The sequence below is a fragment of the Anabrus simplex genome, chromosome 1 (assembly GCF_040414725.1).
Source record: "Anabrus simplex isolate iqAnaSimp1 chromosome 1, ASM4041472v1, whole genome shotgun sequence".
Classification (NCBI taxonomy): domain Eukaryota; kingdom Metazoa; phylum Arthropoda; class Insecta; order Orthoptera; family Tettigoniidae; genus Anabrus; species Anabrus simplex.
Genome location: NC_090265.1, coordinates 1,597,827,258 through 1,598,980,690, shown reverse-complemented (window position 1 = coordinate 1,598,980,690; position 1,153,433 = coordinate 1,597,827,258). Strand labels below are relative to the sequence as shown.

Here is a 1,153,433-nt window from a genome sequence, read left to right as displayed (position 1 = left end):
TCGCACAGGGAAGAGTACGATAACGAGCAGATTTCGGGTTCTTTGGCCCTTAAAAGTAAACTTTTACGCACTTCAAATAAGGTCCAATAATTATAAAATAGACAGAAAAGTGCAGTTTTAGACACCTAAAATACAATTATTCCAGGCCTGTACAACAGGATTTTATGCACTCAAAATGTGTTTCAAACTACTCAAATGACACTAATTTTAAAAATGCAATGAATTAAAATTTATTGCGATAAACAATGTAATATTGTTGTACTTAGGAACTATTTTGTTAAGTATTAAATTATAATTAATCAATTAATTAATTAATTTTAATAGATTAATCGGTATAGTTAGCCTCCGTGTCTAAGTTGGCAGCGCGTCGGCCTCACACCGCTGGATACCGTGGTTCAAATCCTGGTCACTCGATGTGAGATTTGTGCTGGACAAAGCGGAGGCCGGACAGGTTTTTCTCCGGTACTCCGGTTTTCCCTGTCATCTTTCATTCCAGCAACACTCTCCATTATCATTTCATTAGCATTTACCAGTCATTAATAAATCACCTTGGGAGTGGCGACCCCATTGTAATAATAGCCTATATATGGTTCATTCATTACATCCCTGACCCGGTCAAAGACTTGAAAACAGGTTGTAAGTTTTTCAGTCGGTATAATTACGCTGTGGTTGCTGATAATATCAGTATGGCACTAAAAATAATTTACCAATGAATTGAAAATTAATACTAATTGAAGGAATGGGTGAAAATGTTGCACGATTGAGAAAACAAAGAAAAATAGATTTATTGTATATGCGATCTCCGATTCAAATATGATAAGAATGTGGTGCAAGAGATAGGCCATGTATAAGCACAAACAAAAACAAACAAAAATTTATTTGACAAAATGGTGTCAAATTTACCTTTTGGAAAATCAAATGGTCTTAATAACATCTTTCAATAAATTGATTACGATGAATTTATTTGCATGTAACGAAACTTTTTCAAGAGAACTGTATGGAATTTAAGCCGACAAGTTAGTGTAGAAGTCAGTGCATCGACAGGGGGAAACAGACTCACGGCCTATGAACGAATGAAATCATCAGTTCTGTAGAGTATGATGAGATGAGGCCTCTTTGATGAAAGGCCCTTCTATATGTATCTCGATCATGGCATTCATCACTACTTCACATCACAACCTGCAAGATCGCATCGATCATCTGTACCGTAACGCCCCTCCTTGATAATATGTCTCTCAGTCATGACCGCACGTCAGTACTTCATATCACAGCCTGCACGGTTGCTAGGTAACATCACACACCGGGCGAGTTGGCCGTACGGTTAGTAGCGCGCAGATGTGAGCTTGCATTCGGAAGATAGTGGGCTCGAACCCCACTGTCGGCAGCCCTGAAGATGGTTTTCCGTGGTTTCCCTTTTTCACACCAGGCAAATGCGGGGGCTGCACCTTAATTAAGGCCACAGCCAGTTCCTTTCCACTCCTAGGCCTTTCCTATCCCATCGTCGCCTTAAGACCTATCTGTGTCGGTGCGACGTAAAGCCAATTATTAAAAAAGAACATCGCGTCGCAGTTTGTATCGCTAATTTCTTGACGCAAATGATGATGATGATGGTGCTTGTTGTTTAAAGCGGCCTAATATCTAGGTCATCGGTCCCAGATGCAAATTTTCAGTTAACTCCCAGCCATGAGAAATTTAATGTCAAAAAGCCACGTGCTACGCATACACAACTTCGAAAGTATCTTTCACATGAATGTCTATATAAATTGCACTACTTTTTTTTTTACCAAGCCCAGCAATATCACATATCCATTGTAAAACATAACCATATTTTTTCTATATTTCCTGTCGTGGAACTTCGGACAATGTCTTTGAAACAAACCTATCCTATGATATCCATTTTTTTTAATTGCTGCACGAGAGAGAAAAATAAGTAAACGAGAAAGATGCATTTTTTTGTTTCAAAACCTTCAGATACGTCACAATGGGCTAAATACAGTACAGTTTCGTTTATCCGAACTAACTGGGACCGAAGGCAATCCGGACAATCGAAAATACGGATAATCCGGATTATATGGGTAATAAGCAAACCAAAATAAGCAGACTTACCGATTATGACGATAATAAATATGTATTTTGTAACAAAATTATGTACATAGTATTGTTTACACGACGTTAAAATACCTTAATCAAATAAATTCTTAACAAAGAATTGGTTCACTGTCTTCTGTTTCAAACACATGTGGCATTTGAATGAAGTACGGTCACGCAAACGCTTTATCATTAATTGTTCAGCTGGATGTTAGTCAGCTGGTGCGGTGTGATCGCTCCTTCCTCGTCCATGCTATCTTCTTTCTCACTGAGATTATTTCTGCTGCCTCCACTAAATGAAATGGCGTATGGATTTTAGTGCCGGGAGTGTCCGAGGACATGTTCGGTTCGCCAGGTGCAGGTCTTTTGATTTGACTCCCGTAGGCCACCTCCGCGTCGTGATGAGGATGAAATGATGATGAAGACGACACGGCCCCCCGTGCCAGCGGAATTAACCAATGATGGTTAAAATTCCCGACCCTGCCGAACCCGGGACCTCTGTGACCAAAGACCAGCATGCTAACCATTTAGCCATGGAGCCGGACTGTTTCCTCCCCGATTACGTATGGATGAGAAGAGCAGTTCTAAAGTGATACCTGTGCTGCGGGTCAGTTAATGTCACTTAAGGCTATTTTTTTATGTTTTTAAATTTTTCACAAATTACAAGGTACAGAGTTAACAAACAAAAGTAACACAACGAGCAAATAACAAGCATCACTCAATCTCTTGTTACAGTTCACTTTTGTCCCTTGAAAAATATACTTTACAATATATCTCTCTTACACTGTTCCTCTGGAAATTTGCCGTTTCAACTGTGGCACAAAACGCACTACAGAAACATTATGTTAAAACACTGCACTACCATTCGAATGTTCTAATGAAACACACTTGAGTTTCCTCGGCGTGATTTGTCTCTGTTGGCGGCACACGTTTCAATCATTTTTGTTTGGCGTCTTTTAGAAGTTGGATGAATGTGATCAGGGATCGTTTTTCTGGGCATAAAAGAGATACCCCATGAAAAGGCAAGTTCGAGCAAATTTCAAGTGCTGGGTACATAAATCTACCTCTAAAGCTGTTCTATAAGCTTCGTTAGGATTAGGTAATCCTGTCATCTGTATTAGCACAGAACAAATCCATTTCCAGACAACTCTGAAATTTCCACACCCCCAGGCATTTTTTACAGAGTGTAATGGGTGATGTTTTGACGGAATTCTTGATATTCTGCTGTGATTTCGTTAATGCGTAGCTTCATATAGGCTACTTTTCAGTCAGCTGGGATATAAGGCTATTTGACATTTCTCCAGATTTATTTCCATTTCCTATCTGAGTACTTCTCCATGATCTGGGGTTGTGTTTCTCTTCATACATGACCCTATATTACCAAATACACTATCGAGAATACGTCACACTTTGCGAGATATCGCAAGACATTGTTTGCCAGTGCACCTAGCGGTACGGCCTTGAAACTGAGTGTAGTAGTAATAGTGATTAGCTGATGTAGGATGAAGTTTTAATCTTGGATTTGCGTTAAGAAGACGATTTTTGTGAAAATTTAATTTATCCGGAGACAAAAGTTTTTGGAATTACAATCGTACAAGCAGTGAACCATGTTTGGTAAGGTTTATAGTTTTTGGCTGCAATAACTTTGAACTTGTTCAGCTATCGAAATCTGTATTCCGCTTTCCTCGAGAAAAAAACATTGTAAGTAAATTCCAATATAGTAAAATATTAGTGTACGCATAATATTAGGTTTAACATTTTGTTGTCAACAAGTATTCTTATCCTAGATTAATTACACGAAGAAAATTAAAACAGAATACGTAAGACAAAAATTTATTCTTCTACCACTTTTCTCATATCTGTGGGATCGCGGGTGCGAGCTGTGTCGCACATGTGGATTTGGCCCTATTTTATGGCCAGATGCCCTTCTTGACGCCAACCCTATATGGAGGGATGTCATCACTAGACCTCAGATTTTTGGGAAAGGCCTATTTTGTTCCTAAAGGGATAGCTTAAAGTGAAGTTGTATTTACACGTTTCATGTACAGTATTTATAAGGTCCTACAGTGCCTAAAATGCCTGAATTGACGTTAGAACCTATATTGCCTATATTCCTATAATTCCGATTTTTATCCCTAAATTGGTTAAAATGCTTTTAATATGTTCCGAGAAAGTATTTGCTGACCGTTTTCAGTATCTTAAACAAAATCTTAAAAGCAGAAAGCTGTCAACCACACTCCTCGGAAAGCCTCAAGAACCTCCCGCAGCGAACACTCGCGTAGTCTTTCACGAGACGGAAGACAGTATCCATTGAATTGCTGAAAAAGAACCTTCATGACATTCTGTGTGAACATTTAGGTATTCCAGTTTGTTCAGTGTGTGAGTTATGCCGAAAGTGTCAGGTTCCAAGTCGCCTTTAATTAAAAAGTGGTTACATGAATTTCCCCGTTTCACATCGTATCGTAAAATTATATTCTGTGATATTTGCAGCAAAGAGGTGAGTGAAACTTTTTTCTGCTTACCCTAACGAGTTATTATCAATTTAGCAAAATAAACATGGTATTTTAATTGATGCCTATTAAAATACGTACAACTGAAGCTGGCTAAAAATATTTTAGAACCTATTTTAGGCAGCTAGAATAACATTTTAGCACCTAACAATCCGAGGTCTAGTAATCACTATTGTTTGTTTCTGTGGTGGTTGGAAGTGTGGTGTTTTATCTGAATATGAACAAACAAGAACACCCAGTCCTAGAGCCAGAAGAATTAATTAGACAAACGCTGAAAGGCATAACAGTCTATAATGATAATGAATGATAATGAATGATAATGAATGAATGAATGAATGAATGATTAAAATCCCCAATCCTGCCGGGAATTGAATCCGTGATCTTCTGAACCGAAGGCCTCAGCGCTGACCATTCAGCCAAGGATTCGGACAAAACGTAATCATTATTGAGTTTAATTATTTCTATCCGTATAAACATTCAACTTTCGTAGTAGTACAAAGCAAGAATAGTTATTCATTTTCATTATTTCTATCAATTTTAACATACAACTTATGTAGTTTCAGTCTTGCCGCCTGATGTTTAAGGTCGGGCCACCAGGTGCGCCGCTGTCAAAATGTCTCTCACTTTAGTACGGGAGAAAACGGAAGTGTCCAGTATTGTCTATAGCAGAGGTGCTCACGCTGGGCATTTCGAGTTTGAAATGGAGGCAGAAAATATTGAAAGAAAGAGGGCATAAATCCACGTCATTTTCAATTTACGTTGTAAGAAATAACTTATTTATGTTCATTGCAGTTCATGTATTTTGACCAGATACAATAAAAAGTTAGGCCTACAATCTCAAATATTTTTATAATGTACATAATGAATTACAATTTTCACTATTAAATTTTAAGAGGTGCTTTAGAAACATGTCTAATATAATACCGAGTTAAGGTGGATAAGCTGTGACTTGTGGTTGTTTCAGTGGCGGCCGGTCAATACGTGCTACCGGGCTCCAGCACGTAGCTTGGAACTGTAAGGAATATTATTTATGTACAGTACAATTATCCTGGTGCCTTTTCGTTGTTCTGAGTACGATATGAATTTGTGTTTTGTGAAAATCAGGACGAGATCTGTCGAACACCTAGCGCCGTTCTCCCGGGGAACAAGACTCGTGCTCATGTGAAGTGAGCCCTTGCCTGTAGCCTGAAGGAAGCAATACGCAGGCGCAGCCAAGCTTGCAACACTCCCCCTAGCCGGCGGAGTATACCGTAAACCGGGATCAACTTTCACTGATCCCGTCTATAGTTACTTCCTCTCCCGCAAGGGGGTAGAAGTGCTCGATGTCTCCTGCTACCCGGGGCGCAGCGAGGGATCCAGTCGGCCGTGCTTATGTTGAACGTGGTGAGCGAATCTGCCACTAGAGAGTAGCATCGTCTGGGCTCGAAAGTAAAGCGTAAGTGGAGGCAATATCTCACACATGCTTATTAAAATATCCATCTTCCTTTTGTGTCAAAAATAAGGAATTCGAAGGTGAGTCAAAGAATCTTTGAGTGACTCTAAATGTTATCCCGCATTACAATGTAATTTACTCTGGTGAAATGAAATAGCGTATGGCTATCAGTGCCGGAAGTATCCGAGGACATGTTCGACTCGCCAGATGCAGGTCTTTTGATTTGACTCCCGTAGGCGACCTGCGAGTCGTGATGAGGATGAAATGATGATGAAGACAACACATACACCCAATGATGGTTAAAATTCCAGACCCTGCCGGGAATCGACCCCGGGATCCCTGTGACCAAAGGCCAGCGCGCTAACCATTTAGCCATGGAGCCAAACATTTACTCTAGTAATAGGGAAGGTCTCAATGAGTCAGTTGGCAGCTCTTTCAGTTGCTTTGTGCGGTTTTTAATCTCGCGGCTATATTACTGGTGCGTGTTTTTTCTGTCATTGTGATAGTGCTAAAGTTTATACGGAGATTTATCAAATTATTTATCCACTGCAGTGTATATAAAGTGAAATTAAATTAGTGTTCTTAGTGGGGATCTATATTCCCACGATTCTATTTGCACTGATGTAAGTTGCGCCATTAGGTTAGTAAAAACAATATTTCTCGAATGAATTATTTATCTCGTAGACAGTTGTCGAATAATTCATCTGCTTCCAAATTAATGTTGTTTTTGTTTGTTGTGAGTTATAAATTGTGAGAAAAGTTGTATTATTATTATTATTATTATTATTATTATTATTATTATTATTATTATTATTATTATTATTATTATTATTATTATTATTATTATTATTATTACCAAGTTTGAAGTATGCGTTGTTCATCATGGCATTATACAGATTTAAAACAGCGTATTTAGCTTGTTTCTTGTAGCACGTAGGACGATTTTTTCACGAGCCGCCACTGGGTTGTTTGGCTTAAATTATCTGATAAATTCACCAACAATCCAGTCATGCTTACCAGGAATAAAATCATGGGGCAACGACAATATACAATGCTATTAAAAATCAGCTGGAGTTTGTGAGTGATAGAGAAACAGCGTACGAAATTATAAAGAATTTCGACGACTTGTGTTCGAAAGAATCAACAGAACTACAAATAGTTTGCGTATATATGAGAGCATTCTGAGATACATTTACACTGTTCTTGTACTTTAATCTTGGACAGTAAATATCTATGGCATCACTCGTAATGAAACTCTCTCACCATTTAGAGGCTAGCTATTATCATCGGATGCATGATTAGTTTTAATACTATTTTCCGAAATTCAGTGAACAGGGAAAGTCACACAACACTACAACACTGTTCAAAATAATTGTTGCATTATGTAATTAAATTACGTTTCCTTGACTGAATAACAGGATATTTAAAAATGGAAATACTGTCATTCACATCCAAGGAATTATAAATCGTAGATTGTACGCTTAAACCCTGTACCTTTGTAGATTGTAACACAAAAATTATAACGTGTCAGCTTTCTTTGTAGGAATGGATAAATATAAGAAAATAAAACGGATTGTTTATATCGAGCTTAGTATATATCAGACCGGAATATCAAACCGGATTTTGTTATTGCGGTTATAGAGTTTTATTTTAAATAATGTGCCCAATCTGCACTTCGCTGAGTAGTGCAGGAGAACCCCGTAATCACGATCGGACGTCAATGCTCCCTCGCTTTCCTGCAAAGTGTATTTGCTCTCCCGCTTCACTGTGACGTATGATTGCTGCGAGAGCTGCCCGCATTTACGTCGCGCCAGCCCAGCCTCACTGGGCTGGCCTCAACGGGCGCCCAGCTGAGCACCTCTGGTCTATAGTGTATTTGATATTACTCTTGTATAAGGTGCCTCGTTTCCTGTCACTCTTATCATATCTAGCGCATGGGGCAACGACACTATACAATGCTATTAAAAAATTATCAGCTGGAGTTTGTGAGTGACAGAGAAACAGAAGAAGTTCGACGACTTGTGTTCCAAAGAATCAACAGCACAACAAATGTTTGCATAAACAAGTTCGACAAATTTATATTAAAAGACTACAGTGATACGACGGTATTTCTTAGTGATGTGAATGAATATTGAAAAATCCGGGAGCCCAAGTGACTGAAAAGAAACAGCTGAGAACCTTGCCAGTGTCGTTGAGTCGTATTGCGTACTTAATCGATGTGTTAAAAGAAGAAGACCAAACAGTCAAATTTGTGAAAAGCAAGATAAGAACGATTTGAAAGACACAGAAGAAAATGACAGCACGCTGTCCAATGCATTCCACATTGAAGGAAGACCTGGTACACGCAAGCAATGACAGGATTGCTATGGCTGTGATAAACCAGGGCATTTCAAGAAAGACTGTTAGTAGGCTGAAAAAAGTAGAGGTTCATGGCAACGCAGTGAACATTATCAAGGAAGCAGTCGGAGTAATTTTAATAATCGTGGAGGTTACGTAAACTGGCTACGTGGTGGAGGCGAGCAGCAAGGTTCGAGAGGCGGTCGGTATCCAGGAGGCCGAGGTTACCAACAGAGTGGACACGACAGTCGGTATCGAGCAGGTTGAGGTCGAGGTTATCAACATAGTAGACACGGTACGAACAGCTTTGTAACAGAAGTTCAAAATATGATGGCGCCAAAGGAGATTTATGCCCGGTTTCTGGAATGGTGAGATATCTGTCCGATAGCTATTGATTTGCTGGAGCTGTCGACTCGATAAATCTTCGCTGCGTCGCACAGCGGAATAGCAGCTAACTTACCGAACTGTTAACTATTTGCTCGTTGATCAAGTTTCATAAATACACACTAACAAGTGCCACCCCCCGAACTGCTTTGTTTTTGTGCATTAGATGTGTTCCCTAGATTATCAGGCGCATGCGCATTTAAGCTTTCCATTCAGCGAGAAATTGGTCTTGCACACATGGGTGTCAGTTTCGCAGTGTTTAAGGACAGTTAGAAGAATTTGACATTGTTTGGGGATTTATAATGAAATATGCACATCAGCAACACATGCCACTTGTGATCCAGTTTGGGCACTGAGCCTTATAAATATACCGTATCTATTCCCTGTTACTGTATTCCAAAATATTAACATTGTTTGTCCACAATATAACGATAAATATCGGGTAATTAAAATAATTACATAACCTGTTAGTTCCTTGTAATGTAATATGGTTGATTTAAAACAATCCCATGATAAAAGCATATGCTCACTGCCAATGCAAGTAGGCTTGCAGTGGGCCTCCTACGATAAATGTGTAATTATCTGTTATACTCAGTGTCTGGTACCAGTCCTTTTATGGACACGAATGCAGTAACGGATGCAACTATAATAAGACTCATCAGTATTAAAAAGGGTATCGTAATTCATATTTGATCGACAGGGGACAATGGACGCAAATTGTCGCCTATAACCTTAACCAAACGTATGACAGTATATTTGTTTAGCCTGTATCTGTCTTTGAATTCACTTTCACTATACTTCATTAAAACATCAGGCCGACGATGATATAATCGTGATCGTTCTAGAATACTGACCATTTCTAAAATTTGTCGGAAGAAGAGAAAGCCATAGAAAATTAAAAAGAAACAATATTAGCTGCCTATACTGAAGTACTGAGCACGCGCCCACCAAGTTAACGAATAGATCCCTCCTGCTCAGGGCCCTCTAAGTTAACAGGCAGTTTATCAAACCGATAGACGTATCTTACGTTCGTGCAAGCCAAAACACAAGTTAGCCATTCGATACCACTAAAACTTCGATATCTCACGTTACAGAAACCGGTAACAAAGATGTAATGCAAATTGATGGGTTTTTAGACTTGTTGCACAAATCATGTAATTAATACTAATGCATATTTTTTAACTTCGTAAATTTTAAAAAGTCCTATTAATGTAAAAATTACCGATGGTGCAGTTTTAAAAGCCACTGAAGTACGAGATGCAATCAGTAATTTTTCCGGTTATGAAAAAGAGGTTCCGATTGACATGCAAAATTGATTGTATACTGAAGGTATGGATAAAAATTTAATTAGTTATGCAGAGATCACAGATAAACATAACATTATATCCCCCCCATGGCACTACAGCCCTTGAAAGGCCTTGGCCTAAATAGCGACCGCTGCTCAGCTCGAAGGCCTGCAGATTGTGAGGTGTCGTGTGGTCAGCACGACGAATCCTCGCGGCCCTTATTCTTGGCTTTCGAGACCGGGGCCGCTATCTCAACGTCAGATAGCTCCTAAATTCTAATCACGTAGGCTGAGTGGACCTCGAACCAGCCCTCAGGTCCAGATAAAACTCCTTGACCTGGCCGGGAATCGAACCCGGGGCCTCCGGGTAAGAGGCAGGGACGCTATCCCTACACCACGGGGCCGGCATAACATTACCATTACTCGCATATGAGTATGAAATGTCGTATGGCTTTTAGTGCCGGGATATTCCAGGACGGGTTCGCCTCGCCAGGTGCAGGTCTTTCTATGTGACATCCGTAGGCGACCTGCGCGTCGTGATGAGGATGAAATGATGATGAAGACAACACATACACCAAGCCCCCGTGCCATTGGATTTAACCAATTGAGGTTAAAATCCCCGACCCGGCCGGGAATCGAACCCGGGACCCTCTGAACCGAAGGCCAGAACGCTGGCCGTTCAGCCAACGAGTCGGACACAGTAAGAAATAATTTACAAAGGCGGTAGCTTAATTGCAATTGGTAGGAAAGAAAGTATATTGTAGTGTAATGTATTGCAAAGAGGTTGATGTAAATGCCGTAACAGCAAAGACAGTATTACAAACGAAAAGATGGGGGAGAATTTGAAGGAGCTTACTAGAAAATTGAATCTTGCGGAAAGGTAAGGATAACATGATAGCTAACATAATTGGCAGCCATATGAATTTAGGCAGCGGTATGTAAAGGTAGTTGGATATAAGAATAATATCCAGGTACAGAAGGCAACTAATACTGGTGAATTACTGAAATTTACCTAATACAATAGACATTTACAAAAAGATAAAGCTGAAAGCTAGTAAAGCAGCTGGTATTTATACAATTTCTAGGGATGTACAGTAATAAAGGCTTTGGGTTTGGATATAGTGTCATATTTGAGATAATCATAATTTGATTACTGTTTGCATGAAGGAGGGATACCAAACGAATTGAGAGTTGCACTAGTAGCCCAAGTTACACGGGAAAGGGTGATAAACATAAAGCTGATAATTACAGGCCAGTCAGCTTGGCATGTGTTCCAAGAAAGGCCTTCACGGTTGCAGATCCAAATATCACAGGAATAGAACCAGATTCTGGGTGGTTAGGCCGTGTGCGTTCGCAGAGTTTCACCCAGACGTACAGTTTGGGCTCACGAGCCCAAAACCTGGTTCTATTCCTGTGATTTTTGGCATGTGTTGTTTATAAGCCCCCGGAAAGCATTCTGTCTAATTATATTAGACAAGTTTAAGAAATTACTAAGTAGCTTGATAGAAGACAGTTCTTGTTTAGGAAGGGTTATTCCATTGAGGTTCAACTTGTAGTATTTCAGCGAGATACAGCAGATATTTTTGGGTGGTCATAAGGACTCTACCACCATTGACCTATTCAAGCCTTTTGATAGGGCAGATCATAGAAGGTTACTGACGAAAACGAGGGCTATTGAACGAGACAAAATAGTGGTTGAATGGGTGGCTAAATTTCTAGAAAACAGAACTCAGAGAATCAGAGTAGGCGAAGTTCTATCTGGTCCTGTAATGATTAAGTGGGGGTTCCCACAGGGTAGTATATTTGTACCTTCATGTTTTCTTATATGTAAATGATATGAGTAAAGAATTAGAATCACAGATCCGGATGACGTTATACTGCATAGAGTAGTAAATGAGTTGCGGGATTACGAGCGACTGCAGGGGGATCTAGGCAATGTTGTGAGAGGAAGAGCGGACAATGGTATGATGGTAAACGGGATGAAAAGTCAGTTTGAAAGTTTTACTAAAAGTAAAAGTCCTTTCAGTTTTAATTACTGTGCTGATGGGGTGAGAGTACGTCATGGGGAACACTGTAAGAAATGATATCCATTGGGGAAATCATATTTACGGTGTTGTATGAAAAGGTTACAGATGTCTTCACTTAGTTATGAGAGTATTTAGGACTGGTAGTAAGGATGTAAAGGGAAGGGCGTATAAGTCTCTGGTAAGACTCCAACTAGAGTACGGTTCCAGTATATGGGATCCACACCAGGACTACTTGATACAACTGGAAAAGATCCAAATGAAAGCAGCACGATTTTTCTGTGTGATTTCTGACAAAAGGAGTAGTGTTACGAAATATTGCAATCTTTTGGGCTGGGAAGACTTGGGAGTAAGGAAGCGAGATGCTCAACTTAGTGGTGTATTCCGAGCTGTCACTGGAGAAATGGCGTGGAATGACATTAGAGGACGATTACGGTTGAGCGAAGCTTTCAAAGGTAGGAAAGATCACGTTTATTTATTTATTTATCGTATGGCATACATAAACATTTTTTATAATTCTACATTAAGATTACAAATGTATTGAAGTACCTGTGGTGTCCCTAGGAATAAGTCTCTTAATTCAGCACTGTAAGTTGTTTGTGGGAATTCTTGAACTAATTGCGTAACAGTCTGTCTTACAGCGCCACACTCGCAACATGGTGAAGGTCTTTTCCTCCACTTGTACAGGAGATCCCCACATACACCGTGATTTTTCCGAATTCTTTCTAGCTTGAATGAACCTTGGCACCATCTCATTTATGCAGGGCATTTCTGAACTCTCTGGAGGGGCAAATGAGACCATCTCTCAGCCAGACTGAATTTGTTTGCTACAAGTTTCTCCGCTGTGCAGATAGGTGGCAATCGTTTCACGTGTAGAGCGGCAACGTCACCATGAATAGGTAGTTGTTTGTTGGTCTGGATCTTCCGATATTCTCTTATCAGAATGTTGTAACGCCACAAAATGAGGCGGAGGGATGTGGCTGAGAATAGGGAGCTATTGTGTGGGAGATGATATAATAGTAGTTCCTGTAATCATGCGCCTGGTGTTATTCAGTTGTACATCTATTCATCTTATATGAGGACTGTTTATCCACACTGGATCACAATACTCAGCTACAGAATAAATTAAACCTAAAGCTGAGCAACGGAGAGTAGTTGCACTGGTACCCCAAGTGGTACCGCATAATTTCCGCAAGATGTTGTTTCTTGTACTCATTTTGGCAGCAATAGTTCGTAGATGTTCTTTGAATGACAGTGTTTCGTATTGTGTTACACCAAAATATTTGGGATGTCTGTTGTGGCGAAGGAGGTGTTATTAAAGTAAACTGCAAGTTTCCTTGTTGCCATTTTATTGTTCTGGTGGAAACAAGCAACTTCGGTCTTAGTTGTACTTGACTGAAGTCTCGATTTTCGGAAGTAGTCTCCCAAAGAGATCATTAGTCAGCATCTCTTCTGTTCTCTCAAAACATGGATCTCTAGCGGCAATTCCCCAATCATCAGCGTATCCAAACTTCCTGGATTTTGTGAAGGGTAAATCTGATACATACAGGCTGAACAAGAGTGAGGCAAACACTGATCCTTGAGGAAGACCATTGTTTAATTTACTTGACTTGCTGATTTCACTGTCAAGAATGACCTGGAAACTTCTATCATTCAACATGTTGCTTACAAGACAAGCCAATGTCTTACAAGGATAACCTGAAGTAGTTTGTAAACAACGCCCTCTCCCCAAACAGAGTCATAAACTGCCTTAAGGTCTATGAATGCCACAGATGTATTTTGGCGATTCTGGAAACCTGCCTCAGTGTAGGTGGTTAATGAGAGTACTTGGTCAGTGCAACTCCCTTGTGGTCTGAATCCTGCTTGTTCTATAGGAATTAGCTCAAGCACTATCGAGGCGATTCTGTTCAGGATTAGTCTCTCAATTAACTTGTAGCATACACTCAACAGTGAGATAGGTCTCTAGCTATCTGGTCTGTCACTGGGTTTCCCAGGCTTCAATATGGCAACGATCTTCGTCAATTTAAACAAACGAGGTAGCTTGCCAGTCTGAACAATATTAGTGGCTAGATTGGGTAGCCAAAGTCGAACGTGTTTGCTACAATTTATTAAGAATTCGGGATGTATTCTGTCAAAAACTGCTGCCTTGCCGCTTTTGACATTTTTCAGAGCTGTGCTAATGTCCTTGGTGGTGAAGGGTCTAGTATATTCTGGACCAGAATTACTTGTAGGTTTTAGGTTGTCCAGCTCTTCCTTGATACCGTATATCTTATGTGTTTTCTGTCTCTAGCTGTTCGAGACATAGAAACTATATGGGTAGGAACCATTTTTGGAGTGACAGTTTGACTTCCAGGAGCGATTTGGGTACCTCCTCCGAGTTTTCTGAGGAGTGGCCAAGCTTTTCTGCTGGATTTACTGAAGTTAATAGATTCCACAGTTTCAACCCACTTTTCCTTCCGAGCGTTATCAAGGCTACTAAGTAATTCTTCTGCAATTTATTGTTCACCGTTGGCCAAGAACTCTTGGTAAAGCTTTTTACTTGTGTCAGTCCATCCGGGAACATACGGTATTCCTTCCTGAAACTTCTTGGGATGTGTTTCTTGGCTATGGCTATTACAGCTCCACAATTGTCACTTGTTGCGGGTATCCATCGGACACATTTATCTAGTTCTTCTGAGAAAGCTTTCCAGTCTGCTTTTTTGAAGTTCCAGCGTGAGCGAGGATATGAAGTCACGAGAGGAATCTGTATTCCAACTTCAAAGTAACTGGATGGTGTTAAATGTAGAACTTTCCGCATGACACATAAAGGCCGATGGTGGTTGTCACTGGATACTAAAACCAGGTCCGTGTTATATTCCTGCAGCTGATCTAAATGTACCTGTATCTTTAGCATCGAAAACAAGATGGATGTTATATTCCTCAGCACAACTCATGAGATTTTCCCCAATGACATCAGTGGTAGCATACTTCAATTCCTCATGATGGCTATTAAAATAGCCTATATAGACAGCAGGATGGTCTTGCACTTGAAGGACTTGAGGTGGCGATGTACAGACTGGAGGCTTATAAACGTTAGTAATGACGACCACACTGATCTTTATGACAACTCTATGCATATTGTCATCGATGTTAGCTTTTAACAGTGAACCATTATTAGTGGTACTCCGCACATAGGTCGCTAAACCATATACATGGTGGTATGTTGCGCCGATTATATCATATCCTGGTATTCGCCCTCTTAATTGCAGTTGGTCTTCATCTGCAATATGAGTTTCCTGAACGACAACCACATAATGTTTTCACATAACAAGAATTTTTTTAAAATATGGGCTCTTGGATTTACTTATGCATTCTACATTTAGTTGATAAATTCTAAGTGTAGGTCCTATACACTTTATGTTAGATAAAGCATTCAAGAGGACAAATTGGGGCAAATATTCATTTATAGGACGAGAAGTTAGAAACTGGAATGATTTATCAAGGGAAATGTTCAATAAATGTCCAAGTTTCTTGAAAACGTTTAAGTAACGGCTGGGTAAACAAATATTGATAGGGAATCTGTCACCTGGGCGACAGCCCTAAATGCATATCACTGATAATTGATTATTTGATTGATTGATTGATTGATTGATTGATTGATTGATTGATTGATTGATTGATTGATTGATTGATTGATTGATTGATTGATTGATTGATTGATTGATTGATTGATTGATTGATTGATTGATTGATTGATTGATTGATTGATTGATTGATTGATTGATTGATTGATTGATTGATTGATTGATTGATTGATTGATTGATTGATTGATTGATTGATTGATTGATAAAAATGACATCGGATATTGGGTCATGCACATTTTTATATTATATTAATTCTTTGTGTAAAGGTCAATTGTTAGATGGTGTGCCTGAGGAATTATAGTCAGAATTTGTGAAATGTAATACTTGTATTGGAAATACAATGCACAATGCACATTTTGAGAGAAATAGAAGTAATGCTAGAGAAAATTTAGAGATTATTCACACCTGTTTGAATATGCCTCGTGCAACTGCTGGAAAGAGTGGGAAAATATATTTTCTCACGTTCATCGATGATTACAGTAAAGTTCCGAGTTTACAACATAAGTACATTCTAAAAATCTAGTTTACGATTGCTCTCTAGAGTACAGTAATGGAATGTTGCTGTTAAATAATAAAAACTGAGGTAAGATAATGGGAAAGATTATTAGAAAGAAAAATCTGTCAGTTAAAGAAAATGAATTGCTTTAAACGAATGCCCACCTTATGTGGGGATGTGTGGGATCCGGTAAATGCAGCACGGGTGAGTTTAAGGAATTGGAGATTGTTACCAGTGGAATACTGTGTAGGAGGGATACTGACTGGAGGGTGATTGGGGATTTAAATGAGACTATAGAGTGGGTATGTGGGAAACTGGGAGTGAGATCTCTAGATCCTAATGGGTGGGTAGGGGACAGGAATCTGCGCTAAAATGGCCTCCACTTAAACCGCAGTGGTACGTACAAGTTAGGAAATTTGTTTGGAAGGGTTACTGGGAGGTATATTCTTGGAAACGGGGTGGTATAGGGAGCGGTGATAAGGGTACAGGGATCTGGAAATCAAGTAGGGATGGCATAAATTGTTAGTGCTGAACTGCAGAAGTACTGTAAAGAAAGAAATAGAATTAATTCATTTAATGGATATATACTGTTACGTGTTGGCGGGGTAAATGAATTAATACGGAACCTGATAGCGTCCTACACACACACCGACGATAGCCGAGCTTACAACTTACACAAGTACACAGTTACACACTTACACGGTTCGCGCGCTCTCTCTTAGCTTCTCATATTCCATCTACAATGACACACATACACAGAGTCATCGATTATTTACACTACACTCTCTCAGCCACTCAGTCACACTCGTTAGCGCTGTCACGGTCCACAGCCTACACGTCAGTCCCGCAGGTCGGGATAGTATCCGCTGTTCACTCAATCCTTCGAACTCCGTTCGCAGTCTGCACCCGTCGGCGCCCAGTGTTCCCTTCGCGCTGTTCCAGGACACCCCAGGTTCTTCTCCAGCAGCCGGCCTCAAGGGACACAAACACACACACACACACACACACACACGACATCAGGGAAACAGGAACGAGTCCTCGGCTCCAACAGGCAGATACTCCATCAGGCTGACATCTCAGCCCGGGCTATCACTGACTGCGCTCTTCGCTAACTCACACCAGCGAACTCAATCTCGCTCTCCCTCACTCACTCACTAACTAACTCTCACTCCGTCTAACTCTCACTGACTGCAGGCAAGTCGTTCCTCTCTTATATACCTGCGCTGGCCCTTCTAGAACAGTCCGGATGCTAGATGTATTCAGGAACCTCGCGAGATAGAAGACTCCAGATTAATAGTCGAGTAATTCCCGTCGTCCCACGCGGCGGGACCACGGATAGAAGAGAGGAGGGCCGGCCCAGCACTTAAATCTTGCTCGCGATTGGCGCGGTCGAGCGTAAGGGGGTGCGGCGAAGGGTGACGAGCTCGGCCCGTAGCAAGTTGGCACGGCGGACGCTATAACCATTACAATACTTACCAGATATTGTAATAGAAGTTGAATCATGGCTGAGAAATGATATAATGGATGCAGAAATTATCTCACGGAACTTGAGTGTGTATCGTAGAGATAGGATAGGAATAGTAGGAGGGGGAGTATTAATTCTGCTGAAAGAAGAATTTATAAGCTACGAAAAAGTTAAAGTTGGCAAACACGAACTTCTAGGTGTAAGGCTCATTTCTAAAGATAATGGGCAACTTGATGTCCGTGGAATCTACAGACCGGGAAAGGGTAGCGCTGAGGCTGATTCAGAATTATTTGATAAGATAATCAGCTATGTGGGAAACGACATGGAAAGCAATGTAATTGTAGCGGGAGATCTGAATTTACCAAATGTCAGTTGGGAAGGTAATGCGAACGACAGGAAGCATGACCAACAAATGGCAAATAAGTTAATATGGGAAGGACAGCTGATTCATGAAGTGATGGAGCCAAATAGAGGAAAGAATGTCCTGGACGTGGTGCTGGTATAACCAGATGAGCTCTATAGAGAGACTGAAGTAATATATGCTATTAGTGATCATAAAGCTGTTTTCGTCGTAGTTATAAATAAATGTGTTAGAAAGGAAGGTTTTAAAAGTAGGACTATTAGGAAGTACCGTATGGCTGATAAAGCAGGCATGATGCCGGTTTTATAAAAGTAACTATGGTCGGTGGAAAATGGTAAATAAAAATGTAAACAGACTCTGGGATGGGTTTAAAGGAGTTGATGAGGAATGTGGAAACAGGTTTGTACCTTTATAGGTGGTAACGAATGGCAAAGACCCACCTTATTATAAAAGAGAAAAAAGAGACTAAGAAGAATGCGCAGATTGCGAAGAAATAGAGTTAGAAATGGCTGTGGAAGTAAGGATAAATTGAACGAACTTACTACGAAACTGAATCTAGCAAAGAAGTCAGCTAAGGATAACATGATAGCAAGTATAACCGGCTGTCATACAAATTTTAGTGAAAAATTGGAAGGTTTTGTATAGGAACTTTAAGGAAGAAACAGGTTCCAAGGAGGACATTACAGGAATCATTAATGAACAAGGGGAGTATGTTTGTGAGGATCTTGAAAACGCAGGTGTATTCAGTCAGCAGTATGTAAAGATTGTTAGTTATTAGGATAATGTCCAGATAAAGGATCTGACTAATGCTAAAGAAGTATCAAAATTTACATATGATAACAATGACATTTGCAGTAAGATACGAAAGTTAGAAACTAGAAAAGTGGCTGGAATTGATAAGATTTCTGGGGATATACTAAAGACAATGGGTTGGGATATAGTACCATATCCGAAGTACTTATTTGATTATTGTTTGCATGAAGGAGCTATACCAAATTAATGGAGAGTTGCCATAGTAGCCGGTGTGTATAACAAATGAATGGAGAGTTGCTATAGTAGTCGCTGTGTATAAAGGAAAGGGTGCTAGAATTAAAGCTGAAAATTACAGGCCAGTAAGTTTGACATGCGTTGCGTGTAAGCTTTGGGGAGGCATTCTTTCTGGTTATATTAGACATGTTTGTGAAATGAATATCTGGTTCGACAGAAGGCAGTTCGGGTTTAGGACAGATTTTTCCACTGAACCTCAGCTTCTACGATTCCAGTAAGATATAGCAGATATCTTGGATTCAGGAGGTCAAATGGACTGTATCGCGATTGACCTATCTAAAGTATTTGATAGGGTGGATCATGGGAGACTACTGGCAAAAATTAGTGCAGTTGGACTAGACAATAGACTGGCTGAATGGGTTGCTATATTTCTAGAAGCTAGATCGCAGAGAATTAATTAGGCGAAGCTTTATCTGACCCTGTAATATCTAAGGGGGGAATTCCTCAAGGCAGTATTATTGGATCTTAATATTTTCTTATATATATATGTAAATGATATGAGTAAAGAAGTGAAATCATAGTAAGACCTTTTGCGGATGACGTTATTCTGTATAGAGTAACAAATAACGTACAAGTATGTAGGCAACAGCAAAGTGACCTCGATAATATTATGAGATGGACAGCAGGCAATTGTATGATGGTAAACAGGGTTAAGAGTCAGGTTGTGAGATTAACAACATATAGGAAAACTCCTCTCAGTTTTAATTACTGCGTTGATGGGGGTGAAAGTTCCTTAATGGGATCATTGTAAGTGCCTAGATATTAATATAAGGAAAGATCTTCATTGAGGTAATCACATAAATGGGTTTGTAAATAAAGGTTACAGATCTCTGCACATGGTTATGAGGTTGTTTAGGGGTTGTTGTAAGGATGTAAAGGAGAGGGCATATAAGTTCCTGGTAAGACCCCAACTAGAGTATAGTTCCAGTATATCGGACCCTCACCAGGATTACTTGATTCAAGAACTGGAAAAAATCCAAAGAAAAGCAGCTCGATTTGTTTTGGGTGATTTCCGATAAAAAAAAGTAGCGTAACAAAAATATTGCAAAGTTTGGGCTGGGAAGACTCGGTAGAAAGAAGACGAGATGCTCGATTAAGTGGTATGTTCCGAGCTGTCAACGGAGAGAAGGCGTGGAATGACATTAGTTGACGAATGAGTTTGAGTGGTGTCTTTAAAAGTACGAAAGATCACAATATGGAGGTAAAGTTGGAATTCAAGAGGACAAATTGGGGCAAATATTCGTTTATAGGAAGGGGAGTTAGGGATTGGAATAATTTACCAAGGGAGATGTTCAATTAATTTCTTGTTTTTTTTTTTAATAATTTAAGGAAAGGCTAGGGAAACAACAGATGGGGAATCTGCCACCTGGGCGACTGCCCTAAATGCAGATCAGTATTAACTGATTGTTTTTGTGCGTACAAGAACAATATTGAGGAAGCATAAGGGGGATCGTAAAGCTGATTTAGTGTTTTATTACGTATTAATGAAATTGGTCGCAGGGTATTGGTAAAAAAAATCGTCCTTTCAAGACATGTGGATATCATATAAGAAGATGAAAAATGAATTGGTTTGAAAGATTATGATTCAGGGAGTGAATATTCAAATGATTCTGAGTGTGAAACTGAATCTGAATTGGAAGATAGACAAAGAGATGAAAATTGTAAAAAGCATGTCTCGAATTAAACACGAACAAGAACAGATGCAGGAATTGCGAAGATCAGATTGAGAACGTAGATTACCTTATAGACTTGATGATAGCCGTATACAGTACGGTGCGAGTAGTACGGATCGTCCATCAAACTTTAAAGTTGTAACATGTAGAGGAGTACAGAATTATTGTCTCGCGTGTTTAGTTTAAGTTAATAAGTAACTGTACTTGAATTGTAAGTATGATATTAATTCAAGATACTTGTTATACTGCAAACTAAACCTTTTATATTAACACAACCAAATAATCTTATAGACCTAAAATAATTTCCAATATAACTAAACCTAGTTGAAAAGAATCTACACTGTAGAAATAAAAAGTGCATCCATTTGTCTGTTCTTCGTCTCTGACTGGTGTTACAGGTAGGCCTGCTACAACTACAGCAACAGCTATCGGTGACCATATTATTTTAATGAGTATTTCCGGCCTCACTCCTTGGATGGTAGCAAAGTCAAAAGCTCTTAAATTATTGTTGGAAAAATATCGGCGCTGTCGTGTTCTCTCCTTAAAATAAAACCCACAATGCATAAACTAGGTTTGTGAGGACACGGCAGGTGCCTCCTCAGTTCCTCATCCAATCCAAAGTTGTGGAAATATATTGTCGGGCCCATCACGGAAAACAACGAAATATGCCGGTTCACCATCTTGTTGGAACTGGACAGTGTCTACTGCTTGCATATGCGGACGTAACCAGGCAATTAACACATGAAGAAATCATCCAAAGAAATAAGGACCGAAAAGATTATTTGGATTCATATCTTCACGTACCATCATATGTGGAGGAGTCTACTGAATTACTTGAATAGTATTACCCTTAGTCTAGAAGGAGATGTTTCCATTTCTTGACTGTTAGCATGATGGTCTGTGGTCCATGGGGTCCCGGTTCGATTCCCGGCTGGGTTAGGGATTTTAACTTTCATTGGTTAATTCCAGTGACTCTGGGTCTCATCCTTATCCCGGTCCTTTCTTTCCTTCGACCAGGGTTACCTTTCGCTTTTCGATTGGTTTTCCTGAAAACCACATACTTCCTTCAAAATCTGCCTCACAGCCTGTCTGTTTTATAAGTCTGTCAGATCCAACTGTTTTATGTCCTTCTAGGTCACCGTCAGTTATGTGGTACGGATATTTTGTTTGACCCAAAAGTAAACAGACGGTTTGGTCAGTTTCTTGGGAGAAAATCTTGCCATATGAGCACAGAAAGCTCAGAACTCTAATCCGAAATAGAGAGACTGCCTGACTGTGCCAGAAGAAGGAGGGTAGCTTTCTGTGGTCATGCGGCAAGATTTTCTCTCAACAGACTGATCAACCTGTCTGTTTACCTTTTGGCAAAACTAAATATCCGTACCTCATAACTGGCGGAAACTGAGAAGCTTGCTGCTTGCTTGATGCTTGTTGTTTTAAGGAGCCTAACATCGAAGGTCATCGGCCCGAAACTGAGAAGGACAAATATGATTTTTCCGCTATTGATGAAAATGAAAGTGATTATGAATAGGAGTATCATTAACTGTAATGATTTCAATATTTTATTGTACACATTAAATTGATAAAAATTGTACACCTTAATTTTTTCTGTTTGCTTTTGTAGGTAGAGTCCCAGTTGCGTATCGGACCTTGGATCTTCATGTGAATTACCATATATATGCGAATACTCCTCGCCATTGCATAATCCGCGCGCCCTAATTTTAGTAGAGAAATTATAAAAGAAAGAAAATTGGCTTTAATTATTTTTAGGAAACACGTCATAATTTTCGCACGCTGTTGAAAATACCTAGGACTCTACCTACAATAGCAAACAAGAGAAAGCATTGATGTACAATTTTTAACAAGTTAATGTTAATGTATCCAGTAAAATATTAAGATCATTATAGTCAATGCTCCCATTCTTCTATTTATAATCACTTTCATCGTCATCACTAGTGGAGGAATCATGTTTGTCGTCGCCATTTTCCCTTAGAGCAGTTCCATGAAGCGAATAGCATTGTCCAGCCTCGGTCTGCGTGACTCACGACATGGCGCATTCCTTACAACAGAGGCGGAAGTAACCGATTACGAATATCAGTAGAATAATCCATTTTTCTACATCCATCTTCTGTACAGGATCTTTTCTTTCATCACCGGCTCCTCCCTTGTCTTCTGGACACCTCTGAACTCCTTGTCTAGTTGCCTAAATCGATCCCTGTCCACTGTATCGTCTTGTTTCGTCTCCATCTTTGCCAGATCTGTTCTCATTTCCCCAAACCATTTCGGTTCAGTCTCCCTCTTCGAAGATCCTTTCCGTCAGTCTGTTTCTGTCCAGGTGTTCATAGAACTGTACTCTTCTCTTCCTCATTAGTTCAACCACTCCTACCGAACAACTGGCTGCGTGGTTTGAGTCTATATAGCTACAAGCTTGCATTCGGGAGATAGTGAGTTCTAACCCTACCGCCGGCAGCCCTGAAGATTTTTTTCCGTGGTTTCCCATTTTTACACCTGACAAATGAAGGGGCTGTGCCTTAATTAAGGCATGGTCGCTTCCTTCCCACTCCTAGCCCTTTTCTATCTTATCGTCGTCATAAAACCTATATGTGTCGGTGCGACGTAAAGCAAACCGAAAAAAAAAAAAAAACATTCCTTCTGTCATCTGGAACAATTATTTGTTAGGTCTGAGTCTTCTGTCCCCATGTTTTATATTTGGGTCCAGAATTTCTCCGAGAATGTTCATGTCTCTCTATTCCTGATGTATTGGAGCCTACCTTTCCCAATCATGTCCAACGTGTCTGCAGCGTACAAGCATTAAGGATATGGCAACGACCGGGCGAGTTGGCCGTGCGCGTAGAGGCGCGCGGCTGTGAGCTTGCATCCGGGAGATAGTAGATTCGAATCCCACTATCGGCAGCCCTGAAGATGGTTTTCCGTGGTTTCCCATTTTCACAGTAGGCAAATGCTGGGGCTGTACCTTAATTAAGGCCACGGCCGCTTCCTTCCAACTCCTAGGCCTTTCCTATCCCATCGTCGCCATAAGACCTATCTGTGTCGGTGCGACGTAAAACCCCTAGCAAAAAAAAGATATGGCAACGTTGTCTAGATGACTTAATTTTGTCTAATAGGATAGTACCTTCCTCCTATACGTTCGTCAGTTGATAAGCCGTTTCCATTCTTCTCTTCCGCTCTTTATTGGCATATAATAATAATAATAAAAATAATAATAATAATAATAATAATAATAATAATAATAATAATAATAATAATAATAACAATAATAATAATAATAATTTACCCGGAGGTACACATCAACTACGCACATTCAAAGAAAGCGCCTTAATGAACTCTATATATCCAACAAAACGTGAAACTGCTAAGGCATGAAGTTGGGACATTAATCAGAAGATGTCACTACTGAATAATTGAGAAGTTTGTCATTTCTAAGTTTCCTAAACTGATTGGATTTATTTTGTTTGTTTCGGTGTACATCAAGAAGTTTGGACATTTCTCCACAGATGTCGTTACAGAAACTGAGGTCATGCACTCTGGTGCAAGGTAAAAGAATGTGTTAGTGAAAGGAATTTTGTGTTTATGGGTTTTCTCAAGTAAATTAACTTTCTTTTTAAAATATATTTCAAGGTTTGCAACACTTCTTTCTCATTCCGCCAGTTTTGAATATCTAGCCAATAGGAATTTTCTGTAATTATTTTTCAGCCTATCACAGGCTTCTTGTTGGTTTTTTGGTGTAACTTTTGATTCTGACAATAAAATCCAGAGGGGGTATCCGGATTAGTCCTGAACTCTCTAGAACCGTCCCCTCGTGTATATAAGCTGCGGGCATTCCGGCTACTTTGTCTGTGGATCGCTGTATTTCTGAGTGTGCGTGTGCTAAGACAGGAGGCGGGGCGCCTCATTCTTCGCCAGGCAGACCAGCAGCCAAGGTTGTGACCACCAGACTTATTTTTCTGTAGCTACCTCCGCAGACTTACACGAGGGGAAGGTCCTAATTTCTACTATGTAACCCGTTTTCTAAAATATAAATTTCTTTTCGGCTAATGTAACATTTCATAAAGTCTTTAACTGCAATTTGGGGATAGAGAGTGCGTTACCCTATCGAATTTCCTTCAACTTGGTTTGAGGTGACTACGACTTTGTAACTGTTTTTTTTTTCTTGCCTGTAATGCATTAAATTAACTTTCATTCGAGTCGCCCCAGTAGCTTGGGATTAGTCTCTGCTTCATCGGGCCTTGAGCCCAATTAGGGTTTTATATGTAATGTTCTAGGAGTGCAAGTGTACGCCTCCATTAATTTTGTGTTTGGGCCATTAATTTAACCTGTTCTTCTTTCAGCGAAAGCCCAGTAGTTTGGGTAATAAATACCCTTGTGTAAAAGTAAATTCAATTGTAAATTGTACCTAGAGAGGCTAGAGATTGTAAGATTTTTGATGTAATCTTGCCTTGAGTAGGCTGTAAGAAATTTGTTAATGTTGGAGAGCATGTAAGCTCTTTCCTAAGTTTACTGTAATATTGAGGGGTCCCTTTGGAAGGCCGTACTTGTAATCCTTGGAGCAAAGTGCTCTTACATTGAGATATTCCTGTCCTTGTCTAAACATTGAGATTTTGTAAATTTTGTAAACTGGATCTTGTAGCTCAAAACTTGTAAATCTGGGGCTTGTAGCCCGAAATTGTTAAATTCCCTATTCTGGGGTTCTCTATTTTAATCCCCAAATTTATCATGGTTATTTCACTAAGTGAAAGGTGGTTACGTTTGTTTTATTGGAAATAAACGTTATTTAAAGTTTTAATTCAATTTTTTATATCGTAGATAGACCCATTCTACCCAGCACCTTCTTTCACCTCTGCGTTCCACAGATACACCGGAATAATAATAATAATAATAATAATAATAATAATAATAATAATAATAATAATAATAATAGTAATAATAATAATAATGCAGTATGCGGCAAAATAAACAGTACTGAAATTAAAAACATGCTCTGAATATCAAACTACTGTCACCAGAAACCTGCTAGAGCAACGACAATGGATGCAGCAACATGGAGCTACTGCCCTCGCCCCGTGCGGGGATCACTCACCCTTCTAAAACATCACCTCGGAGGTCGCTGTAATTTCCCATACCCACTTCCCGGATCTCACACCTTCAGATGCCTAATGTACATATAGGGCATACGGTAAGATGGCCCACCTTGGAATGTTCCCGAATTACGAGAGACATAAAGCACATTTTTGATCTACCGAAAACGGATGCAAATAAAACTACCATCGAGGAGAGACGGAAAAAAAGCCGACGAGATACCCCAAGAAATAATGGAGACTGATGCAATGAAGTCAGAAATTTGGAAGGGACCGAATTTCAAACTTCGACATCTATATACACGATTCGGTGTCCACGGGTTTCATGGAAGGATCTGCCAGAATGAGGCATTCCATGAGTCCAAGGAGGTTTGCCTCTGCAAGAAATGCAATAATGCATGCTCTAAATACCATTTAATGGAATGTGCAAACACACCTCAATCTTTACTCACAGAAATGACAGAGTGGTGAAAAACTTGATTGTACACATTGTGTTTAATAAATTAATTAATATTTTGTTTTCTTGCGATTGCATGTGTTCATCAACATGTTCTACAAGCTACAGGACTGTTCAATGCGTGAGGCATGGGGTGCACATTTTGAGGACATGCTGTACCAATGCAGTTAGATATAGATAAGAAACTGAGAGGACTTTTCCTATTTGTGAAACTCAGGTTGTGAGTTAATTTTAATTACTGCGTTGATGGGGGTGAAAGTTCCCTTTGGGGATCATTGAAAGTACCTAGATCTTAATATAAGGAAAGGTCTTAATTGGCGTAATCACATAAATATGATTGTAAATAAATGATATAGATCTCTGCACATGGTTATGAGGGTATTTAGGGGTTGTAGTAAGGATGTAAAGGAGAGAGCATATTAGTCTCTGGCAAGACCCCAACTAGGGTATGGTTCCAGTGTATGGGACCCTCACCAGGATTACTTGATTCAAGAACTGGAAAAAATCCAAAGAAAAGCAGCTCGATTTGTTCTGGGTGATTTCCGACAAAAGAGTAGCGTTACAAAAATGTTCCAAAGTTTGGGCTGGAAAGACTTGGGGGAAAGGAGACGAGCTGCTCGAGTAAGTGGTATGTTCCGAGCTGTCAGTGGAGAGATGACGTTGAATGACATCAATGGACGAATAAGTTGAGTGGTGTCTTTAAAGGTAGGAAAGATCACAATATGAAGATAAAGTTGAAATTCAAGAGGACGAATTGGGACAAATATTCGTTTATAGGAAGGGGAGTTTGGGACTGGAATAACTTACCAAGGGAGATGTTCAATAAATTTCCAATGTCTTTGCAGTCATTTAAGAAAAGGCTAGGAAAACAACAGATAGGGAATTTGCCACCTGGGCGACTGCCCTAAATGAAGATCAGTAGTGGGTGATTGATTGATTGATTGATTGATTGATTGATTGATTGATTGATTGATTGATTGATTGATTGATTGATTGATTGATTGATTGATTGATTGATTGATTGATTGATTGATTGATTGATTGATTGATTGATTGATTGATTGATTGATTGATTGATTGATTTTCGATTTTCGGTCGGGTCTGTGATTTTAGCTGCGTCTGGTTAATTCCTCTGCATTTGTCCTTATTCACACCTTTTCATTCACTCACAACACGCCACCCTATCAACCCCTCCACATACACACTCAGTAGTAGATTTGTTGCTTCACACAGGGCTGACATCAGAAAGAGCGTCCGACCGTAGAACAGGGCCAAGTCCTCACGCACAAATCAGTTCGCACCTGCGACTCCGCCAGGGTTTTGGGAAAAGCGCCGGAAGAAGAAGTTATAGTATACTATCAAGTGCCCGCGGCTTCACCCACACTTATTAATTCAACAATCAGATATTTCTAAACCATTTACTTAGAATCAAAATAAGAGAAAAGATGCATTTATTAACACACACAGTTTTCAAATAGCATAAAATACATTATTTTATTTTCAATTATGGGCCTATTGCTACTTTCAAAGCTTAAGATACCGGATTGGTGGATGGTACAAATAATATTTAAACAATATAAAATACCACGTTATATTAAAAACTTTTCCTTATTGAGCTTCCGAACAAACAATATTAAATGTCCTTCCATTTGGAGCTAACATATGTCGTATGTTTGCTCTTTTAAACTCTTGGACAACCCCACGTACAGTTGACAACGGAAGAAGCACGGTTTCCGAAGATCAAGTTTTACAACTTGATGTGATTGTCCTTGTGGTTTGTTAATGCACATAGCGAAACTCAAACAAAAGCGGAACTGCAGACATATAAACTGAACCGGTATATCCGAAGGGATGATTTGAATCCGAGGAATGAATACTACTTCGCCAGTGGCATACCTAGTCATGATGGTGGCTTCAACAATGTTCGGCATCAGCTTCTTGACTAAGGTTCGTGTCCCGTTGCAGAGGGAGTGATGGTTCATATACCTGAGAAGGATAATCGGTGCCGCAATCGTCCTTTCAAGATGTTCAAGGATACTCCAGATGACTTGACTCCAACTTGTTCAAAAGCTCTCTCGTGTAGTTGACATCCTCGCCTGTATTACATGTCGTGTCGATAGACTTGTAAATTTCTAGAACAGCCGATAATTCCTGTAGAAGTTGCTTGCTGATGAAGCTAACAGCTTCATTTTTTGGAGCAAGAATTGCCTTTCTTACACAGCCGTGAAATGCTGTGCCCACGTGTGTTGAAAATGTAAGACCTCTGCGTGCCGTAGATTTGGCTGGGCATCGCACACATACACACAGACAAACAAATCAGGATATCACGGCTACCAGTACTATGGACTTAACATGACACCCTGACTGATATGCACCACTATTCGCTTTTATTACAACTGGCTTAACGTCGCACTGACACAGATAGGTCTTACGGCGACGATGGGACGAAGGGCTAGGAGTTGGAAGGAAGCGGCCATGGCCTTAATTAAGATACATCCCCAGCATTTGCCTGGCGTGAAACTGGAAATAACGGAAAACCATCTTCAGGGCTACCGATAGTGGGGGTTCGAACCCACTATCTCCCGTATGCCGTATGTAAGCTCACAACTGCGCGCCCCTAACCTAAATGTATTAAAGGTAAGGTAAATAAGAAATAAGTAAATAAATAAGTGATTAAAACGATTAAAAGTAATATAAAAAATAATGAAAACAGGTCTTTGCCCGTGTAAATATTCATTTAATAACACGCCTACGTCAAAATTTTTAGATCTCTGCATGCCATAGATTTGGCTGGGCATCGCACACATACACACAGTACAAGCACTTCCGGATATTACGGACTCTCCTCGTGTCGGGGACCAAAAATGGCTTCCTACGCCATGGACTTAAAATGGCTCCTTGACTTGTATTACCTATCTTATGTACGCTGCCTAGTGACAGTGTATCTATACATTTAATCTTGGTGACAACACGCTGCATTCTCATATCCTAACACACGTTTTCCGGCGGTTTTTCGTTCGTAACTCACCAGCTAAATCGAAATTTTAAAATCCGGCTTCGATGTGCATTCGGACCCTCTTCCGTTAACCTATGTTAAAAATTTCATATCTCTGCGTACCGTAGATTTGGATGGACATCGCTCTCTCTCTCTCTCTCTCTCTCTCTCTCTCTCTCTCTCTCTCTCACACACACACACACACACACACACATTCTTCCTTTCATCATTATACATGGCGAAGACAAAAGTCCGCTCTTATCACCATTTAGAATGCCTGGAGGGTATGCATGGCTACATAACAGCTTGGACGGACAAGTTGCCGGCTTAAATCCTAGCCTTTCCAGTGCAATGACACCGTCCTGTGTTATCGCTGCTGTAGAGCGTGTTGTGGCTGTATGGATTTCAATGTGAACGTACTTATGCCCCCACATTGTTGACCTGCCTACAGTATATTCCTTGAAACGTTATCCATATACTTTAATTCTCTTCTGCTGTACACATTTTCAACCGTCAAACCGTATTCACGGTGTATGCTTTCGGCCTAGAAATACTCAGTTCATGTAGACCCAGCAAGTAGTCATAGTCAGTGAGGAACTGTCTGAATACATGTATATCCTTTACATATTTCCTGAATTCAGACTTATTTATGATGTAGCCCATTATTGATTGCATAACATTGTTGTTCTATGTATGAATGAGGGCATATAATTTTACTAATCTTCCCCTCACCAAAGGTTGCCAGTTGACAAATTATGATAATAAGTTACATGGATTGAAACTATACATGTCAGAGTTAATTACGTGATAATATTAATTATAATAAAAATAATAGTAATAATAGTATGGGCTCAGCTACCGTGTGAAGACATTTTAATTTGACGCCATCTGGCTGTCTGGTCGTCAATTTCAACGTTACGTTTTACTCTCGGCCTACTAGATGGCAAAGTAAACCGAATGTCCCTTGGGCGTCTATGGCTGTTTTTTAGTGAAGTTTGTCGGGTAAAAACTAAATGTGTTACTAGAGATATTTTTCATTCCGACATCGTTCGGAATTCGCCTCACGACGCACAGTGGTCGAAATGAATCCAAAACCTGGTCACAATATGGAGATCTACACAGAAACCTACAAAAATGCATATATTAAGGGTTTTGGCGTCACTGATTATGAATTTGTTGTCAAAATTACAAAACTGAAAACGGCGGATCCAATATGACGGATCAAATATCAACATACCGTCTTGCTGCATTTCCTCATCGGGAACTTGGATTTTCCATTAGGATTTGCTAGGCGGGCAATAATTCCATTATGAATATTTATGTACCGTATTCACCTAGGGTCGGCGGTTGCAGAGTGGGTCACGAGCCACAAGTGGCCACGGCTGACCCGTGGTCTGACAGCTCTGCACTTCTACCGGCCCATCGAGCAGGGGTGGCCACGGCTCTACCGTTGCTCTACGCCTGTGTATCCAGCAGACGGGGGGGGGGGGGGGGAAGGGGAGGGAGGTGGGCTGGTTTCCGCCGTCGTCTTTCCTGAGAATGGTTTTCCATGGTTTTCCATTCTCCTACACTAAAGGCGTATGCCAGGACAGTTCCTAGTATAGAACGCACACCTCCTTCTCTGATAAAAATATCTCCGCCTGAGAGACGGCATCAGGCATCACCGTCTCGGAGACTTGTCTGCCCCTTCAGGGGAATAGTCCGGCTCCATGGCTAAATGGTTAGCGTGCTGGCTTTTGATCACAGGTGTCCCGGGTTCCATTCCTGGCTGGGTCAGGAATTTGAACCATTATTGGTTAATTTCGCTGGCACGGTGGCTAGGTGTATGTGTCGTCTTCATCATTTCATCCTCATCATGACGCGCAGATCGCCTATGGGTGTCAAATCAGAAGACCTGCACCTGGCGAGCCGAACCTGTCTTCGGATACTCCCGGCACAAAAAGCCATGCCCCTTTTCATTTTTTTTTTCAAAACAATTTAGCAGTAACCTAATAATTCACCTTGGCGGCGGTTGCAGACTAGACTTCAACCTACAAGTGGCCATAGTTCGTCGGTGGTCTGACAGCTCTGCACTCTGACCGACTAACCGAGGGTGGCCACGACTCCACCGCGCCTCTAAACTTCTGCATTCGGAAGACGAGAGGGGCTGGTCATCACCGTCGGCTGTACCGAGAATAGTTTTCCGTGGATTTCAATTCCCCTGCACTAAGGCAAATGGTGGGACTGTTCCTGGAACAGGCCACGGCCTCCAACCCTGTCACCTTCTCCACAAATCTCCATTACCACCACAAATCTTGTGGCCTGACCGAGCAAGTGGCTGTGTGGTTTGGGTCACGTAGCTACCAGCTTGCATTCGGGCATTCGGGAGAGAGTGGTTTCGAACCCCTCTGTCGGCACACCTGAATATAGTTTTCCGTGGTTTCCCATTTTCACACCAGGCAAATGCTGGCCTTAATTACGGCCACCGTCACTTCCTTCCCACTCCTAGCTCTTCCCTATCCCACCGTCGCCATAAGACTTATCTGTGACGGTGCGACGTAAAGGAGATTGCAAAAATAATAATTACCTTGGCCTGAGTGACGGCGCACCGCCTTAGAGGCCCGGCTCCCACTTGAGGGACGGAATGAATTGCGAGTAGACCGTCCCGCTGTACGGATAAAAAAGAGGGGTTGCCGACACATCGGGAGTTCGGATTGAAAACCTACTTCTCCGAAACACTTGTTACTTTAATATTATTTTGTTGTATCAAATCACTATATATTACTAACGTTGTAGAAAATACAATATCCGATATTTTATGTGTTGTACATCCCACTGTGATGAGTCCAGTGTAAAGCCTGGTTTTATAGAGTAAACGCCTAAATGGCTTATATCTAATTTTTGATACGCTCTATTGGTGTGAAAAACTTAATTCCTTCATCAGGACTTAGACTTTCCATTATTTTGATTTTAAAACCTTCACGTTCTTGTAACGCTCATCGACCCAAGTATGGTTTCTAAGCTATAGACGCATTCTACGTCAAACCGTACATAAACAGTTCAATTTTTTTTATTGTGCAGGACCATTTCATTTTTAAAAATATATTCAAAATACCAAACCTTTGGTATCACATAAAGCGCTATTCCCCTCATAACACTTATTTGCACTGTGGACAGCATGAAGAGCGTTACAGTTTCACTTGCTGCCCTGATTCATCCCACATCATCATTCCTGTTAACTGGTCATACATGTGGCCTCACAATAACATATCAGTTTCTTTGACATGCCTCATACCTCTAAAACCATACCCAGTAATTTACCGTCACTATAACGTCCCTGCACCATTCAGTATCAAACAACATGCAACTGGAATGTTTACTATATACACTATCCCTCACCTAGTGAGCTATAGAAAGACCCGTGTGCTTCTATTAAGTACCTTGTTACTTTAATATTATTTTGTTGTATCAAATCACTATACATAACTAACGCTGTAGAAAATACAATATCCGATATTTTATGTGTTGTATGAAACGTCTATCTATCTATCTATAAAAGTTTTCATTCTCCACCCTGAAGGGGTGGGGCGGGCCACCTAGAGGGTTACGCCCTCTGTCTGGCCAAGAGATGTGGGCGGGTTGGGGAGATGTGATGGAAGAAGGAGGTGGGTAAAGGATGTGAAGAAGGAGGAGGTGGGAGATGAATTTTGCCTATGACTAAGTATTTTGCAATTTGTTTATTTGTTTATTTCATCTTTTCTTTTTTTATATATATAGAACGTACATACAACCTACAGTTTGAACACATTATATACCAGGAATTTTCTTGCCATTCTACGCCTGGAAGGACACGTATGAAAATAGAAAACTGAATTTAAATACAAAAATATTGTTTTTCTTAGCACACTGACATATGAGCCAGTTTATATCATAATTTTGAGTGGTTACATTTATGAGTGAAGAAATTAATGAAAGATAGAGGTTATTGGCTGGAGTTAGAGAATGTGGAGTGCTTTTAGACAAGAGTTTCAAGAGGTGTGAAACTGAAGTGGGAGTTTAAGCCCGAGTAAGTGGCTGAGAAATGGAGGTTGAATGTTTGGTTCGCAGCGGCTTGTAGATGAGTGAAGACTAACGATCTGTGGTAGGGATAAATATTCAGTAGGGAAATGGTGGGAAACTGTAGGTGGTGGGAAAAGGGAACGGTTGGGTGGTGCAGGAATGTCGATGGTTCGTATAGGAGCGATGAGCTCAGGTCGGTTTTGGGGAGGTGCGGGACGGCGTAAATATGCTGGATAATTGCCTCCACAAGTGTGACACAGGGGAAGGTGACGGGTGTTGGGGCAACTTGATGTAGAGTGCTGTTGGCTGCAATGACCGCATACAGGATGTTTTGCTGTGAACTGAGTGGTAGGGTGGTTATTTTATGTGAGGCATCTCTCACACCTGATGGATTGTAGTGGTGGGGCTCGGGATCTGGCCAGTACTCGGTCCACGTCTTCAGGTGTCGGCAGCAGGATTCGAATCATGTAGGTGGGTCCTGTTGATTTTTTTAATCCGGAATACCTTTTTTGCTGGGATGCCTCCGGCTTTGAGTTCGGCGAGGATGTTATCTTTAGTAATAGAGGGGTCAACACCTCGTATTACGCAGGCGAGGAGTCGATAGCGTGTAGGAGTAGGTGGAGCTTTAATGGGTGGAGGTGGGAGGCGTTGAAGGGGGGTGCTTAAACCGAGATGATGAGATCCTATTGTAGTGAGCAGGTTGGCAGCAGCATCCCCGTTGACCGGGATGATGACTCCGGCAGCAGTTTTCCGGATGTCTGCGATATCCTCCCGGCGCATTTTGAAGTGAAGCAGAGTGGCAAATAAGGCGTGAGGTGATTGGAAAGCAGGGGAGGGATGGGAAAATAAAAAGGAATGAGTACCTGTCGGAGTTTGTTGAAGAAAATTGGAGTGATTAATAGGGCGTCTGGTGCCGGATTCAGCAATGAAGGAGAGCTGGGGGAGGAGCAGGTGTCGTGGTGTTGGTTATAGTTGCAGGTGGAAGGTCTCTCTGCGTGTTGACCTCCACTGCGAGCGGCGGATCACGCGACGTGGCTGGTTGTGGTATCCGTTCCGAGGCCACTTCCAGGTGCCGTGTGGCTGGTACTTGTTCTGGAGTTGATCTTGGAGCCAGACTCGTAAAGTGACATTGCGGTCTTGAATTATCTAAAAGTTGAAATGGTGTGGCAGGAATATATCTGGCTTGATAATAATTAGGAGCAGCGTAGCTGGACATCACAGCCGAATTGTAGACAGTTGCGGTTGTTTGGTTGAAGTCGGTAATGGTGCTGGTGATGACGTTGATCGTCGAAGAGGTGGTGACCGGGTTATAAAACGGGTATGGAAACATGGCAACTAGTGTACGAATTTATAGGATCAGTAGAAAGGATATTTCAGATTGATAGAATGAAACACTCCCTAAGCCTACGATACCCGACATGAAAGAAAATAGTGTGATGGACTACAATGTCGTAAGTCTGTAAAAATGATTTTAAAACTACATAAGGCTGGCTGACTGTTGTTTGCTAAACGGCACCCAGCCCCTTCTGCTACCACTCATCTCCGCTAGATGACACTACTGTTACAATTGTATAGAATCTAACCTGACAACGGTGGATACAACAGGTACTTCGTCCGATTTCGCATAAACGACATTTAAAATCATGAATTATTGATTAATTACTCCGTATATTTAAATTATACCCCGAAAATCTTTCAGGTTACACTCTTTCTATTCTAGAAATAGGGTATACTCACAAGTAAAAAGAGTTACGCATCCCAAAGTAATCATCGTAACAGAATGAAAATAAAAGAACAGGAAACAAGACATTTATCTGACCACTAGGTCGCAGGTAAAGGAACACGTTGCTCGTAGGAAGGTCTCATGCCGTCCCTAGAATGCAGCAGATATGGGAGTAAGGACACGAGCTGTCAGCGAGGAGATGGGGCGCAATGACATTCATAGACTAATATCTTCAATGGAACAAATTGGAGGAAGTATTCGTTTATTGGAATAATTTACTAAGAGGGATGTTCGATAAATGTCCGACTTCTTTGAAATAATTCAACGAAAGCGTAGATGAACAATTGATAGGGAATCTGACACTTGGACAACTGCCCTAAATCCAGATCTATAGAGATTGATTGATTGATTGATTGATTGATTGATTGATTGATTGATTGATTGATTGATTGATTGATTGATTGATTGATTGATTGATTGATTGATTGATTGATTGATTGATTGATTGATTGATTGATTGATTGATTGATTGACGTAAGGTGACAGGTCAGTCATGGAGGTATAATGACTTCTGATATGCCCCTGAATAAGATCATGCCACAGGCATTGAAACAGACACTCCAAATTCCTTACATTTGATGCTGTATGTTGTTTTCGTATCTGGTTCCAAACATGTTCAATGGAAAACAGATCTAAGAACCGTGTCGTTCAAGGAAATCTGTGGTGACGTCACGAATACAGGTTCGTGCGGTTAGGGTCGCGTAGCTGTGAGCTTGTGTTCGGGAGATGGTGGGTTCGGATGCCACCATCGGCAGCCTAGAAGATGGCTTCCCACGATTTACCATTTTCTCACCAGGCAAATGTCGGGCTGTGCCTTAAGGTCACGGGCACGGGCACGGCCATCCTTCCGCCGCCGAAAAAGCTTTAATGTGTTAGTGCGATGTTAAACTAGTGGCAAAACAGAAGTCCCGTTATGATTGTGGCCGGGCATCTTCCTTTCGGGAGACGATTTTCTGGAGATGCTCCAGAAAGATATCTCTACGTAGGTGTATAATTTATTGGACTACCTTTGCGCTGTTGGTGCTCTATGAACCACTGTCTCAGGGACCGAGAACCATACGAGATGGCACCACATACGACGTTAATCGTTCTGGCATATGACGCTCCACAATGAACCATGAATTTTTGCGCTGCCCGGGACGCCTCCATACTTGGATTTGGTGATCATCGGCATGTGGACAAAACTTGGATTCGTTACAAAATACCACTCGTCACAATTCTGCAGACAGTAATGATAACTGCTCACGATATAAGCGCAAACAACCCTGTCGCTTTCTTCTTCTTGTATATTGTCCCCAGAGAGGTTTGATGGCCATTCCTATTTTGCGCTTCCCGCATCAGTGTTGCTGTACACTGATATCGAACCACTGTCTCCCAAGAGAATTTTCTCCGTCCATAACGATGTTTTCCTTCGCTGTTGAAGTGCTCACAGGCGACCACTTAAGGTATGCCGAGAAGATGAATTCTGATCTGTAGGATATCTCGATATCTGTTCGTTGCTACAGAATAATTATTCGTGATACGTCTTTAAATCGTGACCATGCACGGTTAGTTTCTGATTGTCAGACGATGAAAACGTCCTTTCCTTTGATGGGTTCTCCAGTGCCTTTCAGAAACTTCCCGACACATGTGTGTTCCATCATGTTCACACTACTCACAGCACATGCGCACAGTGTAATTTCGTTGAAATGAACGGCTTGCCGCTCTTAGTCTGATGATATGATTTCTGTCTGTTGAAATCTTCACCCAGTGTGTCTTAGCGGCATGCTACGCAACGACCACATAACTCTTGGGTCTCACTTCCGCTCCGCGTAAGCAGTCGTTACCAAAATGAAACCAGTGGCATAACCATTACTGCAAACACTGTCTGCCAACCTCCATTGTCCTTGTGCTATTCGTTCCAAGTACAAATGTTTTTGATATGACTGTACACAATTCTTAATTGACCTATTGAGTGGTCTAAATGCACTCTTACCTTATCGCTTCCCGGAATGTTAATGCACGTAGTGGGAGTTGGGGAAAACTTATGAGCTAAGTACAGGACTAGCTTTAGAACAAATCGTTCCTGCTGCATTTCTTAATTTTTGACACCTTTTAACTGATACTACACGATGGCACCAGGCAGCAACACAGTAGCAATGTCAGACAGTCTTTCTTAGTCTAATAATAATAATGTTATTTGTTTTACGTCCCACTAACTACTCTTTTACGGTTTTCGGAGACGCCGAAGTGCCGGAATTTAGTCCCGCAGGAGTTCTTTTACGTGCCAGTAAATCTACCGATACGAGGCTGACGTATTTGAGCACCTTCAAATACCACCGGACTGAGCCAGGATCGAAGCTGCCAAGTTGAGGCCAGAAGGCCAGCGCCTTCACCGTCTGAGCCACTCAGCCCGGCCTTTCTTAGTCTAAGTTGATTGAAGTAAACAACCTATGAAACAGCAGTCCCCGTGTTTTTCATGAAGGCCTTAGGAGTAGTGGAAGAAAAGGCTTTAATATTCGTAACTGTAAACTATAAGTATAATGTAACAGCAAGAGAACTCTGGTAAAATTCTGTAAAATAAGATATGAGAAGTAGGAGTGAAGTGTTATCTAAACGGAAAATGGGTACACAAAAATTAAGCATAGAGACAAAATAAATGTTTACTATGTTCCAAAGAAATGAGTTTGTCACATGATACAAGGGATATAAGATAGAAATCTATGTATAAAGAGTATATGAGGGAAATTGGTAGCTAAACCCAGTTGCGTATGATTGTAAAGTTATTGAACAGAGAGTAGATGCATCCGGGAAGAATTGCAGAATTGTTTACCATTATTAAGAGAATGTGGGGAAGTAAATTGCGGGAACGAAAATAACTGATGCAGGTTCTTTCATTCTTTCTTCCTTTAAAAATGCTATTTGTTTGGGGCGTCGACCTAGAAAGATCTTTTGCCCCAACTTGCACCATATGTGAGGAACCTGCGTGTATTTTGTAAATGGCGGAAGTGTAAAGTGTTGAATGTGAGGAAAGGAACGGTAAGGACGACACAAAAACCCAGTCCTTAGGCCAGGGATATTAATCATTTACAACTAAAAAACCCTGACCTGGCCGGGAATTGAACCCGGGGCCGCCGGGTGACAAGCGGTCGCGTTGCCCCCTACACCGCGGAGCCGGACATTGTTGCATGTTAGTTAGTAACAAAATTGTGCCTCAGGCAACCTAGTCAATATAACTTTGTTAAGTCTAGAGCATTTAGGTACCTAGACAACAGTTGTAGCATATAATGAATTATTTTATGGTCACAGTCTAATTAATCTGCATGTTTTCTGACAGTTAATATTCATTGTACGTGCCGGACGTGGTACGGAGGAACTGAGGATGACTAATGTGGTGACCTTCACTATGCGGGGCGGGTCACGTTTCCGGGGTATCCTCTATAGCGTGTCCGACAAGTTTCATTTCTTACAAAAATGTCTCTAACTCTCCGTTCAGGTCATTATTTCTCTATTTTATAAATCACAAGTGTTAAATATTGGTTAATGATGTTTTATTTACATTTTATTCTTTATTTGTGCTCTACTGCATGTTCGTCAACTATGCCATATGATTTTAAAAGTTTGTAAACTGTAAGTATCAAAACATAAGAAACTGTTGCAATAAATAATGCCACGCAAAGACGAACCTCAAACAAAATAAAATACAGGAAAGCAAATTACTTAGCCACTTTTAATGCAAAATCGCTTTTGAAACTAGGGAAACTTAAGACTCTAACAGACACATTAAATGAACATACAATCATCATAACGGCTGTGCAAGAGACCAGGTTCTTGGATGCAGACAGCTTTGAATTGGGAGGATTCAGGATACTTAAGGGGGAAACGAGGACAAGAATTACGAAAAATGTTCCTCATCTTGGGAAAGGTTTCGTAATCCACATGAAAGTATTAGACTCCATTATAAACTTTGAGGCTACGTTTGAAAGACTATCCTTATTTACGTTAAAGTCGACCAACGAAGTATATACAATTGTGAATGTTCACGCCCCTATAAACATTGACAACAAAAAGAATAAGGAGAAGGTGGAACACTTCTGGGATAAACTAGATGACACCATCCAGAAGATACCCGAGAAACATAACGTCATCCTTCTAGGGGATTTTAATGCCCAAGTGGGGAGGGAGGAAGGGTTCAGGCATATAGTGGGGTGTTACCCAGCACATAACAGGACGAACCAAGATGATGTCAGGCACATCGAATTATGCCAGGTGCACAATTTGGTCCTGAAGTCAACTAGCTTTAAGAAATTGCCAAGAAAGCAGAAGACGTGGATATCACCTAATCCTCTCTTGAGAAAATTCCAGTTAAATCATCTTGCGATAAAGTGGAAATTTCATAAGGACATCCAAAATGTTAGGGTTCTCAGAGGGGCCAACCTCGACTCGGACCACTACCTATCTAAAGTGAAACTGTGAAAAGTGAAAGCGTAACTTTCAAAGGAAAAACCTTGCATGAAGGAGATATGATCCGGAAAAAATAAAGGAGAACAAGGAGGAATGGGGCAAGTTAACCAGCTGCCTAGGAGGTCAGGACTGGAAGCGGATGGAGAAGAGTCTTATAACCAAGACAGCAGCTTACGCCTGTTACCAGAACGAAGAAGCACAGGTGGTGGAACGAAGAGTGTGATAGACTACTTGATCTGACGAAGAAGGCGTGGCACATGTGGCAAACCAAAAAGGACGAGAGTGCCAGGCAACACTTTGTGAAAACTAGTAAGATGGTGTCCAAGGGAATCAAGAAAGTTAAGAAGGAACAAGGAGACCAACTACTCAGGAAGGTAAATGATGACTTTGCTAATAACAACATGTGAAACTACTATCGGATCTTCATGGAAGAGCTAAACAGATATGACCCCCCCAACTCTCCAACTTCAAAACATAAAAGGGAACATTAAGTGTAGTAATAGGGGCAACTGTAAGATACTGGCAGAATATATCAAGGAACTTCTACATTGTGAAGAACCACGCCAAAACATGGCGTTCGATGGTGGGCCGCAGTCATCCCCAATCCCGACTCTAAGCCCCCATCTATAAGTGAGATCCAGGCAATACTAACTCGCACGGAAAATTTCAAGGCATCAGGGGAAAATCAGATAACAGCTGAGTTATGGAAGCACGCAAGTAAAAATGCAATTGTCACACTTCAATTTTTTTTGAAGAGATATGGATGAATGGGGTTATTCCAGAGGAATGGAAAATGGCCTTGATACACCCTCTTCACAAAACAGGTTCGAAATTGGATCCTAAAATCTACAGAGGGATTTCGCCGGTGGATGTGACCTACAAGATATTGTCCAGAGCAATACCACAAAGAGCAGAACCTCAGTTGGAGTGTCAACTTGGGGAGTATCAAGCAGGTTCAGGAAATCAAGATCTTGTCCTGAACACATCTTAAACCTCAGGAAGATTTTTACCATACCAGAAGCATAGGCCGAAACCGTGTATAGTAACTTTTGTAGACTTCCAAAAATTTTACGATTCCATAGACAGAGAGTCGTTGTTCATTATTTTGGAGGAGTTTGGCTTTGACGCGGGAATTTTAAACATCATCAAGTAGACGCTCACGAATATGTCTCCTAATGCCAAATTCATGGGCGAACTATCAGAATCTTTTGAGGTCAGAACAGGGGTCCGCCGAGGGGATGGTCTTGTTGTTCAACTGTGCACTTGAAAATCTTGTGAGGGAATGGAATGCAAAAACGAAAGGTGGAATAAGACTTGGAACAAAAAATTCAAAGGAATCACGATTAAGTATTTGGCAATTCTGACGACTCGGTACTGCTCGCAGAAACGTGGGAGGAAGCAAAAGAACAAATCGTCGAATTACAAGAACAGGCGAGGAAGATAGGACTTACTATTTCTTTCCAAAAGACGCTAGGGGGGCTTTACGTCGCACCGACACAGATAGGTCTTATGGCGAACCAAAAGACGAAGATCATGACGAATATACCTGACTCTCCTAAGAGAATAATATTAGGAGCTCAAAAACAGAGGTGGCGAAGAGTTTCAAGTACCTAGGGGAATGGATTGAATGGAACAGCCTTAAAGAGAAAGCAATGGAAGCGAGAAGGAGCAAAATGGAACTAGCTTTCCATAAAACCCAAAACACATCCAATAAGAAAGCCCTTTCTTGGAACACCAAAATATAACATAGTAATTAAGTCGGAAGCACTCTATGTAGTAGGTACACTAGTCATGGGGAGGAAAGTGCAAATGGATAAATTGGAAATCAAGGAGAGGAAAATATTGAGGAAGATCATGGGTCCCAAATTCCAAAACAACAAAAAAGTTTTCTATAGAAACTAAGCCCTCTACGTAAATTCGGAGAGACTCCCGGATACCATGAGGAAAAAGAGGATTGATTTCCATGGACCATATTTCGAATGCATCCTGACAGATTAACTGAACAGATCTTCGACTTCTTTTACAAAAAGAAGGGTAAGCCCAACTTGTTGAAGGAAGTAGAAACGGATCTGAGAGATCTTAAGATTATGGAAGTCATGTTAAAGAATGGTACAGACAAGACCGTGACCAAGGACAAAACTAAGAGGTTCCAAGTCAAGATCAACACCAGAAAACCGATTCAGATATCAGAGGAGGAATGAAGGAGGAGATCAGATGAATGAAGAATTATTGGAAGAAAAAACGAGCACAAGCATGTAAGAAGTAATTGATCTGACGCACCCCAAAGATGGGTGATTCGAAGTGAAGAAAAAGAAATAATACCCTCTTCCCAATCTGTGGTGTCCGAGATTATGGGAGATGGGTATTATTCTACCTCATCTTATGTTAAAAGGGTAATGAGCAGGAATATTTGTTTATTGGCAGGGCATGCAACTACAGTGAGTTTCTCTCATCACTTGGCCGGCCGGCGCGCCCAGCTTACCTGCCTCCCGTTGACTCATCACTTCCCGTTACACAGCACAGCGGCAGCACGGGAATGCCCGTACTTCGCAGTTCATGTCCGTGCTTAGAACGTGTGATTTGTCGCTCCAACTGTTCTCGAGTTGTGAAGTGTTACTTTGGGGTATACTTCTCATAATGCCTCCACATGTGTACGCGGTAGAGGACAGGGTATTTATGTATAATATCTCCACACAGAGAGACCGTTCGGAAACTTATAAACAGATTGAGGAGAAGTGAAGTGTTAGAAAAACGTGTACTTAACGAGGAAAAAGTAAAAGTCGCAGAAATATTAGAACACATATAGCTTAATGCTATAAGAATATAAGGAAATGACAATCAATGCATTTTATGTGATAAAGACTTGGAAGTCGCATTCCTGCTCGAGCGAAATTACTTTCTGATGGCACAAAACATTGGTTGCGCACTAAATGAGTTTTGTATGCGGACGAATCCATATGCTGCAGCGTGGGTGAGAGGGGAGTAACGTCCACTTCGCAAGTTGCCACGGAAGTGTTCACATCAGGTCCTGGTAATTGAGTGCCCTTGTTGACGCTTCACCTTCTGACGTTAGCCTGACAATGCTTCATTTCGTTCCCAGTAGCACCACACTCTAATATATGCAGTCGCGAAGCTTCTTAGTGTTGTAATGGCATCCTGTTGACAGGCGGAACGACGCCAGCGCACGCAGCGGCTAGCAAGCTACAACGGTCAGGAGCAATTCTCTACCCAACAGCTGATTATAAACTGTAACCGCCTCAACGACTATACTAATCGTACATTTTAAGAAAACACGTTGATGCACTAGACTGCTTATTGCTACCGCGTCGTAATAATACCGAAGGAAAACAACAATAGTTTTTCGAAGGAACAATTGATCACACCACTTTAGTTAAGGTCTTAGCCATTTTTGAAATCCTATTATTGAACTGAATTTGGTAATTTCACATAAGTCATAAAAATAGTAATGAATTAAAAAACAATTCAAATAAGATTCAAAGATCTCAGCAACCTAAATTACTGAATTCTAAGTACTTTTTAAGTATTTTTTGTTCTATGGCACTGAAAACTTTCATTACAAAATTTCACAATGTAATCTAATCTTAATTTCACAAATAATTTCAACACAAATGACTTAGAACCTCCACAGCATTAATGTAGAAAATCTGGTATTTATGGTAGGGAATTAAAAGTATACCACATCCAAGCTCGTGAGCATTCTCCTTATACAGGAAATTCATAACAACAGCCCCTGTTCTCTCCATTCTCCTCGACTTCCTACAAGAGAATTTCTTTTCCTCTGACAACCGAGCAAGTGGGCGCGCGGTTTAGATCACGTAGCTATCAGCTTACATTTCGGAAATAGTGGGTTCGAACCCCACTGTCGGCAGGCCTGAAGATGGTTTCCCATTGTTACACCAGGATGTACCTTAATTAAGGCCACAGTCGCTTCCTTTCCAGTCCAAGCACTTTCCTATCCCAACGTTGCCAAAAGAACTATCTATGTCAGTGCGACGTATAACTGTGTGTTGTGCTCCTTTGACACGGGTTGATCATCTCTTATCAATAACTTTCGTTTTTCAGAAACCTGCGGAGGTTTAGTTGGAATTGAACCGCATGCCATACTAATGTCTTCTTTTCTACTGACAAACTGGCTGTCTTCAAAATGTTTATGTTATTGTACAAATAGTTAACATTTTTCTTCAATAAATCATCCCTCCTATTATTTACAAGAAATTTTCTTTTATTTTCTTTCTTTGTTTCTTTCTTTTCTTTTTTTTCCCTTTTTCATCCGCTTACCTTCCAGTGTTGGTTTTTCCTTCGGACTCAGAGAGGGATCCCACCTCTACCGCCTCAAGGGCAGTGTCATGGAGTGTGAGGCTTTGTGTCGGGGGATACAACTGCGAGAGAGGGCCAGTATTTCGTCCAGGCGTCCTCACCTGCTATGCTGAACAGGGGCCTTATGGGGGATGGGAAGATTGGAAGGGATATACAAGGGAAAGGTAAGGAAGCTGCTATGACCTTAAGTTAGGTACCATCCCGACATTTGCCTGGAGAAGTGGAAAACCACGGAAAACCACTTCGAGGATGGCTGAGATGGGAATCGAATACCTCTCTACTCAGTTAACCTCCCGAGGCTGAGTGAACACCGTTCCAGCCCTCGTACCACTTTTTCAAATTGCGTGGTAGAGCCGGGAATCAAACCCGGGCCTCCGGGGGTGGCAGTTAATTACACTGACCACCACACCACAGAAGCGGACAAGCAATTTTCTACACATTGAAAATTAAAACCCCGCTACGTGCTTGAGGTTACTATTGCTTTAAAACGTTATTTTAGGGCCAGGGCCGCTTCCTTCCAACTCCTAGGCCTTTCCTACCCCATAAGACCTGTGTCGGTGCGACGTAAAGCCACTAGCAAAAACCGTTATTTAATTTCATAATTGGATAAATTTCCCTTTTAGTTACATTCCTGGATTACTGACAAACGAAATACCTACTTATCTGAAGTTACATTTCTGGATCTTCAAAATATTGTTCTGTTAACCGAAAATGTAAACAGTAGTTCAGGATTTGCTGTAAAAGATCTATAGAAAATCTAAAGAATAATAGCTCTGGTGTTTTCTTGTAACTGAACAGTTTATTGGGCCACACACATCTCCTTTCGTAAATACCTTGTTAATTTAATAGAAAAACGATCAACTGTAATGGAACTACCACACGCTTACCTCGCAAAACTTATACCAACTTTCACATCCCAGTAGACCGACAGCTTGCTGGCTACGCGGAACTCTGCAGTCGCATGGATGAAAAAATGAGCCGAGCTTCGCGACTGTGTAGGTTTGTGCTATCAGGTAGTACCTTCCGGGGAAGTTTTATCGATACTCTCACGGAAGCTTTATCTTTTCAGTAAGTTGCATGTGTTAGGCAATTTCTCGTACGTGTCGCCAATTTGTGATATTTTTTCACACGCATCCGGAAATGTAAGTAAAATCGTACCTTTCAAAGTTCTTGTAGTGTCATTATTTTAACATATGAATGACAGAGAAAAAAGCAACTTTCTATTTTTATATATATTTTAATTTAAGCCGAAATTTGTGAAGGACGAAGACATTCAAACGCTGTTACAGGAATTATCTGATGAAGAGGAAGGAGCCGAGGGGGCAGACGTTTCTGATGGTGAAGATAAAGGAGTGAATTATTCAGACATAGATCATGGCAGTGACAGTGAAGGAGAGGGTGCTATAGTTAATAGCTACGAATAATATGTATTAGAAAGGGTTTTTTTTGTTTGGGAAATACAAAGAAACACTGTGGTGCACCACTAGCTTTTCAAAGGCTATTTCAAGTAATAAATAAAATAATATAGTAAAAATTTTCCTAGTTCAAAAGGAGATTCAAAAATAGTGTCATGTGAAATCGATGCTTTCTTACACATAACTGATTCTGAAATGACTAATGCAATAATTTATTTGACCAACATTTATATCGCCGTAAGCGCGATGCTAACTTATTTCCCAACGAAAAAATTACTGCTTTTAGTTGTCGTTTCTTCTTCTTCATTGCTTTGGAAGGTTGATTTTACACATCTGTGGAAGAAATATGGACGAATTATGGAATTGTAATGGGGACATCAAATGCCTGTATGTCGTCAAAGAGTTTCCAATTTTTGTTAAGAAGTGATGACAAAAACACTCGTAACGATCATCTGCGAACAGATAAACTAGCAACAGTTCACACTTGTTGGATTCAACTGCAGTGAACTGTAAAAGAAGCTGCACACCAAGTTAATTTTTACGGTAAATGAGAACCTAGTGCATTTTCGAGGGAGATGTGCACTTTTTCACTTTATGCCAAATAAGATTGGCAAAATATGGGTTAACATTTTACGCCCTGGATAATGCTAAAACATTTTATATTTCATCCCTGTAGTTACACTGTGGCAGGCAGCCGCTTGGCTCATACGAACAGATCACGTGAAGGGGACACATCGTAATCCAACAATCGACAACTGGTATACCAACTATGACCTAGTCTTCAATTTTTGGAAGGTAAAATAACGTGTATAGGCACTCTTAGGAAGAATAAAAGAGAAATTCCACTGCAGTTTCTTTCTTAAAACGACAGGCCAGTTGGTTCAACAACATTTGGGTTCAAGTATGAAATCATGCTCATTTCGCATGCCCTCAAGGGAAATAATGTTAATGATTTTGTGTCCAACTAACTATTATTACGGTTTTCGGAGCCTATAAAGCATTCATATTCATTTTTCTCAATGCACGATGAACCGTCTGTGGATCTCGTCAGCACAAAGCCTTATTCTATATTATATTATAATCTAACACCCATTACAAGGACACGTGTTGTCGAAGAATTGTTCGTTTCAACTCATGAATAAGTGGTTTGTTAAACGATCTATAAACGATATATAAATGGTATGAGTAAAGGAATGGAAGTACAGATAAGGGTATTTGCAGATGATGTTATACTGTACAGTATTGAATGAGTTTCAGGACTGTGAACGACTGCAGGGGGACCTAAGGAATGTTGTGAGATGGACAGAGGACGGGGTGAAAAGTCAGGAGGTGACTTACACCAAGAGGAAAAGTCCAATTACTGTGTTGATGGGGTGAAAGTACGTCATGGGGAACACTGTAAGTATCTACACTGACTTAGCAAATGTCATGGGATAGTCACCTAATAGCGTGTGGGGCCTGTTCTGGCCCTGCGAACTGCAGTGAGATGCCGTGGAAGTGAGTCGACAAGTCCCTGGTAGTCCTCTGGACGCAGCTGACACCAAATCGTTTGCAGAGCGGCCGCCAATGCTGGTCTGTTCGTGGGTGCAGGATCCATGGCACGGAGCCTGCGTTCCAGGACATCCCAGATATGCTCGATAGGGTTCATATTAGGGCTCCTGGGTGGCCATGGCAGTCGTTGGACCTCCGCTGCATGTTCCTGGAACCATTCCCGGGCGACGTGGGAGCGATGTGGTGGCGCGTTATCATCTTGAAACACCGCAGAACCGTCTGGGCGCTGGAAGGCCAAAAATGGGTGGAGATGGTCTCCGAGCAGCTCAACATACCGCATACCATTCAAAGTCTATTCCAGAACAACTAGGGGGTCCATTCCATACCAGGAAAATGCACCCCAGACCATAACAGAGCCACCAGCGCCCTGGACCACACCTTCGAGGCAGGCGGGATCCATCGCTTCATGTGGTCTGCGCCATACACGGTGCCTCCCATCGGCATGCTGCATTTGAAATCGTGATTCGTCCGACCATATTACGTTACGCCATTGTTCCAGTGTCCATACCTGGTGACTGGCGACAAATGCGCGTCGTTGTGCCCGATGACGTTGGGTTAACAGTGACACCCGTGTGCGACGCCGGCTCCCATACCCCATCGAACCCATGTTCCTACGGATTGTCCACTGGGAGACGTGTCTAACACGGCCTGTGTTGAATTGAGCCGTGATTTTTTGCACGGTTGCCCGTTTGTCACTATTGACAATCCGTCTCAGAAGTCGCCGGTCACGGTTATCGAGGGTGGGTGGACGGCCGGTCGTTCGTCTGTTGTGAACGGTGACACCCGCATTCAACCATTCACGATACACCCTGGACACGGTTGATCGTGTGAAGCCGAATTCTCGCACCACTTCCGAAATCTCACTTCCCATCCATCGGGTACCGACCACCATACCCCGTTCGAACGGGGTCAGCTCACGACGACATTCCATGTTACACCTGTCACATGCACAGCCACTGCTCACAAGGTCTTCTATACAACTGCCGCTGGCACAGGGGGCGTGTGGTGGGCAGACAACACACCTGCGCATCAGTGCTCTGTTATCCCATGACATTTGCTCAGTCAGTGTAGGTTTTAATACGTACTAGACCTTAAGTTCGTACACTGGCCGTCTAGTGTTGATGTAGTGCACTACATCACTGGATGTTGCCGTGATAGCTCTTCGCTAGTCTCAGCAAGAGGCAGTTGCGTGCATACTTTATAAGCAGAACTATGGTCTCTGTTGTCAAGTACAGTTGAATGTCAGCGGCGGAACTTTAGAACGTCGTACTTTGAGCAACGTGCAAATTTCAAGTTCTGGCAAAAATTAGGCAAATCCGATAGCGACGTTTGAGATGATCAAGTAGAAATCGCCCGGATCACCACGACAGGATAAAAGACGCAAAAAGACAGTTCAAAAGACTATGTGGTACTTGAACTGTTAGCGCCAGTCCATGAATATACTGACTGCAGTACGTACATAGGTGAACACTGGGTTGCCTACACTGTAAGCGCCATCCAGGAAGTTATTGTGTACGAATATACACAAGTGTTCGCCATGTTGTCTGCATTGTAGGCGCCAGGCCACGCATTTATTGAGTGTAGTGTACTGTAGTAGTATAAGAAATTATCTTTATTGAAGGAGAAGGCGTATAGGCCAATGTAGGTAAGACCCCAACTAGAGTATGGTTCCAGTGTATCAGACCTACGCCAGGACTACTTGATACTGGAACTGGAAAAGATGCAAATGAAAGCAGCACGATTTGTTCTGGGTGATTTCCGACAAAGGAGTAATGGTACTAAAATGTTGCAAACTTTGGGTTGGGAAGACTTGGGAATAAGGAGACGAGATGCTCGACCATATGGTCTGTTTTGAGCTGTCAGCGGAGGGATAGCGTGGAATGACATTTGTAGACGAATAAGCTTGAGGGGAGCTTTTACAAGTAGGAAAAATGAAACGTCGTATGGCTTTTAGTGCCGGGAGTGTCCGAGGACAAGTTCGGCTAGCCAGATGCAAGTCTTTTGATTTGACACCGTAGGCGACCTGCGCGTCGTGATGAGGATGAAATTATGATGAAGACGACACATAAACTCAGCCCCCGTGTCAGCGAAATTAACCAATTATGGTTAATTGGAACTTCTGTGGCCAAAGGCCAGCACGCTAACCATTTAGCCAAGGAGCCGGACTACAAGTAGGAAAGATTATAATATGAAGATAAAGTTGTATTTCAAGAGGACAAATTGGGGCAAATATTAATTTATACGATGAGTAGTAAGGAATTGGAAGACACTATCAAGGGAAATATTCGATAAAATTCCAAGTTCCTTGAAAACATTAAGAAAAGACTAGATGAACAATTGATAGAGAATCTGCCTACCTGGGCGATAGTCCTAAATGCAGATCATTGATGATTTATTTATTTATTTTTATTATTATGGTTGTACTTTTACGGCCGCATTGGACAACTGTAGTCAATTTCTGTCCGACCTCCTATGATGTTTTATGTTTTTTTTCTTTTCTGATCTTCCAGTATTTCTTCATTCTGTCTGATCTTCGTTGTCGTCCTTCTTCTGAAAATACCCTTTTAGTTGTTTCTCTTTTATCACATTTTGGTAGGAATCTAACTTTACTATTCTTCAATTTATTTACTTTGTTTGATTTATTCTTTAAATCCTCCAGTACCTACTGGGTGGATTGAGTAGCTCAGTAGTTGCTGTTGCCGGTCCCAAGCCCGGGGAAAGGAGGAGGGTTGGCTCAATGCCGTAAAATGACAGCCAGAGAACATCTTGAGGCAACCTCTATGGTTCACAACCATAGTTGTAACTCGGAGCTTGTTCCATCCATGACTGTATGCCTTTGACAGTCATGAATTTATTTATTTATTTATTTATTTATTTATTTATTTATTTATTTATTTATTTATCGATTGATAAAATACTTCTTGGCGCAAGCCCTAGCTTCTGCCGCACTACTTTTCTCTATTATCTTAATATTCACATTTTCTCACAACCCTTTTATTATAAGTTCTGAAATCTTTTCAACCCCAATATGTTCAGCATTGTTACTAAAATGGGAGCTGCCATTGATTGATTGATTGATTGATTGATTGATTGATTGATTGATTGATTGATTGATTGATTGATTGATTGATTGATTGTGAAGATAGCCCTTATTCTTAAGTGAAATAATACGGTCTAATATTATTTGAAAACAATTGTGTATCAACTAGAGCTACAATTAAATGTCGCCATTTTACCACCTGACGATGGAGAAAAGTGTCCGAAACGCGTTGTGGAGTAAAATATTTAATGAAAATTGTGACGGATAAGAGTTTTAATTATTCATAAATGATCAGTTCGCATTCGCGGACAAGGCCTATATAAAACATGGTTATATTTAAGATTACGTCTGGTGTTATTGGATCCCTTATTGTATCTAATTTCCTACTCTATACATTTCTATATAGGTCTTTACCCTTCATTAGTCACATGCTTCAACATCTTTGTAAGGTATGATAAAATTTGCCAATTTTCAGTCATTAAACCTCCAAATTTGAACTTACACTTATACTTGAATTATTATTTTTTCCTGATAGACCTACTCGAGAGGAATCAAGTGATAGCAGTTTGTCTCTATGCAACATCTACACGCCTGAATACTATCCGTGCTGACTGTAGACCGCCAAACATATACCTTATATGACCGGCCATCTTATTGTTATGTGCCCATGCGACTGTCAGCCCTGCTGTAGCCCTTTTAGGTATTTCCTGGAAGAGATGAGTGATTCAGGCCGGAGACCTCCCAGCCATACCGAGGACATGTTCTGGCCTCTCCTTGTATTGTGATTTTGTCCGGTGCTTGCGTAGATTATCTGGAAAACGAAACTCGTTTTTTTTACAACTTGCGTTAAATCGCATCAACACAGATAGGTCTTATGGCAACGATGGGATAGGAAAGAGCTAGGAGTGGAAAGGAAACGGCCGTGGCCTTAATTTAGGCACAGCCCCAGCATTTGCCTCTTGCCCTACTGATGTCATTCTCCACGACTGTCCGTTCTTTCTCAACTGTGTTTCCTTCAGCCTTTTCATTTAGTCCATATGTTCCGTGAAACATTTCCTCACTCTTTTATTTCAACTTGTCTAGATTCAATCTCCTTGCATTCCTTTTTTTCAGTTTCTTTAACTTCAGATGGTATTTCATGACCATCAAGTTGTGGTCAGAGTCCACGTTTGCTCCTAGGAAAGTCTTGCAATCCAACACCTGGTCCTTGAATCGCTGCCTAATGATACTATTTCTTATCTTGATAGAAGTTGAGTGCCGTAAGTAACTGCGGTGTTGTAACTTCCACTTACCAAATGACGTAAACATATCCAACTCGACAGAGTATGGCACATAAATATATGAAACGGAACACAGTACGGAATAAATTAATATTTATGGCTTTTTTTACAAGCTGTACCATTTATGAATCACCCTCATACAGTAGGTCTATTGAAAATATTTATCTTTTAGATTTCAATTTCTACAAGCTTCCCTATTCTCATGAATGCGTTTTCAATAATTTTGTAACCATTTATTGTCTATACGTCACGAAATAATACTAAATAGACATTTTTCACCACAACATTTTCGTGAAATTACGGACGGATTCACGGCTACTATTGAGACTAGAATATGTCTATTGTTTCAGAATAGTACTGGGGAGGTGATAGTTTTAAGTCATTAACATTTTAAGTCGAAATAATTTCAGGACAACACGTGGGATGATAGTGTTCAATATCTCATTTTAGAGAGGTAGGGCCGATGTATTTAGCAACGAGTCTTATCTCGATATAATGTTATTGTGTGTTGCGTTAGTGCAGGCATCTTGAGGTACTTTCTTAATTCACACATATGGTGCAGTTTAGACGACTGATAAGTATCGAACTAACTGTTTTACATGTATTGATAGAGGTTTATCGTACTATATTTTGTGTGGCAGAAGTGGTATGCCGCAAGTAACTACAGTATCGTCAAATTCAATTTTCCCTTGAACTTAATATAAGAAACTGAACACAGTACGGAATAAATTCATATGTATGGCTTTTTTACAAGCTGTACTATTTATGACTCACTCTCATAGGTCTATTAGAGATACTCATCTTTTAACTTTAAAATGAAGCAGTGAATCCATCCATATGCACAACACATTTCAAAAATTTGGACTAAAATTACGAAAACTGTAGTTACTTACGGCATACAACTTCTACCGACATAAAATATAGTACGATAAACCTTTATCACAAGGTGTAAATGGGTTAAACTAGCCTGATATAACAATTTTTCTACTGGGAGGAAATTGTATCTTTGACATACCACATTCACATGCAAAGCAAAACAAAGCCACCTCCATACTGGCCATGAATGCCCATGGAGGAGCGGAAGGAAAAGGCTTCCACTATCCGTAACGTGGGCACGTGGGGTAGAGTGGTCAGCTGTATGCCTTTAGGAATTAACCTGGTATTTATTCTTGTCGTAGACTGAATGAATCTTAGGGCCATGTGCCTGCCGAGCAGTGAAAATCTCCTTTCTGAATTTTCGGCTCCCTATTGGCCTTTGCGGCTCGGCTAGGCAGTCCCTTGTACAATCACAGGTCGGGGTAATTTTTTGAAAAATTTATTTGCAGGAGGGAGAAGTTTGAACGCTCTGATGAAACCTTCAGTGACAAATATATCTTTCTAAGGGCATTGATCTGCTCAAAGATCTGTTGCCTAGTCAGACGGTAGCGATGTTGTTGTTCTTGTTGTTGTTTATGGTGGTGGTGGTAGAAATTATCATCAAAGGGGAATTATCTGCATGCTATAGAGGCCCTTGCGGGAATGGAGATTAAAGCGTTCCATATTAGCAGTGGTGGTGGTAGTGATTAGTATTTTTAAGAAGAAGTACAACTGAGCAACCATGCTCCATTAACACTAATCGGAAGGAAAACTGAAGGGAAGGGCCAGGAAGGGTGTGAAAATGAAGGGAGTCCCCAGGCCTCGCACACCTAATAGCGTCGGGGTCGGAAAAGGACAAGAGTTGACCAAGGAAGGTCGTAATAATAATGCACAAAGGGTGATTGTTTAGTCCGCCCTGTAAATATATTATTCATATTTGAATTATTTATACGTATATGTTCCGGGAGCCAACTCCCTTCATCAGCGTATTTACATCAAAATCAACCTTATCCAAATCTCAAGATACATCATCATATCATCAACCATTGCCCTGTATAACATCAACTCTAGACCAACATATGTACACTTTGTTTTTTTCATAATAATGTTACGTAGAAATGAAAAGGTTAGCACAGGATAGGGTGGCATGGAGATCTGCATCAAACCAGTCTACAAACCAGTCTATGGACTGATGACTCAAACAACATAATAATGTATGTTGTAACCCAACATGTAAGACATGGAATATATTTAAAGACACTCTTGAACAGTTCACTCATTCCTCCTATCCTTTACACTCTTACAACATGTATCATCACCCTGGATGAATCCATTAGCTGAGTCAGACACTGATAAAATGTTACTTGTCACTGCTTGTATTGTGCTACCACTAGGAATCTACCATCTTATCGTCCAATTTTGACATCTTGTTGAAGTTAAGACCCTTTATAGGATGCACTTATATATTGCAAAGTTGTATACATATTGAAATTTAGCCATGTATGTGCCATCAGGGCAGATGACGTTATGCTCAACTGTTGCTGGATCGGACTCTTTGAAACAGAGCGGAACAAACCTCCCGTTATGTTTTTGCAAATGCTCCTCTAGTACTAGGCTACCGGGCGAGTTGGCCGTGCGCGTAGAGGCGCGCGGCTGTGAGCTTGCATCCGGGAGATAGTAGGTTCGAATCCCACTATCGGCAGCCCTGAAGATGGTTTTCCGTGGTTTCCCATTTTCACACCAGTCAAATGCTGGGGCTGTACCTTAATTAAGGCCACGGCCGCTTCCTTCCAACTCCTAGGCCGTTCCTATACCATCGTCGCCATAAGACCTATCTGTGTCGGTGCGACGTAAAGCCCCTAGAAAAAAAAACTAGTACTAGGCTATAAAATGAAAAGCTATGTTACATAGTTAAAATGAAGGACGGGGCGAGTTGGCCGTGCGGTTAGGAGCCCGCAGCTGTGAGCTCGTATTCGGGAGATAGTGGGTTCGAACCCCACTGTCGGCAGCCCTGAAAATGGTTTTCCGTGGTTTCCCATTTTCACACCAGGCAAATGCTGGGGCTGTACCTTAATTAAGGCCACGGCCGCTTCCTTCCCATTCCTAGGCCTTTCCTGTCCCATCGTCGCCATAAGACCTATCTGAGTCGGTGCGACGTAAAGCAAATAGCAAAAAAAAAAAAAAAATTGTATGGACCGATATGGTCAAGTTTGTCGACAAGGAAGGTCGGTCGAGTACCCGACACAAGTAAGTGGAAGCAAGGCCAGACTCAGTTGGGGTAGCAGTGGTCGGCAACCCACGCTGGTCCCCCTTTTAGTCGCTTCTTACCACAGGTAGGTGATATATTCCACCACTCCTACCCAACCCCAGCGTTTTTACCTCAGCAGTAAGTGTGATAAGTTCGGCAGCCATGCATCCAGAAATATTCATTTCTGAGTGAACACCAGGGTCATATACCTCTCCAGAAGTGAAAATCTCGACTTCGAACAGGGATCGAAAGCATGTCCTAGCCTCGGCCATATACTTGCGTATATCTCAAACTATATTTTTCCTGAAAAATCGAGCTTAGAAATCGGGGTGCAAGTTAAATGAGGAAAATTATTGCGATTATAATATGTTTAATTATAACAAAGCATCACGATTTCGCAATATAGATAGCAGTTTATTATGTTGTGTAGGAGGTTACTCTCGCATGCACCGTATAACTTACTGGAATACTGAAATTGCAGCCACTTCAACAGTGTCACATTCCATCAAGCTCATTATGCTAGTAAATACTCTAGGGTCCGGAAATTACCCACTGCATTTCATCAAACAAGGGGAGAGAGCCTCTTCCACTAAGATAAGGGGAGTATTACGAGAGAAAGTTCGACTTTGAGTTGACAGGGAGAACGCATGCCGCAGGGTGAACCTTGCCGTATTTATTACCGACACATTAAGAAAAACCTATGCGAGATACAAGTGGGTATTAGGTTCCTCCCTCACTTGCATTAAAAAAATTAGGGTGCGTGATATATGCGAGTAAATACGGAACCTTGCGGATATTGGCAATGTCGGCTTGAGTAACTCAAACGGTGAACGCAGGCATTCTGAGCCCAACATGGCGGGTTTGATCCTGGCTCAGTCCAGTGGTGTTTAAAGGTGCTCAAATACATCAGTAACGATCGGTAGTTGTATTAACAAGTAAAGAAACTGCTGAAAAAAAATCCGGCACCTTGACGTCTCCAAAAACACTAAAATTAGTGAATGGAACGAAAATTATTATTATTATTATTATTATTATTATTATTATTATTATTATTATTATTATTATTATCATCGGAAATGTTCCTCTAAAGTTCGATTACAAAAAGTAAGTCCGATGAAACTTTTCTTAAAATCTGATAGAAGAAACTGCTTCTCCCATATACCCTCCCCCTCCCTCCCCACCTCCAACATGGCACAACAGCACTGATGATCCTTGGTCTACCAAGCGACCGTTGCTCAGCTCGTACGTCTGCAGATTACGAAGCGCCACGTGGTCAACGCGAGGAATCCTCTCGACTGTTATTCTTGGCTTTCTAGACCGGGGCGCCATTTCACCATTAGATAACTCCTCAATTATTGTAATCACGTAGGCTGAGTGCACCTCGAACCAGCCCTCAGATTCAGGTAAAACTCCCTGTCTTTGCCGGGAATCGAACCCGGGACCTCGAGCCCGGCATAGATACAACATTTATCTTAAAAAATTACATAAATTACTTTGAATTTTTAAAAATGGTATTTCTGTATCGATCATGTCCACAGTAACAAGGAAATGCACTTTTTTTAATTTTCCGTAATATCTGTCTGTCTGTCTGTCTGTCTGTCTGTCTGTCTGTCTGTCTGTCTGTCTGTCTGTCTGCCTGTCTGTCTGTAGGCTATGTATGTACGCGCATCGCGACAAAACGGATGAAGAGAATTTCATGAAAATCGGTAAGTTCGGGGATTGAGCCACTACAATCTGGACTATAAATGATTTTATTCACGCTGAGTGAAATGGTAGTTTAGGGGAAGGCCTAAAATTTAATTCTCAAATATTTATGCTATTAGTGGTCCTATCGATAAATACTACATAAATAAAGTAATATAGGTTATATAGAATAGAATTAAATTTCTGATCATTTAAGTCTTATACATTTTTACCGTACCGACTATGATAACAGTGATATTCATGAATTTGTATTTTTGTCGCTAAGTTCATATCAGCGCCGAGCCACGAGAAAATGGATGAACGGAATTTAATGAAAATCGGTATATAGATTCGGGGAAAAAGAAACTATACAGTCTAACTATAAACAATTATTCACCTTGGATGAAATGGTAGTTACGGGAAGGCGCCTGACGCGCTGATTGGAATGATCAGTGTGCACACTTAATGGAATTATGGCAGAGGCTCACTTATGACCTGGTCTAAAGCTACAATTTCGGCCTGTTCAAAATTATAGCAAGACAATTCACGAAATAACTCAAAATTCAACACTGAAAAGAGCCTTTTCTTAAGAAATTCTCCTTCCTCTTCTCCTTTATTAAATTCGACATTCATTTTATCCAAATTAGCAGCGAGGAGGGGCGTTTCTCTTCTGACTTGGAGGGAAAAATTTCATAAGTCAGGTAGATCCCCCCCCCCCGCCAGTGCAGTGAATTGAGATTTTCTGACTCATCGGATACTCCTATTAAACAGATGAGTAAAAGGGCATAGTTTTTGCACTGGGACTCTACACTATTCCCCCCACCTTCCCCCGAAATTAAATAGTGTTCACGGCTCACGGCTGTCTGGGGCCTGATCATTCCAGCTTTGGAACTTTGAACTGTTAAATTTGATCGAGTACTTCATATGACAATATTGCTTTTAATCGCGACATGCCTACTGGCGTCATTGTAATGACCTATGTTGATTTCAGTTGGGAAAACCACTAAGACAGTCTTTCTGAGGATGTAAAAAGGCAGGTGGAGAGTGAATGTCTGGCATTATATTGAAAACTCCCCAACTTGATTGTGACAGATTGTAGGAAGAAGGCCTACCATTAAGATGAAAATTCCCTGACCCATACTTCACATAAGAAAAGACGTTTGGTGACTTCCGCGTCGCGTTTCTAGGGTAAAATTAAGAGCTATGCAATTTAATACAGTCTTACCCACAACGTGTACACTAGCTAACGTAGAAGTCTGTATACAACGTAGAATTCCGTAGCGGAGCACGGGTACATCAGCTACTAGGTAAATAAATTTTGCAGTCATTTTTAATTTTTTTTTTTTTTTTAGGATCTAAGAATGTCAACTATGCCACATTAATCTTATTGCCTACAATTTGTAGGCAAAAGTATGATGATGTCTAAGTTATTTAAAGTTGATAAGCTAGAGTAACAGGATTTATTTTCATACTTGTTTAACGAAAGGCGAATTATAATGACTTTCAAATTAAATCGGGCAGTGTGTTTGACTGTTACGTGCAATGCACGTGTGATATGATTTATTACGTTTACGTGTCCCTGATCTGTTGTGCTTTTCCTAGGGAGCCACATGTCTTTATCAGGGAGCGGATTTTTATCTGCTGAAAATGTGAAAACATTTTTATGTGCTAAGAATACTAAAAATGTTTTTAAAAAGTTAAAAATGTTTTGCTTTCAAATTCACATAACCACTCGCGTTCAAGAGGTAATAAGTATAAAGTATTGTATTAAAATAGGGTGCTACCGAACTGGCTCCTTAAGGCAAATGGATGTTTCTGTATGGAAAAGTACAGATGGTATATTCATTTCTGGCGTGCCAGAGTAGATATTATGGTATTTACAGCAAAAAAGGTAATGTTTTGTTTAAATATGGCAAAACAACCTACAATCTTTGAAAAAATTGTCCCAGTTCGTAATCACCAATCACACGCTAGAATATTAGTTGCTAAGTAGTCTCAGAATTGCAGTGAACAACAAAGGACATCTCCAAATTGACCATCACAAATGCTTGCCGAGTATATATCTCTAAAGAACGTATTGTACTGTGAAAACAATCACTCCACATCACAGGACGTCGGGCGTTCATACTTGAGAGAGGAATGTCACCAACACTTACGCCGCGCCGTCAATTTCCCCAACATGAGCTCCCTCCAGTTCTTTAGCAACTTCTCACATATTTAAAAATCTATTCTTTTCTAATATTTCTATTTTTCTAATTTTGATATTTGACCTTTAACAGTCCCTGTACCTGTGAGGCTGATTGTGAGAGTGAATCTAGTTCATTTTCAACAGTAGGTACCTCCTTCACAGTTATGCTCAACAGGTCAGTGGATTTTTCACGTAAATCTGCGGTTTTACACAGGAAGCTTAGATTGTAGATATAAACGCCAAATCATTTTTCAAAGGGCTGATTTTCAGTAACTCTAGAGGAATCTCAATTAACAACCCGTCGTTTTTATAAAGTGCATTCACAACGGATGAGAAACGGTCTGCGTAGTACACCACAGCGCTAAGCCAGGTACCTCACCGCGAGACAGTAGGCAGAGGAGGAAACGCAAGGCCAGGGTTTTTCTCTTTATACAGATCGATTCTTGAGGGTACTTTCTACAAATACATGTTTGCCATTAGACACTAATTTATCCACTTTAAGATACTTTTTGTTAAAGGTTAAACGTTACACTAACACATTGAAGGTTTTTGGCGACGGAAGGATGGGAAAGGACTAGGAGTGGGAAGGCAGCGGTCATGGCCTTAATTAAGGTACAGTCCCACTGTTTGCTTGGTGTGAAAATGGGAAACCATGGAAAACCACCTTCAGGACTGCCGACGGTGGAATTCGAATCCACTATCTTCCGAATGCAAACTCACAGCTAAGCGACCCTAACCGCATGGCCAACTCGCTCGGTCTTTTGGATACCGAGCCCTTACAGTTTCACATAAGCTGTGTAGAGCATAAACAACGGAAGTTACTTGTATCATTTTCGGAAAGCTTACAGAAAGAACTTCGGCTGCTTTTCTTGTGTAAGCTGCATTATCAGCAAATAGAAGCAATACATTGTCGTATTTTACACCTTTTGGCCAAAGTAAGTGTATGGCTTCATTAAACATCCTAGCTACAGTGACACGGTTTGCAGCAGGCATTTCTTGCTTCACTAGCAAATGAGGATGTTCACAAGCAGTTGTGTTATTCTCGAACACACCACTCCATTTCTTACTTTTCTGACACATGAATAATTGGTTTCAACAAAGCTCACCCATAGGCATTCGCCATCACATATTGCCCGAATTCTTTGTAAAGTTTCTTCGTAACATTTTGGGAGATCATTTCTCGTTGATGTGAACTCGTCTGGAGGCTTAAAATCAATGTACTTTTTAGGAAATTTCTCAGTCTCGGATTATTTATTTTGCCAAGAGGAATGTCGGTGCTCTACATACATGTAAATAACACTGGGGGTATTTAGATGGGCCTGCATTTGAAGAACTGGTTCATCTATTAGTAACTGTGGAGCGGAAATTTGGGGAGTTGAAGAAAGGATTGACTCACTTGATACAATTACGAGTAGATTTGGGAAAATAATTATGGGTCTACCCAGCTGTACAGCTAATTGTGGAGTGAGAATGATGTGCAAAGATATAAGTCTACGAGTGGACATTATTAAAAGGATAATAAAGTATTGGTTGAGAATGAAGTTGCGAGAAGGGGGCGAAATTTTACAGATAGCATATCAACACCAAATGAAACATCAGAACCAAGGATACTGGGTGGATGGGGTACGGAATATTTTAGAAACGATTGGAATGGGATGTTACTGGGAAAAAGAATGTATAGAGAAGTGGAAAATATGTTTAAAAAAAATAGTTCTAAGAATTAAGGATATTGAAAAACAAGACATTGATGCACAATGTAGAAGTAAGAGGTCATTAGAAGAATTTTGTAATATATATGGGAGAATGAGAATAAATGTAGAGTTTATAACAAAAAAGAGAATGAGGGGTATAATATGGTGGTTAATGGGGATACATAAAAATAAAGCATATAGAAGGAACAGGGATGAAAATAAATGCTTAATATGCTCTGAAGAGATGGGATGGGCACACCTTATAAAAGATTGCCCTATGACAAAGGAAATACGAGAAAAATTCATAGACGATGAGGATGTAAAGAAAATTGACAACGAAAATCAGTTGTATACAATTGTAAAGTTATTGAACAGAGAATGGATGCGCCCGGATAGAATGGCAAAATTATTTAACATTATTAGGGGAAGGTGGAGCAGGAAATTGAAGGAAGGAAAGGATGTGATACATGTCAGCCAGGAACCGAATTGAGCCTAGGGTAACCTAGACAATATAACTCCGTTGAAGTCTAGAGCCATTAGGTACATAGGCTTAAGGGATAGCATGGAACTACCTCGTTACAGTAGTTCTACTAGTTTTATGTTTCTCGAGTAAGAATTTCCGTTTTCTCTCTTTTCTTAACAGCCTGCAAAGGCAACATTATCTTTGATAATCTGAAAAGATATCACTATAAATAGATGTTTTGGTTTTTTTTTCTGCCATAATACTATATATGAATGGAACTCCAACATTCAGTTTATAGTATTCTTTCTCTGTTCAATTTCTATGCACCTGCTTTATATGAACATTCATCGCATGTACCAATTATTAACACTATTCACAATAGTTATTTAAGTTACTCCTTCTAATTTTGTATACGGCATGTATCACAAATTATGAAATTATGAAACGATTACAATAAATAATACCCTCTCCCTAATCTATGATTTTCGAGATTAAGGGAGACGGGTATCTTGAATCTTGAATCTATTAGTAACTGTCAAGAACGCACACGCGAAGCAGCACAGCCGCAATGTGCTTAATTCCAGATAAATGCTGGGTTACTTGAGAACGTTGCTCTACACTGACTGTTTTACCACAAGGTTGGCAAAATAATAGTTTTCCGTCGGTAATGAAAAAAAAAAACTCCTCTGTGTAGGTATAGTTGAAGACGTGTTCTTGTACTCGACTTCACTTTCGACATTGTTTTGCAGGTTAAGACACAAACATTTACGGTGAATCATTGTTTCAATAACAAAAGAAAGGCAACAGGCAGTGAAGAAAGTATTTCTTCTACCTTCGATCTTCAGAGAAAATCACACGACTACGGGAATGACATAAGGACCGGAACAACTAACCTTACGAGTGACACAATCCCACGACCTCCTGTTGGGGGAATATTTTAACAGTGCGTAGTTCTGTCCACGGTATTCCCAGTCACCTTATCTCTCCGAGACTGCTTTTCACTGGCCTTCTATAAACAAAATCTTATCGGGCTGACTAATACGAGCGAGTTAGAATGTTAGCTAACTCAGTCATGGAGGAAAGCTACTTGTGCAGCAAATCAAATCACTGTCTAAAAGTAAGGACGTAAGCAGTGACCAGCAAGTCTTCGAGCTTCCGGAGGAAAGTCTATAAATAGCCAAATTATATGACGTTAGATACACTGTTAAAAACAATACCGTAATCTTAAAACATGAACAACAGCATTATATTCTAATACAGAATAATTAAAAATGTTATTGGGTAGCAAATATTGCCGATTTATGTGCTTATTATGGATTTTCTTAAAATATTTATTTAGGGTTCATAAAATTTTGGGAACGTATGTGTTTTTATGTGAAATAAGATTAGGTTTTTACGCTTGAAGATGCACAATGGGAGTAATAAACTTTGTAAATTGTGTTAAAACGCACATAAGGAAAATATGTAACTAGATAAAAATCCGCTTCCTCTTCATTATATATTCCAGGTAAGATAGGCATTCACAAGGTTTACGCCTGCAATAACAGTTCATGGTAAAAACGTGCATTAACACACCAGTGATCACACGTAATTAGAAAATACTTTGTAATCAATCACTGGTGATTATTGCATATCCTGTTTCTTTCTTATCATTACCGTACCCTGTATCAGCCATTTATCATCGAATCGTCCTGCATCCTTCAATAATACAGCAGAAGTTTCCTTAGGGCCCAGAAAAAAAAGTCGGTGGATGCAGTGCCGGTTTTAGCCGTACGTGTGGCCACGACTCTACCATGGCTCTGTAACTCCTCATTTGGGACACAGAGGGACTGCTGCCCAGCGTCGGTCGTCCTGAGAATGGTTTTCCGTGGTTTTCCATTCTCCTTCACTAAGGCGAATTGAGGGACAGTTCCTAGAATAGGTCATGGCCATAGGCCTCTCATCTTCACCGACCATATCCCTCATCGAACCTGAGACGGCGTTACCAGAATAAGCAGATTTTTTTATAATCCACGAATTGAATTAAACAATATCACACGCCATACTTACCCGAATCTCGAATGTATTATTAGTCTATTATTATTATTATTATTATTATTATTATTATTATTATTATTATTATTATTATTATTATTATTATTATTATTATTATTATTATTATTATTATTATTATTATTATTATTTGCTTAACGAAGCACCGAAACAGATAGGTCTTATGGCGACAGTGGGATGGGAAAGGACTGCGACTGGGAAGGAAGCGGCCGTGGCCGTTATTAAGGCACAGTCCCAGCAGTTGCGTGGTGTGAAAATGGGAAGCCACGGAAAACCATCTTCAGGGTTGCCGACAGTGGGGTTCGAACCCACGATCTCCCGGATGCAAGCTCACAGCTGCATGCCCCTAATTGTACGGACAACTCGCCCTTAATCTTGAATTCAAAAGGATCCCTACAATTTTTCAGTGATTCCTCTACTTGCAATTTTTGTCCACCACTGTGTCCCGTTTCCTGATACGGGGTGAGATGAAATTATAATTCTTCTACTTGTAATAACAGTAGAATATGCAGAAACAAGGCCGGTAATAGATCTTAAACTGTACAATACGTTTCATCATACAAAATACTTCAAAAATTAAAAAAGAACATCAATCATAAAACTACAAGCATTATTAATCCTTCACAACTTGTTTAAAAGGCTGATAATTTCCCTCGGTTTCTTCAAATTTATTTACATGATAAGTGCAAACGCCTCAAATGTATTTATGGATTGAAACAGACCCTTAAAACGTTCTGAACGTGCTCGGTAAAAATTCTGTGAAGCAGGATGCTATCCTACTTTACACATAGTTACAGTGAGAATCTCTCTTCTAATGGGTTAGGGACCACCGGTGGATTGTATAGTCCATGCCGTATGAGCACAAGGGGGGCCATGACTCAGAATATGTCCAAATTGTCTGTCTATTTTTGGACCAACATTTCTGTTCTGGAATAGAAGCTGGGTGGACTAAGGATATATTATCGATAAGTCAGAAGTAACAGACATGACAGTAGTGTGAATGACCGCTAGTACAAATAGGACCGGGCGAGTTGATCGTGCGGTTTGGGGCGCGCAGCTGTGAGCTTACATCCGGGAGATAGTGGATTCGAACCCCACTGTCGGCAGTCCTGAAGATGGTTTTCCGTGGCTTCCTATTTTCACACCAGACAAATGCTGGGCCTGTACCTTAATTAAGACCACGGCCGCTTCATTCCCACTCCTAGGCCTTTCCTATCCCATCGTCGCCGTAAGACTTATTTGTGCTGGTGCGACATAAAGTAAAGGAAAAGTACAAACCGGCGGGAAGAATGGTAGGAGGGTACTTGAAATGAAGAGATAAAGGCTAAGTTAGGAATGCCCTCGGTTGATGAAGCTGTACACATAAACCGGCTTCGGTGATGGGGTCATGTGAGGCGAGTGGAGGAGGATATGTTATCTAGGACAGTAATTAACCCGGCCTTGAACAGTAAGAGGGAGACCAAAACGACGGTGGTTAGACTCTGTTTAAAGATATGGAACTAAATGGTGCCACAGAGCTAGTTACAAATAAAGGATTGTGGAGGCTTTTAGTAAATTCACATAGGCTTGCAGACTCAACGCTGAAGGGTATAACAGTCAATAATGAAGATGTTGAAACAGTAGTACCGAGCTCGATAGCTGCAGTCGCTTAAGTGCGGCCAGTATCCAGCATTCGGGAGACACTTGGTTCGAACCCCACTGTCGGCGGGCCTGAAGATGGTTTTCCGTGGTTTCCCATTTTCACACCAGGAAAATGCTGGGGCTGTACCTTAATTAAGGCCATAGCCGCTTTCTTCCAATTCCTAGACCTTTCTTGTCCCATCGTCGCCACAAGACCTATCTGTGTCGGTGCGACGTAAAGCAACTTAGAACAACAACAACAACAACAACGAAACAGTAGTAGTAAGATTTATTAGATGTCATAAAAAGAAATTTTCAAATTTTGGAGAGTAGTTGCTGAGTTCTTCGGCAGGGTACCTCTGGATCCAAACAGGAGGCCTCTGACAATCCACTGATCAAGAGTAATAACTTATTATACCTCGTATTTTGGCAGACATGGCGTATATTCTTTTCTTCTTCAGATTAACACCCTGAGCCTGTTGCAGGTCCCTCTCGAAGCAAATGGTAGGATCTAACACCATCGCTTTATTCTCTTTCTTATTGATGGCTGTGATGTCCACTATTCTCGTTGAGTCATCGGTAGAGACGCAGTGAACTTCTTCGTGCACCTCCCATACACGCTGCCTCAGGCCTTGATCAATTGATGTCCTTACTCGATGGTGACGATTGTTACGCCCCTGCAGAACCCCAGCACATACATGTCCTAGCGTTTCGTTCTTGTTGCAACCTTTTGGCTGCAACGGGTTGAGCTGAAAGTTCTCCTGGGAACCGATCTTACTGCGGTCAGGTTGCACAACATTTTTATAGCATATATGTATTCGGATGAAGATCCGCGAAGAGTTTGGTTTTGGGTGATAGGCGTACAAAACCAATTGACACCGTAACTGGAAAGATCAATCTCTCATTATCTCTCGCAGCTTTTCTCCGTTGGTTTTAGAGGGAAGATTTTCTTTATCGATGTTGAGTTTATCGAGCTCATTGGAAAATGTTCGTACATGATGCAGCTGTACGCCCTTAATTGGGAGTAAGCGACTGCAGATATTATAGTGCTGAATATTAGCCCCTTCCCATTCGGCACAGAGTAGTCCCATACCTCTGAATTTCTTTGGACTATATAACATGGAGTTTGGTTTATCATCAAGTAGTGTCATTTGTTTAACCGAACTTCTTATAATTTTGTCCAGATCTTTAAGAAAAGTGCTGGATAACAGAGTTAGAGGTGCGCGCTGTAGTGAATATATCACCTAGCCAAATAAATCCGTTGATAATTTTAACTTCCTGTTCCTGTTTTTAAAGTGTAATTTTAACTAAATTGTTTAAATCAGAATTTAGGGTATTACTTACTTTAGATCTGTCAAGAAATATTTCATTATTGAAATCCATTCCTAGATATTTAATTCGTTCATTGTTTGATGTTAATGATGGTATTACTGGTCGCTGAAGAGTGGTGATTTTTCCCGGAACCAGTCTTCCTTTGTTTAGAATAATAGATTTACTTTTTGGGTGTTAAAATTTAGACCTATTTCTGTGAGCTACTTATGGCTAAAATGACTAAAATTGTTGCATCTTGTTCGGTTCTGCTGATTATTGCTATATCATCAGCGAATGCGAAAGCAGATAATAGTGGGATTTCTTCGGATAAAATGTATCCGAACTTATTAATGACGTCATGGTTCGGTAAGATCACGCAATATTTTATTCATTACCAAATTGAAAAAAAGTGGTGAAGTAACGAAACCTTTTACTATTCCAAAATTAATTTATATAGGTTTCGATTTATTAAAATCTGCTTCTACTTGAATACTGTTCTGTAAAAGGAAAGCTATAGTAAGTTTACGTAACTTTTCTGGAAGGACAGACTGCTGAAGAGCCCATATGATGTGCTGATGTCCAATAGAATCAAATGCTTTCCGTATGTCCTTCCAGTAGCGCTTTGCATCTTGAAGGCAACCATTGACAAGAGAGGCGGTAATATGGGTTCCAGGTTGTGGCATAAAACCACCTTGACATGGATTTTAAGTTATGTGTGCACGTAGCTGAGTGTCCACGTCCTATGGTTCTCCTGACCACAGAATATATTGTAATAGGTCTTCATTCCTTGATGTCGTTTAAATGCCCCCTTTGTGTATCAATGTTGTTCGCCCCCTTTTAAGCTGTGAAGGTACATAAGAGAAGTGCAGCATTGCGTTAATGAGCAACGTGAGAAGTCTAGTGGCTTTGGGGTGTCTTAAAACACGAACTGTTATCCGATCGGGGTTAGCTGACGTGTCAAGTTTTATGCCGTGAAACGCCTTCTGTACGTCATTTTCACTAATGGTAATGTCCGACTCCACGGATAAATAGTTAGCGTGCTGGTCTTTGGTGACAGGGGTCCCGGGTTCGATTCCCGGCAGGGTCGGGAATTTTAATCACCATTGGTTAATTCCACTAGGGAGGGGGTGTATGTGTCGTCTTCATCACAATTTCATCCTCATCACGACGCCCAGTACGCCTACGGGCGTCAAAACAAAAGACCCGCACCTGACCAGCCGAACACGTTCTCAGACACTCCCGGCACTAAAAGCCCTACATCATTTCATGTACTAGTGCTAATATACGTAGGTAAGTCAGTATTTATTTCTGTATCTGGGAGAGGGGTGTTGTTGTTTTCGATACCCAATGCATTTTCAAAATGTTCTATTATTCTTGGCATTGGAATTTTGCAAGGTTGACGCTTGTTCATTTTGTCCATTATGTTAGGGGAAACTTTTTCTCTTTGGTTATAAAACTGGTATTGGGCTACCTGGTAGTCATAACGTTCTCGACCTTTTTTCACGTTGTTTCTTAGACCTTCGTTATGGATTATTAGATGTTTTATGATCATATTTACGATTACTTTGCAGTTTAATATTTTTAAAGTATCTGACTGCAGGCTGTTGAGGACTTTGTCGGCGAAAACTGTAAAATGTTAGAAGCGAGGGATTCTAACTGATTAATATTTCCAATCACCGCACTTGTTGACTTGTTGACAGTAGCGGCTGCTGAAGGAGAATGGAGGAAAGGCATTACATTTTTTGCTAGTTGTTTTACGTCGCACCGACACAGATAGGTCTTATGGCGACGATGGGACAGGAAAAGCCTAGGAGTTGGAAGGAAGCGGCCGTGGCCTTAATTAAGGTACAGCCCCAGCATTTGACTGGTGTGAAAATGGGAAACCACGGAAAAACATCTTCAGGGCTGCCGACAGTGGAATTCGAACCCACTCTCTCCCGGATGCAAGCTCACAGCTGCGCACCCCTAACCACACGACCAAGTCGCGCGGTATGAAAAGTGTAAGACACCAATTTTTTACACTGTACCCTCAAGTCTTAAATAAATATCTAACTTAAAAGTATTCAGTAAAAGGGTAAAAACATTGTATTTTATAGATTACCTGGATCTGTGATATGTAAATTGATCGTGTGTATGTGTGTGCCTATGAACTGATTACTTCTAGTTTACTGATAGCTCAAATAGTAATACTTAATATTAAGTCAGTTAATGCTATTGTGCAGTACAATATTAATATTACAAGCAATATAATTTCCTAGTAGTTGTAAAGACCACGTGTATTATTCTTGTGTATTACATAATCTTCAAGAAAATCCTCGATTTCATTAGTACAACAAGAACTTACGTTATTGTATTTTACTCATAAATGTTGCACTCTATGTTGCCTGTGCTTTTATGTAAGTTGTATAATTTTACTTATAGCTTATGCATTAGTTGTTAATTTAAATCATTTAATGTTATTTGCAAGGCAATCCTATTATTATAAAATGCAAAGTCGTCCCCGTACAGGCCATGAAGAAGTAACATCAGCCCCTGGTGGGGTAGTGTGGTTAGCTCTACTCCCGGCCGCCTTTGCCCGCAGGAATTAACTTGGTTCTCATTTCTGGCGTAGGCTGAGTGAACCTTAGGGTCATGTGCACCTCCGGAAGTGGATATCTCAATTCTTAAATTTTTCGACTTACTGGTGGGAAATTGAACCCACATCCTTCTGGGTGAACCGAACACGTCTTTACCGCCTTGGCCAGGCAGTTCCTATTATAATATTTATAATATTTTATTATTTGTTTTTGTGTATAGGTCTAGTTAATACAATAAGTATTTAATTTTATCCTATATTTTGTTCATAAATTTGTATGTTGTCTGTGTACCAGGTCCACCTGTGTGGTGTAGTGGTTAGTGTGATTAGCTGCCACCCCCGGAGGCCCGGGGTTGATTCCCCGCTCTGCAACGAAATTTGAAAGGCGGTACGAGGGCTGGAACGGGGTCCACTCAGCCTCGGGAGGTCAACTGAGTAGAGGGGGGGGGGGGGGTGTTCGATTCTCTCCTCAACCACCCTCGAAGTGGTTTTCTGTGGTTTCCCGCTTCTCCTCCTCCAATGCCGGGATGATACCTAACTTAAGGCCACGGCCGCTTCCTTCCCTTCTCCTTGTATATCCCTTCTAATCGTTCCATCCACCACAACACCCCTGTTCAGCGCAGCGTAGCAGGTAAGGGCTCCTGGGCGAGGTACCTGTCCTCCATCGCAGATGTATCCCCCGACCCAATGTCTCACTATCCAAAACACTGCCCTTGAGGAGGTAGAGGTGGGATTCCTCGCGAGTCCGAGGGAAAAACCAATCCTCGAGAGTAAACAAATTAGAAAGAAGCCTGTGCTCCATATTTGTACTACTCCTTTAGAATGAGTCTTGGCTCGTAGGGGCCTTAAGTGAGTAAATAAATAACTCTAAATAAATAATAAAAATATATAAATAAACTCGCACTTTTTTTTTTTTTTACAATTTGCTTTACGTCCCATAACCATTTGATGTTCATCTTAGCTTAAATTTGGTGGCCTCAGTTCTAAATTTAATGATCTGTAAATTTCTTAATTTCGTTCTTTTATTCGCTTCATTTTAAACAATTAAACCTTAATCACTTATTATTTGTCTTTTCCGTTTAAAACAAGCACGCTTGGATTACGACCTCCTTTAAGTCTTTTCCTTCCCTTGTTAGAGTTAATTACCCTTTGTGTATTGTAGCTTAAATTCTCTTTCACTACATACGGTCTCTGTATTATTCTCGACACTTCTTATCAGCACTAAGTCTACCTACTCACATGCTTATCAGGCTGCTTATGAAAAATGTATCAATCTCCGCCCAGTCAACATACCCGCACAGTAGAGTGTGACTAAATCAGATCAATTTAGCTGTAATTTGGTTTATGCAATTATTTACTCTTGCGAAATACGCCACATTGTATTCGAAAACCATCATTGGTTGTATCTACCATAATAATGAAGCATGCAAGTCAAATTACAACAGCAGTCCCCTGAATTATAAAATACTTTTAAATTTCTATAATTCGAATGTCTGTAAAGCCCCATTCACAATGCAAACGTAACATAAACTTAAAATTACCGTTAAATTAGAAGTTTGCGGCCATATTATCTGATAGAACCATTCAAATGCTCCGACGTAAACTTAACTACGAGTCCGTAAAAATTAAGGGATTGCAAACTCCAAGCTCTTGCGGTTAACTTCACGTTAAGTTTAAGAACTAGCCAATCAAAGCAGGCGTACACATTGTATTTTTTAGCGATATAACGTCTTCTTTCGACGAAACACTTGTAATTCTCTTTCGAAATAATCTTCGTGTGAATGTATGATAAAAGGAAAAATAATTACTAAGACGCTGTACCGAAAGAGAATACATGAAAACAAGTATGCTGTAGCAATGAAATCTGACAGTAAATGGAGGAAGACAAGCTCGCAGCGCTGGCGACCGGGCGAGTGACAATCCGTGTCATAGATAAAAGAGTGTCCCTGTATATTTGTTAACATTATGACAGACTATTTTTTTACGAAAACAATATCATCCAAACATCTCATCGGAGTGTGATAGCTAGGCGCATAAATGTCGGTAAAGGAGACCTTACAATTCTTTTTATTAGAAAAGGGGAATCAAATCGTAAGATAGTGTCAGACAATTCAGGTTTCATCCGCATGTATAAAGCGAACTGATGACGGTCATTTCTTGCAGTAGAGTGCCGAAATCGCCCTGAAATAACCTTCTTTGATTCAAGAGATGAGCCCATTTCTGCACCGTCATTTAGTTTGTCTTTTCTGGTACACAGCTCCCAGGAGCAAAGCAAGAGATGTTTGAAGTAATACGAATTCCGCTACCACGTTGTCTGATTCCATCAAGGTATTAAAATATAAAACTGCGAGATAGTTTAAAAACCGACTTCCGTGCTAAATAACATGGCAGTGTTTTGATTGGCTGCTGTGTACTCTTTACGTTCCGTTACGTTCCTCCATTGTGAATATCACAAATTTTACGTTAAGTTTACGGTTACGTTACGTCGTTAAGTTCACGGTTACGTTTGCATTGCGAATGGGGCCTAATTAGAATTTTCTATATCTCGAAGTAATTTTCGTTTCCCGACGGAACTCTATATAACTCATGTGTTACATATTTTCGATAACCCGAACTTCTATTGCACTAGTTCTTCGATATCTCGAAGGATATTTCAAGCCCAGGTGTGAACTTTTTTCTGTAACTCGAAGTATATGCAACGCATTATGTTTACGTGTACTTAATTGTCCCCAAATAAAATTAGTTTCTGTGAAACCTAAATTTAAATCGTCTCCTTATATAAAATTCAACATTCTCTACATTTTAGTCAGACTGTATTGTTTGGCTAGCCGTATGAACTTTGCGACCTTGAGTAGCCACGTTCCACAATAGTTTAAAACCCTCCTTTAGGCCACTTCGCAACCCCGAGCAAGCGGTTTACAGTACATGCTGACAGAGTTCTCAGTTGGCAAGGACGCATATGGTGCTGTTAGTCTGTTAGAGCATCCATTCCCAACTGTGGTCCGCGGCCCCTGGAGGGGCGCGACGATAATCCAAGGGGTCCGCCATAATAATGTAAGCTGTAAGTTCGTAAAGAGCTAAAATGAAAATTTGATTAGTGATAAATAAGTTACAAGATTGTGAGCAACTGCAACGTGACCTCGAAAATGTTGTGAGATGGACAGTAGGCAATGGTATGTTGATAAAAGGGGTTAAAAGTCAGGTTGTGAGTTTCACAAACAGGAAAAGTCCTCTCAGTTTTAATTACTGCGTTGATGGGGTGAAAGTTCCTTTTGGTGATCATTGTAAGTATCTAGGTGTTAATATAAGGAAATATCTTCATTGGGGTAATCACATAAATATGATTGTAAATAAAGGGTACAGATCTCTGCACATGGTTATGAGGGTGTTTAGGGGTTGTAGTAAGGATGTAAAGGAGAGGGCATATAAGTCTCTGGTAAGACCCCAACTAGAGTATGGTTCCAGTGTATGGGACCCTCACCAGGATTACCTGATTCAAGAACTGGAAAAAATCCAAAGAAAAGCAGCTCGATTTGTTCTGGGTGATTTCCGACAAAAGAGTAGCGTTACAAAAATGTTGCAAAGTTTGGGTTGGGAAGAATTGAGAGAAAGAAGAAGAGCTGCTCGACTAAGTGGTATGTTCCGAGCTGTCAGCGGAGAGATGGCGTGGAATGACATCAGTAGACGAATAAGTTTGAATGGCGTTTATAAAAGTAGGAAAGATCACAATATGAAGATAAAGTTGGAATTCAAGAGGACAAACTGGGGCAAATATTCTTTTATAGGAAGGGGAGTTAGGGATTGGAATAACTTACCAAGGGAGACGTTCAATATATTTCCAATTTCTTTGAAATCATTTAGGAAAAGGCTAGGAAAGCAACAGATAGGGAATCTGCCACCTGGGCGACTGCCCTAAATGCAGATCAAGATTGATTGATTGATTGATTGATTGATTGATTGATTGATTGATCGATCAATCGATTGATTGATTGATTGATTGATTGATTGATTGATTGATTGATTGATTGATTGATTGATTGATTGATTGATTGATTGATTGATTGATTGATTGATTGATTGATTGATTGATTGATTGATTGATTGATTGATTGATTGATTGATTGATTGATTGATTGATTGATTGATTGATTGATTGATTGATTGATTGATTGATTGATTGAAAATGATGCACCCTGACAGTGTTTTGAAAACTTAATCCGCCACTCGGAAAACTGTTCAAGTGCAGATATTAGCAGAAGCCTCTGTATGTGTTGTGTGGCAACGTTTTATCTAACGAATGTAGCCTACGAAACCATCGAAATTAAAACATATCCAAACGATGCATGGCTGTGCAGCTGACAAGCCAATGGACTACCTTCACAATAAACTCGCTGAACTTCGTAAAACGAAGAAAGTACTCACGGACAGTTACGAAAGACAAGGAAAATATAGTTTTAGCATCATATCAGGTTTGCCTATTAATTACAAACATGGCCAACCACAGACCATTGGAGAGCCTCTGATCGACTTTTGGATCCATGACACTTTCTATCCTTGCAATTTCCAGAAAGAAAGTATTGCGTTTAATGCCTTTCACGATAACATAACCGTGTGAGTGTACATTTTCTGCTGTCACACAAATGAAAATAAAGTACACAAACAGAGCTAATGTGGAAGCTTTTCTTCAGTTCGAGTGACTACGCTTGTAAAAGCAACACCATCCGTTTCATTGATCGAATGGCTGGACCAAGTGAATTTTCTCAAGATATTTTCTAGTTCCACACTTGTAATTAGTAGCCAAGTGTCACATTGTTTCATAATTTTTATGCATTTACGAAGTATGTTTATGTAAATTAATTTAAATTAAACTTTAAAGGAAAGTAATTATTAGCCCTATATTACACGAATATAATCAAATACGGTAACATTACAAAATTCTGTTTTTGGTTACTGAATTCAATATTATATTCTTGGTTATACATGTGATATGCTGAGGGGGCCTCACAAACAAAAAGTTTGGGAAACCCTGTATTAGAGAATGTTGTAGAGAGCACACGGTTACCTAGGAAACAACGCAAGAAAATTATAGATCTATTAAAAGATGAATTTGTAAGTATTCTAAATGAGAATATTGCTTCTTATGGTAAAATACAACTTTTAATATGATATCGAATAATATTAAAATTTTAGATGTTTAAAAAGATCATTGTCAAAATTAGGAAGTAAATAACAGTACAGCTGATATTTTTTGTGGAGCTATAGTAGTAAATACGTTTTCCTATACCTCGAATTTTCGATAACTCGAAGTATTTTCAGCCTCCGCAGTCACTTCGAGATATCGAATTTCGTCTGTAATTATAATTGGATCTTACAAATATTTCAGCAGCTGTGGCAGTTAGGATGAAAAAATAAAATAAATGTAAATTTACTAATACGTAGCTTTTGTGCACCTGTCATTGATGGATTAGTTCTTGTAATTGCAACAGTAGTGCTATCTAGTGGAGTAGAGTGGCAGCGGAAGAGACAGACTACACCTGAACCAACAAGAAGCTAACAACTAACTAGCACTTACATTATGCCATAAACTTTCAGCATACCTTAGACCTATAATTTCAATTAATCAACACGGATTTCTTTCCAGCTATCTATTGTTACTAGTGTAGTAAATTTCACACAAGTAGTGTCAACAGAACTTAAAAATGGTGGTCAGTGTGATGGTACACTATCTGACTTCGAAAAGGTGTTCGATAAAATTAATCACCGTATTTTTCTTCATAAAATGGATGCTTTATGATTCACACATTCATTACTCTGCTTATTTAGCTCGTATCTAGATGACCGAAGGGAATACGTAATCGATCAAGAAAATACATCGAGAATACATATATTCTAGAATTCCTCAGGGCTAGGGCCGTTAATGCTTTTGGCATTAATCAACAATATTACTGATAAAGTAATAACATTCCACCTGCCTATTATATGCTGATGACTTTAAAACCTAATTGTTCAAGTCGTGATTGACATTTTACAGCTCAATTCAAACAACATTTACAGTGGTCTGTTGAAAACTAATTACACTTGAACGTCTCTAAATATGTTCAATAGCTTTCACGTAAATAAATATCCCTACTATTTGTTTCACGTACATAATACAGGCCCATGATCTACGAAAGGTAAAGGAGGAGAAGGATCCTGCAATATTATTTGACAGAAAACAAACTTTCACTCCTCATCTACAACAGATCCATACAGTTTTGTACTTAGAAACATAAAATAATCATGTAGAGGTAAATACGTAACGAGCCAACGAGTCTCCGGGGGCGAGGGGGGGGGGCAGCTAATCACACTCACCACTACACCACAGAGGCGGACACCGAGAAAAGTATCACCATTCAAAGCCTTCGTAATAGACCTCACAGCATATAAACAGTCATTAAAAAACCATTTCATCCACTCGTGATTTCCGAACTAAAAATTTGTAAATGATTGCGTTTATTCATGTTTCTTTACTATATATGTAGAATGTAAATTATTATTTTATGTGTGTTATTAATTATTTTATTTTATAATTTATGTATATTCATAATAATCGATTGTTTAATTACTAGTATTATCAGTATAATACATTATTATTAAATAAAATAATATTAGAATGTATATAATGTTTAATTATTAATTTAATCTATGAACCTACTGTTGAATATTTCGGATAAAAGTATCACCTTGCAGTTATAACAATCAACCCTGGAGGGTAAGCAGATTAAGAAAGAAAGAAAGAAAATCTCTCTCTCTCTCTCTCTCTCTCTCGCTCTCTCTCTCAATCTGCTTGGCCTCCAGGGTTGAATTTTCCCTCGGACTCAGCGAGGGATTCCACCTCTACCGCCTCAAGGGCAGTGTCCTGGAGCGTGAGACAACTGGGGAGGATGACCAGTACCTCGCTCAGGCGGCCTCACCTGCTATGCTGAACAGGGGCCTTGGTGGGTGATGGGGAGATTGGAAGGGATAGGCAAGGAAGAGGGAAGGAAGCGGCTGGGGCCTTAAGTTAGGTACCATCCCAGCATTTGCCTGGAGGAGAAGTGGGAAACCACGGAAAACCACTTCCAGGATGGATGAGGTAGGAATTGAACCCACCTCTACTCAGTTGACTTCCCGAGGCTGAGTAGACCCCGCTCCAGCCCTCGTACCACTTTGCAAAGTGCGTGGCAGAGCCGGGAATCGAACCCGGTCCTCCGGGGAGGGGGGTTAATGAAATATCATATGGCTTTTAGTGCCGGTATATCCCAGGATGGGTTCGGATCGCCAGGTGCAGGTCTTTCTAATTGACTCCCGTAGGCGACCTGCGCGTCGTGATGAGGATGAAATTATGATAAAGACAACACATACACCCAGCCCCCGTGCCATTGGAATTAACCAATTAAGGTTAAAATCCCCGACCCGGCCGGGAATCAAACTCGGGACCCTCTGACCATTCAGCCAACGAGTCTCCGGGGGGGGGGGCGGCGGGTGACAGCTAATCACACTAACCACTACACCACAGAGGCGGACACCGAGTAAAATACTTTGCATATATTCTGGACCCCACCATTAGATGTGAAGTCGACTGCAGTCAGCCAGCAGAGATAGACGCGGAGAAGAGAGAATCCATGAACCAAGCATCAGCTACTTCAAAGAATCACACATCTTCTGTGTAAGGGTTGCAGGACTTTTCATCGGAGCAAGAGGGACCATATCAAAATTCTTAGTTGAGTTCTTCAAAAGTGTGGGCATTCCCAAAAATCCGTACTATGATTTAGCCGTCTTGGCCATTAAAGGCTCCGCCCAAATCGTTAGAAATCACCTCTATAGAAACGAGAAGGATTAACTCCAGAAAACCCGTCATGGTTACACATGCATTCAATATTCAAATGTTATGGTATACTTTATCAGATTTAGGCCGCCTGTCATTGTGAGAAGTACAATTAAATAAAAATAGGTCTATGACATGGCAATAATAATAATAATAATAATAATAATAATAATAATAATAATAATAATAATAAAAATAAAAGTACTGGTGTGTGGCCTCCGGATAGGCCTGGTGCAGGTCTTTCGAGTTGACGCCATAGGCGACCGGCGTGTCTGTGAGGATGGGGCCTTACCTAAGATGAAATCTAATGTTGAAGACGACACACACACCCTGCCCCCGAGCCATAGAAATTAACTAATGAAAGTTGAAATTCCGACCGGACCAGGAATCGAACCCGGGCCCGTTGGGCCAAAGGCGTGCGATACATACTCCAGTTCCGTGAGAATATTTTTTCATCCATTATATAATTTCTCAGCCATGATTCAACTCCTATTACAATATCTTGTAAGTATATATCTATTACATTACTTAATTCGATTCCTTTGTTTACAATGCTTCTACAGATTTCCAGTTCCCTGTTTGCTTAACACAACTTTAATACAACTTTGTAATATAACAGCGCATCCTATAAAGGTTTTAGCTTCAACAAGATGTCAAAATTGGACGATAAGATGGTAGATTCCTAGTGGCAGCAAGAATACAGCAGTGACAAGTATCATTTTATCAGTGTCTGACTCAGCTAACGGGTCCATCCAGAGTGATAATACACGTTGTAAGAGTGTAAAGGATAGGAATTAGTGAACTGTTCAAGCGTGTTTTTAAATAAGTTTCATGTCTTACGTGTTGGGTTACAACATACATTATTATAAACAAAGCAAAATATACAGGACAATGATTAATGTTAATATGATATGATGTTGTATCTTGAGATTTGGATAAGGTTGATTTTGATGTAAATACGCTGATGAAGAGAGTTCAGGCTCCCGAAACATATACGTATAAATAACTGAAATATTAATAATATATTGACAGGGCGGACTAAACAATCACCCGTTGTACGAGTCAATGCGGACCAATTAAGGACCGATATGGTCAAGTTTGTCGAAGCCGATCAGAACTCGTCAAACAACTTGTTATACGCTGGGAAGACTTGATGTTAATAAACTCTAACCCAGGGCCTCTCAAACGCCCAAAATCTCACGCGTGCAAATCGAGGCGTAAGAACTCCGTGCACTGTGCATCGCTCCCGCTCGGCACGGCTCGGACCAACGCTTCGTCTCTGGTTTACTCGGCTAAGCTCGGCTCAATTCGGCTCGGATTTGGAGCGCTACGCAGCAAGTGAGGAAGAGGGAGACAGGGGGAGCGAGAGAGACAGGCGTGGGGAAAGAGAGAGACAGCGCTATTGCTCCAAATCGAGGAGTGGTGGGTCTGCACTCTGGTCAACCAAGCGAAGTCGTCTTTTGCACCGTGCACAGTGCATGCACCAAGCGCACGCACCCTGAGAGGCCCTGCTCTAACTTGATGTTAATAAACTCTAACCCAGGGCCTCTCAAACGCCCAAAATCTCACGCGTGCAAATCGAGGCGTAAGAACTCCGTGCACTGTGCATCGCTCCCGCTCGGCACGGCTCGGACCAACGCTTCGTCTCTGGTTTACTCGGCTAAGCTCGGCTCAATTCGGCTCGGATTTGGAGCGCTACGCAGCAAGTGAGGAAGAGGGAGACAGGGGGAGCGAGAGAGACAGGCGTGGGGAAAGAGAGAGACAGCGCTATTGCTCCAAATCGAGGAGTGGTGGGTCTGCACTCTGGTCAACCAAGCGAAGTCGTCTTTTGCACCGTGCACAGTGCATGCACCAAGCGCACGCACCCTGAGAGGCCCTGCTCTAACCCCTTCACACTAAATCAAATGATTTATTCTGGCTTACAAGTAAATGTTAATCGGTCGACAAATTTGTCAGGTGCAATATTACACATACTACATCGAACAACTACATAGTCATAACCTTCTAAGTCCTATACCATCTCAATTAAACAATAACAAATAAGATAATTCTAACCGAAGCATACATTTTTTGCAGATATTATTTTAATTAATTAAAATATAAATTATGTAGACGTTCTAGTTTCTCTCTAGGTTTGCTGGCGATCCATAGTATTTACAGTACGTTATATCTTCTGTTATCGGCTGGAACAAATTTGTTACTTTCATTGACCTGACTCTGTCTCATCCTTAGCTTTGGCGATATGAATGTCATTGAACTATGAGCGATGCTGTTAATGACATTATTTCTTGAATAGTGTGAAAATGTCACTCACAGGGTAGATTTGTGCGTGCATTTCTGTGGGTCTGACAGATTGATATCTTATGTGTTGGCAACTTTTGGCTCTGCGAGGAAAGCAACAGGAAACTACATCACTGCTCATTTACACTGTATGTATCTTCAGTGACGCCTAGGCTGATGGCGGAGCTGCCGAGGATCGAAACAGCCTTCGGGATGAGTACGCAACATAAATGTTGATGTCTTAAATCCATACAACATTTATTTTTTGAGAGGTGGTACAACTTTTGCAAGATCAAATATACGGTAGTATTTTTTAAAAAATCTATTGAAGGTGTTACTTACACAAACGTTTGCATCCTTAATAATATATATATTAATTACCACTCAGGAAATAACGCTAGCATTTTCAAGAAGCCGTACATTATTTAACCATTCTGTACATTCACTTATTTTTTGCAGATGATAGGATTATTTCTTTTACATTTGCTTTATGTCGCACCGAGGCAGATTAGTCTTAACGCTACGATGGGATAGTAAAGGGCTAGGAGTGGGAAGGAAGTGACCGTGGCTTTAATTAAGGTACAGTCCCAGAATGTGCATGGTGTGAAAATTGGAAACCACAGAAAACCATCTTCGGGACTGTCGACAGTGGGGTCCAAACCCACTATCTCCCGAATGCAAGCTGGCAACTACGTGAGCCAAACAGCACAGCGACTCTCTCGGTACGAATTTACATTTCAAATACTACGATCCATTGAATATTCACGTTACTTTTCTGCTTGTATCTGGTCTTTTCCCATAATCTGAGGTCGGCATTTTGCACGGACTGAGCTGCTGAGGATCGAATCAGCCTGCGAGATGAGTACTCAACATACGTATGAACTTCTCAAGTCCATGCATTTCTATTTGAGGTGGTGGACAACTTCTGTAATTTGAAATATAGTAGAATTAAAATTTTTATCTGCTACAGATGCCGCGTAATTTTGCATGCTTAATATACATTAATTAACGTTCAGAAAATAATGCTCGTATTTTTAAGAAGCCATAAATTTGTTATCAAAGTTGTATTTTAATGATTTTTTGCAGGTAATGGGGATTTACAATTTATTTATTTTTTTTGCTAGGGGCTTTACGTCGCACCGACACAGATAGGTCTTATGGCCACGATGGGATAGGAAAGGCCTAGGAGTTGGAAGGAAGCGGCCGTGGCCTTAATTAAGGTACAGCCCCAGCATTTGCCTGGTGTGAAAATGGGAAACCACGGAAAACCATCTTCAGGGCTGCCGATAGTGGGATTGGAACCTACAATCTCCCGGATGCAAGCTCACAGCCGCGCCCCTCTACGCGCACGGCCAACTCGCCCGGTACACATTTTTTTTTTTTTTTTTTACCAGTTTGGTTTACGTCGTACCGACACAGATGGTCTGTCCGGCTCCATGGCTAAATGGTTAGCGTGCTGGCCTTTGGTCAGAGGGGTCCCGGGTTTGATTCCCGGCAAGATCGGAAATTTTAACCATCATTGGTTAATTTCCTTGGCACGGGGTCTGGGTGTATGTGTTGTCTTCATCATCATTTCATCCTCATCACGACGCGCAGGTCGCCTACGGGAGTCAAATCAAAAGACCTGCATCTGGCGAGCCGAACCCGTCCTGGGACCTCCCGGCACTAAAAGCCATACGCCATTTCATTTTTTACAGATTGTCTTATGGCGACGTGGGGATTAGATTGGCAAGGAAGTGCCAATGGCCTTAATTAAGATACAGTCTGGACTGAAAAATGGAAAACCACGGAAAACCCTCTTCTTAACTGCTGACAGTGGGGTCCAAACCTACTGTCTCCCGAATGCAAGCTAACAGCTACATGAGACTCATATGCGTAACCACTCGCTCTTTAGGGATTTAAATTTCAAATGCTACGATGCACTGAATATTCACATTATGTTTCGTCTTCTGTCTGTTTTTTTCCATAATCTAGAGTGGGTACTTTCTATGGATTTGGCGTAGTTTTACGGCCGGATGCTTTTCCTGATGCAAAACTTATATGGAAAGATGTATTTACCATTGCATGTTCCTGTGGTGTTTTGTAGTGTGATATGTTGTACGAACCCAGCCTAGAGTTAGAGGAGTGAATCAGATGCGGTTATAACACCAACCCGGGGCCTGTTGAACCGAAGGTCACTACGCTGACCATTCAGCTAAGGAGCTGGACATTCACATCATGCTTTCTCTGAAATGATTTAAGGACTCATATATATAACAACTTACTCTAGAATGTGGAGCCTCTGTGGCTCAGGCGGCAGCGCTCTGGCCTCCCACAGCTGCATGGTGTAGTTCAAATCCCGTCACTCCATATGAGATTTATGCTGGACAAAGCGGAGGCGGGACAGGTCTTTCTCCGGGTACACCGGTTTTCCCTGTCATCTTTCATTCCAGCAACGCTCTCCAATATAATTTAATTTTATCTGTCAGTCATTAATCATTGCTACAGAGGAGTGCGACAGGCTTCGGCAGCCGGCACAAATCCTATTCTCGCCACTAAATGGTGGCTTCATTCATTCCACGTTTGACCCGGTCAAATTACAGAAAACAGGCTGTGGCTTTTCGTTTTCACTCTAGAGTCTCCATTATATTCTTTCAAGAAACATATTTTTACTCAATCGTTAACTTTCATCCTAATTTCCCAGTTTTTGTGATACTAATTCATTTTTGAATCAAACTACGAATGAGATAGCCATCCAAAGGGGAGTAAGACAATATTGTGTTTTACGAGGGCGAATCAAACAGTAAGTTACACTTCCAAATTTATGGACATTTATGAAATCACCTACACATAGGCAACACGGCCATGACAACATACAGTGTAAGTTCATTTTTCCTCAGACTGTAAACATTTCGGCATAAAACTGTTAGTGCTCAACTGTAGAAGTATTGTAAAGAAAGGAATAGAATTAAGTAATTTAATAGATATATATATATATATACTTACCAGATATTGTAATAGGAGTTGAATCATGGCTGAGAAATGATATAATGGATGCAGAAATTTTTTCACGAAGCTGGAGGGTGTATCGTAGAGATAGGATAGGAAAGGTAGGAGGGGGAGTATTCATTCTCGTGAAAGAAGAATTTGTAAGCTACGAAAAAGTTAAAGATGACAAGCACGAAATTCTAGGAGTAAGGCTCATTTCTAAAGATAACAGGCAACTAGATGTTTTTGGAGTGTACAGACCAGGAAAGGGTAGCGCTGACGCTGATTCAGAATTATTTGATAAGATAATCAGCTATGTAGGAAACGATAAGGAAAGAAACGTGATCGTAGCGGGTGATCTGAATTTACCAAATGCCAATTGGGAAGGTAATGCGAACGACAGAAAACATGACCAACAAATGGCAAATAAGTTAATATGGGAAGGGCACCTGATTCAGAAAGTGATGGAACCAACCAGAGGGAAGGATATTCTGGATGTGGTGCTGATAAAACCAGATGAGGACAAATTGGGTCAAATATTCGTTTATAGGAAGGGGAGTTAGGGATTGTAATAACTTACCAAGGGAGATGTTCAATGAATTTCCAATTTCTTTGCAATCATTAAAGAAAAGGCTAGGAAATCTGCCACCTGGGCGACTGCCTTAAATGCAGATCAGTAGTGATTGAAGAATACTGTCTCCATTTCCTTTCCTGCTGAAGGTTGGACCTTGACCTTATTTCGTGGTGGTGATATGTTGTGCACCCATTCCATCGATGTTCTCTTTGTTTCTGTGGTTAACTGGTTAACCCACGTTTCATCCCCTGTGATGATTCGCCAAAGAAACTCGTTGCCCTCCACAGAATACATTTTCAGAAATTCCAGTGACGATTGGAAAGGTTTTCCCTTGTGAACATCGGCTGGACCCCATCTTTGACACAATTTACGAAATCCAAGGTGCTGGATGGAGAACACACTGCCATACGAAATGTTCAGCATGCAGGCAATTTCCTGCAGTGTTATGCGCCGATTCTCTCTAATGATCCCATCCACGCGGTCCACATTTGTAACGGTACCGACGTCGCAGGGCTGCCTTCTCAATATTCGTACGCGAGATCCGCGCGTCCAGCGTCAAATTGCTTGCACGAGAAATTGCACGCTCACCATATAGAACAGTGATTTCACGATGAATGTCCATGCAATTGAGACGTTAACCCATTGAAATCTTGTCGTTGCACTCACCTCCAGTTTGGAGTGAACATCTAGTTTACGCGCCATTAAGCCTAGCCCGCTCTGCACACACAGCACGACGGGATACCACACCAACCTTCCTATCGGACGTGTCAGCAGTTACTGTAGCTTGTTCCGTATTGGACACGGTCACGACACATAGCGTGCTCTCGCGGTGAGCTAGTGCAACTTACTTTTTAATTCGCCCTCATATTTCCACTGTTATGTTACTCAGACAAAGTTTTCAAAACAGCTTTAGAAAATCACCAAGATGGAGTAAGAGTAAATGGTGGCGTAATTAAAAGATATGCGGATGAAATGGTCAACTTGTGTGACAATTTTGATGGTCTCCAACTCTTGTTCAATAATATCTCTTTCCATGGAATTGCTTGTTGTACTCGTTTTATTGTTGTAGTTGTTATTGTTGTTGGGTAATTATGTTTTTATTTTATTTTATTATCACTTGTAATGTTAAACTAGTAGTACTTCTTGTAAAATTTTCTTTCCATGTAATTGCTTCTTGTACTCTTGTTGCTGTTGTTGTTGGGTAATTATGTTAAACTTTACTTTATTATATCACTATTGTAATTGACCATCCCACCCGGATATTTCCCAATTGCAATGCTGATGATCTTCAGCAGACATGCCAATGCTGAGGCAATTAATTCTCCCACAGTGATTCTAAAATGCGTATTTTCCACACTTTTCTTTATTTAAGGGCCATTCCCTCTTGCTTGTGTGACCACAGGAAACATGGCGGACGTTCGTTCTATTAGCTTCACCCAGGCAGCGTTTCCGCCTCTCTATGTTATTCTAGCTCGTTGATAACAGCTATCAACCTATCAGAAATTTGTCAATATTTTCGCTAGCCAATTAAAATTGAGGATGTGTGCAGGAATCGAACCTGTCTGTAAAGAGTTCTGGAAACTTACCCTCGAGATACTAAAAAATCTAGGCACTTTAGGGACAATTTGTCAACTTCATCGCTCCTGTTTATTGAGTGCGGCGTGTTCTTCGGGGGCAGGGGCCGCGGTCGGCGTTCGGAAGACCCAGCTACTCAAGGTAATGGCAGAATTTTCATAAACATATGACAGCTTCTGCAGATAGCTTGAGAGGAAGGTTTAAACCTCTTTTATTTTATGTAAATTTCTAAATCCGGTGGTTTAAATATATATATATAGCAAGTCTGAGGATTATTTAAAGAAATTTAAGGAAATTTAAGGAAACAAAGAGTAATTACCCTCTACTGATTCCCATTCAACTTGGTGTGAGGTGAGTAAGGTTTCTAAACCTTAAAAATTCTTAACACTCTTTTGGTATTTAATGTTTCTCGTTTAGTCACCCCGGTGTAGAATAAGGCTTAGCCTCTGTATCTTTGGGCCAGTAGTCCTCTTAGGGTTTTAGATATTTCTAGAAGGAATGCAGGTGTTCGCCTCCTTTGCATTTTGTTAACGGCCGATTACAATCTTTTCTTGTTATATTAAAGCCATTTAATATTTCTGGAACAGAAAAACTGTTGAGCAATAGATAAACACACATTGTGACTAACTTACGTAAATACTTTAATTAAGGACAATCGATGGGTTATAAGTGCTTTGTTAAAAACTGATGCCTCTGTGAGGATCGACTATGATGCAGTTGGAGCTCAGACTCGCTTGTAGTGTGAAGGATAAGAGCAAATTATGCTCTTGTAAATTTTCTACCTGCCAAGAGCAATCTAGCTCTTTTCTGTGAAAATTAGTAGTTGTAATTCTCTCAAGTTGTACCTGATTTTTGGACTTAAAGTCATTGTTGTTGGAGCTGACGAACTCATTATAAGATTGTTATTGTTTATTCAGATCTTCTATTTATCAAATGTTAAAATGAAAGGAAAGGAATAACATTTCATAGTTTAGTGTGTTAACTTGTTCTATAGTTAATTCCTTGTCCTCCCACTCACTCCAGCTGCTTCATACACCTCCGTAAACCACGGAAGCCCCAGAACAATTATTATTATTATTATTATTATTATTATTATTATTATTATTATTATTATTATTATTATTATTATTATTATTATTATTATTATTATTATTATTTTACAAGCGAATGGACCACTAAGGATCACGCTACAACTTCATTTCTTTCTCTTCGTGCGGAGTTTTCTGTGTCCAATACTCCTTCATGCGTCCGCCGGCCTGATTCCGTTGTTCATCTGTCCAGGCTCTTCCGGTCTTCCTAGTTCTTCCTGCGGCTTGAACACCTTCCGAATTCTTCAGTGTGTCCCTAAAGGTATTCCTTTCTAACAGCTGGTCTTCCACGATGCTTAACCTTCCCATATCCTTCTTCGTTTCCTTAATCCATGCTGTAGTGGTCTTTTTTCTCCAGAAGTAATCAAATATCTGTTTGGTAAGTCTGTTTGCGTTCATTCTGTATAGATGTTCAAGAAGCGCCAGCCTCCTTTTCTTCATGGTCTCTGAGATTCTTTCCACCTTCTGGTAAACTTCTTTGTTACTCCGAAGTTTCCATCCGCTTTCAGTTTGGACAGCTCCCATAATTTTTCTGAGGATTCTTCTTTCCAGGACCTCTAGCTTCTCCAGCTTGTAGTTCATGGATAGGCATTCACTGGCATACAGGCATTCTGTTTTGACCACGGTGTTGTAATGTTTTAATTTGGAATTCCAAGATAAGCACTTCTTATTGTAAATGTTTTTTGTCAAGCCATACGCTCTCTCCATTTTAAAGATCCGATCTTCCACTGCAGCTTTTTCTAGTCCATTCTCCTGTTTCGTCTCACCAAGGTACTTGAACTTCTTTACCCTTTCTATCCGTCCTATCTCTGTTTCCAGGAATTTTGGTCCATCTTTGATGTTCGTCATGAATTTGGTCTTTTCTGCTGAGATCCTCAGTCCTGCTTGGCTGGCGATTCTTTCCAAAAGGTTATTATTATTATTATTATTATTATTATTATTATTATTATTATTATTATTATTATTATTATTATTATTGTTGTTGTTGTTACATGCCAGCCCTGTAGTAGCCTCTTTCGACACTTCCTGGAAGGGGCTAGTGAGTCAGACGATCGGGTATCTCTGAGCCGGCCTCCGGGGGGCGGGCCTATCTTTCCGTGTATTGTTCTCGTCGGCTGGCTTACCTATGCGTTTCTGGGAGATGCAACAAGAATGTTGAGTCTCTAGCCACGTCGCAAACATTCTGGTACACATCATCCGAGCTATAAATAGGAAGGCTAGTCGCGATCTACCGAGCTAGGAAGTGAGACCCCATTAATCTCACAACCGGACTAGGTCACTCAAACTGGGAGCAGGCGTAACAAACCTGCCTCCCAGGGAAAATCCGCACCAACACCTTACACCTCCAGAACAGCTACTCACCCCCGCCCTTCCACACTCATTATACAGTGCTACAATTGCCTGAAACTGGGCCACTCTGCGGCTTCATGCCCAGAGGCTACAAGATGCAACAGGTGTGGTGGCGCTCACCGCCACACTGTCTGCACAATACCTAAGGAGCAGGCGAGGTGCGCTAACTGCGATGGCAGTCACGCAGCCTCCTACCCTGGCTGCCCTTTCCTAAAACAGGCAATCAAGGCACATCACAAACATGCACAACACGTATACACACACTCCACCCCTCCGCCTCAGCCTCACCGCCGCACAGTCACTACCTCGAACCCTGCACCCCCTCCTACTCAAACCCCCGTCCTGCCAAGTTTCGATAATGCCACCTTCCTTAACCTACTCCTCATCCAGCTCCTTTCGTCCCTTAACCAGCCCATGCCAAGCCGTCAGCTAATTGTTAGCTAACCTCCCCCTGTCCAAACACCGCCCTGCTCCAAGATTTTTAACTCCTCACCATAACCCCTGTTACGCCTGCACCCTAATGGACTTTCCTAACTTTCCTCCAATAATTATGTTCATTCATAATCAATTATGACAGCAACATTGGGCATGGTCACCTATTGGAAGGGTGACCATTCTCCTGTTGTGCTCCCCTTTACCGTTGGCCTCTACCAACACCCTCACCAACCCCTGCCCTATTAATGGCACATTTCGCCCCGTCAGGGGCCCAGGCCATATCCTGGTCAGTTCGATCCCCCACAAGTATACCACTTCACCTACACCCGTTATGTCCCTACTACCTTGATTTATGAAATAGCACTCAAGGCCTGAAATATCGGTCGACGGGCTATAATCACTCACTGGTCCCTCGGGACCTCTGAGAATAGTGGTCTGGACAGTCAGTAAGGACGAGGTGACTGCCGAAGTGAAAGGACGTACGTGCCTCTCGCTGCGCTCTCTCTCCTTGCCAAGCGCTCAGTACTTCTAGTGCTAACCAGGCAGCTGTACTTATTAGTACGACTTCGGAAGAGCATTTGTCTGAGCTGAGCACTTCTCAGTGCTCGCTCTTTCTCTTTCAGAGTTTGTTACAGGAGGACCAGGATGGACAACCAGGCGGATACGATGACAACCCAAGAACGGGCAGTGGCGATCGGGCACTTGCTCCGAGATCTCTTCACCGGCATGACACCGACACCGGAGAGTAACACGGAGCCGCAGACGCTGGAACCTGTGCCGGAGACCCCGGCACCCGAGCCGTAGCTGCCGCAGGAGGAGCCGGAGATCGAGGTGGAGACGGAGCCTTATAGGGACGGGTGTGACCCCCCTAACGGCTTCTTCTTCTCCAAAGGCTACACCGACCCGGAGCACGAAGCGCTGCTCGTATACTACAGGCCGGGGCGCCCTGTCACTTCTGAACGGGGCCTCGTCCTGGACAGAATGCGGCGCCCTCGCCGAGGAGGCAGGATCATCTCGACAACCATGGCCGTCGAGAGTTTCCTACCAGGAGGCCTCATCATCAGGCATCACGACCAGGAGCGGATGCGCGACGCAGAAAGGGAGCTTTCTTCTCTGTTCCAGGTCATCCGTCTACCAGGGAGGGACGGAGTGCCAGGGATGAACACCGGCGCAGTCAGGGCCGCGACGGAGACCAGGGAGACGCCGAGGAGGCTAAGGAATAGGGCGGTTAACACCGATCTAGTCCTGGCCACCCAGCCGGCGACCAGCGACGCCACCACGGAGGTGGGGCATGACGCCCTCTGGCGTCGCGACTGTGCGACTTCAGTGGAGGAGGACGCCCCCTGGCGTTCTGAGGCTGCTGTCCAGGCCCAGCCTGCCAGCACGTCTATCGAGCTGCAGACCTCGATGTGCGCCCCACAGGACAGGGAACGCAGTCAAGCGTTAGCACCGACCGACGCCGCCGCCGCCAGCCAGGAGAAGGAAGAGGACGGTGACGCAGCGGAGCCATCAGCTACCCTGGGGTCACCAGGCCGGGAGGAGGGTCACCAGGACGAGGCCTCTTCCCCTGCCGAGAAGGCACGCCCGGGAAGAAGAAGAAGACGACGCCGGACCACGAAGCAGAAGGCAACGCCGGCCCACCAGGAGAGGGCCGCCCAGCCGCAACCCAAGACTGCTCCCAGGACAGCAGTCAACCGAGGAGCCAATCAGGAGAGGACCTCAGCGGGTAGCGGCAGTCAGGTGAGAGTAAAACGTCCCCCTCAGCAGCTCTTGCAGTGTTTCCGCTGTCTGAGGTGGGGCCACCGTCAAGTTAGCTGTGGACTCCAAGTGAAGTGCAACCGCTGTGGTGGTGATCACCACTACACGGCCTGCGCAACACTTAAGGAGGCGCCGGTGTGCGCCAATTGCGCGGGGGGCCACCCGGCCTCCCACCGCAGTTGCGCAGTCTACAGGGCCATGGCGCGGGCAGAGAGGAGGGAGGCCCGGCGCCATGACCCACCCCATTCCAGGAGGCCCCCGCCTCGGCGGGCTTGGCCTCATTCTCCGGGATTGGAGACTGGGTACGAGGTACCCCAAGGAGGTGGAGCCGTGCGACAGGCCCTAGTGGTACTCGACGCATGGCTCCGCAGCCGGCAAGGACCGCGCTAGTCCCAGCAGTGCCCAGACGGACTGATCCCCAGGCGATGGAATGGCGAGGAATTGGTTTATGTTTTGTGCATGTTACCTGTTCCTAACTAACACAACCTCTGGTCTTTCTCCAGCCCACATCCTTGCATGTGCTATCAAAAGATGTCAGGTTTTACATGTAGGCTCTTTCTTCTTTCTGCCTATGTGGTTTTTCCCTGACCCTTCAATACCATACTTCAACACCATATACCTAACACAAACTCTTGCCGTGGTAGCGAGTCTGACTCGGAAACAGGCAGATACTCCTTATATCACTTCCCACTCCTCCCTGCTATCTCTTTCTTCTTAGAAATAATAGCATGTCGGAGGCCATGTAGATTGAGTCGTTGGTCACGCGGGGGGAGCGGGCTTCGGGGGCCCCACCGAAAAAAAAAACCGGACAGTCAGTCAGTGTTGGACTCCGTGGTGGAGTCAGTGATGGTGTCACTGTTTGAGTCAGTGCGTTGGGGTTCGATAGCTGAGCTGAGGGCGACAGAGGTGTTGACTTTCGCTAGTGTCCCACCGAGGTCTGAACGATGAGCCGTGGTTGTGTCGGCGTGTCCAGCGAGCAGCTGGACTGAAGACAGCGTACGGAACAGAAGACTGTGTACTACCTGGCAGTACTGTGTGTATGTGTATTTCTGTAGACTGACGACCGCCGTGAGTCTGCTATCTGAGTATAATTGGATCTGTGTTAACAGTCGCTGTTGAATACTGTTGAGCCGTTAAATTTAGTTGTTCCCTGCATGTGACTGGGTGAATTGCTGGACTGTCTCTGGAGTAGAACCAAGAAAATATCATCGTGTGTTACGTAGCAAGTAACCCTGTGTTCAGACCTGTCCGTGCGCAGTTGCTGTGTGGGGTGGCTGAACTAGTGAACTCAAGTGAAACAGGCGCTGTTTTATTATTATTATTATTATTATTATTATTATTATTATTATTATTATTATTATTATTATTATTATTATCATCATCATCATCATCGAGCTGAGTAGCTAAGACAGAAAAGCGCTGCTCTTCTGAGTTCAAGCCGGCGGGTTCGATCCCGATCCCGGCTCAGTCCGGTAGTAACTGAAGATGTTCAGATACGTGAACCTCTTGTTGGTAGATTTACCGGCACGTAAAAGAAATGTCCTTCACTTCAGTGGTTCCAAAACCTCAAAAGTAGTTAGTTGTACGTAAAATCAATAACATTATGTTTATTATTATAAAATAATAATAATAATATGGCCTCAGAATTGCAGGCATTTAATTTGAAGACATTTAAGCTGCCTGCGCGTCAATTTCGTCGCAGGAGAAAAGATGAAAAAATACTGGCAGAGAATTAAATGCAAAATGGTGAAAAATAATGTGGATACTATCGATCGTGGTCCATATATGACCAAAACGAATGATGATAATAATAATAATAATAATAATAATAATAATAATAATAATAATAATAATAATAATAATAGCAAATTATGCTGTACTTCCGTTTAACTATGTTGCTGCTATTCCTGCTGATACGGCCTCGGTCAAGAGATAACAACAAATGTCGGAACCAGTTTACTACTATGAACCTGCCAACTAATTGTACTAAGGCAACAGAATTAAACGGTGGCTTAGCCATTTATCGTGTTTGTTCGTTATCGCCTAATGGACTGGCGTAATGACAGCATTTAAGACAACGTTTAACTTTCAAATCAGAACTTAATTTCAGAACATTCTGTAAATAATGTTTTGCAAGTTTTCTTAAACTGTAGGTTTTGAAGAAATACAATTCACAGACTGGCAGGACTTTTTTCTAGGTTTACGAGGAACCATCCGTAGATATTCAATTTACGTCCAGCTCGTTGGCTTTGGTTCGATTCCCAGCTTGGCGAGGGATTGTAACCTCGTCTCGTTATTCCTCTATTTCGGGGTTCGGTGTCTGTGTTTTTCTTTATACACATCTTTATTCAGATACCGCACGTAACAGTACAAACCATTACAGAAACACGCAACTGTGATTACGTCCTTCCATTAAAGGGTTGGAGTCAGCAAAGGCATCCGACCGTAAACATGGGCTAAATCCATACCAGATAATTGGAAAAAGGCGAAGAAGGAGAGTATTCAAGATACCTGAAATTTCACTGGTAAACGTTACACCCGTTATTACGTGTCTAAATGGGAAGTCCGGTTTAAACCAGACAGTAAAATAATTCAATAGGATAATTATTTGTCTCATGTCCACCCCCATAGCGTAACGGTTGATACTATTAGCTACCGTCCTCGAAGCCCCGGGTTCGATTCCCGGTACTATCAGAAGTTTAATATTGGCACGAGCACTGGTATACGGTTCAAAATGGTACACGCAGCTAATTTCTATTGGGGGGTGTGGCTAAAGAGAGCTGCACCTCATCGGGATGAGGACACGATTTTTTCATTTTTAGTCCGGCTCCATGACTAAATGGTTAGTATGATGGCCTTTGGTCCAAGGGGTCCTGGATTCGATTCCCGGACCGGTCAGGATTTTAAATTTTATCGGTTAATTCCTCTGCCTCGGAGAAGAGAAAATCAAAACCCTGAGATTTGCCGATGATATTGTTATTTTATCTGAGACTGCAGAAGATATGGAGAAGTTGATGAATGGTATGGACAGAGTCTGGGGAAGGAGTTCAAAATGAGAACAAATACGTCCAAAACAAAAAGAATGGAGCGCAGCCAGGTGATGCAGGAAATATTAGATTAGGAAATGAAGTCTTAAAGGAAGTGGATGAATATTGAATAACTAACTATGACAGAAGAAACGAGGTCATAAAATGCAGACTAGCACAAACAAGGAAGGCCTTTTTAAAGAGAAACATGCTCATTTCGAACATTGATATAGAAAGATGTTTTTTGAAATATTTCGTCTGGAGTGTAGCATTGTGAGAACGTGAAACATGAAGAATAACTAGGTCATAAAGAAAGAGAATAGAGACTTTTGAATGGTGGTGTTATAGGAGAATGCTGAAGGTGAGATGGGTCCATCGAATCACGAATGAAGAGAAACTGAATCGAATTGGTGAGAGGAAATCCATTTAGCTAAATTTGACTAGAAAAGAAATAAGGATAGGACACATATTCAAACAGCCAGGTCCTACTCAGGTGGTTTTTGATGGAAATGTAGGTGGTGGAAACGGTAGGGGTAGACCAAGGTATAAATATGGCAAGCGGATTAGAGCTGATAAAGGATGTAGCAGTTATCTAGAAATGAAACGATTGCACAGGATAGGGTGGCATGGAGTTATGCATCAAAGCAGTCTATGGTCTGATGCTTCAAACAAAAACAACAACAACAACAACAATATTGTCACTGGCTTCTAACCAATTCAATTCCCGGTCAAACATGTGGATTTAAAAAAATAAAATCTCGTCCCCGTCGGTCGAATTTCACGTAAACTGTAGGTCTCATAAAGACCTAACGATGCACCCTTTATCAGCTCTAATCTGCTTGTCATTTTCATACCTTGGTCTACCCATACGGTTTCTACCGCCTACACTTCCATCAACAGTTACTTAAAGCTACAAGTATGCTTTAAAAAAAGGTTGTTTCTATTTTTAAATAAAGTGCCCTTAATAATTTGAAATAACAATATATTTTTCATTTCATTATTCGTTTAACTTCCAGGACTGTTTTTTTTTTTTCTCCGGACTCAGCGAGGGATTCTACCTTTACCGCCTCAAGAGCAGTGTCCTGGAGCGTGAGACTTTGGGTCGGGGATACAACTGTGGAGAAAGACTAGTACCCCGCCCAGGTAGCCACACGTGCTATGCGGAACAGGGGTCTTGTGGAGAGATCGGAAGAGTAGAAGGGATAGACAAGGAAGAGGGAAGGAAATGGCCGTGGTCCTAAGTACCATCCCGGCATTTGCCTGCAGGAGAAGTGGGAACCCACAGAAAATCACTTCGAGGATGGCTGAGGTGGGAATCGAACCCTCCTGTACTCGGCTGACCTCCCGATGCTGAGTGGACCCCGTTCCAGTTCTCGTATAACTTTTCAAATTTCGTGGCAGAGCCGGGAATCGATTCCAAACCTCCGAGGGTGGTAGCTAACTACTACACCACAGAGGCGGGCTATATTGTTACAAGGATTGTTTTTAAAGCGTATAGCCTAGCACTTTCAGTGAATGGTTAGCGCAGCGACATTCGGATCAGAGGGTCCCGGGGTCGATTCCAGGCCGGATCAGGGGTTTTAGCCGCGACTGATTAATTTCTGCGACTAAGGGACTGGATGTTCCTCCTTTTTGTCTCAACTCTCAATACACGTACCTTCATACACGCACCATACAACACACCGTACTACCAATCAACTCTGTTACGTGCAATAGGCCAATGTCTCCCTGCATATAGGGTTGGCGTCAGGAAGGGCATACGGCCATGAATACTGTGCTAAATCCGCTTGTGTGACCCCACTAGTGTGAGAAAAGTTGTGGAAAAAGAAGAGGATTGTTCTTGCCGTGTTTACTTTGATTATCTACCAAAATTACCTCACGCCTTCATCACAAACTGTCCGCCTCCGTAGTGTAACATGGACTGTTAGCTGTCATCCTTGGAGATCTGGGTTCGATTCCTAGTATTGCCAGAAATTAAAAATTACAGAAGGGCTGGTATGTGGTTTGTAATGTAGAATCGCTCAGAAAAAGTATGACAGTATATTCCTCGTGTTTTGATATTTTATCAAGATTTATATTTAAATATTTGTTTTTGTACAATTTGCTTTACGTCGCCCCGACACCGGTAGGTCTTATGGAGACGATGCGATAAGAAGGGCTAGGAGTAGGAAGGAAGCAGCCGTGACCTTAATTAAGGTACAGTCCCAGCATTAGCTTGTATGAAAATGGGAAACCACGGGAAATCATCTTCAGGACTCTCAAGAGTGGGGTTCGAACCCACTATCTCCCGAATGCAGTGTTACAGCTACGCGCTCGTAACCGCACGGCCAACTCTCTCGGTTTTTCAAAATATAATTCACCTCCCATGTAGATAAAAACCTATCGATAGGACCTACCTCAACAAACTTTATGTCTATAGGTCCAATTGTTTCTGAGAAGAGTGTACCTGCGAGGAATTTATACAATTCCGTGCACTCATTCTTTTATCTTTTTGAACGAGTATACCTGCAGCTCACCTCCATTGCCGGTGTGCCTGAAAATAGCTGCACAATTTCGAGGAATACGAGGACACGAGTTCACTTTACTTTACACCACGAATTGTCTTACTCCATGGCTGAGGGGTGAACCTAGTGGCCTTCGGTATTCGGGGCCCTGGGTTCGAATCCTTCCCGGATAAAGGTATTTCAATTTTAAACGGATAATTTGACTGAGTCGGGAACTGGGTGTTTGTGCTGTCTCAAACGTTCCGGTAACTCATACGCCACAACACTACCCTCCACCACACCAATACGCAGATTCCTATATACAGCAGCCGCCACCCACTTTCTTCGGTGGGTCTGCCTTACAAGGCAGGCTAGTAATAACCACAAGAAATTATTATTATGATTATCATCATCACCGTTATCGTGAACTGAACGACTGAAAATCTCCAGTTTTTTATTTTTCCTATTACTTCAGCTTGTTGGAAGCCACTGTATGATACGTTCTGTACAACGAATGTTACATGCTAGGTTGATAGACGTGAACTTACCTTACATGCACCTGAGGAGTATGAAGAGGTACAGTCAAAAGTATTACTCACTTGGTCCGCTCTTACTTGTAGCCTAGCTCGCACTGCGCGTTGTAGCGAAAGGTCATGAGCAAGAAGGTGCGGAATTTTCAAACAAAGCGCTATCGCAGCCTCATTCTTCTGGAACAACGAATATGTGACGATTACTCTCCTGATTTCGTATAAATGATATCTCTATCATGTATTCAATCATTTGCGAATTCCTATTAACATAGACATTTTTTCTTAGTTTCAGGAAATATGGATCGATTTAAAATCAAGATGTTGGACCTTAAGTGCAGCGATGTGCCTTTTCTTCATATAGCTACCGCAATTATTTTCTGTTAATGATAGAAATATCTGCTTTGAGGACACCATTATTGATGTTAAGAAGTACGAATCTTTTTTTACAAGTTGTTTACGTCACACCGACACAGATAGGTCTTATGGCGACGATGGGACAGGAAAGGCCTAGGAATGGAAAGAAGCGACCGTGTGTGAAAATGGGGAACCACGAAAAACCATCTTCAGAGGAGCTCACAGCTATGCGCTCCTAACCGCACGGCCAACTCGCCCGGTCACAGATAGGTCTTATGGCGACCATATGATAGGAAAGTGGTAGGAGTGGTAAAGAATCGGCCGTGGCCTTAATTTCGGTACAATCCGAGCATTTACCTGGTGACAAAATGGGAAACCGCGGGAAACCATTTTCAGGGCTGTCGACAGTGGGGTTCGAACCCACTATCTCACGAATACTAGATACCGGCTGCACTTAAGCGACTGCAGCTATCGTTTTGATTGATGAACTATTTATATGATAACTTGAATTTGTGGCAAAAAACCAGGAACAAAACTGAAATGCCATTTAATTGCATTGGTAAGTGCATCCGGATTCATTGCGACGGCAGGTTGATAAACGGAGGGCATTTTGAACATTTCATGTAGGGAAGAGGTATGTCTGGTGGATTCTATTCCAGTATGGTTTCCCATGAAATGAAATGGCGTATGGCTTTTAGTGCCGGGAATTTCCGAGGACAAGTTCGGCTCACCAGATTCAGGTCTTTTGGTTTGACGCCCGTAGGCGGCCTTTGCGTCGTGATGAGGATGAAATGACGATGAAGGTGACACATATACCCAGCCCCCGTGCCAGCGAAATTAATCAATTATTATTAAGATTCCCAACCCTGCCGGCAATCGAACCCGGGAGCCCTGTGACCAAAGGCTAGCACGTTAATCATTTAGCCATGGAGCCGGACTATGTTTCTCATGATTAATGTACTATGTAGAGTTGTAGAAAATGAGTTGTATCATGGAAATACAGTTTTTCCGGACCCACGTACATATAACATATTGTTTTCTACGTGTGAGGAATGTGTGCTGAAATTTTGGCCTATCTTATTATTATACAGTACCTTGTATAATCGACGACAATAAGGCAAGGATAATGCATAATGCGAGGGCCGAAACTGCTCGCTTTTGCCGCTTGTTAAGGAAGAGCGCTCGTATTAGCTTTAGTCAAGATGGTGGGAAAATGTTCTAGAGTTAGCAGCAAATGAGATAAGGCGATATACCCGGACATGTTTCATATTACTTCAAGGATTTCCGTCAAACATTCAGAAGTTTAAATTTTTTCAAGCAAAACTACAATGTAGAGGGAATAAGTACGTAAAGTTGAACTTCCTAGTTTGTAGGGGAAGTTAGTAAAAATCTTCGGGCAGACCCACAGTAGGACATAAAACGTCATGGAGTTTATATATTATATATTAAGAGTCTCTTAGAACAGAATCATAAATATAGAAGACGAATAAAAAGCAATGGTAAAAATAAAATGTGTTAAGTACCCTAGTAAGTTATTTAGCGTCACGTGTCACATAAACAAAATTGCTTCTTTTATTGGTTATCCGTGCCGTCTCCTTGCATCTCACAATGTACATAAGCCACTGCTCGTCATTAGCGTCTTCATACATCTCCTCAATAAAGTAACTAGGTGTCATCAGCACGATTTTTCTCTCATAATCCAATAACTTGCTTTGCTCAAATAAAAAAATGTGAACTCGTGTCCTCGCCCCGTTGTGGTACAGATCTTTTCAGGCACATCGCCAATAAAGATTAGCTGTATATACCTTCTTAAGAACCCATTTTATCACTGTTAGGTTCTTAAGTTTACCAAAATGTATAAACCATCTGAAAAAAATAACATATAGACACAGAATTATACCTGAAAAAGACAACAAATTGCTTTACGGCGCACCGACACAGATAGGTCGCGACGGTGGGATAGGAAAGGTCTAGGAGTGGGAAGGAAGCGGCTGTGCCATAATTAAGGTACAGTCTCAACATTTGCCGGGTGTGAAAATGGGAAACCACGGAAAACCATTTTCAGGGCTCCCGACAGTGGATTTTGAACCCACTATCTCCCGGATGCAAGCTCACAGCTGCGCGCCCCTAACTGCACAGCCAACTCACCCGGTACCTGAAAGATCGTCACCAGATTCCATTAAATCATAAATATATAAACAATTATGTTTATTTCTATTTAAATAATCTTAAAAACTTGAATTTTGGGTATCTTAATGAAGTCGTCACTAGAATTCTATGTTAGAGTGGAGAGCAATGAGGACGTCATTAAGATAAGTGGTATCTGGTTTTTAAGGATTTAAATAGAAATAAAGGTATATGGTTATATGTTTCTAAATCTGCTTGAGTGTGGTTTGATGTAGAGTCTGGTGATGTCCTTTCAGGAATGAAGCTTGTCATTCTTTAAATTAAATAGTTTCTTCTTCGGCTATAATTCTGTTTCCACAGGCTTTCATTTTCAAATGGTTTATGCATTTATTTATTCAAAATTTGTTTCGGCAGAATGAATAACACACCTACTTGGCAGGTTCGAACTTGGCTCAGTGTGGTGGTATTTGAAGGTGCTCAAATATGTCATCCTCGTGTCGGCTGATTTACTGGCACGTAAAGGAACTTTTGCAGGGCAAACTTTTGGCACGTCGGCGTTTCCGAAAACCTTCAAAAGTAGTTAGTGAGACGTATAACATTTTATTAAACCAAAGAACTTAATACTTATATATATAATTTGCTTTACGTCGCGCCGTATTATTTTAAAGTCTGAAATATGTGTACTTGGACATAAATACAGAAGTGAAGTTATATTTTTATATTTGGTAAAGTTTACTTATTTTGTAGGTTGTTTGAACAACTAATCACGGCCGTGAAGTCATTATCAGGTCAATTATGAAACGAACATAAATGGAACTGGGTATGCACGCGTGAATTCTGACTCGCTGACTGAAAGAGTTTTCGTCCAGGATCAGAAACTGTTCCAGTGGTTTGCTGATGGTCTGCAACAGTTTGAAAACCTTGTACGAACAGCACTGTAGTAGTCAGCAAGCCCGATGATCGCTACTACGAACACGAATTTGGATGTGCGCATGCGTCTGATAGTTGGCAACAGTTTTCGACTGTACTACGAACAACGCTATTGGAACATGTGGGAAACCCACATTCTTTCAGTAATAACTACCGTACTCCTATTGATGAAAGAAGCTCTGCACTACGACGGCCTTTTCAGCTACTGAATTAAGAAACGTCCGCCTCTGTGGTGTAGTGGTTAGCGTGATTAGCTGCCACCCCCGGAGGTCAGGCTTCGATTCCCGGCTCTGCCACGAAATTTGAAAAAAGTGGTACGAGGGCTGGAACGGGGTCCACTCAGTCTCGGGAGGTCAACTGAGTAGAGGTGGGTTCGATTCCCACCTCAGCCATCCTCGAAGTGGTTTTCCGTGGTTTCCCACTTTTCCTCCAGGCGAATGCCGGGATGGTACCTAACTTAAGGCCACGGCCGCTTCCTTCCCTCTTCCTTGCCTATCCCTTCCAATCTTCCCATCCCTCCACAAGGCCCCTGTTCAGCATAGCAGGTGAGGGCGCCTGGGCGAGGTACTGGTCATACTACCCAGTTGTATCCCCCGACCAAGAGTCTGAAGCTCCAGGACACTGCCCTTGAGGCGGTAGAGGTGGGATCCCTCGCTAAGTCCGAGGGAAAAACCGAACCTGGAGGGTATACAGATGATGATGATGATGATGAATTAAGAAACAGTCATGGGCCACTCACAAGCCATGCACACACCCCCTCCACCACCACCGCCCCGCGGGGTCTGAGGGGTCCTTATCGCCGCCAATGTTCTGAACAGAGAGTACTTTTCTGCTTGGGATACGACTTGTCTTTCTTCATATTATTCTCCCACTTCCTAGTCAGTTATTTGTATTTTAATGGGAACCTGTGACGAGAATTTGTATTTTGTAATGGCAAAAATTAAGAATATATTTCAATATAGCCTTCTTATAATAGAAAAGAAATTAACTTACCTGAAATAAGATACACAGTTTGTCTGCGTTTGTTCGAACAAAACATGCGGAACAGAATGCAGGCATATTCGCGCTTCAATAAATAAAGCCAAACTATAAATCATTTCTATCAACGATCAGCGCTAATCGAGCTGCTATAGCCACTCTATATACTGTATGCTAGCTCGTTGGTTGCGATAATGTAGACGGTGCCTGCAGCGAGCAAGAAGAACAATGGCCTATGATAGGGGAGCTCCTAGAAGAAGCTCGACCGAGCGAGTTGGCCATGAGGTTAGGGGCGCGTAGCTGTGAGCTTGCATTTGGGAGATAATAGGTTCGAATCCCACTGTTGGCAGCTCTGAAAATGTTTTTTCCGTGGTTTCCCATTTTTACACTAGGCTATCACTGAAAAATGAATCCATGACCGATTCCTTGCCACTCCTAGCCCTTTCCCGTCCCATCGTCGGCAAAAAACCAATCTGTGTCGGCGGGACGTAAAGCCAACTGTAAAAAATCCCACCAAGTTGGCAAAGTTTGATCCCTAAATCGAAACAACTAAGGGTTTTTAAAAAGAGTGCAAATGGCACACTTCAGTCAGTCTGGAGTCAACCTTTCGAGTGAGTCGGTCTTGAGTGAGTAAGCCGAAGACAACGAGAAAGACAAGATTATGACATGACCATCTTGGTCCTCGATGTGGTCGGCAAAATGGTGTACAATCTAGTTGTCTTGTTTACATGTGCTGCCTTAAGATTTTTATATTTAAGCATTTTACATTCGATGAGTAATTTTCTTTAGAAGAAAGGTTTCTTTCTATGCTTTACGTCGCATCAACACAGATAGATCCTGAGGTAACGATGAAATAGGAAAGAGCTAGGAGCGGGAAGGAAGTGACCGTGCCTGGTATGAAAATGGGAAACAATGGAAAACCACTCAAGGGTGCCGACAGTGGGGCTCGAACCTACTATGCAAGCTTATAGCTGTGTGGCCCAAACTGCGCAGTCATTCACTCGGTTTGGGAAGGAAGTGGGCGTGGTCTTAATTAAGGCACAGTCCCAGAGTTTGCCTGGTGTGACATACATACATACATACATACATACATACATACATACATACATACATACATACATACATACATACATACATACATACATACACACATACATACATACTGTGTCCTTCTCAAGGCATGCAATGCGGTATCCTTCTTGCTTGATTGATGTGCCGGCTGCTCCTGTAAAAAAAATGACATCACATAATACCTACCGCTCATGTAGACTCTTATCTTCTCAGGGATGGTCACGTCCTTCGGCTTTTCTCGGGGTTGACAGTCCACACGCAATCGGGGGTGAGGAAATGAAAGCCGAGGAGTCTACTAACTACTAAATGACTGTACCCAGAGACTGAATTAAATTTGAATTAATAAAATCGGCAAAATATGTAAATAAATGAAATTTAAAATGAAATGAAGTGAAATTAAATTAAAATGCAGTAAGGTTACTGGGAAATACTACAATTTAAATCTCCTCAACAAAAATAAAACATTTGCCTTAATGAACTTGACTGAAGGTCGATAAACTTAAACAATGCTCATCACCATCGAACTGGTGCCTTTTATGTTCGAGACACAATCACAACAGACCACTGGTCCACTAATATACAGCATTTGAATAAGACACCATGAAATGCATTTAAATCATATTTCAAATAACTGGAATTGCGTAACATTAAGTAATTGATTTAATTAATTACACCTAACACGGTGACAAAAATATCCGCGCAGAATAAAAGCAAACGTTAAAGAAAAATCCCAACATGGACGTGATCACTGCCTATCAAATTTAAATAAAAATACGCACGATCAAGATACAGAAAAAATCGTTATCAAACTGAATTTTAAAGTAACAACAGGGTGAATTTGACGGCAATCTCGTGACATCAGGCGTAAATGTCTGCGCATGACATCTCACAACTTTCAAGAATACTAACTAAGAATATTACACGTCATCATGATTACAATTGACTTTCAAAATTTTACACATTGCCCGGTCAGTCTGTTCCATGTCTCAACTCGGCCTTTGATTTGCATATTTCCGAGTGATATAATCGTCCCTGGAAAAAATATGAATATATAACCCTTCTACCTACAATTATCACATATATCGTCGAAAATTTAACTATGCTAGTTAAATTGTTTATCTCTCAATTCACCTTCATCTCATTATTCTCCAAATAGCATTTACTTGTCAAAGTAGCCTCGCTCATTTGAATACTGGCCAATCTTTAACAATACACTGTGTCGTTCGCATTCATTATTACGACACCATTATACAGCATGGTCCTCAAGCTTCTTATTTCCATTTTTCAATTGCTATCATCAGGGGCATTACTATCTCTTTGTTCATCTATTTGATCTTATTTCACATTCACATGCCATGAATTATCATATTTGACCGGCAATAGTTTCCCTATCCTTATTTATTGACTGTAACAACAAGATTTGCCTGCCAAATACACAGCTATCGAAAATATGAATCCACGTACTCACAAAGAAAAATACAAATTACGTATTAAACACTATACCGCAAAACATAAGGTATGATATCCAACGAAAACGATCATCTAAATGTGATCCCGCAAATGAATAATAAAATTGGATGCGCTATAATTACAGCTAGTTAAATTCTAAAACAACTCGACAGCGTCCACAAAATCAAATATCACCAAAACACTTATATTATTATATATTCCTATTTATGTTAAAATCTGAAATTGCACTAGACATAAAATATCTACAGAAATTTTTAGATTCACGTTCGTTAAAATAGTAAGCCAATATCAAAAATTTATCCAGAAATATATGAGAGAAGCTCCTGAGAAAAATACGGCTATTTCTGATTATTATATTTATTATTATGATTATTACTATTATTATGACACCATGGCATTCACATCCCGAGTCGTCAGATGTGATTGTCCTGGTCTCACTTCTAACTCTAACTGCAAATGACATCTAAAATATAATTACACCATCCGGTACGTGAATTTTTTTATTTATAAGCCTATATAAATCACTACCCTAGATTTGACCACTGATTGTTCATAGCCACAAGTATATTGTTACATGATTATAAAATGCTCATTTTACCTTTGTGCTTGAAGGCAGGTTGGATCCTCCGCAGTCCCCGCTACATAACTTTATTCCATCTTCTTCATCTTGCCAAGGATATTTAACACTTTATACACACGAATTGGATCCATTCTCATACTTGCGTCGCACACATAAGATTATTTCCACACACAACTTTTAACAATCATATGAAGAAAAACATAAATTACACAGCAATAGCTCTCGATGAGTTGACGTGCACTGTCAAGGAAAACAGCTACCTGGCGTGGTCTACTCCTGGTCGTCTCTGTCCAGCTCCCTCCTTTACTGCTTGTTTACACAAGGGATTTAGCAGCCATCGACCTCACTCTGACAAATGAAAGTGGACACCAGTCCTTGTACAGTTAAGCTCCACTAGTAAACAAAGTCTCTCCCTGTAATTTAGCTCACCTAATGTTTGCTCCCAAATGTCTCAGATGAAATGGCTATTTTATAGACTGTGCACGTTTAATTGTAACGTTCCCATGTAAGACATGGAGAAATGTTTATGAAAATACAGTCCTCCAAAAAAATACTTCTCCACTAGAATACTAACGTGCAAGTTACGTGTAAGTTACGGAATGTTGTATAATTACATGTTATGAAAACTCCTATTGTCCATCTCCGTTGTCCGCCTGTCTCACTACGTTAAATGTTCATTTATAAAAAGTTTGTAAAATAACTACCATTGTCAGTTTTTGCTATGATAATTGTCTGATTGTTTCCTATGATCTGATGTTATTTTAGAGTTCTCCCTAAATGTTCATTGCTTGATTAAGACTCTACTCACACAAATGTTGAGTCGTCTCTTAGCGCTGCACTTTCTGAAGAATCGCCTGTCTGCACTGAAATTTCAAGTAGGACTGAGATATCAGCACACTGCGGCTACCGCTTTTGTAAATTCTCACACCCCCACTTCAAAAATAGTCCGATTGGAGGGGATGCGGCGTAGTAATACGGTACCTTGGATCGTTTTTCCACATGTCCGTAGGTTAAATGTTCGGAAAATGCACTCTAAATATTCCAAAATTTGGTTTGATTTGTATGTTGCACTGCGCTATCAGAAATGATCGTAGTCTATTTCATAAACTGAAATGCGTCGTAGCGCCTATTTACACTCGGAGCACGGCGCCTTGCCGCCATGACACATTGCTCCATGGGCGCAACCACTCTTCCACACAATGTTGAAAACTTATATTTTGAGAAATAATTAACCACGTATTCGCGTGAAATATTCGTTAAATATTATTTGCAGGTCAGGACACAGTATTTCACTACTACTTTCGACACCAAATCACGAAACACTGGATACAGATTCCCGCTAGGACACGGCAGTTAAATTCTGTAAATTGTGATTGGTTAAAATCTTGCCGCGCATCGTGGCTCGTGTGCAACCATTTTCTGCCAAGGGGTGACAGGTATTCTCTCTTTCCTTGTCACACACTAGGGATGGGCACATTCCGTATTGCCGATTTCCCGTGAGAAACTAAGAAGAAAGTCTGCATTTTTGCGGTGCCATCAACTTTATTTGAGGGAGACTTTTAGTTAGCTATTTCCTGTTCGTGACTTAAAGCATATTCGACGGATGTACTTCCAGCCAACGCGGCTCCTGGGTGGCGCTTTGTGAGACTGCTAGCTTTTCCCTGCCTCTGCAGTATTCACATATACGAATTTCAATAATTTAATTATCACTTCCATTAGGCACATTCGATTTTGGGTGAAATACATACATATATACATACTGTGCCATTTCACTGTTATAAGAAGTTCCGTCCGTAAGAAGAACAAAGATGGAACCCAGGTATCTTAGAATAATTAACGTCGAAAGGTCTGATCATACCGCAAGCGAAGGCGAAAGTATTCACATCAAGCGGGAGAGAAAAATAATTTAGATCCAGAAGGCAGTGAAAAGGATCGAACGGGAAGATTGTTACTAACAATTATTTAAAAAAATTAGAAAACGAGATTGAATTGCTACTTGAAAATACGAGTCGAAGACGGAAATAACTACATCAGAATTTTTAAGGACGGTACAACAAGAAATCAGCTCAGCGGGACAAAGAATGGATTTTTAGAAGCTACGTTGCGAATTAAGTGGAAGACTAATAATTTCATTCAGCGAACTCCAAGATACGTGGAAAGTTGAAAATAACGGCAACAAGCTTACGTCACCGCACTCTCTGCTGACGTATTACACGATATTACCAAAGTTAAAGAGTTACAGAAAGGGAATCCTACAATAACCCGGAATAGATTGAAGAAAGAGAATTTATTCATTTCAAATAATAACAATTACATTGCCCCAAGAAGGATATTTGACAAGTAGATCAACTCTTTCAAAAGGAAACAATATTTGCATTAGATAGTTTCTCACAGCTGTTCACGATGGAAATGCTAATTAATCTTATTTGCTATTCTATTCCAACTAGTCCAGAGATGAGCAAGATGTTCTAAGAAGATGATAGGCCAGACTGCCCAAATGGGTGCCGTCGGATGACGTTGCCGACCGAGAGATGACTAAGCCCAGAGGAGAATTATGCCAATATTTCCCGTTCGCCTAGGGAAATAAGAGGCGATGTTTCAATATGTCCTGTCAGCTGGACATATGCCGACGACTGGAGCTGCTTAATTCAGATAAGTCTTACTTTTAAATTAATGTAATAACGTTTACATTCACGTGTAAGTGTACTATGATTTGTTAATTTGTTCCGTGCGAAATAATTAAGCGACAAGAGTGGTGTGATGAGTTAGAGTGAAGGTGGATAGGTAATCTTCAGATATATACATGACAAATCCTTAGATAGGTAGTCAATCAGTGATGAAAGCCTACGTTCGAGATGTGATCCATGTAGTGTGAAATACTGAGTTCGTTAAGGTGACAGTGAGTTGTATGATATGTCAAAGAGCGATGTAGGTACGTGTGTAGATTGGTTATGGCCAATGAATGTCAAGTTAGGAACCAGCAGTAGGATATGCTTGCTAAATAGACAAATGTGTTTATGATAACTGGAGGTTATGACGGAATGAAGGTCATAGTATCTTGAAATATGTCCATGAACCGTGATTAAAATAATAAGGGCCACGATTGAAAGAAGTGAACACGTATTTAGTAAGAAGACGGAATATATATTTGAAAGTATAATAATGATATTTTAAGAGAAGTTGATACGTGATTGATAATTTAGAATAGTGGTAGTTATTGATTCTTCGCGAGGATGAGCACGGTGATGTAGTAGTGGACTTAATAGTTTTCATGTTGAGTTTTGCTAATAAGGAAATGAATGTGTAGCAGTTTCATGTACTGTTTATCTTACGAGCAAGCATAAAGAAATACAAATAAGATAGGAGTGACATCTGTTGGTTAGAGTGCACACTTGGTAGTGTCAACGAAATCTCAGTTAGGAGGATGAACTAAACACATGTACTGTCACAAATGTTTTCTAATACCAATCTATTCTCAGACGAGAGGAAATGTAGTAACTTCTTAGGCAACATCCTATCACTGATGACTGAATGAAAATGTAGGAATTATATTCGACGGTCAGGTCTTCACACCATGTACCACTTTAGATAGTATATTTCAGATGAGACTAGTAGAGTAGTCGTTAACAGGTATAATATCGCACGTATGTTCAACTTAAAATGACGAGAGGATTCGGATCTTAAAATGGTATGTGTATCTTATTGGTACTTATTGAACCTTTATGAAATTTACATTGATTTAAAAGAGGACTTATCAATCTTCACGCAGAAGAACAACATAAATAAGGAGCATGAATATTCAACATTGTAACCCAATTATATGTAAAACATTAGGGAACTATCCTCCCAGGTTAATATCCTTAGATATCTATTGGTATGTTGAGAAAGATAGGAATGATTATGTGGCAGTAAATGAATATGAGCTCCGAGGGAGAGCTAATAATTAATTCAAAACCTGATATGCAATAGAGAAGAATTCCAATTCATGAGATATGGTTATAAATCCCAAAACGCGTCCTGGATACCATGAAAAAGACACCCTCAGTCTATATTTTAGCTTGTTAGGACTCAAGATGTAAATATTTTTCTTTTCCTTTGCTAGGGTGCACCCAGATAAGTTTTTTAGTTACCCAGATAAGTTTTTCTTTAGTTACACAAGTAAGTTTTTAGTTACTTATGCGAATTTTAATTACTCACCTATGTTATAAACTATTTCACTAGTTTAAGTATTCAAACATATTTGACTTCATCGTTTCAATCCATTAATTGTACACTTTATTCCGAGTTGATCATTTCTTTAAGGGCCTAAGAGGGAGAATTTGACATTTTTTTGGACTCATGATTTTTAATTTGATAATTATGAGCTGGATCATAATAATATTCAGCTGAATAATGGCTTATGCGGAACTTAATAATTTGCCATATATTGTATTCTGTCCCTGATGTTCTGGGCAAACAACACCTGAGCACTTAGTGCAATGGATTTTAGTAGATCTATTGTAAAGGATGACGAAATCAAGCAACGTTTCCTTTAGAATGCATAGTGGGTGCCGGATGTGCCAAATACCGGCAGATTCTCGATAAACATTGCTTACATATATTTTTGCACGATACTGCCATTTCTTCGGTTCTTTCTTTTACCCAGAAATATGGAAGTGCTGAATGAAAGAGTGATGTGGAGCGGTTAGAAGAGAAAAGGAAATGATTAATTATATAATCGAATGAAGAAATAGGTAGACTTATGAGGTTAAGTCCGTGTTCACTAGAAATAGGCCAAGTGATCAGATGATTATGCAGTTTCCTCTACCAGATTTTCTTGTGGGAGGTTAGCTGAACATTCGACTTCTGGATTGAAACATTTATATAATAAACAAATATGTAAAATTTTTAAACAGGTCTTTCAATGTGTTTCGTAGCGTAGAGACTAAGACTTAAATGGATTAATGCAGTAACAACTTGATAGCATAAGAATTAGAATAAGCAACATATGAGAGTCGTTTCTATGTGTGATTTAAGTGTTTCTTTGGCTCCGTTTGGTATGACTTTCTCTTATTCGGAACTCATAGCCCAAATGATAGAATTATATTGGTCGGAAAGGTCATAATTAAGCTAGCCTGGATATTATGCGTCCTCTCAGGGAGCCGGGAACGGCGCAATACATATATACTGAAACCTTTAAGACCCTTCGAAGGATACCTACCTTCCTTACCTATCAACAATCGGCATGAGATCTTCCTCTTGGGTTTCTTACGGGTTATTCGTCACTTGCTTAGGTAAGAGATGGGTTTCAATAATTTTAAACTAATGTCTACAATGAAATTGATTTAAAAGTCTAAGTTTATTGACCATATGAAACGAAATCTAAAATTTGTGACATTTCACAACAGCGAATCAGGGAACTTATGCCTGTCCATTAGAAACAAACGAATAATAACAACGATGAAGAAAGACGCTGGCTTTGGAGACCTTAACTCAATTGCCTGAGGGGCATCCTTACTAGAAACCGCCGTCTTAATTTAAGAGTAAAATAAAGAAAGTCTTGAGATCCCTAAGATCGGCTTCCATGTTAGACTGCATGTGCCACCATAATGATTCGTAAAATCCGGTCCCCGTAAAACGAGCTCTGGACTCTTGGTATAACGAAGGCTGTTCAATCGGTATGTGCCATAAATTGGCTGTACGGCATGGACCTAATTGAATCGATGTGATCTGCGACTATGCCATGGACCGACGTCTAACTTTTTGATTTACGTTAAAGTCATTGTGGATGATGACTGCAAGAAGAATGATGCTATAATGGCAGATAAGTCACTGAGGTTGATGACCCCATGACCATCCAAACTTATAGGCTGAAGGTTGAACACAATTAAGTTAAAAGTAGTTCATGACCAAGGTTTCCACGTTAGTAAATCTCCAACACATCTGGTGATTAACAAATCAAAATCAAAAAATAACAACAACAACAAACGTTCACAACACTTGTGACAGTAAAGTCCGTTGATATCGGACATGTCCCTTTAATCGTTACGTTAATAAGTTGAATTTTCCCAGCAAATAAAACGAAGACTTCCAGAATACATTTTCAAGTTAGTCACTTGGTTTTAAGCTCATTCTCAAAATACGGTTTCGGTGAATTTGATAAATTAATAAATGAAGTAATCTCATTATCCTAATTAACAACAAATGTATCCATCCCGGACGAAGTGGTTTCTTTAAACTCCCTAACTGTTTCAGTTAAATTTACTTTATCATTTGGACATGTGTACCAGACATATTTCTTTAAAAGAAAATATTTATCTCTGTTTATTCTCACAGCTTTCTTGTTTCGCAGCTGGAATACGAAAGACATGGTCGTAACTACTGGTACAATTTGTTTATTTCATGATGTCACTCAACAAGTTTACGTTATAACACTAATAATTATTAAGACTCTACCTCCTATAATCCTTACCTTAAATCCTATAATTTACATGCATTACACGAAACGCAAAATAAAATAACCCATGTTAAACCCGTATAAACTCTACTGTTATACCTTGGGCTAATTCCGGTACCTCCTTCCGATATGATTTCATGCTGATGAGACTCAAGTGTCGTAATGCACCTCAACCAAACTCTAGGGTGAATGGACTGCTGCACCGCCATGTGCTCCACAGACATGACCTCATACCACACGATCCTACAGTTGTGCCTTGGAAACTAACAACAACAACACCTCACCCATCACGAACTCTATGGAATGACAAGCTATTGTGACATTCAAATAAAATAATCGGAGGACGTCGAACAATCCTCAACAACACGAAGCAACATTACTATAGATTCTCAAATTTTGTCACCCCTAAAAATGGTTATTTACAACGTAACACAACATCGTATCATTTTCATCGCACCTATAATGAATATAAAGTTCTCTGCCAAACGATTCTCTTATTAAGTAATGAAATCTATTTCCAAACATTTATTATAAATGACAATTCTCAGTTACAATTCCTTTCGGAGTAATGACCTGGCTCGCTCGCCCAACAGTTGGTCGCTCTACCTCGAAGGAGGAACCTTCTCGTTATCTCTATGAAAGTAAACACGTTATCTTTTCTAACGGTATCAAAAATGGAATATCGCCTCGTTGACAACTCGCGTGAAAGACATAACAAATACAGAATGTGCCAAAAGATTTTATTTAAAACGCCACTGGAAATGTTCCTAGCAACCACGTCCCACGGTTTCACGTGGTATCCTAACTATGGAATGTTCCTATTCCCATACCATGAAAATACACAAATAAATCCTCGGGCTCATTATAATGAAAACTTCCGGCAACACACATCACTTCAACACTACAGGATTTCAACCACCCGAGCCACATTTCATCCGAACTCTTCAAGACTTCAACCACTTGCTACCTCAAATTCTCTACACGACAATAATACGGAACATCTCTCTTACGCAATCCATTATGCTGTTACATAAAACAATCTGTGACAAACTAACCATCTCTCCTCGCATACCTGAGTCTGACAACAAAATATTTCAAAACCGAAACTCACAACTTGAGTTACAAAAATTTTACCGTTATTGTCTCCTCACCAATTCTACAATATATTTTAATAGACATTTGGAATAACACGTCCCTTCCACAAATCACACGCCCGTTTCGCCTCGTACATTCCTTGACTAATTCTACAGCTTCGACCACATTACGGAAGTTATTCCACTGTACCTCTGACTGTCGTAAGAGTCGACTAACAGGGGCCTCAGGATATCTGAAATTAGGAGCGTGGGTTGGCGACCACGTGGTCTTTAGCTGAGTCCTGGCATTGTTTCTACTTAATTGTGCCAGGCTCTTCACTTTCATCTTTCCTATCGTACCTCCCTTGGTCAACACTTGTTCTTTCCTGGCCCCGACGGTATTAGGTTTGCAAATCCTAGGGAATTTTTAATTTTCACATCCTTCGTGGTCGTTGTCTTTCCTTGGCCGATAGCTTCATTTTTCGAAGTGTTGGACCCCTTCCATGTTTTCCTCTGTTAATAGACAATGGTTACCTAGTTGTACTTTCTTTTAAAAAGTACCCACCACTACCACCACCTCTTTCAGTCACACATCTGAAAGTCGCGACGTTAAGCCCTCCTAATGTGAATCACAAATTAAAGAAACGATTTCCGGTTCTGTAAATAAAGCTCATTGCAGTAGCTGGCCGTCTAAAGCATATCGTTCAGTCTTCGGGATTTATCTTAACAGAGCCTTGTTATCGCACGTGTTGTAATCTCGTTTATAGAGCAGCTAAAACATACTTGACTACTTGCCGTAATCCATAACGCAGATAGCCCATATCACTTTACATACCAGAGCACGTAGAACCGTACAAATTGCATTCAAGCTAAATAGTGCACGTTAATTGCGGTTTACCGGCGTAAAAAAGTGTTGATTGAAGCGAAAGCGGTAATTTAAGCAATAGACAGTCAGCATCTAAAGTTCTTATTGTAAGCGTAATTTTTGTTGCCTTCAGGTATTTTTAAATTTATATTTTTAGTTCTAGAGTGAGTTCCTGGTTCAAGATCATTGCAGGAGTTAGGAAAGGCTGTAATCGTGCAACTCTATCGTACATAGTATACATGGACCATTTATTTATTTTTTATTTTATTTTATTTATTTATTTATTTATTTATTTATTTATTTATTTATTTATTTATTTATTTATTTATTTATTTATTTATTTATTTATTTATTTATTTATTTATTTATTTATTTATTTATTTATTTGCTTCTTGTTTAACGTCGCACTAACGCATCGAAGGTTTACGGCGGCAGAAGAATGGGAAGGGCTAGGACTGGGAAGGTAGTGGCCGTGATCTCAATTAAGGTACAGCCACAGAACTTACCTAGTGTGAAAATGCGAAACCACGGAAAACCAGGGCTGCCGATGGTGGGGTTCGTACCCACTATCTCCCAAATGTAAATTCACAGCTGCACGCCTCTAACCGCACGGCCAACTCGCTCGGTAGGGAGGGATTCATTTGGGTAGGAATGTAATAAGCATTGTTAACCTTGATGGCAGACTGTGCTGAAGGACTGCAATCTGACATCTTGGAGCTTGAAAAGAGGTGCAGCGAGTACCATATGAAAATTAGCATTTCAAGGACTAAAGTGATGTCAGTAGCGAAAAAAGCTAGGGGGCTATATGTCAGGTTGGGAACACAAAACTGGAACAGGTGGATCATTTCAAGTACTAGGATGTATATTCTTCAAGGATCTGACCCTGTAATAATTAAGAGGGGAATTCTTCAAGGCAGTATTATTGGACCTTTATGTTTTCTTATAAATATATGATATGAGTAAAAGAGTGAAATCGGAGGTAAGGCTTTTTGCGCATGATGTTATTCTGTATAGAGTAATAAATAAGTGAAAAGATTGTGAGCAACTGCAAATTGACCTCGGTAATGTTGTGCGATGGACGGTAAGTATGATGATAAATGGAGTTAAAAGTGAGGTTGTGAGTTTCACAAATAGGAAAAGTCCTTTCAGTTTTAATTACTTTTAATTACTGCGTTGATGGGGGTGAAATTTCCTTTTGAGGATCATTGTAAGTATCTAGGTGTTAATATTAGGAAAGATCTTCATTGGGGTAATCACATCAATGGGATTGTAAATAAAGGGTACAGATCTCTGCACATGGTTATGAGGGTGTTTAGGGGTTGTAGTAAAGATGTAAAGGAGAGGGCTTATAAGTCTCTGGTAAAACCCTAACTAGAGTATGGTTCCAGTGAATGGGACCCTCGCCAGGATTACTTCATTCAAGAACTGTAAAAAATCCAAAGAAAAGCAGCTCGATTTGTTCTGGGTGATTTCCGATAAAAGAGTAGCGTTACAAAAATGTTGGAAAGTTTGGGCTGGGAAGAACTGGGAGAAAGAAGACGAGCTGTCCAACTAAGTGGTATGTTCCGAGCTGTCATCGGAGAAATGGCGTGGAATAACATTAGTAGACGAATATGAGTGGCGTTTTTAAAAGTAGGAAAGATCACAATATGAAGGTAAAGTTGGAATTCAAGAGGACAAATTGGGGCAAATTTTAATTTATAGGAAGGGGAGTTAGGGATTGGAATAACTTACCAAGGGAGATGTTCAATAAATTTCCAATGTCATTGAAATTATTTAAGAAAAGGCTAGGAAAACAACAGATAGGGAATCTGCCACCTGGGCGACTGCCCTAAATGCAGATCAGTAGTGATTGATTGATTTAAAGTGCTATTTCATTTTTTTATTTTTTTCCCTGTCAATTGAGACATTAAGCATATCGTAAGTTAAATACCCAAACAATAAAAGCGTATTTTTCTTTTTTTTCTTTTCAAGTCCCCGTTGTAAGTCTACGTTAAATACTCTGGGAGGGCATGGCATAAATTGAACACACCATCTGACAACAGAGTGACATCTCCCGACGAACACGGAAATTGTTACGGCCTAGGACATCGCCCGGTGTCGGCATTTCCAGCTGTTCTCCTTCGAGAAACTTCTCCAATCCGTTCAGCTTCATTGAAAATGTCCTCTCGTCGCGGCGAGGACAAAATAAATCAGTCTGGACAACGCGAGGACTGCCGCGTCCCAATGAAACCACCCTCCACTCAATGACAACAGTAATAAAAAAAGGACCCGATGGACTTCGAAATATATGGTTATTTTACATCAAAGGAACGAACACTACAATAATTTTGCGAAGAGAAACAGATTGTTCCCTTCCAGATACTTCTATGAACATAATAAATTACGTCTCCCAGTCTGTTTTGTGGAATACAAAGCAGAAGAAACTGTAGTGAAGTACAACGAAATGCACATTCTTTAATTTTCACAGACACACCATCAATGAGTTATCACTTTCAGACCTTTCCCAGGCGCACAAGTGGTCTTCATCTATATATATAAAATAGCTTGTCCTGACTGACTGATTCATCATCGCCGAGCCAAAACTACTGGACATAATGAAATGAAATTTTGGGGATACATTCATATTAAGATGTAGGTGCTCGCTAAGAGAGGATATTTGGATATTCCGTTGATGAGGGGTTGAAAAGGGGGGTGAAATTTTAAAATGAGTGTATCTATATCTCAAAACTTTAAAAGTTTACAAATGTAAAAATTGGTATTTAGAATCTTATTTAAAAATAAGGAAACACGTATTTTTTTGTTTTCAGAAAATCTAAATAGGAGGGGTGAAAAAGGGTGAAAATGGGGGAAAATGGGTTGAATGCCTTTAATCAGGATACCGGTACTTATATCTCCGAAACTGAAGATATTACAGACCTGAAAATTGGCACTTTTGATCTCTTTTAAAAATAAAGAAACACGTATTTTTTTGTTTTTGGAAAAACCAATTAATGGGAGGGTGAAAAGGGGGTGAATTTTTAAAATGAATGAATTTATATCTCCAAACTTTTAAAGTTTGCAGCTGTAAAAATTGGTATTTAGAATCTTCATTAAAAATAAAGAAACGCGTATTTTTTGGTTTTCGGAAAATCGCAATAGGAGGAGTGAAAAGGGGTGAAAAAGGGGTTGAATGCCTTTAATGAGGCTACTTATATCTCAGAAACTGAAGATATTACAGACCTGAAAATTGGTGTTTGGGATCTCCTTTAAAAATAAGGAAACACGTACTTTTTTGTTTCTGGAAAACCCAAATAAGGGGGAGGGTGAAAAGGGGGTAATATTTTAAAATGAGTGTATTTATATCTCAAAACTTTTAAAGGTTATAGATGTAAACATTGGTATTTAGAATCTCCTTTAAAAATAAAGAAACACGTATATTTTGTTTTCGGAAAATCCTAATAGGAAGGGTGGAAAAGGTTGAAAAATGGGTCGAACGAATTTCATGAGTCTACTTATATTTCAGAACCTGAAGATATTACAGACCTGAAAATTGGTATTTTGGGATCTCCTTAAAAAATAAAGAAACACGTATTTCTTTGTTTGTGGAAAATCCAATTAATGGGGGGGTGGAAAGGGGGTGATTTTTTTTAAATGAATGTATCTATATCTCAAAACTTTTAAAGTTTATAGATGTAAAAATTGGTATTTATAATCTCCTTTAAAAATAAAGAAACATGTATTCTTTTGTTTTCGGAAAATCCCAATAGGAAGGGTGAAAAAGGGTGAATAATGGGTTGAATGCCTTTAATGAGGCTACTTATATTTCAGAACGTGAAGATATTACAGACCTGAAAACTGGTATTTTGGATCCACTTTAAAAGTAAAGAAACACGTATTTTTTCGTTTTTGGAAAATCCAAATATTGGTGTGTGAAAAGGGGGGGTGAATTTTTTAAAATGAGTGTGTCTACATCTTAAAACTTTAAAATTTACAGATGTAAAAGTTGGTAGTTAGAATCTCCTCTAAAAATAAAGGAACACGTATTTTTTTGTTTCCTGTAAATCCTAATAGGAGGGGTGTAAAAGGGAGAAAAATGGGTTGAATGCCATTAATGAGGATACATATATCTCAGAAATGAAAGATATTACAGAACTGAAAATTTGTATATGGGATCTCCTTTAAAAATAAAGAAACACGTATTTTTTAGTTTTTGGAAAGTCCAATTAATGGCGGTTAAACAGGAGTGACAAATTGGGGTGAATTTTTTTAAAGACTATATCTACAGAATATCTTGGAAACGTAAAATGTTACGGACGTAAAAAGTGGGTGTTTGGAATCTTCTGTAAATGTAAAGAAACATAGGTGATTTGTCTTTGGAAACTCCACTTAAGGGGAACTCAAAAGGGATGAAATTTTAAAATGAGAATTTTTACAGTATATCTAAACAAACTTAACATGTTACAGAAGTGAAAAATGGCATTTTTTTATCTCTATTAAACATAAAGAAACGTGTATTTTTAGTTTTCGGAAATTCCACTTGGGTGGAGGGGGGGGGGGGTTAAAAGTGACTGAAAATGGTGTTGAATTCTTTTAATTAGGCTACTGATATCTCAAAAATGAAGATGTTTCAGACGTGAAATTTGATATTTCCAATCTTCTTTAAAAGTAAAGAAACACGTATTCTCGGAAATTCCAATGAAGGGGGGGGGGGGCGGGTGAATGAATTGAAAAATTAATTGACTTAATTGTATGAGAATACATACATCTAATAAAAACTATATCTGTTACAGACGTGAAAATTCGTATTTGGATCTCTCTTAAAAACAAAGAAAAACGCGTTTTGGTGGGGAAACCATCTTGGAGGGCGGGAGTGTAAAGGAGTTGAATTCCTTTCATGAGGACACACAAATCAAAAACTGAAGTTAGAGTTGTGATAATTGGTATTTAGAAGATCCTTTACTATTAAAGAAACGAGTATTTTTTGCGGGAAAATTCACTTAGGGGGAGGGGGGAGTATTGTGAAATGAAGTGAAAAAAGTAAATTATGTTTATGGGGATACTTATATCTCAAAACTGAAGGTAATAGACGTGAACATTGGTGTTCGGAATCTCCCTTAAACATAAAGAAACAAGCCTTCTTTTAATTTTTCTTTGGGAGGGGGGGGGGAGGTGGCGGTAAATAAACTTAACGGCGGTGGGGTGTAGAACGAGGTGAGACCAATTGCTTTTACTGTTATTAATGGACTTATAAGGATCCTCCGTTGCTCAGGCGGCAGCGCGCTGGCCGCTCACAGCTGGGTTTCGTGGTTCAAATCTCGGTCACTCCATGTGACATTCGTGCTGGACAAAACGGAGGCGGGACACGTTTTTCTCCGGATACTCCGGTTTTTCCTGTCATCGTTCATTCCAGCAACACATAATAATAATAATAATAATAATAATAATAATAATAATAATAATATTCCGGACCGTCGTCAAATGTGCGGACCGCGCTGGAAACGGCTCCTGGACGGGTAATGACTAAGAATGCAGTCCGGCCACGGGTTCAGTGCCGCCAAGGCACCCAATATGACACCACGCAGGATTTCCTGAAGGATTTTATCCATATTAAAAATGATTATAGGAAAAGGTGGCAAAGATTTACGGACCCAACTGACCGGGAGGAATACCTGAGCCTAGCCCGGGAAGTACGAAATCGATTGCTGGAAAGGAAGATTGAAAAATGGGAGGAAACGTGCCGTAAAATAATAGAAAGCCAGTCAGATCGGGAATTTTCCTGGATTCTCGCAGAAAACGAGTCAGATCGCGAATTTCGGCGGATTATATATCTAAAACAATAAGCATTCATTATAAATTTGTGATAGTACATATATCACACCCACGAATTATATGTAGAAGGTAGAGATATTATTGTCAGTATTCGATTTTTTTATTATTATTATTATTATTATTATTTCATTTATATATTTTGCCATTTATATTGGTAAACTGGAAGATATCCACATATGTAGGTATGAGTAATTTGTTTTGCACGAGTGGGAAAAGATTGCTTTAATAACTCTGGTAATTTGAATGAGTCATCTGGCTACCCCAGTGTGTGTTGTGATGTACTTGTGTCAGGAAATTCCATTAGTCATGTATATATCCCAGCCTGATGAGATGAGCTTGTCATATATATATTTCTGGATTCATATTTCCTGTTAAACTGTACCGCGTGTTTGTTTAGAATTTTCTCTCTCTCTCTCTTCCTTCCAAATGGCTCCGCTTTTCCCACACTTGTGGGGTCGCGCATGTGAACTGTGTCGCACATGTGCATTTGGCCTTGTTTTAAGGTCGGACGCCCTTCCTGACACCAATCGTATATGGAGGGATATAATCACTTCTGCGCGCTTCTGTGGTGGTTAATAGTGTGGTATGTTGTCTAAATAAGAAGAGGGAGTGTTGGGACACTCATACAGACAGCCAGTCCCCGACACGGCCAGGAATCGAACCCAGGACTCTCTGAACCAAAGGCCTCAACGCTGACCATCCAGCCAAGGAGTCGGCCAACTCCTGCATATCAGTCTCCTAGGTTAACCGAAAACATTCGACTGCACCTTCCAGGCGAGAAAAATTAACATTTTCCTTCAAACTGAACTCTCTTAGCTTTGTTGCACCATTGTTTTCAGACAAATCTTTAGATTGGAGGAGATTTTAGAGCTTCTTCTTCAGTATGGTTCCTGTGTATGGAACCCTCACCAGGATTACTTGATTCAAGAACTGGAAAAATTCGAAAGAAATGCAGCTCGATTTGTTCTGAGTGATTTCCAACAAACGAGTAGCGTTACAAAAATGTTGTAAAATTTGGGCTGGGAAGACTTGGGAGAAAGGAGACGAGCTGCTCGACTAAGTGATATGTTCCGAGCTGTCAGTGGAGAGATAGCGTGGAATGACGTCACTAGACGAATGTTTGAATGGTGTCTTTAAAAGTAGGATCACAATATGAAGATAAATTTGGAATTCAAGAGGACAAATTGGGGCAAATATTCGTTTATAGGAAGGGGAGTTAGGGATTCGAATAACTTACCAAGGGAGATGTTCAATAAATTTCCAATTTCTTTGCAATCAGTTAAGAAAAGGTTAGGGAAGCAACAGATAGGTAATCTGCCACCTGGGCGTCTGCCCTAAATGCAGATCAGTAGTGATTGATTGAAACGTGTATTGTTTTAATGCTCATTGTGTATGTTCATAGCTAGCCACTATTTGTTCCATGACCAACAAGCATTGTTCACCTTTTATTATCGACAATCTACACCTAAAAAAAAGTTTGGAATTTTGTGGGATAGGCAAATTATGTGATAGGGTGTGTGTATTCCTGTGGTAAGTAGTAGAGAGCACTGTACAGGGTGGTTGGAAACAATGTGAACCGTGTTTAGGAGCGTTACAGGGTTAGTCACACTAATAAAATAATTTGAAAAATGTAATTCGATATCTCGCACCGTAGTCACTTTTGTAGCTGTTGAATATGACCAATCATATCACTTCGCGAGCGAAATCAATTGGGTTTTACGAAGCGGTGTTGCTACATTTACACGTGGCTTAAACCGGCTTGAGAGTCATACCAAGAAATCAGCATCAAACACAAACACACCGTGGGTTTCAGCTGGTGTCACCGTTGTGTATTTGCTATAGCGCGATTTTTCAGCTCCGAAGTCGGTGTTCATATCACTCCCCTGGGGAAGTTCGTTTCATTCGATGGGTGCTTTAAAGCCGATCTTGACCCATGTGCAGATTTAGCAACACCACTTTGCAAAGTCCATTCGAATTCACCCTCGGAGCGATCTGATTGGCTAACGTCAACTACTGATAAAATGACAACGGCGCGAGATATCGATTTAATTTTTTCAACATATTTATCAGTATAACCAACCCTCTAGCACTCATATTGAGCCATTCCCTGAATGCCTACATATACGTAATATGGTAATCTTAGCAATGCATCAATTTTTCGCGTGCAAGAAGCAGGGCACGAACTCTGAAGTTCCGTTATAGGCAAGTTGGGAGCGGTACGGAATGGAATTTTCCAGAGGGTAGCTCTCCAGTTTGAATTGGAAGCGAGTCGTTGCCGTGATTACTAGGCAAGCTACCCGCGTTCAAACTTCCAAATTTTACTGATTTAGTGTGGGAGTGGCTAGATTTAAACGAAGGGAGCTCTACAACAAGATGCCAGGATGACCAACTTCGAATTCGCAGTAATGCATCTCGTGATTGTCAGGGATCATTTCCCCATTAAGCTAGAATTCCACAGTTCCAAACTAAATATCGCCTGCAGTTATAACTATCATTCACTCTTGGATCCTAACAATGTCTTTTTGAGTCTCTATTTAATAATTTCATTTGAACGAAAAGTCGTTGACAAGGAGAAAGCCGGTCAACCGCCACCCAGCCGCCGTTAGCCGTGGGTGCGCCTCATGATATAAAGGGGTAGGCAGTTTACTTAAGGAACCCTGGTGGAGAAAGCGTCCTCACTCTTCTGAACTTGGTGGTGCGTGTAACACGTTGTCCGCGAACGGGAGACTTTCTTTGTATTACCAAAGGACCATTATACACCTGTGCGCGTTTATATTTAACTTTATATTCATCTCGAGGAAGACAATTACAGGACATATATAATGTCCTAAATTATTATTTCGCTGTGTTGATGGACCACGAGCTGGTCACGCGAAGATTTAATTTATAAAATCAAATTAATTAAAGCCCGAGCTCGGCGCATGAGATTGATAAACACCCGAACTGTGACCGGTATTTCACAGAGGTTCGTGAACGGGTTACATGTGTATCGTGTGCGTCTCGTACATTTTTTGCCGCTACATAAACTTATGTCGATTGGGTTTGAACCCTTAAACTGATGTCACATATTTCGGACTAACATCTATGTGTAGGCTGAGCCAATTGCAGCCAAACATCAGAATCGGCGTTGTGTAATGTGTACACGTTAAGCCGTGAAGAAGTTGGTGCTAATCTACTTGTATTCTGCAGAAACCTAGGAGACAACCATGGATGAACGTGGTGTCAACGCCTGGACCTGCCAAACAATGTGTAGCACTGGAATTATGAGCAGCTAAAGAGCCTAGACATGTGGCTGTGGAATCCGGGATGAATGACGACTGACTACGAAAGATAAGTACCTAAATCCAATATTAAATGGCATGATATCAGTGTAGGAAAAGTACATTCAGGTTAGGGAAATTAGTTACTATTTATTCACGTTAAACATCAGCTATTATAGCTGTAGTTTGGTTTGTTTCATGTAACGGTAAATGTTTGGCAAAGGGGGTGTTGATGCGTTATACCTATGCCACTGTACATATTTATTTCAGTTAAAAGGGTAGAGGGTCACGCCTTAGGATTATTTAGTCCGTTTGTGTTCATTTTTGCTTTGTGTATTTATGTTATTCTACGTCTGCTGTAGTTATTTGGGGAAGAGAGTAATTGATATGAACAAATGCCATCCGCCAACAGCGTTGGGTAATTCACATAATTAGCAGCACAATGTTAGTCAGGTAATTCTCTGCATGCTATATTAATATTATTTCAGCTGTCTCGGAAATTGGCGTGGGAGCCTGTCCTTCGTTGAGATAGTTAGTTTCTTTTAAAATTGCGGGAAGGCAAGTCAGGGATACAACTTGGGGATGAACCCAGCATGGTTGAGATGAGAGGCTTGATATGCTTGAGGCTTGAAATGAGGCCTAATATATGTGTTAAGGCAAGATATGGCTTTTTAGAATTGAGGGAGCCTTATATATGTGAGTGTTAATTAGCCGGCAGTGAGATGTAAAGAATGCATCGGCTAAGTAGAGAATGTGTTTTTCATTTGTTTTCCTCGAGAATATTTGTGTAGCAGGCCAAGACCTGTCTACTTGCAGTACCGTTAGTCAAGTGAACCACTGGCAGAGAATATGTCTCCCCTTCTGTGTGAAAGTGAAAGTCGCCTTGAGGGTGCCTTCCTTCGACAGCTCAGTATTTGCTTTCCTCAACAGCTGGTAGATAAAGAGCCGAGAATACTGACAACTTTGTGTCTGTAAGACGCGACATCTGACGCCATCTGCATATCACGAGGTCGACTCCCCATACATTAGTATATATTTGTATGTAGTTCTTTCCACAGGTGTGATCTTTTGCATTGTTTATGTGATTTTATGTCTTGTGTAAAATTTTGTGCATGTCAGCTCGTCAGCTGATTTCATTGTTATACAGTTCTGCCTGGACTGCTTTGGTGAGCCCGCGAACTCATGATCAAAGCTGTGTAGTACATAAGTTAATTAGGGAATCCCCTAAGCCATAGTGTCTTTATATGTCCTTATCCGCAATTTAGACGGACGTAAATATTTGTATTAGCTATTTCACGAATGTATTAGTCCTACCGGGTCGTCAGAGAGACGTTGTGTTGCAACAAGGCCTACGGGCAAATATATTGGATTTATGGTTCTCGTCCGGAGTAGTCAACCATTCAAATACGGTAGGTCAATTATTTTAGTCGTCAGTTATCACAGTCGTCGAAATTTATGTAAGTCAGCAATTTTTGTCGGCAGATGTTTTACTCGTCTTTTTTTTTTTTTTTGGTCGAAGACCGTTTGTATGACAGCTGTTGAATTGTCAGCTGGTAAATCATTAACTTGTAATTGCTAAAATTTCAACTAATCAGCTTAATTGTATTGACGACTAATTCCCTTGTGTTATCACGAGGTATCAATGTATTTTAACGGGTCTGAACCTGATCTCGTTTGCTTGTTTGTTTTACAATATTTCATGTAAGCGCTTTACGCAGTGTAATTAATTATAGTTACGACTGATTTGAGGTCGTTTTCAGTTATGCCTATTCCAATTAGCATGGACTATTTATATGTTTTTCTCGGGATTAATAAATCCATTTTACCCCATAAGCGTTTTTCATTTCAATATATATGTCCACTAGCAAGATACCCGTGCTTCGCTACGGTATTATACTGAAATTTATAATTGAATGCTTATTGTTTTAGATATATAATCCTCCGAAATTCGCGATCTGACTCGTTTTCTGCGAGAATCCACTAAAATTCCCGATCTGACTCGTTATCTATTATTTTACGGCACGTTTCCTCCCATTTTTCAATCTTCCTTTTCAGCAATCGATTTCGTACTTCCCGGGTTAGGCTCAGGTATTCCTCCCGGTCAGTTGGGTCCGTAAATCTGTGCCATCTTTTCCTATAATCATTTTTAATATGGATAAAATCCTTCAGGAGATCCAGCGTGGTGTCATATTGGGTGCCTTGGCGGCACTGAACCCGTGGCCAGGCTGCATTCTTAGTCATTACCCGTCCAGGAGCCGTTTCCAGCGCGGTCCGCACATTTGACGACGGTCCGGAACATTATTATTATTATTATTATTATTATTATTATTATTATTATTATTATTATTATTTATTATTATTATTATTATTATTATTATTATGTGTTGCTGGAATGGCTGATGATAGGGAAAACCGGAGTATCCGGAGAAAAACGTGTCCCGCCTCCGTTTTGTCCAGCACGAATGACACATGGAGCGAACGGGATTTGAACCAAGGAACCCAGCTGTGAGAGGCCGGCACGCTTGCGTCTGAGCAACGGAGGATCCTTATAAGTACATTAATAACAGTAAAATAAATTGGTCTCACCTCCTTCTACACCCCACGGCCGTTAAGTTTATTTACCGCCACCTCCCCCCTCCCACGAAAAATTAAAAGAAGGCTTGTTTCTTTATGTTTAAGGGAGATTCCAAACACCATTGTTCACGTCTATTATATTCAGCTTTGAGATATAAGTATCCCCATAAAAATAATTTACTTTTTGCACTTCATATCACACTACTCCCCCCTCCCCAAGTGAATTTTTCCGCAAAACATACTTGTTTCTTTAATAGTAAAGGATCTTCTAAATACCAATTATCACGACTCAAAATACGAATTATCACGTCTGTAACAACTTTAGTTTTTATTAGATGTATGTATTCTCATACAATTAAGACAATTAATTTTTCAATTCTTTCACCCCCCCCCCCTTCATTGGATTTTCCGACAATACGTGTTTCTTTACTTTTAAAGCAGATTCCAAATATCAAATTTCACGTCTGTAACATCTTCATATTTGAGATATCAGTAGCCTAATTAAAAGAATTCAACACCATTTTCAGTCACTTTTACCCCCCCCCCCCCGCTCCACCCAAGTGGTATTTCCGAAAACTAAAAATACACGTTTCTTTATGTTTAATAGAGATAAAAAATACCATTTTTCACTTCTGTAACATGTTAAGTTTTTTGAGATATACTGTAAAAATTCTCATTTTAAAATTTCACCCCTTTTGAGTTCCCCTTAAGTGGAGTTTCCCAAAACAAATCACCTATGTTTCTTTACATTTACAGGAGATTCCAAACACCCACTTTTTACGTCTGTAACATTTTACGTTTCCAAGATATTCTGTAGATATAGTCTTTCAAAAAATTCACCCCATTTTGTCACTCCTGTTTAACCGCCATTAATTGGATTTTCCAAAAACTTAAAAATACGTGTTTCTTTATTTTTAAAGGAGATCCCATATACAAATTTTCAGTTCTGTAATATCTCTCGTTTCTGAGATATATGTATCCTTATTAAAGGCATTCAACCCATTTTTCACCCTTTTAAACCCCCCCTATTGGGATTTAAGGAAACAAAAAAGACGTGTTCCTTTATTTTTAGAGGAGAATCTAAGTACCAATTTTACATCTGTAAATTTTAAAGTTTTAAGATGTAGACACACTCATTTTAAAAAATTCACCCCCCTTTTCACCCCCCAATATTTGGATTTTACAAAAACGAAAAAATACGTGTTTCTTTACTTTTAAAGTAGATACAAAATACCAATTTTCAGGTCTGTAATATCTTCAGGTTCTGAAATATAAGTAGCCTCATTAAAGCCATTCAACCCATTATTTACCCTTTTACACCCTTCCTATTGGGATTTTCCGAAAACAAAAGAATACGTGTTTCTTTATTTTTAAAGGAGATTCTAAATACCAATTTTTACATCCATACATTTTAAAAGTTTTGAGATATAGATACACTCATTTTAAAAAAATCACCCCCTTTTCACCCCCCATTAATTGTATTTTCCAAAACCAAAAAAACACGTGTTTCTTTATTTTTAAAAGAGATCAAAAGTACCAATTTTCAGGTCTGTAATATCTTCAGTTTCTGAGATATAAGTACCGGTATCCTGATTAAAGGCATTCAACCCATTTTTCCCCATTTTCACCCTTTTTCACCCCTCCTATTGGGATTTTCTGAAAACAAAAAATACGTGTTTCCTTATTTTTAAAGAAGATTCTAAATACCAATTTTTACATCTGTAAACGTTTAAAGTTTTGAGATATAGATACACTCATTTTAAAATTTCACCTCCCTTTTCACCCCCTTAGCGAAGGAATATCCAAAAATCCTCTCTTAGCGAGCACCTACATCTTAATATGAATATATCCCCAAAATTTCATTTCTTTATGTCCAGTAGTTCTGGCTCGGCGATGATGAATCAGTCAGTCAGTCAGGACAAGTTATTTTATATATATAGATTAGTTTTTGAGTCGCCCAAAATTCATCGTACGGGACCACTGCTTTACCGAACCCTGAGTCTAGTCGGCAACAAAGACAGGAAATGGTACAATATACCCGGTTCATATTGTTTCCGACCAACCTGTATACACACAAGTAATTCAATTATTGCACGTTTACAACACAGAAGATGTCGCTGCCATCGGTCAGTGTTGTGCCTGAGATGAGCTATGCCATTTCAGGTGAAGACTGCTGATACGAGTGCTGTATGAGATTTGCTATTATTTATTTGCAATGCGTATTTCCCAGTTTGGTCCAGCCTGAATTGTGCCATTGATACAAGTCTCTACCCTTCCTGGTTGAGGAAGAAATTTCATCGTCTTTAAAACTTGTACATTTCCTTACACTATATCGCCATACGGGGCTAACATAAGCATCTAGACCAGGGATGGTGAACCTTTTCCAACTAGTGTGCCATTTTAACTCTGGTTTATTATTCACATCTGTTGACTGTGCCACTTGTTTTTTTAAATTTCCATTACGGGATGTCTACAACATGCAACCCCCCCCCCCGCGACTTCCTTTCTAAATACCAGATTATGTTTCATAATATGCTATTTATTTATTCATTTAACTGATTCATTTATTTATTTATTTATTTATTTATTTATTTATTTATTTATTTATTTATTTATTATACATATATCTTGTAAATACATTTGATTGCATGTTCCGTGGGTCTGCACCCCATTTATAGCCACAGCGGTTTCCCCACTCCTAAGCCTCTCCTATCCCATCGTCGTCACAAGACCTATCTGTGTTGGTGCACGTAAAACAAATTGTAAAAAAAATTAGATATAAAAATCTTCACTTCACTTCACTTCCTCCATTAGCTTCATTATCTTTCCATGTTGTAGTTTGTACGCTCAACAATTGAACTAATTCCTCCTTCATCAAATTTCCATAAGGAAAAAAAACCCAGCCATCTTTGTTTGTAAGGTCACATTCATGCTTTCATCAAAACATACTGCATACATGTGGGAGTTATCCAAATTAGCTTTCAACTGCTCCGAAACTTCTTCACTCATTTTTATTATTCTATCCTTGACAGCAGTTCAGCTGGGTGGCATTCCTTTAATTCTGTTAATTATTAGTTGTTTGTTAGGGAAATTTTCAAATAATGTGTCGAACGTCAATTAGAAACTTTCTTTCAACAACTCACCGTCAGAAATCTGTATCCCATGCATGTTGTACTATGCAGTGAGACAGATAGAAACAGGTGATACAAAAGAACTAGTTTGTTTTGTGTAATGTTGGATATTTTGTGAAACAAACCCTCTTCTTTCTTCATTTGAAATGGAACAAACATTTGAATAACCAGTCTCGAAATTGCGCTTTACATTAAATGTGGGGAATAAAATTGTTTTCGAACACAGGCAAAACATCATTTTATCAGTCCGAATTCCCTTGGCCAGAGTTCTTGAAAAAATATGGTCACCGCCTTTGTTAAGTTTCTGTTCATTTTGGCACCGAAAAGAGTTTGCGACGTCCGTATACAAAACCATCAGAAAACGACACTATCTCACCTGACTTCCGGACCTATGAGCGTAGCAGTTGCCATATTGCACGTCCGAATGGAATTAGTATTGAGATTTTCGATATTTATTTCTTACACGTGAAACACTATAGTACAAGACTGTAGTACAAGACGTATATATAAAATATTATGTTCATGTGGCGTGCCACCGAAATCATGTTCGCGTGTCGCCTAGTGACACGCGTGGCATAGGTTCGCCATCCCTGATCTAGACTAATCGTAAAACTCACCAGGATGTTCGAGTGATTTAGCCTCTTCCTGAGATTAGATATATGTAAAATATTTTAAGCCCTATTTTACCTTTAGGATTTTAGCTTTCATTCCGTCTAGTCATGGTGTAGGTTGGGCTCATTCCATGATTCAATTGAGCACTCCTGCCCTATTAGGTAATTTTCAGTCTTTTGAGATTTCATGTGATGTTGAACCCTTTTGCTACTTTCGGGCTTTTTCTAAAATAATTAAATTATTTATTCCTTTTAGAATTAATTTTTCCTTAGGCCACTTACGTGGAGTAGGCCTAAGTATAGCTTTTGTATTCAAGGGGGTAAATCTCAATTAGCATAGATTAGCTGGCGCTTGTTCTCTAGTCATCTGTTCGGTGTAACCAAGTTTAAATATTCGAATATTCCTTTACGGTACCTGAAAGTACCAGGTCTGTCTAGTGAACTGTGACTTGAAAACCCATCATTGATCCGCATTTAGGGCTGTCACCCAGGTGCCAGATTCCCTAACAGTTCTTTACCTAGTCTGTTCTTAAATGATTTCAAAGACGTTGGAAATTTATGCAGACTAAGGCTTCTTGATGTTACATCTCGTACTTGTAGATGGGACCGGTAAAGTTGGTTGCCTGCTACAGGAGTTTTAGGAGTGATAAAAGTTATATTCTGGTACGAGTTGTGGCTCTTTAAGTGTGTTCTTCGATATAAGTTATGATCCTGAATACAAATAATGAAAGTACGTTTAATTTCATCGTATTCGATGAATGTGGTGTATACTACACCCAGAGCAAATGATTTGTTGGTATATGAGCATTCAATGTAATTACTAACGTCACTTCTTAGCATGTAGTTTTATACTAACTAGCATTTGTACCCGTTCCTTCGCACGGGAATTTGCAGCGGATTATATGTTTCCTTCAGGAATTCATGAGAATTAACATGGCTCTATTCACACGTTTAGGGCACGTTAACATATCTTCCTACGAAAGAGCGTGACACGTGAAATGTGATGACGCTGAACAAAGTCGAAAAAGAGAATGAGGACGATTTCCGAACTTATTTCACGGTACAGCTACTGGTCCGAAGTTGTGCGAAATTCTCCTTGGTTCCCAGGTTGCATATTGTATCTCAGACCACTGGCGTAGCGGTCTGATGTTGATGATACCTCCCTTAATATCTGCCTTATCGAAAAGAGTAAAACGCCTCTTTAGTTTTTCCAATTACCCACTTTCAAGTGACATGAATGTCATGTCCCACGGGATTTGGACTAAACATCCAATTTTTCACAATCATCTGCTTTATTATCCGTCGTACGACAAATAAGTACGAGGCATAATGGAACGGAAATAATATTTTATTAAAAGTTTGTTATATACAGTCTTTTGATAGACCTAATGTTAACAAAAATCCCCCCATGGCACTACAGCCCTGAAGGCCTTGACCTACCAAGCGACAGCTGCTCAGCCCGAAGGTCTGCAGATTACGAGGTGTCGTATGGTCAGCACGACGAATCCTCTCGGCCGTTTATCTTGGCTTTCTAGACCGGGTGTTAACAAAATATTTGAGAATAATCCTCCTATAAATACGAACTCCATGTGATTATCATAATATTATATGCACCTGATAACGCAATCCTGAGTAAGTAGATTCCAAATTCGTAGTTTGGTTGAAATAAGTTCAGCAGTTTTCCACTTTTAGGAATATACAGGCACTAAAGGGAAAATTTGTACATCGTATTTCCTCGGTGTTCAGTTACATTAAGTGGGGTTAATTTTCAAGCCGAGCGAAACATTATGCATCTTCTGATTTTCTCCTGTTATGGATCCTTCAAATAACTGTATGACTACGAGGGTATACGTCACTGGCTGCAGAACGTGAAGCCCGTAGGAAATAGTAATTTAAGTCCGTCATTTGAAGAGTAAGCGAATTTATGCAGAGGACAAAAGTAATTAAAATAAAGGGGCGTGTCACATATAGTCCAGAGATTTTACATTTAATTAGCACAGTAAGAGAAAAGTGAAATGAACTCTTCCCTTATTCCTATAAATTCCCATTCTAATGAGTGATTTTCTAATGATATGCATATCAAAACCTGCTCCTGGATGAGTTAACTATAGATATGAAGTTTGGCCGAGATATAACCAAAAAGTATAAGAGAAAATTGAAAAACTCTCCTGGTATTCCTGTAACTCCCCAACTTATTTATGGGTTTTAAATGATATGCATATTAAAACCTTTTCCTGGATGAGTAGACTCTAAATACGAAATTTGTTCGGGATATATTCAATAGTGTAAGAGAAAATTGAAAAATTCTTTGGTCTTCCTATAAACCCCCATTGTGTTTAGTGATGTTTAAATGATATGCATATCGAAACCTGCTCCTGGATGAGTAGACTCTAAATATGAAGTTTAGTTGAGATATATTCAGCCATGGTAGTGGAACAAACCGACAAACAAACACGAAAGCTAAAACCTACTGATACGATCTTGAGCTGACCGAAAACGGATAAAGATAATAAAATATGGCGAAATAAATGATATTACAGACAGCGGACCCCCTACAACTTTATTTATAAAAGAAGTTACAGTGCCGAACCCTAGCGAAACTATCCGGTTCTCTTAAATGTTGGGCAGCGGTGAATTTATAAGGCTTGGTCGTTACGGTAACCGTTGTTACTCTATGGGTAGAATACAATGACACATTATCTTGTACGGCGAGACGCTACTGGGATTTTGTTGAAGTTCTTTCTAAGAGAGCTCCTATTTCATCAAGCTCTTCCTCTGGTAAAAGAGTTCGACTCCTGAGTGTGTTTCACTAAATTATGCATCGTATTCCTATGGGGAGGGAGGATGACAGGAAATTGGCAAGTGGATCGAAAGTGGCACTCTAACAGAATAATGCTTCGCATAGCACAACACAATGAAAAACCGCTGTTCTACTGTATAAGTCACTCATTAAACGCTAAATAAGTCTTGTATACGTACAGAAAGTACACTATTTCAATGCTAAAACATTGAGCACTTTATCATTAGCACAGATGTTAAACCAAACTAATGCGATGAAAAAGAAATGGCGTATGGCTTTTAGTGCCGGGATACCCCAGGACGGGTTCGGTCGCCAGGTGCAGGTCTTTCTATTTGACTCCTGTAGGCGACCTGCGCGTCGTGATGAGGATGAAATGATGATGAAGGCAACACATACACCCAGCCCCCGTGCCATTGGAATTAATCAATTAAGGTTAAAATCCCCGACCCGGCCAGGAATCGAACCCGGGACCCTCTGCACCGAAGGCCAGTACGCTGACCGTTCAGCCAACGAGTCGGACACTAATGCGACGAAGACGCGGGAGTTATCGCTTAATCGCTACTGCATTCGATCACATCAGCCGGATATGAAACGATTACTACGTTTCTATGGGGAATTCAAATCTACTATAATACGCATTCCGTATCGAATACCTCATGGAAACGGGGACTCAGTTCGTAGTGAGTCTCAAAATGCATCCTGTTAGAAAGTAGGATCGAATCGTACTCAGTACAGATATAGTATCATGGAAACACGGAACATATTGAAATCGATTCGAAAATGCTGCGGATGCTCGATTGTAATTTTTTAATCATGTGCTTCCTGTTATTTCGTTCAAGTTTAGTTCTTGGTTTAACCGACGTATTTCACCATGGGTATAAGTAGAAATCTGTGGACGCCGGATGAGTGTATAAAGTTATTAGAAATAATACGAGAGAAGGAAATATATAAGCTCTTCGACGGAAAGCGGTATAAAAATGCCGAAATATATAAATTAGTTGAGCAGGAAATGGGAAAGCGAGGTTATGTAAGTAAGAAGGCTGAACAGATTAAGGATAAGTGGAAGAGTCTGAAGTCCGCGTAAAATACTTGCAGAAAAGAGAACGGTAGGAGTGGATCAGACAGAAATGTGTGTGAATATTTTGATCTTCTCGATGAAATTCTAGGAAGTAGACGTTCAACTTCAACTAAGGGGTTTGATACTGTTGTAATATCTACACAACAGCAACAAGAACAAGAAAAACAACATGAAGGGGTAATTGTGAGCGAATCTGAGGTGGACATCGCCCCTGATATAACAACAACAGACCTGAGTAACTTCCGTAATTCTAGTGGAACTGTTGCTGGAGAGAGTACAAGTGGATCAAGTGCTTCAGGTAGGCAGTTATGTAAGAAGAGGAAACAGTCCTCAGGAGTTGGTTTGGGGGAATTCATAGAACAGCAGAGGCAGCTCATGAACGAGTTCTTCAGAAAACAGCAAGAAGTAGAGGAGGCTGCCAATAGGAGAAGATCGGAAGACATACGCACAATTGTGGGAAGTTTCACTGGTGCATTCAATAGCTTAATCAATATATCCCAAGCCCCAACCTAACCGTTTTCCATGTTTCCACCACACTCGCTGTATCCATACCAGTGCTCAAGTCCCTCACTTCAACAATCCACATTATCCAGAGAACTGCAAACTGAAGCTGATTTCCTCCACAATTAGTCAGTCCATACCAGCAACAATTTTCAAGTCCATCACCTCAGCAGTCCACATCATCCAGACTACCTCAAACTGAACCTGACGAAAAATCTGATTATAATAGCGATGTAAATACAAAACGACCAAGGAAGAATCCATTAACACTATGTATCGTCCACACTTTCCGTGTGTTGTGCACTGCATAACAGTGTGATAATATTTGTTTTCTTTATTTTTTGTAAGATGTCCTTTATATTTTAAACCATAAACTCTATGGATCTTCCCCTCTTTTCATACGTTGGTGTTGTGTAGCGCATAAGACTGCGATAATATTGCTTTTTTGTAAGATGTCACTTTTTATTTATATTTGCTCATGTATGCTTAAGTTAATTATTTATTTCAATTCATTTGAATGAACCATAGGATTGTACAGAGGAATTGTACACAATTCTGATTTTCAGAGACTAGTGAGCAAGTATGCTTATTAAAATGTACATTATTAATAAGTTCCTGAACTTTGAGGCTCTTAGTTATTATGATGCAGTTGATAAATTAAATATTGTGCAATGATGTGTAATAAATTTTAAACTGTTTTATGGAATAAATTGACTTAAGGAAAAAAGGAGTACATAATGTTAACCTAGCTTCATTAAGGGAGGAGATACAGTACCTACTTAATATCTCAAATTCTTATATTGTAACTGGATAATGAAGGGGAGATATTTACAAATACATTTGAGCACGCTAAAGAAGTACCGTACACGAATTTAAATGTTAGGCTATATTCTCTTACAACCTAAATCACATCACAAAGTTATCTCACAACATTCTTTCATATTTTTTTAAATATGAGCAAAGTTTATGTTGGTTTTATGTCTACAGGACGTTTATTAGAATGTTGTATTCCAGAGAACTTTAGACTATTTTTGCAAATTCTTTTTGATGCTTTTTGATAGCTGTCATCCGCCATCTTTAAACAACAACGCATCGCTAACCTCAGTGCTGTCATCTTGACAGCACTAAGCCTCACCCTTTGGCACGTGTTGGTGGGCAATTTGAAATTCCACGTGCTTTTTGATATCTGTCATCCGCTATCTTTAAACATCAACGCATCGCTAACCTCAGTGCTGCCATCTTGACGACACTAAACCTCATAGTTGCCACCTTAGATACGTGATGGTGGGCAATTTGAAATTCCACGTGCTCTTGTTTGGAAACAAAGCCACATGATTTTTGACAGCTGCCATCCTTAAACAAGCGAGCATCATGATGGGGTTAAATCCTCATGGGTGCTACCTTAGACACGTGGACCCGGGAAATTTGAAATTCTACGTGCTCTTCTTTTGCAACAAAGCTATGTGCTTTTTTGACAGCTGTCAGCGGCTATCTTTAAACAACAGATGATCGCAAACTTCAGTGCTGGCAGGGGCAAAATCCACATGGCTACCACTTTAGGCACGTGGTAGCGGGCAATTTGAAAAATTCCGTTAGCTGTCAGCGGCTATCTTTTAACAACAAAACTTCAGTGGATTCTCGACTCCTAAGAGAGCGAGCCTAACCTCACATCCACCATCTTGAAGGGGCTATCCTTGATTTTACGACAAGATGCCCTTCCCGACGCTAATTACAAGAGATAGCAGCTGCTAGCTTAGAGGCTACTGCACAAGATGGCGGCTATACGTAGGCCTCCTCCTCCTCCTATGCCAAGACATAGCTTTATATATCTATCGAACAAGTTTAAACATGCATTACTGTAACGACGCGAAGGCAAGAGTGTGCACGTGCTATTATTCTGTTTTAACCTGCAGCGATGACATCATGATAGTTGTGCATGTTTAGACTTGATCACATACTTACGAAGCTGCTGTTAAGAACATATATTGCTGTGTTCAAAACATATCATGACAAGAATCACATGTCGTTACCTACAACGAGTGTTCAGAACACTAAATAAGTGATTAAGACTAGAATCACATACTATAGTTTAATGTCGTTACCTACAACAAGTGTTGAGAACACTAAATAAGTGATCAAGACTAGCATCGCACACTATAGACCATGTCGTTACCTACAACAAGTGTTCAGAACACTGTTTACTGCATTGCAAGAGATACTTTTGTAGATAGATTCAAAAAACGAGACTAGAATTGAACAACAGAACACTGTTCAGAGAGATACCTTTGTAAAAAAAATTACATTCTCAACATACTTACTGAGCTGCTCTTAATTTTTAAAGCAAGCTGAGACGATGACATACTTACGAATCTGCTGTTTTGAACACCTTCTTTCTTGACATACCGTACTTACTCTTCTTTCTCGAGTGATGTAGTATTTAACTAAACTTTATCTTGCAAAGAAGAAGAGGGAGCGGGAGGAGGAGAAAGTAATACAGATCAAAGGAATACCTAATCTAAAATAAAATAATATGCCAATTCTACATTATTTATTACATCTTGTATGTACAAGTTTTATCTTGAATCGTTTGCCGTAGTGATTTCTGCTTGATGTTCGTGTCCTTTCTCCCCTTCTTAATTGATAATGCAATTCTTGTATGTACAAGTTTTATCTTACAATGTTCGTGTACCATTCCTTTCTTAATTAATAATGCAATTCTTGTATGTACAAATTTTAGTTGATGCTGTACCCCCATGGAACACTGGTAAGGGAATCACTATCCCACACACGTTTGTCATCGAAAGGAAGCAATGAACTTTTATTTTGTTCGATCGTATACACGTGATGTTTACGAGATTGAATCCTTTTCTGCGTACAGAAAGCGGCATTTCTAGAGGTGAGTACATCGCGATAGTGTTGAAGGCGTAAACGGCTAACGACGCTTGAACGTACGCCTATTGTTTTTTTAACAGATTGTGAATTTTGAGAGTCATAGGCATACATTTCTGGTGCTAAACCAATAAACTCAATCATGATATTCATGCCAAATTCATCTTTCATAAGCCCTATGACTTTCTTGTTCTGTGGCCGAATATTGAATGGATTACTAGGTGAAAAGGAAGAAGTGTTAAGTATTGCGAATGGTTTCGCATCACATCGTAGACGTCCATCTTCCGAATATGATAAATGAAATTATCTGCATCCATATACAAAAGTGTAAGATCAGAAAACTGTTGCTTTGAAAATCCATAATTTATTTATTTATTTATTTATTTATTTATTTCAAAAGAGGCACCTGAGCCAAGGCTCATAATGGTGCAGTACAAATAATTATATTTGGCAACAAAGATGAGATTTGAGAACATCAGCTTCTAGGACCAAAATATAATATACTGTACAATGAATAATTATAATATTAATTACATTTGGCAACAAAGATGAGATTTTAGAACATCAGCTTCTAGGACAAAAGTATAATATACTGTACAATGAATAATAATAATATTATTAAGGTATCCTAGTGATAGAAACCAAATATGAACAGCAGTTATATAGTATACTAAATCAGTACTCTATAGGCTTGGCATTTTTACTTTTAGAAAATTAACATGCTTGGTTTTAAAGATGGGTAAGTTAGCGGCTCTCGAATATGCTCAGGAAGGCTATTGAAAAACTGTACAGAGAAATGCCATAAAGAATTAGTGCCATACTCAGTAGACTTTGATGATTTACAGTGAATTTTAGTAGATCCTCTTGTACTGTATGAGTGTATATCAGAATTCAAGTTGCAAAGTGTGTTCGAATGAGTTTGTCCATTTTTCAATTTATACAACATAATAGCTGAAGCTTTTTTACGAAGACCATCTAGTGACAGCACATTACAATACTGGTAGACCTGTATGGTTGGTGTTAAGGTGGGTAAGTTGAAGAGTATTTTCAGTGCTCTTTTCTGTAAGATACTGATCTTTTCAAATTGTTCTTTACTGCAATATGCCCAGATATGAATCATATAATTCAGGTGGCTTTCAATTAGTGCATGATAAATACTCTTCAACAGTCCACGAGAAACTTTGTATTTTAATCGGCTGAGTACACCAATAGCAGGAGTTATTCTATCACACAGCATTGTGATGTGATTCTCCCAAGTCTATGCTAAGTCCTAGAAATTTGGTTGATTGAACACGAGGTACCACTTGGTCATAGAAACTTAAGTTGATGTCCAGAGGAAATGTACATAATGGTTTGTGAAATATGATACATACATTTTTACAATCATACATTTTTATTTTTAAAAAATCAACTATAGACATTCCCAAATAAATTGGCTTCACATGGACGATCTCCGTTTTTATCATTTCAAAGAAAATAAGGTCACGATCAATAATATGATAGGCTTTAAAATTTGGTTTTGAGATGTACTTGCGTGCCCCGTAACACCCATCCCAATGACTAATTAAATTAATGTCGCGATGTTTGCATATATTTTCCATGCTTTTTCCATAGATCGAGTTATTCATCAGTTTGAAAAACGTACTCTCAAATGTTGTTGTAGCACGTTGACGATGTTCAGTATTTAAATCCATGTACGGTTTAAGCCATGCTTCCTGCTTAAACGCAACGATACGATGAATACACTCTAACTGTAAGCCATATTCGAGACATTGTATGTGGATAACATAGCGCTTTTTCGGAAAAAGTGTGGCTAGCAGTTTAGTATGTTTCGATGTACCATTAGGTGAATAATTGTTTCAACACAAATAGCAAGATCGGAATGTGAATCTTGCAGATAAGAAGAGTATGCAAGAGAAGCTTCCAACATGTAACAGCGATGAGGATCTTTACTAGCCTCAAAAACATCAAAATGTTGAATTTCAGTTCCTGTTAGCCATACAAAATATTTACACGGTAATGGTTGTGACATGGCTCACCCATACAGATTATTGACATCGAAATACATCAGATAAGAATCTTTTTTCTCTGAATTACAGTTGTCGAGGTAGGGATTATTCGCGATGGCATGCCTGTTGACAAGCGAAACTAGTCCGCCGCGAATGCCGCGATCAAAAACAAAAGCATGTTGACATCCGTTAGAAGATCAAGTTGAGCACCGGTGCACTTGAGCATCGCATCCCATGACAGACCAGGTGTTGTGTAGTAATAGCAAGGGTCCAATCGGTAAATAGTTAAACACATTTTACGAAACTTCTCAAACACATCACAGAGTAAAAGTGTATTGACCTTCAAATACAAGTCTGCAGATTCACCTAAGGTCTGTAGATGAAACGTTGACCAAGCCTGGCAGGCATTCAAATAGTCTTCATCAGAAATAGATACCGTATGCTTATCGTATGACGATGAGATGAGTGACGGCGTGCTACATTCACTTAACATACTTGTAAATGCAGACTGAGAAGGCAATTTTGTTTCTTCTAATGTTTAAAAGGTCTGAATATAGTCATAGGGCAGAACACCTTTCCTTATACAAAGTTTAAATTGTTCAGGATCTGAAAAATACTCTCAAATGTATTTCAAGTTGTCGCTGGAAAGCCCATTTACAAGTATATCAAATGAAAAGTTCATAAATTTATACGAATCTAGAAAGCGAATGCTAATATCGCCTACACGATAACTGAATGAAATAAAGTGTTCAAGATTCTGCGCAATCACAGTGAACTTTGTACAATTTAATTGTGCTAATTTACGAACAATGAAGTGACTGTCGTACCCTGACAAGTTGTGGAAAAAATGGAATAAAATTAGGTACACGATATGAAAGATTGCACGAATCATATGCAGGTCGGCGATATTTCCCAATAAATTGACAGTGATCTCTAACCTTAATCTGGGGGAAATAATCGGCTGTTTACAGGTGTGACATTCTCAGTTTCATTATTCAAAATCGTTTCATCTAATGTCATTTGAATGGGCACTGGTTGCGAAATAAGCGTATGAACGCGTTGTGCCAACTGTTCTTATTCGTTTCTTAACCATGCTGCACAATTTTCGCCTCGATACATCCTATAAACAGATAGTGATGTATCGTACGAACAAACGAATTTGTAAGCTACTGAAAACGGAGTGTGCTTTTGCACGTTATCCATGTAGGGTTCGCTCAAGTTGGGTTGGCAACGATCAAAAGGAACAGTAAAACATTTAAAATCTGCATAAACCGTGAAGGGAACAGGTTCCTGTCGATAATAATTCACAAACTTCATTTCTGCATTTTGCGTGGTTGGCAGAACAAGCTTTACTATGTGTGTAGCTAAGATGCTTTTTGTCGAAAAGTATTGCAAACAATGGTCGCATATATACTTTTTCCTATCGTGTAATGAAAGCTGAGAACTTAACAGACGAGAAAGATTACACCTCAAGCAGTAGTGGCTTGTGTTTTCATTGCAAACATATAAAAGATCAAGATGGTGTTGTTTTGGAGAAGAAGCGGTGTAAAGTGGTCCTACAATACGGTCTCCGTCGACACCGTATACAGAAAAGGAAAAAAATCGTGTTTTTTCCAAACGTAGAAATGTTTGCTAAATCCATAGGAAAAGAAACACCTTCAAAATTTAATGACTGTTGCAACTGAATAAACATATCCTTATACTGAAAAGTTTTTGAATGATTACGTGTTGCTGGTTTCAACGCCATGGCGATGCACCATAAAAGCAATAGTCATCGTTATTCTGAATATTGATTACTGCTCTCTTATTTAAATCGCTGTCGGAAGTTTAATGTGCCGCCTACCTTAATTCAAAGGTTCGAATTTGCACAGATTAAATTTGAAGATGCAAAATACTTTCAAGTGCCTTATTACTTGCTCCTTCTTCAAACGTTTGAAATTTAGCCAGCAATGTGCCGACGATGTGTTTGCGAAACCATACCAAAATATTGTCTGAACATAAGAGTTTCGTCATTTTAGAAGAAATGATTATCTTTGAAAAGAATGAAAGAACATGCAAGACTAGCGTTTAGTTTAAGCGCCGTATGCATAGACAGCAAAGAAATGAGTTTTCCTTCGAAAACATTATAGCCAGAGAGTAAGAAAGGATTTGGATCTACAGTAACACATTTGATGAATTTCGTATAATGCCTATTAGAATACGCGATGAAAAACATGTATGTATAGTTTCCCAATTCATTGTCATAATTATACACCAACTCGGTTAGCACACTGGGTAGAGATACATGCAAAATTCTTTCACCAACTTTTCAATCACTTTAAATCGCTAATTTTATAGAAGATTGCTGAGCCGCCTGGTTAATCCCTTCGATTTTTCTACAAAAAAGCGAAACACTATTTTTTAGCATTAAAAAAATTAAACATATGAGATCGATAATAAGATTGAAACATACCTTAAGATATGCACGTTCAATGTAGAAGAAGACTGCAAACTCCGACTCGGATAAATGACGATGACGATGATAATTCTTGATGTATCTAGAAAACAAAAAAATATATTAATGTATGTCTGTAGCTTGAAGGATAGTCTAGGCGTACTAAGAAAGGAGAAGCAGCCAAGTAAAAGTTGCTTTTTGAAACACTTGCGTCGCACATAGTGATGATAGTATAGGAAAGGGCTACGAGTAGGGTTCGAAAGTTAGTCGGATCGTCAACAGCTAGCCTATCCTTATTTACTGAGCTAAAATACATGCAGCTCGAAGGTTATTCAGATCTTCAACAGCTAGCGTAGAAGCACTTGTGTCGCACATGGTGATGATAGGATAGGAAAGGGCTACGAGCAGGGTTCAAAAGTTAGTCGGATCGTCAACAGCTAGCCTATCCTTATTTACTGAGCTAAAATACATGCAGCTCGAAGGTTATTCAGATCTTCAACAGCTAGCGTAGAAGCACTTGTGTCGCACATGGTGATGATAGGATAGGAAAGGGCTACGAGCAGGGTTCAAAAGTTAGTCGGATCGTCAACAGCTAGCCTATCCTTATTTACTGAGCTAAAATACATGCAGCTCGAAGGTTATTCAGATCTTCAACAGCTAGCGTAGAAGCACTTGTGTCGCACACTGTGATGACAGGATACGAAAGGGCTACCAGTGGGGCGACAAGTAGCCTAGCCTTCTTTACTGAGCTAAAATACATGCAGTTCGAAGGTTAGTCAGATCTTCATCAACTAGCGTAGGAGTAAAGTTTATTTCTAAAAAATGCAAGCACTAACCAACAGTTTTACACTAGGCTTACCTTAAGATTTGCACGTGCAAAACTGAAGAATGCTTTAGCAGATCTCACTGGAATAATGTTGACAGCAGACGATGATTTTCAAAAAAAAAAAAAAAAAAATCGTAAAATAATCTAATAATAATAATAATAATAATAATCAAAGAATTAAACATACCTTTTTTAGCAGATTGCACTAACAGCAGTGCAATTCTCGGGGCCTTGAGAATTTAGTAAATTGGTTATTCGTTTACATACACACGCGATTTTATATCATCAGCACTTAACACTGTCATGCGTCTTACACAGAGGCTACATCCGATAGGACTGCGACTTGCTGCTAGAGAACAAAGCAGAAAAAGTAGGCTACGTACGTTAGCAGTACAGTTGTAACAGAAGTTTACGCACTGACTTCCTTCAGCTTAAAAGAACCGGTCGGTATAGATAAAAACTACAAACGCACAGGCCTTCAGGGTAAGCAGTAGACTAAGGCCCTTTTCCTAGCTCTTCCTTCCCTTGTCGGTATCCCCTGCCTGGTCTAAGAGAAGGTCGCTTAACAACGCCTACACTTGACTGTTAACATGGGAGCGACTCCTCGGGGCCGTGAGCTGAGTCTAAGCGTACCTTGTGTCGAACTGTAGTGTGTAAGTTGTGGAGCGATTCTCGGGCTCTAAGCTGGGCGCGGCTGACGGTATTGCCTGTCTAGTGCCCCGAGGTCTCTTCTGAACTGGGCTCTTAACAACACCTACGAAATTCCCTGCTTGTTAACTTGAAAGCGACCCTTCGGGGCCTTGAGCTGGTCGCAGCTGAAGGTATCCCCATGCCTGTTAACTTGGGGGGCGACCCTCGGGTTCCGAGATGGGCGGGGACGACGGTATTCTCTGTCTGTTAACTTGGGGAGCGACCCTCGGGCTCTAAGCTGGGCGTGGCTGACGGTATTGCCTGTCTAGTGCCCCGAAGTCTCTTCTGAACTGGGCTCTTAACAACACCTACGATATTCCTTGCCTGTTAACTTGGGGAGCGACCCTCGGGGCCTTGAGCTGGGCGCGGCTGACGGCATTCTCTGCCTATTGCCCCGATGTCTCTTCTGAACTAGGCTCTTAACAACACCTACGAAATTCCCTGCTTGTTAACTTGAAAGCGACCCTCGGGGCCTTGAGCTGGTCGCAGCTGAAGGTATCCCCATGCCTGTTAACTTGGGGGGCGACCCTCGGGTTCCGAGATGGGCGGGGACGACGGCATTCTCTGCCTAGTGCCCCGATGTCTCTTCTGAACTAGGCTCTTAACAACACCTACGAAATTCCCTGCTTGTTAACTTGAAAGCGACCCTTGGGGCCTTGAGCTGGTCGCAGCTGAAGGTATCCCCATGCCTGTTAACTTGGGGGGCGACCCTCGGGTTCCGAGATGGGTGGGGACGACGGCATTCTCTGCCTAGTGCCCCGATGTCTCTTCTGAACTAGGCTCTTAACAACACCTACGAAATTCCCTGCTTGTTAACTTGAAAGCGACCCTTGGGGCCTTGAGCTGGTCGCAGCTGAAGGTATCCCCATGCCTGTTAACTTGGAGAGCGACCCTCGGGTTCTGAGCTGGGCGCGGCCGACGGTATTGCCTATCTAGTGCCCCGAAGTCTCTTCTGAACTGGGCTCTTAACAACACCTGCGATATTCCTTGCCTGTTGACTTGGGGAGCGACCTTCGGGGCCTTGAGCTGGGCGCGGCTGACGGCATTCTCTGCCTAGTGCCCCGATGTCTCTTCTGAACTGGGCTCTTAACAACACCTACGATATTCCCTGCCTGTTAACTTGCGAGCGAGCGTCGGGGCCTTGAGCTGGGCGTGCCTGACGGTATTCCCTGTCTGTTAACTTGGGGAGCGACCTTCGGGTTCTGAGCTGGGCGCAGCCGACGGTATTCTCTGTCTGTTAACTTGGGGAGCGACCCTCTGGCTCTAAGCTAGGCCCGGCTGACGGCATTCCTTGCCTAGTGCACCGAGGTCTCTTCTGAACTGGGCTCTTAACAACACCTATGATATTCCCTGCCTGTTAACTTGTGAGCGACACTCGGGCTCTGAGCTAGGCGCTTAGTATTAGTCTCTAGGGCTCTGTGATAGTTAACGACTGACTGACCTACTGTTGAGTAATTTCTTATGATCTAGTTGCAAGCAATGGACTTCATCCTCTCCCGGCGGCGAAATTTGCTGTGTGTAATATTCCAGAGATAAGCGGGATGTGCGCTCTTCAGACCGCACAAGTTATACCAGCTTGTCATTGCATAAAGCTCACTCTCTTCTCCCAGCAAATACAACATCGAACAACAACGTTTTTGTAAGAGATTACAAACACATCCTCTGTAAGAGGTAAAGAATAACACATACGGTATTTCTTGCCCGAGTCTCATGCATCTCAGAGAGAGTAAAAACCCGGTGCCGGCACACAGCCTACTCCAGCATCAAGGGGGTCTGGTCAAAGCTTAACGTCCTCATTCGAAACCCGATGCCGGCACATAGCCTATTCCAGCACCAAGGGGTCTGCACAAAGCTTAACGCCCCCTATCCGACAGATCAACAGCGTAATATACCCTTAGAGCTTCCTAGCATTTAGCTCGTGTAACACTACAGCCCGGTGCCGGCACATAGCCTACTCCAGCACCAAGGATTCTGTTCAAGGCTTAACGTCGCTGGAATTTAATGTAGGCTTTTCGCATGGAATTTAGTAATTAGAATTTTTACAAGTTGTTGCTAGAACACTAGCAGGCTCTGAGCTGAGTTCTAGCTAGACTCCTTACTTTCATCGTTAAGAGCTGTAGAATAATACCCATGGTATTCCCTGTCTGCTATAACTAAGAGAGGGGTTTACCTCAAGCAGCAACAATCAGGCCCCTAAGCTGTGTCCTAGCTAGACTCAAGCTAACATTCTAATGTTTCGACCAACGGGACTCCAACCGGCTAACCTCGGTGTCAGCGTCAACACATTCCCTGTAAGTAGAATAACACGAGGCCCCCTGAGCTAGTTGTGTACTCGGCGCTTTCGAGTAAGACGCATGTAGTGTACGCTGAGCTTTTAGCAAATACAGTAGAGACAATACGCGACACTTCCGGATTTAGCCTTGCTAAAATGGGAGACAATTCGACGGTGGCGCTCCTAATGACTTGACCTGAGAAAATCGCGCTAAATTCATTTAAAAACATTGTATCATCACATTAAGACACTTGTCAATAAAAATATCGGCACATTCCTTACACATATGATGCAATGAATTAACATTTAATAGCTGGACAATTTTACCCTTAAAATGAAGCCTACTAACAGAAAGAAAATCTATAAAATTCCGGCTTTAATTTGAGAAGAGGGATAAAAGAAAGAAAAGTATGAAAATGTTGTCGATAGTGATGCTTTGAGGAATATTTACGTACGTACAATTAGAGTAAAAATGTAACATACCCTTGGCTGTATAGACGAGGATTTTTAAAGTCGCTGGCCTGGAAATGATCTGAACAGATCTTATAATTCTTCTATAAGCGTAACGTCCCTTCTTTCTTGTACACCTTTTCCAAATCACTTCTGTGACATTTCAAAACCCACAGATCACACCTACAACAACACATCGGTATTGAAGGTTAACTGCTGCACTGTACAATAAAATATGCGTATTACATTTTAAGCCAGTTAAAACATGGGTCGAGCACGTCAGAAGATTATGAAGTACTATAAAAATCTCTGTCACTGGATGAATATATATGCAAACACATATTACTTACATATTCTTGTCACGAGGGAACCTGAAGAACGACCGAGCATTCTTCTCTACTTCATAGTTACTGCAGCCAAACACAGCACATACCTTTCCCCTCATGTTGAGAGGAGATATCAAGGAATGATATACGCTACTATTTAATTATGCCAAGTCACTGAAAACACATAAATAACACCAAAACTTCGCACAAAAATGCACGTGCTCTTATGACAGAATCAGTAGTTTTCAGGTCTACTCGCTAGAGAGAGCTCCAATAGCTGTCCCTCGATATCTCGCTCAGTGTCGCGTATTGCCTCTACTGTATTTGCTTTTAGCCAGAATCAAACTTTCGACTAACGGGACTCGAACCGGCTAACCTCGGTGTCAGCGCCAACACATTCCCTGTAAGTAGAATGACACGAGGCCCCCTGAGCTAGATGTGTACTCGGCACTTTCGAGTTTCGCTTTCGCTTTTCTTGTTGCACGAACAACGTAATGTGTATTTTTGCTAAGTCACTTCCGTTCACGTTTTTGCAAGCAGTAACAAAAAACTCGTAGTACTAAGAGCAGACTACATAAAAAATATGATTTATTCTTTTTCCTCTACCCCTTTTTTACATGTAAGTATGTAGAAGTTTAGTTTTTGCTTGCCTCTCCCGTCGTGTATGGTGCATGCTTTGACTCTGAGTTTGTTTCCTTACTAGGTCTGAAAAAATTTCGCAGGCCAGAAATGCGATCTTACAGTTGCCGCTCAAGAAGCAAGGAATACTTTAAGTTAAAGCATGTCTACTTGTTGTTTGCTTCCCGTCCCAGACACCTCGAGTTCGAGGATGCAACTAGCCTAGAAATAACAGTCGTGCTGAGCAGCAGTCGCACTTAACTTATGCTGGGTCACCTATTAAAAATATGGAATGTCTATTCCATCAGTTGTTTTTTTTTTGGAGGGGGGGTAGAAAAGTATTTGTATATTTGAATAGGTTCGAATCCTTCAGTACTCAACACCACCTGCGTCCAAGTAGGAATATAGATAAAATCCCGGTGGCGTCTCAGGTTAAGAAATTAATCTCGTCATTAATATGTTCGTATATCGTAGGTTCCGAAGTATATTATAGACACGTCCTCTAAATATTACTCATTAAACAGACTCTGCCGGTGGACGTCTCCATTCGACATACGATGTGAATTAATTCCTAGCATCCATGAATATAATACCTTATTGCTACATATATTATCCTATTTTCCAAGAATAATAATTCAAAATAATTCTTACACTAGTTTATTAGCATGCTAATCTGGATATGATCTTTTCCTTCCAGTGTTAAGAATGAATTGATTTCAATTACTTTTCAAAACAATACTTGTTCCACCCTGAAGCTCCTTTGCATGCTATTTATGATTCTGCGCCTTCTAGACTCAGATTGATCTGTATCTCGGTGACAATTATAATATGCATTTGTACTGCTTGAAGCTGCCGCGCGCCATTTTGTCTGCTCCTTTTCCGTTCGTATGAGCGCCTCGAATGTAACGTAGGCCTAATCGTACAGTACACAAGCATCATGAGCACTTCCCATATGCTGACTGTTTGCATATCTAAATCTGAGAAGGAAAAAAGCTATGTTAGTTGAGAATATCAGTAGTGGAGCTATGGGCGTTCTGAATCACAGGCGTCAGCATTTTTTGCTGAGTCAGCACCCAAGGTCATTACCCCGGCCAAGGGCATTGACCCCGTGACGCCATGACCACGTGACGGTGACGTCTATCACCACGTGCTATTGTTTGTAAATAAAGCCACGTGCTCTTGTATGTAAACAAAGCCACGTGCTTTTCGACAGCTGTCATCGACAACAACGCATCGCCAACCTCACTGCTGCCATCTTGACGGGCCTAAACCTCATTGCTGCCAACTAAACCTCACTAGCGCGAGATTTGAATTGGTAAACAAAGCCACGTGCTTTTTTGACAGCCACGTGCTTTTTGAGAGCTGTCATCGACAACAACGCATCGCTAACCTCAGTGCTGCCATCTTGACTGGCCTAAACCTCATTGCTGCCAACTAAACCTTACTAGCGCGAGATCTGAATTGGTAAACAAAGCCACGAGCTTTTCTGACAGCTGTCATCCGCCATCTTGCATCGTAAACCTCAGTGCTGCCCTCTTTACGGCACTAATTCTTACTAGCGCGAGATTTGAATTAGAAAACAAAGCCACGTGCTTATTTGACAGCTGTCATCCGCCATCTTGCTTCGCTAACCTTAGTGCTGCCCTCTTTACGGCACTGCTGGTAATTTAAAAATTCCACGTGCTTTTTTGACAGCTGTCATCCGCCATCTTGCATCGCAAACCTCAGTGCTGCACTCTTTAGCTACTTACCTTTGAAATGTGGTGGCGGGCAATGGCCGGGGTCAATTTCTTCGGTTGCTGACTCAGTAAAAATATGCTGACGCCAGTGATTCAGAACGCCCATAGCTGCACTACTAATATCATATGAATGTATGCCTAATCTTATTGAAAGAAAAAATCATCAGTAGATTAAAAATAAGTAACAAAGTTTTAAGTACCTATATAAATGGTCCACGACTGCCATCGTATTATATGAAGGCCAACCTTTACGATTTATGAAATCTTTGTGCTCAATCGTTGGTGGCAAAACTCGGATATGGGTGCTATCTATTGCGCCAAAGATATTAGGTATACCACACATATCCTCAAACCCATCAGCGATCTATTGTGCCTCCACATCATAGGTACGGTTAATTAGTCACTACTGAATTCAGCATACAAGGCTTCACAAAAATGATACAAACATTTATGTACCATCCACTTATGTGTACCAAACTGATTTGCAACAACTCTATGTTCAGAACATGAAGCTAGTTTGCACAAAGCAATTGCAACTCTTTTCTCAACAGACATTTGTTTGCGCACAAAAACTTTTTAGATTTGAAATGTGGTTCCAGACACAGATATATGAACTTAAATGTCGAAGAACTCATCCTGAACTTGCCTAACCCATCATCCTCTGTGAAGTAACGCTGCACTATACGCTCCCACCAGTCCTTACTACTTTCTTTTACCCAGTACCTTCTCTTCATACACCTTCTCTTGTTTAGCTTAGACTAAACAAAAACCTTATTCTGCGCTTGCAACTGTTGTAGGAAGAACACAGTTTCCCTCTGTCGCGCCAAACGTTCATTCTCCCATCTCCCAAATGAAAGCATTAAGCTTACAAAAAACTGATAAACTATTAGGCACAATACCACAGCTTTTGAAATTTCCATTGTTTTCGGTGGATGTATGGCCTATACGCTGTACATAAAACAGCTTTGTATCACGGAATTTAAATTCCTTGATAGCAATGCACGAGGACTCTTTATTTACTCTACAGTACTTTGGTCAGGGTTGGTCGTTGCTGTCAAGCGCTAAATTTCGGATTGTTCTCGTACGGCCTTGCGCGATCTTGTACTCTACGAGTGTCAAGACTATCGTATTCAAATCGATCTGAATACTGATTGAATCTTAGATTTCGTCTCCATAAGACCTATCTGTGTCGGTGTGACGTAAATCCCGTAGCAAAAAAAATCTTACATGGAAACAGGTAACGTATTGAGTACAGAAAGCGTATTCAAATCGATTTCAATCCCCATGGAAATGTGGTAAATATATATCTCGGCATGTTCGTCACCTGCGTGGTTTCTTTTTCGGAATGGGCCCGGTGGTTCAGAACATCTTCACTAAATTACGTATCGTATTTTTATCGGGAGGGAGGATGCCAGGAAATTGAGAATGAATCGAAAGCGGCACTCCCTAAAAGAATAATGCTTCTTGTAGCACAACACAATGAATACACGCTGTTGTACTGAATACATCACTCATTAAACATACGATTACTCTTGTATGCATACGGAAGCTAAGGTATTTCAAAGCTAACACATTGAAATCACTATCAAAACCAGAGATATTAAACTAAACTATTGCGTTGAATGCACGGGACTTATTGTAGAGGGTCAATGTTCCCTCTGTGGTTGTGTACTCTTTGTATGATAAATTTTATTCCATGAGAGTATGTAGACTCCATGGATCAGCTGTGTGGCTATATAATATGTGTGTAGTTGTAGGAGCTCACTGATAGTGGTGGGGACGGAGCGGTTCGGTTCGGAGCAAGTACTGTGACGTCATTGCTCGGTTAAACCGAGTACAGAACCGAGTACAACTTTATACTGGTAAATTTAAACTTTATATTGACCTTCTAAGCAACAGTTTACATTTATAAAGAAGATTATCAATTATTATCAGTGGTACAATGCTCCGTACTATCTATTATTCGTTATTTGCACAATTTTTATAATATAATATAAATTTAACACATAACAAACAAATAGTGTAATCACACGTTTGTGCTTAATATGAGGCATATCAAGCAGACATAAATAAAGAAATAAACATACCAATGAATAAATAAATATAATAAATATTAATGCATATGGATAAACGTACCTATTCCATAATGTGATAATTGACGAAACGAAATGTAGTGCTTTGAAATGTGCCTAAACTCACAAATGACAAACATTTCATTTATAACTATGTGGTAAGGAGTTAAAGTCTGTTAGGACAACATCAGAAATGGAAAGAAGTAAAGTATAAAAATGAACTCAATTCTTCATCTTGTGACGAGCATTAAAATCAAGGCACAACACCTTGTACACAGACAGACCATTAGTGTTCTGTATTGCATGGAACAGGTGTTATATAGGAGGAATTTCCATTAAGAAACATCAGTTTCAGCTCGTTTTGCAGAAAGCGACGGGCCAGCACATGAAAACACCTCATATTCGGGCACAGATGTAGCAGGTACGCTAAGGTAAGCAAAAGCAAGTTCACTTAAGGGTCAATGAATATTGAATTTTCATGACCGCGTTGTAATCGAAATCGACTTTCAACCTATTAGTCCGTGTTATGTACATTTAGTACGTGTCGAAGATATGTTAAGTACAGAAAAAATGGCCAACTGGACAGCAGTGGGTTCCGAACCCACAACCTAACGAGTTCGCATTGGTAGCTCTACCAGTTGAGCTATGGTGGCCTAGTTTTTTCGTTCTGTTGGAAAGGATCTAACCTACGGGTCTGGCTCTATCCTCTACAACCCTCAGTGACTGCATGTCTTCACATACAAAAGTAGCCAATCTCCTATGCACTTTTTTTCCTGCACTGCCTCATCCATACGTAGGAATGGAATTAATTTCACACAATGTGCAACTGCGTTAGTTCCATATCCTTGCGATGCACCCATTTTATGTGATTCCATAAATTTGACGTACCTCCACGTGTACAATAGATTTGATTGCAAATTTTACAAGTAGCGGATTTTCTACCTGGACTGCTAGTAAAATACTGCCGTGCTTGGGAGGACTTTCATGGCATTATGGCTCCTTTCTTAATACAAATATCGGTAGAAAAAATAGCGTAACACCTTTAAACAAAAATATATGTAGTATATGGAAGCACAAATAGAACAGACGTCTCATTCTGGAGTCTGAACAACAGCACAGTGGTGTTGCGAGTGTAGCCTGGCTGGGAGGTTTACTGAAGCACACGCAGCGCTATACGGAGTATTCGAGTTGAATCGGCGCTCCGCTGTGACGCCACGTAAACCTGAAGAACCGAGTTACTCTACAGTTCTACTCGCTCCGTCCCCACCACTACTCACTGAGCTCAACATGTTAGCCTGTATGTAACAAGTAGTAGGAAGTGTATTCTTGTGTAGTATGTGTTCGAGAACAGTGTACGTGTACAGAGATGTTGGGTGTTCAATAAACCATTCTTTCAAATAACATGTGGTATCGTGGTTATATTACTCCTCGCATAGCCCGATAGTTAGTACACCTACAAGGTTATGGGCCCAGACCAACAGAAATTCAGGGACCCAGATCAACAGAAACTCGGATCTCCAGATCGACAGGAATTCGGAGATCCAGATTGGCACTCTGCTCAGTATGTTCCAAAAAGTTCCAGAAGATCGACAGAGCTATATAATTACAAGGTTTCAGAAAGTTCCAGTGAGTTGTTTTTTCTGTGTGCGTGCATAAATAGAGAAGGCTATCCAGTGACAATGGCGATTAATGAAATATATCATATTCAGCAGTTTTCGGGTGCAGATTTTTGGAACTGGTCGTTTAGAGTGAAGAGTGTATTACGTCAAGCTCAAGTGATAGAGGCTATTGAGGTTGCTGATTTTGCTAAGAAATCCAAAAATTCCGGTAAGGAAGCAAGAGCTCAGGCGTTACTCATTGCTGGTGTAAGTGATAGTCGTCTTAATTTTCTGAAACAGCATAATTCAGCTTATGCTATGTTCAGAAGTTTAGAAGATAATTTTAAAGGTAAAGGGGCTAGAAGTCGTTTATATATCAGGACACTTTTGAATGGTTGTAGTTCATTAGCATAACATATTATGAAATTGGAGGACTATTTCTCACAATTGAAGGACGCTGATAGTGAGTTATCTGAGGATGACAAAATTAATTACTTGTTGGTGTCAATGCCTCAGTAGTGACAGCTCTTGAAACTTGAAACTCAACCAAATTTAACATTGGACTTTGTGAAATATCATCTGTTAGGTGAAGAAGAAAAACAGAAGAAATTTCGAAATTCTGTTACTAGAAGTGATCACATTTTTCTCTGCTTTCGATGTGGTAAACCAGGTCGCAAACAATATCAGTGTAAAGAATATTCCAATTCTTCATCTAGAAGCTTCTACAGAGTAAGAGGATCTTCAGGGTCAAGAGAACATGGTCGAACACATTCTTGCACTCCAGTTTTCTCGGCTCGTGGAAATAATTCATGGAAAATGGGCAGCAGGGGGAAGCAGATGACAAAGTGTCATTTTATGCAGAAAATGAAAATGAAGTTCAAAGTGAAAGTGAGTCAGGGCAAAGGTTAAATTAATGTGTTTCTAATAATATTGAGTGTAATGTAGAAAAAAAGCAAGTTAATACTGAAAATGATCTTGTTTGGTATGTGGATTCAGGTTGTTCTGATCATTTTGTGTCTGAATTAAATGTTTTTGATACTTATGAGAAATTAAGACTTCCAAAGAAGATATGTGTTGGCAAAAATGGTATTGGCATTGAAGCTATTGGTATAGAGAATATTAAGGCTAAAATGTATGCAAATGGAACAATTGTTCCTTGTAATATCAAGAATGTATATCATGTGCCTGAACTTAGGAAACATCTTTCTTCAGTGTCTAAAATGGAACATGCTGAATGTAAAGTGGTATTCCATCGAAATAGTGTTAAAGCTCTTTTGAACAATAGATGAATAATGTCAGGAAAAAGAGATGGTTCCTTGTATACTGTTAGGATGAAAATTGATAAAGGTGATGCTAGTTATGGTAATACTCAGAAGGTGTGTAAACCCAATGATGAATTAGAACTGTGGCATAGGAGGTTAAGCCATCTGAACTACAAGAGTATTGGTACGTTAGTAAAGAAAGAGCTAGTTAATGGACTGAGTGACATACAAAGTGCTAAATTTGAGAATTATAGTTGTGAAAATTGTATCTATGGTAAAATGACTAGACAACCATTTACTGGTAGGAGAGAAAAATCTAGTAAACCATTAGAACTTGTTCATACTGATGTCTGTGGTTCGAACAAACTGTTAACATGGGATGGATATGAATATTTTGTAACATTTACTGATGATTTCACACATTTTACTGCAGTATGTCTAATGAGAAATAAGAGTGAAGTGTATGACGGATTTATTGATTATTATAACTATGAAACTACTCATTTCTCTAGAAATTTTTTAAACTTAGAGTAGACAATTGCGGTGAATATGTTAGTAATAACATGATAAGATTTTACAAAATTAAGGGTATAAAATTAGAGTATACTGTACCATACAATCCAGAAATGAATCCAGTGTCAGAAAGGATGAATAGAACTTTAGTAGAAACGGCTAGCACTTTGTTGTTTGAATCTGAGTTACCTAAAGAAATGTAGGGCGAAGCAATCTATTGTGTAACGTATTGACCAATAGGAGTCCAACTGTATCATGCGACAAAACACGTAGTGTTTTATGGGAAGGAAGAAAACCCAATCTGTGTAATCTAAGATTTTTTGGTAGTATTGCTTTTTGCAACCTTACCAATTAGTAAACAAAACATCCAAATGAAAGGCACAAACATCAAGAAGAAAACAAGCACAATACTTACCGAAGGGCAGTAGCATAAAATATGAAGCGTGGAGGGCAAAAGCGAGAATAAAAAGGCCAGGGTCTTACATAACTTTGACAGGTTGCCAGGTAAATATTGCTAGCTACTAAATGACACACCAGATAAATTTAAAATGAAGAAAATTTACTAAGTAAATGTAATTTGAAAATGGTATAAAATAAGAACAATAAAAATATATATTTCATTTCTAAAATTTAAAAATGCAATCAAACCAGATGAGAGAAACAGTATTTTAAAATAAAGTTGAAATTAAGGTGAAATGAAGCTCACATTAACATAGGCTTCCGCCAGAATTAAGGTTTGAAAATTCATTAATAACTCATTTACCTTACATATAGAAATATTAAAATTTATTTAAAAATTGGTTGCAACCGATATGCGGGCCCGCGATATAAAATCACTTTAAAATTGAAATTTGCTACACTACTAAAATGCTAAGTTGCAAGACGCACACAAGGACACACGAAAAGAAAAACAATTAGTGGCTCAAACCGCGAATAAACATTACACCAAAGAAACGAGCTAGATGAAAACACAATAAAATAATAGCGCACAGCAACCCCAACAAAATGAAGTATATTAAAGGAAATTTACAATTAACGGTGCGCACATAATAATAATTAAAGAACACTGAAGCACCCAACAGGAGCTACCCGTTACCGACGCGAAGCCAAGATCCCATAATAATCATCAAAAGCCACCCAAAAAATAACGTATCATCAGATTAGATAAGAAGGGATGACATGACGTAATAAAGACAAAAGCAAGGAACACAAACAATGGGAGAAAAGTTATAAGACAACGAAAGAAAACTCCCATTATTAAACTTAATTTCGACCAGCAAATTTCAATTTTAAGATTTTAAGTTATTAAAATTATAATAATAATAATTATTATTTATCCAAGAGGTGATAGTACCAGTTTACATTACCTTTAGTTAACCAATTCACCTGCGGTTTACATACTTTAGAACCAAGGGGGCCCTGGATTGCGCTACGATGCGAATATGAGGTGTCATTAATTAACGCCCGTAACAATGCAATAATAATCACGTACAGATAATCAGCCACGAAGGCAATAGGACAAAATCAGACAGCATATACCACCAACCAGGGAAAAATTAAGGGAAAAAACACGCACCGAAATGAATTACAAAAGAATAAAAGTAATAATAATAATAATAATAATAATAAGATTCAACATCATTACGAACATCAAGAAAAACAGTTGGCAAAAATGCACACCGACAAAACCGTAAGATAAAATCACTTACATAAAATACCACTTCATAGATGCATAACTAGCGATCCCGAGCTCCCTACATTACATTAATTTTCTTTTTCCAACGGATTCAGTTCAAATATATATCAAATTTTGCTTACAAGGTTACATTATACCAAATGTTGCATTTATAATGCTGGTCATGTCCACGATGAAATTACTCACACTAGTGTCTGAACGAACGGGATCCCTTCAATAAATTATAATTTTCAGTACTTACTTGGAGTTACAAGACACTTAAAACTTTTCATACCGATAACGGTTAACGCATAGCACCAAGTTTACATGTTACATTAAGAAAATATTAAGGTTGGAGCACACTGGATACCCTTCAAAGAATAACAGGGCCTAGCCCTAACATTATGGTTTAGCCTCTGGAGTCAGGCTCCATTGTAATCGCTTTAATTTCCGTTCTTGCCAAGCCGTCCGCTTGGGAGCTTCACACAACACAGCCATCTTGGAGTGTAGCGGCGAGCAGACTACTCCAGACTACTGAGCTCACACCGAGCTAGAAAGTAGCCAGTCCCATAATTCAACGCGTGCGCCGCGAAGGTGCGCAGAAGTTACAAATGATAATTCAGCGCATCACATAGTCCAGTCAAATGCCTGACAATAATGGATGAGAAACTTTGAATTAAATTGGTCTGGTAACCTCCACAGTTAGGTAACAGTTCCAACAATGGCCGATAATATAGATAACGGCTGGATACGCAAGTCGACATGACAGATGAATAAATAAATATACTTAGATGCTTTGATGTTATAATTCAGTTATGTCCCGTAAATATTAGTTCCCATTTTCACATTACAGTCAACCACGCTCTGCTACCAAACACTACTGCAACCTTACCAATTAGTAAACAAAACATCCAAATGAAAAGCACAAACAACAAGAAGAAAACAAGCACAATACTTACCGAAGGGCAGTAGCATAAAAAATATGAAGCGTGGAGGGCAAAAGCGAGAATAAGAAGGCCAGGGTCTTACATAACTTTCACAGGTTGCCAGGTAAATATTGCTAGCTACTAAATGACACACCAGATAAATTTAAAATGAAGAAAATTTACTAAGTAAATGTAATTTGAAAATGGTATAAAATAAGAACAATAAAAATATATATTTCTTTTTCTAAAATTTAAAAATGCAATCAAACTAGATGAGAAAAACAGTATTTTAAAATAAAGTTGAAATTAAGGTGAAATGAAGCTCACATTAACATAGGTTTCCGCCAGAATTAAGGTTTGAAAATTCATTAATAACTCATTACCTTACATATAGAAACATTAAAATTGGTTGCAACCGATATGCGGGCCCGCGATATAAAATCACTTTAAAATTGAAATTTGCTACACTACTAAAATGCTAAATTACAAGACGCACAAGGACACACGAAAAAGGAGGAAAACAATTAGTGGCTCAAACCGTGAATAAACATTACACCAAAGAAACGAACTAGATGAAAACACAATAAAATAATAGCGCACAGCAACTCCAACAAAATGAAGTATATTAAAGGAAATTTACAATTAACGTTGCGCACATAAAAATAATTAAAGAACACTGAAACACCCAACAGGAGCTACCCGTTACCGACGCGAAGCCAAGATCCCATAATAATCATCAAAGCCACCCAAAAAATAACGTATCATCAGATTAGATAAGAAGGGATGACATGACGTAATAAAGACAAAAGCAAGGAACCCAAACAATGGGAGAAAATTAATAAGACAACGAAAGGAAACTCCCATTATTAAACTTAATTTCGACCAGCAAATTTCAATTTTAAGATTTTAAGTTATTAAAATTGTAATAATAATAATTATTATTTATCCAAGAGGTGATAGTACCAGTTTACATTAGCTTTAGTTAATCAATTTACCTGCGGCTTACATACTTTAGAACCGAGGGGGCCCTGGATTGCGCTACGATGCGAATATGAGGTGTCATTAATTAACGCCCGTAACAATGCAATAATAATCACGTACAGATAATCAGCCACGAAGGCAATAGGACAAAATCAGACAGCATATACCACCAACCAGGGGAAAATTAAGGGAGAAAACACGCACCGAAATGAATTACAAAAGAATAAAAGTAATAATAATAATAATAATAATAATAATAATAATAATAATAATAATAATAATAATAATAATAATAAGATTCAACATCATTACGAACATCAAGAAAAACAGTTGGCAAAAATGCACACCGACAAAACCGTAAGATAAAATCACTTACACAAAATACCACCTCATAGATGCATAACTAGCGATCCCGAGCTCCCTACATTACATTAATTTTCTTTTTCCAACGGATTCAGTTCAAATATATATCAAATTTTGCTTACAAGGTTACACTATACCAAATGTTGCATTTATAATGCTGGTCATGTCCACGATGAAATTACTCACACTAGTGTCTGAACGAACGGGATCCCTTCAATAAATTATAATTTTCAGTACTTACTTGGAGTTAAGATATCCAACTTACAAGACACTTAAAACTTTTCATACCGATAACGGTTAACTCATAGCACCAAGTTTACATCTTACATTAAGAAAATATTAAGATTGGAGCACACTGGATAACCTTCAAAGAATAACAGGGCCTAGCCCTAACATTATGGTTTAGCCTCCGGAGTCAGGCTCCATTGTAATCGCTTTAATTTCCGTTCTTGCCAAGCCGTCCGCTTGGGAGCTTCACACAACACAGCCATCTTGGAGTGTAGCGGCGAGCAGACTACTCCAGACTACTGAGCTCACACCGACTTAGAAAGTAGCCAGTCCCATAATTCAACGCGTGCACCGCGAAGGTGCGCAGAAGTTACAAATGGTAATTCAGCGCATCACATAGTCCAGTCAAATGCCTGACAATAATGGATGAGAAACTTTGAATTAAATTGGTCTGGTAACCTCCACAGTTAGGTAACAGTTCCAACAATGCCTGATAATATAGATAACGGCTGGATACGCAAGTCGACATGACAGATGAATAAATAAATATACTTAGATGCTTTGATGTTATAATTCAGTTATGTCCAGTAAATATTAGTTCCCATTTTCACATTACAGTCTTTCCCTCCCGAAGCCAGAACACAGGGGAGGCGCAAGCCCAAAGCAATTGATAGCATGCCATAGATATAATTTCAATGTCCAAACAAATCTTCATACGTTGGATACAGGAAGAGACACACCAAATTTTTTTCAAGTTCAAATAACAAGGAATGGTCTTACTTGGTTGCAGGAATGTTGACCTTCACACAATACTAGCAGATTACATGTTGAGTGTGAACAGAATGGGATGCAACGGGGCCAGCGTCTCATCACGCACCACACAAGTTGACAGTACATTATTCAGCACATTGATCACACCAGTACCGAGTGCAGTAGGGAACCATAGATATCACACACATTAGATCTCCGATCAGCAGATGCATGGGTGCTCGCGCGCGCAAATAACTGGAACACCACACACAGGAGCAGAAAGAGAGGGTCCAAGTGTACATAGCAGACCATAATAAACGTAAATGATTCAACCACTAATGTTAGGGACCACAAAATTTTTTCATGAGTTATAGTATTGCCCATCCAACCTTTGAATAAGACTTACATATTAAGAAAAGGGAAAATAACTCAACTGAAATATTCCAAGACTTCAATATACTAGTATCGAGACTAATCACAAGAGACCAGAAATGTAATTTCGAATATTTAAGGTGGCTCATGGAATCCAGTGGCAAGTTACAGCGGTTTTAGTCCCAGCAAGTTAAGTAAAATTCAATAGACTCAACAATTTGATAGGTCGAAGACCATTACAGTTTACACATTCTTTTACATGAAATACTAGCATTCTTCCACACATTACATAATTCCACAGGACAGTACAGATACCAGAAAGTCCTTAAGACCAAGAACAGGAAAGATAAATGACCAGGGGGTACAGGAAGGTAACCAAGCAAAAAGATATTACTAAATGGAGGCAGCAGAGCACATACTGACAAACCATGTACAGTAAACAGGTAGCCCAGAACATGAAGATTAGGGAAACAGGAGACGCACAGGCAGAAACTTTCACAATGAACACAACCATCCGCAACCGTAACGTAGCAATCACATGGATAATCGATCCAGAATAAGAAGCAACGATGGCAATAACTGGAGACTTTGCATGCATAATAACAGATGGTGGGGTGTACACAATGTGTGTCCGCAAGAGATCACCATGCAACCATTACCGAGGCCAACAACCACATGACGGCCAACAATTACAGTCAGGGTGATAGAGAACAACTGACAAGACATGGAAAAGATATTACATCCACCAGAACCAGCTCAACGCAGCATAACAAGGGCCAAAATTCAGGGAAAATTACCTCTCCATATAATCAGTCTCTGAGTATACTGGGCACAGGTGTATTATCACAACCATCAAGTGTTCAGAAGAACCTCTGGATAACCCAGGACTAATAATATGGTGGCAAAACAACAGTCCACCCTGTGTGATTAGGCCAATCACCACAGACACCCTACCAGCCAGTCGGAATACACGGGATATAATAAAATATAAACGATGAAGAAGTGATAGGTTACACGATGACAAAGCGCATAAGTTGATGGAGAAGAACCTTCAGTCAATCAGTTGGGTCCCATACCCCAACGACGGACAAGGAATTTTAGCGACAGTTCCGGATTTACCCCAAATGATCCCATACTCATTGGAATAGAACCCAGAACAGTCAGATGAAAACCAGGCAACACTATAGAGTTGCAAAAACATGCAGGGTGGAGCCAGAAATAACTGAATTACAAGAGGTTACCTTACTAAACCAGATGAAGAACTACGGAAGGCACGAACAAAGGAATACCTTATGTAAATAAGATAAATCGGAAGACATTGCACAGTGACAACCACCAGATGCAAGGAAAACTTCTTGTACACATTTTTTTAAAATAATAATACTGAATCACATACAACATCAGATCCACGGATACAAATCAAAAGCGACATAAGCTCTCATACCACTAGACATCAAATGAAGACATGATCAGGACAGTGTACATTAACGAAATGACAAGATTTACCAATTACACTCCCATAACCCACAGAAAATGAACAGGAAGGAAGATTTACTGCAGAAGGTTAATTTCAGAACAGATTCCACAATAATTAGATAACAAACAGCACCAGTAACCACACAACAATTGCGAGACCATAACCAAAATCCCAACATGAAGACACAGTAAAAACGACGGGTCGTTTAAGCTATAAGCCAGCTGTACTCCACACCAGAACTCAGAAATGAGCCCACACAACAACCATGAAGTACCAGTAACACCACATAGGTATAGCGACAAGAGATAAGGATAACCAAGGATCAACACATGGAGCAACCAACCAGGACTAGCAATGAAAAATCAGGAAGAATGGAAGTTCACTCAAGCACATGGCCAAAACTGATATCGTTAACCAGCACCAGAAGATTACACACATGCGTGACACCAGTCACACATAATGCGCAGCAGAGAATGAAACCCAAAGCAAGAATTTAGTATTCAGACACCTGACAGAAAATATGCAAGGGGAAGAAGCTAATACACAATGACTACAATTAACCAGGTCAAATAAACCACAGATTCACAAGGAAATTAAGACCACACCTCATTACAACAAGACCACATGAGTGAAGTACATGCACACAGCAGAAAAGGTGAATAAAAGGTGATGAGTAGTACCAAAAGGACTAAGTTATAAATAACATCAGGTATTGAAATTAATCACTCCACAACAGAACTGACAGAGCTACCTGAAATGGACACATCAAATTAAAAAGATAATACCATCTCAGATGAACCATACAGACGTAGCCTATCACCGTTCAATCAGGAAAAGCTTTTCAGAGTATATGACAATAAGAAGACTGCCCAAGGTTACACAAATAGCATTAAACACAACAGTTCCAAGTGAGATTCTCATCAATATAGCATAATCACATGACATAATCATCCACGAGTTCAATACAGACCTACAACAACACCATATCAAGAACGGGAACATGCACAAGACCACATAAGGTAAAATAGGAAGAAATCCCACAGCACATGACCCAGATATGAACCAATATACACAAGCAAGAATTATCAACACATGAGAACTCACCACATTAAATAAACTCAGAATAATAACACATGACACATGACACATCGTAACCTGGACAAGGCAGGACAGTAAAATAAAATGGAAGGAGCGAGTCACCATGGGTCAAGATTGTAAATCAATTTCACATGTTCAGGCCAAACAGCGAGGTGGGTACACAGTCACTGCAAGAGAGAATTTTATTACAATACAACTTCATATCACACACTCTGGACCATGGATGAAACTAGAATAAAAACGTCACTTAGAATTTAAATCAGGGTCACAACAGCAGTTCCAAAACCCAACACAAATTAATCCAAGTAAATCCCACCAAGGACAGGCACAGCAATTCCAGCAAGACCTATAGTATACCAAGAAGCTGCAGATAACAAGGTCAAAGAACATCACATCATAAGGTAAAATGTGGAAGAAACTTTCAATTATTTAAATCAGAAAGCAGATTAAGTAAATATTTCAAAGTAATTATTAATAAAAGTGAGAATGGTCTTCAACTTACCCCTACATGGCAGGTATAGAATAAGCAGACCCCAAAACCAACAGGATTCCATGACCACGGAACATGGTAAATAAAACAAGCAGCAAGTGCACAGATACAGAGCCACGCCATACTCCAAGGCCAAGAAGGCAGCGACAAGCAAGTCTCGATCAGACATGAAACACATATTAAGCACAATTACTTGGATCCATTTCAGTTTTACAATTTTTAAGTTTAAAAGGTTGGTCACTTGTAGCAGCCAGCAACACTGACCCGGGCAACTTATCATGTTGTTAGGACAACAACAACAACAACCACGCTCTGCTACCAAACACTACTGCAACCTTACCAATTAGTAAACAGAACATCCAAATGAAAGGCACAAACATCAAGAAGAAAACAAGCACAATACTTACCGAAGGGCAGTAGCATAAAATATGAAGCGTGGAGGGCAAAAGCGAGAATAAAAAGGCCAGGGTCTTACATAACTTTGACAGGTTGCCAGGTAAATATTGCTAGCTACTAAATGACACACCAGATAAATTTAAAATGAAGAAAATTTACTAAGTAAATGTAATTTGAAAATGGTATAAAATAAGAACAATAAAAATATATATATTTCATTTCTAAAATTTAAAAATGCAATCAAACTAGATGAGAGGAACAGTATTTTAAAATAAAGTTGAAATTAAGGTGAAATGAATCTCACATTAACATAGGCTTCCGCCAGAATTAAGGTTTGAAAATTCATTAATAACTCATTTACCTTACATATAGAAATATTAAAATTTATTTAAAAATTGGTTGCAACCGATATGCGGGCCCGCGATATAAAATCACTTTAAAATTGAAATTTGCTATACTACTAAAATGCTAAGTTACAAGACGCACACAAGGACACACGAAAAGAAAAAACAATTAGTGGCTCCAACCGCGAATAAACATTACACCAAAGAAACGAGCTAGATGAAAACACAATAAAATAATAGCGCACAGCAACCCCAACAAAATGAAGTATACTAAAGGAAATTTACAATTAACGGTGCGCACATAATAATAATTAAAGAACACTGAAGCACCCAACAGGAGCTACCCGTTACCGACGCGAAGCCAAGATCCCATAATAATCATCAAAAGCCACCCAAAAAAATAACGTATCATCAGATTAGATAAGAAGGGATGACATGACGTAATAAAGACAAAAGCAAGAACACAAACAATGGGAGAAAAGTTATAAGACAACGAAAGAAAACTCCCATTATTAAACTTAATTTCGACCAGCAAATTTCAATTTTAAGATGTTAAGTTATTAAAAAATAATAATTATTATTATTTATCCAAGAGGTGATAGTACCAGTTTACATTAGCTTTAGTTAACCAATTCACCTGCGGTTTACATACTTTAGAACCAAGGGGGCCCTGGATTGCGCTACGATGCGAATATGAGGTGTCATTAATTAACGCCCGTAACAATGCAATAATAATCACGTACAGATAATCAGCCACGAAGGCAATAGGACAAAATCAGACAGCATATACCACCAACCAGGGAAAAATTAAGGGAAAAAACACGCACCGAAATGAATTACAAAAGAATAAAAGTAATAATAATAATAATAATAATAATAATAAGATTCAACATCATTACGAACATCAAGAAAAACAGTTGGCAAAAATGCACACCGACAAAACCGTAAGATAAAATCACTTACATAAAATACCACCTCATAGATGCATAACTAGCGATCCCGAGCTCCCTACATTACATTAATTTTCTTTTTCCAACGGATTCAGTTCAAATATATATCAAATTTTGCTTACAAGGTTACACTATACCAAATGTTGCATTTATAATGCTGGTCATGTCCACGATGAAATTACTCACACTAGTGTCTGAACGAACGGGATCCCTTCAATAAATTATAATTTTCAGTACTTACTTGGAGTTAAGATATCCAACTTACAAGACACTTAAAACTTTTCATACCGATAACGGTTAACTCATAGCACCAAGTTCACATGTTACATTAAGAAAATATTAAGATTGGAGCACACTGGATAACCTTCAAAGAATAACAGGGCCTAGCCCTAACATTATGGTTTAGCCTCCGGAGTCAGGTTCCATTGTAATCGCTCTGGTTAAGACGCAGCAGGTCGTTATGCTACTTAGGTTCCAAAATGGGTAAAATATAAATATGTAAATAAATTCAATGTTAATTTTAATCTTATACCAGTTGTATAGTATTATTAGAAGTAATTTCACATACCGTACTGTATATGAGTTGACTATGTTTGTAAGATATTATAAGTAGAATTTTGTAAACAATATAAATTTATTAAGGATGAGCTGTGTGTTTAATAGAAAACATTGTTAGCGTAAATTGTATAATATTGTATTATAGGAAAAATTTTCTTCTCTTGATAATTTAATATTTAGTGCTTGACAATAATGTATTTTAGTGTACCATTTGCCATCGAGGTAGACACCTCATTTGCAAATAAAGAGATTTTGATTTGATTTGATTTGAATTTCCGTTCTTGCCAAGCCGTCCGCTTGGGAGCTTCACACAACACAGCCATCTTGGAGTGTAGCGGCGAGCAGACTACTCCAGACTACTGAGCTCACACCGAGCTAGAAAGTAGCCAGTCCCATAATTCAACGCGTGCACCGCGAAGGTGCGCAGAAGTTACAAATGATAATTCAGTGTATCACATAGTCCAGTCAAATGCCTGACAATAATGGATGAGAAACTTTGAATTAAATTGGTCTGGTAACCTCCACAGTTAGGTAACAGTTCCAACAATGCCCGATAATATAGATAACGGCTGGATACGCAAGTCGACATGACAGATGAATAAATAAATATACTTAGATGCTTTGATGTTATAATTCAGTTATGTCCAGTAAATATTAGTTCCCATTTTCACATTACACTTTTAAACATATGCGTAGAGAGTTAAGAAGAAAACTAGACCCTAAGAATGAAAAGGTAGTTATGCTAGGCTATGCTCCAGCAAGAAGTTGGGGATTACGGGATGATAAAATATGAAAGATTATTCTAGGTCGCAATGTGATTTTTGATGAACATAGATTAGGAAACAAGAATGTAGAAAATGTATCAGTCCCATCTCAACCTCAAAATGTTAATGTTCAGTCAGTGAAAGTTAGCTTTGAAAATGAAGTAGAAAGTAATACAGAAAGCTCAGATCAGGTTGTAGAAGAGAAAAGAATTAGGAGAAAACCAGTGTGGCATGATGATTATGTTACAGAAATGAATAACGTGTATAGTTGAAGTGGCAGAAGAAGAGATGTTATTTGCTTTGAAAGTACAATCAGAGGTAGATGTCCTATCGAGTGATGTTAAGTTGTATTGTGATAGAGTTATTGAGGAAGAGTTACCCTCAGTAGAAGAGAGTGTTCATTATGTAGTACCTAAGTGAAAATTGTGTAGTTACTCCTGATAAGGAGAAATTATGTAGGTCGTGTATTGCTTCATTGATGTATGCAACAGATGTGTTCACTGGTTATGCTGATACAGATTTTGCTAGAGACGTTGATCGCAAGTCAACTTCAGGATGCATATTTAAAGTGTTCAATAACATAGTAGTTTGGAAATGTAAGAAGCAAAGTGTTGTGGCGTTAAGCGCTGCAGAAGCAGAATTAATTTCATTGTGTCAAGCTACTGAAAATGCAATGTTCTTGAAAAAAGTGTTGGTAGAATTACCCATTGATACAGGGTGTGTAACAATCTTTGAACACAATCAGAGTACCATAAAGGTTGTAAACAATCCTGACCAAAAGCGATAAAGCAAACAGACATTAAGTATTTCAAACAAGGACAATGGAGTCATATGAAGAGGAATATCGGGCGAGTTGGCCGTGTGGTTAGCGGCGCGCGGCTGTGAGCTTGCATCCGGTAGATAGTGGATTCGAATCCCACTGTCGGCAGCCCTGAAGATGTTTTCCCGTGGTTCCCCATTTTCACACCAGGCAAATGCTGGGGCTGTACCTTAACTAATGGCAGGGCCGGATTAATTGGGGCCTAAAGGGGATGTAACCTAAAATTGTAAAAAATATACTGCTGCTCCACCTCCGTCCATGTATAAGAATATTCACACTCGCAAAATATCGAACACGCTCCCTCCCTTCCTTCTTATCAGCTGTCCGCGTTAGTATTTCATCACTGCTAGAATCGATTACCGTCCGGAGACACGATTCCTCGCTACTTACGCACTGTAATTATTGTAAAGGTTATTGTTGACGAAAATTTAAATCTGGCAGCTTTCGAGTACAGGCAGAGGGGTAAGGGGGGAAGAGGTCTAGGAAGTGAGCGGGAGGGGACAGGGGAAGCATGGTGGAATGCGCATGCTATACTGTACCTTTGCATCAGGAAGAGAACTTCCAGTTCACCTCTGATTATTGAATCATTCGTAAGTTACAACTGTAATGTTCTTGTAAAATGGATAGAAAATATCCTAGTGGTGACAAAAACGTAAGTTCTGTTTTGTATGTCGATTTGATAGTGATGATGAGACAAATGTAATATATGTTTTGACATTATGAAATATTAATCGGTATACTTTGCATCACTTTTTATAGTTCGTAAGGAGAAAGTCTGTTTGAGAGAAGTTACATCACCGGAAAATATATACAACTCTTTAAAGGTAGTGTGTGGGTTAGTAGGAATGCACGTGTGTGTAATGTAATGGCCTAACAATTATATACTAAGTGTTATTGCGAACTAAATATTGATGAATATGAATAAATATGAACAGGTAACTTAGCAATTTTGATTATATGTCCGTATATTTCAATGAACAATGTGACCAGATGCAAAGTTACAGTATGGAATTACCAGTTCTCTGGCAAGAAATAAAGGGCATCATATTATGGATAATAATGTAAGGTTTTACATGAAAAGTAACTAAGTTTATAGAAGGAAAGTATTTTATTGTAATCCAAATCTTACAAAAATCTAATCAGAAAATACAATTAAAAAAGGAAACACTGTGTACGAAGTTGCAGTAACTGCCATCAATTTCAGAATTTCAGAATTTCCTTTCGAGTTCGGGAAAAATTCCCCTTTTACCCAGTCTCTTTGGGGGGGGTCTATTCCTCCAATAACATCCTTCCATTCGTAGAATAGTTTATCACTTTGAGCGGGCCACTTCCATAATTTCAGATATTTTTCATTGCACTAGCCTCAGCCCCTTCTTAATTGAAACTCTCTATTACTCCAGGATATAAATCACTGCCGTAACGAATAACTACAAATGCCCAACTAGACGATTCACAGACAGGAAGCTGGGTTCCTCTTACTCTAAAATCTCGTCCTGTTCATCAATCGTGTCAAGCTACTTGCATCGATAACTTGTCCCAGATTTCTTCATCTGACGAATCCTGATATATGAGATCATCATCTTGTTTCTCACCGGATTCAGAAGAATGCATTTTCTCCACACTTTGCTTCTTCTTTGGAATGTTTCTTTTTGTTAGAGGTGCACATTCTTGTTGCACAAGCTCTTCATGTGCAACACACTTACCAGCAGGAACATCAATATTTCTTCTTTTCTTCACGTTGTCATACCCTGTGCATGCTATTCTGGTGTTTTATAAGACATCTAAAAATGCTACACTTACTACCTTTTCATCAGCTACTTTTTGTGGCAGTCGCTGGAGCAGTGGTTCCTTGTCACACGACACAATCTCACATTTCAATAACCCACTCTGCAAATTCTTTGCTATGTTTGGTGCTAAAATTTGAAGAGTGTGTCTCAGCAATTCAGAGAAGTGTTGCTTTAGTAGAATATTCGTGTTCCTCCAATCTGACAGCACTTTTCTCCACGCAACTTTCAGTGGATGATAGACGGATACATCTAACGGTTGTGTGATATGAGTGCTGCTTGGCGGGAGACACACAAAATATATGCCTTCGTCCCGGCATTTATGAAAAATTGGGACGGAAAGATGAGTTGACAAATTGTCACGGATCAAAACTTTCTTCCCTGATAATCTTCTCAATTTAGAAAGGAGGAGACTATCAAATCAGTCACTGAAAGTGGCAGCATCAAACCATCCAGACGAAGAATTGTTGTAGAGGCAACCATCGGGTCCTCCCTCCGTCCACGTTGTCCACTTTTGTCCAGCCTTTTAAACCACGTATGGTAGCAGCATTTCACTAGCCGCATTTATAAAAACTTGACGGAAACACTGCTTTGGGAGAAATTGCAAATTCTCTCAGGACACTTCTCCCCTCGTTTAACGAACACTCTTTTTTGCCCAGGATTATCTGAAATATTAGTTTCATCGAAATTACAGGTCCTGTCTTTCAAAACAAAACAACCCTTAGATTATCAATGTATTCTGAAATAATTTTTTCATCGATAGCTGCTCGACATTTCTTGATGTTAGGTGCAAATCTTTGAGACAACAGTGGATGTCTCCGTAAAAACACTTCGTCCATTCTTTTCCAGGCAGATTGTTTTAAATCTCTTTACAGAGCGACCAACGCGTTCGCGGTAATATTTTGCTGCATAACGTAGATCATCCGCTGTTAATGGGAACCCAAAAATCACTCATTACTCCAATATATTTTAGAAAAGTATTTTCTTCATCTACAGAGAACACTGGTGGCTTCCCTCGTGATTTTACGTGCTTCCCTTTCAGTTTGCTGGCTATTGTTCTGGAGGGTATATTATAATGATCCGAGGCCTTCCGCCATGAAAGATTCCCTCTTCTGATGTCTTCTAAGCACTCTTGCAATGTCTCTGAGCAGTAGTAGGCATATCGACGTGAACCAGGTTTCCCTTTGTGTGTTCGCCCCATGACTGAAAAGGACAGTATCCTGAATGAGAAACTCACTGAAATATTCATCACTGTCATTCATTTTTTCGGAAGGGATTACTTTGCATCGCTTCTGTTGTGATGCAAAGTAACCCCAAAATCTTGAATTCATAACCTCATTCGAAACTTACACAAAATTACATTAAAGGAAATTTATATAGCAGTTCTATTGGCAATAGTGAGAGTATCTCTTAAATTTAGCAAAGATTATTGTAACACTTACCTCAAAACAAACAAAAATGGTGACGATGTTGATGGATTTTTCAGACTAATTTCTTAATGGTTTATGGTTACTACAATGAAGACATGAAAACATAGCAACCAAAATGGCGGGAAAATCTATTAAATTGTTCAAGGCATGCTTTGAAGTTACAACTATTGGAATATGCCAAACCTACTTGACTTTAGTTAGCTTTCAGTCCAGCAGATAGAGGGTATATCTTTTTTCACATTTGATGCAAATTAACCCCTGAAGATGCAAAGTATACCCATTTTACGGTAACATGAAAAATAGAGAAAAATTGTGGTCTATTTCAACACTTCCCTATTCACCAGTTTGTGTGGAAGTAGTTCTATAACGACTTCAGTATGCTAGTTTTGCGTGATGTTACGAAGAAGGGGCCCCACATTTTTAAATAGACCAGGGCCCCCAAACACTTTAATCCGGCACTGATCAGTGGAGACTGACCTTGAGTCTAACTTTGATAGGGGAATGTAGAGGGTCAATGTTCCCACATAGTGTTTACTTTGTGGTTGTGTGCTCTTTGTGTGATGCATTTATTCCATGAGAGTATGTAGAAACCATGGATCAGCTGTGTGGCTATGTAACATGTAGAGACAAGAATTATAGGCAAAAACAGTTAAAATAGGTAGGCATATAGGCTCTTAAATTTGTCAAAATAGGCATTTAAATAAGAACTAACGTGTAAAATAGGCAACAAAATAGGCACGAAAAAATTACTTATGATTTAATAACACACTCAGTTATTAGAAAAGGAATCTACAAGCAACGTTTCAATGTTTCCAGGTAACAATCTTGTTCTCCTCTTATGCATAATGTTTTTGTACTGATAGAAATATCTCTGAACATCACCTGAAGTGATTGGACAAAACTGCAATAAAGTCACTGCATCTGGTTTTATTTCGCTGACAGTGGCTGCCATCACAGATGTTCGATCAAAAACTTTCCTTGACTTCTTGCATAATCCTAAATGACTCCACTAGGGGCATGCCACTCTTTTCCAAGTTGGTGATTGCTCCCGGCAGCTTGTTAAAATTTGAAGATGGTCCGGTTTGTGTAGGGGCATATTAGCTCCCAACGTTGCAGTGCATAGGTTTGAAGAAAACGGTTGTTGGTCGCTGCCCAAAGTGGACTGGTAGAAAGGCTGCGTTGATACAGATTTCTGTACTCGAATCAGATGCATCGCAGTATTTCTAAGTTGATCTATGTGGTATTTTTCACACATTTGATCTGAAAAATAATAAAATTGACTTAAATTACATTGTCCCTATATCTTAAATTTCTACAGTTGTGATAATTGGCATTAATGCTTAGTATATATCATGCATTTGTTTCATAAAAAAGACTATTAGGGGTGATGCTTCTACAAGTACAAAACTTTAAAGTAGGAACAAGGGAATTAGTAATTTACATGATATATGTCCTGAAGGATTTTCAGTTATAATTTAGCAGTATCGTGTCGAGTTCACCGAGTGAAAAATAAAATAAAAGAGACGTGAAACGATACCGGAGTAGCGTAGAGGAGAGATCCGTTCTTTATGCTTGCCAAGGACCCACCAAGTTGGCCGTGGCAGTATTCTTACTTATATAGTAGAATGAAAACGGAGGCACTATATATCACAGCTTTGTGAACATTTTATTTGTTTCTATTCGCCGGCTTTGGTCAGCCGGGTCAGCTGCCATGAATGCTATTTTCTGTTGCCTGCAATAGATCCTGCATGATGTGTGCCCACAAGGCCATCACACCTTGTTGAAAATTTAAAACCGCGTGATTTGAAATTGTCGTGACATGCGCCAATAACCTTATTGTACCGGGCGAGTTGGCCGTGCGGTTATGGGCGCGCAACTGTGAGCTTGAATCCGAGAGATAGTGGGTCCGAATCACACTGTCGGCAACCCTGAAGACGGTTTCCCATGGTTACCCATTTTCACACCAGGAAAATGCTGGGGCTGTACCTTAATTATGTCTACGACTGCTTCCTTCCCACTCCTAGCCCTTTCCTATTCCAGCGTCGCCATAAGACATGTTTGTGTCGATACGACGTAAAGCCACTATCAAAAACTTAATTTTGTCACAATTTACAAGACTCTAGAGGGGATGCTAGAGGCTTGTTAACCTGGGAGCTTACGCCCCTGAGACTCTATTTGTTTCCCCCTCCCCCAATCATAACGGTTACTAACCGGGCCTCACCAATCGATACCAACGGTCTTTCCGCTGGCCTGGTATTGTAAGGATAGTCTTGGCAACCTTGTAAAACACGCTGTGGCATAGTCCTAGCCGGGCTACATTGGATCTGCGACCTGTGTTACGCAAAGGCTTAGCGGAAGTGTAATAGAATTCACGATTTTTAAAGGGAGTTATAAAAATTGCTTTTCAATTTTAAATCTGTATTTTCACAGGAAATGAATCACAGTTCAAAACACTTATTTAATTTTCATCCCTTCTGTGACAAGAGACCACCGGCGTTCTAACTCATTCTGCAGTAATTTCATGATTATTTACATTTTAGCAATATAAATTATTTAAGTTCATGACTAATACAGCATTGCAACAAAACAACTTGCCATAATACATAAATTAACAGGCCTATATGCTACAATGAAATGCGATCATAGTTCTCAGTCACAAAAAGATAAAAGGAACAAACGAACTTATCTCCTTACAGCAAGCTTGAAAGACTACCCTTCCATCTGTCGGGAAATTGGGATCTCCTGTGATCCACTGCTTTAGCCAGTAGGAATTCGATGATTTTTCTTTGGGCATTGCCGCAAATATATTTCTTCATCCACTTCACAATAAATCACAACACGTTCTGAATGTAAAGCATACGCGTACAGCAGTTTTTATCGAAAGGGAGGTACAGGGCATAAGGGGTTGTGCAACAGTTCGACGTTGACTGGTTCTCGCATATGTCTTAGGAGGTTGGAGGGGTTGAAGGCTTCGACGTCAAATTATTCCTTGTTTTTGCTGATGGAAATTTCCCTAGAACTATTTCTGATGACTTGAGAATTCCCATTTTTGTTCGTGGGGTAAACAGATATTGAGAAAAGATAATTCTGTCGAGCACACTAGCTACAATATAATGCACTGGAAGAAAATCGGCTTTTTAAAATAGGCAATTATAATCCAAATAGGCACAAGCCCCTGCAATAGGTATTTATAGGCACAATAAAACCGACAAAATATAGCTGAAATGACCCTAAAACGGATTTATGTCTCAAAAGCATACGTTTCTGAACACAGGAATAAAATAGGCAAATAGGCAATTCCCGTCTCTAGTAACATGTGTGTAATTGGAGGAGCTCACTGAGCTCAACGTGTTAGCCTGTATGTAAAAAGTAGTAGGAAGTGTATGGTTGTGGAGTATGTGTTCGAGAAAAGTGTACGTGTACAGAGATGGTGGATGTTCAATAAACCATTCTTTCAACTAACATGTGGTATCGTCGTTATGTTACTCCTCGTATAGCCCGATAGTTCGTACACCTACACTTATCGCTTAATCGTTACTGCATTATATCACATTAGCTCAATATGAAGCAATATATCTCTCGGCAAATGAGTTACTCAGTCGGATTATGTGAATAAATCGTATCCATGAAATTTCATTGTAATTTTTGCCCTAAATGGAGAATAATAATTGCTTTTACACAAATCAACAGTAAAATTAGCAGTAAATTGATAAATATCATTAATACTAGAGAAATATAGATACGTAACAAGACCGACTCCAATTCTCAGACCTTAATGCTACTCTCGATCGTTCAAAGATGGCGAATCGAGTAGCCGGACATGTCGGAAATGTGGGCTTGTTTTGGTTTGTTATTATCGTATGTAGTCGGTGTAATTTCATGAATGTTGAAGATAAATGTTAGTTTCTTTGTAGAATATAAATGTGCGAGTGTATTTATATGAGTCAGTGGACACTTAGAATCTGTAATTATACGCAGTAATTTGAGAATGTGTTTATTTTCATCGTGTTGTGAACCAGGTTTAAGTCTAACTATGGCCATGCCTCTCATACAACTATTCTTAAGTTTTCTACGTAATAAAACATTAAAAGAGAAATGGATTAGGAATATGCATCGTGAACATTTCGAAGTCGATTACAAAACTATAGTGTACATACACCATTTTGAGAATAAGTCTGAGGTTAGGGAAGTATTTTTCTCCAATTCCAAACGATGAACTTGTTCGTGTTCCTCGATAAATATTAATTTAGATATAATATAATTTATATTGTGATATTCCGTCAGTGTCTATGTGCTTCAAAGTGTCGAGTGATTTAGATGTAAGTGTATTTTACAATAATCTGTGCTTGTCTGCGGAAATGGTTGGCTGGATCTTGGAGTATAATAAACCTTATACGTGTGAGATTTAGAGCAGTCTGTACACTGTCACACAAAAGAAATAGTGACTTGGAGGGATTAGCTGGGTTTGTAAAGCAGGGTTTAACACCACCGACACCTTCCAATTCATGCTGTGGTTACCTGTTATCAAGCAGACTACACCAAATTGAAGATCGTCCGTGTAGGTTAAATATTAATGTTTAGAGTCAATAGAGTTTTTGCACTCATGTTCTTTAATGGGTAAAAACCTATTTATATCTTTAATGTCTGAACGCGCCTCCGTGGCTCAGGCGGCCACTCACCGCTGGGTTCCGTGGTTCAAATCCCAGTCACTCCATATGAGATTTGTGCTGATAAAGCGAAGGCGGAACAGGTTTTTCTCCGGGTACTCTGGTTTTCCCTGTCATCCTTCATTCCAGCAGTACTCTCCAATATCATTTCATTTCATTAATCATTCAATAATCATTCATTAATCGTTGCCCCAGGGTAGAGAAACAGGCTTCGGCAGCCGGTACAGTTCCTATCTTCGCCGCTCGATGGGGGCTTTATTCATTCCATTCCTGACCCGGTCGAATGACTGGAAACAGGCTGTGGATTTTCATTTTCATCTTTAGTGTATGAACGTTACATTACTAAGGTTACCATCATTCTGTGAAGTAGTGCTATGCCATACGTCAACATTATGTTAGCATTACCAGGGCCGTTCAATGGATTAATATATTAATTATTTAGGGTGTACTTGGGCTGAGTTTCTCAGACGATTATGGCTCTGGCCTTCTGCCCCAAGTTGGCAGGTTCAATCAAGTGTTTGAAGAAGCTGAAATACGTCGGCCTCGTGTTGGTAGATTTACTGACACGTAAAAGGACTCCTGCGGGATGAATTCTGGCACCTCTGCATCTCCGAAAACCGTAAATAAAGTAGTTAGTGGGAAGTAAATTCAATAACATTATCATTTTGGATTACTTCCCTTTCATTGGGTGCTGAATATAAGAAATTGTCCACCACTTCAAGACTACGGCAACAAATTATGTTTCATAGTTCTCATGACGGCGAATAAATTGAGGAATTTCACACCTTAATATATTTTGAAACATTCAAAATGATGTTACTAGTATCATTTTAACAGTTTTATCAATGTACTTTCATCTATCCAGCGAAGTGAAGTCTAACAGAAAACGTTACTTGACTAATTGGAATTTCTAAATAAACAGCTTGTTGTTCTCTTTTCTAGTAGAATATATATATGTTACTCTAGTTGATTATATGTGGTGCGTACTTGTTGGCGAAACGTTTTCATACGTGAAAATGTTATTTTCCCTATGATGTTACATTTATCATGTTAAATTACCGCCGTTTGTATAATATGTACGTGATATTTTTGTGCTGGTCAATATCAACAATCCGACTAATTCGGCCGCCAGGTTTTTAATATTACGGCCTGAGGATAGGAGCCGGTCTTCTACGTAACTACGGCGACAACATTGCTGTATTTTTTAAAATTAATTTATTGGCTTTAGGTGCCAGACCAAACAGCCAGCTAGAAACACAGTAGATAACAAAGCATATACATTAAATATACACTTAGAATACATATACACCTATGAATCTTCCATAGTATTTTACTGGTATTACGTTCCGAGCCCGTACAGAATGCGCGCACACACATACGAAGAGAAAAAAGAACAAAAGAACAAATTGGGACACTGCAACTGTAGTATGTTTACGTAGTTTTCTGAAGTAGTATCACGTCAAACTTTATAATCTTAAATCGTTGTCTTTTAAATTGTTCCTGTTGTACATTATAAAGATGGCACGAGAAGAAGATGTGGTTGAGGTCAGCGATTGCTTGGCGGTCACAGGAACAGTAGGGCGAGTTTAGGACTCATATCCGATAGAGATGATTTGCAAAACTGCCGTGATTGAACCTCATGCGAATAAGAGAAGTGATGTATCGGCGACAAGCATTCCATTTGGAGAACCAAGGTGAGTGAGGAGGGTATGGTTGGACTGCAGCGTATTGTTTTCCCCGTTGCCCTTTTGTAATATATCATTCTTCTTCAATTTGCGTCCAGAGAGCTGCTTGATACGTGGCACGTAGTATCGAATAGACACTGATGAATCTAGCCGTTCGCCCAAATGCGTTGCTGCTATAGCGAGCCGGTCAATATACTCGTTGTGTTTGATACTTTTATGACTAGGTATCCAAAGAAAGTGCACAGCAATATTGAGACAAGTAAGTTGTCGAATTCTCTGAATGATCTGAATTTGACGAACCGTTAGTTTGTATGTAGCAGGTGACTGTAAAGTCTTAAAGACACTGAGAGAGTCAGTAATTATAAGAACTGCAGAAGGTTTAACTCTCAAACTGTATGCTAGAGCTTCGGAAATAGCGACAGCTTCTGCTGTAAAAACAGACCAGTAATTTAGTAAAGTGAATAAACGAGATTCTTCAGTTGCGGGACAGTAAAAAGCGCATCCCACTGCAGGTGGTGGGGGTATTTTTAAGCCATCAGTGAAGATTTGAAGAGCATTGGGCCACTGTCTTTGAGTATATTCCACAAAGTAAGACTGAACTCTGGTTAGAGGAAGTAAGTCTGTTGTAAAAAGATGTGTTGGAACAGAAAACAATAAGTAGGAGTACGGAATCTCAAAAGCAGGGAAAGACTTGTGGGGTGTTGACGATGGAAGTATGGGGCGTAGAAACTGAAGACTGTTCAGAAGGCATATATTTTTCATCCATTTTCGGTGTCCGTGCTCTCTCATAACTGTTTCTAAATCATCCAGACTGCTGAAGATTGGTAGTTCATTGTTGTACACCCTGGATAATACAAATTTGTCTGCTAAATATTGTCGACGTACAGCAAGAGGTGGTTCGACGCACTCCAGTAACAACGCATTTGTTGGGGTCGAAGCCATTGCTCCAATGCAGGTTCTGACACAGCTATATTGTATTCTGTCCAGCTTGCGCAAAGCGATTTTGCTTCCGTTATGATAAAACATACTCCCATAATCCATTTTGGATCGGATCAAACTGCGATATAGGAGAAGGAGAACACAGGGACCAGCCCCCACCATGTTCGGGTGAGAGCACGAATAATATTCATAGATCTTTCCAGTTTTGGTGTAAGCTCAGATATATGTGGCGACCATGTCAGTCGAGTGTCGTATGTGAGACCTAAAAACCTTTCGTGAGGTTTGACTCTGATGTTGTATGGTCCCAAGTTCAAGGTTAAGGGTAGGACTCTCAGGTATTTTCGCGTAAATATCACTACTTGAGACTTGGAAGGCGATAGGGATAAATTATTTTCAAGGAGCCAATGGTCTAATTGATATACAGCTAAAGCCATGTGGGCTTCTACAGTCTGGAGAGAGCTTGCACTAGTATATACACACACATCGTCAGCATATTGTAATATTTTAATCCTGGGTGAAAATATGGTCTCTAGATCACTGGTGTAAATGGTGTAGGGCAGGGGACTAAGCACAGCACCTTGAGGCAGACCTTGTGAGACTTTCCGTGGGCCAAGTAGTTTGTCATGATAACGCGCATATATCCATCTGGTGTGTAGAAGATTGTAAATGCCCTTGATGAGCGGATGAGGAAGGCTGAGGTCCATCAATTTAGATAATAATCTTGAGATATCAACATTGTCGTATGCAGCAGAAATATCCAGAAAAAGGGCAAGCATATAACTGTTCGTAGCAAATGTCTTATATATGTCCGTAGTGAGCAGTGCATGACTATCATAGGTAATTCTTCCTTTTCGAAAACCATTCTGAGTTCGTGGTAGAAGATTGTGAAATTCTAGCCACCATTCGAGTCGAAGTTTAATCGTACGCTCGAGGGTTTTCAGTATACATGAAGACAAGGTGATAGGACGGTAAGCGTTCGGATCCTCTGGTTCCTATCCGAATTTGAAGATGGGTATCACAATCTGTGTTAGCCAGGATATTGGAAATTCTCCTTGAGACCATATTTCGTTTATGATCCGAAGCAGCCACTGTAGAGCATGGATTCATAAATGGGCCAGCATCGGGTAATAAATATTATCAAAACCTGGTGCAGTACTTGAGGACTGTTTTATTGCATTTTTCAGCTCAGCCAATGTGAAGGGAGAGCATAAGAAATGAGTACCCGGGTTCCTGTTGAACTGAAGGGGTTGAGAATCAACAAACGGTGGAGCTATTTTATCAAAGAATCCCTCCATACAGGCTGGTGAGACCGTATGGGATCGTGGACTATGATCTTTGTGGCGGAAGGCTTTGATTTTGTTCCAGACGTCGGAGATGTTGGCATTCCTATCTAAAAATCGACAGAATTCCTTCCAGCTGTGTCTTTTCCTTTCTTTCAAAAATCTCCTTACTTGAGCTGTAGTGTGCAGACATTGCTGGTACCTCTCAAAAGTGAATTGTTCCCGATATTGCCGAAGCGCTGTCCGTCGTCGTGCAACAGCTCGAGAGCAATCTGGGGTCCACCAGACAGCTGGTTTTCCCGTGTGTGTAGATCCAACTTTCTTCAGGGGAATTGAATCGGATGCAGCTTTCTCCATAGCGGAGATATAGAGGTTGTAGCTGACACCACTAGGATTTTGCAGTGGAAGGCGTAATATCTCTTCATCCATATTGGCTGTAAATACTGGCCAATTTGCTTTAGAGTAGTTCCATTTTCCTGTTGACACTTTCTGCTGATGAGGTAGAGGAGAAGTCTCTATTGTGATCAAAATGGGAAAGTGGTTGGAACCCCCAGAATCAGTAAGGACGGACCAGCTGGTGGATAAAGATAAAGAGGGGGTGGCAATAGTGAGGTCAACTGCCGATTTCTGCCGATTCGGTGAAGGAACCAATGTAGGGGAATGATCATTCAGGATGACTAAATTATAATGTTCGACCATATTGACTATATCATTGCCGTAGCGATCGGTGGTTGGACAACCCCATGCTGTGGAGTGAGCGTTGAAGTCTCCACAGATGATCTGTGGGGGAGGAAGTTGCGACATGATTTCTTGCCAAATATCCAAGGTGACTGCTGTTCTCGGTGGGCAATATCCAGATGCTATCGTAAGAGTTCTAGAAGGTAGTTGTATACTAGCTGCAATCAGTTGAAATGGCGATGGTACACTACGTTGGATAGTTAGCTGTCTGTAAGATAATGTCGTGTGTACCAGAATAGAAACGCCACCATATCCATCATCACGGTCTTCCCTTAAAATGGTATAGTTGTGAAAATGTATATATCTTTGAGGTTTGAACCATGTTTCTGACAGGACAACAACGTGAGGGTTTATATTGTGAAGTGTATTATTTAGACTCTCTTTGTTTGAAATAGCCGATCGTGCATTCCATTGAAGAATTTTAAATGCCATTATGAGCTTGGAAAATCTGTCGCAGAATATACTTGATCGCCATGGGTTGTAGAGAGTCAGATGGTTGAGACAAAAATTGTTGGATCAGTAAAGTAAGGAGCCATGTCCCAGATAGTGCGATTATGGATGCATTTTGGCTTTGAATCTCACGCTGTAGAACACCTCTGTTCGAGATCACCGACCGGCCGTTCCACTGTAAGATTTTAAAGGCGAAAATATTGGTAATCATGTCGCGGATTGCTGTTGGATGAATGTTGCTGGATGCTGAAGATTGGAGCTGACCTACGATGAGCGTAATAATATTGAATATATGCTCAATGAGTTGTTCGTTGTTTTGAGCAGGATTTGATGTTACGCGATGGAGTTGGGGAGGGTAGGGATTGTAAGTAATCGAAGTAACAGGTAAATGTGGAGGAATATAGGCCAGTTGAGAAATTGGGGGGAAATGGGGTTTAAAATTTGTATCGGACGTCTTGACGAGTTTACAGGAACTGAAATTTTACGCTGAGAGGCAAGTGGATGGTCGAGTTGTTGGTTAAATGTTGAGTGGGGAGAGTTCTGTTGTGTGATATTCCATGGGGCATCTTCCTTCATTGGTGGCTCTGCTGTAACCCTTGGTGTCAAGGGCACATGTTGTCTTGGAAAGTTTCTTGCTGTTGACATGTTAGAGGTTGCAGAAATATTAGGTAGCGGGAGAAATTCCACCTGATTTTGATAATTAACTGGTGGGCGTGACGCTGAGTCCGCGTACGCTCTGTTGTTATAAATATCAAGCGCAGCCACTTGAGCGATATTGTTAAATGCCATAAGTTCCCGAACAGAAATCCACTTTTTATATTCTGTGCAATTTTTATCAGTAGAGAGATGAGCTCCTTTGCAGTGAACACAACAGGGAGTAATTAAATCTGAACACTGACTAATATCGTGAGGCCCTGAGCAACGGCTACAGCGTTGAGCACTTCGGCATTGCAGGCTAAAGTGATTGAATCTCAGGCATCGTTCACATAATTGCACAGACATCACAAATGATTGCACTGGGCACCTAGTTCCGAGTAAGTGGATATATGCTGGCAGTTGTTGTGCGCTGTACTTGTGATTTTGGCATTCTCTTTGACAACAGCTTTTGCCATGGCTCTAATCTGACTGAAAAATTATGTTAAGGGAACGATCACTTTAAAAGCAGATGTTGACGTGGGGTAGCCTTCGACCACTTTGAGAACAGAGTGGGATCTTTTAGGGATGAAACAGAAATGACGCTTATCATTCGAATGTTTATTGTAACCCGAATTACAACCCGGGACATTGCAAGTTGTAGGCATATTCACATGCGGGAGTAAATTGAAACATATGTCAAAATATACGTCCTACTTCTCAAATGCATAATCTTTTTCACTTTTCAGTTCATGAAGAGTTAATGCCAGCTATTTTGCACTTACACAACTGGAGAATGTATAAAACTACTGAAAAAGACCACAAACTGTTTGCACACTTCCACAGTAAGCCGACGAAAAGCGCGCGTACTTGGCCCTTTTATCGACAGCAGCGCTGCAGGTGGCGGAGAACATGTGCACCGTGTCTGTTAACATATGATTCAGAGGGAGTCGTCACACTATTCATTTTTATTCGTCCTGGAAGTGCTGTGTCTGAGAATTCTCAGTACCTTTGCCCATCATGACTAGCGCAGGCAGTTCAGACGGGAGGATGGAGGTGAAAAGAACATCGTAAATAACACAAAAATAATATTGGTTGAAAGAAAAATCGCACGATCCTTGGACCAATAATTATATTAAATTATGAGTTATGAGCACAAGTCAACAACTCGCCCCACGAAGTAACATAAAGCAAAGCAAAGCAAAGCAAAGAAGTTCAAACGAGTTAAGTGAGCAAAGATTTCACACACAAATGTTTTACATGAAGCACTCTGACATAGTAGAACGCGTCTTGGTAGGTGTGCTAGGTACCAACTGATGAGCCCAGCCTAGCACACGGGGCGAAACACTGGCAACCAGGAAAGAGTTAGCTGGAAAATGTATAATGTCCAATGATGGACCATTTATATTTGTACTATACATATAACATCAAATTAATGACGCAAACCCACAGTCACCGTGACAGAATCAAAAATCTCTATTATAGACATGGATTCGAACACTGATCTCCCTGTTCAATGCTATGGTTCATTCCACGTTAAGAAAACAGTATTGCTCTTATGAAAACAGGGTTGCCATATCGAACGGCTCTGCGCAACACTATCACGGGGAAACGGCGGCATATACATATGTGAAATTCAATATTTAACTTCAAGATAACAAGCGGAATGAACTAAGTTGACATTTTTTGTATTACGTAAAGGGGACGGTGAGTTTACAGGGGCTATTTTTGGTTTGTAAAGAATCAGGGGTTAACTACGGCACATAAGAAACCTTGGCATTGAAGTGTGAGTTGAACCGGCGGAGAAAATATACAAATAATATGTTTTATGGGCTCGAAGCGTGAATGATGCATTTAATTACATTTAATACATTTCCCCAGATGGGCTGAGTGGCACAGACTGTTGAGGCGCTGGCCTTCTGACACCAACCAGGCAGGTTCGATCCAGGCTCAGTCCGGTGGTATTTGAAGGTGCTCAAATACGTTAGCCCGGTATCGATAAATTTACTGGCACGTAAAAGAACTCCTGCGGGACTAAATTCCGGCACCTCAGCGTTTCCAAAATCCGTAAACGTAGTTAATGGGACGTAAAGCAGCAATTATTATTAAATTTCCCCAGGCAACGCGGTGTTCTACTGTGCTATCGTATCGCTTAACAAAAGACAATAGTAAAAATTAAAAGCGGTTTTAAAGAAAACAGCGGTAAATTAAATGCGTTTAAGAAAGAACAGCTAAATAACAAAAGCAAGCACAAACAAATCACATGGCAAATTTTTGTATCAGTACAAGTTATGCCATGACTTTTCACTGCACACCACAGCATCAAAATCTTCAGTAACAACTTCTGTACAGTACGAAAATAACAGAACACACACAAATACTATGCAATATACAACCAAAGTAAAATATCTGCCATTAGACAACAACTTTATGGTACTCACCGAATGTTACGTCCTTGCCGCTGCAGGCTGAAGTCCTCTATCAATCTGAATCTGAAGCCGACAGCAATGATGAAGGGCTCCATTTCGCCCTGGGTCAAATCAGATTTCCACATGTCCGCTTCAATATTTTTCACGTGTTTCACGTAGTTCGCCCAGTTTTCAGTAGACACGCGTAGGAAACCTTCATCGATGAGTCTTTCCATCACCCTTGTTTTGAACGTGGTGTTGCGCCGAAACAAGTTCAATAGGATTCAGCTCACAATGGTACGGTGGTAAACGAAGAACCATTAACTTACTTGCCATTTGTTGGTCATGCTTCCTGTCGTTCGCATTACCTTCTCGATTGACATTTGGTAAATTGAGATCACCCGCTACAATCACGTTCCTTTCCTTATCGTTTCCCACATAGCTGATTATCTTATCCAATAATTCTGAATCCATATCAGCGCTACCCTTCCCGGTCTGTACACTCCACAGGTATCAAGTTGCCTTTTGTCTTTAGAAATGAGCCTTACACCTAGAATTTCGTGTTTGTTATCTTTAACATATTCGTATCTTACAAATTCTTCTTTCACCAGAATGTATACTCCCCTGCTTCCATTCCTATCCTATCTCTACGATACACCCTCCAGTCCCGTGAGGAAATGTCTGCATCCTTCATATCATATCTCAGTCATGATTCAACTCCTATTACAATATTTGGTAAGTATATATCTATTAAATGACTTAATTCGATCCCTTTGTTTACAATACTTCTACAGTTGAGCACTAACAGTTTTATGTAATCCCTACTTGATTTCCCATTCCCTGTTCCCTTAACACCGCTTCCTAGGCCACCCTGTCTCCCTGAATGTACCTCCCTATAACCCTTCTAAACAAATTTCCTAACTTATGTGTACCACTGCTGTTTAAGTAAAGGCCATCTGAGCGCAGATCCCTATCTCCTAACCACCCATTAGGATCTATAAATCTCACCCCCAGTTTCCCACATACCCATTCCATAGTCTTTTTTAAATCCCCAATCACCTTCCAGTCAGTATCCCTCCTACACAGTATTCCACTGATAACAATCTCCGCTTCCTTACCTCACCCTTGCAGCATTTACCAGCACATCCCCAACTATGTTGGTACTATACCTGCTTGTCTTACGTTGTTAGTACCAACGTGAAACACTATCACGTTCTTCTTTCCCACCTCATTCTCTTCTACTTTGCTGAACATCTGCCTTAAACTAATTCCTGGATAACCCTCTACCACGGTACCCTTCGTCCACACACTTTCCCAACATGCCTAAGGATGGAATCCCCCATGAACAGAGCCTCACCCCTACCCACCTCATTTGATTTCCTCCCATCCTGGTAAGTTCTATCTTTCCTGACAGCGGCAGAAAGTACTTCCTCCTCAATTTTCTCCATCCAATGACCCTGTTACACCTGTCTTTTGCTATTCACTACTCCACATTTCCCTTTCCTACCTCTTCCTTTTTTATCCTACTTCCACACTTCTCGGCAACAGTTCCCTGTTCCTCATCTTCCCACGGTTGTTCTATCTGCAATGACTCGTACCGATTTCTCACCGACACCTGTCCTGAATTCTGATCCTGAATGGAGTCCTTAGCCTGCAATCTCCTTCCTCTTAAAACATTAGTCCACCTCTTTTCTTCAATTATTCCCTTTCCTTCCCATCCGTCTATTACACCTACTGTACCCTGTACACTGTTTGAAGGAGGCCTACTTTCCTTCCTGTCCTCTGAGAGAATTCTAATTATCTCCCTCAAGCTCTCCAACTCGTCTCCCATACTCCTTAATACCTGGCTACACCCACACTTCCTACAATCACACTCCTTAGCCATTCTTTACTAAATAATGAAAAGAAAAGGAAAAATAAGATAACTTATTCTGTGCAAATTAAAAATGAAAGAAAAGAAATATTGTCTAGGTTAGTTCACAAAGATCACACGACAATAAGTTAATTGATATAGGCTGCTACTACTACATTACAATACTTCTTAATTATACGATTTTTTATTCCTACAACACGCTAACAGCGTGAAAATCTCTGTCAATTACTGGAAGCAAAGAATAATACACAGGAATTACACAATTCTTATCTGCAGTTAAGTCTATCCTAATTACAACAACAGAATTCTCGTAAGAGAGTTACTATAGATACTACAGAAACGGTACTATTCTACACAAATATTTCACAGTAATAGAATAAGCACACTATTTTCTAATAAGATACTATAACACACTACAATAACTTTAAACTATGTTCAGACTATGTACAGATACTACAATACATTACAATAATTGTAAACTGCGTTCAGACGTATTCTAATTACAACAGGTTATTACCAAGCACAAGGAGGAAAGAAAATTTACCATAAAAGTTCGAAATTCGCAAAACTACTCAAAATTTTAAAAAAGGCACTCTAATTTCCATTAAGTTAGTATACTACACTACACTAATGTTTAAACTACGTTCAGACGTATCCTAGGTCATTACAAAGTACAAATAGAAATGAAAATTCCAATTAGGCCTAAATTAGACATTCGCAATAACTACCGGTAGGTACTCAAAGAATACGAACAAAGTTAAACACGTAGACAGATTAATATTAGTACTAATTTATCCTACTATGCTGTAATAGAAATTAAACCTGCCGTTTGCACAAAAATACACGGGAATATAACAGGCAAGATACTATCTAACCTCCACCCTCTCTTACTTTTATTGAAGCAGCTTTCGAAACGAGTTCAACTAAGGCAAGCACGTGAGCACTGTTTGTAAAAAGAATATATATTGCATATTTAAAACAGTAAAATGAATTATATTTTACGATTATCTTCTTTTTAGAAAATTACCATAATCATAATCATCGGTAATTGTTATCAGCTGTTTACTTAATCACCATCGGTGATTGTTATCTACTGTCTACTCTTATTAACAAAATTTGTGTCTTGATTATCTACATGGATCTGAAAAATGTAAGTTGATTTATACAATTTATAAAAAGTTATTATTAATATTATTGTTATTATTATTTTGATAATTGTTATTATTTTTGTTTTATTATTTAGATATTATCTTCATTTTGTGAAAATGAAGACGCATAACATCACAGCGACAAACGCTGTATAAAAACGTTTATTGATTGGAGTATTTTTTGCTGTATCCACATCGCAGAAAGAATTGGGTGCTTTTCTGTATCCACTTTCGCCGCATACATAATTTTTATTATTTGAAGGTATGTTTTATCTTTTTATTAAACATTGTTTATACAATTTGCTTTACGTCGCATCGACAACAAATAGGTCTTATGGCGACGATGGGATAGGAAAGCCCTAGGAGTGGGAAGGATTCAGCCGTGGCCTAAATTAAGGTACAACCCCAGCATTTACCTGGTGTGAAAATGGGGAAACCTCGGAAAAATATTCAGGACTGCCGACAGTGGGGTTCGAACCCACTGTCTCCCGGATGCATGCTCACAGCTGCGCGTCCCTAACCGAGAGGCCAACTCTCCCGGTTATTTTATTAAACAACTGTGCGTTTTTAATTGAAAAAGTCTAATATTAGTACTTTGATTATTTAGAAAAATGGAAAAGATCAAACATCTCGGACGATTTACTGGCACACCTACGAGATGATTAACTGATCTTCCTGTTAATGTACAATTTAGAGATATTACACTTCAGAGAATGTCTACGAGATTTTTGATAGAATATTGAGTACCTGTGAAGAACTTATGGTATTTCTACATAATAGATTTAATGCGCTAACCGATTCAGATCTTCAAAATATAAATCAACAAACAATTGCCTTGTTATATCACGGATTAGAATACAAAACAATAATTCTTAGTTTTAATGATATTTAATTGAATATTATATCAAGTAAAACATTAACGCACACATTGCATGAATCAAATATGAATTAATTACATATTTTATTATTAATATTATTATTGTTTTAAGATGGCAACTAATTGGGGAACTATTAATACATTTTTTCATCACGTATTATACGTGATATTATAAAAAATTCAATAAATATTTTACATCCCAATTCGTTTTTAATATCACGCTATAATGTATTTGAAGGAAAAGTATCTTCTTTGCTAACTACACATTCTGCGCTTAAGCTAAATGCCTCACTTGCATATTCATTTATTCTTTTTAAATATTATCAAGAAATTCTTGAAATGCTTTATATATCAACAAAAATGGCAAAGCTGTTATGTTCTGATAATATTTCAGAATGGTTTCGTGAACACATTTTACACGAATAGCTTGCAAAATTCCAATCGTTTGAAGAGGGTTCGAGCAGTAAGGCACTACAAAATATTTCTCATCTTCAGATTAATGTCTGTAAGTTTGATCCATTCAATTCAGGAAAACAATCTATCCCACTTCAGAAAGCCATTGCAGACCAAAATCTGTTATCAATATTCAGAATAATGATGACTATTGCTTTCTATGGTGTGTGACAATGGCGTTAAATCCAGCAACACATAATCCATCAAGAATTTCACAGTACGAAGATATGTTTATTGACTTACAACATGCGTAAAAATTTTGATGATGTTACTTTTCCAATGGACATAACAACATTTCTAAATTTGAGGAAAACAATTCTGATTTTTCATTTTCTCTGTACGGCGTAAAGGGCGAGAGAATTATAGCTCCGCTTTATATAGCTTCTTCGCCTAAACAACATCATATTCATCCTTTGTATGTTTACAGTGAAAACGCAAGTAACTACTATCTTATAACAAACCTTTCACGATTGTTAAGCTCTCAGTTTTCATCACACACAGAAAAGAAGTTTATATGTGACAGATACTTGCAGTACTTTTCAACAGAAAGCATGTTAGCTACTCACTTAAATAGATTGTACAACACACCCAGCCGTAAAGCCTATTCTTCCAAATAGTGAAGAATCCGAAATGAAATTGAGAATTATTGTAGACAGGAACCTGTTCCGTTTACTGTTTATGCAGAATTCGAATGTTTTACAGCACCTTTTCATCGCTGTCAACCAGACTTGTCTGAAACATATACTGATTATATACAGAAGCTTACTCCGTTTTCTGTAACATACAAAGTTGTTTGTTCATATGATTCATCATTATCATATTTTAAGATGTATAGCGGAGAAAACCGTACTGAATGTCTGTTAAATGAATTACAAAAGTTAGCACAGGGTGTTCATTTTATTTTATTACATCCAGTTCCAATTGAAATGATATTGGATTTTATGACTTCGCATGATGAAACAGATGATTGCCACATCCGTAAACAGCCTATTAAATTCCCAGACATCACTGTCACTTTACAGGTAAATATCGCGGACCTGTACATGACTAATGTAACATTTGATAAGGTGTTCTTAAATTTATTCCATGCTTTTTCCAAAACTTGTCAGACTATGACTCCCACTGCATTGTTTGAGAGTTTGCACGATTAAAATGCACAAAGTTCACTGTAAATGCACAAAATCATGAGCATTTCATTTCATTCAGTCAAGGTGTAGGCGATATTAGTATACGGTTTCTAGACTACTATAATTTTTAAATTTTCTCTTGATACGCTTGTAAATGGACTTTCAAGCGGGGACTTAAAATACGTTCATGAGTATTTTTCAGGTCCTAAGAAATTTAAATTTTGTATAAGGAAAGGTATCCTGCCATATGACTATATTCAAAGCTTGCAAATGTTAGAAGAAACCTCCTCAGACGGCATTTTCTATTGTATTAAATGAATACAGTACACCATCACAAAGCTTATCCTCATGTGATTAGCATACAATATCCATTTCAAAAGAAAACTATTTGCATGCATGTAATGTGTGGTCAACATTTCATATAAAGTGATTAGGAGAATATGCCGACTTGTATTTAAAAGTAGACACTTTTACTCTGTGATGTGTTTGAAAAGTTTCGTAGAATGTGTTTAACTATTTATGGATTAGGCCCTTGCTATTACCAGACGTCTCCCGATTTTTCGTGGGTTGCAATGTTTAAAGTATACAGGTGTTAGACTTGATCTTCTTACTGATGTTGACATGCATTTGTATTCTGAACGCGGAATTGGCGGTGGACTTATTTCACTTGTTAACAGACATGATTCGGAGAAAGAAGATTCTTATCTGATGAATTTTGATGTTAATAATCTGTATGGGTATGCACTGTCACAGGTTTTACAATTTAAAGATTTTGTATGGTTATCAGAAAATGAAATTGAACTTTTCGATGTTTATCTGGCTGCTAAAGATCCTAACTGCGATTTCGTGTTAGAGATTTCTCTTGCATACTTTTCTAATCTGCATAATTCACATTCTGACCTTTCTGTGTTAAAAATGATCTTCCCTGATAATACGTCAAAGCATGTTAAACTGCTAGCTACCCTATTTCCAAAGAACGGTATGTTATTCACATTCAATATCTTGCTCAATGTCAGAATACGGTTTACAATTAGAGATCGCTCATCGTATTATCGCGTTTAAAACCGTACATGTATTTAAACACAGAGCATCGTCCACATGCTACTTCAACATTTGAAGGTACGTTCTTCAAACATGAATAATTCCATCTATGGAAACTATAGGCAAACATCGGTGACATTCGTTTCATTAATCAATGGGATGGAGGGTATGGAGCGCGAAAGTACATCGCGAAACCGAATTTTGAATCCTATCATGTCGTTGATCGTGACCTTATTACTGTTGAAATGAAAAACTGAGATAGTTTATGCAAAAACAAAGTGGTTTGGGAACGGTCATACTAGATTTGTCAAAATTAAAAATGTATGATATTCTTTATGGATTTGGAAAGCAGCAGGTTTCCAATTTTTCACTTTTGTACATAGATACAGATAATTTTATTTATAATATTCGGAATAAATACGTCTACAATATAATGCGTAACCATTCTGAATATTTCGACACTTCTTTTTTATCATGTAATCATTTTGACGTTAAGGAAATTAATACGAAAATCATTGGTCTTATGAAAGATGAATGTGGTGTGAATATTATGACTGCGTTTATTGGTTTAGCACCAAAAATGTACGCATATGAGACAGAATCTTCTCAATCAGTAAAAAAGGCGAAAGGCGTACGTTCAAGAGTAGTAGGCATTTACACGTTCAAAACTATCGTAATATACTAGCATCTAAAAATTCTGCTTTTTGTAGACAGATGAGAATACTTTCACGCAGGCATCATGTTTTCAATATTGGACAAAAATGTTCATTAATTTCATTTCATAATAAACGGCAGTGGAATAGTGATTCTCTTACGAGTGTATAATGGGTTTTCAAAACATATAGTTGTTTGTTATGCCATGATTTTTAATTTTTATGTAAATAATATTCATTATTGTAAATATAATAATTATGTGTAAAAGGGTAAAGATTTGTAAAAAACATTTTCAGAAAATTACATTTCGATATTTATATAAAATCACAAATAATATGATAATTAATAATACAAAAATAGATATTGTTTTATTTTTACTGTAATAAATTAACATTAAACATCAATTCCTCTTCCTTTATTCTTCTAATGACGATTTTGTGGTAAACGCTGTTATCAATAAGTAAAAAATTAAAAAATTAAATATATATATTGTACCAGGAAATGTTGTTGGGCTTTTGAGCATGGGAAAGGCTCAGGTAGTGTGCGGTACTTAGGATCCGGTACAGAGAAGGGACTTCGCAGGGCGAAATAACAGATGTTATTCTTCCTGATGAATTTATCCAAAATCTTGATGAAAAATAACCCTTTTCCTATCTTGCATATAAGCTCTTGAAATTATATCGAAAATATATTCTTTTATTGATATGATCGACTCAAAATTGGAATTCAGAAACTCTCTGATGCAAATAAAGATGAACATTAATTTATCCTTCATAAATTTCGTACCTCGAATGTGTTTTCATGAGTCTATAAAATGTTCAAGATCAACACTAGTTCTCAATAATCACATTCATAAGAATCCTACAGTCTGTCTAGTTTGATGCCTAAAGTATATTTAATATATTGAACTGAAATCCATAAGTTTAATATAGCTAAAAATAAACACTTGTTTCATGTATCATTCATAAGACATCCTACAGTCTCTCTAAATTGAAGTTCAAAAATAAACACAGGTTTTCATAAATCACTCACATGAAATCCTATAGTTTTCTAAATTAATTATTAACTGAAAAGATGATTTCAGAAAATAAACACTGGTTTCATAAAACCCTGCAGTCTTTCTAAATCCATTATTAAATTTAATGTTATTTCACAAACACTTGTTTTCATATTTAGACACCTACGGTCTGTCTCAATTGATTGCTACAGTTTATTTAAATTGTTGAATTGAAATTCACACGAAATTAAACTTTCCCTAATTTGGCACTTGCAATTGGTAAACGTAGAGCTCAACATAAATTATGATTGAAAAAGTGCCTCTTCAATGAGTCAATGATTGTCTAGTGCAATAGTTTTAAATTATTCACTTGCTTTACCAGAGTAAAAATGCTAAGTGCACTCATATCACCTGAGTTCTGTAGACTGGAACTGACGAAATGCGGCTCCACAGGACGGCGACTGGAACTCCAACGATGTTATCAGCACGAGGTCGAACCAAGCACCACCAACGTTGTTCCACGATCCACATCCCTCGATGTACCACGAATTATATCCCTCGATGTACCATGAATCACCTCCGATGTCGTAATATGTCCCACGTTGAATTAGATGTTCGAGTGAATATGAGGCTTAACACTTAGTCAAGATTTCTGGTGTCGTACGATATAGATCACACACGAGAAAGTTCAATTGACACTGAAATATGAGTGTGAAAATGTAGCGCTCTCTGTTAACTGGATATTTGCAAGCCAGAGATTAGTATTATTGCGTGAGTCTTAAATCACAGTTCAAATCTGAACTTGGTAATACAGTCCTTTGTCTCATTTCAACGTAATAGTAAAAAATAGTAATGTTAGAAACACATGTCACAGTTCGAGGTATTTACAGTAAAATATTCGCACTCCTTAAATCACAAGTGTTTTTACAGACACACTTCATGTAATGCGAGATATTTACACTGAACACAGTTCATGACGTTTAGAATACGTTGTATTAGGTTCGTAATGGAATGTAAAGTTCACAGTTCACGGAAATATCGAGTATTAATCCAATCCATACACGACGTGTTTAACAGTCTCTAGAAACCACTAACACAAGTCTTAAGTGAGCTTTCAATGTTAATTATCTTTAATGAAGTCCGTACTTCCCATAAATGACATAAAATATCCTTACGGTTCACTCAATTGCCTAATAGCACTGTTCAAACACTCGTTAAATCTGCGAAAATGGTCCACATTCGACTCTAACCATTATTGAGTTTCTGACTATCAAGACACTCATACAAAGTCACAGTTCAGTATGAGAACACATGTAGAAATATCATTAAATTTGGAAATATATTGACAATGACAACGTTCAAATGGTCACACGCAGATTTTTCAATGCCCGTAACGCTGTATCTGAGAATGACTGAGTTCGAATTAAATGCACATTGAAAATTATACAAGTCCACAACACGGCAGAAATTTATAAGTCTCGCCTTATTGTAAGCCGAATTTTCAAAGTCTTTCCGTACAGCACGACTTTCATTACTCCGATGGAACTCTTCGCGTAGCACGACACAACGGTATCACCACCTTACATGGTCGAGCTGCAGATTTCAACTGGCTATACTCGGCGAGACCATGACCTTTTATGCCTACAGCTGGCCGGCTCGCTGCTCAAAGCGAAGAAAATGTGGTTTTGTTTCCACCTCGATATCTCTGAAACTATTGGATGGATTTCTTTCAAACTTTGGCTATTTTCCTTTTTAAATGCGGGCTTCACGCTGGTAAACCTCATATTTTTGTAGCTTATCTCGTTTAGCAGAATGATATTAAAAAGCTTCCAGATCATTCCAGACGGGTGGGTATGCAGCACGTGGCGATTACGTCACTCAGGCGGTTCCTTGCCCTGTGACGTCGCGCTGTCTCTCTCACTCCTATAGCGAGCAGCTGAATCGAGAATATTCGTTCGGCACGCTGTTTTCAAATGTTAGAGCTTAGCAATTCTTTAATAAATTATTAATTACAAATATGATGTGCCAGGCCATAAGCATTCCTGGTACAATATATATATATATATTACCGAACACTCCTGATTCATCTACCGCTCACTCCTCTTCTTTTATCTAACGAAAAAGGGTAATAACGTAAGTATATCTTCAGCAAAACGGGGTGATAGGTGTTTTTAATGCCCATTTATAAAATTTCTTCGCATCATACCCTCATCCATTATTCTTTGCATACTAGACTGGGAAATCGACATCAGATAGCTTTTTAATGGTCTTAATAACAAATTTATGATTTCGTTTGTTCGCAAACCGTATAAGTAAGTGTACATTATTGTTCATTACATTAGCTAATTGGATAACGTTCAAGTCTTCGGTCTAAAAACCTGTTAAGATAACAGCTGTAAGAAAAGGGTCGTTCACTTTTCAAAATTCCACGCCTCATACCTGCTAAAAGCACGTGTGTGTCTAATTCTCATCAAGATGACAGCAGTGATGTTAGGGTCGTTCCCTTTCTCGAAATTCCGCGCCACGTACTTGTTAGAAGCATGTGGTGTGTGGCGAAGTCCCATCCAGATGACAGCGGTGAGGTTAGGGTTGTTCTCTTTTTAAAATTCCGCGGCACATACTTGTTAAAAGCACGTGTTGTGTGGCTAGGACCTGTCAAGATGACATCAGTGAGGTTAGGGTTGTTCTCTTTTTCAAAATACCGCGCCACATTCTTGTAAAAACCACGTGGTGTATGGCTAAGTCCCGTAAGGCGACTGCAGTGAGGTTAGGATCGTTCTCTCTTTCAAAATTCCGCGGCAAATACTTGTTAAAAGCACGTGGTGTGTGGCTAATTCCCGGCAAGGCGACAGCAGTGAGGTTAGGGACGGTCTCTTTTTCAAAATTCCGCGCCACATACTTGTCAAAAGCAGTGGCATGTGGCTAAGTCCCGTCCAGATGACCGCTTTGAAGTTAGTCTCGCCCACATATTCAAATTCCAGGCTTGACATCTGTCAAAACACAAGCACGTGGTCAAAAGTGAGGTTAGGTCCCATCAAGATGACAGCTGTGAGGTTAGCCTCGACAACTTATTCAAATACCGCGCCAAAACACGGGCACGTGGTTAAAAGTATGTGGTGTATGGCTAAGTCTCAGGGATAGTAGTGTGATGTGTTACAGCAGGTGGATAACAGCGGAATAAAAAGCATAAAGGAGGAAAAATGAAATGGTTCGGAAAGGTAAGGAGACGACACAGGATGAAGGAAAATTTGTTACAAATTACAATTACTGAAAAAGATAAGACGGATTGTTCAAAGATTTCGTTCAACTCTTTACGATGTAATTCAGTACAAGGCTATATAATCAGCTAAAATCACTAAAAGAGATAAGCCGGACCCGTCAAGATGACAGCTGTCATGAGCACGTGTTCTTATTTGTAAACAATAGCACGTGTTCGTGACGTCATGACCACGTGACCGTGACATAATGGGTCAATACGTTATCAGGGGTCAATGACCTCGTGGGAAAATGCTGACGCAGCTCCCATTGTTTTAGAACATATAAACTCACCGAGCTCGATAGCTGCATTCGCTTAAGTGCGGCCAGTATCCAGCATTCGGGAGATAGTAGGTTCGAACCCCACTGTCGGCAGCCCTGAAAATGGTTTTCCGTGGTTTCCCATTTTCACACCAGGCAAACCTTAATTAAGGCCACGGCCGCTTCCTTCCCCCTCCTAGCCCTTTCCTGTCCGATCGTCGCCATAAGACCTATCGGTGTCGGTGCGACGTAAAGCAACTAGCAAAAAAACATATAAACTCCTACTACTTACTAGTAAGCTTACTTCCGAATGTCTCTTGCACGAATCACTAAATGGAGAAGGTGGCCTGTTTCTAGGCTCCGAAAGTATTCGGACACATACTAAAAAATGAGAAACAAATGTGTGTTGTGACGTCACTCACGCGTTTCAGAACCGTATCGACCGTCAGGGGTAGTAGTGTGATGCGTTACAGCAGGTGGATAACAGCGGAATAAAAAAAGGAAACGAGGAAACATGAAATGGTTCGCAAAGGTAAGGCGACGACACAGGGTGAAGGGAAATTTGTTACAAAGCTACATAATCAATTACAATTACTGAAAAAGGTAAAGCGGATTGTTCAAAGATTTCGTTCAACTCTTTACGATGTAATTCATTACAAGGCTATATAATCAGCTAAAATCACTAAAAGAGATAAGCCGGATTGTACAAAGACTTCGTTCAAGTGTTTACGATGTAATACACAAAGTCGGCAAGTTCAAATCCACCCGAAACAAGCCAAGAAGGAGACGATCGCAAATCCTCATATCATACGATAAGCGTGTTATCCACCGATATATCAAAAAATACCCTATCTCAGTGCTCCGAAGATTGCAGCTGAACTACAGAAAATCAGTGTCACAGTTTCCGCATGCACAGTGCGGTGTGTTTGAAATCGTTGAAGGGTACTATAATCGAGTCGGTCGGAAGAAGTTCTGGGTGAATGTAATGAACAGGAAAAGGCGACTGGAAATTCCATTGAAATTTACTTTGGAATTTTGGAAGAAGGCGGTATGGACAGATGAAAGTATATTCAACGTGTTTGGTTTAGATGGAAAGCAGAAGGTATCGAGAAAACACAACCCTGAACTAGATCCTCAGAACATTTTTCTAAATGTTAAACATGGAGGTAGCTCTGTTTGTGTGTGGGGCTGTATGAATGTACTCGGCGAGGGGGATGCTGTACATAATTGATGGTGTAATGGACTACAGAATGTACCTGAACATCCTTAGAGAACTACAAGCCAATGCGGAAAAATGTCGATGACTCGCGGCTGGATTTTCATGCGAGATAATGACCACCATCATATCGCTCATGATGTCAAACTGTTCGGGCTATGTATAACAATTCCAAACTTCTACACACTCCGTACCAGTTTCCCGATATTAATCTCATTGAGCAGATATGGAGCCTTCTGAAGAAAAACGTAACAAGGAATGGTATTAAAAAAGATGATCTCAAACGTGCTTTGCTGGCTGAATGGGAACTAATACCTTCGACAGTAACTGCACATTACGTGAAATACATGCAACGTAGACTGAAAGTGAAGATAAAAGCTAATAAATCACTGAAATAGAAATAGATATGAAGCCCAAAACATGAAGCCGTATTCATCGCAGGTACGAACGACGTGACGAGAAACGAGAAAAGCAATTTCAAAAAATTTAAGAAGACGGCTACTAGACTTACTTCATACAAATGTGATGTTATTTACAGTTCCTCACAGGTATGATTGCGTTTCTTGATCATGTGTAAATAAGGAAGTGGAAGATACAAGCAGGGAAAGAATCAAACGTTGTAAACATTTCGGAAATATTAAGGTTGGTGGATCTAGAATGTATAGCGAATAGATACCACACTCTACATGGTCTCCACCTCAACGATTTAGGTAAGAAGTTAGTGTGTGAGAGAAATTCGGAACTCCGTAAAGACATAAATAGAGACACTGAAGAGAATATTCCTTCAAAAAACTTGAAATACTGACCGATATGAATCGTTCATTTAAAGATATACATTCTGTGGTTAGAGTAGAGGAGTTCTCTTCAAGTTTGAATAACAGTGAATGTTTTTTCTCCAATGGTAATAGCTCTGTGTGTAAATTGAATAACTGTCGTAATTTAAATGTACTTACATGGAATGCTCAGGATGTATGAAACAAATTTGATATTGGCACTTCAGCGTATTCAATAGAAAATACTAATACTAATACTAATACTAATAATAATAATAATAATAATAATAATAATAATAATAATAATAATAATAATAATAATAATAAAATCAACACCTCAAACACATAACAAGTATAAGCTAAAAATCTCCCATCAAAATGTTCAGTCTCTATAATAAACTTGATGAACTGAATTTATTACCTCGATGTGAACGTAGAGATATCGCAGCTCTGTTTTTCAGAACACTGGCTCAGAGTGGAAAACTTGAATTTATCAAATTTCCAGGATTTGTTACACCAAGCATTTACTACTGTAACTGGCATATTCCTGGATTTGTCAAAGGCTTTCGACGCTGTAAGTCATAAAGTCCTTATGATCAATATGATATTAGGGGTGTAGCTAATAAATGGATTGAATCATTTCGAGTAAGGATGAAACAAATTGTGAGTTTAAAATACAATGGTAGTGGAAACACTCCACTTACGAACACTTATTTGATGAAATATCGCAGAATATTTATTCACGTGAGAAAACTTTGTTTGAAGATGATAACACACTTTTAACAAAATAAAAAACAAATGAGGCTGTGCAGCAATCTGTCAATTCTGTTATAGAACAATTATGTTAATGGTCTCGAAACTATCGCCTAATAATAAATTATGGTAAACCAGTATCACTTACTTTGCATGCCACTCAGAACAGCAAACTTGCAACTCCAAATATAATTTTAAATAACCACGAAATAGTAAATAAGCAAGAAAATTTTTTTTTATAAATCTGGATTTAGCATGATCTCAAGTGGAATAAAGATATACTCTATTTAAATTCAAAACTGAGAACAATATGTTTTGATTTACATATTTTGAAATCATCCACAAGCATGATAACATTAAGAAATGCACACATTTCTTATTTTCATGCACTCTTAAATATGGAGCAATATTTTGTGTATGTCACCAGATGACTTAAGAACTTCCAGAATTAAAAAAGAGCAGTCTATTTTAAAGCATTTAATAAATAAATACAGTTTCCTAAAAATCAATAGCTGTAGGCTATGCAGGACTATAATACAAGGTGCAAACAAAACATGCATATATTACATGCTAATGCAAGCAGGCTACGTATTAAAAAGGAAGATTTCACATAGTAGTCAAGTTATACAATAAACTACCATAGGACATCAAATTTACCCCTAAATAAAAACATTTGAATTATTATAAAAGGAATATCTGGCATACCATTGTGTTTATTCTGCAGAGGAATAACTATATAAGATGTAAAGTTCGTTCAGTGCTGAATTTAGATCGTACATAGTGATTTTATACCTAAGGAATGATTTATTCTTCCATAATGATCTACTTGTTATAGATAACGATTTATTTGTTTTGTATAATATACTTTTAAGGCGTATCCGATATGAAAATGTACTTTGCAAACATGTATTTGGTTTGATGAAAGAATAAATATACTATACTGTACCATTACGTTACATTTGAGGCAATAACTATTGTGGAAATACAGCGGACAAATATGGCGCAGAGCAGCTTCAGGCGGCGTAAATGCGAACGGAATATAATCTTACAGTAAGTCGATCTTGATCAGTAGGCGGAGGTCGATATTGACCGGCAAAAGAGAAAAGAGTTTCCAAGATTGAACAACTGTGGACCATGAAATAATTGGATTGATTCGATTCTTAAATACCTTGATAAGAGAAAAACTGCATGAAGGAAGAACTGTACGTCTTGCTTGCTTGCTTGCTTGCTTGCTGATGCTTATGGGCTGTGTCTACGACATTTCACCCAGTCAATACTCGCTTACTCATGTAAACACACTGGTATAAATGAAAACTTCAGTCCAATAATTGTTACTTGAGCTTGCAAGTAGAAAAACACAAAACACTGAACTTCACTATATCACATAACAACCCGATTTGGCGAGAGGAGACTGCTGTTATACGGGAACTTCCAATCTTGCAATCACACTGCGTCTAAAGCTTCACCCACACGAAGAATCCAAAATAACACTCACAAGTAATACACTGATGATATGAGGAATCACTCAAATAGAACCTTCTAAAGCATGAGCACTTCTCACCCTATATTGTAGATAGAATTATAACACGATATTGGCCTCATCTAGAAACAAATTTAGCACTCGAATAATCTCGACTGTAGGCTTACAGAGCAAACAAGAAACACTGGTAGGAAAAACCTGCTTGAGTCGCTTGAGGTTATTCAGAAGTTTTTTACGGGGGTTAGTATATAAAGAACATTCAAAGAAAATGTGATTGGGGTCGCCATTACGGATATCTGTACCACACAAACAGTTTGTATCCTGCGTTAAATGGAAACGTGATCGATATTGTGGTGTAAGGGCATGATTAAACCGTAACCTAATGATGTTAATAATATGTCGTCTAGTATAAGATCCTCGTATAAACCAAGGTTTAACTAAAAGCGTTGGTTGTAAATGATAATAGAAGTTACCTTTGACTTGTGCAGTCTGTCGAAAGAAATTCTGCCAGTCTTGGTGCCCCTCCTGTCGGATAACAACTACATAATTAGAAGCCGGAACAATATTGTTAGTATTCGGCACAGGAAGACGAGAAGCTTGTTTTGCAAAACAATCTGCTTTTTCATTACCGTCTATACCCACATGACCTGGTACCCATACTAAAGTTATGGAAATACCGACGTTGTCCAGCATATACAGGAGACTCTTAACATTGTAAATATACCAATTATAAGATAACTCATACGAAACCAAAGATTGTAAGGCACTCAGCGAATCCGTATAGATTGTAGCTCGCATATATCCCTGTCGCTGAACAAAAAGTAAAGCTTGCTGTATGGCGAATAGCTCCGCCGTAAAAATCGAACAGTCACGAGGCAAACCATATTGTTCTTTAACATTTAGAGAAGGTATATAATAAGCGGAACCAACTCCATTAATGTTCTTTGCCCCATCTGTAAAAATGTTTATGCTTCGTGGAATATGAGAAAATTTCACTCTTTTAACAGGACATATCTCGTTCTCCTGCAGACAAGGAACATTAGTAGAGCCATTACGCATAGGCCAAATTATTTGAGGCTTAAAATAAGAAACAGGATAGGGTAAGGTATAGGGTAGTAAAGTAACACTGTGTATTAAGGTACACTGTTTCGACTTCAATGTATTAAACGCATGAAACAATACAGGCAATCTGCTTAAACCCTGGCGCCGAACTGAATAATACTCCGCGAGTAACTGTAACTTCGGAATTAGAGGATGACTTGTGAAAGAAAACTTTTTAAGTAAATATTTCGTCGCAAGTATTTTTCTACGTACTTGTAAGGGAGCTTCGCAGGCTTCAACTAAAAGGGCATTGGTAGGTGTGGACTTTAAAGCTCCAATACAGGATCGTATTGCTTTATATTGACAAGTGTTAAGAATATTCAAGTTAGTAGAAGATGCTACGTCAAAAATATGTGATCCGTAGTCCAATATCGTCCTAATAGTGGTTTTGTACAAAGATAGCACCACAACGGGATCTGCCCCCCATTGCCTACGGGTTACGGCCTGTATGACCTGAATATACCGTTCACTCTTCGAACGCAAATATAAAAAATGATGTTTCCATGTAAGTTTTTGATCGATAAATAACCCAAGATATTTATGGTGACTAACCACTGGTATTTCATACTGATCAAAAGCAAGTGGCGATCGGTCATAGGTTCGGTGATGTGTAAATATAATTGCTCGACATTTTGTTATGGAAAGATTTAACCCATGGGCCTCTAACCATGTTCTAGCTTCATGAAGCGTGAAACTAATATGTTGTCTACAGAGCTGTAAATCTTCATGCGTACAATAAATCAAAAAATCATCAGCATACGCCTGTATTCGAGCATGACGTAAAATGACCGTTTCAAAATCTTTCATAAAAAGAGCGAAAAGAATACCACTCAGAATATCGCCCTGTGGCAACCCATTACTTACCTGCCGGGGCTGGAGTGTACAAGGTGTCGATTTAAATCGGAGTGTTCGATAAGTCAGAAGTTGTCTGAGAATGCTAATAAATCCCTCAGGAATCTTAAGAGTTGCAAGTTTTTCCCATAATATGTTCAAAGGTACGGAATCATAAGCCCGTTGAATATCAAGAAAAACCGCTATGGTACTATGTTTTCTATGACGAGCTAATAGTAAATCGATAACAAAACTATTAAACGCATCAGATGTACTGCGTCCCTTAAAAAAGGCATATTGATATCGAGGCGTCAAGTTATAGTATTCTAATACCCAGAGGATTCTTCGAAGTAAGATCTTTAGAATGACTTTACGGATGCACGAACCGAGGACTATACCGCGATAATTACTTACCTCAGTGGGTAACTGCTTATTTTTAAGAATGGGAATTAGGAAAAATTCATTCCAACTAACCGGTGGACTGTGATTGCGAAAAATATCATTATACCTATTTAGTAATACCTTCTTTGCTCTAATAGGTAGTAATTGGAGCATTTGATAGGATACATTATCTGGACCTGGGGAAGATTTTGAGCATGAGTGGAGTACTGCCTCTAATTCCTGATAGTCACAGGGTTGTAGCAATACGGAAAAACGTGCGTCTAGTGGGTCTTGGGAAGGAACATACTGTGGCACTACAAAATCTGGCGTCTCTCTAACAAGAAAATCTGATAATACTTGCCCTGGGATGGTCTTGGCAGGGGAGTGCTGCGTAACTCTTGTGATTGCCCTGATGGCATTCCACAAGTCTGCAATTGGAACCTGACGCGTGAAGGACGATATAAACTCCCTCCAAGCGACACGACGTTTTTGATGGAAAATTTGGCGGGTTTGTGCCATGTGTCGTTTGAGCCGGAAGTAATTTTCAGGTGTTGCGTGCTGCCTATAATGTCGAAACAGTACTTTACGAGTTTGAATTAGCAAATGACATTCGTCATCCCACCACTTAACATGCACAGGTTTCCTAGAAGATAAAGGAGGTGAAGCGCTGATGGGGTGGTGAAGGTTAATATAAGCTGTTAAAATCTGCAGTAAAGTTTGATATGAAAAAGTATTTTCCGGTATTTTTTGTAACGCATCCTCAATGTAAGCAGTATATATTTGTGGTTTAAATCTCCTCAAAGATCGAATCATGTTATGTTGCAATGTGTGGTGCGGTGGAGAAACGGGTCTGCCTACACCATAAGAAATAACAATAGGGAAATGATCACTGGAATAAGTATCACTCAAAGTATGCCATGTAGCGATAGACACCATATTTCGCTTACACAACGTTAAATCTACTGCGCTAGGAGGGGCAGAAGGCGCAGTCAAACGCGTAGGAGAGCCGTCATTCAAAATAGCAAAAGCATGGTTATTTACTTCATTATGGAACTGTGTACCTTGAAGTGTATCCAAATGTCCTCCCCACAGTGTGTGATGAAGATTAAAGTCCCCAAAGATAAAAACATATGGTTCGGTAGTAAATTGTTGAAAGAATTGGTTCCATTGTCTCTCAGTAATGGAAAATTCAGGAGGACAGTAGATATTCACAAGTAAAAAATGCATATAATATAATCCTATAACATATGTATGGGGTATGGCCTGAATATTCGAATGGATGCGATATGTCACGGACGAGTGGACCAAAAAGGCAACTCCACCGTAACCGGGTCCATCATTACGTAAAACTTTGTAATTTGGATACTTAATGCGAGTCTCTAGATGAAACCAAGTTTCTTGTATAGCTAAAAAGTGAGGTACTGTTTCCTGTATTAATTTAAATAGCTCATGAAGCTTGTTCATGAGACTTCTAGCATTCCATTGAGTGATTCTGATCATAGAATTGAATAAAACTACAAATCCTGTCCCTTAACTGGAATACATTATGGGCTAACGCGGGGTGATCACCCAATAATTGTACCAATTGCTGAATAGATTGATAAACACCACTTTGAAGATGTTCTCTTTGCCTATGAAATGACGAAAGCGGTTGCGCCATGGCGGCGCTACTCGTGGCAACCGGTTCGTCCAAAGGTGCCTCCATCCGACGGCTTGCGCCTCCGTAAACAGGTGTAACTCTTGAAGCTGCCATCTCCATGCGGGGAATCTCTCGAACCAAATTTTGATAACCTTCCTTATCATATCCTGGGGCTGGTACTGGCCTCGGTGATTTTAAAATTACTTGTGTGAATTTTCTCTTACGGGGATTCGACTGTGTAGGAGTCTGCTCCTCCCCAGTTAAAGGGGGAAAATTTTGAGAAGTGTCCACTAGATTATATTCACTAGGTTGGATTTTTTGTACAGCGTCCTTGAAAGATAAGTTCTGATGGCTCATGATCTTTTTAATGTGGACTTGCTGTTGGTGAGTTGGACAGTCAACATTGCCAGTTGAATGGGAGCCGCGACAATGCACGCATTGCAAGAAAGTTTCCGTACAGTTCGCCGTAGTATGGTGCAATGCACATTTCCCACACCTGGGACTTGTTGCTCTGCAATGCTTATCAACGTGACCGTACCGCTGGCATTTTTTACAGATAATGGGAGCAAAGACATATGGCTCCACCTCTAAATGCACCTGATATAATGACACGTACTGTGGAAGTTTCTGCGCACGAAAAACCACTTTGATAGATCCAGTAGGTACATACTGTGTGCCTTCTTCGTTAACAATTCGACGGTTCAAACGCTTTACAGATTTTATAGTAGCAGGAGACTTTACGTGCTTTAATATAGCATCCTCAGTCAAGGTCTTCTCTACTCCCCTGATAACTCCTACCCGCAATACATTAGAGCTAGGTATATATGCCCGTAACTTAAGCTCAACTAATATAGGGTGTTTCAAAAATGAATTTGCCTGTACGGCATATACAAATTCTATTTGTACCCTATTTCGTCCCTTGCGGGCCACTGATTTTATGCCTGGAATATTTTTCTCATAGAAAATCCTACCCAGTGTCATAGGATGCATGTTACCGACATTGCCTGTTGCTGTGGACTCAACAAAAATAATGAACGGTCCATAATGGGTACTAGGATAAAGTTCCTGCGACTCAGTCTTCGAAATCGAAGCATCAGTCTCTTTATGCACTACCTCATTGGGTGGAATCGATGTACTCACGGTACTACTGTTCTCACTTAGACTATCATCCTCATCCTGGTCCATTTGAACTGTCTCTTCCCGAGCAACTGGGAGGGTTGAAGGATCCAGAGACTCCTCACCACCACTTTGCTCCCCCATAACGTACTTATTACACTCGTAGAATCACTTCTCTATACCGTCCACGCTACCTCCTCACAGCGACTGTCAACTCAACTACGAACTGTACGTCTTACTACGAGATAGCGAAAGAAAATCAACGAATTATAAATACTAAAGTAATATATATAATAAATCGAAGGATTAAACCTCCAATATCTGCAGGATACTTAAGGAATCAAAGAAAAATGCCAAGATATTGAAGTGAAGTGTGACTGCAGCCAAGTCAGATATCGACGTAAAAAAGGGGCCGAAGTAGGAAAATAAGTGGCCAATCTATACTAAGAAACGCAGAAATAACTATCTCAAGTTATAAGCAGTACCTGTTTAGGCGACATAGTTGACGAAATGCAGACCAAAATTGAGGAAATATATCATTTAAGAGAAATATTTCTATCAGTTATAAAATATATAAACTCAAGTACACGTATTGGAAAGCCTGTAATTCATCAGAGAAATATGTATTCTACAAAATATTTGCTGTCTTTTCGTTGCATGATCCCTGGTGACGTAATGAAGCTCGCCTAAACGGATGGAGAAAGATTGCGCAGGATGAACTCAGCTCAAGCCAAGATGTCCAGCTGAATCCAGCCGTGACGTGTTCCTGGGACATGATTGACTACTCCGAGATGTCCTAGTCGAGGAAGGAGCCAGCAACGGGAAAGTCGACACGAGATAAGTAATATGGTTTCGAGCTTTGCATTATAAAATTTTAATTAATTGCTAGGATATATTTATTTGAGTGCAGAAGTGCCTACAGATATATATAAAGTGCTAATAAGTGAATACTATGGTCTGGATTTAAATAATTAACCGCTGACATGTGCTATTTTAAGTAATACAAATGCAGTACTCGTGAGATATTTGTAGGTTGTTATAAACAAGATCAAAATGAGCATATCCATGTTTTAAATGCCAATCTACTTGAGAAGACTAATTTATATCGAACTATTTGTGGTTAAGAGGAATGTATGCGATTTACGTAACGTAACCTAGTTTTTATGAGCACTTGATCGGCAGACATGGCCAGTACGATTATAGTATTGAAAGGAAATGATTAAATATTAGGGAGTTGCAGTTTATGAATGGAGATTCAGACTATTGGACTGTTTTGACCGTAACACAGAGGTTATTGAAATGAAGTTGAATGTGTATTTTTATATATGAAGGTATCGGTAAGAATTGAAATATGAAAATTGTATAATGTTGTTAGTCTGAGGAAATGTGTATTGTTCTCTGCGTAAGCAAAGCCTAGATGACGTTATTGCGAGTTTCTGTATCGGGTACGTTTTTTTAATATAGAGGTTAACAATGCAAGAGATGGAATTAGGTCATGTTTATGTGAATGTATGGTCCAGTCCAAGCGTTGTTTGGTCGACAAATAGCATTATCGCTAGGTTACTTGAGTATTACATGCAATATAATCTGAATATACGTACAGAAGAAGGAACATCGCATAACTAAATATACGTCTTTATATGTGAATGTAGATCGGTAGAGTAGGTTTTTTAACCTAATTTTGGCACAGCGGTGAATAACTTGAGAGTTGGTTTTATATGCATTGGCACGTATTTATGAAAACATTTGGCACGACTTACGCGTTTACAACTGATTGATTATCTTAATGGTGGCACTCAATAGTAAGAATACTTGAATTAATCTTGCACATATGAAAGTATATAATTATAATAAGCTTGATATCAGTATCGACAGGTACATTTAGAGTTGCATTGATATTTTTTTGAAACCATAATTTAGAAGCATATTACTTATCTCTTGTCGTGAAGAAGTTATAATGAAAATCCAAACCAAAATTTCAAATGAGAATCCAATGGATGTCCCAAAGCTAGGCCAAATAATACTAACAGGAAGATATACCACTCCCTCCATGATAAATAAAGAATTATCCCTCTCTTACCCCATGAAACATATTAAAATAATGAATATGGTTATATGACCGGATGATATTCTCTTTAATGAATACAATATGATGAATTCAATTATGTTTACCATGAAGATTACGAGTTCAAGAATGATATTATAATATGAATCCAATTTCTTTTCACTATTGCTGATAATTTAATTTCTATTTCAATTATAAAATATTAGCATGACAATAAATTAGATCTAGGTTTATTTATGTGTTTCTTTTCTTAAAGTAACTTATAATACGTAGTAATAGGATAGTATTAGAGCTATTTAAGGTTAGATATGCTGAATAATGAACATCATATCGGGATTTTACCTACTTGCGGGGGAATTGAATGATTGATTACAATCATGACTATTCTGCAACGGAACCTACGACTGTTTTGTACAATTTGAGAGTTTAATGAGATGTTTTACCCTGAGAACCGAATGTATACCTTCGACCATCGTACTTATTCATGCGAGAGACCCCCGCGTACGTGATGGTTATCTTAGTTTTGGGTCATTTGCAGCCGAAGCATGATATTATGATCGCCCAACGAGAGTTATATGAGTAGATGGGTGCCAATGACAGGAGATTAGATGGTTGGAAAGGTGTAATACTATTCTACAAAGAGCCTAACATTCATAAAAAAATTTGATGAAATTACACCCGCTGCTATTGGAAACGACGAATCCATGTTTGAACATGCTCGGCCTCTAGATTTGCCATCTTGGAGTGACCGACAGTAAAAATAATGTAATTGTAATTGCCTGAAATGTGTTAAATTTCCTTCTTTATGCAGTATGTAAGCAAATACACTGTAGAGAATACGTGTCACTTCGCGAGATATCGCAAGACAGTGATTACAGCGCACTTAGTGGTCAGGCCTATTATTAGGAAGACGGAGTGTAGTAGTGATACCGAGCAGCTGGTGCTGTGCGAAGTTTTGTTCTTGGATTTGCGATAAGACGAAGCATATCTTGAAAATGTAATTTATCCGCAGACAAAAATGTTTGAAATTGCAAACAGACAAACACTGAACCATGCCTTGCATGTGATGTTTTTGGCTGCAGTAAATTGGAACTTGTGAAGCTATCGAAATATATTTTCCGCTTTCCTCCAGACAAAACAATGTAATTGTTAGTAAATTCCGTTATTATAAAATATTGATGTACACAACACATTAGGTTAAACATTTGGTTGTTCATACCTATTCTTAGAATATTTATAATAAATAATGTTATTGATTTTATGCACCACTAACTACTTTTGCTGTTTTGGGAGACGCCGGGGTGCCGGAACTTCGTCCCACAGGTGTTTGTTGGCATGCCAGTAAACCTAGCGACACAAAGCTGGCTTATTTGAGCACCTTCAAATACTACTGGACAGAGACAGGACCGAACCAGCCAAGTTGGGCTCAGAAGACCAGAACTCTATCGTCCGAGCTAATCAGACTGACTATAAGTTGCAACATAGGTTGTGTGTAAGTTATGTTGTTTTCTTTCCTTGTAAGTTATAGTTCGGCTGTCTAATTTACAGAATCTTCAGTACATCTTCAGTAAGTAAGCCGGTACAAAGAAGCGAAGATATCCCTATAAACATTTTTCAGCAATGTGCAGATTCATATGTATCCAGCTTGATATGTTCAAATTTTCGGACGAGAAATGTAGAAATAGATTGGTTTTGCTTTATTTATTTATTTATTTATTTATTTTATTTATTTATTTATTTATTTATTTATTTATTTATTTATTTATTTATTTATTTATTTATTTATTTATTTATTTATTTATTTACAAGGCGTTTAGTGGCGGCAGTATCTGAGGACAAGTTCGGCTCACCTGGTACAGCTCATGTAAGGCAGACTCTCCAACGAACGTCGATGGTTGGTGTCCTCTGTATATGAGAACTACGTGATTTTGTAGTGGAAGATTGTATTGTGTATGCGTTGGAGTAATTTGGGGTACCCTACAAACATGTGGTGTACACAACACGTTAGGTTTAACATTTGGTTGTTCAAAAATATTTTAATCTTAGATCATTTGTACAAATTAAATGTAGACAATCGAATAACATTTGCAATAATAAATAATGTTATATACTTTATGTCCCACCATGGAACCCACGACCCTCTTAACCAAAGGCGACTACGCTCACCACTCTACCAAGGATCCAAAAGTGTGATAAACTGAATGCTGTGCAGTTTGCCCTCAAGCGAGTTGAAAGTACTGTATTCCTTTTTCACAATGGATTTTCTCATATAAAGTATAACGGAAATAACAATTTGTTTATTGATTGTATTTCTGTGAGTAGACTCAGTGTGAAGTAATAATAAAGATTTCTGTCCATTGCGGTGTGTTCAATCAATCAATCAATCAACCAATCAATCAATCAATACTGATCTGCATTTAGAGCAGTCGCCCAGGTGAAAGATTCCCTATCCGTTGTTTTCCTAGCCTTTTCTTAAATTATAGCAAAGAAATTGGAAATTTATTGAAGATCTCCCTTGGTAAGTTTATCCAATCCCTAAATCACCTTCCTGTAAACGAATATTTGCCCCAATTTGTCCTCTTGAACTCCAACTTTATCTTCATATTGTGATCTTTCCTACTTTTTAAGACACCACTCAAACTTATTCGTCTACTGATGTCCTCCCACGCCATCTCTTCACTGACAGCTCGGAATATACCACTTAATCGAGCAGCTCGTCTCCCTTCTCCCAAGTCTTCCCAGCCCAAACTTTGCAACATTTTTGTAATGCCACTCTTTTGTCGGAAATCACCCAGAACAAATCGAGCTGCATTTCTTTGGATTTTTCCAGTTCCTGAATCAAGTAATCCTAGTGAGGGTCCCATACACTGGAACCATACTCTAGTTGGAGTCTCTCCAGAGACAAATATGCTCTCTCCTTTACATCCTTACTACAACCCCTAAATACCCTCATAACCATGTACAGAGATCTGTACCCGTTATTTATAATCATATTTATGTGATTACCCTAATGAAGATCTTTCCTTATATTAATACCTAGGTATTTACAATGATCCCCAAAAGGAACTTACACTCTCACGTACGTGAAAACTGTAGGTATGTGTTTGTTGACATATAATTCAATGCTTAATTAAATGTTATTTGGAAGAATTAAATTAAAAAGGAATGAGAAATGAGGGAGAAACATTAAAGCAAAGAAGATCATGGATATGCGTACAACTGCATTGGAATATTCGGCTCGGGGATGATGACTCAGTCGGGACATGCTATTATATATACAGTATATAAATCTACCTATTTATATACCTATAGATTGTTAGAGATGTCTTCGTTGACAAAGCATAATGTGTTAATATATCGTTATTTGACGAAGAAAATAAATCAAAACATAAAAGAAAAAGCATATTTTTGAGTTTTATTATTTCTATCAAATTAACATGCAACTTTCATAGTTTCAAATCTGCAGGATGTTTAACAAAGTCTGGTCGCCATGTGCACCACTATCAACATGTCTCTCAGCTTTGTACAGGGAAACATCAAAGTGTGCAGTATTGTCTATAGTGTATTTGATGTAAGTGTGTATAATAGCTCGTATTTTAATACCCTTTTAAAAATATTGTGCATCTGTTGAGTGCATTCCTAATTAAGAAAACTATGAAGGGTCGTTATTCCTGCAGGCTGTGTACCTGTTTATGTGTAGTGTTATGTGTAGTTCCTGCAATGTGTCGATCAAGGAGAACGAAAATTATGTACAGTGTGGCAGGAAGTGCGCTGAAACGTTTCATATAAACTGTGCGCGAGTTTCAAATGCTGTTTTTAGTCAATGCTGGCAACTCCAGGGAAAATATTGTGGCATTGTATACAATGAAGAAACACTACTGTTAAATCCCCTTTATACACTTTTCAGCAGAATAAAGTCAAAGCGGACAATACAAACCTAATTGAAGCAGTGAATAGCATGCAGCAAATCCTGAAAGACGTCTGCAGCTCACTAGAGATTCAGTCCAGAACATTTGATGAACTGCTACAGCAAAGTAGTGAACTTAAAAGGTGCATAGACCATCGAACGAACGAAGTGAACAACAGCAAGGCTGAAAATAGTGTTCTCAAAGAACAAAATAATCATTTGAAGGAGCAAATCAACGATCTTGAGAAATATTCTAAGAATTATAATTTGGAAATCGCCGACATTCCAGTCACTCAAGTTTCATGTGCAGTTACAGTGGAAATTCAACCTGACCGGCACATTGAATATTGCCACCGACTCCCAACGCTTACAGATAATGACGGAAGGAAAGAGACTCCTCTCATAATTGCGAAATTCGATTCGCGTAATACAAGAAACATGATTATTAACAAAAAAGGAAGCATGGGAAAATTCTCTGTGCAGATATTAAAGTCAGTGGGGACACAAAGGTATATTTAAAAGAACACTTAACAAAACAGAACCAAAATCTATATTGGCTAGCCAGAAATAAGGAAAACACTCTACGAACTACAAATTCGCTTGGACCAAGAACGGGAAGATTTTCAAGAGAAAAATTGAGGACAGCCCCATACTGCAAATCAAGCCTGCAGCTGACCTACCAGAAGCTCCTACGGAGCAGAGAGACTGAAGATACAAGGGTATGTGTACCTGAGCCAAGTGATTCATAAATATTATTATATTGAAGTTCTCTCTCGAAGTGTGCACCAAGCAAGTACAAATAGTATTACTAGGTAATAGGCTATGGATAAGAAACCAGATCATGATTTAGGCCATACATCACAAGATAATAGCACTACAGGCATTGTAAACATCCCTAAAGTTTTGAACAAATTAAGCAACTATATTTCAGGAATGAGAATTATACACCTAAACGTAAGTGGCAATATAACAAATTTTGAAATCATGTTAGTTACCGTTAAATCAACTGGACCATGAACCAGACATTATAATACTCTCTGTAACCCAACTCATTAGGTAATCACCGAAAAGAAAAGGTACATAGCGTGACACAGGACTTTCATCTGTCTTGTGCCATTAGAAACCTACTTCAAAATCGAATTTTCTTTGTTGAGTTCCAGGGAAAAAGAAACAGATGGAGGATACAGAAGAACGGACTACCTCAGGGAAGCCTGTTGGCACGAAAGCTTTTCAAAATTTACACCAATGATCAGCCTCTTCCCGCCGGGACGAATAGTTTCACCTATGCTGATGATTGTGTCATCACTTCTCAGGACGACAACGTTGAGATGATTGAACAAGCATTGTCCAAAGCTCTAGACATTCTCGCTGGCTATTACAAGGAGAATAAACTAACACTAAACCCAACTAAGACCCAAACATTTGTTTTCCATCTAAACAACATAGAAGCTTCCCGAACTCTAAAGGTCACTTGGCAAGGCATAGCATCGCAACACTGTCCTGCCCCGAAGTACCTCAGAGTCACTCTGGATCGTGCCTTAACCTACAGAAAACATTGTTTGAACATCAAGCAGAAAGTGGCTGACAGAAACAATATTGTGCGGAAGCTAACTGGAACATTTGGGGAGGACATCTTCCCTTTCGCTCTGCTATTCCGAAGCTGAATACGCATGCCCAGTATGGTACAAATCTTGCCATGCCAAAGCAGTTGATGTAGCACTCAACGAGACCTGCCACATTATTACTGGATGTTTGAGACCTACACTTTTGGGAAAAGTGTATTACCTTGCAGGGAGAGCACCTCCCGATATCCGAAGTGAAGTGGCAGCCAAGAAAGAAAAGAGAAAGCCATTGACATCTGAAGCCCATCATTTGTTTGGATATGATCCATCACGCCAGCGCCTCAAGTCTAGGAAAAGCTTCTTGAGAGTAACCGAAACACTTGCAGGAGCAGCGCAGCAAGCAGGAATTCAAGAATGGCGCCCTAGGAGTCAACATACGAGTATCAGTCAATGGATGGCTCCAAAAGAGGAACTCCCTCCTGACCATGTTACAGATTGGGTGAATTGGAGATCACTGAATAGACTGCGACCTGGTATTGCGCGGTGTAAGGTAAACCAGAAGAAATGGGGTTTCAAAGTGGACAGTACCTCGTGTGTATGTGGAGGAGAGCAGACCACAGCCCATTTGCTGCAATGTAGTTCATGCCCATTCAGTTGCACAACAGAAGACCTGGTTAAAGCGAAGCCAAATGCACTTGATGTCGCAAGGTTTTGGGCTCACATAGTTTAATGTGGCTCTTCGTCACTGAATAATTTATATTTTGTTTAAGGTTTTATGTTCTTTTCTCATATTTAATTAAAAACTTATGTATGCTTCTGACAGGATAAAAAATAAATAACTCATTAGATATATACCCTTCTCTGTTTTAGCATACGATGGATACTTTATACCCACACAAGATTCTACACTTGACAGCTTAAAGATATACACACATGTAATCCTCATACAAAATAATGCAATATCTACTGCGAAAACCCTGAAAGCTGCAAATGGTAGCCTACTCACATTAAAATATAATAAAGAAAATTACTTGATACTTGCTATGTACAGATCATTCTCCACAAGACCAAAGAAATTCATACAAGAACTAGGAATTACACTTCAGCAGCTACTAGCAGCCACACATTATATAATAATAGGAGGTATTAAACTTGACATTTTAAACCCAACTGGTCAGTATAATCAAAAAATAAAAATGAATACATAAAAACACAACGTGCTAATGGTTTAATTTCATACACCAATTCTGCAACCAGAATAACCCCGAAATCTAGAACATGTATAGATAACATACATATTACATCCCACAGAAATAATAATGTTGACTCATATGCTCTACATACTAGGATAACAGATCACAGCCCTATTTTTCTCATACAAAAACAATCCCAGAAATATCATATACCATCAATGGAAGGAAAAACACTACACAATGCCAGAATAAGTTATGAAGCTTGAGTTCATACCCGTACTCGTATCCCAGAAAAAGAGGACAAAGGAGAAAATCAATACGGGAAACGCGAGGAAAAGAGAGCACAAATAACACGAGGTCAGCGATCGTGATAGGGAAAGGCGACAACATATCAGCCTTGAACTGGAGATCAGCCCCTTAATAGTAGCAATAATATTAAAGGACTAACGCTAGTATGAATCAAAAGCAAATTAGCACACAAATTCCCAGTTTATTGAAAGAGTAAATTAAGAAGAGAAAATAAATGAAACATGCTAGTAGGATATTGAAAAGAAAATGTGAAAAAGAAATACATACACACTGAGCATAACATCCAAGTTTTTCTCGGCCAAGCTTCCCACCAAATTGCGAACGGTAATAAAGCTCAAATCCAAACGTTCAATTCCACAATACTCTCATGCTTCTCTCTCAATTTTTGCTCAAGACGGCCACACAGGTCGATGTTCACTTACATGTATTATTACTCCTAGTTCATTATAGCATTCATTAGATGACCCATCAGAACGGAATAAAAAACATGCGTCAAAAAGGGTCAAATATGACGCAAGTTTAAATAAAACCTAAGGAAAGGACACTTGGGAATCTGTTCTGCATGAACATGATGTCCACAAATCAAATTATGTCAATCTCCAAAAATTCCAATATCGTATGGAAAAACATAAATGGTATTACATGTAGGAAGGAGAACAGAAATTCAGATATACTGTAGATACCATAAATCTTACAGACCCACAAGAAACAACCCAACCAGCTATCATTGTAGACAAATTTGTGGATTACTGCAGTGGTATAGGTTTAGAACTTGTTGACAAAATAATAAATACCAGCAAAGAACCTAATCACACATATACAAATGACATTCATGCAATACCTCCACTAAAATTTATATTTTTTCTTCCCATAACAGAAACAGGAATAGTAAACCACATAGTTGTACTAGAAGTTAACTCAACCAATGGCTATGACAACATCTTGAGTAAAACACTTAATACAGTTAGTTCACATATTATACCTTATACCTGCAATACCTTTTTAATCTATCACTAATGAGGAGACAATTTCGAGAACCATTCAAACATGCTGTCATAGTCCCAATCCTCGAATCTGGCGATAAGAGAGAGTTAAACAAGTATCGCTCAATTTCTCTCACAATCCACCTTTCAAAATTAGTAGAGAAATGCAGTAAAAGCAGATTACTTAATTACCTGAATAAGTACAATATACTGTCGCCAAATCAGTTCGGTTTTAGACCAAAAATTAGCGCTCAAGGTGTAATTTTCTCTTTAACTGATTATTTGTATAAAACCATTGACAGCTCCAAAAGGGCTGTTTCTATATTTTTGGGTTTAACAAAGGAATTTGATACCGTAGAACACAATATACTCCATAGAAAATTGATAAAGTAGGCATTCTTGGAATTCCTCAAAATCGAATTAAAAGCTTTCTTTCTAACATAATACAAAAGGTAAGAATCAAGGATACCTTAAGCAAAATCGCTCAAGTGAAAATCGGAATACCACAAGGAACAGTGTTTGGACCAATCCTTTCTTGTTATTTATCAATGATCTGTGCGAGATAAACTATAATTCAAAAATGAACTCATATGCTGATGACACGGTAGCCATAGTCACGGGTGAAACTTGGGAGGACACCTTCAACAGAGCTCAAGAAACCCTGTCAGTAGTCCAGAAATGACTAAACAACCACCTACTTACTTTAAACGAAAATAATACAAAATTCCTCTGTTTCTCACATGATTAAACAATGCAAACCTCAGTAAAACTAACACTAAGACTCCCCACACTAACTTGCAACAATACCGAAAGATGCAATTGTTATACTTTACAGAAGTCAATAAATGTTTCATATCTAGGGATAATTATAGTCATCTGAAAAGGAATCTTCATGCAACAAATTTTAACATTAAAATTCAGAAGCTCACTTGTATATTTTACAGAATTAGAAATGTTATTTCAACAAAAGTTTTGAAATCTGTATAATTTGCCTTAGTTCAATCGCAACCACAATATGGGATTTACATTTACGGTGGAATACTTGATTCACACTTGGCTCAGGTTAATACATGCCAGAACTACATACAGTCATGTAGAAAAGGCCACTGTTGTTCCAACATATGAACTGTTCCAGCAAAGCATGGTACATAACATACAGCAATTATTTGTGCAGTCAGTGACCATGTACATGCATAGCAATTTAAAGCTCTTCCGCAAAGAACTTACAAATTTGCACTAGGCTGCAAGGCAGAACTGGAATAAGTAGTCCACGCCAGAACACTTTACGTAGACAAAGAAGCCTAAGTTGTCTAAAGCAACGGATATACAATGAATTACCTGTGAATGTGATCAGTGGCAACCAGAGTACCCTGGAGAAAAGGATATACACACGGCTCATTAACAATTATTACAAAGTAAACCAACTTATAAGTTTCTATTATAATATTTAAATCAACTAGCACAATATTTTTCTCTACTAAGTAAGTTAATATGGGGTGGACAGTTGATTCAGGAAGCGATGGAACCAACCAGAGGGAAAAATATCCTGGATATGGTGCTGATAAAACCAGATGAGCTCTATAGAGAAACTGAAGTAATATATGGTATTAGCGATCATGAAGCAGTTTTTGTCGTAGTTAAAAAGGTGATAGAAAGGAGGGTCTTAAAATTAGGACTATTAGGCAGTACCATATGGCTGATAAAGCAGGCATGAGGCAGTTTCTAAAAAGGAACTATGATAGGTTGAAAACAGTAAATAAAAATGTACACAGACCCTGGGATGGGTTTAAGGAAACTGTTGAGGAATGGGAAAACAGGTTTGTACCTTTAAGGGAGGTAAGGAATGGTAAAGACCCACCTCATTATAATGGAGAAATAAAGAGACTAAGAAGGAGGTGCATACTGGAAAGAAATAGAGTTAGAAATGGCTGTGGAAGTAAGGATAAATTGAAGGAACTTACTAGAAAATTGAATCTAGTAAAGAAGGCTACTAAGGATAACATGATGGCGAGCATAATTGGCAGCCATACAAATTTTAGTGAAAAACGGAAGGGTATGTATAGGAATTTTAAGGCAGAAACAGGTTACAAGAAGGACATTCCAGGAATAATTAATGAACAAGAGGAGTGTGTATGTGAGGATCTTCAAAAGGCAGAAGTATGCAGTCAGCAGTATGTAAAGATTGTTGGTTACAAGGATAATGTCCAGATAGAGGAGGAGACTAATGCCCGAGTGCACCAACCTCGGTAAAGAAAATACCGCGGTAAACTTCAGAATTTTACCAGGGTAAAGTCGTATTTCTGTTGCACCAAGCTCGGTTTCGAGTTTACCGACATTTTACCGCGGTATAATGTTTACCGCGCGTGAGCGAGCGGTTAACTAAGAAAACCGCGGTAAAGTTTATTTGTGCTCTGTGGTTAAAGATTCCAAGATGGAGCTTAACAACTATAGGTTATATCTCCAGTATTTTAATCAGTTTGAAAGAAATGAAGGGAGAATTATAGAAGAGAGACGCGATTTATTTGCAGAATTAAGCGATGTTTCGTTCCAGAGAAGATTTAAATGGTGAACAATTGGAATGCCCGACTGGGAGAAACTGTCCTATGTCGCCTAGAAATCGTCTTTTAATAGCGCTGCGGTTCTATGCAACTGGAACATTTCAAGGAGTGATCGGTGACGTCTGTGATGTTGACAGAACAACTGTATGCCGCATAATACACAAGGTTTCTGATCTACTTGCATCGTTATCGCCACAGTTCATTCAACTTTCACTTACGCAGCGAGAACAAAGAGAGGTTATGGAAGGGTTTCATACAACAGCTGGGTTCCTTGGTGTATTGCGTGCGCTGGACTGCACTCATGTGCGAATACAGTCTCCCGGAGGTGAAAATGGGGAGGTATTTAGAAATAGGAAAGGTTATTTCTCGCTAAACATGCAAACTGTGAGCGATTCGAACCTCACGATACGAGATATTGTAGCAACATGGCCAGGGTCGACTCATGTTAGCACAATATTTCACAATTCTCGGCTGAGAGCGCGTCTCGAGACGAGAGAAGTAGCTAATGGCTATATTTTGGGTGATGGAGGTTACCCATGTAAATCCTTCCTCCTTACACCTGTTCAGAATCCCACCTCCCCAGCAGAACAACGATATAACAGAGCCCATATTGCCACAAGGAATGTTGTCGAGAGACAATATTGTGTGTGGAAAAGGAGGTCCCCTTCCATGTCTTTAGGACTTCGATGTAACATTCAAAATATGTCGAACATTACTTTCCATTTTAAGGAGTCGATAACATGCTTGCGCTGTCACAAAATGTAAACACGAGGGACAAGTGACTGTCGAAACGATCACTGCCGGCTGGATAAACTAAAGACAAGTGACTATCGAAATGATCACTGCTTCCTGAATACTACTTCGAATTTCTTCCGAGAGGAATAATAGCGAGAAAAACAAGCGTCTAGAAACCGCGGTAACGAAACCGGGCGATAGTAATGGTGCACTGCTTTTACGACAATACCACGGTAAAAGTTTTACCACGGTTTCGTAAAGGCTGATAATTAACGAGCTTGGTGCACTCGGGCGTAAGGCTAAAGAACTATTAAAATTTACATATGATAATAATGACATTTATAGTAAGATACAAAAGTTGAAAACTAGAAAAGCGGCTGGAATTGATACGATTTCTGGGGATATACTAAAGGCAATGGGTTGGGATATAGTACCATATATGAAGTACTCATTTGATTATTGTTTGGTCGGAGGAGCTATACCAGATGAATGGAGAGTTGCTATAGTAGCCCCTGTGTATAAAGGAAATGGTGATAGACATAAAGCTGAAAATTACAGGCCAGTAAGTTTGACATGCATTGTATGTAAGCTTTGGGAAGGCATTCTTTCTAATTATATTAGACATGTTTGTGAAATTAATAACTGGTTCGACAGAAGGCAGTTCGGTTTTAGGAAAGGTTATTCCACTGAGGCTCAGCTTGTAGGATTCCAGCAAGATAGAGCAGATATCTTGAATTCAGGAGGTCAAATGGACTGTATCACGATTGATCTGTCTAAAGCATTTGATAGGGTGGATCATGGAAGACTACTGGCAAAAATAAGTGCAATTGGACTAGACAAAAGAGTGACTGAATGGGTTGCTATATTTCTGGAAAATAGATCTCAAAGAATTAGAGTAGGCGAATCTTTATCTGACCTCGTAATAACTAAGAAGGGAATTCCTCAAGGCATTATTATTGGACCTTTATGCTTTCTTATATATGTAATGATTTGAGTAAAGGAGTGGAATCAGAGGTAAGGCTTTTTGCGGATGATGTTATTCTATACAGAGTAATAAATAAGTTACAAGATTGTGAGCAACTGCAACGTGACCTCGAAAATGTTGTGAAATGGACAGCAGGCAATGGTATGTTGATAAACGGGGTTAAAAGTCAGGTCGTGAGTTTCACAAATAGGAAAAGTGCTCTCAGTTTTAATTACTCCGTTGATGGGGTGAATGTTCCTTTTGGGGATCATTGTAAGTATCTAGGTGTTAATATAGAGAAAGATCTTCATTTGGGTAATCACATAAATGGGATTGTAAATAAAGGCTACAGATCTCTGCACATGGTTATGAGGATGTTTAGAGGTTGTAGTAAGGATGTAAAGGAGAGGGCATATAAGTCTCTGGTGTGACCCCAACTAGAGTATGGTTCCAGTGAATGGGACCCTCGCCAGGATTACTTCATTCAAGAACTGTAAAAAATCCAAAGAAAAGCAGCTCGATTTGTTCTGGGTGATTTCAGGAAAAAGAGTAGCGTTACAAAAATGTTGGAAAGTTTGGGCTGGGAAGAACTGGGAGAAAGAAGACGAGCTGTCCGACTAAGTGGTATGTTCTGAGCTGTCAGCGGAGAAATGGCGTGGAATAACATTAGTAGACGAATATGAGTGGCGTCTTTTAAAGTAGGAAAGATCACAATATGAAGGTAAAGTTGGAATTCAAGAGGACAAATTGGGGCAAATTTTAATTTATAGGAAGGGGAGTTAGGGATTGGAATAACTTACCAAGGGAGATGTTCAATAAATTTCCAATGTCGTTGAAATTATTTAAGAAAAGGCTAGGAAAACAACAGATAGGGAATCTGCCACCTGGGCGACTGCCCTAAATGCAAATCAGTATTGATTGATTGATTGATTGATTGATTGATTGATTGATTGATTGATTGATTGATTGATTGATTGATTGATTGATTGATTGATTGATTAATACCTTCTCCTTAAACCATGCCTCTCATTTCCATCTTCCTCCTTACTATACCAGTTGTGAGAAAACAATTCTTAAAAACCGTACTAGAGATGGGCACTATCGACTGATAACTATCGAAATAGTCGATAGTTTAAACTATCGTAATAGTCGACTACTTTAAAAAACAAGTCGACTGAATTCAGTCGCATTCCCGCCACGCATCTTTCCACGTTTCACTGTCCAGTCAGCACAAAACAAGTCGACTGAATTCAGTCGCATTCCCGCCACGAATCTCTCCACGTTTCACTGTCCAGTCAGCAAAAAACAAGTCGACTGAATTCAGTCGCATTCCCGCCACGGATCTCTCCACGTTTCACTGTCCAGTCAGCACAAAACAAGTCGACTGAATTCAGTCGCATTCCCGCCACGGGTCTCTCCACGTTTCACTGTCCAGTCAGCACAAAACAAGTCGACTGAATTCAGTCGCATTCCCGCCACGGATCTCTCCACGTTTCACTGTTCAGTCAGCACAAAACAAGTCGACTGAATTCAGTCGCACTCAAGTCACAGCAACATGGAAGCGAATGGAACTATCGGTTCATGGTCACTTCGGATATGTAATATACAATTATGTTAACTTCTTATGTACGTACCTACTATATATGGCGATTTTCTCTTGTCGTTTATATGCTCCTTATTTCGTTGCATATTTGTTTATGTTAATCACGTTAAGCCCTATTCATAATAATAATAATAATAATAATAATAATAATAATAATAATAATAATAATAATAATCTGAATAACTACAATAATAATCTAGAAAATACGGTAGTATTGTGTTTGGCTGTTCTCATATACAGTATATCTTGATTGTGTACTACAACAACGCGTTTTTACATATTGTTATTGTTAGCATTGTTCGGGAATAGAGCCTCATTGCCGTCTCTCTACGTTTCACTGTCCATTTAGTACCAAGAAAGGCCATTCGTACGATGCTGGTTCGTATTAAGGGCATCTCTCTATCTATTAGCCCCGTGTACGAACGGGTGCGTAAATCGGATTTTAATGGGTGTCTACACAAGTGATTTCTAATTATTGGTAAATTACGTTACAATGAGTCGAATTCGTAAAAGTACGGCTCTCCACTTTTGATACGGAGATTTTCGACTGGAAACATTCGAATGTTTTCCATGGACTGACTACTTGCGTTATATGAATACTTTCATTCAACTGAAATCATTCGACTGTTCAGTCTTCTCGACAGGAAGTAATGAATACTTTTGTTCGACTGAAAACATTCAACTATTTAGTCGATAGTTCGAAGGGTCTATCGCCCGACTAGTCGATAGCGGTCTTCAGTCGATAGCGCCCATCTCTAATCAGTACAATATCACCCAAAATTCTAAGAGTAAATGCTACTCACTAGATGCCATGATGTACGTAATCTAGCTGTAGTATTCTTGAAGCCCACACACAAGTTTACCATATGTGGGATTCACACTGTATATTTTACTACCTCTGTATGTATATGTATGATACTGACCGTGGATAAAAATGATTTAAATGCGATGTGTTTCACTATTGCGCCAATTTATAATCGCTCAAAATATGGCAGGCGAGGCGTTCAAGTAGATTCAAATACGTCGGTGCAACAGCCACTCTATAGTCTTCCAAAATACATTGCATTTATAGAGAATGAAAATACAAAACAAAAACCTTGAACAAAATAATATGACAACATGACGAAATTATTCATATCACTTGGAATTGTTGTAATAAAACTGATATATCCAATAACAAAATAGTTTAATTATGGTAAGAATACAAAATATAAAACTATGGTTATAATTGTTCATATTCCTGGAATAATAATAATAATAATAATAATAATAATAATAATAATAATAATAATAATAATAATAATAATAATAATAATAATAATAATAATAATAATAATAATAATAATAATAATAATAATAATAATAATAATAATAATGGCGTATGGTCTCCGGAGAGGCTTGGTGCAGGTCTTATATGTTGACGTCAATGGGAAACATGCCTGTCTTTGAGAATAGGAACTTATCTATAGGATTACATATTTTGTTGAAGACGGCACAAATACCTGGTCCCCGATCCTGAATGATCAAGTGTCCCCTCTGGCGGAATCATCGATAAGTTATTCTTAAGGGAAATTGATTTTTACAATTGGCTAACTTGAGGTTTGGAAACTTGTCTTGATCATATATCAAAGTTGTCAACACTTTGGCTGGTTCCTTCTCCAATATCAACCTATCAGTCAAGAGTTCTGGAATCTTACCCTCAAAAATATATAAAAGGTGGGTGCTTTGGGGCCAGATTGTCTTCTCCATTGCTCCATTTACTTAAGTGCGGGAGCTGCGGGCGGCGTTCGGAAGGCACAGCAAAGCAAGGTAAACGCAGAATTTTCATAAACATGTGATAGCTCCTGCAGATAGCTTGTGGGTAAGTTTGCAACCTCTTTTATTTCATGAAAAATTAAAAAAAATGGTTGTTTAAATGTAGAATTTTGGCCAGTCGAAGTACTCTGTTCTATTCCCTACTGGGAAATATGTAATGTAAGGGAACAAAGAGTGATTACTCCCTTTTGATTCCCATTCAACTTTGTATTTGGTGACTAAAGTTTCTAAATGTGTAAAATTCTTAACTCTCTTTTGGTATTTCATGATTCTCATTTAGTCATCCCGCTGTATAATATGCATTGGGCCATCAGCCCACTTAGGGTTTTAAGTATTTCTAGAAGGAGTGCAAGTGTTTCGCTTCCTTTGCATTTTGTTTATGGCCGGTTACAACCAACTTTTCCTTTTTACGTTAAGCCATTTAGTATGGGCTTACTTGCCCCCTGTAAATTTATTGTGGTGTGTAGAATAGTTTCTGGTGTGTGTAGATCCCTGGAGATACAGGAAGTTGTATACTGTTGAACAATAGACAAGCCCACCTTGGGGCTACCTTGTGTAAATTCTTTAATTAAGAGCAGTCGATAGGTTGGAAGTGCGCAATTAGAAACTGAAGCCTCTATGAGGCTAGGCGTTGATATGATTGAAGCGCAGACTCCTTTGTAGTGTGTAAGATAGGAGCAAACATTGCTCTTGTAAATTTGGTACCTGCCAAGGGCAATTCATCTCTTTTCTGTGCAAATTAGCATTTGTAATTCTCTCAAGTTTGCACCTGAATTTTTGGACTATAAGTCATTGTTGTTGGAACTGACGGGCTCAAATTGTTATTGTTCTTTAAATTTTTCAAATCATCAATTTCAAATTAGAAAAAAGGAATGATATAACATTTCAAAGTTGTTGTGTTAAGTTATGCTTTAGTTAATTCCTTGTCCACCCATTTACTCCAGCCGCTTCTTACACCACCGTGAAGCATGGTATTTCCTTAATAATAATAATAATAATAATAATAATAATAATAATAATAATAATAATAATAATAATAATAATAATAATAATAATAATATTAATATGATGTTGATGGTGAAGAAGAAGAAGAAGAAGAAGAAGAAGAAGAAGTTGTAGGTTAAGCTGTTTAAAGTAATTGTTTAAAGAGATGACACTCTATCTTGGGTTAATGATCTTAAATATCACACTTACCTGAATAACTCACTTCCATATTTTGAGGAAGATTCTTATAATGCCGATTCTTTTTATTTACCTTATGTCGCTCCCACTACGACACGCCTTACAGCTACAATGGGATAGGACAAATCTAGGACTTCAAAGGAAGTGGCAGTGACCTCAATTAATGTAGATCAACCGCAGCGTTTGCCGGATGTGAATATGGGAATCACGGTAAACCATATACCAGCTGTCAATAGTGGGATTCAAACTCACTATGCCCGAATGCAAGTAAGAGGTATATCTCTTCGAACCACGTAGTCAACTCATTTGGCACTGTGAAAACAGCAATATCTCTAGGCTTTTTGTAAGGTCCAGGAAAGCTGACAGGTAGAGCCAACTGTACTCAACGTTGGCTCAGTTCAAAATTAGGTAACAATCAGCTCAATCCAAGTCACTGTAGTATTTTTAACAACGTCTCTCTTTTTCTTGATGGCCATTTGGATAATAAGCGAAATTATAGTATAGCAGAGGGGCAAATGGTCTTGATCATAGTACATTTCTTGAACTAATCTTTCATATTAATGTACAATCTATAAGAAATGAGTTACACGAGATAGAAATATTTTTAATACATTTCCTTTTAATGTTCTTGTGTAACTTACGTACCTCCCATTTACGTCAGTTGATTCGTTCAATGAAACCCATATATTGTGGTTGAGAACCTCTGTAAAACATCTTCATAGAGACTTGACATATGAAATGTTCTCAAAGTTGATTTATTGGGAATAAGTTGACTGATATACTTCTCTAAGAAGGACCTGAAGCTGGTATTGTTCAGCTTTTTCAAGGGAAAATTTGAAGTGACCATCATCCCGCAGAAATCCTTACAGAATTCCGATCTATTGTCTGACGGAGCAGTAGCTGCACATGAGGCCCTTTCAAAAGGCACAACTCTGCCTATTTTCTGCTGTGGTAGACGTTATATTTTTGAAAAACAACAAATTTAACAACTTTTCACTTAGCAAAATAACAATGATATAGCAATTTAGGAACAAGACTTAGGAAGGACCGAGATTTCAGAACCTTAACTCTCTGGGGTTACAAGCCCCTAGTTTTACAATTTTTGAGTTTCCAGCTCAAATTTACAAAGAGCACAAATTTGTTCAAAGGGCAGAAATTCCCTAATACTTGGAACACTAGCTCCTTGAGCTACAATATCAGGCCTCCCAGAGGCACTTTTACAACACTTGAAAAAGAGCGAACGTGCTCTGAGTTCTCAAGCCTACTCAAGGCAACACCAAAAATACCTTACACCTTTTGGCCTTCCATGGCCCAACTTACAAATTGAAACAGGGGTATCTCGAACCCAACCTATAGGGCCTTCGTGTAAAAAGAAATAACAGTTAAATAAATGGCCCGAACACAGAATGAAAGGAGGCGAATGCTTGCGCTCCTAGATAAGAAGTCTTAAACCTAAAGGGCACTAGGCCGATGAAAACAGGGGCTATTCCCAAACTAGGGAGGTGACTCGTCTATATATATAAAATAAGAGTTATGTCTGTACATTGCTCAGAATTTGAGAATAATGGTATTTCTGTATCGATCATGTCCACAGTAACAAGAAAATGCAGTTTTTACTTTTCCGTAACTTCTGTCTGTCTGTCTGTCTGTCTGTCTGTCTGTCTGTCTGTCTGTCTGTCTGTCTGTCTGTCTGTCTGTCTGTCTGTCTGTCTGTCTGTCTGTCTGTCTGTATGTATGTATGTATGTATGTATGTATGTATGTATGTATGTATGTAAGTATGTATGTACACGCATCACGGGAAAACGGCTGAAGAAAATTTAATAAAAATCGGTATGTAGAGTCGGGGGGTGAGCCGCTACAATCTAGGCTGTAAATTATTTTATTCACGATGAGTGAAATGGTAGTTTAGGGGAAGGCCTAAAATTCAATTCTCAAATATTTATATTATTAGTGGTCATATCGATAAATACTACATAACTAAAGTTATGTAGAATTAAATTTCTGATCATTTACGTCTTATGCATTTTTACCGTACCGGCTATGATAACAGAGATATTCATGAATTTGGATTCTTGTTCCTAAGTCCATATCAAAGCCGAGCCCCGACAAAATGGATAAACAGAATTTAATGAAAATCGGTATATAGAGTCGGGGAATAAGAAACAACAGTTTAAGCTATAAACAATGTTATTCACCCTGGGTGAGATGGTAGTTTAGGGGAAGACACCTAAAATTTAATTTTCAAATACGTATGTTCTTGGTCCTATGGAAAAGTACTACATAACAAAAGTTATAGAGAATATAATTTCCGATCATTTATGTTTTATTCAGTTTTACCGTACCGACTATGATAAGAGTGGTATTTCAGAACCAGAAGACAATTAATAATGTGACGGCTTACAATATCGAAAGCGCGTAACATAGATCAACAATAACATTACACTGACCGTTGTTTGTTGTAATGTTCTTTGTCTCTTATACTGACATTCAATTCCGATAGATGGGATTACTGCTGCGTACCGAGTATAACAGCCTAACTGAATATTGGCGGGAAATAGCTGAGGAGTTAGATAACTTTCTTATTTAGCATGCCAATTCTCTGGTTCATACATTTTCTGATAGTGCTGGTACGTAACACACTGGTTTATCATAGTATGCCAGCTATTCGATACCTACTCTGACGCGCTGTTTTGAGTGAGCAGTGTGCGCACTGAAGTCAGAGGCTCAGTTAGTAGTAGTAGGAGTAGTAGTATGAACTGGTCTGGAGTTACAATTTAGCCCTATTCCAAATTATAGTACCAGAATTCACTAAATAACTCAAAATTCAACCTTGAAAAGAGCCGTTTCTTAGGAAAAGCTTCTTCCTCTTCACTTTCATTAAATCTACATTAATTTTATTCCAAATTAGCAGCGAAGATGTGGTTTCTTCTCTGGCTTGGAGGAAAAAATTGCCTCCACCTCAGATAGTTCTTTCCCCGCCAGTGTAGTGAATTGAGATTTTCCGACTCATCAGGTACTCCCGATAAGTAAACGGGCATAGTTTTTGCCCTAGGACTATCCACTATTTGAACAACTCCTCCCCCGCCGGAAAAAGGACGAAGATTGTTCATGGATCACGGATGTCTGCGTCTTGGTCATTCCAGCTCTGTAGCTTTGGACTGTTAGTTCGGCAGCATAGTACTGTTCGTTAAAAGTGAAAAAATGTGTGGTTTTTCATTTGATCGAGAATTTCATATGAAGGCATTGCTTTTAATCGCGCCATTCCTACAGACGTCATTGTAATGACCCATGTTCATTTCAGTTGGGAAAACCACTAAGAGAGTCTTTCTGAGAATCTATAAAGGCAGGCGAAGAGTGAGTGTCTGCCATTATAATGAAAACTCCCCAACCTGATTGTGACTGACGGTAGGCAAGGTGGCCTACCATTACACTGAAAATTCCCTAACCCAGTCTTGATATGAGAAAAGACGTTGGTGACTTGCCCGTCGTGCTTCTGGGGCAACGTTAAGAGCTATGCAACTTAATACAATCTTGCTCACAACGTGTACACTACCTAACGTAGAATCCTGTACAAAATTTAGAATTCCGTAGCGAAGCACGAGTACATCAGCTAGTATAAGAATAAATTAAGACTTTACGGAAGGGAAGAAAACCAGTTACAAGACGTAGTCACCTCAAACCAATATGAGGGGATCTCGAGAGGGTACATCACTATATATCCCTGATTTACAGTTAAAGATTTTATGAAGTTATTACATAAGCCGGCAGAAGATACATTTTCAGAAAAGTAAGTTACATAGTTTAAGTTTCGGACCTCACCCTCGGGTTAAACTGCAGAACTAGCAAGAAATAAAGATGTTAAGTGGCCATTACCTTGTCGGTGTACATACTGCTGCCTGATGAAAGAGGCATCTCCCGCCTCCTGCTTGACACACACACTAGTTCAGATGGCGATCAATTGGCCAAGGGGCGAGAAAATCCGCAGTTTATAAACTCTCGGGGAAGGTTCGAGACCTTTCACGAATAAACAAGCTACACCCTCTCAATTTTACTGGTGAATTTAAAAGTTACACTCAAAATCGAAGAAGAAGGCTGTGATAGGTTGAAAATTAATTACAGAAATTCTTGATTGGTTGGATTCAAAACTGGCTGAAAGTAAAGATCAATATTGCCAACCCAAAAATAAATGAACATCAATTAGTAAAAAGACTTATGAATACAAAACTTCTTCAAATCAAAGGTTCTTTCACTTCTCACCAGGGTGCATGATTATAGTTTTTTTAGCAGTGACATCTATGGAAGAATGTAAAAATATCCAAAACAAGTAGAAATAGAGTCAGTTCAGAAAACTTCAAAATAACAAAATTTCATCAGATTTCTGTAGTGACATCTTCTGAGTAAAGATTAAGCAGGTCTAATATCAAGTTCACGGTTCCTCCAGTAGAGTAGTTGTTTTAGGTGCAAGATTTAAATGTGCGGCGTAGTGGTGTACCTCCCGGTACAGACCTCCCCACCAAATGTCCTTCCAAGGGGTGACACAGAAGAATTTTGAAAAAATATTATTTCAATTTGAAGAAAATTTTCTAAGTTTTTTGGTTGATGGATAGAAACTTGTTAAACTCAAGCTTTAGAGTGTCCTTGTAGTCATAGAAGGTAAAATACATGTGAATATTTTTGACGGCAAGTCCTGCTGCTGCTGCCGATGTCCAGATGAGGTCGCCCGGATCCCTCAAGTACCCTCAGATACACTTCTCCCGCTACTATGAGAGGGGTAGTCGTGTGTTGGAGGCCGCAGATTAGAAGTATATCTACAGTCCCCAGATGAGATGGTGGTAGGGCGCCGCACATCAGCCTTTGCCGGAAGATGGTGCACCCTTGAAAATTGGTTATTGGTTTGTGTGGAAAGAATATTTTATTACTTGGGTGGAACCATGCATAAAATTGTCGTCCAGGAAGGTGAGTTCAACTCTGCACTATCTGATAGGAAGCAGGAAACAGGTTTTCCCGTGCCGTGTGTGCGAGTCTGGGTTTTTTGTGCCTTGTTGAAGACAGCAGAAGGGTGGCACGTGGACAGGAACTCGACCAGATTAAAAGCGATCAATACTTTGAGATTTTGACGTCATGATATTTAACCAATTGAATCGCAAGGTTAGCCCGATCGCAAAATCTCAGCCAATTAAATTTAATTAACAAACACACCTACGTCTTGAAGAAATAAATACTCATGTACTTGGGAAAATCTTTCTCATTCTATTCTGCTCATTCGGCTCATTCTGTTCTGCTAATTTGCTCAGTTGCTCAGTTGTCTACGGGAATAATTGTATGAGCACATGTGTTATTGGAAACGACGTATCCGACGTGGAATATTACCAGCATTCATTGAGGAAAGACGATAAATTTTCTGCTTCTGAGGAAATTTTGTGACGCCGAAATATCGGAAACGCAGCAGTTCAGATTTCTTTAAATTTATAAATCTGAAGAAAATTTTTTAAAGTAGGTAAAAACTGTGCCATCTTGAAGAATCGAGTGTGTGTTGAGTACTTTTTCTAAGACAGATCTTTTAGTTTCAGCTTTCACCAGAAGACGCAAGATTCCTAGCAGTCCTGAAATACTTTGGAAGAATGGAATTTCAGCATTACGACGGAGTTTGTATTTGTCCTAAGTCCTTGCCTGCTGCAGCCATGTATCATTAAAATGTGAGGCATAATTCAGCCCGGGAGAGAATAACATCGGAGATGGAGTTTGGTTAAATATTCACTGATCATCAACCGAGTCCAGAAGTCAAGTCTACTACAGCTAAGATTTTAAATTATACTTTTCTCTATTTTCTGTTGTAATAATTATGTAGACGTAGTCCTTGCTTGAATATTTGAAGTCATTTCTAATAGTCTTTGTAGTTAGGAATTTCACTCTTCTTTCACTGGTGTTGGTAGATTTGATGTGTGTGAGAGTGTAATTGGGACCTATAATTTGTTCTATTTGAGTGAGTGCTTCGTGACATGTTCTCACTGTCCCATGATAAGTCTAGGGATGTTAAAAATATTTGACCCACGCGATAATAGTTATTAATTTATAAATTAATGATGGAATAACTTCTGAATTATTTGGGACAGAATATCGGCGTGTTCTGTGAATTTAGGATTTTTCCTTGATGTTTTGTGGTTTACCATAGATTCGAGATAGAATAGAGTCATCTATGATTTCATTTAACCATAGCCTGCGATGACGCGACCGCGCGCGTATAATAATAATAATAATAATAATAATAATAATAATAATAATAATAATAATAATAATAATTGGCATTATTACGGTCTAATAGAATGTTTAAATGTCATGAGTGTAATTATTACTGTGCTTATAAGTGATTAATGTGTGCTATATTGAAGTAGATGTTGGCCTGGAATATTGGTCGTGGCTTGAATGTCCACAAATTTTGCATTTACTGTTATTGGTATTTTTTGAGACTTGTAAATGGATCTTAAGATAGGATTTTATTTGTGTGTCCATTACATGAGTCAGTTAAGGAAGAGAGTGTGTCTTTGAACATAATTTCTTCTTATGCAGCACATGTTGATCAATAATTTGAGATAATAAGAGATTAAAAATAACGCAGTCGTGACTCATAGACCGTATGCGCGAATGTTTATTTATCTGTGACTGTAGGCAGTTCTATGGAATTTTTAGTGACGATTTCTACTGTAAAATTATCCTGGAACATCGTTGTGGAATTTATTTCATTGGAAAAGTGATAATCCTGTCACAATCACACGTCAGACGATCGTAATGGTAGCCTTGTCTGATATGGTCATCGAGAGAAGCTCTCATATTTCAAATAAAATTTAAAAATAAAAATCAAGAGATAGGATTCGATAAATTTGTTTAATAATATCACCGTGGACCAAAGCTTGAATGTGAGATGGATGAATGACTGATTTTACTTATAATTGTGATTTCCATGGTTATATTTCGTCATGTTGTGTGTACGCTGAGCGCGTAAAGTTTCGATTATTTTGTTGTTTTGTGGCGAGCATATTTGGCTCAGTTATGAATCTTTAAGTAATTTTATGACGGAATAAGATAGATTAGGATCTTTGATTCGAGGGAAAATACTTAAGCAAGGATCGCGTCAATGAACTAAGCTCACAAAATGTAAAATGTTTAACGCTACAATGCGGGAAATTTAAGTCTTTATTGTGAGTTGTGCACAACACTAGGACAATTGACATAAAAATAAGAGTTAAATGAGTTGGATATTGAATTCAAAATAATTTTATTATATAATTTGAAGCTTAAATAATTAATTGAAATAATATTTAATTAATAGAAATGAGTTATTGGATTTTTCGTGTGAGGTAGAATTTTGACTCACAGTAAAATGAATCGCAGAGATTTGTTATTTTAAATGATAACTTAAAAGAAAGATATAATTCAGAATTTTGATATTTTGAGATAGGATTCTCTCAAATAATAGTTCGTTTAATTTTCTAAGACAATTCATTAAGACCCACTTTCGTATCTTTACAGAATGAAATTTTATGGAGAACTGTGAGGTGAATTCCAGCAGGGAAGAGATAAATAATTTATTTCAAGATTTTGGAAAATATTTATTGAATCTGGAAAGTGCTAATATTTTATTTAATAAATGTTAAAACCCATTTCTTTTTAGTGTTTTCATTTGTCGTCAGTCCTTAGATTGTCCCTGCCCTCTATAATTTAGCGTCGCCTGTAAGCGAACGTTCCGCCTCTGGGAACTTTTGCTTACCGGCTGAGCTGCCCGGCAAAACGGGGGCAGGTAGTACAAATTTGGCGCCCGTAACGTGCTTGGCCCGAATTTCATCGACGACGCCAATCTAAGGACTCGATCTTGTAGTCCAAAATTTGGACATAAGCAAGATGCGGCGACAATAGGATTTTTGGGTTATTTGATAACATTTATTAGCCCAGATCTCTGTGGCAGAGTGCACTTTAGTTAAAGTTAGGAAGGGCCATGTTGAATACTTGAAACAAAAATCTTGGAGATTAGGAAAATTTCATATTTTTTTATGCGACTGCATTTGCGCAACCTTTCGGATTTTAATAGTTAAATATTATTGAAATGATATACAAATCTTCCCCTAAGGAGGTGAGCTTAATTCATTAGTAGACGTGGAACTGGACTCTGGTTTATACTCTGATATTATTCTCCCCGAGGTCTGAACTGCCGTTTCTTTGAAAAGTTTATTGTTATTATGGATGAATGGCGTGCATTTTTGGAGAATGCGTTAGGAAGTTTGAAAGATAGCTTGAAACAGGACCTTAGTGAAAATCAAGCTAAACTTGAGCTTAGATTGACCGAGAACAGTGATAAATTAAAACAGGAATTGAAACAGGATCTTAGTGAGAATAATGAAAAAAGTGAAATTAGAACTGAACGAGGGTCAGGATAAATTTAAATCCGATCTTAAAAGTGCTTTGGAAGAAATACAGAATAGGACGGACGAAAACATTAATAAACTGCACATGGATGTGAAATTATTTAATGGGAAAATAGCATCCATTCAAAGTGAGCTTGTAGCAGTTAAACAGAACTTCTCAGACTTTAAAGGTGAAATACAGGCGGGTATTACAAGTTCGTTAGCTGACATGTCGAACGAAGTTAGTGAGAGACTCGCTAAAGTCCAGACAGACGTACTACAGGGGCTTGATAAATACAAAAATGAGGTGGAGAAAAACTTTCAGAATATTGAGGAGAAAATTGTGGACAATGCGGAGGACCTTACAGCGACTAAGGCAGCATGGAGTAAAAAGTTTACCGGCCTTTGCGAAACTTTGAAACAAGTGGAAAAGGGAGTCATAGCAGAAATAAAAGTTTCCCAAGTAACCACGTCAGAAAGGCTAGAATATTTCTATGAGACTATCGAAGAGACACAGACAGGTCTTAAAGAAATAAAAACGGAAATGGACAAGGAAATTAGCGAAGTAAAAGCTGCGTCCGAAGCATCGAAGCGAGAACTTCAGGACGGAATTAAGGAGCTTGTTGAAGAGCTTAAGATAATCAAACTTCAGGGCGAGAGTCATAATATTGTCACTTCAACATTACTGGAAATGCAAGGTCAATTGGAGAAGCGGATGTCTGGTGAAGTCCCGTCTTCAACTCCAAAAGTAGATAATAGGATGGACACGGCTAATCCCATAAATAACACCAATCCTTACATAAATCAGGAAAGTAGTGGGATAAATTCAGCAAATATTTCAGGTCAGACTCAAATTGTTAATATTATTAAACTTCATGAGGAACAGCCAAAGAAGTTCAATAATGTTAAAGGCGTTACTCCTAAAAGCTTCATTCGTGAACTTCAGGAATACTTTAGAGATAATAAAATACCTCCTGAACGCCAACTAAGGGTGACTGAACGCTATTTGGAGAATTCAGTATTAACATGGTATGAAGCGTTCAAGTATTCATTTGAAGATTTTGAAGGGTTTAAGAAGGCATTTCTGGAGAGATATTGGAATAGTGACCTACAGCATAATTTGAAAACAGAACTCTACGCTAAGAGGTACGCTTCTTCTACGCCCACACGCTACGCTGATTATTTCTCAGCTCAATTACGTAAACTAAAGGAGCTTGATATGCCACCCCCAGAAGTTGAAGTAGTCCGTGTAATAATAAGGCAACTTCCAGCGGACATTCAACGTATAATGATTGCTTCGAACGCGCAGACCGCAATTCAGGCTGAAGCCGTGCTTCGACAAATCGATTTAACTTCGAGAGAACAACCACGACGTAACCTAGGTCAAGAACAACAGGTGTTGCAAGCTACAGTCGTCCGAACCGACAATGGAGCTTCGTTCAACCAAGGGAGACCTAGCGGTCGAACTACAAAGGAAATGTCACCGAGAGACCGTTCTCCTAGGTCAGGACACAGAAGTGACGAGGAGAGAGATTATTTCCGAAGGAATGTACGACGCAGACCCTATGAAAATATTCGAGAAAGGTGGAGAAGAAATAGCGAAACTAACTATACGGGAGGAAGAAAAAGAAACTGGAGACAAGAAGAGAGAGAGAAATACATCCAGGAATTACGCAAGGAAAATCAAGAGAAATCCAAGTGGCGTCACGCGATTCAGGACCAGGACGTGAACCCAGATATAGTAGGAGCAGAAAGCTTAGAATACCAAAGGGCTAAGCAAGAAGAAAATCGCCAACGCTATGAAAAGGAAGATTATAGCCAAGGGGCTATTAAAAAAAAACCATCCATCCAACTAGAAAATGATAGTACGAATCCTAGCTCTTGTAATTCAGAGGTCCCGAAGGAATGGATTGTAGTTCAGATTGATTCATGGGTTACTAAATCTGATGATTTGTTAGAAGAAAATCTTGAGACTAGTAGAAATAATGCAAGGACATTACCAATAATATTAGCTAGAGTTTGTGGCGTGAGAGTTAAATGCTTAGTTGACACCGGCTCCACTATTAGTGTAATATCAACATCATTTATGAATGACTTGAGAGAAAGGCATGAAATACCCATCATTCCAGTCTCACATGTTAAAATTAAAGGAATTATCCCTGACAAGATTGTAACTTGCAAGCAGCAGACATTTCTCGATGTGGAAATCGGAAACACCAAGTTCCCTAATATATTTTTGGCTATGACAAATATCAAATTTAATATCATTCTTGGAATGGATTTTCTTACATCATACCACGCAGACATTAGTTTGGACTCCAACCAAATAGTATTTCGTCTGGAGGAATTTTCAGAAACTGCAGTCATGAATCCTGTTGATGTAACCGACCAAGAGGTGTTCCACATAAATTGCGCCTTAACATCGAGGGAGAAAGAAGACCATGAGGCCTTAGAAGAAATTCATCAGGTTCTGGATGACATTATTGAAGAGGGCGAAAATAGAACACATCCCTTGGATCTTATAAATCAGAAGATGAATTCTGTCCGACATCCATCGAGCAATCCAGCTGAAAGAGTAATGCAGGAACTGTCAAAATTCTGCCGTATTTTCTGCGGAAATACACATTGGTTATGGGTAGATGTGTAACCAATTATGATGGAATGCTTAAATAACACTATACACGAGGCAACATCTCAGATTCCAGTTGTTCTTCATTTTGACAGACGACCTTACCGACCTTGGGATAGTATCATTCAATGCCCAGGAAATGTAAAACCTACCCTGGAGGAGAATATTGGGAAGGCAGCAAAATCTCTAAAGGAACAAGCTGAGAGAAGGCAAAGACGTGTCAGAAACAAGAAGTTTCGTCGTCCATTAAAATTACATGAGCTTGTGTTACTCAAGAAACCAGCTTCCTCAGAAACCACAAGTAAATTTTATGCCAAGTTTGCACCGTTATTCATTGGGCCGTACAAAATTATTAAAGTCTATGGGAACAATGCATATCGCATACAAAGTCTTGATCAGTCATATGAAGGAGTTCATAATGGTTCAAATTTGAAGAGTTATAACTGTCCTAAACAATCTGCTATGGTCAAATAAACGTCATCTTTGAAGAGGAAACGCCATGGAACGAAGATGAGGATCCAATCTACCTTCATGCTTCAACGCAGGTCGATATGACGGAAGAAGTATGCAAAGAATGTCAGGAGTTACAAGATTCCGCCATGAGTAAATTACGCTTGCTTTGTGCTGCGCTGGAACTGGACAATAGTAGGCTACGTGCTGGGACGTCATCTGGAATAACTATGGAATAGTGTGACACATAACTGTACTTCAAAATTTTCAAGGGACATGTTAATTATATTTCCAGATAATAATGATTTAATCTGCCCATCAAATCATTTTTTCAGCCACGGGAGAATATGCACCCTTGAAAATTGGTTATTGGTTTGTGTGGAAAGAATATTTTATTACTTGGGTGGAACCATGCATAAAATTGTCGTCCAGGAAGGTGAGTTCAACTCTGCACTATCTGATAGCCAGCAGGAAACAGGTTTTCCCGTGCCGTGTGTGCGAGTCTGGGTTTTTTTTGTGCCTTGTTGAAGACAGCAGAAGGGTGGCACGTGGACAGGAACTCGACCAGATTAAAAGCGATCAATACTTTGAGATTTTGACGTCATGATATTTAACCAATTGAATCGCAAGGTTAGCCCGATCGCAAAATCTCAGCCAATTAAATTTAATTAACAAACACACCTACGTCTTGAAGAAATAAATACTCATGTACTTGGGAAAATCTTTCTCATTCTATTCTGCTCATTCGGCTCATTCTGTTCTGCTAATTTGCTCAGTTGCTCAGTTGTCTACGGGAATAATTGTATGAGCACATGTGTTATTGGAAACGACGTATCCGACGTGGAATATTACCAGCATTCATTGAGGAAAGACGATAAATTTTCTGCTTCTGAGGAAATTTTGTGACGCCGAAATATCGGAAACGCAGCAGTTCAGATTTCTTTAAATTTATAAATCTGAAGAAAATTTTTTAAAGTAGGTAAAAACTGTGCCATCTTGAAGAATCGAGTGTGTGTTGAGTACTTTTTCTAAGACAGATCTTTTAGTTTCAGCTTTCACCAGAAGACGCAAGATTCCTAGCAGTCCTGAAATACTTTGGAAGAATGGAATTTCAGCATTACGACGGAGTTTGTATTTGTCCTAAGTCCTCGCCTGCTGCAGCCATGTATCATTAAAATGTGAGGCATAATTCAGCCCGGGAGAGAATAACATCGGAGATGGAGTTTGGTTAAATATTCACTGATCATCAACCGAGTCCAGAAGTCAAGTCTACTACAGCTAAGATTTTAAATTATACTTTTCTCTATTTTCTGTTGTAATAATTATGTAGACGTAGTCCTTGCTTGAATATTTGAAGTCATTTCTAATAGTCTTTGTAGTTAGGAATTTCACTCTTCTTTCACTGGTGTTGGTAGATTTGATGTGTGTGAGAGTGTAATTGGGACCTATAATTTGTTCTATTTGAGTGAGTGCTTCGTGACATGTTCTCACTGTCCCATGATAAGTCTAGGGATGTTAAAAATATTTGACCCACGCGATAATAGTTATTAATTTATAAATTAATGATGGAATAACTTCTGAATTATTTGGGACAGAATATCGGCGTGTTCTGTGAATTTAGGATTTTTCCTTGATGTTTTGTGGTTTACCATAGATTCGAGATAGAATAGAGTCATCTATGATTTCATTTAACCATAGCCTGCGATGACGCGACCGCGCGCGTATAATAATAATAATAATAATAATAATAATAATAATAATAATAATAATAATAATAATAATAATAATAATTGGCATTATTACGGTCTAATAGAATGTTTAAATGTCATGAGTGTAATTATTACTGTGCTTATAAGTGATTAATGTGTGCTATATTGAAGTAGATGTTGGCCTGGAATATTGGTCGTGGCTTGAATGTCCACAAATTTTGCATTTACTGCTATTGGTATTTTTTGAGACTTGTAAATGGATCTTAAGATAGGATTTTATTTGTGTGTCCATTACATGAGTCAGTTAAGGAAGAGAGTGTGTCTTTGAACATAATTTCTTCTTATGCAGCACATGTTGATCAATAATTTGAGATAATAAGAGATTAAAAATAACGCAGTCGTGACTCATAGACCGTATGCGCGAATGTTTATTTATCTGTGACTGTAGGCAGTTCTATGGAATTTTTAGTGACGATTTCTACTGTAAAATTATCCTGGAACATCGTTGTGGAATTTATTTCATTGGAAAAGTGATAATCCTGTCACAATCACACGTCAGACGATCGTAATGGTAGCCTTGTCTGATATGGTCATCGAGAGAAGCTCTCATATTTCAAATAAAATTTAAAAATAAAAATCAAGAGATAGGATTCGATAAATTTGTTTAATAATATCACCGTGGACCAAAGCTTGAATGTGAGATGGATGAATGACTGATTTTACTTATAATTGTGATTTCCATGGTTATATTTCGTCATGTTGTGTGTACGCTGAGCGCGTAAAGTTTCGATTATTTTGTTGTTTTGTGGCGAGCATATTTGGCTCAGTTATGAATCTTTAAGTAATTTTATGACGGAATAAGATAGATTAGGATCTTTGATTCGAGGGAAAATACTTAAGCAAGGATCGCGTCAATGAACTAAGCTCACAAAATGTAAAATGTTTAACGCTACAATGCGGGAAATTTAAGTCTTTATTGTGAGTTGTGCACAACACTAGGACAATTGACATAAAAATAAGAGTTAAATGAGTTGGATATTGGAATTCAAAATCATTTTATTATATAATTTGAAGCTTAAATAATTAATTGAAATAATATTTAATTAATAGAAATGAGTTATTGGATTTTTCGTGTGAGGTAGAATTTTGACTCACAGTAAAATGAATCGCAGAGATTTGTTATTTTAAATGATAACTTAAAAGAAAGATATAATTCAGAATTTTGATATTTTGAGATAGGATTCTCTCAAATAATAGTTCGTTTAATTTTCTAAGACAATTCATTAAGACCCACTTTCGTATCTTTACAGAATGAAATTTTATGGAGAACTGTGAGGTGAATTCCAGCAGGGAAGAGATAAATAATTTATTTCAAGATTTTGGAAAATATTTATTGAATCTGGAAAGTGCTAATATTTTATTTAATAAATGTTAAAACCCATTTCTTTTTAGTGTTTTCATTTGTCGTCAGTCCTTAGATTGTCCCTGCCCTCTATAATTTAGCGTCGCCTGTAAGCGAACGTTCCGCCTCTGGGAACTTTTGCTTACCGGCTGAGCTGCCCGGCAAAACGGGGGCAATGGACTCCGGCGCGCCGTACCCTAGTAGACTTCACGGGAGTGGTGTGGGCCCGTACCCCACCTCTGTGGTAGTACGGCGGCGAACGGCTGCGGGGGCACTGAAACAGTAAGATCTCGGCGACAGAAAAGTGTTGATGGTGACGATCTTTGTTGGTGATGCTGAGGGCCGGGCGACGTGAAAAGCTTTTTATGCCAATGGTGTGGATATGCAGGAGGCGGTGGCTTGGTAATGACCACTCAGGAATGGACAGCAGGAAAACTAGAGGGGAAGATCGTACATATAGATTATATATATAACAAAAATAAAATAATTTGGGGCAGAAGGCCTCCCAAAAAATATAACCTTCAAACTGCTGCTAAGTTAACAATGACGTTACACAGGTTTCACCTGAGACAGGTAAACTCTAAAGATCATCTCCGTGGCTGGATTGCTCACTAATAAGGTAACAGGTTAAAAAATCCAGTATTGTGCACGGACCATGAAATCTGGGGGCAAGCTTGCTCGCGGGAACATTCTGACCATGACTTGATCTCCTACATTTAAATTGGTGGGCCTCCGTCCACGATCATACCTAGCTTAGTGTACAAGGTGGGCTTACTAAGCCAACAAGATTTACAAGCTTTTACTAATTCTCGAATTTCACCGTCCATACCTTTCCAGATAAACATCTTTCGGATCTTTTCTCGAGTTTTGAAGATTCCTAAATGCCTCCCTAATGGGGTCTCATGGTAGTACTTGAAGATCATAGGAACAAGGACAGCTGGAACCACCACTTTCATCTTTTGATCATGCCTCGACGGGCAACATAAAACACAATTCCTCAACACATAAGGAACGACATGTTCCCCAGAAGAAGGGGTTTCCACAATAGGGGCCAGCACAGGATCTTCACAAGGATATTTTTCAATATCCCTAAATAACATGGGGGCATTAGCTAGAATGGCATTTACATCCGAAGGTATGGGCGTGGGAAGTGAGGAACTATCTTCCAATTCTTAGGTCTCCACATCATTAGCAAACATGCGGCTTAGTCCATCCGCAACAAAATTTTCAGATCCTCTTATATGCATAACATCAAATTTGGAAGGCCGAAATCCAGATGGCCCAACGGGCTATAGGACCAGTGCGACGCGGCCTAGCTAAGACCCAACTTAAGGCTTGGTTATCTGTTTCCAGGTCAAACTTGACGTGTTCCAGGTAGAGTCGGAACTTCTCTAATGCAAATAAGACTGCCAAACCCTCAAGTTCATAGATGGGATACATGGCTTCTTGAACCGATAGTGTCCTAGATGTACAGGCGATGGGTCGCCTTCCGAGTTCAGTTTCTTGAAGAAGCACAGCAGCCAACGCCGACAACGACGCGTCGGTTTGAACGATGAATTTCGTCGAGAAATCAGGCATAGCAAGAACAGGGGCATTACAAAAGAGCTAAATTCAGGTCTTCGAAAGCGGCTTGTTCACACGGCCCCCACTCAAATTTGACGAGCGCCGCTCTCTTAGCAAAGTTAGGAATACATTTCCTGAAGAAATTCACCATGCCGATGAACCTGGCAATAGCATTGATGTCCTTAGGAGGTTTGAAATCACGGATGGCCTGTGTTCTAGAATGATCAATAGAAACACCATCGGGCGACACAATATGCCCAAGGAATGACATGGAAGGTTTAGCGAAAGCTACTTTAGATAACTTCACATTTAACCCTGCCTTACGAAGGCGATTAAGGACTCCTTTCAGATGATCAGGGTGTTCTTCGAAGGTCTCAGAAAGTACGACGACATCATCAAGGTAATGGTATAAGTATTCAAACTTGATGTCAGAGAAGACCCTATCTAGCAGAATAGTTAGCACAGCTGCCGCCGTGGGGGGCGCAAAAGGCCCGCGGTTGTACTCATACAAGTTCCAATCCGTGGAAAAAGCTGTTAGGTATTTTGATTCCTCGGCTAGAGGGATTTGATTATACGCCTGATTAAGGTCTAAGATGGTGAAGAACTTATCTTTCCGAAACCATGAAAACCAAGAGTGAAGGTCGAGAAGAGGCACAGATTGTAACACCACCATCCGATTTAATGCCCTATAGTGAATCACAGGCCTGAGGCCACCTTGGGGTTTCGGAACCAGGAAAATGGGCGACGAATACGCCGACTTAGATGATCGAATAATACCATCTTTTAGCATTTGGTCGATGATCTCTTTGAGGGCCTTCATTTTAGGAGGCGATAACCTATAAGGAAATCTAACTGGGATCGAATCCGTAACCTCAATCTTGTATTCAATAAGGTCAGTAACACCAAGAGTATCGGAAAATACATCCGCAAACGACTGACACAACTTACGAATACTATCAGCCTACTCCTCAAGTAGATGTCTAAGGTCTAACAACATCTCATCCTGAGTAGGAGAAACAGATGAACATGATGCAAAATTACATTTAAGCAAGGAAATTTTACAAAATTTGTCAAATTTGAAAGTGAGCGACTTGCTCTTAATGTCGTGCACTAGACCGCTATGAGACATGAAGTCTGCTCCTAATATAATGGGGCAAGACATGTGCTTAGCCACAAACAGTTTTACTTTCCAAGTGAATTTAGAAACACGAATTTTGGCAAATAGGAAACCTAAAATTTCTAATGGAGAAGAATTAGCCGAAACGCATTGAACTGAAGTCGAACAATAATCAGGAAATTTACAGACAGACTTAAATTGTGAGTAACATTCAGCCGAAATAACGGAACAAACGCTCCCAGAGTCTAATAGAGCGGTAACGGGTTCATTATTCAATTCAATCTTGAGAAAAGGTACAAGTGCAGGGGACTCAGCCGCAATCCTAAGGCATTATTTAGGGCGTCCAACTGCGGGGTTAGAAGAACTTCTACTCTGTTCCGAGCTTTCGGAGGTTTTAACCGGGTCCGAGCCTCGGGAAGATGAATTTGCTGACTCAGCCGATGCCACTAGTCACTTTTGATTATTCGAGTTGGTGGAGGTTGCACCAGAAGTTGAACAGGAGGGGGTGCTATTGGCGTTAGGGCAATTCTTGGCGAGATGATTAAAGGAGCCACACTTTAAACATCCTTGTGATGAACCTGCTCCATTCTTTGTCCCACTGGATTTAATCAAAGGGCACTTGTTACGCAGGTGATCTACCGACCCACAAGAGTAACATTTGCGGGTGGTGAAAGTACGGCGAGGATGAGGCCGAAAATTATTCGAAGACGGAGGGGGCTCCATAGCGACTTGTAAGGTGTCAGCATACCTAACTCCTTCGGCTGAGAACGCCATAGCTTCTAACTCAGCAAAAGTTTGAAGACGCGACGCAAAACACAGATATGACTTTTATGGTGGGGAAATGCCTTCCACAATGGTCTGCACGATTTGATCTTCCGGGAAATAAAGGGCAAATGCCCTTGTGTAAAACTTAATATCCTGGATGAAGTCTGCCAGGTCTTCACCCAGTCGCTGTACTCTGAAGTAGTACTGTTGAATTAATGAAGACATGGCTCGAGCTGGAATCAAATTAGCAAGCAGATGTGCGTGGAAGTCTTCTATAGAAGATTGCTCAGCTATGGCTCTGACTATTTTGTCCGATAGGACACCTATGGAGTAGGGGTAAATAATTTGAAGAATTTGCGAAGGAGAGAGGAAAACACTAGAGCGTGATCCTGAAATTCAACTAAGAATCTTAAAAATGAAATGACCCCTTTAGTAGAATTAATAGAAAGAGATTCCCCTAAGCGACATCTCCAAAGGATGAGGCAAACTACTGAACCCAGATGTCATAGTAGGTAACGGCCTAGGAGGTGAAGAAGCTTCAGAGACAGCATTATTTAAAAAGAAAAGTGGAATTGAGGCATGACGATCAGACTCATTTCCTAATGGGGCAGAAGTTTGTAGAGTTGCCACAGATTTTCTATCTTCTTCACCCTTGGAAGAATCTTCCTCAATTACAATGTTTACAACAGTGGCCTGGTCGGTTTTGGGGATTGCTGCCCCAGTTAACAGTTGACTAACTTTACTGGACATTTTTGATATATGATCAATTAAATGACTCGCCTCCTTAACATGATTTTCCTTTAATTTTAGAGACAATAGATCACTCACCCTGTTATAAAAGTGGAACAGTCTTGCCTGCACTCCCTTAAGTTGGTTATCAGAATGATCACTCACTTCAAGAAAAACTAATTACGCATGCTAGCTCAGTGGTGTTGTCAGTAATAGTGGAGAGAGCCTCATCAATATCCTTCTCTCCCAAAGTTGGGAGACTAATAGGCAATTGACGGGATTCCTTAAGCTTGGTGGTATCTGCCGCAACCGTGCCTCCAGATTGAACATTTCTAATAAGTAATTCATAAATTAATTCCTCCTTGCGAAAGTAGCCGGGGTGGAGGACTTCGCAAGGGCTGGACATGGTGACAGAAATTTACAAATTTAGAAAATTTCCAGCGACCGAGAAAATTCTTAGACTTCGGTGCGCACACTACGTTAACCGTCAAAAGGGGCGGCTTAATTGAGGCCCATTCAACCACGCTCTGCTACCACTTGCTACGGGGTTACCCGTGGAACGCAGAGGTGAAAGAAGGTCTCTCGGGTTAAACTAGCAAGAAATAGAGATGTTAAGTGGCCATTACCTTGTCGGTGTACTGCTGCCTGATGAAAGAGGCGCCTCCCGCCTCCTGCTTGATACACACACTAGTTTAGATGACGATCAATTGACCAAGAGACGAGAAAATCCGCAGTTTATAAACCCTCGGGGAAGGTTCGAGACCTTCCACGAATAAACCAGCCACACCCTCTCAATTTTATTTAATAGTTACACTCAAAATCGAAGAAGGTTGTGATAGGTTGAAAATTAATTACAGAAATTCTTGATTGGTTGGATTAAAAACTGGCAGAAAGAAAAGATCAACATTGCCAACCCAAAAATAAATGGACATCAATTCAAAAAATCGATCCGCAATCTGTTTTACGTCGCACCGACACAGATAGGTCTTATGGCGACGATGGGATAGGTAAGGGCTAGGACTGAGAAGGAAGTGGCCGTGGCCTTAATTAAGGTACAGCCCCAGCATTTGCCTGGTGTGAAAATAGGAAACCACGGAAAACCATCTTCAGGGCTGCCGACAGTGGGGTTCGAACCCACTATCTCTCGAATACTGAATTTAAAAATTTATGAATACAAAACTTCTTCAAATCAAAGGTCCTTTCACCTCGCACCAGGATGCATGATCATAGTTTTTAGCAGTGACATCTATGGAAGAATGTCCAAATGGTTAACAAAACAAGTAGAAATACAGTCAGTTTAGGAAACTTCAAAATAACAAAATTTCATCAGATTTCTGTAGTGAGATCTTCTGAGTAAAGGTTTAAGTAGGTCTAGTTTCAAGTTCACGGTTCCTCCAGTAGAGGAGTTCTTTTAGGTGCAAGATTTAAATGTGCGGCATAGAGGTGTACCTCGCCGTAAAGTACCATTCAGCTTTCAGCCCCTGAGGTGTTCTCAAACAGGAAATGAATTATTTCAGGAGGCCTGGCGAAGATATATTTCTAATAAACAAGCACAAGGAACAAAGTGTTACATCACAAGCACATGGGCACTTGGAATTCAAATTCAAACAATACAAATACTGTAGAATCATGGGAACTATCGCTTAAAATCGGTATAAGTTCGAACAAGGTTAGTCATTTGGGTAAAGTCGGATTCAGTGCCACGGCCGATTGGATCCCTCGCTGCGCTCCTTATACCGGCCTTGACGATCGCTTGTGAAGCCCAGCATAAAGCTGTAATTGGAAAGTTTCATCGTAATGCCGCTGGAGCGCTGGCCTACTAACCATTGACAGGAAGCTGTATACCGCAAATTGCCGCATTTCCAGTTTTATTTATATGGTTTTGCTGTCGTAAATGTTGGCAATGTGTTCGCAATGAGGTGCTTGATGGCTTGTTATTGAGATCTGATAGTTGTGCGCTTGTGAGTTTATTTTTTATTGTGTTGCCTAGTACGCCTCATTTTGGTGCTTCCATTGGTTTTTGCGGTTTCCTTATAACCGCGTAACCTTTGGTGGTGCTATTTGAGGATCCAACCAGCCTCTGGGCTGATGACCTAACAGACAGACAGACAGTGTGGTGATTTTTTTTAAAAAAATTGTGTTTACAAATCTTGGAATTTGTGACATTTTTGTGCACCTCTTCGTACTTGGAGCAGAAATTTTATGGAAACAAGAACAAAGTGTTTCCTCGCTGTAACTTCGTCCTGAACAAGCATTTTAATTTATGCGTTGATTCGTTTTCTAATGGTGTGCTGATTTGCTTTTCTTTAACTGTGTTAGGAAATATTCTAATATATATTGCTGTGTGCCTTTTTTGTATTCCGAACAGGAAAAAGAGAGCAAAGGTACACTATCATTTCACGAATTCCCTGTAGATTAGGACAAAACTACGGAGTGGCTAAAAGCAGGTAGCACTCTTATCTTACTTTACCGTTTCTACTTCGGGTATTTACCTTCGTTCGTTCTTTCTTTCTTACTCTGTTTACCCCTCCAGGGTTGGCTTTTCTCTCGGACTCATTGAGGGATCCCACCTCTACCACCTCAAGGGTAGTGTCCTGGAGCGTGAGACTGCGGGTCGGGGGATACAACTGGGAAGGATGACCAGTACCTGATCCAGGCGGCCGCAACTTCTATGTTGAACAGGGGCTTTGTGTTGGGGATGGGAAGATTGGAAGAGGGAAGGAAGCAGCCGTGGCCTTAAGTTAGTTACCATCCCGGCATTTGCTTGGAGGAAAAGTGAGAAAATATGGAAAACCACTTCGAGGATGTATGAGGTGGGCATCGATACCCCCTCTACACAGTTGACCTCCCAAGGCTGAGTGGACCCCGTTCCAGCCTTCGTACCACTTTTGAAATTTTGTGGCAGGGCCAGGAATCGAACCCGGGCCTCCGGGAGTGGCAGCTAATCACGATAATCAGGTATTTTTACCCATGGAATTTATTTCATAGAATAATCCTTTAGGCAGTGTCGTATTTGCCATATGACAGCAACACAACACATTTTTATCCAAGATAATCTGAACTTTAACATTTAAGCATTGACAAGTAAGAATCACTACTGCTATGACGGTAAGGCCAACGTAGGAAGTGTTGTTAGCCGAGCAATGGGACCGATGACCTAGAAGTTAGGCCCCTTTAGACAACAAGCATAATCATCATCGAGCAGAGAACAGTTCACAATTTATTTACTCAAAATACTTTTCTCTCACTGAATTTTATTTAAAATTCTTCTTCTTCTTTCGCTATTTGTTTTACGTCGCAGCGACACAGATAGGTCTTATGACGCCGGTGGAATAGGAAAGGACTAGCATTGGGAAGGAACCGGCCGTGGCCTTAATTAAGGTACAGCCTGGTGTGAAAATGGAAAACCATCTCCAGTGCTGCCGACAGTGGGGTTCGAACCCACTATCTCCCGGATGCAAGCTCACAGCTGCACGCCGCGCGACCAACTTGTTCCACCCTACTGCATTTCAAGTAAAAATTATTGTCTGAATTTAGCACGGTCAACTTGCCCGGTATTTAATATTCTAGTGAAAGATATGAATGAAATATAATCTGAAACTATATATATTATAATTAAAATTTAAACATATTTGAAAGTAACCTTTAGGATTAATCATTTTAACAGTATTAACCTATGTAATATTCTCCATAAATCTAAATTACGATAAATCGGCAATCAAAGTCAATATATTTTCCATTAAGAAGTATGCATTTCTACCGCAAATAGGTCGGCCGCTTGCGCCACGTGTCGAGCTGTGTAACTACTCCGATTATAGTGCGTGGACCCGATTGTCAAACCCGGTAAGGAGCTAGCTAGAGTGACGCATCAAGTCGGCTGTGTCAATGCACTGTATTTGATGCAATCCAGCAATATTATCTCCATAATGCTCGACGTTATATGACTAATTCTTTGTTAGAAGGGCCCACTGATTGAGGCTAGACTTGAAATACTTCAGTTCGAAACAAGCTGCCTTTAATTATTAATATCGTTCATTATATGCCTACTTGCATGCCATCTGCAGAACCTGTGTACAACCATCTACACGTTATGAATGACCTCCAGCGCCATCTAAAATTCAGAGACAGAAACTACCTGGAGCTAGCTACAGATTGGAACCTTAAGCCCCATTAGACTTTCATCCAGGCATTGCCCTCTACTATGACTGCGCTAATACACCTTCCCAATACAGCAATATGAGCGATATGGGCCTAGTTCCCATTTTTACCACCGAGCGCTGCTTTGCTGGCATTGAAACACGATTGTGCATCACAGCACACGTTAAGTGTTTTGTGTATGTCTGTTCACATATATTGTCAATCACTCAATAAACATATTTGGATCATACCTTACACCTTGATAAAGAAATTCAGTGAAGAACGTACCCCTCTGCAGCGGAAAAATCATACAAAAATGTTAACGGTACGGTAGGTAGTAAATACTGTAGAAAATAAATAATTTCACACACTCTTTTTGTTTAAGTGTTTCGCATTCTCGCCTTCACGTCTTTCAAAGATCTATGTGATTTGTGTGTCTATGTTATTATTTTAAGAATACAGGAATAGCACACGCACAAATAACTTCACTCAATAACTATGAATGTTCGATTTCAGGACAACTGAAGTGAGGAAAATCACGCAACACAGGCACTAAATAGTCACTCATAGACGCAACAGGATTTTTATGCATAAATGGTTGTGCTTTCAATAAAAAATCATGGATAACTTTCAAAAACTATAGTGGCAAATCAGATGGGTACTACAGCCTGCTGTTTCAATCCCTTTTATAAATCAAATGCATTAGCACTGTTGAACACCTTGGTCTTGTCAAAAGAATCAAGCATCTTGTCCGGCTGCAATGTTGCTATGTTTGTGCTACTGACATTTATGTCGAATCAACCTTTTATCGACAACATATATTTGACAGTGGTACCTGCATTAAAAAGATCGTGCATATCTGTATACGAATGGTCTTTTAAATATTCTAGGGCTGTTATTACTTCAGTCGCGAAAATATCTTTCGCACGCCACATATTCATTTTCTTAAACTTAGAGGACTCGATGCTTTTGCAAGTAAGAAAATTGAACCGGTTTCACAGTTTCAGTTGATTGCATCTGATACAGTTTCTTATTAAAATCACCATTTACATCCTGGGAACCATCAAGCATAGATTTTTCGAGTAAAGAATTTCTTACTTTTCAGAATGTGCCATTTGTCGAAAGCAAGAAGATGCATTTCACTATCAACAGGATGACAGATCTTCGGTGTAATGTGTTTTGAAGAAGACATTCTTCTTATCCTGCTAACATTAATCTTATGATTGTCACTCACAACGTGCAACACGAAAAAACCGCAAGCTTCGACTTCCTTTATTGTTTTGAGTGTTCAAGTACTTTGCTCTGTATCTAAAAGCCTCTTAAAGAAGAAAAATGCTGCTGTAACCTTTATTTTGTAGTCACAGCGGAAATTATAATACATAAAAGGTTATTGACTAGGGTAATTCGATTTCTACTTTCGCTTGCATGACAGTCAGTCATCTTGAGTAGTTTTTATTCGCTCAACATGGAATGAAGCGTCTTTCTGTTGAAAGAAGGTGTCGAGTTTCTTGTCATATAACATCTGCTGTTCGATGAACTACCAATAATCACAATCTCTCTGCTTCATTTAGGCACTCACTTTCTGCTAAGAGGCGCTCTTTTACTAAGAGTGCTATTCCAGTCTCGCAGTTTACATCTCCTACGTAGCGTGGAAGTGTGGATTTATTCGGTGTGGCAAACATATAGTTTCGACGATCTCGAATTGAAATTCGGCGAGAAATCCTTTCTTGAAACAAGACCGACTCCAATCCTCAGACCTTAATGCTACTCTCGATCGTTCAAAGATGGCGAATCGAGTAGCCGAAATTGTTGGAAATGTGGGTTTGTTTTGGTTTGTTGTTATCATATGTAGTCAGTGTAATTTTATTAAAATTGAAGATGAATGTTAGTTTCTTTGTAGAATATAAGTGTGCGAGTGTATTTATATGAGTCGATAGGTACATAGGATCTGTAATTATACGCAGTAATGTGAGTGCACTAGGTGGACCAGTTTTTAGTCTAACTATGGCAATGCCTCTCATAAAACTATTCTTAAGTTTCCTACGAAATAGAACATTAGAAGAGAAATCGATTAGGAAAATACATCGTGATTATTTTGAAGTCCATGGCAAAACCGTAGCGTGCATACATCATTTTGAGAATAAGTATGAGGTTAGGAAATCTAGTTCTCTACTTCCAAACTATTCGTGTTCCTCGAAAAATATTAACTTAGATAGAATATAATTGATATTGTGTTATTCCGTCAGTGTCTATGTGCTTCAAAGTGTCTAGTGATTTAAATGCAAGTGTATTTTACAATAATCTATGCTTTGCCTGCGGAAATGTTTGGCTGGATCTTGGAGTACCGGTATAACAAAACTTATAAGTGTGACAGATGGAGCAATCTGTATACTGTTACACAAAAGAAATAGTGACTTAGAGGGATTAGCTTGGTTTGTAACGTAGGGTTTTACACTACCAACACCTTCCAATTCATGCTGTGGCTATCAGTTATCAAGCAGACTGTGCCGAACTGAAGCTCGTGCATGTTGTTAAATATCAATGTTTAGTCAATAGAGTTTTTCCACTTATGTTATTTAATGGGTAATAACCTATTAGGCTATATATTTAGTGTCTGAAAGTTTCATTACTAAGGTTACTATCATTGCGTGAAGTGCTGTTATGCCATATGTCAACATTATATTAACATCATGTTAACATAATCATTTCGGTTGTACTTGATCTGAATGACACCGAGCTCGAAAGCTGCAGTCGCTTAAGTGCGGCCAGTGCCCAGAATTCGGGAGATAGTAGGTTCGAACCCCACTGTCGGCAGCCCTGAACATGGCTTTCCGTAGTTTCCCATTTTCACACCAGGCAAATGCTGGGGCTGTACCTTAATTAAGGCCACGGCCGCTTCCTTCCCACTCCTAGACCTTTCCTGCCCCATCGTCGGTGCGATGTAAAGCAATTAGCAAAAACTAGCAATAATCTGAGTGATTCAGGCGGTTAAGGCGCTGGCCTTCTGATCCCAAGTTGCTCGATTCGATCCTGACTCAGTCCGGCGGTATTTGATGGTGCTCAAATACGTCAGCCTCGAGTCGGTAGATTTACTGGCACGTAAAGAAACTATTGCAGGACTAAATTTCGGCATTTCAGCGTTTCCGAAACCCGTAAAAAATGTACTTAGTAGGGCGTAAAACGAATAACATTATGATTTCGGGTGTACTTCCCATTCATTGGGTGGTGAATTTAAGAAATTATCTACCATTTCAAAACTAGGACAACAAGTTATGTTTGTGTTTCACAGTTCTCATGAGAGCGAATAAATCGAGGAATTTTGCACCTTATTTTGAAATATTCAAAATGATGCTAGAAATATCATTTTAACAGTTTTATCACGTATTTTCATCTATCCAGCGAAGTGAAATCTAAGAGAAAACGTTATTGGTCTCTTTTCTAGTAGAATATATGTGATTCTAGTTAATTATATGTGGTGCGTACTTGTTGGCGAAGCGTTTTCATACGTGTAAAAGTGATTTTCCTTACGATGTTACATTTATCATATTAAATTACCGCCGTTTATATGAAATGCACGTGATATTTTCGTGTTAGCCAATACCAGTAATTCGGCTACTTCGGCCGCCATGTTTTTCTTATATTACGGTCTGAGGATTGGAGTCGGTCTTGCTTGAAATAACATTTAGCCATTTATGACGTTGTTGCTCGTTGAGAGGAAATTCATGAAACAGAATCCCACTTCCCGATCTGTTTTTCATCTTACATTAAGGCACACAGCAATAAAGAATATTATGCACATACACATTAAGACGGTTCATGACCAACGAAACAAGTCAAATAAGGTAAACACAGGCTCATATTACACCAGCACTCTTAGCAATGATCACCGAGCGTGTCTCGTCAAGCAGACTAATTCCAGGTTCTCAGCGCTCCAAGCGCCTGAGCTGGTAACTACATCGTGTTCGCTCGTTTATATATTGTGTGACTGGGCGAATGAGAAGGTGTACAGCGTAGTCATAGTAGAGGGCGATGATTCGCGTGAATATAGTGCAGAAGAAGCGCGAAATGCGCAAGGAAGATACAAGAACGAGCCACAAATTTTTATAAAGGGTCGGTGTTTCTATCAATAGAGGGGCCAAGGATTATCCCAAAATAATCTGTCCCATTGACTGATGACCTAGGGATATTTATTAGTGCTAAAATGAACGAGCAAAACAGTTGACACGTTGATGTAAAGTAGATATCTGGTTTTCTGTAGCGTATAAACTCTTGTTGACCTGCAGCTGTACAAAGAATTTATTCAAAATAGTTTTCCTGTGGCCTGTCAGTGCGCCTTCTGTCATTGGTGTTTTAAAAGAACTGCTATTAAGGAACATCACGTTTAAAGAAATGAGATTTGAAGGATGGAAGTTGTCGATATGTTAAAGGGTATAAATAATAAATTAGGAGCTATATTATCAACAGAATGGATTCACAACGTCACGCTCCGAGTTCATGACAATCAGGTATTTTATTTATTTCCTTGTGTAAATTCAACTTTACAAGTTGTTTTCGTACCAGTATTTTTTAAAAGTAGGGTGGGCAGCCCTCAGTTTTATTGTTGTTTTTGGTATGTTTATAGTCGTCTTGGTGTATCGGAAAGAAGTGTCTGTTCAGCTAATCCTTGTGATGAAGTTTAGACTGAAAGACAAAATACCATTAATCAAAAGCATATATATTGGAAAAAACTTGTTTTATCCATTTCTTTTGCAGCTGAAATAAATGACATGTTGACTTCATTGTATGTAAGGGCAAAAAAGATATGCTCTAGTTGACATGTCTTACAAGGAGGTGGTTCTCTGGGAAATCACAGTTTGTGAGTCGAAGGATGCAATTCAGAATCTTTCTGGAACAAAATGTGGGATCATGAATCTCTGTCACTATTTTCTTTCACCAAGGCGGTTGATGCCAATATGTATAGGATTTTTGAAATGAAAATTCATATCCCTATGATTTGGATCTACATAAACTGAAAGTATCAAGTGTCATGTAAAGCTGCCAGCTTGTATGCTTACTGATACTGGCGAAAGAATATAGAGCATAATTTAATCATTATGGTTTCATATAAATGTGTCTCCTGGAATTTAAATGCTGGAACTGGGTTGGAAGACCTAATTTAATTCAATAATCGGGTAATATATGTAGAGTTTCCAGCCTGAAGGCCAGTTTAGATTACCAATACCTTTGTCATCAACTGTCATGGGAAGTCTCAGTGTCTCTGAAGGGCCATATGAGAAAAATAACGAGCAAGGTTTCTTCTTGTTTTCCTCTATGAGGCAATAGGATTATAATTACAGTTACTTTAACTTGATTAGTTTCAGGAATGGGAGTTTTGTTGGCACTTTTCCTATGGCCATCAGAATGGTATAGATGTCCATGAGCACTGTTTCAAAGAAAGAAAGAAAATTAAATCTGTTACATAAATTACTTGTAACTCTAGTAGATTAAAAAAAATTCTTGAATAGTAATTCCGGTTACTGTTGTTGGAAATGAAAGATATTTTTAATGTAGGCCTAGTGCAAGTATAGAATTTCGGGCAGGGTAGTGGTCATTGTGAAATGGTGATAATTGTTTTAAGAAGAAGTAAAACTGGGCAACCATTCTCAGGGATGGTAGCCAAGTGGTACTGTGACTGATTTCTCACCCAATGGAAGTGGTTTAACTCCAGCCAAAGTGTGTGGGATTTTTAAAATGAAAAGTGCCAGGCTGTGTGGCTCAGACGGTTGAGGCACTGGCCTTCTGACCCCAACTTGGCAGGTTTGATTCTGGCTCAGTCCGGTAGTATTTGAAGCTGCTCAGATACGTCAGCCTCATGTAGGTACCTATATTTACCGGCACTTTAAAGAACTCCTGCTGGACAAAATTTGTGCAACTCGGCATCTCCAAAAACCATAAAAATAGTGAGTGGGAGGTAAAGCAAATATTATTATTATTATTATTAAAATGAAAATCTTATACCTGTGCTTTGGTTTCTGCGTAGAACTAGTGGTCTTGTGGCTAAGAACATTATATCAGCAGTCGTAGAAAACTACAGGCTTTCAGAATGTGAGACAGAGATTGTCAGCTTTTACATTTTGCATTAATCATAATGAATTCCTAGTTAAACCCTCACCAGGCGAGTTGGCCGTGCGGTTATAGGCGCGCAGCTCTGAGCTCGCATCCGGGAGATAGTGGGTTCGAGTCCCACTGTCGGCAGCCCTGAATATGGTTTTCCATGGTTTCCCATTTTCACACCAGGCAAATGCTGGGGCTATACCTTAATTAGGGCCACGGCCGCTTCCTTTCCATTCCTAGGCCTTTCCTATCCCATGTCGCCATAAGACCTATCTGTGTCGGTGCGACAGAAAGCAAATAGCAAAAACTATACCCTCCAGATGATAAATCGTGACAAACGATAACTTAGCTCCTCTTAACTCACATTGTTCAATCATGGTGTTAGAATCCTAGTTTGAGACAGTCTAAAGTAATAAAAATAATTTCTGAAGTAATGCCCTTATGCCATTATTAAGTGTAAAATACTTCCTACATATGTTTCACGGATGACTTTCAACACATGAAACACTATACCTTAATTTGCATCAAACATATAGCACATAAACATAGTCATCAGTCGGTAAACACAATGCACAATCCTGAAGCACCACAGTAATGAATACATGGTTTCAAATTATCTATTTAAGCTATAAATTCTGAATGGTTCATGGTGTGGGTTACTGTAGTCACGTCCTAGTTCGCGAACCATGGGCAACGGCACAGTGGCCTAGTAAGTGGTCCTGACAGTCGGGATACCAGTTGCTATGGAATGGGAGTGGGCATCTTCGACATATTCTGAATCATGGCCCTCTTTGTGGTCAGCCGGCTAGGACTATACAATCCACCAGTGGTCCCTAACCCATTAGAGGAGAGATCACTTGGACTATGTGCAAGTAGAGTAGCATCCTGCTTCATGAACTTACCGAGCTCAGAACATTGTAAGCAAGCTTCGGACCTATGGCAGTAATGGAGTCCCACTCCCATTTGACAGGCGAGCGACTCCTTGGAAACAACTTGGCGAACAAAGTAGAATTCAATGGGGGGTTATAAATATTAATGGGGCTTATGGAAGAAAGAAACTAGAGCTGGCTGAGTCAGCAAAGAGCTCTGGATGTGTTAGGAGTAAGTGATATTCAGGTAACGGGAGATAACGAGGAAGAGAGAGATTATAAAGTGTACTTGATGGGTGTTAGAAAGGGAAGGGTAGAGTATGGGGTAGGGCTGTTTATCAGGAATACCATTGCATGCAAAATAGTTTCTGTTAGGCACGTAAATGAGCGAATGATTTGGCAGTTGGAGAAATTAGGGCGAGAATTGTCTCATTGTATTCATCATGTGAGGGTGCTGATGAGGATGAAGTTGACTAGTTTTATGAAGCATTGAGTGACATCGTAGTCAGGGTCAACAACAAGGCTAGGATAGTGCTAATGGGTGATTTGAATGCGAGAGTTGGAAATAGAACTGAACGATACGAAAGGGTGATGTGGGGAAGGTATGGAAGCTAATGGGAATGGAAAGCGTTTGCTGGACTTCTGTGCTAGTACGGGTTTAGCAGTTATGAATACATTCTTCAAGCATAAGGCTATTCACCGCTACACATGGGAGGTTAGGTGTACCAGATCCATAATAGATTATATATTAACTGACTTCCAATTCGGGAAGTCTGTTAGGAATGTATGAGTTTTCTGGTGATTTTTCGATGATACAGACCACTAGCTCACCTGTAGTGAACTAAGTATCTCTAGGCCTAGGATAAAGAAAGTGGAATGTGTCTGCAAACGGATAAAGGTAGAAAATCTCGAGGACGAGGAAATTAGACAGAAGTACGTGGATATGATTAGTGGGAAGTTTCAAACAGTAGATAGTAAGCAGGTTCAGAGTATAGAAAGAGAATGGATGGCATAAAGGGGTACTGTAGTAGAAACAACAAGGAAATGCCTAGGAACAACTGTGTGTAAAGATGGGAAACAGCGAATATCTTGGTGGAATGATAAAGTGAGAGCAGCTTGTAAACGTAAAACAAAGTCTTATCAGAAATGGCTCCAAACAAGGGCTGATGCCGACAGGGAATTGTATGTAGATGAAAGAAATGGAGAAGGAAAAAAAAAGTTGTAGAATCCAAAAAGAATTTATGGGAAGATTTTGTTAATAACCTGGAAAGGCTAGGTTAAGCAGCAGGGAAACCTTTCTGAACAGTAATAAAGAATCTTATGAAGAGAGGGAAAAAAAGAAATGAACAGATTTTTGGGTAATTCAGGTGAACTCATAATAGATCCCAGGGAATTAGTGGACAGGTGCAGGGAATATTTTGAAAATCTTTTCAACGTAAAAGGAAATCTTCCTGATGGTGTCATGAACAACCAAGCCCGTGGGGAGGAGGAAAATTATGTTGGTAATATTACGCTTGAGGAAGTGGAAAGGATGGTAAATAAACTCCATTGTCATAAAGCAACAGGAATAGATGAAATTAGATGTGAAATGGTGAAGTGTAGTGGAAAGGCAGGGATGAAATGGCTTTGTAGGTTGGTAAGATTAGCATGGAGTGTTGGTAAGGTACCTTCATATTGGACAAAAGCAGTAATTGCACCTATCTTTAAGCAAGCAACAACTATTGAGGTATCTCATAGATTAGTATATCAGGCAAGGTATTCACTGGCATCTTGGAAGGGAGGGTCCAATCAGTGATTGAGAGGAAGTTGGATGAAAACCAGTGTGGTTTCAGACCACAGAGGGGCTGTCAGGATCAGATTTTCAGTATGCACCAGGTAATTGAAAAATGTTACGAGAGGAATAGACAGTTGTGTTTATGATTCGTACGTCTAGAGAAAGCATATGACAGGGTACTGATGGCAAAGATGTTTGCCATACTGAGGGACTGTGGAATTACGGATAGATTAATAAAATCAATCAAGGGCATTTATGTTGTCAATTGAGCTGCAGTGAGAATTGATGGTAGAAATGAGTTCTTGGTTCAGGGTACTTACAGGGGTTAGACAAGGCTGTAATCTTTCACATTTGCTGTTTGTAGTTTACATGGATCATCTGCTGAAAGGTATAAAGTGCCAGAGAGGGATTCAGTTATGTGGAAATGTAGTAAGCAGTCTGGCCTATGCTGACAACTTGGTCTTAATGGCAGATTGTGCCGAAAGCCTGCAGTCTAATATCTTGGAACTTGAAAATGGGTGCAATGACTATGGTATGAAAATTACCCTTTTGAAGACTAAATTGATGTCAGTAGGTAAGAAATTCAACCAAATTGAATGTCAGATTGGTGATACAAAGCTGGAACAGGTAGATAATTATAAGTATTTAGGTTTTGTGTTCTTCCGGGATGGTAATATAGTGAGATTGAGTCCAGGTGTAGTAAAGTTAATGCAGACCAACTTTGCTTTACGGGTGCAAAAGCTGATTGGAATCAGGATATCTTATTCATATGTTAGAAGTAACAGACATGAAAGTAGCGAGAATGATTGCTGGTACAAACAGGTGGGAACAATTGCAGGAGGTTGCTTGGAATGAGGAGATAAAGGCTAAGTTAGGAATGAACTCGATGGACGAAACTGTGCGCAGAAAGCAGCTTTGGTGGTGGGGTCATGTGAGGCAAATGGAGGAGGATAGGTTACCTATGAGAGTAATGGAGTCTGTTATGGAGGGTAAGAGAAGTAGAGGGAGGATGCTGGTTAGACTCAGTTTCTAACGATTTAAAGATAAGAGGTATAGAACTAAATTGATGTCAGTAGGTAAGAAATTCAACCAAATTGAATGTCAGCACTAGTTGCAAATAGAGGATTGTGGCGACGTTAAGTATATTTACAAACTCTTGCAGACTGAACGCTGAAAGGCATAACGGTCTATAATGATAATGTATGTATTTTATTTTATTTTATTGAAAGATAGTATGTTTCACTAAACAGTATGATGGTCAGCCTTGCATTGTTCTTATATCCCATGTCTGGTACCCGTTGGAAGGCAACAGAAGTCAGGATGTACGTTTTTTAAAATCATAGATTATTTCTCTGTTGGGACAGACAGTTGCTCTCTGTTGATGTAATAAAATGGTTGTGTAGCAGTGTGTGCTGGTACAATGTACAATGTGACAATGTGGGCAGTAAAGGTGTCATAATTGTATAATTTAGATATATCTGATGTCATGAGTAGTAGATTATCATTATCTGGACAAGGTTTTATATAACCAGCAGGTTATGGGCCCAGAAGTCAGAGAAAATAAGTGATAAATTGTGAGGTTGAGGAGACATTATGGTCAATGACCTAGATGTTAGGCCCCTTTAAACAAGAAGCATCATCATCATCAGAGAGACATTGAGCAATGAGATAAAAGTGTGAAACGTGGGAAACATGTTTAGCATGACTACGAAGAACTATCCTATTCTCACAGAGAATAATTACATGCAGTGGAGAGAAAGAACATGTTTCTTTCTTAAGCATTGTCGCTTGTGGGAAGCTGTAGATCCAGGATACGATGACATTGAAGAATTGGATGCTGCAGAACAGATGAAAAATGAGGATGCTAGAAATGTAATAATTCAGTGTGTGGAGGATCAATTTATAAATTACATCAAGCTTGAGACATCAGCGAAGCATATTTGAGAAGTACTTCATCGTATTCACTGCGATTTTAATGCATTAGACACAGGGGACTTATTTAAAGAGTTGTTTTTAGAGAAGAAGAGAGGCAGTATTACAATGAGACAATATTTGGACAAGGTTGAGACGACAATGGACAAGCTGAAAGAAGCCGGAGTGAATCTGGGAGATTTAGTTAAAGGAGCACTGTTGCTACGAGGACTGCCAAAGGAAAAATACCAAGACGTCATATTGCAGTTTCGAGTGGACGAGGGGTCGCTGTCCATGCTCAGCATTAAAGCCAAGCGCATCAGGCAGGGTAAGAGAGAAGAAACAAGAAGGTGAAGATGATTTCAAGTTATAAAATTCATTGTTTTTTAAATCCGTATTGAAAGTAACTTTTTTTAAACGTGTAAAATTTATTGTGTGTTATTTTCCACCTCAATACAATCAATCATAAGATTGATGTTCTTACTTTAAATGGCCAGATATCTGCCAAAGATACATAAAAGAGATGTCCCTATTTGTCCTATAATCAAGGGATACTCGCCAGCGTATACATGGATAACTTTGAACATAACAGAATAACTAATAATATTAATGGTCTGTGTCTTTGGCTTTGCTATGTCGATGACAGGTTGGCAATAATTGATAGCAATTGCAACAATAGTGATAACATCCTAACATATTTAAAGAATTTAGATAGTTGCGTCAAATTTACTAAGGAAGACGAAAACAACAATTCATTTAACTTTCTAGATATCATAATCACAAGAGTATCAGACAAATTTTATTTTTACATCTTCAGAAAACCTTCCTTTACCCCTACAACCATAAGACATAGTTCGTTGCATCCCCAATCACATAAGCATCATTTTACAGCTTGGTTTATAGAGCATGAAAATTCCTCCTTTGGTAGCTAATCTAAAGAAGGAATTGAACATCAAAAAGGAAACTGCAAGCTTCAACAGATACAAGACATTGATCATTAACAAAATAATTAATAAGGTGAAATTGAAGTTAACCACTAATCTTTCCCCAATAAAAACTAACAAATCAAAATATGCTACCTTCACTTATACTGACCCAATCATACATCAAGTCACCAATCCCATAAAAAAGCAAGAAATCAAAATTGCTTTCAAGACTCAGAACTCAAATCAAAATGTTTTTCAGTCATAACACAATCAATTCTATAAACAATAAATATTCTGGTTCGGGCATTTATAGGCTTAAATGTACTGAGTGCAATTTTTCTTATGTTGGGCAAACTGGGAGAAGCTTTTTAAGTAGATACGCTGAGCATTTCAACGTTCAAAAGCATAACAAATTCTCTGCTATGAGTAATCATGAGAGATTCAGGTCATAGCTTTACTACAATTGAACGTGATCTCCAGATTTAAAGAAAAAAATCAATAAAGGCAAACTCGTGACCGAATTCGAAAAACTTTATATTTTTTAGATCAGAAATACAATGTAAATCAAAACTTAAATGATCCAATAGACATAAAAAATCCCCTTTATGAACAATTACCAATCCTGTTCCATCAGTGAAATCTTCAAGATAATATTTTATGCAAGGTTTTAAAAACAAAAACAATCCCATCAGGCCAATAAACACATCATGTCCCTCTTACACCCAACAGCATAACAACTGTCCTACAGCCTGTTGTCTTTTTGATCAACAAGTTAACATTAGAATGCCACAACACTGACGCAGCACGCCAACATCATAAGATTAGTGTATACAAAAGAAGATAGTTAATGACACTATTACAATTTTAATGCATCACCAAATATAGTACTCAATAATAAGCCTTCAGTTAAGAATACAATAAAATAACTTCTACCTTTGAAAGTTGCAAACACCGAATTTTATCAACCTTTGAATGAGAACTAATCACTAGATCTTAGTATATAGTTAAATAATATGTCAAAACTTGACATGTTGGAATGTATTTCCTTTTTAGACTTTGTTTAAACATGTTTTAACTCACTTAACTCTATTGTACCATATAGGTTAATTAATCACTTCTTACTCTTGACCAAGGCATTAGGCCTTTAGTATATTAATGATTCTCATATCTAAGCAAGTTCCTTAAATAATGACTAAATATCATATTAATGTTTTAACTAAAAGAATTTTTAGATTATGTCATAGCTAAACATGTACGCTACATGTTTTGGTATTGAGGCGGAGATAAGGCTGATGATGCCCTTCAGAAAGGGGTGAAACGTCCCATGTTCATAGTTTAATAAGGAAAGGACATTAATCTTATGATTGATTGTATTGAATAGGTGGAAAATAACACAATAAATTTTACACATTTAAAAAACAAAAAAGGTGAGGATGAAGGTGAAGCCATTGCCAACTGGTTCAAGTGCCAAGTTAAGACTGAGGGTAAATCAATGAGGCATCAAGGTGTACTACAGAATTCCAGGAATAACAAGACTGTGCCAAGAAATAAGTCGACTGAGCTCGATAGCTGCAGTCGCTTAAGTGCGGCCAGTATCCAGCATTCGTGAGATAGTGGTTTCAAACCCCACTGTCGGCTGCCCTGAAGATGGTTTTCCGTGGTTTCCCATTTTCACACCAGGCAAATGCTGGGGCTGTACCTTAACTAAGGCCACAGCCGCTTCCTTCCCAGTCCTAGCCCTTTCCTGTCCCATCGTCGCCATAAGACCTATCTGTGTCGGTGCGGCGTAAAGCCAATAGCAAAAAGAAATAAGTCGTACAAGTGGTTTAGAGGGGCATGTGTCAAAATACTGTAGGAATTTTGCCATTTGCTTTATGTTGCACTGACACAGGTAGGTCTTACGGTCACAATAGGATAGGAATGGGAAGGAAGCGGCCGTGGCCTTAATTAAGGTACAGCCCCAGCAACTGTAAGAATAGAGTGAAGTGTTATGGTTGTGATCAATTTGCACATATATCTGTGTATTGCCAGAAAAAAGCAATAAAGAAGAATATGAATGGAAACGGAACTGGTATGTTAGCTGCAGCAGATACAGAACTGTTGATAGATAAGGTTGCTTGTATTCCAGTGTCTGTGGAGGAAGGGAAGAGATGTGAGTGATACTTGAACTCCTGTACTTCACATCATACGAGTCCATGTAAGGGGTTGTTTGAATCTATATGAAGGTGTAAAACTGGATGTGTAATAGTAGGTGATAACAGAGAATTAAAAGGGGATGGATAGGAACAATTACTGTCAAAATGTTAACAGGATGGAAAATTAAACTTACTGATGTGCTGTACTTGCCTATTTTTGCTAAAGGATTTAAAGTTGCATTTACTAATAATGTAGCTCAGGTAATGGATCGTAAAAGAGAGACATTATATACTGCTGTGAGAAGGGACAATTTTGTGTATCAGGTCAGGAATGAAAGTGCGTCTGTCATTACAGGTTGAACGCCAAATTATCATAAAAAAGAGTGAGAAAGTAGTTGAAGGTGTAGCATACAAGTGTGAAAGTGGTGTTAAATTATGGCATGATAGGTTTGGTCATGTGCATGTACAAGCATTGTTTAAGATACTTGTGTTATAGCTGGAAAAGGCAAATTGTATTGAGAATTGTTCTGTATGTGTTCAGGGAAAATTGTGTAACAAGGGTCATCCTAAATCTTTTGAGAGAAATGTAAGGAAACCTTTGGATATAATCCATACAGGTGTAATTGGAAAAAATGGTTTACAGTCACTTGGGGGGGTCACAGTTTGTGTTGACCATAATTGGTAAATATTCTAGGTATGCAGAGATGAAGTGTTTGGAAAATAAGAGTGAAGTTCTTTCTGTATTTCAAAAGTTTCAAGTAAGTGCTGAGAAACTACACGATAGAGAGATGTTGTTGTTTGAGTCATCAGTCCGTAGACTAGTTAGATGCAGTTCTCCATTCCACCCTATCCTGTGCTAACCTTTTCATTTCTACGTAACAGTTGCATCCCCCATCTGCTCTAACCTGCTTGTCATATTCATACCTTGGTCTACCCCTACGTTCTTACCGCCTACACTTCCTTTAAAAACCAACTGAACAAGTCCTGGGTGTCTTTAAGATGTGTCCTATCATTCCATCTCTTCTTCTCGTCAAATTTAGCCAATGATACAGATGTTGATTCCCATAGGGAACTTAAAATATTTGTCCTGAATGAGTAAATTTATAATACCAATATACTCATTTACTCATTCAGGACAAATATTTTAAGTTCCCTATGGGAATCAACATCTGTATCATCTGATGGCCAGGCAGGCATCAATTTTTGGAAATGAGACATAGCTCTCATAGTGCATTGGCACTGCTGGTGGCTTCAAGTAGCCTATGCAGTGGCCTCCACGGTATGCACTAGCCTCGCGTCTTGGGTGGTGTGCTAAGTCCCAACTGACGAGCCTAACTTAGCACACGAGGGCGAAACGCAGGCAACAAAGAATGAGTTAGCCGGAAAATTTATAATGTCCAATAACGGACCATTATATTGGTATTATAAATTTAGCCAAATCGATCTCCTCTCACCAATTCGATTCAGTATCCAGTATCTGTCAGAATGTTAACAGGATGGAAAATTAAACTTACTGATGTGCTGTACTTGCCTATTTTTGCTAAAGGATTTAAAGTTGCATTTACTAATAATGTAGCTGGTTATCGTCCATGTTTCACTTCTATACAATGCCATGCCCCAGATGAAAGTCTTCAGAAACATCTAATTCCTACATCAGTGTTTGAAGTGAGCAGATTTCTTTTCTTAAGAAAGCTCTTCCTTGCTTGTGCTAGTCTGCATTTTATGTCCTCCTTACTTCTGCCATCATTAGTTATTTTACTACCCAAGTAACAATATTCACTTACTTCCTGTAAGACTTCATTTCCTAATCTAATATTTCCTGCATCACCTGCCTTTGTTCAACTGCACTCCACTACTTTTGTTTTGGACTTACTATTTTCATCTTGTACTTCTTACCCAAGACTTCGTCCATACCATTCAGCAACTTCTCGAGATCTTCTGCAGTCTCAGATAAAATAACAATATCATTGGCAAATTTCAAGGTTTTGATTTCCTCTCCCTGGATTGTGATTCCCTTTCCAAATTCCTCTTTGATTTCCTTTACTGCCTGTTCTATGTAAACATTGAAAAGGAAGGAGGACAGACTGCAGCCTTGCCTCACTCCTTTCTGGATTGCTGCTTCTTTGTCCAAGCCCTCGATTCTTATTACTGCACACTGATTTTTATACAGATTGCAGATAATTCTTTGTTCGGTCTCTGATCCCAATCACCTTCAGAATCTTAAATAGCTTGGTCCAATCAACATTATTGAATACCTTTTCTAGATCTACTAACACCTTGTACGTGGGCTTGGCCTACTTAATTCGATCCTCTAAGATCAGATGTAAAGTCAGGATTACTTTACATAGCCTATTCCTACATTTCTTCTGAAGCCAAATTGATCTAACTCAGCTTCAACTTGTCTTTCCATTCTTCTGTAAATAATATGTTAAAATTTTGTAGACATGAGATACTAAACTAATGGTGCGGCAGTTTTCACACTTGTCAGCACCAGCTTTCTTGGAAATAGGTATAACAACATTCTGCCGAAAATCGGATGGCACTTCTCCTGTCTCATACATCTTACATACTAAATGGAATAACCTTGCCATGCTGGTTTCTCCTAAGGCAGTAAGTAATTCAGAAGGAATGTCATCAATTCCAGGTGCCTTGTTCCTATTTAGGTCTCTCACAGCTCTGTCAAACTCTACCTCAAAATTGTCTCTCCCATTTCATTGGCATCAACAGTCTCTTTTTGTTCCAGAACCAAATCATCTACATCTTTACCTTGATACAACTGTTGGATATGTTCCTGCCATCTTTCTGCTTTGTCTTCTTTCTCTAGAACTGTCTTTCTATCTGAACTCTTAATATTCATACACCTAGATTTCCTTTCCTCAAAGGTTTCCTTGATTTTCCTGTATGCCGCATCCACCTTTCCTAGGTCCATACCAGCTTCGACATCCTTGCACTTCTCCTTCAGCCATTCTTCCTTAGCGACCTTGCACTTTCTATCCACTTCATTCTTTAATCGCCTGTATTCTTTTCTGCCATCTTCATTTCTAGCATTCTTGTACTTTCGTCATTCATCAATCAGGTCTAGTATCTCTCGAGTTAGTTGATCTTTTCTTCCTTCCTAACATTTCTTCAGCAGCCCTACTGACTTCATTTTTTCATGACTATCCACTCTTCCTCTATTATGTTTACTTCAGCCTTTTCATTTAGTCTTTGTACAACATTTTCCTTAAATCAATCCTTCACACTGTTTTCTTTCAACTTCTCTAGATCCCATCTCCTTGCATTCCTTCCTTTCTTCAATTTCTTCAACTTCATATGGCATTTCATGACCAACAAGTTGTGGTCAGAGTCCACGTCTGCTCCTGGGAAAGTATTGCAATCCGACACCTGGTTTCTGAATCTCTGCCTAATCATAATGAAGTCGATTTGATACCTTCCAGTGTCTCATCTTAATATACAGCCGTCGTTTGTGGTGTTTGAACCAAGTATTAGCAAGAATTAAATTATGATCAGTGCTGAATTCAACCAGCTGATTTCCTCTTTCATTCCTTTGTTCCAATCCGAATTCTCCTACTGTGTTACCTTCTCTTCCTTGGCCTACAACTGCATTCCAGTCTCCCATCACAATTAGATTCTCGTCACCTTTTACATATTGTATTAAATTTTCTATCTCTTCATATATTATTTTGGTTTCCTCATTATCCGCTGAACTAGTAGGCATATAGACCTGCGCTATTGTGGTGGGCATTGATTTGGTGTTTATCTTGACGACAATAATTCTTTCACTATGCTGATCGTAGTAGCTTACCCACTGCCCTATTTTCTTATTAATTATTAAACCAACTCCTGCAATTCCCCTGTTTGGTTTTTGCGTTGATAATTCTGTGACCGAGCTCGATAGCTGCAGTTGCTTAAGTGCGGCCAGTATCCAGTATTCGGGAGATAGTAGGTTCGAACCCCACTGTCAACAGCCCTGAAGATGGTTTTCCGTGGTTTCCCATTTTCACACCAGGCAAATGCTGGGGCTGTACCTTAATTAAGGCCACAGCCGCTTCCTTCCCAGTACCAGCCCTTTTCTGTCCCATTGTTGTCATAAGACATATCTGTGTCAGTGCGATGTAAAGCCAATAGCAAAGAAAAAAAAAAGAGATAATTCCGTGGTCGCCTGGCCAAAAATCTTGTTCTTCTTCCTGCCAACCTATTTCACTTATGCCAACTACATCTTTATCAATCTCCCTTTTCAGGTCTCTAACCTACCACAACGATTCAAACTTCTTACATTCCACGCTCCGATTCGCAGAATGTCAGTATCCATCTTCGGAGATCCGAATGGGGGACTAGTTTACATCCGGAATATTTTACCTCGAAGGGAGCCGTCATCAGTACACAAGAACCTTGTTTATCCAGATTAAGTGGGACCGGATCTGATCCAGATTATCGAAAATCTGAATAATCCGGAAAAACTAAAAAATAATACAGTACATGTTTCATAATCTATTAACATAAGTTGTACAGTAATACCTTTTTTCAATTGTAAAAAACAATATAATAACACTTTTCATACATTTACAACTCTGTTTTATGCACTAAAGTAATGTGTGAGTTTTCTGTTTACATTTGTATAGCGTTTGCATGCAGTACGATCACGAAGACATTTTCCTAACAACAGTTCTGCTGATGTGGTTTCAGTCCAGGATTCTAAATAGACCATCAGCTTGTCCAGCTGCATTGTTGCCTCTCCATGAGTTGTAGTTTCTTGTGATGGAGCGCCGGTTTCATTTTCGAATTCACCATCAATGCATTAATAGTGCATTGCATTCAGAAGAGCGTGGGTTCGAATCCCATCTCGGCCGTCCCAGGAATGGTTTTCCACGGTTTCCCATGATCAATTCCTGGCGAACGCTGGGACGGTACCTTTGATAGACCGTGGCCGAACTACTTCCAATTCCTGTCCTTGACTATGCTTGGCGGAAAAGACATTCAAGAAGAGTCGACACCCTAAAAGAAATACTATACAAGTAAAAATAAATGTTTGTTATTTTCGATCCAGATAAACCGGAGATCCGGATTAATGAGGGCCGGGTAAATGAGGTTCTTGTGTACATCATTCATACAGAGAGAGCTGCATGCCCTCAGGAGTCAGTTACAGCTGTAGTTTCCCGTTGTTTTCAGCTGTGTAGCAGTATCAACACAGCTAAGCCATGTTGAGTATTATTACAAGGACAGTCAATCATCTAGACTGCTGCCTTCTTAACTTCTGAAAGGCTGCTACCGCCCTCACGATGAACCAATCGTTAGTCTGGTCTCTCAACAGATACCCATCCGATGTGGTTGCACCTGTGGCTCGGCTATCTGCTTCATTGGGACGCGCAAGCCTCCCCACCACGGTAAGGTCACATGGTTCACAGGGGATAGAGGGATATGTGCTATATAATCAAATAATGGTACTGAATATACAAATGAAACATCAATCAATACTGATCTGCATTTAGGGCAGTCACCCAGGTGGCAGATTCCCTATCTGTTGCTTTCTTAGCCTTTTCCGAAATGATTTCAAAGAAATTGGAAATTTATTGAACATTACCCTTGGTAAGTTATTCCAATTCCTAACTCCCCTTCCTATAAATGAATATTTGCCCCAGTTTGTCCTCTTGAATTCCAACTTTATCTTCATATTGTGATCTTTCCTACTTTTATAAACGCCATTCAAACTTATTCGTCTACTAATGTCATTCCACTCCATCTCTCCGCTGACATAGAGCAAACGCCTGAAAAGCCATACATCTAATTTTTGATCTGACATACCACTTAGTCGAGCAGCTCTTCTTCTTTCTCTCAATTCTTCCCAACCCAAACATTGCAACATTTTTGTGACGCTACTCTTTTGTCGGAAATCACTCGGAACAAATCGAGCTGCTTTTCTTTGCATTTTTTCCAGTTCTTGAATCACATAATCCTGGTGAGGGTCCCATACACTGGAACCATACTCTAGTTGGGGTCTTACCAGAGACTTATATGCACTCTCCTTTCAACATTTCAACATTATTTACATAAATCTGGGCTGAGACATTTGAGGTCTGTACCATATAGCCCAGAGCAAAATGGTTTAGATGAAAGGTATAATCATATGTTGTTTGATAGTGCAATCAGGTGTACTTAGGAGGTTTTGAAGGGAGGCAATCATGACAGCTGCATATGTCAGAAACAGGTGTCCTTCATCAGCTCTAAATTTTCAAATGCCATTTGAGTTATGATAGAATAAGAAGTTGGATAAAGATGTTAGTGGGACGTAAAAACAATATTATTTAATAATAATAATATAAAAATGAAGTTGGAAGACTTTCAGTATTTGGATGTAAAGCTTGGGCTGTCAGAGTCAATGGAAAGAAGTTGGATTCCATGGCTAAATCATGTGTTATGTTAGGGTATAAGGCAAACACCAAAGATTGATATAGACTTTGGGAGTCTAGAAAGGGGGAAGGTTATCAGGAGAAGTGTAGTATTTGAGGAAAGTGAATTTCCATTCAACGATAGACTGTGCCTGAATCAGTTGTATCTGAACCACCTGTGTCATGGGATAATTAAATGGGGATAGATATAACGGATGTTCAAGGATCTGATATAACAAGCCATGGCACTTTTCAGGAAAAAGCTGTAGAACATTGTGAATTTCAAAACATGGATGAGAGAGGAGCACATGACAGTCAAAACTAGGAAGGGTTATGTAGGTCAGAGAAACAGAGGAAAGCTAAAACTTGTGGTTGTAATGCAGTAGGTAACAAATAATTATAGGTATGGGTACTTAAGACTGATAATGAAGCAATGTCATGTGAAGATGTTAGGAAGTGGAAAGAGGTAGTGAGGCAGGAAATGGAGGTGATGAAACAGGATGTATGGAATGTTGTGGCAAGGGCAGAAAGTGAGATGGTCATAGGTTCGAGATGGGTGTTTGCAGTTAAATACAATGCTGAGGGAAAAATTGGACGGTATAAAGCAAGACTTTGACACAGGGATTTAAAGGGAAAATGAACATGAGTTATGAGGAAACATTTAGCCCTGTCATGAGAAGGAAAACTATGAGACTACTTATTGGTATTGCTGCACAATAACAGTTACTAGTGCTTATTGTAACAGTCCAATAAGTCTAGATGTGTACATGAAACAGCCTGAATTGTTTGAGATTGAAAATGTATGCAAGTTGCAGAAAAGTATTTATGGATTCCTACAATCAAGTAGGGATTGGAATGTGTATGCTGATAAAATGGTGCAGAAACTAGGATTTGTTGTAAGAAAGTTCCATGTGTATGCTATTGTAATTGGAGAATCAGAATCTGTAGCTCGTGTCAAAGTTGAGTTTTCGAAAGAATTGGACATTCGTGATCTGGGTGAAGCAGCTAACATTGTCTATAAGAGTTGAACAATCTGATGGTAGAGTTTCATTGTCTCCGTTACATTATACAGTAAAACTTGCTCAAAGCAGAATTGCAAGGGTCTGAGTTTCTTTTCCGAATTAGACAAATTTCCGGATTGAACAAAATTATACAAAAAGATTCACAAATTACTTGCCCCTGATCCATTAGACTAGTTTTGGTGATGGAAATCTCAGTAACACAATATCTTGATGTACAGTAGGTTTTTATTACCCTTGCATAGGCCTGCACATACTCAACATATTATGTACAGTATGTACTGTATGTACCATACTCAATGAAAACCGGATAATTTCTGCCTTATTCCGCATGTTTAATAAACAAACTACAGTATACATATAACACATTGCACACAATACTGTATTTGTCAAACTATTCCTTCTTCCACATGTCTAATAAAGAAACCTATTTCACCTTCCTTGATGTCATGTCTTTCTCAATGCAGTCTTTAGCATTATACAGTAGCTCAAGAAGTCGCGGTGAATTCGACTTGACAGCAAATTTCATACTGTCCCTGACACACTTAATAGCTTGTTCATGAGTGCGTATTTTTTCCTAACTTTCTCTTTCCTCCTCCTCCTCTTCCTAGTCTTTGTCCCTTAGATTATCATCATCTTCATTCTCTGTACGGCGGATCTTCAGAAGCTGTACAGCAGACTGGAAACTGTAGTGAGTAGCAACCTGGTCGTCGCTGCAAATGTATTCGTCTACATTACATGAGAAATTCTGTTGTGTGCTCAGCGTAGATATCATTGCAGCATTTTCATTCACTTTCTCAGGTGTGCTGACGTCATTTTCTGCAAATCTTGCTTTTGCAAAACACTTTACAACTTTTTGAGGTTTGATCTGCTTCATAGCCAAAGTGATCCAGTTGACAGCATCCAATATGGAAACTTACCTTGCAAGGGAGTAGGTGTTGTCAGCTGTATCAACGTTATTGATTAGTGACTGCATCAATAACTGCCTGTAGTGAGATTTAAAGGTGTAAATTAATGGTGTAAATCACCCCTTGGTCCATAGATTGAACAATGCAGGTTGTTTTAGGTGGAAACCAGGCTGGCTTGATGTTGGAAAGCAACACATGTGGGTGACAAGTGGCATTGTTGAGAAAAATAATAACTTCGTGATTTTCTTTCTTCATCCTATAGTTAAATTCGTTCAGCCATTCTTCCATTAAAGCACTGGTCATCCAGGCTTTCCCATTGCTTCTCCAAGTTACCGGAAGCTTGCGCAGGTCCAAGTTTTTAAAACACCTTGGTTTTGCTGATTTCCCGATTATCAGGGACTTTTGTATTTCCACCTCCATGTTACCGCACAACAGTACTGTAAGTTTTTCTTTCGACATTTTATATCCACCACACTTTTCTCCACAAAGCGCAAGTGACTTTGAATGCAAGGCTTGAAAAAACAATACTGTTTCATCAGCATTGAAAATGTCTTTAGGTTCATAGCCAGAAATTACATTTTGCAGCTTCAATTTTCACTCGGCTACCACATTTCCATCCATGTCTTTGGACTCGCCACAGATTTCATTCCAGACGATATTGTTTGAAACTCTCCAGCCACCCAGTTGATGCTTTAAATGCAGTGTTGCGAAGTGATTTAGCAATGGCAAGAGCCTCATTCTGTAGCAAAGGTCCACTAACCGGAAGGAATCTAGAATGGGCACTGGCGAAACATTCCCACACTAAATCATTGATTTCTTCATTGCTTGTTACCTTAGATTTCCTCTTCATTTGTCCATTCCCCTCCATCCAATGCTTAGTAATGTCGTCTGTATGTTTTAAAGTCTTATAAACTTGAGTTTTGCAACATTTGAAATGCGACATGATTTCACGCACAGACAACTTTTCCTTTTCACTCGCTTCAATAACTTTCACTTTCTCGTTCAGTATCAGTACCACTGACACAAATTTACTGACAGGACACAGAGTAAGGGAAATGTTTACCTTAGAATTGGGGTCAAGTTGTACATCAAGATAAAGATCTCTACGAACCATGGCAAGAGTCAGGCAATTAGTGGAGATTTAAATCCCATTCTACCAGGAATTCGGGAAATCTGGACCTCATTAGAGCAGCGTGTTATGGTCTGTAAACACCTGACTCTTCCCCTGGCGAAATATTTATGTAACTGCAGTACTGGGTATACTTGAATAAATTTCACAGCTAAAGTATAATTTCCACATTATACAGTAATTATTTTCATAATTTCTTTCCATTTCCACGTTGAACAGATTCTGCTGTATACAACATAAATAACATGCAAAGCCATATCCAGTGCGCTGGGACCATAACTTTTGTACACATTGGACAAGTTTCTGCTTTTTGAGCAAGTTTTGCTGTATTGACAGAGTGTTAAGTGAGTATCTAATGGAGGACTGTATTAGACCTGTATATGTTGTATACCTGTGTTGCACGGGGAATCTTAAGGGAGTACTTGCCATCAATGATGATGATAATTTTTGATTCTAGCCTGTATAGAAGTGTTGTAGGAAGTCGCCTGTATCTGTCAAACAATTCTGTAGTATGCGACGAGAGATATGAAATTGCATTGTTGTTTTGGTAATCAAACTATACAAATGTATTGTTATGCTGTTGTGGAGGGGACAAAGAATCTAGAAGGTCTGTAAGTGGATATTCAGTGGAGGAGGTGCCATATCATGGTATAGCAAGAAACAATCTTGTGTTGCTCGATCCACAATGGAAGCTGAATATACGAGTTTGGCAGAAGCAACCAGGGAACTCCTGCGGCTTAAGGATGTTCGTATTGAATTAGGACAGGAGAATATGATTGCTACTCCATGTGAAATTTATTCTGATAATGCTTCAGCTATAGATTTAAGTGTTAATACTGACATGAGTGATAGGTTGAAGCATATAGATATTATGCTTCATGCTTGTAAAAAACTTGTTCAAAAAAGGAACGGTCTGTTTTAAGTAGGCTATATTCCTTCTTCTGAGAATATAGCTGATCTATTTGCAAAGGTGCTGCCAAGAGAGAAAGTTCAGAAATTCCACAAGGATCTTGGACTATGTTCTTGTTTGTTTGATTCAGACTAGTGTAATAATATTTCGTTCGTGGATAAATTTGGTAAACAGTTGAAACTGAAGAATTTGATGGCTAAAATGGCTAGCATGGTCATTACGTAACCGGCAGCATAGTAGCAGCTCGCCCCGTAAGGTCATTGACAGCAAGCGAGGACATATTATTTGGTTCAGACCAGTATTATGTCATTTTAATTTGTGGATAAATTTAGTTGAAACTGAAGAATTGGACTGTTAAAATGGCTAGCATGGTCAGACAGGATTAAGAGGAGGAAATTCCGATTTATGTGAGAGGTCTCAGAAATAGCAGACTTAAAGAAAGGAGAAATTATCAAGAAGAGAGCAGAAAATATTTTTTTAAGTTCAAAATAGTGACTAACTTAATAGGTGTCATTTATTTATTTTACGAAATTGAAAATTATTCTATTTTAAAGTGTACTAAATTACAAAGTAAAGGTAAATTTAGACACAAAGAAACATTTTCTTTTTTAGATGTAAATAAGGACGTAAGTTCCAAGAGCAGAGCAGATTTAAAATTTTAGCATATAGTGACTAATTTAATAGATTTTATTCATTTATGATTTGAAAATTTCTATTTTAAAGTCTGTAATAAATAACATAGTAAGTAAAAGTTGAAACACAAAGAAATATTTGAACAATTTCAAGTTTTATATATAATTGTTCTGTTGATAAGTATATTTGTACCAATGTATCAAGTCCAATGATTAATTGATGTTTTGGCACCACTGAAGAAGAGAGTAGTTAGTTCTCGAAACATGTACAGTAATTAAGTATAATAAAATATATAAAGTATTGACAAGGTGGAAAAGTGTTCTATAGAAATTAGAAGCAGGTGCTTGCCAGCTGTACTTCAAGCTGGCTCAGCCAACTAGAAAATGAAACTCAGGAAAGTAAGGAATTTCAAGTTACCCAATTGCGACAGTCAAGTTTTAGGGAGGAAGGGGGTCTGAGATTGCTCTTGGTAAACTGTCAGAGTGTAGTAAATAAACAATTAAAATTTGGTACATTGATGGAATCTTATGAGACTGATATGGTGATAGGAGTGGAATCGTGGTTGAGAGAAGGGGTGGGTAATAGAGAAGTATTTCCAGAAGGGTACACAGTCTGTCGTAGAGACCGAGGAGATAAAAAGGGAGGGAGGGTGTTTATTCTGGTGAAGGAAATTTACTGTTCACATGAATGGTTTACCGATGAAAGGGATGAAATATTAGGGATAAAGTTAATTTGTGATAATATGAAGGAGGTGCGAATTATAGGAACATACAGGCCTGGAAGAGAGGAAAGAGACATGGAAATATTTGAGAAAATAATAGATTATGCTCATAAAAACAATAATAATGATGTGGTAACAATTGGGGGAGATCTAAACTTGCCTGAGGTTGAATGGAATGGAGCTGCAAGTGAAGCCCATGAACAGAAACTGGCAAATAAGTTAATTTGGGAGGGAGGATTTACACATGTAGTACAAGAACCGACTTGTCTCAATAACTTACTAGATGTATTCTTGGTTAAACCATTGGAATTGTTGATAAAACTGAGGTAATTGAAGGAATAGGTGACCATAAGGCTGTAATAATGGATGTAGGACTCGTACCATAAAGGATTAATAAGAGGGTCACACAAGACAAGAAATTGTACAGAAAAACTAAAGTTGATGAATTTGGGACTTACCTTAAATCACAACTCAGTTGTTGGATAAGTGAAGGGAGTAATGTGGATACACTTTGGGCTAAATTCAAAGGAATCGTTTGGGAAGGAGAGAAGAGATTTGTACCTGTTATACAAAACAGCTAATGAGGGAACTGAATAGAGTGAAAAAAGGAAGCAAAAGAGAATTATATGAATGGCATTCTTCAAGAGTGTAATGACCACAAAGGGAAATGGAAAAAGCTGTATTCATATATCAGGAATCAAAAAGGAAAAGGAATCCAAATTCCTACAATGGTGGGAGAAGGGGGTGAACACTATTTAACAGATACTGAGAAAGCAAGGGAATTCAGAGATTCAGTAGATGATTGCCAGGAGTTGGAAACCGGAACAGAAGATACAGAGGGAGAGACACAAAGGGAAACAAGAAGCTTCTCATTCACAAATGAAGATATTTTCAGAGAAATCCAACTGCTTCAGCAAGGAAAAGCAGCAGGAAGTGATCAAATTACTGGGGAGGTGATAAAGACAATGGGGTGGTACATAGTGCCTTCTTTAAAATTTCTCTTTGACTATGTCATAAATAATAGTGTAATACCAAAGGAATGGAAGGAATCTATAATAATACCAATTTATAAAGGAAAGGGTGATAAAAGGAAACCAGAGAACTACATACCAATCAGCCTGACCAGTATAGTTTGTAAAATACTGGAGAGTTTAATATCAAAGTACATCAGAGGGATATGTGATGATAAAAATTGGTTCATGAGGAGCCAGTTTGGAGTTAGAAAGAAATTTTCTTGTGAGGCACAACTGGTGGGATTTCAGCAGGACATATCAGATAATTGGATTCAGGAGGCCAGTTAGATTGCATAGCCATAGATCTTTCCAAAGCCTTTGATAGAGTGGAACATGGAATATTATTAAAGAAATTGGAGGGAATAGGATTGGACGTAAGGGTTACACGTTGGGTAAAAACATTTCTAAATTCAAGGGTTCAGAAAGTCAAAGGAGGAATTAACGTATCGCAGGAAGAGGAAGTTTGGAATAGAATTGCACAGGGTAGTATAATCGGTCCGTTACTTTTCTTAATATACGTAAATGATTTAGGGAACAATATGACATCAAAAATAAGATTGTATGCAGATGACATAATTGTTATAGGGAAATAAATACCATTGAGGATTGTTCAGAATTACAAAGGGACCTTAAGAGTATCCAACAATGGGTTGAAGAGAATAACATGAAGGTTAATGGAGGCAAATCAACTGTTACAACATTTACAAACAGGAGGTTTAAAACTGAATTTGAATATACTTTGGATGGGGTAGTTATCCCAAAAGATGGCAAGTGCAAATACTTAGGTGTAAGATTTGAAAGTAATTTGCACTGGAAGGGTCATGTGGATGACATTGTTGGGAAAGCATACAGATCGTTACATGTCATAATGAGGCTACTTAAAGGATGCAACAAAGAATTAAAAGAGAAAAGTTACTTAAGTATGGTTCGTCCATTATTGGAATATGCAAACAGTGTTTGGGATCCTCACCAAGAATACCTAATAAAAGAAATAGATAGTGTGCAGAGGAAAGCAGCAAGATTTGTAACAGGGGATTTCAGGAGAAAGAGTAGTGTATCAGAAATGTTTTTTTTTTTTTTTTTTTTTTTTGCTAGGGGCTTTACGTCGCACCGACACAGATAGGTCTTATGGCGACGATGGGATAGGAAAGGCCTAGGAGTTGGAAGGAAGCGGCCGTGGGAGCCCCAGCATTTGCCTGGTGTGAAAATGGGAAACCACGGAAAACCATTTTCAGGGCTGCCGATAGTGGGATTCAAACCTACTATCTCCCGGATGCAAGCTCACAGCCGCGCGCCTCTACGCGCACGGCCAACTCGCCCGGTATCAGAAATGTTAAAGGAACTAGGGTGTGAAACTTTAAGTAAGAGAAGAGAGAAAACTAGACTTATAGGATTATATAGAACCTATACAGGAGAAGAAGCATGGGGAGATATCCGTGAGAGGCTTCAGTTGGAAAATAATTACTGTATATCGGCAGGACTGACCACAAATATAAAATTAGAAGGAATTTTAGCCGAAGCGATTGGGGTAAATTTTCATTCATTGGGAAGGGTGTGAAGGAGTGGAACAGTTTACCAGGGGTAGTGTTTGATCCTTTTCCAAAATCTGTACAGATATTCAAAAAGAGAATAAACAGCAACAGAGAAAATAAATGAAATGTTAGAGGGCATTCGACCAGTGCAGGTTAATGTAAATAAAAAATGTGTGTGAATAAATTAATTCCATCCCCTGGTCTAAGGAGTTTGGACAGCCAAAGTAGGGGACTGCCTGTAGGGGTGAAGTACAGTGGGGACTTTGAGGGCCCTGCGACCGCTACGGTAGCTGTGAAGGCCCTTCAGGAACTCTGAAAAGTGGTGGTAAGAGGGGCTTTGGTTAAGACGCAGCAGGGCCTTGTGCTACTTAGGTTCCAGAATGGGTAAAGAAAAGAAAAAGTAAATAAATGCAATGTAAATTTTAATCTTATACCAGTTGTACAGTATCATTTGAAGTAATTCCACATACTGTATATCAGTTGACTATATTTGTAAATAGTACAGGAGATATTATAAGTAGAATTTTGTAAAGAATGTAAATTTATTAAGGATGAGCTGTGTGTTTAATAGAAAAATTGTTAGCATAAATTATATAATATTGTATTATAGGAAAATTTTATTCTCTTCTTAATTTAATATTTAGTGCTTGACAATAATGTATTTTAGTGTACCATTTGCCACCAAGGTAGACACCTCATTTGCAAATAAAGAGATTTTGATTTAGTCTCGAAAAATCTCGAGATCCCGTCTCAGATTGTCCATCACCAGTCTCTCTGTCTCTCTACACACACTGATCTGTCATTGTGTTTATCTTTTTTATGTTCTTATCTCTATGTGATTTGATTCAATACATGTGTTCCTTTTCATTACTGTACTAGATCAAAATAATTACAGTTACATATTTTATCATCAATCCCTTAATAAAACAAGACCTTGGCTTAATCTTTTACTTGCAAGTATATGGGACTGTTGATCAAAGCCATGAACCTACTACGCTGGTACGTCCCATGTGGCAGATAGGGGGGTTCTTAACCAGCTTGCTGGTGGACTTGAGTGAAATAAAATAGCTCTTCCGGACCAAACATACAACCCCCTGTGCGTGCGGGACGCAGACGAAGAATATACCCATGGTATCCCCTGCCTGTTGTAAGAGGTGACTACAAGGGGTGACCAAGAGTTGATTAACAACCATGAAACAACTTGTGATTAGTACCATCACGCAGGGAACACCACCGGTTGCCTTTACTTGCAGGTAGTACCACTATGTTAGGTACACAATAGGTTTGTGAATAGTAGCAGCAAAGAGTGGTTCACTGTGGGGTTTACAGTACTTGTGATTAGTACCACTATATGCGGAACACCATGGGCTTACGTAGCTTGTGATTAGTACCACTATATAAGCGACAACGTGGGTCTGCGTTGCCTTTGATTACTACCCACTATCTGAAGAACACCACGGGATAGTTCAGGTCCGTATGATTAGTACACCTTGTTGAGGAACACCATGGGTTTGCGTTGTCTATGATTGGCGCCATTATGTGAGAAACACTACAGGTTTGCATTACCTGTGCGGTATACATTACTTGTGAGTAGTACCATGTGTAGGGCACCGTGATTGTATATTACTTTTGATTAGTACCGCTACATGAGAAATACCATGGTTCTACTTTACTAGCGATAAGTACCATTATGAGGGGCCGTTGGCTAGGATTCTGGACCCCCTTTAGACAACAAGTGTCATCGATTGAGGATTGTGCTTTGGAAGCATACCCTTGGTCAGTCATACTATTATTTTAAGATCCACTGATTGTTTTATGTTCATCTTTTTGAATTCTAGTCAATGGATCGATTTTGGAATTATTTTTAACTTTCAATATTGTAAGTTGGATCTTCTGATTATTTTAAATCCATATTCATCCATTCATTCTTCCATCGTCACATTTTGAATTCTGGTCAGTGGATGAATTCTTTTCAGCTTTTAAGTTGTCATATTTCATCTCATTTCGTACCATTGGGGGCCGATCACCTAGATGTTAGGCCCCTTTCAACAACACGCATCATCATCATCATCATCATGTTGATCAAAGTCGTCTCAAGCCCCTGTAATAATCAACAGTGGCTATATTTTAAAGTTGATTCCTTCCTAAACTATAGTTAGGAGATGTGGTCACTTATATAAAAGTATTTTTGAGACTGTATGTACCGAATGAGTTGGCCATGTGTTTAGGGGCGTGCAGCTGTAAGCTTGCATTTGGGAGATAGTGGGTTCGAACCCCACTGTACCGAGCTTGATAGCTGCAGTCGCTTAAGTGCGGCAAGTATCCAGTAATCGGGAGATAGTGGGTTCGAGCCCCACTGTCGGCAGCCCTGAAGATGGTTTTCCGTGGTTTCCCATTTTCACACCAGGCAAATGCCGGGGCTGTACCTTAATTAAGGCCACAGCGGCTTCCTTCCACTTCCTAGGCCTTTCCTATCCCATCCTCGCCATAAAACCTCTCTTTGTTGGTACGACGCAAAGCAAATAGCAGAAAAAAAAAAAAAAAAACACTGTTGGCAGCCCTGAAGGTGGTTTTCTGTGTTTTCCCATTTTCACACCAAGCAAATGCTGGGGCTGTACCTCAATGAAGGCCACATTGCTTCCTTTCCACTCTTAGATCTTTCCTATCCCATAGTCTCCATAAGACCTATCAGTGTCGTTGTGAAGTAAAGCCGGTTGAATAAAACTATGTACCCATTTAAATATAATGTATAATTTTTATTTTTTAATTCCAGGTTTTAGTTTTGGTGGTTGGTTTTGTCGTGGTGTCACTTGCATTAGGAATTATCCTTGCACTCATACGCAAATGGAAAAATCAAGGTAAGTTACAAGAATAACAATACAAAGCCTAACTGAAAGTTGTTCTTACCATATGTATAGAGATTTTCTTGGTTGGGGTTACCCAAATTACTGAACAATAACAGTCTCTTTCTTATGTAAGAAAGGTATTGGTTAACACTTTGGCGACTATGAGACCCGCCGGCGGGTCACGCCAACTCTTTACTTCTGGATGGTGAGACCTGCCGGTGGTCGCATGACCCATTATATATACTGGAGCCGTATCGCGCGCCATTCACAGATTATGCTTTTGTCCTTTCTGGTTCGTCTCTACATAAGGCAAACTAACTTCGTATACAGTGGGACATGCAGGGAGTACATAGGAGCTAGGATAATTAAGAAATTATTCAATATGCTTGTTCCATTACTCAAATAATTTTATATGAAGAAAATGTATACAAATATAAGAATAGAGACATTCAGGTTAACACTGTTCAGAAAATCATAACTATCAGTTGTATTGGAGTTGAATATTTAACAGCATCGTTACTATTATTATTATTATTATTATTATTATTATTATTATTATTATTATTAATGATAATATAAAGAAAATTATATCGTACACATGGATTATTAAAACAGTTAATAATTTGTTAAACTACTGTAATACACTGATGGTAGAAAAGGGCATGAATGCAACAGTGTGAGGTACCACTTCAGTGTTGCTTATGAAAACAAAGCAGGCACAACGATGGCTTCTTAGGACAATCCTCACAGAACATGGATACTTTCTTGCAGTGCTTCTGAGCATAAGTTCTGTCATGAATGCTCACTAGTTTTGCGTAACAACTGACGCAACGTTTACGTACTTTTCTATTTCAGCCATCTTTTTCTTCTGTTTCCTTCAAAATATGACGGCGTTTGGGAGAAGTGGAGAGAGTAGCTGCTTTTGTCACACTGTTCCCCAAAATTCCAATGACCAACTCTTCTCTTAATTTTCCAATTTGAAATTTCTTCCCCATTACTTCATTATGTAAAATGAGCACATTCACAATAGCAGTTCCAAGCAGAAGTTCCAGCGCAACTTTATGATACCACCTAATTGTTCTCCTCAGTACAGTGAAATAGCTGCTTAGTTGGTCAGATAAGTCAATACCTTGCTTCTTTGGGTTGTAGTATAAAATTGCTTCAGGTTTCACTACGTTTTCGCCTTTCCTATTCTTTTTTCCTGTATCAATCAGATCTCATTTATGCCTCGTAGAGGTGAATCTCACATTACGTTTATCTGTCCAGTTTGCTACAACAATTCCAGAATTACTTTCTTTGCCAACTATCTCTCCCTTCATTGATGGACATAGCAGTACATTTTTGGGAATACCTTTCACATTTTTTCTTAAGTTCCTACTAAGTGTGTGTCATTTTCTATCAAATACTGGGCAATCGACAAATTATTATAGAAGTTGTCTGTTACCAAAGTACGACCTTGGCCAATATAATCCTGCATTAACTTTTTAACAACAATATTATTGACTCGTTCATCAGATGTAGAAGGAACATGGGTCACCTTTCCTTGATAAACAATTACCTCGTAAGTGTATCCTTTCGAATCGCACAACTTCAACAATTTAACACCATATTTTGAAGCTTTACCAGGGATGTATTGTCTAAAGGCAAACAACCTCGAAAAGGTACCATTGTTTCATCAATTATTACAGCTTCCCCAGGAACTTTGAAAGTTTTGAAATTATGCACAAGAAGGTCAAGCAAAGATCTAATTTTACCAAGCTTGTCTGACTTATCTAGTGTGGCATTATCTGCAAAATGAAGAAATCTCAAAATACCCTTAAATCGGTCACATGTCATTACTAACGGTACAAAAGCGCTGCGGTATAAAAAATGCTTTGACCAGTAGTCTGATATTTTAGGGTACCTTACTAGCCCCATATAAATAATGAGTGCGAAGATGTTCCACAACTCGGGCTCAGTTACATCTGTCCATTTATTTTGTTTCGTGTTTTTTCCATTGCGGTTTGTTTCCACCAGTATCAAGTTAATAATGTCATTACTAATTATACTTTTGAGTATATCTATTGGCGTATCCCTGTCACATAAATTCTGAATTTTCTCTGTAGGTGGACGTTGGAACTGTGACATCGAGCCATGAAAGGTTTATCACTGGTGTTTGAGGGCCTGGTTGTACATTTGCAGATATCTGTCCTGTGTGTTGTGTTCGTTGTCGCAACTGATCCCCAGATGGTTGTCCATTAACTTGACGCTGAAGATTGTCCCTCTTTTGTATTTTACGTGGACGAGGCCGATCTTCTTCCTGCAAGCCTTCGACGTATGAATCATCTGAAGTACTTTCAGATGAAGCCACATATGATGAACCACTGTCATTTGCATCCTCTGCATCATCATCGCTTACGGAAAGAATTGCGGCTGATGAACGGGTTTCCCGCAGTCGGTTTGGAGTCTCATGAGAAGTTGACAGAAGGGGATCTGGAATGCACGTGCTTGATTCGCAAGAGTTAATTTCGTTTTCCTCATTGTCCTCCGAAATAATCTCTTGGAGTAATTTAGAAATATTTTCCACATCCATGCCATTTATTCTGGAAAAAAAAATGTTGTTCACTAGATACTCCAAGCAGTGATATAATGTATGATATGTCTCAAAATATAACTAATACATATCTTTGATTCATTTGAAACGTAAGAAAGTAAGAAATTCAGCTCACTTACCGAGTCATTGTAAGAATTATATCAGCAGAACTGCATACATACTTAACATGTTGCTTCACAACACTACGTTCGATCAAAACAAACAATGCTGCATAAAGACCGCCAATTTCAGTGAGGTCGGCAGCGAGTCACAGAGTGCGCGCGAACCCCATGCATTACTTGTGGACGATGAGACCCACTGGGCGGTCTCAGCACACAGTGCACACAGTGCACCCTAACACCTATAGGCTGTACTTAAGATGTGTGATAGTATGTAATATATCCATTAGAGTTCAAGTATCTCTGATTTTTCACTTCGTTCCTAATGAATAAACTCGGAAAACAATGTCATCAACGTGTTAAGAAACAAATAAAGAAAAATTAAAACTGACTTGAACTGAGATGATTAATAGGAACATCAGAGGCAGTCATAACATTAATTGTTTGAGGCAGCACTTACAGGTTCATGTGTATTGGTGACTAGCGTACATATAATTCCATTTCCTCCTCACTCTTTCTCGCCCTTCAAGTATTCAGATTGGGGTTATGCATATTATTTTGTACTGGTATGTAGTTTTTAAGCTGATATATATAATTAACATTTTTGTTACTTAGTTTTGAAATTGCTATATTTTCAAACTATAGGGAGAGGGTCTAGTCATTTGACTCCCAAACTGAGTATCCCAGGTTTGAATCCTAAAGACTTTTAGGTGGAAGCTCAGCTTACTGCTAAGCCCTAAATTGAGCTTGGATTCTCTTATGACCAACATAAATGTGGGAAGTTGGTGTTTAGAAGGAGACGTAGCTCCTCTGTATATAGGCTACAAGCGTAGTGCTAAAGATACTGTAATGTGATTGAATGATTTGTGTGTAGAAGTCTCATTTGATATTCTTAACTATTATATTCTTTACTAGCAAGATACCTGTCCTACGCTACGGTATTATACTGAAATTTATAATTCAATGCTTAACATTTTTTATATAATCTGGCAAAATTCGCGATCTGACGGCAAAGCTCCTCCCATTTTTCAGGCTTTCTTTCCACCTATCGATTTCGTACTTCCTAGGCTAGCTCCAGGTATTCCGCCCAGTCATTTGGGTCCCTAAATCTTTGCCATCTTTTCCTATAAGCATTTTTAATATGGGTCAGATCCTTGAGGAGATCTGCGTGGTGTTGTCTTGGGTACCTTGGTGGTACCGAACCTGCGGCGGGACTGCATTCATAGTCCACACATTTTGACATAGGGTGGGTGCTATTAGTTGAATTTAGGTTGTTGTTGTTGTTATTATTATTATTATTATTATTATTATTATTATTATTATTATTATTATTATTATTATTATTATTATTATTATTATTATTATTATGCAAGACTGCTACTTGGCTGTAAATTACATCGTTTTCCATTGTCATTGCTGACAATGTGACCAGCACCATGTCACGTGTAGGCAAGTGCGCAGGATTTCTAGCAATACGAATGATATACTTCCGTGTATTATTGACCTTATTATAGAGGTGAACAATTGCACGGTTAATATCATTCCTATCATTTATTTCAAATATGTTTAGATTTTTATTTATATGCTGGGAGAATCTACTGTAGTCTAACTATAAGGTCTCCAAAGGAAAAGATGGCTCTTGAAAATGAACCCAGGAAAGATTAAAAATAATCGGTTTATGATCAGAATAAAGTACATTATGAACAGTCTCAACTCCTTTTTCCCCCAGAGAAGAAGGCGCAGTTCTTTATGTTTAAAGGAGATTCCAAATACCAATGTTCACGTCTGTTACCTTCAGTTTTGAGATATATCCCCATAAAAAGAATTCACTTTTTTCACTTCCTTTCACACTCCTCCCCTTAAGTGAATTTTCCGGAAAAGAATACTTGCTTCTTTATTAGTAAAGGATCTTTTAAATACCAATTATCACGACTGTAACATCTTCAGTTTTAGAAATATGTGCCCTCATAAAATAAATTCAACTCCTTTTCACCCCCACCCTTAAGATGATTTTCCCCCAAAAGTGTGTTTTTCTATGTTTTTAAAGGAGATCCAAATACCAATTTTCACGTCTGTAACAACTTTAGTTTTTATTAGATGTATCCTCATACAATTAATTCAATTCATTTTTCAATTCTTTTACCCCCTTCCCCCCCATCCTTTCATTGGATTTTCCAAAATCAAAGGAATACGCGTTTCTTTACTTTTAAAGCAGATTCCAAATACCAATTTTCACGTCTGCAACATCTTTCGTTTTTGAGATAATAGTATCTTCATAAAAATAATTCAACTAATTTTTCAATTCCCCTCCCCTTTAAGTGGATTTCCGAAAACAAAAAAATACATATTTCTTCATTTTTAAAGGAGATTACAAATACCAAATTTCATGTCTGTAACATCTTCATTTTTGAGATATCAGTATCCTAATAAAAATAATTCAACCTTATTTTCAGTCATTTTTACCCCCGACCCAAGTGGTTTTTCTGAAAACCAAAAATACATGTTTCCTTAGTTTTAACCTTTTGAACTCCATTACGCTTAGCTTATGCTTCCTGCTCCACTCCTAATTAATTTCTGCACTATGAACAGCTGTAGGATGTGAACAATGCAAAAGAATCTAACACAAAATATTAGTATGTTACATGAATATATTTACAATGATGATTACTAGGGCTCGGATCGATATGCTTGATAAAATCTCCAGATATGCTCGAAAACCATGTGTTATATGCTCGATAGATATGCTCGAAAAACCCATCCAGGTGATCAATACGTTTGATGAGGCGGACAGCAAGTACATCGCGAAAGCTAAGGCTGCTTTTAAAATGAAGGGCTTGATGCCATCTTTGACTTTCATAAAAGCCTACATGAGCGTCATTCCTAAGGCCATCCTAAAGTTGGAATCGCGAGGGATGGAGTTGGTTTAAGTGGTTGCTACAATACAAGGAGTCGTCCAAGAAGCCGATTCGTGGCCTGGAGAGACTCGGAAAACCGTGAAACAAAAATTGGAGTTTGTGCAGGCTCGAAATCCCGGTTGGAGTGTAGCATTGGACTTGGAGAGGATGCTGCGTGGCGAGTCTGAACCATCAGAGGATTTTCCAAACTACTCTGCACAAAAAGCAGCATCATTCAAGTATTTACCTCTCATGCCAGTTGACGTTGAAAGATCGTTCTCATCATTGAAACTTTTATTGACTGATTTAAGAAAATAATTCAAAACTGAAAAAATAGAAACAATTCTTATTGTACAGAGCAATGCAGATCTACTTCATTGACTCACCTAATTCTGAACATCTTGTAAATGAACTTTTAAACTGTAACTTTTATAAGAAAACTTCTCATATATATACTTGAAACTTGAATGCAAGTATATCGCAGTGTATCACACATACAATTAGAAAATAAAGCTCGTATATAAAGATATGTTATTGGTTTTTTTCGTTTCACTTTCTATAGTTTTTAACAGTGATTTTTGAGCATATTCTGCATATTTAACCACATATAATGGTTTTTTGAGCATATCTATGGAGCATAAAAAATATAAATGAAAGACATTAGCTGAGGAGAATAACTGAGAAAATTACAAAATTAGGCGCCATATGATGGAGTAAAGATAAAAGATATGAAAAGAATGATAGAGAAAACCTCGAAAATGAGAAGATTTTAAACATTTCAGCTCGTCTTACCTCTTCAATTGCCCTATGATTTTCAGCGTAATACAAGGCAGCCAAGTTCCAAGTTCCCCATCGCGTCAATATGGCCTAGGGAGGTAAAGGGAGCTCTGGATGCATCGTCTTGAAGGCACGGACGCGAGAAGGAGCCTTGACGAAAATTTTCTTCACTGAGGAAATGACGCTGTTGACGCTGGATGATTTTTCGCGCAGCTCCTCAGCAACTCTGAGCATTGCATGAGCAAGACAAGTAACATGTAACATCTTCGGGTAGAGAAGCTTGAGGCTCTTCCCAGCCTTAATCATGTAGGGAGCAGCATCAGTCACCAGTGCGAGTACTTTGTTTACCTCCTCATCTGTAAAGGTTGGCCACAGCAAGCCTGAAACAGGAATGCATAAAATGAAGGGTGAACCATTCAGTTAATGGGATTCTGACATGTCGTACGACTGTAAGAGATATTTAACAATCAGAACTATCAGAATCTTCACTGAGCATACGTAGAATGCATTGAAATTATAGCCAGACTGTACTTATTCTTCTTTGGCAAAACGCTCGAAAAATAATTTAACAAAAATATACTTACGCAGAGCTGCTTGCACTGTTTGCAAAATGGTACCATGGTTTGTCACATCTAGCTCCCTGCACAGAATTAGGTGGCCCTTTCCTGGTTCACTGGGACTGAGTTTTCCAACAATAACGTTGGCCATGTATCTTCCACAACTGTCTGTGGTCTTGTCGATAGATAACCAAATTGGGTGGCTCCCGATGTCGTCCCTGATTGCGTGTAGAACCTGGTGAAGAACGTACCTGAATGAATATTCTTCGTGGAATGAAGGTATTATCGAGAGATTACCTTCATTACGATAGAGCCAGATCCATGTTAAAATTACTTCTGAATTGTTTAAACGAGAATGCGGAATACAGCAATCGAGCATGAATTCGTACCTTTTCATACTCTGAAGAAACGTAATTTTTACGTAGGGTCAACTCATGAGGCAACTCTCTTCCTGCAAAGTCCTTGAAGAGAGCTCTAATCTCAGCATGTTCGACCTTGTAGAGGGGTATGGTGGCGCTTAAAAACGCCCTACAAACTCTGGAAGAGGACTCGTCCAAGTGCTGTTGCTGATTGAACAAAGGTTGTATCAGCGCTTGTTTCTTCGATTTCCTTTTTTTAAATTCTTCAACTTTTGCTCAGTGCCCACTTCGGGCTTTGTTGGGAAAATTGTAAACCCTTCGAAATCTTGATCTGAAAATAAATAGGTAGTTACGCATAAGGGAGAAAAAAAATACATTGAATGAACAAAAATAAAGCATTGTGGACTATTAAATTATTTTCAAATATTGCAGTAGAAATACGGGCACCCTCTTAACGATCCCATGAAAAATCAGCAAATCCAAACGTCAATTACCGTCTCAGAAATGTAAAATCTGAGGATCTAACGGGTCTACACTCCGAATTCTAAGACTTCTCTCTACTTACCTAGTAGGTAGGCACCGTATGCTGCACATACGACTTACTTGAAATTTCAACCGTTTGACCAGTAATATCTTTAAGAACGTAGACGTGAAAATGTCAATAAGAACTTACCTCTTTTTCGCACATTTTGCAGAAAAGAATTTTCCCGTCAGTAGAAAATGAGTCAGGGTCTTCTTTTGCACATCGTTGGAGTAAAACACTCAGAGATTCCTGAACTTTAGGCATCGCATAGTTAAAAATCACAAGAACTCGATAGGTACGTATGGATATGATTAGGAACTGAGAACTAGCCGGGCTGAGTGGCTCAGACGGTTAAGGCGCTGGCCTTCTAACCCCAACTTGGCAGGTTCGATCCTGGCTCATTCCGGTGGTATTTGAAGGTGCTCAAATGCGACAGCCCCGTGTCGGTAGATTTACTGGCACGTAAAAGAACTCCCACGGGACTAAATTCCGGCACCTCGGCGTCTCCGAAGACCTTAAAAAAGTAGTTAGTGGGACGTAAAACAAATAACATTGTTATTATTGAACTGAGAACTGAGAGTAGAATGCAGAAATTTGACTTGACCGGGTCGGATCTTCCACCACTTCATGGGAAAAGACACCTAAACAATTCGGGTTCCCAAAATAGGCACACCACTAAAACACCACATACATCAAAGTGAAAGGATGCTTACGGGTTCCATCGCTTATTTGACGAGTCGCACTCTAACCGGCAGAGGCTAATTAGGGTGTGTGAATGACCTCATTAATGGTAAAAAACCTGCGGTTCTATTATTCGCACCAGATAGGCTTTTCAATAATTATTTCTGTTTTAGAACCTTAAGGATGGTCAGAGCCCGAATTCGGGGGGGAATTCAAAGAAAAACAAACTATTTAGATGAAAACCACAAGAATATGCATTTATATGCTTGTATTCTGAAAACCGCGGTTTTATACTTTTGTATGCTCGATAAATTTAAATTCTGTAGGTCCCAGAGAGATGAAAATACCACCGAAAGGCTTCTTTCAATGTGTACTATTCAGGAAAAAAATATGCTAATATGCTCGAATCTGAGCGCTAATGATTACCTTTTCACAATGTTATCATTCGTGATCCATTTCTCATAATCAGTCACCACTAACTGTTCTAAAATATCCAGTTCTGTGAGTGAAGACGAAGCAGAGGCCATGTTTACATCCAAACAACATCTGTGAACTTGCATAAATAGTCGAGAATAACAGAGCTTAAAGTTACCACAATTCCCGCAAACTATTGTAAATAGGGAAACGTATTCTCTCAGAGACCGTTAGAAAGCTCTACAGTACCAGAACACGGCACAGTCGTCATACGAGCGCTGAAAGTACGAGATATTGTAATGTCAAGTGGAGCTCGACATCGGAGTGCAAGCCTAATATTTTAATGTCGAACCGCAGTCGACATAGGAGTGTAAAAGTTTAATAGAGATAAAAAATACCATTTTTCACTCCTGTAACATGTTAAGTTTTTGAGATATACTGTAGACATGCTCATTTTAGTTCCCCTTGAGTAAAGTTTCCAAAAACAAATCACCTATGTTTCTTCACTTTTACACGAGATTCCAAATCCAGTTGTTACGTCTGTAACATTTTACGTTTCTGAGATGTACTGTGGATATAGTCTTTCTCAAAATTCAGCCCATTTGTTTAACCCTCATTAATTGGATTTTCCCACAAAAAAAAAATGTGTCTTTATTTTTAAAGGAGATTCCAAATAACAATTTTCAGGTCTGTAATATATTTGGTTTCTGAGATATAAGTGTCCTCATTAAAGGCATTCAACCCATTTTTCACCCTTTTTCACCCCTCCTAGTGGGATTTTCCAAAAACAAAAAAAATATGTTTTTCTTTATTTTTAAAGGAGATTCTAAGTACCAATTTTTACATCTATAAACTTCTAAAGATTGCTTTTATTCTGTGACATACATACATACATACATACATTATCATTGTAGACCGTTATGCCTTTCTGTTCAGTCTGCATGCCTCTCGTGAATTTACTAAACGTCGCCACAATCCTCTTTTTGCAACTAGTGCTGTAGCCTCATTTAGTTCTATACCTCTTATCTTTAAATCGCTAGAAACTGAGTCTCACTATCATCGTATTGGTCTCCCTCTACTTCTCTTACCCTCCATAAAAGATTCAGTTATCCTAGGTAACCTATACTCCTCCATTCGCCTCACGTGACCCACCACCACAGCCGGTTTATGCGTACAGCTTCATCCATCGAGCTCATTCCTAACTTAGCCTTTATCTACTCATTCTGAATACCCTCCTGCCATTGTTCCCAGCTGTTTGTACCAGTAATCATTCTCGCTACTTTCATGTCTGTTACTTCTAACTTATGAATAATATATTCTGAGTCCACCCAGCTTTCATTCCCGTAAAGCAAAGTTGATCTAAAAACAGACAGATGTAAAGATAGTTTCGTCCGGGAGCTGACTTCCTTTTTACAGAATACTGTTAATCACAACTTCAAGCTAACTGCATTAGCTTTACTACACCTTGATTCAGCCTCACTATATTACCATCGTGATAGAACACACAACCTAAATACTTAAAATTATCTACCTGTTTCAGCTTTGTATCTCCAATCTAACATTCAATTCTGTTGAATGTCTTGCCTACTGACATCAATGTAGTCTTTGAAAGGGGAATTTTCATACCATACTCATTATACCTATTTTCAAGTTCCAATATATTAGACTGCAAGCTTTCGGCACAATCTGCCATTAAGACCAAGTTGTCAGCATAGGCCAGACTGTTTACTACGTTTCCACCTAACTGAATCTCTCCCTGCCACTTTATACCTTTCAGCAGATGATCCATGTAAACTACGAACAGCAAAGGTGAAAGATTACAGCCTTGTCTAACCCCTGTAAGTACCCTGAACCAAGAACTCATTCTACCATCAATTCTCACTGAAGCCCAATTGTCAACATAAATGCCTTCGATTGATTTCAATAATCTACCTTTAATTCCATAGTCCCCCAGTATGACAAACATCTTTTCCCTAGGTACCCTGTCATGTGCTTTCTCTAGATCTTCGAAACATAAACACAGCTGTCTATTCCTCTCGTGACATTTTTCAATTACCTGACACATACTGAAAATCTGATCCTCACAGCCCCTCTGTGGTTTGAAACCACTTGTTTTCATCCAACTTACTCTCAACCATTGATCGCTCCCTCCCTTCCAGGATGCCAGTAAATACTTTGCCTGGTATACTAATCTATGAGATACCTCGATAGTTGTTCCAATCCTTCCTGTTCCCTTGCTTATAGATAGGTGCAATTACTGTGTTTGTCCAATCTCAAGGTACCTTATCAACACTCCATGCTAATCTTACTACTCTATGAAGCCATTTCATCCCTGCCTTCCCACTATACTTCACCATTTCAGGTCTAATTTAATCCATTCCTGTTGCTTTATGACAATGGAGTTTTTACCATTCTTTCCACTTCGTCAAGTGTAATATCACCAACATTATTTTCCTCCTCCCCATGAGCTTGGTTGTTCATAATATTCCTTCCACCTCTCCAGTGATTCCCTAGAATCTATTATGTGTTCACCTGAATTACCCAAAATACTGTTCATTTCCTTTTCCCCTCCCTTCTTAAGATCTTTATTACTGTCCAGAAAGGTTTCCCTGCTGCTTGACCTAGCCTTTCCAGGTTATTACCAAAATCTTCCCACGATTTCTTTTTGGATTCAACAACTGTTTTTATTGCTCAGTTTCTTTCATCTACGTACAATTCCCTGTCTGCATCGGGCCTTGTTTGGAGCCATTTCTGATAAGCCTTCTTTTTATGTTTACAAGCTGCTCTCACTTTATCATTCCACTAAGATGTTTGCTGTTTCCCATCTTTACACACAGTTGTTCCTTAGTATTCCCTTGCTGTTTCTACTGCAGTATCTCTGTATGCCACCCATTCTCTTTCTGTATCCTGAACCTGCTTTCTGTCTACTGTTCGGAACTTCTCACTAATTATATCCATGTACTTCTAATTTCCTCGTCCTGGAGATTTTCTACCCTTATTCATTTGCAGACAGATTTCACTTTCTTTATCCTAGGCCTAGAGATAGTTTACTACGGTGAGATAGTGGTCTGTATCATCAAAATAACCAGAAAACTCATACAGTCCTAACAGACTTCCTGAATTCGAAGTCGGTTAAGATATAGTCTACTATGGATCTGGTACCCCTACCCTCCCATGTGTAGCGGTGAATAGCCTTATGCTTGAAGAATGTACTCGTAAATGCTAAACCCGTGCTAGCACAGAAGTCCAGCAAATGCTTGGCATTTGCTTTAGATTCCATATCTTCCCCACAGTTACCAGTCACCCTTTCATATCCTTCAGTTCTATTTCCAACTCTTGCATTTGAAATCACCCACTAACACCTTCCTATCCTTGCTGTTGACCCTGACTATGATGTCACTTGTCAACTTCATCCTCATCTGCACCCTCACAGGGTGAATACCCTGAGACATTCTCGTCCTAATTCCTCCAACTGCCAAATCTACCCACATCATTTGCTCATTTACGTGCCTAACGGAAACTATGTTGCGTGCAATGGTATTCCTGATAAACAGCCCTGCCCCATACTCCGCCCTTTCCTTTTTAACATGCGTCAAGTACACTTTATAATCTCCTATATCTTCCTCATTATCTCTCCTTACCTGAATATTACTTACTCCTAGCACGTCCAGAGGTATCCTCTTTGCTGATTCAGGCAGTTCTAATTTCTTTCTTCTATAAGCCCCATTAATATTGATAGCTTCCCATCGATTTTCTTTTCGTTTGCCAAGTTGTTTTCAAGGAGTCCCTCGCCTGTCAAATGGGAATGGGACTCCATAGGTCCGACGCTTGCTTAAGATCATCTAACATCATAAAGAAATCCTATTGGAAGCAACACTAAAGAAATTACATGTATTTTGCGATTTTTGAACTAAATAGTCCTTAGATTTACATTTATTGTTCCTTATATCAAAACAAAGAACTTTGATAAGGCATCAACATTACTCTGTTTTGGGCCATTGTCTTCCCCTCTTCCAATGTTTATCATACTATTTGTGACTTGGAGGACAGAAGAGGAGAGCCTTAGCTCTCCGAGCTCAAGGTGGCGGTATAATCCTAACTCGGTCTTGGCATTTCAGGAAACCGAAAGGTAGTTAAGCGTAAAACAACCACTGCCAGCACTTGTAAACGGTTTGTTCATGCAACTTTTTCCTTCTTGAAGTTTCTTTAATATGTTTAAGAGATGTACGAGGGTTGGGGCAAAAGTCATGGCAACTATTTTTTTTTCTCTTGAAGATACCAATCCGGTTGGAAAATACGACGTATACAGACGAAAGGACAAGGTGTTAACTACATGTGTGGCCAATGAATAGCACTGAAATATCGTAACACACAAATTTATTACGGTAGTATACAGGACAATATGGCCTTCCCGGTGCAAAAGAATGACAACACAGTACACATAAAGTTGACATGACAAACCTGGGCCTAAAGACCTTCAAAGTAGCCCCTGCTACTGACACCACATGCTGCCAACCATGTGGGAGGCACTGAATACCATCTGCCTCAGCATGTGCTGCACTATGTGTGAATCGGGTCACCTGTTGGCGCACAGCATTAGCTATGTCCTCTCGTGTTGCAAACCGCCTACCATGTAGTGGTTCCTTAATCTTTCGAATGAGATCAAAGTCACAGGGCGAAATGTTGGGAGAGTACGATGGGTGCTCCAATTCTTCCCATCCCCAACGTCGCAGTAGCTGCTCTACACACATTGCTTTATGTGGTTTTGCATTGTCATGCAGGATTATTGCACTGTGCACAAGATCCGGGACGTTTCTCCCGAATGCCACGTCGTACCTATCGCACCAGGAAGTCCCTGTAGTACTGTGCGGTCACTGTTCTGCCATGTGGAACAGAGAGGCAAACAAGACACCCCTGACGTCATACGCAACAATCGCCATCAATTTGACCTTCTGCCTCCACGTCGGTCCGCACACTGACAGATCGTCCCGAACGTTGCTTATTACTGATTGACACACGTCCTTGCTGAAACTGTCCTACCCACGGTGTTACTGTATGGTATGGTAGGGCATTATTCCCAAGGGCTTCCACTAATTCACTGTGACATTCCATCGCATTTCTCCCTCGGAGAATGGCTATTTTGATGTAAGTGCGCTGCTCAACATGGGTTACTTCCATCTCGGACGACACTCACCAACTGACTGATTTCACAGCCCTCGCTGCGCTACTACCAGCTATCACAGAGCCATCTGTTGTTCTGCATGCTCACTATGCCTGCGGAACTTCCACACGACATATATACATTTGTGATCCGTTCACATATATACAAGGGAAAAAAAAGTTGCCGTGACTTTTGCCCCAATCCTCGTATGATTTAAGCTGTCAGTCCTCAAGTGCCATAGTAGGAATAATAATAATAATAATAATAATAATAATAATAATAATAATAATAATAATAATTTTGTGCGGCTATTTCTAGCAGAGTGTGCAGCCCTTGTAAGGCAGACCCTCCAATGAGCGTGGGTGGCATCTGCCATGTGTAGGTAACTGCGTGTTAATGTGGTGGAGGATAGTGTTTTGTGTGGTGTGTGAGTTGCGGGGATGTTGGGGAGAACACAAACTCCCAGCACCCGAGCCATTGTAACTAACCATTGAATGTTAAAATCCCCGACCCGGCCAGGAATCAAACCCGAGACCCTTTGAACTGAAGGTCAGTACGCTGACCATTCAGCCAAGGAGTTGGACATAGCAGGGATACCACCATATGGCCTAAGCATATTATGAGATCAGTTTTGAAGTCAGCTGGTTCTTACGTGGAAATTCTTGCAAGGAGATTTTGAATTGCTCTCCATAACTGACCTCGGACTTCAGCTTTGAATTGGCAGAAGTAAGCTTGCTTGCGACATTTTGTTTTTTTTGAAATTGACTTTCAACCTATTAGGTTGTTACGTACATTTAGTACGTGTTGAAGAGATGTTAAGTACAGAAATAAATGGCCAACTGGAATTTTTGTTCTGTACTTAACGTCTCTTCAACACATACTAAATGTACGTAACACGACCTAATAGGTTGAAAGTCGGTTTCGATTACAATCCGGTCGTGAAAATTCAATTTTCATTGTGTTTTTTGTTACTTCTTCTTCTGCACCATCTGACTCCCTGCCTGGTGGGGTAATGGATCAGTGACCACCACTTCTGCGTGTTTTTCCACCATTCTTCTCTGATCATTCTGGGCCAGTTCACACCTCTACTTTTTGTTATCCATCTCTTCCTTGGTTTCCCTCTTCGTTTTGTTCCAGTCACCTTCCATTCCATTATTGCTTTTCCGTTTTTTGTTATTTCCACCCTGCTAATATGGGCGTACCATATCGGTCTACTGGTACCTATTCTGTTTTGTAACTTGTCTATCCTCACTGTTTCCTATATCTCCGTGTTCCTTATTGGTCCTTCTTCATCTTTCTGAACTGTTTCTAAGAAACTTTGTTTCCACAACTTGGATTCTGCTTTACTCTCTGTACGCTGTAGTTCATGTTTCTGCTTCAAATGTCAGGATAGGTCTTTTAAAAGTTTGGTCCAAGACAGTACTAAATTGATTCTGAATTGTCTAATCATGCGGAGTAGTGTGTATGCTGTTCCAACAGAAATTCAGAACTAGTTCTGAACTACGAATTCTGAATCTATGCTGTTCTATCTAAATTCTAAACAAATTCTATCTGTTTTCGGTCAAAGCCAGGAACTGCGAGCTCTGGACATGGGCATTACATTTGACCAATAAGCTATGTGATTACTTGCTTCTCATTGGAATAATGGTGTCATCAACCAGCCGTTTTCAAGCGTTTACCATGATGTAATTCATAGATGGCATTGTTACAGTTCAGAACAGTCATTTACATGTTCCAGCAAATCATTAACAAGGATCAGTTCTGGAACTGCTCTAAGTCACACATTCTCATTAGAGAATTATGAATGAGGTCATTACTGGTTTGGAACTGTTTGTTGGAACAAACTTGTAACTCCTCTGTGTTTTGTTTTGGGACTTTTTCATTCCATACTGTATCCCTTTTGCTTTAGTAAAATCTTATTGCTATTTGCACCCAAGACATTTACAAAAGTTGAAAGCTAGAGAGGCAGCTGGGATTGATAAGATTTCTGGAGATGTATTAAAGGCTATGGGTTGATATATATTGCTATATCTAAAACACTTATTTTAGTACTGTTTGGATGAAGGAGCAATACCATATGAATGGTGAGTTGCAATAGTAGCCCCAATGTACAAGAGAAAGGGTGATGCACATAAAGCGAATAATTACAGGCCAGTCAGCTTGACATGTGTAGTTTGTAAGTTCTGGGAAAGCATTCTGATTATATTAGATGTACAGTATTTGCAAAATTACTGACTGCTTTGATAAAAGACAGGTTGGGTTTAAGAAAAGTTATTCTAGTGATGTTCAACTTGTAGAATTTCAGCAACATATAGCAGATATTTTAGATTCAGGAGGTCAAATTGACCGTATTGATTATTGACCCATTCAAAGCTTTTGATAGGGTAGAACGTGGGAAATTACTGACACAAATGAGAGCTATTGGACTAGACAAGAGTAGTTGAATGGGAGGCTAAATTTCTAGAAAATAGAACTCAGAGAATTAGAGTATGTGAAGCGTTACCTGATCCTGTTATGATTAAGAGGAGGGGTCCCGCAGGGCAGTATTATTTATTAGACCTGTATATTTTCTTATGTAAATACGATTAAAGAACTGGAATCACAGATAAGGCTATTTGTGGATGATGTTATACTGTATAGAGTAGTAAATGTGTTGCAGAATTGTGAGCGACTCTAAGGGGACCTAGACATTGTTGTGAGATGGACAGCACAATTAGATCATAGATTACGAAGATGGACAGCAGACGGTCAATTTGTTTCACCAAGAGGAAAAGTCCTCTCAGTTGTAATTACTGTGTTGATGGGGTGATAGTATACCTCATGGCAAACAATGTAAGTAGTTAAGTGTTAATATAAGGAATGATCTTAGCTTTGCCATAGGTATAATTTGCTATTTGACTGAAGTTGCAGGGTTGTGTTTGCTGTTTTATTTGAAGTAGGTTTTCAAGAATCCTTTCTGCTCTCTGTCTAGGTATTGAATCGCAGCTTGTTTCGTTATTTTCTTCTGAAATTGCTGTTATATATGGCATCTACTGAAACCTCTTCCACAGAATGTAAGAGTGTTAGTGCAAATAGTGGCATTGTAACTGAAGACAGTGTAGAAGAAGATTGATTAACGCCACTTGTGACCCTCTTAATATAGAGACAGTATCTCATCATTCCTTGGACTCAAGCTCCGAGGAAGTGGAATACTCTATAGAAGGACTAGATCAGCTGTATACCAAGGCTCGTAAAGCAGATCCTTGTATAATAGTGAACAGTAAAAGTACTGTAGTCTATTGGGGAAAAAATGGGCACCGTTGGTCTGCAGCTCCTCCAAGACCACCAAATATTCACTCAGCAACTAGGAATATTATTCATTATAGGCAGGGACTGTAAGATAGAGCAAAAAATGTGAACTCACCAAGGGAAGCATTTTCCTTATATTTAACTCAGACAATGCGTAATAAAATAATAAAGCACACTAATTTAAAAATGCAGCAAAATGTGCAAGTTATAGCAACCAAATTGCAACAGTGTCTTATTTTGTGAAGAAGAATTTGTTGCATTTTTAAGGGTTTTGATATCTACTGTTTAGAAGAATAACCACATACTTACAAAGGAGATGTTCGATGCAGAATATTCAGGGATGAGGTTCAAAGCTACTGTTAGTTGTGACAGGTTTGACTTCTTTTGTGAATGTTTAGGTTTTGGCGAGCAGACAACAAGGCTTGAAAGAAAAGAAACAGGCAAATTTGCTCCAATAAGAGGGATTTGGGAATAGTTTATATCTGCCTGTAGGGAATCTTATAAACCTGGATCATGCCTTATGATTGATGAGCAACTTTTTGCTTTCAGAGGGCGGTGCCCTTTGAGAACATACATCCCTAACAAGCTTTCAAAGTATGGCTTCAAAATTGTTATGGTATGTGACAAGTATTTAAATATAAATACATGATTGATGCAATGCCGCATCTTGGTAAAAACACTTCTTCTTCCTAATTCGTTTCTGCTTATGCAGGTCGTTCAGAGTCTCTTCCAGTCTTCTCTTTTTGCCCACATTCTATCGTTCATCACTGTCTGACACTGTAGTCCTGTCCGATTTATGTCATCCTCCACCTGATCCCTCCATCTTGTTCGTGGTCTTCCAATTAGTCCTATTCCAGATTCTGTCCATTCCAGAGCTCTTCTTAGTAACCTTTCTAGTCCCATTCTTTTGTCGTGGCTGAACCACTTCAGCCTATTCCTCTCCATAATTTCTTTTAGAGGATTGATCTGTAGCGTGTTTTGTATAGTTGCATTTCTTATCTTGTCCCTCCTTGTTTTACCCAAGATCCCTCGCAGAAAGCGCATCTCTGTTGCTTGTAATCTACTCAGATCTTTTGTTTTTTTGTCCAAGTCCAACATTCTGATCCATAGGTCAGTATTGGCAAATAATACGATTTATATATCATGATTTTTACTTTGGTAAGTACTTTTCAATTTCTGATGCGGGGCAGAGGGAAAGCTGGCATTCATCAAGTAATACAGAGTTACTGGAGGCAAACCCCGAGGGAAATAGTATTAATCTACTAATTACATGGTTTACCAAGTTAAAGGAAAAGGGGAATGCCTCCAAAATCAAACAGGCAGGCCCAGCTGAAAAGCTAAGGCATTTGAGTAATAGAGTGGCGAATCTGGGTGAGTAGGGGTAAACTCCTATATGAAGGTACAAGCAAACATTAAATATAAATTAAGGTGGAATTGAAACCAACAACACTTACCCCAAGGCAGCCCATCCTGGGAGGGAGGATAGCTGATGTGCGTCTGATCTCTGGACTGACGAGAAACGAAAAGACCATGAAATCTTGCCTCGCTCTCTTAAGAAGGCAAGGCTGGCACCGGTGTGATCACTGAACAACCAGTCAGACAACAGAAGTTTCCCTCTCGCCACCCCATCCACCAATCAAAACCCCTTACCGAGTCGTGATGTTTTCACAATATTCCAGAACATTACCTAACCCTAATCACGAACTTTCCATCTTCCAAAATTAGTAAAAACATGCTTCTAGAATTGACAGAGGCAGACACACCCTGTTCTGAAAGTCTGCATCACAAAACTTTCCAGAACATTACAAAATATCACTCAATAATAATAATAATAATAATAATAATAATAATAATAATAATAATAATAATAATAATAATTTGCAATTTAGGAGTTACATTTCCAAATTTAGATAGATGAAAGGAATACAAATAAAATAGGGATACTACAATAATATTTTACACAATATGGTAAACTTTTCTTTGAAAGAGACATACTCCACAGGTCTCGTTCTTCCTCCCCATGAAAATTACCATCAGATTAACTGGGTGGGGTTGATGACACAAGGAAACTTACACACCATAGCACTAACATAATGGCATTCACAAACGATTTTCAAGTGTACAGTGCACTGATAGTTCTCAGAAAGTTTGACGGTCACTTTACTGACAAGCGTGATTACTTCCAGTTGAACTTCCAATAAAAATGTAAAACAAAAATGTCACTACATCAAAGGTCCCGTCAGTAAGTTGAGGAATATTAAGGATTACATTTAAACACAACATAAATATCAAAAGGTGATAAGCATTAAAAAAAAAAAATCTTCAAATATCTTCAAAAATCACTTCAACCTTTTAACTCTGTCCACAGAAGAGTATGTATTACTCATTGCTTCCACAATATATCAGTAATTCAGAGCCCATTCATTTTCTTCTAAGAAAGCATTCACTGCCTCCTTCTTAGCAAAGTTTGGAATAAGTTGATCTTGCATTAGTTTTCACATTAGTCATAGGATCGAAGTCGCCCAACTTGACCACTGGTTATCGCTGATGATGTGGCTGCTGACACTGCCGTTTGCCAACAGCCTCCATACAAGTTCAGTCCAAACATGGTCACTAGCCAAATTGCAGCTCAGCCGCTCTGTATCTCGAATCAACGGGTAACGGGCAGAGAGGTGAGGCGCATTCTAGCAAGACTGCCACCATCTGAACATTTGGTCACAGGATAGCGGTGCCGGATGGTGTCGCCCAAGTCACACAGGGTGCCTCTCAACTAGGCACATTAGGTTGCCGTCAGATGAAGTCAGTCACCACCACCACTGCAACATAAACCAACAAGCAGCAGCAGACAGGGGAATACTTGAGGCAAGGCTACCCTGCCGGACTAAAAGATCTTGGAGACAAGACAGTTTTCAAGGGAGGCTTTTTTATTTCTTTAATCAAGCTCATGGGGAGGAGGAAAGTGATGTTGGTGAAATTATGCTTGAGGAAGTGGAAAGGATAGTAAATAAACTCCATTGTCATAAGGCAGCAGGAATAGATGAAATTAGACCTGAAATGGTGAAGTATAGTGGGAAGGCAGGGATGAAATGGCTTCATAGAGTAGTCAAATTAGCGTGGAGTGTTGGTAAGGTACCTTCAGATTGGACAAAAGCAGTAATTGCACCTATCTATAAGCAAGGGAACAGGAAGGATTGCAACAACTGTTGAGGTATCTCATTGATTAGTATACCAGGCAAAGTATTCACAGGCATCTTGGAAGGGAGGGTGCGATCAGTCGTTGAGAGGAAGTTGGATGAAAACCAGTGTGGTTTCAGACCACAGAGAGGCTGTCAGGATCAGATTTTCAGTATGCGCCAGGTAATTGAAAAATGCTACGAATAGGCAGTTGTGTTTATGTTTCGTAGATCTAGAGAAAGCATATGACAGGGTACCGAGGGAAAAGATGTTCGCTATACTGGGGGACTATGGGATTAAAGGTAGATTATTAAAATCAATCAAAGGCATTTATGTTGACAATTGGGCTTCAGTGAGAATTGATGGCAGAATGAGTTCTTGGTTCAGGGTACTTACAGGAGTTAGACAAGGCTGTAATCTTTCACCTTTGCTGTTTGTAGTTTACATGGATCATATGCTGAAAGGTATAAAATGGCAGGGAGGGATTCAGTTAGGTGGAAATGTAGTAAGCAGCCTGGCCTATGCTGACGACTTGGTCTTAATGGCAGACTGTGCCGAAAGCCTGCAGTCTAACATATCGGAACTTGAAAATAGGTGCAATGAGTATGGTATGAAAATTAGTCTCTCGAAGACTAAATTGATGTCAGTAGGTAAGAAATCCAACAGAATTGAATGTCAGATTGGTGATACAAAGCTAGAACAGGTCGATAATTTCAAGTATTTAGGTTGTGTGTTTTCCCAGGATGGTAATATAGTAAGTGAGATTGAATCAAGGTGTAGTAAAGCTAATGCAGTGAGCTCGCAGTTGCGATCAGCAGTATTCTGTAAGAAGGAAGTGAGCTCCCAGACGAAACTATCTTTACATCGGTCTGTTTTCAGACCAACTTTGCTTTATGGGAGCGAAAGCTGGGTGGACTCAGGATATCTTATTCATAAGTTAGAAGTAACAGACATGAAAGTAGCAAGAATGATTGCTGGTACAAACAGGTGGGAACAATGGCAGGAGGGAACTCGGAATGAGGAGATACAGGCTAATTTAGGAATGAACTCGATGGATGAAGCTGTACGCATAAACCGGCTTCGGTGGTGGGGTCATGTGAGGCGAATGGAGGAGGATAGGTTACCTAGGAGAATAATTGACTCTGTTATGGAGGGTAAGAGAAGTAGAGGGAGACCAAGACGACAATGGTTAGACTCTGTTTCTAACGATTTAAAGATAAGAGGTATAGAACTAAATGAGGCCACAACACTAGTTGCAAATTGAGGATTGTGGCGACATTTAGTAAATTCTCAGAGGCTTGCAGACTGAACGCTGAAAGGCATAACAGTCTATAATGATAATGTATGTATGTATGTATGTATGTATGTATGTATGTATGTATGTATGTATGTATGTATGTATGTATTTAATTTACTGACTAGCTTAGAGTCACCCAACCGGTGGCTCAACGAATTTCATGTAGATATCCCCTCCCACACCTGGGACTTGGGGCATCCAGACCCCGGGGCAAGCTCTATTGATACATATCAGACAACATAAAAGAAGGGTGAAAGAAAAGAAGAAAAGTACAGGAGTTTACCTGGAGCTAGAAATATTAGGGGAATAAATTCTAATCAGTGACCTAAACTAAAACCTACCTAACTTATCATACTAAACCCATTACACTAAAGGAGACAAATGCTTAAAGAGGATACCTAATGTATTTATACACAATAATTACAATTCCTATTACTAAATCACTCAAATAACTAATGATTAGGGTACAGAGATAACTAATATGCACTGGCCAGCATCTAAAATCTTATAAATAGCTTACAACTAAATCTACATGGTCACGAAAAATGGAATTTACCCATCCCTATACAACTTACGGTACCTTTAGCTGTGAGAGATGTACTCTGCTGATCCTTTTCCTTTTGGGATCACTCACTAATAATGACACCAGGGTAAGGAACTTTAAGATGGTGCAGGGACCTCGAAATCTGGGGGCCAACTTACTGATAACATAGTCCGCAGCACTACTGATGGGATGCGTTTTAATGAACACCTGGTCACCCACAGACAGATTGTGCGGTCTTTGCCCGTGATTGTAGTCACGCTGAACTTTAGCGTAATAAACTTTCAAGTTTTTTCGCACCCGGTGCCAATTAGAGTGGATATTTTCTGGGCTGGCGTTGTCAGGCAGGAGATCATTAATGGACCACAGATTTGAGAGCAGAGAATTTGTGGAGTAAAGGCTAGCATAATGAAGCAGGAGTTTGCTTATGACTCTCATGGACAGCAGTGTTGAAAGCAAATGACAACCAATTTAGTGATGAATCCCACTTAGAGTGGTCAGCAGAGTGATAAGCAATGAGAGCAGATCGAAGATTACGATTCACTCTTTCAGCATAATTTGGCCTCGGATAATACGGGGTAATGTTTACATGAGAGATGGATAGGTCAAAACAGAAATTATGGAACTGTACAGAGGTAAAAGCTCTTGCATTATCACTCACCAAAAATTGACAGGGTCCAAATGAATCAAAGATCTGTTTCAAGCACGAGATGGTAGTGTTAGCATTAGCCATACGAGTTGGGAGCAGCCAAGTAAAATGCGAAAATGCATCAACACACGCAAGTATGAAGCGATGGCCAGTCCGTGACCTTGGGAAAGGACCGATGTAGTCTATGAACAATCTCTCCATGGGATGAGAAGCTTGCTCGGATAACAACAGTCCTAAGTGAGTATTAGGAACGGGTTTACTGATGTTGGAAGTTTTACGAGATTTAACGAGGGTGCATATTTCACCATCCATGAATTTCCAGGTGAAGTGTTCACGGATTTTCTCTCTAGTTTTGAAAACGCCAAGATGACCTCCCCCCCCCCTCCACCAGGATTTATGAAAATACTTGAAGAGAGCTGGAACTAGGTTAGCTCTGGGACGACAATTTTGGGGTCTCTGCGACCTCGAGCAGGACAACACAAGATACTATTCTTGAGGACATACAGCTTAACGTTCACCAGATTTAATCCTGTTAATAATAGCTTTTAATTCAGCATCGTCTTCCTGATGTTTAGTTATATCTTTGAAAAGGAAGGGAGAGTCAGTGAGAACTACATTCACAAAGGCCGAAACTTGCTCAGGAGAGGGATCTGCAGGCTCTGATTGAGGATCAGGACTGCCTGGATAGAACATCCTACTGAGGCCATCTGCCACAATGTTTTAGTCCCACGAATGTGACAAGTTTCAAATAGGAAGGCTGAGATGTGTACTGCCTAACGTGCAAGACGACCGGTCCTTCTTGGGTTGGCCAGCACTCGACTCAACGCCTGATTATCAGTTTCAAGATCGAAAGGGAGATGTTCAAGGTACATTCTGAACCGTTCTAAGGAAAAGACAACAGCTAAGGCTTCCAATTTATAAACGGAATAGTTTCTCTCAGCAGGATTCAGAGCACGAGAAGCATAAGAAATGGGACGACGCCCCTCTTCGAATTTCTGAAGGAGAACACCAGATATACCTGTGGGAGAGGCATCAGTCTGAAGGATGAAACGTTTAGAAAAGTCTGTACAGGAGCATTACATAAGGTGGATTTCAGGTCGCAAAAGGCTTTATGTTGGGCATCACCCCACACAAATTTAGCATCCTTTCTTCTCAAGGCATTTAATGGAGCTGCTCTTTCAGCAAAATTAGGGATGAATTTATGGAAGAAATTAACCATGCCAATAAATCTGGCTACCGCTTTGACATCTTTAGGCGTGGGAAAATTTTGGATGGCGGCAGTACGAGACTGATCAATAGACACCCTTCTTCGACACAATATGCCCTAAGAAGGACATTTGGGGTTGTATGAAAGTAACTTTACTAGCCTTAAGGATTAGACCTGTTTTACGCAGTCTTTCAAGGACTTCATTAAGATGGACAAGGTGTTCTTCAAATGTTTCACTGAAAATTACCAAATCATCCAGGTAATTGTACACAAACTTGAATTAAACCTGAATTTAATGTCTGACAAAACATTATCCAGTAACCGAGTAAGTACAGCAGCGCCTGTACTTAATAGGAATGGGACATGTTCAAATTCATAGAGGTTCCAATCAGTAGCAAAAGCAGTGAGGTGCTTGGATTCCTCTGCAAATGGTATCTGGTAATATGCCTGATTCAAGTCAAAGGTGGTAAAATTTTTGTCATTAGCAAACCAAGAATAAGAAGAGTACAAATCAGGAATTGGAACGGATTGAAGGACCACTTTCCGCTTCAACATCCGATAGTCAATGACAGGACGATAACCACCCTGTGGTTTAGGGACAAGAAATGTGGGAGAAGAATAAGCCAATTTAGAAGGACGTATCACTCCGTCAGCGAGCATTTGGTCAATAATAGCCTTAAGGGCTTTAATTTTGGGAGGCAACAGCCAATACGGAGGAGAGCGAACAGGTATGTTATCAGTGACTTCAATTTTGTAGTCCAAAACATTAGTTACACCTAACTTGTCAGTAAAGACATCAGGAAATTTATTGCAGAGATTCCTAAGTTGTTTGGCCTGATCATCAGGCAAATGATCAAAATCGAAAGCTTCAGGAACAGCATTAACATGACAAGGCAGAATAGGGGAGCGATCACACAGCTTAAAGGTTCTTGCGGAGAATTTAAAATGGAATCTGTTGAACTCCAGGTCCAAAATCATGCCAGTTTTGGCAATAAAATTTGCACCCAAAATAGGACAAGATAAATCTTTTGCCCCTAGCACTGGCATTTTCCATGTGAAATCACGGACTCTTATCTTGACATCTAGGGATCCTACAATATTCAGTGACTAGAATTAGCATTATGGCAGGTTAGACACTGATTCTAATGGAGGTAACTTGCAAACACTTTTCATTGAGTTATACCAGTTCTCACTCATCAGTGTGATGCTACTTCCAGAATCTACCAATGCACAGACAGGTTCATTGTTTACCTGCAAGCATAGGTAAGGCAATTTGCAAGGAGGGATAGCAGAAATGCCACAAGATTGCAGGAAATTGACACTAGGTTCAGACTGGGACCAATCATCAGCTTCAGAATTAGGTATATCATCCTTTAACGTACAGCTATGACAAACAAAACATGAAGCCACACATTGAGGTTACCATCAGAATTGGCGGTTAGTCATCTAGAATTACTATTGCCTGGAGGTCCAGAGCCTGAAAATTATGTGGGCACTGTTTAGAGAAGTGCCTGTTGGACCCACAGTATCAGCAAGAAGTATTGGTGGTCGAGACTCTACCCACAGCCAGTCTTGACGTGCCTAAGGGCCCAATCTAAGGACAATTCCTCTGGAAATGTCCAGTGGAACCACAATTAAAGCATGCACGAGGATTACGTGACCTTGAAGAAAGTGAAGAAGCGGTTTTGGTATCCTGAGGAGAAGGGATGCTCATAGGAGGGGGAGCTAATGCAATGCGTTGCTGGGCGGCCAGACCTTCAACAATGCTGGCAACCATTTGAGACTTGGAATAGTTCTAGCATAGAGCTTAATGTCCTGAATATATTCAGATAACGACTTGTTCAAATGCTGCTCTAATGAAGACAAGGCACGAGAAGAAATGAAAAATTCAAGTACATGTGCATGAAAGTGATCTACAGTTCATCTTTCCAAAATGACTCTTAACGATATGCTCAGAAAGAGCTCCAGATACATGTGGATATAGGATTTGAAACTCGTGATCGTTACTGAGGTTCTACAAAATAGCCTGATCCTTAAATATTAAAAATCAAAAGGAAGAAATAATCTCTTCAATAGAGTTAGTCGAAAATTTAGAGACTCCCTTAAATATAGTAGTCAGCGGGTGAGGTAAGTTGGAGAAAATTTGGGGGAAAGTGGGTGTAGGAGGTACTTGGGAAGGACTAGAGTGGTCCTGAGGAGGTACAGCGGCACAGTAACCTTGATTTGAGCGCCCTTGCAAAAAGGATAGGGTACTGAAGGTGAGGTTAGGACCACCGTTAGACTGCAGTGTGACAGGCGCAGATATTCTCATCTGCAAAACATTCTCGCAAATTTGAGATACCATTGGCGCATTAACCACTTGTATAGGGGTTATACAACCTAAAAGGGCACTTGATACAGGTGGCACTAGGACAGGGGGATGGTTTTGCACCATTGCAGAAGAACCAGGTTGTGTAGCAACAGAAGGCGGACGCTGAGCCATGGTAGAATTACCAGGTGCCACAGGAAAATTAGTAGAGATACTGACATGCGAGGAAGATACATTACATGGATCACTTACAGGTTCCATAGCTTTTGACAACAAAGCAGAAGAAGATCGCAGGTGAAGATTACACACATCCGACTCCTGACTAACACTAGCACTAGTGACCACAGTACACGCTTTAGAAGCTACAGATATGGGACCAGAGTTAACACTTTCACACGATTCAGAAGGGTTAGACACTTGAACCTCAGAACTTGCATTAGGCAACTCATTCCCTTCAAGAAAGCCTATGATTTTGTCAAATATCCTTGAAAATTGTACTAATAAGGATTCACACTTCTGCCGCTCATCTGTTGGCAATTTAAGAGACAACAAATCCCTAATCCAGTCTAGGTAATGTTGCACCTGCGCTTTAACCCATGCTAATTGGGCATGCGAGGGCTCAGAAGAACAGACAAGAATGGCATTAAATTCTGCCAATTTATCTTTAACCACCACCAAAGACTCGCGCACTTCGTTCTGCATTTAACACAGGGAAGGTTGCCGGCAAATTAAGGGACTGTTTCAACAGGCTCTTGTCATCTCTGATATTCCCTGTGGAATTCAATTTAACCGAGCTCGATAGCTGCAGATTCACAATTAAGTATTTATTTTCCACCTAGTCGATACAATGATTGCTTAAGGCAATTTTTAATGGTCAAAAGTGGTACATGTTTCGTATATTATCAACATCTTCAGCCACATAACACTGTTTAGATGAAAAATGTATAAAATTGACAAAGTAATGCTTTAGAGGAAGTGTCCTTAAAATTAACATAAGATTGACAAGATTAAAACAAACAAATAACTCAAGAGAAAATATATAAATTATTTCTACAATAGAAAGCAGTCGTCAAGGGAACACTTGTACAATATTCCATAGAGAAATTGTCCTAATAAATATTCTTTTCTTAATAATTCATGAAAAAAGATCAATTTATAAATTAAAAATTATACAATTTATAAGTAATTATCGAAATGAAGAAATCCTGATATCACAGTGCGGCTCTTATTATTATTTTTTTTTTTTTTTTTTTTTTTTTTTTTGCTAGGGGCTTTACGTCGCACTGACACAGATAGGTCTTATGGCGACGATGGGATAGGAAAGGCCTAGGAGTTGGAAGGAAGCGGCCGTGGCCTTAATTAAGGTACAGCCCCAGCATTTGCCTGGTGTGAAAATGGGAAACCACGGAAAACCATCTTCAGGGCTGCCGATAGTGGGATTCGAACCTACTATCTCCCGGATGCAAGCTCACAGCCGCGCGCCTCTACGCACACGGCCAACTCGCCCGGTGCTCTTATTATTAATGTAGATGAAGATATAACTAATTCCTAGTTGTCAAATCTTATTAAGCCTGCTTTCCTTTGGAACAGTAACTCCTGTCATTCTTTCACAGTTTTGCGCCGGGTGTAATATTGATGATGCGTTCTTCCTTGCTCTTGCACCTGAGGAGGTGGAGGAGTGGGGGATATAGGTGTGTCAAGAACTTCCTTGCTGTCACCTATAGCTTCAACTGAGGAGGAATAAGTTGTAGGGCTATCTGTAGGAGGAGAAATTCCAATTCTTTTTTCGTGATCCTTCTCAAGCATTTTCAAATATACTAGAATTTGATAATATAATGGATTCTTATATTCTACAGCCTCATTAAGGTTATCATTTTTCTTTACAAGTTGGTCTAGATGAATGTACAGGTCTTCATATGTGTTCATTAAGCTGCCCTTTTTTAACTTTTTTATGATGGTCAGGTCTTGTTCTATGTTGGTAAATTTATGACCAGAATCCAGTATTCGGGAGATAGTAGGTTCGAACTCCACTGTCGGCAGCCCTGAGGATGGTTTTCTGTGGTTTCCCATTTTCACACCAGGCAAATGCTGGGGCTGTACCTTAATTAAGGCCACGGCCGCTTCCTTCCCACTCCTAGCCCTTTCCTGTCCCATCGTCGCCATAAGACCTATCTGTGTCAGTGCAACGTAAAGCAACTTGCAAAAAAGGAAGAAAAAAAAATTCAATTTATGAATATGAAGTTCATAAATTAATTCTAACTTTCTCACATGGAAAGGGTTAGGAACAGCACAAGCCATCCTGGCAGGCAGAAACCAAATTTCAAGGCGATTTACGAATTTTAGACACTAAGCTATTTTAGGTTAGTTACGACGATCACCGTTCTATTTCTTTTGTCCGCAATCAATCACTTGCTCGGGTACCAATATGTAACCAGTTTTCAGTGGTTACCCAATACATAGCAAGGAAAAAGGAAAAATTAAATTACACGGCACTTTAACATCCAAAGCACCAAACCCAACCTCAGATAAACTGCGTCAAGTCTAAACAAATGAACATCAGGTTGGGCAACGTGACGAATATAATAAAGGATGTGGAATGGACATGGAAACCCTACCAGGGGCATTTGGGATACGTAGGTTGCAGGTTTCTAGAAAAATCAATGGTGATCCCATGTTCTGTGATATTATATTCCAAAATAAAACATTACAAAATAACACTCGACATCAACAAGACTAAATGTAATTTACCAAGGACAGTTCCTTTCAGTCAAGAGGCTAAGATACAGAGATACGTCAATGTAATACAACTTCCATAATACAACAATTAAAGGTAATAAGAAACACATATTAGTAATACAACATTAAGTGAAAGCTAACAGCACTTTCAGACAATCGTGCCACATAACGGAAACAACGGGAAAGCAGAAATACTTAAACTTGACGCAGAGACAAGTTCAAAATGCTCCCACACCAAAAACACTCCTGATGCGGGGCAGAGGAAAGCTAGCGTGCATCAAGTAATACAGAGTTACTGGAGGCAAACCCCGAGGGAAATATTAATCTACTAATTACACGGTTTACCATGTTAAAGGAAAAGGGGGAATGTCTCCAAAATTAAACAGGGAGGCCCAGCTGAAAAGCCAAGGCATTTGAGTAATAAAGTGGTGAATCTGGGCGAGTAGGGGTAAACTCCTATGTGAAGGTACAAGCAAACATTAAATATAAATTAAGGTGAAAATGAAACCAACAGTGCTTACCCCAAGGCAGCCCATCCTGGGAGGGAGGATGGCCGACATGCGTATGATCGCTGGACAGACAAGAAACGAAAAGACCACAAAATATTGTCACGCTCTCTTAAGAAGGCAAGGCTGGCCATGGTGCGATCACCGAATAACCAATCAGCCCACAGAAGTTTCCCTCTTGTCACCCAGATCCACCAGTCAAAACCCCTTGCCAAGACGCGATGTTTTCACAATATTCCAGAACATTACCTAACCCTAATCACGAACTTTCCATCTTCCAAAATTAGTAAAACCATGCTTCTAGAATTGACAGGGGCAGACACACTCTGTTCCGAAAGTCTGCGTCACGAAACTTTCCAGAATATTACAAAATATCACTCAACAATATTATTATAATTTACAGTTTAGTAATTACATTTTCAAATTTAGATAGATGAAAGTAATGCAAATAAAATTTACTACAATAATATTTTACACCATATAGTAAACTTTTCTATGAAAGAGACATATTCCACAGATCTCAGTTATATTAATTTACTTTATTTTTCAATTAATACATTTAGGAAAATATAAATATTTTAAAATGTGAACAGTGGTTGGTTGGATCATGTTCTGAAAACTCGAGAATTTGTTTTTCTGTATCTGACACCATCTTTTCCTTCTTGTTCCTTGTCTTTTGCTCAGTCACTGTATTTGACATTCTTTACTGTTAATAAATTTGATTGGACTTCATTTCAACAGTTGGGCATTTTAGCTCTAATTTACTTGAGATTCAGATTTTTATCAGTTTCAAAGATGTAGTTTTTATTTAAGGATCTGATAAATAAGTTTAGTTTTATTTATTTTATGAAATACTTCCTCTCATGCAGAGGCAGCCTTACAACAAAGTATACTTTTACATTATTTTTTAGAAAATAAATAGATAAACTTGAGAAATTTAAAAGGTAACTGAATTCCTTCCACTTACTTTCATTGATCTGTCTCAGCTTTATCCTTGCCTTTGACATAATGAAAGTGACAGAAGTATGAGTGATGCTAGTAATTCCATTCCTTATGCAGCCAGTTCCTGCTATGAATGGTGTGAAAATGTTGCTCATAGGCTCGGTTAGTGCATGCATTTCAGTGGGTTTGGCAGACTAATATGTAATAGCAACTTCTGGCTTGGTAAGGAAAGCAACAGCAAACTAACTCACTCCTCATTTCCCTAGTATGCCTCTGCAGAGATGCCTAGGCCATCTATGACAGCTGATGGCAGAGCTGTTGAGGATCCAACCAGCCTTCAGGCTGCGGACCATGCATGCATGCATACATACATACGTACATACACTCCATCTTACAAAGTTGATGGTTCATTTTCCTCATTAGGTTCTTTTTCTTCTGCTTTCATACTACTGTTGCTTGTTTTAGATTAATTTTGATATCTGATTGGAAGGAGAAAATTCTCATGCAAATTTGAGAGTTGCACCATACTGTCATATTATTGAGCATTGTATTTGAATGTTTTATTCATAACACTTGGGTTATAAAACAAAGGCTTTGGTTTCCTTTCTTCTCTGCTTTCTTCAGCACTTGAGTTTCTACTTCACTTTCTGCTGTAAGTTATACTGTAATAATTCAATATAAATGCTGCCAGATTAATTTGAGTAGTGATCTGGCTGTATTTACAAAGGAGTTATTTCAGCTTTAACACATTTTATTTTTCCTTTCATATCTTTATTTCTTTTTACACAATTTATGTGATGTGACTTTGTTCCATCAGAATAAATGTGAAGTAAACTCATTTGCTGGCCCTATGTCTCTCCAAACTCAGGGAGCAGTGCTATGGCCATTGTTGCAGAGTTCTTACCAGAAGTAAAGGAGTTTGTGGGAGTTGGGTCCACGCGACCTCGCTTCCGGAAACGTGACAAAGTGCTCTTTTATGGACGGAAAATGCTTCGAAAGGTAAGTTTATTTAATTTTAATTACATATTTTAATTGAAAACAGAATATGGCAATATATTATGTATTCAAATTGAATAAATGTTTGTGGGTTATCTTTACATAGTACTTGTAGAGTATAATAAAATTTAATATTAAACACAATGTGTACATATGTTTTTAAAAATATAGAAATTCACTCTCAGTACAAGATTTCATCTTTTGCGTAATGAGAAAGAGGAAGTATTTTTTGTGTGGAGTCAAACAGGTGGTATAGTGAACAATGTGAACCACAGAATTCACAAACACATTCATTGGATACCTGGTTAAAACCTTTGTTATTACAAATACGATGATGAAAGCTGTGAATTGCTTCTCTCATGTAAATATGATGTAGCTCAAAATTGGCTGCTTTCCAGTCATCATTGTTCATGGCGGTAGTATTAAAGAATGTACACTAACTCTTATTGTGAGAATTAAGTGAAATAATTAAAACCTACTTAGGTCGCTGTTGTCATCTAGGTAATTTATTGTTTGATCTGGTGGTGCAAAACTGAATTCCCTTCTCGATAACATGTGATTTTTCAAATGAAAACCACAACCTGAGATTGACTGGGATTCGAACCTCAGCTGTATAGGTGGAAAGCCAGTAGCTAAGCCACTGAGCTAATTATGCCCCCCCCCCAAACCCCAGTTTGTTAAAATAATGGTGTCAGTAAATTGGATATATCATCATCATTGTACAGTTCCAGTTTACCGAGTACTGTTAATGAGCCTCTTCCACTTCTTCCTGTCCGTATAAAACTTGTCATGGTGATCATCATCCATTGTCCATCCTCTGGTAACCAGATCAAACTTGATCATGTCCATCCATCGGGTTTTAGGTCTTCCTGCAGGTTTTTCCCCTCCACCTGTCTTTCCAAATTTATTCTGGCTATTCTTGTAGGCTCCATCCTCATCACATGCTCGTACCACTGTAGTCTGGATATGCCGATTCGGTCTAATAGGATTGTCTTTATTCCGGCTTCTTTTCTCACCTCATTTCTTAACTTGTCCATCTTGGTCTTTGGATTGGATATAAAGGAGTTTCAGAGAATAGGCATTAAAATCTAAAATGGAGGTCTACAATTAATTTTTCAGTGAATTTGAAATATTTCCAAATCTGTATTCTGGAAATGTTATAGTAGTAGAAGATTTCAAGAATCGCTGGCTTGATCACCTTTGAAAAGACATGCGCTGTGTTCATCTTGTTCCAGACAATGTTGTTAATAGTACCAAGTGAAGACTGACTTGCAAAACAGTGGACCTTGCTCCATTGCAGGACAAACGCTATGATGATGAAGATGAGTGTAAAATTACAATATTTTATTGATTGAAAACCTACAACCTGTTTACCAGTCTTTGACTGGGTCGGGGATGTAATGAATGAAGCATATGTAGGCTATTAGTACGAAGGGGTCGCCACTCCCAAAGTGATTTATTAATGACTGATAGATGCTATGAAATGTTAATGGAGAGTGTTGCTGGAATGAAAGATAACAGGGAAACTCGGAGTAGCCAGAGAAAAATCTGTCCCGCCTCGGCTTTGTCCAGCACAAATCTCACATGGAGTGACCGGGATTTGAACCATGGTATCCTGCGGTGAGAAGCAGACGTGCTGCCGTCAAGCCACGGAGGCTCCATTCTATTGATTACCAATAGATATTTGAATTTAATTCATGGTAGAACATTCTACATTGCTCTTGCCAATTTCATTGCTCTTTATAATCTTGAATCTTGGAATGAAATTTAAAATACATATGGGAAAACATTTAATCTAATTTTATCCAATGTTAACGAGATTAACAACATATCAAAAGGAGAGGGCATATAAGTCTCTGCAAAGATCCCAACTAGAGTATAGTTCCAGTGTATGGGACCCTCACCAGGATTACTTGATTCAACAACTGGAAAAATTTCATAATGTTCCGTATTGAACTGTATCACAATTAAATTGAAACAAGAAATAAAGTGGTTCAACCTATTAAATAGAAATGTAAATTTTACATTCGTATTTGATTAAAAGCGGTACCAGTTTTGACCACTATTCTGGGTCATCATCCGCCGATTAAATAAAAATATAAAACAATGCATACGAAAACAATAAGTAAAGGATAAGTCTTTCACTAAAAGCAGTTCAAGAAGCACTAAAACACTATTGGGATTAGCACTGTGTGATACAAGATCCTAAAATCCAGAAGAAGTGGAAAATCGGTCATTTAAATGAAGCAAGGTGCAAGTTCTTGAAGAGCAGCATAACATACATAATGTCTGACACTGTGCTTCAAAATGTTTATGAAAATTGGTGAATAGTTCAGTGAACAAGTCTGCACAAGGCTGATACAATTTAAAAAAACCAAATTATTTTTGGCAATGAGACTTTTACTGTTTCCAAGAAAGATCCAACACAACTACTTCAAAAACAATGAACACAAACATTAAAGAATGTGGCTTTTCTCTTTACGGAACAAGGGAAGTAACAATTAATTAATATGAACCCGGGACTTCCAACAGCTAAAGCGCTTCCAAAGATCCACAAGGCCAGGGTCCCCATTCGACCCATAATAAATTACAGACCCAGTCCTCTTTATAAAATGGTGTAGTTTATTCTGAAATTCCTTAGACAACATCACAAATTCACAGCTAACAAGTCAATCAGGAATACTATAGAATTGGTTAATATTAAGCGACTTTAAATTACAGCCATATCATACAATACATTCGTTTGACATTGCTAATATGTTTCTAAGCATAAAAACTAGTAAGCTACTACCAATCATCAATAAAAATTTAAAGACTCACAGTCACCTAAGCAAACTGGAAATACAAGATTGTATGGACATATTGAAGTTACTAAAAAAAAAAAAAAAAAAAAAAATATTTTGTCTTCGACAAAGTAATTGATAAGCAAGACGGGTTTGCAATGGGGTCTCTGGCCTTGGGGATTCTAGCTGAAATTTATTTGGAATTTTTAGAGGACACTGTAATAGATAACGGAAACAAATTCAATAATATACATTATTGGTCTAGGTACGTAGTTGATACGTTCGTAGTGGTGGATGAGCGGATAACAGACGCGACTGCTACCCTGGGAAAACTCAATAGTATAGACCCACATATTAAGTTCACATTGGAATCGGAAAAGAATGGCACAATTAACTTTTAGATTTAATAATCAATAAACTTCCTTCATCTTTTACGTTTACATTTTTAGAAAGCCCACACAGACAGATGTTACCATAAGACAGGATTCGGTACACCCACAAGCCCAGAAAAGAGCTACATACATTAGTCTAGTAGATCGCGCCTTTAGGATCCCAATGTCAAATCTGATTTGAACAAGAAATTGAACACCATCCACTCAATATCTTATGCTAACGGCTGTGAAAGAGCTTTCATCGAACGTATAATCAATAAGATTAGACATCGCCCGCAAACCACGCTATATAAAGACAAACTTAGTTATAATTCTCACTCAACTTTCACATTTAATAATAACATAAGGTCACTAACATTTTTAATAAGAATAAAGTTAAGGTGTCCTTTTGTATTGATAATAGGAGTACTGAGGTGTTACATAATTCAACCTCTATAAACAAATCCAATCCTTATCTCAAGTCGGGAGTATATAGGTTTCAGTGTAACAACTGTGGCTGCACCTATCTCGGGCAAACGGGGCGCAACTTCAAGACAAGATGTGCTGAACATGTTAATGCCGTGAGGTATAATAGATTCCCCGCAGTAGGACAACATGTTCATGAACTGAAACACAATTTCACAAGTATAGAGCAAGACATTCAGATACTAGAAACTTTAAGTTGGCCGTGCGGTATGGGGCGCGTGGCCGTGAGCTTGCATCCGGGAAATAGTGGGTTCGAATCACATTATCGGCAGCCCTGAAGATGGTTTTCCATTGTTTCCCATTTTCAGGCCAAGCAAATGCTGGGGCTGTACCTTAATTAAGGCCATGGCCGCTTCCTTCCAACTTCTAGACCTTTCCTATCCCATACAATACAATTTTTTATGTCGAGGAATAAGTCCCTTTTTAGGGTACTCAAATTTGAAAAAGATCTTTGTAGAGGCAGATAATGTATAATAAACTCGCAATTTCAAAAGTCTATTAAGCAGTAACACATTATTACACAAAAATACGCCCAACCATCATTTCTTTTATCGTTATTCATTGTCATTCCGTGAGACAGCTGGAAATGGGTTTTACTTTACGAAGATGTCTAGCCTCCGTAACCTCTGAATGGTGTATGTCTTCTATGTTTGAAATACCGTGAAGATCATCAACATTACTGTCCATTCTTTCAATGTGTGTTCAATGTTATATGGATAAGTCGAATATTTTACCACGATTATATTACTGTAAATACCATGAAAATAAACTGCTCACTCATTTCTTTTTCTGCTACTCGCCGCTGTACAGCGCTTGTACAAGGGTTCTGGTCTGTATAAGCAATTCAATGAATAACTATAACAAATGTATACACAGGAGGCTTATATGCAGTTTATTAGTAACGAATTTCACATAAACTGTGTATAAACCTTGTATAAATGTTATACACCGTTTATTAGTAAGACTGATATATTATTGAGTAGGGCCTTACAACTTTCCACTTAGATTTATTATTAGCATTTTTATTATTCACAGGGTCCACATTTGAACTGGGAAACGTAGTTCCTGTTTATATCTTAAGGATCATGTTACATGGTTTCCACCTCAAAGGCCTTTAGACATAGAAGAATATTGTCAAACTCAAATCTTATTCAGCTGTTTTTATTCACGTTTATTTTAAGAAGGCTCCACGTGAGAAACGCAGTTTAAGAAAAGAAGATGTAGTTGGACAGGTCATTTACTCTGGCATTTATCATGGTGCACCACACTGCTTGAAGGGAAACTGGAAGGAAAGACTAGAAGAGGACGATCTAGAGCAGGGTTCCTCGATGGCATTAAAGGGCGACGTCCATATCAACTAATCAAGCAGCTGGCTCAGGATAGAAGGTCGTTGGACAAGGACAGTCATGCTACCCACCAACCATCAGGTTGAGGAGAATGAGAGAGAGAGAGAGAGAGAGAGAGAGAGAGAGAGAGAGAGAGAGAGAGAGAGAGGAGCACTTAATCCAATACATTTGAGTTAATTTCTTCTTTTTCTTCTCCCAGAACTTTCTCATCCTCTCTGACCTGGAAGCCCTTTGTGTGTCCGATATAGTATATTGTTTCCGTTCAACTGTTTTTAGTTTGAGACTTAAGCTTTTGTTCTTCAAAATCCTCTTCTCTTTTCTGTCTTTGATTTGTTGCAGAGTTATACCCAATTCTTCCAAATCATCCTGAACTTCTTTGAACCAATTATTATTGATTTTAAGAAGTATAAGTAATATAATTGAATTACTGTACAAAATGTTTTAAAATACAAGCTATTTTATTATTGTAGTTTGCAAACCAAATATTTTGAACTCAGTACTGTATGTCTACAAGGACGTGAATCATCCTGATAATTGTTACTCAATATCCAGTATATTTGACTTGCAAATGCATCAAAACTAGTCCTGAATAAATTTAGAATGTTGTAATTATATCTAGACAACATTATTATTGTATTGAATAGGTGGACATTGTAATCTCAGTTCTATACAGACAAAAAAATTAAATTTCTTCCATCCATCCATTATCTAAAGGCTAAGCCTTGTCTCTGCAGCTACATCCCACGGTCTTCACCAGTCCTTTTCATCATGACATGGGAAGCAAAACCCACCTGAGTGATTATGTTCCTATGGTATGAGTGACGTGGTCTTCCTCTGAACTTCTTCCCAAGGACTTTTCCTTCGAAGACATTCTGGAGAAAGGTGTCATGTCGTAGGACGTCAACTAATTGATATAGATGTTGATTCCCGTAGGGAACCTGAATGTCCAATAACGGACCATTTATATTGGTTAACTAATTGTGTCTTAAATGCTGAAACTATTAACAAGACCTGAGGAAGGGTCAAATAGTTTTTGAATTCCATTAAGCCTACATGTTTTGTTAAACACTCGGCCTGTATTAAAGGAGGCGGAGATAACTCTGGCACCTTGTTACTGCTTTTGCCGCTCAAACGTTAGACTCCAACTCTCATGGTCCCAAGTTTAGCAAGAAAACTATACCAAAGATGATTGATCACATTCAATATAATTGCTAGAGTGCATAAATATTGATATCGGAAAATAATAACGCACGCTTAATCACTCATAATAACTGATGCATCAGTGATAGGGGTATCGCTGTGACCGAAGGATAATGCATATTTTAATATAGGAACTAGCTGATGTACCCGTGCTTCGCTATGGGATTCTCAGAAAGACTGACTTTGTGCTTTTCCTAACTGAAATCAACATAATGTCATTACAAAAACGTTATTGAATGTAGTGATTAAAAGCAATGCTATCATATAAAATACTCGATCAAATGGAAAGCCGCACGTTTTATCGCTTTTAACGAACAGTGCTGCGGTTAGATTGCGGTGCCAGTCTAATAGTCCAAAGTTCCAGAGCTGGAATGACCAGGCCGCAGATTGCCATGAACACTCATCTGCCATTATTCCGCTAAATATGCACACTGTTCATTCCAATCGGTGCCTCAGAGTAGGGATTGAATAGCCCGAATGCTATGATTATCCAGTGTGTTACGTACCAGTAGTATCAGAAAATTTATAAACCAGGGGAATGGCATGCCAAAGAAGAAAGTTGTCTAACTCCCCAGCTACTTCCCATCAATATTCAGGCAGGCTGTTACACTCTGTACGACTGGGCGAGTTGACCGTGTGGTTAGCGGTGCGCAGCTGTGAGCTTGCATCTGAGAGATAGTGGATTCGAACCCCATTGTCGGCAGCGCTGAAGATGGTATCCCGTGGTTTCCCACTTTCATACCAATCAAATGCTGGGCCTGTACCTTAATTAAGGCCTAAGGCACTCTTAGCCCTTTCCTATCCCATCGTCGCCATAAAACCTATCTATGTCAGTGCGACGTAAATCAAATAAAAAGTACTCTGTACGCAGCAGTAGTCCTATCTGCCGGAGATGAGGGGCAACAGAAGCCACAAAGCACATCACGACAAACAATGGTCAATGTAATGTTATTGTTGGTCAATGTTAGGAGCTTTCTATATTGTAGGCCTTCACATTTAGTTTTCTTTCGACTCTGTGATTTGTAAAATATTTTATACCGTAAACTGTAGTTTCTTATTCTACAACTTACGTAGCGATTTTCATTAAATACTGTTTACCCATTTTCTCGTTACTCGGCGCTGATATGGACTCAGTAACAAAAATCCAAATTCATGAATATGTTTGTGATCATAGCCAGTACGGTAACAATATATAAGACATGAATAATAGGAAATTTAATACTATATAACCTTAGTTGTGTAGTATTCATCAATTACACCTCTAATAAGAAATATTTGAGAATTACATTTTAGGCCTTCCCCTAAACTACCATTTCACTCAGCGTGAATAAAATAATTTACATCCTAGACTATATTTCCTGACTTTGCATACCGATTTTCATCAAGATAGGACTACCAATAACAACAGTATTTGAGAATTAAATTTTAGGCCTTCCCCTAAACTACTATTTTTCTCAGCGTGAATACAATTATTGATAGCCTAGATTGTAGCAACTTATTCCCCAACTTTGCATACGCATTTTCTTTAAAATACGACCACTAATAACATAGTTGAGAATTCAATTTTAGGCCTTCCCCTAAACTACCATTTCACTCAGCGTGAGTAAAATTATTTATAGCCTAGATTGTAGAGGCTCATCCCCCGACTTCACATACCGATGTTCATTAGACCACTAATAACATAAATAGTTGAGACTTCAATTTTAGGCCTTCCCCTAAACTACAATTTCACTCAGCGTGAGTAAAATGATCTATAGCCTAGATTATAGAGGCTCATCCCCCGATTTCACATACCGATTTTCATTAAATTCTCTTCAACCGTTTTCTCGTGATGCGTGTACATACATACATACATACAGACAGACAGAAATTACGGAAAAGTAAAAAGTGCATTTTCTTGTTACTATGGACATGACCGATACAGAAATACCATTATTTTCAAATTCTGAGCAATGTACAGACAAAACTCTTATTTTATATATATATAGATTTTCATGGGACAAAAAAAAAAAAAAAAAAAATAGGTACAGTGAGATTCTTGCTGTATGCTATACTTGTTATAGCAAATTTAATAAATACACAAACAGTTCAAAGAGTAAATTGGTTAAAAATCTGTCTTTTAATATCTCTACTAAAAAAAGTGATGCAAGAAGCATATCATCATGAGTCATGTAACTCATTGCTGAGCATCGTTACCCCATTTGACTTCACACACTATTCTTGATTAAGCGGCGCCAACTTTCACGGTATTCAGCTTCTCTTAAAGCCTGCTGAAGAGCCAGACTGGTGGTACACAGAACTTGATCAATCCACCTACTCGATGTCCTTCCTTGTGGTCTTCTGCCAACAACTTTGCCTTCCATGGTACACTTCTCCAGATTTTCACTATCCTGTCTCACAATATGCCCGAAGAATTGGATTATTCTCCTTATGACACAATAAGAGGGGCTTTCAGAAATATTCAGTTCTTAAATAATAGATGCATTAGTTCTTCTTTCCATCCAAGGTACACGGAGCACCTTCTCCAACACCACATCTGAAAGGCGTCAATACAGTACTTATCTCTTGCCTTGAGGGTCCTGGTCTCGGAACCATAAAGGAAGACAGAGAACACAAGAGAATCAACTAGTCTAATCTTTGTACTGTTTGTTATTGCTCTTCTCTGCCATATTTTTGTCAGTTTGCTCATGGCAACACGCCCTAACGTGATACGTCTCCTAATCTCTTGGTCAGATCTTCCGGTATCGCAGATGGTAGATCCAAGGTATATAAAGTCATTTACCATTTCCAGTTCCCTTAATCGACCTGTCAGCTGGATGTGTGCTGCTCTATCAGTTAACATTAGTTTGGACTTGCTCAGATTGATCTCTAGCCCATATTCTAAACTTGCATCTTTTACCCTTGCTAGTAGTTCTGCAAGTTCATGTTCACCGCTGGCAAGGAGAGTGGTGTCATCAGCAAAGCGCAGGTTACTGATTTTTCGTTCACTAATTGATATGCCTCCAGTCCAGTCATTGAGGGCTTTATTCATCACATATTCAACATAGATGCTATACGGAATAGGTGATAATATGCAGCCTTGACGGACACCCTGCGAAATACTGAAAAATTCTGAAATGTCACCATCTACCTTTACAGTTACAATGTTGTGTCCATACAGACTTTTCAGTAATGATACTAGATGTTGTGGAATGCCAGATTCACTAAGAACCTTCCATAGTTTATTCCAGACAACACAATGAAAAGTTTTCTTGTAGTCAACAAAGCATATTAGCACAGGAACACAGAGCTCACAAGATTTTTCAATTATTTGCCTCATATTAAAAATCTCTTCCCGTGTTCCTTTTCCTGCAACAAATCCTGTTTGCTCAATGGATATGTGAGGCATTATGTAAGACTTGAGGCGCTGGTTTATGATATACAATAAAATCTTACTTGCATGAGATATCAGAGCAATTGTACGATAGTTGGAACATTTCCTGACTGACCCTTTCTTGTGCAAGGGGATTAAGATAGAGCTTGTCCAATCTTTTGGTCATACTCTCATCATCCATATCCTATTACACAATGAGTGCATCACATACAAGTCTTCTTCGCCCATTTCTTTAAGCATCTCTCCAGAAATACCATTGAGTCGAGGGGATTTGTTTCTTTTCAAATTGTTAATGGCATTCTTGATTTTGCTTTGTAGAATGGAAGGTTCCAATGAAGAAGGCCCTCCTGGTTGCTGGACTGCTACATCATTTTTTCCAGAGTACAGCTTTTCACTTGTTTCCACCTCTCTAGCGCTTCTTTTCCATCTCCAATTAGGCGTCCATTCTCGTCTTCTATAACCCTATAATATCATTCTATAACCCATGTGGTTTAAATTGACAAGTAATGCTATTGATTTTGTTAGAGAGATCCTTTGTTTGATTTTGGTTCTGGTTTTGTTCTATTTCCTCGCAAACGCTGTGGATGAACTGTGATTTATCATTCCTACAATTATGCTGTATCTCTCTACACAGGATCATGTACCTATTTTCATCCAGAATGGATTGGATACCATGTTTCTTCAGACTACTTCTTTCTTCAATCAGTTCCAGAGTCTTGTTTGATATCCAGGGATGTTTTGCACTTGGTGTCCTCCTAGCTGGCTCTGGGAGAGATGAGGAGACAATCTCTTTCATTCTGTCCCACGTCTGACAAGGTGATTCTTTTTCCTTTAGTAGCAAATTTGGGAGCTTTGGCCGTACAAGTTGCCTGAAGCGTGTAAGAGATTCCTGGTTAGCGAGTCTAAACTGTCTTGCTCTTGTCTTCTTGGTGACTTTTAGTTTTAGCCGTATTTTCATGGACAACAGATTGTGCTCACTGCCACATTCTGCTCCAGGAAAGGTCTTGCAATCTAGAACAGATGTTTTCCAATGTTGTCTCACCAAGATGAAATCAATCTGATTCCTGACTCTATCACCAGGCGATATCCAAGTGTACAGACGCCTTGGGTGATGCTGGAAGAGGGTGTTGCAAACTACCATGTCATTGCCAACACAAAACTCCAGTGGCTGCTTTCCTCATTCTTTCCTTTTGCCTAGGCCATAACAACCAATAACAGATCTGATTTCAGTGTCTCCTATAGTGTCCCCAATCTTAGCATTGAAGTCACCTTGGATTATTACTATTTCCCTATTTGCAAACATAGAACTCTTCTATTTCAGCATCTGATGCTGCAGCTGTGAGAGCATAGACCTGGATAATATTAATCCTGCAATGGGAAGCATTCAGTTTGATGGTAATGATTCTATCACTGATGGGTTCATAGCCTAGGACAGTGTTGTTCAGTTTTTCAAGAACAACAATTGCAACACCATTTCGACTCATATCTTTGTTTCCCGAAAAGTATACAGTATTCCTTCCATGAGTTACAAAATATCCATGTCCTTTCCAATGAGGCTCACTAAGGCCCACATCATGTGAACTCATTTCTCTTTCTATTATTGCAAGTTTTCCTGGATGTAGGGCACCACAGGCATTCCATGTTGTAATCCTTTTAATGATTCTCAAAGAGAATTTACTTTGTCGGATTAAAGTAGGAGCTTCTCTTAATCCTGTCTCCCCCAGAGATCTGACTGGGAGACTTACTCCGGAACATTTGGAATTAAGCAAAGCCATCCTGGGGTTGTCGAGGGAAGAGTACAGTGGTGGTTTCCTGTTGCCTTCCACTACCCCAAATCCATTTGCTCACCGACCCAGTTTCCCGCTGGGGTTGGTTACCCAGCCTTCCACTGGATTCCTCGGCTTAACAGGGGCACTGCGAGTAGGTTGGAAATTGGAGGATTGAGGTGAGAGAGGCTAAGAGGACTCTCATGTTGAGTTCATATATTCGCATCACACCCCCATTTTGCCAGAGTCTCAAGATGATAGTAGAGACTCTCCCTAGGCTACTTCCCAGGGCCCAAGAAGCATATAAAACATTACAATTTATCATTCTTCAATTCAAAAGAATTCTTTTGAATTGAATGACGCTAATATATTATTTATATTGCTCAGTTTCCTGGTTAGGAAAACTTGAGTAAGTCTATTTAATACTGACGCCTTATCAGTCACACGTATGTAAACTTGAAAGGGTTCAAAATAAGTTCATACGTTGTGTCCAGCTCCATGGCTAAATGGTTAGCGTGCTTGCCTTTGGTTGCAGGGGTCCCAGGTTCGATTCCTGGCAGGGTCTGGAAGTTTAACCTTAATTGGTTAATTTCGCCGGCACGGGGGCTGGGTGTATGTGTCGTCTTCATCATCATTTCATCCTCATCACGACGCGCAGGCCGCCTACGGAAGTCAAATCAAAAGACCTGCACCTGGTGAGCCGAACTTGTCCTCGGACAATCCCGGCACTAAAAGCCATACGCCATTTCATTTTTCATACGTTGTATTTTAAAAAAAAAACCATCCATCATCATCATCATCATCATCATCATGATGTCATTTCTCTCATCCTACTCCTGCTGGGTTGGATTGTTTATGGTACCTTCCTATTTTCCTCTATCCAATCACCATTGTTCTTCCTTAACTGTGTGCCAATCCAGTTTCTTCTAATTCTACTATTCTTTATCATTTTCAACCACCTTAGTCTGGGTCTCCCTCTTGCCCTCCTTCCCTCTATCTGGGTCTCCATCATCTGCTTCAATAGCCTTCCTTCTTACATCCTGTAAACGTATCCAAGCCATATGAGTTTGTCTCCAGTCTGTTGTAAAGCCTTCCCACTCTTTATTTCCTCTCTGACATTTTCATTTCTTACTCTGTCCTTTCTTGTCTTTCCTATCTTACTACTTAAAAAGTTTGTTTCACTGGCCTGGATTTTATTTCTTGTCTTTTTGTCAGTGTCCAGGTCTCTACTGCATATGTCACTATTGAGCAATAATAGATCTTATACATCATCTCTTTACACTTAATTGGTACTTCCTCCACACCAGGTTTCATACTCTGGTAGAATACATTTCCTTCTTGAATCCTTTTACTGATCTCCATGTCCAGCCATGCATCCTGCATCAGTTTGCTTCCCAAGTACTTGAAGCTCTCTACAGTTTCAAGGTTTTGTCCCGTAATTTTTATAATTCCTTTCCCTTCCCTTTCTCCTCTAGTCAACACCAATGTCCTACTCTTTTCTACTCCGATTTTCATTCCATATCTCAGTATCTCACTCAGTATGTTGAGTTGCCCTTGTACTTCCTCTCTGTTTTCTCCGCACACCACAGAATTATCTTGGTAAACAGCATTACCTTTGGATCCCTCTCTCTATATTTTTCCTTTGTCTCCTTCACAATTTGTTCATAATCATTATGAATAACAATGATGACAGCACACTTCCTTGTTGTACTCCAATTTCATTCCTAAACCACTCTGTTCTCACCACATATGTCTGGACATTGCTGCAACAATTTTTGTATATTGTTTGCACATATCATTTGTTCCTGAAATCCTTTCTGTTGCATTAATTTCCATACGTTTGCTCTAGGGATGCTATCATAAGCTTTATCTAAATTAAGGAATGTAATCATATCTTTAGCTGCCTCTGTGGATCAGTGGTGAAGTGTCGGCCTCTGAATCCCAAGATAGCGGGTTCAAACCCGGCAGAGATAGTCGGATTTTTGAAGGCTGGAAAAAATTCAGTTTGACACTCCATGTCGTACAATGTCAGCTTGTAAAAGATCTGTGATGACACATTTGGTGTTTACCCAATAAAATTAATTAAATCTCAGCCATGTACAGTTTACTCGGTCTGCCATCTAGTGGGCCTAGAGTAAAACAGAACGTCGAAATTGACAAGCAGACAGCCAGATGGCGTCAAATTGAAATGTCTGCACACGTTAGCTGAGGCCATATGGTTATTATTACCATCTCTCTTCCTTATTCCCAATGTTTTTCAATTTACTGCCTCATACTGAAGATAGTCTAGTATTGATCTTCCATTTTGAAAGCCTTACTGCTTTTCCTGCAATTGTCCTTCCAGCTTTCTTCTCGTTCTTATTCTAGTACTCTTTCAAATAGTTTTGCTTCCCAAGATATGAGCGTGATTCCTCGATAATGATCACATATCTTCTGTCACCTATTTTAGGTATTATTACTCCTTTACTCCAGTCATTTGGTACAGAATTTCCTTTTCAGATCTAAATATCCTATACAACCATTGTAGACAAATGCTCCTGCTGTTTTTATCATTTTTATTCACACTTCATTATCAATTCCTGTTGATTTTACCACTTTCATTCCTTTGACAGCAGTTTTCCACCTCTTCCATTGTGATTTAACTCCCGGGTTCTGTCTCCTTACACTGTAGCTCTGTCTTCTTGTCTTCATCCCTTCTCACATTCAGGAGTTCATCAAAGTAATCCTCCTATCTTTTCCTTATCCCCTCTATTATCTCTTTCAGCTGCATTGTTTAGTTTCTTCAAAGTCCTTATAGCATCCTTTTACGACTATGCACATCCTCTTCCAACTTTCATGTTAATCCTTCCCAGCTTTTCTTCACTTACTACTTTCTTACACCTTCTTTTAATTTCCTGATACTTTCTTCTACTTTCTTCCATGTTATCATTATTCCGTACTTACCATGCTTTCTTATTTTTCACTGCTTCCTTTACCCTCTCATTCCACCATGGGTTCTCTTAATCTTTCACTCTTTCAGTTATTCTGCCTCATGCACTCTCTGTACAGCTTATAAATGCCTTCTTGAACACATCCTATTCCACTTCCACACTCTCCACGTCAGCTCTGGGTAAGTTTTGTTACAGTTCATATTGGAACTTATTCTACACGAATGTACAGTTGCCGATTTGGCAGGTGTATTAGAGATTACAAAACACCAAGCTACCTAGCTGCGCAGCGCTCTCACTCTAGCGGAGGGGGAATTGGATTCAATTGTTTTAATCAACGGTCTGTGACACTGCGTCACTAATGGAGGGTTAAACTGTTAAGTTTTCGAGATACAGATATACTCAGTTTAAAATTTCATCCTCCTTTTCACCCCCTTAGTGATGGAATATCCAGATATCCTTCCTTAGTGAGCACCTACACTGTAATGTAAATGTATCCCCAAAATTTCATTTCTTTATGTCCAGTAGTTTCAGCTCGGCGATGACGAGTCAGTCAGTTAGGACATGTTATTTTATATATATGTAGATTGTTAAAGATTTTCTTTAGTAACTATGACATTGCACATTTCAATAATTAATTTGCATGGTATTTTTATATTTGTAAAAATGATTTTTTTTAAATTGTCATTGTTTGTTTTATACGTTTTGTAGAAGTTTATTTGTATATGTGTGTTTTACTTTTTCTATTTGTATGTGTAAATTTGATTATAAGTCTGTTGAAATTGGAGCAATGCTCTATTACAGACAATAAATAAGTGAATAATTAAATAAATAAAGTAATTCATTGCTCTAGAAGAAATGCAGTTTTTACTGTGAGAATTGAATATTTTTACTCTAAGATGTTGTTTACAGTATTACACATCATTCAAGAGAAGTGCTCTAGGATTAGTATGTAGGTGTTAATTTCTTTTACACCAGGTGAGCTGGCCGTGCGGTTAGGGGCGCGCAGCTGTGAGCTTGCATCCAGGTGATAGTGGGTTTGAACCCCCACTGTCGGCAGCCCTGAAGATGGTTTTCTGTGGTTTCCCATTTTCACACCAGGCAAATGCTGGGGCTGTACCTTAATTAAGGCCATGGCCGCTTCCTTCCCATTCCTAGTCCTTTCCTATCCCATTGTCGCCATAAGACCTATCTGTGTCGGTGCAACGTAAAGCAAAATTTACATTCAGAATTGTTAGGTATTGGGATCCACCTGTTCAATACAAGAAATAGTGATAATTATAAAGTTATTATAAAGTCATTTTGAATGTAAATCTTGATTCAAAAACATATCAGATGTAAGGCTTTTCAGGCGTTTGCTCTATTAACCAGCGTTTCATCTTAGGTCTGACACTAGACTCGTCAGAGTGGGATGTGTCAGACCCTACCCACTGATGTTGGGTGTATGCAGGTGAGCTCATCAGAAGCCTTATATGAGGCACAGTCTGATAACTGCATACGGGAGATAATATCTCCACAATGGAATTATTGGCCGCCTAGCAATTCTGAATGGAAAATTCTAAATTCCCATAGAGGGAATTAGATATTTTTCACCAATAGAGCATGTCAAAAACATATCAGGTGTAAGGCTTTTCAGGCGTTTGCTCTATTAACCATGGGAATTTAGAATTTTCCATTCGGAATTGCTAGGCGAGCAATAATTCCATTGTAGAGATATTATCTCCCGTATGCAGTTATCAGACTGTGCCTCATATAAGGCTTCTGATAAGCTCACCTGCATACACCCAGCATCAGTGGGTAGGGTCTGACACATCCCACTCTGACGAGTCTAGTGTCAGACCTAAGACGAAACGCTGGTTAATAGAGCAAACGCCTGAAAAGCCTTACATCTGATATGTTTTTGACATGCTCTGTTGGTGAAAAATATCTAATTCCCTCTATGGGAATTTAGAATTTTCCATCTCGATTCAATACGGAACCTAAAAATGAAATTTTTGACACTAGGTAAAGCAAAAAAATAAAAAAATAAAAAAGAACCCCACTGTCGGCAGCCCTGAAGATGGTTTTCCGTGGTTTCCCATTTTCACACCAGACAAATACCAAGGCTGTACCTTAATTAAGGCCACAGCTGCTTCCTTCCCACTCCTGGCCTTTTTGTATCGCATCGTCACCGTAAGATCTATCTGTGTCGGTGTGACGTAAAGCCGCTTATAAAAAAAAAAAATTTGATAATTTAAGTATGAACTTTCAGACATGTGTGTCTTTGTTCAACTTTTTAACACAAAAGTTGTGTTATACAGGGTCTCCCATATAAACTAAGATGAAATACACTGTGTTTGTAGTCTGCGCTACGGCAGTTGCCTCAGCCGAACTTATGTTGTGCACGGCCACCTTACTTTGGGTGTGTATCCAATCTTATATGAAATCTTACCTTATAAAAGATGCTGGAAGTGTCGTCCTTCCTGTGTTATACAGACATTGTATCTCGTAATCAGATTCTGATTGACGCGAGTGAGTTCTGCTACTGTAATGTTTCTGATTTCGTTTGTAATGTTTTCTTTCAGTTCCTCCAATGTATGAGGATTTGTTCGATACATTTTTTCTTTCATTTTACAACACAAGTAAAAATCTCTGTGTTAAGATCTGGAGAACAAGGGGGAAATACGCTAGCACCGATCACTCTATCTGCAAGCACTTCCGAGATGTAAGAAGGGAATCTTTTTCTGTATGAATAGGGGGGTTGAATGTTGTTGAAACCACTCACACAACTTTTCTTCTTCCGTTAACTGATGGAAGAACGGTGTCAAAATGTCATCTTGGTACCTCTCTGCGTTTACTGTATTCTTGAAGAAAAAAGTTTAAAAAATAGTCCCAATCATTCGTCTTGCATTAAAAGCAAACCAAACACCAATCTTCCTGTCATAATGAGGAACATCATAAACACCATTAGGATCTTTGCACACCAATGGCAATAGTTATGACAGTTCACATGAAAATTAAGATGAAATCAGGCCTCGTCCGAAAAGAACATGATCGTTCAGTGAAGCACGATACAACTCACAATATCTCATTCTGGTGACTTGATCAGCAAGTTTTAGACAATGGACCCGTCTAAACCTGTACGGTTTGATGTGTACAGTAACAGATTTGTAGCTCTGTGTGCAGAAGAAACCAAAACCCCTACTTGTTGTGCTAATTTTGTGAGTGATTTATTCGATGACTGTTCAAGATTCGCACCAATGTTGTCCAGCTTTTCCTCTGGTAAAACTGGTCATGTGCGCACATGTTTTTTTATTGTGCACTGAGCCAGTAGTTTCAAATTTATTTACAATGACTTGAATCTGTGTTTGTGAAGGTGGCACTTCACCAGGAAATTGCTGAACAAATGCATCGCGTACCTGTGGAGCCGACTCGTACTTAAAATAATTTATACATACAAAAGTACAGTGTTGCAGTCATAACTGGCTTACCATGTTAACAGATGAGATTCAGACTGGCGACTGATGCTTGCGAGGTCGAACACATGCACGCTGCTTGCAAAGTCAAGAACTATGCACATGCCTCCAATACTGCAGGTTATGTATCAGAGAGTAAAAATGCTGCTTGGATGGTCTTGGTTTCTATGGGAGACCCTGTGTATGCTTCAAGAGATTCCAACACAATGACTGCAAGCAAGCAGCAGTTTCACAGTTTCATTTGTACCTGTAGTGAAGGTTGCTTTCCTGAATTGTACTTTTAGCATTGTTGTTGTTTTTGTTATGTTATTTTAATTGTCTTGGAAGTTATGTAGGGGGTTTGTTTATTGAGCATTTAATGGGCTGGCTATTTTACCGGTAATTTTCCGTTACATCATTTTCTGGTGCTATCAGTGCCACTCATGGAATTGTTGTTGTTGTTGTTGTTGTTGTTATTGTTATTATTATTATTGTTATTATTATTATTATTATTATTATTATTATTATTATTATTATTATTATTATTATTATTTATTAGTAATGAAAATTTTTAGAAGAATTCAGAGAAAATTTCAAAAGGATATAATAAACTCTGTAGAAGTTAATTATCATAACTCCAATTCTAGAGACTGTTATAAAATTTTTGGAAAACAACTAAGTACAGAAGTATGACTCCTCATACATTAATGTTGAAAGATGAAGCTGGAAAAATGGCACATAGTAATAGTGAAAATGTTGAGATGATGGCAAAATTACTCTGTAAACTTTTGAATTTTGAAGAATGTAAGGAATTATTACAAATTAATATGAATACCACAATAAAAACCAAATATAGCAACATAGACCCTCCAGCATTTCAAGAATTAGGAAAAGTGCTCAAATAAGATGCGGAGAAGAGCAGGTTTTTGTAGAGATGTGGAAATATTAAAGTATCAGGGTTCAGATTTCCTTACACATGGCGTTAACAAAAATTTGGATCATTGAAGAATTTCCGGAGCATTGAACAATGGCCTTACTACACCCTCTTCGCAAAAGAAGGAGATAAGAGTAACCTGGAGAAGAGAGGATTATCTATCTTGGACTGCACATATAAGATTTTTGCCAGGATCCTATATGGAAGGATTAAAGCTAAACAAGAACAAGAGTTGGGAGAGTACCAAGCAGGCTTTCGACCCTGGAGAAGTTGTACTGAACAGATTTTGTTGCTATAAAATTAATAATGGCATTAAACTGAAAACAGCTAAAGGAATAACAAAGATATGGAAGACTTCCCTTCGGCTCTCCTGTAGAGAAGTAGTGGTATTGTGTTGTCTTCTGAATGGCCATGGTGTAGCAAAGCATTCCTACTTACTGAAGGGAGAAGACCACCTCCCGTGATGTGTACTTGCAGTGGTCATCTGACCATAGACACTTCTTTATGGACTGTGCAGACCTGGCTGATTTGCACTGTAGTCTAAAAATTCTGAGTACCACTTCGCTCATTCTCTGAGATGACAAGCAGTCTGTAGACCTTGTCATCTGTTTTATGAGGGTTAGTGGTCTGTTTATCATGTTTAAAATTGAAACTTTATTCTTGTTATATTTTCACTTTTCTTACTATAAATAGGTGTATTTTTTAACCTTTAACTTTTAAATGTCAGCATTTAATTTTATTTCTTAACCTTTTGTGATATTATTGAGTGTAGTTTGAAGTCAATACGTTATTGAATTTTATCCTATTTTATTCATAATTTCTCATCATTTTAAAAATCCTTTAATACAATGCATCCCAATAATTTGTGGTAATTAATGCACGCACTTCCGCGAATTATCGAAAACCGCAAATTATCCACAGTCATTTTTAAGCTTGGTAAAAACAAAACCATAGGTTAAAATAATGAAATGATTTTATGAACAAGCAGAAAATAATTATAACACTTCACATTGTATTGTAAGACACACTAGAGAAAAATTACAAAATGCCATGTTGATTATGCCAACATTCGTATCTAACGAAAAAATTGGTCATCACTTTTTGTTTCTTAGATGATTGTTCATTTTTTTTAAATTTTTGGATCGTACATTTCTCAAGAAAACAATATCTGAAAATGGAAATTCATCTCTATTTTCTATGTAAGAGATAAGTGTGTGTTTAGAGACACTAGCTTGGCTGTGGGAAACTTTCGGAGTTTCCGTTGCATCACTCCTGCACTCGATATCATCTGAATCTCAGTCTTCCTCACCAACCGTCAAATTCCGTACAAGATCCTCCTCACTTTCATGTCTGAAACCATAATTGTCCGTATCGATGTCTAACCACTCAATGTCACTTTCTTCTGCATCTTTGCATTTATCCAGGTTTTACAGTAATGATATCATCGTAGCGAGACTACATTGCCCGTTCGAAATATTATCGTCACTCAAGCCGGCAAATGCTTGCTCTTCACCTAGAACAGATTTCCATGATCGTGTGAGCGTAGTAGCGGTAATTTTGTCCCATGACTTATTGACTACATGAAGAGCATCCAACAAACTGAAGTCCTTCCAAAATGTTGGAATATCGATGCCTTCCTCAACCAATTGGTGTAACAGAGATGACCTGTAGTTCTTTAAAACAGCAATAATGCCTTGGTCCATAGGTTGGAGAATAGAAGTTATATTAGAGGGAAGGTATTTCACGTAAATATTACCTTCTTTAAGTTCACTTTCGTGTCGATGAGAAGACGTATTGTCAATCAAGAGCACTGCTTTGATTGGCAGTGACTGCTTAATTAGGTAGGCCGTCACTTGTTTCATAAAATGATTGTGAAACCAGTCCTTAAATATCTGTGTGTCCATCCACACTGCCTTTTGATGTTAGTACTGCAAAGGTACATTCTCTCGTTTAAAACAACGGGGTTTTCTGGATTTCCCTATCACTAATAATTTTAATTTTTGATCACCACTTGAGTTAGCACATGCCATAATGATTATTCTTTCTTTGGATGTTTCGCGATCTGGGGCTTGCTGTTCTTGTTGGATCACTAATGTTCGGGACGGTAAACATTTCTAATACAACCCTGTTTCATCTGCATTGTAAAGTTATCTAAGGTCAAGCTGTTCTTTTTCAATGAATTATTGAAATTCGTGTGCAAACTTTTCAGCAGCACCCGTGTCTGCGCTGAGATGCTCTCTGTGAATAGCAATTTCTCGTATTCCGTAGCATTTCTTAAACCGCGTAAGCCAGCCAGAAGATGCTTTAAAATCACCTTCTAAGCCAAGAGCATCGTGAAAATATTTTGCTTGCTCAGCACACATTGGGCCAGACACAGGAATACGTTCTGCTCGTTTTTTATTAAACCACCGTATCATGGCTTCGTCTAGATTTGCATAGTCTGATGTTCTCATTGATTACCAGGATGATGAACGATCACAGTTAGCAGAAAATTTGATGAGGGTTTCCTTTTGCTTCTTCATGTGTCTCGCTGTTGTTTCACCCACACCGAACTCGCAGGCTAACTTTGATGACGCCTTGCCTTTCACCAGTCTTTCTATAATTTTGAGTTTTTCACTGATGGTTAACCTTTTATATTTCATTTTTTGACCACTCATATTGAAAACTCTTACTACTGACTTATTCGAAACTTCGAAAAGACTTCAACACTCCGTTCACGCTTCTCAAGTACAGTAGTCTACAATACACTTGCTGCCAGCGCACCTACCCTTCACGTGGCTTACAGTTCAGCGACCTTGGGCTGTGGGGAAAGGGAGGGTAAATTCCGAGTGCATTCCTCTTTCATTGTCTCTGCTTCGAAGATTACGGTAATCTGTGCTGTGCCAAGCACAGCAACATGCTCGAATGTTTCCAAGTTTGCAGTATTCTGGCAGCAGTGTGCATATAGACCTACTACTACGTAGTAGAGAAACGAAGTCTGATCTCCTCAAATATCAATGATTTCGTCTCCACGCATCGCATTAAAATTCTTTTAAACTAGGCAGAGATAATTTTACTCAGCGTGATGGTTAGTGGGTGTAAGAATTAATACTTTAAAAAATAACTCTCCAAGACCCGCGAATTAACCGCAAAGCAAATTATCCGCATGCAATTTATCGGGAGTGCACTGTATATGATAAGGCATTGTGGACCAAACCCACTTGATATTTTTTTAAAAAACTCTTATACAGGCAAGTCCAAAAAGATGCAGAGAACACCAGCAACCTCTCTACTTAGTGTTTTATGACCTGGAGAAGGCCTTTGACTGTCCTGAGGCCTGCTATGTGGGCAGTGTTAACACGCTTTGGTTCCTTTGAATGCTCTGTTGGCCTGGTTCGAGCACTCCATTATGGTATGTCTGGTCAGGTTTTCCAGCAGAAAAACATCTGTGATACTTTTCCTATTGCACATGCACTGAAGCAAGGGTGTGTACTTGCCCCAACGCTCTTTGTATGTGGCTGCTATGCTTTGTGATACATCATGAACCAACATCTCTGGCATTGTTTTAAGGTATCGTCTTGATGGAAGTCTTTTCAAATTAACGAGACTTTGTTCAAATTGCTTAGCTCATGTGACCAGAATAACTGAACTGAATTGCATATGATGATACTGCATCACCTGCTCTTACCCCTGAGGACCTGCAGCAATCGGTCAATAATTTCAAGAGTGCATATGACAGTTTTGGCCTCACCATCAATGCATAAAAATCAGATTCTTGCTCAACCTTCCTCAAGGAATAGCCTTGCAGAATGCTTCAGACGTCGTTCTCATACCTTGGGAGCATGTTACCTAAACGATGCACCTCAAAAGTGGATGTGGAAAACAGGTTCCATGCTACTCATCTGACATTTGGTCGGCTATTCAAGCTGGCCTTCAGAAATAAAGACCCAACAGTTCGTACAAAAATTATGGTATATAAAGCAGTATCACATCGTTACTCTATGGATGTGAAATCTGGACCCTGTACTGCTATGACATCAAGAAACTTGAACATTTTCATCTTCAGTCTTAAATATTAATTGGGAGAACCATGTCTACAATCTTGCAGTTCTTGAGAAAGTGTGCATGAACACTGTAGAAGCTTCAGTGGACTGGTCATGTGTGCCATATGAACAACACCAGGCTTCCTCGCAAATTCCTTCGAAGCGTTATAAAGACTAGCTTAAACAAACCATGAAAGTCACAAATATTAACCCTCAAATGTGGGACACACTTTCCAACTCATGTTGGTGCCAAACCATCTCTACTGCTGTTGAACTGTTTGAATTAGAGTTTTGCAGGCATGAAGAGGTTAAACGACAGTTACGCATTCTGTCAGATGTAGCCTCATCTTCCCCCTTCCGTCGAGTGCAATCTGTGTGGTTGCATTTTTCATGCTAGAATTGCCTTGTTCAGTCATCAAACATACAGGCACACAGCATTGAGTGCTATTGGATTGTAAGGAGCAGAATTTGTATACTCGTAATAATCATCGCATATTTTGTCGTCAGGGGCCAATGACCTAGAGTTTAAGTCCCTTCAAACAAGGCATCATCATCATCCTTATAATCATCATTGCAAACTTCAAGTTTTTTGGAACAAACATATTCCAAGGTAAGCTAAAGAAGTACTGTATACTGTATTACAGAGACCTAGTCGGTGACTAAGAAGGGTGATTAATATATACAGGTAGCAGAAATTATATGTCTGTTTAGCATACTACAAAAGACAAGGAAAGAGAGATAAGTAATGAAAATATGCAGAAAGAAATTAAGGCAGTAAAGTTGAATGATAAAAAAAGAGAGAAATGTATGGAAATAGTTTGGATGTATTATATAGATGAATGAAGAACGTTTGCTAAAAAAAAACTATGGATTCTATATATACGTATATAAAATGAGAGTTGTGTTCAGAATTAAAAAAAGAATGGTGCTATGATAACAGGGTTATTCATGAATTTAAATTTTTGTTGCTTAGTCTGTAATGATCTGAACTATGAGAAAACGGGTGAGCAGAATTTAATGAAAATCTGTATGTAAAGTGGAGGAATAAGGCACTACAGTCTGCTCTAAATAATTTTATTCATCCTGGGTGAAATGTTAATGTAGGGGAAGGCCTGAAATTTAATTCTCAAATATCTATGTTATTAGTGGTCCAGTTGATAACTACTACATAACAAGAGTTATAGAGAGTACAATTTTTGATCATTTATATCATACAGTTTTACCATACTAGCTATAATAATAATATTGTTCAGTAGTGTTAATTGACAATGGTGGTATTCTATGTCGCAATTGTCTTAAGGTGAAGAAACGCTTGGTCATCACCCCATATCGGCGAGGGAAATTGTGAAGATTAGTATCAAAGAGAGAGAATTTTTTTGTGAAGGAAGGATTGCTTGAAGAGCAAGACAAGAGGGAGTCACAAAAAGAGGAAGGAGGATCCACTTAGCATTGGATGCCCTAATATCACTAAATATGAAATCCCACAACATTGAAAGCCAATAGAATTGATTGACTATTTCATTTTACATTGACTTGTTTTTTGGGATGTACTTTCTCTCTTCTGCTGCCGCCACTCTAATCTATATGGTCTGACATCATTGTTAGCCGGTTTGAGTCTCGTTCGTTGAAAAAATTGAATTCACAGTTTTTGGGGGTCACAAGGCTGATTGGTGACAGAATCGTGTACATCATACGTATAACGAGCAGAGTTGGGAAGTAATTGAGTTGCTTGTAATGATTACATTCTTAGTAACATTTATTTGTAAGAATTACTTTTTACAGAACACCACCAAAAAACGTCGATCTTTTGAGATGTGGTGCTATCGACGCCTGCTAAGAATATTGTGGGTTGACAGAATACGTATTACTGAAGTACTACAACACCTGAACAAAGAGCTAGAGGTCATGTACAACATCAAAAAGAAGAAACTTGAGACGTTAGCCACATCATTTGAAATGATATAGACTCCTTCAGCTTATCTTACAAGGTAAAATTGAAGGAAGGAGAAGTAGGAGAAAGAGGAGAATATCTTGGCTACAGAATCTACAAGAATGGTATGGACTAAGTACCCCCCTACTCTTTTCAGAGTTGCTGAGAATAAGAACCTGATGACAACCGACGTGTATTGAGGATATGGTACAAGAAGAAGAATTTTTACTTGTAATTAACTTCTTGAAATAAAATTTTAACTGTTACTTTCTAGTAATTGTTACATTCTAGTAATTGATATACATCGCACAGAAGCAGAGACAGGGAAGAAATAAGGATGAAGATACCTTTTTCAGTTCTACTACAGCAGAACCAGTACTGTTATCAGTTCTGGCTGAGGTACTTTCTTACCTCTCAAGAACTTCCAAAGACATCATTCTTATACCAACAAGGTTCCTAAAATTAAACACCGGTATTTCTTCACGTACCTTTGTAGGGCGTCTTTCCAATAAATGCAAATATGTACTCTTCCCCAAAGATGTTGAGGCTTAGCTGTGAGAATCCTAAGGACCACATATTTATTTGCAACCTAAATTACATGTTACAGCGTAAATGGCAAATTATTTGAAATGCTAAGTCATTAACTAAAATAAAAATTATGGAAAAAGATAATTTGGATGTTCCAAGGTATCATGTTTGGTCTTTCCTAGAGATGATGGCCACTTAATGTCTCTATGATAAAAAATACACAAAATTAAATAAAATCTTTTCCTTGCAACTCTCTGTATTATGCAAAAAATGGTCAGTGATTTATTCAAGATTAGCATTCTATATAGTAATTGTAATTGTACTTGTGTAATTTTACTAATTACTTGTCGAAAAAGTAATTTGTGATTGTAATTGAGTAAAATATTTCTCAGGTAACTGTAATTCAGCCCAGTTACTTTTCTCTTGTACTCTTTCCATCACTGATAATGAGATGTGGAAATACGAAGGCAGATCAAATATAAACAGGAATTTGAATGTATGGCTGCTGTTAGTAATAATTCTGAGCCAGGGCTTTGCCAGGATGTTGGTAGGGGTGTCTGGAGAAGCGGTTTGTGTGCACAACTGACGGTGGAGAGCTGGGCTGCTTCAGTTCGCCATGAGCGAGCAAGAGGTGCACACGTCCGTTGTGCAATGAATCATTATAAAATTTCTCGCAAAAGAGGGCACCAAACCTTCCGAAATTTCGAGACAATTCTGTGCACTGTTTGGGGAAGAAACACTTTCGCAAACTGGAGTGTATGAGTGGGCTAAAAAATTTGTGGCAGGAAGAGAAGCTGTGGAAAATGAACCTCATGAAAGGGGACCGCGGGCAAGCATCGCCGCAGACAATATTTTTGCCATCTGTGACATTATTGGTAAGATCAGCAAATAAAAATTTTGCAGATTGTTTTAGCTGTAGGAATGAGTTACAGAAGTGTTCAAACCATCATCCAAGATGAACTCCATTTCAGAAAATTGTTTGCCATGTGGGTTCCTCATCTCCTCAACCAGGAACGAAAACTTTGTCAGGAAGTTTGTCAGAGACTCCTGCATCGTATTGTGACTTGTGATGAAACTTGGGTGCATCATTACCCTCCAGAGTCAAAGCAAGCAAGCAAGCATGGAGTGGTGCATGGAGTGGTGGCGAAGAGTCCGGTCAAGGCCAAAACATGCCTATTTGCTGGAAAGGTGCTTGCAATTGTTTTCTGGGATTCTGTGGGTGTTTTGCTGGTGGATTTTCTTCACAAACAAAGTACAATTAATGCAGCTTATTACTGTCGCCTTTTGGATGAAGCAAAAACTGCGTATCGCAACAAGCGACGCTGGCAACTGATCCAAAACATAATTTTTCTCCATGACACTGCAAGGCCGCATACTGCCGTTTTAACGCGGGAAAAACTGGAGAAAATTCACAGGACACCTCTGGAACACCCTCCATACAGTCCAGATTTATCACCCTGCACTACCATTTGTTTGGACCACTCAAACAAGACCTAAGAGTACAGTGGTTCGATGATGATGCAAGTGTAGAAGAGTTCGTCTGCAACTGGCTCCACACACATCCCACTTCTTTCTATTAGGACGGAATCATAAACTTACCAATTCCTTCGAGATGATGTGTAGAAAAGTGATCTCTATATGTGTATTCTTTTGGTTGATGCGATAATTTTTTTTTAAAAATCCCGTTCATATTTTATCCACCCTTGTACAGACAGTTCCCATTTATTTCTGTTATTTATGTGAATGTATACATTACTTCCCAGACCTTCAGGGTCGCTACAAGGACAAAGTTTAACATGAAACAAAATAATCTAAAACTTAAAATTAAAAACATAACAATAACTCTAAAACTACCAAATACTTAGTTAAAATATCAGTCAATATTACAATAAAGAAAACGACAGAAAAAACCACTCAGTAGTAATGAACAGGTAATAAAAGTCCTAAATGAAAACATTAAAAAAGTACCTGGGCAGCAATCGATAATCTATTTCTATAAAACAAAAGTACATAAGGTAGTTTATTCATTATACAAACCTACTTGCCTCCACTGACCAGTACACCAAGGCGTATGAGGCAGTTGGACAGATCGTAGAGGTAACTACCGTATATTATCAATTTCAAATTTGTAACCCCATGTTGTAAGGAGGCACAAAACAGAAAAATCCAGAAAATAGGTAAAATATTGAAATTGTCTTGGAAGGACCAGACACAGCTCATTTTATGCCCTCACTGAAAGAAACAGTACTGTGTAGGTACCAGAGGGATACCATAAACAACCTTTTAAGGCCCACAAAATCAACTGTTCCTGAGATATTTCCAATAAATGCCCGCTCTTGGAAACTGATAAAGGAATGGCCAGCCGTAACTGTGGTAACATCAACTCAAGATGGCAGTTCAACTTTCCCTCTAGCTCTAGAAGCAGTGCCCAAAACAATCATGGGGCTATTTTTACGATATTATCTCTCAGCGTCCTCAAAAACTCTTCTGTAAGTCTTCAAGGTCTACTGTTATAGCTTGCTTTATGGCTGGATTTTGCTCTATGATACAATCTAGCAATTCATTCTCTGTAAAATTAACCTCAGTTCCATGAAGTGGTGGTGGTGATAATGATTTTAAAAGGAAGTACAACTAATTCCATGAATGAGTATGGAACGATTGCTTTAAGGTGCAGATTACTTGCTTCAAATATATATGCCATAGTTTAGGATTAATCTTTGTTACTTCATTCTAAAATGAAGCCTTTATTATGTATTGTTTTGACTCTGTTTATTCCAACCTGTAGAGACTTTCTTTTAGTCGTAGATTGTAGCAGTTGGAAAGTATGTTCTGAATCTTTCACCTCAACTTCATCATTAAGGGAAATCATAACTGTTGTACATATTTAATAGTAGAAATTGGTACAGGTTTATGAAATTGTACTACATCAGTATAATCTAGCTTTTGTGATGACTGTAAATAAGGCTCAAGGACAATTGCTCAATTTAGCAGGGATATTTATTAGAAAACTCCATGTTTCTCTCATCAATTTTATGTTACTTGATCCAGGGTTCGAACTCAGAATAATTTATACCTATATTGTTCTAATAGTCTGACACATAGTATTATTCATTCTACAGCACTGGGTTCATGATTTTGCAGTTGGAGAAGATGTACAAAGTTAACTTAACGAATCGCTACCAATAGTTTGTAATGAAGAAAAATACATGTAATTCAATTTCTGTGATCTATTTTCAAGTGTTTGTTGATTATAATATTGTTACATTATCACAGCTGTTCATGTGTTTTATTTCATAACGTCAAAACTTTGCAAATACATCGATGGGGGATATTAATGAACAACTTGATACATTGTGGGTAGAGTCGGCAGGTAACTGCTAGTCAAATACTGTGTGATATTGGGAATGCAAGGATCTCGAAATATGTACAGTATTATTCATCAAACACTCTGCTCTATGAAATGTTTGTTATATTTAACAGTATTAACTAAAGAATTATCAGTATAGTCATTTAAAAATCTAAGAAAACAATGCAGCATTGAGCAACCCAAACCAAAAACCAAACCCAATGGCACAACAGCCCCAAAGGGCCATGGCCTACCAAGTGACTGTTGCTCAGCCTGAAGGCCTACGAATTCTCTTGGCCATTATTCTTATCTTTCTAGAATGGGGCCACTATCTCATTGCCAGATAACTTCTCAGTTGTAATCACGTAGGCTGAGTGGACCTCAAACCAGCCCTAAGATCCAGTTAAAAATCCCTGACTAGCCAGGAATTGAACCTGGGGCCTCCGGATAAGAGGCTGGGATGCTACTCCCTGCAATATGGGACCAGCTCAGCATCAAGCACTTTAAGAAATTGAGGGTGTAAAATAAGAATTGAATCTTTCTTTGGTTTTGATGAAGAAAGTCTGTCTGTCTGTTAGGTCATCAGCCCAGAGGCTGGTTGGATCCTCAAACAGCACTACCAAAGGCTATGCGGTTATAAGGAAACCCCAAAAACCAATGGCAGCACCAAAATGAGGCGTACTAGGCAAGATGAGGAGTGAGGTAGTTTGCCATTGCTTTCCTCACTGGGTCAGAAAGTACTATTGCAGCATGACTGACCCTATGGGCAACACCTTTCGTAACACTCAGATGCACTAGTCGTGCTCTGAATGTCATTACTCAACACTACCCATACCCCAGCAGCTTCCATAATGTCACAGCCATGGATGTTGACTGGGACTTCGGTGGAAGCTACACTTTACTCTGGCCTGTGCCAAGAGATGGATGCAAAAGTATTGTATCCATCAAGAAATTACAGCAGGCACATAAAGAAAGTAGATCTATGAATTATAAAAGAGCAAAAGTTACATAAATCTTTGCAGAAATCTATCTAAAGCTGTAACTTCCAACTTTTTCTGAATCTTTCCTGTTATAGATATGCGTTAATACTCAAGATATATTATTTTGCTATGCATTTTCCTCTACTCAAACAGGTACTGGCATAGTACATTGTATTGAAATCAAAAATCCAAAATATTTTTTTTTTCTAATCACTACTTTTACTACCATTATCCACAGTATATTATTGTAAAGTGTGTTTGTATATGCAGGTAAAATCCATCTCTGGCCAAGTGCATGGAGGACAAGGCAAGAAACGGCGGCTTGTGATGCGCTTTGCACGGAAACTCCTCCAGCTGAAGAAAGACACAACACCTATGCAACTGAAGGTACTATATTGATGGAAATGATCTGAACAATACATTTCTAGAATGAGAATGTAATTATTTAACCCCTCATGATTTAGATTGATATATCTATTTTGCATTTGAATTGAATTATGTCTACAAAGTGTAAATTAAGTTTACAGCTTTCATAGCATATCTTGACTTGTGTAGTACATTGACATAGCATGTCAAAGAGCAGCATAGGACATGGCATTCTATTGTTTAAGAGCTGCCATTTTGTTTGTATGGTCAGCATGGAGAGGTGATTATACTTTCGCCATTGACATTTAGGCCCTATTTCAAGAATAATGATAGTCTGGTCAGTACTAGTTTTGGCCACTGAGTGTATGATTCGAGGAAGTGTATCGAATCATTCAAGTGTACAGGCGTGCACATTAATGGTGTCCCGACATAAACAATCAACACTGCCCCACTCCAGTACTGAAAAGAAGGGAAGAGAGTGAAGGGGTAGTGTTGAAGGCCAATCCAGTACAAAACATGGGGGAAGAGAGTGAAGGGGTAGTGTTGAAGGCACAATGACTCACCTTCTCGCTTAACGCATTGCTGCATGGACTGCATGCAGACAGCCCGCTACAAGACTTTGTTGTGATCGAAATGGGCACAGTGACGAATGTATTGAAGTACAGCATTGGGTTACCTACTCGTCCGGCCCCGCGGTATACGGGGCAACGCGTCCAGCCACCCCGAGTTCGATTCCCGGCCGGGTCAAGGGTTTTTAATTGTAAATGATTAATATCCTTGGCCTGGGGACTGCGTGTTTGTGTCGTCCTTAACGTTCCTCACATTCAACACTCAACACTTCCGCAATCCGAATTACATGCAGGTTCATATATTGTGCAAGAAGGGGCAAAAGAACTCTATAGGACGACGCCCCGAACAAATAGCATTTTAACATAAACAATTAAAAAAGTAACCTACTCTGATAATTACAGTATTAAGAGGTAAAGAAGGTTTTTAACCGAAAAGTATTTTATACTACAGTAGTTAGGGATATTTTGTAGCTGCGTTATATTGGGTTTACCAATCCTTCTTCACCTCGTTCTTGCCATATTTCTATCCATTTCCAAACTGTCTTAAGGCTGCATGGTATTGCTTCTGCTATTGCTTGGGGGACCATGTGAGCCTCGCACATGCCAATAATACGGCCTCGATTCACCTGCGATAGGATAGGAGCCATCTTATTACAATGTTACAGTATAACGCCGGAATACACACACTGTGTATTCAGCACTCCCTGTTCACTCCCTTCCCCCCTTTTCAGTACTGGAGTGGGGCAGTATTGATTGTTTATGTCGGGACACCATTAATGTGCGTGCGTGTACGAGTGAATCGATTCACAGAAACGGCGAGCTCACAGTACATGATTCAGCTGAATCCCAACAGACAGTGCTGAGTGGTGCATTCACGGCTCAGTGGGACACATGACACTCACAGCTCCTTATCGGCACACTGGACACTTTGCATGTAACTATTCTCATGTTTATACCTGTATTGAAACTTGCTATAATTTGCATCAAATTACACTGGAGACTGGCAGGGAGCCGAACTGTCGCTGCTGCCAAACATATAGAGCCATGGTATACTGAAAGAATTGTACACTATAACGGACTCCTGCTCTCAGCTTATTTGAAAATAATACCCACTTGCATTCACTGTCCTCTTCTTACATACATACATACATACATACATACATACATACATACATTATCATTATAGACTGTTATGCCTTTCAGCATTCAGTCTGCAAGCCTCTGTGAATTTACTAAATGTCGCCACAATCCTCGATTTGCAACTAGTGTTGTGGCCTCATTTAGTTCTATACCTCTTATCTTTAAAACGTTAGAAACTGAGTCTAACCATCGTCGTCTTGGTCTACCTCTACTTCTCTTACCCTCCATAACAGAGTCCATTATTCTCCTAGATAACCTATCCTCCTCCATTCGCCTCACATGACCCCACCATCGAAGCCGGTTTATGCGTACAGCTTCATCCATAGAGTTCATTCCTAAATTAGCCTTTATCTCCTCATTCCGAGTACCCTCCTGTCATTGTTCCCACCTGTTTGTACCAGCAATCCTTCTTGCTACTTTCATGTCTGTTACTTCTAACTTGTGAATAAAGTATCCTGAGTCCACCCAGCTTTCGCTCCCGCAAAGCAAAGTTGGTCTGAAAACAGACTGATGTAAAGATAGTTTCGTCCGGAAGCTGACTTCCTTCTTACAGAATACTGTTGATCGCAACTGTGAGCTCACTGCATTAGCTTTACGACACCTTGATTCAATCTCACTTACTATACTACCATCCTGGGAGAACACACAACCTAAATACTTGAAATTATCGACCTGTTCTAGCTTTCTATCACCAATCTGACATTCAGTTCTGTTGAATTTCTTACCTACTGACATCAATTTAGTCTTCGAGAGGCTAATTTTCATACCATACTAATTGCACCTATTTTCAAGTTCCAAGATATTAGACTGCAGGCTTTCGGCACAATCTGCCATTAAGATCAAGTCGTCAGCATAGGCCAGACTGCTTACTACATTTCCACCTTAGTGAATCCCTCCCTGCTATTTTTTACCTTTCAGCAGATGATCCATGTAAACTACGAACAGCAAAGGTGAAAGATTACAGCCTTGTCTAACCCCTGTAAGTACCCTGAACCAAGAACTCATTCTACCATCAATTCTCATGTCAACATAAATGCCTCCGATTGATTTTAATAATTTACCTTTAATTCCATAGTCCCCCAGTATAGGGAACATCTTTTCCCTCGGTACCCTGTCATATGCTCTCCCTAGATCTACGAAACATAAACACAACTGCCTATTCCTCTCGTAGCATTTTTCAGTTACCTGGCGCATACTGAAAATCTGATCCTGACAGCCTCTCTGTGGTCTGAAACCACACTGGTTTTCATCCAACTTCCTCTCAACCACTGATCGCACCCTCCCTTCCAAGATGGCAGTGAATACTTTGCCTGGTATACTAATCAGTGATATACCACAATAGTTGTTGCAATCCTTCCTGTTCCCTTGCTTATAGATAGGTGCAGTTACTGCTTTTGTCCAATCTGAAGGTACCTTACCAACACTCCATGCTAATCTTACTACTCTATGAAGTTATTCCATCCCTGCCTTCCCACTATAGTTCACCATTTCAGGTCTAATTTCATCTGTTCCTGATGCTTTATGGCAATGGAGTTTTTCCCTTGCTTTTAGATAGGTGTAATTACTGCTTTTGTCCAATCTGAAGGTACCTTACCAACACTCCATGCTAATCTTACTACTCTATGAAGTTATTCCATCCCTGCCTTCCCACTATACTTCACCATTTCAGGTCTAATTTCATCTGTTCCTGATGCTTTATGGCAATGGAGTTTATTTACCATCCTTTCCACTTCCTCAACGTAATTTCACCATCATCATTTTCTTCCTCCCCACGAGCTTGGCTGTTCGCAACACCACCAGGATGATTTCCTTTTACATTGAGAAGATGTTCAAAATATTCCCTCCACCTCTCCAGTGATTTCCTGGGATCTGTTATGAGTTCACCTGAATTACTCAAAACTCTGTTCATTTCCTTTTTCCCTCCCTTCCTAAGATTCTTTATTACTGTCCAGAAAGTTTTGCCTGCTGCTTGACCTAGCCTTTCCAGGTTATTTCCAAAATCTTCCCACTTCTTTTTGGATTCAACAACTGTTTGTTTCTTTCATCTTTCATCTTCGTACAAATCCCTGTGTGCCTCGGCCCTTGTTTGGAGCCATTTCTGATAAGCCTTCTTTTTACGTTTACAAGCTGCTCTCACTTTATCATTCCACCAAGATGTTCTCCTTTTCCCATCTTTACACACAGTCGTTACTATGCGTTCCCTTGCTGTGTCTACTACAGCATCCCTGTTTGCCACCCATTCTCTTTCTATATCCTGAGCCTGCTTACTGTCCACTGTTCGAAACTTTTCACTAATCATATCCATGTACTTCTGTTTAATTTCCTCGTCCTGGAGAATTTCTACCCTTATTCGTTTGCAGACAGATTTCACTTTTTCTTTGCAGTGTTAAAAAAGTAGTCAACACATAATTCCAAAGTACGTAGGTAGTAAATAGGTAGGCTAAGGTTATTCTACTTTTTTTTTTTTTTTTTTTTTTTTTGCTAGTGGCTTTACTTCGCACAGACACAGATAGGTCTTATCACGACGATGGGATAGGAAAGGCCTAGGAGTTGGAAGGAAGCGGCCGTGGCCTTAATTAAGGTACAGCCCCTGCATTTGCCCGGTGTGAAAACGGGAAACCACGGAAAACCATCTTCAGGGGTGCCGACAGTGGGATTTGAACCCACTATCTCCTGGGTGCAAGCTCACAGTTTAATGAATCAGTATTATAACTTAGTTGACATTCGACAATTAATTCAGCTCAGCTCCCTAGCTTACCCTATGACTATGAGTCATGTTCACGACCGCTCGAAATTGTTTTATATAGGGGAGAACCGCTCAGTATTTTCACAGTTCGTATGTCACATCATTGCACAAGACTTCAATAATCGAATCATGAGATCACCGGTGTAAGTTAGCCGACTGACGCAGTAGCTTAAATAAAAGATGTTTAATCAGAAAACCAGTGGGGTACTGTACATCTCAGGTAGCCTGTACAAAATAAAAGATCCTCTGCTGATAGAAAAAGGCATATTTTCAAAGATTACCGAGCGAGTTCGCAATGCGGTGGGGGTCGCGTAGCTATGAGCTTATATTCGGGGGATGGTGATTTTGAATCCTACCATTGGCAATCATTTGGATGGTTTTCCATGTTTCCCATTTTCACACCAGGCAAATGCTGGTGCTGAACCTTAAGGCCATGGCCGCTTCCTTGCCTCTCCTAGCCCTTTCCTATCCCATCGTCACCATAAGACCTATCTGTGTCGTGCGATGTAAAGCAACTTATTTGATTTATATTTAATATGTAGGCTACTTATTGTGAACACAGATGTTTTTACATTTAATTCTATATACATATATGAGTTGTAACTTTCAGAGAACTGTGGAAAACCATAACTTAATGTATAAAATTTGAGTTGTGCCAGTTATTATTATTATTATTATTATTATTATTATTATTATTATTATTATTATTATTATTATTATTATTATTATTGTTGTTGTTGTTGTTGTTAACTATGTAAGTTTTGTACTCTAATATAATAAGCATGTATAATACTGCACAAGTACCTATTTTTTCATGCATTTCATTTTTTAACTTATTTGTTTTGTATTGTGTACTCACCATGAATACAATGAAATTTCCAAGTTCTTTGCAATCATTTAAGAAAAGACTAGGCAAACAATTGATAGGGAATCTCCCACCTGGGCGACAGCTCGAAATGCTGATCATTGATGATCGTGTGTGCAGATATCTTTTCATCTAATTCTGTATACTTATTTAATGGAGTTGTCACTTAGGGGAAAGGCTTTGTAACATCAAAACTTCATGCGAAGAGGAGACTGCAGGAGAAACCTGAATCTGAAAGCTAGATGGAGCATAAGAAAGCAGTTCATAGAATGCAGACCAGACGGCAGCAGCAAACATTGAATGTTGTTGCTGCCATATTATCAGTATACGCTACACAGATGCAGTAGGAACGGTGACTCTAATGTGACATGAATCGGATCACTGTATTGATTCAGTAATGTGAATGGTATCAAATGAATCGATTCAGTAAAATGAATCAAATATCCCATCACTAGTCAGTATACAATGAATATTCAGGTGATATTTCAGTTTGGGATGCCAAAGGAAAGTGCTAGATGAGCGCACAACTACTAGGTTGGTTAGTTCCTTTAGATCAATTACATCTGTTTGTAATCATAAGCCAGAAACGTGTGAGAGAACTCTGAGGACACTAAATGCGGTTGAAAATGTTTGTGCTGCCATTTGTGGAGCATGAAGAAATCTGCTTAGTGCCGCTCTGCAGCTTTGCATATTTCAGACCATACATTCAGAAAATAGTGTATGAGGACTTCAGTTTTCATCCCTATAAACTCCAAGTTGCCCACAATCTGAACTTGCAGATTTCACTGCAGTTCACTAGAACCATGTGCAAGCTCATTTGGGAAAATCTGAAGCTGTTGCACATCATGCTTATGTCAAATGAAGCACATTTTGAGTTATGAGGATCCGTGAATAAACAAAACGTGTTACTGGAGTGATGTAACCCCATCTGACCTGCATGTCAAACCCGTGCACAGCATGCTTGTTACTGTTGCGTTGCAAGTTATCAGACCATCCTTTTTAGAGGACAGTGAGAGTATGACTGTGACTGTCAACCGTAAATGTTATCTTGATGCTGCAAGACTTTCTTCTTCAATGGATGATGAATGTGGATATGAACAATTAATAGTTCCAATAAGATGGGGCAAACACCACACACACACACGCACACACACACGCACGCACACACACACACACACACACACACACACACACACACACACAGAGTCAGAATTTGCATGGATTTTTTTTAAGACAAACCTTTCCACAGAGATTAACTTCCTGTCATGGTGACATCCTTGGCCAGCCCGGTCCCTGCATCTAACGTGCCCTGATGTTTTGTTACGGGATTCCTCAAGCAAGAAGCTTTTCAGACACATTTCTCTACCATACTAGAATTAAAAGGCCGTATCAGAGCTGCTATGACCAGTATTTCTGGGGACACGGTGTGACACGTAATGTACAGGTTCTGATGCCAGTTAGAAGAATGTGTGGCACAGCAGGGCAGTCATTTGTCTGGGGTCATATTCAGACATCAAAACATTCAAGCATTAAATCATAAATGTCAATCTTGTAACTACTGTTGTACTGACAGAGGAAGAAATGAAAAGTAGTTTTATAAATATGCTGTGAATGCTGCTGCATCATATAGTGTTTGTGGTTTTAGCATATGCAGTTCATGCAAAATATTCCAAAATGTTTAGGATCATATATCTGCTTGTTCGAAAACTTCTGCGTGTGGTACTCTCCTTTTCTGAATTAGTCATGAAATACAAAATTTTATTAAGACTGCTTGTTATTTCTCATTTCATTACTTGCATTTAAACATAGATTCCTTCCTTTTTAACCCCATTTGCTGCAAAATACTAGGTTCAAAGAGCTTAAACACTACAAAATGTTAACTTTATAATTCAAAATGCTACTTTGAAATCTTAATGTCCCCAAACTTTGTAACAGTACTCTCCTTAAAGGTAAAGCCCTCTACTGGTTTGTAATTGAAGCTACAATATTAACAGTCTGCAGGAAGAGAGTGTCTGTTTCTATTCCCTGGATTCCAGTAATACCAACTAATTACTCTTCAGTTTTAAATGCTTGCTGTTCCCAGTAAGCATATACCTTGCAGTGTGATAAATAAATCACAAGGTTAGACACTGACTTCCACTAGACTAGACTTCCACTTGAGCTGTTTCTTACATGGCCATCTATTTATTGGCTGCTCTCCTGTTATTAGCAATTTCAAAGTCTGTCATGAACATTTGTGATTACTATGTTGTTATTCTCAAACTGTACTCCTTCCACTTCAATTTTAGGTCTCCCAGATAAGTAAAATTCACTTGGGGCCTTGTCTGAACTATAAACTAAATGGGACAGGAAGTCCCACTTTACTTTTCTGATGGTGTTCATATTTATTCTTATAGTGTGAGGACTTGCATTATCCTTATTTCCTGTTATTTCCTCCTATTTTCCTCTCGGTTGTTGTTTGGGTCATCAGCCCATAGACTGTATTGTTGCAGCTTCTATGCCACCCTAACCTGTGCTAACCTTTTCATTTCTATGTAATTACTACACCTTATATCTACTCTAAACTGCTTGTCGTATTCATTCTTTGGTCTGCCCCTACCATTCTTACTGCCTACACTTCCCTCAAAAGCCAAATGAACAAGTCCTAGTTATCTTAAGATGTATCCTATCATTCTGTCTCTTCTGGTCAAATTTAGCGAGATCAATTCCTCTCACCAACTCGATTCAGTATCTCTTCATTTCTGATTCAATCTACCCATTTCACCTTCAGCATTCTTCGATAACACCACATTTCAACAGCTTTTATTCTCTTTCTTTCCGAGTTAGTTATCTTCCATATTTCACTTTCAACACCACACTCCAGGCGAAAGTCTTCACAAACATACTAATTTCTGTATCAATGTTCAAAGTGAGAAAATTTGCTTTCTTAAGAAAGACCTTTCTTACTTGTGCTAGTCTGGGTTTTATGTCCTCCATACTTCTGCCATCGTTAGATGGCCTATTTTACTACCCAACTAACAATATTCATAGACTTCATTTAAGACTTCATTTCCTAATCTAATATTTCTTGCATCACTAGCCTTCGTTCAGTTGCACGCCATTTCTTTTGTTTTAGTTTTATTTATTTCCATCTTGTACTCCTTCTCCAAGACTCTCTCCATACTATTCAGCAATTTCTCCGGAACATTTGCACAGTAGCAGCGATTAGGGTGGCGAGGGGGGGCAGTCGCCCCCCACTTCATGGAGAAAACAACACATTTTATTCCATTGTAGCCAGCTGAAACTAGGAATTATTGACATAAGCAGTGTGTACAAGACCTGTTGTCTTATCAGCTAATTCTTTATTTTCTTTAATTATTAAGAAAATGATTAGCAGAAAAACGCACAAAACATCATTTGTTGTGGCTGACTGATCTGTATAGAGCCACAGCAAGTAGTGCATGTGCTGTGTAGAAGGGTAGCAGGGGTATATATTTTTTTGCCAAGGTCATGGACACTGAGGTATGATTCACCCATTTGCCGCGCGCATTCATCACTCCGGCAGTCTCTTTAGTGTCTGTTAGTTTCTTAGTGTGTAGTCAATTACTAAATTATTTTAATTGTATAATCACGCCATACTTCTGTTTAATTGTAATACATGTGTACTATTGTTCCTTTTGTGAAAGTTTTATTGTATAGTATTGAATGAAAATCTCAAAAACCTCTATTATTACCGCACTTAAGTTGGTAAACTGTCATCCTTTACCTCTCTGTCGAAATTCGCTCAGAGAGCATAAGAAATTACCATTTTGTAGGGTTTTTTTTTTTTTTTTTTTTCAGTTTTGATCTTTAAAGCCCCGCCCCCCGGCCGCTATATCACAATTGTCTGTAAAAAAAAAAAAATCCCCGCCCCCACTTCTAATTCGCAATCGCCGCTACTGCATTTGCAGACTGATAAAATCACAGTATCATTGACAAATCTCAGAGTTTTGATTTCCTCTCCTTGGATTGAGATCCCCTTTCCAAATTCCTCTTCGATTTCCTTTACTGCCTGTTCTGTATAAACATTGAAAAGGAGAAGGGACAAACTCCTGCCTTGCCTCACTCCTTTCTGGATTGCTGGTACTTTTTTATAGCCCTCAATTCTTACTACTGTAGGCTGTTTTTTGTACAGACTGTAGATAATTTTTCTTAATCGATATCTGATATTGATCAGAATCCCAAATAGTGTGGCCCAATCAACATTATCAAATGCCTTTTCTAGATTTATGAACGCCATGTATGTGGACCTTTCCATCTTAATTCGATCCTCTAGGATCAGACATAAAGTCAGGGTTGCTTCACGTGTTTGGACATATCTTCTGAAGATCAACTGGTCTTCTCCCAACTCAACTTTAACTTGTTTTACCATTCTTCTCTAAATAATACATGTTAAAATTTTACAGGCATGAGATACTAAATTAATGGTGCGCTAGTTTTCGCACTCGTCAGCACCTGCTTGTTTGTCAATAGGTATACCAACATTCTGTCTAATGGCACTTTTCCTGCATCATATATCCTACACACTAAATGGAATAACCTCGCCATGCTCGTTTCTTGTAATGCATTCAATAGTTCTGAGGGTATATCATCAATTCCAGTTGCCTAGTTCCTATTTAAGTCTCTCAAAGCCTTGACGAATTCTGACCTCAAAATTGAGTCTTACTTTTCATCAGCATCAACTGCCTCTTCTTGTTCCAGAACCATATAATCTACAACTGTTGGATATGCAGCTTCTACCTTTCCTACGACCATACAACCTTCAACATCCTTGCACTTCACTTTCAGCCATTCTTCCTTAGCTGTCCAGGATTCTCAATCTACTTCATTTCTGCCTTCCTAATATTTTGCATTGTACTTCAACCATTTGTCAGTCAGGTCCAGTATCTCCTGAGTTATACATTGATTCTTACTTGATCTTAACATTTCTTAAGCAGCCCTACCAAGCTCATTCTTCATGACTGTTCTTCATTTATTGTGTTTCCTTCAGCCTTTTCATTTAGTCCTAGTGCAACATGTTTCTTGAAACAATCCCTTACATGCCTTTCTTTCAACTTGTCTAGATCCCATCTCCTTGCATTCCTTCTTATGTTCTATTTCTTCAAGTTCACTTGTGGTCAGAGTCATTGTCTGCTCCTGGAAAAGTCCTGTAATTCAACACCTGTTTTCTGAATCTCTTCCTAATCATAATGAAGTCTGTTACCTTCCTGTGTCTCTAGGTCTCATCCATGTATACAGCCGTCGTTTGTGGTGTTTGAACCAAGCATAAGCAAAGACCAAATTATTATTGGCGCAGAATTCAACCAGCAGACTTCGTCCTTCATTTGTTTGTCCCAGTCCAAATTCTCCTTCAATCAATCACTACTGATCTGCATTTAGGGCAGTCGCCCAGGTGGCAGATTCTCTATCTGCTGTTTTCCTAGCCTTTTCTTAAATGATCGCAAAGAAATTGGAAAATTATTGAACATTTCCCTTCGCAAGTTATTCCAATCCCTAACTCCCCTTCCTATAAACGAATATTTGCCCCAATTTGTCCTCTTGAATTCCAACTTTATCTTCATATTATGGTCTTTCCTACTTTTAAAGACACCACTCAGACTTAATCGTCTACTGATGTCCTCCCACGCCATCTCTCCACTGACAGCTCGGAACATACCACTTAATCAAGCAGCTCGTCTCCTTTCTCCCAAATCTTCCCAGCCCAAACTTTGCAACATTTTTGTAACTCTACTCTTTTGTCGGAAATCACCCAGAACAAATTTAGATGCTTTTCTTTGGATTTTTTCCAGTTCTTGAATCAAGTAATCCTGGTGAGGGTCCCATACACTGGAACCATACTCTAGTTGGGGTTTTACCAGAGACTTATTTGCCATCTCCTTTACATCCTTACTACAACCCCTAAATACCCTCATAACCATGTGCAGAGATCTGTACCCTTTATTAACAATCATATTTATGTGATTACCCCAATGAAGGTCTTTCCTTATATTAACACCTAGATACTTACAATGATCCCGAAAAGGAACTTTCACCCCATCAACGCAGTAATTAAAACTGAGAGGACTTTTCCTATTTGTGAAACTCACAACCTGACTTTTAACCCCGTTTATCAACATACCATTGCCTGCTGTCCATCTCACAGCACTATCGAGGTCACCCTGCAGCCGCTTACAATGTTGTAACTAATTTATTACTCTGTACAGCATAACATCATCTGAAAACAGCCTTATCTCTGATTCTACTTCTTTACACATATCATTGATATATATAATAAAACATAAAGGTCCAATAATACTGCCTTGAGGAATTCCCTTCTTAATTATTACAGGGTCAGATAAAGCTTCACCTACTCTAATTCTCTGAGTTCTATTTTCTAGAAATATAGCCACCTATTCAGTCACTCTTTTCTCAAGTCCAATTGCACTCATTTTTGCCAGTAGTCTTCCTTGATCTACCCTATGAAATGCCTTAGATAGGTCAATCGCAATGCAGTCCATTTGGCCTCCTGAATGCAGGATATCTGCTATATCTTGCTGAAATCCTACAAGCTGAGCTTCAGTTGAATAACCTTTCCTAAACCCAAACTGCCTTCTGTCAAACCAGTTATTAATTTTTCAAACATGTCTAATATAATCAGAAAGAATGCTTTCCCAAAGCTTACATACAATGCATGTCAAACTGACTGGCCTGTAATTTTCAGCTTTATGTCTATTACCCTTTCCTTTATACACAGGGGCTACTATAGCAACTCTCCATTCATTTGGTATAGCTTCTTCAACCAAACAATAATCAAATAAGTATTTCAGATATGGTTTATCCCAACCCATTGCCTTTAGTATATCCCCAGAAATCTTATAGATTCCAGCTGCTTTTCTAGTTTTCAACTTTTGTATCTTACTGTAAATGTCATTGTTATCATAGGTAAATTTTAATACTTCTTTAGTATCACTCACATCCCCTATCTGGACATTATCCTTGTTGTACCGGGCGGTACACCTCTACACCGTTTATTTAAAAGTTGCGCCAGTTGAAACTCCTCTTCTGGAGGAAGGTTGAACTTTATCTATTCTATTAATTCTCTACTTTCTCAGAAGATGTCACCACGTGGAAAATTTTGAGTTTTTGAACTGTGTCACTTTTGATGTGTTTTTGTTTAGCTTGAAGTAAGAAGTGTGAACTTTCTCTTCTAGAGGACACTACTGAAGATCAACAATAGTGCAACCTAGTGCGGAGTCAAAGAACTATTTTGTTGAAGAAATTTTTTATTTCAAATGTTTGTTCTTTGCTAAATTTCTTTCTGTTATTGTTTAAGTTGGCTGTATACCCCTCTCTTTCCCCTTGTTTTGCATGTAGCCAATCCCGAATTTCTTAAATTAATTTCTATCCAATCAGATGTATCTTCCCCCAACTTGAATCGATTGCGGGGTCCTATCCAATAAAAACATTGTGGGCGGGTGTTTTCATTCCCCTAACGCCTAGAAACTTCCGCGAGAGTATTTAAACTGCTGATTTTGGGGTCTCCGGGCCACTTCTGTTCCATCTTTCAGTGTATTAAGTACATAGCAGGAGGCGGGAAGCGCCTCTTTCTTCTTCAGCCGTTCAACACCAGGTAATGGCCTATTAATAACTTCTTTTCTTGCTAGGTCGGCAGTTTAACACTCGCGGCGGGTTCGAAGCATTTCCATCATGTAACCTTCTCCTAAAATGTAATTACTCTTTTCATCTTTTTCTTGTAAAGCTACATATTGGGATAGAGAGTGCTAACCCTCTCGAGCTCCCACTCACATTTGTTTTGAGGTGAACTTATTTTCTCAAACTATTCTTCGTTTATGTAATGTAAAGTGTTCTTTTCTAAGTCACCTCTGTAGTATGGGATTAGCCCTTGCGTTAGCGGCCCAGAGCCAGATTAGGTTTTAAAAACAAAGTGTATTAGGAGTGCAAGATCGCCTCCTCTCTGTTATTTTAGAGGTCATGTAATCAACCTTCTTTTCATGTAATAGACCTCCGTAGGTTGGGTATTTTACCCCTGTGAATACGTCCTTAGAGGACAGCTTGAAGGTAGAGTTTGGTGTGGCCTTGTGATAGGCTTACAATTTTGAGAGCGGATCGCTCTTTGAAATTTGTTTCTGTATGCCTCGTGCAGGCTTTATGTGTAATGTTTGGAGCCAGTGCTCCTGGGCATGAATGGGGTTTTCTGCCCCTTGGCTAATTTTTTTTTTTTGGAGTAAGGCGGGGCTGATTGCCCAAGAGTTATGAAGTAAGGGCACTGAGCCCGAATCCAGTAATATTGTACCTACATTTTTGCTACTCTGTACCTGTTATGATTGTTATCTCTTGTTTTTGAAAAGAAAATATAACCTAGTTAAATTTTAAATTAATTTTACATTGCACGTTAATTTAGTAGCTTGAAACCCATTCACACCCGCACCTTCTTTCACCTCTACCTACCACGGATATCTCCGTAACACTTGTAACCAACAATCTTTACATACTGCTGACTGAATACTTCTGCCTTTTGAAGATCCTTGCATACACACTCCCCTTGTTCATTAATGATTCCTGGAATGTCCTTTGAACCTGTATCTGCCTTGAAGTACCTATACATACCCTTCCACTTTTCACTAAAATTTGTATGGCCACCAATTATGCTTGCCATCATGTTATCCTTAGCTGACTTCTTTGCAAGATTCAATTTCCTAGTAAGTTCCTTCAATTTCTCCTTACTTCCATAACCATTTCTAATTCTTCTGCATTATCCTCTCGTCGTTGGCCTGCTACTGCATTCCAGTCTCACTTCACAATTACATTCTCATCACCTTTTTCATATTGTATTAAATCTGTATTACATATTCTTTCAATTTCTTCACCATCTAGGTATATAGACTTACACTATTTTGGTGGGCATTGGCTTGATGACTATCTACTTACATACGTACTTACGTCTTCATTATAGATTGTTATGCCTTTTAGCATTCAGTCTGCAAGCCTCTGTGAATTTACTATTTGTCGCCACAATGCTCTGTTTGTAACTAGTTCTGTGGCCTCATGTGGTTATACAGTATATCTCTTATCTTTAAATCGTTGGAAACTGAGTCTAACAATCTTCGTCTTGGTCTCCCCCTATTCCTCTTACCCTCCATAACAGAGTCCATTATTCTCTTAGATCCACGAACCTGCTACGCAGGCGTAGCAGAGGGAGAGGTGATACTCCCACGTAGCGCATCCCAGGTGGCGGATACGGGGGTCCTAACCGGCTTGCTGGCAGACTTGAGGGAAATAAAATACCTGTCGCGAACCAAACACACTACCCCCTGCGGGTGGGGGACGCACATGTAGAATACACCCGTGGTATCCCCTGCCTGTCATAAGAGGCGACCAAGGGATGATTGAATTAGAACCATGAAAGTACTCTTGATTCGTACCTTCATGCGGGGAACACCATGGGTTGCATGTACTTGCGAGTAGTATCACTAAATTGGTATGAAATAGGTTTGTGATTAGTTGCAGTAAAAAGCATGGCCTGGTGGATTCCAGTACCCGTGCGTTGTACCCATGTGAGCAACACCACGGGTCTGGTCGTAGCCTGTGTGTTGTACCGCTATATGAGCGGCACCATGGGTCAGCGTTGCCTGTGATTGGTACCCACTATGTGAGAAACACCAGGGAATACCGGCGCCCATGACTAGTACACCTAGGTGAGGAACCTCACCGGTTTGCGTTGGCTATGAGTGGCGCCATTGTGTGAGAAACACCATAGGTCTGCGTTCCCTGTACGAATTGCAATACTTGTGAGTAGTACCATCTTGTGTGGACCACCGTGAGTCTTTGCTACTTTTGATCAGTACCCCAAAATGACAAATACCATGGTTCTACTTCACTCGCGACATGTACCATTCTGTGGGGCCTTAGACGTGAATTTAGCACCCCTTCAGACATCAAGCATCATTGTGCTTTATAAATGGTCCCTTGGTCAGTAATACTCTAATTAACTACCTTCTTTTTGAGTCTGATCCACTGTTTTTGTTTGTTTGTTTTTTTTTTGTTTTTTTTTGTAGGCTTCATGTCCATCCATTCATTATTCATGACATTTTAAAATTTTATTTTAGTCAGTGGATGAATTTGAATTTTTTGTTATTTCATTTCATACCATTAGGGGCCGATGACCTCGATGTTAGGCCTCTTTAAACAACAAGCATCATCATCATCATCATCATCATCATTCTCTTAGATAAACTATCCTCCTCCATTCATCTCACATCACCCCACCACTGAAGCCGGTTTATACATACAGCTTCATCCATCGAATTCATTCCTAATTTAGCTTTTATTTCCTCATTCAAAGTACCTTCTAGCCCCTTTTTCCACCTGTTTATACTAGCAATCATTCTGGCTAGTTTCATGTCTGTTACTTTGAGCTTATGAATAAGACATCCTGAGTCCACCCAGCTTTCACTCCCATAAATAAAGGTTAGTCTGAAAACAGACCAATGTAAAGATAGTTTTGTCTCAGAACTGACTTCCATCTTACAGAATACTGTTGATCACAACTGTGAGATCACTGCATTAGCTTTACTGCACCTTGATTCAGTCTCACTAACTGTACTACCAAATACACATCGTAAATACTCAAAATTATTTACCCGTTCCAACTTTGTATCCCCAATCTGACATTCAGTTCTCTTGGATTTCCCCTGACATCAATTTAGAAAGGATAATTTTCATACCATAATTACTGCATAGTTTGCCCCAGAGGAGTGCAACAGGCCTCGGCAGCCAGCACAATTTCTATCCTCGCCGCAAGATGGGGGCTTCATTCATTCCATCCCTGACACGGTTACTGACTGGAAAACAGGTTGTAGGTTTTCATTTATTGCATAGTTATTTAATAAGACTGCAGGCTTTCGGCACAATCTGCCATTAATACCAAGTCGTCAGCATAGGCCAGACTGCTGACTACATTTTCACCTAACTGAATGCCTGCCTGCCTGCCACTTAATACTTTTCAGCAGATGATCCATGGAAACTATGAACAACAAATGTGAAAGGTGATAGATTACAGACTTGTCTAACCTCTGTGAGTACCTTGAAATAACTCACTCTACTGTCAGTTCTCAGTGCAGCCCACTTGTCAACATAAGTGCCTTTTGATTGATTTTAATAATCTACCCTTAATCCCATAGTCCCCCAGTATGGCGAACATTTTTTCCCTCGGTACTCTGTGCTTTCTCTTGCTCTATGAAACATAAAAATAACTGTCAATTCCTCTCGCAGCATTTTTCATTTACCTGACACATACTGAAAATCTGATCCTAACAGCCCCTCTGTGGTCCGAAATTGGACTAGTTTTCATCCAACTTCCACTCAACCACTGATCGCATCCTCCCTTCCAAGATGCCAGTGAACACCTTGCCAGGTATACTGATCAGTGAGATACCTCAATATACCCCCTGCGGGTGGGGGACGCACATGTAGAATACACTCGCGGTATCCCCTGCCTCTCGTAAGAGGCGACTAAAAGGAGCGACCTTGGCGCAGACATGGATTGCGGTTTGGTATAATATGTTGGACCTCCTGTGGATGGGAGGGGCTGAATACATTCACAGGTAATCCCTGCCTGTCGTAGAAGGCGACTAAAAGGGTCATGTGGCCATGGTCCCCTCTATATTTTTTATTGTTTTTTTTTTAGGGTTAGTTGTAGATGATTTCAAAATTTTTGAGGTGCGTGCTGCTCAGAGATGGACCTCCCGCGTGTGTGACTACGCTCGAAAGCCCGTGTCAGTAACCACCCAGGAAGCGGCGGAGTGTCATGTACCCGGGCAGTAGTATCCGCCTGACAACACAGGTCCCCGCACAGCCAAATGCCAGAAGGACATATTCTTATTAATTATTTTTATTTATTTTTACCTATATTTAGTGCTCTGTACACACTATGGGGTACATGCTATTGCAGGTGACTGGAAGAAGGGAGTCCTAGTGCTCATTGCCTCAGTCTTCCCGTATTAGGCATCGTTCAACATCGGACCCCAGGCAGTACCTGCTATGACCAGGTGGGTATTGCCTTGGGTGCTTGGTTTGGCTACAGTGACCCCTGATCGGAGTAGGGGGGCATTCGGAGAGGTTGATTTTGGGCATGGCATCGAAACAACTTCTGCCTGCCACCTTGGGTAGTTCGCTACCCAAGTCTTCAACTTTTGATTCTCTAAGGGGGGCAACCCCTTGAGAACAAGCACAGCGTATTAGTCTGGGTTCCAGCTTCCCTAAGTTCCTGGTTGCTACCAGATCTGATGGGCACGATTTCAAGCTGGTCAAATCGGTCTTCAGTCGACACATCGAAGGTGTATACGGTGAACTTGAGGATCTAAAGAAAATGAGCAATGGTGGTTTGCTTCTGAAGACGAGCACTGCGCTCCAGGCAGATCGGTTGCTTAAGTGCGACCACTTTGGCGAAATCCCCGTCAAAGCAGAAGAGCACAAAACCTTGAATCTGGTTCGTGGGGTTATTTTCCACCGTGATCTTGTTCTGAACACTGACGATGAATTGATGGAAGACATGAAGCACCGTACGTGACACGTCCGGCGTATCACACGCAAAGTCAACGGTGAAGACGTTGCCACGGGTGCATTCATAGTCTCCTTCAAATTGTCAGTGTTGCCAGAGAAAGTTGTTGCGATGTGAGGCCGTACATCCCACCTCCCATGCAATGCTATCAATGCCAGAGATTCGGACACATGGTATCTCGTTGCTCGAATGAGTCTGTGTGGTACATGTGGAAGAGTAGCTCACGGCACAGAGGAGTGCACAACTCTGTACAAGTGCACTAACCGCTCTGGTCTTCATTCTCCTCGAGATCGGAACTGTCCGACCTATCTGAGTGAGAAGAATACCCAGGAGATCAAGACCCTGGATGGTCTTTCCTACCAGGAAGCACGCCATAGGTTTAATTCTCTGAATGCACCGACCAAGACACTAGACTTCATCTTGGTAGCACAGTCTCTGCCAGGTTCGTCATTTTCAACTGGAACACCCATCCAGAAGATCGCTGCGCCAAAGGCGGCAGTTGCTCCTGTGAGCAATGCCACAAAGAGAACGAGCTCGAAGGCGGGTCCATCCTGGCCTTCGACTACCAATAAGCCTATGCCGGCTAAGAAACCTACACCGGCACAGCAGGGGAAAAAGACAATGTCTCCTTCCCTCACAAGGTTGGCGAAAGCCGCGCCTAAGCTGGCGGAGGCAGCATCGTCAACCAGGGCTGGGAAATCACGTCCCAGCCCGTCTAAACAAGAATCGACGGCGGGGAAGAAGAGCCCCCTTACCAGGCGTTCAACATCTCCTACAAATGGGGCCTCATGCCCTCCACCCGGAGGATCTGATTCTGCGCCGGCGGGTTTTCCCCCTGGAAAACCAGCACGCTCTCCTCGTAGGAAGAAACCCTGCGCCCGGACTACGTCGAAGAAATGTACATGGAGCATTTATCTCCATCTTTGGATGGGGATGTGAGTGTAGGTGTAGGTTAGGTAGCATTACTCTGCTTCTAACCTAAACCTCAGAAGTCCACACCCACACTATGGCACTATTACAGTGGAATTGTAACGGTTATGACAGGCATGTTGCTGAGCTACGTCAGCTCATTAGTGAGTACGCAGCAAGTATAGTTTGTATTCAGGAGATAAACTTCAGACCAGGTCATCATACGGTCTTGAGAAATTTCAGACTATACTCGACAGAACGATATTATGCCCACTGGGCATCTGGTGGCATGGGTATTTTTGTCCGTTCTGATACTTATAGCGAAGAGGTTCCTCTAAGGACCCCACTGGGAGCAATTGCGGTGTGGGTACCGCTACCTGTCATAGCAACAGTGTGTAACGTTTATTTTCCATCAGGCTAGCCTCCTAACTCTTTCCCATGGATTGCGTAGTAAAGCGTACTGGAGTCGCACATTGTCTCCCGCGGGTTGCGTAGTAAAGCGTACTCAACTTTCAAACCAACTTCCTCTGCCATCTGTCTGCTAAACATATAACTTTTTGGAACCAGTGAATTCCCTACGCTTCTTAGATACAACTGGCATGCATGGAATCCTAAAATAAAGTGTTCTTTTATACATTTTCTTAGATTAAACAGACAGCTGACTGAATGTAAACACATTGCAGCAACATGGCTGCTCATAACCAGTTGAGTGCGGACGATATTTGTCACAAATTAGATCAATATGTTGACAAATGCAATGGTAGTGAGTTTGAAGTTGTAGGTCTGATAATAAAAATGGTATGGGAAGCAGTTGGGACAGGATATAAATCTGAGGGAAATAGAAATACGGCACAGGACAGGAAATGTTCATTCAGGTACTGTCTTCTTTTAAAATATAATATAATATAAAAAACATAATTATCAGTTTTAATTCTTCAGTTAATTCTGTTTCAGACTATGAGCGTCTACTTAATTACATAATATTCCAACTAATGTCAATTTATCTTCTAATCCTATTCAGTGAAAAATTGTGTATAGTTTGTATGTCCGAGAGGAAGTACGATTTGCTATCTGAATATCTTCATTCGACTGATCCCGAAAATGAAATAAATTGGGAGATTCAGGGTGAATTCCTACGTTCTCTGCATTACCGAGAAAATAAGAGCCCCATCAGGTCCAGCAATTCAGACTGACTTCAAGAACAAGCAATTTAACATTATGCACTATATTGGGTGCTTCTTGATGTATCATTCTGAACAGGGGGTGTTCTTGCGTGTAATTAGGTGATCTCATTGTATCATTTTAGAATAACTATAGTGTATTTTCCGTTGTTACAAAATTTGAAAGTGATATCTTAAGTGGTTTTTACAGAATAAATTATTTAGTGAAAGTACTCCACAACTATACCTGACAAGCAAATTATTACTCTAGGTTTCGCCCGACAGTGAGTCAAAGATAGTCCGTGGGAAAGGGTTAACATAAATGATGTCACTGATCTTATAGATCAGCTTCCACCTCCCTTCCTCTTATTTTTAATTTTAATTTTAATTTTAATTTTAATGCCCATCACCCCATATGGGGCTCTGAGATACCTTGTCTCCGGGGACGAGAGCTGGAAAGATTAGTAACAGAGCTGGATTTATGTATTTTGAGCACAGGGGAACCAACTCACTTCAGTGTACATTACGGCACATATTCTCACATAGACATAAGTCTATGCAGCCGAACATTGGTTCTGCTGTTTCGGTGGAATACACATGATGATCCTTATGACAGTGACCATTTTCCCATCATCCTTACTTTGTTGAAACAAAAATCCGTCGATGGATTCTTAAACATGCTGATTGGCCAAAGTACACATCACTAGCTGTCTTTAACGACGATATCAGGCAGACCGTCAGCGAGGAAATAATTTCACCCAAGTTATTCTTGCTGCTGCTGCTGCTGCTGCTGCTGAGGAGTCCATTCCGTCCTTCTCGAGGACTCCTCGCCGAAAACTCGTTCCTTGGTGGAACGAAGAAATAGCAGCAGCTATCAAAGAACGCCGTTGTGCTCATAAACATTACCGTAGACAGCCTACTGTGGCCAACTTGGTAACATTTAAGAAACTCCGCGCTAAGGCGCGAGTTCTTATTCGCCAAAGAAAGCAAGCTTCGTGGGAGAGATATGTGTCATCTATGACATCACATACTCCTTCATCTCCAGTGTGGACTAAACTTCAACGTATTTCGGGTATCCAAGGATCATCTTCTGTACCGGGAATTTCCATTGCAGGCAATGTCGTCACTGATCCACTCTCGGTTGCTAACCATCTAGCTAGTCATTTCGCGGATGTATCTGGCTCTGGGAATTACATAGTGATTTCCTCGGTCTGAAGCGGGAGGCAGAACGTCATCAACTTAGTTTTGCCACTCAAGTTTCAGAGGACTACAACGTGCCCTTTATGGAGTGGGAACTCCGCAGCGCCTTAGCGCTTTGCAAGGACACGTCTCCTGGACCAGACAGTATCCATAACCAGATGTTGAAACACCGTAGTGAGGATAGTCAACTATATCTCCTTCGTGTGTTCAACCGAATCTGGATAGAGGGTGAGTTTCCATCTCAGTGGCGAGAGGGCAGTCATTCCTGTCCTCAAGCCTGACAAAGATCCTAAGTATGCAGGAAGTTACAGACCGATTTGTCTTACAAACTGTCTGTGTAAGCTATTTGAGAGGATGGTAAAGTGTGGTGTCTGGAGAAACAAGGAGTCTTGTTCGAGTACCAATGTGGTTTTCAAGCCGCTCACTCAACCCTGACCACTTGGTATGCCTGGAGAGCTCTATCCAGGATGCGTTTCTCTGCAAACAGCACTTGGTAGCTGTTTTCTTTGACTTAGAAAAGGCCTTTGACACCACATGGCGATATCGTATCCTTTCAGTCCTGCATCAGTGGAGATTCCGAAGTCACTTGCCGGCATTTATTGCGAATATTTTGTCCCGTGTATTCCGTGTCCGAGTAGGGAGGGCAAATTCGCAATACCACGTTCAGGATGGGGTTCCACAGGGATCGGTCACTCTGTTTGCGATTGCCAAAAACGGTATTGTTGCTGCTGCTGGTTCTGCAGTAATACCATTGCTATATGTGGACGATTTTGCTCTTCACTATAGCTTGTGTAATATGGCAGTCGCAGAGCGACAATTACAGCAAGCTATTTGGAGAGTGGAACAGAGGGCCTTAGAACATGGCTTTCGGTTTTCCACCGCAGTGTCCTCTGTTGTCCACTTTTGTCGGCTCCGTTCTCTTCACCCACAACCTGAGCTATACTTACGAAATGTCGTTCTTTCCATTGTGGACACGGATTTCATGGGCTCCTTTTCAATAGCAAATTATAGTGAGAGTCACATGTGCGGCAGTTAAAAGTGCAATGCACTAAGAAGCTGAATATCATGAAGTTTCTTAGCAGCACTAATTGGGGTGCTGACCGTATGGTTCTCCTACGATTCTATAGGGCACATATTTTATCCCGGCTAGACTAAGGCAGTGCAGCATATGGCTCAGCAAGACCAAGCGTGCTTGCGAAGCTGAACAGCATCCACCACAGCGGGGTTAGGTTGGCGACGGGAGCTTTTCGTACAAGCCCCATAGCTAGCCTGCTCGCTGAGTCCGGTGTGTCGCCTTCACACCTGAGGTGCCAGCAAATGCTTCTCTCGTATGCTGCTAATTTGCGACAGATGCCACTTCATCCAAGCTATCCTTGCGTATTCAACAATGGCAACCGTTTGCTGTACGCTGCTTGTCCTCAAGCAACGCTGCCAGTTGGAATCCACTTGGATAGCAGTCACAGATTGTTTCACGTACCTTCAGTTCCTTGCCTTGTAAGACAACCAAGTGGGGTACCTCCGTTGGTAGTACAACATCCTGAAATAATCCTGGATCTGCACACTGGCCAGAAAGAAAACACGGACCCTTCAATTTATCGGAGGCTCTTTCTGTCCGTTGTTGGCTGGCATCCAGGCTCAGTCGTTGTTTACACGGATGGCTCGAGAATAGACACTAAAGTGGGCTGTGCGTTCGTTATTGACACTGATAGGTTTCCTTTTGCTCTCTCGGAAACCTCTAGTGTGTACACAGTAGAGCTCATGCTATCTGTGAAGCTCTGCGGTACGCACTGTCCGATGAGTGCGGACACTTTCTTGTGTGTACTGACTCCTTGAGTTCACTACAGTCTATTGATACCTGTTTCCCTCGGCACACTCTGGTGCAGCAGATCCAGGACCTGCTGGCCGGGTGTTCGGATGCCAGCACCAGAATCACGTTTATGTGGCTCCCAAGCCACATGGGTGTAGAGGGGAAACGAGTTAGCAGATCAGGCTACCAAGGAGGCAGTAACACTGCTCCCGTTGCCGTACAGGGTTCCAGCAAGTGATATTTGCTCTCAGCTGAGACATCTGGTTATGTCCCATTGGGAGATGGCGTGGCAGGCCACTCCTCTTCCAAATAAGCTGAGCGTGATAAAAGGTACAACGTAGGTATAGAGGACTTCCCTTCAGGCTTCTCGGAAGGGAAGCAGTGATATTATGTCTTTGGGTCGGCCATGGTATCCTGACGCACTCTCCTTTATTGAAAGGAGAACCCCCTCCGGTGTGTAGTTGCGGCATCATCTTACCGTGGTACACATCCTTATGGAGTGCGTGGACCTGGTCGATCTGCACCGTAGTCTAAAACTCCCGCGTACCATCTCCCTTATCCTGCGCGAGATGACGAGCAGTCCGCAGACCTCGTCATCTGTTTCATGAGGGACAGTGGTCTTTTTTTTCTCGTATGTAATATAGTTCTTGTCTTAGCGTATTTTTTGTCGATTGTGCTTTTATCCCATTGACTCTATTTTAGTTCGTGTTGCGTATTTTAATGTGTCATTTTTCTCATCCCATGAATTATATGTATATATATATTGTCCCCGACGTAGTCAGTCAGCGAACACGAGACACCCCAGGGGTGCTCAGTTCGATGGCTGTAGGCTTATAAAAATAAATGAATGTGGCAGGATTAACATAGGGTTCATCGAATAAGCATGTTCCAGGTATAGAACAAATATGACACTTTTATTTAATTAAATGAAATATTAACCATCCTGAAGTCTGTGATTATGACTATGATCACTACTTTATGTAATTTAATATGGCTCTTGATGTAACAAACCTAAGTGCAAACAAATGGGATGGTACACGGCGGTTGTTTTTCCTAATATTCTAACAGAGTATTTTACATTGTTAATTTTCTTTATCGTCTTTAAAGTCATCAAATTATTTATTTAAAGTTGATTCAAAAATTGTCATTCAGAAAAATGAGGTCTGGGCCAAGCCTTCATCGACAATCTGGAAAAAATGCAGTAATTGTAAGAACGAGTATAATAAAGAAATATCTAAGGTTCAATAAGTTAACAATTATAGCAAAATAAAATTTACATTCGTTATATTAACAATTTTGTAGTTATAAAATGAAAAGTTGAATTTGCCTTGGTTTTCTCTAAGTTAATCCGAGACGTCGGATATACCTGTTCACGTCGTCTCACATCTCTTCTCGTGAGAATTAATACTGAACCTTAAGCATCTGATCAATAATTAAACAAAATTAAAACGCCTTCTGAGCTTACGAACATAAGTAAATGGGGAGAATATCATCCATGTGGAAATCCCATCCACTATCCATCGATAATGTCAAAGTGTCACACATTATCAGAACAGAGCCGATAGAAAATAATTCTCTAACTACTAGCAAATTACTACATCTACAGCTAACTACGGAAATTGTCAAGAAGACTGTGATTACCAAGAAGAAAATATCTACACTATTTACATGTTGACGAGTGTCGATCAACTATATTACTCTCCTGTTAACAGATTTATTACGTTCCAGCAAGATTGAGTTACCTCATGAGAGCGAAAAATTGCATCAACGAATGAACTTGCATAGTCACGAATCAAATATTATTGAGATATTTCGTCGAAGATCTGTTCTTCAGACCTAAGGCCTTCGCGAACATTCACCTGTACCTTCAACTTGAAATTATTGAATTACTTGAGAAAAATTGGGATATTCCTACGAATTAAGAAGTACATCGATTAACATGGACTTTCATTTTCTTCATCTGAAGCCACTAATATTAGACTACACTGCATTCATCTCGAATAATCCATATTCACCTTACAACCTAATCAACATCAGGCTTAATAATATTACGACATTAACATGTGAAAAGCTCAGTTTCACAAAGATTCATGTCATGCGCAATTATTCCATATACTTTACACATACAGTGTACCACAATGACGACTCTAACTTGTCGCATCCTAATCTCAGATATGTGTAGCCACGAAATATCAGGACCTACCATCGTCCTACAAATACAGAATATCCACTTAAATGTGTCTCGATGATTAATTACGCCAATTAATTATCACATGCCCCAATGCACATATTCACATTAAATTCGTACATAGAATTCAGACTTAATATCCCGATGACACGTTATCTCAAACACGAGGTACAAGTAGAAGTTCCATTACAAGGAAAATATTGAAAATATTGACAAAATATCCTATCATTAAATCCATCGGACATAAATTAACTCATATTCGTGACGAAATTCAATCAGTAAGCAAAGATGGTGTCGATAACACATGGATAACTCTATCAGAACCCTCGCTGTTAAATTCATGGCCACATGGTCATTAAGCAATCACATGTGTCAGTTTTACGACATATCCAAGCAAATATACAACCATAAAATGTGTCAAAATAGATTACTAAGAAGGAAGGAAGAATAGAACAAAACTACATAGAACAGATATAAATGAGACGTAATCGACTTAACTTAAGGAGAAATCTTCACGTCTGGAAGTCTGGATTCTCAATCAGCCATGCCAGGATGAAAGAATCTGCATCCCGACGCCGCCGACGGTGGTCGATGGTTTAGAACTTCATGGTGAAGCACTGGTAATCCATAATGCGAAGTTCCGTCCTCTTCTGGAAATGATCAAGTTCAGGTCCTCCACGTTCACTCGTGATAAAGCTGAAACTTACACAAAGTGCTTTAGAATAAACTCCTAACACACATGTAACTGTATTTTGGAAATGACACGTACTTAAGGGATTAATATCTGCACATTCGACATCTGATCACAGCACTGTTCTAAGTTGTATACAATTATCAGAAGTGTAGAGCACAGGAGTGAAGCCACTGTTCCTGACGACAGTATTCACGATGTTCTACGTTGAAAATCTTGCTGTCAAGGGCTCTGAGCGACTGAAGATGATAGTTTGGGAACACATCAGTATGTGAGAGTGAGTACTCTTATCACATGACTTAAATATCGTGTCTGGTGCTCATGCACGGAAGTAAAGTCAATTTAGATATTAAATTCTTCTACCGTATGAATATACAATTTTATCACCATTTTAGCCAAAAGGTCGTGTAAATTAGTTCAAAATTTTAGTTTGTCATTTATATCCTCTTAATTTGCTATTATTTATCCAGTTTATTTTAATTTAATCCTTGAGCCTTCCGTAATTATGCATGTCACGCCACCAAAGGTATTATAAATACTTCATTCATATCGTTCCTCGCAATTACCAGTGACACGCGCTAGCATCTTTTTTCTCTCGCCAACCTTCATTTTTTTATTTTTATTTTGTTAGCCGACCGGCCGCCCTCTTCACGTAAAAAAACTTGTTCTCGTCCAAGGTCGCGCACACCCCATCTCGCCGACAAGCGAACACAAGCCACACACCAACACCTGTCCAGTCAGCTGTGACCTCACGGTCACAAAATATATATATATATATATATTACTGTCCAGGCAACGCCTTATTCCATTATCACCTCTATTTTCTATCCGTTTATTAGAAATAAGGCATTGTGAATTAGATCCACTGATTGTTTTAATCTCATAATCATTTCTTCATCATCATTTCTTTTAAACTTTAGTCAGTGGGTGCATTGTAATCTTTGAACTTTTATTTTTTTATTTATCTCATGTCATCCATCTCATACCATTAGGGGCCGATGACCTTCGATGCTAGGCCCCTTTAAACAACAAGCATCATCATCATCATCATCATCATCGATACCTCAATAGTTGTTGCAATCCTTCCTGTTCCCTTGCTTATATACAGGTGCAATTTCTGCTTTCGTCTAATCTGAAGGTACCTTACTAACACTCCATGATAATCTTATTACTCTGTGAAGCCATTTTATCCTTGCCTTCCCACTATACTTCACCATTTCAGGTCTAATTTCATCTATTCCTGCTGCTTTATGACAATAGAGTTTATTTACCATCCTTTCTACTTCCTCAAACGTAATTTCACCAACATGATTGTCCTCTTCATCAGCTCGGTTGTTTGCAATGTCACCAGCAAGATTTCCTTTTACGTTGAGAAGATTTTCAAAATATCCCTTCCACCTCTCCAGTGATTTCTTGGGATCTGTTATGAGTTCACCTGATTTACCCAAAACACTATTCATTTCCTTTCTACCTACCTTCCTGAGATTCATTATTACTGTCCAGAAAGGCTTCCCTGCTGCTTGACTTAGCCTTTCCAGGTTATTACCGAAATATTCCCACTACTTCTTGGATTCAACAACTACTTGTTTGGCTCTGTTTCTTTCCTCTACTTACAATTCCCTGTCTGCATTAGTCTTTGTTTGGAGCCATTTCTGATATGACTTCTTTTTACATTTACAAACTGCCCTCACTTTATCATTCCACCAAGACATTAGGGTTTTCCCATCTTTACACACAGTTGTTCTTAGGCATTCCATTGCTGTTTGTACTACACCATTTCTGTATGCCACCCCTTCTCTTTCTATATCTTGAACCTGCTTACTGTCAACTGTTTGGAACTTTTCACTAATCATATCCACATACTTTTGGCTAATTGCCTCGTCCTGGAGATTTTCTACCTTTATCCTTCTGCAGACAGATTTTACTTTATCCTAGGCGTAGAGGTTCTTAGTTCGCTACAGGTCAGATAGTGGTCTGTATCATCAAAAATCCCTGGAATATCCTCACATTCCTGACAGATTTCCTGAATTCTTGGTTTTGATATAGTCTATTAGGGATCTGGTGCCCCTCCCCTCCCATGTAGCGGTGAATTATGCTTGAAGAATGTATTTGTATCTGCTAATTCCAGACTAGCACAGAAGTCCAGCAAATGCTTCCCATTCCTCTCAGCTTCCATACCTTCCCCACATTTACCAATCGCACTTTTGTATCCTTCAGTTCGATTTCCAACTCTCGCACTGAAACAGCCCATTAGTATTATCGTTCTTGTGCTGTTGACCCTAACTACAATGTCAGTCAATGCTTCATAAAACATTTCAACTTCATCCTCATCTGCACTCTCACATGGTGAGTATACTGATATAATTCTCTTCCTAATTCTTCCAACTACCAAATCTACCCACTTCATTCACTCATTTACGTGCCTAACAGAAACTGTGTTTCATGCAATAGTATTCCGGATGAACAGTCTTACTTCACACTCGTCCCTTCCCTTTCTAACACCCTTTGAGTACACTTTGTAATCTCCTATCTTTTTCTCGTTGTCTTCCCTTACCCCAATATCATTAACTCCTAATACATTTAGATGCACCCTCTTTGCTGACTCAGCCAGTTCTACTTTCTTTCTTCCATAAGCCCCATTAATATTGACAGCTCCCTATCGAATTCCATTTCGTTCGCAATGTTGTTTTCAAGGAGTCCCTTGCCTGTCATATGGGAGTTCTGCAAAACGGGATGCTATCTTTACACATAATCGAAGTGAGGATCTCCCCTCTAACGGGTTTGGGACCACCAGTGAATTGTATATTCCTAGCTGCCTGAGCACAAGGAGGGCCATGACTCAGAATATGTCCGAGATACCTACTCCCGTTCCATAGCAACTGGTATCCCAACTCTTGGGACCACTTATTAGGCCACTCAGACGTTGCCCATGGTTCATGAACTAGGACGTGATTCAGTAACCCACACCATGAACCATTGGTGATTATCTTGGCAACAATAATCCTTTCACTATGCTGGTCATAGTAGCTTACTTTGTACCCTATTTCCTTATTCATTATTAAACCAACTCTTGCATTTCTCCCATTTGATTTTGTGCTGATTATTATGTAGTCGTCTGACCAAAAATTCTTCTCTTCTGTCAGCGTGCTTGACTTATGCGAAGTAAATCTAACTTAAGTCTATCCATTTCCCTTTTCAGGTTCTCTAACCTACCACATCAATTCAGACTTCTAACATTCCATGTTCTGATTCACAGAATGTTAGTAGACATCTTCCTGGCTATCGCCCCCCCCCCCCTTCCCCCCTCCCCCCCGCGGTCTCGTGTGGTCTTCACCTGGAGATCAGAATGGGGGACTATTTTATGTCTGGAATATTTTACCCGAGAGGAAGCCATCGTAAGTACATCGTTCCTACCGACAGAGCGGCATGTTCTCGGGGGTTAGGTAAGGCTGTAGTTTCCCATTACTTTCAACTGTGTAGCAGTACCAACATGGCTAAGCCATGTTAAATATTATTACAAGGCCATATCAGTCAGTCATCCAGACTGCCACCCTTGCAGCTTCTGAAAGGACACTACCCCCCCCCCCCTTTCAATGTACCATTTGTTAGTCTGGTTTCTCGACAGATACCCATCTCATACAGTTGCACCTACGGCTTGGCTATGTGCTTCATTGGGACACACAAGCCATCCCACTGCAGCAAGCCCACATGGTTCATAGGGGAGTTTCCTCATGAAATGGATATTATTCTTCACTTCTATCATTAAAATGTTGGTGAAATTTTCTGCGTTGTTGTTCCTGTCTTTCTGAAGGGGATTAACATGGTTAAGTCCCTTTTAATCTCAGAATTATTACTCCATCTAAGATTATCCTTGATTTTTTTGGGTCTAGGAGAACTGTTATAACACTACTTTCTCACTGACTGTTGGGACTCGGGAATGAAACCATTTTTCCTGGTTTCATCATTGGTTACTATGGATTTAAGATATTGTTCTGCTTATGCCTCAGTCTGTCGCAGAGATGACTGGTCACCTGCATGTGTATCATTTTATGTTCATTGCCCAGTGTGCATTGGGGTCCAACAAACATTTACTTTCCTGTTGTACAAATGTTTTGAAATTTGTTTATAGCATCTTCTTTACCAACACTTACTTATTATTGAAGCAAGTTCTTCTACACTGATGTTCTTGTTCTCTTAGTAGCACGATCAGTATTAGTGAGCATGATTAAAATTCATTCCCGTGATTGTGCAGCTCTCTCAACCCTCTCTTTTCCCCTTCTAAAAGTGTATATTTTAGGCTTTAGTTACAGAATTTATATTCAGTATAAAAATACTTGAGTTTTAATTGAAATGTGGCTTCATCGTTTGGGTTATGAAACCGTCTGCTTGGATTCGAGAGATAGTGGGTTCAAACCCCACTGTCGACAGTCCTGAAGATGATTTTCTGTGATTTCTCATTTTTACATCAGACAATTGCTGGACCTACAGCTTACTTAAGGCCATGGTCACTTCCTTCTCTGTCCTATCCCTGGCCTATCCCATTGTGCCATAAGACCTGTTTGTGTCTGTAAAAATGTAAAAATGCACTTAGAGAGGTTTTCAAATTCTGAGGCAGGTAGATATATAAACAATTATTATTTTTTCTTGAGAAAATAGCTGTTTCTTTTTCACCAGTTGAGAATTTCACCATTAAAAGTCAAAAGTGACACATCTTTCCGAGACATTGGAAAATGGTATTGAATATATCTGACTAGGGATGACCCTTACAAAAAAGGGGAAACGATAGTGGTCTTTGCTGACTTCAACGTAAATATAGGCTTTATAGGTAATAAATTTCATATTAATCCAATTGGAGGAAAGCTAAGAGCTTGCACAGGACATGTGATTTTGATAAGTGTTTTTAAAATCTTTACTTTCTTGATTTTCATGCTTGCTTCATATATTTTTTTTTTTTTTATTTTTTTTTTTTTTTATTCATGCCTTTCCTTTACTTTGATTTTGACTGATGATGGTCTCTGGTAAGACCGAAACTAGTTTCAAGAAATATATGTAACTTTTCAAAGGTTACAACAAACAGTATTGAATAGGTGGAAACCTTTAGCTTTTGTTTTACAATATAGGCTTTGGCATTGGACAGATGGTCTTTGTGTGAGAAATACTAGAGGTGTTCATATGATCCAGTTTTCATCTGTAAGGTTTGTGAAAGCGGCTAAAACACACCCTGGTGTGGATGTTAATAGTATCCACAATCCCGTCATGGATTTAAAACTCCATCACTTTGTCAAGATAAGACACTCAGTAACACCTAGATGCATTGATGTGAAGAGACTTGACTACCTTGAGGCATTGGCTCAAAGAACATTGTAGCTTGAAGAGTGGATGAGTGCAGTTAACAGCTCAGGAATGTATATTGAATCACAGTGGAGTGGCCTAAGGAACATACTCATTGATACCCAAGAAAGGGACATTGGATATTCAAGCAGTCAACCAGCCATGGATGACAGATGAAATATTACAACTTATGGAACAAAAATAGAAACTGAAACATGAAGAGTTGGACAGGATAATGCAGAGAAAATGCAGGGAGGCAAAAGAACTTTGGCTGGTAGAAAGGAGCAGAAAAATAGAATATTTCCAGGAGAAACATGACTTGTTTAACATCCATAAGAAAATCAATGAACTTGTCTGGATATATTGCAAACCCTATAAAGCTATACTGTGGGATGCCAATAATAGGTTTGTTCCAACACGATTCCGAATCGATTCTGAACTGTCTGCTCATGCGCGGTAACTCAACGGGTGTTCCAACATAAATGAGAATTGGTTCTGAACGGTTCTGAATTCCCAGCTTGCTGTTCCAACATAATTCGGAACTAGTTCGTAATGGTTCCGAACCGGTGAAAACAATTCTTGGTCTAAAGCGAGAACTAGACGTTTTGGTCATGCGCACTAAAAGGTTTGTTCCAATGAGTTCAAAACGCAATCTGCGCCCTTAGGTCTGCACTGCACTTCTTCTGTAACCCTCACAGCTGACATAACCCTACATTTCTTGAGATTTTGGAAATTAAGGAAAATGAGTGATTTAGATGGTGACAGTGACCTCTATGAGGAAAGCTTAAGTAATGAGGATGAGTTAGATATGAACATCCTTAGGAAAAAAGAATGAAAATTATTTAGGTACGGTAACTAACAATTCAAGCTTTATAATTAGGATAGGCCTATAATACTGAAGCCGAGGTTACGAATAGTGGAAGCCTTCACCTTCCACCATTCCAAGGGCCTTCATGGCCTGTAATGAATATTTTAACTTAATTGCACAATGTTTTTTCACGAGATTTTAATCCTAATGTGAACATATCAGTATAGGTACCTCCGTCCAGACAAGTATTGCGATTTGCTGAGCTCCAATAAATGTCTCGTTTTTGGCCAGATTACGGTCTCGCATCTGTGAGTTTGCATTCGGAAGTTAGTGGGTTCGAACCCCCACTGTCGGCAGCCCTGAAAATGGTTGTCCATGGTCTCCCATTTTCACACCAGGCAATTTCATTAAGGTCATGGCTGTACTGGTACCTTTAAAAAAATTAAGAATTTCTGCCTTCTGTAAATCCTCGCATGTAAACTTGCCTTGTCCATTAATGTTCCCTGGAATGTCCTTCCTGGAACCTGTTTATGGAGGTCCCAACAAGATATGATCTCAGATCGCTGGATTTAGAGTCCAGAGTGCTAACCTTAACTCCATAGTTGCTTACCCAATCAACTATGTCTATGCCCACTTTCAAGTGCAAGATGCTCTGGTTATGTGGGTTGGACCCTCTCTTGAATTTTCTTTTTGAATTGCCCAATTGTGATGCTGAGGGGATGTTTTTCCAAAAGGTTATCATATTTATAGGAGGAATAGGAAAAGCAGGGGGCTGGGGTTTTCTTATTAGATATAAATAATTTTGCAAGTCATGAAATATTAAAATGTTATAAAAATGAAATTTTATGTATTAGACTTCACATCAGCAGCACAAGATTTTCTTGAGAGTAAGCTAGTGAAAGGGGGACAGCATGGAGAAATATGAACAGCTATATTAAAACACAGAAGGGGGTAAAAAGTAAAATTCCAGACCTAAAATGGGAGACAGGAGAGCTCAGGATGTGTCCTTGAAGATAGGGAAAAGGGGAGATGTAAAATTAGTGAATGATTTAATACAGTATGGAGGCCGAGGAATGTGGTAGAAGTATTATCACTGGTGGTGACCTAAATATGGACATGCTTTGGGAAGGGGATTTAAACTCCAAGAAACATGACCAACTTTTTAGCAAACTGGTTGATCTGGTAAGGTGAATACACCCAAACTGGTAAAGGAAAATTCAAAGGGGTAATAACTTTCTGGATGTATTCCTGGTCAAACCTGAAGAAATCTTTATTAAAATATAGTTACCTAATAGAAGGAATGAGTGATCATTGCGTAGTGATGTTAGAAATTAGCTGGGCTGAGTGGCTCAGACTCCTGTGGGACTAAGTTTGCCTTTGGTGCATCCGAAAACCATAAACTTAGTTAGTGGGATGTAGAGCAAATAGCATTATTATTATTGTTGTTGTTGTTGTTGTTGTTGTTGTTGTTGTTGTTGTTGTTGTTGTTGTTGTTGTTGTTGTTGTTGTTGTTGTTGTTGTTGTTGTTGTTGTTGTTGTTGTTGTTGTTGTTGTTGTTGTTGTTGTTGTTGTTGTTGTTAGAAATTAACACTGAAGCAAGAGGAGAGAAAAGAGAAAGGAAGATAGTTAAGTTGTATGGTAAGGCAGACACAGAAACAATAGGATCTTTCTTTGCAAAAAATTTTAACAAGAGGATAAATGGATGGGAAAATGTAGAATTGCTATGGGGAGGACTCAAAAATGTACTTCTGGAAAGGGAAAGAGGAGAGGTGCTGATTAAAACTGTCGGCAATACAAAGATCCATCATACTACAATAGGGAGTCAAGAGACTAAATAGGGTGACAAGGAATAAAATTAGAAAAGGAGTATGAAATGGGTGAAACTGTAATTGTTACAAAGGGAATTAAATAAGGTAAAAAAGAAGGCAAAGGATTTCCTTGAGAGTAAGCACAGCAGAGAGTAAGGACAGGGGGAGAAATATGTATACCTATATTAAAACACAGAAGGGGGTACAAAATAAAATTCCAGACCTAGAATGCGAGACAGGAGAGCTCAGGATGTGTCAGAGGTTTTAGACAAGAGTGAACAGTTGGATTGTATAGCAATAGACTTGTCTAAAGCTTTTCACAGAGTATACCATGATACTTATCAAGAAAATGATGAAAACAGGACTGGATAGGAGGCAGATGGGTCATTAACAGAACCTCAGAAATTGGGGAGGGTTGTAGGAGAGGGCAGCAAACTGGAGCCTTTACATTTTTGTAATTTTTGTGAACAATATAAAAGAAGGTTTGAACTTGCAAATTGTATATAGAAAAGTGAACTGTTTAGATGAGTTTAAAATATTGCAGGAGGATCTGGACAAAATACATACAGTATCTGGACTCAGAAAAATGGGATGAAAATGAATGTTGAAAGGAGTCAAGCAGTTAGTTTCAGGAACAAGACATGCAGGATAGTGCAGAATTGCTAGGGGGGGGGGGGAAGGTGAATTTTGAAGATAATTGTAGATTACTTTGGGGTCACATCAGGCAGTGGTAAATCTCACTGGGGAAGACATATAAGGTACGGTATGTAGTCAGTAAAGCATTTAGGTCACTGCACATTGCAATGCAGATATTAAAAGTAACTAGCAGGAGTATAAAAGAGATGGCATGTTTAATACTTGTGAGACCTCAACTGGAGTATGCTTCGCAGGTAAGGGATCCTTATCAAGAATTTTTTGTAAAAGAATTGGAGTGGGTACAGAGGAAAGCAGGTTAGTTATGTGATGGGGACCACAGAATGACCAGCAGTGTTAGTATCATGCTAAGGAAACTTGCAAGGGAAAGTTTGACAGAAAGGAGGTTGAGAGCAAGAATGAGGGTATTACGTGGCATATAGGGCCTATAGGGGAGAGTGCTTGGGAGAATAATGGAAAGAGATTAAAGACTGAAGGTGTTCATAGAGGTAGGTTTGATCATGAGTTTAAAATAACGTTACGCCAATGGCATAATAACCGGGGGGAAATATTCACTTGTGGGAATGGGGATAAAAGAATGGAATATCTGAGCAAAGGACATTTCAATCATTTCTGAAAATATGTGCATTCATTCAAATGTAGAATGAGGTAATGGCCGAAGGAAGTAAGTAAGAAAATACCATATACCATTTGGAAAATAAATTTTTTAATTCGTATGTGTATACACCATGATTAAATTCTGGTGAAAAGGATCATAGACTTATTGCTTATACCTTTATAGTTTCAGAACAAACAGTCCCTCAGTATGAAGATGATTCATTTTTTATAACATTTTCGGGTCACTCGGGCAGTTGTTGAGAATATTACTGAGCAGTTTCAGCAAACTCCTCAGTTTAAAAGGCACTATGGGCAGTATGAAAAACTATCAGCTCTAAGTCGGGTCAGCAGTGGTAATTTCTAGTTGACTACACTTCGTGCATTCATTTCTCAGCAAAAGTGTATACATGTATTCTATTCATCTTTGGCATAATACATATGCATTGCTAATTTCAGGTTCTCATATTTCTGCAGTTCATGAGGCATCAAACTGCAAGTTTCAGAGATGTTGCTGACAGATTTGATGTTACCATTAGCTCTTTACACAGGGTGCTCCAAAGAGTTGTTCTGTTTTTGAGCAATCTATCTATCTATCTGCTCAAATAATCACCTGGCCTACAAAAATTGAAAAAAGGGAACAGTGAACTACATTTGAGAAAAAGGGGGTTTCCAGGTGTTATTGGGGCCATCGATGGCTCTCACATAAAAATTGACAAACCAGGAAATGACCCGGATTCCTATATAAATAGGAAAGGCTTTTATTCTATACCTACAGTATTTAGTGTTCCATCCATGTTTAAGTGATGCTGTATTGGAAGAGAATGGCATCAACATTATTGTGGAAAGGGCCTTGTCTCAACAGGAAATAGGCGACGTTGAGGACTATGACGATGATAGAGATGCTAAAAAAAATTTGGAATGACATTGTCAATACATTAAGAATGTAGACATAATTCATTCCTTATCTCCTCATTACAGTAATCAAGTACCCGCCAAATAAATGATTCGTTTCTCCCTATCACCACGTGACGCTGATTACACACGGAACGATTCTATTTGCGTTCCAACACGCTGCAATAACGAACCGGTTCTGAATGGTACTCAGTATGTGCTTGCGCATTCACAGTTGTTGGTATCAGTTGAGAACTCGTTCTGAACTGTGTGTTGGAACAAACCTAATATTATCTTGGTGGTAATTGAAGAAAAGCTGAAGTGCTGGAAAGAGTATGTATTGATAAATGCAGCGAAGCAAGTCCTGACTTAACAAAAGCGGAAGTATTGTATGTACTCAAGCTCCAGAAGGATGATAAAGCTATGGGTCCAGATAAAATACGCACAGAAACTCTCAAACTCATCGCTCAAGGTGGTGATAGAGGCCTAGACCTGCGAACTGCACTATTCAATGTAGTTTATAAAGTTGAGAGAATTTCATCTGACTGATTCAGTATTTGTTATTCTACCTGTATAGGGTAGAGCATTGCATTGTGATGATTATTGCATGATCAGTCTAATGTCCCATGTCATGTATTCTTTTTTTTTGCTAGGGGCTTTACGTCACACCGACACAGTTAGGTCTTATGGCGACGATGGGATAGGAAAGGCCTAGGAGTTGGAAGGAAGCGGCCGTGGCCTTAATTAAGGTACAGCCCCAGCATTTGCCTGGTGTGAAAATGGGAAACCACGGAAAACCATTTTCAGGGCTGCAGATAGTGGGATTCGAACCTACTATCTCCCGGATGCAAGCTCACATGATATTGATGTTGATTCCCATAGGGAATCTGAAATATTTGTCCTGAATGAGCAAATTTATAATACCAATATAAATGGTCCGTTATTGGACATTATAAATTTTCCAGCTAGCTCATTCTTGGTTGCCAGCGTTTCGCCCTCGTGTGCTAGGGTGGGCTCATCAGTTGGTACCTAGCACACCTACCAATACGCTGGCTAGTGCATACCGTGGAGGCCACTGCGTAGGCTAACTGGAGCCTCCGGCAGTGCCAATGCACTAAGAGACTAAGAGACGAATGAGCTAGCTGGAAAATTTATAATGTCCAATAACGGACCATTTATATTGGTATTATAAATTTGCTCATTCAGGACAAATATTTCAGATTCCCTATGGGAATCAACATCTATATCATCTGATGGCCAAGCAGGCATCAATTTTTAGTGATGAGACAAAGTCTCTTAGTGCATTGGCACTGCCGGTGGCTCCAGTTAGCCTATGCAGTGGCCTCCACGGTATGCACTAGCCAGCGTATTGGTAGGTGTGCTAGGTACCAACTGATGAGCCCACCCTAGCACACAAGGGCGAAACGCTGGCAACCAAGAATGAGCTAGCTGGAAAATTTATAATGTCCAATAACGGACCATTTATATTGGTATTGCAAGCTCACAGCCGCGCGCCTCTACGCGCACGGCCAACTCGCCCGGTTATATTCCTATGTATCATCCACTCTTATATCTACACGAAATGTGAATGCCAAGTTCATCATACCCATTGTGGTTTAAAAAATGTACTGGGAACTTGCAAGGCTCTTTTCTCTTTGAATGTTTTAATTTTCAAGTGTTATACTATCTATTTTTATTATATGTATTGCCAATTAGTTTTTTAAGTGTTTTAAGACCTTATGACTGATGAATGGCCTAATATTAATAGGCCGAAACTAGTACCATAATTAACACACTTGAAAATTCTCATGGTCTGTTGGTAATTATCTTTGTTTCGTAACATAATCAACTAAGATGAATTTAACATCAATGTATTCTACGTAAATTTTTCACCAATTGCTTTTATATACAAGTGTTCAACAAATTATTTATAGATCTTCAAGGCAGTGGTTTATATTTATTGAAGTATATTAATAGATCATGAGAATTTTCAAGAGTTGTGTTACATCATCAAAACAGTGACTTATTTTAGTGTATATTGAATATTAGATCAAACTATTTAAGTGTTGTGCTATCTATTTTTATTATATGTATGGCCAATTAGATATTTTTAAGTATGTGAAGACCTTATGGCTGATGATAATCTGTTATCAATAGGCTGAAACTAGTGCCATAATTAAAGTACTAATTTTATATTGTAATGATTAGGTGGATTACCTCATTTATCTACAATAATTATATTGTCATCAATACAGAATATGAAAATTATAAACTTTGATAATGAAAATCTTTCAATAGCATACCTCATGCAAAGCTTGAGATTTCAAAAGCTACTGGTGTTGATGCTGGTGATCTACATATCATCACTCAGCTCTACTAGAACCAGACAGCCGATATCAAAAGAGAGAGAGCCACAACTTAGGACATATACATACGGATAAGTATGCGTCATGGCTGTGTCCTGTCCGCTTTCCTTTTTAATATCTACTCTGAGGCTGTGTTCAGAGAAGCTTCTAGGCATCAGTATCAGTGGCAGTGTCATTAGTAATACCTGCTTTGCTGATGAAACTGTTGTGTTAGCCAGTTAGTTGCCTTACTGATCTTCAAATTATTACTTAATAATATTATAAGGATTAGAGCTGCTTTACTTTGCTTTGGTGATGAAACTGTTGTGTTAGCCAGTTAGTTGCCTTCCCGATCTTCAAATTATTACTTAATAATATTATAAGGGTTAGTGCTGCATTTAGTCTGTTCATGAATATTGGCAATACCAAAGTAATGCTGAAAACAACAAAACAGACCTGCCTGTACATAAACAACACTATCATTCAACAAGTGTCATCCTTAAAATACCTTTGGACTCTAGTGAACAAGCATTGTGAGTCAAAAAATAAAATCTTATACGGGATTAGACAAGCCAAAAATATAAGGTGGAAGGCGATGGTACAAACCCAACAGTCAGGTCTACCAGCATCAAGAAAACTTCATAGATGCCATCAGAAGAAAACGTCTGACTTTCTATGGACACCTGCACAGAATGGATCCTTATAGATTATCCCATAAGATCTTCAAGGTTGCTAACAAAGGCAAAGCTACTGGATTCCCCTGGACCAAGCAAGTGGACAAAAATCTTGCAGAGCTTAATATTAATCAAGCCGCCATAACTGACAGGAATGCTTACCGTTCAATGTTCAAAACTAAACCTTTCCTAACATCCCTTACATCAGCTAGCCACAAAGGAGCCGAGAATTGGTCAGAGGAGCACAGGAAAGAATTCAGCGAGAAAATAAAGGAATACTTGGCCAACAGGAAGGCCAAGAGGCCGTTATGAACACAATCCAGTATGCCAAAAGCGGCAGGTGACGACAAAAACACAGCTAGAACACAAGCACCGTGGTCTGCAGATGGCCTAAATGCAAAGGAAAAAAAATGTACGAGGGCGCTATACACCGTTAGAGATCTCAACGTTCAGCTCCGAGTTTGGATGTTGCGATGCTATTTCCCTGTCCTTCTGTATAGTTTTGAAGGCTGAATGCTCAGCTATTTGTTGAAGAGGTGGATTAAAGCTTTCAAAATGTACTTGTACAGAAGAATGCTCTGGGTATCCTGGGTAAAAAGGAAGACTCAACTTGTTAAATAATAAAAAGGAGCTTCTAACAGTCATCAAGGAGTGGAAGCTCAGGTACATTGGGCAACAGCTCGACATTGAGGGGAAAATTAAAGGACAAAGATCTGTGGGGAGACAGAGAAATTCCTGGTGTAAAGACTTGCAGCCCTAGAATGAGCAGACTTCTATTGAAATCTTTCAAACCATTGTTTTGCAAATAATAATAATAATAATAATAATAATAATAATAATAATGAATTGCATCACCAACCTTTATAGGGAGATGGCATCGTAATGATGATGTTGATACAGAACTTCTTGCTTAATGAAACTTGTGGGATCCAAGCTGATAATCAATTTTCTAAACTCAGGTTGTGTAGAAAATTTTTCCCCTAAGTCCTCTGTTCTAGTTTAAAACTTCTCTTTAAAACTTTCTTCTAAAATTTATATCCATTTGCAAAATTTGAGGGTTCTGGTGAATTACAATACACATTGCATAGGATATTACACCATTTATTGAGTGTTTTAAAGCAGTGTATCCTGTTACGTATCGAACCTATCAGTAAAAGTTTTCTCGATCTTCTCTAGCATCACACACGTTCAGAAGATGAGTTCCAAAGTACAAGCATGATAAAAAGGAAGGAGCACATTTTCATAGAGCTTTCTTGGCTAGTGCTCCAATTGATTCCAGCATGTTTCATAGACTCCCACATTACATCCTCTATACCAGTGTCTGGATTGCCGTTGCTTTTATGTTGTCGCACATACAGTGCACTTCCTCAGTTGTCTGCAATGGTGTATCGTCATTTGTCATTTGACAAATTATTCAAACTTCCTACAGCTTCACCTGGATTTTCATTGTCCTCAGAATCATTTTCACTATCAATTTCACTGAAGTCACTGCCCTCTTCAAATGTTTGTAGAATATCTGATTCAGTTAGCATTGTTTTTAATTTCGACGGTGCCATGTTTCTTTACTACAGTCACAAGACAACTACTAGATACGAGATTTGAATAGATATGTAACTCCAACAATTACTACCAAAAGCAACAATAGTGGAGATAAGTGTGAACTAGAGACATTCATGTTGATGTAGTACGTATGTTTCACCAACATATGACATAGCAGTCAAGAACACACACATTTACTGAGGATCTCAAAAAGCAATCCTGGCACCACAGGAAGGTGCAGTGAGTGACTTTTAGAGATCCTTAGTACTTCTTGGGTTAAACTGATGACTACCAGATTGAGTGGCTCAGGTGATTAAAGCGCTGACTTTCTGAGCACAAATTGGCAAGATCGATCCTAGCTCAGCCCAGTGGTTTTTGAAGGTGCTCATATACATCAGCCTCATGCCGGTAGATTTACTGGCATGTAAAAGAACTCTTGTAGGACAAAATTCTGTTACCTAAGCACCTCTGAAAATTGTAGAAGTAGTTGGTAGAACCAAGATGATGATTATGATGATCTGAAATTTTTCAAGTCCCTAATATGGGAATATTTATCTATCTGTTTCATATTCTGTTAGGTGTTAGAGCCTCCCGCTGAGTATTTGGAAGAAGATGTGACCAGCAAGGATGACCAGAGAGTCCCCCCAGATGCATTATACATGCTCCAAAGCATAAGGTAGGCATTAATGCACTTAGTTACCTATATATATTTGGAACTTTTCTTGATTATTTCCATTTCATCATTCAAATTTTCCAGTTTTAGGTTCTTAAAACGTGTGTTGATTGTTTTGCAGTATAATTTTTCTCACATTTTATGTCTAAATACTTTCCTTCAGTTCTTGCATAAATTGTAATGTACTTTGGATCCTTGACTCAGGAAATTTAGACATGGTTCAATATTTTACACAAATGCCAGGTGGATTTTCTTGTTCTTTCAGTTACAAAACATAGTTTTACTATTTCATGTTACGCTCTGTTGTGATTTAAGTATGCTTGTTTCTTTAAAAGTTCTCTCTTTACTAAATTAATATTGTGCAATTATCATAATTATAGGTAAGCACATTCTATTTTTGAGTTTTTTAAATATCATACATTACTAATGTACTATTTTCCGAATTCTAATATTTTCCATTATTATCTGTAATCAAGTATATGGTTAATCTGCAGGCTCAGGTACTACTTTCATTGTTTTTGAGTTGTTTTGTCACTCCAGGAAATAAAGTATGATCATCAAAAAATTATCATAGAAAAGTAATCCATCAACCAGTATGGAATCCTGTTGGGAAATGTGATTATTAGTGAATTGTCAGTAATGTCCCCTTAGGAAGTAGTGACGTACATGTTCTCGTTCTTTCATCACAAAATCTATACCTATTATAAAATAAGGTCCCCAGGAGGTATCTTTCTGTGTTTGTGTAGGCTAGTCTCAAGAACCACCAAACAGATTGTGATGCAGTTTTCACCGTTGTGTAGAGCATTTCTGGAGGAAGTTTTAGGTGGATGAAGTAATAATCAATGACTGAAGAGAGCCAAGCAGTGATGATTTTAATGAAGTAAAAAAGAAAACTGTCATCTAAGCACTTCCATGGCTTACACAGCTTAAATCATTAAAGATAAACTCAAGTACATATGGAAGAATTGTTGAGTATAAAAAGCTCTACAGGAAGTCCATATATACCTATCTATTAAAGGTAGCCCTCATTGAACGTTTCTCAAAGAACAATGTCATATCAGGAAAGACAGTTTAATAGCAGAAGCTACTGGCTCCAGATGATCAACTCAAGACAAGACAAGAAAAGAAAACCATTTTCTTTAGAAATATTGCTGGGTGATGTTGACTCCCAAGCACTAAGAAATATTATTATTCATTCATTTTACACAGTTAACTCTTAGTGCTGGGGGGTGCAATAGCACTAAATCATCCGCCAGAATCTGTGTGTGGCATTTTATGTTTTTTTTTTCCTACTTCAGCTGTTTGGCGCCTACTTGCAGGTCATGTGTTTGTAATAATGGGGACTAGTTATAGTGTTGTTTTCAAAATTAACCCAGAGGAATACTCTGATATCAGACGGCAGTGACTTTATGATTGCTCTTTCTATGAGGTGCGAAGACAATCATTTCAGAAAATTCCTTCTGGTTACCTTCAATTTTTTGGATTTGAACAGTACTTGAACTTTATACCAGCTATGTTCAACAACGAGTAAACTACTGGCATAGGCCATCACCTTGTAATGCATGAAACACTGAAAATATTGCTCGTTTGGTCAATCGTGTCTACGCCTCCCTTTGTCATGTAATAATCCATTAAAAGTAGGGAGCGGATGTTGCTGACCCAAAGGGGTCACCGTAAATAGAGAGATGAATAATCTGCCTAGTCAATAATGTACTGATTAGGTGGAAGAATAAATTAAAATGACTCAATATAATCTGAATTATCATTCAAGGTATTAATATTATCTACCAAACAAAGCAAAATTTACTGAAATTAAATATAAAAACTAACCTATCCCCTTTTGCAACATTAAAACACGTTCATACACATAATTACATTGAAAATTTTTGTACTCATCTATTTCATTGACTTATTTCCGCCAGCCTTTCGGACAGCCGGCCCCCATCGTTTTAACCAGCCATAGCAAAGATGATGCCTTTAGAAAAGACTTGGATCAGCCCTTGAGTCGCCATCCTGGCGTAGAACTGTAATCTTGTGGTCTCTGTCGCTGCTTCTGCTTCTGGATATCGTCTAAAGCATCCTCTCGTTCACGGTGTAGGAAACTGGGTCAAGATTAACCCACTACTTACTAGAATACTACAGCTGGGATAATTTCCACTGACCATGAAACCAGTTCCCATTCAGTCGCAGAACAACTTCTCTTATCTAATCCCGTAACTAGGTCAAATATTTCCCATTTAAATGCAGAACTGGAAATTACTGAATTTGATGTTCTCGTAAAATCTGTTTACACCGGTAAGCTACCAAACATTGAATGACTATATGGAAACTGTTCTTCCCTCTGGAAATTGAAAAATAAAAGCCATTCTCAAAAGTTTAACATCTTAAATAGTTGAAATGCAGACTGAGCATCTTAAACCAAAGTTGAAGTCACCACACAATCAAGAAATGTAAGTTCTGACCCGCATTCGCGTAAATAATACTTCTCTTGATGTTACCTGCACAGAATCTCACCGAATAATAGCATAGCTCATTGCTTTCATCAATTTGTCCTCTAAGACGCTGTCATATCCTCGATCGGGGCCATCACTCGCATAGACCAATGCCTAGCCAGATTGACTGTGGCTCTATCATTTCATTGGGTCAACACATCGCGTACCTGACGCTTACTTCAAACATATATTTGCAGCTCCTGTAGCTTCTCACTGGGCCTCCAAAATGTTGTCCGTTGGTCTGGCCATTGGAGTTCTATTGTTTCCTTGTTCTGCTTTGTGTACGTCATATCAAAATTCCTCCTTCTAAACTTAGCTGGTGAGCAACAAACCCGAGCTCCAAGTTCCCTGCAGAAATTGCAACATGTACTGCTGAATGTAGATGTTTCTTGCCATAACTGAGACTTAATAAAAATGAAATATTCTCTGTACATTTGAAGAAATGACTGATTGATTAAATTACTTCAATAAGGGCTTAACGCGTATGAGTATTTAGTGTAACTACATATTTCTGTAGTTAGCCTATTATTCCTAGTATTTAATAATAAGGATATGTCTAGGTAAAATAATTGTAGTGTAGTTATTTTATCAGTTTCATGCTCGTATTATTGTCATGAAATCTTTGTAAACCAAGCAAGTTTGCCGTAGAGTTACGATCGCTCAGCTGTGAGCTTGTGTTTGGGAGGAAGTGGGTTCAAACCTCACTGTCGGCAGCCCTGAAGATGGTTTTCAGTCTTCTCCCATATAATTCCGGTTTTCACCTCAGACTGGAAGCTCAAATCCCTATTTCGACCAGTCAAAGAAAAACCACCTTTTTCATGTGGTTGTGGTTGCTCATATATTGGCATGACAAAAAGGCTTGTTAACACCAGGGTGAAGGAACACATCTGGTCAGTCAAGAATGTCACTCGTATCATCCTCCACGGAAAATGCTACAAGCCAGTCTGCCATAGCAGATCACTTCTATAGTACAGACCATGAAATCCTCTCTGACTAGGTGAAGGTCATCGCGCATGTAGAAGACTTCTATGCTCCACTTGTAAGGGAAGCCAAATAACATCAACAGGGAAGACTGCTTTAAGTTATCAAATACGTGGGGACCTGTACTCCAGAAATACATGCATAACACCACCGTGGCACAGCGTGACACACTCAAGAAACTGTTGACAGAGGGCAGTGAATCAGTAACTTCCCAACCACCACAGCACAGTGCGACGATCCCAGAGTCCACTTAGTGTAGGGGCCGTGGATAGTATGGTCGTGACTTCCACGTTCCTTCGAAAAATTTCTTTGCTCACTGTCGGAGGTAGACCTTCACATGCCCTGAAGGAGGTCAATGTAATTTAGCGGAAAGCTTGGCTTTGTTAAATACATATGTGGCTTTAATCCAGTTAGCATATTTAGGGCCTGTACTACGACTGTCAGATAAACAGCTAGATACGTAGGCTGCAGTTTTGCAAACTAGAAGTTAAATATTTTCTTGCATACTACCAATGGATTTTAATAACGGTATTGTTATGCGGAAGATGTAGTAACATTTTTATTGCGTTGGTAATAAGGTTACTGAAAATATAGTGAAATTTAGCGTTGTGGCATATGTGTTCCCTGGTGTTTTCATTTGTTTAGCGCTATTTCTTTTTAAATTGTATTACTGGCTCTTATTAAGCTATAATGTGGAAGTTCAGGTCAAACACAGAATTAGGAAGACATATGAAGAAATGTTAAAATTAACTCTGTAACAAAACTCAGAAATTGTTGTAGAAAGTAAAAAGACTGAAAATGTAACCTGGACACAAAAGTTAAGATTCAGGTTATGTATCTTATTAAATAATTCCTACCACATGGTATAATCTTTTTTTTTCCTAATACTATTTATGACGATGCGCGTTACGGCAAAAGTAAAGTTTATATTTGTAATGTGGTGTAGGATCATGAATTTTATTATTAATTCAATTTATTGTTGCTATTCAATAAGTACGCCTGGTTAGTTTCTTTTTTCCAAGACAGTGTTAGAATAGTAACTGGCAAGCATATATATATATATCTCACTTTAGTGTAAATATTTAGTTGCAAGTTGTTATGAAGTGAAAGAAATATAACCTCCTTAATGTCCTCATTTGATGAACGAACCACTATGAACAACGTCGTATACCTTTACTTCATACGTGCGTCGCGGATAGATTTGGAATTCAACCCAAGCTTTTGACATGCACTTGAATGATATGGAAATGTTTACTATCACCTCTAGCACCCTACCAACTAACATTTAGAAGGTAAAAAAATCATGGTCTATTGGGGCTCAAACCCATAAATAACTGGGTGGCAGCAAAAGGATGTTGCCGCAACGACTACGGCTACCTAGGAAGCTTGCTGTTGAGTTATTTGCACGTAACTTATATAGTCATTAGCAAGAACTTGCTAGTTTGGGAAATCTTTAAAAATTCTGTGATAGCCAGGCAGGAAACATGATATATTTTATAAATATATACATAGATTACATTACAACAACTTATTTTTCGTAGAGCATTATGCAAATGTATATTTGTCTTGATGCGTAGCCATCTTGATTCTTACAGTAGCGTCCCTGATAGGAGCAAAGTCCCAGATAGGAGCGTTAACTACCTTTCTAACTTCAGCATACCTAAACTCGAGAATATTCTCCCAGATTGCACATAAACGAAAGTCGTCGTATGCGTTTTCAATCGAACTTCCAGATAAATGTGCAAACTGCCACATAAATTTAAACCGCACTTTTATCTGGCTCTCGTAGTACAAGCCCTTATTTCTTTATTTTAATATAATGGGCCACGAAAACCTACGTTCATTAATTAGTTTTAAAAAATCTTTGTATATTATTATTTCCTATCTCTGACATATTCTTCTGTTCATAGAATATGCTGTTTTATTTCTGTTGATATTTCACATTTCTTAGAAGAGATAAAAATGTTTGAGGTAGGCATGTGTCAGGACTGGGGGTGTGAGTGGGAAATACGGAAGATGAGGGAAGAGAGAGCGAGTCTGAGGGAGATAACTAGGCTTATACCGGTGGACAGGAATGAAGATAGGTCTCCTTCAGTCTATGTACAGGATACGGTAGGTAGGTGAGAAGGAGGGGAAGGAAGGGGAGAAGTCGTGGAAGACAGGTGGGGTAATGTTTTAAGGGGAAGGGCCAAGGGTTTTCCTAGGGGAAAGTGTTCCAGAGGGGTGTTGGTGATTAATTGGTATGATTCAGTGTAGGTAGATCAGTAGAGGGAAAATCAAGATCAGGGAAGTGTTACAGAGGAGGTGTGGGGCAACAAGAAAGGGAAACGCAGATTAAAGGATAGGATGAGGGAGGTGGAACAGGGTGGTGAGAGGGAGGGAAGGGAGGAGGAAGTAGGTTCTGTAACAGTCAGGAAAGTTAAGGGAGACCAGGAGAGGAGGGGATCAAATGAGGAGGATGGGGTTGAGATTTTGGTCATTGGTGACTCAATTGTTAGGCAGGTGGGAAAAGTTTGTGGAGGAAAGTGAACCAGAGTAGAGTGTTATCCAATAATTATGTTAAGGCAGATATTGCGGAAAATAGAAGGGAACGAAGATGGTAAGGAGAAGGTGGTAATTTTCCACGCTGGTACCAACAACGTATGGGATGTGTGGGATCTGGTTACAGCAGCACGGATAAAGTTTAAGGAAGCAGACATTGCTGTCAACTGGATACTGTGTAGATAGGTACTGACTTGGAGGGTGATTGGGGCTCAAAGTGAGACTATGGAATTGGGATGTGGAGAATTGGGAGTGAGATTTGTAGATTCTAATGGGTGGGTAGAAAATGGGGATCTTCATTCATTTAGACTAGGGAGCATTGATGGGAGTATAGGAAGCTGGAAGTCAAGTAAGAATGACAAGTTGTTAATGTTAAATTTTAGAATTATTGTAAAGAAAGGAATAGAATTAAGTAATTTAATGGATATATCTTCGCCACCAACGTATCAGCTTCGATGCGCTGTGCCATGTCCGGGGAGCCATCTAGTGACGAATGAACACACCATTCCCACTTCTATTATAATGTCTAAATTTCAAAAAGTCATTGTTTAAGAAGCCTTTCTAGTTGACAACTGAGATTTTATTCTGATGACGCAGAGCACAGTTCTCTGCGAAACGTAAAGAATTTCACCTTATTTTCTTGACATGGCATAAGCCCAAAAGCCTATATAGTATCACGACCATTGATGTTAATGGACCATTTCATTGTTTTCCACACTCCAAGTATTCAGTTTTCCTGACGTTAAGTCGCAGTCCATATTTATACAAGTGACTTTTCCAGTGTTAGATTAGCTGTTGTAGTTCTTGTCGAGATTTGCAGGGGACCATGATATAATCAGCATAAACAAGAGTCCAAGGATGTGGTATCTGCACATCTACAGTGATGATGTCCACGCACAGGATGAACAAAAGCGGTGACAATGCCAATCCCGGATGCATGCTGATCTGGATATTAAATGGTGATGCAAAGATTTCTGAAGAACATCAGACATAGCTGGTGACATTCCAATATAGGAGCTGAATCCATTGAACATAAACTTCTGGTACACTGTGCAATCTGAATGCGTACAAAATAAGATCATATGGCGCTTCAGCAAATGCCTTTTCGAGATCCAGGAATGCCATGTGGAATGGTTTCCATTTCTCTTGGTGGCATTCCGTTACGAGACGTGTGGTATGTATGGCATCGACTGTTCCTCTACCTTACATAAAACACATTGGTTCAGAGTGACATCAACAGTATTGTGAAGACACACGTCCAGGACATGTTTGAAAATCTTGTTAGTGTGGCAAAGCAAGCGGATTGGTCTATAACTGAAGAAGTCACTACATCATTCATCAGTTATTTTATGAACAGATATGCTGGAACTGAGCTGCTTCAGGCTAAAGCAGCCTCCATACTTCAGCTGGTAGGTCATCTGGTCCGGTCGCCTTTCCATTTTCCATTTTGTTTATAGCCGTGGCAGTGATGATTGGAGCTAGGTTTTGAAAATCTTCCTGTAACCAAGGGTTGGAGCTTGCGAGTTCCTGTGTGGTTAACAGAGAGAAGAACAAAGTGTTGGATACGCTGATGAGTGGTTGGCTGTTGAAAGTGTTCTTTCTTATCGTAATGATTTTGGGTTGGGGGAAATAGAAGATAATATCTTTTTTGTTTAAATACCTGTAGTTTTGTTGATAGAATACTTTGTATAAAGATAGGTTATTATGTGGAGTTTCACTTTCTGCAGCTTTTACATTTATGCAGGCAATAGACAATGTGTTCCATATTACACTTCAAGATCTGTTCCACCTATCACATTTCTTTAAATAAGTAATACAATATCCTTCAGTTTCCATCCTCGTTCCTCAATCCAAAGCCCAGACCACCATGTATTCTATCACAACCATCTCAACTTTGTCCGACGTGTCCATTGAGATTGCCACCAACAAATAAGAGCTCGTTCTCATTGAGGGTTAAGAGATAATTTTCAGGGCTAACCCAAAGTTCCTCTTTTTCATTATCAGCTCAGCCAGTTTGTGGTGTTTAGCAGGAGAGCACACGCAAGGCACTTTTTTCTACTTTCGATCATATTAGACATAAGTTGGTCAGATAAACAGAAGACTTCAGTGACGCTATATCTCAGCTCCAAACTCATATCAGTGCCTGCGCCATTCTGTTTGGATGTCTTTTCATGGTAGAACAACTTATATCCTCTTCAGATTTCTTTAGCCTTTGAGCCGGTCCACTTGGTTTCTTGGATGCAGGCGGTATTGATGTAATGTTACTTCAAGACATCAGCTAGTTCACAACTACGACTTGTAACAGTATTGAATTTGATGGTGGCCAATCGAGTTTGCTGGACTCGCTTCTGTAGCCCACACCGCTCTTAAGTGGGTAGCTCTCACCCATTTCTTGCACCATTTAAGCGAAGATGATGTGCGTCGCTTACTGCAGGGGACGCCCAAGCTGTTCGTGTGATAAGATTACTTCCAGCCATGTTCATCAGATGTGACAAATGTTTTTACCAGCTGGCTTGTCAAAGCGTCTGATGTTGAAGCATTTTATCCCTGCTGCCAGGTATTTGATGAGGCTGACCCTAACATGGAGAACAGAGACTTTTTGCAAGCCACTTCCAACCTTGAAAACAGACTCTGCATGGTAGATTCCAGTGCCATTTCCTCAAATGAGCAGGACCACCATCCTACCTAAGGAGGGTCATCCACCCTAAGCCGTTGGCCTCCTTAGAGGTTGAGTTATTTCTTGCCACCGACCTCAGCTTTGAGTTGCTGACTGTGTGGTCTACTCCAGTACTGTAGTGGGATACCATGGTCAGACATAAAATTTAATAGATACAGTGTATGTTCACCAGATATTGTAGTAGGAATTCAATCATGCCTGAGAAGTGATATTATGGAAATTTTCTCACGGAACTGGAGAGTTAATTGTAGACAGAGTTAGAAACAGTAGGAGGAGGAGAAGGATGGGGGGTGGGGGGGGTGGGGGGTGGGGGGTACTCATACTGGTGAAAGAACAACTATGTAAAAGTTAAGGATGAGAAACATGAAATTCTAGGTGTAAGACTTATCTCTATAGATAATAGGCAGCGTGATGTGTTTGGTGTGTACAGACCTGGCAAGGCTGGTGCTGACGTTGCTGTGGATATATTTGATAAGATAATCAGCTGTGTAGGGAGCGACATGCGACAGAAGCATGGCCATGAATAAGTTAATCTGGGAAGGACAGCTGAATCAGAAAGGGATGGAACCAACTAGAGAGAAAAATGGTACTAATAAAACTAGATGATCTTTATAGAGAAACTGAAGTGATTGATGGTATAAATGATCATGAAGCTGTTTTTGCTGTAGTTAAAAATGTGTTAGAAAGAATGTTGTAAGAGTAGGATTATTAGGCAATACCATATGGTTGGTAAGAGAGACATGGATGAATTAAAAAAAAGCAATTATGATCAATGGAAAGTGGTAAATTAAAATGTAAACAACCTATGGGATGGGTTTAAAGCAATTGTTGAGGCATGTATAAACAGGTATATACCTTTAAAAGTGGTAAAGAATTGAAAGGAGCCATTATATTATAACAAAAAATAAAGAGATTAAGAAAGAAGTGCACATTAGAAAGATATAGAGATCCCACTATCAGCAGCCCTGAAGATGGTTTTCTGTGGTTTCCCATTTTCACACCAGGCAAATGTTGGGGCTGTACCTTAATTAAGGCCACGGCTGCTTCCTTCCAATTCCTAGGCCTTTCCTATCCCATCATCGCCATAAGACCTATCTGTGTTGGTGCGACGTGAAGCCCCTAGCAAAAAAAAAGAAAAGAAAGAAAGATATAGAGTTACGAATGTTTGCAGGAGTAAGGAGAGATTAGAGAAACTTGCTAGAAAATTGAATTTAGCAAAATAGTCAGCAGAGGATAACATGCTGTGATTGGCAGCTGTATGGAAGGGTATTTATAGATACTTTAAGGCAGGAACCTGTTGTTGTTACGTGCATGCAGAAATGAAAACTATCGTTAAATGTTGAAATATCTAAACGACTACACAATGATTACACAACAATGAAACGAGTAAGATAATACCTAATAAAACAACTATAGCCGGGCTGAGTGGCTCAGACGGTTGAGGTGCTGGCCTTCTGACCCCAACTTGGCAGGTTTGACCCTGGCTCAGTTTGGTGGTATTGGAAGGTGCTCATATATGTCAGCCATGTGCCAGTAGATTTACTGGCATGTAAAAGAACTCCTGTGGGACAAAATTCCTGCACCTCAGCATCTCCAAAAACTGTAAAATTAGTTAGTGGGACGTACAGCCAATAACATTATTATTATTATTATTATTATTATATCATCTCACTTTACCACTATAATGTAGCTCGCAATAATACAGTCGACAATGAGTGATTCTAGCCCACCAGAATCAGTAGCCTGCTGTTCGCGAATGTGAGTTTGTTACTGTGAGAGACATCATCTGTTCACATGTAGGCGGAGGCTGTGATGCAGAGATGTCAGCAACCGCACCTGTGCAGTTCCGAGAATTGAGACTGGGTTCTGCTCGAAGTTGCTAGAAATCGCTGAGACTGCAGTTCCAGCATGAATGAGAACATTCTGTTAACTGTCGCGGTGTTATAAGAGTGTGGACAGCAAGTGAGCGAGTGAGCGCAAGAGTGAGTTGTGTGATAGTCGCATTGAATTAGCAAGTGAACTGGTGTTAGCACTTTCTTACATTACTAAACGAGTGTATTACTAAATTTTACCATGCCAAAGATGTCCAGTGCCCGATTTATTGCTCTGGCTCAGGAATTCAAACAAGATTTCATAGACACTGATAGAACTGTTATGCGATGTACTATTTGTGATTCAAGAATTTTGTTAGATGAAAAACACCAGTGAGATCACATCATATAACATATTTCCAGCTCTGAGCATCAAATGAATAAGACTCTTCAAGTAAACAAATCGCGGTAACCTCTATTACGAAATGCATTTCAACAGAGTTCTTCGAAAAGCCAAAATTTGAAGGAATTAAACATTGATTTGTGTGCAGCTCTTACACAAGCAGGAATTCCACTCAGTAAGGTGAACCATCCAGCCTTCAAGGGATTTCTTGAAAAATACATACACAAAGATGTCAATGCCGGATGAGAGTACTTTAAGAAAAAACTACATGGAGCCTGTTTACCAAGAAACCATACAAAGAATCAAGGAAAAAGTGTCTGATTGCAATGTGGGAATCATTGTGGATGAAACCATGGACTTAATGGAATGATATGTTTTGAACATTTTAGTTTTTCCTTTAGCAGGGAAGAACGTTAGCTCATGTTGTTAAAAATGTATAAGCTGCAGAAAGCCAATGCCAGTACAGTAATACAATCAATTATGGACTTCTGCCAAAAGCTCTGGCCTACTGGTATCAAATTTGAAAAACTTCTTCTTGTGGTTACGGACCAAGCTCCATACATGGTTTCAGCTGTTAACCAATTGAAACCTTTATTTCCTAAGTTGAAGCATGTGACATGCTTGGTTCTTGCCCTTCACAGGGTTTGTGAGTCCATAAGGAACGAATACAGCATTGCAAATCAATTCATCTCTGCCCTGAAGAAGATTCTACTGAAAGCTCCGAGTCATGTTGTTGTCAGCAGGGAAACCGCTGGCCTGCCCCTTCCAAATTTCCTGGTCATTACTCACTGGAGATCATGGTTTAAGTGTGTTGCTATGTTGTGTGAGAATTTTGACAAAATTAGAGAGTTTGTGCTTTCATTGGATACAGCCGACGCAGGTGCAATTTCCAAGTCACAGCAGCTTCTGTTACTGGAGAAAATACATAATTTTCAGATAGAACTATATTGTGTCCAGATTTACAAGTACCTGACTGCAGTTATTAAACGATCAGAAGAACAAGGACTGGAAAAGGAAAAACAATGGGTTATTTTTACTTCCGTGAGGGAGCAGTTAGATGGCTTTGCCAAAGACAGACTTGAGTCTAGTCTTCAGAAGAATCCAGACATTGAAGAATTCGCCACAATCTGTTGAGCTGCCATTTGGAGTGAATACAAGGTTTCTGTGGATGTCGAAAGAAGCTAGAGCATCTACAAAGACATTCTCTCTCCTACTAGAAACAGACTTAATTTAAAAAATGTAGAGATGCTTAATGTCTTAAAGTACAACAGCTTCATGTTTTTTCCTTCTTTTGATGAGTGATAATTTGATGTACTTGTTTGTAATTCAATAAACTAGAATAGAGGAAAGAGAAATCGTTGAATTAGTTGAATAAACCAACACCTTTTTGTCCCTTTTTTTTAAAAACCGTATTTGAGCACCTTTTCACTTCCTTTTTTCATCTGAAACTTGCACCTAAAATTCCTAACCCTGATAACACATTAAAATTTAGTAAGATACAGTACTGTACAATACAAAGAATGAGATGCATTTGATACTGCAGCTTAATAGGAAGACTGCAGTGTGTATCCACAACAATGGGCTTAAAATCTCACAATCTGAGAGCTATGTGACTATGCAATTGTTGACTTCCAGCTACTTTTAAAATCTTGCATTCTGGGGTCCAGATTAACAATGTTTTACTGTACTTATATTTTGGAGTGACTTTCAGAGTTTATAAAACATAACGTGTTTTTCTTATTCTCTAATTTTCATAGTACCATCTCTAATTCTAGCTATTGCTGGGGAGCATAACCTTTAGTGGTGAATAGAAGAACTGACTTATCATCAGTTATCAAGGTATTGTGGGAGTAAGGGTCCAGATTTGAATCTATCAGATCAATTAATTGTGTATGTTGTAATGCACCATGATGTAACAGGTAACTTTTCTTTGTTTTATTAGAGACTGATGAGACTGCAGAAGTAATTGACAAGTGAAACAAGTGGATCTCCTACCTTAAACTATTATATTATGACAATACTCAATTCTAATGCATCTGTTATTGAAGTGTATTTTTAAAGTGGTTAAATGTTATCTAAAATGTTTTTCTTTCTGTTAGAAAAGGGGATATTAAATCATCATATTGTTTAGTTTTCTGCCACATCATTCCTTTTAAAACTTCTAAAATTTTATGATAGGTTATTGATCACTGTACACTGGGCTCCCTAACGCTTCAACCATTGGTCAAAGAACAGTCAATCAGCGACCGCCCCCCACCATGGCGGCCAATAGGCGAGCAGCGTACTGTATCCTGCACTATATAAATAGGTGGAATTACAACAGCACTTCATTCCACTGAGAGCTTTGCTGCTATCAAAGTCAGTCAGAACCCTTGACAATGCCGAACGCAGTCTTCGGTGAAACGTCGGAACATTCACTCGCTCCTGGACCACGGCCTACAAGCCCGGAAACCACTGACATGATTTGTAACGCTGACCATGAAAGCCTCAATTGCTACATAAATATGAAGTGGCCAAAAGTATTAAGCATTGAGTTAAATGGAACTATTTATAATACCCAAGCTGTAAACCATATTTTCAAAAATACAAAAAATAAAAATATACTGTTCCAATAAGCGTACACACAGAGGACATAATATGAACAACACAAAATAATTCATGCACACTTATGAAGGAAAAAAGATTAAATCATAAGAGGCAGTGTGACATACCTGTCATTCTCGTATCTCATCTGCCCTCTCAGCATCATCTTCCTGATTACTGTTTTCATCCTCGGACTCTGATTCATATTCAGAGGGGCTGCCATCATTCACAGAAATAATGAAGCTATCAATGGCGTCATCAATGAGGGCATCTTTGGACCAATATTTATCTTCTATGTCGCGTATGTGCATGCAAGAGTTTTTCCATTTCGACACAGAATATTCCGAAATTGCAAAGTCTACGCTTCACTTCTAGAGAGTCTGACACAGATTCACCCACTCTGCCCTTGATGTCTGACCACACCAACTTAATAGGATTGAGATCTGCGTGATAGGGTGACAGACATAAAACACTGTGACCGGCATTGGCAAACATTTTATCAGTTTTGTAGGTCTTCTCACTGGGAATTTTTTTTACTAACATCATCAATTCCGCTTTGGTCAAACTTCCTTCAAATTGGATGTTGTTGCACGTAAGCCAATCAACGATGTCTTTTTTGAGCGACGACAGTGTTGGCTTCCTATTCTCTTGTACGCTGTGATAACTAGCAGTGTTTAATACTATCACACTGTTTGCACTTGAGTTCGGTAGCAGTTGCGTTTCCACCCAGGTTGAAAAATTGGTAAAGTTCATGTCGTAATGGTAGTCCCCTGTTTTTTGCTTTGATTTGAATATCAATAAGGCGTTGTTTACAAAGCCTTCCTCTCTCCCAGCGTGCACAACAATAATGCGAGGACCTTTCCCTATAGCTTGTAATTTTCCCAGCTCTGTATCAGATTGCCAGCATGATGGGACAGAGTGTGTAGAATGAACAAATGTCTCATGTAAATACACTATTTTCTGACCATTCTATCTCTACTGACGAATTTGTCTGATGTACCTTCCCCTCCATGCCACGATGTCAGGTTTCTCTATCAACAACGTTCGAGAACTATGGCACCTAGTCCACCGGAACCCCATCTCCTTCAGTAACCATTGAAGATACTCTCTGCTACAGTCAGGTATCTTTTCCGATTTTAACACGCTTCAATTTGTCCAGTGTAGGTACAGTTTTTTTCACCACGTAAAATTCGCTTATTTTCTGACGTATCACACCTTTTGTGAAGTCATCTGTTTCGATCCTTTTCTTGTGGACTGTTTTCTTGCCATCAGGTGTAGAAAAATGCAAACGACCCTTGGCCATAGATGCTAAAATATGTTTCACCAGTGACTTTGAAACCCCTGTTGCTTCACTTGTTGAAGGCACTACATTATAATTCAGTTTATGAACCGTTTTTTGTTCTCGTAGGTGAGCAACGACATTATATACTATTTTTCTTACTTGTCCCCTTACAGGCCATCCAGATTTGCTACCAGACTTCGAAGTAGCAGCCATAACTACTGTACACTCAAATGACACTCTCACTAGAATAACATGGTACACAACACTATATAGCTGAAAGACTGGGCTGCCGTCAATTATTCCGCTGCTGAGTGGCTTTAGATGTGTGTGTGTTGGCATACCAGTTGCACAACTGCCGATACTTCTAATTCTGTTTTTTACACAGTCAAGAATTTAGTTTATTCACCTGGTTAATGTGCTCCGTAATGAGTAATGACTCTTGAAGGTCGCTAGGTAACATTGTTCAACACTATATACATAAAAACATTTACCAATACAGTACACGCTACACACAAAGGAATTACAGGACTACAATTACTACAACTAAAGAAAGAAATGTGATTAAAACTGACAAAACAACAAGAGCGCTAAAACGGATACAGAAGTGACAGCGAAACTCTTGTGTAACCGCGCTTCACAGTGTGCACAGTACAGTGGCCAGACAGCATGTGACCCCCTCCACTACTCCCTATGATGTCAGACATTCACTCGGAGAGAATGTGCGGGGAAGTGAGCTTTGTGCAGGTTCTTTTGTTAGTTGCAGGGTAATAGTCTCTTTATTTGTCTATTACAATAAGGTGGGTATTTACCATTCCTTAGCACCTTTAAAGGTACAAACTTGTTTTCACATTCCTCAACAATTGCTTTAAACCCATCCCAGAGTCTGTTTACGTTCTTATTTTCCGTTTTCCACCGATCATATTTACTTTTTTAAACTGCCTCATGCCTGCTTTATCAGCCATATGGTACTGCCTAATATTCCTACTTTTAAAACCTTCCTTTCTATCACGTTTATTTTTAACTACGACAAAAACAGCTTCATGATCACTAATACCATCTATGACTTCAGTTTCTCTATAGAGCTCATCTGGTTTTATCAGCAACACATCCAAGATATTTTTCCCTCTAGTTGGTTCCATCACTTTCTGAATCAGCTGTCCTTCCCATATTAGCTTATTTGCCATTTGTTGCTCATACTTCTGTCATTCGCATTTCCTTCCCAATTGACATTTGGTAAATTCAGATCTCTCAAATATTATAGTAATATTTATAGGTCCACCTGTTCAATACAATACAATATAATCCACCATTTCATGTGGTTAAAATTTATACATAATACATAAAAGTCAATGGTACATGTTTCACCCTTTTTTTTATGGGCATCATCAGCCTATATCAGTCTTAAAAATTATGGATATGGAATCTTTCAAATCTTAGAAACTATACAGTAAAATGTTGGACAATGATTTCATAAAATATTATACTATAACGTCTAAAATAACGATATTGCACCAAAATATGTTTTAAAAAAAACAGTGAATTAACAGTTTTTGAAGATTAAAACATGGTTAATCATGAATATTTGAGAGTTTAAAACCAAAATGGATCCTCTTCTTATATATCATTAAGACTGTGATAGCCTTGAGTGTAAGCACAATCAAAGGGGGATGTTTGTTCCACTCCCATAGATGAGTCCAAGATAGTAAAACACTGTCACTTATTTAAAACAGAAGTGTGAACGTAACAAATATGTTAAAATGTGTACGGTTGATACATCTGAAAGTCGTAGAAAAGAAAATGGAACTTCTTGTGGAGGCATTGTTAATGATAAAATGTTGTGTCAAAGCTAGTGGATGTCAGTAGTTAGTAGTTGGTGCAGTAATCAATTGGATCCAAAAGACGGTTAAGTGGGTGTTATTAACGCCGTTGAAACATTTGTTGGAAGAAATCGAGTTTTTCTGAAACAAAATGTTAAAGAAAGTTAGTTAAGTAGTACTGTGCATGAGACTTCCCGTACGTCAAAAATGCCTAAGGCGGTACTTACTCGTACGGTGCATGTTAAGTACGTCAGGCTGTTCCAGCAACGCTAGCTTGACTGAGCTTTCTACTTCTAGTATTATAACGGTGTGGCTGAGGCAGTGAAGGACATGGAGGGGGGTAAGGGTGGGTGGATCCTTGCGGGTAGGTGTTGTTATTGGAGGGCTGTTAGGAGCAAGATGGGCAGGCCTAATTTGGCGAGGTGCTGGAAGCTTTAGAACAAGAAGTTCTAAAAGTCCGCGGGATTGTATTATGTTTTGTAAATTCAGATCTCCCGCAACAGTCACATTCCTTTCCATGTCATTTTTCACATAGCTGATTATCTTATCAAATAATTCTGAATCCATATCAGCGCTACCCTTTCCCGGTCTGTACACTCCAAAGACATCAAGTTGCCTATTATCTTTAGAAATGAGCCTTATACCTAGAATTTTGTGTTTGTCATCTTTAAATTTTTCGTAGCTTACAAATTTGTTTATTACCAGAATGAATACCCCCCTCCCACCATTCCTATCCTATCTCTACGATACACACTCTAGTTCTGTGAGAAAATTTCTGCATCCATTATATCGTTTCTCAACCATGATTCAACTCCTATTACAATATCTGGTAAATATATATCTATTAAATTACTTAATTCTATTCCTTTCTTTACAGTACTTCTATAGTTCAATACTAGCATTTTTATGTCATCCCTACTTCCAGTTCTCTGTACCCTTATCACCGCTTCCTAGACAACCCCGTTTCCCCGAATGTACCTCCCCATTAGCCTCCCAAACAAATTTCCTAACTTATACGTACCCCTGCAGTTTAAGTGAAGGCCATCTGAGCGCAGATCCCTATCTCTTACCCATCCATTAGGATCTAGAAATTTCACTCCCAGTTTCCCACATACCCACTCCATAGTCTCATTTAAATCCCCAATCATCCTTCAGTCAGTATCCCTCCTGAACAATATTCCACTGGTAACAATCACCGCTTCCTTAAACTTCACCCGTGCTGCATTTACCAGATCCCACACATCCCCAACTATGTTGGTACTTATACCAGCTTGCCTTATGTTGTTGGTACCAACGTGAAACATTACCACCTTGTCCTTCCCCTCTTCCTTCTCTTCTACTTTTCTCAACATCTGCCTCAACCTAATTCCTGGATAACACTCTACCCTGATTCCCTTTCCTCTACACACTTTCCCCACATGTCTAATGATGGAATCCCTCATGACCAGAGCCTCAACCCTACCCACCTCAGCAAAAGCTGCTTCCTCCTCCCTTTTCTCCCTCCCATGACGCTGTTCCACCTGTCTTTTCCTATCCTCTACTCTATATTTCCCCTTCCTACATTTTCCCTTCCTCCTACTTCCACACATCTCAGCAACAGTTCCCTGTTCCTCATCTTCCCTTTGTTGTTCTACCTGGAGTGGCTCATACCAATTTCTCACAGACACCTGTCCTGAATTCTGATCCTGAATAGAGCCCTTAGCCTGCAATCTCCTTCCCCTTAGAACATTAGACCACCTATCTTCTATAATTCCCCCTTTTCCTTCCCATCCCTCTTTTGCACCTGCTGTAATCTGTACATTGTTTGAGGGAGACCTACCTTCCTTCCTGTCTTCTGTGAGAATCGTAATTATCTCCCTAACTTTCCAACTTCTCCCTCATAACCCTCAATGCCTTGCCACACCCACAGTTCCTACACTTGCACTCCTTAGCCATTCTTTATGGAAAAAATAAAATAACTTGTTTTGTGCACAAAAAAATGAATGGAAAGAAATATTGTCTAGGATAGTACTCAAAGATCACACGACAATGAGGTACTTAATATACTACTACACTTCAATACTACTTAGTCATACTCTATTTTTATCCTACAACACCCTAACAGATAAAAACTGCTGTTAATTACTGAATACCGAAAGGAATACACAAGAATTACACAATTCTATAATGCAGTTAAGCCTATCCTAATTACAACAGCATAATTTTAGTAACAGAGTTTCTACAGATAACTCTACTATACTACACAAATATTTTACAATAATAAAATAAGCACGCTAATTTCTAATAAGGTATTACTCGTATAATACTATACAGTACACTACAATAATTTTAAACTACGTCCAGACGTATCCTAATTACAATACCGGTACCGTATGTCACTACTAAGCACAAACAGAAATTAAAATTGCAAGTTTGAAATTTGCACGAACTACTGTACTCAAAAATTACCAACAAAGCTAAATGCTTGGACAGATTATTATTAGTATTATGCTCTAATAGATACACACGAAAGATACACAAAAATATAACATGTAAGATACTGTACTACCTAATGTGGAATCACTTAAAAAAGTACTGTACAATATTGCTATAAGATTTAAATGTATATTGCTTTTTTTTTTTTTTTTTTTTTTCATTCTCCATTTTGGTACCTAACGTGCATAACGACCTGCTGCGTCTTAACCAGAGCCCCTTTTGCCACTGATTTTCAGAGTTTCTGAAGGACCTTCACAGCTACCATAGTGCTCCACTTAAAGTAATGATCACCAGCACGAAGTTCCATGTTAAAATGTCTGTTGTTGTATTACATTACAATGCAAACATGAATTGTACTCCAGTTAGATGTTAAATGATGTGCATCATCTGTAATGCTTCATCTATAGCTGTATTAACTTTAACAACTACCAAAATACCATAGATGAGACCAAAAATTGTTAGGTCTATTTGAATTTAGTGTAAATGGAAAGGTTATCTAGATCAATTTGTGTTTATAAATACCAACAACATACCAATGAAATACCAGTCATGCCTTGGAGTGGATCGAGAGTTGGAATTTGTGGTACCAATTATGGCATGCACAGTTCCCTGTAGCGAAGCAAAGCAGGATGATGAAATAGACTTGCTCAATGTCTTTCTGCTTAACATGTTGATCGGCGTGCTTGTAGTTGTGCATCTGTAGCTGTTGCGGATTGTCCACTGCATGGCTGATCATGCAGTTTTATGTGCCCTCTTTACTGCCTTTCAAAATTTGTTGCCTACTATCTGATAGTCCTCACACCCACATATGCTTTGCCATACATGGCTTTTATCTTTTGATGGGTATCACAGGAGCATAACCCATTGCTCTAAAGAATTCAAAAAATTAAATAATTTGCATATAATTTCAACCTCATGTGAATGTACATTGGATGTTCTCACTAATTCTGCACATGCATAATGTGATCGATGCACACCACTAGGTATTGTGATAGTCATTCACACAGATTTTTTTGAATACCCGTTTCATGTCCGTATCACATATTCAAATTATTGCATAGGAGGCAAATCTTTAAAAACACTTTGCATCTTTGGCATCAGCGTTATAGCCGAGTGCCCTTGTCATTGGCCTTTCACTATGGTAGCCGTGGTTTGAAACCCACTTAATGCATTTGTGATTTTTAAAATGAGAATTTGTTAACAGCCCTGTGGTTCAGATTCCATGTGAAACTGGAGTTCCCATGGCTATAATCACAATTTCAACAGTCACGAAAACTACAAGCTTACTTGTTTTGTTGTCGTTATTGTTATTGCTATTCTATAATGGAAGTCTGTTTTACTTTGTTCTTATTTTAATACTTTTGTATGTTTGACAAGAGCTTACTAAATTTGGAATTTGCTTGCATGCTTGAACCAGTTATTAATGTAATTTATACTGTACTTGGGTATGGGATAGTTGGCTCCCCAGTTTCCTTGTTTACCAAACAAGACATTAATGGATATTGGAATTACCTAATCATGTACCTGAACCATGTAAAGTTTATTACTTGAAGCAAACAAGTTTGCTGTATGGTACGGGCTGCATAGCTGTTAGCGTGCATTTGGAAGAGGATGAATTCAAACCCCACCATTGGCAGCCCCTGAAAATGATTTTCCATGATTTCCTATTTTCACACCCGGCTGTACCGTATTTAAGGTCATGTCCGCTTTGCTCCCAGTCCTAGCCCTCTTGTATGCCATTGTCACGGATAACCTACCTTAGTTAGTGTGACATTAAACATCTAGCTAAAAAAAAAAAAACCAACAACTTGACCTTTCTTTGCGTAGCAAATACACTTACTAAAATGTTAAGTGTATCAAGCCATCAGCGCTGTTTACTATGGCTTTTATTTTTTATGATGATTATGACTTGCTTAGTAAAGGAGTGTGATGATTCTGAAGAACTTTATTCACAAGTATGAAGGATGAGTTCTCCACCTAATCAATACTTTATTTTACATCGTGTCAATATTATTTACATAAAAGGACAGTACCGGTTTCGACCTGTAAATAGGTCATCTTCAGCTGTTGAAGAACCTGCTTAATAGCGACAGTACAGAATAAATACTACTAAAATTAAAATTAGACAAGAATGCCATTAAAATAAACATGAATGCCACTATTCTAAAAAAAATACTCAACGTTAAGATTTATACATATGGTACAGTTTTGGGGTTAAAGGGGTTTTATCCTAGCCCCATGATTTCTACCATAGAGTTAGTAAATAATACACTAGAGATAGCACTGGCGCTGCAGTCGCATGCGAAGTTGAACGAGCGCGCTGTTTGGCGAAAGCTGGATTGTTTGGCACTGTCATTACTGAAGCTTCCAGATAAATTGAAGTATATACTTCTCTGAAGGAAAATGCTAGTCTCCTGCGCAGCTTATGGCTACATAGAGAGGTTCATAAAGGGCAGTGGCGTATCATTTCACCAGTATTTTCCTTGAAATTCATTTTCGTGCCTATAAAATAATACATTGCGTGACACTTATTGTCATGTGTATAGGCCTACTTGGGCTGACTTCGCGACTGATTCCCCTGTCAGATATAAGGCTTTTCAGGCGTTTGCTCTATTAACCAGCGTTTTATCTTCTTTGGATCTTTCCTTGGAGACTGAAATAGATGTTTTAGGAAATATAAGGGATGGCATTTTCCTCTCACTGAATGGCCATGCCTTTGGAAGCGAATATCCAGAAAAATCAAGTGCATGATACCGAGCAAGTGGCTGCAGGCTTTAAGTCACGTAGCTGTCAGCTTGCATTCAGTAGGTAGTGGGTTTGAACCTCACTGTCAGCAGCCCTGAAGATGGTTTCTAATGTTTACACCAGGAAAATGCTTGGGCTGTACATTAAGGCCACAATCATTTCCTTCGCACTCTAAGCCCTATCCTATCCCATAGTCACCATAAGACCTGTGTGTGTTGGTGCGACGTAAAGCAAATTCGTACAACAACAAAAATAAGAATGTACATGGTAGCCTGGAATTGTGCTCCGTTTTTAACTTTTTGTGTGTATGTATAGTATTAAAAGCTACTGAATATATTTTCTGTATATACAGTTTGTTGCTTTCCCTTCGTACAGTACGTGTAGCATTCATACTTTACCAGATTTTAAAATGTAAAGACTAGATGTGCAACACCGTGTGGACGTGTGAGTACTTTCGTCAATATTATTCCCTTAAATGTCGTATAGGACTGTATACAATTATTGACCGAGCGAGTTTGCTGTGCGGTTAGGGCCACGCAGCTTTAAGCTTGTTTTCGGGAAATAGTGGGTTCAAACCCCACTGTCGGCAGTCCCGAAGACGGTTTTCTGTGGCTTCCCATTTTCGCACCAGGAAAATGCTGGGGATGTACCTCAATTAAGCCCACAGGCACTTCCTTCCCACTCCTAGTCCTTTTCTATCCCATCATCGCCATAAGGCCTATCTGTGTCAGTGCGATGTAAAGCAAATTGTAAAAATTACTGTAAGTATTTTTTTCAGTTCTCTTCAATCATATAATTTACCACTCTCCATTTCCATTAACGGAAATCATTCTACAAATTAACATCTTTTTTCTTTTTTTTTTTAAAGTTGCTTTGCGTCACACCGACACAGATAGGTCTTATGGCGACGAATTAACATCTTAAAGCAAATCATACATTTCAGGAAAAGCTAAATAAAATCTCCATAATAGAGTGAAACCACAACCGAGTGTCATATTTCCATTTAAAGTTAAAAACTTCATGATCGTTCCGTATTGAATAGAGAAATAAGAAGATGTACAATATTAGAAGGATCCACCCTCTAAGCCACAGGGGCTCTGAACTTCGGAGCGTGGGTTGGCAACCACGGGGCCCTTAGCTGAGTCCTGGCATTGCTTCCACTTACTTGTGCCAGGCTCCTTACTTTCATCTATCCTGTCCGACCTCCCTTGGTCAACTCTTGTTCTTTTCCGACCCCGATGCTATTAAGTTTCCGAGGGCTAGGGAGTCTTTCATTTTCACGCCCTTCGTGGCCCTTGTCTTCCTTTGGCCGATATCTTCATTTTTCGAAATATCGGATCCCTTCCATTTTTCCTTTCCTTCCCACTCTCTAACCCCCCAGGGGCTCTGAACTTCGGAGCGTGGGTTGGCGACCACGGGGCCCTTAGCTGAGTCCTGGCATTGCTTCCACTTACTTGTGCCAGGCTCCTCACTTTCATCTATCCTGTCCGACCTCCCTTGGTCAACTCTTGTTCTTTTCCGACCCCGACGCTATTAGATTTGCGAGGGCTAGGGAGTCTTTCATTTTCATGCCCTTCGTGGCCCTTTTCTCCCTTTACCGATATCTTCATTTTTCGAAGTGTCGGACCTCTTCCTCTTTTTTCCTCGGTTTAGTGTTATATAGAAGATATTTACCCATTTGTACTTCCTCTAATAGCAATAATCACCACCACCACCACCACCACCACCACCACCACCACCACCACCACCCTCTAATAAACGTTCCCCAACCTTTTCTTTATCATCTCCCATTCATCTATCAATTACTACGGCAAGTTGTTTCGAGTTGAACCTCACATTGCAATTTTCTTTTATTATTTCTTCCTATTTTTAATATATTTTTATTTGGCTTTATTCTTTTTAATGTTTTAAATTATTCTCAAACTTATATATCTATTTTGAATTTGACGAAATTAAATCCTATACTGTTTTCCTAAGACTTCAATTACGTCACCTTTTACTCTTCGGCCTGAGAAACAAATGCCTACAAGGCCTGTCTAGCAACGACTCTACATAAGTGCATACTTGACCTGCTTGTGAACTTCAACTATATTTGTTTTCGGCGCAAGACAATGATATTCTGTTTACTCTCTTGATTGCGATCATTGTGTTTTGGACATTAAGTGAATTGCTACGATATGAATCAGTGTTAATTTTTTGCCTGTGTTCAATGTATTAGTTGTTTTAAGATCTTTATATCTTGCCCTACTTTACTATTTGGCTGATAATGACGCTTGTAATGTGTCGAAACTGGTCCCAATAAACAAGTTGCGACTTCTTTTTAGTTCAACTTACAACGAAGTATTGAAAGGTGGATCCTTCTAATATTGTACATCTTCTTATTGTCATATTTTCATTTGTAATCGCGTTTAGAAAACATAGACAATAATGATAATAATAATAATAATAATAACAACAATAATGGCTTTACGTCTCACTAACTACTCACACGGTTTCTGGAGGCGCCAAGATCTCGGAATTTTTCCCCACGGGAGTTCTTTCATGTGCCGGTAAATATATCTACAAGAGGCTGACATATTTTAGCACGTTCAAGTATCACCGGACTGAGCCAGGTTCGAACCTGCCAACTTGGGCTCAGAAAGCCAGCATCTAAACCAGCGTTGATAAAATATTGTCTACTTTACCCCAAAATCTTGCCAACGCTTTTAGGCCTAAAAACTTGCTCATCCGCTTCGTACGACAGAGGACATTTTCGGTCGTTGGGCAGAATTATAGCAAAGTCCTGGTCATTTACACAAAAGATAGTGAAATATATGTGCCCTCTTTCTAAACGTATGTTGTTAGAAGGCTTAATATGAACAATAAATTTATTTTGTGGTACTTAACTGCACCTGAACACCATCCTCTTTTATCATGCATTTCTCCTGTATTTATGCTTTTAGGACTTTCTTTTATTACTGGAGAGAAGCATCGCAAGTATACTGTAGTATCTGAAAATGTTTACATGTAAGAATTGTATATCTTATCTATATCCACACAGTTTTAAAAAGTCCCTTATTTACATTGATGAGTACAGCGGAATGAGCTTTTTGCCAAACAGTTGCGATTTCAACATGCTCCGCTCGCTACAGTGATTCTCTCGTAGACGGTGGCGCCAATGCTACCTCTTGTGTATTATTTACTAACTCTATAATTTCTATTTATTACAAAAATTATATTGGTTGAGGTTGAAATTGGATTTATGTTCCATGTTTCACATGGTTGAAATCTTTTTCATAATCAATAAAACGAGCATATACATCCAAAGACACATCTGTGCATTTTTGTACCAAAACCTGCATCCCCAGCAATGCCTTTCTGGTGCCAAATTGATTACGGAAACCAAACGGTGTGTCCTATGTAGGATTCACATTTGCTGCATATTCTTGCATGTTAAATGATTATTAAATCATTAATAGTCAATACGGATCTAATGGAAACTGAAAATGGTCAAGTTCATTAATACTGCTTGATACAAGCTCGTGCTAAGGGATTGTCTGCTAGTGGACCAATACTGCAGAAAAAAGCCCTTAAATTTGCTTATTATTAATCATTTGCAGACAGATTTGACTTTCCCTATCCTATGTCAAGAGACATTTTAGTTCACTACAGATCAGATAATGATCTGTACCCATTGAAAAATCCCCAAAATACCGGCATGTTTCTAGCAGATTTCCTGAATTCAAAGTCTGTTATCATATAGTCCCTCCCTACCCTCCCATGTGTAGTTGTGAATAGCTTGATGCTTGAAGAATGTATTTGTTGTGCAACTCCTTGACTGAATGGCCAGTGTTGAGGCCTTCGGTTTAGGGGGTTCTGGGTTTGATTCCCGGCTTGGTCGGGAATTTTAATCGTGTTTAATTCTTCTGGCTCGTGGACTGGGTGTATGTGTTTGTCCCTACACTCTCTTCGTATTTAGACAAATGCAATAGTAATTACCTACATCCCTCCACATATGGTTGGCATCAAGAAGGGCATCTAGATGTAAAACAGAGCCAAATCCTTGTGTGATGCAGTTCACACCCGCAACCCCACAGGTGTAGGAAAAGCAGAAGAAGAAGAATGTATTTGTAACTCCTAATCTCATACTAGCACGTTAGGCCAGCAAACACTTTCCATTCCTGTTAGCTTCCATATCTTTCCCACATTTACGCATCACCTTCCCATATCGTTCAGTTCTGTTTCCAACTCTTGCATTGGCACTATCCTATCCTTGCTGTTGACCCTGACTATGTTGTCTATCACTTCATAAAACTTGTCAACTTTACCTTCATCTGCAACCTCTCATGGTGAATAGACTGAGACAGTTTTCATTCTAATTCCTCCAGCTGCTAAATCTAGCCACATCATTCACTCATTTATGTGTCTTACCTAGGTTGCTTGCAGTGGTATTCCTGATGAACAGTCATACCCCATACCCCACACTTCTGCCCTTCCCTTTTCAACACTTGTTAAGAACACTATAATCTCTTCCTTGTTAACTCCCTTTACCTAAATATCATTAACTCCTAACAGATCCAGACTCATCCCCTTTGCAGCCAATTCTACTTTCTTTCTTTCTTTCTTTCTTTCTTTCTTTCTTTCTTTCTTTCTTTCTTTCTTTCTTTCTTTCTTCCATAAGCCTCATTAATATTCATACCTCCCTATCAAATTCTATTTTGTTCACCAGGTTGTCTCCAAGGAGTCACTCACCTTCTCCAGTATTGAATGAACTGTCCTTCTAGCATTGGGATTACTATTATTACCAGGTTTTGATAAGTTTGCTGACAACATTCAAACAGATACCCTTAACAGCAACTTGTTTACAGATATTTCTTTATGGTCTTCTCCTTTTACTGTAGCAGGTGCTTGACTAGACAGCCAAACCTCATTTTTATTTCCTTAATTCTGGTTGCCTTTACTGACATTATGTGCATATTTGCAGGTTTTTAAATAGTAGGTTATCATTTCAGATTCCTAACTGTGGAGTAGATACTTGTTTTGATCTTGCTGTATTCAGATGCAATGATCTTGAGAACTGTGGAGCTCAACTACTCAATCCTTAGCTTTTGAACAAAGTTTTAACATCTTTTGCACCCCACACCTGGTATGTTCTTATTATTTTTACATCATTGTACATTACTATGTGAGAATAGCTTGTTTGATACTTTTAGCAATGTTTTATAATGGACTTTTTTTTTCTATGCAGTATAAAAATATTTTCAAATGATATTTTGTGTGTTAGACAAATCTGGACCCTTCTAGGTGTTTTGATCTTCACCCTCCCGTTAACTTCTAATCCAGCTAGGACTAGTTCTAATCCTTTTTCCTTTGTGCTTTCCTTTCAGTATTCCTTACCCAGTTATGCCACCTTAGTGACTGACGTTACCATATTCAGCTTTGTTTACAGAATATTTGGCCATTTTGAAAAGCCCATCTTCCTTAAGCTGTGCAAACATACTGAGATTATTAACCTCCCAGCGGGATCGTATCTTTTTAAAATTGGTGAGTATTGAATGTTTATTGTCTTAAATTACTCTAGGCTCGTTCAGTTATCTGCACTGGTATTTAAAATTAGTAGTATACACAGTCTGGTTATAAAATTGTCTTTAAAATCATTGTAAATGATACTAAATTGTAAGATATAGCTTCAAAGAATAGCTACCTGAAAGTAGTTGTTCAGGAAATGAGTTGAAAATGGTTTATTTGTTTTCACAGTGACATTCTCATACAGTGAGCATTCTAGTGAAGTAATTGGCATATTATTTTGGAAATCAAGTAAAAATGGTGTCAAATCCTGAGACGTCCACCTATTTCAACTCATTTCTGTTTTAAAACATGAATTGGGAAAGATAATATATATATATTGGCAGCTCTGTTTGGTCTGGTATTTGGAGATAAGTTCATGGGTAAATGACTGGTTAATTTTATTGCTCTAAAAATATTTGTACAAGGGGATATTTGTTTATGGATTGTGAGAGGTGTTTTTTTAAACTTTTTTATTTACTGTTGAAAGTCTAGGAACAGTCAAGTATTCTGTTAGATGAAAAAAGGCCAGGCTGCGTGGCTCAAGACGGTTGAGGCACTGGCCTTCTGACTCCAACTTGGCAGGTTTGATCCTGGCTTAGTCTGGTGGTGTATGAAGGTACTCAAATATGTCAACCCCATGTCGGTAGATTTACTGACATGTTAAAAAACTCCCACGGGACAAAATTCTGGCACCTCAGCATCTCCCAAAACGGTAAAAGTAATTAGTAGGATGTAAAATAAATAACATTATTATTATGTTAGATGAAAGAGAGAATGTACATGAGGCAGTTTCTGAGTCAGATTGGGAAGCTACAGCTCATGTGGATAGGCCATAGTCTTCAGCATGGCAGTTTGATGACTGAAGTGGTTGAAGGCAAAATACTATGCAAGTGCCCCCAAGGAGGACCAAGAAAAGACCTTTGTGAAGATATTTCTTCAAAATGCTATACTGTAAAGCTATGAAGAGTTAAAATGTGCTGCTTATGACCAAGTCAAATGGAGAAGACTTACCACATGGGCAAACCAGTCTCAAGACTGAGTACTGCACAACAGTGATAATGAGATGGAGGATGTCTAGGCAAGGATGTTTAAATACTTTGGCTAAAAACAAAAATTGAGGACTTCAATAATCCCTCAGTATTTATGCTGGCCATACCGACATGTGAGACTGAACATAAAAAATAAAAAAATAAAACACATTTGAGAAGATTCATCAACTTTCTCTCTACAGAATTATGAACAAACACACCCACATCTCTCTCTCAGTATTATAATAGAGATATAAACCTTTAATTCCGAGTGGAACATAGGGCCTCCACAAAGATTAACCAACACACTCTGTTCTTCACCAGTCATCATGCTTCCTGCCAAGTTGGGTTCATGGCTGCAAATTCCTGATCTTTAGATCTTCTCCATGTTATCCACGCCCTACTTTGTTTGCTCCAGCATTGTGGCTTCAGAGCGTGGTTCACAATTGATCCTTCAATATTCCTCAGGTTGTGCTCAGACCATTTCCACTTTCTCTTCTTGACCTGCTCTGCTATTGGCCTGATTGATTATTTCCCAAACTTTGGTATTGAATGTCATTAGGCCACCATGTCCCTAATATGTTTTCGAGTAGGTTTGGAGTTTATTGTTTAACTTTTCCACCATGTCCCTAATATGTTCCTCAACCAGCAGTTCAAGTAGGTCTGGAGTTTATTGTTTAACTTTTTTTTTTTTGCTAGTGGTTTTCGTTGCACCGACACAGATAGGTCTTATGGCGACGATGGGATAGGAAAGGTGTAGGAGTTGGAAGGAAGCGGCCGTGGCCTTAATTAAGACACAGCCCCAGCATTTGCCTGGTGTGAAAATGGGTAACCACGGAAAACCATCTTCAGGGCTGCCGACAGTGAGATTCGAACCCACTATCCCCGGATGCAAGCTCACAGCTGTGTGCCTCTAACCGCAGAACCAACTCGCCCGGTGTGTTTAACTTTTGGGTCACTTTCTGTGATTCCAGACTCTTTTTATAAGAGTACTGATTTTACATTTCCGTTAAATATCAGGAACTTAGTGGTACGGGAAAGTAGTCTAGTTTTCCAGACAGTTCTCAGCTGTAGGAAGATTCCCTGTGCCTTACTGATGCTGTTTTGAACATCTAAGTCTTGCCATTTTGTTTAATGTAACTACTATGTACCAACGTGTTGGAACATATCCATGTGCACAGTGTTGTCTTTGTCGAATGAAAGCTTCTCTGCAGATCGTTTGACTCGCATTTCCTTGGTTTTTATATGGTTAATCTTGAGTCTTTTTGTTCTGACTTCGAGTTTTGTGGACTCTAGTTTTACTGACGTGACTCAGAATTCTTTGGCAAGCAGGCATAATTCACTGCATAATCTTATCTGGTATTCCAAAAGTCTTCAAAGTCTTCGACATCTGGCTTTATTTCCTGGGCAAATGCCTTTTCAACATCCACAGACACCAGGTACAAAGATGCTTGCAACTTGGTAAAATGTTTTGTGATGATCTGAGGGTGTTGATGTGGTCTATGTATGATTTTCTCTTTCTGAAACCCACTTGTCCCAATTTTAGCTGTTCATAAATTGAGTTTCTGATCCAGTTCAGGATTGCCCTATTTGGACTTTGCTAGGTATAAACAGCAGTTTCCAGTTATTCCCTTCCATTGGAACCTTTATAAGAACGGCTTTGTTCAAATCTTCTGGAAGTTGTTCTTTTTTCAGTCTCGGATATGAGGATGCTACCTTTTTTTTTTTTTGACTGGCTTTAATCTTGCTAAGAACGTAGCAAATGGTTTTTCAAATAGAACTTAGCAAGATTAAAGCCAGACAAATTGTCAGTTGCCACGAACCTGCTACGCCTGCGTAATACTCCCACATGGCACGTCCCAGGTGGTGGACCGCGAACCTACTACGCTGGCGTAGCAGGGGGAGAGATGATACTCCCACGTGGCGCATCCCAGGTGGCGGATAGGGGGGTCCTAACCGGCTTTCCAGCGGACTTGAGGGAAATAAAATACCTCTCGCGGACCAAACACACTACCCCCTGCAGGTGGGGGACACACATGTAGAATACACCTGCGGTATCCCCTGCCTGTTGTAAGAGGCGACTAAAAGGGGCGACCAAGGGATGATTGAATTAGAACCATGAAACTACTTTTGATTCATACCATCATGTGGGGAACACCATGGGTTGCCTGTACTTGCGAGTAGTACCACTAAATTAGATACGAAATAGGCTTTTGATTCGTAACAGTAAAGAGGCTGGCCTGGGGGTTTCCAGTACCCATGCGTCGTACCCATGTGAGCGACACCGCGGGTCTGGGCGGAGCCTGTGTGTTGTACCGCTATATGAGCGACACCGTCGGTCTGCGTTGCCTGTGATTGGTGCCCACTATGTGAGGAACACACGGGAATACCGGCGCCCGTGATTAGTACACCTAGGTGAGGAGCCTCATCGGTTTGCATTGGCTGTGAGTGGTGCCATTGTGTGAGAAACACCATAGGTCTGCGTTCCCTGTATGAAGTACAATATTTGTGAGTAGGACCATCTTGTGTGGAACACCGTGACTCTTTGCTACTTTTGATTAGTACCCCAACATGACAAATACCATGGTTCTACTTTACTCGCGACATGTACCATTCTGTGGGGCCTTAGACATGGATTTTGCACCCCTTTAGACATCAAGCATCATTGTGCTTATAAGTGGTCCCTTGGTCAATAATACTATTATTTACGATCTTCTTTTGAGTCTGATCCACTGTTTTTGTTTGTTTGTTTTTTGTTTTTTGTTGGGTTCATGTCCATCCATTCATTCTTCATGACATTTTTTTATTTTATCTTGGTCAGTGGATGTATTTGTACTTTTTGTTATTTCATTTCGTACCATTAGGGGCCGATGACCTCGATGTTAGGCCCCTTAAACAACAAGCATCATCATAATCATCACTTGTCAGTTGCCACTACTGTTTCAGCTTTGGCTGTTAGCTGGTCTGTGAATCTATGCTTGCCATATCTGAAAGTTCTCTTTAGATTCCGATTGGCTTCTGTATAATCTGAGCTCAGCCTAGTTGTCTTGCATTGCAGTAGACTTATGTTGCTGAGCCTTCTTCTCAGTTCCCTCCTTTCCACTCTTTTCCAGGTATCATGTGATATCTACTCAGGTCTTTCAGATTTTTTAAACCCAAGTGCAGATTCTTAGGTATCAGTGATGGATTTCTTCACTTTGATCCATACTTTATTCACATCTTGTAGATAACCTGGTTCTAGGGCTCTGGAGAGGTTTTTCAGCGCAAGCCTGAAGTGGTCTTTCATTTTATCTCACGTCTCTGTTGAACCTCCTGTTTCTTCTCTGCTCTGTTCCTCTTTTCGCTGTTGTGATCATCAGCCATATATTGTAGTCAGGAGATAGTGGGTTTTTCATGGTTTCTGATTTTCACACGATGCAAATGATGGTGCTATACCTTAATTAAGGTCATGGTCACTTCCTTCCCACTCTAGCTCTTAAAGACCTATCTGTGTTGGTGCGACGTAACAAAAAAAGAAAAGATAAGAGAGAAAAAGCACAGCTGTATAGTGAACAGCACAAGGTGGTGGTCACTGCCATTTTCAGCACCTCTTTTGTTCCTGACATCCAGAACGGGTCCTCTCTATTTCCACTCTCCGGTCACTCTGATTCCAGGTCGTTTTGTCTGAGGATATCTGTGTTACATAGTGGTCTTTGTGTGGTTATAATGTACCTCCTGTTACTAGAATCACATTTTCACAGAGGTCAATAAAATGCTCTCCATTAGCATTTCTCCAAGATCACACTACCCAGTGATCCTCTCAGTATGGATAGTGTTGCTTCTGACGTTTACATTCAGATCTCCGATGAGCACAATGATGTCCTTGATTTCCCTCAGGGTGTATGTCAACCCCCCATAAAACTGGTTCTTGATAGTTTCATCAGCAGTAGGAGCATATCATTGAACCATAGTGACAGGGCATACTCTGGTCTTGAACATTGCGGTGATAATCCGGCTGTATTGGTTGCCACTCCAGTTAGCTACGCTTGATATTCTTTGACATCAGAATGCTAACTCCCTCATTGTGATAGTTGTCCTTGTCTCTTCCTGAGTACGGTAAATAAAACTTTCTTTGCTGTGGAGTTTATCTCACCAAACAGAGTCCATCAGGTTTCACTCTAGCCCAGGATGTTAGCCTCATGGCTCGTCATTTCTTTGGTGACCCCTTTTTAGTCTGCCTGTTGAAACATTCCAGCATCCACCTCATGTTACCTTCTTCATATCAGAAGTATTATGATAAATTGGTCCAGTTTCTTTTTCAGTTTCCTGAATAATAGAATTTCAGGGTTATAGGTTATTAGCCCATACCCTCTCAAGTTCAGTGGAGGTATCTAAACTGGTGTAGCCCTGGTTGTTTCAGTTTAAGGGCAGGCATTTCCTCCTATCCCACATAGCTGTGGTTTTTCCACCAGTACTTGCATGTCTTATACGCTCTAGATACTTTATATATATGTATATTGCCAGTGGCTTTACGTCGCTCCAACACAGATAGGTCTTATGGTGATGATGAGATAGGAAATGCCTAGGAGTTGGCTTTAATTAAGGTACAGCCCCAGCATTTGCCTGGTGCAAAAATGGGAAACCACGGAAAACCATCTTCAGGGCTGCCGACAGTGAGATTCGAACCCACTATCTCCCAGATGCTAGCTCACAACTGCGCACCCCTAACTGCACGGCCAACTCGCCCGGTATACATAAAATTACTCCACAGTCTGCAGCCAAGCCTAGAATTTATGTGCGACCCTTTAACATTAAATGTTACTATAATATGCTATCAGCTCTTCATGACTATGCAAGGTACTCGTGAGATAGAGCACATAGACTCAATTAATCAATCAAACAGTCAATACTGATCTGCATTTAGGGCAGTCGCCTAGGTGACAGATTCCCTATCTGTGGTTTTCCTAGCCTTTTCTTAAATGATTTCAATGAGATTGGAAATTTATTGAACATCTCCCTTGGTGCCTCCGTGGCTCAGACGCCAGCGCGTCGGCCTCTCACCGCTGGATACCGTGGTTCAAATCCCGATCACTCCATGTGAGATTTGTGCTGGACAAAGTGGAGGCGGGACAGGTTTTTCTCCGGGTACTCCGGTTTTCCCTGTCATCTTTCATTCCAGCAACACTCTCCATTATCATTTCATAGCATTTATCAGTCATTCATAAATCACTTTGGGAGTGGCGACCCCATCGTACCAATAGCCTATATATGCTTCATTCATCTCATCCCTGACCCGGTCAAAGACTGGAAAACAGGTTGTAGGTTTTCATTTTCATCTCCCTTGGTAAGTTATTCCAATCCCTAACTTCCCTTTCTATAAATGATCTCCGATGAGCACAATGATGTCCTTCTGCTTGATTTTCCTCAGGGTGTATGTCAACTGCCTATAAAACTGCTTCTTGATGGTTTCATCAGCAGGAGGAGCATATCATTGAACCATGGTGACAGGGCATACTCTGGTCTTGAACCTTGCGGTGATAATCTGGCTCTGTTGGTTGCCACTCAGTGCACCTCATGATGTTTTTCAAATGATGGGTTGAGCATTTCGCTGAGGTTTTGAAACAATGTATGCAAAGCACTGCTCTTGCTTATGTAGATTCATTTCTACATGACCGACTCCAATCGCATGTTTACAAACATAGATAATGACCTAAAAATACTGAAAACCATAAAGAAAGGCCATTTATTAAACATATATGAGGAAATCTACATTTATCTGGACCAGAGAAACAATCCAACAAATAATATCAATGAGCTTTCTGAGAAGTATAACATTTTATATGAAGAACTATTAAAAGCGAAAGTTAGGAAGAAACGCCAGACTCTAACACGTCACACGCTCGGTGACACTCAGGTTATTCAACTTAGGACACACTCTCCTACTTCCCCTCCACACTCCCTGCTCAGCGTAGCAACTACCAGTACTAGTTTTAAATCAGATGCACGCTTACTTCGGAAGAAGTGAGTCCTTCTCCGCACATCGGGGCCAATAATAAGGAGTAAGTAATACGATTTTATTACATTACATTGTTTTTATTTCACGTTACTTACACTTATATTATTTTTTCATTTTATTTCAGAACTTTACCATCACGGCCCCGATCTGACTTTAAATTCTGAAGCACTTAAAGTTTAGTATACCATCTAAGGAATGTTTATTAAATTTTTTACAAATCTTTCACCAAGGAATACAAATCAAGTGTGCTTTTTACAACAAATGATATCTTAAGATTTTATAAGCAAAACTGGTATTTTCCAAGAACATCAACAAGAGAAATATGGACAATTTGACTGTTTTACCTGTCTTATGACTTACAATTTTAACAAAATTTGAAGATCTTATTTTAAATTGTCAAACATTGAATGTGTCTTTGCAATTTTAATATTTATTACATATATTAATGTTAATTTGTTATTAGCTGATGATGTCCCTTAGGGGACGAAACATGTCCTAGATATTAATAAATTATATATTGTATTGAATAGGCGGACCGCTCAATTATAATATTTAAGTTTATCTTGAATATTCATTGATTGATTATAGTCAATACGGGATTAGTATTACTTGAAATGAAGCTGTTAAAGCTGATCACTTGTAAAATAGTTAATGACATTCATAGTCAATTATTATGCAGCATCACAAAGAATTTAATAGCATATTCACTAGCGATAGATGATGGCACGGATATTAATGACACCTCCCAAGTTGCTATTTTTATCAGAGGCATAAACAGTGACCTTGTGGCAAGGGAGGGAATTTTAGACATAGTGTCAATGAAACATACCTTAACTGGTTTTGATATATTTGCGAGTCTCGAAGTGACAGTGGAGAGTTTCGGCCTTCCATGGGAAAAAGCAGTGTCCATAGCAACAGATGGGGCAGCTAGAATGTGTGGGAAGAATACAGGAGTGGTAGGGCGTTTCCGAAACAAATTAAAAGAAATGAACATTCAACACGATCTTCTGCCTGTGCACTGCATTATACACCAGGAAAATCTATGTTCAAAACAGATCCAACTTGGAACTGTCATGGATGTAGTTACTAAAACGACTAACTTCATCAGATCAAGGGGACTGAACCACAGAGAATTTCACGAGTTTCTTCGCGACATTGAAAAAGACTATCTTGATATTCCGTATTATACAAATGTGTGGTGTTAAGTAGAGGAAAAGTTTTACATCGCTTCTACGTTCCGAGAAAATAAGTAGTTCTTTTCATGGAAATGCATATTGAACCACTAGAAGAACGGAACAATAGAAAATGGATACGAGATTTGGCATTTCTAGTAGATCTCACGGGCCACCTTAATGATCTTAATTCCTTCCTACAAGGTAGAGATCTTACTATTAATCACCTCTTTGACCGTATTAAAGCTTTTAAGCAAAAAGTACTACCATGGGCAAATAAGTTCATGAAAAAAGACATAACACATTTTCCCACTTTGACTGCAGAGTTGTGTCTAGCTCCAAACGATTCTGGTAAAACATTAGAAGGATATAAAGAGAATTTAATGTCACTATTTAACAAATTTGAGAGTAGGTTTCATGATATTCAGGCGTTGGAAAAGTATCTGCAGGTGTTCGCTATGCTCTTCTCAGTGGATGTGCAAACTGTTGGACCAGAACTGCAGCTAGTGCTGATTGACATACAGTGCAATTCTCAAATAAAAGGTAAGTTTGCAAATACAAACAGTTTGACTGAATTTTATGTTTGTTTTCCAAGGGAGAGGTTTCCTCAATTGCACAAATTTAATGCACATATTTTGAGTATATTCAGATAAACTTATTTATGTATACATATGTTTTCATTAATGGAGATTTGTAAATCTAGACACAGAAGCAGGCTCACCGATGAAAACTTGAAATTTGCTTTGCGGCTTGCCAAGTACACAATCGATAGTACCAAACATTGTTACAAGACTATCTAAACGACCCCAAATGTCCTTCGTCATGGTGTTAATGCCATACAAATAATGTTATTTTTGCGTTTGGCTTTATGTTATGCCAACACAGATAGGTCTGAATCTATTACAGAAACTATTTAAAATAGTTTATGTTGGGTCCACCTTGTCAAAACACTTTTAATGATGAAAAATTATTTTATCATACATGTTCCAGGAAAAATACCCATTCCCTTCATCAGTGATGTCAAATCAAGGAAAACGAATAAAATACCTATTATGTTTATCAACACTGATAGGTCTTACAGTGACGATGGGATAGGAAGGGCTAGGAGCAGGAAGGAAGCGGCCGTGGCCTTAATTAAGGTGCAGCCCCAGCATTTGCATGGAGTGAAAATGGGAAACCACGGTAAACCATCTTCAGGGCTGCCGACAGTGGGGTTCAATTCCACTATCTCCCGGGTGCAAGCTCACAACTGCGTGTCCCTAACCGCACGGCCAACTCGCCCGATGAAATGTATATTAATGAGAGTGCAAAGAATGTGTATAAATCACATAAATTGTATTTCCTTTTGGTAAATATACATATCTCAAAGCTTCAGTTAATCGTGAAAATGTATATATCCAGGGCATATTGCACATTACTGTATATTTCCACTGTCAATGAATAATGTTCTTGCCCTGTGATCTGTGTCCTGTTCGTCTCACAAGATCCATGCTCCAAATTAGTATTATTACTATTATTAATATCATAATAGCTGTTGCTCATATGTTAACATTTCCAAGAAGAAAGTACAGTACCCCATGGTATGCAACCCACCTGTCCGCTGCTGTCTTGTCACGTGACAGGCAGCTGTCCCGAGCAGAGCAAGTAACACCAGCACCCTAGAGCAACTATGTGATGTCTGTTGTACAGGGTGCAGCAGAAATACCTGACGAATTTCAAACATAAATAACTCGGCAACGCAACAAGCCATTTAAAGATTTATTGCACATTTGGAAAGAGTAGTGTTTGCCATTTGCGTCACATACACATAGAGTCCCATACACTGGAACCATACTCTAGTTGGGGTCAACCAGAGACTTATATGCCCTTTCCTTTACATCCTTAATACAACCCCTAAATACCCTCATAACCACATGCAGAAATCTCTGTGTCTCCTCTGTCTGGACATCATGCCTGTAACCAACAATCCTTACATACTGTTGAATGAATACTTCTGCCTTTTGAAGATCCTTGCTTACTCTCAGACTTGTTTATTAATGATTCCTGGAACGTCCTTCTTGGAATCTGTTTCTGCCTTAAGATACCTATACATACTCTTCCATTCTTCGCTACAATTTTTATGACCGCCAATTATGCTTGCCATCATGCTATCCTTAGCTGACTTTGCTAGATTCAATTTTCTAGTAAGTTTCTTCAATTTCTTCTTACTTCCACAGCCATTTTTAACTCTATTTCTTTCCAACCTGCACCTCCTCCTTAGTCTCTTTACTTCTCCCTCACCAGGCTTACTTGATTCAAGAACTGGAAAAAATCCAAAGAAAAGCAGCTTGATTTTTTCTGAGTGATTTCCGACAAAAGAGTAGCATTACAAAAATGTTGCAAAGTTTGGGCTGGGAAGACTTGGGAGAAAGGAGACGAGCTGCTCAACTAAGTGGTATTTCCTGAGCTCTCAGTGGAGAGATGGCGTGGAATGACATCAGTAGCCGAATATGTTTGAGTGGTGGATTTAAAAGTAGGAAAGATCACAATATGAAGATTAAGCTGGAATTCAAGAGGACAAATTGGGGCAATTATTTGTTTATAGGAAGGGGAGTTAGGAATTAGAATAACTTACCAAGGGAGATGTTCAATAAATTTCCAATTTCTTTGCAATCATTAAGAAATGACTAGGAAAACAACAGATAGGGAATCTGCCACCCGGGCGACTGCCCTACATGCAGATCAGTAGTGATTAATTGAACACAAAAATAAGGGATGCTTAGTATTGTGCCTTATCAGGTGGCTCTGTGTGAAATATTTCGATACAGTCAAGAGAATGACGCTTTCATCATGGTGCGTATTATTTTGTTATTGTTACTTTTATAGCGGGGCTGAGTGGCTCAGACGGTTGAGGTGCTGCCTTTCTGACCCCAACTTTGCTGGTTCGATCTGAGCTCAGTCTGGTGGTATTTGAAGGTGATCAAATACATCAGCTTTATGTCGGTAAATTTACTGGCATGTAAAACTCCTGTGGGACTAAATTCTGGCACATCGGCATATCGGGAAACTATAAAAGTAGTTAGTGTGACCTTGCCGCGATTGGGAGGCTTGCATGTCCCAATGAAGCAGGGAGCCGAGCCGCAGATGCAACCATATAGGATGGGTATCTGTCGAGTGACCAGAGTAACGAATGGTTCATCGAAAGGGGCGTAGCAGTCTTTCGGAAGTTACAAGGGCAGCAGTCTAGATGATTGACTGTTATGGCCATCTAATAATACCTAACATGGCTTATCTGTGTTGACACTGCTACACAGCTGAAAGCAACGGGAAACTACAGCCACAACTAACTCCTGAGGATGTGCAGCTCTCTCTGTATATATGATGTACTGATGATGGCTTCCTCCCAGGTAAAATATTCCAGAGGTAAAATAGTCCCTCATTCGGATCTTCGGGTGGGGACTACACGAGAGGAGTCAATCATCAGGAAGATGGATACTGACATTCTGTGAGTTGGAGCGTGGAATGTTTAAGTTTGAATCCTTGTGGTAGGTAAATAAATAATTTCGTGTGGCTATTTCTAGCCGAGTGCAGCCCTTGTAAGGCAGACCCTCCGATGAGGGTGGGCGGCATCTGCCATGTGTAGGTAACTGCGTGTTATTGTGGTGGAGGATAGTGTTCTGTATGGTGTGTGAGTTGCAGGGATGTTGGGGACAGCACAAACACCCAGCCCCCAGCCCATTGGAATTAACCAATTAAGGTTAAAATCCCCGACCCGGCCGGGAATCGAATCCGGGACCGTCTGAACCGAAGGCCAGTATGCTGACCATTCAGCCAACAAGTCGGACGTTGTGGTAGGTTAGAGTATCTGAAAAGGGAGATGGATAGACTTACGTTAGATGTAGTTGGTAAAGTGAAGTAAGTTGGCAGGAAGAGCAGGATTTTTGGTCAGGTGACTACAGAGTTATCAACAAAAAATCAAACGGGAAACGCAGGAGTTGGTTTAATAATGAATAAAACCGGGCGAGTTGGCCGTGCAGTTAGGGTCACGCAGCTGTGAGCTTGTATCTGGGAGATAGTGGGTTCGAACCCAACTGTCGGCAGCCCTGAAGATGGTTTTCCATGTTTTCCCATTTTCACACCAGGCAAATGCTGGGGCTGTTCCTTAATTAAGGCCATGGCCACTTCCTTCCCACTCCTAGGCCTTTCCTGTCCCATTGTCACCATAAGACCTATCTGTGTCAGTGCGACATAAAGCAGATAGCAAAAAAAAAAAAAAATGATGAATAAGAAAATAGGCCAGCGGGTAAGCTAGTATGACCAGCGTAGTGAAAGGATTATTGTTTTCAAGATAGACACCAAACAAACGCCCACCACAATAGAGCAGATCTACATGCCTACTAGTTCAGTAGATGATGAAATCGAAAGTATATATGAAGAGATAGAAGATTTAATACAATATGTAAAAAGTGATGAGAATGTAATTGTGATGGGAGACTGGAATGCAGTGGTAGGCCACAGAAGAGAAGGTAATAGAGTAGGAGAATTTGCATCGGGACAAAGAATTAAAAGAGAAAGTCAGCTGGTGGAATTCTGAACCAATCATAAGTTAGTTCTTGCTAATACTTGGTTCAAACACCACAAAATATGCACGAGACCTGGAGACACTGGAGGATATCAAAGAGACTTCATTATGATTAGGCAGAGATTCAGAAACCAGGTATTGGATTGCAAAACTTTCTCAGGAGCAGACATGGACTCTGATCATAACTTGTTGGTCATGAAATGCCACCTGAAGTAGAAGAAATTGAAGAAAAGAAGGAATGCAAGGAGATGGGATCTAGACAAGTTGAAAGGAAAGAGTGTGAGGGACTTTTTCAAGATACATGTTGCACAAGGACTAAATGAAAAGTCTGAAGGAAACACAATAGAGGAAGAATGGACAGTCGTGAAGAGTGAGGTCTGTAGGGTTGATGAAGAAATGATAAGAAGAAAGGAAAGATCACCTAAGAATCAATGGATAACTCAGGAGATACTAGGCCTGATTGGTGAACGACGAAAGTACAAGAATGCAAAAAAAGAGGGCAAAAGGAATACAAGTGATTAAAGAACTGAGAGAAAGTTCAGGACAGTTAAGGAAGAATGGCTGGAGGAGTGCAAGGATGTTGAAGGTTGTATGGTCCTAGGAAAGGTAGATGCTGCATACAGGAAAATCAAGGAAACCTTTGGAGAAAGGAAAACTAGGTGTATGAATATTAAGAGCTCAGGTGGAAAACCACTCCTAGGGAAAGAAGACAAGGCAGGAAGATGGCAGGAACATATCCAACAGTTGTATCAAGGTAAAGACGTAGATGATGTAGTTTTGCAACAAGAAAAGGCTGTTGATGCTGATGAAATGGGGGAGTATGGCAAGGTTATTCCGTTTAGTGTGTAAGAGGTATGTGACAGGAGAAGTGCCATCCGATTTTCAGCAGAATGTTATCTCACTTAGTTTACAAAAGAAGTACATTTATTGTTCCACCTATTCAATTTACAATTTTCAATTTACCTATTCAATTGAATAGGTGGAACAATAAATGTACTTCTTTTGTAAACTAAGTGAGACAGCTGTTTTCTGTACGGATCAAAAATGAGAGTGATCATTTTTAAAATGTTGTTATACGTATTCCCAAAAAAGCCGATGCTGACAAGTGTGAATACTACCGCACCATCTCACAGCTGCAAAATTTTGACTTGACTTACTTGACTTATTTCCTGTTGCTCCTCCTGGAGCATAGGGCTTCCGTGAAACGCTTCCATCTGTTCCTATTTTTGGCTAACCTCTTCACTTCATTCCAAGTTTTTCCCACTGTTAGACATTCCTCTTCGATTGTCCTTTTCCAGGTCTTCTTCGGACGTCCATGCTTTCTAGCGCCTTGGGAGTTCCAGTCGAGCGGTTTCTTTTCAATGGCTCCAGCGGACTTCCTTAAGGTATGTCCTATCCAACGCCATTTTCTCTCGCTTATCTTCATTTCAATTGGCTACTGGTTAGTTTCTTCCCATAGATCTTCATTTGAAATAACATCCAGCCATCTTCTGTTGATGATACGTCTTAGACAGCGATTTACGAAGACTTGCAGTTGTTTAGTCATCTTCTGGGTAACTTGCCACGTTTCACAGCTGTAAAACAGAGCAGACTTAACATTTGTGTTAAAAAGTCGTAGCTTAGTTTTTCTAGAAATGTTCTTGTTTTTCCATATAGGATACAATTGAACAAAAACACCATTTGCTTTCCTGATACGACTCTTAATGTCTTCTTCTGCTCCTCCAGTCGTAGTAACCTACTCCCAAGGTATAAGAAGGAGTCTGCTTGTTCTACCTCTTTATCTATAGACAATTTATCATCAATCTTTGAATTGACCCTCATCTCCTTGGTCTTATTAATATTTATTTTAAGTCCAGCATCCTCTGCCTCCTTCAACTGCTTAATCTTCTCTTCCATATCTCTGAACCGTTGAGCAGTAGCAGATGTCATCTGCAAAAATAACGTCTTTTAACCTATCTTGTAAGCCCCACTGGATCCCCCTTTTCCGACCTCGATACACTCTCCTGAGCACACTATCCAACATAAGTAGGAAAAGCATCGGAGAAAGAATACAGCCCTGTCGAACTCCCAAGGTCATATCTATTGGTTCAGTAAGATCTCCCATATGCAGAACCTGACATTTATAACCCTCGTACATATCCTTTATAATATTCAGAATCTTTTGTGGTATACCATATTCAAGTGTTTGCCACATAACTCTTCTATTTACAGAGTCGAAGGCCTTCTCAAAATCAATGAAAGTCAAGTAGAGGGTGTTCTGCCATTCCGCACTTTGTTCCAAGGTGATTCTCAGAGTGTTTATGAGATCGACACAGCTACGGTGCTTATGGAATCCAGCCTGTTCCCTTCTAAGGCGCAATTCCACGACATCTTTCACCCGCTCTGAAATGATCCTTGGAAGCACCTTACTTGGTACCGACAACAATGTAATTCCTCTCCAGTTATCACAATTATATCCCCTTTCTTTGGTATCTTAACAATAAGGCTTTTCTTCCATTCAGCTGGTAGCTTTTCTTCATTCCAGATCCTTTCCAACAGGGGGTGCAATAATTTTGCCAAGGTCTCAATATCTGCTTTAAGTATTTCTGGCGCAATATTATCCATACCGGGTGCTTTTCCAGTTCTTATCTGTTTCAAGGCCTTCTCTATTTCTGAACAGGTTGGAGGATGTAAATTTATTCTTGGGTCACTATCTACTGGTTCCATTTGTTGGTTACCATTCTGTTCTGTATCTCTATTGAGCAACTCTGAGAAATGTTCTTTCCATCTCTGTAGCTGTTCTTCCCGGGTGGTCAGTAGTTCCCGTCTCTTGTTTTTAACGGGTTTATTCCTGATAAATCCTCTCCTTGACAGTTTCTTTGCGATACTATACAATTCCTTAGCATCTCCCCTTGTTAATGCCTCTTCTGCCATTCGTGTTTTTTCATCTACCCACTGTATATGATATTTTCTTACACTTTTCTTCACACTTTTATCAGCTTCCACATATTCCTTTTGTGCTGCGGCTTTCTGTTGTCTTGTTTTACACATATTAATCTTTGCCTTAACTAGCTTTCTGGCCTGTATTTTTTTCCAAGTATCATCAGACATCCATTCCTTCTTGAGATAATTGTGAAATCCAAGCACCTCCTCACTAACGTCTAAATATGTGTCTTTGACTTTCTTCCATGATAATCCAACATCCATCATAAGTTCTGGTTCAACAGCAAGAGCTTCAAAGCGGTTTCTTAATTCTATATGGAATTCTTTCCTTTTACTTTCATCTTGCAATTTACCTGAATCAAATTTCTTGTTTCACCTTTCAGATTTCCTTTCACTTGCCACAATTTTCATTCTAAACTCTGCAATTACCAGGTGATGATCACTTCCAATATCTGCCCCTCTTTTATTTCTAACATCAGTCAATGATCTTCTAAACTTTCTACATATGGTGATGTGGTCTATCTGGTTTCCTGTAACCTGATCTGGCGACACCCATGTAATCTTATGGCATCTTTTATGAGGGAATAAAGTGCCACCTACTACCAAACCATGGCTAGCACAGAAATCAATGAAAAGCTCCCCAATTTTGTTACAGTCACCAACTCCATGCACTCCCATAATTTGTTCCAGTCCCTCATTGTTAGAACCAACCTTTGCATTTAAATCCTCCATCACAATGATAATATCTCTCTTTCCCACTTTCTTAATAGTCTCATTTAGCTGGCAGTAGAATTCTCCTTTTTTTTCAATCTCTGGCATTTCTGTGCGAGCATAACACTGGATCACAGTCACATTGCGAACCCGGGTCTTGAATCGAGCTGTCATCAGTCTTTCTGAGATGGGTTTCCAGTCAAGGAGGCTCCTCTTTGCCGTTTCATTCAATAGCAATCCTACACCTTCTCTATGTTCTGCATCCTCCCCCATTTGCCCAGAATACAGGAATGTCCACCTATTAAGAGTCTGGATTTCTCCGAAGTCTGGCCACCGTACTTCACTTAATCCAAGGATATCCAGCCTGTATTCCTCCATCACTTTAGCCACTTGCTTCAATTTACTGCTCTCTCTCTCAGGGTTCTGACATTCCAAAAACCTATTCTCGTTTTCCGTTTCATGCCAAAAGTCGTCAACTTAGTATCAATCTGGTTGTGTTTCACTTCGGTTTCTTTAATGGTTTATATTTAAGGCTGTGCGAGTTATTAGCCCACAGCAACCCGAAGTTGGTGGTGGGACTGCCACCTAAGCCTCCAAGCCTGCTGTTTTCTGTAGGGGTTGTCTCCCTTAGCCTTTGAAGATCTCTCTTCACCACAAGGCAGTGGTTCCCCGTGTTTCTTTAAACCCCACGGGAAGAGGGTTGCCTCCTCTACCAGATTTGCCGTTCCAAAAGTATCTTTTTCTGCCGCATCTGCCATTGAGGACTTTACCAGAGCCCCGTTAGCTGCCACTTTTCAGGGTTCCTGTAGGGCCTTCACAGCTACCGTAGCGGTCATGGGTCACACACAGTCCCCGCTGTACATCACCCCTGCAGGCAATCCCTTACTTCATCCCGTTGCCCACCTCCCACGACGTGGACGAGGGGTTGGACTTATGGGAGGCCTGCAAAATTTTAATATGCATTATTTACAGAGGAATGGAAAGACAAGTTGAAACTGATTTGAGAGAAGATCAGTTTGGCTTCAGAAGAAATTATTTAGTATTAAAAAAATCATTTTTTGTCTGTATTGACTCAAGATTTTACAAGAAATGTAGGAACACGTGAAGCATTCCTGACTTTACATCTGATCTTAAGGATCGAATTAAGGAGGACAAGCCCATGTACATAGTGTTTGTAGATCTTGAAAAGGCATTTGATAATGTTGATTGGATCAAGCTGTTTGAGATTCTGAAGGTGATCGGGAAAAGATACCGAGAATGAAGAATTATCTACAATCTGTATAAAAATCAGTTTGCAGTGAAAAGAATCAAGGTCTTTGACAAAGAAGCAGCAATCCAGAAAGATGTGAGGCAAGGTTGCAGTTTGTACCCCCCTCCTTTTCAGTATTTATGTAGAACTGGCAGTAAAAGAAATCAAAGAGGAATTTGGTAAGGGAAACATAATCCAAGGAGAGGAAATCAAAACTCTGAGATTTGGTGATGATATTGTTATTTTTTCTGAGACTGCAGAAGATCTAGATATTGCTGATTGGTATGGACAGAGTCTTGGGTAAGGAGTACAAGATGAAAGTAAATAAGTCCAAAACAAAAGTAATGGAGTGCAGTCGAACAAAGTCAGGTGATGCAGGATATATTAAATTAGGAAACAATGTCTTGAAGTAAGTAGATGAATATTGTTACTTGGGTAGTAAAATAAGTAATGATGGCAGAAGTAAGGAGGACATAAAATGCAGACTAGCACAAGCAAAGAAGGCCTTTCTTAAGAAAAGAAATTTGCTCACTTCGAACATTGATATAAGAATTAGAAAGATGGTTTTGAAAACTTTTGTCTGGAGCGTGGCATTGTATGAAAGTGAAACATGGATGATAACTAGCTCAGAATGAAAGAGACTAGAAGCTTTTTGAAATATGGTGTTACAGGAGAATGCTGAAGGTGAGATGGATAGATCGAATCACGAATGAAGAGATGCTGAATCGAATTCGTGCGAGGAGATCGATTTGGCTAAATTTGACCAGAAAAAGATATAGAATGATAGGACACATTTTAAGACACCCAGGATTTGTGCGGTTGGTTTTTGAAGGAAGTGTAGGCGTTAAGAACGATAGGGGTAGACCAAGGTATGAATATGACAAGCAGTTTAGAGCAGATGTATGATGCAGCTGTTACGTAGAAATGAAAAGATTAGCACAGGATAGGGTTGCATGGTGAGCTGCATCATACCATTCTATGGACTGATGACTTAAACAACAACAACAACACTTTTATTAGTAAAATTGGACTGTTGTGTTAATTGTAATAATGGAATGTGATCTTTAACAGATTTGTAATTTATTTATGGCATATTGGTAGTTGCTTTTCTCTAGCACAAAATTTCCATGTCGAGAATGGGCATGAACAGGATTATCTCAGGACTTATATACAGTTATCATTTATTCTTCTCAGATTGACTGTTGAGCAGATGGTTAGAATCCTTAAGGAAACAGATAACGTCCTAGATGCTAATATATATACAGTACATAGAACCACCTGCAAATGCTTTTATAGTGATGGGCATAGCAATGAAGATGAGTGGTTTGCGAATATAAACAGTCTCTCTGGCAACTAGCTTTGGATTGGTGCTGAACTAGTGTGTACAAAACTAACTGAAAAACGTACAATCCGTGTACGTGGTGGTATATTGAGTGAAAATGGAATCATATTAATGATGAAGCAGCTAGTCCAGTACCATGTACATCTTCAAGTTATTCCGATGACGGGCAACCGAAATGTAAAAAAACAGAAATTCAAATGAGCATGCAGGGCCAAGCACATCTAATCATGTTAAAGCAAAACCAAAACAACATGTGTGGGAAAAGACATTGTGAACAAGCTTGGCAGAGAGTTTACTCGATCAAGCTTTCTAAATGACTGGTATTCTCCAACCCGATTGTTTGAACTTTTCTTTGACGATGCAACGCCCCATTACAAAGGTTATGATGATGACGTGCGTCAAGGGACGTGTGCACATAAGACAAAATAAACAAGGAGCAACTGAAGCAAAAACGGTAAATAACACCTCAAGTGTAAATAAGGAAGCAAGGAACCAAGGAAGAGTGCAGGACCATACCCATAAAATAAGGTTAGAGGTGGGGATCACAAGGAATTGCGAAGGGATGCACCCAGAAAGACACCCACATTTAAAATTTTAAAATAAATATGTACTTAGAAAAATCATTTTACATATCAAATTAAAGAAATCTCTAGCCCCTGGTAAATAAAATGAACTTCAAAGAATAAAAATCTAAATAGCATCCATAAGAGTTGGCAAAATAAATAATTTAGATATAAATAAAATTAATATACTTTAAAATAAAATAATTTCTTCATTTTTAAAAGAAAATCCTGGTGCACCGGATAGCTTAAAACCTAACAAGATACTAGTAAATATTCACAAACAAACTTAAAATTTTAATAAGAATAACAACAAATTACTTAATAGAGGGCTTCCGACACACCCTAGTGGAAGGATCATTCCCCGTGAAACCCACATAACGTAGATCAACTACTCATCACAATAAATAGAAACTCCACCCAACACCAGGTCAGTATGTTAAACACCATACCGCAAGAAAGTTAAAATAATATCAACACAAATAAATTATGAATTAAAATCACCCAACATAGTAGGCATGTAAATTAACAAAATCACAACCCAAAATAAAATAATATAATAAGGCAGGATACGTAGCCACAAGAAAAAAACACACGATCTCGTCTCAGTACCACAAACAATACATCATTATTTTCACAGCGGCACACACCAGCAGACGCAAATCCCGACCTGACAACAATGCCTCACTAAGTTTTTTTTTTTTACTATATTTAAAATTCTTCCACCGTTTTGATACTTTTTTTGCCTTTTGGCAAAAATTTTTATTTGTCAACAGTACATGTTTCGTTCCTTATTTAGGAACATCCTCAGCTGTTATTGTAGCTTAGGTGAATTGCTATTTAAAACACGTTAATTTGCAGGTATGGTACATTGATTCATTTAAAAACTACTAAAAATACCAATTAAATTAAATGATATTAAAAACAGTGTAGGGGTTAGTGTGTTAATGATGTGAGAGCGGATGATTACATGGTTGGTCAGCTTAAAAACTATGTCTATTAATTTAAATAGTTGTTAAAAATTTCATTTTGTTACAATAAAAAGTCTGTTTGCGGTTAAAAGTTTTAAAAAATGTTTGACTTCGTAACACTGTTCAAATTATTGAATTTTTTATCTTCTGTTCCTTCCAGGTAAGTTGTTATATATTATGAGTTTGCTTATGGTGCCTTTGATTGAGTCTAATGTGGAACTTTGAAGTTGATTGCTGAACAATGTTTGTGAAGGGAGCTTTGTTTCAATTTCTGAAATGAAATAAAATACGGAAATGGAAATTTGTTTTTAAAAAAACGTGTCTTTACATGATGACTAAATGTATAAAAAAGTTCTTTACCTTGCTATGTTGTACAACGGAACGCACACACCATTACTATACAAGATGCAAAGCAGCAACAAACGTCCCTCCAGGGTCACAGTAGAATTGGAGACTAACATAGCAAAGTAAAGAACTTTTTTATACATTTAGTCATCATGTAAAGACACATGTTTTTTTAAAAACAAATTTCCATTTCCTTATTTTATTTCATTTCAGAAATTGAAACAAAGCTCCCTTCACAAACATTGTTCAGCAATCAGCTTCAAAGTTCCACATTAGACTCAATCAAAGGTACCATAAGCAAACTCATAATATATAACAACTTACCTGGAAGGAACAGAAGATAAAAAATTCAATAATTTGAACAGTGTTACGAAGTCAAACATTTTTTAAAACTTTTAACTGCAAACAGACTTTTTATTGTAACAAAATAAAATTTTTAACAACTATTCAAATTAATAGACATAGTTTTTAAGCTGACCAACCATGTAATCATCCGCTCTCACATCATTAACACACTAACCCCTACATTGTTTTTAATATCATTTAATTTAATTGGTATTTTTAGTAGTTTTTAAATGAATCAATGTACCATACGTGCAAATTAACGTGTTTTAAATAGCAATTCACCTAAGCTACAATAACAGCTGAGGATGTTCCTAAATAAGGAACGAAACATGTACTGTTGACAAATAAAAATTTTTGCCAAAAGGCAAAAAAAGTATCAAAACGATGGAAGAATTTTAAATATTGTAAAACTTAGTGATTAAATTTTGATACGGAAAATGAAGTTGATTACTTGCAACTGACAACAATGCCAAATACCAGTTGCGTAACTGCCACATGACAATAAGATAAGATAATCAAAAATAATGAGAAGAGAAGATAAGGCCCAAGCTACGATCGCTCCACACTAGGGGTGCCCAAACCCTCAATTAAAACCCCAAACTTTACATTGTTAAGGAACTATATATTTGAAATTATTGTGGGTATCCCCATTTCATAAAGCAATAACGAAATAAAACCACCCGCAGTAATGCAGAAATATACAATCCCAACCCCTAACTATACGTATCAAGCAAATAATAAAATCTACGAAATATCCTACTAATAATAATAATAATAATAATAATAATAATAACATACATACATACATTATCATTATAGACTGTTATGCCTTTCAGCGTTCAGTCTGCAAGCCTCTGAGAATTTACTAAACGTCGCCACAATCCTCGATTTGCAACTAGTGTTGTGGCCTCATTTAGTTCTATACCTCTTATCTTTAAATCGTTAGAAACAGAGTCTAACCATCGTCGTCTTGGTCTCCCTCTACTTCTCTTACCCTCCATAACAGAGTCCATTATTCTCCTAGGTAACCTATCCTCCTCCATTCGCCTCACATGACCCCACCACCAAAGCCGGTTTATGCGTACAGCTTCATCCATCGAGTTCATTCCTGAATTAGCCTTTATCTCCTCATTCTGAGTTCCCTCCTGCCATTGTTCCCACCTGTTTGTACCAGCAATCATTCTTGCTACATTCATGTCTGTTACTTCTAAGTTATGAATAAGATATCCTGAGTCCACCCAGCTTTCGCTCCCATAAAGCAAAGTTGGTCTGAAAACAGACCGATGTAAAGATAGTTTCGTCTGGGAGCTGACTTCCTTCTTACAGAATACTGCTGATCGCAACTGCGAGCTCACTGCATTAGCTTTACTACACCTTGATTCAATCTCACTTACTATATTACCATCCTGGGAAAACACACAACCTAAATACTTGAAATTATCGACCTGTCCTAGCTTTGTATCACCAATCTGACATTCAATTCTGTTGGATTTCTTACCTACTGACATCAATTTAGTCTTCGAGAGGCTAATTTTCATACCATACTCATTGCACCTATTTTCAAGTTCCGATATGTTAGACTGCAGGCTTTCGGCACAGTCTGCCATTAAGACCAAGTCGTCAGCATAGGCCAGGCTGCTTACTACATTTCCACCTAACTGAATCCCTCCCTGCCATTTTATACCTTTCAGCATATGATCCATGTAAACTACAAATAGCAAAGGTGAAAGATTACAGCCTTGTCTAACTCCTGTAAGTACCCTGAACCAAGAACTCATTCTACCATCAATTCTCACTGAAGCCCAATTGTCAACATAAATGCCTTTGATTGATTTTAATAATCTACCTTTAATTCCATAGTCCCCCAGTATAGCGAACATCTTTTCCCTCGGTACCCTGTCATATGCTTTCTCTAGATCTACGAAACATAAACACAACTGCCTATTCCTCTCGTAGCATTTTTCAATTACCTGGCGCATACTGAAAATCTGATCCTGACAGCCTCTCTGTGGTCTGAAACCACACTGGTTTTCATCCAACTTCCTCTCAACGACTGATCGCACCCTCCCTTCCAAGATGCCTGTGAATACTTTGCCTGGTATACTAATCAATCAGATACCTCGATAGTTGTTGCAATCCTTCCTGTTCCCTTGCTTATAGATAGGTGCAATTACTGCTTTTGTCCCATCTGAAGGTAGCTTACCAACACTCCACGCTAATTTGACTACTCTATGAAGCCATTTCATCCCTGCCTTCCCACTATACTTCACCATTTCAGGTCTTATTTCATCTATTCCTGCTGCCTTATGACAATGGAGTTTATTTACTATCCTTTCCACTTCCTCAAGCATAATTTCACCAACATCATTTTCCTCCTCCCCATGAGCTTGACTGTTTGCAACACCACCATGATGATTTCCTTTTACATTGAGAAGATGTTCAAAATATTCCCTCCACCTCTCCAGTGATTCCCTGGGATCTGTTATGAGTTCACCTGAATTACTCAAAACACTGTTCATTTCCTTTTTCCCTCCCTTCCTAAGATTCTTTATTACTGTCCAGAAAGGTTTCCCTGCTGCTTGACCTAGCCTTTCCAGGTTATTACCAAAATCTTCCCACGACTTCTTCTTGGATTCAACAACTATTTGTTTCGCTCTGTTTCTTTCATCTACGTACAAATCCCTGTCTGCCTCGGCCCTTGTTTGGAGCCATTTCTGATAAGCCTTCTTTTTACGTTTACAGGCTGCTCTCACTTCATCATTCCACCAAGATGTTCACCTTTTCCCATCTTTACACACACTTGTTCCTAGGCATTCCCTTGCTGTTTCTACTACAGCATCCCTGTATGCCACCCATTCACTTTCTATATCCTGAACCTGCTTACTGTCTACTGTTTGAAACTTCTCACTAATCATATCCATGTACTTCTAATTTCCTCGTCCTGGAGATTTTCTACCCTTATCCGTTTGCAGACAGATTTCACTTTCTCTACCCTAGGCCTAGAGATACTTAGTTCACTACAGATCAGATAATGGTCTGTATCATCGAAAAATCCCCGAAAAACTCGTACATTCCTAAAAGATTTCCTGAATTCAAAGTCTGTTAAGATATAGTCTATTATGGATCTGGTACCCCTAGCCTCCCATGTGAAGCGGTGAATAGCCTTATGCTTGAAGAATGCATTCGTAACAGCTAAACCCATACTAGCACAGAAGTCCAGCAAACGCTTCCCATTCTCATTAGCTTCCATATCTTCCCCACATTTACCAATCACCCTTTCGTATCCTTCAGTTCTATTCCCAACTCTCGCATTGAAATCGCCCATTAGCACTATTCTATCCTTGCTGTTCACCCTGACCACGATGTCACTCAATGCTTCATAAAACTTGTCAACTTCATCCTCATCTGCACCCTCACATGGTGAATACACGGACACAATTCTTGTCCTAATTCCTCCCACTGACAAATCTACCCACATAATTCGCTCACTTACGTGCCTAACGGAAACTATGTTGCGTGCAATGGTATTCCTAATAAAGAGCCCTACCCCAGACTCTGCCCTTCCCTTTCTAACACCCGTCAAGTACACTTTATAATCTCCTATCTCTTACTCCTTATCTCCCCTTACCCGAATATCACTTACTCCTAGCACATCCAGATGCATCCTCTTTGCTGACTCAGCAAGTTCTACATTCTTTCTTCCATAAGCCCCATTAATATTGATAGCTCCCCATCGAATTCCATTTCGTTCGCCAAGTTGTTTCCAAGGAGTCCCTCGCCTGTCAAATGGGAGTGGGACTCCATTACTCCCATAGGTCCGAGGCTTGCTTAAAGTGTTCTGAGCTCGGTAAATTCATGAAGCAGGATGCTGCCCTACTTGCACATAGTCCAAGTGAGGATCTCTCCTCTAACGGGTTATGGACCACCGGTGAATTGTGTAGTCCTAGCCGCCTGAGCACAAGGAGGGCCACGACTCAGAATATGTCCGAGATGCCCACTCCCATTCCATAGCAACTGGTATCCCGACTCTCAGGACCACTTACTAGGCCACTCAGCCGTTGCCCATGGTTCACGAACTAGGACGTGACTACAGTAACCCACAAACATGGACCATTAATAATAATAATAATAATAATAATAATAATAATAATAATAATAATAATAATAATAATAATAATAATGTTTAAAAAAGGGTGGTGTCAAGTGCAAACGTAGTACTTAGGTTGGAACACGAGTAACAGGAGGCCGAAACGCACGAAACGATGCACAGAAACAATGTGAGCATCACAAGATCAAAGGAAAGACGATAATGTGCACCACATAAAACACAGCAAAAACGGCAAATAAGAATTTTACCAAGAGAAACAGCACACGGATAAAAACTCAGGGAAAACACACGCAGACACACCAGAAATAAGAATAAACCAAAAGGAAACACAAAATTTAGAAAAAGCAAGGAAGAATTTTGACGGTTACCTAGAGCAAACAATGCACTTCGCCGTTATACACCACATATACTTCAAGTATGAACGCCATCTCCAAACAGTGACATAATTTCAACTATAAAAAATACACTCATACAATACAGTAACTCACACCGAGAAAGTTATGCACACAGTAATAAAACCTAATGGCGTACATTCATGGTGAACAATTATGCTCGGGTAACCTCCTCGTGTTATACCTAATTACTATGGCACTCACAATTAAGAATTTAAAAAAACTTATATAATAAACACTAATGTACTTAAGCTACTGTACAACACATTTTGTCCTCCTCGCTAGGCGAGGTATACCCTCCTTAATTAGCCGATCCCAAGCGGTTCAGCCATAATAATTTTAGTAGCAGCGCAGCTGTTAGACATGGCCATAGCGTCCAGTCACGAGCAAGTCCAACAGCCGAAAGATACACTCCACTCTTCGCCACATGGCGCGACACAGTCTAACACTGCTACACGCTCTGGCGGAGACCGCCAAAACCCATACAGTTGTTGTTGTTATGTGCACACATAGATGGCGTAGAAGTTCATGTAGCTGTCCACCATACAATGATACCTTGTAGAGGCACTACCAAACAGAAAACTATGTAACAAAGTCACAATTGCCATGTTTAGACGGAATAGATGACCAAAATGCTAACAGTTCAGAGCGCTCATGCATTAAAATAACCCAAGTCTACTAGATACAAGGTTTTAGTCATCCCATACTCCAAATGGTCTTGAATTCCAGTTTCATATAATCGTGGTATAATCACAGCTTCGTACAATAACTAGGCCGTGAACACGAGGTCCAGAGCGGAATGAAATAATCCACCAAAACTTACAAGTGCTGATAAGAGGCGCCATTTAAATATATGTCGCGTAGACAGTAGATTGTCCAAAGTATATGACATAACAAGCATATTTTGATAAATAACGCTTCAACGATGAAGTACTTGATTATATCATTTAGAGCACAGTTCAGTACTCTGTTCGACAAAACAGAACTTAAGCTATTCTTTGCAATATTGCTTCTTTCCTGTTACAAATTGGTCAGGACAGGAATATACCAGGAAACTGCTGAAGGTGAACATCATATTGGGGTAAGCACAGCAATGTCGTGCATTTGGTTTGAAGAAATTCTCCGATATTTACTTTTCTGTGGTAACTGTAAATGAGGCTGCAATGACCATTTTGGAATGTCCTGTTTGGACTATTCTAAATGAACGCTGGCTATGCCCAGTTTTACTTCCTCTTAAAACAAGAATCACCACCACTGTCCAATTAGGCTACCTAATATCACCGAGCTCGATAGCTACAGTCGCTTAAGTGCAGCCAGTATCCAGTAATCAGGAGATAGTGGGTTCGAGCCCGACTGTCGGCAGCCCTGAAGATGGTTTTCCATGGTTTCCCATTTTCACACCAGGCAAATGCCAGGGCTGTACCTTAATTAAGGCCACGCCTGCTTCCTTCCACTTCCTAGGCCTTTCCTATCCCATCGTCTCCATAAGACCTATCTGTGTCGGTGCGACGTAAAGCAAATAGCAAAAAAAAAAACCTAATATCAACTGTGTGTTGTCTACACCAGATACTAGTGTGAAATCTTGTTTCTAGTACTGATGAAAGAAAGCTTTAGCCATTGCTTTCTCTTTCCTTTATAATCATCTGCCATTTTCCATTCTTTATCAGATGTGATGGGTCTTAATTCAGCAACTTATTTTATATGGTTTTCTAATCAGTCTGATACTAAATACTAAACAGTCGTGCTCAGTACACTTTCACATTCATCAAGGTACCACATGTCCACATGCATGTTCATCAACAACTTTTGAACATCCTTGAGGGAATTTATCAGTTTTGTTTCATAATCTTTACTTACAGTGATTCACTAGTTGCATTGCTTTATCAGTACCCCAATACCTGTTGCATGAACATTTTTGGGTTGCTCTTCCAGCCATATATGCATCTCACATTTGACTTCATCATCTGCAGAATAGTTATCACCATGGTGAGCTTTTAGAATGTCAAACAGGTAAGACTTCTGACTAAGTTGGAAGTGTAGGAAGGTATTCTACAAGTTGCCATCCTAATTCATGATGTGTTTTTTCAGTTAATTAACCCAAGTAGGTCAAATATTGTCCAAATGGAACAAGACTCCTTTAATCAGTAGACTGGACATTTTGAATTCCAACCCAAAAAATGAACAGAACATCTGTTTGATGCAGCATTTACAGTCTCTTGTCACTTCTGCAAATAGATTAGCAGTACTCCTTCAGATTACCAAAAGATGTTCTGAATAGCATTGTTGTCTCAGGGTGTAACCTTGAATTTCTTGTTACAGAAGAAGCATTGAAGCATACTTGATACTGGTTGGTAATGATACATTCGTGATTCATCTCCAGTAACATTCCTACTCAGCATGTTTTCACCTTCATCAAAATGCCACTCAGTATGTTGCATGAATACAGTTTAATCGAGGGGAATTTTTCTACTCACCTGTACTTTTTAACTCATTTTATGTTCCTTAATTGTCTGGGCACCTAACCATGAGCACATGTTTTGGAAATTCAAACCATTGTATGTTGCTGTAAGCTAATCCATGAGAACACACACTATTGTAGTCCTGAGCTATCTGTTGTACTTGCCTGTCAGCTTGAAATATCTCCATAAGCCATGTTGTTACTTCTGTGACAGTCCTAACAGGCTACAAGACTGGTGTTCATAAACACAATTTTATTTTCTCACTAGTATACCATTGTATGTGGCAAAGATTTCTATCTGTAAATTGGAGACACTACTTGACGAGTCTCCTTTGGAGAAAGTCTCATTCTTCACATGAAATGCAATATAGCTAACTTCAAATATACACTCCTGAAGCATATGCAACATTTTTAAACAATACTGTTTATGCATACTAATGTTACCGAGCAACCAGTGACCTGCATTGCGCTCTTGCAGCTCTTGCCAGTTTGCTTCAGATTTATTGACTCGTATCAGGCGAGCTGGTGAATTGTCGAATCATCTGAGTTAATTCAAGCTGCTTTGCAGACTGCAAGATTGCTGAGTTGGAAGAGAATAGGAAACTGGATTGTGCTACTACTTGCTGATATCTTGAGAATCTCATCGGTATTATATTTTGTCTTGTTACAAAATTGAATTTAAGGTGCAAACAAGATCCAAACCAATTTCTAAATTTTCATTTTAGCAATAATTGTTTCATCTTTTAGTTGATCACTAATCTACTACAACTTACAACAGTAAATATTTGTAATTATATGCATTCTGGATTGCATTTTTGTTGCATTTGACTAGCCTTTTATATAACCAGGTTTGTCCCGCTTAATGGTAATGTCTACTGTGGAGCTCTGCTATCATAATCATCATCATCATCATCATCATCATCATCATTTCTCTACTGCAACAAGCCAGGTGCTGTTGTTTATGAGCCTTCTCCAGTTCATCTTCTCTGTCCACAGCTGATGTTCTACTTTTTGCTGCCAAGTTATATCACAGTTTGCTAGGTCTTGGCAAATTAGTTTTTCCCAACCATCACGAGTATACTCTGGATCCTCTCGTATATCTATACCTTCATAATCTTAACTCTAAGTGTCCCAACAGACTCCTGTCAAATGCAAATTTTTGTCAGATATTCTCATTCCATATTTTGTCTCTCTTTTGGAGACAAGAACAGAAGAACTTCAGTGGTCTGTTAGCAACTTATTGCAGGTCCAGTCAGAGTTACTGCTTCCAATCTGTAACTTAAAATTCATACAAAATATTCATGTATGGATATGAGAGCTGGATGCTGAAACAAGCAGACAAGAGAAAGATCAATGCTTTTGAACTCTGGTGTTGACGAAGGCTTTTACGAAGGTCAATCAAATATAAACTGGATTTTTGTTCCTGAACATCAGCAGTTGGTAGAATAGGCCCCACGCTTCTGCTATGCTTAGGTGGGACCGTTAGGAGTGGGGAGAACGTGCTGTTAGATATTTTCCGCCGTTTCGTCGGTGTTGGAGCAACAGGTGCACCCTTCCACCGCACAACGCATAATTATAAAATTTCTTGCTCGTGAAGGAGTTAGAGTGGCGGAAATTTGCCAGAATTTAACTGAAGAGTTCAGTGATTAAACATTGTCAAGGACGCGTGTTTGCCTGGCATAAAAAATTCAGGGAAGAACGAGAACGTGCGGAAGGTCAGCAACACAGTCGCCGTCCTCGGACCAGCATTACAGACGAAAACATTTGTGCGGTTAAAGACATTATTGCTGATTGATTTTTTGCATGAATGACACACAATCAGTGCCGCTTACTACTGCGAGTTGTTGAAGGCAAGGGTTGCATGTCACCGCAAAAGACAAGACAGGTCATCTTCCCATACCGTAGCCTACAGGAAATGCACTGGACTACACTTGATCATCCTCCTTACAGCCCAGACTTACCGCCCTGCAATTTTCATTTGTTCAGACCACTCAAAGAAGCTCTAGGAGGGCAACGAGAGTGTGGAAGACTTCATGAGCAACTGGCTGGTGACATGACCCTGTTCTTTTTTACGATGAGGGAATCAAAAAGCTGCCCATATGCTGGGACAAATGCATTTCTGAAGCAGGAAACTATGTGAAAAAATAAATTGTAATTGCCTTGTGTTTTTCGAAAAATTCATTTAAATAAAAAATAAAATCCCATTTATATTTGATCCCTCCTCGTATGAATACCATGAACAAGTCACCAAGCCACACATCACTGGTTGGTAAGATTATGAAGCTCTGACTAGCATACTTTGACCATGTTATGTAATCAGATTCCTTGGAAAAAGTAATCATGCTTGGAATGATCAGTCGAACAAGAAGACCTGGCTGCCAGAAGTCATGTTGGATAGACACTTCCTAAAGCAGACACCACTCTCACCCTGGAACAGCTGAATTGGTTCATAAAGAAAGGGCTTCAGTCCATTTTAGCTAATTGTTGGGAAATCAATAAAAACTATCTGGATATTTTACTATCATAATAGAAATGTAAAAATTGTTGCTATTAAATAAAGAATGCATATTAGGATTCCTCTGAACATATTTCATGAATTTATCATCAGTAGTTGAATTATACAGATTTTTTTAAATCTTGTGGACTGATGACCTTTCTTTATAAAAGAGGTTTACAACTTTTACTATCATAATAGAAATGTAAAAATTGTTACCATCAAATAGAGAAAATATATTAGGATTCCTCAACATATTTCAGGAATTTATCATCAGTAGTTGAATTATTCAGATTTTTTAAATCTTGTGGACCGATGACCTTCCTTGATAAACGAGGTTTACAACTGAGTAGCATAAAAGTAGGGCTTCAGTCTGGACCGATGCCCTTCCTTTACAAAACTCTAACTTTCCAATCCCAATATCACAGTGAAGGAGAGGCTTGACTGATCTCTTTTCTTTATAAAATGATGTGTTGACCATTCAAGATGAGAAATTCAATGTTAACTGAATTTCGAAAAAAATGTGACTAATGCCCTTTCTGTATGAACCAATTCAACTAAAGGAGGCAGTGTGGAATAAACACTTGGTGGACAGCTGATTCATAGAATCACTGTAGATCATTCTTGCCTGAGCAGATGGCATCATTATCATGTTTTGCACATTATGATCCTAGAAGCTTGGGGAAATGTATCATCTGGAGCTCCATTGTCTCTAATTGATTTTATTATGGTTGTATGTTGATTTACCTTCCACATATAAAATCAAATCAAAATCACTGTATTTGCAAATGAGGTGTGTCTACCTTGGCAAATTATGCACAAAAATACATTATCAACACTAAATTTTAATTTAAAAAGGTAAAGAAGAAATTTTCCTATAATACAGTATTATACAATTTACACTAACAATTTCTCTATTAAACATACAGCTCATCCTTAATAAATTTATATTATTTACAAAATTCTACTCATAATATCTTCTGTACTTTCCACACATAATCAACTCATATGCAGTGTGTGGAATCACTTCAAATAATACTGTACAACTGCTGTAAAATTTTAATTTACATTGCATTTTTAAAAAAACCCATTTTGGTACCTAACATGCATAACGACCTGCTGTGTCTTAACCAGAGCCCCTTTTGCCACCGCTTTTCAGTGTTCCTAAAGGGCCTTCACAGCTACCGTAGCAGTCATTAGGTTAGACCTACCTTTGCATAGGTCGTGCTTTGAATCTCTCTTCATTGACCTCCAGGATATATCCTGATTTTAAAATTAGTTTCTGCTTGCAGCTCATATCCAAATTATTGTAGTCAGCACTGGCAAATTTTATCCTGATTAGATGCAGCACCAGATAGTTTTCTGATCTCCATATTGGAAATACAATTCTGCACAGTGATTCCAACCAAAATTTTGAGATTTGTCTGTCTACAACACAACATTCTCACTTGTGTCAGGTCCTCATTAAGACTTTGATTGTTTCTATTTCTTGAGGGTCTGACATCATATGAAGTGGAACCTCAATTTTCTGTTCCCGAAACAAAATTTTCTCAGATTATTTGTTCAGATTATATGGTCCTGCGGGCATCCTAATTTCATGTATTAAAATTCCTTAATTATCCATTCCTCAAAGAAACTATTTCCTGCATCAACCACCCAAAGATTTGTTTCATCAATACTAAATCCTCTATAAAGCACTTGCGAAAGAATAAGTACATCATACCTACAGATATTTGTTTTTGAGTACTGTAATTGCATTAATTAGAACAAATACCAGGAAATGATCAGTGGTGAAATTGCTTAAGAGACCATCTTTGCATTGCATTCGCCTATTTAGGGAAACTATGGGATCATAAACCAGTGAGGCTGCAGCAGATGGAGGACAGCGCATTCTGACAGCTCTACTTGAAGATGGAATGAGTTTAGTCAAATGTTCACTACTTGTAAAAAGAAATCTGCAATATGTCCAGGGTTTGATGTTTATTTTTGGCAGACTTTTTACCATTGTATCGCTAAGCAGGTTTTCAGCATTTCTGTCAGGGAACTCAGTCAGCGGACTTTCAGACAGGAATCGAACTTGCTTCTTCCTAACATGAGTCTAGTATTTTCATTTGGTTGGATACCTTGTATGATCATCCTTGTGGAGTATTCTGTACAAGGCATCCACTGGCTTGTGCATTGTTGTTGCGAGTTTTCTGTTGAATGTTTCATTTATTTAGCTGTGTAGCTAGCTGGTGAAAACTTACACTTTATGCAGTGGTGTTTAAGTTTGCTTATGATAAAATTATGCAATCTGTAAAGCATGTGAAATCCATGCAAGAAAACTTTGGACTATAGAGGAAAAGTTGAAAGGAATTTTACTGAAAAGGAAGTATAAATTACAAAATGGTCAGGTTTACCTGATTCCACTCTGAATACCTTAATAAATTAAAAACAAGAGATACGTGAACAGGTACAAAAATGTGTGACGTCTGCAAAGAAGAGAAAAATGGGGAAGGAAGCGAGGTATTTCAATATGGAAGCGATTCTCTTTTCTTGGTATCAGCAAACTTTGACATTGAAAATTCTGCTGGATGGTACGATCTTGGCAAGGAAATGCTCTAAGCATCACAGAAAGAATACATACATACATACATACATACATACATACATACATACATTACCATTATAGACTGTTATGCCTTTCAGCATTCAGTCTGCAAGCCTCTGTGAATTTACTAAACATTGCCACAATTTGCAACTAGAAAGAATGTATGTTGAAATTTTTTTGGCTTTGAATGTATCAATTTCCTGGTTTAAGGAGCGCCTTGGGCTGGTGTATAGAAATCTTGCCAGCCAGAGTGCTGCAGTTGATGGTTTAGCTGTGAAGGAGTGGAAAGAAAATCTTACCAAAGATGGTTGAAGGATTCGAACCGAAAAACATCTATCGTGCGAATGAAACCTGCCTATTTTTCAGTTGCTTACTGGATTGCATGGTGAGCCTCCATGGTTCAGGTGGAAGCGCACCGGCCTTTCACCACTGGGTTCCGTGGTTCAAATCCTGGTCTCTCCATGTGAGATTTATGCTGGACACAGTGGAGGCGGGATAGGTTTTTCTCCGGGTACTCTGTTTTTTCCTGTCATCATTCATTTCAGCAACACACTCCATTATAATTTCATTTCATCTGTCAGTTATTAGTCATTGCCCCAAAGGAGTGCTACAGTCTTTTGCTGCCACCACAATTCCTATCCTCACCGCTTGATGGGAGCTTCATTCATGCCATCCCTGACCCAGTCGAATGACTGGAAACAGGCTGTGGGTTTTCATTTTTCATTGGATCGCATGCCAGCACTTGAAGAAGAAACTTTTCTAGGATAGAAAAGTATAAAGGACTGCATGACTGTTTTGTTGTACTGTAACAGTGTTGGGTCGGGCAAGTGTACACATCATCATAGGTAACGCAGCAAAACCAAGATGCTTGAAGTGTGTTGAGAAGTTACGAGTGTGCTATAATTTATTTATTTGTCTTTTTGAAAGTACACAGGCAGTAGGCCCAAAGCAGTACCTTCTTATCACAACAGTACTTATAATGCATACATGTAAGTAAAGATAATACATAATAATAATAATAATAATAATAATAATAATAATAATAATAATAATAATAATGTTGAAGATAATAAAGACAAGGAAGAAGAATGAATGGAAAACACATATACTGAAAAAATGACAACCAAGAGTACATCAATGATTATTTTTACACCATGAAAATTACTGGAATTGAAACAAGGATAGAAGTATTATGTGAGCGGTAAAAACCTGGATGACCACAGAATTTTGAAAATTTTTTTGTGGTCTGGGTGCTTCTTCAAGAAAGATAGTTTGGTTTCTAGATAGCTGTGCTGCTCACACACAGGAACTTAACAAATGTGAATTTTTCTATCCCCCGCACTGCACCATTGTCCTCCAGCTTCTAGATTGTGGTGGTGATTATTTGCTTCAAAGGGTACTACCGCAAGCAACTGGAGCAAAGTGCTGTATGTACGTTGGACACTGAGGAAAAAGTGTGAAGATAAACTTCAGTATTCTGCAGGCAGTCCACTTTGTTTTATCAGCATGGTTCCACATTTTGTCTGCCACAGTTCAAAACAAATGTGTAGTTTTGGTGAAAGCAGAGATATGAATGACACCAACACTGCCAGCTAAGAATTTATTAGTTGAGGACTGGCTGAAGCTTGCGCCAGTGGATGTTAACTTTGACATGCATGCAATAGTAGACAGTGAGCTCACTACTTGCAACGTAATGAGCATAGAACAGCTGTGTAACAATGCACTGCTGCAACACCGCAAGCACCGTGCATAAGATTGCAGGTGAGGGGGAGGACAAAGAAGAAATCAAACCCATGCTTTTGTTTGCCGAAGCATTAGCCTCCTCCAACACTGACAAAATTTACACCTACGTCTCCACGTATAACACAGATGGCAGTCAATTGCAGAACTTTTATATGTTAAGGAAGCACTGTACCACGTTAATTAAGACAAAACAAAAAGCAACTGACCATTAAAGACTTTTTCTTTAGAAAATGACTATTCTGTTGCTGAAGAAATAAAATATGGCAGTCACATGTTTCTGTGACAGGAACTGTTATGACCTATGCTTATTTGTATGTATTCAGGTATGTTTTTAACTGCGGTAGGTTCAGTTGAATAGCACTTGTAATTATGCCTGTCATGCAAGTCACGTTTCTCACCTGTTTATCAACCAAAAATTGTAAAAGAACGGTACTGAGGCTTAACGCCTTGAACAGGGTGGCCTTGAAGTTCATTGCATTGAAAAGATGAGAATGAGTACATGGATATTTAGAAATTTCATGATCCGTATTGAAGTGGGATTACAATAATTGTAATTAATAGGGGTCCTATTCAGTACACAGACATTTATTAGTGTGAATCAATCACATTTCGTTCACATGAGGTACTAGTTTCGGCACTAAACTTGTGCCATCAGCCAACGAGTCAAATCATGCAAACATAATAACTTAAAAACAACATTAAAACACACTGTAACACCTGCATAGATGCATATTAAATAAAATATGGTACATGATGATGTTGCACTTTAGCATAAAATATTTTTTAAATGATGATGACTCCATTGTTTTGTACATATGGAGGTTTGTCCAGCTTGTATATGTCTTTAGTTCTTTGATCTTGTTGAAATTACACTGCAGAGTTTAAAGTCATATGACGTTAACACTTTTGTTTGATCTGTGGTTTGGTTGCGAAAATAAATGTGCATATGATGGACTTGGTTAGACCCAAAGAATTAATTCTCACTTCAATATGGGTTTTTTGGAACTTTGAGCAACCTGTTTGATCGGCGGAAGGAGCTGGAGGACCCCTATTAATTTCAATTATTGGAATGAGTACATGATCAAAATAAATCTGAAACAGAAGTAATGGAATGCAGCCAAATTAAGTCAGGTGATGCAAAAAATGAGATTTTGTAGGGGGAAGGGGGCAATGGAAGTAACCATGAAAGAGGACGTTAGATATTAATGTGGTTATGGTAAATAACATATGTTTCGATGAGCTTGCTAATCCAAGTTGCTGAACTGAAAATGAAAGAAATTTTAATGGAAAAGTGACAAAGTTTTCCTCGTAAAACTAAATTTAAGTATCGATTTTTTTAACTCGTGAATTTATGTAGGAGTTTTTCTAAGATTATAATTGTACATCATTATTGTGATGTCCAGCCAAATTGTTGATTTAATTCATTCCTGTTTCCTGTATTGTATGTTTTTCTTTTGGTCCCTAAAAAAAAAAAAGATAGAAAGGAGAATCTAGGTTCTGCTGTATTCAGTTGTCTATTTGTTACTTACAGCCCAGTTGCACCAGTTGATATTTCCATTTGATGGTTTGCCATAGGAGTTCAAGCTTTTAGTAGTGAACAGAGATATCAGCATAGGCAAGGGTTGAGAATAACCGTTGATACAGCTCTGTCAGCACAGTATCCGTCAGAAGTGTGAACAGTAATAGTGACAGCTCCAAGCCCTTGTGAATGCTGGTTGTAATACAAAAATAATGCCTAAACAACAGGTACATCCAATTGACAAGAACTATGAAACATTGGGTTGTCAAAGGACTATCCAAATCAGGTCTTGTTATGCAGTCAAAGACTTTCTCAGAGTGACTTGTTCCATGTTTTTTCCTGAACCAGAAGCTATGTAAATACATATCCACCTTGGTTTTCAGTCATTTAGATAATCTGTTATATAGTTTTTTTTTAGATTGCATTAACATATTTTCATCATTTGATCCAAAAGTCAGATCAAACTGTAATTTAACACCTTCAGTGGGATTTCCCTTCTTTTTGGAGGTAGGACATAATGCTCCATTGTTAGTCGGTGTGTGCTCATCCCTCTGAAGATTTGGCTGAAAAGTAATGTTAACTAGACTGTACCTACGTCATTGTGGCAAGGTTATCTTGGCCAGTGGACTTTACTGGTTTCCTTTGCTTTGGAACAATCTTGACTTTGTAAATGTGGATCCTTGGACTACAGTGGTGTTTGAAATTTGCTGGTGGAGAATACTTCAGTCAAAATATTTTCAAAATAGCTTCTTCAGGGGGTCTCTCACTTTCTTCTAATCAATCAGCAATTTTCCTTATAGCTCTGACTTTTGTCACTCTTCTCTTTGTGTCTTGTTCAACATGGGCTGCATCGTTTTCCTTCCTACTCCCTTCTTGTCCATTCAGTTAGCTGGGAGAAGACTATGTCTTCCACAGGCACTGTGGTGAATTTTATCCTCAAATATTGCCCTAAGGCATCTTCAAAGGTTATCAATGATAGACTGTTTGTGGAGTATAGGTGCTGTAGAAGAGGTTTCTTCTGCAATTCATGCAATTTCCATCAGACAGACATCAGTGCTGAACTTTCTAGGCAGAACTGTCAAACTTTCTGATACAATAATACTAATGTTGTTTCCAATGTGCGACTACCATTGAAAATAAGTTTATATCCACATTATGTCGTACAATTTCCTTCTGCTCCATCGTGTTTCCTCCATTGCATAAGCAATGATATGTTTCTTCTCAAGTCTCTTTGCCAGTTTGCTGTATCATCCATACATACAGTAGTACTGACAAGAGAGCAACACAAGACGAGATGTGTAGGTTAGTTTAATTGTCACAATTTTACACGTGCAAGCATGACTGAATTGCTTGGCTGCAGGCTTGTACACTGCTCTTTTTCTCTGGAAATCCTAGAAGAACTTTGCACCTTAAACAACACTACAGTTTTCACTATCATTTTCAGAACAATATACACTGTATAAACCTTTTTTTTTCTTTATTTTTTGTATACAGTATGGTTTTTGAGTTTTATTGTGGTCCCATCAAGTTTGCACAGCTCTTTACTAGTTTTACTGGTTTACATAGTATTTTGTCTGTATTTAGAGCCTAATTCCCTACCTTGAGTTCTCTCCCTAAACCTGTATTTTTCTTCATCATTGATCTTGAATGATTTGTCATGTGCTGTGCTGTCAAATTGTTTATCATAATGTTTTAATCATCACTCTTTTTCAGGTGACGCTGATGAAAATGTGTATGTTGTTCAAAATGGAAAGATTAATGTTTTTATTACTGGAAGTGATGGTAGTGTGATTACCCTCAAATGTGTGAAAACAGGAGAGTCGGTTACTTCCCTTCTCAGCTTTACTGATGTCCTAACGGTAAGCCTTTGATTCATTGTACTTTTTAGCATTACAGATGTGTCATGTGAATGTCACTTACAATCTTTGATACCGACATGTTAAGATTAATGAGAAATTTTAGAAAATCTCCTGAAATTTATGTGTTTCTGGTAGTTATGAGAGTAATAACTTATAAGTTAATCTTAATACGTAGACTTTCACGACCACTAAATGACATTATGATAATTATTTGGAAATATTAGGTCATGTACAATTATTAGTTGACGCGTTTCGATCCTGCAACCAGGATCGTCTTCAGAGCAGTAACAAAGCATAATGGCAACTGTCACTCCATAGTAACCAGACTCAAGGTAGAGAGACCCTGTTAGAAATATAGTTCATTTCAGGGCATCCAGAGTCACAGAGAAAGATGTTGATGAGTTAGCTATGGAGGGTTGCCATGATCTACTCAGCACATAGCTGTCACCTTTGTTAAAATTATTTGGGCATTTAGCAATTTCTATGGCATGCTTATTTCTAGTCTTTAAATAACCATTTAAGTCATCATCACTTCCACTTTTCCAACTGGCACCAGGTGGGGGCAAATATGGTTACTCTCCATTTTGTCCTGTCTCTCCACCATTCGTCATCCAACACTGTGTTCCAGTCTAGGTTCCATTGTCCTATGTCCTTTACAGAGTCTGTCCATCGTAATCTTGGTCTCCCTTGTCCTCCATCATCTGTCTTTTGAGTGCTTGTCTTGGGAGTCTTCCTTCTTTCATCTGCTTGACGTGTCCAAACTATCTCAATCTGTTCTGTTCCAGTTTGTCATTTAGTTTATGCACATTTAGCTTTTTTTGTATATCTTCATTTCTTACTCTATCTCTCCTTGTCTTCTGGACCATACTCCTCATAAATTTCATTTCAGCTGCCTATGCTGTCATCTCTCTGAGTCATTGTCCAGGTTTCTGCTGCATATGTCATTATAGATAAGTAATATCCCTTGTACATTAATTCTTGAGCCTTCATTGGTACATCTTTAGTCCATATTAATCTCTGTACCTGGTGGTGAAATGCACTCCCTAGTTGTATCCTACTAATTTCCATATCCAATCTTCTTCTTCTTTTTTTTTTTTTTTTTTTTTTTTTTTTTTTTTTTTTTTTTTTCAGTTCACTTCCCAAGTATTTGAAGTGTTCTACTATTTCCAGTTCCTTTTCCTACTTTACTTCCTCTACTCATCACCCTTGTCTTGCTCTTTTCCATGTTGATCCTCGATCCCCATCATTCAATCCTTCTATATAGTATATTCAGCTGTTGTATTACCACCTCCTCATCTTCTCAGCCGGTTGAGGCACTGGCCTTATGACCCCAGCTTGGCAGGTTCGATCCTGGCTCAGTCCGGCGTTATTTGAAGGTGCTCAAATACATCAGCCTCATGTCGGTAGATTTACTGGCACGTAAAAGAACTCCTGCGGGACTAAACTCTGGCACCTCGGCATCTCCGAAAACCGTAAAAGTAGTTAGTGGGATGTAAAGCAAATTCTCAGATCACATCGTCTGCAAACATCATTACATTCATTCTTTTCCCTCCTTAATCTTCCCTTGGTGCCTTTACGATGTCATCCATCACCATTCTGAACCGTAAAGGTGACACACTCCCTTGTTTTAGCCCATTATCAATTCCAAACCATTCTTTTCTACCCACTGTTGTCTTCACACAGCTGTAACAGCTGTATCATTGTTATTAGTTCCTTGCCAATGCCCCTGTGTGTCAGGCTTTCCCAAACTTTTGATCTGGAGATACTGATTACTCTATCCTTCCCATATTCCCAGCTTTTTCATGATATGTCTCTGAATGAAAATGGATTCTACTGTTGACCTTCCACTCCTGAATCCAAATTGTTCGTCTTGTAACTGACTTTCCACCTATTCTCTAATTCTTCTCTCCAATATCCTTTCCATTATCTTGGCAACATGGGAAAGGATGGTGATTCCTCAGTTGATACTGCACATCTTTCTCTTTACTTGAATATTGGTATTGAAATAAATTTGAACTAAACTTTCAGAGATCTTGTTTTACAATAATGCATTATACAGTTACCAACATACACAGATAAAGTTTACTATAGGGATTAAGTTTACCTACCGAGCTCGATAGCTGCAGTCGCTTAAGTGCGGCCAGTATCCAGTATTCGGGAGATAGTAGGTTCGAACCCCACTGTCGGCAGCCCTGAAAATGGTTTTCCGTGGTTTCCCATTTTCACACCAGGCAAATGCTGGGGCTATACCTTAATTAAGGCCACGGCCGCTTCCTTCCCACTCCCAGCTCTTCCCTGTCCCATCATCGCCATAAGACCTATCTGTGTCGGCGCGACGTAAAGCAACTAGCAAAAAAAAAAAAAAAAAGTTTACCTAACATACCACCACACCAAAAGGCAGTGGCCTTTTGCAGAATAATATTAATAATAATAATAATAATAATAATAATAATAATTAAAAAAAATGAAACAGATGCACATAAGAATAAACCAGGCAGGAATAGAGCAAATAAGATGTTTGTATAATAATGTTGATTATGTTCAAGCAAGTTATAGTTTGACAATCACTCCTAGTTTGTTTCTGGTGGCATACACAATTCATTGATACGATGCATAATGGTACCAGAACTGGTGTTGACAGTAGCCACCCTGGCGAGACGGTCATCTCTGAGATGGACCATTTCCATCAATCCTCTTTTCCATTGAAGAGGAGGCAGGTTTCATCCTCGATGAGCACAAGATCAGCAGGATGTAGGTTAGGATGCTCTTTTGTCCTCTTGTATCGTTGCTGACGTGTGTTGAGATAGTCCCTATACCATGTTTGGTTGTACTCTTTTACTTCAAGTGTTGGAACATTATATTTTGACCTCATGTTACTCTTCATTTTCGAATAATATGCTCTAATGACAGGCCTACTTTGTCATGCTATGACCGTTAACAAATGACTTTCCCCCCCGTAATGAGAGTTTCTTGTTGATAGTTCTTTTGTGCCTTTCTAGCTGCTCATTAAACAACTCTAGTCCAGGCTGAATATTCTCTATACTTCCCTGATAGCTCTGTACGTGCCTTTTCAACATTATTTTTCAACAATCTGCTACGTAAATTTGGGGCTGGATATCACCTGTTAGTTTATCAGTGGTAGTGTTTGAATTTCTGCTCTTCACTGAAAAATGACACTCAGTAGATCAAAGTCAAATGAACTTTCTTGGCTATCATCTGGGTCACTCTTCAATTTAATTTCTCTTACTGCAGGTGAGAAATTGGTACTTTTTCCATAGTTTGTTAAGCTTTTTCCAATTCCAGACTGGTGAGGGTGCAGTTCTTTTACTCTATTCATTACTTTATCTGAATGTGATAATTTGCTGTCCTTTCATACTTGTAACATATTCATTCCTTTACAGTGCACTTTACTCCTGCTTCTCAGTATTCTGTCACTTCCATTTTTATCCCGTACGGTGGTATCGATGAAATTTTTCTCGTATTCAACATGCTCTGGTGAATGAATTTCATTAAAAGAAATAAATTTCATTATAACAGATCTGTATTGAACTGTGATTACAATAGAGTTAAAATAATGTATTAATTTCAATACAAATTGTACGGAGTTTAAATTACATATATGTTTAAGGACTAGTTTCGACCTAACAGTAGGTCATCATCAGCCTAAAGCAAATTAAATACATAAGTATCGAAGAAATTAAACAATGTAAAGACACATAATGTCCCAGAACTGTACATACCATGTGAGAAACTGAGATAAGATATTAAAGATGTACTGCACTTTGTTAAAAAATAGACTTATGATAGAGATACATAAAAAGTCCAGTGCGCTGTACAACATTTAAAAGTTGTTAGAGATAGAAATCCTTAAGTTGTTGGTCAAGGAATTCAATATATGCTGGCTCTGTAAAGATGCTGTTATCCATACGAAGAACAACTGAGCCGAAGTCACGTCATTTTCTTTAGATATACGTAAATGTAATAACTAGAGACTAGAATTATGGGCACTAAAAACAGTTAAAATAGGCAGGCATATAGGCTCTTAAATTAGCCAAACTAGGCATGCAAATAGGCACTAATGTGTAAAACAGGCAACAAAATAGGCATGAAAAAATACTTGTATAATCAATTACTATAAAAGTAATTTACATCAAGCAACTTTTCAATGTTTTCCAGTAACAATCTTGTTCTTCTGTCGGGTAGACCGTTTTGTACTTATTATTTATTTCATATCAGTGTGCTGAAAAAACTTAAAATATAAATAAGGTATTATATACAAACAAAACAAAGTACATTTTATGTCACAAAACATGTTTCACACAATGTCTACCCAGAAATGGGCAACAGAAATTCCCTCTTCAGTGGCTTGAATCAAGTCTTGAAGTGTACAACGAACAGGGCAGGACTGACAGTCATACAGGTGTTGGGTAGTTTGTTGCTCCCCACAATCGCAGAAGTCTGACTGATCTTTCAAATGACCCCATTTTTTTAGGTTATCCTTGGATTTACCTACTCCACTCCTCAAACGATTCAGTGCCTTCCAGGTTGTCCATTCCAAATGATGACCAGGGGGTGGAGATTCAGAAGACACCATCCAATCAGAAAGATGCTCCATTTTTGCTCGCCACATATCACAACGTGCTGTTCTTGTTGGTTTATCCAGCGCGTTGGAGACATTGAGGAAACTTTTCCTGGACTTCAGTATTCTGGGTGGAGGTCGATGTCCAAATAATGGGTGGTTGCTTGAGAGATCCACCTTCGACTTCTCTTGCCTTGCAAACGCTTCTCGCCGAATGTCTGGAGGAGAAATACCAGCCAAGCAGTAGTTTGTCAGTGGGAGTAGGTTTCAGACACCCAGTTACTATTCTGCATGTTTCATTAAGGGCTGCATCCACCCACTTCGTATGGGCTGACCTGAACCAGACAGGACATGCATACTCAGCTGCAGAGAAACTCAGAGCAAGAGCCGAGGTTCTTAACAGAGTTGGATGGGCTGCTTGCGCCAAGTTTATGGAGGATGTTATTTCGGGCTGAGACTTTCTGTCCAGAGTTAACACAGTGGTTCTTGTATGTTAAGGTCCGGTCTAAGGTGACACCCAGGTACCTTAGTGTAAAACAATGCTGCAGTTGCTTACCCTCCCATGTCACGCACAGCTGTCTAGTAGCTTCTCGATTTAGAAGATGAAATGCACACACCTGGGTCTTAGTCGGGTTTTGCAGTAGCCGATTCTTCTTATAGTACACTGAAAGTTCCTTAAGTGCATTTGAGAGCTGCATTTCAGTGGTTTGAAAGTCGTTGCACTGGACCGCTAAAGCCAAGTCATCGGCATAAATGAAGCTTCTTGTATAGGAAGGCCTTGGCTGGTCATTCGTGTAGATGTTGGATTGGCGAGAGGACACTGCCCTGGGGAAGTCCATTCTGTTGATCCCTCCACCTACTGTACTTTCCTTGAAACTCAACAAAGAACGGGCGATTCTTAAAAGGTCCTTTTCAAGACCACAGTTGTGATTATGTCCATAAACATCGAAGGAATGTCCCTTGTAAAAGAAGAACTGTTGCAGAATTTATGTAAGGAACATGGCTGTGATGTCCTTTGTGTACAAGAAATCCATTGAGACAATAATCAGAGCAGGCCAAGAATTTCTGGCATGCGTTTAGTGGTCAACAGCATGGAAGTGCAATATTTGTCAAACCATTTTGTACTGAGAGATAGATCTCTCAACATCACAGTAAGTGATTGGACAAAACTTGAATGAAGCCACTTCATCTGGTTTTAGTTCAACTGCTTCATCTACCTCACCTCGTAGCACCCTGACTACTTTTACCGTCTCTTTCCGTCATGGATTCTGCTGCAGGACTCTTATGGAACTTTTAGCTGACAGCGGCTACCTTCCCAGAGGTTTGGTCAAAACTTCTCCTGACTTCTTCCACAACCCTAAATGACACCACCAGGGGAAAGCCACTCTTCTCCAACTCGGTGATTGCTCCCGGCAGCTTGTTGAAGTTTGAAGATGCTCCAGTTTATGCAGGGGGATATTAGCTCCCACCATTGCAGTGCACAGGTCTAGAGAATGTTGTTGGTCGCTGTTTACAGTGGACAGGTAGAAAAGCTGCGAAGACGCAGCTTTCTGTACTCGTGTCAAATGCATCGCAGTATTTCTATGCTGATCCATATGGTATCTTTTCACATTTGGTCTGAAAATTAATAAAATTGGCATAAATTACAATGTTCCTATATCTTAAATTTCTACAGGTGGGCTAAAGTCAATATTGCTTAGTATAATCATGCATTTGTTTCATAAAAAAAGAAAAAGACATTTAGAGGTGATGTTTCTAGAAGTACAAAACTTTAAAGTAGGAACAAAAGAATTCGTCATTTACATGGAAATATGTCCTCAAAAATGTTCAGTTATAATCTGGCAGTTTCCTGTCGAGTTCACCGGCTGAAAAAATAATAAAAATGACATGAAACGATACCTGAGTAGCGTAGAGGAGAGATCCTTCCTATATGCTTGCCAGGCACTCGCCAAGCTGCCCCTAGCAGTATTCTTACTTATATAGAAGAATTAAAACGGAGGAACTATAAATCTCAGATTTGTGAACATTTTGTATGTTGCTATTCGCCGGCTTTGGTCCGCCGGGTCAGCTGTCATGAAGACTATTTTCTGTTGCTTGCGATAGATCCTGCATCATGTGTGCCCACAAGGCTGCCACCCTCATTGAAAATTAGAAAACCGCGTGATTTGAAACTGTCGTGGCATGCGCCCATAACCTTACTTTTTGTCACAATTTAGCAAGACTCTAGATGGTATGCTAGAGCTTACGCACCCAAGACTCTCTTTACTTGCCCCACCAGCACAGCGGTTACTAACCGGACCTTACCAATCCAGACCAACGGTCTTTTCACTGGCTTGATCTTGTAAAGAAAGTATTTGCAGCCTTGTAAAACACGCTGTGACATCGTCCAAGCCGTGCCATCCTGTAAGTCTAGCCTCTTTGACATTGTCCTAGCGGCACCACATTCGATCTTCATCCTATGTTTCGCAAAGGCTTAGCGGAAGCGTAATAGAGTTCACAAGAGCCTACACATACTGCTGGTGAAAGTTACACACGATTTAAAAAAATTAAATTTCAGTTGTAGTCCGCTTCTGTGGTGTATTAGTTAGCGTTGATTAGCCGCCACCCACGGAGGCCTGGGTTTGATTCCCGGCTCTGCCACGAAATTTGAAAAGTGGCACGTGGGCTGGAGCGGGGTCCACTTGGCCTTGGGAGGTCAACTGAGTAGAGGTGGGTTCAATTCCCACCTCAGCCATCCTCAAAGTCGTTTTCCATGGTTTCGAAATTCCCCTCGAGAGAAATGCCGGGATGTTACCTATGATAACTTAAGGATGTGGGCTCTTCCTTCCTTCTTCTTTGCCTGTCCCTTCCAATCTTCCCATGCCTTCACAAGGCCCCTGTTCGGCATGGAAGGTGAGACTGTCTGGACGATACACTAGTCCTCCTCCCCAGTTGTATCCCCCACCCAAAGTCTCACGCTTCAGGACACTGCCCTTGAGATAGTAGAGGTGGGATCCTTCGCTGAGTCCAAGGGGAAACCTAACCTGGAGCGTAATCAGATTAAGAAAGAAAGAAAGAAAGAGAAAGAAAGAAAGAAAGAAAGAAAGAAAGAAAGAAAATATTTCAGTTGTAAATCTCCATTTTTCACAGGAAATGGAGCGGAGTTTAAAATTCCGATTTTTAAATTTCATCCACTCTGTGACAAGAGACCACCAGCATTCTAACTCCTCGTTCAGTAATTAAATGATTATTTAAATTTTACCAATATAAATTATTGAAAGTTCAAGACTAATACAGCATTGCAACAAAACAACTTTCCACAATACGTAATTTAATAGGCCTGTAAATGCTACAATGAAATGCGATCGTAGTTTAGTCACAAAAAAGTATAAAAGGAACAAACAAACTTACCTCCTTACAGCAAGCTTGGCAGAAGACTATCCTTCCATCCGTAGTGAAATTGGGATCACCTGTGATCCATCGCTTCAGTCAGTAGGACTTAGACAATTTTTCTTTGCAATTACAATTACTTTTTTTTTTTGGCGTCGCGCCAACACAGATGGGTCTTATGGTAACAATGGGATGGGAAAGGCCTAGGAGTGGGAAGGCTGCGACTGTGGCATTAATTAAGGTACAGTCCCAGCATTTGCCTGGTGTGAAAATGGGAAATCACGGAAAGCCATAGTCAGAGCTGCCGACAGTGGGGCTCGAACCCACTATATCCCAGATGCAAGCTCACAGCTGCGCCCCTAAGCGCACAGCCAACTCGCCCGATGATTTCAGACACACTTCTTCACAGTAAATCACAACACATTCTAAAGATAAAGCGTACATGTACAACAGTTCACATCAAGATGAAGGTATAAAGCGTATGGATTGTGCAACGTAGTTCGATGTTGTCAAATTGTTCCTTGTTGTTTCTTTTTTTGCTAGGGGCTTTACGTCGCACCGACACAGATAGGTCTTATGGCGACGATGGGATAGGAAAGGCCTAGGAGTTGGAAGGAAGCGGCCGTGGCCTTAATTAAGGTACAGCCCCAGCATTTGCCTGGTGTGAAAATGGGAAACCACGGAAAACCATCTTCAGGGCTGCCGATAGTGGGACTCGAACCTACTATCTCCCGGATGCAAGCTCACAGCCTCGCGCCTCTACGCGCACGGCCAACTCGCCCGGTGTTGTTGTTTCTCTTGACGGAAATTTCCCAAGAACTGTTTCTGGTGACTTCCCAGAATTCCCATTTTTGTTCGTGGGGTAAACAGATCTTGAGAAATGAGAAGTTAATTCTGTCAAGCACATCAGTTACTGGAAGAAAATCAGCTGCTTTAACATAGATTAAAAGGGCATCAAATAGGCAAATATACTCAAAATAGGCTCAAACCTCTGAAACAGGCATTTATAGGCACAATAAAACCAACGAAATCTAGCTTAAAGGACCTTAAAATGGATTTATATCTCAAAAGCCTACGTTTCTGAATACAGGAGTAAAATAGGCAAATAGTCAAATTCCCGTCTCTAGTAATAACACATGGATGCTAGAAAGGCTCTTCTGTTTTTTGGGACTTGAAGGAAGGTGATTGTTGCACGTGGAAGCTACACCATGTTAAAAGATAGAGATTCATAAAAAGTCCAGTGCGCCGTATAACATTAAAAAGTTGTAAAAGTAATCCTTAAAATTGATGGTCACAGAAATCAATATAGGCTGGCTCATAAGAGACGCTACTTTCCATAAAAGATAACTGAGCTGTAGTCACCCTGTCTTTTCAAGATGCTCATAAATTTAGTACACATGGATGTGAAGCATGATGCTAGAAAAAGCTCTTCTGTTTGTAGAATCTTGAAGAACGATGGTTATTGCATGTGGAGGCTTACTATATATAAAATTAAATAAAGGTGGTTAGAAATTCGCAGTTCAATGCGGGCCATACAGTTGATATTGAATAAATGACAGCTAAGAAAGAAGGAAATAAGTTAGGGGGAAAGAAAATACTTAAATGGAATATGTTATATGGGAAATTACTTCGTGTTGTGATAAGCTGAGAGGAGCCAGAAAAGAAGTGAGAAGGGGGGTGGAGTAGGTGAGGTTCAAAGGAAGTCTTGTGTAGGAGGTGCGGGGAGAAAGAGAAGAGAAAGGAAAGTAAGCGGAAGGAGAGGTGCGGGGAATTTCATGACTGACTTCCTCTGTGGATCAGAATCGTATTTGATTCTCTAGACTGAGGTCAGACCTAATGAAAAATTATTTAGATCGTTGCCTATTGTCTTCCCTTTTATTTATTTGCTGTGGATACTCCCTGTTTAGAATCCATCCTAGGTGAGTGTTCTGAAGTGTGGGATATCCTGCGTGAGTTTCCCTTCCCTTCCCTTCCCTTCCCTCATGAGATGCAAGAAGAACTGAGCTCCGATTAGCGAGTACTCTGAGGAAGGTGGAAGCCTTGATCAGCGAGGATGACGTCCTTTGGGATTTTTCTTTCCTTGAGGTCAATATTTGATGCAGGGATATTGCCAGTTATCCTAGGTAGTACTATACATTCCATATTGAAATGAAAGTTGCTGATCGTCGAGTGCACTTCTATGTTTGCTGATGAGTCAGCTTCAGACGTCAGGGATATGACGGTTGTCCTTTTCTTCTTAAGTTGATGAACCACCTGCTTGGATATGAAGTTACTTTGGGAGCCACTATCTAATATGGCTTACTAGTGATATCTTCTATTTGAGTCCTTGATTTTAACTATGACTGTGGTTAGAAGATCCTACGTGTTCGGAGTAATTCTGAGAGAGTGATACGACGATTGGCATGTGTTGTTACTTTGTGGGTTTTGTGCCAGAGTACTGTTTGTATTCATTTGTGAAGAGAAGTTTGAGGAATGTCCTGTGGATATGGTGGCCATTAGTAATCTCCAATGAAGAGCTGTGGAGAAGAACCCACCAAACACTCATTGACATTGAGATGCGTCGTAGGAAATGGATGTGGATTGGGCATACATTACGGAGAGATAAAGACAACATAGCAAGACAAACCCTGGAATGGAACCCACAAGGTAGCAGGAGAAGACACATGGAGGAGGAGTGTAATAGCGGAAGGGATGGAGAGTGGCAAAATTGCACAGTGAAAGCCATAAGAGTGGTGCTTAGGACTGGCTGCTGGTAAGTGCTGCAGTTGGATGTGAAATGAGGGCTAAGGTCCTGTAATTGCCCAACTTCGTTGGGGAACCTTTCTTGGTTGCAACCCAGTCAGCTGGCCAAATTCCATGTATCCAAATCTTGCTGCAAATGTCTGCAATGATCTGCACATTTATGTTGCCTGTCTCTTACAGGAATTCAGCTGCTATGCCACCTTGGCCAAGTGCCTTACCCAATTTTAATGATACAATTGCCCATTCTGTCTCTTGAGGTAGAATGTCTGGTTCCATTTCAAATCCATGCCAAAGGATCATCTTTGGTTGTACTGTTTCTTCCTTGCAGAGATCCTCACAGTATTTCTTCATCTATTTTATATATTCTCGAAGTCTGGGATTTTACTACCACTGGCATCTTCTACTGACCACATTCTAAGTTTAAATTTATTTGAAAACAGCCTAAATTTGCGGTAAAAGTCACATGTTTGATTACGATAGTATATAAATATGGAAGAGTCCCAACGAACGAGCATTAACCACAAGGCGAGCAACCTTGTGTAACTCGCATCCAACGCTTCGTTGAATCAGAAATAAATTCTGCCAGTATCAACCTCGTTCAGGTTAAATTGAACAGATTGCTCTCCACCAATGAAGAATTCAAGGAAATTCAAAGTAAACTAGAGTCGCATGACGAAGAAAATGAGGAATCCAACATCACCTACCGAGAAGAATTCAAAGACACGATCGCCCTTCTGGAGGCCGAATTAAGAAAGGCCACCAGTCTACTAAACATGTCTGGAAATAATGAAGTGCTCACTCAAGTCATCACTTGGCATGCCTAGAAATATCAAACTACCGAAAATAAATCCCCGTACCTTTTGTGGGATTCTAACTACCAGGCTGGATTTGAAGGACACGTTTGAAAGCTTGCTGGTCAACTACAACAATGACCCTCTGCGAGTGGGGGCGCTAGAACAACACCCACGGTATCCCCTGCCTTCGTAAGAGGCGACTAAAAGGGGCCTCAGGGGCTCTGAACTTTGGAACGTGGGTTGGCGACCACAGGGCCCTCTGCTGAGTCCTGGCATTGCTTCCACTTACTTGTGCTAGGCTCCTCACCTTCATCTATCCTATCCGACCTACCTTGGTCAACTGTTGTTCTTTTCAGACCCTGGCGGTATTACATATGGAGGCCTAGGGAGTCTTTCATTTTCATGCCCTTCATGGCCCTTGTCTTCCTTTGGCCGATACCTTTATTTTCCTAAGTGTCGGACCCCTTCCATTTTTTCTCTCTGATTAGTGTGATATGGAGGATGGTTGGCCAGTTGTACTTCCTCTTAAAACAATAATCACCACCCACCACCACTTAACAACAATGGCCTCTTAAAAATAGAGAAATTCCACTACTTGCTCTCCTCTCAGAAGTAGGGTTGGGCACTATGTCCCTGTTTCGGCACAAGGTGCCGGTGCACAGTTACGTTCCGCTGTTCCAGAACACCGAGTGTCAATTGTTCCGAAACATTCTCAAGCGAGCCGGAGACACTGACTCGCTGTCCCATCAGAAGTGCCGCTATGCACTGCCCTTCGCCTACTAGCTGAACTGTGCAGCGGGCGCACGGGGCGCGGGACTGCAACTGCGCAGTGTAGAGAGAACTTCGAGAGGCAACATTACATGCTCCGCGCCAGTGGGAACTGGGAGTGTGCCTGTACGGAACGTGCTGTGTGGTGTGTGCCTGTGTGTAGTTATGGCCATGGTCCAGCATAAAGCTGCAGGGAACGTGAACGAACAGTCGGAACACTGAAATTCGCGCTCAATAATCACATTAAAGGCTGCTATTAGGTTAAGATTTTTCCGGTCAATATAAAATACTCATAACACGGTTACAATGGCAGTGCAGGTGTTTAAAAGTAACCAATTCAAGAATATTTTCACCAGTTGAATGTATTGGCCTGTATTGTGAGTAATTAGTGAGTAATTAATATCTCGAAAATTTCCCTCAACACTTTCTCGGGGATTGACGTTAAACATTAATTTGGACTTTAAGGAAACTTTTAAGCCCAAGAAAAATATGGGTCGTCGCTTTGGAATTAAAAATATAACTGGATGAATACATTGTTGTACTTTCCTGCTGTTAGGCCGGGCGCACATTGAGAAGCAGTTGGCCGCAGAGCAGGGAAGAGCAGAGCAGAACACCGCGAAGCTTACGAAATTGCGAAGTGGACGTGAGCGCACATTGCCACGCAGGGTCTCGTCCGTTTTCAGAAATAACATGTTTTCTTTAGACTCTGTGATACTGGGGCATCCAGTATAAAGAGGCTCTTTTTTCTTTTTTTTTTTCAAGCATTCGCAATTTTTCTCATTTTGTTAGTCATCTTCACAATTTCCCTTGTGCTGATGGCAACGCGGTTATTCAGCTTAAGACAATCGCAATAAAAACAACCACCTTCGCCAGTTTACAAGACTGAACAATATTTCTATGTTACCGATATTCGGCGTTCATATGGACTAAGCAAAGAATTTAATTCATGATTATTTTTTATATTTTTTACGTCGCACCGACACAGATAGGTCTTATGGCAACAATGGAATAGGAAAGGGCTAGGAATGGGAAGGAAGCGACCGAGGCTTTAATTAAGGTACAGCCCCTCCCCCCAGCATTAGCCTGGTGTGAAAATGGGAAACCACGGAAAACTATCTTCACGGTTGCCGACAGAGGGGTTCGAACCCCCTATCTCCCGAATGCAAGCTCATAGCAAGGCGATCCTAACCGCACGACCAACTTGCATGGTAAATTCATTAATAGGATCACAGTGGGGGAGAGGGAAAAATATGTATTTACAAATGTACTGCTAGATTTTCATCTAGTTGTCACAAGACACAAGATACTAAAATCAATCAACATTGACAATCTGTTGTGAACGCGTTTGCATTTATATTTGACAAGACATGATAAATGATTTTCCGTATTTATCTCTTCACATAAATGTGATGATGGATGACGGCGACGGAGTCGGCGATGATGCTCTCCATAATCAACATTAGATCTTTGTCTTAAATTCTATATGTTGCGAGAACTTGGGTCATGGATTGTTTCATAGATATATGAGGATTACATGCTTTTGTTTAACGTCGCACTAACATATCGAAGGTTTTCGGCGACGGAAGAAGGGTGGAAGATTGGGAAGGTAGCGGGCGTGGCCTTAATTAAGGTACAGTCCCAGCATTTGCCTAGTGTGAAAATAGGAAACCACGGAAAACCATCTTCAGGGCTGCCGACAGTGGGGTTCGAACCCACTATCTCCCGAATGCAAGCTCCGACCCTAACCGCACGGCCACTTGCTCGGTGGATTACATTTTAGGCCTTTCTCTAAACTAGCTTGTTACGCAGCGTAAATAAAATGATTTATAGCCTGGACTGTAGTGCCTTATTCCCCGAATTTACATACCGATTTTAATTAAATTCTGTTCAGCCATTTTCTCACGAACATACATACATACATACATACATACATACATACATACATACATACATACATACTGCATTGCAGTCCACATGATTCACATAGTACCTACAAAACATGGCGAGACTGAATGGCTGTGGTAATTTTCTCCTCCATTTCTTAACTGCGTGACACGTGCGCAGGAAACTGTGTTTCGAAGACATCGCGTGGTAGGCGGAAGTACGTGCAGAACCGGCCTGCTCTGCTCTGCTCTGTCCTGCCGTGTCTGTCAACTTGCGATGGTGCAATGATTTGTGTGGATTACAAAAATCTACTCTGCGCTGCACTGCTTTAGCTGCTTCGCCTGCGTCCCAATGTGCCTTATGCTCTCTGCACTTCGAATTCCTTCCCTCTCAACTTCCATTTACTTTCTTCAATATCTCGAAAATTTCCCTCAACACTTTCTCGGGGATTGATGTTAAAAATTAATTTGGACTTTAAGGAAACTTTTAAGTCCAAGAAAACTATGGGTCATCGCTTTGGAATTAAAGATATAACTGGATGAAAAAATGTTGACACTCCAACACAGGGCGACACACAGCTGGTATCGACAGGCAGACACAGCCAAGGCCAACTAATCTATCTAGTGCGGCCTTGGCACAGCACGTTCGGTTCAGGCACATTCCAGCTGAAGCGGAGCATGTCCTGTTGCCTCTCGAAGTTCTCTCTAGGACGCAGTTACAGTCCTGTGCCCTGTGTCCTGTGTCTCGGCACTCTGTAGCACTCCGCCTCAAGTTCCTAATGTTGCGGAAGAAGTGAATGTTCCGGTCTGCCCAACCCTACTCAGAAGGGTGAAGCCAAGGACAGCATAAGAAATATCAACATTTCCGATGCCAACTTTATAGTAGCCCACAACATTCTGGTCAATCGTTACCATTCACCCAAATTAATTGTAGCTAAACACATTAGGCAAATTATGGAAATTTTGAATAAAATAGGTTCAAGAGAGAATGAAATATGCAAGCTGATCAACACATTCAAGGGCAGTATAGATGATGCCTTCAATGCCCAACCAAGTATCTCAGACTTACTTCTGTTTGCAGCATTAATAAGGTTAATATACAGTACACTCAAAACTCTTGATTTACCATAATTGGATCAACCGCGTTGCAGCTTAACAACGATATCAATAACACTAAAACTGCACAAGTGTTAGGAGATACAGTAATACAGAATTACAGGGTCTGAATAATCAGCAGATGGCGACATTTATGCAAAATTTTTGTCTCCCAATGTTACTGCAATAATCCAGCCTATCGACCACATAATATCTGCATGTAATATCTTTTAAAATGATCAGTCATCTCTTCTTCAAAAGGGGATTGAAGAGGGCAATGATCTAAAAACTTTTTGGAAATTATTTACAATTCTCGACACTATTTATGAGATTCATTTGGCTTGGGGAAAAAACAAAACCATTGACAATTGTGCAGTCTTGGAAAAATCATCCCAGATATTTCTGAAGACGATGGATTTCTCAGATTTGATGAAGCCGATACAGTGTAGTACAGTGACTGAAGCTGTAAAAACTGTCCCAGGAGGAGAGGAAGTTGATGAAGAGAATATTTGTCAGTGGTTCGATTGTAATTAGAACGACCAAGGCTACAAAGAGCTGACAAACAGATTGTTGACAAGGTAAAGGGCAGGGAGGGAGCGGGAAGTGAAAGTGATGAGGATGGGGAAACAGCTCCTCGCGCCGCACAAGCACAACAGACATTTACGCATGGGGCTGCCTTGGCAAATGTCGAGTCATTGCTGGAGTACATCGAGGGCCAGGATGATGATGTCATCACTGAAAAACTTGTTTTGAGAATCTTGAGGAGCAAAATAAAGAAAACATGTTTTGCGGCACAAAAGGAGACTGATTATTTTCAGAAACAGTAAAGTTAGGGTAGTCTGAATATTTTTCTTTGCCTTATTAGTTTCAACGAAAAGTGCTGTTCGTTTTTCCATTTATTAATTGTGTTAAGTGCTACTTTTACTGCAATGTATTGGGTAGGTTAATAAGAAACAATGTAGATGTGATATAGGCTTTTGGGCTTATGCCGTGTCAAGAAAATAATGCAAAATTCTTTACGTTTTGTAGAGAACTTTGCTCTGCGTCATCAGAAGAAAATCTCGACTGTCCACGAGAAAGGCTTCCAAAACAATGAGGTTTGAATTTAGACATTACCCAATAGAAGTGGAAATGTTACATTCATTCGTCACCAGATGGCTCCCCAGACGCGGTACAGCGCTAGCGTTCGAAGCAGAAGCTGACGGAACCATCAGAATCAGTCTGAGAGGGTCACATAATATAACAGGTATACGCACATATGAAGGTATGACACTGACAAACCTGGAATGAAACATCTGGCGATGAGGAAAGTACGAATTCGGAAAACACCAAAACGAAATAACAGTAGTGAAGGGACAGGGAAAGCAAAGGGGCAAGAAACAATACAGTGGTATCATTTATTATAATTTTAACTGTAGTTTCAGTACGCCTGTTCTGTTTTTAATTTTTTGCCGGTTAACCGGGATTTTACTTATCCGGGAAGCCTTAACCCTACATTATCCTGGTTAATTGAGAGTTGAGTGTATCTCTAACTATTTTGGGAAAAGTATAGATATTTTGCTATTAATTCTAAAGGTTAACATTTTTTAACACTAATCTCAAATTAGTCATGGGATAATCGAATATTTTTAAAATAATCTAATAACCTCCATCCAATTATTTAACTAATCAAATAAATATTCAAATAAAATAATTGAACGAGTTTCAAATGAAGTCAAAGAAATATTAATGTTTATTTATTCCACCTATTCAATACATAAAAAGTGATTTTAATTAATGCTTTAAGAAGACTGCAGATTTCTCTCTTCACATGAGATTTACAATCTAACCACTTTATATGTTATTATAAACCCCACTTGAAGTATTCAGAAATACTCTTCTTCGTCTTGTCTCTAAAGATCAAACTGTTTAAGCTCTAATTTGAGTTCTTATGCCTTTTAATAAAATTTACTGTTTTCTTATAAAACCTTATAATTGTGACCACTTACTATCAAGCATTTCCCTCGCCCCTACAGTATAATTTGAGTGAGCGGCAGAAACGTCTCATTACTAGCTTTAAAATGTATTTAAACTCCACTTGGAGCAATCAGCAACATTCTTCATCATTATTCTGACGTTTGAACTGTTTAGAATCCAAACATTTCTCTAACGCCCTCAACCATTATTTACAAGATTCAACGTAGCAATTTGGGTTCTTATAGAACTACCAATATGCAATTTGTTACCACATTTTTAGACAAGGATATTCAATAAAGTGTATAAATTACGACTATTTGTTTGTAAATCTTTATTAAGGCTTTATTTTTAAGAATATCCTAACTACTGTCAACCATCTCGCTCACCTTTTGAAGCATATTTCCTACATCATCCTCACATTCATTTGTAATTTTTTTTTTTTAATCAACCACAATTAAGAACAATCAGGATCCTGATTTATTATCTTTCAGATTGAGATTAAGGCTGAAGATGTCCCTATAATTTTATGCACAGATTTTAATTCTTAATTAAAATCACTTTTTATGTATTGAATAGGTGGAATAAATAAACATTAATATTTCTTTGACTTCATTGTACAATTCAATACGAACCAAAATATGAGAATTATAACATGAGTTTCAAATATCATACACTCGTAGTGATGGCATAATCGAATACTTTTAATATTTAAATATCTCATTCGATTGTTTCAGCTGAATCACTCGTTTGGTTGGAGCGATTGAATGTTAAAATAATTACTTTTCATTCGATTATTTTAAAACCATTTACTATTCAATTGCCTCATTCATTCAAATGCAGTTTCAAATGAATAATCAAAAAATAATAGAATGAAAAAATTCACTAATGGAGTTTTGGATGAATAATCAAAAGATAATTGAAAAATAATTGAACGGAAAAATAGTCACTTTTCAATTGCCTCATTCATTCCAATGAATAACTGAAAAATATAATTGAATAAAATGAAATATTTGAACAAGCAATTATTTTGTATTCAGTTATCCCATCACTATCTCAAACAGAAATAAAATATTTTACTTGATATACATAAATGCTGGAAATTCTTCTTTTATTCACTTTTACTCGTTGTATAGCAAATCCTGATGTTTTGTCTATTGCTGCACTTGGAGAATCCCTTGTAACCTCTGAGAGTGCAGTTAGAGGCATGGCTTTCTGCTTGGTGGCTCCTTGTCTTGAGAGCAAAAATATATCCTAAACACCATGAACTCTTCTTATTTTTACCTGGCTGAGTCTTTTTGAGCCCCAACTGGTGGTTCCAATCCCAGCTCTGTCCGGTGGCATTTGAATGCACTCAGATACATCAATCTCATCTGTAGATTTACTGGCATGTAAATGGTCTTAAGTGGTACAAAATTCCAGTGTGTCAGACTCGAAGTGTTTTTGAAGACTGTGAAAATAGTTGATGGAATATAAAACTACTACTACTACATAACTCAAGAGTTGCTGAAAGCTAATGCTGCCATTTGTGTGTTCTGTGTATAGAATTTTCAGTCAGTTGATTTATCGATCATTCACTCATTGATCTGTATTTAGGGCTGTCACCCAAGTGGCAAGTTCCCTTTCAATATTTTTTACCTAGTCCTTTCTTGAATGATTTCTATGAACTTCGAAACTTATCAAAGATTTCCCTTGATAAATTATTCTGATCCGTAATGTTTTTTCCTATAAGTGAATATTTGTGCCAATTTGTCCTCTTGAATTCCAACTTTATCTTCATACTATGATCTTTCCTACCTTTAAAAGCTCCACTCAAGTTTATTCATCTTTTAACATCATTCCACGCCATCTCTCCACCAACAGCTTGGAATGTTCCTCTAGTCTCCTTACTCCCAAGTCTTCCCAGCCCAGAGTTTGCAACATTTTCATAACACTACTCTTTAGTCGGTTATCACTCACAACAAATTGTGCTGCATTCCTTTGATCTTTTCCAGTTCAAGTTTCAAGTAATCCTGGTTGTGGGGTCCTGTACACTGGAACCATGTTCCAGTTGGGGTCTTACCAGAGGTTTATACACCCTCATTGTGCCAGGAGAGTTCTGAAGATGTGAGCATCCTAGGAGATTCTGATGTAGGATGTATTTGACAGATGATTATGAAGGTTCATTTCTCAGACTTGGGGCAAAGAAATTGAAAAATACTAATGGATTAAATTTAAACATAGACTTTCATGACCATTAAATGACATTATACTGTTGTGGGGATATTAGGTCGTGTTATATATTATTGTATGCTGAGTCATTTCAATCTCTCAACCAAGGTCATCTTCAGAGCATTGACAATGTTGATTGAAAACTGTTAATGGCAATTGTCATTCCATAGTAAGTGGACTCAAGATAGAAAGACCCTGTTAGAAATTTGGCTCATTCCATGGCCTCCAAAGTCAAGGATAAAGATGTTAAGACTTACCTGTGGAGTATAGCCATGATCTACTCAGTTTATAGCTATCCTCTTTGTTATTATTATTTGGATGTTTAGCAATTTCTGCCGCCTCACAAATGATTCCGTACATTTCTCCTTACAAATGTTCCACCACAACAGACTTCTCTGGCTAAGAAAGATGTAAGTGGTGGAGCATGCCATACATAATGACCATCAAATCATTTTTGATGCAACATCTCTAATTTGTAAGGAGAAACGTTTTACACCTAGAATCATTTGTGACATGATAGAAATTGCTTAACACCTGAATAATTGTAACAAAGAGGACTGCTATATACTGAGTTGATCATGGTTAACCTCCATAGTTAACATCTTTCTTCTTGACTCCAGAGGCTCTGAAGTGAACTACATTTCTAACACGGTCCTTCTCTCTTGAGTCCACTTACTACGGAGTGACAGATACCATTAGCGATTTTCATTCTAAATTGTAATTACCGTATTCTGAAGACAATCATGGTTGCGAGATTGAAACACGTCCGCATGTAATAATATATAACACGACCTAATATCCCCAAAACAGTATAATGGGATTCAATTTACTTTACAAAGACCTTGAGACCGGCTGCATAGAATAGTTGATTAGTTTCTTTGTTTTTTATGCATAAGATTGCAAGTTGAATTCTTGGCACAGTTGGTTTGTAAATGTCTATATGCGAAAGGCCTGTCTCAGTAGATTTATTGCACTTTAAAAGTACCTGTATTGAGGACGAAGTTCTTTCACTCGGGAATCTTAAAAACCATAGCAGTTAAAAGGATGTTGAAAACAAGGTTGTATTTTGGGGGGGGGGGGGGGTCAAATATTGACTGTTTATTTTAAACTATCATCATCATCATCATCATCATCATTGTCATCGTAATCATTATTGGTGATAGTGCTTCCATTTGCAATATCTTAAGAGATGGCATTCTTTTATATCACTTTCTTTAGCAGGATAAGCATAAATAATTATTCACCATCATACATTTGTGAGATAGTGGGTTCGAACCTCACCAGATGGCAGCTCTGAAGATGGGTTTCCATTGTTTCCCATGGTTTCCCATTTTCACATGGGCAAATGTACCTTAATTAAGGCCATGGTCACTTCCTTCTCACTCCTAACCCTTTCCCATCCCATCATCGCCATAAGACCTCTCTATGTTGCTGCGACGTAAAGCAGATTGTATTCACCATCAATCTTGAGAAATGTTATTGGAACTGTGAATAAAGTTCTGTCATGCACATGGTTTTCAGAGATCCCTAGACATCAGTCCTGCAGTTCATTTACATGCTGTTAAATCTATTGACATGAGGGAGGCATATTTAAGCACCTTTTAATATTATATTTTTAACATAACAGTGGAACTACTTAAAATTGTTCTAGGAGAAGGCAGCGTGAACACCACATGTTTGTTACATCATTTCAACTAGTCTTTCTCTGTTCAAAGTTATATTGTTTAAATTTCAATTTAATTTATGTTATACAATTGTAGGGTCATCCAAATCCTTACAAGACTGTGTCTGCTCGAGCTGTGGAAGATTCTACAATAGTACGTCTACCTATGGCTGCATTCCAAGAAGTTTTTGAAGAATACCCTGAAATATTTATAAGAGTGATGCAGGTGATAATGGTTCGTTTACAACGTGTTACCTTTACTGCATTACATCAATACCTGGGACTGTCAGCTGAGCTGGTGAACCCGGTATGTATTTGTTTGATGTTTATTCCGTGTGTATTCAATGATTGTTCTCTTTCATAGAAAAAGTAGCAGAATGAAAGCTATAAATATAGAAGACAACATGTGATGTAGCAGCGAATTGAAGTTTATTTTTAAACCTTGTTTAATAATGACGTTATTAATATAAAAATGATTGCCGGCCCCCGCGGTGTAGGGGTAGCGTGCCTGCCTCTTACCCGGAGGCCCCGGGTTCGTTTCCTGGCCAGATCAGGGATTTTTACCTGGATCTGAGGGCTGGTTCGAGGTCCACTCAGCCTACGTAATTACAATTGAGGAGCTATCTGACGGTGAGATGGCGGCCTCGGTCTAGAAAGCCAAGAATACCGGCCGAGAGGATTCGTCGTGCTGACCACACGACACCTCATAATCTGCGGGCCTTCGGGCTGAGCAGCGGTCACTTGGTAGGCCATGGCCCTTCAGGGCTGTTGTGCCATGGGATTTGGTTATTAATATCCATATGAAAAATAAATATGGTCCTGAAAGAAATAATTCAACTCTAGGAGAAAACAAAAGACAAGAAAGAAAAAAAAAAAAACACCAAACGAGTTGACTGTGCAGTTATGGTCGTGCATCTGTGAGCTTGCATTCAGGAGATTGGGTTCGAAGCCCTGAAGATGGTTTTCTATGGTTTCCTATTTTCTCACCAGGTAAATGCTGAAGATGAACCTGATTAAGGCCACAGCTGCTTCCCCCACTCCTAGCCGTTTCCTATCCCGTTGTTGCCATGCTACCTAAATGTGTTGGTGCAGCGTAAAGCAGAATTGTAAAAAAAAAAAAAAAAAAAGTTTTCAGGAATTCAAAGAACTGTGGGCCTTACAAGAAAGTTTGTAATATTGAAAACATCACCATAGTAAAGTACCATAATAACCAATTTTATTCCCATATTGCTTTTTTAATGAAATATTGAGTCTCCTAACCGTTGCAGTATAACTTTTTATAGACTTTTTTATCCATTTATCATTGTTAACTTGGAGTTAGCAAGGTTAAAATGGCTACAACCTTCTACAGTTCTGTTTCCCAATGGTTGTGGGACAGAATCTTTTCCAAATGCAAAGGTGCCACTTCATAAAACCTACTTGCTACTCATTATGACCTATGGACTGAAAGCAGCAAACCTGACCAGTAGGGAGAAAATTCAGCAACCGATATGAAGTTCCTTGGGTTGAGCATGCAAGGGACAAAATCAGAAATTAATCAGTCTACCTCCAACTATGGCTATAACATATGATAATCAAGAAGAATCATGACTGAAATTATTTGGCCACATAATGAGATTGGAATTAGTAAGAACACTTACAGTGTACTTTGAAGGAAAGATTAGTGGAAAAAGACCATGAGACAAATCTAGAGGTGGCTGAATGAAGCAGATAGAAAAAGACTCAGCCATGAGAAGCCGAAAATGGGAGAAGGTCCTAGAAGAGTATTGGTGATGAGAGAAATAGTTTATAAAGGAAGCTCATTCATTCCCGCAGCCAACCTGCTGGAGTGGAGAACCGATGTGATGATGATGCCTATGATAACTATAGTGTAGCTTAAGTGTAATGCTAAGGGACAAGTTGTTGTCTGTTTCTGAGTACTGGAATCCCAAATTCTGTTTAACCACAGGTGTTTCCTTCAAATTGATACTGTTGAAATACTTCTCTATTTCAGTCACCTCTTGGTGTCTGGCTCCATGGGTGAATGGTTAATGTGCTGGCCTTTGGTCCAGGGGGCCCCAGGTTTGATTTCCGGCTGAGTTGGGTACTTACACTTTCATTGGTTAATTTCAACGGCTTGGGGGCTGGATGTGTGCACGCCATCTTCACCATGATTGCCTACAAAGACAACACTGCAGGATATGTAATTGATGATTGGCTTTGAATCCTCCGAGAGTCAATCCAACAATTTTGATTGTGGGAAGAAGGGAATATATGAGTCCACAATTCCATTTTACAAGCAAGCATACAACCTAAAAAAGATCAGAGTTACAGGTTTGCTGATCGGGAATAGGGGTAGAATCAAACTCTTTGACATGAGTGACATTGCACTTTCAGCCTTAAAATCATCCCTAAGTATTTTAACACTTTCAACACTACCATATTTTAACATGGAGCCTGGCAGTAAACTGGGTCTTTTTCTTGAATTTTAATACATTATTGCACAACAGCAAAACATAGTATATATAATTTTTGTATCATATGAAGGTATCAGCCATCCAAAATGAAGATGTCAATCAGGAAGTATACATATCTAATGTAATTTAATTGTAGTAGTCTTATGGAAAACATTAAAAAATGTATAGGAAAAAAGCTTTCATGTTAAAGTTATACCAATAAGCCTTCTCAAACAATAAAAATGAATCATTTACTGTGGCTACTTAAGTCACAAATAAACACAATTACATTTGAAATACAAAATTTGCCTATTTAGGAATAGTTTGTTTTGGTACAGTAACACTGAAAACATTGAGCAATGTACTGTCCAAACTTACACTCATTGCACAACTACACTACTTTCTTTTCGTGGTACAGGTGAATTATCAGCCGGCGTCTCTTTGTCTAAATGGAAAATAAGCCCAAGTTTCTGGAGAGGTGAAGTCATTTTTATTGTTTGTATTCAGAGAAAAATAATGCAGCTAAAAACTTGCATTCGCAAGTGACATAACAAATAAAAATCTTACCCGAACTATCACTTGATATGTGATCTGGTACGTAAGCAGAGTCTTCATTACTGTCATCTACAGTATCTAAACCCGTTTCTTGCAATAAAATATCCAAAGTATCACATCATTGTGCTGGCATGAGGACGTGTTTGCACAGTAACACAGCTGACAGCATGACAGATTTGGCGTGCCCAGTACCTGGCACATCAAATGTTTCAGTCAAGGTCACAGCAAGGAGAAACTACCCTTTTTATCGTTTCAGTTTAAATTTCCTGATAACTGCTGCATTCTAGTGGACACTAGATAAACTACTACCCTCAAGCAAGAGACGGGAACCGTATAGGATACATGGAGTTTATTTATCTATTATGCCTTTGTAGGTGGCGAAGTTAGGGCTCTTGACCCTCTCTTACTTAGCGTGTCTATAAACACGCGCAAAAAACATGTCCGTGTGGGATACGGCCGCCATCCACAACGAGGAAAGCAGTTCGCCCGTATCCTGTACAGGCATGGTGTTGAAAGTGTTAAGAAACCATCTTCGGTGAATTTCTTTTAAATTCAGTAGATTGTTTTTTTGTCTTTATCTGTCCATTACACACTTTTGCTGGTTCAAGTAGGCTGCACTTTGTCTTAAAGTAGCCTCTACATTGAGGGTCTGTTACTATATAATGTCTGTACTATTAATAAAAAGAGATGGTGAATATATATATTTTTTTTTTTTTGTGAGCTGAAATTTGGTAAGGATGCAGCTTGAAGTCCTGAGTCATACAAGGGATACTTTTGGTATTGATATATTTCACCGTCTTGAACTAGTGGGGAACTTTACAGGGGAATGTCCCAAATTAAGGCAACTTTTGCCCTACATCAGCTGAAATGATGAAGAAGCGGTTGGCTGTATCAAAAAATGAAGTGCATTGCATGGCCTTGAAAAAAAAATTTCTACAAGAAACATGCATTTTCTTCGTAACTCTGCCAATTTTTAAGAACATTCGACTCTCACCAGGGTGAGTAGATCATCAATTGTTGGAACTGCGATAAGGCTTCGTTGTTGACACGTTAGTTCAATATTTCAACACCATGCGTCGCCCACATTGTTTGGTCTGAACAAGTAGCAGTTGACTGCAATGTTGTGTAGGCATGACACACTGTTTAGAACTCTTCACATGTGAATTGAGTGTTGTTATTCAATGCAGTCATCATCATCATCATCATCATCATCATCATCATCATCATCATCATCATCATCATCAAAAATATGCCAGGCTGTTTTGTGCCAAGTTGTAAATCTAATTATACTAGAGGAGACTGTAGGCACATCATTCCTAAGGTTTTTCAGAAGATGCACGTCAAGTTGGTAATGCAGCTTTTTAGCAGGTCAGTTGCGATAGATCTGGCATTTTTTTGAGAAGTGGGTGTGCATGACTTCAAAAACAGTGAAGCAACTGAAGTATTTATGTGATAACATATATGATTGAAGCGGCTCCAAAGCGATGATAAGCATTAAGACAGATTGAAAGAGTTCCGCGAAGTTATCCAACATAGTTATAGCACTTTTGCACTGAGCGAGTTTGCCGTGCGGTTAGTGAAGCGCAGCTGTGAGCTTGCATTCAGGATATAGTGGGATTCAACCCTACTGTCAGCAGTCCTGAAGATGGTTTTCCATGGTTTCCCATTTCTTCTTGAGGCAAATGCTGGCGCTGCACCATTATTAAGTCCACGGTCACTTCCTTTCCGCTCCTAGCCCTTTCCTATCTCATCATCGCCATAAGACCTATCTGTCTTGGTGCGACGTAAAGCTAATTATAAAAAATCACCAATGAATAGACTACTTACTTCGCATGTAAGTAGGGGTCACGTGAAGCCATCTTCATCACCATTCATGTTGACTCGTAAATTTGTTAACCGCTTAGCCGCATCAGCCGCTTATATGCGTCATGGCATACTGTCTGCCAGTTGCGTGAACCACTTTCAGGCATCAAGCCATGTCAAATTAACACTGTACGTTGCACGAGCCACTTATAAGCGTAAAATCTTTCCTGAATCTTTCTGCCATCTATTGAATGTCGGTTGTTCGTCTTGCTGATCACAGAATTCAAAAGGAGGGCAGGGAAATTGCCTTAAGGATCTTCGTCTGTCCTGCCTACAGCGCACTGCTCTTGCATATAGTAGGCAGTGCTATCAGCATGGCGGCTTAGAATGACATTATAAACATCAAATAGAGTGTGCGGAGTTCGGAATAGCGTAAAAGGTTCTTATTTATCGCCAATGCTGGTTTGCATTACACTCTGAGGGCAACTCTGAACCTATAAATATTTTTGAGCATATGGATATAGCACTATGCAAAGGCCAATACTGAAGAAGAAGAATTTCAAACTTTTTTTTCTGATGAACTAGCAGAACTGATAGTGTGGAAAAGAGAGTGTATGCATGTCTTTGATACTTGTATGTTTCATGGTATTTTGCCCTACTGAAACAGTGTTCATGCTTGATGAGAGAAAACATTTAAATTACTCAACAGGTGAAAAATAAATACTCTGTTAAGGGGTTAATAGGGCAGCTGAAGAATAAGCGCTCCATTCTGTGGAAAGTATTTGGAAGCTACAGTTGTGGTAAGTGTACTTATCCATATTTGAGAACTGCTGTGGGCTGTAGTTTATTTATTCAGTCATTTTCATTATCATTCTCATTGTATTACATTATATGCCATGTTTCTATTTCTAATATTGTGTAGATTTAGGATTCATATTTATTGGGCTTATAATTTGCATTTAATTTTGCATCATTATCTAGAGAACCAGTCCTTCAGTCATGGCCATCTTTATGCGGCATGCTCTTGAGTACAGAGGCTTACAATAATTGAAAATCATCCACCTTTTTGATACTTTTTATGGTGATTTTCAATTACTGTAAGCCTCTGTTATTAGAATTTGATATGGAAAATTAAGCTGATTTCTTGCAATCAGTTCTCTTGAGTGTCGAGAGTGCATAACCTATTTATTTTTATTTTATTTGACTTTAGCAGTGGCAAAATTAGGGCTCGTGGCCCTCTCTTACACTTAACCATGTAAATTACAATTTAATACGTATATAACAGAGATGTACTATTATAAAATCAAGGATAACTAACACATATGGAGAAAATATAAAGAAGAATGAAAGCAAAGCTAAACAAATAAAAACAAGATAAAAAGAAATCCGGAGCATAAAAGTAAGATAAGAACGAGAAAGAGTCATAATAAAAGAGTTACTAACTGAAAAACATAAGCAGTGCATAAACAAAACACAATACATAATAAAGTAATGGAAAAACAAGTGTGGCAATAAACAGGGAGTTAAAATCAACATGAGTTAAAAGCTAAATATTATGTACATTTACTCTCTAACAATAGAAATATAATAATAACCTAGTATTAATTATAAGAACAACAGTGTTCTTCAGCTGTACAGTAAAATGCCATTGTTACTAGCCTTCATACCACAATCACACAACCTATTAGACGTCACCAATCACACGAAACAATCGGCAGTATTCAACAGGTAATCTCAGCATGCAATTTTCAATTTTGTTAGTGAATTTCAAAGTTGTGACCCAGCCACAATGAAGGATCTGTTTTACATTGAAGAGTGGTTGATGTAATTGGAAGGGAAGTGCCAGATCTAGTGTTACAATTATGGAATGAGGATAATAAATGGAATTTTGAAGAAATGCATTTGGGTAGATTTTCCTTCAGAGTTCGGTAAATCAGTGAATGTGAAACTTCCGTCGCCTTTCAGGTTTCAGCCAGGAAAGAGCTGTGTAGCTTATGTGAGCATTATAACTCAAGGTAAAGCAAATCGAGACCAGAGTTCAATGTTTGTTGAAGTTTCGTAGTTTGTTCACATGTCACATCGAGGACAATGTCGCAGTAGTCAAGTATTGCTAGTATCAATGTTTTGAGAAGTTTTAGCTTTACGTCTTGTGGCAAAATATCATTGTGTCGTTTCAGAGGGTGTAGCGTCGCGTACATCTTTCTACATGTATTTCTTACGTGTGCAGACCAGTCAAGAGTTTGGATGATAGGAAAATTTAAAACGGTCCACCTTTTCAATACAAAAATTTTCAGTTCAATACGGACAAAAATGAAATTCTTAGGTTTAAACAGTCAAGAGTTTGTCAGGGTCATACCTAGGTTCTTCACTTCCTTACTGAACGGGATTACAGTTATATTTAATGTCATCGGAGGAATGGTATCATTTTTATACATGGTGTTTAATAATTTCTGAGAACCGATTATAATTCTGATTTTTTTTATTTTTATTTTTTTTTTATTAAGGAGGAGAGGGTTTTTCTGGCGTACGCACTGAGTTGTTGAGGGTTGGAGTTAATATCTCGTATTGCGTGCGATATATCTTTTATATTAACATAGCAGTAAATTTAGAGGTCATTGGCCAAAAGGTGATATCTATTCTATATTTAGAGGATCGTCATCGTCGGCGGCAGTTACTCGTTTCCGAGTTTACAGATTTCCTGGCTAATACTTCACTTCAATTCACAGCAGTTTGTGTTTAAACTTCCAGTGACTGTACAGGCAAATTCTTGTGTAGAACATACGTCCACACATCACGCAGCTGAAGGACGGGGTAAATCTTGGCTGATTTGGCAAAGTTTGCGTTCCTGTCGCTTAATATCTTCATGTCAGTGGCGTTCTTGTTCAAAGTGTTGAACTGAGGCACAGACACTATGCCGCCAAAGTAAATGGTCTTTGGCAAGTGTTTCCCAGTTTTGTGGGTTTATTTCTGCCATTTTTAAGGTTTGTTTTAGTTGGTCTTTGAAACGTCTCAGGGGGGCACCCCGTGGTGTTGAACCGGAGCCATGTTCACCTTAGAGTATCTGGCGTGGCAATCTGGTGTTATTTATATGGTGTACATGTCCTGCCCATCTCAGGCGATGGCCAACGAACATTGCTTTTACACACTTAGCACATCCTTTCTCGAGAACTTCAACATTGAAGACGTAGTTTTCGCACTTGATGTTCGTGATGGGGTGTAGTTTTTGCTGGTGAAAGCGCTCCAGCGTTTTGATGTCACTGCGGTATAAGGTCCATATTTCACAGCCATAGAGAAATGTGGGGTTGACTACAGTCTGGAACACCATTAGTTTTGTGCAAATTGTAAGATTTTTATTCCTGAAGACTGTGTGATAGTCAGCCAAAGGCCACTTGAGCAGCACGAAGCCTGTTTTACGCATCCTGTTCTGAAGTCCAGTTCTTTGACAAGATAGTCCCAAGGTAAGTGAAGTGGTCTACTTGTTCTAGTTTGGTGTTGAGATGGATATGTTAAATTCTGGAATGTCAGTCCCTGGTGCAGGCTGAGTAACTACCTTGATTTTTTTTTAGTGTTGATGTTGAGGCCAAAAAGGTCACATGCATCCTTGAAACTGTTGACTGACTGACTTGCAGTTCCTCAGGTGTAAGAGCCGGTGATGCGGCATCATCAGCATACTGCATTTCAGTTACTCTAGTAACACTGGTATGTTCGCGAATGAAGTCTGGCCAAGTTGAAGGGGCCACCATCAAAGCGTAATTTAATCTCTACGCCGGGCTTGTCTGTTGTTTCATAAAACATGGCTGCCAGATACAAGACAAACAGAGTTGGAGCAAGTATGCAACCCTGTTACAACCCATGTGTGATTGGGAATGGTTCGGAGAAGTTGTTTTGATGGAGAATCTGTCCAGTCATACCATCATGAAGTGCTTGCACTAGGCCCACAAAATGCTCGGGACAGCCAAAGCGTCTCAGAACTGCCCACATAGTGAGTCTTGGAACACTATCGAAGGCCTTTTCCAGGTCATAAAACACAAAATAGAGGGGCTTCTGTTGTTCTCTGCATTTCTCTTGCAATTGCTTGCACAAAAGTTCATATCTACAGTACCTCTGGAGGCTTGGAAACCACACTGAGACTCTGGTAAAGTCCTCTCGGAGATGACTTGCAGGCGGCTAAGCAGGATCCTTGCAAGAAGTTTAACTACAATGGATAACAGAGAAATGCCACAATAGTTGTCACATATACTACGGTCACCTTTCTCGAAAACAGTAATGATATTGGAATTTTTGATATCGCTGGGTACTTTTTGGGTTTCGCAAATTGAGAAGATGAAGGTAAAGAACCTTGTTTTTGGGGGTAAGCCTAAATGTTCATGCATTTAGCGGTTATGTTAGTCTGTCCTTGGATGGTGTAGGTTACCCCGTCTGCTGCTCCCACTACCCTTGCGAGGTGGTGAGACTTCATAGGCGGTAGTAATCTGGCAACAGTCCCATTGACAAATGAATGGCTTGCTTGGCTGTCGAGTATGGCTGAAAATATCTCATTGCTGATCCTTAAGATGGTAGCTGGGTGGGGTTGGCCTATTCTACTCACTGTCTGACCTATCACTCTCCCACTTGACCAGGGTTGCTTATTTGTTGGGTCTTGGGGCGCATTCCTCTTTTCGGTCCCATCCCCCCTCAATCCAGAATGGGCCGGACCTAGTTTTTCAACGTCAAGGCTGGGCACTTGTTCTTCAGGTGTCCCGCCCTTCCACTCTGGTAGCACTTCCTAACTGTGCTGGTCTCTTCTATAGCTTTGCTGTTGTGTTCCTCCTGCAGTTGGGCAAAGATTCTGCATAGATCATCAAAGGATCTAGGTTTTGATACTTTCAGTAGGGGTCGAATCTTATCATGGAGTAGCTCTGTGATATTTGGTAAAATCTCGTTTTCGCTTCGTTCCGGGTGCTGACGCTTGAAGAGTTGGTACTGCTGTAGGACGAAGGAATAGATATCTTAATCTCAAAGTCAAGGTCAGCAAAATATCTAGAGATATTCAATTTTTAAAAGAATGTATGAAGCATGGACTAATTCCCAAATTTCTAAAACACCTTCAAAGAAAAAACTTTTCGACTTCTGATTTACGTAAAACTCAAACGAAAGTTAATGAATTTTGGTTAAAAAACGAAATCAAGGCGCATTACAAAAAGAAATCGTTCTTAAACCTACAGCTTTATAAGACGCATCTTGAAATATCCTCTAGTATGTCCCCATTAGAATGGAGTTCATACTCCATGTTTGTCAGTGAAAAGGTACATGACATAGTGAAGAAGAAACAAACAACATTAGACAATAAACTGATACAATTGCAAAACACTATGAATAAACAGTAGTGTCAACAGTAAAACTAACCTCCCTTCCGCCGACTTAAATCATTTTCCTACTACGGTGAACTTATCTAATACCGACTTTTCAGATAATGAACTATCCCTCCTTGATAAAGGCCTGAAATTTAATTGGCCTAACCCGAAAAAAACCGACGATCTGATTACTACAGTCGCTGAAATTGAATCTAACATTCAAAAACTCCCCGTAGAAGTGCATAAAGACATTAAATATGAAATAAAGAAAAAGCTTCCTTTTCTGGCGAAAGAACTGAAAACTACCTTGAATCCGACCCTTAGCAAACAAATACATGATGTAAGAAATAAAATTAATAATAATAATATCATCGTCACTAAAGCTGATAAAGGTCCCACCACAGTATTACTACATAAAGATGATTACATTAAAAAAACCGAAGATTTCTTCGCTAATAGCAGTTTTACTATTATTAATAAAGATTCCACCCCCAAAATCCAACGAAGTTTGAAGAACCTATTGAAGAATCTGCTGTTCTTACTACAAGAACACGAATATCAGAAACTTATAATAATGAACACGAAACTTCCAACTGCAAAAGCTTTGCCAAAAATCCATAAAAGAGACGTACCTATACGCCCTATTATCAACTGCATGAACAGCCCTTCTTACAAAGTTTCAAAATTTTTGCATAATTTTCTCAGTAAACACTTTAAATTCAGTAATGCAGCCTATATAAGAAATTCCGTTGAATTTTGTGAAAAATTATCGAAATTCAATCTTGAGCATAATCATATAATAGTATCCTATGATATTACCAATATGTATTCCAATATTCCGGTAAGCAAAACTGTCAAGATTATTAAATCAAACCTTTTAAAACACAGTAACCTTAGCAAATGCGAAATAGATAATTTCATCAGTCTGTTAGAATTTGTACTTAATAACAACTATTTCACCTTCAATAATAGAATATATCATCAAAAGGACCTAGCAATGGGTGACCCGATCTCGGGCATTCTAGCTAATATCTTTATGGATGATTTGGAAAATAACAAAATAATCAATAATATTAATGGTCTTCAATTATGGTTAAGGTATGTTGATGACACTTTTGCCATTATAGATACACAGAAAAACGATAGTCATAGTGTGCTAACATCCCTTAATGAGCTTGACAATGATGTCAAATTCACTAAGGAAGATGAGATCAATGGTTCTCTAAACTTTTTGGATTTAAACGTTTCTAGAGAGAATAATAAGTTCATTTTTCAAATATTTAGAAAGCCTTCTTGTGCCCCCATCACTATAAGAAACGATTCCTTACATCCGCAATCTCATAAGCAGGCTGCATTTTTTAGTCTTGTCTATAGAGCATTAAAAATCCCGCTGACAACTGAAAATCGCAAAAAAGAACTAAACTATATTAAGGATTTGGCCAGAATTAACGGCTATAACCCCTTAATGATTAATAAAATCATTAACAAGATAAAATTAAAAACCGCAATGAAATTGATTCCGGACAAGCCTAAAAAAACGAAATATGCTCCCTTCACCTACACAAATCCAGGCCTATTTCAAGTTACTAACCCTCTAAAGAAATACGATATTAATATCGCTTATAGAACCCGATATACGAACCGTAATATATTCTTCAATTCAAATATAGTTAACATTAATCACAATAAATTCTCGAACTCTGGTATCTATAGGCTTAAATGCACCCATTGTGGATTCTCCTACATCGGACAGACTGGACGTAGCTTTTTGACCAGATACCTTGAACACTACAACGCTTCGAAACATAACAAGTATTCCGCCATGAGCACCCATATGGAAGAGACTGGCCACAGTTTTACTACAATTGAAAAAGACCTTCAAATCTTGAAATACGTCAATAAAAGTAAACTTATGACAGAGTTTGAGAACATATACATATTCCTAGACCAGCATTTTAACGGGCATCAAAATTTAAATGATACTTCAGAAATTAAAAGTCCAATAATCGAGAAAATTCCAGAACTACTCTCTCTTTTCAATATAAATAATAATAACTTTACGAGAATCTTTAATTATACAACTGTTAATAATACAACAACTACTACTCTACTGCCCTCTCATGCGGCACCCCCTCCACGAATACCCGACCCGCCTAAGGAATCGGTCACCCCTCCTCCTCACATGACTCACTCCCTGCCTCTACGTATACATACATACAATACTAGAAGCAGCAATAAGGTTACTCGCCAGTTTGATTCACGCAGCCAACGTTAGTGAACACCTCACACTAGTCCCAAGGGTAAGCCTCCTTTTTTTATTATTATTATTATTTTTTATTTATTTTTTTATAACAACTTTATTTTTCCTCCCTTTTCTTTCATTCCAGATTTCTAACTCCAATTGTGCCATAATCTGCTCCATCCATCTCTGGTTTGCTGGAACTCTCCCTACTTTCAAGTTATAGTTACTTTTTAACGAGTCTACATTGGTGTCCTACGTTGTATAAGATTAATTCTATTGCTAGCGTGTCAATACGGACTAGTTCAATTTCCTTCTGGCATTATGTTGGCTCTCCTACAGAATTCCTAACTACTGAAGTTCACGCCATTTCAACCTTAATGTCGTCGCCATGCGCCTTTTAACTGACTCAGCTTGACTCGTACTATTCAATAAACTCTATTTCAACTTTGTTTTGCTCAATTTTAGAACTCCATAGTCAATAATTAATCCACGCTTCACGCATTGACATATATTTTAAGATCCATTATATCTATATCTTTTTACTTTAACAACCTCATGTTTGTTTTAACTTTATAGACTGCCATCGTTCAAAGTATTCCTCTACAAATGCTTGCTGTTAATCTGTAAATATTGTTATAATTTCAAGTCTAGTGTTATCATTTTACTTTTTATTATGGCATTGTCACTCTTTTAACAATTTTTATCATTCAGCTCAGGGCCCTGACCTAATCTTTGTAAATTAAGGCTGATGATGTTCGCTATGTTGAACGAAACATGTTCCTTTATTTAAGACACCTCATGATTATTTTATAATTCAATGAGTAATATAATGTATTGAGTAGGTGGTTGTTATTAAAAGGATTTTATAATTTTAATATATTGTCCTCAATACGGTTCTATTATGAGGTTAATTACATGTAACTGTCACGGTCACCCGTTAATGTATTCACGAAGATGCATACAAAATGCTGTCGGTTGGTACAGTTATTTATTCACATCTATTGACAAATTAACACACACATAACTTTAATCACAGTATCACAAACAAACACTTCACTCAAAGAACATCAACAAAGCTGCCATTTTAAACAACTGCCTATTGCTTCAACATGGAGACTGCAACCACTGCATGTCACAAGTATATTCTTGCTACACCATAACTCTACAAAACAATAACTCATCATTACCATCACGGTCACCACCTTATATATGTGCCTGGCCAGGCTTCTAGCAAGCTACATTCTAGAGTGCCTAATACATAGATTATAATGTACAGAATATTCTACCATCATCTAGTGACTTTCTGGAAGTTACAGTGTATTTCAAAATACCGTAGTGGTTTACAAATTATATATACAGGTAAGAATAAATTATATAATATTAATTTACAGGTATTTACATTAACTGAACTCATATAAATATTAATGTACAGTACATGTTTCATGTATTAACCTCACACACAGTATGATCATTCAACTATGTAAATAATAATACTAATAATAAATAGATGTACATCACAAGTAATAATAATAATAATAATAATAATAATAATAATAATAATAATAAAATAATAATGATAATACTGGGTAAATTGGATGTGCGGTTAGGCGCGTGTGGCTGTGAGCTTGCATCCAGGAGATAGTGGGTTCGAATCCCACTGTCGGCAGCCCTGAAAATGGTTTTCTGTGGTTTACAATTTTCACACCTGGTAAACCAGGCTGTACGTTAATTAAGGCCACGGCCGCTTCCTTCCAATTCCTAGACTTTTCCTATCCAATCTCCGCCGTAAGACCTATCTGTGTTGGTGCGACGTAAAGCCGCTAGCAAAAAATAATAATATTGATAATAATAGTAGTAATAATAATAATAATAATAATTTGAGCTCGATACTTGTATTATTTACCCATGGGTGAGAGAATATTGTTTTTAAGTTATATCTGTTCAACACGCTTGTGTGAATATTACATATCTAGGTTATTTTGGAATACAAATCAAGTAAGCAAGGAATATAAGGTCATGAGTGGACACGGCTGGTACTGAAATTTGTCCATGAGTTACAACTTTCTGATATTTTTTTATTTGTTCTACGTCGCACCGACACAGATAGGTCTTATGGCGACGATGCGAGAGGAGAGGCTTGGGAATGGGAAGGAAGCGGGCGTGGCCTTAATTAAGGTACAGTCACAGCGTTTGCCTGGTGTGAAAATGGGAAACCACGGAAAACCATCCTCAGGGCTGCTAACAGAAGGGTTCGATCCCACTATCTCCCGGACGCGAACTCACAGCTGCGCGCTCCTAACCGCACGGCCAACTCACCCCGTTTCTGATCAATTAGGGTACGTGAAATATAGTTAGCAGTGATGAGTGTGGTGAGAGGGAAGGATCGCATATCACATGGTGAAAACATGTACCTGATGAGGTTGTATAAATACCGTCTACAAGAGCGTGTTGTAAGATACACACATACGTGTGGGCAACCTTAACTTAACTAGTACCGAGCAAGTGGCTGTGTGGTTTGGGTCGCATAACTGTCGGCTTGCATTCAGGAGATAGTGGGTTCGAACCCCATTGTCAGCAGCCCTGAAGATAGTTTTCTATGGCTTCCCATTTTCACGATTTTCACACCAGGCAAATGCTGGCTGTACCTTAATAAGGCCATGGTTTCTTCCTTCCTGCTCCTTGCCTTTTCCTATCCCATTGTCACCTTAAGACGTATTTGTGTTGATGTGACGTAAAACAAAAAGACCACTTTAATCCTTCGTCATAAATCCGTGCGAAAAATTGATGCTTTAGCTAGCATGTATATTTTTTTAAAGTGTAAAAGAAATATAACTAGTATTGAATGAAAACCTACAACCTGTTTTCCAGTCAAAGGCTAGGTCAGGGATGGAATGAATGAAGCCCCCATCTTGCGGCGAGGATAGGAATTGTGCCGGTTGCCGAAGCCTGTCGCACTCCTCCAATGATTAATGGCTGACAGATGGAATGAAATGATAGTGGAGAGTGTTGCCGGATTGAAAGATAACAGGGAAAACCTGAGTACCTGGAGAAAAACCTGCCCCGCCCCTGCTTTGTCCAGCACAAATCTCACATGGAGTGACCGGGATTTGAACCACAGAACCTAGCGGTGAAAGGCCGAAGCCCTGCTGTCTGATCCACGGAGGCTCATATCTAGTAATAATAATAATAATAATCCCGTGGGGGTTTCAGCCTGTTCCCCTATCGGGCGCGTCCCAGGTGGCAGATCGGGAGGCTCGCCGGACTTGTCCGGAGGGTTTGAGGGAAATAAAATACCTCTCGCGGACCAAAAACAGACACAGCTCGCCAAAATCTTCAGCAACCTCTGAAGCTCACTACTTCAGTCGTAACCATGACACCAACATAGATCGATGTCCCCAATACTTTTAACTTGATAGCATGATATGAATCAACCTACAATATAACTACCCCAGGCCCTAGTAGACATACTAGTTTTTCTTGGTCATCGGATTCTGGGGGACCGAGAACATCATGTGGGAATGTATAGGAGCTTTCCAAATCTCTTCGCCCAAAATGCAAACCTTTCTTTGGTAGTCTAAACATCAACACACTTCGGAAAACTGGGAAGTTAAAACAATTAACAGACATGTTAGATAACTTAAACATCCAAATTTTAGCACTTCAGGAAACCAGATACACGGATAAAAATCATTTTGACTCAGGAAACTATAGAATTTACAAAGGCAAGCCAGCAATCCCCCTTCATAAGAGACCATTACAATTTAGCACAGGATTCACTGTAAGAAGAAACATTGTAAACTCAGTACTTAACTTTTCTTTGCCTTCTGAAAGAATTTCAACACTATCCATTAAATCCGGAAACAAAGCTTATACATTAATGAATGCACATGTACCCACCAATAACTACAATCAAAAAGATCCACAAATGGTGGAAGACTTCTGGGAACTGCTAGAAGAAACTACAGCCACAATTCCAAAATCATCACATAAAAATTCTATTAGGAGATTTCAGTGCCCAAATTGGTAGGGAAAAGAAATTCAGGACCATTGTAGGACTATACCCAGCGCACAATAGAACTAATTAAAATGAAGAAAGATTAATTGATGTTTGCAAAAATTTTGATCTCAAATTAATGTCGACACATTTCCGGGCGCTTCCACACAAGAAAACAACCTGGAGATCCTCAAATTTTCACTTGGGAGAATAATCATGTGGCTATTTCCAAGAAAAATCAAAAAGAAATTATGAATGTTAAAGTTAAAAAAGGAATTACCATCTATCCTTAATCAAGGTCAAATTTCAGCCAAACAGGTCCAAACCCAGAATAACAAAAAACCTGTGTGTCGATCTTGAATTTCTTAAACAGAACACTAGTACTTTCCTTGAAAGTATTCCTACTCACAATCCTTCGAACTGGTTAGAACTCAAAGACATACTTTTGAAGGCTTCTCGAAATGTTGGCACACCACCCAGGAAACGCAAACATAGGTGGTGGAATGAAACCTGCGACAAGGCCATAAACTTTAGAACTAAAGCCTGGCAGAATTGGAATTATCATAAAACTGAACAAACCTGGCAGGAATTCACCAAAATACAGAAACAAACATAAAAAATTATCAGGTCTGAAAAACGCAAATACGAACACTACAGATTGGCAGAAATTGAACAAGATTTTACAAAAAACAATACACAAAACTTCTATAAAACTTTCAGAGAAGAATTATCAAATTATCAGGCACCTGGTCTTTGCTTCTAATACCCAGATGGGACATTAGAAACGAATAATCAAGAGAACTGCAAACTTGTAGCAGCTTATTTCCAGGATCTTTTAAACTGTGAATCCCCTAAAGAACAACTCACCTTTGAAAAACCCTTATCTAATCAAGATTCAGAACCCCCAACACTGGAAGAAGTCAAAGAAATAATCCATGGACTCAAAAATAATAAAGCCCCGGGGGAAGATAGTATAATTGCCGAAATGCTGAAGATAGGAGGTGACAGCGTAGCCCGGAAAATCTACTCGATTCTTGAGAACAACTGGATCACTGAAGAAATTCTGGAAGATTGGAAATGTGCGCTAATCCATCCACTACACAAGAAAGGGGATAAAACGAACATCAATAATTATAGAGGAATTAGCTTGATACCAGTTGGTTACAAAATTTTTTCCAAAGCCTTGCTCACTAGACTTGAGAAACAAACAGACCATCTAATTGGTGAATACCAGGCAGGTCTCCGAAAAGAAGATCTTGTACAGAACAAATCCTTAATGCGCAAAACCAGACAAACAGTCATTACTTTTGTATATTTCAGAAAAGCATATGACTCTATAGACCGTCAAACACTTTTCAATACTCTAGAAGAATTTCAAGTGGATAAAAAAAACGAGAGAATTAATCAAACAAACATTAACTGGCACTACTTCAAAAGTTAAATTTCTAGGCGAAATATCTGAGCCTTTCCCTGTTAACACCAGGGTCCGTCAAGAGGATGGTTTATCGCCGTTACAGTTTAACTTGGAACTTGAGAAAGTAATCAGGACCTGGGAAAAGGAAACTAAAGGAATAACCCTTGGAAGACTACGTAAAGACAGAATTCACGTGCAGTGTCTGGCCTTTGCTGATGACATAGCAATCCTTTCCAATAATAGGCATGAAGCAATTCATTCCATTGAAAAACTGCATGAAATTGCCATCAAAACGGGACTTCAGATTTCATATGAGAAAACTCAGTACATGGAAGGAGCCTCACGATACTTAGATGGACAACCTATGATAACTAAATTTGGCAAAATTGTTCAAGTGAACCAATTTAAATATTTGGGAGAAATTTTTCAGCCCTCTGGTTTAAACCGCAAAGCAAATAAAGAAAGAATTTCCAAATTACAGAAAGTATACAGGATCACTTGGAACAGGTATAATAAAAAATCTAACCTGAAGCGTTATATGCCTCAGAAACCTTAATCATTGGTGGTGGATCTTTAACCAAAGACATTGAGAAACAAGAAAGGAAAATTTTACAAAAAATTTTTGGCCAAGTTTGTATAGATGGAATATGGAGAAAAAAAATCATCCCAGGCGATATATTGTCATTCTGAAAAAATTTCTCACACTTTTTGGAAAAGACGATTGAAATTTTATGGACACATTATCAGAATGAACACTAACAGGCTAACTAAAAGAATTTTCAACCTGGCCCTTTCGTCTAAAACCAAGGACAGCTGGCTTCGTGAAATTGAAACAGATCTCCAGGAAATCAACATCTCAGAAGACATTGTACAGGACAGATGTAAATTCAGAACCAAAATCGACAATCACCACTTTGAAGACAAACCCAACATCAGAACTACTATAACTTGGACAGAAGAACGAAGGAAGAAGCTCAGCGAGAGGATGAAGAGATTTTGGGAGGAAAAGAAGGCCAACACATCAGCTAAGCAAGTTCAACCGTGCTCCTGAGTAGGGCATAACGATGTAATAATAATAATAATAATAATAATAATAATAATAATAATAATATCATCATATGGCCTCAGCTACTGTGTGCAGACATTTCGATTTGATGCCACCTAGGCTGTCTGTGTCAATTTTGACATTCTGTTTTACTCTACCACTGGGCAGAGAAATAGATCTGTTGGGTGAACTGTTAGCTGAGGTTTTACTGTGTCCCTTTCTACTATCATATGCCATGTCATTCATTTCATCTCATTAACTCCTGTGATGAGGTAGATGTCACGAACGTTATCCAGTCATAAAAGCTTATTACAAAGGTTTATCTCGCTTCATAGCTGACCCTGTAGAGAAATGGCACAAGGGTTGGACATGCATACATACATACATATTATTACTTTTTTTTTTTACAAGCTGCTTTACATCACATCGACACAGATGGGTCTTATGGGGACAATGGGACAGGAAAGGGCTAGGAGTGGGAAGGAAGCAGTCATGGCCTTCATTAAGGTACAGCCCCAGCATTTGTCTGGTGTGAAAATGGGAAACTACGGAAGACCATCTTCACGGCTGCCGACAGTGGAGAACTTTACTTCCAACAATGTGCTGTCCTTGTTTTGAATTTGTACCTAATTATTTGAGGGTAAGGAGCTAAGGAAGCCTCAGTGTTAGTCACTAATAGGGATTATGAATATTGAAGGAAAAATAAAATAAAAATTTATTTTGAACCTGTAATAAGATAATGTTAAAATTAAAAATGAGAAGTCTGTGGATGATATATCTGGCTTAATAGGGAACATGCATGATCCAGGGTTTTAATTAAAAATATGCTAATCTGATTCAAAATTTCATGCAGAATTCAAAAATGTGATCAGAATGTACAAATAATAACTCCAAACATGATAAAAATCTAAATCAATGTATGAAACTGTCACGTGACGCAAGTACGCGATCTCATTGGTCTGACGTCATCGTACAGGTTGACTGAATTAGCAGACGAAATAACACATAGTGTGCTGTAAGAAGCAGGATACACTTTGCGTATTTCTGCTTTATGTTAGTGTCTGGTATGGTTAAATTTGAGGTCTATAAAATGGATAATAATCTGAGTGGTATATTTTAGACTTAAAATGAATCCTGCGCAGACAATGAGGCAGAAAACTTATAAATGGTGTAGAGTTCCGATATTCAATATTACATCGCATATCATCCCAAACAAATTGTTTATAAATGTTCCAAAGACGCTAAAACTAGGGAGAAATGGATTATGGCGGGCTGGAGAAATGCTGGTGATATATCGGAAAAGTCTACAGTTTATTTTTTTCGAAAATTTTAACGTAAGATGAATTTGTTTGAATTTTCAATCACTTTTCCATGTCACCTGTTCTAGTGGTAAAACTATAAATGTTAATGTATGATGCTTTATTTAAATGCTTCAATTATATTTTGGAATATGAAAGTAATAAACAGTGCATTAATTAATGCTGATTATTAAAGTATTCTCCAAACCTAACCTATGTTTTGGGTGATCCATGTCAAGAAAATAAATCAAAGGGTTTATGAACCATTTTGACAGCTCTAATTCTACCAGTTTATCTTGGCATGCGACAGTTATTTATGTCTTTTTTGAAGACCTTAATTTGTAAAGGAATTTAGGCTATATCTAAATACTCTATAATATAACAAAGATTAGGCGTGTACCCTCCTCTGCGAACCATGTGACCTTGCCGCGGTGGGGAGTCTTGCATGTCCCAATGATGCAGATAGCCGAGCCGCAGGTGCAACCATATCGGATGGGTATCTGTTGAGAGACCAGACTAACGAATGGTTCATCGAAAGGGGGGTAGCAGCCTTTCGATAGTTGCAAGGGCGGCAGTCTAGATGATTGACTGATACGGCCTTGTAATAATACTCAACATGGCTTAGCTGTGTTGATACTGCTACACGGCTGAAAGCAACGGGAAACTACAGCCATAACTAACTCCCGAGGACATGCAGCTCTCTCTGTATGAATGATATACTGATGATGGCTTCCTCCCGGGTAAAATATTCCGGAGGTAAACTAGTCCCCCATTCGGATCTCCGGGTGGGGACTACACGAGATGGGGCGATCATCAGGAAGATGGATACTGACATTCTGCGAGTCGGAGCGTGGAATGTTAGAAGTTTGAATCATTGTGGTAGGTTAGAGAACCTGAAAAGGGAGATGGATAGGCTAAAGTTAGATGTAGTTGGTATAAGTGAAGTACGTTGGCAGGAAGAACAAGATTTTTGGTCAGGCGACTACCGAATTATCAACACAAAATCAAACGGGAAATGCAGGAGTTGGTTTAATAATGAATAAGAAAATAGGGCAGCGGGTAAGCTACTACGACCAGCATAGTGAAAGAATTATTGTCGTCAAGATAGACACCAAACCAATGCCCACCACAATAGTACAGGTCTATACGCCTACTAGTTCAGCAGATGATGAAGAAATCGAAAGAATATATGAGGAGATAGAAGATTTAATACAATATATAAAAGGTGACGAGAATCTAATTGTGATGGGAGACTGGAATGCAGTGGTAGGCCAAGGAAGAGAAGGAAATACAGTAGGAGAATTTGGATTGGGACAAAGGAACGAAAGAGGAAGTCGGCTGGTTGAATTCTGCACTGATCATAATTTAGTCCTTGCCAATACTTGGTTCAAACACCACAAACGACGGCTATATACGTGGACGAGACCTGGAGACACCGGAAGGTATCAAATAGACTTCATTATGATTAGGCAGAGATTCAGAAACCAGGTGTTGGATTGCAAAACTTTCCCAGGAGCAGACGTGGACTCTGGCCATAACTTGTTGGTCATGAAATGCCATCTGAAGTTGAAGAAATTGAAGAAAGGAAAGAATGCAAAAAGATGGGATCTAGACAAGTTGAAAGAAAAGAGTGTGAGGGATTGTTTCAAGGAACATGTTGCACAAGGACTAAATGAAAAGGCTGAAAGAAACACTATAGAGGAAGAGTGGAGAGTCATGAAAAATGAAGTCAGTAGGGCTGCTGAAGAAATGTTAGGAAGGAAGAAAAGATCAACTAAGAATCAGTGGATAACTCAGGAGATACTAGACCTGATTGATGAACGACGAAACTACAAGAATGCTAGAAATGAACAGGGCAGAAAAGAATACAGGCGATTAAAGAATCAAGTGGATAGAAAGTGCAAGGTAGCTAAGGAAGAATGGCTGAAGGAGAAGTGCAAGGATGTCGAAGGCTGTATGGTCCTGGGTAAGGTAGATGCTGCATACAGGAAAATCAAGGAAACCTTTGGAGAAAGGAAATCCAGGTGTATGAATATTAAGAGCTCAGATGGAAAGCCACTTCTAGGGAAAGAAGACAAAGCAGAAAGATGGCAGGAGCATATCCAACAGTTGTATCAAGGTAAAGATGTAAATAATTTGGTTCTGGAACATGAAGAGGCTGTTGATGCTGATGAAATGGGAGACCCACTTTTGAGGTCAGAGTTTGACAGAGCTCTGAGTGACCTCAATAGGAACAAGGCACCTGGAACTGATGACATTCCCTCTGAATTACTGACTGCCTTAGGAGAAACCAGCATGGCAAGGTTATTTCATTTAGTGTGCAAGATGTATGAGACAGGAGAAGTCCCATCCGATTTTCGGAAGAATGTTGTTATACCTATTCCCAAGAAAGCCGGTGCTGACAGGTGTGAAAACTACCGCACCATTAGTTTAGTATCTCATGCCTGCAAAATTTTAACACGTATTATTTACAGAAGAATGGAAAAACAAGTAGAAGCTGAGTTGGGAGAAGATCAATTTGGCTTCAGAAGAAATGTAGGCACATGTGAAGCAATCCTGACTTTATGTCTGATCTTAGAGGATCGAATCAAGAAGGACAAGCCCACGTACATGGCATTCGTAGATCTAGAAAAGGCATTCGATAATGTTGATTGGACCAAGCTATTTATGATTCTGAAGATGATAGGGATCAGATACCGAGAACGAAGAATTATCTACAATCTGTATAAAAATCAGTCTGCAGTGATAAGAATCGAGGGCTTGGAAAAAGAAGCAGCAATCCAGAAAGGAGTGAGGCAAGGCTGCAGTTTGTCCCCTCTCCTTTTCAATGTTTACATAGAACAGGCAGTAAAGGAAATCAAAGAGAAATTTGGAAATGGAATCACAGTCCAAGGAGAGGAAATCAAAACCTTGAGATTTGCCGATGATATTGTTATTTTATCTGAGACTGCAGAAGATCTTGAGAAGTTGCTGAATGGTATGGATGAAGTCTTGGGTAAGGAGTACAAGATGAAAATAAATAAGTCCAAAACAAAAGTAATGGAGTGCAGTCGAACGAAGGCAGGTGATGTAGGAAATATTAGATTAGGAAATGAAGCCTTAAAGGAAGTAGATGAATATTGTTACTTGGGTAGTAAAATAACCAACGATGGCAGAAGTAAGGAGGACATAAAATGCAGACTAGCACAAGCAAGGAAGAGCTTTCTTAAGAAAAGAAATTTGCTCACTTCAAACATTGATATCGGAATTAGAAAGATGTTTTTGAAGACTTTCGTGTGGAGTGTGGCATTGTATGGAAGTGAAACATGGACGATAACTAGCTCAGAAAGAAAGAGAATAGAAGCTTTTGAAATGTGGTGTTACAGAAGAATGCGGAAGGTGAGATGGATAGATCGAATCACGAATGAAGAGATACTGAATCGAATTGGTGAGAGGAGATCGATTTGGCTAAATTTGACGAAAAGAAGAGATAGAATGATAGGACACATCTTAAGACACCCAGGACTTGTTCAGTTGGTTTTTGAAGGAAGTGTAGGTGGTAAGAACGGTAGGGGTAGACCAAGGTATGAATATGACAAGCAGATTAGAGCAGATGTAGGATGCAATAGTTACGTAGAAATGAAAAGGTTAGCGCAGGATAGAGTGGCATGGAGAGCTGCATCAAACCAGTCTATGGACTGATGACTCAAACAACAGGCGTGTACATCATGAACGTGAATTTAACAAATGTACGACTCTACACAAAACCAATGCTTGTCTGTTGTGGTCTTATAAGTTAACAATGCTCAGTTATAATAATTATAATATTATTGAAATAAATAACATAATTGCACACGGGTGAAAATAGTGATGTTGGTGTTTAAAATATTATCCACCTTAGCCTAAGTTTTAGGTTATACAAGCCAAGTCAATAAACCGAAGGGTAAAAATACCGGGCGAGTTGGCCGTGCGGTTAGGAGCGCGCAGCTGTGAGCTCGCATCCAGGAGATAGTGGGTTTCGAACCCCACTGCCGGCAGCCCTGAAGATGGTTTTCCGTGGTTTCCCATTTTCACACCAGGCAAATGCTGAGGCAGTACCTAAGGCCACGGCCGCTTCGTTCCCATTCCTAGGCCCTTCCTGTCCCATCGTCGCCATGAGACCTGTATGTGACGGTGTGACGTTAAGCAAAAAAAAAAGTAAAAGTCACAGCACCCAAAGACATTCCTGTATTGAACGACTAAAATGTTACCAGGACACTTTTCTTGCCTGATATGCTCAGCTTGTTAAAAGCCAAATGTAATTAATGTTATTAGCTTTACGCCCCGCTAACTACTTCTACGGTTTTCGGAGACGCTGATGTGCAGAAATTTAGTCCTGCAGGAGTTCTTTTACGTGCCAGTAAATCTACCAACAAGAGGCTGACGTATTTGACCACCTTCAACTACCACCGGACTGAACCCGGATCGAACCTGCCAAGTTGGGGTCAGAAGGCCAGCACCTCAACCGTCTGAACCACTCAGCCCGACTTGTGAAAACTAGATGAAGTCATATTTATCTTTATCATGTTTAACTTTTTCCCTCCACAAAGATATTTAATGTTTCTCTTTCATGGGCTCTGGAAGTGGGTAGGCCAGTTGTCCCAACCATAAATATATATTTTTTTAGGAATGATAGATTATAGCCCTATGGTACTATTTTTTTTTTCCTTCTTTCTTTCTTTCTTAATCAGTTTATCCTTCAGGGTTGGTTTTCTCTCGGACTCGGCGAGGGATTTCACCTCTACCGCTTCAAGGGCAGTGTCCTGGAACGTGAGACTTTGGGTATGGTGATGAAAATGGTCAGGAGGGCCATTACCTCGCCCAGGCGGCCTCACATGCTATGCTCAACAGGAGCCTTGTTGGAGGATGGGAGGATCAGAAGGGATAGACAAGGAAGAGGGAAGGAAACGGCCGTGGCCTTGGGTGCCTGGAGGAGAAGTGGGAAAATATGAAAAACTACTTCAAGGATGGCTGAGGTGGGATTCGAAACACCTCTACCAGTTGACCTCCCGAGGCTGAGTAGACCCCGTTCCAGCCCTCGTACTATTTGTTTTCAACTTTCATGGAGAGCCAGGAATCGAAACCAGGTCTCCGGGAGTGGCACACATTAACCACTACACCACAGAGGCGGACTAGTACTATAATGCTACCTATATGTTTATGTTAGTGCTGAAATCTGATTTCTTACTTTACTAATGCTGAAAGCCCGAAAATGTAATGTTATTCTTTAATATGGGAATCAGTCTAGAAGGAAATGTTGAAAGTGATGTGATATCTATCCAGGTTCGTTGTTATCCTAATACTATGGTTTACAGTACATTGCACATATATAAAAGACGCCACTTACAAACTTTCTTTTTATCCGCGAATTTCTGCGGCCACAAAAGTCGCTATTTTTCAAGAATGATGACATCTGCACATGGTAGATTTTCTGAGTGTGCTGTTTTGAACCTTTCTTCTGTCATTTCGAAGTTATTCGCGATCATGAATAATAAACAATCGGCTCTTAGCAACAGCTGATGCACAACGGCTGGTAGAGCTGCATGCGGTACTGGATTGTGACGTCACAGCGCGCCGCTTACGTCGGAGGCCGTTTCACTCGCCTTGCGGAAAGGCACTATTAAATTTTTTTTAATGGTAGAAAACAAGGCAACTTACCGCAATGTAATACGTTTACGTACTATTTCATTGGTGTACTTTAAAAAATATATATTTTTGAAAATGATGCATGTTCCCTATTACTCTTATTATAAGAATCCTAACATTTGGAGGCATGTAACTAATTAAGAGTTGATATTGTGAAACCAGAAATAAGGAGATTGATATCAATTAAGGAAATAGTACAACTAAGATTTGTGTAACTTTATGTAAACCTTTCTCTGTGTTCTCCAGAATGTCCTTATGCATTTGGATTATTTTCTTTTTCTCCATAGAATACACAGCGAAAGAAATACAGTCCATTTGCTGGTTCTCCAGTACGTGCTAAAATGCGAGAATTTGGTTCACTCAGTAGAGACGAGTTTTCTTCAGGATATCCAGGAACAGGTACAGTAACTTTTCCTGTTATATCTTTATTTTCAATAGTATTTTTGATTCTGCATTGTTTACTTATCTTTCTAGCAATATTTGGCCCTGGTTTTCTTCTTGTCTTAGAAGAAATTTTCATTCGACATTTGTCGAATTGTGCCATTTTATTAAAAGCATTACTTATCCTCTGTTGAACATGGATAAAGATCGTACATCGTTTTCAGGTATAGCCTATCCTGTCAAAAGTACACTAAAAACTGACAGGACTCCCAGAGGTCATTAATTCATGTAACACTGAAAGTTATTGGTTTTCTGTTTTGTGATATACCAAAAAGTGGCATAAAACTGATCATTACCGCACATTTTTTAATTTTGTGCATTTCCGTGCTACACAAATTTGCGGGAAAGAACTCGCTTGTACATTTGCGGCATGGGCTACCAGACCAGCAATGCTGGAACAAGTGGCTCCAGTGTATCATCCTCAGACTAACAGAATCATTATTATTGGTATAGCAGTTCCACTTGAATTACTGAGGTTGGGAAAGAAACATGGTGTGTGCCATTAACAAGCATGATTTAGTGGTTAATCTTGATCTTGGCACTTAAATAGGACCTTTTTTTAATGCTCCCATTAGAGCACATTAGTCAGTCATATACATTAAAGTCAGCTTCTTCTTCTGCTCCCAAAACACCTTCATCCTGTCAGATCTGGCTGCCCTTTGGCAAATACAGTAGAGACAATACGCGACACAGATTTAGCCTTGCTAAAATGGGAGACAATTCGACGGTGGTGCTCCTAGTGACTTGACCTGAAAAAATCACGCTAAATTCAAATATCAATGGAAATGTATATACGGAAATGGATAAATAAATTACGTCTAGAAAGAAGGTGTTATTGAGATATTAACTTTGAAGTTGCTAAAGCAATTCTGGATAAATGAATGAAGAATTATTTAAAAGGTTATTATTCAAAGACTGAAATTAGACATATGAACAAGATGTGAAATGGACTGCTGTGAAAAGGCTTGATCTTTCATTTATGCATTATTTTTTTATATTTAGCATTCCTGCCTGAACTCTTATGGTTGGATTTGTCTTTTTTCTCATTTAAAAACATTGTATCATCACAGTAAGACACTTGTCAATAAAAATATCGGCACATTCCTTACACATATGATGCAATGAATTAACATTTAATACCTGGACAATTTTCCTCTTAACATGAAGCCTACTAACAGAAAGAAAATCTATAAAATTCCGGCTTTAATCTGAGAAGAGGGATAAAAGAAAGAAAAGTATGAAAATTTTGTCGATAGTGATGCTTTGAGGAATATTTACTTACAATTAGAGTAAAAATGTAACATACCCTTGGCTGTATAGTCGAGAATTTTTAAAAGTTGCTGGCCCGGAAATGATCTGAACAGATCTTATAATTCTTATAAAAGCGTAACGTCCCTTCTTTCTCGTACACCTTATCCAAATCACTTCTGTGACATTTCAAAACCCACAGATCACACCTACAAGAACACATCGGTATTGAAGGTTAACTGCTGCACTATACAATAAAATATGCGTATTACATTTTAAGCCAGTTAAAGTATGGGTCGAGCAGGTCAGAAGATAATGAAGTACTATAAAGATCTCTGTCACTGGAAGAATATATATGCAAACACAATATTACTTACATTTTCTTGTCGTGAGGGAACCTGAAGAACGACCGCGCATTCTTCTCTACTTCATAGTTACTGCAGCTAAACACAGCACATACCTTTCCCCTCATGTTGAGAGGAGATATCAAGGGATGACACACGCTACTATTTAATTATGTCAACTCACTGAAAACGCATAAATAACACCAAAAACTTCACACAAAAATACACGTTCTCTTATGACAGAATCAGTAGTTTTCAGGTCTACTCGCTAGAGAGAGCTCCAATAGCTGTCCCTCGATATCTCGCTCAGTGTCGCGTATTGTCTCTACTGTATTTATTAATGGTTATGAATTTCATGTTTTTGGTCCGTATTGAACTGAGAATAATATATAAGTAATAATAATAACAACGTAAACGTTTCCACCTTTTCAATACTAAAATATATTCATAAAATTATAAATTACACGGTACTAGTTTCGACCCATCTAGGGGTCATCATCAGCCGTAATGGAGCAAAGATCACTTTTGGCGAAATCCTAAGAAAATGTTATTTTAAAGAATAACAAGTGAAATGAGATGTTATTATGGTAATAGTTAATAATACAAGGAATATACATACTAAGAGGTTTTTAACAAAGAATAAAGTATAAATGGGGTGTTGTAAAAATTATAATCATGGAAATCAGTAAGTTCTTGTATTGAAATGAAATATGGCTTAGGAAGAGGGCTTAAGGTGGGGCTGAAGGGTGCGGGAGAAAGTGTAATTGTCTTGGAAAAGTACCTTTGATTAAATATAGGATTGAGTTTAGGTTGGCTGCATTATTGTTTCTGAGGAAAGTGATAAATAGATCGAAGAGTATGTTGGGTTTCTCTGAGATTTCATTGAGATTGTGACTGGCTTTAAAGTATTGGTCTAGGTGTATGTAGTAATTTTCCATTATGTTGAGTAAAGGGCCCTTGTTTGCTAATACAAGGATGTCCATGTCTTGTTCAATATTGGTGAAATTATGGTTATAATCTTGCATGTGTTGGCCGATGGCTGAAAATCTGTTTTATTTTATTGCGTTAGTGTGCTCGTGGTATCTGATAATGAAGTTTCTCCCGGTTTGCCCGATGTAGGTTTTTTTACAGGTGGTACATTTGATCCTATAAACTCCTGATTTTAAAAAACTGCTGGTCTTGTTGATGTGTGAAGTATTGTATAAAATGTTCATATTCTTATTGTTGGTTTTGAAGGCTATTTTAACACCTTGTTTCTTAAAGATGTTGGTTAACTTGTAGATATCATTGTTGAACGTGAAGGTGGAAAATGTTAGAGGTTTGGTTATTTCTTTTTTGAGGGTAGTTTTTGGGCGATGTTTTTGTTTATTGATTATCCTTTCTATAAAATGATTGCTGAAGCCGTTGAATTTTGTGATTCCTACATCGGGCAAACCGGGAGGAACTTCATTATCAGATACCACGAGCACACTAACGCAATAAAATACAACAGATTTTCAGCCATCAGCCAACACATGCAAGATTATAACCATAATTTCACCAATATTGAACAAGACATGGACATCCTTGTATTAGCAAACAAGGGCCCTTTACTCAACATAATGGAAAATTACTACATACACCTAGACCAATACTTTAATGCCAGTCACAATCTCAATGAAATCTCAGAGAAACCCAACATACTCTTCGATCTATTTATCACTTTCCTCAGAAACAATAATGCAGCCAACCTAAACTCAATCCTAAATTTAATCAAAGGTACTTTTCCAAGACAATTACACTTTCTCCCGCACCCTTCAGCCCCACCTTAAGCCCTCTTCCTAAGCCATATTTCATTTCAATACAAGAACTTACTGATTTCCATGATTATAATTTTTACAACACCCCATTTATACTTTATTCTTTGTTAAAAACCTCTTAGTATGTATATTCCTTGTATTATTAACTATTACCATAATAATATCTCATTTTACTCGTTATTCTTTAAAATAACATTTTCTTAGGATTTCGCCAAAAGTGATCTTTGCTCCATTACGGCTGATGATGACCCCTAGATGGGTCGAAACTAGTACTGTGTAATTTATAATTTTATGAATATATTTTAGTATTGAAAAGGTGGAAACGTTTACGTTGTTGTTATTATTATATATTATTCTACTGTATTTGCCTTCGGTTGTCAGTAATGGTGAACTTTCTTTGTTCAAATGTTATCAGTTTGGGACTATAATTATAATATTGCAAAAATAATTAATATTTGAAAGTAAAATTTTTAGACATATAAGAGCAAATAAACATTTTTAAAGGTAAAATCGATAATGTTGCAACATTATAGAGAAAAGACAAGTACTGGAGGAAAGAAGGTGTACACAGTACCTGAAAAATGCAGCCCAGAATATAAATGCTGCTGGAAGGTTAAGCATACTATGACCTCCAAAAAATATGTCTTTCCATACATAGTGCTGAATGACACTGTAAAGGGGGCCTGTAGGTTTCCACTCAAAAGACGTGCACCAGGCACTTGGAGACCATACGCTTCGCAAACCATATGGTGGCTAGCAAGATACCTGTGCTTCGCTGCGGTTTTAAAATGAAAATTATTTTTCAAAACTTTATATTTTGGAAAGTCTACTGTCGACTGAACCTATAAAATACACCCTCAGATTATACGTCAAACAGTTTTGGGGGAATGATTATTAATTTTCTTATCTAACAGATGTTTCGACCCTGTACAGAAGAATTGGAATGTTTTTAAACCCTATCTTATTTAACATCTAAGATGTAAAAGCAATCAACCTGTGAAATTTAGATCTTGTATGTCGAACAGTAATGGAGGAATTAATGTTTTTTAGGTGGTGAATGTTTAAAAAAATGTACTTAACATCTAGGACATATAAAATTTATAGGTTATAAACTTCATGGTTCTGATCCGTATTGAATTGCAATTGAATTTAAGCTCGTGCCTGAAGCGGTTTCAGAAGAAGGTATAACTTATTGTGGTTTTTGAGAGTCAACCACCATCTAAATCCCTTAGGGGAGAAATATTTTGAAGTATATGATATTTTACATCTAAGACATAAACAAAGAACCTTCTCGTAAAATTACAAATTTGTGCGTGAAACGGTTTTGGAGGGTTGCATAATTTTGTTTGCGGAGATAACTCCATTTAACACCCTAAGGGTGGGATGTTTCGAAATATTTCCTAATTCACACCTAGGATTTAAAATGTATACCGCTATTCAGAATTTTTTCTTAGTAGTTAAATAGTTTCGGAGGAAGAAATGAATATATCTGTTTCCAGATCTTAACCTCCATTTAAATTTAAATTTTTCCCAAACTTTCTGTTGTTTAACATGGTTTGAAATTTTAACTTTGTAATTCAAACGGTTTCAGAATAGTGAATATTTTTGTCATCATTCCTCATCCCCCAGATAAAACCTATTTGGGTGTGTTGTTTGAAGACCACTTCTTGTTTAAACTCGTAAGACATAGTATTTAGTGTTTATAAAGGGGAACACCGATATCTGACAAAAATCGAGATGAAACCTCCTTTATTATTTAGGTCTATTATATGCATTAAGATTGTGGAAAGTGATTAGTAATTTGAGAGATTAGGGGAGGATCAGGAGAAATTAAATCAACCTTTTTGATGCCAGGCTGTATGTAGTGGTTGCGTTAAGAATGCCAAGTCAATTTTACTAAAAATGCACACACTAAGCAAAAGCATTCTTCTACTTACTACTTGTTTGGAGGTAAATCCCTGTTATTTTTTCTTATAGCACACAGGTGAATAAAGAACATGTGAGTGTGACTATAATTAGAATAGAGTTTCATTTTCTTCATCTAAAAGTGTACAAATTTTTAATTATTGTTTGAAAATTTGACCTAATTTTTACATTTATAGTGTATTTTTATCATGGGTATGATATCTTTGTGATTTTTAATAAAATTTTTAATAAAAAAAACTAATGCTTTATGCAATTCTTGATAGTTCTTTCTGAGAATTATGAATTTTTACAAACTTATGTACACACAGGTTAAATACACAATAATATCTTATTTCGAACACTTGTCAGTCGATAAATTATTATCTACTGAATCTCTTAATCTTAAAACATGGCGTATTTTAATCATCTTTCATCTTTACACTATTGGAAGTAAATAAGCATATAAACAAACGAGATAACAAGCAAGTAACATGAAGCGGCAGAGTGCAGGGCTACCACGCGCGGAACCTACAATGCGTCGAAAGAAACCCTTTATAAAACTTCACTGATATCGATATCGCATGTTATCGATGTTTCCAGATAGTAAAAGCTTCAATCTTTCTGGCAGTATTACTTACGCAGCCATCGTGCAGCAGGAATTAAAGAAACAGGCAAAAGAAAAACGTGGCCAACAGATCGGCTCCCAGCATTTTTAGCAGTAACTCGCATGGCCGATAGATCAGCTGCCTGGCACTATAAGAGTAAAACATAAATTAAACACTTCGAACCAGCAGTTTAACAGTTTGGCCTAAAAGTCAACCACACAAAACCAGTTGTGATGACAGTCAGCAGGCAAGCCCTACAAGTTAACATCCAACTGGACAGCGAGAAACTAGAAAACTTTGAACCATTTTCAATATCTTGGTAGTATTGTAACTAGTGATGCAAGGTCCTTTGATGAAATCACTAACAGAGTCCAAAAAAGGAGCACAATTGTATCACCAAGGTAGGTCTCTTGTATGGGTAACCAAATACCTGTATAAAGAGAACCCTTTATCAGGTATATTTCATGCCAATAACTACATACATATGCTCTTGAAACCTGTACAGTCAACAGTAGAGAGAGTAGCAGACTTCTAGCTGCAGAAATGAAGTTCTTGAGGTCAGTACTACAGAAAACAAGAAGAGATAACATCCAAAATGAACAGTTATGTCATACACAAGTAAACCAGTCGCTAAGTCAAAATGAAAGAACATCAAGACTGAAATGGTATGGCCATTTAAAAAGGATGGATCAAATAAGAGTTAGCATTTCCACTTGAATTACTGAGATTGGGAAAGAAACATAGTATGTTCCATTAACAAGTGTGATCAGTCAAGTGGATCAGTCAAGTAAAGCAGGACCTGAAAGGAAGAGAAGTAGAATGGAACCAAGTACCTGGATAGACAAAGATGGAGAGCGCTCTTGTACTGCACCCGGGTGACTGGAGACGTTTAAAGGATGAGGATGGTGATGGTGATGGTGATGATGATGATGATGGTGATAATGATGATGATGTTGAAGGCAACTGGTTTTAACATCAGAAGAAGAGATGCAACTTGTGGAGGGTGTCTTGAAATGTGTAAAAGGATATCAAATTGTAAAAAAGTTGAAACAGAAGGACATTAGGCATGGTAGATATATTTTCTTTGGTGTCACAGAATTCCAAGTGGAGTAGAAAACAGTGCTTCTCAACCTGGGCCTTTTGTTGTTTTCTAGCCTGACGAAGTTGTGATAATTTATTTAAAATTAAGTATTTATTTAAATAATATAAGTTAGTGTATGCACCTCAGACTGGATGCAATGAAGATGATATTGACAAATTCCTGGAAACATTAGAGTGAAATAAAGGATGTGAACGTGTCTGTCATAGGAGACTTCAAAGTAAATGTGGGAGGTGACAGAAATGAAATGGAAGATGTAATTGGGCCGTTGGTATATGGAAAGATTTGCTTTTGCTGGCGGGACCTAGTGTTTACAGTGCACAAAGTCTTCTGGTATAGGCTAGAGCAATTTTGTTACTTTCATTGACCTGTCTTAGTCTTATCCTTGGCTTTGACAATATGAAAGTGACAGCTATGAGCAATGCTAGTAATGCCATTCATTATGCAGCCAGTCCCAGCTATGAATGGTGTGAAAATGTTGCTCATTGGGTCGGGTGATATATGCATTTCAGTGGGCTTGGCAGACTGATATGTAATAGCAACTTCTGGCTCGGTGAGGAAAGCAACGGTAAACTACCTCACTCCTCATTTCCCTAGTATGCCTCTTCAGCGATGCCTAGGCCATCTATGACAGCTGATGGCGGAGCTGTTGAGGATCCAACCAGCCTTAGGGCTGATGGCTAAACATACATATATGGAAAGAGGAATGAAGAGCGAGAGATGTTTGTGGATTTTTGTGTGAGAAATGGGTTAAGTGCGGACAATACATGGCTCAGGAAGAAGAATTGTAGAAAGATTAAAAGATTAGAATGGGAAAATGGAAGACAAAAACAGTAATTGATAACTTCTTCATGGAAAAAGAAAATCGTAGACAGTTGTTGGATGTAACAGCCTTGCCAGAAGTAGCCTTTGATGGAGACCATAGAGTAGTGGTAGCAAAAATGAAAGTGGGGAAAAATTGCAAAAATGCAAGAAATAAGAAAATAAAAGTACAGAAATTAAAAAATATGCAAGTAGAAGTTAAATTCCAATACAAATTGAAACAGTACTTACCCTGAGCTGAGGTGGAGTGTGTGGAAGTCGAATGGGACATGTAGCAGATTAGCTGAAACATTGAAAGGTAAAGATACCCTGCAGTGGAATGAGAGCGTAAAGGAAGCAGTGAAAAATATGAATAAAGCATGGCAAGGATTGAATAGAGATAAAATGGAAAAAAAGTATCAGGAAACAGAAAGGTGAAAAAATGTAGTGTGAAGAAAAGCTAGGAAGGATTAACATGAGAGTTGGAAGATGATGTGCATAGCACTAAAAGCATGTTACAGGGACTTGTAAGAAGGAAGAGAAAAAGAAAGTGTGAAAAGGAAGAAAGGAGAGATAATAACATCAAAGGAGATATAGAAAAGTTTGAAGGATTACCTTGATGAATGTGAATGTCAGAAGGGCTGTAGATGAGATGATAGATGTAGAGTGTGAAGAGAGAGAGTGAGATCATAATGGAAGAAATGGAAACTGCTGTCAAGTAAAGTGGGTAAAGCAGCAGGATTGGATGAAGTGAGTGTGGAAATGATAAAAGCTGCAGGACCCGTTAGTCTACAATGGCTGTATAGGTTATTTAGATATATTTAGAAGGAAACATCTGTACCAAATGACTGGAGTAGAGGAGTAATAATACCTATATTTAAGAAGGGGGAAAAGAAGAATGACCAAATGAGTTGGCTGTGCGGTTAGGGGCATGCAGCAGTGAGTTTGCGTTGGGGAGATAGTGCGTTCGAACCCAACTGTCAGCAGCCCTGAAGATTGTTTTCTGTGGTTTACCATTTTTACATCAGGCATTTGCTGGGGCTGTACCTTAATTAAGGCCACGGCCTTTCTACCCCTAGTCCATTCCTTTCCCATCGTCACCATAAGACCTGTGTTGGTGCAGTGTAAAGCAGATTGTAAAAAATATTTAGAAAAAAAAAAGATACATGATAATTATCAAGGAGTCATACTCATATCTCATGTACCAAAAATATTTGAAAGGCTACCAGAAAAGAGAATGAAAAGAAGGTGGAGGACAATTACAAGAAGTGCAATATAGCTTTCTAAATGGAAGATAAACACTAGATCCCATATTCATTATGAGGCAGTTAATGGAAAATGATTTAGAAGAGACTTCTGATAATGTCCCTGGAGCAACAGTGTGGAAGGTAATGCAGCGGGAAGGATTCGTAATATAAATGATAGATCATGTGCAAGCAGTGTAGAAATATTGTTACAGCAGTGTCCAGACCTACGTTGGACACGCTATCAAGTGGTCGGCCGTTACAAGAGTTCCATATTGTCTTAGTGATAAAGTAGTTAATACTTACTGAAATCTAGTTAGATTTTGTGTATGTTATCCATTTAGTTCTACAAACATTGGTGTTTAGTTTTTTTGTAGTAATTGAGTTTAGTGATATTTATTTAGGTTTTGTGTTGAGTAGTTCTGTAGGCATTCGTTAGATTACGTGTTGTAGGTTACGTTTTATTCTGTTTCGATTGTGGGTTGGGATAAATAAGAAATAATCTTTAAATTTAAATATTGGTAGGTTTCTTGATAGGATATTTACAAAGACAGGATATTATAATGAGTTGTAACTTTCATAGCGTTTACATTCATATAGACAATAGATACAGTATCTCCAAGAGAAATTCGCCGGTTGCACATATCACATAGATAATCATTTCTTTAAATAACACGATACCCTTGTAAAAATATTTAAAGAAAGAAATTCAACTGAATATACAGTATTTCATTGGCAAAATAGATAAGTCATCGTATTGTTATAGATTATTGCAGCTCTTTGTATTCAAATTATTGCATTGTTAGTCACTGATTGGCAAGCGTATCGAGTAGTCAAGAAAAACAAAAATAAAAATGAACTGATTCCTCAATTCCAATAACTTATTTGTAGTTCTGAGTAGGTACATAGTGTCGACATTCTGGAAAGTCAGGGAAAAAAATTTTGGTCAGGGGAAGTCAGGGAAATAGACAAAAAATCTGGAAAGTCAGAGAAATCTTCCCCAGTGATGGATTTGAGGGGATATTTTTAAGCTCTAGTCTGCTGTCACCCAGGCTATTGTAGCATTTCTTTTTCATTTTTTTTTTTCACAGGAAGTGCACAACAATTCTACCCTTTCATTGTGCCCTTGTGTCATTTTTATGTTATTTTTTAAAATTTCAGTTTTAGGATGTTTTCTTGAAATTCATGACGTTCATGAGAATGGCTAACAAGCAGTGTACATTTAATAAACTTTGGCTAGACAGTAAAGTGTTTCCTGAATTGAGTTGTTTGTTGGACATATTGGTAAATGATGCAACTTCAGCGTATTGTAAAGTATGTTGTAAATTATTCAAACATAGTAATATGGGTAAACAAGCAGTCACTTCTCATGCTAAAGGACCTAAGGAGCTAAGTCTCCCAGCCAACAATTTCTTTCTTTGCAAAGAGTACCTCTACTCCATCTCCACTTGAAGATACGCAGCCAAGAGTTAGCACTACATCCACAGCTACAAAGGAATTAGCAGTGCCAGGAATAAGTCAAATAAGTTTAAAGACTTTCCAGTGTGAATGAAGATGTTACATTGACTGAAGCCATATGGGCTTTCCGGGTTATCACTGGAAAGATGCCTCCCAACTCTTGTGATGAAACCTCCACAGCATTCAAAACAATGTTCCCAGACAGTAAAATTGCTCAAAACTTTACCGTGGGCAAGATTAAGGCTTCATGTGTTATAAATAATGGATTAGCCCCATATTTTAAGGAAAGTTTGCAAAATGACCTAAAACAGTGCTCTGACTACGTTGTTTGTTTTGATGAATTGTTAAACCAATTTGTCCAAAGAGGACAAATGGATTTGTGTGTAAGGTTTTGGGATGTACATCTTCAAAAAATTGCAACAAGGTATTGGAATAGTGTATTTTTAGGCAGAGCAACTGCGGATCACTTGTTAGATGGGTTTATACATGGACTCTCCTTACCTTTAGGAAATATTTTGCAAGGCTAAATGGATGGGCCGAATGTTAACCTCAGATTTATTAAAAAAACTTGAAAACCATTTGCAATGCTAAACTCAGAGGGCAAATCTCTTCTTGATATAGGCATATGGAGTTTGCATATAGTGAATGGCGCCATGAACACTGGGATCTCCAAAACTGACTGGGACCTTTTTTCATTTTTTTAGGTCTCTGTGCAATCTTTTTAAAGATAGCCCTGCTCTACGTGCTAAATAATGACCACAAACGCATTTCCTTACAAGTTCACTGCAATAAGACAGTTGGAAAATGGATGCTGTGTTGATCAGGCTCTTAAAATATATGATCACGCTGACAAATTTGTGAAAGAATACACTGAAAAAGAAAAAAAACCTTCAATACATTAGGGAAACTATGAAGAATCCACTACTTAAGGCAAAATTAAGAGCTTATAGAAGTATTTTTTCAGATGTTGAACCTTTCCTCAGAAGATTTCAAAATCAGTAAACCTATGGTGCCTTACCTTTTTACGTCACTTGAAGAACTTATGAAAAACATAATGATGAGATTTGTTAAGTCTGAAAAGATAGCTGAAGCAAGTAATTCCTAAAAGTTAAAATATTTAGACGTGCAAGATAGTGCCAATCTGCTTTCAGTAGAATAAATGGATATTGGTTGTGCTGCCAAGAGATTACTCAAACAAGTTAAATGTTCTGAAAAGGAAAACATTACTTGTAAGAATGAGTTCAAAAATCTCTTGATCACCATGTTAGAAAACCTCGGAGAGAAAAGTTCTCTAAAATCACATCCATCGAGAGGGTTCTCACTGCCCTAGACCCTAATATGATATTGCTCAAATCCAGTTTGGCATTGAAAAGGGTGTCGTTCTTGAAAACTTACACAGCCATACGAGAATATACGATAAACGTGCTGAAAAGGCCAAACGACAGTTCTGTCTGCTAACCGAAGAAGCTCAGAACAGGGCAGGAATCAACAAACAAATTAATGGCTTCATTTCTGAAAGACCAGATGACTTGGGATTGGACGAATTTTACCACAATCTTTTAGGAGAAGATGAGAAATATGAAGATCTCTGGTTTGTAATGAAACTTCATTTCATTTTATCCCATGGTAACACATTTGTTGAGACAGGCTTTTCTGTCAATAAACATTTATGAGTTGAAAATCTTTTAGAAGAAGCACTTGTGTCCGAGAGAATAATTTTTGATAGTGTGAAACACGTTGGTGGTTCAAGAAATGTTACTATCAATGGAAGTATGCTGACCTCGATCTGAGCATCAAGAAGAAGGTATCAGTCATACCTGGAAAATAAAAAAGAAGAGCAATCAAAAGAGGAAAATAAGAACATGGAGAAAAAGGAAAATTGAATTACAATTGAAAGATTTGCAGGAAAAACAGAAAAAGGTGAAAATTGAAAGAGAAAAGCAGGATGCTGAAATTGAAAGGAAGAATATAGTTCTAGAAAACATAAACTGAAAAAAGTAATATTTTCCATAAGTGCAAACTTTTCTCTTTCATTCCTATTTTTCCTGACTGATTTGTCTTCAAATTTAAAAACTTGAAAATTCAAAACCTAGACTAATTGGAATTCATTATATTCACCTACATTAGAAACACAAGTTAATTTCTTTTGATCTCAAGAGTGCTTTAAATCCACATGAAATAGTATTAGATTGCTGTGGTAAAATCATTTTATTTTCATATTTGAATTACTCTATTAATAAGTTAGTTGTACTTAGTTCTGTGGAAATGATAAAGGTATATGCTAGGCCTACATGTTACCTTTAAACAATTTGTCATCAGTGTAATTGTTTTTCCATAAATAATCGAAATAAAAGGAAGTGGAGAGATAATTAGGCCAGCTATGGGAATGGTGGGGGCTGGAATGCCTCTTTTTTTTTGTAAAACATGCTGTTCGGCAAATTAACTAGTCCCTCTGCTTTCGTGAGTCAGGGAAATCTTTCTTAGTAGTTCAGGGAAAGTCAGGGAAACTTGAGAGAACATTTCTGTGAACACTATGTAGGTAGTTCAAATCTCCAGCGAAACTTATACTTAAACCCTCGATCTTTCAGCATTTAACAGCGATTTTAATTTCTGCTAGCTTGTGGGAATAAGATGAAAATACTTTCTATAAGGATTTAGTTTTAACTGCATTTCTGTTGTCTCAGTTAACCAGTTTTAATTAGGATACGTCTGAATGAAGTTTAGAATTACGGTAGTGTAGTTATATTATTATAAGTTATCGTGCTTACTGTATCATTGCATAATGTTTGTCTAGTAGAAGAAAAATTTCCTCTTCTGTTAGCGTGTAGGTAGAAATAACCCAACTAAGTATAAAGTATTTAGTTTTACCTCAAATTCCATTGTTTCAGTAGACCTGTTAAAGTTAGGATACACCTAAGTGCAGTTGTGAGTTGTAGTGTAGTTATTTTAATAGATAGTATCTTGCCTGCTACATTCGTGTGTTATCCTTCTGTACAGTAACCATTTTGATATTTCAGCATGTAAATTGCAGTTTTCATTTCTATTAGAGAATAGTAGTGTAAAATAGTAATAATTATTATAATATTCTGTCTACGTATTTAGCTTTGTTGTATAATCCTTGTATATTTTAATTTCTGTTTGGGTGTAGTAAGAACCCTTTGTAATTAGGAAATGTCTGAATAAGGTTCAGAATTGTTGTAGTGTATTTATTTCATTATTGAAAACATTGTTGGCCCCCATGGCTATGGTAACAGAAACTCTGAAGGAGAGAACCTGATTGATTTCTGTGTGCGAAACAACTTAACCATCCAGAACACATGGTATCAGAAGAGGGACAGCCATAAAATAACGAGATACAGCTGGGATGGAAAGCTCAAGACTATGATCGACTTCTTCATCACCGAGAGAAAAGCGGGTCAGTTTGTTACAAGATGTTAAAGTCATACCCAGCGAGTGCCTAGATAGCGAGCATCGGCTATTAATCGCTGACCTAAAAGATGTTCATGTGCCCAAATTTAAACAAAAGAAAATGCCAAAAATTAAGACATGGATGTTGAAGGACATGGAGAAGAAAGCAAACTATGAAGCAAGGATAACAGCTAAATTACCCAAAACTGAGAAAGGGGGAGTAGAAGAAGAATGGTCCTTATTCAAAGAAACCCTTGTAACACCGGGCGAGTTGGCCGTGCGCGTAGAGGCGTGCGGCTGTGAGCTTGCATCCGGGAGATAGTAGGTTCGAATCCCACTATCGGCAGCCCTGAAGATGGTTTTCCGTGGTTTCCCATTTTCACACCAGGCAAATGCTGGGGCTGTACCTTAATTAAGACCACGGCCGCTTCCTTCCAACTCCTAGGCCTTTCCTATCCCATCGTCGCCATAAGACCTATCTGTGTCGGTGCGACGTAAAGCCCCTAGCAAAAAAAAAAAACCCCTTGTAAAAGAAACCATGGAAATTTGTGGAAAAACAAGTGCCACACCAAAAGAGAAGGAAACACCTTGGTGGAATGACCGAGTGAAGACAGCAGTAAAAGATAGAAATATAATGAAAAGAAAATCAGACCTCGAAAAACAGACGAAAGATGAAAAGAATTAGAAATTGAACATCTAGCACAGGAATACCGGAGAAAGAAACCGGCTGTAAAAAGACTGATCCAGGAAGAAAAGGAAAAGTGCTGGGATGACTTTACTACAAGGATAGAGGAAGACTGTCAAGGAAGGAGGAAACTACTATACAAAATAGTAAACAGTAAAAGAAATGAAAATATAAACATCCTTGCACTGGAAACAGATGATGGTAACTTGATACAAACAGAGGAAGGGATCAGGGATGAAATGAAGAACTACTTCAACATGCTGTTAAATGGAGATGGGTGCAACACCACCACCAATTATTGTAGTGTAGATGAAGCCAAAAACAACAAATACCCATTAACATGGCTTGAGGTAGAAACAGCACTAAAGAGCATGCGAAATGGGAAGTCCCCAGGCTTTGATGATCTCAGCTCAGACATGATACAGGCAGCTAGAATACCAGGCTTGAATTGTCTATATAGAGTGTTATCAGTGATTTGGGAAAGTAACAAAATTCCAGAAGATTGGAGTAAAGGAGTCATCATCCCACTGTTCAAAAAAGGACAACCGATGGAAATGTGGAAATTACAGAGGCATCACGCTGTTGTCACACTCACTGAAGCTGCTGGAAGAGATCATAGAAACAAGACTTAGGAAGATAGTGGAACCTTTGCTTGAGGAAGAACAACATGGGTTCAGGAAAGGTCAAAGTACTGTGGATCTTATCTTTGCAGTAAAATGCTGACAGAAAAGTACTGGGAATATGGAAGAAATCTTGTGATTGCATTTGTGGACATTGAAAAAGCATATGATATTGTTCCTCGAAACGAGATATGGGAATGTCTGGAAGACCTAAAGGTGCCAAAGTACTTAATTGACAAAGTCAAGATGATATACCAGAAGTGCTACAGCTGTGTCCAGATAGGCAACGGACGATCAAAATGGTTTGAAACAAAGAGAGGTGTCCAACAAGGAAGTGCTCTCTCACCACTCCTGTTCCTAATAGTAATGGATAAGGTCATCAAATCTGTCAAGAAAATGGACAGTGAACCAAATGCCCTGCTATTTGCTGATGATATGCTTTTATGGGGAGGGACAGAAGCTGAAGTTCAGAAGAAACTTAATGAATGGAACAACACATTCAAAAATTTTGGACTGAAGATGAGCAAAACAAGGACAGTAGAAATGACCATCAACAGGGAGGAAACAAGCTCAAGTATATTTCTGAAAGGAGCAAAAATCGAATCAGCTTCCCACTTCAAGTACCTCGGAAGCACAGTCTTGAAAGACAACACTGTTAGGCAAGAAATACTCAGCAGGACACAGAAATCATCAAACTTCTACAGTCAAGTCAGAAATCTTCTCTGGGACTGCAAAATACCACAGAAAGCGAAAACAGTCGTGTACCACAATTACTTCGTACCAATCCTCACGTACAGTTTAGACACATGTACCCTACTAAACAAAGACTTCAGTAGAATCCAAGAAACTGAAATGAGATTCATTAGAACCATGAACCAAACAACCAGAAAGGACAAGATCAGAAATGAAGTGAATAGGAAATAAGCTGGTATTGAGGTTCTTATTATCAGTGTCATAAAGAAACGCAGACTTCAGTGGTATGGGCACATAATGAGAATGAACAGGGAAAGGCCTGCCAGAAAATATTTCGACCTTAATCTCGTTGGAAGAAGACCACAGGGAAGACCAAGAAAACATTGGATAGAGACTTGTAAGATCAGATATGGAGGAGAGAGGATACAAATGGGAGGATGTACTGGATCAGAAGATGTATGAAGACAGAAGAGATGGTGAGCACTTGTATACCACACCCGAAAAACTGGAGTTGGGAAATGATGATGATGATGATGATGAAATTAGCATGCCAATTTTATAACTGCAAAATATTTGTGTAGTAGAGGGAATATCTCTCTAAACACATTGCTCTTACTAGAATTCTATTGTGCTGGGCTGAATGGCTCAGACGGTGAGGCGTTGGCCTTCTGGCCCAAACTTGGCAGGTTTGACTCTGGCTCAGTCCGGTGGTATTTGAAGGTGCTCAGATTCGTCAGCCTCGTGTCGGTAGATTTACTGGCACAAAAGCACTCCTGTGGGACAACATTCCGGCAGTTCAGGCTCTCCAAAAACCGATATAATAGTTAGTTAGTGGGACGCAAAGCCAATAACATTATTATTAGTATTCTATTGTTGTAATTAGGGAGGCCTAGGGAGCGGTGATCAGGGTACTGGGAATTGGAAGTCAAGTAGGGATGACATAAAAATGTCAGTGCTCAATTGTAGAAGTAATTTAAAGAAAGGAATAGAATGAAGTAATTTAATGGATATATACTTACCAGATATTTAATAGGAATTGAATCATGGCTGAGAAATGATATAATGGATGCAGAAATATTCTCACGGAACTGGAGTGTGTATTGTAGAGGTAGGATAGGAATGGTAAAAAGGGGGAGTTTTCACTCTGGTGAACGAAGAATTTGTAAGCTACGAAAAAGTTGAAGATGACAAACATGAAATTATAGGTGTAAGGCTCATCTCTAAAAATAATAGGCAACTCGATATCTTTGGAGTGTACAGACCAGGAAAGGGTAGCCCTGACGCTGATTCAGAATTATTTGATAAGATAATCAGCTGTGTGGGAAATGATATGGAAAGAAATGTGATAGTAGCAGGTGATCTCAGTTTACCAAATGTCAATTGGGAAGGTAATGCGAATGACAGGAAGCAAGAACAACAAATGGCAAATAATTTAATATGGGAAGGGCAGCGGATTGTGAAAGTAATGGAACCAACTAGAGGGAAGAATATTCTGGATGAGGTGCTGGTAAAACCAGATGAGCTCTATAGAGAAACCGAAGTAATAGATGGTATTAGTGATCACAAAGCTGTTTTTGCCATAGTTAAATATAAATGTGAAAGAAAGGAAGGTATTAAAATTAGGACTGATAGGCAGTACCATATGGCTGATAAAACAGCCATGAGGGAGTTTTTAGAAAGTAACTATGATCGGTGAAAAACTGTAAATAAAAATGTAAACGGACTACTCTGGGATGGTTTTAAAGCAATTGTTTAGGATTGGAAAAAAAAAGTTTGTACTTTTAAAGGTGGTAAGGAATGGTAAAGATCTACTATATTATAACATAGAAGTAACGAGACTAAGGAGGAGGGGCAGGTTGGAAAGAAATAGTTAGAAACGGCTGTGGAAGTAAGGAGAAATTGAAGGAACTTACTAGGAAATTGAATCTAGCAAAGAAGGCAGTTAAGGATAACATGGCCGGGCTGAGTGGCTCAGACGGTTAAGGCGCTGGTCTTCTGGCCCCAACTTGGCAGGTTCGATCCTGGCTCAGTCCGGTGGTATTTGAAGGTGCTTAAATATGTCAGCCTCGTGTCGGTAGATTTACTGGCACGTAAAATAACTCCTGCAGGACTAAATTCTGGCACCTCGGCGTCTCCGAAAACCGTAAAAGAGTAGTTAGTGGGACGTAAAACAAATAACATTATTATTAAGGATAACATGATGGCAAGCATAATTAGCGGTCATACAAAATTTAGTGAAAAATGGAAGAGTATGTATAGGTATTTGAAGGCAGGAATAGGTTCCAAGAAGGACATTCTAAGAATCGCTAATGAACAAGGGGAGTGTGTATGTGAGGATCTTTAAAAGGCAGTATTCAGTCAGCTGTATGTAAAGATTGTTGGTTACAAGGATAATGTCCAGATAGAGGAGATGACCAATACTAAAGAAGTATCATGATAACAATGACATTTACAGTAAGATACAAAAGTTGAAAACTGGAAAAGCGACTGGAATTGATAAGATTTCTGGGAATATACTAAAGACAGTGAGTTGGGATATAGTACCATATCTGAAGTACTTATTTGATTATTGTTTGCATTAAGGAGCTGTAATAAATGAATGCATGTAGAGTTGCTATAGCAGCCCCTGTGTATGAAGGAAAGGGTGATAGACATAAAGCTGATTGGTGGGTTTTTTTTTTTTTTTGCTTAACGTCACACCGATACAGATAGGTCTTATGGCGACGATGGGATAGGGAAGGCCTCGGAGTGGGAAGGAAGCGGCCGTGGCCTTAATTAAGGTACAACCCCAGCATTTGCCTGGTGTGAAAATGGGAAACCACGGAAAACCATCTTCAGGGCTGCCGACAGTGGGATTTGAACCCACTATCTCCCAGATGCAAAAGCTGAAAATTACAGGCCAGTTAGTTTGACATGCATTGCATGTAAGCTTTGGGAATTAACAACTGGTTTGATAGAAGGTAGTTACAGTTTACGAAAGGTTATTCCACTGAAGCTCAACTTGTAAGATTCCAGCAAGATACAGCAGATATCCTGGATTCTGGAGGTCAAATGAACTGTATCGCGATTGACCTATCTAAGGCATTTGATAGAGTAGTTCATGAGAGACTACTGGCAATAATGAGTGGAGTTGAACTAGAAAAAAAGAGGGACTGAATGGGTGGCTATATTTCTAGAAAATAGAACTCAGAGAATTAGAGTAGGCAAAGCTTTATCTGTCCATGTAATAATTAAGAGGGGAATTTGTCAAGGCAGTATTATTGGACCTTTATGTTTACTTATATATATCAATGATGATATGTGTAAAGAAGTAGGATAAGAGGCTGTTTGCAGATTATGTTATTCTGTACAGAGTAATAAATAAGTTACAAGATTGTGAGCAACTACAATATGACCTCGATAATGTGAGATGGACATTAGGCAATGGTATGTTGATAAACAGGCTTAAGAGTCAGGTTGTGAGTTTCACAAATAGGAAAAGTCCTCTCGGTTTTAATTACTGTAGTGAGGGGTGAAATTTCAATTGGGGGGTCATTGTGTTAATATATGGAAAGACCTTCATTGAGGTAATCACATAAATATGATTGTAAATAAAGGGTACAGATCTCTTCACATGGTTATGAGGGTATTTAGGGGTTGTAGTAAGGATGTAATGGAGAGGGCTTATAAGTGTCTGGTAAGACCCCAACTAGAGTACGGTTCCAGCGTATGGGACCCTCACCAAGATTACTTTATTCAAGAACTGGAAAAAATCCAAAGAAAAGCAGCTTGATTTGTTCTGGGTGATTTCCGACAAAAGAGTATCGTTACAAATATTTTACAAAGTTCCGGTTGGGAAGACTTGGGAGAAGGGAGACAAGCATTCGTCTAAGTGGTATGTTACATGTAATAGTTCTCATTGTTGGTCCGTATTGAATTTTGGTCATTGATCAGCATCCTGATTTACCTTTCCGAAAATATTATGTATATACTACTGTATACAAAGTTAAAAAGTCTTATTGTATGTTCTAGTTGATAGTTTAATGATTTGTACAATAAAAAATATCTAAATGTGTGGATGAGATGGATGATGATTGTTGTTGATGAATCTTACGAATAAAAAACTTTTTGAGAACTTGTTGTTCTTTATGTCCGTATTTTCAGTATTGTTTTGAATGTTTATGGCTAAACTGTGATCCTGGTTTATATATTAAAAGTTCTACTTGAACACATTTGTGTTAAGTCATTAAATAAATAGTTTTCTTTCATTAATAAGTATATTGACAAGGTGGATTAAAATAAGACAATTTTAAATAGTTCTGTAATACATCCAGACTAGTCAATATGGATCAAACAACCATATTAACCTATTAAATTAATAAATTTCATTGTCTGTCTGTATTGAACCAAGATTACAACTTTTATTATAATTTGAATCCACCTTATTCAATACATAAAAACTGTTGTTTAGATGAAATTACAACATATATTTCAATCAGAACTAGTTTCAACGCCCTTTTTGCGTCGTCATTAGCTGATATAGGTTCTTGGAAAAATTGGCAATCACATAAGTTTATCTATGTCAAATTGAACACAATTTAAAACCATATTAACAACCTAGAACTATGTTACCATTATACTGTTTCAAAGTCCGTATTTTCTACAAGTCCGAGACTTGCGAGTCTTAAACCTTAAATTGGTGAAAACATATGTAAACCGGTTTGCTCACTAATAAAATGACGTGGATTTAAAAGAACAACAACTTAAAAATAAAATAGTCTTGAAGAAACATTAGCTTAATTTAACACACTTCTTAAAACGTGACTTAGAATCGTGTGAAAATACTTCAATAAAATCTTCAGAGTCGCTTTAATGGAGCAATCCTAGTGAGGTGGAAACGAGCAATCGGTCCTTTAAGATGTTAACAAGTACAACGTTCCCAGTTCAATGCGGACCTGAAATAATAGGAATGTAATAAACTATCACATAACTGAAGAGGCAAAATATAAAATTACGTCTTACAACGTAAACGTTTTTACGTGACTCACTTCAAAAGATCGCTGTCCATGCAAAGCACAATGAAGACTAGCGAGCAGTGTTGTTAGTAATCAAGTGTCCAAGGTTGGTCGGAACTGAAGGAGGGAATAGGGGAAAGTGGGAGGAGCAACTGAGGAGCGGCAACTTGTTGGAGCTCCGGAGGGCGTGGTCATAAAAAGCAACTAGTAAAGGTATTACGCATAATATGAAACACCGTCCTATTGACTGGGATATGTACATTTTTTTAAACTACATTCGGCCCATAATAAATTACAGACCCAGTCCTCTATACAAATTAGCTAAGTTCATTCAGAAATTCCTTAAACAACACTATAGATTTACGGTAAACAAATCCATAAAGAACTCCATAGAACTGGTTAATAAATTGAGCAATTTTAAATTACAAGCTCACCATACCTTACATTCATGTGATATCGTCAACATGTTTCTGAGTATTAGAACCAATAAGTTGCTTCCTATTGTTTTTGAGAATCTAAGATCCTACAGTCAACTAAGTGAACTTGAAATACAAGATTTCATGAAATTAGTTAAGTTACTTGTAAATAATAACTACTTCGTCTTTGACAAGATAATTTACAAACAGGATGGGTTGGCAATGGGATCTCCGGCCTCGGGAATCTTGGCGGAGATTTATCTGGATTCTTTGGAAACATACATGATGAAGAACGACGGAGAATTTGACAATATTCTGTTCTGGTCTTGATTTGTGGATGATACATTAGTAATTTTAGACGAACGTGTTAAGGACGCAACGTCTACTCTAGATATACTTAATAACATTGACCCACAGATTAAATTTACTTTGGAGTCAGGAAGTAATGAATCAATTAATTTTCTTGACTTAAAAATCAACAGATCGGATTCATCTTTTGCTTATAGTATTTTTAGAAAGCCTACACAAACGGCAGTCATTATTAGACAAGACTCAGAACACCCACAGAGTCAAAAAAACTCTACATACAATAGTTTAGTAGAACGGGCTTTTAGGATCCCCATGACAGAGTTTTACTAATATTTTCAAGAAACATAATGTCAAGGTTTCGTTTCGTACTGATAATAATAATACGGTTGTATTACACAATTCAGCCTCAGTTAATAGATCGAACCCATATATCAAATTGGGTGTTAATAAATTTAAATGTAACGACTGTGGGTGCACATATCTAGGTCAAACAAGACAAAGTTTTAAAATTAGATACACGGAACATACCAATGCCATAAAATATAACAGATTTTCTGCGGTAGGCCAGCATGTACATGATCTAAAGCATAAATTCACATATATAGAACAGGACATCGAGATTTTGGAGAACTTAAGAAAAGGAAGTTTGCTGGATGTTACGGAGGGTTGCTATATACACCTGGATCAGTATTTTAATCCAAACCTTAATTTAAATGAAATTTCTGAAAAATCAAATATTCTTTTTTGATTTCCTTGTTGAGTGTTTTTTTATTTTTTTAATTTTTTTTTTAATGTACATATCCCGGTCAATAGGACGGTGTTTCATATTATGCGTAATAGCTTTACTAGTTGCTTTTTACTACCACGCCCTCCGGAGCTCCAACAAGTTGCTGCTCCTCAGTTGCTCCTCCCACTTTCCCCTATTCCCCCCTTCAGTCCCGACCAACCTTGGACACTTGATTACTAACACAACACTGCTCGCTAGTCTTCATTGTGCTTCGCATGGACAGCGATCTTTTGAGGTGAGTCACGAAAAACATTTACGTTGTAAGACGTAATTTTATATTTTGCCTCTTCAGTTATGTGATAGTTTATTACATTCCTATTATTTCAGGTCCACATTGAACTGAGAACGTTGTACTTGTTAACATCTTAAAGGACCGATTGCTCGTTTCCACCTCACTAGGATTGCTCCATTAAAGCGACTCTGAAGGTTTTATTGAAGTATTTTAACACGATTCTACATCACGTTTTAAGAAGTGTGTTAAATTAAGCTAATGTTTCTTCAAGACTATTTTATTTTTAAGTTGTTGTTCTTTTAAATCCCTGTTATTTTATTAGTGAGCAAACTGGTTTACATATGTTTTCACCAATTTAAGGTTTAAGACTCGCAAGTCTTGGACTTGTAGAAAATACAGACTTTGAGACAGTATAATGGTAACACAGTTTTAGGTTGTTAATCATCATCATTATCATCATCATTTCCCTTTGTCCAGCTGTAGCCGGCTAGGGGCAAATATGGTTCCTCTCCACTTCCTTCGGTCTTTCCACCACTCCTCCTCCAACACTGTGTCCCAGTCCAGGTTTCTTTCTATAATGCTGCGTTGGATGGTATCCTTCCATCTCAGTCGTGGTCGTCCACGGCCTCTCCTTCCTTGGATTTGCATTTCCATCACCTTTTTTGGCATTTTTTCGTCGCTTATTCGCTTTATGTGCCCAAACCATCTTAGTCGGCTCTTCTCTATTCTATCATTCATTGTTTCCACTCCAATTTCTTCCCGGATTTTCTCATTCCTTATTTTGTCTCTTCTACTCTTCTGTATCATACTCCTCAAGAATTTCATTTCGGCTGCTTGTATTCGACTCTCATCCTTCTTTGTCATTGTCCAAGTTTCTGCTCCGTATGTTGTTATGGGTACGTGATACATCTTGTACATAGTATCCTTTGCTTCCATTGGCACATCTTTGTCCCATAACATATTTCTTACACTATGATAGAAACAACTTCCAGCTTGAATCCTTTTACTAATATCAGCATCCAGTCGAGCATTCTCCATTAATTCACTCCCCAGGTATTTAAACGTTTCCACTACTTCCAGGGGCTTGTCTGCAAGTCTAATCTGACCTTTCCCTTCTTTCTCCCCTCTAGTCATAACAAGAGTTTTACTCTTTCCTACACTTATTTTCAATCCACATTCTTCAATCTTCCCATTCACCACATTCAACTGTTCTTGAACCTTCCTGTCGTCTTCTCCCCAAATCACAATATCGTCTGCAAATAACATCATGTTCATTTCTCTTCCTCCATATGCTGCTTTTGCTGTTCTCATGATGTCATCCATTACTATTGTAAACAGGATTGGTGATAGAACACTTCCCTGTCTCAGCCCATTAGTTATTTTGAACCAACTTGTCCTGCCAACTTGTGTTTGCATGCAACTACAACATTCCTTATACAATGCCATGATCATTTTTATTAATCCCTGTCCAATTCCATTTTGCACCAGACTGTCCCAAACTTTCGTCCCAGGGACACTGTCATATGCCTTTTCAATATCAATGAATGTCATCACCATATCATTACCGTACTCCCAATGCTTTTCCATTAGTTGTCTCATAATGAAAATGGGCTCTATTGTTGACCTTCCACTTCTAAAACCAAACTGATTTTCCTCTATCTGCTTCTCAACCCTCAACCTTATTCTACTTTCCAGTATCCTTTCCATTATCTTAGATAAACTTATGTGATTGCCATTTTTTCCAAGAACCTATATCAGCTGTTGATGACACAAAAAGGGCGTCGAAACTAGTTCTGATTGAAATATATGTTGTAATTTAATGTAAACAACAGTTTTTATGTATTGAATAAGGTGGATCCAAATTATAATAAAAGTTGTAATATTAACCTATCATGGTTAAGTTTATCAACAACCAGGAATGATCGAAACCATGACTGCAGGTGTCCTTGAATGCCATACTCATTAAGTTTTAACAGTCGTTAACGAGGTTTCCTGATCAAAGGCCTTAATCCAGTCGAGAGTTACGCAGTCCAGTTCGGATCCAGGGAATGTTGCCACTCCTCAATTACTGTTGTTAAAGTGTAGTACAGGATTTTCCAGGGAGGAATCCGTGTTGGTTGTTATTCAACAGGTTTCTCTCATTCCGAAAATCCAGCACATGTTTAACAATTAGGCGTTCCATGCATTTACATAAGCCAGATATAATAGAATAGAATAGATTTATTTATCATCAACAGGTTATTTTCTCAATTAAAGATGATTCAATAAAACTGGGCGATAGTTGTTTACATTTTCCCTGTCACCGTCTTTGAATATGGGAACAACACTTGCTTTCTTCCATTCTTCTGGCACATGTTAAATATTGCACAAAGAGAAGGTGCTAATCCTTCTGCACAGCAATGGAGAATTCTGGCCAGCACGTTATCTTGGCCGTGCGCAGGTGATAGGCCAGACTATGAGGGATACCCTGGTCCTCCAGGTTGGAGGTTGATCATGGGGCTAACAACCCTATATCGGTAAAACAACTCGTTACGAAACTCAAAGACAAGAGTAGCCAGACTGATGGTAATGGTAAACAACCCATGCAAGGAAAGAGAAGATGCAAACGGAAATATGATATGTATATAGCAACCTGGAATGTACGAACCCTTAATAAACCAGGAGCCCAAAACAGTCTGAAACAAGAAATGGAGAAATGTAATATTGGAATAGCAGCAATTCAGGAAGTAAGATGGAAAGGAAGTGGTGTTTTTAGAAGTGGTAGATATACAGTTCTGCATAGTGGTGGAGCCAGAGGTACAATAGGTGGCACAGGTTTCCTAGTGGATGACAGATATAAGTCAGCAGTTTAGAATTTTAAACCTGTAAATGAAAGAATATGCACTCTAAGGATGAAGGCCCATTTTTTTCAATATTACTCATGTGTGTGTATATGCACCTACAGAAGAGGCTGAGGAGGAAGAGAAAGATATGTTCTATGGACACTTGGAACAAGAAATAGAATGCATTCCAAGACAAGATGTAAAAATCATACTTGGAGATTTCAACGCTAAAGTGGGTAAAGAAGAAGCCAATAGGGAGACAGTTGGGAAGGGAAGTTTGCATAATGAGTCAAATGATAATGGACAGAGGCTAATTGATTTTGCCATGGGAAACTCGATGGTGGTGAAGAGTACATGGTTTCAGAGAAAGAATATATGGAAAGCCACTTGGTGTTCACCAGATTGTGTCACCTTGAATTAAATAAACCATGTAGTAATCGATAGGAGACATGCATCTGATATACTACAAGTTGACAGTTGTAGGGGATCTGATTGTGATTTGGACCATTACTTGGTACAGGTAAAACACAGGCAACTTACAGATCTGCTAAGAAAGGGAAAGCTCCAAGGAGATATATGGTCTCAAAATTGAAAGGTAAAGAAACTGCGCAGCTATATAAATCCAGGATGGAGAAGAAATTGGAGGCTAAACAACAAAGCTGGGCAGTGGAAAACATCGAAGGAAAGTGGACTTTATTGAGGGATGCATTGCAGGAAACTGTGGATGAAGTACTAGGAGTGGAAGTAAAGACTGAAAGGCAAGGATGGTTTGATGATGATTGCAGAAGAGCAATTGAGGAGAGAAATGAAGCAAGGAAGAAAATGTTTGGCAGCAAAACAAGAACATATGTAGAAGAATTTAGGAAGAAGAGGAAAGAGGCAGACAGAATTTGTAGGAGAAAGAAGAGAGAGGCAGAGAGGAAATGGATTACAGATTTGGAGGAACAATATGATATGCAAGAAGTACAGAAGTTCTGTGGGAAAATAAAGGACTTACAGAAGGGTTTTCAACCACATGCTGTATTCTGTAGAGATAAAGAAGGAAACATGATTGGGGGAAGAGACCGGATTCTTGACCGATTGGGTGGAATACTTTAGTGAACTGTTGAATGTGGCTGCAGAAACGGTGAGATTGGAAGAAGAGGAAGAAGAGGATGGGCAGCCTTGGCAGGATCCTAGCCTAGATTTAAAACTAGTGCCTGTACCATCTATAGAAGAAGTGAGGATGGCAATTAAGTATTTGAAGAATAATAAGGCTCCAGGAAGCGATAACATTTCAGCTGAGATGATTAAATACGGGGGTGAACAGTTGACCCAACTTGTTCACCAACTAATTGTGGAAGTTTGGGAAACAGAACAAATGCCAGAGCATTGGAACTTAGCGATTATTTGTCCAGTTCATAAGAAGAAAGATAAAGCAGATTGTGAAAATTATAGAGATACAGTAGAGTCTCGATTATCTGATCTAAACGGGACCTGGAGTATGTCGGATCACCTAAAATGTCGGATAATAGAGAACAACTTTGAAAATGAACTGAAACAAACAGGAAGGCTGTACTCTAGTACTAAAACAATGACATGTTTTACGGTACTCTATTTATTGAATTATCAATTCAATTGTGCAGCACATGCAGTATTGAAAGAAAGCATTCCAAATGTCTTATGAGAAGAAACTTGTCAACAATGTCTGCTTGCCTGCCGATCCTCGTTTTCTTGCTGCGAAATCCCGCCATCGATGAAAAATCAGCACCTCCGTAGCGCTTGCTTCCGGCTGTTGCTCAACGTACGTTAATGCCATTTCCAATGCACTTAATCCTTCACTGTGAGTCATCGTTTTCTCCTCTTGTTCTGCAATGCCTCGTTCTTCTTCATCATCATCCTCATTTCCATTAGCATTCACAAAATCTATAATATCAGGGTCAGTTAGTTCGAACAGCTGATCTTGTGCACACCACTTACTCACATCTTCAGTCGTAGCATCCTCACAGCCAGGAATGCAGTTCAGTAGGGGCACAATATTTTCCATGTCTTCTTGTACCACCTCCTCTCGATGTTCAACCTCACTCAACAATATGTTCCAAGACTTTGCTAATGTCGTCGTTTCAACTTCTTCCCAAGACTGCGCTATCCAGTATGCCACATCTTTCATGCAGATTCGTTTTTTCTATCATGTCGTTGCCATTGTCCATTTCCTCTATCAGGGATGAAAGGAGTTCCCGCCGATATTTCCTCTTCAATGTTTCCAGCACACCTTGGTCCATTGGCTGGCATAATGACGTCACTTTAGGAGGGAGGAACATGACTTTGATGTCACCACTTCTAAGTTGCTCTTCATTTGGGTGTGATGGAGCGTTGTCTAGTAGAAGAAGCGCTTTTCTAGGGAGATTGTTTGAAGCTAGAAATGTGTCTACATCTGGAACAAACTGTGTAAAGAAACCAGTCTTTAAAGATGTCAGCAGACATCCAGGCAGCCTTCTGATTCGTGTAATGGACTGGAAGAGCATTAACAGAAACGTTTTTAAATGCCCTAGGTTTCTTTGCTTTACCAATCATAAGCAATTTTACTTTTAAGTTCCCAGTAACATTACTACAGGCAAGAACAGTAACTCTTTCCTTACTACGCTTGTAGCCAGGTGCAGACGTCTCAGCTTGGGCTGCGAGAGTTTTTGATGGCAGCATCTTGAAATTTAGCCCAGTCTCATCACAATTAAAAATCTGCTCACCAGTTAATCCTTCAGCAAGAATTATTTCTTGAAATTCCTTTTTAAATTTCACAACCTCATCGGATTTAGCTGACAGTTTTTCTCCACATATATTAACCCATTGAGACCTGCATATTTGTTGGATTGAAACTGCATTGGCGCTGGGATTATTTTGGAGGGAATATAGTGTCATTTCATATCGTGAGAAATTTCTTACTTACAAGACCATTAAAGATTTAAATATACACGAAAACAAAAGGCTTTCATACCACAAACTGCGGAACAAGGAATCCTGTAAAACATTTTATTTTATTAGCATCACGGGGCCGTACTCAGCCCGCCTGCTGAGCTGTAATACAGTCTTCTCTTTGCACTTCCTCTTCGATTTCCACATCTGTTTGTTCTTCAGGAGTGTTTCTCACACTAATACTAATATTACTACTAATTTCACTGAAAAAATTACATTCCTAATCATCATTACTTCCTAAAGGAGGTTATATATCGGTAAATATCAGTTCTATAGTGGCAGCCATCTTGGTTACAAGCGAATCTCAAAGCTAGAGATACCCTACTTCAGACTAATATTACCAAGCACACTATCGATATATATAAGCAAAGAGCATATAACATTGCAAAGAAAGAGTCCCTACACAAATCACAAATGCAACTCACTCTGCCATCTCTTGAGGGAAAGTTGAATTACATAGTAAAATGAGACAACGGAACAGTTCCGTGGTCCAGCGTTTGGTCCACCGAGACGAAGCACGGAACGGTTCCGTGGCTCGGGCCCAATGAGTTAAGCTGCCTAATCCCGTATCATTTTTTCCACTGATCAAGCCACCCCGCACTGGCAGTAAAATTAGGCTCCCCTTCATTAAACTCCTTCTGGAAATACACCCCTTTTCTTGAAGAATGGGGCCAGATATTGGGAGGCCCTTTTCTCGGTGTTGAGTAAACCAAAGAAATAGAGCTTCACTTACTTTTTCGTACTCACATTTTTTCATTGTTTTTCTAATTTTCAGTGCATCACTTGTTGCTCTGGTAGAGCACCACTTTTCAATTTCTTCCCTCTATTTTTTCCAGTCTCCCACTGTAACACATCCAACACCATAATCTGAAGCCACTTTTTGAAGAGTTTCCCCTTTGTCCAGTCTCTTTAATGCACTCAACTTGTCTTCCATAGAAACAATTACTTTCTTCCGTTTACTCACCATACTCACAGAGGATATGCAAACTATAACATTCGCCCCCAACCAATACTACAATGAACAATGAATGAAGAGTCGCTGCCCCTGTCCTTGAGAGAAAAGTTGGTCCTACCGCCAGCGATCAGGCCAGTGCTTCTCCATGGTCGCACCCTCCACACCGGGTGTCCCTGAGTTTAGTCTCCACCAAAAGTTCAAATTAAGTCTACCAGTGTCGGATAACGCGGAATGTCGGATAAGCGAAGGTTGGATGAGCGGGACTCTACTGTATATCTTTGCTTTGTGTGGTTTATAAGGTCTTAGCCAAGGTTTTGTCTATGAGACTCACTCCACTGGTTGAACAGATACTAGGAGACTACCAAAGTTGCTTTCAGCAGGGTAGATCAACAGCACTGTCAGGCAAATAATGGAGAAATGACATTAATATAATGTGGATGTGCATCAGCTGTTTGTGGATTTTCGGCAGGCTTATGATAGTGTGAAAAGGAGGAAACTGTATCAAACAATGATGGACATGGAGTTCCCAATTAGATTGATAAGGCTGGTACAAATGACCCTAACGGGTACTAAATGCATGGTTAAAATAGAAGGAAATCTTACTAAAGAGTTTGAAGTAAACCAAGGGTTGCAGCAAGGGGATGTGTTATCTACCTTGCTCTTCAATGTGGTTTTGGAGCGTGTGATGAGAAAGGCGGAGGTCAGTAATCCAGGCGGTACGCTGTTCAACTGTGTAACACAGAATCTGGCTTATGCTGATGATGTTGATGTTTTTTCTAGAAAATTGAAAGACCTAGAGGAAGGCCTGGATAGATTAGAAAAGGAAGGAGGAGAAATGGACCTGTTTGCATCTAGGAGGACCATAGTTAGGGAAGACAAGTGCATAAAATGAAATGTAATTAACTATGAGAGATGTGAAAAGTTTAAGTATTTAGGAGTGCTGGTGACAAAAGTTAATGACATGAAAGAGGAAATAAAAGCGAGAATGCTGCAGGCAATAGGGCTTACTTAGCTTTACTGAAAGTGTTTAGATCACGCAGCCTTGGTAGAAGATTGAAGTTGACAGTCTATCGGAACAGTATTACGACCAGTGGTAACTTATGGCTCTGAAACAAGGACAATGACCAAAGTAGATGAAGAACTGTTGAACAGATGGGAGAGAAAAATACTGAGAAGAATTTTTGGCCCAGTGAAGGAAGCGGAATTGGGGAGAATAAGGAAAAACAAGGAATTGGAAGAACTCTATGGACATCCGAGTATTGTAACTGAAATAAAAAGCAACAGATTAAGGTGGTTGGGACATGTGGCGAGAATGCCGGATAATAGAGCTGTCAAGAAGATCTATAAAGGAAATCCAGGTGGTAGAAGATGGAAAGGAAGACCCCAGAAAAGATGGCTGGGTGATGTGAAGGAGGATTTAAGAAAGATGGGAATAAGAAGATGGAAGAGGCGTGCAGAAGATCGTGAAAATTGGGCTACAGTCGTCAGAGAGGCCAAGGCCCAACGAGGGCTGTAGCGCCGAGGAGTAAGTAAGTAAGTAAGTAAGTAAGTAAGTAAGTATTCACTATGTGAGGGTGTAGATGAGGATGAAGTTGACAAGTTTCATGAAGTATTGAGTGACATCGTGGTCAGGGTCAACAGCAAGGATAGAATAGTGCTAATGGGTGATTTCAATGCGAGAGTTGGAAATAGAACTGAAGGATATGAAAGGGTGATTGGTAAATGTGGGGAAGACATGGAAGCTAATGGGAATGGGAAGCGTTTGCTGGTCTTCTGTGCTAGTATGGGTTTAGCAGTTACTGAGACATTCTTAAAGCATAAGGCTATTTACCGCAACATATGGGAGGCTAGGGGTACCAGATCCATAATAGACTATATCTTAACCGACTTCGAATTCAGGAAATCTGTTAGGAATGTACGAGTTTTCCGGTGATTTTTCGATGATACAGACCACTATATGATCTGTAGTTAACTAAGTATCTCTAGGCCTAGGATAGAGAAAGTGAAATCTGTCTGAAAACGAATAAGGGTAGAAAATCTCCAGGATGAGGAGATTAGGCAGATGTACATGGACATAATTAGTGAGAAGTGTCGAACAGTTGACAGTAAGCAGGTTCAGGATATAGAAAGAGAATGGGTGGCATACAGGGATGCTGTAGTAGAAACAGCAAGGGGATGCCTTGGAACAGTTGTGTGTAAAGATGGGAAAAAGCGAACATCGTGGTGGAATGATGAAGTGAGAGCAGCTTATAAAAAAAAAAAAAAAAAAAAAAAAAAGCTTATCAGAAATGCCTCCAAACAAAGACCGAGGCAGACAGGGATTTGTACATAGATGAACGAAACAGAGCGAAACAAATAGTTATTGAATCCAAAAAGGTTGTGACCGGGCGAGTTGGCCGTGCGCGTTGAGGCGCGCGGCTGTGAGCTTGCATCCGGGAGATAGTAGGTTTGAATACCACTATCGGCAGCCCTGAAGATGGTTTTCCGTGGTTTCCCATTTTCACACCAAGCAAATGCTGGGGCTGTACCTTAATTAAGGCCACGGCCGCTTCCTTCCAACTCCTAGGCCTTTCCCATCCCATCGTTGCCATAAGACCTATCTTAGCAAAAAAAAAAAAAAAAAAAAAAAAAAAAAAAAAAAAATTGTTGTGGGAAGATTTTGGTAATAACTTGGAAAGGCTAGGTCAAGCAGCAGGTAAACCTTTCTGGACAATAATAAAGAATCTTAGGAAGGGAGGGAAAAAGGAAATGAACAGTGTTTTGAGTAATTCAGATGAATTCATAATAGATCCCAGGGAATCACTGGAGAGGTGGAGGGAATATTTTGAGCATCTTCTCAACGTAAAAGGAAATCTTCCTGGTGGTGTTGTGAACAGCCAAGCTCATGGGGAGGAGGAAAATGATGTTGGTGAAATTAACGCTTGAAGAAGTGGAAAGGATGGTAAATAAACTCAATTGTCATAAAGCAGAAGGAACAGTGGAAATTAGACCTGAAATGGTGAAGTACAGTGGGAAGGCAGGGATGAAATGGCTTCATTGTGTGGTAAGATTAGCGTGGAGTGTTGGTAAGTTACCTTCAGTTTGGACAAAAGCAGTAATTGCACGTATCTCTAAGCAAGGGAACAGGAAGGATTGCAACAACTATCGAGGTATCTCATTGATTAGTATACCAGGCAAAGTATTTTACTGGTATCTTGGAAGGGGGTGCGCGATCAGTAATTGAGAGGAAGTTGGATGAAAACCAGTGTGGTTTCAGGCCACAGGGGGGGCTGTCAAGATAAGATTTTCAGTATGCGCCAGGTAATTGAAAAATGCTACGAGAGGAATAGGTAGTTGTGTTTATGTTTCGTAGATCTAGAGAAAGCATATGACAGGGTACCGAGGAAAAATATGTTCGCCATACTGGGGGACTGTGGAATTAAAGGTAGATTATTAAAATCAATCAAAGGCATTTATGCTGACTATTGGGCATCAGTGAGAATTGATGGTAGAATGAGTTCTTGGTTCAGGGTACTTTCAGGAGTTACGCAAGGCTGTAATCTTTCACCTTTGCTGTTTGTAGTTTACATGGATCATCTGCTAAAAGGTATAAAATGGCAAGGTGGGATTCAGTTAGGTGAAAATGTAGTAAGCAGTCTGGCCTATACTGACAACTTGGTCTTAATGGCAGATTGTGCTGAAAGCCTGCAGTCTAATATCTTGGAACTTGAAAATAGGTGCAATGAGTATGGTATGAAAATTATTTACTAAATTGATGTCAGTAGGTAAGAAATGCAACAGAATTGGGTGTCATATTGGAGATACAAAGCTAGAACAGGTCAATAATTTCAAGTATTTAGGTTGTGTGTTCTCCCAGGATGGTAATCTAGTAAGTGAGATTGAATCAAGGTGTCGTAAAGCTAATGCAGTAAGCTTGCAGTTGCGATCAACAGTATTCTGTAAGAAAGAAGTCAGCTCCCAGACGAAACTATCTTTACTTTGTTGTGACCCGTTTCGTAGTTAAACACATCTACAGTTAAACACATCTACAGTTAAACGGCAGTTAAAAAAAAAAAAAGGGAAAACCAAACAAACTAGCTATTACAGCAAATAAGCTAGTTCACCAAAGAAAACAGGAAGAGAAATCAAACACCCCCAAAAACACCACCAAAATAAACAAGAAAGAACTTAACTGAACTGGTGGAGAGGTGTCTCAATTAAACCCGTGGATTAAAAACAACAACTGTACCTTGTATCATAATGGTAAAATTTAAAGAACTTGTCTTTCCTTGAAAGAAAAATATAACAACTTTTATTCCACTAAAATAAGATTAAATTGAATATCATAACAGGGAAAATGTCCAACCAAGAAAAATAAAAAAGAGAAACTAATAGCTAATTTAAGTTAAAACATAAAATGGAAAGCTAAAATTACAAATTGCAGTCGACCAACGCAATAAGAAAATAGTAATAAATTAGTCATTGCTCAAGCTTATGTTTCCAGGAACCTCAATATGCCAGTGAACCTGGGTAAATTAGATTATTCCTTTTTGTTTATTACATATCCATTTAAAATTTTACTTCGTTAACCACGGAGTTCTCTCCAAAAGGAATTGGATACTGACAGTCCACATTATAATTATCACAAACGCCTGCCACTCAAACCACGGAATACCAAAACTAAGGAGGTATCCCATGCAGGATGAATAAGAATTCAAATTTAAAAAAAAAAAAAAAAAAAAAAAAAATTGTTCAATAACGTGCTCAAAAATCCACAAGAGCAAGGGGAAAATCATACAATTTAATAGAATTCCCACCACCAGGTTGACAGTCTCCGAGAAGGAATTATCGTCATCATCAAAATCAACAACAACAATTACATACCGTCATGGCAACGCACACACGCGATGAACAAAAGCCATTACCAAACCGCATAACAGTAACAATGGCCATAACTTCGAAGGAGTAAAACACAATTTTACAAGTAAAAATCAAAGAGAGAACCAGAGAAAAATTTAAGACAGAGAAAATTAAATAAAATTTCTGTCCTCTTGGTGAGAACCCGTATGGCTCAGAACTTTACATAGTGGAGTGATTTCATAGCAACCATTAATAAAATTGCACGTTATCTTTTCAACATATTTCATACTTTAAATAATAATTCAGCTTCACCCAATGTAAATGTAACATAATAAGCTTTAGTGCACTTTTAGTACACGATCTATTACCTTGGATACCTCTATATATAATTTAATTTCACAAAGAACCCAAATTATATTTTGAATTACAATAATAAAAATTTAAAGCCGAGATATGAAGACGGAATGCTATTAGGAGTCCAGAACGCCACATGTTTCAAAGTAGGTTTTCAAAATTGATGGAGGCCGAAAGAAGACCATGTTCACTAAGAAGTAGAAGGAATTCCACTAAGCTTGAGATGACACCATAGCATCTTTTCCATACTCACGTAGATGTGATAATCCCATTTTTTTTAAAAAAATTCCACACTGTCTGGGGTTGTTCCCAGGAGGTAAAAGGTGAACACCAAAAAACAATACTGAGGGCGAGAGAGGGAGGCCTCTCACTGATATAACTTATCCGTTATCCATCACACAGGTTAGAATCTGCTCCTCCATGAGACACAAGGCACACTGACGATCCATCTCCTTCAAGCAAAAAAACCTTAATGGAGGCCCTCGCCCGGCTTGATGAGGAAGGAAGAGCTCCCAACACAGAATTCTTATTGGTTAGGGGGCGGAGCGGTGAATTAAATAAAACATGAAATAGCAAGGAAAAGTAAGGAAAGATGGTTCGAAGAAAATTAGGATTATAGGGGACGAATTTCATAGGCGATTAGCCCACATCTAAAATGTTAGGGGAGAAGGTTAATGAACACGACACCACGGTGTCAGCCTCCCTCCCCGAAGCACATTTTATCCATATACATATTCACGGTACAGTGGCCAGAAATAAAGTAAATTTTTAACATTGTCCAAATCAAAATGACCACAAGCACCAAGTCCAACCTTCGAAGTATCCAACATGTAAAACAATTTGATATAATGTGGTAGTTTAAGATCTAGTACAATTTTTAAATCATGTCCAACAATATTTCTCATAGTTTACACACCACAATACTTTTTAGAAGGTGGAGCATCACAGAACACACTTGGTTCAAAGAAGTTTGTCATACATAGTCTAATTCAAATCACATCTTCAAACCTAGTTGGTTCCAAATTTAGTTTTTGCAATTTGGTTACTGTAGTATACACGGTGATGGTTACTCACTGAAGATAATTTCTACCTTAAAGCTCTTGAAAGATTATACACAACACATCCTCAGTTGCTCTTTCCTCCAATCAATTTTACCTTGTAAGTACTCTCGGCTGTACATTTAACATTAAACATTAAAATTAGAATCTCACTAGAAGTACTAGTTTTTGGGTTTCTAGTTTTAAGAAATGCAGCATCTTACGTCCTTTCGATAATCAAACTATAACACCTGACAATTCAAGAACACAAGGCGCAAAAATGGGGGAGAAAGGAAAAAAAAAAAAAGAAAAAGAAAAAAAAAAAGAGGGAGGAAACCTAAGATTGGTGAATGCATATTCACAAATAACCAAAGTCAAATCACTAATCTCACTAGTCAAACATAATTTAGAGATACTGTCAATAGACTCAGGTCTAGAGCATACCACCAACCTAATTAACACTAGGAAAATAGGCTAACTAATCCAACCCCGACCAAATCCTTTTCCCAGCATATTACTACAGCACACACATTCACTTCAGTTCATTAGATAATAGTTAAGCAAAGAAAAATAAAAGGTTAACCCACAGTACACAAAAAATGGAACACATATCAAAATCACAGTACTTACCTCGATATATTTAATAATACTATTTACCATTTTAAAACAATAGTGATGAATGAGAAGTATGGACGTAATGTCCAGCAAGGTTTCCCATAAATACAGGGAAACACAAGGAAAGGAACTAATTAACATGTTCCTACAGAGAGCTATTACCTCACCACAATGTAAGTACAATACGACTTAACAATAAATCACACTAGTGTCGCACACTAGCTAAACAGGTACCACTTCCTATCATACAGGAGAGCAGGTTAATAAAATATACATAGCAGGTAATGATGTTGGTGGCTAGAATTCGCTCGATAACATGCCGAAGAAGGGGGTAACTCCACTGAGAGATCCCATAATCAAATAGTAGGATGACTCCAGTACCGACAGAAATTTGATAGATAATCACGTGCTCATTCATCCAAAACGCAGAACGATAACGTGTTAAAGCAACAATATCCTCGAATGTTAGAAAATTCCACTCAGAAAAAACACCATAGGAGGTAGGTTAAATTTAATTGAGCTTTACATTATCAGTGTGGTTTCAGACCACAGAGAGGCTGTCAGGATCAGATTTTCAGTATGCGCCAGGTAATTGAAAAATGCTACGAGAGGAATAGGCAGTTGTGTTTATGTTTCGTAGATCTGGAGAAAGCATATGACAGGGTACCGAGGGAAAAGATGTTCCCTATACTGGGGGACTACGGAATTAAAGGCAGATTATTAAAAGCAATCAAAGGTATTTATGTTGACAATTGGGCTTCAGTGAGAATTGATGGTAGAATGAGTTCTTGGTTCAGGGTACTTACAGGGGTCAGACAAGGCTGTAATCTTTCACCTTTGCTGTTTGTAGTTTACATGGATCATCTGCTGAAAGGTATAAAATGGCAGGGAGGGATTCAGTTAGGTGGAAATGTAGTAAGCAGTCTGGCCTATGCTGACAACTTGGTCTTAATGGCAGATTGTGCCGAAAGCCTACAGTCTAATATCGTGGAACTTGAAAATAGTTGCAATGAGTATGGTATGAAAATTAGCCTCTCGAAGACTAAATTGATGTCAGTAGGTAAGAAATTCAACAGAATTGAATGTCAGATTGGTGATACAAAGCTGGAACAGGTCGATAATTTCAAGTATTTAGGTTGTGTGTTCTCCCAGGATGGTAATATAGTAAGTGAGATTGAATCAAGGTGTCGTAAAGCTAATGCAGTGAGCTCGCAGCTGCGATCAGCAGTATTCTGTAAGAAGGAAGTCAGCTCCCAGTCGAAACTATCTTTGCATCAGTCTGTTTTCAGACCAACTTTGCTTTACGGGAGCGAAAGCTGGGTGGATTCAGGATATCTTATTCATAAGTTAGAAGTAACAGACATTAAAGTAGCAAGAATGATTGCTGGTACAAACAGGTGGGAACAATGGCAGGAGGGTACTCGGAATGAGGAGATAAAGGCTAATTTAGGAATGAACTCTATGGATAAAGCTATACGCATAAACCGGCTTCGGTTGTGGGGTCATGTGAGGCGAATGGAGGAGGATAGGTTATCTAGGAGAATAATGGACTCTGTTATGGAGGGTAAGAGAAGTAGAGGTAGACCAAGACGGCGATGGTTAGACTCGGTTTCTAACGATTTAAAGATAAGAGGTATAGAACTAAATGAGGCCACAACACTAGTTGCAAATCGAGGATTGTGGCGACGTTTAGTAAATTCACAGAGGCTTGCAGACTGAACGCTGAAAGGCATAACAGTCTATAATGATAATGTATGTAATGTATGTGTATGTATGTTACATTATCATAAAAAGAAACTATGATGACATCAGAGCAACAGGTTAAGCGGGTAAACACAAGTTACACTCACCAAGATCATACATCTCTACACGAGTTGTAGATACATACTAAATTACTAATTTCCGTCTCCACTAAAACACAATAGTTCAACAAAGGTGCCTAACCACCCACCAGAGTGCTGTAAAACAATCAATATTAACTCTTAGAAACCCCACAGAACAAATGATAACCCACCAAAAGTCTAAACAATAAAGACTCTTTTCAACAACATGCCACCGATCAACCTAACATAAATCCCTGGTACAATATCTCACCATCACCAAATCCAGGACAACTAAACCAACCACTAAGGTAAAAGAAGATAAACTTCTCAGGTTATTAATCCATTCTCATACTACACCACTTAACATAATATCAACAAATGGAAGATGATCACTTACAACACACCCACATACAATCTACAACTCGCACAGAACAATATGATACTGTAATAGATTACCAGTTCCAAATATTTTAGCTACATAGCAATTACAGTAGTGCGTAAAATCAAATACCACAAGACGGATGAACATAATAATCGGTAACGTTATTACAACCAATAGCAGAAATGTATTTTTAGAAAATTAAAATTTCAAAAATAAGATAGATTACTAGTTTCGACACCAGAAATTCTACAAGTCATGTAAGGCTCTAGATAGGGCTTACTTAGGATAGACGTACCACAGTCGGTTGCCGGAATAATTACGAAGAGGGCCACACAACTATTACCGGTAGAAATGAAAAAGCACAGCAACCAATAGTTAGAGGAGGGAAGACCGTAAAGATGCAGGATCCATGCACGAAGCAAACAGGCTACCAACTCCAACACCGATTAACAGAACTCCCCAATAACTAACAACCGCCCAAGAAGGTTGACCTAGAGCATAGAACTTTATCTACTGCCCAGCAATAAGTAGTGGTGATAAATTTCAAAACATTAAACCAAACGTGAAAGGTGCATGGAAATAGAGTAATTTATCAAAGAGCGAAAATACGCCACCCAAAATAATTATACAGAAGTCGATATAAGACACAACATCTTACCAAATTTCACTTCGAGGTGGTGAATAAAGAACGAAAGCTAGAATAATTTTCGTAGGATAAATAAGGATTAAGTTTACAAAACTAGTAGGAGACCAAAGGTATTAACCGATAATAATTCATGTTTAAATCATGCACCCTTTTAGGTAATATTCGGTAATCAATTTTTAATAATTTTAGAAACAAACACCCAGGTGTAGAAATAAAATGAAATGAGCAATAGCCTGGTGACTACAAGAAAATAGGCACCCCTGCACAAGAGGAAAGATACATATCTACTACACAGAACCATAACATATTTAAAATACAATTGCATCAGCAGGTAAATGACGTATGGCAGACTCGCAATACTCAGTACATTAGTCCAACTCGCTATCATACTAGACTTGGCATGAGAAATAAATGTTTAAAACCCAGTAAAGAAAACATAAGGTGTACAGATCAGATATTATACAGCAATGACAAACAGCTAAGTAACCGCCGCATGGTAAATCTCACGCGCCACAGAACCACAATGCTCACTCCGAAAACCATAATAGTTCAAGGAACCAATAGAAACACATCAAACAGAAAATACTACATGATGTTCCCAAACCTAGGATCAATAATTATAGAGACATTTACTAAAATAAATACCTCCCCCCCCCCCCCCCCAGGCATAATTACATAAAACCAATAAGGAGGTAGAATTCAATTAGCTCACTGAAAGGTAGTTCTCAGCCACATGTCAATACCAACACACTAGTGCTTCACCAAGCAGCATCATTAAGGGAAGTAAGGAAGGTATACTGCACATTAACCAGGCTTAATCTGAGACAGATGGACTCGCCTAATTCTCTTAGCGACTGGATCACTCACTAACATAGATACCGGGGACAGAAATTGCAATACGGTGCAAGGGCCTTGATCCCTAGGCGCAAGCTTGGTCGAAAATTTATTAATGGCCTTACTGATGGAATAATACTTGACGAAGACTTTTTTTTTCTTTTTGCTAGGGGCTTTACGTCGCACCGACACAGATAGGTCTTATGGCGACGATGGGATAGGAAAGGCCTAGGAGTTGGAAGGAAGCGGCCGTGGCCTTAATTAAGGTACAGCCCCAGCATTTGCCTGGTGTGAAAATGGGGAACCACGGAAAACCATTTTCAGGGCTGCCGATAGTGGGATTCAAACCTACTATCTCCCAGATGCAAGCTCACAGCCGCGCACCTCTATGCGCATGGCCAACTCGCCCGGTGACGAAGACTTTATCCCCAACTTTCAACCTAGTTGATTTCTTACCAATATTATACCTTTTCTTGGCTTTCTCATACGAGATAGACAGATTCTTCTTTGCTTCATTCCAAACATTTCGAACATCATAGGGTTTAGACAGATCGGGCGATAGATCTTCAATACCAAGCACATTTGACAGTGGGAAATATGGAGTATAAGAAAACATGAGAGACATGGGCGTTTTGCCATGAGATTCATGGATAGCAGAGTTGAATGCATGAGCTAACCAGTGCAGGCAGGAGTCCCACTTAGACTGATTATTGTGATGATACGCTATCAACGCAGATTTCAGATTTCTGTTCTCTCTCTCGGCATAAGATGGATTTGGATAATATTGAGTGGTTGTAACGTGCGAGATGCACAACTCAAATAGATATTTCTTAAACAAATGGCTAGTGAATGCACTGGCATTGTCAGAAACTAGAAACTTTGGAGGGCCAAAAGATGCAAAGATTGAATTTAGACAGTTTATAGTAGTTCCAGAACCGAGCTCGATAGCTGCAGTCGCATAAGTGTGGCCAGTATCCAGTATTCGGGAGATAGTAGGTTCGAACCCCACTGTCTGCAGCCCTGAAAATGGTTTTCCGTGGTTTCCCATTTTCACACCAGGCAAATGCTGGGGCTGTACCTTAAGGCCATGGCCGCTTCCTTCCCACTCCTAGCCCTTTCCTGTACCATCGTCGCCATAAGACCTATCTGTGTCAGTGCGACATAAAGCAACTAGCAACAAAAAAAAAAGTAGTAGTTCGAGAAGTGGTAGACCTAGTGGGAATAGTCCAGGAAAACTGCGAGAACGCATCAACACACACAAAAATGTGGGTGTTCTCCAGAGAAGATCGAGGCATTGGTCCCATGCAGTTGATGAATAACATGTCCATCGGGTGAGAGGCTTGTGAAGATGATAATAAACCAACACGGTTGTTCAGACTAGTTTTAACTGATAACACAAATTTTGCAAGATTTAACAATGTTTCGAATATATCTGTCCATCGTTTTCCAAATGAAAAACTGTCTAATTTTGTGCCTAGTTTTGAACGTCCCTAAATGACCCCCAATAGGTCAATAGTGATAATATTTGAAGATAATTGGTACTAGTACCTTAGGAACAACAGTTTTGAAACAATGGTCTCTGCGACCTTTACAACACAGGGCACCCTTGACTAGGGAGTAAGGTTTTACTAGAATCCCTTTTTTAATTTTGTTGATGATCTCATTTAATTCATGGCCAGATTTCTGATGATCCTCGAATTCATGGTAGAGCAAAAGCAGATCAGAAATGATGGCACTAACTCCAACAACATTATCTTCATCGAGGCTTTCAATATTAGACTTTACATTAGGACAAAGGTCACTATCAAACATTCTACTTAAACTATCGGGGATGGCATTCTCCGTACCTTTGATATGTTTAACCTGAAAACTAAAAGCAGAAATCCTAAGTGCCCATCTAGTAATTCTTCCAGTTCTTTTGGGTTATACAATCAATACAATCAATACTGATCTGCATTTAGGGCAGTCGCCCAGGTGGCAGATTCCCTATCTGTTGCTTTCCTAGCCTTTTCCTAAATGATTTCAAAGAAATTGGAAATTTATTGAACATCTCCCTTGGTAAGTTATTCCAATCCCTAACTCCCCTTCCTATAAATGAATATTTGCCCCAGTTTGTCCTCTTGAATTCCAACTTTATCTTCATATTGTGATCTTTCCTACTTTTATAAACGCCATTCAAACTTATTCGTCTACTAATGTCATTCCACGCCAACTCTCCGCTGACAGCTCGGAACATACCACTTATGATGTAGATGTTGATTCCCATAGGGAACCTAAAATATTTGTCCCGAATGAGTAAATTTATAATACCAAGTGCATTGGCACTGCTGGTGGCTTCAAGTAGCCTATGCAGTGGCCTCCACGGTATGCACTAGCCTTGCGTCTTGGGTGGTGTGCTAAGTCCCAGCTGACGAGCTTAACTTAGCACACGAGGGCGAAACGCAGGCAACCAAGAATGAGTTAGCTGGAAAATTTATAATGTCCAATAACGGACCATTTATATTGGTATTACATACCACTTAGTCGAGCAGCTCCTTTTCTTTCTCGCAATTCTTCCCAACCCAAACATTGCAACATTTTTGTAACGCTACTCTTTTGTCGGAAATCACCCAGAACAAATCGAGCTGCTTTTCTTTGGATTTTTTCCAGTTCTTGAATCAGGTAATCCTGGTGAGGGTCCCATACACTGGAACCATACTCTAGTTGGGGTCTTACCAGAAACTTATATGCCCTCTCCTTTACATCCTTACTACAACCCCTAAATACCCTCATAACCATGTGCAGAGATCTGTACCCTTTATTTACAATCCCATTTATGTGATTACCCCAATGAAGATCTTTCCTTATATTAACACCTAGATACTTACAATGATCCCCAAAAGGAACTTTCACCCCATCAATGCAGTAATTAAAACTGAGAGGACTTTTCCTATTTGTGAAACTCACAACCTGACTTTTAACCCCGTTTATCATCATACCATTGCCTGCTGTCCATCTCACAACATTTTTGAGGTAACGCTGCAGTTGTTCACAATCTTGTAACTTATTTATCACTCTATAGAGAATAACATCATCCGCAAAAAGCCTTACCTCCGATTCCACTCCTTTACTCATATCATTTATATATATAAGAAAACATAAAGGTCCGATAATACTGCCTTGAGGAATTCCCCTCTTACATTATTACAGGGTCATATAAAGCTTCACCTACCCTAATTCTCTGAGATCTATGTTCTAGAAATATAGCAACCCATTCAGTCACTCTTTTGTCTCGTCCAATTGCACTCATTTTTGCCAGTAGTCTCCCATGATCCACCCTATCAAATGCTTTAGACAGGTCAATCGCAATACAGTCCATTTGACCTCCGGAATCCAAGATATCTGCTATATCTTGCTGGAATCCTACAAGTTGAGCTTCAGTGGAATAACCTTTCCTAAAACTGAATTGCCTTCTGTCGAACCAGTTATTAATTTCGCAAACATGTCTAATATAATCAGAAAGAATGCCTTCCCAAAGCTTACATACAATGCATGTCAAACTTACTGGCCTGTAATTTTCAGCTTTATGTCTATCACCCTTTCCTTTATACATAGGGGCTACTATAGCAACTCTCCATTCATCTGGTATAGCTCCTCCGACCAAACAATAATCAAATAAGTACTTCAGATATGGTACTATATCCCAACCCATTGTCTTTAGTATATCCCCAGAAATCTGATCAATTCCAGCCGCTTTTCTAGTTTTCAACTTTTGTATCTTATTGTAAATGTCATTGTTATCATATGTAAATTATAATACCTCATTGGCCTTAGTCTCCTCCTCTATCTTGACATTTTCCTTGTAACCAACAATCTTTACATACTGCTGACTGAATACTTCTGCCTTTTGAAGATCCTCACATACACACTCCCCTTGTTCATTAATTATTCCTGGAATGTCCTTCTTGGAACCTGTTTCTGCCTTAAAATACCTATACATACCCTTCCATTTTTCACTAAAATTCGTATGACTGCCAATTATGCTTGCCATCATGTTATCCTTAGCTGCCTTCTTTGCTAGATTCAATTTTCTAGTGAGTTCCTTCAATTTCTCCTTACTTCCACAGCCATTTCTAACTATTTCTTTCCAGTCTGCACCTCCTTCTTAGTCTCTTTATTTCTCTATTATAATAAGGTGGGTCTTTACCATTCCTTACCACCCTTAATGGTACAAACCTGTTTTCGCATTCCTCAACAATTTCTTTAAACCCATCCCAGAGTCTGTTTACATTTTTATTTACCGTTTTCTACCGATCATAATTACTTTTTAGAAACTGCCTCATGCCTGCTTTATCAGCCATATGGTACTGCCTAACAGTCCTACTTTTAAGACCTTCCTTTCTATCACATTTATTTTCAACTACCACAAAAACAGCTTCATGATCACTAATACCATCTATTACTTCAGTTTCCCTATAGAGCTCATCTGGTTTTATCAGCACCACATCCAGGATATTTTTCCCTCTGGTTGGTTCCATCACTTTCTGAATCAGCTGTCCTTCCCATATTAACTTATTTGCCATTTGTTGGTCATGCTTCCTGTCGTTGGCATTTCCTTCCCAATTGACATCTGGCAAATTCAGATCTCCCGCTACAATCACATTTCTTTCCGTGTCGTTTCCTACATAGCTGACTATCCTATCAAATTATTCCGAATCCGCGTCAGTGCTACCCTTTCCCGATCTGTACACTCCAAATATATCAAGTTGCCTATTATCTTTAGAAATGAGCCTTACACCTAGAATTTCATGTGTCTCATCTTTAACTTTTTCGTAGCTTACAAATTCTTCTTTCACCAGAATGAACACTCCCCCTCCCACCCTTCCTATCCTATCTCTACGATACACACTCCAGTGCCGTGAGAAAATGTCTGCATCCATTATATCATTTCTCAGCCATGATTCAACTCCTATTACAATATCTGGTAAATATATATCTATTAAATTACTTAATTATATTCCTTTCTTTACAATACTTCTATAGTTCAGCACTAACAATTTTATGTCATCCCTACTTGATTTCCAGTTCCCTGTTCCCTTATCATCGCTCCCTAGGCCATCCCGTTTCCCTGAATGTACCTCCCTATTACCCTTCCAAACAAATTTCCTAACTTATACGTACCACTGCGGTTTAAATGAAGGCCATCTGAGCGCAGATCCCTATCTCCTACCCACCCATTAGGATCTAGAAATTTCACTCCCGGTTGGTTCAATACCCACGAGAGAGCCTGATTATCCGTTTCAAGGTCGAAATTCACATGTTCAATGAAGGGCCGAAACTTTTCAAGGGCAAACAGTACAGCTAGGCATTCCAACTCATAGAGTATTTGCTCTCTAGGTCAGTTAGGATCCTGGATACATAGGCTACAGGTCTGCGTCCATCGTCATACTCTTGCAATAGTACACCAGCAATATCCTTTCCAGAAGCATCGGTCTGAACTATAAAACATCTACTAAAATCAGGTATGGCCAAAACAGGAGCATTCGACAGAGCGAGCTTCAATTTCTCAAAAGCTTCTTGTTGGGAAGGACCCCAGAAGAACTTCACATCCTTCCACCTCAAATAATTCAGAGGAACAGCTACCTCAGCGAAATTTGGAACAAACTTATGGAAAAAGTTGACCATTCCCACAAAACGGGCAAGGTCTTTGACATCTTTAGGGGGCTGAAACTCTTGAATAGCCTGTGTCCTAGATTGATCAATGGGAACTCCATTTGAAGACACAACATGCCCCAGAAAGGACATACTTGGTTGGGCAAAGGCTACCTTAGATAGCTTAACAGTAAGACCAGCTTTTCTCAGGCGTTCAAGAACTTCCCGGACATGGTTCACATTTTCCTCAAAGGTTTCGAAGGTCGGATGACACCCTCTTCGAGCATTTTTTCGATAATCTTTTTCAGTTCAAGCATACGCGGAGTTGAGAGTCGATACGGAGGAGATCTAACAGGTTGGGTATCAGTCAGTTCAGTATCATACTCTAGGACATCTGTCAAGCCTAATTTACTGGTGAATACCTCCAGAAATTCTTTACAGAGGGCACAGATTTCCTCAGCCTTCTCCTCACTCAAATGATTAATTTTTAGGTCCTCAGTGCTATTAATTTCTTCCGGTACAAACCCAGATACACAAGAGACATTAAAGGCCCCCTTAGGAGCATCAGTCAAGTTAAATTTAGAAATTGGAGAAAATTTAAAAAAGAATGTCCTGAAGGTCAAGAACTAATCCCGTCTTTGACAAGAACCCAGTCCTTAAAATCATATTGCAAGATTGGTTAGGTACTACAAGGCACGGGATTCTCCAGGTAAAATTTCCTATCCTCAGTTTCACCATTGCAGCCCATTGAACTTCCATATTGCCATTAGCAGTGACACATTTTACACCAACAGGTTGTAATTCAGGTAATTTACAAGCACTCTTCAGTTTAGAATACCCTGCAAAATTGATCAAATTCACTATGCTCCCAGAATCTATTAATGCAATTAACGGTTCATTGTTTACTTCAACACTAGTGAAGGTACCTTGAGAAACAACATTACCACATATTTTGTTGCAATCAAGAAGGCAAATTACTTCATCCAAATCACCTACATTCCCAGAATTTCAAAATTTACAAGACCTATCATTAATTTTCAGTCATTTACTCCACCTTTGAAATGAATTAGGGCAGAAATTTTTAGTATGCTGCTTAGAGCCTCATAGGTAACAACAAAAAATCAGGTTTACGGCCTTTGGATGCACAAGAATTCTTAAGGTGCTCCGCAGAACCGCACACCTAAATTTTTTTTAAGTTCACACCATAGGGCGCTTTAGCATAACCAGAAAAATTAGGATTGGTAGAGGGAGGGGGGAGGTGTACAGATCTGGATTGGTCTCCGTGCTTCACATCCTCTGCGAAAGAACACGCAGCCTCTAATTCCATAAAATTAGTGGGACACTTCATGAGGGAAAGATAGGATCGATAGGAAGGTGATATCTCTTTCAGGATCCGAGCCACCATTTCTTCTTCAGGAACCGAAATCCTGAATACTTCGCAAAAGAATTTCAAATCCAGAATATAGGAACTGTGGTCTAAATGTTGCGGTATAAGGCTCTGAAGAGCTAAAGAAGGAATAAACGTTTCAAGTACTAACCCGTGAAATTGACTAATATTAAGATTTTGAGAAATAGCTTCAGAAATTTCCTTTTTCGAAATTCCCTCACAATGAGAGAACAAAGCTCAAAACATGCCTAAATCATCGACAGAGTATACGTTTGCAGACTCGGTCATTTCCACGAGGAACCTCAAGAATCGAAGGCATTTCTCTATTGAATTAACAGAGAAAATTCTTCACGCCATGAAACAGTTCTTTCAAAGAATTGTGAGAAGACCCACTTAGTCGAGATAAAATAGTTTCTAGTACCGGGGTAACTACATAGTATGCTCCCTGATGAGATGGAGGAGACAAAATCGGGTTTACATTATCATTTACACTAGTATTAGGGACAGTTGTCCTATCAGCAACTGACAGGTTCTCCATTTCTCTGCTGGCAATAAGCAAATCAAGATCAGCTGACATACTGGAAGCCAGAGTCAAAAGTCTAGTACACTCGCTAATAAATTTGGCATTCGGTTTCAAGGCAAGGATATCCTGGATGCGCCCAGAAAGGTGGTACACTCTAGCCTTGAGACGATTGATTTGAGACTTAGTTGGAGACTGTTCAATAAACTCTCTTTTAATAATTTCAATCTCTAACAATGAAGAATTAATTAAATTCAACGACTCACCAATCTCTGAGTCATCAAGATGTGATAAATTAATATGCACCAGTAGTTGAGCGGAAAGCAAAGCGGCACACTCTGAAACTGTGCCCGCAGGTTCTAACCCACATATTCCGAGTTCATACTGCAACTCAGACTTGCGTAGATGATACAGATGGATGACCGGACAGGCCATCACGAAAGATACATGCAACAGAAATCAATTAAAGGATCAAATAAGATAGATGCACTTCTTTTACAGGAGTATTTTACACTTTTTACCACGCTGTTCTTCCTTCAACCAGTTAGCACTTGATACCAGACAGTAGACAAAATATCAAGAAAGAATACAACCAACCTACGGGTAGATACGAGCAGAGGGTACACAAATCAATTAACCACACAGCTCTGTCTATCACTTACTGACCCGTTACATAGTCAAACACAACAACACTTAAACGGCAGTAAAAAAAAAAAAAGGAAAACCATACAAACTAGCTATTACAGCAAATAAGCTAATTCACAGAAGAAAACATGAAGCGAAATCAGACACCCCCAAAACACCACCAAAATAAACAAGAAAGAACTTACCTGAACTGGTGGAGAGGTGTCTCAATTAAACCCATGGATTAAAAACAACAACTGTACCTGGTATCAAAATGGTAACATTTAAAGAACAACATGTCTTTCCTTGAAAGAAAAATATAACAACTTTTATTCCACAAAATAAGATTAAATTGAATATCATAACAGGGAAAACGTCCACCCAGGAAAAATAAAAAAGATAAACTAATAGCTAATTTAATTTAAAACACCAAACGGAAAGCTAAAATTACAATTCGTGGTCGACCAATGCAATAAGAAAATAGTAATAAATTAGTCATTGCTCAAGCTTATGTTTCCAGGAACTTCAACATGCCAGTGAACCTGGGTAAATTAGATTATTCCTTTTTGTTTCTTACTTATCCATTTAAAATTTTACTTCATTAACCACGGAGTTCTCTCCAAAAGGAATCGGATACTGACAGTCCACATTATAATTATCACAAACGACTGCCACTCAAACCAAGGAACACCAAAACTAAGGAGGTATCCCACGCAGGATGAATAAGAATTCATATTTTTAAAAAATTAATTGCTCAATAACGTGCTCCAAATTCCACAAGAGCAAGGCGAAAATCACACAGTTTAATAAAATTCCCACCACCAGGTTGACAGACTCCAAGAAGGAATTATCATTATCATCATCATCATCATCAAAATCAACAACAACAATCACATATCGTCATGGCAACGCGCACATGCCATGAACAAAAACCATTACCAAACCATACAACAGTAACAATGGCCATAACTTCGAAGGAGCAAAACACAATTTTACAAGTAAAAAATCAAAGAAAGAACCAAGGAAAAATTTAAGACAGAGAAAATTAAATAAAATTTCTGTCCTCTTGGTGAGAACTCGTATGGCTCAAAACTTTACATAGTGGGGTGATTTCATAGCAATCGTTAATAAAATTGCACGCTATCTTTTCAATATATTTCGTACTTTAAATAATAATTTAGCTTCTGCCAAGGTAAATGTAACATAATAAGCTTTAGTGCACTTTTAGTACACTATCTATTACCTTGGATACCTCTATATATATAATTTAATTTCACAACGAACCCGAATTATATTTTGAATTACAATAATAAAAATTTAAAGCCAAGATATGAAGACGGAATGCTATTAGGAGTCCAAAACGCCACACGTTTCAAAGTAGGTTTTCAAAATTGATGGAGGCCGAAAGAAGATCATGTTCACTAAGAAATAGAAGGAATTCCACTAAGCTTCAGATGATGCCATAGCATCATTTCTGTACTAGCGTAGATGTGATAATCCCATTTAAAAAAAAAATCTGCACTGTCTGGGGACGTTCGCAAGAGGAAGAAGTTGAACACCAAAACAATACTGAGGGTGAGAGAGAGAACCCTCTCTAACCGACACCATCCTCTAGGCCACTCAACCAGCCCTTTGGACGATGGACAGAAAAACCTTACACGCCTAGGAGGAATGCTCCCAGATGAGAAGGTTGGTAGTACATTCGCCCCCGTAGGGAGATAAAGTGAATACAAGAAAGAGAGAGAGAAAACACAGTCAAAACAAACATAATACATCAAAAATAACCCAAAGAAGAAAATTACACACTTACCGGAAATAGAGAAGGGAAGCGGCTATAGGCCGTGGTTACAATTATCAAAAGAGACAATGGCAGTGCTCCATTGAAAATGGTGAATGAAAGACAACACCTTGGTAACATAAAAGAACTTTAATTGGTACTGAATGAGATGTAACAACTTCAAGAAGAAGAAAAAGAAAAGGGGGGGGGGGGGCAGCCCTAACTGAAGTCAAATTTTATTAAAACCTAGGATTAATTCAGAAAAGAAAAATGGTTACCAGAAAATGAATTCGATATCATGTAGGGATTAAATGAAATGTAAATATTAAAGTAATTTACAACTAAATAAATCAGAAAATATTTTGATTTTGATTAACTGATAATAATTAAAAGATTTGCAACCAATAAACCAGAGAAAAAAAAGAAAATGTTGACCTCCATACCTTTCTACCAGAAGTTACTAATAACTAATATAAAATGTGATCGATCACCTGTATAAAATAAACTAAGCAAACTTTTAGTTTCAGTAAACAAGATTACAGTTCAGCTAGATGCTAAGGAGATCACTTTGTCTTCGTCTTCGTCACCTCGAGTAATTAATACCATTACCACCAAGGGGCTGTTCCCAAGATAAGTAATAATTTAACAGAGAAATTTACACACACGCCGCAACCAAATGAAAAGAAAGTTCTCTTTTTTTTTTATTTAAAGTTTGGCGAAAATGGGTTAACGAAAATCAAATATCATCAACAAGATACACCAAACCAAAAACTTCAACAGAGAACAATGCAAAGCACGCATATCGTGTCACTCAATCCAGTTCCCAACAACAATCCAATCGACGACCCGTTGCTAAGGTAACCCAAAACAACACAAAGCAGCCTTCCCGAGCGAGGAGGAATAGAAACTGCAGCAAGGAAAAATATTCCGAAAACCCCCGGAGAAAAGAAAATGTACCGAACAGAGCAGGAAAGTACACAGAATTACAGGCAGGAAACCCCAAAAAGAAAAAGGTGATAAGCTCAATACCTTGGAAAAGCCACCTTGGTTCACAAGAAAATATTACAATACCGGCCAGAAATGAAAATTATTAAATTTAAATTAAATTTTTGAAACCAGTCCACCGTGTGTTTTCCACACTCCAAAGAATAATTGGTTAGAAGAACCCATCTTTAGAAACACATTAGCACTAACCACGCCAAGTCCGAATTCGATAATATAATAATAATTAATAATAATATATATTATATTGTTATTAATAACAATATTATTATTATTATTGTTGTTGTTGTTGTTGTTGTTGTTGTTGTTGTTGTTGTTGTTGTTGTTGTTGTTGTTGTTGTTGTTGTCCAGAAGGGAGTACCTTTAGCACACATCAAACTTTTCTTCATGGGGTATGAGAAAATAATTGCACAGGTAATATGACCTTCCAATGACGCGTAATTACATGTCAGGGAGTCATTGAAGGTCATAAGTATGATAAATGCATATGGACGGCATGGATGTAAAATAAACTGTTGATGCACGGCGAATTTATATATTCGTAAGATATGAGCCGACACAACTCGCGAATTGATAGTAGATCTTATGGAAGAGAATCGATAGATCGAGCTCAGAACCCCGTGGTATACATCGGACCGCATGAAAAACAGTGTAGTCACAAGCGGGTATCAATAAATATTTGCAGTAACAGCTGAGAAGAAGAAAGGCCAGACATTACATCTAGTATAACAGACGTCAAGGAGGCCATGGATTGAGCCGGAATTATATACAGTCAATTATCTAACAGGCGTGTGGTGTGACGTATTTCAAGTGGAGAAGAATAAACAAGGGTAGCATGTGTTCCTTTGTGAATCTCTGTGATAACGTTTCCTCAATGTCAAAAACCATATGTAAAGAAGTCAGGATCGTAGTTATGTAGTTTATGGAAAGCAGCCTCATTATTATTGAAATAATGAAGTTTGAATTTGTTTTAATGTCAATTCTTGAGTAGTACAAAAAGGATCGTGAAGCAAATAGAGAGCTCAGCTCTTGTATGCGAATTAAAGCTCTTAAAAATCTAAGAAGTTGAGGCCGAAATAACGTTAACAAACTAAGTATAGCATTGAGCGATACAAATTACACAGGCCAGTATTAATCTATAACAGTGGATTAATAAATCTGTACAAATTCGCTCTAACTATTCTATTCAAGTTTCAGGTTGAACTCAAAATGTTGCCTATATTTGTGAATAAGAAAGTCCATATAGAAGAGATGTCCGAGTAAACCAGTAGGATCCTGGTGGATCCACACTCTGCCGAAATGGACGAGATGGCTGAAAAAATAACCTGACTACCAATACCTATGGAGAAGCGAAGAAGTCAGATGATTAGTCGAACCTTGCCCTTCTTGTTTACTTGTAGATGCTTATAGTAGAAGTAGATTTTTTTTTAATGTCACACAGGTGATGTAAAGTGAAATAACTTGAATGCTCTAACGTGCTAACGGTGTTGGTAACGTCATGTAATGCTACTGCGTATATTAGAATATCGTTTTCCGTTGGTGAATACTAGGGTTAGGCGATCTTTCCTGCGTTGTTTTCCGTGTTAGTGGAACAGCTATGAAGCGTGTGTGATCTTGAATGCCACAGGTAAGTTTTGATGTGCTGATGTGTGAGATATTTGAAGTCGTGATTTTATAATAATGTATAATTCCGTGGAGTGTTGTGATATGTTTTGTGGATCGATTCAGTGATGGTTGTATGAATAATAGTGATATTTAGCTCATTTATGTAGGGAATGATGATTGTTCTCATTATGTGGTGGACATTGTGTGGCGTAAAATATGTAGGGTCATCTAAAGGTATAGTTGACGGTATAAGTAGAGAATGATTTATTGAGTGGTGAATTGCGGTAGTAATTTAATTCTTTGAGATGGCCAATGGTTAGGATAGTATTATTGAGAGGTATTTCCGCCGCGTATATTTGAGTTTATTAGATGAGCGTGTTTCGTAGCGTTGATTGAATGCTTTTCGAAGAGTTTGGTTAGGCATGCGAGCTGACTTGAGTTTAATTTGGTATCACATGGGTAGCGGAATGTATTTACAAATATACGAGTAGGATCTTCGACAAGCTACTTGAACGATAATTAGATTGCGAGATTAGTGTCACCTGTAATGTAGATCAACTTGTGGTATTGCTAGATGTAGTAAGTTAGCGCTGTAGAAGTATTTTCAGCAGGATGGAGTGGAGCCGGTACAACGCAGATCGTCTAGCATTTGATAGTTTTCTTATTTATGTCAGTAGTTAGTACCTTATTTCAGGTGCAGCCACATGATGCCATTGGTTGGATGGAAACATGCAGTTAATTGATTATGGAACACTAATATTATTATGTATTTGATGGATTTTCGGTGTTTATCATGCGTTGTTAGAAAATTCAAGTTATTATTCAGCTAGTTAGGTAATTATAATGAAGTAATAAGAAAAGTAGAGCAGGGAGGACAGGTTCGTCTAGTAATACGTCAGAAATGAACAAACAAGATGAACGAATAGAGACTGAATTGCTGATTTTCCATTATATTAATTTATATTTATTTAAATGAATCAGTGTTGCGTAGTGATGAGATTTTAACTTAATGACTGACAATTATTTTTCAAGATGGACTTGTTTCTTTTAATGCACAAAGATGATATTTTTTTACGTTGCATATTCAGTTGTTCAATTGTAGTCAGTTAATTTCATTTTATTAAATTTATTATACTTCCAATTTCTCATTGCAACTTTTCATTTATGCTTAAGTTAAGTGAACTTATTATCTTGAAACTGATATTAGATCATCATCAGACTAATTATTGATAGAATGTGACCGCTTTCTTTCCAAAGGGCCATGCCCTGAGTGGAGGATCATATGAACCACTGAATTCTAGTCGAGCGTATCATGAAATTTATCATCATCTCCGAATAAGGCGTCCCACGAACGGTCACAGTACATACCTCTTCCAGACACTGTACTTTAGAAAATCCAAACCTGGTCATTGTTGATAGTGTTCACCATGAGGCAACTGAACTAAATCTCTCCACGAAGAATCCAGAAGAAGCTTTCACCAAAAATAAGATAATTACAGAAAATGGTAGAAGGTCAACCACAAGCTTGACGGGGAAAGATCCCATTTTTTAGTGCAAAATACCACGCCATTGCGCAGCAAACGTTTCCACTTCTAGACATCATGGCTTCTCGTTCACAACTCACGTCTCGGCACGCCGGCTCAGAGCAGTCACGCCAGGGAGCTCCCAGCACATGCGCAGCTAAGCGGAGACATTGCACAAACCCAGTGCAGGTGTGCACGCCAAATTATGTGAAATAATTAGGGTTCTTTGGCATAAGGCCGCCTGACACAAATTTCTATGGTATTAACACCAATCCACAAGGGTTGTTGTGGAGGTTCAATACTGTTAATACTGTCACACCTCTCACCGATATAACTTATCCATTATCCATCACACAGGCTGGAATCTGCTCCCCCATGAGACACAAGGCACGCTGACAATCCATCTCCTTCAAGCAACAAAACCTTAATGGCGGCCCATGCCCGGCTTGATGAGGAAGGAAGAGCTCCCAACACAGAGAGATCTTATTGGTTAGGGGGCGGAGCATCGCAGTACGAACTCTCCGTAGAGAGAGCAGCACATACAAGGAACTTTTCATTCCATAAGGATAAACCAAGATATCGAGCGTTAAGCTCGGGGAATATATGAATTAAATAAAACTTGAAATAGCAAGGAAAGGTAAGGAAAGATGGTTCGAAGAAAATTAGGATTACAGGACACAAATTTCAATGGCGATTAGCCCACATCTAAAACGTTAGGGGAGAAGGTAAATGAACACAACACCACGGTGTCAGATGTTTTCAGACTAACTTTGCTTTACGGGAGCAAAAGCTGGGTTGACTAAGGATATCTTATAAGTTAGAAGTAATAGACATGAAAGTAGCGAGAATGATTGCTGGTACCAACAGGTGGGAACAATGGCAGGAGGGTACTCAGAATGATAAGATAAAGGCTAATTTAGGAATGAACTCAGTGGATGAAGCTGTACACATAAACCAGCTTCAGTGGTGGGGTCATGTGAGGCGAATGGAGGAGGATAGGTTACCTAGGAGAATAATGGTCTCTATTATGGAGGGTAAGAGTAGAGGCAGACCAAGATGACGATGATTAGACTCAGTTTCTAATGATTTAAAGATAAGAGGTATAGAACTAAATGAGGCCACAGTACTAGTTACAAATAGAGGATTGTGATGACATTTAGTAAATTCACAGAGGCTTGCAGACTGAACGCTGAAAGGCATAACAGTCTATAATGATTATGTATGTATGTAATAAATTAACTCATTCGGGACAAATATTTCAGGTTCCCTATGGGAATCAACATCTCATTTCTAAAGATAATAGGCAACTTGATATATTTGGAGTGTACAGATCGGGAAAGGGTAGCACTGATGCGGATTCGGAATTATTTGATAGGATAGTCAGCTATGTGGGAAACGACATGGAAAGAAATGTGATTGTAGCGGGAGATCTGAATTTGCCAGATGTCAATTGGGAAGGAAATGCCAACGACAGGAAGCATGACAAAGAAATGGCAAATAAGTTAATATGGGAAGAACAGCTGATTCAGAAAGTGATGGAACCAACCAGAGGGAAAAATATCCTGGATGTGGTGCTGATAAAACCAGATGAGCTCTATAGGGAAACTGAAGTAATAGATGGTATTAGTGATCATGAAGCTGTTTTTGTGGTAGTTGAAAATAAATGTGGTAGAAAGGAAGGTCTTAAAAGTAGGACTGTTAGGCAGTACCATATGGCTGACAAAGCAGATATGAGGCAGTTTCTAAAAAGTAACTATGATCGGTGGAAAGCGGTAAATAAAAATGTAAACAGACTCTGGGATGGGTTTAAAGAAATTGTTGAGGAATGCGAAAACAGGTTTGTACCTTTAAGGGTGGTAAGGAATGGTGAAGACCCACCTTATTATAATAGAGAAATAAAGAGACTAAGAAGGAGGTGCAGACTGGAAAGAAATAGAGTTAGAAATGGCTGTGGAAGTAAGGAGAAATTGAAGGAACTATTGAATCTAGCAAAGAAGGCAGCTAAGGATAACATGATGACAAGCATAATTGGCAGTCATACGAATTTTAGTGAAAAATGGAAGGGTACGTATAGGTATTTTAAGGCAGAAACAGGTTCCAAGAAGGACATTCCAGGAATAATTAATGAACAGGGGGAGTGTATATGTAAGGATCTTCAAAAGGCAGAAGTATTCAGTCAGCAGTGTGTAAAGATTGTTGGTTACAAGGATAATGTCGAGATAGAGGAAGAGACTAAGGCCAAAGAAGTAATAAAATTTACATATGATAACAATGACATTTACTATAAGATACAAAAGTTGAAAACTAGAAAAGCGGCTGGAATTGATCAGATTTCTGGGGATATACTAAAGACAGTGGGTTGGGATATAGTACAATATCTGAAGTACTTATTTGATTATTGTTTGGTCGGAGGAGCTATACGAGATGAATGGAGAGTTGCTATAGTAGCCCCTGTGTATAAAGGAAAGGGTGATAGACATAAAGCTGAAAATTACAGGCCAGTAAGTTTGACATGCATTGTATGTAAGCTTTGGGAAGGCATTCTTTCTGATTATATTAGACATGTTTGTGAAATTATAACTGGTTCGAGAGAAGGCAATTCGGTTTTAGGAAAGGTTATTCCACTGAAGTTCAACTTGTAGGATTCCAGCAAGATATAGCAGATATCTTGGATTCTGGAGGTCAAATGGACCGTATCGCGATTGACATGTCTAAAGCATTTGATAGGGCGGATCATGGGAGACTACTGGCAAAAAATGAGTGCAATTGGACTAGACAAAAGAGTGACTGAATGGGTTGCTATATTTCTAGAAAATAGATCTCAGAGAGTTAGAGTAGGTGAAGCTTTGTCTGACCCTGTGACAGTTGAGAGGGGAGTTCCTCAGGGCAGTGTTATCGGACCTTTATGTTTTCTTATATATATAAATGATATAAAGGAGTGGAATCGGAGGTAAGGCTTTTTGCGGATGTTATTCTCTATAGAGTGATAAGTAAGTTACAAGATTGTGAGCAACTGCAACGTGACCTCGAAAATGTTGTGAGATGGACAGCAGGCAATGGTATGTTGATAAACGGGGTTAAAAGTCAGGTTGTGAGTTTCACAAATAGGAAAAGTCCTCTCAGTTTTAATTACTGCGTTGATGGGGTGAAAGTTCCTTTTGGGGATCATTGTATCTAGGTGTTAATATAAGGAAAGATCTTCACTGGGGTAATCACATAAATGGGATTGTAAATAAAGGGTACAGATCTCTGCACATGTTTATGAGGGTGTTTAGGGGTTGTAGTAAGGATGTAAAGGAGAGTGCATATAAGTCTCTGGTAAGACCCCAACTAGAGTATTGTTCCAGTGTATGGGACCCTCACCAGGATTACCTGATTCAAGAACTGGAAAAAATCCAAAGAAAAGCAGCTTGATTTGTTCCGGGTGATTTCCGACAAAAGAGTAGCATTACAAAAATGTTGCAATGTTTGGGTTGGGAAGAATTGAGAGAAAGAAGAAGAGCTGCTCAACTGAGTGGTATGTTCCGAGCTGTCAGCGGAGAGATAGCGTGGAATGACATTAGTAGACGAATAGGTTTGAATGGCGTCTATAAAAGTAGGAAAGATCACAATATGAAGATAAATTGGAATTCAAGAGGACAAACTGGGGCAAATATTCGTTTATAGGAAGGAGAGTTAGGGATTGGAATAACTTACCAAGGGAGATGTTCAATAAATTTCCAATTTCTTTGAAATCATTTAGGAAAAGGCTAGGGTGCAACAGATAGGGAATCTGCCACCTGGGCGACTGCCCTAAATGCAGATCAGTATGATTGATCTATATCAAGTGACAGAAAACTGATTGAGGAATTGTGTTACAACCAAACAGCTAGAGTGAGAATGGGAGGATAATTAACTGTAGAAATCAAACTAGGGGGAGGTGTTGGGGCTGCTGCTTATTACCTACTCTGTTTAACCTGTACTAGGATGAAATAATTTTTGATAGTTTGTATGGAATGAGATGAGACAACATTAAAGTCAAGTGGATTGAATGTATCCAGTTTGCGGATATAGCAGTAGTAGCTGAGAACACTAAGGCCCCCCACAATATGCACAGGGAACTAAACAACAAGTGTGAAGAATATGGAAGTAGTATAAATAAGAAAGAAAACAAATTTTTGCTTGAAGGTGAAGGCACAGAAGCTAAAAATCAATATAGAGAAAGAAACTGTTGAGCAGGTGGATAAGTTGAAAACCTTGGAAATATTGTAACTGAAGACCTCCAATCTATAACTGATATAAAATCCCAAATTGCCATTGCTTAACCCCTTCAGTAGCGGCCTGGCAGACTTCCTGTGCCAGAAAGGTGAGGTTTTTTCGGAGGAAATTATTTATTTTTAGGAAGCAAGGAATGAGTAACAATTGTGTTGTTTGAGTCATCAGTCCATAGACTGGTTTGATGCAGCTCTCCATGCCACCCTATCCTGTGCTAACCTTTTCATTTCTATGTAACTATTGCATCCTACATCTGCTCTAATCTGTTTTTCATATTCATACCTTGGTCTACCCCTACCGTTCTTGCCACCTACACTTCCTTCAAAAACCAACTGAACAAGTCCTGGGTGTCTTAAGATGTGTCCTATCATTCTCTCTCTTCTTCTCGTCAAATTTAGCCAAATCGATCTCCTCTCACCAATTCGATTCAGTATCTCTTCATTCGTGATTCGATCTATCCATCTCACCTTCAGCATTCTTCTGTAGCACCACATTTCAAAAGCTTCTATTCTCTTTCTTTCTGAGCTAGTTATCGTCCATGTTCCACTTCCATACAATGCCACGCTCCACACAAAAGTCTTCAAAACCATCTTTCTAATTCCGATATCAATGTTTGAAGTGAGCAAATTTCTTTTCTTAAGAAAGCTCTTCCTTGCTTGTGCTAGTCTGCATTTTATGTCCTCCTTACTTCTGCCATCGTTGGTTATTTTACTACCCAAGTAACAATATTCATCTACTTCCTTTAAGACTTCGTTTCCTAATCTAATATTTCCTACATCACCTGCCTTCGTTCGACTGCACTCCATTACTTTTGTTTTGGACTTATTTATTTTCATCTTGTACTCCTTACCTAAGACTTCATCCATACCATTCAGCAACTTCTCGAGATCTTCTGCAGTCTCAGATAAAATAACAATATCATCCGCAAATCTCAAGGTTTTGATTTTCTCTCCTTGGACTGTGATTCCCTTTCCAAATTTCTCTTTGATTTCCTTTACTGCCTGTTCTATGTAAACATTGAAAAGGAGAGGGGACAAGCTGCAGCCTTGCCTCACTCCTTTCTGGATTGCTGCTTCTTTTTCAAAGCCCTCGATTCTTATCACTGCAGACTGATTTTTATACAGGTTGTAGATAATTCTTCGTTCTCGGTATCTGATCCCTATCATCTTCAGAATCATAAATAGCCTGGTCCAATCAACATTATCGAATGCCTTTTCTAGATCTACGAATGCCATGTACGTGGGCTTGTCCTTCTTGATTCGATCCTCTAAGATCAGACGTAAAGTCAGGATTGCTTCACGTGTTCCTACATTTCTTCTGAAGCCAAATTGATCTTCCCCCAACTCAGCTTCAACTTGTTTTTCCATTCTTCTGTAAATAATACGTGTTAAAATTTTGCAGGCATGAGATACTAAACTAATGGTGCAGTAGTTTTCACACCTGTCAGCACCGGCTTTCTTGGGAATAGGTATAACAACATTCTGCCGAAAATCGGATGGGACTTCTCCTGTCTCATACATCTTGCACACTAAATGAAATAACCTTACCATGCTGGTTTCTCCTAAGGCAGTCAGTAATTCAGAGGGAATGTCATCAGTTCCAGGTGCCTTGTTCCTATTGAGGTCACTCAGAGCTCTGTCAAACTCTGACCTCAAAAGTGGGTCTCCCATTTCATCAGCATCAACAGCCTCTTCATGTTCCAGAACCAAATTATCTACATCGTTACCTTGATACAACTGTTGGATATGCTCCTGCCATCTTTCTGCTTTGTCTTCTTTCCCTAGAAGTGGCTTTCCATCTGAGCTCTTAATATTCATGCACCTAGATTTCCTTTCTCCAAAGGTTTCCTTGATTTTCCTGTATGCAGCATCTACCTTTCCCAGGACCATACAGCCTTCGACATCCTTGCACTTCTCCTTCAGCCATTCTTCCTTAGCTACCTTGCACTTTCTATCCACTTCATTCTTTAATCGCCTGTATTCTTTTCTGCCCTCTTCATTTCTAGCATTCTTGTATTTTCGTCGTTCATCAATCAGGTCTAGTATCTTCTGAGTTATCCACTGATTCTTAGTTGATCTTTTCTTCCTTCCTAACATTTCTTCAGCAGCCCTACTGACTTCATTTTTCATGACTCTCCACTCTTCCTCTACTGTGTTTCCTTCGGCCTTTTCATTTAGTCCTTGTGCAACATGTTCCTTGAAACAATCCATCACACTCTTTTCTTTCAACTTGTCTAGATCCCATCTTTTTGCATTCTTTCCTTTCTTCAATTTCTTCAACTTCAGATGGCATTTCATGACCAACAAGTTGTGTTCAGAGTCCACGTCTGCTCCTGGGAAAGTTTTGCAATCCAACACCTGGTTTCTGAATCTCTGCCTAATCATAATGAAGTCTATTTGATACCTTCCAGTGTCTCCAGGTCTCGTCCACGTATACAGCCGTCGTTTGTGGTGTTTGAACCAAGTATTGGCGAGGACTAAATTATGGTCAGTGCAGAATTCAACCAGCCGACTTCCTCTTTCGTTCCTTTGTCCCAATCCAAATTCTCCTACTGTGCTACCTTCTCTTCCTTGGCCTACCACTGCGTTCCAGTCTCCCATCACAATTAGATTCTCGTCACCTTTGACATATTGTATTAAATCTTCTATCTCCTCATATATTCTTTCAATTTCTTCATCATCCGCTGAACTAGTAGGCATATAGACCTGCACTATTGTGGTGGGCATTGGTTTGGTGTCTATCTTGGCGACAATAATTCTTTCACTATGCTGGTCATAGTAGCTTATCCGCTGCCCTATTTTCTTATTCATTATTAAACCAACTCCTGCATTACCCCTGTTTGATTTCGTGTTGATAATTCGGTAGTCGCCTGACCAAAAATCCTGTTCTTCCTGCCAACGTACTTCACTTAAACCAACTACATCTAACTTTAGCCTATCCATCTCCCTTTTCAGATTCTCTAACCTACCACAACGATTCAAACTTCTAACATTCCACGCTCCGACTCGCAGAATGTCAGTATCCATCTTCCTGATAATCGCCCCCTCTCGTGTAGTCCCCACCCGGAGATCCGAATGGGGGACTAGTTTACCTCCGGAATATTTTACCCGGGAGGAAGCCATCATCAGTACATCATTCATACAGAGAGAGCTGCATGTCCTCGGGAGGTGGTTACGGCTGTAGTTTCCCGTTGCTTTCAGCCGTGTAGCAGTATCAACACAGCTAAGCCATGTTGAGTATTATTACAAGGCCGTATCAGTCAATCATCTAGACTGCCGCCCTTGTAACTACCGAAAGGCTGCTACCCCCCTTTCGTTGAACCATTTGTTAGTCTGGTCTCTCAACAGATACCCATCCGATATGGTTGCACCTGCGGCTCGGCTATCTGCATCATTGGGACACGCAAGCCTCCCCACCGCGGCAAGGTCACATGGTTCGTAGAGGAGGGAGTAACAATTATTCATATATATTATTCAAGGTTAATAAAAACTTACTTTACACTCTATTTACACTTTTTTTTTACAGTAGGCCAGTGACATTGTTTAATAAAATATTGGTTTTTTTGAGAATACTGTCCTGTGGCCAATACATTTTTATTTCAGGCTTTTGTATTATTCCCACCAACAACACTAACGCAGAAAACTGCCAAATTTCATAAGAGTTTGTTTCTCTCCAAAACTGCCCTTGTATGCGGAGATTTATTTACAAGTTTTTCAATGCACTTTTAGCATACGAATTTGTTTAGGTCATTATCAAATTTACAACTTCATCCATTAGAAACAGTTCAAAACAGTCAATTGCACTCACCTCTTGTAATAATCCAGCTCTATCACCAGGATTTCCCGTAAGTGGAATTATATTAGGTTGCACACTGTCCCCAGGCTTATACTTTTTCCACTTGTTCAACATCTTCTACCATGACCTTAGCTTCTGACTTAATCTCTTCTTCAGTTTCACTAGAAATACTAAGAAGGTCAGCATCCAAAGAATCAATAGAATCATTCAGCATCCAAAGAATCAATAGAATCATTATCACTATTATCAGAAATACTAATGTCATTTAGATATTAATCTTCGATGTAGTTCCTTATTTTGTCTTCAAACATCTCTTCCGTTTCGTGCTTCCCATTTCTGTTTACCTCGCCAGCTGGCCAGAGATTGTATATGTAAAGTAGAGAAGATGAGGCATTATGAATACAGCTGGAAACCCTCCTGCCATCTGTTCAGAATTCTGGAAAACATTTTTCAAAGAGATTACAGTGCCATAGAATTTATTGGGCGATTGCAGAATGAACACTGCAGCTAAACAAGAATTTCTCGGGCGGTGACGTTACGGACAAGCATGCACCACCCATGAACTTCTCGGGCGTACCACTGAAAAGCTACAACAAGAAGAAAAATGTTTTGTGGCCCACTAGTGAAACATCTGAGGAAGAAACTAGTACAGTGTTGTGTATGAGAATTAGCTCTATAGAATGCAGAAACATGGACACTGAAGAAAGAAGAACAGAGAAGAAAAGAGGCAATGGTGATGTGGATTTGGAGAAGAGGAGGAGCTGGGAAGATAGAATAATGAACGAGGAAATGCTAAAGAGAGTAGGAGAAGAGAGAAACAGGCTAGCCATGGCTTGAAAAAAAAAGAAGGAATTGAATAGGACATAATGAGTAGCAATGGAACAGATAAGAGGGAAACAAGGGGAAGGAGGAAATACCATCTATTAGACAATCTTAGAAAACATGCAGAGGTAGAGAAAAGGGTATAAGTCAGAGAGATATGGAGGTTGCAGCCATGTTTGGAAGTGCCAAGAGGCAGAACAACCTATGATGATGATTCAGGATGAAAACATGGATTAGATTCAGTTTTGGGCCCGAGAGATTGGGGAGAAGATCTAAATACAAGAGAGTGATAGAATGGAAAATCTTCACCTAACTCAAAGCAAACGTTGTCACATTGATGAATAAAGTTAAGATTTAAGCCCATTATTACAAACAAATAAGAAAATATAGCACAGTCAGATTAAAAATAAAAAGTATGTTATTGTATCTTTCTTGAAATAATAGCACGGCTTGTGGTCTGCTCTTGTGCCACTGTTGTGAGCATGAGTGGTACAACAATGGGCAAACAACACCGCATCATCTAGCTGTGTGTCAACAGTGACTCACTGAGGGTAGAGGCTGTTGCGCATTGTTCAGAGCAACCGCAGGCTCACATGTTGAGAAATCACTAACCGGTAGAACAACCCAGTGTTTCCCAGCCACGGTTTATTGAATGCTGCTGCACAAATGATTGTGGAGTCAGTGACCCAGCTGTACCCCAATGCTGCCTGCACTGAGACGGGCACAAAAACATTGGCAGTGGACTGTGGGTGTTTGGAAAAAGGTTGCCTGGTTCATCACACCGATGGCCGAGAATGGGTACGCTGGTTTTCATCAGAGGCTGTGGCACGTAGTTCTATGGTTGAGCAGAAACATGCTGGTGGAGATGGTGTGATGGGACACACTGGGACCCATTATTCTGACACACTAATCCCTAACAGCTATACTGTATCTGGATGTTATTGGGAACCAAATCCATCTGCTCGTGTCAACACTGTTCCCTGATGGTGACTGCCGCTTCCAGTGGAACAGTGCACCATGCCACACTGGCAGGTTTGTGAAGGACTAGTTCGAGGAATATGATAGTGAATTAGCTTTAATGCTGTGGCTCCCAGCTAGCCCCTATATGAATCCCATTGAACATTTGTGGTTCAACTTGGAGAACTGGGTTCATGCTACATCACCACCGCCCAGCAGTATACGCCAACTGGAGTACTTGCTGTTTCTCATGTGGTACTAGATATCCCAGGATACCTTCCAGCTCCTTGTTGAGTCAGTGCCTCTACAGGCAAAATGTGGGCCTACATCATATTAGGTCGGTGTTGATAAAAAATCACTCATTGGTGTACATGCAACAGTTTGTACAGAAGGTTAGGCAAATTCTCATATCATCTGTGTGTGCATGAATCCCAGCACAAGTGACATAGGAGCCATGATGGAAATTTCCTTATGGAGAATAAGAAAAAGCGGTGGAGAGGCTCCAAGAGCACAAATGAGTGAACATGGATAGCGCTACTTTAACCCAAAAGAAAGGGAGATTGTGATTTAGTGATGATGACTATGGAGTAAAATTTTATACCTTAGCATCATGTTTTACACAGTGCTTTCATTATTCATGGGGCCGATGACCTTAGATTTTAGGCTCCTTACAACAAACATCATCATCATCATCATCATTATTCACGGAACTATGATATATATTTTATGTAATATATGTTCTAGAAATGTGTGTGTTTTTATATAGATTTTATACCTAGTTTTTGCCTATTGTAATACAAGTATAATTTTATCATTTGGAATTTCAGAGAGTACCCAGGATGTTTCTCCAAATGATCAAGTAGACAGCTCTACACCTAGAACATCATCTTCTCTTGGACAAACATTTGGTGGCTCTTCTACTTATACTAATCGTCGTTCTAAGATAGGTTTAGAGATAAAGTTTGCTCCACAACCTGATATGGTGCCTGATTTTGATAATCAGCAACAACCTTCCCCTCAGGTATGACATCCTTCAGTATTTGTTTCTTGTGAAGGGCTATAGTTCATGGCATTTATGCTACTGCTGTAATACAGGAAGATATGATGTTATGTCCAGTAATGCAGTGACTGCAGTTAACTGAAAGGTTGGGAGTCACAACCAAAAATGGTAAACATTCAGGCTGTTTTAATGTAATTAAATTTTCCAATGTTTGTGGCTCTCTCTTTTTTTTTTCAAAATAGTCTTCTTAAGAGGTGTATGACAGAAATGAAAGTGCTGTACTTTTGATAAGCAATTGAATTTAGAGCTAGTTTTTGCTACAATGGCATTATGATCAGCCCAATAAATGTAATGGTACAGCGAAACCCATGACTGCCAGACTGTGTACTAACTGTATGAGTAACAGTTGGCCACAGGAGTGCAAGACTCAAGATCTCTGTGTACTTGATTGCGGCCAGGTTATTGGTGCTAGACGTATGGGTCATTCCATCTCTGAATTTGTGCAGGCACTGGGCTTTCCACGGACCACTGTGTCATGAGTGTTCCACGAGTAGGTGGATTCAGGGAATACCACATCCCCACCATACCACCATGGTCAACTGCCCGGAAGTACAATGTATTGATGACTAAGGTCACAGACAGCTAGCTCATTTTTGATAAGGCGTAATAGACGGGCCTAAAGTGCAGCAGATCATTAGTGAATTCATTGTTGGACAACAACAAACTGTAGGCAGCTATGCCATCCAGAACTATCTCCTTGCAATAGGGTACAGGAGTCACCATCCCACAAAGGTTTCTCTGTTCACCGCACATCAGAAGGCCCAATGACTGACATGGGCAAAGGAACACCACCGTTGGATTTTTGAAGTACGGAAAAAGGTCGCTGGATCAAATGAGTCAAGGTACCTGTTGGTACACGATGATGACAGGGTACGATTGCATCACCCAACATGAGACAGTGGGTCTCTCTTGCCTGTAGATCACAACTCCGCTGCTGGTTGTGTTATTCTCGTATGAGGACTGTCATGTGGGATGAAATGGAACCCCTGGTATATCTGCCAATGTCCCCTGCTGGCAAACATTACAGGAACCTGCTGTCTGATCATGTCCACCCATTTGTTCGCCTCCAGCACACTACAAGAAACCTTTTCCTGTAGCAAGACCATGCACCAGCTTATCACTCTCAAACTGTGGTCAATTGGTTCAGTGAACACTCCACAGCCATAAGGTTGCTTGCCTAGTTCCAAAGGTCACCCGACCTCAATTATATGGAGCACCATTGACATGCTATCAAAAGGGGTGTGTGCACCAGAATCTTGCAATGAGGCCCACTGCACAGCACTTGCAAACCCACGGGCTCTGGCAGCCCAGCATGTGCAGTGTAATCCTCTTCTGACGTGGCCGGTTACTGGCCCACAACTCTGGTCCCACACAGCCCACTGCAGTCTACTGCACTGGGTGGGCTGAGTAGACTACCTCGATTGCTTTCTCGCAATAATGCATGCGCCATGTACAACAAAAGGTTCACTTCCCATGTCTATTTCACTACACGAATTCCTGTACGCTAAAGACAAATTTTAAAGTACTGTACATTCATCACAGTTAGAAATAAAATGATAAAAATATCTCCTTCACTAAAATAATAATAGTAATAATAATAATAATAATGATAATAATAATAATAATTGAACACAAACAGAAACTTTATTAGAAACTCTAATATTCATGTGCAATTGACTTCAAGTTAACTGGAAATGAATCTAAATAACATGAACCATATTCAAGGGGCCTCATTCACTTTTAACTCAAAATAAACTAAAATTAGTTGTCGATTAATGATTGTGTAATTACTGTGAATAAAAATAATACAGTTGAACCTGCTTTATATGTAACTCTGTTCTGTGTAATTCGTATTTGTACGTAATTTCTTTTAGGTCCCGGCAAAATGTAATTTAAAAGCATGTTAATTAAACCTTATTTATACGTAATCCATTTATACGTAATTCGCTGTTATACGTATTAAGTGTCAGTGAAATATAGCTGAGTTTTGCGTAATTGTAATGAGCACATGCGTTTTTAAAAGAAACTACTGTATTTACGAAGTTTTCTCTTTGTCGGCTTAGGTGGAAGTAGAGCGGTCGGGTTTTGGTGCTGAAACAGAACACAGAGTTTTGCCGAGTGACATTGTTGACCCTTACTTACTGGCGGCTTAACAAAGGCCAACCGAGCGAGTCCCCTTCGCTCTCTATCTCGCTCCTCCGCTACCTTCGTCGTTTTTGACCTTCCCAATGCCGCCAAGGATTAAGATAATTATATTACAAGCAAAGTGGGTGGTTTCAGTGTGGGAACAAAAAAAAGTACAGTACTGTCGGAGGCAAAACTTCACATGCCCTGATGAAGGCCAATGCAATTTGGCTGAAAGCTTGGCTTTATTATTAAATATATATATATATAAGTGTCTTTAATCCAGGTCATTTATTTCTTTATGTTAATACAATGAGCCACGAAAACCTACATTCATTAATTGTTTAATAATTTGTTGATTGAATTCATCGATACGGTCATGAAGTGGACAGCTTGCAATAGTACCACTTTCTTAGGTACACAATAGGTTTGTGATTAGTAGCAACAGTGTGTGAATCAGGATGGGTTTTACGGTACCCGTGATTAGTACCACTACATGCGGAACATCATGAGCTTACATTGCCTGTTAGTACCATTATGTGAGAAACACCACGGGTCTGGGCGTTGCCTGTGATTAGTACCACTATATGAGTGACACCTTGGGTCTGCTTTGCCTGTGATTAGTACCCACTATGCGAGGAACACCACGGGATAGTATGAGTCCCTGTAATTAGTACCCTATGCAAGGAACACCATAGGTTTGCGTTGCCTGTAAGTGGCGCCAGTGTGAGAAACACCATAGGTTAGCGTTACATGTGCATATTACATTACCTGTGAGTAGTACCATAATGTGTGGAATACCGCGAGTTTACGCTACTTTTGATTAGTACCGCTACATGACAAATACCATGGTTCTACTTTATTAGCGATAAGTGCCATTATTAGGGGCCGATGACCTGGATTTTGGACCCCTTTAGACAGAAAGCATAATCGATTCAGGATTGTGCTTTAGGAGTGCTACATGCTACAATAATTTCTGGGAATGTGGGGCATTGCAAGTCGGATCCACTGATAGTTTTAAATTGATATTCATCCATTCATTCTTCGTCGTCATGTTTTGAATTCTGGTCGGTGGTTGATTTTAGACTTTTAAATTATCATATTTCGTCTCATTTCATTCCATTAGAGGCCGATGATGTAGATGTTGGGCCCCTTTAAACAGCAAGCATCATCATCTTACAAGCTTGTGTTACAATCTTCATTGTGCACTGTTATCCACTTGTCGTGATATCCTCTTAATGTTTCATTAGTTAAAAGTCCACTTATCCATGAACCTACTACACTGGTGTAGCAGAGGGTGAGGTGATACTCCCAGGTGGTGGATAGTGGGAGGGAGGGGGGGGGGGGTAGGCGGTGTCCTAACCGGCTTGCCGGCGGACTTGAGGGAAATAAAATACCTCTCGCAGACCAAACACACAACCCCTGTGCGTAGGGGTCTCAGACGAGGAATACACCCACGGTATCCCCTGCCTGTCGTAAGAGGCGACTAAAAGGGGCGAGTATTAGAACCTTGAAACTACTTGTGGTTAGTATCACCATGGATCGCTTTTACTTGCGCGTAGTACCACTATGTTCAGTACCAGATAGGTTTGTGATTAGTAGCAGAAGAGAACATTGCCGGCTTTTACAGTACCTGTGATTGGTAGCACTATATAAGTGATACTATGGGATGAGCGACACCATGGTTCTGGCTTGCCTGTGATTAGTACCCACTATATGAGGAACACCAAGGGATAGCGCGAGTTCCTGTGGTTAGTACACTTACGTGATGAACACCATAGGTTTGCGTTGCCCGTAATTGGCGCCGCAAGGTGCGAAACCCCATAGGTCTGTATTAGTGCGAATTTCATTACCTGTGAGTAGTACCATACTGTGTGGAATACCACAAGTCTACGCTACTTTTGACTAGTACTGCAACATGACAAATACCATGGTTCTACTTTCATAGCGATAAGTACCATTATGAGGGGCTGATGACTTAGATTTTGGACCCCTTTGGACTAAAAGTGTCATCGATTCAGTATTATGCTATGGACGCAGTCCCTTGGTCAGTAATACTATTATTTCACGTCAGCTTCTGTGAAAGCAAGACATTGCACGTCGGATCCACTGATTGTTTTCAATTCATATCCATCCATTCAGTCTTCGTACTCACGTTTTGAATTCTGGTCAGTGGAGGATTTTGGACTTTTAATTTGTCATTCCATTTTGTTTCGTTTCGTAGCATTAGGGGCTGATGACCTAGATGTTAGGCCCCTTTAAACAACAAGCACCATCATCATCATCATCATCATCATCATCAAAAGTTCGCTAATTGGACTAGGCGGTATCTGATTAATGATTGATATGTCTAATGGGGGCACCAGCCTCAGTAATCTTGGTTGATATATATTTGGATTATCTTGAGGAAAATAAAATTCTTGGCACCCTCAAAGGAATTGTTTATTGGGTACATTTTGTAGACGACGTCTTTACTATCATAGACCAACAAGTTACTAGCAGCAATAATGTCCTTAATTATCTTAATGAGATAGATCCTCATGTAAAGTTCACTAAGGAATCCGAAAATGAGGGCTTACTTAACACGTTCAGTGCCTGCTTCTGAGCGGGACACTTGAATGCCTGGACCAGCCATTTTCATGCCCGGCCCTCTTAACGTGCATTACTTAATAAAATTTACCATTACTCCTGAACTATAAATGTTAGAAACATGATACATTGTGCTAAACGCTAGTAAATATTTAGGGTGTGATATCTGGTGTCACAGGTTCCAAAATACGTCAAATTTTATACAGCCTATCTGTACTTTCGGCATAATGATTACTGTCACTGTAGTGAAGAAAGGAATGAATATGAAGGAAGCGTGTTCGGAACAATGTTTTAGAAAATATCGGGGTATAAAAAACAGGGTCTTCAGTCCAGTACATTTCATATAAGAATTTTGGAATAATCGGTTTCCACGATTGCATGAACGAATTCTTCGTGAAAGGCTGGGGCGCCGCGCCTATCGCTTGACTCGCGCATAGATTGGTCTGCTCACACACATACTGAAAAAATTCGTCATTCATGAAAATACTCACCTAACTCAAAATATCCTGCTCATTTTCTGTTTGAATGTTTATACCTGAATTCTCTCTAAACGATGGAACACGTGGACAATAACTAGGATGATATGTATCAGGCACTTCACTTTCCTTTATAGGGCAATGGGATTCGGGAATCAGAATTTCCTCGTCACTCTCACTTTCACTATCTGAGTCTATTTCAGGAATCAGTTCATCACCAGAATAACCATTGTGAACAATATCTAATAATTAATCTTCCGTAATAAACTTTGTTTTATAAGCCATTATACTACAATCGGTAAGAACGACACGCACTGCATTGGAATCTCAAGTACCGTCTTGACGCGCGAGGAAGTGCTGAGATATTCCCGCTAAAACAGCTAAGATAAATATTAGCCCACTCAACGCCAGGTTTATCTCAAAAAGGTCAACCAACTTCCTGCTACAACCAGTAACGCTGACTAAGGTGTAAGAATGCATAGATGATGAATATAAACAGCATTGCTTCGCACGGAACATTAAACGTCTTACGCCGTCCACGGCCCCCAGCATAGGAGCAAGCTTAAACGTCTTACGCCGTCCACGGTCCGCAATGAGTTAATTACTTAGACCTTGCTATTATTCGCAATAGCAACAGTAATAAATTATCCTTTTAAATCCTTAAACTAATGCAAACCAGTAACACCATTAAGTTCAACACATCCAGGAGCCAATAAGAAAGCGGCGTATATTAGCATGTTAAGATAGAGCTTTCAAGATCCCTTTATCTCGCAAAGATTTCAAAGTTGAAATTAGGACCGTATATGCCACAGCTGACGGTAACGGTTATAAGAAACAGTTTATAGAAAAAATATATAATAAAATTAAAAATAAATTGACTGCAGACAAGAATTATGCTGCTTTTATATTCAGCAGTAATAATATTTATCAAATTACTAGCACTTTCAAAAGACAAGGCATAAGAATAGCTTATAGAACTAAAAACACCAATTCAAGATTACTATTCAATTCACATGTCGTTAATATATATCTCAGGTCAGGGGTATATAAAATCAGTTGTCAATCCTGCTAAGCATACCATGTTGGTCAAACTGGGAATAACTCTCCAATAAGATTTCAAGAACACTTAAATGCTAATTGATATAACCGTTTCTCAGCCATAAGTATGCGTATGAAGGAATCCAGCCATGATTGCACGTCAATCGGACAAGATTTAAGGGTTATTAGTTTGGCACAAAAAGGCCCTGTACTCAATATCTTAGATAACATATGTATTCACATTGATCAATATATTAACCCTGAATACAATTTAAATGAAATTAATGAAAAATTGGATTCTTTATTTGAAATTTTTATTCCAATTCTTTGTAGATTTGCATCTCATAATAGAAGATTCCACCCTCAACTAATGATAACTTCACCTGCTCTGCCTACAGTTCCTTTACTAATTGCATCAAGTTCAGTCCTCTCCCCTCCTCCCATTCCTCAAGACCTTGAACCTACAGCTTATGATGAACTGGGTTAGTGTGCACCAAACCACGCATGTAAACACATCATTCAACTGGGCAAGGAAGATTAGTCAAAACTTTATTACTCAGAAATACATGAGACTACACTTTTTGTGTTTCTTTGGCATTCAATTTATTTTTAACTTTCCAATTACAAGCAGTCATACCACCATGACATATGCACTTATGGTAATCCTTATTGGCAGCAAATCAAATCACGGCATACCAATTATTAATCAGATACTGCCTAGTCCAGTTAGACCATGACGAATAGAAGAACCAACTCAGAGAGTTCAAGCGCGCCCTGCCGTGCAGCGCTAGAGTGTGGTACGTCCACAGTACCGAGCAGCTGGTCTTAGGAATGGTGAAACAGGAAACATATTACTCCATAACTGATGAGTATATACACTGTCTTAAAAAAAAAAAATGAGAGATTACAATTAAAATACCACGGCAGAGAACAATGGAAAAATATCATAAGAGCTACAACCTTCATCACATGTTGCGAAAAGCACAAGTTACTCAAGTGTACATAAATCCCATATAACTCCCAGCATATTAAAACAAACACCCATGAACTATTTAAAGATAATACTCTACTTACCAACTCAGTTTGTCAGTTACTGACTGGGCTTTCGAAAGCTTGCGTGAAGATTTGGCGGATGTTCGAGATTGTAAATCTTGCCGGGTTTCTTTCATTCGGAAGAAAAATTGGCACTTCAGATAATGATAAACAAGTCTGGGGATTATATCCATAACATGTTGAAGACAGCAACCAGCTCCTGAAGGATCAACTGAAATTTTGTCTACAGAATCGATAAAATCCAAAAAAAAAAATTCGCCCCACATTGATTTTGAGTTCAGTTTTTTACAAATTACTTTCTCAGCGTGGAAAAGAATGTCAGATATACTTTTCGAAGGGTGTGTTAAAAACCCTTCATTATTGGTTGAACTGAAAATGTACTTTGATTATTGTCACGTAGAGAATAGGGCGAACAGTTAATAAATTTAGAAGACTGATTAGCAACGTATCCACCCAGGGTCTGGAGAAATTGCTGAATGGTATGGACGGAGTCTTGGGTAAGGAGTACAAAATTTTCAAAAAGTCCAAATCAAAAGTAATGGAGTGCAGTCGTACCTAGTCAGGTGATGTAGATAATATTTGATTAGGAAATGAAGCCTTAAAAGAAGTAGATGAATATTGTTATTGTTATTTGAGTAGTAAAATAATAACTAACGATGGCAGAAGTAAGGACAAAATAACATGCAGCCTGGCACGAGCAAGGAAGAGCTTTCTTTTGAAAAGAAATTTACTCAATTTGAACACTGATATAGGTATTAGAAAGATGATGATTGTTGTTTAAAGAGGCCTAACAGATAGGTCATCAGCTGCTAATGGTACAAGGAGCAACGAAATGCAAATTAAAATTAAAACTTCAAAATGTATTGACTATAATCTAAAACGAATGGTGATGAAAAGGTCTTTTTGGCATCAGGAAGCACACTAGAATAATAACCTAAATTTTGATCAACATTAGACTGACCTTTTAATTCTCCATTCGCTGATGCACTCCCGTCTTCAATCTTCTTTCTTCTTTTCCTAGTGGTATCTAGATTTTTTTCCTGTTGGGAGTTTCACGGGACTTAATCTCACTTGAAAGGTATTTTAGCAAATTAGGGAAAATGTGAGACACTACTGCTGGACATAATTGACATCTCACACGAGACTAAACCACTTTTTCACTATTCGCTATAAAATTATCTGATTTTACTATCAAATCATCAGAGAAATGAACTTGACAAATTCTACTATTACGCGTTAACACAGTGTCCTTTCGTGGAATAGCTCCGGCCCATTTTTCAAATTTATTTATATCCTTCGGTGTTGAAAAGAATCTACCATAGCCTGTCTTACAGCCAGGCACAAAACAGTACAGCATGTTGAACTATTAATTTAATCAAGCCACATAACACGTGCTTTAAGTGCACAACACTCAATGAACTGAGTTTAGGAACTGAAAGCAAAGAAAATTCAACTTATTGACTTGAAATATCTCGCACAAAAATGTCTCGCGCACTTTCCTACATATGGCTTGCCAGTACTACTGGAGCACGCTTGCAGTGTTTGCAGTGGTGGGTCCACAAACTACCATGCTATAACGGCTGAGTCATCACACTTGTTATTCTATTCATCATGGTTAGACTTTTAACTAATGAAACATTAAGAGGATATCACAGTAAGTGCGTAACAGTTCACACTGAAGATTTTAACACGACCTTATAAAAGCATGAACTTTTTCTTGATAAGAACATTTTAATATTCATAACATCATTATTGCTAGTTTTTAAATGTTTTGAACTACAATATGTATATGTTAAATGTAGCAATCTACTGAATTGGCATCCAAACATGTATAGATATTTAAGCTTTTTAAATTCACATTAATCATAATGTATTGAATAAGGAGGATACTGCTCAAAAACAAATCATTGTAGTGATTTAAAGAATATTAGTTTAGCTGTCAGTACGGAAACATGAAATTTATATTTTGTTGTATTGTCATTAAAACTGGGGTTCTCTTCTACTGTATTACAGTGGCCGCGGTCGGTTGTGTATCTGAGTCCGACATCTCACTTCAGCCCAAGTGCTTGAACTCTAAATTCCTCTTCTGTCTTGAATCAGCCTTAGCAGGCTTCTTTTTCATAGGTTCTTAATGTCCCATGACCAAAATGAATAGAAATAAATACCAGAGAATTTTAACATTTCCTTGCACTAAATGCGGGTTTTGCCCTATTATGAATTACATTGAATTGAATATAAAATTGCATGCATTGCTCTTATAGAATAATTATTGGGACTTGAAATTTCTTCCATTAAATGCTGGTTTCTCCCCTGTGAACCACGTGACAAAAAGAAGAAAAGCCGACTAATCAGGGAAACAACATTCTCTCCAACCGGTTTCGTATGGAAGATCTACATAGAACACTGCTTCGCTCCCAAATATCTAATATCTAGGACTAACTCTTGACCGAGCACTAACCTATAGAACTTACACATTAATCACACTGATACATTTAAAATAAAAAATTTTTGTTCAGGCTCCTCTAAAACATATATACTATACTAATGTTTCAGGAATAGTGAATATTCCAGAAGGCAATAGTATGAACTATTTTAAGTTGAAAGGTCATACAAACGTATGTCCAGAGAATGTGGAATTGCAGTTAGTTGTGTGGTACACATAAGAATAAGGTAAGGTAAGGGTATGTTCTGCCCGAAGGCACATCCGAACCTCCGCAGAGGTGTGCCTAAGCCGCAGTTTATGTGCGGTAGGGTGGTCAGTTCCTTTCCACTTCTCTATTCCCTTACCCTCCACCAACAGCGTGTGGCAACCCATCCAAATCTTCATGTCAGCGTTTTCCGGGCTTGTAGGCCGTGGTCCAGAAGCGAGTGAATGTCCCAACGTTTCACCGAAGACTGCGTTCGGCATTGTCAAGGGTGATAATAGATGTTGATTCCCATAGGGAATCTGAAATATTTGTCCTGAATGAGCAAATTTATAATACCAATATAAATGGTCCGTTATTGGACATTATAAATTTTCCAGCTAGCTCATTCTTGGTTGCCAGCGTTTCGCCCTCGTGTGCTAGGGTGGGCTCATCAGTTGGTACCTAGCACACCTACCAATACGCTGGCTAGTGCATACCGTGGAGGCCACTGCGTAGGCTAACTGGAGCCACCGGCAGTGCCAATGCACTAAGAGACTTTGTCTCATCACTAAAAATTGATGCCTGCTTGGCCATCAGATGATAATAGATGTTGATTCCCATAGGGAATCTGAAATATTTGTCCTGAATGAGCAAATTTATAATACCAATATAAATGGTCCGTTATTGGACATTATAAATTTTCCAGCTAGCTCATTCTTGGTTGCCAGCGTTTCGCCCTCGTGTGCTAGGGTGGGCTCATCAGTTGGTACCTAGCACACCTACCAATACGCTGGCTAGTGCATACCGTGGAGGCCACTGCGTAGGCTAACTGGAGCCACCGGCAGTGCCAATGCACTAAGAGACTTTGTCTCATCACTAAAAATTGATGCCTGCTTGGCCATCAGATGATAATAGATGAGCTAGCTGGAAAATTTATAATGTCCAATAACGGACCATTTATATTGGTATTGTCAAGGGTTCCGACTGACTTCGATAGCAGCAAAGCTCTCAGTAGAATGAAGTGCTGTGTAATTCCACCTACTTATATAGTGCAGGATACGTTACGCCGCTTGCCTATTGGCCGCTATGGTGAGGGGCGGTCGCTGATTGGCTGTTCTTCGGCCAATGGTTGAAGCGTTAGGGAGCCCGATGTACACTCACCTGCCTTGGCGGAGACAGGCAGCCGATCACCCGTTGCTTTCTTCTGGTCTGCCGCGGCTATCGTGTCCTTCAGGGTTAGAGCTTTCAAGATTGGAAACCAGGCTTTGTTTACCCGTTCAGATTCTTCCTTACGGTTGAAGCTGTTGGTATGCTTTAGGATTTCAATGGCTTCCCTCTGTAGCCGGGCGTGATAAGACACAGTAGTTGACAGTACTTCGGTGTTGTTGTACTGTATGTCATGGCCTGCTAGCAGCGAGTGTTCAGCGACTGATGATCTCTCTGTCTGTCCCAGCCGGCTATGTCTGTTATGCTCCTTCAGTCGTGTGGCGATGCTGCGTTTGGTAGTCACTATGTATACCTGGCCGCAGCTGCACGGGATCTTGTAGACACCTGCTGTGGAGAGAGGATGGCGCTTGTCTTTGGCAGACCTAAGCAGTTCCTGGATTTTCTTCGTCGGCCTGTATATGGTTTTAACCCCATGGGACTCCAGTAGCCTCCCTATTCTGTCAGTTACTTTCTCGATATACGGCAGAAAGGCTCTAGCTGCCGTCCGCTCCTCTTCTTTTTTCTGGTTGTTGGACGTCTGGGATGGAGTGCTCGCTGAATATCTTTAGGGCTGTACCCGTTAGTGAGTAGGGCCCTGTTGAGGTGGCTGAGTTCTTCGTTCAAGTGCTGAGGTTGACAAATTCTCTTAGCACGGTCGGCTAGCGTCTTAATCACTCCGTATTTTTGTCGTGGGTGGTGGTTGGACGTCTTCTGAAGATAGCGGTCTGTGTGGGTCGGCTTGCGGTATACTGTGTGTCCCAAGTTTAAATCGGAAGTCTTCATTACCAGAACATCGAGGAAAGGGAGCTTTCCCTCGTTTTCTGTCTCCATAGTGAACTGAATACTGTTGTTAATACTATTCAGATGCTGTAGAAACAGCTGTAGATTTTCCTTTCCGTGGCTCCAGATCACAAAGGTGTCATCTACGAAGCGCAGCCACACCTTAGGTTTCAGCGGTGTGGTCTCGAGTGCTTTTTCTTCGAACCTTTCCATATAGAAATTTGCTATCACCAGACTCAGAGGACTGCCCATGGCGACGCCGTCCACTTGTTCATAGAAATTGCCATTCCACAGAAAATAGCTGAGAAAGGCACCAGCACCGAAGAGCAACCTCACGGCTCAAGAGAGGAAGGCCATCAAAACTCTGAACATGGACGAGAGTGTACTCATTCCTCCCGCGGACAAAGGGAACGCCACTGTCATCATGGCTACTAATGATTACACTGCGAAGATGTCGGAGATTTTGGACCCAGAAACCTACCGCAGACTACCGAAAGATCCAACCAATCGGATTCTTCGTAAGACCAACAGCCTTATTAAGGCCTCTTCATTGCCAGACAGTGTGAAGAGGGAAACCTCCAGAAGTGAAGCTCTACCTCCGAGACTATATGGCTTACCCAAGATACACAAGGACGACGTACCTCTACGGCCCATCTTGAGTGCTATTGGATCACCGAACTACGATATTGCTAAACATCTGGCCACCTTACTACAACCGTACATCGGTGGCACACAGTCGTACGTCAGAGACTCAGGCCACTTCATAGAAAAACTGAATAACATCCAGCTAGAAGCCGAAGACCTGCTTGTCAGCTTTGATGTGGTCTCACTCTTCACTAAGGTACCTGTGAATGAGGCCATGGACCACATCACTCGGATTTTTCCCGAGGACATTACCATCCAAATCTTGACCACGCCCAGAGTTGCTTAACTTCAGAGATCTCATGGGATCCGATGTTTCAACACAGCTACGGCCGTTAGAATAACTTAACAAATTTATTAAAGAACCACAAATGACTTATTGATATTGCCATTGATGCTTTCACAACCCATACTTATAGACATGATATTGTATAGGCTTTTGGGCTTATGCCATGTCAAGAAAATAAGGTGAAATTCTTTACGTTTTGCAGAGAACTGTGCTCTGCGTCATCAGAAGAAAATCTCGACTCTCCACGAGAAAGGCTTCTGAAACAATGACCTTTTTGAAATTTGGACATTATAATAGAAGTGGAAATGGTACATTCATACGTTCATCACCAATAAAATCCCAGTTGGCAAAGGAGTTCGACAAGGTGACACAATCTCTCCAAAGCTGTTTACCCTACCCTTGGAAGATGTATTCAAAACCCTTCATTGGGATAATAAAGGAATAAAAATCAACGGGTTATATTTGAACCACCTGCGTTTTGCCGATGACATTGTGCTCATAAGTGAAAATCTAGATGAGCTAGAAAGCATGATCCAAGAATTAAAAACTGCTTCTGCTAAGATTGGTTTGGAAATGAACATTAATAAAACGAAAATACTAAGCCCAGAGAGTTGACCACTTAAAATAGGAAACCAATATATAGAAGCTGTCGATGAGTACATCTATCTTGGACACAAGATAAAACTTGGAAAAGACAACCAACGTGCAGAAATTCCTCGCAGAATAGGTATGAGTTGGACTGCATTCCGAAAACTAAGATTCATCCTCACTAACAAGGATGTTCCAATTAACCTGAAGACCAAGGTTTATAATACGTGCATGCTGCCAGTTACAACTTACGGTCTGGAAACGATGACTCTGACGAAGGAAAGTGCTCGCAAGCTTCAGCGAACACAACGAGCCATGGAGCGACAGATGCTAGGGATCAGCCTTAGGGATAAGATCCGTTCAGAGGACATCAGGAGAAGAACTAATGTAACAGACATCCTAGAGATAGTAGCAAAACTAAAATGGCAATGGGTAGGACACGTAGCTCGACAAGACTACAACAGGTGGACCTCTAGGATTGTTCACTGGAGACCATGGGGACACAAGAGAGGCATTGGAAGACCCCTGAAGAGATGGCTCGACGACATAAAGCTGTTGGCTGGAACACGCTGGTTCCAAGTGGCTCAAGACCGAAGACGATGGAAGCACATGGAAGAGGCCTATATCCAGCAGTGGATTGAAATAGGCTAGAAAAGAAGAAGAAGAAGAAAGTTCAACACAAGTGACTTACCAATGCATTTATTGATGCACAAATCTACGCCCACACTTTCTGCAAATTGGACTCATATTTATATTACCACAGAGCGAGTGGCCATGTAGCAAGGGTCGCATAGCTGTCACCTTGTATTTGGGAGATAGTGGGTTCAAACCACACTATCAGCAGCCCTGACTGTTTTTTTCCCTGTGTTTCCTGTTTTCACAAGAGGAAAATGCTGGGGTTGTACGTTAATTAAGGCCATGGTTGCTTCCTTCCCACTCCTAGCCCTTTCCTATCCCATCATCACCTTAGGACCTATCTGTGTTGGTGTGAGGTAAAGCTAATTGTAAAATTGTTTATATTAATTTTTTTTTTCTTTACATGAAATATTGTAGTCCATACTACTGCCTCTCTACACATTTTCCTTTCCTTCTGAAACAGCCTGTATATAATCGTAAATCATTAGAACTTGCCGAGTGTTTGTATCAACTGGAATTAGAGAAATCTCTAGTACCATACGTATGAGGCAGTCATTATATTCAGCACAAAATTCCTGTCTCCAGCAACAAATATTTGAAATGAACTTTGTGATGATTGTGACAGTTTGTTTTAAGGAGAAATAAAACTATATAACCATCCTCGGACAAAAGAAAAATCCCTTCAAGAACACCAAGGTTTTATTTTACATTTTTTACAACTGGTTCTATTTGCTTAACTCCTCTCTTTGTAAAAATCATTTCTTCATGAAAATAAAATAGAATTTGGCTCTCTAAATTTTCTGTTAAAAGTTTTCTTGAATTTTCTTCAGTTTTACTTTTTTGTGTCTTGAATATGATATGTGACAAGAAACCTTTAGCTTTGCTATATTTTGTACTTCATCAGGCTCCTGATTTGCAAGCTGGATTAACAACTGGAAAGCGGAGAGGTACAATTCCTAGTGTAACAGATGCAGTAGATGAACAAACCCTTGTTCAAATTGCTACTGAAGCATTTGTGAAAGAATTGGGCTTAGAGGACGACACTGTTCTCCGAGGCGGTAAAGTGGAAATTCGAGAAGTTCCTGCCGGAACGTACCTCATGAAAGAAGAGTCTCACAAGGTTAGTAAGTTCTGTGTTCTAGTTAATTATATAAGTACTATTCAACCCTTAGAAATTCTGGGGGTTTCTTTCTCGCTGGATGTTCATATCCATCTCTTCATAATTCTTGGCATTTCCTGCTTGCCAGATTGGTTCTATGATACAGAAGAAATCTGTTATAGCGAGAATTCATAACGATAAAAAAGTTACTCGCTAGAGCGAATTGTCATTATATCCAGTTTTGTAGAAATCGGATGACACCCTGCCCAGAAAGCATTTCATTTATAGTTCGTATCTACATATGTCTCTCTCACGTTCCTGCGTGAGCAATTGGTGGCAATCAAATTATCATCATTAGAGTTATTTGTGTTACTGTCATATGTTAGCTCATTTGAGGCAACAGTAAGAGTAGAATAGCTGTCCACGTTTATATTACTGCTTTCCATTCTACTGGTAATGATACCTATAAATACCAGTAGCACAACTCATAAACATAATGTTTACAAGAGACAAAAGGCACAAAGGGAACAGAAACATCAACGTACCATCCAAATTGTCCAACATTTCTACGTATCTTCCACATTTTTCCTCCAGAAAAAAAAAAAAAAAAATTACTTTTCCTCTGTTGACATTCATCATTCAAAACACGGGATACTTCCTGTATATGAATATACTGTATTGTAAGCATTTGCCGCGTCTCTCATCTCTCATCAAGTGACATTGCTGGAGTACAGTACTGTAGCATGGTTGGGTTAGGCAAAGTTTGTGTTTGTTTCACTTGATCTATTCATGTCTGTACTTGTAGTACAGACAACAGTACTGTAGTGAAGCGACCTTTGGTACAGCCATTCATACATGCGCCACTGGTGCACCAATTTAAACATGTGAATCTTAATTGTGCCTTCTAGTTTGAGGAGAAATTAAGTTTGGATTTTTTTTCCCCCCCGGTTCTGCCTAGTTGGGCTCACCCGACATGTGTACAAATTTTCAGCACGATCTGCGATTCCCCAGTTCATACACTTCCGTCATCATTGCTACTTTATTGATGTGAAGCATGGACTCTCCACAACTGTGACAGCAAAGTTGAATGGTTTGACTAGTAGAAAGTTTACATTCAATCGTGAACTCGGAGCAGAGGACTATATCTCCAATCCTACAGTATCTTAACAATGTGGAAGCCATTATCATTGGTCATTTGTATAGGTGGACATGGCATGGACTTCGCTCCTGCGTGTGATTCCGAGGTGCCCCTTTAATACATTTATAACGACCATTATAAACAAACCCTCAAGACTACAGGTAAAACTCTCGAACCGGGGATGTACTTGCCGAGTATCACACACTTCGGTGTCAAACCATCTCTGTGTTACATTTTTAAAAAGAACATTGCAGACGTGAATAGATCAAACGACAAGCACACAAGCTTTGCCTAACCCAACCATGCTCACCTGCATCCATTAAGTGCAATTTTTGTGGGCTCAGGTATCCTACAAGAATGGCTTGTTTAGGCACTGGAAGTTTGTTCATAAAGTTTACTGTGTATGTGAAGCATATTGTTAGATAGGAAAATTTGTATACTGTACTTAGACTTGAATAACAACCATTAATGATTAATGAATCTCAGGATCAGTCCTTCAGCAGAAGACCAGGGGGATGGATTTATGGGAAGACTGTTTCTCCTATGACCAGCCCTATGCAGCATGTACTAGAGTTTATTCTCCAGTTGGAACATAAAACTACTGGTCATCTACAAGGAGGTGCTGTAATATTTAAAATTATTATTATTATTATTATTATTATTATTATTATTATTATTATTATTATTATTATTATTATTATTATTATTATTATTATTCGTTTCAGAAGCACTTACAATGATTGAAGTTAATTGGTAATGTATGTACATGATACAACACTGAATTGACAGTTTGTTTACACTTTTGCCTCCCAGAAGTTAGCAACATCAATTGCATTTGGTGTAGCACTAATCGGGTCCTCCAGAATACATAATGCCGCACACCGACTACACTGGAGCAGGTGGGAGGATGTCTGCACTTCGCCACACTCACATAGCGGTGACTCTGTACGAAAACCCCACTTCATGAAGTCATTCCTGCATTTAGTAACACCTGAACGTAATCTGTTGAGTGATCTCCATGTGGTCCATTTCTCTGTGTATCCAGCGGGAAGTTTTTCACAGGATGTAAGCCATCTCTCAGGGCTGTTAAACTTTGCATGCCAGAGATCAGTAGGGAATGCTGTGGTGTCTCGATAAGAACCTCTGTTGTTCTGAGGATGCTGTTCCTTGATTTTAGTCATGGGGTTTCTGGTTGATATCCGTGTAAAGGATGTGCTTGAGAAGTTTGCACCTTGTACATCTCACGTTTTGCCAATACCTCTCTACGGATGTCAGGAGGTGCAATGATTGCATTTGGTGTAGCATTAATCAGGTCTTCCAGAGTACACGATGCTGGACACCGACTACACTGGAGCAGGTGGGAGGATGTCTGCACCTCGCCACACTCACATCACGGCGACTCCATATGGAAACCCCACTTCACGAAGTCATTCCTGCATTTAGTAACACCTGAACGTAATCTGTTGAGTGATCTCCATGTGGTCCATTTCTCTGTGTATCCAGCGGGAAGTTTTTCACAGGGTGTAATCCATCCTTCAGGGCTGTTAAACTTTGCATGGCAGAGATCAGTTCGAGAATGCTGTGATGTCCCGATAAGAGCCTCTGTTGTTCTGAGGCTGCTGTTCCTTGATTTTAGTTGTGGGGTTTCTGATTGATATCCATGTAAAGATGTGCTTGAGAAGTTTGCAGCTTGTGCATCTCACGTTTTGCCACTACCTTTCTACGGATGTCAGGAGGTGCAATACCAGCTAGGCAATAAAGCTTGTCAAGCGGAGTGAGCTTTAAGCACCCGATGATGATCCGACAAGTATCATTAAGAGCAACATCTATTAATTTGGCATGACTAGATCGAAACCACACTGGACTTGCATTTTCCCCGGCAGAGTAACAGAGTGCAAGGGAAGATGTTCTTACAGTGGTAGAGTTAGCTCCCCATGTTGTGCCTGTTAATTTCCTTATTATGTTGTTTCTGGCTACCACTTTTTGTTTGGTATTCAGGCAATGCCTCCTGTAAGTTAGAGCATGATCGAGGGTGATTCCTAGATATTTTGGAGTTGTGCAGTGTTGTAGTGTAATTCCTTTCCAGGAATATTAACCTTTTCCGGTCCAATGTCGAGCTCACCTCGACATTATGTTTCGTTCTACATGAGAAGTTATTTATTGAAGTGCCAGGCTGAGTGGCTCAGACGGTCAAGGTGCTGGCCTTCTAACCCCAACTTGGCAGGTTTGATCCTGGCTCAGTCCGGTGGTATTTGAAGGTGCTCAAATACGACAGCCCCGTGTTGGTAGATTTACAGGCACGTAAAAGAACTCCTGTGGGACTAAATTCCGGCACCTTGTCGTCTCTGAAGACCTTAAAAAAGTAGTTAGTGGGACGTAAAGCAAATAACATTATTATTATTATTATTATTATTATTATTATTATTATTAATTGAAGTTCTTTGACTTGATTGTGGTCAGTCGATATCCCTGAAGTTTCTAGAGCTAATTTTTGTGCACAGAAGAAACCGTTCTGTTACCTCCAGGGATATAATACGAGATATATGTAGCCGTGTGCCGTCGTGGTTTCCCGCGGCCTGTCTGCTGTGTTTACAGCGCATACATGTTGTACTAAGCATGTTTATCTGTGAAAGCAAATTGTCTCAGTTGAATTTGCGATATAAAATCGGCAAATATGAATGAAGAAGAAATACGTATGTACGTTTATTTAGACAGCCGTGCCGATGATTAAGTTATTTGAATTAGACAAAGAGTTTAGAGAACTGTCAAGTGAAGATGAGGGTGTAGTGAGCTCCAGCATTGCAAGTGAAACTTCGACGACTGGACGTGTGCGTAAAAAAAAAAAAAAAAAAAAAAAAAGCGCGGAATGATCCCGGACCATCATATGCTGTTTCCAAAGATTCAGATGAGGAAGTTCCACTGACTGATACAAAAGCAAGAAGACACGGAAATGTAATGGGCCGGGGTGGAGGAGGAGATACGGCATACGGCAATGACGACGCTTCTCAGGTCAGGGTTTATAATTTCAGTAAAAGTAATGCTGAACATACTTCCGCACATACAAATGGGAATGCAGACGGCAATAGTGTTTACCGGAATGTAACATTTCATGATAGTGAGCCACCTAGACTAAGTTATTCATCAGGTCAGAAAACTAGAGGACCGCAGGTTCTGCCTTGCTGCATCATTCCACTTCAGTTTATTATGTTGTTCTTTCCTCCTGCACTGATGACGAAAATTATAATGGAAACTAATTCCTATCCAATAGAATGTACGGTAATAATCATAATAAGTGTATAATTGTAATTACTAATATAAATTCTGAGTATAATCTGACTAGGTAAAAATGTGCAAAATTAATTTGGACCAGACTGTTGGAACATGTGACAGAAAATTGGACTGCAAAGGGTTAAGGGTTCTTGCTGTCTGCCTTTTTTTAAGCTAGAAAGCGCAAGTCTGAGTTTAACTGGGATTTGGTCTCGGGTGGTTCTCCCTATAATGTCAGACAATTCTGTCGATGCCTTAGTAAGTGTCTGTTCAACATTTTCAAAATAATGAGCTTGCGCAAGTATGGCATAATCATCTGCATTGATGTAATCCTGCATTACTCTGTTCCGTAAGTTTTGGGTATGAAAACGACGTCGTGCTACAAAATTGTAACGTCACCTAAGAAGTAGTGCTGATGTAAACAAAGACTAATTATCAGTAAAGTTCCAGTAAATGTACATTAGTGCGCAGTGGAATGATAAGAGGGGCTAAGAGGAAGAGGGCCGTCAGGACCGATGATTATAAGGGCAAATCAAGACAACAGGATTATAACTAACGTGTATGTGTGTATATATTTTTCTTTTTCTTTTCAAACCAGCAGAAAGATAACAATATATACTCTAGCAAGAAGAATTTGGCAGGTTCTTTTTTTAATAAATAGAAAGACTGTACAGTATAAAAAGGGAGTGTGGAAATAGACATCAATTAATATTTGGTAAAATTGAGAAAATGGAATGTACAAATAAATATAATTTAATTTAGATCATAACAATTAAAAAAGAATTGACTACAAATTGAAAAACTGTACAGTGAGAATGGAATATACAAATAGATTTGAATTAATACTTCGGAATATACTTGAGTGCAGATGGTGAAAAAATGTAGTGTACAAATAGATACAAATAAATTTAGAGTACCGGTATAACAATTAAAGAAGATTAGACTGCAAATTAAAAGGCTGTACAGTGAGAATGGAATATACAAATAGATATCAGTAAATTTAGGATATACATGGATTCTCAAAACATGGCTTATAACTAACAGGAGTACCAACTTGAAGAAAGTTAATATATATAAACCTTGTAGATTTATAATAGATCTTGCAAATATAATAATTATTAAACCTAACAGCGAAGCTAAGGGTAAACATGTGCTAGATAAATGCACTAATGGAAAAGCATTGCAAGCAGCTCCAAATACATATTTAGAAGAAATAGGTTATAAGAAAATTCGTTAACATAAAGATGCAAGGCATGAAGAAAAATCAACTTGATCAAAGGGATCATAGCACATGCTTAAAATTTATAATCATAACAAGTTTCATAATAACAAATGTGTGCCTTAAAATGTGAAATATACCAAGCTCGATAGTTGCAGTCGCTTAAGTGCGGCCAATATTCAAGAGGTAGTGGGTTCGAACCCCACTGTCGGCATCCCTGAAGATGGTTTTCCGTGGTTTCTCATTTTCACACCAGGCTGTACCTTAATTAAGGCCATGGCCACTTCCTTCCCACTCCTAGTCCCCCTTCCTGTTCCGTCATTGCCATAAGACCTATCTGTGTCGGTGTGACGTAAAGCAACTTGTAAAAACTAATAAAAAAATAAATGTGAAACATTAATGGAAAATTAGTTTCAAAGGATCACAGTACATGCTTAGGATTTCTAGTGATGGTGATAAGTTTCATAATAATACATATACGCATAAAAATGTGAAATATGACGGGTAAACTTATAGAAAATACAAAGCTAGTACAACCTGTAGTTTAAAGGTCAGGATGGGAGAGATAGGATACCAATAGAACACAACGTGAAGTGTACATCAGATGAATAGAGGTTATGGTAGATGGCCGTCCAGTTCTGTAGTTGCAGTTTGACATGAAAAAAGGTAAGTTCTTAGCACAAGTATCTTGATTGTCCACAAATGTAGACCACTCCCCCAACTCCCGCATAGATGCCCGTAGAAAAGAAATGTTAACTTTAAAATTTAAATAGAAAGATCTCCATATCTCTCACCTAAAGGTAACAAGAGCGAATTGATGGGGAGAGAAAATCTCATGCCTCAACAAGGTCTTGTGCTCTTTCTAGTTCTTGATTCCACCTGCCGAAGTAGGCACGATGGTGAGGAAAATAGGCGGAGAGATCATTCTAGAAAGTGTATTGTGACAAACAGCTCAGCTGGTGACGTATTTAAAGATAAAAATTTCATTGTTCTGTATTGAAAGTATTAACGTTGAAATTGAATAATTGAAAAAGAGGTTCAACCTATTCAATACATAAGAGAAAGAAATGTATTGATTACATTCTTATTTAATAGTAATTAGAAATGGGACCGGTTTTGACCCTAGTCCAGGTCATCGTCAGCCGTTCAAAACATAAAAAACATGAAAAACAATGCATATGAAAAAGAAAAAGATTAAGTGAACTCTGGATCGGTATAAGATGAAATGTTTTTTATGTATTGAACGGCTGACGATGACCTGGACTAGGGTCGAAACCGGTCCCATTTCTAATTACTATTAAATAAGAATGTAATCACTACATTTCTTTCTCTTATGTATTGAATAGGTTGAACCTCTTTTTCAATTATTCAATTTTAACGTTAATAGTTTCAATACAGAACAATGAAATTTTTATCTTTAAATGCACAAGCTAACCGAGCTAAACAAAAAGCCTTCTCTTACATGGGCCTTAAGATCAAGATCGCTAAATTAGGAAAAGACATCGACTTCCTGAAACAATGCATATCCTACAATCTTACCCCCAAATTTCTTCAAAGTTGTACCAGAAAAAACATTTCTTCTCCTCACATGTTAAAACCCAAAGAATAACCAACAAAATTTGGTTAAAAAACGAAATTTGTTTCTTATACAAGAAAAAATCATTTTTAAACAACAGATTATACGAAACACATCTAGAAATTGCTAATCTTCTCCCGAGTGTACAATGGAACCTCTTCCTAACTCAAGTAGACAATAAATTATTTCATGTACTGTCAATTAAACAACAAACCCTAGAGAAAAAACTCAAAATTCTTAAGAACAACTCTTCTTCACATAAATTTCAGTTTAAGAATCTTAACACACCCTCCAAAACTATTGAACAATTCCATCCTCCCATTGTAAATCTATCTAAAACAACTCTGAGTGATGTTGAAAACTCAATTCTTTCGAAGGGCCTCAAACACAATTGGCCCAATCTGAACACTTTCAATGTAGCCACCTATTTAATTATTGAATCTGAAATAGCCATTAACAAAATGCCAACAGATGAACAAGATGAAATCAGATATGAAGTAAAAAAGAAAACTCGAAAAATCTTCATTTAACAATAACAAAAACATCTCTCTTAATAATAATAATAATAATAATAATAATAATAATAATTTAATTAATGATAATAAAATCATTTCAGATCTTAAAAAGAAAATCAATGACAATAATCTCATTATCACCAAATCTGATAAAGGCAACACTACTGTCATAATGGGAAAAACTGACTATTTAGATAAAACCAAAATTTTTTCAGTGACCCTTCTTTTTCTATTGTAAAAAAAGACCCAACCACAAAAATCCAACGCCTACTCAAACATACTTTTAAAAATGCTTCCTTTCTCCTCACAGATCAAGAAAAAACTAAATTAATAAACATGAACCCAGGACTACCCACTGCCAAAGACCTCCCTAAAATTCACAAAACTAACATTCCCATCCGTCCAATAATCAGTTACAGACCCAGTCCCCTATACAACACTTCTAAATTCATCCAAACATTTTTACTAAAAAACTATCGATTTTTATCCAACAAATCTATCAAAAACACTTCTGATCTAATCAACAAAGTAAAGAATTTTGAAATCCAACCAAATTTTTCTCTCCATTCTTTTGACATTGTAAACATGTACCCTAGTATTCCAATTTCCAAATTATTCCCCATAATAAACAACAACCTCAACAAATTCAGTAACCTAAGTAAACTTGAAATTCAAGACTTCATATCTATTTTAAAATTAGTTCTCAACAATAATTATTTTACCTTTATCAACACCATTTATCAACAAGATAGCTTGGCTATGGGCTCACCAGCTTCTGGCATTCTTGCTAAAATTTACCTCGACTTCTTAGAAAACACAAGAATTATTAATAATAATAATTTCTCCAACATCCTCTTTTGGGCCAGATATGTCAATGACACATTAGTAATTTTAAATGAGGAATCAACCAACGCAGCCTCTACACTTCTTCATCTCAACAACTTAGACTCTAACATTAAATTCACCCTCGAATCAGAACACAACCAAACTCTTAATTTTCTAGACCTAACTATCACTAGACATCCTTCTTCTATATCTTACAAAATTTTCAGAAAACCAACCCAAACAGCAACCACAGTACGACAAGATTCTTCGCACCCTCAAGCTCATAAATGTGCTACTTATAACAGCTTAATTTTTCGTGCCTTCAACACCCCTATGTCCAAAAAAGATTTAAATAACGAATTAAACACCATCCGCAACATCGCTAAATTCAATGGCTTTAACAACTCCTTCATAAACCACATCATCAACAAATTCAAATGCCGTCCAAAAACCACTTTATCTAAAGACACAAAAAAACCAACTGCTTTTTCCACCTTCACTTTCACTCAGGATGCTTATAAAATAACTAATATTTTTTAAAAACATAACATGAAAATTTCTTTTAGAACTAACAATAGAAATCTTGATATCTTACACAACTCTAAATCTCTAAATAGGTCTAATGCTTTTTCTAAATCTGGTGTATACAGATTCAAATGCAACAACTGTGATTCCTCCTACATCGGATAGACTGGCCGCAACTTCAATATCAGATACTCTGAACATATCAACGCCATTAAATACAACGGATTCTCCGCCATAGGACAACACATACAAGACTCCAAGCATAGTTTCACCAATATTGACAATGACATGAAAATACTTAAAATCGTTAACAAAGGCCCCCTCTTAAACATTACTGAAAATTGCTTTATCCACATTGACCAGTACTTCAACCCTAATTTCAATTTAAACAACATTTCTGAAAAACCCATCATCCTTTTCGACTTCCTAATTCTTCTTCTCAAAAATTCCAAATTCCAAAACCCCAATTCTATTTTCCATGCCTTACAAAGTTCCTACCCACATTTTCTACCTCCAATAACCCACCCTCCTAACCCACCCTAAACTTCCCCTCCTTCATTTCCCCATCTTATCCTTCCTCAACACCATTTAACTTCGATTTCTTTTATTCTTCTCTTATTTCACTGTCACTCTTCCTCTATTAATTTATTCTACCTTTTCTTTAAAAAAAAAAAAAAAAAAAACACACCCTACCTTCATTTCGGTTCTCCTCATTCAAATTTTAACTCTTGTCTTGCGCCAACTTCGACTACTTCAATCATGACCTAAATTTTTCAGTTTAAAAAATAGCGCACTGTGCATATATGTTTTCATTTGTTTTCCAATATTGCGCTTTTTACTATATTTTTTTCTCTTTACAATTGTTTTTTCAAGTCAACTGTTTTCCAAGAACTCAGCAGGAGCACAATTACTCATTCAATTATACTGAATTGCGTTGTATATATCTATATATACGTACTTAACTTCCCGCAACCGAGGCACATACTGGATCTTCAGGATATTCTCCATTCTACTTTGGCGTTCGAGACCACAGCGCATGACCTTGAGTATGCTGCGCTGATCACCGGGAGCTGGCAGTTTGCTTCTATAAATCTATTCGTCTTCGACTTCAACATATTTATAGATCTTCATATGTTGTTCGATGGTGTTGTGACTTTGTACCTGACAGTGTGTAAAAACTGACCCATTTGACCATTCTCCACTGTTCATAAACATTGTGAGACTTTACTTATCATTGCGTGTGCCGTACTACCATTTATAATATTACGTACTGTTTTCTTTTAAGTGACTCGCAGTTTCTACCCCCATCATCATTTTATATTTCATCTTATACTGATCCAGAGTTCACTTAATCTTTTTCTTTTTCATATGCATTGTTTTTCATGTTTTTTATGTTTTGAACGGCTGACGATGACCTGGACTAGGGTCGAAACCGGTCCCATTTCTAATTACTATTAAATAAGAATGTAATCACTACATATCTTTCTCTTATGTATTGAATAGGTTGAACCTCTTTTTCAATTATTCAATTTTAACGTGGTGACGTATGTCTTCAGTTTAGGAAACAGATGAGCATCAAATATGGCGACCAGACGAATATTAGTGGAAGGGAGTGGAGGATTAAACGTGAAAACATATGCAGAGTAGAGATGAAGAGGTAAACGAAACAGACTTTCAACGTATTAGGTCGTGTTACGTACATGCAGTACGTGTTGAAGAGATGTTAAGTACAGAACAAAAATGGCCAGCCGGACACCGGTGGGATCTGAACCCACAACCTCCCGATTTTGTGTGGGTTGCTCTACCAATTGAGCTATGGTGGCCTAGGCCATCTTTGTTCTGTTTGAAAGGATCTGAGCTACAGGTCTGGCACTGCTGCTAGCACACTGTAGAGTGCGTTTAAGTCGCCCGTTGTGGGGCATGTCAATGAATATTGAATTTTCATGACCGCATTGTAATCGAAACAGACTTTCAACGTATTTCGGGAGGTTGTGGGTTCGGATCCCACTGGTGTCCGGCTGGCCATTTTTGTTCTGTAATTAACATCTCTTCAACACGTACTACATGTACATAACACGACCTAATACGTTGAAAGTCTGTTTCGATTACAATGCGGTCGTGAAAATTCAATATTCAATGAAGAGGTAAGTTCACCAAAACTGTAAAGTCAGTATATATAGCACACAAAGTAGGATGGCATACCTCAGGTAATGGTTGATCATTAGTATAAACGTTGAACAGCGCTGGAGCAAGCACGCTACCCTGGGGTAATCCGTTCCTCTGTGATCTCCATCTGCTTCTATGTCCTTGAAATTCAACAAAGAATCTTCTATTTTTGAGGATATTCCTTATGAAGCAAGTTAGTTGATAATCTTTGGTAGCATTATAAAGTTTCATAAGAAGTAGGCTGTGATTTACTGTATCATAAGCTGCTGTTAGATCTATAAATACAGCTCCTGTAATCTCTTTCCTTTCGAAACCATCTTCTATATGCTGTATTAGTTTCAACACTTGAGATGTGCAACTCTTCCCTGATCTGAATCCAGCCTGTTGTTGTGATATGTAGACTGCCTCTAGCTTCTCCGTTTATTCTGTTTAGAATGAACCTTTCAAGAACTTTGTACAAATGACAGAGGAGGGAGATAACTTCTAGGATCATCCTTATCCTTTCCTGATTTAAAAATAGCTATGACTTTAGCTTTCCTCCAAAGTTTAGGAATCTTACAAGACTGGACACAGTTGTTCATCAGATCTAGCAACCAACACTTAGTTATCGACCCAGTGTTCTTAATCTGCTCAACTCTTATATCATCAAGGCCTGCAGCCTTCCCATTTTGACATTTACTCAGGGCGAGATCTAACTCAGCCTGAGTGAAAAGTCGTAGCAAGGTAGTAGTTTCTTGGTCGGGTTGTCTTTCAAATTTCTTCCTACCGGACTTGGTTGTAGAAGTTGGTTTCCCATTTTCTAGCTGTTGGACAATTTGATCAGCTCAAACATTCGCATATATATATTTACCTATGAAGGGTCATTATTCAGTCATCTTAGAAGTCTCCAAGGTTCTTGGCTGCTCCTGCTCATATCACATTCCGCCATCAATTTTTCCCACTGTTTTTTCTTTACCTCAGAGATTGAGGAGAGAATGAATCTAGCTTTGTGGGATGTTTCCTCACTAAATGGATTTTCATCATATTGTGAATAATACTCCTTGAGCAGTTTAACTGTTTCTGAAGTCACATCCTGAAGAGAGGTCTCAATGTCAATCACTACTGATCTGCATTTAGGGCAGTCGATCGGGTGGCAGATTCCCTATCTGTTGTTTTCCTAGCCTTTTCTTAAATGATTGCAAAGAAATTGAAAATTTATTGAACATCTCCCTTGATAAGTTATTCCAATCCCTAACTCCCCTTCTTATAAACGAATATTTGCCCCAATTTGTCCTCTTGAATTCTAACTTTATCTTCATATTATGATCTTTCCTACTTTTAAAGACACCACCCAAACTTATTCATCTACTGATGTCCTCCCACACCATCTCTCCACTGACAGCTCGGAACATACCACTTATGAACATTAAAACAAGAATAATAGTTAACACCACCTTTCCAATATTATCTTTCCTATATTTAGGAAATAAACATTACAACAGGCGTTGTAAGACGGGACATGTTTCGCTTAACAGTCGTAAGCATCATCAGCCGAAAATAAATCTTAGCCTAAAGTTACGTCAGGGCCCTGAACCTAGTGTCCTTAACATATATGGCACCCTAAGAATCAACATTTATATTTATAAAATGAAAATACACTTAAAACTAGTGTGAAAAAAACATGGAATGTTACAACATGGCGAAGAGAAAAAACACAATCGAGTTGAGACAGAGGATAAGAACAGAAAGTGGCTACTTTGTTGTAACATTCCATGTTTTTTCACACTAGTTTTAAGCCTGTTTTCATTTTATAAATATAAATGTTGATTCTTAGGGTGCCATATATGTTAAGGACACTAGGTTCAGGGCCCTGACCTAACTTTGGGCTAAGATTTATTTTCGGCTGATGATGCTTACGACTGTTAAGCGAAACATGTCCCATCTTACAACGCCTGTTGTAATGTTTATTTCCTAAATATAGGAAAGATAACTATTGGAAAGGTGGTGTTAACTATTATTCTTGTTTTAATGTTCATATCTGATGTCCAATACGGTTTACAATGAGATTTACTGTATTACTTGTAACATACCACTTAGGGCCGGTTCTACCATCTGCTGGTAAAGTGGCTGGCAGCTGCCCGGGAGGTAAACTTCCTGGAGGTGTAAATCGGCTGGTACTTTGGCTTGCGTCCAACCACCTCCGCGTAAGCGCTAGGTAGCTACCCGGAGCTAGACACCGATATACGAAGTTGGCTAGACTGATTTTCAGCGATTTCTCGCTTTCGAGTGTGGTGCTATCTATCGTCAGATGAATGAAACCCATTTCGATTGTCTTATTTCCCTGTGCTTGCGTCTGCTGATTATCACCAAAAAGCCTAATAAAGGGAGTCTTAAGAGTTATGGACAACGATTCATGTCAAGCTTTCGTGATTTTAATCTATGATCTTCAATATCAATACCTAATTGGGATTAAAATCTCAATTACATTTTCTTACGCCAGTTATAACCTGTCATGTAAGGCAGAGTTTTTGAAAAGTATTCTCGTAGTAGATTGGTCAAGTCACTCGCTCCGTAATAGAAGGTACGCAGGTTTTCATCGTATTTCTGATTTACATTTTAAAATGTATTTTTGTTCCCTGCCGTTGTTCTTAACTCTCTTTTACGCGCTTCCATACACATACACACACACACACACATCTTCTTTACGGACTTATTGCCTTTGAGCATTCTATCTGCAGGCTTCTGTGAATTGATTAACTATCTCCGCAATGCTCTATTTGCAACTAGTTCTGTGACCTCGTTTAGTTTCAGATGCTTCCATTTATTGATAAAGCATGTCATTTTAATTTTACTGTATAACTTTATGAAGATAAAGTTGGAAGGTACTGTAAATGTAAAGAACTAATCGGGATAAATATCCATTCATAGGAAGAGGAATTCGGGAATGGAATAGTTTCCAATTTCTTCGAAATAATTTACAAGACTATGTAAACAACTAATAGGGAATCTGCTACCTGGGCGACAGTCCTATGTGCTTTTAATCATAACATCACTTGCTATAAGTAGCATACATATAAAGCAATTTTCATAGTAGACATAATATTGTAATAAGAACGTATGAAAAGAGGCATACAGATTAATACAACGCTAATAATAGAAATTAAAAAGATTCGTCATAATAAAGACTCGAACCTGCACACTTCGTATTACGAAGCGAGCGTGTTAACCATTACGCTATGAAAACGCTTGAGTTAGGTAATATACATACAGTAATATATATCTCCTGTCCGAAAACTGAAAAAGTAGAAAATTAAAGCCAATTTGAAATGATTTCCAAATAGATTTTGATGTTATATCCTTTTAGAGTTTCTTTATGAAAGCTTGACGTATAAAATGTGTTCCTTGTACTACCGACGCGAGAGGCTGGTGTGACCGCTGCAATTACAGGGAAGCATTAATGTTCAAAATCCTGCAATACAATATCGATCACTGTTAGAGTATACTACTTTTTTCAGTATACTAAGCTAATTTGAGTTGCATATCACCAGAAATACAGCTAATAATGTTCAGCTCTCGAAACTTGCCCGGCAGGTAAAGTCTTATCGGGCCCTCGAAGTGGCCGATATATTACGCGCCGGGTATCGACGATTTATGCTGCCGTTAGCGCTACCTGGGAGTGGTCGGACGGAAACATCCTTTTACGCGGAGGGCAAATTACGCGCTACTTTACCAGTAGGTGGTAGAACCGGCCCTTAGTCGAGCAGTTCGTCTCCTTTCTCCCAAGTCTTCCCAGCCCAAACTTTGCAACATTTTTGTGACGCTACTCTTTTGTCGGAAATCACCCAGAACAAATCGAGCTGCTTTTCTTTGGATTTTTTCCAGTTCCTGAATCAAGTAATCCTGGTGCGGGTCCCATACACTGGAACCATACTTTAGTTCGAGTCTCACCAGAGACAAATATGCTCTCTCCTTTACATCCTTACTCATCATCATCATCATCATTTCCCTTTATCCAGCTGTAGCCGGGTAGGGGCAAATATGGTTCCTCTCCACTTTCTTCGGTCTTTCCACCACTCCTCCTCCAACACTGTGTCCCAGTCCAGGTTTCTTTCTATAATGCTGCATTGGATGGTATCCTTCCATCTCAATCGTGGTCGTCCACGGCCTCTCCTTCTTTGGATTTGCATTTCCATCACCTTTTTTGGCATTCTTTCATCGCTCATTCGCTTTATGTGCCCAAACGATCTTAGTCGGCTCTTCTCTATTCTATCATTCATTTTTTCCACTCCAATTTCTTCCCGGATTTTCTCATTCCTTATTTTGTCTCTTCTACTCTTCTGTATCATAGTCCTCAAGAACTTCATTTCGGCTGCCTGTATTCGACTCTCATCCTTCTTTGTCATTGTCCAAGTTTCTGCTCCGTAAGTTGTTATGGGTACGTAATACATCTTGTACATAGTATCCTTTGCTTCCGTTGGCACATCTTTGTCCCATAACATGTTTCTTACACTATGATAGAAACAACTTTCAGCTTGAATCCTTTTACTAATATCAGCATCCAGTCGAGCATTCTCCATTAATTCACTCCCCAGGTATTTAAACGTTTCCACTACTTCCAGGGGCTTGTCTGCAAGTCTAATCTGACCTTTCCCTTCTTTCTCCCCTCTAGTCATAACAAGAGTTTTACTCTTTTCTACACTTATTTTCAATCCACATTCTTCAATCTTCCCATTCACCACATTCAACTGTTCTTGAACCTTCCTGTCGTCTTCTCCCCAAATCACAATATCATCTGCAAATAACATCGTGTTCATTTCTCTTCCTTCATATGCTGCTTTTGCTGTTCTCTCCTTACTACAAACCGTAAATACCCTCATAACCATGTGCAGAGATCTGTACCCTTTATTCACATTCATACAGGGTGGCGCACGATAAGTCACCCGATTGAATTTTGATCCCACAAGTATACTATTGGGGCAATAGCTTTCAAACTGTGCGCTTAACTTCGTGCAGTTCATGAAAATTACCCCAGTTGTCGTTACGAGTTCATCGCTTCCGTTTTGAGTCCGCCATTTCAGTTTGCCACGATGGTGGACAAAGGACGGTTGGCCGTCGCACAAAAGACAAAGATTTTGTTACTGTTCGCGGCGACGAACAGTGTTACATTGACACAGAAAAGGTTTTGTGTTCATTTCGGCACACAGTGGGCTCCCAGCCCACAGACAATACACAGATTACATCACAGATTTGCAGGTACTGGATCTGTTATGGAGTGTAAGCAGCCACATGCGTGTACCGTACATTCGCCGCAAAACATTGAAGCAGTTCGAGTGGCTTTGACTCATAGTCCGAGTAAATCAACAAGAAGAGCCAGTGCGAAGTTGGGAATTTCATGCCTATCGGTGCAAAGAATTATTCAATCCGTGCTTCACTTGTATCCATACAAGATGACTGTGGTGCATAAGCTTACTGCGAGAGATAAGGAACGGAAGCTACAGTTTGCAAGGTGGGCAATCGAGCAAGACCACGAGGCAGTGCTACACTACACATGGTTTTCAGATGAAGCTTATTTTTACGTGAACGGTGTTGTGAACAAACAGAATGTTCGATTTTGGACACGTGGACCTTTGTGATTATCCACAAGAAAGACACCTACGTGGAGAAAGTGTGCGTTTGTGTCAGGATATCAAGCCGTGGAATCATCAGTCCGTTTTTCTTCGATGCTACAGTAACCGGTGAACGCTATTTAGACATGCTGCGAAACCAGTTCTTTCCTCAACTCATGGCCACAGGTCTTCTATTGCAGGCACAATGGTTAATGCAGGATGAAGCACACCCCCCATACTGCCAGCGTTGTGCTCGATTTCCTACACGAGACACTTGGCCTTAGGGCATTGTCAGACAGATTTCCTGAACGTTATGAAGGAGGGGGAATGTGGGCGCCTCACAGCCCAGACATTAACCCATGTGACTTCTTTCTTTGAGAGTTCCTTAAAGAGGAGATGTACCACAGAAAACCCGAAAATGCAGTGCAACTTAGGGCCATCATTGTGGAGTTATACCGCGCCATTCCAGAAGATTTGTGTCGGAGAGTCATCACAAATGCACTTGTGCAACTTGAAGAAGTTGTAAAACAAAACGACAGTCATATTGAACATTTGATTCATTAGGTTGTATTTCCAAGCTGTATTCTTTACTTCTACATCAATAAATTACAAATCTTGTCAACAACAAATGTGTTATTCATGAAAGAAATCAGGTGACTTATCGTGTGCCACCCTGTATTTATGTGATTACCCCAATGAAGATCTTTCCTGATATTAATACCTAGGTATTTACAATGATCCCCAAAGGGAACTTTCACCCCATCAACGCAGTAATTAAAACTGAGTGGACATTTCCTATTTGTGAAACCCACAACCTGACTTTTATCCCCGTTTATCATCATACCATTGCAGGTCATCCTGCAACCTCTTGGAATACATGCTCGAGAACAGATTGTCACTAGCTCAACAAATTGATCATAACTGCCAGTTACAGGCGTGAGTGTTTGAACTTTTCCATACCACATTTCAGAGAATTTCAGCCAATCTGCCTTCCTGAAGCTATACCTTCTTCTGAAACCAGTTTCTTGGGGTCTTATGATGGGAAAAAGTCAACACATTATCAGTCTGTGCTGTGTGCTGGGGATAGGAGAACACATTGATTTGTTGCATTGCTGTGCTACGTTTTCACTTACAAAGAGGAGATCAGGGTTGTACCCTAATTGCCACCTTCCACTGTTGAAGGAAGAAGGTAGTCTATCATGAATGAAAGAGAGAGAGAGAGTTGGTTTCGATCCATGATAGAACAGCTTCACCATTTTCATTCTCACGTGTTTATCCCCGAGCATGACTGTGGCTGTTAAAATCTCCTATTACTACAAATGTTTTCCGTGCATCAAAATTGTTAGGAAAAACAAAAGAAAATTTCTCTGAAGGCGGCTTATTAACCGAGGTGATCACACAATTACTAAGCTCCAAGGTTATGATGTCAATGTTATTCTCGTGAGTACAATGGGCACTCTTGACTTGGATTCCTGGTTTGACAAAAATAGCACTTCCTTATGTAGCATGTGGAATTTCAACCGCTAACTGCATACCAGGTATAGATGGTCGTCTCTGCAGAGTATCTCTGTGGATTTCTTATATGCAAAAGACATCACCCGTTCATGGCATAATTCGTGAAGTAGTTGTTCTTTAGACATTGAAATGCCTTTGATATTCACCAAAATAACTGTCAAAATTGGTTCTGAGAAGAACCGTTTATTTAATGGCATCTTGAGCTCACAAATGCTTCTGGAGTGCTGACTTTCAGTTCAGTAATGGAAATTTAATTCCAACTAACTTAGCAGGGGCACCACGGGCAGGAATCAGCTTCATCCCCATATTTAAAATGAAACTTCTTTAGTTGCAGTTGGGTAAGTTCACTCAGGCAAGGTGAAAAGTTTTTTTTTTTTTTTCCTTTTTTCCCCGCATACACAACATATCACTACTGGAAATAAATGCATTGACACACATGCTTTATGCTGTTTGATGAACTCATTCCTATTAAATTGATCATAGATTTGATGTTTTATAATGTGATAATAAGCTTCACTTTTAAAAGAGAGGGAAGTGAATATATGTTATCATTAAAAAATACTATGGGGGTAAAGCCATAGTAGGTCACTAGTAACACCTGTGAAGACAGGCTATTCAGAAGGGATCGTGGGTACTTGCTTAGTTAAGTTGGCAGTACTTCTCAAACTTTGATATTATTGATTTTTGTACGAGAAAGGTTTTATACAGACTTAGGCCGGTATTCATAGTCGTAATAAGTAATGCTTACGTTCAAGTCTAACTTAAATCTCGACTTTATTCCAGATTCCAGCACAAATAAGTCCTACTTAATAGCGATATACTTCATAAAGCCTAACTTCATGAAGCTGGACTTGTTGGAATTCATAGTCATTTAAGTGTTACTTATGTGATGAAATAAGTTGAACTTCGTCAAGTCAAGCAGACCCTTGATTATTTCGCCTCTTAACCTATAAAATGGATGACAATTTTGAGGACGTGTTAGAAGAAATCCGTGCTAAGCGATACTTGCGAAATGTTATGGACCCATTTGAATTCAAAAGAAGATTCCGTTTCCATAAAAGCACTGTTTTGGAGGTCATACTCCCAAAAGTAGAACCAGTTCTGGTGAAAAGAAACCAGCCACAGGAAGCTTTCAGGTAAGTTCCATACGATGGAAATTTGCAGTTAAATTTAATATAATGGGATATTGCTCGGTAAGGTTATGGTTCTTTAATATGGAAGTATGATATGTACCTATATATTTCTCGGAACTTACGGTATATATAATTCAGATCAATACTTAAAAATGAATGCATAATAAAAGACCATTGCTGCTCCTAGAAGAAATTACAGTTTATTTTCAAAATGAAGGAATATACTGTATGGCTTATCTATGTTTATCTTTGTATTATTTATAGATAGTTGTTGGGGACCTGTGCTCACTGTCACAACCTACAGTATCGAGGGTGGTGGCCAAAATATCACGTATTCTTGCATTACACATAGGCCACGTTTGAAAATACCGTACATCAATAGGCAGATGCAGGATAAAAAGGAAAGAAGTAACTAATTGCACCATAGTGTGGTGTGGTAACGGAAACTTTACGGTCACATTTTAACATTATGGTGTTTTATATTTTTCTAGTTCAATATCCACCAGTTGTTCTTTCTTTTTAGCTACACGCAACATGATCTTTCGCTTTCTTCAATTTTAAAGCAAACAGCTGATCATTTTGTTCCTTGATGATTTCACATGTTCGTTTCCTCATTGTTGTGGCTGGGGCTGTATTATTTGTTGTTGATATTGTTGTTGTTGTTCTTGTCGTCGCCACTGCTGCTGTGTTTGTGGTTGTTGGAGTTGGTGTCGGTACTTTGGCAGAGATTCCAGATGGCCCAGCAGTTTCGGTAGATAAACCCTCATAATTAACTGTTGTGCTAGGTGCACCCTCTACTTCTTCTGAGCAAAGCATTGTAATGTAAATCAAACTTAAACTAAATACATTGTGTAAAAATTGTCATACAGTAAATTATTTGGCCTTAATAATAACGTACATATGTTACCTTAATGTAAATTCGACAAGCGTGTAAGTTGTTTTAATAATAAAACATTTTATTTTCAACGTTGTATCTGATTGCTGCATTTATCTTTTGCTATATTTTATCAAGGACTCTCTTTTTTAATGCTATTTCATTCTGTTTTTCAGAATTACAATAGAGATAAAATACGGAATGCTATAGGTACATTACCTTGTAATTCACTAATCGTCATGTCGGAATCCACTGCTCCCGGAACTTGTATCATTAAATGTGGTGTTAGTTGGGCAACAGTAGGATCAATGCTCTCGACATTTACTGGAGGACCACCCCCTGTGGCCCTCATAGACTGACGTGCTTTGGTCAGCAAATCCCTCTGATGGCATTTCATATTTTCCCACAGCTTCCGCAATTGTTTGGCATCTCGCTAAAATAAATTATAACCAAATTAGTGCTAGGTTATAATCCTTATATAATCTTCGCTTTTGTAATAGTATTTTTAACATTATAAGAATATTACTTACATTTTCTACAGTATGTATTGAGGAATTTAATTCTTCTGCAATACTTAACCAAGCATCTTCCTTTTGCTTAGAAGATACCGCGTCCATCTTCTTATTCTCTATAATTTGAGAATGTTTCAATAATATATCCTTGAAAACCTCCTTTTCAACGGAAGTAAAATGCTTTCGTCGACTTTTTGTATCCATTTAAGAAAAGGTACCTACAATTTAAACTGCAGCGGAGGTTATAACAGGACAAGTAAAAGGACAAATAGATAAACAAATACACTCAGAATAAGGAGCGCAGTGCAGATCTAGTTAGCCGTGTCTGAAGGATGACTCGCGCATTCAACTGTTGTGATGATGGCTTTGCTATTTCTCATACTATAAAGTTCGACTTAATTGTGCAGAGCGTCTGCAAATAAGTAACGCTTTATCAAGTCTAGCTTAACAAAGTAGAACTTGACCTACGACTATGAATACGAGAAACGTTTAAGTCGACTTCACAAATAAGTACAGCTTTGTTAAGTCGTTCTTATTAGAGAAATAAGTCGCTGACTGTGAATACCGGCCTTAGTCTACAATACAAAAATATGTAATATATTATATGTGAATAGCTTTTTTTCTTTTCTCCAACAGGATTGTGCATTGATTTATCTGTTATCTGGCTCCTTAATGGTGTCGCAGAAGATGTCTGATACCCAAGAGGAAGTTAACATGTTCACTGCATATCCTGGCGAGATAGTTGGTGGATTGGCGGTTTTAACTGGAGAACCAAGTTTCTTCACCATTCGTGCAAAACATTTTTCAAGAATAGCACTGTTGTCCAAAAACACTTTCTATACGTAAGTAATGATAAATAGAAAATAAGATTATGACTTGCTCTTCTTATAAACATATATACTTTAACTATATAAACTATATTTGAACTGTCACATCTCTGGTATTGCAGCATCATGAGGGATTGCCCACGAGTTGTACTGCACATCGCTCATACTGTGGTCCGCAGGTTGTCTCCATTTGTCCGACAGGTTGATTTTGCCCTGGACTGGGTGTTCCTGGAGAGTGGGAGAGCTGTGTACAGGTACCTTGATAAATATATTTATCATATTTTTTTCTTCATATGTTTTATACGGGTCTATATTAAATGAGGTGACGGATAGACATGGTCTTATATCTATCGTGCCCAAATAGATAACACTAGCCAACATGATTTTGCGGTAAAATAGAAAATATGTAATTCTTATAGAAATCGCTGCCCTGATTCCCAAAATGATGCTATTTTTTTCCTATCACGTCTATTTTTGACGCAATTCGGTTTTTCAGTATCTGCATGAATTCGTAAGATGTAATGTTGAGAGATGTTCTCGCGCAACTATTTTTAGAAAACAATTATGTGATTTGATTTGTTATTGTTTGCATTTTATTATAGGTTTATTGCTGTCGAAATTTTCATTTTGTAGTTGGGGGTTTCCTGGTAAATTCATAACAAACTCCCCCCAGATATGCAATAGACCGCGAGGTATGTAGGATTGAAAATAAGACAGTTGAGAGTTTGTCTTTCATCTTAGACCACTTGAATAAACAGACGTGTTAAAAGCCCCAGCCCTTATGCAATGTTTATGATGGACTGATAAAGCAGTTTCCTTTCAAAGATAACAGCCCGAAAGTATTATACTCAAGAAGATGAACTTGTATTTTGTGTGGATGTTTCAAATCTTCTACGTCAATTGGGAGAGAAAGAGTACGATCCTAGTAACTGGCGTGTTTTTATTGACTCGTCCAAAATAAGTTTAGAGGCTGTTTTGCTTCATAATACAAATGTTCTGGCATCCATCCAGTTGCACACTGCACAAAAATGTCTGAAACATACGAGACCTTAAAGTTGGTGCTTGAAAAATTTATATATCATGAGCATGGGTGGCAAATTTGCGGTGATTTGAAGATCATTGGATTGTTGCTGGGACAACAAAAAGGCTATACAAAATTTCCCTGTTTCCTATGCGAATGGGAGAGCAGGGCATGGAATAAACATTGGGATGCAGTGAATTGGCCAGAAAGGAAACAACTACAACCAGGATCTAAAAATTTCTTGAATGTAAGTCTTATTGATTGTGAAAAAATTCTACTGCAACCCTTGCACATCAAATTAGGATTGATGAAACTGTATGTCAAGACATTAGATAAAAGTAGCCTATGCTTCCAATATTTATCCACTAAATTTCCCCCATTATCAGATGAAAAATTCAAAGAAGGCGTATTTGATGGGCCACTGATTCGTAAACTGATGAAGGATAAAAATTTCACAGACACGATGACCAAAATTGAGAAAGAGGCATAGAACGCCTTTAAAGATGTAGTGACTAAATTCCTTGGCAACATTAAGGACCCTCAGTACAAAGAAATTGTAAGGAAAATGTTGGTAAAGTTTAAGGAACTCGGTTGTAATATGAACCTTAAGCTTCATTTCTTAGCTTCGCATCTGGATTATTTCCCTCCAAATTTAGGAACTGTCAGTGAAGAACAAGGTGAGGTTTCACCAGGATCTCAAAGATGCAGAACTACGCTATCAGGGACATTGGGATGTGAATATGATGGCCGATTACTGCTGGTCGATTGCATGAGATCATTCAAGAACTTCAAAAACCCGGAAATTCCACAGAAAACGGGAAAAGATGGAGGTGTGAATCTAACCTGCATAAAGAATAAAAAGAATGGTATTTCTGTATCGGTCATGTCCATAATAACAAGGAGATGAACTTTTTAATTTTCTGTCAGCTCTGTCTGTCTGTCTGTCTGTATGTAGTGCATCACGAGAAAATGGATGAAGAGAATTGAATGAAAATTGGTACGGTATGTAAAGTTGGGGAATGAAGATCTACAATCTAAGATATAAATAATTCTATTTATGCTGAGAAAAATGGCACTTTAGGGGAATCTAAAGAAATTAATTTCATTTTTTGCGTCCGTATTGAACTTTGATTAAACCAAATTAAATAAGTGAGTTAAATCCATCTTTTCAATACAAATTAAATAGTGTTTATTAAATAAAAATTTAATGGGACTAGTTTCGACCTATTTAAAGGTCATCTTCAGCCATATCGCGTGTAGAACAACGTATTTGAAACACAGTTGTTTTAAAGATGGTCTTAAAACACTTTGAAAAAATTGTTTTTAGAATTTCCTTAAAACACTTTTGTTCACTTAGCTCTGGGGATATGAGAAGAAGACTTTTAGTATTCTTTGTAGTATTCAAGAATGTCATTACAAGTCGAAAATTCACAATCTTGATGAGGTATGGAATTGGGCATATATGCATTAATGTTGTAGTAGTAGAGAAGAAGTCTTTTGATATTCTTCGTATCACTGCGTAGATACACGTCATTACAAGTCGAAAATTCACAATCTTGATGAGATATGGAATTGGGCATATATTCATTAATGTTGTAGTAGTAGAGGAGAAGTCTTTTGATATTCTTCGTATCACTGAGAAGTGTAGATACACTTTTACACATTAAATCATTTATAATCTTGATGAGATGTAGAATTGAGCATATATGCAAAGTAATGTCCTAATTAAAATATGAGTTGAACAAATATATTATTGCAGTGGTCCAGTGCTCCACACCCCATTCACTCATCATTTGCTGCCACTTCCTTGACATGAACTCACTTTCATTGTCTCACAGAATGCACCATGGATAACCGTAGCAGGTGAACACCTCATCTTGTAGAAGACTGGTGATGCCTCTCGTCGTGGCTTCTGGTATTGGAAAGGCCTCAGTCCATCTTGTGAAGAGTTCAGTGATTATTAGCAGTCCTGTTTTACCCCTTGGTGTTCTAGGGTAAGGATCAGAGTCCTGTAGCCAGACCCACCGGCAGCGCAGCCCGTGCAGTGCCGTTCTCTTACGCGGCAGCGCACTGGCCCACAGCACTGGGCTCATACATCCCCACACGGGTATTATAATTAATATTATTATTATTATAGTACAGGAGAAATATCTACCGTTTAATTTCAAAATGCGATTAGCCTACTTTGAAATGTTAGTAGCGTACGGAATTCGTAGAGTGAGCGATCCGCCGAAGAGTCAAAAACTCAGGCTGAAATCTAAAACCTTTCTAGCAACTTTCAACATAAATTCACTTACACAAACTGGCAATCTGAAAACCCTCACCAAAGCTCTTCACGAAAATCAGATATCCATAATGGCCCTACAGGAAACAAGGTACCCAGATGAAGATATTTTTGAATCCGAAGGCTACCGATTTTTCAAGAGCAAAGCGCAAAGAGGAATCATCAATGGAGCTGTGATGCTTGGAACCGTGTTTGCTGTTAGAACCAAGATCCTTAAATCGGTTGCAAATTTCGAACCTGTGAATGACAGATTGTCTATACTCACAATTAAATGCGCGAACAAAACCTACGCCCTAGTTAACGCACATGCTCCTACAAACGATAAGAACAAGTCTGATCTAGACGAAGTTGATAATTTCTGGGACCTACTGGATGAAAAATTAAACAAAATCCCCAAACACCATGTCAAGCTTCTTTTGGGCGACTTCGGTGCCCAACTAAGTCGTGAACAGAAGTACAAGAATGTCATAGGAAATTACCCTGCTCACAAAAGAACCAATCCCAACGGCAAAAGACTGGTGTCCATTTGCGAAAATCACAACCTGCAGGTCACTTTCGCCATCTACCCAGAAAGCAAATGACTTGGCGTTCTCCCGTCCAAGCTCTCGGAGAGTTCCAAATTGATCATGTTGCAATCTCCAGGAGAAACAGCCCTGAGATTATGAATGTCAAGGTAAAGAAAGGCATCAATGTGGCCTCAGATCATTATATGTCTCTTATCAAATTCAAACCAATTCCCACAAACACAAGGAAGACAACCAATCAGATCACACCCTTCGACAATGATAAACTTCGGCAAAGGGTCGAGGAGTTCCAGGAGAAGGCTAGACCAAATGACTGTGACTTTAACAACGCCAAAGACGTTGCAGAAATCAAGAGAAGCAAAAAGCATGCCTGGTGGAATGGTACCTGCGAATCAGTCCTCCAAGAAAGACTCAATGCGTGGAAACAGTACTACTCTACGAAATCAGAAAATGATTGGGAAACCTACAAAACCCAACGTGCCCAAGCAGCTAGGGTGTTCAGAACTGAGAAACGTAAATACGAAAAATCTCTCATCGAAAAGATAGAACAAAACTTTAGGAAGAATGAAAGCAGAGAGTACTACAGAGCCTTCAAACGCAAACTCACTGGCTATAAACCACCATCTCCATGCTTTGAGCGAAAGGACGGCACACTGGCGACGTCAAATGAAGAAAATTGCAGCATTCTGGCAGATTACTTCAAGAATTTACTTAATTGCTCTAAACCGCAAAGCGCCATTGAGACCAAGGAACCCTTACTCAGGTACCCAGATTCCAGACCACCCGAGAAAGATGAAATCAAGCGCCACATTGCCCGTCTCAAAAATAACAAAGCGCCGGGGGAAGACTCAGTAGTAGCAGAACTATGGAAATATGCCCCAGAGGAATCACTTGATATCTTGCAAAAGCAAATAGTAGAAATTTGGAACAAGGAGACCCTACCCGAAGATTGGAAAATAGCTTTGATCCATCCATTACACAAAAAAGGCAGCATGAAGAACATCAACAACTACAGAGGAATATCTTTGCTACCCGTGACTTACAAAATTCTATCACTTGCCATCCTGGAGCGTTTGGAAGCACAAGTCGAACATCAAACAGGTGAATACCAAGGAGGGTTCAGAAAAGGTTGCTCAACAGCTGAACAGATCCAAAATCTCAGAACAATCATCAGATATTGTACACTAAGGTCCAAGCAGTATGTGTCTGTCTTTGTGGACTTTAAGAAAGCGTACGAGTCCATTGACCGGGAAGTCCTGCTAAACATCTTAAATGAATTTGGAATTGATTTGAAACTGCTGGCATTAATTAGAACCACCCTGACCGATACAAAATCCAAGGTGAAGTTCCACGGATGTCTCTCGCATTCCTTTGACATCAAAACAGGAGTCCGACAAGGTGATGGGCTATTCCCGATACTCTTCAATTGTGTTCTTGAAAAGATCATCAGAACCTGGCGGGTGAGATTACAGGAAACCAACTACAGTCCATTGAGAATAGGAACCAAATCCAAGGGGATCGCAACAGACTGCTTAGCATTTGCCGATGATATTGCTGTTCTCTCAAATGACATAGAAACTGCTAGAGCTCAAGTTAAAATTTTAAAGGAAATTGCCGAACAAACTGGTTTGCAGATATTGTTCGAGAAAACAGAAGTAATGACTAACATCAAAGAGGCTCCACCAAAACTCCATACGAAATACGGGGACATCACCCGAGTAGACAAATTCAAATACCTGGGTGAGATAATCATGAAAAATGGACTGGACAAAGAAGCACTTCAGGAGCGAGTACGCAAACTGGAAATAGCCTACCAAACATCCCGCACAATCTACAACAAAAAAATGCCTTTCCCAAAACACCAAGATACGTCACTATGAAACAGTTCTGAAGCCAGTAATTCTATATGCAGCCGAAACCCTGTCTCTAAATGCCAACAATGGACTCCTTGAAGAACTGGAGAAAAGAGAACGCAAAATTGTGAGAGGAATCTTGGGATCAAAGTACAGAAATGGAGTCCATCAAAAGAGATCCAACAAGGACGTCTACAGCAAAATGGAGAAAATTACCGACACAATCAGAAAAAGACAGGCACGATTTTACGGTCATCTGAAAAGAATGGACGGAAGAAAGTTAACTAAAGAAATCCTTTACTTTTTTTATTCAAACCCCAAAACCACAATTCCCTGGTTTAGAAATACCAAAGAAGACCTGCAATTGCTACATATCTCAGCTGAAGACGCCCTTAACAGAGATCTCTTCCGCAAGAAAATATTGACGAACGGGCTAAACCGAGACGAGCAACCAAAGAGAAGACACGGTGCCCCTTGGACAGAGGAGCTTAAGCAGGCCCACGCACAAAGAATGAGGGACATTTGGGCTCTAAAGAAGGCCAAGTTCAGTGTCAAATGCAACAAGACTTAACGTGGTCCTTGATGGCCCCAGCGAATTTTATATAATAATAATAATAATAATAATAATAATAATAATAATAATAATAATAATAATAATAATAATTGTCCAACCCTTGTCCCGTTTCCCTACGGGGTCGGGTATGAGGTGAGACGAATCTGTCATGGCAGGTTTTTATGACCGGATGCCCTTCCTGACGTCAACCTCATCAGAGGAGTTAATGAGATGAAATGAATGGCGTGATATATGATAGTAGGGAGAGTGTGAAACCCGGTGCCGGCACATAGCCTACTCCTGTCGAATAACACCAAGGGGTCTGCTCAAGGCTTAACGTCCCCATCCGACGGACGAATCACCATCAACAGCGTCATATGCCCTCACTCCATATGAGCACTGCTGAGAGGTTTGGAATTTAATCCAGGCTTTTGGCATGCAATCTAGTGATTAGAAATTGTATACCACCACCTCCCCTACCCTGCCGGCCAACATTCTGATGGTGAAATTTTTCGACCAACGGGACTCGAACCGACTAACCTCGGTGGCAGACCATGTAGACATCAGCGCCTTAACGATCATGGCCACCAGGCGGGCAATAATAATAATAATAATAATAATTGGAAACAAACAGAAACTTGATTATAAACTAATATTCATCTGCAATTGACAACAAGTTAACTGAAAATGAATCTAAATAACACGAAACATGGGGCCGCATTCGCGTTTAACTTAAACTAAAATACAAACTGAAATAACGTGCAATATGCCAATGACAAAAACAAACCTGAACATTACTTTTAATTAGTGTTAGTAGTTTATTGGTCATTGATAATTGGTGGTGGAATTGCTGTGAATGAAAAGGAGGGCATCAACATTGTTGGGGTGTAGATGAGACCGTCGTGCGTTGAGAATGAAGCCCTCTGAACTGAAATTTCTCTCTGAAGCTGAAGTTGATGCTTGTATACATAATACTTTCTTAGTGATCTGGTGAAGTTTCGGATAGTTTTGTCCATTTGTTCTCCAGTAGGATGCTATATCTTCTCTCATTCCACAATTTTGCTTTAAATATCTTTCCAGCTCATCTGTTGGAATAGGACCATCATCAACATCAGCCCATGAAGCAAACTTCATTACATTGGCAGGTTGTGGCATAGTCGTGGAGTTTGATGACCCGGGAAGATTAGAATGTTCGTCATTCATGAACATCTCATTCATCATAAGACTTTTTACCTTAAAAAAAAAATTTAAAAAAAAGAAAGAAAAATCAAATACGTCGCTATATAAGTCGGCATCAGAGGGCGTTGTATGAGGTAAAAATTAAAAATATTACGCAAACAGTGGCTGCTAGTCGGTGAGAAGGTGTAGAAATTGGTACTATTGTATCAACTCTTACGCTATTTGCACGCAAGAAATGTGGAATTAGTCAGAATCAAAGAAAGTACTTATACATTTGATTCTTGAACAAACTACTATCCTGAAGAACACATAGATTAATATTCAAATTGGTGCATCACGTGCCTTACCTCTGCTGTTACATCACACCTTTCATTGTCAGGTATCATTTTCAAATAGCGAAATGGTGCCCACAGAAACATCGCCGCCTTATGGTACTTGTGAATGATGAACTTCTCTTCCATATAAAGTTTGATGTCGTTCCGCAAAAGTTCTATTTCAGAAGCCTCCCCGGTACTAGGTTCCTGAATCAGATGCTGTAGGAGCGTCATTTTCCATGGTAAGACAAGGTGCAGTGTGGGTGACTTCTCGCATTCCAATTCTTTTGATGCTTCCTTGAAGGGCTGTAAAATAGGCTTACTTGTCATGTGTAATAAAATCACCAAATTGGAACAAATTTAAACTCTCTGGTATTTCAAATGGCAAATCAAAAGAATGTAGAAGGCTACATAACATAACAAAATACATACCTGAAGGAGTGCGATCACTTCGTACATCAGCTTGATATCGATTCCATCCATATGATTTGCCTGACCTTTTTCAACTAGTTTTTCCTACAAAGCCGAATACTGACATTGTACAGATTCTAGCATCGTTAAACGAGTGTTCCAGCGAGTGTCGTTGGATTGTTGCAATGAATTTTCAAGAGCGTTTAATAGGCCATTTTGTTTTACGTATGTAACAAGTCCTTTTATCGCAGGCATAAGGGTATCAATGTGAGGGCAACGAACTGACATAAACTGGGAATTGAACGCATTTCGTAGCACCGTGTTGAGCATATGACAGGCGCAATTCAGCCTCGTATAATCACGCAGTGCGGCAATTATGTTGGCACCCTGATCAGTTGTAAAAGGCACGTCTTTAAGTATGGTCTCGGTGACATCTAGGACCATAAATTGTCTCACCAATTCCCTTTTAATATTATCACCTGTTTTAGGCTCCTCTGGAAACCTGGTCGTGAACAAGACACAAGACTTGAGTTCCCATTCAACACAATAAGAAATCGTGCACGTTACGTAATGGTTCCTTTTTGCGCTACATGTCCACATATCCGTGGTGGCTGCGCATTCCCTTCTACTTATAAGGTCTAGTACCTCCGGCATAATTGAATCTCGTAGACGTTTAGCACTTTCTGCTATGTGTCGGGACACGGTTGTTGGATGAGGTATGATATCTGTTACAAATACCTTTCCATACATCGATCCAGTGTCAACCAATGTCTGAGCGAGATCCAGAAAGCCATCACCTCCAACAACCTTACAACCTTAAGTCTCGAGCACATTTAGCAACAATAAAGTCCTGGGCAGATTTAGGAAGACGATGTTCTTTTACGGGAGATGATTTGTTGTTAGATACACACGGATGACGGGAAATGTGATGTGCCTGTCAACCCTTTAGTGTGTACGTAAAATTCACCGCAGATTGTGCAGCACACAAAATGAACGTCTTTTCCAACACTGTCCACTACAGGCTTGAATACCAACCAAATACAACTGCTAACGTTAGGATCCGGTTCAGAAGTCTTGTATTGTCCGGTTTCTAGTTTTTCTTTCACTTCACGTTTTCTTGCCACGGTTTCTTTTCATTTGGAACCACACTCCACATTAATTTCCAATAACAGGATAGACGGGAGAAGTCAAACAGAAAATCACAGCAAACCTGATCATCTCCACTCGACTGTAAGGCAACGCACTGTCTCACAATGTTCACGAAAAGCAGAGAACAGTTAAATGAGCCAGAATGCATACATCGTCAGGCACAAAGTCACAACACAATCCAAATATGAAGATATAAAGTCATGAAGAAGCCAAAGACGAGCAGCTCACCCGAAGTAACTTGCAAGCTCCAGAAGATCGGCGCGGTGTTTACAACGTCAAGTGCTGTAGTTTCATACGCTGACGGAGATTGAAGGATAGATTAATGATCAAGTATTTGCTTAGTTCACGAAAATGTACCTATATATATATACTTATAATACGATTCAATATAATTGAATACGTAATTATGATCTTAAAGATTTTTTGAACAGTTGACGTGAAAAAACAATAGTGAATAGAAAAAAATGTAAAAAGCGCAATACTGGAAACAAATGAAAACGTGTATGCACAGTGCGCTATTTCTTGAATATAAAAAAAAAAATTCAGGTCGTGATTGAAGTAGTCAAAGTTGTTGCAAACTGTCCACTTCATGGCCGTATCGATGAGTATAATCAACAAATTAATCTAAAAAGCCACCTATTCGATACTTTATTTCTTTTGCCTTTGGCAAACTTAAAAATACATTAACAAACACAGTACATGTTTCGACCACATAGTGGTCATCTTCAGCTGTATATAAAAAAAAAAATCTTAGATGATAACATTTAAAAGCAAGCACATTGGATCTTAAAACTATATCCCATGGGAATCCAAAAACTATTGTACTAAATGCTTTAAATGAAATGGAAGACGGGGGGGGTAAGGAGATTCATGTGAATGATACTTAAATTACAGTATCGTTTACAATTGTGTTTAAAAACTTAAATGATGAAAAACATATTTAAAATATTTAAAAGCGTCTATGGTAAAATTCTTTTTGGTAACATTAGATGGCGTGAATAAAAAGTTCGTGTTTGTAATAATCTTCAGGCATTTGTGAGAAAAATTATAACTTAATTAAAATTCGTGTCTGTGGTGATGTTAAACACTTTGTTTTTAATAAACATACTTTAAAATATTCTAAAGTGCCTATGGTAAGGCACTTATTCAAAAACACTTGTGCTTGAATGAAAGTTTAGGTCATATGCACCAGTCTTCATGTATTTATTGTTTATATTTAATAACTTCCTTGGGTGATATTCTTGTGGTTAAAAAGCCGTGTCGACTATTTAACTTCCGAGAATTGCTCTTCGGAATGTGATAAAAGAAATTGTGTTAGTCGTTTAACTTGCTAAAACCCTGTGGTGGCTTCTGTTATATAAAAATGGCGATCTGATTCGGGCAACTTGCCTCGCGATCTGTAACCAGCAGGAGATCGTAATATATTAAAATATGACATATGATAAAAGTAAAAAGCTCCGAATTCTAAATAGATAGCGGGAAGATATTTGTATTCGAGACTGCGTGGCCTTGACTTACCTTATCTGGCAAATGTTTAATCCGCGTTGCCTCGGAGAACTGCCTTCGTGCTCGACCTAGCGGTGTGACATGGTCTGATTGTTCGTGGAATATTCCGGAGAAAGGGGAAGTAGAGTTGTGTCGTCATCTAGTACGTCTTGTGAGGGGGGGAGGGATTACTGGTTGTGTTTCAGTGACGTCGTGTTCGAGTATTTCGTTTGTCTTGTTTGTTTACTGTTTACCATTTCCACATATTTACTGAATTGTTCGTATAGGAGTTTTTTTCATTCGTTTCGTTTAGATTCCGTTCCCTGTTCTCTAGTTTATCGAGAGTAATGTGGATGTTTTCTAGGTTATTCATTAAACTTCCTTTATTAATCCTACTGATAATTTGGAGATCTTGTCTGATGTTAGTGAAATTGTGATTTGCCTCCTTCATATGAGCTCCCATAGCAGAGTATCTTCTGTATTTCTCTGCATTAACATGTTCCTGATATCTAATTAAAAAGCTTCTCCCAGATTGCCCCACGTATGTTTTTTTGCACTGGGTACATGTCAATCTGTAAATGACTGACATTCCACTTCGTCTAAATTTTACAGTGCCTACTTCCATCATTTTTATATCGCCTCTTCAACTGATATTGTGTGGACTTGACCGTTAACTTCTTTCTTACTTATGCATTGTTTTTCGAGTTATAATCGGCTGATGATGACCCAGACTGGAGTCAAAATGTAATCTCTACATCTCTTATTTACTTGTATTGAATAGGTTGAACTACCGTATTTATTATTTCAATTTAACAACTGTTATCGGACACGTTATTTACGCATTTATTACGAAATTGTCCTCTTTCATTTTGAATTTCCTTTACGGAACAGCAGTCGACGGGTATTACTAATCGACTCCGACATCGCCTTCGAATGTCGACGAGAAAACTTGCTAGTGGACATAGGGAGGAAACGATACCGAAGGTAATCGATCTCATGCAATATAATCGCTGGGGTGCATAAAAATCGGGAACAGAAAAAAATCGTGCGCGCTTAATCGCTCTTAATAGCGGATGTGTCAGTGATACGAAGGACGACACACAGTTTAATATAGGAATTTTGAAGGGACAGTAAAATATTGTCACTATAACACAGTTCTCGTTATATGCCGTACTCGCTATTGCGGACTTCTACTGTATTTTAATCTGAGAGATAGTAAACAATAGGAAATACTTTACAAGAGCAAGGGTTGAAACCAGAAATAAATTACACAACCAACTCCTAAAACTAGCAGTGCCACGCCCACATTGGGAAGAATTCAACATAATAATTATTGATATGGCAACCACATAACAAGGTAAACAGCCAATCATGGCGTAAGACCGCAACAAAGGTCCAAGCACAAAAACCAACCCACCCAAAGTATAAGATTACCAGCATATGAAGTAGGAGGCTTAAGTTCTAAGGACACCTACAACAAATGGACAGCAACAGGCTTACCAAGAAGATCTTATCTTTTGTTAAAAGTGACAAGACTGAAAGCCTAATGAAGTACAGAAGGACTTGGATTTGGCTGGGATTTCAGACATTGCTATAGAAGATTGTTCCAAATTTTGTGCTGTGATACAGTCTTGGACCCCACCACCTAGTGTCCCTAGAAGTCGGAAGTCCCTTTCACAGGAGGAGAAATTATCAGCATAGCTCAAGAGATATTGGGAACGAAGGAGAGCATCGAGGATGAACTAGTCATCAGCGCTCTTTAGTTGGCTTAAAGCAATAATAGATAAAATATAAGGATAAAATTTAAGTTCAAATAGGCGAAAGAAATCTAGGATATCATGCCCACATGGATTCCCACGTAGTTTAAAGCCACATAGGCAAAATTAGTGTTAATTTACATACTCAGGCATAGCCTGTTCATGGGTGAATAAATGATACAATGAAGTTAACACATATTATTTTATGAACACTAACAAAGTCTATCTTTTTCACAAATTTCTGAGGCAGATTTTACTTCCATATCATCATTTCTTTCCAAGTTATTAAACATTCAATAGCTGCATGAAGATTTTAGGTTTCCCCAGTACAAAAGTCACAAATGTGCATGAAGAACTTTTCAACAAAAATTTTGGTTAATCATCACTGAGGTTTAGCTTTATGTTGTTTGCAGTACTTACTTGTAGATGTCCAATATTTAGCAAGAGTAATTCAGATCGTAGTATACTCACAAAACACATCATCTCCTAGGTCACATTAAATAATTAAAAGATCAGAGATAAGCAGGACGATGCCAAAGCAAATAAGAAATGGTTAAGGGTTTTTAAAACCCACGCCATTAGATTATCATCTTGGGTCAATCCTCCACCCAGACGCTAACGTTTTCAGAGACAAGCAAACACGTCCGCTCGCCATCACTTTCACAGACGAAGTACATTCCATCATGGCTACCCTTTGTTGTAACGAATATTCCGCCCACTGAGTGGACAAGAAGCGGTAGGAGGGGCATCCTGCTTAGCTCGCTGCCGCGAGATCGCAGCATACAGCAGGTACCATAGAAATATATCCATGTTAATTAACAAATATGTGTATGAAGTTTTAAAATAGTTCCTTTCAGTCCATGGGCAGAAATATAATCCATAAGAAATAAGTAAGTCCACAATCACCGGTAGTATGGGAAAAACCACGCCTGTTAATAAATCAAATGAAAATAATTTCCACAGCTAAAGAGCCAGTTCCAAAACCGTTTCTGGGAAAGGGGTTTTAAACACGTAATGCTGTAACAGTCCTCTCCCCCTGAAGCTCACCATATACTCCAACATAGTCACTTAGATTAGTGGTCAAGAATCAGTCTAAATTTGAAATGGTGTCCACATTAGATAACGACCACCAATACTGAACTCTTTGACACATCACTTGAGAATACCAAACCAGATTCTCTTCAACTTTACATTCATTTCTTAAGTTTATAGTAACTGTGGCTTAAGTTTTAAGTTACCAGTCCATCTTAACACATCATGCACAAAGAAACATCGGTTAATGCGCCCTAGTTCTAACAGAGTTCCTTTTGCCTATGTTCATGACAAATAGATTTAACTGAATTTATACTCTTTAGGCGGTATGCCTCTAGTTAAGTTTATTACATACTACAATTCACCCATTAAAAAAAAAAAAGTAATATAAGGTTAATTTCTTAGCAACAGACCAGAGAATAAGTTTTCTGTAGATTTACAAGAAATGCACTATCTCACCTTCTTTGACATCATAATTGGTCAAACAGGTAACCAAAAACCAAACCCCAAACCCCATGGCACTACAGCCCTTGAAGGGCCTTGGCCTACCAAGCGACCGCTGCTCAGCCTGAAGGCCTGCAGATTACGAGGTGTCGTTCATGTGGTCAGCATGACGAATCCTCTTGACCGTTATTCTGGGCTTTCTAGACCGGGGCCGCTGTCTCACTGTCAAATAGCTCCTCAGTCTAATTGAATTGCGTAGGCTGAATGGACCTCGAACCAGCCCTCAGGTCCAGATAAAAATCCCTGACCTGGCCAGGAATCGAACCCGGGGCCTCTGGGTAAGTGACAGGCACGCTACCCCCTACACCACCGGGCCGGCATAACAGGTAACCAAAGTTAAACATAAAAGAGAAAACCAAGTGCGCAAAGGAGAAAAATAAAGGAAAAGGAGATAAAGAAGTCTGGTGATGCCTTACAGAAAAGATTTTTTTTTTTACAAGATCCACAATTAATCACACAGCTTAAACTAGTAGAAGGCAGACTCAAGACTAAATCATACCATTGTCCGAACCAAGTAACCAGGAGCTCTACAGAATGTCAGAAATGAGAACTAATATCAATAGAATTAAAGCAACAGTCGAACTCAAAATTACAATAAGTAATACTGAAATTAAAGTTTATAAATCACACAAGATTAGTTACCAGATAATGAAAAGGACATCAAGAATCCAAGTAAAACAGTGCCAGCTACTCTTAGTCAATTGTGCCAATGCACCAAACGTCGTTGAGCAATTATCACTAAACATACAGATTAAACACCAAACAGTAACGCCTTGAGCAGTGCCTGACATAAACGGATTTCACTGTCTGCTCAGAATCTTTTATATGTATGACCTACAATCAAATGAGAACCCACAAAATTACAGACCAACTAGGCAAAGGTCAAAAACTATGTTGCGAATCAAAAAACAGTTTGCTTAATTCAATCAAGAAAATCAATATGGTAGTCTAAAAGAATTTTTTTTTTTTTAATCTATGGAGTAGAGCTAAAATTCAATGAGCTAATAAATATTTTTTCTTTTTAAACATTAAATACACAACAAAAATCCTTTAGTTAAGTACCCATAAATCTGTTTCAACACCATTTATACACTCCATATATAACCTACTGCCACAAGAGATTAGATAAGGTATCAGCCAATCAAAAGAATACCGAGTAACGGAATATGGGAAAATGATCAGAATCCATGGGTTAAGGGAAATAATTACTTCAGACAAGATTAATGTGAGTATCTGCAGTTGGAGACTTCAAGATCTTTCAGATGGTGGGTACGCGTATAGTTTGTCATCAGCAATGAGCTATCAGAAACATCAAGCCAAAAATAATACTAGGACAGAAAACAATAAATTCATAATAACCCTATCATTAACACCATGGGCGGAGCAGGACAGAAAATGGCTAAAAGAAATTCAGGAGAATTAACCAATCTGAAATCATATTCCTCACAACTTCACAGAATTTTCCAATATATACACCAACAATTAACCACTCAATTAAATAAAAGGTTTTGAAATACGCCTCAGTTAAGTTACCAATTGGGAAATAAAGGAGCAGGGACCTAGCACGATTCGCTACCGGTTATCCACAAGGGATCTGGGTCAAGCCTGGACTAATAATAATGGATATCCGCAGACTCCCACTGTAGCCTCACAGCAACAGATACCTCGCCAAATACACAGGGAACAAGGTAAATAAAATATAAATTGTAGATCACGAAGCAGGTCGATAGAGAACGCTCGATACAACGATGAAGATAGAGCAAACACAACTAAAGGGCCCCATCATATAATAGTTGGCAACTTCAATACATCCTTGAAATATTAACTAATCCCATTCTTAACTAGTACACCACAGAACGACAAGATGACCAAAATCAACAGCAACTGATACTAGAAACTCCACAGAGGAAAAGACCAATAGTCTGGCAGGTTAATCTTAAATGAACTGTATAGTTCAACAAGTTAAATATATGATGATGTCAGTTTAGCAGGTAAAGTAGGGAATGAGAAAAAAAAGGAGAATAGACCAGATCATATGTGGACCAACGAAAGAGTTGTAGACCCATGCGAGAATTTATTTCCAAATCTACCTCTACACAGAGGTAAATTAAAGGCAACACACCGCCCATACCAAAGTGCTATAACCCCATCATTAACACAATACAATAACGTCAACACAACCATGATGACTATCAAGAAACACATGTTAGCCCCATAAGGGTTTAAAGGATTACTCTATCCTCAACAACATGCCAGGCAGCCATCATGCCACCCTAGAATATAACCCCAAAAACCAACTTACGGTACCGTAAAAACATTACAAACATAGGACCAGAACCATACCTTCTAGGCTTAAAAAGGAGATTCACTCCTCAGGTTAAGGATCCATTACTTAATGCAACTCCACAATAACAAGTAGGTAAGGTAAGAATACATGGAAGCTTCAATTCAAATTGAATGACACAATAAAAGAATAATACACAAATTTAGAGACAAGAAACCAGGTAAGTAATGTTTATTGTAGGGCACAGAACTAATACTACATGAGATCAAAAAATACAATAAGTAACAACCCAGTTAACAACTTTTACTGGAAAGGAAAATCAAGATGCAAATTTTCAAAAGGTAGGTAGGGCAAAATTTTACTTGCCTGAAAATCTGCAGAGCAGGTATGACTAGTAGTAGGTCACTCAGCAAACGGATAATTCACAACTAGATTACAGAAATAATTTAAAGGAGGGCACCATAGCAACCGGAAATAGAGAAACACGTGCCACCATTAGTTGGAGACAGAAAGCAGTAAAAACTTTACGTCCATGCCCAAGGCAAACAGCTAACTGCCACCAACGCTGATAGACAGAACTCAACAATAGCCAATAGCCACTTCCAAAAAAAATTACTTAACAACTAGAATCTAACCACTAGATTCTACCTAGTAGCTAGCTAACCCACCCTAATTATGAAAATAATCTAAAAAGACTACATGGTTCGTGCAATGTACACCTAACAGTACCACAACCAGAATAGACAGCAGTTACATCACCAAAATCGAGTCGGATTACAAGAAATAGGCTACAGCATACTAGAAATATTTAAAGGTAAGTATAAGGTAGAAAACCTTAACAATTTTCGCTTCAATGTATAACAATGAAACGGACCAAAATCAAACAGACTTTCAACGTATTAGGTCGTGTTACATACATGTAGTACATGTTGAAGAGATGTTTAAGTTCAGAACAAAAATGGCCAGCTGGACACCAGTGGGATCCGAACCCACAACCTCCCGAAATACGATGAAAGTCTGTTTCGATTACAATGCGGTCGTGAAAATTCAATATTCATTGACATGCCCCACAACAGGCGACTTAAACGCACTCTACAGTGTGCTAGCAGCAGTGCCAGACCTGTAGCTCAGATCCTTTCAAACAGAACAAATATGGCCTAGGCCACCATAGCTCAATTGGTAGAGCAACCGACGCGAAATCGGGAGGTTGTGGGTTCGGATCTCACTGGTGTCCGGCTGGCCATTTTTGTTCTGTACATAACACGACCTAATACGTTGCAAAATCTGTTTCGATTGCAATGTGGTCGTGAAAATTCAATATTCATTGGATCAAAATCACATTAGATTTTCCAAGGTACTACAAGACAAAGGTTACTACAACATAACAGCCCATAATTCAATTTAGGTTCAATTTAGTTAACGTTCTACGTTGCAATTTTATTTGACGTAAATAAATATCACACGAGAACACGTTCACTTCCTTGTATAAATTACTTTATTTACACTGTACGTCACAACACACAGTTGTACACAGTAGCAAATGACACTATATACAACACTCAATAGCGGAGTACCCTGAGGTCGATTCTGACAAGTACAGATATCAACAACACTGACGCACGCACTATAACATACTCTCTCTTGAATTCACCGCCTGACTCACTTGAGTCCAGTACTCAAGACTCCACATTGGAGCCCAACAGTCACTCCCAGTCCATTACTTGCCTGAGTCCCAAGAGCTTAGAACTGCGAACTTAGAACTAAGAACTCACTTCACTGACTGACAGCTCGATATTTATACTATTCAATCAACCATCTAGAATGATCGACTTCTGGAAGAGTTCTTACAACATTCTAATGAAACACACTCGAAACATCGATCGACCAGCTAGTCGAGTGGGTACTCGAACTTTCCTTTCCTATTTAAAAATGTACATGGAAATATCTACAACATTCATAATGTCTCTACATGTATCTGGATAATAAAACCTTGCCGTAAGTTTCCAGAACATTTCACCTATACCAAATTATAGTACAATAAGTCTTAACGTATGAACATTATGGAATTTTCTACCGCTTTTGACTCTATAGATTTTGAGGTTAAACAATACTGAGGTTATACAACTTTATACTACATATTTACTGAGAAACCATATAGTAGTCATGCTTAACACTTAATAAAAGATAATTTAGCATTAAATAAACTATAATTAAAATATATTAAACATACTAATGGAAGGTTTTACACCAGTTACAGCGTCGTACATACAACATAGTAATGCTGCAATGTACAAGACATAATAATTTTGTTGGGACAGAACTATCATGCAACCATACCAATACAGCAATGAGTTATTAATGGTTAAATAAATAGGTGCTTATAGTGCAAGTGAAAGGACACACACTCACCACAACCACAATCACCTGTTTTTTTTTTTTTTTTTAATAAATGGCCACAGTAAGTACACGTTAGTAAGTTACTACATAGTCACATTAAGATTCACATGAGATATAAATGCAGAATATTCGGTCCAGAAAATCTTAATACATGGTAATTAATTCACACACTACTAAACAACAATATTTCAAACAGAAAGGATCTTAAGTTTCAGGAACCAATCCCGAAAACACCCAAAACTAAAAACTCTATACAAGGAAATCTTTACTGAATTAAATCCATAATCAACCAGAATAATTACATAACAATCTAAAGATAATTAAATAAATTTTGCTCATTGAAATGTAGTCTTCATCCACAGATCCAAACTAAAGACCACATGAATTATCAAGAAGCCCTTAAGGAAGAAGAACACACATTAACCTGATTTTAACTGGGAAAGATAAACTTGCCTAATACTTTTAGCGATGGGGTCACTCACCAGCACCGATACTGGAGAAAAAAACTGTAATATAGTACAGGGACCTTGATACCTAGGAGCAAGCTCAGCAGAAAATTTGTTAATGGCCTTACTAATGGGATAGCACCTGACAAAAACTTGATCACCAACTTTCAACCTAGTTGACTTTCTACCCTGTTATACTTATCCCTGCCTCTCTCATATGATACCGACAACTTCTTCCTGGCTTCATCCCAAATTTTCCGAACATTGTTGGGTTTACACAGGTCGGGAAGAAGATCATCAATACCAAGAACGTTGAACATAGGAGAATACGGGGTATAACAGAACACGAGGGACATAGGGGTTTTACTATGTGTTTCGTGTATAGCAGAGTTGAACGCATGGGCCAACCAGTGTAGGCAAGAATCCCACTTGGATTATTTTGATGATACGCTATCAGGGCAGATTTCAGGTTCCTATTCATTCTTTTGGCGTAAGATGGGTTTGAATAGTATGGGGTGGTAGTAACATGGGAGATGTACAACATAAAAGCATAGTGACGTCAAAGAAGATAGAAAGAATTCACACACAGAGAAAATAAAGGCATCGTTAATCCTCCACATCTTCCCCACCCTGGTCGATCTCCAATGGTACGACCAGTTGTACTGGTCGGGTGATCTCCATTCCATTGCTGAGTCGGAGGACGAGAGTCCTTGCCTTTCCGTCACGGCCAGGTCTCACTCCAGTGATGCGAGCTCGTTGCCATATGTGACGTGGACGCAGATCGTCTTGAAGCAGGACGACATACCCCTTCTGGCACTTCGTTGATCTTCTGTCTGGTTGCCGCACTTCATGGAAACTTCTTAGGGCGAGAAGGTACTCCTTCTTCCACCCCTTCCAGAAGTCGTCTTGCATCTTTGCCCTTCATCTTGCTTCTTTTCTCAGATCTGTGTAGACGCTAGATTCTGGACCGTTGGGTAATGTTGTTAATAGTCCCCCATTTATGAAGTGGTTTGGTGTCAGTACATTGGGACCGTCTTGTGTAATTGGTCTGCTGTTGATGGCGGCTTCTATTTCTACCAGTTTTGTTCTCAGAGTTTCCTCGTCCACTTGAGACGTGCCCAACACTTTTCTCAAGCATAGTTTTGTTGTGCCCACCATTCGTTCCGACCAGCCTCCCCACCAAGCTGCCCGTGGAACAATAAACTTCCAGGATACACCGTTGTGGGCGAAATGCTGGCTCGTACGTGGGTCCGTGAGGATCCGAGAAAGTTCTGCCAGTTCTCTGCTCGCCGCTTGAAAGGTCTTCGCATTGTCCGAGTAGATGGTGTGAGGTAATCCGTGTCTGCTGGAGAAGTGTCTGAACGACATGATGAATTTTTCAGTACTCATGTCCAATGTTAATTCCAGGTGCAAAGCCCTTGTAGTGGCGCAAGTGAACAGTACAGTATACGATATACAGTGGACTGGCGAAGTCCACTCCTGTGACCGTGAAAGGTTTAGTGGCTTGTATGCGATCCACAGGTAGGGGCGCTTCTATTTCATCTCCTCGGTGGTTCTTGGCGATTTTGCAAAGGAGGCAAGCGTGAATGACTTTCTTGATGGACTGGCGTGCCTTTAAGATCCAGTACTGCGAGCATAGTTCGCACAGCACAATTCTTACTCCCAGATGCTGTAGATGAATATATGTCTGCTTGATCAACAGTTTTGTGAATTGATGGGATCCGTTGAGGAGGAGTGGATGCTTTTCTTGAGATGTCAGGTCTGCATGATCCAGGCGTCCCCCCAGTCTGATGAGATCTCCCTCCAGGAAGGGATTGTAGCATGCAATTTTGGACTTAGATGGGAGATTCCTTTTATCTCATAGACATGCGTGTTCTGCACCAAAGTTTCCCAGTTGTACAATGTAAATCCAACGCAATTTCGTAGTCTCCAGCTCCGTGGCAGTTAATTCACCTTAGTGTTTCTCCGTGCTTCAAACATTCTTCATAAACCGTAGAATCCAACCCATGACCCGAATCATCTTCCTATAAGAACTGAATCTGCTAGCATCTATGGGACTTTCCCATGTGCTAACTGTTAATACTTGGCCATTCTTTCGTGCCTCTGGGAGTGGGGTGGTGTTAGACACAGAGTGTTGAGGCCAGGAGTTAGGAGCGTTGGCAAGCCATCGTGATGCGTGCCACCATCGTGAGCTCTGCAACTCTTTCGCTAACAATAATAATATATCTTCCGGATTGTCTTCACCTGGACAATGTCGCCATTGTGCAGGATTGGAGCTGTGCTGGATTTCTGTGACACGATTGGAGACGAATGGTTTCCATCTATTTGGATTGTTGTGAATCCAACCTAGTGTTACCATAGAATCACTCCATAGCGTTGCTCTTGTGATATCATACCCTGTAGACTGACAGAAATACTTGAGAAGTCGTATACCCACTAGAGCTGAAAGGAGTTCAAGTCTAGGGAGGGTCACTCTCTTGATAGGTGACAGTCTGTTCTTGCTGCAAACCAAGTGTACCGAGACTGTATCACTCTCCACTACTCTGAGACAAAGTACGGCACCGTAAGCCCTCTCCAAAGCGTCACAGAATACATGCACTTGATAGTTCTGTGGCGTTGTAGAAGAAGATCCTATGCATCGAGGGATTTGAATGGCTGACAAGTGAATGAGGATGGAAACCCAGATTTGCCACCTTCTTGCTAGGTCTATGGGTAGAAGATCATCCCATGCTATCCCTCTACACCAAGTATCCTGGAACAGGATTTTTCCTGTAATTGATATTGGCGACAGGAGACTAAGCGGATCATAAAATCTTGCTGTAGCTTGTAGTACCTGTCTCTTCATTGCCGGCTCTTCTGGTAGCATTCCAATGATGTCTTTAGGGTCGAAAAGAAGACAGTCCGTATGCGTGTTCCAGTTAACACCCAAAACTCGTGTCTCCCTCTTCTCCTCGCGCCCTTCGGCTCTCCATATATCCTTTAACTGTGCTGAATTGGTCGCCCACTTTGACATCGGCATTTCTATCTCTCGGAGAAGCCCTGTTATCTCGTAGTACAAAGCAATGATTTCACTTTTGTCTTCTATACTGGCTGTGGAATCATCCATGAAGGTCCCTTGATCTAGCAGTTTTATAGCCAAGGGATACTTGTCACAAAATCTGGAAGCCAATTCACGTAATGTAGCTGATAAAAGGAATGGGCTGCACGTAAGTCCAAACGGCAAGCGGGCGAATCTCTATACTGCAGTGTTGTTAGTTGTCTTCCAATCTCCGTTTTCCCCTCTCTCCATTCCAAACCATAGAAATCTTGTTAAGTCTCTGTCATTTTTATCCAGACAGAACTGCAGAAAGGCTTGGGTTCCGTCCCCAATTAAAGCTAGTCGGTAGAGTCGGAAGCGGAGTAGTGTTGGCAGAATTTCTGGAAGGAGATTAGGCCCTGCCTCTAAGGCATCATTGAGTGATAGGGAACCCTTTTTGTGAGATGAAGCATCAAAAACTATTCTCCACTTCGCCGTGCCGTCTCTTTGCTTCTTTATAGCATGGTGAGGCAAATAGAAGGTGTCGGTAACCGATTCAGCCTCGGGGGCTATCTCTACATGTCCCTTTGCAAAGTAGTCTGTCATTAAAGTGTGGTATACCTCTCGGAACTGTTTGTTTCCATTAAGTTTGTTCTTCAGGGAATCGAAACGTTTCTGTGTTCTTGCGATTCGAGTGCAGTATTACTCCTTCCTTCCTTGGTAGGAAGACAACCCTCCTCCCGTCCCGTCAGGTTGAAGGTGTTAGGTGATTTGTCATGTCTGTTAGGTAAGCAGACTGCTTTAAAAACTCTGGGCTTTGAATTTTCTCTTCTAGCTCTGAGGAATTTGACAAGACAAACTAATTAAGAAATTCGGGGATTTCATTGCGAATTGCAAAAAAAACGTTGAAGGCACTTCCCTGCTCTCAGCCACCTTACGTGGTTGTACAGCAGCAAGTCTCCATATTCTGTGTCAATTTCCAGAAGAAACTGTTTGAATTTTCTGTGCAAAAGGGCTCGATTTCCATCTCTTAACATGTTAATAATTGCAACCACAAGTTCAAAAACTTCCGTTTTTTTAAATCGATTTCCCATACAACACTCCCTGGTGAATGAGACAGTGGATCATTGGACATGTTACACCATTTTCTTTTAGCAATCCTGTCAGTCCTGTCTTCACCCCTGTCATTGCTGGTGCTCCATCTGTCACAATGGCTGAACATACACTGAAGCCTCCAACTCTGTCGACAGTTCTTTTAACAGCATCATAGATGTCCTTCCCTTTTGTTGTTCCTTGAAGAGAGCAGACATCAAATAGCTCCTCCTTACTACTGAAGTCTTTGAAGATGGTACTTACAAATATTAGTAGCTGACTGACATCTGACTGATAGGTGCTTTCATGAAGGCATAGCGAGAAATATGTGCTTTCCTTAACCAATTTAATGAGCGCTCTTTCTACTTGTCTCCCATATCAGTGACCCTTCTCTGTACTGTTTGGTTGGAAAGTGGCACTGATTCAAATTTCTCAGCCATTTTAGTATCTTCAAAAGTCTTTGCCATTTCCATAGCACACTTTTTAACAAGACTGCTTTCAGTGAAGGTTGTTTTTTGCCTTTGCAAGTTCAAGCGACACTGCGTAGGAGGCGTACAGAGAAGACGACTGATTTTGTAAGACTTTACCAAACATACCTGTTTGCTGTTTTCATTTCTTTTTGAAGTCTGCAACCAGTGCGTGCTGAGCTTCTTCCTTATATGCTGCATATGTTTTCTCGTGCATTATTGAGTAATGTCGTTTAACATTGTACTCCTTCGGCACAGACACTATTTGCATGCAAATCAAACACTGAAGCCTCCCACTGTTGTTAGTAATTAAATAGTCACTCTCTCAGTTTTCCTTGTAAATTCTGTTTTTGTTTTCAGTTTTGCGTTTTACTGAGCTTCCGCTCATTTTCTGTTCACGTAAAAGACGCAAGCACTTCACACTCAACACTAAACAATGCCTCCAAAATAGACAGTACGGTAACTAGTGAAACTTCACTACATGTCAAGCAAGCGCAACTGAGTGTGTGGAGACAGGAGGAATAGCCAGCAAGCCTTACCGGTTGAGTCTATTGCTGCGTGAGTGAAGGGGATGGAGGTCAGTGGAGGGGCCCACGTCCGCTCTTGCTGCATCCTGCACTGTGAGATATGGTGCGTCGCTCGTAGAACAGCTGACTTAATTCTTTATCAGCTTTGTTTGCTCATTTTTCTATATCCTTTTCAGACCAGCCACTTGCTGTTATGAGTGTCTTTTATACATTTCATTAACATTAGCTATTCGAGTTCAGTTTCTGTGGAGTTGGGACCGGTTTCACATGAATGTGAAGATTTTTTGTACCAAGTAGGCAGTGCATTTCTACGAAAACATTTTTAAACCGGTTGGAAATTATGAAACAGTTGAATGGTTCACATCGTATATGTCTGCATGACAAGTTAAACGTTTTTATGTCATCATTAAGATATGTAAGACAACATTTAAACGTAAGTTATTGAAAAATATTCCCTAATGTTTAAATGTTGATTTTATATTAATTGTGGCAAGATATACATGCAAGTGAAAATGATATTTATATGAAAATATATGCTCTCGCAAGAATGAGGGTTTTACATTTTTTAAATAAAATAATCTATTCAGATCAAGTGAATACTTAAAAACAGGAAATAATATTAAATAATGAATTAGTTCTGACTTGGGATAATTTTTTGAACGAGCTGTGAAATATTTTTGGTACATTTCCTTCAAATTTCTTAAAATATATATAATTTTTCCAAAGCTCTCGTGGGCCGCACAATATGGCTTCGCGGGTTGCATGCTACCTTTTGGAAATCACCATTCTAGAGGGTTCAGTTACGAAACATAGCAATGTGGTTATCGAAACCTCCACGTGTCAGTACAAGCTGACACAAAAGTTGGTTTCAATTTGGATGTAAGTTATAACAGACAGATGACACAACCACAACTACAGGAAATTTTTAAATACCCTGATCTCTTTGAACATAATTCTTCTTCTTCATATCCATCAGTTACAATCATTTTAAAAAAATCTTCAATATATTCTTCAGTAATGTCTTTGTTGAGAGTCCTAAAAACCTTATTCTAATTAACATTTTCTAATTCACATAAATTCTCAAAACATAATATATATATTTTTTGTATAAGCTCTTCAGTCTTTAAATGTTCACTTGTTGTGATATATGGTCCCACAATCCTGTTGAAAAATGGCATTTATTAACAATCTATTTGTGATATGTTCCTAAAATATTTTGCACTGGAATTGTTTCTGAACCTGACTATAGTTTGAAGATGGTGCATAACGGGGTACTGTTGAAATGACCTTAAGATTAGGGCATCAAACCTATGAAGGGAAGTCATGCCTTGTGTTTGGTGAGGTTTTTAAGACATTCTTTACTATACATTATCTACTGTACAAAATCAAATATGTACTCCAGTCACATAGAGAAATTGCTCAGAAATCATTCATCAGAGAAGACTAGAACTGACAAACAGAAAGGATGGGTGTTATATTTCACCAGCACTGCATATTAGCTCATGTATTTTTAATTACCCACAAAAGTATGCACAAAATTGACTTGAATATCTTATTGGACACACCCATATTCACCAGAGATTGTATCATCCTATTGCCACTCATCAACGCAGAATTCTGTGGTCTAAAGTAATGGAAAAAATACGAACTAGATTGTGTAAAACGTTATTCTTAAACAACTGAAAATTGTTTAATTTCCAGTTAAGGAACTCTGAAATTTTCATACAGCCCCATAAGTAAGAATGTAATAAAATTGAAGAGCACTCTCAGTATTCAAGCCCAATCCTCACAATTACTGCATGGGATTGTAGGCCCTTTCCTAAAAGAGACCTCCTCCTACTTTGTGGTTTGTACATCTTGATGCCCATCAAAGTAAAAGATCATTAATGTTTCTATTTGAACATCTTATATTGTGATATATTTGTTTATAGATGTGAACTTCTGACAATATTGTTATAATTATGGCTTGGATTTCTATTACCTGAAAGCTCTGAAAATATGCTTGCCCTTTTATGCCCTTAAATATACTAAAATATTACATGAAAACTTGGAAATACAATGCAAAAGAAATTAAATATAGGCCAAAACTTGCTTAGAAGAGGTTTTTATATTTATTTCGACACTAAGAAAATGTTAGTGAATTTCAACTCCTTGCTGTTAGCCATACCAGACTTTACCCTGTTAAGAAAATATGAAATTGCCTAAACTGAGTTTATTTTTCCTGCACAAACAAGAAAATGTATTTAACTAAATTTGCACGTCCACTTAGAGAAGAGGTAAGGATTCTGAGGAAAAAGAAAAAGTCCAACAACTATTCTTGGCACCACTTAACAGGGAATATACAAGAAGGACGAAAGGGAAGTAGGCGAGGCTGACCAGCAGCTAACTGGCCATATTTGTAACATTCTTTTGTCCTTCCTATTTTGATAACTTACTTGTTGTTAGCTACAAACTTCATTTAACCACAAAATATTCTAAGGAAAAGAAATCCACAATAACTTAACACTAAACATTATCACTTGTTTTTTTTTTTGTTGTTTTTTTTTTTTTTTTTTTTTTTTGCATAAAGCATGAATAATAGGATAAAACAATGATAACATAACCATAAATATGCTTTTATAACATTTATTTAATCAAATATGACAGTGGCAAAGTACAGTAATAGACATTCAGTGACTGATAAAAATAATGTTACCGGGCGAGTTGGCCGTGCGCGTAGAGGCGCGCGGCTGTGAGCTTGCATCCGGGAGATAGTAGGTTCGAATCCCACTATCGGCAGCCCTGAAGATGGTTTTCCGTGGTTTCCCATTTTCACACCAGGCAAATGCTGGGGCTGTACCTTAATTAAGGCCACGGCCGCTTCCTTCCAACTCCTAGGCCTGTCCTATCCCATCGTCGCCATAAGACCTAGCTGTGTCGGTGCGACGTAAAGCCCCTAGCAAAAAAAAAAAAAAAAAAATAATGTTCACAAAAGCTAGAAAATAAAAAAATGATGACACAGAAATCCAAGCCATAGTTTTGATGTTTCTTATGATTACTGGATGTTAATTCATGTACATTGTTTTATTTTAGGCAAGGTGATGAATCGGACAGCACCTTTATCGTTCTTAGTGGTCGTCTGAGATCTGTAATTACTCACAGCAATGGAAAAAAGGAACTGGTTGGTGAATATGGCAAGGGTGATTTGGTGGGCATTGTAAGTAAGACTGTGAACTGTGATAGTTATTTGGGAACATGTTTAGTACATTTCTTTTTATGTACAGTACAGTATACCACATCCACTGTTCATGTTACTAATTGATTTGTTGTCATCATTGTCGTTAGTCCTGAAACTAGTTTTACACAGCTCTCCACACCACCCATTCTTCTGCTATCCTCTTCCTCTTCCTCTCTGCATAACCATCATCAGGCACCACCGATCTGCATTTTATGCTGTTGCCTAGATGGCAGGTTCCCTATTAGTTACATTAGTTGTTTATGTAATCTTTTCTTAAATGATTTTGAGAAAGTTTGAAATCTATTGAACAAAATACAGTACAATAGGCATTCACTGACTGATAAATACAGTGTTCACAAAAGCTAGAAAATAAAAAAAATGGTGACATAGAAATCCAATAGAGTTAACCTAGTGTATTATTAAGGTCCACCTTTTCAATACAAAATGTACAGAGTTTAAATTACATAAATGATTGGGGACTAGTTTCGACCTAATAGTACATCATCATCAACCTAAAGCAAAATAAAAACATAAATACCAAAAAATTAAACAATGTAAAGACATACAAGGTCTCGTAAATGTACATATCATGTGAGATATTGAGAAAAGAATTATAGTGACGTGCGGCACTATGTTGAAAACTAACTCTATGACAGAAATTCATAAAAAGTCCAGTGCGCATTAAAAAGATGTTAAAGATAGGAATCTGTGAGTTGCTGGATAAGGAGATCAGTATATGCTGATTCCTTTAAGATCCTGTTATCCAATTGAAGAACAACTGAGCTGAAGTCACGTCGTTTATTTACAATTGAAGTCCAGTGCACCGTACATCATTAAAAAGTTGTTAGGGATGGAAATCTTTAAGTTGCAAGTCAAGGAATTCAATATATGCTGGCTCCCTAAATGTGATGTTATACATTCGAAAAACAACTGAGACGAAGTTACATCGTTTTTCAAGATATTCATAGACGTAAAAACACATGGATGCTAGAAAGGCTCTTCTGTTTTTTGGAACTTGAAGGAAGGTGATTGTTGCGCGTGGAGGCTTAAGAATCCAGAGATGCGCTACACTCTGTTAAAAAATAGAGATCCATAAAAAAGTTCAGTACGCCGTATGAAAGTAAAAAGTAAAAATCCAAGCCATAGTTTTGATGTTTCTCATGATTAATGGATGTTAATTCATTCCAATTCCTAATTACTTGTTCTATAAATATTTACTCCAATTTTCCCTCTTTAATTCCAACTTAATCATCATATTATGATCTTTTCTACTTTTAAAAAACTTCATACAACCTTATTAATTTACTAATGTCATTCCACGCCGCAACTCAAAGCATACCAATTAGTCCAGCAGCTCATCTCCTTACTTTGTACGAACAAGTACGGCAGATGTATGAATGATATGTGAGAGTTTCATTCTAATAGATAGGTGATATTTGTGGGAAAAGTGGGTGTTTTGGACATAGGTACAGAAACCAAGAGGACAATATATTTATAAGTTCTGTGTGAAATTAATGTTGAGTAGTGGACCAAAGTAAATGACTATACATATAAACATTAAAGCTGAGGCATGTTTGAATTCCATTACTGAGGTTAGGCAATATGACCAGCTTCTAGCACCAGCAGCAGATGAAAGAGTAGATGTGAGATTTCTGTGTTCAGGGGTACTTATGTATACCTGCACACTAAGTATTAGAATTTTCTGCTTGCCTAAAAATTCTATTAGGAACAATGCATGTACATAGTACAGTAGAGTCTCGTTAATCCGAATGAATTGGGACCGGAGTCTGTTCGGATTACGAAATTTTCGGATTAACTGGAAAATATTCTTATAATAATGTTGTTGTTTTTACGGTTTCCGGAGACACCTAGGTGCCGGGATTTTCTCTCACAGGAGTTCTTTTACGTGCCAGTAAATCTACTTACACAAGGCTGACGTGTTTGAGCACCTTCAAATACCACCGAATTGTGTCAGGATCGAACCTGCCAAGTTGGGCTCAGAAGGCTAGCGCTTCAACCGTCTGAGGAAAGTAGTTTCTACAAGACAGTACAGTACATACTGTAATTTGAAATGTCCATTCTTTAGCAGTTACATTAATAAAATATAAAATTACAGTAGGGTAATTAAGAACCCGTAGAGGAGAAAATGACAATGAAAATGACATTAGCGAGTGGATGGAAGCTGACTGTCATCATTTACAAACAGACCAAGAAATTGTAGCTATGGTGGAGAAAGAATCTGGAGTTGATGAGAAACAGATTGACGACTAAGAAAACCATAATGAATAACTAGTGTCACATTCAGATGCCGCGCCCGCCTTAGAACTTGCCGTGCGCTATGTCGAGCAATGCTCCGCTGCTACGGCCACTGATGTGATGTTTATGAGGCGCTGGTTTAACACTGTGTCTTCAAGTAGGTTCCAATCACTGTGGCAAAAGAAACTAACAGACATTGTAAAGACAAACGACCAGTGATTGATGGTTTATAATGTGTAATTATGTTTACATTCTGTTATTCTAGTAAAATATGACTAGTAAAATGCAAGTAATTCTTCATTCTATAATATGTTCTTTCACTTCAATAAGGAGTATTTTTAAAAATTGAATATTTCAATTCGGATTAACCTGACTTTCAGATTAACGGGGTTCAGATTAACTGGGCTGTAGTGTAGTAACTTGCTCCACAACCTGTGCACTGCATAACATAGTGCACTCAGGAAACATTAGCATCTCTTGCAGAATTGCTACACAATATGTACTCATAGTTGTGACATGTGCACATGAGTAGGTTTGTATAGCTGCCTGATAAGTGTGAAGACTTTCTGTATTACTGCAAAATCACAGTAATGCTTATAGGTAAAACATGTCTTTTTACACAAACATCACCGGAAATTGTTTATTCTATAACTTTTAAGTTTTTCAGACTGTCAAAACTAATTCAGAATAAAATAAATTTAGAAAATACCTAAAAAAAGAAAATGCTTAACAACAGACTATACGTAAAAAAAAAAAAAACCTGGAATTTTTCTTCTTTTTCTTCTTCAGTAGATTGTTTTCTAGGTTAAGTAGGCTATAGGTGTACTTTGTTTCGAATTTAGGCTTAGGAATTACTTTAGGTGTTAATATTAACTTTTAAAACAATATTTTTAAACATCTGTAGGTTCGTTGGTATTATACTTACAACGGCGGATTATCATAAGGAGTTGTAACTCATTGTAATTTCCGCCGCTACTTTTCCGATATTTCGTATAGATATCCGTTCAAACTATCACGAAGGTAATAATTTATTACATTAAATAACACAATAAGCCTGTAAACATCGATTTAAAGAGAAGTTAAAGAGAATTCACGGTAATTTCGCTGGATAATTACGGTACTTAACAGTTTCTTGGATTGTTAACGATTGTTGCTACAAGCACATGATAGTAGTGTAAATAAATACAAAGTCAGCTGATTCATTATTCCGATAATTTGTAGTCTTAGCTCCCTGCATACTTTGTACTTTCCACTTTCGTTTATTCATCGAGTAAAAGTTAATAATCAAATTCCTATACCCCAATAATATTGCACTTCAAGCCCCCGGCGTGGTTTTGACAGAAATTATAGTAGGCAACCTCTTATTCTCAGCATTTAAGGACACTTTTATTCTCCGCCCCGCGTAGTAGGGAAAATAATACTGATCCACCAGCGGTAAAAGTTCATATAACCACACTTCAGCTGAAAATTGTAGTGTAGATACACTGCAGTATAGATACAGTAGCCTACATTTAGATAGTGCCGTATCTTGCCTGCTATATTCGTGTGTTATCTTTCGTGTGTATCTATTAGAGCGTAGTACTAATATAATTTGTCTAAGCATTTAGCTTTGTTGGTAATCTTTGAGTACAGTAGTTCTTGCAAATTTCATTTCTGTTTGTGCTTAGTAGTGACATACGGCACCGGTATCGTAATTAGGATACGTCTGAAAGTAGTTTAAAAATTACTGTAATATACTGTACAGTAGTATACGAGTAATTTAGAATTTGGTGTGCTTATTTTATTATTGTAAAATATTTGTGTAGTACTGGTGTAGTAAATATTTGTGTAGTACTGGTGTAGTAGAGGTATCCGTAGAAACTCTTACTAAAATTCTGTTGTTGTAATTAGGATAGGCTTAATTGCAGTTTGGAATTGTGTAGTTCTTGTGTATTACTTTCGATATTCAGTAATTAACATCAGTTTTTATCCTGTTAGGGGTTGTAGGATAAAAAATAGAGTATGACTAAGTAGTATTGTAGTGTAGTCGTATATTAATTACCGTATTGTTGTGTGATCTTTGAGTACTATCCCAGACAATATATACCTCCGTTCTTTTATTTTTTGCAAATAAGTTATTTTATTTTTATTTTCATTTTTTCCATAAGAATGGCTAAGGAGCGCGAGTGTACGAACTGTGGGTGTGGCGCGGCATTGAGGGGTATGAGGGAGGAGTTGGGGAGTTTGAGGGAGATAATTAGGATTCTCACAGAAGACAGGAAGGAAGATAGGACTCCATCAAACAATCTACAGGTTACAGTAGGTGTACAAGAGGGAGGGGAAGAAAAGGGGGGAGTTGTAGAAGACAGGTGGTCTAATGTTCTAAGGAGAAGGAGATTGCAGGCTAAGGGCTCTATTCAGGATCAGAATTCAGGACAGATGTCTGTGCGAAATCGGTACGAGTCACTCCAGGTAGAACAACAGAGGGAAGATGAGGGACAGGGAACTGTTGCTGAGATGTGTGGAAGTAGGAGGAAGGGAAAAGGTAGGAAAGGAAAATGTAGAGTAGAGGATAGGAAAAGACAGGTGGAACAGGGTCATGGGAAGGAGAAAAGGGAGGAGGAAGTAGCTTCTGCAGCTATCAGGAAACATAGGGCTGACCAGGAGGGGAGGGGATCAAATGAGGTGGATAGGGTTGAGGCTCTGGTCATGGGGGATTCCATCGTTAGACACGTAGGGAAAGTGTGTGGGGGAAAGGGAACCAGGGTAGAATGTTATCCAGGAATTATGTTGAGACAGATGTTGAGGAAAGTAGAAGAGAGGGAGGAGGGGAAGGAGAAGGTGGTAGTGTTTCACGTTGGTACCAACAACGTAAGGCAAGCTGATATAAGTACCAACATAGTTGGAGATGTGTGGGATCTGGTAAATGCAGCACGGGTGAAGTTTAAGAAAGCGGAGATTGTTATTAGTGGAATAGTGTGTAGGAGGGATACTGACTGGAGGGTGATTGGGGATTTAAATGAGACTATGGAGTGGGTATGTGGGGAAACTGGGAGTGAAATTTCTAGATCCTAATGGGTGGGTAGGAGATAGGGATCTGCGCTCAGATGGCCTTCACTTAAACCGCAGTGGTACGTATAAGTTAGGAAATTTGTTTGGAAGGGTAATAGGGAGGTACATTCAGGGAAACAGGGTGGCGTAGGGAGCGGTGATAAGGGAACAGGGAACTGGAAATCAAGTGGGGATGACACAAAATTGTTAGTGTTGAACTGTAAAAGTATTGTAAAGAAAGGAATAGAGTTAAGTATTTTAATAGATATATATTTACCAGATATTGTAATAGGAGTTGAATCATGGCTGAGAAATGATATAATGGATGCAGAAATTTTCTCACGGCACTGGAGTGTATATCGTAGAGATAGGATAGGAATGGTGGGAGGGGGAGTATTCATTCTGGTGAAAGAAGAATTTGTAGGCTACGAAAAAGTTAAAGATGAGACACATGAAATTCTAGGTATAAGGCTCATTGCTAAAGATAATAGGCAACTTGATATATTTGGAGTGTACAGACCGGGAAAGGGTAGCACTGACGCGGATTCGGAATTATTTGATAGGATAGTCGGCTATGTGGGGAACGACATGGAAAGAAATGTGATTGTAGCTGGAGGTCTGAATTTGCCAGATGTCAATTGGGAAGGAAATGCCAACGACAGGAAGCATGACCAACAAATGGCAAATAAGTTAATATGGGATGGACAGTTGATTCAGAAAGTGATGGAACCAACCAGAGGGAAAAATATCCTGGATGTGGTGCTGATAAAACCAGATGAGCTCTATAGGGAAACTGAAGTAATAGATGGTACTAGTGATCATGAAGCTGTTTTTGTCGTAGTCAAAAATAAATGTGATAGAAAGGAAGGTCTTAAAAGTAGGACTATTAGGCAGTACCATATGGTTGATAAAGCAGGCATGTGGCAGTTTCTAAAAAGTAACTATGATTGGTGGAAAACGGTACATAAAAATGTAAACAGACTCTGGGATGGGTTTAAAGAAATTGTTGAGGAATGCGAAAACAGGTTTGTACCTTTAAGGGTGGTAAGGAATGGTAAAGACCCACCTTATTATAATAGAGAAATAAAGAGACTAAGAAGGAGGTGCAGACTGGAAAGAAATAGAGTTAGAAATGGCTGTGGAAGTGAGGAGAAATTGAAGGAACTTACTAGAAAATTGAATCTAGCAAAGAAGGCAGCTAAGGATAACATAATGGCAAGCATAATTGGCAGTCATACAAATTTTAGTGAAAAATGGAAGGGTATGTATAGGTATTTTAAGGCAGAAACAGGTTCCAAAAAGGACATTCCAGGAATAATTAATGAACAAGGGGAGTGTGTATGTGAGGATCTTCAAAAGGCAGAAGTATTCAGTCAGCAGTATTTTAAAGATTGTTGGTTACAAGAAAAATGTCCAGATAGAGGAGGAGACTAAGGCCAATGAAGTATTAAAATTTACATATGATAACAATGACTTTTACAATAAGATAAAAAAGTTGAAAACTAGAAAAGCGGCTGGAATTGATCAGATTTCTGGGCATATACTAAAGACAATGGGTTGGGATATAGTACCATATCTGAGGTACTTATTTGATTATTGGTTGAAGGAGATATACCAAATGAATGGAGAGCTGCTATAGTAGCCTCTGTGTATAAAGGAAAGGGTAATCAACATAAAGCTGAAAATTACAGGCCAGTAAGTTTGACATGCGTTGTATGTAAGCTTTGGAAAAGCATTCTTTCTGATTATATTAGACATGTTTGTGAAATGAATAACTGGTTCGATAGAAGGCAGTTCGGTTTTAGGAAAGGTTATTCCACTGAAGCTCAACTTGTAGGATTCCAGCAAGATATAGCAGATATCAGGGATTCTGGAGGTCAAATGTACTGTATCGCGATTGACCTGTCTAAAGCATTTGATAGGGTGGATCATGGGAGACTACTGGAAAAAATGAGTGCAATTGGACTAGACAAAAGAGTGACTGAATGGGTTGCTATATTTCTAGAAAATAGATCTCAGAGAATTAGAGTAGGCAAAGCTTTATCTGACCCTGTAATAATTAAGAGGGGAATTCCTCAAGGCAGTATTATTGGACCTTTATGTTTTCTTATATACATAAATGATATGAGTAAAGGAGTGGAATCGGAGGTAAGGCTTTTTGCGCAGAAAATCATAATGGTGTTTATGAAGTCCATAGTTATGATAGGAAGATTGGTGTTTGGTGTACTGTTAGTGCAAAATGAATAATTGGATCTATCTTTTCAAGACGACAGTAAATGCAGAGAGGTACTTAAACGACATTTTGATGCCATTCTTCCATCAGTTCAATCAATCATTACTGATCTGCATTTAGGGCAGTCGCTCAGATGGCAGATTCCCTATCTGTTGTTTTCCTAGCCTTCTCCTAAATTATTTCGGAGAAACTGGAAATTTATTAAACGTCTCCCTTGGTAAGTTCTTCCAATCCCTAACTCCCCTTCCTATAAATGAATATTTGCCCCAGTTTGTCCTCTTGAATTCCAACTTTATCTTCGTATTGTGATCTTTCCTACTTTTATAAACGCCACTCAAACTTATTTGTCTACTAATGTCATTCCACGCCATCTCTCCGCTGACAGCTCGGAACATCCAAGACGATTTTGTATTGATTAGGTGGTCTAATATATAACTTAATGTTATTATTTCAATCAAATATCAATACGGACCAAAAATGATATTTATTACATGTAACATACCACTTAGTCGAGCAGCTCGTCTTCTTTCTCCCAAATCTTCCCAGACCAAACTTTGCAACATCATTGTAACGCTACTCTTTTGTCAGAAATCACCCAGAACAAATCGAGCTGTTTTTCTGTGGATTTTTTCCAGTTCTTGAATCAAGTAATCCTGGTGAGGGTCCCATACACTGGAACCATACTCTAGTTGGGGTCTTACCAGAGATTTATATGCCCTCTCTGTACACCCTTACTACAACCCCTAAACACCCTCATAATCATGTGCAGAGGTCTGTATCCTTTATTTACAATCCCATTTATGTGATTACCCCACTGAAGATCTTTCCTTATATTAACACCCAGATACTTACAGTGATCCCCAAAAGGAACTTTCACCCCATCAATGCAGTAATTAAAACTGAGAGGACTTTTCCTATTTGTGAAACTCACAACCTGACTTTTAACCCCGTTTATCATCATACCATTGCCTACTGTCCATCTCACAACATTATCGAGGTCATTTTGCAGTTGCTCACTTCTGATTCCACTCCTTTACTCATATCATTTATATATATTAGAAAACATAAAGGTCCAATAAAACTGCCTTGAGGAATTTCCCTCTTAGTTATTACAGGGCAGGATAAAGCTTTGCCTACTCTAATTCTCTGAGATCTGTTTTCTAGAAACATAGCAGCCCATTCAGTCACTCTTTTGTCTAGTCCAATTGCACTCATTTTGGCCAGTAGTCTCCCATGATCCACCCTATTAAATGCTTTAGACAGGTCAATTGCAATACAATCCATTTGACCTCCTGAATCCAAGATATCTGTTATATCTTGCCGGAATCCTACAAGTTGAGCTTCAGTGGAATAACCTTTCTTAAAACTGAATTGCCTTCTATCAAACCAGTTATTAATTTTGCAAACATGTCTAATATAATCAGAAAGAATACCTTCCCAAAACTTACATGCAATGCATGTCAAACTTGCTGGCCTGTAATTTTCAGCTTTATGTCTATCACCCTTTCCTTTATACACTGGGGCTACTATAGCACCTCTACATTCATTTGGCATATCTCCTTCAACCAAACAATCAAATAAGTACCTCAGATATGGCCTCCTGAAGGTATCACCACCTTGACGAAGGAAAAATACATTTTGCCGGGTGTTTGGAGGCTTGCGTGTTCAAATGATCCTTAAGGCTATGCCGGCGGGAGCACATGCTCCTGGTAGGGCCACGCAAGCCGGACAGGTCTAAGGTGATGATCCAGACTAAGAGTGATATCCTGGTCCTCAGGTCGGGGGTTGGGCATAGGGTTAACTTTCCTACCTTTAAAAAGACAAATGTTATGGATACCTTAAGACATACTACAGGAAAAGCGGATAACTTGGTGATGACCCGGCGAGAAAAACGGTTTAAGAGAAGGAAAAATAATATCATAATAGCAGCATGGAATATAAGGACATTAAAGAGACCTGGCAAGTTGAAGAAATTAATGAATGAACTGGATAAGTATGGAGTGAAAATAGCAGCATTGCAGGAGCTAAGATGGAAGGGGCAAGGGATGATAATGTCTGGTCAACATATCCTGATGTACAGTGGAGGAGAAGAAGGCAGTAATGGCACAGGATTCCTCATACAAAGTCTGTAAAGCAAAGCGTGATTAACTTTACTGCAATCAACGATAGGATGTGCTCTTTGAGACTTCGAGCAAAGTTCTTCATTGTTACAATATTTTGTGTGTATGCCCCTATAGAAGAGGCAGAAGAGGAGGAAAAAGATGCATTTTACACCAAATTGAAGGATGAAATTAACAAAGTTCAAAGACATGACGTGAAAATGATCCTTGGAGATCTAAATGCAAAGATTGGAAGAGAAGAGGTGTATGAACACATAGTAGGGAAAGAAGGCTTGCACGAAGTCAGTAATGATAATGGTGTGAGACTTATTGACTTTGCGAGTGGGAAGCAGATGATAATCGAAAGTACTTGACAACCGCGGAAAAACATAAAGAAGGAGACATGGATATTACCAGATGGTGTAACAAGAAATCAATAGACCATGTTATCATAGACAGGCGGCATGCATCAGACATCATGGATGTTAGAAGTTGTAGAAGTGCTGATGCTGATTCAGACCATTATCTTGTAAGAATAAAATACAGACAAAAAATAGACTTGGCAAGGACAGGAAAAGTAAGAAGAAAGACAAAGCATAATGTAGAGGATCTGAAAAACGAGGAATTGAAAAGAAAAAAAAAAAATACAAGAAGAAAATAGCAGGATCTTTGGAAATAAGAAAGGAGTTATGGGAGAAAAGAGAAGTGGAAAGTAAGTAGGAGATACTGAGAACAGTTATCAGTGAAGTTGCAGATGATACTTTGGGGAGGAAGGAACGTGTAATGGTTTGATGAAGAATGCTTAACACTAATTCAAGAGAGGAATGAAGCTACTTCAAAGGAGGACAAGGCAAGCAGTGGAAGAGTACAGAGAGAAGCGGAGAAGAGACGATAAGATACCGTATCTAGAACAAAAAAAGAGAGCTTTTGAGAGAAAGAGAATCGAAGAACTGGATGAAATGAAGGATAGAAATGAGGTACGAAAATTATTTGCGAGAACAAAAGATCTTAAGAGAGGATTTTAACTAAGAGCTGTTTTCTTTAAGGATGAAGATGGAAACCTCATCAGTGGCAAAAGCAAAGTGCTCAAAAGATGGCTGGAGTACTTTTACAAGGTACTCAATGGAAATAATGAGGATGATAGAGAAGAGGAAAACATCAGTGATGATGGGGAAGAAGGAGAATTGAATGAAGAGTTAATAGAGCAGCCAGATTTATAAGAGGTCAGAATAGCAATTAAAGCATTAAAGAGTAACAAAGCCCCAGGTGAAGATGGGATGGAGACAGAACTGTTGAGGTACGGGGGAGGAGTAGAGAAGGCTGTTCATAAGTTGATAAAGGAGGTTTGGGTGAAGGAGGAAATGCCCAAGAATTGGACATTGGAGATAATATGCCCAATACATAAGAAAAAAGATAAGAGGCAGTATGCGGAAATTACCGAGGGATTACTGGATGGAACTTACAAGGTTTTCAGTAAGATATTAGCCTCAAGACTGGAACCATTGATGGAAAGGATCCTAGGAGATTACCAGGCAGGTTTTAGAAAAAGATCACTCTACACTGGATCAGATTTTTATATTGTGACAATTACTGGAGAAGTTGTATGAGTATGACAAGCAGCTGCACCAGCTGTATGTTGATTTTAAACAGGTATACTGCAGTTTAGATAGAGGCAAAACTTATAAAATTATGAGAGAGTTTGGAATCCCAAGGAAATGGCTTAGGTTGACAGAAATGACCTTGTAAATAACAGTATGCAAGGTGAGAGTGGAACAGGATCCGTCAGAGGCATTTTTAGTTGAAAAGGGGCTGAGACAGGGGGATGTTCTCTCCACACTCCTATTCAGTTTAGCACTGGAAAAAATAATACGCCAACTACCCATCAACCCAGGGGGAACCATCCTAAACAGATTAGTACAAGTGATAGCATATGCTGATGATGTGGCAATTATTGCATGAAACGAAAGAGCTCTTGAAGAGAACTATGCTTTGTTAGAAGAGGAAGCACGGGACTTAGGGCTAGAAGTGAATATAAATAAAACAAAATATATGAAGATGGGAGAGTCAGAGGGAACAAGAGAAAGGACCACAGTGAGAATACATGGGAAAGAATATCAGAGAGTTACAACTTTCAAATATCTAGGCTCAGTAATAACAGCAGGCTATAAAACCTCTGTGGAAATACAGGAAAGGATAAAAGTGGGAATCAATGCTTTTACGCCTTGCAAAATATGTTTAAATCCAAGAATGTCAGTAGGAATACTAAAATAAAAATATACACAACAGTACGAAGACCTGTAGTGATGTATGGCTCAGAATGCTGGGTGATGACTACTAGAGAAGAACAGTGGTTGTTATGGTGGGAAAGGAAGATATTGAGAAAGGCCTTTGGAGCAGATAGAGATCAGGATGGATGGAGAATGAGGACAAATGCAGAGCTGCAAGGATTGTTTGGCCAGCCAGATATTGTTGTTAAAATTAAGCAGGGAAGAATTCAGTGGGCTGGTCATGTTCAGAGAATGGCAGAAACTAGTACTGTCAAAAAAGTCTTTATAGGAAAACCGGAAGGAAGAAGGAAGAGAGGAAGGCCCAGGAAGAGATGGATTGATGATGTTGAGGATGACCTTAGAAAGATGGGAGTTAAAAGCTGGAGAAGGAAAGCCGAGGACCAGGACGAATGGAGGCAGGTGATACAGGAGGCCAAGGACCTACATGGACTGTAGCACCGACCAGTAAGTAAAGATAAAGATAATGGGTTGGGATATAGTACCATATCTGAAGTACTTACTTGATTATTGTTTGGTTGAAGGAGCTATACCAAGATCTCTCTGGATATTTTCGTGCTGCCTCGCCTAATACAATATGAGCGATTTTGCCACTTATTGAAGGATGGATGCGAGAAGTTCAATAATGTTTTGGCTCAAATTGTAAGAGTAGTATTTCCATTCTGTTTGCTACACCTATTCCCTGAACTTTATATATTAATGTAATTCAATCTTGTTTTAAGGTAGAGATGGTGACGCAGACCCCTCGAAGTACAACAGTCATGGCTGTGCGTGATTCAGAACTAGCAAAACTGCCTGAGGGATTGTTTAATGCTATTAAACTACGGTTTCCTATAGTAGTTACAAGGCTCATCAACCTACTTGGTCATCGCATTTTAGGTTTGTATTTCTGTTATTTACTTTTCTTACATTCATGTAATTGAATTTACTTGATTTGTTTGTTTGAAAAATTTTGGAAAAATGAGAAATTTGGTGTTATCAGTGTTGTTATGAACATCTATGTATATAAAATAACTTGTCCTGACTGACTGACTGACTGACTGACTGACTGACTGACTGAGTGATTCATCATCGTCGAGCCAAAACTACTGGACATAAAGAAATGAAATTTTGGGCATAGATTCATATTAAGACATAGGTGCTCGCTAAGAGAGGATTTTTGGATATTCCGTCGCTAAGGGGGTAAAAAGGGGGGTGAAATTTTAAAATGAGTGTATCTATATCTCAAAACTTTTAAAATTTACAGATGTAAAAATTGGTATTTAGAATCTTCATTAGAAATAAAGAAACACGTATTTTTTTGTTTTCGGAAAATCCCAATAGGAGGGGTGAAAAGGGGTGAAAAATGGGTTGAATGCCTTTAATGAAGATACTTGTATCTCAGAAACTGAAGATATTACAGACTTGAAAATTGGTGTTTGGGATCTCCTTTAAAAATAAAGAAACACTATTTTTGTGTTTTGGGATAATCCAATTAATGGGGGGGTGGGGTGAAAAGGGGGTGAATTTTTAAAATGAGTGTATCTATATCTCAAAACTTTTAAAGCTTATAGATGTAAAAAATGGTATTTAGAATCTCCTTTAAAAATAAAGAAACGTGTATTTTTTTGTTTTCGTAAAATCACTATAGGAAGGGTGGGAAAAGGTGAAAAAGTGGTTGAATGCCCTTAATGAGGCTACTTATATTTCAGAACCTGAAGATATTATAGACCTAAAAATTGGTACTTGGGATCTACTTTAATAATAAAGAAACAGGTATTTTTTCATTTTTGGAAAATCCAATTAATGGCGGTTAAACAGGAGTGGCAAATTGGGGTGAATTTTTTGAAAGACTATATCTACAGAATATCTGAGAAACGTAAAATGTTACAGACGTAAAAAGTGAGCATTTGGAATCTCCTAAAAATGTAAAGAAACATAGGTAATTTGTTTTTGGAAACTCCACTTAAAGGGAACTAAAAAAAGTGTAATTTTAAAATGAGAATTTCTACAGTATATCTCAAAAAATTGAAAATGTTACAGAAGTGAAAAATGGTATTTTTTTATCTCTATTTAAAATAAAGAAACGTGTATTTTTACTTTTCAGAAATACCACTTGGGTGGGGGGTAAAAGTGACTGAAAATGGTGTTCAATTCTTTTAATGGGCTACTGATATCTCAAAAATGAAGATGTTACAGACGTGAAATTTGATATTTGGAATCTGCTTTAAAAGTAAAGAGAAACACTTATTCTCGGAAAATCCAATGGGGGGGGGGGGGGGGGTGAAAGAATTGAAAAATTAATTGACTTAATTGTATGAGAATACATACATCTAATAAAAACTAAAGTTGTTACAGACGTGAAAACTGGTATTTGGGTCTCCTTTAAAAACAAAGAAAAACACGTTTTGGGGGGGGGGGGACCATCTTGGGGGGTGGGAGTGAAAAGGGGTTGAATTCCTTTCATGAGGACACATAAATCAAAAACTGAAGAAGTTAGTCATGATAATTGGTATTTAGAAGATCCTTTACCATTAAAGAAACAAGTATTTTTTGTCGGAAAATTCACTTGGGGGGGGGGGGAAGTGAAAGGAAGTGAAAAAAGTGAATTATTTTTATGGGGATACTTATATCTCAAAACTGAAGGTAATAGACGTGAACATTGGAGTTTGGATTCTCCTTTAAACATAAAGAAACACGCCTTCTTTTAATTATTTTTTTTTTGGGGGGGGGGGTTAAATAACCTTAACGGCGGTGGGGTGTAAAAGGAGGTGAGACCAATTGATTTTACTCTTCATAATGTACTTATAAGGAGCCTCCGTTGCTCAGGCGGCAGCGCGCCGGCCTCTCACAGCTGGGTTCCGTGGTTCAAATCCCGGTCACTCCATGTAACATTCGTGCTGGACAAAACGGAGGCAGGACAGTTTTTTCTCCGGATACTCCAGTATTCCCTGTCATCATTCATTCCAGCAACACTGTCCAATATTTTATTTCATTTGTCATTCATCGATCATTGCCCCAGAGGAGTGCTTCGGCAGCTGGCACAATTCCTATTGTCGCCGCTAGATGGGGCTTTATTCATTCCATTCTTGACCCTGTCGAATGACTGGAAACAGGCTGTAGATTTTCGATGTACTTATTCTGATCATAAACCTCTTAGATTATAGTTGATCCTCCTCGCATATAAATAACAATTTAAACACATTTGAAATAAACGATAGGAATGAGATTGACCGTCAAATTGTTCACCTCTATAATAAGGTCAATAATGCACAGAAGTATGTCATTCGTATCACCAGAAATCCCGCACACTTGCCTACGCGCGACAGTGGTGCTGGTCACATTGTCAACAATGACAACAAGGACAATGGCAGCAGATGTAATTACCGCCAAGTAGCGGTCTTGCATCTTGCTGTGGGGTCCAGAACATCTATTATTATAATAATAATAATAATAATAATAATAATAATAATAATAATGTACTGAACTGTTGTCAAATGTGCAGACTGCACTGGAAACGGGTTCTGGACGGGGTAATGACTAAGAATGCAGTCCGGCCGCGGTTTCAGTACCGCCAAGGCACCCAAGACGACACCACGCCATATCTCCTGAAGGATTTGACCCATATTAAATATGCTTATAGGAAAATATGGCAAAGATGTAGGGATCCAACTGACCGGGTGGAATACCTGGACCTAGCCCAGGAAGTACAAAATCGATTGCTGGAAAGAAAGATTGAAAAATGGTAGGAAACTTGCAGTAATCTATTAAAAAACGATTCAGATTGCGAATTTTGGCGGATTCTCACAGAAAACGAGTTGGATCGCGATTTTCGGCGGAATATATATCTAAAACAATAAGCATTCAATTATACATTTCAGTATAATACCGTAGCGAAGCACGGGTATCTTGCTAGTATTTTAATATTTGGAGACTTCAATACTAATTTACTGGAACAGGCTGGAGATACAAAAGAACTGTTAAGTATTTTCCACACACGTGACATGACAGTACTTCCACTAAAACCGACAAATCATACCTCATCTTCACATACACTAATTGAATGAATGATCACTAACAACCCACAGAAAATAGTATCACATGGACTGATCCCTACCCCTAGCATATAGACACATGACTTAATATACTTGTCTTAGGGCCTGTACTACGACAGCCAGATAAAAGTGTGGTATAAATTTATTTGGCAGTTTGGACATTTATTTGGAAGTTCGGTTGAAACCGCGTACTATGACTTTCGTTTATGTGCAATCTGGGAAAACATTCTCAAGTATAGCTATGCCGAAGTTGGAGAGGCTGTTAACGCTCTTATCTGTGACTTAGCTCTTATCGGGGACGCTACTGTAAAGAATCAAGATGGCTACTCATGAAGATGAATCTACATCTGCATGATGCTGTGCGAAATTAAGTTGTTACAATGTAATTTATGTCATGCTTCCTGTCCAGCTATCACAGAATTCTTAAAAATTTCCCAATCTAGTAAGTTGTTGCTACTGAGTATATCAGTATTACACAAGCATTCAGTCGCAAGCTTCATGGGTAGCCGTGGTCGTTAGGTCATCAAAGTTTGCTGTTAAGTAGTTTTTCGTGCGTTCGAGTCCCAATAGTCTAAACATTTTTTTACCTTGTAAATGGTAGTCGGTAGGGTACTAGAGGTGATAGTATACATTTCCTAACCATTAAAATGCGTCTCAAAAGCGTGGGTTCTATTCCAAATCTATCCGCGACGCACATATGGAGTAAAGGTATACGACGTTGTTTATGGCAATTCGTCTGTCGAATGAAGATGTTACGAAGGCTATATTTCTTTTACTTCATAACAACTTGCTACAAAAGTATTTACGCTAAAGTGAGATAAATGCTTGCCAGTTACTATTCTCACATTGTATTGAAAAGAAAGAAACTAACTACTTATTCAATGAGGAAACAATAAATTGAATTAATAATAAAATTAATGATCCCACGCTGCATCAGTGGCATTAATTACGAATATAAACTTTACTTTCGTCGTAACGCGCAACCTCGTAAATAGTACTAGACAAAAAAGATACATAACCTGAATCTTAACTTTTGTGTCCAGGTTACATTTTCAGTCTTTTCATTTTCTATAACAGTTTCAGTTTCGTTATACAGTTAATTAATTTTAACATGTCTTCGTATGTGTATATTTCAGTCCTAATTCTGTTTTTGATCTGGACTTCCACATTATAGCTTAATAAGAGTCTGATATTGGATTCTAGTAATACAATTTCAAAAGGAATAGAGCTAAACAAACAAAAACACCAAGGAACATGTACGGTATACCTCCGCGCTAAATTTCACTATATTTTCAGTAACCTTATTATCAACCCAATAAAAATGTTACTACATCTTCCGCATTACAATCCCGCCGTTAAAATCCGTTGGTAGTACACAAGAAAATATTTAACTACTAGTTTGCAAAACTGCAGCCTATGTATCTGGCTGTTTATCTGACAGTCGTAGTACAGGCCCTTACTCGCTCAAAGTACCCAAGTATAAGTCGAGATACATCACATTCTGGGACATTAAACATATAAACGTAGATCATCTAAAAGTTGATGCCTTGAATAGTCCTTGGGATGATGTAAAAAATATAAACGACATCGATAAAAAAGTTGAAACTTTTAGTTCACTTATACTTGGTCTCCATGATAAACATGCAGCTAAACATACAGCCAAAGTCTCCCTACCTCCTTCTCTATGGCTGACTGATGACATTGAACAAATGATGTCTCACCGTGATGCGTGACACCGGCTCTAGAGACGCACAATCTCTCCTAGTGCGCTTGAACGGTATCGGACACTTCGGAATAGAATTAAAGTAATAATTTGAAATAAGAAATTTTCTTTTTACAATTACCTGGCTGGAAATTTAAATGTGTCAAACACTTGGAAATCACCGGGCGAGTTGGCCGTATGGTTAGGAGGGAGCAGCTGTGAGCTCGCATCGGGAGATAGTGGGTTCGAACCCCACTGTCGGCAGCCCTAAAGATGGTTTTCCGTGGTTTCCCATTTTCACACCAAGCAAATGCTGGGGCTGTACCTTAATTAAGGCCACGGCCGCTCTCTTCCCATTCCTAGCCTTTTCCTGTCCCTTCGTCGCCGTAAGACCTATCTGTGTCGGTGCGACGTAAAGCAACTTGTAATGAAAAAGGTTTACACTTTCCAATATAAAGCCCTTTCTTCTTCTTGTTTCGTATAAGCCAGCTAAGGTCCACAACATTCAACTATTGCATTTTGGAATGGGCTTTGATGTTTGCCCAGTAGTTGCGCATCCTCAGACTGTGTTGCTCCTTCCTCTTCTTTGTCCAAAGGGCACCAGTCTTCTTTGTTGGTAGTCTGTCCTGGAACCTCTTCTGTTTAAGCATCTTCCTGAGTGCTGTCCGATCCTTTAAGATTCCTTCTGTTATTCCCAGTTCCTGTAGATCTTTATCCACTTCGATCAACCATGGTGACTTGGTCTTCCTATTTTGCCAGTAGCTGAGAATCCGGTTGGTCAACCTGGTAGGATGCATCCTGTAGACGTGCCCATAGAATGCTAGGCATCTCTTCCTTGCTACATTCGTTATCCTTTCACAGTACTTGTAGAGCTCATAAAGCCCTTTATGTATACATATATACATAAACACAACTGCCTATTACTTTCGTAGCATTTTTTCAGTTATCTGGCGCATACTGAAAATCTGATCCTGAGAGCCCCTCTGTGGTCTGAAACCACACTGGTTTTCATCCAACTTCCTCTCAACTACTGATCGCACCCTCTCTTCAGAGATGCCAGTGAATACTTTCCCTGGTATTCTAATCAATGAGATACCTTGATAGTTGTTGCAATCCTTCCTGTTCCCTTGCTTATAGATAGGTGCAATTATGGCTTTTGTCCAATCTGAAGATACCTTGCCAACACTCCATGCTAATCTTACTACTCTATGAAGCCATATCATCCCTTCCTTCCCATTAAACTTCACCATTTTAGGTCTAATTTCATCTATTCCTGCTGCTTTATGACAATGGAGTTTATTTACCATCCTTTCTACTTCCTCAAGTGTAATTTCACCAACATAATTTTCCTCCTCCCCATGAGCTTTGTAACGTGGACACAATTAGATGGGATCAAATTAACACTGTGACGGGGCAAATGACATATAAATGGCACAGTGGTAGTTAAGAAAAGTACACAATAACGTACCGGGTGACAGATAATTAATAACACAATAACCGTAAGGATCACAGTGCACATATATCAGGCAAGATAAAAATTAACACACACTGTGTGATTACACTGACATCCAGAAAATCAAACAATAAATTGCAACACAGAGTCACTACACCCGAAGCAGTAAACTAAAAAGGAATAGAAATAAATTGGTACAAGCAAAAAGCAAGGCAACTTACCTCAAAGGGGTAAATGCGTGAAGAGCGGCTTATAGTGGGTCATTGCAATCATGACCATGTTTTATTCAAAAATCAGAATTAATATAGGAAATTTAAGAGATTAGTTCAGATTAGTTCAGAACCATTATCATGAAAGGATAAGACCTAGTTTTTAGAAATAGTAGAATTTAATAACAACAGTATATGAGTATTACATATGTCCTCAAGGAAATTAATAAATAAATCAATAAATAATTGGATGATTTAGAAATAATAGCCCAAGGAAGAAGAAGGAACTGTAGATTAACAATTAAATTAATTGACAAGGATAAATGGAGAAAAGCAAAACCAGTACCTTAGTACGGTGTTAACACAAGAACAGGGTATTTTAAATTACCAGGGAGCGGAAATCAAAAGCAAATGCCCTCAAATATAATAATTCATACCCACTGTACAAGGGACTCAAATATGGATAATTCCAAAATCAATTAAGGTAGAGAACTTAAAATCAAAAGAATTAAAATCAGAGAGGAACGTTAGATAAACCCCCCCCCAAAAAAAAAACAAGAAGTAGGGGAAATGCTCACAATCGAATGTGGAGCAAGGTAGACCAAGGTCAAGTCAAGGAGAAACCACTCCTTAATTCAAAACTTTTCTAATTAAATTGCAGGAGAATAACAAATGGATGACACCACAAATCATCCAATGAAGTGGTGAAATAAATGTGAGATCGGTAAATAATCACCATAAAGTCTTCTAGAGCAAACTCAAGTCAAGCAGAAGCAACTGCTTAATTCAATGAATAAGAAAAGGATAACACCACAAATCATCCAATGAAGTGGTGAAATAAATGTAGGATCAGGAAATATCACCAACAAATTCACTAGACCAAACTCAAGTCAAATCAATCCACAACGTTCACCTGATCTCAGTCCAGTCAGACACAAGTCTCTAATCCGAAAAAACAAAATTGCCACAATCAACGTCTCCAAGACAACAAGCAAACTAATAATCAGACAGTCAAAATATGTGACAAATCACCACGATAAAGGAGGTGGTTTCATTTTTCTCACTACATACCTGTACTTCATTACAATTAATGATTACCACCACAAGGTGAATTAAATTCAAGGTTAGCTTACCGAACAGATGGGTATAATAAATGAAACCCCTATGGTATTTAAAATCCAGGTGAAATAATACAATCTAAGAAAAGGTCGAAAGTTTCCCATTAAACATAATATTATGGGAATAGTATCTGACATAAGAAGAATAAAAAAACAGCATAATAAAAGATCCACAGTTACCAATGGAAAAGTACAAGTTTGAATGCCTCCTAAACGGAGGGACATAAAGGAAATTACTGACCAAGGAGAATATTTTAATACACAAACCAGGGGAATAATGAGTTTTAGAAAAAGGGTCAGTAATGAAATTGAGAAACAGAAACAGCTTGCAATATAATATAAACTAACCAGAATGCTGGAAATTCATGGCAGGTTGTAGGAGAATGCAGATCAAACGATAAAATGATAAAATTCACATACCGATCGGGAAAATAGCAGGAAAAATAATAAACCTTTATAAAATTCCCACCCCCAAAATGGGGGAGAAAACCGGGATAAACCTCAGAAATATAACGAGGTCTACATCACACGTCTGTCTGGTAGAAAGAGCAGGCAATATTGTCAAAATGGCTACCCCCCAACACTCACCAAGGCCATCCGTATCCCGTTAGCAATACCAAGAAGGTGAGGAGATAGACCATTCACATGCAGAGCACATTACGGGACTATATGGACAATGATCCATACAGTTTGGTTTACATATTAAGAGGGACATGATTAAGGAAATTCTAATGTTGTAACATCCTTACAGCTTGGCTGTTCGCAACACCACCAGGAAGATTTCCTTTTACGTTTAGAAGATGTTCAAAATATTCCCTCCACCTCTCCAGTGATTTCCTGGAATCTATTATGAGTTCACCTGAATTACTCAAAACATTGTTCATTTACTTTATCCCTCCCTTCCTAAGATTCTGTATTACTGTCCAGAAAGGTTTCCTAGCTGTTTTTTGACCTAGCCTTTCCAGGTTATTACCAAAATCTTCCCATGACTTCCTTTTGGATTCAATAACTACTTGTTTCTCTCTGTTTCTTTCATCTACGTACAAATTCTTGTTTGCCTCAGTCCTTGTTTGGAGCCATTTCTGATAAGCCTTCTTTTTACGTTTACAAGCTGCTCTCACTTCATCATTCCACCAAGATGTTCGCCTTTTCCCATCTTTACACACAGTTGTTCCTAGGCATTCCCTTGGTGTTTCTACTACAGCATCCCTGTATGCCACCCATTCACTTTCTATATCCTGAACCTGCTTACTGTCTACTGTTCGAAACTTCTCACTAATCATACCCATGTACTTCTGTCTAATTTCCTCGTCCTGGAGATTTTCTACCCTTATTCGTTTGCAGACAGATTTCACTTTCTCTACCCTAGGCCTCAAGATACTTAGTTCACTACAGATCAGATAGGGGTCTCTATCATCGAAAAATCCCTGGAAAATCGTACATTCCTAACAGATTTCCTGAATTCGAAGTCGGTTAAGATATAGTCTATTACGGATCTGGTGCCCCTAGCCTCCCATGTATAGCGTTGAATAGCCTTATGCTTGACTAATGTATTCGTAACAGCTAAACCCATACTAGCACAGAAGTCCAGCAAACGCTTCCCATTCCCATTAGCTTCCATATCTTCCCCACATTTATCAATCACCCTTTCATATCCTTCAGTTCTATTTTCTACTCTCGCATTAAAATCGCTCATTAGCACTATTCTATCCTTGCTGTTGACCCTGACCACGATGTCACTCAGTGTTTCATAAAACTTATCAAGTAAATTATATTACATCAGTGTTGTGACTAGTTTCAACCACTTAGTGGCCATGATCAGCTAAATAAAAATTAAACAGATTATGTGATAACTAAAACATATGTATACTGCACCGCTCCCGCGTCCAGGTGGGGATACACGAGTTCCAGACTAGCTCTTAATAACGATTCCATCTACCTAATATTGCTGGGTTGTGAGTTCCGCGTGAGAAAGTACACCGATGGCCTATGGTAAATCCCAACCTACGTAGAAGGACGTCTCCAACACGCTATCAGTCGGATACCATACTGGCATGTTGCCAAAATTTTTATCTCAAAATCCAGGTTATTATGGCTTTTCAAGAAATTCGTGCATGTCATCATCGAAATCGCAATCAGAAATAGACATTATAGGCTTATATCTAGCACTTATTCTAAGTAGGCATTAAAAGAAATTTAATATTTTCGCTACTCAACTTTTATTGACAAATTATTTTAAGTATGACTTGAAAATCACGTAGAGTTTCGTGAGAAATCATCTTATACAATGTAGCTGGTTTCATACGCAATCAGCATCTCTAAGTGCCGTAGTTATGTTACATTGTAAGAAAACAGGTTTGGAAAACCTTTAACAAATAAATAAAATCAGGCCTCATTCATCGATATGCTAATCCTGGCCTGTCTAAGAATTGTATCGTAATTAAGTAGTATCCATGAAAATTAAATGAAAAGGAAAAAAAATAAAATTATATATAATCAAGTAAAATTATTCAATATAGTTGTAATAATCAGATGCATCCAATTGGTTTAAGTAAAACAAACTATACTCCCTACTATATACAATATTTCAAAATGGGGTTTCAATTAAGAATGTGAAAAACGCAATGAAGGTGGCCAATAATTAATCAATTAATTAATTAATTAAGATCTGGAATCTTTCCGTATTGAGGTGGATTGCTCCTCAAAAATTACAAAAAAAAAATTCAATCATTTGAACCTAAATTCACATGTAACTAGAGAAATGCATATCACTTGGCTGAAAACTTCACATCAATGTCCATGCACAGTAGGAAAATCGTGTGAGAAAATAATGTCTGTTCATTAGGGATTTCCACTAGTTTAAGTTTCAAGTTTTCGTAATGTTTCATATTTCATATTAACTGACCTCCATATAAGCAAATCTAAGTCCACTTTAAGTCGTAAGTAATCTCAAATTAATTCCATCATAAGGCTTATGTGGCTAAAATCATTCAATTATTATTTTAATTCATGGTTGAAATTCAATTAAAGTGCGTATATGGCTTAATATAGCATTACCAAGCGTATTTAACTAACCTTCCAACGAATAATACCATAGGTGGAAAAATTGACACATTAGAAGACTCTATCTTCATCTAAAAACCACATATGAAAGACTAAGTTACCAGTGATGTGTCAAACTGCTCCCATAAAACCATAAGTTAAGTTGCCGTATGTGAGAAAACATGAAAACGATTGTAGATATGTCAGTGAAGGCCTAAATATTGACGTTAGTGGCCTCTCGGCTCTTCTGATGATCCTACATACTCAATTAGTTCTATACTGATGGCATTGAGATCGTATCCTAATCTATATTATATATTAGGGAATAAAAAATAGCAATTGAAAACAGTACGTTTCAACATATACCTTAGCATGTGTAATTTACACATACTACCATCTCTCGAAGAATACTATGACCAACTTCCTAAATAACAATAACTATCACCATCATAATCTACTATCAACTCATATGATTATTTCATTCACCATTTATCACTTCAATTATCGCGTAGCATTCATATTAGTGCGTCTCAAAGCACTCGTTTCATCAAATACGCAGCATATGTGCCATAACCTACACATATAAAACCATTATCATTACTGCCATAGTATCAAAGAACAGCACATCACAATATTAAATTGTGCTACTATATTTTGTCGTAAACATTCCCTAAATACGATCTCTACACTTGTTATTTTGTTAAAGCCATCACGCATGTATATTAACCTCCGCTTAATACTCTAACACTTCACTGACAACGATCTAAAAAAATATCAATCACTTCTTTAACACCATATTGACAAACTTGCGAACGGCATTCACTGGTATTTTACACCTATGTATGGGATTAACGGTAACTTCAGATGAATACCTATTTCCTTGTAACTACACTTGTATATTAACTACGCACACACAATGTCATAATGCACATCACATATTAGCCAAAAGAATAAAGGTTTCTACTTACGACACGACTCATAGGGGACTTAACTTTGCTTATTGGGTAGTGATTTCCATCTCGCTGTTGTTCGTCAGGAATGGTAGGCCTCGCTCCATGGTTCGGCTTAGGTAATCGGGCCCATCTCGTCCTCTCAGCTGATTACCGCCCTCCTGGGTCATCAATCTCGTGAAGCGCCACCATAGCCGGAGTAGTCTCTGCCTTAGCTTCTTAGAACATCATAGTGGTCTTCATTACGTCAGGGACAGAATAACACAAGGCATTAGTTGATTTATACATGCTGTAATCTGTTTCGTAGTGCTAATGAGAAAAGAATAAATGTATTCTGATCCGTCTAATTTGCTTATAGCAGCTCTAAATGTCCTCTTATTATCAACAGCCTTGCTCGCCGAACAGATGTAAATTTTACGTGCTTTTAGAATTGCACTTTATATCCCGTTGACTTCTGCTTTCTTCACGTTGTGCAGTATCGGGCAAATATAATGTTCCGAGCCCAACCGTGACGTAGTACAGAACCAACTTGACGTTTCCTTACAGCTGGTCTATAATGTCACGTATATGTGTCAACCTACAGCTGACGTTAAGCGGGCTATCGCAGATTTAATCTCTTCTTCAATGATTGATCATAGAATCTGATAAGTAGTTCGTTTCTTTACACGACTCCGTCCTTTCTTCGATGCAGTGCTGGATTGAGATTTTGTTCTAATGGAAGTCTTTTTTCAATAATCGGTTTTAAATAATCCGCTCTCGTCATTCTTTCGCACCGCCTTCTAAGAGTGGTTCTTTCCGTGATTGCCGGTTGAAATTATTATCTTTTCGGCTCGTACCGCTGTTAATTGCTTTTATATTGATCCATTAATAGCTGGAACGCCATTTTTGTTCCTAATACTGCAACTATAGAACGGTGAAATGGCACAATACCAAACAAAAATTTATTTTTTACACGGAATGGATGTCAACGAATGCACATAGTTTTACACCAATAGGAAGAATTCAAAACCAGTCAATCAAACAGGTGTGCCAGTGGATTCTCCGAGCATGGGCTATGATCCCAGAATGCGTGATTAACAAAAGATAAATAAGCAAATAAGGGGATATCTAATTTTCTCGATGGATCATAGGACAACATAACATGGATGTAAGACTGGGACATGCAAGATGATGACGAGTGCGACGGTCTAAAACCTGAATCATCAGATGAGTGATCATACATGAGAAAGGAAAGTTGCAACATGCCTCTACTTAGTGTTCGCATGACGTAAAATAATCTATAGGCGTGGATATTTTTAGAACTGATTTTTAGTCTCATTGCCAGGTGGCTGAGAGTGCGGTAGCACTCTTAAACCCAAAAGCAGGCCTTTTTCTTCCGTGAGCAGCATAGAAGTGAAAAGCAGTTACACGCAACCTACCAAACATTATTTTAAGTTTTCACATAATACCATGATATATTCATTGAGTTGCATGATAAAATGTGGGTTATTTATTAACATCTCTTGCCTACAAGTCAGTATTTTTCACATTTTTCTTTAAAATGGCCATACAACCTTTGTTCAAACTTGGAAGACATCATGTAATTTCACCTCCCCTCAATTCCATGTCTCAAAATTGTGAAAAAATAGTAGTGCCAAATACATTAGTAAATACGGTACATTAAACTGTCCATGTAATTTATTTCTGGTCTTCATTCATTAGTTAGGGACATGCGGACACTTAGCATTAGGCTGGACTATAGGATCGGGGTGCTGTATATGTAGTTTGTGTTGTAGGTTTGGTGTTTTCATTGATCAGTTTGTATGATGGGAGAGTCTGTAGTTGTGGACTCAGTTGGGGAAAGATTGTTATCAATGGAATACTGTGTAGGAGGGATACTGACTGCAGGTTGATTGGGGATTCAAATGAGACTATGGAGTGGGTATGTGCGAAACTGGGAGTGAGATTTCTAGATTCTAATGGTTGGGTAGGAGATAGGGATCTGTGCCCAGATGGCCTTCACTTAAACCGCAGCGGTACATGTAAGTTAGAAAACTTGTTTAGAAGGGTTATAGGCAGGTACATTCAGGGAAACGGGGTGGCCTAGGGAGCAGTGTTAAGCGAACAAGGAACTGGAAATCAAGTAGGGATTACATAAAAATGTTAGTGCTCAACTGTAGAAGCATTGTAAACAAAGGAATCGAATTAAGTAATTTAATACATATATACTTACCAGATATTGTAATAGGAGTTGAATCGTGGCTGAGAAATGATATAATGGATGCAGAAATTTTCTCACAGAACTGGAGTGTGTATCGTAGAGATAGGATAGGAATGGTTGGAGGGGGGAGTATTCATTCTGGTCAAAGAAGAATTTGTAAGCTACGAAAAAGTTACGGATGAAAAACATGAAATTCTGGGTGTAACGCTCTTCTCTAAAGATAATAGGCAACTTGATGTCTTTGGAGTGTACAGACCGGAAAGAGTAGCGCTGACGCTGATTCAGAATTATTTGATAAGATAATCAGCTATGTTGGAAATGATATGGAAAAAAATGTGATAGTAGCAGGTGATCTCAATTTACCAAATGTCAATTGGGAAGGTAATGCGAACAACAGGAAGCATGACCAACAAATGGCAAATAAGTTAATATGGGAAGGGCAGCTGTTTCAGAAAGTGATGAAAGCAACTAGAGGGAAGAATATTTTGGATGTGGTGCTGATAAAACCAGATGAGCTCTATAGAGAAACCGAAGTAATAGATGGTATTAGTGATCACGAAGCTGTTTTTGTCGTAGTTAAAAATAAATGTGAACGAAAGGAAGGTATTAAAACTAGGACTATTACGCAGTACCATATGGCTGATAAAGCAGGCATGAGGGAGTTTTTAAAAAGTGACTGTGGTAAATAAAAATGTAAACAGACTCTGGGATGGGTTTAAAGCAATTGTTGAGGAATGTAAAAATAGGTTTGTTCCTTTAAAGGTGGTAAGGAATGGTAAGGATCCACTATATTATAACAGAGAAGTAAAGAGACTAAGAAGGAGGTGCAGACTGGAAAGAAATAGAGTTAGAAATGGTTATGGAAGTAACGAGAAATTGAAGGAACTTACTAGGAAATTGAATCTAGCAAAGAAGTCAGCTAAGGATAACATGATGGCAAGCATAATTGGTGGTCATACAAATTTTAGTGAAAAGTGGAAGGGTATGTATAGGTACTTTAAGCCAGAAACAGGTTCCAAGAAGGACATTCCAGGAATAATTAATGAACAAGGGGAGTGTGTATGCGAGGATCTTCAAAAGGCAGAAGTATTCAGTCAGCAGTATGTAAAAATTGTTGGTTATAAGGATAATGTCCAGATAGGGGATGTGATTAATACTAAAGAAGTATTAAAATTTACCTATGATAACAATGACATTTACAGTAAGATCCAAAAGTTGAAAACTAGATAAGCAGCTGGAATTGATAAGATTTCTGGGGATATACTAAAGGCAGTGGGTTGGGATATAGTACCATATCTGAAATACTTATTTGATTATTGTTTGGTTGAAGGAGCTATACCAAATGAATGGAGAGTTGCTATAGTAGTCCCTGTGTATAAAGGAAAGGGTGATAGACATAAAGCTGAAAATTACAGGCCAGTCAGTTTGACATTCATTGTACGTAAGCTTTGGGAAAGCATTCTTTCTGATTATATTAGACATGTTTGCGAAATTAATAACTGGTTTGACAGAAGGCAGTTTGGGTTTAGGAAAGGTTATTCGACTGAAGCTTAGCTTGTAGGATTTCAGCAAGATATAGCAGATATCCTGGATTCAGGAGGCCAAATGGACTTTATTGCGATTAACCTACCTAAGGCATTTGATAGGGTAGACCATGGAAGACTACTGGCAAAAATGAGTGCAATTGGACTAGAAAAAAGAGTGATTGAATGGGTGGCTATATTTCTAGAAAATAGAACTCACCGGGCGAGTTGGTCGTGCGCGTAGAGGCACGCGGCTGTGAGCTTGCATCCGGGAGATAGTAGGTTCGAATCCCACTATCGGCAGCCCTGAAAATGGTTTTCCGTGGTTTCCCATTTTCACACCAGGCAAATGCTGGGGCTTTACCTTAATTAAGGCCACGGCCGCTTCCTTCCAACTCCCAAGCCTTTCCTATCCCATCGTCGCCATAAGACCTATCTGTGTCGGTGCGACGTAAAGCCCCTAGGAAAAAAAAAAAAACAGAACTCGGAGAATTAGAGTAGGCGAAGCTTTATCTGACCCTGTAATGATTAAGAGGGGAATTTCTCAAGGCAGTATTATTGGACCTTTATGTTTTCTTATATATATTATCAATGATATGTGTAAAGAAGTGGAATCAGAGATAAGGCTGTTTGCAGATGATGTTATTCTGTACAGAGTAATAAATAAGTTACAAGATTGTGAGCAGCTGCAGGGTGACCTCGATAGTATTGTGAGATGGATGTTTGGCAATGGTATGATGATAAACGGGGTTAAAAGTCAGGTTGTGAGTTTCACAAATAGGAAAAGTCCTCTCAGTTTTAATTACTGCGTTGATGGGGGTGAAAGTTCCTTTTGGGGATCATTGTATGTACCTAGATGTTAATATAAGAAAAGACCTTCATTGGGGTAATCACATAAATATGATTGTTAATAAAGGGTACAGATCTCTGCACATGGTTATGAGGGTATTTAGGGGTTGTAGCAAGGATGTAAAGGAGAGGGCATAAAAGTCTCTGGTAAGACCCCAACTAGAGTATGGTTCCAGTGTATGGGACCCTCACCAGGATTACTTGATTCAAGAACTCGAAAAAATCCAAAGAAAAGCAGCTCGATTTGTTCTGGGTGATTTCCGACAAAAGAGTAGCGTTACAAAAATGTTGCAAAGTTTGGGCTGGGAAGATTTGGGAGAAAGGAGACTAGCTGCTCGATTAAGTGGTATGTGAATGGAATAATATCAGTAAGTTAATTTATTGAATTTACCACCTAATCAATACAAAATGTCATACTTTATTTGGTTTACTTTGGCATATTAACTAAAATGGTTACATGTTTCGCCTTGAATTCAGGCATCATCAGCCATTATCTTAACTTAAAAATAGAAACAGGCATCTGATTTATATATACATGAAATAAAATTAAAAATCCTTGGAGAGACTAAAATTACAATTAACATATAGTAAAAGAATTAAAGTTAATTTGGTTATAGAGGTATTACAGTGAGTCAGTAAAATTACAATTGGTGAAAGTAATGGTGATATGACATTAGAAGGTTTCTATTATAATTAAAAAGAAAGAACAAAGCAACAGTTTGTCATAAACGAGTGATATGATTGCTAAAAATTATATTGGCCGACCAGCGGTTACAACGAAAATGACAATGATGGTCGTATTTAATAAAATTGTAGCTTAAAATAATAGTGAAATACGGTCATGTGACCGTCAGTACTTGTAGACTAGAGATAAATCGAAAGTCAATGGCATATGGTGATATGGTTCAGTTTAATAAAAATAAAAATACGAAGTTGAGTAACGATGTTTAAATAGGACCTTTATGGACCATCTCAATTTGTTGCAAATACTGCAATGTTCTTAAGAATGTGTGGATGATTGACATTCGAGTCGATACAGAAGCGTTACAGTTGAATCATTAAGGCTAATGATAAAAATACGAAGTTGAATAACGATGTTTAAATAGGACCTTTATGGACCATCTCAACTGTAACACTTCTGTATCGACTCGAATGTCAATCATCCACACATTCTTAAGAACATTGCAGTATTTGCAACAAATTGAGATGGTCCATAAAGGTCCTATTTAAACATCGTTATTCAACTTCGTATTTTTATTTTTATTAAACTGAACCATATCACCATATGCCATTGACTTTCGATTTATCTCTAGTCTACAATTATTGATGGTCACATGACCGTATTTCACTATTATTTTAAGCTACAATTTTATTAAATACGACCATCATTGTCATTTTCGTTGTAACCGCTGGTCGGCCAACATAATTTTTAGCAATCCTATCACTCGTTTATGACAAACTGTTGCTTTGTTCTTTCTTTTTAATTATAATAGAAACCTTCTAATGTCATATCACCATTACTTTCACCAATTGTAATTTTACTGACTCATTGTAATATCTTTATAACCAACTTAACTTTAATTCTTTTATTATATGTTAATTGTAATTTTAGTCTCTCCAAGGTTTTTTAATTTTATTTCATGTATATATAAATCGGATGCCTGTTTGTATTTTTAAGTTAAGATAATAGCTGATGATGCCTGAATTCAAGGCGAAACATGTAACCATTTTAGTTAATATGCCAAAGTAAACCAATTAAAGTATGACATTTTGTATTGATTTGGTGGTAAATTCAATAAGTTAACTTATTGATATTATTCCATTCAAGTATCATCAATACGGATCAAGAATGATATTTATCACATGTAATAAGTGGTATGTTCCGAGCTGTCAGTGGAGAGATGGCGTGGGAGGACATCAGTAGAGGAATAAGTTTGAGTAGTGTCTTTAAAAGTAGGAAAGATCACAATATGAAGATAAAGTTGGAATTCAAGAGGACAAACTGGGGCAAATATTCGTTTATAGGAAGGGGAGTTAGGGATTGGAAGAACTTACCAAGGGCAATGTTCAATAATTTTCCAATTTCTTTGCGATCATTTAAGAAAAGGCTAGGAAAACAACAGATAGGGAATCTACCACCTGGGCGACTGCCCTAAATGCAGATCAGTAGTGATTGATATATTAGCAGGTGTTATTCAGGTCATGTTTCACCTAAACCTTTACCAGCTGTAAAGTGCTTCCCAGGTAGTATTGCACCATTGGCAGCTTAAATGCAAGGGTTATCCAACGTGTGAGCCTGGCTAATGAGACTGATCCGTACCCCTTAGCCGCGTGTTCAAGTTCGACGATCTTTTATTTTTATAATTTTTAATTTCTTTCTTTTATGGATTTATTTATGTGTGCAATGGACTATAACAGTGCAGTGTGTTGGCACTTGATTTTTGACTTTTACTTGAATTATACTCTACGAATGTAGATTCGATTCATCAGCCGTTACGACTATTTTATTTTCGCAAGTTGTTCATTTGCTTAGGTAAGACATTGGTTTGCTGTTATTAATTATAGTTTAAGTGGAAAAGTGTAGGTATACAGACTTGTAGTTTGTAGCTTTAGTTAGGTAGATGGAAGGAATTCCATGTTTATTTCAGTAAGCTCTGGACTTGTAAATTGAATTAGCTTCACAACGTTAAATGTTCATATAAGCAATGAATTTCATATTTGGCCCGTATTGATGGATACGACTTATTTTCTTAATGAAGGTTTTATTGACTACCTAATCAGTACAGTATTTTTTTACTAGGACTAGTTTCAGCCAATGTAAACAGCCATTTTCAGCTATTTGTAGCAAGACAGTTTAAGGAAGGACATAGTGTCATTAAAATTGAATGTCTTAATACAAACGTCAAATAGGACTGAATCTTAAAAAGCTATGACCACAAATATGGTTGCAAAAGCACACATATGTACCCTTTTAAAATATTTAGAATGGTCCGTATACATATACTCTCAAATAACAGCACTTCCCTTTTCACAAACTCTGAAATACAGAAGTTGATCAACATGAACCCTAAACTTCCCCAAGCCAGAGCTCTCCCCAAGATTCAAAAGGCCAACGTTCCCATGAGACCCATAATAAACTGTAGACCTAGCCCAATGTACAAACTTTCCAAATTTGTCCAAAAAATGTTTAAGCAATCACTATCAATTTCTTGCAAATAAAACAGTTAAAAATTCTATTCAGTTCTGTAATATCATAAAAAACTTTAAAATTGCTCCATCTCGCATCTTGGCTTCATTTGATATCGCTAATACATATCTGAGCATTCCCATAAAAGAAACCACAACTATTATTAATCATAATTTAAGACAGCATAGTAACTTGAGCACCCTTGAAATTGAAGAGTTTATGAACATTCTAGAGTTTGTTTTCAATAACAACTATTGTACCGTCACTGATGTCATTTACAAACAATATGGTCTTCCCACGGGTTCGCCAGCTTTGGGGATCTTGGCCGAGATCTACATTGATTACCTTGAGCACACAAGCATTGATAACATAAAGAATATTGAATGCTGGTTAAGGTATGCAGGTGATGTCCTTATGGTGATGGATAAACGTATGTAGGTCAGACTGGGAAAAGTTTTAATATACGATGTTAGGAGCATGTGAATGCTATTAAGTTAACAGATTTTCTGCTATGGGTCTACACATTAAAGAATTCAACCACCATTTTTCCAACATCCAACATGACCTAGATATAATTTATTTTAATCAGAGAGGCCCTCTTTTCTACATCTTGGAAGAATGTTTTATTTATCTTGATCAATTTACTAATCCCATTTTTAACATCAACAAAATATCTGACAGCACTAATGTTCTCTTAGAATCAATAATTCCTATAGTATCCAAATATTATGATAAAAAATTCAACACATGTGACACGAATGATCCTCCAAATAGTTCCCCTCTTCCCACTTTCCTTTCTCCCTCCTTCCACATCCTATCACTTCCTCTCCCTTCCCCTACTCCCCTGCCCCCTATGCCTCAATGACCCTCAGCTACCGCTGACGCCGAGCTCATGACACAACACTAACAGCTGCACAAGGTATACTACCGGAACCTCAAGGGGTAAGCTTTTCTGCTCATTTCATTTACATCTTCATAACCATTTTCACATTCATCCGTCTAAGATCATTTTTTCTTTTCTTAATTATATCTCCCATATCGCCCTTATGGACGGACTATACTTAATTTCTTAAACATCAGGATATCCTGTGGTCTAATACGGCAACGTATTTTAAAAAAAAAGGAAGATTGATCCAAATGCTTAAATCACATGTACAGAATACAGCATATTTTGCGTGTTTTCAGTAGACTATACTGTATAGTGGAAACTTTTTATTCTAGTTCAGCACTGTTATAATTTTAACATAGCAGTTTGGGTGGTCACGAGAAATGTATTATAACATCCTCAGCTTCTTTATGCATGTTCTCAAATTACTCTTTTTATGAGCTTCAACGGACAGTGATAGATTGTCATTTTCATTAACAAGTATTCATCAAGATAAAAAAAACCTTGTATATGGTTGGTTCGTTAATAAGACTTTTCAAGTGATTTATCACTTTTTATATATATTCGGTGTGGTGTTTCTTCTAAATGCATATTAAATTGGTATTTTTCGGAGCTTTGTAGTTTTGTTCCTTCTGAACATGTAACTTAAGATGCTCCCGGATCAAGTGTTGTTGGTTCCTTCCGAGCACAAGTTTGCGGTGATGCATATTTCAGCATCAGAGTTTAATCGTAACTTAAGGGTGTTCTGAGATGACAATGCATGGTGTAATTTTCTTTGTATTTTGATCGTTGCTGTTACTGCCTGCTGTCATTTCTTGATGGATACAGTACTTTTGCATCCATCTCTTGGCACAGGCCAGAGTAAAATGTAGCTTCCACTGAAGTCCCAGTCAACATCCATGGTTGTGACAATATGGAAGTTGCTGGTGTATGGGTAGTGCTGAGTAATGACATTCAGAGCATGACTAGTGCATCTGAGTGTTATGAAAGGTGCTGCTCATAGGGTCAGTCGTGCTGCAATAATACTTTCTGACCCAGTGAGGAAAGCAATGGTAAACTACCTCACTCCTCGTTTTGCCTAGTACGCCTCATTTTGGTGCTGCCATTGGTTTTTGGGGTTTCCTTATAACTGCATAACCTTTGGTGGTGCTATTTGAGGATCCAACCAGCCTCTGGACTGATGACCTGACAGACAGACAATTGCTGTTAATTTGTAATAAGCACCATGCTTTGAAATAAATATTTTACAACCAACCCAGAACAACTGCAAGTAAATTTGGTTCTATTAAGGATCCATTCGGGTTATGTTCCGGTATCCGATAGGATATTCGACTGGTGGATAACCTTAATTAAATGTAAATCTGGAATTCTATTTGGTGAAGGTCTGATTTTCCGTGTGGGTTAACTTTCAGTTGTTTTGGGTCACTGTTACTTGATTTTCAGGTTTTTTAGTTTCCTTTTGGTTTTGCTGTCCGCATATTTCCATTGTAATTCAGAACGTTAAAATTAATAAGATTTTGTAATGGTTACACCTTTTCAATACAAGTAAACTTAGTAATGTAAGTTGATCAAAAACGGTACCGGTTTCAACCCAAATTCCGGGTCATCATCAGCTGGTCACTTAAAAACAGCAAAAGAAAAAAAGAAAAAATGCAGAGATAAATAACCAGTAATATGTAGTTTTTTCACCAGACATAAGTTGGTATGGAGCAGTGTAGCACATGTGACTGTGGCACTGTGTTTTTATAATCTTGTAGAGAAGAATGAATATCTCGAGGAAACAATCTAGTAATCATTACCAGAGGTAAGTTTGTGTGGAGCAGTATAAACCTATGAATGTAGCACTTTTTTTTTAAGTTTTTAAATCTTACGTGACTAAGTGTACATGTATTGAAAAGGTGGCACCATTACATAATTTTATTTATTTTAATTGTGATCTCAGTTCAATACGGACCATAATGAAATTCTTCAGGACGTTGTAAAATTCCACTATAACTCCACATGATGAAATATGATTTGATCATTTGTAACAAACGTTAAATAATATCACTATTCTCTCACATTTGTTCAGTAAATAATATTTATCATGATTCTAGAGTAATAAACTTTAGTAAGCACATTTTGCCTATTATTTAAAGTAGTCGTGCTCTCCTCTGAACCCTGTCGATCAGTCGACGAAGTGACAAGAAAGAATCCGGTACACTTTAAGATTCAAGACTTTTTTGTTCTACTAGACCAGCTGAGGAATACGACTGACAATGGATGGGTAACCCAAGGGTCCAGTTTCATATTTGAGCTCATACAGTAACTTGATGTATGGATGATATTACCATTTCTTTATGTTCATCGTAATCATGTAAATCACTGGAGAGTTTTCTTATTTTGGAATTTATTGCTCAGAGCTCTTCATCCTGTTGTTATATACCAGGGCTGGCTACAACAAGGCTTGCGAGCCACATGCGGCTCTTGAGTCAGTCTCGTGCGGCTCTTGACACCGTGCTTAGAGTAAAATTAATTCATATAATTAATGGAAACTAACATCATCTCGCGGCCGGTGGCAGTTAGTAGCAGCGATGTGCGGCATAACGTTATTTAATGATTTGAGATCACTTAAACCTTCATTTTCATTCCAAAAAATCCTTTTGCTGTTGATGTTGTGGGCGATGGCTGTCCTGTTTCATCACCAATAACAAAGGATACAGTAGCTGTAGAGTTGGAGCTACTAGAACTGCAAGAGGACGAAGGAGTAAAAGGACTCAAACGAAGTGGTGTTTCTACCATAGACTTTTGGAAGAATGCTCCAGAAGAAAAATACCCACTAACAAAAGAGTGTGCTAAGAGACGTATCTCAATCTTTGGGACTACATGTGTGTGTGAATCACTGTACTCAGCGCTTAAATTCATTAAATCTAAATATCAATCTTAACTAACTGATGAACATTTAAGTTAACTTGTGCGAACTGGGCTTACCAATTATCAGCCAGATTTCAACAAAACTAACAGCAAAAATGAACACTCAAAAAAGCACTTCTCAAAAGGAAACTTTCATTCCTTGATGTGTACCTGAACAATAATGTTCTGTGTAGTGTAGAAAATAAAGGTTCCTTCATTTGTTATAAAATGAAAAATGTCTCTTCATTTTATAAACCATTTTCTAAACATGCTCCCAGTTTTGTCTCCTAAATTTGCGGCTCCCAAAATTAAGGTTGGTGGCCACCCCTGTTATATACTATAATTTTGTTATAAGTAATGAAACAAATCACGTCATGTATAGAAAGATGGAACATGAATAAGAACACAATACACTGTCACATGTCGTACAAATCAAAAAGTTATACTATGTATCAGAATGGAGTATACTCATTGTAATAGTTGCTCAATAATCCTGTCCTTATATATATATAATTTTCTTATAATGTACTGTAGTTCAGGTTATCTTATCGTAATTTCTTGTACTATGTAGGCTCCTGGCAGAAGCCTAACATCAGCCCTGCAGTTGATACCCGACCTTCTCAGGTCAATTTCTCTACTGTGGCTGTTGTTCCAATATCAGATGACGTGCCTTTAACAGCATTCACATACGAACTATATCATTCTCTCTGCGCTATCGGTAAGTAGTATATGCTTATATAATCAGAAAAATATTTACATTTAATCCCTGGTAAACAGTGATTTGTTTGACTTGCTAACTGCATATTTATTATATGGAATTACTTTTAACATTAGAAATGCATATTTTTCAGGCAGCACATTGCGTCTAACATCAGAAGTGATTCGTAAATCCCTTGGGTCAACTATTTTGGACCCTGCAAATGAATATCGCTTAACATCTTGGCTTGCACAGCAAGAGGATCAGCACAGAATTGCACTCTATCAGTGTGATATGAGCTTCACACAGTGGACACAACGTTGTGTTCGACAGGCAGATTGCATTCTCATCGTAGGATTGGCTGAACGAGGTCCTCACATAGGGAAGGTTTGTCATAACCATAATTGATAACCTCCTCCATATAGGGTTTTTGCATAAATTTGTTGTTAGAAACTCCTGTGTACCAAGCCCCTGTTGCAATCTGTCATTCTTATCTACCACCGTTATCACATCTGAACAATATACTACATTTGGATATTAATCAACAGTAGTTGGTGGCGGCAACAGCTGTAACTCATATCAGAGTAAACATATTCTTCAGCAGTTTACATTTCCACACTCACAATGCTTTGTGAATATGTTTCGTATGACTTGGTAGCCCATTCTAGCTTGACATGAAACATACTTCCACACAAATCACATGGAATGGTTTTGGGGGGGGGTGCTTGAATGTGATGAAGCTTTCTTGCTTGTCATTTAGCCTATTCATGTCTACCTCGTCCCTCTTCAAACACAGTAACTGACGTAGAAACAGTATGGCACAAAATTGTATGATTCTCAGCTAGGGTATCCCAGGATTGAGTGTTAATTCCAACTCTTTTCATTGTGTGCTTTTGCTGATATTTGAAATGCCTCAAAGGGTCTCCATGAAATCTTGTGCCGGAACAGATTTCACCACATAGGAGTTGACAAGGAAGCCTGGTATTGCTCATGCAACGGACGTGTGTTATCCATCTCAGACAGTGGTTAGCTGCAAGGTTGGTAACACGGTCCTCCCATTTGATGTTCAAGAAGGATCCAAGCTTTTGCAGATGGAAGCACTGTAGCTATTTGATATCATGGTAGAGGGGACAGCAGTGTTGATATGACAATAGCATGGTAAACCATGATCTTGGTATGCACTGTAAGATCCTTACTCATGAATACACTTTGGGATGAATGTCCAAATGTTGAGTGCACAGCACCATTTCTCCAATCCACATCTTGTGAGCAGTTAGCATTTGTTGAGAGGATACTTCCTATAAAAAGTGCTTTATGTGCTCCTGTGGAGTATCCACAATGGAGATATTGAAAGGTGGAAGGTTTAACCCAGGTGCATGCTGTGCAGAGTATTTTGGTTTTCTGAACACTAGCGGTAGTACCTGACATTGCCCAGATAGTTTTTGAATGTTTATCTTTAATATTTTTATTACCAGTTAGTTAGGTGTGAAGTGAATACCTATAGAATTCTTCTTGAGATGTTGATTTCACGACCTATTATGTAGTTTTAGAGTTATTTAGATGTATCTGATTTCAAGTTTTAGATTATTTTATTTTCAAGTAAAACTTCGTCCTTGTGGAAGCTAGAAATGACTGGGATGTATGTATATGATTTCAGCTGTCATTGAGACTGTCACAATGAGCCTGTGTCCCCAAAAGCAGTGGATTCAACCCATCTCGGTCATTTTATATTATTTACTTTTAAGCCTTTCTCAGCTCGTCTCAATAGAGGCTGTATGTGGACTTATATGGTATCCAGAGCGTCAGAGTTCGTATCAGAGACACATAAACAATGGATTTCGGCATTAATATCAGTTATTTTCCATTATTTTTACATGTCAGCCCCTCTCATTTCCCACCCCACCCAGCGGGGGCTGTGATTTTTCATCTTCATAGGCTTTTTCGTTTTGTTTTTCAGGTGGTAAGTTATATGAGCACCAAGTTTTGTTGAGAGATATTCTGGAGCAAACCCACATACATCCATAATCTCCATTATATTTACATTCATTTTCACCCCCTCAACCTCCATACTGATTACGGCTGAAGTATGACTTAACCATCTAGAGTGTCACAGTTCAACTCAGTGACCTCGTAAAGAATGTGTTTGACATTAATATCAGTCATTTTTGTTTATTTTTATATTTCACCATATCCCCTAGGAGTGCTAGGGGTGTTTTACCCCAACAGTTGTTTTTTTTTTTTTTTTTTTTTTTTTTTTTTTTTTCTTTCGGATAGTAAGTCATAAATGTACCAATTTTATATGAGGGTTATACTGGAAGAAATCCACATACATCCGTAATTTCGGTCATTTTGAACATTTTCTTTTCCACCCGTTCTCAAATCCAAGCCGATGGGACTGAACAATGACATCCAGAGTGTTGTTATGCACTTCAGTGACCTCGAAAACTATGGACTGTACATGAATATTTGTTGTTGTCTGTTATTTTTTATGTTTCACCCATCTTTTTTTTGCTTTTTTATAATTCCCCCTCGCCCCTAGGGGTGCTAGGTTTATCTGACAGCAACAGTAATGTTTTCTATTATAGTAAGTCATATGTATACCAAGTTTGGTTGAGAGGTATGCTAGACCATACACAAATATGTCCTTAAACTCTGTCCCTTTGGACATTTTCTTTTCTCTACCACTTCTCACCCGCCTGCCGATTAGGACTGAACTTTACCTTAAACAGTATCCAGAGTGTCACAGTTCATCTCAGCGACCCCGAAAACTATGGATTAGACACAAAAATCGGTCGGTTTTTTTCCTACTTTAGAGGCTAGGGTTATCTTACCCCTAAGGTATTTTTTCCATACAGTAGATCCAATTGGGTTGAGAGCTACGCTGGAATATACACATATACATCCCTTATCTCGGTCATTTTGGAAATTTTTATTTTCACTTTTTCTCGCCGCTATGCGAAAGGAGGCAGAAATGGAACTTCTAAAAAATTCGGAGCGTTACTATTCACCTCAGCAACCCGAAAAGAATGGATTCGACACCATTTTCGATTATTTCTACATCTCTCCCCCTCGTGGATGCGCTAGGATTGTCATACCTCCATGCGGTTTGTCTCCTGATAATAAGTCATAAGTGACCAAGTTTGTTTGAAATCGCTCCTGTAGGCTTGAAAAGTATGGACTCAACACTAATATCAGTCGTTTTTAGTCATAATTATATTTTGTCCCCTTATCTAAGGCTTCTAGGGGTGTCCTTCCCCCACAGTATTTTCTTCCAGTTAGGAGGTAATATTTGTACCAAGTTCAGCTGACAGTTACACTTGAACGTACACAAACATCCTTAATGTCAGTCATTAGGATATTTTATCTTCTTCACTCCTCACCCATCTGCCAGTTGGGGATTAGCTTGGACTTAAACAACAACCGGAGTGTCAATATTCATTTCAGCGAGCCTGAAAACTGTGAATGATGATGATGATGATGATGATGATGATGCTTGTTTTTCAAAGGGGCCTAACATCTAGGGCATTGGCCCCCAATGGTAAGAAATGAGACAAAATGCATTGACAGTTTAAAAGTACAAAATTCATCCACTGACTAGAATTCACAACATGATGATGAAGAATGAATGGATGAATATGAATTTAAAACAATCAGTGGATTCGACCTTCAATGCTTCACCTTCCCAGAAACAACAATATTACTGATCAAGAGACTGCTTCCAAAGCACAATCCTGAATTGATGAGGCTTGTTGTCTAAAGGGGTTAAATATCCAGATGAACGGTCCCTCATAATGACACTTATCACTAGTAATGTAGAACCATGTTATTTCTCAAGTTGTGGTACTAATCAAAGGTAGCGTAAACTCACGGTGTTCCAAACATCATGGTACAAGTCACAACTATTGGACGTCGTACAGGTAATGAAGACCTATGGTGTTTATCGCATAATGGCACCACTCGTAGGCAACACAAACCCATGGTGCACCTCAGATAGGTGTACTAATCACAGGGGCTTCTACTGTCTCATGCTGTTCCTCACATAGTGGGTACAAATCACAGGCAACACAGACCAACAGTATTGCTCGTATGATATAGATATTGATTCCCATAGGGAACCTGAAATATTTGTCCGAATGAATAAATTTATAATACCAACATAAATGGTCTGTTATTGGACATTGTAAATTTTCCAGCTAACTCATTCCTGGTTGCCAGTGTTTTGCCCCCATGTGCTATGTTGGACTCATCAGTTGGTACATAGCACACCCACCAAGACACTGGCTAGTGCATACTGTGGAGGCCACTGTGTAGGCTACTTGGAGCCGCCGGCAGTGCCAATGCACTTGAGAGACTTTGTCACATTACCACAAGCCAGCGTCTTTGTGGGTGTGTTATGTACCAACTGATGAGCCCAACACAGCACATGGGGGCCAAACGCTGGCAACCAGGAATGAGCTAGCTGGAAAATTTATAATGTCCAATAACAGACCATTTATGTTGGTGTTGTTCATTTAGTGGTACTAATCACGGGCAATACCCAGACCCGTGGTATTTTCCACGTAATGGTACAAATCAAAGGCAACGTAAGCCCGTGATGTTCCGCATATAGTGGTACTAATCACAGGTACTGGAAACCCACAGTGAACCGCTCTCTGCTGCTAGTAATCACAAACCTATTGTGTACCTAACGTAGTGGTACTACTCGCAAGTAAAGGCGACCCATGTCTATCCCCACGTGATGGTACTAATCACAAGCAGTTTCATGGTTCTAAGTCAGTCATCCCTTTGTCGCCCCTTTTAGCCACCTCTTACGACAGGCAGGGTATACCGTGATTGTATTCTTCGTCTGCATCCGTCACCCACAGGAGGTATTTTGGATATGACCCTATTTTCGATTACTTTTTTTATATCTCACCCTCTCCAACACCTACCCCTATGGGTGCTTGCTAATTTGTCATACCCCCACGCAGTTTATCTCCTATAGTAAGTCATAAGTGTACCAAGTTTTGTTTGAATCGCTCCAGTAGTCCGGAAAACTATCATTGTTCACTTTTAGTTACGTATATAAATCACCCCTCCTCTAGAGGTTCCAGGGGTGTCTTATCCTAAAAAGTACTTTCTCCAGATAGTAAGTAATTCATACTTGTATCAATTTTGGTTGAAAGCTATGCTGGAACATACATAGCCTACGTCCTTTATCTCAGTTATTTTTGACGATTTCTATTTTACCCCATCTCGCCCTATGTCAAAGGGGGATGAAATTGGTCTATAAGAAATGCGGAGGGTCATTACTAATCTCAGCAACCCCGAAAATTATTATGGATTCAATACTTTTTCGATTATTTTTATTTATCAATCCCCCCGCGCCCCCACCCCAATGGGACCTAAACTTGGATTTATACAATATTCAGAGTGAAACTAATTATCTCAGTGTCTCCAAAAACTACCGATTCAACACTAATTTTGATTACTTTTATATATCACTCTCCCGTCGGCTCCCCCTCAAAGGGGGCTGAACTTGAACTTTTAAAAATCCAGAGTGTCATTATTCACCTCAGTGACCCTGAAAAGTATGGATTCGACACTATTTTAAATTAATTTTTATATGTCACCCCCCTTCAACCCCAACCACAGACGGGATGAACTTGGACTTTAAAAATCCGGAGTGTTAATATTCATCTCAGCGACCCCGAAAACTATGGGTTTGACTCTATTTTTTATTATTTTTATATATATAACTCCCCACTCAACCCAACCAGTAAGGGGGTGAAATTAGACTTATAAAAAATCCACAGTGTCACTATTCACCTCAGCGACCCCAAAAAGTATGGATTTGACATTATTTTCAATTAATTTTAATATAACACTCCCGCCAAGCACCCCACCACAAAGGGCGCTTAATTTGGACTTATAAAAAACCCTGAGTGTCACAATTCACCTCAGTGACCCCGAAAACTATGGATTCGGCACCATTTTTGATTAATTTTTATATCTTAAACTCCCCTCACCCCCTGCCACAAAGAGGCCTGAATTTGGAATTTAAAAAGACCTGGAGTGCCGCTATTCATCTCAACGACCCCAAAAACTATGGATTCGACACTATTTTTGATTATTTTTTATATCAGTCACACCTCGTCCCCCACTCTGAAGTGGACTGAACTTGGACTTTAAAAAAATCTGGAGTGTCACTATTCATCTCAGCGAGCCCGAATACTATGGATTCGACACTATTTTCGATTATTTTCATATATCTCGCCCCCCACCCCGAAGGGGGCTGAACTTGGTTTAAAAAATTCCCACGCGGTTTGTCTCCTGATACTAAGTCGTAAGTGTATCAAATTTGGTTGAAATCGCTCCAGTGGTTTAGAAGGAAATGTGGTACAAACCCACCCACCCACATACGTACAATGACTTTTATATAGATAGATAGATAGATAGATAGATAGATAGATAGATAGATAGATAGATTAATGGAGAGGCCAAAGCGATCGCATGCACTCTTGAAACAGTTGACTGACAGTTGTAGCTCCTCAGGTGGGAGAGCAGGTGTGGCAGTGTCATCTGCATATTGCAATTTCATAACAAGAGGCAGTGTTCTCCCGAGAATATTTTTAACAGGCTGCCCGGCTAACATAACCTACTGTAGATATGTGCTAATTTCATAATATTAATATATATTTGAGTTGTTGGGTGTTTTAAATTTAAATACTGTAAAACTGTTTATTTATATGACAAATCTTGATTATTATCAGAATAATTGCATCAGTTACATCAGAGTTTAAATGTTTAACTTGACTACCACATAGTGTCGTGCACGAGTGGTGCCTGGATTAGCGTGGTTTTAATGACATCATAAACCCTTATGGCACTCCACAGCAACGAAATAGTAAGCCCCCGTGTTACATAATTATGAACGAACAGTGGAACACTAGAAGTAAAGAGTGCAGGATATTGGTAGAATACAGAGGAAAAGTACTTGAATTATCAAAAGAACTGATGAAAAGCACATGAAAAGGCACACAGTTCCAAAATCTGCCTTATCCATTTTAGCAAATTTTTCAGGAGATGAAAAAAACGTTTCTTGCTCATCTTTAGTAGAATAAAAGTATTCATTCATGTTTATTATATCAAGTACTTACATATATTGATATAATTGAAGAGCTACATACAATTTGTGACGGAAGATAATTTACAAATTAAGATTGGATAAGGTGTGTTTTGGAATGCAACATTGGATAAGGAGAGTTTTGGATCTCTCATCGTGATAAGGGCAGGGTTTGCACGTGTAGATAAAACTTAATAATGATAATTTTTGTCATTAATTGATATTATAATCAGCATTCTTTTATTATTTATGCTCTTTGAAATCATAAAAAATAAATGTCGGTGATTAAACTCAATATTAGTAAACTAGCACAAAATTATCAAGAATAGTATTGCCAACAGTTTCGAAGAACACACCGTGAACCTGGAACTTCATAAACATCGTACTAATGCTTACTTCATAGAGTATTATTTGAGATATGTTCTAATTACAGTGTCCCATGTTTGGAAAAGGCAGATTTTGGAAACAACATCTTAGGATAAGGCAGGTTTTGGAAGTGTCACCTGAATTTGTGTTACATTTTCGTGGGGATGGAGCGGGTTTAGGAACAGTTTTCTTGTTGAAAAAGATGCTAAATCATATGAGTTATAGAGATAAGCTAAGAACTCAATTTTCATACAAAATGGATAAGGCAGATTTTGGAACCGTGCGCCTCAATGTTTAACTTGACTACTACATAGTGTCATGCAGAACTCGTGCATGGATTAGCATGGTTTTAATGATGTCATACACCCGTATGGCACTCCACAGCAATGAAATGGTAAACCCCTGTGTTACATGATTATGAACGAACAGTAAAACACTAAACTTCAAAATACTCTGTTATGTAATTGTTTGTGATAGCATTAAAATAGTTCAGTTTTGCAGTTAATGTTTACCTGTCCAATATTATCAATGCTCTGAGGGGAATGCACTGGAATTTTATCATATCCATTTTTTATGCCCTATTTCCCGCCAGCTACTCATTCCTGACACCCGGCTGACGAAAATTTCTGGGGAGAACACTGAGAGGTAATCTTAGTGAGCTGCTCGGAGCAAAGTCTAGCCAGATAGAACAGTTCCCCATCTGAGCAATATCTGACCCTTACACATCAGTTGTCTTTTAATGTTCCATGTAGCATGGCCGTAGATAAAGAGCGAAGATCTTTGGAGAAGGTCCATGGCTAAATGATTAGCGTCCTGGCCCTTGGTCACAGGGGCCCCGGGTTCGATTCCTGGCAGGATCAGGAATTTTAACCATCATTGGTTAATTTTGCTAGCACGGGGGCTGGGTGTATGTGTCATCTTCATCATATCATCCTCATCAGAATGCGCAGGTTGCCTACGCGCGTCAAATCAAAAGACCTATACCTGGCAAGCCAAACATCTCCTCGGACACTCCCGGCACTAAAAGCCTTTTCCTTTCATTTTGTTGGAGCAAGTACACATCCTCGTTTCAATCCATGAGTGATTGGATATGCATCGGAGATAATACAGTGAAACCTCGTTTGTGCATTTCTCATTTTCACGTTTTCTTGCTTAGCACGTTGTAAATCAATCCATCACTACTGATCTGCATTTAGGGCAGACGTCCAGATGGCAGATTCCCTATCTATTGTTTTCCTGGCCTTTTCTTAAATGATTTCAAAGAAATTGAAAATTTATTGAACATCTTCCTTAGTAAATTATTCCAATCCCTAACTCCCCTTCCTTCTCTTCTTAATCCATTCCCTTTTCCAGATTATCTCTGGGTAGGGTAGTGTACCAAAGCCCTCCACCTTACTCGACCTTTCCACCATTCCGTCCCCTAGGTCTCATTCCAGTCTCTGTATCCATGAATGTTCTCTTTGGTATTTTCTCTCCTGGCATTTTCATCATGTGTCCAAACCATTTTAGTTTTGCTATATCAATCTCTTCTTGAAGTTTACACACTCACAACGTTTCTCCTTATTTCCTCATTTTGTATTCTATCTCGTCTTGTCTTTCCCTGTATGCTCCTTAAGAACCTCATTTCAGCTGCTTGTATCTTACTTTGGTTCCACTTAGTTAACATCCAGGCTGCTGAAGCATAGGTCTTGCACTTCATTGGCACATCTTTGTTCCATACAATGTCTCTCACACACTGGTAGAAACGTGCAGACTGCTGTATTCTTAAATCAATTTCTCCATCCAAATTTCCATCTTGTGATATCATGCTGCCGAAACATTTAAAATTTTTCACTACTTCAAGAGGTTCATTTCCTATTTTTATCACTCCCCTGGCTTTTCTGTTACCTCTTGTCATGATCAAAGCCTTACTTTTCACAGTACTAATCTTCGTTCCAAAATTTCTAATCTCCTCATTCCATAAATCAACTTGTATCTGTACTTCCCCTTCATTATCTCTCCAAACTACAATGTCATCAGCAAAGAGCATACTTGATATTATGTAGAATTTTATCCATGATGATAAATGAAGGGAAAGTGAGACAATACACTTCCCTGTCTTAAGCCTGTCTATACTCTGAACCATTCAGTTTGACCTACTGTGGTTCTAACACAGCTTTTGCAATTTTGATAGAATGCCATTACCATCTGCAATATTTAATACCTAATCTGTTTCACTCCCCTTCCTATAAACTAATATTTGTCCCACTTTGTCCTCTTGAATTCCAACTTACTCTTCATATTGTACCAGTAAAAGAGCCCGACTTTATGATTTAACTTTAAAGTTAGCATGAAGTAGTCCTCAGGGCAATACTGGGTGGTTACTAGCTAGGGCTTGGTACAGGAGGCAGGGTCCTATCTACAAGAAAAATTTTAATTAGATTGAATAATAGTTTTTTATTCAGGAAATGCATTTCAAAGTGCACATCACCTTACTCTTGATAGTCGCTGTCTTCAACGTCGCCTTTTGATGATCCGTGCTCCCAGTTCACCAGGCTGAACGGGGCTGGAACACATTCTGGAAGTTGCCAATACTTCGTTGAGATAGTGCCGGAACACCCAAGTCAGTTTGATATGGATTTGAGTCTCGAACTTTCGACGTTCTACGACGTTCTCCGGCGATCTCCGACGATGTTGCGGGGTAATCGCTCGTCACATAACTTATACGAGTGTTCAGAATTACACAGTCCCCTGACACTTTGGTTTAACAGCACTGTTTCATTTAATATGGTTGGGATATGTCGTCGAATTCACTATTAATCTTGTAGATAGAATTTAAAAGTTCACTAAAAATGTAGATGCGAGTAGCATCGAAATTGGAAGAAAATAAAGCACAGTTCATGAATAGAAATAATGAAACTGAAAATTGTTCACGCACTTAGCACAGTTCGTGGTGATTTTCCACTAAATAAATTAGCACTTGACATTGAAAGAAATGTATGACTGCTCTACAGTTTATCAAAGACACTGCTGTCAGTCATGCAATAATACTAAACACTTTGACGAAGGAATATAGTTGAAATGAAAAGCACAGTTCGTTGTTAGGCACACTTGACATTGAATAAAATAGGTGACTGTTCGAGAGTTTATCAAAGATACTGCTGTCAATCACACAAAATAATTTCCACACTGTTCAGAAGAATAATACACAGTTCTATTTGAATTGGATAGAAAAAAAATACAGTTTGAATTCACAGTGAAACACTTGTCGCAGCACACGATTATACTTTTATCATGGTAGTCATTTGCAGTAATATTCATGGGAAAGTTCGAACACTTTCATAAATACTAGTGTCTATTAAATAAATTATGCTGACTGACATGTAAAGAAAAAATATCGCAGTTCCTAGAACATTGCAGTAGTGTCACATTTAAATTAATATTGGTTCGGAGATTAAGTTTCACACAGGCAACATGGTAATGAACTCAGTTCTACAAGAACGAAAGTAAGTTATATCGAGAAGTTTCTACAAGCGCACAGAACATAAGTTTTCAACTGAACTGTTGTCACTTAAGTCCAATACATGACTTGTCATAATCAGAGTTCCCACACACACAAAATTTATAAGTTCAAATAAAGACTTTAAATAATTTGTTCTTCATCACTCGCAAAAATTACAAGTTCAACTTGACTAATAGACTCAATGTCCATTATAAAGACTTTGTTATACATTAGAGTTCACACACGCACAATTGATAAGTTCAGCACGACTGTCAGAGTTTAAGTCCCACATGAAGACTTTAAATATTTGAAGATAGCCTCTGTCAGCACTTCGACGAACACTGCAGCGTGGAGAGTCAGGCTGAACACTCTGGGTAAAGTGAGCTCTCCTTATATTCGGTTTGGGGGCTCCTACGTCATCCTATAACGTGATCCCTTGAGGCTGGTTATCTCATGAATCCCTCAATGGATTTCCGTGAGATTCACAATTTGAGACGTTTATGTTATTCTCTTCAAAATGACGTATCGCTCAATTCGCTGCGATAATTATTAGAGAAGTTATGAAATTTTTTCAATTGAATGTTTGGGAAGGTGTGACGTCCATATCCAGAACATACCAGGTCAGGCCAGCTACACGTGGCGCGTCAGGCGGGTAGTCTATCTTGCCCCTGCAGCTACGTCACACACACAGCTGTCCGCGGCTCGCCTGCTCGTTCCTCCGAACATAAACAAACCAAGTTCGCTCTGAATATCTTGTGTGATGATTGAATAATTATAAAAAAATACGCATGTGCAGGTCGTAACCGGTACAATATTGTGATCTTTCCTACTTTAATGACACCACTCAAACTTATTCGTCTACTAATGTCATTCCACGCCGTCTCTCCACTGACAGCTCGGATAATAATATTTGAGACATACATAACACTTAGTCGAGCAGCTTGTCTCCTTTCTCCCAAGTCTTTCCAACCCAAACTTTGCAACATTTTTGTAACACTTCTCTTTTGTCGGAAATCACCCGGGAAAAAATCAAGCTGCCTTTTTTTTTAGTTCTTGAATCAAGTAACCCTGATGAGGTTCCATACATTTGAACCATGCTCTAACTGGTATCTTCCTTATATTAACACTTAGGTACTTACAGTGATCCCCATAAGGAACTTTCACCCCGTCAATGTAGTAATTAAAGCTGTGAGGACTTTTTCTATTTGTGAAACTCACAACCTGACTTTTAACCCTGTTCATCATCATACCATTGCATACTGTCCATCTCACAACATTATCGAGGTAATTTTGCAGTTGCTCACAATCTTGTAAATTATTTATGACTCTGTACAGAATAAATAACATTATCCACAAAAGGCCTTATCTCTGATTCCACCTCTTTACTCATATAATTTATATATTTTGGAAATAATACTGCCTTGAGGAATTCCCCTCATAATTATAACAAGGTCATATAAAGCTTCGCCTACTCTAATTCTCTGAGATCTATTTTCTAGAAATATAGCAACCCATTCAGTCACTATTTTGTGTAGTCCACTTGTACTCATTTTTGCCAGTAGTCTCCCATGATCCACCCTATAAAATGCCTTAGACAGGTCAATAACGATACAGTCCATTTGACCTCCTGAATCTAAGATATCTGCTATATCTTGCTGGAATCCTACAAGTTGAGCTTCAGTGGAATAACCTTTCCTAAATCCGAACTGCCTTCTATCGAACCATTTATTAATTCTGTAAACATGTCTATTATAATCAGAAAGAATGCTTTCCCAAAGCTTACACACAATACATGTTTCCGTGGTTTCCCATTCTCATACCAGGCATTTCCTGGGGCTGTACCTTAAGTCCACGGCCGCTTCCTTCCCACTCCTAGGCCTTTCCAATCCCATCGTCGCCATAAGACCTATCTGTGTCGGCGTGACGTAAAAAGCAAATAGCAAATAGCACAATGCATGTCAAACTGACTGGCCTGTAATTTTCAGCTTTATGTCTACCACCCTTTCCTTTATACACAGGGGCTACAATAGCAACTCTCCATTCACTTGGTATAGCTCCTTCATGCAAACAATAATCATATATGTACTTCAGATATGGTACTATATCCCAGCCCATTGTCTGTAGTATAACCCCAGAAATCTTATCAATTCCAGCCAACTTTTCTAGTTTTCAACTTTTGTATCTTATTGTAATGTTGTTGTTAAAAAGGTAAATTTTAATACTTCTTTGGTATCATTTGTTAAAAATGAATTCATGTTTTCTAGTGTTGACTTAGTTAAATGTAACAAAGGCTTTTCAGTCTGTCTACGACTGTTCACACCATTTCACAGACATCAACACTGATCTAAAAATTTTACACCTCGAAAATAAAAGTAAATCTTTGAATATAAAAGAAGCAGTAGAAATTTACGTCGCAAAAAATGCTAATGCCAATAACCTGAATGAGCATACACATTTAAATAATTCCCCCCTATTCACTCTACTCACATAATATCTGACAACACCTACTCATTAAATTGCTTCTATCGTAGTAATAATAATAATAATAATAATAATAATAATAATAATAATAATAATAATAACGTCCCTTACTTTATTCACCTAAAAAATTATTTATTTGCATTCATCCATATTACATAAAGGTACATTTAACATGGAAAAGGTCAATAACATCTCTCCCCTCTCCAATGTTGATGGAAGGTAAATTGCTTTTTCATAATAATAATAATAATAATAATAATAATAATAATAATAATAATAATAATAATAATAATAATAATAATAATAATAATAATAAAGTCCCTTACTTTATTCACATAAAAAGAAAATTATTAATTTGCATTCATCCATATTATTTAAAGGTACAATTAACATGAAATAGCTCAACAACATCTTTCCCCTCTCCAATGTTGATGGAAGGTTCCACATTGCTCCAGCCGCTCTGCCCTACATCTCCCTCCCCTCTCCACTCTGTAGTCTACTCGATTTAATCATCCAATAGGAGAGATCCACATCGCTCTACAAGGTCCCTCCCTTTCTTGCCCTCCCCTCTCCACGCGCAGCGTAGCTCACCACAAACTTTCCATGACCACAGTCCTGAAATAGTGTTTGGTGACAACGGACTTAACATCGGCAGTCTAGATAAATGCGTAAGTTTTTCATTATATTAATAATTGTATATATTTTATTATTTGTCATTACTGTTTCATGTTATCACTAATCTCTCTATCATTGACAAGTTTACGCTACGTAAACAATACTGTACATATATAAGCTTGTTTTTAAGTGATTTGATAGAATCTGAGGATGTTCTTGTAGAACGAAACATGTCATTCTTTGTATATTAGTGTGTGTTTTACAGATATGTTTATAGTGTTATAATTTACATTGTATTTGATGTGTGTTTGACAGACTGAAAAGCCTTTGTTACATTTACATCTTTAGTATCAGTCACCTCCTTTATCTAGACATTATCCTTGTATTCAACAATCTTTGCATACTGCTGACTGAATACTTCTGCCTTTTGAAGATCCTCACATACACACTCCCGTTGTTCATTTATGATTCCTGGAATGTCCTTCTTGGAACCTGTTTCTGCCTTAAAGTACCTATACATACGTTTCCATTTTTCACTAAAATTTGTATGACTGCCAATTATGCTTGTCATCGTGTTATCCTTAGCTGACTTCTTTGCTAGATTCAGTTTCATAGTAAGTTCCTTCAATTTCTCCTTACTTGCACAGACATTTCTAATTCTATTTCTTTCCAATCTGCACCTCCTTCTTAATCTCTTTATTTCTCTATTATAATAAGGTGGGTCTTTACCATTCCTTACCACCTTTAAAGGTACAAACCTGTTTTCACATTGTTCAACAATTGCTTTAAAGCCATTGCAGAGTCTGTTTACATTTTTATTTACCATTTATCCACTGATATCCACCCAACCCATTGTCTTTCGTATATCCCCAGAAATCTTATCAGTTCCAGCCGCTTTTCCAGTTTTCAACTTTTGTATCTTATTGTAAATGTCGTTGTTGAAAAGGTAAATTTTAATACTTCTTTAGTATCAATCACCTCCTCTATCTGGACATTATACTTGTAACCAATAATTTTTGCATACTCCCTCATGCCTGCTGTATCAGCTATAGGGTACTGCCTAATAGTCCTGCTTTTAAGACCTACCTTTCTCTCACATTTATTTTTAACTACGACAAAAACAGCTTTGTGATCACTATTACCATCTGTTTCTTCAGTTTCTCTGTAGAGCACATCTGGTTTTACCAGCACCACGTCCAGAATATTCTTCCCTCTAGTTGGTTCCATCACTTCTGAATCAGCTGTCCTTCCCATATTAACTTATTTGTCATTTGTGGTCATGCTTCCTATCATTTGCGTTTCCTTCCCAATTGACATATCGTCAATTGAGATCTCCCGCTACAATCACATTCCTTTCCATATCGTTTCCCACATAGCTGATTATCTTATCAAATAATTCTGAATCAGCAGCAGTGATAACCTTTCCCGGCCTGTACACTCCAAAGACATCAAGTTTCCTATTATTTTTAGAGATGAGCCTTACACATAGAATTTCATGTTTGTCATCTTTAACTTTATCGTATCAATGAATCAATCAATCAATACTGATCTGCATTTAGGGCAGTCGCCCAGGTGGCAGATTCCCTATCTGTTGCTTTCCTAGCCTTTTCCGAAATGATTTCAAAGAAATTGGAAATTTATTGAACATCTCCCTTGGTAAGTTATTCCAATCCCTAACTCCCCTTCCTATAAATGAATATTTGCCCCAGTTTGTCCTCTTGAATTCCAACTTTATCTTCATATCGTGATCTTTCCTACTTTTATAAACGCCATTCAAACCTATTCGTCTACTAATGTCATTCCACACCATCTCTCCGCTGACAGCTCGGAACATACCACTTAGTCGAGCAGCTCTTCTTCTTTCTCTCAATTCTTCCCAACCCAAACATTGCAACATTTTTGTAACGCTACTCTTTTGTCGGAAATCACCCAGAACAAATCGAGCTGCTTTTCTTAGGATTTTTTCCAGTTCTTGAATCAGGTAATCCTGGTGAGGGTCCCATACACTGGAACCATACTCTAGTTGGGGTCTTACCAGAGACTTATATGCCCTCTCCTTTACATCCTTACTACAACCCCTAAACACCCTCATAACCATGTGTAGAGATCGGTACCCTTTATTTACAATCCCATTTAGCTTACATGTTCTTCTTTTATCAGAATGAATACTTCCTCTCCTACCAATTCTATCCTGTCTACAATACACACTCCTGTGAGTTACAATAATTGAAAATCTTCCACCTTTTTGATACTTTTTATTTGCTTTTTAGCAAATTATTAATTATAAACAGTACATGTTTCATTCTCACTTGAGAACATCAGTTGTTGTTAAGCTTAGGTGAATCGCTAAGTTTCTGAATACATTATTTTCAGGTACATTGTTCCTCTTAAAGACTAATTTGAATATTAAATTAAATTAAAATGAAGTTAAAACACTGTGAGGGTTAATGGGTTGATGAAATGAGACAGGATGAATACATAGTTAGCCTGCTTAAAACCTATATCTATTCATTAGAATAGCTGTTAAAAGGTTCTACTCTGTTACACTAAAAATATCTATTTGTCTTCCAGTCAAAAGGTTTTTTGAAAAATGTGTGGCTTCTTGACACTGTTCTTATTACTGCTGAATGCTCATTATTTTACTAGACGTAAAGCATCTTCAAACGTTCCCCCTCCAGGATCACGCTAGAATTGGAGTCTAACAACATTAAGAAATTAAGACGAAGCTCCCTTCTCAAAAAGTGACCAGCAATCAGCTTCAAAGTTCCGCATTAGACTCAATTTAGAGCACATTAAGCAAACTCAAAATACATAACTGCCTACCTTGAAGGAGTGAATGAAATGAGCATTCAGCAGTAATAAGAACAGTGTCAAGAAGCCATTCATTTTTCAAAAAACCTTTTAACTGAAAGACAAATAGATATTTTTAGTGTAACAGAGTTGAAACTTTTAACAGCTATTCTAATGAATAGATATAGGTTTTAAGCAGGCTAACTATGTATTCATCCTGTTTCATTTCATCAACCAATTAACCCTCACAGTGTTATAACATCATTTTAATTTAATTTAATATTCAAATTAGTCTTTAAGAGGAACAATGTACCTGAAAATAATGTATTCAGAAACTTAGCGATTCACCTAAGCTTAACAACAGCTGAAGATGTTCTCAAATGAGAACAAAACATGTACTGTTTATAATTAATAATTTGCTAAAAAGCAAATAAAAAGTATCAAAAAGGTGGAAGATTTTCAATTATTGTAATTCACTGTGATTAGAATTTGATACGGAAAATGAAGCTGATTACTTGCAAACACACTCCACTTCCGTGAGAAAATTTCTGCATCTATTATATCATTTCTCAGCCATGATTCAACTCCTATTACAATATATGGTACTGTATACTGTATCTGTTAAATTACTTAATTGTATTCCTTTCTTTACCATACTTCTACAGTTCAACACTAACATTTTTATGTTATCCATACTTAACTTCCAAATCCCTGTACCCTCATCACCGCTGCCTAGACCACCCTGTTTCCCTGAATGTACCTCTATAACCCTTCTAAACAAGTTCTCTAATATATACCATAGCGGTTTAAGTGAAGACCATCTAAGCGCAGATCCCTATCTCCTACCCACCCATTATGATCTAGAAATCTCACTCCCAGTTTCCTACATAGCCACTCTATAGTCTCATTCAAATCCCCAATCACCTTCCACTCAGTATCCCTCGTACACATAATTCCACTGATAGCAATCTCCACTTCCTTAAACTTTACCCTGCTGCATTTACCATATCCCATACATCCCCAACTATGTTGGTACTTGTACCTGCTTGCCTTACATTGTTGGTGCCAACTTGAGACACTACCACCTTCTCCTTTCCCTCCTCCTTCTCTTCTACTTTCCTCAACATCTACCTCAACCTAATTTCTGGTTAACACTCTAGCCTGGTTCCCTTTCCTCCACACACTTTCTCTACATGTCTAACAATGGAATCCCCTGTGACCAGAGCCTCAACCCTATCCATCTCATTTGATCTCCTCCCCTCCTGGTCAGCCCTATCTTTTCTGACAGCTGCAGAAACTACTTCCTCCTCCTTATTCTCCCTCCCATGACCCTGTTCCACCTATCTTTTCCTGTCTTCTGCTCTACATTTCTCTTTACTACCTTTTACCTTCTTTTCAACACTTCTCAGCAACAGTTCCGTGTTCCTCATCTTCCTTCTGTTGTTTTACCTGCAGTGACTCTCGTACCGATTTCTCACGGACACCTCTCCTGAATTCTGATCCTGAATAGAGCCCTTAGTCTGCAATCTCCTTCCCCTTAAATCATTAGACCACCTGTCTTCTACAATTCCCCCCTGCCCTTTCCATCCCACTTTTACACCTACTGTATCCTATACATTGTTTGAGGGAGGCTACCTTCTTTCCTGCCTTCTGAGAGAATCCTAATTATCTCCCTCAAACTCTCCAACTCCTCCCTCATACTCCTTAATGCTTGGTCACACCCGCAGTTCCTATTCAAAGTCCCGATTCTCATCGTATTAAATGTAAATGAATATACCTTACTTACAGAATCACAAATTTATTCAGTGCACTGTTGTTATTTTATAAGCCCTAGCGGAAAAGTTTTTCATATTTGTTCTCTCATGTTTTTCACATCTTTTAATACCCTGCTCTCATCTGTAGAAATGGTATAATTTTCACTGTACTGAGGACACACAACATAAAATGCCCTCATGTTGGATAAAATTGTATCTAGTGTTTCCATATCCCTGTTGGATAGTTTTTATTTGTGTCTTCACTATTATGTTTTCTTGCCTAACGCATTAATTTTCCTTGTCCCCCACAGAAACATCTCTTACTGTATTTTGATGAATGATTTGCCCAGATGTGTTATCGTGAAGAGCCTTGATCAGATCTACAAAATGCTGTGGACAGCCAAAATCTTTCAGTACTGTCCACATAGCTGGTCTCGGGACTAAATAAAAGCCTTTTTCAGGTCATAGAACACTACGTATAAAGGTGTTTGTTGCTCTTTGCGTTTTTCCTGGATTTGCCTTGCAGAGAAGATCAAATATGTTGTACCTCTGGAGGTTCGAAAACCTCACTGCAACCCGGGTAGGATCCTCTCAGAAATCTGCAGGCAAACGAGAAAAGTTCTGACAAGAATTTTTCCTTCTATAGATAGCAGTTATATACCACGATACTTACCACAAATGCTACAATCACCTTTTTTAAATCGAGTAATGTTTGTGGCAATATAAGGTTACCAGGTGCTTTGCAGGTTTCACATATTAAGAGGATAAAAGTAAGAAGTCTGGTCTTTAGAAGTAGGCTTCCACTTTGAATCAATTCCAGAGGAATGTTATCTGGGGCAGGAGCCTTGCCAGGCCTCAGCTTATTAGTGCATGCAGTATTACGTAAAGTCTCCGTGGCTCAGGCAGTAGCGCGTCGGCCTCTCACTGCTGGGTTCCATGGTTCAAATCTTGGTCACTCCATGTGAGATTTGTGCTAGACAAAGCGGAAGCAGGACAGGTTTTTCTCCGGGTACTCCGGTTTTCCCTGTCATCTTTCATTCTGGCAACACTCTCCATTATCATTTCATTTCATCTGTCAGTCATTAATCATTGCCCCAGAGGAGTGCGACAGGCTTCGGCAGCCGACACATTTTTTATCCTCGCTGCAAGATGGGGGCTTCATTCATTCCATCCCTGACCCGGTCAGTGACAGGAAAACAGGTTGTGGGTTTTTTTAATATTATACAAGTGAGCTCTACCTGGGATTCTTTGAGACAATTTATTATATTAAAAAGAGAAATAAACATGACTGCTAAAAATCCTGCTCATATTTAAATTACGTTTCTAATCTCCTTGAATTTGACTGTTTGGGAAGATGTATACGGTGTCTTCCTTCAGAATTATGACAAAAAGAATCTGTCAACATATCTTATGGCTTGTGAGTGTGAGGTTTGACCATGGAATCGTAGATGAGTCTGGCATTGCTTTAACAGTCACTTGTGCTGACTTCTTTATTTTTTTCCTGTTTCAACTTTCTTGATCATCTCTGGTTATCATCCAGCCTTTGTCGGCTTAGTTTTATGAAACCCAGGGAGTCTTCTCTTTTACATTATACGGCTGTTCTCTTTCTTCAACTGATACCTTCACTTATCAAAATGATGAACCGTTTCTTCAGGACCCAAAAACAGCACAAAAACAACAATAAAAATTCACTACCCTGTGGAATTTCCTTCCAAACTTTCTCTTCCTGTGATACATGATTTCCTACTTTGACTTTATGAACCCGTGAATTTAGAAATGTTCTTCTCCAACGTATAACCCTTATATCCTATCCTATTCCCTCCAGTTTCTTTAATAATATTCCATGTTCAACTCTGTCAAATGCTTTGGAAAGGTCCTCGGCTATGCAATCCAACTGGCCTCCCACATCCAACTGATCTGATATGTCCTTCTGAAATCCCACCAGGTGTGCCTCACAAGAAAATGTCTTTCTAAATCCATACTAGCTCCTCATGAACCAGTTTTAATCTTCACAAATCCCTCTAATATACTTTGCTATTAAACTCTCCAGTATTTTACAAACTACACTGATCAGGCTGACTGGTCTGTAGTTCTCAGGTTTTGTTTTTTATCACCCTTTCTTTTATAAATTGGTATTATTATAGATGCCTTCCATTCCTTTGGTATTACACTATTATTTATGACATAGTCAAAGTGGAAATTTAAATAAGGCAGTAGGTACCACCACATTGTCTTTAACACCTCCCCAGTAATTTGATCACTCCCTGCTGCTATTCCTTGCTGAAGAAGTTGGATTTCTCTGAAAATATCCTCATTTGTAAATGAGAAGCTTCTTGTTTCCTTATGGGTCTCTCCTTCTCTATTTTCTGTTTTTTTGCCAACTCCTGACAATCTTCTACTGAGTCTATGAATTCTGTACCACATAGATTTGCTTTCTCATTATCTGTTAAAAGGTGTTCACCCCCTTCTCCGACCATTGTGGGAATTTGGATTCCTTTTCCCTTTTGATTCCTAATACTGTATATGAATACAGCTTTTTTCATTTCCCTTTATGGTCATTACCCTCATGAAGTATGCCATTCACATAATTCACTTTTACTTCCTTTTTCACTCTATTAAGTTCCCTTATTGCCTGTTTTCTAGTTTATCTATTCTCCCTACCCGCTTTGATTTTCATGTTTACAAATCTACATTTTCTTTTTAATTTCCTTATTTCCTTTGTATAACAAACAGGGTCTAAGGTCATTTTACCCTTCTTAACAGGCAGAAATCTCTTCTCTCCTTCCCAAATTATTACTTTAAATTTTGCCCAAAGTGTATTCACATTACTCCAATCACTTATCCAACAACTGGATTGTGATTTAAGGTAAGTCCCGAATTCTTCAACTTTAGTTTTTCTGTACAGTTTCTTGTCTTGTGTGACCCTCTTATTAAGCCTTTTTGGCACCAGTCTACATCCATTATTACAGTCTTATTGTCACCTATCCCTTCAATTACCTCAGTATTATCAGCAGTAATATTTAGAAATTTCATGATCTGTATTGAAGTGGGATTACAATATTTAAAAATTAAGAGGGTTCCTCCTATTCAATACAAAGATGTTTATTAATGTGAAAGAATCACATATCGTTCAAATGAGGTACTAGTTTCGGCACCAGATATGTGCCATCATCAGCCACAAAGTCAAATCGGGCAAACACAATAAAACCTTAAAACAACTTTAAACACACTATAACATTTGCATGGATGAATATGAAATATGACTTTAAAACAACTTTAAAAACACACTATAACATTTGCACAGATGAATATAAAATAAAATAATTAATAAATTAATTTTTAAATATTGTAATCCCACTTCAATACAGATCATGAAATTTCTAAATATTAATGAAAATGCCTACCAGGCAAAAAGAAAAGCCTATCAATATATGGGTTTAAAAATTAAAGTCGCCAAATTGGGCAAAGATATTAGCTTCTTGAAGCAATGTATTATACACAATTTAACACCGAACTTTCTGAAAGGAACGCTCAAAAAACATCGTTCCGCACCACATTCCGTCCAAGCCCAACAAAAAACGAACAAAATTTGGTTGAAACACGAACTTTGTTTTTTATATAAGAAAAAATCGTTTTTAAACAGTAAACTTTATGAGACTCACCTTGAAGCAGCCTATCTGCTTCCTGGCATTCAATGGAATTTATTTCTAAATCAGGTTAATAATAAAATGTTTGACATACTCTCACAAAAACAGTTTATGTTAGAGAAGAAATTAGCTGCATTAAAAATGAACAGAAATGCATCAAAAACTCAGCCCAAAGAAACTAGTTTGCAAAGAAACTCAATCGAGAATTTCCATCCTCCTGTTGTCAATCTTTCGAACGTAATTTTAACCACGGAAGAAACTGCCATTTTAGCGAAGGGTCTGAAGCATAATTGGCCTAATATGAACGAAATAAACGCAGTCACTAACTTAGTGATTGAGTCGGAAGCTACAATCTATAAAATGCTGCTAGAAGATCAAGACGAAATTAGATTTGAAGTAAAAAGAAAATTAGATAAGATGTTCAGTTCTAATGTAAATAAAATAAATCCCCCTATCAATTCTAATGCCAATAATTTTACTTCCGAACATAAACAAATCGCGGAACTCAAAAAAAAAGAAAATTAAAAATAACGATCTGATTGTCACGAAAGCGGATAAAGGAAATACTACAGTTATCATGGACAAAACTAATTACATATCTAAAACCAAAGAATTTTTTAACAATAGCACGTTTACAATAATCAATAAAGATCCTAACACAGAAAATACAGCGACAGTTAAAACAAACATTAAAGAATATATCTTTTCTTTTTACAGATCAAGAAAAATCAAAACTATTAAATATGAATCCAGGTCTACCCACAGTTAAAGCCCTCCCTAAAATACATAAAATTGATGTCCCTATCCGGCCTATTATTAACTATAAACCCAGCCCTCTATATAAAATTGCCCAATTTGTTCAACGATTTTTAACTAAGAACTATCAATTTCTCTCTAAAAAATCCATCAAGAACACTACTGAACTAATTGAAAAAAAAGTCATTTAAGGTACAACCCAACCATACCCTTCATTCTTTCGACATAGTAAATATGTATCCAAGCATACCCACAACCAAACTTTTCTCCATTATTGAAGATAACTTAAACAAATAGAACTCTCTCAGCAAATTAGAAATACAAGATTTTATTTCTCTTCTGAAACTGGTCATCAACAATAATTTCTTTAAATTCGATGAAACCATCTGTCAACAAAATGGACTGGCTATGGGATCACCCGCATCGGGAATTCTAGCGGACATTTATTTAGATTTTCTGGAATATACAAAAATAAATAGCAATACTTTTCCAAACATCCTCATGTGGGCCAGATATGTTGACGACACATTTGTTATAATGGATGAAGAAATCAAGAATGCGACCTCTACCCTGCAAGAACTAAACAATATTGACCCCCCACATCAAATTTACACTTGAGTCCGAAAATAATATAATTAATTTTCTGGATTTAACTATTCTCAGAAATCCATCTGCTCTTTCATATAGAATTTTCAGAAAACAGACAAACTGCCAATACTATTCGTCAAGATTCCATACACCCCCAAACACACAAACGTGCAGCGTATAATAGCATGGTTCATCGTGCATTCACGATACCTATGTCTAAAAAAGACCTCAATAGCGAACTCAACACTATAAGAGCAATCGGCAAATTCAACGGTTACAGCAGATCATTTATAGAACAGATAATCAATAAATTTAGACACCGGCCCAAGACCACTCTCACTAAAGAAAAACCTATAACTAACATTTCATCTACTTTTACATTTAACGACGGTATCCATCAAATCACCAATGTTTTTCGAAAACATAACGTGAAAATCTTCTTCAGAGCTAATAATAGGACCTAAGAAATTATACATAATTCAACATCAGTCAACACCTCTAATAGATTTTCCAAATCTGGAATCTATAGATTCAAGTGTATCGACTGCAGCGCCTCCTACATGGGACAAACAGGACGCAACTTCATAACCAGATATTCAGAGCACGTCAACGCGGTAAGATAAGTTTTCTGCTATAGGCCAACACATTCACGACTCTAATCATAAGTTTACTGATATAGAACATGATTTTGAAATACTTCAAATAGCAAACAAAGGGCCAATTATAAACATTGTCGAAAATTGTTTCATTCATTGCGATCAATATTTCAACCCTAACTATAATTTAAATGAAATTTCCAAGAAATCTAATATTCTTTATGATCTCTTAATTAAATGGCTAAGAAATATTAGACCACCTAAAAACAGTTCGATCTTTCAAACCATACGCAGTACATATCCACATCATTTACCCCCACTACCACATCCTTCCGCTCCACCTTAGCTCCGTGACAGTTGCTCCGCCTCTACCCCTCCCCTCTCCTTCCTTACGCATCGCCCCTTAACCTTATAATTGCATCCATCAGTCCAGCTCTGTCCGCCGATCACTCAGGCTGCTCAAGGTGAGTTCGTTTCTAGTATTCTCTGGGTTTTTCTAAACTTTTCTTTTTGACCTTTCCTTCCGATCTTTTGCCTAATTCGACTTCTAATTTCTTCCCCAGGTTCCTCAACCCATATTGAAGTGGGAATTAATTCTTTGGATCTTACCAAGTTCATGTTTACGTTTATTTTCCGGAACCAAACTACAGAACACACATAGTGTCAACTTCATATGACAATAAACCTCAAAGCATAATTTAACAGTTTTAGAAAACTAAAGTTATATATAAGCTGGACAAACCGCCATGGGTATACAACAATGGAGTCATCATTTTAACGGATTTTAAAATGGAATGCAACTTCATCATCTACCATATTTTATTTTATATTCGTCTGTGCAAATGTTATAGTGTGTTTTTAAAGTTGTTTTAAAGTCATATTTCATATTCATCCATGCAAATGTTATAGTGTGTTTAAAGTTGTTTTAAGGTTTTATTGTGTTTGCCCGATTTAACTTTGTGGCTGATGATGGCACATATCTGGTGCCGAAACTAGTACCTCATTTGAACGATATGTGATTCTTTCACATTAATAAACATCTTTGTATTGAATAGGAGGAACCCTCTTAATTTTTAAATATTGTAATTATCAACAATTTCCCATGGTTTAACCAAGAATACAGTAAGTTATTGAGAGAAGTTGGTGCTTGTACTACTTGTGTAAATCCACTCTCCCAAATTAACTTATTTGCCAGTTTCTGTTCATGGGCTTCACTTGCTGCTCCATTCCATTCAACTTCAGGCAAGTTTAGATCATCCCCAATTATTACCATATCATTATTATTGTTTTTATGAGTATAATCTATTAGTTTGTCAAATATTTCTATGTGTCTTTCCTGTCTTCCAGGCCTATATGTTACTATAATTCCCACCTACTCCATATTATCACAAACTAATTTTATCCCTAATATTTCATCCCTTTCATAGGTAAACCATTCATGTGAGCAATAAGTTTCCCTCACCAGAATAAACACCCCCCCACCTCCATCCCATATTATCTTGGTCTCTGCGATAGACTGTACCCTTCTGGAAATACTTCTCTATTATCCACCTCCTCTCTCAAGCATGATTCCACTCCTATCACCACATCAATGTCATAAGATTCCGTGAATGTACCGAATTTTAATTGCTTATTTACTACACTTTTGACAGTTTACCAGGAGAAATCGTAAACCCCCTACCTCCCTTTCTAACAGTTAGCTGTTGCTGCACTTCACTCTCACTGTTCCCCCATATTAGTAGATCATCTGCAAACAGCACTGCTTTCCTTCTTCTCTCCACAATAGCCTATTCTACCTTCCATATCATACGTAGGTCGAGTCATAAGTCATGGCAACTATTTTTTTTTTTCTTGCGAACAGGAGACAACATAGAAAATCTAAGATATGCATTTGGAAACGTACGGTATGTACTTGCGTATGATGCCACTAGATGGTGTATGTAAACAACAGTGTGGGTCTAAGCATGCTTCCAACTTCAGTGTGTGAGCGAGAGCATCACAAAATGGAAGTCAACAAACAGGAACAACGTTCATATATTAAAATAGCATTTCTCCGCGGCAGAAAAGCACGCCAATGCCATGCAGAGCTGCGGGAATCATTAGGTGTGCATGCCATTATGTGGACAACAGTTTGGTAACAAAGAGGACATCGTAACAGCATTTCGGAGAGAGGTGTCGCACATTAGCGATACACATGCAGTGAATGGTATTCAGTGCCTGCCCCACTGCTGGCAATGCACAGTGGAAACCTTGGGTGATTATTTCGGAGGTCTTTAACCAGTGGAGACCTATCCTTTGTACGTAGTCTTGTGTATTTGCTGTCTGTACCGTAATAAAACAATGTTTACCAATGGCCTGTGTTCGGTCACTTTCCTACGAGAATCTCCTGAAGTCGGAATTTGTCTTCAGGCACTATGCATTAAGAACATGCCCTATATTTCCAAATGCATATCTTCGATTTTCCGTGTTATCTCCTGTTCGCGAGAAAAAAAATAGTTGCCATGACTTATGACTCGACCCTCGTGTAATCCATCACAATATAAATAGTAGAGGTAAGAGGGCACTTCCTTGCTTTACACCATTTGTTAACTTAAACAATCCATTCTTTCGGTTCCTCCTTTGACACAGCTTTTGCTTCCATCATACATATTCTTCACCCTTGTCACTATCTACTCATTTACTCCCTTTGCTCTCATAGCTGCCATATGCCATATGCCTTCTCTATGTTCATGAAGGCCATCACCAAATCTTCCCCATACTCATAGTGCCACTCTTGTAGCTGCCTCACTGTGAATCTGAGGTCAATAGTTGACCTTCCTTGTCTATAACCATAGTGTTCTTCTCTGAATTCTTTTTCCACTGACTTTCTTATTCACTTTTGCAGTACCTTTCCGTAGATCTTGGCTCATATACATATCAGGGTTATACCACAGTAATTCTGACATTTTCTTCTGACTCCTTTCTTAAAGTTCGGTACTATTGCACCCTTCTTCCAATCTTCTGGTACGGTAATTTTATCTCTTTCCACACTTCCCACATCATCGTGTATAGCCACTGTGTACCTGCTTCCCCTGCAGCTCTTCACACTTAACTTATCCACTCCTGGTGCTTTTCCCAGTTTTATCCTCTTCATAGCTTCCTCCACTTCTGCCCAGGTTAACTCCTCCACTTTCTCCTCACATCTTTCATCCCACAAACCTACTACGCTGGCGTAGCAGGTGGAGAGGTGATACTCCCACATGGCCTGTCCCAGGTGGCGGACAGGGGGGTCCTAACCCGCTTGCCAGCGGACTTAAGGGAAATAAAATACCTCTCGCGGACCAAACACACTATCCCCTGCGGGTGGGGGACGCACATGTAGAATGCACCCGCGGTATCCCCTGCCTGCCTTAAGAGGCGACTAAAAGGGGCCCGAGATGCTGTCAACTTGGGAGTGTGGATTGGCGACCACGGGGCCCTTAGCTGAGTCTTGGCACTGCTTCCACTTACTTGTGTCAGGCTCCTCACTTTCGTCTATCCTGTCCAACCTCCCTTGGTCAACTCTTGTTCTTTTCCGACCCCGAAGGTATTAGAGCATTCGAGGCCTAGGGAGTCTTTCTTTTTTCATGCCCTTCGTGGCCCTTGCCTTTCTTCGTCCGTTACTTCATTTTTCGAAGTGACGGATCCCGTCTTTCTTCTTTTTTCTCTCTCTACCCCCTGTGTGTGGGGGACGCAGACGATAAATACACCCACGGTATCCCCTGCCTGTCGTGAGAGGCTACTAAAAGGGGCGACCATGGTCTTAGAACCATGAAACTACTTTTGATTAGTAGCATCACTCAGGGAACACCATGGGTCGCCTTTACTTGCGAGTAGTACCACTATATTAGGTACGAAATAGGTTTGTGATTAGTATAAGCAGTGAGTAGGTTCTCCAGTAGGTTTCCAGTATCCGTGAGTCGTACCCATGTGAGCAACATCGCGGGTCTGGGCGTTGCCTGTGAGTTGTACCACTATATGAGCGACACCGTGGGTCTGCGTTGCCTGTGATTAGTACCCACTGTGTGAGGAACACCACAGGATAGTACGGGTCCCTGTGGTTAGTACACCTAGGTGAGGAACCTCATTGGTTTGCGTTGGCTAGGAGTGGCACCATTGTGTGAGAAACACCATAGGTCTGCGTTACCTGTACGACGTACAATACTTGTGAGTAGTACCATCATGTGTGGAACACCGTGAGTCTTTGCTACTTTTGATTAGTACCCCAACATGACAAATACCATGGTTCTACTTTACTAGTGATAAGTACTATTCTGAGGGGCCTTGACCTGGATTTTGGACCCATTTAGACATCAAGCATCCTTGATTCAGGATTGTCTTTATAAGTGGTCCCTTGGTCAGTAATACTATTATTTATGATCTTTTTTTTAAGTCTCATCCACTGTTGGGTTTTTTTTGGTGGGGAGTGTTCATGTCCATCCATTCATTCTTCATGACATTCTATTTTTTTGGTCAGTGAATGATTTTGAACCTTTTGTTGTCATTTCATTTCATACCATTAGGGGCCGATGACCTCGATGTTAGGCCCCTTTAAACAACAAGCATCCTCATCATCACATCTTTGATCAGTTTCCTCAATAGGATATTCACTTGATCCAAACACATTCAGGGGATCCTCAAAGTATTCCTTTCATATTAGTTTAATATCTATCTTCCTCCATCATCTGTGCGGTCTAGGAAGCCAAGAATAATGGCCGAGAGGATTCATCGTGCTGACCACACCACACCTCGTAATCTGCAGGCCTTCGGGCTGAGCAGCGGTCGCTTGGTAGGCCAAGGCCCTTGAAGGGCTGTAGTGCCATGGAGTTTGGTTTGGTTTTGTTCCATCATCTGTGTCAGTTTCTCCATCCACTTCCTCCTCTCCTCTGTAACCACCTTTTTAGTTTCCATCCGTTTGTTCTTATAGTCTCTTCTTGTCTCTGTTGTTCCCTAATGGTGCCTCCTTCCATTTCTTCCTTCCGCAGGTCCTTCCACATGTTGTTTCCGCAGCTTTTACCAATGTACTTTTGAATCTTCCCCATTCCTCATCTCTGTCCTTGGTTCAACTGTTTTTAATTTCTACCTTATTAGCTCTTGATACTCTTTTTTTATTTCTTTCTCTTTAAGTTTCCATGCTTTTATTTTCCTTTTCTGGTCTTCTGTGTCTTTTCTTTCTTTCAGTATTCGGAGATTCATTACCAGGAAACGGTGGTCACTTTCTTAGACCACTGATGGTATTACCTTTACATCTATGGTGTTCCTCTTCCTCTCACAGTCAAAGAGCATATAGCCCACAGCTGATTTCAGTGACCAATCCCTGCTATACTGTGTTATCTTGTGGCTCTCCTTCTTAAACCATGAGTTTCCAACCATCAACCCATTCCTCATGCAAAACTGTAGCAATTTCTTTCCTTCGTCATTCGTCTTTTCCCAACCTTCTGGTCCCAGCACATTCTCTTAGCCCCTCCTGTCTGTACCTATGTGGGCATTTAAGTCTCCCATGACTATAATGTGCTGGCCATTTAGCTGTTTCTGCAATTGAGCCTCAAAATTTTCCTTCTCTTGCTGAGTGCAGCTTACCTGAGGGGCATACACTGGAAGTATTTCCAAGCTCTTTCCTTTTACAAATATTTTTATTTTCATAATTCACTCACATTCCTTCAACTTCCACTGTAAGTCCCTTTCTCACTACTACTCCCACTCCACTAACCCTTTCCTTCTTCCTTTCCACTCCAGTACAGCCAGAAACCATTCCTGAGTTCTTTTTTACCTTCTCCTCTCCATTTCGTCTCTGCCAAACCTAGTATATCTATTTTCCTTTCCTCCATCACATCTAAAATTTCTATCGCTTGGTACGTTAATGCCGTAATGTTCAGTATTCCCAATTATAGACTGTTGTCTTGCCAAAGTCGTCTTCTGATATATCTATCTGGCTTTATGTACCTTTCCTGGAAAGCAACTTTTAATCCATCACCTACTTGCTGGGCCTGTCATGAATTCACCATGTTATGATACGGTAAGGAAATATAGTGTACAAATTACTACGATTTACAGATGAAACTTGGAAGATGATCAGATGAATTGAAATAGAAAAATTAAGCATAACTGATATGCTGGTGAAGATTCAGTCGGTAACTGGTGAATGATAAGAGACGCTCTGATGAATAAATTAGAACTAATGATTTGGTCATGTTGCTCTAAGAGAGAATGACACCAAGATATTGAGTAGGCCTATACATTTCAGAATGATAAGCACTTGTGGCAGATCGTCTGCATTCGAGAAAATCACCAACTAGAGATGCCATGAACTTGTGGAACAGCAACTACCAAACTTCTGCTGAATGGCAGAAGAGACTCAACGAAAAATATTGTCCGACAATGCCTTCTGTGACGAAGACACCGCCACCTGGTTTCAACCTCCCTCGTAGACTATGGTCCGCACTGAACAGGATCCGAACAAACCACGGGAACTGTGCAGCCTTCCACTACAAGTGGAACAGAATCCCTACGCCTGAGTGTGACTGTGGCGCTACACAACAGACAGTGAAGCACATCATCGAAGAATGCAGGACTAGAAAATACAATGGCAGTGCTAGTGACTTTGCTTTTGCGACTACAGAGGCTATAGACTATATAAACAATTTGGACATATGTATATAGTGTAAATCTTATAACAATAGACGTTGTATCTCTAGCCTTATGCTAAATAAAATAAATGCCAGGAAATTATTCCAGCACCTCGGTGTCTCCAAAAACCGAAATAGTAGTTAGTGGGACAAAAAGCCAATAACATTATTATTAAATAATTTAACACACTAAATTCTGTAGTAGAGTCCAATTTTCTTGCAGTATACAAAACTGTTATCATAAAAGTTAGATTTTACCTAATAAAGTGCACTGAAATGAAATGGCGTATGGCTTTTAGTGCTGGGAGTATCCAAGGACATGTTTGGCTCGCCAGGTGCAGGTCTTTTGATTTGACGCCCGTAAAATAGAGGAAGAACATTTTACAGCATAAAACAGACTACCTACAAAACTTTACAAAGCATCACTTGAAGAAAGTCAGACTCGTTGGCTGAACGGTCAGCGTACTGGCCTTCGGTTCAGAGGGTCCCGGGTTCGATTCCCGGCTGGGTTGGGGATTTTAACCTTAATTGGTTAATTCCAATGGCACGAGGGCTGAGTGTATGTGTTGTCTTCTTCATCATTTCATCCTCATCACGACGCGCAGGTCGCCTACAGGAGTCAAATGGAAAGACCTGCACCTGGCAAGCCGAACTCCTCCTGGGATATCCCGGCATTAAAAGTCATACGACATTTCATTTCACTTGAAGGAAAACTTTTTTCTTTGCTTGGTAGGAGGGTTGTGTTGACTAACATTTATAGTTTTGTTGCATAGTTTCCCTCTTCAAACACCAACAGTAGTCAGCCAACATCGCTATGTTCAACCGTCCCTGGTATCTTCTTTCCATTTCCTTTATCTGTTGGTGGAATCTCTCACCCTGCTCATCACTTAGGGCTCCAGAATTGTCAGGCAAATAGACCAGATGATTGTTCAAGAAATAGAGTTTTAAAATGTTGCAGCCGAGAGCATGAAATCATTTCAACATATTTTTCACAATTTTCTTATAGTTAATTTCTTACGTTCCCCAGAAATTTATAGATTACTTCTCTGAAAGCACACCATGCCTGACTTTCAGAATAATTCATAATGCCCAAAAATGCAGTGTCCTTCATAAGGAGCCTAATCTGTGGTCCAGCAAATACTCCCTCTTTTATCTTAGCTTCTGACAAGTGTAGAAATCTTTGATTTAAATATTCAAAGCACATACCACTTTTGTTCAGAGCTTTTACAAATTGCTTAATGATCCCAAGTTTGATACGCAAAAGGGAAGTAGTTTCTTAGGATCAACCAGACTAACACAAATTTAATTTTTCTCTCTCCAGGAATTAAACTTCCCCTCTCAGATCATTCTTTCATTGTCCAATATTTATCTGTACCTCTACTATCCAGTGACACAAGAAACAAGGATATTTTGTGTAACCCTCCTGTTGACCTAGCAAGATAGCAGTTACTTTTAGGTCTCCACACAGCTATGGATGTTCCTGGTATTTAATTTTTCCAGAATCAACAGAATTTTTTTGATATAATTGGTTCATGTTTGTGGGTTACTGTAGTCACGTCCTAGTTCGTGAACCATGGGCAACGGCTGAGTGGCCTAGTAAGTGGTCCTGAGAGTCGGGATACCAGTTGCTATGGAATGGGAGTGGGCATCTCAGACATATTCTGAGTCCTGGCCCTCCTTGTGCTCAGGCGGCTAGGACTATACAATCCACCGGTGGTCCATAACCCGTTAGAGGAGAGATCCTCACTTGGACTATGTGCAAGTAGGGCAGCATCCTGTTTCATGAATCGACCGAGCTCAGAACATTTTAAGCAAGCCTCGGACCTATGGGAGTAACGGAGTCCCACTCCCATTTGACAGGCGAGGGACTCCTTGGAAACAACTTGGCGAACGAAATGGAATTCGATGGGGAGCTATCAATATTAATGGGGCTTATGGAAGAAAGAAAGTAGAACTGGCTGAGTCAGCAAAGAGGATGCATCTGGATGTGCTAGGAGTAAGTGATAACCGGGTAAGGGGAGATAAGGAGGAAGAGATAGGAGATTATAAAGTGTACTTGACGGGTGTTAGAAAGGGAAGGGCAGAGTCTGGGGTAGGGCTCTTTATCAGGAATAGCATTGCACGGAACATAGTTTCTGTTAGGCACGTAAATAAGCGAATGATGTGGGTAATATGTCAGTTGGAGGAATTAGGACTAGAATTGTGTCAGTGTATTCACCGTGTGAGGGTGCAGATGAGGATGAAGTTGACAAGTTTTATGAAGCATTGAGTGACATCGTAGTCAGGGTAAAGAGCAAGGATAGAATAGTGCTAATGGGCGATTTCAATGCGAGAGTTGGGAATAGAACTGAAGGATACGAAAGGGTGATTGGTAAATGTGGGGAAGATATGGAAGCTAATGGGAATGGGAAGCGTTTGCTGGACTTTTGTGCTAGTATGGGTTTAGCTGTTATGAATACATTCTTCAAGCATAAGGCTACTCACCGCTACACATGGGAGGCTAGGGGTACCAGATCCATAATAGACTATATCTTAACAGACTTCAAATTCAGGAAATCTTTTAGGAATGTACGAGTTTTCCGCGGATTTTTTGATGATACAGACCACTATCTGATCTGTAGTGAACTAAGTATCTCTAGGCCTAAGGTAGAAAAAGTGAAATCTGTCTGCAAACGAATAAGGGTAGAAAATCTCCAGGACGAGGAAATTAGACGAAAGTACATGGATATGATTAGTGAGAAGTTTCGAACAGTAGACAGTAAGCAGGTTCAGGATATAGAAAGTGAATGGGTGGCATACAGTGATGCTGTAGTAGAAACAGCCAGGGAATGCCTTGGAACAACTGTGTGTAAAGATGGGAAAAGGCGAACATCTTGGTGGAATGATGAAGTGAGAGCAGCTTGTAAACGTAAAAAGAAGGCTTATAAGAAATGGCTCCAAACAAGGGCCGAGGCAGATAGGGAGTTGTATGTAGATGAAAGAAACAGAGCGAAACAAATAATTGTTGAATCCAAAAAGAAGTCGTGGGAAGATTTTGGTAATAACCTGGAAAGGCTAGGTCAAGCAGCAGGGAAACCTTTCTGGACAGTAATAAAGAATCTTAGGAAGGGAGGGAAAAAGGAAATGAACAGTGTTTTGAGTAATTCAGGTGAACTCATAATAGATCCCAGGGAATCACTGGAGAGGTGGAGGGAATATCTTGAACATCTTCTCAATGTAAAAGGAAATCATCCTGGTAGTGTTGTGAACAGCGAAGCTCAAGGGGAGGAGGAAAATGATGTTGGTGAAATTATCCTTGAGGAAGTGGAAAGGATTTTAAATAAACTCCATTGTCATAAGGCAGCAGGAATAGATGAAATTAGACCTGAAATGGTGAAATATAGTGGGAAGGCAGGGATGAAATGGCTTTATAGAGTAGTAAAATTAGTGTGGAGTGTTGGTAAGGTACCTTCAGATTGGGCAAAAGCAGTAATTGCACCTATCTATAAGCAAGGGAACAGGAAGGATTGCAACAACTATCGAGGTATCTCATTGATTAGTATACCAGGCAAAGTATTCACTGGCATCTTGGAGGGGAGGGTGCGATCAGTCGTTGAAAGGAAGTTGGATGAAAACCAGTATGGTTTCAGACCATAGAGAGGCTGTCCGGATCAGATTTTCAGTATGCGCCAGGTAATTGAAAAATGCTACGAGAGGAATAGGCAGTTGTGTTTATGTTTCGTAGATCTAGAGAAAGCATATGACAGGGTACCGAGGGAAAAGATGTTCGCCATACTGGGGGACTATGCAATTAAAGGCAGATTATTAAAAGCAATCAAAGGCATTTATGTTGACAATTGGGCTTCAGTGAGAATTGATGGCAGAATGTGTTCTTGGTTCAGGGTACTTACAGGGGTTAGACAAGGCTGTAATCTTTCACCTTTGCTGTTTGTAGTTTACATGGATCATCTGCTGAAAGGTATAAAATGGCAGGGAGGGATTCAATTAGGTGGAAATGTAGTACGCAGTCTGGCCTATGCTGACGACTTGGTCTTAATGGCAGATTGTGCCGAAAGCCTACAGTCTAATATCATGGAACTTGAAAATAGGTGCAATGAGTATGGTATGAAAATTAGCCTCTCGAAGACTAAATTGATGTTGATTCAACAGAATTGAATGTCAGATTGGTGATACAAAGCTAGAACAGGTCGATAATTTCAAGTATTTAGGTTGTGTGTTCTCCCAGGATGGTAATATAGTAAGTGAGATTGAATCAAGGTGCCGTAAAGCTAATGCAGTGAGCTCGCAGCTGCGATTGACTGTATTCTGTAAGAAGGAAGTCGGCTCCCAGACGAAACTATCTTTACATCGGTCTGTTTTCAGACCAACTTTGCTTTACGGGAGCGAAAGCTGGGTGGACTCAGGATATCTTATTCATAAGTTAGAAGTAACAGACATGAAAGTAGCAAGAATGATTGCTGGTACAAACAGGTGGGAACAATGGCAGGAGGGTACTCGGAATGAGGAGATAAAGGCTAATTTAGGAATGAACTCGATGGATGAAGCTGTACGCATAAACCGGCTTCGGTGGTGGGGTCATGTGAGGCGAATGGAGGAGGATAGGTTACCTAGGAGAATAATGGACTCTGCTATGGAGGGTAAGAGAAGTAGAGGTAGACCAAGACGACGATGGTTAGACTCGGTTTCTAACGATTTAAAGATAAGAGGTATATAACTAAATGAAGCCACAGCACTAGTTGCAAATCGATGATTGTGGCGACGTTTAGTAAATTCTCAGAGGCTTGCAGACTGAACGCTGAAAGGCATAACAGTCTATAATGATAATGTATGTATGTATGTATGTATGTATGTATGTATGTATGTATGTATGTATATAATTGGAATACCCAGTGTGCATAGAAGGAAATTTGTTTCTATTATGAAGTAACACTGCTTTTAGGCTTCTCTTTGATGCATCGATAAATAAACGCCAGTCAGTCCTATCATAATTTTCACCATCAAATGGAAGTATTAAACCTAATTTGTCACAACAATAAACTACCTGTTTTTCCATTTTGAAAACTTTACGGAATTCTTCCTCTCGGTTCCTATACTAACTAAAGACCACTCCTAGTACCTGCATTTTATTTTCCTTCAATCTCGGTCCCCCGATCTTACTTGTTTCTATCTTACCCCCTTCATTTTTATTATTTTTTTTTTTCCGTTCCACATAGTAAACCATAGTACATAGGACTGCGATAATGTGACATGTTTGGGGATCTGCCAATTCTGGATTATCAAATATACCAGATTATCAAGGACATTTTTTAAAAACCTGGTTTAAACAAGGGGATATAAATGAAAACTACAGTTTTAACGTACAAAAGTAAATAATTGCTATATATTAAACACGACAGAAGATTTTACAGTTAAAAAAAAAAATAATTAAAGTATGTAGTACTGTACTGTAAACAAGCAAAATTGAATTAAAAGTCAAATACTGTACTGCACAGTTAAATCAGTTTAAGGCTCAAAGTTTAAGGAAGTTCAATATAAATAATTTTTTGTGGCCTATTATGAAATAAAATAGTGCCATGGCTTTGAAAAAAAACAAGTTAATGTTAATAAAATAAAAATTGTTGAATACAAAGAATTCAGTACTGTTCAAACTGAATCACTGTCTATTAAGAGCATAATTTTATTGCGCACAATGTGCAAAATTTGCATATTACATCAAGTAAATTACATTTCACTCAAGAAGAACTTTGTTCAGAGCAAAATTGAGTCAGAGAGACTCTCTTCTTGCACTTCATTACATGATATGTATCACACTGTTCATTGTACAATACACATACATACTCCTAGCTGGCTTGGTGGTAGGATTTCTTGACACAGTTATGGTGGTGAAAGCTATGTATTGCAAAGCGTGTCATCAAATGTCTCAACTCATATTCGTCCTTCATCCAATCCTTATTTATCAGGGTGTCTGTACTGTAACAGCTTTCGTTGATCGAGTCCCTTTTCTCTTGTAGTTCTCATAACAGTTCCTCGTTTGCCAGAGTTTGCTGTAGAGACATTTTCAGTCTTAAATCCTCTGTCAAGGAGGTTTTGTGGGCTAAAACATATACGTATCAGGATCGGGTGAATTTAGATACCCCTAGAACCCCACTAAGGTATCTCAGCTTCATACTTTCCAGTTGTTGTAGCTGTTTTTTGTGATAAGTACTCCCATATTATTTCTGATCTGTATGCGAGCGTTGGTAGCACTTCGACTTGGAAAAGTTTCATGGCCGTCTCCAGTGACATTCTTTGCAGATGTTTGATGTCACTTATGCTTCTAAGTGCAGCAGGCAGTCTCTTCTTTATGTGTACTGAGAAGGTCGTCCCGGAGACTTGTAGTGTAATCCCTAGATATGTGAACTGGTTTTCATTGTTATGTATGTCCCCAACATACAATGTAGTCTCCTTTCGATAAGCGTCCTCCTCTCCTGAATTTCATTAAATCTGTCTTCTTTAGATTCGTCCTTAGATATAATTGACAAAGTTTATTCCACCTACTCAATACTGTACAATAATTGCAAAGTCTATAAATACAATATGTTATCAAGGGAGTAGTTTCGACCCTATGTGGGTCATCATCAGCCTAACTAAGATACAGTTATGGATTTCCAGAAGTTCTGAGACAGAATTACATTGTGGAAATAAAATTTTAAAAGAATGAACTGTGTATGTGATGCAATAATGTACATATAAAATGGTGGATTGATGAACTGTTATAGATAAAATAATGTTATACTTATCAGTGACAAATAAAATTTTAGGATTTATGTCAATTACAGTTAGACTGTAAGAATAGTTATCGTACAATTATGACAATGATGATTAAAATATGCTCTTGTTAGTGAATACCCTAAAATTGCAATTTAAAAACGTAATATGCCGGTTGAATGCAAAGTCCAGATGCTTCTATTGAGTTCTGAAATTCCGAGTGCATCTTCAGGTAAGGAATTGAAAGTTGAACATTGGCACAGAGGGTGTCTGTCTTGCTTGAGGTCCAATATTTCTGATACAGAAATTAAATGTAGATAAAACCATGCGACATTCTTATAATATAATAGATTCTTGCTGTAGTGTGAGGAAAATTCCCAATTGCACCAACTTCTTTCCCTCCTATTCCAGGCCATTCTCATTCCCTTAGTTGCACTCTACCGGTCAGGTTGTTCACATTGCACGCAAGGTGAGTACTCGTTTTCTCTTTTCGTTTTTTTGCCATTCCCTTCCTTTTAAATATCTCGTGTTAATTCTAACTTTTTCATCATCAGGTTCTATTGGTTCCAACTTAAACTTGAAACTTGGAACTTATTTAATGAAGTCCTCTCCACTCTAGCACAGAATGCGACTTGTTACAAAACCAATGCTATGTCTTTGGTGCGAGTCCAGCTGGGTAGTTGGTCCACTGACCTTCTGCCATGCCATGCTGCTCGCCCTGGCTAGGTTACAGTTTTGGCACACTGAAAAACCTAACAGTTTTTTTTATTTATTTTTTTTTATTACCACCACCACCAACTTCAGTTATTGGTTGCCACGTCAGTTAGCAATCATTGAGGGCCATTTCCACCCTTCTCAGGTTGCTTAAATCAACTGTCAGGGATGTGATTGTGGGGTGTAAATATGAAGATACTACCAAAACAAAACCATGGCCATCTAGACCACATATGTTGACCAACAGGGAACATTGGGAATTGAAAAAGGTGGTGCAGGAAAACCGTGTGACATTGTGTGATACAATCACCTGCAAATTTCTCAGTGTCTCTGGTTGTGCAGCTAACACTAGCTATTCCTGAATCTTCTACTCAGAAATATGAAATATTATGAAAATAAATTAACATGTGCTGTGAAGAAAAAAATGGTACTGTGTATCAAAGGGAAGAAATATGGTTGAATACTACACAACAGTGAAGCATGATACTAAGTAATAAAATAACTACACTACAATTCTACTTACAGTAGATGTACCCTAATTATAGGGGGAGTATGATGAAAAAGTCAACCATGAATTTTGACAGCTGCTCTGAGTGTGATGTTTTCTGGATTTTCACTTCCCGTAGATGGAATAATATGTTCTTTTCTAGTCCATTAACTCTTCTTTCAGTCCTAGCTTCAGTATAGTTATAGCTACACGTTATGATAGAATTGGAAAGCACATAAATACAGGATGTCTGGCATCATTCATGCCACTTACTATAAGTACTTGGAGCAGGTTATTGCATTGTTTATAGTCCCTAAAATGAAGCAACTAGGGGAAATAATAGATGGAGAAAAATAAGAGAACCCAATAACATGGTAGGAACTTGAAAGGGCAGTGAAAGCAATGACCAAAGGTAAAGCAAGTAGAAGAGATGAATTCAATGCTGATATGATTAAGGCAGCAGGAAGCATTGGACTACAGTGGCTATACAGAGCCTTCATTGCCATATGGAAGGATGAAAGCTACCTGAAGATTGGCAACTAGGAAGCATTGTACCACTGTTCAAAAAAGGAAATGGCAAGAAATGTGAAAATTACAGAGGTATAACCCTATTAGCACATGGGCTAAAAATAATGGAGAAAGTCATAGACAAAAGACTGAGGGATATAATAGAAACACAGTTAGAGGAAGAACAATATGGCTTTAGACTGAATAGATCAACAATAGACTTGATATTTACAGTACAAACTATAATGGAAAAACATCTGGAAAGGAACAAGGAAATCATATTCGTATTTTTGGATTTGGGAAAAGCTTATGATATAGTTATGAGAAATCATGTATGGGAATGCCTACTGAAAAGGAATGTACAAAAATCATTAATTAACAAGATAAAAATATTGTATCGTGAGAGTAAAAGCAGTGTACAAGTAGGGAGTGGTGACTCTGAAACATTTTATACAGAAAAAGGTCTCAAACAAGGAAGTGCACTGTCACCATTATTGTTTATTATATTGATGGATGAAATCATAAAAGTGTAAAACAGAGCCTCAGTAGTGATGAAGTGAATGCTTTGGTATTTGCAGCTGATGTAGTGATATGGGGAAAGGGAGAAAAGGAAGTACAAAGGAGACTGGACATTTGGAATGAAAATCTGAAGGAGCTTGGAATGGTAATTAGTAAAAAGAAAACTGTAATCATGCACTGTGGAAAAGAGAAAAATAGAAGCCAAGTGGACATAGACGAAGAATGGTTAGAGAATGTAGAACAGCTTACATATCTGGGTAGCATTATTAATGGAAGTAAGGAAATCAACCCTGAAATTAATAACAGACTAAGTAAAGGTACAACATTTTATCATCAAGTCAGAGAGCTTTTATGGGATGACAAAGTATCCAAGAGAACAAAATTAACATTATATAAACAGTATTTAACACCAATTGTAACATATGGACTAGAAACGCTGGTAACTAATAAGAGACAAGATAGTAAGATCCAAGCATTAGAAATCAATTGTTGGGGATGTGATTGCGAAGTATAAATGGGAAGGTATAATCAAAACAAACCATGGCCAGGTAGGCTACACTTATTGTCCAGCAGAGACCATCAAGCTTCAAAAGAGGTGGGTGCAGGAAATCACAATCGCTCATGAATTCCTTAACGCTTCCAATTGTGCAGCTAGCACCATGCTTACGTGTCAAGAGATACAAAGACTGGCGTTCAAGGGTCAGACATCTGCTTGTAAACCACATAGTTCTCCAGCGGACTCTTCAAGTGCCGTGTTCCATTGTGCCTGTGGACGACTAGAGACTTATATTTGGAGTGACGAACCATGCTATGCCATGTAGCAGTCAGACGGGTTGTTTGGAATGGCCGACCCAAAGCCCCGACCCTAATCCTATCAAACTCCTCTGGGATGAACTAGAACAGTGACTTCACTGCAGACCCCACTCCATATTAATGTTCATTACTGGGCAGTGTATATGACAAACACTAAAAAGACAGTTTCAAGTAGGTGTCTCAGTACTTTTCATCAGATTGTTTTCCTGAATTCTCTTATGTTCTGGCCTGTTAATATTCAGGTACATTAATGTCCTTTGTAATGTTTAATGGATAAAATTAAATGGAAGTTTTTTTTTACATGTACTTTATTTTCTACTTTATTTCAACAGATTGAAAAAGAAGTTGAGCGTTTGGCAATTCGAACGCAGAAGGAATTGGTACTTCTACATCGTGAGGGTGGCGACAGACCAAATAATACTGTATCGTGGCTCAATAACCGAAGCTGGGTCTCTTCTCACCATCACATTCAGTGCCCGAAGCGAATGTTTACCAGACGATCTCAATATCGTATTGTGAGTAAGACATATTTAAATTTTCATTGTAAGAACAATATTATATTTCTTCTCCTGTGTGAGTTTTACATTAAATGCATTGTATTGTCACAAAACAGGAAAAGTTTGAGACTTAGAAGGCATTTACAAATTATTAGTTTTTTTTTTTATTTTTTTATTTTATTAGCACAAGCATTTCTATAGATCTAAGGAGAAATAAGTGTTTTTAATATGAGGGTTGGGGCATAAAACATGGCAACTTCTTTCTTCCCTCATCACATTTGTACGGTGCTACTGTTGCTACTGTACAGTTGTCATATGTCCTGGAAGGCTTCGTGCAGAATTGATGTGCTGGAGTAACTTGAGCATTGGGGTGGTGGGAAGTACTGGAAGACTCGCCATACTCACTGGTCCTATCTCGGTGTGATTTTGGTCTCATCTACAAAGTGAAAAATCCATTGTGTGGGAAACTTTAGAACACGAGAGGACATTGCCAATGCTGTGAAACATGAGATTGCAAAATTCACACATGGTGAGACGACTGGTATCTGATGTCTCCTGCATTGTTGGCAGTGTGTTGTGGACAGTCTTGGGATTTACTTTCAGGATTTACCATAAACTTTACTGTACACTCTGAGAATAAACATCATGTAGCATAAGGATTTCATGGCTGATAGTTTCCTTGCTTTCTATCAAACACCTTGTAAACCTACTCAGAATTATTCATACATTCCACAGAACTTTATGCTCCGCCATTCCCATTTGTGAATTTCCATTTTGTTGGGTAGATCCTACATTCGCATAGAAAAAAATGGTTGCCATGACTTATGACCCTATTTGGTAGGTTTGATAGTTCTTTGGTTCATGCACCATGTTAAACTACCTTTGGGATATTTCTAGAATGTTTCTCTCTATGGAAATGTTTTCACAAAGTTTATCAAATCTACTGACAGTATTGTGGTTGTTGCAGACAATTTCTATAGTTTCGCTTATAAAGCTATGAGACTTGCAGTGTGTTTCATATTATGTTACATTACAGTTTATCCCCAGTTTAAGATGCAAGTGTTTTCTTAAACTTATATTTTAGTGATTTCGTTCAAAGTGAACTTCAGGAGCCTTTTTCTGTGAAAGTGAGGGACTTGTTTCTTTATGAAGACTTTGTTTGAGGGCATAATGAAGAACAGTACATAAGGTCAAGTCAATCAAGACTTTTTGGAAGAAAGCGAGGAAAAATATTGCCTTGGCCTGGTTATACCCAGATTGAAACCTCATTGAAAGAAGATTGATAAAAGGGACAATTTCAACCAGAATTGGCCTCATAGAATTATTACAATAGAACCTCGATTATCCATCTTAATGAAGGGGAGGGGTGAAATGGGTGATCGGAAAAGGCAGATAATTCATTCAACTTGTTCCTACCGTATTTCTGTGTCCTTCCAAAGATGTCTGTAATTTTCTTCTCAACTTTACTGACAGCAATTCTTTTTCTGATGTCCATTAAAATTCTCCAGCATAAAATAATGTCCTAAAATGGTCATCTTGCCCCATAGACTGCATGAGAGTTTCTGTTGATTCAAGTGCAGTTTGTAAGGAATACGAGATCATGGTACAGTCTTGTCTTCTTCGCCACTGCCCACAGCACCAGTTCATCATTTCTGAATCTTTCAGTTATTCTAACTTTCCTTTCAGTGTACAACACTTTGCATTTTTCTTTTATTAGCTTGTTTTGAAGGGATTGTGTCAGAGAAGATGTTTATGCACAATGCAGAGGTGCCAGCTATTACGGATTGTCCGTAATTATTGCGGATTTCACCTCGTGATTACGAAATTACGGTCAAAGAGGAAATTATTACGGAAAAGCTGACATTATCACGGAAAAATAATTTTCTACAGAAAAAAAGAAAAGAAGGAAAAATGTTCAATCCTTTCGAGTCTTTCTCCTAAATCTTTCTCATTTCAATGCTTGCGAGTTGGCAATGATACTTATTCGATTGTTACTTCCTTTTGCTACCCATAAGTGTTGTAAAATTCATTGTGAATGAAGGAGCTCAGGTGCTGCTCTTCTCCACTATAAATCCTTCAGTAATGTTGTATTTGCTGTGTTAAGTGCACCTGACTGTTGACAAAAAGATAGAGAAAGAAGTGAGGCCTACATTAAGCACATCTGCACTGGAATCGCTTATGGTTCAGAAGATGAAATGTCATCACAGTGGGAAGGATGCTTCAAGAAAAACTACACTGAAAAGCAGCTGCTGCGTGAGAAACAAGCTACAAGGAATGTTTTATCACAGAACTAACAGGCTGTGTGCAAATATTATTGTGTAATACAATTTACTTTCGAATAGATTGCTAGAGGGAAGGGCAAAAGGGGTGTCATTATCAAGAAGGAAGGAGCATGCTTTGGACTTCACTCGAATTTTCTCAGGAGCGGAGGGCGATTACTAATAATCCACTTCAAAGGTTGGCACCTCTGCACAATGTGAGAACAATTGACCAGATGCAACCTTGTAATTAAACTTTGGTAAGTGTTCAGTGGCAGTTGGTAGGCCTACAACAACAGCCAATAAGGCTACTGCTCACCCAACAGATGAAAATACTACATGCTTTGAAAGACAACTGTAGTCTTTTTTTTTTTTTTTTTTTTTTTGCTAGGGGCTTTACGTCGCACCAACACAGATAGGTCTTATGGCGACGATAGGATAGGAAAGGACTAGGAGTTGGAAGGAAGCGGCCGTGGCCTTAATTAAGGAACAGCCCCAGCATTTGCCTGGTGTGAAAATGGGAAACCACGGAAAACCATTTTCAGGGCTGCCGAGAGTGGGATTCGAACCTACTATCCCCCGGATGCAAGCTCACAGCCGCGCGCCTCTACGCGCACAGCCAACTCGCCCGGTTACTGTAGTCTTGCACAGGGTCTCTTCTTGCATGCTTTTTACCTTATCGTTATAAGAGATACAACACTAGCTAGGATTATAGATTGTTTAAAACATGGAAAGACCGTACAGTAATCCACTGATCGGTTATATGAGAGTCGGACAATTGAGGTTCTACTGTATAGGCTTAATGTATGGCACTGTGATGACTGATGAAGAAATACAGAATATGTAAAAGGACCTGTATAACTGTAATGTGGTTTTACAAACAATAACCACTGATTGAAGTACAAGTTGCATATGACCATGTTAATAACACACCTGTCCCCAACTTGGTAGGTTTGATCCTGACTCAGTCCGGTGGTATTTGAAGGGGCACAAATACATCAGCCTTGTCAGTAGACTTACTGGCATGTAAAAGAACTCCTGCAGAACTAAACTTCAGCACCTTGGCTTCTCCGAAAACTGTAAAAGTAGTTACTGGGACGTAAAGCCAATATTATTATATTAATAATAGTAATAATCACTACATGAGTGATGTCGCCATCTATGTTACATCCGTCTTGTTTTACAAGTTCAGTTTCTGGATTGGTTTGACGATTTTTCTGGACTAGTAGCTGTTAATGATGGTTGAGATTCCTGAACACTGGATGTTGATTTTTCTTGACCTTGAGGTTCTTGAAATGTTAATTCTTCTTGACCTTGAGGGTTGATGCTTAATTTTGAATTAGGAAGACTTAGATTGTTTTCTTTGTCTCTTGTTCCACTTAGCAACTTGTCTGACAGTATAGTATGGATGACTTTTTGATTGGTAGGCCTACTCGACAGTATACAAATTTTAAGTCAACTAAAAATTGCAATACCAATATAAATGGTCCGTTATTGGACATTATAAATTTTCCAGCTAACTCATTCCTGGTTGCCAGCATTTCGCCCCCGTGTGCTAGGCTGGGCTCATCAGTTGGTACCTAGCACACCTACCAAGACGCATGGCTAGTGCATACCGTGAAGGCCACTGCGTAGGCTAATTGTAGCCACTGGCAGTGCCAATGCACTACGAGAGACTTTGTCTCATTACCAAAAATTGATGCCTGCTTGGCCATCAGATGATACAGATGTTGATTCCCATAGGGAATCTGAAATATTTGTTCCGAATGAGTAAATTTATAATACCAATATAAATGGTCTGTTATTGGACATTATAAATTTTCCAGCTAACTCATTCCTGGTTGCCAGCATTTCGCCCCCGTGTGCTAAGCTGGGCTCATCAGTTGGTACCTAGCACACCTACCAAGATGCATGGCTAGTGCATACCGTGGAGGCCACTGTGTAGACTAATTGTAGCCACCGGCAGTGCCAATGCAACTTTAACTTTTTTAGTCCTATTTCTTGTAAATATTTGATTCTTCTTTATGATGAAGGAAAGTTATACTTGAAAATCAATCAGTGAGCTGATATTATTGAAATAAAGCAGTGTACCAGAAAAGCTGTCATATTAGATCCAACAATTCGCTTTGAAAGGGGTCAACATCAGGCATTTGAAATCGACCTGGAGAAGAGGTCCATGTATGAACCCTGTCTACCGTACCTCTCATCGCTATCATGTTCCATTGAACAACTGGTGTGTTTTAGGACTACTATTTTGCAGTAGGGGTGCTGTGATTCTGTTGACCTGGAAACATATGAAAAGCCTCAGATTGTCTTTGGTAACTTGACTAAATGATATTGCATTAAGCATTATTGAGAACTCACTTATAATTCTCCATCACCATTTGTACATCATGTATTAGGGAATCAATCCTATTACTGAACTGTACATACTGATAATCAGTAATGCAAGTGATTGTCTTCTCATTTCAGGACTGCCATGGGCACATACTATTATAAGCTGATATCTTTCTTGGAGAAAAAAAAATTACACACACTGTAAGCTTTCCGAATATTGCTTCTGTCTTTTGCAGTATTTGCTGCCATCTGTAACGTGGGTTCACAGGAGCAATATTCATTCTGTCTAACTCCTTTTTCACTGAATCTCAAATGACATCTTTGTGGATCGTTCAATATTAAACTGAGCATCTTTCTTCTAATTGATGTCATACTCATAGTTCTTCACACAGCCAGTTGATTCATCTTTCTTCCTGTTTTATGTTTTTTGTATTATACAGTGCAATAAGAACTACGAGTATGACATCGATCAAAAGAAAGCAGCTCAGTTCAATATTAAACCAGCTAGAAAGATACCACATGCCAAGGTCTTGCCCAGCATTTGGAAAAATATGCAATAATTGAGGCAAACCAGACCATTTCAGTATTTTTTGCAAGAGCAGAGTGAAGAAGTACCAGTAGTCCAGGATGGAAGCAATAGACAACAATGAAGAGAGCTTTGACAAAGAAGTTTTCATAGCAGCTATAACCTCCCAAAACACTACCAATTTAAGTATGCTGCAATGAATCAGTATCGCAGCGAATAACATCAAGATGAAGCTGGATACCGGACCTCAGTGCAATATCATATCTCAGTTGTTAGCCAAATGGTTCAATGCAGTATTACAAGGAACTGAACAGTGGCAGTAAAATGAATGTCGTTGGAGAAACAAATCTTATGGGAAATATCAAAGGTAAAATTGTCACAATTACTGCATATTCAAAGTTGTTAATCATGAAGTTGTTCCAGTTTTAGGCTTGAGCACTTGCACATGACTAGGCTTAATTTCACATGGTGAAGAACTTATTAATACAAAATAATTTTTAAAAAAACAAGAAAGATGAATCGATTGGCTGTATGAAGAACTGTGAGCATGGCATCGATCTGAAGAAAGATGCTCAGTTTAATATTAAACCAGCTTGAATATGCCATTCAGAATTCACTGAAGAAGGAGCTTTACAGAATGGAAAAACTATGAGTCATCTGGAAAGTTACAGAGCTACTACTGGTGTAGTAGTGAGTACAATGGTTCTTGTGTGGGGGGGAAATTGCATCTGCATAGATCCAACAGACCTCAGTATAAACATTCTGAGATGACACTATCCAATGAAGATGATTGAAGAAATAGCAACAGAAATCAAAGGAGCAAAGTACTTTACAAAATTAGACAGTGAACATGGATTTTGGCAGGTTAGAGTGTGCGGCCGTTGTTGAACAGCAGTGAACAGAAATCAGTGAAGCAACAGAAGTCCTTATTATGTAAAGTTATGTAAATTGTGTCTGGTCATCACGTTGGGTAAACAAAAACATTTAAAGAACTGAAGTGTTTATGCAAAGCAAATTATTGTATGTAGCTTTCTTATTTAAAAATGATTACATATTTAGGCCTATGAAGAAATGAACTATGAAGAAGATTTATGTTCGAAGAGGTCTGAGTATTTACATTTCCTGTTTTTAAATTGAATTATTCTGTAAATTATGTAAAGGGATGTGGATGTTTGTACATGAGTTGTGAGGCAGGGTGTGCCACGTGTAAGTGGCCCTTTCCTGTCGTTTTGTAATATTCGCTAATATGCGAATTCAACAGAAAGGAAGATCATTGTCATTGGCCAAAATACAAGTGTTTTATTGGCCAGTATATTAGGATTTTTAATTGGTGAATGTGGCAGACTGGAGTGTTGCTATTGGTTATTTGTAATCACTTGATTTCCTGTTTGTGGCTCCTCGTATGTGTGAGTTAATTTGTCCGCGTCTTTGAATTTGGATCACTGCAACGGGTGGACGCGTTTTGCGTCTGTCCCGCAAAGGGTCTTCAGCCGGCCAAGGTAAACGCTATGTTACTGCCTTATGTTATTTAAATGCATTCTTGTGTTTCGGACTATTCCCACTTAATGTAACTTCAGTAATTATGTAGAATTTCATCTTGTGAACTGGAGTTTCCTCTAGTTTTCCACATTTTCCAAAATAGAGCATTTGTATGACTTAGCTATTATGCTAGCCCGCAACGTGTTGTTTTCGGAGGCAGACCTTCTTTTCTAACTCTAGTTGTAATTATTGTAAGTAACTGTAACACTCTTTCCTGAATAGCGTAATTAAATTTTTGATTCTTTCGAGGTTGCCTCCTTTCATTCCATACATTTAACTTTAATGTGAATATCTATGTCAAAGTTTGTTCATGCACCGAGCTTGATAGCTGCAGTTGCATAAGTGCGTCCAGTATCCAGTAATCGGGAGATAGTGGGTTCGAGCCCCACCGTCGGCAGTCCTGAAAATATTTTTCCGTGGTTTTCCATTTTCACACCAGGCAAATACCAGGGCTGTACCTTAATTAAGGCCATGGCTGCTTCCTTCCACTTCCTAGGCCTTTCCTATCCCATCGTCGCCATAAAACCTATCTGTGTCGGAGCAACGTAAAACAAATAGCAAAATAAAAGTTTGTTTGTGACCGAAGAGCTTAATTGTTTCCCTTACACATCTTTTGTTTTGTGTCTCAAGTATCAGTTAATCCGCAGTTCATTAATTTGTTCATTTATAATTGTATGTTCATTTTCTCAATAATTATTTGTCTGTTGGGTGTATTATTGTAAGTCTAGTCTTTTCTCTCCCATAATGTCATACGTTCCCATGGACCTCATAGGGCCCCCGCACGTTCCGCAATCCTGTCTTAGTTATCATTAGGCCTATTAAATTTCCAGGGTACATTTTGATTTTCCGTATTTAGAAGTTTTCAGTCACGTTTCCGTGCTCTGATGTGTATTCACTGCCACTGAGTCATTTTACTATTTCTTTATTCACATTTTATGTCAATATTTATTTATGACATTTTATTATTATTATTATTATTATTATTATTATTATTATTATTATTATTATTATTATTATTATTATTATTATTAGTATGTGTAGCCGTAATTGTCCCAACAACGGTTACAGAGTGAATAACAGAACTGAAAAGTATCTAGCATTCAGCACGCTGTGGGGAAAACATTTATTTCAGCAACTTCCATTTAGCATCAGCTCTGCTCCAGAAGATTTTCAAGAACTGATCAATAGAATTCTAGAAGGGTTAGAAAATACAGAGAGCTCCATGGATTATATCCTAATTTACACTGAAAGTAAACTCCGCAGTATCAGTTTATAAATATGATTGAGAGGCTTTCAAATACAGGAATAAAACTAAAAAGCGAATGTATTTCTGATGCATAGTTGTTACGTCTACTACAGTGGTAACACCAAACAAGGCACAAACAGAGTTAAAAGGGGAAGGTAAGAGCAAACTACACAATATAAGAAATCACTACACACTCGGAACAGTAGCTGGCATTACGCGGATCTTCAACAAAACATGTACGTAAATATCAGTAGGGCCAACTAGTGAACAACAAACCGGGAAGATGAAAAGGGCTGGGAACCTACCAAAGGCATGGACATGGCTTAGATAGCGGATTCCGAAATAAATGGCCGTGATCCTTTGATTTGAAGAATATTATTTACCAAATGATTTTACAAATACATTTCGCATACAATTCCAAGTTACAAGCTATAAGTTCAGTGATATACATAGCTTATTTCGTAGCAGTGTAAATTCAAATTTCAAATCAACTATATATCTATTTACCAATGCAGTTGTACAATGCAATATACAGTGATGTGAAAAAGGTTATCCAAAACTTAGCGTACCTAAAGTGATACAGAACTACCAGAGGCAAACCCCAAGGGAAATAATATTAAACTACATTCTACATATTTTAGTGAAACAAGAAATGGGAATGCCTCGGAAACGAACAGGTAAGCCCAGCTGAAAAACTAAGGCGGCATAAGTAACTAATTTGGTGAATCTAGGCGAGGTTAGGGCAGACTCCTGTATGAAAAGCAAATCGGAACACTACGGAAATTTTAGCAGGAACGGAATTCAAGAGTGCTTACCCGAGGAGAGTGCCATCCCGGAAACCGGGATACGTCAACCAGATAGGCTACTCGCAGACAGATAGACCAAGACCGACAGAATTCAGGATACAGAATAAATTCGAACACTGCCTCGCTCACTATATATAGGAAATTCCGGCCTTGGAGGCAGCCAATCAGCGTGCACGAGTTCCCTATCGCCACCTAGACTCACTAATCACAACCTTACTTTCGATCGCGAACTTTGACTAACATTCTAGAATACGCCTGATCATGAATGTCGTATTCCCAGAACAGTCAGAATAGTCACTGAAATTTCTAGGCTACATTGTGTCATCAGAAGTTTTAAAGATAGATTATGAAAAAATACAGACTATACAGAAACTGGAGATTCCTAAAAACAAACAGCAATAACGGCTTTGAGGATTGGTAACATACTTAAACAAGTTTATTCCAAATTTACCGGAATTGACAGGTCCATTACGAGAACTTCTGAAAGAGGACATGGAATTGCAGTAGACTCAGTGTGAAAGCATGCAGTCAAGAAATCTTGGCAAGTCCACCAGTTCTACAGTACTATGATGTCAACAAGGACTTAAACAGTTGATGAAAGTTCCAAAACACTGTGAGCAGTGCTCATCAAGATGATCACTGAGACCTTTCATATTACGATGTGAAATATCTCGTGTTACGGGAACAAAAATGACCGACAGCATCATTGCATCACCGCAAGTAATACGGTAACTATGAAAGTGACAACGACCGTATATTGCCTAAATGCAGATTGAGAAAAAGTTATAGAAGCCTTTGGTTGAAGCAATCTTTTTGTTAAAGAACACCATCTTTTACTTTATTATTGGATATTGTTTGAGATTCGGGAGTTTAAAAAGTATAAGAGAAAAACATTGATAAGAAGAATAATCAATCATAAAATTTGTTATTATAGCAATTATTAAGAGATTATAAGATAAGAAGTGTAGTAAATAACGTGTATGAAAATACACATATAAATGCACACAGTTTAATATTTATTTAGTATACACATATCTTGTCCCACTAGTCCAACCCCTTGCCCACGCTGCGGGAGATGGGCAATGTCCTGAAGTAGTGAATAGCCTGTGGGTGTGAAGTTCAATGGGGACCACGTGTGCCCTGAGACTGCTACGGTAACTGTGAAGGCCGTACAGGAATCCTGAAACAGATAGCAGCTAACGGGGCTCTGGTGAAGACACGACAGCCCTAGCAAATCAGTGATGGATATCAACTCAAGGAAATAAGGAACAGTAAGCCGGACAGATGTAACAGACGACGACACTGGTGAGGAACAGGATTACGAATTGGAACACTGAATATATAAAACATTGACTGGAAAAGTAAAAGGAATTGTAGACATGATGTAAAGAAGAAAACTGGATGTATTAGGGCTGGCAGAGACTAAATGGAGGGGCAGAAGGTAAAACGACCTGCAGAATGGTTTTTGGATGTACTGTATAGGAAATTATGTAGGAAAGCGGAATAGTGTAGGAGTGGTAAAAGAAATGAAATGATGACTTTGAGGAGGAATTGGAGAGACAGTTGAATGGCCAAAACAAAGTAGTAATGAGGGGCTTGAATGCCCATGTAGGCATGGAAAGGAACGGATATGAGAACGTGTTTGGATTGGAAGGATGAGGAAATAAAAATAAGGAAGGGGAAAGGCTACTGGATTTGTGCAGAAGAAATGGGATGATGGTTGAGAACTCTTGGTTCAAGAAGAGAGAAAGCCATAAGATAACCTGGTACAGCAGTGGCTGGTCTAGGAAATCCATTGTGTATTACATGATCTACGAGTGGGAAATGAAGGGGAATGTTACAGACCACAGGCTACTGGTAATGAAACTGAGAACAATGAAGGGAAATAAAGAGGACAGAGAAGCAAGAAAGATATATCAAAATATGGAAACTGAAGGAGATAAAAACCAAGGAAGAACACCAGGAAAGAATGAGATTGAACTTACCAATAGATGATATAAAACAGGAGAGAAGGAATGGGAATGGTTCAAGAGGACATTAGTAAAAGTTGCAGAGGAAGTTTTTAGAAGAACTAGTGCCAGGAAAAGATGCAAGGAAACCTCATGATGAAACGACAGAGTCAAATTGGCAGTAGGGGAGAAGAATAAAGCTTTTAGAGTGTGGTTTCAACAGAGGACAACGGGAATAAGACAAGAATATAAGACCAAAAAGGAAGAAGCTAAAAAGGTTGTAACAGAGGAGGAGAAGAAAAAAATGGATGTAAAAGTGGGCAAACATGATGGAAGAAGATGGCAAAGGAAATAAAAAAGTACTGTATGGAATGGTCAAGAATAAGAGAAAAGGCATGAGGGAAAATGTTATAATGATACATAAAAATTGAAATGAAGTGCAGGAAAAAGAGAAACTCAAAGGAATGTGGAAGGAGTATTTTGAAGATATACTAAACCCAGAAGGATGCATTGAGGAGGAAAGTAGAAGCAGGGAGGAAGAAAGAAGCACAGAAAAAGAAAAAGACTTAACATGAGGAGAAGTGGAGGTAGCACTGGACAAGATGAAATGGGGGAAAGGCCCAGGTTTAAATTGAGTGAGTATTGAGATGATGAAGGCAGCGGGAGAGGTAGGGAAACAGGGGCTTTATCGTGTATTGAAAGTAGTATGGAAGGAGAGGAAGACCTCTGAAAAAGAAGGGGATGATCATACCCATCTTAGCTGGGCTGCGTGGCTCAGACGATTGAGGCGCTGGCCTTCTGACCCCAACTTGGCAGGTTCGATCCTGGCTCAGTCCGGTAGTATTTGAAGGTGCTCAAATACGTCAGCCTCGTGTCTGTAGATTTACTGGCACGTAAAAGAACTCATATGGGACAAAATCCCGGCACCTCGGCATCTCCGAAAACTGTAAAAGAGTAGTTAGTGGGACGTAAAGCAGATAACATTATTATCATACCCATCATCAAGAAGAGGAATAGAAAAGATTTTAATAACTACAGGGGAGTCATATTGATATGCAAAGGTGTTTGAGAAAATTCTAGAGAATAGAAGCAGAAAGAGGGTAGAAAAAAAGTTAAGAGAAGAGCAGTATGGCTTCAGATCTGGAAAGTCCTTATATTTGCAGTAAGACAACTACAAGAGCATCATTATGAGTGGGGTCAAGATCTACTGCTGGCCTTCTTTGATAATTGTGTGTGCAGAAACAAGGAATGGGAAGCCTTACAGAAAAAATATGTTGATAAGCAGAAAATAGAAAGAGTGAGGGAGATGTACCATGGGAGTGTCAGTAGTGTGAAAGAAGGACAGAGAACACACTGGTTTGAGCAAAAAAAGTGGATTAAGACAGGGAAGTACTTTGTCACCTTTGCCCTTCATTATAGTAATGGATGAGCTAATGACAAAAGTGGCAATGAAAATTGGGGAAGGAAAAATGAAAGTGATGTTTGCAGATGACTTATTAGTCTGGAAAGAAAAGGAAGAGGATATCCAGGAACAGTTAGATGCATGGGAAGATGAGGTGGAACAATATGGAATGAAATTTAATGCAAAAAAGAGCGAGATAGTGATCACATCTAGAAAGAAGAGAGACCTACGAGAGGGATAGTACTTGGAGGGGAAGAGCTTAGGAAGGTAGAGAGTTTCAAGTAGCTGGGTAGTATCATAGAGGAAAGTGGAAGAAATGATAAGGAAATAACTGAGCATGGAAGACAAGCAGGAGCATTCCTGAAAAGTGTCAAAAACCTGGTTTGGAGTAAGGATGTCTCTCAGAGAAGCAAAAGAGTGATATACAGGACATACTATATATACCTATTCTGACGTATGCAGCAGAAACTTAGGTAACGAGGCAGAGAGCCATGACTAGGATACAGGCAAGTGAAATGAAATTTCTGAGAAGCATGATAGGAGTGACAAGAATGGATAAGATGAGAAATTAGAAGGTTAGAGGTATAGTAAATAAAGAGCCACTACAGAACAGGATAGAGGCATCTATACTTAAATGGTATGGACACATAAAGAGAATGACAGAGGAAAGGATACTAAGGAGGATGCACGAAATGGAGATAACAGGAAAACGACCATTATGAAGACCAAGAGACAGGTGGATAAAAGGAGTGGAAAAGTGTGTACCGAGAAGAGGGGAGGACTGGGCAAGAGTGGCGAGGGAGATGTGGTGGGAAGACAAGAGGATATGTTTGAAGCAGACCCGGCCAACGTCTGGAAACTGCAGATGATGATGATGATGATGATGATGATGATGATGATGGAATTATTTTAATATATCACGAAATGCTAGTGTCAACGTAATGGTACAACTATTTGAGTGATTTCAGGAGAGTCGTTTATGGTATTAATAATTAATATTTGAGTTTCAGTGACGAAGAAGTGGATATTGAAAAGTGTTTTCCCAAACATTTTATTGATAATAGTATGAAGTGCTAAAAAACAGAGAGGAAATGGGAACTTGATAGATGGCCGTTGACACCTCATGACCAGGGACGGATGAATTTGGTAAACAGTCAGCAAAGATGAGCATTATCCTTTATTTATGTGTAGAGTAACATTATTTGAAATGGAATTGTAGAGATTTGTTTTTGTACCTTTGTTTGGCTGAGATTTACTTGCCGGTGCTAAGTATGTGGTGACGAATAATTTGAAGAAAATAACACTATGTACATATGAAAAGTTTTGTGACATAGGAATGGTATTGTAATTAGACTACACGTACGACAGCTGATCATTTATATTCTTTTTAGAACTGATAAACCTATAGGCGCATGATATTTTTAGATTGATGCTTATATTGATGATCAGATTATGGTGCAGCATTAAGATGATATGAAGTATATTGCTCTTGTGGATCTCGTATTTTTAGATAGAATTGAGTGAGTAAATTGTAGATTGTAGTTAAATTGTGTTGGTATAAAGTTTGTTTCATTTCATTTTAATTTTCAGAACATATATATTTTTGTAGTAATTATTCTCTTTTTTTTTTTAATATGATATTCCTCATGACAATGTTGATCATTTATTTCAGTTAGTATTGGAATTACCTTTCTATTTATCATGAAGCTGTTCAATGACTGTGGTGTTAATTCTTGATTTAATTGATTTAACCCTTAAATTTAAAATAAAAAATATCAATGAAAATACACATACCGTGTTTAAGAGTGAAAACCCAACTTTGAAATGGTTTGAAGACAAAATAAATGAAAATGAAAATCCTCAGCCTGTTTTCAGTCATTCGACCGGGTCAGTAATGGAATGAATAAAGTCCCCATCTAGCGGCGAGGATAGGAACTGAGCCGGCTGCCGAAGCCTGTCGCACTCCTCTGGGTTGAAGACAAAATGAATATCATCTCATAATTTTTTCGCTGCAAGAATGGCACAAAGGACACTCCATGATATGATCTGACAGTGGTTAAGTTCTTATTAGTCCACTGTGTGTCTACCTGTTAGCCTTATTTCCTGACACAGGATCAGGGATGAGGTGAGATGAATTTATATTGCACGTTTGAACGGCTGGATGCCCTTCCCAACATCATCCTCGGTTCAGGAGCTAATGAAGATGAAATGAATGATGGTGAATGAAATTGGATAAGTAGCTGAAAAGAAATGGTTGTGGCTTACGAATAGGAGCTGTCCCAGCATTTCCTGGAAGTAAAAATGGGAAATCGTGGAAAATCATTCTCAGGAAAATCGACGGCAGGGATCGAACTCGCACTTTTCTGTTATGCAGAATCATTCTGCGGCTACTCTGATTAGTACATGATAGTGCAAAATTATGAAGTATATTATGTACAGAAAGCTACTTTCAATGACTCTTTGTCTTTGTACATCAAAAAGTGGAAAAATTAGTCAAGGAATAGTCACAGAAGTTGAAGCAATGCTCTGCACAAATAACATAAATAAATATTCTGTAGAGTGTGTTTCAGTATCGAAGTTTGACAGCAACATTGGCCCCTAATCAGGTATTAGGAACAGGAATAATAGTCGTAGTTCTGATACTGTTATTACTTACGTCAGATCCATTCTGTCGCTGCCAATGTCACTTGTGTGGTTGTTGCTCTCAGATGAGCTGGAGGAAGAATTTTTGACTTCAAGAGACACATACACTAAAATCCTAGACTTCTTTGTCTGTTTCATCCAATATTGACACTATATCGGTATCACTTATCTGTTTTTGTGGCACGATGTAACCAGAAAACCATGAAAATACGCAATAAGTACGCACGCAAAAAAACTGAGACGTGCAGCATTTGTATTATGCACCTTTCACAAACAGGAGAGAAAATATTGCAAGATACTGAGAGGATTTCCCTTGTCAGTAGAGTTGAAGGGACAACTTCTGCCATCTATAAGCATATTTGTGTACCTCCTTGGGTAGTAAAACCACTAAATTAGAACGTAACATATATGTATGTTTCCACCCAAAAAAAAAGAAATGTAGAATATATATACCGGTGTATATATGTATGTTCTTGCCTGTAGAGAGTTAAATGTGAAATGATATTTGATGATATTTTATTGAGAAGCAATCTCATTTTTAATTATAAAGGAAAATTGGGGATAACTCATTGATGTTTTAAAACCATAATTTACATCAGGAAAACACTCATACTTGGAATATTGGAAAGAAAGATATTCATGATTGGACTAAGTCAAACTAAATTTGCCGTATTAGTTTATTTCTATAATAATTTTGAACCTTCAAGGTTGAAATAAATGACATTACTTTAAAGTATAATCTGTCACATCTCAATATTTTTTCATTTTATTTATTTTCAATGGATTCTTTTTTAATCTAAATAAATATGATTAATTATTACTATAACTCTTGTGTTATTCTTTCCATAGTTGATGAAACTGTTTTAATGTTGATGAGGAAAGCGAGAGTTAGGTTTTATTTAATTAGATATTTCTCAGTGAACTCTTAAGTTAATCCAACGTATCCATGCCAAGTTTATTTCAACTCACTCCCTGAAGATAAGAGATGTATAATAGCAGAAATGTGAAAGCTCACGGTGAGTGGTGAAGAAGACAAATGATTTCACATTTAATGACCATAGCTGTGGTCAACAATAATTCATCTACCCAGGTACAGGTGCGTCACCCAGTAGCTTATGTAACCAGAGTATTACGGAAATTAGAGCAGAACTATTCCCAGATCAAGAAAGAAGCATTAGCAGTCAGTTTCACCTGCAATAAGTTCCACAATTTCCTTTATGGAAAACCACTCATGGTCGAGACGGATTATAAATAGTTGATGTTGCTTCTGGATTGGAAAGGTCAACCGGTGTTAACACCTAACCGTTGCCCAGAGAACGCCCGAATGTAAATCATACACTCTTCGGGGAGGTTCTTTCCGTGTCCCCCTATGGACACTTACTATTACTTTTCTACAAATAATGTTAGTTATTCTTCAAACTTACATATTTAAAAATGTACTTGTGTTTTTGTGGTATTGGCAAAATGTGACCACGGAACATGCAATCAAATGCATTATTTTACAACATATATGTAACAACATGTTATGAAACATAATTTGGAGTTGGGGATGGAAGTCAGAGGTGGGGTTTATAGTCATTATAATGGAAAATAACAAGTGGCACAGAAGACAGTTGAGAATAATAAACCAGACTCAAAATGGCACACTAGTAGGAAAAGGTTCGCCATCCCGGGTGTAGTCCAAACAAATTTAGAGGAAATCCTGCCTAATGTTCAAGAGTGAAATTTATATGAAATTAAAATAAAATAAAGGTTATCTCAAGCAAACATTTGGTTCAGCTATATCTGATAAATGTGTCTAACCAATTTGTAACTTGAAATTTTTCACTGTATGGTACCATTTGAAGCAAATCTCCACGTGAAGTCCAGGTTTTTGTTCACATGTTTCACAAATGTAGGTTGTCTCTAGTCTTCCCCTAGAAACATTTTGCTTGTAACACACAATACAGTGGAACCTCTACTCTCCATTTTTGGAGGGACCATGGAAATAAAACGTACAAGACAAGAAAACGGAAAATCCAGGAATAAATGAAAACCATCAACAATTCGGCTAAACATCACAAAAATGAAATATGTATAATTATAATCTTACAAACACTCCTAAACCAAACCAAACTATAGTCCCAATGGGCCTTTGCCTGCCAAGCAACCGCTGCTCAGCCCGAAGGCCTGCAGATTACGAGATGACTCGTGGTCAGCGTAACAAATCTTCTCGGCTGTTATTCCTGGCTCTCTAGACCAGGGTCGTCATCTCATCATTAGATAACTCCTCAGTTAAAGGCAATCACATAGGCTGAGTAGACCTGGAACCAGCCCTTATATCCAGGTAAAAATGCCTGACCTGTCCGGGAATCGAACCCGGGCCTTCCGGATGAGAGGCAAGCAAGTTAGACTCTGAAACTGGCATCAAACAATTACCGGTATGAGATTTCAAAATCTCAATACTTTATATTCAATTTTACAGGGAAAACTTCGTCAGTTTCCTGTGAAAACTTCTTTCACTTCAACAATTTTAATTAGCCAAACTCTTCAAAAAATCTAAATAACGCCAAGCCAAACAACAATTTAGTTTGTAATTCTCTCATCTAATAAAATAAAGCAAATTAGATACAAAAGCATCTAACATGATGGTGAAATCCCTTCTTTTCATAATTTACCATTGTAATTTGGTCTCCACTTTACTGTTCGTAATCAGTTTCTGGAAATCTTGTAAATTAGGCCTACTTTGACTTTTAAAGGTTATGTTGAACTTGAGAACATGGTTTCGAATGTAAGTATCAATTCTTAAAAGTTCTCAAATGCATTATATTCAGTTCTGCCCATCACTAATCCAATCGAATTGGAAAGAGAAAAAAAAATCATCAAAACTTCAGAAATTACAGTTATTCGTGACCTTGAGCTCAGCTGAAAAGCGCGCTCTCGCTGCACATGTCAGTACAAGTTGGAAATGATACACACCACTTAAAAGTAAAGTGCGCAAAAAAAACGACTGCAGTTTTTGACATTTTAACACAAAAACTTAAAATTCTCAGTCTTCTATTCGGACCTAAACAGTAATAAGCAGTCCCAGGACCTCCATGGATTTTTGTGTGTAAGGTGCAACATATGTTCTGGTCTCGACAACATAATTGTATACGATAATATTAAAGTACTAGATTTTTGTTAAGAAGGAGCAGTTTCGATTCCTGCCTGAAATCCCAGTTGCTGTACAGTGCCCTGATGAAAGTGCCGAAAACCTGTTTGGCAATATGCAGTAGCCTCCACGGTATGCACTAGCCATGCGTCTTGGTAGGTGTGCTATTTACCAACTGATGAGCCCAACTTAGCACACTGGGGCAAAACGCTGGCAACCAGGAATGAGTTAGCTGGAAAATTTATAATGTCCAATAACGGACCAATGGGAATCCCTATGGGAATCAATATCTATATCATCTGATGGCCAGGCAGGCATCAATTTTTGAAAATGAGACTCTCTCATAGTGCATTGGCACTGCCGGTGGCTCCAAGTAGCTTACACAGTGGCCTCCATAGAATGCACTAGCCATGTGCCTTGGTAGATGTGCTATTTACTAACTGAAGAGCCCAACTTAGCACACTGGGGCGAAACGCTGGCAACCAGGAATGAGTTAGCTGGAAAACTTATATTGTCCTATAATGGACCAACTATATTGGTATTTTAATACAATCGAAAAACTAAAACTATAAACATCTAACCCTGGACATAATGTGGACGTTTTATAAGGGCGAACATTTTACGAAACTCGTCTTCAAGTAGAGCTGTCGAAATGCACTGTCTCTCCTTACAATTGTTGTGGCCCCTCTCTGTTGTACGATTCCCAAGATTCTCTAAACAGTACCACCTGAATGCGATGCTAAGAGGGTCCCTCATGCAACTTCACCGCAGATCGCTTTTCCAGTACAGTACTTGCTCTAATTATCACAATGACAGGCCATTAACGCCAAGATCCATAAGTATGCCATAGCCATCCTTTCGTGAGATGTAGTTTATTGAAAAATGCTTGATTGAGGATTTGGCATTGGTGGGACTGAAATTTCTGGACGGTTGATCCAGGAAATAGTTTCTTTGAGGAACGGATAATGCCAGATTTTTATAATGTGATTTAATTACGATGCTCGCAGGACCACATAATTTGAACGCATAATCCGGGAAAACTTAGTTTCCGTGATCGGATAATCGAGGTTCCACTGTACAGTCTTTGAACTTTCATTATGGTTGTGGAATGAGGATGTGCAACTTCCCATCCAGTCTTTGCTTTCATCTGAAGTGGAATGCCGTCCCCTTTTTGAGTTACCACCACCTTTACAGAAGTCTCCAACATGTTCTTTGACCAGCAGTCTCCTAAAATGTACTTGTTTCATGGGCTTAGTGTGATTTGCTTTGGCATTCTGGGCATAGAGTATGCAGGCATTTATAATTGGAACATTCATACCCCAGAAAAATAATTTTCTCCATTTGAGTATCTTACTGAGGAAGCAATATGTTGCATCAAATGATCGGGTGTTTCGATGCCACCCATATAAGTATTGTAATTTGCAACTACACTTAGTTTATTCACAACTACTTCATCTGCTTATCCCTTCATTTCCCTTCTGATCTCTGAGGATGTACTCATGTACAGAGCATAGTTACAACTTTCTTTTGTGTGTGTCAAGCAAGTATTAGTACATTTTCACTATTGTGGCATGCTATCTTTTTTCCTTTTTCTAGGGTTGGTTTCCTGATAGAAGCAGGAACATCTTTTCTGTTATGAAGCAGAGTCCCAGTAAGGCAATGTTTCAAAGCTAGAAGTTCAGTGCAAGTGTTGGGCTTAAATAGAAACGTTTGGTGAAAATATAGTATCCAGAAATATAAAGCCATGTTTCTCGAATGTTTATAAAGTTATATTCTAGAGGTGAAAGGAAGGGATGGTTTGATGAGGGTTTCTGTAATGAGTTTCTGATGATATATTATAAAAGTACAGATATAGCTACAAACAGAGCTGACCAAAACATAAATGCGTATTCCCCATTTTGTAGATTTTTTGGGTTATAAATGGTAAGAGATTCTTCCCTTGAATTCCACAAGAGATTCATCTACTGACAAATTCTGTCCTGGTATAAAGAGTTCTCTGCATCTGTTGCCAATGTATTTGAGAAAATTACTGCCTTTTTGTGTTCTGGTTTTCAAAGTACAATCTAAATTGGGAACTGCCTCTAAATGTAACATCCAAAATATTTGAAGAAATTATTTCTAAGCCATCACTTCACTGACAAACTGTACTCTTGATATAAAGTCCTTTGCTCAGTAATCCTTTATATCAGGTAAACTTAATTATTGGCATATTGATGATGATGCCTAGGAATGCCAACATTTTGTCCTGTTTCATATCAGCCCAATCGTGCTAGGCAGAGAACTTTGACAAAGTTTTGTTGCCAATTGGTGTCCTAGCATATGCATTAGTTTCAGCAACATTTTTTTATATCAATGCTGAAGTAAAGGAAAGCATAAAATACTGCAGTATGAAATTAAATGGCATATGGCTTTTAGTGCCGGGAGTGTTAGAGGACAAGTTCGGCTTGCCAGATGCAGGTTCTTTTTTTATTTGACTCCCATAGGCGACCTGCATGTCGTCATGAGAATGAAATGATGATGAAGACGACACATACACCCAGCCCCCGTGTCAGTGAAATTAACCAATTATGGTTAAAATTCCCGATCCTGCCGGGAATCAAACCCAGGACCCCTGTGACTAAAGGCCAGCACGCTAGCCATTTAGTCATGGCATCTGTGGTCCAGGAACTTTTTGCCCTGTTCAGTACTTCAGTCTTGGTAGCTCTTTGTCATGGCAGGTCACATTTTTATACACACTGTCTTTGGATGTAGCTGTGAGAGGCCTAGCATCACTAGCACCATTGTAATCTATATCACTATCGCTCACCTCAGAATTCACAACAGCATTAATACAATCACCTGTAGCTCCACCTCCAACATTAGAACTTGGCTGCTCTTCTTCGGTATCAGTGTTGACGCTTGCCGATTTTCTTGCTGTCACTATTAGTTCATCCTCTGAATCTGAAGAATCTCTATATGATGTGCTAGGTTCAATTCTTTATTTCTTACATTTACTTTCTGTATCAAAACCGCCTTCACTCACTACTCTATCATCATTTACACCATCACTTTCATTCGACAAATCACAAAATTCATCATCTAATTCACATAAATAATCATCACCACCACCACTCTGTTCATCTGTTAGCTGCCTTGTACCATTCTCATCCATGATTACAGGATAAAATTCTTTAAAATCACAAATATATCCCAAGAAATATGCATGTATTGTCTAACACGGAGTGGTAACTACGAAATATAAACACAGTTATTGTTATGATCATGTGGCCAACCTACATTGTCCTTTTTTCTTTTTTTTACAAATATTTCCATGGAATACCTAATGTGTGTTCTTTTGACACCAGGAAGTTCTTTAAGCTCTACGGAGTTTGTATATTAACTGGTAGATTGCAGGTGCACACATAAAATAAGTACGAACAAAGCAAAGTTAGTGTCAAGTTAGACTCTGTACAACAAGCATAACACCGATGTTGAGTTCTCCCTTCCAAAAAATGTTACTTTGATTATATTTAGCTTTTGTGGTGAAATGATAACCTGGTGTAGCTAGAGGTGGTCCTTTTATTTCTAACATATATATAGAAAGTTTATATGAAAGAAGTGTACATATTTTATAGAAGGGTGATATCTGCCCAACATACAATTTTGAACTTGTGTGTTTGACAGGCTGAAAAGAGCTTTTAAGTTACATTAACTAAGTTGACAGTGGAAAGTATGATTTCCTTCTTAACAATTTAAGTAAGCATTTTGATCGCTTGAGGCAGATATATATAGACTTTCGACCCTATCCTTTGCATGCAATTATCTGGTATTACCTGTACGTTGCGAAGCCAGTACCTGTATGTTTTTCTTCATTCTTTAAATTTCTGACACTGTCTTGTGTGAAACACTCAAAATAATATTATATTTTCTTTGTACTTGATCAACTCAGTACAACATACTACTTTTTGTTCCAGAATGAATTGTACAGTAAAGTTCTGATGTCAGAACCTAACATCCATTCAGATTTCTCACGCTTGGCCCGATGGCTCACTGGTACATCAGTGGGAGTGGTGCTGGGTGGTGGTGGTGCACGTGGAGCTGCCCATGTAGGCATGATGAAAGCTATACAGGTAACTGTGTCCAATGTAATTTCCTCTTGTATTATTTATTTATTTATTTACATATTTTACGCCCACATTGGAGCACTGAAATCAATACATTTGAGTTAATTTCTTCTTCTTCTTCTCCCAGAACTTTTTCATCCTCTCCGACCTGGAAGCCCTTTGTGTGTCCGATATAGTATATTGTTTCCGTTCAACTGCTTTTAGTTTGAGACTTATGCTTTTGTTCTTCAAAATCCTCTTCTCTTTTCTGTCTTTGATTTGTTGCCGAGTTATACCCAATTCTTCCAAATCGTCCTGAACTTCTTTGAACCAATTATTATTGATTTTATTCTTCAAAAAGTAATCGAATAGTTGTTTCAATATCCTGGTGTCTGCTAATCTTGATATGTGACAGAAAAAGGAAATTCTTCTTTTACGCATTGTAGATATTATTGATTCACATTCACGATAGACAATGTTGTTAGGCAACAATCTCCACTGTCCATCAACTTGGTGTTTTTTATTAATAATTGTTCTAAGAATTCTTCTCTCAGTTTTCTGTAATTTGTCTGTTGTAGATTTTACATTTAATTTGAATAAAGTTTCACTAGCATAGGTTGCCTCTGGTTTAACTATGGAATTATAGTGTTTCAGCTTAGCGTTTATCGAAAGAGATTTTTTTTTATAGGTTGGCCAGGTAAGTCTTTGTGCTTGTTTAAATTTAGTTGTTCTGTGTTCTATTGCTTCTTTTTCATTTGTGTTCCATGTTATTATTTCCCCAAGATATTTGAATTTCTGAACAATTTTAATCTCTTTATTACTGTTCCTCTTGTATGTTGTAAATATATATAAAGTTTTGACATTTTACTGTTTTCCGTTCCTTAGGAAGCAGGTATTCCTGTTGACATGGTTGGAGGTGTTAGCATTGGAGCATTCATGGGAGCACTTTGGTGTATGGAAAGGAACATCACTACAATGACGCAAAAAGCTCGAGAATGGTCGCAGGTGTGAACTCTTGTCTGTCATGTGTTGCCATTCCTCAATGTTTGTATATACTATTTGTAAACTTGGAATGGAATCATTTTTACTATTCAGAATTACCAATAGTTGGGTAACAAAAGTATAGTCATCCATCGTACATCGTACATAACACTCAATTGAAATGCCTGAGAAAAAAAATTAAAGCCAAAGAAACAATTAAGGTGAGATGGGGCAAGTGCATCCGTGGTAAATAATATATTTGTCCATTTGAAACTCATTGGGGAGTTAGGGAAATTTGTCTTGCGTTCATTTAACACTAGATGTCGCGGGTGATGTCGACTAACAAGCAGTTGTATAGGCCAGTTCCGGAAGTAATGCTGTCAACTAACGATTAGAGTTCATCGTGCTTTCCGAATCCACGTTGTATCTGGAGCATCTTTCATTGTAATAACTTCATTTATGGTAAGTTTAAAAGCTAAAAGTATACTCTTTTCATTAACATATTTAATCGTAGAAATACAATGTAACTAATTACAAAAACATGAGGGGTTGCTCTTGCCCCATCAGAACAAGTATGGTATGTGGAGTAAGTTCATTCATGCCCATTGGGGCAAGTGCCTGGTGGGGTGTGCACTTACCCCGTCCATTACTTGCATACTTTCGCATTTAACTTTTTTGGTAATTTTCACTGTTTTACTCTATTTCAGATATGAATCAGCTCTGAATTCATTTGCATACACAATGGTACGTGTTTATGTGCGGAGGACTGCCAGAGGAGGAGGTTATTCAAAAGACGACTTGAATTCAGCAGTTACAGAGGTTATGAGTGGTAGATGTGGCACTAAATCAGCAAGTAAACGATTCAACATTCCTCGTAATGCGTTGGTTGATCATGTTAAGGGAAGCCGCGGAAAGAAATCAACAAACTTTGGTCATCCTACAACTTTATCCTTGCAAATAGAAACTGAACTTGCTGAAGGATTAAAATACATGGAAAAATGTGGCTATTGACTATCTAGGAAAGACATTATGTCCCTGGTAGGGGAATATGTTTCCGAAAATGAAATAAAAATGCCATTTAAGGAGGAACACCCTGGAGCTGATTAATTGGTGCTCTTTATGAGACAGCATAATCTTTCAATCAGAAATACCACAAGGTGTCGAAATTGCACGAACAACGAGTTGTGATCCACTCATTATATATGAGTACTTAAACATTTTGAAGAAAACATTAGAGTTAGGGCTCTCAGAAAAACCACATTTGATATGGAATCTCGATGAGACCAGTTTTTGCAAAGATCATTCTAAAACCAAAATAGTTGGATCAAAAGGAGCTGCATAAACAAGGACAAGTTCCTCAGGGAAGGAGAATATAACAGTCCTATTTTGTTGTAATGAAAAAAGCGATAAGGGCCCTCCATTAATAATTTTTTGAGGGGAAAATTGTATGGGACCAATGGACAGCACCAGTAGGAACTGGATTTCCAGGCCCAATGGAAAGTGATGTTTTCGAGAACTATTTTAAGAAAAGATTTCTTACATGTGTTGGAGAAGAGCAACCGCTGCTCCTAATATATGATGGCCATTCAACTCATGTAGGTGTCCAACTCATTGGCTGAATGGTCAGCGTACTGACCTCTGGTTCAGAGGGTCCCGGGCTCGATTCCCGGCCGGGTCGAGGATTTTAACATTCATTGGTTAATTACAATGGCCCGGGGGCTGGGTGTTTGTGCTGTCCCCAACATACCTGCAACTCACACACTACACATAACATTATCCTCCACCAAAATAACACACAGTTACCACACATGACAGATGCCGCCCACCATGTAGGTCTAAAATTGATTCTAATGGCTAGGAAAGAAAATGTGGTGATAATCAAGTTGCCACTCCATTCAAGCCATCCTTTACAGGCGGTAGATTTGAGTGTGATGAAGTGTCTCAAAACTCGCTGGGATGCGACACTTGCATCATGGCAGAGGAAACCTATTGGGCAGAAGCTTCCAAAGAGTGAATTTGCAAAAATGGTAGAAAACATATGGAATGAAATACCTAGGGATGTAATTTGCAATGGGTTTAAGGAAGGTGGAATCTATCCTTTCAGTGATGCAGCAGTACCAGAAGAGAGATTTGATCCAGCAGTCCTTAGAAGATGGAAGTTAAGAACAACAATATCTAACAATAATAATAATAATAATAATAATAATAATAATAATAATAATGTTAGTGCTTCGGCTGCTGAAACTATCCTTTCAACATCAGGAGATGACAATATTGTTAGTGCTTCTGCAACCGAACCCATCCCTTCAACATCAGGAAATATCCAGCACACTGAACCTGTTGTTGGTATTAAAGGCAGGCATCAAGCAAGCACTACTTTCGAGGAATTATTACTCACTCACTCACTCACTCACTCACTCACTCTCTCACTCTCCTGACGCTACAGCCCATGAAGGACCCTGCCCTCTTCACAAGCTTTTGCCCACTTCTTTTGGTCCAGAGCTCTCCTTCTCCTGCACTGGATCCCTATCAACTCCAAATCTCTTGAGACGTTGTCTAGCCATCTTGTCCTTGGTCTCTCCCATCTTTGTTGGCGGCCAGGATGATGATCAAGGATCATCTTCATTGCCCGATCCTGGTCCATCCTTACAATGTGTCCGAGATACTAAAGTCTCCTCTTTTTGGCCTCTGCGACTATCTTGAGATCACCATACAAGGCATAGACTTCTTCATTGGTCCTGATGCGCCACTCTCCTTGATTGTGAACTGCGCCAAAAATCTTCCTCTTTCTCTCCCACACCCGTAGAAAGTTCTTGTGCTCATTTAGTGTCCACGTTTTGCACACATACAGTACAACTGGACGGATTATAACCCGGTACACGGTGAGTTTTAATCGTCTGGACAGCGTTGCAGTCTTCAGTAACTTCTGGAAGGCAAAGTAACACCTGTTCCCAGCTGCCACCCTAGTGTTTATCTCCTCACTGACCTTGTTGTCCTCAGTCATGAGGGCTCCCAGGTACTTACAGTGTGTTACTTTCTCGTAGGTGTTTCCTGCAAATTCCAGTCCTCTCACACCGTGAAATCTTGTTTCGGGTGTTCACCGTGTAATTGGTTTTGTCCTTATTGATCTGTAAGCCCAGATGTTGTGATCCCTCGCTCATGTGCTCCAGAGCTTCTGCCAGGTAGTTTGCACTTCTCTCTTGAGTAGGACATCATCATCCGCGAAGGCCAGGTACTGAAGGGTTCTGTTGCAAATGGTACCCCCTGGGTTCAGAGGTATTCGACGCATAACATGCTCCAGGCAGAGGTTAAACAGAGTGGTTGACAATGCGTCACCTTGCCTCAACCCTCTCTGTACTTCGAACTCCCTGGAGAGCTGGCCCTAGATCCTCACTTTGGCTCTGGTACTTCTCACAGTCATCAGGACAAGGTTGGTGATCTTCATCGGCACCTGCATCTCTTCCAAAACCTGTTGCAGCCTTGACCTGACCACACTGTCGTAAGCCTCCTTGTAGTCAACGTAGAGCTGGTGTATGTTGATGTTGTACTTATAACACTTTTCAAGGATGAATCGCAGGCAAAACAAAAGAAAACTGCTATTGGTGCTGAAATTATCACAAATGATGATGTTATCAAGCGAATGATGATGGGCGAAGAAAAGGTGGGAAAAGGAAATGAAAAGAAGAAAGAACGAAAGAAGATCAAGAAACATACAAAAACTATTGTTCATGATTCGTCAGATAGTGACATCTGCACTCCTCCTCTGTCCCAACTTGTAAAGCAAGAATTAGATGATTTGGAGGATTTCACAGCTGAGGAAGAAATCCATCTGAACGGAGCTTGGTAAATCTTTGTGGCGAGAAATCTTCAAAACACTTTGTGGCACAAATCTTATCATTTAATGCTGAAGGAAACCCTATAGTAAAATTTGTTAGAAAGGCTTCTGAAAGCTCTCACACCTCGGCTTTCATGTATCCAGACAGTGAAGATATCAGTGATATCTTAGAAGATGAAATAGTGTGTATTCTCCCTCCGTCATCTGTAGACCGCAGAGGTAAACTGTTGTTTCCCATTTCCTTTACTCAGAACAACATTCGGTGAATGGGTGAAGAGTGAAACTTAATTTGACGATATTTTATGACTGACCACAAGTGTAACTTACTTTTGATTTATTATTAAGGAGATTTAAACACATCATTAAGTTATTTAAATTAATATTTGCAGTCTACTGTTAGTGACAGTGTTTAATTTTCGTTTCTTTATTTTAAAAATTTGATAAACAATTTTTAATGTACCTTGACACAGTGTATCTTCTGTCAACATTTATTTTCCTTGTAACTTATTTGGTGTAACTTAACTTGATTTTACAATTTGTTTTTAGTTATTGTTAAGTTAATAAATTGCTTTGAAACCTAAGCAACTTACCTACTAATAAATGTAAGGAAACACCAGTTTTTGTCTTTAATTTTCATATTCTTGTGCTGCTATTCCAATGGCTGTAATTTTGTATCTTACACACCCCAACATACTAAGTTGAAGAATTTAATAGAAAACCTAACTTTATAAATTTTGAAATACGCATGTAATAGCTTAATAAGTAGAGAAAATGAACTTGTCCCACGATTATGTGCTATACATTTAGGCTAATGGAAGAATATAGGCTAGAGATGCACTTGCCCCATATCACGGGGCATGTATGTATCCTGGATATTATGGTGCTATTTAATTTCCTAATGGAACATACATTCAAGATGAAATAGTCACACATAATTAACCAGTCAATATGCAGAAGTTGTCTTGTTTTGGTATTGCAATTAGTTTAGATGCATTTAAAATTCAAAGTTGCACTTCCATTTTTAGGGTATGCACCTACCCCAACTCACCTTACGCTATTCTTGAAGGCTGGAAGGAGAATGTTCTATAAGTATTTCAATGTCAAGCATAAGAAGCAAATGCAATATTTTAACATACTGTATGCATATTTGAGATTGGATTATTTCTTTGTTCGAATTTGTTTTCAAAAATCACAGGTATCAGAGGTCATATTTAACTTTTACCATGCTGAATGTGGTTAACCACTTGGACACCAGTGTTGAGTTTTCCCTTCCAAAAACTGTTACTTTGATTTATGTTTAGCTTTTGTGATAAAATGATAACCTGGTGTAGCTAGAGGTGGTCCATTTATTTCTAACATATATATATATATAGAAAGTTTATCTGAAAGAAGTATACATATGTTAAAGAATACTGAAATCTGCCCAGCATAAAATTTTTCAATCTATATTTCTTGCAAACTTTCTTTTAGTCCTAACCACATGTTCTTCATTGGTCAGTGTCAAACCTTTTGGATTTTGAATAACCGCCTATAGCTAATTGGACAGCATGCTACGTTGTCATGCCAGGTTCGTGTGCTACGAATGTGATTCAAATGAGGAGGGATTAAACTCACTGTCTCAAGTTGTCTTCATGTCATGAACATAATTTATCAAAGGTGGTATACAGGGGTGAATGATCAATCAATTTGATTTGTTAAAGTGAAAGCCATTTATTTTCAGTTTTGACCTAGGTTACATATAACCTGTAGTACAAGATAAAAAGGGGGGCAACCTTGGCACGGCAATCAATTATGGCATCGGAATTGTGAATGGGATCCCTGTGGGGTGGGGGAGCTTGATATATCCGCAGGCAATCCCCCTTCATAGTACGTGACTAAAAGAGTCATGTGGCCATTGGTCCCCCCTCGAGGGTTAGTTGTAGACCAATTCAAAGTATAATGTGCATGCTGTTTGGGGAAGGGATTGTCCTCAATCCGTCAGGTAGGAATGTTGTGTGCCCTGCAGTAGTATCTGCCTGAAAACACTGGTTCCTGCACTGACAGATGCCTAAGCAGGAACTCCTCTGTATGCGCTTTAGGGTACATGCCTAAATGGCATTGTTTAACATTGTACCGTGGGCAGTACCTTCCAACAAGCCAGGTGGGTATTGCCTTGGCTGCATCGCTGCTGCAGAGTTTGCCCATGATTGGAGTTGGTGGTATTTGAAGAGGATACAAAGAGACGTGGCTTCCAAACGTCTAAAGCCTGTCCGGGATGGTCCGCCACCCAAGCCTTTAACTTTCGATTGTCCAGTCTATCTCGGTGAGGAGGAGATCCAGGAGATTAAGATCTTGGATGGTATTTCAAACTAGGAACCTCGCCATAAGTTTAACTCCATGAATGCCCCATAGCTCAGAGCCTGCTAAGTGTGCAATTCCTTAAGGAAACATTGTAATTGATCACTGTGCCTAAAGCAGCAGTTTCTCATGTTGTAACCCCGGAAAGAGTAAAAGCTATAAGGTGCGATCTAACTCACCTTCAGCCTCAAAGAAGCTGGCACTGGCAAAGGCAAATAAGCCAGCATCGCAGGCAAAACAGCTGCCACTAAGATGGCAGGGGTAGCATCATTGACCAGGGCTGAGAGTGACTCTCCCAGCCTGTCTGAACAAGAAAAGAAAGGTGGCGGTGGCTGTGTCCCGACAGATGAGGGGTAAGGGTTAAATCAAATGGGGAAAAATGGAAGTCGTATGACACTTCGAAAAATTACAGTATTGGTCAGTGATAGACTAGGGCTGCGAAAGGTGTGAATACGTGACTCCTTAGGGCTCGTAACTAATACTATTGGGGTCAGCAAAGAACAAGGGTTGACCCCTGTTTTGGTGAGATGTACATCACAGTCACTGTGGTAGCAACCATTTTCCTATCCTCCTTACTTTGGTGAAACAGACATCCACCGAGGTTCCTCCTCATTGGATTCTGAAACATGCTGATTGGCCAAAGTACACATCATTAGCTGTCTTTAACAACTTGAATAGCCAGAACATACAGTAGAACAATAGTTATTCATGCTAGTACTGAGGGGTCCATTCCATCTTTCTCAAAGACTTTTCAAGTAGACCAGTTCTCTGATGAAACGATGATATAGCAGCAGCTATAAAAGATCAACATCTTATTGACAAATGCATTCAATATCAGCCTGCTGTGGTCAACTTGGTAACATTAAAAAAAAAAACTGTGCTAAGGTGCGAGTTCTTATTCAACAGAGTAAGAAAGCTTCATGGAAAAGGTAGGTGTCGTTATGACACTGTCATCTCAAATGTGGACTAAATTCTAAAGTATTTTGTGATATTCAAGTACCACCTATTATACCAGGCATTTCCATTGCAACCAGTATTGTCACTGATCCACCCTCGATTGCTAATCATCTAGCAAGTCACTCTGTAGATGTGTCTGGGTTCAGGTCCAGGAGTTACCATCCTGAATTCCATGTTCTGTAGCGTACGACAGAACATCATTGTCTGCGTTTAGCTAACTCTGTTTCGGAGAGGATTATAACATGCCCTTTACGGAGTGGAAACTCTAGGCTATCCTTGCCGAGATGCTTCAAAGTGCTCCAGAGTTCCCACTCCACTGACGTGGTTTCTGGAGAAATGAGAACTTTTCTCCGAGTACTAGCATGGCTTTCACTGCTCGCTAACCAGCTGGTATAAACTGTATATAGGATAATATCTTTTGTTTATTTCCAGCTATTCAATACATTACAAGAAGTTGGCATTTATTTTAAAACATTATTCAGATGAGACATGTTTCGCCTCTCACTTTGAGGCATCTTCAGTCATTATCGAAAACCTTATTATTTTACCAGGCATCTGGTTAAAGATATTCAAAAATGTGTTTGATGATTATAAGAGAGGTAAGATTTACGTTAGTTATAAACATGTACATGAAGTAACTAAAAATCTAATATATTGATAAAAACATATGTAGTTCTTTGTTGAATAGGACTTGTTTGATTCTATTATAGTAAGAGAAGGTGGCTTGAAGCCGTAGTCGTTAATAGATGTCTAATACATAGTGGAAGGCATAAAATATCAGTTCTATGAGAATATACCTTACATTCAAATGATACTAAAAACTAGTGGATTCAAAGGTAGTACATATAAAATGTTCAATGAAATAATTATTGATCTAATAAAAGGATAAAAACATATGTAGTTCTTTGTTAATTAGGACGTCGTAAGATTGTACGGCTTAAAGCCGTAGTCATTAATAGATGTCTAATACATAGTGGAAGGCATATGAAATCAGTTCAATGAGAATATATAATACAAACAATTGATACATAAAAAATGGTAGATTCATACGAGGTACATTTAAAAATGAAGGCGTCATGTGACTATAAAAGATAGTTGATGGCTTAAAGCCGTAGTCAAGGTTTGAAATGCAGGTCAAATAACTGCTAAATATATGGTAAAAAGATATAAGTCAAAATATACAGCTTAGTATAAAAAATATGAAGGAAAAACATTCCAATTGCTTGACAAAAGTTACTTGACGTTGGCATGCGTATGTCCGTGATATTTATTGGTCAACATTTCGTAGGTTATTTTAGATTTATTCGGCAAGATTGCGTTGACAAGAAGTTCACCAGATGTTTATAGTTGGCCTAATTTGTAAGAAGAAAGTTGCAGAGATGATGATGGGTGGAAATTCTCAACGTTGGTATGGTTTTTTTGACGTGGAGGTTGAAGAGCTGTTGTGCTCTTCTTCGATGACAATATATTTTATAAAACGTTGATTGTAAATAATTTATACTATTGAAGAGTATTATGGAAGTTTGATGAAGCTGTTGAATTATTGTTGTTATAGAATGGTTCTGAAATGAAGAAAAAAAACTGTAGTTAATTTTGACGAAAATGAAAGAAAACTTGGGAAGGTTTTGTTTAAGTGTTGTTAGTGAGAAAATTTTGGTGCTTACCTATGGCGTTGTAGGCCCATTTAACAAGCTGTGTGAGGCGCTATTAGGATACTAATGGTCACTAACGGTTTTTACTCCTTGTGTTGTACGTATGTCGTCTGGCTAGAGGGGGGTGGGTAGGAGGGGGCGGAGTTGTAGGCTTGTGATTCGTGAACGGGAGGTAGTTGTGAATGGTAGGAGAAGCGGAGGGGCGTGTATCATTTATTGGTTTCTGAATGGCGCGTGAAGGGGAATTACATAAGATGGGAGGGGGAGGGGGGTATGATGTATTTGTTGACGTAGGGGTGTTTGTTGATACTGTTTTGAAAATATTAAAAAACGTTTTGTCGTGAAGGTTTACATTATTGAATAATGTTATTATTTGGTCATATAAAGGGCTTCTATTGTCTATTGGATCATTTAAATTCTTATTAGCATTGAATTTTTGGTCCAAAAATATGTATAAATTTTCGAATTCGGTCATAAGTCTACCTTTTTTTACTGTTTTTAAAATTTGAAGGTCCTGTTCAATTGTGGTAAAGTTGTGCCCCGTTTCTTTCATGTGATTGCTCATTGCTGAGTGTTTATTATGTTTCTGAGCATTGAAATGTTCTGTGTACCTAGTTACGAAGCTTCTTCCTGTTTGTCCGATGTATGAGCTGAGGCACTCATTACATTTTAATCTATAGATACCGGAGCCTGAGTATTTATTATTTTCTGAATTTATTGTATTATGGTTGAAGAACATTTTTTGGTTTGAATTTTGAGTTTTGAAAGCTATTTTGATCTCTTGATTTTTTAAGGTGTTGGTTACTTGGTGTATGATTGGGTTGGTGTATGTAAAGGTTGCGAACTTTGATTTTTCATTTTTTATTGGGGAGAGGTTTGTGGATAGTTTCAATTTAACTTTATTGATTAGTTTGTCTATGATAGAGGGATTATATCCATTAAAAGTGGCTATTTCTTTTATTGTGTTTATTTCTTTTTTTAAATTGGTCGCTGAAAGGGGGATTTTTAGAGCTCTGTACACCATACTATAAAATGAGGACTGTTTGTGTGATTGTGGATGAAGGGAACTTTGTTTAATAGTTATAGGTGTGAATGAGGGTTTTCTGTAAATTTGGAAATCAAACTTATTGGAAGTTCTTGTTATTGTGATGTCAAGAAAATTAATTGATTTGTGGTTCTCGTCCTCTTTAGTGAATTTAATATTGTTATCCAGATTATTTAAATAAGTTATTATGTTTTCACTATTGTTGAGGTTTTTGTCAATTATTACTAGCGTGTCATCAACATAGCGTAGCCAGAGATTTAATCCATTGATGTTATTTATTATTTTGCGGTTTTCGAGGTTTTCCATATAAATTTCAGCAAGTATTCCGGATAAAGGGTCTCCCATGGCCAGGCCTTCTTGTTTGTATATTTTATTGTTGAAAGTGAAAAAGTTGTTTTGTAAGACGAAGTTTAGTACTTTTAAGAATTCTTCTATTTCTATTTTGCTTAAATTGCTATGTTTGGAAAGATTGTTTTTTATTATTTCTATAGTTTTTTTAGCGGGAATGTTTGAATACATGTTAATGACGTCGAAAGAGCACAATGTGTGATTAGGTTTTAAGTTAAATTTTTTTAGAGTTTCACATAGTTCTATTGAATTTTTGGGGTGTTTGTTATGGAATTTGAAATGTTTTTTGAGAAATTTCTGGAGGAATTGTGAGGTTTTATATGTCGGGCTATTTTGGCTGTTTATGATTGGTCGAATGGGAACGTCCTTTTTATGTACCTTCGGTAGTGATCTGACGGTGGGTAGTTTGGGGTTCATATTAATGAGACTATGGTATTCATGTTCATTAAATAAAAATGAAGAGTTTTTTAAAAGTGTTTTTAGATTACGTTGAGTTTTTGTAGTGGGATCCTTTGAGATTATTGTGTAGGTCTCATTAGAGAAGAACTCCTCTGTTTTATGAATGTAATCTTGTTTTTTCATTAAGACTACAGCATTGCCTTTGTCGGCTTTAGTTATTATTATGTTATTAGTGTCCACTTTTTTTCTTAATTCTTGGATCTGTTTTAGTGAGGACGAGTTATTTTTGTTAAAAATTTCTTTTACAAGGGCAGGTAATTTATTTTTAATTTCGTATTTTATGTCGTTTTGTTTGTCTGTTGGAATTTGTTTGTTTATGTTTGTTTCAGCTTCGGCTATTGTAGTGATTATATCATCTGCTTTATGTGGGTTGGGCCAATTATGTTTTAAGCCTTGGTTGAATAAACGTGTTTCTTTATCTGTAAAGGTGACGTCGGATAGATTAATTGTAGTTGGAATATTGTTCCAAGGAGAGGGGGATATTTTTATATTACTGTTCCGGTTCATTGATTTTGCTTTTTCTTCTTTTAAGTGTGTCAATTTACGATTTAGTGTTTCTTGTTTTTTGTTCAATGCAATCTGTATTTTATATGTAATGTGTTGTTGATAAGAAAGCCATTCTAGCGGTGATAACGATTGCGCGAGAATCAAATGTTCGCGATAAAGTTGTGTATTTAATAAGGATTTCTTTCTATACAATAGTTTTATCTCATTTTTGAGCCAAAGGTTGTTGATTTTGTTTTGAATATCATTAGATTTATGTTTCGGAATGTTTTTCCTTTGAGTCGATTTTAGAAATTTTGGCACTAGATTGGATCTTGCACATTCTTTTAGAAATTGAATATCTTTTGAGATCTTGCTAATTTTTGTTTTAAGGTTTAGATACTTGTTTTTATTAGCCTGGTTGGCGTTATTATTACAAGTGATGAAAATCATTTTTCGTCCGTATTTGTCAAGCAATTGGAATGTTTTTCCTTCATATTTTTTATACTAAGCTGTATATTTTGACTTATATCTTTTTACCATATATTTAGCAGTTATTTGACCTACATTTCAAACCTTGACTACGGCTTTAAGCCATCAACTATCTTTTATAGTCACATGACGCCTTCATTTTTAAATGTACCTCGTATGAATCTACCATTTTTTATGTATCAATTGTTTGTATTATATATTCTCATTGAACTGATTTCATATGCCTTCCACTATGTATTAGACATCTATTAATGACTACGGCTTTAAGCCGTACAATCTTACGACGTCCTAATTAACAAAGAACTACATATGTTTTTATTCTTTTATTAGATCAATAATTATTTCATTGAACATTTTATATGTACTACCTTTGAATCCACTAGTTTTTAGTATCGTTTGAATGTAAGGTATATTCTCATAGAACTGATATTTTATGCCTTCCACTATGTATTAGACATCTATTAACGACTACGGCTTCAAGCCACCTTCTCTTACTATAATAGAATCAAACAAGTCCTATTCAACAAAGAACTACATATGTTTTTATCAATATATTGGATTTTTAGTTACTTCATGTACATGTTTATAACTAACGTAAATCTTACCTCTCTTATAATCATCAAACACATTTTTGAATATCTTTAACCAGATGCCTGGTAAAATAATAAGGTTTTTGATAATGACTGAAGATGCCTCAAAGTGAGAGGCGAAACATGTCTCATCTGAATAATGTTTTAAAATAAATGCCAACTTCTTGTAATGTATTGAATAGGTGGAAATAAACAAAAGATGTTATCCTATATACAGTTTATGAAACTTTCAATACGGACGAAAAATGATTTTCATCACTTGTAATAACCAGCTGGTATGCCTGGAGAGTTCAATCCTGGACACTTTTCTCAGAAGAAAGCATTTGGAGACTGTTTTCCTTGATTTGGAAAAAGCCAGGCTGAGTGGCTCAGACGTTTGAGGCGCTGGCCTCCTCGCTCAGTCTGGTGGTATTTGAAGGTGCTCAAATATGTCAGCCTCGTGCCTGTAGATTTACTAGCATGTGAAAGAATTCCTGCGGGACAAAATTCCGGCACCTCAACGTCTCCGAAAACTGTAAAAGTAGGTAGTGGGACGTAAAGAAAATGGCATTATTATTATTATTATTATTATTATTATTATTATTATTATTATTATTATTATTATTATTATTATTATTATTATTATTATGAAGAGATACTGAATCAAACTGGTTAGAGGAGACAGAGTTGGCTAAATTTGACGAGAAAAAGAGGTAAAATGATAGGACACATCTTAAGACACCCAGGACTTGTTAGTTTGTTTTTGAAGGAAGTGTAGGCGGTAACAAGAGTAGGGGTAGACCAAGGTATGAATATAACAACCAGATTAGAGCAGATGTAGGATGCAATAGTTATGTAGAAATGAAAAGGTTACCACAGGATAGGGTGGCATGGAGAACTGCATCAAACCATCTATGGACTGATGACTCAACAACATCATTATTATTATGATTATTATGATTATTATTATTATTATTATTATTATTATTATTATTATTATTATTATTACGTAGATCGAGTCATAAGTCATGGCAACTTTTTTTTTCTCGCGAACAGGAGACAACACGGTAAATCTAAGAGGTGCATTTGGAAACTTACGGTATGTACTTGCGTATGTTGCCACTAAATGGTGTATGTAAACAACAGTATGGGTCTAAGCGTGCCTCCAAGTTCAGTGTTAGTGAGAGCATCACAAAATGAAAGTCAACAAGCAGGAGCAACGATCATATATTAAAATAGCAGTTCTCCGCAGCAGAAATCCACGCCAATGCCATGCAGAGCTGCGGGAAGCATTAGGTGTGCGTGCGTCGTCAGGGGTTACCACGGAGACACAAGGTTTGACAAAATCAGTCTCCCAATAAGGTTATGGTAATCCTGGCATACGATGTTCAAGGTGTTCTTGTGTGTCGTGCAGTGCGTGAGGGGCACACTGTCAATGCATTTTATTACAATTCCTTTTTGTTGTACCAATTGCACCATGCAGTGCGAACCAAACGTCTAGATCTTTTGGAGAACACCATAATCCTACACGATATCACAACAGCCCACACAGCAGCCATCGTTCAGCATCGTTCACGTTCTTCCACACCCACTTTATTCGCCTGACCTGAGCCCTTGTGACTATGATCTAATCCCCAAAGTCAAGAAGCCATTACATGGACAACGGTTTGCTAACAAAGAGGACATCATAACAGCATTTCGGAGAGAGGTGTCACACATTAGCAATACACATGCAGCGAATGGTATTCAGCGCCTGGCCCACCGCTGGCAACGCACATTGGAAACCTTGGGTGATTATTTCAAAGGTCTGTAACCAGTGGAGACCTGTCCTTTGTACGTAGTCTTGGTTATTTGCTGTCTACACCATAATAAAACAATGTTTACCAATGGCCTGTGTTCTGTCACTTTCCTACGAGAATCTCCTGAAGTCAGAATTTGTCTTCAGGCACTATGCATAAGTACATTCCCTATATTTCCAAATGCATATCTTAGATTTTCCGTGTTGTCTCCTGTTCGCGAGAAAAAAATAGTTACCATGACTCGACCCTTGTATTATTATTGTTATTGTTATTATGTTGTTGTTATTATTATTATTATTATTATTATTATTATTATTATTATTATTATTGTTGTTGTTGTTGTTGTTGTTGTTGTTGTTGTTGTTGTTGTTGTAGTTGTTGATTTGGAAAAACAGTCAGTGTAGCTCCTTTATACCTGAGACACGAGCGAATGCTGTTGTTATGTGCTACATATCTGCAAGAGATGCCTCTTCACCCAAGGTATCCTTTGCACATTCCATAACCAGATTTGCAGGCTGCATGCTGCTTATCTATGAGCAACGCAGCCAGCTGGTATATGCTTGGAATAGCATTTACAGTATGTTTCATATACCTTCAGTTCCTCGTTTTGTCAGAGCGCTTAATAAGGTTCCTCCTTGGACAGTACTATAATCTGACATACTGGATTTGTACACTGATCCTAAATCTAATACAGTTGCCTCCATTCATTGAAGATTTTTCAGGCCTGTAGTAAGCCGGTATTCAGGATCAACTGTGGTATACATTGATGGCTTGAAGGCAGCAGAGAACGTAGGCTGTTTTTCATTGTTAACAGCAATAGATTCCTGTTTTTTTTTTTTTAATCTAAAACCTGCAGTGTGTACACAACAAGCATCATCATGTCATTTTAATGGTGAGAGGTTAGACACATATCTAGTTGATGTTGGCTCGAGGACAGTTGATACCAGAGGAGGAAGCTGCATTTGGTAGAATATTCAAACTCTGAGTAGAAGGTTTTAATAAGTTTGGGTGAAATAGACACTTATTTTAGCACAATGAGTAGAAGTTGTTATTTTGACAAGGCTGGATAAGACGAAAGTGTATTGCTTATTAACACAGATTGTAATTTACTAGGAGATGTTAGAATGAGTTGCTTTACAGGTTATAAGTAGATTTGTAACCATATGACAGTGTATGTTATAATGTTATAGATAATAGGTCTAAGATCTTTTTGGGCAATTTGTATAACTGCTGAAGAAGAGAGAATTGATGCTCTCGAAACATGTACGGGATGTAATGTGGTAATAAATGTGTAACATGTAATTTTAAGTATTGACTAAGCTGACGGTATATGTATGTGTGATTTTAATGATTATAAGTTTGTAGTCGATACGGACTAATTACAAATATTTAACCAATTTGGTTAAGATAATAAAGATCTGTATCAGGGTATGTAAAGCAAATTGTAAAAAACAATAGCGTTGTGACCAATATGAGTCTGGAAATGTGGATATTATTAAGAATGAAAGATAGATATAAAAGAAAATATGTATGACAAATAAAAGGAAAATCAATGAACGGTATAAAGCTATCTGATAAAATGCAGAAGCACATCTGATCATATAGCTATAAAGCATACAATAGCACGCAGAAGCACATCTGCTGCTATTTCTGTATAGAAGACAACTGACTGGGAGTACAGTAAAATTCTCTCAGAGAATATCATAATCTTCCTACAATCTTCCTGCATATCTTATGCAATCTGACCAGGTGAAAGTTGTAATTCTCACCCCATTCATGAGTCTGTCAACATATCTCTCCAGCACTTAGACTGAAGAGCGGTGGCAGTTTGGTGTCAATATCTCAAAAATCGTCGGTTTTAGGGCCTTAAAACGTAGTTTTCAGTCCCATAGGAACTTGCTGAGATTTGTTCCTCATATTGTAAAACTTAAAATGAGCTTTGTCTCGTCCTACGACAAATTTGATTTTTGCCTATATCAGCTTATGTTATTGGCCAAAGGACCTATATCTAAGACAGAAGCTGAATTTCAAAAAATTCCTTTCTTAGTGCACTTCCAGGGTAGAAGATGAACCTACGCTAGGTTTCTAATTTCAGCTTTCTAGGTCTTGTGGACCTGAAGATGTAATTGAGCGATCAGCGAGTTGTATTTGACTTTTATTTATATATATACTGTATATAGAAGATGTGCAAACAATGTACAAAAATTGTTACAGCAGTGTCCAGACAGATATTGGGGGAACAGACAGAGTGGTTTTGGAATGAAACTGGATTACAACAGCGAAGTGTGCTGTCACCACTTTTATTCATAATGATTATGGACGAAATTGTGAAGGACATAAAGATAAAATATGGGAACAGGAACCTGAAGGTAATGCTGTTTGCAGATGATTCTGTGGTGTAGGCAGCAGAGAGAAAGTACAAGGCAAAATTGACATGTTGAATGAGATAATTGAAAATTGTGGAATGAAAATCAGCATGGAAAGGAGTAAGAAACTGGTGTTGACTAGAAGAGAAAGGGAAAGGAATTAAAAAAATAAAAAGACAAAATCTTGAAATTCTGGAGAGCTTCAAATACTTGGGAAGCGAACTGATGTAGGATGAAGGGGTGGACATGCAGATCACTAAAAGGATTGAATAGAGAAGTGCCTTCTACCAGTGTGTGAAAAAGCTGATGTGGAGGAGGTACCAATGAAGTGTAAAGAGGTGATGTGTAAGATGTACTACTGCCCAATACTGACATATGGAATGGAGACCTAAGCATCAACAAAGTAACAGGAGAATAAAATATAGACCAGCGAAAATTTCTAAGTATGATAGTAAATACAAGAAAAGACAGACTAAGAAATGAGAACATCAGGAAGAAAATTAGATTGGAAAAGCTTTACGACAGAATGAAGAGGGGAAAGCTTAGATAGTTTGGACATTTAAGAGGATGGAAGAGTTATTATTGTTGTTGTTATAATAGGTAAAAGTTACTGAACCCCTGTAGGGGCACCATGACCTTGACGTCTGTGTGGAGGCTTGTGTGTTCATTGATCCCAATGGTTGTGCCAGCTCAGGATTACCCATGCTTAACTGGCCTCTGAGTAGACCCAGACTTAGAAGGTGTCTCCTGAGTTATCTGTGAGGTTGTGTGTGCTCTTTCTCTTCATTTCTGTTTGTGGTTGCCGTTACTATCCTAACCTTCGTCATTTTCATTTCTCCGTCTGTCTAGCCAGCCCCTCTGCCTTTGGGTACTGTGTTTGTTTTCTGAGTGAGTGTGTAGATTACAAGAATCATGAATGTCTTCCTACATTCCTGGTTGCTTCCAGGGTCGATGGGAAGAATTTCGTAGACGAGAGTCCTTTCGTAATCATTAATGCAGTGGAAGAAATTGTTGCTGGTGAAGTCGACGAGATGTAGAAACTTCAAGATGGGTCCATACATATTAAGACATTGACGGCTAAACAGTTCATTTCAGTAAATAAATTCTTCACCACTTCATTTTTCCATTATCCATCATTTTTTAAAAATATATTTATATGGACTTTTCCTGTGCAGTAAGTTATCAATTCTTGTCGAGCAGAGTCAATGGAACTTTCTGTATGTTCTTGAAAATAGAATGATTGGATAGGTTACTGATCATCGAAATAACAGTAATAAATTCTTTCAATGCAGAATTATACATAGGTTGTTGCCTATAATATAATAATAAATAACATATATACTGTATATATATTGTACCAGGAAATTCCTATGGCCAGGAACATAGTTTTGGCTACATGAATATTTGCAACGGGACGACTCGGACGTATGTGTTGAGTGCGCGAGGTAACAGTACAGCACGGAGCTGCAAGCAACGAGTGAGATACGTCACCAGCTGCAAGTATGCGGATGATGCAACTATCACATGAACTTCACCTGACTCTCTAGAATATACCAGAAGGATTTTACTAACTTCTAAACCCTTTGAGATATTGAAAAATAACATATATCATCGTGTAGCTCATTATCTGAATGTTAATAAAATAATAATCATATGGCCTCAGCTACCGTGTGCAGACATTTCAATTTGACGCCATCTGGCTGTCTGCTCGTCAATTTCAACGTTCCGTTTTACTCTAGGCCCACTAGATGGCAGACAAAGTAAACGGAAACTCTCTTGGGCGTCTATGGCTGAGATTTAATTAATTTTGTCGGATAAACACCAAATGTGTCACCAGAGATCTTTTACATGCCGACATCGTACGACATGGAGTGTCTAATGTACTTTTTTCCACCCTTCTAAAATCAGACTACCTCTGCCAGGTTTGAACCCGCTATCTTGGGATCCGGAGGCCGACACTCTACCAACTGATCCACAGAAGCAGCTATCTGAATGTTAACATGCCATAATTTCATGAAAATTGGTCCAGCGATTTTCAAGTTATTTAGCTACAAAGAATAAACTGCATTTGTTTTTTTCACAAGGATAAACAGCTGACCTCGACAATCCGTATAAAAGGACAGGGTCCGGCAGTGCATGTTCAGTTACAACTTACAACTCACAGCTAACAAACTATCATGCTGGTCTCCATGTACAGGTCCGCAAGAGTCGAACCCGGTAATCTTTTCGCGTAATATCTTCGATACAATCTTCGTCGTACTTGTAAAAATTTAATAGTATTTTGGAACTTAGAAAATTTCCAGTTCTTCGAGATGAAAGACTTCACTTAGTCTTGTGTTAACACTCAAACATGATTTACTTTGAACTGTTATAGTGAATAACTGAGTGAACACTAAGGCTATTTTACGACAATTTAGCTGAATACTAACTTTATTCAATCAAAATAATCCATAATTTATGTGCGATGAATATTTAGGAAAGTTTGAACTACACCAGACTTGTGTCACGAGTAAACTATATTTATCACTTCATAGCATGATAGTCATTTGAACTCTTATTCAATTAGAATCCAAACATTTGTTATACATTGAACAATAAATTACGGGTGTAAATAGTATAACCTGTGTTTCAAACTGTGCTTCCAATTAGTCAAGCAATAATTACTTTCTGCTAGTGACTTAACATTTTAAAATTGCACTTAGTAAAATCGTGCCAATTTGACACTCGTAACCCACACCATCAGTTGAAATTTCTCATGTTCGCAAAATTCATTAGTGACACCAGAAACCCTGACAGAGTGCCTTTTTCACCGTATCAACTTGATGTTCAAGTCGACGTGGGAGTTAACGTGGTACATCGCTGGGGATAGTACGTGGTATTATGGTGGACATCACGACATCGGTTGCAAAAGAGTTCCAAATGCTGTTCTCTGAACCACATTTTCCAGTTCCAGTTTCAAGACTGATCAGGTGATATAAGTGCCTTTACCAACAATCTTACAACAGAATCAACTTTTTCTCAAAGATTGAACTTTAAGATAGTGATTTCTTAATTTTCGACGAACTGTCATTGCTGATTGGAAGTCGCATAATTCACACAATATTTCCAAGTGTTGGACAGTACTTATAAAATAGAACACAACACTAGACTTTGCAAAAATATTAACTTTACGTTCTTTTACATTCTCAAGTGTTAACTTTATCAAGAGACTGTAGGAATTTTGAAGTGATAACTTTATAAAGAGACTGTAGGTTTTTATTTTTATTTATTTCATTTCAATATAGGCACCTGAGCCAAGGCTCTTCTTGGTGCAATACACATAAATTACAATGGCAGCTATATTCACAATGTAATTATAAAATAAAATACAGTAAGTATATAATTTAACATGATGTTATAGATAAGATAGGACAAAGCTTCCTAACCATAATTACCATACTACTTCAAGAATTTAGTTACATTACTCTTGAAGATAGATAAAGTTGGTAATATTTTTGTACTTTTTGGAAGCGAGTTATACATAGTTATAGAAAAATGCCAAAGAGAATTTTGACCATAACTAGTGGAATGAATCTGATTGAAGTGAATATTATGAATAATTCTTGTTTCATAATTATGAACCTGTGAATTAGTAATTACTGATGTGTTTGAGCGGACCAATTTGTTTTGAATTTTATAGATCATAATTATAGAAGCCTTTATGCGGAGGTTTGGAAGTGATAATATATTACAATGTTTATACAGATCTTTAGTTGGTGTCAGAATGGGCAATTTGAAAATTATTTTTAGTGCTCTCTTCCTAAGGACCTCTACCTTTCCAAATAATTCTTTATTACAGCATGCCCAGACATGTATCATATAAGAGATGTGGCTTTGAATAAGAGCATAGTAAATACCCTTCAACAACCCGTGAGAGAACTTATATCACAATCTACTGAGGATACCAATCACAGGGATAATTTTATTACAGATAGTCTCCACGTGATTACTCCACAACAGATTTTCATCTATAATCAGTCCTAAGAATTTAGTACTGTGTACTTTCATTACTCTGTGATTGAAGAGAAGCTGATTTTTATCCAAATTTAATGCATATAAAGGTTTGTGAAAATTAATGTAGTTTGTTTTTGTTAGATTTATAGTTAATCGGTTGGAATTAAGCCATGTTTCAAGAAATCGAATATCCTGCTGCATATTATGTTCAAGTTCATGATTGCTAGAGCCTGTATAAAAAATATTAGTGTCATCAGCAAAAATGGATAGTCTTCCATTTAATTTAAGGTGACCAATATCATTAATGAAGATAGGAAACAATAAAGGTCCCAGAACAGAACCCTGAGGCACACCAATTGATATCACCTTTACATTACTCTGAATATTATTACATGTAACAAACTGCTCCCTATTAGAGAGGTAATCAACAAACCAGTCCAATGCAATACCTCTAATGCCTGCTACTTCTAATATATATAATAGAATTTTATGATCAATTGTGTCAAAAGCCTTTTTAAGATCTATAAATAAACCAGCTGCTAACATACCTGAGTCTAAAGCTTGTTGTAGTTTAATAAAAAAATAATAATCGTATGGCCTCAGCTACCGTTTGCAGACATTTCGATTTGACGCCATCTGGCTGTCTGCTCGTCAATTTCGACGTTCCGGTTTACTCTGTCTGCCATCTAGCGGACCTAGAGTAAACCGGATCTCTCTTGGGCGTAGTTTAATAATAACATCCTCAATAGCGTTACTGGTACTCGAGTGAGGTAAGAAACCATACTGAAATTGATAAAAATATTTATTATTTAACAAAAAATCTAATAATCTTTTTTTAACCACTTGTTCTAAAATCTTAGATAGAGGAGGTAGTACCGAGATTGGTCTGTAATTACTTACATTAAATTTATCCATGCCTTTATAGATTGGTACAACTCTGGCGATTTTAAGTTTGGCTGGTACTTTACCCTCTGATAGAGATTTGTTAACTAATTTTGTGATGTGAGGTATAAGAAATTTAGAGAGTCTCTTTATAAGAGTATTACTAATACCAAAACAGTCAACACTACAACTGTTTTTAAGATTATTAATTATTTGTTCAATTTCATTTTCATTAGTAGGGGTTAAAAACAAGGAATTAGATGGGCCAGGTTCAAGGTGAGGGTATTTACACTGAGGAATGTTCTTAGCTAAAGACAGTCCCATATCAGTGAAATAGTCATTAAATATAGTAGAAATTTGAACTAGAGTCAGTCACCAACTTATCATTTACTTTCAATTGTATTTCTTCATTGTTACAGTTATTAGTTGTTAAAATATTATTAATAACTTTCCACTGATTATTTATGCTGTTTAACCTATTGATATAATAATTATTTTCTAGATCTCTTTTCATTTTAGTAACCCTGTTACGTATGTCTTTATAGTCTTGTATTAACTGCTGTGAAATATAGCCACATCCCATACTAAATCTCATCTGTTGTCTTTTAATTTTATAATATAAATTATTTTTTTGTTTGATTAAATTTAACAGTTCTGAAGTAAACCATGGGCAATAGGGTCTGACTTTCTTATTTAGATTAGGACTTTCATTTTTAACTAAAATATGTCATTAATTTATCTGTTATGATATCCGAACCATCCTCGTCATTTATAGTTAATGGCGTCTGAGACATGTATTTTTCCATAGATGGGACATGGTATTTTGTAGGTCGCATTACATAATTTCTTTGTGTATTCATTTTGGGTGTAATATTAATATCCAAGATTAATAGATTGTGATCACTCAGATCATTTATTATGTTATATATTTTGTATTTGCAGACTCTGTTTACGTAAAAATGATCTATAAGTGTACTAGTTGTCAATGAAATTCTAGTAGGAAAGAGAGTGTTACATGAACTCTGATTATAACACCCACAGAGATTCTGAAGCTCAGTAGATATATGACTCTGTTCTAATTTATTTATATTAAAGTCACCAACAGTAATACAAAATGTTTTGCCACCTTTATTCCAAATATCTTCTAAACATTTTAGAAAATCTTCGGAAAATTGAGTATGAGGGTTATATACTGCTACTAAGTGAATGTCATTCACAAAACCCTTTATCTCGATTAATAATATACTATATGAACTGGCATTACTGTTAATAGATAATAATACATTAGCCTTATACGGTTCCTTTATATAAATGGCAATTCCACCACCCCTATTATGTGATCTAGAACAAAAGAGACCATCATATCCATTCAGATTGAAATATTTTTCTTCCTCAGGAGAAACCCATGTTTCAACAATTACAGTGATTTCAGGATATTGTGCTTCCTGTACTGTATAAAGAAAATTACTCCACTTATTACGAATACTTTGGGAGTTGATGTATAGAATTCTAGTTCCATCTTTGCCTGTAAGCTCCTGTAGTTCACTTAGTTGTAATTCAGAACCTTCCATAAAAAATAACATGGATTATTCATCTACCTACAAGTAAATGGCCTACCTAAATCATGTCATTAGACTAAGAATAACATAACCTAGTTACGCCGATTCTAATTTTAAGATGTCCTCTATGCTCCGTATGGTTACTATCTGTGAGGTGTCATCTTTCCTAGCAAATATTTTCCCTTCTCTGGACCATATATACCTAAATCCTCTTGTTCTAAGGTCCTTTGCCCTCTTCAAGAGTCCCTTTGCTTTGGGAGTTAAGTGTTTGTTTATATAGATCGGCTGGTCTGCAGCATTAATACCAATAGCTCGAGATGAAATTTGTGGGCTTCTTTTCTTGGCGCTGAACAATTCGGCCCTCTTCCATCGATTCATAAACTTCACAACTATCGGCCTCGGCAACGCTGGGTTTCTGGACGGTAACCTATATGCGACGTCAATGTCATTTTTATTCACGTCACATCCGATCACCGCGCCTATGCTACTGATAATGCTGTAGACATCTTCATTTTGTATTTCTGGCACACCATGGATTTCAACGTTGTTCCGTCTCATATATTGATTGATTGATTGATTGATTGATTGATTGATTGATTGATTGATTGATTGATTGATTGATTGATTGATTGATTGATTGATTGATTCAACCTCTTCGTGTGAGTTGGAATTCAGCATGTCTAATTGTCGTTGCAACTCTCGAATCTTTTGATCTCTTTGACTAAGTTTTGCCTTCAGATCAGTAATGATTTTATTGTTAAAGTCAATACTGTCAGTTAACCTAATAATCACTTTTTCTATTAGACATTCCAACACGGCATCTAAGAATTTAGAGTTACTCATAACTTGAATGACCTCTTTGGTTAGGTCAGATGAATCAGCCTCCTGAGGATCAGTAATTTCTCCTTGAATCTTCATTACTCTTTCCCCCGCTGCGTAGCTCTGGCTTCGGTCTGGCAATTGTGTTAGTGAGTTCTCCATCTTCTTGTTTTTTGTTACGCTTTTGATTTCCCATGCCTTCACCAACAAGACACAATAACACAAATCACACTTATACTACTGAGTTCCACAACTGTTTCATCCGTCACACGCAAGTATCAGTTTGTCCCGCTACTATTTAGTCTTTTAAAGAAGTACAGGAAAACGGTTTTTGCTCGCGGATTACCAAAATTCAAGAGACCTCATACACAGTCTTGTTACTCTGCTGCCATCTGCAAATGCCTTGAATGTACTGTTCTTGCAGAGCTGTTTCACTCTTTTCATTATCTCATCCATCACTGTGTATATTTTTTTGCTAGTTGCTTTACGTCGCGCCGACACAGATAGGTCTTATGGTGACGATGGAACAGGGAGGGGCTAGGAGTGGGAAGGAAGTGCCTGTGGCCTTAATTAAGGTACAGCCCCAGCATTTGCCTGTTGTGAAAATGGGAAACCACGGAAAACCATCTTCAGGGCTGCCGATGATAACATTTTAGAGAGACTATAGGATTATTCATTTTCAAAGTGAAGTGATATTTATTTTCACATAATATTTTGCACATAGTTTCTGTTAGGCACGTAAATGAGCGAATGATGTGGGTAGATTTGTCAGTGGGAGGAATTAGGACAAGAATTGTGTCCGTGTATTCACCATGTGAGGGTGCAGATGAGGATGAAGTTGACAAGTTTTATGAAGCATTGAGTGACATCGTTGTCAGGGTCAACAGCAAGGATAGAATAGTGCTAATGGGCAATTTCAATGCGAGAGTTGGGAATAGAACTGAAGGATACGAAAAGGTGATTGGTAAATGTGGGGAAGATATGGAAGCAAATGGGAATGGGAAGCGTTTGCTGGACTTCTGTGCTAGTATGGGTTTAGCTGTTACGAATACATTCTTCAAGCGTAAGGCTATTCACCGCTACACATGGGAGGCTAGGGGTACCAGATCCATAATAGACTATATCTTAACAGACTTTGAATTCAGGAAATCTGTTAGGAATGTACAAGTTTTTCGCGGATTTTTCAATGATACAGACCACTAGCTGATCTGTAGTGAACAAAGTATCTCGAGGCCTAGGGTAGAGAAAGTGAAATCTGTCTGCAAACGAATAAGGGTAGAAAATCTCCAGGACGAGGAAATTAGACAGAAGTACATGGATATGATTAGTGAGAAGTTTCGAACAGTAGACAGTAAGCAGGTTGAGGATATAGAAAGTGAATGGGTGGCATACAGGGATGCTGTAGTAGAAACAGCAAGGGAATGCCTAGGAACAACTGTGTGTAAAGATGGGAAAAGGCGATCATCTTGGTGGAATGATGAAGTGAGAGCAGCCTGTAAATGTAAAAAGAAAGCTTATCAGAAATGGCTCCAAACAAGGGCCGAGGCAGACAGGGATTTGTACGTGGATGAAAGAAACAGAGCGAAACAAATAGTTGTTGAATCCAAAAAGAAGTCATGGGAAGATTTTGGTAATAACCTGGAAAGGCTAGGTCAAGCAGCAGGGAAACCTTTCTGGACAGCAATAAAGAATCTTAGGAAGGGAGGGAAAAAGGAAATGAACAGTGTTTTAAGTAATTCAGGTGAACTCATAATAGATCCCAGGGAATCACTGGAGAGGTGGAGGGAATATTTTGTACATCTCAATGTAAAAGGAAATCATCATGGTGGTGTTGCAAACAGCCAAGCTCATGGGGAGGAGGAAAATGATGTTGATGAAATTATGCTTGAGGAAGTGGAAAGGATAGTAAATAAACTCCATTGTCATAAGGCAGCAGGAATAGACGAAATTAGACCTGAAATGGTGTATAGTGGGAAGGCAGGAATGAAATGGCTTCATAGAGTAGTAAAATTAGCGTGGAGTGTTGGTAAGGTACCTTCAGATTGGACAAAAGCAGTAATTGCACCTATCTATAAGCAAGGGAACAGGAAGGATTGCAACAACTATCGAGGTATCTCATTCATTAGTATACCAGGCAAAGTATTCACTGGCATCTTGGAGGGGAGGGTGCAATCAGTCGTTGAGAGGAAGTTGGATGAAAACCAGTGTGGTTTCAGACCACAGAGAGGCTGTCAGGATCAGATTTTCAGTATGCGCCAGGTAATTGAAAAATGCAACGAGAGGAATGGGCAGTTGTGTTTATGTTTCGTAGATCTAGAGAAAGCATATGACAGGGTACCGAGGGAAAAGATGTTCGCCATACTGGGGGACTATGGAATTAAAGGTAGATTATTAAAATCAATCAAAGGCATTTATGTTGACAATTGGGCTTCAGTGAGAATTGATGGTAGAATGAGTTCTTGGTTTAGGGTACTTACTGGAGTTAGACAGGGTTGTAATCTTTCACCTTTGCTGTTCGTAGTTTACATGGATCATCTGCTGAAAGGTATAAAATGGCAGGGAGGGATTCAGTTAGGTGGAAATGTAGTAAGCAGTTTGGCCTATGCTGACGACTTGGTCTTAATGGCAGACTGTGCCGAAAGCCTGCAGTCTAATATCTTGGAACTTGAAAATAGGTGCAATGAGCATGGTATGAAAATTAGCCTCTCGAAGACTAAGTTGATGTCAGTAGGTAAGAAATTCAACAGAATTGAATGTCAGATTGGTGATACAAAGCTAGAACAGATCAATAATTTCAAGTATTTAGGTTGTGTGTTCTCCCAGGATGGTAATATAGTAAGCGAGATTGAATCAAGGTGTAGTAAAGCTAATGCAGTGAGCTCGCAGTTGCGATCAGCAGTATTCTGTAAGAAGGAAGTCAGCTTCCAGATGAAACTATCTTTACATCGGTCTGTTTTCAGACCAACTTTGCTTTACGGGAGCGAAAGCTGGGTGGACTCAGGATATCTTATTCATAAGTTAGAAGTAACAGACATGAAAGTAGCAAGAATGATTGCTGGTACAAACAGGTGGGAACAATGGCAGGAGTGTACTCGGAATGAGGAGATAAAGTCTAATTTAGGAATGAACTTGATGGATGAAGCTGTACGCATAAACCGGCTTCGGTGGTGGGGTCATGTGAGGCGAATGAAGGAGGATAGGTTACCTAGGAGAATAATAGACTCTGTTATTGAGGGTAAGAGAAGCAGAGGGAGACCAAGACGACGATGGTTAGACTCTGTTTCTAACGATTTAAAGATAAGAGGTATAGAACTAAATGAGGCCACAACACTAGTTGCAAATCGAGGATTGTGGCGACGTTTAGTGTATTCTCAGAGGCTTGCAGACTGAACGCTGAAAGGCATAACAGTCTATAATGATAATGTTTGTATGTAATATTTTGCATTGTTTCTCAAGACGAACTCTATTAACTTGGTGAAAGGAATTATTAATTTTGAATTTCATTCATTACAAACTTTCATTGAAAAATTTATGATATTGCTGGAGTCAGGCAACATTAAATTCAACAGAAGATGTTTAAATTTTATTTTCTATTTTCAAATTTGAAATAATAGAGGAATTATTCATTCTGTTTATGAGTTGAATAAACTTGAAATTTTAAAGTACCATCTGTTACTTTGCACTGTGAATACCACTCTCTATACCTGCTCCTAAGAAATGAACACCCTTTAGTTAAGTCTCATGCCCCTTTTCCTTTGACATTTGCTGGTACAATATATATATTTACGACAGAATGAATAGGGGAAAGCTTAGATGGTTTGGACATTTAAGAGGATGGGAGGTCATCTGGCCTTGATGAGGTGAGGTTACACATTATTAAAGCTGTTGGAACTCGTGGACTTCAGTGGCTATTTAGAGTGATGAATGCTGTTTGGAATAAAGGAAAAAAGTCCCGACTGATTGGACTAAACGTTGTATAGTCCCCCTCTTCAAAAAGGAAATAGACGGACATGTGTCAATTAAAGGGGAATCACACTCCTGTCTCACGGACTTAAGTTGATGGAGAAAGTGATAGAGAAAAGATTACGAAAGATCATTGACCACAGCTTGAGAAAGAACAATACGGGTTTTGAAGTAACAGATCAACAACAATCTCATTATTGCTGTTAGGATGATAATAGGAAGGAAAAAAAATTGGGAAAAGGGACACAATATCATCTTTGTCTTTCTGGTCCTAGAAAAAGCCTATGACAGCATACTTTGGATTGCTTGAGAACAAGAAACATTCCAGAATCTCACATCAGTAAAGAAAAATGTTGTACAAACACTGCCAGAGCTGTGTAAGGATAGGAAATAGCTATTCCAATTGGTTTGTAACAAGTAAAGGATTGCAACAATGCAGCACTTTGTCACCTCTACTGTTTAACACACCGGACGAGTTGGCCATGCGGTTAGGGGCGCGCAGCTGTGAACTTGCATCCGGGAGATAGTGGGTTCAAACCCAAATGCTGGGGCTGTACCTTAATTAAGGCCACAGGCACTTCCTTCCCACTCCTAGGCCTTTCCTATTGCATCGTCACCATAAGACCTACTGTATCTGTGTCAGTGCGACGTAAAGCAACTAGCAAAAAAAATATATATTTATATTTATCACAGTGATGGATGAGATAATGAAAAGAGTGAAACAGCTCTACAAGAACAGTACATTCAAGGCATTTGCAGATGATGATGTAATTTTTGGAGGTAATGAGGAAGAAGTTCAAGGAAAGATTAATGCTTGGAATTGTCATTTTAAGAATTTGGACTTAAAATCAGCTTTAAGAAAACAGTTATTATGACAGTCAACAGACAAAAGTCAGGAGCAAATGTCACAGTAGACGGACAGAAGTTGCAAGAAGTTAACCTCTTCCATTACCTTGGTAGTGTCCTGACTGAAGATAACCGATCAAATAGAAATTAAATAAGGAGACTGAAAAGTGAAAAGGACTTAAGGGATTCCTTAAATGCTGCTCATAATAAATTAGATGAAAACAGTGAATTATTATGAAAACAGTCCGAAATTATTAGTAATTGTCTTAAAACTATTGAGGACCTGAAACAGGAAAACAATATGCTAAATAAGGAAAATATTATCTTAAAATTCAGACTTGTTGATTGTGAACAGTATTCTAGAATCAATATGATTTAAATTCATGGGGTCCCAGTTGAGCCAGGTGAAAATGTACTTACAACTCTACAGGATGTAGGAAAGTTGTTGCATGTGGAAATTAAAAAAGAAGATGTAGATGCATGTCACGGACTTCCCCAGTGAACTGACACACAAGTTCCTCCTATAATTGTAAAATTTATTTGTAAATCCTTGAAAGAAAGTATGATAAGGAAAAGGAGAGTTAAACGTAATCTCTCTACCATTGATCTCAGGTATAATTATACTAATCCCATATACATAAATAAGACTGGTTCAAACACTGATACTTCCAATTTTCAACTATTGTGATGTTGTGTTGCTGGATGCTACCAGTGAACAAAATAAGAAACTGCAGAGAGCTTTAAACTCCTGCATTAGATTTATTTTTTCATTGAATTTTTCCTCGCATGTATCCCCTTTTTATGCATAATTTTCGTGGTTAAAAGTAAAACTGCAGAGAAATCAGCATGTATAAACCCTTATCTATCGACTCTTGACTGAAAATATACCTGAATATCTCTCCAGTAACTTCAGTTATCTATCTTCCTTTCATGACCGTGACACGCGTTCTGGGTCAACAATTGCAAGACCTCCACATCATACATCTGCCTTCAGTAATTCTTTCCTTGTGTCGGGTGCTAGAATATGGAATGCTTTAACCCCTGAAATTAGAAATTGTTCCTCATTAATTACCTTCAAAAGACAGTTTCAAGATTTCCTCTTGAATACGTAGGCTATATTATGTAGTTATGTGTGAATGCGTGAGTGAATGTCTTGAGTAAATAGTTTCCAAATGCTTGCATAAATTACTGTTATATTATATGAATTCCACGTAGAGTAGTTAATATTGAATTAATTTTGTTCATTTTTAGATGTAGGATGTACATCTATTAGTTTTAGTCTATATTAAGTTATATTATTATATTATATACAGTGTATTAAGTTTGAATATTAAGTTTGTATTCATTATCAAGCTGCATAATGTGGTTAAGTGTAAGAGAGGGCCAAGAGCCCTAACTTCGCCACAAATAAAGACATCAATAAATAAATAAATGAAAGTTTGTGTGCTGAAAGGAGGAAATTGCTGTCTAAAGCGAGGGAAGTCAGACGAAGTGAAAATATTAAATTTTTGTGGGCTCGTAATGGCAAAATATTTTTAAGAAAGGTTGAAAATACCCCAATTTTCAGCATTAACGAGGAAAATGATATAAGTTAAAGAATCGGTGTACCAATGGCTAAAGTAAATGTTAATGGTACATTAGAGATTTAGTATCAAAATGTTAGAGAGCTTAGAACAAAAACTGGAGTACTGTTTGATGATGTATGACTTAGCAATTTCAATATCATTGCATTGACTGAAACATGGTTGACAGATGGGATTTATGACCCTGAAATATTCGATCAACACGTAGTTTACAGAAAAGATAGGGACTTACTTGCCACTAATAAGAAAACTGGTGGAGGAGTTCTAGTGAGCATTAAATCTAAATTATGTTCTGAAAGGGTAAACAGTTTGGAATCAGGAAATGAATCACTGTGGCTTAAATTAATCTATAATAATAAGAAATACTACATATGTGTTGTATATTTTCCACCTAATAGTCAAGTAGAAACTTATATACATCTTTTTGACCAAATTGAATGCTACGTCTCATTATTTTAAGATAGTAATATATTAATTCTAGGTGACTTCTACATACAGGAACTGCATATGAATTGTCAAAGGGATCTACAAAAGCCAAGTTGTTATTTAGATTTTTAAATCTGTTAAATATGGAGTCAATGAATGATGTCAGGAATGTTAATGACACTACACTTGATTTAGTGCTATGTGTTGTATGTCCGGCGCTCCCTTTCTCGCTCCTCCAGCCAGCTGCACGCGCGCCTGTGTATCATTCTGCTAGCTTCGACGCGCAGCCCTCAGTGCGCGTGCCTGACCATCGAGTGTACTATAAATAGGAGCTCCCTGCCTGCTCAATTGCCCACTTGCCCTGGTGTCCAGCTCCAGAATACACCCTACGTCGAGCACGGAGGCTACTCCTCTTGAAAATGTGCTTCGACCAGGTGGACTGAATTTCTGGCAGTACGAGGTTTCACCTCTGGTCACCGCTCCCTTACCTGTTTCCTCTGCCTATGTTCCGTAATTCTTTTACAAGCCATTTTCATTCCCTAATTTACGCAAGCTCCCTTAGTTTCGCTAGGTGGAATTTCTTCAATCAATTGAACTTGCTTTTTAGGAATTCAGGCACTTCAACAAACAAGGACTCTCAAAGACATTCATGTTAGTGTGCCAGATAGTTTTCGACTATCAACGTGTCAATTCACAAAGACTATCTTTTCAAGATAGAAGTGTATATAAAGACTGTAAACCTGTACATATTGTATAAAGACAGACTTTTCTCAAGATTCAATATTCCTTTTTGCTTCAAAATAAATTTCAGTTATTTGTGTAAATATCATAAAGTGAAGCAATAAAAGTTGTGTTTTGTAAACTTCAACCTTGGTTACAACACAACTCTATGGCGACGAGGTAAAAAAAGCACAACCTACAATTCTTCGACCCCAGTTGCCAACTCTATAGCGACGAGGTAAAAAAGCAACAAACTACACGTCATCAGCCCCAATCGCCAACTCTATAGCAACGAGGTAAACACGACACTACAATTCAACAGGCCCAATTGTCAACTCTACGGCGACGTGCTAACCCACAACGACACTCCAACCAGTTCTGACACACAGCTTACCTTACTCTTTCTTGCACGCATTTCGCAATGGCTACTGCGGAACAACTAGCTACGGTCTTCCAAGCCTTACAGCAGCAACAACAACAGTTTATGCAACAACAACAGGCAGCATTACTTCAGGCTATTCAAGCTATTTCTGTCTCTACACAGCCATCAGCTATTCCTCCGTTCTCTGCTTTTGATCCAGCTAAGGAAGAATGGTCAGTTTATTTAGCCCGTTTACAACAGCATTTCATCTGCCATTCTGTCACAGATGATCAACGCCGCCGCGCACTATTTCTTAGTTCGGTTGGCAATGCTACGTGTGAATTACTACGTAAATTAAGTCCGGAAGAACACTTATCTGAGGTACCCTTCACGCAGCTCTTGGCCCGTCTCACGGAACACTATGCCAAAGCTCCTCACATAGTGGCTGCTCGCTATAAATTTTTTCAGAGCAGAAAGCAACCCCATCCGACACATACTGAATGGATAACTGAATTGCGTGGTCTAGCTAAACCCTGCCAGTTCATCTGCTCCAAGGACGGTTGTGGTTCATCCTACACTGATTCTCTCATTCGGGACATGATAATTTTACATACTCCTGAAGACAAAATACGTTTTGACGCTGTCAAGCAGAGTAACCCTTCTTTAGAAGACGTCCAGCGTATTGCTACGGTTTATGAGCTTACTACCAAGACTGCCGCAGCCATAGCTTCTCCACACGAAGTTGCACAAGTCTCGCCTCAGGCCCGCAAGTCCTCTACTACAGTGAACCGTACGGATAAGGCGCTCTCCACCAAGCATTCTCGCCAGGTTCCCTCTCGTAATGCTACACGGAAGCCCAATTCTAAGAGCACCTCGAAACTCCTGCCTTCCTGCCGAGGTTGTTTCAAGCATCATGAACGTCGTGACTGTCGTTTTTTCAACGCTACTTGTGAACGATGTAATAAATTTGGACACATTAAGACTGTCTGTCAAAGTTCGCTCCGCCCTGCTAAGACTACTGCAGCACGCCGGAAGCATATACAGCCCCGCCAAGACATGGAAGTTGATCAGATCAATCTTATTCTTCCCACAAAGAATTCTCACAAAATCATCATTCCTCTCTCATTCTCTGATCGATCTGTCGATTTTCAATTAGATACTGGATCACCTGTCTCTATTATTAACCTGACTACCTACCACGACTTAGGTTCACCTTCATGCTCTCCAGCTGACATCCAGCTCGTGACATTTAACAAGAAGAAAATTGACATCAAAGGTCAAATCAAGCTTCAGGCTAGTTATAACGGAATTCAGAAAGCCATTCCTCTTCTCGTAGTTAACAACTACACTGCATCAAGCATTATGGGCATGGATCTATTTAACTTATTTGGTTTCCAGATACATGACAACATTAACGTCGTATCTACATTGCATCCTACTTCTGACGTTACCGCTCTCCTAGCGCAGTTTCCTGAAGTCTTCGCCTCTCAGCTCGGAACAGCAAAAGACTATACAGCTCACATACAGCTGAAATCCGGAGCTAAGCCTCGCTTCCTCAAAGCACGTCCAGTACCCCTAGCACTTCAAGACCAGGTCACGAAAGAATTAGAAAGATGGATACAAACTGGAATTGTTGTACCAGTTACTTCTAGTCCATGGGCTACTCCACTCGTGGTAATCAAGAAACCTGATGGTAATGTTCGACTTTGTGGCGATTTTCGATCTACAGTCAACGCACAACTCGACACAGATATCTTTCCTATTCCACGTCCAGAAGACTTATTCCGTCGTCTCTCTGGTGGACAATTCTTCTCTCGAGTTGATCTTAAAGAAGCATATCTCCAGCTACTTTTAGACGAAGAATCTAAGAAATTTCTCACACTCAACACTCCTCTCGGACTGCTTCAGCTCCAGCGGCTCCCATTCGGTGTTTCATCCTCAGCGGCTATTTTTCAGCGCTATTTGGCTCAACTCACCGCCTCCATTCCCGGTTGTGCTAACTACCTGGATGATATTATTGTTACTGGACAAGATCATCAGGAACATCTAACCAATCTACGCCTCCTTCTCCAGAAATTGAAAGACAATGGCCTACGAGCGAATCTCGCTAAATGTACCTTCTTTCAGCCTCAAGTTCACTACCTAGGACATATACTTGATAAGAATGGAATTCGTCCTAGTACACAGAATGTCTCAGCGATAGTAAACATGCCAGCACCTCAGAACCTCAAGCAGCTTCAGTCCTTCATAGGCAAAGCGAACTATTATAATAAGTTCATTCCACGCTTCGCTACAGTGGCAGCTCCATTAAACGCTCTACGTAAAAAAGGTGTTCAGTTTCAGTGGACTCCGCAATGCCAACAGGCATGGAACACAATCAACAACGCCTTAATTCAAGCTATACAACTCACTCATTTTCAGCCCGACAAGATCATCACGCTAGCTACTGACGCTTCAGACTACGGTGTCGGTGCCGTTCTCTCCCAGAAGGATCGTCATGGACAAGAACGCCCCATCGCCTTCGCTTCGAAAACACTTAATGACCATCAACGTCGATACTCACAGATAGAGAAAGAAGCTTTAGCCATCATCTTTGGTATTCGCCGTTTCAATGAATATCTCTATGGCAACCATTTCCTGATCATTACCGATCATAAGCCTCTCGTACACTTATTCCATCCTGGTAATAAGATCCCAGAGGATTCCCTCAGAAAGCTTCAAAGATGGTCCATGTTCCTTTCTGATTATTCCTATCAGATTGTATATCGAGCCACATCCCAGCATTGTAATGCTGATGCCCTCTCCCGCTTACCCGTTGGTCCTGATACTGCCTTCGATTCTCAAGAATCTGAATGTCTTCAGTTGGACATAGAACTTGAAGATACTGTATCCAGTTTTCCTATTGATGCTACCTGCATAGCTAAAGCTACGGATAAGGACAGTACACTTGCTACTGTACGTACTTACATCCGCAACGGTTGGCCTCTTCAGAGCACACTTCCTGCCCACCTGGCACCTTATCATCGTATGCAGCATCGTCTCACGACTCGTGCCGGAGTTGTATTACTAGAAGCAGGCACCATCTTCCGAGTGGTTATCCCACTTAGCCTACAGAAACAAGTTCTCGAATTATTACACCAAAGCCATTGGGGTATCTCCAGAACAAAGCAACTCGCCCGTCAACACTGCTACTGGCCCGGTATTGATGCCGCCATCGAAAAGCTAATACGTCATTGTGAGCAATGTCAAACGAATCAGAACGCCCCGTCTTCTGATCTTGCTTCATGGCCTCCTGCTACTACTCCATGGGAACGAGTTCACATCGATTTCGCAGATCCTTTCCTCAATTCCATGTGGTTAATAGTCATCGATTCACTGTCAAACTTTCCATATGTCGTGGATATGCATTCGACTACTACAACCGAAGCTACCATTCGTGCTCTCCAGAAAATCTTTACTACAGAAGGTTTACCACAAGTACTCATTTCGGACAACGGACCTCAATTTACAGCTACTGCTTTTCAGAACTTTTGTACACATAATGGCATTCGTCATATCCTAGCACCACCTTTTCACCCTCAATCTAATGGTGAAGCTGAACGCTTCGTACAAACATTTAAAAGAAGTATGAAGAAAGCTGTCTCTTCAGGCTTAACTAAAGACCAAGCCTTGCTCCAACTCTTAAACAACTACAGAACTCTACCCGGCGCTGATAATATCACTCCTGCACAGAAGCTCCATGGACGACCTCACAGAACTTTACTTTCTCTGTTACAGCCTCTTCCGGCCCAGCATAAGACCTCCCCAACGAAGTTCTCCCTCAACGACAAGGTCTACACCAGGACATTCAAATCCAACCCACTCTGGATACCTGGAGTCATCTGCAGATCTTTGGGTCATCGTCTATACGAGATACAGACTACGGAGAAACGTATCTGCCGCCATCAAGATCAGATACGTCTGCGCTACCGCCCCTGTCCAGCTATTGATGCTATTGATAAACCAGATAAATCTATTGCTGAACGCGCTTTAGATCATTTAATAACAATGGGTTCCTTTCAGGACGAGACAGCGCCACTCCGCCCAGTTCCAGCCCCGGACAATACAACAGAAACATCAGCAGCTCCGCCCCAGCATCGCAGTCGCCGCCAGCGCCGCCGCCGTTTCACGCCGTACCGGCGTATTTAGGAGGGGAGGGTGTTGTATGTCCGGCGCTCCCTTTCTCGCTCCTCCAGCCAGCTGCACGCGCGCCTGTGTATCATTCTGCTAGCTTCGACGCGCAGCCCTCAGTGCGCGTGCCTGACCATCGAGTGTACTATAAATAGGAGCTCCCTGCCTGCTCAATTGCCCACTTGCCCTGGTGTCCAGCTCCAGAATACACCCTACGTCGAGCACGGAGGCTACTCCTCTTGAAAATGTGCTTCGACCAGGTGGACTGAATTTCTGGCAGTACGAGGTTTCACCTCTGGTCACCGCTCCCTTACCTGTTTCCTCTGCCTATGTTCCGTAATTCTTTTACAAGCCATTTTCATTCCCTAATTTACGCAAGCTCCCTTAGTTTCGCTAGGTGGAATTTCTTCAATCAATTGAACTTGCTTTTTAGGAATTCAGGCACTTCAACAAACAAGGACTCTCAAAGACATTCATGTTAGTGTGCCAGATAGTTTTCGACTATCAACGTGTCAATTCACAAAGACTATCTTTTCAAGATAGAAGTGTATATAAAGACTGTAAACCTGTACATATTGTATAAAGACAGACTTTTCTCAAGATTCAATATTCCTTTTTGCTTCAAAATAAATTTCAGTTATTTGTGTAAATATCATAAAGTGAAGCAATAAAAGTTGTGTTTTGTAAACTTCAACCTTGGTTACAACACTATGTAATACTATTAATTTAGTGATAGTTGATGATGTTGACCCTTTAGTATCTAAGGATAATCTTCATTCTCCACTATGTGTTAGTTATAACGTGTTGAAGGTGTTAAAAGTAAATGAGACAAGAAGTTATAATTATAATTTCAAAAAAAGCTGATTTTTTGAATTCTATATTGTTTTGAGAAATTGTGAATGACGGGAAATGAAGGGTCAAAATGTTGATGAAGCCGTTCGTGTCTTCTATGACAAAATTTACTCAGTATTTGATGAATGTATTCCCAAAGTATATTGTATGGTTTACAAAACATATCATTATGAACCTTAAATTAAAGGATAAGCTCAGGAAGATAAAACATCTGTCGGAATACAACTTGACTCAGTTTGAAGGGCTTGGGTAAAAAATCAAACATGATATAAAGATCGCGTTTAATGAATATATTAATCATATTTACGTTGAAATAAATAGTAATGCAAGCAATTTTTGGAATTTCATTAAAAATAAAAGGAAGCAGAATGTATACAATGTGCAAATGAAATATAATGGGAAAAAGTATATTAAAAATCTAGATACAGCAAATGCCTTTGCTGATTATTTTCAGTCAGTACATACAAAAGATGAAGCTCGTTACTCAGTGGATAAAAATAGAGGTATAGAATCAAAATATACAAAATAATTTACAAATCAAATGTATAAAGGCTGAAGAAGTATATAGAGCTATAAGGAATCTGGAACGTAAAAGGTCTGCAGGACCCGATCGGATACCTCCTTATATATTTAAGGCCTGTAGGGAAATATTAATTGAACCTCCAGATATTATTCAATCTTAACTAGTTCTACCTTTTCCAAACAATGGAAATATGCCAAAGTTACGCCAATTTATAAATCTGGGAAGAAACAGTTAAGAGAGAACTACAAACCAGTTACAGTTCTATTGTCCCCAGCTAAAATATTTTAAAGTATTCTAAATGTTCACATTTTTAATCATGTCAAATTCATTATCCCATGCAATCAGCATGGTTTTATGTCGACGAAATCCACAGTAACCAATTTATGTAATTTTGTGCAGTATGTATCTAATGAGATTGATAATCACTCCAATGTAGTTGCTATTTATACTGATTTTCAAAAGGCCTTTGGCAAAGTAGATCATGATTGTTTAGTCAATAAATTAATGGATGATAATTTAGATCAATCTCTTATATCTCTTCTGGTTTCATATTTGAAGCATAGAAGTCAGTTTGTAAGTTACAGAAACATGTTTTCTTACAATTGCATTGCAAAATATGTGGGGTACCACAAGGCTCTAATTTGGGTCCTTTGCTGTTTCTGTTGTTAGTAAACGATATTCCTAGCAAAATTCGGTTCTCAAAGGTATCATTATTTGCTGACGACATTAAATTATATAAAACAATATCAAGTGTGCAAGATTGTTTAGAACGGCAAGTTGTTTTAAATATCTTGTCTGAATGGAGCAAATTTAACAAATTACACTTCAATATTAATAAATGCAGGAAGATCACTTTTTCAATTAAAAAAGATAAGTCTTACGTACTCAATTAATGATGTCCAATTGCAACAAGTAAATGAAATTAATGACTTAGGAGTAATATTAACTAGTGATTTAAGTTTCATTACTCATATTGAAAATGTTGTGAATAAGGCATACAGGAGCCTTGGGTTTATAATGAGACATTCATATAGCCTAAGTAATAAATCTTTATTTTGTTTGTATTTATCATTAGTTCGATCAAATCCACCTCTATTATTTGGAATCAACCAACAAAATTACACATAGATTTGATACAAAGGATCCAGAAAAAGTTCTTGAATTATATATACTTCAGGCAAAGCAGAGAATATCCTAAATATTTATCATACCATAAAATGATTGAAATGTTTGATTTTGAAGTATTGCTATCAGAAGAAAATGTCAGTCGATGATGTTTCTCTATAAGCTGGTTAAACAATGAAACACAGTATTGATCTAACTTGTCAACTCCTACTGTATTCACCTAGAAAACTGGCAGGTGAATTTAGGAATTTGTTTTTCTTGCCAAGAGTTAACACGAACAAGACATGTAAATTCACCCCTATACACAATTATGTCACTGTATAATAAATTACATCCTCTGAATATAGATTTATTTCAAAATAAGAAATGCAAATTTTTTATATCTTGTAAGCATTTATTACACATAATTAACTAGATGAATGATGGCATGTTGCCTGTTTATGTTTTGTTTTTATTCTTCTTTTTATTGTATTCTTTATCTTTATCACTGCTGTTATACTGTACTTAGGTAACTCTTTATTTCATACTCTATTTTGTGATTATCTCATTTCTTGTATTTTTCCAATTATATTTTATAAGATAGGAAGTTATGAGCAAATATTGTAATTGGGCTAACGCCTGTATATTTGCATACAATAAATAAATAAAGAAATAAATGCTGAAATCACAAACAGAGTTCAAAGAGGAACTCATTTACCATCAAGTTAGAAGCCTTCTCTGGGACAGCCAGATTCCAATACTAGCCAAACGAACACTTTATCAAGCTTACTTCTTGCCCATAATAACCTATGGCCTTGAAACTTGCATCATCACAGGCAGAGATAAAAGTAGACTCCAAGCTGCAGAAATGAAATTCCCCCGGACAATGCTACAAAAAGCAGGAGAGATAAGGTCTGCAACGAGAGGATTCGCCAAGAGATTCAATAAGAGAATCGTTGTGTGATACCAAAATCAGGTCAAGATTGAAATAGTATGGCCATGTAATGAGAACGGATCCTTTGAGGATGAGCCCGATCTCATTTTCAAGTTTCAGAAGATTATAACTTAATTATTAGTTCTTAAGATTGAATCACAAGTCATTCCTCAAGATTTTAGACATACAACTGTAATTGTTTGAAAATATTTGAGAGCAATATTATTCTACCATAATTTTAAATGAATGTATTTTTATCAATTTTTTTCCATTATCAACTTCTTGTTAATAATATATTTAATAGCGCACAAATGTGCATTAAAATACATTAATCTTTCGCATATTCTAGTAAAGATTTTGTTCTTTTGTTGCACTTGCTGAAGTGATAGCGATCGCAATGTTTGTCACACAACATACACACACAATGTAGAGATAGTTCATGGAAGCCTGATCGCCGGCATAGACGATGGTGAAACCCATGTACTGCCAGCCTATTCAAAGCACTTCTCATGCCATTATTTGGACCGGTCCAGCTGCGGTCAATCATAGCATCAGTTGAGTAAAAGTCCAGGCTGATTTCTGCTTGTTTCCTCTTTCGCTCTTGGAGAACTTCCTTTTCTTGCTGCGTATGTGGAAGCTGCATTCTCATTTTCAAATCTTCGAGTAAAAACGTTTCCTTGGATAATTCATACGCAAGTCGTGATGGTGACATTTTGGAGATGCCCAGTGTTCATTTCAGAAATCTGGCCTTTACATTTTCAATAGTCCGAAGGTCGGACACCGTTAGTCTTTCCCAAATAAGTTCCATACCATATGTGAGAACTGGGAGGACCTTGGCGTAAAATAAGGCCATGGCTGTGTCTAGCGATAGTCTACTCGGGTTTGTAATGTCATATATGCTTCTGATGGCAGCTAAAGATCTTTCTCTTACGTGAATTCTAAATGAGGTGACCGTAGGTTGTAAAGTGACACCCAGATATGAGAACGAGTTCACTATGTCTAGGTCCACCCCTCCACATTGTATTCTGTCACTAGATGCGATTTTCCCCCCTTTCCGGAAAACCATCTGAACTTTTCTTATTTATCACAAGGCTGTTTTTGACTGCGTACTCTTCAAGTTTGTTCATTGATCTTTGTAGCTCTTCCCTGCTACTCGAACCCATAACAATATCGTCTGCATATTGATAAAGTACAACTGAACTGTTGTCAGTGACCTGCATGATATCTGCTAAGGTTATGTTGAAGAGGAGGGGGCTTAAAGGGTCGCCCTGCAATACTCCGTTTCCCTGAGTTATGTTGTTCGATGATGATTTCCCATCTTGTACTGTGATCTGATTGAAGGCTAGGATATTGTTGACTGCTATGGTTAGTGGATTATCTTGTCCAATCATATTGGCCAGTTTTGTAATTATAATTTTTCTGTCAAGTAGATCGAATGCCTTTTTGAAGTCAATAAAGACTGCAAAGAATTTACCATTTTGATGTCTGATTGTGTCATGTATGCTCTCGATGAGGTTTGCTACTGCATGTAGTGTTCCTCTTCCTTTCATAAAGCCGAACTGCTGTTCTGGAATATTTGTGTAGGTCTCTGCGACGAGCCTGTTCTCTAAAATTCTTGAATACACTTTGTAGATGTTATTTTCTAAAGCAATTCCTCTATATGAATCAGGATCATCTTTGTCTCCCTTTCCTTTGTACAACATTTTTAAGTTTGATTGTCTCCAAATTTCCGGAATTTTCCCTGAAGTGAGACATTTGTTAAACAGAGTGGTCCATATATCTAGTAGTACATCGATAGTGTCTTTCAGATTTTCATTGAATATGCCGTCTGGTCCCACAGCCTTTTTATCCTTTGAGCTGAGTATTGCTGCTTTAACTTCGTCCTGTGTTATCGGCTCGGACACTGCTTCCGTGTTCTCACGAAGTGGTAGAGCTATTTGAACATTTTTTGCGTTTAGAGTCTTAGAGAAATGCTGTTCCCATGATGCTATTGGGAAGTCTGGGGTGATACAATCCTTTCTCTTCTTTAAAGCGATGAAGGGGTCCCTCTGAGCATCCCTAGCTTGCGTGAGAGCTTGGTTTTCAAAGAATATAGCTTTTTTCTTCCTGATTGTTATTTTATATACTTTTCTCTTCGCCGCATATTCTGCCAGTATGTCATTACTGTCCGACTGTCTTGCTTTGTGCAGAAGTTCTAAAGTCTCTTTTCTAAGGTCGTAACATTCCTTATCGAACCATATCTTTGCAGTTTTGGGAGGTCTTTTTAGTTGGGCTTCCTTAATGAGATTCAGCGTCATGTCCAGCGCTAGGTCAGTGAGGCCCTCCTCAATCATTTCTGGGATTTTCTCTAGGCTGCTCATCTTCCTTTCAAGGACTAAGGCACACTACCAATGATTCTGCCTTCTATGATATTTTAGTAAAATAAGTTTAAGTTTGTAAAATGTACAAATAATTTTTAAGTCATTAGTTATGAACATAAACCAACCTTTGAGATTCTAGATTAGCTGATGGATGCTCTATATGCTCTATATGTCTCGTATATAACTTTAATAAGGAAACTCTAAATGTAATAACGTTTTGATGTATCGAATAGGTGGTTTATAAGAGAACATTGTTTGCTGTAATTGGTAGGATCATGCGAGACATATGTAGGATTTTACTTGACAGGTAACACATTAACATACTTTCAAACATACTTCCACGGGCTGATTATGATTATTTTCCTTTAAAATAATCTGTCAATCAATCAATCGCCCACTCAGTGACTTTCTCACTTACTAGGTAGCTACACAGTATTATCGGTCCAAATATCCCATTCCTTTATGTGATGTTACAACAAGAACAATAGCTATTTATATTTCGTTCAGCAACTGATTCTCCATCACACTCCTTTTGGGGTGATGGTAAATTATTGATTAGGGATTTTCCAAGATGAGCAGCGTTATTCTCATATCAGCTCACTACACCACTTCCTCGCCCCTGCCGTCAGGCAAAGTCGTGCTTGGAGTACACAACAACTTCCCCTTGTTGACCTCTTATCACTCCAAGCCCCTCTAGCTATCATAGACATACTTTGCCACTGCTACTTGAAGAGTTGCTGGAAACTTGAAAACATTAACTTTTTAGAAATTAATTTTAAATTTATACATATACCAACATCTTATGGACGTGATTTTCTTAAAATGGCCTAATATACCACCAGTTTAGCTGACTTCATTTATTTCAATTACGTGCTGTATAAGGTGCAGCAAATGAGACCATTAAATGAAATATTGAAAAATTATCATTAGAATGCTGATATGGGAATTTTTCCTTTTAAGGAAATGCTGTGTAGATGGATGTAAAGTTATTTATTTCTGTGCAGTAAACCAACTCTTTCAAGTTTTTGAAGCTCTCATATTCTACAGTACTCTATTGATTTGATCGCCAACTGTGATTTTTCCAGAAAATGACACAGTGGTGGCGACAGATACTTGATTTGACTTACCCAATGACCTCTATGTTCTCCGGCCGTGACTTCAATCACACTATTCATAGTACAATGGGAGATACTTACATCGAGGATCTCTGGTTGCCATACTTCACTGTGACCACAGATATCACTGCTAGCTGTATGAGGGTCCACACACATGGTATGTATAAGTATTCTCCTCCTTGTGAGATTTTATTTTTAATTATTTGAGAGCACCTTGCTTTATTATTACACCAATATAAAAACACAACACATGAAATTCCAGATAGTTCTAATGCATTCGTTGTAGGGAAATTTCTTTGATGATATAGATGTTGATTCCCATGCATCTTGGTGGGTATACTAAGTACCAACTGATGAGCCCAACTTAGCACACAGGGGCGAAACACTGGCAACCAGGAATGAGTTAGCTGGAAAATTTGTAATGTCAAATAACGGACCATTTATATTGGTATTATAAATTTCCTTGTTCCGAATTGTACTATGTATCACTATACTCCAAGTACCTTAGATCGAATGGACATAGTAATACCATTTGTTATTTGTGTATCTATAAGTCTCAGCCCCATATCTCAAAACTTCATCATCCTAACAAACGAACAAAAACAAAAAGAATTGATGGATTCATTATCGTAAATTCAATGTTTTTTTTTTAATCAAAATATTATCTTAACTGGAGGCAAATAGAATTGAATGATACATTATGAAGTTAGTGACAATCTACAGATAGGTTTATATCATTAGGACAGTCTTAACGAGGCTTTAAATTTTGAGGAAGGAAGGAAGGAAGGAAGGAAGGAAGGAAGGAAGGAAGGAAGGAAAGAAATAAAGGAAGCAAGCAGAAAAAAATTACAGAATTACAATGCAAGAAAATAAATGATCTGATGTTTTATTAAAGTATTGGAACAGATATAACATATTAAATATTTATGAACTCCTTAGAACAAATGTTAATTACTGTACTTAGAATGCAGAAGTAGCAAGACCAAAACAAAACAAAAACTGTGATAATGATAGTATTGGTAACTTGTAACAAATATAACAATGAAAATTATCGGACTGAATGTGATCCCAGTTTCAACATATTATCGAGCACTACTTTCTGTCACTCTTCTACAAAAGTACCTTCAAATGAAGATTACCTCTTTCCAATCACCTGATACTATTCTTGTTATCAAATTAGATTAAATAAGATCAGTAAATTGATTGCTTCCTTGCATCTCCTTAGGGCATTATCGTCTTACTATTTATTTTGTCTGTATTGGGTGACATACCACTTTTGATGTACTTCACTACATACTCTATACACTACTACATAATCTCCATTCCATGTCTAGTCTGTCTACCAGCTCTCTAACTTTACACTTGATTTACTGGAATGGAATGGCGTATGGCTTTTAGTGCCGGGAGTGTCCGAAGACAAGTTCGGCTCGCTAGGTGCAGGTCTTTCTATTGGACACCCGTAGGTGACCTGCGCGTCGTGATGAGGATGAAATGATGATGAAGACAGCACATACACCCAGCCCCCGTGCCATTGGAATTAACCAATTAAGGTTAAAATCCCTGACCCGACCGGGAATCGAACCCGGGACCCTCTGAACCGAAGACCAGTACGCTGAACGTTCAGCCAACGAGTCGGACACTTGATTTACTGTTCTGATGCATCTGCTGTGTATTATTCATATTCAGAAGGTTATCAGGATAATCATCCTTATCACTACAATCCCTGTATCAGTTTTTATTTTGTTAATACAAAGAATCTTGTCTTACAAATATAGATGTAACTTGACTAATACAGGCATGTGTCACCAGCTGTGTTATGATGATCAGACATTGTTTAGTAGTTCGGCTCTATGGCTGAATGGTTAGCGTGCTGGCCTTTGGTCACAGGGGTTCCGGGTTCAAATCCTGGCAGGGTCAGGAATTTTAACCACCATTGGTTATTTTCGCTGGCACGGGGCTGGGTGTATGTGTCGTCTTCATCATCATTTCATCATCACGACACGCAGGTCGTCTACGGGCATCAAAAAAAAATAATCAAAAGATCTGCATCTGGCAAGCCAAACTTGTCCTCGGATACTCCCGGCACCGAAAGCCATATGCAATTTCATTTCATTTATTGTTTAGTATATAGACTGCACCAAATCTTTTTAACATGATTGCTCTTGAGTTCAACTTGTGAGTACTCTATAAGTTTCTTTAATAGAAATCACATTGAATATCTGCAGAGACTAGGTTCCCCCCCTGTGTAAGTTATTATTGCCCATGCTTAAGCTAAGTGAAAATTTCTTTTTTCTTTTTTTTTTTTTTAAATTTAAAAATAATGTGATGTCAGATAATTACAGTAGAATTTTTATAACATGGGCATTGATCATAGTTTCATTACTTTTTCTTTGTGACGGTATGTCTTAATGAATATTGGGAAATGGGTCGTACAACAAACAAGAAGAGCAATATCTAGGCCCTTTTAGCCTAAAATTGTGGGAGGGGGGGTTTTGTGAATAATATTTTTGCAAAATGTAAATGTACCAAAATTTATATTTGTATTATTTTTTATTAGTAAATGTGTATGTTTTGCATATAAAGCAGGGTGCTCAGTGTATAAATCTTCACATTATTAGATCTCATTGTACAGCAGAGTAGGATTAAATCTTGTAACATCCAGAGTATTTCTGAATTCTACTGTGTGACTGAGTATTAGTAAAACTATTGGTATGTTGAACTTCGATTGTTTCTAGTAATTTCGTCCATTAATGTGTGTTGCATGAAACTAGTATTGAGAATTTTCTGATGCTACTTAATCATGAACAGAACCTTCTACCCTCTTCGTAACCTATTTTAGTGTTCTTATTTCAGAAATATAAATATGCACTCATGAATAACCACTGCAGTAAAAAAATGAGTCATATAAGCTATTATCTAATTTCTGCCAATGTTAATACTCACAGTGCAGTTTTTAATGCGTTTTTCATATTGAAAATCCTTAACAAATCTTCCATACACCAGCCTTTGCCAAGGATTTACTGAATGAGGATATCCTTTGATTCACATCCTCTTACACCTCCTTATACAATTGCACCTCATTGATATTAAAATACCGTAAAGTGGGGTAACTTCGATCATAGCAACACTTTTCTCCTCCCTCCTATACTGAAAAAGATGAACCACTTGCTACAACTAAAATGCACATACAATAGAATATGCTCTATCAACACTCGTTAGTCCAAGGAACATTGGCGGGCTCATTGTTGAGTCAATCGATTTTTTTCGCAGCCCTGACTACTCTCTTGTCTGGTAACGGCTGAAAACAAACTGTTCTCTATCCCCAGCATTTGATTCTCCATTTCAGTGGTTTTTGGGGTCAAAATGTAAGTACGTCTGGTAACGAACCAACACAATTTGAAGCATTTTATTCAAATAGGTTTTTCAGGGAATAGTTTTGTGATAAAAGTTGTCCTCTTCCGGGGTAACTTCGGTCATGCCAAGAACATACAGGAAAACATTACGTGACTGTGGGTATTGTAATTACAATCCTGTTTACTTCAAGAACGCTTTAGAAGAGATCAATAAAGGGACAATAACAATAAACGGGGAAGTTTATCACGACAGGGAGGGGAAAGACGGTTCCCATTTTCAATGATAAATAGGCGGATATCAGTTGACATGGACGATACACATTCAAGAAATTGATTGACGGCCCAGATATTTTCTAATTTAGAAGACAGTGTATTATGAGGACAGTCTACAAGATTGCTTCTTTTCTGACCTCCTTTATTTATATCGTGTCAGAAGCATACATAAGTTTAAAATTAAATATAAGGAAAAAACATAATATAAATACTTCAATGACGAAGAGCCACATTAAACTATGTGAGCCCAAAATCTTGCAACATCAAGTGCATTTGGCTTCACTTTAACCAGGTGCTCTGTTGTACAGCTGAATGGGCATGAACTACATTCCAGCAAATGGGCTGTGGTCTGCTCTTCTCCACATACACACAAGTTCCAACCTCCTTCTCTGTTTTTTTTTTTTTTTTTTTTTTTTTTTTTTTTTTTTTTTTTTTTTTTTTTAAATAATGTGATGTCAGATAATTACAGTAGCCATACAATTGGGCTTTATGATTTTTGTACCTTTTATTTATTATCTTTTGTATCATTACAAATATTTATGCAATGCATCATGTAATTTGTAATATCATACAATGCTTGTACGATTAGGCTAAATAGTTTCTTCTTTGGGGAAAATGTGAATTTGGCCACTATACATCTGTTTTTCACCGTGGCCAAAGTAATGCTACATCGAAGAAAACTTTGTTTCTTGAGTTATTCGTATGGCGGCCAAAGTTACCCCAAAACATGGGGTAACTCCGGCCACTCTTTCGATAACCATGATTTATTACTGAATAACAATTAGGATTATGTTCATATTTAAGTATGAATAACAAACGTGGCAGAACTTATATTATATTTTTCAGAAAATTAGAGGGAATATTTCACATTTTAATTTTAAAAATATAACGATAAAGTAGCCAAAGTTACCTCGTTTTATGGTACATAAATGTACCTTAAGGCTGGATGCATACATTGGTAACAAACTGACGATATGCTTCATTAATTTATATAGTTTATCATTGCACAGTCCATGAGCTACCATCATTATCATCATCATCATCATCATCATCATCATCATCTGCAGTTTCCAGCTGTTGGCCGGGTCTGCTTACCATGAGCTATGTAAATTATTATATTTTTTTTTAACCATCTCACTTGTGTTGAATCAGTTTGTAGGATTTATTTGCCAATTATAATGTTTGTAGACATTCATTTACCCATTGTTAGAGGCACCTGTTTTTTACAAAACACAAAATTTTTGCAGAATTTTACAAATTTGGCTCAAAGCACAAAAGTATGTACCTTAAAGCAAAGTCGCAAAATAATTGATGAAATTATGTGGAATCACTCTGATCCAAGAAGCTTAATGAAAGGTGATTTAGAAAATGATGAAGTCCCACATCTAATAAAGCAAATTCCCATCCTACAAGAACCTTCAGTATCAGAATACCGTATCTTCAACCATACACAGTGTTTAGAGGTCTAGTTGGTCGTTCGTGTAGAGCAGGTAAAGATTTTCATGTAATAGCCATTGTTTTTTCCTTGAATTCGGAATAAATGGGCATTTGTGGAAGCTGCAGTGAAGGTTTTATGGATCCCGGTCATTATTGTGAGTGGTCATTTTCAATGTAATGTACTAAAATGTCAGACAAGAGAACAGCCCTATCTCTGTCTTTTTTCACACTCATGTGTAAATTATTCTTGTAGGCTGGGTCCTACGTCTTGTTAATAATTTTTTTCCAAACATTCTTGCTTTGATATATGCAATATGTGTTTTCAGCATAAGCATAAATCTTGTGTTTCTTGAACATATGTAAAAATAAAATATGATGTTTTGTTGAAAATATGCTGTTAACTACCTTTTGATTTAAGTTTTATTACTGAAATCTTTAAAAAGAAAAAACACATAGCAATATTATTGATGAATTAAAATGAAAATAGCGATAAAGATACCAAAACAACGTTTTTAAATCACTAAATTGGGCAAAAAAGAAATCACCACAAACAGGTGCCTCTACCCATTGCATTTTATCACAGTTAGAAGATAATAAACTATGACATTATATTATATAGCTTATAAGTGTGTACAGGAAACAGCGAGATTGCAACAACTTCACAGAGTAAGCATACATTGATAGTTCTTCTTCTTCTTCTTCATTTTGCCTCGTGCCTGAGGCGTCGTGACTATCATAATATTCAGCCCTCTAGCCGATGAACCATACTCTGCCATTCTTCCCTATCTAAGGCTTTCAATGTGGTTGCTCTGAGAGTACTAGAATTACATATAAAAGAAAGATGAGGTCAAAAATTTTTAGCCTCAGCCTGTGTCAGTGGAGAATAGAATAAAAAGTGCTTAAATGGCAAGTCACTGCTCTCCATCTATTTCCTATGTATGTATATGTGATCAAAAATTTTCCGTTTGAGGGCGTTGCTGCAGCGGATATGCAACGTAATGCGATTCCGATGCAGGTATGTAAGCACGGACATGTAGGGAAAGGGATTAGTGTGGCAGTCGTGTTGTGCCAAGGTGCATGCATTAAATATGGTCACTTGAACTATGGCAATGTTATTACCAAATGTGTCCAAACAGGACCAACATGCTGTTATTCTTTTCTTGACTGCTGAAAGACACATACTAGTGGACATCTATCGGGGAATGAAAACTGTGCATGGGGCAGCACGTCTGTCGAAAACTACCGTTGTGGAATAGTGCGCAAAGTTCTGTGCTGGTCGCAATTCAACACAAAATGCCAGTCAATCTGGGAAGCTAGCCTCGTCCATTATAGACAGCAACTAGCGGGCGGTTAATGAGGATAGTCCTGATCTCTCTCCATGCGATTATCAGGCCTTTGGTCCCCTCAAAAAACCTTGAAGGGTTGACGCTTCCTATAGGATGAGGATATGCAACAGGCGGTAACGGACTTCTTCGCTCAGCAGGACACAGTGTTTTACCACACGGGTACTTCAACCTGGTGCGTCGGTGGGACGAGTGCCTCAATGCTCACGGCTATTTCGCTTCATTGGCATTCCAATTCAGGACTGTACGGCCGTCAAATGGAAACTTTTTGTTTGCCCCTTATACATATATATCGGTCCCATTAGCTTTCCATGCATTAATTGTTAACTCAGTTGTTCATTTTTTAAGTGTTTTCTAAGTGTTATATTCATGGTTGACAGGCTGAAAAGCTTATAACTTGTATTAACTGAGTGTCAACACTGAAAAAAGAATGTCTTCATTCTTAACCCCCAAAAAAAAAGCCCCACGACATTTACCCATTATCAATCCTTATGCTTCCAGAAGTAAACCTGTATGGTATTTAGTTTCTTCCATTCAAACAATTTATGTCAGCAGGGCATGTCGCAGCAAAGACAATTCGGCACTTCATGGGACAGTCAAATGGTTGAATACTTGTTCATGGACAGGTTATCTGATCAATGGCTTTTAAAATGCAAGAAGTTGTGATTCTGACTGTGATTATGTGTATTGTAAGCCATGAACATTAAACAGTAAGTGTGGGTAGTGGTGTTCAGTTTTGATGAGTCTAGTGTCTACAATAATTGTTCATCTGATAGGATATAAAGCAGCCTTTTCATTGCTGACTTAAAGTATGAAAAAGAAAAATACAATCCATTCATCACAACTCAGAAAGGTTTTGTGCGTGCGTGCGTGCATGCGTGCGTGCGTGCGTGCGTGCGCGCGCATTATTTAATGTATGCTACTAGGGAGAGGGTAAAACCTGCTGCCAGCACATCGCCTGCTCCTGTTCAATACCGGTAGCACCAAGGGGTCTGCTCAAGGCCAATCGCAATCAACAGTGTCATATGCCCTCTCTCCATATGAACACTGTGGAGAGGTTTGGAATTGGATCTAGGCTTATGGCATGCAATCTAGTTATTAAAGTTTGTATTCCACCACCTCTCCTACCCTGCTGACCAACATTCTGATGGTGAAATTTTTTTCAACCATCAGGACTCCAACCGGCCTAACCACGGAGTCAAACTATATAGACTTGATGCCTTAACAATCATGGCCACCAGGTGGGCTCCATAATATAAAAGAAAGGTCTAGACACAAAACTGAACAAAATGTTCAAAGAATCAGTGCAGTAAGAAACGTACTGGGTGATTGTACCCTTTGGAGTGTATATCCACTTTCCTAACATGTGGACATACCCACACACTCTATGCATATGGAAGCAATAGACAATTTGAGAATGGTATTTAATTTTATTCAGCTTATGGTACAAGCTAAGTTGAGGATAGTGAAGAAATTTCTGCTCTGTGAACTGATCCCAGATCACCAGGAACATCATGTCACTGCATCCCAGTGCCCCTTAGTGATGCTACAGTCAAAGAAAATCCTGCAATAGTATACTTTAATTATCAACAAAACGTGTGTCCCTTTCATATGAATCACCGAGCTCGATAGCTGCAGTCACTTAATTGCGGCCAGTATCCAGTATTCGGGAGATAGTAGGTTCGAACCCCACTGTCGGCAGCCCTGAAGATAGTTTTCCGTGGTTTCCCATTTCCACATCAGGAAAATGCTGGGGCTGTACCTTAATTAAGGCCACGGCCGCTTCCTTCCCATTCTTTCTGATTATATTCTGATTATATTAGAATTATATTATATTATATATTATTATTATATTATATATATTATAATATATATAATATATATTATTATATTATATATTATATTATATTAGATTTCTGATTATATTAGACATGTTTGTGAAATTAATAACTGGTTCGATAGAAGGCAATTCGGTTTTAGGAAAGGTTATTCCACTGAAGCTCAACTTGTAGGATTCCAGCAAGATATAGCAGATATCTTGGATTCAGGAGGTCAAATGGACTGTATCGCGATTGACCTGTCTAAAGCATTTGATAGGGTGGATCATGGGAGACTACTGGCAAAAATGAGTGCAATTGGACTAGACAAAAGAGTGACTGAATGGGTTGCTATATTTCTAGAAAATAGATCTCAGAGAATTAGAGTAGGTGAAGCTTTATCTGACCCTGTAATAATTAAGAGGGGAATTCCTCAAGGCAGTATTATCGGACCTTTATGTTTTCTTATATATATATAAATGATATGAGTAAAGGAGTGGAATCGGAGGTAAGGCTTTTTGCGGATGATGTTATTCTCTATAGAGTGATAAATAAGTTACAAGATTGTGAGCAACTGCAACGTGACCTCGAAAATGTTGTGAGATGGACAGCAGGCAATGGTATGTTGATAAACGGGGTTAAAAGTCAGGTTGTGAGTTTTACAAGTAGGAAAAGTCCTCTCAGTTTTAATTACTGCATTGATGGGGTGAAAGTTCCTTTTGGGGATCATTGTAAGTATCTAGGTGTTAATATAAGGAAAGATCTTCATTGGGGTAATCACATAAATGGGATTGTAAATAAAGGGTACAGATCTCTGCACATGGTTATGAGGGTGTTTAGGGGTTGTAGTAAGGATGTAAAGGAGAGGGCATATAAGTCTCTGGTAAGACCTCAACTAGAGTATGGTTCCAGTGTATGGGACCCTCACCAGGATTACCTGATTCAAGAACTGGAAAAAATCCAAAGAAAAGCAGCTCAATTTGTTCTGGGCGATTTCCGACAAAAGAGTAGCGTTACAAAAATGTTGCAATGTTTGGGTTGGGAAGAATTGAGAGAAAGAAGAAGAGCTGCTCGACTAAGTGGTATGTTCCGGGCTGTCAGCGGAGAGATGGCGTGGAATGACATTAGTAGATGAATAAGTTTGAATGGCGTTTATAAAAGTAGGAAAGATCACAATATGAAGATAAAGTTGGAATTCAAGAGGACAAACTGGGGCAAATATTCATTTATAGGAAGGGGAGTTAGGGATTGGAATGACTTACCAAGAGAGATGTTCAATAAATTTCCAATTTCTTTGAAATCATTTAGGAAAAGGCTAGGAAAACAACAAATAGGGAATCTGCCACCTGGGCGACTGCCCTAAATGCAGATCAGTATTGATTGATTGATTGACTCCTGGCCCTTTCCTGTCCCATCGTCGCCATAAGACCTATCTGTGTCGGTGCGACGTAAATCAATTAGCAAAAAAAAAAAAAAAAAAAAAAATGTCATATGAATCTTTGGCGAGACCCAGCCCAGACTTGGCTAGAAGAGAAGAAAGTGCCTGAATTTTCAGAGCAATGCATGTATAGATGAAAACTTATAGCAATCATGACCATAGATTTTAATTTTGAAAGGTTCTTCCTGAGAAAAGAATGTGTACACTATTTTATTTACAAACTATATACACATTATACATACACATCAATAAACCACCGTTTTGAACACTTGACTGCTACAGAGAGGAAGAAGAAGAAGAAGAAGACTGCTCCATTAGCATGTCAACAAAATCACAACACGAGTTCACAACTTTCACTAGCTACTCGTTAATAACAACTCGATAATCAACTCCCAAAACTGCCTCTATATATACATTGCCTGGCCAGGCTTCTAGAAGAATGTGACGCAACATGTTTTCTCGTAGTTTTGATAGTCTCCAATAACCTATTTACAATGAAAGGAATTTTCTGTAACTATCTAGAGCCAAAGATACATTGTTCTGGACTGTTACCATGTGTTGCACAATATTGCACTGAATTTATACATCATACAGTATATACAGGTAAATAATAAATTATATACTATTAATTACATGTTCTTACATTAAATAAACTCATATTAATATACATACAGCAGATGTTTCATGACATAACTTTACAAATAATACGATGATCATTTATACCAAATAAAGTCCATACTAACCACGTAAATAATAATAATAATAATAATAATAATAATAATAATAATAATAATAATAATAATAATAATCGTTGAGCTCGATGTTCTCATTATTTACCCCTTGGGTTAGAGAATTGTTTTCAAGTTATACTAATCCATTACACTTCCATCAAGAGATTGGAATGTTTTGAATAATACTCTTGTGATTAATCCTAGTGAGAGAATTAAATGGACATGTTTCTGTGAATAATGTAGCACAATTTTAGACAAATGAAAATGTGTAAGAGAACCATGAAAAATCTTGCATATGAGAATGCGGTTGGAGTGTAATAATTCTTTGTTTTGACTTAAAAGTATGGTATTATTATTAACATCCAGTTGGTAATTCTTGGTGGTAAATATATTGTCAGCTGCTTACTCGTCTGCATTTGAACTCAGAAATTTTCCTGTTGATTGTGTTAGAGGCATGTTTGGACTCCAGAGCCCCATGTGTATCTAGGGACTGTTAGTTCCATGTCTAGAATCACAACTACCTGACTACTTGGTATCTACATCATGAATGATCAAGTGCATGCCTGTGCTGCCTCACTTACACGTGCTCACAATCTCTTATGTATACTACTTACACGAGTTGGATGTGCAGTTTTTGGTCACGTAGCTGTGAGATTGCATTCAGGAGATAGTGAGTTCAAACCCCACTGTCAGCAGCCCTGAAGATGGTTTTCCATGGTTTCTCATTTTTACAGCAGGTAAATGCCTTAATTAAGGCCACGGGTGCTTCCTTCCCAGTCCTAGCCATATCCTGTCCCATTGTCGCCATAAGACCAGTCTGTATTGGTGTGTATCGGTGTGGCAAAAACCGATGGCAAAAAGATATACTAGGTAAAATGTCTAATTAGATCTGTGAGTATGTTGTTTCCTAATGGCAAATTTTAGATTTATTTTGTTACATTATATAATCGTTATCCATTGTAAAATTCTGTTTGCATATCATACAGAAACCTTTTCTTGGATTATTAAAAGTCTGTGAACTTATGGACAGTTATTTTGCTATACTCAGTCACACAGACCCAAAATATTTTTTAGTGTTTAAATCACATGCTTTTATAATTCAGTGTTTTGTGTAAGGTCGGTCTGTCACAGAGGTGCATGATTGCTACAGGATATCAGACAACATGCCGTCAAGGTCAGGGTAATTTGGATCCAAAAATGAATGTGTTATTTTCAGTTTTGTTACATATAGCTTTGAAGATTTGTAATTTTAACTTTATTACTGGTATATATTATTTTGCTCATGAATAGCACTATTAATGTACCTTAGACCTTAGAGCAATTCTGATATGCTGTTCATTGTTTTTTATTATTTTTATAATCTCTTACTTCTCTTTGTTTGCTAGTTACAGTTGCTAAGTGCTGTGTATTGCTACAGAAAAATGAGATATAACTTGCCAAAAGAAAATAGTCTCTCCTAGTATCTCCTTGATCTTATGCCACACGTGTGTTATCCTGTAGTTAGTTTTTATTTGTTGTAAATGAAATACTGATAAGCATACAGTAGTTTTTTAATATTAAATTGTGTTTCTATACTAAAAACATTCTCTTGCAGCATCATTATCTTTATGTTCTGCTGAATGTTGTGTAAGAGACTTTCTCTAAGCATGAATACAGACTCAGTTTAATGGCTTTTAAGTTCTTATTGATATGTACATGCGTGCATGTTCATAAGTATTCCACCAAATACTAATTTTTTTTTTTTAACTTACCCATAGAAAACTTGTAAATTGATGGAGGATCATTCCCGTTGTTACCCACAGCCTTTTTTGGATTATACAAAAAGAAAAGATGGAGAAGGCATTTTTTACTGCATGTCTCATCACATTCCCAGAACTGATCACTATAGGGGATTTTGATAAAGTGTTATTGTAGTAGGTATCAGCTCATTCCCGAGCCTGAGCTTAGGTTAGTTCTTAAAACTAATCTGAGAAACTCAAACAAGAAATGGATAAGTCATTCACTCTGTGGTCATGAAATAGTACAACAGCGCCTCAGGTCATGGAGGAGTTTCATTAATAACACCAGGGCATCTCCAGCCACACCAAGCGCTCTTAGGAATCAATACTGGCAACAACAGTTCATACTATCCAACTAGAATCGGCCAACAAACTCCAGTGCATACTTCGCAATCTTGGCCTGTCTGGAAGACCCTATAAGAACTGGATTGCCTAGAACCGAGACTACACTCAAAAGATGGGGTTATAGGCACCTTGCCAGTACTATTAGTGGTGCTTCGCTGTGGCAATATCAACTTTTCGCGGCAGACCTACGGGAAAGGCTTTGCTTTCAGCCAATAAATATTGGTAATTTATCAAAACATTTTTGCGATAAGGGGGGAGGGGGATCTTTGTGTTTGAGGACATGTGAATTATATAATAAAAGTTAAAAGACAACACTAGTTCAAATTCAGTAGAAGTTATTCGATAAACATTTGTTACTCTTCGGCCCTACAAAGTACTGTATTAATAGAGATAAGGAAACGTCATACTAATTATTGGTAGTGGAAAGGACATGATTGGTAGCCTAATATTATTGTAATATTAATTAATGCTGTAGTATCATACTTACAGATTAATTATTTTAGAGTCCTAAAACGTGTTTTCATATGCCCGTTCTATTTAGATTGATAGAAGCCAAAGTGTGGTAAGTAGTGAGTGTCAGTGACCTGCAGGATTTAGAGGAGATTGTAAACATATTGCAGCCATCATTTACTACATCAACAATGAACGTGTTGTTTCACAAACTGATCAGCTTCGAACATGGGGTGAGCCTGGTATATTGAAAAGCCAGAAATAAAAATATTCAAAGGGCATACTAATTGAAGAACTTTTCAAGGAAAATAGTTCGAAGCTTTCTCTTCCTTTGAACTGAAATATGACTATTTGCTTGTAGTCTGAGTGCAATACTGTTAGCAGAAAACAGAACAAAATTGATCACAACTGTGGAAAAGTGGTAAATGAACTATTCGTCACCATCGGCTGAATGTAGCAGAATACAGAACAGAAATTGATCACAACTATGGAGAAGTAGTAAATGGTTTATTCGTTCTGATACTTGTATCTGAGTTTTCATATCTCTCTTGCGAGTCTTCCAATATTTGAATTCAGGGATGCAGATGCTTTTGATGACTGGCCTGAAACATACACCACATTGGTTGCACCTTATAGAGGGTGGATGTCATGGTTAAGCCTGTCGTTTTTTGTACATCTGACATTTTTCTACTTCCTGTCTACAAATTTCACGCTGTAATTATGCAACAGAAATGATCTATTACTTAATGTTGAAAATGCGGTCTTAAATGAAGAATGTCACTCTTTTGTTACAAGCATACTTGAACATAAAGTTTGCTATAATGTTGATGTACTGTAAGTGAATTGAAACATATTTCCTTTCAACAAAAAGGAATCTTTACTTTTATTTGTGACCAAATTGCAGTCACTGATAAAAGAATGGTAGAAATTGCAGTTGATAAATTGCAACAGGCAGATAGCCCTGAGTGATTTTGTGAAATGCCTGAAAATATCAGCAAGCAGTAAGGTTCACAGAATTAAAACCATGAGACATGAATTTGAAACCTTAGCTACATTGTGTTTGAAAGCAACTTCACCAAAAGGAACTGCTTTGGAAAATACAAGGTACGGGTTAGAGACAGAAGCAACTTCTGTCTGAGCTTACCAGCAGTCATTTGAATTAAAAGTTAAACATTCTGGATTAAAATCGTTCTTCCTTCTTAACAAACTAAAATAGTTCGTAAGAAAGTCCTGATAGAATTGTGACTAGAGACAATTCCTGTAGCTGTGTTAGAAATAAGTGTCCTTCTTTTAAAAACACTGCAATTGTAGATAATAACAGTGCTGCTATCATGAAAGGAAATTATCTTCAAAAGGATGAAATTAGAAATTTAGTATTGAAAACAACTCACAGCTACTATGTACAGTTCCAAATTGTTATGTGTATAACAGGTCTGAATCTATGACAATTGTGTATACACAGTCAGGCTCAACAGCTGAGCATTGTGATTGAAAAACATTGTAAGGTTTGTTCAGACTTGTCTTTCTAAATTTCAAGATTTCTACCATTCTTGTATTACTTATCCAAATTGTGTGAGCCATAATTTATTGTAAGAAACATCAAAAAGCATTTATAGGTTGTGACAATGTTTTGTCATCATTATTTAATGCTTAGTATGTACCAAGCGAGTTGACCATGCAATTAGGGTTATGAAGATGCGAGCTTGCATTTAGGAGATGGTGGGTTTGAATTCCACTATTGGTAGCCCTGACCTGGTCTAGGAAGCTAAGAATAACGGCCGAGGGGATTCGTCGTGCTGACCATACGCCACCTCGTAATCTGCAGGCCTTCGGGCTGAGCAGCAGTTACTTAGTAGGCCAAGGCCCTTCAAGGGCTGTAGTGTCATGGGGTTTGGTTTGGTTTATTGGTAGCCCTGAAGATGATTTTCCTCTGGTTTCCCATTTTTGCACCAGGCAAATGCTGGGACTGTACCTTAAATAAGGTCTTTCCCATCCATACATCACCAAAAACATTTGATGTGTTGGTGTGATGTTAAACCAGTAGGGAAAAAAAAATTGAGCGTGTCATTGTATGAGGGTCGAATCATAAGTCATGGCAACTATTTTTTTTTTTCTCACGAACAGGAGAAAACACAGAAAATCGAAGATATGCATTTGGAAATATAGGGCATGTACTTATGCATAGTGCCTGAATACAAATTCTGACTTTAGGAGATTCTCGTAGGAAAGTGACAGAACACAGGCCATTGGTAAACATTGTTTTATTATGGTATAGACAGCAAATACACAAGACTGCATACAAAGGACAGGTCTCCACTGGTTACAGACCTTTGAAATAATCACCCAAGGTTTCCACTCTGCATTGCCAGTGGTGGGGCAGGTGCTGAATACCATTCGCTGCATGTGTATCGCTAAGGTGTGACACTTCTCTCTGAAATGCTGGTACAATATCCTCTTTGTTAGCAAACTATTGACCACGTATGTCTTCTACTGCCTGTTGCCATTTCTTGATGGATGCTGTACTTTCGTATCCGTCTCTTGGCGCAGGCCAGAGCAAAGTGTAGCTTCCACTGAAGTCCCAGTCTCATCCATGGCTGTGACAATATGGAAGTTGCTGAGGTGTGGGTGGTGCTGAATAATGACATTCGGAGCACAAATAGTGTCCGAGTGTTATGAAAAGTGTTGCTCATAGGGTCAGTCGTGCTACAGTGGCACATTCTGGTCCAGTGAGGAAAGCAATGGCAAACTACCTCACTCCTCGTCTTGCCTAGTAGCCTCATTTGGGCTCTGCCATTGGTTTTTGCTGTTTCCCTATAACTGCATAGCCTTTGGTGATGCTATTTGAGGATCCAACCAGCCTCTGGGCTGATGATCTAACAGGCAGACAATATCTTCTTGACTTTGGGGAGTAGATCATAGTCACATGGGCTCAGATCAGGCAAATAAGGTGGGTGTGGAAGAACCTCCCATCCCCACCGTTGTAAGCGATGCTGAACGATGGTTGTTATGTGAGCTGTCACGTTATTGTGTAGGATTATGGCGTTGTCCAAAAGATCTGGACATTTGGTTCGCAATGCACGGCGCGATTGGTACAACAAAAAGGAATTGTAATAAACTGCATTGACAGTATGCCCATCGCGCACTGGATGACACACAAGAACACCTTGAACATCGTATGCCAAGATTACCATAACCACCTCGCCACTGTTCTATAGGGCATGGCATGCACACCTAATGCTTCCCGCCATTCTGCATGGCATTGGCGTGCATTTCTGCCGTGGAGAACTGCTATTTTAATATACGATTGTTGCTCCTGCTTGTTGACTTCCATTTTGTGACACTCTCACTGATACACTGAACTTGGAGGCATGCTTAGACCCACACTGTTGTTTACATACACCATCTAGTGGCATCATACGCAAGCAAGTACATACCATACGTTTCCAAATGCATATCTTAGATTTTCCGTGTTGTCTCCTGTTTGCGGGAAAAAATAGTTGCCATGACTTATGACTCGACCTACGTATTATACGTGGCTGTAGATTGGCTAAAACACTTCGCATGTGAATTATATCATTGACATACTGAAGAATTCAATCAGTAATTTATGTGAAGTGTTGTATACTTCTTTCTATGTGGATTCTTACGCTTGCTATTTTGTGTTATTTTGATGTTGTCAACTGTTAATTTTCCCTCGCGCAGAGAAGGTGGTGTCACAAAGACGACAACCCGACCAGACAGTCTTGTCTTTATTTCTGGAAAACCTTCTGTCTATTATCTCTACGTTGCCAGGCTCTAGCAAATTCAGCAGTCCACTGTCATTTGTTATGCACTCTGGTGAGTGTTCTGCACATTAAAGATCTTTATAAATCTGTAAATCTGATCATTCACTCACACATCTATGGTATGCTTGTATACTGAATTGGGATAATATTGGACCATTCCTTTTGGGTGATTAACTTTTTTTTGTCAGGAATTGTAATCAGTTTCAAGAATTGAAACATCTGAGAAATTACCTGATATATTTACACAAAACCACATAATACATGCAGTTACTCATTGCGGTTTATGGCCTGTATCCATAGTTTCCTTCTTTCTGTTTCTGTGCTTTGTTTTGATAATATGTAAAACACATAATCTGTGTTAGAACAATCCATAACACATCAATTTTTGCTTTTTCCTCTTTGTTAACCATTCGTTCTACACAACATTAACATCAAAATGACTTCCAACACCATCTCACAGATACCTCTCCCACAGTTTGTTCCTAGGTGTAGTGCTGGTGTAGCTTGCGCGGTGCCTGTACTCAGAATGCTGATTGCAACTGTAGTGCAGCTCAAGATCCTGAGTACCTGTTTCACTGTCCAGACAGCCCTGTAGAAACCCAAATTGAAGAATTCATTACAGTCAATGATAAAGTTATTGTGGCTACTTCGTACTGGAGTACTTTTCAGCATTAGAGGGTACTTGGATATGATCATCATCATCAGTTTATGTACATGTGTGTTGAATTGGTGTAGATGCTTTGCAACTGTGGCTGTAAAGCCATCAAGGCTTGTTGACAGTTGGCTCATGCTGGTAAACGGCTGTTCTTCAAGCACAATGCACAGAACCCCAATTTCTGTAATTCATTGTTATCTAGGACATAAGTTTCCCTTCAAGGATAATATCTCCATCACTGATCCCCCTGTGGGTGGGGGTGGTAGAATAACACCCACAGTAGCTTCTACCTGTCGTAAGAGGCGACTAAAAGGGGCTTCTGTGGCTCTGTACTTTGGAGTGTGGGATGGCGACTATGGGGCCTTTAGCTGAGTCCTGGCATTGCTTCCACTTACTTTTGCCAGGCTCCTCACTTTCTTCTATCCTATCTGACCTCCCTTGGTCAACTCTCATTCTTTTCCAACCCCGACGGTATTACGTATGGAGGCCTAGGGAGTCTTATCATTTTCATGCCCTTCGTGGGCCTCGTCTTCCTTTGGCCGATATCTTCATTTTTCGAAGTGTCGGATCCCTTCCATTGTTTCTCTTGTTGTGCCTAGTTGTGCTTCCTCTTAAAACAATAATCACCACCACCTGACAGTGTTGGAGGAGTTTGAGTGAGGTGAAATGATCAGTTCTATACTTTATAGAAGGGAGGGTGATCAGGGATTTAAATGGGACTATGGAGTGGGTATGTGTGAAATTGGGAATGAGATTTGTAGTTCCTAATGATATGGCAGAAGATACGGATCTAGGTTCACTTGAACCACAATGGTATTTATAAGTTAGGAGGTTTGTTTAAGAGGGTTGTGCAGAACTAAATTCGAGGAAACGAGCTAGACTAGCAAGCAGTGATGAGAGTATAGGCAGGTGGAAGCCCAGTAAGGATGACATTAAATTCTTAGTGTTAAACTGTAGTTTAAATACATTGCAGTGTCATTGTATTGTATTGTATTGTATTGTATTATAGGTGGCTGTAGATTGGCTAAAACTATACAAGGATTGTAAAGAAAGGAATAGAATTATTTTGATATATTTATCAAATATTGCAATAGTTGAATCATGGCTACAAAGTGATTATTGTGAATGAAGAAATTATCTCATGGAATTGGAGTGTTTATCATAGAGACAGGATGGGAATGATGGGAGGGGAGTATTCATACTGGTGGAAGAAGAATTTGTAAGCTAGAAATAGTTAAAGATCAGAAACATGGAATTCTAGGTATAAGGCTCGTCTCTAAAGATAAATAATAGGCAACTTGATATTTTGGTGTGTACAGACCTGAAAAAGGCGATGCTGATGCAGAATTATTTGATAAGATAATCAGCTATGCGTGAAACAACACAGGAAGGAACATTATTGTAGGGAGTGATCTCACTTTATCAAATGTTAACGAGGAATGTAATGCAAATGACAGAAAGCATGACCAATTAATGGTTAATAATTGTATCTGGGAAGGACACCTGAATCAGAAAGTGGTGGAACCAACTAGAGGGGAAAGTATTCGACTTGATGCGGATAAAACCAAATGAGCTCTATAAAGAAACTGAAGTGATAGATGGTATAAGTGATTATGAAGCTATCTTTGTCTTCTTGTCGATTCATCAACTACAAGGCCGTGGACCTCTTCATGTACTAGATACCCTTTTCCACATAGCGTGTCAGCCAAGGACGATGGGTTGTTATGGTGTGTGGCTTTTCATAGGCATTCCCCAAATGGGCAAGATCCTAAGACTTGTACCAAAGTATCAATCTCAACACATCGTCTGCGGTGGTTACCATCTTTGGATCTGCCTGGTATGGCGTGGATAGGGGCTACATTTGCTGTCATTTTGAGAGCATCTCTCCACTCGGTGCTTGTGAGTCCATCCTGTTTTCTTATCCACTCGTTGGCTGGAGGGAAGTCTTGATATAGCCCTACGCCTTTGCCTTTCTGTTTAATATGCACCAATTTTTATATTCATGGTCTCTGAGAGATCTCCCGAGTTTCATGGTGTCAAACAGGCAGTCACATATCTGCAGTTTATCAGCATTTTCATTCAGACATTCGATGTTGAGCATGGACGCGCAATATGCAGTTTTGACTTTGAAGTTTCCCACTTTGTGCGAAAAAGATCTAGACCTTTAACTGCTTTGGCAGAATAGATCATTGCGTGCAATGTGACAGTTGGAAGTGATAAAATCTCCTTGGGAATACTCTTAATAATTTTGTTGGCATCATCGAAAAATTGTTGGAGAATTTTTTTTCAGTGGGGTGGAAAGGAACTGATATATCAGTGTGGAACACACAGATGAATTCGTGATGTTAAACTTTTGACCAGGATGTGACCAAGGAGAAGTTGCTTGGGTATTTAATTTCTCTTGCAGTAATGTGATAGGTTGCTTAGGATCAAATACAATAGCGTCAACAAAATTGACTGCCAGGTATTTAATGCATTCAGATCCAGAAATGCACCGTGTTGTTGTTACATTTGATATGCATAAATTCCCACTGCTGATTTTTCCTTTATTAATGTTGATAGCTGTTGATTTGTTTGCATTTATTTTCAAATGTAATTCCTGAAATGTCTCAATTGCTCAGTTAGTGACTTTGATAGCAGATAGATTGTTTGTTTTCTTCCAATTATTACAGTATCAACTGCCTTTGTGGATCCATGGTAGAGTGTCGGCCTCCGGATCCCAAGATAGCGGGTTCAAACCCGGCAGAGGTAGTCGGATTTTTGAAGGGCAGAAGAAAGTCCATTCGACACTCCATGTCGTACGATGTCGGCATGTAAAAGATCTCTGGTGATACATTTGGTATTTACCCGACAAAATTAATTAAATCTCAGCCATAGACGCCCAAGAGAGATCCGGTTTACTCTGTCTGCCATCTAGCGGACCTAGAGTAAAACGGAACGTCGAAATTTACGAGCAGACAGCCAGATGGCGTCAAATCGAAATGTCTGCACACGGTAGCTGAGGCATACAATTATTATTATTATTATTACAGTATCATTAACAAAGCCCAGTACTATCAGTGGAGATAACCCATTAGCCATAACCGATATTCATTTGATACATTGTTTTCACTGAGTTCTCTCCTGTAAGCCCATTTAATATTTTATTATTTTACAAAGTACTTTTGAAAGACTAGGTTCTTAGAATAGCTTCCAGAGAGGTTTTTTTAAAGACTAATAATATATTTCTATATTAATTTCTGAGGTAAACACTTGTTATATATTTATACATTTTTATATTGTAATTGGAATCATGTGTATCAAATATACGAACTAGAAGTAATATTGGTGTTATGATATACATCGATCAGCCAGCATTGCGAATTGCTAAATACAGAATGACATCACTATGTGACTGATGCTTCCCATGTGTTTGTAACATGTTATTTACGAGTCATATCTCAGTATTTTCATTACATGTTAAAGGGTAGTCTGTATCCATGCATAGAGAGACCTGTCTTCTTACTGCCTTCTAGCTCCTCTCTTCTGCTTTATTTAGAATAGGTAAGCTATAAAATTACAAAAGAAAAGTTAATTTAAAAATATAATGCTTGTGATTGGATACCTGTATAGGTTGATCAAAATTCCTATATATTTAATAAATTATTATAACCAATTATTGTTTCTTTTAAGGAGTACCATTATAACTGTATTTCATAAGTAACTATCTGAAGTGTCATTTAGAGAGATGTTCTGAAATTGCTTATATGCTTGAGTGTGTTATGATTAGATTAGATCTGTGATTAATACCTTTTCATGTGTTTTGCATTTAATATAGAAGTGTAGTTGCTTCATTTCTTACTCACAGTTATAATATCAAAACATCACTGGATGTGTAGGGATGATGATTTCACCACTTAACCCTTCAAGATTAAGGCAAAGATGGTGAACTATCTGCCTTCCTGGCCTGAGAGGCAGTCGAGCTCAGGGACCTTAAGTAGAGAAGACGAGGCCAGTGTTGTCAGTCCTGTACCTAACCTAGTCCTACAAGGAATCTGTAGATATTAAAGTCTCTTGGGTACTTATTTAGAAAGTTGTTTGAGTTGATTAGGAGATGCTGTGAATGTGAATATGGCAGACAATTTTAAACCTTTGCCTCTTCTGGAGATAAAAATTATTCTTTCGTCTTTTGAACTACGATTCACTGAGTAAAAAAGAAAAATCATATTCCAGATTATCTCTTATGTCAGTATTTGTGTGAAAATATATTTTGTATTCTCTTCAAGGCCCTACCAGGTAGCTCCTCATGTGTCTGTATACCATGTATATGTCCATGTACCATGAAATGGGCTCCAGTGATGGTGAATTTTGCTGATCCCCAGTTTTCTCTCTCTCCCTGTTCATCAGCTACAGTGAGCAGGCATTTTTATTTGACACAATTTAGTATACTTGTGTGTCAGTTTCAACATTTCATTTTATTCTAGCGGATGACAGAGAAACTGGAATTATCTTGTGCTACCTATTGCCGAGTTTTAATTAATTTTGCCAGTTAAACATGAATGCTTATCTATAAATCCTTTTACATGCCTGTATAGTACCGAATGGACTTCTTTTCTACCTTTCAAAAATCCAACTAACTGTGTCCAGCTTGAACCTATGATCATGAGATCCAGAGGCTGGCACTCTAAGCACTGATTTTGTATTCTCTTCAAATAGCTTCTCATCAAGGCCATACCAGTTACCTTATATGTCCATGTACCATGAAATGGACTCCAGTGATTATAAATTTTGCTGTTCCCCAGTTTCTTCTATCCCCCTGTATTGTTTTTTGAGGACTCTTTCTTCTGTTTTCACTTGGCCAAATGTATACCTAATTTTTTCACCTAAGTTCCTTCTAGAGATAGGACGATACCAGTTTTTGTTGATACTAAATATCTGTGCATATTTTTTGTCTTGTTACTCTGATATTTCATTCTTAAAATAAAATAGTAAAATACAAATATCTAAATACGGTCTTACTGTATGTATTAAATGGGCAACTCTTCATTAACACTTAAATATCTGTGTAACTTTACTTTAAAATATATTGTACTATCTATTTACTAGTTATGCATCTTTCCTCAAAACAAATGTTAAAAATATATTCAACACTATTTTAATAATCAAATGAATGATAAAGCTGTAGCTTAATAATGTTATAAGATTTTGTTAACAAAATGCAAGAGTTTACTTCCTCTTTTTTTTTTTTTAATCATGTGTGTGATCTGCTATGCTAAACAATCTCTCATAAAATACTGTTGCTGGTAGTGTACATAAATATTTCACAACTATTTTTGCATCTTTGAAAACTCTGTATTTGTTTTCCAATAATCCTAAACACTTGAAAGAAGGGATAGCAGGCCTTCTTTCAGGTATACGGTGATTTCATCATGTGAAGTGTTAATTGGCAATGAATTTGTAGTATCATTTTCTTGCATAACTCTACTGTACAAGCCTCACATACAAGACAATTCTACTGGCTCAGGAGGATGGGTCATCTGAAATAGAAAATTTAAAAAATCTTTATTGTACTATTTTTGATTAGTATTTAAGGGCAACATATAATCTCACCAAAGATTTTGATACACAGCATATTAAAATGGAGTAACTATCTTACCTCTCTAGTTGTAAATTCAGGACCCTCCTGTTGATTAGCAAGTTACAGCAGTTTGTGGCAGTAGTTAAGAGCACTCAAACTGGAAAAAACTCATCCTTTTAAGTGGCACTCCAACAGCATTGCAAATGGAACCTATTTCATTTTCTTCATGCTGTCTTTGTACTGCATATTAATTTCATCCAATAGTGACTGTCTTCCCGATCCACTGTGCGATAGCTTCTAAAGATGATATATAACACTGTTCACAATGGCGATTATCTCGGACACTGTCACTGTAGAAGAACTTATGGCAGTCGTTGCTCGTTCAAAAATGTTTACTGTATTTATCAAGCAATTGATATGTTCCTATTGCAATACTGTAAGATTTACTGGAAGAGTGAGATCGGAAGATGTGTGTACAGTGGCTCTCTTCTGCACTTTAAAGTCTTTTTAACATAACGAAGGGTTGAATTCCATTGTATAGGTTCATCTTGAATCAGACGGTGTTGTGGCATTGAAAGAAGTTTCTATGCAACCTTGCGAATCTTTGTGGATTTTGAGGAATGTTTGAAACTTCTTCTTTAGAACCCTGTTCAGAACAGTGGCCATGTCTGCAAAATGTACTTTTGAAATCATGGTAATTACTTTTTTGTCCTTCCATGAACTCAGCAAAACTTCATTGTCTATATCGAAAGTCATTTCCCCCATTTTCAAATTCTTCTGCCTCTCACTGTATTCCTTAGAAAGTCCCCTATTTCACCTTATTGTCCCACATACAGCCCTTTTTTGTTAACACAGTTACTTGGCTAAGCCTACACTATTGTAAAAATTGTCCATACACACTACTGGTATATACCCCTGGCCAAGGTAGGGATCTAAGTAGTCAAATGTAGTGTCTCGAATATTCATGCCACTTGCACCATAGATCTTCAACTTACAAATGCACCCTGCAGGGGATACACACAATCATCCTTACCAAAATCCCATACTTCGTTATTTTTCCTGGATTGTAAACTCGGAAACGCAGGCGGTCCCTCCAAGTTAACATTCCTTCATCAAGGGTCATTTTCCAATCTGGAGTGTACAAAACTGAAAATTGGTCACTGAGCCTTTTGAAAACTGGCATAATTATGTATAGCCTATCAGGATTCCCCTCATAATGACAACTGTAGCTAAAGTGCAAGGACGGCAAAATGTTTTCAAAGCGGCTTCATGCCGTGGTTTTTGAAAAAATGTGTGACCCAAAAATAATGTCCTCTGTCCAGTACATTTTCAAATCTAGTGTTTGAGTTCCTGTTACAAACATTAGACCTAAAATCTTTTTCACCTCATTTACATCAACTGATTTCCACACCTGAAAAATATAATATTTAGTGAAGGAACGCGGTACTGCACTAATAACTTGTTCTGCATGAAGGTTTGTCTGATGGCATATACTGTATATTCAAGTAAACCTCCATTTACAAATAAATTGACAAAAGACATAATTTCATTGCTATTTTCAATTTCAACATTTAAACCTACCTGGCTAGTGAAATTGATTGCAGGCGGACAATAAGGTAGATGCATATTGGTTATTTGATTGTTCTGAATTTCACTTTGCCCAGAATCTGGTTATCATCATCAGAATTGCTATCACTGAAATCAGGGATGAGTTCATCACCAGAATCATGGTTCAGTAGTATGTGTTCAATTTCCTCACTTCGGATACTGCCTTTGCAACTCATCATGTTATCGACACGAACTCATTTCACTACACACTCTCACAAAAAGATCACAACTGGATGAGGTCTGTGTTTATTCAAAGAAAAAAGAAAGAAAGCATTGAAAAGTAGGGCAAGAGATTTTTCATTTATATGCCATGTATGGTTTTCATCACGGACTACATTGTCACACAAATTTAGTGCTAAATTCAAAATGACATTTGCATCACATGACCTTAAACACCTTAACGCGAATATGGTTCCCCACATAGGCAGCTTGTAAACGCCTTAAGGCATCCATGCGAGTGAATGTATTAAAGTGTCAATTTAATTTTATGATCATGAATAGACTTGAGTCCAGAAAATATTTCTTATGAGGTCCTCTTAATCCTTGAACAGATTTGCAAAACGCCGCCACTCTCATAACAAAATAGGCTACATAAGGATGACTACCCATGATGTCCTATTGTCTCAGACATTTGTATTCCCTTACTAGTTTGATGGTGAGTGAAATATGTAAAGTTTTGGAGGAAGAACCGACATTTGGAGAGGAGCAGCACATCAAACCTCTGGTGTGAAGCGGTTGGTGATGATGACAGATGAGTACGAGGGTAATCTAAATTATGTTGGTAGAAACCTACTTTTGAGTAAATGTGAAGGGCAAATTGCTTCAACAAAATATGAAAAAGGGAAGGCTATGTCCAGTAGTAGTCAAAATATTACTGAAAGTTTGCAGATGGAACCGAAAAACCAGAAAACTGCACAAAAGGAAGCTGTCATATGAAAATAAAGAGAGTCATACATAAGATTGGGCCAGTACCCCTGTTTCCGATATCCCTAATTTGTCCTCTTGAATTCCAACTTTGTCTTCATATTGTGATCTTTCCTACTTTTAAAGGCAACACTCAAACTTATTTGTCTACTGTTGCCATTCCACGCCATCTCTCCACTACAAGATATTAGACAGCTCGGAACATACCACTTATGATAAGATTACTTTCAGTACAGATTTGCAATGATTTTCATTACTTGTAACATACCACTTAGTCGAGCAGCTCGTCTCCTTTCTCCCAAGTCTTCCCAGCCCAAACATTGCAGCATTTTTATAACGCTACTCTTTTAAGAAGTTGATACATTAAAAAAAAACACCCTTCCAATACATAGCAATCCTTTATATTTAGGATGAAACCATTAACAGATATTAACGTTAGGATGTTTCGCTCATACTTTGTGAGCACCATCAGCCAGAATTACCTAATTCAGGGTAGGTCAGGGCCCTGATCTCAGTACATATAATGTAAAAACGTCTAATAATACAATGATAAAACTAATTACAACAATTTAAAAATAATTAGTAAGAATATAATATGTCTATTAAAACATTTAGTGACCACTAAAATAGTTTGAAGTGTAGGTGAATGATAAGAAATGTTATTGGTACATTGCTGTAAATGATTATTCGTACGGCACGATGAATGTAATCCTCACACGATGGCGTTAAACTGTTCATAGTTGTGAACACTTCTACACCATAAGGGTGAACTATTGTAGACTGCTATCTTGTTACAGATGTCTTAAGATCACATGTGTTGGTTGAAAAACAAATTGTATGGATGGATAAACCATCGCCTGGTTAGCGTGAAACGGCTTTAAGAGACTCCCTCGTGTTATATTTCATCATAGTGTTATTCAATATATACTGTCACTGATCTTCGAACGGGGGACGAAAAGATCTCATAGATGAAAAACATGAAACAGGTGAGCCCTGAAAAAAGAGAATATGTAAGTGTTAGTTGCTGGGATTTAAAATACGTCCTGCTGCGGGGAAATACCTAAAAAAGGCGCTTTCTCTTGTGTTGGTTGAGGAGTAAATGGTCCCTTAGTTGTTCACGGAGGTTTGATAGTCACTAACTTGTTGCTGCGTGTGTTGTACGAATGGCGGAAGGGGAAAGGAGGGTGGGGCGCTGCGCAAGTTGTGAGCTGAGAGAGGGGATGCAGTGCGAGGGGGTGAAGTAGGTGTAGCTCCTGTTGCTATCGGTGGGTTAAAAGAATGTTTATAGTGGCAGATTTTCATGAAATTGTTGGCACTGATACCGAAATTAGCAATTAGATTGGGGATTTGCTCAACTATGGGACTATTAAAGTCTGAGATATCATTTAAATTTCTATTTTTATTAAAATGATGGTCCAAGGAGATGTAAGCGTTTTCATACCCGGTCATTAGAATACTTTTGTTTGCGTATTTTAGTATATGCATATCTTGATCGATAGTACTGAAAGTACTCCCCGTTTCCCTCATATGGATACTCATGGCGGAATGTTTTCTGTGTTTCACAGTGTTATAATGTTCTAGATACCTTATTCTAAAGCTGCGGCTGGTCTGTCCAACGTAAGAAAAATTGCACTGTGTGCATCTGAGTCAATGGTGAGATAGCGGCCCCGGTCTAGAAAGCCAAGAATAACAGCCGAGAGGGTTCATCGTGCTGACCACACGACACCTCGTAATCTGCAGGCCTTTTGGCTGAGCAGCGGTCGCGTGGTAGTCCAAGGCCCTTCAAGGGCTGTAGTGCCATGGCGGGGGGGTTACGTTCACTAATCCAGCCATTTACAATATCACCAAACCATTAAGAAAGCACAATATTAACATTGCATACCTGACCCGTAATACCAACCGTAACATTTTTTTCAATTCCAACTCCATTAATATTTACGACAAATTCTCAAACTTGGGAATATATTGACCCAGATGCACACAGTGCAGTTTTTCTTATGTCAGACAGTGTAAAATGTAACAAAGGCTTTTCAGTCTGTCAAACACACAGCAAATACAATGTAAATTATAACACTATATACATTCCTGTAAAAAACACACTAACATACAAATAATGACATGTTTCGTTCAACAAGAACATCCTCAGATTCTATCAAATCACTTTAAAAACAATCTTATATATGTACAGTATTGTTTACGTAGCGTAAACTTGTCAATGATAGAGAGTTTATTGATAACATGAAACAGTAATGACAAAAAAAAATTTATACAAGTATTAATATAATGAAAACTTACGAACTTATCTAGACTGCCAATGTTAAGTCCATTGTCACCAAATACTATTTCAGGACTGTGGTCATGGAAAGTTTTTGGTGAGGCATGCTGCGTGTGGAGAGGGGAGAGCAAGAATGGGAGGGCCTTGTAGAGCGATGTGGATCTCTCCTATTGGATGATTTAATCAAGTATACTGTACAGTGGAGAGGGGAGGGAGAAGTGGGGCGGAGCGGCTGGAGCGCTGTGGAACCTTGCATCAACATTGGAGAGGGAAGAGAGGTTATTGACCTACTCCATGTTAAATGTATGTTATGTAATATGGATGAATGCAAAATTAAAAATTTAGGTGAATAAAGTAAGGAACGTTATTATTATTATTATTATTATTATTATTATTATTATTATTATTATTATTATTATTATTATTATTAGTATTATTATTAGTATACTGTAAATTGTCTCGGTTCAAACAGTTATGTAACTTGATATTTCAATAGGGCATCCCGTTAAGCGTTTGGAGAAGGGACAAATTAGCAACTTTGATACCTTAATGATGTTAAGGATGAGACTAATGACCAGAACATTTGTGGCAAATTAAGTTTCTACAAAGAACAGATTAACTTAAATCCGTGTCAAAAACTATCAGATACTGTTCTGTAACTTTCATTTGGTTTACAACAATTTTTTTCTGCTTCTCTGGTACATACAAAAGTACTAGACAGTCAAAATTGTTAACTGTGCCACATCCTCAATATTTGAAAACAATCACTTCTATGATGATGATGATGATGATTGTTGTAGTTGTTCAAAAGGGTCCTAAGATCTACTGTCAGATTATTTTATTATGTACACTCGAGTTTAGACTTTAATTACCAATGATAGCCCTATTGCAAAATAAGTTATATCTATATTTTCCCTGTTTAATTCTGCATTAGAGCATATAAGACAAATTGTTTTTGAAGTTCATTAATTATGTTTATTAATTTTTAATAATTATTTATATTGTGATCTTTCTTACTTTTAAAAACACCACTCAGACTTATTCGTCTATTGATGTCATTCCACGCCGTCTCTCCACTGACAGATTGGAATGTACCACTTAGTTGAGCAGCTCATCTCCTTTCTAGCCCAAACATTGCAACATTTCTGTAATGCTACTCCTTTGTCGGAAATCATCCAGAACAAATCAAGCCGCTTTTCTTTGAATTTTTTCCAGTTCTCGAATCAAGTAAACCAGGTGAGGGTCTCATACACTGGAACATTACTCTAGTTGGGGTCCTACCAGAGACTTACATGTCCTCTCCTGCACATCCTTACTACAGTGCCTAAATACCCTCATAATCATGTGCAGAGATCTGTACCCTTTATTTACAGTCACATTTATGTGATTACCCCAGTGAAGATCTTTCCTTATTTTAACACATTTCCTTATATTACAGTGATCCCCATAAGGAACATTCATCCCGCCAACACAGTAATTAAAATTGAGATGACTTTTCCTATTAGCGAAACTCTCAATCTGACTTTTAACCCTGTTTATCATCATACCATTGCCTGTTGTTAGTCTCACAACATTGTCAAAGTCTTTTTGCAGTTGCTCACAATCGTATAATTTATTACGCTATACAGAATAACATCATCCGCAAAAGGCCTTATCTCTGATTCCAATTCTTTACTCATATCATTTACATATATAAGAGAACATAAAGGTCCAATAATAGTGCCGTGAGGAATTCCCCTCGTAATGATTACAGGATTAGATAAAGCTTCACCTACTCTAATTCTCTCAGATCTATTTTCTAGAAATATGGCCACCCGTTCAGTCACTCTTTCGTTTAATCCAGTGGCCCTAAATTTTGCCTGTGCTCCCCCGTGATCCACACTTTTAATGCCTTAGATAGGTCAGTCGCAATACTGTCTATTTGATCTCCTGAATCCAAGATATCTGCTCTCTCTTTCTGGAATCCTACAAATTCAGCTTCAATGGTATAACCTTTCCTAAACCCGAACTGCCTTCTGTCCAACCAGTTATTAATTTCACAAGCATGTCTAGTATAACCAGAAAGAATTCTTTCCCAAAGCTTACGTACATGTATGTCAAACTTATGATGTCATCCGTTCAGTCGAATCCGACCATCGTCGATTCTATGAATTAGTGCTCTCCAAGTTGTCCTCTTCCACACTGCCTCTTTTAGTTGTTCCAGGGTGATGGTTGTGTCTTTTTTAATGGTTTCTAACCAATGATTCCTCTGGCGACCTGGTCTTCTCATACCATTGGTCATTCCTAAAATGATTGTTTTTTTCCAATGCATCTGATCACATAACGTGGGCAAAGTAAGCTAGTCTCAGCTTCATAATCTTACCAACCAGTGACATACGGGGCTTGATGCACTCTCAGACTACCTTATTGGTGATTTTTGTAGTCCATGGTATTCGTAAGATTCTTTGCCAACACAAGAGCTCACAAGCGTTGATCTTCCTTTTGTCTGCTTGTTTCAGCGTCCAGCTTAACATCCATACATGAACAGTGGGAATATAATCGCATTGACTAATCTGTACTTGGTAGCTAAAGTGTTATATCTGCTTTTCCAGATCGGGGTCATAGTCATCAGAGCGATACGTCCAATCGAAATCCGTCTTTTGATATCAGGACCGCAATCTCCACTTTGACTATCTCTTTCCACTTTATCCTTAGACACACTGTACCACGCTCATCCATAGACATAACTTTGGTCTCTTTAATATTGAGATAGAGGCCCATTTTTTCACTTTATCATTGAGGCAGGAAATTAAAAGATTTAGATGTTCTTTTGTTTCTGCCAGCAAGGTTGTATCATCAGCATATCTCGAATTGTTTACAGTTCTTCCTCCAATCTTCACACCAATGTAGAGTTCCTCTAAATTTAACTTCCGCATAATTATTTTTGCATACAGATTGAAAAGGAATGCTGAAAGAATGCAGCCTTGGCGGATACCCTTTTCAGTTTTAAACCATTCAGTGTCGCCATATGGTGTGCGAACGGCTGCCTCTTGCTCTGTGTAAAGCGGACATATCAAATGAATCAGATGTAAGGGTACCCCCAGTTTCAGCATGGCTTCCCATAGTCTGTCATGCTCGACACAGTCAAAGGCTATTCTGTAGTCAACAAAACATATGTATACGGTTTTTTGGTATTACCGTGCTTTCTCCATGATACACCACAGATTAGCAATATGATCGCGGGTGCTACGAGTTCGACGGAAACCGTCTTGAACATCAGATAACTGAGCTTCAAGGATGGGTGCAAGATGTACTGTATTTTTTTTAGAACTTTGCTAGCATGCGGAATCAAAGCTACAGTACGATAATAAGAGCAGTCATTGACATCTTCTTTCTTAGGCAATGGGATAAAGATTGATCTTTTCCATCCCCTTGGCCAGGTGGTAGTTTGCCATATTTTCTGGCACAAAGCAGTGATAGCTGCCAAAGGGACAGGCTTTAGCAGTTCAGTTGGGATACAAACAAAACCAGGAGCTTTATTATCTGGTAACTGTTTCAGTGCCCATTCCACTTCTTCCTGCAGGATATCTGGTTCTAATTCATATGGTTCAACGCTACGTGGTGGAAGAGCTTTACCATTGTGGGAATATGGCTGTTCAGTATACTCACGCCATCTGTTCTTAATACTTTGTTGTGCAGTCAAGATCTTCCCATCCTTGCATCTTATTGCTCCTTTATGAGCACTAAAAAGTGTTTGAACTACTTTACCTGCATGAAAAGGCTCCGGGTGTGACCCTCCTTTGAGTGCTCTTCTAATCGGTGCCACTGCTGACTCCAGTGTATTTCCTGGTCTTACCTTGCCAGTTACATATAATTTTTACAAAGTTTATTCCACCTACTCAATACAGTACAATAATTGCAATGTCTATAAATTGATTACAATATGTTATCAAGGGACTAATTTCGACCCTATGTGGGTCATCATCAGTCTAAATAAGATACACTTTTGATTTGCCGAAGTCCTAAGACTAAGACTAAATTAGAAAAGTGAACTGTGGATGTGGTGCGGTAATATACATATAAAATGGTGGAGTTGATGAAATGTTGATAGTTAAAATTATGTTGTACTGATCAGTGAAAAATAAAATTATCACGTTTACATATGTTGCAATTAGACTGTAAAAATAGTATCACAACGTTTTTCTACATTGATGATTAAAATTGCACGTTAAAAGTATAAAATGCTGGTCTGAATGCAAAGTCCAGATGCTTCTATTGAATTCTACAATGACAGCAAATGTCATGGGATAGCGGAACACTGATGCGCAGGTGTGTTTTCTGCGCACCACACGCCCCCTGTGCCAGCGGCAGTTGTATAGGAGACCTTGTGAGCAATGGCTGTGCATGTGACAGGTGTAACATGGAACGTCGTCGTGAGCTGACACCGTTCGAACGGGGTATGGTGGTCGGTGCCCGGCGGATGGGAAGTACGATTTCGGAAGTGGTGCGGGAATTCGGCTTCACGCGATCAACCATGTCCAGGGTGTATCTTGAATGGTTGAATGCGGGTGTCACCGTCCACAACAGACGAACAACTGGCCATCCAGTCACCCTCGATGACCTTTTCCGGCGACATCTGAGACAGATTGTCAGTAGTGACAGACAGTCAACCGTGCAACAAATCACGGCTCAATTCAACACAGGCTGTGTTAGACACGTCTCCCAGTGGACAATCCGTAGGAACATGGGTTCTATGGGGTATGGGAGCCGGCAGCCGCACACGGCTGCCACTGTTAACCCAACGTCATCGGGCACGACGACGCGCATTTGTTGCCAGTCACCAGGGATGGACACTGGAACAATGGTGCAACATGATATGGTCAGACGAATCACGATTTTAACTGCACCATGCCAATGGGAGGCACCGTGTCTGGCACAGACCACATGAAACGATGGATCCCGCCTGCCTCGAAGGTGTGGTCCAGGGCGCTGGTGTCTCTGTTGTGGTCTGGAGTGCATTTTCCTGGTATGGAATGGGCCCCCTAGTTGTTCTGGAAGAGACTTTGAATGGTACGCGGTATGTTGAGCTGCTCGGAGACCATCTTCACCCGTTTTTTGGCCTTCCAGTGCCCAGACGGTTCTGCGATATTTCAAGATGATAACGCGCCGCCACATCGCTCCCACGTCACCCGGGAATGGTTCCAGTAACATGCAGCGGAGGTCCAATGACTGCCATGGCCACCCAGGAGCTCCGATATGAACCCTATCGAGCATATCTGGGATGTCCTAGAACGCAGGCTCCGTGCCATGGATCCTGCACCCACGAACAGACCAGCATTGGCGGCCGCTCAGAAAACGATTTGGTGTCAGCTGCGTCCAGAGGACTACCAGGGACTTGTCGACTCACTTCCACGGCGTCTCACTACAGTTCGCAGGGCCAGAGGAGGCCCCACACGCTATTAGGTAACTATCCCATGACATTTGCTAAGTCGGTGTATATTTGAAGTGCATCTTCAGGTAGAAAACTGAATGTTTGCACGTTGAACGTTGGTGCAGAGGTTGTCTGTCTTGCTTAAGGTCCCATATTTCTGATACAGAAAATAAATGTAGGCAAAACCATGCGACTTCTTATAATGGATTCTTCCTGTGATATGAGGGGAATTCCCAATCCAAGTTGGAACCAATAGAACCTTGCACGCAATGTGAACGACTTGACTGGCAGTGTGCAGCTTGAAAATCCGCGTTCAGCTGTCTAACGAGATCTCTATTACTATTAGCCTTGGCTGATCTCCTTTGATCTACGATCTGTATGGTATGTGCGGAGAGCCATTCGTGACGCTTCTCTGGTTTCTTGTACGGTACGTGTTCTTGTGCTGTTGAAATTATGATGGACTCTATTTCTTGCCATAGCTCATCAGGATGCGTTTCATCAGTCTCAAGCAATTCAAATCTGTTCTTAAGCTCAATGGAGTATGAAGTTTGGACTTCAGAGACACCATAACTTTTTGGAGGAGCAAGCTTCTTAATTTTGCAAAATTTAACTCTTATTTTTGCTGCAAGTAGTTGATGACCTGAGCCACAGTCTGCACCAGGAAAGGTTTTTGCAGAATGGATGGAGCTACTCCAGCGTTGGCTACATAAAATGTCATCAATCTGGTTGCGATATACACCATCAGGGGATATCCAGGTATGCAGCCGACGTTTAGGTTGTTTGAACCAGGTGTTCATGATTCTGAACTGATTTTCCATGCGGAACTGGAACAGTTGGTCACCAGCATCATTATGCTCCCCTAGACCAAAGCCACCAGTGATGTTGAGGTCTTTCACATTGAGGTCACCCATGATAAAAATTATATCCATTTTAGTCATCTGATGTAAATTTTCTTCTTATATAGAATAAAAGGATTCAATTTTATCCTCTGATGCCCTTGATGTTGGAGGATAGATTTGTAAAATAGTGATACTGAGTGGTTTCCCTCGTGAACGGATGGCTAAAATACGGTCACTGACTACTCGTGTAACTTTCCACTGTTGCTGCAATTTTCTTTTTCGCAATGAAAGCTACACCATTCTGCTTTCTGTTATAATTTCCAGAATAATAAATTGTAAAGTCATCCGACTTGAAGCTGTTTCCTGTCCTGTGCAACTCACTAATACCAAGCAGATCAATGTTTAATCTGATCATTTCATTCTTAACAATGTCAAGTTTCCCTTTACACATTCCTCGAACATTCCATGTTGTGATATGATGGGTGGCAGATCCTTCCTTTCATCAGGGATAACATCAGCAAGTGGTCCTCAAGAAGGATTTACGCCATTCACGTCATTCAAACCGAGATTACTTGTAAGTGACCGTTGCTCCTCCCCAGTAGCATATTCAATACTTACTGGCCTGACGGTCCTACCACTGGGTACCATATTTGAAACAACTCAGAGACTTTCCATAGAATTTTCTTGGTAATAATACAGAAGTGGTTTACCATTGCCTTCTCCTCCTCCTCATCATCATCATCATCATCATCGGTTTGCCCTTCCAGCCTGCTGGGGGGGTGTTTGAAAACGAACATCTTCCAAAGTTGCCTATTCAAAAACATTTTGTTGTCCAAGACAGATTCCCAATTCCATCCTCTTCTCTCCACGTCTTCCCTCAGTTGGTCCATCCATCTTCTTCTTGGTCTTCCAGCTGGTCTTCTACCTGTTATTCTCTTTTCCAAATAAGCACATGGTAACCTTGTGCTATTCATTCATTTAACATGCCCAAACCATTTAAGTCTAGATGACCTAAGTCTTTCCTCCATCGATTCATTTAGACCTAGGTTAGATCGGATCTCATAATTTTTCACATGATCAAGTCGGGTCTTTTGGAGGGCAGTTCTAAGAAATTTCATTTCACAGGCTTGAATCCTACTACAATCCTTTGATGTTAGTGTGCAGGTTTCCAGAGAATATGTAAGGATAGGAATGAAGTATGACTTGTACAGGGTCATTTTTGTTCTTTGTGGGACCTTCTCATCCCATAGTAGGTGTCTAACGATACTGTAAAAGTTAGAGCCTTTGGTTACTCTGTTTGTTATTTCTATCTCAGCTCTGTTATTACTAGCCATTACGCCTCCTGAATAACTGAATTGGTGTACTACTTCAACTTGGTGGTCATGTATTTTTATGTTGCATTCTATGTTATGTCTGCTGATTCTCAATGCTACAGTTTTTGATGGGTTCCATTTCATTCCATAATCATCAAACGTCTTACACCATGCATTCAGATTATTGTAACATTTGGCAGGGTAAATAAGTAAATAAATGAGTACAGAACCTGGTAGCGTCCTATTTATAAGATTTACTAACTAAGCACTACAATTACAGATTTACACAAGTACACACGATAGCCGAGCTTACAACTTACACAAGTATACGGTTACACACTTACACGGGTCGCGCTCTCTCTCTTACTTAGTTTCTCGCTTTTTCTCACGCTACACAGTTCTACATTCACACACAAGGTTCCACGTCGCACAGCTACACATTCACTCCTTTGCCGTCAGTCTGCACTGTAGCACGCTAGTCCGATGTCATGGCAGTCCACACAGGTTGGGATAGTATCTGTTGTTCACTCAATCCGTCGAACTCCGTTCGCAGTCTGCACACGTCGTCACCCAGTGTTCCCTTTGCGCTGCTCTAGAACACCCAAAGTTCTTCTCCAGCAGCCAGATCCAAGAGACTCGCACACACGACATCAGGGAAACAGGAGCGAGTCCTCGGCTCCAACAGGCAGATACTCCATCAGGCTGACATCCCCAGCCCAGGGTACCAGCGAACTCAATCTCGCTCTCACTCGCTCACTCACTCACTCACTCACTCACTCGCTGCAGGCAGATCGTTCCTCTCGTATATACCTGCGCTGGCCCTTCTAGAATAGTCCAGATGCTCGTTGGATCCAGGAACCTCGCGAGATGGAAGACTCCAGATTAATCTTCGGGTAGTTCCCATAGTCCTCTGTTGTGGGACCGCAGACGGAGGCGACAGGGCCGGCCTAGAATTTAAGTGTTGCTCGTGATTGGCGTGGTCGAGCGTAAGGGGGTGGAGCCAAGCTTGGCCCATAGCAAGTTGGCATGGCGGATGCTCTAACCATTACATTATTTTGCACTCCCTTCTCTGTTTCATCCCATATTGCCACATCGTCTGCAAACACCAGAGCCTGAAGATCTTTATTACCTTTTCCCTTTTAGTTCCTTTAAAATATTATCCATAACTGCTATGAATAGAAGAGGTGATAAGGCACTTCCCTGTTGTATTCCTTTGGTTGTATTGAACCATTCAGAGTGACCATCTCCAATTCTGACACAGCTTTTACAATTAGTATATAGCATTTGGATCTTCTGCGCAGTCATAATGTGCCGTTGACACCTAGGTATTCATCCGCCTTAGACATTCACCTACACTGCTGCTGCTCAGCAATAGGAGGCAGCCACTCCTAACATGGAGAACAGATGCTGCTTTATGGGTTCAGGTGGCATTTCCTCCACCCTGGGGACCATCACCCCACCTAAAGGGACTCATCCGCCCGAAGCCGTTGGTCCTCTTAGGGAGTTGAGTTATTTACTGCTGCTCAACACTCTGCATTCATTTGCTGGCTGTACGGTCTACTTCATTACCGTAGCAGAATGTTCTGGCAGACAGCTTATTGGTCTGTAATTTTCAGCCTTATGTCTATCACCCTTTCCTTTATACACATGGGCTACTGTAGCAACTCTCCATTAATTTGCTATAGCTCCTTCATGCAAACAATAGTCAAATAAGTACTTCAGATATGATACTATATTCCAACCCGTTGTCCTTAGTATATCCCCAGAAATATTATCAATTCCAGCTGCTTTTCTAGATTTTAACTTTTGTATCTTAATGTAAATGTCATTAATAACCTGGGAATATTTTATTACATTATTTGAATTGTAGTATTCTTCCATATTGACAATTCTCTAAAACAGTAATTAAAATTTGGATATTTCTGATATACTCAAGATTTCCACTCTCTTCCCATAGTTGCTAATATTCTCATCTCAGGACTACTTATTAGGCATACAGCCATCATTCATGACCACAGGAAACCACATTCCAAAACACCATTGAGGTCTCCAGTCCATTTAAAATAGGAAACTATTTCTACTGCGGCCTATGAAACATAAATGCTATCACAATATTGCTAATGTGTGTCCCTCCTTTCTCTTACATTTCCTCACTCAGTCTGGTATTCACCACAGTCATGTTAACAGTTACACACATTACAGGCTAACATGTTAAACCAGTTAACTATATTATAATTATCAAATACATGCAAATTATTTTAATACGAAGTTACCTATTATTTTATTCTAGTGGAACAGCTAGAAGTTCTTTGTTGCTGTCATGCTTGTCTATTTACTCTTTGTCATGGCCATTGTCACTATCATCAGAGTCCTGTAAATTGATTGCAATTGGTTCAAAAATGTCATCACGTACTACTTCTGTTAGTTTTTTCAGTGTTTTGCATGGAGGATTCCGAGTCTTCCTCTGTCACATGGCCAAGTTCCTTGTTAGTGAGTCTTTGTAAAGGGGAGCCTGCATAACATTTCATATGACAGCTTCCCTTAATGTTCGCTAAGCTGCACTACCGGCAGCTGCAACATTAGTGTGTTGACAGAACATCCACACTAGCTAATTACCTCATATTATTTATTTTCCACCAATTGTAGGTACAATTTATGGATGGTGAATGGAAGAAAGGGCATACAAAAAAGTGTGTTTTTGTTTCTCGTGTATTTATAGTAATCATGAAGATCTGAATTGCTAAAATCATACCTTCCTCTGTGAAAACACATGTAACACTAAGTATTTACATCAACGTGCAATTTTAATACAGCACAGGCCTATGACAGTGGAAAGATAAAACAGTAATACAATAAATATTTAATGATCCCACGAGTTGAAGTAATATCATTCAAACTACTTGACTGATCGAATTGTTATTTTGCCGGGTTGAGTGGCTCAGTTGAGGTACTGGCCTTTTAACCCGAATTTGGCAGGTTTGATCCTGGCTCAGTCCCGTGGAATTTGAAGATGCTCAAATACGTCAGCCTCATATCAGTAGATTTATGGGCACGTATATTTTATGTTTTTATATTTTATGAAATACTTCCTCTCATGCAGAGGCTGCCTTGCGACAAAGTATACTTTTACATTTATTTTTAGAAGATAAATAGATATACTGTACTCGAGAAATGTTGAATGTAACCTAATTGTAACAGTGATTTCTTAGAATTATCAGTGAGCCCCTTAAGGCTATGATGGCAATCTCCCATAACGCTGTAACTGGCAGAGACATCTGTTTCCAAAAATTAGCGGCAAAAGCGGGAATCGTTCCCCTTGCTTCAATCATCAGACCTACTATGTCAATTTCCTCTATCTGGTATTTCTCCCTGTAGTAAGGAATTGTTGGCAAGTTAATATTCCTTTTCTCTAGGTTAACATCTGAGGGCTGCGACTTATGGCTTTCAAAGCGAATTACGGGGTCGATGATGTAACCTCTCTTCTTATTCTTGAGAGCAATGATGTCAGTCCTTCTGTGGCTTCCGTTGTCCGCTAAGCCATGAACCTCTTCAAATACCTGGAAACCATGGTCTTTTAGCATTGCCGCAATTAATGAGTGAATGTTATGATGACGCGTATTCCTTAAAAGTTCACCATGAGGACAAGATCCCAGAACATGCGCAAGAGTTTCAATCTCCTTGAGGCAGCGCCTACAAAGGGAATCGTTTTGAGATCTTCCTGGTACCGATCTAACTGCTGAAATGTTTGCTGTCATCTTAATTGCTTCATGCCATTCACTACATGATAAGCCTTGATGGTCTCGAATCCAGGAGTTGGCAGGAGTATATTCATTGTACAAACATACACCTCTCCCTTTCTGCTGCAAGTAAACAAATAACATCATTGTTGGTTCAATTAAATTAATATGAACTCACGACTGACCAAAATTAATCTTCAGATACATCAAGAGATTGAAGGCCACCTCCAAGTGGGTAGAATTGGTCAACAGGGATACGGAACAAGTGGGAAGTACACTAGAGATGATCTGCAATAGACTCTGTTCAGAATCCAATCTTTCAATGTTATACCCGTATTTATCATTTCTTTGTGATAGTCTGCAGTCTATTTTGATAGAAATAACTGCTTGCTTTCAGGTTTGAAAGCTGTTTTTGCAGAATCTACTTGACAAGCAATATGTCCCCATAGGCACTTTCCGTCCACCACTTAGAAGAGTAATGCCAAATTGTTTTTAATTTGTGATTTTTATTATTATAATAATGGCATGTGGTGTAGGTCTTTCGATTTGACTCCCGTAGGCGACCTGCACGTCGTGATGAGGATGAAATTATGAAGAAGACGACACATACACCCAATCCCCGCGCCAGGAAAATTAACCAATTATGGTTAAAATTCCTGAACCTGCCAAGAATCAAACCCGGGACCCCTGTGACCGAAGGACAGCACGCTAACTATTTAGCCATGGAGCCAGATATGGTTTTTATTGATAAAAGTCCCATCAGGGTAATATATAGGTTTATTGTGCATAGGAACTTGGACCTTACTGCATAATGTCCCTCCTTCCCATTAAAAATGTATCCAATCATTTATCTTTCTAAATCTAATACCTAAACTTCACAGTATTATGCAAATGGATGAATTAGAACTGTTGTATAAAATTTTGTTTTTCAAAGATTGAGGGATTATTTTAATGGGCTGGGAACTTTCCTTGATTGTAAAAAACAAACAACAGTTGCATGTACAATGTCCTCCTCAAAGTTGTCTAAATTTGTAATCCTCTCTGTGGGTCCGATATGCTTTTTAGGGTGCCAGAAATACAGGAACACAATGTGAGCTGGACTTACTAGATCGAACACAGGTGCAAGACACCATAGCTTTGTGTTTGCCACTTTTCGAAGTCAAGTTTCACTCTCTACATCCATAGAGCAGTTTTTTTTAAATATGAATAAGAACTAACAATAATTCTATGGGCTTGCTGCAAAATACCTGTTTTCTTTGAGCCACTACTAGCACTTGCACTTCTGGTATTTGTACTTCAAGTTTTATGAGTTGTGTTCTCATTGCAACCCTGTACTGTGTACTTGGTACTCAGTGACATACTGAAATTATCACAGTCTCAAAAACCTACTGTTTGCTTAAAGACGAAGCAGAGTACTGACCATGGAAAAACAGCAAATCTGCCTGCACACATAAAAAGAAATTTCACTTGGCCATGTATGACAAGGTCGAGTGAGAAGGGAAGATAACAATAGAATAATACAAAATAAAAGGTTTGCCTGAGGGTTTTTTTTTTTTTTTTTCAAGGGTCCTACCAAGACCATGTAGTCTGTTTTTATTGTGTTCATTAATAAAACTTGAAACTTGGTTTGGCTATTACTTAGTTGGGAACTAGAACAAAAATGAACCTTCTGCTAAGTCATCAGATATGCATTTAGGACTGTCGCCCAGGTGGCAAGTTTCCCTATCAACTGTTTACCTAGTCTCTTTTTGAATGATTTCAAAGAATTTGGGAATTTATTGAACATTTTCCTTGATAAGTTATTCCATTCCTTAATTCCTCTTCTTACATATGAATATTTGCCACAATTTGTCCTTTTGAATTCCAACTTTATATAGTGATCTTTCCTACCTTAATAAGCTCCACTCAAATTTATTCATCTACTGTCATTCCACGGTATTTCTCCACTGACAGCTCAGAACATCTTACTTAGTCGAGCAGCTCATCTCCTTACTCCAAAGTCTTCCCAGCCCAAACTTTGCAACATTTTCTTAACACTACTCTTTTCTTTTTCTGGGAAATCACCCAGAACAAATAGAGCTGCCTTCCTTTGGATCTTTTCCAGTTCTCATATCAAGTACTGGAACCATACTCTAATTAGGGTCTTACCAAAGGCCGACACACCCTCTCCTTTATATCCTTACTACAACCCCTATATACTCTCATAATCTGTAACCTTTATTTACAACCTTGTTAATGTGATTATCCAGTGAAGATCTCTCCTTATATTAACCTTTTAACATGGCAATTATTTACAAAATTGATTTTTTTTACTTAAATTTTTAATGTTAAAATTGTCTCTTTATTGAAAAACGGTAATATTGGTAACAAGGAAAGTAAATTTTGCGAACTTAACAATGAAATATAAACCACTGAAAAGTTCCTGTTTTAAAATCCCAAATACACTTGTGATATTTTTATGGGTTCTTCTTTTAACATACATGTAAAATAAATAACACAGCACTAAACAGATGGCAAGTAAGATAATATGCACTCAGTACTACTGTACAAGAAGGACATTGTTCATATGTTTGTGGCTGTGTGAAATAACCTAAAACAAGGATCAACCCACAATGCTACATCGCACTTTTTACCTGGATTCCCTTCGTACCTTCTTCCCTCCAGCATCGCGCACACTGCTACACATCCTGCACATCCTCGTTGGGTTTTGCTTCTTATCCATTGAAGGAATCACTGAAGGAAAATGGCAGCCGATTAGTCGCATTGGGGTTGCTTTTGCTGATGGACAACCTGTTGCTTTCAGAGAAGCTTCCTCTCTGTGATGTTGTGCAATCATTTCCTCAATGACATCCACACGAAAGTCAAGAGCATTCTTCTTTCCTCCATGTATTTTGAAGAAGACAAAAGCATTCCATACTGCTAGTTCCAAGAGATGAAAGAACATCTTCCTATAAAACTTTCTTCCTCTCTTCTGTGGCAGAGGGTTAGTAGCAGTGTGTTGATCTACTTAACACCCTCCATAGTTTCATTGTACACGAACACAGATTTTGGTTTCACAACTTCCTTTTTCTGTCCTCTGTGTCTTTCCATTTCTGCATTATGGATAGTAGATAGGATGCAGACATCTCTCTGGTCCTTCCATTTTATTGCAGCCAGTTTACCTTGCTGGAATGGTGCAATCTCCCCCTTCTTGAGTTTCATGCTCCAAAAATTTGGAGGTATATCTGCTCTATTGGCACGCACAGTGCCTAACATATCTGTGCGATTGGTAATCAGAATGTCGGCTAGTTGGGGAGAACTGTAATAGTTATCCACAGGTAGACAGTACCCGTTATTCAGCAGGGTTTTCATCAGTGCCATAACAGCTTGTGATGACATGGGTAGATGTTTGTAGTCATCATCAAATTTAGAGCCCTTGCCCGTGTAGATGATTAGGGACCAAACATAACCTGTAGCAGACTCGCGTAGCATGAATGTTTTGTTATGAAATCTGGCTCTCTTGAGAGGCATATATTGGACTCAGCCCAGTCGCCCTTTATACAGAAGCAAGCTATCGTCAATTGTCACATCCCTTTCCAGGGTACACACAGTTCTAAATTTAGTAGACATGTGATTCAGGATAGGCCATATTTTGTTTAGTTCAGGTTGGTGATGATTTTCTGCAACATATGTACTATTGTCTGAAAAGTGTAGGCACCTCTTCAAGTTCACAAATCTTCAGAAAAGAAGAAGTTGCAAGTGATAAATATCATTATTGATCGATATTGAAGATACTATATGTAGGATGCTAAATAGTTTATTATGCCACCTATTCAATACATTAGAAATTTTAAACATTTAAGAATTTATCTTTATTTCCATATGAGACATGTTTCGCCCTGCTTTGAAGGCATCATCAGTCATAGTACTACCTCAAGGCATAAATCAGATACCTGATTTTTAATTAAATTGTAAATACTAAGATATAATATTGACATATTACAGTAGGGATAGTCGAGAGAAAAACAATGTTCAACAATCCATCACTACTGATCTGCATTTAGGGCAGTCACCCAGGTGGCAGATTCCCTATCTGTTGTTTTCCTAGCCTTTTCTTAAATGATTGCAAAGAAATTGGAAATTTATTGAACATCTCCCTTGGTGTTATTCCAATCCCTAATTCCCCTTCCTATAAATGAATATTTGCCCCAATTCAAGCATTCAACCACTCTTTAGTCTAGTCCAATGCAACAGGCCACGCTGTAATCATCTATCACCCTTTCCCTTGTACAATGCGGTTACTATAGCAACTACAATAACACACACTATTCATTTGGTATATCCCCAGAAATATTATGAATTCCAGCTTCTTTCCTTGCTTCCTTGAAGGGAACAGAAATAAAGATTATTTAACTCACATTATGATTTATGTACATTACTGCTTGCATTTTTTGTCTTTGAGAGAGCAACTGATACATAAATTATGCAAGTATATTGGTGTATTATATTATACGAGTGCTGTCAAGAAATTAGTGGCAATATTGATACAAAGCAACATTTAATGAACTAACAAGTACAGTTGCATTACATTCCTTTGGTGCAGTCACCCGCAAAGTCCATTACCTTTTGCCAAATGTCAGGAAGCCATTAGGGACCATAGGCAGATGTTCTCTGTTGGTGACAGTGAAGGGGCACCCTACTGCTTGAAGTACAGATGCCATGTCAGGAAATCGGTGGCCTCAAAGGGGTTCCTTCAACTTGGAAACAGGTCGAAGTCACAAGGACTCCTGTCTGGTTAGTGTGCAGGGTGTCCCAAGACCTCCCAATGCCACAATTGCATTAAGACCTTGACGTTGTTTGCGACACGACGTGTGTTGTCATGCAACATGGCAGGGCGATCGTCTCGCAAGAAACATGGACGTTTTGCACCAAAGAGCCAGACACAGATGTCACTCCAGATATTAGCAATAGTAGTCACTGTTGACGGTTTGTACCTCAGGCACAGCATGCGTAAGAATAACATCCTTGTGGTCCTATGCCACAATCAGCGTAAGCTTCACCTAACTGGGCTCCTGTCAAAATTTCTCTGAATGTAGCGAATCTGGATGACGCCATTCATTCAATTAATGCTTTAATTCAGGTTCGTAGGCTTGTGCCCTAGTCTTATCAACGGTGGCAATATGCTGCAGAAATGCGTCTTCTTCGTAGTGTTATATGTCCAGGTGGATGCCAGCCAGTGCATATCGGGGACATTTCTGTAAGTCATTGAGTTGGTTTGGAACCCAACAGGACGCAATTTTCCCCATGTTAAGACATTTTGTCAGTATGTGCCACACCATTTGATCAACTTCTACGGATAATTCCCGGACAGTCCATCTGTGGTCTACGGAAACTAGACCACGGATGACCGATCTGTGCGGTGCAAATCTGCAGTCTCATTCTGACCCACACAAAATGCCTTGACCCTTCATGCAACCGTCCTATACTGTAATGCATTCTCGTTACAGGCTTTACGTAATATTCAATAACATTCTGATGCATTTTTGCACTGGTTACCTCGATTTTAATCCATGAACGCTGATCATCTTTTAAAAACGTGCTTTAGAGCGAGGAAATCGATACATTTCACTTCAGCATCGCACAGCAACAACACTCGCAACTGAATGGCCGTCAGATGCATACTACACATCGACAACAGCACCACCTCACCACTCCCATATCCTATATTCTCCATTAATACTCACCCCTCTATATTTGTAATTATTTTTGTAATAACTGTCCAGTCTGTTTCATAAATCTTCAGCCAATTAATTTATTTTAGTTTTTGGCTTATTTTGCTGTTATGACATGCTATCTTAAGTGTACCATATAGTGCACTATACAGTGTCTTGGAGTTCCTAATTATTTATCTAATTATTAAATTAAAGTTAATAGGGCCAGACTGAGTGGCTCAGGTGGTTGAGGCGCTGGCCTTCTGACCCCAACTTGGCAGGTTCAATCCTGACTCAGTCCTGGTGGTATTTGAAGGTGCTCAAATAGGTCAGTCTCATGTCGGTAGATTTACTGGCACGTAAAAGAACTCCTGCGGGACTAAATTCCAGCACCTCAGCATCTCCAAAAACTTAAAAGTAGTTAGTCGGACGTAAAGGTAATAACATTATTATTATTATTGTTATTATTATTATTATTATTATTATTATTATTATTATTATTATTATTATTATTATTATTATTATTGTTAATAATTTTAAAAAGGTAAACTTTGGGAAGGAGCCTCTTGTAATACATATGAAACCTGTTTAGTTCCTACCTGAAAGTTATTACATGCAAAGAATCTTCCTAATTATGCAATGAAATTATCAGCAATTTTTCTTGCTTTTATCAAGGTCATTTCTTGAATATAGCATTTTTCAGAGCCATTGTTCAGGGACTGCACACCACATCATTGATTTGTTTAGGGTAGCAAGAACAGTACATTTCACCACTGCCTATTGGAGCGGGCATCTCAGCAGTCTCGGCATGTATGTTGACTATTCGTGGATGTGAGAGGCAAGTGGTTTCATATCCTGACAGTAACCATCCTTGAAATGATTTTACATTTCAACTAAAAATAATTGCTGGTCGGTATGTTCCTGAAGACCACAAGTATATCCATCCCAATCTTAGTCTCTAGTAATTCCATATATATACATCACAGTAGAATTATCTGTAGCATGGACTATTAGACTCGTTCAGGAAGACTACAGAGCTTTTGATCAGGATGTCATAAACACTTTTAATGAATCTGCAACAGAACAGTCTGTCTATTAGATTTTATTGGTGTATAGCTGTAACTGTGTAACTGTAATGTTAATGTAGATATTTGTCCAGTTGCGAAGGATTATTTAATTAGATCTATCAAATTATTAAATTAATAATACAGTAATAATAAACTGGGTCTCGGCTATTGCGTTTGCCAAAGTATTGCTGATTAGGGGACCCATAAACCAGTTCTGACATCCTGGTCATGCTGTTATGTAAGAGCGAAGTGAAACTCCGCAGGACAGTCCCTAAGGTGAAGCTAATTTAGTTGGGTGAATGCAGAATACATTAGCTGTAGTCTATAACTGGTAACAATGAAGACATGGAGTGTGGATTTAGGCCTGCCTGCCATTCAAAAATCAGCTAAATCAACTGGGACCACATCTGCAAACTTCAAATTTTGAGTCTGAACCACCAGAGCAGTGTTAAGAGAGAAATTTTTAAGAATATGGCATGTATCAATATTTTCCTACCCATGAAGAATAGTGTGTTTGTTCAACCCTTTTCCCGTTTCCGTACGGGGTCGGGTATGAGGTGAGATGAATCTGTCGTGGCGGGTTTTTATGACCGGATGCCCTTCCTGACGTCAACCTCATCAGAGGAGTTAATAAGATGAAATGAATGATGTGATATATGATAGTAGGGAGAGATTGAGACCTGGTGCCGGCACATAGCCAACTACTGTCGAATAGCAACAAGGGGTCTGCTCAAGGCTTAACGTCTCCATCCGACGGACGAATCACCGTCAACAGCATCATATGCCCTCACTCCATATGAGCACTGCGGAAAGGTTTGGAATTTAATCCAAGCTTTTAGCACGCAATCTAATGATTAGAAATTGTATACCACCACTTCACCTACCCTGCCGACCAACATTCTGATGGTGAAATTTTTTTCGACCAATGGGACTCGAACCGGCTAACCTCGGTGTCAGACCGTTTAGACTTCAGCGCCTTAACGATCATGGCCACCGGGCGGGCTTCCATGAAGAATAGAGTATTTGTTTTGTACTCTCAAAACTATAATACATATATATGTTATGATCTATTCTTTATTATCCACTAGGGGAAGTTCCATTAATTTATCTAATATTTAAATGAAAAATGTTATGAATATTATTTGCAACTACTAATTAAGAAACTTTATATTGGTGGTTTTGGTTATGATACTGTTATTCGCTTAAAACCAAAAGCAACTTGTGATGAAATCTGAAATTTATTATGAACCATTGACTTGTGATTGGTTGTACACATTTCCATTTTACAACAACTGTATGTCTTTTACACTGTTATAATGTTTCAGTTGGTCTTCTGTTCACAAATCAAATTTTATTTTTATATTTTGTGAATGCTTTTGCTCAGTTTCTTCTTGTTCATTCCAGTGCAAGGTTTTAATTTATTTTTCTTGCTCTGTAAACTGCCTCACTTCTAGCACTGTTAGCTTATCATTGTCTAACAAAGATAAATTCATTGTCACAATTAGACATGCTTGTTCAGTTTATCTGCATGTTACCTTAGAGACAAAATTATATGGCATTTTTTGTTCTGAAAAGTCTTATGATTTCTGTGGCAATACACACATCATGTGCATGATGTTTTTCGCTTTTGAATTTTGCTTGAAACAGCATTGCCTAGAGTGGAGCATGGAAAGCAGTTCTTAAATGGTAAAAATACAGAACCAGAGATCCAAGGACCAGTTATTATTGAGAAGCTTACATTATTCAATTGCTTATTAGGTGCAGTTAACTTTGTACTGTAAGTTTAATCAGTGTATAAGCATTTTTCCATTGCTGTTCTTGCAAAGTAGGGATGGTTCCCAACCAAAAGGAACAAATACCTGTATCTCCTACCCCTGTACATGTTATTCTTGTATAAAGATATAAGGCCATATTAATAACTAAGGCTTTCATCCATAAAAATATTATTCAGGCTTTCAGTCTTAGCATAAGTAAAGTATCCTTTAGACCAGTAGAAATCATTAATATCTCTGATGTTAATAAAAGCTCACGTTACTTTTAAATACTGAGTTAAACTATCTAGTTAATTTGAAAGTTGGATACCTATGGTAATTATATTATGAAGACTTATCTAGCTGGAGCTAATGTTATTGTGTAGCAAAGTTTCAGGCTGTGACATTAATGTTTCATGAAATCCGAATAGGAACACTTAATCATAGGTAGTTTCAGGGTGGTTTCAGGAAGGAACAGACTAACTGTAGTCCAAAGGATATTAATAATCATCATCATCATTATCATCATCATTATCAGAACTTCCTTTTATAGTTGCATATGACAATTTGTCTGCTTTCCTGATATTTCTTTATAGCAATGTTCAATAGGTGAAGAATTGCACCCAGTTTTTAAGTTGTGTAGATATTTTATTATTCATCTCTGATGAAGGATGGTAATTTTGTTTCCTTTAAAATTATGTTGTATTAATGAAGTTAAAGACTGGTTGACTTTTTTTTTTTTTTTTGCAATATGTTCTATACATCTAGTGGCAGTTCATCACTCTACTTTCCCAATGCAAGAACAATTAAGTGACATAAAGTCACTGCTTTAATACTGCATGCCATGGCATAACAGTCCAAAGTCTCACATACACACCATGATAAGTACTAGCCATTGCCTGATATTGGATCTTGGTCTTCATTTTATATTTCCTCAGCCCATCAGTTATCTTACCAAACCTCCTTGAATATTGGATCTTGTAAAATATGCCATGTGTAAGAGGAAACCCATAAGCTTCTTTCTTTACTGCTGTACTTCAAGATTGAAGATTATTTTTCACTACCATTCTTCAGTTATATGATGCATCATGTACTAGAATTATTTACTGAACTTCCAATGTTACTATGTATTTTAACTGATAAACGGAACACATTTGTCATTATTTGTGTCTAGAACATGAAAGTCAACGAAAAAGTTTTATTTGCAATTTGAGTGGCATTTTTAAGCTCTCAGACCACAGAATTGGAACTTCAGTTTAGAATTGGAATAACTGCATTTTATGCTTCTGGTTGCTTATTTTCACTTGCATTTAAATAACTATTATACATAAGAAAATTCAGTTCTATACACATGAAAATTACTATTCCAATCAAAGCACCATAAGCAATTCAGAGTTACTTTTTAAAGTTTCATCTTCTGTTTGTAACCACTGTGCTATAATAGGAAAAACACTGTAAGTCAAAGAACATTTAGCAGACACTACATTCAGACTGAACTGCAGCTAATACACCCATAACATCATCTTTTTTACTTTCCTTCACTTGGTTTTTAATTCTACTTCTGAAGGATGGTAGCTAAGACAGATTTCCTCACATGAAAATTTTTTGACTCTGAACATTTTTTCACTCTTGACTACTTAATCATTCCTATTTAGAATTACCTTTTTAGATTAGAAAGCTTGAGATCATTATCATGTTCTGCTTAGCATTTTTCTGTTGATACAGAGTCTACTTTTAGAATCTTGTTGCACCATTTAAAGGTCCAGTAAACTCAGGAGAATCTATTTTTGTTTTGTTTTTAATTAATTCAGTTAGATTTCATATAGAAGAGTGAAATGCCAAAATCAGAAGTAAATCCTAAATTTTTGGTAGGGGACAGCATGACATCACTGTTACTATGCGATAGGATATCGCGTGTCACTTCTGTCTTTCTAAGAGTGTTTCTCAGTATCAGCACATTGTTTGGAATGAAATAATCATGTCCAGAAAAGTGAATCCTTATCAATTTGAACCGAAGGGCACAGCATCTCGACTAGAGAACGAACCTGTGATACAAATCCTTTAGGTTTGCCAATTGCCACCTTTTCAATACAATAAAAATATATTACAAACTTACATATTTATTGTGACGTTTACATGGTACATGTTTCGTTCCTTTTCGTGAGCATCATCAGCCAAACTATCATTAATCTAAGATTGTGTAAGATCATAAAACAATTCTATTGGTTCAAGATTACTCTTATAAAACTAATTGACAATCTTATTACATTTTAAAAGTCATACAACAATAAAATTGTCTTAAGTTAATACTTTTTGTCTAAAATCTTCTTCAGTCCAAACATTTTATCGCCGAAACTCATCCGGTGAACATCTTTTAAAATTGTTCAAAAAATAAGAATAAAATAAAAACTTTCAAATCTGGCTAGTTGTGTTGGTTCCTGTTGCTTAACTCATATAATTATCATTAAAACTTCATAACAGTATTGAATATTTTCTGCAGTTGATAATTGTCATTATGGTCGATAGATTTGTTCTCGTTGCTGGAGTAACATTTATAAAATGTATTGATATTAATTTATATTATCAATGGGGTAAAATTGTTCGTGAACAAACTTGTTGATAAAACACTTTTTGATGTGATATTGTATTTAAAATGTTCTCGAACGTTCCATAATGGCTCGTTGGTGTATCTGTAATGAAAGATAAAAATTATATGTTTATGGTTTTGATTGTGTTTCTGTATGACATCTTATTGGAAGACTTGTCACTTACTTTCCTTTCTGCTTCGTAACTGTTTGGTGTTACTCCTAGCCTCTTGAGAACTACTTGTTTTCCTGTTTGCACTTCTTGTGTTGTATGAGTGAGTGTGGATGAGTTTACGTTTTGGCGGGGAGGGGGAAGGGGAAGTTAAGGTAGGCGGCGCATTGGTAGCTGCAGTAGACTGTGGAGGGGATAGTCTAGGGGAAGTGAGGGGAGGAGTTGAGTTTGTTTGTGTCAATAAGCCATTAACTTTTATCGGATTAAAATGTTTATAGAATTTATATCTGATTTGAGTATTTGTATTAGTTCCGGTAATTGTAATAAGATGGGATTCTTTATTTCTATTTCGTCATTTAGGTTTTTATTTTTATTGTATTGTTGATCTAAATGAATGTATATGTTTTCCAATTCCGTCATTTCTTTTCCTTTTTCTACTCTTCTTAAGATTTTTAAATCCCTTTCAATAGTTGTAAAACTGTGTCCAGTTTCTTGCATGTGTGTACTCATTGCAGAATTTTTCCTGTGTTTGGCTGCATTTACATGTTCTAGATATCTTATTATAAAGCTTCGGCCAGTCTGGCCAACGTATGAAAAATTGCACTCTGCGCTCGTGAGCCTATATATTCCAGATCCTTGGTATTGATTACTATTTGTATTAACTTTATTGTGGTTGAAGAAAACGTTTCAGTTCGTGTTTTGGGTCTTGAAAGCAATGTTAATATTTTGTTTTTTGATAGTATTAGTGATTTGGTATATAGCTGGGTTAGTAAATGTGAAAGTTGCAAATTTGGATTTTTTATTTTTATCTGGTACAAGATTAGTGGCCAATTTTATTTTCACCTTACTAATGATTTTGTTAATCATTTCTATTTTGTAATCGTTATTGAGTGCCAGATCTTTTATAAAATCAAGTTCTTTGTTTAAATTCTTGTTTGTTAGTGGAATTTTTAGGGCTCTGTAAACCAAACTCAAAAATGCTGCCTGTTTGTGAGAGTTGGGGTGGAGTGACTCGTTTTTGATCGTTACTGGAGTAAACGTCGGTTTTCTATAAATCTGGAAGTCAAATTTGTTTCCTGTTCTCTTTACATTTATATCTAGGAAACTTAATGAATTGTTCCTTTCATCTTCCTTAGTGAATTTTATATTACTGTCTAATTTATTTAAGAAATCCAAAATATTATCACTATTGTTCAGTTTACTGTCTATTATAACAAACGTGTCATCCACGTATCTCAGCCAAAGGTTTAGTCCATCTATGTTATTTAAAATTTTAACGTGTTCTAAATGATCCATGTAAATGTTAGCTAGTATACCTGATGCAGGGTCACCCATTCCTAAGCACATTTGCTGATATATCTTTTGATTAAATGTGAAGTAATTATTATTTAAAGTAAATCTTAATACATTTATGAATTCTTCTATTTCACACTTACTTAATTTACTATGATTGAATAAATTTATTTTGATTATATTAATGGTTTTGTTGATCGGTATGCAGGGGTACATATTAGTTATATCATATGAACACATTTTATGATGTGGTTGCAGATCAAATTTATTTAGTTTATCACAGAATTCTATTGAATTATTAATTGTAGAATTATTGTAAAAAAATAGTGCTTTTTCAAAAAATGATGTATAAATTTAGAGGTCTTATATGTTCGGCTATTCATGCAGTTAATTATAGGTCGCATAGGTATGTTAGCTTTATGGATTTTAGGCATGGCTCTGGCTGTTGGTATTTTGGGATTCATATTTATCAGCTTCTGACATTCTAGATCATTAAGGAGAAAAGACGAATTTCTAAGTAATTTCGTTAGGTTTCGTTGAATTTTGATTGTAGGATCTTTCTGTATTATCGAATAGGCTCCATTTGAGAAAAATTCTTCTGTTTTCTTAATGTAATCTTGCTTATTTAAAATAACTGTAGTTTCTCCTTTATCAGCTTTGGTTACTATTATGTTGCTTTCGTTAATTTTAGTTTTTAATTCTTTGATTTGTTTAGTGAGGTCGGGATTTAAGTTGTTATTTATTTCTTTTACTAAGGTTGGAAGTTTCTTTTTAACTTCGAATCTTGTATCACTTTGCGATTCTAAAGGCAATTTCCCTATATTATACTTCAGCTACAGTGGTTATTACGTCTTCTATTTGATGATGTTCACCGGATGAGTTTCGGCGGTAAAATGTTTGGACTGAAGAAGATTTTAGACAAAAAGTGTTAACTTAAGACATAATTTTATTGTTGTATGACTTTTAAAATGTTATAAGATTGTCAATTAGTTTTATAAGAGTAATCTTGAATCAATAGAATTGTTTTATGATCTTACACAATCTTAGATTAATGATAGTTTGGCTGATGATGCTCACGAAAGGAGCGAAACATGTACCATGTAAACATCATAATAAATATATAAGTTTGTAATATATTTTTATTGTATTGAAAAGGTGGCAATTGGCAAACCTAAAGGATTTGTATCACAAGTAGATCTTCAATACGGACAAGGAAAATGAAGTTTATAACCTGCAAATAGAGAACAAACCACCAGCATCTGTTATTTCGGAAAGACAGGGAAACACCAACTGGTATAAGTGTGAACATTGTGAAGCGATGCCCGCTGTTGCTAAAAATTTCTGCTGTGAAGACAGTGAAACTAAATGAAATTCACTTAAGTGTGAAGTGTGTTGTTTGGCATGAGGACTTTTCTAATGTTGTGTTAAATACCGCGCGTTGTCTTCAAATGAATAAAACGAATATCCCCTATGTTAGGGAAAAACGGGTTATGAAAAGTAATGCTAACTGGTGGTCCATAGACTGTGTAGTAGATCAATTCATGAACTCCTTTAGGAAGAGAGAAGAGAAAAACGTTCAGGTGGCATAATTCCATCCACAATACCAATCACAATAAAAAAACAATTGTTTTCAATCACAATATTGTCAACTTAAAGAAAAATAAGTATACAGACTCAAGTGTATACAGGCTTAATTGTGCTGGTTGCGGAGCCTCGTTCATTAGACAGACAGGATAACACTTCACAACTAGATACATGGAGCATGTAAATGTCTGCAAACATCGGAAATTCTCCACCATGAGTACTCATAGTAGAGACAGGACTTACATTTATTTCCATAGAACAAGATTTGAAGGTCATAAAGAGAATGAAGAAATGATGCCTCTTGAACGCAACAGAGAACTTGCACATCTTACTTGATCAGTTTCATAATAACATACGTATGACCATGCCACAGTGAGGAGCCTTGTACGCCCCAATGAAGCAGATAGCCGAGTTGCAGGTGCAACCATATCGGATGGGTATCTGTTGAGAGACTAGACTGACGAATAGTTCATCGGAAGGGGAGTAACAGCCTTCCGGAAGTTGAAAGGGCAGTCTAGATGATTGACTGATATGGCCTTGTAATAATATTCAACATGGTTTAACTGTGTTGATACTGCTACATGGCTGAAAGCAAACGGAAACTACAGCTGCAACTAACTCCCGAGGACATGCAGCTCTCTCTGTATGAATGATGTACTGATGATGGCTTCCTCCCTGGTAAAATATTCCGCAGGTAAAACTAGTCCCCAATTTGGATCTCTGGGTGTGGACTACACAAGAGGGGGTGATCATCAGGGAGATGGATACTGACATTCTGCGAGTCGGAGCATGGAATGTTAGAAGTTTGAATCATTTTGGTAGGCTAGAGAATCTGAAAAGGGAGATGGATAGACTAAAGTTAGATGTAGTTGTTATAAGTGAAGTACATTGGCAGGAAGAACAGGATTTTTGGCCAGGCGACTACAGAATTATCAAACAGTGCAAATGCAGGGGTTGGTTTAATAATGAATAAGAAAATAGGGCAGTGGGTGGGCTGCTACAACCAGCATAATGAAAGAATTATTGTTGCCAAGATAGATATCAAACCAATGCCCCCTACAATAGTGCAGGTCTATATGCCTACTAGTTCAGCGAATGATGAGGAAATAGAAAGAATATATGAAGAGAGAGAAGATTTAATACAATATGTAAAAGATGACTAGAATCTAATTGTGATGGGAGACTGGAATGCAGAGACCTAGAGACACTGGAAGTTATCAAATAGACTTCATTATGATTGGGCAGAGATTCAGAAACCAGGTGTCGGATTGCAAAACTTTCCCAGGAGCAGACGTGCACTCTGACCACAACTTGGTCGTGAAATGCCATCTGAAGTTGAAGAAATTGAAGAAAGGGAGGAATGCAAGGATATGGGATCTAGACAAGTTGAAAGTAAAGAGTGTGAGGGATTGTTTCAAGGAACATGTTGCACAAGGACTAAATTAAAAGGCTGAAGGAAACACAATAGAGGAAGAATGGATAGTAATGAGAAATGAGGTCAATAGTGCTGTTGAAGAAATGTTAGGAAGGAAGAAAAGATCAGCTAAGAATCAGTGGATAACTCAGGAGATACTAGACCTGATTGATGAACGACGAAAATACAAGTATGCAAGAAATGAAAAGGGCAGAAAAGAATACAGGCGATTAAAGAATGAAGTGGATAGAAAGTGCAAGATAGCTAAGGAAGAATGGCTGAAGGAGAAGTGCAAGGATGTTGAAGGTTGTATGATCGTAAGAAAGGTAGATGCTGCATACAGGAAAATCAAGGAAACCTTTGGAGAAAGGAAATCTAGGTGTATGAATAATGAGAGCTCAGATGGACAACCATTTCTAGGGAAAGAGGACAAAGCAGAAAGATAGCAGGAACATAGCCAATAGTTGTATCAAGGTAAGGACGTAGATGATATGGTTCTGGAACAAGAAGAGGCTCTTTATGCTGATGAATTGGGAGACCCAATTTTGAGGTCAGAGTTTGACAGAGCTGTGAGAGACCTAAATAGGAACAAGGCACCTGGAATATTGATGAAATACCCTCTGATTTACTGACTGCGTTAGGAGAAACCAGCATGGCAAGGTTATTCCATCTAGTGTGTAAGATGTATGAGACAGGAAAAGTGCCATCCGATTTTCGACAGAATGTTGTTGTAGCTATTCCCAGGAAAGCCTGTACTGACAAATGTGAAAACTACCGCACCATTACTTTAGTATCTCTTGCCTGCAAAATTTTAACACTATTATTTACAAAAGAATGGAAAGACAAGTTGAAACTGAGTTAGGAGAAGATCAGTTTGGCTTCAAAAGAAATGGAGGAACACATGAAGCAATCCTGACTTTACATCTGATCTTAGAGGTTCGAATTAAGAAGGACAAGCCCACGTACTTGGTGTTCATAGATCTAGAAAAGGCATTGGATAATGTTGATTGGACCAAGCTATTTGAGATTCTGAAGGTGATTGGGATCAGATACCAAGAATGAAGAATTATCTACAATGTGTATAAAAGAAGCAGCAATCCAGAAAGGAGTGAGGCAAGGCTGCAGTTTGTCCTCCTCCTCCCCGCCCCCACCTCCTTTTCAAAGTTTACATAGAACAGGCTGTAAAGGAGGGCCGGCCCCGTGGTGTAGGGGTAGCGTGCCTGTCTCTTACCCGGAGGCCCCGGGTTCGATTCCCGGCCAGGTCAGGGATTTTTACCTGGACCTGAGGGCTGGTTCGAGGTCCACTCAGCCTGCGTGATTAGAATTGAGGAGCTATCTGACGGTGAGATAGCGGCCCCGGTCTAGAAAGCCAAGAATAACGGCCGAGAGGATTCGTCGTGTTGACCACACGACACCTCGTAATCTGCAGGCCTTCGGGCTGAGCAGCGGTCGCTTGGTAGGCCAAGGCCCTTCAAGGGCTGTAGTGCCATGGGGTTTGGTTTGGTTTTTAGGCTGTAAAGGAAATCAAAGAGGAATTTGGAAAGAGAATCACAAACCAAGGAGAGGAAATCAAGACCTTGAGATTTGCTGATGATATTGTTATTTTATCTGAGACTGCAGAAGATCTCAAGGTTGCTAAATGGTGTGGATAAAGTCTTGGGTAAGGAGTACAAGATGAAAATAAATAAGTCCATAACAAAAGTAATGGAGTGCAGTCAAACAAAGGCAGGTGATGCAGGTAATATTAGGTTAGGAAATGAAGTCTTAAAGGATGTAGATGAATATTGTTACTTGGGTAGTAAAATAACTAACGATGGCAGAAGTAAGGAGGGCATAAAATGTAGACTAGCACAAGCAAGGAAGAGCTTACTTATAAAAAGAAGTTTGCTCACTTCAAAAATTGATATAGGAATTAGAAAGATGTTTCTGAGGACTGTCATCTGGAGTGTGGCATTGTATGAAAGTGAAACATGGATGATAAGTAGCTCAGAAAGAAAGAGTATAGAAGTTTTTGAAATGTGGTGTTACAGAAGAATGCTGAAGGTGAGATGGATAGATCAATACACAAATGAAAAGTTACTGAATTGAATTGGTAATGAGCGATCGATTTGGCTAAATTTGACGAGATGAAGAGGTAGAATGATAGGGCACATTGTAAGACACCGAGGACTTGTTCAGTTGGTTTTTGAAGGAAGTATAGGCAATAAGAACGGTAGGAGTAGACCAAAGTATATGACAAGCAGATTAGAGCAGATGTGGGTTACGATAGTTACATAGAAATGAAAAGGTTAGAACAGGATAGGGTGGCGTGGAGTGCTGCATAAAACCAGTCTATGGACTGATGACTAAACAACACCACATAATCTGAATGACAATTCAGTTAATAGGAATCTTTTTTTAAAAAAAGCCTATTCCTCCCTTATTAAATTTATTCACGTTAATAGCAAAATATTTTACAGAAGGAAGAATTTTGTCCCTCCTAGATAGAGCACTTCCCCACCGCTCCCTCCTTCCTCCGTTACTTCCCTTATTTCTACCACGCAAGCAGGCTCCACTAGAAGGAAGGCAGCTGTGAGTGCACCAGTTAATCAGGTGGGAGTCAGCTGTGGGAGGTGACACAGGGTGAGTAATCTTAACCTTTCACCTCATATAACAATTAGTTTGTCTTGCTGTTTTCGGATCCATGGTTATATTCTCTTTTTTCCAGATTTGGATAGATGCTCTTTTAATTCAAACACAATTGGTCCATTTGATGAAAATTAAGAAATTTTCCCTTTCCACTCTCAGCAAGTGACATGCTAAACACTCTTTTCCTGAATAATTCTATATAGTTGTAGTTACAAGTAACAACTCTCATTATTGTTCCATATTGAAGATGACGTTAGGCATAGAATCTCTGGGATAATTTAATAAAAACCACTTATTCAATACTTTCCACGTTTAATGTGGATTGAATCTACACAAATTTATGTAGACTTATCAGGTCAGGTACATGTTTCACCCATTATTTTGGGCATCTTCAGCCTGTAGACAAACTTTAGGTCAAGGTTTGGGACCTTTTTAACCAATATATAGTATAATATACAAACATTAATAATCTCTTAAGATTAACATGCCAGGATAATAATTTTTTAAATGTGAACTGAATATAACTGTGGGTAACATAAGTTAATGGTGTTCTAACAACTTAAAACTTGGATGATAGGAAAAACTTAAAACGGGAGACTTCATTAGTTAGTCAGATCATAGAAAGAATGATGAACTCTTCTCAGAAGAACTCTTAAGGTTTCACCTTACTTTTTCCTGCCTGCTGGCTCTTTAGAAGTGTGTGCGCACGCGCGTTTTGTATTCAGGAATCATTCAAGGCAAATATTTTCGCAATGCAAGTTATGTGGTTAAGCTTATTTTTAATATGTATAACTTGCTTTCTCAACGATGCATGTGTTTCTACATTCGTCCTTGTTTTTATCTCCTCGTAAGATGTGTATTATTTAATGCAACACCTTGTATAAAAAACTGGGTTATATGAAGGAGTTATATCATGTTCAAAATCATGCTTTCTGCACAATATTTAAAATAAAAAATAAAAATTTTACCGTTGGTCTTTAGAGCTATTGTTGAGAGTGAAGGAGAATTTCCTGTTGTGTATGTTTATCAGGAACTCAAGGGAGACTTCATTAGTTAGTCGGAACATAGAAAAAATGAGGAACTCTTCTCAGAAGAACTCTTAAGGTTTCACTTTACTTTGTCCTGCCTGCTGGCTCTTCAGAAATGTGTGCGCGTGTATTTTTATATTCAGGAATCATTCAAGAAGAACACTTTCGCACTGCAAGATGTGTGGTTAAGGTTATTTTTAATATGTATAACTTTTGTTTTCTCAACGATTCATTTGTTTCTATATTCGTCCCTGTTTTTATCTCCTTGTAAGATGTGTATTGTTTAATGTAACGCCTTGTGTAATATAAATGCCTACATCTTGCCTATTTCCCACATTTTGGCTGATGATGACGCAAACACAGCGTCGAAACTAGTTCCAAGTGCAAATACATGTTATAAATAAATATAACATTTTTGTATTGAAAAGGTGGACCGTTTTAAGTTTTTCCTATCATCCTTTCTCAGTTCAATACGGACAAAAATGAAATTCCTAGGTTTAAACTTAAAACTTGTCGGTGCTCTTCTATCTAAGTTGAGATTTTGGAGTCCCTAAACAAAATTGATCCCAATGTTAAGTTTACTAAAAAAGGATGAGGTCAAAAATTCATTAAACTTTTTGGATTTAACAGTTACACGCAGACATAATACCTTTGATTTTTTAATATACAGAAAACCTACACACTCTCCCTTAACTATTCTGAATTCAACCCTACACCCCAAGTCCCAAAAACAAGCCTTTCTATAGTTTAATTTATAGAGCTTTTAAAATTCCTCTTTCTCCCAACAATTTAAAAATTGAACTGAAGTACATAAGAAACTGTAAGAATCATCAATGATAATATCAATAAACACAGAGGCCTTAGTAAGATGGAAATTGAAGAATTCAAGAAGATATTCAATTTTGTCTTAAACAAGAACTATTTATCTTTCAATGGAAAGTTTTACCAGCAAAAAGGCTTAGCCATGAGCGACCCTATTTCTGGCATCTTAGCAGACATTTATATGGATACAGTGTATGTATGTTGGGTATTCAGCCCGAAGGCTGGTTTGATCCTCTGCAACTCCGCCAACAGCTGTCATAAATAGCCTAGGCACCACTGAAGAGGCGTACTAGGGAAATGAAGAGTGAGGTAGTTTCCCATTGCTTTTTTCACTGAGCGAGCCGTTGCTATTACATATCAGTCTGCCAAGCCCACTGAAATGTATGCACCAACCGACCCTGTGAGCAATATTTTCACACCATTCATAACAGGGACTGGCTGCATAAGGAATGGTATTACTAGCATCACTCATACCTCAGTCACTTTCATATTGTCAAAGCCAAGGATGAGACTGAGACAGGTCAATGAAAGTAACAAATTTGATATAGCCCATACCAGAAGACATAGTGCACTGTAAACACTACATCTCACCAGCAAAGGCATATGGATACAGTAGAACACACAAAAATTATAACACAAATAAAAGGTGCATGTTTATGGCTCAGATTTGTAGACGATACTTTCGTAATTTCCGACAAAAATGTCACTAATAGTGACGAGATTTTGGAGTATTTAAACAAAATTGATCCCATGTTAAGTTTACTAAAAAGGATGAGGTCAAGAATTATTAAACGTTTTGGATTTAACAGTTACACGCGGACATAATACCTTCAATTTTCGAATATACAGGAAACCTACGCACTCTCCCTTAACTATTATGAATTCATCCCTACACTCCAAGTCCCAAAAACAAGCCTCTTTCTATAATTTAATTTATAGAGCTTTCAAAATTCCTCTTTCTCACAACTATTTAAAAATTGAACTGAAATACATAAGGAATCTTGCTCAACTCTGCGGGTTTAAAATAGATATGGTTAACCGTTTAATTAATAAAATCAAAATTAAATTGTCCCCTAATCTCGTCGCAGAAAAACCTAGAAAAAACTAGTTTCGCCACATTTACATATAACAACCCAGGCGTACATCTACTTAAAAGAAGCACAATATTAATATAGCCTTCAGGACAGTTAACACCAGTCAAAACATATTTTTTAACCACAACAAGGTCAATTACAAAAGCAACCATTATTCAAGGTCTGGCGTATATAAACTAACAGGTACACAATGTGATTTTTCTTATATCGGTCAAACTGGACGGAGCTTTCACATGAGATATTTGGAACATTATAATGCTCAAAAACACAACAAGTACTCAGCGATGAGCCAACGTATGAGAGAAACAGGCCATCACTTTACATCCATAGAGAAAGATCTTACCATCATTAGAAGCATAGGTAAAGGGAAATTAATGAACGAACTGGAAAATCTACACATCCTTTTGGACCAGACCTATAATAAAAATAAAAATCTTAATGATGTCAACGAAATTAAAAATCCTTTGTACGAATTAACACCTAGCTTAATTAATATTGTGAATTCAAATCAAAACAAAATCCCTCAATTATCTAAATCTCCACACCATGCCAAATGTTTAGCCCGCCCATATCGCTTCTAGAAACTCCCCTCCAGCAATACCACATACGCCCGTAGACCAGCCTACCCCCACTCTCCCTCCATGGCCCGCCCCTCCATTACCGCACCAATACAACACCAGGAGTAGAAATGTTAATAAGACAGGTGCTGCCGGAACAGACAGGTCCATCTAGTATGAATTGAACAAGTAAGTCATTTTACAGTTATGAGGTGTTAGTTTAATACATTTTGCCACAATGCGTGCTCTAAATTATTAATTAAAATTTATTTTTTACTTCATTACAGATAATCTTACGATCCCTCCCAAAGACCGAGCAACACATCAACAGGAATGATATTCATACAAGACTGTATTAAGTGTCTAGGTTGTTCCTTCTCAATTAAGCAGCAGGCTAAAACTAAGAAACAGCTTAATATTGTACTCTTTACAATTCCTTGACATTACATGAGACCCGAAGTCAAGACCCTCACTGTTTCATTCACAACAACATTCTTGACCAGTCTATTTATAACAATCAGTTTTAAATCTCTACTACTAGCGTTTGACAACACATTTCAATATTAGTTACATCAAGAACAAGAATATGTGGGTCAAATTAGCCCCTTTATCAAGACTTATGATATAGAAGAAGATCCACTTTAGTTTTGGACATATTTTCAAGTTAGATAGAACAGCACCGACAAGTTTGAAGTTGTTGAAACACCATTAACTTATGTTACCCACGGTTATGTTCAGTTCACATTTTTTAAATTATTAACGTGGCATGTTAGTCTTAAGAGATTATTAATGTTTGTACATTATACTATGTATTGGTTAAAAAGGTCCCAAACCTTGACCTAAAGTTTGTCTACAGGCTGAAGATGCCCAAAATAATGGGTGAAACATGTACCTGACCTGATAAGTCTACATAAATTTGTGTAGATTCAAACCACATTAAACATGGAAAGTATTGAATAGGTGGTTTTCATTAAATTATCCTAGAGATTCTAGCCTAGTTGTAATTATCCATTTTTCAGGAGGTTATTAAGATAAATTTTAAGACAAAAGATCAAGTGGATTTCATGTGTAATATGCTTTTACAAACAAGATATGTCACATGCTCCAAGACTCAAAGTCATAGTTTTTTAAGCCTTTTCTTCGATAGGACAAGATTTTCTAAACAGTGTGTTGTTAATTGTGTGTATTTTAATCTGAACTATGAATGTAGGTGAAGATGTTTTCAAAAGAAAACAAAACGTGTACCGTTTTTAAATAGATTAATGTTCTTTTATTATTAACTTTATTGGCCACATTGGACCACTTGAGTCTTCCATGTACACTTTTTCTTTGAAGGTTTTACTGTTTGATTCTTCTTATCTGCCCAGTACTTCTTCATTCATTCTGATTGCAGTGTTCTTAATTCGTCTGAAATCTCCACAGGCCTGCTGTGCATCATTTCAGTTCAGAATTTGTGATTCTTAATGTTCTTTTAATGTACGAATAATCAAAAATGATTAAAGTGATGGAAAGTTGGAATTTTTTTTTAACTTGTTAGGTGAGTTTTTTGTATACTAAAATTCCAGTAGAGACCAATATGATGTTTATAACATGTAATAACTTCAATGCCGAAGTAAAAATGACAGGTATTTTTCAATTTAGTGAGATTCTGGATAGACAGAAATGAACCATGCCTTAATGAGGAAGAGACCTTATCAAAGTTTTTTACAAGAGGAGGCAAACAAGCAGTTTTAATTCACAAGACCAGATCCCTCTCTTTTATGTGACACACTTCAAATATTTGGGCATGATTTTACAACCTCATACCAACATACTCAGCCATTACAGCTTTAAAACTTTTCTGCGTGAGGGTGTCACCAATTGTTTCATAGAACCTAGGAAATGCCTGGCCATACCTCACAAATAGACGGCTGACAGAACTTGAGGAAGTCAAAGCGTTCTCAAAAAGGTTTTGTGTGTTTCAAAATATATTCTGTCCCATTTGGTAGACATTCTAGCCAGGGAGCAGTTTTATACAGAGGGACTGTGTGTTAAGATACTGCTGCCAGCCCAGTGGGTTATAAAGAGGCCTTGCAAAGAATTAGTTCTTAAGAGATATTCGGAGGGATTCCTATGCCACTATTGGTGTTATATTCCAGGAGACATGGGCTTTAGAACATGGATAAGTCCAATTCAATCATGTGGCAAGTCTAAATGATAATGTTTGTTAGATATATGGGTGGAAACTGCCTTATTGAAGGCATTCTTGATGGTTAGTGGGTTTGATGTGCACAGAATCAACATCTCTTAACTGGCAAGGCAAGGAAACTATCATCTGTGGTATATAATGACAAGATTTGCTGTCATGGATTCCTTTATTCGATGTGCAGGACTTAGAATTCATCACCTTGTCTCAGATTGCATTTGCAAGTGCTGAAGAGAGCTGTGTGGAAAACGCTCCATCATGAATTGGAGGCAGAGGCATGAATCCCTCAAAAATGTTTCAGTGTGGAGTGAAAAGTGTGCTCTAAGTTTATTTGTGTTTAATATTATATTTTAGATGGCAATTGGATTCAACAGATATTTCATTCAAAATTATTAATGGAGGATAGAGGAGAAATGGTGACAATTGTTAGAACCTAGATGTTGCTGCTATAGGTACAGGCTTGGAGGTAGGACAGACAAGAAAATGGAGGGAGAAAGGAAAAGGGGCAATTATCTGATATTAAAGCCAGGTACTTCCATAGCCATGAACACCAACATTGATACCCATCTTCAGTGTTTCTAAGGGTAAGAAGGTGGCAAGATAAGGGTAAATGCTGAATATAATTAATAATGAAACATAGATTGAATATGGTTGGTTGGAACCAGATGTGAACAAGTATAGTATGGGTTCACTAGTTACTGTGGTCTCTGCATATTCATCTGGCTAAAGTATTGGTTTTTTGACTTGGCATCGACACAGATATGTCTCATGGCGATGATGGGTTAGGAAAGAGGAGTGGGAAGGAAGCGACCATGGCCTTAATTAAGGTACAGCCCCAGCATTTGCCTGGTGTGAAAATGGGGAAACCACGGAAAACCATTTCCAGGGCTGCCGACAGTGGGACTTGAACCCACTATCTCCCGGATGCAAGTTCACAGCTGCACACACCTAACCGCATGGCCAACTCGCTCGGTATTGGTAGTTACGCTAATGTGGAAGGCTAGGCAGAGTCTACATTGAAGCTGGTAAATGATATTGGAAAAGTGCTGTAATGTTGACCTTGAATGAGTAAGACTTGTTGGTGACATTGCTGGTAAAAGTAGTGTCAGAAGAAAGTGGGAGTTGATATGGGTCATACCAGGTGAGAATATTTTTGAGGTTTGGTGGTCACCTTAATTTAACTGTTATGCGTGTGAGGAGAAAATCTGTGTGAAGTTTGAGTGCTTGTTTCAAAACTTCATAATTGATATTGTTGAGACTATAATATGTGGTTATGAGAAGAGTACTTTATTTGGTTGCTTGGGGCCAGAAATTCCCAGTCCAAGCAATCTTACAGTCAACAAATTGGGCAGGGAAACTTTTAGCAGTGAAGGGCTTCCTCAAGTAGTGTTATTTCAGGAGACGTAGGCTTTAGAACATTGACTTTCCATTTACATCAGGTAGAAAGTCTAAATGACAGTAATCATTAGATACATGGATAGAAACTGTCGTAATGAAGACATTCTTGATGGTTTAATAGGTTTGATGTGCACAGTATTAACATCTCTTCTTTACTATGTGAACACAACTGCTGCAAGACCTGCATCCACATGTACTCAGCACTACTTTTACCACCAATGGCCAGTTCCAACAAATCACATTCTGTAATGTTTCAGTGCTCAAGTCCTTCAACATTTACCCTCATCTTCCCAGTTTCTTGTTCTGTGAAACTCTTTTTTTACAATACTTGGTAAAGCTAAAGGTTCCACCTATTCAATACATTATCATAATGGTCTGTTTAGAACATCACATATTTATTTAACTTCTTGTAAAATACATCTTTGGGACTGGTTTCGGCAATCCACTATGCCATCATCAACCATTGAAAGTTTAATAGCAAGGAACATTCAAAAAAGTAAAAATATGCTATAGAATCAGTATAGAATGTATGCTTGACATACTTTTAACAGCAAGTCCTATGCTACATGAAAAACATTAAAAATAGCTAGATAACATTGACCCATTGTACTATACAAATAACATGTCTTTTTTGAAAAAATACAGTATTATTTGGTGTGTCTAAAATTTTTTTTGTATATGATTGGAAAAGTCTATGATTTGGTGTAGCTTATGTACAAGAAATTCATATGAAATTGATAAGTGATTCTACAAAGAATTTGCCATTTTAAACCACAGTTTTTTTAACAGCAAGTCCTATTCTACATGAAAAACATTAAAAATGGCTAGATAACATTGACCCATTATATTATACAAGTAACATGTCTTTTAAAAAAATACAGTATCATTTGGTGCGTCTAAAAAATTTTTTTTGTGATTGAAAAAGTCTTACAATTTGGTGTAGTTGATGTACAAGAAATTCATATAAAATTGATAAATGATTCTACAAAACATCTGCCATTATTAAAGCACAGTATTATGGCTCCTCATGATACGCGACTTATACTGTTTGATAGTATATACAGGTTCTTCTTTCTTAAAAATTATTGACAAGACAGCCTATGTTTGACTAATATAAGGAGTAGCAGATTTCTGATATGTTTAATCTTATTTTAGTATTTGAAACTTGCTTCGTAGTATTTTTTCAAGATAAATAACTGTATGGCTGAGGCCAAAACTATGGTTGAGATCTTGAGTATTATATTATATGCCAGGCAGATGGCAGATGTTTTGTAGAATCATTTATCAATTTTATATGAATTTCTTGTACATCAACTACACCAAATTATAGACTTTTTCAATCACCTAAAAACAGTTTTAGACGCACCAAATAATAACTATTTTAAAAAAAGACATGTTACTTGTATAATATAATGGGTCAATGTTATCTAGCCATTTTTAATGTTTTTTATGTAGAATAGGACTTGCTGTTAAGTAAACTGTGGTTAAAAATGGCAAATGCTTTGTAGAATCACTTATCAATTTCATATGAATTTCTTGTACATAAGCTACACCAAATAATAACTATTTTTAAAAAAAAGACATGTTATTTGTATTGTACAATGGGTCAATGTTATCTAGGTAGCTATTTTTAATGTTTTTCATGTAGAATAGGACTTGTTGTTAAAAGTATGCCAAGCATACATTCTATACTGATTCTATAGCATATTTTTACTTTTTTGAATGTTCCTTGCTATTAAACTTTCAATGGCTGATGATGGCATAGTTGATTGCCGAAACCGGTCCCAAAGATGTATTTTACAATAAGTTAAATAAATATGTGATGTTCTAAACAGACCATTATGATAATATATTGAATAGGTGGAACCTTTAGCTTTACCAAGCATTGTAAAATCTTCAGTCAATACAGACAAAAAATGAAGTTTCTAATACTAAATAAGTCTGCCTTCCAGGCAAAAAGAAAAGCCTATCTTTATAAGAGCTTACGTATTAAAATAGGGAAATTGAGCAATGATATTAACTTTATTAAAAAGTGTATTGAAAATAAATTAACTCCAAAATTTCTAAAGAACAGAAAGTATGTTTCAATGCATCAAAGAAAAGTACAGGAAAAAACTAATAAACTTTGGCTTCAAAATGAACTGAAATTTCTACACAAGAAAAAATCCTTTTTAAATAACCGATTATATGAAACTCATCTCAAAGTCACGAAATTACTACCAGCTGCACAGTGGAATATTTTCCAAAACACAGTACAGAATACATTAAATAAAATACTTTCCCACAAACAAAATACGTTGGATAGAAAGTTCCAGATTCTTCTCAATGAAGCCAACTCGAACAAAGCACCATCTAGAAACACATCCTCAAATAATACACAAACTCAAAGCCTACCTCAAAATCTAGCCCAATTTCATCAGCCATTTGTGAACCTATCAAAACTTAACTTCGACCAAGAAGAAATAACAATGCTCTCCAAAGGACCAAAACATAATTGGCCTAATTACAACACTGCTAACAAGGCTAAACAACTAATTATCGAAACAGAAGCAGTTATCAGTAAAATGCCTACAGACATTCAAAACGAAGTTAGGTATGAAGCTAAAAAACAAATTAAAAATATCTTCAGCACACCAACTATAGATTTTAATACAACGCAGCTTGAAGACAGAAAAAAGATCTGTCAACTTAAAAATAAAATCAAAAATTCAAATGTTATCATCACCAAAGCAGATAAAGGCAACGCCACTGTTGTTTTAGACCAAACAGATTACATTACAAAAACGCAAAACTTTTTTACAGACAAAACATTCACAATCATAGATAAAGATCCAACGCAATCTATTCAAAGACAACTTAAACAAATTCTTAAAAATACAACATGCCTCTTTACTGACAGTGAAAAGAACAAATTAATCAATATGAACCCCCGTCTATCAACAGTAAAAGCACAACCTAAAATACACAAAAACGGTGTTCCTATACGCCCTATAATAAACTTCAGACCTAGCCCTCTGTACAAAACAGCGCAGTTCATACAACAATTTCTAAGTAAGCATTATACATTTCAAGCCAACAAATCAATAAAAAACACTTCAGAACTAATTAAACAACTAGAAAATTTCAAAGTACAGGCACATCATACCATGCATTCATTCGATATCACCAATATGTACGCCAACATCAAACCTGAAAAAGTTATACCAATCGTTCTAAAAAATTTGCGCGCTCACAGCCAACTTAGTCAACTTGAAATAGACGTTTTCATACTAATCTTGAAGTTCCTAACTAACAATAATTATTTCATTTTCAACAAAGTAATTTATAAACAGGACGGACTGGCTGTGGGTTCACCGGCATCAGGTATCTTAGCTGACATTTATATAGATTTTCTGGAACATACTAAAATCATAAATAATAAGACATTCAATAATATAGCCTTATGGGCTAGATTTGTAGATGATACATTTATAATAATGGATCAACGCACTACCGATGCCCCTTCCACCTTAATACATCTCAACAACATCGACAATGATATCAAATTTACAATAGAATCCGAAAGTAATAAAACCCTAAATTTTTTAGATCTAACCATTACCAGGCGCCCATCCTCGTTTGAATACAAAATCTACAGAAAACCGACACACACAGCCACGACCATCAAACACGACTCTGAACATCCTCCTAGTCATAAAAGAGCTACATACAATAATTTAATACAGAGAGCATTTAATGTACCCATGTCCAATATAGAACATAAAAAAGAACTCGACACTATATGCAAGATCGCATCTTATAATGGCTACAACAAATGTTTTATAGAACGCATAATTTATAAATTTAAACACCAACCCAAGACTAAATTACAAAAAGAAACACCCAAAACAAAAACGTATGCTACGTTCACCTTTAACTCTGACATCTTCCGATTAACCAATATTTAAAAAAAAAGAAATGTCATTATTGCCTTCAAAACTAACAATAGAAATTTAGATATTTTCTACAATTCCAAATCGGTTAATGTATAAAATCCATTTGATAGATCAGGTGTATATAGGTTTCATTGCAATGACTGTACCAGTGTTTACCTTGGACAGACTGGGAGATCATTTAATTATCAGATACAATGAACATGTTAATGCCATAAAATATAGAAAATTTTCGGCAATAGGCCAGCACATACAGGAATACAAACACAATTTTTACGGTATCAACAAGGACTTGGACATCATCGAAACAATATTTAAAGGCCCACTCTTAGACCTAACGGAGCAATGTTACATTACTTTAGATCAATATTACAATCCCAGTTACAATCTAAATGATATTTCGGAAAAACCTACAATTTCATTTGACATGCTTATTTCATTGATTAATAGTTTTAAAATTCCTAAAAATCAATCAGTACATAAAATATTACGTAGCGCGCTAGCTTACTATCCCCGACAAAGCCCACGCCCCCCTGACACACAGATACACGCGACCGCAACCTCTCCTACTTCCCCTTCCCCTACATAATACAGCCTCACAGCTGAGCCAGCCGGCTGTTGTTTGACATTCAGCATTTGTTCCTCACTATCTCTACACGCTGTTACATTAAACCTGAGGTGAGTTTCATATCTGTAATTCTTTCCTATAGCACCGCGTTTCATTCTCAATAACTGATACTCAATTTACAATTTCCTTTTTAGGTCCGTGCTGGTTCGAGATTAATACTATTTACTGCCCACTTCCACCTGGCATTTAAAATAATATTCAAGATCTCAACCATAGTTTCGGCCTCAGCCATACAGTTATTTATCTTGAAAAAATACTACGAAGCAAGTTTCAAATACTAAAATAAGATTAAACATATCAGAAATCTGCTACTCCTTATATTAGTCAAACATAGACTGTCTTGTCAATAATTTTTAATACAGTATAAGTTGCGTATCATGAGGTACCATAATACTGTGCTTTAATAATGGCAGATGTTTTGTAGAATCATTTATCAATTTTATATGAATTTCTTGTACATCAATTACACCAAATTATAGACTTTTTCAATCACCTAAAAACAATTTTAGACGCACCAAATAATACTGTATTTTTAAAAAAGACATGTTACTTGTATAATATAATGGGTCAATGTTATCTACCTATTTTTAATGTTTTTCATGTAGAATAGGACTTGCTGTTAAAAGTATGCCAAGCATACATTCTATACTGATTCTATAGCATATTTTTACTTTTTTGAATGTTCCTTGCTATTAAACTTTCAATGGTTGATGACGGCATAGTGGATTGCCGAAACCAGTCCCAAAGATGTATTTTACAAGAAGTTAAATAAATATGTGATGTTCTAAACAGACCATTATGATAATGTATTGAATAGGTGGAACCTTTAGCTTTACCAAGCATTGTAAAATCTTGAGTCAATACGGACAAAAAATGAAGTTTCTAATACTAAATACTGTGAAACTCTGGTAATCACGGGATAATTACTTTTTCTTTTCTGCTGTTCTCTCTCTCCATTTTCTAGATTTCAACAATGGCCTCCATTATATTTCTGTCATCCACCAATAAAGACTGCAACCAAAATGTTTGGATGAAGCACAAACTGCACACCGTTTTGTCATGCTTCTGTTTCTCTGACTTAGAAGAGGGATTCATTTCAGGGAAATGTGTGTTTGTGTACCTTGCGGTTGGATCAGGAGAATGTACATGTATGATTTGCATGGGAAGTGCCTCCTGAGGAGTTGATCTTGCATGTTTGTCCACAATCTCTTTGATAAGGTGAATTCTGAACAGCAGATTAGTGTATATTCCTCCATTCTTTCTGTGTATTTTGTAGGAGTTGAACACTCTGAGATCCAGTAAATATCTAAATATTTTCTTGTAATTTTTCTTCAGCCTCTTCCTTGTAGTGGCATATGTAAAATTATATTGATCATATAGATTGACACCCTCATATCATTGTAATCAATGCATACAAGGGTTTTCTATTTTGTCCCACTTTTTCTGCAAGACTGTCTTCATTTCACTGTCGTAAATGCTACTGAGTATACAGACTTCCCTCTTATCCCTCCACATGAGTGCCATCAACTTTTTCCTGTACGGAGTTGAAACTTCACCTCTCTTGAGATTCCATTTCATAACTTATTTTGGAGAGTTCCTTTATATTACATCATACAGCATTTGTAGTGAATTTGTTCAGAAAATTGAAGAGTTCTGTACTACTGCTATAGCAGTTGTCCATGCTGATAAGGTACCTCTGATTCAAAATGTTTTTAACCAATGTAAGTACAATCCTTGAAGGCTTTGAGATATTCAAAATATCTACTCCAAGAACCTCTGTTAAAAGCTCTCATGTTGTTTCTGGTATTCCAAATTATGTTCCATACATACCCTTCGCATAATTTGTTTGATTCCATTCTTAAATGCAATCAATTTTTTTGGTAAATAAACTGTCTACCCTAGCCTCGCTTTCCATTACAAGATGCCAGGATGAGTGGCTCAGATGGTTGAGGCACTGGCCTGTTGGCCCCAAATTGGCAAGTTTGATCCTGGCTCAGTCTGGTGGTATTTGAAGGTGTTCAGATACGTTAGCCTCATGTTGGTAGATTTACTGGCACATGAAAGAACTCCTGCAGGACTAAATTCTGGCCTGGCACCTCAGCGTCTCTGAAAACCGTAAAAGTCGTTAGTGTGACATAAAAACAAATAACATTTTTTCATAAGAGGCTTTCATCAATTGAAACTTTTCCATCAGGCGTAAAGCTTCCAAAAATGTTGCTACTAGGCGGTTGAATACTGGCTTTATCTTGTAAATCTTGGGAGGAATTTGACCTCTAAGTGCCTCATTCTCAGAGAAATATAAAAAGCTGAGGAGGTGGGAAAGCTTCTGCTCTGTCATCAGCTCATAGAAAATAGGCATGGCCATCAAGTGATTGCGAGAAAATGATATCCTAATTTAGGTTTCTCTACAATCCACAGCAGCAGCAGCAGCAGCAGCAGTATGCACATAAGAAGCTTTATTTCGTACTTATTTGTTGGAACGCAGTCCTGGTCTCGACTCCTTCATTTCAGCTTGCTAAGCTGGGTTTTATGTATGATTCTTTGCTGGGCATAAAGGTTTGTTTGTTCAGTTGGGTTCTGGCATATCTCTTCGTCAAAAAAATAATTAATCTATTTTGCTTGGTCTTGTTTTCGCTAAAAGCTGTCCCTTTACACCATGATGACATTTTGGATTAAAGTGGGACCATTTTTGTCCACTTTCAGTCCAGATTGACAAAGAAGTTGTGCTGGTTGGAATATTATCAGTATTATTGTCACTGCTGTCACTGTCATAATTACTACTTGAACTGGAATCGAACATACATAACCTCTTTTAAGACTGCTGCTCATTCAAATTAGTTGGGCGTGAACCCTGTACATTCAAATATGCAGTACTTGTTCCAGGTAAATTCCTATCGCTCACGAATTCCTCTTCAGCAGAACGCACTTCACTAAGATCACTATCTTTCCCACTAGATTCTAACATTTTGTTTGTCATGACCCATAAATATCTAAACATTTTGTTTATCATGACCCATAAATATCTAAATAGAAGAAAGAAAAGAGTTTTACTATTAGAGAATGTCTATCAAGCTCGTTGTGAAAATATTGTGTGCGCATGTAACTTAATTTCTTGCTGTCACCTGTGTCCTTGTCAGGAGCGCACCGTGCTCTGCCTCGTGTCCGGCGGGGGCTAGCTATTGCGGCAATGGAGGGGAAAGATGGTGGAGCAAGGGAGAGGGCTTGGGGATGGGCTGGGGTAGGAGGTGGCATGTCCTGCGGAGTCTTGGTTGTGCGTTCTTGTTTCTGTTTATTGACTCTCCTTAAGTGAATGTTTTTAAAGGGGGATGGCAGCATTGAAAAGGATGTTTGTTTTTCCCGTTATTTAGTTGAGATTAAAATTTGGGTTGGCATATTGATCCATACTTAGAATTGCTATATCGGTGACAGGCTAGAGACAGCAAGAAAGTAACACACACACACACACACACACAATATTTTTACAACAAGCTTCATAGATATTCTCAAATAGTAAAACTCTTTTCTTTCTTCTATTTAGATAATCAGACACAGCACAATCCTCCAACAGATCACAGTTATGAAGAAGGGAACATTCTCATTAAACTTAGACAACTTTACCTCGAGCAAATTATACGAAGATTTTAAACTTATTCACCCTTTCAAAACACATAACTCACTCCTGTTTTATTATAGAAGTCAAAGACAAGTTAAAAACATCAAGACAAGTGATACCTTATTATTAAATTTTAGAAAACATAGATGCAAGTTTTATAAAAATATAGTACCATTTAAATTAAAAATAAGAGGTTTTTTTTAAAACTTAAAACAAGATATAACATTGTAATACAGGAATCAAAAAAATGTGTGTGTGATTGAACATCAAGATCAGTGACTTCACAATGAGCGGGTTAACAATTTTAGACTTTTACATCTCTCAACCAAGCACATTTTAACACCACAATGTTTCATTGTAATTTAGAATTAGTCATCTAAAATTAAAATAAGTGGTGTTTTAAAATTATGTTATTTTTAAAAAAGATCAAGGTTCTTCAGCAACTGAAGATGACCCATACGCAAGGTCAAAACCGGTACTGTAATGTAAAAGGTTTTAAGTACCTTACAATAAATAGTAGTATTGATTAGGTGGAAAGTCCAATCTTTATACTTGTGATACTTGTATCGCTTGACCACACCTCTTTTTTTTTTTTTACTATGTTAATCACTATTGTCCTCTTTGTACCATCCAATTCAGCAATTAAAGATGTTTCTAAATACTGTTAATGAATCTGCAGCATTCAGGTCTTGAATAGCATATTGTTGAGCTGATGGTCTGTTTTATCATGCGCCTCATAACCTCGCTGATTATTTGAAATACGTCTACACTGATGCTGGCTAGTTTACAGTAAGGTTCAGAAGTTAAAGATATTACTGGAGAACAACTCGTGACTGTCTTGTTGTCTTAGGCATTTGGCAGTGGTTGGTAAAAAAGTTGAATCATAGATAGAAAGATAGTAACCTCACAAGAACACACAATAGGAATAGCACAATGACAGGTCAGTGTTGGGAGGAGTGAAAAATGGAAAGAACATGAAAGGACGAGGACAATCCCCACATCTTCGTACTCTCTTTTTCTTCCTCACTTTGTCATCGATGTACTTCATTAATGATATCCAGGTTGTGGTGCTGATGGTGCAGAATGTAGTTGCACTTCATTGTTGGCAGCTGCTTGTGTTTCAACATTAGTGGAACATAAATTTGTTGTTTTTACCTCATCTGTGAGGCATCTGGCTCTGTGGCTAACTAGTTAACACGCTGGCCTTTGGTCCAAGGAGTCCCGGGTTCGAGTTCCGACCAGATCGGCGATTTTAACTTCTATTGGTTAATTCCTCCGGCTTGGGGACTGGATGTATGTGCTATTTTCATCATTGGATTTCATCCTACGTAAGAACCCATTCTCATACTCGTCCAGGTCATCCATGAATGCCAGCTTGGTAGACCTGCACCAGGTCTCGCCAAGAGCCTGCATGTTATTATATATTTGTTTGGCCCAGCTATTCTTAGGCCTTCATCCTCTTCATACCCCAGGTAGCTGAGGGTTAAGGGCTCTTTTGACTACATATAATTTTCCTGTTCGTTTAACTTCTCGAATCATTTCGCCCGCTCACGCTGAACCTTCTCTATGACTGTCATACTCTTCATATACTGCTGTCTTCAAATAGATTGGCTCTTTTTTCACTCACATTCTACATCCATTTGTTTCCAGCCTCTGACATATTCGTTTCTGCTTGCTAGCTTCATGAGGAGGGTGGGTTTCACCACTCATTGAGAGACAATCTTGGCATATCTTCATTCTTTCATCCTCACCTATTCTTAACAAGACATTGTTAGATAAGGACATAATAGCATTCCAAATATCTTAATAAAACAAGTTGTATGGCATTCAAAATCAAATCAAAATCAAAAATCTCTTTATTTCCAAATGAGGTGTCTACCTCGGTGGCAAATGGTGCACTAAAATACATTATTGTCAAGCACTAAATTTTAAATTAACAAGAGACGAAGAAAATGTTCCTGGAATACAATATTATACAATTTACGCTAATAATTTTTTTCTATTAAACACACGCATCATCCTTAATAAATTTATATTGTTTACTAAATTCTACTTATAATATCTCCTGTACTTACAAATATAGTCAACTCACATACAGTATGTGAAATTACTTCTAATAATACTATACAATTGGTATAAGATTAACATTGTATTTATTTACATATTTATATTTTACCCATTTTGGAACCTAAGTAGCATAACAACCTGCTGCGTCTTAACCAGAGCCCCTTTTGCCACCACTTTTCAGAGTTCCTGAAGGGCCTTCACAGCTACCGTAGCGGTCCCAGGGCCCTCAAAGTCCCTACTGTACTTCACCCCTACAGGCAGTCCCCTACTTTGGCTGTCCAAACTCCTTAGACCAGGGGATGGAATTAATTTATTCACACACATTTTTTATTTACATTAACCTGCACTGGTCGAATGCCCTCTAACATTTCATTTTTTTTCTCTGTTGATGTTTATTCTCTTCTTGAATATCTGTACAGATTTTGGAAAAGGATCAAACACTACCCCTGGTAAACTGTTCCACTCCTTCACACCCTTCTGCTAAAATTCCTTCTAATTTTATATTTGTGGTCAGTCCTGCCGATATAATTATTTTCCAACTGAATCCTCTCATGGATATCTCCCCATGCTGCTTCTCCTGTATAGGCTCTATATAATCCTATAAGTCTAGTTTTCTCCCTTCTCTTACTTAAAGTTTCCCACCCTAGTTCCTTTGACATTTCTGATACACTACTCTTTTTCCTGAAATCCCCTGTTACAAATCTTGCTGCTTTCCTGTGCACACCATCTATTTCTTTTATTAGGTATTCTTGGTGAGGATCCCAAACACTGTTTGCATATTCCAATAATGGACAAACCATACTTAAGTAACTTTTCTCTTTTAATTCTTTGTTGCATCCTTTAAGTAGCCTCATTATGACATGTAACGATCTGTATGCTTTCCCAACAATGTCATCAACATGACCCTTCCAGTGCAAATTACTTTCAAATCTCACACCTAAGTATTTGCACTTGCCATCTTTTGGGATAACTACCTTATCCAAAGTATATTCAAATTCAGTTTTAAAACTCCTGTTTGTAAATGTTGTAACAGTTGATTTACCTCCATTAACCTTCATATTATTCTCTTCAACCCATTGTTGGATACTCTCAAGGTCCCTTTGTAATTCTGAACAATCCTCAATGGTATTTATTTCCCTATAAACAATTATATCATCTGCATACAATCTTATTTTTGATGTTATATTATTCCCTAAATCATTTACGTATATTAAGAAAAGTAATGGACCGATTATACTACCCTGTGCAATTCCCTTCCAAACTTTCTCCAGTTGTGATATATTATTTCCTACTTTGACTTTCTGAACCCTTGAATTTAGAAATGTTTTTATCCAAAGTGTAACCCTTACGTCCAATCCTATTCCGTCCAATTTCTTTAACAATATTCCATGTTCCACTCTATCAAAAGGCTTTGGAAAGATCTATGGCTATGTAATCTAACTGGCCTCCTGAATCCCATTGATCTGATATGTCCTGCTGAAATCCCACCAGTTGTACCTCACAAGAAAATTTCTTTCTAAATCCATACTGGCTCCTCATGAACCAATTTTAATCATCACATATCCCTCTGATGTACTTTGATATTAAACTCTCCAGTATTTTACAAACTATACTGGTCAGGCTGATTGGTCTGTAGTTCTCTGGTTTCCTTTTATCACCCTTACCTTTATAAATTGGTATTACAGATTTCTTCCAATCCTTTGGTATTACACTATTATTTATGACATAGTCAAAGAGAAATTTTAAATAAGGCACTGTGTACCACCCCATTGTCTTTAACACCTCCCCAGTAATTTGATCACTTCCTGCTGCTTTTCCTTGCTGAAGCAGTTGGATTTCTCTGAAGATATCTTCATTTGTGAATGAGAAGCTTCTTGTTTCCCTTTGTGTCTCTCCCTCTCTATCTTCTGTTATGGTTTCCAACTCCTGACAATCATCTACTGAATCTCTGAACTCCCTACTAAAGAGGTTTGCTTTCTCAGTATCTGTTAAATATTGTTCACCCCCCACCATTGTAGGAATTTGGATTCCTTTTTCTTTTTGATTCCTGATATATGAATACAGCTTTTTCCATTTCCCTTTGTGGTCATTACCCTCTTGAAGTATGCCATTCATATAATTCCCTTTTTGCTTCCTTTTTCACTCTATTCTGTTCCCTCATTAGCTGTTTTCTAGTTTCTCTATTCTCCCTACCCTCTTTGATTTTCCTGTTTACTATTCTACATTTTCTTTTTAATTTTCTTATTTCCCTTGTATAACAAACAGGGTCTGAGTTCATTTTACCCTTCTTAACAGGTACAAATCTCTTCTCTCCTTCCCAAATGATTCCTTTAAATTTAGCCCAAAGTGTATCCACATTACTCCCTTCACTTATCCAACAACTGAATTGTGATTTAAGGTAAGTCCCAAATTCATCAACTTTAGTTTTTCTGTACAATTTCTTGTCTTGTGTAACCCTCTGATTAAGCCTTTTTGGTACGAGTCCTACATCCATTATTACAGCCTTTTGGTCACCTATTCCTTCAATTACCTCAGTTTTATCAACAATTTCCCATGGTTTAACCAAGAATACATCTAGTAAGTTATTGAGACGAGTCAGTTCTTGTACTACTCTCAAATTAACTTATTTGCCAGTTTCTGTTCATGGGCTTCACTTGCAGCTCCATTCCATTCAACTTCAGGCAAGTTTAGATCTCCGCCAATTATTACCATATCATTATTATTGTTTTTATGAGTATAATCTATTGTTTTCTCTAATATTTCCAAGTCTCTTGCCTCTCTTCCTGGCCTGTATGTTCCTGTAATTCCCACCTCCTTCATATTATCACAAACTAATTTTATCCCTAATATCGGTAAACCATTCATGTGAACAATATGTTTCCTTCACCAGAATAAACACACCCCCCCGTTTTTATCTCCTCGGTCTCTACAATAGACTGTGCACCCTTCTGGAAATACTTCTCTATTACCCACCCCTTCTCTCAACCAGGATTCCACTCCTATCACCACATCAGTCTCATAAGATTCCATCAATGTACCAAATTTTATTTGTTTATTTACTACACTCTGACAGTTTACCAAGAGCAATCTCAGACCCCCTACCTCCCTAAAACTTGACTGTTGCAATTGGGTAACTTGAAATTCCTTACTTTCCTGAGTTTCATTTTCTAGTTGGCTGAGCCAGCTTGAAGTACAGCTGGCTCTTTCTACTAGTTTTCCTGGTCAGTATTATAACTCAAGGGAGTTGCCTTTTTTACAGTACATATCTTAAGATTAATAAAATCTAGAACAATATTTGCTATCTTTTGTTTACCTGAATTGTTTAGATGAAGGCCATGCTTTGTGTAACAGTGTCTCTCGAAACTGCTGCTATCAATTACCTGTATATTACGAAAATGTTTACAAATTTTAACCATATCTGTATTAACTTTGTCCACTTCAATGTTCACACAGGAGTCTCTAATCAAATCATGCCTGTGGGGCACGTTCACTACAAAGATGTTAGTGTGAGTCAGTTTACCTAGTGTGCATTTAAGTTGAGAAATGACATTCTTAGCGTCATTGTGAGCTACATCGTTCATCCCGCCGATGATCACTACTGCATCACGACTTCCGAGATTTCTTGCTGCCTGTTCCGTGTTTTCCAATATCTTCTTGATTGGGTTCCCAGGATAGATGACGGCTGATGCTGCGATATCTTCATTGTTCATTTTCTCTGCAATTCCCCTCGCCTGGCTATCACCAAATATAAGAATGTTCGACGCTTTCACTGGTGCACTATGTGGGATTTTAGGCCTAACTTTGCCGCTTCTCATAACAGATTTTACGCTATACGTTTGACTGCTTCCCATACGGATACCTTGCGTATCGCTTACTTCCCTCAGGGCTGAAAATCTATTTTTGGTGTCAATTACAAAGTTGTCCTTATTTAACTTAACACTTTTCCTCCTAGAATCTGAAGCAACTTGACACCACGCGCTAGAATGCATGGACCCACCTGTGTTCCGAGTGTTTATTGGTACCGGTACTTCCGATTCCAGTAAACGTACCTTCTCCTTTAAAATCTCATTCTCCGCTTTTAATGCTTGTAAATCCTGTTGCAATAAAGAGAGAATTACAAGTACATTATCATTACCTCCATCCTCCAAGGAATGAGACGCCAGCGATTCGTTGACCGTTGTAGGCCTAGGTTTGTTGCCGCTATTCAAATTGCTCTCGCCACAGCTAACACAGGTCCAAGTATCGTCATTTTTAGCAAAACCAGCACTACATATACAATCAAAATGGTACCAAATTAAACACTTTTCACACTGGATACCATTCTTCACTCGCTTCTTGTTTACAACACTCTTATTCCCAATTATTTCGCAAGAGAACCGGAAGCTATCTTCACTTACATCCTTCGCTGATGCCATCTTGAAAAAAAGAAGAAAAAAACAGTTTAGGCCTACTTAATATAGTCAGTCACAGTCTTGCTAAGGAGTGTTTGATGTATTATCTAGGAAGATATATACGAGGGCTGTAAATAAAGTAGTGGCAACTTAGTCCAGACACTCGCAGGAGATCGGGCATGCGCAAATGGGATATGGGAGCGCCCAGGTGGCACTGTTGTCGATGTGTAGTGTGGATTTGATGGGCATCCAGTTGGGAGTGGTGTTGCTGTGTGGCGTTGAAGTGCAGAGTGTCAATTTCACTGCTCTAAAGCATGTTTTCGAAGGGTAATCAGTGTTCGTGGATTAAAATTGAGGTAGCCTGTGGCAAAAATGCATCAGAATGTTATTGGGGATTATGTGAAGCCTGTGGCGAGAATGTATTACGGTATAGGACGATTGCATGATGGGTCAATGTGCTTTGTGCAGGTCGGCATGATACTGCGGATTTGCATTGCACGGGTCAGCCGTCCATTCCTCAAGATAAGATTGACATTGTAAGTGGTTTTGTTTCCGTAGACCATTGATGGACAGTCCGGGAATTATCCGTAGATGTTGGTCTCAGTCATCAAACGGTTTGGCACATACTCATGAAATGTCTTAACATGAAGAAATTTGTGTCCTATTGGATTCCACATCAACTTACCAACATACAGAAATGGCACCGGTATGCCCTGGCTGGAATCCACCTGGACAGATACCACAATGAAGGAGACGCATTTCTGCAGTGGTGTTGTCGCTATTGACGAGACTTGGGCACGGGCCTACAAGCCTGAATTTAAGTGTCAATGAATTAATGGTGTCATCCAGCTTTGCTATGATCACAGAGATTTTGACAGGAACCCAGTTAGGTGAGGCTTATGCTGATTGTGGCATACAAATATGAGGGTGCTATTCTTACACATGCTGTGCCTGAGGGACAAACCGTCAGCAGAGACTACTATTGCCGATTTCTGGGGCGACATCTGTGTCTGGCTATGCTTCTCAAATGAACATGTTTATTGCAAGACATTTGCCCTATTGTGTTGCATGACAACGCACATTGTCATGCTGCAAACAATGCCAAACTCTTATTGCAATGGTGGTATTTGGAGGTCTTGGGACACCCTCTGTACTCACCAGACACGAGTCCTTGTGACTTCGACCTATTTCTGAAATTGAAGGAATCCCTCTGAGGCCGCCGATTTCCTGACGTGGTAACTGTACTTCGCACAGTAGGGTGCTCCTTCACTGTCGTAAACAGAGAACGCCTTGGCAACATTTGGACAGAAAGCAATATACTTTCCGGATGACTACATTGAAGGAATGTAACGCAATTGTTAGTTCATTAAATATTGCATTGTATCAATTTATTTACAGCCCTCGTGGTATGCAACGCATCCAAGGTCACAGAATGTCATAAAAGTGTCAACCTGCTTCACGCAAATCCTGCAGAAGAGAATATCTGCCACAACTCTTAATTTTTATTAGGGTCTGTAGCAATATATACAGTGCTGACAGGAGTTTCTTCACCCATCCTTCAAGAGCCATTTTTAATGTGTTCATGCTGGCCACGGGGTGTAGTAGTGGTGTGCGTGTGGTGCCTGTCTCTTAACCGGAGGTCCCGAATTCAATTCGCGGTCAGGTTAGGAATTTTTACCTGGATCTGAGGGCTGGTTCGAGGTCCATTCAGCATACGTGATTACAACTGAGGAGCTATCTGTTGGTGAGATAGCGGCCCCGGTCTAGAAAGCCCAGAATAATGACCAAGAGGACTAGTTGTGCTGACCATGTGACACCTCATAATCTGCAGGGCTTTGGACTGAGCAGCGGTCGTTTTGTAGTTCATGGTCTTTCGGGACTGTTCCGCCATGGGGTTTTGTTTGGTTTTGGTTTGGTTCAAGTTGAAAATGTAGTGAAACCAAACAGTCCTGTGAACATAATCTGTGGGGTGATATATTTTATGAGTGTTTGGACAGTTCACGCAGTATCACAATTAATTCCAAAGAATTAGGGTGTTGTCAACATTATCCCTAAACTTTTTTTTTTTTTTTACAGTCTAACCTGCCCTAACGAACACCCTTATTCAGCGGACACCTCCCTATATAGACAATTTTCCTTGGAACCGATTTTATTTTACATAAGACAACTGTTAAATTGGCCTCATTTAAGCGGACACCTCAAACTCCGGACAGCGGACATTGCCATTTGTCCCGTCCACTTGACTTAAGCGGACACTTTACACGTTGCAGGACAATTTATTATGCCGGGCCACATGTCATCCTTTCTTTTAAAACCATTCTTCAGACATTCTTGTATTATTTCGAGTGCAAGGGGAGAGAAGTTACATTGGAATGCAACTCTACCTAGTGGTGTATAGGCCTATTCCGAGAATTCTAATTGCCCAGAAATGCTGCCAGAGACTGTTGACTCACAAGTTACCTGTGGATTTTCTTCCCTTCTTGCATCATTCTATTCATAACTCGGATTGTCGCTGATAGGGTCGAGCTCAGGTCGTCAACTTGAGAAGGAAAAGACAGTGCAGGCGCTACTTAGTGAGACAGAAATGCCCTAGCATTTCAGTTGTCTCTTAAACATGAATAACAAGGAATTACTTCACGAAGCTGTAATGTTTATAAATGATTTAAAATCACTTATAATAACTATCTATGGAATATTAACACAGAAATAACTTAGAATAATAAAAATAAAGACATGCATGTTTATATTTAAGGTGGATGTTCTTTGCCGTTAAAATGTTCGATTGTTTTTTACAAACTTGTTTTAGCGGACACCTCTCGTAACGGGCATTTTTCCTCGGAACCGACGGTGTCCGCAGAAGGGGGGTTCGACTGTATATGAAGTGTTGATTTTATTTTGTAACAAGATAGATTAGAAAGGAAATGTAATCTTCTAAGACCACGGTCTACCCGGCGGCTATATAAAGTATCTGACACCTGACTTCTGGAATGGTAAGCAAAAGCATAATATTGTGCATGCAACAATTGCCTGTAATTCATATACTGACTTGTAAGTTCAAGGTCAATTAATGAAGAGACTGATGAACTAGGGCAATACATTGTTAATTTTTTCTTGGTGAGTACAAACTATCCCTGCATTCTCATTGTCTGTAGCTCACCATTTTCTTCCTTCAACCTCATTGATGTAGTCTGTAAGTTGTCCTTCTGTTTGCAAAATTATGGGTTCAGTCCCAGCAGAAGTGTGTGGCAGTTGAGGGTGTCAAAATGCAGCATCTCCATGTTGTTGGCTTCTGGGAAGTTAAAGATCTTTTGAGGATAAAATCCTACACTTTAACACCTTTTATAATCCATATCAGTGGAAGAGGTAAAACAAATACAGTGATGCGGTTTCTCACCTGTATGAGTAGTTTCGTGTGATCGCAAGTACGTGGCCCTTCGAAAAGAACTGCCACAAATGGAACAAAAGAATGGTCGTACCATTATTTTACTATTTCCTTCCAAAGAAATTGTGTCACTGACACAGAACTAATTCCTGTTTCTTGAAATTTTATCACTATAATAACATGATGCAATATGTTGGGGGATTTTTTGTGAACTTTCATTCAAACGAGTTAATTGCATGCTTCACATTAAGGCTGCCACTAGAACCACTTCCATATATTTGGAAATAATACTCAATAACAAATATCTTATCTTGATCATTTGAGTCCATTATGTTTCACCATTCACCATGCTGCTTCTCTGCAAAAACCAGTGTTCAATTGAAGATGCACTTCCTGCTTATACTGACAGTGTAAAATGTTGTCAACTTTCTGGGGACCTTGTAATACTGTACTTATGAAAGCATCACCCCTACAATTTATAAAAATAGGCCTCACAGCATAAGTGCATGCAAAAGTGTATATCAAAGGAACAACCATCATTATTCTATGTAACAGATACCCAACCATGAGTGAAGGTTTTAATGATAAGTGTGGTTATGTAGCTGAGAAATTTCTAAATTTGTAGGAAATCAAACCTAAGTCCTTCTGAGTGAGCTAAGTGTGTCTTTACTCCCTACACATGACTTAGAGTGCTTGTATATAATTATGTACACTTGTTTCTATTTTGAATATTTTCCAACTTGCCTTTGTAGAGATCTTCTTTCCTATCAGTTTTATACAACTTCACTATTGGTTCATTCAACAATCTTTTTGAATACAACCAAACAATATTTAAAACAAAATATCTGAGTCACTGTATCTCTTTTACAGATCCAATAAGTTAAAAGGATACAATATATTGATTTGACATCTTTATGGTAAAATTTCAGTACGCACTACACACCTCAATATTTAAGGCTCTAACTTGATGATACATTAGTTCTTTATTGGTTAATATTCTTCTAGTGCCAAAGTTTGCATATGATTGTGTAAATGGCACTCATCATTTGGAAGAGTAGACCCTGTACCTGTAGGGAGAAAAGCTGAGTCGAAGATCTTCAATACGTGTTTTTACGGTTCGAGATGAAATAAGTTTGGTCTTGCATGATAATACTTCTGCATTATTAGTATTTGCTAATCCTTCCATAGGTATTTTATATCGTTGTTTTAAATCAAAAGTTAAGTAAGTAGTGTAATCTAAGCTTTCAAAAATCAGAATATGAAACAAAGATAATGTGCTAGGTTTACATTGGCTTTTTATGTAATGTGAGAAACTCAAGATAGGAGGTATCAAGATGCAGAGGACAATAAAGCTCTTAATTTATATATCTCGAGGGACATACTGTAACATATTATCTTTGAAAATAGAGAAAATTTGAGATGAAGGTAAAATTATACACTGACTGACAGAGCAAATTCAACACCAAGAAGGAGTGGTTCAAAAGGGATGAAAGTTGGGGATAAAACAGAGAAGGCACGGACGAATAATTGATGTTTATTTCAAACCGATATGCAAGTTACACAATGCGCATGGCATCGATTCAGTAGGATGTAGGACCACCGCGAGCGGCGATGCACGCAGAAACACGTCGAGGTACAGAGTCAATAAGAGTGCGGATGGTGTCCTGAGGGATGGTTCTCCATTCTCTGTCAACCATTTGCCACAGTTGGTCGTCCGTACGAGGCTGGGGCAGAGTTTGCAAACGGCGTCCAATGAGATCCCACACGTGTTCGATTGGTGAGAGATCCGGAGAGTACGCTGGCCACGGAAGCATCTGTACACCTCGTAGAGCCTGTTGGGAGATGCGAGCAGTGTGTGGGCGGGCATTATCCTGCTGAAACAGAGCATTGGGCAGCCCCTGAAGGTATGGGAGTGCCACCGGCCGCAGCACATGCTGCACGTAGCGGTGGGCATTTAACGTGCCTTGAATACGCACTAGAGGTGACGTGGAATCATACGCAATAGCGCCCCAAACCATGATGCCGCGTTGTCTAGCGGTAGGGCGCTCCACAGTTACTGCCGGATTTGACCTTTCTCCACACCGACGCCACACTCGTCTGCGGTGACTATCACTGACAGAACAGAAGCGTGACTCATCGGAGAACACGACGTTCCGCCATTCCCTCATCCAAGTCGCTCTAGCCCGGCACCATGTCAGGCGCGCACGTCTATGCTGTGGAGTCAATGGTAGTCTTCTGAGCGGACGCCGGGAGTGCAGGCCTCCTTCAACCAATCGACGGGAAATTGTTCTGGTCGATATTGGAACAGCCAGGGTGTCTTGCACATGCTGAAGAATGGCGGTTGACGTGGCGTGCGGGGCTGCCACCGCTTGGCGGCGGATGCGCCGATCCTCGCGTGCTGACGTCACTCGGGCTGCGCCTGGACCCCTCGCACGTGCCACATGTCCCTACGCCAACCATCTTCGCCACAGGCGCTGCACCGTGGACACATCCCTATGGGTATCGGCTGCGATTTGACGAAGCGACCAACCTGCCCTTCTCAGCCCGATCACCATACCCCTCGTAAAGTCGTCTGTCTGCTGGAAATGCCTCCGTTGACGGCGGCCTGGCATTCTTAGCTATACACGTGTCCTGTGGCACACGACAACATGTTCTACAATGACTGTCGGCTGAGAAATCACGGTACGAAGTGGGCCATTCGCCAACGCCGTGTCCCATTTATCGTTCGCTACGTGCGCAGCACAGCGGCGCATTTCACATCATGAGCATACCTCAGTGATGTCAGTCTACCCTGCAATTGGCATAAAGTTCTGACCACTCCTTCTTGGTGTTGCATTTGCTCTGTCAGTCAGTGTATGTTGGAAAACAAATACTACTTATTGCTAACTTTGCTAACTTTTCCTCCTTAGCTGCCTTAAATGTTCTTATTCATTTTCTTTCAGTTAAACTGATTAGTTGACAGAATTTCACCTCATATTTAGCCATAGTTGTTTTCTAATTTGTTTTGTGCTTACCTTGTATTTTGACTGTCGTTTTACTCAACCATACCTTTGAATAAATGATCATCTTCATCAGACGTTTCCAACCAGAAACAAATTCTTCAGTCATTTTGATCAGCATTATTAAACTTAGTTCACCCTTTGAAGTCAAGTATTATAATGTTTTCTCCAGCATACTTGGCCAGGACCCCATTCGGTGACTTTACATGAAGTAATGTTTCCATGTTTGAGACCAGTAATAAAAATGTTCTTCATATCAAGTTTCTGTTCACCTAATAATTACTAACACTAATAATATTTTTTTATTACTCGCATGCTTACACAGGGCTGATAGTCAAAGGAGCCCCGATAAGTTAAAATGAGCAATGAAACAATGGTTTTTTTGTTTTGTTTTTAACTCCAAGAAATGTACATGCTATTAATATTCAACATTTGCCACATTAAGTTCCAGCATGATTTGAAGACTCTTAGATTCAGAATTATTGCTAAAAATGTATAATTTTCAATAGTGTTTATGTTTTGTATTTGTAATTCTGGTCCTTGGTGTAATGGCTGCTGTTTCAAAGATTTCATAAGCGAGTTTCATTTACTTATACTAACAAAACTTATCCTTCATTCTCCACAACTGGAAATGATATAATCAGATCTTCTATTCAAATCTGTTGACTGTTGTTTGTATCTTAATTGATTCTAGCTTTCCACAAATTCAGATCGTTTGAATTGTACTCCTCCTTGTTTTTGTGCTGAAAGATTGAAGCTACTTAACGGTTAACATGTTGGGCAATAGTAGGCATGCATTATGATGTTTTCAGTGTGCTCAGCATAAAAGAAACTTCCCTTTCCTCATACAAATGCTGCCTACTGTTTTTGTGGATAAAGAACAAGATCTAGGCATAAATAATTCTTTGTCGGGGATCTATATTCATACAACCTGGTGCCAAACGTAACATCGAAGGAGGACAGCCTCTGCTTGCCTTGCATGCCTTGTGCTGTAATATTTGAAAATCTATTTCAGGAAGTGTGTGGCGTTACATTCGGGCATCAATGTCATTGTCAGGCTACATGCCGCCCCTTTGCGACCCTGCTGATGGACACCTCTTATTGGATGGAGGCTATGTCAACAACCTACCAGGTAATCCAATCACAAGCCATTATATAACAACCAAATATCATTGTCGGGAGAATATGATTATTGCATCTTAAAACAATGTTGATGTTTTTTGCATTTATTTTTATTTGCTCTGCTTGAAACTTATATTTTGGTACGTTTATATTCTCTCTCTGTTTTGTGTTGAACTCCATCTGTAGCCATTGTGGTTTTTGTGTGTTTGTCTGTTTAAACGTGTAACTGATAGTTATTTCCTAATTTCCTTTTCTAACTAAAATGTGCTACCATTTATTTTTGTGTTGTGTTGATCCTTTCTGCCTGGTTACAGCATGACTAACTTGGAATGTGAAGTAAATAAACTTGTTCCTGTCCAAAGGTTATGTGTTGGTGTGTTTGTTTCATGTGGCATGCTGCTACAAAATGGTTATTTGATTTTCAGTGTAATATGTGGTAATCATCATATATAAGTACAGTGTTAAAACTTACTGTTATCTAGGGCATAACTTTACTTCATTGCTGTGATTTACAGTCAAATCTTCGAACCTTCACGTTCCTGACAATTAGTTAATATAATTTTATGTTCTAGATGATGAACAGGCTGTTTCCTTTATACATATACATCTCTTTTATTTGTCCCACAGTTGATATTAGTGATCTAGTAGCAATCCTGTAAACAAACTCACTGTTTTGTATATTTTTCTTCCTTTGTCTAAATGTTGAAAAGTGAATGAAAATGTTCTAGACCTACTGAGATTGTCTGCTTTGTCTATGATTTTTGTTTTTCTCAAGAGGTGTAATTATTCAGTGTCATCATCACAGGCTTCTCACCAAGGTACTGCAGTTTGAATCATAGCCATGCATGTTAGAGGTTTGAAATGAAAAGTCACAGTCTGTGGTTTGAATTCAGTGTAAAACTGGAGACCCCTTGACAATGATTATTATAACACCAATAATGTAAAACTACAAGCTAGCTTGCTTACTTAATTTTGCTGTCCCATCTGAAGTTACGTTTTATGGATATATTCCCGTTTTTTTTTTTATAGTGTATAGGAACCATGGGAATTGCCTAGCTGAGGTAGTCCTCGCTTCACTTGAAAGAATGAAGGTTCGATTCACTCTCAGTAAGTCAAAAAATGTAGAAACAGAACTTCTAAATGTAGAAAGGTGCCTGACCCTGGTTTTCACTTAGCCTACACTAAGAATGAGTACCAAGTTAATTCCTGGGGTCAGTGGCACCTGCGAATAGAGATACCAGAAAATCATCAACAAATATGAATTAGTTTTTCAGCATATTTGTGCGTCAGGTGTACTTGTTCGCCATTACAATGCAAAGGAAGTGAAATTCATATCTTGATTATTTTTTAACCTCTGTTTTACCCAGTTACTATATATTCACTAAGGATGACTCATCTCTGTACACTAGCATCTTTCATGCCCTGGATCTTATCACTATTGAATCGTTCAACATCTACCATTCTTTTTCATCATTGTTTCCTAAGTTTGTATTCCCACATCCTGTGAAAACTATGACCCTACTCTTAAAACAACTTCTCTTTCATCGAGAAATTTAATCACCTTTAACATATTCCAAATATACTGTATATCTCAGCTGTGGCTTCAATAGCTATGGCCCTTTGCTTTAATTTAAGACATTAATAGACTGTATGAAAATCGTCTAACTTCCACATTCAAATATCCTGCCAAATCCATCTACACGCCAGAGTAATTTCTATGGTTTCAGCCTTACTTCAGGGGAAACTTTCCAATTTTTGAGAATTCTATGAACTGTCCTAAATCCTATTTGGCACAGTTTTGCTTGTCTTGAGCCCACAGAATATCAGTGAAAGAAAACTCTCTGTGACATGCAGCCATAAGATGGCTATTCATGCCATTCTTTAGCTGGCATAGAATGTCAATCCAGGGAACAAAATCACTCACCAGGCTATCAACCCTCGCAGAGTAATTCATTAAAGCTGCAGCAATTGTCTTTTTATGGCAGATAGTTATGGTTAGTACTACTAGTAAGTACAAAGTTTACTGTAAATAGCTTCAGGGAATGAATCCACAAATCCTTTCTTCACAATTTCCTTATAGTTTGCTGTTAAAGGTCGAATCCACGTTAGGAGTTTTTTGGGTGCAATGAATAACCGTGAATTTAGTGGTTAATTAAGTAAACCTTTTTCATTGCTGTCTTATGAAGATGACATTGGGGAATGTAGCATATTTGTTTATGTTAAGAGGGTCTAGTATCAAAATATCCCAAATACAGTATTTTACCAATATTAGGTAACATCATGTTGATGTAAGAATATCATAGCATCCTTGAGTTTAACTTATGAGTTGTACTTTTCATTACATGATAAAGGACGAAAGAACACCTCCCATTTACAGAACAACAAAATTCATTGTCTATCCTTGAAAAAGAAGTTAAGCGGTGGATCCAGGCTGACCATATGTCCCGTTTCTGCTGTCCTGTTTTTTTATGTTGTACCACCCATCCGGTCATTTTCTATTTTGTCCAGTTTTCCAAACAATTTTACAAATTAATTATATGAATTATTTTATATTATTTTGATAACCTTTGATGACCTTGTATATAAGTAAACTTGCCGGAAAAAAGCAAACGAGTTGTGACTTACAAAGGAAGAGAATATAATCACTTTCTTCATCACACTAATTTTTAATTTAATGGAGCTTCTTGCTTTCAAGAAAAGTGAGTGAGTGAGTGAGTGAGTGAGTGAGTGAGTGAGTGAGTGTTTTTTTTTTGGGGGGTATTCAGCCCAAAGGCTGGTTTGATTTCCACCAACAGCTGTCATAGATAGGCTAGGTGTCACTGAGGAGGCATACTAGGAAAATGAGGAGTGAGGTAGTTTCCTGTTCTTTCCTCACTGAGTCAGAAGTTGCTTTTACATATCAGTCTGCCATGCCCACTGAAATGCATGCGCCAATTGACCCTATGAGCGATATTTTCACACCATTCATAACAGGGACTGGCTGCATAAGGAATGGTGTCACTAGAATCGCTCGGTCACTTTCACATTGTCAAAGCCAAGGATGAGACTGAGACAGGTCAATGAAAGTAACAAATTTATTCTAGCCCATACCAGAAGACATAGTGCATTGTAAACACTACATCCTGCCAGCAAAGGCATAAGAAAAGTGATATTGATATTTAATTTACAGTACTGAAGGTGGGTGAATAATTTAATATTGTTGAGTAAAATTAAAACATTGTATGAATACTTAAGCTCTTTGTAGTTACAATTGCAGTATTAAATAAGAAAAATAAATTGCTTAAGTTTTCATGGTATCACATTCAAAATAGTGTGTTGAGAATACATATTTTGTATTGAACATTCAGGAATATGGTCACCGTGAGTGTACGAGTGCATACCAGATTTTGGTACCAGATGCAATACCTTCTAGAACTCTCGTCATATGTTTATTGAATAACAGGTATGGTAGGATCACGTAAATTAGTTTTTCTCGGACTATCCTGAATTATGTTTATGATGTCCGATTCTCTCTCTTTTTTTTTTTTTTTTTTTTTAATCACCTTGGCTCTACCCTCCAAAATAGCTGAGATCTGCCACTGATATATCTATTTCTATATCACAACCCTCGCCCAAGTGTTCACCTCCAGAGACTGCTCTGTGGTACTAGTAGAGGTTCAGTGATTGCATTCTCGTAGGCTCAAACAACTACATGTCTTTCTTATATAATTCAATTATTTGTTTCTTATTTTTCAACTTGATTCCTACCATAATGCTATATATATATATTACTTAATGGCCCCATTAAAAGCCTCATTTTATATCAGGTCAATCAATTACCACTCCAATTGATACCTTTTCTTCACAAGATGCTTTGTGCTCTGGAGCATGAATGTGAAAGTTTAAAATGTTGTACGTTTACCTATCCAGAATATGTATACAGGGTGCAACTGAAATACATGAACTCCATTAAACTTGTGATAGAAAAGACTGTTCCAAGCAATCTATGCAAAGAAAGTGTCTGCTATCTTTAAATTTAAAATTGAATATTAAAAAGTAAATGTTTTTAGGTTTTCAGTAACTCTTAAAGCAGAAGTGGCAAACTAAGACTGCTGTAGCTGGAGGAGTTACGGTCGAGGCAAGGTCAGTAAGGGGAAGTTTTTGCATAATTCAAGCGTGAAGTTGCCTGTTAGTATGGCGAGGAAGGGAGGGAGTCAACTTATAAGAGAATAGTGGTGCTGGTCTTGTATAATCCCTATGTAAACAAATTACTGCTGTTGTTTAAATCTCACAGAAAAGGTTGGAATATTTGGAACAGTGGTACTGTGTAGCCTACCTAGTAAGTCTGGAAGTCATTGATTGATTGATTGATTGATTGATTGATTGATTGATTGATTGATTGATTGATTGATTGATATTGACTTAAAGGACAAAATAATTTTGATAATCAGCCCCACTGTGGAAGTATGTTCAATCAATCAATCAATCAATCAATATTGATCTGCATTTAGGGCAGTCGCCCAGGTGGCAGATTCCCTATCTGTTGCTTTCCTAGCCTTTTCCTAAATGATTTCATAGAAAGTGGAAATTTATTGAACGTTTCCCTTGGTAAGTTATTCCAATCCCTAACTCCCCTTCCTATAAATGAATATTTGCCCCAGTTTGTCCTCTTGAATTCCAACTTTATCTTCATATTGTGATCTTTCCTACTTTTATAAACGCCACTCAAACTTATTTGTGTACTAATGTCATTCCACACCATTTTTCCGCTGACAGCTCAGAACATACCACTTAGTTGAGCAGCTCTTCTTCTTTCTCTCAATTCTTCCCAACCCAAACTTTGCAACATTTTTGTAACGCTACTCTTTTGTCGGAAATCACCCAGAACAAATGGAGCTGCTTTTCTTTGGATTTTTTCCAGTTCTTGAATCAGGTAATCCTGGTGAGGGTCCCATACACTAGAAGCATACACTAGTTGGGGTCTCACCAGAGACTTATATGCCCTCTCCTTTACATCCTTACTACAACCCCTAAACACCCTCATAACCATGTGCAGAGATCTGTACCCTGTATTTACAATCCCATTTATGTGATTACCCCAATGAAGATCTTTCCTTATATTAAACACCTAGATACTTACAATGATCCCCAAAAGGAACTTTCACCCCATCAACGCAGTAATTAAAACTGAGAGGACTTTAACTTATTTATCACTCTATAGAGAATAACATCATCCACAAAAAGCCTTGCCTCCGATTCCACTCCTTTACTCATAACATTTATATATATAAGAAAACATAGAGGTCTGATAATACTGCCTTGAGGAAATCCCCTCTTAATTATTACAGGGTCAGATAAATTCTCTGAGATCCATTTTCTAGAAATATAGCGACCCATTCAGTCACTCGTCCAATTGCACTCTTTTTTGCCAGTAGTCTCCCATGATCCACCCTATCGAATGCTTTAGACAGGTCAGTCGCAATACAGTCCATTTGACCTCCGGAATGCAAGATATCTGTTATATCTTGCTGAAATCCTACAAGTTGAGCTTCAGTGGAATAACCTTTCCTAAAACCGAATTGCCTTCTATCAAACCAGTTATTAATTTCACACATGTCTAATATAATCAGAAAGAATGCCTTCCCAAAGCTTACATACAATGCATGTCAAACTTACTGGCCTGTAATTTTCAGCTTTATGTCTATCACCCTTTCCTTTATACACAGGGGCTACAATAGCAACTCTCCATTCATCTGGTATAGCTTCTCTGACCAAACAATAATCAAATAAGTACTTCAGATATGGTATTATATCCCAACCCATTGTCTTTAGTATATCTCCAGAAATCTGATCAATTCCAGTCGCTTTTCTAGTTTTCAACTTTTGTATCTTATGTTTGAAAGCATATTTTTGAACGGAGGGTTCACTGAGGAATGACTAAGAAAGAATTCATTAAAGCTATTTCAACGCTCAGCGACTTGTTAAATCGTACCTTTATCACAAACATACTGAAAGTTCCTGTGACCATCAGAAGAGTCCATATCCTTCTGTATAGGAAAAGATCCTAAATAATTATGGATAATGGAAGATGAAGGTGTATTCATCAAGTAAAGTGAATGACAAGATTGTTTCAGTAATAAGATGGCAAGACTGCAGAACACAGATTTTAAAAATACAGGGTCTAGTCTAAAATTTGATCACATAAAAATGGGGAAGTACAGTAGAACCCCAATGTAGCAATTTTACAGGGATCTTATTTGTTGGTAATTTACCTTAAATTGAGGTTCCAGCAGAAAGCAACTTTCTTCAGAAATCTTTGCCTGTATTAAAATAATTTGCACCATCACACATTATTTACACAGTGACGGCAATAAACCAAGTTATAACTTTGTACTGTTTGTGCTGAAGGTAACTCTTGTGTTAAACTACCCATGCTATCTAAGTAAGAGACCTGTATTGCATCATAACTAGCTTTGTCTCAGATCCTTCTTCTTCATCCATTCCCCTTTCCTCGGGTAGGGTAGTGTACCAAAGCCCTCCACCTACTCGATCTTTCCACCATTCCTCTTCTAGTACTTTATTGCTATCGACTCCTCTATTTGCAATACAGTCCACAAAAGAGCTCCTTCATCTCATTCTAGGCTGTCCCCTAGGCCTCTTTGCAGTCTCTGTATCCATGAATGTTCTCTTTGGTATTCTCTCTCCTGGCATTCTCATCATGTGTCCAAACCATTTTAGCTTTGCTATATCAATCTCTTCTTGAAGTTTACACACTCTCACACTTCTCCTTATTTCATTTCGTATTCTATCTCGTCTTGTCTTTCCCTGTATGCTCCTCAAGAACCTCATTTCAGCTGCTTGTATCTTACTTTGGTTCTGCTTAGTCAACGTCCAGGCTGCTCAGATTGTTGTTTGAAAAAAAATTAAATTATTAAACAAATAAATAAATAAGGCATTCATGCTTGAGTACAGCCTAACAAATGTGTTCCTTTGCCCTATCATTAGATTAACAGACCTATACTATTTGCAGAACCCAGCTGAATAATTGCTAAAGGCTATGGTTGATGATGCATGCCGGTCCCGTGGTGTAGGGGTAGCGTGCCTGCCTCTTACGCGGAGGCCCCGGGTTCGATTCCCGGCCAGGTCAGGGATTTTTACCTGGACCTGAGGGCTGGTTTGAGGTCCACTCAGCCTACGTGATTAGAATTGAGGAGCTATCTGACGGTGAGATAGCAACCGTGGTCTAGAAAGCCAAGATTAACAGCCGAGAGGATTTGTCGTGCTGACCACATGACACCTCGTAATCTGCAGGCCTTCGGCCTGAGCAGCAGTTGCTTGGTAGGCCAAGGCCCTTCATGGGCTGTAGTGCCATGGGGTTTGGGGAGGGGGGTTGGTTGATGATGCTCACCACATACACAGGAAAGTTTGGTTGCTAGATCATGGATCATTATCTCATACGTGCATCTTCATTGTACACTGTTATGCTTTTCCAGCTCTGTAGCTTCTTTTAGTTACATCCCTCTTAAAACTCGGTCTCCGTCTACATCTCTTAGTTGGTTAAGAAATTTTTTTCATTGTTACTTTGGAATATGTTTGGTATTATTTCTGATAATGATGAGCCCATGGTTAACCCTTTCTTTTGAAAGTAGACTTTTGTCGGTGAATGCAAATCTGCTCCGATTTAAGGTTGTTCTTATATGGTTATACACGATTTTCCATAAAAGTTGGAGAAGATATTAAACTCGCACAAAAACATATTACAATCAGTATGAAACAGCAATCGGTTTGTTTTAAAAAAAATGGCAGATGTTTTCCAAACAGCAGCTTACTCATTACCACAGTATTTTATAATTCCAATAGTATGAACATGCATATTCAGTTTCATTCTTAAAAATTGTAATAGCATCACTTCAGAGGTTTGTGGCAAACATTTCCATTTTCTTACTTCGAACGGCATCACCCGACCTAGGTTTACTATGCACGTATTATGAAAACATATTTCAAGCTCCCTGTAGAGTAATGATAACATTTTCATTATAAATTTTCATGGGAACAGCCTTTCTGGAATTTAACCAGATGCAAAAGTACATAACCTAACCTCTGAAATTAGTTTATGCACACTGCTATATCTTGAGAAGGGGAAGTATCACACTCTTATTATATTTCAGTATCTAGCATTAAAATTAAGCAATTTTTTACTTCAATCTTTATTTCTAAGGAGTTAACAACTGTTGTCGGTGCACTTATTGTGAAGACATGTTCTCCCAATGTTTTTGAATGTTGGGGAGTAGAGATGTGCGTTAATTGAACACCAGAGTCATGAAAATGTCTTCCTTGACTCCAAAGGTAGAGTCTGCTCGCATTCAAAAGTAGACTCCGAGCTCTTAGCGTGTCACTTGAAATGTGAGCGAACCGCATAAGCTTGCATTCGGGATGTAGTGGGTTCGAGCCCCACTGTCAATTGTGTTGAAGGTGGTTTTCCGTAGTTTTCCATATTCATGCCAGACGTTCACTGGGACTGTACCTCAATTGAGGCCACACTTCAGAACAGACAGCAGGACTTTGTTCAGTTTGATGCCAGTAGATGATGTTAATATTGCTACTTACTCCAAAACAATAATCTCACTTCATTGAATGAGGGGAATTAATGGTTGTCTTTTGTTAGTTATTGCTTTCAATATGTAAAAACTTCAAAGCGGGCAGTAGGGCTTAGTTCAGTCGTAAGTCAGTAGATGGCATTAATTTTATTACATACTGCAAAATGACATTCTCACCTTGCTGAATGAAAGGCATTATATTGAGAACCAAACGTGCAAAATCCATCTCACCCGAATCATATCTTTACCATGGAAATACAACGAAGCATCCGCGATCAGAATGTGATATTGCAAGTAATATATGACATGTTTAGCCCATATTGTGAACTTTGAATAGTTAGGTATTGACATTAAAAGTTCCACCTTTACAGTTCTTGCAAACGTTTTCATTCTTAACACGAACTTATAGGTACATGTTTCGTCCCTCTTGGGACGTCTTCAGCCTAGCATGGAACGAAAGTTAAATAGCAAAATTAGCATAACAAGAAAGGTACTCTGAGACCATGTAAATTTGAGTTGCTGTAAACATGTAAATAACACCTATTTTTGGTGAATATGAGACAATTGCTTCACTGAAAGACATATTTTTATTTTAAAAAGTATAAAAATCATTGTCGTTAGAAGTTTATTGTATTTTTCTTGTAAGGAAAACTTAACTATAACTGGTACCAGTTTCAGCTTAAAACATTCTTGTTTTCTGAGTATCTCTGTGAATGACAGACAAAATAGGAATTTTATATGTATATAATTCAGATATAACATATTCTGCAGCTTTAATGGTTGATTTCCCTGTCCTGAAACCGAATTGAGTAGCATTCATTAAGTTGTTCTCAAAGTATTTTGAAAGTTGCATTTTCATACAGTATGCTATTATTTTTTATAAGATTGGAACTAGTGCTACTGGTTGGTAGCAATCTAAACTTTATATACCCTTTCTTATACTCTGGAGCTATGGTTGTAATCTTCAGGCAGTCTGGGGGGAAAAAACATACTTTTCTGGAATACCCAGTTTACGAATCTAGTTAGTGAGAGTAGGCTACTATTAAATCAATATTTTCTTTTAAAGGGGAGTTGGAGTCTTCTGTTTTAGAATTCCTTAGTTCTGTAACTACTGTATTTACCTCCATCGCATATTTTTCTCGCTCTGTTTTTACTGGACTAGAAACCTAATTTTATTTTTCCTCACAGAATTTCCCCACCCTCTGTTTAACTCAATTAGGCCGAGCAGCTGACCAGCCATCTCGAGTTGCTACTGGACTTCCGGGGCGAATATTGTCCTGAGTTCCCAGCTGTAGAGCTGACTGCCAAGCAAGAAATGATGACAAAATTACGAAATTTAACTTAAACTCAAAACTAAGGTTGCACAAATCACCAAAGCAATTATGATATTCTCTTAGAGAACTGGAATTATTTGCAGTACTTTTTTTTTTTTTAACAAATATGCACTGGAGGTCAAATTGCTTAAAATTTGCAAGAAATAATAGTAATTAAAAAGATCGGAAGAAGAGATGAAAATTCGAAAAGTTTCTTCTCGAAAATCGGAAGGGCTGACAGGTTTGTCCCAGCCTACAACACTACTTTCCAGGCAGTCAAGGTTGCACCCCTTCTCATGTGCTTCTTTTAAAAATAACTCGCAGGAAGTACAGAGGTGTCGCAACTTTCACATTCAGGAATCCCATACTGATCCAGCTTCTAGGTAGTACACCAGTTACCTCGGTCACAAGCAAATTGTGAAAACATTTAGTGCAATAAAACAGTTCAATTTTCTGGCAAGTGAAAATAACAGACATGAGGAAACATAATAGTTTTACGGCAGAGTTTAAGTTGTGTGTACTTTTTCCCGTGGAAATGGAGTAAGAGCCGCAGGCCGAGAATATTCAGTTGATCCTAAGTTAATACTATACTGGCAAAACCTGAGGGAAAAATTAATTATTGCTAAGAAAACATTGTGGTCTTTTCGTGGTCCGAAATGTGGAAAATGTAGGCTAATTGATGAGGAAGTCCTACACCATGTTACAGAGCTGAGAAGCAGTGGTTACGGAGTAACACATGAAATGTTGTATATTAAAGCATGCAAGGTGGCGAGAAGGAACAGCATAGTGCGCAAAAGTTTAAAGCCTGGACAGTACGATTTATACAAAGAAGTAGACTAAGCTTAAGAAGGAGATCGCTCTGTCAACGACTTCAGGAAGTGTACGCCGATAATATACTAGAATTTCAAAAAATTTGTCATCAGGCTACGGCAGAAGAACAACTATGTTCTTTCTCAGATTGGAAATGCCGATCAAACACTGATGTTTTTCAACATACCAAAATCACTACAGTTAACAATATAGGTGTGCGTTGTGTTGGTGAGATGTACAGGAGCAGAGAAATTGAGCTGCACAGTAATGTTAGCTATCACAGCAGATGGCAGGAAGTTGCCACCTTGCATAATTTTTAAATAGAAGACTCTTCCCAAAGGAAACTTTTCCCTAGAAATCCACATTCGAGTGCAGGAGAAGGGTTGGGTGGTTGGTGAAACGATGCAAGACTGGCTGAATACTGTATCAAGAAGACGTCCTGGAGACTTATTACAGCTGAAGTCCATGCTTTCTTTGGATAGTTTTAGAGGCTATCTTGTGGATGCCGTAAGGGAAAAAATTTCAGAGATGAAATCAGACATTGTAATCATACCGGGTGGCCTGACATCTGTTCTTAAGCCTCTTGATGTTTCAGTGAACAAGCCCTTCAGAAATTACCCATGTAAATTATATACGGAATAGATGTCAACAAATGCACATAGTTTTACACCAATAGGAAGAATTCAAAAACCAATCAAACAGATGTGCCAGTGGATTCTCCGAGCATGAGCTATGATCCCTGAACGTGTGATTAGCAAAAGTTTTTTTTTTTAACGGGCGTGTCCAATTCTCTCGATGGTCAAAGGAAGACTCAGACATGCAAGACGAGGCAAGAGCAACGGTCTACAAACTGAATAATCAGATGAGAATGATCATGCATGAGAAAGGTAATAATAATAATGTTATTTGTTTTACGTCCCACTAACTACTTTCTAAGGTCTTCGGAGACGCCAAGGTGCCGGAATTTAGTCCCGCAGGAGTTCTTTTAAGTGCCAGTAAATCTACCGACACGAGGCTGTCGTATTTGAGCACCTTCAAATACCACCGGACTGAGCCAGGATCGAACCTGCCAAGTTGGGGTTAGAAGACCAGCGCCTTAACCGTCTGAGCCACTCAGCCCGGCTGAGAAAGGTAAGTTGCCACGTCTCTACTTCGTATTCGAATCACATAAAATAATCTAAAGGCGTGGATATTTTTAGGACGGATTTTTTTGTCTAATTGGCAGGTGGCTGAGAGTGCGGTAGAGTAAGTGCGCTCTTAAACCTAAAAGCAGGCCTCTTTCTTCCGCGATCAGCGTAGAAGTAAAAATCTATTACACGCAACCTACCAAACATTATTTCAAGTTTTAGCGAAATACCTTTGTTTATGTTTATATTCATTGAGTTGCATGATTAAATGTGTGTTATTTATTAAAATATCTTGTCTACAAGTCTGTATTTCTCGTATTTTTCTTTAAAATGGCCATACATCTTTTGCTCGAACTCGGAAGACATTGCATAATTTCCCCTCCCCTCAATTCCCTGCCTCCAAATTGTGGAAAATGGGGCAAATACATGAGTAAATACGGTATTTTTTTAATATCATCCACTGTAACTTCTTCCCATGTGAACTTATTTCAGTTAAATTAATCTCCAGGGTGTTGGTGGTTATCTAACATATCCATGACTGTAGACATGGGTGTAGGTTGAGTCTCGTCCCTGTCTATAGATTGATTTGCCAGCATTGGTAATGTTTTGTATTGACTTCACAAAAAATGATTCAGAACATCTCGTTCAATAGGTACTGGCTCCTTTCTTACCTTCCTGTCTATACTTGTACTTGGACCATTGCTGTTTGCAATTTACTTACACGATGTTGCCAAATCGATTACACATTGCAAGTATCATCTTTATGCTGATGATCTGCAGATCTACTACCACTCAAGAACTGATAAAATTCAGAGTGCTGTAGAAAAAGTTAATGCTGATTTAAGTCTCATAAGTAATTTTGCATTGAGTAACAATCTCAAAATTAATCCTTAAAACGCAAGCAATAATCATTGGTACTTCAAAAAACTTACACGTCTTAAAACAATACGAAATTCCTCCTGTAGCACTAAACAATACCATTATTCCATTTTGTGAAACAGTTATGAATCTTGGTGTGGCTATAAGCGAAACATTGAACTGGTCGCAACATGTGATGAAAGTGTGCCAAAAGGTATATCAAAGCCTGCATCCTCTGAAGCGGTTTAAAAATATATTTCCTCGGTCCTTGAAAATAAAGCTCATTCAATCACTCTTGTTTCCAATTCTCGAATACTGTGATACAGTTTTTATTGACATCAATAACTGCAACGTGCCCAAAATGCATGCATCAGGTATGCATTCGACATACAACCATACGCCCATGTATCCCCATTCTATACACAATTATCTTGGTTACGACTGAATGACAGACGTAGACTCCACGCAACTACTTTGGTGTATCAAGTGCTTTCTGAAAACACTCCTCCTTACCTATCCACCAGATTTCGCTACCTTAGTTCCCTGCACCTGTTCAATACCTGGTCAGGCTGTACGCTAGAAATTCCTGTGCATCGAACCGCAACCTACAACAGATCGTTCACAATCTCCGCCACGAGCTGGTGGAATGAACTCCCCAATGACATCAGGGAAGCTAAATCTAAGACAAAATTTAAAATCCTTTGCCAGCGTCATCTTTTAAGCACTTCCAGTCTTTCTTGAGTGTGAATGGGATGCATGAATGAGAGTGAATATGGTTGTTATTGCAATGTGTTCCTGTATATAATTTAGTTATACTTTACTCACCTTAGTTTAGTTAGTGATACTTTAGTTGCTTTAATTATACTTTAGGTTGTAAAGATTTCATATGTTTAAATTTTATGTAAAATATACATTGTATATACATGAAGTGGTTAAGTGTAAGAAAGGGCCGGGAGCCCTAACTTCGCCACAATAAAGACGCTTTAATAATAATAATAATAATAATAACTGCCCAGGCAGCTTTACACTTAGTTTCCAGTTTTCTTTGGCCCTAACTTTTGCTAATTTAATTTTCTTCCTGTATATTTGCTTTATATTGTATATACCTCATCTTCTGAACTACCATTCTTTTATTTCCTATGAAGGGGTATCATTAGTTTCCATATGGCTAAAAGATAGGGAGTATTCCAAGTATTCCACTTAAACCCTCATTTACTTGTATTGTTTGTCTTATGTAGTATCTTACTTTTTTTGGGACAGTGTGTATTCAGATAAGAGCTTATTTCAACAATAAATCTTTCAAATACTTCTGGAACATTGCTACAGATTAAAATTTAATTCTGCCAGTCTGTTTCCAATAATTTGTACCTCAACCTTATGATATTTCCCTCATTTAATAACAAAAAATATTTAATCTGCTTAGTATTATATGCTCCTTGAATTGCAAATTGAAATTTAAGCCAGAGACCTTTACACTCAGACAGTAGAGGCTCTATGACTTTATACATTAAATTATTTTTATGTACGTTTTTTATTTTTAGATAGGCATTATTCCTAGTCGGCTGATAATTTATGAAGAAAAAGTTGTATGACCTTAAAGAGTCACAGAAAAGATTTTTATGTTTTGATTGATCTAGAACAGGGGTTTCCAATTTGTAAGTGCTCGAGGGCCATATTAGAAACCTTAGTCATGTTCGCGGGCCGCACTTGAATAATAGGCCAAATTTCGTAAAATTCTGCATATAGTAGGCCTACAGAAGTGCCATTATAAAAAAATATGCATAATTCAATTGAAATAAAGGTTTGATAGTTTTAATTAGGTAAAACATTATTTTACAATTGCATAAAGGAGTGAAATTTGGAGCCGGGCTGAGTGGCTCAAATGGTTGAGGCACTGGCCTCTGAAGCTAGCTTAGCAGGTTCGATGTTAGATCATTCCGAAGGTGCTCAGATACGTCAGCTTTGTGCTGACTGATTTACTGGCATGTAAAAGAACTCCTGCGCGACAAAATTCAGGCACCTCGGCGTCTCCGAAAAACATCAGAAGTAGTTAGTGGGACGTAAAAACCAATCATTATTATCTGAAATTTGGATTTTAAATTTTTTCTAATGAAAAATTATCCATTCAGATCAAGTGAATTTTTAAAAAGATGAAAAATTATTAAAGAATGAACTAGTTCGGACTTGGGTCTATAACGAATATAAAAATTAATACATGTTTGAACGAACTATAAAATATTATTTTGTAACTATTCTTCACATTATTTATTAAAATGCTCTTGCCAATTGGGAACCCCTGATCTAGAATATTTATGTTAATATCCCCTGTAAAGATAATATAGAAATTCTTGTATTTTTCTAAGTGTTTTTTAAATGTTCCCATCCTTGTGTGAAAATATTAACATCTGAATTAGAAGTACAATATGAAGATATAATTATCAGTTTTATATTAGAGCTGCCCCAAATGATTTTCTCCATAAAATCTATCAAGATTTATTGCAGTATGATGTATATCGAGGTTGATTTTAAAATATCTGCATCTCCATGTGCAAGTTTTTTTATACTTGCCACTGATTCATATCCTGATGGTACATATAAACTGACTTCCTCTTCTGTAAGCCAATGTTCATTAACACACAGAACATCACAAGGAAATGTATCAAGAAAAATGTATATCCCATATAACTTATTTCTTTTCGATGGTACATTAATTTGAAAGTGATTACTTTTCTTGAGTAAGACTGCCCACATTAGCTTCCATACCTGTTGTCCCTCTGCTATACTAGAATTTTCTTGATTATCCAAATGATCATCAAGATAATTATGCTCCTTTACTATTGTTCTACTTATGGACTTGTGCTCCATGATGCATTTCCTTGAGTTGCTAATTGATAAATCTGTGGCTTGGTTCTAAAAGGGCCGATGTAATTTTTTATCGAAATTGAGATATTAACTGATACAAAAGCATTTTATCCTGGCTTGCAACATGTTAAAAGGGCCAATGTCTCTTTTAAGTACTAAACAAACATTTAACGTTTAATTAAATAAGCCCTTTCCAATAATGTTCGAATCCCCATCAGGCATAGATATCAAGGATAATTTAATAAAAAAAACACCTATTCAATACTTTCCACGTTTAATGTGGTTATTATCTACATGATTTTATGTAGACTTATGTAGAACATGTAAATGAAAATCATGGGTCAAATAAGCCCCAGTTTTAATATCACTCTTTCTCAAGATGATAAAAAAAGAAGATCCATTTCAGTTTATTTTTGAACATTTTAAGTTAACCAGAATAGAACTGCCAAGTTAAAACACATTTAATTTAAATTTATATTTTCAATCTTGACCAACCTACAAGCAACAATCAGTTCAAATCTCCACTTATTGTTGACGACACATCCTGTCAACAGACACGGTACGTCAAGAACATAATATGATATAGGGGTCACATAAACCCCAATATGTAATCCTCTTTGCCAAAAAGAAGATCCATTTTAGTTTTGGACATTTTTCATATTAGATAGATTAGGACCAAAAAACTTAACTGAATTATGTTACCCATCTTAAGAGTTCATTAATGTTTGTATATAATGTATATATTGTATATAGTGTATATATTGTATATAGTGTATATATTGGTATGTTTATATTGGTTAAAAAGGTCCCAAACCTTGACCTAAAGGTTGTTTACAGGCTGAAGATGCCCAAAATAATGGGTGAAACATGTACCTGACCTAAATAAGTCTACATAAAATCATGTAGATAATAACCACATTAAACGTGGAAAGTATTGAATGGGTGGTTTTTTAATTAAATTATCCTTGATATCTATGCCTAACGTCATCTTCAGTACGGAACAATAATGAGAGTTGTTACTTGTAACCCGTCAGGTAGTCGTAAAATTTTAGAAACGAGATTTCCACTTCCGGAGGTGCATATGGCTCTGAGGTTCACTCAACCTACACCAAAAATGAGTACCAGGTTAATTCCTGGGGGCAAAGGCAGCCAGGCGTAGAGCTAACCACTCTACTCTATCACGTGCTGCGGTTAACAATGGTGGAAGCCTTTACCTTCCACTCATCCAAGGGCATTCATGGCCTGTATGGAGGTGACTTTGTCTTTGTCTTGCCAATAATGTTGGATTACCAATAAAGATTAGAGACCTGGCAATTTTTAAAGAATACAATAGAAAAAATTAGCGTTTAATAAGGTGACTTCCACAAAGAAAGTATAAAGTTATTTAAAGTTAGTTGTTGAAAGAAATAATTGGAAAACTATAAGCAAAACTTCAAATGCGCATAGCTCAAAAACAGGTTTTTTTTGACATTGGCGCTTTTAGAACCAAGCCACAGAAATATTTATCTACATCCTTGGATGTTGGATGTTTTTACCTTCCCACTAAAAAAGTGTTACCTGAAAGGTTACCGATCTAGCAATGTTGGTTTGCCCCCATTTCCGATTACTTTTATCTCTAATTCTCAATCAATTTTCCTAACCTATCATGTACATGATTTTTCTCACGCCTGTTCATGTGAGGACCATGCATTGTTAAGTGATACCTCTCACTTCATGTCACCAGTCTATATTCTCAGAGCTAAGCAACCATCAGTTCCTTCTAACAGTGGATATGTGCAATATCTGTAAAAGTAAAACGTCTACTAAATCAGACAAAACTAACAGGATTGTGTGTGGTTTTTGTATGTGTACATTTACAAAAAGAGGACATTGATGTTTTAAGAAGTACAGCTGCTTGTAAATTTTACAATTGCACTGACAAAAGTAACAGTCTCCCAACAGTCAGGCATGAGAGAGATACTACTGGCATTATAGACAATAACCAACCTGAAAGAGAGAATTGTAGTTATAGTACTCTTTATTCTACAAAAATTGATAAGTAAACTGAGATACAGGCAAATGTCATAACCATGGAGAAGACCCAGAAATCTTTAGAAACAGGTCTCGGAGAAATGAAATAGGAACTCGTGGGAATGAGACAGGGAATTGGATCGGTGAAGAATTCCCATAAAGAACTTGAACGTGATTTAGGTAAATCCATAGCAGTGTGCAATGAAAATTTAGACCACGGTATCGCCCAGCAACAATATAATAAGGTGTTACTAGATACCCCGAGTATGCTCGAGAGTTTGAAGGACGAGAATATAAAACTCAAGAAAGAAAATCTGGAGCTAAAACAGTGCATTGAAGATTGTGAACAGAGCTCAAAAGGTAAACACAATAGAGATTCAAGGCATTCAAACACAACCTAACAAAAATACAGTGCATCTAGTGAAGTCTGTGGGAAGATCTCTGGAGATAAATATTAATGAAAAGAACATCGATGCATGTCACAGGCTCTCAAATGACCCTAACTATCCTTCATCTAATACCAGGGCCTCTCAGAGTGCATGCACTGTGCACGGTGCAAAAGAAGACTTTGCTTGGTTGACCAGAGTGCAGACCCCCACTCCTCAATTTGGAGCAATGCGCTGTCTCTCTCTTTGCCCACGCCTGTCTCGCTCGCTTCGCCTGTCACCCTCTTCCTCGCTTGCTCCATAGCGCTCCAAATCTGAGCCGAGCTTAGCCGAGTAGCCCAGAGGCGTAGCGTTGGTCCGAGCCGAGCCAAATGGGACCGATGCACTGTGCACAGGATCTCTGCACCTCAATATGCACGCGTGAGATTTTTGGCATTTGAGAGGCCCTGTCTAATACTGTAATTGTCAAATTCTTTCGGAGAGTGCATAAAGATGAACTTCTGCAGGAATGTCACGTGAAGAGGAATCTGTCGACTTTGGACCTGGGATTCACGTACAACAATCCAGTTTACAACAGTGAGAGCCTTTGACCTACCTGAAAGTGGTTTCTGGCCCAATGTCATCAGCTTCGCAAGTCATTAATGTGAAGCATCTTTGGACAAGGAACAGCTGAATCTTCATGAGACAAAGCAATAATTCACCAGTTGCCAACATTGCCTGTGAAGAAGACATCAGCAAATTCAAAAACACTCTGAATATCATGTAATGTGTTTCTTAGGTAATGAATTTGTCACGTACGTAGATTAAGATTTAAAACGCATACTTTATATGTAGGTATATTATCTAATAATTTAGATATTATATATCTGAGACTTGGCTGAATGATGCTTTACATGTTTCTGAACTATTTGATAATAGGTGTACTGTATTTCATAAGGACAGAAATGCCTTAACTAGTTAGAATTAAAAAAAAAAGATGGCAGTGGAGTCCTGATTGGTGTTACGGCATCATTTAATCCAGAAATGGTGCGTTCATTAGACTCAAATCAACAACAACAAGTACTGTACCTGCACACTTTTCTCCACATTCACATTGAGATGTTTATTTAGTATTTTAGTAAGTTATTTAAAGCAATTTACTTGGAAATAACATTATTATAGTTGGTGACTTTAATATCTTTGAAACAGTTCACAGTATATATGATTTGAATAAAGGGAGTAATATAGCCAAAGAATTAAGCTGGATATCACATTTTTTGAATCTCCACTCTGTTAACAATGTACAGAATATTAACAATAAGGCACTTGATCTTGTGTTAAACAAATTTACAAGGCATACTTATTGTTGAAGAAATTGATCCAATCATTCCAAAGGATGGGTATCATCCGTCTCTTCATACAGAAATAGGAGATAGTATAACTTTTCGAAGACAGACTTTGAGAAACTTTACAATCCATTGAAAGAAACTGAATCGATTAATATTAAAGAATGAAGAGATGTTAATTTAGCCACACAACATTTTCTATGATAAACTGTATGCTGTAGCCTATTAGATCAATGTGTTCCAAAAACAAAAGGCTACAAGAAAACAATATCCCATCTGGTTTACAAAGGATACCGGTATTATAAATAATATTAAATTAAAAGAAAAAAATAGAAGAAAAATTCTATCAGAGCAAAAATTTTTATTGTATACAAGCACTATGTCCAGAAGTTTGAAAATAACTTGAGTATTGATTGTAATGTATTCTAGAACTTTGTCAATAAGAATAAGAGATGCTTAAAAAGGAAACCCACAATTTGACTTTCAAGGTTGTTTGTCGCAATCACCTTGTGTCATAGTTAATGGATTTGCAGACTATTTTAAAATTATATACTCTCAGGAAAAGGCTAAATATAATTTGGAATTTAGGAATAATGATCAAGTAAATTATATAGGTGTACTTACTGTGCAGCATATAACAATATTCTTGAAGCAATTGACCACCTAAAACGGAAGAAATCGGCAGGACCTGATGATATTTCCCCTATCTTTTGAAAGGTTGTAAAGAAGTATTAGTATATCCTTTAACCATTCTCTTCAACCTAATTGTAAAAACAGAGACATTCCCTTGCTTGTGGAAACATACCAAGGTTACTCCTGTATATGAAACGAGGTGTAAAATTGTTCAGTAATTATAGATCTGTTACTATTGTTTCGCTGGATTTGTGTCTATTGTTGCTAGAATCGTAGGCCTAATTTTCTTTCTCGATGTAGGTCTAAATTCAGTCTTCCTACAGATTTCACTAACCTTTTGTGTAAGTTAATTAGTTGTTTTCAGTCAGACAATTTCAGTTTGTGCAGAATTGAAGTCCTCTTCCATTACCTTGATTACTGCTGCTTTATTTAAACAAGCCAAGCGCAAAACAGCACCCTGAACCTTCACCATCTGTAACACCCAACATGATAAGCATAATTCCAGAAAGTATCAAATCCAAAAGTAAAATTATAGAAGAAAAAACATTGAGAGTGTAAAACATCAGCTGAAAATTCATGTTAGTGCTTCTCTTATTTTCAGATAGAACAAGGGCCTGTACTGAGATTGTCAGATACACAGCCAAATATGTAGGCTGCAGTTTTTTCTTGTGTACTACCAACAGATTTTAACTACAGTATTGTTATGCGGAAGATGTAGTAACATTTTTATTGCATTTTTAATAAGGTTACTGAAAATGTAGTGAAATTGAGGACGGCGGTATTCCTCTTCCCGAGTGTTTTTGTTTGTTTTGGTGCCTTTTCTTTAAAAATTGTATTGCTAGAGTCCATTAGACTATAATGTGGAAGTTCCTGCCAAGAAAAGAATTAGGACTGAAATCTACACATATAATGAAACTTTAAAATTAATTAAATAATGTAACAAAATACTGAAATTGTTGTGGAAAATAAAAAGAATGAAAACATTTCGTGGACGCAAAAGGTAAGATTCAAGTTGTGTATCTTATCAAATAATTCCTACCAGTTATATTATTTTGATTTTTCTCTAATACTAATTAAGAGGATTCCCATTACTGTGAAAGTTTATATTTGTCATCAGTGCCACCAATTTTGTTAAGATGTAAAGTGAATTGGAAAACTTAGATGTCACTAGTATGCAGCATATGTGCGGTAGAGGATCAGTCATTTTGTTATTAATTATTCAATTTATTGTTGCTAATTTAATAATTGGTTATTTTATTCATTCCAAGACAGTGTTAGAATAGTAACGTTTCTCCCTCCCTCTCTCTCTCTTTGTTTTTTTTGGGGGGTTTTTTTGTTGTTGTTTTTTGTTTTGTTTTTTCATGTAAGTGAGGGTGCATGGCTCTTGAATGATTAAAAATATAGAAAATACCCATGATGGAATCACTGGCACAGAATGAAAGATTTCATCATTAGTCAAAATAGTGTACTAATGTGGTATTATGCCGTTAGTAAAGTATTGAACCGGTATCATTAGTAACACTGACTGAACTTCATTTTTATTTCCTGCGAATGGCAATTTAGGTAGGAGGAAGACTGGCTACAAAATATACTGTATAATCTTAAATATGAGCATTTTATTTCTTTATATATGGATTTATATACAAGGAAAGTAGAAATTCATTACAGTGCTGCTCACTTATATTCTTTAAGTATAAATCTGTGTCCTAAAAATGTTATGGTGGAGGAGTGAGCACCATTAAGTTACATTGAAAATAATTGGTGCAAGGAACAAGAACAAAATTGTCCAATACCAATGAAAAACAAAGTGTCTAATAACAAATCCTGAAGGAGAAACGTTATCATCATCATCATCATCATCATCAATGTCCCACTCCAGTCACCCAAGTGTGGTTTGAAAGAGAAACCAAATTGGAAAAAAAAAAAAGTTTTACTGAAGCAAAGCAGGGTGAATGATTAAAAACTTAAGAATAACTCTACCAAGGACACTGTACAACAAGAAAAGGGGAGGGATGGGAAAGGGGTGGCAATTCAGCGTTAAGAAACACAGTTTTACATGACTATACAGAAGAAGAAATATAATGGCAATTCAGCAAGAAATCAGTGCTATATACAGGTGACAAGTCAAACTTTGCTGCTTGCAGGTCTGGAGTGTTCATCCTTGGCCCACGGATGGGATTAATTTAGCGTGAGACCAAGCAAGTTGGCTGTATGGTTAGGGGCACGCAGCTGTGAGCTTGCATTCGGGAGATAGTGGGATCGACCCCACTGTCGGCAGCCCTGAACATGGTTTTCCATGGTTTCCCATTTTACCTTACCTGTACCTTAATTAAGGCCACGGCAACTTCCTTTCCACTCCTAGCCCTTCCCTATCTCATCTTCACCATAAGACCTATCTGTGTCGGTGCAACGTAAAGCCGATTGGAAAATTGCCTCCGCAAGGAACACTGATATCAGGCATAACGCCGATCTATAGTATACTAGCTCGTTGAGTATAACCTTCACATCCCCATTCGATGGACAAATCACCACGAATTAGATCATATACCCTTACTTGTTAGCTCTAAAAGTCTTTAAAAACTTGGTGGTAGTTGGACAGGAAGTGTCATATATTTGGTAAATATATACATATTCTTCTTCTTTATCTCCTCAACCGTACATGGTTGGTGGACAGCATTGTCATTATTACAAAAACATTTTAGCTCTTTGGGCTTTTTCAATCGTGAAATTACAGCATTTCACTCCAGTGTAGCAGCAGGCTCATCAGTTGGATGGTTACACCTTTCCAAGAGGCTGGCAGCTAGTGTGCCATTGAGACATCACTGCAAACCTCTTATGTAGCACAATGCAGTGACGGTGCACGAGGGGAAGCATGGGCCTCCACTCGTATAAATGCCTGCCTTTGGCCTTTGTATCAAAAATAAGGTTCCTAGAAGGAAACCATAACTTAATTTCATCAATTGCAAATGTTAAAAACATTTAAGCTCTCAAGCTTCTTCAGTCGTGAAATTACCAGCGTTTCACCCCAGTGTAGCAGTAGGCTCGTCAGAACATAAATGTTTTTAACATTTGCAATCAATGGAATTAAATTATGGTTTCCTTCTAGGAACCTTATTTTTGAAATATTATTACAGTTATTGTGCTATCTTCACATAAAAATTTGGCTGTAACAGTTCCTTTAATTTATTTACCACATCTTCAGTAATTTTATTTCCTAACTTCTGCGCTATAGACCAATAATTTATTTATGTTGAGTCATCAGCCATAAGGCTGGTTGAATCCTCAACAGACTGACTGATATGCAACAACACTCTGACTCAGTGAGAAGAGCATTGACCTTCAGACACTGGCCTACACAGCACATCACCGTTGAAAGGAGTGGGAAAATCAGCTGTATTGAGTAGGGGAATCCAGCCTATTGACTTCATAGAAACATTGACCAATGTTTTGTAATTTAATTTCTCCTACACTAATTCAGTTATGAGTAAAGCTTTTGAAGATGTTACCATTACGGCCAAACTTTTGTGTGGTGACAGCGCAATAACTGTAATAATAATATTTATTGATTTTACGATACACTAACTATAGTATTTTTGGGATTGTTGGGGTGCCAGAATTTTATGACACAGGTTTTCTTTTGCATGCCGTTAAATCCATCAACATCGTTGTCATCGGCCAGTACTCGTATCCGAGTTTTCATTTCTCACCTGCAGTTCCGTAATCCTAGTCCACACGATGAAGGTGACGCTGATGGCTTATCAGACCAATTCTTGCATAAAACATGCGGCCACACATATTGCATCCGATGGAAGGTGGGGGACGTGGCAGTGTTTCACATAGCGTCTTTCTCTGGTGAGTTTCCTCTCCCTGTCTTCGACGTTCCTGCTCAAACTGTGCAACTGCAGCTCAGATGGTAGCACGCCAGCGAGGGTGATCCAGTACAAGAGTATGCCAAGTATTTGGGTTTATATCTACTCTTCTTATGGTCTGCTTAAGTTGGTTATATCGCTTCAGAGGAGCACTACGAGTCCTCTTGCCAGTGATGAGTTCACCATACAGGATTTGCCGAGAGAGTCTGCTGTCACTTATACGATGCATATGGCCTGCCCATCTAAGCCGATGACCAACGATGGTGGTTTGGATACTGTTTAGCTTTGCTTTCTGGAGAACTGCTATATTAGTTGTATAGTCATCCCTTTTGATGTTCATAATGGATGTAAGTTTTTGTTGATGAAAGTGCTCCAGTTTCTTGATATCCTGGCGATATAGGGTCCAGGTTTCACACCCTTAGAGTAACGTAGAAACAACAACAGCTTGGTACACCATTGTATTTGTGCTGATACTTAGATCATTGTTCTGGAATACACGATGTGAGAGACATCCCAAAGGCCAAATGGACAGCCTGTATTCTGTTTTCCACATCCTTTTCAGAGGTACAGTGCATTGAGAGAATACTCGCAAGGTATGAGAAGTGCTCCACCCTTTCCACAGCTGTGCCAGATATGGCGATATCAAAATCTAGGGGGTTGGTTCCAGGAGCAGACTGAGTAAGCAATTGGGTCTTCTGAATTTTAAAGTCAGGCCAAAACGTTCATAAGCTCTGTTGAAGCAGATGACAGATGTTGAAGCTCTTCTGGTGTGTGGGCTGGAGAAGCATTGTCAACTGTATATTGCAATTCTGTGACCCGGGTGGAATAGGTTAATCTTTTGGAGCAAAGTCTGGCCTGGTTGAATAGCTCCCCATCATACCAATATTTCACTTCCACACCTGTGTTGTTTGCAGGCGGTGTCTCATAAAGCATAGCTGGCAGGTACTGGGCGAAAAGTGTAGGTGCAAGTACACATCCTTGCTTGAGTCCATTTATGATTGGAAATTCTTCTGAGATACCATTCTGACAGTACCTGACCAACCATACCATCATGGAGAGGAGATGGACTAACAAAATTCTCGGGGCATCCAGAGTGCCTCAAAACCATCCACATAGCATTTTGAGGAACTGTATCAGAGGCATTTTCAAGGTCATAGAACACTAAGAATAGAGGTGTCATTTGTTCTCTGCACTTCTCCTGGAGTTGTCTTGCTCAGAAGATCATCTCCATTGTACCACGAGAGGCACAAAAACCACTCTGAGATTCAGGTAGTAACCTCTCCAAAACAACCTGAAGTCGATTCAATAAGATTCTAGCAAATATTTTTCCAGCTATGGAGAACAGGTATATACCACAATATCTTCTTAAAAGGAAAGAAAAATTCCACCTAATCAATACATTTATTTTCTTGCAAAGTACTACAATCTAGGACCGGTTTCGACCCTTCATAGGTCATCCTCAGCTATATCAGAATCACATTTGCATTTCTATCTTATACCTCTGAAAGACCTTATGATATATTGTTTCATAATTTTCAGTAAAAACTTATCTTAAAAACTTACAAATTTCTAAGCGTTGTGTTAAAATTAAAAATTAAAATTACAAAACTTTGTCTATTATATACATGCCCTTGGGCTGACAGAATGCATTCTTAGGTTGATTAAGCATCTATCTTAGGTATTGTTGCTTATTCTGTTGAATCGAATCCTTTTTATACTTGTGTACAATCGTGAATAGACTATCAGTAAAATTTGATAAATAAAGCTTGCGTGATAATTATAATAAAATATCATGTTACATCTTTATACCTTATTGCTGGAGTGATATTATTTTAGGCAAAATATAAATGCGTGTTGACCTCTATAAAATATTTTACATAATATATTTTAAAGTCTAATCATTGTACTTTAAAGTCTAAAATACTTATTGCTTGGATCTTGCGTTGTTATGTGGTAAAATATTATAACAATTTGTCTTTTATAACATCAGATATTGATAGTATTTAAAAATGCCGTGTATGGTTGGCTTTTAAATCTAAAGATTAAATGTCATTTCCTTCTTGCATAAAATTACAAGTTTCATATTATGTTGATTATGTGTTATATAAAACATAAATGTCTAATAAATTGAATGCTTATCATTTACTGCAGAAATTTTAAACACTTGAATGTCTAGTAATATAGTCAGTGTGTTTAGTGACACTGAAACATGTTGGCCTTGATTCTTGCGTTATATTTCCATAATTTGCCTTTTTTTTTTTTTTTTTATATATATATATATGTCGAATGTTGGTCTTTATAGGTTCCATTTGTAAATAACAGCACTTTCCTATAATCATGAAATGGATCAATAAGCTTGATACGTGTTAAATTATGGAATATATGTGCGATTCAGTTCTGGCCTAACTTCTGGAGTTTTCTCCCATCAAATGCCGTAAGACTGTGGTGGTTCCTTTCCCTTTTTTTAAGGCTGGTAAAGTTGCTGGATGTTTGAATTGCAAGTTTCTTGGCCGTTTGACGAGTAATTCATAAATCAAGATATACCACAATAGTTTCCACAGATACTCCGATCGCCTTTCTTAAAGATTGTAACTATTCTGGAGTTTTTCATAGCAGCAGGAACATATTTGGGTTCCCAGATGAAAAGAATCAGATAGAAAAGCCTGATTTTTGGAGGTGAGCCTCTACTTTGAATGAGTTCAAGAGGAATGTTGTCTGATCCTGGAGCCTTCCCTGTTTTCATTCTGCTGAGAGCTTTGATAAACTCTTGGAAGGTTATGGGAGTGTCCATCCAGGGTTGGGGAGTATGTTGAGGAACATGTTGAAGAAAATCTTCAGCAGGAGCAGAATTACGGTTCAAGAGTGAGCTTAAGTGCTCTTTCAATCGTTTCAAGATGTCCTGGCTGTCTGTAAGAATGGTGGTATTATCAACAGCTTTCAGAGTTCCTGATGATGAACAGGCAGGACCATACAGCTCTTTCAGCCCTGCATAAAAGTTGCGTAAGTCCCTTATATCTGAGAATTTCTGAAGTTCCTTGGCTTTTTGCTGCCACTAGTTCTTTATTTCCCTGATTTCAGGGTGACACTTCTGTTTTAGTTCTTGAAAACTCATTTTCTTCTCTCTGGAGGATGGATCTTGAGAAACTGATTGATATGCATCCCGTTTAGCCTTGATGAGGACAAGACTTCTTCATTGTTATTGTCAAACCAGTCTAGTCTCTACCTTTCCTCATAGCCAGTGACTTTCTGTGCAGACTCTGTATTGATATTTCGAAGTGTGGTCCATTCACATTCTACATCCTTTGTGTTGATTGGTTTGTGAATTAGTTGTTCTAGAACAGAGTTTTGGTATTCTGTGGCAACACTGTCATGTTGAAGCTTAGAGATTTTTAACTTCTTCCTTGTTGGATTCATGAAGTGGGTTCGTGGCTTTTTATGGATGGTAGTCCTGAATAGACTAATAAGTTTTTGATCTGCCAGCAGTCATCAATATTCCGGGCTGTTTTCATGATTAAGACATGATTTTGGTCACACTGTCAGATGATGCCATAATCTATCATATGCCAATGTTTAGAGCGTGAGTGCATCCATATGGTCTTGAAGCGATTTGGCAATTGGAACTGGTGATAAAAAGCTCATGCTTAACACACAGGGCAAGGAGTAACAGACCATTAGCATTGCGCTTCCTAATTCCATGCTTACCCATGACTTTTTCCCCGTAAGAGGTTGTCTCTCGCCACTCTGGTGTTGAAATCTCATAGTAGTGCAAGCTTGCCTGTAGTAGGCACCTTTAGGAGGACTGTGTTCATTTGGTGGTAGAAGTGGTTCTTAGAATCCTCATCATCCTTAAGAGTGAAGGCATATGAGGAGATGAGAAGAGTAATGAATCTGCCTCCTGCAAGAGGTATGCGAAGAGTCCCGAGTCTTTTATTACTGCAGGGGAAGCGAGTCTATGATCATTCACCAATTTGGTCTTTACTGCAAAATCCACACCGTGGATGCGACGTTCATTTTCCTCCTTTCTTTTCCAGAAGATGCCTCAATGATTTTTCCTTTTCCCACAAATCTGGTTTCACTGAGGGCGATGACATCAATGTTGAGTCTCTTTAGTTTATGGCTGATGAGAACTGTTCTTATTTCTGGTTTGTTATCGTTGTCTAATAATGTTCTGACGTTCCATGCACCAATAGTGATGAACGTAGATTTCTTTCTTTCATGATTTCAACCGCAATTTGTGGTAACCCTCTGAGTGCGGTTTCCCAGACCGGTTTTGAAAGCGACTACCGCAGTTCAGCCCACATTTTCTAGGGCCTTCCCCATCGACGTAAGGCTGGCATACTTGAGCAGGATTTACCACATGACTGAGCCGTGGTTTTCCATTTTCACACCAGTCAAATGCTGGGGCTCTACCTTAATTAAGGCCATGGCCACTTCCCTCCCACTCCTAGCCCTTTCCTATCCCATCGTTGTCATAAAATTTCTCTTTGTTTGTGCGACATAAAGCAAATTCTAAAAAACAAAAAACAAGAAAAACAAGGTAACTCTGGAATGTGTGTGTCACTTGTCAAGTAGCTGGGAATTGCTGAAGCTATTGCATATCTTGAGGGTTCGTCCTGTATGCTCATGCTGTGACCTGCATGTTTTAATTCGTGTATAATAGGAATCCAAGTATTGGTGATTATGTATCCTTCCTCTAAACTCTTATTATTTCGAGTGTTTCTTAATTTTCATAACTTCTTGGAATTTTCTTTTGAGATTCCGTGGAATAGCTGCTAAGATTTTAGTTCTCAATCAATCACTATTGATCTGCATTTAGGGCAGTTGTCCACGTGGTAGATTACCTATCTGTTATTTTCCTAGCCTTTTCTTAAATTATCACAAAGAAATTAGAAATTTATTGAACATCTCCCTTGGTAAGTTACTCCAATCCCTAACTCCCCTGCCTATAAACAAAAATTTGCTCCAATTTGTCCTCTTGAATTCCAGCTTTATCTTCATATTGTGATCTTTTCTACTTTTAAAGACATCACTCAAACATATTCATCTACTGATGTCATTCAACACCACCTCTCCACTGACAGCTCGGAACATCCAAGTAACAACTCTCATTATTGTTCCATATTGAAGATGACGCTAGGCATAGCATTTCAAGGATAATTGAATAAAACCACCTATTCAATACTTTTCACATTTAATGTGGTTTGAATCTACATGAATTTATGTAGACTTATCAGGTCAGGTACATGTTTCACCCATTATTTGGGCATCTTCAGCCTGTAGACAACCTTTAGGTCAAGGTTTGGGACCTTTTTAACCATATATAGTATAATATACGGACGTTAATAAACTCTTAAGACTAACATGCCAGTATAACAATTTAAAGTATGTGAACAAAACATAACTGTGGGTAACATAAATTAATGGTGTTTTAACACAATTAAAGCTTGTCTGTTCTATACTATCTAACTTAAAAATATGTCCAAAACTAAAATGGATCTTCTTCCTCTATCATAAGTCTTGGGTAAAGAGGATATTACATACCGGGGTTCATTTGACCCACCTATATCATTTCATGTTCTTGACGTACCGTAACTAATGTCAGAATGTGTTGTCAATCACAAGTGGAGATTTTGAACTGATTGTTAATTGTAGGCTGGTCAAGATTGTTGCGAATTAAAATATAAATTTAAATTAACACCGTTTTTTACACAGTTAAAACTTGTCAGTCCTATTCTATTTAACTTTTAAAAAATATGTTCAAAACTAAAATGGATCTTCTTCCTCTATCATAAGTCTTGAGAAAAGAGATATTAATACTGGGACTTATTTGACCCACATATTTCATTTTCCTGTCTTTGACATAACTAATGTTGAAATGTGTTGTCAAACACTAATGGAGATTTAAAATCGATTGTTATATAGAGAATGGTAAAGACGTTGTTGTGAATGAAACTGTAAGCGTCTTGACTTCGGGTCTTGTGTAACGACAAGGAATTGTAAAGATACAATATTAGGCTGTTTCTTAGTTTTAGGCTGCTGCTTAGTTGAGAAAACATCCTAGACACTTGATACAGTCTTGTATGAATATCATTCCCATTGATGTGTTGCTTGGGCTTTGGGAGGGATCTTAAGATTATCTGTAATGTAAAAAAGAAATTTTAATTAACAATGAGCATGCATTGTGACAAAATGTATTAAACTAACACCTCATAACTGTAAAATGACTTGCTTGTTCAATTCATACCAGGTGGACCTGTCTGTTCCGGCAGCGCCTGTCTTATTAACATTTCTGCTCCTGGTGTTGTATTGGTGCGGTAATGGAGGGGCGGGGCATGGAGAGAGAGTGGGAGTAGGCTGGTCTTTAGGCGTATGTGGTATTGCTGGAGGGGAGTTTCTAGAAGCGATATGGGCGGACTTAAGATTTGGCATGGTGGAGATTTAAATAATTGAGGGATTTTGTTTTGATTTGAATTCACGATATTAATTAATCTAGCTGTTAATTTGTACAAAGAATTTTTAATTTCGTTGACATCATTAAGATTTTTATTTTTATTATAGGTCTGGTCCAAAAAGATGTGTAGTTTTTCCAGTTTGTTCATTAATTTCCCTTTACCTATGCTTCTAATGATGGTAAGATCATTCTCTATGGATGTAAAGTGATGGCCCGTTTCTCTCATGTGTTGGCTCATCGCTGAGTACTTGTTGTGTTTTGAGCGTTATAATGTTCCAAATATCTCGTGTGAAAGCTCTGTCCAGTTTGACCTATATAAGAAAAATCACACTGTGTACGTGTTAGTTTATATATGCCAGACCTTGAATAACGGTTGCTATTGTAATTGACCTTGTTGTGGTTAAAAATATGTTTTGATTGGTGTTAATTGTTCTGTAGGCTATATTTATATTGTGCTTCTTTAAAGTATTTGCAATCTGATGGACGGCTGGGTTATTATATGTAAATGTGGTTACGTTTGTCTGGGATGAGATTAGTGGACAATTTAATTTTGATTTTATTATTTGAACGGTTAACCATATCAGTTTTAAACCCGTTGAGTTGAGCAAGATTCTTTATGTATTTCAATTCATTTTTTAAATTGTTGGGAGAAAGCGGAATTTTAAAAGCTCTATAAATTAAATTATAGAAAGAGGCTTGTTTTTGGAACTTGCGGTGTAGGTATGAATTCATAATAGTTAAGGGAGAGTGTGTAGGTTTCCTGTATATTCGAAAATCGAAGGTATCAGATGCTTTGTTTTTCCTACGTAGCATGTACTGCAGTGTGGTAGACTCCAGGGGCCTGTAATTCTATTATATCTTTGACTGGTGGCAGATAATGGTTTAACTTCCGGTGTGGTCTTTGTCATATTTGCTTAGTCTGTAGTGTTTCTGATGTAAGGTGGTATTGCGGTTAGGGAAACACAGCTGTGAGCTTGCATTTGCAGCCCTGAAGATGATTTTCACACCAGACAAATGCTAAAGCTGTACCTTAATTAAGGCCACAGCCACTTCCTTCCCACTCCTAGCCCTTTCCTATCCCACTGTCACCATAAGACCTACCTGTGTTGGTGTGACATAAAGTCAATTGTGAAAAGAAAAAGAAAAAAACAGTGATACTTCCTTACATCAGGAACACTTCAGAATGACATAAACACCATCTATAAACCACTCTGGAAGTTAACCTGTTATCTGCCACCAGTCAAAGACATAATAGAATTACAGACCGCTGGAGTCTACCACACTGCAGTACATGCTACGTAGGAAAAACGAAGCATCTGATTTCTACCCGACTTTAAGAATACATCCACCATACAAAGAACCTAGACACAAATATTTCAGCTGTAGCCAAGCATTCCTGAAAAACAAGCCACGACATTTCATTTGATAGAATTAAAATCTTGGAATCTTGAAAGAAAATTCGAGAGTCTATGGAAATTAAGAAACTTCTGTATAATATGAATTTAGGGAAAGGATACAAAATCACCAAATTTTTGGATGCCTGTAAAACATAGATTACAATATGTAATTCACAACATGAACATATAAGATGATCCCTCAAGTTATGTAATAGCACTGGTAATTTCCAGCTACGTGGCAAGAAACACATTCTTTCCAGATGATTCAATAGGCCCCTTAGGGCTTGCATCAGCCAGAGAGAAAAGGCTATTTAAGTGCCAAGCATAATAACTACTCTCGTAGTTGTATTAGCTGCCTGGGAGGCTGTACCTCGAATCGAGGAGGGGCTTTTTAGTTGCCTCGACAAAGAATACTATAGTGTATTCAAAATTTCGGCAAACCATGCGGAATGTGCAGAAAACAACAACACAGTTCAACCCGGAAGGAGAACTAGATAACTTGGCAGACCTTGGAAGCTACGCATCTGAGATAAGAATACCACTTTTTGAGGCCAAATATAAATCCTTTATTTTAAAGAGAGTATGTACAGTATGTGAGAGTACCACATCCACAGTAAGGGACAGTAAAAGGAGAGAGAAAGAGAGAGAGAGAGAGAGAGAGAGAGAGAGAGTTAGTGGGTGGTGCCAGAAACACCGCTGTGAGAGAGAGCAAGGTCAAAGTAGGAGAGTTAACCTTCGCCCGCCGAACTCCGCTGACATACACGGCAGTGCCGTGGCCACCTTGGGCCGGCTTCGCGCAGCGAGGCATGACCATATATGATGATGTTCCAACTATCTGTAAAGTTTATTTGGAGTTAAGACACAATTATTTTTGCACTGCCAATGTTAAGGCCATAATAACAGCTGCAAACTGTCATATTTTTGAGCAAATCTACCCTGAATTTTAGGAGTTATAGAGGTGGATAATATCCACGTTTCGAGGTGCTTCATCGGCTCCAGGTATAAAAGCAAGGTGATCTAGGCCACAGACAGGCAGTAATACTTCACAGTCTCTGCGATACTGGTGTCAGGTGGAGCTCTATAAGTACAGCAGACCAAACCTATGTCCAGTCGGGACTCTGCATTTCGGTGGGACGCTACTCTAACTAACTCTAACTACTACTCTAACTAAAAAAATTTTCTGCGTGTAACAACTTCTCCAAGTGTTGTAATTTTTCCAAGTGCCATATTGAACTTGTGTTTTCATAATAAACTATGGGAACAGAATATTTCCAAGTGTCATATTGAGCTCGTGGTTTTGAAACAAACTGTGGGAACATGGAATATTTGCGAGTGCTACATTTGAGCTTGTGTTTTCGTAACAAACTGTGGGAACAGAGAATATTAATTCCGTACTTGAGCTTGTGTTTTGTCCGACTCGTTGGCTGAATGGTCAGCGTACTGGTCTTCGGTTCAGACAGTCCCAGGTTCGATTTCCGGCAATGTCGGGGATTTTAATCGCTTCTGATTCATTCTTATGGCTTGGGGATTGGGTGTTTGTGTCTGTCCCAACAATCCTCTTCATATTCACACAGCACACTACACTACCAACCATCACAGAAACACGCAATAGTGATTACATCGCTCCATATAGAGTTGGCATTAGGAAGGGCATCCTGCCGTAAAACAGGGCCAAATCCCAATTCACGGGTCCCGGAAAAGTGGTAGGAAAAAGAAAGAAGATTTGAGCATGTGTTTTCTTCTCGTGAAGTTCCGAGAGAACATAGAATTTTTCAGTGCCACATTTAAACTTATAATTTATCATCATCATCATCATCACTGGCGCGACAGCCCTTTGTGGGCCTTGGCCTTCTGAAGAAGTTTTCCCCATTCTTTCCTGTTAACTGCAGAGCTCCTCCAATTCTTGATTCCAATTATCTTTACATCCTCTCTCACCCCTTCTTCCCACCTTAACTTTGGTCTGCCAACTTTCCTGATTCCTTCTGGCACTGCATTAAATATCTTCTCTATCATTCTGTCATTAGCACACAGCACATGTCCTGCCCACTCCAACCTTCTGATCTTTATACAGTTAACAATGTTTGGTTTGTTATATAAATTATGCGATTCATGATTATACGAGGACGGTTTGAAAAATTCTAGGAATCACCGCTAGATGTCAGTGCTAGAGCAACGAGGTTCCCGCGCAGTAATCACACATCCTTTGTGAGTGAACACGTGGCGCATCAGTGCTCTAGCTGCAGGAGTGTGGTAGTGACGACTCTTTGTTGTTGTTCCTGCGTAGTGATTTGTGACAATGGAAAAAACTGAGATTCGAGCAGTGATTAAATACTTTGTAAAGAAAGGTATGAAAGCAAAGGAAATTCATGCTGACTTTCAGAACACACTGGGGGACTCTGCTCCTTCATTTACAACTGTTGCCAAGTGGACCAGCGAGTTTAAATTTGGTCGGGAGAGCTTGGATGATGATCCGCGTGCTTTATGGCCAAAAAGTGTTATGACCCCAGAATTTATAGCAAAAGTGCATAAAATGGTCATGGAGGATCTTCGACTGAAAGTGCGGGAGATTGCTGAAGCTGTAGGAATGTCTTCTGAATGGGTATATTATATTCTAACCAAAAAATTGGGTATGAAAAAATTATCCGCAAGATGGGTGCCGCAGCTCTTGACATTGGACAATAAATGCACCAGATTGGAAATGTCCGAACAAAGTCTGGCCCGTTTTCAGTGCAACCAACAAGATTTTTTGCTCCAGTTTGTGACTACAGATGAAACTTGGGTCCACTACTATACCCCAGAGACAAAACAGCAGTCAAAGCAAAGGCAGTGCTTTCGGCCAGAAAGGTCATGGCCTCAGTTTTCTGGGATGCAAAAAGCATTCTGCTGATAGATTATCTTCCTACTGGCCAAACAATTATGGGGCAATACAATGCAAACCTCCTAGACCAACTACAGGAAAAGATACGCGAAACAAGGCCTGGCTTGGCAAGGAAAAAGGTCATCCTTCATCTGGACAACGCTCTGCCGCACACAAGTCTTATTGCCATGGCAAAACTTCATGAACTGGGGTACGAATTGTCGCCACATCCACCTTATTCACCTGATTTGGCACCATCAGACTTTCATCTATTCCCCAAGCTGAAAATTTTCCTAGGTGGACGGAGATTTTCTACAAGGGAAGAACTGACAGCCGAATTGGAGAGGTATTTTGCAGGCCTGGAGGAATCTCATTTTTGAGATGGGATCAAGGCAATGGAACATTGCTGGACCAAATGTATTAGTCTACAGGGAGACTATGTTGAAAAATAAAAGCAGTTCCACCGAGATAAGATACTTAATTCTAGTACATTCCGAGAACTTTTCAAAGCACCTACGTATCTTCTTCTCCAGACACCTTTTCTTCCACTGCCCCAAACATTTGCCTCAAAATCCTTCTTTCAAGTATACTAAGCTGTCCTTCATCAGATTTTGAGTGTGTCCAGGTCTCAGCACCATATGTTAATACAGACTGTACTAAAACTTTATACATCAGGGCTTTAGTTTTTCTGAACAGCAGCTTAGATTTCAGATGTTTTCTGAGGCCACGATAGCACTTGTTAGCTGACAGTATACATTTTTGGATTTCAGAACTAACATTGTTCTTGGAATTAACTTCTGATCCAAGGTAAGTAAAGCTACACACAACATCAAACTTATGCGAGCCAATTTCTATGAATGTAGACCCACTAGGGTAGTCTTTCTTGGTTACGGGCATGTACTTAGTTTTCCCTTCATTAAATCTTTCTTGCTGCTTTTTTGAGGCTTGTGAAAGCTTCTTTCAATGCTCTTGGTGGTCTTGTGATTAAATCAATATCATCTGCATATGCCAAAATTTGAATTGATTTATATAAGATGGTTCCCCTTGTGTTGATACTCGCATCTCTAACAACTTTCTCCAAAGCTATATTGAACAAAAGGCATGATAATGAATCTCGTTGCCTAACTCCGTTCTTGGTCATTACAGCACTTGATAACATATTCTGGATCTTAATTTGATTCCGAGTATTTTCCATGGTAGCTTTCAACAAAGGCAATCAAATTCTTAGGTATCTTAAACTCTTGCATTGCTACATAGAGATTACTTCTATCAATGCTGTCATAGGCTGATCTGAAGTCAATGAAGAGATGGTGTGTATCAATTCCAAATTCTTTACATTTTTCAAGTATCTGGCGAATTGTGTAGATCTGATCAATAGTAGATCTGCATTTTCCATGTAAGGCACCAATCTACTAAACAGAATATTGGAAAATATTTTATAAGCAATGGGTAATAAGCAGATACCTCTATAGTTAGAACACATAATATCACCTTTCTTATGTATCGGGCAGATGATACGTACGTTTCATTCATCAGGGATTGTTTCAGCTATCCATATCTTGGCCACTAGTTTGTGAAAGTGTTTAACAAATTCTTTTCCAGCATTTTTCACAAGTTCTGATTGTATTAAATCCATTCCCGGGGCTTTTTTATTCTTTAACTTCCTAATGCCAAGTTCAACTTCCTCAGTAGTAGGTATCGGTACTTCTATGTCTGATTTTCTTGTATTTACAGGAGGTGAGGTTACTTGGTTATCACCTGGACTTTCATTCAACAGCTTATCAAAATATTGGGCGCATCTTTCTAGTATTGCTTCCTCACTGCCCAGTATTATACCATCTTTATCTCTACACAAACTTGTTCTAGGCTGGAAGTCCTTACGACTTTTATTTAACTTCTGATAGAAAGCTCTCAGATCATTCATCCCTTTCAACCATTCCATTTCTTCTAATTCTTTCCTCTCATACTGTCTCTTTTTCTTCTTTTACAATCTTTCTTCTCTTCTGGAAGTTCTATACTCTTCCACTGCTTTTCGGGGGTGGTTCCTCTAATGCTTTCTCTTGTATGCTTCATTTTTTAAGTTTGTTGCTCGTGCACACTCTTCATCAAACCAATTGTTGTGCCAGACTTGCTCTTCCCTTCCTAAAATTTAATTTGCAGTTTTTATTAGTGTGTCTTTAAGATTCTTCCAGGTTTCATCAATACTCTCACTATTAGTTAAATCGGTCAGGGCCTCATTAAGCAAACTAGCATATCTCAAAGCATTTTCGGGCTCCTTCAGTCGAGCACTGTTGAACTTTCTTGCATTGGATCCATGTACCTTCCTTGCATTGGATATTTGGCTTCTAATAGTTGCTACCACAAGGTAGTGGTCAGGGTCAGTATATTGGCCCCCTATAACTTCTAACATCCATCAAGTTAGAAAAGTGTCATGCATCTATTAGGAGGTGGTCAATTTGGTTAAAAGTACTTCCATCTGGAGACTTCCATGTCATTTTATGTATGTCCTTGTGATTAAAAGTTGTACTTCCCACTACCGGTACCATATTTCTCGAGGATGCAAAATGTATAAACCTGATTCCATTATCATTAGAAATATCATGCAAGCTGTATTTTCCAATACAAGGTCTGAATTCATCTTCCTTTCCTATCTTCGCATTCAAATCCACGAAGATTATTTTACAGTCTGTTCTTGGGCACTTATTATAAATTTCATCCAATTCATCATAAAATGAATCTCTATCTTCATTGCTCTTCTCTTCAGTTGGAGCATGTGCACAGATGAGACTGTAATTGAAGAAGTTCCCTCTAATTCTAAGTCTGCACAATCTATGCGATTTTGCCTGAAAATCCATGATCAAGTTGTTTTATCTGCTTATTGACAATAAAACCAGTACCAAGTGTGTGATCCTTCATGTGGCAGCTATAGAATACCATGTGATTTTTTCTCTGTATGACTCCTTCACCAATCCATCTCACTTCTTGAATAACAGTAATATCTACTGGATACTCATCCAGCTGATCGAGCAACTTTCTTAGGTTTCCAGCTTGGTAAAGAGTTAAAACATTCCACGAACCATTTCTCAAGTCCTTCACACGTTTGCAAGGTTGTCTTAAAAAGGTCAGGCCGGCTATTTCTTCTTCAGATTTCGTAACAAGAGTTTTTTACATATTGTGTTGTCAGCCCAACGCCAACCCCCAGCAATCCAGGAGGGCCGATGTTTTCTTTCGGGGTTGTCTACCTTAGCTGGTGGGTCCCCATTTTGAAGCGTCGGGAACTCTTTTTTTTTGCCCTTATATGACTAAGCCGTGTAAACGCAGTATACCCGTTGCCCAGGGGCCACAGCATGGACATGCATGTATCGGACTTATGTATCGGACTTTGTAGGAATAAATGGCATTTCCTGTGCTTTATTAGTACACTTCCACCAGCAAGAAGTGAACCCACAGGACCCCATACTACCCCTTCAGCCCCCACTTATAATTTCTACTTCGCAATAATTATTCACAGATAGTGTTAAACATTCAGGTGCAGTTAAACTGTAATAATTATTTATAGATAGTTTTGAACAGTCTTCGAGTGCACGTAATTTCAATAATTATTGACAGACAGTGTATAACATTCTCTGAGTGCCATTAAACTTGTTTAATTTATAACAAACATGCTGATGTGTCCTAAACTTGCACGAACTGTAAATATTACGTTCAGAGTTGTGTTCCAGTCATAAAAAATGATGAAGTCGGTCAGTTAGGAACAGTGATAATACAAGCTAGTGACCAAACAGAATATTTCAGACTGTCATGCCAATATCAGCGCACTTACGTCGTGAACTTGACGTTGTAAATTTGTACATAATTTCCCCAACTATCAATTCGGCTGACATGCAACGTGTGATCAGTTATTCCGTTCCACTGTCTTCTTTGCAGTGTCAATTTCATGAACCTTTGTGATTGACCGAGGTGTTTGTGTCAAAGATTCAAGTGTCAGTTTTATTAACATTTGACGTATCCCACTTATAATAAATTAATGAAGTATTTAAAGCAAAAATTAATTTAGTTGACAGTGATAAAAGTGAGTTGAATACCATATGGGGGACTTGTGCGTTCGTCATGCCTCATCTCTCAGTATTCTTGTGTGAGATCGAATCCCACAACGTGTGCACGTAGAAATTCGAGGACTTCCAGGTCCTCCAGAAATTCGAGAAATTCTAGAACGTTGAGAACTTCGTATCAAGGACGGGCGTGGTCCCTGTCCAGACTGAGGCCAGTAATCATCCTGGAGTCCGGAGGTTCCAGCTTACTACAACACTTTAGCTCAACTAGTGTAAAAGGTGATATGAATTTGCTTCAAATGAACAATAAAACCAGATTTTCAAAACAATATAAATTCAGTGAACTAATATCCCTCTCTGCACCAACTCCAATGCTTACGTACCACCCCCTTAGAAATATTCCATGCTCTTCAAGCTAGTATCTGCAGTTAGACATTTTTTTCCTGGTACATTATATATAAGTATATATATACACATAATTGTGTGGTATTCAAACCTATCCCTGAACAGTTTTTGTGCCTTGGCTACGACAAGCCCTGGCACTTGATCAGAAGTTTGCAGTCTGTACAGTATTCTTCAAAATCTTAATGAATATTTCCTACTAATGTAAGTCTTATCCACAGCTATGGTCATTTTGTGCATTTGTGGGAGTTTCTGTAAAATTGAATTACCTCTAATGCTAATTTATCTGTCTGTATTCTCCCATGTTCACACCAAAATTGAATGGTTGAAAACCATAACGGTATAAGTAACATTTTGGTCATTCAGAGAAAAAGACATTTAAACATCTTCAACACTCATATAAAGCATGGTATTTGTAGTTACACCACCCATCACTAGAGCGCAGAATATTACCGCTATCACTTGTATCTCCTGGTTGGTGAAAGGATACATCCTCCTGGAGTTACATCCTGCACTTAACTCATTTTTTTAAGAAATGTCACTTATACCGTTATGGTTTTCACCCATTCAATTATCATGCTAATCCTATATAGGAGCATAGATATTTTCAGGTTTTCTGTAAACTGTAGATTGCTGTATGTTGCATCATGATTTTCCTTGTGTTTGTCCTGCCTAGGTGCAGTGTCTGCTTTTCTACGTACTAATCGTCACCTCTGCCGATCAAGGGAGTTATATTTAATTATATAGGCCAGGTAAACCACTGTATTAAAAGGAACTTTGTGCAAATTGAAGTAATGGAAGGTAATAAACAAGCGACAAACTGAAATATAGAAATATGAAATACAAATAGAAATATGAAAACAAGAATCTTTATATACTACTTTCTTCACATAGATAAGTTCTCTCTTCATCACTCACAGTTATTTTCATCCCTGACTAGCTCATTAAATGCAATGCAGCTTTGTTAATTAATAACCAAACTCCATGAAATTAAAACTATAAGCTGTAATTGCTTTGAAAGAATTTTATATTCTGCCCATTAAGAAAACTTTTTCTGTTATGAGTAAAAATTTAACTGTATGGATGCTCGTCAGAGTTCTTAGCCAGGAGAAGAGGAGCAATGCAAATGAATCCTTTTTATAGAGCATACAGTATATCCAACTAGAAAGGATCATTGTATCTGTTATCCTTGAGGATTCATTGGCATAAATATTTAAATTGCTGTGCTATACCTTACCTTCTTGGAAAGGGCAGCCTTATTCCCAAAGTGCCTTTTAGTATTTCAGGTTAAGATTTACTGCATTATTGAAGAATGCATGTCCAAATTATCTGTAATGTTTTCAGCTTTTATTCAAATTGACTACAGTAATTGCATTAGTTTGCTGAAGTGAGGCACACCTTGTCCAACGCACAGATTCACAATGTAGAATTTTGCCATTTTAACAAATTCTACAATTTTGTTTTTTCTCAAGTTAACATTAAGAAATATTTTAATTTTGTTCGTTTATGATACAATCACTTAAATTAGCTGCAGGTAGTATTTATACATGACTGGACATTTTCTTTTTCTATAACAAGAAATACTCAGAATCTGCAGCTAAAGACATTTTTTTCCTGGTACAATATATATATATATATATATATATATGATGAATTGATGAATAATGCAAGGATAATCAATTAATGTTATTGTTTTGGATGAATTATAGCATATAATTGCTGTTGATATACAAAACTAATCTCTTCCTTTCTGCCAATCCTACGAAACATTGAATAAAGAAGAAAAGTATCAGACTGTGCCTTTTTTTTTTTCTTCAAATAGACAAAATTTGAGTGTATATATTGTGCCATTTCCATTGTTCTAAGAGGAATTTAGTTGAGTCGAATGGCACGCGATTACCGCTGGTAAAATTAAACATTGTGCATAAAGTGATAGAATATCAAGGAAATACAGAGTAGCGCGAAAGAGTAATGGTCACGATTGTAGAGGCAGTGCATAAGACAAATTACTATTCGAATTGTTAAAGCCAACACTAATATAAAAATTAAAAATGAATACACATCGATGAAAAGCGGACAAACTTCAGTCAAGAAAGAAGCAACTTGTTAAAGGATTGAAACTGATATAGCAACGGAAGAATGAAAAGAATATATTGCAATTATATGCAAGAACAACGTATAATAATGATAGTAATATTAATAAATTCATGCTGAGTACGTGAAATACCGCAAGATTCAATCAGCCAAGCGTTAAGAAGGCATAGAATAGGCCTTGGCTCGTAAAAGGAAGAATCAACTATAAAACACCATTTATATAAACTAACTTAAGTAGCAATTACATTCGGTATAAAGAAATAAAGGAAAAGCAGGCATATTGAAGGTCTGCATAAAATTAGAGAGATAAACGTCTGTTTAAACTGATTCTCGATTTCATTGTTATGTTAGAAGGCTTTGCTTATGTCAAGATATTTCAACAAATCTCTTCTATGAATTTGTATCTTCCAATTGTGCAAGACTACTACGTCATGGGCCTGTAAGAAAAATGTGGGCCGACTGTTCAGGGAAAATCCAGCCGATATGATGGGTACGGGAGAACTGCATTCCCGAGAATATCCCAGAGGCTGGCAGTGGAACATTGAGGCTGACCAAGGCTATTGAAGGCTAGCGAGAAATAACAATCCCGGTGGCCAAAGGAAAAGATAAGTTTCGTAGAGATACGAATTTAATCACTAGTTTCTCTACATGGTAGATTGCTTGCATTTGATTAATAGATGGTAAATCGTATATGTCTTTGAAACAAATCAAATTAAGATAGTTTCTCGTGAGTGATCTAATAGTATGTCGTTATAATGAAGGAAATAGGCAGTCCTGATAAAAAAATCAGACCATCTCTAGTTAGGAAAGTGACTAAATAGTATGATAGTGTAATGTCTAGGATGTAACGTATGTGAAGTATTTGAGAGTAGAATGCTATAAGGTTTAAAATGAAATGAAGGATGTTTATTTAGTAATAATTTATTGCAGCCAATGGCCATACACACAATAATTCACAATGATTGGAATTTAATTACCTCTGTAATCTATAGAGTAAAAGGTACAATGTCAGGTCTTTACGAGTAGTCATAGTGGGGATCGACTTCCGTTCTGCTTGTAAGCAGGTTCGTACAGTGGTGTTCGTGTGTCCATGTGTTCCATCTGTGAGAGGACATTTAGAGCTGAACTGCCTCACACATATTATAGCGCACAGTAATGAGACGCCGTTTGCTTGTCTAATTTGCGACACTGAATTGAGATTGCATTTTGCAGGGCACAGTGATGAAAAGTCTTCTGTTTGTCTAATTTGCAACACTCTGTTGAACATGCCTCGTCCGCTTGTAGGTGCACGCGGTTCCTCTTTACCAGTCTTTAGCGAGTGCGGTAATGGATATTGTTCTTGCGGTGCAGTTGATGAGGTGGTACCTGGGGCATTTTCCACTACAGAGCCGGCAGGTACATTCTTCGTCTGGTTCGTGGTATCCAGCGGTTTGGCATACCTTTCCGTGGAACCCGTGGACGGCGAATCGGGTGAAGGTGTGGCGTAGGTTGAAGCCTGGCCCTTTCCATTCGTTGTTCCTCACTGCCTCAGTTTCGTAGAATTCTTCCGGGATTTGCTGTGCTTTTCGTCGTCTTTCTTCCAGGACTGCGGCGGATGCTTCGGTCTCGGGAAGGTTGAAGGAGGTTTTTATGTCCTCTAGGAAGAACGGCTCATCCACCAGGGTGTACACCAGTCTGTTCTTTGTATATTTTGATAGTTGGAGGATTCGCTTGAGGTATCTGGCTTTGATATTTTCAATCCTTTTTAGATTCGCTGTGGTTAGTTTGTTCCAGACTAATTGTATACCGTACGTGGCTACCGGGGCAACTTTAAGTTTGAACAATGCCACAGCCGTTTTCACTGATAGATTCTGGAGCTTGGGGATTTTGAACATTGCTCTAGTTGCTGCTATCGCTCTTTCTTTGACGTGTAGTGTGAAAGTTGCTCCTGTAGTCTGGAGCGTGATACCTAGGTACTTGAATGACGATACTATTTCTAGCTGGTCCCTGCCGTTTGAGAAAACGTCGTCTTTTGCGAGTCTTCCTCCTCTTCTAAATTTCATCACTTTTGTTTTCTCACTGTTGATACTTAATGAGTTTTTGTCTGCCCATTCTTGTAGGTTATTGAATGCCTTCCGGATTGCGATGGGGTTTCTTGATAGCAGAGCCATGTCGTCGGCATACATTACAAGATTGACCCCTGCTGGTTCTGTTGCACTTGCGATGTCGGCTGTCGTCAGGTTGAACAATACCGGGCTCATTGGGTCTCCTTGGAGTACTCCTTTGGTCTGCATTATAGGTGTTGAGATTGTTGTCCCGTCGTGGATTTTCACGATGTTCCTGTCGATGCTGTCGAAGGCCTTTTGATAGTCGATGAATATAGTGTACAGTGGTGTGGATGGTTGTGCTAGAGCGGTGTCTATTTCATTTGTTACTTTCCCTATGGCTTGTAGTGTTGACTTTCCGTCCATGAATCCGTATTGGTTGGGTGGTATCTCTTCTATTATTCTTGGTCTGATGCAAGCCATGATGGCCTTTGAGAACATTTTGAAGATATTGCACTCCAGGGCGATTCCTCGGTATGAGCTGGGATCATCCCTATTGCCTTTGCCTTTGTACAGTGTGATTAGGTTGGCCTGTCGCCATATGTTCGGAATCACAAATCCGTAACAAGCACTTTACATTGGAAACAATGTATGGGGACCTCTCCATGCTGTTTTTTGGATAATGCAAAGAGACATGCTATTTTAAAACAATCTTATTTACTGCATGTACAGTATTTATTTATTTATTTAATTAATTTATTTATTTATTTATTTATTTATTTATTGTTTGTTTGTTTGTTTGTTTGTTTGTTTGTTTGTTTGTTTGTTTGTTTGTTTGTCATAAATGAGTGAGAAGAGGTTAGATATGGATATAAAGATAGAAGGAAGACATGTTGATGTTAAATGTGGAGACATTGATCTGATGATTGATTTATTTAGTTAAATATGAAGATTGATATGCGTCAATGTAGGTTATATACGATAAATATTGTGAAGTATTGCAGGAGGTATGAATAGGAATATGAGATGATGTTATGTGAGGATGAAAATGAAAGAATTGAAATATGAATAAAATGCTCCGAGGATATAATGGAAATGAATGATATATTGGAGAAAGAATGAAGTATTGACGCAGACGCGGATCGATAGTATTTATTAAGCAATAGCGATATTTCTTTGGTTGGAAATCCATATCGTACAGTAAAATGACAACATGAGGCATTAGTTGTGAATAGTGAGATATGAGTTTATCATCAAAGATAAATCCTAATATGAATGATTATAATAATTATTAATAATTTTAAGTGGATTATAGTCATTCCTTACCTTTAACCGTGGTATTCCATACACTCATAGTTAACTTATATAAGGTCATGCATTGAATTTTTGATTTAGTTAAGAGTTTACTTGGTTGTTTATGATATATTTAATTTAAGTTGGAAGCTAAGTTGATGAATAATGCAAGGATAATCAATTAATGTTATTGTTTTGGATGAATTGTAGCATATAATTGCTATTGATATACAAAACTAATCTTATCCTTTCCACCAATCCTACGAAACATTGAATAAAGAAGAAAAGTATTTGTCCTAAGAATTGAACACAGACTTATGGTAAAACTAGCAAATGTACCCATGCTTTGCTACGGTATTCGGCATTGTATACGAATATTGAAGTAAATACTGTACATGCAGTAAATAAGATTGTTTTAAAATAGCATGTCTCTTTGCATTATCCAAAAAACAGCATGGAGAGGTCCCCATACATTGTTTCCAATGTAAAGTGCTTGTTACGGATTTGTGATAACGACAGGCTCACTTGCCTACTGCCATTCACAATTGAGTTGGGAAGTTTACGTTATAATTGCAGTCCCCATTGCCTAGTGCACGGTCACAATCGATTTGGGGAGTTTCCGTTACAATGGCAGCCCCCTTTCCTACTTCCAGACATATTACAAATTGAAGAGTTTTTGTTATAATGGCAGGAAACTTCCCTACAACCGGTCAAAATTGAGTTGTGCAGTTATCATTATAATGACGGCCCCTTTTCCAACTGCCAGCCAGCTTACTGCCAGTCACACCAAGTTGGTGAGTTTCCATCAAAATAGCAGGCCAGTATGCCTAATACCAGTCATATTTTAGATGGGTACATCTGTTTATAACTGTGGGAACGCTTGCCTACAGCCAAATACAATCGGTTAAAGGAAGTTTTGAACAAAATTGCATGCTCCCTTGCCTTCTGCAAGTCAAATCGAGAAGTGAATTATTCATTACAATGGTAGGCCTGCCTTATTAATGCCAGTTACACAGGAATTGGAGAAGGACCCCATTCCTACTGCCAGTCAAAGTCGGTGTGGGGAGTACTGATTACAATAGCAGACACACCCTTTCTCGATCGCTACAACATCAGTGAATATATATAGTTCAACATATGAAAGTATGTGCTTGTTTACAATATTGCAGACCTTCATTTACAGATTAACTGCTGCTAAACGGCACATCATATCGAGAAAGGATTGTACCATTAGACGCCGGATTTAGTGGCCTAAATTGCTGGTCTTATGATATCTCATCTATTCATGGGTCAGATTGCGTTAGAAACGTGGAATAGGGTAAAATTTGTGTAAGATTATCTCACATTGCATTGCTTTTCGGATAATTAAGTGACAGCTACATACATAGCATTTGGCTCACATATGGCTACTGGGTGGACCAATTTTCGTGTAGAGTTTGATGATTCTATCTTTCCTGTAAGTGATGGAAGGTATGAATTATGTATGTGAAAAGTCTAAATTTATTTACCATCGAGAAATAGAGAAAAATCAAACATAAAAGGAATAGAAATACGACAAAGTCTTAAGACCAAGGTTGTAGATCACTCCAAATTGAACGGGGATTGTGCCATCCAATACTTCCTGAAGGTCTGCACCATCATTAAAATTGCCTCCATATTTCGATATTCTTCGGGATAAAAAGGGAAAAATTTAAAGATCTTGGAAGTTTTCAGTCCGGTACAGACTAAAAGTATAATTTTGCCAAATTTCAATATCCTTCTTGGACTGGCAGATTATGCCGCAATCTGGGTTTTCGGTGAGGAGTGTAAAAATTAGGACTTTCAAGAAACTAAACCAAAAAATATGCAGATGGTCATTATTACCCCTTCAACGTGTAGCTGTACGAAAATTTCGCCAAAATAGTCCATGTACAGGCACACAGTCGTTACGATTTTATTTACATAGATAGATAAGGAACCTGCTCCATGTACAACACCTTTTGGGCTATATCCGCTGGACTTAACCTGAAAAACAGACCATTTATGATATCTCCCTTATTAATCCTCCTGTCGAAAAAATGCACATGAAAAAAAGTTTTAGAGATGGAATTCCATCATGTTTGGTCGATTTCCAGTCAGGTTGGTTTTGTAGTGTATATATTGTGTAAGAGTAAAATCACCATTTCGGTTCCCTATAAACCGCCAGTCCATTCCGGGAACATGAAATGTTATTGACGATTAACACCTACCGTTGGACAGGTGGATGTTAATGTAAAGTTTGACTCAAATATCTTCAGTAGTTTTCAAGTTGTAAAAAATATGCTTGACACGCACCCGCTCTTGAGTTAAGTACAGTGGGACTTGTACCGGAAAACGGTCCGTTAATGATATCTCCCTTGTTAATCCTCGAATTGAAATGATGCACATGAGGAAAAAGGCTTAGAAATTAATTTCCATTAAGGCAGGTAAATTTACATTAAGTTTGGTTGTGTATATTTTGTGCGAATGCAAAATCACGGTTTCGGTTTCGTATAATCCCCCAGTCACTTCAGAGATTTAGAAACAATATTTGCCCTAAAACCCACCAAAGGACAGGTGAATTCTAAATATCAAATTTGGTGGAAATATATCTGGTAGTTTCCAAGTTATAGACAAACAGACAAACAAACAGACAGACACCAAAACTGAATATATGCAGATGGTCATTATTACACCTGAAACGGATAACTGTACGGAAATTTTGCCAAAATTGTCAGTGTACAGACACACACTAGAAGTGCAGACCTTTACTTCAATAGTTACTGCTTTGAAACTGTACGATGTATCTACAAACGGACTTCACCATCAGACGCCCCTTTCAGTGCTCTACATGGTTGGTCCTATGACATCTTCTCGTATCTTCTATATTTATGGGTTAGATTTCGTTAGAGTTATTGAATGGGGTGAAATTTTGTACAGTTTTCACATACTACTTTATATTTTTGATACTCATGTGACAGCTAGAATCATAAAATTTGGCTATAACATGGCCAATGGTCATGTCAATGTGTGTGCCGAATGTCATGATTCTACCTTTTCTATAAGTGTGCCAAATGATAACATATACGTGTAAAAGTACAAATCAACTTGAAATGGAGAAATACAGCTGTATTTAACGTATTAGGGATAAAAAAACGACGAAGAAACATAGGACAAAAGTTGTAGATCTCTCCAAAATGAAACGCCATTTGCTTTCTGACTTGTGATACGACTTACTGATTAGCCACCAATTACCCCGAAACGAAGGTCTGCACCGTCGTTAAAATTGCATCCATATTTCGGAATTTTCCTGGGCCAAAAGTTATACATTTGCATAGCTTAGAATATTTCCTCAAAGAAAAGAGTGTCCAGCATTCGGGATTAGCACTTGCATACATACATGGTAATTAAGGAAGAAAATAATACAGTTTAGTAAGTTGAAATTAATATAAAATGGATTATAACTGAGGACATCCGGATGACAACAAATATGTAAATACCAAGTGAATGTTTTGGAAAATCAAACGCTCCTCAATAAATTATGCCGGTGTGAGTTATGGATATAAGAAAGCGGTAATCGGAGAGAAATTTAGGCGTAGGGATCCTTAGGTAAACAGATAAGAAGATTAATATTTGTGTTATTACTTAAGCTATTCGAGGACGGTTATAACCTCCAATGATATTCCGCCAATATCCCGCAGAATGGCCGATTGACGACTCTCTTGCTTTCTACCCAAGGAACAACCACGAATTTAAAGGAATGATGAGGAAAATGGTAATACGTTATTTCCCTGCTGGCAAACAGTCAGAGACGTTGCCATGGTAACCCATATATTCGTTGTCGGTCTGTCGTTCACTCAATGCAGAGCATGGTATCGACCGAAAGTAGTAAATTTCTTCGTCATTTGAAGAGTAAGGTAAATTATGAACATAACGAAAGTTGTTTATAATGAAGAGACCTTTCACATACGGTTCACAGAGTTTACAGAAAATCAATAGTATAAGAGAAAATGGAGGAAAACCGTTGTGGTTTTCCTATAAAACCCCCGTCCTTTCAAAGATTTTAAAATGATATGCATATCGAAACCTTCCCCGGGATGAGTATACTCTAAATATGAAGTTTGGTTGAGTTCTATCCAGCCGTTTCGACGTGATGGTGAAACAGACAAACAGACACGAAAAGTAAAAACCACCGATTCGGTCTTGACTTGACCTAAAATGGATAAATATTTGAAAATTTGGCAAAACAAAAGGAATTACAGACAGCGCACTCCCTACAACTTTATTTATAAAATGAGGAGTGTCATACGACAAAATTAAATGCTAAATTCAATTGATATTAACTCATGCGAATTTGCAATTGTTACAAATTTTTTTAATATGATTTACTATGAAAGTGATGCAGATATCCATTTCAATGTTGATATTAAGGAGACATGTGACTAATAATAATTATGTATGAACGATTCAAGTTTGTAATACTGAACTAATTGATTCATTTTGGATCTTCAATCCATGTTTACACATTTTGTCCATCGTATATTCCTTTTATGAATAAATGTGTTTAGTTTAGTTAGTCAGGATCAGCAGCAGCATAACGCTGAATTACAAAGATACGAGCTATGTACAATAGATATTAATCTAAAATGAAAGATATATAAATATTTACAAAGACAAAGACAAAGGAAAATACATTTACAGTAAAAGTGATAGTAAGTACAATATTTTTGAGATGTCATTCATAGCTACTTAGTATAATATATAATTTTGATTTAGATATTGCCTAATTTAATATGTCTGGTCTCTCGACGACTCGTTTGATGGAGATATCCATCACTGTTTTTCTTAGTCAACGAAATATTCAGTTACGAGTCAGGGTCTCTTATTTTTTGGATGCACATTAAAATACTATGATGATTACCTTGAGATACTCGTCAACCCTAGTTGGAGTTTTCTTGTTCGCCATCCATCCTGGAATAAGAAGATGTACAATATTATAGGGAAGGATCCACCTTTCAATACTCCGTAGTAAGTTGCTAAAAAGTAGTTACAACCTGTTTATTGGGACCGGTTTCAACACATTTCAAGTGTCATCATCAGCCAATTAGCGAAGATCTTAAAACAACTAATATATTGAACACAGGCAAAATATTAACATTGTATCATATTGTAGCAATTCAGTTAATGTTCAAAACACAATAATCACAGTCAAGAGAGTAAACAGAACATCACTATCTTGCGCCGAAAACAAATATATTTGAAGTTCATAAGCAGATCAAGTATGCACTTATGTAAAGTCGTTGCTAGGCAGGTCTTGTAGACATTTGTTTCTCTGGCCGAAGAGTAAAAGGTGACGTGAATGAAGTCTTAGGAAAACAGTGTAGGATTTAATTTCGTCAAAATCAAAGTGGATATATAGGTTTTAAAATAATTTAAAACGTTAAAAAAGAATAAAGCCAAATAAAAATATATTAAAAAATGGGAAGAAATAATGAAAGAAATACGAGGTTCAACTCGAAACAACTTGCCGCTGTAATTGATAAAGAAATGATAAATAGAGAAAGGGGGTGGGGAACGTTTATTAGAGGGTGGTGATGGTGGTTATTGTTATTAGAGGAAATAAAATTTGGCAACAATCCTTTATATAACACTAATTCGAGGAAAAAAGAGGAAGAGAACCGACACTTCGAAAAATGAAGATATCGGTTAAAGGAAGACAAGGGCCACGAAGGGCGTGAAAATGAACGACTCCCTAGCCCTCGCAAACCTAATAGCATCGGGGTCGGAAAAGAACAAGAGTTGACCAAGGGAGGTCGGACAGGATAGATGAAAGTGAGGAGCCTGGCACAAGTAAGTGGAAGCAATGCCAGGACTCAGCTAAGGGCCCCGTGGTCGCCAACCCACGCTCCGAAATTCAGAGCCCCTGGGGGATGGAGGGTGGGAAGGAAAGAAAAATGGAAGGGATCCGATACTTCGAAAAATGAAGATATCAGCCAAAGGAAGACGAGGGCCACAAAGGGCATGAAAATGAAAGACTCCCTAGCCCTCGGAAACCTAATAGCCCTTTGTGGCCCTTGTCTTCCTTTGGCTGATATCTTCATTTTTCGAAGTATCGGATCCCTTCCATTTTTCTTTCCTTCCCACCCTCCATCCCCCAGGGGCTCTGAATTTCGGAGCGTGGGTTGGCGACCACGGGGCCCTTAGCTGAGTCCTGGCATTGCTTCCACTTACTTGTGCCAGGCTCCTCACTTTCATCTATCCTGTCCGACCTCCCTTGGTCAACTCTTGTTCTTTTCCGACCCCGATGCTATTAGGTTTGCGAGGGCTAGGGAGTCTTTCATTTTCACGCCCTTCGTGGCCCTTGTCTTCCTTTAACCGATATCTTCATTTTTCGAAGTGTCGGTTCTCTTCCTCTTTTTTCCTCGAATTAGTGTTATATAAAGGATTGTTGCCAAATTTTATTTCCTCTAATAACAATAACCACCATCACCACCCTCTAATAAACGTTCCCCACCCCCTTTCTCTATTTATCATTTCTTTATCAATTACAGCGGCAAGTTGTTTCGAGTTGAACCTCGTATTTCTTTCATTATTTCTTCCCATTTTTTAATATATTTTTATTTGGCTTTATTCTTTTTTAACGTTTTAAATTATTTTAAAACCTATATATCCACTTTGATTTTGACGAAATTAAATCCTACACTGTTTTCCTAAGACTTCATTCACGTCACCTTTTACTCTTCGGCCAGAGAAACAAATGCCTACAAGACCTGCCTAGCAATGACTTTACATAAGTGCATACTTGATCTGCTTATGAACTTCAAATATATTTGTTTTCGGCGCAAGATAGTGATGTTCTGTATACTCTCTTGACTGTGATTATTGTGTTTTGAACATTAACTGAATTGCTACAATATGATACAATGTTAATATTTTGCCTGTGTTCAATATATTAGTTCTTTTTAAGATCTTCGCTAATTGGCTGATGATGACACTTGAAATGTGTTGAAACCGGTCCCAATAAACAGGTTGTAACTACTTTTTAGCAACTTACTACGGAGTATTGAAAGGTGGATCCTTCCCTGTAATATTGTACATCTTCTTATTTCTCTATTCAATACGGAACAATCATGAAGTTTTTAACTTTAAATCCATCCTGGACGCGGGAATGGCACAATATGATTATATTCAAATTCATGGAAGCCCAAAAGAATCCTCTTTTATGTTACATTTATGATTTGTCACTTGGTAAACACTGAGCTCCCCTTCTGTATTGGGTATTCAAAAGTACACTAAGATAGTGCCACTGTGACATTCATAAGATAAAGACTACCTAGCAGGGTGCCTGATAATTATGCTCTCGGGGTATGGAGAAGTCAAATTAATATGTTATGCCAATTACTATCGCTCCATAAATGTTATCATTTCTGAAAACTTATTCTCTCTCTTCTCCTCGTTCCTGTATTTCACCCATGTAATTAATACTAATTTCAATCATTTGTGTTGAATAGCAGTGTTATCAACTAAGGTTGAAAGAAGAATCCCACCTTCCAATACTTAATGTTTTTATAGCTAGTTCATGAAAATGCAAACATAATCCAACTTTAAGTCTAAGAACTTAACTAAAAGATTAGTACATGTTTCATTCCTAAAATATGGAACATCTTCAGCTAAAATGTGTGAATGCAAAAATTGACACACACATTTAAAACACTTACAATGAGAATGAAGTTGAAAATGTTTTTATGTTATGCTAAAACACGTAAAATATGTGTATGTTCAAGTTCATAATAAAATCTGTGTCCATGAGCGAGGCATATTTGTACAAAGCAGTCTTCCTTTCTTCAAAAAAGCTGGATTATGTTCGTATTTTCATGAACTATCTCTAAAAGCATAAGTATTGGAAGGTTTCTTCTTTCAACCTTAGTTGAGTTAATGCCAATATAGAATCATAACAATGATATTTATAAGTTGTAACTATCTCTAAAAGCATAAGTATTGGAAGGTTTCTTCTTTCAACCTTAGTTGAGTTAATGCCAATATAGAATCATAACAATGATATTTGTAAGTTGTAACTTGGCCAACCAGGCAAAAAAATGATCTAACACCTTTTTGAACCTAAAAATAAAAGTGTCAAAAATAAGCAAGGACATTAACTTTCTCAAACAGTGTTTCAATCAGAGGCTTACTCAAAAAAATTTAAATTCAGTACACAGTAAACCTTGTACAACTAAGTGGTATACAGCTACACAAGAGAAGACCAATGTTTTGTGGATCAAAAATGAAATTAAGTTCTTTTACAGAAAGAAATCTCTATTAAGCTCAAAATTATACAATGCTCGTTTGAAATCATCCTCCTTCATGGCCTCTCTTGTATGGGATTGTTTTATGAGATATACTAACACCACACTTCAAAAAATCTTTGATAGCAAACAAGAAATTGAATTAAAAACTTCACAGTCATAATTTAGATCAAAGAAGTAAAAAAGAACGCCCTGTTAACATTGAGTCTAGCCATACTTTCTATCCTCCATTTAAAAATTTAACTGATATTGTTCTCAAAGACAAGGCACTACAACTCATTAATAAAGGCCCTAAACATAATTGGTCTAGTCCATATTATCAGAAACAATATATTACTACTCTTGCAGAGACTGAACAAGTAATACCTCACTTACCTATAGACAAACAAACTGATGTTAATGAAGTTAAAAAGAAACTTCTAGAACTGTTTAAAAATCAGAAAGCTACTATGCTCCATTTTCCTTCTCAAGACTTCAAAAGTTAAAAGAAAAAATAGGACAATAGTCTCATAGTTATTAAAGCAGATATAGGTAATGTGTCAGTCTTCATGTATAAAAAAAGAATACCTAGAAAGAACTGAATCTTCCTTTTCAAGTAACACCTTTATTAAAGTTAAAAAGATCCAAGTAATTCTGTTCAAAGCAAACTGAAACAGTTACTCAAGAATATTAACTTAATCTTCAATGATAACAAAATTTCTAGTTTAATTAGCATGAATCCAAGATTACCTTTAGCAAGGGCTTTACCAAAAATACATAAACCTGATACACCCATAAGACCAATCATTAATTTTAGAAATAGTCCTACCTATAAAACCTCTAAATTTATGCACGACTTCTTGCAGAAATATTATACCTTTCAAAGTGGAACCACAATTAAAAACTTGGTAGAGTTTTGCAACACTACCAAGAACATTAAATTGAAACCATCTTTCACTTCAGATTCATTTCATGTCTTTAAGGGGGGGACCTTCACCTGTAAGGATAAAAATTTGTAAATTTTCAATTTATTTTTTTCTACGTTTATTGATCCTTCCTCTTCAAATGACTGCAACAATTTCTTTGATATGTATCATACTTTTGAAGTATGACCAAAAACGTGCAGGACTGTCAGCGACGTTTTCCTACACTTTGGTAACTTTGTTGCTTGTTTCGCAAAACTTTGGATTCAAATCCGTTTCCTTAGTAACTGCCAGAGTTTTCAAGATAATGAAGTGAAATTTAGTATACATGTGTATCTTATAGGGAGGAACAATATGACCTAGAACAGTTGCTGCACATGTCATAGTTTCGGTTTTTTAAAATTAATCTGTGAAAAAAACTTGCAAAAAATTTACACTTTAATGTAAGCTTTTTAAAAAATTATTTTTTCTTTATAGATTCCAATGATTCTAGGTCAATATCTAGCTATTGCATTAGTAAATACAATGAAAAAAGAATTTTAGATAAACAATGATATTTGTGTAAAATATTAGGGAAATGGTGGAACAGTGTACAATTTGTAGCCGCCATTTTAAGTGCCTTATTTCATGAAATACATTCGCCATATGACTTGTAAATACACGAACATATTGGCAAAGCGTAGTGTGATTGGCAGACCAAATTACAATTCTTTAGTACTTTCTGTTGCTGAGGAATAAAAAAGTGAAATATACATGATTTTTTGTTATAGGTGTAGATCCCCCCTTAATATGTATTCCATCATCCCGATAAGAGAGACCCTTGTCATAATCGAAAACAACCTAAGGATGCACAAAAAACTTGGCAACCAGGAAATTGAGGAATTTATGTTGCTTCTGGATTTCACCCTCGCTTACTTTTCTTTCAATAACATACTTTATCAACAAAAGGTCTCCCAATGGGGACTCCTGCTTCAGGCATCCTGGCAGAAATTTATATGGACTATTTAGAAAAGCATAAGATTCTCAACGATGGAAAAGGTATTGTCATCTGGCTGAGGTTTGTTGATAATTTTCTTTGTAATTACAGACGAACAAATCAGTAGTGGTGCCAAATTATTCAATCATATCAACAGTTTAGAACCTTCTGTAAAATTTAAATTAACTAAAAGTAACTAAATTTTTTGGATTTGGCTATTGAAAGGTAAAAAGAAAAACTGTCTTTCACAATTTTCAGAAAGCCACCTCGAACTAAAAATACTATACAATAAGATTCACTACCCCAAAGCACATAAAAGAAGTTATTTTCTGAGCATGCTGAAGAGAGCCTATAATATCCCCTTATATAAGAATGACTTTCAGAAATAAATCAACCTCATTTACAGAATAGCAATGCAGTAAGTAATAGGTAGGCTACACAAAAAATTGTATTGATAGATTAATAAATAAAATAAAAAGTAAAACTCAAAAACTGCTTAAAAGAGAACAAAATAACAAGAAAAACTTTTGCTACATTTACCTACAACAATAGAAATATATACCACATTACAAACATGAACAAAGGCAAATCAATTCACATCCTGGAAATCATCAAATCAAAATCACATTGTTTGCAAATGAGGTGGTCTACCTTGGTGGCAAATGGCACAGTAAAATACATTATTATCAAGCATTCAGTTTTAAATTAACGAGAGAAGAAGACATTTTCCTAGAATACAGTGTTATACAATTTACACTAACAATATTTTCTATTAAACACACAGCTCATCCTTAATAAATTTATATTGTTTACAAAATTCTACTTATATCTCCTGTACTTACAAACATAGTCAACTCATATACAGTATGTGGAATTATTTCAAATAATACTATACAACTGCTATTAGATTAAAATTTATATTGCATTTATTTATTTATTTATTCATTCATTCATTCATTCATTCATTCATTCATTCATTCATTCATTCATTCATTCATTCATTCATTCATCAGGGATGGAATTAAGCAAACAAACAAATGTTGGGGAAGGTGTCTGGAACTGTATTAAGATTTCACCCCAGTATGTGTCTGCGTAAGTAAGGAAAAATGAAAAACCTTCAAAAATAGGGCTGGTGAGAATTAGCAAAGCAGGGATATGGGAAATAGCATACTTAGAGGGATAGTTGCATATTTCAACATTGTCTGAATCATGATCGTCATTTGTAATCGGTGAATCGTTCTCACCCTCTTTTCTCATTGTATTTTCTGTCAAACATACCAAATCCTGGAGGAAAAACAGTGCACAACTACTTTCACCAGGAAATTAACAAACTTGAAAAGGCAAGATCTGGTGCTGGTAGAGATGGGGCACAACTAGCCGTTGGCAGCTTTTTCAACTGATGAGTTTCCTACCTGATACGATGATATCAGAAGGTAGAAGTTGCAGTTTAGAAGTTTCTTCATTTGACCACTCCTTGTCTGCAGAAATAGCAAATGAAGTAGTCTCTAGAACTCAAGATGATGGCCCTACACTATACCTTCTTCAGAGACATCACCTCAGTAAACCTTCGGATGTGTCATCGGTAAGCACTCATAGTACACATAGAGGAAAAAGAAAATGATCACGTCCTGATAGTGACACAATCTTGGCTAAATATTAAGGATTGATAGCGATAGAAAAGGAAAAAATGGAATTTCTTCAGAAAGATATGGCCGAAGAAAAGGATAATGACCTCATGTTTCTAAAAAGTCTGCTGCCTGACTTGAAGTCTCTTCCTCGTTCTCTCAAATGTGCAGTGCGTTTGAAATTTCAAGAAATAATTTGCAGTGAAATTGATGCATTGGAAAGGCAGCCCAATTCTTTTGCTCCCAAACCAAGTGAAGGAACTAATCTTTCTACCAATGATTCCAGAGTGATGAGCTTAAATCCCAGTTTTCCAACAAATCTTTGTAATTATGCAATGAATGTGGTGAGAAACTGACAAAGGAAATTTTGTGCTTGAATTTCTTAATTTGTTTTTGCTAATTATTATATGTGCTTTATTATTCTTAAATGTAAATAAATACCGGGTGAGTTGGCCATGCGGTTAGGGCCGTGCAGCTGTGGGCTTGCATCCAGGAAATAGTGGGTTTGAACCCCACTGTCAGCAGCCCTTGTCCCCGTTTCTACCATCAAGATAATTTGCCCCAGACTAGTCAGCCGCTCCCAGGGGTGCTCAGTTCGAACTATGTTAAAAAAAAAATTGCCCTAAAATTACATACACCCTGGATTTGATGTGGGAACATATAACTAATATGGGCACAGTGAGGTCAACTAAAAGGTATAAATTTAACCCTTTCCCGCACACATTTTCAATCCGCTTATCCCCGGGCTTCCACCTATTATTTAGGAAAATTTAAAGCAGAGTGCATCATTTCAGGAAAAATTAAATATAATTAAAGCTATTGATCACAATTTATTCAAATTTTCAAAAATATTAGAGAACATACCATCACATCCATTACTCTGTTCATTGAGTCATAAGGTTGCTGGTTCAAACCTTCACCTGTTAATGGTGATACTTGACTCGGAGGTAGGCTGTATTTGTAACATTCTCATGGTTTCCGAATCCCTCTAAAGCAATAACCACATGATTCTGGAAGTGAAATGATGCCCATATACTGTATATTACCTACATCCCCCGAGCAAGTGTCTTCCCATTCCGGATTTATGTTACTGGAATGTGCCTATTTGTATGCTGCGTTGATATATATGCAAGTGGCTATGTCACTGAATAGTTTATCTCCTCCTCACATATGTAAAAAACAATGTATTTATCTTAATATTCTTTTGAAATTATGGACAGATCCATCATCATCCATATAATCATTCAGAGTAACGAAACGAAATGTTTGTGTTACCTGAAATGCCGAGGCATCGCCATTAGGTCCGAATTCTCAATACCCATTTTCAATTATTATCACTAAAATTATCTTCATTGATATGTTATTCACTCACTGAAAATTCACCTCCACCCCTACTCAGCGATTCTGTGTCACTTTCTTCAGCTAAATTCAACTCGGTTTCACTATCTTCAGTATTCAATCCCGCCATGTTTACGAACAAAACAGCAGACCCGCGCTCGCGGAAGTTCAAGACCGTTGGCTAGGCAATATCAACGCACACTATCGCTCTTCTTTTATCTCCTAAGTCTCGTAGATCATACTGCGTGTTCATAAATGCCTTACAAACTCTTCACTTCCGAAAAAAATAAAAAACTATATCATGCATCTCAGAAGTGTGCAAAAAATGAATCCGGGAGCTTTCGGGCGCTAAGGACCGGAAGGCGAAGTGAACAGTCGGGCGCTTAGGGCGGGAAAGGGTTAATAAAGTAAGGCGAAGCATGACATCAGTTTTGGAGGAAATCTGTTTATTGAAATAAACAAAACAAAAATAGCAAACGATCCAAATTTTTACACGACTGAGAATTTTTCTCTTGGCTTGATAAAGTCCATCTTGAGACTCAAAAATATATTACAAATATACAATATATGCTGACACACATACTTAACATATCAAATCAAATCTTGAATATTCATTAATTTTACACCTTGGGCTTGCATGCTCGCACCACGCTCCTGGTTTACTTTTCTTAACACTTTTAACTGTAGATGAGTACATTCCCCTTTCCTGCATACTCGATATTGCAGTGGGGGTCCCTAACCTCAAGAAAAGATGTGATTTAATGCGTAAAGGGGAGACAAAACTAATCTAACTGTACAGTATAAACATGCTGATTGGTAAAACATTCTACGCACAAATATATACACCTCGAATCATGAGCAATCTCATGAGCACAACAAACAATGTGGATCGGGACCATACAAAATAAAATCTCATAAATGGCAAATATACACAATCAAAGACAAAAACATGTCGTCATATTTTCAGGGCTCACTAAAAAAGCATACGGCATTCACGCAACTCTCATTCACTCAAAGTCTCGATGGAAAATATAAGAAAACATAATTTTACACCTTAAGCACCCCATGCTATTCAACGTAGGTTCCTGAAATAAATTACATGACATAAATTCATAAAAATAACAGAGTAGGCTTTAACTTGCGACACATAATTCAACGTTGGTTCCTGTAATAGATTACATGACACAAAAATATTCCTCAGCGCGGTTATATCACAAAAGAAAATCCAAACTAAACGTCGTAATATAAAAATCTTGTCTACTGCAACAACCATAGTGATATGGACCAAAAAACCACTAAAAACACCAAGTATAGGTCGCTGAAATAAAACTCTCCTCGGTAGACACTCTTCTCACCCTCGCCAGCACATGGCGGAGTGACTCTAAAGCGGAGATACAGTTTTCTAAAATAAAGCAGCAAACATTTTAAAAAACACAGGGTCCAACCCTTTGTGCACACGCTGTTCAACAGTATACCCGAGGCAAGTCACACAATCATGAAAAGAAATGCAGACCTTTCAAATGACGAATACGTCTTCTTACTCAGCATCACACAAAATAATATCTCATGTCCTAAAGTTGCCAAAAACTTATCCAAATATAAAAGACGTTGACAAACATATGCTCGCATGAAAGGTAACAAGACCGCACAAATCAAAGCACTTGCACTAGTAAAGTTAAACATGAATAATAAATTGGCCAGCTCTGCAATAACATAATAACTTGAATCTAAGAAATTGCCACATAGACAATCAATCATGTCTGAACATTGGAAAGTTGCTGAAGTATCTCAATCTTACAACACAAGAAACTCACATTGATGATGATGATGATAATAATAATAATAATAATAATAATAATAATAATAATAATAATAATAATAATAATTTTACAGAAAAATTGATTCTAACTATTTGGAACTTGAAATACAAAACTGTGTTCAAGGAACACTTAAATCAATCACTAATTTACACTCGTCATTATATTCAAATAGTCACGAAGATGTCGCTATCAAATTTTATGGACGCAAACTCCACCATCTCACACATACTCATTCAGACATCATGCAATAAATCCCAGAAAGCATGGCGGCATGTTTCCATACACTCCCATTAATACTTTAATCTAGTTCTTCCTGACTTTAATTTGAATCCTTATGTACATTTACATTTAAGCCCTCGGACGTACACTGAGTCTCAAAAATCGAAGCAAAAGAAACTAAATTAAATGAGGCTAAAATAAGAAACTGACTCGTAAAAAAAAAAAAATGATGCTAACCACTCACATAAAAATCCACATAAAATGAAAAGAAAGCAAACTGTGACCTTATGCAAACGGTCCACATTTACGTTACAATTATATTTCCATTAACAAGCTTCCTATCATTTACTTTAAATAGGACGTAGTCCTTCCAAACAAAAGCTAAATTTACTGAACTTGAATATCAAGGTAACCTATCCCCTTTTGTAACATTAAAACACGTTCACACTCAGATAATTACATTGAAAATTCTGTACTCATCTATTTCGTTGATTTATCGCCGCCAGCCATCGGGACAGCCAGCACCCCATCGTTTTAGTCAGCCATATTGAAAGTGGTGCCTTCAGTAAAGAACCGGATCAGTCCTTGGGTCGCCATTCTCCTGGCGTTGAAGTGGTGATCACATAGTCTCCGTCGCTGCTTCTGGATGTTGTTAAAAACATCCCCTCATTCACAGTGTAGAAAACTGGGTCAAGATTAACCTATCAGTTACTAGAATACTACAGCCAGGGTAATTTCCACTGACCGGGCGAGTTGGCCGTGCGCGTAGAGGCGCGCGGCTGTGAGCTTGCATCCAGGAGATAGTAGGTTCGAATCCCACTATCGGCAGCCCTGAAAATGGTTTTCCGTAGTTTCCCATTTTCACACCAGGCAAATGCTGGGGCTGTACCTTAATTAAGGCCACGGCCGCTTCCTTCCAACTCCTAGGCCTTTCCTATCCCATCGTCGCCATAAGACCTATCTGTGTCGGCACGACGTAAAGCCCCTAGCAAAAAAAAAAATTCCACTGACCATGAAACCAGTTCCCATTCAGTCTTCTTATCTAATCCCATAAGGAGGTCAAATATTTCCCATTTAAATGCTGGACTGAAAATTACTGAATTTGGTGTCCTCGTAAAATGTATTTTTACCAGCTAGCTACTAAACATTGAATGACTATCTGGAAACTGTTCTTCCCTCCAGAAATTGAAAAATAAAAGCCATTCTCAAAAGTTTTAACATCTTGAATAATTGAAATGCAGACTAAGCATCTTAAACCAAAGTTCAAGTCCCCACACAATCGAAAACGTAAGTCCTGACTCACACTCGCGTAAATAATACTTCTCTCGATGTTACCTGCACAGAATTTCACCGAATAATAAGGTAGCTAGCCCACGCGCTAATCGCTTTTATCAATTTGTACTATAAGACGCTGTATCTTCGATCGGAGCCATCACTCGCATAGACCAATGCCTAGCCAAAATGACAGTGACGCTATCGTATCATAGGTCCAGCACATCGCGCTCGTGATGCTTACTTCAAACGTATATCTCCAGCTCATGTAGCCTCTCACTGGGCCTCTGAAATGTTTCCCATTGGTCTGGCCGTTGGAATTCTATTGTTTGGTTGCTCTGTGTTGTGTACGTCACGTCAAAATTCCTCCTTCTAAACTTAGCTGGTGAGCAAACAAACCCGAGCTCAAAGCTCCCTGCGGAAATTGCAACATGTGCTGCTGAATGTAGATGTTCCCTGCCAGTTACTAGTACTGAATAAAATAAAATCTCCTTTATATGTTCGAATAGATGACATTAATTAAATGAGCATTTCAATAAGGGCTCACCCTGAAGATAGTTTTCCGTGGTTTCCCAGTTTCACACCAGGTAGATGTTGGGGCTGTACCTTCATTAAGGCCATGGCCGCTTCCTTCCCACTCCTAGCCCTTTCCTATCCCTTCGCCGCCATAAGACCTACCTGTGTCGGTGCGACGTAAAACAAATTTTGGGTTCAAATCCCACTGTCGGCAGCCCTGAAGATAGTTTTCCTGGCTTTCCATTTTCACACCAGGCAAATGCTGGGGCTGTACCTTAATTAAGGCCACGACCGCTTCCTTCCAACTCCTAGGCCTTTCCTATCCCATCGTCGCCATAAGACCTATCTGTGTCGGTGCGACGTAAAGCCCCTAGCAAAAAAAAAAAAAAAAAAAAAAAAGAAAAATGTAAATAACTTATTTTCAAAATTGTGAGTAAAATATCTGTGTGTAACTTCTCACTTGACAAAATATAATGATGAAGTAATAAATAACTATTTCAAATGGATTTTTATTTCAAATCTTTATTGTAATACTTTCCATGAAATACATTTTTCTCTATAACTTTGATAATGCCATCTTACACAAAAAGAAATTTGGCAGACAAATGATTAGCAGCACACTGCCCAGCATAGTGGTGTGAACACTCGTGCTGCTTACTGCATACAACCCCTTACCAAGCAGCAAGGTCACCCTGCTTACAGCCCAGCTTGCTGCGTGTGGTATGAATGTACCCTCAAATGAGGGTGGGCAGCATCAATTGTGTGTGGGGAACTGTGTGTTATTGTAGTAAAGGATAATGTTATATGTGGTGTGTGAGTTGCAGGGATGTTCAAATTCAAAAGAATTAAGTATTTGAGATTAAAATCCATGACCCGGCTGGGAATCAAACAGGGGTGGGAGCAGGGTCCTATAAACAAAAAATCCACTATCAGTCAGACATTGTCTGTCAGTCAATCAATCATCACTGACCTCCATTTAGGGCTGTTGCCCAGGTGACAGATTCCATATCAGTTTCTGCCTGGTCTTAAATGATTTAAAGGAAGTTGAAAATGTATAAAATATCTCCCTTGGTAAATTATTCCAATCCCTAATTCCTTTTCCTATAAACAACTATTTGCTCCAGTTTGTTCTCTTGAATTCCAACTTTATATTATGACTAGCTGATGTACATGTGTTTTGCTACGGAGTTCTCAGAAAGACTGTCTTTATGGTTTTTCCAACTGAAGTCCACATAGGTCATTACAATGACATAAGTACGAATGTCATGATTAAAAGCAATGCTGTCATATGGAATACTCAATCAAATGAAAAACTGCACATTTTATCACTTCTAATGAAAAGTCCTATGCTGCCGATCGAACCGTTCAAAGTTCCAGAGCTAGAATGACCAGGCTGCAGACATCCACGAACACTCCTGTGCCATTGTTCCGTCTAACTGTGTGCACGGCTCATTCCAATCAGTGCCTCAGAATAGGGATCGAATAGCTGGAAACTATGATGAACCAGTGTGTTACGTACCAGTAGTATCAGAAATTTTATGAACCAGAGGAATGGCATGCTGAAGAAGATAGAAAGATCTAACTCCCCAGCTACTTCCCACCAATATTCCGGAATGTTGTTATACTCGGTACGCAGCATTAATCGCATCTGTCGGAGATGAATGGCAACAGAAGACACAAAGTACCATCACAACAAACAATGGTCAATGTAATGTTATTGTTGATCAGTTGTATGAGCTTTCTATATTGCAGGCCTTCTCATTTAGTTTTCTTCCAACTCTGTGATATTAGAGCATCTACAGTAATGTAAAGTGAGTCCCTTCTTCATGGCTCCCTCTTGTGTTATTATTCAAGCGATCATTCCTTCATGATCTGTTTCTCGTTCTTATAATTATCTTCACAATTTAATCACCACCACCACCAATATTATTATAGTCGGTACAGTAAAACCGTATGACATAAATGATTGGAACTTGTATTCTCTATAACTTTTGTTATGTCGTACTTTTTGATATGATCAATAACATAGGTACGGTAATCAAAAATTAAATTTTAGGCACCTTCCCCTAAACTACCATTTCAACCGGGGTGAATAAAATTATTTATAGCATAGACTGTAGTTCCTTATTTCTCGACTTTACATACTGATTATTATCATTAAATTCTGTTCACCCATTTTCTCGTGGCTCAGCACTGATACGGGCAACAAAAATGCGAATTCATGAATATCTCTGTTATCATAGCCGGCACATTAAAAATTTATAATACCGAGCTCGATAGCTGTAGTCGCTTAAGTGCGGCCAGTATCCAGTAATCGGGAGATAGTGGGTTCGAACCCCACTGCCGGCAGCCCTGAAGATGGTTTTCCGTGGTTTCCCATTTTCACGCCAGGTAAATGCTGGGGCTGTACCTTAATTAAGACCACGGCCGCTTCCTTCCCATTCCTAGGCCTTTCCAATCCCATCGTCGCCAAAAACCTATCTGTGTCGGTGCGACGTAAAGCAAATAGCAAAAAAAAATTCATAAGACATAAATGATCGGAAATTTAATAATATATAACTTAGGTATGTAATATTTATCGATAGGACCAATAATAACAAATATTTGAGTAACAAATTTTAGGCCTTCCCCTAACTACCATTTCATTCAGCATGAAGAAAATTATTTATGGCCTAGATTGTAGCGACTTATTCCCCAACTGTATATACCAATTTTCATTAAATTCTCTTCAGCCGTTTTCTCATGATGCGCATACATAGAGACAGACAGACAGAAATTACGGAAAATTGAAAAGTGAATTTCCTGGTTACTGTGATCACAACCGATGTAGAAATACCATTCTTTTAAAATTCTGAGCTATGTACAGACAAAACTCTTATTTCATATATATATATAGATCTTCCCTACTTTTAAAACCTCTACTCAAATTTATTCATCTACTAATGTCATTCTAAACCATCTCTCCACTGACAGTGTGGAACATTCCACGTAGTTGAGCTGTTCATCTCCTTACTTCCAAGTCTTCCCAGCCCAAACTTTGTAACTTTTTCATAACACTACCTTTTGTCAGAAATCACCCAGAAAAATTGAGCTGCTTTCTTTTGGATCTTTTCCAGTTATTGTATCAAATAATTCTAGTGAAGCTCCCATAAACTGGAACTATACTCTTATTGTGGTCTTACCAGTGACTTTTATGCCCTCTCCTTTACATCCTTACTCTTCTTCTTCTTCTTCTTCCTGATATGTTTCTGCTTACGCAGGTCGTTCACAGAGCCTCTTCCAATCTTCTCTTTTTTCCCACGTTCTCTCATTAATCACTGTCTACCACTGTAGTCCTCTCCGATTTACGTCATCCTCCACCTGATCCCTCCATCTTGTTCGTGGTCTTCCAATTAGTCTTCTTCCAGCTTCTGTCCATTCCAGAGCTCTTCTTGGTAACCTTTCTTGTCCCATTCTTTTTACGTTGCCGAACCACTTCAGCCTATTTCTCTCCATAGTTTCTTTTAGAGGTTGATCTGTAGCGTGTTTCGTATGGTTTCATTTCTAATTTCTAGTTATGTCGGATACACAGTTATAAAATTTTGAGCAATCTCCTATCAATTTCTTCCTTGATGTTTCCTTTCCCAGTTAGTTTACTTCCTAGGTATATAAAACCATCTACAGTACTTCTTAAAGAATTTTTCCATTACACCTAACAACCTTCATTTTTTTGTTCTCTCTACTGATTTTCATTACCTCACTTTTCGTTAAACTTATTTCCATGCCTGCTTCTTCAATTGCCCTTTGCCAGGTATTTAGTTGTTCTTCCAATTTTTGTTCATTTTCTTCCCATATCATTACATCATCTGCATATGTTAAGACGTTCATATCATTTGCTGTTGACCCTTGGTGAACTTTCCTGATAATGTTGTCCATCAGTATATTAAAGAGCACTGGTGGAAGTACACTTCCTTGTTGAACTCCTCTGTCTGTTCTAAACCATTCTGATTCAGACATTTGTTATACATGTTTCTAATTCTGAATTGCATTTCTCTTGACAATTCCATTCTATTCAGCCCTTGCTATATCTCTTCTCTTCTAACCGTGTCATAAGCCTATCTGTGAATGCAACTGTGATGTCTTTCCCAAATTCCCATTTCTTTTCTACTACTTGTCTAGCTGTAATTATGACATCAATAGTTGATCTTCCAGGTCTAAATTCTTGTTGTTCTTCTCTTAATTGTGAATCTATCTTGTTCTTGATTTTTTGTAAGATTATCTTTTCATAAATCTTCATGCAATGACACAATAATGCTATTCCTCTCTAGTTCTCACAAAGTGTCTTATTGTCTTTTTTTTAAATAGGTACAATAATAGCCCTTGTCCAATCATCAGGAATCTCTTCGTCAGTCCATACTGTCTTCATTATTCTATACAGCCACTGCATTCCAATAGGTCCTGCAACTTTAATCATTTCCACCGTGATGTCATCTATTCCAGGAGCTTAAACACTTAAATACCCTCATAACCATTTGATGAGATCTGTAACCTCTATTTAAAATCCTGTTACTGTATTACCCTAATGATCTTTCCTTATATTAGCACCTAAGTACTTACAGTTACTGTCACTCCATCAACACAGTAATTGAAACTGAAAGGTGTAGGCCTACATTTATCATGTGATAGAACACATAAGATTTGATACTTTCTGCTCTTGTGAATGCTCATTTCTTGTGACTATTCCTATTCTTCTCTATCTAGAAACTGTTTTAATTTCTCATGCTTATGACAAAGTGGACAATCTTGCAGATGAAAAATGTTGCAGGAAAATCATATCTTGTATATTAGAAATATGTTTGCAGATTGCTAGCTACTTTGAATCCAAGTGAACTTTTATGCTTGAGATGAATATGTATAATTAGACCATACTAATTTCAAAACTATGTTTATAAAACTTTTTTTTTTTTACTAGCATCTTGTTTTGCAGATTACATGCATGGTCTCTGATGTTAATGTATGAACCTAATGATGTATATTTTATCTCTTCTCACTTCAGGAATTGCAAAAGTGGGGCAACATTTTAGTATTTATTCACCATTTGTGTATCATTATTGTATCCGTTATCTTTGAATAGATTTATTACAGACTAAAAGGATTCAGTCAATAGCTTAATATAATGGAGTATGTCTTCATAAACCTTTCAGTGAAGTGAATGTTGTTGAATTATAGCTACTGCTGTAAAATATTTGCTTAGCGGGGAATTTCACCTTTTGTTTTCAACAGGAAGATGCCCTAACAGCTTCGTGAAGTTCGCTGTTGTAACAATGGTGTTAATAACCATTGTTTATTCTAATCCTGAAATTTAGGTTGATGTGGAAGTATTAAAAGAAATGACAATCTTTGGTAGAAAACGTTTTTTTCAAATTGTGTTTAGTTAGCTAGCATGTGATTTTACTCATCTCAGAATTAGTGTGTAAGTATGGTATAAGAAATCTGTCTACAGGTACATTGTGGCGTTATGTGCGCTCAAGCATGTCCATAGCTGGCATCTTTCCTCCCATTTGCGACCCAGTGGATGGACACCTGTTATTAGATGGCTGTTATGTGAACAATGTTCCAGGTAATGTTGTGTGATACTAGGCAGTTTCTACAAGATGAGTAAACTTTGGACTGATTCTTCCATTGATGGTTAAAGATTGCTTTTGTTTTATGGTATTGTGACATAAATCATGACATTTGGTCAATCTTAGGAAGATCCATTTATTTATATGAATTTTTGCTCCTTTGATTTATAAAACATCATTTTTATGATTGTAGATATTAGCAACATCCAGTTTTTCAAGATATTTCCTAACAGTGCAATGTTTTAGATGTTTTAGATGAGTATGTACAGTACTTACACACAGAATAGCCTGTTATACAGAGCGTCCAGAACCTAGTACCATGCATGCTTCGCCGAGCCTGGCCTCTGCTGCCTGGCATATAATGCTAGAGTGGGTTGGGCCTGGCATCTAGTGGTTAGACATGTGATAACAGTGATGCCATACACCAGAGAACAGCGGATATTTCTTATCGAGGTGTATCTTTTAAAGAAGTGCTATGAAAAATGTTTGCGTAAATTTGACCGTCATTATCCAGAGGCTCCTTAGCCATTGAAAAGTATTGTAATGCAATTATTTAGGAAGTGGAGAGAAACTAACTGTGTTTCCAATAGGAGGAAGTGATGTCTTAAATGAACTCTCACCAAAGAATCGCTAATACCAATATAATGCTCTGTTCATCATCATCATCATTATCATCATCATCATCATCATCCTAAACCATCTCCAGTTTCCCAGGTGTGGTATATGAGCCTCCTCCATCTCATCCTGTCCTTGTACCATTCTTCCTCCACCAACTTGTACCAATCATGACCTCTCAGCAGTACATCGCTCTTAACTAAATCTATCCATTTCCTTCGTGGCCTTCCCACGGGTCGTGTTCCTTCTACCTTTCTGTCAAATTCCTTCCTTGCAGTTCTGTTTATTGGCATCCTCTTCATGTGACCAAACCACTTCAGTCTTGATATCTGAATCTTATTGAGGAGAGAATCATCTATTCCTACTTCTTCTCTAATTTGCTCATTCCTAATCTTGTCTTTCCTGGTTTTCTGGATCATAGTGCGTAGGAATTTCATTTCAGCTGCCTGAAGTTTGGAATTATCCCTATTGGTCAGTGTTGTGGTTTCGAAACTGTACATAAGAATTGGTGTATAATAGGACTTGTACAATGTCATTTTTGTTTTCATAGGTATTTGCTCATCCCACAGCAGGTGTCTTACCTGGTGGTAAAATTGTGTTGCCTTATTGATTCGATTGTTCACCTCATGTTTTGCTAGGTTGTCATTTGATATAACGCTACCCAAGTATTTGAAAACTGGCACGCTGTCCACTTGAGCTTCATTTAACATGACTATTGGTTCTGCTCCTTCCCCATACACTTTCATCACCACCGTCTTGGTCTTGCTGATGTTTAAACCATATTTCTTAAACTCCTCATTCCAGCTTTGTATTCTCTCTCCCAATTCCTCTTCTGAGTCACTCCAGATCGCAGCATCATCTGCAAATGTGAAGGCTTTGATATCTCCATGTTCTTTCCTTTTAATTGATTTCATTACTACATCCATTACAATAATAAATAGAAGTGGTGACAATGAGCTGCCCTGCTGCACTCCTCTCTTTGTTTCAAACCAGTCCGACAAACCACATCCTACTTGAACACAGCTTCTGTTCCCACTATACAACATTTTCACTTTGTCTATGAGGCTGTCTCGCACTTGAAGTTCTTTCATGCATTGCCAAATTCTTTCCCTTGGTACACTATTGTATGCTTTCTCAATGTCCAAAAATATTAAAATAAAGGCTTGTTCTTCTCCCAGTATTTTTCCATTAGCATCCTAATTGCAAATATAAGGTCTGTAGTTGACCTTCCTGGTCTGAAACCATACTGCTCTTCTTCCAAAATTGGTTCACAATATCTCTGATTCTGGTCTCTATTATTTTTTCCAATATTTTCAGGACATGAGACAGTAGTGTGATACCACGGTAATTAGTACATTTTCGTCGGCTTCCTTTCTTGAACAGAGGTACAATGATGCCCATCTTCCAGTCCTCAGGAGTAATATTTTCCTCCCATATCTTGTTGAGCAGTCTGTAGAGCCATTGGATTCCTGGAATTCCTGATGCTTTCAGCATATCTGCACTTAGTTCATCTATGCCCACTGCCTTTCCTTTCTTCATGCTCTTGAGTGCATTTTCAACCTCAAGCCATGTAATTGGTGGTTCAGTTGTGGTTCCTCGACTTGGCTCTCCTCTATCCGTTGTTATGTTTTCTGTATCTCCATTCACCAGCTTTTCGAAATAGATCTTGAGTTCTTGTTTAATTTCTCCCTCTTCTTCTGCCAGAGTTCCATCATCACGTTCTATTGCTTTTATGGTCTCTTGATCCCTTCGCTTGTTTTTCACTACTCTATATAGCAATTTCATATTTCCTCTACTGTCCTCTTCCAGTTTGTCTGCAAACTCATTCCATTTCTTCTCTTTTTCTTCCCTTACAATGTTCTTTACAGCAAGTTTCTTGTTCCTGTATCCTCCTTGAAGTCTTTGTATTTCTTGTTCTTTTCGTTCTTGTCCCTGTTTTTGTTTTTCCTTGTCCAGTGCCTTCTTTATTTGGTTTCTTTCTTTCACCGCTGTTTTCACTCTATCATTCCACCATGGTGTCTCCTTTTTTCTTTTGATAGAACTTGTAACTCCACATAGGTTTTTGGCTTCTCCCACAAAGGTGTCTTTGAAGGCCTTCCATTCTTCATTAACGCTGGTTACTTCACACTTCGGCAAACTCTGTTGAATCCTTAGTTTGTATTCTTCCTTTATTTGGACTTCTTGCAACTTCCAAGTTTAAACCCTTGGTTTTTTCGTAATAAGTTTCTGCGTTTCATTTGCCGTATGTTTGAAGTCTACTACCAACAGTCTGTGGTCACTGTCCATGCTTTCACTAGGGATGACCTTTACATCTATGATGTACCTGCCACCATCTTTATTTGTGATTACGTAGTCAATCAATGTTCTATACTGGCCATCCCAACTGTACCTTGTTATTCTGTGACTGTCTCTTTTTTTGAAGAATGTATTTTTGATTATAAGATCATCTCTTCTGCACAGATCTAATAGTTGTTCTCCTTCTGGGTTCCTTTGTCCAAATCCATGTGGACCAATGATGTTCTCGTACCCAAGTCTGTCTACCCCAACTTGCGCATTTAGATCTCCAATAATAATAACATTTTCCTCATTAACTGTATCTTCCAGGTCTTGCCAAAATTTCTCTTTGTCTTCCTCACTGCAGCCTGTCTGTGGGGCATACACTTGTATGATGGTGTACTTAGTGTTCTCCAGTTTCATGAACATTTTAATGATTCTATCACTTTTGCAGATAACTTCAGCTGTAGCATCAGTCCTTTCGTTAATTAAGAATCCAACACCATTTGTCGCTACCTTCTCCTGTCCACTCCAGTATAATTTATAACCTCCACGAAGTGTCTTATTTCCAATTCCTTTCCATTTGGTCTCACTTAATCCCAATATTGATATTTTTCTTTCCATCATGTCTAGGAGTTCTTCTAACTTTCCAGTTAATGATAGAATGTTCATAGTTCCGTTTCCTTTCAGAACATTGTATATCATCAGCCTTACGGTCATCATACTTTACAATTGTCTGAGAGGACGTGTCAGTCCGCTCTATAATATTCTTTCCGAGGCTCTTTTTCTTATTGAAAGCAACTGTACTCAATACTCTCCTGCTGACTTGCTAGGCCTAACGCATAAGAGGATTTTCTTTCAGGGTTTACTCCCTTAATGCTCCGTTATTGGACATTATAAATTTTCCAGCTAACTCATTCTTGGTTGCCTGCATTTTGCCCTCGTGTGCTAAGTTGGGCTCATCAGTTGGGACTTACCACACCTCCCAAGACGCAAGGCTAGTGCATACCGCGGACCATTATATTGGTATTATAAATTTACTCATTCAGGACAAATATTTTAAGTTCCCTATGGGAATCGACATCTATAACAAAGAATCGCTCCTAGATATACGAGCAAGGATGGAACTGAGTCTGAAAAAATCAGTCCGTCAACTCTCCCAAGAACGTGGCATGTCTATAGTAGGTTCTGCTTTTAAGGGCCTTACAGTGATGAAGTTCCACTCATACAAAATATCTGTGGTTCATAAATGAAATCATGCTAGTTACCTGGATGCGTGCTCTCTACGTTTTGCAGATGGATTTCACAATCCATGCACGATGGAATTGTGGAGCCCGCAGATCATTTTATGAGTGATGATGATTGGTTTCATCTGAGTGGTTATATGAACCTTCAGATTAGTCGGTATTATAAAGTGAAAATCCTCATGCAGATCATGACGTTCCCTTACACAATGAAAAATTCAGGGTATAGTGCCCAGTTGGTGTAAAACAGGTAATCAATCCTATATTGTTTCAAGACATAGTGTATTCGGAGTACTATGCGAGTGATATTTTGGAACCATTTGCTCAACGCTCAAGAAAGAATAAAAACAGTATACAAACTTCCAACAGAACACTGTAACACCTTGCATTCACATCAGCATATTCACTGCTAGCTGTCCATGATATTTTTGATGAACAGATAATTACCCATAGACTTTTGCCCCCTCATTTCCCTGACTTGATGGTTTTTTACTTTTATCTTTGGGATAACTTAATACAAAAAATGTATAGGAACAGCCTGCGTACTCTAAAGGCTCTCAAAGAAAAGATTACAAACGTTACACAGAGTATAACCGAAGATGTACTGCAAAGTGTTTTCCATGACCTTCTACGCCACTGCAAATTGTGCCTGAAAAAAAAAAAAAATGGTGACCACTTTCAATATATCCTGTGGAAGCAGATGAGAATAAACTTCCAATACAATAGTTTTCAGTCAGGTAGCTATTGCCACTGGCTCCCCTTATGTGCCGCCTCGGCCAAGCTGCCTACAGAGGCTGGGCCTGGCAGAGTATTCATGGCGCTAGGTTCTGAATACGGTCTGCAAGCCTCTGTAAATAAAAATGAACTTAGAACACCCAGAATCTTCTGTTTGTAACTGACACTGTGGCCACTTCTACAACTCTTACCTCAAGATCATTAACATATTCTCAGTTTGCCTCACATGCCCTACCACCAAAGTTGGTTCAAAGATATATATTCCTAATGTATCTTTATTTCTTCTGTGTTAGTGCCTTGCATTCCAGTGTTTATTATGCAACATTCAGTCCTCTTAAGTTTCTTCCCACGGGGCGAGTTGGCCGTGTGGTTAGGGGCGCACAGCTGTGAGCTTGCATCCGGGAGATAGTGGGTTCGAGCCCCACTGTCGGCAGTCCTAAAGATGGTTTTCCGTAATTTCTCATTTTCACACCAGGCCTTTATTAACGCCACAGGCGCTTCCTTCCCACTCCTAGGCCTTTCCTATCCCTCGTCGCCATAAGACCTGTCTGTATCGGTGCAACGTAAAACAAATTGTTAAAAAAAATTTTCTTCCTAACTAACATTTTGGAAATGTTCATTATCACGTTATACTCACTGCATTTCTTTTCAAGTTACAAGATACTTGATTCCAAGTTTTCTACCGAGTTTCCCTTTAAAACTAAGTCTTCAACATAAACCTAATTGCAGACATCATCTTCACCCAACTGAATCCCTCTCTGCTATATTATGTCTAGGTGACTAATACTAGCAAAGTATTGAAATTTACCTGTGATAACAAGGACATTTACAATAAGATACAAAAGTCGAAAACTAGAAAAGCAGCTGGAATTGATAAGATTTCTGCGGATATACTAAAGACAATGGGTTAGGATATATTACCATATCTTAAGTACTTATTTGATTACTGTCTGCATGAAGGAGCTATACCAAATGGATGGAGAGTTGCTTTAGTAGCTTCTGTGTATAAAGGAAAAGGTACTAAACATAAAGCACATAATTACAGGCCAGTCAGCTTGACATGTTGAAAGTAAGCTTTGGGAAAGCATTCTTTCTGATTTTATTGGACATGATTGTTAAATTACTAACCAATGTCATAGAGGGTAGTTCAGGTTTAGGAAAAGTTATTCCACTGAAGCTCAGTTTGTATGATTCCAGCAAGATATTGCAGAAAAATTTTTTAGATTCAGGTGGTCAAATGAACTACATCATAATTGATCTATTTAAAGCTTTTGATAGGGTAGATCTTGGGAGACAACTGAGAAAAATGAGTGCTATTGGACTAGACAAAAGAGTGACTGATAGGTGGCTGCCTTTCTAGAAAATATATCTCTGAGAATTAGAGTAGGTGAAGTGTTATCTGTTCATATAATAATTAAGAAGTGTGTGTGTGGGGGGTGGGAGTGGGTAGGCTGTTTACAAGGCAGCATTATTGATTGTTAATGTTTTATTATATATATAAATAAGTAAAGAACTGGAATCAAAAATAAGGCTTTTTGCAGGTGATATTATACCCTATATATTATGAAATAAGTTGCAAAATAGTGAGTGACTGCAAAAATACCTTGACAATGTGAGATTGACAGCAGGTGATATTACGATGTTGAACAGGGTTAAAGAAAGGTCACGTTTTGGGTTTCACGAAGCAGAAAAGGCCTCTCTGTCTTAATTACTGTGTTGATGGGGTATAGTTATGAGGGTATTTAGCGGTTATAGTAAAAAGGAGAGGACATAGAAGTCTTTGGTATGGTAGTACCCCTGTTAGTGTGGTTCCACTGTGTCGAACCCTCACCAGGATTACTTAATTAGAGAACTGGAAGGAAAAATCCAAAGAAAAGCAGCTCGATTTGTTTCAAGTGATATCTGACAAAAAATAGTGTTACAAAAATGCTAACAAAGTTTGGATGTGGAAAACTTGGGAGAAACAAGACAAGCTGCTAGGCTAAGCGTTCATCACAACCTCCCTTCATCCTGCCACAAAGTAATTGAGGTACTCAAATTTCTTGTTTGTCCTATTTCTCAGTTAAGCATTTAGATCAGATTTCATGCTTTCAGGCCAAATATGGTCTATTTGGTCTGTTTGCTTTATGACATTTTAGTTTACCATGCTTTCTATTTCCGTAAGTGTGATTTCATTGCCATCATCATTCTCTTGGCAATGATGGCAGTGAAGCCTTTTGTTTATAACTTAATCAGGAAGATACAGTATATATTTTACTTGGGAAGCTTTTCAAAATAATACCTCCTCCTGTACAGGGATTCCCTAGAAACCATAATGAGCTCACAAAAATTTACTCAAAACACTATTTTCCCATTCTCTCCCTTTCTATTATAATCTTTATTACACTCCAGGAATCTTTCTAATGGAATGGACTGGAAATAACAGCCTGAAAATAAACTGGGCAAAAACCCTACATATGGTTTGTCCAAAAAGGCAGACACACAGCAGCAGAAGACAACCTACCAACCTGCAATATCCAAAAGGATTTCTTCTCTCTTCTTCCTTCCACCCCTAGGTGCGCTTTGATGCTCTCTGTGGACAGCAGTGGTAGTTTCATCCTCAGTTCCTGACGAGGAACGGTTCCCGTACCAATTCATATGTTAGGGAGGAGTACATGTATTTTGGGATTCCCATCATGGTTTCAAGAATTTTTATTTAACTCCTTCAAACCAATGTCTTCTTTCTTGAGCCACAATCACTGGTACATAACCTATCTTGTATAGCACTGAGATCTAAACTTCGGCATTCACCATCTGCATGATCCAAAAAGGAAGTCTTGTTAACTTTGACCTACTAAACCAGTTCACTGCTTACATAACATAATCCCAATAGCTACCTACTTATCTCTCAAGTTCAAGTCTCCCTTGCTTCTTGACTCTGAATGATGTGGCTGTGTTCCGCGATATTTACTCAAGTTATTTTGACACTCGAGTCTTCCCATATCATTACTGCTTATTAAGGCTAAGCAGTTTCAAGTGTCTGTCTGTTACTGATCACTGCTTCACCACACGGACTTTACTAACAAAGTCAGTATTTTCTCCCGTACATAAATTTCCATCTCTTAAGTTAACTGGTTCCTAACTCCCTTGATATTGAAAATTTTGAAGGAATTCCAAGTTCCTGAACACTTCAACCTGTCTTCTGGAGTGCTAAGTCATGCACCATCCAATATGCGCAAATCAGATAGTTCATGAAGGACTCATGCCTTCAAAAATACTAAGACAACTCATGACTGAAAATTTATAACTGACTGACTGGCAAGTAACAGGTGCTAACACACAAACGATGATCAATCAACTGACCAACTGATGCTCTTCGTTCTATTATTTATTATTTTGTCGTTTCTTCTTTCTTTATGCTCAGACAGGGCCTCAAGTTACACTTGAACCTATCACTTTGAAGTACTTAGATGACGCTATTATCCTATTGGGTTACACACATACTTCTCCTTCGCCTTCTAAATTTTCAACACCCCTATTCACACCAATCACCTTGGACCATGCTTATTGTAGCCTCACACCAGGCTTCCGAAATAGTAACCATTGCTTTCACTATTGGATTTCTCCTCATCTTGAGATAAAGCTCTGGCGAGGTCACTTAAACACATGCCAATGGCTTCTATTCTTTCTCTTCCCAAAACAAAAGGCCTTGTTGTTCCATCCTCCCATATAACTGGCGCTATGAGTCTCTACTTATATATCCTCATATTCTACATAGAGGAATGAATTTGTGAAGACTTCCAATAAATATATTCTTGATAGTCCCATTCACATGAGCACTGAATAAGAGCTCAGTATCATAGTTTTCTGTTTTCAAGGCCTAGGTTGTAGAGGGGATCATTGGCACTTGCGAAAATACTGCAAATATCAGCTTTGTAATGGTTTACTCAAATAGAAATATACAATTTGCTGTGCCGGCAATAAAAGGTATTTAGCTCAGCTGGCAATATATCATACGAGTGTAAAGATCAATTCCAAGTGATAATCAAGACTCCCAATCATGATTTTATATAAGAAATAGATACAATATAACTTACAAAAGATACCCAGAAAACATCAAGGGTAAATAACATATACCAAAGAGAAATATCTAATGATCAAAGAAATAAGTACAAATGTGAAAAAGGGTGGCCAAGTTCATCTGTGTTTTTACTGGGATAATCATCCAGGAACTGGAAGTTCAGTTCAAAGTTTGGTTAAGCAGTAGAATAGTGTCATAAATTTGGTAAACATATCTGCCCAGGTACATAAATAAAAACACTTAGTCCAAAATCAAACACTATTTTGAGATAAAAAGTGAGGCACTCGATTTCAAGGCCAAAAAAAAAAAATCAGAATTCCCATGGGGATAATTAATAGGTCTTTAGAAATATTCATACCTCATTCTTGCTTCTTGCCAAGGAAAGTTTTGGTACACGATCATAGTAACACTTTGATAAGTTTTTCACACTGAAGTGCAGCAGCTCCCTCTCCAAACGCCAGGGAAATGTCTCCGGTGAATACACGGTTCGAGGCCGAATAAATAGTCGTTGGAGAGAGGAGGAATGGTATAGAGAAAACGCACACAAAGGCACAGAGGAATACATTAGAAGCGGGCCAAACATCATAGAATGATTGTAGTGATGTCATTGAAGCTTCGGAGAGTACATCAGCTGATGGTGATGCAAGTGTAGGCGTAGAGTGAAGAGTGAAGAAATCCATTCCCTGATCATAACTGGTGATAAGATCAAACTAACTTACCTGTGTTCTTTTAACAGTCTGCTGAATGATACTGAGCTGTCAGGATATCATTTTAATATCACAAAGATATAAACTTTATGAAACAGTTACAGAACTCAAGATCAGTTGTCTCATTGATGTTCATATCTTGGAGGAACAGTATGCATATACAGAGATATACAAGAGTTCCAACAGTGGAATTTATAATAAACAAATAAATGAACTGGATTAAAGCCACTGTATATATATTTATTTAATAATAAAGCCAAGCTTTCAGCCAAATTGCATTGGCCTTCATCAGGGCATGTGACAGTGAGCAAAGAAATTATCGGAAGGAACATGGAAGTCATGCCCGTACTATCCACGGCCTACCCCATTAACTGGACTCAAGGATTGTGGCGCTGTGCTGTGGTGGTTGGGAGGAAAGTTACTGATGCACCGCCCTCTGTCGACAGTTTGAGTGCATCCCGCTGTGCCATGGTGGTGTTATGCATGTATTTCTGCAGTACAGGTCTCCATGTATTTGAAAACTTGAAGCCGTCTTCCCTGTTGGTTATTTGGGTGCAGCTCTATCTCTATGGCTTCCCTCACAAGACGAGCATAGAAGTCTTTTACAGGCGCGATGACCTTCGCCTGGTCAAAGAGGATTTCATGGTCTGTACTGTAGAAATGTTCTGCTATGGCAGAGTGGATTATAGCGTTCTCCGTGGAGGATGAAAGAGCAACATTCTTTACCGACCTGATGTGCTCTTTCACCCTGGTGCTAACAAGCCTTTTTGTCATGCCAGCATATGAACAACCACAACCACATGGAATTTCATATACGCCCGGTGTTTCAAGATGTGACTTTTCTTTGACTGGTCGAAACAGGGAAAAGCCACATTTGAAACACCGGGCGTATATGAAATTCTGTCACTTCTGTCACTTTGATAATGATCACTGCGAGGCTCACGAAGCTGTGACACTTGATTCATATCAGTCCCAGCACCGCCTGGAACGTTTAAAGACCCTGCATGTGACATTAGTCCTTGCTCTGAATTTGGGATGCTTCTGAAGTGACTGCCTTTGCTATGAAATCGTCAAATTTTGTGGTATTAACTGGAACAGCTGTTCTCTTATCGAGTTGTTATGGATACCATGAATAAATTAGGTATGTAAGAACACTTCGGAAATGGGCAAGGTTTGCTCTCATTCACATTTTATATCAAAATTATAGTCTGTTAGGTTACGTTGCAATGTAGCAACATATTCGGGAATTGTTTGCTTTTCATTTTGGTATGTTGAGATGAAGTAGTATCGCATAGCAGCACTGTTTTTCTTTTATGTGAGCATTCGCAAAAAAGATTCAACTAAATCATTATATTAGGGGCAAAAGATCAACATGGGTCAATGCCCCGAACAAATAGCATTTTTAAAAAAAGAAATCATTATATTTCAGATCCCTCAGTGGATTTTCTGGACCTAGGAAACCAGACTGGTTATTGTACTGAAGTGGGCCAATAGAAGCACTCTGTAATTGTGCCTTTTTCGTAGTCTGCTAGATAATTTTTGAATGTCTCCATGTAACAGGAATTTTTTTAATTTTTAGTATCGTAGTTTCTCAGAAGGCACAATATTAGAATCCGAGTGTGAAACTACGTGCTGCGCTTAAAGTAATTCAAACCGTCTCTGTTGATTCTGAGATGGTGTATCAGCAAATGAGTAAGCAATTGCTAGAGTAGGCTAGGATCCATTGTAATCAAAGGTCCCTGAGAAATAAAACTGGACTTTTACTTTCAAATTTGATGATAATCACAGTATAGTAGATACAAAACACTAATGTAATTGAAATCACATTTTTATCCTTGTCGCCACTTGCTATATTTTTGAAAAGTAAGTGTTTGGCGCATTTATTTCTTAACACAATAACAAAGAGAAACAAAGAGAACAACAATTTGCCACGGAAAGTGTATATACAAATAGCGATATATATTTGAAGTGTCCATTATAATCAGAAACTTTAGCAAGAAGTTCTTATTCTTGCCAGTAGACTACACTTGTGCAGAGTATTCTTCTCCTTAGTATTTTTATACCTACTTGTTCGCAAACATATTTTCATGCTCCTCAAGCAGGTGGTGTTGGTGGTTGTAAGAAGTCTTGTGCTGAAGTGGAAATTGATTGGTGACCAAAGAGTACAAAATCCTTTCCTAACAAATGTTTACAGAAAGAAATTGTTTGTAGATCATAGTTCATTTAGAAATAAACTGTAAAACTGTTACAGTGTGTGAGATACAGAATTTCTTGGGGAAAATAATTGTAATGTAATATCTAACTCAGGGTCTCTCAAATGCCCAAAATCTCACGCGCGCAAATCGAGGCACAGAGGTCCTGTGCACAGTGCATCGGTCCTACTCGGTTTAGACCAGCGCTTTGTCTCGGGGCAACTTGGCTAAGCACGGCTCAACTCGGCTCGGATTTGGAGCGCTACGGAGCAAGTGAGGAAGAGCGGGACAGGCGGAGTGAGCGAAACAAACATGTGGAAAGAGAGACAATCCTATTGCTCCAAATCAAGGAATGGGGGTCTGCACTCTGGTCAACCAAGCGAAGTTGTCTTTTGCACCGTGCACAGCGCAATGCACTTGTGCTTGCACCCTGACAGGCACTGGTTTAACTTATGCATACATCATTCTGTTGACAACCTTCACAAAAACTGACTCAAAGTCAGAGAAATCCATAGCACACCGTGTTGTTCAAGGTCAGCATATAATGGAACACTGGTGAACTGGTGAACACGGTGTTCATTTAGCATTCTACTTCCACATAGCTTGTTTCACTTACTTGTTTGTTTGTTTTTATTTAAAGTTATGAAGCCTTTTCTTACACTAAACCAAGGTGAACATTTGAATGCTCAACGTGCTATCAGTCAAGATAACTCCAGCATACCTGAGAAAGTTGAGATCTACTGGATTCAAGTTATTAATGTCCTGTCTGGAATTAAGACTCCAGTCATTCTTGTAAGCGGATAAGGAGCAAATGTTCAGATACACCCTAGGTGAACATCAAGTTCACGCCCAAACAAACCACAATGGGGTACTCTTCATCGACACCTACAGGCAGATGAACCTTAAAATTATGACTACTCACTTCAAAGAGAACCCTCTTAAGTGTATAATGTGGCACTCTCCTTACAAACTGAATGCTGGATAGGCCACATTACCATCTCTGACTACAATTTCTGCGCGATGCAGAATGTAGAAGTTCTAACATTGATTTGGACCCTTATCTAAGGTTACAGGCATTTTGTACCAAATTCCAATCATAGATCTCAAACACTTAAGATCCATAAATTTTGGATCAACAGACCCAAGATAAATCAAAATGTCATTCATGATTACCAGAAAGAGTTTGAGTCTCTAGCGTGATACAAGTGGGAAGACATTTCCAAGAAGGTTGAGGTTGCTTCTACTCTAATGATCGATTTAGCAAGAAAAAAGAAATACCCATGGTGGATGGAACAGGTTGATAAAGCTCTCAAAAAACTGTCTCAAGCTTGGAAGCACTGGAATGGGACAGGAAAAGTAAAAGATTTCCTCATCCACTATAAACTGCCTGCTAAAGTGATCCATAAAGCAAAATGTGCTTATGAAAAGGCTCATCTAGAGACCATTTGAGAAACCTTCAGGAGGAACAACACTCATGATTTTTACAGACTTTCATATCTTAACTTACTGCCTCCCAAGCCCCTTTGCTATGTTTCCAGGATGAGAATGGCAATCTTACTCTGAATATTCCTCAGAATTTTGAACAATTAGCTTAATATTTTGAGTCCTTACTCAACTGTTCTCCAGCATCAAGGATAACAATATCTGGTCAATCATTCATTTCACCTGATTCTCTTTCTCTGATTGAGAAGAACTCACTGAAATCATTCTCTCTTTCCTGAAGAAGTAGTCATCAGGCAGGGGTTCCATAGTTCCTGAACTTCTGATATATCGGAATCAGAAACTAAGGAGTGGCAATGAGCTCTTATACATCCTTTCGATTAAAAAAGAAAGGCAATAAAGCAGATGTGAATAATTACAAAGGCATATCTCTTCAAAGTTGCATTGAACCTGTTGTTGATATGTAGATTGATGAATATAAGACCAAATATAAAAATATAAAAAAACATTGAATTCATTTCAGATATCTTGGAGAAATCACTTCCCTGAATACATTGGAGAAAGAAGCCATGAAATATAAGGCTAAATGCTTGCATACAACTTTCCACCTCTGTATCTCACTTAGTCCAGATCGATCCCTTAGCAGGCCAAATACCACCACTACACTACAGTAGTATGTCCTGAAGCCTTGTATACTGCTGGATGCTTAGCCCTCATTCACCACAGTGAGATAGGTTCCACATGAAAGAGAAAATTCCTACTAAAGTTCCTTGGCCCTTATTCAAATTTGCACCAGGTCAAAATGCAGAGGCAATGTTTACAGAAAGAAACTGTATTTTTTCCTCTCTTATCAATAAGTAAATGATATTCTTCACAGTGAAGATTTAGAGGAATTTAACAATCTTAGATAGCGACAGTGCTTGTGAAAGTATGGTAAATATAATTGTATGAGTGATTTACCTGTAGTCTTTCCATCAACTAGTTGCACCAAAATTCCATGTTTGTACTCCAGAAAGAAAAAAACTTCCAAATTGCATGCATTTAAATTTCATAGATGAAGTAAAATTTGAATTAAAATTAAATATTTAGAACTCAGTTGTCAACTGAATCTCTACTAGTTCCTTGTGAAATACTGTGATGGGTCATGAGTACACTATTGTGTCATGTAAACTAGGCTAGAAGATGTTTCCCAGATCCCTTGTCTCATGTACCTTCAAAACCAATTCATGTATTATGACACATTACCATTCAGCTAGCCTGTTCATTTTCCTGATACTCGGTTAATTAGTATAACATGATTAAAGTAATCATGCAATCAGATGTGAAAATGTTGTAATTTATGTTGTAAATTGATGTAGAGATTTGTATGTACAAACTCTTGTCATGCATCATAGACTATAATTGGTTGTTTAGACTTGTGTACTAATGATGTCACACTGCCTTCAGTATACCGGCAGTTGAAATGCCATGAGGTCGCAAGGCATACTGTGTTTCAACTTCCTTTTCTTCTTGTTTCATAACTTCGGTGCCAGATCCTATGATGAGCATGGAGGTTAGGAATACAAGATTTGCCTTGAAAATTGGATTAATTCAGTTCCTATCAGTTGGATATTAGTCAGTCTGTTTCAGTGTATGTTAGATGACTAAATAATATATAGAGAGGTAGGAACATGAAAAGGAACACTTGATATGATGAGCACAATGCAGGTTAGTATCAGAAGGGGGGCAATAGGAAAGGAGAAAAGAACAAACATGAAAACACAAAAGAACAAAACAATTTCCGCATCTTAATACACTGCCATCTTCAAATAGATTAGCTCTCTCTTCATCAATCCCAGTGTAATTTATTCTCATCCCCCAACAAGCTGATTTATGCTCATTTAACATCAAGACTGAAGATCCATAAAGATGGCCCCTCAGTGAGTGTAATGCCCATCCTAATGAAGCTGGGATATCATCTTACCAACACAGAGAAAACTGTGGAGGTGTGGTGATGTGCATTACACTATTCTTGCAACCATGCCTGATGATGAAGGTTGAAATTACATTCTACCAAGGAGCTAGCTGTTATGAGTGGAGGATGTCTGGAACGGAGTGTGTTCCCCCAGTGCCAATAATGTCCTCATGATTTGATAGCTGATGGTTGTCAATGATCTTCTTGTATTCTGTCACAAAGACATTTTTCCTTCTCTGATGAGGTGAGGAAATGTGACTCAGGACCGGCAGCCAGTATGCTGACATGGATTTGATTGTACCAGTTGTCCGATTTAGCAGAGCATCAACCAGCATAGTGTGGCAACTGTTCATCCAGACAGGGCTGCAGTATTCTGCCGCCGAGGGAATGAACTTCATGGTTTGGGTCACATAGCTATGAGCTTGCATTATGGAGATAATGAATTCAAACCCCACTGACACCAGCCATGAAGATAGTTTTCCATGATTATACCCATTTTCACACTAGACAAATGCTGTTCTGTGCCTTGTAAGGCGACGGATGCTTCCTTCCCAGTCCTTGCCCTGTCCTATCCCATTGTCGCCATAAGACCTGTCTGAGTTGGTGCTACGTAAAACCGATAAAAATAAAGGGAGGCTGCAGAGTACACAAGACAAAGGCTGATGAATGTAAGACAGATGCTGCAGAACACAATGTTGAACCACATAGCTTTTGCAGTATGGTTTTCTTGACCTCCACTTAGCAGCAGTGTACATTAGAGCTCTTCAAAGGACAGTGTTCTGGCAATGGTACCACAAGGTACTTTTGATATTTGTAGTAGAATAGACATTCCTCTCAAAATAAATGTCCTGTTCACAGTTGATTAACCCCTCAATCCAACAATTTAATCCTGAACTGCTCACTTCACAGGTGGTATATAAATTGAAGCTCAACAGAGGTTAGAAACCATCAAGTTAAAGAATTTACAATGTTAAATCTACGAAACATAATATAATGAAAATGTTAGGTCTACTTACTGAGATTATGTCCAATGTTTTTCTGTAATATATGTCATGAGTGCAGTTCAGGGTTGTCATAACCACCTGGAATACATACATATACATACATTATCATTATAGACTGTTATGTCTTTCAGCGTTCAGTCTGCCAGCCTCTGTGAATTTACTAAACGTCGCCACAATCCTCTATTTGCAACTAGTGCTGTGGCCTCATTTAGTTCTATACCTCTTATCTTTAAATCGTTAGAAACTGAGTCTAACCATCGTCATCTTGGTCTACCTCTACTTCTCTTACCCTCCATAACAGAGTCCATTATTCTCCTTGGTAACCTATCCTCCACAATTCGCCTCACATGACCCCACCACAGAAGCCGGTTTATGCATACAGCTTCATCCATCGAGTTCATTCCTAAATTAGCCTTTATCTCCTCATTCCGAGTACCCTCCTGTCATTGTTCCCACCTGTTTGTACAAGCAATCATTCTCACTACTTTCATGTCTGTTACTTCTAACTTATGAATAAGATATCCTGAGTCCACCCAGCATTCGCTCCCATAAAGCAAAGTTGGTCTGAAAACAGACCGATGTAAAGATAGTTTTGTCTGGGAGATAACTTCTTTCTTACAGAATACTTTTGACCGCAACTGCGAGTTCACTGCATTAGCTTTACTACACCTTGATTCAATCTCACTTATTATATTATCATCGTGGGAGAACACACAACCGCCGGGCGGAGTGGCTCAGATGGTTGAGGGCGCTGGCTTTCTGACCCCAACTTGGCAGGTTCGATCCTGGCTCAGTCCGGTAGTATTTGAAAATGTTCAGATACGTCAGCCTCGTGTCGGTAGATTTATTGGCATGTAAAAAACTCCTGCGGGACTAAATTCCGGCACCTCAGCGTCTCTGAAAATCGTAAAAGTAGTTAGTGGGACGTAAAGCAAATAACATTATTATTATTAGAACACACAACCTAAATACTTGAAATTATTGACCTGTTCTAGCTGTGTATCACCAATCTGACATTCAATTTTTTTGAATTTCTTACCTACTGACATCAATTTAGTCTTCGAAAGGCTAATTTTCATACCGTACTCATTGCACCTATTTTCAAGTTCCAAGATATTAGACTGCAGGCTTTCGGCACAATCTGCTATTAAGACCAAGTTGTCAGCATAGGCCAGACTGCTTACTACATTTCCACCTAACTGAATCCCTCCCTGTCATTTTATACCTTTCAGCAGATGATCCATGTAAACTACGAACAGCAGAGGTGAAAGATTACAGCCTTGTCTAACCCCTGTAAGTACCCTGAACCAAGAACTCATTCTACCATCAATTCTCACTGAAGCCGAATTGTCAACATAAATACCTCTGATTGATTTTTAATAATCTACCTTTAATTCCATAGTCCCCCAGTATGGCGAACATCTTTTCCCTCGGCACCCTGTCATATGCTTTCTCTACATACATGAAACATAAACACAGCTGTCTATTCCTCTCGTAGCATTTTTCAATACCTGGCGCATACTGAAAATCTGATCCTGACAGCCCAACTTCCTCTCAACTACTGATCGCACACCCCCCCCTTTCAAGATGCCAGTGAATACTTTGCCTGGTATACTAATCAATGAGATACCTCGATAGTTGTTGCAGTCCTTCTGGTTCCGTTGCTTATTGATAGGTGCAATTACTGGTTTTGTCCAATCTGAAGGTACCTTACCAACACTCTATGCTAATCTTACTACTCTATGAAGCCATTTCATCCCTGCCTTCCCACTATACTTCACCATTTCAGGTCTAATTTCATCTATTCCTGCTGCTTTATGACAATGGAGTTTATTTACCATCCTTTCCACTTCCTCAAGCCTAATTTCCCCAACATCACTTTCCTCCTCCCCATGAGCTTGGCTGTTCGCAACACCGCCAGGAAGATTTCTTTTTACGTTGAGAAGGTGTTCAAAATATTCCCTCATTCCCTGAGATCTATTATGAGTTCACCTGAATTACTCAAAACACTGTTCATTTCATTTTTCCCTCCCTTCCTAAGATTCTTTATTACTGTCCAGAAAGGTTTCTTTACTGCTTGACCTAGCCTTTCTAGGTTATTACCAAAATCTTCCCACCACTTCTCTTTGGATTCAACAACTTTTTTTTTTTTTTTTTTTTGCTCTGCTTCTTTCATCTACGTACAAATCCCTGTCTGCCTCAGCCCTTGTTTGGAACAATTTCTGATAAACCTTCTTTTTACGTTTACAAGCTGCTCTCTTTTCATCATTCCACCAGGATGTTTGCCTTTTCCCATCTTTACACACAGTTGTTGCTAGGCATTTCCTTCCTGTTTCTACTACAGCATCCTTGAATGCCACCCATTCTCTTTCTATATCCTGAACCTGCTTACTGTCTACTGTTCGAAACTTCTCACTAATCATATCCATGTACTTCTAATTTCCTCATCCTGGAGATTTTCAACCGTTATTCGTTTGCAGACAGATTTCACTTTCTCTACCCTAGGCCTAGAGATACTTAGTTCACTATAGATCAATCAGTCAATACTGATCTGCATTTAGGGCAGTTGCCCAGGTGGCAGAGTTCCTATCTGTTATTTTCCTAGCCTTTTCTTAAATGATTTCAATGACATCAGAAATTTATTGAACATCTCCCTTGGTAAGTTATTCCAATCCCTAACTCCCCTTCCTATAAATGAATATTTGCCCCAATTTGTCCTCTTGAATTCCAACTTTATCTTCATATTGTGATCTTTCCTACTTTTAAAGACGACACTCAAACTTATTCATTTACTAATGTCATTCCACGCCATTTCTCTGCTGACAGCTCGGAACATACCACTCGGCCGAACAGCTTGTCTCCTTTCTCCCAGTTCTTCCCAGCCTAAACTTTGCAACATTTTTGTAATGCTACTCTTTTGTCGGAAATCACCCAGAACAAATCGAGCTTCAAGTAATCCCGTTGAGGGTCCCATACACTGGAACCACACTCTAGTTGGGGTCTTGCCAGAGACTTATAAGCCCTCTCCTTTACATCCTTGCTACAACCCCTAAAGAGCCTCATAACCATGTGCAGAGATCTGTATCCTTTATTTACAATTCCATTTAAGTGATTACCCCAATGATCTTTCCTTATATTAACACCCAGATACTTACAATGATCCCCAAAAGGAACTTTCACCCTATCAAGGCAGTAATTAAAACTCAGAGGACTTTTTCTATTTGTGAAACTCACAACCTGACTTTTAACCCTGTTTATCATCATACCATTGCCTACTGTCCATCTCACAACATTATCGAGGTAATTTTGCAGTTGCTCACAATCTTGTAACTTATTTATTACTCTATAGAGAATAACATCATTCGCAAAAAGCTTTACCTCCGATTCCACTCCTTTACTCAAATCATTTATATATAAGAAAACATAAAGGTCCAATAATACTGCCTTAAGGAATTCCCCTCTTAATTGTTACAGGGTCAGATAAAGCTTCGCCTACTTGAATTCTCTGAGATCTAATTTCTAGAAATATAGCAACCCATTCAGTCACACTTTTGTCTAGTCCAATTGCACTAATTTTTGCCAGTAGTCTCCCATGATCCACCCTATCAAATGCTTTAGACAGGTCAGTGCGATAAAGTCCATTTGACCTCCTGAATCCAAGATATCTGCTATATCTTGCTGGAATCCTACACGTTGAGCTTCAGTTGAATAACCTTTTCTAAAACCGAATTGCCTTCTATCGAACAAGTTATTTATTTCGCAAACATGTCTAATGTAATCAGAAAGAATGCCTTCCCAAAGCTTACATGCAATGCGTGTCAAACTTACTGGCCGGTAAATTTCAGCTTTATGTCCATCACCCCTTCCTTTATACACAGGGGCTACTATAGCAACTCTCCATTCATTTGGTATAGCTCCTTCTACCAAACAACCCATTGTCTTAAGTATATCCCCAGAAATCTTATCAATTCCAGCCGCTTTTCTAGTTTTCAACTTTTGTTATCTTATTGTAAATGTCAAGGTCAGATAGTGGTCTGTATCATTGAAAAATCTCCGGAAATCTTGTACATTCCTAACAGATTTCCTGAATTCAAAGTCGCTTAAGATATAGTGTATTACAGATCTGGTACCCCTAGCCTCCCATGTGTAGCAGTGAATATTTGCAAAAATATTTAACTCATCTCTTCCTGTCCATAAAAATTAATTTAAAAATGGCACTTTTTCCAATGATTTTCCTTTTGAAATTTAATGAAATTAAGGGCCATCATCATAATCAGTTAATCGTCTCCAGTTTCCCAGGTGTGTTGTATGAGGGATCTTCACTTCAGTCGATTCAGGTACCATTCTTCTTCCTGTACTTTGTTCCAATCCACTCCACCAATGACTACGGGAGGAGGAGTTCTCCTTAGTAGGTTGAGTGAAACCTTTGTGGAGGAAATGCCACATAAATTCACTAAGAAAGCTGCTGCCTTATAGATGTGGCAGGGGACTGCTATAGGCTAAGGGAGATTGCCCTGACAGAAAAAATCCTCTTTTGTGTTACGCCCAGCAAGTCAACAGGAGAGGAATTGGTGTCAGCTTTCAAAACTAAAAAGAGCCTCAGATGTAATAAAATGAAGGGTAATTGGCCAAATATATCAATGCCTTTTGTAGTGATCATGATCAATAATGTTGTGCTGATGCAATGTTGGGAATTCCTTGCTAGAACATATGATTACAGTACCTTTCATTCTTTTTGGATTTATTCTGTTTACAAACAATGGAACAACTTAATCAGTGACACAAGCAAATGTCACAACATGATTATGGCTTTAATAATTGAATTTTAATTATAATAATGATAATACTAAACACTTCCTTAATACAAATTTTGTCTTCTTACACATCATGCACTTTCTCCTAATATTTGCTTCATGGAAAATTATAACATGACTAGTTCTGTCCATGCAGATGAACCTGGCAAGCAAATTTCATAACATGAACTTATGCTTTCATTCATGGAAGGTTGAGAGGCAGTTTGTATGCAGGTGAACCTGATATTTTTTGCATACATATTGTACCAGTAAAAGATAGCCTGCACTAACTGACTGATAATTTAAAAGAGCATGGATGAAGTTCTCAAGGCGATTCCTAGGGAAAAATAGCTAGGGCTTGGTACACGAGGATAGGTTCTATCTACAATAAGTTGTATTTTGAATATTCAATTTATACTTAAATATTGACAAGTTGAAATTCATATCACCTTGGTACAGAGAACCGCCGTCTCCTGAATCACTTTCCCGAATGGTTCTCCAGGCAAACTCATACTTCTGGGTCCTCTCGTCACCATGGAATTGGACTTGTACTTCCAAGTCCGCTCACCAGCATGGAATCGAACCCGTACCTCGTTCATGAAGGTCTCAAATTTCTTGAAGGTCTGCGGCGATCTGGATGCAGGGTAATCACTCGTGACTTAACTTTATATGAGTGTCCAAAGTCGTACAGTCCCCCGACACGTTCAGAATCACTCGACACCAAAGACTGACTTCAATATTGATGTAGGTGCACAACAGGTAGTTTGAAATATGCCAGAAACTTCACTTGATACTTGCAGATAGAAATGATTGAATGTCACTTCAAAAGTTGAAAATGCGGATCGCATTGATTTAAGAAACGAAATGATGGAAAACAGTTCATGGTTATTTACTATTGAAAATGATGAAACTAAATACCGTTCACTTGCAGTTACTTGTGGTTACTTTGCACAACGAATAATGATATTGTCGCACTTAACACAAAAATGGCTATTTAGGAGTTTATCCATAAGATGCTGCTAATAGCAATGCAATAAATAATAACTTGTCATTCACTCTTAGCTCAGTGAGTCTCGTAAAATAATAAAGTCACTGAAGAATATTTAAAAGTAATTACGTACAAGTATGAACAGAAATCAGTTCAAATCCAGTTAAGATTAACACTATAATGTACTATCAGTTTATGTCGCTCACTTTTAACAGTGCGGTTGGCACAGTTTATCGTACTCAAAATTTATCACCAGTTAAGGAGCACTTAAGTGTTGAATTGCAAGAAATAGGCCAACACTTGTGTTATCACAATGAAATATTTTAAACACCTTTAAATATCACAGTTACTGAAATAATGTTTTAACACTAGCATAGCAATGTAATAAATTAAACACTTCACTTGGTTTCTGACTGAAGAAATACTAGTTGCGTAGTTTGAAAATCATACTGAGTTTGGTTCTCGGCGTGAGATCTTGCACATCGCGTTTGACATCATTTTGTGTAGGAGTGATATCTCTTTGTCAGCATCCAAACACCTGTAAAATTTTGACTGAGTCAGTGAGTGGTAGTTGGTGAGTATAAGGATACAATTAAATCCTTCAGCTGTTCGTAGTTTCATTCGGTAGAAACTCATACTTAAATTAAAACAGTGGACTAGAGGCAAGAAATTGTGGTGGCCATTATTTTCTAATGGTATTAACAGTGTGACTGTGAATGTGGGCTCATTAAAGAAAAACACTGTCTGAAAGAAGTTATTGAATATTCTATGAATGAAAAACAGAAAATTCAGAATAAAATATTATGTGAGCTACTTACTGTACATGGATCTTGGACCCCTCAGTAAATATAAATCAGAAATACCAATTGTTCATTCTGAATTTTCATGTTTAGGGCTACATCCAGACAGACGAAACAAATCATGAGTTCTCTTAGCAGCAGATATTTCGCTGTAAATGGCATTTAAAAAAAAAAAAATTAGATTCCTGTCGCACTGACACAGAGACATCTAATGGCAACAATGGTATAGGAAAGGGCTAGGAGTGGGAAGGAATCAGCCGTGACCTTAATTAAGGCACATCTCAGCATTTGCCTGGTGTGAAAATGAGAAATCCCAGAAAACCATCTTCAGGGCTTTTGACAGTGGGGTTCAAACCCACTATCTCCCAGATGCAAGCTCACAGCTACGTGTCCCTAACAGCATGGCCATCTCACCCAGTGTAAATTACCTAACGTATAACTCTGCACCGTTAGAATTGACAGCATAGAGCGTTAACAAAGACACCGCGGCATTGTTGGAGGTTACAATTACCAAAATTTACACTTCTGCAACTCCCAACGTTGCATACACGCAATACCTATCATTATCATGCAATATGTCATTAGCAGTAGAATACTTTTACACAAAATTGTGTCTGTATCAAATCTAAGGTTAATTTTTTTTTTTTTAAGCCTGTAATGATATTATGCCTAAAACATAAAAAATAATATGAACATTTGAAATACAAGTATAATTCACTTTGTTGTGATTAATGGTGATTAGTAGCTATTAGTATGCTAGTGGAGTGTAAACAGTAAAATGTAAACATATAAATAGGGAGATAAAGGTTGGTCCTAAAGATGCATATGAAGAGTATTATTACATTATAAATTTGTTTATTTGGTTTTTAGAGCAGTTAAAGCAAGTGTTGCATTTACGTAACATTGGGACAAAATGGATTAATTTGGGTAAGTTCCACTTTTGATATGTGTTTCAGGTATATTTACAAAACAAGCAAGAAATACTTTTGTTTGGGATGTAGGCAGTCTGAAAATTTAATGTATATTTCCCAGGAAAGGTTATAATTAAAAAACCTTTTTAGGCCCCATATATGTATCCCATATAGAAACGTCAACAGTGCGGTTAAGGGCACTTATCTGTAAGCTTGCATTCAGGAGATAGAGGGTGGCTTTTTTTAATTTAAGTTGCCTGACGTTGCACTGACATAAAGGGGTCTTATGGCAACGATGGGACAGGAAGGGACCAGGAATGAGAAGGAAGTGGCCGGGCCTGAATTAAAGTACAGCCCCAGAATTTGCGTGGTGTGAAAATGGGAAACCACGGGAAACCATTTTCAGGGCTGCTGACAGTGAGGTTCGAACCCACTATCTCCTGAATGCTGAATACTGGCCACATTTAAGCAACTGCAGCTATCGAGCTCAGTTAAAGTGGCTTTAATCCAGATATTTTAATAAATTACTACAATTCATTAATTTCATCTTATTCCAATATCCATGTTCACAAAAGTGGGTGGGGGGATTTTCAACAAAATGTAAATATCACAAGATGAGGTCAAACTTGTCCCTTGTCATTGTTTGAGGGAGTATAGGGGTTTCTAAAAATCCATCACATTGAAATAGCTCTTCAGGGTGGGTTTGTGCATTATCTCCATTAACATTACAAGCCCCAAGAACACATAAATTTCCTCCTCTCGCTGGCTCCCACTTCCTGGTGGGCGACCTTGGTTTCAAGAGGCACCAAATACTCATTCTGCCGCATACCTTTTTGTCTCTTGAACACTTTGACATCAGAAAAGAAAAAAGAGAAAAGCATCTGAAACAGACTCAAAATGCTCTTTTTTTTCTTTTTTTTTTCACCCAGGATGTTTTTTGTGCTTGTGATGAAATCTACTTCTTACCACAACCAGGGAACAACGGACAAAGTTATTTCAGCTCAAGCTGTTCTCTCTTCATCTACGCTGTCTACCACTCTTGCAGTTACCTCTACATCTATGAAACCCAATGATCTCTGCGCCTATAAGAGAAAAGGACATTCTGGCCATTCTTTTGCAACTGTGTAAACTCTAGCCTGTGAAGCAAAAAATGTATGTGAAGCATTTGCTTTTGATACTTCCTCTTTACAAGTGAGAAGAATTTTCTAGTTAGAAATAGTGCAGAAAGTATTCTTGAGATGGCAGGAAAGGACTTGATGCCTTCTAAAGCAACTTCCTTGTAACTCAGTAGAATGCATTTCATGTTTTATCCCTGATCAATATGAGTCAAAAGCAGTATGTATCGATCAGTTTCGTATTAGTTCTGATTATGAAATGAAATTAAGATAGAAGGAAAATACAAGACTTCCCGATTCATAAGGTGAAAAATGATTCCACAAAGCAACAGTGATGCATGTGTAATAGAGATTCAGACTTCTGCTTGTACTGGCCATACATGGTATATTGAAACAGCTGAACAATGTGCGTCTAATCAGCTTGAATGGTTAACATATTGATCAGATGAAAACAAGCAGATTCACTTCTGTCCTATATAATGGTAATAATTAGTAAATGGTTCTTGGGATATAAACTTCATGGTTGGTAAATGCAAATTATGAAGGGCACTTAAACAAATAAATATTAAACTGGATTTTTCAAACCATTAAGTAACCATGTGACATGAATATGCAAGCATCAACCTAAGCATGGATATTCTCCACATCAGCCCTGTAAGGACACATCCTTATCACAATTGAACAAGATGAAAGACACGATCATATTGCAATATTGTGACCCCCCACCCCCCACCCGCTCGGTTCGAAATGAAGTCATCCCAAGATGTCTCAGATGGCATGTGACAGGGTTTTGCTGTGGGTGTAAATAAGCAAGTACATAAGTCAGTTGTAGTAAAATACATATCTATCAGAATGGTAAAGGATGTGAATTAAGTGGTACAAATTGGCCTGTTTATAGGATACCAGGTGAAGAGTGGTAGCACCTCAAAAAGCGGCAGACCATGGTTCACTGTCATTGTCACGTCTAGTTTATATGGGAGTACCATAACTGGCACAAGAAAATGGGAAAATATTACATTCTCAGATGAACCCGCAATTTGTGCTGAATAGAGTGAATGGATATTGGTAAATACAGTATGCCACCAAACACAGGAGAATCATCGCTTGCAAGAAACTGTGGCTTGAACACAGGGTGGTGGCAGCAGTATACTCATCCAGGGCGTTTTCCTGACATGATCATAGACCAGTAATATCACTGCAGGAGTTTCTTGAATACCAGCAGGTACTTGGCAGTTTTGGAGATGATGTGCACCCATACATGATGGCATTCTTTCCTGATGACAGTGATATCTATCAACAGGATAATCCACCAACTCGACATAGTAGGGTGGTGCATCGTTTCAGGAGCATTATAGTTATTTATATGTCCTGTTAACTTGCCCATTTTGAATCCATTGGAGCACATCCCAGGGATGCTGCAGTAGTTGATATGGACACAAGTGCCTCTGAATACCTTCTGTCAATTGTCAACTAATAGAGTCTGTGCCATTATGTTATGCTAGTATTCTCCAAGCAAATTTCCGCTGTTAGGTAGGTGATTATAATATTGTGATACAATTGTGTATACAGTCATACTAAATCTCAAGGCATCAACATTCCCAGTCAACAGACATACTTCATAGCATAAGGACTGTACGACCTTATCATGCAAGAATGTCTTTCAATTCTAATGCTGGTAACAGACACTCAGTGTTGCCAACTCAGCGGATTTTCCGCTAAATTTGGCAGAATTAGAAGACTATCGGCGGAGAAATATATCATTTAGCGGACAGCGGATTTTTTGGCAGAATTCTAGATTTATTATAGCGGAATTTAGTGTTTCATCCATTTTATGTTTTTTTTAAAACTTTGTACTCCAGTCTGTATCCGAGCTATTCCGTATTTCTTGTCAGGAGCTAGCTATCACATGAGGAAAACATGTTATTTGGATTTGATGTTATGAGATCATGGTATCATAATTTGTAATGCATGGGGAATGGGTATTTATCTTTTAGTTGACGAATGACGACAGATAATGAAACTCAGAGAGTAGCATTTATATTTATGTATGAAGGAAGACCATTTAATGAACTGGCCTGTTCTCTGTGTGGTCCTTGAGGTAGGGGATTCACCTAGTTTGCACCCGGCAGTAAAACGCCTACAAGTTTTAGCTCGCCGGCAAGGGGTTAATCCTAGTGAAATTCACAGAGCAGATGAGTGCAGACAGCTACTTTTTTTATTATTATTATTATTATTATTATTATTATTATTATTATTATTATTATTATTATTTGAGATCGGATTTCTTGGCGCAATTTTAGCGGATTTTTAGTAGTACTTAGCAGATCATGAAAATATAAGTTGGCAACACTGCGAACACTAGGCATTACGTGTTCTTGTCATAAGAGTTGATTCCTAAGGGCAGTTGATCAAAAATTAGTTGAAAGTGCTCCTGAAAGGTAACATATTTACCATGAAAAACAGTAGTGAAGTTAGCACTGGTTTTTTTTAACAATACTAATAAATGCTTTATCTCCCCTCCTCTTTAACCATCAATAGTGGATTTGGAAAATTAATTGTTGTATACATTATATCACATGTCAAAAAAGTCAGAAAGCTCTGATCTAGATCATCTTTGTAATTCAGGTTGTAAACGCTGATGGTATTAGATTCACAAAGCCTAAGTAGTCTTTCATTTGCACACGTCCTGTGGCCCTTTTCTTTCTTTTGCTGATACCTTCATTGTTATGTTTCACACCTCTTCTTTTTCCACCAAAGATTAACATATTTCCTCTTACAGCAACAATCGCCACTACCATCGTATAGTAAGAATAATCAGATATTTAGTGATGGCCATTGCTAGAACTAATCTTGGTGATTCTAGCTGATTTTTTCTTTTTTTTTCTATGAATCAGATTTCCTCCCATTTAGAGGATTTCATATTGACTTTACATTAGAACACCTTTGATGGCTTTGTCTGTAAGAAAAATAGTGGTTGTAATTCAAGAAGAATTGAAGGTAGAGAACTGGAATCTTCTCTGATTCTGACATAGTTGACTGTATCACATCTAGCCTTAGTTTCCCTTGAATTCTACTGTGTATTTATAATGAACTGATTAAATCAAACATCTGGCTGATAATGCGAATCATATCTTGTGCTAAGTGTTGTGTGTTTTCTGGATATGTATATTCAGTGTTGTGTTTGTATTCTTGGCTTGTTTTTCCTGACCATTTACTCGATACTGGGGTGACCTAAAAACAAAGCTGCAGAGTTGCCTTGCTTAACTGTTAACACAGGTTGAATTCTACTTGCATGCCTTGTGGTTTCTTTGGTGGTGGTTAGCACTGCATTTGTTGCAGGCAAATTGGCATCAAATGGTAGAGCTGCTGATGTTTATAGCACTGGACAGTTAACTGCAGCAGGGTGGGCATTGTACTTGCATAGACTCATCCCTGATAAGGAAGAGGACCATTTAGAGAGAGAGAGAGAGAGAGATATCACGCATGTTTGTTCCCTCAATGTTGGCAGGGATGTGGTCATCTTCACCTGTCTTTTGTGCAGTTTGTGTTTGACAGCTTTTTTTTTAATATAGTATAAATTAAATCCAGATTCATATCTCTCTCTTTTTTTAGTAATCGGTATTTTCATGATTGAATACTCTTGACTTTATATTTGCACGGTCTTATATATTACACCTGTAATATGTGGATGTGTATGACCAAGTTTGTGATGATTTTCATGTGTTCTCTTCGCTGTTAAGTAGTTAGAAATGATTCATGATGAGGGTACAGATGTACCAGATGACGCAAGTATGATAAACAGATATAACTTGAAAACGGTATTCTTTCACCGATGGGTAACTAATGCAGATATCAAGGTTGTATTATTATTATTATTATTATTATTATTATTATTACCGTACTTGTACATATGGCTGTGAAGTGATGTACATCCATTTAGTATTAGTATTATTATTTACGTAGTTGAATCATATTGTGTGTGGGGTTATGTCATGAAACGTGCTGTACATTGACATTTATATTGGTTCAATTAATGTAAGAACCTGTATATAATTCATTTTACCTGTATATATAATTTGTAATCCATAAATGTGAAACGCACTGTGACTTCCAGAATGGTAATAGGCACTAGAACAATTGAGAATATTCTATAGGCCTGCATTGTAATATATAAGGAGACGATCTTGACCGTGACCGAGAGTTAGTGGTTAGAGAGTTATTAGTTGATGAGTTACTGTTAAGTGAGTTGTTGGAAGAGAGTAAATTTGTAGCAAGTTTATGCTCGTGACCATGTGTGGACATGCTTTTAAGCAGTCAGCTGTTTTATTTGTGCTCCAAGGTTGTATTCTCCATGTGCAGTGATTGGCTTTTGTCAGAATGGCAGCTTGGTGATGTGAGTGTTTTGTTGTGACAGCAGTGATCAAGATTATGTGCGTGTTTAATTTGTAGATACATGTAAATAAAATAATTGTACCAACTGACAGCATCTCGTGTGCGTCTTTGTGGATACATTAATGTCAGGATTAAAATTGAGGATATTCATGATTATCAGTATGTGGTGTAAGCATACACAAGTACGATCCCCGATTTTAAGTTAGGAAATGTTTGTAAATGACAGTCTCCCAATTTTAGGTGAAACATGAGGAAACAGTGACTATATTGGTATAGACGGTTGAAATTGATTGAAAGTGTTGTAACAATTGGCTTGGAAACCTGGGCTATGGCTGGGAAATATAGGTTAAAGGTGGTAATTCATCAATGTAGATGAAGCGAGAGTTCACTTATTTGCATATCTGCCACACGGTAATCAATCTGAAAGCTCCGATTTTGAATGAAGTTGCATTGACTGAGAGATTCAAGATATTTCAGTTAGAGCATTGCTACCAGTGGTCTTTTGGCGATGCTAGAATCGAGTGAAGTATATATACATACAAACGCGTGCGCATGCATATGCGCCCTAGCGACGTGATCTTCATCCATTATTCATTACGAAGTTAGTAATATTGAAGAACCGTGATAGTGGCGTCATCACTGTATCATTGCGGAGCAGACTATGAAGGCATCACTCAACGAGGTTATGACGAGTCATTTCAGGTGTGTATTCTGCAGAAGACATAACATAATGTTGATTTGTCAGTCACCCTCTAGTTTATTCCTCTCTGAGATAATGCACAATTTGTGAGTTGGTTTAAATGTGTAATCTGGAGGTAATGTAGTGTTGTGCACAAAACCGATGGTGGCTAGATGAAACCATAGGCCAAGTGTTCATTATTTGTTCATTCTTTGACTGATACGCCATGGTTGTCATTATTTATAAATTCCATAATAGCCATTTTACATTGTGAATGTGTATGGCTTGATTAGCATAGTATAGTGAGGTGACTGGGATTGGTTTTAAAAAAAAAAAAAATGTACAGTTATAATACGTGGTAAATTGATTCCACTGTGATAGTGCTATTTTGTTAATGTAAATAAGGTTAAGAGTGGGCAATCGACTTATCCGTATGAAATCATCAGTCTGAGCGTGGCCTTCAGAACTATATATGTTTGTAGATGGTAGATGTTGTTTGTGGATGTTTATTTTTGTAAGTGCCAAAACGAGTTGGTCTCATCACGTGATGATTATTGTTGGTGTATTTTTTTTTTTTTCTTTTTTCTTTTTCCGGGTGTAAATTCTAGTAGTGAAACTTACGGTAAACCTTTTATTAGTAGAGTAAGGAAAAACCTGGCATGCTACCCAAATTTATTTTCAGTGTTAAATAGTACCGGGCAAGGTAATGAAGCAAGTTTGGAGCCTCGTTAGCCTAATGTCCGTCACCTAGGGAGAAGGAGTTCATTCAAGCTCTTCAGAGTCAATTATTCCTGTAATTCCTTCGCAGGTGGCACCCAATTTGTTATTTTCGGTATATTTTATTCTCCATACATACTTCAGTATTGATATGTAATTCTAGTTAAAGTGCATGATAATGTATGTTATAAGAATTTGGTTTTTATAAATTTTCTTACAGTATACAACAGTACTGAGGACAGCAGGAAGGTGTTACTGCTGTTGGATTCAAAAGTTTAGATACTGGAGTTTAAACTTCTATAAAAAGTGAATGGATGCACCAATCTCAAACCTAATTACACCAAGTTATAGCTCCATTCTTTCTGCATTTTATACAACTTTTTTGTCATGTTTATTAATGCAGCTGTTGTAATCGGAACAGAAATCAATTTAATTTGTAATGGGTTTCTCAGTTCTGCGAAGTCAGACAAAGCTGTGGTTTAACACCGCTTTGAGGACTCTAATTACTGTTTTCATAATCAATATTTATACAAAACCTATACATATCTATAGACTTCATACTGATTATTCTTTGAGAAGGGAATTGTGTGAGTGCCAAGCGGTGAATACACAAACACTCCAGCTGCCTGTAGAGTGCTGTGTTGCTGCGCTCGCCGTAGGCCATGTATCATTAAGTAAATACCAACTCTCTTTGAAACAGGAATAACATTTAACTAAATTAGACATTGATCGTTTCCAATTACCATTTTGTACATCCAATGGCAGGTTTAAAATGGTGAGCTGCTTATTGTTTAAAAACATTGTCATTTTCTTTGTTATGTACGTTATATTTATACATCAGATTTAATCATTGGCATTCATATTTACTTGTGTATTAAAAAAATTAATTCATTGTTACAAAATTACCTCATCAGAGATGTCGGTTCCTGCAGTACGAGAGCTCAAATTCATGTTAATTGTAATAGGTTCCATCAGAGGGATGCTGTCAGGAAAATCATCGTTCAGTAGTGGTACTCAATTTTCTAGGCATGCTGAATATATTTTTTTCTATAATTCAGGAGTTACTGAGAGCAAAGCTCAGTGAATAGATCATTCATTATTTCCATGTCCGGCTCCATGGCTAAATGGTTAGCACGCTGACCTTTGGTTCAAGAGGTCCCATGTTCAATTCCTGATCGGGTTAGGGATTTTAACTTTCATTAGTTAATTTCTCTGGCTCAGAGGCTGAGTGTTTGTACCATCTACAGCATTAGAACTCATTTTAGTTTGGTCCCCACCCTCACAGACGCGCAGGTCACCTACTACGGTAGTAACTCAAAAAGCCTGCACGAGGCCTCTCTGTCTTTTGGTGGCATTGGTGATATTTATTTTTGCCACTTTCCCTGTAATAAAAGCCCACATGAACTCGAATGCATTTAATTCGCAGTGAGCAATGGGCAGCCAAACTGACACCGCATCAGAATGGAGTTGTTTTGTTAGTATGTCGAGTTCCTTTGAGGTGTTACTAAGTGTGGTCTAGCATGGTCAATTATTATTGTTCTTATTTCGTAACCTGGTCATATCCTTGAACATAGGACAGTGGTGAAATATGTTTCTCTGTAAGACAAGGTATAATCTCAGTTTTCCTCCGTCAAACATTGAGATTCCTTGTAGATTGATCTATTGTGTGGTATGGTGCCTGGTCAATAACAACGGCTGATGTGGCTGGCAAAAAGGTTTTAAATTTTCCTGAACCACTCCTCGGAATGGGTAGAAGTTCATTCCATTATAGTAATTGCTACCTCCTTTATTACCAACAAAACATAGCTCAGCACCAGGTAAAAAACCATTTCAAATTGCATCATCACGATCTCTCCTACTGAAAATCAAGTTCTCAGAGGCATTTTGAACCCGAAAAGATACAACGAATTCCGTGTTGTAACTTCTTGGTGAATTTGAAAAACAAAATGTATAATTTGTAGGCCGAACTAAAATATAAATAACAAGTTTGGGCGCCACCTCCAAAGATTTACTGGAATAATTGACTTTGTAGAGCATGAAAGAACTCCTCCCAAGGCAACAGTCATCAGGCTGACGAGGCTCCAAACTTGCTTCATTACCTTACCAGCTACTATTTAACTTTGAAAATCAATTTAGGTAGCATGCCAGGTTTTTTACTTATTCCACCATAAGTTTCACTACGACAATTTACTCCCGAAACAAAATTAAACAAGACAAACACCAAAAATAATCATCATGCAATGAGACCAACTCGTTTCGCTGATACATAGTTCTGAAGGGAATGCTTTCAATTAATGATTTCATACATGTAAGACGACTGTCCATTTTTAACCTCATTTACGTGAACAAAACAGCATCATCACCATGGAATCAATTTACCGTGTGTTATAACTGTGTGAGAAAACAATCCCAGTCACCTCACTATAATCTGTTAATCAAACCGTACAACTTCACAATGTATAATGGCTACTGTGGAATTAATAAAATTCTTTCAAGAATAAAATTACTGTGTCCATCTTCTTCTTCTTCTTCTTCTTCTTCTTATTCTTTTATGACCACATAGGATCACTTTAGTCAGTCCGTCGTTCAGGTCTCTTTGAAGGGATTGTTCGGGCTTTGCGGTCCTCCCAGTACTTCTTCAGACACTCCGATCTTCGTGCCCTTTCCTCAGTTGAAAATGTGCGTGTTGTTGGTTTGTTTTGTGTAAGAGTAAAGCGGAGGTTTGTATTCTTGAGTTTTGTATTCAATTTTATCTTATTTTTGGTGTCCATCTATTCAATACAATTATATTTTGTAGTGATTAAATCCTACATGAATTTTAAACACTAGTTAGGAACATGTTTCACCCTAATTTTGGGCATCTTCAGCCTAATACTAATCTTAAGATCAAGTCTTAAATCTATTAAACATTGGAACTTAATGTACATTAATTAAAAGCCAGAATTTGTGAACAAGGAAGCAACTAAATTATTTTATTTTACAATGACTACAAAACGTCCAAAGTGTAAATTGGATTTCTCCTACTGTATGGAAGAAAGTTTATGCAAATGTTTTTATATTGACTACAGATTGATCACAGCGTGAATCGGGGTTTCTCCAACTGTATGGATGAACATTAGGTTGAAGGTTTTACAGTTGGTTCGTTCAAAGGTGGTTATGGTCACCTATATCGTAAGTATATTGTTACAAAACCGGAACCGTGGTATAAAGTCGATCATGTATGGTTTGAATATTCCTTTAGAAAGAAGCATAGTTGGACAGTAATATTTTATAGGTTAAAACATATGTTAGAAACATTTTGTTGATATCATTCATTAGTGCTTATCTGATAAAAAGTTTTGGAATATTGTGCCATTCTTGTTGATTAACATTCCCGTTGGTGCATTGTTCAACCTTGGGAGGAATTATGAATTATATATATATAATATTGGGCTCTACATTCATCATTCTAAATTCCTTTCTTTTCTCTTATTCAGTTACAGACAACTCAATTTCTTAGGATTTCGCCAAAAATGATCTTTGCTCCAATACGGCTGATGATGACCCCTAGATGGGTCGAAACTAGTACCGTGTAATTTATAATTTTGTGAATATATTTTAGTATTGAAAAGGTGGAAACGTTTACGTTGTTATTATTATTACTTATATATTATTCTCAGTTCAATACGGACCAAAAACATGAAATTCATAACCATCAATTATGCTAAAGATGCCCAAAATTAAAGTAGAACAATAAAACTTTGATTTCCACCTATTCAATACTTTAAAAGCAATTATAAAATTAGGATCTCGTCCTTATTTTATTGCTAAATTATTAAAAACATAGGACATGTTTCGTTCAAGTATTGAACATCTTCAGCTATACACATTTTTAACAAGGTTAAAATCGGTAACATTATTCTAATAATTTGCAACTTATTGTTTAACTGCTAACATACTTAATCATAATAACTATTAAAATTCTTTTGAATATAAAACATTATCTATTACGTTGTCTTATTAAAACAATATCACTATTTGTAGTGTTTGAAACTTTAAAAACTTTGTTCTAAATTTGAAATACAATGTCACAAGTTAGTCAGATATAAATACATTTATAATCTGTTGAAGATGTTGAATATCCTAAAATTATTTGTTGGATACACATTAAAATCTTTTTGCTACCATTGGTGTGAACTTTACAACACTTTGTACCTCATGAATATAAAATCTTAGTGCACTCTCAAAACAGTTGAGTTTGGGTGTGACTAACATTCTTTTCATCCGCAAATTAACCAAATGAAGCACACTGTTGATTATTATTTATAAATTTGTTGTACTTTAAATGTTTAACGTCCAATTGTTCAAATTCACGATTCAAAATTAAGGCGAAACATGTTCCTAACTAGTGTTTATAGTTCATAATTGTTGTTTATAATTGTATTGAATAGGTGGACACAGTAATTTTATTCTTGAAAGAATTTTACTTATTGTTTCTTCAATATGGAACAAAATGAGATTAGTTACTTGTACTGTGGAATTGACGAACGACGAATGCCATCTCGAATCAATCAAAAAATGATGAGCACTGAACATTTGGCCTACGATTTCATCTAGCAATAATCAGTTCTGAACACAACACATTAGCTTCAGGTTACACAGATAAACCACCACACACACACACACACACACACACACACACACACACACACTCACACTCACACTCACACTCACACTCACACTCTCTCTCTCTCTCTCTCTCTCTCTGTGTATTTTCTCGGAGAGGAATAAACAAGAGTATGACTGACAAATGAACACTATGAAGCGTCTTCAATAGAATGCCTACCAGGAATGAACTTGTAATAACCTCGTAATACACTTGTAAAAATCTGAAATGGGCTCGTACAGTAAAGACTTCATAGTCAATGTTCTTTATCACTGTTAACTCTGTAATGGATAGATGAATACCTAATCACACATGTGTACGTGTATGTATAGCCTTGCATCATGTGGCTCTTAGCATCTGCAAAAGTCTATCGGTAACAACAGTCTAACTGAAACATCTTCAAGCATCCCTCAGTCAATGCAACCTCATTCAAAATCTGAGTTTTCGGATCGATTACCGAGCGGCCGATGCGAAAGTTAGCGATCTCTATTGTTCATCCATACTGATGAATAACCATCTTCAGCATATACTTCAGCGCTGTACCCCAGATTTCCAAGCCACTTGTTGCAACACTTTCAACAGACTTCAACCGTCTCTACCGATGTAGTCACTGTTTCCCATATTGCATAATCTTCACTGCTAGGCCATCTGTACAGACTCTTACCCAAATTAAAAGTTATACAAATATTAGGTGTTGTATTCACAAAGGCGCACATACGAGATGCTGTCATTTGTATACACTGCTTTATTTACAAATTATAGACACATTATACACACATTAATGAACCACTATCTTGAAATGAATTGAAGAAGAAGAAGAAGAAGAAGAAGAAGAGAGACTGCCACATTGGCATGTTAACATAACCACTAGACTGACGATTATCATTAACAACTCAGCAACCCAAGACTGTCTCTTTATATACCTTTCCTGCCCAGGCTTCTAGAAAAGTATGACACAACATGCTTTCCTGTATCATCTGGAGTCTCCAATAACCTGTGTACAAATGAATAGAACATTCTGTAAAACTTGAATGACAAAGGTGCATTGTTCTGGAATCTTACCCTTTGTTGTACAACATTATATCAAATTTATATAATAAATCATATCCTATTAATTCCATGTTCTTACATTAAATAAAGTTGTATTAATAACCACACAGTAGAAGTATAGTAACATAACCTCGCATGTTTTGTTTCACAAGACAGATCATACAACACACAAATAATAAATGACACTACTATGATTTATACAAGATAAAGTCCGTACTGACAACTTGTCATATATAACTATGTAGTTAATAATAATAATAATAATAAGGTAAGGTAAGGTAAGGGTTATTCTGCCCGAAGGCAGGTCTGAACCTCCGCAGAGGTGTTCCTGAACCGGAGTTCACATGCGGTAGGGTGGCCAGTTCCTTTCCGCTCCCCTCACCAACAGCGTGTGGCAACCCATCCAACTCCTGACCACACCCAATGTTGCTTAACTTCGAAGATCTCCCGGGATCCGGTGTTTCAACACAGCTACGGCCGTTGGCATAATAATAATAATAATAATAATAATAATAATAATAGATATAAACAACTTCATAGCCACACCTCACAAGTCATAATAAATAATAATAATAATAATAATAATAATACCACCACTTACTAATCAAGCTCGATATTTTCACTATTTACCCATGGGTTTAGAGAATTGTTTCCAAGTTATACTAGTCCATTGCACACTAGCATCAAAGGATATACATGTTCTACAGTATATTCCCTTACTACAAATCCTTTTTATAATACTACATTCTTACACCTTAAAGTAACAAACTCACATAATATTCACTACTTTACATTACAAATTATTTTACGAAAATTTCCTAACCTAAAATCGGGAATCATACTTTTGTAAGGTTAGTGTTTTACATGCTTTCAATTAACAGGGATGTATCATGCAAAACTTGTCCTCTAGGCAGTGTAGTGGTAATAGAGGGTATGCACTTTCCGCCTCTGTATTGTTTTACATGAGACTTACCCGGAGTATTTCTAAATATACGATAAACGAAACTGTTACTTTAAATGCAAGAAAATTAAATTACCATATTCTGCCGATGTTTTGAAAGAGGTGGGAAATAATATAGGTGCAATGACAATTGCGGAATTGAAGAAGGGCAGAAAAATATCTGGAGAGGAGCAGTAGTTGATTGAAAGGAATGGACTAAATGTAGCAAACTTTCCTTTTAGTGTTTTGTTCAGATTGAATTTTTTTAGTGCAAATAGCCTTTTGAAAACATGTGTGATATACCCCATGGTTCAGCAGCCCCTTCTGATTTAGTTTATGCATCCCGCCACTTTTACTACAATTCTGAAATACATCAGTCCCTCTCCTTAAACCAGTGTACCAAGCTCGATAGCTTCAGTCACTTAAGTGCGGCCAGTATCCAGTATTCGGGAGGTAGTACAGTAGATATACAATAATACAATACAATACACAATAATAAATAATGAGATTAGTCATTTGCAACAGATAGTACAGTAGGTTCGAACCCCACTGTCGGCAGTCCTGAAGATGGTTTTCCGTGGTTTCCTATTTTCACACCAGGCAGATGCTGGAGCTGTACCTTAATTAAGGCCACGGCCACTTCTTTCCTACTCCTAGCCCTTTCCTGTCCCATCGCCACCATAAGACCTATCTGTTTCGGTGCGATGTAAAGTAACTTGCAAAAAAATAAATAAATAAAATAAAATAAACCAGTGTAATATTATCAGATGTGTGTTTACAGGCTAAAAGAGAGCAGGAATCGTGAACGCCACTATTAATTCATAACGGGTACCTCAAATGAACCCGTAAAGTGAGCACAGATATGAAGAACACATACCGTACAACAGGAGGTGCACACACAGACCTGGAGCAGGTAGTGTATAGGCTGGAATCTGCACACTGCTTACAACAGGAAGTGTACACCCAGACAAGGAGCAGGTTTTGTATAGGATGAAAACTGCGTGCTGCATATCAAGCCTTGCAATAGATCACTTGGCAGGGGGTCGGTGGGAGTTGTGATAGTGGACAGTGCTCAAAGGTTCAATCCCACACAAGGTAGTTTCCACATACTGATTTGTTTATTTGGCCCTGAAAAAAGAGCCGTTGGTATGGTGGCATGTGGTATGGAGCTGAGTTGGAAGAGGGGAAACAAGTGACAGGATTTCTCTTAACTTCGTCTTTTAACGCAGCATCTGCTCGAACTGACAACCTCTGTGGTCAATACAGAGCTCCACGTGATGTTGTAAGAACCATCTGGCACGTTGCAGCATCTCCGGTGTAATGGATCAGTATGCCTCGGTGGTGAACTGTCTAAGGTGACCAGGATTGCTCGGTTCCTGTGCATACACCAGTTGTTTTACATGGTCCCAGAGAAAAAAATACAGGGGCATAAGATCAGGTGATCTGATGGACCAGGGGACAGGTCCCCCTTTCCTATCCATTTATCAAGACACATCGTCTAGAGATGTTTCCGGACGACCACTGCCGCCGGTTCAAACCACATCCTGCAGCATTCAAGGAGTGTCACATGTTACAAGAATGGTGGTAGGTCATCTTGGAGAAGCCACAGGTAGAGTTCTACCGTCAGAGGTCCCTGAAAGAAATGGGGACTAAGAGGTGGTCATACACGATGCCACACCATACGTTCACGCCTCCCTATACTGGAAGAGCTGCCTGTCATACCCAGTGTGCATTGTCCATACTCCAGTAATGCATATTATGTTGATTAATGATTCCTTTGTTGTGGAACTCCGCTTCGGCCATAAATAAGATGGTCACTAAAAGGACAGGATCAGTGTCCACATGCTGTAGCGTCTATTGATAGAACACCACCCATGCTTCTAAATCATGACCATGGTGCTCTTGGTGTAAGCGCAGATGGTACGGGTGAAACTGCTGGGTATCCAATATCTGCATAACAGATGCCCAGCTGGTGTTCACATCCTGTGCAATGGCTCATGTACTAGTGTGAGAGTTATGCCGGACAGCATCCAACACAACCTCTTCATTGTGAGCATATGTCACGGGATAATCTTGAACAGGCCATGTCCTTCCCAGGGACGCAATAGCCCACAGACATCTCTTCACAATCCGAAATGTCATGCCTGTGGGTTGTCGTCTCTCCGGATAGTAGTCGATATAGGCATTGTGCCTGGTATGCATTCCGTATGTCCGTATGTAGCATATGCTCTACATGTGGTTTTGTTTACTTACAATAATACAAAACAATTAAAAGAAAAAGTAATGGTAGCAAAGTCAACTCTGAGTCCTGATGTAGCATATGTGTTACTCGTCATAAAACCACTTAGTGAAACATACTAATTTTCTTCAGTGAAATTTTTAAAGTTATTGGAGCAAAATATAACCCATCGAATGCAAAAACAGGTTCGGGACTGAAGAGGATAAATGAGTAACATATCTACATACTCTTCGCTGGAATACATCACGAGTAGTGAAAAAGCTTTGTGTTGTGTTGTGACTTGCCTTTGAGGAGGGGAGTTCATGCAGCTACATACCTACTTGCCATCAAATGTTGTTATCGTATGTAATAAAAACTTTCCAGTCTGTCAGACACACAATAATTTCAAATGCTAATTAAAGCACGATAAGCATACCTGTAAAAATCACACATACAGTGCTTTAATTTGCTTTTGAAATTGTTATTTGTCTGACAGACTGGAAAGTTTTTATTACATTTAATAAGTCAGCACTGGAAAATATGGTTTCTTTCTTAACAAAATGTTATCGTTCCAATTGTTGCTCTGCCTGTGGTGTACAAATCCTGGAACATGTACGACACAGTTAATTGGTTGCCTATGTCCTAGTCATAGACCATCGCCTCCTCATCCTCAAGAAATCAGCTTCATTTTCCGTATCAAATCCTATTTGCAAAGACTTAATAACAAGGTGGAAGGTTTTTATTGTTATTAAGTCCTCATACTCATCCAACCCACCTGAATACCCTGTGCCACAACTCATATGGCCCATTACAGGGCCAAATAAATAAATCAGTCTCTTGAAGCTATCAAGTATTCCAGGCAATTGGCAGCAAAATCTATAAAAAATACTTGTGTAGCATTCGAACCTTCGAGCACTGTCCACTGTCACAACTCCCATCGCACCCCTGCCAAGTGAGCTATTGCGAAGCTTGACATGCAGCGCACAGTTTCCAGCTTATTCAATACCTGCTCCTGATCTGTGTGTGCACCTCCTGTAGTAAGGTACTGGTTCTTCATATCTGAGCTCGCTTTACGGGTTCATTTAAGGTACCCATAATGAATTAATAGTGGTGCTCACTATTCCTACTGTCTTCTAGCCTGAAAACACACATCTCATTATATTACCCCAGATTAGGGAGAGGGACTGATGTATTTCAGAATTGTAGTAAAAGCAGCGGGATTCAAAAAACTAAATCGCAAGGGGCTGGTGAATCGCACAGTATATATTTTAGGCGTGTGCAGAAGTGACGCTGAGTGTTATGCGCAGTATTATTATATTTTTGGTGGTAAAGAGTGCAGTGCAATACTCCAAAAGTGCTACAGTCGCTTCAGAGAACCCTCCTGGATACCTGGAAAACGTAATTCTATTGGAAAAACTATTGGTGAGTGAAAAATGTACTCTTAACGGTTTGACGTGGTGCAGTGCTGAAAGTCTGGGGATGGCAGCCATAGGTCGGCCTCGGCGAAGGGACGGGAGCGGTGTTGTCAGACTGCCTGTAGATAATCAGCCACTGCTGTGCTTGGCACTTGCCCTAAGTGGGGACATCGAACTAAATCCGGGTCCACAACAGTGCACAATTTGCGGAAATAGTGGTAGGAGGAACCAATTATTTGTCCACTGTAATAATTGCTCGCTAAAAGGCCTTAGAACCTACGCAAAAGTCTCAGTGTCTGAATTCAGAAAAATAAAGAACGGTTCCCATACATGGTTATGCTGGAAGTGTGAAATGCCGCTGTTATCAGACTCGTTCTTTACAGTTACCAGTGATACGCCCAGTGACTTAGTAAATAATTCTAAATGTACATATGTAAATAAAAATATATCACTTTTTGCCTTCAGTGCGTGCAGTATTATGTGACCTGGACGGTTACAAAATATCCACGCATCGCTCGAAAGCCTTGACCCGACGATCGTATGTGTCAATGAGACGTGGTTGTCCAGCAAAATTAATGACTCAGAAGTGTTCCCTGACTCGCTGATATTGTTCCGTAAAGACCAATCCCACCGCTCTGCAGGGGGAGTTCTAATTGCAGCCAAGCCAGAATGTAATCCAACTCAAGTTCATCACCTGGAGACAGCAGCCGAAGCACTGTGGGTGGAAGTGACATGCAACAAACGCAAATTCCTTATTGGATCAATTTTTCGCGCCCCTAAGTCGTCACCGGAAATGAACGATGAACTAATCCTCTCTCTCGAGCGTGTGCAACATGTACAACAAAATTACGATGCCATTTATATTGTCGGTGATTTCCACTTAGAAATTACGTGGTCCAGAAATGCTGCACCTGTTCCAAATAACCCCCTCGCCAATAAATTCCTTTCCGCTTTCTATGATTTATTCCTTCATCAATTAATGTTCAAAGCCACGCGTATTACGCAAACAACACGCTCAACCCTTGACCTTTTCCTAAGTAATATACCACAGTCCGTCCAATCTCTTAATACTATTCCTGGATTCTGTGACCATCAGGCAATTCTCGCAACACTGACCCATATAAAACCATCCCCCAAACTCCATACCAGAACAGTTCATAATTTTTCCCGAACAAACTGGAACGATCTATCCACTTTACTATCCAACCGCCTCCCCGTTCTCACCTCAGATTTCACCGGCAGTACTGACATAAACAAGATATGGAACGACTGGAAGAAAATTTTCTTTCAGTGCGTAGAAGAAACCACACCAACAGTAAATATAACCAGCAGATGGAAATCTCCATGGATTACCAAGGAGATAGTGCGAGAAATTCGAAGAAGGGACCACCTGTACCAGAAATGGAAAAGAAATCCAACCGATTATGAGTGGGAGAAATACAGGCTGGCTAGGAACAAGGCTAAACAATCTATCAGAGATTCCTACGATTCTTACATCCACAGTCTCAACACCAACTCCAAGGAACTCTGGGCTCTTCTCAGAAGTAAAGGTTGCAACAGAGCTCCATCTGTATTTAAACATAACGGTACGGCAGTCTCCACACCACAAGAAATTGCAGACACCTTCAACAGGAAATTTAAAAGTAACTTCTCCGTACCTACTGAGGAAGAGAACATGCTATATTCAAGGACAACATCTACCCCTCTCTTCCCTCTAACCAACCTGTATTTCTCAACGAATGAAGTAAAGGAGAGCCTTCTGAAAACAAGACCTCATGCCGCGACCGGGCCGGACCGAGTGCCAGCAAGAATTCTCAAGAATTGTGCAGTCGCCTTGGCGCCCTCGCTTTGCGCTTTCTTCAACTGTTCCATTAATACCGGGTCTGTACGTTTGGAGTGGAAAGAAGCCAACGTAGTGCCAGTTTTCAAAGATGGAGATAAGGAAAACGTAGATGATTACCGCCCAGTTTCTCTAACATCAGGGGTCTGTAAATGTATGGAACATCTAGTTGCTAAATATATGTTGGATTTTCTCAAGGAGAGAAACCTGCTGAACTCAAACCAACACTGCTTCATTCTGGGAAAATCCTGCACAACACTTCTAACAAAAGTCATTGATGACTGGCAGTTCTCTTTGGAGCAGACTGATGTCTCACAAATAGACTGTGTGACTCTGGACTGGAGCAAAGCTTTTGACCAGGTGTCACATCAAAGACTTCTGTTAAAACTTAGCAAGTACGGCATTCAGGGTAAACTGCTGTCATGTTTGAGGTCATTTTTGGTGGGTCGAACTAGTGATGGGCATATCGAATGTTTCCTGCTATCGATTGTTAAACGATAGTCCAGGAGAACAACCGAATGTTTTTATTCGATAGTTTTCATTCGGTTTCCGAATTGCTGACATTCGTTACGGTAGTTACTAATTACTGCAATATGCACGCTTTTTACAGTGTACGGTCTTATATTTACTCTGATCCTTGCAGTTTCGGCTCCCACAAGATCTGTGCTAATCATTAGGAACAATTTATAGAATACTCATTATTAACATTATGGACACTGGGACCACATAGGCCTACTTATTTTAATATGAAATATTTAATGGTGCACTTGGTCAGTTTTAGGTTAGGCAATCTCTCTTCGTAGGAGGAAGTACAGTAAAATACATTTTTATTTATTTAACTGGTATCATGTCAAACAATATACATGTGCAAACAGCCGTTAAACATAGCTCTCTTCAAAGCTCTCATAGATTTTCAGATACTTACATTATATTTTAAAAAATTGCATTTTAACATGAAAAAATACAACCAAACCGCGAACTAAATGAAACACACATGTAATAGAGCAATAAGCATTTATATGTGCAGTCACTAATAATATGTCGTGGTAAAAAGTACATAAAGTAGCTAGATCAAATATTTTCATTCTGTGCACATAGAACAGGTTAGGATAACTAAAACAATATGTTAAACTTGCAGTGTAATTAATCAGACACTTAGGCTACCACTGTCTTCCTATAATCAAAGATTTTTGTTCAGGAATATTAAAAGATCTAAATGTTTTGCTTTCAGCCTGTTTCTTCTTTCACTCATCTGGCCAGCTTTCGAAAATATTATTCCTGCTGGAACAGATGTTGCAGGAACTGCGAGATATTTCTGTGACAATGTGTATAAGAGTTCCATGGCAGATTTGTGTGTCTTCCAGAATTCTGCTGGACTGCTTCTTTTGCCCATGTAATGGAGAGAATAATATTTACGGACCATCATTGGATAATGTTTAAAATACGCGCGCGATAGTTGCTCTCCTAGACCGTAATACTATTGCATTGGTTCCTATTTGACTTACGTACTATCGTTTTGAGCGAAGTGGGAGCAACTACTGCAGGAGAATTCAGTATCGTATAGACCGAATGAAACATCGAATGTTGTTGAAAACAATCGAATGAAACGGTAGTTTGAGACTATCGAATAATTCGATAGTTTTCATTCGGAATGCCCATCGCTAGGTCGAACGCAATGTGTTGTGTACGGAGGAGCCAAATCAGACCAAACCACAATTACTTCTGGAGTAATTCAGGGCAGTGTGATAGGGCCCCTCCTGTACACGATTTATGCTCTCGACTTACCGGATTGTGTAAATTCGACCATAATGTCCAATAACGGACCATTATATTGGTATCATGGCGCAGTATGCCGATGACAGTCATTTACAGAGCCATGAAAAACAGTGATGATATTATAAAATTCCAATCGGATCTGGATAGTATAGCTCTGTGGTGTGAGGTAAATAGAATGTATATAAATATTAAGAAGTGTAAATATATAAGACTAAGCAGAGCTAAACAACCACTCCAGAACCAACCTACTCTATGTGGAATCCAACTGCTGACTTCTAACTCCATCAGACTGCTCGGTATTCACATTACGGACAATCTGAAATGGAATAAACACGTGGAGGAAGTGAGGTGTAAGGCATACAGAGGCTGGGTTTTGTCCGTAGATGTCTCTCGGGAGGAAGAAGTAAAGCCCTACGAACGGCTTATATTTCCCTTGTGTGGCCCATACTATTATATGGCCTTCCTTCCTGGCATCCGACTACAATGGAAAATTTGAGGAAACTACAAGATATCCAGCGATGAGCAGAACGTTTAATTAACAAACACATCCCCTTAAACACAGCCAGGTCATTGCCACCAGTGAACTCGTTATGTACACAAATAGTGGCCTTCCTTAGGAAATCCCTGACAGATAACACACACCTCTCCCCTTTCCACCGCCTGCAACTCAATTACCGCTCTGTTAAGAGGCCAAGGAGTTATTGTAACCTCCCTTCGCTAGAACAACCTCATATTTAAATGGGTTTTACTCAAGGGCTGCTCGTACGTGGAACCTTATACCATCTGAGGTAAAGCTACTTCCTCTTCCTCACTTCCTCCGCTAAGTAAAGAAAATCTATATGTAAATAGAAACCCATATGCGATGTATATAACTTGTATAAATTAGAATTGCAAGAAGGATGGGTGCAAGTACAGGTGTATGTGGGCGAATGTGTATGCGTGTGGGAGTGGTTGTGAATGAGTGTGTATACAGGGGTCTGAGTGAGAGTATAAATGGCTGGGTGTTCTTACTCTAATATTTTCAGGATAAATCAAGATAATTATTATTCTAAGGGTACAGTGTTTGTAGTGTAAATATGTAAATTTAAAATTGTCTACATAAGTTTGTATGTAAATATTCAGTAGAGTTTATGTACACATGTGGAGGTGGAGGCACTTACGTGTATGTGGGGCTTGCCCTTTCTCCATCTACCACCCCTAAATTGTACATGTACAGTTTAAGGAAAAAATAAATAAATAAATAAATAATAATAATAATAATAATAATAATAATAATAATAGTAATAAAGCACGGTATTGGTACGAGTGCAGTACTAGAGGCTACATCCAGTACTACTGAATTGAATTTCCGATCAGTGCATGAGTTTCAAGACCTTGTTGCAGATCATAAGACAGATATAAATATTTCAAATTTGGAATTGATAAATTATTTTGTGTTCAGGGAGCCTGAAATAGATCGTATTCCAGTGTCGGTGATTCAGGATATAATACCCATATAAATGATCCATTATTGGACAGGATATACCACGACACACGGTATTATGGCTGCTTCCCGACTTCTAAATTTCCTGGATCCACAATCCTAATATAGTATAGTATTTATTAATGAACATAACAGGCGTTCAGCCCCAAATACATGTTCACAATAATAATAAATAAATAAATAACTAATAAAATTAATAAACGTAGTCCAACCTAAGCCACCACTCTCCACCATATACAAAATAAAATGAAATGAACAATAAAACAAAAAGACCTAACGCCACGGTTCTATACCAGAACCAACTCCATCAACACCAGTTTACAACAACTCACGAATAAAAATAAAAGAAAAGATAAGACTAAGGATAACAACTATCCCATTTCTTATTGCTGGTCCCAAACTATCTTACCTCCTCAGCCTGGTCTATGTTTACATACTACTGCTGGTGTTGCAACTTTCTGCTTGTTATCACTCACACGTACCCACTCATCACACAACCTTCTTGCTTCAGCATTTTCATCACCTCTATTGTTCCCTGACCTACTCCAAAATAAGCTACAACAGCAACATTACACGATTGCATACCAAACCAGCCATAACACTAACATTGCGTTCAATCTTTCAGATTCCACCTCCTATAGTAAAAGGCTAAATAATAACAACAATATTCCGTCATTGCATTCCAATCCATCCTACCACAGCTTTTACCAATCCGCGTTAACATTGCTTCATTTCATTTCATTCCGCCATAACACTCCATAATAAAATTACCTCTCCATCTCCAAAAATTTTGGCAATGAATAACAAATACCAATCACGCATATACCAACACCTCTCCAACATCATATTTCTTCATCCTCTCCATACAAACAAACCAAAATTTACAAAATGATAATAAAATCACCTCTCTCCAGCTCCAAAAATTAAATACTCATACCAGACACCAATACAATAATACCACCTCCCAACTCCCACGAATTCAGCCGTAAATAAACCATCTCAAGACCAAACCATACATCACCTAATCATAAATACTAAGCCTTCAATACTTCCAACACCGCATTTCAACAATACAACACCAACTCCACATCATATACCACCTCTACTTATATCACCACTTCTCCCACACCACATTCCAACGATATAACACTTCATAAATTAATCATAACATATAATCATAAATACCAAGCCCTCAATATTTTCCGACACCACATTTCAGCAATACAACACCAACTCCACCTCTTATACCTCCTCTACTTCTTCTACCATTACACTCACCTTCTGCCATCTGCCATCTTATACCACCACTTCTCCAACACCACATTTCAACCCTATAACATATCATAACTTATACATCACTTCTCCATCACAACATTTCAGCCTCCACAAATAAATAACACATAATCATAAATACCAAGCCCTCAATATTTTCCAACACCACATTTACCACCACTCCTCCATCTCCAAATATCAACAATAAATAAACACACTTCATTACCTACATATTCAACCATGCTTCGACAATAACACTCACCTTCATCCACCACTTCTCCAACACCTCATTTCAACAATATAGCACCTCCTAATTTAATCATAGCACATACTCATACATACCAAGCCATCAAAAACTTCCAACACCACATTTCCGCAATATAACACCAACTCCACCTCAAATACCACCTCCACTTCTTCGACCATTACACTCTCCTTCTGCCCTCCACCAATTTCTACCACCACTTCTCCAATACCTCATTTCAGCCCCATAACACGTCATAACTTACATACCACTTCTCCATCACCACATTTCAGCCTTCACAAATAAATACCATCATATTCAGAATATACAAATTTCTCTCGGCACACATCACTAGGAGCTTCTCTCCATAACTATTTGTAATTTTGTCCTCACTCCTTCTACTTTCCAACAAACACATTCCATAGTCCCTCAATATTCACACCGTTCCATGTCCTCTGTATCTTCCATCCCTTTACGTACTTTTCCCCATATGTCTTTTAAGCTCCTACTTCTGACTTTACTCATAATTTTTTTACCTTCCTGTCGATCTGTCTCACCCCACATTTCTGTCAGATCTCTGTTCCTGTATCTGGCCCTACTCTGGTCAAGACTCCTCAAGTTTAACCTTGCCGTTACCTTTTTACCCTGCTCTTCCCTTACTTCACTGCATACACTTCCCTTACTTCTCTCTTCCCTGCAAATAGTCACATTCTCACTTGGCCTCTCTACCCGCACTTCTTCACTCCGAACACTGCTATTGGTCACTTTATCACTTGACACCTCTCCCTGCCTCTCTTCACACGGTACACTGTTACTTCTTGTATTTTGCCTATCCTCTCCACTAATCGCTGCACTACTCCCTTTTTCTTCAGCCCGCTTTGACTTCATCTCTAAGTCCATCCTCAGCACACTGTTATTTGTATTTCGCCTCACTTGCCTACAGTTTATTGCACTACTCTCCTTTTCTCCCTCTTGTTTTAACTTCGATTCTAAATCCATCAATCTATCCACAGACCAGATTCTCTTCCAGTTTCTGTCTGACACCACTAGATTTTGACCTCTGATAGTTGCCCTCAGCCCCTGTTTTACAGCCAGTATCTTGTGTTTTCTGAGTAGCCTCTCATTTCTGATCGCGTCAGTTCCCACGTCTCTCCTTATCCATATTTTATCCCTCTGGACATTTCCCGCATTTGCTAACACAATATCCGCCATCAACGTTGTAAACAATTGAACCTTTATAGGCCTATTGCCTCTAGTTCTCCCCACTCTCTGCACATCGTCAATATCCACTTCACTAAAATTTATTTTCATTTTTCCCTGTATTAGGTCCACTACTTTATAAGTTGTAATTTCTTTGACTTCACTCGTCTCCTCAGGCACTCCATAAATAAACAAGCACTTCTTCCTTCTATATAAAGTATTCGCTTCCACTTCTACTTTCAGCTTTAAATTCTCCTCTTCAAGTCGTCCTACTTTTTTCCTTAATGCTACCACTTCCTCGGTGTTATTTCTCACCTGTGCTGCTATGTCGTCCGTTTTTCCTCTTATCCATACTTCCATTTTTTCAATCTTACTGGTCTGTTCTTCAATCATCTCTTTTATTTGCCCGAAAGGGCAAACTTCTGTCAACACCTCTCGTACAGCTCTTTTGATTGCGTCCATATTTTCTCTTTCCTCATTTCTCCTAGATGACGGGCCTGGGTTCAACTCGACTCCCCCAATACATAATAAAATTATAATCACTGCTGCCGATAACAATAGTTCTCTTTTCCTCTCCATATCCATTTTACACCCACCTGGCTTCTTTTCTTCTTTCTTCATTTTCCTCTGCCATCTTCCTATTGTCGCTCTGTACTGCTCTATACCAATCATTGTTGGCCCACTTCTCGGCGACCTTCCAGCACTCCACACTCTCGAACTCCACTCCCCCTCCCAGGACTCACCACTCAATGCGACCTCCTTTGTCGGTGGCTTAGGCAAGACAACAGTCCTAATATGCAATAAAAATCCGTGGAACAGAATATGCTCAAGACTTGCTCACACTTTTGGACAGAAATGTGTGGGGTATTGAATAATAAAGGATGACCAATGTATGATTACAGCTAACTGGTTAGAGATGATGTTGGCTGATGTAATACACTTGGGAAAGATCAGTAGTGGAGAAGAGAGCCAACTCTAACTAGTTGATAGACTGATGTTGCAAACAACATTCCAGAAGTGCAGATGTTTGACTGATCAGCTGGGTACATAATCTAATAAGAGCAGATACTGAAAATTGCAATTTTGCACAGGAATATCTAATCTATCTAATTTAGATACCAACACAGTTGTGATAGTTTCTCTCATGTTGTGGGCTATAGCTGAGTTCCTGGTCTATAAATATGGGAAATTACATGTATATGATGACTGGTTAGCTTCTATTTATGTTTCTCTTTTTTCAGCTGATGTGATGCGTAGCCTGGGTGCTAAGCACATCCTTGCCATTGATGTTGGCTCTCAGGATGATACAGATCTTACCAATTATGGTGACAGCCTGTCTGGTTGGTGGTTGTTGTGGAAACGCTGGAACCCGTTTGTCACACCTGTTAAAGTCCCAAATCTTCCAGATATTCAGTCACGACTAGCGTACGTGTCCTGTGTCCGACAATTAGAAGTAAGTTAAACAAACCAGTTTCCTGTTAGAAGAAATAGTTCATATTTTGTCAGAATGTTTAAATCCTGAAATATATTGATTTTATTTGCAAGTTGGTTCATCATTAGTTAATTGCTTGACTCCTTGAGTGAATGGTCATTATACTCGCCTTTTGTTCAGAGGGCCCCAGGTTCTATTCCTGGCCAGATGTGGGATTTTAACTACATATGGTTAATTCCTGTAGCTCATGGGCTGGATGTTTATGTTCGTCATAATTAGGGCCGGATTCATATGCATGAAAAACTCGAAAAATATGCATGCAAATATGCAATAAAAATGTTGAAAATATGCACGAAGATGTGCACTAAAAATAAAACAAAATACACTTACCAAACGCGTTAATTTCAACTCAGTGGTAAATTGATAAACATGTTTCATTCCTTGCAAAATGATGCATGGCAGTAGGTTATCTACAGTTTTTCCAATGTTTTCATGGATCAGTGACTTTCTGTTATCGAACAGAATTAATTTATACGCTGAAAATGATCGTTCTATGTTGACGGACGTAACTGGGCAATACATGTACACTGGCACTGGCTGCTCGGAACATTCTTTTGGCAAAGACCGCCTGGCTCCACTTATGTAGTTGCTTATGGATTGAATCTTCTTCAGTCCTGGGTTTGAGTCCAATACCGCACTGAGTTTCCTTTTAACTTTGTCTCCAGATTCACCACTGACACCATTTAACCCATTCCAGTCTGGGTCTTAATATCCCTAACAGACGTTCTGGACTGGGCATTTTTAAGGATTTTTAAAAGATTATATCTCTGTACCTATAGGAGATATTTGCATGATTCTTTTTTCTTTGTGCTTGTTTGAATATCTAGTTTTTGAAAAATGCTGTTTGTATCATGTCAACTATCACTTGAGATTTTAAAATTGTTGATATATTATACCATGTTTTGCGAATGAAAAAAAAGTCTGATGGATAACTAAACAAGTACAGTTTCCTGAAATACTGTTATCTTTACCATATGTTGATAATATAAAATGTGCATTGCAAAAACAAAACAACAATAATGAGTACGATATAAAAATAATAATTTTTCAATAATAATTAAAATAATGAAAATGAGAGCTCTTATGAAATGTGATTTTAATTGATAAATTTTGTCAAAATTTACTCAAATATATAATTATTGTTCCATTTACCACATAAGACTTCTTCTTAATGTGCCATCTTCTAGCGAAGGTTGGCGGTCAACATGGCGATCTTGAATTTGGATGCAGCGACACGGAACAGAGACATCGTGTCAAACCCATACCAGTCTACGAGCTTCTTCATCCATAGAGTTCATCGTCGATCAGGACTCCTACGTCCTTCTATTCTTCCTTGTATAACAAGCTGCAGGATTCTGTACTTATCATTCCGCATTATATGGCCAAAGTATTCCAGCTTCTGCCTTTTAATGGTCAGCATGACTTCAGTTTTCTTTCCAAGTCGATCTAACACCTCGGAATTCCGGATTCTGTCTATCCATGAAATGCAAAGCATCCGTCTGTACACCCACATTTCGAAAGCTTCCAGTCTTTTACAGAGGGCTTGAGTAATTGTCCAGCCTTCCATTCCATAAAGTAACGTGGGAAAGACGTAGGCACTGACCAGTCGGAGCCTTAGGTTTAGTTGTACGTTGCGGTTGTTGAGCAGTTTCTTCATTTGCATGAAGATGCTTCTTGCATGTTCAATGCGGACCCGTATTTCTTGGCTGCAGTCTCATTTCTGGTTGATTTAACATCCTAGATACTGGTATTTTTGAATCCTAGTGATGGGTGCATTGTCGAGAGTGAGCTGCACGTGGACATCTTGCCGTTTACTGACGACCATGAACTGGGTTTTCTTAATGTTTATCTTCAGTCCTCTGTTGTTGCAAGCAATACCATGTCGTCAGCATAACGGAGGTTGTTTAGACGTTCCCCGTTGATAATGATGCCTATGGTAGATGGTTCTTCCACAGCTTCTGCAAGGATAGCCTCCGAGTAAATGTTGAAGAGTAGAGGCGATAATACGCAGCCTTGTCGAACGCCACAGCGGATGTCTATTTCTTCTGACAGGTTTTCCTCAATCTTGACTGCTGCTTTCTGACCCCAGTACAAGTTGGCAATAATACGAATATCGCGGTCCTCAAGTCTGATGTTCTGCAGAATTTCCATCAACTTCCCGTGCTGGACTTGTCAAATGCCTTTTCATAGTCTATGAAACATGGATAGACATCCTTGTTCATTTCCAAGCAATGCTGGACAAGTACTTGAAAACAGAAAAGTGCATCTCTAGTCCCAAGATTGATGGTTATGAATTTCATGTTTTTGGTCCGTATTGAACAATATATAAGTAATAATAATAATAATAATAACTTAAATGTTTCCACCTTTTCAATACAATATATTCACAAAATTACAAAATTATACGGTACTAGTTTCGACCCATTGTATTGAAAAGGTGGAAACATTTAAGTTATTATTATTATTACTTCTAGTCCCAAGACCATTCCTGAATCCGAACTGTGTTTCAGTTATCACTTCTTCACACTTAGCACGGATTCTGCAATGAATGATCTTTAAGAATATCTTTAGGATACGGCTCATCAGATTGAAGGTTCTGTGCTCTTCACATCATCTGGCATTTGCCTTTTTGGGGAGAGTGATAAGTGGACCTAAGCCAGTCTTCTGGGATTATTCCAGTTGAGTAGATTTTGTTGAATAGCTCTGTTAGAATACTGAGACCATTGTTGTCCAGGAGTGTGAGGAGTTTTGCATGCACTTCATCGGGTCCAGGGGCCTTTCCATTCTTCGTTTGGCAGATGTCAGCCTCACCTCGCCCTTCAAAATGGCAGGGGCTGTGTTTGCCTCGTTTACACCATGTTCGTTACGTCTGTCATCGTTGAACAGTTCTATATATATGACTTCCAGACCCTGAGTTTGTCAGTGATGTCAGTCACAATGTGGTTGTTCTTATCCACCAGAACATGATGCCCTCTATTATGATATAAACCAAGGCACTTCTTTATTTATTTTTTTGTAGATTAAAAGTGTCATTCTTTTGCTGCAGGATTTCTACCTCTTGACATCTGTCATCCACTGTTCTTTTTCAGCCACAATCTTTCTCTTAATTTCTTTGTGCACTTGGTTATATTTATTTATCTCTCAGTTTTCCATTTCTGCCGCTCATCCATGAGTTCCAGTATCTCAGCAGTCATCCACGGTTGTTTCTTGATCTTTTTATCATGTGTTAAATGGTGTTTCCCCGTGCCTGTTAGAATCTGTTTCATTTCTGTCCACAAGACTTCTATACCTGTATCACTGTTCTTCATTTTATTGAAACCTTTAGATAAGTCATGATGAATCCTCTTACGAATCTCTTCATTCTTGATCTTGCTGATGTCTATCCTCGCAGATCTCATGGTCTTACGAACTGTCTTGAAGTGCAGTGGATGCATGCCATCACAGGATTATGGTCTGATCCAATGTCTGCTACAGGGTAGGTTTTAACCGATTTGAAACTGTTGTGGAAGCGCTGGTTCACCAGAATGAAATCAGTCTGGTTTAGGATGATGTGTTCTTAGCAAGGGAAAATACAGTTTTCTAAACATAATTTGCCTTTGTGTGGTAAATTTTGAAACAATCTGGCATAAAAAGTCTTACATCACACAGTGGGCAATAATACATTGTCTCCTTCCTGGCCCATTTCCCATTTACCTTCTTGCTTCTGTCCCCATACGCTTTGCACCTTCTACATGGTCTGGGCTTGTTCTCAGTTGGTGGGATTTTTCTCCCAAAATGCCTTTCAGTGAGTCGGTCTATTGTTGTTCCAACGTCCATGGCAACAAATTCTTCCCCTACTACCAAAGGCAGTCTCACCAACAACACACACGACATTCTCAAGGGAAGTGTATGGTCGGTTTCTTCCAATTTTCTTGAATATTATGTAGCTATTCACTACGCCTTGAATGAAGAGATGAAAAAACAGCTTCTTCCACCACTTCATCGTTTTCCTCTTGAATGAATAGCAGGCTACAAGCTGGTCATTACAGTCCACTCCAGGTTTATTTGCGTTATAGTCCAATATAGCATCTAGCTTCACCATAACCTTTCCTTTACAGGGCTTTGCTCTCACTATCACTTCAGAAGCTGTACATCCATGTTTTGAAGATAGAACAGTGACATCTCTTGTGTCTTTCCATTTGTAGACCATCATGTTGGATCTGTGATGGAAAGTCAACTCTCCCCTCTTCAATTTAGCAGCGGCTAAACCTTTAGGCATCTCTTTCCTGTTGAGCATTACAGTCCCTATACCTAAGGTATCTCGATCCCATAAATATTGCAAAACAGTTTACTAGTGTAAAATCTGTCCATATACACACTATGGTATTTGCAAAAATAATCAGACAGCAACCTTTCGAACAAAGAAACAATCGAATAGTCATTTCCACAACCAGAGTACACTTCAATATTCAAAGCATAACCTGAATTAGATTCACACACAAGAAACAATTTTATTCCATACTTCTCTGGTTTGTTCTTCATGTACAGACGAAAGTGTATTCCACCACGAAAGGCACAAATTCCCTCATCGACGGTCAGATTTTCGGATGGGACAATTCCACCACTAAACTGTTTCACCAGAGAATCGAAATATGGCCTAACTTTGTGGAGAGGACCATGACCTGGTTGATCACGAGATATGTGTCATTGTCGTTAATGCAACATAGACATGATCATTTTGAATGTCACGTGACAGTAGCTTGCCAGCAAATGATGTCTGCAAAATAGGCGATGTCGACCAATAATCCTTCAGATTACTTTTTACAACTAAGCCCATATGCAGGATTATGGCAAAAAATGTGTACAGTTCAGATAATGTAACTGGAACCCATTGCTGCAACATACTATGTTCTTTCAATTTATTCTCCCGGCTGAGTTTTGAGATTGCGTTTGTGGCATACCTGCTGGCTTCTTGCATTATATTCTTGATCATATCCTTAGTGAAATTATACTCAAAGCAGTCGTACTCAGTGAAAAAAGAATCCAGTTCAATAGCAACTCTCGGAATCTCTGCATAAATCTTGTCTCTTCTTGGAGGTAAGTCAACTCTTACATCGTCCCATCCCAAATCAGCGTCTGTCATTGGTGCTTTACGATGCCTTCTATTCTTAGATTGTTCTGGTTCTGGGGGTATTTCATAGGCAGGTGCATTTTCTGAAGCATAAAAAAGGAGTTATAATAGTGAAGGTTGTCACATTTCATAACATAAACAAAATATATGGCAAAAATATTGCGGTCACTTGACATATTTAGGTTATGTTTACCTCCATCACTGGCACTGCTGTTATTATTCACAGTGTTGCATTCAAAGTCACCTCCGACATTGTAATCCCTCATATCTAGAAACAAACCAGACAACTTTACTAATATGTAAACAATCTTACATATACACGAGAACATACAGTAGGCCATAAAACGAACTCCAATCATAATGAAATGTATGAAGTTGTCTCAAATTCATATGTCAATAATATGTTCATTTATGGATAAACTTATAATTATATACCTTCATTATCATCTTCACTCTGAGTATCTCGAACATCACCCTTCGAGCCACTATCATCACATAAAATATTGAAAATATCACTTTCGTCAAGCACATGTTTTCTGCGAGAAGCCATGTCGTAGAGCTCACTGAGTGACATCTACTGATTTATGCTCGTCGAAAATATCGTAAATTCTCTGACTTAGACATATAATACTGCCATCTGCTTAAATACTCTCATAACTAATACATGAAGAAACACGATGTAACCACCAGAATGCGTGCATGGCTCATTCTCAATTTTTAGTGAATTGTCAAACCTTACTACAGGCTATGCCCGCAACGCGGCTTGAGCGTAATTTCGGCCGGTGTGAACTATGCTTGCAGTTAGACCAGAAAGAGTTAAAGAACTGATGGGTGTTTTGAATTAACCAAAGGGATTCGTGTAGGGATGTACCACGAGTTTCTAGGTCCTTAATTGCCTTTGAAAGAAACGAATAATGCACATGGACGAAACTTTGTACACAGTGCACTTTGCTTCACGAACACATGCAGTATGACTATCATCAATACTTTAAACTACATCTTTCACTTGATTAAAGTTCTCCTGGTAGAACGATATTCCGGAAAACAAAGTTCCCCCTCTTGAGAGAATAGGTTCTGGCGGAAGAGAAACGTGAGGCAGATGAGTTTTGTACAACTGTATACGTGTCGGTGCTTTTAGGAACAGATTTTTTCCCACTTGAAATTACTTTGTTTACAGATGGAAAGAGGGTGCGTATCTTTTCTGCATTGCGATGCCATCCATGGGCCAGACATGTGACATTGATGCGATTTAAAAAAAAAACTCGAACAGACTGACCAGCTTTCATCATATACGAAGCTGCATCTGTGGTTAAAAGGCACACTTTGCAACAGTAACTCTGTGATTCACTAAGCCACAAAAGTCGCAGGGAATCGTTCACTGTTAACAAATCTTGCAACTGTAGCATGGTTGGATTTTTATAGCACTTTGCACAAAAGTAAATGAGATTTACCAGGTTCTTATAGACATAATTTACCGACTTTGGAATTTGCAATGTATCGACCACACAAATCAGTTGTTTCATCTACTGATATCCAGACACAGTTCTCTCCTATATCAGATCGTATCGAATCAATGATGGAACCGTGCATTGAAAGTAAATAGTTCTTCCTAAAGATAGATTTGTCTGGTATCCGTTGATTAGCACAATACTTTTTAAGAAACACACGTAGATGTGGTATATTCAACCTTCATGCTAAAGTTTTAAAAATATCAGTGGAAAATATACTAACTTTGCCATGTTTCCACGTTGGTTAAAAGTAATGTTGCGTATTCTTACTCTGTTCTTTTGATATGAGATGTGAAGTTGTTTTCGAATCCTGTTCAGTTTGAAATTTTCATCGCATTTTACACTCTTCTAGCATACTTGATAGTACACTACATCACCGTCACTTGTATAGTCACTATTGCCTGATATCCACGGTTTAATTTAAAAAGACCTACAACTCTAATATTTAGGCATTTTAATTTGGTAAAAACAATGCAATAGATGAATAGCAAGTTAACAGATGAACACACTTGCTTAAGCAAACCTTGGGAGGCTACTCTAAGGAGGAAGAAATGTCAGAAAGAAGGAAATAGCTGTTGTGAAAAGGATCATTATCCGTATACCTGCTTGTATTGCGACACTGAAAGCATTTTCCTTGATCAGGGAAGGCTTCTCATGTTGCCAAGGGATGTACGACATATAGAGTTCACTAGATTTTCATTTTGTTCAGAAATCTTAGATAATCGATCACACATAGGAGAAAAATATCTGTATATGCACTAACGTTCAAAATATGCATTTGCATATGCGCATATGCATTTTTAAAGAATCCGGGTCCTAATATACATCTTCATATACATATAACTCATCACACTACAAACCACCACAGAAGCACGCAATAGTTTATATGTCAATCAATCAAATCAGTCACTACCGATATGCATTTAGGGCAGTTGCCCAGATGACGGATTCCCTATCTGTAGTTTTCCTAGCTTTTTCTTAAATGATTGCAAAGAAATTGGATATTTATTGAATATCTCCCTTGGTAAATTATTCCCCTTTCTATAAATGAACATTTGTCCTCTTGAATTCCAACTTTATCTTCATATTGTGATCTTTCCTACTTTTAAAAAGACTACTCAAACTTATTCACCTACTGAAATGAAAATGGCGTATGGCTTGTAGTGCCAGGATGTGTCCGAGGACTTCGGCTCGCCAGGTGAATGTCTTTTGATTTGACGCCCGTAGGCGACCTGTGCATCGTGATGAGGATGAAATGATAATGAAAACGACACATACACCCTGTTCCCATGCCAGGGGAATTAACCAATTATGGTTAAAATTCCCAAACCTACCGGGAATCGAACCCGGGACCCCTGTGGCCAAAGGCCAGCACTCGAACCATTTAGCCATACGGTTGGTGTCAGGAAGGGCACCTGGCTATAAAACTGGGCTTAATCCACATTATTACCGACCTCAAATAATTGGGATAAAGGCCAGGAAAGAAGTGTTAATTCAGCATAAGTCTGCTTTTCTGAAAACGTCTCATAAATATCACTGCTTTGTTACTCCAATCAGTTAAACTTGATTTAAATTTGATTTAAATTTTTATGATAAATTAAGTATACTTCAAGCAACTTGGCCCTTTTAGTTCCAGAACTCAAGAGTATTAGAAGTAAAAAAGCAATAAAATAAATTAAGAATGTGTTTTTTGTTCTTTACAAGTTGCTTTACATCACATCGACACAGATAGGTCTGATGGTGACAGTGAGATAGGAAAAGGCTAGGAGTGGGAAGGAAGCATCTGTGGCCTTAATTAAGGTACAGCCCTGGCATTTGCCTGGTGTGAAAATGGAACCACAGAAAACCATCTTCAGGACTGCCAACAGTGAAGTTCGAACCCACTATATCCCAAATGAAAGCTCACAGCTGCACGCGCCCCTAACTGCCGGGATGAGTGGCTCAGGCGGTTGAGGCGCTGGTTTTCTGACCCCAACTTTGCAGGTTCGATCCTGGCTCAGTCCGGTGGTATTTGAAGGTGCTCAAATACGACAGCCTCGTGTCGGTAGATTTACTCTCACGTAAAAGAACTCCTGCGGGACTAAATTCCAGCACCTCGGCGTCTCCAGAGACCGTAAAAGTAGTTAGTGGGACGTAAAGCAAATAACATTATTATTATTATTATTATTATTAGCACCCCTAACTTCATGGCTAACTCGCTCAATGAAGAATGTTTTGATGCTGTTTTAAGTGAAAAAATTATAGGTATAATAATAACTACCACAATTCCACTACTGTCATTATTTCTATATATTATTTAGTATTAAAAATTTCCTCTGAAACTTGATTTAATGTTCCATCTCCAAACGCCCAAGATAAAGCAAAATATATTGCTCCTTGCATCATCTTCTAATGCGAGGAATTTATTTTGATGTCACTGTTCAATTGGATGCAATGGCATCACTGGTAACTTAGCCTTCACCTTCATTGCAAATTACATCATGTTAAATCATCATCATCATCATTATTCTCCAACTCAAGTTTGCTGGGTGTGCTTGTATATCTTGATACATTTTTTTCTGTTTGATATCTTCTCATGTGAATCCCTTTGGCTTCATGTCCCACTAATTACTTTTCAGTTTTCTGAGAAGTCGAGGTGCAAGAATTTCGTCCCACGGGAATTATTTTGTGTGCCAATAAATCCACCAACACAAAGCTGTTGTATTTGAGCACTTCCAAATACCTCCGGACTGAGCCAGGTTGAAACCTGCCAAGTTGGGGTCAGAAGTCCAGCGCCTCAACCACCTGAGCCACTCAGCCTGGCCCTATTAACTTTAATTTAATAATTAGATAAATAGTTAGGAACTCCTTCATTTCTGCTATACTTTCCTAACAAATGAAACAAAATATTATACGTTTCTCTATGACAAAATAACATTAAAGAGCATTATACTTCAAAATATTCTAGTTTTCGTTATTTGCAAGAGCAGCCAGCTTTGCCAACACAAAATAAAAAACTTGCGTAGTCAGCAACTGTGTTTTCTAAAATACAAAATGATAATGTAAATGAAATTGTTTGTGTTAGTTTCATTGTAAGTAAAAAAAAAGATAAACCCTGCACATCTTATTCTGGTGGCAACTTTATAAAAGAGTGTGTAGCAGTAGTTACAGTTTCAAGATAAAAGTAGCTTGTTTAAACAGATCAGTTTGTCATGCTGGATAGTTGGATAACATTGCAAATGGTATATCAAGCGTGAAGAAGATTATAAATGCATTCAAGGCATTGTCAATAGCTTTGAATAAAAGCTTTGATTTTGCAGACAAAGCTCAGTTGGCTATTTTCATGCTAGATGTGGATAAAGAGTGCCGTTGCACAGAAGATATGCTCTTCTTTCAATGTATAGAAGTTAGCACTACGGGGCAGATGTATTCTCAGCGATGAAACTTGCATTTGACATATTCCAGCTGAAATGAGAAAAAGTATGTGGAATATCAACTTCTGGAGCTGGAAGTTAGTACTACGGGGAAGATGTATTCTCAGCGATGAAACCTGCATTTGACATATTCCAGCTGAAATGAGAAAAAGTATGTGGAATATCAACTGCTGGAGCTCTGTCAATGGTTGGACCAAATTTTGGGGCTTACAGAAAATAAAAGAAGAGTTACTCAGCAGAGAAATTGATAGCAATAAGATTGGTTTTTAAACTGTATTTTAAACCAGGAGAATCTTTGTGCCAGAACAGTGAAATTTGCCCACGCTGTAAATGCAGTGGTGTCTTGTGTCAAGTTGAAAGGTCTCGGTCACCACCAATTTAAAGCTTTAGTAGATGAACTGGAAAGTGAGGGGAAAATATGTCATCTGGTATTTGGAAGAATAGTGGTTGAGCAAGAGAAAGATTCTGCAGAGTTTTCAGTCTGGTAAATGAGGTGGCACTTTTCATGGACATGAGGAAAATCTGTACCACAGTTAGGCGATGAAAAATGGCTGTGTGACCTTGCATTCCTTGTGTATATTACCAGTCACTTGAATGATCTGAGTTCAAAATTGCTAACACAATGTCAGTTTGTTCATTAACTTTACGGACATGTAAAATTCTTTCAGAAGAAACTGAATTGGCGGGGAAATCAAATGTGAAATAAAATTTCCTTTCATTTTCCAACCCCATTACAGCATAACTTCACTTTCTACAACAGACTCGTTGGCAGATTTGCTGCTTGAAGAATTTTATGTCGGATTTGGCGACTGCAGGAAGAAAGAAGTGAATTTCAGAATTTTATCATCGGCATTCTGCATAGGCGTGAGTAGTGCTCCTGATATTTTGCAAATGGAACTTACTGAATTTCAATGGTTTTTAAAGGACTGTCTGAAGACATCTGTCTAAAATACTTTCATGTAAAATACTTTCCATGCAAGAAGTACCCTAACTTTTTTGCTTTCAACATGAGGAGAATGAGATTGTTTGGCAGCTTGTGCTTACATGAGCAACTAGTTGTGTGCATAAGGTGGATTAGCAGATTATATTCAAAGAGAGGCAAGGCTATTAGATGTCCCTCTTGAAAACAGGCTCCACGTTGGAACATCCAGTGTACCACCGAATATTGAGAGACTGGTTCAGAACATGAAGGATCAAGTTTCCCACCAAAATGGTGCATAAATATATTTCTTTTCCAACTTTTCTTTAGTAAGTAAATGTTTTGGTTTTTATAACATTCTTTTTTGTTGTTATGATGTGAGTGTACAATAAACCAATTTCTTCACTGAATGTTTACTCTCTTGACTGTGATTATTGTGTTTTGAACATTAACTGAATTGCTACGATATGATACAATTTTTATTTTTTGCCTGTGTTCAATATATTAGTTGTTTTAAGATCTTCGCTAATTGGCTGATGATGACACTTGAAATGTGTTGAAACCGGTTGCAATAAACAGGTTGTAACTACTTTTTAGTTCAACTTACTACGGAGTATTGAAAGGTGGATCCTTCCCTATAATATTGTACATCTTCTTATTTCTCTATTCAATACGGAACAATCATGAAGTTTTTAACTTTATATGTTATACTTGTCGCATGCAGCCCGTGACACGAGTAAGTCCTCTCTCAGATTGGCCCACCCCCTCTTATAACATGCACATGGTAAGTCTAGGGGTTAGTATGGTAATTTCTCTTCCTGAATCTAACATGTCTTGAGTTTTATGACTAGAGTGAGTATCTAGAATGTTTCTCCATTCTTTTTAAGTTCAGCTCCAGACAAATGCTGGAATATGACCTAAGGTGGGATGCATTCGGATGACACAGTTGAGAAGAGAAGAGAAGAGAAGAGAAGAGAAGAGAAGAGAAGAGAAGAGAAGAGAAGAGAAGAGAAGAGAAGTGGACAAATACTGATTTACAATGGTTTCCCTACATTTTTTTTTGAGTCGCACTGACACAGATATGTTTTACGGCGACAGTGGGATAGGAAAGGCCTAGGAATGGGAAGGAAGCGGCCGTGGCCTTAATTAAGGTATAGCCCCAGTATTTGCCTGGTGTGAAAATGGAAAACCACGGAAAACTATCTTCAGGGCTGCCGACAGTGGGGTTCGAACCCACTATCTCCCGATTACTGGATACTGGCCACACTTAAGCGACTGCAGCTATCGAGCTCGGTTTTCCCTACTTTGATTCAAGAAATATCCTCCCAGTCCTACCCCCTAATTAATTACAAATACATATGCCGTTGTAGACCCTATAACTGTAAGTATTAGAAAGGAATAAACAATTGTCAAATTCATATATAGAGAAACAGGAACATGAAAAGGAACAAGTAGTAAGATGAACACAATGGCAGGTCCCAATAGAAAAAGGAGACTTGCCTGAAAACACAAAAGGACTGGGACAATCTCCACATCATCATACATACGGTTTTCAAATAGTTAGGCTGCTCCTCAATTCCACTTCTTCTGTATCTGTTTCTTCTCAGCCCCGATGAGCTCATTTCCATTTTCCAGCTTCGTCAGGAGGATAAGCATTGACACTTTTTTTTTTTTTTTTTTTTTTTAAGTGATGCTTTTAAATGTGTCAACTTTCCAACTACTCAGTTCCTCATTTTCATAGGCACTTCACATCTCATTTCCACTTATTTGACTTCTTATTGGGTAAGTCAAATTTCCTCTGCACAAATAGCATTTCATTGCTCATTTGTTTCCTGTTTGTGTGAGTTTGTTTGCTGTATGTATACAAATGCTTGTGTTTGTGACTCAAAAATTCTGTATTTTACTGGTGTTTTCTGATTCTGTTACTCTGTTCTTTAGAATTCTGCATGTGAAAAAATTCAAGAACATGACAAAGTTCTGTGGTAAACCATTAACAAAATCTCATCAAGGAGATTTACTGAATGAAATAGCGTATGGCTTTTAGTACTGGGAGTGTCTGAGGACATATTCGGCTTGCCAGGTACAAGTCTTTTAATTTGATGCCCGTAGGCAACCTGCTTGCCATGGTGGTGATGAAATGATGATGAAAACTACATATAAACATCCTGACCCATGCCAGCAAAATTAACCAATGATGGTTAAAATTCCTGACCCTGTCGGGAATCAAACCCGGGACCCCTGTGACTAAAGGCCAGCATGCTAGCCATTTAGCCATGGAGCTGGACTTAATGAAGGAAAATGTCAGTGATGAGAGCGTGGAATAAGTGGCTTCTCTAGCTTCAAGTGCTTTGATACACAATTTCTCCCTAAACTGCTTAACACAAATGATAACATTTTTGGAAGTGTGATAGACGTAATTACGTTATCGTAAAATTCAGTTCTCTGACGAATATTAAACTAGTGTTGTAAGATGTTGGCAGTGTGCAAGCGGAAACTCATTTCACAAAGGATACTATTTATCTTGCCTGGGATATGTTGAAGTCTGAGACATGCTTCTTAAAAGGTAAAGGATTTGCTTATAACATATGGTGTAGCCTATAGTTACAAGTAGGATGCTAAATGGGAAAATTATCTTTACTGCTTTACAAAAAAAGAAATGATCTATCAGTGAAGGAAGCAGCTGGGATATAAGAAGAGAGGGACTGTAGTCGACTGCCTAGCCTTTGCGGATGGCATTGTGATTCTGTCAGTCAATATAGGAGGCACGAAACCAGATTGCCCAGCTTCAGGAACAAGCAAGTAAGGCAGGCTTGTGGATCTCCTTCGAGAAGACACAGTACATGCCCAACATTGAAATAGCACCCAGATGGATGACATTGGAGGGAGGGAGAATTTGGAAAGTAGAGAAATTTAAATATCTGGGAGAGTGGATAGATAACAACCTGTCAGAGAAAGAGGCACTGATATCAAGAATCAACAAAATGAACTTGGCATACAAGCTAAGTATGAACACCTATAACAAGAAGAACATCTCAATCAATGCAAAACTCAGACATTACCGGACAGTGATCAGTCAGAAGCCTTATATGCAGCTGAATGTTTCAACCTAATAAAGGTAGGATTGGTCAAGAAGTTAGAACTGGTGGAGCAAAAAATTCTAAGGAAGATACCGGGAGCCCAAAGAACAGAGGATGGATCATACAGAAAGAATGCAAACCAAGAACTGTACTGCAAGATAGAAAAGATCTCAGACACCATCCGGAAGAGGAGAGCCATGTTCTTTGGACACATCTACAGAATGGACCCGGTAAGACTGACCAACAAGATAGTAAGGTTTTTTGAGACCAGGAAAACTGTGGTACGCTGGCATCAGGAAGTGAAGAAGGACCTGACAGAAATGGGAATACAAGGATCGGAATAAGCAACAGGGAAACTTACAAATTGAAAATAAAGAACACAAAGAGTTTCCAAGAAAAGGTTAGTCTGCAGACCCAAACACCATGGACGGAAGAGAGAAGGAGGTTGCAGAGTGAAAGAATGAAAGATTACTGGGCACAGATCAAAGCCCAGAAGCAGCTGAAATCGAATTAACGTGGTCCACAGTTGGCCAAAATGAAAGAAAGAAAAAGGAAGCAATATAGGAAACCTGTAATAGTAATATTGTGGGAGCTTTTGATGACTTGTGGTTAAATTAGGGGCTTCATACTGTAATACTTATTTCTAATGTTTTGCTTGGTCAATTTTAACAGTTTTTATGTCATTTGAAAGCTCAGGGTAAGTGGATTCCCGAAAAGTCTTTAAGTGGCAAGTTTCTTGGATAAACCCACCTGAAAAGTAAACAAACCTCTAACTCCTTAACTGTTTGGGCATTTTTTTTATTCAATTCCTCAACTCGGAAAACTGAAGAAACTTTCTATCAAAATGTAAATTACTTAAAAAGCTTATTGCATACTTTTTTTAATGTATCTTGAATTAATAAAGGCTGATATGAATAAAGTGGAAACAAGTATCACAAAGGCCATGTCGAGTGATGTAACATCAAATATTTGTAGGGTTTGTACCCAACTGTCAGCAGCCCTGAAGATGGTTTTCCGTGGTTTCCCATTTTCACACCAGGCAAATTCTGGGGCTGTACCTTAATTAAGGCCACGGGTGCTTCCTTCCCATTCCTAGGCCTTTCCTGTCCCATCGTCACCATAAGACCTATCTGTGTCAGTGCGACGTAAAGCAAATAGCAGAAAATGAATAAATAATTTGTAGTGTATTATCATGTGACTGTGACATAACATGGGGTATTAGGAACATTATTCAGTCAGTATATTTTGAGCTGTGTGTAGAGAAGGATGAGATTTGTATACATTTCAGTTTAAAGAGCCAAGAAATAATAAAATGCCACAATATCATGAAAATAGTTTAAATTATTTTAAAATCGGAAAATTCAAAAATCATAAGAGCTCGAAAGGGAATTGATACCTCTTTCCATATTAAGAAAACCTTCAAACACTTGTCCATTTTCAGTTTTCAGTTAAGGAAATTGACACCAACATTTATTCTTAGAGCCTATTGTATTTTCCCATTCAACAGACTTCATTGCTTGTGAAGTCAAAACTTCGACATCACTAGACTCATAGTATAGATGTTGAAGTTATGACAGTACATTGCCAGGGATACTGTAATAAACAGGTAATTCAATTTAAATGGTAATTCAACAAATCTGATGTGTCGTCTGGGATTAAATAGGAGGGATATCTTGGTAACGGTTCTGTAAAGTATTTTTGGAAATGTGAAAATCTAGACTCTTTGGAAATACTCAGGTATGGAAGAAGGTTCTTGAGAATGAAAGCTGGACTGAGAAAAGTGCTTGCAAAACACCATTGTCATTTATTCCTTGCTCTCTCCTGCCAGTCATTTCCTACGCCACACTGTCTCAAGTTTCATTGTAATCCATCACTCTATTTTTTCCTTGGTCTGCCCAGTGATCTCTCTTACTTTTACTTTTACTCCATGGCTCTACGGTCCTTTAAGGACCTTGGGCTCCTTGACCACAGCTCTCCAGTCGTCCCGGTCTTCAGCACGCCTATGCCACCTCCTGACTCCAACGGTCCTCAGATCAGTCTCCACATCCTCCAGCCATCTCATCCAGGGCCGACCTCTCCTTCTCCTGCCCCCAGGGTGTCCTGTCAGTGCTTTCCTTGGAAGTCTTCCCTCCTCCATCTGTTGTACATGCCCCAGCCATCCAATTCGTCTCATTTTGATTGATGTCACCAAGTCCGGCTCCTTATACAATAATCTTATTTCTTCATTTGTTCTCATTCACCATAAATCTCCCTCCTTCACCGGTCCAAATATCTTCCTCAGTACTTTCCTTTCCCACACATTTAATCTCCTCTCTGTGGCCTCAGTCAATACCCATGCCTCACTCCCATACATAAGCACGGGTTTAATTATTGTTTTGTAGAGAGTCGGTTTTAATTTCCCGCTTAAGTTTTTACTTCTCAGAAGGGGATATAGTGCCCTGTAGGATCTGTTGGCAGCCTTAATTCAATTTACAATATCTGTCTCAACTTTATTTTCTGATGTTATTACTGAGCCAAGATATGTGAAGCTATCTACTGCTTTAAAAGTGTAACCATCCACTTGGAGTTTTTCAGTGTTCCTTGCATTTCTCTCCATTACCATATATTTAGATTTAGCCTCACTTATCTCCAAGCCCAAGGACCCAGCCGCATCTTTCAGCTCCCTCAAGGCAGTTGTAAGTGCCTCGTTACTTCTAGCAGATATCACCACATCATCTGCATAAGCCAAAATTTGGATCAGTCTATTGTAAATATTACCACTCGGAGTAGTACTTACTGATCTTACAGCTTTCTCCAACACTAGATTAAATAACACTGGTGTTAAGATGGCGACTACTGTGTGTGAGTCTGTGATATCCGTAGTAGATAATGGTGTAAGATGCAGTGAAAAATGTGGCAAATGCAGAAGAGTAGTTAAAAATGGAATTCTGTGTCGTAAGTGTGATGAATGGTACCATTTTCGTTGTGCAAATATTGTAAATAGGACTGATATTGAAGAAAGTGAGTGGCTGTGTCCCGAGTGTAAACAAACTGAGAGTGAGGCAGAACAACAAGAAAGAGAGACTTAAGAAACTATAATTAAGATTTTAGGAGTGCTACAAGAGGACTTATGCGCTCTGAAACATGAAAATGAAAGCTTAAAGGACAGAATAAAGAAACTGGAAGATAAAGAAGACATTGGAGAAGAAAGATCGCCGTGGACAGAAGTGACGCGTGGCCATTTTAGGCCTAATGTTAAACATATGGGAGAAACTACGTACAACTTAAAATCGGGAAAAAACTCTTTGCAGTGCCAAAATAGATTTCAGTTATTGCAGCAAGTTCCAGAAGAAGACACACCCAGTTTTCCAAATAATTTTAAATCCAGTGGAGGTAAGCTACAGAAAAAAACCAACCGAAAGTCAAGATCGCCAAAGATTCATCTCTACGCAGACAGTCAAGGGCGGGGTATGGCAGAAGGCATCAAGGATGAGCTGCAGAATCCAGAGACTGAGGTTTTAGGACTAATAAAACCAGGTGCCAAAACTGAAGACGTCCTTTCAAGTTGTGATCCTGTGTTAGAGAAGGTCAATTATGTGGTGATTGTGAGTGGTACAAATGACATTGCTGGAAATGAAGGTGAGGAATTAATTACGACTCTCAGAGGTAAGATTTCTAAACTACATGACTCAAAAGTAATTGTAGTAAATGTGCCACCCAGGTTTGACCTTTTAGAGGACTCATGTGTGAACAAAGCTGTACATGATGTAAATATAAAAATCAAGAGATTAAGTAAGAGTTTTAGAAATGTCTATGTAGTAGATACTTTAGGTCTTGGCAGGCAAATGTTCACTAGACATGGGTTACATCTAAATGGTAATGGAAAAGCAACTCTCTGTAGACAAATTGCTACAATTATCAACAGAGATTTGCAAACTAATCTGTACTTAAGAAAACCCATACCACTAAACTGGCACATACATGGAAACTTGCCAGAAAACCCAGACCCTTAAATCAAGATCTATGTACAAGGATCTGGGTTCCAGGGAAGTTCTCAACTCATGAGTCAAACGTTACCCAATTGCAACAGTCAAGTTTTAGGGAGGAAGGAGGTCTGAGATTGCTCTTGGTAAACTGTCAGAGTGTAGTAAATAAACAATTAAAATTCGGTACATTGATGGAATCTTATGAGACTGATGTGGTGATAGGAGTGGAATCGTGGTTGAGAGAAGGGGTGGGTAATACAGAAGTATTTCCAGAAGGGTATACAGTCTATCGTAGAGACCGAGGAGATAAAAAGGGAGGAGGGGTATTTATTCTGGTGAAGGAAACTTATTGTTCACATGAATGGTTTACTGATGAAAGGGATGAAATATTAGGGATAAAATTAGTTTGTGATAATATGCAGGAGGTGGGAATTATAGGAACATATAGGCCTGGAAGAGAGGAAAGAGACATGGAAATATTTGAGAAAATAATAGATTATACTCATAAAAACAATAATGATACGGTAATAATTGGGGGAGATCTAAACTTGCCTGAAGTTGAATGGAATGGAGCTGCAAGTGAAGCCCATGAACAGAAACTGGCAAATAAGTTAATTTGGGAGGGAGGATTTACACAAGTAGTACAAGAACCAACTCGTCTCAATAACTTACTAGATGTATTCTTGATTAAACCATGGGAAATTGTTGATAAAACTGAGGTAATTGAAGGAATAGGTGACCATAAGGCTGTAATAATGGATGTAGGACTGGTACCAAAAGGGCTTAATAAGAGGGTCACACAAGACAAGAAATTGTACAGAAAAACTAAAGTTGATGAATTTGGGACTTACCTTAAATCACAATTCAGTTGTTGGATAAGTGAAGGGAGTAATGTGGATACACTTTGGGCTAAATTCAAAGGAATCATTTGGGAAGGAGAGAAGAGATTTGTACCTGTTAAGAAGGGTAAAATGACCTCAGACCCTGTTTATTACACAAGGGAAATAAGAAAATTAAAAAGAAAATGTAGAATAGTAAACAGGAAAATCAAAGAAGGTAGGGAGAGTAGAGAAAGTAGAAAACAGCTAATGAGGGAACTGAATAGAGTGAAAAAGGAAGCAAAAGAGAATTATATGAATGGCATTCTTCAAGAGGGTAATGACCAGAAAGGGAAATGGAAAAAGCTGTATTCATATATTAGGAATCAAAAAGGAAAAGGAATCCAAATTCCTACAATGGTGGGAGAAGGGGGTGAACACTATTTAACAGATACTGAGAAAGCAAACCTCTTTAGTAGGGAATTCCGAGATTCAGTAGAAGATTGTCAGGACTTGGAAACCGTAACAGAAGATAGATAGGGAGAGACACAGAGGGAAACAAGAAGCTTCTCATTCACAAATGAAGATATTTTCAGAGAAATCCAACTGCTTCAACAAGGAAAAGCAGCAGGAAGTGATCAAATTACTGGGGAGGTATTAAAGACAATGGGGTGGTATATAGTGCCTTATTTAAAATTTCTCTTTGACTATGTCATAAATAATAGTGTGATACCAAAGGAATGGAAAGAATCTATAATAATACCAATTTATAAAGGAAAGGGTGATAAAAGGAAACCAGAGAACTACAGACCAATCAGCCTGACCAGTATAGTTTGTAAAATACTGGAGAGTTTAATAGCAAAGTACATCAGAGGGATATGTGATGATAAAAATTGGTTCATGAGGAGCCAGTATGGATTTAGAAAGAAATTTTCTTGCGAGGCACAACTGGTGGGATTTCAGCAGGACATATCAGATCAGTTAGATTCAGGAGGCCAGTTAGATTGCATAGCCATAGATCTTTCCAAAGCCTTTGATAGAGTGGAACATAGAATATTATTAAAGAAATTGGAGGGAATAGGATTGGATGTAAGGGTTATACGTTGGATAAGAACATTTCTAAATTCAAGGGTTCAGAAAGTCAAAGTTGGAAATAATATATCCCAGGAAGAGAAAGTCTGGAAGGGAATTGCGCAGGGTAGTATGATCGGTCCGTTACTTTTCTTAATATACGCAAATGATTTAGGGAACAATATAACATCGAAGATAAGATTGTATGCAGATGACATAATTGTTTATAGGGAAATAAATAACATTGAGGATTGTTCAGAATTACAAAGGGACCTTGACAGTATCCAAGAATGGGTTGAAGAAAATAATATGAAGATTAATGGAGGCAAATCAACTGTTACAACATTTACAAACAGGAGCTTTAAAACTGAATTTGAATATACTTTGGATGAGGTAGTTATCCCAAAAGATGGCAAGTGCAAATACTTAGGTGTGAGATTTGAAAGTAATTTGCACTGGAAGGGTCATGTTGATGACATTGTTGGGAAAGCATACAGATCGTTACATGTCATGATGTCATCCTTACTTAAAGGATGCAACAAAGAATTAAAAGAAAAAAGTTACTTAAGTATGGTTCGTCCATTATTGGAATATGCAAACAGTGTTTGGGATCCTCACCAAGAATACCTAATAAAAGAACTAGATGGTGTGCAGAGGAAAGCAGCAAGGTTTGTAACAGGGGATTTCAGGAGAAAGAGTAGTGTATCAGAAATGTTAAAGGAACTTGGGTGGGAAACTTTAAGTAAGAGAAGGGAGAAAACTAGACTTATAGGATTATATAGAGCCTATACAGGAGAAGAAGCATGGGGAGATATCCGTGAGAGGCTTCGGTTGGAAAATAATTATATTGGTAGAACTGACCACAAGTACAAAATTAGAAGGAATTTTAGCAGAAGCGATTGGGGTAAATTTTCTTTCATTGGGAAGGGCGTGAAGGAGTGGAACAGTTTACCAGGGGTAGTGTTTGATCCTTTTCCAAAATCTGTACAGATATTCAAGAAGAGAATAAACAACAACAGAGATAATAAATGAAATGTTAGAGGGTATTCGACCAGTGCAGGATATTGTAAATAATAAATGTGTGTGATTAAATTAATTCCATCCCCTGGTCTAAGGAGTTTGGACAGCCCAAGTAGGGGACTGCCTGTAGGGGTGAAGTACAGTGGGGACTTCGAGGGCCCTGGGACCGCTACGGTAGCTGTGAAGGCCCTTCAGGAACTCTGAAAAGTGGTGGCAAAAGGGGCTCTGGTTAAGACGCAGCAGGTCGTTATGCTACTTAGGTTCCAAAATGGGTAAAATATAAATATGTAAATAAATTCAGTGTTAATTTTAATCTTATACCAGTTGTATAGTATTATTAGAAGTAATTTCACATACCGTACTGTATAAGAGTTGACTATGTTTGTAAGATACTATAAGTAGAATTTTGTAAATAATATAAATTTATTAAGGATGATGTGTGTGTTTAATAGAAAAAATTATTAGCGTAAATTGTATAATCTTGTATTCTAGGAAAATTTTCTTCGTCTCCTGTTAATTTAAAATTTAGTGCTTGACAATAATGTATTTTAGTGTACCATTTGCCACCGAGGTAGACACCTCATTTGCAAATAAAGAGATTTTGATTTGATTTGATTTGATTTGATTTGATTTGATTTGATTTGATTTGATTTGATTTGATTTGATTTGATTTGATTTGATTTGATTTGATTTGATTTGATTTGATTTGATTTGATTTGATTTGATAAGGGGTCTCCCTGCCTTAGGCCTTCTTCGGTTCTGAAAGATCTTGACAGACTTCCCTGCACTTTTACCTGACTTCTGCTGTTCTCCAGGGTCATCTTAGTCAATTTTATTAACTTCTGTGGGAATTTAAACTCCTTCATTGTTTCCCACAATGTCGATCTCTTAACTTTGTCATAGGCTTGTTTAAAATCTATAAAAAGATGCCCTAGTCGAACGTTGTATTCATATGTCTTTTCCAAAGTCATTCTCATGGTGAAAATATGGTCCATTGTCGATCTTCCAGGTCTGAAACCAGCTTGGTACTCCCCTATAATTCTTTCTGCTCTACTAATAACTCTCTTTGTTATGGCTGTAGAGAGGATTTTGTATACTATACTCAGTAAGGATATACCTCGATAATTCTTGCATTGCATGCGTGACCCGTTCTTATGTATAGGACATATATTTGCTAGTGTCCAGTCCTCCGGCATTGTACCTGTTTCCCATACCTTTTTAATTATCTTGTGTATTTTCTTCATCAACACTTCTCCTCCATGTTTTACCATTTCTGCTCTTATGAGGTCATTCCCTGGGGCTTTACTGCTCTTCAATTGTTTTATAATATCTCTTATTTCTTCAATCTATGGTGATCCCATATCGTCTTCATCCTCATCTCCATTCTCCTCATCCCTCTCTTCCTCCTCACACTCATCTCCATATTCACCCTCCTCATCTCTCTCTGAAGTTTCCATACGGTCTGATCCTTCTTTTTCTTCATTTATTGGTCTGACAGAAAGTAATGTTTCAAAATGTTTTGCCCATTTTTCCAGAATTCATTCTTTCCCAACAATGAGTCTATCAGTCTCATCCTTAAGCATATTCACTCTGGGTTGATATCCCTTCTTTACTTGCCCAACCCCATGGAAGAATTTTCTGCCTTGTTTGTTTTCAAAATTCTTCTGCATTTCATCCACTCTCTCCCTGTCTTCTATTCTTTTCTTGTTCCTTATCAGTGTCTTTAATATTCTCCGTTTCTCTTTAAAAACTGCCATATTATTTCGAGTGGGTCTCTGTAGCATTCTTTGTCGGGCAAGATTTCTCTCTTCCAGAACCTTATCCAATTCTTCGTCATACCATTTATTTCTACTCTGTTTCCTTCTCTCTCCAAGTACTTCCTGCACCGTTGTATTTATTGCTAGCTTGGTTTTCTCCCACATTGTGTTGATGTCCACATCTCCGTTTCTGCCCATCTGTAGCTTTCTTTGCAGCCGATCTCTATACTCTTCCTCCTTCTCATCCCTTAACAGTTCTACATTATAGATCTTGCTCTGCTCAGCTCTGTCCCTGGGTTTAATTGCCAGTCTTTCTCGGAACTTGATCCTCACCAGTATGTGATCTGAATCACTGTCTGCACCACGCATGCTTCTCACATCCATTATATTGGAGGCATGTCGCGCATCTATCAGCACATGGTCTATCTGGTTCTTTGTCAGACCGTCCCGTGATATCCATGTCTCTTTATGGATCTCCTTACGGGGAAAACATGTGCTCTTAATCACCAGCTCCTTGCTAAGGCAAAGTCAATCAATTTCCACCCGTTTTCATTTGATTCTTGGTGTTTACTATGATATCCTGCCACTGCGTGGTTTCTTTCTCTTTGCCTACTTTGGCATTATAATCCCCTAGGACAACTTTAACATCATACTTGGGCAACTTGTCATATACTTGCTCCATTTTTTCATGGAAATGTTCTTTCTCTTCCTCATCGGCATCCTCTGTTGGGGCATGGACACTAATTAGTGATATGTTGGCAAATCTCCCTCTCAATCTTAACCGGCATAGTTTGGGGCTTATTGCTTCATATACAATCACATTCTGAATGACCGATTTCTTGACCATAAACCCTGTTCCTATTCTATTTTCTTCCTCCCCACTATTGAACAAAATATAGTGCTGTAAATCTGTCACCTCGATTGTCTTCCATCTTATCTCCTGTAATGCTGCCACATCTATCTGATATTTAAGTAATTCCTCCTCCAATTTTCTACTAGCCCCGGCCTGAAAGATACTTCTCACATTCCATGTTCCAATATATCCGTATCGTTGCCATTTAGCGTGCTTTAGTTGTCGTAAGTTTGGGACCGTCCGGTTATCTTGATTTGGTTTCTGAACAATATGTAGTTTTGTGGTAGTGGAGTTGTTAGCCCCACGTACCAACCCCCAACCTGGAGGACCAGGGTATCACTCTTAGTCTGGATCATCACCTTAGATCTGTCCGGCTTGGGTGACCCTACCAGGAGCATATGCTCCCGCCGGCATAGCTCTAAGGATCATTTGAACACGCAAGCCTCCAAAACACCCGGCAAAATGTATTTTGCCTTCGTCAAGGTGGTGATACCATCGGGAGGAGTGATCTCTTACCACTGGCAATGAAATTCAACAGCTTCTCAGGCCATCTATGTGAACCTATTTGTAAGACATATCTTGCCCAGATGGGATGTTTACTTCTCATGCATCTTATATTTGGATCTGTATACATTTGATATAGCTGATAATGGTAAAAGAGGAAGAAAAAGAAAGGATGTTAAATACTGGGCAACATCAAGTGAAAGAATTACAGTTTGATGTTTAATGAGGCAAAAGTGGGTCCACCTATTCAGTACACACTTATTAATGACAATATAACTATATTTTCATTAAAAAATCATTGGCTATATTCCCCTTAAAAAATCAATGCCACTAGATTTGACCTAAAGTATGAGGTGATGTTCAGCCATTACATTAAACCAAAATTGGCAAAATTTTTAAAAACACTGTAAAGCACAATACATCTAAAATGTGTATTTTATTTTAATTTTATAGCCAACATAGGACTACTTGAAGTAGTGAAAAATTTTAAATATTTGGGCAGCATGATGTCACGAGATGGAAATTTGAATGGAGAAATTGATTTAAGAATACAGCAGTCTGCAAGTTTCTACCAGTGTGTGTGAGATGTTGTATGGAACAAAGATGTGCCAATGAAGTGCAAGAAGGTTTTATGCTTGTCCTATTTTAAACCTATACTGAAATAATGCTTCAGCAACCTGGACATTGACTAAGCGGAACCAAAGTAAGATGCAGACAGCTGAAATGAGGTTCTTAAGAAGCATACGTGGAAAGACAAGACGAGCAAAATGAGGAAATAAGAAGAAGTGTAGGAGTGTGTAAACTTCAAGAAGAGGTTGAAATAGCAAAACTGAAATGGTTTGGACACTTGATGAGAATGCCAGAAGATAGAATACCAAAGAGAACATACATGGATACAGAGACTTGCAAAGAGGCCTAGGGGATGACCTAGAATAAGATGGAGGAGCTCTGTTGTGGACTGTATTGCAAATAGAGGAGTTGATAGCAATAAAGTACTAGAAGAGGAGTGGTGGAAAGATCGAGTAAGGTGGATGGATGGCTTTGGTACACTACCCTACCCAGAAAGAATTTGGAAGAGGGAATGGATGAAGAAGAAAGAAGAAGGACTACTTTAGTCAAGTTTATGGAGGTTTGTCTTCTTTTTGTCAGCTTAATGCTGTTTCATCCTTTCCTAAAATATGTAATGGAACAAAACATTTTAAAAGTTCATAAATCTGTGATATGGTGGTAAAGATTTAAAATAGTGACACCAGTGTCTGTTAGTTACTATATAATGTTGATTTTTTTTTAAGATACTGTCATTTTTCAGAATGTCTGATCCCTTCCATTTTACCTCTCTGTTTAGTGTTATATAGAGAATGGTTGCTTAGTTGTACTTCCTCTTTAAACAATAATCATCACCACCACCACCACCTGCCACTTTCTGCTTGGTATTAAATCAGTGTTTCTTGTAGATAAGAACACGATCCAGAGTGATTCCTAGATATTTTGGAGATATGCAGTGTTCTAATACTGTTCCTACCCATATAATCTGGCGAGTTCTAGCAGCTTGCCTATTAATTAGCTGAAAAACGCAGGCATGGGTTTTGTTGGGATTTGGTTTCAGCTGAATACTAGGCACTGTGTACTTGCAAGTCATCAGTCAGCTTTGTTCAACTATTTTAAAGCAGTTGGCTTGAGCAGTGATAGCACAGTGATCTGCACAGATGAAACTCTGTGTTCCTTCAGGAAGTGGCTGGTGACTACTATAGATGTTGAACATTGAAGGTACAAGCACACTTCTCTGTGTTCTCCATCTGCTTCTTTTCTCCTGGAATTCAACAAAGAATCTTCTATTTTGTAAGAGATTTCTAATCATGAAGGTAAGCTTATAGTCCTTTGTGTTACTGTAGAGCTCCTGCAGGAGAAGTTTATGATTTGTTGTATCATTAGGTGCGAACAGAAATATGAAAACAGCTATCATTTTTCACTTGAAACCATTTTTGATGTGTTCAATCAGTTTCAACACTTGAAATATACAGCTTTTCCTTGATCTGAATCCAGCCTCTTGTGGTATGAGAATGAGTTCTAATCTACGTATTAGTCAGTTGAGGATAAGTCTCTCCATTATTTTATAAAGGTGGCATAGAAAAGATCAATAGCTTTCGGGATCATTTTTATCTTTGCCCGGCTTACACACAACTATAAGTCTAGCCTTCCTCCAGATCTTTGGTATCTTACAGATCTGAATGCATTTGTTCATCAGCTCAGTTTCCATTGGTTCCCACTCCAAATGATTTTATGTTTGACTCGTACATCGTCCAAGCCATGCTTTCCCATTCTTGCTGGTGTAAAAATGGGAAACGCAGAAAACTATCTTCAGGGCTGCCGACAGTGGGGTTTGAACCCACTATCTCCCAAACGCAAGCTCCGTGGGGCCAACTCGCTCAGTATAATTTGGTTTACTTGTAACTAAAAACTGATGGTCTACTTGGTCTGCCTTTAAATTTGCACGAGTATTGACTTGGGAAGGGTCACTGTTGAGTCATCTTAACATGCAAGAGGTCACGCCCGTGGCAGTTTGCCGCACTTTTTAAATATTTGTTAATAATTTCATTGCTAGCCTCTGTAGCCTGACGTTATCGTCGGTGTATTGCCTGTTGCATTCCCGAGTAGTTTAAGTTTTCTTTCACTCTTGCATCTGCCGCTGCAAATTGCCTTCGTGCGACCTCTTGTTTAGTGCATTCTTATATGACTGCATTTCCAAGAAAGTTTCTTAAGTAAACTTTATGGCGTTTATGGTGGCTTTCAGTGAAGTGTGGTGCTGTAGTGTTATCTTGAATTGTGACCAAATCATTCATTGAAATGTACAAATGCAAACATTGAGGCAATTTGATTTCTTTTGATTGCGATGTTGTACTTTAGAATTACGTTCCTAGATAGTGCTAGTGTGTTTACATGCCAATGTTGTTATCCGAAGGCCATTTCGTCAGTGTATATTTTTCTTCTGAAGTTGGTCATCTTGTTCATGAAATGAATGCCACTATTATTATTATTTATTGTATGATGAATGTATATACATACATATACAGTTTCGGGATAAATGTGAGTAGTCACAAGTCCGTACAATACTACAACTCTAGGTCTGGTATTTTGACCCAATCAACCGCTTCATCTGATGTGCGATGTGTCCTTAGCTTTCCTTTGAAAGCTCAAATTGGGCAGTCAGCAACAATGTGGTGGATTGACTGAGAAGGGGCACCACAGTCACAATCTGCAGAACTAGTCCAACCCCATTTGCACAATAGATAACCACATCTACCTTGTCCAGTTCTTATCTGATTGATGATACTCCACTGTTGCCTTGGAAGATCAAATCCTTGTACATGTTCAGAAGGATTCTCAACTAGATGTTTGTTGACTATTGAAGACTGATCCCACTGGGCTTTCCATGAACTGTTAACATGAAAAGAGGTTCTTTCAAGATCTGTTTCTGTACACCAGGGTGGTTTCCTTGATTTCAGTCGTTGATATTCAGTGTTTGTAATATCTTCATTCAGGAGTTGTTGGGGGTTCTGCTGAATGTTTTTCCAAACCGTTAGGAGAGCTTCTGATCGTCTTAGGGCTGGAGGTGGAATGTTACTGAGAACAGGAAGCCATAGCGTATTCGTGCTCCAAATGCACCCCGTGATTATGCGCATTGCCTGATTGAGTTGTACATCAATCTTCTTAGTGTGGACACTATTGATCCAAGAGGGGCAGCAGTATTCAGCAACAGAATATGATAAGGCTAATGCTGTTGATCTTAGAACATGAGTATTGACTCGTACCAGCAAGTTTCTGAAGAATATTATTTCTTTAACTTTTGCAGCTACATTTGACAGATGTTGCTTGAAAGTCAAAGTTCTATCGAGTGTTATTCCCAGGTGTATTGCAGAACGGCAACACCTGATCTCAGAATTTTATTGTTGGTTTGTAATTAGACTGTCTGTTGCATAAGTGGAATGTAGATATACAATAATTGTTTTTTGAGGATTTAGGTGAAGGCACCATTTCTTGAAGTATACATCCAAGGCTTCCAGATCAGTGGTTAAAGTAGTTCCAGCGTTATAAAAGTTGGAGCACTGAGTCACCAAATAAATGTCATCAGCATAAATGAATTTTCTTGATGATGTGTCTGAGAGGTCGTATATGTACAGACTGAAAAGAAGAGCAGCCAGGATTGATCCTTGAGGTAAACCATCATTTAATTTAAACACTCTACTTCTGTCATTATCAGCGTAGATCTGGAAGTACCTATTACTAAGCATATTGCTAAATAAGGCCGTAAGTTTACGGCATGGGATAACAATCAAAAATTTAATTTAGGAGTCCCTCTCGCCAGACAGTATCATAGGCAGCTGATAGATCCAAAAAGGCAGCCACACTTACTGATTTCCTCTCATATCCATTTTCGACATACGTGGTGAGAGACAGTACTTGATCATTACAAATTCTTCCAGGTCTAAATCCTGCTTGCTTTATAGGAATGGAGCTGTTGATTGTTTCATAAATTCTATTGTAGATCAGTTGCTCAAGGAGTTTATATGCAACAGAAGAGCTTTTCACTTTAGAGGGATCTTTATTTGGTTTCAGTATGGCTATTATCTTTGTTTTCTTCATCAAAGGTGGAATGTTTCCAGTTTGCAGAATATTAGTGAAGAAGTTGGTTAACCATTTTATTGTGGCTGGTCCGCAATGAGCCAAAAATTCAGGATAAATTTCATCAAATCCTGCAGCTTTTCCAAGTTTCATACTATTTATTGCAGCTTTAGTTTCCTCTTCTTTGAAAGGAGTAGAGAATTCAGAAGACTGCGGCGCTGCTCTTTTCTTGATGTTTAACTTTAATTTGATATTGTTTTTGGTTCGCTTGTCTTTTGTGTTTTTGGAAACTGATATTAAATGATTAGCAAAATCATTCAGATTGATGGCTGTTTTTGATATTTTAGTTGCAGGGTTTGAAGAGTCCAATTATAGACCAGGCCTTGCTGCTAGAATGGGTGTAATCTATGGATTCTACTGTTTCATGATAGATCCTTCTTCGACTTTCATCCAAGGATTGGAGGAGACCAGCTGCATTGTCGGAATTAGGATGTTCTTCATATTCTCTTAGTAATACCTCACTCTCTGAACTCCAGCCAGGCATATACTCCTTACGATATCCTCAAGGGATGCATCATCTGGCTACACCTTTTATAACCCCTACAAATCTGCTGTAGTTGTATGTTGGTTTTATCCATCTTATAAGATGGAGTCTGTTTGCTTTGCAAATTCAGTCCAGTCGGCTTTCTTGAAGTTTCACCTCGGTTTAGGATGTGGGCCTGTGTTGACTATGTGGGAAATCATTGAGCACTGTACATCGAACTTGATTGTGTGAATTATGAAGCCAATTTGTGAAACGAAGATCTGGGGTATATTAATGCCACTGAGCAAGTTGTGTAAACATTGTGAGGAGGAAGAGGAAAAATTCTGCAATTTCTTCTTGATAGTGGTGATGAAGATGACTCAGAATTATCTGATAGTAGTTTTAGCAGTGATAGTGCGTCTGAGAATTGTGACTCCGCTCATGAAAACGATAGTGAGGATGAAGACAACTCCGTACATAAACTCACCACATCGAACAATTGGACCTGGAATTTGGTCAGTAATGTTCCGAAAGGCAACGCAGATATGTAAAAGGGTACAAGCAATTATACTTCTACTTATTGGATGTGACATTGTAGAATGCTAGCTACATATATGACATGCTAAGTGTGAGGAAAAAGAGAATGAGCTTCTCATCATTCTGAGTCAACGTTTCAGAGAAAATTCTGGAAGATGTCACACTTCCTGATTATGCCACTAGAGGATGTTCATCTCAGATAGCACACCAGTGAGACTACAGGGAAGGCACTGGGGTCATTTTCCTGAGAAGATTGCTCCTGAAGTAAATCAGCACGATCAAGGAGATGTAAGGTCTGTTTTGAGCGTGGAATTTGGAAGGAATCTTGCTTCAAGTGCAACAGATGCAAAGTAGCTCTCCACATGGATGGATGTTTCAAGGTGTACCATATCTTATAAGACTTCAGTTTATTCTAGGAAGTTAAACTCTAACCCAAAATGTTGTCAATTTGATGCAGTATGCTTTTGTAACCATTTTATCATCCATAACTTAAAATGTAAAAAAAGAATCTCATAACAAAGTACATTTTTCAAGGGAAAAAATTGTATGGCAATTGGTTAAGACTGATAGCCTTGGGGGTGGTGATCTAAAATCAACGATGGCATCGATAACTGAATTGCGGACAAAGAGAACTGTTCCTGGGATTGATGGCGATCTCCTTTTATTGTCCGTTTTATTTTCCCTGATTGCTGGTTGCCCATCATAGATACTTCATTGTAGGGGAACCTTGTTTCCTGTACCGTGAGTAACTTGATTTGATATTTCTATAGTTCCTTGAGGAGGTCTGTCTGTTTACCAACTCTTAGGAGGGTATTCACATTCATTGTTCTGAAGAAATGTTTCTTCTTGGTTCTGATCTGGTAGTGTGAAGGATCCTCCAACTGATCCCAACATGATGGTGCAGGGCCCCCAGAATCCAGTGCACTGCTTAGACCAGACACTCTTTGGCCCCAGATTTTACTGATTGAGGTAGTTTGTGATGCATGTTTTCCCACCATGGTAGTTTGTGTTCTATTCACATTGGGGCAGAGCAGAATCAATATGGTAAGATCTGGAGCATGTTCGAACAGCCAGCCGTGACCTGGGTACAGACACTGGCCACAACATCACGCGTTGCAGGATCAGACATGTGGATTTATATATCAAAGATAGTTCTTCCACCTTCTTCACCATTGGGATTCACATTCCTTGTATGCCATTGAAGCTGTTGACAACTTTCATTATTATTTTTCATTCCAGTTATATCTCTGTCAGACTATTGAGGTCCCTGGTGAAGAATTCATAATCTTGGCGTGAATGGGACTAACATGGCTGCCATTGTGTCCCATGTTTCATTTGTAGGCTGAGGAATTCCAGGTAGAGATGGGCAAAGTGACACTGCTGACTGTTCCAGAACATTCGATACAGCACAGTGAATTTCTTCGAAGCAGTTTGTCGACACACGGCGCACTTCCATCTTGAACTGTAAGAGAAGCAGTGTCCATATACACAGTACCTGGGCAGTGTTACGCGATGGCGTGGTGAAGTAGTGTTCACAACTAAGTGTTTTTTATTTTCCACCTTGTCGATACATTAATTGCTTAAGGCAACTTATTGGTTAAAAGTGATCCATGTTTCGTATATTATTAACATCTTCAGCCACACTGCAACTGCCGTCTTGGACTGCAACAGAAGCAGTGTTGTACCTTGACAGTGTTTCGCGATGGTGTGAGGAATCAGTGTGTCAACACACGGCGCACTCGTCTCGGACTACAACAGAGGCAGTGTTTTGCGATGACGTGGTGAAATATGAACCATACTTCATAGCTAAGTTCATTTCACTGAATAAAATGTTCCACGTTCTGGTAATTATAATATATGAGATTCGTGAAATATTTAATGAGCAAATGTACAAAATATAGTATGATAAATAGATGATGTACAGTATAAGTATCAGTATATAGTAATAAACTGTGTTTGCTTCTTCATTATGCGCTTACAATGATACTGAAAGCAATCTCTCGTACAGTTAAAAGCACACTAAAGCAGTAACTTCTTCAAATAATTATAAAATGATTAATAAGAAGAATTCAAAATGTGTAGTTTGTGTACAATAACAAGTTTAATCTAATCCAGTTACAAAAACATAGTAAAATACTAGTCTGACTAAATGAACTAATTACCGGGCGAGTTGGCCGTGCGCGTAGAGGCGCGCGGCTGTGAGCTTGCATCCGGGAGATAGTAGGTTCGAATCCCACTATCGGCAGCCCTGAAGATGGTTTTCCGTGGTTTCCCATTTTCACACCAGGCAAATGCTGGGGCTGTACTTTAATTAAGGCCATGGCCGCTTCCTTCCAACTCCTAGGCCTTTCCTATCCCATCGTCGCCATAAGACCTATCTGTGTCGGTGCGACGTAAAGCCCCTAGCAAAAAAAAAAAAAGAACTAATTTGAATAATTAGAATATGAGTAATGAAATGTAGGCCTTTGCTAGTGAGATGTAGTGTTTACAGTGCACTATGTCTTCTGGTATGGGCTAGAATAAAATTGTTACTTTCATTGACCTGTCTCAGTCTTATACTTGGCTTTGACAATATGAAAGTGGCTGAGGTATGAGTGACGCTTGTAATGCCATTCCTTATGCAGCCAGTCCCTGCTATGAATGGTGTGAAGATGTCGCTCATAGGGTCGGTTGGTGCGCTCATTTCAGTGGGCTTGGCATACTGATGTGCAATAGCAACTTCTGGCTCAGTGAGGAAAGCAAAGGGAAACTACCTCACTCCTCACATTTCCCTCGTACGCCTCTTCAGTGACACCTTGGCCATCTATGACAGCTAATAGTGAACCTGTTGAGGATCCAACCAGCCTTTGGGCTGAATACCCAACATAATGAAATCTAAGAAGAGTCCAAAATCGGAATTTTGTGTTCATTAACAAACAACCTAAACTAGTTACAAAAGATAGTTAACAAAGCAAATGAACTAATTTGAATGGTTATAAATGAATAATTAAAACTAAGAGAAGGCCAAGGTCAGTATTATATGTGCAGTAACAGACTTGACCTAATCCAGTTTAAAAATCTACTTCAAACTGAAGTTTTAAAAATAATTTTCGAAGCTTTTGCAATTGACAAACCGGAACGTCTTTCTGTTATAGTATGACCATGCTTTGAGAATAATAATGCCCTTTTTCTTTGTAAAACAAACCTTATATTGAGGAGTACATTGTTAGTTTAATAACTTGACTTGCAGTCCGGAGTATGAAGTGTCTATTAACCCTTAGCCCTCTTTTTTTTTCTTTCCGGAACACTCCTGCCTCTCCAGCTCCGTTTAAGAATCTGCTTGCAGAGGGATAAGATACTTCACAAACATATTGACAGCATATCTATAAAAATCAACTAAAGCAAACACAAAATAAATATAATACAAGTACAATACAATATTCAAGTGCAAAGTTCAGCATTTTCAAGCCTGAAATTATCTCAGACAGTCACTTTTTATCTGTATTAGTGCATTGGGTGGAACTTCTTAAAGCACTCGTCGGGATGTAATCCAGGCTTTTTTTTTTTTTTTTTTCTACAAGTATTGCTGAAAAACACTGTCTCACGTTGTAATTCAGGCTTACTGTTCATTGCCATATTTAGGATTACGCCTAAAAATGCTTTGAATTCAGGAAGAGTAACATCTATCGATGACCTCCTAATAGACTCACATCTGAGGAGCGTAACCTTTTGAATGTTTACACTAGCATACCGTTTAGTATCCACGCACAATTTCCGACAATAACTCGTCACAAAACAATAAGTTAAATTGTACAAGATCCACCTTTTCAATACAAGATATGTTGTTGATCAAAATTACAACCTCATTTTATTAAATGGTACCAGTTTCAACATCCATGGACGTCATCATCAGCCAAGTAGGGTCATTATACAAAGATACACATTAAAGATAAAACACATAAAATTGACCCCCATAATTAAAAATTTCTATAACAAGTTAAAATACAAAGCATATTTATGCTAAATGTCCAGGTTTGAATATGTAATTAGTACAAGTTTGACAACTTGTTAGTCACAAATAAAATAAAAAACTGAAGCTGAGAAGCCTCGCAGAAAATAAGTTTGAAGTTTTTGACAGTCTTAAAATTTTAGATCTGGGTGCTTTTTGCAGCATTGGTAACCAACGTATGTAGAGAAATGTATGGTAAGTGCGATTGCAGTAATGTTAAATACATTGAAAGAAGTGGATGACGTTCCTCTGTGAGCATGAAAACAATACTAAGTCGGTAGATAATACATATAAAAACCATCTTCGTAATAAGATGTTATGTCGTATTTTACTTGAGTGAGTGGATCTTGTGACCGGAACTGTGTGTTGAAGAAGTTAAAATATTCTCGATCCAATGCGGGCCTGTAGTATGAAAGATAAAAACGAGTTAAACTCGGATAGTGGAAATGGGGCAAGAAAGTAAAGCTTTATGAAGAGACTCACCTTTGGTTGACTGGTTGTGTATTTGCTACGGAGTTGAGTTAAAGAGGAACTGGTAAGGGAGTCGCGTGGACCGACTGGGGAAGGAAGGGGAGAGGGTGGAGTGTGTTAGGTAGGAGGAGGGCGAGGGGCGATAAATGGGGTGGGATCAGGTGGTTTTGGAGGTAGGAGGGGATATCACGTCAAAGAGTTACGTCCTATCTGAAAGACTGAGCTAATTTCTGGAATTTTGAACATATTAAACACTGCAATGAGAACATCAAATAGGATTTTCAGTTTCTCAGAGATGTCATTTAAATTATAGTTTGGATTAAAAAATTGGTCTAAGTGAATGTAGCAGCTTTCGGTAGTATGTAAAAGAGGGCCCTTGCTAAGCGTGTCAAGGATCTCAGTATCCTGGTCTATTCCATAAAATTTGTGCTTAGCGCCGTGTATATGCTGGCCTACCACAGAAAACCTATTATACCTAATTGCATTTGTATGTTCCATGTACCTAATTTATGTGCTGCAGCCAGTTTGCCCAATATATGAGCTGCTGCAGTCATTGTATCGAAATCTGTATACGCCTGATTTTGAGAAAGGGTTAGAACTATTGATCATGTTGGAATTGTGTAGAACGTCTGAATTTCTATTGTTAGTTCTGAAAGAAATGTTAACATTATGCTTCTTAAATATATTGGTGACATATATGCTTTTATCAAAAGTGAAAGTCGAAAATAATTTTGGTTTTGATTTATCCTTTATTAAATTTGATTTTGAGCGATGCTTAAATTTATTGATTATGCGTGCAATAAAAGTGTTGTTATAACCATTGAACTTTGCAATAGTACAAATGATATTCAATTCCCTTCTCAGATCCGTTTCAGACATGGGGACTTTAAATGTGCGGACCACTAAGCTGTCGTAAGTGGCGCATTTTTGAGTCTGAGGATACATTAAGTCTTGTTTAATTGTTGTGCTGTTTGGGTGGGTTTTCTGAAAATTCTATATAAGAAAGAAGAGGAAAGTCTGGTGATTGTTAAATCTAAAAAATTGATGGAGCCATTAATTTCTGATTCTAATGTAAAGTTGATGTTAGGATCAATGTTATTGAGAGATTTTAGCGTCATCGGTGCATTGGTAGAGCGTTCATCTAAGATGATAAATGTATCATCCACATATCTGGCCCATATCTGAATATTGTTGAATCTCACATCATTATCGATTGCTGTGTGTTCCAAGAAATCCAGGTATATTTCAACCAAAATACCAGAGGCCGGTGACCCCATAGCTGTTTATAAATTACATTATCAAAGATGAAATAGTATTGTTGACCAACAATTTTAAAATAGAGATAAAATTAGATATTTCTAGTTTACTTAAAAGAGTATTGGAATTTAAATTCTTTATGATAATAGAAAAAAAGCTTCCCGATTTTTATACTGGGATACATGTTAACAATGTCAAATGAGTGTAAAGTATGGTAAGGTTGGAATTTTTTGTTATTTGCTTTACGTCGCACCGACACAGATAGGTCTTATAGCGACGATGAGGCAGGAAGGGGCTAGGAGGGGGGAAGGAAGCGGCCGTGGCCTTAATTAAGGTACAGCCCCAGCATTTGCCTGGTGTGAAAATGGGAAACCACGGAAAACCATCTTCAGGGCTGCCGACAGTGGGGTTCGGACCCACGATCTCCCGAATACTGGATACTGGCCGCAATTAAGCGATTGCAGCTATCGAGCTCAGTAAGGTTGGAGTTTGAAATTGTCTAGTTTCTTAATGAACTCTTAATGGATTTGTTTGAAAGGAATGTGTAATGTTTTTTAAGGAATTGTTATATAAAATGCGACAGCTTATATAAGGGGCTTGGCCTGTAATTTACAATGGGGCGTATGGTGACACCGGTCTTATGGATTTTTGGTCGGTAAGCCTGGATTCATGCTAAGTTTTTGTTTTTCTCTTTCAGTTAAAAGGAAAGATGTGCTTTTCAGTGTTTGTTTCAGTTGCCGCTGAATAAATTGGGTAGGGTCTTTGTTGATCACCGAAAATGTATCGTCTGTAAAAAGGGTTTTAGTTTTTAGAATTTAGTCAGATTTTTCCATAATGATGGCAGTATTCCCCTTGTCAGCTTTAGTAATGATCAACTGGTTATCCTTAATCTTCTTTTTCAGTTTGATAATGTTTTTTCTTTCCACAAATTGTACATTGGTTTTTTTTAGTTCAGGAGAAATAAAAATCTTGTTTAATTGTCTTTTAGCATCCAACCTTAGTTAAGCTTGTAAGTCCTGTGGCATGTTGTTGATGGCGGCCTCTGTTTCAATAATGAGCTTAGAAGCAATATTAGGTACATTAGAATTAGGCCAGTTGTGTTTCGGGCCTTTGGAAAGAATTGAGATTTCATCAGTATCTAGTAATGTGTTGGATAAATTGATGAGTGGCGGATGAATTTGAGCGATGGAGTTTTCAGAAGTACTGGAGTCTTTAAATTTTATTGAAGGAGCATAATGTGGTTTTGATTTACTCATGAGCGAATCAAACTTTTTCTCTAAGGTAGTTTGCTTATGGGATAGTACATTGACAAGTCTGCAATAAACTTTGTCCTGAAAGATGTTCCATTGAGCGTTAGTAAGTAAATAAGAGACCTCGAGGTGAACCTCGTATAAATGGTTATTTACAAAGGACTGTTTCTTATGAAGAAATTTCAATTCATTCTGAAGCCAAAGTTTGTTGTTTTTTTTGTTGAAGTTTTTGTTGGTGGAAAAGAACATGATGTTTATTATTAATACCCTTTAAAAAGTTTTGGGTCTATTTATGCATAATACATTTGTTGATGAAGGCTATATCTTTGCCCAATTTCCTTATTTTGATTCTTAAGTTCATATAATATTGAGCTTTAGATTTTGCCTAATAGGCTGTTTCATTTACGGACCAAACATCAAATTCCTGACTTTAAATAACTCGTCAGTCATGAATAATTGGAAAAAGTCAAGTTCACTCTTAAGTTTAGTCCCTTGCGGTGGCTTCTAACCTGACATACCTGTAAATGGGTTCTGTTGAAGTGCAAGTCAGTGTCACAGTATTTCCTCCAGCCATTAGTAGAGATACCAGCACTGCCATTTAGCATAATTTTCTCATTATCAGGATTTTCATCACTCAACTCACCAACACAATCTTGTTCTGCGATATCTTCCTCACCACTTAATTGAAAATCACTCTGTCGCTGTAATCAACATCACTTTCACCTAAAAGTCTGGCTATTTCCTTCTCATCCTGCTCGAATGATGCCATGTTGCTGAACGTCTGTTTACAAACTCGCGTGGTCTTCAAAAATTGCGCACAAAGCCTGATTTCAAAGAGATTATAGCTATACATTGCTTCAAATTGTCGTCAAAGGATGGCAGTAGCTTACTGTACCTATAATTCATGAGCGCATAACCGACAAAGGAGTGATATAGGCATTGACCACATAGGATCTATGCAGGATATTCTCATCGGGCATGGCCCGCCATGTGAGTGCTAAGGGTTAATGAGTGTCTACTCATCTTCAGGGCAATGTCATGTGAAGCGTTTCTATTGAGGCAAGAGGTAAACACTGTCACTGTTTCAAAGCTTTGCTGTTTCGAAGTATCAATGTAGTTGACATGTATGGAATGACTGGAGGTTCTGTTCACCCTGCACAAAGCAATCTCACTGTTTTGAAACATTGAAGCATTGTTGTGTTGAGGCATCAAGACGGCTGATTGCGCTGGCTCAGTGTTTTGAAGCATACACACACTAGTCAACTGTAATTCTATGGTCTTGAGACTCCCAGAGGAGGAAATCTCACTTATAAATTTCTTAACTTATTGAAATGGAATAAAACTCCAGTCCTTCTGGGTGAACCAGGATCACACTTATCTCTTTGATTAAACACTTTAATAATAATAATGAAGGGTTAGAGCCTCCATGGCTCAGATGTCAGCGCGTCGGCCTCTCACCACTGGATACCGTGGTTCAAATCCTGGTCACTCCATGTGAGTTCTGTGCTGGACAAAGCTGAGGCGGGACAGGTTTTTCTCTGGGTACTCTGGTTTTCCCTGTCATCTTTCATTCCAGCAACACTCTCCATTCTCATTTCATAGCATCTATCATTCATTAATAAATCACTTTGGAAGTGGTGACCCCATTGTACTAACAGCCTATATCTGCTTCATTCATTACATCCCTGACCCGGTCAATGGCTGGAAAACAGGTTGTAGGTTTTCAGTGAAGGGTTAAACAATTTTGCTTCATACATCAATAATATGTTATTCTGTGCTGTCCCCTTCACATTTAAATAGGAATGTGATTACTGCATTTCTTTCTTTTAAGTATTGAATAGGTTGAACCTCCTTTTCAATTATTTAATTTTTAATATCTACCATGTCAGCAAGAAGAATTTATGAAGTTGTTGGTGAATACAGTGTGTTTTCCTTGCTTTGATTCAGGAAACTTATTCAGTTGAACTGTGTTTTTCAGATACCTTGTGTTTGAATGACACTTAGAAATTAATGTAAATTATATTGTTTCTCTTCTAGGAAGTGAAATCCAGTGACTACTGTGAATACATTAGGCCTCCTATCGACAAATATAAGACACTTCAATTTGCAAGTTTTGATGAGATCAAGGTTTGTTCCATTTAAACAATTCCTTCATTGTATATATCACATTAATAACAATTTTCTTATATAAAATTGTTTTGTTATTTTTTTAATAATAACAATAACATATTAATATTTCCTGTCTGCAGGATGTTGGGTACCAGCATGGCAAGACGTACTTTGCTGGTTTATTGAAAGCTGGTGCCTTGCCTTTATTCAAACCGCCAAAGGTGGCAGCTAAAAGCAGTGAACAACATCTCATGACTGGTTACACCTTCACAGACCTAGCACAAATGGTGTGCAAGGTCTCACGTAACCAGTATATTGATGAGTCAGGTAGGAGAAAATTATATAAGATATTCAAAGAGCTGTTTCCAGTCCATTAAAACAAAATTCTAGACTGTGTTTCTAAATGATATTTAGCATCTATATGCTGCAGTATATGTTTGTGATGCCCATACTGGAAAAGGCTTGTTTGAAGCAAACCACCGTTGATTTTGTTCCACTTTAACTTTTCATAGCATCAGTTGTGTGAACCTCCCTACTTCCAGATGCTCAAACATCACAAATGATCTTATTGTGAAACCAGACCTTGTTTATCTATACGATAGAGCCAGTCATCTCCATACAGGCCATGAAAGCCCTTGGAAAAGCGGTAAGTAAAGGATTCCCCTAACCATAACCTCAACTCTTAATTGGATAGAGTGACTAACTTAATGCCCCGTGGAATTAACCTGGTCAAAGGTGCCAACCAATATGGATTGTCTGTAATTATTACAGATTTCACCTCACGAATACAGATTTACGGTCAAAGGGGAAATTATTACGGAAAAGTTGACATTATCACGAAAAATTAATTTTCTACAGAAAAAATACAGAAAACAGCTCAGTCCTTTCGACCCTTTCTCCTAAATCGTCCTTGTTTCAATGCTTGTGAGTTGGCAACGATACTTATTCGATCGTGACTTCCTTTTACTACCCGTAAGTGTTGTAGAATTAATTGTGAATTAAGAAGCTCAGGTGCTGCTCTTCTTCACTGTAAATCCTTCACTAATGTTGCATTTGCTGTGTCAAGTGTACCTGACAGTTGACAGGAAGAGTGAGAAAGAAGTGAGGCCTACATTAAGCACATCTGCACTGGAATCGCTTATGGCTCAGAAGGCGAAAATGCCATCACAGTGGGAAGGATGCTTTAAGAAAAACTACACTGAAAAGCAGCTACTGTGTGAGAAACAAGCTACAAGGAATGTTTTATCACAGATCCATAGCGAATAGAAAGAAGAAATGAAAGCACTTCAACTCACTTCCCATTACAGCAATGGTGAAACTAGTGGCTACAGTGCGAAGTTTTGCCACTGCAGCACAACGATTGCTTTGGATGAACAGATGACATTGTTTATACTGGCTACGCGCGTTCTTACTTGTAGCGGGAGTGATTGTTTTAGTATAAATCTATATTTTGGAATAAAGTGAGTGTGGAAATGCCATCGTGCTTTGTGCCGGAGTCTCGATCTGCTTACAGGTCAGGTGAAGGTAAACATTTGTTCTCACCATCTGAAAATGAGGAGCATTTCTCTGAGTGGGCTCGAGGGATCCCAAGAAAGGACATGCAGCTTACACGTAAGTCCAGGATATACAAGTGTCATTTTTTAGAAGATCTTATTATTAAGGTAGACTCGTTTATTATTAATGGGGAAAAGTTAAGCGGGGAGCTGTCCCTCACATTTTTCCAAACTGACCATCCTATTTAAGCAAGTCCCTGAAAATTCAAAAACTCCCACTGAAACGAGAGTTACTCAAACAACATTTTGGAAATGACAATATCAACAGTAGTATCTTAGAATGTAATGGACTAAATTTTCCCACTACATCTAAAATACTCAATAGTGATGATAATGTAACCTGGTCTCAGTTTGCCCTGTAAAATAGCTGATAGTGACGATAGTGCTTCTAGAACTACTCTAAATTTTAGGAGCCAAGTTAAAAACCTTGGTAGGAATTTAATTGGAACCAAAAATAAATTAGTTGCATGCAGAGCTAAATTAAAGCAGATTACAAATAAAGTCAGTGTGTCAAGTGAAGCTGAAGACAGTCTTAAGTTCCTTAGCAAGGAACAAAAAAATAATTGTGTATACAATGCTCAAAAAATGTAACACAGACCCAAAGGTATGCACTATTCTGATTAATTTATATTAGATGGCTTGATTTTGAAAATCAAATTCCCTAAGGGTTACAAGCATTGTTTGAAGCATGAGTTACTTCCTCTCTCTACCAAAGCTCATTTGAGACGACTGTGCAAAGGGTTCAAATGTAATTATGGTGTTAATATATGCCATGAATGCAATTAAAGATTTTCATTTAAACGAGCAAGACAAAGACAAGCGACTAAGAATAGTGATTTTTAATGAAGTGAAATTGAGAGAAGACATTAGATTTAATACAACTACACTGACAGTTGACGGGTTTGTTGATTTAAGAGATGAAACTCCCTACAACAAGAAGAACGTCCTTGCCATTCACGCGCTTGTATTTGTTTGTCCTTTTGTTGCACAGCTGGATCCAGCCTGTAGCAGTGTATGCTAGCAAGAATGCAACTTCTGGAGAGCTACTGCAAAAACAGCCTATTATTTCTCAGGTCATAATTCAATTGGAATAAGCTGGGGTGAAAGTAATTGGCTTTACATGTGATGGAAGTCCATGTAATAAAAGGGCGTGGATGAATTTGGGAATTGCTCCATTGAAAACTCGGCAGATCATCAAAGGCGAGTGTGAGCATTTTCTGATTCCGTGCATATTTTGAAGTGCATACGTAATTATATCCACGATAACGTTCTTTGCTGTATAAAGGCAAAGAGGTGAATTACAACTTTTATAGACAATTATATCAAATGGACATTTCTGAGTTCGCTGGTCTTTGAAGTTGTCCTAAGATAACATCCCCTCACGTAGACCCTACCTCATTTCAGAGGATGAACGCTCGGTTAGCTTTTCAATTATTCAGTAAGAGTGTAGCCGATGTAATTAAGCTGCTTAGAGAATTAAGCGTAATGAATTGTGATAGCACACAGAACTGTTCACACGAGAAATCAATATAATCTTGCAGGTGCCCTTAACTCCACATTGCCCATAAAAGGGCTTTATAAAAGTTCTCCATCACACAAAATATTTGTTGAATTTTTAGAAAACATCACAGGATTTAGGTATGTCCTGATGGCAAAATTTAATCAAGATCCTTTGGAGCACCATTTCATTATTTTGCATTCCCGTAGTTGTGATGATCACCCTTCCACTGTGGACATTAAGTTCATTGTGGACATTTACACATGCTGCAGTCTGTGTATATACCTACTAAACTCGCCTTAAATTCGACCGCAAATTGCGAGACAGTGATAGATTCCCCCCTCACTTCATTTGTTAGTGATATGCGTGCAATAGCTAAAGAAAGTGAACGTAAGAATAAAGAAAGTAAAGAGTTTGCAGAGGTCAAAATTGAAGAAAAAATAGTACTCATGGACTGCGAAAATGAAATAACTCTTCCTTACCGGGGAAACCTCACAAAACAGAATTTAGTGTTTAACTTGGCAGGCTACATAGTAAGAAAAAGTTACAAATATGTTGACTGCTTAGATTGTGCTCGCACCCGTCGTAGTGAACTACCACCTGAGCTTGCACTGGCAACATTTACCCTCATTAAAGATTATGGCACGAAGAAAGGCTTGCGATACTTGACATATCCTTCACCGTGTGTGTTTAGGTTGCTATTGCAAGTAGAAGGGGTCGTCTCAGAAATATTGCGATCAGAACAGAATTTATGGGGTGATATATTTTTTGTATGTTTGGACAGCTTAGACTCGATAGTTGTCTGACCTTCAGACCTTGGATGCAGCAGTGAACAGAGATATGACCTTGTGGGAACATTAGTGTTTCATTACATAAAGTGCCAATTCTTCTTCTGTACGAAGGAAATAAGGAAAGAGCTGTTATCGTCCAAATCAGCAAAATCATCTCGGAAGTTCTCTAAGATTTCGGACAACTAACGCTTTCGAGGGTATTAAAACTTTTCATATATGTCTTAGATAATGTGAAATGCATAATAGTTTCAATTATATCTCAAAACTTTGTAGGTCATTTCGGAATTACTGATGTTCAAATCTTTTCAGAGGATAACATTAAGTCATTAAATTAGTGTGTTTACCAGCTTCCTCTATTCAAATATTCCTGGAGTGTACACAATGGCACATGCAAGGGAATAATTCAAAGATCATTTTGGCAACTGAAGTGTTAGAGAATTTATTTCGTGTATGTTTTGTATATTGCCGCGCTCGTGAGCAGCGCAGTTCGTCTATAGCTTTACTAGCGTAACCTGCCGCCACCGCCTATTAACTACGAGAGGGCACTCACTTCGTCTTTCCATACGCTATGACAGAACTAACAGGTTGTATGCAAATGTTATTGTGTAATTTGATATACTTTCGAATAGATTGCTAGAGGGAAGGGCAAAAGGGGTGTCATTATCAAGAAGGAAGAAACATGCTTTGGAATTGAGGACTGTTTTTTCAAAACTCACTCTTTGCAAAATTATAATTTTTCAGGAGAGACAAAAAACTGGTTAGACAATAGAGTAAAAAGGATAATTTGACAAAGTACATCTTAAACAGTTTATTTGTTAGTTACAATCTGATATAAGTATAGCCAAAAGCACAAATTTGAATAGTTTTTACAAAAAAGGTAGGGGAAAATGTTCGGTTTTTTTTCAAAACTCGCTCATTGCATAATCCTATTGAGTAAAAATTTCATCCACAGCATATATAAAACAAATTTAAAAACATAAAATGTCAGAATTTACACCAGACATTATCACAATACTATAAATGAAGAATGGTAGTGGTAATAGTATATACGATACCAGTGTTTCAAAATTTAACAGATATAAAATTAATGAATCTCTGTCTTTATTGACTAGACCACTTTATTTCTCAATCAGTTTCCCCAACTTCTGTATCCTCCATCATATCACTTACATTTAGCTTGTTCTTGGTATGTTTTCCCTTAAGAACCGCTTCATAGAACTCCTTAGCTTCCCCAGGTATTTATATGAATTTCATTCATTTTGCCATATCTTCGCTCTTTTCCTTACTAACGTGATTTACTATTTCCATTTTTGGAGTCAAGTCCATTTCTTTGAAGGAAATCTTTCCTTTATTGAGTATTTCTACAATGGTTGATTCACCACTTTATGTGTATCGAACAGCGACTTGTACCTTGAAGTTTTCATGTTTCCTGTATTGAATGATGCGGGTTTTTGTGATGTTGAAAGGTAGTCCCTTTCGAAATCTTTCTTGATTTTGCCTTCAGATCATAGATGTTCCAATCTTTTTTGCAGTATTCTCACTCGTCCGTGATCACTGAGTAGGCTATGATACTCCATAGGCGATACAACCTCTTCTTTCTCTCTGTATTTTTTCTCTACGTTCCCGAACACTCGATCTGGTGGCAAAAAGCTATGACCTCGAATAGGAAAGTAATGTTCAACTGATGTGAAAACTTTAGACTTTTCGAGGAAACGTGCCACAGATGCTAATAAAATATTATTCTTATTTTGGGATAGAGTCTGAAAATAGCCCGAGTTTTTTATATCTAGCCCCTTCCTTGCGAAGATTATTTTCTAAGTGCTCAAGATAGTCTTTTACACCCGAAGCTATTTCATTCACTCCACGACCCCCCTTTGTCTCCAACCACGTATAAAAGAAAACTTTACTTTTGTCCAGTCACTTTTCATTTGTCATGACACAAAGATTATATAACCATGCTTGTCTCAAGTAAAATGCTTCCCCTATAGATACTTTAGGAATGGGTTGATTTTATTGCATGTCAAATATAACATCAACATGACTATCATCCTTTTCTTTAAGTATGGCAAAAAATGTATTAGCTCGTGCTTTGGGTAATTTGTAATCAATACGAGCCTTGTTCCTTACAACGTCATTTTTCGTATCTTTAATTATCAATAAAAGTTCTTTACACCTCGAACATGTATCTGAGTGTGGATTCCCAAAACCTAAATTGAATTTCATATAGAAAAGTTGCTTGTACTTTGAGATTGAACATTTTGATTTCCCTTCTAAATCTCTTTCTTTGCAGAACTGAATGTACATTTTATTGATATTAAGGTCCGGATACTAACATTCATACATTTAAAAAAAACAATGGAATCTTGTATGTCAGCAAAATATCCAGCAGTCTAGCGACGTTTGCTGTAATGAGCGAGTTTGGGTATACCGCATATCGTAGTAATGAGCGAGTTCTGGGAAAACGACCCAGATTTAACGGCTTGTTGTGATGACAATAAACAACTTTTGCTAAAACCAGTTTAAGGACATGAAAGCCAAGTGACCTAACATCCATGTCCCATATATAACTCAATTCACTCCATTTTTGCAATGAGCGAGTTTTGAAAAAACGGTCCTCAGTTGCCTTCTGCCCCCGAGAAAAATTTCGAGTCGATTACTGATAATCCAATTCAAAGGTTGGCACCTCTGCCTGATACTCTTTTTTTTTTATGTAAGCTAAGTGAACTTCAGGGCCATGTACCTCTCCAGAAGTTTAAGTCTAGTTTCTAAATTTTTCGTCTTCCTAGTGGGGAAATGAACCCATGTCCTTTCGGATGAACTGAGCTCTCCTTTACCGCCTTGTCTAGGTAGGGCCGTCCCTCAATATAATGGGGAAGAAACATGGAATTCATAGTATAGTAACCAAATTCAGAACTAGAGGTTCAGTTCTGGGCATGAAATTTATGATAGGAGTGTGTATGTATGTTCTTCCTCAGCCTGAAAGCTGGTTGGATCCTCAACAGCTCCATAATCAGCTGTCGAAGATGGCCTAGTCATCACTGAAGGAGTGTGCTTAGGAAAATGAGGAATGGGGTAGTTTTCCATTGGTTTCCTCATTGAGCCAGAAGTTGCTATTACATATCAGTCTGCCAAGCCCACTGAAATGCACCAGCCGAGTCTATGAGCAACATTTTCACACCAATCATTGCTTGGAGTGGCTGCATAAGGAATGGCACTACTAGCATCACTCATATCTCGGTCACTTTCATATTGTCAAAGCCAAGGATAAGACTGAAACAGATCAATGAAAGTAACAAAATTGCTCTAGCCCGTACCAGAAAATATAGTGCTCTGTAAACACTAGGTCTCACCATCAAAAGCTTGATATTGGTGGTTGATTCAAATGATTGCTGTGTAAATCTCTTTCAGCTACAGATTAACATAGAGTGTTCAGCTTTACTGCTGTACTGCAGTACAACACATTACATAATTACAAACTTAGTTTGTACTCAACTACAGAAATTATTCATGGGCATTGTTTGGAATAAGAATGCGTGTGTATCTACTATGTGTTTCTGATCATGTACAGGTCATGTGTGGGCTGCTGTATGGTGCAAAGCCATCCCAATACTGTGCGTAGAGTAGCATAGGCTTTCACTAGCTGGCATATATAACAGTTGTCTTCTGACTGCATCAGTGTTGCTGATAATAGGAATTTCTGGGTGGCTCAAGAGACCAATTCTAAAACTTCAGTCTCTGCCACAATGCTGGAACATACAATGAACCTAAACTCCTTGCTGTTGAAGAGTTTAGCAGGTATTCATTGTCTGATATTCTCATTCTTTTCTACAATCTCTTTTATTGGATTCAAAACCTTTGTGGCTGTTCTTCAAAATACTGTGAACCCTCATGGACAATATGTTGCTATGTCAGCTAATCAGATCTGTTTCCTCTCAGTTGCCAATGTCAATTTGAAACTTCTTCATATTACAAGTACATGTTATAGAAGATTCCTATATCCATTTCTGTGGTCCCCTCTGATTGCATTGTCCATCCTTCAGTTGAAAATACAGTACATTATTTGCTTTGGAGGCCTGTTAGAATTCACGTGACTTGGCTGACCCATTGAGGTTGATATTTACAAGTCTTTCATCCGCAAGTCAGTGTTTGTATCATTATGGCATTGTAAGTATATAGCTTGGTCTGAGGCAGTGGTCGTCAAAGACCCTTCTGAGGAGAAGATAAACCACCACACTAGTGCATCTGAGGTGATGGTGCTTTTCAGCTTCTATTGTGGCATTTGTCGAGAAGTGGTTGCCAAGGTAAGGAAAGTGTTTGATATTTTGCAGAGTTTCACCAGTGACTATGATAGGAGGAGTTGTCTCATTGAAGGTGGGTGTAATCTATATATATAAAATAAGAGTTTTGTCTGTACATTGCTCAGAATTTTAAAATGATGGTATTTCTGTATCAGTCATGTTCACAGTAACAAGGAAATGCACTTTATAATTTTCTGTAGAGAGAGAGAGATATATATATATATATATATATAGAGAGAGAGAGAGAGAGGGAGAGAGAGAGAGATAGATAGAGATAGAGAGAACGAGAGAGAGAGAGAGAGAGAGAGAGTGTGTGTGTGTGTGTGTGTGTGCGCGCGCGTCACAAGAAAACGGCTATAGAGAATTTAATGAAAATCGGTATGCATAGTCGGGGAATAAGTCGCTACAATCTAGGCCATAAATGATTTTATTCACGCTGAGTAAAATGGTAGTTTAGGGTAAGATCTAAAATTTAATTCTCAAATATTTATGTTATTAGTGGCCGTATCTTAATGAAATTCAGTATGCAAAGTCGGGGAATAAGTTGCTATAATCTAGGCCTTAAATAATTGTATTCACGCTGAATAAAATGGTAGTTTACAGGAAGTCCTAAAATTTAATTCTCAAATATTTGTGTTATTAGTGGTCATATCTAAACGAAAATCAGTAGGCGAAGTCGGGGTACAAGTCGCTACAGTCTAGGCCATAAATAATTGTATTCACGCTCAGAAAAATGGTAGTTTAGGGTAAGATCTAAAATTTAATTCTCAAATATTCATGTTATTAGTGGTCCTTACTTAATAAAAATCGGCATGCAAAGTCGGGGAATAAATCGCTATAATCTAGGGCTCTGTTCAGGATCAGAATTCAGGACAGGTGTCTGTTAGAAATCGGTACGAGTCACTGCAGGTAGAACAACCGAGGGAAGATGAGGAACAGGGAACTGTTGCTGAGATGTGTGGAAGTAGGAGGAAGGGAAAAGGTAGGAAATGGAAATGTAGTGTAGTGGAAAGGAAAAGACAGGTGGAACAGGGTCATGGGAGGGACAAAAGGGAGGAGGAAGTAGCTTCTGCAGCAGTGAGAGAAGATAGGGCTGACCAGGAGGGGAGGGGATCAAATGAGGTGGGTAGGGTTGAGGCTCTGGTCATGGGGGATTCCATCGTTAGACATGTGGGGAAAGTGTGTGGAGGAAAGGGAACCAGGGTAGAGTGTTATCCAGGAATTAGATTGAGGCAGATGTTGAGGAAATTAGAAGAGAAGGAAGAGGGAAAGGAAAAGGTGGTAGTGTTTCACATTGGTACTAACAACGTAAGGCAAGCAGGTATAAGTACCAACATAGTTGGGAATGTGTGGGATCTGGTAAATGCAGCACGGATGAAGTTTAAGGAAGCGGAGATTGTTATCAGTGGAATACCCTGGAGGAGGGATACTGAAGGTGATTGGGGATTTAAATGAGACTATTGAGTGGATATGTGGGAAACTGGGAGTGAGATTTCTAGATCCTAATGGGTGGGTAAGAGACAGGGATTTGCACCCAGATTGTCTTCGCTTAAACCGCAGTGGTACATATAATTTAGGAAACTTGTTTAGAAGGGTTATAGGGAGGTACATTCAGGGAAACGGGGTGGCCTAGGGAGCGCTATTAAGCGAACAGGGAACTGGAAATCAAGTAGGGATGACATAAAAATGTTAGTGCTCAACTGTAAAAGCATTGTAAAAAAAAGGAATCGAATTAAGAAATTTAATAGATATATACTTACCAGATATTGTAATAGGAGTTGAATCATGGCTGAGAAATGATATAATGGATGCAGAGATATTCTCACGGAACTGGAGTGTGTTCAACAATGATAAAGGTGTTTTAATTTATTCCACCTATTCAATACTTATATTATCACGTATAGTTGTTACATAATTAAATTCTTAGTTACATGGGACATGTTTCGCCCTCAATTAAGGGCATCTTCAGCCTAAATACAATAATCAAAAATACAACTAAATTAAAAGTGGACATTAAATACAACCATTAAGAAATTCCATTGACTTGTGTGACATTTTGCTTGGATTTGGCGTACTTCCAAACCAGATGATGTGTTCGTATGACGTAGTGAATATGTTCCCGAATATTCCGACAGATAAAACTGTTAATATCATTCATGATAATATTTGTAAACACAGTAATCTTAGTAAAATGGAAGTAGAAGAATTCACTAGATTGTTAAAGTTCGTATTAGACAATAACTACTTAACATTTAACAATAATATTTATAAACAGAATGGATTAGCAATGGGTGACCCAATATCGGGCATCCTTGCCGACATATTTATGGATTCAATCGAACACAATGAAATAATAGCAAAAATTAAAGGAATAGATTTATGGTTGAGATATGTAGATGATACATTTGTAATCATAAACAAAGATGTCACTAATAGTCAAGAAATCTTAAATAAATTAAATGAAATCGAACCTAATTTGAAATTCACGAAAGAGGACGAAGTCGATAACTCATTGAATTTTCTAGATATAACAGTTACGCGTAAGGTTAACACTTTTGATTTCCAAATATTTAGAAAACCGACACAATCATCTACAACTATAAACAATTCCTCTTTACACCCGAGTTCGCATAAACAAGCATCTTTTCACAGTCTAATTTATAGAGCATTTAGAATCCCTCTATCTCCCATGAATTTGAAGAAAGAATTGAATTATATTAGATACCTCGCTAAACAAAATGGTTTCAAAATAGAAATGATCAACAAATTAATCAATAAAATTAAGAACAAATTATCTACGAATCTGATACCAGAAAAGACCAAAAAAACTGAGTATGCTACATTCACTTTTAATAATCCAGCTATACACCAGATTACTAGCGTATTCAAGAAACATAATTTTAATATAGCTTTTAAAACTACTAATACTAACCAGTCCATATTCTTTAATCATAAAAAAGTTAATTATGATAAGAATCGTTATTTAGGATCGGGAGTATACAGACTTAAATGTACTCAGTGTAATTTTTCATATGTTGGACAGACTGGGAGAAATTTTATGACAAGATACATGGAACATGTTAACGCGGAAAAACATAGGAAATACTCAGCGATGAGTTTGCATATGAGGGAGACTGGCCACAGATTTGAATCCATAGAGAAAGACTTAACGATAATTAGAAACATACAAAAAGGAAGAATGCTGAATGAATTAGAAAGTTTATACATCTATTTAGATCAGACGTACGATAAGCAAAAGAATCTCAATGAAACCACGGACAATAAAAGTATGTTACATGAATTAATGCCGAAATTATTAAAGTCAGTTAGTTCGAATAAATTTAGGATACCTAATATATTTAATTCTTCAAACCCTAATACTCCTCCCATACCTACAGATATTAGGCCTACTTCCAGCAATGCAGTTGACTCCGCCCCTTTGTCAGCCTCGTCACATTTGACTCCACCCATCCTCTCCTCCCTTCCGCACTCCCCTATTCCTTCCCCTCCGAGTTCGCTACCGCCTCTGCAGCACAGTTATAACACCAGACTTAGAGCCAACAGACGGGCAGCAACCAACTCAACAGTAGTTAAGAAATAACAACTTCCACTTACATGTAAGTCCTCATCTGTTTCAAAATTATGTAAGACTGAATTCTCTCCTTACGTTCAATTTCTTATTTCTTCTTTTCCTTCTCTTACAGAAAACTTATTTCTGCATCTGTTGACATTTTCTGGCAAGGATTCAGCCATTTTATTACCTACCGGTGCTAACGGCCTCTTACAATTTTTCAATAGATGCTTCATCCTTACTTACTACGAATTTCATCAACGGCCTTGAAAAGATTGTATTCATGACAATCAAGTTTATGCTTGTGTACACGCCCTCATGTCGTTGGCTTTTTATTACTACCACTTTGATTTTCCAATATTTTATATGAACTGTTTTAATTCGAATTTTAATAGAAGTTTTAGTCTCTGACAAGATTATAGTTTAATCATAAGACAGTTTTCCATTAGCATCTTTTTATTTTATCATTTTTCACAATTTTATTGTTCTGTATTTTAAGAACAGACTAAACTTTTAACTTCCACTTTTTATTTTAGTTGTATTTTTGATGATTGTATTTAACGTCCACTTTTAATTTAGTTGTATTTTTGATTATTGTATTTAGGCTGAAGATGCCCTTAATTGAGGGCGAAACATGTCCCATGTAACTAAGAATTTAATTATGTAACAACTATACGTGATAATATAAGTATTGAATAGGTGGAATAAATTAAAACACCTTTATCATTGTTGAACTGTTAAATTTTCAATACGGACCTAAAATGAGGTTTATAACATGTAATACTGGAGTGTGTATCATAGAGATAGGATAGGAATGGTAGGAGGGGCGTATTCATTCTGGTGAAAGAAGAATTTGTAAGCTACGAAAAAGTTAAGGATGAAAAACATGAAATTCTGGGTGTGAGACTCTTCTCTAAAGATAATAGGCAACTTGATGTCTTTGGAATGTACAGACCGGGAAAGGGTAGCACTGACGCTGATTCAAAATTATTTGATAAGATAATCAGCTATGTTGGAAATGATGTGCAAAGGAATGTGATAGTAGCAGGTGATCTCAATTTACCAAATGTCAGTTGGGAAGGTAATGCAAACGACAGGAAGCATGACCAACAAATGGCAAACTGGGAAGGGCACCTGATTCAGAAAGTGATAGAACCAACTAGAGGGAAGAATATTTTGGATGTGGTGCTGATAAAACCATATGAGCTCTATAGGGAAACCGAAGTAATAGATGGTATTAGTGATCACGAAGCTGTTTTTGTCCTAGTTAAAAATAAATATGAAAGAAAGGAAGGTATTAAAATTAGGACTATTAGGCAGTACCATGTGCCTGATAAAACAGGCATGAGGGAGATTTTAAAAAGTAACTATGATCGCTGGAAAATGGTAAATAAAAATGTAAACAGATTCTGGGATGGGTTTAAAGACATTGTTGAGGAATTTGAAAATAAGTTTGTTCCTTTAAAGGTGGTAAGGAATGGTAAGGATCCACTATATTATAACAGAGAAGTGAAGAGACTAAGAAGGAGGTGCAGACTGGAAAGAAATAGAGTTAGAAATGGTTATGGAAGTAAGGAGAAATTGAAGGAACTTACTAGGAAATTGAATCTAGCAAAGAAGTCGGCTAAGGATAATATGATGGCAAGCATAATTGGTAGTCATGCAAATTTTAGTGAAAAATGGAAGAGTATGTATAGGTACTTTAAGGCAGAAACAGGTTCAAAGAAGGACATTCCAGGAATCATTAATGAACAGGGGGAGTGTGTATGCGAGGATCTTCAAAAGGCAGAAGTATTCAGTCAGCAGTATGTACAGATTGTTGGTTACAAGTATAATGTCCAGATAGAGGATGTGAGTAACACTAAAGAAGTATTAAAATTTACCTATGATAACAATGACATTTACAGTAAGATACAAAAGTTTAAAACTAGAAAATTGGCTGGAATTGATAAGATTTCTGGGGATATACTAAAGGCAATGGGTTTGGATATAGTACCATATCTGAAATATTTGATTATTGTTTGGTTGAAGGAGCTATACCAAATGAATGGAGAGTTGCTATAGTAGCCCCTGTGTATAAAGGAAAAGGTGATAGACATAAAGCTAAAAATTACAGGCCAGTCAATTTGACATTCATTGTATGTAAGCTTTGGGAAAGCATTCTTTCTGATTATATTAGACATGTTTGCGAAATTAATAACTGGTTTGACAAAAGGCAGTTTGGGTTTAGGAAAGGTTATTCCCCTGAAGCTCAGCCTGTAGGATTTCAGCAAGATATAGCAGATATCCTGGATTCAGGAGGCCAAAAGAACTGTGTTGCGATTGACCTATCTAAGGCATTTAATAGGGTAGATCATGGAAGACTACTGGCAGAAATGAGTGCAGTTGGACTAGGAAAAAGAGTGACTGAATGGGTGTCTATATTTCTAGAAAATAGAGCTCAGAGAATTAGAGTAGGTGAAGTTTTATCTGACCCTGTAATAAGAGGGGAATTCCTCAAGGCAGTATTATTGGACCTTTATGTTTTCTTGTATATATATCAATGATATGTGTAAAGAAGTGGAATCAGAGATAAGGCTGTTTGCAGATGATGTTATTCTGTACAGAGTAATAAATAAGTTACAAGATTATGAGCAGCTGCAGGGTGACCTCGATAGTGTTGTGAGATGGACAGCAGGCAATGGTAGGATGATAAACGGGGTTAAAAGTCAGGTTGTGAGTTTCACAAATAGGAAAAGTCTTCTCAGTTTTAATTACTGCATTGATGGGGTGAAAGTTCCTTTTGGAGATCATTGTAAGCACCTAGGTGTTAATATAAAAGACCTTCATTGGGGTAATCACATAAATATGATTGTTATTAAAGGGTACAGATCTCTGCACATGGTTATGAGGGTATTTAGGGGTTGTAGTAAGGATGTAAAGGTGAGGGCATATAAGTCTCTGGTAAGACCCCAACTAGAGTATGGTTCCAGTGTATGGGACCCTCACCAGGATTACTTGATTCAAGAACTGGTTAAAATCCAGAGAAAAGCAGCTCGATTTGTTCTGGGTGATTGCCGACAAGACAGTAGCATTACAAACATGTTGCAATGTTTACGCTGGGAAGATTTGGGAGAAAGGGGACGAGCTGCTCGATTAAATGATATGTTCCGAGCTGTCAGAGGAGAGATGGCGTGAGAGAACATCAGTAGACGAATAAGTTTGAGTGGTGTCTTTAAAAGTAGGAAAGATCACAATATGAAGATAAAGTTGGAATTCAAGAGGACAAATTGGGGCAAATATTAGTTTATAGGAGGGGGGTAAGGGATTGAAATAACTTACCAAGGGAAAATTGAAATAATTGATAAAGAGATTCAACCTATTCAATACAAAAGAACAAGAAATGTAGTGAATTACATTATTATTTAATAATAAGTAGAAGGGGTACCAGTTTCGACCCTAGTCCAGGTCATCATCAGCCGATTAAAACATGAAAGCAATGCATGGGAAAAGGAGATAAAAGATCAAGTAGACTCCACATCAGTAGAAGAGGCGATAAAATGTAAGTCACTTAAAAGAAAACGGTGCGTAATTTTCTGAGCGGCAGTATGGCACACGCAGTGCTAGGCAAAGTCTTATAATGTTTATGAATAGCGGAGAACGGTTAAATGAGCTAGTTTTTAAACACTGTCAGGCACAAAGTCATATCATAATCGAATACATACGAAGATCCATAATCGTGCAGGAGTTGAAGATGAGTAGATCTATTGAAGTGACTTGCCAGCTCCCGGTGATCAGCACGATATATTTAACATCAGGCACTGTGGTTTCAAACGCTAAAGTAAAATGGAGGATAGCTTGATGATCCAGTAATTTTCTTCGGTTGCGGGAAAGTAAGTATATAGATAAATATAATATAATTCAATATAATTGAATAAGTAATTGTGCTCCTATAGAATTCTTAGAACAGTTGATGTGAAAAAAACATTTGTATTATATATTTTTATCAGCACGACATCCAGGATATTTTTCCCTCTGGTTGGTTCCATCACTTTCTGAATCAGCTGTCCTTCCCATATTAACTTATTTGCCATTTGTTGGTCATGCTTCCTGCCGTTCCCATTTCCTTCCCAATTGACATCTGGCAAATTCAGATCTCCCGCTACAATCACATTTCTTTCCATGTCGTTTCCCACATAGCTAACTATCCTATCAAATAATTCCGAATCCGCGTCAGTGCTACCCTTTCCCGATCTGTACACTCCAAATATATCAAGTTGCCTATTATCTTTAGAAATGAGCCTTACACCTAGAATTTCATGTGTCTCATCTTTAACTTTTTCGTAGCTTACAAATTCTTCTTTCATCAGAATGAACACTCCCCCTCCCACCATTCCTATCCTATATCTTCGATACACACTCCAGTCAGATCAAAATTAGATGGATGGCTTTTCCGGCGTTTGCGTAGGCTCTTCAGAGTCTAGTGTCATACCTAAGACGAAACGCTGGTTAATAGAGCAAACGCCGGAAAAGCCATCCATCTAATTTTGATCTGATTTTTGATATGCTCTATTGGTGGAAAAAGAATCTAATTCCCTTCATGGGAACTTAGAACACACTCCAGTGCCGTGAGAAAATTTCTGCATCCATTATATCATTTGTCAGCCATGATTCAACTCCTATTACAATATCTGGTAAATATATATCTATTAAATTACTTAATTCTATTCCTTTCTTTACAATACTTCTACAGTTCAACACTAACAATTTTATGTCATCCCTACTTGATTTCCAGTTCCCTGTTCCCTTATCACCGCTCCCTAGGCCATCCCGTTTCCCTGAATGTACCTCCCTATTACCCTTCCAAACAAATTTCCTAACTTATATGTACCACTGCGGTTTAAATGAAGGCCATCCGAGCGCAGATCCCTATCTCCTACCCACCCATTAGGATCTAGAAACTTCACTCCCAGTTTCCCACATACCCACTCCATAGTCTCATTTAAATCCCCAATCACCCTCCAGTCTGTATCCCTCCTACTCAGTATTCCACTAATAACAATCTCTGCTTTCTTAAACTTCACCCGTGCTGCATTTACCAGATCCCACACATCTCCAACTATGTTGGTACTTATATCAGCTTGCCTTACGTTGTTGGTACCAATGTGAAACACTACCACCTTCTCCTTCCCCTCCTCCCTCTCTTCTACTTTCCTCAACATTTGCCTCAACCTAATTCCTGGATAACATTCTACCCTGGTTCCCTTTCCTCCGCACACGTTCCCCACGTGTCTAACGATGGAATCCCCCATGACGATGGAATCCTCTTGTTTCACCACACAATATACATATTGATTTGTCTTTCATTCTTGTCCATCCCTTATTCATATATATACCCGTCATCCACCAAATTAGTCCTCTTCTCTCTAACCTATTCACATTTCGTCCTCTTGTATTAACTACTTGATTAATTCTATTAAACATGCTTAGGGTTGCTCTTCTCCTGGAGTCACCTTCAGACTCCTGTGCTTGAATATCTTTAATCCTTTTCATAGTATACCTCCAAAACACTTCATTCCTCCTTTCACACTCCTTCTCCCAATAGTTTTCTAAACCCAACCTATCAGTAATACTTTTAACCTTATCTATCCAGTAATCCCCATACATACTGTTGCTATTGATGCTTTCACGGCCCGTACTTATAGACATGATATAGGCTTTTGGGCTTATGCCGTGTGAAGAAAATAGGATGAAGTGAAATTCTTAATGTTTCGCAGAGAACTATGCTCTGCGTCATCAGAAGAAAATCTCGACTGTCCTTGAGAAAGGCTTCTAAAACAATGAGCTTTGAATTTAGACATTACCCAATAGAAGTGGAAATGGTACGTTCATTCGTCACCAGATGGCTCCTTGGGCGCGGTACAGCGCTAGCGTTCGAAGCGGAAGCTGACGGAACCATCAGAATCAGTCTGAGAGGGTCACATAACATAACAGGCGTACACACATATGAAGGTATGGCATTGACACAAGTCATGTATCTACGTTCCTCATCGCCAGATGTTTCATTCCAGACTTGTATCAATGTCATACCTTCATATGTGCATACGTCTGTTATCTTATGTGACCATCTCAAACTGATTCTGATGGTTCCATCAGCTTCCGCTTCGAACACTAGCGCTGTATCACGTCCGAGGAGCCATCTGGTGACGAATGAACATACCATTTCCACTTCTATTGGGTAACATCTAAATTCAAAGCTCATTGTTTTAGAAGCCTTTCTCAAGGACAGTCGAGATTTTCTTCTGATGACGCAGAGCATAGATCTCTGTGAAACGTAAAGAATTTCACCTTATTTTCTTGACATGGCATAAGCCCAAAAGTCTATATCATGCCCATACCTACTCTTATTTAGGGTGCTGATAAGCTGTCTGCAGGAGTAGACCACCCCCACGCATTTTTAATCTACTCCAGTCACTCAACACTCTCTTCATGATATCGGCCTCTATATACTCATTACACATGACTCGAGCCACTACATTAGCCGTGCAATTGGGAAGGCCCATCACAATTTTACTAAATCTACTGACTATTTGATTTAGTGTAATACGTTCCTTTTCAACTCCCCATATTTCTACTCCATATAACACGCTACTTAATACCACTTCTTTAAACACCATTCTCTGAATATTATAATCGATACCCGGGAATTTATTTTCCAATGTTCTTGTACTTGAAAGTGCTGCTAACTCCCTCCACTTTGCTTGTTTAATTTGACTGGACCATTTACCATCCCTGCTTATACAAACACCCAAATACTCTAGTTTATCCGTCTTCTCTGTTACCTCTCCATTTATCACTCACTTATTCTTTGTCTTCCTTTTCCTGCATACCATCACCTTTGTCTTACGACTATTTATTCTCAGCAACCATTTACTAGCATACTCCGATACCTCATGTATACTGTTTTGTAAACCACTTCCTGTTAGCATCAGCAATAAGATATCATCTGCAAAAGCCTGGGATTTCTTGTTCTCCTAATACAGGACAAGTCCACTTCTTCTCCTCGTGCCTGCCTAGTATGTCATTTATGAATATCAAAAATAGAATTGGAGATAATTTACAACCCTGTTTTTAACCTATATTTCATTCAATGAAGCTACTTACAACCCTTTCCTCTATTCTAATGCTACAATACACTTCCTCATATGTAGCCTCAGTCGCATGTCTCATCTTTTTTAAAATTCCCACCCTATCCAATCTCTCAAGCGGCGCCCACCCTCCTACTCACTGTATCAATGGCCTTTTCAAAATCCACCGCTGCTCATACATATTCCTTCCTTCCTTCCTTCCTTCCTTCCTTCCTTCCTTCCTTCCTTACATTATTTAGGGTGCTGGTAAGCCGTCTGCAGGAGTAGACCACCCCCACCCATTTTTAATCTTCTCCAATCTTCAACACTCCCTTCATGATATCGGCCTCTATATACTCATTACACATAACTCGAGCCACTACATTAGCCGTGCAATTGGGAAGGCCCTTCCTAAAACTACTCTGGTAAATCGATAGTATGGAAAACTCTTCTGCCCAGTTTCTCAACTTGTTCGCTAATATGCCCGTATAACACCTTACTTAATGTGACTAATAAAGTTATGTCCCTGTAGATACTAGGATTATTCCTTACTCCTTTCTTTTTATAAATGCCGTTCTTTATACCAATTGTTATCTTTTATACTTATTTAAACATTATTATTAGTGTAAAATGACCCTCCATAGGCTGTATCTAATCATTAAATAAATAAATAGGATACCTTTTTGCCACTCCTTCAGAAATTTGGCAACTTTGAACACCTTGTTAAATAACTGCACTGTACTCTCCCTCATCAGGCGCTTTTTTTTTTTTTTTTTTTTTTTTTTTTTTTTTTTTTTTTTTTTTTTTTTTTTTTTTTTTTTTTTTTTTGCAGCTTCCTTCCAAAATACATTTGTTATTCCATTCCCACCCTCTGCTGTCCTATTTTTTGCCTTACATAACACTTTCAACACCTCTTCCCCTCATATTTCTTTATCCAGCTCATGACTCCCTACTCTCGTTCACCTTAGCCCCTTTCTCTTCCTTCCACCCATCCTTCCCTCCTAACAGTTTGCGAAAATATTCCGCCCATGTTTCACAGTCAATTTTAGGTTTTACATAACTCTTCTCCCCCCTGTTAATTTTGTTCATTCTCTCGCATACCTTTTCTCCTTGCTTGTTTGTACACTCCCCGTTAATCGTCACTGTTTATTTCTTCTTCCATAACTTTTTCATTTCTATTATTTTTCCCATGTACTCCCTCTTCGGCCTACAAAAATTTTCCCTGTCTTCCCTCCCTCCATGCTTCCTGAACTCTTTTAGCACCCTCATGGCTACTTTCTTCAATTCCTTGCACTCCCTATTATACCAACCCTCTGCCTCTTCTTTCTTTTCCCTCTATATCTTTCTACCTCTGCTACCCTCTTAATGGGGTATTCTAGTAGCTCTACAGCCCTATTCACATTATTACACCTCAAGGCTACTTCACACCTTACCTTAATAATTTGGAAATCATTTTATAAATAATTACCTAGTTTCACTTTTACCTCCTCTATCTATTTATATTTAGTGAGTCTCACACCCTTTTCTCTACCCCTCCTTCCTTGTCTCACCCCATCCCCATACTCCATTCTCCTCAAGTTTATAAATACCGGGGCATGGTGAGATTCAGCTCAGTCCACAGTCCACCATCCATTCAGAAAGTACAGATTACCTGCTGAGCATAGTTCCACCAGTTTCTGCCCATAACCATTTCTCCCTGTATCTTTACTACATCTCTCACCCCTCATAATTACCTTTCTCTGTTTATGATAAACTGAACTTAAACCTCCTATTCTTGCAATCCAGTCTCCCATCAATATCATCCCATCTTCTTCATATTTCTCACTGATCCCGCTAATTTCCTCTATCAGCTCCTCGAAGAAACTATCATTCGCATATACCGAGCCTCTAGGGAGGTTATATAAAAAAGCCTCTTTTGTCTCTCCACCACCGAACTTAATAATAATCATCATCATCATCATCATCATCATCATCATTTCCCTTTATCCAGCTGTACCGGGTAGGGGCAAATATGGTTCCTCTCCACTTTCTTCGGTCTTTCCACCACTCCTCCTCCAACACTGTGTCCCAGTCCAGGTTTCTTTCTATAATGCTGCGTTGGATGGTATCCTTCCATCTCAATCTTGGTCGTCCACGGCCTCTCCTTCCTTGGATTTGCATTTCCATCACCTTTTTTTGGCATTCTTTCGTCGCTCATTCGCTTTATGTGCCCAAACCATCTTAGTCGGCTCTTCTCTATTCTATCATTCATTTTTTCCACTCCAATTTCTTCCCGGATTTTCTCATTCTTTATTTTGTCTCTTCTACTCTTCTGTATCATACTCCTCAAGAACTTCATTTTGGCTGCCTGTATTCGACTATCATCCTTCTTTGTCATTGTCCAAGTTTCTGCTCCGTAAGTTGTTATGGGTACGTAATACATCTTGTACATAGTATCCTTTGCTTCCGTAAGTAAGTAAGTTGCTTTACGTCGCACCGACACAGATAGGTCTTATGGCGACGATGGGATAGGAAGGGGCTAGGAGTGGGAAGGAAGCGGCCGTGGCCTTAATTAAGGTACAGCCCCAGCATTTGCCTGGTGTGAAAATGGGAAACCACGGAAAACCATCTTCAGGGCTGCCGACAGTGGGGTTCGAACCTACTATCTCCCGAATACTGGATACTGACCGCACTTAAGCGACTGCAGCTATCGAGCTCGGTCCTTTGCTTCCGTTGGCACATCTTTGTCCCATAACATGTTTCTTACACTATGATAAAAACAACTTCCAGCTTGAATCCTTTTACCAATCTCAGCATCCAGTCGAGCATTCTCCATTAATTCACTCCCCAGGTATTTAAACGTTTCCACTACTTCCAGGGGCTTGTCTGCAAGTCTAATCTGACCTTTCCCTTCTTTTTGCCCTCTAGTCATAACAAGAGTTTTACTCTTTTCTACACTTATTTTCAATCCACATTCTTCGATCTTCCCATTCACCACATTCAACTGTTCTTAAACCTTCCTGTCGTCTTCTCCCCAAATCACACTATCATCTGCAAATAACATCATGTTCATTTCTCTTCCTCCATATGCTGCTTTTGCTGTTCTCATGATGTCATCCATTACTGTTGTAAACAGGATTGGTGATAGAACACTTTCCTGTCTCAGCCCACTAGTTATTTTGAACCAACTTGTCCTGCCAACTTGTGTTTGCACACAACTACAACATTCCTTATACAATGCCATGATCATTTTTATTAATCCCTGTCCAATTCCTTTTTGCACCAGACTGTCCCAAACTTTCGTCCTGGGGACACTGTCATATGCCTTTTCAATGTCAATGAATGTCATCACCATATCATTCCCGTACTCCCAATGCTTTTCCATTAGTTGTCTCATAATGAAAATGGGCTCTCTTGTTGACCTTCCACTTCTGAAACCAAACTGATTTTCCTGTATCTGATTCTTAACCCTCAACCTTATTCTACTTTCCAGTATCCTTTCCATTATTGTAGCAACATGGGATATTAGAGTAATTCCCCTGTAGTTCTTCAAAACTTTCTTATCACCTTTCTTGAAAATCGGTATGATTATTCCTTTTTGCCAATCCTCAGGGACCTCCTTATTCTCCCAGACATTCCTGAGAACCTGATATGTCCACTGCAGGCCTACAGCTCCAGCTGCCTTTATCATTTCCACTGAAATTTCATCTATTCCAGCAGTTTTTCCATTTTTCATCTTTCTTACTGCCATTTCAATTTCATTCATTGTAATTTCTTTATCCATTTCTTCATCAACTAATTGCCTTTCCTGGTCGTCCATTGAATGACTGTCATCTGTTATTATGTTCAGCAGCTTCTGAAAATACTCTCTCCATCTATTTCTTATTTCTTCTGGCTTTGTTAAAATTATGCCACCTTCATCCTTCACAAATCTGGTGTTTACTTGATCTCTATTTTTGTTTCTTAAGATACCATACAGTAATTTCTTGCTGCCCTGCGTATCATCTCTCAATTTCTGTGTGAATAAGGCCCAGCTTTTCCTCTTTTCTTCCTCCACTACTTTCTTGGCCAAATTCTTTGCCTCCACATATTTTCTTCTACTTTCTTCAGTCTTAGATGTTTTCCACGCTTTCCATGCCATTTTCTTTTCCTTCGCTTTAATCTCTACCCTATCATTCCACCAGTGTGTTTCTTTGTCTTTCACATTTCCTGATGTTCTACCACACACCTTTTCTGCACATCCAACCAGTGCTTCCTTAAATCTTTCCCATTCCTCTTCAACATTCCCCACCTCTGTCCTGGGTACCAAGGGTATTATTTCCCTTTGAAATTCTTCTTTTTTTTTTTTCTTTTTCAACTTCCATACTTTAATTCTTTTCTTAATTGGGGTTTTTCAATCTTTCCAACTTTCAATTTTCCCCTTCACAGCTCTATGATCTCCACCAGAGGCTTCTTCAGGCATGGCTGTTACATCTACAAGGTTCTTCCGGGGTTCCTTCTCTATGATTATATATTCAATCATGGTCTTTGTTCGTCTGTCTCCCCAACCATACCTTGTAATCTTCTGACTGTTCTTCTTCCTAAACTAGGTGTTTCCAACAATCATTTGATTCCTCATGCAAAAATCCACCAACAACTTGCCTTCTGGATTTACATTTCCATATCCAAAGGGCCCTACAACATCTTCCTTTCCTTGTCTTTCCATTCCAACTTGTGCATTTAGATCTCCCATCAATAGTACTTATCTTCTATCTGTCTCTTCACTTCCTCTAAGAAGTCCTCTAGATGTTCATCTATGCAACCAGTTTGTGGGGCATACAACTGAAATAGATCTTTCACGCCATTTTCAAACTGGAGTCTCATCATCATCATCCTATCGCTGATGTACTTTGTATATTCCACATATTCTTGGATTTCTCTTCTAAGTATGATGGCCACTCCATTTTTTGCTTCAGGTCCTCCGCTGTAATACAGCCTGTATCCTTCTCTCAGAGGGATCTCCCCTGTACCCCTCTTCTTGGTCTCGCACAGTCCAAGTATGGCTATATCTTTTTCTATCATGAAGTCAACCAGTTCTTCTGTCTTTCCCGTCAGTGTCAGTACATTTACTGTTGCAATTTTGATGTAGTTTGGTGCTGGTTGCCCATTTTTCACAGTTCCCCCAGCACCTGAAGAGCTGCGTGTCGCTTTTAGTAGGGGACGCCCTAACCTTTTCCAAGGCACCATATCTGCTTTGTCCATATAAGCTATTGTTACAATGGGCTTGCCACACCCAAATCACCTCCTCTATCTCATTTTCTATTACTTCAATCAAATCGCATATTTCGTCCTTTATAAATAATTTTATTCCACCTGGATTTCTCTCCTTCCTCCCCTGTTTTCTTTTCATTATGTTCCTTACCCCAACCCCTTTCACAATAGACACTTCCCTACTTCTAACCATGTCTCCAAAAGGGCCACAACATCAAAACTCTCCACTAATTTTACCACCTCGCCATTACCCAATTTGCTTATCACCCCTTCAGTATTTACAAAACCTATCTTCTAACATAGTTATTGCCGGGCTGAGTGGCTCAGACAGTTAAGGCGCTGGCCTTCTAACCCCAACTTGGCAGGTTCGATGCTGGCTCAGTCCGGTGGTATTTGAAGGTGCTCAAATACGACAGCCCCGTGTCGGTAGATTTACTGGCACGTAAAAGAACTCCTGCGGGACTAAATTCCGGCACCTCGGCGTCTCCGAAGACCTTAAAAAGTAGTTAGTGGGACGTAAAACAAATAACATTATTATTATTAACATAGTTATTTATTCCCCTTTCTGTCCTCTCCCCTCCCTCCCTTGTACTTGTTTCCTTCTCTTACATTGGTCGCTTTACTTCTTGTTACCCTCACCCCTTCTCTTTCAGCTCCCATATCCTCCTTTCTGACCATTTTACCACTCTCTTTACTCTCCTTCCTGTCCTGCCCTTTATTTTTCTTACCCCACAAGTCTTTTAAACTAGGCTTCTTCCCCTACCCAGTCCTTCTCGTCATCATCTTTCTTCTCCTTCCACTGCTCCGCTTGCGTGTGTCGGCTCCAAACCCTCCTCACTCGGTGTTCTTCCCGTTAACCCGTTCCTCCTCTGTGCACTGGACTTCGCTCACTTTGTCACTGTTATTCACTGCTCCGTCATCGCAATCTGCGCTTGTCTCTACCTTCCTTTCACTTTCACCAGCCAACTGGTCACCAGCCTGCTAATGTTTGCCATCCATTTCCTGTAGCTCGTTCACCGACCACCCGCGTGACAATCTTCCATTCCCAACTGCCAGCTGCTGACCTCTAATATATACTCTCAGGCCTTGCTGCCTAGCTGCCCATACATGTTTCCTTAAAATTCTAAATTCTTTACTTGCTTCACTACCCATATCGCTCTTCAACCATACTTCTTCCCCTTTTAAGTTTTCTGCATTTTTTAGCACAATATCCACCATCAGGGTGGATAGTAATGACACTTTAATGAGTCTATTGCCCTTCTTTCTCTCTGTTCTATACACATCATCTATGTCCACCTCGCTAAAGTTAATCTTCATTTTATTTTGCACCACATCCACCACCTTATACATTAGATCCACTTTCTTTTCTCTAGCACCTTCTTGCACTCCATAAATAAAAATATTCTTCCTTCTTCTTTCCTGATCACCATTAGCTCCTTCTCTCTTCACCTTTACCAGCTCCTCTTCCAGGATTTTAATCTTCTTCTTCAACATTTCTATTTCTTTAATGCTCTCCGCCTTCACCTTTTGCTCTTTCATCTCCTCTTTGATGCACTGCTTTATAACCTTAGACTGCTCCTTTATCAACTCCCTTACTTGCTCTGTTTGACATGCCTCCTTCACCACCTCCTTTATTGTCTCAGTTTCTTCCCATCCAAGAGTACCCACTGGGCCTGGACCTGGATTCATCTCCACTCCCCCTGTTGTTAACAACACTGCCACTACCACTGCCACAAGCAGCACTGCTAATATCACCTCTTTCACATCCTTCATCTTCTTATTCTTTACCTCATTACTCAACTATCTGCTCTGCCAACTTCATGTCACAACCCTATGTTGTTGCAAGGTGTTCCGCATTCCTCAGCACTCGCCCAGCACATCTGTACTCTCTGCTTGCTCAATAAAGACTGTGTAGAAATCTTATTATATAAAAATCGTTACTGTGATTCTTAATAAACACGTATAAAATCCATAATTAATTGCCAAACGATTAGTCCTGGGTTCGACATGATCTAAAAATCCCATTTGAAATTGCACAGTGTAATAGATGACACAGAAATGTGCTCAAAATATCTCAAATCTACAGTACATTCACACTCATGTTATTACTTGTGTCTTCACGTAACCTACGGCATTTATTATTATTCATAATAATGTTATTCATAATAATGTAGATATCCCTACACAAGTTCTCTTTCTTAGAATGCGTGATCAAATTGGTCAGAATTACTTTCTTGAAATATATATCTCTCCATTAATAACCTCCCCATTGGGAATAAAATCAAAGAATATTAATCCCAAATCAATGCTGACATTGCACATCAAAGATCCGAATAAATAGTTATACTTTAGTTTATGGGTTGTTGAGCTTCCCCAACGAATGATTATTAAATAATTAGCCATCATGTGCCCTAGTAGCCAACATGTGCTCATGAGAATCATTCCTAACATTTGCTGCAAAAATTCTAAATTCATCAAATGGGTAAGTTCTGTACTGTACATTCAGTTAATTGAATTGAGCATCTTCGCATTTCAGCAATATAACACACTCCTATCTATTTAAATGCTCAACAACAGTCTCTTTAACTAATTTCGATCTCTAGTCATTTCTATTCAAACACGTGATTTTTAATCCCTAATTGATGATTAATAATAATAATAATAATGATAATAATCGTATGGCCTCAGCTACCATGTGCAGACATTTCAATTTGACGCCATCTGGCTGTCTGCTCGTCAATTTTGACATTCCGTTTTACTCTAGGTCCACTAGATGGCAGACCAAGTAAACCGAAATTCTCTTGGGCGTCTATGGCTGAGATTTAATTAATTTTGTCGGGTAAAAACCAAATGTGTCGCCAGAGATCTTTTACATGCCAACATCGTATGACGTGGAGTGTCGAATGGACTTTTCCCGCCCTTCAAAAATCCGACTACCTCTGCCGGGTTTGAACCCGCTATCTTGGGACCCGGAGGCCGACACTCTACGACTGATCCACAGAGGCTGCTATTGATGATTAATAAATTTAGAAGAATGTTTTAATGACATACAACTGGTCTCTAAAGAATGAAATAAATTATATTCAACATTTCACAACAATTGGTTGGACCAATCACTCAAAAATCGTATTAATTAATTTAGTGATTACTTGTCGGCATAGTCTTCGAGTCTTCTTCTTCTTCTCATTATTATTATTATTATTATTATTATTATTATTATTATTATTATTATCATCCCACTTCAAGCTGGGTAGATGTTTCTGGCAAGTCTTCTCCACTTTATCCTATCCTACACATCATCTTCCCTTAATTTCTTCTCCTTCAGATCTTCTCGTCCACCTCCTTCTTCGTCTTCCCCTATTTCTAGTCCCATCCACAGTCATATCCATCACTCTCCTCCCTACATAGCCTTCATCCCTTTGCATAATATGTCCATACCATAGCAGTCTTCTCTCCTGTACTTTCTTAGATGCTTCTGTCACTTCAACTGTTCCTGTGATTTTCTCATTTTTGATGCAGTCCATTCTAGTGACACCACTCATCCATCTTAGCATCTTCATCTCTGCGACATCTAATTTATTACATTGCGCCTTTGTTGTTGCCTAAATCTATGCACCATACAACATGGCTGGCTCACTGCTGTCTTGTAGGCTTTTCCTTTAACCCTTATGCCAAATCTTTTGTCACACAGGATGCCAGACATTGTTTTCCAGTTCATCCAGGCAGACTGCCCTCTGTGGTTAATCTCCGTGTTTAGGTTGCCATCCTTAGACACAAAAGATCTTAAATACTTGAAACCATCCACTGTTTTTAAGCATGTACCATCCATTTCTAACAATTCATTCCCTTCACCTCCGAGGCACAGATATTCGGTTTTCTTTCTATTAATTTTTAGCCCTCTGTCTTCCAGGGATTTTCTCAAGCTTTCCAGCCTCTCTTCCAGTTCTATCCTAGTGGTGCTACACAAAACAATATCATCAGCAAACATCATGCACCATGGTGCTTTAGTTCGTACACCATCAGGTAAGACATCCATCACAAGGTTGAATATGTATCAGTGAGGACCCCTAATGCAACCCAACTCCAACTGGTATTCATCCAGTCATCTCTACACTGTTTCTTACTCTCGTTCTAGCTCCCTCGTACATATCCTGGATAATTCTCACAAACTTTTCCGGTACTGCCCTGGTCCTCAAACATCTCCAGACTTCCTGACGTGGAACTCTATCATAGTCCTTCTCTAAGTCTATAAAGACCATGTGTAACCTTTTATTTTTCTCCCTGTGCCTCTCTATGGTTTATTGGAGCACAAAAATTGCATCAGTGGTACTTCTCCCAGGCATAAAATCAAACTGTTCATCCCTGATTGCTGTTTCTTCTCGAAGCCGTTTCTCAACAATCTTCTCCCAGATTTTCATTGTATGAGACATTAGATTTATCCCCCTATAGTTAGAACAGTCCTGGAGGTCTCCCTTCTCTTTGTAAATAGGCACTATAGTTGTCTGCCTCCACTCTACTGGCATTTTCTCTTTCTCATAAATCTGCTGCGTTAGATCCCAGAGCATATCCATTCCTTTCTTTCCAAGCTATTTCCAGACTTCCACTGGAATTTCATCAGGATCTGTTGCTTTTCCATTTTTCATTTTCCTAGGAGCAATCGTCACTTCTTCTCCAGTAAGTTCAGTTGTTAAACCCTGATTGGGGACATTATCTTAACCCATTCGCCTCACATTTAAATACCATAGGAGTTCACTAAGAAATCACATTTAAACACCGCTCTACAGCTGTCGTCATCACACTATTATTTAGAAAATCATACAAAACCAACCAGTGAATATTCCTTTCTGAAAATTTGCATGCATGATAATGAATTAATAAACTTACCAATGCCGCTATTTTAGTACATCTGCTGGATGTAGTACACCTCAAAACATTCTTCTAATTGAAGAGCTAAGCCACACTTTTTGCATTGCCAGCAACTTTCACTTCTTTTACCCCGTCTGTAGCACACAGCACACCTTCTTGTGACTTTTGATTTCTTCTCTGTAGGGGGAATAGATATGGGAAAGTGGGCCCATGATTTAGATTGTAATCTGGTGGGAGTTGTGCTCGCTGAAGTTCGACCTCAAACAGAGTACTCCAGCAACTGAACAGTCTCTATTAGCTGCTGTGCAATGCTAGTTCTGAAGTCCGTGTAGCTCGTCTTTCTGTTAGCAGCGATCTTGTGATACACAGTGAAGGAATTGAAAACACACATATCTAGGAGGTAAAAATATTTTCCTATACCTTTTCACTGTGCGTCGCATGACGGGGAACAGAGCTCTAACCTGATCCTGAAGGTCAACACCACCTATCCCCTTCTGGTATTCAAGGCCACACTTGGGCTACATCACTTCTTCCCTAGGGGTTTGTCCTCTCTTTCGTCTGAGTTTGCCTGTCCCTGTCATGTCAGCTGATTTGTGTTTAGTGGTGAGAAAGCAAATATCCTTTTTATCTTTCCACTTCACACACAACATACTGCTGGCAGCCCACATCACATACTCTCCACGTTTTAGTTTCGTCTTGCTGATATCGCGAGGCATGTCTTTTCGGTTCTGTCTAACAGTTCTAATTACATTCATCTGCTTGTCATGTAGCCTTTTGAATAAATCTGGGGAAGAATACCAGTTATCTAAATACAGTGTATGCCCTCGGCCTAACAAGGGTTCATACATGTTGAACACAACGTTTGTACTTGCTGGCAGACTGGATCCGTTACATCATCACCTACATAAATTTTGAAAGACAGACAGTAGCCAGAACTTGATTCACAAATTTTGTAAATTTTTATTCCAAACCTAGAACGTTTAGACCTATTACTCTGGACATATGAAAGGCGACCTCTGAATTTCATTAGACTTTCATCTAGAGTAATGTCTTGTGAAGGTAAATATAATTATGAAAATTTGGAGCAGAAATGTTGTATTATAGGCCTAATCTTTCTTAGTTTGTCACTACTATCGACTTGTTCATCAACAAAATGTAAAAATCGTGAAATTATAATAAATCTTCCCCTGCTCATGGTTTCACGAAAAATAGGAGTGTTTATACACCTGTTTTTACTCCAATATAACTGTATTCTTGACTTTCGCACGTGTGACATCAGTATGACTATCGCAAAATATGCCCTAATTTCATTGGGTGCAGTCTCAAACCATTTGTCATCGTCTTTCAACTTTTTTCTGTCAATATTGCTTAACTGTTTTGCTGCATATGAATTTGTGTCGACAGATATTTTGTCAAACAAAGTGTTCATGAATTCACAAAAAACTGAGAGTTCAGATAGTGGCTGCGTATCAAACTTTTTCAATAAGTTTTCACTAACCCCACTGTATTCACTAAACTTAAGTACAACAGGTTTATTGTCACTTTTTGTCCAGTTCCAGTCAGTCAAGTTAGTCTGTGCCAAGGTACGAGCTCGTTTCAAAAGACTCGGCACACCGTCGTCATTTGTATCACTTTCTGTGTCATCAGAACTATTAAACGCATCGCTAGTATTCGAACTAAGGACTTCAGGGTCTATTTCGTCGTCACAAACATCACTGCCTTCAATATCACTCTCTAAAACACTATTGCTTCCGTATTCCTTCTTCATCAACACCAGCACATCTGCTTGACGCCATGATGGCAATTGACAAGAGCAAAATAATATGAAAAAAGATTCTCTTATCTCTTGTTCCAGAAATGTGTGAGAACCTGGTGAAAGGGGAAAAAACCGAAGCCACGTGTGTAAACTTCAGCTCAGAATGCATACAAGTGGCATCTGTGGGTTAGTGACTGAACTACATGGATTGTTGTACAGCTGTGCATTCGCATTTGCATTTGATTCATATGCCACGAATAACTATGACAAGCTAGGGTCGTCAAATGATGCGATTGGGTTAAGAAACCAGTCTTTCATGTTCCTCATTAAGCAAGTGCTTGAAATACTCTCTCCATCTTTTTTCTGATCTGGTTGTCATCTTCAAGAACAACTCCTTCTTGATTCTTCATCTGCTTGATGTGCGTGAAATCTTTTGATGCCTTGTCCCTTGCCTTTGTTATCCTGAAAAGCTTTTTTACTCCTTTGGTAGTTTCCAGCTCCTCGTAGACATCATCCCATGCGGTTGACCTTGCCTTCCCTACAGTTCGTTTAGCGGCTTTCTTTGCCTGTCTGTAAAGTTCTCTGTCATCAGACCCAGATCGATGCCAGCTCTTCTTGGCAAGCCTTTTGGCCTTGATTGCTTCCTTTACTTAATTTTTCCACCACAATGTTTCTTTGTCCCTAGGTGCAGCTTTACCAGAAGTTCTGCTTTGAACAGCTTCTCCCGCTCGTTTGATCACTTCACTGTTCACTTCCCACCACTTCTGTACTCCTTGTATTTGTTGATATTTCTGCAAGACTTTGGTTTTGAACTCTTCTCTCATAGCAGGATCTCCCAATCTCCACCATCATCATTTTCTTTTCTAGACGTGGCTTACTGCAATTACACAGTTGGCACTGTAGCACCAAAAGCCTGTGTTGTGGGGCTACGTGTTCTCCTGCAGTCACTTTACAGTTTTGTACTTCCTTTAGATGTTGTCTCCTATACATGAGATAATCTATTTGGCTTTCCTTTCCCCCACTTCTGTAGGTTACCAGTTGCTGGTCGCATTTCATGGAAAAGGTGTTGCATGTAGCAAGGTCTGACCCCATGTTAAATCTTATCCACATAACCCCTTCAATGTCACTCTCAATATGCTCTATACATTCGTTCAACTCTTCTTTGACTAGCACTACTATTCCTCCGGGCACGCGGCCCGTTTTAATCTTTTCCTAGACTTGTGCCTCACCGTGAATCCTCCCCAAGTTATCTCCCTGACTACTTCTAGCCATGTTTCCAAAAGCGCTACAATATCAAAGCTTTCTATTAGATTTTTCACTTTTATATTGCCTGTTTTACTCAATACACCTTCGTTATTAACAAAGCCTATCTTCCAGCCTAGTTACAGCTTTTTTTCCCTACCTTCCAAACCACCATCTCTATTCTTACTTCTCGTCACCGTCTTGCTCTCAACTTGTACCTCCCTTCCGTCATTCTTTGACGCTTTATTGTCATCCTTCTTCTCTTTATCTTCTGAACCTTTATTTCTTTTCCCCCACAGGTCTTTCAGGCTCCTGCTTCTCCCCTTGGTCATAAGGTCTCTCTCTTTCTTGTCCCCCCCCCCCCTTGGGTTGGTAATCAGTGCATCTTCTTTTCCTTTTGGAACACTATCTGATAACACTTCATGAACCTGCACATTTGATCTTTCACTCACACTATATTGCACTGCACTGTTTTCTTGTCTCGGCGCTTCAGTCATCGATACCACGTTTCCTCCCTCCTCTTGTGCGTACTCCTGTCTCTTTCTTGGCCGCTTCGATTGTTCTTCCTGTTTCAGCTCTTCCTCCATCCCTTTTAGTTTTGTTGCCACCAGTCTTTGATCCTTAATAAATGCTTTAAGGCCTTGATGTCTAGCTCTGCCTAAATGTTTTTGTAAGATTTTCATATTCTCACTCCCTTTTCTTCCCAAGTCTTTGTTTATCCAGATCTTTTCACCTTGTAAGTTCCTTGTGTTTTTTACTACTATATCCACCATTATGGTTGACATCAGCTTCACTTTTCCTACTCTTTCAACATCGTCCATGTCCACTTCACTGTTTCAGCTTATTTTGGACGAGGTCCACCACTTTATATATAAGCTTCACTTTATCTTCACTCCACTCTTTCTGTAATCCATAGATATATATACATTTCTTCATCCTTTCTTGGTTGACGAGGTCGAGCTCATTCTTTAGAGACGCCACTTCCTTTTCTGCATTTTTTTACCTGCTCTTTTAGCACTCCAGTTGTTTTCTCATTCTCCTCTATCCTTTTTTCCATAGCTCTCCACTGTTCCTTGAACCATGTCTTCATGTCTTCAAATCCCTTGGCTTGTTCCTTTCTCAATTCCTCTACCAGTGTATCTTCAGTATATGTTTTAACAGCATCTCCTATCAGCCCCCTGATTCTCTCCCCGTCCTTCCAGCTCACGTCAGGGCCTGGATTCATCTCCACTCCCCCTATAATTAATATCATAATTATCACCGTTGCTGCCAAGATAGCCTTGCCGATCTTCCCCAGTTCTCCCTTGTTCACCGCATGCCCCGTCATCGTCCTCTGCCTGCCCAGCCAGCCACCGATCGCCGCCCCGATATTGCTCAGTGCCAGTCATGCTATACTGCACTTGCCTTACCTTACATCCACACTGGTCGGTTGCTCAAGTAGGACTGTGTAAAACACAAAGCATATTTATGCTAAATGTCCAGGTTTGAATATGTAATTAGTACAAGTTTGACAACTTGTTAGTCACAAATAAAATAAAAAACTGAAGCTGAGAAGCCTGGCGGAAAATAAGTTTGAAGTTTTTTACAGTCTTAAAATTTTAGATCTGGGTGCTTTGTACAGCATTGGCAACCAACGAATGTAGAGAAATGTATGGTAAGTGTGATGCAGTAATGTTAAATACGTTGAAAGAAGTGGATGATGTTCCTCTGTGAGCATGAAAACAATACTAAGTCAGTAGATAATACATATAAAACCATCTTCGTAAAACGATGTTATGTCGTATTTTACTGGGGCGAGTGGATCTTGTGACCGGAACTGTTTGTTGCAAAAGTTTAAATATTCTCGATCCAATGCGGGCCTTTGGTTGACTGGTTGTGTGTGTGCTACGGAGTTGAGTTAAACGTATTTAACATTACTATCTGTTCAGTTTCTCTATAGAGCTCAACTGAATTTCCCAGCAATATGTCCAGAATATTCTTCCCTTTAGTTGGTTCCATCGCTTTCTGATTCAGCTGTCTTTCCCAGATTGACATATTTGCCATCTGTTGGTTATGCTTCCTGTCATTCTCATTACCTTCCCAATTGACATTTGGCAAATTGAAGTCACCTGCTACAGTCACATTTCTTTCTGTGCTGCTTCCCACATACCTGATTATCTGATCTATTAATTCTGTATCAGAGTCATTGCCACACTTTCCAGGTCTGTACATCCCAAAAATACCAAGTTGTCTTTTATCCCTAGAGATGAGCTTTACATCCAGAATTCCATGTTTCTCATACATAACTTTTTCATAGCTTAGGAATTCTTCTTTCACCAGTATGAATTCTTCCCCTCCTACAATTCCTATCCTGTCTCTACGATAAGTACTCCAGTTCCTTGAGAAACTCTTTGCATCCATAATATATCTTCTCAGCCATGATTGTACTCCAGTTAAAATATCTGGTGAATATAGATATCTGTTAAATTACTTAATTCCATGTATTTCTTTATAATGTTTTTGCAGTTTAACACTAACATTTTATGTCATCCTTACTTGACTTCCAGCTCCCTGTACTCTTATCACCTCCATTAAATTAAGTAGTACACGTTGCTTGTAGTCAGTCCAGGTGGAAACATGGACAATCTCCTCATCTTCATATCTTGCGAAGTTAAAGTAGATAGCCTCTCTCTTCATCAGTCCCTGCTCTTCTATACCCATCTCTCTCTTCTCAGCCCCCCCACTGAGCTTGTTTTTTAAATATAACCATGTTTTTATGTAGGCCTTGTCCATTAGGGTTGGGCACTATGTCCCTGTTTCGGCACACTGTACTGGTGCACAGTTATGTTCCGCTGTCCCAGAACACCGAGTGTCAATTGTTCCGAAACATTCTCAAGCGAGACGGAGACACTGACTCGCTGTCCCGTCAGAAGCGCCACAATGCACTGCCCTTTGCCTACTAGCTGAACTGTACAGTGGGCGCACGGAACACGGGACTGTAACTGCGCAGTAGAGAGAACTTCTAGAGGTAACATTACATGCTCCGCGCCAGCGGGAATGTTCCTGTACGGAACGTGCTGTGTGGTGTGTGCCTGTGCGTAGTTATGGCCATGTTCAGCACAAAGCTGCATGGAACGTGAACGAACAGTCGGAACACTGAAATTCGCACCCAGTAATCACGTTTTTAAAGGCTGCTTTTAGGTTAAGATTTTTCCGGTCAATATGAAATACACATAACACGGTTACAATGGCAGTGCAGGTGTTTAAAAGTAACTAATTCGGGCCAGGGTAAAACTTCACGGCACGTGAGAAAGCAGTCGGAACTCTGAATGAAATACTCACCCAAAAAATCATGTCTAAATTTTCTTTTTAGGATAAGAATGTTTTCATTCATTCTGAAATACACCTGTCACGATTATACTGGCAGTACAGGTGTTTACAAATGTCACAATGTTATTTTCACCATTTAAAAGTATACTCGCACAGTTGAGAAACATTAGTCAGTGCTCTATTCACGTACACAATATACAAGCGGAACACAAAAATAAAAACTGTGGGATGTTTAAGTTTGAAATGTCTTGTCATTGTGCCGGTTGAAGGTCCCTTTGCAGACAAAATAGAACATAAATTGCATTTCACTCTGTCCGGTTTTCTTCTAGTAAAAAAGTCCTGAACAAGACTCCGATGTGACATTATGCAAAGTTTACCATCTTTTGTAAGGTTTAATTACTTTCATGCTGTTATGCTCTTTGTACTTCGAATTTATTCCCTCTCAGCTTCCATTTACATTCTTTAATATCTCAAAAATTTCCCTCAACACTTTCTCGGGAATTGACATTAAAAATTAATTTGGACTGTAAGGGTACTTTTACATACATACATTATCATTATAGACTGTTATACCTTTCAGCGTTCAGTCTGCAAGCCTCTGATAATTTACTAAACGTCGCCACAATCCTCGATTTGCAACTAGTGTTGTGGCCTCATTTAGTTCTATACCTCTTATCTTTAAATCGTTAGAAACCGAGTCTAACCATCGTCGTCTTGGTTTCCCTCTATTTCTCTTACCTTCCATAACAGAGTCCATTATTCTCCTACGTAACCTATCCTCCTCCATTCGCCTCACATGACCCCACCACCGAAGCCGGTTTATGCGCACAGCTTCATCCATCGAGTTCATTCCTAAATTAGCCTTTATCTCCTCATTCCGAGTACCCTCCTGCCATTGTTCCCACCTGTTTGTACCAGCAATCATTCTTGCTACTTTCATGTCCGTTACTTCTAAATTATGAATAAGATATCCTTAGTCCACCCAGCTTTCGCTCCCGTAAAGCAAAGTTGGTCTGAAAACAGACCGATGTAAAGATAGTTTCGTCTGGGAGCTGACTTCCTTCTTACAGAATACTGCTGATCGCAACTGCGAGCTCACTGCATTAGCTTTACTACACCTTGATTCAATCTCGCTTACTATATTACCATCCTGGGAAAAAACACAACCTAAATACTTGAAATTATCGACCTGTTCTAGATTTGTATCACTAATCTGACATTCAATTCTGTTGGATTTCTTACCTACTGACATCAATTTAGTCTTCGAGAGGCTAATTTTCATACCATACTCATTGCACCTATTTTCAAGTTCCAAGATGTTAGACTGCAGGCTTTCGGTACAGTCTGCCATTAAGACCAAGTCGTCAGCATAGGCCAAACTATTTATTACATTTCCACCTAACTGAATCCCTCCCTGCCATTTTATACCTTTCAGCAGATGATCCATGTAACCTACAAACAGCAAAGGTGAAAGATTACAGCCTTGTCTAACTCCTGTAAGTACCCTGAACCAAGAATTCATTCTACCATCAATTATCACTGAAGCCCAATTGTCAACATAAATGCCTTTGATTGAATTTAATAATCTACCTTTAATTCCATAGTCCCCCAGTATAGCGAACATTTTTTCCCTCGGTACCCTGTCATATGCTTTCTCTAGATCTATGAAACATAAACACAACTGCCTATTCCTCTTGTAGCATTTTTCAATTACCTGGCGCATACTGAAAATCTGATCCTGACAGCCTCTCTGTGGTCTGAAACCACACTGGTTTTCATCCAACTTCCTCTCAACGACTGATCGCACCCTCCCTTCCAAGATGCCAGTCAATACTTTGCCTGGTATATTAATCAATGAGATACCTCGATAGTTATTGCAATCCTTCCTGTTCCCTTGCTTATAGATAGGTGCAATTACTGCTTTTGTCCAATCTGAAGGTACCTTACCAACACTCCACGCTAATTTTACTACTCTATGAAGCCATTTCATCCCTGCCTTCCCACTATACTTCACCATTTCAGGTCTAATTTCATCTATTCCTGCTGCCTTATGACAATGGAGTTTATTTACTATCCTTTCCACTTCCTCAAGCATAATTTCACCAACATCATTTTCCTCCTCCCCATGAGCTTGACTGTTTGCAACACCACCATGATGATTTCCTTTTACATTGAGAAGATGTTCAAAATATTCCCTCCACCTCTCCAGTGATTCCCTGGGATCTGTTATGAGTTCACCTGAATTACTCAAAACACTGTTCATTTCCTTTTTCCCTCCCTTCCTAAGATTCTTTAGTACTGTCCAGAAAGGTTTCCCTGCTGCTTGACCTAGCCTTTCCAGGTTATTACCAAAATCTTCCCATGACTTCTTTTTGGATTCAACAACTATTTGTTTCGCTCTGTATCTTTCGTCTACGTACAAATCCCTGTCTGCCTCGGCCCTTGTTTGGAGCCATTTCTGATACCGGTAAGCCTTCTTTTTATGTTTACAGGCTGCTCTCACTTCATCATTCCACCAAGATGTTCGCCTTTTTCCATCTTTACACACAGTTGTTCCTAGGCATTCCCTTGCTGTTTCTACTACAGCATCCCTGTATGCCACCCATTCACTTTCTATATCCTGAACCTGCTTACTGTCTACTGTTCGAAACTTCTCACTAATCATATCCATGTACTTCTGTCTAATTTCCTCGTCCTGGAGATTTTCTACCCTTATTCGTTTGCAGACAGATTTCACTTTCTCTACCCTAGGCCTAGAGATACTTAGTTCACTACAGATCAGATAGTGGTCTGTATCATCGAAAAATCCGCGAAAAACTCGTACATTCCTAAAAGATTTCCTGAATTCAAACCCTGTTAAGATATAGTCTATTATGGATCTGGTACCCCTAGCCTCCCATGTGTAGCGGTGAATAGCCTTATGCTTGAAGAATGTATTCGTAACAGCTAAACCCATACTAGCACAGAAGTCCAGCAAACGCTTCCCATTCCCATTAGCTTCCATATCTTCCCCACATTTACCAATCACCCTTTCGTATCCTTCAGTTCTATTCCCAACTCTCGCATTGAAATCGCCCATTAGCACTATTCTATCCTTGTTGTTGACCCTGACCACAATGTCACTCAATGCTTCATAAAACTTGTCAACTTTATCCTCATCTGCACCCTCACATGGTGAATACACGGACACAATTCTTGTCCAAATTCCTCCCACTGACAAATCTACCCACATCATTCGCTCATTTACGTGCCTAACAGAAACTATATTGCGTGCAATGGTATTCCTGATAAAGAGCCCTACCCCAGACTCTGCTCTTCCCTTTCTAACATCCGTCAAGTACACTTTATAATCTCCTATCTCTTCCTCCTTATCTCCCCTTACCCAAATATCACTTACTCCTAGCACATCCAGATGCATCCTCTTAGCTGACTCAGCCAGTTCTACCTTCTTTCTTCCATAAGCCCCATTAATATTGATAGCTCCCCATCGAATTCCATTTCGTTCGCCCAAGCCCAAGAAAAATATAGGTCATCGCTTTGGAATTAGAAATATAACTGGATGAAAACATTTTTGTACTTTCGTGCTGTTATGCTCTCTGCACTTCGAATTCCTTCTCTCTCGTCTGACTCGTTGGCTGAACGGTCAGCATACTGGCCTTCGGTTCAGAGGGTCCCGGGTTCGATTCCTGGCCGGGTCGGGGATTTTAACCTTAATTGGTTACTTCCAATGGCACGGGGGCTGGGTGTGTGTGTTGTCTTCATCATCATTTCATCGTCATCGCGACGTGCAGGTCGCCTACGGGAGTCAAATAGAAAGACCTGCACCTGGCGAGCCGAACCCGTTCTGGGATATCCCAGCACTAAAAGCCATACGACATTTCATTTCTTTTTTTCCTTCCCTCTCAATTTCCATTTACTTTCTTTAATATCTTGAAAATTTCCCTCAACACTTTCTCGGGGATTGACGTTAAAAATTAATTTGGACATTAAGGAAACTTTTAAGCGCAAGAAAAATATAGGTCATCGCTTTGGAATTAAAGATATAACTGGATGAAAAAATGTTTACACTCCAGCACAGGGTGGCACACAGCCTCTATCGACAGTCGGACACAGCTAAGCCCAACTAATTTATCTAGTGTGGCCTTGACACAGTACATTCGGTACAGGCACATTCCAGCATATGTTGCATATGTTTCAACTTGTGTACCTTCACTTACTCCCGCTTAATTCAGACTGGTCGCCTTCGTTTATGTATACGTCATGTGCTCACCTGTTTTCTGTGCTTGTACCTTCTGGAAACATCTCACTGCTTATAAATTCTCACTACCTCACCTGTTTGGCAGGTGGAATCGAGGTTGTAATCCTGTTACGGATGAGCACATAGGACTTCGTTGCAGCATGAGAGCTTTATCTCTGCCTCATCATTCTGCAGTTGTATTTTAAGATGTGAGATATGGAGACTATTTTATGTAATACTTAACTCATATTTTCTTCTACAGCTACTTTGGCAGGAGTTGGGGGGGAGTGATATACACGTTCTGGACAGTTACTAAAACTTTCAGGATAAATTCAATATTATACATGTCAAACTACATTGCAGAAGCTGAAGGCCTGTCTTCCATAACCTTTTTATCTATATTTCTCACATTCATCTCGTGTTCTGTTTTCTGGTTTCTATCTCTCCCATTCTGGCCTTTTATATTGTAGGTCATACATGTTTTGTATTTTGTAAATATGAATTATGATCCCTTGGAATAGGTTTTTTGTATCACATGTTTATACACGCTTGTATTATCGAGCAGGTTGTTAACGCTACCATTGGTTGTAAATTTAACTACAGCCAAACCTCCCTTCTGCAGACACCGTCTGTTCCGGGGGAAAATGTCCGTTACGAGAGGTGTCCGCTAAAACAAGTTTGTAGAAACAATCAAACATTTTAACGGCAAAGAACATCCACCTTATACATAAGCTTACATATCTTTATTATTCTATTCTATTATTCTAAGTCATTTCTGTGTTAGTATTTCATAGAGAGTTAGTATAAGTGATTTTACATCATTTACAAACATTACAACTTCGTGAAGTAATCCTTTCTTACTCATGTTTAACAGACAACTGAAATGCTACGTTATTTCTGTCTCACTAATTAGCACCGGTACTGTCTTTTCTTTCTGAAGTTGACTACCTGAGCTCGACCTTATCAGCGACAATCAGAGTTATGAATAGAATGATGCAAGAAAGGAAGTAAATCCCCGGGTAACTTGAGAGTCAATAGTCTCTGGCAGCATTTCTGGGCAATAAGAATTCTCGGAATAGGCCTATACACCACTAGGTAGAACTGCATTCCGATGTACCTTCTCATCCCTTGCACTCGAAATACTACAAACATTCGAAAAGGATTTCCTAATGTTTGGAGAATGGTTTCAAAAGAAAGGATGACATGTGGTCCGGCATAATAAATTGTCCTGCAGTGTGTAAAGTGTCCACTTAAGTCAAGTGGACGGGACAAATGGCGATGTCCGCTGTCTAGAGTTCGAGGTGTCCGCTTAAATGAGGCCAATTTAACACTTGTCTTATGTAAAATAAAATCAGTTCCGAGAAAAACTGCCCATATAGGGAGGTGTCCGCTGAATAAGGGTGTCCGTTAGGGCGGGTTCGACTGTATTAGGTAGAATCCTCCAATTATTGTGGAATTTGTTTATATTCATTGCCCTATATTTGTCAGGTTCATTACATTCACCTGTAAGGCACTTAAACATATCTTGGTGTCTGTACTCATATTCAACCATATACAATTTTTGAGAGAATTTATTTATTTATTAATATCAGCTGTCTGGGCATGGATTGTATTAAGATTGAAAATGAATCAATTTTAAATTAATTTATTTTGATGGTTAACGTTATACAGATTTATACACTTCAGATTATCTGTAGAATCTTCTTTGAGGTTATGGCTAAAAATTTCCTATTATTGAACTGTTGAATACTCAAATATTCCTGTGTTACAAATTCTTGTTCTTTTTCTACTGGTTGGAAAAAGAAAAAAGAAGAAGAAAATATGTTATAAAAAATTACACACACACAAAAATCTTCATAAGTAGTAATAATTATGTACAATGTGAATGTTTAATAACCCATGGAAGGTCCTAATTAGTGATGGGTCGAACTAGCTCTTTTGAGGGAGCTAGCTCATCCGCTCCCGCTCCTAACTGAGAGTCGTTCAAAAGAGTCGACTCTTGGGAGCGGGAAGGTAGGAGCGAGCCAGGAAGTCAGAGGCCGCTCTCCGCTCCAGGTTCGTTCGTTCATTCGTTCATCCGGTTTAGGGCAGACGGCTCTTTATGACTTCCGGTCGCTCTGTATGACTTCCGGGAACGAAAGATATAGCGCAAATAGTTTATATTTTCCACAACAGATGGCAGCACAACGTCTAGTTCAGACAGCTTCTCTTGAAATAAAACAAATAAGCAAATGCACTCCTGGCAACATTGGCAAATAATCTAACGATAAAGCTTTATATACAGTAACGAAGAAATGTTTAACAAATATGCAGTATTAATGGATAACATCTAATATTACTTTGCCCATGTTCCTTTCTTCTTAAAATGATGCCTTTCAAGACTGAATGCACCGTGACGAGACGTATGTTCATGATATTGGCAATACTTACACGTTAATAAATAATTGTTTAAGAATGTAATGGGATGTAAGTTAATATAGTATACACTAAGCCATGAGTTTTTTATTCATAAGCGCCCAAAATAGCGTGATTTTACATCTTTTAGATTAATCATGACTCCCGTCTTTATTTGAAGGAGCGAGATGGTGCGAGATAGTTCACCTTTTACACAACAGATGGCAACACAATGTACAGTTTGGTACGCTACTCTTGGAATAAAACAAATGTACATTGCTGCCAAAATTCGCAATTAATCCGATGATAAAGTTTCATACACAGTAACAAAGAAACGTGTCACAAATATACAGTGTTGATTGATGACATCTAATATTACTTTGCCTAAGTTCCATTCTCCTTAAAATGATGTCTTTCAAGATTGAATGCACCGTACGGGACGTATGTTCGAGATATTGGCAATACTTCCGTTCGACCCCGGCAATCCAGATAAGCATAAGAAGAATCTCTATTCCTGTGCACGTAGTTCACATTTCACTCAAAAGATGTCATCAGAATATCCTCTTTCGACTGGAGCTGCAGAAAGTTCTCACTTGACACTCCGCGTTGGGACAACAGATTCTTTCATTCATTAATGCAGCGTAGGAAACATAGCTGATTAAACGCGATCTTTAACGAAAATAATGGAAACTACTATCAGCACAAATGTACATATAACCAAGTATACTACAGTACGCATAGCATTTTGCCTATTTTTCGTGTACAGTATGGTCACACTCTCTTCTATTTTTTTTTTTTCAAGAACGATTAAACCGTATGAGTCGTATATGTTCAATATATTGGCATTCCTTACACTATCTAAACTTACTTCTTCTTCTTCTTCTTCCGCTTCGACCACTTTTCCCACACTTGTGGGTTCGCGGGTGCGAACTGTTCCGCAAATGTGGATTTGGCCCTGTTTTATAATAAGTAATAATGTTACTGGCTTTACATCCCACCAACTACATTTACGGTTTTCGGAGACGCCGAGGTGCCAGAATTTAGCCCCGCAGGGGTTCTTTTACGTGACAGTAAATCTACCGACACAAGGCTGACGTATTTGAGCACCTTCAAATACCACCGGACTGAGCCAGGATCGAACCTGCCAAGTTGGTGTCAGTAGGCCAGCGCCTCAACCGTTTGAGTCACTCAGCCCGGCTGGCCCTGTTTTATGACCGGATGTCCTTCCTGACGCTAACCTTATGCGGAGGGATGTAATCAATATTGCGTGTTTCTGTGGTGGTTGGTATTGTGGTGTGTTGTCTGAATATGAAGAGGAAAGTGTTGGGACAAACACAAATACCCAGTTCCCGAGCCAGAAGAATTACATTCCCGACTTGGCCGAGAATCGAATCCGGGACCCTCTGCAGCGAGGGCCTCAATGCTGACCATCCAGCTAAGGAGTCGGACTTCTTACACGTCAATAAATAATTATTTGAAAATGTACTGCGGTATACACGTTGGTATGAGTTATTTAGCCTATATTTTAAAGCCAAAACTAGTGTTATTTTCTATTTGCCTTAATTCGATTTAAAACTACGGTATATTATTTTATCCACTGTACCGTAAAACCGAAAGATTTTGGCAATATGTTAATTCATAACTACGAACTCATTTAAGAAACAGATGAGGATTTATCAGAGTATTTCTTAATTATTTCAGACAGAATAAAACTACGCAGTTTCTACTTGCCGAGTGGTATATTCAGTATTCTGGATAGCGACTGTTTGTTCGTGCTTAGTTGAGGTTAGTTAACCCGAACTTCGTGTCGTTTATTTGCTCCTAACCTACTGGATCTATACTAGGCCCTAAATCCTTCATAGATTACGAGTGCATACAGGAAGTGAACAGGTAAGTATTGCTCAATAACATGTTGTTTATTTCATTTCATTGTTTCGTTACGTTGCAAGTTGCCAGAACTATGGCACAAAAACGTACCTAACAAACAGCCCACAACCACTGCACTCAGGGCACTGAGGGGTAGCGATGGGCATTCCGAATGAAAACTATCGAATTATTCGATAGTCTCAAACTACCGTTTCATTCGATTGTTTTCAACAACATTCGATGTTTCATTCGGTCTATACGATACTGAATTCTCCTGCAGTAGTTGCTCCCACTTCGCTCAAAACGATAGTACGTAAGTCAAATAGGAACCAATGCAATAGTATTACGGTCTAGGAGAGCAACTATCGCGCGCGTATTTTAAACATTATCCAATGATGGTCCGTAAATATTATTCTCTCCATTACATGGGCAAAAGAAGCAGTCCAGCAGAATTCTGGAAGACACACAAATCTGCCATGGAACTCTTATACACATTGTCACAGAAATATCTCGCAGTTCCTGCAACATCTGTTCCAGCAGGAATAATATTTTCGAAAGCTGGCCAGATGAGTGAAAGAAGAAACAGGCTGAAAGCAAAACATTTAGATCTTTTAATATTCCTGAACAAAAATCTTTGATTATAGGAAGACAGTGGTAGCCTAAGTGTCTGATTAATTACACTGCAAGTTTAACATATTGTTTTAGTTATCCTAACCTGTTCTATGTGCACAGAATGAAAATATTTGATCTAGCTACTTTATGTACTTTTTACCACGACATATTATTAGTGACTGCACATATAAATGCTTATTGCTCTATTACATGTGTGTTTCATTTAGTTCGCGGTTTGGTTGTATTTTTTCATGTTAAAATGCAATTTTTTAAAATATAATGTAAGTATCTGAAAATCTATGAGAGCTTTGAAGAGAGCTATGTTTAACGGCTGTTTGCACATGTATATTGTTTGACATGATACCAGTTAAATAAATAAAAATGTATTTTACTGTACTTCCTCCTACGAAGAGAGATTGCCTAACCTAAAACTGACCAAGTGCACCATTAAATATTTCATATTAAAATAAGTAGGCCTATGTGGTCCCAGTGTCCATAATGTTAATAATGAGTATTCTATAAATTGTTCCTAATGATTAGCACAGATCTTGTGGGAGCCGAAACTGCAAGGATCAGAGTAAATATAAGACCGTACACTGTAAAAAGCGTGCATATTGCAGTAATTAGTAACTACCGTAACGAATGTCAGCAATTCGGAAACCGAATGAAAACTATCGAATAAAAACATTCGGTTGTTCTCCTGGACTATCGTTTAACAATCGATAGCAGGAAACATTCGATATGCCCATCACTACTGAGGGGCACTGACTGAATGCGGGAAGAGGCTACACTGGGCAGCCTATAAAAAAGAAAGCTGCTTCAGTACGTCACGTGATTATCTGAGGCATGGCATTGGCTAGAAATGAACGAGAGTCGATGTGACGAGCTAGCTCTTTCTTGGAGTCGCTGCTGATAAAAGAGTCGGCTCGTGCTAGCTCTCAGGGAGCAAGGAGGGAGCTAGCTCATACAAGAGTCGACTCGTAATTGAACGACTAGCCGTTGATAAAAGAGTCGGCTCGTGCTAGCTCTCAAGGAGCAAGGAGGGAGCTAGCTCTTACAAGAGTCGACTCAGAGCTAGCTCTCTCCAATGAGTCGTTCAAAAGAGTCAGTTCGTTCATGAACGACCCATCACTAGCTCCTAATGAAGATCGTGATAGAAAGATGTCCTCAGTTGGAACCCTGTGGTGCAACAGAATTAACAACGTACACATAGGACTTGAGTTGAAAGGACGTTACAAATTGTTGCCTACCAGACATGTAAGAAGAAAGTAAGAGTCAAAAAGGAGTAAGATAACCCATAATACAATAATTTACGTAATAATATGTTACGATCCAGTCTGTCAAAGGCCTTTGAAAAATCTGTATAGATCTACCTGTGCTTTATAAATGTCTTGAGTAATGTCGAAAATTAGTGAAAAATGGAATGTTGTGTGATTCATGTGATCGATGGTGGCATTATAAGTGCGGAAATTGCCCTAGAGACGTAAAAACTAATGAAAATGTTGACTGGATTTGTGGCAGTGTGTTCGGAATGTTGTTGTTGGGGACGGCGTTGACGAAGCACCGAAAACAGTCGATGAGGAATATAAAAGTGCATTAGAAATTATAAACATTCTAAAAAAGGACAATGAGACTCTTAAAGTTGAAAATCAAGAATTAAAAGAAAGACTGCGATCGCTAGAATTTGGGACTGACCATTCTTCGAGTGATATACCGGTACAAGTAACAAACTCGAGCACGTGGTGTCAGGTAGTTCGTGGATGGCCGGCTAAGAAGAAATCTACAACTGAATTTCCGGAAATAAACATCAGAAATAGGTTTTCTGCCCTAAATAATTTAATTGTGGAAGAAAGTGATCGCGCGCGTGAAACCAAATCATCGCGATCTGCTGCCGTTGCCGTGCCGAGTTTAAAATTTAGGCCTAGAATTCAGATTCAAGACCCAGTTAGGCCTAAATCAGCGAAGGTAGCTGTGTTTGGTGATAGCCAAGGAAGGGGAATTGCGGGAGTGATTAACGACGAGAATATAGCAGCAACCGGAGAAATATATCCAGGAGCTTCTATCAGCAGTGTTGTGGAAAACGTAGAAGCAGCAACTAGGAACTTCGGGAGTGGCGATGCAGTGCTTATCATCGGTGGGACGAACGACGTAGCTCGCGACGACGCCAAGAATGTAAGATCACAACAAACATACACTAGGGAAGCTGACCCACACTAACGTTTTTGTAGTGAACGTGCCCCACAGGCATGATTTGAGTAGAGACTTGTGTGTGAACATTGAAGTGGACAAGGTCAATACAGATATTGTTAAAATTTGTAAACATTTTCGGAATACTCAGGTTATTGAATGCAGCAGTTTTGAGAGATACTGTTATACAAAACATGGCCTCCATCTAAACAATTCAGGTAAACGAAACATAGCAAATATTGTTCTAGATTTTATTAATCTTAAGATATGTACTGTAAAACAGGCAACTCCCTTGAGTTATAATACTGACCAGGAAAACTAGTAGGAAGAGCCAGCTGTACTTCAAGCTGGCTCAGTCAACTAGAAAAAGAAACTCAGGATAGTAAGGAATTTCAAGTTACCCAATTGCAACAGTCAAGTTTTAGGGAGGAAGGCGGTCTGAGATTGCTCTTGGTAAACTGTCAAAGTGTAGTAAATAAACAATTAAAATTCGGTACATTGATGGAATCTTATGAGACTGATGTGGTGATAGGAGTGGAATCGTGGTTGAAAGAAGGGGTGGGTAATAGAGAAGTATTTCCAGAAGGGTACACAGTCTATCGTAGGGACCGAGGAGATAAAAAGGGAGGGGGTTGTTTATTCTGGTGAAGGAAACTTACTGTTCACATGAATGGTTTACTGATGAAAGGGATGAAATATTAGGGATAAAATTAGTTTGTGATAATATGGAGGAGGTGGGAATTATAGGAACATACAGGCCTGGAAGAGAGGAAAGAGACATGGAAATCTTTGAAAAAATAATAGATTATACTCGTAAAAACAATAATAATGATATGGTAATAATTGGGGGAGATCTAAATTTGCCTGAAGTTGAATGGAAAGGAGCTGCAAGTGAAGCCCATGAACAGAAACTGGCAAATAAGTTAATTTGGGAGGGAGGATTTACACAAGTAGTACAAGAACCGACTCATCTCAATAACTTACTAGATGTATTCTTGGTTAAACCATGGTAAATTGTTGATAAAACTGAGGTAATTGAAGGAATAGGTGACCATAAGGCTGCAATAATGGATGTAGAACTCGTACCAAAAAGGCTTAATAAGAGGGTTACACAAGACAAGAAATTGTACAGAAAAACTAAAGTTGATGAATTTGGGACTTACCTTAAATCACAATTCAGTTGTTGGATAAGTGAAGGGAGTAACGTGGATACACTTTGGGCTAAATTTAAAGGAATTATTTGGGAAGGAGAGAAGAGATTTGTACCTGTTAAGAAGGGTAAAACGACCTCAGACCCTGTTTATTATACAAGGGAAATAAGAAAATTAAAAAGAAAATGTAGAATAGTAAACAGTAAAATCAAAGAGGGTAGGGAGAGTAGAGAAACTAGAAAACAGCTAATGAGGGAACTGAATAGAGTGAAAAAGGAAGCAAAAGAGAATTATATGAATGGCATACTTAAAGCGGGAAGGGAAATGGAAAAAGCTGTATTCATATATCAGGAATCAAAAAGGAAAAGGAATCCAAATTCCTACAGTGGTGGGAGAAGGGGGGTGAACACTATTTAACAGATACTGAGAAAGCAAACCTATTTAGTAGGGAATTTAGAGATTCAGTAGATGATTGTCAAGAGTTGGAAACCGAAACAGAAGATAGAGAGGGAGAGAGACAGAGGGAAACAAGAAGCTTCTCATTCACAAACGAAGATATTTTCAGAGAAATCCAACTGCTTCAGCAAGGAAAAGCAGCAGGAATTGATCAAATTACTGGGGAGGTATTAAAGACAATGGGGTGGTACATAGTGCCTTATTTAAAATTTCTCTTTGACAATGTCATAAATAATAGTGTAATACCAAAGGAATGGAAGGAATCTATAATAATACCAATTTATAAAGGAAAGGGTGATAAAAGGAAACCAGAGAACTACAGACCAATCAGCCTGACCAGTATAGTTTGTAAAATTCTGGAGAGTTTAATATCGAAGTACATCAGAGGGATATGTGATGATAAAAATTGGTTCACGAGGAGCCAGTATGGATTTAGAAAGAAATTTTCTTGTGAGGCACAACTGGTGGGATTTCAGCAGGACATATCAGATCAGTTGGATTCAGGAGGTCAGCTAGATTGCATAGCCATAGATCTTTCCAAAGCTTTTGATAGAGTGGAACATAGAATATTATTAAAGAAATTGGAGGGAATAGGATTGGACGTAAGGGTTACACGTTGGATAAAAGCATTTCTAAATTCAAGGGTTCAGAAAGTCAAAGTAGGAAATAATGTATCTCAGGAAGAGAAAGTTTGGAAGGGAATTGCACAGGGTAGTATAATCGGTCCGTTACTTTTCTTAATATATGCAAATGATTTAGGGAACAATATAACATCAAAAATAAGATTGTATGCAGATGACATAATTGTTTATAGGGAAATAAACAACATTGAGGATTGTTCAGAATTACAAAGGGACCTTGAAAGTATCCAACAATGGGTTGAAGAAAATAATATGAAGGTTAATGGAGGCAAATCAACTGTTACAACTTTTACAAACAGGAGCTTTAAAACTGAATTTGAATATACTTTGGATGAGGTAATTATCCCAAAAGATGGCAAGTGCAAATACTTAGGTGTGAGATTTGCAAGTAATTTGCACTGGAAGGGTCATATTGATGACATTGTTGGGAAAGCATACAGATCATTACATGTCATAATGAGACTACTTAAAGGATGCAACAAAGAATTAAAAGAAAAAAGTTACTTGAGTATGGTTCGTCCATTATTGGAATATGCAAACAGTGTTTGGGATCCTCACCAAGAATACCTAATAAAAGAAATAGATAGTGTGCAGAGGAAAGCAGCAAGATTTGTAACAGGGGATTTCAGGAGAAAGAGTAGTGTATCAGAAATGTTAAAGGAACTTGGGTGGGAAACTTTAAGTAAGAGAAGGCAGAAAATTAGACTTATAGGATTATATAGAGCCTATACAGGAGAAGAAGCATGGGGAGATATCCGTGAGAGGCTTCAGTTGGAAAATAATTATATCGGCAGGACTGACCACAAATATAAAATTAGAAGGAATTTTAGCAGAAGCAATTGGGGTAAATTTTCATTCATTGGGAAGGGTGTGAAGGAGTGGAACAGTTTACCAGGGGTAGTGTTTGATCCTTTTCCAAAATCTGTACAGATATTCAAGAAGAGAATAAACAGCAACAGAGAAAATAAATGAAATGTTAGAGGGCATTCGACCAGTGCAGGTTATTGTAAATAAAAAAAATGTGTGTGAATAAATTAATTCCATCCCCTGGTCTAAGGAGTTTGGACAGCCAAAGTAGGGGACTGCCTGTAGGGGTGAAGTACAGTGGGGACTTCGAGGGCCCTGGGACCGCTACGGTAGCTATGAAGGCCCTTCAGGAACTCTGAAAAGTGGTGGCAAAAGGTGCTCTGGTTAAGACGCAGCAGGTCGTTATGCTACTTAGGATCCAGAACGGGTAAAAAAAAAAAAAAAAAAATAGTAAATAAATAAATGCAATGTAAATATTAATCTTATACCAGTTGTATAGTATCATTTGAAGTAATTCCACATACTGTATATCAGTTGACTATATTTGTAAGTAGTACAGGAGATATTATAAGTAGAATTTTGTAAACAATATAAATTTATTAAGGATGAGCTGTGTGTTTAATAGAAAACATTGTTAGTGTAAATTGTATAATATTGTATTATAGGAAAAAAAATTTCTACTCTTGTTAATTTAATATTTAGTGCTTGACAATAATGTATTTTAGTGTACCATTTGCCACCGAGGTAGACACCTCATTTGCAAATAAAGAGATTTTGATTTTGATTTGATTTGATTTAAAGTTTGTAAGGTTAGTTACAGTGGGTCTTCATGCATAAAATCCATATTGCTGGGGGGAAAATGTAGTTTTTAACCAGTCTGAAAATCCTACCGAATATTATTTGCTCAAAAACCTTAGCTGGAGCATAAATTATAGAAATTGGTCTATAATTCTCCACTATGATATCGTCCCTGTAATGGCAAAGTATCGTAAGTGACTTTTTTGTCAAAATTGAGGTTACGATGTTTATACGTCAGTTGGACTCCACTGCACATGCTAGCAAATTATTGTAAGCGTCAAATGAACCTAGAGGGTAAAAACAATTTCAAAAAGGAATTATCGTAACCACCATCTATTTATATATATAAGATAAGAGTTTTGTCTGTTCATTGCTCAGAATTTGAAAAGAATGGTATTTCCGTATCGGTCATGTCCATAGTAACAAGGAAATGCACTTTTTACTTTTCTGTAATTTCTTTCTATCTGTCATGTATGTATGTATGTATGTATGTATGTATGTATATATGTATGTACACGCATCACGAGAAAATGGCTGAAGAGAATTTAATGAAAATTGGTGTGTGAAGTCGGGGGATCAGCCACTACAATCTAGGCTATAAATCATTTTACTCACGCTGAGTGAAATGGTAGTTTAGGGGAAGATCTAAAATTTAACTCTCAAATATTTATATTATTAGTGGTCCTGTAGATAAATACTGCATAACTAAAGTTATATAGAATTAAATTTTTGATCATTTATGTCATATATTGTTACCATACTGGCTTTGATAACACAGATATTCATGAATTTGTATTTTTGTTGCCAAGACCATGAAATTCATAACCGTGGAAGTCTATATCAACGCCGAGCCACGAGAAAATGGGTTAACAGAATTTAATGAAAGTTGGTATATAGAGTCAGGGAATAAGAAAGTACAGTCTAAGTAATAAACAATTTTATTCACCCTGGATGAAATTGTAGTTTAGGGGAAGGCGCCTAAAATTTCATTTTTAAATACCTATGTTATTGGTCCTATCAAAAAGTACTACATAACAAAAGTTACAGAGAATACAATTTCCGACCATTTATATTTTATTCAGTTTTACCGTACCGACTATGATAAGAGTAGTACGAGTCAGAAGAAAACTAAATGTAAAGGCATACAATATTGAAAGAACATTAACATTGATCAACAATAACATTACATTGACCATTGTTTGTTGTGATGTTCTTTGTCTCTTATGCTGCCGCTCAACTCCGATAGATGGGATTACTGCTGCGTACCGAGTATAACGGCCTGACTGAATATTGGCGGAAATAGCTGGGGAGTTAGAAAACTTTCTTCTTTAGCATGTCATTCCTCTGGTTCATACATTTTCTGATTCTGTACTGCTGGTACGTAACACTGGTTCATCACAGTATTCCAGCTATTCGATTCCTACTCTGATGCCCATTTTGAATGAGCAGTGTGCACACTTAAGGCAAAGGCTCACTCACTACTACTACTACTACTACTACTACTACTACTACTACTACTACTACTATTGATGAGGGTGGTCGGCATTTCCATTTGTAGGTAACTGCGTGTTATTGTGGAGGAGGATAGTGTTATGTATGGCGTATGAGTTGCAAGGATGTTGGGGACAGCACTTACGCCCAGCCCCCGGGCCATTGGAATTAACTGGTGAAGGTTAAAATCCCCGACCCGGCCGGAAATCGAACCCGGGACCCTCTGAACCGAAGGCCACTGCGCTGACCATTCAGCCAATGAGTCGGAAAATTAGCATTGAAGAGGGGGTTTCTCCTTTTTCCGCCGCCACTTTAGTGAATTGAGATTTTCCGACTCATTGGGTACTCCTAGGAAACAGATTAGTAAAAGGGCATAGTTTTTGCCCTGAGACTCTCCACTATTCGACCCCCCACCCCTCCTGAAAAAAGACTAAGACTAAGAGTGTTCATGGATCACGGCTGTCTGCGTCCTGGTCATTCCAGCTCTGGAACTTTGGACTGTTTGATCGGCAGTGAAGTATTGTTCGTTAAAGAAAATGTGTGGTTTTTCTTTTGATCGAGTATTTCATGTGAAATCATAGCTTTTACTGGCACCATTCTTACTGACGTCATTGTAATGACCTATGTTCATTCAGGGCAAACTAGGTAGACAGGCCATAAGGCCCCCCCTCCACTTCGGGCGCTACGTCACACAAGTCGCCAGCCGCTTCACTTCTCGCCAGTGACTTGTAGGCTGATCTGAACCTTGCAGCAGTGAGGCTATCAATGGTGTTGAATGATTTAAATGTGTGTGAACATTCTGAATTATGGCCATGTTGTGTTGTATACCTGGTTGTAGAATCAACTACAGTTCAAAACAGCCTAATATTTCAGTGTTTAAATTTCCTACTGACTTGTTTCGGAAACAAAAGTGGATCATAGCAATCCATCGAACCGAATTCGTCCCATCAGCAAGCTCAGTTGAGTGCATAAAATTAGGGGCGATTCTGTTAAAAGACCTGATGAGTCTATTTTAACTGTAAAACCTAACCATTTAAAACGCTCAAACGACGCTATTCCTAAGTTTGAAAATGTGCCTGCCTATCTGTCTAAAAATCTTCTGACACCGAGCAAAAATCCTATTCAAAGACAAGAAGAAATTGAAAAACGGGAAGAGGAAGGAAATAAAGAAAGCTGAGGAAGAATATGACAGGATCAAGGACTTCGATGACGTTCAGGGTAATTGCAGTATTAAACGCAAATTAGATTTGGACAAAGTTTTCGTCAATTTTAACAGCCAAAGTCTCTGTATTTTCGAAATGTACATGACTGAGGAAAATATTCCGAAAATTGGTACTTCCTTAACATTAAACGAGGCTCTTGATTTTAAAGCCATTAAACATGATATTTTCATGAGTGATAACCCTGATATACTTGCATTAGGTGACGGGGGCAAAATATTAAAATGGTCAAATTAGAAAAGTATTTTTAACTTCCTGTTTAGACCTGCTCGTAACTCAAAAGTGACTGTCCACGACAAAATAGAATCTGTGCACAAAATAATTGATGAAATTGAAAGTGAAGTTGATGAGTGTATCATTACTGATAAATTATAATTCTGTAAGGAACAGTTAAATATAGCCTTTGCAAAGAAAGTATGTTACTCCTGTATGCTAATAACATGGTTCACTTCAATATTAGCTGCCTCTGTGGATCAGCAGTAGAGTGTCGGCCTCCGGATCCCAAGATAGCGGGTTCAAACCCGGCAGAGGTAGTCGGATTTTTGAAGGGCGGAAAAAAGTCCATTCGACACTCCATGTCGTACGATGTCGGCATGTAAAAGATCTCTGGTGACACATTTGGTGTTTACCTGACAAAATTCATTAAATCTCAGCCATAGACGCCCAAGAGAGTTTCGGTTTACTCGGTCTGCCATCTAGTGGTGGCCTAGAGTAAAACAGAACGTCGAAGTTGACGAGCAGACATTCAGATGGCGTCAAATTGAAATGTCTGCACACGGTAGCTGAGGCCATACGATTATTATTATTATTATTATTATTATTATTATTATTATTATTATTATTATTATTATTATTATTATTATTACTTCAATATTTTTCGCATTTCCTGGGGCGAAAAGAAGATAAGACAGTCAACGTTTCTTACAATGCCTCACCCGGTTATTCAGTTTTTTACTGCAAAACTAGGCATGGGAAATTTGGGTATTGATGATTCACATCGGAATTACTTGAAAAACTAAAATTGTTAAAGGAGCATGAAAGATTTTGTAACTTGTTGGATGGAGTCTATGTAAAATGCGAGCTGAACTATAAAGGAGGAAAGGTTCTATTTTTTGTTTTTGTGTTTGCTAGTGGCTTTATGTCACACCGACACAGATAGGTCTTATGGTGACGATGTGATAGGAAAGGCCTAACATCTGGAAGGAAGCGGCCGTGGCCTTAATTAAGGTACAGCCCCAGCATTTGCCTGGTGTGAAAATGGGAAACTACGGAAAACCATCTTCAGGGCTGCCGACAGTGGGATTCGAACCCACTATCTCCCGATGCAAGTTCACAGACGCTCGCCACTAACCGCACGGCCAAATCGCCCAGTAGGAGGAAAGGTTGAGGGAGTTGCTTTTGGTAGTAAAAGCGGAGAAAATAACAATAGCTACAACTGCACAAACTTTTATGTTGTCATCCAGTCTTTAAAAAAATAAAGACGTAGTTGATTTGTTTCCATGTAAGAACCTAACGTGACATTTCTCAGAACAACTCACTTTGCAAGTTTTTAAAGTATTAACAGGTAGGCCTATAGCTTATAAGGTAGCATGCATAATTTCTAATAATAACAGTGCTAGTAGGAACATGTTTGAAAAGCTGTGCAAAAGCAATTTACAAACCACTTTTCAAAACCCATTTGACGAAACACAAAAAATAAATAATTGTTTGATACTGGTCAGTTATTTAAAATCTTAATAAATAACTGGCTTAATCAAGCTGACAACTTATCCTGACTTTGACAACACTGAGTCAGACAAAAGAATGTCTATCTGAGTCTATCTAGTGTGGCCTTGGCTTGCTCCTGCCCTGGACCAAAAGGTGTTGTACCAGACTCTTTTAGAGTTACAAAATGTAAACCTGTATACTATTGTTTTTACATGAGGATTCTCAGAGAAAAATTCTGATTTCTCTTGTCAACAATGTTCTGGAAAACGAAAACTTCATGTTTAAAACATGCAGTGATTAAATAAATAGTTTTAAACATTTTGTTGACAAATGTATATACTGAAACAGGAACGCCCGTACTTCAGTTTATCGGAGAGCATGAGAAACGAAAAGGCGTGTATGGCCCATGCTAAGAGAGTGAGAGAGAGAGAAGGGTAGTGAAAAAAAAATGTTATGATTAAGTGGATCCTTCAGTTTATTCAATAGATATGCAAAGAATTCTGTCACCTTTTACAGCTGAATCATGGGGTTGTCCTTGAAGGCGTGGAGGGGACGTCGTCCTGCGGCGTCTTGCGGTCGGCATCAGCGTTGTCTTCCATCGTTGGTGTTTTCTCTGTATTAGTGTTGATGGCGACTCGAACCTGAGGCAGGAACGGGGAAATGTGGAGCTTCCGCATCGGACGTCATGGGACTCTGGTGTGACATCTCTCTAAGGCGAAGCACACCGAAATAGTTCCCACAGTCAGTGATGTTGAACGCACTTTAGCAGCAAGGATAAAGTCAGTCACAGTTCCATGAGAATAAGATGGAAGGAATTATCGTATTTGGAATAATAAACAAACAAAAACAATGTAGGACCTTCCGAGGTGCAGTGATTAAGCACTTCACAAAGAAAATTAAATTAACCGGGTACAGTCTCTGCACTGTACACCATGAGCACAATATTCACACACTTGTTGAAATAAACGACAGTCCAAGTTCTGTTACGTCGTAATTTTCAGAAGATTATCACTGGCACTTAAGATCATACATGATTCTGAACAGGTTATGATGGGAATTGGCATGGTCCCTCGGAAAGAAATTACGATACCGTATTCCACAAGTTAATACTGTCCTTAAGAGGGAATGTTGGCACAGTTTATTACGAACACAGTTCAATGGATAGACACAGTCTTTAAATGAAATGAAGGTCGGCACAGTTTTATTACGAACACAGTTCCGAAAAATGGATAAACACAGTCTTTAAATGAAATGAAGGCTGGCACAGTTTATGTTAGAAACGTTATCGCTGTTTTCACACAGTCTTTAAATGAAATCAAGGTTGGCACAGTTTATGCTAGAAACACAGTCTTTAAATGAAATCAAGGTTGGCACAGTTTATGCTAGAAACACAGTCTTTAAATGAAATCAAGGTTGGCACAGTTTATGCTAGAAACATTCATAGTCCACAAACGAAATATAATCGCCCAGTCGTACAGACTGATAAAAACGAAATTACGTTTTTGTTCATGCACAGAGTTCAAGCCCACGGAGAAAGCTTTCAACACTAACGTTTCCGAACTCAAGTACACAGCCAGACCGAGTGACAAATTATATCGCGACGTGCTTACTTGCACACAAACACTGAACTCACGGCTTACTGCCGACTCCCCTCACTCTCTCTGCCTACGGCACACTGCAGCTGCACACTGCCCACACTGCACACTCCCTGCTTTACCCCAGGGTGGCGATTCGCTTATATTGCCGAAGGTCGGTGGGCGTGGCTACACCTGTGGGCCCCAAGAAAATTTTATATCTTGGCCATCTTTACACCGATTGACATGAAATTTCGGCTAGCAGCGTTCATTATTCCTGCCTGCAAGGTGACGTTATTGAAATATTGATATCACATTTCGTTCATGCTGCAATGCTATGGAACACGAAAGAACCTTCTGCACGACGTCGCTTGACCTTGGCCGGTGTTCTAGAACTGCGCAAGCTTGCTTGCAGTTCCCACAATGCCTGTGCGCTCGGTGCAAGTTTAAATGCTTACGGCCGGGTGTTAGCGAGTTCCTCTTAATAAATGAATGAAACGTGAATGCTCGTAGGGCATTCCCGTTTCAATACATCTTTTGTATTATATTATTGAATAACAATGGAAAAGTTATCATAGACAAACTCATGGCTAAAAAGAAGAAATCCTCAGGAAAATAAAAATGTATAAACTGAAACCTTAGGAATTGTTAGGTAAGTTTTAAGTTGCAGTTTAATTTCTAAGAAAGGTTTCAGACTATTGTTGTGAATTGCCATCATGTATTTTCCTAGTAACATTACAACTATTTGTATACGTATTATGCGTTCTAATCTTTTACATGATATCATGTTCAGTTACAAGTGACAGATGTCACCATAATTTTACGTAAAGAAATGTTCATTTACTGCCCAGCCAGTTTTCTCCCTGTATAAAACTCGTGTAGTATACAAGCTTAAGTAAAGCCACAATTGAAGGAGGGTTCAATTATATCGTTAAGGTGGAATAAATGAACAAAATCATGGTGAAAGTGAGTGCGGGCCCTACACTGCCGTGCTAAACGCCAGCCACTCTCGTGATGTCACGGTCCGAGCCTTGCGGCCTGTCTATCTAGTGCGGCCTTGGTTCATTTCAGTTGGGAAATCTACTAAGACAGTCTTTCTGAGGATGTAAAAAGGCAGGTGAAGAGTGAGTGTCTGCCATTATAATGCAATTCCCCAACCTGATTGTGACTGATGGTAGACAAACGGGCCTACTATTAAAATGAAAAATCCCTAACGCAGTCTTCATATGAGAAAAGATGTTTGGTGATTTCTCCGTTGCGTTTCTAGGGTAACGTTAAGAACTATACAATTTAATACAGTCTTGCTCACAACGTGTACGCTACCTAACCTACAATTCTGTAATGTAGAATTCCGTAGTGAAGCACGGGTACATCCGCTAGTGAGTAATATACAGAACACCAGATTACCTTAAGTGGCTAAGTTAGAATCTTGTAATTTGCGTACAGATTATCGTAAGCGAGTTTTAATTCTGGAGGGAATGTGAGATCGTCAGTTTCATTGCTTGTGACTGTTGTGGGTCATTCCTGTAGTACACATTTCATAACTGCCTTAAATCAATTTGGCACTTGAAACACATGGGAAAGCCTGCTGGCAGACCTATCGTATGTTGATTGACAGCTAGTATACTAATGGAAAGCAGAAGATGGAAGGGAAGATAGATTTGACTGAGCAAGTACAGTCAGTAGCAAAACAAATCAGTTCATTGTCAGCACATATTCCTACTGTTTGTGCATGAACCAAATTATGCCGCTGAAAATTCTAAACTGAAGTTTGCGACAAGAGGACAAATGCGATAGATTGTTCAGTGTTCATAGTTTTATTAATAAGGAAGCTGAGGACAGGAAGAATAAAACACAAGCACAGTATACAAAGGAGTTGTTGAAAGTACAATAAATAGCAGATGCAACAAAAAAATTGTTGCAGAGGACGGTCAAGAGAATTTTAACCGAGCAAGTTGGCCGTGTGGTTGTAGTCGCGCAGCTGTGAGCTTGCATTTAGGAGGTAGTGGGTTCTGCACCCTCCCCGCATATATTTTGTACCGGGATATATTTATGGGGCCAGAGCATGGGAAGGATCTCAGGTTGTGTGCAGTTACTATTGGAGCAGGTGCAGAGAAGGATGATTTTGCAAGGCGAATAATAGATGGTAATTAAAATGTTTGTGGGTTACTGTAGTCACGTCCTAGTTCGTGAACCATGGGCAACGGCTGAGTGGCCTAGTAAGTGGTCCTGAGAGTCGGGATACCAGTTGCTATGGAATGGGAGTGGGCATCTCGGACATATTCTGAGTCGTGGCCCTCCTTGTGCTCAGGCGGCTAGGACTACACAATTCACCGGTGGTCCATAACCCGTTAGAGGAGAGATCCTCACTTGGACTATGTGCAAGTAGGGCAGCATCCTGCTTCATGAATTTACCGAGCTCAGAACACTTTAAGCAAGCCTCGGACCTATGGGAGTAATGGAGTCCCACTCCCATTTGACAGGCGAGGGACTCCTTGGAAACAACTTGGCGAACGAAATGGAATTCGATGGGGAGCTATCAGTATTAATGGGGCTTATGGAAGAAAGAAGGTAGAACTTGCTGAGTCAGCAAAGAGGATGCATCTGGATGTGCTAGGAGTAAGTGATATTCGGGTAAGGGGAGATAAGGAGGAAGAGATAGGAGATTATAAAGTGTACTTGACGGGTGTTAGAAAGGGAAGGGCAGAGTCTGGGGTAGGGCTCTTTATCAGGAATACCATTGCACGAAACATAGTTTCTGTTAGGCACGTAAGTGAGCGAATGATGTGGGTAGATTTGTCAGTGGGAGGAATTAGGACAAGAATTGTGTCCGTGTATTCACCATGTGAGGGTGCAGATGAGGATGAGGATGAAGTTGACAAGTTTTATCAAGCATTGAGTGACATCGTGGTCAGGGTCAACAGCAAGGACAGAATAGTGCTAATGGGCGATTTCAATGCGAGAGTTGGGAATAGAACTGAAGGATACGAAAGGGTGATTGGTAAATGTGGGGAAGATATGGAAGCTAATGGGAATGGGAAGCGTTTGCTGGACTTCTGTGCTAGTGTGGGTTTAGCTGTTACGAATACATTCTTCAAGCATAAGGCTATTCACCGCTACACATGGGAGGCTAGGGGTACCAGATCCATAATAGACTATATCTTAACAGACTTTGAATTCAGGAAATCTTTTAGGAATGTACGAGTTTTTCGGGGATTTTTCGATGATACAGACCACGATCTGATCTGTAGTGAACTATCTCTAGGCCTAGGGTAGAGAAAATGAAATCTGTCTGCAAACGAATAAGGGTAGAAAATCTCCAGGACGAGGAAATTAGACAGAAGTACATGGATATGATTAGTGAGAAGTTTCGAACAGTAGACAGTAAGCAGGTTCAGGATATAGAAAGTGAATGGGTGGCATACAGGGATGCTGTAGTAGAAACAGCAAGGGAATGCCTAGGAACAACTGTGTGTAAAGATGGGAAAAGGCGAACATCTTGGTGGAATGATGAAGTGAGAGCAGCCTGTAAACGTAAAAAGAAGGCTTATCAGAAATGGCTCCAAACAAGGGCCAAGGCAGACAGGGATTTGTACGTAGATGAAAGAAACAGAGCGAAACAAATAGTTGTTGAATCCAAAAAGAAGTCGTGGGAAGATTTTGGTAATAACCTGGAAAGGCTAGGTCAAGCAGCAGGGAAACCTTTCTGGACAGTAATAAAGAATCTTAGGAAGGGAGGGAAAAAGGAAATGAACAGTGTTTTGAGTAATTCAGGTGAACTCATAACAGATCCCAGGGAATCACTGGAGAGGTGGAGGGAATATTTTGAACATCTTCTCAATGTAAAAGGAAATCATCATGGTGGTGTTGCAAACAGTCAAGCTCATGGGGAGGAGGAAAATGATGTTGGTGAAATTATGCTTGAGGAAGTGGAAAGGATAGTAAATAAACTCCATTGTCATAAGGCAGCAGGAATAGATGAAATTAGACCTGAAATGGTGAAGTATAGTGGGAAGGCAGGGATGAAATGGCTTCGTAGAGTAGTAAACTTAGCATGGAGTGTTGGTAAGGTACCTTCAGATTGGGCAAAAGCAGTAATTGCACCTATCTATAAGCAAGGGAACAGGAAGGATTGCAACAACTATCGAGGTATATCATTGATTAGTATACCAGCATATGAATAGTAACACAGTAAGGTTTCCACCTATTCAGTACTAATATGTATTTACAATGTTATAAATTACATGGAACTAGTTTCGACCCGCCTAGGGGTCATCATCAGCCATATTAAAGCATACATAAGTATTTTTGTCGAATCCTAAAACATGTTATTTTTAACTGTAATAATCGTATGGATTTTATAATTTATAAAGTGAAGTTTGGTAATGAGATGAGAAATGTTAGTACAGGTGAGTAGTAAATAAAATAATAACATATATACAAACAAGTTTGGAACAAAGTACTAGTGGGGTGCTTAGAGTTGTAAAAATATAACCTCGTGGATGTCAGTAGTCCTCGTACTAAAGAAACAATGTAAAATAACACATATAAACATATATACAAGTATGTACAAAGTCTGGAGAGTAAAGAGTGATACTCTTTTAATGTCGAGTTGGCTTGACACTGATCACTTAAGCGGAGAAATTAGGTATTTGGTGTATTAAAGCTGTGTTGGTCAGTTGCGTTGTTGATTGTTGGACGTGAAGTTGTTTTTGAATTTCTGGTTGAGAAGAAGGTGGAAACTGCGCGTGGATATATTGATTCTCAGTTCTTAGCGGAAACCAAATTGGACCTGTTTAAATGGAGAAAGTCAGTAAAAACAAAAAATGGAGATAGGAAAAGGTTAACATAAAGTGAAAGGACGCTTACCTCGCGCTGCGGTGTGTGTAGTATAGCTGATGGTGTGTGATTGGTGGCGGGGAGAGAAGTGTGGGCAGGGAGGAGGGCAGGTGCGTGCGGGTTAGGAGGGGGTTAGGAAGAGTGGGGGTGGCTTGGGGTGAGGTGGGGGTGGGGAGCTTTTAAGGCGGGGCTGAAGGGTGCAGGAAAAAGGGTAATTGTCTCGGAAATGTACCTTTGATTAGACTTAGGATTGAGTTTTGGTTGGCTGCATTATTGTTTCTGAGGAAAGTGATGAATAGATCGAAGAGTATGTTGGGTTTCTCTGAGATTTCATTGAGATTGTGACTGGCGTTGAAGTATTGGTCTAGGTGTATGTAGTAATTTTCCATTATGTTGAGTAAAGGGCCCTTGTTTGCTAATTCGAGGATGTCCATGTCCTGTTCGATATTGGTGAAATTATGGTTATAATCATGCATGTGTTAGCCGATGGCTGAAAACCTGTTGTATTTTATTGCATTAGTGTGTTCATGGTATCTGGTATTGAAGTTTCTACCGGTTTGTCCGATGTAGGATTTTTCACAGGTGTTGCATTTGATCCTGTAAACTCCTGATTTTACAAAACTGCTGGTCCTGTTGATGTGTGAAGTATTGTGTAAGACGTTCATGTTCTTATTGTTGGTTTTGAAGGCTATTTTAACGCCTTGTTTCTTGAAGATATTGGTTAACTTGTAGATATCATTGTTGAACGTGAAGGTGGAAAATGTTAGAGGTTTAGTCACTTCTTTTTTGAGGGTAGTTTTAGGGCGATGTTTGTGTTTATTGATTATCCTTTCTATGAAATGATTGCTGAAGCCGTTGTATTTTGCAATTCCGCGAATTGTGTTAAGTTCGTTCTTTAGATCTTTCTTGGACATAGGTATGCTGAAGGCTCGGTGAACTAGGTTGTTGTATGTGGCTCGTTTGTGGGACTGGGGGTGCACTGAATCTTGGCGAATGGTGGAGGCTGTTTGAGTAGGTTTTCTGAATATTTTATAACAGAAAGAATCTGAGTTTCTAGTGATAGTTAAATCTAGGAAGTTGATTTTTTTATTTGATTCGGATTCTAGTGTGAATTTGATATGAGAATCAATAGTGTTGAGTTTTAAGAGGGTGGTGGAGGCATTAATTGATTGCTCATTCATGATTACGAAGACATCGTCAACATATCTGGCCCAAAAGAGAATGTTTCCAAATTCATTGTCAATTTTGGTGTGTTCGAGGAAGTCCAGGTATATTTCTGCCAAGATGCCTGAGGCCGGTGACCCCATTGCCAAACCATCTTGTTTATATATAACATTGTCGAAAGTGAAGAAGTTGTTGTTGATGATTAGTTTTAATACTGTGATAAAGTCTTGTGTCTCTAGTTTGCTTAAGTGGGTGTTTTTGTTTAAATTGTTTTTAATTATTGGAATTAATTTTGATACTTGTATGCTTGGGTACATGTTTACAATATCGAAAGAGTGGATGGAGTAATCCGGTTGCAAGTATTCACTGGCATCTTGGAAGGGAGGGTGCGATCAGTCGTTGAGAGGAAGTTGGATGAAAACCAGTGTGGTTTCACACCACAGAGAGGCTGTCAGGATCAGATTTTCAGTATGCGCCAGGTAATTGAAAAATACTACGAGAGGAATAGGCAGTTGTGTTTATGTTTCATAGATCTAGAGAAAGCATATGACAGGGTACCAAGGGAAAAGATGTTCGCCATACTGGGGGACTATGGAATTAAAGGTAGATTATTAAAATCAATCAAAGGCATTTATGTTGACAATTGGGCTTCAGTGAGAATCGATGGTAGAATGAGTTCTTGGTTCAGGGTACTTACAGGAGTTAGACAAGGCTGTAATCTTTCACCTTTGCTGTTTGTAGTTTACATGGATCATATGCTGAAAGGTATAAAATGGCAGGGAGGGATTCAGTTAGGTGGAAATATAGTAAGCAGCCTGGCCTATGCTGACGACTTGCTCTTCATGGCAGACTGTGCCGAAAGCCTGCAGTCTAATATCTTGGAACTTGAAAATAGGTGCAATGAGTATGGTATGGAAATTAGCCTCTCGAAGACTAAATTGATGTCAGTAGGTAAGAAATCCAACAGAATTGAATGTCAGATTGGTGATACAAAGCTAGAACAGGTCGATAATTTCAAGTATTTAGGTTGTGCGTTTTCCCAGGATGGTAATATAGTAAGTGAGATTGAATCAAGGTGTAGTAAAGCTAATGCAGTGAGCTCGCAGTTGCGATCAGCAGTATTCTGTAAGAAGGAAGTCAGCTCTCAGATGAAACTATCTTTACATCGGTCTGTTTTCAGACCAACTTTGCTTTATGGGAGCGAAAGCTGGGTGGACTCAGGATATCTTATTCATAAGTTAGAAGTAACAGACATGAAAGTATCAAGAATGATTGCTGGTACAAACAGGTGGGAACAATGGCAGGAGGGTACTCGGAATGAGGAGATAAAGGCTAATTTAGGAATGAACTCGATGGGTGAAGCTGTACGCATAAACCGGCTTCGGTGGTGGGGTCATGTGAGGCGAATGGAGGAGGATAGGTTACCTAGGAGAATAATGGACTCTGTTATGGAGGGTAAGAGAAGTAGAGGGAGACCAAGACGACGATGGTTAGACTCTGTTTCTAACGATTTAAAGATAAGAGGTATAGAACTAAATGAGGCCACAACACTAGTTGCAAATCGAGGATTGTGGCGACGTTTAGTAAATTCTCAGAGGCTTGCAGACTGAACGCTGAAAGGCATAACAATCTATAATGATAATGAATGAATTAAAATTTTTGAAAATATTTATTGATAATTTTGAGCAAATTACCCTGCTTCTCATTTATCATACTTAAATTTTCAATTGATCTCTTCAGAATGCAATTAAGTAAATGAAAAATATGCACTGTTATAATCCAATACATCCACTCAATAATGTTCAGAATAAATAGCAGTTTTCTAAGATCTCGGTATACCCTAAAGTTCATCTAGGATCTCTCATATAAACTCAAATTCAAAATAACACTCTGTTCATAGAACTTCATTCAACCACTTGTTGATTTACTAAGATTTTTAAATTGCAAATTAAGTCCATCACTCGTGGTAAAAAACTAAAGTCTTTTTAACATTATTAAACATAATATTAACTTTCACTTGCTTTAGCAGTCTTATAGTTCAAATTAAATATTTTCAATCTCTTGCTGAAAAATTCTGCAGATTATACAAGATTGTCAAATTGTGCACTTGCTATATGACAAGCTCTACAGTTCATCTAAGTTATTGTAAAACGTCTTCAATTTCCACAAACTTCGAAGAGAAACCTAAAGTTCATCTACATAAGACCTGAAGTCTTGTTGAATGACCTACAATTTTATAAGCAGTAGAATTAAGAGTTCACTTGATCAAAAATTACTAGGCACTTTTCATTTAAACAACGTAACACTGTTGAATGATGGAGTGCTTTATTAAAAGGTCAGTTAGTGTCTAAGTGTAATTACTCACTCAAGAAATGTAAAATACACTTGTATTCTGCTCGTAAGAATGGACAAAATACAGCTCTGCAGCTTGGCGACAGGAACTTTCTGCAGCGAACAGCCTGAACTCGAACTCAGTACCAGCAGCATACCACGTTCCATCCCACGAAGACACCTCGTTATAATCCCTTGTAGATACCATGATTAATCCCTCACTGGATACCACGAATATCCGTCGAAGATACCACAATTAATCCCACGCTGGTTATGATGTTCTACGTAGTGTGATATCATGACACTTCGCCAAGATTTCCGGTGTTTTTAAAAATAAATATTGAAACACAGAAGAGTTAAATTGGCACTATACAGCGAGTTGTAGGACTACTGATTATGATCAATGAGTTGCATTTCACACTGAAATAAGTCCGAATGCACAGTTTGTACTCATACTTTCGTACTATGGCATTAAATGCGTGACTTGGAATAGCACAGTCTAGGTTACAGTTCAAATATACCATAAGTCAAGTTACTGTGGTAAGAAAATGAGGTTGTTTTTAAAGTCGAAAGCACGGCCTTTCACTACACAGTTTATGAGATATGAAGTTATGCACTTTCACAGTTCATAATAAGCACTGATTATGTCTTAAATTCAGTAACAGAATAACTATCACAGTCCGTGAAATACTCGCGAAATGCAATTATTGTCACTTCTAGAACAGTCTCTTGAATCCTAATATTCACTGCTTAAGTGGTTTTTATGAATGAGTTTGCATAATGAGGGTTCGTATGACCTGATATCACCATAAAATGTCCTTAACATTCAATTCTTTTCTGACGGCACTAATCGTAAGTTCGGGAAAATACGTGAAAAATAGTCACATTCATTCCTATCAATTGCAGAATATTCGAGTGGAATAGTATTTCAGATAGTTAACAATCGTAATTGTATACGAGAAATGCGTCTCAGAATTAATGAAATTGTCATAAATTGAAAGTTTAGTTTATCACGCACAATTTCCTAGTATGTTGGTCACTGTAAATGATCACGACAAAGTTCAAATATATAAGGGGAATTAACAAAGTCCATAATACTGTTGAATGGTAAATTAAACACTGGTATTCTCAGTTATATCTCAATACACAGTCTATATCGTAAAGTCACTTGTTCAAAAAATTCGTAACTCTTATACAACGAAAACTCAGTTTGGGAGAACTTCATAACCTCTCACACGTCCACAACACGGTTGCAGTTTCATTTACTACGATCTCGCACAAATTCAAAGTTCTAGAATATGACTTTCACATCTCCCGCACAGCGCGACGGAGCAGTATGATGTCTAATCGTGGTCAAGTTGTAGATTTCAACTGACTATACCCTGAGTCGTTGACCTATTTATATTCTGCTGGGAGCAAGCTCACTGGGTCAAAGCGACAGAGGGGTGGTGATGCATTCCAAACTTCAACATGTCATATTTTCCAAACTACCAGGTGGAATGATCTCAAATTTTGAACATTGTACATTTGAAATGTGGGCTACATGCTGGTGTTTGTCTCGTTTTTATCCGTCAAGCCATTTAGAAGTTATAAAAATTATTTCTAGAAGTTTCCACGGGGAGGTGAGATACATGTGGCGCTGACGTCACTTGACCTTGTTCTCCTCTCTTGCTGTCTCCCTCACACATACACAGAGCAGTAGAGACGAGAACATTCCCTCGGACAGCTGTTCCTTATGTCGTAACTCAGCCATTCTTTCATGATTAAAGATTTTATAATTTGATGTGCCAGGGCCTATGCCTTCCTGGTAAACAGGTTGCAGCAACATCATAGGAAGACATACAAAGGTAATTGATGGAATTTGAAGAAAAATTGAGAACTGAATGGAATAATTAGATAGATGGTTGATGATGAGATAGTAACATGCATCAAGTTGAGATGAATTATTATGCTTAATGTAGAATAGAGTGAGACGTGAGATGCGTAATATGAAATAGATGATCTATATGTGAAGAATGGTAGGATATTATGAAGTGTAATGATGGTGATGATTATTGTTTCATTGAGAAATATCGAGGGATAGATGATTTTAGCGACAATATTAGTTCAGTTGACGCAATTTTAAGATAGAGGAGAGTTATATGTGGTTCTCTAAGGTGAGATATATATCTTCAGCAAGCCATATATAATACCAGTTACGATCTATACAACATGCCTATGTCAACAATTACCTATAGGTCATGAAAAATAAATCCATATAGGCTCCGTGCGCTGCTGGGGAAAATGCACCGCTGCGCTGCGAGTGGCGAACATTGTAAGTTAATGCGATCACCGCGCACACCTCTCTATCGTTTCACCGAGTGTTGCAATGGCCGATTAAATAATAACAGTGGGATTTCAGAGTGTTTTATGCAACAACAACGGCCAAATTATTCCAAACTTCCAGAAAGTAGTCATGTTAATTTACAAGAAAAACTGTTCGCAGGAAATAGCTGCAAAGCAAATAACTGCAAATATGATAAGAGAAAAATGTTGGTTCACTAGAGACACTACCATTTCACGATAGAGGCAACATAGTTATATATGTATTATTTGTGGTGATAAGATTTTCATGTACACATTCAACAATGCTGTCTTCAGAAAAATATATTTGGCCTAACTCTAATACGATATCATGTTAGCGTAGGCTAACGTTGCGAGGGAGGTCTTGGTAAAAGAATAAAAATATTTCCATGAAATGTAAGCATATTCGTGCTGTTATTTATACAGTTTTCTCAGAACATGTCACATCACGTACTGATGAACCCTGTGAATTGTCTGGACCTCGCATCTCAAAACCGGGGGAAAAGAAATACAACAAGGAGAAGAGCTTAGAGGAACTTTTTCCTATAAAAAGGCACAGGTTTGATGTCGGACCAATTGAAAATATCAGAATACCTTAACGTTACCAATCAATTATTGTGTCTGTATTTATAATATGATCGCGACCACCTCTGTAATATAACGGTTAGCGCTAGTAGTTACCTTCGTCAGGGGCCCGGGCTTGATTCCCGATACAGCCAGAAATCAGAAATTTAACATTGACGTGAGGGTAAATGCAGCTCATATTCATTAGGGGCTGCTTGAAAAGAGTTTTACCACATCGGGGCGAGGACAGAACTTTAGGTATGTAAAATGCGGTATTTCTGTGAGCTATTGATATTGTGTAATGGAGGGCTATTTCTGTAATTAGCCTATATTTGTCTACTGCCTTTTTAAATCCATTTCGTGAGGTTGTAACAGAATACTATAAAATTTCACATTGTGGTCTGTAGTACAGTACGGTATATTATTCTTCTCATTATATATATATATATAATTCGCTGGGGCCATCAAGGACCACGTTAAGTCTTGTTGCATTTGACACTGAACTTGGCCTTCTTTAGAGCCCAAATTTCCCTCATTCTTTGTGAGTGGGCCTGCTTACGCTCCTCTGTCCAAGGGGCACCGTGTCTTCTCTTCGGTTGCTCGTCTCGGTTTAGCCCGTTCGTCAATATTTTCTTGCGGAAGAGATCTCTGTTAAGGGCGTCTTCAGCTGAGATATGTAGCATTTGCAGGTCTTCTTCGCTATTTCTAAACCAGGGAATTGTGGTTTTGGGGTTTGAATCAAAAAAGTGAAAGATTTCTTTAGTTAACTTTCTTCCGTCCATTCTTTTCAGATGACCGTAAAATCGTGCCTGTCTTTTTCTGATTGTGTCAGTAATTTTCTCTTATTTGCTGTAGACTTCCTTGTTGGATCTCTTTTGATGGATTCCATTTCTGTACTTTGATCCCAAGATTCCTCTTACAATTTTGCGTTCTCTTTTCTCCAGTTCTTCAAGGAGTCCTTTGTTGGCGTTTAGAGACAAGGTTTCGGCTGCATATAGAACTACTGGCTTCAGAACTGTTTCATAGTGGCATATCTTGGTGTTCTGGGAAAGGCATTTTTGTTGTAGATTGTGCGGGATGTTTGGTAGGCTATTTCCAGTTTGCGTACTCGCTCCTGAAGTGCTTCTTTGTCCCGTCCATTTTTCATGATGATCTCACCCAGGTATTTGAATTTGTCTACTCGGGTGATGTCCCCGTATTTTGTATGGAGTTTTAGTGGAGCCTCTTTGATGTTAGTCATTATTTCTGTTTTCTCAAACGATATCTGCAAACCAGTTTGTTCGGCAATTTCCTTTAAAATTTCAACTTGAGCTCTAGCGGTTTCTATGTCGTTTGAGAGAACAGCAATATCATCGGCAAATGCTAAGCAGTCTGTTACGATCCCCTTGGATTTGGTTCCTATTCTCAATGGACTGTAGTTGGTTTTTTGTAATCTCACCCGCCAGGTTCTGATGATCTTTTCAAGAACACAGTTGAAGAGTATCGGGGATAGCCCATCACCTTGTCGGACTCCTGTTTTGATGTCAAAGGAATGCGAGAGACATCCGTGGAACTTCACCTTGGATTTTGTATCGGTCAGGGTGGCTCTAATTAATGCCAGCAGTTTCAAATCAACTCCAAATTCATTTAAGATGTATAGCAGGACTTCCCGGTCAATGGAGTCGTAAGCTTTCTTAAAGTCCACAAAGACAGACACATAATGCTTGGACCTTAGTGTACAATATCTGATGATCGTTTTGAGATTTTGTATCTGTTCAGCTGTTGAGCGACCTTTTCTGAACCCTCCTTGGTATTCACCTATTTGATGTTCGACTTGTACCTCCAAACGCTCCAGGATGGCAAGTGATAGAATTTTGTAAGTCACGGGTAGCAAAGATATTCCTCTGTAGTTGTTGATGTTCTTCATGCTGCCTTTTTTGTGTAATGGATGGATCAAAGCTATTTTCCAATCTTCGGGTAGGGTCTCCTTGTTCCAAATCTCTTCTATTTGCTTTTGCAAGATATCAAGTGATTCTTCTGGGGCATATTTCCATAGTTCTGCTACTACCGAGTCTTCCCCTGGCGCTTTGTTATTTTTGAGACGGGCAATGTGGCGCTTGATTTCATCTCTGTCGGGTGGTCTGGAATCTGGGTATCTGAGTAAGGGTTCCTTGGTCTCAATGGCGCTTTGCGGTTTAGAGCAGTTAAGTAAATTCTTGAAGTAATCTGCCAGAAAGCTGCAATTTTCTTCATTTGATGTCGCCAGTGTGCCGTCCTTTCGCTCAAAGCATAGAGATGGTGGTTTATAGCCAGTGAGTTTGCGTTTGAAGGCTCTGTAGTACTCTCTGCTTTCATTCTTCCTAAAGTTCCATCTTTTCAATGAGAGATTTTTCGTATTTACGTTTCTCAGTTCTGAACACCCTAGCTGCTTGGGCACCTTGGGTTTTGTAGGTTTCCCAATCATTTTCTGATTTCGTAGAGTAGTACTGTTTCCACACATTGAGTCTTTCTTGGAGGACTGATTCGCAGGTACCATTCCACCAGGCATGCTTTTTGCTTCTCTTGATTTCTGCAACGTCTTTAACGGCCTCAACAAGGAGACTTTTGGCATTGTTAAAGTCACAGTCATTTGGTCTAGCCTTCTCCTGGAACTCCTCGACCCTTTGCCGAAGTTTATCATTGTCAAAGCGTGTGATCTGTTTGGTTGTCTTCCTTGTGTTTGCGGGAATTGGTTTGAATTTGATATAGGCCACATTGATGCCTTTCTTTACCTTGACATTCATAATCTCAGGGCTGTTTCTCCTGGAGATTGCAACTTGATCAATTTGGAACTCTCCGAGAGCTTGGACGGGAGAACGCCAAGTCATTTGCTTTCTGGGTAGATGGCGAAAGTGGGTCGACATGACCTGCAGATTGTGATTTTCGCAAATGGACACCAGTCTTTTGCCATTGGGATTGGTTCTTTTGTGAGCAGGGTAATTTCCTATAACTTTCTTGTACTTCTGTTCACGACCTAGTTGGGCATTGAAGTTACCAAAAAGAAGCTTGACATGGTGTTTGGGGATTTTGTTTAATTTTTCATCCAGTAGGTCCCAGAAATTATCAACTTCGTCTGGATCAGACTTGTTCTTATCGTTTGTAGGAGCATGTGCGTTAACTAGGGCATAGGTTTTGTTCGCGCATTTAATTGTGAGTATAGACAATCTGTCATTCACAGGTTCGAAATTTGCAACCGATTTAAGGATCTTGGTTCTAACAGCAAACGCGGTTCCAAGCATCACAGCTCCATTGAGGATTCCTCTTTGCGCTTTGCTCTTGAAAAATCGGTAGCCTTCGGATTCAAAAATCTCTTCATCTGGGTACCCTGTTTCCTGTAGGGCCATTATGGATATCTGATTTTTGTGAAGAGCTTTGGTGAGGGTTTTCAGCTTGCCAGTTTGTGTAAGTGAATTTATGTTGAAAGTTGCTAGAAAGGTTTTAGATTTTGGCCTGAGTTTTTGACTCTTCGGGGTACACCGAGATGCTCTGACTCGTCTCTTGCATGATGTCGAGTTTCCCCCAGAATCCGAACGAGACTTGTGCGCCGTGGCGTTTACGACGAGGGATTTATCCAAAGATTTACCCCCTGGGGTATGTTTCTCGAAATGTTGTGCCATCATGCTTTTTGACTTGACTTTGCTTTGGACGGGTACCCATCCTTTTACAACTAGGGTTGTTAGCCCTAGAGGTTGCCTCAAGATGTTTTCTGGCTTCTGGTCATTTACCAGTCTTCGCCGTAACCCTGGCAAGGGACCAGTTTTTGTTTTTTTTTTTCACGGTGGTATTTTATTTCCCTACCACCCTCTGACTCTGCTGGCGGCAGAGCCAGCGAGCTTCCCCAATTATTGGGACGCGCCCGATGGAGGTAACCGGTAAATCCCCACACGGGTCTTCTCATTATTATTATTATTATTATTATTATTATTATTATTATTATTATTATTTATTTTGCACACTTTCGTGGTAATGATATTCAAGCAATTGTACGGATTTTAGGAAATCAAAGACAATAAACCTTAATTTACACTACAGTTTTACGTAGAATTTGAACCCATAAATTTCCGTACAATTCCAGTCGTGGCAATGACTACCGTCTTCTGCATGGCCGTGTAGATGTTGGTGTTGACATCCAACTTTTTCATTATTATTATTATTATTATTATTATTATTATTATTATTGCTATCATTAAGACTATGTTAATAGAATACAATGTATCTGTTACAGTATGATGTGTGTGGTTTAAAAAAGATGGCCTATTGTAGCTTACTTTGAAATTTAACATTGCTATAATAATTTGTTTGTAATTGTTAACCTTTATATTGTGTAAAGAGTTGTTGTATATTAAATAAATATACAAATCCTGAATCACTTCCTGCAATTTATTGCTGAGATCCACCGTCTTTTCAATTCCATTTCGTGAGGTCGTGAATAAAAGCTCTGTACTACAGTATCTACAGTGTTAATGCAGCCAAGAACAAGCACATCATTCTGTCGGAACGTTGTGACATTAAAATATAATCATCTGAAGACAGCATTATAAAATCATTGAATAAATGCATGTAAACGTCACACATATTCCAGCTTATGGTGAGCTGTTGATGAAAATGCCTCTAAGTAGTTCTCGTAGTATCCACCCGTAGCAGCACAGTGCTATATGCACGGAGCCTATAGGGAAGATAGCACAAATGTAGCCTGAATCTATACAAACTTCTAACCACAAATATTTTCATTCAAGTAAGTTAAGTTAAGGAATTTATTTAGTTACATTAAATGATATCACTGGTAATATTTTCTGTAATTCATTGAATAGTTGTCAGATGTGGATAATAGCATGATGACAGATCACATATAATTAATGTGTTGGCACTTAAATTAATTCTTGAAATTAATATTTATTTTTAATGAATAACTTGAGTAATATTAGTAATGACATTTCGATTATTTTTATTTTTGAATGGAATGATGACTTAATGAATTATCTTTTCTTCCACATAAGAGCGTAATAATATCGAGAACTTTGAAATGATTGAGAAAATATTTTCTTTTGACAACAATAGTGCTGATAATAGAATATGGACAGCTACTGGCAAATTAAATTAATTCACAGCGAGTCGATTCGACCATACATGTGTGAATTTTTAAAATCTGATATATAATGATTGGTAAAAGAAGGAATCATGATTTTCATTTTGTTTATAATTAATTCAAATGTAAATAATTTGCGTTGGAGACATTTTCTAGCTCCCAATCGAGACTTGTAAATATTGTGAACATGTTTTTTTTTTCATCAATTTATTTGGAGACCTCTATTTTTAAAAAAAATATTTGAGATTAATTGATAAAATGCAAAGTTAATTGATTATATTTTTCTTTACTTGATATCAAGATACTTACATCATTTTTCAAGATTTTCTTTTATTTAATAAAATAACATTAGAAAAACGTATTTATTCTTTCAGTGACTTTTTAGGATAAGTACCAGTCTTAAGTGAATGTTGGTTAAGAATTATATGAAAGTACTACGGAGACAAACCGGATCGCGTATAGGAGACATCCGTTATGTAGGTTGTTTTTATCCGACAGTACCTCGTGATGGTCCGCTCTCGATACCAAACCTGTGACCCAAAATTTTGAACCCAATTGGAAATTGATGTCATATTGAGCTAGTCTGGATCTTATGTGACTTAACCTGAACTACTAATATTCTGCGACTTCCGCTTCTTACAATGAAATCTTAATATGGTTTTGTAGTTTGTCAATATAGCTGTTGAAAATTTCAATTAGAACGTTATATAATCTCCTATGTCTTGCTTTACAAGTTTCTTCTCTAACTTCTTAAGGTTGTATTCTCTCGTTTGGTACATCGCCTTGTCGGTATCTCGTGGCATAGTAATTACGTAGTCTGCCGATCCAACTTTGCAGTTTTATTTCTTCTGAGCTGTTTGAATTCTTTACCGCCGATGGTTTGTAGTGCTCTTGTATGCGTTTATTATTATCTTTAAATTTAGACTTCTTTTTTTCACGTTTAGCCTTCTTCTTAGTTTGATATGTGATTGCGTTCTGCCAGTAGGTCTTCTGCGAATCGAATATCTTTTTCAGTAATAAAATTTTAACAATATTCCGACATCTTTCTTTCTCACTGCCTTCTATAATTCGTTTCCTTCCTTGTGCGTGGTGCAAGTATCATTCTTTTACATTTATGAATATGTTGACGTTCTATTCGCGGCATAGCGACCATTTTTGTTCCAAACAGTTCCACTGCAAACAGTGAAATGGCACAGTTTGAATCCCACCATCAGCAACCCTGAAGATGGTTTTCCATGGTTTCCCATTTTCACACCAGGCAAATGCTGGAGCTGTACCTTAATTGAGGCCACAGCCACTTCCTTCCCACTCCTAGGCCTTTCCTATCCCATTGTCGCCAAAAGACCTCTCTGTGTCGGTGCAACATAAAGCAAATTCAAAAGAAAACGCACAGGGTTGGCGTCAGGACAGCCATATGGCTGTAAAACTGGGCTCAATCCATTCAAAGTGCCAACTCCATGTAATTGTATAAAGGCGCAGGAGTAGAATTAGGAGAATTAATGACTAGTGAGTAATAACTGCAGCCGCCTCTATGGTGTAGTGGTTAGTGTGATTATCTGCCACCCAGAGGCCCAGTTTCGATTCCCAGCTCTGCCACGAAATTAAAAGTGATATGAGGGCTGGAATGGGGTCCACTCAGCCTCAGGAGGTCAACTGAGTACCAGAAACCTTCAGTGTGTTGGTGTGACTTTAAGCAAGTAGGGAGAAAAAAAAAGAAATTAAGAGCATGAGACTGAATAAACTTCATTTGGTACACCAGGAAAACACGGAAAAGTAAAAAGCGTGTAACGGATGTTTAAGATTGACACACAATCCATGAATTTTACATTCTTCAGAAATCAACTCCATCAATATCTAAATTGCTACCTGCGTCAGGAGAGAGAATTGGTTTTCAAGGAGGTTGTATCAGTTTGAGAAGTGTTGCAAAAGAGTCAAGCGTCAACTGGAAGAAGATTAGAAATAATAGAAGGGTTTTAATTGAGGTCACCTATGAGGCATCAACTTGAAAGACCTGCACCAGGTCTCTCTGGAGACCATGCGCCATGACATGACAGTAGTTATCTTGTGAATGAATTTGTTGAGTGAGTTGCTGCGGAAACTGGGTGTACTTCTGATGACTGATGGGTGATATCCAACAAGGAGATTAGCTGAAGAGGATGAAATACCACATCAACAGCACAGCCAAACCAAGTGAGAGAAAAGATTTATGATAATTCTATTCCACTGTCAGAAAAGGAGTATAAAGATCTGGCTAGACTTTGCACTTAACAATTTATACCTGCAATGTTCCACGAATATTTAAACCTTACTTACAACTCCAAACACAGCGATCTACCCTTCAAAATATTGTAAGCGCTACAAAAGCTATTGCAAGAGCACCACTTGGTTAAGCAGTGCACTCGACAGCAACCAGCAAACAATTGTAAGCGACATTCATAACATTAAAATAAGGACTTTTTCACTACGATTGAATAAATATGTAACCTAATATGACAGTAAGGTGAAAAATCCATTTCTGGAGTAGAATAAAAACAGAAACTGCCTAAATTGGTATTCAACTCGCTAATCATTTTTATCATCTCCTGTAAAATTCATATTTTGTCGCTCACAATACTTTGCCTTTTCAGGGACGATATTAACTCCTGACTTGAGGACCACATAAACCCTGCTTAGTTTCCAAATGTCCAGAAAGATTTGAATCTATATATATAAAATAACTTGTCCTGACTGACTGACTGACTGACTGACTGACTGACTGATTCATCATCGCCGAGCCGAAACTACTGGACATAAAGAAATGAAATTTTGGGGGTATATTCATATTAAGATGTAGGTGCTCGCTAAGAGAGGATTTTTGGATATTCCTTCGCTAAGGGGGTGAAAAGGGGGGTGAAATTTTTAAATGAGTGTATCTATATCTCAAAACTTTTAAAGTTTGCAGATGTAAAAATTGGTATTTAGAATCTTCATTAAAAATAAAGAAACACGCATTTTTTGTTTTCGGAAAATCGCAATAGGAGGGTTGAAAAGGGGTGAAAAATGAGTTGAATGCCTTTAATGAGGCTACTTATATCTCAGAAACTGAAGATATTACAGACCTGAAAATTGGTGTTTGGGATCTCCTTTAAAAATAAAGAAACACGTATATTTTGTTTCTGGAAAATCCAATTAAGGGGGGTGAAGAGGGGGTAATATTTTGAAATGAGTGTATCTATATCTCAAAACTTTTAAAGGTTATAGATGTGAAAATTGGTATTTAGAATCTCCTTTAAAAATAAAGAAACACGTATATTTTGTTTTCGGAAATTCCTAACAGGAAGGGTGGAAAAGGTTGAAAAAAGGGTCCAATGCCTTTCATGAGTATACTTATATTTCAGAACCTGACGATATTACAGACCTGAAAATTGATGTTTGGGATCTCCTTTTAAAATAAAGAAACACGTGTTTTTGTGTTTTTGTAAAATCCTATTAATGGGTGGGTGAAAAGGGTGTGATTTTTTAAAATGAGTGTACCTATATCTCAAAACTTTTAAAGTTTATAGATGTAAAAATTGGTATTTAGAATCTCCTTTAAAAATAAAGAAACACGTATTCTTTTGTTTTCGGAAAATCCCAATAGGAAGGGTGTAAAAGGGTGAATAATGGGTTGAATGCCTTTAATGAGGCTACTTATATTTCAGAACCTGAAGATATTACAGACCTGAAAATTGGTATTTGGGATCTATTTAAAAGTAAAGAAACACGTATTTTTTCGTTTTTGGAAAATCCAAATATTGGGGGGTGAATTCTTTAAAATGATTGTGTCTACATCTTAAAACTAAGAAAATGACAGATGTAAAAATTGGTAGTTAGAATCTCCTCTAAAAATAAAGGAACACGTATTTTTTTGTTTCCTGTAAATCCCAATAGGAGTGTAAAAGGGTGAAAAATGGGTTGAGTGCCTTTAATGAGGATACATATATCTCAGAAACAAAAGATATTACAGAACTGAAGATTTGTATATGGGATCTCCTTTAAAAATAAACACTTTTTTTAGTTTTTGGAAAATTCAATTAATGGCGGTTAAACAGGAGTGACAAATTGGGGTGAATTTTTTGAAAGACTATATCTGCAGAATATCTTGGAAACGTAAAATGTTACAGACGAAAAAAGTGGGTGTTTGGAATCTCCTGTAAATGTAAAGAAACATAGGTGATTTGTTTTTGGAAACTCCACTTAAGGGGAACTCAAAAGGGGTGAAATTTTAAAATGAGAATTTTTACAGTATATCTAAAAAAACTTAACATGTTACAGAAGTGAAAAATGGTATTTTTTTAATCTCTATTAATCATAAAGAAACGTGTATTTTTAGTTTTTGTAAATGTCACTTGGGGGGGGGGGGGGGTTAAAAGTGACTGAAAATGGTGTTGAATTATTTTAATTAGGCTACTGATATATCAAAAATGAAGATGTTACAGGCGTGAAATTTGATATTTGCAATCTGCTTTAAAAGTGAAGAAATACGTATTCTCGGAAAATCCATCGAAGAGGGGGGGGGGTGAAAGAATTGAAAAATTAATTGACTTAATTGTATGAGAATACATATAATAAAATAATAATAATAATAAAAATACAGATGTGAATATTCGTATTTGGATCTCCATTAAAAACAAAGAAAAACGCGTTTTTGGTGGGAAACCATCTTGGAGGGCGGGAGTGTAAAGGAGTTGAGTTCCTTTCATGAGGACACATAAATAAAAAACTGAAGAAGTTAGAGTCGTGATACTTGGTATTTAGAAGATCCTTTACTATTAAAGAAACAAGTATTTTTTTGTGGGGAAAATTCACTTAGGGGCGGGGGGGGGGGGGGGAGTAGTGTGAAATGAAGTGAAAAACATAAATTATTTTTATGGGGATACTTATACCTAAAAACTGAAGGTAATAGACGTGAACATTGGTGTTTGGAATCTCCTTTAAACATAAAGAAACAAGCCTTCTTTTAATTTTTTTTGGGGGGGGGGTGGCGGTAAATAAACTTAACGGCTGTGGGGTGTAGAAGGAGGTGAGACCAATTGATTTTACTGTTCTGAATGTACTTATAAGGATCCTCCGTTGCTCAGGCGGCAGCTCGCCGGCCTCTCACAGCTGGGTTCCGTGGTTCAAATCCCGGTCACTCCATGTGACATTCGTGCTGGACAAAACGAGGCGGGACAGGGTTTTCTCCGGATACTCCGGTTTTCCCTGTCATCAGCCATTCCAGCAACACGTAATAATAATAATAATAATAATAATAATAATAATAATGACCGGGCGAGTTGGCCGTGCGCGTAGAGGCGCGCGGCTGTGAAGCTTGCATCCGGGAGATAGTAGGTTCGAATCCCACTATCGGCAGCCTTGAAAATGGTTTTCCGTGGTTTCCCATTTTCACACCAGGCAAATGCTGGTTCTGTACCTTAATTAAGGCCACGGCCGCTTCCTTCCAACTCCTAGGCCTTTGCCATCCCATCGTCGCCATAAGACCTATCTGTGTCGGTGAGACGTAAAGCCCATAGCAAAAAAAAAAAAAAAAACATAATAATAATAATGTTCCGGACCGTCGTCAAATGTGCGGACCACGCTGGAAACGGCTCCTGGACGGGTAATGACTAAGAATGCATTCCGGCCGTGGGTTCAGTGCCGCCAAGGCACCCAATATGACACCACGCCGGATCTCCTGAAGGATTTTATCCATATTAAAAATGATTATAGGAAAAGATGGCGAAGATTTACGGACCCAACTGACGGGGAGGAATACCTGAGCCTAGCCCGGGAAGTACGAAATCGATTGCTGGAAAGGAAGATTGAAAAATGGGAGGAAACGTGCCGTAATCTAATAGAAAACGAGTCAGATCGGGAATTTCGGTGGATTCTCGCAGAAAAAGAGTCAGATCGCGAATTTCGGCAGATTATATATCTAAAACAATAAGCATTCAATTATAAATTTCAGTATAATACCGTAGTGAAGCACGGGTATCTTGCTAGTATTTGTATATTTAAAACACTAGGCTGAATTTTGTGAATGCGAGTTTGAGAGAACGGCTAAACCAATTGGCATAGTAAAACTTTCTGACAAAATCTTTTTTTCCGTACATTTGCAGTGTCTTAAAAAGCATAAAAATTTCTTGCCAAATATTTTTAAATTATTAAATAAAAATGGATCAACAGCATTTAGCTGTTCAAGAATGATATCTCCATTGGTAATGATGTGATCTCTCGTCGCCATAAGACCTATCTGTGTCGGTGCGACGTAAAGCCGCTAGCAAAAAAAAAAAAAAATGATGTGATCTATTAAGGCAAACCTACCGTCGACATAGCACGTCCAGAACATAATTCCTTTAATTTTAATATGAACTTTGGTATTTTCCAAATGGTTTAAATAAATTTCTTCCATTCCTGAAGGAAGGCTGTCCTGCTTATAGATTTTGCCATTGAAAGTGAAGTAATTGTTAGAAGTTACAAATTCTAAAATATAAGTTTTTTGACCAGTATATTAGAATACATGTTTTTTATATCAAAAGAGTACATTTTTGTGTGGTTGTAACATGAGGTTTTTTGTCAAATTACAAAATTCTATATAATTCCTATTAAACATGTATATACGGTATATGGTGATGCTTAATACAAAAGTGCTTCAATTTAGGGCTTCCTGTTATATTAGTAGCATGGACAGAAATGGCCACCATTTTGCTTCCCAACGGTTTATCAGTGCACTGTACATTCAGAATAGGCAGAGAGCTGTAATCCTTCGAGATTTGACTCCATCAGGTAAAACACATCCATTTTCTTTAAAGTGGCACCAGTTTCCAATTTGCTTGGTATTTTGTATCACGATCTATAAAACGTAAGGGGAAACACTGGAACATGCAGGTTTCCATTTACCTCAGCCAGTTTTCAGCCATGGCATATGTTGGAATGCTGAGTGTAGACTTTTTGCGTCCTTGAAGTTGCAATACTGCCAAAAAGTAATTGTACAAAGAATGTCTTATATATGGAAATCCTTCACTAAATGTCACAGTCATGTTTTGGTGGGTTTCAGCTAGTTTGTAATTAAATTATACTGTAGATGATACATAAAGGTTTCTTTAGTACTTCATCATGACACTTCAATACATATGGTTGGATACCGTCATGTTCATATTTCTATAATAGTATTTAAATGTTTTGTAAGCTATGCTTTAACTGAGAAAACTTTTTTTTGTGTTTTGTTCCTAGATTCAGAGGAAGAGTATGAAGCTGATGAAGAAGATGCCCAGGAGGTTGGTTATGTTTCAGAGCCTTCTGCTGGAATTCTAGATGTGAGTAGTATTGTTTTTTTGGGTTTGGTTTGTGTGGTGATAATTTTTTTTTTTTTCTATTGGCTTTACGTCGCACCGATACAGATAAGTCTTATGACGATGAAGGGACAGGAAAGGGCTAGGACTGGGAAGGAAGCGGCCGTGGCCTTAATTAAGGTACAGCCCCAGCATTTGCCTGGTGTGAAAATGGGAAACCACGGAAAACCATCTTCGGGGCTGCCAACAGTGGGATTCGAACCTACTATCTCCCGAATACTGGATACTGGCCGCACTTAAGCGACTGCAGCTATCGAGCTCAGTAGGTGATAATATTTTAATAGGAATCATTATTGGTAGTGAACAAGTTACACTTTCTAAAGTAAATGACAATTTTCTTTCTCAACAGCAACACAGTTTAATCCCCGAAGAGTTATTTGTCTGTAATTCATTATGAATTGTTTATTAGCACAGTAAAAATGGAGTCTGACAGACTGTTTATGTTTCTTTACTGCTAACTGTTGTTACCGAGCGAGTTCGCTGTACGTTTCAGGTCGCACAGGTATTAGCTTGCATTCGGGAGATGATAGGTTCAAGCAATAATTTTGAAGGATAATATCTTGTTTAAATGAGCCTAAAGAGTAACGCTTAATAAATGATATTTTTATGGAACCTGCCAGTCTTATTTGAGAGTTCATGCATTACCAGGTTATGTTCCTGGCAGGGTTGCCCAGTATATTTCCACACCCTGTTCTCCGTCTATTCATATTATTCGTCCTTGTTAAGTGTATTCAATTCTTCTTCCCTTGCTTGTTTTTATGTGTGAATAATGTTACCATGTGATACAACTAACAATATCTAGCAGTAATGAAACATGAACAGATTGTCAGACTCCACTTAACCATGTAAATAGATATTGTTTGTCGAAACTCAGAAAATGGTTCAGAGATATGATTTATATTTATAACCTGAAATAGTCTCACAAATAGTCTAGGACTATAAAACAATGAACGTTACATTAAGATGGTACGTTGAGAAACGGTTGAAGGCAACCGAAATTACAGCTGTGCTCGCTGGCACAGGAGGGTTGGTATCCCTGACCTCAGAACCCAGGTGAATGTTCTGTGCGCCAAATAAACGCCGATAGTTTTAAAGGTGATGTAAAGGAATTTACCATTTTAGAACTAAGGTTCAACAGTAGTAATTTAGAAAATACAAGGGAACTAACGAACATCAAGGAGATTGCAAAGGCATGACCCTGCATACCGTGAGGTGGCAGCATATTCAATAAACCTATTTTGGAATTTTAGATTCCTTTAGTTCTGCCGAGAAAGGCAGCAAAGAAAAATACAATAACATTATTTTTATATTGTGATTTAATTGGTAAAGTTGCCTGCTCCCAAATAAAAATGCATCACAGTGCTGAAATATGTATAGACAAGAAAGGGTTCCACCTTATCAATACAGTTTTATTGTCAGAATTAGCTTACAGGACCAGTTTCGACTTCAAATAGTCATCATCAGCTGAACATGAATACCTTTACATATGTGTCAAGCATTAATTGGTATTGCCCTTTCTAAAGGGAGATACCGTAGGAATCCATCATGTCTGAGCATATTAAGATTATATATTATAATTTTGGCATTCAGGTACTAGGGTATAAAGCTATCTTCTTCAGGACTAGAATTTGTCTATGAAACCTAACCTAAGCTTAAATCTAAGTTACAAATACATTAAACACATTAAAATATACACTACATGTTAAAATCCATTACATCAAGATACAGTGCTGAAAAGCACTGTTGCAACTATATTAAGTCATCGAAGATGCGAGATTGCCCCTGACAATTCCTGCAAGAGAAACAAGTTTATTTAAGACATCATAATGAAAATAAAATTTACTTTAACCCCATCAGGACAGAACTCCTCTTTGGAGAATGAACTAGGCCGAACCACGTCTGCTCTGACTGAGAACGAAGATCAGAAGGGTCTTAGAATATGAAGTCAACCCCCACCCAGTTTTCACACAACACCTTTCCAAAATGAGGGAAGCATGCAACCATACTTGCAGAATTTTTAATGAGCTGCCTTTGCAGCTTCTTACATGAGGGTGACTTGCAGAATTTTTAATGAGCTGCCTTTGCAGCTTCTTACATGAGGGTGGAATATTTCTCCCACCGAACACAGTAAACAAGGGTTCTTTCTGGCGCCAGCGTGATGTGAGAATGAACTAGCCATGCCTTCTGTAGGGTCTTCCAACAGTTGTCACCTCTTTATATCTTACTGAGCTGTACAATAAATTCAGTTCTTTATTACAATAATAATAATAATAATAATAATAATAATAATATGGTTCATGTTTGTGGGTTACTGTAGTCACGTCCTAGTTCGTGAACCATGGGCAACGGCTGAGTGGCCTAGTAAGTAGTCCTGAGAGTCGGGATACCAGTTGTTATGGAATGGGAGTGGGCATCTCGGACATATTCTGAGTCGTGGCCCTCCTTGTGCTCAGGCGGCTAGGACTATACAATTCACCGGTGGTCCATAACCTGTTAGAGGAGAGATCCTCACTTGGACTATGTGCAAGTAGGGCAGCATCCTGCTTCATGAATTTACCGAGCTCAGAACACTTTAAGCAAGCCTCGGACCAATGGGAGTAATGGAGTCCCACTCCCATTTGACAGGCGAGGGACTCCTTGGAAACAACTTGGCGAACGAAATGGAATTCGATGGGGAGCTATCAATATTAATGGGGCTTATGGAAGAAAGAAGGTAGAACTGGCTGAGTCAGCAAAGAGGATGCATCTGGATGTGCTAGGAGTAAGTGATATTTGGGTAAGGGGAGATAAGGAGGAAGAGATAGGAGATTATAAAGTGTACTTGACGGGTGTTAGAAAGGGAAGGGCAGAGTCTGGGGTAGGGCTCTTTATCAGGAATACCATTGCACACAACATAGTTTCGGTTAGGCACGTAAATGAGCGAATGATGTGGGTAGATTTGTCAGTGGGAGGAATTAGGACAAGAATTGTGTCTGTGTATTCACCATGTGAGGGTGCAGATGAGGATGAAGTTGACAAGTTTTATGAAGCATTGAGTGACATTGTGGTCAGGGTCAACAGCAAGGATAGAATAGTGCTAATGGGCGATTTCAATGCGAGAGTTGGGAATAGAACTGAAGGATACGAAAGGGTGATTGGTAAATGTGGGGAAGATATGGAAGCTAATGGGAATGGGAAGCGTTTGCTGGACTTCTGTGCTAGTATGGGTTTAGCTGTTACGAATACATTCTTCAAGCATAAAGCTATTCACCGCTTCACATGGGAGGCTAGGGGTACCAGATCCATAATAGACTATATCTTAACAGACTTTGAATTCAGGAAATCTGTTAGGAATGTACGAGTTTTTCGCGGATTTTTCGATGATACAGACCACGATCTGATCTGTAGTGAACTAAGTATCTCTAGGCCAAGGGTAGAGAAAATGAAATCTGTCTGCAAACGAATAAGGGTAGAAAATCTCCAGGACGAGGAAATTAGACAGAAGTACATGGATATGATTAGTGAGAAGTTTCGAACAGTAGACAGTAAGCAGGTTCAGGATATAGAAAGTGAATGGGTGGCATACAGGGATGCTGTAGTAGAAACAGCAAGGGAATGCCTAGGAACAACTGTGTGTAAAGATGGAAAAAGGCGAACATCTTGGTGGAATGATGAAGTGAGAGCAGCCTGTAAACATAAAAAGAAGGCTTACCGGTATCAGAAATGGCTCCAAACAAGGGCCGAGGCAGACAGGGATTTGTACGTAGACGAAAGAAACAGAGCGAAACAAATAGTTGTTGAATCCAAAAAGAAGTCGTGGGAAGATTTTGGTAATAACCTGGAAAGGCTAGGTCAAGCAGCAGGGAAACCTTTCTGGACAGTAATAAAGAATCTTAGGAAGGGAGGGAAAAAGGAAATGAACAGTGTTTTGAGTAATTCAGGTGAACTCATAACAGATCCCAGGGAATCACTGGAGAGGTGGAGGGAATATTTTGAACATCTTCTCAATGTAAAAGGAAATCATCATGATGGTGTTGCAAACAGTCAAGCTCATGGGGAGGAGGAAAATGATGTTGGTGAAATTATGCTTGAGGAAGTGGAAAGGATAGTAAATAAACTCCATTGTCATAAGGCAGCAGGAATAGATGAAATTAGACCTGAAATGGTGAAGTATAGTGGGAAGGCAGGGATGAAATGGCTTCATAGAGTAGTAAAATTAGCGTGGAGTGTTGGTAAGGTACCTTCATATTGGATACAAGCAGTAATTGCACCTATCTATAAGCAAGGGAACAGGAAGGATTGCAATAACTATCGAGGTATCTCATTGATTAATATACCAGGCAAAGTATTGACTGGCATCTTGGAAGGGAGGGTGCGATCAGTCGTTGAGAGGAAGTTGGATGAAAACCAGTGTGGTTTCAGACCACAGAGAGGCTGTCAGGATCAGATTTTCAGTATGCGCCAGGTAATTGAAAAATGCTACAAGAGGAATAGGCAGTTGTGTTTATGTTTCATAGATCTAGAGAAAGCATATGACAGGGTACCGAGGGAAAAGATGTTCGCTATACTGGGGGACTATGGAATTAAAGGTAGATTATTAAATTCAATCAAAGGCATTTATGTTGACAATTGGGCTTCAGTGAGAATTGATGGTAGAATGAGTTCTTGGTTCAGGGAACTTACAGGGGTTAGACAAGGCTGTAATCTTTCACCTTTGCTGTTTGTAGGTTACATGGATCATCTGCTGAAAGGTATAAAATGGCAGGGAGGGATTCAGTTAGGTGGAAATATAATAAATAGTTTGGCCTATGCTGACGACTTGGTCTTAAGGGCAGACTGTACCGAAAGCCTGCAGTCTAACATCTTGGAACTTGAAAATAGGTGCAATGAGTATGGTATGAAAATTAGCCTCTCGAAGACTAAATTGATGTCAGTAGGTAAGAAATTCAACAGAATTGAATGTCAGATTAGTGATACAAATCTAGAACAGGTCGATAATTTCAAGTATTTAGGTTGTGTTTTTTCCCAGGATGGTAATATAGTAAGCGAGATTGAATCAAGGTGTAGTAAAGCTAATGCAGTGAGCTCGCAGTTGCGATCAGCAGTATTCTGTAAGAAGGAAGTCAGCTCCCAGACGAAACTATCTTTACATCGGTCTGTTTTCAGACCAACTTTGCTTTACGGGAGCGAAAGCTGGGTGGACTCAGGATATCTTATTCATAATTTAGAAGTAACGGACATGAAAGTAGCAAGAATGATTGCTGGTACAAACAGGTGGGAACAATGGCAGGAGGGTACTCGGAATGAGGAGATAAAGGCTAATTTAGGAATGAACTCGATGGATGAAGCTGTGCGCATAAACCGGCTTCGGTGGTGGGGTCATGTGAGGCGAATGGAGGAGGATAGGTTACGTAGGAGAATAATGGACTCTGTTATGGAGGGTAAGAGAAGTAGAGGGAGACCAAGACGACGATGGTTAGACTCTGTTTCTAACGATTTAAAGATAAGAGGTATAGAACTAAATGAAGCCACAACACTAGTTGCAAATCGAGGATTGTGGCGACGTTTAGTAAATTCTCAGAGGCTTGCAGACTGAACGCTGAAAGGCATAACAGTCTATAATGATAATGAATGGATGAATGAATGGATAATAATAATAATAAACTTCAGAACGAAGCTCCCCCCCCCCCACCGTTACACACGTAACACCAAGGTTAATCTTATATTTATTTTATAAACTATTACATTAGCAATCAAAAGCAAGTTGTGTTCTGAGGTGGTGGTAGTGTTTGTTTTAAGAGGAAGTACAACTGGGCAACTATCCTCCACGTGTTCTGAGGGACTACACATGTTGGTGATCTATTGTTTATTAGTATTTAAAAGTGGAGTCGGACTAACTGTACATGTTTTATTGCTAGCTGTCATTATTTTTGTTGGTTTAGATAGCTCAGGGCCTCTCAGGGTGCGTGCACTGTGCATGGTGTAAAAGACGACTTCGCTTGGCTGACCAGAGTGCAGACCCCCACTCCTCAGTTTGGAGCAATATCGCTGTCTCTCTCTTTCCCCACGCCTGTCTCGCTTGCTCCCTCTGTCTCCCTCTTCCTCACTTGCTCCGTAGCGCTCCAAGTCCGAGCCGAGTTGGGCCGAGCTTAGCCGAGTAGCCCAGAGATCAAGCATTGGTCCGAGCTGAGCGGGACCGATGCACTGTGCACAGGAACTCTGCGCACCAGTCTGAACGTGTGAGATTTTGAGCGTTTGAGAGGCCCTGAGATAGCTGGTTGGGACACTCTTTAGAGGCAGCCCTCTCTCAGACTGATGCCCCTTCCTATGCAAGTCCCAGGGTACACAGACCACATGTGTACTACCTGGTATGGGTCCCAGCTCAGGGTAATAAGTGAAGACCTTAACAGCATCGAAGGCAGATAAGATGGGCTTCAGTATGGTAGATGTGGCGACCCTTTATTTTTAGCATCTGTCCTCCAGTGGAGCAGCTGCAGAAGGTGTCTGTTCATGTTAATAATAATAATGTTATTGGCTTTATGTCCCACTAACTACTTTTCCAGTTTCTTGAGAATCTGGGGTGCTGGAATTCAGTCCTGCAGGAGTTCTTTTACGTGCCAGTAAATCTACCGGCATGAGGCTGACATATTTGAGCACCTTCAAATACCACCGGACTGAGCCAGGATAGAACCTGCCAAGTAGGGATCAGGAGACCAGCACCTCAACTCTCTGAGCCACTCAGCCCGGTCCCCCTTCTTCATGTTAGGAGCATCTTGAAGAATTGTTGGCAATAACTCTAAAATTCTGTTGGAGTAGTGACCTCATTATAACAATAGCCTTTAATTATGATGGTACAATGAAACCAGCCTTGGAAAAGGGTAGGGTATACCGTGCAAGTGACATGCAGTTCTCAGGATGGTGTGAGAACTCTGAAAAGTGGGTAACCAGAATCCAACACCACGAATGTTGGATTATAAATATGATGACCCTAACTGGAATTAGATGGAGGAAGAGGATGTAGCAATGGTGGGACTGAGCGAAGAAAAGTGTAGGGGAAAGAAGAGAGAAAGTGAGAACAGGATATACATTGGAGCTGTGTACAAGAGTCAAGAATATTAGGCGGGTGGGGGGAAGGGGGATAATAACAGAAAAACTTGAAGAGTATGTAGAAATGGTGGTTTCCATAAGCAATAGGATAATCAGAGTTCAGATGAGAATGCAAAATGGAATGCAGGACCAGAAACAGAGGAGGCGATATGAGGTTATTCCTGGAGAAACTGGAAAGAGAAGTTATTGATGTGGAAGTGATAGTGATGGTTGACTTCAATGTGCAAATGGAAATTGGAGGATTATAGAGGGAATAAGTAATTGGATCTTACAGATGTTACATCTGTGCTCCTACCTGAGCTAACATTTATTTTTATTAATAAAACTAGCTGTAGTACCTGGTGTTGTGGGATAGTTTTAGAATGTTTACTTTTTAAGATTTGTATTACCAGTTAGTTATGTGGGAAGTGAATTTTTATAGAATTCCTTCTTGAGATGATGATGATGATGATGATGATGATGATGATGATGATGATGATGATGATGATGATGATATTTTGCAATATATTGTACTATGTAGTTTTAGAGTAATTTAGATGTGTTTGATTTCAAGTTTTTCAAGTTAAACTCTGTCCTGGTGGAAGCTCAAATTAACTGGGAAGTATTTGAACCTTTCAAAAGATAATAAGTAATAACTATGTGCAACGCCCAAGGACACCTACGACAATGAACACACATGAAATGGCAATATGAACATAAGGCACAAAATTACTTACCTTGGGGGCAGTAGCATTAAACATTCGACATGGAGGGCCCTGAAAATTAAGTAATAAAGGGACTGGATCTTAAATTAATACAGTACTTGAGGGGTTATTCTTAATTAATTTTTTGCTACAATTCTAACATGAATCTTTAAGCAGTAACAACCACTCTGACACATACACACAAAATATATCAGGATCAGTAGTTAAATTTACATGATAACTAATTACATTAAATGATAATTAGCAATTAATAGAGAATATTCCCCAAACCAATTATAATTTTACAAAGGGAAGAAGAAAAATACATAGTTATGTTCCACAATGAAAACCAAACGACGACACACACAAACTGAGCTTGCAGCTACACAAGTCAAGCAATCTTACATTCTAATAACAGGCAAAGCCTTCCGAAATGTTAGCGTCCACGAGATAAGAGATAAGTAGACTAGTGATGCAACAAACAATAAGAAAGAAAACAAACACTGGAGAGAATAACATATGTGAACATCAATCACTACAAAGTTCAAGAACTAGGCTAACAAATTTCAATTTTCTACAACCGAGCAGTTACCGAACATTAATAATAATAATAAAATTATTATAATATAAATCTTAAGATTTAAATTCATAGGATGTGACATTTCATATAAGAAATAATTTTACAGAAGACCAAGATAGTTGTTATTAATTTAAATGCGAGGTGGCCTTGGAAGCACGACAATGGACATATGAGATAAGACTCAAGTGCGGAAGATACCGACAAGAAAAGGTTTACATTACAACAAATCACCAAGTTAGAATATCACACTAAATATTCTACAATAATAATAATAATAATAAACCCAAAAAAACAAAAGATATACATACCGTAAATGGAGCAGAAAACTAACCATGTACAATAATATCAATAATACCAAAAGTTAGGATGACATAATGCAAATATGCTGACACCGCATGTTTCCAATTTACCTCATTATTAAATTTACATCTCACTTACATGTGAAAACCTTAACAATACAGATTTAACTTTTGAGTCAGTTACAAAATTTTGCCACTACTGAATAGAGAGTACTTTTGATTCATTCTTGACAATATTGTCGAAAACTCAAGGTAGGTCTAAAATCTAATAATGGTGGCAAGGTTTTCTCGTTAAACAGTCTAGTTAATGTTGTTGAAAATTCCATGACGACGGTTGTAAACAATGTCTCCTCCAAATAATCTGCTGAAGTAGATGATCTTCCAAAACAATTTTTAAATAAATATTACTTATATGCCGGTGGTTTGGTATCCAATTTAATGTAATCCAATATCACCAAACTTACATCAGAACTACCATTTCAGTGGTAGAATGCCTGCACCACAGGCAGCGGTGAACACGCTCACATAATAAAAGAGTCACTAAAACATCAAATTACAGTAGGTAGAAGTACATATTAAATAGAAAACGTACTAAGGCATAGCTTTAGTCGATATCCAACTTAGCCAGGAGTGTTTATTTCCATCTCGCCAGCTTTGCAACATGTCTTCCAACGAACACGACTAGTTCCGTCCATCTTGGAGCTCAGCTACAACACAACTCAGCTCACTGGGAAGATTGAAGCAGAAGCACAGCACACAGTTCAAAAGCGAGTCTTGTGCATGCACTTACTAATGGATTTGCTTATTGAGCGAATGGGGAAGATCGCAGCTATTGATGTATTAATCGCAGAAAACAGTTTTAAATTTGCACACATGCTCGTTCACACAGATTAAAGGGAATTCAAACAATGGATGATAAGTGGAGATAAAATCTGCATACACAAATAAATATTTCCAAATAATTAGGGTTGCTTAAATTCATGTCACAGATTCTCCCCTCCAAAAGCCAGAACACAGGGAGGCGTAAGTTTGAAACAGTAGATACTAGACTATATGGAACAATTTCAATGCCCAAACCAAATCTTCATATCTTGATTACAGAAGGTGACAGTCCAAAATATGTAAGTACAATAAACATGGTATGGTTTTACTTGGTTGCAGGAGGGCAGATCTTCACCATATACCAGATGATAAACGCTTTAAGTGTGACCAGAAGAGATACAACGGGGCCGGCACCACATCACACACCACACAAGTTGACAGTACATAATGTAGTTCAATCATACCAGCACAGAGTGTAGTAACAAACCCTAGGTATCTCACACACTAGTTCTCCGATCAGCAGATGCATGGGAGTAACGTCGCGTGAATAAACCTGGAACACCACACACACGAGCAGAAAGTGAGGTACCAAGTGCACACTTACAGACAACAATGAACCAAAACGGCTCAACCACACATGTTAGGGACCACATAATTTTTCTAACCAGATTTCCAAGATACTTTTTGCCACGTTTTAATAAATTTTGAGGGATGATAGTAAGTTCCACATGCTTAAAATGACTTGAGAAAACAGCTCCAATTTAAGGCTTAAGTTAAACACACAAGTAACATTGTTAACGTAACTAAGTCAGATCACATTTTTGGTATTGGCATTCGAAGGACCACCAAAATAATGAAGATATTTTACATTTGCTTGCTGGCGTATAAGCCAATATACACTAATGTACTTGTAGTACCAGTTTATATGCCATAGTATTAATAATCCAATTTTTTTTAGTAAGAATTACATATTTTTTTAAAATGAGAAAATAACTGAAATGTTCCAAGAATTCAATATACTAATATCGAGAATAGGCACAAGCGAACCGAGTAATAATTTTGAATATTAAAGACGGATCATGGATTCCAGTGGTAAGTTACAGTTATTTTTATCCCAGCAAATTAAGTAAAATTTAATATACTCAACCAGAACATCAAACAGCAAATTATTAGGTTGAAGACCATTATAGTTTCCACATTCATTTACATTAATTACTAGCATTCTTCCACACATTATATAATTCCAAAGGTCAGTACAGATATCAGAAAGTACCAAGACAATGAACAGAAAGGATAAATGAACGGAGAGTACAGGGAGGCAGCAATGGATAAACTTATTACTAGATGGACCTTGCAGTACTCACAACGATAAGCCGTCCACAGAAACCAGATAATCCAGAACATGAAGGTTAGGAAAACAGGTAGTAGAGAGACAGAAAAAAATAGTAAAGCAAACCATCTGCAACCATAACGCAGAGATCACAAGGGAAATCATCCAAGAATAAAGAAGAAGCAATGGCAATAACTGGAGACTTCGCTAGCATAATAATAGGTGGAGGGGAGCTCATAAGAATGTCCGCATGAAATACCATGCCACCATTACTGAGGTCAACAACCTCATGACAGCCGACAGTTACAGAAAGGATGATAGGGGATAACGGACAAGAAATAAAAATAGTATTACAAAATCGACCAGAACCAGCTCAACTCAGAATTTTAAAAAAGGCCAAAACTCAAGGAAAATTCCATCTCCATATAAATAATCTTTGAACATAATGAGCACAGATGCATTATCAAGACCATCAAATGTTCAAAAGAACTTCTAGAAAATCCAGGACTAATAACATGGTGGCGTAAGGTCAGTACACCCTGTGAGATTATGCCAAGCAACACAGACACCCTTCCAGGCAGTCGGAATTCACGGGATATAATAAAACATAAACAATGTAGAAATGATAGATAACACGATGACAAAGCTCTCGAGTTGATGGAGAAGAACCTTCAGTCAATCAAATGGGTCCCATACCCCAATAACGGAAAAGGAATTTTAGCAACCAGCCAGGAACTACGCCAAATGATCCCATACTCATTGGAATAAAACCTAAAACAGTTAGATGACAACCAGGCAGTAATATAAAATTGTAAATACGGTATGCTCCAAAATATACAGTACTCATTTTTGCGCAGTGCACTTGCGCACGCCTGAGCATCTGCGTGTTGTTATATCGCCATCATGAATGGTTAGTTGTGTAAAGAACGTTGTGCTTGGAAGTGACAGTGGGTCTCGCAACAGAGGAAAAAGTGTTTATAGTGGAGTATTATTTTCTCTCGCACGGAAACGGTTATCAAGGTGGACCGAGTTTAAAGTTAGTGTCGGAACAGTATCATGAACACTTCAATAAGCCAGCACCTAGCAACACAGTTATGCTATCTATTGTTAAAAAAATTTGTTGTACAGGTAGTGTATTGTGTCAACGCAAGGGAAGGTCTGGTAGGCCAGTAACTGTGTCCACAAATGAAAATCATGGACATGTCCTCAACCAGGTGTTGCAGTCTCCAAAGCGAAGTCTTTGGCGAACAGCCCTGAAATTAAACATCAGCCCTACGTCACTTCGACGATCGTTTAAAGACATAGATGGATTTCCATACTGAGTACAGGTTGAGCAACGATTGACGGAGCATGATAGGCATGTCAGGGTGGAATATTGTGCACGATTTTTGGCCATGGTGTACGAGGATCCAGATTTCTTGTTCAGCGTGTGGTTCTCCGATGAAAGTCGCATTCACTTGGACGGTTTTATCAATCGCTAAACAACTCGCTTTCTTGGTTTCAAGAGGCCAGACACTATAGTCCAGAAACTGCTACATAGTGTGCGTGTGACGATTTGGTGTGCAGTGTCAAGAAACTGTGTGCTAGGTCCGTATTTCATAGACAATGATGATGGTGCACCTCTTACTGTTAACCAGGAACTCTATAGGAACGTGGTGATCAGGCTATTTATTCAGGATCTAAGAAGCTTTTGTCGTGCCAGGAACATGCAGATGAATAGACAGTGGTTCCAACAAGACGGGGCAACCTGCCACACCGATCAACAGACTATGGCTATGCTGCAAGAAACCTTTCCAAGACGAGTAATTTCCCGCGGGGCTGAGTTCCCCTACCCATCACATTCTCCTGATCTCACACCACCTGATGCTTACGTGTGGGGAATGTTAAAGGAGCAAATTGTCAGTTGTCCAGATCTACACAAAATTGTGCCTTCGTTACGTCAGAAGATCGTCTTGTTCCTCGGGACTCTGCAGCAACCTGTGTTCCAGAATATGTTGAAAAATCTGCTTGATCGTTATGAACACTGCCTACAGTGCAGTGGAGCACATTTTGAACATTTACACTATCATCTCGATAAGTAAGGTAATGACAATAAGACTAACATAATTTCCAGTACTGTATATTTTGGTGCATACTTTACATGCAGGGTAGAGACAGAAGCAACAGGATTACAAGAGGTTAGACTACTAAACCAGATGAGGAACTGCCAAAAGGCACGAACTAAGGAATAAATATGTAAATAAGCTCAAACGGAGGAGACTACACGTAAACAGCCATAGGGTGCAGAGGAAAACTTCACCATACACAAATTTTTCATAATAAAACCAAATCACATACATCTGACCCACAGATACAAATCAAAAGGGACATTAGCTCTCATATCACAAGACATCAAATGAAGACATGATCAAAGCCGGTGTACATTCATGAAATAAAAACATTTACAAAATAAACAGGAAAAAAAAGATTTAACATAAAAGGTTAATTTCAGGGCAGATTCCACAATTATGAGGTAAAGAACCATACTGATAACCACACGTCAATTGCGAGACCCAGAACCAAAATCCCAACATGAAGACACAGTAAAAACAAAGAGTCGTTTCAGCTATAAGCCAGATGTACTCCACACCAGAATCCAGAAATGAACCCACACAACAACCACGAAGCACCAGCAACAACATATAGGTATAGTGACAAGAGATAACAAATCAGGAAGGGGAACAGATTGAAGGACAACTATCTTGTTCAACATCTGATAATCGACAGGACGATAACTACCCTGCGGTTTAGGGACAAGGGAAGAATAAGCTGATTTGGAAGGACGTATTACACCATCAGCAAGCATTTGATCATAATAGCCTTTAGGGCTTTCATTTTGGGAGGCGACAGCCGATACGGAGGAGAGCGAACAGGTACATTATCAGCGACTTCAATTTTGTACTCCAAAACATTAATTAAACCTGACTTGAAGGTAAATACATCTGGAAATTTATCGCAGAGATTCTTAAGTTTGTTGGCAATTCGATTTGTGGTGTTGCCAAGGTCCTCCGCAAACACAGTATAAAAACCGTGTTTGGCACCGCCACTAAAATTGCTCACAGTCTGAGTAAAACCAAGGACAAATTGTCCCCCACTTTTACATCCTAGGGTATATGAAATTCCCTGTCCTTGCGGTAAGGTATACATCGACCAAACATGCCAGTCCATTGGTACCCGTATCAAGGAACATGAACGTAATATTCGTCTCAACAAACCAGGCAAATCGGCAATAGCTGAGCACACTCTATCATCGTGTCATGATGTCATGTTCCAAGACGCTCGAGCTCTTACCCACACTAGACACTACAGGTCCAGGATTATATGGGAAGCTGTGGAAATACATAGAAATCTTAACAATTTCAACATGAACGCTGGCTATCAGTTAAGTAATACCTGGTTGCCAGCCATTAAGAGTTTACATAGGTAGTTCCCTTCCCTGTCCCTTCACTATTGTTATTTCATCTCAGTGTTTTTCCAAATTCGTACGTTCTTCATCGCCAGATGTTTCATTCCAGGCTTGTGTCAATGTCATACACCTGTCATTGTTATATGTTACTGTGACATATTGTGCAACATAGTTAAGATATCTTGAGAGCTTTCTCCAAAACTAATCTTTTCATCCCAGTTGAAAGAAAAAACTACCAAACGATGTCTGTGCATAGGCAACACTGCACCGAGGAGTCGATCACATCAAACAAGAAAGGAGCAGAGTGAGCGGAAGCAGTACTGGGAGGGGGATAGTAGGAGAGGTTTACCGTGGTAGGTACCAAACATAAAAAAAAAAACACCACGTTACAAAAAAATTTTAGATGACCAAGTGTATTGGAAACAGCAGCTTTAACGAGAATACAGTACACACTAACATTTTTGGAGAAAATAGATCCTCAAATATACCCTGGACATTTTAGGCAAGTATCAAAGGGATAATTAAGCTAAACCTACAGAATAAAATTGACCAATATATATACAAGAGATTAAAAAGGAACTGCCATGCAAGGTCCGTGCTTTAACAGTTTTTCCAAGTTATACAGATAATCATCTCAGATGATATATTTCTTATGTAGAGTTTCAAAACCTTTGAAAGAACAACTCTTTTTTTTGGTCAATAAAATTGGTGGAAAAAGTTTCACAATAGACACCTTGTTAACCAAGAAGATATAGTCCGAGCAAAAATCCCAGACATTGATTACAAAGACAAAATAGCTCGGGTCCCCGTTTTAGAGGAAACGTTTTCGAAAGGGGACTAACCCACAGATAAGTTTGGACAAAATTACAAAAATCGTTACATAGAACACTGTGTCAGCGTGAATCTCGACCATATAATGGAACTAGATCACAAAACCAGTTTTCTCAATTATTATTATTATTATTATTATTATTTTGAAAAGAGAGGTGTCACACACACAATCACCTCAAAAGATAATTATTAATATTATTATCTGATCAAATTTGGAGGGAACAAGTACACTTTTACCATGAAGATCAAGAAATATTTGGCCACACAAAAAACAAAAAAACGAATACGCCTCCAGGGCGCCCTAATATAAAAAGCATATACACCTAATAAAAGAGAAAAGGGTAGGGTAAAAAGGAGGATCAGTACAATAAGGATAAGTGAGGATGAAAAGAAAGGAAACTCCGACTGCGTAATGCTGGAGAATGTTTGATCTGCCAATAGATTTTTTTCAGAATCGTCTAAGGTTGTGAAAGTTCTGTTTGACGATGTTTAGGCTCAGTCCACATCACCAAGTGTTCAGCACTAAAAATCAATTAATCTTAATCAGTTTGAAGGTGGCAAGGAGTTAGACTCGAAACCAAGGCCTTGAAAGTTTTCATAGCATGCCATCACTCAAAATGCCGAAACAGGCCGAGTTTTAAAGTTTCCAAAACAAGTTTAGTAAATGATATGTTTAGCTCACCAGAGTCCTTTCAGAATAACTCCATCAGCTGGTAGGGAAGAAAATGGCGCAGCACACGGCAAGCCGTGCGAGGTCCGTAGTCCCTCCACACACACACACACACACACACTATTTACAGAAGATGATGCCAGTCTGCCCAAGACGGGCCAAGCAGTCCAATATATACACGCCCGGAAGCGAAGACCAGTTCATTCGAGAAAGATCATGTGACGTGGCAGATGACGTAGTAGGTGCGAGGCAGACAGAAAGACAGCAGTCAGTGTGTCGAGAAATGTCGGAGGGTATCGACAGGTGAGCAAAGTAAGGTAATTCCGATGATAGGAAGAAGTATTGATAACCAGAGCAGATAATAATAATAGCATTATAGTCTTGTAGAAACATAAAATTGTAGAGTATGTGGAGATGTACATGCGACGAAGTTTGCAGAAACTCATAGAACGTCGATGGAGAGGTTATGGCAGTAGCACGTTACATTACTTACACATGTTATGTGAACCTCTTAGACCGATTCTGATGGTTCGGTCAGCTTCTGCTTCGAACGCTAGCGCTGTGCCCCGTCCAGATAGCCATCTGGTGATGAATGAATGTACCAGTACCATTTCCACTCCTATTATAATGTCTAAATTTAAAGAGTCTTTATTTAAGAAGCATTTCTCGTGGACAGTTGAGATTTTCTTCTGATGACGCAAAGCATAGTTCTCTGTGAAACAAAGAATTTCACCTTATTTTTTTGACACGGCATAAGCCCAAAAGCCTATACAGTATCACACCTTAGTGAGGATAGTCTATTATATCTCTTTTGTGTGTTCAACCGAATCTGGATAGAGGGTGAGTTTCCATCTCAGTGGCGAGAGGGCATAGTCATTCCTCTCCTCAAGCCTGACAAAAATCCTAAGTATGCAGGAAGTTACAGACCTATTTGTCTTACTGTTTGTGTAAGCTATTTGAAATGATGGTAAATCGCCAACTTGTGTGGTGTCTGGAGAAACGACGACTTTTGTCTGAGTACCAGTGTGGTTTTTGTGCCATCGCTCAACCATTGACCACTTGGTACGCCTGGAGAGTGCTATCCAGGATTCACATTTCTCCACAAACAGCATTTGGTGGCTGTTTTCTTTGACTTACAAAAGGCCTATGACACCTCACGGCGATATGGTATCCTTTCAGTCCTTCATCAAGGGTGATTCTGAGGTAAATTACCGGTATTTATTGCAAATTTTTTGTCCTTCCATCTATTCCGTCCGATTAGGGAGGGCATGTTCGCAGTACCACATTAAAGAAAATGGGAGTCCCACAGGGATCAGTTCTTAGTGTCACTCTGTTCACGATTGCCATAAACGGTTTTGTCGCTGCTGCTGGTTCAGCAGTAATACTGTCGCTATATGTGGACAATTTTGCTCTGCATTATAGCTCATATAATATGGCAGTCGCAGAGCGACAATTACAGCAAGCTATTAGGAGAGTGGAACAGTGGACTTTAGCACATGGCTTTTGGTTTTCAACCGCAAAGACATTTGTTATGCACTTTTGCCGAAAGCGCACTCTTCACTCGTATCCTGAGCTTTATTTAGGAAATGCCGCTCTTCCCATAGTTGACACCGATTCCTTGGGCTCCTTTTCAATAGTAAATTATCGTGGGAGCCACATGTGCGGCAGTTAAAAGTGCAATACACTAAGAAGTTGAATATTTTGAAGTTTCTTAGCTGTACTAATTGGGGAGCTGACCGCATGGTGCTCCTACGATTTTATAGGGCACATATTTTATCCAGGTTAGACTACGGCAGTGCAGCATTATGGATCAGCAAGGCAAAGCGTCGTTGCGAAAGTGAATAGCATCCACCACAGCGTGGTTAGGTTGGCAACGAGAGCTTTTCGTATAAGCCCGAGGCTAGCCTGCTCTCTGAATCTGGTGTGCCTGCTTTACACCTGAGGCGCCAGCAAATGCTTCTGTCCTACGCTGCACATTTACGACAGATGCCACTTCACACAACTTATCCTTGCGTATTCCACAATGGAAACCATCAGCTGTATGCTGCTTATCCTCGAGCAACACGGCCAGTTGGAATACGCTTGGATAGTAGTCACAGATTGTTTGATGTACCTTCTGTTCCCTGCCTTGTCAATCAAGTGCGGTACCTCCGTGGATAATACAACAACCTGAAATAATCCTGGATCTACACACTGGCCTAAAGGAAAACACGGACCCTTCGATTTATCGGAAGCTCTTCCTGTCCGTTGTTGGCCGGTATCCAGGTTCAGTCGTCGTTTACACGGATGGTTCGAAGGCAGAAACAAAAGTGAGCTGTGCATTCATTGTCGATAATGATAGGTTTCTTTTTGCTCTCCTGGAAACCTGTAGTTTGTATACAGCAGAGCTCTATGCTGTCTGTGAAGCTCTGCGGTATACACTGTCCGATGAGTGCCGACACTTTCTGGTGTGTACTGACTCCTTGAGCTCGCTACAGTCTATTAATACCCGTTTTCTTCAGCACCCTCTGGTGCAGCGGATCCAGGACCTGCTGGCACAGTGTTCGGATGCCAGCACCAGAATCACGTTTATGTGGCTCCCAAGAAACATGGATGTAGAGGGAAACGAGTTAGCAGATAAGGCTGCCAAGGAGACAGTTACATCGCCCCCGTTGCCTTACAAGGTTCCAGCAGGTGATATTCACTCTCACCTGAGACATTTGGGTATGTCCCATTGGGAGATGGAGTGGCAGGTCACTGCATGACCAAATAAACTGAGAGCGATAAAAGGTACAACAAAGGTATGGAGGAGTTCCCTTCGGGCTTCTCGGAGGGAAGCAGTGGTATTATGTCGTCTTCGGATCGGCCCTGGTATAGTAATGCACTCCTATTTACTGAAAGGAGAACCCCATCTGGTGTGTATTTGCGGCGATCATCTTACCATGTACACATCCTTAAGGAGTGCATGGACCTGGTCGATCTGCGCCATAGCCTAAAACTCCCGAGTACCATCTCCCTCATCCTGCTAGATGACGAACAGTCAGCAGACTTCATCATCCCTTTATGAGGGATAGTGGTCTTTTTTATCGTGTGTAATAATGTCCTTTGTCTTTGTGTATTTCTGTTAACTGCGCTTTTATCTCATTGACTCTATTTTAGTTCGTGTTTGCGTATTTTAATGTGTTATTTTAACTTCTAACTTGAATTATATACGAGTATATATGTTTCCAGGCAATGCCTTATTCCACTGTCACCTGTATATTCTATAATTTTATTAGAAAATAAGACATTGCGAATTAGATCCACTGATTGTTTTAATCTCATAATCATTTTTCATCACCATTTATTTTAAACTCTAGTCGGTGGATCATTTTAAAATTTTAATTATGTCATGTCGTCCATCTTGTGGCATAAGGGGCCGATGACCTTAGATGTTTGGCCCCTTTAAACAACAAGCATCATCATCATCATCATCATCATCATCTATTGTGAATAATGATAAGGTTTAAGTAATTGAGTGAGCCCTCATTTTCGGATTGTTTAGTGAACTTTACATGTGGATCTATCTCATTAAGATAAATAACGACATTTTCGCTGCTAGTGACTTGTTGGTCTACAATAGTACAGACATCGTCTAAAAAACAAGCCCGATAAACAGTTCCCTTGAGGGTACTGAGAATATTATTTTCCTCGAGATAATCCATATATATATCGGCCAAGATTCCTGAGGCTGGTGCCCCCATTGGTAGGCCTTTCTGCTGATAAATTACATTGTTAAATTTAAAATAATTATTATCAGAAACAAACTCCACTATGTGCAGAAATTCATCTATTTTTTGTTGACTAAGGCTGCTGTGTTTAAATTGTTCTTTATTAATTTAATTGTACTTTTGATAGTTATGCTTGGATACATATTGACTGTGTCAATGAAATGTATGATGTAATAGATGAAATGTTGAAAAGCTTAATTTTGTCTACCAATTCTATTGTGTTTTTTAATTGAAGTTTTTGCTTGAAAATGATTGAGATTTAAGTAACTTTTGTACAAATTGAAATGGGGCTTCCTCAAAAATTGATTATAGGTCTGATGGGGGCACCAGCTTGTGTACCTTGGGTAAGGCTTTAGCCGTAGGTAACCTTGGATGCATATTTGTGAGTTTAGATGTTTCATTGTTATCTAATAAAAATGTGATATTCTTTAATAAGTTTTTAAGGTCTCTTTGTATTCAAGTTCAGTCCCCTCCCCTCCTTTTAAAGTTAAAAACTTCATCACTGATCCGTACTGAGCTAATAATTACAATGCTAAAAAGAGAAAGATGTTCCACCTATTCAATACAATAATATTATTGCACGAATTAATGTAGCAACATATTTAATATGTTACGGGACCGGCTTCGACATGTCCATGTCGTCATCAGCCGACACAAAAATGGCAAGAAGTCAACACAATTGTAACACTTATGACACTTTTCTTGAATTAAAAATAGAAGTTCATGTAGAGGTTCTTGAGCACTCTTGCTGTAGATCTTGAGGTTTAAAAAAATGATGCAGTATAATTAACAACTATTGTTGTTATTCAAGGAGTAAAATTTGTTGCTAGGTAACAAATTTTATGATTTTGTTTCAGTACTTCAAAATGTGGATAGTGGTATATATAAACTCTTAAAATATGAGACTATTAATACTGATATGGATTTTATGAGATCTAAAGGAAAAGAAAATAAATTAAAAATAAGAAATAGAAAAGTGAAAATGGTAAGGTAAGTAATATTATGAGGCTCACTTTTATTTAGCCTTGTCATGAAGTACAAGAGGAAGTAAGAACCAAAAATTGAATATAGGTAGGGGATAGGAGGGGGTAAGGGAGTAAGGGGAGTGGTTTAAGGTGGGTCAGGGGGGTGTTGTGGTAAGGGCAAGTAGCACGAGAAGGTGTTGTGCATTATGTGGAAGATTGAATGCCTACTTGTCAACTTGAAGCTTTTGAAAACTAAGATAAGGAAGTCAAAAAGAATGTTTGGTTTTTCAGACAAATCGTTAAGGTTTTGGTTAGGATTAAAATATTGATCAAGGTGTACTAAACAATTTTCAGTGATATCAAGAAGAGGGCCTTTGTTTAGGGTACTGATAATTTCAATGCCTTGGTCTAATGTAGTGAAATGATGTTTTACGTCTTGCATGTGTTGCCCTATTGCTGAGAATTTATTGTATTTTATTGCGTTAACATGTTCTGAATATCTAATTTTGAAGCTGCGTCCAGTTTGTCCAATGTAAGAAGAATCACACGTTTGCATTTAAAACAGTATACACCAGATTTTGAAAATATATTAGTTCTGTTTATAGATTTGGAGTTATAAATCACATCCATGATTCTATTGTTAGTTCAAAAATAAATTTTGGAATTATGTTTTTTGAAGATATTGGCAATGCAGTAGATGTTTTCATTGAAAGTGAAGGTAGAGTAAGCTGCTGGTTTAGGATTGTCATTTGATAGCGTTGTATTTGTTCGGTGTTTAAATTTATTGATTATTCATTTAATATCTGCTGTAACCATTAAATTTAGCAATGGAACATATGATATTAAGTTCTTTATTTAAATTTTCTTTAGATAAAGGTATTTTGAAAGCGTGGTTAACCATACTGTCGTAAGTGGCACATTTATGTGATTGCGAGTGTGAGGAATCTTGTCTTATGGGAGTAGCCGTTTGTGTGGGTTTCCTATAAATCATATAAGATAAAGAATAAGGTAATCTGCTAATTGTTATATCTAGAAAATTGATTGAACTGTTGGATTCAGTTTCAAGTGTAAATTTAATATGAGGATCAATCTTGTTGAGATTATTAAGAGTAGAGGATGCATTAATAATTCTATCATCTAGAATTACCAGCGTATTATCCACATATCTTGCCCAAAAATGTATATTCTTGAAATTATCCTTGTTATCAATAAAATTGTGTTCTTCCAGAAAATCTAAGTATATCTCTGCAAAGATCCCCGATGCTGGTGATTCCATTGCCAAGCCATCTTGTGTATATTGTCAAATGTGAAAAAATTGTTATTGACTGCCAATTTTAAGACAGTCATGAAATCAAGAATCTCATATTTACTCAAGTGACTGTATGTATTCAGGTTTCTTTCGATAATGGGAAATAATTTTTTGGTATTAATGCTAGGGTACATATTGACAATATCAAAAGAATGTAAAGAATGGTGTGGCTGAATTTCAAAGTTGTTCAGTTTTCAAATTAGCTCAATAGTACTTTTAATAGACTTTTTTGATAAAAACTTATAATTATTCTTTAGAAATTTCTGAATGAATTGGGCTAATTTGTATAGCGGACTGGGTCTGTAGTTAATGATCGGGCGAATGGAGATATCAGCCTTGTGGATTTTAGGGAAAGCTTTTGCAGTTGGTAGACCCAGATTCGTGTTCAATAACTTTGTTTTCTCGTAATCTGTGAATAGGAAAGAGGTGTTCTTTATTGTTTGCTTAAGAAGACGCTGAATCTGTTGAGTTGGGTCTTTTTTAATTATTGAAAAAGAATTATTGCTGAATAAGTTTTTGGTTTTTTCAATGTATTCAATTTTATCCATAACAACGGTTGTGTTACCCTTATCAGCTTTTGTAATGATGAGATTATTATTTTCAATTTTCTTTTTAAGCTTGAAAATGAGTTTTCTTTCAGGGAAAGTGTCTCTTTTAGTAGGTTTTGTATTTGTAATTTTGATGTGAATCTTATTTAATTTTTTCTTTACATCAAGTCTTACTTCGTCTTGTAAATCTATGGGCACTTTACTGATGGCTATTTCAGATTCTGTATCTAAATTAAAACATGTATTAACTTTATTTGTGTTTAGGGCCATAAGAGAGGATCGAGTTGTCATCATCATCTAGAGTTGTTTTTGATAAGTTGACAACAGGTGGATGGAACTTCTTTGTTATGTTGTCAGGATTGTTCCATTTTTTGGTTACTTTAGTAACATTTCTGCTTAGCGCTGAGTTGTTTTTGAGTGTGTTGAGCTTTCTATCTAAGGTACTCTGTTTTTTAGATAGTATATTGAACAATCTGTTGTCATCTTGGGTCTGAAATATGTCCCATTGAGCGCTTGAGAGTCGTTGAGCTGCTTCAAGGCGAGACTCATAGAGTCGACTGTTTAAAAAAGATTTTTTCTTATAAATGAACTTAATTTCGTTATTTAACCAAATCTAGTTAACTTGAGCCTACAGCATGTGATAAACCAGGTTAGTGTGCACAAAACCACGCACATAAACACATCATTCAACTGGGCAAAGGTGGTTTATCAAAACTTCATTACTCACAAACACATGAGACTGCACTTAGTGTTTGTTTGGCATTCAATTTACTTCAACTTTCCATTTACAGGCATTCATACCACCAAGTCATATGCAGTTATGGTAATCCTTATTGGCAGCAAACCAAATCACGAAATATCAATTATTAATTAGATACTGCCTAGTCCAATTAGCAGACTATTAACTAATGAAACATCAAGAGGATATCACGACAAGTGGATAACAGTGCACACTGAAGATTTTAACACGACTTTATAAGAGCATGAACTTTTTCTTAATAAGAACTTTTGAACATTCATGACATCGTTCTTGCTTCAGTTTTAAATGTTTTTAACTACAATATATAATGTCAATTTTAATAATCTACTGAAGATGATGCAATTAGGTTCAAAACATGGACAGATGTGACAAGTGTGAGATTAAAGTTGTTTTTTTTTAATTCACATTAACCATAACGTACTGAATAAGGAGAATACTGTTCAAGAATAAATCATTGTAATAGTGATTTAAAGAATATTAGTTTAGCTGTCAATACGGAAACATGAAATTTATATTTTGTGGTAAGAAGTACAGAACTCTGGAAATCAAGAAGTAACGATGAAGTATACCAGCACATAGAAAACATAACAGATACAATGCGGAAGAAGCGATTGATATTTTTTGGACATTTATACAGAATGTATGACAACAGGTTAACCAAGCAGATCTTCAAATAACTTTGAAACAAGAAATCAACAATAACCTGGATTTATGAAGTCAAGAAAGATTTGGAAAGAAACAGCTTAAGGCGACAATCCGGAGATAAAAAGTATTTTTACCTAATGCATCAATTTTCACGAAACTGTGTGGGAATGTCACCTACATAAAAGTAGAAATATCACAAACATTTCTTTCATATACAATTAATAGTTTTTCCAAAATATTTTTTTTTAAATTTTGTTTTGAAATTTTTTATTCCATTTTTTCATGAAATTAACATGTTAATGAAAATTTCCTCCTCTGCGAACCATGTGACCTTGCCACGGTGGGGAGGCTTGCGTGTCCCAATGATGCAGATAGCCGAGCCGCAGGTGCAACCATATCGGATGGGTATCTGTTGAGAGACCAGACTAACGAATGGTTCATCGAAAGGGGGGTAGCAGCCTTTCGGTTGTTGCAAGGGCGGCAGCCTAGATGATTGACTGATACGGCCTTGTAATAATACTCAACATGGCTTAGCTGTGTTGATACTGCTACACGGCTGAAAGCAACGGGAAACTACAGCCGTAACCACCTCCCGAGGACATGCAGCTCTCTCTGTATGAAAGATGTACTGATGATGGCTTCCTCCCGGGTAAAATATTCCGGAGGTAAACTAGTCCCCCATTCGGATCTCCGGGTGGGGACTACACGAGAGGGGGCGATCATCAGGAAGATGGATACTGACATTCTGCGAGTCGGAGCGTGGAATGTTAGGAGTTTGAATCGTTGTGGTAAGTTAGAGAATCTGAAAAGGGAGATGGATAGGCTAAAGTTAGATGTAGTTGGTATAAGTGAAGTACGTTGGCAGGAAGAACAGGATTTTTGGTCAGGCGACTACCGAATTATCAACACGAAATCAAACAGGGGTAATGCAGGAGTTGGTTTAATAATGAATAAGAAAATAGGGCAGCGGATAAGCTACTACGACCAGCATAGTGAAAGAATTATTGTCGCCAAGATAGACACCAAACCAATGCCCACCACAATAGTGCAGGTCTATATGCCTACTAGTTCAGCGGATGATGAAGAAATTGAAAGAATATATGAGGAGATAGAAGATTTAATACAATATGTCAAAGGTGACGAGAATCTAATTGTGATGGGAGACTGGAACGCAGTGGTAGGCCAAGGAAGAGAAGGTAGCACAGTAGGAGAATTTGGATTGGGACAAAGGAACGAAAGAGGAAGTCGGCTTGTTGAATTCTGCACTGACCATAATTTAGTCCTCGCCAATACTTGGTTCAAACACCACAAACGACGGCTGTATACGTGGACGAGACCTGGAGACACTGGAAGGTATCAAATAGACTTCATTATGATTAGGCAGAGATTCAGAAACCAGGTGTTGGATTGCAAAACTTTCCCAGGAGCAGACGTGGACTCTGACCACAACTTGTTGGTCATGAAATGCCATCTGAAGTTGAAGAAATTGAAGAAAGGAAAGAATGCAAAAAGATGGGATCTAGACAAGTTGAAAGAAAAGAGTGTGATGGATCGTTTCAAGGAACATGTTGCACAAGGACTAAATGAAAAGGCCGAAAGAAACACAGTAGAGGAAGAGTGGAGAGTCATGAAAAATGAAGTCAGTAGGGCTGCTGAAGAAATGTTAGGAAGGAAGAAAAGATCAACTAAGAATCAGTGGATAACTCAGAAGATACTAGACCTGATTGATGAACGACGAAAATACAAGAATGCTAGAAATGAAAAGGGCAGAAAAGAATACAGGCGATTAAAGAATCAAGTGGATAGAAAGTGCAAGGTAGCTAAGGAAGAATGGCTGAAGGAGAAGTGCAAGGATGTCGAAGGCTGTATGGTCCTGGGAAAGGTAGATGCTGCATACAGGAAAATCAAGGAAACCTTTGGAGAAAGGAAATCTAGGTGCATGAATATTAAGAGCTCAGATGGAAAGCCACTTCTAGGGAAAGAAGACAAAGCAGAAAGATGGCAGGAGCATATCCAACAGTTGTATCAAGGTAACGATGTAGATAATTCCGTTCTGGAACATGAAGAGGCTGTTGATGCTGATGAAATGGGAGACCCAATTTTGAGGTCAGAGTTTGACAGAGCTGTGAGTGACCTAAATAGGAACAAGGCACCTGGAATTGATGATATTCCCTCTGAATTACTGACTGCCTTAGGAGAAACCAGCATGGTAAGGTTATTTCATTTAGTGTGCAAGATGTATGAGACAGGAGAAGTCCCATCCGATTTTCGGCAGAATGTTGTTATACCTATTCCCAAGAAAGCCGATGCTGACAGGTGTGAAAACTACCGCACTATTAGTTTAGTATCTCATGCCTGCAAAATTTTAACACGTATTATTTACAGAAGAATGGAAAAACAAGTTGAAGCTGAGTTGGGGGAAGATCAATTTGGCTTCAGAAGAAATGTAGGAACACGTGAAGCAATCCTGACTTTACGTCTGATCTTAGAGGATCGAATCAAGAAGGACAAGCCCACGTACATGGCATTCGTAGATCTAGAAAAGGCATTCGATAATGTTGATTGGACCAGGCTATTTATGATTCTGAAGATGATAGGGATCAGATACCGAGAACGAAGAATTATCTACAACCTGTATAAAAATCAGTCTGCAGTGATAAGAATCGAGGGCTTTGAAAAAGAAGCAGCAATCCAGAAAGGTGTGAGGCAAGGCTGCAGTTTGTCCCCTCTCCTTTTCAATGTTTACATAGAACAGGCAGTAAAGGAAATCAAAGAGAAATTTGGAAAGGGAATCACAGTCCAAGGAGAGGAAATCAAAACCTTGAGTTTTGCCGATGATATTGTTATTTTATCTGAGACTGCAGAAGATCTCGAGAAGTTGCTGAATGGTATGGATGAAGTCTTAGGTAAGGAGTACAAGATGAAAATAAATAAGTCCAAAACAAAAGTAATGGAGTGCAGTCGAACGAAGGCAGGTGATGTAGGAAATATTAGATTAGGAAACGAAGTCTTAAAGGAAGTAGATGAATATTGTTACTTGGGTAGTAAAATAACCGACGATGGCAGAAGTAAGGAGGACATAAAATGCAGACTAGCACAAGCAAGGAAGAGCTTTCTTAAGAAAAGAAATTTGCTCACTTCAAACATTGATATCGGAATTAGAAAGATGTTTTTGAAGACTTTTGTGTGGAGCGTGGCATTGTATGGAAGTGAAACATGGACGATAACTAGCTCAGAAAGTAAGAGAATAGAAGCTTTTGAAATGTGGTGTTATAGAAGAATGCTGAAGGTGAGATGGATAGATCGAATCACGAATGAAGAGATACTGAATCGAATTGGTGAGAGGAGATCAATTTGGCTAAATTTCACAATTAAGTATTTATTTTCCACCTAGTCGATACAATGATTGCTTAAGGCAATTTTTAATGGTCAAAAGTGGTACATGTTTCGTATATTATCAACATCTTCAGCCACATAACACTGTTTAGATGAAAAATGTATAAAATTGACAAAGTAATGCTTTAGAGGAAGTGTCCTTAAAATTAACATAAGATTGACAAGACACTTCCTCTAAAGCATTACTTTGTCAATTTTATACATTTTTCATCTAAACAGTGTTATGTGGCTGAAGATGTTGATAATATACGAAAAATGTACCACTTTTGACCATTAAAAATTGCCTTAAGCAATCATTGTATCGACTAGGTGGAAAATAAATACTTAATTGTGAATCTATTGAAGTGCGATACGGACCATGAAGCTGATTTTATGTAACTGGCTAAATTTCACGAGAAGAAGAGATAGAATGATAGGACACATCTTAAGACACCCAGGACTTGTTCAGTTGGTTTTTGAAGGAAGTGTAGGTGGCAAGAACGGTAGGGGTAGACCAAGGTATGAATATGACAAACAGATTAGAGCAGATCTAGGATGCAATAGTTACGTAGAAATGAAAAGGTTAGCACAGGATAGGGTGGCATGGAGAGCTGCATCAAACCAGTCTATGGACTGATGACTCAAACAACAACAACAATGAAAATTTGTAATTAGGTTGATAATACTTATTTAAAAAGCACTACATATCAATTTTTCTGTACATAATTTATATAAGGAGATATATCGTACTAAAATTTATGTAATTTTTACGTTCTAAAATTTTGGACTTAAAAATCCCTACTACTTGAAAAAATTCTGCAATAAAAAATTCCATATGCATGTTTCTTAATATAGCTGTGATACATATATCATACAAATTTTGTTACATTTGAGAGAATATTATGGGAGAAAAATTGGGATTTAAATGTAAAATTACAATTGGCAGGAAAATTAAAGCAAAGTTCTAGTGACATTTTCTTCCTGATCCATTACCTAAAAGTCACCAGAACTGTATGTTTTTCCTTCCTTTTCTTTCTTGGCAGCTTCTGCACGAATATTAGCAAGTTTAGAAGTTTGTCTCTACTTCTTCTCCTTCTCCAAAGAACGGCAGACACTTTGTTTCACTCTAAGACGATCCCTCAGTTTACTCAGGAGTCCCTTCACTTTACACATTGGGCTCCTATCTGGAGTTTTGGCAACTTCAGTAGGTATTATATTGTCCTTGGTTGACTGGTGAAATTCCTTCTGACACAGCCATTACAATTTTCTTCCTAGAAACAAAGATTTCTTTTGGACATTTTGACCAGATAACACTGGAGATTTTCATTAGCATTTTGTGTCTTCACAGCACTGCACCTTACTAAAATGGATTCTGATGCCAGTCTCCTGTACACAAGCACAATTTTCAACAACACATCCATATTTAGTGGAGTGTGAATTGCTGACTTGTGCAAAACAAAGCATTATTACAGTGATAAATTGTTTGAATTCAGCAGAATAACTTTGTGACAAGAATGAATAAACTCAATCCTTTCAATTTGTCATTTTAAAAAAATTCACGAAAATGACCAAAATATGGATTTTTATCTCTGGAGTGTCACCTCAAGGGAAGAAGCAACAGAGAGAGAGAGAGAGAGAGAGAGAGTGTTAGAAAGAAAGTGTTAAAAATGGAAGGATTCCAAGGTTGCGAGGGAAAGAAAACGGGCTTAAAATGGTCCAAGGAAAGGATAAGGAGGCATAGTGAGGAGGAGGAAGAAGGAACAAGAAAGGATGAAGCATTAAAATTGACTCATGGTCCCAAGAAGACCCTAATGGAGAAAAAAGAATATTAATAATAATGTGGATGTTTCAGAAGATCGTTTTGAAACTACACACAGTTGACATCCAGTTAATGATTAATAATTTATACTACTAATCTATCTTGTATCCTGTAGTAACAAAACTGAATTGTTGCTCATTTTTCTCGACTTTTACAAACACAGTCTGTCTCGCTACTTGGCTCAGATTCAACGGTCTTAATATCGCCTGGCTGTTGGCAGAGCGAATCCCCTGTTTCTGCTGTGCAGTACTCTCAAATGTTGTGGAACAAATATTTCGTCCTTTCTGTAGTCATGTCTTTTGCTTCCAACTACTTAGGTATGTTCTGAGGAAGATTATCTGCCTCGCAAATCTTCACTATTACAGCTGGACAGTCCATTTTTTGTTGACATGTAACGACACTGGGTATATTCTTTTTCACAGTAAAATGACTGAAAGATGTGATCTAAGGAACTCTTTTCCAACTATGTTGCCAGTCATACATATTTATTAACAGCTCTCCAGTTTTTTTTCTGATGATGACAGCTTTGCTTAGTTTTGATTCAGCGGAGCTATCTTAAATGACCGAGGCAATATCTGTCACGCGGTACTTTATTTTGATGTGACCAAAAGTCCAGACACAAAAAAAATTTGTATGACACACTGATAGAGAAGAAATTGCTATATCTTTATGTAAACCTGGCATAACTCTCCACATGGTAATGTTATTTTTATTTTGTGCAAAGCGCTTGTCAGCATGAAGAAACAAATCACAGCCCCTATGACAGGGCTCCTTAGTTAAAATCAGCAGTTATAAAATGTGCAGCTAAGTAAATGTCTTTAATTGTAACTATGCATTATCTTGATGCGCAAGCTGGTTATTTCATATTTCGGGACAAGAAGACTATGCAGCAACTTCATTTAAGAAACCATACCTTAAGTCGCCAATCCAGTGTTAAATTCCCATTACGACTTACGGTTTGGTTTTGTTAGACTTCACAGCTTGCTTGCAAGGTTATTTTGAAAACTTTTCCTTATGGTCACATCACTGTCACTCCTTTCATCACGTAGTTCAAGGATCTGACTAACAGATGGTGCTCAAATCTGAAATCAATATTTCTTGCCATTTCTACCTTTTTCCTTCATAGAGTAAAATTTTGTCACGTGGCATAATGTATAGTTTCCTGAAGAATGTCATATATTATGCAATGATACAGTTAGCATGATAATTTCTAATAATAAAACTACACTACACTACTACACGCTACAGAAATTAAAACTGCCGTTAAGTACAACCGCCGCCACCAACCAAGTTACTGTTCAAAGATCATATAATTATATATTTATTTATTTTCTTTCACTCTCATCATCCCTTCATCACATGTAATGCAGCATACAATGACATTTTAGATTTGAATTCATAATTAAAATACAATATTAGGAATAAAGCTAACATTTTACTTTCAACATTTCATTGGACTAGATCATATCAGTTGGAGTCCAGCTCCATGGCTAAATGGTTAGCGTACTGGCCTTTGGTCACAGGGGTCCCGGGTTCGATTCCCGGCAGGGTCGTGAATTTTAACCATCATTCGTTAATTTCGCCGGCACAGGGACTGGGTGTATGTGTCGTCTTCATCATCATTTCATCCTCGTGCAGGTCACCTTCGGACGTCAAATCAAAAGACCTGCACCTGGCAAACCAAACATATTCTCGGACACTCTCGGCACTAAAAGCCATACGCCATTTCATTTCATTTCATTTCATTTCATTTCACTTGGAGACATGATCTTCAGTGAGTCTTCATTCTGGTCTGCAAAAGCAAATCCAAGGCTCCTAGCAAATCTGACCCATAGTAGGTACATACCTCCTCCTTCATGAAGTTAAATGTATTTTTGTGTCATGTTGAGGGTCCAGCTTCATGTATCCAGTGCCATTTTGTCGTCTTTTTTACCTCTTTTTGTAAACTCACAGACTATTGTATGCAACTTCCTTGTCATGGTGTTGCTTTTTGTATTAATTCAGCAGTCTTCCTTTAGCCATTGATGATGAGTAGCCTATGTAGTTTTAGGGTATTTGTAGTAATGTAGATTAACCCTTTGTTGCATACACGCTGTGCATATACTTATTTCTTCAAGTGTAAGATACAGTATTATACTACGTTTTATTCATGTAATCCACAACAAACTGAATTACCTGTGTTTTCTGTGATGAAGGAATTGCAGAACCTTAAAGAAAGAAATTTAGAAATGATTATGAATCTTTTGAGGGGCTTGACTTTGAAGAAAGACTTCCAAATGGGCCAGTAGGACTGTAAGGTGGGTTTTCTTCCTTGAGAATGCTGAAAGCAAAATAACCTTTTTATTTCACCTGGTGTTGTGGGAAGCCATTGGCTCATATAGGGTGAGTTGGGATTTTTTTTGCAAAAAGAAGAAAAACTGATTGGCAAAACTGTTTTTCAAAAGCTCATTCCATAAATAGTTGTGAACCATATATTTAAAAAATATCTAGAGGGGAGGGGGAACCATATGTTTAAAAAATGTCTAGGGAGGAATCAGGAGAGAGGTGTATGTTTTTGATGGGATTTATTTGCATAATTTCCTGTAAAGCCATATTTGGATGATTTATTGCCGGTTTTACTCCAACCCCAGCTTTCTTCCTTTGCCTTCTTTGTCTTTTTGAGAGGCAGGCTGGACTTCATCATCACTGTCACATTCAAATTCACCCTCACTCCCCACCAAACTGTTTTTCATGCTGCTATCACTTTCACCACTAGTAGATAAATAACTGGTTTGACAGAAGGCAGTTTGGGTTTAGGAAAGGTTATTCCACTGAAGCTCAGCTTGTAGGATAGGATTTCAGCAAGATATAGCAGATATCCTGGATTCAGGAGGCCAAATGGACTGTATTGCGATTGACCTATCTAAGGCATTTGATAGGGTAGATCATGGAAGACTACTGGCAAAAATGAGTACAATTGGACTATAAAAAACAGTGACTGAATGGGTGGCTATATTTCTAGAAAGTAGAACTCAGAGAATTAGAGTAGGCAAAGCTTTATCTGACCCTGTAATAATTAAGAGGGGAATTCCTCAAGGCAGTATTATTGGACCTTTATGTTTTCTTATATATATATCAATGATATGTGTAAAGAAGTGGAATCAGAGATAAGGCTGTTTGCAGATGATGTTATTCTGTACAGAGTAATAAATAAGTTACAAGATTGTGAGCGGCTGCAGGGTGACCTCGATAGTGTTGTGAGATGGACGGTGGACAATGGTATGATGATAAACGGGGTTAAAAGTCAGGTTGTGAGTTTCACAAATAGGAAAAGTCCTCTCAGTTTTAATTACTGCTTTGATGGGGTGAAAATTCCTTCTGGGGATCATTGTAAGTACCTAGGTGTTAATATAAGAAAAGATCTTCATTGAGGTAATCACATAAATATGATTGTTAATAAAGGGTACAGATCTCTGCACATGGTTATGAGGGTATTTAGGGGTTGTAGTAAGGATGTAAAGGAGAGGGCATATAAGTCTCTGGTAAGACCCCAACTAGAGTATGGTTCCAGTGTATGGGACCCTCACCAGGATTACTTGATTCAAGAACTGGAAAAAATCCAAAGAAAAGCAGCTTGATTTGTTCTGGGTGATTTCCGACAAAAGAGTAGCGTTACAAAAATGTTGCAAAGTTTGGGTTGGGAAGATTTGGGAGAAAGGAGACGAGCTGCTCGATTAAATGGTATGTTCCGAGCTGTCAGAGCAGAGATGGCATGGGAGGACATCAGTAGACGAATGTTTGAGTGGTGTCTTTAAAAGTAGGAAAGATCACAATATGAAAATAAATTTGGAACTCAAGAGGACAAATTGGGGCAAATATTCGTTTATAGGAAGTGAAGTTAGGTATTGGAATAACTTACCAAGGGAAATGTTCAATAATTTTCCTATTTCTTTGCGATCATTTAAGAAAAGGTTAGGAAAACAACAGATAGGGAATCTGCCACCTGGGCGACTGCCCTAAATGCAGATCAGTAGTGATTGATTGATTGATTGATTTATTGATTTATTGATAAAATTGTATCACTTCCTGAAACTATATTGCTGCCCAATTCACTCTCACTATCCTGTAATATACATTCAATTTCATTCTTCGTAACACAAGGTTTACTGGGGCCAGCCATTTCTGCTGGCTACCAAGCGGGCAATCACCCTACTTTGAAAATAAACAAATACCTGCTACATGATGCAATCTATGTTGATCATTCTAATACAGTCCGCCTTCGTAGCGTAACGGTTAGTGTTATTAGCTGCCGTCCTCGGAGGCCTGGGTTCAATTCCCGGTACTGCCAGAAATTTAAGACTAGCGGGAGGGCAGGTATGTGCTCCAAATGGTACATGCAGCTCACCTCCAATGGGGGTGTGCCTGAAAAGAGCTGCACCACCTCAGGATGAGGACACGAGTTTACTTTACTTTACTTATTCTAATACAGAGAGAGAGAGTGAGTCAGCAGATTCCTCCATATATGAATGGTCATTGTGCCTGACAAGTAGCTACATACATACACCAATGAATTTATGCCGTTTATGTTGGCATTCAGAGCTTGAATTTTGAATTTCTAATATCTTACTGTATACGATGAAAAATTTTTTAAAAAATGTTTGTAATTTTCCCTTCTTCAAGTAGTTATATTAATAAATTCTTTGCTTTAAATTTTCCAGGATACAAAGGCATCTTTACTACGTAGACGAGCAGGTGGATCGTTATCCCTCTCTGAGAACGAATTGGAATCAGAATTGGAGTTCGGGCGTCTCCAGTCGTAGTACAGATCGGAAGGTCAGATCATTCACAGGAATGCTGTTCCTATTATATAAAGAAAGATCTCCATTATCCCCCGCCATTGTATTTATGTGCTGGGGATCAGAAGTGTCATTCTAGTTATGAAATATATCAACGCACAGTTAGTATAATGTTTTTAGGAATTCATAGTTCTGTAACTTTTGTTACTCTAAGTGAGGTTTTATGTGTGATTTTGTGTAATTTACACATTAGTCCTTGTTTTGTTGACATATGATTTAAAATGCAGGTTTATCTATAACCTTCTATAGTGAATTGCACTCATTGTGTAAGAATTACTTGCGCTTATTAGGTTACATTGGAGAATCATGTATGTTATATTCAGAAAATATCTGTGATAATTTCATTCATTTTAAAGGAGGAATAGAATAATAAAAATGTAATTGGAACTTCTATTAACATGTTTGTACAAGTTGTGAACATTTTGGATGGGGGGGAGGGGGATGTCTCTTTTTATATTCAATATAATATTATGTTACTCCAGTGCATTTCCCAAGGTATGTTCACTATAAGGGTTGACATGTGTAAACATGTGTAAAATCCTCTGTCTTCAGTATAGAATGAATTGTACTTCAACAGAAGGCATGGTTCAGAAAACAGATTAAGAATTTGCAACAGCAAAATTAAAGAATCTTGAGGTTTTCTTCAGATGTGTCAACCTTATTTGAAACATATCTTGGTTTCTTTTTTTTTTTTTCATACAGTAAAGTTTTAGTTATTTTTGTTTTTCCTATATAGTAATGAAAAGCTAGTGCTCATTTTATGATAAATAATACAAGTATATTAAAACAGTATGGACAGTTAACATATTTCAGACATTCAAATGCTAAGGCAAGCCTGGGAAATGTTTTAAATGCTGTTAAGTGTTTGTAAGAATATTGCAAGCAATATGAGATTTCATGAGTCCTTTGGTATGAAGTTGTAAATATGACACATTATTTGTATGTAGAGATGACTTTCCAGGACTCTCGTTTAACTTATATATCAACATGTACATATTTTTTATAAAATAAGTTACCATGTAGCCTGTACTTAGTCATTAAAGACTGGATGTGACGGGTAAAGGAATGTAAAATGTATTTTTGGAATAAATTGGCTGTCCTTTTCACATTGGGTCGGAAGAAGTATCTACAGTATATTCTAAACCAATTATGTTCACGTACTGCATATTTTATGACAATTTTATTGCTTTGAAATAAATTGATAATAATTCCTTCCAGAAAAGACATTCATAGTAATAATAATTCTGTTATAATTCAGAATTCCCATGAGAAATAGTGAAGAATGATATTGTTCACTAATGAAGTTTTCTATAGCTGTTATGCGTATCTCCATTTTCTATAAGTGTATTTCGTAAGAGATTCTGTAATTTGGTATTCCAAGGCACAAATTTTGCTATGTTGATGTCAGTTTTTATATATATATATTCAGATCATTATTTGGGTATTAATATACTGTACAAAGTTCATAAGGTGAGTAACAATCAGCTCTGTTACTTAATTTTTTATTTTTATTCCTTTTGATTGTCCAGGAGTCGTGTTTAGTAACAGAACATTCTTTCCTTGGTCTGTTATAATTTTAGTTCATTCTTTCTTAAAATTATCTCAGTGTATAACTGCATTCCTGACTGTAAATTAAACCAGAATTGAAAGCATTAAAGAAGAACCAACAATGTCTCAGACTCTCAAAGAATAACAAATGATTCGGTGGGGGGGGGGGGGGGGGGATGTGTGCAAAAATATATATATTAAATTCAGAATAAAAGGGTTATATTTATATTGGCATTGACAATTTATGAATTCTGAAGATGTAGGTCTGGAAGAACTATTTAATTGTACCCCAGGTGAACCATTGATTGGCAAGATACAGTACTTATGTATCCAAGGTCTCTTTTAAGTTGTCTGTTATGACTGGAAGGAAACACTGTGAGTGAAGTATTATATTCTACTTACATTGGATTTAAATTTCTTGTTTGACAATATAATTATGCTTAAAGATGTAGTAATATGGAGGGTTGCAGCAATTAATCTTGGAGGATTTTTAATATTTTTAAACAGCAAAATACCCTTTCATCATCACTAGTTGTGTTCAGTGTGATGTTCACAGGCTGGACTAACTATTGCTCTAAATTCCAATTTCTGCTGCAGAAGGCAGAAAGGAAAAAGTTAGTCTAAATCTCTTAATAGGCTTTCCAAACACCATTGTACATGGGGACCAGGAAGTAGGCAGCATTTATTTTCACCTTGCTTGTAACACTGTGAATCCTGAGTTGTCCTCTGGCACAGTGAGCTGCAACAACCATGAACCAATTTGAAGAACTTCTCTACTCTTCCAAATGAAGTTGGAGCGGCCCTTTTGGCATATTGGACGATAGAAGATGGCACAGGTTCTGTTTGTATCATCCCACACCTCATCCAGAATAATTATCTATTGCTAATTATTGTCCACCAGGTAGTTTTCATACAATTTTCTGGCATTAGTGAACTGTTTCTTGATACACTGTTCCTTCAAGACATGTCCGCATGCTTTTATGTTGCCATTCTAGCGCCAAATTTAAATGAATTATCCCGTACACTGGGCCTTTTGATGCTCCTATGTGGTTGTCATTGCTTCTTTGTGTTGATATGTTTTCCCAGGTACCAACTGCTGTCTTTACCAGGGTCACTACTACTGCAGTCCATCTTGACTGTGCTCACTCTCTAATTTTTTGGCACATTGGTCTGTTTTTGTGCATTTGTATTATATGATGTATACATGACCTGGAAATGCTAAGAATCTTCACTGTGCAGCATTTTACAATCTGTGATGAATTATAACGAGCGTCAGAAAGTTTTAAAAATGTACCCTTCCCACAAATATGCAGTATTTGGTGACATTTCTGTCAATCTCTTGCTAGTGACTATACTAACATACTCCACCAATGATGCTACAAGAATGCTGGTTGCATGCCATAAACGTTCATTGTTGACAAAGCATTCTTTTTTGTCCAGGCTTAACTGAGTCAACCCTCTGTACAATAGTCCATCATTTACCAGATTCATTTTGTTATAAATAATTATATGGCTTAATAGAAAGTGAATGTTTACTTACTTTCATTTCTTCCGTCTCATCCTTGGTCAAGGACTGCCATGTGTTGGTGCTTTTTATTTTAAGTAAGCTGTCGATTATCTATTTGTATGACACTTTTCAAGAGTTTATATGTGTATTATTTAATCTCTTAGTCCTTGTAAAATATTCATGGTTTTGAATAGAGTTGTTTCTTTTTTTTAAGTACTGATTATGTTTTGTATTGTACAGTATATATACCTTAGTGCATGTTTTTTGTTATTTTCTAAAAGAAGAAAATATTACAATGTCAGTCTTATTATCCTGTGTCTTCCTCTGTTGAATATATCCCTGTAACATATTACAAACTTTTTCTTATATTATATAGGATCAAATGTAAGAATAATTAGTTTATGGTAGGAATTATATCTCAAGTGTTAGGGCACTGGCAGTAAATAAACTAAGATGCAAGGCAAAGGGTTGCTACAGTTGTAGTTCTTATGGCTCTATAGCAGGCCCTCTCAGGGTGTATGCGCCTGGTGCATGCACTGTGCACGGTGCAAAAGACGACCACTTGGTTGCCCAAAGTGCAGACCCCCACTCCTCGATTTGGAGCAATAGCGGTCTCTCTCTGTCCCCACGCCTGTCTCGCTCGCTCCCCCTGTCTTCCTCTTCCTCACTTGCTCCGTAGCACTCCAAATCCGAGCCGAGTAGCCCGGAGATGAAGCGGTGGTCCGAGCCGAGTGGAACCAATGTGCAGTGCACGGAGCTCTTGCGCCTTGATTTGCGCGCGTGAAATTTTGGGCGTTTGAGAGGCCCTGCTCTATAGTGAAGGATATGTTTCCATGGTAGTATATTTTATGAGGAACAAAAAATCAATACAATTAACATCATTCATTGTAAAATGTGAATGTGTTATCATCTTACTTGAGAACTACCAAACTTAGCGATCACTGATTTAATTTATTTTGATAAGAATACTTCTTAGTATGTTGTTCATAGAATTTTGTACAAAGGTCCTTTGTTCCCAAGATAACCAGGAATAATGTTCTCAGGGGTTGTGATGCAGCAGGGAAGGATTACAGTCTGGTCCTACCATTCTTAGCCTTTTAACTATAATCATTCGGAATTTATGATAGGTCTTTGTAATATTCCTGTGCAACACAAAGGACTTCAACAGATCTCCAACAAAAATTGTATATACAAGGTGTGACTGAACATGTGAGAAACTTCTAGGGAATTGACTGAGGACATAAAAACAAGCAAAATTTTTTTTTTTAACATATGGTCAATTTTGCTTAGTTTCTGAGCTACCTCATTTGCAGTGTATACAGGCAACATTTAATTGACAACTTACACCACTTTGTGTGCTTCTTTGCAAGAACTTCCACAAAACAGACTCAATATGGCCACTATGAGCTCTAATACAGGCTTCTTGGTGCTGCATCATAGACTATCTTACACTCTTCCATATTCCAGGTATCTGACGTATCTGCTAACATCGGCCTTCAAGACACTGACAAAGAATTTTGACGTTATGAATAGGCCTTGAAACCACAATATCTGCCATTACAGCTGCAGTATGGGAGGCCTTGCAAACAGCCTGCACATGTTCGACCTGGCAAGCATGAATCGGCAGTCTGAATCTCAGCTGTTAACATGGTGAGACAGTTATCATTGTAACACCGTATTTCTGTATGTAAAAGTTGTTTTAAGTACGAGTCTGCTCGACGGATACGCGATGCATTTATTCAGCAATTTCTTGGTGAAGTGCCACCTTTACAAGCATGGGTTCATGGAATTGTAAATAAATTTAACACTACTGCTCAGTGCTCAATGAGAAACATGCACACACACAAACAGTTATAACAGAGGAAAAGCTAGATGACATTGGTGCAAATCTTGAATGGTCACCGAGTAAATTGCTGACAAAATAAGCACAACAAATAGAGGTTTCAATTTCTTCTGGACACAGAGCTACAAAGCTGTTACACATCAAACCTTACAGGTTTACATGGGCCCATTGTTTAAAACCTGCTGATCCAGCCATAAGAGTGCATCAATGGTTGATAGTTTATTCGTCCCACAGCTTGTGTTCTTTTCGGATGAGGCCTGGTTTCATCTTGATGGGTGTGTAAACAGTCATAACTCTTGTTATTGGTCTGCAGAAAATCGAATAGTGTTTATGAAGTTCCTGATTATGATAGGAAGATTGGTGTTTGGTATGCTGTTAGTGCAAGACGAATTATTAGACCTACTTTTTTCAAGACAAATGTAAATGCAGAGAGGTACCAAGATGATATTTTGACACCATTCTTCAATCAATTAATGGAAGAAGAAAAATCATGTGGTGGTTTCTGTTCACACAGCAGAAGATTTCCTTCTCCAGATCTAACAGTGTGTGAGTTTTACTTGTGGGGTAAACTGAAAGCAAAAGTGTATCAAACATACCCTCACACATTGGAGGAACTGAAAGAAAACATTGCGAATTAAACCAGAAATATTACAGTGGCAGAATTCACTTGCATCAGCCAGAATGTGGTTACCAGATACAATGCCTGTATAATCCAAGAAGGATGACATTTCGAGCATCTTTTATAAGGTAAGATTTCATATACGATTGTATACACACATAAAGCAGGCCGGCCGTGTGCTATATAAGTTCAGCAAGGAAAAGCAGCATGAAGTGATCAAATTACTGGGGAGGTATTAAAGACAATGGGGTGGTACACAGTACCTTATTTAAAATTTCTCTTTGACTATGTCATAAATAGTAGTGTAATATCAAAGGAAAGGAAGGAATCTATAACAATACAATTTATAAAGGAAAGGGTGATAAAAGGAAACCAGAGAACTACAGACCAATCAGCCTGACCAGTGTAGTTTGTAAAATACTGGAGAGTTTAATAGAAAAGTACATCAGAGGAATATGTGATGATAAAAATTGGTTCATGAGGAGCCAGTATGGATTTAGAAAGAAATTTTCTTGTGAGGCACAACTGGTGGGATTTCAGCAGGACATATCAGATCAGTTGGATTCAGGAGGCCAGTTAGATTGCATAGCCATAGATCTTTCCAAAGCCTTTGATAGAGTGGAACATGGAATATTATTAAAGAAATTGGAGGGAATAGGATTGGACGTAAGGGTTATACATTACGTTGGATAAGAACATTTCTAAATTCAAGGGTTCAGAAAGTCAAAGTAGGAAATAATGTACCACAGGAAAAGAAAGTTTGGAAGGGAATTGCACTGGGTAGTATAATCGGTCCGTTACTTTTCATAATATACGCAAATGATTTAGGGAACAATATAACATCAAAAGTAAGATTGTATGCAGACGACGTAATTGTTTATAGGGAAATAAATAATATTGAGGATTGTTCAGAATTACAAAGGGACCTTGAGAATATCCAACAGTGGGTTGAAGAAAATAATATGAAGGTTAATGGAAGCTAATCAACTGTTACAACATTTACAAATAGGAGCTTAAAAACTGAATTTGAATATACTTTGGATGAGGTAGTTATCCCAACAGATGGCAGGTACAAATACTTAGGTGTGAGATTTGAAAGTAATTTGCACTGGAGTGGTCATGTTGATGACATTGTTGGGAAAGCATACAGATCGTTACATGTCATGATGTCATCCTTACTTAAAGGATGCAACAAAGAATTAAAAGAGGTTACTTAAATATGGTTCATCCATTATTGGAATATGCAAACAGTGTTTGGGTTCCTCATCAAGAATACCTAATAAAAGAAATAGATAGTGTGCAGAAGAAAGCAGCAAGATTTTTAACAGGGGATTTCAGGAGGAAAAGTAGTGTATCAGAAATGTTAGAGGAACTTGGATGGGAAACCTTAAGTAAGAGAAGGGAGAAAACTAGACTTATAGGATTATATAAAGCCTATGCAGAAGAAGAACCATGGGGAGAAATCCGTGAGAGGCTTCAGTTGGAAAATAATTATATCGGCAGGACTGACCACAAGTATAAAATTAGAAGAAATTTTAGCAGAAGTGATTGGGGTAAATTTTCATTCATTGGGAAGGGCGTGAAGGAGTGGAACAGTTTATCAGGGGTAGTGTTTGATCCTTTTCCAAAATCTGTACAGATATTCAAGGAGAGAATAAACATCAACAGAGAAAATAAATGAAATGTTAGAGGGCATTCGACCAGTGCAGGTTATTTTAAATAAAAAATGTGTGTGACTAAATTAATTCCATCCCGTGGTCTGTGGAGGTTGGACAGCCGAAGTAGGGGACTACCTGTAGGGTTGAAGTACAGTGGGAACTTTGAGGGCCCTGGGACTGCTACGGTAGCTGTGACGGCCCTTCAGGAACTCTGAAAAGCGGTAGCAAAAGGGGCGCTGGTTAAGACGCAGCAGGTCTTTATACTACTTAGGTTCCAAAATGGGTAAAAAATAAATAAGTAAATAAATGCAATGTTAGCAATACATTAAATTAAAAATATTACACTATTTTATGATATGTACAGTTCTAAATTATGGTGATAACAACACATTCCAACGTCGTCATCACATATCTGAGTTTGTTCAAGATTCACTTTCACACCTCCACATACTAGTTGCAGCAGTTTACACAGAGCATTGTTGATTCAAAATTCACATGTACAGATCTGTGTCTAAATATTAATAATCAGAATAGCACTTGTCACCATTTGGTGAGAAAACTGTACAGGATCTGCTATGTTAGATATATACAAATTGGCCCAATGTTTGAACAGTCTGTGATTAAACATGGATTCAAATTAGTGATGCTGTAATAGTCAGTAAAACATGTGAGAGCTTGGTTGGTGATTGAAGAAGGGGGCATCTGGTTGTGTGGATATATTGGGTTAGGGAATGTCAGGGGAGGGGGGGACTATGTGGCCCCGGGTACATTTAGGAATCTGCCATTCAGCCTGCCCGCAAATTATAAGTTGAGCACCCTTGCCTTACACCATCTCTCAAAAGTTATGCTGATTATTTACCATTAATTACTCAACATATTTGTAAGAATGTGATAGAGGTGAACTTAAATACAGTTCTTGGAACTCTAAGGGAGAACTTTAGGAAGTGGTGCTTAACAGCAGTAAAACAGAAACCTGTTTTTTTCCAGCTAGACTATAGACAAGCATATATTAAATTTGATATTTCACTCAATGGAATTCCTCTGCCCTGCAACATCAATCCCATGAACCTTGGAATAACTCTTGGTGCTTGCTTGATGATGCTTGTTGTTTTAAGGGGCCTAACATCGAAGGTCATCGGCCCATAACTCTTGGTAGGACATCGTCTTTCAACAAGCATCTCTCTAACAGCGCTGCCACGTTAAAGACAAGAAATGCCATGTTATAGGGTATAAACTTGCTTGTACATCAGCTTTGAATTTGGTATATTCCTCAGCAGAGTTTTGCTCTTCAGTCTGGCTGATTAGCCCTCATGATTGATAAATCCTTGAACCAGACCATGCACATCATCAATGGCACTGTTAAGTCCATCCCTAAATCGAGCTTGGTAGCTGCAGTGCTTAAGTGCGCCCAGTATAAAATATTCGGGAGATGTGGGTTTGAACCATTGCTTATGTTATTATACAAGGCTGGAAATGAGCAAGGACAAGTGGGGTGACCAAATTTAGTTTTCAGTTCTCCCGCTAGGATCATCCTAAGATACAAGTTTTGAAAGTCGTCCTATATTGAGCATGGATCTTGTGACAAGTGCTTGGGAAAATTTGCTAATGTATAGCTAATTATGATACTTACAAAGAAACCATGTGTTCTGAATTTTGCTTATGATCCATTTTGTGCAAATAATCTGTCAATATGATGTTAAGATGGAAACTTGTTTACATCATTATCTCGAGGTTATGACTCATTGTAGTAAGGACCCATAGTCAAAACAATTTTATACATATTTACAAAGGAGTTTTAAAGCCTTTATGAGAATCTATAGTCAGTTTATACACATGTAAAAGCAAATACTTAAAAAGGTAGTCTTTGTAATGGGTCTCCAGTTCAGAGTCAGCTAACTTAGCTTTAACACTTTCCTGTTCAAAGGTTTGCTGTCTGTAAAATAATATGATGCAAGAATCCTGAAATGTGTGGAAAGACCTTTTAATCAGAATGCAGAGCAATTTATTAGAAAGCTTGTCTTCAATACTGACAGCATCTCTCTCTACAGTACATCAGTCATTCCAAGAAGCTTATCCAAATTCTGTCCTAGACTAGCTTTGATTTTATTGCCATCTCATCTATGATGAGAGAAGCAACCTTCTCATTATCATGCTGTAAAGATTTCTTTTCTGCAATCAGACGTGCTCATACCAAATAAGTAATTCCTATCTCTCCTCTGGAATGGCCAAACTAAGGTTTTAAATATTTTTGTGTGATAGGTGCAAAATATCAAGAGATCTTAGGAACCTGTAGCCTGTGGATGACCTCTTGGACAGTGATATGCAGACCTTTATAGTATTCTCTCTGAATTCATGTGTTTACAAAAAGTTTGAATCTGCTCAATCAAGAAATTTGCTTTCAAATCACCTTGTTCAGCTAGTTCTGTAATTTTGTTATTTGACTCTCAAGTCCATGTTGATTTCTTCATTTTTGAGTTGATGCATCCTTTCTTTTAAAGTGGTAATAATATTTGTCTGCTTCACTATAAGTGCTGTTTGTTTCCTACATTTTCTAATTATTCTTTTCAGTTTCAAACCTATCTTAGTGCCGTACAGTTTAAGTTTTATAAAATACTCTGTGCCTGAGTTTTTATGTAATGGTTTACTGATAATTACAGGTGGAGGGTCCTTCTCTTCGCTGGCTGTAGATGTGGTTGGTTCTACATGAATTTAAATTTTCTTGTAGAGTTTAGCTTCATTTCCCACTTCTGTAGCCTTCCACTTATGTGGTCTTCCTGTATGTGATTGTGTGTGTTTGTGTCCGGGAAATACGTGAAATACAGATTGAATGACATACGAAAGTAGGATTTATAGTGCTGTGTTTACACTAATCTGAGTCTTTAAAATGCCTATTGCATACAGTGGAATGCACACTAGGTTTCCACAGAGATCCTAGTCTATTTCCTTAACGAGAAATCACCAAACACCATTTAGTTTTAAGTTCCTCGTCTTTCAGAAATCTGTGAAATGAAATACCACATCCTTTTGAGGTCTTTGATTTACGGTAAGGAACACTACAGTACACCATGGTTTTTAAGAATCATCCGATGTTTGCATTACATAAATACGGTCATTCATTTCAGTCACTAAATTATAATCACTCGCACTAGCACAAGAAAGCTCATGAAGTACAAAAATACGTCTTGACATGGTTGTATGAATGTTTGAATGCGTACTTCACCCCCGCAATTTTGTGACTAAGAAGAGTGCACCTAGTGGCAAAACGATGCGTTTCATGAGCCCAAGCTGGAACCAGTTTCACGACCATTGAGGCCTTGTATTTCCCAGCTTTGTATAAGCAACGGTTTGAACGTCAGTGTCAGCAGCCCGGAAAATGGTTTTCTGTGGTTTCCCATTTTCACACCAGGCAAATGCTGGGGCTGTACCTTAATTAAGGCAACAGCTGCTTCCTTCCCACTCCTAGCCCTTTCCTGTCCCATTGTCGCCATAAGACCTATCTGTGTCAGTGCGACGTAAAGCAACTTGTAAAAAAAATCCATCCGTCTCTATTAACTACCTGTGCCCTGTCACATAGTACACCCCCAGGACTAACTAGTCTGGTGTGGTTGTATGGTAAAACATATTTGAATCAGGCTGTTACCATTCAAGGTAATATAGCTGTAAGATTTCAGTGAGTGGCATTCGGAATGGTGCAGTAAGAGTTCTCAGGAATGGCAATCTCAGTTTATGCTCAGCACCCTCCAGAAGGATTTGATCCACCACAGAGGACCTGGGTTGCCCTCAGTCGAGTCCAAACAAATGATGGGCGTTGTGGCACTTTACTACATAAATGGCACATATAACCTTCCCCTACATTTGATTGTGGTGATGTGAATCAGACAATCCAACATATTGTTATAGATTGTCGGAAGAGAGAATTTTCACGATCTACAGAGGACTTTGAGAGCTTTTGAATAGTCTATACATTGACTGGACAACTTAGATCTTATGACTCCCCAGTGCTTTGCTGACTGTCCATGTATCGCATATCTGTAAATGTAGATATTCGTAAATGCTCATCTGTATATATGTGGTGCCATTAGCTAAATTAAATAAATAATAACTGAAAGTACTAGGGTGTTAACGTAAGAAAAGATCTTCATTGGGATAATTAATGAGGTTGTAAATACAAGTTACAAATTTCTTCATATGGTTATGAGGTTATTTAGGGGTTGTAGATCAGTAAAAGGATTCAACAGGGGAAATGCATTCTACCAGTGTGAGAAACCTGGTGTGGAAGAAGAAAGTACCAATAAAGTGCCCAGTAATGACATATGCAGCCGTTACCTGGACAATGATGATAAGACAGGAGAATAAAATCCAGGCCAGCAAAATGAAATAAGAAGTATACAGTAATAAGGAAGACAGGAAAGGCCAGAATTAGATATGAATATAACTATTCGTGATTAAACGGGCCGTGAAAGTCTAAATGATATTAAGTTGTGAAGATGTCAAGAAGGAAATCTGAATGGAAAAGCTTTACGACGGAATGGAGAGGGATAGATGGTTCGGACATATTAAGAGGATGGAACAGGGAAGGATGCCAAAGTTGATGATGGTGACCCAGGTGGAAGGAGGGAGGGCAAGAGGGAGACCCAGGCTAAGGTGTTTGAAAACGATCAGGAATAGTATTAGGAGAAACCTGGATTGGAACACAGTTAAGGAGGAACAATGTTGTTTGGATAGAGGAAGATGGAAAGGTGCCATAAACATCCCAACCCAGAGCCAAACTAGGGAAAGGGATGATGATGTGTAAGGATGTAAAGGAGATGGCATGTAAGTCACTGGTAAGATCCCCCTAAATATTGGGTAGTTTTGAATAAAAGAACAAAATGGCAACAGCTTAAATAGAGAACACAGTTACATGTAGCTTATAACGAAAACAAAACAGCAACAGCTTGAATAGAGAAAGAAATTGTGTGTGGCTTCTTTAAATGTAAATCACAAACAATGCTTAGCTGAAATGTTTTTTTTGTCTACTATCAGTTCCCCAGAGGTTTCCCAAATTTTTAATTAAACCCTGTATATTAATTTAACCCATTCTGCTACAATGACGGGTACAGCCGTCAAGAGTTCCACATTCATTAACATGCAATGACAGGTACAACCATCCCCGTGTACTCAAGTCGGAAATACGTCTGTCTGACTACCGATTTCTTGTGATGTACTTTATAATTACGTTGCTAGATAGTTCTAGCATGTTTACATGCCAATGTTATTATCCAAAGGCTATTTTGTCAATGTTTATTTTGCTTCTAAAATTGGTCACCTTGTTCATGAAATGAATGCTACCACGGAGCAAGATGTCGTGTAAACATCGCGAGGAGGAAGAGGAAAAAATTCTGCAATTTCTGCTTGATAGTGGTGATGAAGATATCTCAGAATTATCTGATAGCAGTTTTAGCAGTGATAGTGCATCTGAGAACTGTGACTCTGATCATGAAAGTGATAGTGAGGATGAAGATAACTTTGTACATAACGTCACCGCATCGAACAATTGCAAATGGAGTTTGGCCAGTAATTTTCCGAAAGGCAATGCGTGTGCAGTTGTTCGGGAGCTAAATACTGTGGGCAGGAGGCGTTTGGGTGATAAAGCTACAGAATATGACATTGTGAGTCAGTTCCTTACTGACACTTTTTTGGGGGGAATTTGCAAGGAAACCAATGCATACTCAAATAAAATTCTGGAAGATGTCACCCTTCCTGATTATGCCACTATAGGAGGTCCATCTCAAGGTAGCACACCAATGAGACTACAGAGAAGGCACTGGGGTCATTTTCCTGAAAACGATTGCTCCTACAGCAAGTAAATCAGCCACATCAAGGAGATGTAAAGTCTGTATTGAGCGTGGAATCCGGAAGGAATCTTGCTTCTAGTACATGGATGGATGTTTCAAGGTGTACCATACCTTAAAAGACTTCAGTTAATTGTAGTAAGTTAAACTGTAACCCAAAATGTTGCTAGTTTGATGGAGTATGCTCTTGTAACCATTTTAGCATCCATAACATAAAATGTAGAAAAAATAATTGCATTCCAAGGTACATTTCCCAAGGAAAATATTTGCATGACAGTGGGTTAAGGAAATGTACTGTAGAGATGCCAAGCATTAAATGACCATCCAGTGTTCACACAGACCTGGAAAATCACAAAATGATAGGAAAATTGAAATTGTTCAGTGTAAGTTGCAGAAATGCATATTTCTTATTTTGATAAAGTAATCAAAATTGTTAAATAAATACAGTAATCAGCAGTAGCATTACAACACAGATAATAACTCTTTTAACTCTTGTTAACTTACACGATTGAGATCAGTTCACTCAGGTACTGTATACAAATGCTCACATTAGTAATTTATTCACTTTATTAGCTTAGTTGATAAGACATGCTTGTACTGCACTGCTTCATGATACCTACCCAGTGTACAATATATAAAAAGCTTCTTGAAACACTCTTACAAAGGTTTGCTGTAAAATGAAAAGTTCCTGCAACAATAATCAGAACATATGAAGAAATAACTGATAACTATTTGACTGCTCTATATTGGAACAATACGACATCTGTAATTACTATACAACTTCTTTTTTAAAAAGCTATTAAGTTAAAGATCTGTTTAAACATTGTGCTAATTCTGACAGCTAGCAGCATCGTAAGTGAGGCTGAATTTGCTTTGCCAACCAATACACACCTCCTAACATAACCAATTTCAGATAGTTATGTACCCTCTTTCCACTTTACTGCTGTCTACAAACTTGCATCTGGGAGATAGTGGGTTCGAATCCCACTGTCGGCAGTCCTGAAGATTGTTTTCCCACTCCTAGCCCTTTCCTATCCCATCGTCGCCATAAGACCTATCTGTGTCGGTGCGACTAAGACAACTGGGCAGTGTGAAAGGATCAAAAAATGCATTTTTGGTTTTTTATTTTATTAAATTCTCTTTTGTTTTCTGAACAAAATGATATACATTTTAATATTGTTTTGTGCATATTTAGTTGTTAAAAAATTTAAAAGGACTGCGCATCTCTGTAAGTTTAGTCATGCCACGCCCCTTTGCACTCTGATCTTCATTTCTTCTTCCCCTGTGGTGATAAAATTTTCCAGTAAATTTTGTTGAATTTGTTTTTATGTTGGCTAGTCTGCTTTAGTCTGGGTATGCACTGCCACATCTTCTTTTGTTTTGTGTTTTGTTTGTATGAGTAAACAAGTTGGTCCATTTGAAGTTATAAAAGTTATTTTGTTGCACGTTGGTTTCATCTTCACACTACAAGTGGTGTTATAAAATAGTGATAATGCCTCGAGTCGGTAGAGTGTACAAAGAGCGTAAATTCCAAGGGAATAAATACACTAAAGTAAACAATTGTGAACCTCTAGTTCATTCTAACCTGCAAGAAAAGTAGTCAAAGTGATAATGTAGGCCTAAATATTCCAAGCTGTTTGAGTAGTAAATTGACATATTTGGGTGAAGTAGTTGTTGACAGTGATTCTGTAAATAGTACTGGTAAGGGTAATATTATTGTTAATGTACAGTTATTATCAGAATTCATTAGCAATAACACCTATTGTAAATACTGTAAATGTGAAGACTCTTTGTTTATTACTGAAGATACTAGTGTTAGGAAAGGACTTTCTTCTAAACTGGTAATTATTGTCATAATTGTAACATAAATAAATCATCTAGGACTTCAGAAAAAATTTCCGATAGATATTATAATATAAATTTAAGAATAGTGTATGGCATGCGCTGCATAGGCAAAGGGTAGAAAGCTGCAGAGAGCCTCTCTGCAATGTTAGACTTACCCCGTCCACCTAAGTAATTTAGTAATTTCTCTGGGATTTTAAGGAAACATCTGCATGAAGTGAGTAATGAAACAATGAGAACTGCAACAACAGAAGCTATCCAAGAAAACAGTGGTGATAGTGACATTACTGTGGGATTAGATGGAACATGGCAGACGAGAGGCCACACCTCCTCTCATGGAGTAGTTGCTGTCACATCTAGTGACACAGGTAAGGTATTGGACTTTGACATTCTCACAAAGTACTGCAGAGGGTGCAGGTTAAACATCAAGGACTAGAAATGTGTAAATAACTCCAGTGTGTAAAGGCTCCAGTGGAGGCATGTAAGCAGCTGGTGCTAAAGAACTCTTCCTTCGATCAGTTGATGAGAGAAGAGTGCGGTATGTGAATTACCTAGGAGATGGGGATTCTAAAGGATGTTATTCAGTGAAGCACAGCCTTATGGACCTACTGTAAGTATAGAGAAACTTGACAGTGTAGGGCATGTGCAGAAAAGAATGGGTGCCAGACTTAGGAGACTAAGAGAAAGTCTTGAAGGGTAAAGTGTTGCATGATAAAAAACAAATAGATGGTGCTGGTATGTTAACTGATTCAGAAATAGACTTGATTCAAACTTACTATGGGTTAGCTATCAGCAGAAATACCCACAATTTGAAGGATATGAAATCAGCTGTGTGGGCAATGTTTTTACATAAGGCATCTACTGACTCATACCCACAACATCTCTTGTGCCCCAAAGGTGAGGAGTCATGGTGTGGTTTCCAGAAAGCTTTAGTAGGTGGTATTAGTTATCAGCACAAACACTCACTTCCTAGTGCTGTGATAGAAGCCATGAGACCTATTTTCAGAGATCTCAGTGAAGAGAAACTGTTGAAAAAATGTCTTCATGGGCAGACTCAAAATGTAAATGAAAGTTTTAATAATTGTGTGTGGGAACACCTATCAAGAACTGTTTTCATAGAGTATAGTACAATAGTTCTTTGTGTATGTGATGCTGTTATCACATTCAATGAGGGTGCAATGGGGAGAATTAAAGTTTTGAAGGCAATGGACTTAAAACCAGGTCATAACACCACAACAGCTTTGTGTCAAATCGATCAAGATCTAGTAAAATATGCTGAAAGAGTTGCTGAGGCCTCATCAAAGGAAGGTAGGATTGCAAAAGAAGGAAAAGGAAGGTAGATGAATCAGCTGAAGCAGATAATGATGACTATTCTTCAGGGATGCAATGAAGTAGGTTGTAAAACTAAGTTTTATGTTTTCATCACTTTTTCTCAATACTGTATTTTTGTAAACTAGGTACATTTTTTTCAGGAACTGTTAGTCTTAGAAAGCTGAAATTTGGACCATACATTGTGCATGTAATAGTGACTGCTGATAAGTAAAATTATGTAATTAGGTTCAACAGATTCTAAGATATAAATTTTTTATTTTTAGAATTTTGGCAGATTTTTTTTGTGCAAGTACAAAATTGTCTTCACTGAAATATATTTCAGTTAGGAATTTAAATTTACTTACCAAAGTCAACTAATAGTGGTAGAATAACATGTAAAAATCTCAAGTCCAAATTTTTGAAAACGCTCTCAGAAATTGTACCTAAAATGACAATTTTTTTAAAGAATTTTTAGTAAGTTTATGTTTCCTTTACTTACAAGTTTTTAGATTTAGAGTAATGAATGTATGAACAAACAAAGAACAGGCTTTGATGAACTACTGAAATAATAATTAACAAAATCCATTGAAAACTTAATGTTTAAATGGATGAAATACCAAGATGTGCATCGCTCTGCTTGGAACACTTCCCGGTTCCCAACAAATTGTAAAAAAATATTACAGATTTATTAATAACTGATAAACCACACAGTTTTAATATTACAGTAATTATTATTGTTTTTAAAAAATGTTCAATAAGCAAACGGCCAAATATCTCAATACTTTGTCAAGCTGCCTTTAAATGTAACTTAAAAGCTTTTCAGCTGTCGAACACACACATTCACTGTAAATATTACACTATAATATACCTGTAAAAAAACATTATTAAACAAGGAATCAAAACACACATTATTATTTTTATTCTTTGTCTAATAATGTTCTTTTAGAGAGAGGTATTTAACTCATGTGCTCGACAGACTGAAAAGTTTTTCAGTTACATTTAACTGAGTTGACACTGGAAAGTATGGTTCCTTCTTAACACCAAAGAAGGAAAAAAGCCGCCTTTAGCTGTTATCATTGCTGCAATTCGGCTTGGCATACTGTTAGTACAAACTTGTACAGTGCCCTGCATTGTGGGTGATGATACCAAACTTGAACCCTTTTCAGTGAGACAAATTTTTGTGATGATTGTTTCCTTTGCCACTTCCCATTCACCAGCTCCCAAACATTTCATATCTGGTTCAAGTCCAGCAAATTTCCTGGCCAGGGTAACAAAGGGATGTTTTCTTGCTCCAAAAAGGTTTTTACTGATCATGTTGTGTAGCATAAACATAAATAGTTCTCCATTAGGGAACCATTCTTTTATTTGAGGTAGGAGCCTCCTCCTTAACACCACATTGTACTGGTCTTGCTGCTGCATTGTTCTCTCAACCATGTACAATTGTCTAGTGCCTTTCCCACTGATGACGGACCAAATCATGACTTTGGTGGGATGTTTCACAGTTTGCACAACACAATCGGGGTGGTAGTTTTCACCAGGGCGCCTTCGTAAAAACTGAGATTTATTTGCCAAAATTTTGAAGTCACTAAAGCAAATCTGAAAAAAAATGAAAAAGCCAGTAAGTTTTGATTTAGGAACGGCCTTGAACTCAGAAAATACATTTATCACTACTGTATGCAGACAAATACTGTAGCCTATACTTTAATGATGCTCACTGATTTCCAGAAGTCCAAATCTCAATGCTTGTGCTCCTTTGCCCATGAAATACTTTGGCATAGCAGCAGTTAATTTTGGTTTTCGGGCAGGACTGCTGGCCTTGAAGTTCATCTATGAAAGTTTGCGCCTTACATTTCTTTCAGATGCAATTTTGCCACTGTGCTCCAGTTTCAGTTTCTTTTGTAGAAGCAAACCGGTTCTCATGGCATATATTCTTTAAGGAGTGCTCAGACCTTAGTGAAAATATTGATCTTCTGCCACACCTGTTCTTCCTTTCAGGGACTAATTCCTCTCCAAAATCAATTTTCTTCCTTACACACCTCACGGATGATTCAGATACACCCAATCTTCAAGAAGTCTCCTGATTTGAATACATATCGGTGCTTTTACCTCTGCAATGCTTCAAACCGTCATTTCACTTGTTTTACCCATTGTTTTTCGTATCGTATTGTATCTGAAATCTCTCGGTAATCAGAAAACTGCGTTATGAAAGGCCAGATCACAAAACCAGACCCCAGGTACAAATTAATTGTAAATAAACCAGGAAACCAACAATACTAGATGTTGATAATGCATAGGTAATACATTTAATAGTATTCTGTATTGAACAGCAATATAATGTAAAACAAGAGCTAAAAGTTTTCCACCTATTCAATACTATTTATTGTAACCTAAAAAAAAGTTACATATATTTGAAACTAGTCTTACTGGTTATTTGTTAAATACATTCTTCAAACTGGAAAAAATCTTTGAGAACTTACACATCACGTGTGATCTTGATGAGTATTTATCACTCAACTCTTTACTTGTCTTGTACCGAATATCAACAACCAACACTTGTTTCATAATTTTTAAATATTATAATTCATGTCTTGTCTTAACCTTAATGATTTTGACTGATGATGGTCTCTGGCAAGACCAAAACTAGTTTAAAATATATGTAACTTTTTTTAGGTTACAATAAATAGTATTCAATAGGTGGAAACCTTTTAGCTCTTGTTTTACGTTAATAATGCAAGTGATAATGCACAACAAATGAGCTCATTTCATTCAATACTAACTGTTTTACAATATTCAACACATTAAACAATGATAGGTGAGGCAGTTTACAAAACCAGACGCCAGCAACAAATTAATTGTGTATATATATATATATATATATTTTTTTATTTTTTTTATTTTTTTTTTTTTAATCAGCTGCGTCTAATAATATGGCCAGAGACTACATATGTATTGTAGAAGCATGTGATTTCTTGGCTGACAGTGGCTGCTTCTCCATGAAGACAGTTATTTTGTTTTATGTGCTTTTGAAAGTAGTAAAGTAATTCTATTGTAGAATAACTTATAAGGGCTAGATTAAAAAATGAGGTGTTATACTATACTGTATAGTAAGTGTAATGTAAATTTTAACACAGTACAGTGTAGCATAATTTTTAATATAATCCATAGCAACCAGTGCAAGATGCCGATATAATTTTAGTAATAAAAGTAAACTAGTGCTCTTGGGATATTTCTCTTCCACAGCCCATAATGCAGGGTGAAGGAGTTTGGTTTGGACAATAGTATTGCTATTAGAAGCTTGTGGCAACACAGAGCTTCCCCATCTGCCATATGCCAGAATGAGCATAAAGTTTGAATGCTATTTTTGTTACTGTGCAGCAACTTCATGGACGAGTAGATAATTTCATAAAAGTACAGTACCAGTACTTGGTGCCAAAAAGTTAAAGAATTTTATAATTACATCAGCATAATTTTATGAATTTAGTTGTCATAATTCATTCTCAAGTTTTCCAGTTATTTTATTGTGTTTGCTCCAGATTTATGGTGGCTAACCTCAAAATGTCATGGCTTCAGAGAAATTGTGTTTAACGAATGGCAGCTACATTTTCCACTGAATCATCAGTTTGTTGGTTTCCAAGCTCTGCATTCGGAAGACGAGTGGGTTGGAACTCCACCGCTGGCTTTCCTGAGAATGGTTTTTTGGTGGTTTTCCCATTTTCACTTCCAGGTAAATGCTGGGACAGTTCCTGTTCATAACTCCAAAAACAATAATTTTTTCTTATGCATAGGCCACAGCCAATTCCTCCCACCTCCACCCGATTTCACTCACCATCATTCATTGAATCTTCATTCACTCCTCAGCTGAGGTTGGCATAAGGAAGGGCATTCAGCTGTAGAAACATACCATCGAGTCTCATCTCACTTCATCCCTTACTCTGTATCAGGGAACGGGATTAAGGGGTAGACATAAACATCAGCTTGTTGTTTGTGTAATGGAACCAATTGTTATTATTTATCGTATGGCAAGTATAGAAAATAAAATTTACACTATATACAAGGACAAGAATGTTGGTAGTGTTCACATTTACAAATCAATGTCCAGTTGCTGTAGCCATTCTAAGAAGGGGGGTGTAGCACATGACATCTTGGGCTGGTCCACAGAGGGCACTCCTCAAAAATGTGCTGTACTGACTGGAAAGGTGCTCCGCAGTCACAGGCAGGGTATTCTAGAAGTCCCCACTTATGTAGCATGTTTTGTTTTACGTGCTTTTGAAAGTAGTAAAGTAATTCTATTGCAGAATAACTTATAAGGGTTAGATTAAAAAATGAGATGTTATACTGTACTGTATAGTAAGTGCAATGTAAATTTTAACACAGTACAGTGTAGCATAACTTTTAATATAATCCATTGCAACCAGTGCAAGATGCCGATATAATTTTAGTAATAAAATTAAACTAGCGCTCTTGGGATATTTCTTTTCCACAGCAACCTCCTCGTGGTGTACCCTGGGCAATGGACTGCTTATGCAGGACGGCTGATAGTCTACACAAATAGATGATTGAACTAGATCCTGGATCTCTCATGGTCAATCAAAGTTACATCAGAAGATGAAACGTGCATACTTATTGCAATATGGGTGAAAAGACATCTGAACAGTTTTAATATAGATAGCAGAAGGAAAAGGAAAATCTCATCTGAATACAATAAAAACTGTAGGAACCCAAAACCTAGAATAATTTTTGTGCCAATACATGTGGTCTTAGTGAAAATCAAAGTGTTGAGAAATACAACAGAAAACAAAACTCATATTGAAATACAAATCAAGATAGGCAGGATTTTCATACTACCTTGTCAAGTAGTAAGTCATTTATTCAGTCAGATGTTCAGTCATTGGATCCACTTTGTTCCAAAGATGATGTAGTTAGAGCAAGAAATAGCAGATATTTTACATTCAGAAAGTCAAGTGGACTGTATCGCTGTTGACCTATCCAAGACTTTTGATATGGTAGATCATGGGAGATTACTGATGAAAATGAGGGCTATTAGACTAGACAAAAGCATGGTTGAATGGGTGGCTAAATTTGTAGAAAATAGAACTCGGATAATTAGAGTAGGTTATGCGTTATCTGATCCTGTAATGATTAAGAGGGGGCTCCTGCAGGGAAGTATTATTGGACCTTCATGTTTTCTTATATATATAAATGATGTGAGTAAAGGACTGGGATCACAGATAAGGTTGTTTGCAGATGACGTTATACTGTATAGAGTAGCAAATGTGTTGCAGGATTGTGAACGACTGAAGGGGGACCTAGACAACATTGAGAGATGGACAGCGGACGAATCCTCTGGTAACTAGATCAACCTTGATCATGTCTATCCATCAGGTTTTAGGTCTTCCTGCAGGTCTTTTCTCCTCCACCTGTCTTTCCAAATTTATTCTGGCTGTTCTTGTAGGCGCCAGCCCCGTGGTGTAGGGGTAGCATGCCTGCCTCTCGCCCGGAGGGCCTGGGTTCGATTCCCGGCCAGGTCAGGGATTTTTCTCTCGACCTGAGCGCTGGTTCGAGATCTACTCAGCCTACGTGATTAGAATTGAGGAGCTATCTGACGGTGAGATGGCGACCCTGGTCTCGAAAGCCCAGAATAACGGCTGGGAGGATGTGTTGTGCTGACCACACAACCCCTCGTAATCTGCAGGCCTTCGGGCTGAGCAGCGGTCGCTGGGCAGACCAAGGCCCTTTCAAGGGCATTATGTGCCGTGGGGGTGTTCTTGTAGGCTCCATCCTCATCACATGCCCGTACCACCATCGTCTGGATGAACCAATTTGGTCTAATAGGAATTACTTTATTCTGGCTTCTTTCCTCACCTCCTCATTTCTTAGCCTCCCACAAAGCCAACCCCTCGTCCGCGTCGTGGGAGATGGGCAACGGCATGAGGGGATTGCCTGTAGGGGTAATGTACAGTGGGGACTGTGTGTGCCCCATGACCACTACGGTAGCTGTGAAGGCCCTACAGGAACCCTGAAAAGTGACGGCCAACGGGGCTTTGATGAAGACCTCAACGGCAGCAACAAGGAGAAGGAGTCCTTTAGTACGGCGAAGCTGGCGGATGAGGCAACCCTTCTTCTTGGGGATAAATAAAGAAGAAACCACTGCCTTGTGGTAAAGAGGGATCTTTAAAGGCTAAGGGAGATAACCCCTACAGAAAACTCCTTGGTCTAGCACAGACAGGAGGCCTTGGTCTAATAGGTCTAATTAGACCATCTTGGTCTTCTGGATGGTGGACCTAAGAAATTTAATCTCCAATGCTTGCAGTCTTGATGAATTCTTTTTGTGAGGGTGCACGCTTCAATACCACAGGTCAATATTGGTATGAAATAGCTGTTAAACATGATCAGCTTGGCCGGTTTTGGAATCATGTTATCCCATGACATGATGGTAAACGGGATGAAAATTTAGGTTATAAGTATTGCCAAGAGGAAAAGTCCTCTCCGTTTTAATTACCATCTTGATGGGGTGATAGTAGCTCATGGGGAACGCTGTAAGTATCTAGGTGTTAAATGATCTTCATTGAGTAATCATATTAACAAGGTTGTTAAGAAAGATTATAGATCTCTTCACATGGTTATGAGAGTATTTAGGGGTTGTAGTAAGGATGTAAAAGGGAGGGTGTATAAGTCTCTGGTAAGACCTCAGGGTATGGTTCCAATGTATGAGACCCATACCAGGATGACTTGATATGAATACTTTAAGGGATCCAAAGGTAAGCAGCACAGTTTGTTCTGGGTGATTTCTAACAAAGGAGTAATGTCACAAAAATGTTTCAAACTTTGGTCTGGGAAGGTTTGTGAGTAAGGAGACAAGATGCTTGACTTTATGGTATGTTTCGAGCTGTCAGTGGAGAGGTGGTATGGAATGACATTAGTATGAATAAGCTTGAGCAGAAATTTTAAATGCAGATTGATTGATTGGGTTCCTCTGGACAATGTGAATAACATAATTGATAATGAGATTGTACAGGATTGAAAGACAACTGTTCAAAGGAGCTTTCATTCTTAATAGTCTCCGAAGATATTTTAAATGCAAATGGGACAGGTATGATGTTCTTTAACTTAATGGCCGACTCACAATGTGGCAAGAATTACCACGAGACAAAACAGTGTAAACAGCATGCGACTGTTTGGTTGTATGCTTACAGTGATGAGGGAGATAAGTTGCTCTTGCAAATTATGCTGTGTGGTAACATTACACACATAAAAACAGTGACATAAGCAAGGGAAGATAAAAAAAATACACTTAACAAGGAAAACTAAAATGAATAGATGGACAACAGGATATGTTGAAGAATGCTGGACAATCCTGTCGAGATCATAAATTGGTAGTGCTTGAATTCTGAAATAAGATTATCAGGTTCTTTAAAATATCATTTGGCCAGGCTGAGTGGCTCAGACGGTTGAGGCGCTGGCCTTCTGACCCCAACTTGGCAGGTCCGATCCTGGCTCAGTTCGGTGGTATTTTAAGGTGGTAGATTTACTGACATGTAAAAGAACTCCTGCAGGACAAAATTCCGGCACTTAGGCATCTAAAAAAAGTCAAAAAGTAATTAGTGGGATGTAAAAAGTTAACATTGAAAATATAATTTATTAAACAATACTCTTTAGGTTCATTCAACTTCAAAGAATGTTAGAAAATGTATACTGTAGCTCAATCACATAAATAGATATTGTTTCTAAAACTCAGAAAATGGTTCAAAGATATAATTTATATTTTTAACTTGAAATTGTCGCCTTTCTCACAAATACGTCAATCCTTGCAGAAGTGATGGGGAATGCTCTCACTTGAGACTCTCAAGACAGATTCTCCTGTGCTGCGATCTGTGTGACCCAGGTATCGAACTTCATGTTTAAAACAAACGTATGAAGCCTTATAGCCGCTTTCTTGTTCCACATCCAACTCCAAGTCTTGAGAGCTCAACGATTGGACAGGCCTGCAACTCGGGTATCGAACTTAAAGTCTAGAAGCAAACATATCAAGCCAACTCCATGTTTTACGGTCATATAACCCTTATTCTAACTTGCAAATGTTTTACGTTGAAACTCTGAATCTTGCTTGTTATGATTACCGTTCATTTAAGTGTGCGAAAGTAGTATCTTGCAAGATTCTTGTCCATGTGTTCCGTTTATTGAGAGAAAGAGCGACGTGTATGCGTATATCAGTGTTCTGGACGATAACCTCTGTTGTGATGTATTTGCAATTACTGAGCGTTAGCTGTTCAGTATGTGTGACCGAGCGAGTTGGCTACGCAGTATGGTTTTTTGTAGCTTTTGATTTTCACATGACGTGTATGCATATATCAGTGTTCTGGTCGATAACCCGTGTTGTGATGTATTTGCAATTACTGAGCGTGTAAGCTGTGCAGTGTGTGTGACCGAGCGAGTTGGCTACGCAGTATGGTTTTTCTAGTTTTTTTCGCACAAGAAAAGGCAAATCATTGAAGTTGTACTTTTGCTGTATTCATATTATCGTTTACTAAGCGAGTTAGCTACGCGATATGTGCACTCACTTATGCATAAGATCGCGTTGTTATAGTAACGTATGTTCAATAGAGATATAAAGCTATACCTTGACAGAGCAGGTAGAGGAGAAGGAGGTTATAACAGTCTATGTATAGCCGCTATCTTGGGCAATCTGTTCAGAATTCTAGTCTTGTTATGTTTTAATCACTTATTTAGTGTTCTGAACACATGTTGAAGTTAACGACATTGAGTACAGTGTTCGATTCTAGTCTTGTTATGTTTCAATCACATCTTGAGAGTTGCTATTTTAGCCCCTCTGTATAAAGGAAAGGGTGATAAGACATAAAGTTGAAAATTACAGGCCAGTAAGTTTGACATGCGTTGTATGTAAGCTTTGGGAAGGCATTATTTCTGATTATATTAGACATGTTTGTGAAATTAATAACTGGTTCGATAGAAGGCAGTTCGGTTTTAGGCAAGGTTATTCCACTGAAGCTCAACTTGTAGGATTCCAGCAAGATATAGCAGATATCATGGATTCTGGAGGTCAAATGGACTGTATCGCGATTGACCTGTCTAAAGCATTTGATAGGGTGGATCATGGGAGACTACTGGCAAAAATGAGTGCAACTGAACTAGACAAAAGAGTGACTGAATGGGTTGCTATATTTCTAGAAAATAGATCTCAGAGAATTAGAGTAGGTAGGTGAAGCTTTATCTGACCCTGTAATAATTAAGAGGGGAATTCCTCAAGGCAGTATTATCAGAACGTTATGTTTTCTTATATATATAAATGATATGAGTAAAGGAGTGGAATCGGAGGTAAGGCTTTTTGTGGATGATGTTATTCTGTATAGAGTAATAAATAATTTACAAGAATCTGAGCAACTGCAACGTGACCTCGATAACGTTGTGAGATGGACAGCAGGCAATGGTATGTTGATAAACGGGGTTAAAAGTCAGGTTGTGAGTTTCACAAATAGGAAAAGTCCTCTCAGTTTTCATTACTGCGTTGATGGATTGAAAGTTCCTGTTGGGGATCATTGTAAGTATCTAGGTACACTCTGGTCCAAAAAAAATCCCCATTACGTATACTGGCCCAATATTTCAATTTCAACCTCATTTTCTAACAGACTTGCATTGGTACCAGCGTTTTCGTGCTATCAGTTTATTTCCTATTAAGTTAAGACACTCTTCAAGTGGTATTTGTTATTAAAAGCTCAGTTTTGATAGGTTAATGGCGTAATGTGAATGATAGAACAACGTGATAAGATTTATCTTGATATTGGCCATATTCACGATACCAGCTTCCGAGGCACATTCAAATACGGCGCCTAGGAGACATTACAATATTTGGTCACAAGATGGCACGCACATGCCTGAAGTTCACAAAATTCCCGCCATATACCTCTAGTTGTACTTCCGTCTGACTTCTTATCAGTTGTTCTTCAGTAAGCTGAATTGTAAAAAGAGAAGCCAATTTGGTCAGTTTTTAGAGAGCTATTGTTCTGTTTCTCAATAGATAGAATTGTTTTCCCATAGCTTACTGGATTTTGAGAGATTTTAAGATTGCTATTTGATTTTTTTAGGTTATGGGGAGGAAGAAAGACCTATCTCCAAGGAAGCATGGCATGATTCTTGCATTCAGTTCCCAAGGAATATCCAACAGGGAAATTGCTAGGAGGTTATTCATTGACCATAAAACAGTGGGTAATGTTTTAAAGAAACAAAAGGAGACAGGGATGACAAGTTTGAGGCATAAATGTGGTCGCAAGAAGAATGCCAGCCCAAGATTATGCCGGGCACTGAAAGCAATGGCGAAACAGGGACGAATATTGAGCTCCAGGCAGCTTTTGTGCAAGTTGCAACATGATCTAGGCCATTCCGTTTCACACCAAACAGTGTTAAGACGTCTCTCAGATATGAACATAAAAAAGAAAAAGCCTGCAAAGAAGCCACTCCTGACAAAAAGGCATATCCAGGACGGAATTTTTTTTTGTTGAGATGTATGAAAATTGGACAACTGAGGAATGGAGTAGAGTGATTTTTTCAGACGATACAAATTTAATGTGTTCGGTAATGACGGTGGTGTAGAACTGTGGATGGAGCCCGGAGAGATGTTAAAGAAGGAATGTGTTGTGGAAACTAAGAAATTTAGTGAATGTGTTATGCTGTGGGGAGCAATAACTTCCAAAGGGGTGGGAAGAATTAAAGTTTGCACGGGTTCAATCAATGGAACGGCATACTGTGACATCATTAAGAAGGAAGTTTTGAATACTGCTAGGGAACATTTTAGTGGTGCAAACCTAGGACCGTTCATTTTCCAAGACGACAATGCCAGTTGTCACCGATCCAGGGTTGTCCAGCAATGTGTCTCAGATCTCGGCATTCAGCGATTATGGTGGGCACCGAATTCACCCGATATGAACCCCATTGAGAATTTATGGGCTATTATGTCGGCAAAACTCAGGAAACATTGTTACACTACCAGAAAAGAATTAATTGAAAAATTTTTGGAAGTGTGGTATTATGAAATTGAGCCTGCTACTTGCGAAAAACTTGTTCAGTCAATGCCACAAAGAGTACAAGCCCTCAAAAAGGCTAAAGGTGGTCACACAAAGTACTAAAGCATGTCACGTATATTGTAGAAACCCTGTATATTGCTATTCTGAAATAAAACATTCAAATTCTTTCTCAATACTCTCTTAAAATATGTTTTTCCTTAAAACATGCAGGTGGGGATATTTTTTTGGACCAGAGTGTACTAATATAAGGAAAGAGCTTCATTGGGGTAATCACACAAATGGGATTGTAAATAAAGGATACAGATCTCTGCACATGGTTATGAGGGTGTTTAGGGGTTGTAGTAAGGATGTAAAGGGGAGGGCATATAAGTCTCTGGTAAGATCCCAACTAGAGTATGGTTCCAGTGTATGGGACCCTCACCAGGATTACCTGATTCAAGAACTGGAAAAAATCCAAAGAAAAGCAGCTCGATTTGTTATGGGCGATTTCCGACAAAAGAGTAGCGTTACAAAAATGTTGCAATGTTTGGGTTGGGAAGAATTGAGAGAAAGAAGAAGAGCTGCTCGACTAAGTGGTATGTTCCGGGCTGTCAGCGGAGAGATGGCGTGGAATGACATTAGTAGACGAATAAGTTTGAATGACGTTTATAAAAGTAGGAAAGATCACAATATGAAGATAAAGTTGGAATTCAAGAGGACAAACTGGGGCAAATATTCATTTATAGGAAGGGGAGTTAGGGATTGGAATAACTTACCAAGAGAGATGTTCAATAAATTTCCAATTTCTTTGAAATCATTTAGGAAAAGGCTAGGAAAACAACAAATAGGGAATCTGCCACCTGGGCGACTGCCCTAAATGCAGATCAGGATTGATTGATTGATTGATTGATTGATTGATTGATTGATTGATTGATTGATTGATTGACCTGCCATCAGCGATCCATGTATAGAGATCAGTGCCTTAACACAATACGATGTAGAAAAGCCGTAGAATTGCACACGACTGTGGTTGATGTAAATAGATGGCGGTCGCACACTGTGTAAGTAAAATGCTTTTTTATTGTGTAGGCAACACAGGAAAGGCATACCAAAAAATCAGAAAGGTAGTTTCCCCTTTGTTTTCTTCAAAGAGAGTTCAAGGTTCTGTGATTGAGATTGTTTATTCAAGCTCAGTGGCTATATGATTGTGTGGTCAAAAGAGATAGGTGCCTTATCTTTTACAGACATACGCAGAACATGGCCTCCGGTATTGTAAACAGTTTAAGTCTACTCCCGAGAAAGTAAGTGTAAAACTTGGTAAGTGAGGTAAATGCCGTAAAACAGTTAAAAACGGCATCCTGTGTAAATTGTGTGGCCGTTGGTGGTATCTTAAGTGCGGGAAGAGGCCCAGGGAGGAAAAATTAATGCATTTGAAGACTGGTTTTGTGATGAGTGCGTTGCGAATGTTGTTATTGATGATGGCGGCTCGAAATCTAAAGGTAGAGAGTATGAAAATGCGTTGGAAATTATCAATAATTTGCGAAATGACATTGAGGATCTTAAAGCTGAAAATTATGCACTTAAGGATAAGATTAATGTGATGGAGTGTAAGTATTTGAACTGTGGATTAGAGCTCGAGTTGGATTCGAATTATGAACCTGTGCGAACTGAAACATTTAAGTACAAACTGTAGACGATGGGAATCGGTGCCAGTAAAATACGCGGGGTTCAGAAAGCAGATAAAGGACGATTGTCACTTTATTGTTTTAAAGAATAGGTTTGAACACCTTGCAAGTGGCACGCATAAATATGTAGATAACAGATCTGAAGTAAATTTGTTGGCTGTTCGAAGTGAAAGTAACAAGAATTTTGTAAAACCAAGTTGCAAAACCTCGTGGAAATCTGTGAAGATTATAGACTTTTTGCTGATAGGGGAGGAATACTAATACAAAACTAACTAGAAACAGTAAGCATGATGTTTCTGCTGTGATTAAGCATGGTGCAAACTTTTATGACAAAACCTCAGAAAGTGAAAAATACTGTAAACATTTAGGGGCTACGGAGGTTGCTGCTTAGCTAGCAGGGACTAACGACGTGGGAAGAAATAATGCAAGAGAAATTATTTCTTCCCTCAGATCACACCAATGTTGTGGTTCCTCTAAAAAACTAGAGAAAGTGACCGATGGAGGTCGGTCTGTTGTGTTAGAGTCAAGGAATGATATTAATGCTTATGGTAATTTAGACAGGTTAGGTACTTTTAAAACTGTGCTGGGGAATAGTATTAATATGCAAGGTAGACACACTATGTTAGATTCTCATCAGTTCATTAAAATCAATGAACCTGTAGAAACAAAACTAGAAACAATCATGATCAACATAGTTATTTTTCACATTAACTTACAGTCAAATAGAAATAAACTGGATGAATCAGTTGTAATATTCAATAAAAGGCCTACTGATATTTTGAGAGTAAATGAGCACTGACTGACTAGAGACGAGACCAATCTATATATACCTCATTCTTTTGAATTAGGACGTATTTTTACTAGAGACTTCCCACTAACACATGGTGGAGCAGCAATAAATGTTAAGAAATCACTTAAATTTGATATATAGGTATTTCTTCCTGTAGCATTAATAATCTATGTGAATCAGTAGCTATTAGATTGTGCGAATATGATTTTGTTGTATCTGTGTATCGTGCCCAGTTAGAGAAGTTGACTTCTTATTTAACTTGTAAATATTATCAAAAGATTGCTATAGCTGGTGACTTCAATATAAATATCTTAGAGGTATCACAAAATACTCAAACCTTCCTTAATATGTTAAGATAATATTACTCTTACAAATGCAGGGAAAGAAATCAGTGATCCAGAAGAAGTTGCAGAAATATTTAGTAACTATTTTATAGAAGCAGTTTTGAGGTTAACGGAAAATTTTCAAACATCAGTGACAAGAACAAACTTGAATACAGTTCACCGGAATGTATCATCCATGTTTCTTACTCCTGTGACTGAGCAAGAGATAGATAAGATAATAAAACAGATGGGTAAAAAGAAGTCTTCTGGTTTAGATGGTTATTCAAACTACCTTATTCAATGCTGTTACCAATACATAATCAAGCCTCTCTGTTACTTGATAAATTTGTCACTAACCACTGGTAAATTTCCAGACAAATTCAAGGTAACCAAAGTTGTTCCGATACATAAAAAGGGTAGTGAAGAAGATGCTGGTAACTATAGGCCTGTCTGCCTCCCCTCTGTATTCTCCAAAATACTGGAAAGAATTATGTACGATAGACTGTTATCATTCTTAGAGAAGCATAATATATTAGCTGGTTGCCAGAATGGCTTTCGTAAAAATAGATCAACTACCACAGCATTCATTAACTTTATTGAACGGATATATGACACACTAGATGGGAAGGGTGCATGTTTAGGTATTTTCTTGGACTTAACAAAAGCTTTTGATATAATTGACCACAGCTTGCTTTTAGAAAAGTTATACATGTATGGAGTTCGGGGAATGGCCTATGACTGGTTCAAATCATTTTTAGGGGATAGAAGGCAGATTGTTGAAATATCATATACCGGTACTGATTTGAGCAAAAATGTAATTAAGAATGTGTATTCCTGTGCCAGAAACATAGATCATGGTGTTCCACAGGGGTCAGTTTTAGGACCATTATTATTTTTAGTATTTATTAATGATATCGTCCAAATTGTTGATGATATTCAAGGAGTGCAATTAACTTTGTTTGCAGATGATATTACTGTCTTTGTAGCTGATGAAAGTTCTGAAGGGTTAGAATTGAAGGCAGGCAATATAGTGAGTAATATCCTGAGCTGGCTTGAGGATAATAAATTAATTTTAAGTAAACAGAAAACTTCTGTGATTAGATTTCACCATAAGATTAATTTAAATATGGAAGTTAGTCCAATATCATTTGGAGAGACCATAATTGAGTACTCATCATCAACAAAGTTTCTTGGCTTGTGGATGGATGAATCATTAACCTGGGATAAACATACAGAGTTTATAGGGAAAAAGCTTAGTAGAATTTATTTCATGATAATGTCTTTGAAAAATAGTTTTAATTTAAAGGCTTGCCAAATTATATATTTTGCATATGTCCATCCCATACTAACCTATGGAATCATTTACTGGGGGAATTCACGATATAGCAAAGTCATCTTTAAGTTACAAAAGAAAATAATTAGAGGAATGGCCGGTGTCGGCAGGAGGACAAGCTGCAAGAAATACTTTAAACTTTATTTTATTTTACCATTGCCTAGCCTTTATATCTTCCATACACTTGTATATATGAAGGAGAATGTAAACAGCTACACCATAAATTCTGATGTACATAGGTATAATACTAGAAATAAACACAGTCTGCACATAGAACCACACAAAACTAAGCTATATGAATCAAGTTTGAGTTATGCAGGAGTACATTTATTTAATAAATTACCAGACTGCATTAAGCAGATAAAACCATGTTCAAAATTTAAGAAAGAATTATTCAAATTTGTTTCTAACCATTGTTTTTATTCTATTGAAGAATACTTAGCTCTTGAAAATTAACTTATGTATCACTTTTGTTTTATTTTTTTAAAATCTGTGCCTCTTTACCACATTGTATATTTCTCTTTATTTATCATGGCATGTATATTACTGTTTTATCCTTTGTTACTGTAAATATGATTATTGACGTGTCCCATATCACTGTATGATCAGTTGGACGAAATAAAATACAATACAATACAATACAATACAAGATTACATGACTTATATTGTACACATGGTGAACCCACAAGAAATAATGCATGCCTAGATAATGTTGTAACCAATGTACACAAACCATTTTACAAATGTTCGTTTCTAGGACAAATGTATTGTAACGCCATGGTGGTATTTGGGTTGAATTTAAAGTTAACTGTAAGTGAACAGTTTTTGAGTCATCGAAAGAATTAAAATCCATCAGACGTGTCATCAATTATAGGGTTAATGGATTCCAAGACAAATTAAGAACAGACTGGACTACCCTTTATACCATGAGTGATGTCAACTTTGCATTTTCTTATTTCATTAACATGATAATTATGTATTTTAATTCAGTCTTCCCTGAAAAATTTAATACTATTAAAGCCAACAGCTCTAAACCAAGAAATAAAGTTAAAAACTGGTTTACGCCTCATTTGGGTAAAATGTGTAGCATTATGTTGAGCCATGCCTAATGGCATGTTCATAAATGTGACCTTTTTTCAATATATAAATGGCTTCCTATAGCCTCAAATCGACTAGCTTTCTGACAATGTACTGGAGAGGGCAGCACTGTGTGATATAAACACGGAAAATCGTTCCTTTTGCGAGACGAGAAGTATTATCTTTTTAATGGGTATCTTTGCTTTGTTTATGGGAGATGAATTAACAATGGAGCCCACACAGAGCAGAGCTGCATTCCTATCTTATAAATGTGTGCTTAATATATTCAAACCTAGCTCATATTAACATATATCTTACTACTTTAATTATACATACCGCAGGTACGTTAAATCTTGTTTTAACTTTGGTTCTGCAGTTCTTTAGTATTACTATTGGCCCTATTGATTATGGCTGATCGTTATGCGTCTTTCGCCCCAAACGGCATGAATGAGACGTGTGTCTGTTAGTATGTTTGTGACTATGCCATGATGATAACTGAGTCTCAAATTGATTCCATTTATGTGCACTGCATCGTATGGTATTTCGCCATCAAATATATCTGTGCTCCCCGTGTCGACTGGAAGCTCCATTCTCGTCGTACGGGGCACGTGGCATTGTGGTTTTGAGTACGGGATTCTTCCGATCCCGTTGTTATATAGTTTGCGTCATGCACACTGCTATCTGGTGTACGAGAGACCTGAAGTTCGTGACCAGGTGAGTCACCCTATATGGATTGGTGTTGGACTTTATTAATTGGCGCGACCGCTCGTATTGCCTGCCGTACTGGCATATGTGTGTGAGTGAGGGGAGTGGAAAGATGATGTACCGGTCAGTTCTATTTTCGTTTTTAATTTAGTTTCTGTACCTTATTTTTGTTCTCGGTACAGTATTACTTATTTTGTCTTGGTCTCTGTCTCGGGCGCTTGCTTACCCGTGAGGCAGCCATGTTTGTTTACTTTCATTCCTGTGGGCGATGCGCGTGCATGTGTTTTTTCCTTTGATTTTAATACACTTCTTTGGTCCAGAGACATTCATCTCTCTGGCGTGATATTGTCTTTCATATTTGTTTTACCTGCCTTTTCTTCTCCATGATGCGGGGAGTTTTTTTCGTAGAGATATGGCTATTGTTGTTGAGTAGATAATGAGCTAAAAGAATATATTATCTGCGCACTTTTTAGTGATAGATTTACACCCTCGTGCTGAAGCGGTCGACTTTGGTTATCTTCGAGATTCGTATTGGCAACCTTTGAAACACAAACTAAGAATCGCTTATCATCGCTGTGCGCCATCTGGCGTACACTTTAAGTACTCGTACTGTTGTTGTTTACACAGCAAAGCCAAACTATAGAATTCATGCTAGGAACACGTTTCGCAACGAGAAATGTTATATAGTATTAAATATTGTGTGTGTGACACAGTTGTTTGCTTAAAATAATAAAGGTATATAAAATTCATATCGATCGATCATATTATCGATTCAATTCAGATTTCATTTCCATTCAGTTGGCAGTATTAACGGAACCCTTCTTACTTCTCCAACGAGTACAAAAATCTATCACTAAAAAGTGCGCGGATAATATATGCTTGAAAGAAGTCAATCTTGTAAATGAACGACCCAACAGGGCCGTGCGAGCTGTATTAATACCTGCACATGATGTAACAAGGTTATATTTGAGGCGGCGAGCTTCTGATAATACCTTGGAGTGTAATAAGGCCGCGCTCACCCTGTAATGTTTTGACATCCATTGAACGAGGTATGCTTATGTTACAATCCTTTTCCCTTTTTAAGTTATTGACATCAATATTTTGCTTATCTGCCCAATTTTACTTTATCAATAAACCCCGATTTAAGTTATATTCGGATTTTTTGCTGTAGTATCAGATTGATATCCTTATTCATCAATAATGAGGGACGTTTTCAGCTCACGGCTGTGTTCTCCTGGCCTTTCCTAGTCGTGGTCTACGCATTTCCTCTACTTGCGTATCATTTTACGTCTCACGTTATCGGTAGGGAAGGGGGTGGTCCAATGTTAGCTTATTATAATAAGTATAAGCTAAATAATAATTTGGAGAATAAAGAAATATTCAAAAACCACAGGAAATTACATAAAAAATCACATGCATGAGGCTAAACTTGCACCAAATGACACGTATATCCAAACTGCGAAAAATAAATGCAAAGCTGCATGGTCTCTCGTAAGATGTGCTAGTCAAACTTCAAATAATAAAGATGTGATTACTCTAGAACCTGATTAGTGCAATAGGTATTTTATCAATGCACATGAAAGCACATGTGATCAGGATAATAGCGTTACATCAGATGGGGATGCAAGTAAACATAATATCTTAGACTGGTTGCATAACTTTTATCTTCCCTCAAATGTATTGAGCAATGATTTTAGGTGGGGGGAAGTAAATCTGAAAACGGTCGGAAATATTGTCACAAATTTGAATTCATCTCGTACCCAAGACATTTATGGTCTCTCCAACAATACAATCAAAGCAGTTATTGACATGATATTAATGTCTTTGACATTTTTAATTTATTTAATGCTTAGACAATGATTCCTGAATGTTCAAAGATGTCTAAATTGATACCCATTTTTAAAAAGGGGGATATAATGTGCCCATCAAATTACCGCCCTATAACAATAGTATCCATTCTGAGTAAAATTATTGAATCCTGTATATTTATACAGCTCAACGAGTTTTTTCAAAAATAATTTGCTTTTCAACAAACAGTTTGGATTTAGAAAGGGTCATTCAACGATAAAAGCAGTTGAATGTTTCATCAAAGACATACTGAATAATTTTGAGAATAAAACAGTCACAGGTGCTACATTAATTGACCTGACAAATGCTTTTGATTGTGTCTCGCATGAAATCTTAATTCATAAGCTCAGTTATTGCGGTATGGAGTAAGGGGTCATGAACTGAAATTAATGGCATCCTATCTTCATCAAGGGAAACAGATGGTGGTAATAAGTGATAAAAAATCTGGTATGAAAACGGTTAAAGCCGGTGTCCCACAAGGGTTTCTTTTTGGGAACTTTCCTGTTTTTGGTCTATATCAATGATCTAGCATGTAATGTTCCCTGCACATCAGTTCTATATGCTGATGATACAACTTTCCTAAATAGTAATGTTGATATCCCAACACTACAAAACCAAGTCAACTGGTTTCATCACAATAAATTAACTATTAATGTCAATAAAACAGAAAATATCCTATTTACCTTGGATCACACTGTAAATAATGGCTGCAGTAATTCTGTTAAATTATTAGGCCTAGATGTAGATACAAGACTTACCTGGGAAATACATACATCAGAACTCTGTAAAAGGTGTGGTGTCTGTTGCGGAAACTGAAAACTTGCATCAGTCGGGATATGCTACTTGCATCCTATCATGCCTTCTTTCACCCTCATATACTGTATGGGATCAGGTTAAGGGGCAATTGTCGTACATGAAATAATGTATTTATTTGGCAGAAAGGGGCAGTATGTCTAATTGCTGGATTAGAATTTAGAGACTCCTGTAAAACTTCTTTTTTGAGCCTAAAAATTATGACAGTTCCCTGTTTATATTTTCTTACAAATATTATGCATGTGAAAGAGAATTTTTCCGAATTTAACGAAAGATCTACAGTCCACATGCACGGCACAAGATACAAGAATGATCTGGATACTCTTAACTCCAGGCTTAGGAAAAGCACAAACAGCCAATGTTATCAACAACTTAAGATGTACAATAAGCTTCCACTAGGTACCTATTCTATCATTAGACAATGGTGCATTTAACAGGGTACTCGTACAATTTTTAAGGAAAAGGCATTTTGTAGTACAGAAGAGTATCTAGAATGTGGTATTTAAAAAACTGACCTAATATAGGTAGCTAAAATAATTTTTCTAATGACTTAGGCATTGTGGCTAAGATATTGTCTACAGATTATTTTTATTAATATTGACAGTACGTAGTGTACAATTTCTGTACTTGATGGAAGCAATAAAATATCTAAATGTCTAAAAATACCCAGCATTTTCATAGTAACATCGCAAATCATTTTACCGAGAAGACAAAACAATGTTGATGGGGTGCTGTGTCATACAGTCCTAGCATTTTCTTGGTATTTTACTATGGGCTAGTTCGCGGGGGGCCACACAGCCCTCCTGTCATTGATTACAGCGTTGTGATTGCACAGCTAATTGAGTATTCACGTGCTCGATTCCCAGTCAGGACAGAGATGATATTGTTAAAATTACATTCAGTTTTGTGAACCAGTTTTCTTGCGACGATAAGGTCAGCGCTGTCTATGTTATATCAGCGTAATAGAGTAAGTATATATTCCTCTATTAACATTAATAGCGGTAGTGTATCGCCTGCATATCGGAAGTGGTGAAATTTTATCTGTAATAGTGAAAATAATAATCGTATTTTTCGCTTGTAGCGTGTCGGATAATCTTCTATTGCCATCTAGTACCAACCTGCCCAACGAAGACTGAAGTCCAGGAAAGCCTTTTAACATCATCAGAACACCTGGAAGGATCACTAGACAAAGTCAGGATTACCAAATGGAAACAAAAGATCCCTGGCCTTTTGAAATGGGGATGTGTTGCCTCCCGGTCATATCGAGGACTGGTTGACATGGAGGTCCTTAGGTATGTGCACACCCAGAATTTTATTTTTTTAATTACAAGGTTTCGTGTTTGGAATTTAGGTTACTGGAATGAGCAAGAAAAAGTGGAAAAATCAGTACGTATATAAACTAAAAATATTGCATTATTTGTGAATAACAAATTATTTTGTTTAAAAATGTATTATAATGTTTTAAACATCATAGCTCCCAAACTAATTGACATTCCTCGAATCTGTATTTTGCATTTTCTTCGCAACACTTACAGGTAGAGCATAAACCTAAAAGACATGATCCTAGAATGAGATTGTGCCTGTTGATGTCCTATTACTCTAGTGGATACAAATGTTTTGGTGAGTGTTTATAAACAAATTACATAATCAATTATATTTTACAACAATAGTTACATATCTGAGGTTTGTCTCCTGGAGTAGGCTTTCGGCTTTTATTTAAAAGAATATTCAGTGAAATACGATAATTAGGTCTAATGTTATGATTTTTTTAAATACGGAGAGCGTTAAAAATTATACTCCAGAGAAATCCATCCCAAAGTTTTAACACAGTTTTAGAAACCTCGTGTATCATATGATGTCCCTTCTAATGCAGTATTCTGGTCTTCCTTCATCTTTCTTCTTCCCCTCAGGTACCTCCTCCTGGTTTTCTGCTCTAGGGTGTTTTGTAGGTGATACCTTTTCTGTTTTAGAGCTTTAGTCAACTCCACACTGGCTCGAGTATGTTAAATGTCGTATGGCTTTTAGTGCCGGGATATCCCAGGACGGGATCGGCTCGCCAGGTGCAGGTCTTTCTACTTGACACCCGTAGGCGACCTCCTCGTCGTGATGAGGATGAAATGATGATGAAGACAACACATACACCCAGCCCCTGTGCCATTGGAATTAACCAATTAAGGGTAAAATCCCCGACCCGGCCGGGAATCGAACCCGGGACCCTCTGAACCGAAGTACGCTGACCGTTCAGCCAACGAGTCGGACACTCGGGTATGTTTACCAATAGGCGACCTGTAACACCCACTCGCTTTAGACTTTCCAATTCTACATCTGGGCCAAACTTATACTGGCAAATAGCATACATAACACAAAAATTCAATGTTTTTAGTCCTACATAACCATCTTTTGGGCATCTTCTCCATATGATGCCATTAAAACTTTCATTTTGAATTTGCATTTGCGTTTGCCATGGAGACAACGCCTCAGCATAGCAGGATTAGTCAGCTTGGAGTACACTGGCTTGACAGCTTCAAGTAATTGTCAGTTAGTCCATTTTTAGGCTTGTATTTATCCATTGTGCCAGGTGCCACTGCTGTTTGGGAGGA

General features: G+C 38.6%; 1 protein-coding gene across 4 annotated transcripts; it reads left to right on the top strand.

The window, feature by feature from the left end:
• Positions 1-244,105: 244,105 nt before the first annotated feature.
• sws (patatin like phospholipase domain containing sws) lies at positions 244,106-1,118,447 on the top strand. 4 transcript variants are annotated; one of them, XM_067138236.2, is made up of 27 exons: positions 244,106-244,566; positions 270,794-270,878; positions 302,467-302,570; positions 332,264-332,380; positions 373,437-373,534; positions 400,755-400,861; positions 439,104-439,249; positions 460,404-460,613; positions 486,377-486,488; positions 551,158-551,351; positions 566,343-566,558; positions 588,024-588,229; positions 588,337-588,468; positions 615,582-615,705; positions 628,352-628,508; positions 652,246-652,392; positions 652,526-652,758; positions 693,314-693,496; positions 715,271-715,426; positions 716,285-716,404; positions 758,903-759,089; positions 845,296-845,412; positions 962,257-962,468; positions 1,001,206-1,001,295; positions 1,001,418-1,001,604; positions 1,081,213-1,081,295; positions 1,114,945-1,118,447. In XM_067138236.2, the coding sequence occupies exons 1-27, from the start codon at positions 244,465-244,467 to the stop codon at positions 1,115,044-1,115,046; spliced, it is 3,927 nt and encodes a 1,308-aa protein (XP_066994337.1). In that variant the 5' UTR covers positions 244,106-244,464; the 3' UTR covers positions 1,115,047-1,118,447. The 4 variants fall into 4 exon arrangements, with proteins under 4 accessions (XP_066994337.1, XP_066994336.1, XP_066994335.1 ...); XM_067138235.2 differs by having other exon boundaries at positions 302,440-302,570; positions 400,767-400,861; XM_067138234.2 differs by having other exon boundaries at positions 302,440-302,570.
• The last annotated feature ends 34,986 nt before the right edge of the window (positions 1,118,448-1,153,433 follow it).

Coding starts and splice junctions, on each gene's coding strand:
- sws (XM_067138234.2), top strand. CDS start 244,465: ATGGAAGTTGTCGATATGTTAAAGGGTATAAATAATAAATTAGGAGCT. Junction 716,405..758,902: donor AAGCTCGAGAATGGTCGCAG/GTGTGAACTCTT, acceptor TGATTTTTCCAG/AAAATGACACAGTGGTGGCG. Junction 845,413..962,256: donor CTATGTCAACAACCTACCAG/GTAATCCAATCA, acceptor CTCTTTTTTCAG/CTGATGTGATGCGTAGCCTG.